At 45.6% G+C, this 1,153,433-nt stretch overlaps 4 protein-coding genes across 5 annotated transcripts in view; 3 read left to right on the top strand and 1 right to left on the bottom strand.

Annotated features, from left to right (window-relative positions):
* Positions 1 to 35,317, top strand: part of DRD4 (dopamine receptor D4) — a 299,448-nt gene extending 264,131 nt beyond the window's left edge. Inside the window, exon 4 of the mRNA XM_069624042.1 lies at positions 35,021 to 35,317. Coding sequence (XP_069480143.1) covers positions 35,021 to 35,256 — 236 coding nt within the window. The 3' untranslated portion in view covers positions 35,257 to 35,317. The remainder of the gene's footprint in view (positions 1 to 35,020) is intronic.
* Positions 35,318 to 75,105: 39,788 nt separating this feature from the next.
* Positions 75,106 to 76,485, top strand: LOC138505075 (general transcription factor II-I repeat domain-containing protein 2-like). The gene has a single exon (XM_069625396.1). It carries the CDS (start codon positions 75,106 to 75,108, stop codon positions 76,483 to 76,485), a length of 1,380 nt encoding a protein of 459 aa, XP_069481497.1.
* A 212,301-nt stretch (positions 76,486 to 288,786) lies between these two features.
* On the bottom strand, positions 288,787 to 653,130 carry DEAF1 (DEAF1 transcription factor). Of its 2 annotated transcripts, none has more exons than XM_069624041.1 (12): positions 652,705 to 653,130; positions 631,142 to 631,239; positions 626,522 to 626,651; positions 594,620 to 594,766; positions 570,482 to 570,621; positions 568,331 to 568,396; positions 557,195 to 557,321; positions 537,227 to 537,355; positions 467,378 to 467,628; positions 444,268 to 444,330; positions 382,038 to 382,127; positions 288,787 to 289,386 (listed from the first exon to the last, which is right to left on the bottom strand). In XM_069624041.1, exons 1-12 carry the CDS (start codon positions 652,901 to 652,903, stop codon positions 289,285 to 289,287), a joined length of 1,542 nt encoding a protein of 513 aa, XP_069480142.1. In that variant the 5' UTR covers positions 652,904 to 653,130; the 3' UTR covers positions 288,787 to 289,284. The 2 variants fall into 2 exon arrangements, with proteins under 2 accessions (XP_069480142.1, XP_069480141.1); XM_069624040.1 differs by lacking the exon at positions 288,787 to 289,386 and adding an exon at positions 375,141 to 375,275 and having other exon boundaries at positions 652,705 to 653,042.
* An 868-nt stretch (positions 653,131 to 653,998) lies between these two features.
* TMEM80 (transmembrane protein 80) lies at positions 653,999 to 794,384 on the top strand. The gene is made up of 5 exons (XM_069624039.1): positions 653,999 to 654,082; positions 730,888 to 730,904; positions 747,159 to 747,252; positions 747,965 to 748,057; positions 793,814 to 794,384. The coding sequence occupies exons 1-5, from the start codon at positions 654,064 to 654,066 to the stop codon at positions 794,017 to 794,019; spliced, it is 429 nt and encodes a 142-aa protein (XP_069480140.1). The 5' UTR covers positions 653,999 to 654,063; the 3' UTR covers positions 794,020 to 794,384.
* The last annotated feature ends 359,049 nt before the right edge of the window (positions 794,385 to 1,153,433 follow it).

Below are 1,153,433 nucleotides of genomic sequence, written 5' to 3'. Positions count from 1 at the left end.
GATCAAGTACGCAAGATCATTCAAGACCTTATATCCACCTCTTGCCCTGGAGACAACTGTCCTTCCAACATCTTTAAGGACTCTCTCGAACTATTGGTACATTGGTTCACAAAAGTTATCAACCTATCATTCGATGAGGGTGTAGTTCCATCTTCTCTTAAGGTCGCTTGGGTCACACCCTTGCTGAAAAAGGCCAATTTAGATCCATCGCATACGGACAACTACAGGCCCATAACTAATGTGCCATTTATCCTCAAAATCTTAGATAAATTAGCATATCTTCAAATCCAAAAGCACATTGAGGAACACAACAGCTTAGGCCTACGACAGTCCGGATACAGAGCACATCATGGGACAGAAACCGCCATACTTGACCTTAAATCCGCCTTGGCTGGCATGGTGGATAAAGGTCACCCTGCCCTGATGATGCTCCTGGACCTCTCTGCAGCCTTCGATCTAGTAGATTACGCACTGATAGTGACTAGGCTCGGATAGGTCTCCCACTGCTGCACTTTAGCATCTAAATGGATAGCTTCCTACTTGGGATCTTGGACTGTACAGGTCTGTGCTGGGAACGATCATTCCTCTCCTGTCATTCAAACATGTGGTGTCCCCCAGGGCTCTTGCTTGTCCCCACTCTTGTTTAATATATATATTCGACCTCTGCTTGACCTGTTAGACTCCCTTGGTGTCCGATATATAAACTACGCCGACAACACCCAGATTGTTCTTCAGCTCAGTTGGCACTATGACCATGATCTTTGTGTCCTTAATACATCTACAAAGCAATCCAGGACTGGATGGCCTGTAACTCATTAGCACTCAACTGCAAAAAGACCAAACTTATGATTGTTGCTACCAAAGCAGGTTTGAGCAAGCTAACGCCTAAGTATGCCACCTTTCAAATTGCGGGCCATACTCTTCTCATCTCCAGGAAGGTTAAAACCTTGGGAGTAGTTCTGGATGAAGAACTATCCATGAAGCCTCATATGTCCTACATCCGCTCCACATGTGGTCTCATTACCAAACGTATACACTATATTCGCCCCTTCACCACTACTAAAAATTGTGCATTGCTGTCTACTGCTCTCATCAACTCCAGGCTCGACTATTGTAACAGCTTGCTGGCAGGTACTACTGCTCTTAAAATCCAAGCTCTGCAAGTTACCCAAAATAATGCGGTACGAGTGACCTTAGGTCTCTCTCTCCGCACACATGTCTCTATATCAAGGAAAGCTCTACATTGGCTTCCCACTAAACAAAGGATTACACACAAAATCCTGACACTGTCCTTTAAATGCCTTTCTCATTCATGTCTGGCTTATCTGTCTGATCGTGCCACGCTCAACATCCATACCAGAAGCCTTCGCTCTTCTTTGACACCCACATTTGTCCAACCAAGATTCAAACTGTCCCACTTTGGCGGAACCAGCTTTGAAGTTCAGTCACCTCTTCTCTGGAATTCTCTTCCCGCCCCCATGCGTCTTGTTAGCAATCTCACTTTGTTCAAAAAAGCAATAAAAACATATCTCTTCAACCTTAGTCCAGATGAATGCTTTTTTCGATGCTACTGACTATCTGGTATGACTCTCTCTTATGCTTTTGTTGTTGTGTCTTATTTTATTTTTTGTGCGCCCTGAGGCCCACGGGCATGTGGCACTTTATAAGAATTAAAATAAATAAATAATTGAGGCTAGGCAGTGTGCCAAATCTACCGATGTAATGGCAGGAGGGTGGATGGGAGTGAGGAAATGTGACTAAGGGTTGCCCAAGCTTCTGTAACCATCAGAGGGTACGAAAGCTTAGGTGAGAATTGATTCTGCTCGAAAATGGCAAAACATGGAAAGTGCGGCCTGTGTCGTAGTGTGACCTGCCCATCAATCAGTTTGACAAAACCTCAAGCGGCCATTGGACAGGTTTGGTTAATGCTATCCTACGACAACAATACAGGCTACTGGGAGCCTTCTCATGCACTTCCTCCCTCATCTGTGAGGTCCCCCTCCTCTAGCAGTCCGGAAGAATGAGGCCATCAGACTTTCACTCCAAGGCGTAGACTCAAGAGTTGCATGAGGGCAGCACCAGCCCAGTTTAACGTTTCTCCTACCTAGTGAACTTTTTTTGCATTTATGGCGCTTTTCCCATCTTATCTTTTTACAACGTCCGTATGCTTTACAAAGTTCCTATTTTTTTTCCTCATATGCCGTGTTCCCTATTTTGCATTATAGTCTGTCCGGTTGCTTTACTAAACCATTCCTGGTCACCTGCCCTTGTTCCCAATGTTCAGGCTGCAGGTTTCCAACGACCCTTTAATTACTTGCCGCTTTGCATTGCCTCCCCTCTTCTCCCTCCTCGCCCACCCTTCAGCCACGGGCTGCCAGGCCTCAACTTAATGATCATCATCTTTTTCTCAACCTGTTTTCCTTTTTCACAAAACAGGAAGACGTGGTGGAGGGGAAGGGTTGTTGCTAGGTCTGGAAAAGATCCGAGGCTACACTAATGTCGGGACTGTCGGGACTGGGGGCTAGCTAGCCTTTGGGGTATAGACCCTGAGATTCTATCTGGGGCTACAACCAAAAGACTCGGGGCTATAACCCCCTAAACCCCCCTAGTAAAGCCTCTGCTCACTATCGTACATGGTCTGCACTTGCAGCTAATGCTTTGCTCGCCTTGTCGTCGTGCATTGGAGGAGGGCAGGTTGCAAAAGGAAAGCCCCTACTTGGGGGCTACGCTTGAAGAGCAGTGACTATCTCATGTGGGCCCCTTGCCCTCCTATATCGCTCTCCTGCAGACAGGAACTTTCTCATCTATACAGGCACATCCAGAGAGAGCAGGCAGGGCCGACAGGTAAAGCTGATATGCCGTTATCTTGTGATTTGCATTCATCTTCTGTTGCTGTTGGCTGGTAAAACATATCCTGAACGACGAACAACTACATCACAAGACAAAGAGAGTTCCTCGGAACACCAGCTTTTCCCCAACACAACTCTTCAAAATGCTTACTCAACTTCTAGGCCCATGTTGATAGAGCCCAGAGCTAAATGGAGGTATTTAAGTACACCCAGATTCCATTCCAACATTCACAGATTCCACCGCCCAGGACAAAAAACATTACAAACCCCCATAATGCCTCCCAGTCAGTGATAGACAACAGCCCAAAATGATGACGAAAAACAGAGGTCCACAGAAAGGAAGAGCTGGGCAAGGCGGCCCAGAGGACATTAACCTTTGTTTAGTTACTATTCACCACCCTCCAGTGGAAAAGGCGGCTCTATGTGAAAATGTCCCCACCAGCTAGGCGAGATTTTCCCCTGCACCCCTAAAAGCCTTCCCCCACATATTCTAGGACGAGTAAAATATTATTTTCTAACTCCAGTCCTAGAATATTTGGGGAAAGTGCTTGATTTTCATGGGAGTGCAAATTTGGGAAAATGTCGCCCTTTGGCGACCTTTTCCCAGGTGACTTTATCACTGGATACGGAAAAGGCCAGCTATCAAAGTCACCAGCAAAAACCTGACATCATACAACTCCCTCACCACTGACGGTTCTGGTGAAACAAAGGTAAAACCTCTGTACTTCTTCCATTGCCTAGCAAACCCATTCCACAGTCCTAGTCTCTATGTCAGGGTTCTGTCACCTTTGACTCACCATGGGCCTCATCAGAAGTTTGGCGGTATCCCAGCGATAAATCTGACGGCCGCCAATGCAAATAGTGTTACTGCAACTTGGTCCAGCGCTGTTACCGCTGGATCCCAAGGTGTGGTAAGGCTGTTACTCCCCATTTTGTTAAGAGTCCATAGGACTCATATGGCATGCTGGGTGCTATTACCACCCCCTCTAATAGTGCAGTGGTAATAGGGCTGCAAATGGACAGAAAGTGGCAAGTGGCAAGTTTTACCTCCATCTCAAAGCTAGAGGTAAATTACTACTTTCCACCCAACTCAGGATTGGGTGGATCAGTAATGCGGCGGTATTACCGCTGCATTTTTATCACTCCACCCAACCCGTGATGATGTCCCAGATGTTTTGGACTACAACCCCCATCATCCCTAGCCAGCATAGTCAATGGCGAGGGATTATGAGAGTCATAGTGCAACACATCTGGAGAGCTTCAGGTGAAGGACCCCTTCTGTTGAAAGAGCTCTCTGTCTGCTCCAACCTCAGTGAGCCGGCACCTTAATAAATAGATTTGGCAATGGAGTAAGCTTAGAAAGGGATCCATACCAATATAATGCCTCCGACTGTCAGTCCATAAAAATAATATATGTGCGAGTAACTAAATCAGAGCAGGAACATAGGGCCCTCTCTGAAATGGCTTAGAGGTGAAAAGGGAGCCCTGGTTGGTGGCAAAATTTGTGGAAAGGTGCCTGCAGGATAGACAGGATCCAGGAGATCCACAGAGATTTTGGAAAATTAATCCCCAGTTCACGCACCTCAGATGCTGCACCCTTTGACCCATACTGAGGCTACAGGATCCCAAACCCTGTCATGCCACAGATACAGTGACCAGTTGGAGAGAGGCAAACAGCAGCCTTCTGGGGAAATATCCTTTTATTCTAAGCACAAATGTCGCTAGTCGGAAGCAACTTATGAATGTTCTTTAGCAAGAAAGAATTAATATACATACTGAAATAAATGTAGATAAACCATTGGCTAGCAAGTCAAGGGAGGTTCCAAGTAGCAAAACAGTTACTTGACTATAACAGAAAGTGGAACTGGGGTGGATAGGATCAAATGACCTCACAGTCCTCCAAGGAACACTAACAGAAGAGTAGTGTGCAATCTAAAACAGGATCTTTAATAGTGAACTGTGAGAAAGCCCCGCACCCCCTGGTTTACGTACCATTGAGAACCTCTAAGTCCCCAACCATTCTTACGCTCATAATCCTAATAGGGTCTGGATAGTTCAATTAATTTACAGAAAGACCCAACAATTGCAGCACCGTATGATATGAAGAATCAGACTATCAAAGCAGAGCACAGAATCCATGTATTGGTGTTTTTTTAACTCACTATGTGGCAATATAATGTCGGCAGGGTACTCCAATGCCTTTTAATAACAGCCTGATGGTGTAGTGGACTTCCTCGACCCTGTTGTCAATGATGGAAACATTTGTAATGTCATCTCTTTGACACCCTCTTTTTTAGCCTATCCCATTCGATATAGAGCCGGTAGCTATCCAGATTGATCTTATTGCCTATTTGGAGTGCTGCCGCATGGCTGTCAGGCCTATAATTGGTTTCTTGAATGGTGATCCCCAATCGCACTGTCTCCCCATCTCCCCCTCTATCCTCAGACAAAGATGATACAAGTTCTGGCAAATCATGAGTAATGAAACGCCATACAACAAGCTTTGTTTCTCTTCTCTTTGTCCCACTCTTTCGTCAATAAAGGCACCATCTGGCAACTACTTATTGTGTATTTGCAAGAATGGATGTTCCTTTTTGATGTTCTGTTAGTTCTTACTAGCGGCTATAAGTCTGTTTGTTCTTTTGTAACTTTGATACACCAAAGCCGATTGGCGGAAGTATGCTTACATTTTAAAAACATAACATATGAAAAAGATGATGTTTACCAGAGGATCTAAAAATAAACCCCATGTAGCACTTGGCTATAAGTACCAAAGTAACAGTAAAAGGTTCTGCAAGAGGGATCACTCCAGGTGGCATTAAAATTATGTTACTGCTATACAATCATCTAATCAGTGTCAGTGACCACTACCATGACACTGTAGGCTCTCATCCATCAGCTCTTCCCCCTAAATGGAGTTTTCTGGTGGCAGGGCACAGTCAGGCCTTTTGCCTAGAGAAGCAGGAGGATAGCCCACAATAGTCTCTCATGCCCAGTGCAGAGAAGTTCATGTTCCTGCCTAAAACAATCCAGCAGTGATGCTGCTTCTGTTTGCCTTAGAATTAGTAGCCTGGTTGTGTGCTTGGATTATAATTTGAGACCCCAACATTGATTAGGGATTTGTGCATTGGTGTCCTTGCTAGCACTCTTTAAGCGACTACTATGAACTGACAATCCCCACTACACAGATCAAGAAACTGGTACTGTGGACCCTGCACACCAAAGCACCTCTAATCAGGGGTACCCAAGACAGGCCTCTGTTCCGTCCTCTGCTCCTGCTTAACATCACCTCGGCTCAAAAAGTGGAGTGCTGAGATGGAGTCTCAAAAGGTGGGCTATCTTGGAACTCGGCTAGGCCGACTCACTGAATAGTTCTCAAAATCCAGCTCTTCGTGTGAATGAGATAGCGAGAGGGTCAGTTTGTAAAACCTGTTCATTGCATGCAGGGGACTGCCAAAGTTAGCACGAACCTGCTAACGGCTACCCTGCATGCTGTTATCAACTTTTAGAAAATTGAGTAAAAACAGGCAAAATTGTCTTTACTCTTTGGTTTTACTTTCTATTTTGTTAAACATATAAATGCTGCCTAAGAATTATGCTTTGCAGATGACATTTACAATTAATTTCATGTGAATCCATTCCTTTTACGTCTGCATGAACATCTCATGCAGACATACAAGCATGTGCTCTCAGAAGTGGAGCAGGAATGCATGGCAGAAATCTTAATTCACACCCGGGAAAGGACGCTCAGCCAATTAGGTGGCTGGAAAGACAGGCGAGACTGTATTTTTCCAGCCAGCCGAGGCACTTCCCTAGGAGCTGCCAACTTTCTTTGTTAGGTGCCTTGTAACCTTAGCCCATGCCTGCTCCCCATACCCTCTGCCCTCCCCCCCCCCTGCGCCCGCATGTCATCCACCAACTGGCCCCAGCCCTACTTACCTTCTGAGGCTCCCGGCTTCACGCTCCTTCCTGTCTTGGCTGCAACCATGGAAACAGAAAAGGGACTTGGTCCCTGTTCTATTTTCAATGGCTGCGGCCCTCCTTGTGTTTCACTGGAGATTGGGGTCATGCAATACGCACGGATCCTATCTCTTGTAAATACAATTATATCAAACTATTTGTACCCTGAATAAAGCCCTAATGTGCGAATAGTAATCACCCCATTGTTGGTGGGCATACCGGGCTGGCAACAGCCCTGATCCCTCAACGGGGCATGCGCAAAGGATCAGTCTGGCAGGCGGTTGCCGGCCCGGTATGCCCCTCGATGCACAGGTCATTGCTACATACCTTTTTGTGCTTCTTCTCCACCACCAAAGGGACTTTTAAAATGTCCTGGCGTGTACAGTTAAGGCATAAATGGCTAACACTTTGCTTTTACACCTTACGTTTGCACTCCAGGGCTTAGAAAATGAGCCCCTTAGCGTCATTTGCCGCAAATACAAAATAAGCCACAATATAATTTAGGAAAAGAAAGGTCCAAGTTCTACAGTGAATCCAATCGCCTTTTCAAATATGCAATGGTTGGTGATGATGAATCCAATCGCCTTTTCAAATAAGCAATGCTTGGTGATGATGAATCCAATCACCTTTTCAAATATGCAATGCTAGGTGATGATGAATCCAATAGCCTTTTCAAATATGCTGAATCCAATAGCCTTTTCAAATATGCAATGGTTGGTGATGATGAATCCATTGCTTGGTGATGATGAATCCAATCGCCTTTTCAAATATGCAATGCTTGGTGATGATGAATCCAATCGCCTTTTCAAATATGCAATGATTGGTGATGATTAGCTGCTAATGCTGGTGAAACTGTGCAAATAGTAGGAGTTGAAGAGATCACGTCTTATTTTTGCACGATATGGACACTTGGGTAATGAGAGGCACGTTTGTACTGATTGTGCATGGCTGGATGGAGCACCATGATTGGACCTCGCTGAACTGATTATGATCTATAGATTTGTGACAGATTGGGCCAACTTAAAACATAGTTTCTATTACCTAGTTGCCTCAGGGAGAAGCAGGTGAGTGTAAGACTCATCAACAGTGTACCATGCACCAAGGCAGACTTTTCAGGACGTTGACTTCGACAGTTAAAAGTAAGGGTCTGGAGAAGAAGCAGAGATACTGACTTTTAGGCTGCTCTCCTAGCAGCTCCCACACAGCGGTTTAATGTGTCTCACACCACTGTTACAACCCCCTACGGTTCTGCGATTCAGGATCCTCGTCCCCCTGTTTGGGTCTGTCTGCTTGCACCACCTCACCCCTACACAGCCTCAGGTCTGGGGCTCAGAGCTTGCCCTACCACACAGGGTGCTGGGGTGGGTGCACACTCTTTGCCAAGATGAGTCCCAAGGGACGAGGCATGAGTTCAGGGCATAGCATATTTATTGCAGAACAGCAGTGGAGCAGCACACAACCAGCAATAGACGGAGGAAGTGACGCCTGCCTCGTGCAGGAAGTCATCATCATGTGTATTTAGGATTTAAGTATTTAGTCTGAACCTTTCCATGCCCGATCTTTGCTGCTGGACGTACTCCAGGGAAACGTACTAAGACAGAAATGCCCATTGCCCAAAGAGCTAATTTTCTCGTGCACCCTCTCTCCCCTCTGTGGGACCTGCCCCCCATGCCAGCAAGCACTCTACTAGCCTGGACATATACTACTGAGTGGAACGGCACCAGAAAAGGTAAGATGGCACCCCCAGCAGAATCTTAAAAGATCATCCTGTTTCCGGGTTGGGGTGTGGTTTTGTTAAACATGGCTGCAAATGGACTTTTGTTTCTGGAAGATTCTCCTATATCTAGCCCTGGGTATAGACTCTGATTGTACGTAACTTCCCAATGGAACCAGAGTTCTATCTGGGAGTAATATCATTACCTATTCTGGGCAATGGGGGCATCACTATCGCGCCTATTGGAATTTCTAAATGGGGTGTTTTTTTTTCCACGCACAACGATGCATGTATGTGCATTCTAATTGTTTTCATGGATGTCTGTAGGCAATTGTGTGTTTGTGGAGGGCTTCATAGGTGTTTGTATCTCTGCTATCGGTGTGGTTTGCACACATTGCAAAGGCCAGCCCTTGTCAAAAGATTTTGAATGTTTTTTTTATATTTATTTAAAGGCAGTGGCGTTCACGACTGGGGAGAATCAGAGACAAGAAGGACACGAGTTGCATTAAAATAATCACTAATATACATTCTGAATTCTAAACATATACCCGGCTCCTGATAATTGCTATCAAATTCCAGAGCCTGGGGGTTGCATTCCTTGCCCTGACAGGCTCCTGCCAGATAAAGTGCAGTGGTGATTGGCATGTATCACCAGTGGGAGCCTGGAGCGGAGGGTTTTCGAGCCTGGTCCACTTGTCAGATAAGTGCGGACATGTCCTGCAACGATTAACTGCTAATCTCATTCCATTTAACGCACGTAGTTGCTAAGGATACAGGAATAGCCACGCGCGTGTCTCGTTGTCACGGCATTAGATAGGACAATGGCGTGAGAAAGAACGTTCATGTGCCTCAGAGCGGCTAACGACCTTTCGGTAATCCCATCACGTGCCCTGATTTTAGTTGTGTCCTGACACTGCAGTCAAGCCTTATGCAGAACAAGCCCAGTGCCCCGTGCTGCGCACCAGCGCAGTTTCAAGCCTACTTGGTGCCCACTGTGAAACACTAGAATGCGCCCTCTTCCCCACCCCACCACCACTGCCACACGTCACTCCCAAACTACATCTCTGTGTTGCGCGTCAAGACCCCTCCTCAATATCAATAAATCCTTGCTCTATAAATAACGCTGGTTTCATTACATTGTAATTCAACTATATTATACAGAAGCAATCTAATGTGAAAACACAGTTGGTGCTGCCCAAGTCAATGGTTCTTCTGTCACCTGCTCTTAGGGAAGGCCTTGCCTGAATGCAGTTTCAAACTGTCGTACTGGCACACTGCAGTGTGACCAGGCAGACAGGGTCTGAGGGCCCACTGGCCCTGTGTTTCAGGCAGTCTGTTCATACCACCTCACTTATACTTCGCAAGGGGCTTTACCAGACTAATCATATGCATTATTTTCTGATAGAAGGTTATCATTCCAAGATTGACAGTCTGGTATGCTCCTATTTTACTCTTTCGAAATACCTCTGTGAGAGTGGGAAAGGGGACAAATAGCACCAATGAGTGTTCATGCCCGCTTAACATTAAACCACAGAGCAATTTAAAAATATAACAGTGATCAGAGATCTCTATAATTGATAAACAAGTCTGTGATAAAGGGGTTGTATGTGTGAATCTCTAAATGCATAACAGACACATGGCTTGGTGCTCACATTTGTGTTCACAACACTCACTCTAACATTCAAATGTTTGCAATCATGAACCATGCATCAGCCACATTGATAACCACCTCTCACTCAGAAAGGCCCTCATAAACTTGGCTATTCCCTGGTATAACCTGAAATCCTCTTCCCCTCCTCATTTCAATCACCAGAGCCTCATTCACAAGTACTAGCCTCACTCTCAACAAAACACCAACAAGTCACGTTTGCAGAGCATGCTGGCTGTTGTCGCCTCCACGTGCATTACACACATCAATCACTGAAAACCTCTCTTACACAAACCCACAGGGGCATGCTGGCTGTTGTCGCAGCGGCACGCCCTGCTAACTCAACCCCAGATCACTGTTTGCGCATGATGAAACATCAGCCCTCGGGCCTCCTTCGCTCTGACTAGTGCGCTCAGTCTACCGGTAAAAAACACCTGACAGTCTGATGGTAGCTTGTATGTTACCAATGAAAAGTTCTAGGACATTAAATATGCACTGGGCCCGTCCGTACACCTGCCTTGGCTGCACACCTAGAAGACCCATGCTGCTACCCCTTCTCATGACAAAATCTCAGTGGATTGCCAAAAAACATTCAGAATGTTCGATTAGATGGATTTTTGGGGTAGGAAATGTGGTGCACCCAGTTGGATTTTTGGAGGTAGGAAATGTGATGACGCACTTAGATGGATTTTGGAGGTAGGAATCGTGACTAACTTAGATGGATTGTTGGGGTAGGAAATGTGTTGCACCTAGATGGATTTTGAGGGCAGGAAATGTGATGAACTTGGATGGATTGCTGGGGTTAGGAAATGTGGTGCACTCAATGGATTTTAGGGGGGATAGGAATGGTGTAGCACTCTCTCGCTAGCCTGTCCATGTGAGCATATGTTTTATGTTGATATCCCCACCACTCTGTAAATCATAGGGAGAACCGTCACAATGCACCTGAACCCCTTTGAGGAAAGACTGTTAATTGCACCAAGAAGATGTGTCAGGATTTCCTCTTCAGTGCTTAAAGAGCTGTCAGGATAGCTTGCCACTGCTCTGGGGCCTTGATACTGGGCCTGAAAATGTCTTGACACTAGCCTGCGTATACACTTACAAATGCCTGTAAGGACAGCCATGGGGTTGTACCTAGATATGCGTGTACCCTGGCATTGCAACTTGCTACTACTAGCACCGCGGTAAGTGGACCCCCTCAGCCAGCGACCCATCCCTCCTTTTTGGGGTGATTTTAATTGGTCTTTGTTCACCTGGTTTCCCTGCCCTCTCCCCAGCTACCCCGTCTCCTGGTGTTTTCCATCCAACCACCCCCCTCCCGTCCACCGTTGCCTGATTGGCTTAACAAGGCTCACAGCCTGAACACAAGCATCTAGGCCGCTCGTAGCAGCCTCTGTACCACTTGCTACTAGCAGCACTGTGGTAAGTGGAGCCCCTCAGCCCCTGACCCCATCCCTCCATTTTGGGGTGATTTAAATTGGTTTTAGCGTTCCTTTGGCCTTGAATTCCCTGCCCTCTCCCCAGCGACCCTGTTTCCTGGTTTGTTCCATCCACCCGCCCCCCTTTCGCCCAATGACGCCTGATTGGCTCAACAAGGCTCACAGACTGAACACGAGCGTCTACGTCACTCGTAGCAGCCACTCTAGCACTCGCTACTACCAGCACCGCAGTAAGTGGAGCCCCTCAGCCCTAACCCATACATCCATTTTGGGGTGATCTAAATTGGTTTTAGCGCTCCTGTGTGCCTGGTTTTTCTGCCCTCTCCCCAGCGACCATGTTTCCTTGTGTTTTTCATCCACCCACCGCCCTGCCACCCTTGTCACATGATTGGCTCAAATGAACCCTTAAGATATCCACTCTGGGCAGCCTATGCCCAGGTGAGACTTCTAAGCGTTATCATTCAAACAAAGAAGTGTATCTGAGACAGAGTTTCAAAATAATAAGTTAACATTTATTTTGTGCACATCATACACTCGAGCAGACTTCAGATTCCTCCATGGACAGTATTTCATGGAGAGTGGAGAAGTGAAGTCCCTGAATAGTACAGATCTTCTCCCTTTATACAAAAGTTGAAGCTTGCATCAGCATAGGTAATTTGTTATTCATTTACAAGAGATAGCAACACAAATCTGTTCAGACTACATACAAAATAATGCCATAATCCCCAGAAGACAAAACAAATGACATATTCAACAGGTATGATTGTTATTGTGAGTTTCCACTTTACTTATGGCTTTAATGACAAATTCTTTCGGCCAGTTCACGGACGGTGACTTATGTTTGAGGCCTTAAATACAGAATCCACTTGCCCTATGTTCCAATAATGGTCACCCTATTTGTATAACCTTAAAAGATACCTTTTGTGTGTTTAACAAAGTGGAAAGGCTGAACACTATGACTCAATGCGTAACTAACCTCTGCTTGTTGCAGTCAGCATTTACACAGCATTTAAAGAAGAGAACAGAGCCATATTGGAAGAGGTTAATTTGCTTTGCAGAATAGATGGACCAATCCTTAATGTTATTTAACCTAGGTTTATTGGTGAAGGCCAGTCAACTGATACATGCCCTCTCCAAGGACCCAGTCTTTTCTTGTAATGACTGACAGAGGAAGCCATGAACACATTCTTATTTTGTTTCTACTCAATGACTGACAAATGCGATTCCATTTTGAATATTACTGAAAGGACGGGATTTTGATTGCGAAAACATGAATTTGCTCAGGGCTAAGAAAGATAATAATAATAATAATAATAATAATATTCTTATATTCTAACAAACCCTCCTTTTCGCCTAAGCTAAATCTTTTTCATCTAAATCGGTTAGACTTTCAATATCTATGTCCATTAAATTCTGGATTTGTATTTCTTCCATCATCATAGTATTAATTCTATAACTAGTCTTGATGAGAGGCTTAATTATTTTTACTACCCTAGCACAACTCGGAGATAAATAGAAACAATATACAGGACTACACTGGAGACAACAACAACCTAACATTAACCCAAAGACCGCTAATAATATAGACAGTAATTTCCATCCCCAATCCTTTAGCAGACTCAAAAACCATTGGGACCATCTGTTCTCCTGTTCCACCTCATAATGCACTGCTTCTCCCGACACATGTAATCGATCAATAGCATCAAAAATATGTCTAGCGCTATCAAGTATGTAAGTACAGCAAGAAGAACCTACTAATTTACAAACCCCTCCTTTCGCAGCCATGAGAATGTCCAACACCATCCTATTTTTAAGTGCCACTAATCTAATAGTGTTCTGTTCAGTAGTTAAATTCACAAATATATTTGCAGTCTCGTTCCACATACTTTCTACCACTCTACTGAGTCTACGAATGCTTCTAGAGTTAAGAGCCACCCCTAACAAAAGTATTATTCCTTTCCCAAAGTCTGCTGCTACCTGGGCATTAGTATCAGTCTGGGCCACTTCTCTTTTCCCTCTCTGCAATTTTGCACACTTGTATATATTATCGCTGAACGTTTTTGACCATCACCAGGTTTCCAGGCTTCACCCGATGTCCTTCTCGTAAATCTTTGTCCGGTAAACTATCCTTCACCTGCTCGTGGATAGAACACAATTGTTCAGTCAATTGTTTACAATAATCAACAAAAAGTGGGTGCACAGTGTCTTTCAATGGTCGTGGTCTTGGAGCACCCCAAACATTAGCTGGTCTGCCCATAACAATTTCATAAGGGGATAGCGCAGATCTGGACACAACTGTAGTCCTCACAGAGAGTAATGCTAAAGGTAAAGTATCTGTCCATTGAAGTCCTGTGTGCACACATATTTTAGCTATCTTGTTCTTTAAAATGTCATTGTGGTGCTCAGTTAACCCTGCACATTGAGGATGGTTAGCTGTGTGAAATATCTTTTTAAATTACACACATTTAGTATTACTTCTGCAATAAAGTGGGGGCCATTATCAGAGCAAATTACCCTGAGTAATCCAAACCTGGGAAAATACTCTTTTAGCATAACTTTCGCAGTGGAGATGGCGGTATTATCTTTCAAGGGAAAAGTCTCCACCCATTTGCTTAAGGCACAGATTACTACTGAAACATATTTCAAATTATTACATCTTGCTAATTCAATAAAGTCAAAATGCAACACTTCAAATGGAAATGTAGGAGGGTCAAAAGTTCCTGCGGAGACCGCAGTCCCTCGAGCTACATTATGGCTTAGACATATTACACAGTTCCTAAGCACATTCTCAACTGTTGCAGTAATCAATGAATTACAACAAACATTTTCCAATTGTTTACAAATAGCTTTAGCATGTATGTGGGCGGGTCCATGGGTCATACGCTAGGCATCCACAATTTTTTAGACCCCGTGACTCAACACCCTTCTTCATCCTGCATAGCAGAGCTGTCGCCCCACCCTTGATTTCCTCTTCAGTGGCCATTACTTGTATCTCTTTAATGCTGACAGATGTTTCCTCCATACATCCTAAGTCCTGAGCCCTTCTAATATTCTCAGCATTCTACATCCCCGCGGTACAATATAACAGTGTTTATGGAGTAAGCAAAATCATTTCATTTATTGAATTTCAGTCACTATTTTCTGATGGGTAGCACAATTAACTGTTGCTAGTTTCTTTGGTAGCGTAAGAGATGACAACAGTCGTAATATTAAGGAACCATGCTGTATCTTAGTTCCATGCAAAGTCAAAAATCCCCTTTCCGGCCATAGTGTTCCGAAATTATGTGCTACTCCGAAAGCATACTGTCAGTAAAAATATTAGCAGAAAGATTTTCCGATAATTCACAAGGACAAGTCAAAGCTAAGATGTCTGCTGCTTGTGCTGAATAAAAGGGTATTTGTTTAGTTTCTACTATAGTTTTTAAAGTAGGAACCACATAGGCTTTGGTTGTAGTTCCATCAGGCATTTTAAAACATGATCCATTACAAAATAATTCTCCTTCCGCCTGCGGAAAGGGGGTATCTCGCAAATCAATTCGGCCCTTGGTGTCTTCATCAGTTGCAAAGATACAATTATGGTTGGCTGCCTCAATATCCCCAATACCCTGATTTGGTATAGGTAATAGTTCAGCGGGGTTGAGTGTGTTGCAGCGCTTAATTTTGATATGTGGTGCAAACAATATCAATTCATATCTGGTAAGTCGGGCCGTAGTCATATATTGGGTCTGAGTCCTATTTAAAAGGACATCGACCGAGTGTCAAGGAGTTCCCCCCTTCTCACCTGAGTTCGATCTTTGCTGGATTTCTTGATCAATGCCTTCTTGCGGACTGATCGAGTCTTGAATAAGGCTGCACGAGTCTCTTCCGACTCCAGCATGCGTTCAAAGTTCCGGGATGCAAGGATCCAGGAATCCGGGAAATTAACAGAGTGCGCTACTAGCACACACGAGTCCAAGAATCAAGAAAGGAAGGAAAGCGACTAGGAATGGAGTAGGCTGGAAGAAGCAAGGGAAACAATACCGTGAGCTACGGAGCACACGTCTGGTCGCTACTTCGCAATAGCATTGAGACACGTGGAGCCGCGGGAGGTGTGGTCTATAAATAGAACACGCTACGTCCAAGGTGTAGAGCGAGGAAGGTGTTTCACAGTGGACGGCCATGTTGGAAGTACAAGGGAGTGTAAGTCCCGTTGAGACAAGGACCAGGAAGTCCAAAAGGAGTGTGTTCTGTAGTTCATGACAGCATGCCTCCTCCGAAGACCCGTTCCTCCGGGTTTGCCCGGGTGTATAAGGTGAAATCTTCTGAGTAGTCGAGGGGCCTTCAGATTAGAAAGTGGTTCCCAGGTTCTGGAGTCACATATTCGGGATACTTCGTATTCCAATTGGTTGCCGACCAGCAGAGGAGGTGGTCGGCAGGATTTCCAAGGAGGATTGGGTGTAGGGTTTTAATAAGGATGTGTGAAATACTGGGTAAATTTTCTTCCAGGAGTCTGGTAGTCTGATCCGGTATGAAACTGGTTTGATAATTTCCTTGATGGGAAATGGACCATACTACCGAGGGGCCAACGTGTTTGGCCGTAGATGTCGGGGTAGTAATTTCGAGGACAACCAGACTTGATCACCGACTGCATATGAAGGACCTGGTCTTTTTTTGAAATCTGCATATCTCTTAGTCTGTGTTCTGGCCCTCTCTAAGTTTTCTTTGGCCTCCTGGTGTACGTTGATGTGGGTTTCTATCTAGGAGTCGACAGTAGGTACTGGTGTAGGATGAGGGAGAACAGAGGGTAAAACCGATGGATGGAAACCTTAGCTACAATAAAAGGGACTGGTCTTAAGTGCTGAATGATCGGAATTGTTGTAGGCGAATTCAGCCACGGGTATCAGAAGCGACCAGTCATCCTGAACCTTGGTGTCGAAACATCGAAGATACTGCTCCAGGGTCTGATTAGCACGTTCTGTGGCCCCGTTGGTTTGGGGATGATAACCAGACAAGAGGGCGCGTTGGATTCCCAAAATGCGACAGAGATGTTTCCAGAATTGAGAGACGTATTGAGGTCCTCGATCAGATATGATCTTGGAAGGAAGTCCATGTAAATGCAATATGTGTTCCAGGAAGATTCCAGCAAGCTCGGACGAGGATGGCAGCTTACACAGGGGTGTAAAATGAGCCATATGAGTGAAAAAGTCTATGGTAACCATGATGGTCGTGTATCCTCGGGAAGGTGGTAATTCCACAATAAAGTCTGTAGCAATGAATTCCCATGGCCTTGTTGGCAGTGTAGGTTGCAGTAGAAGACCCGCCGGTCTCTTGTTATCATGTTTATTTTGACTGCAGATAGTACAAGCTTTGATGTACTGCTGTACGTTGGTCTTCATTCCAGGCCACCAAAACTGTCTTTGGATAAAACGGAGGGTGTTGGTTATGCCACGATGTCCGGAGTGAAGGGTATCATGGCAGAGGTTTATTATTCTTTGTTGTAATTTCTGTGTAGGAATGACCAGGGCATTGTCCTTGAATATATATCCTTCCTTAACTCTTAGGTTCCATGGATTCTTCCTTGAAATATCCTTCCAGAGGTCAGAGGATTGGGTTTGCACTCAAATTTCTTCCAGGAGGTTGACTGCTTGAGCTACAAAGGTCGTGTGGGGAAACATCTTAGGATAGGCCTTGTGTTCAGTAGTTACATAGTCAGGACGTCGAGATAACGCGTCAGCAATCATGTTTTGTGATTCGGGAACATGAGTGATGGATATCTAGCACCCAGAAGTAGATGTCGCCATTCAGTGAAGGCTTGGCAGATGGCTAACAGTTCCTTTTCCAGGACGGAATAGTGTGTCTCACTGGGGGTCAGGGTCCGTGAGAGGTAAGCAATGGGGTGTTCCAGTTTATCCTCAAGTACCTGCTTCAAAACTGCTCCTATGGCGTAGTTAGAGGCATCCGTTTCCACTAGTAATGGCCGATTTATGTCGGGTTGGGCCATGATGGGGGCTTGCGTGAACTCTGTCTTTAAACGTTGGAATGCCTTATCTTGCGGTGTAGACCAGATAAAGGGGGTGTCTTTCTTCAAGAGGGCAACGATCGGCTGAACGATCTCGGAAAAGGTAGAAATGAACTTCCGGTAGAAGTTGGCAAGCCTCAGGAAGGATTGAACTTGTTTCACAGACGTGGGAGCAGGCCATGCCAGTATGGCCTTTACCTTTGAAGGGTCCATACCAATTCCTTCTGGGCTAAGGATGAATCCTAGGTAGTGAACAGAAGTAACGTGAAACAAGCATTTTTCGGTTTGGCTAAAAGTTTGTGTTTACAGAGTCGTTGTAATACTGCCTTTACATGTTCTTCATGCTTTAGAGGATCCTTGGAAAAGATCAATATGTCATCCAGATAGACAATGACGAAGAGGAATAACATGTCAGAAACACCCTATCCATAAAACGTTGAAAAACTGCGGGGGCATTAGCTAGTCCAAAGGGCATGACTAGATATTCATAGTGACCAAAGGGTGTTCTAAAGGCTGTTTTCCATTCGTCTCCTTCCCAGACACGGATCAAATGATAGGCACCCCGGAGATCCAACTTCGTGAATATTACGGCGCCTCTCACAGCTTCCAGGATATCCGAGATCAGGGGCAGTGGGTACCGATCTTTGAGGGTGCATTGTTTTAAGCCACGATAGTCGAGGCAAGGTCTGAGTTCCTTGGTGTCCTTCTTGGGAACAAAGAACAACGAAGCACCCGCTGGAGATTTTGAGGGTCTTATGGTGCCGTTTTCAAGGTTGGTATCCAGGTATTCTCGGAGGGCCTTTTTCTCTGGTTTGGAAAGGATGAACATTCTGCCGAAGGGAATCACTGTTGATGGATCTGTATCTATGTCACAGTCTTTAGGTCTGTGAGGGGGTAAGGCCTGGACTATGGCAGTTGAAAATACATCAGCATATCCCTGATAGGCTTCTGGGACTTGTATGATATTGGAAACCATGAGTGGTGTTTGCTGGTCATTTAGTGGTTCTTTAGGGGGTGTCAAGGAGGGATCCAGGAATAGACAGTGGGACATACAAAACTCTGAGCCTAGGAATAGTGATCCTGCTGACCAATTGATATACGGATTGTGCTTCTGTAACCAGGGCATACCCAAAACCATGGGGTAATGAGCTGACTTAATGATGTCGAATGTAATCCGCTCTTGGTGATGGTTTATGGAAAGCTGGATCTCTTTTGTCTGCAAGCTTATGGGTCCTGAAGTGAGGGGTCTACCGTCGATTACTTCCACCGGCTGCATGGTGCTTCGTGTCTCGTACGGAATATGATGACTAACAACCCAGTCTTGATCAATGAAAATTCCCATAGCTCTGCAGTCTACCAAGGCCAGAATGGGATAGGTCTTATTCTTGGAGGGCGATAGGAAGGCCTGTAGTATCACCAAATTATTTTGTCCAGGAGAGTTCAAGGATGGAATTGATGTGGAGCAAACATCTCTCTCCCGAAGCTCTGCTCCATCTAGGATCGGGAGCTGGCGTTTCCCGAACACCGAGGAGGGGCTAGAGGACACTCCCTAACCAAGTGTTTGTCTGAGGCACAATACACGCACAACCCCGTATGAATCCTTCTCATTCTTTCCTGCGGGGATATAGGTCCACAGAAGGCTCCTATCTGCATGGGTTCTGGTTCAGAGACTGAGCCTGGGTTTGTGTCAGTCTTAGTGGTACTCTCAAAGGACAGCTTCGGAGGATTACCTCTGGATTTCTTCTTCTCTGCCTTCCTTTCCTGGATACGGAAATCTATTTGCATGGAAAGGTCCATTAGTGCCTGGAATGAGTTTGGGCGAGCCACTCTGGCCAACTCATCCTTAATCTCCTCATTCAGTCCTCTCCTGAAAAGGGTAAAACCCGCCTCAGGGGACCAATCAGCTTCCTTGACTAATTGCTTGAATCAGGGTAACATAGGTGAGCATATCCTGGGATCCTTGCTGAAAGTCTAACAGACGTTCCTGGGCACTATAGTCCTGCTCTGGACGGTCAAACATGGTCTTAAGGGCTTGTATGAATCCATCATAGTCATCTAAGAGAGCATCGCCGGAATTAACGAGGGGCGTAGCCCAGGTTAAGGCGTTTCCTGAAAGGTGGGAAATTATGAACCCCACCTTAGCCCTGGGAGTTGAAAAGTAGTAGGGCTTAAAAGTAAAGTGGACCAAACATGAATCCAGGAATCTGCGAAGGGTTTTTGCCAACCCATCGTATTTGTCCACTATGCCGCCCAGCAATACACTTTCTTTTGTGGCAGAATCATGGGATAGAACTAATTGTTTGAGAGCGGCGTTTTCCGCCTTTAGATTCTGCACCTCGGTTGATAGCTCTTGCATGCCACGCATCAGGTCCTGGACGGCCGCTTCCATGTCCATATCGAGTTCGGTCGGTTGGCGTCTCAAACTGTCAAGGAGTTCCCCCCTTCTCACCTGAGTTCGATCTTTGCTGGATTTCTTGATCAATGCCTTCTTGCGGACTGATCGAGTCTTGAATAAGGCTGCACGAGTCTCTTCTGACTCCAGCGTGCGTTCAAAGTTCTGGGATGCAAGGATCCAGGAATCCGGGAAATTAACAGAGTGCGCTACTAGCACACACAAGTCCAAGAATCAAGAAAGGAAGGAAAGGGACTAGGAATGGGGTAGGCTGGAAGAAGCAAGGGAAACAATACAGCGAGATACGGAGCACACGTCTGGTCACTAATTCGCAATAGCATTGAGACGCGCGGAGCTGCGGGAGCCGTGGTCTATAAATAGAACACGCTGCGTCCAAGGTGTAGAGCATGTTGGAAGTACAAGGGAGTGTAAGCCCCGTTGAGACAAGGACCAGGAAGTCCAAAAGGGGCGTGTTCTGTAGTTCATGACACCGAGTGAGGTACCATCACGGTTAAAGAGTGACCTAAAACCATACATTCAAATTGTTTTACAGAGATGCAGCTGCTACTGCACGCAAACATTTAGGAAAAACACATGCAACACGGTCTAACGTGGAGGAAAAATAGCCGCATGGTCTATTCCTTCCTCCACCTTCCTGTGTCAAAACAGCCAAAGCACATACATCAATTTCATGCACAAACAAAATTAATTCTTTGTTATAATCCAAAGTCTCTAAAACAGGAGCAGAACAAAGCACGGTGCGCAACAAAACAAATGCCTTTTGATGTTTAACAGTATATGGCAATGTATCTGTACATGTTTAGTCGTGCGTTACATGAAAGGTTTGACAATAAGCGAGAAATTGGGTATCCATTATCTACAATAGGAGGCAGAGCCTATAAGAGCTCTAACTTGTTTTTGCATTTTTGGCTGTGGCATTTTAGACATTGCATGTATTCCATCAGGTGCTAGTTTCCTACCCTCCTTAGACAGGACGTACCCAAGATATGCTACCTCCTGTCTACAATACTGAAATTTCTTCAAAGATGCTTTGTGACCATGGCAGGCTAGATATGACAATAAAAATATAGTATGCTTACAGAGTTCCTCCGTGGGAGCTATTTGCGTGTCTGGAATGAGATTGTGATTAAATGTTTGAATATGAGAATGTATGGAATGAGTCTAACTGAGGTGTGCGAAGTGACGTATGGTTGAATGCGTGAAACAACACAGCACATCTTTCTGCTAAGCTTAAACAACTTTAGAATTTGATTCTATGAGCTTATCCAATGAAGGATTTAGCTTTTGCATTTATTTCTGTCAATGAATTGTTGGTTTTAAACGTTTGGTGAAGGACTATCAAAGATTATAGTGCCGACACTGATGATGTTCTTAAATTTGAGCGTAAATTGATAAAATAAAATATAGATTTTTTTTACTACCTTGTGTCTACTGGAGTCTGGCTTTCTGCCCAAAGTGGCTATAGGACAATAATATGGTCTAGGGCCAATAGGTCTAAAGCCAGTGGGTAGCAACACTGAGCACCAGCTCTATTGTCGTAAAATCTTAAGGGTGAACCCCTTGATGTTAAGGGTATGCTGGTGGCACATACCCCTTTATCTCTCTTTCTTGTTTAAAGAAGCTAGTTTCCTACCCTCCTTAGACAGGACGTACCCAAGATATGCTACCTCCTGTCTACAATACTGAAATTTCTTCAAAGATGCTTTGTGACCATGGCAGGCTAGATATGACAATAAAAATATAGTATGCTAACAGAGTTCCTCCGTGGGAGCTGCTATAAGCAAATCATCAATACATTCAATCAATGTAACAGATTCAGGCAATTTCAAGGAATCCAACTGCTGCTTAAGTGCCCTACTGTATATGCTCGCAGTTGCTGTATAACCTTGTGGTATTCTAGTGAAAGTATATGCTCTCCCACCAAGGGAGAAAGCAACCAAGAATTTGCTTTCTGGATGTAATGGTATACTAAAAACATTTTTTTTAAGTCAATTAATGAGAAATATTCTGCAAATGGCGGTATCATGGTAAGATTCATAGTAATGTCTCAAACTATTGGAAACTGAGGCACTACAATCTTATTAATCCCTCTTAATCAATAACAAGACGATATGGTAGACCTGTGTCCCCTTTTTTTAAAACAGGTAAAATGGGTCTATTACACATCCTCCCCGTTATTTCTTCTATGATCCCTTGTCTTACTAAGTCTGAGACAATTGTTTCAAGGGCTGAATAACCTTCAGTGGATACCTTGTACTGAGGAATACGTGGATAAATTGCTCCCTGTCAAATATGTATTTTTATTGAGGAAATCTCCATAAAACCAATGTCATTACCTAATGCTGCCTTTAGAGTATCAGGGATGTTATCAAACTCGGGTGGCAAAGGTTTTGCTAAAAACGGATACATTTTTGACTGACATACTGTAATGCGCACTCCATCTTTTGTACAATAAATAGCACACAACCTTTCAACAAATGTAACTCCGACAAATTTTCTCCACACTGTGTAGTTAATAAGAACTGTATCTCACTAGCTGCTGGTCCCAAAAGGACAAGCACTGCAGGCAATATTTTACTAACTACAGGTGTTCCAGCAAACCTTACTGAAATATTAGTATGCCCACTCAAAGGAATATCTGGAACCTTAGCCTGATCTATGGAGTTATATTGGGCCCCTGTGTCTACTAGAAATTGATGCTCCTGTCTCCCAACTCTTATTTGAAAGTAGGGTCCTGACTGATCCATAGGGATGGTGATTGGTTCCATTTTCATTTGGGGCCTGTCCTAGTCTGAGAAATCTCAAGAGAAATTCTCAATATTGTACTGATTACTGACAAAAGACTGCTTGGATTATCAAAAACATTGGAGTTAAGAGGGATTGTAGTAGTTGGCGCAGAGCCAATCATTGACCGAGGTGGTACCCACCCACCCCTACTTCCTACCTGTTCTCCCTGATGTCCTCTTCCCCTTCTTTGATACATTCTGTTTGCCTTATTCAACAAGGCTGGACACTGTGCCCTCCAGTGGCCCTCCTGTCTGCAATATGCACACATGAGGGTGGTAAACATTGTACAAAGGACCAACACCTCTGCCTCTTGAGACAATAAACAGCCCTCCCCTAGTTCCCTGTTGTACTTGCTGTATTAACACTCTTGTCTTGAGAGCCACTCTCTTCTTTTCTGCTTTCTCCTTTTCCACATTTACTCTATTCTCATGATATTGAGCCATATGCAAAATGTCTGACGGAGCCTTAGTCGGCCAAGCACTTTCGGATTGCATTATAAGAATGCTGATTTCAGGTTACAATTGTCTGCCGAATTTATCTACAAATAATTTTTTCCCTGATGGGGTATTCATTTCTTGTCCTGAAAAATCAATAAATACTTGCTCAAATGTCTTAAAATATTCTGTTACCCCTTCAGTTTTATTCTGGACACATGCACCCAGTTTATCCCAATGAATCCTTTCTTGGTTACCACCCTTTTAAGTTGTGCAGCTATCATAGTGGGAAGGTTGAGTACTGCAGGAGCTGACCTTTTGTCAGCTGTTCTGTCAGCTTCAAGCTGATAAAGTGTGTCCCATGTCCTCCCAAATGTTGCAGGGTCATTGACATGTTTAATTGGTGTTCAAATATCTGATGGCAAAATTACTGAGAACAAAGTTTCCAAATCCCAACTAGTGAAGGCAGAGGTATTTAAAATGGCTTATAATTTTTTATTAAACCCTGCAGGATTTTTGCTAATATCAGGGATGGTCTGTTTTAATGGATTTAATTATTGTCTAGAAAAGGGTACGTGAACAAATTGGGTCTCATATTTAGCAGGCTTCATAAGCGGCTTCCCTTGATTATCAAGGACAGGACTTCCTTGAGCATAAAGTGTAGCCTGCTGTGGTATATAAACAGGCGGCACCTCTCGAATAGGGAGCTGACAACTAGATAGTTTTCGTAATTTTAAAAGTGCTGTTAAGTGAATGAGTTGCTCTGGGATAATCATTATGAATGCATTATCTAAGTTTCAAGTGTTGCAAATCTGCAGATTTCTCTAAATCGCCTTCCCCGTTTTGTTTTATAATTGCATCCAACATTACTTTCATAGCATGCATCTATATCTGGGGAACATATTGCAAAAGGTACTGCAAATGGCTGAAAGAGGGGTCAAAGTAGTGGCCCATCTAAGAGCGGTACGTGCAATTAACTGTAATTCTTCATCCGACATACAAGATTTTTTACATGCTGTGTTAATTACAGGCTGTTGGACGTATTCAGAAGAAGAATGGGTTACCTGGCTACCTTGCAATTTGAGTTTTTGGGAAAAAATAGATTTTCCACGCTTTGTGCGGTTTATTAGAAGTACAGATTTATTTGTTTGTATCTTATGGACACATAGCCCTAGGGCTGGTCAGCCGACACGTGTTTTGACCCGTGGCTATCGGTATGATTTGAACTGCCCTGTTTGGGGACTTTGTGATGTTTCAGGCTATTCCTTGGTGCTGGTCCTTCTAAACGTAGTTCGGAGTGGTTGCTCCTTTGGTGTTGCCCAGGGCAACCGTAGTTCGGAGTGGTTTCTCCTTCGGTGTTGCCGACGGCAACAACGAAGGCACAACCACTCTGATCTACATTTAGAAGGACCAGCACTATCAACAACAAGGAACAGCCTGAAACATCACCAATAGCCCAAACGGGGAAGTTCAAACCATGCCCCGTTTGGGGGGAAGCACACCATTTCCTCTCAGCCACCCTGCACTTGCGTTTAAGGGTGACAAGGTCTGAGACACACCACAAGTGGCGGCGAAAACCTCAATTGACACACGCTTCATGTGTCGGGTAACCAAGAAAGTAGGTGGCAGTGCTGGAGTTGGCTTGGCCTGAGGGGTAGAGAGGGTGGGCTGGGAGGAAAGGAGAAAGTGATCACTCCAGGAGAGAGGAGTGGTGAGCGGGATAGAAAGGGGAAGGTCTGAAGAGATCAGAACATCCAGAGTGTGCCCTGCAGAGTGAGTCGGGCCAGATGGGAGAATAGAGAGTGAGAGAGAGTCGCAGAAGTCATGAAAGAGTCCAGAGGAAGGACAGAAAGCATCCAGGTGGATGTTAGGTAATTTGTTATTCATTTACAAGAAATAACAACACAAATATGTTCAGACTACATACATAATAATGCCCTAATCCCCAGAAGACAGAACGAATTACATATTCAACAGTTATTATTGTTATTGCGAGTTTCTACTTTACTTATGGCTTTAATGACAAACTCTTTCGGCCAGTTCACGGATGATGACTTATGTTTGAGGCCTTAAATACAGATTCCACTTGCCCTATGTTCCAACAATGGTCACCTTAGAGGGCCACAAGACAAAGGGCAGTTCCTGAAGAAGCATCTCCACTCGTGTTTGCCTGTGTTCGCCTGGGAAGCCTGCCGCAGTCAACCTACAGTGACTGATAAGGTATGTGTGGTCTGGGCGGGGGTGCAGCAATTACTGCACTCCATTAAAACCCCACTACTTCTAATACCTAACCATCATATACATACCTGCAGCTGACCTAGTGCATAGCTGGGTGTTCCTTCACTGCACTGTTGTAGCCATGTGAGCTTCATGATTGTAGGTGCATTTCCCCATTAATGTGTATCTTGACACCAGGTGAGGTTCCTCACTGCTGTGTGTCTTTAGTCAGATCTATGTGATCACTGCGACCACACATAATTGCGACAGCCGAAAATGGCAATTTAAAAAAAAATTATTGAACCCCTTTTACACCACATAGATATGCGGGGGAAGGCCCCCGCTCCTCCCCCTATATTACTATAATATCCCATACCCCCACCACATATGTATGTGGTGTAAAGGGGGTGTGTAAAAAATAAAAATCGGGAATTTCAGCCGTCGCAATTGTGAGGGCGACATTTTGGGCCATTTCCTCTTTAATCTAGGTGCATTTCCCAAGGAGGTTGGGTTGAGGACCCTGAACCAAGATAGTGCCAGTGTGATAGACATTATTGATACACCTGGATGATGTGAAGCCCACCAATGGGACTTCAAATTTGGTGCCACAATTGATGGGAGAGGATGTGAAAGGGGAGAGAGTAGAGATGAGGAGTCCATAGATCTGGGGAGGGGACAGAGAAGAGGATATCGGTGAAGACCTGTCTGGAAGTTACGCTAACATCACTGTCTGCGATGGGTAGGCCAGAGTTAGTGGCCAAGGTGTCCTTTTTGTTCTTTTTTCTTCCAGACTGCGCAAGAGGGGGGGGTAGGTAATAGTGTAGCAGTTAGTGAAGATAGGGGAGATGTTGAGTGCCATAGGGGCGGCAGAGGATAGTTGAAGAAAAGAGGTGTGGCAGCACAACACAGTCCTAGCCCAAACTCATCCAGCGACCTCATAGCTTCAAAAAGGGGCACAAAATGCAAGGCAAAATGGGGTGCAAAGATGTAAAAAAAAAACACAAACCTAGATTTGCATTTCCAAAAATGGATACAAAATACAATACAAAATGGGGTGAATAGATATTAAAAACACACATCTAGATTTGAATTTCCAAAAAGGGACACAAAATGCAATGTGAAATGGGGTGCAAAAATGTTTAAAAAACCACACCTAGATTCAAATTTCCAAAAAGGGACACAAAATGCAATGCAAAATGGGGTGCAAAGATGTTAAAAAACACACACCTAGGGCCTCATGACAAGTTCGACGGTAGCCGTGCCGGTATAACCGGCAGGCTGCTGCCAGACTTGTGAATTTTTCCAGCGCCTGGCTTCACAGAAACACAGAGGGATTATGACCCCGGTGTTCCTGGAAGTCAGGCGCCAGAAAATCGTTAATCCCCATTCCAATTTGAGTCCCATAGGATTCAATGGGATTGGGGATGATGGAAGCACCGGCACTGTTGATAACAGTGCCGGTGCTTCCGTGAAAGTCTGAGGGTGGCTGCCATCCCGCCAGCCAGGTCGGAGCTAGCAGGTGGGATGCCAGCTGCCCGCAGACTTGGAGTGTGCCGGTCCGATAACAACGGTGCCTGTAGGCTTATTGGCACCGTTGTTACATGACTGGCACACTCCTAATGAGGCCCCTAGATTCGAATTTCCAAAAAGGGACACAAAATGCTATGCAAAATGGGTGCAAAGATGTTAAAATACACACACCTAGGTTTGAATTACCAAAAAGGGATACAAAATGCAATGAAGGAAGAAGTAGACTAGGTGAGGCAAGGAAGGCAGAGTGAGCTAGGCACAGATTGGTTCACAGTTGTTAGTGGAGGAGGCAGTGAGAAAGTTCAGCCATCCCTCACTGGTAGATATGCAGAAGGAAGCATAGAGGTGCAGGGGCCCAGGTTCGTGGGGTGACATGCTGTACACCAGGTGGCAAGTCCATTGTTAGAAGAGAGAGAAAGGAGGGGGCCCTCCGAGCCCTCCTAGGCCCGGATAGATACATACAGGGCCTTAGTTGTGGGCCTTTGGTGATGGGCCGACTAAAGCCTGCCAGTTCCTCTGATAATTCAAAATAGGGTAACCCTGCCCAATCGCAGTGCCGGAGGCGGGAGCTGGAAGTCACTGAGGTGTCTTCCTTCTGTGTGCTGCAGGTGGCGGTCATCTTGGAAGTGCTGCGAGGAGCCCTGGGCACCGGTGAAAAAGGCTGCAACACAATCAGATTGTACTTTTTGATTTAAAAAAAATGTATTTTCTTTTTTCCAATATTGTCCATACTGCTTGTGTGTGGTCGTAGATTCCCCAAAAGATGATGTGGTGCTTCTAGCGTGGTGTTCCCACCCTCTGAGCGTCCTGCAGCAGAGGGTGTCCTCTCCTTCCTTCCTTCTCGAGATGTGAGATCACCATTGCAAGGCTGCCAAAGGACCTGAGGCAACGCTCATGCCTCATTCCAGAGTGTAGCAGGGTTGTCACACTCCAAGTGAGAGTACTGTCTTGGTCAGTTACCACATGGTGCGAGTTACCCGGCTGTGAGTCAAATTTGTGGCTGGTGCCTGAAAGTGAAGCGCTTCCGAAAAGTCTGCAAGGTTCCAGCGATGTTCATGGCCAAACATGCTGCCAGAACCATGCACAAAGAAAACTACAGAAGTCGCGTGTCGTGAGACACCTCTCAGACCAGCTCACACTGAAGAGGAGGAAAATGATGAAGAAAAAGTTTTCATCACCTTTTCCATAAGTGGCCAATGCTCCTGAAAGTGAGCCAAAGTGAACGTCCGTAACTATGCTGGTCCTCATTGACACAGGGGCCTCTGTCAATGTCATGGCATCCTCCCATTTCCAATCATTGGTTCCTTGTCCAGGTAAATAAATGCACACTTGGGGGTTCCACTCCATTGCCACTGGAGGGTGCATTCATCATATATGTAATTCAAGAGCAGGGCAAGTACAAACACAACTTTATGTGATGGCTGAAATTAAGGCAAGGACACAATCCTGAACCGCTGTAGGCAAGGACACACTATTCAGTTGTACCACAGCAGGCAGAGGCCCTGGGACTGGTCCACCTTGTATTTGGGGTTTACATGCATGATGTGGACGCTTTGCTCGGAGGATATCAGGTTTTCTTCTGAGGGACTGGATGCCTGCAAAATTAACAAGTGGGACTTTGCATCAATTCCGCAATGCAGCCTGTGGATTTATGCCAGTAGAACCCCTTGTCATGTCAGGTAAGTTTGAGCTAGAGCTGAAAAAACGATTGAATGAGTAAATCATCAAGACAGTCACTGGCCCCAATGCCCTGGCTCTCCCACATTGTCGTGACTGTTAAACCGAAACAACCTGAGACTGTCCCGGGAGGATAGCTCAGCGGCAACTTGTGCGTCTTGGAAACAAGACCACACGAAACACAGATTCGATCCCCGGGTCCGCGCTTAGCAACCTCTGGGTGTTTAAGCGCTTTATAAATACGCAACTAAGACAACAAAAAAAAAACATTACGCCACTAAGAAAACAAAAAATTATCTGTAACAGCGCCTCGATGCCCGCGGGCTGTGTGAGCGCTTTAAAAAATAAATAAAAATAAACTGCGTTTTTGCGTACATATGGCACATTACAGAAACTATAGATGACACAGATGCCAATCTGCAGGGTGCAGCAGTGTTCTCCAGGATTGCATAAAGACTCCCATTATATGAACACATTCTCGACTCATGTGGAGCTATTCAGATACAAGTGTCTCTGCTTCGGGGTATTCTCTGCCGCAGACATCTTTCAACACACAATCCAAGGGGTACATACAGGTCTTCCAAGGGTGTCTAATGTCAGCAATGGTGTCCCAATCTTTGCCTCCTTGCTTTAATAGCATTTGAAGAGACTCATAGCTATATTAATATGTCTAATTGATTTTGGCCACACCCAGACAAAAGTGCTTTTGCTCCACGAGACATAGGGTTTTTTGGCTATGTCCTTCAGGACTCAGGAACCTCGGGTGACCCTAAAATGTTGCAGACATCAAGGCAATGGCCACTCCCAATTCCCAGGGTGAGATAAGACACTTCCAAGCTTTCTGGCAATGGTGGGAGATTCATCCATGACTTTGATACTCTCACAGAACCTTTACTTAACCTCACAAAAAAGCACTGTGTTTAGGGATGGTCTGGTAGGGAGAAAAATGCCTTTGAGAGCTTTTAAACAAGCCTTCTCATTATGGTGATTTTCAACCCAACCAGGCCCAATGAAATTCTGGTGGATGCTGGTGCAACAGAGCTTGGTGTGGTGCTGGGTCAAGTAGGTGAACAATGAAATGCAACCAGCTGCTTATGCCAGTGGAGTGCTGATTAGTGTGGAGCAACAAACTCAGATAGAAATGGATGCACTACCTATGCTGTAGGCATGCACACATGTTCACGTCTATGTTTCTGGACACACCATAACGGTGATCACCGACCACAAGCCATTACTCAACATCATGTCAGGGACATCTCCTCGCCCACCGGTAAGAATTGAGAAGTGCCTCCTTCAATTACAGGACAATGGGAAAACCCTGTTCTACAAGGCTGCTACCATGACAGAGCAGACTTTCTTCCCGTTATACATCTCTTGGGAATCCGGGAGGGAGGCTACACACACCCAGGGAAGAGAGACACTCCCCTGTTTATCACACCCACAGGCAGAGAACCTCTACCTCATAGGCTAGAGCGACTTATAGCCTGCACCCCTTTACTATGGAAACAGGTACCACGGCTCAGGAGCTACAAGTGGAAAGACACAGTAATAGTTAATAACAGTATGGATTCTCCAGAACACCCCCACCCCCAAGGTTCCCCTGCTTTCCCGAAGAAAACCATCTGTGTTCTTCAGCAGCCTCGTGTGAACCACCTGTCTAACACTGTCCATGTTGTTTCACATGGATTCAGTAACTCCTTCCTTCTAGTTCTGCAGGGAATATCCTTACTTGAATTTATGGCAGTCTTTAAGAGCGTAATTAAAGTTTTCTTATGGTTAACTTGGTGCTTGGTTATACCATAACAAACATAGAATCAAGGATAATTACCCAATGTAGATATCTCCCTTCAGTCTGAATTGCAAGATGCAGTAAGCGGCTCACAACTTCTCTTTTAACTGATCATCATGAAACTGAAGTCAGCACATTGCGGCCTGACATTTCACTTGGTGGCCATCTTGAGATGGGATGACCGTGTCCCAACCCGGTGGCCAGGTTGGAATGGGTGGTAGCCCTTCGTCACACCACACTCACGGACGTCGGCGTGTCCCATGGCCAACACATAACATTGTGTCCACTAGGGTTTCCATTGCCTACCAGGTAAGAGGGGAGCATGGGTTGGGAGAGATCGTACCAGACCGACAACATGGCGTACTAACTTTCGAAACATCCAGCAAGGTTTTCAAACAAGGCGTGTGGAAGACTGCTGGCTGCAGGAGCATGTTTGTTTGGTCACTAAGGCCAGAAAACCTCATCTCTATAACTCTGGGCAGAGTCTGACAAACCCTGGTTGCTGATCTCTGTTGCTAACCTGTGATCCAGAAGGTGGAAAATAATAATTGGAAAGACCTCTTGCCTGAACAAAACAGCAGAACAAAGCAATTAAAGATGACATTGAAAGGGCTGTGGCGTGCCCAGTCGGAATTTGCAGATGGACTGCTACTTCGAGGGTCAACATTTGTTTTGTCCTAAGCACCAATTGATCAGGTGATACAGTTGCAACTTGTCATCCAACAAGGGGATGTCCAAAGAAAGGGTTGCCTCAAGAAGAAGGTGTGGTTTCAAGGATTTGAACAATTTGGAGAGGGACACATAGGGAAATGTCTATGATGTCAGGCCACAACCAGCAGGAACACATAGCCTCCCACTAAAGGCCTCCTGAGGTGCAGTGAGCCATGGCAAGCCATCATCGTAGACTTTGGCATGGTATTGAATGATCAACACTTTCTGGTGGCCATGGGCATTTCTTGTGATATCCCAAGGTGAAGTTCCTGTCGCCCATTGCTGCTTCTGCAGTGATTCCTGTTGTAAAGGACTCGTTACTGCACATGGCTTCCCAGACATGGGCAATGATTAATCTTTCCAGAGTAATGCGTTTTAGGACGTTTTGCATCTTTCATATTCACCAGAAAACAATCACCCCTCTGACCCGAGCCAATGGGAACATTATATGCTTCATGAGAACTCGCAACAACACCTTGCACGTAGCACACGAACAGGTTATTCAATTTCAGGCAGTGTTATTCACATTTCTGATAGCAAATGGGACACCCCATTCATCCACTAAGGGTGCACCAGATGAGCCCTTCTTGGGGAGGAAAGTCAGGTTTACAAAACCCTTGCATTCATCGAGAGTGGTTCCTACTGTCAACCTAGATAGGGCGAGGTCATGGTTGTGCAAGACGACAGAAAGGAATCTTCACAGAAGAGACTGCAAAACAAACAGACCTCTGAAAGAGACACAGTCCTCATTAAACGATGGCAGGATAGTCACAAGCTATCCCTCACTTTTGAGCCACACCCATGGACTGTTATAAGGACCCAGGGGTCCATGGTCCTGTCCAGTGATGCTTGTTTGAGCATCACCGAAACTCCCGGTGGTTAAATAGGTGAATCTGGAAGAATGTAGCTCGGATAACCTTGTGTAAGAAGAAGAATCTGGAGAAGCTGAGCCTATAGGTCCTGGATCAGCTGGTGATGGTCAGGAGCAATCTCAGCAGGTGGCCCAGGGCGCTCAGTGCAAAACAAACCAGGCGCTTTGTTCTGAAGAGTGAGCAATGACCAGAAAATGACATTCCTACCGATGTAATATCAGGATGCCGACCAGGTTTAATGACTGTATACATTACAATTAGTGAGCAGCTGTGCTACAGTATTGGTATTTGGTGAACATTTGGGAGGGATGTAATGATCAGATGACAGTTTCATCTAGTGTTATCGTGATGTTGTAAGCATGATCCTACATAGAGCATCATCAAGACGTTGAAGTTAAAGGAGTGAGGCACATATAGAATGCAGCCTCCAGCACCAGGCACACTTGGTGCCTGGACACATTTTGGGGAGATCCGGTCTGGGTTACTGTAGCTACACTCATTGCCCATAACACTCCTTGAAAGCCCAATTCCTGAAGATTGCAGTCATAGTTTCATTTTTTCTCTAGCTAACTTAGTTGAAGCAGTCTAGCTAATGAAATTTCACCATTATAACGCTTGATAACCTCCTTCTGTCAAAATGCCTGGTTTCAAAACATGTCAAGCAGTTACATTTGAGCCTTTCACATGTCCCAATTTTCAATGCATTAGTCCAAACACAACTACCAACCTGTTTCTTTGCAGATATGATTACTAATGGAACTCCCTTTTAAGCTTTTAGAATATTTACATTGTGGATTTCGGAGAGCCTGCGAAAGAAGTGTTGATAAATATCTCTGGTTTTCTTTATCTCTCAAAAAGAGATAATATGCACTTAACATTGTTGGTGAGGGTTGGCAGGTTGTAAAACTATCACCTTGGAATAATGGCACCCTAAAGGAAAAATACATTGAGAATCATGCCACTAGCGAGACCACGAATTCGAGTTTATTGTGACTCTTTTTGTGGAGAATGGTGATTGAATTTTTACTGATTTCCATTTCCATTTGTAGTATCATTCTGATCTCCTGTTGTGATAACTCCACTAGTCTCTCTTCGCCCACATCTTTCTTCCATCCACCTATCCTTCACCCTCAGACCGCCACAAACTCACCAGTGTGCCTGCTCTTTGCATATGATGCATATGTTGTTTGATTGTTCAGAAGGCCAATCTCCTTCTTGCAACTGCTATCCAGGTTTGGCTACCAAGTGGCATTTTCTCAGCAGCCATTTTGGAATGGTTTTTACTTTTGTCTAGACCCTCATGTTTCTACTCCTCACACTCACACTACTCCTCACACCAAATGCTTTGCATTCAATTTGTGAGTGTGAAAATTAAAAGTCCATGCTTGACACCCAACCCTCTGCCCAGGAGTGGTAATACTTGAGGCTAAAAGTCCTAGTCCACGGGCCCTCTTTTTCGGACCTTGCTCTAAGCTCATGACAATAAGTCAAGCTTCTGGACTCATCATTCCAGGTATTGTCTGGAAGCTTTACTGATTAAATAATCAGGGTGCTGTTTCATGGCTTTTGTGAAATTGCGTGGTCTCACGAGTTATAAAATGTGCACATATAGTAGCAATTTTTACAAATATGTAGACCAACAATTCTTCAGTTAACACCTTTTTGCATGTTTGTAAGTTCAGGAACAGCCAATACACTAGATCAATAACAGCCAGGAAGTGAAAGACCTCCATAGATTGCACTGATCTTAAAGTAGGACTTCTAGTTGTGGAGCTTCAGAAGTATTTTTAAACTTGCTGTGTAGTTTTTGACACTTGTTTGTCTCCCTGAATCCCCTCTTCCACTCTTTGTGACTAATATGGTATTGCTACAAATCCCGTTGGCTCCTCTGCCGTACTTTTTAAAAATCTCAGGCTTTAAAGACAAACATGCTTTTCAGGCTTTATCATCAATAATTAATTAATCAATCCTGCAGTGTTGGTTCTGCAGTTTGAGGCACAATTGAAAGAAGTACAGAAAAGTTGGAGTTTAGATTCTGAGGACTTATACTCAATGTTTGATGGGTAATGTGAATGTTAAGATTAAGCAGCGCCTGTTGGAGGTACTAAATCAGAACATATGAAAATCTTTAATCGAATGGCATTAGGGGTTATCTACATTTTTGTATTGACTGGTTCCTGGGAAAGAAATCTCCAGAACAGAGTGTCTGTGTTGTCTACTGTAAGTGGCCTTCTGATGGAAAATGGACCACATGTTCCTCATGAAGGATAGCTCAGGGGCAATGCGTTTGTCTTGGAAGCAAGACAACAACACATGTTTGAATCCTGATCCCGATCCCGTGCTTAGAAACCACTTGTTGGTATTAAGCGTGTTATAAATTAACAATAACATAAAAATAAATAAATGACAAACTTACACCCATTTTTCCCCCAAAAACTTTTTGTGTATACGAGTTTGTTCTTTTTTTTTAATGGGGCAAATTCAGTATGCAAAGTATGTATTCCTTATACTGGGTTATTTTTAACAACATTGATTAGGAGAAAGTTAGGGGCAAGTATCACTGAGGATGTGGCATGCTTTGTATGTTCAAGTTATTAATGTAAATAATATTATGCTAACATTATCTACATCCATGTTCATAATGTGTTTATCTCTTCATGAGTGTTCATTTATGTTCATTTGTATAGGTAAAACAACATTCAATAAAATATTGACTTGAGTTTGTCATGAGCATTCTACTTGACTCCTTACTTAACAATTGCCTTGCATTTTAAATATGTCATTTTTGGCTATTGAGAACATGAAATTACTTTAAAGTTTTTAGACATGGAACTGTATGAAGTCATCTCCCAAAATATCATGAGAAGCTCTGCTTTGGAAGTTGACAAACAGCAATCGACACAGTGCATTGGCGTAGGTGCACTTTGGAACTACACCTGCAATGCATGCTGTCTCACACTGCTCTCTCACTCTCTGTTGCAGGTGCATTCCTCTTCTGCTGGACGCCCTTCTTCGTGGTGCACATCACCAGGGCCCTGTGCGAGGCTTGCGCCATCCCAAGCCCTCTCATCAGCATCGTCACGTGGCTGGGCTACGTGAACAGTGCCCTGAACCCCATCATCTACACAATCTTTAATACTGAGTTCAGGAACTATTTCCGCAAGGTCTTGCACTTGTTCTGCTGGCGTGAATGGTGCCCGCAGAGAACTGGACTCTAGGAGGAGAGCACAGCAGGCCCTGTCACCTTTTTGTATGGCTCATTAAAAAATGACATTTTTATCAAGGTGTGTGCTCCTTTTATTAACATTTGTATGCGTTTATGCAGCTCTTTCTGTACAAAAGGGTGATTTCTAATTGAATCAAATAAAGGCTGGGAGTTAAGCATTTCCTCAAGGTCACAGGGAAAAAGCAAACATTTGACCTTCAGGACTCACTCCCTCATCTCTAGTCACTGTCATAGTTTTACTGGATAAGGGTGAGCCCATGCTTGAGAGACCGGCAACCCAACCTGTCCAGGTACACCTTTTCAGAATGGGCCTATCCCTTTACGCGTGTAGCAATGTACCTTACTTCTGTCCTAGAACTCCCTGGTGTGGTCAAGCACCTTGCTGTAGCCTGGGAGGTCGGGGGTGTAGCTAAGTTTCAGAGAGGCACTGGCCTATCGAGAATAACCGGCAAATCCCTCTGATAAAGAATCAGCTTCGGTTAGGTATGGGTCACCTCCTCACAAGCGTGCTCACTGTTATATTGTATGTGGTGCAAATAGCACATAATCATGGCCATAGGCCGAGAGCACACAGCTGCAAGCACAGATTAGCGCTCTATATATATCTGCTCATAGGTGGGGCACCTTCAATGCATTTTGTCAACACAAATATTTTACTTCTAGTTCTAAGTATTTGGACCTTCGCCATATCCTCAGAATTGCACGCAAGCTTGTTGTGTAACAATACCGTCCAGGTGATTTGATGTCTATGCTTAAAATAACCTGTCATATTTGGTGTGATGAAAAGGATGAACACATGGTCAATGTAACTTTTAGATTATGAACAGGTACCCATTTAAAAGATTCCCGTAGCTCTCTTTTTTCCCAGTGCCTGGACCTGTCTACATCCTAACCTTTTCTACAACCCATCCCTGTATGCATCCCAGCACTACCCTGTCGTGCATGCATTCCAGCACTGCTCTGCCCTGCATGTTGATGCCCAAATCCCAGGCCAGGTGTGACCATGCCGAAGAGCGCAGAATCGGTGGGAGCCCAGATCAAAAATCAGTGTGGAACCCAAAGTGGAGACAACCCCGAAACCTTACCAAAACACAGACATGCCTGGAGCCCGACACCACCTGAACCCCAGTGCAGAGGCCAGCTCCATCTGGATATAGCGTAAAAGAGGGTTCAGACAGGCCCCACTTGGAGACCATCACTGATTGGAGATCATCAAGAGCTCAGCTGTGACAAGCAGCCTATTTTGGTGCCTGACCTGGGACCCAACTCCCACACTGGAGCACAATTTAGACCGCAGCGCAGTCAAGCCCAGACTCCAGGCTAGCCTATGTCCCAGCCCAGAGCTCAGTCCAACCCAGCACAGGGCACAGTCCCTAGCTGGTATCCCTACAAAATATCCCCACCCAAAATCTCGCCGTATATATGGCTATTTGTCTCGCCATAGGCGATATTTTTTGGGGGGATAATTTATGGGAGCGGGGGTTGGGGGGTGTCCCCCACACATTTTAAAATAATGCAGGGGTTTCCCCCGCAGGGTCCATGGGTCAATATCACCGCATAAATATGGCGATATTAGCCATATTATCATTATCATTATAATTTTTTAGCTCAGGTGTCCTCAGAGCCCAGGCTCAAAGTGAACATAGAGCCAAGTCCAGCCAAGAGCCTAGTTTGGCTCACACCACACATACACGGGCAGTTCATGGCAAGAACATCAAAAAGGCACCCACAGATGCTTCTACTAGCCCTCCTCACAACTGCATAATTGGGAGAAGACTACATTTTCATTAGCTGAGATGCACAAGAAATTATAGCTGATGTGTTGGCCATGCCCACTTTACAAAAATGGTTATCTACGCACAAGTCAGTGGACTGGGAGCTGCAGCACTCTGACAAAGCCTTCGAGGCAAACGTTTTAATATATATTTGTTATTTTCTTTTATTTATTTCTGCAGCACTGGTTTTATGGAAACAGAGGGGAATTGTGGGGGAGTGATTCTGGGTCTTGGGAATGTGGGAAAAATAAGGCAGAATGGGCCCTGCACCTCACATTGGGGAGACTTACATGCCACCCCCAGATATATATCTCCATGTCACTCGCAGGACTGGCTAACTATTGCTGTACGCTTTTATGTTTTCCCAACTTGTGTACAGAAGCAATTTATTTAAAGTTGTACAAATGTAGATGGATTATTTTCTAAAAATGCTATTTCTGCTGAGCTAGAAGGTTCACACTGCAGTGTGGCGGCTTTCACCCCAAACTGAGGCCCGTGATCAGTGCATGGAAGTGTACAGAAGATGATCAGCTGAGCTGTAGTTCTAAGTATCAATGGCCTGAAGGAGTCCAGCTATCATTGCTAGAAGAGCTCCAGTTAGGTGCATGGATAATCAGGACCTGCCCCTGTAGGAATATGGGGAATATCCGAGCATCATTTAGAGCAAGTCTACTTTTCAGTAACACAATTGAACTGCTTTTTAAAATGGCCTCAGCTGTGATTAATATTATCTGTAACAGGGCTCTCACTCTAGGTATTTCCATGAGAGAATACCCGAGAGAGAGAGAGAGAGAGTGAAGCATCTTCAGTGGAGTTCTGAGTGGGCTGTGTATTAGCATGATCAGAATTTACACTAAGTCTGAGCATTTGACATGATCAGGCACATGGCTCAGTGTGAGTCTTTAACATCTGGAGCGCACTTCTGAACGAGTATGGTGAGTATAGCTCAGGGGCAACATGCTTGCCTTGGAAGCAAGAAGACATGAAGAAACCCAGGTTCGATCCCCGAAATAACCTATCATATCATATATTGGAGATGGAGCTTTTACAAGCCAGTCATCCAAATAGGCTGAAGGGTGCACTCCTAGCAGTCACAGATGGGTGGCTACTGCAGAAAGGGGTTTCATAAACACTCCTGGGGCTTGATTCAGACCTAAGGGTGGACAACTGTATTGCTAATGTTGTCCTACAGAGTGAACCTCAGCAATTGACAATGCTCCTTCCTAATGGACCAATGGAAGTATGAATGAGAAAAGTGCACTGAGGCTCCCCATCGTTGTCCACTAAAGCTTGCAGAATTTGCGCCAGGGTTGTCACATGGAATGTCTACACTAGGAGAAACTGATTCAGGTCTGATGGGTCTACTATGGGCCTGATGCCTTCTGAATTTTGGTAGATGGTGAAGTATCAGGAATACAATCTTAAACCTATATTGATTACCAGCACAAGTTCTATTGCTCCTAGAACAAAAGAAATGTTGAAATCATTGATGAGCTTTGGAGAGAACTTTCTACATTTCTGAAAAGACAGTGAGACAAATGGAATGGTCAGTGAAAGGGCCATATTTTACTACAGATACGCCCCGGGAGTCTTGCATTATTAACTCATTTGATGGAAATAGGATCATTCCCTTCTTTCCACTAGCTATTCATGATCCTTGATAAATTAATCTCTTAGATGGCAACAAGTTTAGTTGTTGTGGATGTCCTAAAAGTATATTATATAATCTGGGTAAATCCCTCTTTTTTTGTTACCGGGTGGGCCTGTCTCATAAGGGAACAGACTATGTGAAAATAAAACGAACACAGGCTACCCCACCCTTACACACTTCAGTAGATGGATGCAAGCTACGGATTGTACTGAAGTTAACCACTTATCAACACACATGGTCAGAGAAAATTAAAACAATGTATTGGTATGGTATTGTTTATTTGTAGAGCGCCTATACACAAAGCAAGTGTTTCAAAGCGCTCAAGGATGGAGGGAACAAGGGGGAAAAACAACAGTCATTCAGAGCCCTTGAATTTCTGAGCGATACAAGTCTGCAAAGGCAGAGTGAAGGCATGAAATAAGTGCGTATAATGCCATTAACAGTGTATGTGTATGAGCGTGGTATAAATAAAATATAATTTCATTAGATAACAGCAAATGGGTCTGACGAGGATGATTCTGCAGTTTTTCCTAGTGCATTGAGGCACCACTGTGCAAGGTGGGGAGACAAGGGAAAAACAGATAGATGATCTTCAAGGCATGGTACATTCAGATCGTGCAAGTGTGCAGACAGGTGCAGGAGAGGGGTAAGTGCTGAGAGATGCCACTCACAGGGGTCATTGATCGAGTGCAGACCGCAGATGCAAGTGCAAAGGCCCGGAGGCAAGTGCGGGAGACTGGCAAGGGTGCCTGGGACCTGTGTGACTCTGAGGGACACTAGGTGGCCAGTCAGCAAGCTGAAGCAGAAAGGAGGAGTGAGAAAGGATAGAACAGAGGGAAAGGTCAGCAGGGTAGAGAGAAAGAGAAGGAGAAGGAGAAGAGGAATGACTTAAGAGTTTCCAGAACTTAAGGAGATTAGGCTCAAGACAGAGTGCAGCAGGGAGGCTATTCCAGAGGGAGGCCCCTGCAGAGGATAAAGATCTTCCTCCAAATCTCTGCTTGGGGAACCGGCTCACTAGCAGAAGTTTGGAGGTAGATGAGCGGAGGGCTTGGGAAGGACAGTATTTAGGTAGGCCTTGTTGCAGATTGGTAGGTCCCAGGCGGTTTATAGTGATTTTTTCGAATGACATTTTTTCGAATGGCGTTTTGTCAAAAACATTTCACCTAAAAAAAATATTTTGAATGTCTTTTTTTTTTAAATGGGGGGGTTCAATGGGGGTGTTCCCACCAACCCCCTGTTTTTTTTATTTTTGCCCTTTTTAAAATGGGGGATTCCCCCCAAACTGCTATTTTTTTTTTATTTTGACCCTTTTTTTTACTTACGAAACAAACAAAAAAACTATAAACTAAAAAAAAAGACATTCGAAAAAATACATTTCGAAAAATGTTTTCCACATAATTGTATTTCGAAAAAATGTTTTAGCAAAAATGACAGGATACCGTCCCAGGCCCCAGAAAGCCTTGTGGACAATAAGGAGGGTCTTGAACTTGAACCTTGCAGCCAAAGGGAGCCAGTGGAGGGATTTCAGCGTCAGAGAGTTGCAGTCGCTGGTCTTGAGGCCAAGGATAAGTCTCACAGTTCTGTTCTGGATGAGTTGCAGAGGGCGCAGGGCAGAGGCAGGAAGGCTGAGAAAGAGGCTATTGCAGTAGTCCGGCCTTGAAAGAACCAAGGCTCTGGAGACAGTGAGCCACTGGGGGAAGGTGAGAAAAGGAAGAGTGACTCTGAGGAGGTGTAGCTGGTAATTGGACTTTTTAGAGATGTCCAAAATGTGAGTGGAGAAAGAGAGTGGAGTCGAATATGACCCCAAAGTTTTTGGCCTTGCAGGTGGGTGTGGACACAGGGCCAATGGAGGCCGGTTACAGTGAGAGTGGGAAATCGGGAGCAGGAGTCCCAATGCAAACGATCTAAGTCTTACTGGCGTTGAGGCAGAGGTCGTTTGCAGCACACCATGACTGAATTGCGGACAGACAGATATGAGCGAGGTAGAGGAGGTGGCTGAGGGTAGCCTGAAGGAGAGTTGTGCGTCATCCGAATAACACTGGAAGTTAGAGATGAAAGTGGCAAGCACACGTGCCACGGCAGCCATGTAGCCATTGAAGAACCAGGGGGATAGGTTATAACCATAGGGAACGCCACAGGTTGAGAGAGTGATAGTAGAGAGAAAGGATCCACGAGCCACTTGGGATGAGCTGTCACAAAGGAAGTAGGTTAACCATGTCAGTGCCTGATCTGTGATTCCCAGGGTGTCACAGAGACATGCAATCAGGATGTTGTGTGAAAGGCATAGGAGAGGTCAAGAAGAATGAGGACAGAGGGAGTGATACTGTCGAGATTTGAGAGCAGGTATTCACAGGTGTTCAGAAGAGAAATTTCCTTGCCTCTGGATTCTCTAAAGCCAGACTAATGGCCATGGTAGCAACCAGCAGAATCATTGTGGAGGGTGAGCTGAGAGATAGCCAGCCTCTCCAGGAGTTTGCCCAGGAAAGGGGTGATAGAGAAAGGGCTGTAGTATGGCAGAATGGAGGGGTCAGGAGAGGGTTTCTTAAGTAGAGGGTACACAAGGGAGTGCTTAAGTGAAGTTGGGAACACTACAGTGGCAAAAGAGATATTGCAGAGATCAGCCAAGACTGGAGCAAGAGAGTCAATGTTGTTCTTAATGGTTTTGGAGGGGCGGGGGTTCACCTGTTTGGATGAAGCCTTCACAGACTGGACTTGTCTGGCGACCTCAAAGAGGGGGGCCTATGGACTATTCTTTGATTGTCTGGTGACCTCATAAGGTGTGACGGGAGTGAGACAAGAGAGGAGTAGTGATAGAAGGGCCAAGGGAGGCTCCAGAAGTGTTGGTGTAAGATGTAGTGTGGAGGAAGAGAGAGGAAAGGATGTCTGGGGTTTTATATTTGTATTCATTAAATTTATAGAGCGCTTTACTCCAAAGAGCTTTACATTACAACAACTGGATACATAGAATTGGAAGCTTAAATGCAAAACATGAGACAAACCATCAAAACAATATGTAGAACGATTTACCTAGTACTGTGGAGAGAAACAGAACAGTCGAAGAGGAAAAGAGAAGTGATGAGGTTAACAGGGGATGAAGAAGGTGAGATTTCAAGGAAGGAGGGGTATGAGGAAATAGAGCGGATAGGGCGAGGAAGAGAGTTCCAGTATAGGGGGGCAAGAAGCTGAAAGGAACGGAAACAGGAAGGGGCACAAGGTGGCGGGGGGCAGTGAGTAGGAAGAGGTCAGCAGATCAGAGGTGGCGAGAGGGAGAGTAGATTGAGAGGAAGGAGGAAAGGTAGGGGGGCGAGATCATGAAGCGATTTAAAGACGAGACAAAGGAAGTTAAATTTAAGTTGAGAATGGAAGTGTGCAGCCAGGGCCGAGCCAAGGTCCTGGGTGGGTGTAACGGAAGAGGCGGCGGCTGCAGGATAGGCCAGTTCCTTACAGACTTTGAAAAGTTTGGGTGTGTTGTTTAATGCAATGGAGATGCAGGCTTGAATAAAGGCTCTTTTCTTGGTGTGGATGCAGTCTATATTGCATTTGAAGGAGGCAGCAGGCCAGTTTGTCAGAGGGTCCGCCCAATGAATTCTATTTCCACTTAGCTGCCCTACACTTTCGTTTAAGGGTAGCCAGAATAGAGTTGTACCAAGAGTTGCACTTTTTGGATGGCTTCAGTCGGACCCTCATGACAGGGGCAAGAGTTATCAATGGTGATAGAGATAGAGAGATTGAAGTTAGCAAGGGCTGTGACAGGGTGGGAGTCAGTTGCAGGAATGGGAGGCAGAGAGTAGGTGGAGGCAAAGGTAGCCACTGTCACTCTTTTCATGGGTCTGGTGACTTTGAAGCCGAGTGGCGGTGCCGGGTGTGCCGATGCAAGAGGAGAGGAGAGCTTTGAGTGTGAGGAGAGAAGAGAGTGGTCCATCTAAGAGAGAGAGGTAGTGAGAGGGATAGAGAGAGGGATGTTGGTAGAGATGAAAGCATCCAAAGTGTGGCCCACTGTGTGCGTGGAGCCCAAGGGTAAGATAGAGAGGGAGAGAGAAACGCAATGCGTCAACATTGATAGTGGAACTTTTGTCACACTGTTACTAACACCACTTAGATTTATGGCCTATGCACAGTGACCACCTTGTACATGAAATAGCTGAACGTTTTTTAGTACAGCTGTCTTGTTCTACATGTATAATTATTGATTGATGTCTAGTCTATGTGATAAATGTGTGCTATGTATTGTATAGTATGGTTTTTGATACCGTAATTAATTGTCTTGTTTGAATTAATAGTTTTACTTTTCTCTGACCATGTGTGCTGATTAGTGGTTAACTTCAGTACAATCCGTATCTTGCATCCATCTACTGATGTGTCCTAAAAGGAGACAGAAGATGCTAAAGTGGGTTTTGATTTGGGACAAATCGTTTGCTCTGCCCCAAACAAGATTGCTTGCTTTTGGAAGCATGTTTAGCGTCAATGGCCATTAAGACGCAAGGTGGTTCATAAGGTCCCAGCAAACAGGACAATATTTGAAGTTCAAAGACTTAGCTGTCACTAGTCATGTTTTGCAAGTCTGTAAAAATCCATCTGTATATGGTGAAAATAAGATTTTGCAATCAATGAGAAGTTCAAGGACTTTTGATTGAATGTGGAATGCATGCATTTATTCACATGTTAACCACAGCACTGATAGCTCTGGCAGAAGAAGTCGCAATAAGGTCTTTCCTGACCTGTCGTTTTTCGGGGACTACTTCTTTGTTCTCTGACAGCCAAAACCGGAATTCATCTACAGCCCTAGATCTATGGAGCAAAGAAATTCTGAAAAGAGAATCTTGCCTTTGTGAACAACCACTGAGAATTGTTTGCCAGGGTGTAGTTGAAATTATTACCATCTGCGTTAGCAGAATCGACATCTACCTGAATTCTATTTTCTTTGGTGGGGTAAGAGCTGCAGGAAGCACCTTGGAAGGGATCCCTATCACAGGAAGAACTGCAGAAAGGTGTTCCATCTCAAGCACTTGGTTGGTTAGTTTTGGTTAAACAATCAGCCAAAATAAATCTAGTAATGTTTCTGACAAAATGTATTACGTGATAAAGTCCAGTATGGTTTTAGTCCAATCACGGGTCAGCACAGGAAGAGTATTTAGTGCTAAATAGGGGAGGTTGCTGAATCAACTGTTGCTTAGTAGGGCAAGCTGGGAATGAAAAGGCTGAACTGGTATTCAAAATATTTGATAAACATGAATACTACTGTCTTGATAACTGCAAATGAGTTAGAAATACCTGGTTACCAAAGTTTTGTTGAAGAGGAGGATGCTGATCTGGAGAAGCATTAGGCGGCTTTGGAGTAGTTATGACCAATTATATGTTTTTCTACTGGCATTGCATAGGGACTAATACATTTCATAAGTTGCTAGAGGTTTTGGAATAAAATTTACTTGCATAACATGAAATGTGAAAGGCCTGAACAACCCAATTAAGCGGCAACAAATATTATCTATTTGAATAGCTACAAACCCTCGGTTGCTTGTATTCAAGAGAGACGTCTATCGATACAGGAGTCCAATAAATTAAAGAAATGGTGATTAGGGGAGGGGATTGCAAGTCAAGCAGATGGTAAAAAGAATGGTGTTGCTATACAGATTAACAAAAAACTAAATTACAAAGTCTTACATGAGGATATGGGTCTACAAGATAGATGGGCTTTAGTTAAGATTCAAATTGAGTCTCAGGTTCTATAGATTATGAATATATATGGCCCTACAAATCCTAACCCTGAAATTTGGAAAGATATAAAAAATACTATTATACAATCTATTTCAAAAAAGGTAGCAGGCGCTCCTCTCTAGAAAGAACACGGCATGATAACCTGTTCTGAACGTGCCATGATAACCTGTTCTGAGATGAGAGTTTGCAATCTCACCTTCCTGATCCTATTGTAAGTGGTGACATTAATAATATAATTGATCCCTTTTTAGATGGAAGATCGAGATGCACTTTAAAAAAAATTAGAACACCTAAATAATTCTTACGCTGCATCGCTGAAGTGGGCCTCGTGAACGTGTGGAGGCTTGCTCACCCTACAGAACTTGATTTTGCATTCCATTCAATGCCTCACAATACGCATTGACTACATTTTCTGCTACGGGTCGTTATCATCATCAATAGTTCAATCCAGGATTAAAAAAGTACAGTAATTTCGGACCATGCCATGGTTATCTCTACAGTGGATATTAATGATACTCCCCAACATAATAATAGATGGCGATTTAACAATGCTTTATTAGTGGATAATGAATTTGTGCAATCGTTCATCAATTTCCAACAGAATTATTTTGAAGTGAATAAAGATGAGGATACATCGCCGGTAAATAACTGTGATGTGTATAAGGCTGTATTAAGGGGTCATATCATTTAATTTACTAGTAGGAAAAGGAAATACATGCAAAAGGAAATCGATGCTCTCTCTGGCATGGTGAATAAATTACAAAAAGTCTATAACAGAGATCCTAATGAGGCTATCTAGTGAAGTATCCTAGTGCTATGATATGCAATTAATACAAAATTATCAGAACAAGCTTTTGATGTTATTCCTAAATACAAATCCAAAATATATCATACATCTAATAAAGCTAGCAAATCCATTGGCTCATATCTTTAAAAAAAAAAAAGATAGGTCCAGAATTACATTGATTAGAAATTATCAGAATACAGTGGTCTCTTCAGACAAAACTATCTTAGAAACCTTCACAAACATTATAAAAAATTATATGACTCTGAACATGCAAATAATAATCAGAATGTTTCATCCTTTTTTCGATCGGTGGGTAGGAACTCTTTTCCACAGCTGGATGTTGGTGCTTTCGAATCGCCCATTCATATAGATGAAATATACAAGGCAATTAGGGTTGTGTGTAAAGGTAAAGCACCTGGACTGGATTGCTTTTCCATCAATTTTATTTTAGTAATTTTCAGCCTATCTGGCCCTAAAAGTATACACTCTATTTTCATATTTCCAAGACAATGTACACATGACTGGTACCTTTTCTGAAGTGTTCCTTATACTTTTTCCTAAAGAAGGAAAATATATTATGTGTCCTAACAACTATAGGCCGATTTCTCTAATTAACAGTGACTGTAAAATATTCACAAAAGTGTTAGCAAATAGAATTGAACAATTTGTACCAAAATTAATCAAACAGATCAAGTGACATTTGTTAAGGGGCGTGTGATGTCTGCTAATAATAGGCGATATTTTGAAATGCTACATGTTATCAAACAAATTATAAATTAAAGGAATAAATTAAATGATGTTTATGTTGCTGTGGCATTAGATGCAGAAAAAACTTTTGACATGGTTGAGTGTGACTTCCTATTTGAATCAATCCAATGGCATGGGTTGGATCCAAATTACATCTCCTTAATGAAACTATTATACTAGGATCCAAGGATATCAAACTTTATGAATGGACAATTTCCCCATATTTTTCATTAAATAGAGGCACTCATCAGAAATGTCCATTCTCCCACATTCTTTTCATTCTATGAGCCCTTACTTGAGTTTATTAGATAATCCACTGGTGTTCTAGGCATATTATATGGGAAATTAGAAGTTAAAATTGCACCATATGCAGATAACATTATAATTGTCATAGAAAATCCTAATAATAGCCTTAAAAATCTATTAGAAATCATTAATTCAATTTCTGATATTTCAGGTTAGAAACTGTATAAGGAAAAATCAGAAATGTTACCTCTAAATTCACTGTGTCAAACATGAATGTATATCATTTGGCCTCAAATAGAGCCAAAACCATATTAAGCACTTGGGCTTTCACATATCATCATCTACTGAAAATTCTAATGCAGATAATTTATTAGAGACTCAATTGCCAACTGGTCTCCAATTTATCTTAACTGGTGGCGTAGACGTGAATTTCTTAAAATGATGTTATCTGCGATCATCTAGTTTTACTTACAAATGCTCCCTCTTCCATTATCACCTCCTCTTTTTAAATCTATAAACTCTATTTTAAGCAATTTTCCTTGGGGTGCAAAAAACCCAAAAATAATCTCTCTACCTAATTTTTTTAATTCTCATGATAAGTTAGATTTCCAAACTTTAAATATTATAACGAGGCACTCATACTCAAACAGGCTCAATGGTGGTTTTTTAACAACAACCCTGCGGATATTCTTGCTTGGCTAGCCGCTGAAAAACAACTAGCACATCCAGCTGCTGATGTTGTGTTTCTTCTTAACAGTGTTAAATCCGTTTACTCTAAATCAATGAATATAACAATTTCAGTACTCAAAGAATATCTGGTTGCACACATAGATAATCCCTCAAGCCTACTACCACCATCCATTTGGCATAAATGCAAATTCAAACTGAATGGTAGATCCCTATTATGGGAACATTGGCTGAATAAGTGTGGTAAGTATATTTGTCAGATTTTTCTGTGTTCCCCTTCCCTTTAACAAACTGGGAATGAAATTCTCTCTCTGCTGCATGCAGAATTTGCACAATATTGCAAACTCATGCATGTATGTGTTGATAATATGCCACTTTTTAAGAATAATTTGCTAATTCCAGAAAGATAAAAATTGAAATATCTTGAATCACTATTAATATTCAAAGCATCAAACTTTTCATAAACTGATCGTATCTACTAAACCTGTTCAAACCAAGTGGAAAATTGAAGTACAATGGGAAATTGAATCTAACAGAGAATTCCAAACCTTGGAATGTTAGTGATTTGGAGGAAAATTAAAGAAATATCTCCATCTGCAAATATAGGCCAAACATTATCTTTCTTCTCCCACACAGCATTCCTTACCCCTTCAAAGCTTTTTGAAACAAAACGTGCTAGAGTTGGTTCATTCAGAGACATGTTCTGAGGGGACCCAGAACCGAACCTTGGGGAACACCATAGAGGAGAAGGCTAGGGGAGGATTACTGCCAGACCAGAAGACAGAAAAGGTTAGAGCAAAAAGATATGAGTTAAGCCATTGTAGGGCAGGACAAAAAAAACAAAGAGGAAAGTGCAGAAAGGAAAGTAGGATGATCAACAGTATCAAAGGCTACAGGAAAATTCAAGAGACTTTGAATAGAAAAGAGATTATTGTGTCCAGCAAAGAGAATAATGTTAGGCACGTAAAGAAGAGCAGTTTCAGAAATATGCAGAACAAAAACCAGATTGAGTTGAAGGTAGAAGAGCATGTTGAATAAGATAAGAGATTTGAGAGTAAGCCACCAGTTCTAGGAGTTTAGAAAGAAAAGGAGTGGTATGTGCACAGCATGGATGCACATAGTCAAATACACTGTGTTTGTCTACTGTGCAATGCTACAATGCTGGGCATGCTGGGCATGTGTGGGAGGTGGGAGGTGCAGCCTTGTAGTTGTTTTTGCACCCCAAAATCAGAAAGGGATGCCTCACAAATATGAGCAAATGCAAGGTCTTTCCCTGGGGCTGCTTGCAAACATGCACATGGGAAAGTGCAATGCACATAAGGCTGGTTCACGAGCACCTTTACACCCCTTGCTTGAGTTTGAAATGTGTTTTAACCATTTAAACAATACTCTATGATAGGCCAGTAAAGGTTTCCCAGGAGGAATTGCACCACAGCCCAACGGGCTACCAGTCACTACTGTAAACAGGCTTTAACCCTATGCCCAGTGGGATGCTGGGAGCCAATGCATATATCAGCTTTGGTCTTGGCCCTCCAACTCATGCATTTGTGGAGGTCAGGCTTCGTGGGAATATCACATAGAACCCCGTCCTCCATCCAGGGTTCTGGTTCTATGCCAATAGGCAACCCTGAGATCACTCAATCCTGTGCCACCTCAGTAGGCAGATTGGTGGTCACTGGGCCCTCTTCTGCAGGAATAGGCCTCTTAGCTCACTTAGGAACTGGACATGGTGCCAATAGGGTCTCTGATCTTTTGCTTTCTACCGTAGGAAGAGCCTCGGGACAGATGGCCTTCAGAGATGCTTCTCTTGCTGCTCCATGGGCCCTAGATCTTGTGACCGTTGCGACTACCGCAGGATCAGAAAGAACATTTTCTAACACAGAGGCTACTGGAAATGAGCCTTTCAATGCAACACAGCACTTGGAGGTCTTCTATCCTCAAACTAAAATCGAGCATTGCCAGCGGGCATTGAATGAGGCCATCAAACCCCCTGGCTCACCTGTCTGGACTTTGGATGATTTATCATTTTTGCACCCACTGTTGCTTAACAGCATTGACACTTGTGGCTGTGTCACACAGTGCAGGAGATTTGTTTCCATAAATGAAGATTTAGTCCAAGAAAATCTTACTATTCATGGGAACAGGGGCCTCCTCAAGGGCCCACAAACTTTTCCACTCAGAGTCAAAATCGGCCACCCTCAGCCTAGTGGGAATTAATCTGCTAAAATGCCCACACTGCCTATGGCACCCTCCATGAGGTGAGTACTGACTACAGGATGCTTGGGTCTAACCCATAGGTTGGATTACACTCCCTATAGGTCCGATCTCCACAAATAAAACATCCTTTGTGTTTTGAGGCTGCTGATACCCCAGTAGTTTGGGCACCCTAACCCTTTTTTCTCTGTGAGATGATGAACCCCATAACTGGGAATTCCCACCAGATGTGTTGGGCTCTTTCTTGTAAGAAGGGTTACAACATTTTTCCTAACCCTCTCGCCTGATCCTTTTTCCAGATTTAAGTACTCCCATACCTGTCAGCAGCCTTTGCAAGCTCCATTGTGCCTGTGGCATTCTTCTCAACCAAGTGCTGTTGTAAGTCTCCCTCACAGTTCTTGAGAATAGGCTTGCATGCAACCAAATTATGCCTTACCTCAAATGTGTCAACCTTGTCACAAGGTCCCCACCCACTAAGAAACTTTAAGGACACATGGGCAAATGCCTCAAAACTTCGACCGGCCCTCTTTGTGAGTTCTCTCAAATTCCTCAGCTGTTGTCCTGGGATCTTAGGTTCTTGTGGATGGTGGCCTTCATTTTGGAATAACTAGGCCTTTCCTCAGGAGCCAACTGAATAATGGCATTGGTACCCTGTGTCAGTAAGCAGCTCATCAATGCTGCACCCCACAATCAATCATCAACCACCTGGAGTTGGAAGGCTAATTCTAGTGCCTAAACTAGTCAAACATGTTTCCCCCACCTCGTATGGCTGGGCCAAGACTTTGGGAATAAATTGAACGTAGGCTTTCCTTGGGTGCCATTGATAGTGATGTTTCCCTCCCCCTCAGAATGTTTTCTACCAGATGTGTGGCTGTGGGCCTCCCTTTTCTCCTCAAACCTGAGCTTGCACAGCCCAAGTGTCACCAGATCCTTCCGGTACTGTTCCCCTAGGGCTACTAAATCCCCCTGCTTCCTCACTGCCAGTAATACCAAATCTCCCTGCTTCTGCTCTGCCAGGACTGCCCTCCTTTCCTCCAGAACAAGATTCCTATTATGTAGCTCAACCCCATTGAGACCCTGTTGCCCTACTGAGAATTTGGACATAGCTGAAACACTGGATTTATGGGGAACCTGCTTACCCTGCCTTTGAGTGGACTGGCAGTAATGGGAATTAGAGTCTCCAATCCCCTGCTCTACCCCCACCCCAGCCCCTTAACTGGAATTGGCTCTTGGATTTGGCTGGGTCATGGTCACCACTTTCCCCAGGAACTTCTACGTCCTCCCCACTTCCTCAAATGTCTGGAAGATGCTAAAGCATTTTGGATTAGCTAATCTTAATGCCAGTGGGTAGACCCCTTTACTGACATGGTGTATGAAGGGCACTAGATTTCAAGAAGTTCATGTTCAATTCCATTGAGGAAAATCCATCTGCCAGTGTTTCTAACGTTGACTGCACAGACTGTTATTTTGGTTAACTACGTTGTAAGCGCAGTCTGCAACAGATCCGACCCGTTTGCCACCAACATCTGTTCTCCAGGGGTACAGTTGTGAGTTGTGGCTAAAATGCCTACTCAGCTTCACATTCCTATTACACCAATAGTGAGCTCTATCATAAAGGTGAAAAATGCATAACCTGAACAGTGTAGCTCCTTTACGTCTTTGGGTAGCATAGGCTGATGACAGGCTATACAATTCAGAAGGGAGTCGGAGCGGGTAACAGTAGCAGCACAAATAGCATCAGTACAATTAATCTGAAATGAAAGAATGTCTAATCAAGTTTCTATAAAAATTGGAAATGTAATCTAAAAATGCACACAACTAATAAAAACACTAACACCCCATCCCTGGTGAGACAACACAGAGAGTGCAGACAGTAAAAGGGCACACTGGGTCTTGAAGACTGGGATAAACAGGCAGTCAGTTCAGCAGTATTGTCTGGTTGAAGAAAATGGGGGCCATTAGGAGTATGCCGGTCTGGAAAAAGGAGCCGGTAACAACAGTTTTCTAGACCAGCATACTCTAAGTCTGCCGGTAGGGTCAGTGAACTAACCAGCAGGTCTGATCTTATCTGATCAGGCAGATTATTCACTGAATCACCGGCACCATTAACAACGGTGCCTGTGCTTTAGTGTTTCCCATCCCATGGAGTCCTATCAGACTATCAGACTCCATGGGAATGGGAACTTACCGTTCCTCCACTACCCATAATATCCCGGGAGTACCAGGATATCGGGTGGCAGAAACAGTAAGCCGAGGTTGCGGTAAACCGCTGTTACTACCGGCAGCTTACCCGGCCACCTCGTAAATGAAGTCCATCAATGGCGGTCATTACGACCCGGGCGCAAAGGGATACCGGGCACAGGTAATGACACAGGTGCCGGTAATCTCTTTACGCCCTATTCCAAGGTCCCTTTGTGGGTCCTTCCTTAACACCTGGTTTTAGCAGGCGTTAAGGACGGGACCCGCAAAGGGATACCGGAGTCAATAACGGTACCGCAATTTGTGGTACCGTTATTGCCACCTTCCCATTGAGCTTATGGGGGCTCAAATGGGAATGGGGAATGGCATTTCAAATGGGGTTTTACCGGTCCCGCAAAGGGCAGAATGGACCAGTAAGTCCCCATACCACCACGTTGGTGGCGGTACCAGTATTGTAGCTAGTCATGGCGCTAATAGCACCATGACTAGCACCAACCTCGGAATGAGGGCCAATGTCTTTGGAGTGGGTTCTAGCAGGTAGATGCGGTTGGTTGGAGTTTGGAAAACGAGAGGACCCCTGCGCTAACTGTTGGTTGATTTGTTGCTATAATATATCCTGCAGCCTAGCACATGGTTTGCCTAGGAACCAAACTCCAAGGTTCCCAATGACTGTTTGTAGAAGATGTGGGTTGACAAGTTGTTTAGTATAAAACAAAGGGGGGTCTGGGAATCTCTCTACCAGCACGAACACAGCCCAATGACTTGTTCTTGGGTGGATAACCCCTGGGAGAGACTCTGCTGTTTGGTATAGGCTCTGGTGGTTGTTTATAACCATTGGATAGAACCATTGATTTCTTACTTTTTTGTTGTTGTTGAAAGCATTGAGCGAGCGCTGGTACTACCGGTGGTTTACCGGCCACCTCGTAAATGAAGCCCATCAATGTCTTTGGTAACAGTAGAGTGGGCTCTAGCAGGTAACTATGGTCCTCAAAGGTGGGCTAGGGGTCAGGACCACTGCAAATACATTTCTAGTCTTCTTCTTGAGGTCCAACAGTCTCAAGTCAGGCTTTAAGGCACTTTTTGAAGCAGTGGTTTGACAGCTGATTGATGAGCTGGACGAATAAGTCCAACATATGGTGCGGTTTACTAGCAGCAACGGCATGGCATATGGCATGAAGATAGGTGGGACAGGAAGTGATGTCCAGGTCGGTGTAGCTCACAAGTGGTTTGATGCAGGAATCAGAGCCCAGTGCTGTTCCCAGTGTCAAGGGTTGTCCTTGTTTTGCACTTGCACACCAGGGAAGTTATCAGAGAGCACCTGCCTGAACTGCTTCTTACAGTGAACAGTTTCCTGGTTTCAGTGTTCAGGCAGCATGGCCCACACAGCAACTTATTTATGTATGTGTTTATTTAGCACCCAGACACAGAGATACCACTGTTCTAGTCAGGTAAAAAACATTAGAACATTAGAACAGTAGAAAAACATTGTTAGGGTAGAAGTCTGTCAGGCTGCAAAGTCAAGGTAAGTCAGTTAGGCATATTTGTTAAATAGCCAGGTTTTTAGGAGTTGTTTGATAACCATGAGTGACTGCTCATTTCTGATGTACTCAGGGAGCATGTTCCAGAGGATGGGGGCGGTCATGCAGAAGCTGGATCCCCCTGCCTGCATGCATTGGAATCTGGGGGCGGGTAGTGAGCTGCTTAATGATGAACGGAGGCATCGACTCACTGGTTTTTCAGTAATGCGTGGGTAGAGGTAGGAGGGGGAATTCAAGAGGAGACATCGGTGGCCAAGGATCAGCGTTTTAAAATCTAGTTGTGCCTTTATAGGGAGGCAGTGTACTTCCCTTCTTGCAGCTGAGATGTGGTCGGTGAGTTTAAGACCCAGAGCTGCCCTTTGTGCTTTGCTTTGTAGGAGCTGGAGTTGCGTCAGATTCTTTGAGGAGGTACCGATGAACAGCACATTGCAGTAATCAAGCTTACTGCCAATGATAGCACGCACAAGGGTGAGGCAGTTTGTCGATGAGATAAATTTTCTGCTCAGGGATATGAGCTTGGCCGTGTAGGATGTGGAGGAGGCCAGGGCGTTGATATGGCGGGACAGATTCAGTTCAGCATCAATATATACACTCAGTATCTTTACGTGTTTAGTGACCTAAATGGTTGTTCCATCTATGGCGAAGGAGGCATAGGAGGGGTCCCGGGTGCTTAGTTGGTGAGGGGTGCCTACAATGAGAAACATACTCAAATTGTCATTAAGCCAAAGATTGTGGGTAGCCATCCAATTCTGTATAATGCCATATGTCTGGTGATGACTTCAACGTCGTGGGCATAGTTCCCTGAGATCGGCAGCAAGACTTGCGTATCATCTGCAAAGTTTGTGTAAGGGATGACAAGAGCATTAAGGTGATAAAAAATACGTTTGGTGTTGATGTTGTAGAGTGCTGGGCAGATGCAAGAGCCTTGGGGGGATGCCACACAGAACAGGGATGGGGTCGGTTTTGAAAACTTTGGAGGTGCGTTCATTCGGTAAAGATTTTATCCAGAGAAATGCCTGGTGGGAAAAGCGGAAGTTCGTGAGAAGGTGTTGGCAGAGGACATCATGGTCTACAACGTCAAAAGCTGCAGAGAGGTATAGGAGAAGGAGAATGACCAGGTTGCCTGAATCACAGGCATGGTCAAGTTGGATTTTGAGGTCCACCAGCGCTGTTTCTGTGCTGTGTTTTGGTCTGAATCTGTATTGTCTTGCACCTAGAAGCTGGTGTTGTTGAAGGTGGTTTGGGATTTGGGAATAGGCCACACAGTCCAGTATTTTAAGGAGGAAAGGGACGGTGGTAATGGGTCGGTAGTTGGTGGGGAGGGTGGGATCAAGGTCTAGTTTCTTAATAAGGGGGAGGCCCATGCTCTGTCAGAGGATTTTGAGGCAGACTGTATGTCCAATTAGGTTCCAGGTGAAACTTTCTTCATTTGTCAAAAGAGGAATCAACTAAGAGGAGGGTGTGTCCCCTTAAAAAGGCAAAATGCACAGCCGATTGGTTGTCTTCTATCCTTCTGTAAGGTCCCCAATTGCGACCGCAGTAGCAAGTGTCCTTTGCCTTCTGATTTCAGACCTAGATTGTGGACTGCCCTCTGTTCCTGGGCTACTCTAACTACCCCCTTCCTCTGTCTGCCTAACGTGGACTACTTATTGTATGTGGCAGGCATGTCTTAGGCAGCAACTCCCAGCTAGCTCCACAGGGTGATTTACTGTGCTGGGGAGGAGGTGACACCTTCTCAGGAGGAAGCATACTGGCCTCCACCCAGAGGGTGTCTGGATGGGACCCAGGCTAGACAAACAGAATCCACACAGCCCTGCCATGGATGAGACCATGGTCATGGGGGTGTCAATTATATGACATCAAATGTCTTTGTGGCTGTATAACTGTGTGATCTCAAGGGCCACCTGCCAAATGAGGCAGGGCTTATATTTAGAGTTGATTGGGATGCCCAGTCCTCAAGACACATGGTCATGGCATTAGGAATGGGATGCCTTTCACTAAACGGGCAATCCTCCCACCTTGTTGTAGCTGTGGGCACCAGCAGGCTGTACTCCGGAATGCGCATGTGACCTTTAAACCTGCTCTACTGCCACTGCAAAGCAGTTGCAGGAGTTGCCAGGAGACAGGCCCAACCAAATTCCATGGGTGGGCTTTGCTCCTACTGGTGCGGAGCATAATGGGGTGTTTGGTCTGTTTATTAAGCCTCGCCTCCAGAAACAGAACTACATGCATCATTTTATGTATATAAAACCGAAGCTCAGGTTATACCTCCCACACAGATGGCCATTCTCTCACATTGGCATCTTGGTCAAGAGCATGATGTATACCCGGGAGGATAACTCAGCTGCAACGTGCTCGCCTTGGAAGCAAGACGACACGAAGCAACATAGGTTCGATCCCCGGGTCCGCGCTTAGAAACTTCTGGGTATTTAAGCGTGTTATAAATACGCAACTAAGACCAAAAAAAAAAAATACGCAACCTGTAACAGCGGGCTGTGTGAGCGCTTTGAAAATGCAAATAAATAAATGGGCATCTCCCAACGAAGTCCACTGTTTGTGAATCAGACCCTTGATTCCACAATCACACAAATTAACCCTTGATTCATGTGAAATGACGTTCCGTTAAAAACACTCCTGTGTGTTATTTTTCAGATTCATCTGCATTTCTAAATAAAGGAATGGGAAGGTTGGTGTCTTAATAGCTGTTCTTGCCCAGCATTGATAACATACAGGGCTGCTTTTCTGCTTCTCACTGAGACAGCAAAAACGACAGCATGTGGCTGACTGGAGAGGCTTTTGTGAAGACCGAGTGGGTTGAGAGCAAAGGATGAGGGTTGCAGATGGTTGCATGTTTCCTAAAAAAACCTTAAACGTGTAGAAAATACTAAAAAAGGGATTTGACATGATAGAAAAATGGGCAGCGATTAAGACCCACTGAGGCATTGATGATGAAAAAAAAGATGTTATGAATATTAAAGTACCCTCCTTTAAATTGAGCCTCCCCGGATTATTGCAAGAACACATATATTATGGCTGAATGAGCACACTCCTTAAAGCGCCACCGGCAGCGCTAATTGGTATCAGGTGAATGCATCCGTTTCGGTTTTTTTTCTGCATATCCACGAGCAGTTAATGGAAGCTCTACTCTTATGGAAAAAGGCCATGTGTCAGGATTCAAATGATATCCATGGATACAAACCCAGGGCATAGAAGAACCACCCAGCACAATCGCTCTGCCCGCGTACCTGCCAGCTACAACTAGGTAGACCTTTAGCAGCATCCAGGGCAGCTTCCTAGACCAGGGGTTTGTGACCTTGACTACAACTCCCATGGTCCCCCAACATTGACTATGCTGAATTGGGATGATGGGAGTCGCAGTCCGAAACATCTGGAGAGGTCATGGTTGCAGAGCCCTGTTGTAGACAATATTGTGCAGGGTGCGAAACACCAGAATATGCTAACTCCCCCTCCCCTCTGCCCCCCCCCACCATGGTGCTCCTCTACTGCAACGCTGCACTGCACCGCCTCTCCGCCTTCATTAAATCATTGCAGTTTAAACATTCAAATCGCGAATAATAGACTTGTACGAAAAAAGTATAAGCGGACAACAATGTGTTCAGCAATATTACATGCAAGAAGGAATTTACATTATCGCATGATTCTGTTAATTATTGTCTAAATCAAGGTCCTTTTCTTAGGTGTAGCGAGAGCCAAAAGCCCTCTTCAGTTGGTGAAGACCAAAGCCCAAATGCTCCAGAGGAGAGTACAAGAGGGGTGTGAGAGAGAAGCCGAAAGAGTTAGGCCATGGGATAAAAAGCCAAGTTCCCAGTTATATTAAGTAGATTAAGTAAGAGTGCTGCAGGGGAAAACAAGAGAAATACGAAGGCTCTGGGGTGAAGCAGTCAAGTTGCCATCTGATGTGAGCACCAAGATACAGTATAGCAATACCTGACAAATGGTGTGAGTGAATGAGGCCTATGGTGTGGGTACCTGAGTGTAGGATGGCAGTATCTAGAAAAGGAGTACTTAGGCGTGTATGGCAATAGCTGTCGAAAGGTGTCAGTACCTGGGCTTATAATGCTAACTTCCTGCAAAGAGTTGCACGCTGGATGAAGAGCTCATGCACAGCATGCTTGTTTCAGGAATGGGATGATGCTATGTGCCAGGTTTTAAACCCTTGTCGGGCCTCTGTTCCTGGGCTACTCTAACTACCCCCTTCCTCTGTCTGCCTAACGTGGACTACTTAGGACTTAGAACTCTCATCCTACTGAGGCGATGCATTGAGTTCCATCAGTCGATCATACAAACACTGATTATTACAGTGCTTAGAAGAGAACCAGCTACCTGAGGCTCTGTAAAAATATTATTAGATGGTGCAAGTATGAGGCCAGCATAGTAAGAAACCTAATATATTGTGCAAGTAGTGTTTTTCTAATGATATGATAGGTCATTTATAATGAGCTTACTACCCAGAGGTTTCTAAGCGCAGATCCGGGGATTGAACCCATGTTACTCTGTCGTCTTGCTTCCAAAGCGAGCACGTTGCCCCTGAGCTATCCTCCCAAGACAATGGGAAAAGCTGGCAATTTATGAGAGTACTTGGGAATGATACTAGTACCTTACTATATGATGACAATACCTGTACTAAATAAGTATTTGAACACGTCCTGGCAAGACCCAGCAAATTATGGTACCTTGGACATGTGATTATAACATTAGCTAAATTGTAAGGGTACATGGGCATTTTATCTCAATAACTGTGGTAGCAATAAAGAAAACTTTTTTAGTACACACAATTCAAAACTGTTGGCTTTGTTAATGCTTGTTTTCTACCATGACATAATTTATTTTCACAGTAAATACCACTTACACACACACACACACACACCACTTACTTCCTCTGGGCACATACAACATCAAACAAAGTCAGTTGTCCCCTCAAACTCAATCCCTTCAGCCATCACAACTTCCTCTGCTCGAATCTATTAACCTCTTATTTGTACACCTCCTGGCCCATTTGCGTAAAACCTACGCGGCAGCAACATATAGGAATGTACATGGGTGACTATCAACTAGAGGGAAATATTCCCCTTCGGTTGGCAGTCAGTCACGTACAATTGTATGTGGTATATAGGTGCCTTCAGCCAATTCGGACTTTCGGGAGACAGGTTGGGTCCTTTTCTCTAAGAGGGTCATCACTTCACGTGACTTCCGGCAGGCTGGAGACGATGATCCCTGCCTGGGCTGCTGTGTGGAGTCGGTGGAAGTAGCATGAGGAGTGACCCGAGCAGTGTAAGGTAGGTGTGCAGGTTTGTGAGGTCACTGCAGTGAAATATGACGATCATATTTCAGTGCAGTGTGGTTAAAGCATTGAATTAGGACTCTGAGAGTCTGCAATAGTCACACAATGGGTTCAATGGAACCCATATGCAACATGTGTTTCCTACTTATTCAAACTTTTTTTGCATCCCAGTAAACAGCATAGTTTGGCAAGGTGACTCCATGTTTGCAGAACTCATGCTTTCCAATCCTGGGCTTTCATCAGATCAATGCACTCTGGGAGTTAATGTTCTTTTTTCGGTATCAACAGGGTTTGCGTATCAGAACACAATTATGTCCAAAAGGAAGCACATGGGGACCCTTCATCTGTCATGACCACTGCTTTCAAGGAGTCAGGACCTACCCAACACCCTTGGAAACAGGCTCATAACATGCCTTATCGGCACCAGCAAGTCCCAATAGGGACCTTTTGGACCTTGTCCTGGCACCGGTGGTGCCAGGCTCATAGTAAGGACCCGTCCCGGCACAGGAAGCGCCGGGCTCATATCAAGTGTAAAAGTGCTTGGGTGAACCTACCTGAAGCAGACCATGCTGCTTACTTACCAGCCAGATGATGCTTTACTCTCTTCTAACAGGAACTACTTTTCTTTCTGGGTGGGGCAGGCACCACTCCCTGGATCACTGATGCTGGAACTCTTCTGGAAGCAGGAACTCTTTTACCTGGGCGCGGCTGCTGTGGAAGAAGACACCTAAGTACTCCTATGGGCTATTTAAACCACACCCGATTGGTACCACATGCTTCGCGTTATTCTGCATCTGCAGCAGGACGCTCACCGTGTCAGCTCCAGCGAATCTTCAGCTCCGGATCCTGTAGTTACGAAAATTACCTGCTGGGAACCAATCTTCAATCTTCAGCAGCTCCTGCAAAACAAAAGGCACAGGTTAGACAAAGGCAAAGTTAGCGCTTCAACTCACCCGAGCCATCGGCAGCATCCAAGTCGTTTTCTTTTCTGCATTCCGCGTCCGGCATCGGGCCTGCAAAGACAAAGAACATTGGTTAGTAACGTTCAGTTACAATACTGCTTACCTGTGTTGCGCTTGCTCCAACTTTGTTCGCGCTGCATTCCGGCACCTGTAAAAACAAAAGGGGACATTAAGGTGCATTCTACGGCCCTAAAGCAGTCTTCCTACTTACGTGCCTTCGAATTCACCATCTTCTTGTTACGCTCTCTGCCACGAATCTGGGAGAGCATCTTCTTTGGCATCGACAGCATCCTAAAAGCAAAAGACATAGACATAAGGAAAAAGACATTTAAAGAGAGCAATCCAAAGAGAACTTTAATACTTACAAGTCACGCTCGTGCAGCAAAACGGCGGCATCGCTCTCACCTACCCTCTGCAATCAAGAGGCGGAACTCACATCCAGTGAAGTAACTGGACCCAGCGCCCCTGCACAAGACGCAGGATGGAGAGCTCAACATTCACTTACTTAAGGTGAGCACAACAATCATCTGAGTACCACAGGGAGAAAGGGAGAGAGGGGCTAGGAACTTCTCCCATCCTTCCAGCCACTAATACCTTGATTTTCCACTTGCAGACACCTCACTCTGCAGGTCAAGCTTTCGGTGAGTAAGGGGCCAAATCCGGGAGCCAAACGAACCCTACGCCTAACTTTGAAGACGTTTGCAGCGCCCAGCCCAAGACCAGCGCCTCCGAGGGAACCAGGTGAGCGTTACAGAACGCGAAGCCTCCCAAACATTTCCCGCCCAGGCGCAATGGAGACTTCAGACACAGACCAATTGGCCCAGTTGCTCGGGGAGTTGAGAGCAGAAGTACACGCAGCACGCCAGGAAACAAATGCCCTAAGCAGAGAGCTAGTGGTTTCTAAGGAGCGAACAGACGACTTGGCTAGACAATTGTTACAAGCCCAAGCGGGACAGACTCCTCTGCCTACCCCTGGTGGAAGCCATGCCCCAACGGCTTCCTCTAATCCGGTGCAAATTAATCTACCAGGAAATGTACTTTTGGCTCCGCCCGAACGCTTTTCAGGTGATCCGAAAAGGTTTGCTGTGTTCATCAATCAGTGTCGTTTGCACTTTCTGTGTAGACCTGCCGCTTTTCCAACAGACCAGGCTAAGGTAGCCTTTGTGCTCTCATATCTTAGTGGCAGCGCCGCAGATTGGTCTATTCCTTTAGTGACTCAGGATAACCCTATCCTTTATAATTTCCAGGACTTCCAAGCTAGTATGGAAAGATTGTTCGCAAGGCATTCTCAGGGACAGGCTCTGGACAATGAACTTCTTTCACTACGACAGGGCAATCAAGATCTTCTGGCCTACATTGCATCATTTAACAGACTAGTGGTTGAAACCGGATGGCCTGAGGATAAGAGAATCACCCTTTTCTATAGAGGCCTTCGTGGAGAACTTAAAGACGTTCTGGCCCAGGTGGTGAATCCACCACAAGACTGTTCCGAATACATTGATCTGGTGGTGCAATTAGATCATAGGATACAAAATCGAAAAGCCGATCGTTCCAGGTTTGAAAATCGAGTTTTTTCAAGACCACAGAGCTCCGTTAAAGGAAATGATACCGTGGAACCCATGCAGATTGGGGTGGTGAAAGGACCTCTAACCCAAAAGGAAAGAGAAAGGAGAAGACAACTACAATTGTGCCTCTATTGCGGGAACTCATGGCACTTCCTCCAAGATTGCCCAGTGAAACCAAAGAAGAAGACAGTAGGAGCTTCCGATAAGGGTGCCAAAGGTTCAGAGTCGGAAAACGACCTCGCCCGACAAGTGTAGAGGTCCGCTTGCCGAGCGTAAAAACCAGTTCTTTGACCTCGCATTTTACCATGCCCATGGTCCTCGTGAGTCCGGAACAACCCAATCGTATGCATGCCATTAAAGCATACATTGATAGTGGCGCAATCGGCAATTACGTGGACTGTGAATTGGCCGCCAGGATGAATCTGTCTCTTTGTCCTAAGTCGGTGAAAGACGTCATCACCACCGTGGATGGTACGGAAATAGCTTCCGGACCAGTTACTCACACCACCATGGAAGTGACGTTGGTAAGCCAAGATGGACATCAAGAGAAAATCGTGTTTGACGTGATCAAGGCTCCACAGTTTCAAGTTATCCTGGGAATCCCTTGGCTGGAAAAACACAATCCTCAAATTGATTGGCGAGCAAAGATAATCCGGTTTCCAGAATGCGCACCTACCTGCTATCCGCAGCCCCCCACGAAACTAGCTGCAACTGCTTCTGAGAGTCCTCACCTGCCTCCTGAATACCGGGAATTTCAGGATGTCTTTCGAAAAGATCAAGCTAATTCACTGCCTCCTCACAGATCATACGACTGCCAAATAGACTTGGTTCCAGGATCCACTCCTCCATGCAGTCGAATTTATGCCCTCACAGAACCTGAAAATCTTCACCTAAGGCAGTATTTGGATCAGTACCTGGCTAATGGATTTATCCGTCCCTCGAAGTCCCCAGCCTCTTCAGCTTTGTTCTTCGTGCCAAAAAAAGAGGGAGACCTAAGAACATGCATAGATTACCGTGCCCTGAACCAGATTACGATTAAGAACAGATATCCGTTACCATTGATCCCTGAACTTCTTGACCAAGTTAAAAGTGCCTGTATCTACACAAAGCTGGACCTCAGAGGAGCTTACCATTTAGTACGAATAAAAGAGGGCGATGAATGGAAGACGGCCTTTCGTACTAAATATGGACTGTTCGAGTATCAAGTAATGCCCTTTGGGCTTTGCAACGCTCCGGCAGCCTTTCAGTATTTTATGAATGACGTCCTCACAGAGCTCATCGATGTATGTGTAGTTGTCTATATTGATGACATTCTGGTCTACTCGTCCTCTGAGGCGGAACATCGAAAACATGTCACCGCAGTACTGGAGCGGCTCCGAAAACACAGACTCTTTGCAAAATTGGAAAAATGCGTTTTTCACGTCACGGAGGTCGAATTTTTGGGATTCATTTTGTCACCAAATGGAGTCCACATGGACTCAAGAAAAGTGGACGCTATCATTAAGTGGCCCTCACCAACGTCAGTGAAAGGAGTTCAAAGCATGTTGGGCTTTGCTAACTTTTATCGAAGATTTATCCCAGATTTTTCTCGAGTTGTCCAACCCATTACAGCCCTCCTCAGAAAGAATAAACGTTTCGAGTGGTCTACAGAGGCTGAACAAGCCTTTCTGGAACTAAAAACAAAATTCACCTCGGCTCCAGTTCTAAAACATCCTCGCCCGGAACTTCCCTATATCGTAGAGACTGATGCTTCCAGTCTCGCAATGGGAGCAGTGCTTTCGCAAAGAGACCCGGAAACAAATCAGTTACACCCAGTGGCATTTTGGTCCCGCAAATTTTCAGCTCCTGAAATCAACTATACCATTACAGATAAGGAACTTTTGGCGATTAAGTCCGCCTTTAAAGCTTGGCGGCATTATCTCTTGGGAGCCCGACACACAGTCACCGTCATCACGGATCATCGTAATTTACAGTACCTTAAATCAGCCAAAGCTCAATCCTCTAGACAACTTCGCTGGGCATTGTTTTTCGCCGAATTCGACTTTGTGATAACTTACCGACCAGGCAACAAGAATGGTAAAGCAGACGCTCTCTCCCGAATTGGAGTAGATGAACTCACGACCAATCTTGAACCCGTACCTATAATTCCGGAACAGAGAATCCTGGGTTTAATAGATGCACAATCCATTGAAGACATTGAAACTAAAGTTAAAGATCTTCTGACTCCAGCAGAAGTGCAAGACTGGCAGCTCAAGGGAAATGATTTCACAATGGATAAGAACCTATTATACTTTCGAGGAAGATTATATCTACCATGTACCGATTTACAAAGACAGGTGATCTCTTGTTACCATGACTCCTTAATGGAAGGACATCCCGGCATTACCAAAACGTTGGAAAAGATAAAGAGACATTTTTGGTGGCCATCTTGGAGAAAGGACATTAAGGACTTCATTAATTCTTGTGGCGTGTGCGCTCAAAGCAAAAGCCAGAAGGAGAAACCAGCAGGCCTCCTACATCCAATAGACATTCCTCCACATCCATGGCATACTCTCTCCATGGACTTCATCACGGATTTACCACCATGCTCCGGATTTAATACAATCTTAGTGATTGTGGACCTATTCTCGAAAATGGCTCATTTCATCCCATTGAAAGGGTTACCTACAGCTCCAATTTTGGCCCGAGAATTCCTCGAAAACATCGTTCGGTTGCACGGCTTTCCTTCAATTTTAATCTCAGATAGAGGGAGTCAATTTATTTCTCACTTCTGGCGGAGTTGTTGTCGTCTAGCCCAAATTGACATAAGGCTTTCGACCAGCCACCATCCCCAGACCGACGGGCAGACCGAGAGGACCAATCAAACCTTGGAACAGTATCTACGCTGCATGTTACAACAATCAGAGGGCACTTGGAAAGACATTCTCTGGATTGCGGAGTACGCTTATAATAATTCAGTCCACGCCGGAACAGGAAAAACTCCGTTTTTTCTTTCATATGGAATCCACCCTAGCACCTCAAATCTTGACCCACCTCAGACTCTTGGAACACCCGCTGTAGATCATCTGCATTCGACAATCACTCAAGCCTTTAAGGAGGCCACATCTCACCTTAAGCAGGCCAAGGAACAATATAAAAAGAGTGCGGATCTACATCGAAAGGAAGCTCCTCAATATCTTGTGGGAGATCAGGTCTGGCTGTCCACCAAACATTTACCCCTAAAAGGACCGCGTACTTTCAATCCACGATACCTGGGGCCTTACCCAATCACTGCCATAATCAATCCAGTGGCGGTAAAATTGGGCCTACCTGCTCATATGAAAATACATCCAGTTTTCCACGTTTCACTACTGAAACCCATGCAACCTGGAACCCGTTTGACAAAATCTCCAGACCCTATTCTCGTGGACGGAGAACTAGAATTCGAAATACAAGACATATTAGACTCCAAGATTTCCAAATCTAAATTATACTATCTGATTGACTGGAAAGGTTATGGCCCCCAGGAACGATCTTGGGAACCGTCGGAACATGTTCATGCACCCCGTCTGGTTAAGAAATTTCATCGAACTTTTCCTGATAAACCAAGACCCCCGGAGGGAACAAATTTGGGAGGGGCCTTGAGGGGGGGTGCTGTCATGACCACTGCTTTCAAGGAGTCAGGACCTACCCAACACCCTTGGAAACAGGCTCATAACATGCCTTATCGGCACCAGCAAGTCCCAATAGGGACCTTTTGGACCTTGTCCTGGCACCGGTGGTGCCAGGCTCATAGTAAGGACCCGTCCCGGCACAGGAAGCGCCGGGCTCATATCAAGTGTAAAAGTGCTTGGGTCAACCTACCTGAAGCAGACCATGCTGCTTACTTACCAGCCAGATGATGCTTTACTCTCTTCTAACAGGAACTACTTTTCTTTCTGGGTGGGGCAGGCACCACTCCCTGGATCACTGATGCTGGAACTCTTCTGGAAGCAGGAACTCTTTTACCTGGGCGCGGCTGCTGTGGAAGAAGACACCTAAGTACTCCTATGGGCTATTTAAACCACACCCGATTGGTACCACATGCTTCGCGTTATTCTGCATCTGCAGCAGGACGCTCACCGTGTCAGCTCCAGCGAATCTTCAGCTCCGGATCCTGTAGTTACGAAAATTACCTGCTGGGAACCAATCTTCAATCTTCAGCAGCTCCTGCAAAACAAAAGGCACAGGTTAGACAAAGGCAAAGTTAGCGCTTCAACTCACCCGAGCCATCTGCAGCATCCAAGTCGTTTTCTTTTCTGCATTCCGCATCCGGCATCGGGCCTGCAAAGACAAAGAACATTGGTTAGTAACGTTCAGTTACAATACTGCTTACCTGTGTTGCGCTTGCTCCAACTTTGTTCGCGCTGCATTCCGGCACCTGTAAAAACAAAAGGGGACATTAAGGTGCATTCTACGGCCCTAAAGCAGTCTTCCTACTTACGTGCCTTCGAATTCACCATCTTCTTGTTACGCTCTCTGCCACGAATCTGGGAGAGCATCTTCTTTGGCATCGACAGCATCCTAAAAGCAAAAGACATAGACATAAGGAAAAAGACATTTAAAGAGAGCAATCCAAAGAGAACTTTAATACTTACAAGTCACGCTCGTGCAGCAAAACGGCGGCATCGCTCTCACCTACCCTCTGCAATCAAGAGGCGGAACTCACATCCAGTGAAGTAACTGGACCCAGCGCCCCTGCACAAGACGCAGGATGGAGAGCTCAACATTCACTTACTTAAGGTGAGCACAACAATCATCTGAGTACCACAGGGAGAAAGGGAGAGAGGGGCTAGGAACTTCTCCCATCCTTCCAGCCACTAATACCTTGATTTTCCACTTGCAGACACCTCACTCTGCAGGTCAAGCTTTCGGTGAGTAAGGGGCCAAATCCGGGAGCCAAACGAACCCTACGCCTAACTTTGAAGACGTTTGCAGCGCCCAGCCCAAGACCAGCGCCTCCGAGGGAACCAGGTGAGCGTTACATCATCTGATTCGCTCGCCTCCCACCTACCTTCCTGTGCGATGTGGTGGTCCTTAAGAATTTGAAGAATGGAGGGTGGGGGGAATACCAGGTTTTTGTCAGGCATTCTTAGCTACTTATTCAGGTGTGGAACAGGATGGGATATCATCTTCCCTGATGCCATGAATTACTGTGCTACTGTGGCATGGATTGATTTTATCCTCCAGGATAATACTACAGACGTGTTATTTGGTGGCACACTCTGAACTACTGTTTCATTACTATTACCCCCTGCAACGATGGGAACATATATAACCTCGTTTATTACACATTCTGTCTGCGGTGGCCTGCTAATGGAGCTGATCTAATGTCTAGATCATTTTAGTTTCCCTTGGTTAAGAGACTGCTGGGTTTATGTTCAGGACAAGGTAGGCATGAGAATGTGTTGTCGGCTTGGATTTAGTTATTACGATTTTGATTCCTCAGATACACAGCTTCTGAATGATGCAACAAGGATATGGCTATGTGTTAAAGTCATCTTAATTGCTCACTTAATTATTGCTTCTGGAAGGAAGGACCTTAATCCACCATGCATAACCATCTGATCTGATGAATCATTGGAAATAATGTTTTGGGAGAAAATGATCTTGCCGAATAGCGGGGCAAGGGCCAAACATTTGAGATTAAGGGGTCCTCTAATTAGACTACATGATCAAAGCTTGCTGTAGATCACTACTTTGTATTGATTACCAAATGTATTATGACTGTCACACAGATGTTTTAGGTATCTATCTGTTAAGTGTGGTATGTGTTATCTGTTTCTTAATAGTATAACATGTGCTATATTTTTGTATATGATCTAACCATGGCACATAAAGAAAATTGATAAATAAATAAAATATCATAAAGATGAGGCTGAGAAAAGATGCGTCAGGAGGAAGAATCAAGTTGTCTGGGGCCCTTCAGTTATTTGCTCCTGTTTCCGTAAGTCCTCCAGCTTGTCCTAAGGTCCTTAGCCCTTCTGGTTCACCCTGCGGGCGGTGTAAACATGTATGACAAGAAGCCAGAATAGGTCAACACTGAACAAGCTAATTCACGGCTCAATTCTGGGAAAGTGCCCAAACATGTAACTCAAGGATTTGTTGATATCTTTCTATCTTGCTTTTTTAATCCGTCCTGTCACAAATTTAAGCAGCACATTCATTCACGATCATGAGTTACATATGCTTTGAAGGGACAATTTTTAACAGGATCCCCTAACTCTAAATACAATGACCGCTTTTATCCTGTATTTGTATTCTTGTTTTATATAGCAAAAACCATGCCAGGAAGCAACGGAGCACCGTATTTGTCATTGAGGGTAACATATGAAGTAAAGAGGGTTACAATATGTGGGAAGAAATGTTCTGGGCATGGGAGCGGGATGTGATGTGGGAGCATAAGGAGCATAGGTGGCATATAGGAATTGATAGAAGAGTAAAATCTTGAGTTCCTTCCAAACTGGAAGAGCGTCGCTGTGGTCTTGATTGCGAATGAGGTGGTGTTCCAGTAGGCAGGGGTGCAGGAAGAGAAAATCTGTACCCTGTTTTTTCCCTTACATGACAATTTTGTCTCAAGCCTAGTGATGGCTCGGCTGCTGGAGGAGCGTGACCCACCTGAGAAACAGAGTTCCACCGTTAGGCAGACAGGTGTGCAAATGATGTTGCCCTATAGATAATCCCAGCAGTCCTAGTATTCTGGCTGGGATTGGAAGCCAGTGAAGTTCCCTTAAAATGGGAGAAAAAGTGGTTGAATTTCTTGTTTCCTGTTCTGAGTTACGCCGTGCCATGTATGGCGTCCCTAAATGTGTCAGGTGTGTCGCTGGATTGCTGCTGAGGAGGGCATTCCTCATCAATGTGGGAAACTCCCGGTGTTGGGACTGCTGTTCTGAAGTCTTCGAGTGAAATGAACAGATTTATCTTCTAGAGGAGGGTTAGCTGGTAATGGGGCTTTGAGTCTTTTAGTTGATATGTTGTCGGAAGGAGAGAGCACTGTCTACAATAAACCTAAACGATTTGACAGTTGGGGCCAGGTGAGGTCTGCAGCTGTCAAGGTGGCTATCGTTAAGCCACCCTTCAATGGTTTCCTGCTTAGATGGGTGTCCATATAGAGCACATTTTGTCTTTTTAATGATTGAACTTCAGATATGTGCTTGTCCTCCAGATTTTCATTGAGGCGAGGCAAATCCAGGGGCATGAGATGTCCTGGACAAAGCTGAATTTATTTTAGGTATAATTGAGAAATGTCCACATATTGATGGTCAAGATCTCAGGGTCATTGATAAGTGATCACAGGTTCCATGTATAGATTAAACATCACCAGTGAGAGTATTAAGCCTTGTGGGGCTCTTCAGTAGACTGGGGGGCAGAGTCTGACCTGCAAACAACTTGAGAACTGTACCTTAGAAGCCCATTTTGTCAGTGTGAGGTGGTCAACCAGGCCAAACATGGCAGAGAGGCTGAAGAGGACCAAGTGGTATGAGTCACTAGGTCCATGGTTTGAAGAGAATCATCTATGACCTGGATGATGGTTGTTTCAGTGTTACAAAAGGCCTGATCCCAGATTGGTAATCATGGAGCATGGTGTGTTGTTTGATCCAATCAACGAGTTGGTTGGCACCTGCCTTCTCAATGATTCTTCAAATTATTAGGAGGCTAGTGATTGGTCTGTAGTTTGTGAGAACATCTGGGTCCAAGGTGGGTTTTTAGAGGAGAGGATGTTTTAATTCTGTTTTCAGTGTGATTGGGAGGATGCCTTGCATGATTGAGGCATTCATTATTTTATGGAGGCGGTGAGCTTATTTTGAATTCTAACTGAATGCTCGTGTTGAGACGTTCTACTTAGCAAAACTACAACTTTTTCTTACTCAGGTTTTTCATTCAGCACACCAATTTAAATGTGGCCATACAATGACGCATATCTAGCCTTGCTGGTACAGTACCTGCCCATATAGTTATAATAATAGCTGACACACAATGCACCCTTTGCCACGGTGCAAGACCAATTGTAGCAGAGATCATTCTGACATATGGGAATGGGTTGATGCTCTTCTGCACTTCCCCATCCTTTGTCTTGATGACATTGGTGATGAATTAGACAATTTCACCTCTGGCAGCACAAAGTCAGCAGAGCGGTGTTCAACTCTCACGTCTGCCGTTGACTTTTTGAATTGGCCTTTTTTTTAAATTCATTTTGGTGCTTTTGTTTTGATATCTTCAAGCAATTAAAATACAAAACCTCCAAGTGACCTCAAACCAAGAGTCTTGTCAAGTGGCCTCTGCTTGATTGAGTGATTTCTTTTTTCCGCGTCACTCAAATCCCTAAAGAAAACCTCCAAGTGACCTCAAACCAAGAGTCTTGTCAAGTGGCCTCTGCTTGATTGAGTGATTTCTTTTTTCCGCGTCACTCAAATCCCTAAAGAAAATGAACTTCACCTCTCAACAGTGTGGTTCTAGACATTATCCATGCTACCTATGTGCAGGGTTTTGCCCGAGCCACGTGCATGGTGAAATATGGGGAATTCCACCTCTGCCAACACTTTTTTGGAAGTGGGACAACTGTGTATGGGTAACCAGGTACAAGAGCGCTCAGAGCAGACAGTAGTTACTCTTAATCTAGCAGTTAAGAACAGGACTGCTGCTGTCTCATTAGATAGTAGGTCACCCCTGACCTGAATAGACAATGGTACAAAACAATCTTCAGATCTGCAGAGAAAGAGCTGTCCTTGAGTATATTAGTTAGGAATTGTTAGACAACAAATATCACTAATGAGAACTGTTTATTAGTTCATCGACTAAGGCCCGTATCTGTGCCAACACGTGTTTCGACCACTTTGGTCCTTGTCAAGGCGTGGCCTGATTCTTCTGCTCCAATATGAATGCCTCGCCGTGTATGGCTGGTTGAAAAGTTTCCCTGTGTGGTATATTGCTGGCATCTTGTGTGCTAAATTTGGCTCATTTTAGAACGTGGCCTTGTATTTTGGTTTTATATTATTTATTAGTACCCGGCGAGGGCACAATCAGAATGAAAGAGCCATTCTGATTGGCCCTCGCCGAGTCATTACCAGGCCAGGAATCCCTCCGTTGGGATTCCACAGCCTTTGTCCCTGGCAGTGGGCGTGGCAGCCCCTCAGCCAATTAGGAGGCTCAAAGGAGGGCCATCCCCGCTCCGAGCTCCCCGCGGCTGAGAGGCTGCCTTCGCCCCCCCGCCGGGGACTCAAGTAAATCTTTTTTTGACATTTTATTTTTAATTCCCTTCCCTATCTCCCACCCACCCCCACAACTTACCTTCTTGTTCCTGCATCCCCGGCGGGGGACGAGGGAAGCCTCCAGCCGTGTGGAGACTCGGAGCGGGGCCATCCCCACTGTGCGCCTCCACAAGGCTGGGGGCTTCCCTTGTCCCCTGCCGGGGAAGCAGGTATGTTTTTTTTTTCCCTCTTCCCCGTCCCACTCCCGCCCTCCCAACCTCACTTACCTTCTTTTTGATCCTTTTTCGCACCAGATGGCCGCCATGGAAAGGCGGCGGCCATTTTCTTGGTCGTTTCTTTTTTTTTTCTATCCCGAAACGCCGCAGCGTTTCGGGACAGAAAAAAATGCTTTGAGTGCCCCGGTCACGCATGTAATGCGGGCCGGGGTACTAATAGAAATATGACCCTCGCGGCGGGGGCATAACCGACTCAGGCCTATACCTATGGGCCACGGGCATTACCTGAGTCGGTAATGTCCCCGCCGCGAGGGTCATATTGCTTAATTACAGAACTACAGAAGCACAGCGTAATCCACAAGCAGTAGAAATATCAGAAGCCATTGTGCTACAAATCTTAATATTATAATCATAATATGTCATAGGAAATACAGTACACTAGTGGTCTATGCAAAGTGTGCACACTTTTGTGCCCCATTATGACCAACACGCACTATCTAAACAGACACTTTATGAGCCATGCAATGGTTAGGGCTGACTTTTTCAAATTTCCTTAAGTGCTCACACGGCTTTATTACTTCTCACCTCCTGTCTGCCAGCAGTTGACACATGACAGAAACTGGGTCCTGTACGAAAAGGTGCAGGTTGCGTAAAGAGCTAGTATTGAGCATTCTGCAAGAGGTTAACATCTCCACCAAAACATCCACCAAAACCCAACATTTAAAGGTACTGCTGTAACAAAAAAAAGAGATGCCATTTGTTAAGCAGTTCTGAGCCTGTGCTATCTAATCACTGGATGGATTATTTGAAACCATCCCTGGGCAACAGTACACGCTGCATCAAGTGTACATAAGTGTATAAACAGTACTGTAGGCTATGATTAGTATTTGTATTGTGTGTTTTCTTACATGAAGACATCAAAATAAAAGCAGCAAAATTAAATTAGCCAATTAACAAATGACATTGGCAGTGGTGAGAGTTTAACACAGCGTCAGTGACCGCCTCCTCCTGTCTGACGTCAGTCTTACTGACTCTTACCTCTGCATGGTGCCGCTGGTAACTATCCCTGTTGGATGAGTCCTATATATAAGTAGTCTGTGAGGGGATAGGCTAAAAGGGTATATATAACATCTCCATCTATGCTGACTATGGTCTGTATGTGCTAAGAGAAATGGTGAATTGGAACACAATCAATACCAGATAAGGTAGTTCCTGTTCATCAAAACCTTGTTAGAAAGTTGGGGTTGCCTCCTTTCACAAAACCAAACTCTGCAGAGGATTTGATGGACCAACAACGATCTGAGCAAGAATGCAGACCCAGATGAGCAATGTGATTCGCTTGCAAGACACGCTCAACCAATCAGTCTAATTGGGGATCTGCAAGATGTCATGATTTCTGCCTAGAGGCAATAAGGGTATTGACGGAGTTCCTCATGCAGGATGACTACCCAGAGATGGACGCTAGCAATCGAGAGAACACTGCCAAGATTCATTAAAGATTGAGCACTCCAGGGATACCTGCCAGACGTAGGACCTGTGACGAGCTCTGCAGTCTGGATGTAATGGTGGTCATAGCCATGGAGGGATAACCGTACCCGTGAACCATCCTCTCACGAAACTCACTACTATATTGATTCTGTGGAGGGATCCGGAATAAGACTCTGAACTGTCATTTGGATGGCTGTGTTGGACCGTGACTCCAACTGGGCATGTGCTCTTCAATATTATAGACATTAGAAGATAATTGCATATGTAAATGTTAGTAATGTTAGATATATAGTGTTAGATAACAGTTTTGTTTGGAGGTGTCTCAAGTGATTGTTACATCTATGTTCATTTCTTGTATGTACTACACCGGGTATGCCTATTGCATGCATTGGAGTATGTATATGATTCTGCTCTCAGCTTGTAAAACATTTTTAAAAAATGAACTGTCAGCTGAGTGGCAGCTCATTAACCCAGAATCGGCCACTTCATTGGTACAAAAATAGCCAAATGTCTTTTCATCTAATAAGTGACGTGCATGAATGGATGAACGAGAGTCCCACTCTCCCTACCTACTATCTAGCGAAATCTCAGCCAAGGGAATGGGCTTGGCAGAATCAGCGGGGAAAGAAGACCAACATGAGTTTGTCTCTAATCTGGCACTGTGAAGAGACATGAGAGGTGTAGGAAAAGAGGGAGGTACTCATGCCGCTGATGAAATACCACTACCCTTATTGTTTTTTCACTTACCTGGTGAGACAGAGTGCAAGCCCTGTGGAGCTCTCGATTCTGGCTCTGAGCGCCCAGTGTCGGCCGGGCATGAGCCATTGTGGGGACAGTGTCGGGGGGGAATTTGACTAGGGTGATACACCTGTGAAACAATAGCAGAGGTGGCCTAAGGAGAGCTCAGGGAGGACAGTAACCTTATGCATGATCTCGATTTTCAGTATGAATACAGACCGTGAAAGCGGGACTCATGATCTTTCTGACTTTTTTGGGTTTCAAGCAGGAGGTGTCAGAAAAGTTATTACAGGGATGACTGGCTTGTCGCAGTCAAGCATCCATAGCAATGTCGCTTTTTTATGCTTTGATGTCAGCTCTTCCTATCATTGTGAAGCAGAATTCACCAAGCGTTGGATTGTTCACCCACTAATAGGGTACGTGAGCTGGGTTTAGACCAAGGTTGTCCAACATACGGCCCGCGGGCCACAATGCGGCCCTCCGAGCCATTTCATGTGGCCCGCGAGGCTGAACAAACAAAGGACATACAAACAAACAAGCCGACATGGGTTGTGATTTCCATTGGCTGAGAAGCAGCCAATGGATATACTGTAGCCATGCAAGGTACGTCATATTAAAAAAAAAAAGAAAACCTTGCATGGTCACAGTATTTCCATTGGCTGTTTCTCAGCCAATGGAAATCACATACGTAATGTTTATGGGCGGAGTGAAGGTAAGGTATACTGTGCCGGCACCACCTTCACACTTCTGTTCCAGCCAGCAGCCCAGCCCAGCCCAGCATCACACCGGTGACCAAGCAAGGCCTGGTAAGTTTTCTTTTCTTTCTGTGTTTTTATTTTGTAGGCCATTGCCCAGTTTATTTATTAATTTGTTCAATGTGTGTCAGGTCCGTGGACCCGACTAATTTATTTATTTCTGCAATGTTGGGTCCAACCAACATTGCAGAAATAAATAAATTATTTGGGTCCACGGACCCCACAAACATTGAATAAATAAATAAATAAATAAACCAGGCCGTGCGTGGCAAGGCAAAGTTACTGCTTCTGGTGAACCTCATGCCTCTGGTGAACTTCATGCTCTGAGCAACCTCAGGCTGATACCAACAACCCCCTACCCCCACCAGGCCATGAAGTATGAAGTCATGAAGTCATAAGATCCAGGAGGTGCTCACAGTGGTGCTTTCAGAGTTTAGTAGGTTTGTTAATTGTATGTTGCATTGAGTTCGTAGATGCAAGGGGGTACCAAATGCAGTAACAGGCCAAGGCCCAGTTTATTTATTTATTTGTTATTTGTCTGCGGGTCCGTGGACCCTGATGTTCCTAGCTTTGCCTATTTGCTAACATGGTCGTGGACATGGACTGCACAAAGGTGGACCTTGTACCACCCAGGGCCATAGAGCAAGACCTCAGAAACAGACACATGCAGCGCCTCAGGGAGATGACAGGTGTTCAGAAGCCTACTAGCAGCCTGTGTTGGCCTGGGTATCTTCTGTAACTTGTTTTTGTCTCATTTCACTGTCCAGTGTTTCCTTTTTGATTAAATGCATTATTTATGGAATGAGACTGCTGGAAGGGGGCACCAGAGGCAGTTACAGGCATGGTGCATTTTCTTAGCAGAATGTAGGTCGATAAATGAGTACCAACACAGGTTGGGTGATATTGGATGCATATGTGTTCTATAAAAAAGAGCTTTAGTGTAAGTGCTATACAATAACATATTATCATTTGCCCTTGGACGTCTGCTTCCACTCATAGTAATTTCACAATATGGATCTATAAACAAAGATATTAATGATACATATGGTGATCCATTCTTGTAGGAAATGTGTTCAATGTTTGTTGAGTAATTTTATTTCTGGCCCGTGGCCGAGGACTGTTACTGCCTCTGGTGCCCCCTAGACCAGTCACCTATGGTAGCAGACATAGAGGCTGCAATGGATCTAGTTGCAGCTCACTAATTGTGCCCCCTGCTCCTCATGAGCCGCCATAGTTGGTCAATCTAGTGGTGTCATCAGGAATCAAATTTAGGAGGGGCACAGAGGGGGCCAAAGGCAAAAGTAGGGGACAGGGTCTTTGGTCATGGTCATATATACTTTGTGAAAGAAGCATCATGAAAGAAATTGTGCCTCCCCACTTATATAATGACATTATGTGTACTGGTTAATAGCCTTGCCTTTAATTTGCAGTACTACAAAGCTGGAAGACTCTGGCAACTACCACGACGTAACAAATAAAACATGTTCTCCTCAACAGGCATAACTTGTTGGCCACCTCCAACTCTATCAGCTCACTGCAGCAACGACTTTTCTGGTTTACCTGATACTATCGCTGACCTCCCTCTCTGCCCTCCACCAGGTAAGAGCACTATCCTCTGAGTTTATCTGGGTTAGAACAAAGCTGACAGAGCAATTACTAATTTTTCAGTGGCATTTTAGTGTTTTATCTCCCTCTGGCTGCCTCCCACGTGTGAATAAGAGCATTCCTTTGCATTAATTCATATTTCAGTAGCATCACAAGGGTGCCACAGCCTGTGTCCACACCCACCCCCACTGACTTGTATATCACATGCCAAACACTGCTTCTCTACAGACATTGTTATAGATTTGTGGGACAATACTATGAGTGAGGCTTTTTTAATCATGCCATACAGTGTGCCCAAAGCTCTGCCTATATTAAAACCACAACATGATTACTTAGTAATACAAGTAAGTTTGAATTGTTTTTAATGTAATGGGCCTGTGACAACATAGCTTTCATATGACTAAAACCTACGCAACTCTCAATAGATGGCGAATGAGAAGAAAAGAAAGATTGATGCTGAATGTCGTGTTTTCAAGGATAGTTGGGCCAAGGATTTCTTTGTGTGTGAACAAAAGGGGAACATCTTGTGTCTGATTTGTCAGGAAAAAGTAGCTGTCTACAAGGAATACAATGTCAAGCGGCATTATACTACAAAACATGCCACTGAATTTGACAACTTGATTGGCCAGATTAGGATTGATCGGGCGAACTCGCTGAAGCAGGCCCTGATCGGGCAACAGTCGTTCTTCAAAGCTGGCAGACAGAACTCTGAGGAAGCAACCAAGATAAGTTACTTGATATCCGAGGCCATAGCGAGGAGAGGGAAACCATTGTCTGATGGAGAATTTGTCAAAGATTGCTTGGGAATATTGACATCTGTGGCATTCCCTGACAAACAAGCAATGGTCGAGAAAATCAGTCTCTCACATCAGATAATTGCTAGACGAGTAGATGACCTATCATCAAACATTGCAGACTCACTGACTAAACGATTGGGGGCCTGTCAGTTTTACAGCTTGGGGGTGGATGAAAGCACAGAGGTGAGTGATACCGCCCAACTGGCGATCTTTGTACGAGGAGTGACCAAAGAATTCCAAATTGTTGAGGAGCTACTTGACCTATGTTCAATGAAAGGCAAAACAACAGGACAAGACATTTTCAATGAAGTGAAGCGTGTCTTGTTGAAATTCAATCTGCCAGAGGACAAACTCTGTGGTCTGACAACTGATGGGGCCCCTGCTATGATCGGCAAACATAATGGATTTGTCAGTTTAATGGCAAGGGCAGTGCCCCAGAATGTCATCACGCATCACTGCATCATTCACCAGGAACAACTGTGCGCAAAGGCCTTGGAGATGACGCATGTGATGGAAAAGGTTGTTTCTACAGTGAATTTCATGAAGGCAAAAAGGCTTAACCATAGACCGTTCCAAGCATTTCTTGCGGAGATGGGGGCAGACCATGATGATGTGATCTACTTTTGCCAAGTTCGTTGGCTTAGCAGGGCAGCCACACTATCCAGATTCTGGTCACTGCTTAATGAAATTAAAACATTCATGACGAACAAAGGGAAAGATGTCAGCATCTTGGATGATGCGAGCTGGTTGAATGACTTGCCATTCCTTGTTGACATAACAAAGTATCTTTCGGACCTGAATATAAAACTGCAAGGGAAGGATCATTTTGTGAACAGGCTGTATGAGCACATCCAATCCTTTGTTCATAAGCTGGAATTGTTTCAGAAACAGCAGAATGAAAAAAATGCTATTCATTTCACAGTACTGATGACTAGATCTGCTCAGAGCATCAACCATGACAAGTATTCGGCACTGGTTGGGAATCTTTTGAATGAATTTAAAAAATGATTTTCAGATTTCAGGGAGCACAGTGATGAACTGAAGATGTTTGCAGATCCGTTTGGTACTAATGTCACCAATTCTCCTGACATGTTTCAAATGGAATTAATTGACCTGCAAAGTGATGGTGACCTGAAGAGAGCCTTTTCCGAACATACCCTGCATACATTTTATAGTAAATACATTACATGGGACTCTTTCCCAAATCTGTCTAATCATGCACTTCGGTTCATTGCACTTTTTGGCAGCACGTATTGCTGTGAACAGCTTTTCTCAAGACTGAAGAGCATAAAAACAAAATCAAGATCACTTTTGACAGATGGACACTTATCTGGAATACTCCCCATTGCCACATCAAGTGTGCCAGCGGATATTGAGCATTTGTGCAAGCAAAAACAATGGCAAGTGTCACACTGAAAACATGTGCCGTCTTAGTAGAATCATTGGACTTCTTCTTAACTGTGCTGAATGCTTTACAAGTTACTAATAATGCAATAAAAAAAGTCCTTGATACTTTTAGATTGGGCTCGCATCGCGTTTCTTCAATTGGGTTCACATTTGGGTGATCAATTTTCAACATTTTATCTTTTGAATGGGATCATGCTTCTTTCAGTAATGAACGTTTATTACAGAGATAAGCTGCAATATGTTTTGGGCACACTGCACCGGCAGCTTCAATCATTAACAAAGAAGTAATGATTGTGTATTACAGAGATAAGCTGGCATATGTATTGGGCACACTGCACCGGCAGCTTCAATCATTAACAAAGAAGTAATAAATGTGTATTACAGAGATAAGCTGGCATATGTATTGGGCACACTGCACATGCTAGGCAGCATCAATCATGCTTTGTACAGGACAATGCTGTCCTAAATTGGGAACAACCAGCATATACATGTTGCTACAGAGGCATATTTTGGGCACAACCAGCATGCCAATGTGTTACATCACCGACAGTGCTGTTTTACACTGTGGACACAATGATCATTAAAATGTGTTGTGTTCTACAATGTTCTTGTCTGCTGTTGGTGACATGGAATGTACATGTTCCCCTTTAGAACTGATTGTAAACTTATGGCTTTTTGGCCACTTTTCCTGCTGTAAAATGCACCATTTCATCCCCATATTTGGAAAAAAATCTTGGGGGGGGAACCCCCCTCAAACCCTCCCTAGATCGTTATAGCTCCCTCGCTACGCTCAGTCGCCCCAACCGTTTCAGAATAATATCACACACTGGTGGAAGAAATCACAACAAACTAACCTTTGATCACTGTCCCTGACACATCTTTGGGACTGCATGGCTATCACTGCCTGTGATGTAATTGTGTCAAAGGTCACACACCACCAATTTTGAATATACTGCTTTGGGTGAGGGTGTTGACTTTTGGCTCGCCGGCCCACCGGCCCTCCGGGTGACAAAAAGTTCATGCTTCGGCCCCACATTCAAAAAGGTTGGACAAGCCCGGTTTAGACTGTTGTGAGACAGGTTCGTTTAACCATACTGATGATGTTTTGTTGCAATAGTAATCCTGCTCAGTATGAGAGGAACCGCAGGTTCAGATATTTGGTGTATGTGCATGACTGAAGAGCCAATGGGGCATAGCTACATCTATGGATTATGTCTGCACGTCTCTAAGTCAGAATCCCCCCTAAACTGTAATGATACAGCAGCGCTGTGGAGCTGCGGATGGTCTAGGATAGCCATTCTTTGGGCCAGTCCATAGAGTTGCTCACCTCGGGACTGGAGTGTGGACAGAAGGGGGCCACCTCTCTCACCCACAGTGCACAGCACGTTTTTGTGGGGAACCTGGTGCTGAATCATTCACAGACGACCTGATTCTGGGTCAGGGTTTCATAAACAGCAGAGCAGCTACCTCTCTGGGATCTATTAAAAGTCATGCTCTGAGCAATGATTTTGCCTTCCTACTGCACTTTGGGGTGCACATAATACTTCCCACCCACCCTGCATGCACCTGCGGGGGTACGTGTGGGCTGGGGAGCACTCTTCCCTCCCTTTCCGGTCAGCCTAGCAGACCAGAATGGCCTTAGCCCAACTGGTGGTAGAGTGGTAGGGTACACCCCGTGGGAGGCAGGGAAGAGAGGCTGGGCCCTGGATCGCGGATGGTGGCTTAAGCCCTGCTCCCGGGAGTGGAGCTGGTGGTTTAAGCACCAGACTCTGGGCAGTAGCTTTAAGACCCAGACCTGGATGGCAGCAGGAGCAATCTCGTGGCCACCTCAGCATCTGGTCAGGGTGGGCCAGCCCGTGCCATCTGGTTCTTTGGCTGGACCTGACTGGAGCTGTCCGACCAGATGGCCAGAGTTGCGGCTGGCCCGGCTGTCCCCTGCATTTGCCTCCGGTCAGGTTCCTTTTTAGTCAAAGGGAAGTGTCTTCCTGAGAGGTGGCTGCATGGAACAGCTGGTGAGCTAACCCCTGACGTGGGCAGGGGGCCCCAGTGCAGCTGGTGCACAACAGGTCTGAGCGCAGTGTGAGGCTTAAGTGAGCCAGATGCAGAGGCCGAGGCAAGACCTGGGCTCCGGCGAGTGTCCCCGGGGAAGAGCGCTTGCAGGGCTCTGTTAGGCGATCCGGGACACCTTGGGTTGGCAGCACAGAGCACCAGGCCTTCACCGATCGGACCCAAAGGGCCATAGCGTAATGTGACTCCCACCAAGCCCAGAAGCTCGAAGCAAGGGCATGGGGAAGGCAGTCAAGGCGAGTCCCGGGTCCTGGTCATTGCGGTTCCCTGAGGCAGGCTGGGGTGTTCGGGTCTGCATCTAGCAAGAACCGAGTCCTGGAGTGCCGGCCTCCGATGCAGGGTGCTGACACCCTAACCCATCACTTGTCCTCAGGCGCCCTCACCAAAAGACAAAGCTCTAAGGCATCGAAGCCAGAGCCCCAGAACCTGGGCACCAGCCTCCCACGTGGGGCGGCGTCCCCCTAACCCCGCAGCGGTCCCTGCGTGGCCCAGCTGGACCCGAGACTTAAGGGCTAAGGTCTAAGTTGCCATGGGCGCCCATCCACTGACATGGTCATAAGCTTGCGAGGGGATCCACCGATCCCGGTGACTAGCCTGCCTAGCATACCATTTTTTACCAAGAGTAAATCATCACTAGCCAATGACTAGTGGAGAGTGCTAATTTTGCGCCCTGGTTTAGCCACGTTGTTTCTGTTCTTTCTGCTAGGAAGGATTTTAACCATAGTAACACTGTGTTGCTGATTCCCATTTCTTCGAGCCTTTTGATGAGTGTTTCGTGGTGAACTGTGTCAAAGGCTGCTGACAGATTTAGTAGTATTAGTGCTGATGAAATTCCTGTCCGGTCGCCGCAGGTGCTCCGTGGACAGAAGAGGAACTGGTCGATTGAGGGCGAGTCGATGCCGAGGGACTCGAAGTGAGCCACGGATGTAAATAGAACATCGAAAGTGGCAAATATAAGGGGGAGGGACTGTATTGTAAATAATATATATATATATATATATATATATATATATATGTATATATATATATATATATATATATATATATATATATATATATATATATATATATTATAAAGGTAAAGGGATTTTGGGGATTATAAAGAAGAAAAGTAGATACCTCGATTCCCGGTTCCAAGGGGATGGAAGGGTACCCACTAGAAAGACTCCAAATAGGGGTGTTAAGGATACTTGAGGCACAGCCAACAAGAACAGTGTGTACCAAGCTTCAAAATGGGGCAAAAATGAGATGAGATATATTTACTAAAGATAGTAAAGGAAGGCGTGCGCAGGGGAACATTTATTGAAGTGCACATGTGTGGGGTTATACATATGTCAGTGTAAAGCTTTTGGTGTGTTTAAACTAGTAGATATAAAATATATAGTAAATACTTAAAGTGATTTTTTTTTATTTTGGATCAAAAGATGGACGTCAATCAGAAGGAATAAAATCAAAGGCAATAATAAATAACTAAAGAAGGGATTCTTGAAATATCAATGATAAAACAACAAGATATTAAAAATGTATAGAAAGTATAAATGAACAAACAAAAAGAACATTGTTTTGTAGAATTTTAAAAAGCAGATACAATATTTTGATTTTCCAATGATTAAACGGCAATTGATGGTGCCTGCTCAAATTGATCAGTGTGGTATATTTGATAATATAAAGAGACAAATAAAAAATTGGGTAAGTACGAACAGTCGAGATCGACTTGTCATCATGGGAGACAGTCCTCTTCTACACTTATGCAGGGCATTACCAAGATACACAACTAAGATAAGGAAATATATTTCGGTATGTGTCTGATGCACAACTAATAAGATACTTTTGCTGTGGCTTCAGGAGGGTTAGTTGTCAAAAGCAGTATTGTGACATATGACAACGTATTTGCATAACTGCGACATATGACAACGTATTTGCCTGCTACATATAGGGGAAAGAAGTTACAGAAAAGGTTGGCTGTTTTAGAGCTATGCAAGATGTACGAGAGTGAGAAAGAAGATCCAGCGGCGAAGGAATGGATGCTTAATCAGCAAAAAGGGGAGGATAAAAAACCTTTGGCTCCCCTTTACCTTGCTGAAAACAAGAGCATAGACACAGATGAGAAGGGATTGTATCCTTTAAAGGAATTGAAAGCAGCAGGCGGGGTAAGTTAATCAGACATATGAGCCCCCTGCTTTTAATAGTGCGGCCAATGCGTAAGAGAGCAAAAGCAGAGAGCGCATATATATCTCAACACACGATGAAAGTAAACAGCATGATGAGAGAAAGGACAGACAAGATAAACAGATGGAGATAAAGGAGGAAGCAAAGAAGCAGAAAGAAAGAAATGACAATAGTACAGCCTAAATGTATGGGAGGACAGATATTACTCAAGCTGGATTATAAGGGCATTGATGGGGTTTGGGAAAAAGAAGAGCAGGAAAAGAAAGAAAAGGAAAAAGAGGGCATATAAAGAAGAACAAAAAAGCAAAGGGAAGAACAAAGAAGGCATGAGGCAAGGAAAGAAAAGGAGAGATTAGAAGAGAAGAGATGAGATGAGGTAGAAGCGCAAAGAATGCAAGAACGCAGGTTGCAAAGGAAGTGAGAGGAAGATGAATTAAGGAAGATGAGGAGATGGGAAGAATAAATGAACAGAAGTAGGGGACTAAAAGGTGACGAGATAGATTTTCTATTTCATAGAAGCATAGTGCCAATTGAAGCACAAGAATGTCTTGAGGAAGAGAGAGGGTCACAACAGCCCAGCAGGGAGCTGCAATGGGTACCAAGAATACCATCATGGACAGATGTGTGAGATACAAAAGGCATAGAAAAATAACTTGGGTATTTATATAGGCAAATGAGGGCTATAAAAGGGTATAAAACCCATGAGAACGTAGAAGGATCTCTTATGAGGGAAATTGGAGGTAGGTCAGATGACTTCATAACAGATGAGCATAGAACACTGACTTTAAGTAGACTCGATCTTAAATACATGAAAAAAGAAAACAGTCATACACGCTGGGGCATAATCATGTCAGCCGAAAAAAGCAAAGAAAAGAAGAGAGGGCGAAGGGAGAGCGCATGCAGATTTTCAAAATAATTAAGTGTAAAGAAAGGGGTAAAATGGTCAGATTTAGAGGACCCCAAAGAAAGAATAACTGAGTCAACACCCCACACTGAGCGACCAGAAGCACGATCGCGCAGTGCAGGGGCTGTATCCCCGCCTTATGTAAGCAGATTAAAGGCACTACCACAACAATTAAGGGCACTACCAGGATGAAGACAATTGGGCGAGACTAGCCCTGACTGAAAGACGAGAAGTGTAGGCAGGTATGAGTATGGACACATATTTTCACAATTCCCATTATTAGAGAAAGGGGGAAGATGACCACAATATATACCATGTCCACAAATGGATAAAGATAAGTTAATATTTAAATTACTGAGTTTAACTTCCGGTGCGGGAAAATGGATTTATGAATTAGAGAGGATGACATCAGGAATGACGTTGGCTGTAGGTGACATGAAAGGCTTATTAGCAGCGATTAAAGGCGAGAGAACTGATGCCATTTGGAAATGAGCACGGTGCATGGGTATGACTGCACAAAACAGGACACACGATGAAGCACCATTTACTAATTGTAGAGGAGACGTATGGCGGGCGGTCAGAGTGGAGTACCCTGATGCATCAGACATGAGTGCGATTATGACTAGGAAAATGGGGGAGGACGTAGAACCTGTTGCTTATATTCAAGATATTCAAGAACTATGGGACCTTGAGATGCGTAAACCACTGAATAAAACGGTATCAATATTTTACCACATTTTGTGTCAGGGACTGCCCGAGCCAGTGCAACAGCAACTGAAGAAACAAGTGGGAATGGAAGCAAAGCCATGGGCAGAAATACAATTGACGATCTTGCATCACTGTAAATTAATGCAGGAGAAGAATAAAAAGAAAGCCAAGAATAGAAAGCAGGAAGAGGTGAAGTTAGTTCAGAAGAAGTTGTCAAAAATAACCATACAGGGAGCAATTGATGAGTAATGAAGGAGGGGTGACACAGAAGATGCAGTTATGACAGCAAAACAATGTAGGGTATCCCACAAATCAGAGTGGGTACAATGTTTGGCCAAGGGGAAGAGGAATTGGGACTAGAGGAGAAGGACGTGGTGGATTTCAAAACCCTCAGGGAAGAGGAGGATTTAATGGAGGATAGCCGCAACAATGCTGGCATTGCAGAATTATAGGAGACATCGCTAGAACATGTAGAAGCAGAGGAGGCATGCAGCTAAATTGGCAAGGTCCAAGAGCAGATTGCATATGCTCCATAATATAATACAGAACCACAGGAATATTATGCCCAAGATGACACACAGATTCAGACATATGTGCTGCAATCATAGCAAACGCAGCAAGCACCATTACAAATCCAATCACCGCAAGAGCAATCACATCAAGTACCCATGCAAGCACAACAAGTACAGACTCAGGAAGCACTGACACAGCAGGCCATGGTGCCACAATGGAATATGACTACACAAGCCCAGCAAGCACCTGCACCCAAATTAGGGAGTGTGACTGTGGTAGGAGGAAATCCTTTCACAGGTGCAGGGATGAATGTTTATCCACGATAGGACATCCCACAGAGTGACCTGATGTGTTGAGTACTATTAGTGATACCGGACCCCCCAAGAGGAATTAGGGTTAAGGTGACGATAGGAGGCAAGACATTTTAATTTCTTGTGAATACTGGAGCAACTCGTTCCTGTGTCTATGAGGGAAAATATGCAATGTCAGCTATTGTAATCAATGCACAGGGATTCTCTGGGGCCATGAATTTTGTTCCCTCTACAGATGAACTACCAATCTCAATAGGAGAACACAACATGTCTATGCCATTATTATATTCTAGGCAAATGCCAGTTAACACATTAGGACGTGACTTATTGATAAAACGTAGCATAACGATATCTTTCACTGACGAAGGAATAGTGTGTTCCACTCCAGGGATACATTATATGAAATTGAGAGATTTTATATGATCCTTTACAGGCCAGAAAGCATTAAGAGGGGTCCCTTTGGACACAGATGTATTTATGTATGGAGTGACTGTTTTATAATTGTGGTTGCCCAGATTGATAGTTAAACTGTTAAGAATACCTGATAAGTTTTTGTTCAGACCATAAATCTCTATGGATGATGAAGAAGGGCAGATTATCCCCTTGGCGTTAGAAGCAGCAGTGGTTAGAGAAGAAAGGGTGGTTCTTCATGGGACAGAGGATGGAGAATAGTGATAGCCCTCAGTGAAGGATACAGGCTGACAAATTTGACAGACTGGAGTTGTTGAAGGATGAGTACTCAGATGATGAATTAGTATTTTTTATAAGTCTCACTTATTCGATAAAAGTAGCGAATAGAGATATACCACAGAGAATGGTTGGTAAAAAGGAAACCATTATTTTTCCAGAAGATTTAGTGAAAGTGTCAAAGATTTTATGGACCACAAGTCCATATGATGTCGGTCTATTAAAAGGAGTAGGAGCAGTTAAAATCAATCTTAAACCAGGAGCACGTTTGCCACATGCAACGCAATACCCTATTTCCAAAATGTTCAGAGAAGCGAATGAAGGTGTATTTGAGACCATTTCATCTTTGATGGAGCAAGGAATATTGTTACCATCTGATTCTCCATGTAACCCGGCTGTGTACCCAGTGGGAAAAATGATGCCGGGGGAGGGGGAATGGAGTTTTATTCAGGACCTTCGCCCTCTAAACAATATAGTCGAAGCTGAGTTTCCTTTAGTTCCAAATCCTGTGACAATATTGTGCAACATCCCATCTAATGCTAAATATTTTACAGTCAGAGATTTAAAAAATGTGTTCTTTTCAATTTTCCTTCACAAAGACTCACAGGATTTGACAACATTTTCATGTAGAACGATCTGCCTGAAACATACTTGATTACCCCATGAGTACTGTGAGACCCTTTCAATCTTTAATAGAGCCCTCCAGATGGACTTTCAGCTCGAAAGTGCAATAGTTCAATATGTGGATTACATTTTGGTGTGCAGTGAGATAGAAGGATTAGAGAAGATTCAATTAAAATTCATGACTATTTGTTCCAAGAAAAGATATAAAATGGATAAAGAGAAGTTACAATACTGTCAGGAAGAGGTCTTGTATATAGGACGGTGGAATTTCTCATGAAGGAAGGAAAGTGACACCTGAAATATCAGAAACAATTATGAAGACCCCAGAACCTAAAACAGTGTGGGAAATGCAATAATTTGTAGGCCTATGCAACTATTACAGTGCCTGGGTTTTTGATTACAGTACATACATTCGACCACTTTTAAAAGAGCTTAAAGCAAGAGCAAAATAATATGGACAGATGACTCTGTGTCAGGACTTGATGGTCGTGTAGGCGATGATACCTCTGTCCCCAAGTTCCACTCGAGCAAACAGTCAATATACTGCCCGAGCAGCCCTTGAGGCCACAGGTGGTGAATGTCGTCAGTCGAAACCAGGAATGCCGGAAGATGTTTTCCCCTGACCACTGTAAGGCAAACACGCGGGTTAGATAACAATTACACCTTGTGCACAATCCTAAATGTTTACCTATAAGGAGCTTACCCTGAGTGGTTGTCTGGAATGTGATGTAGGGTGTCTGAGGGGCCAGCAGGGTTGACAACAAGGTTGCAGCCTGGCAAAGCACTTGAAGGATGGAATCACCACCTGATAAGGAACCTGGTACTGTGAGCCAAACTAGATGGCACGTGATGCAGAGAGCTGAATTCAAACCAAAGGATAATCCAATTGCAGTCCAGAAGAAAAGCCAAGGTCGTGTCCAGGGGGAGTGGTTCAAGACAAGGTGCCAAACAAGGGAAATCCAAGAAGCAGTCCGTGGGAGTAGCCGAGGTCCAAACCAGGAAGAAGCAGGTCCAGGCGAGGTACAAAAGAGGAAGCGGAATCCAAAAGCAAAAATCCAAGATCAAGGATAGCAGCGTCCGTAGTCCAACCAAGATCAGCTGTGAAGCGTGGATGGGAGTTCGCGCGTCACTTTTGAACGCTCGCCTCAGTGGTCACGTGACTCACACACGTGATTGGCGCACACGCGATTGGACGCGTGGAGGAAGAACGTCCAAGCGTCGGCAGCGGAGACGCGGAATGCTCATGGCGCGTCTCCACGGCAACCGCCAATGCAGGAATGGAGAGCGAGGCATAAACCAGCGTCGCAGAGTTCGGCCAGCCCCTTGTCGGCAAACCTGAAGACGAGAATGTGCAATGGTGCGTGTGGTGTCTTGTTGTGTACTATGATTCTGCCGTAAATTGATGGAATTACGGGATGCAATAGGAGGGCTTGTGGATGTGGATGGGGGCGTGACACTCTGTGAGTCTAACCAACACTACTTAATTGACATGATAGTGAGTTTGCAAGCCCTTTCTCCTTCTTGATACTAATCATGACACTTCTTTTTCTTCTTTCCTCCTTGGTGCTACTTGACCCTCTCCTTACTCCATGGGCCATTCACAACTACATATATTCACATAATTAATGTCATCAAACATCAATATGTGTTCAATCTTTATGACGCAGAAATTATAATGTGATTACCATTCACTTACATGCATTTGGACAAATAATGTAATCTAATATGCCTTGAATCCTTATGATGCACTAATGACAATGTGACTACCACTCACTTTAAATCCACTGCTGTTTTACACATTATGCACATGACACAACCACCAATCACAATTGCACTTTTAACCAACCGGGACATATAATTGGTCCCTTGTTATGTCATAAATGTGTATGATCCGACATCTGATGAATATTTAACAACTGCTGTATGATATATAACTAACACAGCCTCTTGCGTGGTCGAAACAAGTGTTGGCACCTTCAGTGACAATAAAGAACTTATGGCACAATACTAGACCAAGTGTGCTTGGCTACATGTCAGAATACTCTTTCAACCAACTGTGTAAGCAGAGCCACTTTCATAGGACTTCAACAAAAACTCTCTAAACCTTCTGTCAAGGCAAACAAGCACTGCCCAGTAGATTTTTGTAACTGGCTGCTTTCACGTATCACTCTGACTTTGATAAATTCAGCGCGGTAGCCAAATGTTCACGGTGCTCTCACCTCTTCTCAGTTCTTTTATTGGGCATTAAGCACATGTTTTCTTCCACTTATAACCCACAGGTGAATGGTGTCTGTGAATGATTAAACGGATTATTGAAGGAAAGTATCGTGAAGATAAAGATAACTTTGAAGAAGGGATGGCTACATTGCCTTCCCTTAGCCTTATACGCTCTAAGAAATCAGCCTGTCTCAGATCACCCTCTAACTCCTCATGAGTTGGTGACTGGACGACACATGAGGAACCTCCTTGCTCCTCCAACTAGGTTAAAAACTGATGCTCGTAGTTTGGCAAAGACATTAGGTGACATGATGCATGATTACCTAACAACAATGATGGCAAGCATTTCTTTCATGTCTCAACAGGTTAAGAATCAAAGGGAGGGGTCAAAGAGAAGTGACAAAGATGATCAACGCATTGAACAGAGGATTTGTTAAAACAACAAAGCTTATACCCAGGAGACCTGGTGCTGGTACGAAAATATGTACGCACTTACAGTACTCCTCGCTTTGAAGGCGAAACCTTGACCCCTCCTGCAACTACCCTGAGTGAAGCAAGAGAAGAAGTTCTGCGTATGCAGACTCATTGTATGGACAAGAGTAAAGATAAGGAAAGTGAAGAACATAGCAGCACCACGGAGAAAAGGCTGATATCTTTACTTTTGATAAGGAGTAAAAACAAGCTTGCAGCTATTCTGGAACGTGTTTAAACAAGCTAAAGGAATAATGCATTGAAGTACCAGAGCTGAAAGAAGAAAAGCACACTTCATCTTTATGTTACCTATTGAAATAACATTACATACATTCTTGTATGCTGTTGTTTCTTACATATTACAGTCTTATCCAGCTCTAATAAGAAGATATGTCAACATCATAACGTTTTTTGAAAATCATAAGAACAATTATATTATTTTAAGGATAATTGTTGCAATCACCTTGCAGTGCTTGATATGAAGCTGTGATTCATAGAGACTTACAGAGTTACATATTAAAAGTTTGAGCAAAAATGAGGAGGTTTCAGGATATAAGGAGCTCATTGCTATCAAGAAAATTAATGGGTTTCTATTGTGGTATAATAATTGTGGTGTCATTCTGCATTAAGATTTGTGTTTTCCTCCTCATTATTATGACATTTAGACAAGTAATAAGAAACAATACAGAAATGATGGATGAAAATGAAACATTTTCTGTTGCCCCTGATGAAATCACAAACAGTATTTTTAATAATCTTACTAAGCATTTATTTCGATTTAAAAGGGATGTTGGGCAAAATCATGAAGGCATGGATAAGAATAACCTATGGTATCAGCACATGAAAAACGTGGGAGGAGAACATCAGACGAAAGCTGCTGCATGTGTTTCCTCATACCGTATACTTTGGCAACCTCTAAAATATTCATAGCAATAGAAGTATCAGTGAAAAAGGCACATTGGGCCTCATTACAAGTCTGCTGATCCAGAAATAAGGGTGCTGGTAGCAACGTACCGACACCCTTTCCGGACCGGCAGACTACAATGATGCCTGCCGTTGCGTGTTGCAGGTCTGACCTGCTGGTCGTAATGGCCATGGTAGGCACAGTTGCCATGGAAGCACCTGCATAATTACTAACAGTGCTTCCCAGTCGCCATTCCCATCCACGGGCACAGGGACTAACATTTTCTGGCACCTGACATTCCGGCCCACTGGGACTTGTATTGTCCAGATGGCACCGGGATATCAGACTACGGAAAAGGTGGTACAGTCCAGCTGCAACCCGTTGGTAGCAACGGCGCGTTACCACCAGATTTGTTATGAGGCCCATGACCTGACACATCTTGCACTTTGTCTAACCAGTGGACAGTTCCAAGGCAGAACAGCATCCATAGTGTGGGTGAAAAAAAGCAACCTCTCAGAGGGAAAACAACTATGTAGAAGACATAAAGTCAAGAGAAAACCCAGAAACAATGCATCAAAGAAAATACAAACAGCCTGGAATAAATGGAGCAAGAATCAAGATTGAAGAAAACAAGATGCTACGATGCAAGGATAAGAAAGGGAAGGAGAAAAAAAGAATGCTGGAAAAGAGATCAACTAGAAATTAAAGGAACAATGCTTACTCCTGAAAGATGGGCTGAAGGATTGGTTGTGTGCAGAGCAATGGCATTAACCAGACAATGCAAATTAGTTGTGGCAAATACTGAAAAGAAATGCAGTGGCCTAAGATTGCAAGATTGTTGACATGGGTCAATGATGAGGGAGGACCATTGCAGATACTACCCATGAAGAAGGCATCTTTATGCTTCTGAAATAATGGTATGGTAAAAGGTGGAGAGAATCGCAAGTGTGGCTCTGTTTTTTGGTGTACCAGGCATGAAGAAAGGAACATCAGTCCTGATGGACCATTACTGGGCCTGTGGAACAAGAGCATATATAAAGTTGCCACTAAAATAGGGAAGAGTTTGCTCATTGGTGCTGATAAGCATACCAGCCTTAGTAGTACCACAAAGTCACCTGCAGATTACAGACTTCCCAAAGATGGACACGCACCCGCGGAAGAAAAGATTGTTTTACTGAAGCAGAGGAGAAGCAATTACTTCTCAGCAAAATCAACAAAAACCTATTACGACATTCTAGATGAGCATAAGTTGTTCAGCAGAACAGCAGTGATGTTCACAGCTGTATTCCTGCCAGCAATCCAGACTGCAGTGAACTCCAAGTGGCTGCAAATCACCAGATGGGAGCTGCTGCAAACGATCAACATGACAATAAAAGGATTTAATGCGATCAAAGAAGAGATGAGGGCAATCAGGTTCATGGCCCTCCAGAACAGGTATGTCCTGGACTTAATTACAGCAATGGAAGGAGTTGTGTGCACCAAGATTGGGCCTTCTTGCTTTACATTTAAACCTGCTCATGATGACGACAATGGGACTTTGACAGAAGCAATAATGATGGTGTCAACCCTGCATACGAAGATGGAGGATGAAGTAGACAAAATTGAGAACAGCAGCTGTTTTCTGTCTCTGTTTTTGTGGATTCCATCTTGGTTGTCAAATGCTTCAAATTAGTTGGAGCAGTCAACTTAACTTGGTATTGTTAAGATGTTGTCTCATTAGTTTCATCTTGGGACAATGCCAGAAGACAGCCAAAAAAGCTTTTGGGATGAAGATCATGATTGAAAACGATGCTGGCACTGGTGAGCAGATGCACAATGAAGAAAGTACTTGTGAGAGTATAAAGAAAAGTACCCTTGCACCTCTAAGAATGAAGTTCTACTACCTTGAGTTAAGGAGCATACAAAATATGTAGGATGGTGGATATTATATCCACCATTAGGAAATTGCTGCCACATGACCTGAAGTGTGGATGAATAAATAAAGAATACAGGTCACAGAAGGGGTTGACAAAGCTATGGATCCCAAAGAAATGATTGTATGAAGAGATGACAAAGGAGAATGAAAAGGAGAATGAAGAGAGGAATGTGGTTGAGAAACTCCATCAGAGGGGTGAATGAAGAAGAACAGTTAGACGCATTATACTTAATTCCTGCCCCCTCACCGCCATCATACTGGGCAGTAGGAGAAGGGCTCTGTATTGGACCCCATCTGTTGTTCCTACACCGCAATGAGTGTATGAGAGACGATATGTACCCTTGCACTGAAAGTGTGGAAGGATGCCATATGGAAGGATGTCAGCACGCACCATTGGACACCATGGAGTGCTGAGTGAAACTTGACATAGGCAGAGTGATGTCATAAAGAAGATATACAAAGCCATACTGAAACAATATGAAAATACTAATGAGTCCCGAAGTAACTGAAGGGACAATAGAAAAATATACAAAATTATAAAGTAATCATATATACTAATAAAATAAAGTTCTTTGCTGACCAATAAGTGTAAATATGCAGTAAGGTAAGGTAGAAAAGATACATAGAAGCTTGCTGTAGAGGAATATATAACGTGGCAAGCACAGCCATTATTGGAAAATTGACTACTTCAGAAACAGACCAGGAGTGAAGAGTCAGGATATGCTGGAAGAACAGCTTCATGTCAAAAAAATAAGAGTCAATGAGTCTCATTACAAGTATGTCGTTCTGGAAATATTGTTGCCGGTATTACCATACCGGCATCCTTTACCGGACCAGAGTAGACCGAGTCGCGATGCCGGTGTCACCAGCATCAGCAGGGACCCGCCATGGCCGGCCACACCATTGCCGGTATCAGTGTTGACACGCGGCAGCCGTGCCAGTGATACCGGCATGCCGCAAGTAAGTCCACATTAAGAGGCGTGCAGACATGCAACCACTGGTATGGACATGCCGGTAATAACAGATAGAATGATGCCGGAAACAACGGCATCGCGGACCAGGCGTTAACAGGAATCTGGTGTGTAGAAACCTGCCACAGGTGCACACAATCAGCACAGGTGGAGGCAATGGACTGTGGCATAGCACAAAATGACCAATCCCACACATCACACCCCTTCCAAATCTACAATGCTACCATTAGAACTAGCAGTACTGGAGCTGGAGGACATGCCTGAATAGCTACTCATTGAAAAGTCAGTGAGCCAGAGGATGCAGTGGAGGCGCAGGAGGAGAAGGCGGGCCATTATGGCCCAGCAGATACCCAATGTGCATGCAGTTGTACCCCACAAGCAGCCACCAATCCCTCGCCTAAGGGTGTTACGCTCACCTGGTTCCACGGGGGCGTCACCCAGCAATCGGGGTCCTGGTATCCCTCCCTGCGATGCCCTGTAGTGACCAGCGGATGAATCCTGCTAGAAATACAGGTAAACAATGTTTAGGACTGGGCAACTGGGATTAACAGCCTCCCACCACCCGGATTGTCGCGGCCCCTCTCGGCTTCCTCTCACCTTGTTCTTGATCTTGGCGGGTTCTCCGTCCTGCTGTCTCGGTAGGGGCGCGTAGTGCTTTGCGCGCAATGGTGGTCGAGTTACTTCATTGATGCCGGCCCGACGTGAGTCTTTTAGGTAGGTCTTATTGCTATGATGTTTTGCTGTCCTAGCATGCCATCTCGAATTAACAATGTCTTTTTCTCGTCCTTAGGTATGTGGAAGTCTAATTCGTGGCGAAGATTGGATTCGGGGTTCGCTGGTAAGTATTAGCGTTTTTTGGAGCGCTTTGACGTGGCGAGTAGGTGCTTTACGCAGCGCTAAGGTGCCTTGCCTTTGCTAACCTGTTATCTTTTATCTTCACAGGTCGCTGTGCTCCGCCAGAGTGTAGAATTCCAGAGGTGTTGCTGAATAAAGTGCGAGTGGCAAGGTAAAGCTTTTTGCAGAGTTCGTTAATTGTGCAAAATGTCTAATGCTTTGTCTTTCCCTTTCTGCAGGTATGTCGATCCGAAGGAGCGCTGGTTCCTGGATACCGGTCAGAAGAGCTGAAATTCAGGTAAGCTGCAACCTTTTCTAACAATGTCTTCTTTCTTTTTCTGCAGATGCTGTTCCTCCGAGGTTCGTGGCTGAAGCTGAACACAGTGAGCGTAGCGTTGCTGAATTGCAAACTAACGCGAAGCGTGTCAGTCCAGTCGGGTGTGGTTTAAATAGTTTCAAGAAAGAAGTCCTGGTAAAAGAGTTCCAAGGTACCACACCCAAACCATCCTTCTGCAAGCCAGGTTCCAAGAAGCCTGAGTCTGTGGATGCTTCCACATTGAATGACAGTAACAAAAAGTAGTTCCCAAGCACAAACTCATTATTAAGTATGAGCCTGGCGCCAAAGGCACCAGGGCTGGCCCCAAGAAGGCCTAGGTTTGGATTTAGTGGGGACTGGGGTCAAGGCTCCCACTGGCCCATAGGTAGGCCAGGGGGGGCTTCGGAGTAAGGGTCGTGACAGCACTCCCCCCCCAAGGCCCCTCGGGAAGTTTCGATAGTACCTTTTGATTAGACGTGGTGCGTGAACATTTTTGCTGGGTTCCCAGGATCTATCTTGGGGTCCAAAACCCTTCCAATCTATTAGATAGTATAGCTTGCCCCTAGAGTATTTAGAATCCAGTATACCTTTAATTTCAAATTCTGGTTCCCCGTTGACAAGAATGGGTTTAGGTGCCGTTCCAATTTGTGTGCCTGGTTGCATCGGTTTTACCATGGACACATGGAATACTGGATGGATACGTAGATTGGATGGCAAATCTAATTTGACTGCTGCTGGATTGATTATTGCCTTGACGGTATAGGGACCCACATACTTGGGTTGAAAGGTCCGGGCTCCTTTGATGGGCATAAATCTGGTGGCTAACCAGACCTTGTCTCCTACTTGATAAGTGGGGGCCGTAGTCCTATGTTGGTCAGCGAATTGTTTTTGTTTGTCTTTGGCTTGCATCAAATGTTCTTTGGCCTTTTTAAAAGCTTGGGTGATGTTGGTGTGAAGGGTTACTACTGCGGGCATTTCTAATTTGGTTGGGAGGTCCAATTCCGAGGTACGCGGGTGTCTGCCATAAAGAATTTAAAAGGGTGTTTGTCCCGTGCTGGAATGTAAGGTGTTGTTATAAGCGTACTTGGCTATCCCTAGCAGGTCTTTCCAGTCTCTTAGCTCGTGATGTAACATACACCACAGGTACTGCTCAAGGGTCTGGTTGGTCCTTTCGGTCTGTCCGTCTGTTTGAGGGTGATGGCTAGTGGATAGCCGAACGTCAATTTGTGCCATAGCACAGCACTTCCTCCTAAAGTTAGAAACTAACTGACTACCTCGATCGGAGATCAGCACTGATGGAAAACCATGTAATTTAACAGTATTGTCCAGAAATACCTTGGCTAACGTGGATGCATCTGGAAGGCCCTTGAGTGGAATAAAGTGGGCCATTATTGAGAATAGGTCAGCAACTACAAGAATGGTGTTAAACCCTTGACTGGTAGGTAGCTCAGTGATTAAGTCGAGGAAAAGAGTGTGCCACGGTGCTGGAGGAATGTCCAAAGGTTTCAGAAGGCCAGATGGTTTGTGCTTTTGCGATTTATTCTGTGTGCAGACTCCACAAGACTGAATGTATTGGGTGATATCTCTTCGCCAGGTAGGCCACCAGAAGTTCTATTTAACCTTGGCTAAGGTTTTGGTAATTCCGGGGTGTCCTTCGATTAGGGAGTCAAGGTAATTTGAAATAACCTGTTGTTGTAAGTTCCTGGTGGGTATGTATAGGCGGTCCTTGAAGAATGGTAAGTGGTCTTGGACGGAATACTGTTCTCCTTGTGCTTGCCACGCAAATTAGGCATCCGGATTCATGCTCTGTTGAATTTCTTTTTTCAGTTCCATGTGGGTTAAGGCAGTAGTAAGGCCTAAGAGCTTGTCTACTGGTGTGATAGGGACTAGATCTGGAGCCGTATAAACCAAGTCGTTAGTGTCAGTACGAGAAAGTGCATCAGCCTTTCCATTCTTGACGCCGGGTCGAAACGTTATGACAAAATCATATTCGGCGAAGAAGAGAGCCCATCGGGGCTGGCGTGAAGATTGGGCTTTGGCTGTCTTAAGATATTGCAGGTTTCGGTGGTCAGTGATTACTGTAATGGTGTGTCTGGCTCCCAGAAGGTAGTGTCGCCAGGCTTTAAAGACGGACTTGATTGCCAAGAGTTCTTTGTTTGTTATGGCATAATTTATTTTTGGGGGTGAGAACTTCTTTGACCAGAAGGCCACGGGATGTAGCTGGCCAGTTTCTGGATCCTTTTGAGAGAGGACAGCTCCCATTGCTATACTGGAACCATCCGTTTCCACGATGTACGGGAGGTCTGGACATGGATGTCGCAGGATTGGTGCTGAGGTGAATCTCTTTTTTAGTTCCTGAAAAGCCTTTTCTGCGTCTTCAGTCCAGGTGAATTTTTTGTTGTTTTTTAGCAATAATGCAGTGATTGGGTGTACGATTTGGGAGAAGTCTGGTATAAACCGGAGATAAAAGTTTGCAAAGCCTAACATGCTTTGTACTCCTTTTACAGATGTTGGTGATGGCCATTTCAGAACGGCGTCGACTTTGTGCAGGTCCATCCTGATGGCTCCGGGAGTAAGAACAAAGCCTAGAAATTCCACTTCGGTTACGTGAAAAAGGCACTTTTCCATCTTGGCAAATAAACAATGTTCACGGAGCTTGGCGAGGACTGAACGGACATGTTTGACATGGTCTTGTTTGGTAGTTGAGTATACCAGGATGTCATATATGTACACTAAGGTTCAAACATCAATTAACTCTCTCAGGATGTCATTCATGAAGTATTGGAATGCTGCCGGCGCGTTGCATAACCCAAAGGGCATAACTTGATATTCGAACAAACCATATTTAGTATGGAAAGCAGTTTTCCATTCATCACTGTTAGGAAAGATTTCTTAATTGTGGGTAATTTTCCTTCCATGTGGCAACCCCTAAACATTTTTGCTGTTGTTTTCACCCTGATCTAGACTTTGCCAGAGAAGTGCAGCCTTCCGCCGCACTCCTCTGGGCTTTCGCTCCATTCTTACGGGGAAACTGACATGCCCTTAAGACAGTCAGTACCGGGAAACGTTGTTTTCGGTAGTTCTTTTATCATGTTGCAGCTTTCGCGCAACATGACACAAGAGGGCACTGTAAGCTAAGTTACTGCTCTCTTGGGTCTCTAGTCACTCTACAGGCCCTAGACACTCTCTTTGGATTGTTAACGAACGGTGCAAGTGAATCACGGACGGGACTGGTGGCAGCGATCGTTTCTTTGTGTTTTGAGGTCCTTTTGGCTGTTTAAGTGTGTTTAAGCGCTTAGCCCAAAATGGTGGCCTGGCTCCCAAAATGGCCAGACCACAAGGCTCTTTGTCCTGCCCACTGACCGTCTTGCCCCCTTCACCTTCCCCAGGTCGAGCCGACCTGGGGCCTTCCTTATTTGGGCATGTACTTTCCCGCGAAACACAGATGCTTTTGCGGGCTTCTACGGGCCTTGTGTGTGCCTCCAGGTTGTGGGCTGGGATGTCTGGTCCCAATACACATCCTGGGTGCTAGAGAGTCTAGTGTGTCGTGAATGCCTGGGACCACCGTGGTCCATGATAGGTACACGTATGGTGTGAGTGTTTTGTGAGCAGATCTCCCATTGGGTCCTCTCCGTTTTGGCACGAAGGGAACTCTGGATAAGAGGAGGCTGGAAACACCACTACCATGTCGATCTCCTGAGTTCTCACGAACGACGGATACAGGAGCCAAGTATCCTGCAACCAAGAGAGTGAACCGAGGAATCACTGGTTACCCGCTGAAGGACTGCTCCTCTGCACTGCTGTTGCTCTGTGAAACCATTCTGCCTCTGATCGAACGAGAAGGCTGTACTGGTACTTCGACCCTTTGGAATAGTGGGAACAACTATTCTCAGCATCTTCATCATCTCCTGCATGTAAGCCTTCGGAAGCGTCTCTGGGCCATCCGGTGGACTGACCAGCTTACCCAGGAGTCTTGCTCTGTAACCGCCGTCAGGTTGCTGCTGTATTCCGAGTCCTTGACACTCTCACACGATTCGTACACTTGGCATTCCCAGGTCTGAAGTGAGAAGTGTACATTGGGCTGAAATATACACGGCAGCTTTGTTGCCCTGCTGTGGTAACAATCTGTGCGGGTTCACTGCGTTTGGGACATCCTCAACTCTAACATCTGCTGCCGCAGAATCTACATGATGCAGAGACGTCCCCGGCTCGCATCTGAACCTGCCAGCACTGAAACTGACGTGGAGAAGCCTGGGTCTGCCTGCATCGGGGACCGGTGAGTAGCAACGCTAGGAACTGGTCGCCCTCCTGCAGTAGCCCGTAGCTTTTCCTCGCTGTGTTAAACAGCACACCTTTTTCGCACTCGCACTCTGCTTCTGCCCACAAGTGTAGGCCGCGCTTGAGTGGCGGAGATTTGTTCGCCCTCCTTTGTTCACCGCTCTGAACTGCCTGACTTCCTTGAAGAGACTCCCCTTGGCCCATTGGCACCAGCGTGTGCAGGTACTTTTGAGCACAAGGCTCCACTCTTCGTAGGGCTCGGACTTCCTTCTAGTTAGGTGGCCTCTGAAGGCGAACTGGGTCTAACGATTACTTGCAATGCCTGTTTTCCTCCCCATCTAGGTGGTCTGCATATTTCGTGCTTCAAACTCTTCAGACCCTTCGGTAATTGTACATATATTGTATTTGATTGTGATGTGCTGGTTTACTTGAGTTTCATCGTGATTCTTTGCTTTGGTCAATATTACAAAGGCCTTGTAATAAATGTGTCTATATTTTTAATATAACACCTGCTTGGAGTAATTTGTAAGTGTCCTTGCTCTGTGTGCTCATTGCGGGCTTTCAGTCACCCTCACCCCTCTTGAGACCTAGTCTTGACCGCCGCGATCGCTACCTTGATTGGTCTGGCTTGTCCAGAGGTTACCCTGTTCCAAGAAACTAGGCTGGCCTTCTGAACCTCTGCCCCTCCAGGACAGAGTTCAGAAATCCATCTTAACAATCACTGCTTCTGACCCGAACCAGGTGATATGCTCCCCGAAGATCAATTTGGTGTAAATTTGAGCAAATTTGACCTGGTCCAGCATTTCCAGAATGAGTGGCAAAGGGTAACGGTTCTTTACAGTGATCTGGTTCAATGCGCGGTAGTCAATACAGGTCCTTAAGTCCCCTTCTTTTTTTGGTGCGAAGAACAAAGGACTGGCTGCCGGGGACTTCGACAGACGGATGAATCTGTTTACGAGGTATTGGTCTAAATAGGACTTCAGGTGGCAGTTAGAGCATAGATTCTCCCACAGGGGACTTGGGAACCAGGGACAAGGTCGATTTGTCAGTCATAGGGCCTGTGGGGTGGCAGGGTATTTGCCTGGTCCTTCTGGAATACATGCTGGAAATCGCGGTATTCCTCAGGAAGATTACTGATTGCACCCAAGACAGATGTCGTTGTTCTGGGAGTTATTGAACTACTGCAAGCTGTCTTCTGTTCTTGGTAATAACAGGTTGGAGAACAGTCAGTGGGGAAGGTTAATTTCCTGTCTCGCCAGTTAATCAAAGGATTATGAGCGACTAACCATGGCATCCCTAGTATAAGCCGAAATTGAGGCGCTTTGATGATGTCAAACGAAATTAGTTTTCTATGCCCATCCTGACACAGGAATGTTATTTCGGCTGTGCATTGGGTAACGGGTCTGGAAGCAATTTCGGTTCCATCAACTGTAGTCACCTTATCAGTAGTCTGCTTGGAACATAACGGGAGTCCCAACTCTGCAACCAGATCTGGATCATATATAATTTCCGACTGCCCCACTGTCGATGTAAGCCTCAATGGCATGCATTCTTGAGCACCGTTGGTTGTTGATTATGATCACTGGTATTGCAAAGTGTGAGGTTGGTGGCTCCTTTCTCTCACTCAACAAACTGACCTCTACGTTTGTCGAGCTGGGTAGTTTTCCGACTTAGGTTCTTTTTCCTCATCTTTCTCAGTGGCCCCGACGACCTTTCTAGGGGGTTTTACTGGGCAGTCCTTTAGAAAGTGTCCTGATTTTCCACAGTACAGGCATAGTTGTTGCTGCCTTCTTTTGTCTCGCTCTTGTTTGGTTAACGGGGGTCGCACTCCCCCAAGTTGCATGGGCTCCACAGGGTTTTCTTGTGCACGAGTTACATTGTCTCTTGACCAAACATACACTGCTCGTGGATCCATTTTGGAGCGATCTGCTTTTCGGTCTTGCAGCCGGTGATCTAATTGCACGACTAAGTTTATGAACTCTGAACAGTCTCGAGGAGGGTCCACTACTTGAGCTAGAACGTCTTTTAACTATCCCCTTAACCCCCGATGAAACAACGTGGTTATTTTGTTTTCAGGCCACCTAGCTTCAGCGACCAATCTGTTGAAAGTTGCGATGTATGTTAACAAATCCTGATTTCCCTGTCGGAGGGAAAGGAGTTCATTGTTCACTGCTTGTTCTCGAGTGTGACAGGCAAACAGTTTCTCCATCTCCCTCTGAAATCCCCCAAAGTCGTGTAATATAGGGTCATCATGGGTCACCAATGGTACTGACCAATCTGCTGCGCTACTGCTCAAATACGATAGAACAAAGGCCACCCGAGCTTGGTCATTTGGAAATGCTCCTGGCCTGCAAAGAAAGTGAAGGCAGCATTGAGTCATGAAAGAGGCATATTTCCGTGGATTGCCTATAAATCGCTCCGGTGGGGATAAAGTAATTGCTCCTGGTAGAGTAATTTGCACCGGAGTTGAAGAAGTGGAAGGCAGAGTAGGGTTCTGCATTGTTGGGTTCCTCCCGGCAGAGGTCTCTGGCCTGCTTGTGATTGCAAGTATTGTCTGCTAAGGTCTTCTGTGCGCTCCTTAGTCACAATTAAATCTCTTCGGAGAGCATTAGTCTCCTGACGGGCAGAATGAACCTTGGCGCGTAATTCTCTTATCAGTTGGGCCAATCGGTCTAGTTCTGAGGTTTCCATGGCGCCCAGGTGGATTTTAGTTTGGAGGCTTCGAGTTCTGTTACGCTCACCTGGTTCCACGGGGGTGCCACCCAGCAATCGGGGTCCTGATATCCCTCCCTGCGATGCCCAGTAGTGATCAGCAGATGAATCCTGCCAGAAATACAGGTAAACAATGTTTAGGACCGGGCAACTGGGATTAACAGCCTCCCACCACCCAGTATGTCTACGGCCCCTCTGGGCTTCCTCTCACCTTGTTCTTGATGTTGGTGGGTTCTCCGTCCTGCTGTCTCAGCAGGGGCGCGTAGTGCTTTGCCGGCAATGGCGGTCGAGTTACTTCACTGATGCCGGCCCGACATGAGTCTTTTAGGTAGGTCTAATTGCTATGGTGTTTTGCTGTCCTAGCATGCCTTCTGGAATTAACAATGTCTTTTTCTCTTCCTTAGGTACGTGGAAGTCTAATTCGTGGCGAAGATTGGATTCGGGGTTCGCTGGTAAGTATTAGTGTTTTTGGAGCGCTTTGACGCGGCAAGTAGGCGCTTTATGCAGCGCTAAGGTGCCTTGCCTTTGCTAACCTGTTATCTTTTATCTTCACAGGTCACGGTGCTCTGCTGGAGTGTAGAATTCCAGAGGTGTTGCTGAAAAAAGTGCGAGTGGCAAGGTAAGCCTTTTTGCAGAGTTCGTTAATTGTGCAAAATGTCTAATGCTTCGTCTCTCCATTTCTGCAGGTCCGTCGATCCGAAGGAGCGCTGGTTCCTGGATACCCGTCGGAAGAGCTGAGGACTGCTAATGATGAAATTCAGGTAAGCTGAAACCTTTTCTAACCATGTCTTCTTTCTTTTTCTGCAGATGCTGTTCCTCCGAGGTTCGTGGCTGAAGCTGAACACGGTGAGCGTCACGTTGCTGAATTGCAAACTAACGCGAAGCGTGTCAGTCCAGTCGGGTGTGGTTTAAACAGTTTCAAGAAAGAAGTCCTGGTAAAAGAGTTCCAATGTACCACACCCAAACCATCCTTCTGCAAGCCAGGTTCCAAGAAGCCTGATTCTGTGGATGCTTCTACATTGAATGACAGTAACAAAAAGTAGTTCCCAAGCACAAACTCATTATTAAGTATGAGCATGGCGCCAAAGGTGCCAGGACTGGCCCCAAGAAGGCCTAGGTTTAGATTTAGTGGGGACTGGGGTCAAGACTCCCCCTGGCCCATAGGTAGGCCAGAGGGGCTTCGGGGTGAGGGTCGTGACAAAGGGCCACCCCATTCAATCTCACCCCCGCTCAGATCCACACCCTGTATCGGCTGGACAGGGACACCATCACCACTATAATGTACCTCATACATGAAGACCTGGTGAGCCTATTCAATATCCAGACAGCCATCCCCCCCTTGCTGAAGGTAGTGTGTGTGCTACACTTCCTTGCCACACGCACTTATCAGCACACAGTGGGTCAGCTGCATGGAATCTCCCAACCCTGTTTCTCCCGTGTGCTCACCGTGGTTCGAGATGCACTCCTGCCCCACATATGTGACTGCATTAGCTTACCACGGACTGCTGAGGAGGTGAATGCAACCAAAATAGTATTCCATGCACTTGCAGGCTTGTCTAATGTATTAGGTGCGCTTGACTGTACACATGTGGAGCTGGTTGTCCAGCATGCTGGGAGGTAGTGTACCGCAGCAGGAAGCTGTACCATTCCCTCAATGTACAGATGGTGTGCGATGCCTGAAAAATAATCACACATGATTCCCTGGCTCCACACATGACTCCATGGTGCCTGGCAGTTCCACGCTGCCCCGCTACATGGCAAGACAATGGACATTGTACCTGGCTGTTGGGTGAGTCTAACCAAAGGGCCATGAGGGTTGTTGAATTGGAGGGTTGCGGTTAATAGCATAGGCAACCTGTCTGATGGGTGGGTTTCACCACAGGGATATGAGGGGTGTTGAATTGGGGGGGCAGTTAATAGCATAGGCAACCTGTCTGCTTGGTGAGTCTAACCACAGGGCCATGATGGCTGTTGAATTGGGGGGGGGCTGTTAATAGCATAGGTAACCTTTCTGCTGTGTGAGTCTAACCACAGGGCCATGAGGGGTGTTGAATTGGGGGAGGGAGTTAATAGCATAGGCAACATGTCTGCTGGGTGATCTAACCACAGGGCCATGAGGGGTGTTGAATTGGGAGGGGGGGCAGTTAATAGCATAGGCAACCTGTCTGCTGGGTGAGTCTAACCACAGAGCCATGAGGGGTGTTGAATTGGGGGAAGGCAGTTAACAGCATCGGCAACCTGTCTGCTGGGTGAGTCTAACCACATGGCCATGAGGAGTGTCCAAACATAGCATAGCATGGCATGCATGAAGAGCAGGTGTGCACACTGCATGCATGAATCCATCTTCACTCCTGCAAATTCCTGTAACCATTACCAAGTATCCATTGAAGTGCACAGAGACTGGATAGGCCAATAGAAGGCTAAGGTAGCAGAGGAATACCACCAAGCACCGTCATCATTCCCAACCTGCACAACATCAAACCTCACAAACCTCACACATTGAATGGAACAAGACCAGACACAGCGTACTGGGTGCCTTGAACTTTGACTTTTGTTAATTTAACAGAATGTGCAACACGGTGAAAGCATGCCAAAGTGCAAGGCTTTCATAGCCGTGTCTACATGCATTGAACAGACACAGTGCTCGCATCAGTACATGTATTAGGATACTCACAAAACAGAAACCACATGTACCACAATGCACCACTCTATAGTGACAATGCATGAAATACATGAACACAGTAAAGCAATTCACAAGTCATGATGCTCAGCCAGAGGGAATATCATCAGCCACTCTGAAAATAATAGTGACTCCACTCACAGTCCACAGGTACACCGCAGGTCAGTACGCCTATCATCTCACCTTAAGGGACACCTTCAAGTTGAATGGGCCAACTCTGAAATTCAAAAAATGCCACAAATCTTGACTACCACCAATACATGATTGAGAGGTGCCGGCCTCAACCAATGTAGCTTCATTCCACCATGCAAACACCCACCCAGCTGTATTCTCGTAACGTAATCCTTCACCCGTGACACATACTACCAATGGATATCTGACCCAGTCTTACGGTTGAAGGTGTCAATCGATATGTACATGAAGACCTGTATATGTTGTATGCATACCAGGGAGACCACTGTATTACCAAAGCAAATTAGGCAAATGTGTACATTGTCACTGTATAGGCATAGTCCATTTCCATTGGTAACAGATTAATGAGAACTGAGTCCATTGTCGTCAGATGTACTTGATTTGTGAGAGTGTAGGTTCACAGTGAATGGTCCATGTGACAGCAACTGTACCCACCCCCCCCCCCCCAACCATGGACCAGCACTAAATTCACTAACCGGGTTCATAGCCAATGGCACATGCCATGTACAGTTATGAATCCATGTGTTTAGTTGACTTTTCAAATGAACACTGTACAGCCAGTGCCAACATGGAATGACCAAATTAATCACAAGTACCCTTTCTCTTGCTCCCATGCAGGTGATGCCGGGTATTCCCTGATGGCATGGCTCATGACCCCATCAGACAACCACACAGCAGGCACAAAGCTGCACCATCGAGCAGACGTTTGGCCTGTTGAAGGCCAGGTTCCGCTGCCTCAGCAGGTCGGGGGGGCCAGAAAAGGAGGGCAAAATCATGTTGGTATTTGCCATGCTACACAACTTGTGCATCTGGTGCAACGTCCCCCTGCCCCCAGACATGGACATGATGCCACCAGAGGATGAGGATGAAAAAGGTGTGGGAGATGCTCTGCGCCACAATGGAAATGATGGACATGCCACACGGCAAGAATTAATTGAACACTACTTTTGATGGACTGTTGAAGACACAGCACTGGGCATGGGTCACACAGGGCACTGAACACTGTACATGATAAAATAGACTCACACAGAATAAGCAATGTCCAGTCATGTTTGTTCGAAACACCATGTATATTGCATAAGGATAAACTATGTACAGATGTGAATTACATTGCCTAACTCTACTATCCCGTTGTACTGACCCCATACCCCTTCCCCCACCAGCCCCTCCCCCATTACGCCCACCCCCTTCCCCATTACCCCTATAGCCCCTCCCCCACCATCCCTACCCCCACACCCCATCCCCCACTACCCAAACACCCTCTTCCCAACTACTCCTTCCCCACATGCACAAGACAATTGGTCTATTTATGCCCTCTTTTTGGTGGATGGGGAGAGCCTCTGGCGGCGATTGAGTCACTGTGACCGATGCACATGGCTGCTTTGAATAGAACTGGTTGTTGTTGTGCTTGAGGATGGGCCAAGTGGGGTGGTGATGTGGAGCTGTTCTGCTATAGCGTTGACCAACAGGTTGATTGACTTCGCCATTGCAGACATTATTCCATTTCCCTCCCTCACACGCCTTGCCCCCTCCATGGCTCTGCCCAGCATTCGAGCTGTATTACATGAGGTGTCCTGCATGGTCTGCCACGTCAGTTGTGCCTCAGTAAGGTACTGTGTGACCAAGGCGTGTATTGCCTGCTGCCATTCCTCCATCCTGGTGAGGCACCTCTCAATGTCTAGTATGTGACGGAGTCCAGGTACTGGCATGGGTGCTGGGCTCCGAGGGCCTGGGTGACTAAACACTGGTTCATCCTCATGGCTACTGTCGCTCAGTGTGGCGTACACACTGGCGTTCACAATGCTGTGTGCTTCAGAACCTTGTGTTGGTGTTGCAGGTTCATCCAGCTGACTGGGGTCTGGGGAAACAGGCTCTTCCGGCTGGCTGGGGTCTGGGGAAACAGGCTCTTCCTGCTGGCTGTGGTCCGGGGAAACAGTTTCTTCCTGCTGACGGGCCAGCTCGCAGCAGGTGTTGGTGACTGCCGGGGCTGCTTGGCAGCAGGTGTTGGTGGCTGCTGCGGCTGCTTGGCAGCAGGTGTGGGTGGTTGCCGGGGCTGCTTGGCAGCAGGTGTTGTTGGCTGCTGGGGCTGCTGGGAAGCAGGTGTTTCCTGCTGATGGGGGGGCAGAGCCAAAGGTGTTGCGGTACGGACTGGTCTTGTGCTTGATGTGCTTGCCTCGTAGCTTGAGGTGGTGGATTTCCTGCAGTGGTGCTTTGCCCCAGTGGACCTGGGTGTGGTAGCATGTTCCCTTTCACTGTCAGATGATGTACCTGTGGGGGACATTGAGGCAGGGCATCAGTAGTGGGTGTGGATCCATCTGACAGACATCAATGCTACCATATTCTGAGTCATGTGCACTGTCATGGACATGGTAGAGGGCATGGCATGGTGCACACATGATTGTGTGGGGGATGCAGTGTGGGAGCATATTTGTAGTGCACCCATGAAGTGTACAGTGTCTGTTGCTCGGGGTACTGGTGTTTAGAGGTTTGGGTGTTGTGGGCAGGCCACAAGAGCTGTGTGACATGTAGAGTTTGATTGTGAAACGGATGTGTTTCACTTGTGGGCGTTGCTGCGTTGATGTTGACTCTGTGGGAAGGGACATGGCGGGTGTGACAAGTGTGCGACAGGTGTCATTGATGTGTGCATCTTGACATGAGGTGGCTTTAGCCATGTGGTGGCATGGCGGTGACGACAGCAGTTGGACATTTGTGTCTGTGACCATGCAGATGCTACTTAAGTGGCCAATACAGGGGACATGTGTGGTGTGTCAGTAGGGTTTGTTTTTGGTCTTGCTGCCAAATACATTGTACTTGTGTGGAAGGAGGTTATCAGTGGGTGGTATGGCAGCAGGAATCTGGTGCCACATACTTGACATTCGGACATGACCATTGGCATTGGGGCTACAATGTGTGTCATGTGGTTACGGACACTCACCAGCATCATCAGATTTCGCAGCTCCCGCCTCCGCATCTCCAACTCCCTCCATGTCCTCCATGTGCAGGAAGGTGCTGCATGCCTCCTCCCATGCCTGCAGTTTGATGGGGGATGGTGCTCCACCTCCTGTGCTCTGCAGCAAGAAGGTTGCGGACACAGAGACGTAGGTTGTCCCACCGCCTCCTACAGTCTCAGACGGTCCGGGTGTTGTCCCCACCGCCAAGACTTTGCAGGCCACATTCTCCCAAATGGCCTTTTTCTGTATTTGGGCTTGGTGCTGCAGATCTGCACATAATACCTCATCTGCGTGCTCCACAAGTGTGTCTGCCAGCATGTTCAGTTCCTGTTCACTGAACTGGCGTTTGCGGCGGCGATCAACTGTCACAGGTTTCCCCCCTTCTCACCTGTCTATGTTGCCTGGTGTCCTCTTTAGGTGTAGGCTTCTTTTGTATGGTTCGGGACTTAAATAAGCTCGCTCAGCCGTTCTCGGCTTCCAGATTACGTTCAGCTTCGATGTCCAGGATCATGGGAAACTCCGGGATTATTCAAGAAGGAGTAGGGGGGCAAGCGGAAGCGACGCAGGGATTCCGGGAAGTTAGGAAAGAGGGAAGAAGCAGGGAGAAGGGAATCCAGGGGCCAGGGTATAGCAAGTAGCACTAGAGAAGGTTCGGAGCACACGTCCGATCACAGCTAGTAGCAGCGTTGAGACGCGCTGGGCCGCGGGGGTGTGGCTTCTTTATAGAGGACATGCGTAGAACGTGAACACTGGCGAGCAGCGTTCTGATCTTGCCCCCATGTTGGTAGTATTATGGAGTGTAATGCCCAATGTGTCAGGGACCAGGAGGCCCAGAAGGGGCGAGTTCGATTGTTCATGACAGCATGCCTCCTCCGGAAACTCGTTCCACCGGGTTTGCCCGGGTGTATGAGATGGAACCCTCTGAGTAACCTCGGGGGATTTAGATTTGAGATAGGTTCCCAAGTGCATTCACTGGGGGGATATCCTTTCGATTCCACCAGGTACTGGAGTTTGCCACGTCTATATCTAGAATCGCAAATCCTGGAGACCTCATACTCCAGTTGGTCATTGATGAGTACTGGTTTGGGCCGAAGGTTAGTTCGAGAAGTCTGAACATCTGGCTTCATTACGGACGTTTGAAAGACTGGGTGGATTTTCTTCCAGGTGTCTGGAAGCTTGAGTCGGTAGGCCACTGGGTTGATGACTTCCTTTATAAGGAATGGCCCATAATATAGAGGAGCCAATTTATTTGGTCGCAAATGCCGTGGTAGCAGTTTCGAGGACAGCCAAACCTTACCCCCTATTGTGTAGGAGGGGCTTGGTCTTCGTTTGGAGTCCGCATACAGTTTGGTCTGGGTCCTGGCCTTTTCTAATTGTTCTTTGGCTTCTCTTTGAACATTAATGAGCATTTCAATGCAGGAATCGACTGGTGTAGGATGAGGAAGGATAGAAGGTAGAACCGAAGGGTGGAATCCTTGGCTACAGAAAAAAGGACTGGTCTTAATAGCAGAGTGGTCCGAATTATTATAGGCAAATTCAGCCACTGGTATTAAAAGGGACCAATCGTCCTGGACCTTGGTAGCAAAGCAACGGAGGTATTGTTCCAAGGTTTGGTTTACGCGCTCTGTGGCTACGTTGGTTTGGGGATGATATCCTGAGGAAAGAGCGCGTTGGATTCCTAGTATTTGGCAAAGATGTTTCCAGAACTGAGAAATGTATTGGGGCCCTCTGTCTGATATGATCTTGGAAGGAAGTCCATGCAGTAGGAATATGTGTTCCAGGAAAATTCCAGCAAGTTCTGACGAGGATGGCAGTTTAAACAGAGGTGTAAAATGGGCCACATGGGTGAACAAATCAATGGTGACCATGATGGTTGTGTATCCCCTGGAAGGTGGTAATTCCACAATGAAGTCTGTTACTATGAATTCCCAAGGCCTTGCTGGAAGTGAAGGTTGCTGCAATAGACCCGCTGGTCTCTTGTTGTCATGTTTGTTTTGATTACAGACAGAGCATGCCTGGATATACATTTGTACATCAGCTTTCACTCCAGGCCACCAAAATTGCCTTTGTATTAATCGGAGGGTATTGGTAATACCACGATACCCGGAGTAAAGTGTATCGTGACAGAGATTTATTATCCTTTGCTGTAGTTTTTGTGTTGAGATGACCAAGGCATTGTCTTTGAACAAGTATCCATTTTTAGTTTTCAGTTTCCACTGGTTCTTGTCTGAGATATCTTTCCAGAGTTCCGAGGATTGAGTCTGAATGCAGACTTCATCAAGGAGGCTGGTCGCCTGGGCTACAATTAATGTGTGGGGAAACATCTTGGGAAATGTTCGTTCATCAGGAGGTTCATAGTCAGGGTGCCGAGACAAGGCGTCAGCAATTACGTTTTGTGTTCCCGGAACATGGTGAATCTGGAACTGGCTGTTCCTGCATTCCAGGGCCTGTAACACTTGGAGATTTCGATGGTCCGTCCGGACCTGGACAGGATGGTTAGCTCCTAGAAGTAAATGACGCCACTCGGTGAAGGCTTGACGGATGGCTAGAAGTTCCTTTTCTAGGACTGAGTAGTGAGTTTCACTGGAGGTCAATGTCCGTGAAAGATAGGCAATAGGATGTTCTAGCCCGTCATCGAGTTCCTGTTTCAGAACTGCTCCAATGGCATAGTTAGAGGCATCTGTTTCCACTAGGAATGGTCGATTTATATCAGGTTGAACCAGGATGCGGGCTTGTGTAAATTCTGTGTTCAGGCGTTCTCCTGGGCTGGGGTCCAATGATAGTGAGTATCTTTCTTCAACAAGGAGATGATCGGTTGAACAATCTTGGAGAAAGATGGTATGAACTTCCGATAGAAATTGGCCAAGCCCAGGAAAGATTGGATCTGTTTTACGGAGGTCGGAGTTGGCCAGGATAGTATTGCCTTAACCTTGGATTGATCCATGCCTATGCCATCTGGGCTAAGGACGAATCCTAGATAGTGAACAGTGGAAACATGAAAAAGGCATTTCTCAGGTTTTGCTAGAAGCTTGTGTTCACGTAGCCATTATAACACTGATTTAACATGTTCTTCATGCCTGAGAGGATCCTTAGAGAATACCAAAATATCATCCAAGTAGACGATGACGAAAAGAAATAGCATATCCGAAAACACCCGGTCCATAAAGCGTTGGAAGATTGCCTGAGCATTAGAGAGTCCAAAGGGCATGACCAAGTATTCGAAATGACCAAAGGGTGTTCTGAAGGCTGTCTTCCATCCGTCACCTTCTCTAATACGAATCAAGTGATAAGCACCCCTGAGATCCAATTTGGTGAATATTACGGCTCCTCTTACGGCTTCCAGGATATCTGAAATCAAGGGAAATGGATAACGATCCTTAAGGGTGCACTGATTAAGACCTCGGTAATCAAGACGAGGTCTGAGTTCCTTGGTGTCTTTTTTAGGAACAAAAAATAATGAGGCTCCAGCCAGAGACTTGGATGGGCGTATGGTGCCGTTTTTTAGGTTAGTATCTAGGTATTCGCAAAGGGCCTTTTTCTCTGGTTCAGACAGGATAAACATCCTTCCAAAGGGAATCACGGCTGAAGGTTCGGTTTCAATAGCGCAGTCCTCAGGCCTATGGGTTGGTAGGGCTTGGACAATAGCAGAAGAGAACACATCGGCATATTCCTGGTAGGTTTTAGGAACCTGGATGATGTTGGAGACCATAAGAGGATCTTGCTGAGTTGTTGAACGTTCTTCTGATGTTGTCCGTGAAGGATACTGGAACAGACAATGGGACATGCGAAATTCGGAACCTAGGAACAGGGAACCAGCTGTCCAATTGATGTATGGGTTGTCTTTTTTTAGCCAGGGCATTCCCAATACCATTGGGTAATGGGCAGATTTTATGATGTCAAACTTTATCCTTTCTCAGTGATGGTTTATAGCAAGTTCAATTTCCTTAGTCTGCAGGGTTATGGGTCCAGAAGAAAGGGGTCTTCCATCAATTGCTTCTACAGGTTGCAGGACGTTCCGGGATTCGTAAGGAATATGATGTTTAAGGACCCATTCCTGATCTATGAATATTCCCATAGCCCCACAGTCCACTAGTGCCAGAATGGGGTAGGATTCTTTCTTGGATGGCGATAGAAAAGCCTGTAAGACTACCAGGGAGATTTGTCCAGGAGATTCAAGGATGGTATAGATGTGGAGCCTGCATCTCTCTCCCGAAACTGAGCTCCATCTAGGATCGGGAGCTGGCGTCTCCTGAACGCCGTGGAGGGGCTAATGGACATTCTCTGACTAAATGCTTGTCCGAGGCACAGTACATGCATAAGCCAGTATGGGTCCTTCTCAGCCTTTCTTGGGGGGATATGGGTCCATGGAAGGCCCCTAGCTGCATGGGTTCGGGTTCATTTGTAGGAACAGGAGAATCTTCGGATTTTGAAGGGCTCACAAGAGGATTTTTTTGGATGGTTGACTTGGTCTTCCTTTTCTCTGCCCTTCTTTCCTGGATGCGGAAATCAATCTGTAGAGCAAGATCCATAAGTGCCTGGTAAGAACTAGGACGTGCTACCCTGGCTAATTCATCCTTAACATCTTCATTTAGCCCTCTTCAAAAGAGGGTGAAGCAAGCTTCAGAAGGCCAACCCGCTTCTTTAGCCAATTGCTTAAATCGAGTTACGTAGGTGAGCATGTCCTGAGAGCCTTGCTGGAAATCGAGTAAACGCTCTTGAGCACTAAAGACCTGTTCTGGGCGGTCAAACATAGTCTTAAGTGCTTGAATGAATCCATCATAATCATCCAAAAGGGAATCTCTGGTGTTAACTAATGGTGTGGCCCAGGCTAAGGCATTCCCGGAGAGGTGAGAAATAATAAAGCCCACTTTAGCCCTGGGGGTGGAAAAATAATAAGGTTTAAAGGCAAAGTGGACCAAACAAGAATCCAGAAATTCTCGGAGGGTTTTTGCACTGCCGTCATATTTGTCAACAATGCCACCCAATAGCACGCTGTCCTTTGAGGCAGAGTCACGTGAAAGTACCAATTGTTTCAGCGCGGCGTTCTCCGCTTTCAAGTTCTGTACTTCGGTCGATAGTTCTTGCATGCCACGCATAAGATCCTGGATGGCCGCCTCCATGTCTGTTTCGACTTCGGTCAGGTGGCATCTCAATCTGTCACAGGTTTCCCCCCTTCTCACCTGTCTATGTTGCCTGGTGTCCTCTTTAGGTGGAGTCTTCTTATGTATGGTTCAGGACTTAAATAAGCCCGCTCGGCCGTCCTCGGCTTCCAGATTACGTTCAGTTTCGATGTCCAGGATCACGGGAAACTCCGGGATTATTCAAGAAGGAGTAGGGGGCAAGCGGAAGCAACGCAGGGATTTCGGGAAGTTAGGAAAGAGGGAAGAAGTCGGGAGAAGGGAATCCAGGGGCCAGGGGATAGCAAGTAGTACTAGAGAAGGTTCGGAGCACACGTCCGATCACAGCTAGTAGCAGCGTTGAGACGCGCGGAGCAGCGGGTGTGTGGCTTCTTTATAGAGGACCCTGCGTAGAATGTGAAGACTGGCGAGCAGCGTTCTGATCTTGCCGCCATGTTGGTAGTATTATGGAGTGTAAGGCCTGATGTGTCAGGGACCAGGAGGCCCAGAAGGGGCGAGTTCGATGGTTCATGACATCAACAGGTTGCCTTGCAGACATGTTCCTCTGTTTCAGTAGGTGCTCAGATTTCGAGTAACACTACTGTGGAATGAGGATTGCAACGGATTGAGTTTTATGGTGCATTTCCTGTTCTGGCGCGATTATGTTATTTCCGGTGCCGATTACGCCCCCTCCTCAGTGCCGGAATCGGTGTCTGCGGCAGCAACGATGCCAGTATCAGGGGTTTTGGGGCCGTTACAGGCATGCCGATGCTACTGTTTCCGGCATGCCGGAATGCGCGTGCACGCTGACTCGGAATCTACCGTTGATTCCGGCAGCAGTGCTATACGGACACGGTAGCACCGGCATGCCAGTCATTTTCGTTTTTTAGCAGCATACTCGTAATGAGGCCCAAAGTTGGCGTGGGACCAAGAAGACTATTTTATTAGAATAGCTGCAAAACACAAAGGGAGGCAGACGGATGAGTGAAGGATGTAAGGCATATTTCTCTTAGATAGAAAAGAATAAAACATTTACAAGAGCCAAACCTTTGAACAATTGAAAGTGTATAAAGTCTATGCAAGGTAGAGTGAGCAAGTCTCTAGAGGCAAAGAAAAGCAATGACACCTAGTATAGTTCAAATAAACAGCAGTAAATAGGAGGCTGAAATTGACAAATTTGTGGTCCTTTCACATGTGACCCAGAAGTCGAAACCAAGGGCTATTCATTAAACCTTGAATGAAGATAGTGATGGGCTTTCACTCCCTTGAATATCCTAGAACAGAGAACATGCTACAAGGTCAACTACAGATGGGAAACTTTGGGTAATGGCCAGACTGATGAGAGATGATGGACTAATTGGGAAAGTACTGAGTAATCTGACTTGATTCAAGCACCTGGGTTTCGGTTTCCTTACATGCTGCTAGCCGAGTCAAAAGTCCAAGGTTGGGTGGGAATGCCAACCAATCAGTGGGTCTATGGGGCAACCTGCTATACAATGTTGCATAGACCAATCCACTGCCATTTTGTTTGCTATAATCAGTAGTATATGTTTTTAGAGGTAGTTCGAGGGTTGCTTTACAGATAAGAGACAGGAATGAAGTACTAACCTTCTATAAGTAGATATGTTCCCGTAACCAATCATTCCCGCTAATAGGTTTTATGGTTTGTCACATAGGATGTCATAGAGGATGCACATTGGGGTTTAATACCCCTGTGTAATCAAGTTTGTCTGTGAGTGTGCGGGCATCAGTCCGATGTCTGTCAGATCACCCTGCTTTATTATATTGAGAATAAAGTAGTACTTTTCCATATTCTTTGAGGCTGTCCGGTTATTTGGTCTGAGATCTTTATTGGTAATCCCATCTAGCACAGGAGACGCTACAGGTGCTACAACACAAAACTATGAGTGAGACCTTTTTTGAAGAGCATACTCTGAGAACTAAATCATTCTTAGGGGCTGACAAATTTACATCTTTAGAGAATGGCATTTTGGCAGGTTAGGTACCAGAATATTTTATGATTTACCCAGAAACCTTGGTTATGAGGTGAAGCTGGGATTTCAGCCAATCTGTAATTTCTGCACTTGGCATTGTTATTCAGTTCTTATCATAGAGCAAAGTACAATTGTATGTGAGTGTTTGACTTTCAAAAACTAAAATACTAATCCTTTTTTGTTGAACTGACTTGGAGAGTGCTCAAATCACTTAATAACCAAACCTGACCATATTTAAAAGCAAAACCTTATAGAAGCATGTTACGCGAAAGGAAAGGTATTCTGGCGCATTGTTCTCCATCATCAAGGCAACTATACAAGTACCAGGACATGAATTGGTGTGAGTTTACAATATTTAATCTGAGTTTTTCCATTGTATTTTAAAGCTTTAAATACACTCAACACAGAGATGTATTGACTGTTATTAATGATGTGGAAGTACTTTTGAAATTGTAAAAAAAAGATGCCAGTTTATTGTGCTAAATAAGCACACCTGAATATGTTCTTGCCAAAGGCCTGTGCCATTTGGTCAGCTCTCTCCTGTCTATGCCCCCTTCACTCAAATTGCCTACATAAAAATAAAGATCAGGCAATGAGCTAAATAATGCCACCTGCATGTGAGACATCAAGCCTTCTCACGGAAGGCAGCCGAGTACTATCCAGTGAAATAGGATGATTTGTCCAGGATCACTGTATTGTTCCCTGGCAAAGCCTCAACACTTTGGTTCCACACTCTTGAATTTGACGACCCAAACACCACCCCTAACACTTCATGCTCTTTTCTGGGATAGTTGCTAGTGTTTACAAACCTCGTTTGGAGGCATCAAGCTCTAGCATTGCATCAAGCTGATGCTATGTTACTTCGATCTGATGCAGGTACATTGTATTGTAGTGCAATAGGTGTTATTGTCACAAGAGTATACATACAGGTGAGTTTATCAACCTCAAACTTCGGAAAGGCTGAGCCTGCCTTGCTGGAATTTGGTACTGAGATCTGGCATGTGAACGCACATTTCTATGATGAGTGTTCACCACACTGAGCTATCTTTTGAAAATGTGTGGCACTCAAATGTATCGACATGAATGTCATTGCTTGTAATCAATATATTCTCCACAGACGGTTTGGAAGGCCACAGTAGTTGTGCTATATATAATGAACGGACAAACTGGGGAAGATCCTCAAAATTTGGTGCAAATAAAAAAAGCGCAGAGGATGCACATGTTTCATTTGCACTTAATTTTGAAATGCGCTGGTCATCTTAAGGTGACTTGTGCATTTTAGTAGTGGCCAGACAGTAGCACAAAGATACAACACTCAGCCCCCTTCAATACAGTCGGGAGAGTGCTCCTGACACTAGTGTTTTACAGGCTCCCTGGGAGCATATTTCAAAGTGACAGGCGCTTAAAGGGCATGCCACTGTTAAATGTGATCAAAAATAAAAAAAATGCACTTCTAGCCTTGTCTGAACAAAAGAAATGCAAATGGAGGAGCAGCAGTTAATGCCACAGCTCTACCCCTTCACAGGAAATTGATGAAAGGTTCAGAAATTATTTTATGGGGCATTTTGGCCTTCCCCTGCTCCTTGTCCCAACAGGCACAATGGGAGATCTTTCATTATTATGCATTTGAAAGCTCATCACATTTGTGGATTCGGGATGCACATAGAAGTGCACAAAAATGCCCCTTATTTGGGCAAATGAGCAAAAGTAGTGAAAAAGGGCATCTGAATGTGTTAATCTAAGGTGCACACATTCAGAGGCCATTTGTGGATTTGGACGCACCTTCTTTTGGTGCAGTTGAAGAGTGGTGTTTGCGAATTTCACCACTTGTGCCAAAAAAAGTATGGGAATCTGGCCCACTGTGTGCTCTGCATTTAACACAGTTTATAGCAAACAAGGATGGACCAGTGGATAGGGATGACACGGGTATAGTTCAAAACAAAATATTACAAATTTTAATCAATAAACACATCTTTCATTGTTACATGCAATGTTTTAAAAACCATAAATAACAATTCACCATCATATATTTCATCTATACTTCTCTCATTCCCAACTCACACATTCATTCAAAATTTTTCTTAAAACATACAAATTTGGCTCTTTACAGAAAATGTATCATACACTTAATACATATATTTCTACACACAAAATTTCAGTGATTGTCTGCCCAGTTTCGCTTTCAGGTGTCGTATTTTTCTTGGTCAAATAATTAACCCAAGTATCCTTTATAGTCGTCGACACGTGTTTTGGTCGAATATAACACAATTTGCTGTTTTTAAATCTCAAGACCTTCTTCAGGATGTGAAGTGCAGACAACTGCATCTGCGCTTGTGTTTGGGAAACGTATGCGCCAAATGTCAAATCTAAAAAACATACATAAGGTACCGTCAGTATCAAGTGTCATCCCATATTATTAAAACTTTTTTTTAAACAGAAAGCTTTACAGGATTAATTAATCAGAACAGAATGTAGATGTGAACAACATTTAGGCACCTGGGTGAAAGCTTTACCAGCACACCATAAAACATCCTGGCACTTTTGTAAATAATGGCCTTTGCCCGGGAGGGGAGACAAGTTACAAAAAAAGTACTGCTACTTTCCCCCCAAAATGCACCTTCGAAAATGAATGCTAAACTGACACAATCATTCCTGTCCCCCATATGATGACTTGACTCCATACCCTCTCCCTGCAACATTTGGCCAAGAGTGGGACATGGAGCTGTGTGCTTCTGCTCTGCATCTGGCTCTGCTCCTTATTCAGCTTGCAGTGTAGCCAACGGCCTGGAGTGTGACGCACAGCGTGCTCCTGCTATGCCCCCCCCATTATGCATGGAGGGTGCAGAGCAGTTTTGCTCCAGACTGCTGTTCTACAGGGAGCCACGCCAAGCAGAAGCGCACTGCAGCACTGTTGTCCCAGACAGGATGCCCAGAAGAAAAGGCTTGCACAGTAACAAAAGGGCAAGGGTGGCTGCTCCCAAATGCCAGTCTAGCCAATTAATAACACATACCATACATGCAAACCTCCTAATTTGCATTTTGCAGCAACAGAAGTGACTTCAGAGAAAAGGACATTGCAAGGAGCATCATCCTTCTTTGATACTTGGAGGCACCACAGAAGTGACTTTAGAATAAGATGCCATAAGTAAGCCAAGTGGCAAATAACTTTGTGTTGCAAAATACCTAAATTGCACTATTATTATATATAGAGCAACTCTAAATTCATTAGGCTTCTTTTTATTTAAATAGCATGATATATTAACATAATAAGCTATAAAAATGGATTACTTACAGAACTGCAGATAAGTGCGATTAAATAATTTGCCCAGGATCACACACTTGGTTAAATTGTGAAATCGGGATGTGGACAATTCAAGCAAGTGGACACATCTTTATGGGTTTAGTTGATATAGATATATATTAAGGTTTTGCTTTTTATTTAATGTGCTTAAATAATACTTTATTTATAGGAATGCCTTGGAAGCAAACCACATTACTTAATAATACTTAATAAACTAGGCTTTTACAATAAACTAACTTTACACTATATACATCATCATAGAAATATGTTGAGCATTAAGAGTATGACTTTAGTTTTATTCTCCCCATCCTACATGCAAAGTCTCAATAGAATAATGCAGATAAATGTGAGTCTAACAAATCCCCCTTGGGTTTTAAAACCGTAGTCATTATTTCACAAAGCATGCAGCATTATGCAACCTTCTCACTTCTGATCACCCTCCCTCCACAAAATCTTTGCTAATAGTCCCCCTCCCTCCCATCAGCCCCTAATGGCTCCCATTGTAATGTTCTGTTGACACAGAACAACGTGTCAGTTCCCCGGGAGAGCTGCTTTGCTGTCCGTAGCTCAAAACGGAAAGGTGTCCTGCTGCCAGGACAATGAGGGTGCTGAGCAGGAGCACTGTGCTTTTGCTCGACACCTTCATTGTCTCGATTTGGCTCTTAAAAGAGCCGCTGGGGGTGGGTGCAAGGTGCTCCCCTTGATCCCCTGCTCGGTGCATCACTGTCTCCCTTTTACCCCACTGCCATGAAAACTAGTCATCTATTATAAAGCCACAATTCGAAGTCGCTGCTAAAAGGGCATGAAATGAAGAAAGGCACACATTTCACTAATGAAGTGACAGTAAAAAGACATAATTCAGATTTTATCATTTCCCCCAAAAATCAAAAGCGACATTGGTTATAAATTAGCTCTAACCCTGTGATATTCGAAATCTGGAAGGAGTATTACCAAGTGTTCCTGGGCCTCTCAATGCATGGAGTGATTCTATATTATACTTGTAGTTCAATGGAAAAACCACTTGGCCAACCAAGCTACAACATTAACTTTTGTTCAAAGTGTAACTACGCATACCTCCAGTAGTAGTGTTTGTATTCTGATTTTGTATTGGTTTTTGTACTTTAATTGTCTGACAGCATCAAAATGAATTAAAGGCCAATTTCAAAAAGCAGAGGTGGAGTTGAACCCTGATGCTTCACTGGCCTTTGGCCATCAGAGTTTTCTTTTTCATTTGTTTTATTATTTATATAACGCTCGATACCCAGAGGTAAAAGGGCGCTTTGGGACATGGTTACATAGTACATTATATACAGTTTACATAGTACATCATATACAGTTTACAGTTACGCATTTATACAGTTTGCAGGTAAAGAGCACAATTAAAGTATAGGCAGTGTCGACAGGCATGGGAGAGAGATGATGGTAAATGCTAGTTTTTATCTAGTAACCATCTAATAACCTGTTTCCTAAAAGACTGAAAGGACTCGATGGATTTGAGGTTAAGTGGTAAGGTGTTCCAAAGTTGGGAGGCAAGGAACGTGAAGCTGGATCCTCCAACTCTTTTTAAGGTGAATCTGGGCACTGCTAGGCATAAGGTATTAGAGGATCTAGTAATTCTGGTAGAAGATTTCAAGGTGAATTTGTTGGTGAGATAAGGTGGGGGTAGATGGTTTAAGGCTTTGTATGTGAGACAGATGGTTTTTAAGTCGATTTGTTGTTGTATAGAGAGCCATTTGCACGATTTTCTGGTGGTGGAGATGTGCTCTCGCCTGGGGATGTTTAATGCTGCTCGTAACGCATTGTTTTGGAGTACCTGTAATGTATTAATTATGGATTGGTTTGTGCCTAGGTAAAGACTATTACAGTAGTCCAGTTTGGACTGTATAAGAGCCCTGGCCAGCGTAAGGCAGCTATGAGAGGACAAGAACGGTCTACATGCCCTGATCAGCTTACCCGTGTAGGCAGTGGCAGAGGCAGTCATGTTAATTTGTTTGGAAAGGTTAGTGTTGGCATCAAGATAAAAGCCAGGGGTTTTCTCACTTTTAACAATGGGAATAGTGTTAACATCAATGATGATGCTGTTGTAGTTGGGGCTGAGTTTCAACAGGTTATTGGGTGAACCGACAAGGAGAAGCTCCGTTTTCTCATCATTCAGACAGAGGCCGTGTATGGCCATCCATTCCTGAATGATGGAGAAGATTTTGTTAATCCGGATGACGTCAGCATTGTAGTTACCTGAGAGGGTAAGGAGTGTCTGGCTGTCATCTGCAAAATTGGTGTAGGTGACACCGAGAAGGTCCAGTTTGTCAAAGAGTGGCTTTGTAAATATATTGTACAAAGTGGGGGAAATGCAAGAGCCTTGTGGAACACTGCAGGTGATAGGGATAGGGTCTGCTGCGGCTGCTGGTGAGAAAACCCTCACGGTTCTATTAGCAAAGAAGGATTGTATCCACATGACAGCAGAGGAGGAGAAGTGAGCTGCGGAGGATAGGTGGTTGCAGAGGATTTTGTGATTGACCATGTCGAAGGCCGCTGAAAGGTCTAAAAGGAGTAGGATGGTGGCGTTACTTTTGTCTTTGATTTCATCAATCTGGCTTTTAAGGTCAACAAGGGTAGTTTCTGTTCTGTGTTGAGGTCTAAAGCCAGATTGACGTATTCCTAACAGTTGGTTTGTCTCTAGGTCATCCTGAATTTGCAGGTAGGCAACTCTGTCAAGGATTTTTAGCAAGAATGAGACCATGGTTATGGGTCTGCGATTAGTGGGTATGGCCGGGTCTAAAGATTATTTTTTTAGAAGTGGGAGAACCCATGATTGTTTCAGGTTGCTAGGGACTGAATAAGTGGAGAAAGACAGGTTTATTAGTTTAGTGATGAAAGGGGATATATCTCTGGCTGCGTCTTTTATAATCTGGGTAGGACAGCTTTCCCCTTTGCAGTTGGATGGTTTTAGAGAGGCTATAATTTTTTTAAATTTTGGGTATAATTACCTTTTTGAATGTGAAGCCTAAGTTAATGTCAATGGGCAGGGTGTACTAGGGCTGGTAGACTTGCTACTGGTAAATTGTTGTTGTTTATCCTCTATTTTGGTTTGGAGCCCTGTAATTTTTTTGGCGAGGGCATTCTGGATACTGGTGCACCAGGGTTTGTCTTTCGTGCAAGTGTCTGTGGGTGGATTATGATTTTCTAATTCCTTTAGTATATTGAATAGTTCTTTGGTGCAGGATCCTGCCTGATTTATCCTGATGTTGTAGGCTTCTTTCTTGGTGCAAATGATCTCCTTTTTATATAATGAGGAAATATTGGTAAGATTAGTTTTGTTTTCAGAAGATTTCCATAGTATTTCTAGCTTAGCTTTCTTTTTTCTCAGTATTTTGAGTTCGGGTGTGTACCAGGAGTTCAAATGAGCTCTAGGTTTTCCTTTGCGCAGTTTCATTGGGGCAATGGTATCAATGGCAATGGCCATGGAGTCGTTATAGGTGTTGACCAATAGGTTAAGGTCGGCGGTGGCCGGAAGTGCGTTGAGAGTGAGAAGGACCAATAGTATTAGGGCTTCAGCAGTGATGTTACGCTTGTTTCTGGTCGGACAGGCTGGTGCAGTAGGGCACTTTTTAGGATGTAGGTTATTGATATTAATATCTAATGGAATGAGGTGGTGGTCCATCCATGCAAGAGGTTGGGGGGCTTTGCAAGTAATATTGCTGTTGAGAGCCACTACCCAGTCGATGATTCTACCTTTCTGATGAGTAGGTTGAGAGCTAAGTTGTATGAAACCATGCTCAGCTAGAGCGTTAGCTAAGGAGGAGGCTGGAGAGTCATTGGGGTCATTGTACCCAAGGTTAAAATCTCTGAGGATGATAGTTTGTGCTGATGGCTTAGAGTTCTCAGCTATTAGAGAGGTGATGTCTTCCTCAAAGGCTCCAGGATGACCTGGGGGTCTATATATTAAGTGAATGGAGATTGTGCTCTTGGGAGAAGTTTGCAACTTGATTGTAAGATGCTCACATGATTTTAGTAGAGAGGAAGTGACTGATCTGAAGTCTAAGGATGATTTAAAGATGATAGCTACACCACCTCCCCGAGGATTAGGTCTGTCGGCTCTGAAGATGGAGTATTTGTCAGGAATAGCTACGGTTAGGTACGGTCCTGCTGCCTCTTGTAGCCAAGTTTCTGTTATGGTGAGGAAGTCAAGATCGTTAAATAGGATGATGTCAGCAATTTCTGTGGGATGGGCAACAAGGGACCTGACATTTAGTAGAGCTGCTTTTAGGGGGGAGTGATTTGGGCTTGTTGGAGGCTATGTCCTTATTGTTAGTCTTCGTGTGGGGTTTGGCAAAAAGCTTACTAATAGTGATGGGGAGTCTGGTGCTTAGTCTACTTTTATGGGCTGTAAGGTTGGGATTGACTTTGGGTGTGTTACCTGGTGGCTCAGTTGTGGGGTATATAGTGCTGTGTTTAGTATGGTTGGGCTTAGTACTAGGATTGGACCCCCCCCTGTCAAACATGGAACACTTGGTCTAAGGTGACACAAAGTTCTATCAAAGATAGTGTTGGCTAGGGTGTCAACTGGTAGCTGGGTGGGAAGGGTGACATAGTAGGCAGGAAGGGTGTGGGGCAGGGGATGGGGGAGTGTCTCAGGCATCCAAGTTTGGCTAGGCAATTACTGAATCTATGTAGTTATTACCGCTGCAAGGTACACTATCTTGCATAATACAGAAGGGCAACATGATGAATGTGAACCAGGATCTTGGCTGCAATGTGGTCTAGGTTGTAGGGCTAAGATAGGCAGACTCAACTTTGGCTATGTACACGCAAATAGGCAGAATCAGCTTTAGCTAGAGACTCACAGATGGGCAGAATCAGCTTTAGCTAGACGCTTACAAATAGGCAGATTCAACTTTAGCTAGAGGCGCACAAATAGGCAGAATCAACTTTAGCTAGAGACTCACAGATAGGCAAATCGGCTTTAGCCAGAGGCTCACAAATAGGCAGATTCAACTTTAGCTGGAGGCTCACAAATAGGCAGAATCAGCTTTAGCTAGACGCTTACAAATAGGCAGATTCAACTTTAGCTAGAGGCTCACAAATAGGCAGAATAAACTTTAGCTAGAGACTCACAGATAGGCAGAATCGGCTTTAGCTAGAGGCTCACAAATAGGCAGATTCAACTTTAGCTGGAGGCTCCCAAATAGGCAGATTCAACTTTAGCTATAGGTTCACAAATAGGCAGATTCAACTTTAGCTGGAGACTCACAAATAGGCAGAACCAACTTAGCTAGGTACACACAGGTAGGCAAACTAGGTGCACACAGGTAGGCAGTGTCAACATTGGCTAAGGATTATACAGATGGGGATGAATATCTGATAAGGTTGCTACTAGAGTCACTGTATCCAGGATGCAAGAATCTGGATACCCCCATGGGAGGGAATCATAAAGCAGTAATGCATAGTAGCCTGATAAGGCATGAATGTAGGCTCAGTGTAGCAGAATTCTAAGCAATACTACAGAAATAGCATAAGAATAGGGCACACAGTGGATGGGTATCAAAGGAACAGTGGTACATAAGGACCTGGTATGTCGGGGGACTAAGTAACACAGTGAGTGGGGATTAATATGCGCAAGATATGCAGGTGGCGTATTTAAATGCAGCACAGTCCCAGCATATGCCCAATGTTAAATGTGGGCAGCCATTTTGGAGGGGCGGGGTCCTCGTGGTCACCAGTGGTGGCCGTTGCACTTCAGTGTACTCCAGTACACTGGGGACAGAAATGAGTGGCAATTTCTGGCAGTTTGTACAGGCTAATGCTACTACAGACAATGAGGTGAGCAGTCATGTGAAAAAGCAAGCATGAGACAGTGGGTTCGTGGGCAGGTTAGCGAGACACGTGAGCAATTTGTAAAGGATAATGTGGTAGTGACATTACTGTGAGGCGGAGATGAGTGCATAAGAAGCACCTTAATATAGTCTCGTAACAATGGTTGAAGTGCACAATACAGTGGTACATGCTGTACTAAGAGGGCAATCAAGACTCAACATGTATGCCTTGGAGCGGCAATCTTAAAAACTGGGTAGGTCTCTATGTGGAGAGCCACGTGGGTCAAGGGTACTTACAAGTTACGCGGGTACTGGTCATCAGGTGCCCGGGTCCTGGCCCATGGTCCGTAAGGCTCCGGACAGGCTTGGACAGGCATCAGCCTTAGATCTGTGTGCCTTTTATCATGTGGGCAGGCCTACGCCATCCAGCACCTGATTGGGGCTTAATGCAACAATGCAGCCAATCAGGGTAGGGCGGCTGGGAGCAGCATATAGAACAAAGTCAGGATAGTTTCAGGGTAACGAGGCGGCCATTTTCGAATGAAGCCTGCCTCGCACTCAGCAATGGAGTCGTCGGGAGTTTCTGGCGACGGCACGGTGCAGCACTACAATCCTGTGCTGGAGTAGCAGTAGGGCAGTATTCAAATTACTATTGTGAAAATAGGTAGCAATCTCGTGCAACAGAGACGGATGCACGTCTGGGCTACAGGAGGCAGAGGTGAAGCCAGTTGGCTTACCTTAATCGGATGATGCGGGCAGGACGATGTCGGGCCACTGCTCCGGCAGTGGTTGGGGAGCTCCTGCTCCTGCTGGGGTCGGAATGAAGATGGTAAATGATCTCGCCATTCCATAACCAACGCTGTGAAGATGAAGACAGGAGATGCATAGAAGACCACCAACCAATCCACATATGTCACAATGTGCACTGCTAAAAAGTGACAATTATATTGCATCATCCTACAGTATGCAAGCCTCATTGCCACTCCCAGCATGTCGCTTTCCATGTATACTCTTTAAAAAACAATGAACCCAAGCTTTGGCAGAGCTAGCTTTGTCCTTTCCACATTCATTTGCCAGGTGTTCACCATATATCAGTTGTTGCCATCCCTTTGTGACATGGTATTTTGGCCAGTCTACCCTGTACGGGTCAAGAGGAGTAGAAAAGCCACTGATTCATGTCCCGTGTTCGCTCACAATTGATGATCAGGTTAGTTTTGGCTTTATGAGCCTAGACAGAATGATGCCACTTGAAAGGGTAAGCAAAGCATTTCTGTTTTTTTACTAGAAATATTCTGTGAAGACAGGTTTTATCATGTTGCAAGTGCAGGTAGCAAATGTACCACTGCTTGCTGCCATGTAGGCTACATGTCTTAGACGTGCTTTGATGCACTCAAGAAGCATTCATTAGCCGTATGGTAAAGTGCTAGACAAATAGAGATACGCAGCAGCTTTAGAATGAGGATGCTTTCTGATGAGGCAGGACAGAACTTTGAGAGATGTGTTCTGAGCTAGCATTCATCCAATCATTTAAACATATAACTCATAGAAAATAGCATAGTTAGGCGCTTTACAGATTTAAAATAATACTGTATGTGGGGCTTGTCCAGGCTATTAGGAGTGCTTAGATTGATAGTATTAGTAATAATATTGTAATTCCACTATTTTGTGAATAATATAATTGAATGGATAACTGCAGATTCTGGCTTGTTTAGGCTGTACACCTGCCTAACATTAATTAGAATTATATGTGGTGTAAACCAGAAGCATTGCACTTATCAAAATTAAAGTTAGTGTGCTGCAACTTTAATTTTAGTTTTTGGACATCACATCCACATAAACCTCCTCATATTCAGTTGCAGAATTAAAGTATTACGCAAAACTAATACAATACTGATTTTCCAAAGCAAATCAATAATACCAAAAGTGCCCGCGTCCACAAATGTTTCGACCTACAAAGTCTTTTTCAAGGCAAACCATGGGCTGAAATGTCCCTGCTACAAACCTAAAGCACCATTACTCCTGCTCACAGGAGAGAAAGAACATTGGTCCTCATTCCGAGCATGCCGATATCCTTGCGTTAGAGTCCCCAGGATACCGGAATTTGGTACTTACCTTTACTAGCACTCGGTCCGGCGGCCGGATTAAGAGTGCCACCGGGATGGTGTAAATTTAGCTGGAGGTAACCCCAGTGCCCCAACGGCAAACCCATAGTCGGGCAGTCCACGGATACCAGCACTTTTTTACTAGACCGCCCGACTCAGAATGAGGCCCATTGTCTTTTTTTTAAAGTCATCAATGGCTTATATACAAGGTTTAAATGTGTATTTCATTACTGTCTGCTGACACAAAAAAATCATTGCGTGGCGTTTCTAATCATCTCAACCTATTGGTATGGTTCTAGTGGATACATTCGGATGTCCTGCTGAGGAGTATCATGCCTGTGTTGGGCTCCAGCGTGCTTTTGCTTGTGAGCATCCAAATGTATCCACTAGAACCATACCAATCGGTTCAGATGATTAGAAACGCTTCGCAATGATTTCTGTATCAGCAGATAGTAATAAAATGCAATTGAATATGAGAGGTTTATGCAGGCTTTACAGATTTAGCATGCAATATTTATGTATATATCTATAATACATGTAGATATGTTAAGTGTGCAACAAGATGTATTACAGTCTACTCTATTTATGCAGAAAATGGCTTTGTGTAGTGAGCCAGTGCAATGGGCCTGCTTCAGACTCTGTAGCTGCTGAATTACACTGCGTGTAGCGATCATTTGCCCTTGGTATGGGTACAGCTTGACAACCACCTCGACACCATACGTCATTTGCTTGGGCATCTGCTTGACGATTGTTTGGGCATAGTCTTAGAGAATGTTTTCACATCGGCCCAGAGAGGATTGTGACATCTTCTCAGAGATTGTTTTTGGATATGCCTGGAGAATAAGAAGACTAGACGGTCGAAGTGCTTGTGAGCAGAAGAAACCCAATAGGGATTACGTAGGAAGGGGCTTTCCAAAATGAAGACCTGTTTAAATATACCTTATAAATACCCCTTTGTCCCCTTGTCCCTTAGACTAAGGCTGATGGTGGGAAATGCAAAGAGCAATGGGGTCGCATGGTTTGATTTGTTTAACAAATGCTTAGAATAGTCAGATAGTCTATGCATAGAAGATGGTATATTTCAATGACAATGCATTTGACTTGACATATTCATTTATTGTGTCTTGCTCCTTGTTTTATGTTCTTTTGCTTTTTGCCTCATATGGAAATGTATACTTAGATGCTTTGAACTGTCTTAGAAGCAACATTTAATTAGTTCCGTGACTAGCTTTTTTAAAATAATAGAAGTTGGGTATTTTGTGATCCACGAATGGAATTGCTTAATGATGTAACTTGGGATATTGCTGAAGTTGGAACCAGTGGCAGTTAGTGTGATTAGTGAGATTTATTGATGGTTATGGTTGTGCTCTTATATAAATAAAGTATCTTATTTTGTATACTGAGGCTGTTCACTTAGGGCCTGGCTGTGGGGATGGAGTGTTGCATGTTGCTTATCTGAAGTTCAATATTTTCTGTGCAATATTTATACATGTTTTATTTATTTGCATTTTTAAAGCGCTCACACAGCCCACAGGCATCAAGGCGCTGTTACAGGAATTTTTTGTTTTTTAGTTGCGTAATTGTTTTTTTTTGTTTTAGTTGCGTATTTATAACGCTTAAACACCCAAAGGTTTCTAAGTGTGGACCTGGGAATCGAACCTGTGTTGCTTAATGTCGTCTTGCTTCCAAGGCGCGCACGGTCCTGCTGCGTTATCCTCACGGGATATCCTTTTTTCTACTTCTTTACTATTTGCATTAGGGACGTATGGATCAATGAGTTTATGGTAAGCAGGATACTTATGGTTGTAAATTATGAAATGCAATGTTAGAGAAAGTGCCTTGGTGCCTGCTTATTAATGCATTTGTAGTGAAAGCAGAAATGATCTCTAGGCACGGATACTGAGACAATCATTGCTCTGCTCTCTTGGCCCAGTAGAGAAATGTTTCTACTAAGATCGCATCAGCGAGTATTCTACCCCCTGCTGGGGGCTTATATCTATCGATATTGGCTCCTTGGGAGGCAGAATACTATACTGACTGGTTGAAAGTCAACTAGTGACATTATTCACATCATATCTTGGCATAAACAGACCAGGTAATCACATGATTGCAAGGTTTTGACACCAAATGTCCAGGAACTCACTCCATTGCTCAGGATTGCCCTCAAATGTACAGGTACACATATATTTGATTATAAAAACACCTGTATTTCTCATTTCTGTGCAACTACAGAACAAAAACTAGAGGTCAGTCGTCGTTCTTGTGGGTTATTACTTACAGTAGGGTTGAAGAGGGGGTACACAATTCTTTGTCTTCGGCCTATTCTCATCCTGTCCCACTCCACCCATGCATTCTACTGTACACTTTAACTCCCTCTTGTCTCCAGCTATGAGTTCATTTGCAGCAAAGCTAAACATTCACACTGGACCTACTTTAAACTGCCCTCCTTTTGTAATGTAAAGGCATTGCAGTTGCCAATGATTTCCAATCAACTCATCAATGTCTGTTTGTTGGCTGGTCTTGGCTAGCATTTATGGTTACTGATGGTGTAGGGTAAGAGTCGGAGTGGGTGGTGGCCAGCACTACGGCTTTTACATATTGATCAATTATAGACTACAATAAAGACTTTTTTTTCCTGAGTAGTGGCAGCATTCTCTTTTCATGCATGTGCATTAGAACATTAAAAGTTGAGAACAAGACACGATGAGCATTAGGAGCTCCCATTGGGAGATTTATCATCACTGACAGTTGGTTAGGCTGCTTCTCTGTGTTGTCAAGCAAGGGAACCTTATTACTGTACATGTTTTGATGTGTGTCAATTTTTAAAGTGATCCAGAATAACACACACATTGCTACGCTTCAGGGAACTGAAACCTTTGGTCCCCCAGGTTTGGGACTGCAACTTCCATTGGCCCTAGACAGCATTGTCAATGGCAAAGATTGTTGGCATTGTTGTCCAAACACTTTGGCAGAGTCACACTTGGCAGACCACCATACAAAAGACAAAACTAGCTTTGGCAATGCTTGTTTTTCATAGTTTTGTAACAAAAACAGAACAGGTATGCTTTGAGCAGCAACGAGAATTGCGTGCTTTGATAAAGTGAAGTTTGTTTGTAGCAGGGAGCATTATGACGTATGGGAATGGGTTGATGCTCTTCTATGCCTTGTGATCATTCCAATGGAGTCATCACAGATTCCCTGGTAGTCACCTCCTCCCATGTGGCCTGGGGACGGCAGCCGCTACCTGATCCTGCACCTGGGGGCAGTTATATCAGGGAGGATCACATGGGAGGCGACAACTACTGGGAGATGTGTTGACTTCATTGGCCAAGACGCAGTATTCCCCCCTTTCCCATGAGGAAGACCCACTAATACCCGAGTACTTAATGGCCTATTGTCATTCAAGTCAGACCCCCGCCTTTGACCCAAACACCTACAACTCACACATAACACCTTTTTTTTAATGTGTCTTTGTGTGAAATCTCTGAGAAAAAACATTTAGGAGTTAAAAGCCCAATGACATTCATGGACTCCCATAACCATCCATGTACTGAGACAAGGAGGAGGAGGAGGGAGTTTGTGCAAAGTGACAGGAGCTTGAAGTACAACATACAGGCTAGTTTTTTTTCCAAGTCTTCAGTGTGCGGGACATTTAAAGATTGTAACCGCACTATTGGATGGAGCAGTGCAGGAGAAGACGTTGAACCCCAGGCTGAGACTCACGAACGCGAGGCACTTGGACAAGTGTGCCACCACAGAGAAGGCCACAGGGATAGGAGGATAAACGCTGCACGTGAGCAAGCATTGGTGTGGAGATGAATTGAGCCACGCAGGAGCTCCTGGGTGTTGTGCTGCTCGAAGAAACTGCGCTCTCTGGTCCGGGTCAAGTAGGAAAGCCGGTGTGTGACAGCGCAGCCGCGCAGAATGCTGGAAGAACGTCTGCACACTCCAAAGTGGAACATGGGTGAAGGAATCATTCCGCAGAGGCACAAGCAGAGTCAGAGATGCTAGATTGAACCAGTGAGATTGCCCAAAGCAACTGGGGACCCTGGGGCGTTCCGACAAGCGTATAAACAAATGGAGTTGAGGTAATTTGGATAGAGGGGAGAGGACGTCCTTAGGTGAGACACGGTATCCCCCTTTCCATTTTCACAATGATCCCCTATCCCTAAAGCCTTTGTGGGATATTGTCAACCATATCATATCATATCATATCATATCATAACCCTTTCCCTTTTCCTCCTTCCAAACTGTCTCCCAGAAAAAACACCTTAGTTCTGGGACGAGAAAGAGACCAACTAGGAGGACACATCCTCATTTTACTGATCCACCCACATATCAGAGACAAACCAGAGGTATGCATGCTCCTTTTTTAAAATAAGACAGACAGTACCAAACACCACTCTGGTACTGAGATGAGGAAGAGGTCTATGGAGGCATACCAGTGGAACAACCAGGCTTGTCTGCCCAATGGAGTTCTCCATAGTCAGGCAAGAGAACTCAATGACTCACACGTAGGGTCACTTAACGCACCTGATGAATATAAAAATGCCCGCTGTTTTGAGAGAAGACGAATGGGCTGGAGGGAAGGAGGCTGGAGACCCAGCTGGCTGGAGTGGTGTTGTGCAGGAGAAAGGGACGCAGGGGCCGTGGTCAGCTGTGCAAGGGTCTGGAGATCCTATTACCCGCCAGAGTGGGTCTACCTAGCAAATGCTTTGGAACTCCCATTGAGCCCAACCTCAACTACTGGAACCCACGAAAGTGAGTGGTACACTCGGTGGAGGCCGCGAAGGAGAGGCGGAGTCTGGTGGAGCCAAAGAAGCCTGGAGAAGCCTGTCGCAAAGGACGCCAGGAAGAAGGACGATGCTGTGTGCGACGGGTGACTGTAAAACAGATACACAGTTATACTGGGGCGCTCCTGTAACGCATAACAAAGTCTTTTATGAAAGCTGAATGAACTAAAAGTGATTAAGAGTACTTTTAATAATAATTTAGCATTTATATAGTGCCACGAACCCTCAGGCATCTGAGTGCTGCTTATTATTACCCACAGTGTGTGGTGCTCATTTATCGACCTGGGAAGCATGAAAGACTGAGTTTGGCCCTGCTGGGATTCAAACCTGTGTCAGCAGACTCTGCACAGGTGTGAAAGCAAGCGCTCTACTCGCTGTGCTTTTGGACCAGCTTTTGAAGGCTGTAGCAAGTACCTTTGAGATACTGAGTGAACTGAAACTGATTGAAAGCACGTTTTAATGCTACATGGAGTCAAACACAAATTAAATACTCGCAAATGGAGTTAAGGCAAAGTATTACAAGAGACAGAAATCAAGGAATCCATTTTTTGAACCAAGTATTGGCGAAGGCAAGAAAACACCAAGAAGGGTATGAAAATGAGAAACTGAATATTGGGCCAAATTCAAGAGGGGCCCAGGAATGGCAGGCTAAGAGGAAACCTATGTTGACAAGAGCCAGAGGAGTACAGAAAAGTATAACAAAATAAATGTTGGCTAAGCAAGTCACAGGACAGTGTCTGAAGAGTGTGACTCTGGGGAATCAACTAAACAGCACTGTCAGATGGGAACAGTGACCAATTGTTGATGGAAACAGTAAGAAGGGTTATCGGTTGCGTGACCTGTAATGTGTGGACCGACAACTGCACCTTGACCGAGTGCCCTACATGGAGGAAGCCAATGAAAGTATGCCTAAAGAAGCTGGTGCAAGGTATTGATCTTAAAGGAGCTGTGAAGTGTCCCAAAGAACTGTGTAAAGCTGGAAGATTTGAACTCTTGAGGAAGGGAACCCCAGCATTTTGTGAACTATTTGGAACTCAGGGAAGGGGAAGCTAATTCTAAGCCAACAGCTGGAAGGAGCTCTGAACTTTCTTTTGAACACTATTCTTTTGAATATCCCTACACTTTGTATACAGTTAGTTGTGCAGGCATTACCACGGGGCAGGTTAGGCCTTACTCCATCCTACATTTTAAGTTTAATACCATTTGTGAAACCAAATGTGAATCTGTTGTCTGTGTCTACTCCGTGATGCCTTCACAGATTGAGCACATTTTACCATAAGCAAATATACTAAGCACCTCATGCTATATGTCTCAGGAGGATAGCTCAGCGGCAACATGCTCGCCTTGGAAACAAGACGATATAGAGCCACACAGGTTTGAACCCCAAGTACGTGCTTAGAAACCTCTTGGTATTAAGCGCGTTATAAATAACCTATCATATCATATTTTATGCCATTGTGGTATAACTAAAGAACTGTAAAACACATAGGTCCTGGCAGGTGAGTACACCAGGCAGCTGAAATTGTATAAAGATTCCTGGCAGGGGCGTATACCAGGCTATCTGCAAAGTTACAAGAAATTCTACAGAAAGATTGTTACAGAACCTATTGAAGGTTAAACAAGAACTTTCTGAGTCCAGTGAAAACCCAAAGGAACTGTTAGTTAAAGAATCTTTAGAATATAACCAGAGAGGTATTTTCCCAACCCATTTTTATTTAATACATTTCTTCAACCAAACATATGACAACATTGTGGCCAGCTTTCATTTCTGACCCCTCACAGCTTCCCCAGGCTTTATCATGATGACGTCGGTGATTATAGTCACAGTTACTCATCCCGTTTACCCTCGCTTTATTGAATTTCTTCACTCAGAGCACTGGTCAGAAATCACATGCCTCAACACCCACTTTTGCAAATGCTTTGTTTTCATAAAACAGTCAGATTACCCTGATCCGCACCAGTTCTAAGTCAGCTATGCATCGGCTGAGGCAGAAGGCTAGCCCTGAACCCTGGCAGGGGAACGGAGAGAGGCGACTACCTCAGCTGGGGCGAACCACATAAAGGTCCCGGCTCACGTCTGGAATTGGTACCACCCCCAGCGGAGGGAGAAACTTCATCCAGCTGTGGCACACGCCCTGCCCCACTTCACAACCCAGTCCGACCGACCCAGCCCTTAGAGCCAATCCTTATCCCAAAGTTACAGGTCTAATTTGCTGACTTCCCTTAGTGACTAACCCATGTTCAACGGCTGTTCACATGGAATTCAAAGTTCTCATTTGAATATTTGCTACTACCACCAAGATCTGTATCTGCAGCGGCTCCATCCAGGCCTTCTCCCCTGGCTTCTACGTACACTGCAATGGCCCTCCAATTCATTCTGGCTTAGATTCAGCAGCTCTCAGTGCCGGCAATGGCAGAGTATGTGCCAGATGCTGCAGCATCATACATTTTCACGGCTAATTGATTCGGCAGGTGAGTTGTTACAAACTCCTTAGCGGATTCCGATTTTCATGGCAACCTTCCTGCTGTCTATATCAACCAACACCTTTTCTGGGGTCCGATGACCATCGCCATCGGGTGTCTAAACCCAGCGTTCCGTTCATCCCGCAGTGTCAGCATGCTGGGCTTCTTACCCATTTAAAGTTTATAGGTTGAGATTGTTTTGGCCCCAAGACCTCTAATCATTTGCTTTACCAGATAAAACTGTGATTTCCGATGGCCATCTATCCTGAGGGAAACTGTGGAGGGAACCAGCTACTAGATGGTCCCATTAGCCTTTCGCCCCTACACCCAGGTCGGATGAGACATTTGCACGTCAGGACCACTACGGACCCCCACCAGAGTTTCTTCTGGCTTTGCCCTGCCAAGGCATAGTTCACCATTTTTTGGGTCCTATCACTCACGCTCATGCTGCACAGACAGAGCGGGTGAGATGGGCCCGTGGTGCACCTGCGGTGACGGGATTCCACCTCAGCCATCACGCACTGGACCTCACCTTCATTTTGCCATAGGGTTTTGTTTGGCCCTCCGAATCGTGCACATATTAGACTCCTTGGTCTTTGTTTCAAGACGGGTCGGGTGGGTAACCGACAAAACCGCAGACCCATGGTGCCCTTCGTGGACCTCGCGGCCTGGCAGCATGACGCAGTGTGTGCGCACTGAGGATAGTCCACCTCAGTCGACAGTTGCACTGGGAGCAGGGTCCTGTTCCCCATTGCCACCCAAGCGACCTCTGTGAAGGGCTGCGACGGTTGTCGGAGGAGAGCGTGGTGGAGGTCAATCTCTCTCGGCCACGCGGACACAGCGAAACTGCTGCCATGGGGCTGTAACATTCTGTGCTGGAGCAGAGATCCACCTGCCTGCTGGGGCACAGCCATGGTGCAAATGCGCCCTGCAGGAGCTGGGTGTACCCAGGTGGCAGTTCTGGAAGACGTTCCGGGTGACTGACCAGCCAGCTGTGTTGAATCCTCCTTGTGGACTGCATGGACCCCACCCGTTTACCTCTCAATGGTTTCAGGCCCTCTTGAACTCTCTCTTCAAAGCTCTTTTTAACTTTCCCTTTCTATACTTGTCGGCCATGGGTCTCATGCCCATATTTAGCCTTAGATGAAGTTTACCACCCATGCTGGAAGACCCGATCCCAGCGTGCCAGGGGCTGCCACTGGCCAAACACTGTTCACGGGGTGATCCTCTAAAGAACAACTTGGGAGTCAGTCTTCTGTATGCCACATGCTGCCGGACGGGGATCGGGCTCTGGGCTATTCCCTCTTCACTCGCCATTACTGAGGAAAACCTAATTCGTTTCTTTTCCTCCACTTAGTAATATGCTTAAATTCAGTGGGTCGCCACATCTAATCTGAGGTCGTAGTCGGGGCCAAAGCTTGGACAACTGGCCTCGGGCCCAGGGCTGTTGGGGTTGGGTGCACTGTCCTGATCTGCCCCGTAGCCCACCTGGGAAGAGGTTGCCCTCCGGATGGCGAGGCATGCGTTCCAGGGCTGTCTCACGCAGGCAGTCGCGAGACATCACAGACAGCCACATGCGGCACGCCAGCTGTCTCAGGGGGGAGGAGCATAGGGTTTTAGGCCGACTCCACCAGAACCCGCTGCACTCCTGGCCCTCCCGACCCCACGAGGGGGGAAACAGGGAAGCAGCATGGGCCGAAAACAAGCCTCCATGCCAGATCCAGGGATCCTACAATGGTGCTGATTGGGGTCTGACCTTAGGGGGATGAAGGGAACAGGGTGCCTGTGATGGACACAGCCATGCCCCGTGGAGGGTCCCCAGGGCGATTGATGTTCAGCGACCCTCAGACAGGCAGGAACCCAGGGCTGCAAGGTGCGCTTGGAGTGTTCATGATCAATGTGTCCTGCAATTCACAAATTCTTGCAGCTAGCTGCGTTCATCATCAACGCACAAGCACAGTGATCCACTGTCAAGAGTTACAGGCAACTTTCAGACATCAGCCTGACCTGCTGGTTAAGTCGAGGCTGAAAGGGTCAGCACAGTGCATCCCACCCACACAGTGAGAAGGCCCAGTGCCCCATCTAGCTTCCCAAATTCGGAGTCAGTTCAGATCCTCATGGTTTAAACAAAAGAAGGGTTCCAGGCGCTCAGCCTGGGAATCTCCCGCCCTCTGCAGTAGTAGCTTCCCATAGCAACAGAGGCAGGCCACACTGCAGCGGCGACCCGGACATACAGCAGCCACTCGTCCACCTGCCCCCCTTCGGGGGACGGAAAGGAAGGATGGAGGTGGCAGAAGGTCAGGTGGGACTGCTAGAGTCATCAAACTGCAGCCCAGCCACATGGGGCCCAGCTCTAGGTACCTGGAGACTAGGCAGATTCACTGATTGCCCCGGGAAACCTGACCATCGCTCAGATCTTGACGCCAGTCGGGTAGGCCCGGCGGCGCCATGGCTCAGAGCACACCCGCTGTGCCAAGTCCCGTGCCCTGGGGACGCATCCTTCAAAGACAGCCAGCTTTCCTTCAGCTCCCAGCTGCCCCCACTCGGGACTTTCCTGCCGGCCGGAGCCCACTGGTTGGGCAGGAGGCAGGGGGCAGACACAGAGCGCCCAACTGGCACAGCAGCATGGGGCTGGCTCGGAGAGGGAGCCGCTCAGGGCCCTCTCTCTCTCTGTCTCTCTTTCGCTCTTGTGCATGTGGGTGGGGTGCTCTCCTCACAGTTTAAGCCAGCCCTGCCGGAAGTCCTCATCCATCTGCTGGTCCAGAGCCCCTCCGGGGAGGGGATCTCAGCCCCAGCAATTGGTCCTTCTAGTGCCTCAGGCATGGGCCACTCTGTTGGCCCGACCATAGCTCGAGGGGCACTGTGGGCTGTGGGTGTGCACATCTGGGTTGCAACCAAGGACAGGCCCCCAGCTCTCCCTACGGCTTCTCCACCATTGATGATCCTTCCGCAGGATCACCTACGGAAACCTTGTTTTGACTTTTAATTCCCCTAGAAATTCAAGTTTCATTGCCTTGTCGGTGCTCCGCCAGGGCCTGTAACGCTCACCTGGTATCCACGGGGACGTCGCTCAGCCTGTTCTGACCTCTTACGACCTCGAACCCTTCCCTGGAGTCTACTCGACTGGAGACTGGGCCTTGTTTTCTTGGAAAGTGTGCTCTCCACCCTGCTTTCAGCGCAGGGGCACGTTGATTGATGCGGGCTCGTTGCTGCCTAGTTACTTCACTGGCAAGAGTCCGACAGCTAAGTATAATGAGTCTTTTGAACAGTTCTCTAATTTCGTTCCTTTCCTTCCTTAGATGATGGCCGGCCCGCGGGGATAGCGACGTGCTGCTGAGATGAGTAGCGCTGAAGGTGAGTGAGAGCGCGATGCAACCCTTTCGTATTTGTATTGAACTGAGTTATTTTTCTGTGTCTTTTAGGTGCCGTGACGTTTTTAGCGTGGATGCCGGTTATGAAGAAGAAATGTGGTGAGTAAGCGCAGTATGCGGCGCCTCTAGATGTTTCCACGCTAACCTGGAGTGTCTTTTCCCTCTTGCAGATGGATGAGAAGTTCCGGAGACAGAGTTCCCCCAGAGCGGCTGGGATTCAGGTAAGCGTTTGAAGCTCGTACAGTATTTAAAAATAAGCGAAGATTTGCTGAATGCTTACTAATGCATTTTTTCTGTTCTTTTCCCTAGGAAGCGGCATGCCGGGATGGGAATAACACCGTCGAAGATGCCCGCAGAACAGAAGGAGCGATGAATGATGGGCAGAAGCGCTGCAAGGTAAGGCTGTTCCTAACGGTGTTCTTGTCCTTGCAGGAGCTGAGCGCAGAAGAAAGATGCAGGCCTACTGGAGGCCGATCCGAACACGGTGAGTGTCATGCTGCAGGTGCAGAAAACACAAAGCATGTTTCTCAGCCTGGGCGTGGCTTAAATAGTCTTTGGGTATCCCAGGTGTCTCTGGGCTGAACCACACCCAAAAGACTAGACTGCACATGCAGTTCTGGGAACTGAAATATGTGGGGGCATCCATCTTGATCACATCAATGCACTACAAGTCCAATCCCCAATGTTATCCTATGGGAGTGAGTGAGTCTGGTGCCACAAGCGCCAAGTTTGACTCCAAGTGGGTCTTTGGAGGGATGGAGAGGCCCTTGAGGGCCATGTAGGTGATCGTGGCCTAGCTCCAGCCTACATCTTGGAGGGCTGGGGACATGAGGGGCAGGAATCATGACAGGGCCATTGCTGACACCAGCGGGGCTGCTTCGAGGACCTCACTAAACCATCCAATTGATAGTAGCAATGGGTGGTGAGTACAAAGGTCATGGACTTAATCAACGCAAGCTTATGACCCGCACTTACTTGGAATTCCTTGTTCATTGGATAAATTGCAATCCCCATCACAAACAGGGTTCAGCGTGTTAGCCACACCTGTCGGCGAAGAGTTGACACATGCTGATCCATACAGTGTAGTGCACGTGCAGGCCCGGACATCAAAGGGCATCACAAACCTATTATTGCTCTATCTCCTGTGGCTGAACCCCACTTGTGCCTCTAAGAAGTTGAATGCCGACCGCTGGGGTTTGTGTAACTAGTTAGCATGGAGGCGTCTTGCTCGTTATCAGAATTAACCAGAAATATCGCTCCACCAACTAAGAACAGCCATGCACCACCACCAGAAAAATCAAGAAAGAGCTATCAGTCTGTCAATCCTTTCTGTGTCCAGGCCCAGTGAGGTTTCCTGCGTTGAGTCAAATTAAGCTGCAGGCTCCACTCCTGGTGGTGCCCTTCGGTCAAATCCTTTAGGTTTCAGCTTTGCATCCATACTCCCCCCTCCCACCGGAGCCCAAAGACTTTGGTTTCCCGAGAGCTGCTCAGTGTTTCATGGGAATAATGCTGCCGGATAACTAGTCAGCGTTGTTTATGGTGGGAACTATTGACAGTATTTGATCGTCGTTGAACATCCAACCTCCCAGGATGCATGGTGACTTCCGCTGGGCAGGGGGACGGTCAACCCATGTGCAAGGCAGGCACCCAAGGGAGAGGGCAGCACCCCTGGCCGATCTGGCACTCTGGCTGGGGTGTGTTTCAGCATTTTCCACCAGGGAGGGATAGGGACCACGCCAGGGTGCTCCGGGACCACAGCTGGGCAGGGGGACTGTCAGCCCACATGCGAGGCAGGCACCCAAGGGAGGGGGAAGCACCCCTGGCTGTCCTGGAGCTCTGTCTGAGGCATGTTAGAGCGTTTCCCTCCAGGGAGGCATAGAGACCCAGCCGGGGCACCCCAGGATCTCCGCTGGGCAGGGTGGCAGTTGACCCACGTGCATGGCATGCCCCGAGGGAGGGGGCAGCACCCTTGGATGGCCTGGAGCTCTGGCCCGGACACCCTAGAGCATTTCCCTCCAGGGTGCCTGGGTGCCCTGGGACCGCCACTGGGCAGGAAGACGGTCGACCCATGTGTGAGACAGGTGCCCAAGGGAGGGGGAACAACCCCTGGCTGTCCCAGAGTTCTGGCCGGTGAGAGAAAGAGCTTTTCCCTCAAGGGAGGGATGAGGACCCTGCCGGGGCACCCCAGGACCACTGTTGGTGGATAGCAATGGACAGGATCTGGCCCCGGGGGAGCCTGCACTCGATGGCTGTGTAGCTGTGCATGGACGTGCATGCTACAGCCAGTGGTGTACCGGGACCATGGATATAGGGTGCTGCATCCTGTGTGAGCTTCCAAAGCAGCATTTGCCATGGGGTGCTGTTGGATTGCGATGGTCTACTGGCTTGAATGGCCCCCTTTGCTGCGGCGGAGGGTACGGAGGTGGAGACCAAGCACAGGGGGAGGCAGCAGGGCTATATATCAATTAAAGGAGGATGGAAGTGGAACAAGCCCACAGTGAGCCGCGGGGTGGCTGCACTGTATTGCAGATGGCTGCATCTATTGAAGGAGCAGAGTTCCCGATACTTAGATGCTGCTGATTGTGATCTGGGGACACGTCGGCCCACACTTGAAGGTTGAACTGCATTGAAGGGTACAGCACGTGGGTGCCGGTTGGAAAGACGTAGCCCAACACAGAGGTGACCTTGTGGGGCGTTGCCGAGGGAGGAGCGGATCAGGGCGGAGTACATGCCCCTCCTGTATTGGGCAGACCCTCTGCAACTGCAGGCCACATGTCAGGGTTGGACACTTGGACATATGTCATGGCTGCTGGGGTTACCCTGCACAGTGTGCATTGCTGTGGGCTCGGACGGTGCCTGGGGGACTAGGCCCTCTCATCTGTAGAACTGCGACTGCACTTGCTCGCTGAGCTGAGGTCTGTCTGCCCAGAGTAACTACTTGGACTGGAGGCGCCAATGCTCGTTCACCTTGAGTGAGACCACAGGGGGATTGTCTATGCTGTGATCGAGCTGGGGGGCACCCAGGATAGATTGGTTGACACTTGAAACTGGACCCACAAGCGTCCTCTTTGAAGATGGTGACAGGCCAGCAAAAGCTGGAATAATGTATGGGGGGTAGGAGTAAGCAGCCTACATAGAAAACACAGTCAGCTGATGAAGGCTTTGTCCTTTCCTGTCAAAGGAAAATGTGACACTATTAGCAACTATAGGCAGTGATCCGGGACACCAGTAACTCACATGAGGGTAAAGTGCAGACGGTAAATGTTGAGCTCTCACTGGTGCCGGTGTACCTCAAGAAGATGGGTGAGAAGGTGTCTGAAGTGGAGAGAAGAGTGGGGGATGTGGAAGATGTGGTCATGACACTGCAATCCAGAATTGATGTGCTTGCTGCGGCTACAAGAGTGCTTGAGGTCAGGGCGGAGGAGGAGTGGAGGGCTGCTCTCAGCGGCCTATAATATCAGGATTTTGGGGATATCCGAGGAGGAGGACCCCAATATGGAACTGTACCTGGAATGGCTCTTCACTGATGTCCTGAAGGTTAGGGGGCTGTCAATGTGGTTTACCTTTGAGAGGGCAAACAGGGTACCAGGAAGAAAAACCCCTGTTGGACTTCCGCTGAGGCCAATTGTGGCAAAGCTATTGAACTACAGAGACTGGATGTGATTCTCTAAAATGCACGTAGAACGTTGGTCTACATGGTGGGGGGAAGGAGGACATTTGCATACTGTTTTTCCTGGATTTTACCCAAGAAGTGCTGAAACAGCACAAATCTTATGACAGGGTGAGGAGGAGGCTGCGACACCTTGGCTTGAAATACATGATGTTCTTTCCTGCGAAGCTGAGAGTGCTGGCAAATGGATGCTCCCATTTTTTCCAGAGGCCTGCCGAGGTGTGGGACTGGTTGTACTTGAAGTACGGGGACAGAACTAGACTTGAGCGTCGGATGGGTCGTGGATCCAGACTGAGAGGGGAGAGCATCCCCCGTCAAACTGGGAGTCCGATTATGGACAACAACGCAGGGAGGGTGTGCATGACGAGGATGGCACATTAGAGCTGAGGGGAGAGCCGGTGCCTCAGGCGCCTGCTCAAGGCGATGTACTGAACAATGTGGACGGTGGTGATTTGCAAATCCATACAAATAACCTAATACAAAAAAAACAATGAGAAATGACCTAATTTATTTGACTGAAAATAGTAGGTATTTTGGTATACGTATGATAAATAATAGGTGTGGGTGGGTTAAGGGTATACGTTAGGGTAGGGGGATGTGTGGGGGGAAAAGAAAGCTAAAAAAGCAAAAAAGTTATTTTCGTTTTTTGGTCCCAAAAATTAGGTAATTTCTCAATTCGCTTTTTGTTCTTGAAAAAATCATGGATATCCAGTGATTAATGCTCTGTGGGGGTGGATAGTAATGGCTGAGAAAAGCATTTGGGATCACTGGTTGTATTTGCTTTTGCTCTTCATGTGTGTGGTATTACTTTTGCAAGTGAAGGCATGGGGAGGATTTTGGTGGTGTGGAAATTGTAGATCCAAATTCCTGGTGTAGTTCATATGTTGTCCTGGTCTTTAAAATCGGTGTGAAGACAGATTAGAACAATTATTTGTATGACGGACAACGACAGTAAGGTGTTTGCATCCCTTCAATTAATCCATCTTGAAAAGTGGTCAGACAGTGTGAGTAGATTTCTAAAACTGCAAACCGGGTTCAGGAAACAACATGGCATAGACTTGAATGGCTTTGTTGTTAAGTGCTTGCAAAAAATGGCATTGACAGAGAAGTATGAATCCATCTACATGGCTTCAATCGACTTATCGGCAGCTTTTGACTTGGTTAACTGTAATCATCTATGGACAAAGTTGAGATAAATGGGGCATCCCAGTGGGTCGTCTCAGACTGATTATTGGCCTGCGTGAGCACTCAAGCATACAGGTTAGATTAGATTATGAAGGTTCTATGTCCCAGAAAATTTAAACAAGAACGGGGTTGAGGCGGGGTTGCATTTTGGCTCCCTGACTCTTTAATCTGTATGTTTCCGACATTGATGAGTTTCTAATTATGGTTTCCTTTGCTATCCCAAAACTGGGTGAACTTAAGTTTATTTGGCTCGCCTATGCAGAAGATTTCTTACTTTTTGACTGCGCTCCGGTTGGGGTGCAAAGGCCAATTGCCACATTCTCTGACTATGCTAAAGTGAATTTTTTTTAAAATTAACTTGGGGAAAATAAATATTATACAATATACATCTGGTAAGTTAAATGGGTGATACAGAAAGATACATTGGATCTGGTGGATAAAGTTATTGACCTTGGTATCCCCATAATAGGTAAGCCCCAGAAAGTGCATATTAGAGAATACATGAAACAAAAGGCACTGATCTTGGGAGGTAAAATGTGCCGGATCAATGCTAAGTACGGAAAGTTCTCAATGAAACCCGTGTCTAAATTTGATGAGGGTAAAGTGATTCCCAAATTGATATATGGAATTGAGGTATTGTAATGCTGGGCATTAAAGAGACTTGGCAAGTTAAAAAGTAGTATCTGGCGTATGGTATTGCATGTACCAAATACAGATCCGATAGCCGCAATAAGGTACAAACTAGGAATTAAATCGATACAAGTGAGAGCAAAGTGGAGATATTTAGCCTTCTGTTACAAAATGCTTAATCCCATGAAAAACACACTCTATGAGGAACTCGAAGGTATAATAAGTGTAACAAATGGAAAAGTTATGACCTCGTTCTGTGATTGCTGGGATTTATGTAATAAAATGCTTACAGAAATTGGAAAATGCTCTACTTACCTTGTGACTAAACTGGCCATGGTAAAACTTGCATTGTATCAAGCCGACTGGTGCTGTACTCCAGATACATTTCATAGTTATGATTCTTTGTCTTATCTGTGCCATGAACATAAACAACTGGGAAAGGTAGTGCCCAAGTTCAACATCTTCCTTAACCGATACTTTCTGAGTGCATTTTTAAGATTTAGATGGAATTCATATCACAACAGGGACATTTTAAAAAGAGGAAATTTGACACCCGAGGACTTGTCATTCTGTCAATTTTATAAAGACTGTAACGAATTAGAGACCTTGAAACATTTGTTGATTTTTTGCACAGCTCTGAACGCACTTTGCAGTTAAAGATTTTGTTTATTTGACTACTTTTATCGATTGTAAGAACCTATGGATGTGGTGTGTTGGTGGCCACCCAGCCTCAGTTGCTCTTGCTGTTATAGGATTCTTGAATAGTTTGAAGCTGAACGAATGCTCGGTTTTTTACATGTTTGAAATTTTTTTTAGTGATTATTTACTTCTTCCTACTTCTGTTTTTCTCTGTTTTCTTTCTTTTTCTATTAACTTTTAATGTACATATAAGGGCTGAATTGTATGAATTGTGCATTTTATTAATTTTGAGTTAGTTGTGTAGATTCCTACATGGCATTTGATGAGAGTTTAATAGTTTTGTGACTGTATGATACAACTGGATTCATGAATTTTGTAATATAGTGTTAAAGGTTTGTTTATTTATTTATTTATTTATTTATTTTTACATCTGTAAGGCGCGCCTAACCCAAAAGCATATGGGCGCTCATTTTTGAGAAAACCTACAGCGTGGTAACGGTTGCAATACTGTTGAGAGTACATCTATCTATATAAATAAAAATGTAAATGTTAATTTGTTCAAAATCTTAAATCCACGAAAGTTCTTCACCGATTGCTTTGAAATTTTGACACAACGTTGCATTCAAATAGGCGTGTGTTTTTATATACCTACTATACATAGATGTCACACCTGTGACAGGTAAAAACATGTTTTTTTGCAAAAACAGCACCATGTGTAGGACATAAAAGCAAGACACGCTATACTCAATATTTACGTCTTTTGGGAAAAACAGTGCCACCTGTTGGATGTAAAAGCAACACACGTTATACTAAATATTTTACGATTCCATTTCAATGTTTCTGATTTAGAATGGCTCAAATACGTGCCAAGGAAGCAGCAGAGCGACGAGCAGCCAGACTTGAGGATGCACGGTTGCGAGCATGCCGATCGCGCGCATCGCATTTAAGAATGTATTAGTTTGGCTGATGGGTGCAGCAACTGCCAAGAGCTATAATGCTCATGGCAGAGGGCTGAGGAACACTAACTGAGCTAAGTATCATTCCATGTTGTGTGTATCCTCCAGCAGCTAAGGTAGCACAATGCAAACTCTGACCCATGAAGAGGGATAAGCAGGGGCACAAAACTCAGACTACAAGCAAGGAGGGAATGGAACTGCACTCTCTGCCTCCGCCACTGGCACCACTGAGAGGGGGAAAGACTATATACCTGACTCCTGGATTATTGGGGAGAGGGGTGAGGGGAAGGTGGTAGAGCAATTTGTTTTGTGCTTTCTCTTTTCTTTCTGTTCCATTTAACCAGACTGAACCACAGCAACGCGTGGCTGGGGACAGCTAGTCATATATAAATGCAAACATGCATAAGTAGGTATAATTTAACAGTTCAAATTCAGCAGGAGGCATAAAGTTAACAGTGATGGCCTGCATAGATATTTGAAGCGACATGAGATAGGATTAAGTTACTTTAGACGATCTTGTGAGAATAGCCAGGTTTTCAGATTTTTGGAGAAGGGCCAGAAGGAAGATTCAGATCTTAATGAAGATGGTAGTGCTTTCCAAAGTTTCGCAGCTATCACTGGGAAGTTGCTACTCCCTGCTTTCTGTAGTTTATCTTTCAGAATGGTGAGATGATGCTCATAGGCTGAGTGCCTAGGTCTAGTGGATTGTTTTTTGCGAATTTGTTGGATAAATACTTAGGGGCTGAGTTAGAGATGCATTTGTGAGTCAATGAGAGGGTTTTGAACAGGATTCGATCGTGGATCAGCAGCCAGTGGGCTTTCCTTCTCGTCATAGTAATGTGATAATGTTTTGGGATGTTCAGTGCTGCTCTTAGAGCGTTATTTTAAATCACCTGAAGTTTTTTTATGTTGCGTCTGTTGGTACCAGTATAGAGGGCATTACAGTAGTGTAATCTGGATAGAATGAGAGCTCTAGCCAAAGTAATACAACTGGCTGAGGAAAAGAAAGGTCTGCAGGCATTTATAAGCTTAGATATGTAGGCTGTCATGGATGTCATAACATTGACTTGTCTAGTTAAAGTCAGAGCATTGTTGAGGTAAATACCCAAGATTTTCACTTCCGTAGAGATATTGATGGTGATGCCATCAATAACAAAGTATTTGAAGGCGGCATTAAGTTTGTTTAGGCGCAGTTGTGAGTCGATGAGGAGTAATTCTGTTTTTTCATCGTTTAAACAGATTAAACAGAGGCCATGTTGGGCCATTCAAGCCTGGATGATTTGGAGGATTTAATTTTGTTATTTAGAGTCTAGGTCATGTGTGCCAGTTAGGGGTATGAGGATTTGGGTGTTGTCTGCGTGGTTAGTGTAGGTAACACCCAAGACATCAATAAGATCGAATAGTGGTTTTGTGAAAATATTGTAGTGTGGGGTGGACACAGGATCCTTGCAGAACTCCACAGGTGAAAGGGGCTGGCAGTGCAGATGCAATAGGTGAGAAGACCCTCATGGTTCTATTGGTTAAAAATGACTGTATCCAATGTATGGCATTAGTTGAGAAGTGGGCCGCTGAGGCGAGATGTTTGCACAGTATGTTGTGGTTGACCAGGTGAAAAGCTGCTGACAGGTCTAGCAGGAGGAGGATTGCTAGAAAATTGCCGTTGTCTTTAATCTCATCAATTTGTATTTTTAGATCTAACAAATGCGGACTCAGTGCCGTGTCCTGGGCAGAAACCTGATTGGCGGAGGCCTAAGAGATTGTTACTTTCCCACTAGTTTTGGATTTGCAGATAGGCTGCTCAGTCCAATATTTTGAGCAGGAAGGGTACTAATGGGATGATAGATGTAGGGATATTAGGGTCTAAGGTAGGTTTCTTGAGTAGGGGAAGGACCCACGCATCTTTAAGATTAGTGGCGATGGTGCTTGCTTCAAAGGAGGCATTGATTAGAGTTGTAATAAAAGGGGTGAGTTCGGTCACGCAATCTTTAATTAGAGAGGCTGGGCATATGTCCCCTTGGCACCTAGGAGGTTTGAGGCTTGTGATCATTTTCCGCACTTCGGTTGTTGAGACTGGAGCAAAATCAAATTGAGTATTCACGTCCTGGACTGTGTGAATAGGAATCTGTAGGGATCGGCATGGTGAGAGGATCAGCTTTTTTTTTTCGATTTTGGATTGAAGTGGGGCAATTTTTTCGAGGAGAGCTTTTTGTATATCTGTACACCAGGCAATATTTTTCATACATGATTCTTGTGGAGGCACTCGTGATTTGAGTTTGTGTAGGATAGTGAAAAGCTCTTTAGTGCCAGAATTGGCTTTGGTGATTCTTTCATTTTAGGTGGAGCTTTGGGTTTGGATGGTGGCCTTTTTATAGTTTTTAGAGGCGAGATTGAAGATTTCTTTATTAGATTCAGTAGGAGTTTTTTTCCAGTTGGCCTCAGCCATTATCTTAGTGCTGCGTAAGGTTTTGAGGTTTGGAGTGTGCCATGAGTTTAAGTGTGGTTTAACTTTGTGCATGCTCAGAGGTTCTACTTTATCAATGGCAGCTTGGAAGGTTTGATTGGATAGCTCTACCATAGTGGATGGGTCGTTGACAGGGTTAGTCTGCTGTTCTGTGATGGGAAGAAGCAGAGGTAGTAGTTAGTCTGGTCTTATGTTACGGGAGTTTCTGGATGGGGCAGCTAGAGCTTGCGGGGAAGGCGTGTATATGTTACTGTTTTTCAGTATGGTGAAAGAGATGACGTAATGGTCTGACCATGGACATGGTGTGTTGGAGAAGATCTATGTGTTACAGTTAAGATCTGCCAGCCAGTCAAGTGTTCAGCCTTTCATGTGTGTGGAATTGGTGATGCAGTGAGTGAAGCCTAGCGCTTCGATAGTGTTGGCGAGGGCAGAGGCATTGTCCTCATTTGGATCAATGAGACCAAGGTTTAAATCGCTCATCAGAATGATTTGAGAGGATGGCTTCGTGTTCACTTAGAGAAGTTAGTCTACGTCTTCTTCGAAGGAGAGAACTGGGCCGGGGGTCTGTAAATGAGGTGGATGGTCAGGGTGGATGGGTGGGTTAAGGACATTTTGGTGGAGAGTAATTCCCCTGAGTGGAAGGTTTGGCTAGTGAATTCCCTAATGCAGAGTTGGTTCTTAGCAAGGAATGCTACTCCTCCTTTGGCGCCCGGTCTATCTGTTCTAAAGATAGTAAATCTTTCAGGGATGTCAAGGGATAGTGAAGGGCCAGCTACTCCGTGAAGCCATGTTTTGGTGATGGCTTAGAAGTCTCGATTGTTAATGATTATAAGGCCAGTGATATCTAGCACATGTGCTAGGAGTGACCTTGCATTGATGAGCGCACACTTAATTGTGGAAGGATCCAAGTTGTCATTGTCTAAGGGGGCTGGATTATCCTCACTGCTTGAGGAAGGCATTGACGTAGGTAGGTGTGATATACTCAAGGTTATGGTGGATATTAGTTTACTTGATTTCATTGCAAATGTGGTGTTTGCATTGGATTTTTTGGAGACTCGAGTTGGGGGTGATTAGACCAATAGTAGTATTGGTGGAATTAGGTTTGGATACTTTCCAGTTCAGCCTGATAGTGATGGTATCCGGTGTGGAGACCTTCAGATTGCGATAGGTTGCTGGGAAGCGTGGTTGGTGAGATCTCTTAGTAGTGTGGTGTAAGGGTCTTGCGTTGAGGTGCACTATTCTCCATGTGATTGAAGGGGTTGTAATTTGCTGTATTGGTAGGCATGTAGATATTCGAGACATGAGTCTAATGTTCCATGTGACCAGTGGGCATGGTTGATTAGGGCCATTTGGTGTGGGATTGAAGGTGGTGTTCTGGAGGACCAGTGGTCTAGGTTGGCAGAGGCAAGACATGAATTTCAGTTCACTGAGGGAGGGGAGGAATTGTTAGGGTGAGCATGTGGCAGGAAGCGAGTAGGGGGGGATGGTGTATAAGTCAGGGAGGGTGATTGAGACCACTTAGATTAGCTAACAGAGATCGCCTCCACATACCTACCTTCAAACGTTCCACAATCAGAGTCAACAGCTTCCCCGTAAAAGCAGCCAAACTGTGGAACTCCCTCCCCCCCCCACACTGAGATCAGACCAATCTTACCATAACTTCAGATCTAACATCATTTTGTGGCTGAAATCTAATGGCCGGTAAATGTTAACTCTTGCTCAACCTTTGTATATATTGCTTCTGTAAAATATCTGTATCATTTGTATATTACCCTTGGAATTGGATACTGTCTGTATATACCTTCTTGTATTAATAACCTGTATGTAGATTGTATACCTTCTCTGTTGTAACCGAGCTTCGCATATACTTGTAACCGCTGCGCCCTGTTACCCCCGGGTATGATGCGCATTATAAATAATAAAACAAACAAACAACAAACAAGGTGTGTTTGTGATTAGCCTTGTCATATTGAGGAGAGAAGGCTCGGCACGCTGTAGGCTTCTGGTAGCCCAAGTCTTGATGATGCGTTACTGTGTTAGGTCTAGGCATGGTAATGTGTTGCTGCCTTGAAGCAGCAGCCTGAGTTGAGATTTAGGCGTGACTATAGGGGCGAATATATGGTATGCTAAGTGGGGCTGGTGATACTATTGACTCAAGGCACTTCAAGTAATAGTGAGTGCACTTTTAGATGCAGATCACCATCATAGCAGCATAAAGCTGTGGCCTGTTGCGCATAAAAACATAAGGCAATTCTAGGTGCAAATCATCAGTAAAATTACAATGTCAGTGGCGCATAAAAACATAAGGCAATTCTGGGTGCAAATCATCAGTAAAAAGCTACAATGGCAGTGGCCTGTGGCACATAAAAACATAAGGCACTTCTAGGTGAAAATCATCAGTAAAGCTACAATGGCAGTAAATCGGTTGTATACGAATTGTTCGTTTTACAACTGCTCGAATTACAATTGACCTTTTCACAATTGACTGAATTGTGAAGGTCAATTGTAACATATATGTGGGGGGAAACCCCCCACAACCCCCCACCCAACGCCAAACCCCTATATATATGTATATTATTGGTAATATATATATATATATATTACCAATCCGAGATATATATATATATGGTCAATTGTGAAAAGGTCAATTGTGACCCTTTAAATTCGGGCAGTTGTTCATTCGAACAATTGTAAACGAACAATTTGGGTAATACCAGTAAATCAGAGTGTACAGATATGTTCAAGTTTAATGTGATAGGTGGTGGCGAGTGTGCGCCTCGGATCCTGCTAGTTCAGGCTATCTTGTGGAAAGCATATGGGTGTGCCTGCCCAGGAGAGTTCGAATTGATTTGGACAAGTCGCATTTTATCTTGTAGAAGTCCATAACAGGAAGCCCTTTAGGACGTAGTGGGCGCAGTGCCGTCTAAGGGCCTCATTTCGAGATTGGAAGTAGCCATGGCCCTATTTGCGCCATGGCTGCCTCCAATACCGGGTCCAGCACCGGTCTGGTTCAATGGGGACTTACCAGTGCATTCTGATCCTGGAGGGACCAGTAAATCCCCATTGAACAAACCATTCCCCATTCCCATTTGAGCCCCGACAGGGCTCAATGGGAATGGAGGGTGCTAATAATGGGCTCGCGAATATCAGGCCCGTTATTAGCGCCCTGGTCCCTTAGCTGGACCCATGAAGGATGTGTGGTCACACCACATGTCCTTTACGGTTCCCGCTAAGGGACCTCGGAATTGGGTGGTTAGGGATTACCGGCACCGGTCTCCTTACCGTTGCCCGGTATCCCTTACGCCCAACTTGTAATTACCCCCTAAATTAGGTAAGCGCACCTTACCGCTGTGTGTGGATGCTGTTGGGCTGCTTATGGAACTGGATGAGGCATACAGTACCTAGCGTTAGTAGTCCTTAGTCCTTCCAGTCATGGACAGGCACAGACAGGCGCCATTGATCAGAACCTTAATTGCAGGGTCCGGCTTCTGAGGTTGAAATTCGTTTTAACCAAATACAATAATAAAAAACGAAAATGATAAAAATTGAACAGAGAGGACACATTTGCATCAAAGTGCAAATGCAGGGGTCCCCTCCACTCAATGTACGTAAGATTCCACACCTAGACAGAAGACGCAGAAGAAGCAGGAGTGGATCGAGGTCCCCAAAGAAATTGCGATCACCTAAAAGAAAGCAGTCTAGATCCCCATCTCGTAGAAGGTTTGTACATCGGAAAATGTTATTAATCGGATTGTTTGAAGGTTTATCGTATTTCTTTCATTCTTTAATAGTGAATTGTCAAATTGTGCTTCGTATGCAATTATTTACTGTCTAAGCGGCCAACATTTATAATTTGAGGGCGCTTTTATTTTGTGGTTAAAAGGGTTTTTCAAAACCTACTCTGAGAAGCCATCTTAAAGCTGCAACCAGTTCACACAAGTTGTAGACCAAACTTTTAGTGATACCGTAGCTGAACAGTTAAGACGCTGGAGGAGAAAGAAGTAGTTACCAAGCATAGTCTGTTTAATAAACTGTGTTTTAATACATTTTGGTGTTAACAATATAATGGCTAAAATGGGGTGAGGAAAAAGGTTGAGAAAATGTGTATAACTCTTAGCTCGGCTAGAAATACTTCAGCAACAAGAGCAACACTTTAGACATCATTGTATAGCTTTGTTATAGTGAAGCCTGTTATAAGCAGGAGTTCTTATTAATAAATATTTTAATGAGTGTTTTACGGGTGTGATCACCAGAGGGAGCCTATCTTGCATCCTGTCAACTAGAGGTGCAGAACGACCCAGGGGGCCCTGTGACAGATTTCATGTGTATGAAGGTGTTGGGCAAGATTGTATGCAGTACCCTGTGGGAGACTGCACCATCCTTGTCCTCTTGGCAAAAGTTAGCCCAACCATTGGTATAAGCATGTACTACACAAGTTGATAAAGTGACTGAGCAGCCAGGCTTATCTCAAGGGCGGTCAATGTGAGCTGTAAGGTTGGAACACATTTTCACAGTGACAGTTATTCAAATAAACACTTACACACAGGGTTTCTTAATTAAACAATTACTAACTTCACACCAAATATATTTCAATAATTACACTTTGTTTCACTAAACCAGTTAATACCCATTGGGGATTGCACACACACTTCCTACACCCTCAGGTGACTTAAATAACTAGGACACTCTGGACATTGATTTATCACTGACACATTTAGAGCAATACTGAGATTGGCGTGAAAAGGAAAAGATGAGGGAACAAAACAATGGTTAACAAATTTCTGATGCTTGTTAATCTGCTTAGAATCACATGCTGTGCATATGGTCCGACATCCAGTGGTAACCGCAGAGTATTGCATCTGGTCTTTCGGTGACCAAAAGGGGACGTCGGCATAAGCTTGTCTTTAACACTATCCCTATCGTGACATGTAGTGTACCCAAAATCCGTCACGCACCGAGGTCCCTCAGATTGTGTATTTTTTTTTCCGCCCAGATAACTGGTCGCCCTATAGTGGAGCTCTTACATAAGAGACCTTGTTTATCTTAAACCGGCTTGTCGGTTATTCCCCTTTAAGTCACTTCGACAGCAGAAATAACTTCGAAGAAGACTGTATGGATTTGTCTACGGCGGTGGTTTTCGGCACCTGAGATCCGGAGGCTGAAGCATCCATGTGGCCGGGCCCTCTGGCCGGCCTTCACAGTAGGGAGTGTGGGGTCGGGGTGGCCATATCTTCGTTATGTCTTTCCTCTTTCCACCTCTTTACCCTCTAGGTCTGGTCATCTTTGTTTACACCTTTCACTATGGAAAGGACTCCATTTAGGTTCTGCCCTAAGTGTAGGGGCAGATACCCGTGGAAGGACGAGCACAGGACGTGCAACTCCTGTCTCCCTTTAGATCACGACGAAAAGCAGTGTGCGGCTTGTAAACTCCTTTGGCCTAAGACCCTTAAGGAGCGCTGTGTAAAGCGGTGGGCCGTGTACGGTATGTCGCGGGCGGACCCCTCTTCCCCCACCGCCACACCTGCCGAAAGTGACGGGGGAACCTACGATGACCAAAATTCCATTGCGGATGTGATAGACCTCGAGGTGGACACTTCTTGGTCTGCCACGCCCGTCCCCGACCCTTCAAGCCTTGACACTAGTCTCGCTTCAGGGACAACAACCGGCGACGGGGGGCGTACAAAGAACGCATTACACTTAACACACAACCCCTCCACCTATTTCGACAGGTATGTCGAAAAAGGTGAAGGGGCCAGCAGGGCCGTTGAACATTTGGTCAGGTTCCTCTGATCATTCAGATCAACAACCTTCCCCGCATCCGCAGCAGCGTTTTGCGACTGGGCATTCCAAAACAAACAAAGGCTTGTTAGGGCAAACAAGAAGACATTCTCAAGGAGAAACCCCCCTCAAGCCAGGCCATTCCTCTCCTTAATTCTACCCCTAAATCAGGTTTACACATCGAAGCGTGGAATTTCGACGCTGCAACGATCCCTAAAGGCCCCGTAGGCCCAAAATCTACGACTAGGCCTCAAGGCGAAAAACCTACCGCTAGGCGGTCTAATGCCACGGTAGGTGGTAAATCTACTGATAGACCTTCGGACAAACTAACTCACGCTGATTCGGCAGTGATTGAAAACAGTATCGCAACAATTACTTCGGCAGTTGGGCTGATCCTGTTCGGTCGAAAAACATGGGGCAGGCCGTGGACAATTCATAGATACGCCATGGTGCCCCGATTCTCGCGAGACCTACGAGGACAGTCAGGAGCCTCTTTCCAACACCCTGAATGACAAATTTCGGTGTCATGGGGCGGAAGATGACGTTTTTCCACCCATAGGCCCTTCTGGTTCCTCTAAGTGGACAAGGGAGAAATTTGAAGGGTGTATGGATTGTCTTGAAAAAATTATCAATTTTTCCTAACATCCTTCCCTGAAAAGGTCTTGTGGAGAACCTAATCTTAAATCGGCTTCACATTTCCAAGATCAGCCCTCAGTCCCCGTCCATCATGAAGACATCGTCCAAATGGATACTTATCAGGACATTTACAGTGAAGATGAAGAACCTTCCTTCCTGCAGGGCCACAATGAGGACCAGGCAGATGCCACAGACAATTGTGAAGAAACCCAGCAAGTGGGGACGGACCCATGGATGCTCCCCCAACAAGATTAGGACGCTGATGTTCTGTGACTGGTTTCTCCTCCGTCCACCCCGTCTCGCCAGTCCTCTCCCGTAGACGACCAAATGGCCTTCAATGCCATGTTAAGGAAGGCAGAGGCTCACTTCCAAATCACTACTCGAGCGGTACCTGAGCAGGACTTTGTAGAAGACATTCTCAAGGAGAAACCCCCCTCAATATGTATTCAAATAGGTACAAGAAAAATCCTATTTATACATACCCATCTTACTCCACCAATAGGAATATTGATATATATCATACAATAAAGAATAAGATGATAGACTTTCTCTAATCACACCCCTCCCCCTCAAATAAGAACCTCTGATAGATTTTCCGGCACTCCAAGTCTTGACAACATAGACTGCGTGCAACACTTCAATTTTCCAAAAACATTGTTGTTTATTCAAAATATTTCAATTAAAACATAAAACACTACCCTCACCTAACACAGTGTAAATGCTAACACTAAAACCTACAGAATCTAAAAATCTTCGGCCTCAAATTATACATATACCCAGGACACAAACGAAATCACATAACAAAATACAAAAAAACCTAAATGTGTCATTAAAAACATATAATCCCAACATGTTTCTGTTCTTCAAGGCCCCTTTTGGGCGAACATTCTTCAGGGGAAAATTCAAAACATCCACTATTCTCCTCAACACCGTTCTACTGATGTTTGGCCAGCTCCTTCAGACCCTCAATACATTAAAGGGCACGCCACCACCGACTCCCTAGTAGTGACTACCACCCGGAAACGGGCAGGAGTACCCCTTGCTTACTTAAGCGGCACGCTTGGCTTCGTAACTCAGGTTTCAAGCCTGAGACACAGGCTGCTCTCATCAACAAACCCATTGAAGAAACTAACCTCTTCGGAAAGGCGGTCGATGAGGCCCTGGAAACAGCCAAAAAAGAGCATGAGACTCTTAAGTCCCTGCAACAGTTTACTCAAAAACCTTTCCCCCAAAGGGGAGGTAGTTCTCGTCGGTCCTTTCGAGGGCAGTCCCATGCAAGTCAGAACTATAGCACGGGAAACTTTAATGCTGGACAAACATCAGGAAGCCCTGCATACTACCCACCAAGGGGTCAGCGACGTGGCAAAGCCAGAGGTAGTGGCCCCAATCCTAGAGGAGCTGCAGCCTCTGGTCAGAAATGACCATCAAATCCAGGTCCCCTCCCATGTCACCCCGGTCGGGGGGGCACTTAACATCTTTCCTCATGGGAAGGGATAACTTCAGACCAGTGGGTCATAAAGACGGTCGCCCACGGGTACTGCGTGGAATTCGCCCGACCTCCACAATTCAGACCACAGCGCTCACAGCACCTCTCACCGGACCATCTGGAGATCCTGAATCAAGAGGTGGAAGCGCTGCTGGGAAAGGATGCCATTGAAGCGTCCCTATTCTTCAGGTAAACAAGGGTATTTATTCAGTGTACTTCCTTGTACCCAAAAAGGACCTCACTATGCCCTGTTCTAGACCTGCGCCCAGCGAACAAGTTTATAAAACCTCAAAGGTTTCACATGGTAACACTACAGGAGGTGATCCCACTGTTGAAACAGGGGGGACTACATGGCAACTTTGAACATGAAAGATGCCTACTTTCATATTTCAATGTTGCCAGCGCACAGGAAATATCTAAGGTTCATGATAGAGGACCGCCATTACCAATTCAAAGTGCTCCCCTTCGTCATCTCCTCGGCGCCAAGGGTGTTTACAAAAGTCCTGGCAGTAGCAGCAGCACACCTGCGCAGGTTATCAGTCCCGGTTAACCCTTACCTTACTTTGGCTCATAACAGGGGACTTGTACGACACATGCTTTTTGAACACCCAAAAGACCGTAGACCTTCTGTTCAGTCTGGGTGCGCTGAGCGGATGAATGCGTTGAGCAGATGAATGTGTAGATCGGATGAGTGTGTAGAACGCTGGAGCAGATGAATGCGCAGAATGGATGAGTGTATAGAGCGGATGAGTGTATAGAGCGGATGAGTGTATAGAGCGATTGAGTGTATAGAGCGGATGAGTGTATAGAGCGGATGAGTCCGTAAGTACAGAGTGTCAGGAAAGGAAGAAGGCGATGGATATGGCAGGGGAAATGTGCACAAAATACACAGTAAACAACCTTGAATCTAACAACGTGCATTCAATACCCAAGACTCGTGTATACCACTATATGAAAAGGAATGTAGGGTAAGCACTTAGAACCTCCTTATGACTGAAAGGAAAGTCGGCAAACTCCTTACCCACTATGCTATTACAGATACTGACAGCGCTAAGCCCACGTAGAGGGCAAGCAGGGACAGAATCTGTGAGCTGACACTCTAGACGGTACTGAATAAAGAATTTGGAAACAGTACTCACGAGGACCGGAATGACCACATGAATGCCAGTACTCACGAAGACCGGAAAGACCACTTGGATGTCCGTACTCACGAGGACCGGAAAGACCACTCAAAAGTCAGTACTAAACCCACAACCCTGTAAATCAAACAAGAACCCAGAAGGCAGTAAAGGCAAAGAGTGAGGATAACTAAATACCTAAACCCAAGTCAAGAGGCAAGAAGGAATAGTACAGTGTGGAAAACAAAAGATAATCACACAGGAGCTAGTTACAACAGCTTCCCACACCTAATAATAAAATAGGAAATAAATGCAAAAGTGTATAGGAAAACATGCCATGGATCCCAATAGAAGGTAAGGATCAGGCGCAGTGAAAACGATATCAAAAGGGAAACCTTCCCACCCATCCAAGGTGAAAAGGCAGGAAACTAAACCTGTAAAGGAAAGATTAATGCATCAAGTCTTTCAGTAGCAAAGGACAATTTCTAGGAAACAGTGAACACAGGCAATTGGGCTGCAGCAAAAGGAAAGCTCAGAGAAAGGCTGCCTGCAGACAGAGAAAGAGAGAAAGGGATTTCCAGAAGGCAGAAATCAATTAAGCATACAAATACGAATTCCAGGACAAGGAACAAGAAACACTAACTAGAAACTGGGCACAAAAACTAGGAACCAGGAACAAGGGACCAGTCACGACAGGAACGCTGCAACAATGACCAGCGCTGGACTGAAGCAAACTGAGGCTTTTAAAGCTGCTTAACAAGCACACCTCTCAGGTGTGCCGCCTGCTGCACCTGCAGCCACAGGTGTTGCCTATCCTCTACCCAACCTTGTCCTGCAAGGGAGGAGGTGAAGCAGTGAGCCAGGCATTCTGGGAAGCATAGTCATTCCGGAAAGCATAGTCATTCCGGAAAGCATAGTCATTAGATTAAAGTAGCATGCTGGCTGCCAAAAACCTGGAATGGATCCGGAAGGGAAGTAACTTGGAAAATAGGGTTTTAGTGCTCCTAATTTATCACAGTACTGTAGAGTAAGGTTCGGAGGAAATGTCCAGTAGGGAATAAACCCCAAACTATGCTCCCAAGTGGCGGGAACGGGAGCGAAGGGAGCGAGCCGTGACAGTATACCCCCTCCCACGGCCGACTCCAGGTGACCGCTACCCGCACAAAACATCTTCCTTCCACGACAGGAGCGCTTTGTCTTTGGAGGTAGCACTGAGGAAAACGATGACCCGCGGGCAAAAGTAGAAGGACTGGAATGCATAGAATCACGCCGCAGTCTATAAGAGTCATAGGCAGGAATTCGGTGAGGAAGAGACTCATGGGTCGAAGAAAGGCATGAAGGACTTGCAGGACCCGAAGCAGAGTTGGAAGGTCCAGGAAGCTTAGTCACTGGAAGAGGATATGCATACATCTTTGAGGAGAGAGGCAGGCTGGTGCAACATGCCTTAGACAACGGTAGAAGTTCTGTTAGCCTCACTGCCGAGAGTGGACACGCAGGAGGTGAGGAAACAGCAGGTTTCAGGAAATGTTTATGTTCGGAAGAGGAAGGTGGCGGCTGAGGTAGAGGTTCGGATACTCTGTCATCCATCTGGGTAAAGGTTTGTGGTTGAAAGTGACAAAGATTCGCCTGCATATGTTCCATGCCTTGGAGGTCTGGAGATCCAATGGGTTGTACGAGGCTGGCACTCCCGTTGACAGTCATGTAGCCAGTCATGTAGCCACCTTGTTGCACGTAGGATACAACCGCAGGAACTTTTGGCATACTGATAGGAGTGTTAGACGCAGTACTCGGAACATCAGGCATACTAGCAGCGGGAGCAAAAACAGGCACATCTTGAACTGCAGCAGACATTCCCCTCCTTTGGCTACTAGCACCCAACTGGCGCTGCAGCTGGAGGGCCGTGCCCGTCCCTTCCCTCAGGCTCATGTGGGATCCGGCAACAAAAGGGTTGTCAAGCGGTTGATCCAAACCGGACTCCAAACGCGGACCGTCCAGCCCGCTATCCTGGTCGGCTACTCGTTCGGTGACTGGGCCGTGGCGGATGGCATCCGTTTCTCTCTCGTAATACTCCAGGCAAGTCCAGCGGCCTCGCATGTAAGGCCCTCCCGAGTCGTGATCCGGCTTGATGTTTCTGAAGAGAGAGCTGGCAGAAGTCTCAGGCTCAGATGTTGCATATTCGGGAGGCGCTGATGCTACAGTCAAGTAGTTGGGAGAATTGTTTTGTGTACAAGGCAGACATTCTGGTGATCCCCCTGAAGCATAAGAAGGGCAAGATGGACGTTCATCAGTAAATGGTTGGGATTCAGGAGGTATCTCTGAAGCAGAAGAATATGCAGCATGATCAGACAAAGTAGACAGGTACGCCTTCGATATTGGCAGCGAGGCTGAGCAGGATACGGGTCTCTCACGAACCGAAGCCAACCTAGCAGTAGGCTCTGGGACCGAAGACATGCACTTAGGACATGCTACCGGAGGCTCCATGGCTGAAGGATAACCCGCTGGATGAATCACTGTAGCCGAAGACAGACATGCCAGAGGAAATTCTGAGGCTGAGGGCATGCAAGCTGGAGCCATCTTGTTAGCTGAAGACAAACTTGTCAAGGTCTTTGGCTCTGACTGCGTACATGGTGAAGGCTCTTGGGTGACTGGCAGACATAGCAATTTTTATTGATCGAAGATACGTGTGCCAACGATGACTGCAGAGCTGTGGACAGGATTATTGAAGAGTCAATGGTCGTAGGAGGACAGTCTGAAGTCCCAGAAGTCGACAGACACACTTGTGGTTCAGGAATGGAAAGCCCCTTTAAGGCAGTTGACCCCTTGGCACCAGTAACCAAAGTCTGAGCTGTACCCCTGCCGTCCCTCTCCTTAGTGGATGACACAGAGTCTCTTCCTTTGTAGAAGTCAAAATCAACCAGAGGAATCACCATAGTAAAGTCTCTGTTAATCAGGATTTCGTCAATTGACCATTCCTCTGTCTTAGCTTCTGAAAGTGGCTGATTAACAATCAACAGTTCAGGGATCGCCTGCCGGGTTTTTGGTTCAGTAATCTGTGGAATGAGTCCATCAAAACATGAATTCTGCACTGTCTTTGACTGCTCATAGTGACCGAAATTGGCAGAAGGAAGAGCGAACACAGAGGTAGCATCGTTTTCCACATCAGCTTGAATGTCTACTTCAGTCTCAGCAGCTAGATCAAGGGCAGAACCTAAGCCTACAGTTGTGACTGATTCTGTGTATGCCACCATTGTGGATTGTGTTTGGAAATCAGAAGCATGTATGTGTTCAAGCTCAGAGTTATGACAAACTGCTACACAGGAAATCTCAGGTAAAGGAGTGGCTTGTGAATCTTCAGCTAACAGCAATTCCTGACAAACGGTAGGACAGTTGTCAGAACCTGTGCCCTGAATAAGCACTGTGCTTGAAAAAAGACTTTCACTCCCAATAGATCTTACATATTGACAAGTATCATGATTTACAAAAGTCTCCGCACTCAGGGACTGAACAGTATTCACTTCATCAACGGATAAAGTTGGAGGTGTATTCAGAAAAGACTGTAACATCTTATTCTCCTCTTTTAAGGAAATGTATTCTTGTTTTAACTCCTCAAATTCTGCTTTTAGCATGTCCCGCCTTAACTGTACATCCCTATCAGTAGGCACAGGGGAAGGCATGGTGGCATCAGGGCTGGATCCTGCCCTAGCCATCTGGAAGTGCACTGATTGTATATTGTCATCTACTGCTTGCAGGTCTTGTGATCTATACTCTCTCTTACCGACGTGGTCTGTGTTTCCTTTAAGCAGACTATTGGCATCAGACCCCTTGGCATTAGAGACCACAGTAAGAACCTGTGCAGAGGAGTAAGCTGTAGACTGAGGGCAGAAAACAGAAGATATGCAAGGAACCCCTCCATTCTTCATGCTTGAATCATGAAACTGTTCAATCTGAGGTAAAGCACAACCGGAGTCATGGGGTTCAATAACAGAGGTACTTGTGTGTATAAATTCTAGCAGTGTGTTGTTTTCCACTGCTAAGGCTTGTGCGGACATAGACTCTGGATCAGAATTAAAGACAGAGCTAGGATCAGGCAATGTAGGATGGGCCACCCAGTGGGAAAAATACTTTGCACGTAAATACCCATTCGTGTCAAGGAGTTCATTTAAGTCAGGAGCAGAGATTCGATTTTCACGGGTAATTGTAAGGGAAGCTTTCTGTATAAACTTGTTAGAGGCCTTGCTGCCTTTCCTTCGTAATCTGGCCATGTTCAAACGGGAACAACGGCTGGTCATTCTGTCAGGAAAGGAAGAAGGCGATGGATATGGCAGGGTAAATGTGCACAAAATACACAGTAAACAACCTTGAATCTAACAACGTGCATTCAATACCCAAGACTCGTGTATACCACTATATGAAAAGGAATGTAGGGTAAGCACTTAGAACCTCCTTATGACTGAAAGGAAAGTCGGCAAACTCCTTACCCACTATGCTATTACAGATACTGACAGCGCTAAGCCCACGTAGAGGGCAAGCAGGGACAGAATCTGTGAGCTGACACTCTAGACGGTACTGAATAAAGAATTTGGAAACAGTACTCACGAGGACCGGAATGACCACATGAATGCCAGTACTCACGAAGACCGGAAAGACCACTTGGATGTCCGTACTCACGAGGACCGGAAAGACCACTCAAAAGTCAGTACTAAACCCACAACCCTGTAAATCAAACAAGAACCCAGAAGGCAGTAAAGGCAAAGAGTGAGGATAACTAAATACCTAAACCCAAGTCAAGAGGCAAGAAGGAATAGTACAGTGTGGAAAACAGAAGATAATCACACAGGAGCTAGTTACAACAGCTTCCCACACCTAATAATAAAATAGGAAATAAATGCAAAAGTGTATAGGAAAACATGGCATGGATCCCAATAGAAGGTAAGGATCAGGAGCAGTGAAAACGATATCAAAAGGGAAACCGTCCCACCCATCCAAGGTGAAAAGGCAGGAAACTAAACCTGTAAAGGAAAGATCAATGCATCAAGTCTTTCAGTAGCAAAGTACAATTTCTAGGAAACAGTGAACACAGGCAATTGGGCTGCAGCAAAAGGAAAGCTCAGAGAAAGGCTGCCTGCAGACAGAGAAAGAGAGAAAGGGATTTCCAGAAGGCAGAAATCAATTAAGCATACAAATACGAATTCCAGGACAAGGAACAAGAAACACTAACTAGAAACTGGGCACAAAAACTAGGAACCAGGAACAAGGGACCAGTCACGACAGGAACGCTGCAACAATGACCAGCGCTGGACTGAAGCAAACTGAGGCTTTTAAAGCTGCTTAACAAGCACACCTCTCAGGTGTGCTGCCTGCTGCACCTGCAGCCACAGGTGTTGCCTATCCTCTACCCAACCTTGTCCTGCAAGGGAGGAGGTGAAGCAGTGAGCCAGGCATTCTGGGAAGCATAGTCATTCCGGAAAGCATAGTCATTCCGGAAAGCATAGTCATTAGATTAAAGTAGCATGCTGGCTGCCAAAAACCTGGAATGGATCCGGAAGGGAAGTAACTTGGAAAATAGGGTTTTAGTGCTCCTAATTCATCACAGTACTGTAGAGTAAGGTTCAGAGGAAATGTCCAGTAGGGAATAAACCCCAAACTATGCTCCCAAGTGGCGGGAACGGGAGCGAAGGGAGCGAGCCGTGACACAGAGAAGTGTGAACGCAGGAGTGCGTAGAGCAAATGAATATGCAGAACTGATGAATGTAGAACGGATGAATATGTAGAGCGGATGAGGGTGTAGAGCAGCTGAGTGCGGAAGAATGTGTAGAACGCTGGAGCAGATGAATGTGCAGACCGGATGAGTGTATAAAGAGGATGAGTATGTTGTGCGGATGAATGTGTAGAACTGACGAGTGTGTAGTGCGGATGAGTGCGTAAGTACAGAGAAGTGTGAACGCAGGAGTGCGTGGAGCAAATGAATATGCAGAACGGATGAGTGTAGAACGGATGAATATATAGAGTGGATGTGAGTGTAGTGCGGAAGAATGTGTAGACCGCTGGAGCAGATGAATGTGCAGACCGGATCAGTGTATAGAGCGGATGAGTTTATAAACCAGATAAGTGTATTGTGCTGATGAGTGTATAGAGCGGATGACTACGTATGAGCGAACGACTTTGTAGAGCTGATGAGTACATATAGCAGATGAATGCGTGGAAAGAACAAGTGCATAGAGCGGATGAGTGCGCGGAGCACATGGATGAGAACGCAGAGCGGATGGATGAGTAGAGTGGAAGAGTGTGCAGCGCGGAAGAGTGTGCAAAAATGGAGGAGCCCGTAGAGCGGATGAGTGCACAAGAATGGAGGAGTGCATAGAGCGGATGAGTGCATAAGAAAGGAGGGGTGCGTAAGAGCGGGTGAGTGCGTAAGAGTGGGTGAGTGCGTAAGAGCGGGTAAGTGCTTAAGAGCGGGTGAGTGCCTAGAGCAGGCGAGTGCCTAGAGCGGACGAGACGGGCGACGGATGTGGATGGAACGAGCGACGGATGTGGATGGAAACGGCGAAAAATATGGATGGCACGGATGAAGTATGTAGATGAACTGCATTAAACAACTTAGAATACACGGAATGGATCGGTGTAAATAGAACAGATTGGAGTGCATGGAGCGGATTGGAGTGTGTGGAGCGGATTGGAGTGTGTGGGGCGGATTGGAGTGTGTGAGGCGGATTGGATTGGATTGTGTGGGACGGATTGGAGTGTGTAGAATTGCGTGACTTACATGGAATGTTTTGGAGTGCATGGAACGTTTGAAAGAGCATGTAACCCATCATTTCACATCACCATGCTTACTCTCTTCTTTACACCACCATTCAACTAGAACACAGAGATACTATGACACCATTCGGTATAGCTGTTCTCATACTAACATCGGCCGCATACTTACCATCACTCTAAGTAAACACTGCTGGTTACACACACCCCAGCCAGGCGTTCTCCTCAGGCCTAACGCAGCCACATTCGGTCTGGATAAATCCTGCCAGAACGAACACATACTCCTGATCTCTCAATCACCACACCTACCGCTAAGAAACAGCTATTACACGAATACCACACTAGCTGCACACATATCCGGTGCTCACACGCACCTTTGATTCTCTCAACTCTCTCTACTGACTTGAACTCCGGTTCCCAAGGGCGTTCAACCTACCAGCGCCTTCAGACCATACCAATGGTACATAAGGCGCTATATAAATGCAAAGTAACAGAACATAACATTAGAAAATGGAAACCATTTTGTTTCGTGTTGCTATAGATGTTTGTTATACAAAGGCTGGGCATTGAGAACACAGCAGCAATGGTTAAAGTAGCACAATTCAGAAGAACGTTTGGGCTGTAGGATTACGAAGAAAGGTGGATGGCACAGTGGTTCTGATGATATTAGATTAGAATGGGGATGGAGACTAAACACAGCTGGTTTGGAGCTGGCAAGTGAATTGCACTGTCATTTATTGAATGAGATCAGAAAAACGTGAAAGGCCCGAGACTCTCAACGGGGAAGCTCATTTATTGCATGTGACAAAAGATACTGCTGAGTATATAGTTCGTCTGAGAGCGGTGAAAGTGCGCGCATTCTCCTCCTGCGTGGCCTGGAGGTAGTTCTCGGAACACTATTCAGCTGGGCACCTTGCCCCTTTGTGTCACTTCAAATTCTGCGGCGCATGCAACAAGCAGCCTTCAATTTAGCCTTTTCCGAGAAATCCCTCAGCCGTCGCCAGAGCGTCTTTGTTGTTAAAGCAGCAGGTGCGACGGCCACACAGAAAGAAAAGTAACGAGTTGCAATTCACCGAGAGCCCGAAAGTCCACACACAATACTCCATTTGTTAGTCGACCACCTTGCAGGAAAAGCAATTACCGCCCAGTGGAAGTAGCTGCGCGTGCCGCCCGTTGTGCCCCTGCCACCTGCAGGTGTGACAACAGTCGGTAAAGACAGACGATGCCAGAGCCACACGGTAATTACGAGATATTACAGTAGAATAATCATTTCTCATTTCTTAGTCCACTCCTTTCGCGAACCAATAACGGATGGGATGCAACATGTTTTCTGATGTTCATTTCTAAAATCAACACCTGTACAGAAGAGAGGCGGTGCGTGCCGAGCACAGCCAGTAGGGCGAGGGAGGATCATGGAGGCGGAGTGCGGGGGCTAGGTACATAGAGTTACATATCCTTCGCGGAGAAAAAGAAAAGAGTGACTCAAGGGGTGATAGGAGTGAGTCTGGTAGTGAAATGGGTGTGGCGTACGAGGGCAAACGGAAAAGAGAACGTTAAGGGGCCAAAGCATCAAAGGAAATGGACACGCGTGAAGAAGGGAGGGGGGAAGCAAAGGCGCGACCCCCCCTCTCTAGAAAGAACATGGCATGATAGCCTGTTCTGTGGTTTTTACCCACTTAGAGAGTCCACGGCCATTGCTTTTAGCTCAGTACCTTTCACAAAGGAGGAATATCCATTTGCATATCAGTCTTTGTCCCGCCCACAAGGGCAGTCCAGCACTGAAATGCCAAACAAACCTCCTTTGAGCAAGAGTACCAACAGCAACCCCATACACGTGTTTCAGCCTTGTTGGGCCTCTCTGAGCACAGTGAGCAAGGGGTCCAGTCTGTGTTCCCCCAGGTAACTTAGGGCGACCAACATCAAGTTCCTTACAAAAATACAAAAGCTGCGTGCATCACGCAGTCAGCTTGGTAATGAAGCGTGGTAGGATATTGTGGTGAAACAGGGTGTGCAAGAATGAACAGGAGGAGCAAGCAAACCTGGGAAATAGGGAAGCCAGGGGTGAACCCGGAATGAGTGAAGGAAAGAGTCAATAAAGTAGCTGCACCAGCCCCCAAAAGGGGCCGATAGAGGCGCAGCTGGCATAGCGGGCTGACCCTCTAGCTCTCAGGTTTCTTTCCACCTCCACTCCTCGTGAGAGGAGGCCGGAAACGGAAGGGGCGCAGCCAGGCAGGCTAGAAGCGTCCTTCCGCACAGAGGGACCTTTACATTTCCCAGCCACGCAAGAGTACACCTCTTCTTTTGGCGGCCATGATGTATCAAGAGCTCCCGTTGTGTTGTAGCGGGGTCCCAGCCTCATGGGAGGGCAGGCGGATCCAATAGCTCAAGGGCTAGAGTCTGGGACTAGGGTCAGCGGGGCGGAGGCGGCTTGCATGCAAGCTCAAAAGGGATGAAGATTAGTTTCACATGCATGGCAGGGTTTCTGAATGTCTACAGGGTGCAGGGACGCTATGGTTTAGGGATAATTAAGCATGGGTAGGAGGACAGAATGGGAAGTGATCTTGGAGTGTGGGATAGTTTGGATGCATGCATTTTGAAAGAACTTGGGGCCTTACGCATACAGGAATGCTGGGAATTACAGTGTTGCAATTTTTGTCAGCTATATTACAGAAATAGAGGATGTTCCTTGGAGCGGTGCATTGAAGGAGGAGGTTGGTATCAGGTTGCATTCCTGGTGAAGAAGAGAAGAAAATATCGGAGGAACGCAGGAATGGTGACGTTAAAGTATTAGCGAGAGGTTAGGAGTTCCCTACAGGATTGGTACTATTGACAGAGCTTCTGATTGTTGATAGCAATATTGTCAGATTATTTTCAGGCATAGAGGACATCAAGTTAAGCGAAGGATCGGCAAGTATCTTTTCCAGTGGGGAGGCCGTGGTCGAAGAGCAGAGTGACATTGAACTTGTTGTAGGGGTAACCCTGAGTTTTGGGTGCTGATCTAGGAGAGAGTTCGTAGTAAAGGGGCAAACTGGGCTAAGAGACTTCTATAAGAACAAATAGAGATGCAAGCCCTGCATACACCTGGTTACCCAGAACGCGGCCCCCAGCCAAGAAAAAGAAGAGCGGTTGTTGCTGCTATATTACATCAGGAAGCAGCAGCTGAAGTTCCCAGTGTAGTATTGGCCGGGAGCAAAAGCGCGTCAGTGGTGCCTGCAGCCCAGGCAGAGCTGGTCTACAACGCGGGGCAGGAAACAATGAGATGGGTAAGCTCATGGAAGAGATGTTTAAGATAATGAAAGGTTTTGTGCAGTTGCCAGAAGGGGCACGCATGCAGGGAGGACTTAGAGGTGGGTGTCGCGGACCAGAATTCACCAGTACCTGCTGTGAATGCAGGTGTTACACAGGTAGGAAGTCTAAAGAGTGGGAGAACAGTGCCAGTGGCGGTGTTCTGGTGGTTCCAGCTGTACCTAGCACAGGTCTGCAGCCACAGGGGTTTGCAGATTTGGAGCACACACACGATTTAGTGCCAGGTTCTGGGGACAGCTCATCCACTGGGAGAGGGTTTTCAGTTGGGTTGCCAGTTACGCCCATATCGCCGGACATGGTAGTGGAATACGGTGCAATGGCTGCAGCAATGGGGGAGTCAAGCACTAATGAGATAGGTAGGACAACGACCAGAACAGGGCAGAGCGAGTTTGTACAGAAAGGAAGGAGAAAGTAGTTACGATAGCTCCCCCTATCTAGTCGCTTTACACTGGCATACATTTTCCCTTGGACACTGCTGGCCTTGATATCACAATTAGCAAAGAAGAGGAGAAGAAAATACAAAAGAGGAATAAGCCAGAGAAGAGAAAATTGGACCAAGGCTTTTCCCTTATTGTGAGCAGTATTTATGGAAAGGTTCCCAGAACAAGGAGATGTGCTATGGAAATACAGGGATACTATAGTAGAGGTGCATAGGAGGTAAGGGACAAGAGGGTGGCTGGATTACGATAGGGACTTTCGTTCCAAGATGGCACAAGTGCCCGAGATGACATGGGACCAGAAGGACATGGAAGGATGGGTAGCATACATGGGTGGAAAAGAAAGGGCTAGCCAGGACTATAGCGACAAAACAAGGATACAGAGGATGACATGGTACAAAAAACATCAGAGCATCAAGAGACGTGGGTGGCAGCCCTTTATCCAGAGCCAGCCAGGAGCAATAGTTCAAGGTTGGTTTCAGAACAGAGACAAGGGTGACTTTCATAGTGGCGGCAGGAGGATGCCAGGCAATAGCAAGCAAGGGGACAACTCCTGCCGTCTGTTCAACAGCGGGTCTTGCCACTGAAGCGAGAAATGTTCATTTGCCCATGAGTGTGCAAGTTGTGGGGCAAATCACCCACTGGCAGTACGTCACAGAGCACAGGCAAGGATATGGGGCAGAGGGCACTATGGTGGGGCTAGGAAATAGAAGTGGAAGAAAGAGCCATCACCGGTTGACATACATCGGATCAACGCATTACTGACAAACTACCCCAGGGATCATGAGAGGGACCTATTGCATAAAGAGTTCAGGGATGAGTTTCAGATCCCTTACGAAGGGCCTCTGATCATCAGAACATCCAAAAACCTACCTTCGGCAGACAAACTGCCGGGGATAGTAACGTAAAAATGTTTGAAAGAAAAGGAGCTGGGCAGGATAGCGGGCCCCTTTGTTACACCCCCTATGGATAATTTCATAATTTCCCCCCTGGGTGTGGTACCAAAAAAAGAACAGGGTAAATATTGTCTCATTCATCACCTGTCCTAGCACTGGGGTAACTCGCTGAACGATTGGCTTGATCCCGAACACTGCTCGTTGTCCTAGGCGACATTCGACAAAGCAGTGGACTTGGTCTCCAAAATGGATAAAGGGGATCTTTTGGCAAAGGTGGACAAAGTGCTGAATTTCCTCCCCCTACATGTGGCGCTCGACAGCTTTCACTTGCAGTGTTTCCATTGGAAGGGACAGTTGTATTTTGACCGGGGCATGTCAATGGGCTGTGCGATATCCTGTGCCCTGTTTGAGGCCTTTAGTTCATTTTTGGAATGGGCGGCATGGGAAAAGGAGCGGAGAGGTTGCATAGTGCATTATATGGATGATTTCCTCTTTGTGGGCAGAAAGGGCTGCCAAACGTTTGATAGGGCATTGGCTTTCTTCTAGCAATTGATGGGTCCTCTGATGGTACCTCTGGTGCCGGAAAAAATTCAAGGGCCAGGGCAAGTGTTAACATTTCTAGGGATCGCGATTGACAGCCTCAAGGGCAGTTGCATATTGCCAAAGGACAGGAGGGTTTAATAACTGAGATTTGAGATAACTTGTTAAAAGATCATACTACCCTGGGGAAGGTACAACAGCTTTTGGCAATAATTAAATGTTACCTCTAAAGTGATCCCAGCGGGCAGGGTCTTTGCCAGAAGGTTGCCTTTGGTGACAGCCGGAGTGACACAGAAGTATCACTACATCTGGCTCAGCGCCACCCTCAAACAGGACCTCTGCATGTGGCGATCTTTCTTACTCAATTTAATGAGATTAGGTTATGGAGAGCACCATGGGTCACCAATACTGAATGGAAGCTATATACTGATGCTTCTGGTCACAAAGGCTTTGGGGTCATTTTGGGTGAAGAGTAGTGCGCCCATCAGTGGCCCAGGCCATGGAACAGGAAAGAGAGCACTAAAAACGTAATGGCTTTTGAAGTTTTTTTTACCACTAATAGCACTCATGATTTCGCCTTGTAAGTTGGGCAACAGAAAAGTGTGTTTCGGGTCAGATAGCAAGGCAGTAGTCCAGGACGTTAACTTGCAGTCTGCCTCTTGTCCAGTGGTTTTGGGTTTTCTGAGGAAAATGGTTGAGATATGTCTGTAACAGAAAATTGAATTTAGATCACCCAATGTGCAAGGGATTGCTAATACCACAGAGGATGTTGTTTCTCGTTGTCAGTGAGGCAGGTTCCGGAAGACTTGCCCCCAAGCGCAGACGAGAGCGAGGCCCTTCAGGATGGAGTGGTAGAAGCTGGAGTCATGGACCAGACGCACTGGGAACTGGGCGAGCATTCTCTCACAGCAAGAGTAATGTCCAGGTACCCTCAGAGCTACTGTACATTTAGAAGGGTGGCTCCGGAGAGGGGTTGGGGGATGTACTCATTGTAAGAACAGGTACATGAGTTTTCTACTTGGGCAAGGTCCCCGGGGAGATCAAAATGTTGGACAGTGGGTCACCTTGTGGCTGTGGCATTTTACACCCAGCTGAGCAGTGGGGGGGCCTACCAGGAGTTTTTTTCATGCGAGCAGCACCCAAGGGCTGGGCCATGTTGAAAGGGCCAAAGAGGGACGGTCGGCATCCAATATATTTTGTAATGCTGATGATCCTTTGAGTAATCCCTGAAGTATGCTACAAAGACTTTGAGGTGGCATTGTTTAGGGCAGAGATTTCCATTGGTTTTTTTGAGACACTGCGTGTCAGTCAGAAAGAGTAGAACGTACGCAACTGGGAAGGCACTGAATTTGGGTGACGTCTCCTTTATCACTGGTGGGTTGGTTATCAAGTTTAGAATGTCAAGGATGGATCAAAAAGAGAGCGGTAGGTATATCACACTGAATAGGTTGACAGACACACGTAATTGTCCCGCCATGCGGCTTTTGCAGTACCTGGCCAACAGACTGGCTGGGGGGGCATACTTGCCAATATACGAGAACGGCCCCCTTTCCAATTTAGGAAGGTGCTAGAATTGACGCTGCAGAGAGCAGGTTTTCAGAGGATGGTATGGTCTTCACATTCCTTAAATATTGGGGCAGCCATGATGGCTTTTAAAGGGGGGGATGTCTGGCCAAGAAATACAAAGGATGTGTGGATGGGAATCCGACAGATATAGGATTTACATCCACCCAGGGACCATAAAGAAGGAGGGCCAGGGGGCTCAGAGTGCTATGCAATGATGGCTAAGTGGAGGAAGGGGGTCAGCCAGTAGGAGGCTGCAATGATGGTAAGCACACCAGATAAAAGAGGCTGACAGGATGCTTCAGCAACAGCCTGACTAAGTACTAATACCTTTTGGGAGTGTCACTAATATTTGTTTTGTTGCGTGTGTTAAGTGTAAATAAAGAGGAATCATGAAGTTCTGGTGGATGTGGACTTTAATTTTTTCTAATTACCTCCAACAGAAGCAAAGGTATAGGTCGTCGGACACTCGTTTGTGGCACGAACAGAAAGGAGAGAACTTCAGTGGCATCGGAGGAGTAGCAACGTTGGTTTGATAACAACAATGGTTTGGCTTGTTGTCTCAGGGATGCGATGGGATGCCCTGCTGCCCACAGTTAGAAGTCACCTGAGAATGGGTGCATTGCCTAATGTTTTAGTTATGTACCTGAGTGGTAATGATAAAACTTCATTGGGAAGGAATTTGCTGCTGCGCTACAATCAAGAGACCATAAGCCTTGGCACAATTGTTGGGAACTGAAATAGTATGGTCAGAAATAATACCGAGGGGGGGAATGGTGAGGTGCTCAGTCGGGTAACACGGTGGAGAGATCTAGACAGAGGATACATAGGAAAAGTTCATGCAGATGGAAGGGCTGGGTTTCATAAGGCATAGGATGCTTTGCGAGAAAGATCCAGCCAATTTCTCAGCGGATGGGGTGCACCTATCGGACAAAGGACATGGCGTATTCCTATTAGATATCTTTGAGCTCGATGCACATATGAAAGAAGGGATGAGCATGGGAAAAACGAAGGTGTTGGGCATTGGGGGTCACAGAGGGGCCACTCCCAAAGCATGGTAGAGTTACTGGGAGATTCTAGCTGAGGAGGAAGGTATCCTGTGATTATGTCAACTGGGAAAAGGTTCACAGGGAGTGATATGTCCCCAAATTTAAAATTTACTTTATTTATAACGTGCATCCAAAAAGAGGCCCGGTAGAATACGGGTGCAGAGAGAAGAAGCCTTCCCACTAGATGACAAATACAGAAAACAGACAACAAAAACCCAAACCTCAGGTACAGTCAACGGCCTACCAACTCTAACACTATCTAAACAGGAATGTTTTCAATTTCTTTTTAAAAATATCCAAAGTTTTGCATCTTCCTAGGTCAGGAGGAATGTCATTCCATCTTTTCAGCGCAGCCACAAAGAACGCACTTTTACTCACTAAGGCAAGCTTGGATCTAGGCACCTCAAGTAGGTTAGAGTTACTTGATCTAAGATTCTTTACTTCTTTTTTCTTTGTTAGCCTATCCGCCATGTGGCCCAGATATGACCCTTCCAGGCATTTATAGGTAATTGTGAGTAGAGAAAACTGCATTCTGGCCTCTATAGGTAACGAATGGAGGCTCCTCCTGACTTCTGTGACATGCTCAAATTTCTTGAGCCCGACTATTGCACATACGGCACTATTTTGTATTACTTGAAGTCTTTCGAGTTCTCCTTTCCCAATCCCAGTCAAAAGACTGCTGCAATAATCTGTTTTAGAGCCTATGATAGCTCTTGCTATCGTCTCAGTCATTATTTGTGATAGATATGGACGTATATGAGTAAGGAGTCTGATATAGTAAGCTGATGAGGAAACCAGGCTACTCACCTGAGTCTTCATATTCAGGTTTTGGTCTAAAATCACACCCAATATCTTAATCTTATACTTTGTTGCAATTTTCCAAAACGTAATCTGAGAATTTTAAAATTCTATGCTCATATTCTTCAGTCTGGGGCTGGTGCCAATAACCATGGGTTTGGTTTTATCATGATTCAGCGCCAGCCCACTGTCCCGCATCCAGTCCTGGATGAAACTGCAGATCTCATTGAGAACTCTTGAGTCTTCCAGATAGTTCCCGTTCAAGGGAATAAGGCACTGGGTGTCCTCAGCAGAATTGGAGAAGGAGAATGTCCTATCCTCTTGCCTCTGAAATACTGGAGCTCTAAAGATGTTATATAGGGATGATGACAAGCACGCACACTGTGGCACCCCATAAAGCAATGGGACTGGCCTTGCCTCTGCTATGCCACTGCACACCCTAATAGTTCTGTGTTCCAGAAATGAGCGTATCCATGAAAGCGTGTGGTCACTAAAGATTGCCACTTTTTGTAATCTTTGTAGTAGAAGAGGGTGTTCGACTAAATCGAACGCGGCCGAAAGGTCTATTACCTTGAGTAACAAGGTAATGTTCATCATTTTCAACATGTTTGACTTCAGGTCTAGGAGAGCTGATTCTGTACCGAACCACGGCCTAAACCCAGATTGCCATTTATTCAGAACACTATGCTTACCAGGGTTATCCATGCTCCCTTTAAATCAGTGGGGGCATGACCTTCCATCAGGGAAGAGTTAGCAATTTTGGTAATAATGCCAATAAGTAACTGAGCATGCTTTAACTGCTATCGCTGGGCATATGTCTCCTTTGCATTCCGAAGGCTTCATTTATTTTAGCATGACACTCATTTCATCCTCTATAATACTTCTAAAAATAAATGTGGGGGGACCTTGAGGACACACTGACTCTGTAGTATCCCTCAACCCACAACCAGCCTTTTTACCCTGCAGGTCTTTTTATGGCTCTAGCATTAAGTATGTTCAATGTAATCATATTCAATATATCCACCATGGCTTCCTGGATTGAGGTACACCATGCTGTGTCTTATATAATGCTCTCCCACGAAAATCAAGCACTTTCCCCAAATATTCTAGGAGGTACAATAGTAATTAATAATACCCATCCTAAAATGTGTGGGGGAAGGCTTTTAGGGGTTCAGGTAAAAGAATTGCCTCCCCGGCGACTTTTCCCAGAGGACATTTTCACATCGAACCAGGAGGAAACACACTGCGGATGCTAGCCACGAGCATTCCCGGCTGGCTGCAAAAGCCAGGGGATATGCGACAGGCACTTTCCCCCTTCAGGACAGTTGGACTCAACAACTTCACGGTGGCCTGGGCTTCGCTACATGCAGCCGTATGGAAGTTAACAGACTGTTCCCGGTAGGAAAGGCTTCCAGAGTGGGGTTTGACCAGGAAGGTCTTAAATGGAAGTGGCGTAGTTCAACCGGACGGGATGTTAAAACAAAGTCATGGTTTCGCCGGTTGGGAAGCCCGTCACTGACAGAAAGCCATCCAGAGCTAATGCTTAGAACAAGGTTCCCTGGGCCTGGGCATAGCTAGAATCGCCCGTAAATTGACTCTTTCATAAAGCGGCCAGTTTTTATTCCAAACAAATAAACTTCTGTGTGTAAGTTATTCGTGTAAACTATCCAGAATGAGGTGGAGGGCCATAGTGGGAGCAAGGCTAACTATGAGGGGTAGACTGGGTTGAGGACTGAAGCAGGGAGTGTAAGGTTCTCTGGGTGAAATAAAGAGGAAGTAAGTCTAGGTGTGAAATGTGAAGATGTCCCTTTAACGGATGAAAGAATGAGGGTGTTCATATAAGGCAATAAAGTAACAAGGCCAATAAGCCCCTCTTCCTGCATGTCTAGCTCAGCAAATCAGTGCAACAAACACTGGCATTCTATGGGAATATCCACCACCAGTACAGGGATTCCCATGGGATGGACAGTCGCTGGCACACATCTAGTGCCCTTTATTGGCACTGGGATTACAATGCACATATGATCTCCTGGTGATATTCCACCCCGTGGCATCGTCTTTAATATATTGGTAATTTCCCTCTGCTGGCGCATAAAGTTTCAGACTGCAAGTATTCCTCAGCACTGACAAAAGCAGGTTCATGTCATGCATCCATTCTTCCCACTGACCACAAAACGCCTTTCATGGATCCGTAAATGTTTCTGCGCAAAGCATCCGAGTTTCTAGGGACTCTGGTGGGAGTTCTTAAAATATTATGATTACTATTATAAGGGAATTTATTAAGTGCTGACCTAGCTTTGGGGAGCTCTTTAAAAGTTATAGGAGGAAGTAGGTGTCCGGTCAAAGGATCGAATGCAAAAGGATCGAATGCAATAGAGTTGAGTCAATAGGGCTGTCCAGTCATTTGGTCGACAGACAAATGGTCGACAGACAAATGGTCGACGCAACTTGGTCGAAAGACAAATGGTCGAATTTTTTATTTATTTATATATATATATTTTTCAGGTTTTCATTTAGGAAAAAAAGGGTTTTTTAGCAAAAAAAGGGGGTTGGGGGGACCCCCCCCCCCAAAAAAAAAGGTGAAAATACTAAAAAAAAATTCGACCATTTGTCTTTCGACCAAATTGCGTCGATCATTTGTCCTGTGGGCCATTTATTTTCGACCAAATGACCTGTTACCGACAATAGGACCCAAAACAAAAAGGGTCGATTTTTTTTTTTTTAATTGTATATATTTTTTGGGGTTTCCGTATAGGAAAAAAAAGTGATTTTTACACCAAAAACAGGGGTTCGGTCCTTTTGATTCGACCCTATTGTATTTAGATCATTTTGATTTGATCCTTTGACCTACAACCGAGGAAGTACACAGTGAGGGAAGCAGAGATACAAGGTGGGGGGGGAGCAAACAACAGGGATGGGGGAGGGAAGGCAATTACGAAGCAAGAGATAAGCAACCAGGGGAGGAAACGGGAGTGCAGATTTCCCGGTCCCAGGTTAGATAGGGATCATGTGAGGAACGAGGTGTTAGGATGGAGCCATTCCTTGAAGAGAAGGGTGTTGTGCTCCATCCGGAAATTTAGAAGTGAGTGAGTGAGACTTGTGTTGACAGTCAGTAGGTTACAGAGTCTGGGGATGTAGACAGAGAATGCCTGTCTTCTGGTTCTTTCCTTCCTGCACCGGAAGAGTTCAAGATGAATAAAGACTATGATATATAAGAAGAAAAGTTCTGAGTGTGGAGGAGAGGTTTCAATCGACTGCACCTGACAAGTATCCTAAAAATGTGGCCTGATCTACAAGATACTGCAAGACGAGCAGCAAGCAAGGACCAGTCTATGCAGCGGAGTGGGTCACTGTACCAGCCACTGGTCCAGGAGGAGAAGGTAACACAGGACTCAGTCCTGAAGCAGCACTGCGCAGCGGGGAGGTGGCACACTGCTAGGAAAGGACTGAAATGCCACAGTCAACCTCGGAAGACCATGGTGGGTTGCAGAATGATGTTTAACCCTGCCATCCCCAGGGCACGCACATGATCCCGTCCCAAACCAGCAGACCCACAGTTCACCTACCCACCCCATTAGACCATCACGCCAAACCCCCTAGAGTGGTATAGATCTCCATGGACTTTAAACTTGATATACCCCGATCTTCCTTTCTCTCCTTGCATCTCCATCATTTTCCTGATCACACACAATGGGACCTTTTTGTTCTCCTCCCTCCGTTTCCCTCTACCCTCATCATTCATCAGCTGTATCGACACCACCCATCTCCTCCTGCTGTCCCATCACTCAATCGCACTCCAGCAGCTTCCCAAAACACTCTTTGGCATGCTTGCCAACCAGAGCGCTTCACGGTCCTATGTGAGAGTAGGACACCCAGTTCTGGCCTTGCTCTTTGGATTCTGGTCTTCCCTACCCTCTCCCCACATATAATTTGGGGCTACAGATCCAAGAATGAAGGCAAAAGACCGGATCGATGGCATTTAAGGAATGACAAAACTCCACAGCTTTATATCTACATGTCAGGGTCATTGGTGTGATATTGTGTCCATTCATGGATATGATAGTTTATTTATATAGATATGATAGTTTATTTATATAGCGCCTATACACAATGTGTTTCAAAGCGCTTCAAGGCAAGGGAGGGAACAAGGGAAAAAACAATGACATTCTTAAAAGCCATGAAGAGTAAGGATGTGAAATTAACTATCGTACTCGGCCTGACGTCATTTCAGATAGTACAAGAGCTAAGACATAGATAAGGAAGGGAGGGGGAGAGTGGGAAGGAAATGGAAACAGACAGGTGACTACCGTACTAGGCCTGACGACATTTCTGGTAGAGGCAGAAAAAAAACAAGAGGTGAGGGAGAGAGGTGCAGAAAGGTAGGGGAGGAACAAAACAAGCGACTATCATATTAGGCCTGACGACATTTCAGATAGTGCTGGAGGGATGTGGGGAGTCAAAAACCAGTAAGGGGAGGGAGGAGGAGACAGACGAGGTTGCTATCATACTAGGTCCAGGGACAATTCTGATAGAGTAAGTGCATAGAAGAAAGTAAGGAAGCAGTCAAAAGAGTGGAGAAGCAAGAGGCTCTGTGTCGTCTGCGACCACCACATAACAACCCATAACCATCACCCGCACTGCGTTGCAATGCCTCGGGTCATTGCAACAGGGGCCTCCACTCGACGACCAACCCTGCTTTACCGTCCTAGAAGCTGGGGCCACCCACTGCTAACCAGACTACTTACCTCGCCGCTGATTCAAGAGCAGGGAACGGGCCCCACTCAAGACCTAGCATTGAACCGTGCACGTGAAGATGAGGGACTGCAAACATCCGCGGGACAGAACGATGATCTCTTCTAGAAGCACCTCAGAACCACCACAGAAAAGATTGAAAGGCATATAAAATGATTAGCCAGGCCTATTATTTTATTGTATCATACGGTATGACGCTATTTTGAGTGGGTGCACAGTCGGCAATTGAGCTTCTTGTGAGATTTTATGAAATATGTTCTTAATATACTGAATATGGACAAGCGCCTCCATTGTTGGCCCGCAGTCCTGCTGGCTCACCTGTAATTTAATCCCTTGAGTAATTTCCGTTCGCAACACCCAGGTGGAAAGCGACAAACGGCATCCATAAAGCGGGATGTGATTAAAGCTACTGTTGTCCGCGTGCGCAGGGATTATGTGAACCTTTTTGGACTGCGTTTTCATCTAAATTTAAATGCAAAGCGTTGGAGAGATGCGGAGGGCCCCGCACTGTCTGATTAAGTGTCAAACCTCTCACCGCTTCTGTTTGGCTGCTAATACTTGGGGAGATGGGAGATAATTGTACGGGGTGACAACTGCTCCGAAAGAACACTTTGTAAGAATTATTTTTCCGCATAAATGAGATGTATTGAGAATGATAAGTAGCAGCTGGGGATACGTTCTGATTTAAAGACACCCTGGGCCTAATTCACAAAGATTTGAAGGAGATGCCCTGGGGAATCTCTAATTGGCACCTGCAACCTAGAAAAAGTCTAAAACTGCAGAAAAGATGGCACTTTTTTTAGATGCTCATGTGTACGTGTGATTCAGCGAAATGTTCTCATCGTAAATTTTAGATTCGTAATCTTAAAGATGTTGTAGGCACCTACAGACTGGCTCTTGGTTTGGGGGTTTAACCCCTTAAGTCCTTGCACCTCATGAAAGGCTTCAGTCCTCAGTAATGGGAATGAGGCCTTCTGTGCTTGCTTTTCGTAAGTTCATTTCTTTCACTCAACAAATTGCTTTGTGCTCTGAAAGATGTATCGCTGCTGATCCACAAACGCTGGCGCTCAGCCAGTTGCCCTTACAGTGCCGGTGATGGTTATGGGTTCTTATGTGGCGGTCGCAGACGACACAGAGCCTCTCGCGCAGTCAACCTCTTAAATTCTCTATACATGCAAACTGCCCTTCCCCTCCCACCGGCCCTACTCTTCCTCCCCGCTCCCGCGCCCACTCTGTGTCACGTGACTATCCCTCTTAAAGGGAATGTTGCGTTCTTCAGCCGCAACAACTAACCCTTGCTTATCATGAAGCGTCCTCAAGCTCATATCTCGTCTAGCTGCAGCAGTGGCTTTTTATCACACAGTGCAGTCTTCCTCCTGACTCATGATGCTCATCGGGTCTTTCATCTGTCTCGCATTGACTGTTCTCCAGCTGATCCTCGGCCCTTGCTTCTTTCATGCTTTCTCTATTGTTTCCTTGTTCTTCCCATCCATGTGGTGTTTTTCCGGGTTCTGATGTGTGCTGCCGGCGGAAGAACGAGGCGTTCCGGGTTATTTCTTGTCCGTCTCCTGTTGCTGTAATCATTGATCCATGAGTGGTTCTGGGTCATATCGCGAATCCATCTTCCTCTATTGTCTCTGGTGTACCAGCACTAACTCTCCCACAGGTAGATGTGGTTCCTTGGCTTTCCTTTGCTATTCTGCCCATTCTTTTGCCTTTCTTTTCCTCTCAGCGTCTCGTTCCCCTATTACTGCTTCTTCCTCAATGGTGTAGTTCTCCAGCTGTAAGACTTATGTTCACTTATGTTCGGGGTTTGTACTTTAGCATGATTTCCATCGGTGTCTTACCGGTGGCTTTGTGTGGCGTGTTCCTGTAGCTTCTCAGCATTTGACACATTGCTTGGGGGAATGATGCTTGGTCCAGGTGAGCTTTCTGCCTTATTCGCTTGATGGTGGACATAGATCGCTCCACCATTCCGTTGGCCTGTGGCCATAGTGGGGTTATTTTTTTGGTGTTGAAACCCCAGGTGTGCTGCCAGTTTTCACAATTATCGTCCTTCCAATGGGGGCCCATTATCCGTCTTTATGACCTTTGGTATCCCCCACTCTCTCGTGGAATGCTGTGGACTATGTTGACTTCACCAGTGGGAATTTTGAGTATTCATCCATTGCAGCCAGCAGGTAGCCCCCTTCTTCCAGGGACCCATAGAAGTCCAGTGCCAACTGCAGCCAGGGTCCTTCAGGAAATGGTACTATACTTAGGGGGCATGGTGCTGTGGTTGCTGCGGCTCTCTGGCAAGCCTGGCAGTGTGTTAAGACCTCTTCTACTACGGTGTCCATATACAGGAACCATACTTGGTTGCAGAATTTCTTTTTCGTGTTTGCTAGACCTCGGTGGCCCTTGTGTGCTAAGTTTACCATTGTTTTCCTCAGACACTTGGGGATTATGAGTCGATTTCCCCTTATCAGGATCCCTTTTTCGAGTGGTGGGTAGTTCTCCTTGTATCCTGCCCATTCTTTCTTTCTCCTTCGTGTCCACCTCTCTGTCGTTTGTCATTTTTTCCTGTAATTTCTCCGCCTGTTTGTGTTGGTTAGTTGCATGGCAGCTGAGATGGTGCGGTCTGATATGCTTTTGTCCTCGAACAGGGCATTTTAAGCATCGGTGGGAGTGCATGCTCTGATAGATACTGGATATAATGCTCCACCACTTTTTCTAGTGAGTCGTTCATTGTGGGGTGCCTTGATAAATAGTCGGCTGGGTTTGCATCTCTCCCCAGTTTGTGTATGATGCGAAAATAGTATTCTTGGAGTCCGATATCCCATCTTTCAATTCACAGGGGCATTCTTGTCTTCGGATTCCCAAAGATGGAGGTGAGTGCTTGGAGGTCCGTTATGAGGGTGAACCGCCTCCTGATGAAAAAGTGGTGATCCATTTTGCATGCCCAGACAGCCGCCAGGCTCTGCCTCTCAGCTTGGGAGTATGCACGTTTCGTGGGCAATAGGACTCTGCTTGTGTAGGCTATGATGTTGCAGCCTTGTTGTCCATTGGGTTCAGACTGGGCAAGGATCACTTCTAGGCTGACAGGGCTGGAATCCACTGTGAGTTTGGTGTCCCACTCCGGGTTGAAGCATGCTAGTGTTCTGTTATTGGTTTGTTCCCTCATAATGGATTAAAAGGCGTCCTGCATGTTGCGTCCCAGTGGAATGGGATGTCCTTTTTAAGTAACAGTCTGAGGGGGTCTGTGAGTGTGGCATAATCCAGGAGGTAGCGGGTGCTGTACCCCGCCATGCCCAGAAATTAGCAGAGTTCGGTGACCTTTTTCGGGGGGCTATGTCGACAATGGCTCGTATCTTTTCGGCGTCAGCTGTGATCCCTTGATCTGAAAATACGTGACCGAAGAACTTGAAGCTGCGTTGGTTTATATCACACGTCTCCATTGAGGGTAAGGCTTCATCATGCTGGTCTTGTGATGTGCTGAACACTAGGATGTGGTCGATGTAGTTCAATGCACAGGACATAGGTGATATTAGCCTGCGGATTGTTTCCTGGAATATCTCTGCCACCGAAGATATTCCGAAGGTGAGCCGCTTGTAAAGGAAGAGTCCTTTGTTGTGGCAAACATGGTGATTGGTCTCGAGTCAGGGTACATGACTAGCTGATAATACCCCTGGTTGAGGTCCAGCTTGGAGCACCGAGAGGCTTGATTCAGACCGACCATCATGTCCTCTATGTTGGGGCCAGGGTGTCTCTCCCTCTGGATGGCAACATTGGCAATGCACATGTCAACACACAAGTGCAATCATGCATTCTCCTTTGGCACAACTACTAGTGCTGATACCCATGGCGTTGGCTCGTTCACTCTTTCAAAAATGTCATTGTCGATGAGGATTTGTAGCTCCTGTGCTACTCGTGATTGCAGATGAAAACCAACCCGGCATGGGTGCTGGGGCATCGGAGTGACTTTTGGGTTGATGTGGAGAGTGATTACTGCATCTTTGAATCTGCACACTCCTTCAAATAGTGCTGGAAATAGGGTCTTGTTCATTTGGAGAGTCATTTCATGGCAAGTCACTGTATTTAGTGCATGCGATTGTGCTGTGAGTCCTTGAGCAACCTCGGATTGGTTGTAGTGCATGTATATGTGCTCCAGTGCACGTGCAGTGTGGTAGCTTAAGAGTCACTGCCCTGCCTTGGGGCTCTGTATGACATGGATGGTGGTGTAGATCGCAGTGAAACAGACCTTTTCAATTGGAGCGGGTGAGTAGCGCCCCATTGGAATATGCGGGCCTGAGATGGGCTCAATGAGTATGTGTCTTTTATTGCATGGTAGAGGGTGTCGTTCATGACGTTCACCGTTGCACCCGTATCCACGATAAAGTGGTGGTTTAGCACTCCTATCTGCACTGTAACAGTTGAGGCTGTGCTGTCATCTGTTTCTTCGTTGATCAATCGCACGTACTCTTTGCTATATCTGTCATATAGTTTGTATTGTCACTGGTCTTGTGGCTCCTCGTTGAGGTCTGTGGGTGGGTTCACATACGGGTCTCTGGTGTAGTTGGGTGGTGACCTGTATTGGGAGCCATATTGCTCATGGTGGTGGACTTGTTATTTCCCCACATTTGGCTGTTAGTCATATTCATTGTGATGTTGCAATGGTGATTGCAGCGTTAATTTCTCTATTGCCCTTATCACACCCTTTTGGGTTCCGCTTGGTGTTGAGTGTCTCCATTGGTATGTCCTCTGGGCATTCTGATCAGGGTATGTTCCGAAGTAGGGCCCTTGGGGCGGTTCTTGTCATCTCCGAAATACTGGTGGTGACGTGTGCCTGTAGTTCTAGAGTGTGAATTTCTCTTTGCAGACTGACTTGAAATGGTTTTCTTGACCACATCTCATACACATTTGCCCTATTGCCAGGCACTACCCTTTGGGGGAATTCGAAACCATTTATAGCATTATTTTTCTCTTGGTTGTCATGGGTATGAGCTTCTGGGCATCGGTCTCGGCGATGTCCCATGTCCTCGGTTGTTCGTGGGTGGTCCTTGCTGTATGGCTGTGACGCTGGTACTTCTCTTCAGATTCTCTGTGGCCACAGTTCTACATCTACTCTTTTATAGACTCTTGCTAGGTCTATTATTTCTTGTTGTGAGAGTGGTTTCTTCAGGAGGTGTTTCCTAAATACTGAGGATGTGCATCCCTCAATTATCCTGAGTCTAATTACTTCCTCGTCTGAGAAATTTATGAAGTCACAGTGGCTTATCTTCCTTTGCAGTCTAATAACGAATTTTCCTATGGTTTCGTACAACAGTTGTGTGTCTTGGTTGAATGCATAAAGTTTGCAGTCTCTGTTCGGTAATATGACTAGTTTACGGTTGATTGCTGTGGTCAACAGTGTGTATGTGGACTTCTCCAGAGGCTGGATGGTTTTCAGAATGCCTTTTTTTTATTTCCCTGACAGGTTTATGAGTATGTCTGCTTTGTTAGGCGAGTCTAGGTCTCCAACTGCTCTCATGAAATCCTCAAACTCCTCCATCCATTCTTCCCATCTTTGCCCTTGGTCAAGGTGTGGTTGTAGCGTGAAAGGGCTGGAATGTTGCTATAGAGGGCGCTTCTATTGTGGGATGTGCTGGTCCTCCTTCACCCCCACCTGCAGCTGGTGGTGCATCGTTCTCCACGCTGTTATGTGTCTTATATTGCTGCTATATCGTATCTTTGTGCTGGACGGGTGTCTGTCAAGTGTCACCTTCCCCTTGGTGACTGCAGTTTGTCCCACTTTTTGCTGCAGCGGCAGCTGGCTCCCTCTCTCCCTCCTGTTTAGTGTTGCCCTCCTTGCTGTTGCTAGTGTATTGCAGCAGTGGCCTCTGGCTCCCTCTCCCCCTGCTGCTTGGTGCTGCCCTCCTGGCTGTTGCTGGTGTGTTTTAGGGCCGTTCCCTTTTTTTTGTTGTCCTATAATTATTATTGTAATGTGCTCTTTCTTCAATGCCTCTGGTTAGCGTGGCGACAACTGGCTCTGTCCTCACATTCTGCGTAACTCTGCCTTCCCTCCTGTTGCCAGCCTCCATAACTGTCCTCCCCCTTCCCTCCGTACCGCAGTGATGTTCTCGTGCAATCAGGGTTGTTTTCCTCTCCTCCTTCCACTGTCCTCCTCACAGTTGTGCATGGCTGCTCCTCTGGCAAACTGCGTGCACACTGTGTGTGCAAGCAGATGGTCCCCAGGCTTCTCCCTACTGACACAGGCTTCTCTGGCGTCAGGTAAGCCTAATACTGCAGCGCCCTCCTACCCGCTCCTCCGGTTGTGCACCATTCGCTTGTTCGCCGCGATGCATGCGCTTGCAGTTGTCTCCCTGCACGCATGTTCGGCGTTGTCACCAGTTGTTATGGGTTGTTATGTGGCGGGCAAAGACGACACAGAGCCTCTCATGCAGTCAACCTCTCTTTATTCTCTCTGCATCCAAACTGCCCTTCCTGTCCCTGGCCCTCCCCTTCATCCCCGCTCCCACCCCCACCCTGTGTCAGATGCCTTGGGGATTTGCAGTAGACCTGTGTTGTTGGATCTAAGGCTGCGTCTTGTCAGGTAGCCATTTTAACTGTGCTTAAAGGGGTCATTGCCTTCTTCTGCCACAACAGTGATGTAGGCTTGCCTTGTGGGACGAAGTGACTGCCGTAATGTACAGTGGAATACAATCTCAGGCGTCTGCATTCTCTGAGTGCAGTTGGGTGACCCAGCCCGGCTGCATTGTGGCCAGAGTAAATGGCCCATGAAACCAGGTGGTACTGTAGTCTTTGTGAGCAGTAGTGTAAGTGAGAGGCGCAGGAGTCGAAGGAGCACTGTCCTGCAGGTCTGAACAGAAGGACCATGCAGAATCTATAAGAAAGGGCCGAGCTGCACCAAGTCGCTGGATGTCAGGCGCGGAACTGCAAGGAAGCCACGAGGAAGAGAAGAGAACCAAGCGCAAGGTTATGGGGCAAAATGGAGGGAAGGAGAGAGTTGAAAGTGAAGAAAGACACTAGACGCTGAGGCAGAGGTGAGCCGGCCCGTCTTTCGGCCTGCTTTGCCCTGTCAAAATGGAAACAGCATGCGCGAGAGAATAAAGGGAGGGAAGCACTCAGGAGACAAGGTGAGAGACTCTCACTAAGCATCTCTGTATTTATATATTTATGTATTTTATTCATTTCTAAAGCACTTTAAAAAGAAGCCCTTAGGCATGGGAGTGCTGAGACTGACAGACAACAGGCAACATACAAAATCAGGCAGGGGATGAGAAATCAGGCAAGTATGGTAGTTCTCTAGTTCATTTGAAGAGGAACGTTTTAAGTTTGCATTTGAATATGGGGCGGCTAGGCCACAACCCCATGGTCAGGGGGAAGGGTATTCCATAGTCGTGATGTAGAGGTTAGAAGGCATCCCTCTTTTACCAGCAATAATCTTGCCTTGGTCGATTTGCAGTAGACCTGTGTTGTTAGATCTAAGGCTGCGTCTGTCAGGTAGCTATTTCAACTGTGCTGCAAGGTAAGATGGCCTATTTTCATTAAGGCATGAATGTGCAGTGCATAGGATGGGAAACATGACCCTTTTTGCTGTAGGTAACCAATGTAGTGATTTCCGTGCTACTGATACGTGATCAGTTTTGTGTAGACCTGCCACAACCCTCACTGCGTTGTTTTGAACAACTTGTAGGCTGTTAGGTTCCCCTTTCCCTAAGCCTAGTAGGATAGTGGCACAGTAGTCCAGACGGCTGCCAATGATTGCCCTAACCAAAGTGGCACAAATCGATGCTTCGAGATACAGCGTAATTTGTGTGAGGAGCTTGATGTAATAAGATGAATTTAACATTAAGTTACTGATTTGTGCCCTCATTGAGAGATCTTGATCAATAATTACTCCCAGTGTCTTCAATTTCTTGTCGGTGGGTAGTAGGAAATCTGCAATTTAGTAGCAGTGCCCATGATCATGATCTCTGTTTTGGAGTTGTTTAGGGCTAGGCCATTATGCAACATACAGGAGTGAATTTGGTTGTAAGTGGCGTTGATGATCTCAGTATATCTGCTGTAATCGCCAGTGAGTGGGAAGAGACACTGAGTTCCTTCTGCATCTAGTTGACCAAACAATGTGAGCATAAAGATATTAAAGAAAATTGGGGATAAACACGATCCTTGTAGACAGGACCAGGGCTGGCGCTAGGTGTGTGCAGCATGTGCGGCTGCTCTTTGCCCAGCGCTCATAGGGCCCTGCGCCAAGAGTGCTCTTTGATCCCCTCTTTTGCAGGCTGCAGTGCGGCCTGTGTGCTCAGAGTACCGAGGTTTTCTGCATATTGTGGGGCCAGCTGTGGGCACAGGGCCGGCCTCACTGTTGTGTTTGCCGAGGTCACTCAGATTTACAGTGGTTGCAGGGTGGGACTCTGTTAGGCCATATGCATACAGCCTGGGTGCCGGGGGGCACACTGGATGCCGGTAGCATCCTGGCATCCTGGGGGGCCCAGACCAGCCGGGACCTGCAGGACCCTGATCACATGGTGAGGGCCTGTAGGCCACGGCTGCCGGACTGTGATCACACGGTGTAGGTCTGCAGGCCCAAAGTGATAGACAGAGACAACAGGACACAGTCATGGCCCATATTAAAAGGGCAATACACTTGGGAGGGACACACACCTTAAAAGGGCAACACACTTGTGAGGGTCACACATAACACTGGAGTTCACTCTGAGCGCACAGGCGGCACCGGCTGCAGCATGCATGACGGGAAGCTTATCTTTTTCCAAAGCAGCTTTTCTCCTTTGAGGTTTGGCTCCCTTTTGTTTCTTCTGGTGAGGCAACTTTTTGTCTGTCAACCTCCTGCTGTGACGCTGGAGAGACAAATGCCCCCCCCCCCCAGCTGCCCAATAGGCGCTGCGGCCTCTTAAGCACTGCTGATCACTTTCTTTCTTAAAGCAGAGCGTTTAAAGTGGGTGCGATTTACTAGTGATGGTCTATTTAAGAAACCATTGTTGTGGACAAGGCATTCTTAACGTGTTAAGAACTGCAAAGGGGCATTTTTAATTTGAAAGTACATGCAAAGCAGCAGTTAGCTGCCTAAAATATGTGCCTTCCTCCAGTATAATTGAACATATCGTACAAAACCAAAAAGAGTTTAAGTACAATGTAACATTTTCCTCACATTGAATATGAAGCATGCAAGTGAGCCATGAATACTTACCAAAGATGTGACAAGAGAGGTTGTCATCCTGGAGACTGGAGAGGATATTTTCTCTGGTTCTGGTCCTGCACTGGTTTTCAGGGCACAAGTCGATAAATGTGGGTGGACAGCGTCCACCCACTTTTTTCAACTGATGTATGCAACCCCCTTTTTGTGTTTTTGAAGCCAGCATTAAAAAAAGTTTGCTTTCACAAGTGTTCAGCTACTAGGATTTTACACCAGGTGGTCATGTTTTCAATGCAGATGCTTACCCACAAGAACACATAAAGGTGCCATTAAAGCGCACATCTCATGTTTGGATTTTGCTTTCTTTGGAATGTTTCATTATAATTAGTTGGGCTTAAAAGGTGGGCACCTTTTATACTTTGCTAGTGTAGATATTGGAAATGTTTCTCTCGGATTATTTATATATGTATTCATTGAAAAAGATTTGTTAAAGGGACGTTATGGTTAAGTTGCACTAATAAAAACCTATGAGGTTCAATGAAAAACGTTGTTAAAGGGACATTATGGTTACAAGTAAAACCGAAAAACCTCAGAAATTCACCAGTTATGCTAAGCTAAGCAACCATAACTCATGCCACCACCGTGCACTGCTAAGACTAACACCCAGGACATCAAAGATGACATCACAAAGCACATACTTTGAAGAATATTAGAAAAACTGCTATTTATCTTGAAAATGGCATCATCTATTACCATCCCTCCTCCCCAAGAGCCACCACCAGCTGGAGGACCCACACAACAAAAAAAATGCAGTACTTCCAATGACAATGAAGACGACCAAGAACATGAGGTAGAGGAAGTGCCTACCTCTAGCACCCAGAGAGAATCATGGGTGTGGCAGTTCTTTACCACTGTTGGGAATGCACCAAAGGCTAAAGCTACCAAAGTGAAATGCACTAAGTGAGTTGCGGACTACCTGGACAGTACTCCTATGGGACCACAGCTATGCATCGCCACACCAAATCCAACCACTGCAATGCTCTCAGAAAGGTTGTTCCTTTCTTAGCAAGTAGTATGCTGTCTTCCTCAACCAATACTGTAACCACACAGCCTACTTCTGGTGGACACAAAATCCCAGCAGCTACCTTGCAAGCAATAAAAGAGGCTGCTGATCCATATCTTTCGAAGCCGAGAGCCCTCTGTATATACTGCAACACACCACTCTGCAGGCGGAAGCAATTGAGAAGTGCTTTGGAAGCTGTAATCAAAGGAGCATGAGAAACACTGACCCTACCATAGAAGTAACACATGTGCAACATCTTCCACTATCAACTTGCCTCTCCATATTAGAGCTTGGTGCCCCTTCCCTCATTTCCCTCCCCATCTTACATTCTAACCTCTCCTGCAAAAATTTTAAAAAAAACATTAAACAACAACAAAAGGAAGGTTCCTTTAGGAACCACCTTTCACTGTTAAAAAATAGAACAAAAAAAAAGAAATTTTATAGGCTCCATCTACTTTACATTTCTCAGTAAAGTACATAGGGCCTCATTACGGGTTTGGCGGTAGCCATGCCCTTAATAAGGGCATGACTGCCTCCAAAACCATGTCCGGGTTCCCTGAATGGGTAATTACTGGGCCATTCCGATTTTGGAGGGCCCGGTAATTCCTCCTTCAGGGAACCCAGGCACGGACCTTCCCCATTCCCATTTGAGCCCCCATAGGGTTCAATGGGAATGGGAGTGGGAGCTAACAACGGGCCAATTACAACCGGCCCGTTGTTAGCTCCATGGTGCCCTCGCGGGACCCGGCAATGACGCCTGGTTTTAACAGGCGTCCTTACCGGGTCCCGCGAGAGAACCTCTTAATCTTGCGGAATGGGTTTAACGGGTCCGCCTCCATCAGCGGCGCCCGTTAACCCATTCCGCAAAGGTTGTAATGAGGCCCATGGACTCAAAAAGATTTTCCAACATTTCCATTAGCATTTTGCGTTATGCTAATGGGAATAATGTGGCGTTCATCCCCCGTGCCAGGGACTGGAATGAGGTATAATGGCCCGGCAACCCAAGTTATCAAGCGAAGCAAGGGTGGATAATGAGGGCTGCAAACCGTTATCCCCCGTTCCAGCCCCTGCAATGGGGGATGAAGACCATTTGCACCCCGGGTTCCCAAAGCGATAACCTGGGGTGCTAAAAAAAAATAAAGGATTTTCCTTCCTATAGTGGGATGCCACAGATGGCCACCATGAAAGGGAAGGCGGGGCTCCGTATAGAACCCTTCTTCCCTTTCATGGCAGCCTGCAGAAGGCGAAGAGAGAACCCTATGGCCATATTACCACAAGCACAATTCTTTTTCCCTTTCAAACCTATCCGACTTTTGAATAACTTTACCACATAGCCGGTCCTAGGTGGACATGGCCACTTTAACTTTAACCCCATTTGTCATCCCTCGTGGCCATGGCCAGTAGCCAGATTGTCCGGGTCATGACCTTATGCCATGACCCAGACATTTTGGCAACTGCCCATGGCCACAGGCTATACCTCAGTCACCAAAAGTATATCACTATTTTTTGTACCTACATTATGACACTTGTCAAAAAATAAAACGCAGCACATTTGTAAAACCATGCTGTAAGGTCCTTGCCAATACTCCTTACATGAGTTTGCTGGAATTCAGCCATGTTTTATTTTTTAATAAGTGACAAAATAAATGTACATACAATAGTCATAATAGTCATATAACTTAGCCCCCACTTGACAAAACCCATTCAGACTTTACACAAACATTCAAGGTTCAGTCTATAATCTGTCTGGAAACCTTTCTCCACATTTGTCAAACAGCAACAAAGTTATAAGCCATTTAAAAATGTTGAGACCCCCCTCTAATTTAGCCCCCTATTGACAAAAAAACACCAGACTTTACAGAAACATTTATATCTAGATCTAGAATGTTTTGCCAACCTTTGTGTAGATTTGGTCACATTTATAAGCCTTTACAATATTTTGGGCCACCCCCTCTAATTTTGCCCCCTCTTGACAGAATCCCACCAGGACCATTCAGAATTAGGTCTAGAATAGAATTCCAAAATGTCATGCAATTTCATTGAGTGGCGCCAAAGTTATAAGCCATCCAAAAACTTCTTTTCACCACCCCTCTATTGCAGAAAGAGGCATAGATGTCCCTGAACATCTGAAGTGTTCGCGAACATCACAGGACTGCCCCCCAACCATCTGAAGTGTTCGCAGACCTAAGGGATGAAAAACACCAATTTTTTGGCTTCTTACAGCCATATCCCATCCCATCCTCATCACCCCTCACCTCCCCAGAGATTGTTTGATAAGTTTGATAAGTGCAATGTTGTGTTTTTTAATAGGTTTTTACTGCGATGTCTGCAGACACGGCTGCTGTTCGTGAATCCAACATGGCAAGCGTTTCCAATCTGATACCGTTCACGCTTTTCACCATCCAATCAGTGGGTGCGTTTGATGTCCGTGGACATCACGTCGCTCTCTAGTCCAATCGGATTCCCGTCCGCGGACCAAGCAGGGAAGTGCGACCAAAGCTAGATATCACTAGTTTGTTTTTACCTGCTTTTAGCCCATTTTAAAGAAAACTACTGGACGGATTAACACCAAATCTACAAAGGCACACTTTCGGAACCAAGCCGCTGCTCCTGCCGCAAATTTGGTGAACATCTGTTCAGTGGTTTAGGCTGTAGGCATGAGCAAAGTTTATTTTACCATTGCATCTATGGGAAAAAAAGTTTTTGGGATCCTCCTATAACTTTACCCACCCTTGACGAAACCTCACCAAACATACCAAAAGAATCCAGAGCAGGCCATATACTTATTTTGCAATGTTTGTTAAGGATTTGTCCAGGGGGAGCGAAGTTATAAGCCGCCCAAAAAGTGTTCATCCTATGAGTTGAGCAACTTAACCATAACTACACGGCTGCTACATGTAATACATATATATTAACAAACATAAAAAAAAAAAAAATATATATATATATATACATATGTTTGTTTTTTTACCATGGTTTCGCTCCTGCCTACATGCATAGTGCTCATTATCTTGTGATTTCCCTTCCTGTGGTGTCATCAAATGCAAATGATGGGGGCCGCACTTAATTTGTTGCACTTCGCCGCACAAATTCTAGGGCCGCCCTGGACAGGATGTCAGGGACGTGTTCGAGTAGAGTGAGGTGGCTGGCGGGGGAGTGACAGCTTAGATGACGAATTAATGAAAATATGTTTCTGGAGGGCGCAGGGATAATTTTGGCGTGTGAACTGTGAAATAGTGAATTTGAGAGCGATGACGAGGGCATTTGCATCTTGTCGGGTCTCTGTTTAGCAGTTATGGTGCAGAAATCACTGCAAACTAATTCCTGGAGTAAGTACAGCTTCAAGCCCATGCACAGTTTGCAAGTGTGGGGTCACTATACATCTTTGGCTGTTAGGAGGGGCTGCCTTGGTGCAACAGACACAAAAGAAGAGTCTCCAAGTTGGTGTTGTGAGAACAAGGGTCATGACGGAGGCACGTTTTTCAATGGAGGACTCCTCAGGTTGTAGTGATTCTGGCTCCGAGTGGCAGTCCGTTCCTTTCAAGAAGAAGTGTAAGCAGCAGTATATGAATAGGAGCAGGTCTCCTGTGGATAGGTTGTTCCATGGTGACTGTGGCGTTGCTGTTTCTTTGAGGTATGCAGTGTTGGAGCATGAGGAGCTGGTGGCTCTCTATCCAGCGGGGGTGAATGGGGCAGTAAGGTGTGATGCAGAAGCTGTGCAGGGTAGTGGGTCCTGTGTGCTGCATGCAGGGGCTGTTGGTTCCCCCAAAGAGAGGTGTTTTGTGGTTATTATGGCGGGTGCGGTGGAAGGTCAGGATTTCAGGAATTGAAATTGTGGAATCTGTACAGGAGTGGGACCGTTCACCTAGATGTATACGTAAGGTGGGTGAGGGTAAGCTTTTGGTTTGCTGCAAGTCTTTTCAACAACAGGAGAAGGTGCAGTGCTTGTGCAAAGTGGTGGGGATTTCTGTGGTGCATACTCTGCCACCACAGCTGTGAAAAGAGGTTAGGGGTGATTTATGAAGTACCGACTAGTACTGATTTGGATCTTTTAATGACCCAGTTTAAGCATGATAATGTGGCAGGGGTGTGACGGTTGGGTCAAAGAAATGGTCATGGGGTAATGCTATCGACTACTGTGTTGGTTATGTTTCAGTCTGTGGAGGTGCCCCAGTTTCTGAGGATTGGTGATTAGAGGCTCCAGGTGGCAAAGTATGTGCCCCCTCCATTGCAATGTTTCCGGTGTCAGAGGTTTTTTCATATAGCCAGATTCTGCAGAGGTGTACAATGACGTGCGAAGTGTGGAGGTGGCCATGATGTCAAGGAATGTGTGAGTGAGACAAAGCCTCTCTGTAGGAATTGTGGTGGGGATAACTGTTTTATGTATAAGAAGTGCCCTGTATATGTGTGTGAGGAGTTTCAATCAGGGAGAGTGTCTCACAATTTGACTTATGCTGAGGCAGTTAGGCAGGTGCAATTTGACGGTGTAGATCATGGTGGGCAGGATTGTCAAGTTAAGAGTGGGCTCTTGCCTCCTTCAGTTGAGTCTGAGGAGCAGGTGGTGCGGGATTCTTTGGTGATGACGAAGGAAAAGTTCTTGCTGTTTATGATTGAGGTTATTCATTTTTCCTTTCAAACACATATTAAGACTGAGAAAATGATGATAATAGTTAAGGCAGTCGAGAAGTTTCTGGACATTGTTGGATTGTCGAGGTATTACTTGAGTGAGGTCTTGAGTAGGGGGACTGTGTGATGTGTGGTGGTTGTATTGTGGTGTGAGTACAGTGTTAGTGGTGGTTAGGTTTTCTTGGGAGGTTGGTTAGTACCTGCATTTGTGGCAAATAGGCGAACATCATCTGTCCAGATGGAAATCGCTGGCTTCTGATCTTTGGGAGCCACCCCAAGAAGCAGAACAAGAGCCGGCCTGCCTTACGCAGAGGCAGTCCTTTGAGCAGGAGAACAGGATCTAGCTATGAAAAGAAGGAAATTATTTGAACCCAAACAGGAGTGAGAGCTCAGGGATGGATGCTAGAATTTGGAGGAGGTTGGGATGAAGAGACTACGTCACTACATAGATACTTTCTCTTTGCTAATCTTTGAAAGTGGATATTCAGAACGTTGCAAGCTGAAACTTGGAATGTGAGTTCCTAGGGCATTACCAAAACAGGTAATTGCAGAGAAATATCTGGTGCTGTAACATTAAGAAAGTGACATTAATGTTGGGGGCTGGAGCCCGCAGTACCACGCCTGGTGGCCGGTGTAAAAGCACCACATGGAGACAGGTGCTCCCGTCTTGGGATCAACTTGTGCACTAGTTGCGTGCCTTGCATGGCACCCATTTATGCAATCAATGCACTGACGTGTAGATGACGCAGTCTCTTAAAGAGACCACATAACACTCATCCTTTTTCATAATGGTAAGCAAACACAAACTCAAACTGTATAACCTTAAATCGCATGCATATACACAACTACAGGTAATCACCACAGCATTCAGATATCAATAACATAGTCCTGTAAATATGCCAGACAGTGTCTAATTTTCCACAGCAGGTTTATTCGTTCTTCTTCCTGATCTGACCCCTTTCAGACAGATGCTCTCCTCCTCTCTGCCCGTCTGGACACCACTCCTCCTTGGCCAGTGGGGCTTCTTCATTTTCCTCATCCATCATCAGTCTCTGCCATATATCAGGGTAATTGTATTCTCCCCCAGTCAGCGGATCCGGTGCCTCAAACTTCTAAAAGAAACAGGAGTTTCTGGTGACAGTGTCACATCAGTTGGATGTCGTGACCATCGACACCTTCTCATCCACCACTTAAAAGGACTAAGGTTCATATGTCAGGGATAGTTTCCAGGTTGGATGTGTGGACCTCACCAGCACTGCATCCCCTAATGCTAAAGAATAGTCACGCAGTTTCCTCCTGACATTTTCATCCTCATTGGTTCTTCTTCGCTCCTCCCTCAATCTCACCCAGCATCCGATATTCCAAATCCGGTATCAGACCTCGGGACATCTATTGAACAGGGTCTCAGCCAGGGGCACCCCTGTGAAGCAATGAGGCGTTGTGTGGTACTCCAGTAGGAATTGGTACAAGGCCCTTTCGAGGCACATCCCTTGACTATGGGCAATTATGAAGACCTTGTTTAGCAACTTTATAAACCATTCAACCTCACGATTGGCTCTTGGAACCACCAGGGACATCTTCCTGTGATGTATTCCACACCTTTGCGTGAATGCAGCGAACCCTTCTCCCTGAAAAAAAGGGTCCATTGTCTAAATACACTTCTTTTTTTTCTGGCATTCAAAATTTTTATTTTCATAACAAATAAGAACATATCATAGCATTAATCTACTAATATGCACACAATCAACCAAAGCCAGAACACATTAAGTAACTCATCATAAACTAATTCTGAATAACAAATAGAAGAGAAAGAATAGAAGGGGGAAGAAGAAGAAAAAGAAGAAAGGAAAAAGAAAGAGGACATGGAAGTCCATGACTGAAAATTACATTTGAAATAAACCTTGCAGCAAGCTCAACAATATTACAAACCCATTACATAAACTAATAAATATTTATATTCATCAATGGTGAGTAGAGCTAGAGGCGTAAGGTCCTCAAATTAAAGTTCAGTTTCATCCATAGAAGTCAAGAAAACAGCTCCAAATGTCCCAAAATGTATCAATTTCATCTGTGTTTTTGTAGATGGCTTTTTCATATGTTGAAACTGTAAGAAGCTCCTCCACCCAGTCATCAATATTAAAAGAACTACTTGATTTCCAGGACCTCAATATAATTTTTTTAGCAACCATGCATGCGCTCAGTAACCATACTTTCCTGCCAAAGTCAATTTCATCCAGCAAAGAGATATCGCCCAAAACGAATAAAGAAGCATTCATGCGTTTTGGGACATGACCGAATCAAGTGACTGAGGGAACCTCTTGAGTACTTACACTTCCAGCAAAGATTACTGTCCAAAAGTTGTCTCTTGAACAATTTTTCAGGTGTCCAATAGGCTCTAAATAGTAATTTCATTTGAGAGGCTCTAAGGCCCCTATCCAAACTCATCAATCGAGTGTTACCACAGCACCTACGCCAACACCTCAAGTCAATGTTTTCTCCTAACTCCTCCGCGTGCGTGAATGCAGCGAACCCTTCCCCCTGAAAAAGGGTCCATTGTCTAAATACACTTCTTCAGGTAAACCATGGGATGCACAAATCTTCGCCATCATTGATAAGACAGACGACAGGTCCATGGAGGTGACAAACTCCACCTCAGGATACCTCGACAACTGATCAATCATTACCAGAAAATGGGTGTCTCTGCTGGTAGATTCAAAGTCAATATGTATCACTGGTCATGATTTGCAGCTTTGCATCATTGACTCAATCTGTTGATCCTTCTGCACTGGAGCTGATGCCTGACACCAGATCCTGGCCTTAATGAACTCATCCACTCTCTCTTCCAAACCTGGAAACCACAATTCACCTTCGTTTTAAGGCGTGAGTTGGTTTTGGCCATTCCCTGATGGCCATGGTGGGCTAATTCAGAAACTATTGGGATGAGTTTGGATGGAACCACCATTCTTGACCCCCTTAGCAACAGCCCATCTTCAGTGAATGTCAGTTTTTGTTTGATGTGCCATAACTGCTCCAGCACCACTCGGGCACTGTTAGTGCACTTGTCCCAACTCGCCAGCACACATTTCCAGTCACCTTGAGTGATGGCGTTTCGCAATCTCAGAAAATATTCATAATTTGCAGACGCCACTTTTAGATCCTCCACTGACATTGAATTTGGTATAGTGGCTTCTATGAGCAGACATACAAATTCTGCCACTCCATATTCCTCATTGATTGAATCAGAGTTTTGAGGTGCATGGTACCTGGATCGGTAGTCTGCTGCATTGTCATTTCCAGGGCGATATATTAAACTAACATCTTATTCTAGGAGGACCAAAATCCACTTTTCTATTCTTGCGAGTGGCTTAGATGATGACCAGGCTGATATTGAAATGAGAGGCTTGTGATTTTTGACCACTGTCACCAGCTTTGCATATATGTATAGGTGAAAGTGCCTGCACCCTACAATACTGCAAGTGCCTCATGCTCAATTTGTGAGTATCGTTTATCAACTGCTAACAAAGCTCTACTCGCATATGCAACGCGTATCACTTCCCCTCTCTAGTTGGAATGCGTTAGCACGACCCCCAGTCCAAACAGGCTTGCATCCACGATTAATTCAGAGGTTTGTCTAGGGTCGAAAAAACGCCATTTTGCTCTCAGCCACAAGGGCACTTTTGATCTCATAAGATGCTGACTGCTCCAGCTGTGTCCGCTGCCAAAGACTCTCCTTTTTGGTCGGATTGAGAAGAGGCTCTGAGATATTAGCAAGATCCTTAATGTACCTCCCACAATAAGTCACTATTCTGTCACACTGTCCTGAATGCAGCTGACCTGGCAATGCGGAGAAACTGAACCATTCAGAGAGAGAAAAGGGGAGGGGAATGCGGACAAGGAGTAACCCAAAGTTTGGCAACCTCTGCTAGACCTCAATTGTATCAACCCCCATAACTAGCAACTGGGCACCTAAATAAGCAGGAAAGGTGGTTGATGCAGGGGACAGTGGTTTGTTACAGAGATCTGTCTGTCACATTACCCTGAGGTCACAGGTTTGTAGTCATTGAGGACACTCATCCTTCCTAGGATCTAGCAACTCGCTTCTCAGCCTGATGGCAGGATACGGGAGGCCACGTCACTGATACTAATCTCATGTACAAAACACCACTACCCTCCAACACAAGTGCAGAATGAAAATCAATTTATAAGTATTTCAAACCCTGACAGTAGTACATACATTAACATACATTAAAGTGACCGCGCCAGTACTTCTCTGTGCTATGTGAGAAAACTGAAGGTGTCTCATCCTCCAGGCCCTGGGGATCTGTCCTCCAGGTGGCCAGGACACAGCAATCGCTTTTGGATCCAGGTCCTAGTGGTGGACCGGTGCCGGAGGATCACCTGGATGAGGGTTCTTCTGGAAGTGGAAGTGGGACGCCAGATGGCAGGACGCGGTATCCCCTTCCTTGTAACACCTTTTCCCCATCCTACCAAGTAGGACACTTAGGAACTCAACCCCCGCTTTCCCGACATGAACACCTTCTCACGGACAGCTCGCTGTGAGAGTAAATGAACTGACACACGAGCCGTATACCTGACATTTCGCAAAACAATGGTCAGGCAGAGGCAGGGAATTACTGATCATTATACACACCTGACTTCCATCACACTTCCCCACATTGATAAAAGGTGGGGTACGACAGCACACTCTGAGCAAGGCAAATAATACGAGGAAGCAGCAGTTCCAAGATGGCAGTTTAATATGAGGAGAAAGACGGGAAGACCAGAGAGGGTTGCAAGGAGGGAAGTGTCTGTGACCTTCTCAGAGAAAGACCATTGCTTTCATGAGCCTTCGAGAATAAGAAACATAAGACCTGGAATTAAAGCTGATTAAACCTGCATTGTGTGCCAGCGGTACTCGAGGCTCTCCCGCGTCGATAACCAAGGCGAGAATGTCAGGTCCCCAGGTAACAGAAGCTAATGGTTTAGGTACTCTTTGGTGACATTAGCAGTTGTTGTGGCTTGAGAAGGCTGAATTGGTTGCGAATACCATTTTCCTTAATAATAGTATCATCCAGCTACTATTGTCCCAGTCCAAGATTGACAACTTCCTGCAAAGCAGTGATTGGCCTGGGGACTATTGTGATGCAGTTTGGAACCTCAGAAGAGGTTCTAAACTGCCTTTCATTCAAGATCATCCCAAGAAAGGTCTCAGCCTTTGAAGCTCCAGAGAAAACCTAGGAAAAAAGCCAAATAAATCACAGTTTTAAGACAACTACAGGAAGTGCACAAGAACAAGATTCATAAAAGTGATTGTACAAGCTGAATAATGTTTCTAAGAAACTCTTTTCAAGTATCTGCATTCAATTGGAAGAAAATGAACTGTAATGCTTTTAAATAGTGGCAGAGGAAGAAAGTGCAAGTCTGAGCAGTCTTCATCTGCGCCTGTAAACAGTTACATTAGGAGTTTTAAAGTTATTAAACTAATGAAGTATTTGTTAAGCAACAAGTGTAAAGAGGAGTCCTTGTTTGCACCTATGAGCGTGTATGTTTAGCAAGGCCTTGCGCATGTTAGCTTTCATTACAAAGCTGTTTTCATTTTGTTGCGAGCCTGTGTTTTCGGATGAGTCGCGTTTAAAGGAAAGGACGCAGTGACGCGTGTCTGTGTGTCAGCTAAGGCGAAGAGAAGTCGTTTCCGAAGTCTGTTGCTTTCGATATCCAGCTGAGGCGATTAACTGCGATCGGCAGTTAAGGCAGAAGTGAAGGCAGTGGAGGCCACACAGGCAGTAAGTCAGCGCAACCACATTGAAGTTAGTTTGTTTGTTTTAGCGGGTTCAACATATCACACTGCTACTGCGAAGCATGGCGGAGTGACACATTGTTTACTGCACTACAAATTGTTAACAGCTCGGTTTTCATTTATTTTCTTTTTCACAAGAACTGAGTTTGAGTAGCATTTATGAAGAGTGTTTAGAATTCTCTCAAGGAACAGCACAGCTGTGCTGCCACATAGAAAATTTGAATTGAAGACATTCGAGTTAAATGAAAATTTAAGGAGAAGATAAGAAAAAACAAATATTTTAAAATACCGTAAGTATTTTTAAATTAACTTGGGAAGATTTAATTAAACACAATTTACAGAAGATCTCTTCATGGATATTAACTGGAACAGTGATATTTGAATAAGTGAGCAGGAGCATGTATGCTTGAATTAAAGTGCATATGTTCTGAGTAAGAAACTGAGTGTAACAAACAGCAGTGGAGAACAGTGAAGTTAATCTACAAGAAAATCTTCTTTTCCCTAAATTGCCTCCAGGCTTTGGGAGGAGGCTGTCAGGTGATCTAGGAGGGAAGTGAAGGGATACTTAAAATTAAGTTAGAACATGTTCATTATGATGTCTAATCAGAAATGCATTTATTGCAGGTTGTCCTGAAGGTGAGAGATCCTGGAGTAGAAGGAAGCCAGAGGAACCCTGACCATTTTTTTTTTATTTTATCCGCTTCCCCTTTCCCCTGTGCTGGTCTACTCAGTAGTTGTTGCAATTAGCTGCTGGGAGAACTAGTTTGGGGGATCTGGTGGGCTATTCATCTGCTCCTGCGGGGAGGAGCGTTTGCCACTGTGACACTGTCCTAGGCTCCTACAGCGAAGCAGCGCCAGTAAAGTTAGCACAGCCGGTGAGTCGGGGAGACCGATACTAGTCTGGTTTGTGTTAGAGCCAAGGTTGCAAGCGGCAACATTGTATGACAAAATCTGAAGAGAACAGTGTGTGAAGTGTATGTGACGAGCGGTGCAAAGATAATTAAACCATAGATGAGTGACTCAACTTTTGAAGCCAAGCTAGATACTGTAAACAGCGTGTTCCGGTGACATGTGGGTGCTCATTCGAAGGTCTCTGTTAGGCATCCAACTGAAATGTGAAAAGGAATTGTGTAATCATAGTGGTCCTGCAACGTGGTCCTGCAGTTGTCAAGCTAAACCATGTGAACATTCAAAAGTCTTCAATAATTAATACGACCTGAAGTTGCTCCGAACCCAGCTGAGGGAGACTAATTGTGTAAGAGGAAGGATCTGAGCCCGGCTGAGGGGGATCCAGGGTGAACTGTGAGTCACTCAAGGAAGACTATTCTCTGAACATTGTAAAAGGGATCTGGGCCTGGCTGAAGGGGATCCAGGGTAAAGAAGGGGATCTGAGCCCGGAAGAGTGGGATCCAAAGTAACGATCATTGTATGAAAGGGATCTGAGCCTGGCTGAGGGGGATCCAGGGTAAGGAGTGAATCACTGGAATTGAGTACTTGTAAGAGGAAAATAACGTTTAATTTGTTTTGTTACATCAGGCCCTCTGAATGAAGAGACTTTGATAAGTAAAGAGACTTGGGCACAGAAGGCCCGGATGCTGGTAATTGAACTGTGTCCTCGTGCCAAAGACGCTAGAGGGTGTACTATGCTCGATTGACCCACCTGAACAGCCTGACGTATAATTTTTCGAACACTTCCTTCTTTTTCATAATATTATTCCCTACACTATTTGTATTTATTGGTAAAGCTTGGCAATAGTTTATTTTTTAGTATAGGCCCTTTTATTTTGACGACACTCCACAAGGACTGTATTATTATTATTTGATGGTCGTAGCTTGCCCCCATTTGTAGATTTAGGATTAGATAGGCGTTTATCATACCCTGGTTGAAGATCAATATATCTGAAGTACTGCCACCATACATCCCTGGGACAGCAGCAGTACTACTCTTTGGCGCCCTGTGCTGTACAGTAATAGATCAATCACAGCGCTTCTCTGCGGCACTGCCATACAGTATTAATTCAGCGCCAGTGTTTCTCTGTGGCATTGCCATACAGTATTAATTCAGCACCAGTGCTTCTGTGCAGCATTGCCATACAGTATTAATTCAGCGTCAGCACTTCTCTGCAGCATTGCCATACAGTATTAATTCAGCACCAGTGCTTCTCTGCAGCTTTGACCTACAGTATTAATTTCTGTGGCAGTGCTTCTCTGCAGCACTGCCATCAGGGGTGTTGCTAGGTCTGAAAAATATCTGGGGCTAAGCTCATTTTTGGACTGTCGGAACTGGGGGCTAGCTAGCCTTTTTGGTTGTAACCCCTGATCTTCTATCCGCGGATACAACAGTATTAATTCAGCGGCAGTGCTTCTCTGCAGCATTGCCATACAGTATTATTTCAGCACCAGTGCTTCTCTGCAGCATTGCCACACAGTATTAATTCAGTGCCAGTGCTTCTCTGCAGCATTGCCACACAGCATTAATTTAGCGCCAGTGCTTCTCTGCAGCATTGCCATACAGTATTATTTCAGCGCCAGTGCTTGTCTGCAGAATTGCCAATGCTTGTCTGCAGAATTGCCATACATCATTAATTCAGTATCAGTACAGCCAAGTTTCTTCTCTGTAGCAGAGCCTTCTTATACGTGAAGCAGAGGCCTCATTTCCGAATGTACCTCTGTCTCACCTCAACACCCATTACCTCACTGACACTGTGCTGATGATGTCATAAATCAGGGTCATAGGGTTCAGGCGGCAATCTAGTTTATAAAAAAAGCTTGGCCTCTTACCCACTCTCACTCGGTTTGCAGCTGACACAGGGTGCTTGGAAGCTAGCTTCCATGCTAGCATATGTATGTATCTTTCTACCATATCGTCTTTGCAAAGGGGTAGTTTAAAAGACTTCTCATGGGAAAATGCCCCGAAAGTTTAAATGAATGTGGGAACGTTTTGTATTTCCAGACTGGCCTGTCGTTGGGCTGGACCAGCAAGCAAAGCCACTTTGCTCCTTTCAGATGCAGCACTGCAGCCAGAACACATAGTAACTCCCCTAAATGCCAGTTCGTATCATGCCACCAGATAAGTCTCTGCACAGAAACCAACATCGCGCATAAACGAACTGCCATGGATATGACATGGTTGTAGCAGGAAAAAAATGTAGCGCTTTCAACTTCATAAGAGCAGATGTTTCAAAGGTGACCACGCAAAAGCTAAAATATAAAGAATGGCCACAAACAGCTAGCGTGTTTATTTATTTATTTTATGTCTTGTTACGCACCACATGCCCGTGTTCGTCTTGCATAGCAGACAGCAGACAGAAAACAAGTCATTATTAGAGAGTGTATATTGTATTTTCTTTGCTAAGCATCACCACCGAAATGCCGAACAGATCCGATGTTAATTGCAACCAGTGCATTGCATATGATCAAAGTGTAGGCCGAATAATTCATGATCGAGCTCCATGAGCACACTCAAGGAGGCTGTTGGATCTGCCTCCCGTCCCGCATGCACGGTGGCGTGAGGCGCACTACGCATAAAGGGCCCACCCTGCTGGAAAGAGGGCAGTTCCGGGCACGAGAGAACACAGATGCGTCCTGTGTCCTTTGTCTGCTCCCACCTTCCCTCAGCTGGACCACCGATGCAGACCCTGCTGTTCCTCTCTCCGCCGGCTGCACTGGCAGGGGGGAACTCCACAGGTGGCTAATCTGCATATTGCACATTTTGAACAACAGTTTATAAAAACATGGACAAATCCTTTTGATCCACAGATAAAAGTGTGCAAGAGGTACATTGACAATGTTTTCCTCATTTGTAAAGGCACGTGTACAACTAAAAGAGTTTCATTAATGGATTAACTCGTGCCATAGAAACATCAAATGCACCATAGAATGGAATTAACAATATGGGAAGTTTTGGGACTTAAGGATTTACAAAGATGGGAGCAAGCTACAGACCACCCCATTTAGAAAACCTACTGACCATAACAGTTAGTTACATAACACCAGTTTTCAACCAGTAGGGCTGAAGACCAACTTGCCCTGCGGTCAGCTCCGGAGGAACTGTTCGGATAGAAGAGATTTTCAGAAACATGCAGAGCAACTCACTAGCAGACTGTGAGATAGAGACTATCATAAAAAAATGGGTTAATAACAATTACAAAACATCTGTGTGACTCTGCATGTAAAGACATCTAAAGACAGGCGTATCTGCGTCACCACCTTCAGCCCCATTAGTAATCCAGTTAAAAACATAATTCACAGAAATTGCCATCTGGTGAAACAATGTGAATCGTTGGCAAAAGAAAAACCCATGTTTGCCTTTAAAAAGAACTTTAATCTCAGGCAGAAATTGGTACACACATACAGAGAAACATAGGAAGAACAGACTCTGTTGAATGGATGGGGCTTCCATCCATTACGTGTCGCATGGCAGTTCACTGACACCAAGCATGTGTTCGAGAAAGGCTACCTTAAGTGGGAAGTAAAGACCCATACCAACTGCCAAACAAAACACACCATATATATAATCATGTGCCCATGCAAGTTATTATATGTGGGGAAGACACCCCGCCCAGTAAAACAACAGATATCAAAACATCAGTCCTGAATCAGGAACAAGGTTAATGATAAACCATTAGTAGAACATTACATCAAACAGGGACACACTTATTGTGATATACATTGGTTTGTCTTACAAACTCTAAATCCACATCCCGATGATGCGAATATAGCAGAAAAGCTGCATAAAGTGGAACAAAGATGGAGTTATCGTTTCGATACAGTAAATCAAGGTCTCAACATTTCTGTGGAGTGGAATAATTTCATTTCTACATGAAATTGGATTTGCTACATGAATTCCGCTACACAGTGGGAAAGGATGTGGATATTCCTTTCGACTATGCATGTACTTAGATAGCAGGAGAGTATTACCTGCCATGATAAGTTCTGATGAGGTCGGAATGCACATAACGTGACTCCCGAGAGGCTGCCTGATTAGTGAATATTGGTTCCCGGCGTCTTTAAATCAGCACACGGGTGCTATGAACAATCTAAGTACAGTGACCTTAGGGATTACAAAGTAAGCGCCATGCAGGCAAGTGGCAGCCGATAGAGATCATAGTCTGTTTTCTCTGTCTAGGCACAACACGGCTTGATAATGGGTAGACCAGTCTGGCACCCTTTTCCAAAACAGAAGGAAGAGAATCTTGGCGATCAGCTTTCTCAATCAGGTAAGCAATCAGAACGTGCAGTAGAGTTTGTTAGGGGTGATCGGTAGAGATGGAATCATGCGGTTCGAAGCAGGAATGTTAGCCCGTGCAGCAGGCGTGCATGACACTAAGATTGAGATACGTGTATGATCCCAGAGTATAATTGCCGCACCAGTGGCCATACTCAGCAGGAAAAATTAGACTTGTAACAACGCAGGCATGATTCTGCGACACACGAGTGACGGTGCCGTACACAGGGAGAATAGACTTCTCTCATTTGAATGCCGGTACAGCACGGGGTGGGTGACTGTAAAAGCCCGGGACCTCTCCCCCTCCCATGTGGGTAGAGGGAGCTTGAGTTGCACTGCCTAGCAGAGGCTGCAGAGTGATAACAAACTGAGAAAAATAGATGGACCCATGTCACTGAACAGCATTTCAATGTGACAAATGACCGACTTTAAGATGTGGCTTACACATCTTTATTTTGTAGAGAGTTGTTGAATGGTACAGCAGACCCCTATGTACTAGGCAAAGGAATTTTGCCACACACGAGGAGGAGCGATAGATCTACCACGAAGAAGGAGACATTCAACTATTCTCCTCTTCAAAAGTAAGTGTCTGTTAGATATACACTTTCAGCAATGTACTGATGAGAGTGGTAGACTGCAGAACCATGTCATATGTGGTGTGTTGTTACAGCTGGGACCTCAGAGAAGAAGAGCGGAAGGGACAGTCTTTCCTGGAAATCTGAACATCGAATATCAGAGTTGGGAGGTCCTCTGTGAGAAATCAACAGGTGAGGGGGCCACCGAATAGACGGCATTATCTTAAGTAGAAGATAGAAACGGATTAGTACACTGGCTGATAGCTTGCCCCCTGTGCGTTGTCTCCATGGGATAGCTGATCAGAAATGTGTCTTTGCAACACAGCAAAGATATGCCCATACGTTGCTACAATTTAGGTGGTCTTAAAGTATCCTACATGATTTAGTCATGCTATCAAATTGATTAGCACAAACAGTATTTGTAACCCAGTTTTATTTGTTTCGTTTTTAGATACCCTGAAAATACCAGTACACTTAGAGCGGGTGTGTAACTGTAACCCACTACCGTCCTGATGAAGTCTGGAGCAGTATTTAGCCCTATTTTATGGCTAACGAGAAATGGCTGAAACACATGTCGACAGACATATAAATAAATTAGACACATTAATGTTATAAATTAGCAGTGGTGTATTAGGAGATGAGTTAGAGTTGATCTGGTGTAATGTCAGAATCAGACTGGTAAGGAATATAGAGATTGTGGAGAATTGGTATCCATGGAAGTGAATGTAAGTAAGTGATATATTTGTATTCAGGGGTATGTTTATTGGTATAAAGTACGAACCTGTTATTATGTACAGTTGGAATTTTTTTTAATGTATAATTGAACAATAATAAAAACAAAATGTATGTCATCAACTATTGATTTACATGAACATTCGGAAAGAACCCTTAATATTTTAGCTGAGGCAGGGAAACCCCTCTTGTAGACAGATAAGTTAGGTTTTCTCTTTATTTTCCTGAATTAATAAAAGTGTACAGCAATAATCATGCTACCGGTGTGTCAGTCTCCACCTTCTGCACTCTTACACAATGTACAAGCGTATTTCATGAGTGTGCAGACATCAAATGCCCTGAAATACAGGCTTGAATTCCCATACATTATCTCCAATGTCTTCCACATGGATCCCAAAGGCGCATCTGACGATATCAAGCTCCTCCGCTGTGTCACAGCTCAAAGAGGTTCCTGTGTCAGAAGTAGTAACATACATTTTTACCCTCTGATTTCATGTGGTCGTTTTGAATCTCGATGCGGCCAACCCTTTGCAGAGGAATCGGCATATCGCTGTCATACTCAAAAATGCACACTTTTGTTTGCTTCAGTATAAGGGCTGGTTTTGAGTAGAAGGAACTGGGATAAACTCATCACATTTACAGATGATCCTGGGTCAGTAAGAGTGGCCATAGTGTTATCCACAATCAGGATCCTACATCGTCAGTATTTCCTTTTGTCTGGCTTGCGACCAGGGTAGAGATCATGAACACATCGTGCTCATCATCAGATTCGTCAGAGTTTGGAGATACTAATACTTCCATGTGGCACTCATTTGCAAGTTACATCCTTAGCAACCTGGTGGAGAGTAGTATGAATGCTCCCGACCTGCATACCTTGGTGAAACGCCCAATTCTACCGCAATTGGGGCATTCCGCTCCATAGGCTGGGCAACGGCCTTTGTGAGGTAGGAGACCCCTACTGTAGTCACATGCCTGTACGGCTGATGGGGATTGAGGTGGGCCTCTCAGCTTCTGGATGGAGGCCTGGCTGTGCTCCTTGTGTCTCCCAGGGAAACTTTTCACAATGGCTTGTATTTCCTGGACTCTCACCGACTGGAAAACTGCTTCCATTTTCTCTGCTACCGCTTTTGTGAGTTCTTGCAATTAGCCGGGTTGCAGAATGCACTGTGGTGTTAGTCCTGGCTCCATCAATATCTGCCGGTGGAGCTTGTTGGAGTGGCATTCTTGAATTAATTCGGCTCTCACCTCACCTGTTTTGTCTGTGAGGGTGCAGGATGATGCAAGGTGGCGATGGGCCAATGGGCTCCAGAGCTGTTTGTCGAGATTGTCTTAACTGAAAACGCTCAAAATTAGTCTTGGTTTGAGGGCTGAAATATTCTGTACGATGCGTCAGAGGGGTTTAATGTTTTGAATATTTTAGGAACGCCTGTTTTGTTAGTTGTTTTATTACTTCTATTGCGCACCAGACCCGTGGGTATCAGGCCGCATTGCATAAGAGAACTTACAGCTTAGTTACACATAACATAATCACATATGCAAATTACAGCTTAATTATACATTGAAAACAGGTCATATACATAAAATTATACAGGATGGCAGCAATATATATCCTAAAGAAACGGATAAGCAAAACAGCCAACGAAATGTACAGAGGTATGAAAGTGAGTCAGGGTTAGCCGTGAGTTGGCTGGAATAGTTAGTCGTGGGCAGATAGAGTGAAATACTGGAGGGCACTCTATCTGCATTCTATCTGGACCAGTGTAAAATAGGATCTTCATGGAATCGATCTCAAAATCTTGGATGGTGTCAAAGTATAGCTCAAGTCTTTCCACCTATGTAGCCAATTTGGGTCCCAGAGTGGATAGCGCCTCCTGCGTGTCAAATACGTGAACTGGTGATGGCCGCAGACGATTGCTTGTTCTGGGTGTGGGGTTTAGGGGGTGCTATCAGTGGGGCAGCATCTTGATCAAAATCACCCATCCTACCTTTGTCGGCAGTTGTTGCATCCTACCTTTTCAGCTGTGGGTATCAGCTGGACTAGCAGGCAGGACCCCAAAGTAAGCAGGAACGGACTGCGGCATGAAATTGTCTCGGGCACCAATGAAAAAGTAGCCCACGGTCGCAATGAGAAATTCATTCCTTTTGGAAAAGACTGTTTGAGTAGTACCCACGCGGGGTGGGGGGTTGATAAAATGTGATGCAAATTGTGCATTTTAAATAGTATGATCCAGTAACACTGGTCAAATGTACGAGCTAAATGGTGTAGTAATTTATCAAACTGGGGCACATGGGCCAAAAAAGTGGGCCACTTTGACAAAAAAATACTGACCCACGCTGGCATCTTGTGTTTTTGGTTCAGGCATTGCCCTATATGCCAGTACAAGCATGGCAGTAAGGTAATTGCACCCCCTGATAATGAGGCAAGAATAGCCTCTCAGGGTATCCTGAGGGTGCAGGATTAGCAGCTCATTGGCTCTCATACATTCTAGTGACTCAGCTGCTAATGGCAAGTTAGGCCCGCAATTGGTCTCGGCCTGAAGCCCTCTGGCACGATCACTGAGGTTCTGGCCTTTTATTAAGCGTGGTGACGCTTCTAGACGTCACCACCTGTCGAGGTACATGCGCGGGAGAACGCTCGTGGTCTGAGCCAACCGAGCGTGACTACGTTACAACTAGAGCACGTTGCGCCTGCGCCATCACAAATTCCCTCTCGTGGCACGGCAGCTGTAGTACAAGAGCGCCTTTTGTTTCTTGCAGAAGAGGATACGATTCACTCGCTTCTTTCATCTTTATATAGAAATTCAATCACATTCACAAACCGACAATTGTGCGAAAGTGAATTCTTGCGCGGTGCATGCGGCGGAGCAAGTATATCCCTCCCTGCACAAAAAGAGGCCCCGCCATGTCAGAGGCCTTTCAGGATAGCTCCCGGTGTTCCGCCAAGCCAGTCCCTGTGCGCACTCCCTGCAAGCAAACTCCACTCTTTCCCTCTCTTCTCATTCTCTTTTCCTCGCTATTCACTGCCTCCTTTTTCCCCCACTCCTTGTTGCCTTTTCACTCCCACCAGCCTCGCGTCTTCCCCCTTCTTTTCCACACCCATCACCGCATCTCTTTCCATCTGCATCCCTTCTCCCTATTTCCTCGGAAATTCTCTCTACGATGCTGATAACAAGCCAAGCTATTGGCTTTGCCAATGCTTGTTTGCTTTTTTGACTTTCTCCGCGCTCCTAACATTTGTCCCTTTCAGCTTGTTACCTCATGGCGATATTCAGCCGGATTTATAAAGATGAACTGCTATTTTCAACACTGTTGGTAAGGTTTCGAAATGTTGTTGCCAACTCCTATGTTCTTTTTGGAAATTGTTCCAAGATGAGTACATTTTGAAATGCCCTGTGAAAGAACATTTCTTTCTGATGAAAAGTTAACTGTTTTCTTATGAGTATACAATGCATCTGTAAGCCACAGTTAATATATAACATTTGGATTCATTCAGAAGAAATTTGCAACGTTTATTTTCCATTTTCTTCCCTTCCTTCTTCTCTCACTGATTGTCACCAACACAAAGTGTGCGTGTGTCCATGTAATTGTGTAAAGGTGTCTTTCGGGATAGTCCATATCTGGAATCAGACCACAGTGGTGTTGCCAGGAATCACATTTAGGAGGGGCACAGAGGGGGCCAAAGACAAAAGCAGGGGAGGCACAGACAAAAGTAGGTGGGGGCACCTATGAAAGGTAATGTGTGACGTCACATGCACTCCTGTAGAGAGGCGTTTGTGCACACCAAATACCCACACCCCACTGCACTTCCCCTCCCATCAGAATGCAGGCATGAAACCATTCAGTGACTAATGGCCCATCATTAGCAGTTTCATGGCTACATTACTTGCTTCGAGACAAAAGGAGTATTGCCATGTGATATGCAGACATTTGCCTCAGTGAGTGTCACAAATAACACCAGGAACAGAGAACATGGTCACTGGTCACCTTAGGTAGGAGGGACACGGGTAGGGGGGGCGGGGGGGCGGGCACAGGATTTCAGAGGGCGGGCACCGGCCCCCACGCCCTGGCGACGCCACTGCCTATTGACTGAGGGAAGGGGCGTTGTTATGCGATAATGACCTGCCACCAAAATATGGCCAGAGGGGAAGGCGAGTGCCATAAGTTAGGGAAGGGTCATTATCTCAAGCGATAATGACCCCTCCCGAGATTTATAAGGCTATTAGCACATGGTGGTATTAGCAATACATGCCTTGGAGTGAGGAAAGTAAATAGACAAACTTAGTAAATTAAATGTGGTTTTATTACACTTTAACACGAGCATGCATTATGTGTAATGTAAAAATTATCAATTTCTCTATAAGAATTTCAAAACATTTTCAAATGATTTCTCTTTCGTGTGTTAAATAGCATGTTGCACCAAAAACAAGGGACTCCCAGAGAGGAATTGTCTTGTTGAAACAAACTCTTGCTTGGAAATTGCATTGTTGTTTCACTGTCTGCTTCTGAAGTCAGAATGTACAGAATGCAGTCAATACCAGTAGTATCACGTGCTAATTAAGCATTAAGCACCCGTTCCAAAGGCTGGAACAGGTGATAACAGGCCGGGCCTGAGTTATAGTCCTGAGCGTAGCGAGGGCGTTTAACCAGGGCCCCGGGATATTATCAACCATTCTAGCCCTTGGAACGGGTTCTTAACTCTATTTGCACCCGGGGTTTCCAATCCGGAAAAAAGAGAGATAGAGGGTGCACACGCTTAATTTTATGGTTAAGGGGTTACAAGCTTCACGCAAACTAAGACTTCTGGGTGCGGGGGAGGAAAAGCGGCCCTGGCACAGGGTCACCTAAATGTACAAAAGCAAGAAAAAGAGGATCCAAACTGGAACCCTCCCATCCCCTGCACACCTTTAAATTGCGTCAAAGAGACGCCTAATTAACAATTCAAAAAGAGTCATTCACAATATACAATCGGAATATTCAATTGTAAAGCAGATTTAGCCAATGAATGTAATACAATCCATAGTTTAGGTATAAAAAACAAGTATTGTTTATTCCAAACGCAAATAGCAGAGAAGGTTCAGTTCATTGAGGGTGGCTGACGCGTTTTGAGAAGCAAATTCTCTTCTTCATGAGCCAAAGACCATGCAAAAGAACTAAATGTAAAGAAATATAGAGAAAATATACAAAAATTAAAATTAGGATTGTGTAGCTATCGCGTCAATTCGACAGCCTGCGTTGTATTTACAATTGCATAGTTGTATTCTAGCATTAGCGTGTGTATCAGTCTATGAAAATACTGGCACAAGGTAGCCGCCATGGATCTTCATTTTCATGGCGGCCACAGAGCAGCAGCGCAGAGGCGGCCCAAAGAAAAAAGAGGTAAGTGGTGGGGTTGGGGGTGAGGTAAAATAATAGAAAAGGGAGGGTGTGGAGAAGATGGTGGTGCAGCGGGGGGAAGCAGCCTTCAGGTTCCATGGAACGCGGGCTTGTATTGGTAGATTCAGCCCACGATCCAAGGAACCTGATTGCCTTCTCACCCCGCCCCGGGTGCTAATAATGGATAATAGGGAATTAAGAAGCTGGTGCTGAGAAGCCCTGGGTTTGTATTAGGTTTCCTTCTGCTTTTCATTTTCATTCAATGAAAGGTTATCTACTGGCGCCCAGTTTGCTGGGCCGAGGTGAGCAAATCTCGGAAACGTCCTATCACAGCTCTGCTATCAGAGCTGCGTTTTGCAATGGTTGTGTGAAAACATGGTCTACAGAGGAATCTCTTAGACAGACTCTTAGGGTTAGTGGTGAACCTCGGCCTATCCTTTATGTGTGGAAGAGTGATGTGGTAGAACCTGAATAAACACAAGAACATTGCCATGATGGAGTGGAGTGCTATGGCACTTGTGGGTTAACGGGGAAGTGAAGATTGGAGCATAGCAGGGGCGAGGATGGGACAACTGATGGCATCCTACCCCTGCTATATAAGGGCTGAGGGAAGTGATTAATCAAATTAGCAGTGCTTTGGGTTCATACACTTTCCCCTGTTCCCAGACTACGACTACAGGCATCTCAGCAGAGGGGATTGTTGTCTGTTCCAAAATGTTAGGGACACGTTCCAAGATGCCTGTTAAGAAGTCCCAATGTGATAAACCCGGCTCTGATGCCCTCCAGCTCAGGCAAGTTCACAGGGCCATGTTCCTCCTCACCTCTAGGCTCTGGAATGGGGCCGACCACAGACCATAGACTGATTCCAGGTGAGCAAAGGCTTCCATGGAGGCTTTGCATAAAAGCACACATGCCCTGGATAATGAACTAGCTATTGCGAAATTTACCCTGGGAGAGCCGGCTCGGAGGATGAAGAAGACCAAAACCAGTGTTTCACTTATGGAGGGGAGGTTGTAAGAGGTCAAGAGAGAGCTGAACAAGATGGATGACTTAAAGGACACTATGGACAGATTTATTGAGATTGCAGCCCAAAGTATGAGAGATGCTGGGCTGATCATCGGGATACAACTACAGGGACTAATCTGGTGGTCCTACAGTGGGAGGTGTGGAATTACAAGCTTTTATAGATGACTTTCTACAAATGAAATGTAGTTGTGATCAACAGACCTTCATTTCAATCCGCATAGAGCATTTAGGCTATGAGGGAAGAGTACCCTATGAGGGTACAGACTCCGAAAAGGACTGTCTTCGTGATGCTCTCACGTCCTCAGTATTACCACAGCGATCCTCAAGAACTTGATTACATTTGAGAGGAAATGGATTCATTTTTTCCCATATATTAGCAGGGCATTAATTGTCAGAAGGCATGAATAGTTGGTGGTCAGAAGGGATTTGGCAAAAAGGCAGATCACAGCCTCAGTGGCGTACACTGCCAGGCTGAATGTGCTACAAAAGGGTGGGTAATATGCTCGTGGATATTAAGAATAATAAAGCATTTGTGGAGTCTAGGAAAGGGATCATGGAAGCTTTGTGGGATTGGAGAGGGCTGACTGACTGCATTGATCTTTCACTGACTCTGCTAAATTTCTGAACAGGCAGAACCTTTGCTAAGTGGCAACATTGCTGTCATATTTTTCAAATTAAAAATGTTGCTCGCCTTGTTGGCCCACTCGCCTTCCGTTAGCAATGGATTGCTTTCCAGGGGATTGTTAGGAAGACTCTGGCAAGCACCTATGAAAAGTGGGACAAGTGTGGGAGGCCTATCCATCTCTCCTCCTCCTCCTCCAAACCAAATAAAATCAAAATCGGATCCAACTCCTTCTGTATCCCTTCCAGGTCCTAAACCATCCCAGCACCTCTTTTCAATACTGCTCCACCTTAACACACAATCTCCACGCATGCCAATAATTGGCCCTTTCTCAACATCCTCTCCAGCATAAGAGGCTAACTCCCTGAAAAATCCTTGAAAGCCGGACTGGATCACATTGCCATTTATAGAGTAATTTCAGACCATGTAGCTTATATTCGCAGGCTATTGACATTTTCTACCCTTTTACACACAGTTGCTTCCCTTTCCCAACACACAAAGTTCTACTGAGGTCCATTTATCCCTGGTTCACGAAGCTTGCCTCACTTTTACCTCCATAATGGCCGCATATAGTCTGGAAACCAGCGCCCTAGAGCCCACACTCATATTTAGAATATCCTCTGTTGGAGTCAATTCCCTCTGCAAGTTAGCATTTAATTTCTCAGCCAACAGCATCCCTTTCAATTGCAAGTAACTAAATACTGATAGACTACCTATGTGCAGGCTTTCCTCCAGGTCCCTTATAGAGATACATTTCTATCCTTTCGACAACTGCCCAACCCTTTGCAGACACAACTCAAACCATGCTTGGAACCAAAGGGGGTCTGGGAATTCATCCTGTATAGGGTTGCCCAGATATGGCTTAGCGGAAACGTCCACATAGTGATGCCCTTCATATTCCTTCGGATCCTCCAAATATCCCAATAGAACCGATGGCGCAGGACTCATCATGAAACCCTCCCTCTGGGTACCCACAACCATTCCCTGATCACCTCTGGCAGCAACCTATAATTTTCAAGGTGCTCTCATTGTTTTGTGGAATCTTTCTGTAGGTGGGATACCAATGCCCTCATCTGTGCTGCTTGATAATAACCTTCCAGGTCTGGACGACCGACCCTCCCCTATCCTCGGTAATAGATGGGTGTTCTAACCAACCCTTTGTTTCTTCCCCCAAAAGGAAAGAAGCTAGTCCACTCTTAGCCTCTCTGAACAACAAACCTGGGACTCTAATTGGTAGCATCTGAAACATATGTAAGATTTTAGGCAGGAGGGTCATCTTCAATGAATTCAACCTATCCATCCAACAAATCATATGTTTAGCCCACACCTCTAAGTCTCTAAACAGTTGAGCAAAGAATGGGGGATAATTAGCCTCACACAAGTCTGCTAGAGAGCAGGTCAAAAGTACTCCTAAGTATTTTAAGCCCATTCCATTCATTTCCATCGAAAGCGGGGCCAAATCCCATAAATCATCTGTCAATGCTTGATCCAATGGGAGGAGCATGGACTTCTGTACATTCACCAAGAATCCCGACAAGGCTCCATATTCCCAGATTAACAATGGAGCCGCAGGTATTGACATTAGTGGGCTGCAGACATGCAATAGAATATATCAGCATACATACCAAGGTTATATTCCACTTCTCCCACCTTGATTCCCTCAACCTCCCAATCACCACCCGAACGGTTCCATGCTTAACGCAAAAAGGAAAGGTGACAGGGGGCAGCCCTTCCTCGTACCCTTCTGCAAGGTGAATTGTCTTGTTCGCTTTCCACTTACCATTAGCCACACTCTCGGGTCTGCCTACACCCCCCAAATCCCCTTCAAAACTCGGACTCCATAAGCGAATCTTTGTAGAACTGCATATAGGAAGCCCCACGCCAACTGATCAAAAGCCTTCTCCGCATTCAGAGAAAGCAAGATGAGGTTGTTACCCTTCCCTCTTGCCAATTCCATCAGAGGCTAGGTCTTCTGCAGTTTATCGGTCCCCTGGCTCCCCAGAATAAATCATACCTGATCAGTGTGAACCAATCTGAGCATATAACACTCAAAGCGGGTGGCTTTGTGAAAAGATGTTCATCGGCATTTAAAAGGGAAATAGGTATGTATGAAGAGCATCAGGCTGGGTCCTTCCCCTCCTTATGAATCATCAAGATTATCGCATCCCACAAAGAATTGGGGTCATATCCAGTATCCAGGATGTCACTGTGAAGCTTCACCAAGTGGGGAAACAGTTCTTGTAAAATCCTACCGAGAATCCATCTCCTCCCAGGCCTTCCCTGAAGGCATCCTTCTTATAGCGGCTCCAACTTTCTCCTGAGTCACCGGAATTTCTAGAAATTCTGTCTCCTGGCATGGGAGGGACACTTTGTTCAAATAACCTGAAATAGTCCCAATTCTGCCTGTCTCCTCCTTCCCATACATTTCGGAATAAAAATCTGCAAAGCTCTCTGTTATATCTCCTGAGCTTGTGCACACAGAGCCCTCAACAGTCTCAATCTCCTTCAACCACTGTCCCGCTCTCTGTGCCCTCAACTGGGCTGCTAAAAGCACCCCTCCTTTATCACCCTTCTCATAATACTTTTGTTTCAGGAACCATAGTTTCCGAACCGTTTCACCCATTCCAAATACCTTTAGTTCAAGTCTCTTCCTTTGCAGTAAATCTGGAAGGTCCTCAGACTCCACCTCCAAATGGGTAATCTCCAATATGTGCCTGTTTTCTATTAAAGTCCCCTCTCTCTCTCTTTCTACAGGAACCCTCAATTATCAATAGCTCCCTCCATGTCGCCTTAGCAGCGTACCAGATCACTCCCGTCGCAACAACCCCAGTGTCGCTGAAATCCCTCCTATCTGGTTGCACATGACACCACACATCCAATAGGCCTTGAGATCCCAAAATAATTCCTAGTCTGTCCATCTCCTGCACATCCCACCAAGTGTCCAAGCCTTTCAAAGAGAGTCTATCCATCCTCGGATCTACCCGCCAATTAAAATCCCCCCTCATAAGAGTAAGATCAGAGTCCGACCCCATCACAAGATCTAATCCCTGTCTACAAAAGAGTGCCTGCCCGTGGTTTGCAGATTATATGTTTGCAAACCTCACATTGATCCCACCCAACAGTCCCTAACCCTAAGGAATCTCCCCTGCACCACCATGTGCACCTTTGCCTCCTGGAGGACGATTGATCTACAGAGCACTAATCCCATCCCACATCTCTTAACCTCTCTGAAGCACCAAAAGCACTGTCCCACCTGCCGCCTCAAAATCCTACATTACTCTCCCAATTTCCACTTCATCTCCTGTAAAAACAGGACACCCAACTGTCCTTGCCAAAATTCTGTGGTGACCAGAGCTCACTTTGGTGAGGAATTGAGCCTTTTTACATTAAGAGTCCCCACCCTGAGCCTCCTCCCCCACTGAGCCAATTCCCTCACCCCACACCATCAATGTGACGATTGCAGCCCACACCCATAACACTCACTTCACCAGACTGCTGCCACTCCCACGTAGGAAGACCAAAGGTCCAAACAATCCACAACAGTATCTTGCACCTCCCAACACCCCATCCCACCGCCCTTCCCCCAATCAAACCCTGCATATTGCACCCTCCGAATTGAGATGCTCATCTCCAAATGGGCCAGAAGGGGGGTCATTTAGCCCTCCACACCACCAAAGGTTCACATCCGCAACCACTCACATCTATCCTCAGCCAGCCCTCCCCTCATCTAGAGCCTCTACTTCTCAAAAGTCCAAATCGCAAGCAACTCTTCCACCATTGGCTTAAATGACATGTCCTTTAGCCAGAGATGGCATACACAACTTTACAAACCTCCTTCCACCATGAAAACTTGTATGTGGCATGGGGCCTCTGGGCTTCCTCTTCTCAAGTCCAAATGCTTCTCCTGGTCGTCCAGGGGAACCCGCCGCTACCCCAGTGGAAAGATGCTGCAGTGCTTGGGTCTCTTCCGCTCTTATAGTTATCATACAGTCTACTCCTGCATATACAAAGACCAGATCGAACAGGGAGGCCCATCTGTATCAAACATCTTTCTCAGACAACCATTGGGTAAGCTGGTGACAGTCTCTTCTTCTTGAAAGTGTGAGTGATGACAGGTCATGGTAAATCCTTATTGTATCTTCTCCCATGCAGAGTTTGTTCAGCCCATTTGCCTTTTCCAAAATATCTGCTTTTTCCTGATAGCGAAGGAATCGCACCACCAACTGCCTTGTGCCTCTATCATTAAAAGCACTGGCCCTGTGCTCTCTTTAAATTTGCACCTCTTTCCCTACATCATCAGAGTATATGACATTCACAATGTCCTTTACCAACTCCTCCACCTCTTGCAGAGTGTACCCCTTCCTATCACTCAGGCCAAAAATCCATAGGTTATTTCTCCTTTCTAGATTCTCAAGATTATACACTTTCAGCTGTACTTCCTCCTCTCTAGCTTCAAGATCCAGGAGTCTCGCATCATATTTCATGTCCATGAGGTCTCCAGTAAGCTGATAATTTTCTACAATTTCCATTTTACCTTCCAGGGAGACGGCTCTCCCCTTCAAGTCCACAATAGAACAGTGAATATCACTTCTGAGAACCTTTATCTCACATAGTTGGCTCACAATGTCTTCCTTTGTCTTCTGTAGCGATCCAGTGGAGACCCCAGTTGCCATTTACAGCTCCCTCGGAAATCTCTGTAGGCTGCTGATCACCTGTGTCAAGGCCCCAGTGTGTCGCTCCCCCCTGTCCAGTTCTTCCCTGAATCCACAGTGAGGCTCTAAACTCAAAAGAAGACCACAATGTCCTCTAGCCTCCTGGACCCACTGTGGTTGTCTTTCCCAGGGCCGCCGAGCATCAGCTGTCGTTCCCAACCAAATTCGAGCTGTCAAGGGGAGTTCACACACCCACCTCAGGCTTTTTCTGCACTCCGACCATGTTCCAAGTTGAGGCCACCACACAGGCTGCACTCACCATACCTTAATGATAGTCTCCTCCCAGCCTTCTGTCTAATCCATGAGGACTACTCCAGGCACCGCAAAGATGGCCGCCGGGCATCAGATCCTCCCGGGCCTCTACACTTGAGCTCAGTCATCGCTGCAGCTGTTCCAAGTACAGGCAATCGCTGCCCACCGACATACAGGGGTTTCCATACGCTCAGTGACAAGGAGCCCCCACTCCCTGTGGGGGCTTCTTGTGGCCAATCCATGCTGCGCCAAGCACCAAGCTCCCAGCAGTGAATGCTTTCTCACTGGGCCGGATCTGAGGCCCTCTGTTACTCAGCCAATCCCATGAAATCAAGGGGGTCATCGGGCCATCTGCAGCATCGAGGGAGCCTTTCACCAGATTCATTAACTCGGCCTATCAGAGGGGTTCGAAACACTGATAGTTTCACCATTCAACAAGGATGAACGAAGCCCAAACTCATTACGGCCCTGCCCTCTAGCTGTATCTTTTGCTTGTTCTTTAAGTGTTTTTTCTTTCAACAGCATAGATGTTAAAATGGCAAAGAGATTGTTTCTGAAGAGTTGAAGCCTTGGCATTTCTTCTGATGATGTTGGGAAATTGGCTCTCGTGTTTTTCCATATTGCAACACTATTCCATGCCTCCAATAAACAGATGTTAAAAAAAGAAGCTATCTACTACATGGATTCACATTTCCTGACTCTGTTGCCCCAGCAACCAACCACTCCTTCCTGATTGAACCGTGCCATCTTTCGATTCAAAGGTTATGTATCAAACAATCCCTTTCTAAGCAATAATTCAAAAACGGATCTTTCCAGGTATGGCATTTTGTCATCCTTCAGTAAGAAGGAGGGGTGATCTACACTTCTCAAATTCTAGGCTCCGGAGTATAACTCATTTTGAGTGCGTCCAGCTTAGGTAATGAAAATGCATTTACACTTCTCCTGCCCTCATACTATCGAACTATCCTTTGCCAGTCCCTGGAGCTGGATTGACTACTTATTACTTTACTCGTGTGGGACAACCAAGTACATGGTGTGTAAACCCCTCTATGAATGGAAAGCATTCATCTTTACGACAGTGGCCATTCAGCCTCCACTTTTCATACAATGGCCTGAGCTCGCCCCTCACAAAAAGCTCCTCTCTTATTTCCTTGACATTCAGACAATAGTTTGCTCCAATAATCAGGACTTCTCCCTCCCTCCGAGCTACACCCTGTCCCTTTCCCAACCCTCATCCGAAGACAACTGACAACACACTTCTTTAAGCGATACCACACAGATAAGGCTGAGATCTTACTGAACTTGCATCATGGTACTCATTCAGGCTCTCCCACGCGCACTCTCTTACCTCCATAGGCCACTCTATACCTAAACAATAGGTCTATGCAGCCTACATATAAGGCAAGAGTGCAAAATCCTTTGTTCAAGGATTAAAAGAAGACCTGGAAAATGTGTTTGCTTCTCTTTCAAGAGACACAAGCTTCTTCTACTTAGAAATGATATGACTACCACTTCTGCATGAAGCGGGCAACTATGAACAGAACAGGGAGGATTCTGGGTTAGTTTGGCTACCCATGTTTGCAAAAATCTGTTCTTCTCGAAATCAAATGAGAACACTAAACAAGGCGTAGACATAATAACGAAACAGGGCCCTCACTTCTGTTTATTCTCCTGAAATAAGGGCCAACACCTTTGAAAAATAACTGCACCTCAACGAGAAGCAAATGGAGGAAGCAGAAACCAGTGACCAATGACCCTTACAGAGAGTGACAGGGGTGACTCTGTGCCCGGTGGAGGAGGCATGCCATGCGGTCACAGGTAGGTGTGCAAAGTTGTTGGTCACAGACTCTGGTCCAGAGACTACGCGTGATAATGGAAGAGCTAGCAGTGATCAAACAAGGGCAACTGGAGCTGGCCCTGGCATTGGGGTTTAGTGAATCTGTGGGCTGAACCCCTTTATTCTATCTTCTCCTATGGGGAAGCAGCAAGGGAGACAAAGATTGCTGGTGAGGGGAGATGTTTCTCTCCCTCATTGTCATGGGACAATATCGCAGCTGAACGCAGGAAGACCGCTGACCTGACATCACACTCCCACCAACTTAATGGACAACAAGTGGAGCAGCCGGGGAAGAACACGCGAAGATATCTTGGCTCAGTTGGGGCATGGGCTGCAGCATGAGTAACTGGAGGCTGGCCCATGAGTAATGGAAGGTTGCAGGCGGCGGCATGTGCAGGTGACTCTGCTGTCTGTCCTGAGCAAGGAGCAGTGCATGTGCTGGATAAAAACAGTGGAAGCGCCTCTTTGGAGTCGAGGAGTGAAGTTCTTTAGGGACTTGGGAAATGCTCTAGAAGGCCAAAATGAGGCTGGTTGTATCAAGGCCCCCAGATCACTATGGACCCATGCATCCATCCTGCCTTCAGCCTGTCAGCCTCTCTGATGTGTTCCAACTGACAGGGTACGTGGAGGGCAGGGCACCAGCAGGACCCATCAAACGTTCTAAGGAAGGCCATGATAGTGGTAATTTCCAGAGCTGGAAAGACACCGGATATGTGCAACTGCAATAGGCCTATCTCCTTGCCCAATATAGGAACAATGTTTCTGACGTAGATGTTGGCCAACTGGCTTCTTGGCATAATAGGGAACTGATGCGTCAAAATCAGAACTGGTTGATCCCGGAAAGGTCCAAAAGGCTTACGTAACCCAGACTCTGCCTGGTGCATGAGCTTGCAACCACAGAAGCATCCCCGTGAGCCATTGGGCCTTATTATCAGTGTGCTGGTCCGGAACAATGGTGCTGGTAAGCCTACCGGCACTGTTGTTTCCGGACCGGCACACTACGACTCTGCAGGCGGGTGCCGTCCCGCCTGCCAGGGTCAGACCTGGTGGGCAGAACGGCACCCGCCCGCAGAGTTTCACAGAGCACCGGCACCGTTGTTAATAGTGCCGGTGCTTCCGTGGTCCCTATTCCCATGGAGTCCTCTGGGACTCCATGGGAATGGGGATGTACAAAATTACTAGCGCCTGACTTCCCGGCCACTGAGATTGGAATACCCCGGTGTTACCGGAAAGTCAGGCACCAGTTATTAATTACGAGGTCCGGCAGCAACCTGACAGTTTTACCAGCACAGTTACCGCCGACCCGTAATGAGGGCCATTGTGTCAGTTGACTCTAAGAAACCTTTTGACTCTGCAGAATTCGAAATTGAGGGGAGCTTGGAGCCATCTATCCCCTATTTTGAACCTAGAAGAAATTGGCTGGCTTGATGACAACAGCTACCAGGAGCTGTTTTGGCTCCCCAGGCTAGCTGTTGCAGAACAAAAACACATATGTGTTTGAGACAATATATATATAAACATTAGGATACATTTAGACAGTATACAGTGAAAACAACGAAAAATAAATAACAAATGACTTTTTCAGTGAATACAAAATAATGAAAAAATATCAATTTTTGGGTAAAAGTATATATGGGGGTGGAGTAAGGGATTACACAGGGGACATGGGGTTGGGGGGGGGAAATAATGTTAGGGAAACAGGCAGATTGGGGCGACTTCCCCAAATTGAAAAACAAAACAAAAAATTATATATTTTTTCATTATATTTTCTTCACTAAAAATGTTTTAATTATTAGTGAATTTGTTATAAACATGTGGAACAATCTAGACAACATTTAAAGCATAAATGGTCATAAATAATGGACACAATTATATTTTTGTATTTTATGTGGAATTTAGATTTGCGAAATGCTACGTACAAGCTCCTTGTCCCGCCATGGTAGATCTTGGTAACTGGGTAATGCTGATTGCCCAGGAGCTGCTTTTAGCTCCTAGCTATCCAATGCCTGTTCTGCCAAATGGATCTACATGTTGAAGCTACTGAAATGCCTAGGATTCAGCCTGAGATTTTGCATTGAGTGGGACTTCTTTGAGGTTGACCAAGTCCAAGGGTTTGGATGAATGGGCAATTTGAGCTATCCGCTGCCACATGGAATGAGAAAGGGCTACTTTTTGGGCAAGCTATTGTTTTCGCTATCCATTGTGCACCTGGACATGAGTGGCAAAGATGACTAAGTTTCCATGCCTCCTCGCCTGTCTAGGTAACCCGAAGTTCTCAGTCCCGAGTAGCATAGCTATTATCACTGATTTCAGTCAACTTTCGTGACTAAAGATTAATTGGGATACATCTGTTATTGTCCCAGTTCCATGCAGAAGAGATGCAGCCCCGCGGGCCTGTCCTCTGCTAGTGGCAGATGGCACTTTTAAATACCCCTGGGTCGAAATTGGGGGAGGGGAGACAGAGGTTGCTTATGTGAGACCAATTTAGCTCCAGTGATCAAACAATTTCAAAATGATGTTAAACACTGGATGAATCTCTCTCTCCCTTTGATAGGAAGAATTTACAACTATCATATGATGTCCTTCCCGAGGTTCCTTTACATAATTTCAAAAGCGTCCTACGCAAGGGAAAGTGGTCGAATTGGGAGACTGCTACCAAATGAGAAGGTCCAAACTATAGGTACACTACAGGGCCTCATTACAAGTGTGGCAGTCCGGAAATAAGGGTGCTGGTCGCACCGTACCGGCACCCTTTCTGGACCGCCACACACCAACTCTGCTGGTGGGTGTCATTGCGCCTAAGAGGTCTGACCTGCCGGGTGCAACACAGACGTATAGAACTCCATGGGAATGCAGACTAACATTTCCTGGTGCCTGACTTCGTACTGTTCCAGTGGCACCGGGAAGTCAGGCACGGGTAAAGTGTTACAGGCCACTCGTAATGAAGCCCATGTGCATCGCTACTGAAATTAGCAAATGATTGGAGGTTTAAACCAACATCATAATCCCTCAGAGCAGTTTGCCAAACATTGTATTGGTGCCTCAGCTATGGAAAAGATTCTGTATGGGGAGAGGGCAACCCTAGAAATCCCATATGTGACTAGGATGGTAGGGGCAGCAGGTATACAAGGAGCAGATTAATTGGGGGTGAAATGGGAAACTTAGTTTGGAAACTTCATTATGGTGTCGCTGGGATTTGATGGAGTTTATAGAGTGGAAGGACAAGAGGGACAAAAGTCTGGGAAATATCATCAAAGATGAGGCTCTCAAGAGCTCCTAGGACCGATGAGCCGGAATTTGGCATAGCCCAGGTGGACTTCTACAAATTCCCAGATAAATAGGATTGCCTTGATTATTTGAATTGTGGAGAACCTGGATCTACAGACTAGATCCCTAATTAAAACGATTGTGCAGAAAATAGGAAACCCTGGCAGGAATAATCTCATGATTAAGTTAGCAGGAGCAAGTCTACTAAGGAACTGACTGCTCCAATTAGGCGGGCACGGCAATGCATTTAAAAAATGTGATGGTATCTCTTACAAGGATACAGCTAGAAACTAAAACACACAGAGCTGGAACATGTTAGCGGAGTATTGTGCAAGTAAGGGGGGTTCTGGGAGTGTCTCTATCTACCAGCCTATATCTCTCAACCAATTTCTTTAGCTCACCATACTTTCACAGAAGAGAAATGTCCACTACATATCAGTCTTTGTCCTGCTCAATGGCGGTCCAGCACCCAAATTTCAGGTAATTCTCTTCTGAACAAGAGTACCAACAGCAACCCCAGACACTTGTTTCGGCCTGGTTGGGCATCGCCAGTGAGATGGAGCTGTGCCTCTCTAAGAACAGTGAGAAAGGGTTCCATGCCTGGATTACCCTGGTAATTTATGGTGAAAACACAAAGCTACTTAATAGGCACAAGTAAGGGGGGTTCTGGGAGTGTCGCTATCTACCAGCCTATATCCCGGGTTAGAGTCTCAACCAGATTCTTTAGCTCACCATTGTGCCAACACCTTCAACCAAAGAACTGGGATTTATGGTAGTTGATAGCACCCAATGCAATATAGCAAAAACAAAACCTATGAGGATATACATGGGACATTGCCGACCTGAGGGCAGGTAATGTAAATCAAATTAATTTACTTGGTGAGGGCCATGAGATTAATTACTGTTGATTCAAGTGGAAATATTTGATTGTGGATTGTGGCAAATTGCAAAAGATACAGAAACAATTGCCACAGTTCCTTGTGTAAGATTTATTTATCATTTTGAAAGAAGAAATCTTCCATTTCAGTATAATAAGAGAGCTCAAGTTGCTATGTGTAAGGTAATTAATTTAGATATTACAAAAATTAAGAACTACTAAAGTGATGTGTGAAAGTGGAGCCCCTAAGGGAGCTGTATCTGTTTCCAAAGTCAGCAAACATAAAAGCAAGCATTACTGTGGTAATATGAATATCATTCTCTGTGCATATATTCTCTGGCTACCTCACAAGTTGCATTCAGAAATGCTCTATTTTAATTGCAGCCTGAGGACACAAAACAACCTCTAATAACATGTTTTTCAGAAGTCTCCATAAAACAGCCGATGAAATCGCTAGGTTTCAGAACACAGGATTGGACTGGGACCACCCGCTAATTGAAGAAAGCCCTGGAGGAGGTTAACGGGTTGAAACCATGGTCCCCTAGCCCATCCCCAGCTTATTATTCAGGACCACTCCTGTCCCAATATGGTCCCCCAGGCCCGTTCAAATAGATTGCCTTCACGTTGACAAGAAGGTTGGCAACGACAGCGCCGGCATATATATGTATATATGTTACTCATTTTGAGAAACTGAGACCCATGTAAGTACCTAACAATATATCAAAAACCAGAGAACTGACTCCAACAATGAGAAAAGTGTATTTACTTGTGACAGTGGCTCCCAACCTTTGTTCACAAGGCCAGCCCAACACGTCCCCACAAAACACAAATCCCAAAGACTAGCACCTGGTTTGAACAAAGGTTGCCTGCATACAATGTGCTTCACGCCGCACCGGCTACTCACTGGAGTTTGCGATCTTCCGCAAGATTAGGACGGGAGCGCACACAGACTTGGAAAACCATCACCCAAATAGGAGAGCTCTAGACAGCAACCAGGAAACAATGGGCAGAGAAACAGTGAGTGAAAGCAAAATGGCAGAAAGAAGTTTGAAACTGAGAGTTCCAGAGCCACTTTGCCAGATGCTCACAAATGGAAACCAGCTGGGGGTTTCATAGTCCAAGCTCATGACAGACAATTGCAGTGTATGCACAATGCAGAGCCCCAGCTAAAAATGATCAGTCAACCAGTATATCAGCAATGCAGCCCACTCAAATATAAAAGGGTACTGTATGGTTGGAGGCTATCAGAGATGCAGAAGAGCAGGAGACATGGGAGCATGAGGTGGTGAGGGACCGAGAGAAGGTAGAGACATAGGAAAATGAGGTTGTGAGAGGTACACAGTGGTTGTTAGTGGTGCAGTGGTGATAGAGGAAAGAAGGAGGGTTGTGGAAGTGAAGGCTGGCAGAGAAGTGGCAACAAAAAAGACCTAACATATTGGAGGGGGTTAAGAAGGGTAATAAGAGAGAGGTGGTGGAGACAACAACTAAGCAGGGAAGGAACAAGACCAGTTGCATCGTGATGTCCTGAACCCTAAAATGGAGAAGAGGCGGCGAGCCAGGTCTGCTGGTGGCAAAAGAGCTGAGTGATAACGGGAGGAAGACAATTTGAGAGTGGAGTGGGTGAGGAGCAAAGTGTTGCACATCAATGTGGTGGTGTGAAAGGGGTGGTAGAAGAGGAGAAAAAAGACATGGAAGGTGAGAGAGTTGAGGATGAGGAGGAGGTGCCCAATTCAAAAGGAAGGAGTGGTCATTATTCTCTGAGAAAAGCTTTGGCAGGGATTCCAACCAGGATTCACAAGGCTACATTTGCTGATCCATACCCAAATCCAGGCCTTGAGATTCACTGACCAGAGTCTAATGTGGGGCCAAATGTAGACGACTCTAAGCATCAAGTGTGATGGTGGTGGCTTCACACCTCAGAGAATAATATCCTGACAAGTGCTAAGAGACACCCTGACTCTAATACAAGAGCAAAGAAAGAAGTGTTGGGACACTGAAACAAACAAAAGACAATGGGCCTCATTCCTAGTATGGCGGTCCGGAAACAAAAGGTAAGCTTACCGGCATCCTTGTATCCGGTCCTCCTCACTAAGTGTCTGCATGCAGGGGCCGTTATGCCCGGCAGGGTCAGATCTGCCAGGATCAACGGCCTGTGCAGACAGACTTTTCATGGAAGCACTGGCAGCATAAGCAATGGTGCCGGTGCTTCCGTCTCCAAACTCCCATGGAGTTCTATGGGACTCAGCGGGTGTTGTACGTGATTGGGAAAGGGACACAGCCCCTTTAAGAACGGACACACACTGGGAGGCGGGAGGAGGGCGGAAAGGGAGGGGGCAAGGGAGAAACGGGCAGTTATGTTGTAAGGGAAATAAAGAGCAGTCAACCCTGACGATGGCTCCGTGTCTCCATGGTATGCATGGGTGCTGATGGCTGCTGAGCCCCCCCACAACAAATGGTGACGAGGCCGACACAAACCTCCGTGTGACGGCAGCAGTTTGGAAGGGCCCGTGTGCCCTGCAGGTTAGGTGGGCCCGTGCGCCCGGCAGGTCGAGTGGGCTGAGTGCCCAGCAGCCTGGAAGGCCTGTGTGCCCGACTACCTGGAGAAGGTCCGTGCACCCGCAGCCGGAGAAGGGCCGGATAACGGAGCGGACCTGTGCGCCCGACCTACGGGCCCGTGTCACTGTGCGAGAAGGCAGTTCACCCGACTTCCCCGAGAATAGACATCCGGCGCCGAAGGAGTAACCTGCACCATACAGCCGCCTGACGAGAGAGCGGGAGACAGCCGTTGCTGCACCCTGATGCCACCCACCAGACTCGGCCACTGTATCTCGACTGCCCGGAAGCAAGGAGGAGAGCGGATCGAGGGAGCAGCATCCGCCGCTGAATAAGGTATGCCGGCGGGTGGAAAATAAAGACACGGGGAGAAAGCGCATCCCGCGTCTCCCATTCGTGACAACAGTGTATGCACATAAAAACGCGTGGGAAATGTGTATCCCGCGTCTCCCATTTGTGACACTAGTGAAAGTAAATAAAGACACGTGCAGAAAGTGCAGCCACGTGACAACGCCTCAGAAGCAAATAAAAGGAGGAAGATAAGGCGGGCTCACTCACGACCCACGAGTGCCTCTACCAGGCCCAAACAACAGCAAGGACACACGCACCAAATGTGCACCCCGCTGCCAGGAACGAACTTCACCACCTGAAGCCAGCCGCACCAATGCCACCACCACTCCTCAGAAAATAAGAGGCCCACCCCTACACCACCAACGGAAAGGACAACAACCCAAAAAAAAAAAAACAGTACAGTGACAGAGAGCGCACATGCCACCAGAGCGCCAAGTTGCGATGGACTTTTACGGACCCCTGGAAGAAGGGGGATACCTGCTAGTGATAATAGACGAGTACTCCAGGTTCCCATTCATCACGCAAACACTGTCGACGTCATTCGCGGAAACAGCACCCATCATATACGAACTATTCAATGAGTGGAGCATCCCAAACACTGTCTAGACAGATAATGGATCCCCGTTCCAGGGACGAGAGTTCGCGAGGTTCCATCACCAGAAGGTTACACCCCTCTGGCCCCAAGCCAATGGGATGGTGGAACGATTCATGGCCCCATCAAGCTGACCAGACAGAAGACTGCAGCAGAGCAAACACCCCATACACAGGCCATCTGTAGCATGCTCAGAAGCTATCGAAACACTCAACATAATGCGACGGGAAAGCCACCCGCTGAACTCACGGTAAGATACCAACCCCGAACACGCATTCCCCGGTGGGAAGATTATACACTAGAGGTAGATGCAACCATCAGAGAACGGGATGCCGAAAAGAAGAGGAAAGCCAAGCAATGGCCCGACAAAAAAAGCAGAGCGAATAAACATCAACTAGAAGTAGGACAAACCGTCCTAGTGCGGCAAACTCAACGGAAGAAGACAGACACGCGCTACAGCCCAGAGCCCCGGGTCATCACGGCCATCAAGGGACCCATGATCACAGTGTCTGGGGAACCAGGGGACATCACCCGGAATTCCTCATTCTTTAAGAGACTATGGGCCTCATTACGACCCTGGCGCTAAGTGAAAAACGATGGCGGTAAATGGTTACCGCCATCGTTTTCCGCCAGCTCCGATCATGACCCGTGACCGTTAACTACGATGCCATTAGCGGCATCGTAGTTAACGCTACCGCTAACTGCGCTAAGGGTGTGCGCATGCGGCCGGCCACACCGTACTTAGCGCCATGGCGGAAAGGTACGCAAATGCTGACCCAAGCGGACATGCACCTAACGCCATCACCCAGCCCGTTAAGTACCTTACCGCCATGGTGCTAAGTACGCCATCGCGAACCAACCGTAAAGGGCCATGTAAAGTGAATGCAGCTGCCACAGGTGCACAGAAACAGCACAGGTGAAGGCAATACAGACTCAGGAAGTACAAAAAGAGCACACCCCACCCCTTCCCACACCCAGTCACACTCCACAATGATACCAATACGACTAGCAATGTTGGGGCTGGAGAACCTGATAGCAATGCAAGTGCTACTACAACAACAACAACAACAACAACAACAACAACAACAACAACAGGCTGCACAGAGGAGACGCAGGAGGAGAAGGAGGGCAAGGCAGGCCCAGCAAGCCCCACCAGCACAGCCAGTGCCACCACGCAGGCAGCCCCCAATCCCACGCATCAGAGCCAATCCATTCAACCTCACTGCTGAGCAGATCCACACCCTGTACCGTATGGACCGGGACACCATCACCGCCATCGTACACATGATACACAACGACATCGTCAGCATGATAGAAACTCCAACCGCCATCCCACCCCTACTGAAGGTAGTGTCTGTACTCCACTTCCTGGCCACAGGCACCTACCAGCACACAGTGGGGCACTTGCATGGCATTTCACAACCATTATTCTCACGAACCCTCATCCAAGTGCTCGATGCCCTCCTCAAGCACACAGACGACCACATCTCATTACCACGGACTGCCCAGGACATTGCAAACACCAAAGTGGGTTTCCATGCACTAGCCGGCATACCCGGTTGCATTGGTGCCATCGACTGCACCCATGTGGAATTGGTGGTTCCACGTGCCACGGAGGTACCGTACCGCAACCGGAAACAGTTCCACTCAATCAACGTGCAAATGGTATGTGACTCCAACAAGATCATCACACATTGTTGTGCCCGATTCCCCGGATCAACCCATGATTCTATGGTCCTGAGGAACTCCACAATACCACGCTACATGGAGCGACATGCAGGCCCAAGATCCTGGCTACTCGGTGAGTCCAATGTCATGGAAGTGGGCAGGAGAATGACGTACCGATGCATACTCCACCTGGCTGAAGGGGGGGGGGGATGATGCATACTCCACCTGGCTGAAGGGGGGGGGGAATGATGCATACTCCACCTGGCTGAAGGGGGGGGGGATGATGCATACTCCACCTGGCTGAAGGGGGGGGGAATGATGCATACTCCACCTGGCTGAAGGGGGGGGGGAATGATGCATACTCCACCTGGCTGAAGCGGGGGGGGAATGATGCATACTCCACCTGGCTGAAGGGGGGGGGAATGATGCATACTCCACCTGGCTGAAGGGGGGGGGAATGATGCATACTCCACCTGACTGTGAGCAACACAGAGAACGGAGACAGAGGATGGGCACTCACAATGCACTCAACCCCTCTGCATACATTGGGTGATGGCATGCAAAACAGGCCAGGGGAGCCATGAGCATATACTGGTTGCATTGTGTGAATCAATTAGTGCATGTAGAAGTGAGCCGAAGTAACAGTTGGATGCAGGCCATGGTGGCACATCATGTTCTTGATCAGACGACATGACTGACACATGCATTCTCGCCTACATACAGGTGATGCAGGCTATCCCCTGAAGAGCTGGCTCCTTACACCAGTCCGGAACCCGCAGAACCAGCACGAGGAGGACTTCAACCGTGCACATACACGTACTCGTGTGGTCATAGAGCAAACATTCGGCCTATTGAAGGCATGGTTCCGAAGCCTCAGCAGGTCTGGAGGGGCACTCCTGTACCACCATGAGAAGGTGGCAAAGATCGTAATGGCATGTGTCATGCTACACAATATGTGCGTCAGACGGAATGTGCCCCTGCCCCCTGACGCAGGACTGCAACCACCTGACGATGAGGATGAGGAGGGTGCAGATGGGGCACCACCCCATGGAGGAGGCGACGCACAGGAGGGGCGTGCAATGCGCCAACGTATCATCGACCACTGCTTCTAGCACACACGGCTGGTGTGAATCACATGGAGACTGCACTTGGGGCACTGTGTGTCTCTGGGACATGCACACTGTGGACTGTACACCAATAAAGCACACATATGCAATGAAAATGTCCACACATTTCTTTTTGTGAAAGAAAAATGTGTATTGAAACAATGAAACGTCGTGACACACCCCCTCCCCCCTCCCCCCTGAACACCCCAACACACCCCCTCCCCCCTGAACACCCCAACACACCCCCTCCCCCCTCCCCCCTGAACACCCCAACACACCCCCTCCCCCCTCCCCCCTGAACACCCCAACACACCCCCTCCCCCCTCCACCCTGGAATCCCTACGAAGGTGCGGTAGTGTCTGTGCAGCAGGGTGTGCAGTAGTCCTGCTCGACTGTCAAGCCACTAATGTGATTCCCCTCCCCTGGCCCCCGGGGCACCCCTGCCCGTGCTGCGTAGATTGCGCCCTGATCTGCGGATGGGGCTGCTCTGTGCCGAGCTGGCTGATGAGGATGGTCCGGCCTGCACATCTGGACGCATGTCCCTGATGGTCTGGACAAGTTCTGTGAGGACATTGCGTACAGCCGCGAGTTCCGTGCATATGTCCTTTGTGGACGACTCTATGGCAGCTGTGACTCGGTCTGCCAAACTTTCCATGCCATCCCTTGCCACCCCACACTGTGCAACATGTTCGTTGAGGAGGGCGGATAGCTGCTGCTGGCGGGTAACCATTTCCTCAAGTGTCTGCTGGTTCTGCTGGGCCATGGCAAGTGGCATTTGCATGTGCATTGGGCTGCTCACCTCAGGCTGGGGGGATGGGCTGGCCGGCCAATCCTCGGCCTCCGACTGCCCCTGTGTGGCATCCGCCTGCAGGGGGCTTAGGGATATGCAGGGGGAATGTGGCTGGGCAGTGGGCATTTCCTCATCGATGAGCTCGATGCTGCCTGCCTCACTGTCGGAGGTTGCCGCTATGGCAGCGATTTCTCCCAGGGTGCTGCTTGCAGCAGAGCCTGTCCCTTCAGTGGGCACGAGTAGTGACATGTGCGATGCTGCTGCTGGGTCTGTGTCTGCTGTTGTGGGGGCTGGCATTTGCCTGTCCTCTTCCCCAGGCAGGGTTTGCTGCTGGTGGTGTGTTTCCTTTCGGATGGCTGGGGTGGATGCCTGTGGCCTGGCCCTCTTGGTGGATGTGGATGAGGTGTTGTCCTCTTCCTGGAGGTCTGTGTCAGATCCTGTGGTGGAGCAAAGGAGGGAAAGTGTTATTGATGGGTACGCGGACATTGGCCGTGCATTGTGAGGGATGACATCTATGCAGTGGGTACATGCAGCACATTTCAGGCAGGGGCATACAGGTTTTGTGCCTTTTGTGTGGAGGTAGCATGGTGGTATGTGTGTGCCAGCAGTTAGGTTGTGCATGCTGCATGTGTACAGGGTGGAGTCTGGATGTGTCTGTGGACATTCACCTGGCGATGTGTTGCATATGCGCTATGGGGCTACATGGTACTTCACATGATGGGACTTTGTTGAGTTTTGCATGGCTTGCTCTGGCCACCTACCTGCATCTCCTGAGGTCGGCACTCCTCTCTCCATCCCTCCGACACCTTGGATGCTCTCCATCCCGATGGTGGATGCACATATTTCCTCCCATGCTTGCAGCTTAATGGGCGATTCCGATCCACCCCCAGTTGACGTGGCTAGGTTGCGGTTGGCTGAGAGGATGCTTCGGACACGGAGCCTCAAGTCGTCCCAGCGCTTTCTGCACTGCTGGGCTGTGCGGGGTACGGCCCCCACTGCACTCACACGCTGTGCCACTAGGGCCCATATGGCCTTTTTTTTTGCTATTGCCGGCCTTGTCATCTGCGCGGAGAATACAGCTGCAGCATTTTCTTGCAGGGTCTCTGCGAGCATGGTTAGTTCCTCCCTTGAGAAACGGTCTTGGCGCTGCCGGTCACATGCTTTTTTGACAACTTTGGGCATTTTTCCTTGGCTAGTTGGGTGGGTGATGGGTGTGGATAGGTGTCAGGGTTGGATCAGGTATGGTTGTGGAGGATGGCAATGGATTGTGTTTTTCAAGATGGCCGTCGTGCAGTTTCCCGTTCCGCCGCGATGACGCTATTTCCGGTTCCGCCTATTTACGGTGACCGCTAATTACGCTGACCGCTAATTACGGTGACCGCTAATTGCGGTCGCCGCTATGGTGTGTGTGGCGGTAGTGCTCCTTGCGCGGCGTGCGATGGCGGTAAGGGCCGTTTCTGGCCCATTTACGCCATGCCGTACTTTACATTAACGCCATGGCGTAATGCACGTGCCCGATGGGTCGGAATATGCCGCACTTTACGCCATCGACCCACGGCGTAAACGTTGATTACGCCATGGCGGTAATGTTCGGTACTTACCGCCAGGGTCGTAATGAGGCCCTATATCTCGAAGAACCAGAGGCAACAGAGACAGCAGCAGAAGATTCAAGTGGAGAAGACGAAATAGAACCCCCGCTAGAGACGACTGGTGAAAGCAGAGAATCTCCAGGGAGGCCACTCAGAACAATAAAGAAGCCAGTGAGACTCATCGAACAGATGTAACTGGACTTTCATGTTAAGCACGGGGGAGGTGTTGTACGTGATTGGGAAAGGGACACAGCCCCTTTAAGAACGGACACACACTGGGAGGCAGGAGGAGGGCGGAAGGGGAGAGGTCAAGGGAGAAACGGGCAGTTATGCTGTAAGGGAAATAAAGAGCAGTCAACCCTGACGATGGCTCTGTGTCTCCATGGTATGCATGGGTGCTGATGGCTGCTGAGCCCCCCCACAACAGCGGGAATGAGGAGTTACCGAATTTGCCGCCTGACTTCCCATGCCAATGGGACTTGTAATGTCCCGGTGGCACTGGGAAGTCAGGCAGCGGATTCAGTTTTTCTTAGTTGGCGGCAAACCCGCTGGTGGTACCGGCGGCTTACTGCCAACCTCAGAATGAGCCCAGTGAGTTACTCCTCTTGACTGAGTTGGTAGACCCTAAGAGGTAGGGAGAGGGTTGATGACAGTTGTCCGGAAATCCTGAATGTCCTGTTTAAATTATCCAGCAAATCTAACCTGTCCCACTGAATCATTTCGTATCATTTATGAACACCCTTGCATGGGGGGTGGCAGCCTCCCAGTCAATCAGGAGGCTTGTAACAGGTGTTTACTGCGTGGCAAAACCCTGGTCCAAGGCTTCTCAGGAGCGGGAGGGTGCCATCTTTCCTGCTGGGATGAAGGTAGCTGCGCCCCCATGTTCTCCTCAATGTCTGCCATAGAAAAGGAAAAGGAACTACATGTAATTCCTGTCTCTCCTGTCCATGAAAGCCATCATGGTTTTTAGTTTTTTTCAAGTTTAGAACCAGCAAAAATGCTGTTTCGCAACTTTAAAAAAACTATTAGCATCCCCCAAAAAAGCATTCAGGGAGTGCTAAGAGCAATAAACCCATCCAGGCAGGGGCATTATTGGGTCTGGAAATGCCCCTGGATTAACGTTAAGGCCCTCGCATTGCTCAGGCCAGCAACTCGGCCCGGGGGATTTCCTGACCCGGTAATGCCCCCTTCAGTCAGGGTTTACTGCCTAAATGAAGAACCTGTAACCTTGCAGACTTGGCTCTGAGTTTTATGTTTGTCCCTTGGCTGTCACACCCTTGCTGCTGGAGGAAAATCCTCTACTTTACGTACAAAAATGGGTGGATTTACTGCACAGTAATTCCACTGGTGCTAAATCCGCCACAAATCTCCATGGAGACCCATGGACTCCAAAAAGGGGGAATTACACCGCCCTACCACCAATTGCAATCCTGGGGTAACTCCACAGGGCTTAGTGGTGGTACGGATAATTGAGTTTGGTGGTAACTCAGATGATTTACCACTGAATTACCACCAAAATTGTACTGAGGCCCTATCGCCTGTAAACCTAAAAACAGGAATGCCCCCACTCATTCCCATGAACATGACAGCCGAAGAGTCAATTATGTACAAAGTCACTCAATATCCGGACAGTCCCCAGGAGCACCGGTGACTGATACGTGTGCACAGAAGTATTCTCTCAGACAGCCATTGAAACCTAATCTAGTGAATGTCTTTATGAATACAGGTGCTGCAACAGTGGTCATGGACCAAAATGCCATGATGTGCTGACGTCATTAGTGACACCACCACATAGCCATGATAGTCATGAAGTACACTCGCAACCATGCATCGCTTTACGCGAACACATGAAGAACATGCTTACACAGTTCTGTAGATGGAGGACAGATATATATACAAACTGTCAAAAGCTTTTACTATTTGTTTCATTAGCCAAATGCCGAGACTCTGAATGCAAGGCAACAAAGAGATGCACAGCCAGCTTGCAGATGCTTATGGCAACTAACCCTATGGAACTACAGGATCATATAAGGAGCCTGGCAGGGCCAAATTACACTAACCTATAGGAAACGTAGCACGATATAGGTGTGCAGAAATCATAGTGTAAGTATAATGAAGATCACATAAGGCCACAGGCCACAGGACAAGGGAAGAGGGGATGCAGTACCAGGCTACACAGAGCAGGAAGGCCAGGGTTCACAGCCAAGGTCAGAGACAAGCAGCACATTTCAGACCTAAAACGATGAGGGGCTATCTGCAGAAAAACGAAAACAATCCTCATAATTTCAAACCAGAAGAGCTCGATTTGGTGGTCCTCAACCACGTGACGTGAACAAGCTAGACAATGGTCATTCACCCATGGTGGGAACACAAGCAGTTCTCAGCGACACAGCCATGAATTGAAACATGAACAAGTTAACGCCATTGCAACGTGGAGAGGGCTCTCTCTGACAAAAGTGGTGTTGCTAACAGATACCTTGAGAACACATAGTCATTCACATCACCTTGAAGAGGTGCACAGACGGCTGAGAACAGATCCGTGTCCCAGGCCTTGGGAGACCAGTTCCAGCCAATCAGGGGAGAGAAATTCAGGGGTGGACGGCAGGGGACAAGGGCCAAAGGTAATCCTGTGACCCTGCAACAATGTAATAGATCCATAGTGTATACCACTCCAAGCACCAAATGAAATGGTGTGATAGGTTTTTCGAGGAGGGCCAATGTTGTGACGACATTCTGTATCAAAAAGGGTTGACACAGGTTTGGGAATGGAGTCTCTGGAGATGTTTTATCCCTGTCGGTTCTTGTAATAAACGACAGTTCAAACTTGCCCTTGGCTGAGTCCTCCATTTGTCCTGGGGGAAGGGTTGTTGGGCCCTTGGGAGCTGAGCGGGTGAGCTTCTAGTAACCCCCAGACCTCTGGTATACCAGACTCCACCTACACGTTGGTAGCAGAGGGATGGTTTACTATGCCCATTCGGTATAAAGTCGCCTCTCCCACCGCAGCATGTGCAGGACTGTGGGGCACCTCACGGAATGCGAACCAGACGGGGGGCCACCCCCGTGCAAAGGTCTTTAGGAGCCAGCTTGGAAATATCCTGCCTGCGGTCCGTGAGGAGTCCAGCAGACCAGAAGGGTGGCATGGCAGCTTTGAGAGACCCAGTAGCTGAACAGCGTCAGTGGATCACAGAGTGTAAGTATTGACTCAGCCACATCGCAACTAAGGGGAGTAGGAAAGCAACAGGGGGTGCCAGGGTGGTGTTGAGTATTGTTGAGTATCTTTGAAGTATTATCGAGTATTGTCTACTAGTGTTGACTAGTGTGAAGCATAGTAGGGAAAGGAGGGGAGGTAGATGTCATTTGAGTGGTTAGACCACATTCAGTCTTAAGGGAAAAGGTTCTGGTGAATAACCTAGACTATTGACTTAAGGGCACAGATTACAGAAGTTATGTGAATATTCGATTCCCTGTGGATTGGGCATTTTAGCTCGGGTCATGGACAATAGTTTCCCCGTATAAGGTTTAGAAAAGGGAGCTGACCTAGATTGCAGTAGGTGTTTGGTTAAGTCTTGAGGAGGCGTTTTATCTGCACGGCAATGCTGTAGATACAGATTGAACACAAAGAATATTGGTATCCCCTGTGAGAAGGCAGGAAGACAGCTATGGGTTCATGTTGGGGTTGTGTAAATGTCTGTGTAACGGGACATTAGCGTTGCACGCATTGTAAGTGATCTTTAGCACTACCTTGGTTAGTGAAGTGGTGACTTCACCCATTGGATCTGTGCATAGGACTCGGAGAGCATGAGGTGTTGTAGAAGCAGTGTTGAGAAACTTAAAATTGATAGAGGATGTTGTCCAGTGGCGGTGCGTGGAGGACGCACGCGCGAGAGTGGTGGGTGTGCCTGAGGAGGCAGAGAGTTTTAGGAGGGCGGTGCGCGGAGCACGCCTGACAGGTTGTTTGGGGCCATAGAGGCTCAAGAAAAATTGTCAAGAACTGTTATTTGTGATTTTCATAAATCTGAACTGATGGCATTCATTGTGCTTGTGTAACAACAGAGTGTCAAAAGCCTCAACTTGAGGTAAAGCAAATATAAAAGCAATGTATCAAGGGAAATGCGGGGGGATACGCCCCTACAGCAGTTGTGTAACACCCTTCCACGCTATAAGGACAAGATTTGTAAATATAGCACAGAATGGATGAAAAGTACAGAGGGTAAACTGTCTAAGCCATGGCCACAATGCAGACGTTTCTCCAAAAATGTGCAGCAACCACTACTGACACACCTACTGGACACTTTTAAGGGAACCAAATTAGCCAATCGTATGGCGATATTTGTGCTCTGGAGAATGTTTCAGGAGGAAGAGCGAGAGGTAGCGAGGCGTCAATGGATGCTGAGCCAACAGGAGACACCGGGGCCAGTGTCCCTGCCCTCCGCTCCCCCACCTTCTCCTGCAAGCGAGAAAGAAGGAGATACAGAAGACAAGCAGGGATTATACCCTATACGGGAGCTAAATGCAGCAGACAGGTACACAATTCCAATATTCCTACCTCCACCATTTACCAAGGAGGAGGGGCAGAAAGGGGATATCTGTAGGAGGTGAAAAGCAGGTGTTTGAAGTGGCAGCCAAAAAACTGTGAAAACAATTGAAAGAAGCCATGAATCTCAGAAGAGTTGATGCCATTCACTTGCGTGCTGAGGCAGTCTCCCCCCTACTCGGGTACTGTGGACTGTGATACCAACTTCATTGTTTTTTGGGGTCAGAGGCTGGTAAAGAGGAGCAGGGCATAACATTTCTTTACGGTTGTCCATTGTTGTTTCCTACTATGTGCACTAGGAGATCTGTCTGGTAGTCTGGCCCTCCTTTTCTGAAAACCTCTGAAACTGCCAAAAGATTCTGACCTCTGATCTGGATTGAGATTGAGTGAAAGGATTTGTTACAGGTTTAGACAGTATTGCCGGTGACTTGAAAACTGGGGAGCTGTCTTTTTCCTTCGTTGATACTTCATCGGTACACAAATGGAACATGTCCCTCAAAGGGTAAGTTGAAAATATGCTCTTGCACATCTGTGGTTCCATGCATCTACTCTGCATAGTGCATATCTGTGCTAATACAAATGCTTTGAGTGTCCATATGTGTCACAGAAGACTGTAGGAGATCTTGGCCTATTAGCCTTGCTTCAGTAACACCTGTTTTGAAAGCCATTAGTCTGTCCCATGGGAGACCCAGGAAAAAATATGCTATTTTTCACAGTTCTATGTCTGTCTGCTGACATAGAACTATCTGCTATGTCTGATGTAATTTGTTACGAAACAATTACATTGAAAAAACAAATTTAATTTATTTGTATTTCTATTTGGGGGGGGGGGTTCCATCCCAATCCCACATTCCCTATATTTTAAACCCTAACCCAACTCCCTCCCTATCCCTTTTGTTCCTTTACATCCCTACTCTATATTTCGATGTTTTTTTCCCAATGGAATCCATCGAAATAACTCTTGTAGGCCTAACAACAGTGTACAATTTTTCACCATAGTTTTTGGTTGACAGCCGACAAAATAACATTGCCATTGGCTTGTCTCAGATGCAGACTTACGTTCGTATAGATCTTTTTTCCAAGAAGTTTATCTTCCTTTAGTAGGAAGGAAGTAGATGAAGATGTCACCGAAGATGCTGCAGCAGTCGGGCTAGGATACAGAGATGCTGCTGATACTATTCAGTAGTGCGGATGAGACAACAGCATGGACCCTCCCTATAATTGTCTGAATCTGGCATGCAGTCATTATCAACTAGAAGGGTAGAGTGACAATTCTGCCATACCTTTTTGGGCAGTGCTACCACATCCTTGTGGAGTGGAATTCCTGATCAGTTGATTGCTTGGAGTGTCACAAGAAATCCTGCCCCGGGTTGCTCCTTTTATGATAGTGGCACCCCAAAAGCTCAGCCAGCCCTTCCATATGGTCATGGAAAGATTTGGCTAATGACGAAGTATCCATTTTTTTGCACCTTGAAACACTTGTGTATAGGCGCGTTATAAATGCCATATCATATCATATCATTTCATAACCTCGTCATTGGTATCTTGCTGCTGAATGACCAATTGGAGAGGTGACTGGCCACACTGCAGTGTTGGGGGAGGAGGTATTGGGTCTGATTGAACTGGATTATCCTGAGGCGCCGCTGGTACCTGTGGAGGCTGAGGTGGAAAATAACTTTGAGGCTGCTTCTGAAGCAGCTGTGCCACCGCATGGGCATTGGAACCGGAAAAGGCTGCAGTTGTGGCTGCATCTGAGGAACAACCTCCTTAATCAAGTCCTTGAGGGTGCAGGTGATTTGCTGCTACCTCTTGAGACGCATGAACCAGTCAATAAACTTCTCCTCCTGTGCTTCCTGAGAAGCCTGAAGGAGGTCTAAAAAGGACTGTGTTAGGATGCCCATCCAGCTCCCATGCCCTCCCAAATGATTTAGGCTGTGGAAAATATATTAGTGCACAGGAAAATGAATGTGGGGGGGTGGGGCGCACAGAGTGGGAACAATAACTGTAGTTGTTTTGTAGCAGTCAGAGACATATAGGTAGGCCCAGGTATGAGGTTGAGTTATGTGGTAGCATAGCAGTTGACATAAACTGTACAGTGATGATAACGTAGGCCCCGGTCCCAAATGTGAGAAAAACTGAAGCACTGTCATATTGGAAGTAAGGCCTAGTACTTTGGAGGCCCCGATGGAAGTGTGGCAAAACAAAAGAGGTGATGGCTGGAAGGTTTAGAATTAATCTTAACCTCTGACATTGCTCTGGGCAACCCTCCAGACCATAGTTCTTCACCTGCCAAGTCATTACAAAAGGAGAAAGACCATATGCAAATCAGGCTTGGGCCCACCCCATAAGGGGCAGTCCAGCCCAAACTACTTCGTCACAGCCCTTCTGCACGAGACCACAATCATCCCCAATCATGTTTCGGCCTTGTTGGGCCTCATCATTGAGGAGTAGCTTGTGTCTCTAGGCCCAGAAGGCACCGGACCCACGTCTGGCATGTCTGTCACACTCAGGGTGACTATAGCAAAACAAAAGAGGTGATGGCTGGAAGGTTTAGAATGAATCTTAACCTCTGGCATTGCTCTGGGCAACCCCCCAGAGCATCGTTCTTTGCTTTTCAGGCCATTATAAAAGGGGAAAGACAATATGAAAATCAGCAAAAATAAAACTTGTTGTCCCAAGGAGATGCACAGTCACATCTGCTTAGTTAATGAAACAGGTACAAATCTCAATTATACAGTCTGTGTTTTAATCACGGTTGTGTTAAATTGTTGCCCAAACTTTGCCAACATGTGTTTCGACCTCCTTAGGTCTTTTTCAAGGCAAGACATGTATGTCACAAATTGGTTAAAACAATTATGAAATAAAAATACCAAACATACAGTGGTATTATTTTACAGAGGAAAAGGGAAGAGGAAAAAAATGATATTCCAATCATCATGTTATTCATGTCAACAGTGATTGGTGGAAGTACCTGACCGATTTGCATATGGCTGGAGCCCTTTTGCAATGACGCAGGCGGGCTAAAAACAGTGGTGTGGAAGCTTTCCTCAAGTAATGCCAGTGGTTTAGATTCATTTGAAACCTTCCAGCCATCACTTTTTTGGTTTCCGTTGAAAGTGTTGCAGTGCGAGAAAGAGTTTGAATCATCTTCCCAACCCAGGCCCCAGCAGGGAAACTGAGCTTAGGGGCCTTCAGGACGAACAGATAGGAGATCAGGCCATGGACCTGCAAAACCAGAAAGAAATGTGAATGGCCGAGCACAGACAGGGCTGCACCCATCCCCAAAGGACAAACCCATGGGAACCGGGGTAGAGAACTTGAGCTGACAAAATGCCTGGCATCGATTTAGGGCACTAGCTCCTCCCAGAATAACAGCCATCCTATTTTAACTGCCAGATGCTCATGAGACGGAATGCCTAAATCCATCAGAATTTGGTTGATTAGTGTGGGCCTCGAAATGTCCAGGTGAAGCTCCAGGAAGGGCAGCTGATAAGGGGGGAGGCAGGAGTGAAGCACCCCAATATTTGTGATATGAGGAGCAGGAGAAAATGCCAACAAATTTAGTTCAACAACGGAGAGGCATGGTGGGGGTGCCTGCATATCTGGCATCAAGAGAAGTGTACCATTATTCTAAGAAGCCAATTTGACCTTAGAGTTAGTTATCCACTGAGCTCATGTTAACAACCAGGTGCACCCCATGTGACAAAGCCAATGGGGAGGGTAACATTCCAGGCACCTCGCTTATCAGGTATAAGTGAACTAAGATGACGGAGTAGCGGGACCATGTGTTAGAGGGGAGGGGTAGATTAGGATGTGCCCAATTGGTCAAATCACTTTAAGGGACTGCTAGTATGTATATAGGTGGTAGCCAATAAGGGTGGAGGGTTAACACTGTATATTGATTACATCAAAAGTGATGTTCGGTTCCCTTATAATCTCATGCTTGCTTTAAACTAACAGATGGCTGCATGGCAGTTGGGTTCTACGGGACCCTCTGTCACCTTTTTCCTTTTTTTATACAAAATACATATTTTTTTCCTTGCAAAGAGGTGCACCAAGCCTTTTTCCTTAGAGGAGTGTTTACTATTGTCTGGTTGTCTGGAGGTCTGCCTTTCAAATTTGGTGACCCCCGATGTGATCCCAGACCGTTCGCGGGTACAGAGGATTCCTGGCCGGACATCCGGAGGGGCCGGTCCCACCTCCAGTGACCAGTCACTTGGGCACAAACTGGAGATGTTTACAGGAGCTGTGTTGCCTGAATTCCTATCCTCTCTTTGGAGTAGGGTGCTGTTCATGGATTGTGCAGGCCGCTGGTGGGATCCCATGACAGAGGAACTCGGGAGAGCACCTAGATATAAGTGCACCTTTTGCAGGCGAAAAGAACAGGAGAGCGCGGTGTGTGAGTGTGAAAGGTGAAGTGAATGTGGAGTGGAAAGATTGTGTGGTATTATATATTGTTTGTTTTTATTATATGAGGTAAAGTATAAGAGTGCAACTGGATCGTCTCCGTTTGAGGGGAGAAGACAGTGCTGTAAACCTAAGAGGGAAACAAAAAAGAAGGGTAGAGGCCCTATATATTGAGAGGGGCTGGGATTCCTCTACCCGATATAAAGGGGACACGAGGATGAATAGTAGCTTGGTGTTTTGTATTGTGGATGTGTCGACCAAGGTGTAGTGAGTGGTATGAGAATATGTGGATTATAGTAGAGTTAGGATATTGGTGTGTGTGAGTAACGGTGACGAGTGGGGAGAGCAGGGGAAAAGAAACAGGAAAGGGGTGCGGCAAGGGTGTTAAGACACTGCAGGATCAGGGCCTTGCTTGATTGAATACATTTTATACAGGTAGTGACCATCAAAATAGAGCCGTCAACTTCCCCGGAGTATATGTGTGCGGCTCCCCCTTTATATCAGGAGAAAATACTGAAATGTCATAAAGAGTGGGTGGCCGAGACAAGAGGGGGAATGTATAAGCCAGGGCCAGAACAAGGTACAAATAACAAGGAGATTTTGGGTGACATGTATATGTTCCTGGTGGTAAAATACTAGAGGAATAAACTGAGGAGTAGAAAGGGGGTCTTAGAATTATGGAGGATGGTAGAGGATTTGGAGGATGTTCCCACTGATAATATGAAAACAGTAAGTGGGCCACCGTTAGCATGTGTCCCGGACCCATCCACACCCATTGTCCCAAATACTCAAGGGTACCCTGTTGCAATAAACACAGTACCCATAATACAGCCCCCCCCCAAAAGGGTGTTACCCCATACAAGCAGCAACATGGAACACAAACCCACGTATGTCCCACTGCCCTCCACAGTTCATTCTCCTCTTTTGACGGATGCCTAATATGAGAATATAATGAACCCTGTAGCATCCGCAGCCACTCAAGCTCAAGCACGAAAGGGAATAGGAACAAAGGCCACAAAAAGATTTAGAAGAAACATTGAAAGAGATAATAGAAGAGTTGGCATGGATGAAGTTGGACAGACCAGATGGGCAGCGAGCCCCAATTGGGACAGATGAATGGAAAGTGGGGGACATTTTATCCAGAATTTATAGCATGGCAATAAGGGATGTACATGTGGAAAAAGAAGGTGGAGGGAAGTATTCTGAGGGCAGTGTAGAGGTAGGCCATGGGCTGGTAGTTAGGTTATGGATCGGTCTAGTCTGTGCCAACATGGCTGCAGTGGCAGAGAAAGAAGAGTGGGATACTGAAGATGAGCTGGAGGAGGATGACACCCCACCTTCGATTTCACCACGGTTGGACAGTTTTTGGGGGCCCAGGTTTAGAGCCCGCCATGGGCAGTGAATGGTGGTAATAAAGGGGAAATGGGGGAAAGAAGAAGAGGGGGAAAAACTGGTGGGGGCACAGTTTCTATTGTAACACAAGGGCCCTGGGTGGGCCCCATATATATCTGTTTGGTCCCATATAGAGAGGAATAACTTGATCAAGGCATTACCCTCTCTTACTGTGGGTGCAGGCAAATGGATACACACTTTTAAGAAGCAGACAGCATGTATTGTATTACCCTAGCTGTGGGCGACATGAAGAGCTTATTCGCCTCTGGGAGACCAGGCAGATGACATTTGGACTAAAGCAGGGTACCCTGTGGTGCATATAGGGGACAACAGCCATAACAGGGCCCAGTTCATGGACTGTATGGCCCATGTGTGGGCAGCGATGTGGCACACATATCCTGACACATCAGACATGCAATCTATAATGGCGCAGACTATGCAAAATGATGAGGATCCGGCTCAGTATATACTCCAGATGGAAGAAATGTAGAGGGCAGAGACTGGAGAACCGTGGGATAGGTGCATAGCATTTTTCTATCATACAGTAAGGATAGGCCTTCCCAAGGAAGTGCAGAAAGAACTAAATAAGGAGATAGGGATTGAAGCTAAAGGGTGCATGGAAATACAGTCCATTATTGTACACCATTGTAAAAGGCTCAGAGAGAAGGTAAAGGAAACAGCAGAAAATGAAGAAAAAGAGGTAGCAAAACTAGTACAAAAGAATCTGGTGAAGTTGACAGTAGAAGGAGCGGTAGTAACTGTGCCACAAGGAGGGCAGACGGTGCAGAGGATATCCGGAAAAGTACAAGCAGCCCGCATGTGGGGGGCATGATTGGAATGCTGAGTATCAGGGACCGTATAAGGGAGGACAGTATCAGGTGGGATCTCAGGGAGGGTACCCTAGAGTGAGGGGAGTGTTCAGAGGATTCTGTGGGGGAAGAGAAGGGTTTGTAGGTATGGGCCCATAGGGTGGGGTATGGGGCAATATCAGACTTGTGGGAGGATGGGCCACCTCCAAGGGAGTGTAGGAGCAGACGAATGGCTCCATACAACCGACAAATGGCCCCTATGCCCCGGTGCATCGGCCCTATAACCACTACCGTATGCTGCAATACCCCAAAATGTCTCTTACGGTTACCTTCGCTGTGGCCCCTCCTTCTCCACTTGAGTTCCCACAGATGCCGTCCCCCACATCTAACAGCACATACGCCTATGTGATATATCTAGTGCAGCCACAGGTCTCCAAAGTACCTAACAACAACTCAATACTTCATGGGACACTCACAAACTATCAGGGGGCCAGAGTGGTGGGGGGGAATCCTTTCACCTTCCAATAAACGAACACCTTTCCAGATTAGGACAGCCCACAGAGAGCCTTAGCATGCCGAGTCCTGTCATTCACTGCCGACCCAGAAGAGGAGCCATTGGTGGGCGTGGAGATAGGCAACAAACCATTTGTTTTTATGGTAGACAGTGGAGCAAAGACGCCATGCATTAGGGAGAGGCATTTGCCCATATCGGGTGAGGTAATTAACAAGCAAGGGTTCTCTCTGGCAATAGAATTGGTTCCATTTACATACGAATGACCTATTAGGGTAGGTGACAGGGAGGTGCAGGCACCATTCATGTTTTCAATTGCCTCCCCTGTAAGTGTGTTGGGAAGAGATGTGATAAGCAAATTAGACATAACAATCTCATTCACGGAGGGAGGAGTAGTGTGTTTGACCCCAGGAATATGTTATGTAAGGGCAATGGTCATCATGCATGCATTAGGGTGTGATGGAGCAACCCGTGGGTTATTAGTGCACCCCAACTTGTTTATCTATGGGGCTACAGTGTTGCTCATTGCAGTGCCAGGTGTGGCTAGGCAGCCGTGCAGGGTACCATCCCTGTTTTTGTTTAGACCAGCTCAGCCCCAAGACCATGATTCAGGGACGATTATCACACTAGATCTGGAAGAGGCAGTGGTTTTAAAAAAAATTAAAAAATGTGTTGATAGGGATGGATGCAGAAGGAGGAGAATGGCGCACTGTCCTATGCATCAACCCAACCGAGCCATTGAGGGGGGCATTGGATGGACAACTTTCTGAGGACATGCATAATGAGGGGGGGATGACATTTAAAGTGTGTATCCCATGTGAAATTTTGATTCAGTACTGAAAATGTTCCTTGTCCTATGATGTTAGCAGAGGGTGTCCCACAGTTTGCCCATGGTGACCTAGCACAGGTGCCTGATGGGTTGTGGACAAGCAATCCTTACGATGTAGGCTTGTTGAAGAAAGTAGCTGCTGTACATATAACCCTTAAACCAGGAGCAATCCTACTCTGAGTAAAACAGTACCCATTGTCCAAGGAGGGAGACAAAGGAATATACGACAACATTATAGCACTGCTACATCAGGGCAGTATAGTACCATCAGAGTCCCCCTGCAACACAGCTATCTACCGTGTCGAGAAAACAAAGGGATGAAGTTGGAGGATGATTCAGGATTTAACCCCTATACAGCATAGTGTGGGATGAGTTTCTGGTTGTAATATTATACCCAGCAATGATACCTTGTAATATTCCCAATACAGCAACACACTTTACTGTTTTTGGGCCTCATTACGAGAATGGAGGTAGCCATGGAGCTATTAGCTCCATGGTTGCCTCCATTCCGGGCTCCATTACCGGGTTCCTGCAATGGGGATTTACCGGGTTACTCCGACATAAGAGGACTCGGTAATTCCTCCTTGCAGGAACCCATCCCCATTCCCATTGAGCCCACATAGGGCTCAATGGGAATGGGGAGGGAGGTAATATCGGGCAGATTACATTTGGCCCGCTATTGCCTCCCTCTTCCCCTCGCGGGACCTGGAAAGCACACCTGGTAAAACCAGGCGTGCAATCCGGGTCCCACGATGGGAAGCTCGTAATCGGTGCTCCCGGAATGAAGGGGGCCGGTCCCGTACCGGCCCCCTTCATTACGGGAGCGCCAGCCTTATAATGAGGCCCATTGGCTTAAAGAATGCTTTATTTCATCTCAGGGAGCTCCACTAATGGATGAACAACACAAAATCAATATGGACAAAACTGAAATCATGAATATACCAGAAGACAGAGGAAACAACCAACACATGCATTGGCTAACAGAACTAGGAAACCCACTGACACCATCCAAAGTTGTAAAATACCTTTGAATCATCCTCAATAAAAAGTTAACACTTGAATCCCAAGTCAATCCAATATGAAAATGCTTCTCCCCCTATAAACAATAGAAAAGATCTTAACATTCCTCTACTTCCTCTACTTCACGCACAAAACACTAGCCATGATATCCCTCATTATGTCCAGGATTGATTATGCTAACAACATATACCTCGGAATCCCAGAACGCCTGGTGAGAAAACTACAACGAATGCAAAACGTGGCAGCCATACTTCTCCTCGAACTCATCAGAAGAGACTGCATCACACCCACTCTCATGATTCTACACTGGCTCCCGGTCTTTCAAAACCTTTTGCACATCGCACAGACAGTACGCGGACAAGGAGCAGAATTTATCCAAAAGAAATTCTCTATCTACAAACCAGCCAGAACCATGATATCCTGCAACAACATCTGCTTTCAATCCAAATGATACACAAAGAAAAATCTTGGTGTTTCAGCATTCCCCAGGGAAATACGAACCATTGAGGACCATACAAGATTCAGGAAATTGCAGAAAACCTGACTGTTCAACTCTGAGCGCAACGAAACTGACTGAACGACACCCACACACCATGCAACCAAGCAAGCGTGGGAAAAAAGAGAAGCAACCAGGAAAATCCAAGTTAGTGTTAAGACCAAAGAGAAGCACCTGCCTTCCCCCGGCCCCGCTCATCCCTGACCCAACCAGAGGACATCCGGGAAAAGAGAAGGTGATAAGCTAGAATGGCCGGGGCCAGGCAAGGGTCACCACCAGGCATGCCATAAGCAAGGGCAAACAAGAGGAAACCAGACCAAACACTAACCCTGCCCCTACCAGAAACCTAAGCTCTGCAAGTAATCCAGTCAAAGAACCCCCCGCCCATGAGCAAGGGCAAACAAGGGGGAACCAGACTTAGCAACAACTCTGCCCCTTCTAGAAACTTAAATTCCCCAAGAAACCCCAAACAAAGAACCACCCGCCTGCTGATCAGAGTATAGGCAGCCAACGGACTAGCAATGCAGCATGGGAACCCACCTCCACACAGGCAACCTCACTGATACAACTAGGATGGGCAAACAGAGGATGGGTAGGTACTACTTATACTACTAATACTAACACTCAACCCTCAGCACAGACCCCTCACATACTGCACTATAGACCACCAGAACTCCAGACCACGAGAACACCTCCACACAGCAAACCGCACATACTTCACAACACTGTAACCACAATACAAGGCACACACAACCTTGCACAACAGCACATGATGGCCGTCTCCCGAATCTCACACCTAGGCTCAGTGAATGGTCCACCTGAAATGAAGCTGCCAATAGCACATGACAGCTCCCTTGCCCTTTTCCCGCTTCTCCCACTAACCTTTACCCCTACCCCTCCTTATTTTCACAGAGCCACCAGAGTACCGAGAGTCCACACAAGTGGCACCTGTGCGCAGTATAAAAACCCTTAACATTAACATTCGTATTCTCTATCCCGTTACACATTCCGATTCTCAGGACCTCACTTCGTTCACCTATCGTCGGATGTGATTCCAACATACAAGACTCCCACATGGATACTTTAAGTCCCCCAGTATCTTTAACAGGGTATTCCACGCCGATTTAGGTAACACACATGTGCCAAGTACCATCATTCAATATGTTTATAATCTATTGGTGTGTAGCGCCAATGAGCAGCAGTGCAGAGAGGACTCCATCATGCTGTTGAATCTTCCCGCAGACAAGGGGTACAAGGTGGACAGGGCGAAGATGCAGTATTGTCAACAGGAAGTGTAGGCCAACTGATTTCCGTTGATGGTGAGAAAGTAACACCTGAGCACACAGATGCAGTGTGCAGCACCCCCAGCCAGTCGCAGTAAAAGATATGCAGAAGGTCCTAGGGTTCTGCAACTACTGCAGGGCATGGATATTGGACTATACTACATACACTAGTCCATTATTACAAGGACTAAAAGAGGCCCAAAAAGATGAAAAGCACCATAACCTGGACAGGAGAGATGCTCACAGGTTTCAAGAGCTCAACCACGTCACCAGCACAGCCCCTGTTCTGGCAACCCCCAACTATACACAAGAATTGTATTTGTTTTCCCACTCCGATGGACAGAAGGTGACAGTAGTGTTGATGCAGAAAAGCACAATGGGCCACAAGCCTCTGGCCTACTACTGTGGTATGCTAGACCCTGGCATCAGCATACAAGGATATTGTATCCAGCCCCTCCATCCATGTTGTGAGGTTCAAGATTGTATACCCATGCACATTTATCACAAAACACTCATTGACAGAGACGAGATACATGACCGTGTTACCTATGAAGGCCCTGAAGATGACATATCTAAAGCAAGGAACTGTGCACTCAATAATGGAAATATATTCATCATTGATGGTTCAGTGACCATTGACCAGGAAACAGGCAAGAGGCACACAGGAGCAGCATTTGTCCGCCTAGTAGATGGAGAATACAAGGTATTGGTGCAGAAGAGATTGCCAATGCATTATTCAGCCCAGGCGGCAGAGCTGATTGCCCTGATTGAGGCACTAGAGACACCCCAAGGGTGCCGAGTGACAATATATTTAGACTCAGCGTATGTTACCACCACTGTGCACTCTGGACTATCGCAGTGGAAGAGGAGTGGATTTTGAAGGGCTGATGGGTCCCCCGCAGCATGCGGCTCTATTAGACGGGTTGTGTATGCCCTCTCATGGCCCACACTAACAGCACCAATCTAATTTCACTCAGGAACGAAACAGCAGATGAAGCAGCTAAAATAGCAGCATAGCTCCCAGTGTCAGATATTGAGGCATATCCAGAAGTAGCAAGAGTAATGGTACAACTAGAAGTCCCAAATACAGCAGTTCCAATTACCCAGATTACCTAACTGAAGGGACAAGATCCCCAAGAAGAGAAAGAGTTGTGGCAAAAGAGGGGGTGTCAGAAGTCCCTCACTGACCTTATATTGTGACAGGTCATCACAGGTAAAGAAGTGATGCCCTGTGAGTTGGTCATGGTTGCTTTTGAACAGCTGCACTATCCCTTGCATGTTTCTAAGCAACAGATAGCTGCAGATATTCAAAAGGATTGGTTTGTGCCAAACCTCCAGGAACTGTTGAATACTTTTGTTGCCAATGGTGTCCCTTGTCATATGTACAATATGAGGCAAACATTGAGAGCAATGCGTGGCCTGTTACCCTGCCCCAGTGGACCGTTCTGAGAACTGCATATTGACTTTGCCGATATGGGGGAGCGGTGCAACAGCTATCATTACCCATTTGTCTTTGTTTGCCCATTCTCCCATTGGATTGAAGCATGTCCACATCCAGACGCTAAATCAGTGGCCACATTTTTAGTTTGAGAAGTGTTCCCCCTATGGGGAGGGTGCAAAGTTCTTAAATCCGATAACGGCACTCAGCTCTTCAACAAGCTATTTAAAGAAATAGTTGCATTGGTAGGCAATCGCCATAAGATGTGCTCCATATATCACCCTCAAGCCAATAGCATTCTCGAAAGGATGAGTGACATCTTGAAAGGAAAATTATCAAAGTCATATGTGACCCTCAAAAAGAATTGGGTCCAGTTTTTGCCCCTGGTTCTTATTCAGTTTGAGGACACAGCCCTGTAAGAACCATCAACTCTCACGTCACGAAAAAGCGATGGGGGGAGAATGCATACTCCACTTTCACCTATATGTAGTTCATATGATGCTTACAGGGCTACCACAGTGTTGGGAGATGCACTTACAGCCTATTTGTGCCAGTTAGCAACATCCTTAAATGTTCTTTCATGCCAGAGAGCACCAAGAAGAGAAGAATCAGATGACTGCACAGAGCCCACCCCAACAAGCTTGCCACTAGTTCAGTTGTTCCCCAGTGATATAGTGTATATACAGAACTTTGTACACCACTGGAGCCAACTGAAATGTAACGGTCCATATGTGGTGGTTTATGCCACTGCATTTACAGTGAAAACAAAGGAGTTCCAGTATGGGTGCACCTTCCGTTTTGGACCATATTTGCCCAATGGTACAAAGTATTTCTTTTGATATTTTGCAACATGAGAAATTCTGTCTGTTATTACTGCATGGTTGTCTCATTCATCTTGCCCCCTGCAGGTTTCCCCTCCCAAGCATTGCATTATAATATCTATATTGTACATACGTTTAGGATTTATGCCAGGTTTATGCATATATTCGTTAGGCCAGTTTATATGGTCGGGGCATATAAAGGTGGGGGTGTGTATTATAGGTAGGGTTTCCTGTTTTAGGGGGTTGTGTTTTTCCAGTGTTTTAAAAAATTTCAGAATCTGTGTTTATCAGTGTTTTCCCATTTCCCCCTTCAAAGGCTTAGACAACTGTCCTGAAACCCAGGATAGGGATGAAGGCTTGACTTTGCAGTCATGTGCCATCTTGTACCATAATACTTGGGCGTTCTTGTGATGTGTGTTTTGAATGAAAGGTCACAGGCAGCAAGTATGGCCCAAATTCAATGGCTGGCCTAAGCATTTTGATTACCACAAATTAAAATAAAATACTGAACGCTTGGTACAATCTGAAGCACTAACCCTCTCTCAAATGTGCTCTTTTCACATGGCATTACTTACAAAAGGGTCTTGCTGGATGGCGAATGTATAGAGAAGTATGGGTGGAGGCAAAAATGAAGCACCAGATATCAAGACAAATTAGATAATGCATTGTACGTCTGGCACTTGCTTCATTTGGTCTTTCTGCAAAATAATCAGGCACTCGCTACTAACTAGATCCATCTAACAACTACAGGGAGAATGTTAGATACACCACACTGTACATTCTACACCAACAACTCAGCTGAGCCCATTATAATCTGCTCTTTTTGTTTGTTCTGTGACTTCCAATTAATGCAATGCACAGAATCTATCCACCCCGCCCCCATGTGTCTGTCTGAGCAGACCGGGCTGAATACTTTTGTTTCCCCCTAAAGGAGAAAGAGATTGCGCCTCAGATGTCTGGTGTGAATTATTGTAGGTTAGTGGGGTCTTTGCCAAAATGTAGATTGAGAGAATGTTTTAGAGGGGTATCGAATGTGCGGCTGCGCCCACACGTTATGTTTGTGGTCTTCTGGATCCCTGGGTTGCTGCCCCTCGTGCACCGGGTCACCAGAATCATTCTTTGAATGCACCTGTGTGACATGCTGTGTGGAGGGCGGCAGCCAGCAGTTGTTCAGGGATTCAGGAGGCCAATGGTGCAGCACCAATGTTGGGAGCACGTTTCTACCGAAATAAACGTGCACACAGGAACACTGGGCCTCATTCTGAATATGCCAGTCCGGTAACAACGGTACCGGTACGGTGCCGGTAAGCCTACCGGCACCGTTGTTACTGGACCAGCACAGTACGACTCTGTGGGTGGATGATGTCCCGCCTGCCAGGGTTAGACCTGGGGGCGGAACGGCACCCGCCCGCAGAGTTTCACGGAAGCACCGGCACCGTTTTTAACGGTGCCGGTGCTTCCGTGCGCCCTCATTCCCATTGAGTCCTATGGGACTGAAATGGGGATGGGAATTTACATTTACCGGCGCTCGACTTCCCGGAACGCCGGGGTTGTAATCCCCCGGTGTTTCCGGCAAGTCAGGCGCCGGTAAAATGTGCAAGTCCGGTGGCTGCACCAGGTACAAATGGAGGCAAATATACAGGCTTTGTCTGTGTTTCAGGTGACTTGAAACACTTGTGTATAGGCGCGTTACAAATGCCATATCATATCATAACACCTGCCAAGCCTGCGATCGCTTGGATACAGTGGAAGAAAATGTTTGACACTTACCTCATTGAAATTGGGGCTAAAGAGTTTGACTCTGAAAGAAAGCAAGACATCCTGCTCAACAGTCTGGGGGTGGAAGGTCGGAGGATTTTCAAGATATTCAGGCTCATTCCTAGCATGCCGGTCCGGAAACAACAGTGGCAGTACTCTTACCGGTACTGTTGTTTCCGGGCTGGCATACTGTGAGTCTGCCTGCCTGAGCCACTGTGCCTGACAGGTCGGACCCTACCGGACACAGTGGCCACAGTAAGCAGAAACCTGTGGTGCACAATGTTTGTGCTGTAACTTTGTTGAGAGAGAAGCTTAAAGTTGAACTTGGCAAACTCTGTAAGTATGACGTGATTGAACCCATAGGATCAGCAGAATGGTTGTCCCCCATTGTAATTGCATGGAAAGAAGATGGAAGGGAGATGGCAACATAAGGATGCGTGTGGAACTCAGGTCCAGCAACAATAACAATTGGGTAGATAGACATCCCCTACCCAAGGAGCAAGAAATGATCTCGCTGTTGCATGGTGCCAAATATTTATTGACTATTGATCTGTCTAATGCATACCACCAAATTGTTTTGCACCCACACTCGAGGGCACTGACTTGCTTTGTCACGCCTTTTGGGACATACCAATTTAAGAGAATGCCATTCGGCCTTGCCTCAGCTGCCGCTATTTTTCAGCACATGATGAAAAATCTTTTCAAGGGATTACAGTTTGTGGAATGCTTCCTGGATGATATCCTGGTGTTTGTGTGGATCGTGAGCGCCACGAGAGATGTGTAAGTGAAGTACTGAGTATTGTGCATCAGGCGGGGCTAACCGTCAAGAAGGAAAAGTGTAAATTTGCAATGACAGAAGTGTCCTATCTGGGACATTTCATAGACTGGAGAGGCATCAAGCCTTAAACGAGTTTGATGGATGCTGTGTTGCTGGCCCCAGCGCCCCAGCGTAAGGATGCGTTGAGAACGTTCTTGGGGTTAGCGCAGTATTACTCCAAATTTATCGAGGGGTTTGCTTCTATGTGTGCTCCTTTAAGAGGATTACTGAAGAAGTGTGTCAAGTTCGACTGGGACGTGGTATGTCAGGAGGCATTCACTCTAGTCAAGAAAAGTATTGGGGGTGCTCCCACCCTTTGCATGTTTAATCCCTGTTGCAAAACGTTTATGATGACTGACACCAGCTTTGTAGGGCTAGGTGCTGCCTTGATGCAAGTGAAGGAAGGAAAGGATTGTGAGTTCGCATTTACCTCTAGGGCTTTACAGGGAGCTGAACAAATTACTCCACCGTTGAGAGGGAAGGTCTGGCTTGCTTCTGGGTCAGGGGAAAAATAAAGGGGTAGACCTGCACTTCAAACCCTGATCCTTCAGGTATAGTGAATAGATATCCAAAGATTGGATCAGTAGGATGGAATGACACTCCTTAGTACAAATTCATATTTTATTAGATACATTTATCATATGAAATGACATTTTATCAATAAAAAATTCATAAAAAACATTTCATATCCACATTCATAGCCACATACAAATCTCATTCATACATTTACACAGAACACAACAACCCATGATGTTTCACTTATCATTGGGTTTTAGGAACACAGCTTTACTTCATATATTGAACAATAGACCCAGTTCCTAACATTAGGTGTCATGGTGTATCTACCACCAGATTTGTGGGTCAGGTATTTGTCACACAGAAACGTCGACACGTGTTTCGGTCGGAGACCTTCCTCAGGACGTAAGGCAAAGCAAGAGTTCTTCGCCCAGTTCTTAATAAGTAAGGGCCTGTGACCAATCCCAAGTTCCAATTTGAGGAGAGGTGAACGGGATGTGGGATATTAATCCTCCACTGGAATCAGTGCAGGTACTGAACATGTGTTCATGATGGTGTAGCTCGAAACCGTTCGTTGTGGTATCACCACTGTAAAACGCAGCGTATGAATCGCACACTTGATGTCTCATTCACAAAGTTCTTTAGCTGTCTATCGATACATTTGCCACAGAGCGGAACCGCGTTAGTTCGTACCACTCCAACTCCTCCAGGTCAATACAGAACCTGTATTGACCTGGAGGAGTTGGAGTGGTACGAACTTACGTTCGTACCAGTACAGAACCTGTATTGACCTGAAGGAGTTGGAGTGGTACGAACTAACGCGGTTCCGCTCTGTGGCAAATGTATCGATAGACAGCTAAAGAACTTTGTGAATGAGACATCAAGTGTGCGATTCATACGCTGCGTTTTACAGTGGTGATACCACGACGAACGGTTTCGAGCTACAACATGATCACATGTTCAGTACCTGCACTGATTCCAGTGGAGGATTAATATCCCACATCCCGTTCACCTCTCCTCGAATTGGAACTTGGGGATTGGTCACAGGCCCTTACTTATTAAGAACTGGGCGAAGAACTCTTGCTTTGCCTTACGTCCTGAGGAAGGTCTCCGACCGAAACACGTGTCGACGTTTCTGTGTGACAAATACTTGACCCACAAATCTGGTGGTAGATACACCACGACACCTAATGTTAGGAACTGGGTCTATTGTTCAATATATGAAGTAAAGCTGTGTTCCTAAAACCCAATGATAAGTGAAACATCATGGGTTGTTGTGTTCTGTGTAAATGTATGAATGAGATTTGTATGTGGCTATGAATGTGGATATGAAATGTTTTTTATGAATTTTTTATTGAGAAAATGTCATTCCATATGATAAATGTATCTAATAAAATATGAATTTGTACTAAGGAGTGTCATTCCATCCTACTGATCCAATCTTTGGATATCTATTGCTTCTGGGCCATCAATAATTTCAAGGATGTCTGTGGGATGTGCCCTTCATTTGTCAAGACCGACCACAAACCGTTGGTCCATGCCTTGGGTGGGAAAAGTGTGGGAGGTTCTCCCAGGATTAATAGATGGGCCCTTGCCCTGCAAGAATTCCATTTTTCGCTGAGTTATGTTCCGGGTCCATGTAATGTGGTGGCAGACTGTCTTGTCTTCCCTTAGTGGGGGAGGACACTGATGAATTAGAGTGGTCCATGATTGCACAGGTGGGCGAAGAAGGAATTTTAGATATGGCAAGTGGTCTGAGGAGTGTGCAGCAGATTGTTCTGATCTTGATGGTCGTGCAGATTATTGTACCTCCGTCCCCAAGTACCACACAGACAGAAAGGATACACTGTCTGTGCAATCTTTGAGGCCACAGGTGTGTTGAGCCGTCAATCAGGTAGCAGGAACGCCGGAAGGACCCCTGACTGCTGCAAGGCAATGGTTAATGGTTAAACAGGAGCAGTGCAATTGGTACTGGTAACGGGTAACAATCAGTATTAACAAGGCTTACCCAGGAGTGTTGTAAGGGGATCCTAAACGTGGTGAGAGCCACAGATTGCTGATGATGGTGAAAGAGGCGTTCTGCACGGCTCGTAGGTGAGTCACACCTGGGTCTGATGTAGATGGACCAGTAAGGCAAGAAGTTCAAAACCAAATTCCAAGATTCTAGGTTCAGAGAGGATAATCCAAAGGCAGTCCAAGAGAGAGGTCCAAGGTCAAGGAGCTGGGGAAACAAGGTGGAATCCAAGAGACAGAAATCCAAGGGGCAGGCAAGACAAATCCGAAGAACAGTCCGAGGTCACAAAGTCTGTGATCATAAACAGGTAAACCAGAGTCCTCAAGAGATCAGCTGTGAAGCGCTGTACCCACGTTGCCAAGATGCTTTTAAACTGATTAAGTAATCACGTGATGTGTCTCATGGACGTGTGAGACGTGACGTGATCACGTGGTCACGGAACGCCGGATGTTCGGGGTTGCCGTGAGAGTTTCTGTGGGCGTGACCAGCCGTGAGTGCGCCTCCATGGCAACTGCCAGCGAAACAAAGGACGGTAGACGCCGGGGCTACAGGCTGGTGTCCTCCTATGCCAGGCAAACTGCTGGGTCTTTCTATGTGCCGGGACTGCTCTTGTGGTTAGGTGCGGTGTGGGGTGTGTGATTGTGTGATTCTTAATGGGGCGAGCAACGGGAGACGTGACAGAGCCCCCCCCTCAAAGGCCCACGACCCCGTGGGCTGGACGGGTTATCCCGATGAAAGCGAGCAACCAGACGCGGGACATGGACGTCCCGGGAAGGAACCCAGGAGCGTTCTTCAGGGCCATACACCAACCAATGAACCAGATACTGGAGGCGACCCCTGCAGAGACGAGAACCCAGAATAGCACTGACCTCATACGTATCCGGGGAGGACACAGAAACAGGGGCAGGAGATTGGACCATCCGGGTGGCAGAAAGACAAGGCTTGAGTAGAGAAGTGTGGAACACCGGGTGGATACACCAGGTAGAAGGGATAGAGAGCTGTAGGGCTACCGGGTTCAGAACATGTGAAATCTTGTAGGGACCGACAAATCGGGGCAACAGTTTCCGGCAACCAGGGATCCGCAAATGGCGAGTCGACAGCCAAACACGGTCCCCAACCCGATAAACAGGAGCCGCCACCCGTTTCTTGTCGGCCTTGGTCTTCATAGAGGCCTGGGCTTCCCGCAAATGGACCAGTGTCTGGGCATGGATAGAGTTCAGATCACGAGCACAGAAATTGGCGGCAGGATTGGAGGATGAAGAAAAATCGGGGAGAGGGAGAGAACGAGGGTGCTGTCCATAGAGTGAATATAAGAGGGTGAACCCGGTGGAGGAATGCCAGGCATTGTTGTATGCGAATTCGGCCAAATGGAGCAGGTTCAGCCATGCATCCTGATACTGAAGGGTCAGGCAGCGCAGGTACTGTTCGAGGGCCTGATTCACCCTCTCGGTTTGGCAATCGCTCTCCGGGTGGTAGGCTGAGGAGAAGCGGGCATCAATGCCAAGGATCTTGGTAAGGGCCTGCCAAAAACGGGATGTGAACTGCGGACCGCGATCGGATACAATCACTTGTGGAAGACCAAAAAGACAGAAGATAGACTTGAAGAATAGTTGGGCCAGAGCAGGGGCTGAGGGAATCCCATGACAAGGAATGAAACGGGCCATCTTTGTGTAGGAATCGACCACCACCCAGATGGAGTCGTAACCTTGTCTGCGAGGCAAATCTGTAATGAGGTCCATAGAGATCGTATGCCATGGTCTGGGAGGAATAGGTAGGGGCTGAAGGAGACCCACGGGACGACCCCTGCGTGTCTTGCACTGTGCACAGATGGAGCAAGTGTTTACATAATGTTGAACGTCGCGCCTCATAGATGGCCCCCAACACCATCGCTTTAGTAACTCCAAGGTGCAGTGCTGTCCAGGGTGCCCATTGATGGCCGCGTCGTGGAACCAAGCAAGTGCCTGGTTACGTACATCGCTAGTGGGGAGGAATAGCTTATCTTGTATGAAAGGTAACCCTTCCTGGAGTACCAAATCCCATTCTGCTAGTGCTTGTGGATGGTGTGAAACCCACTGTCGGATGAGAGTTAGCATGGAGGGAGGAGGAGTACACATGCATATGACATGACCTTCGTTTAGAAGAGTATCTGGGTATAAGGGCAAAGAATCCCCTCCGGGCGAGTGAGATAAAGCATCGGCCTTACCATGTGAAAGCCCTGGTCTATGTTTGACCACAAAGTCATAAGCGGCAAAAAACAGGTGCCAACGCACTTGTCTGCTGTTCAAGCACTTAAGGGAGGCCAGATCTTGCAGGTTTTTGTGATCTGTGTAAACCACGGTTTGATGTTTGGCCCCAATGAGATGGTGTTGCCAGGTCAGTAGTGCATCCTTAATGGCCAGTAACTCCTTCTCGGTGACTGTGTAGTGGGACTCGGAAGGTGTGAATTTCCTTGAGTGGAATGCTACGGGGTGCAACTGACCCGTGGAGGGACAGGGTTGGGAGAGTACTGTGCCTAATGCAAAGGAAGAGGCATTGGCCTCCACAACAAACGGGAGTTCGGGGTCGGGATGCTGTAGTACAGGAGCTGTGGTGAATCTAGCTTTGAGTGTCTCAAAAGAACGCTGATGTTCTGAGGTCCAACAAAACTGGACCCGAGGACTGGTCAAGGCAGTCAGTGGTGAAACAATGGATGAAAAACCGGCAATAAAACGCTGATAAAAGTTGGCAAAACCCAGAAACGACTGGAGCTGTTTGAGACCGGTTGGAGCGGGCCAGTCGATGATGGCACGGACTTTGGACATGTTCATGGATAGACCTCCAGGGGTAATAAGAAAGCCTAGGAACTCTACTTCCCTAGTATGAAACACACATTTCTCGGGTTTGGCGTACAAGGAATGTCTTTTTAGCTGAGTTAGGACTTCTGTGACATGGCCTATGTGTTCCTCCAGTGAGGACGAAAATATCAATATATCGTCTAGGTAGGCCACAACAAAAACGTCTAAGACGTCAGAGAATACTTTGTTAACAAAGCGTTGGAATGTAGCAGGAGCATTGCATAGACCGAAAGGCATTACAGTATACTCGAACAGCCCTTGTCGAGTACAAAATGCCGTCTTCCACTCGTCTCCGCTACGCATACGAACCAAGTTGTACGCCCCCCGAAGATCCAATTTAGTAAAGATGGATGCCTTGGTCAGTCGGTCTAGAAGCGTGGAGATGAGGGGTAAGGGATACCGATTCTTGATGGTAACGGCATTCAAACGTCTGTAATCAACACAGGGACGTAAGTCACCCTCCTTCTTGGGCATGAAAAAGATCGGACTAGCAGCTGGAGAGCTAGAGGGTCGTATGTGACCTAAGCGTAGGGCTTGTTGGATGTATTCCTTGAGTGCCAACTCTTCCGATGGAGATAAGGAGTATATCCTGCCCTTTGGTATAGTTGCCCCAGGAACCAAATCAATGGGGCAATCATAGGGTCGGCGTGGTGGTAGGCCTTCTGCCGTGACTTTGTCAAACACCTGTCGGAATTCATGATAGACAGCGGGGATCCCAGCTGTAATGGCCCCCACAGTGTGTGGGGCATTCGTAGATGGATCTGCCTCCTCGAGGCTGGTGGAGGCCATAGCCCCAAGGACGGTGGCCGGGGATGGAATCATAGTGGACTCAATCAAACAGAAGTGTTGGCAAACTTCAGATTCAAATGTGACCTGCCCAGTGCCCCAATTAATCAAAGGATTGTGCTGTTTGAGCCACGGAATGCCTAAAATGATACCGAACTGCGGAGTGGAAATGAGATCAAACGCTAGCGTCTCTTGGTGCATGCCCTGAATCACCACTAACATGGGAGCGGTCTGGTACTCAATGGGACCAGAGACAAGTGAGGTACCATCGACCACATGTTCCGGCTCCGGGTAGTTTTCCTTGATCAAGGGTAGATTAAGGTCGTGAGCCAGCGAGATATCAATAAAGCAGCCAGTGGCCCCGGAGTCGATCACTATCTGTACTGAGTGTGCCAAATCTCTGGCTAGTTTCAGCTGGGCCTGGACCGCAATCGGTCTGATGGGACCAAATACAGGTTCATTGGGGGTCAGAGAAGGACTCGCCCGTACCCCCACACTTAGGGGCGAGCCTTCTGAAAACCCGATGCTTTATTTTTAGGGTGGCGGGGACATTCTTTAACATAGTGCCCTAAAGGACCACAGTAGAAACAGGCATTATCGGTTCTCCGACGCTCCCGTTCGGCCTGGGTGATGGGACTCCGGATCCCGCCGATTTGCGTGGGTTCTGGAGCAGAGACAGACTGGGCTGGGAGTGTCTGATTGGAAAAAGCTGTCTCTGCTCTCCTCTCGGACCTGCGAGCGTCCACCTGTAGAGCCAGGTCCACTAACTCAGTGAAGACTGAGGGGAGAGCCGGTACTACAGAAAGAGCGTCTTTCATGTGGCTACAGACCCCACGGTAGAACACTATGGCTTTCTTTTCTTCAGGCCACGAGGTCTCTGCAGCCAGTTGATTGAAACGGGTGATGTAATCAATCAGAGTTTGTTTTCCCTGTGCAAGATCAAGCAATTCCAGGTCTCTGGGTTGTGCCTTATACCTGGTGTCAAAAACTTTTGCCATCTCTGTCACCAGTAGGTCGAAATTGTTTAGGGCAGGGTGATCGCTCTCTAGTAATGGGTTCGCCCAAATGGCCGCTACACCTGACAGGTGAGAAAGAAGGAAAGCTGCCTTGGTAACAGAGTCGGAAAAAGCTGGGGTCTACACAAGAAGTGAAGTTTGCACTGGTTGAGAAATGTACGATATTTCCTGGGATATCCCTGATAGCGTTCGGGGGAAGCAAGAGGAAAGGAGGTGGGAAGGACCACTGGAGTGGGGACTGTGGGTGCTGTGGGCAGAGGTGGAGGCAGAGCTGGGGCGGTGGGGTCGCAAAACTCGGCATCTGCGGGTAAAGGGGCACAAGTGCTTTGTAGGGCGTCGAGTCTATGGTGGATAGCTGTTGTGGCTGCGGCCATGTCGGTACTAAGGGCCGCAACCGCTTGCATTAGAGCGGCCACAGGGTCCCCGGGGGAGGTATCCATAATCTGGATGGCCAGGAAGGCTTCACAGTCTGTTCTGATCTTGATGGTCATGCAGATTATTGTACCTCCGTCCCCAAGTACCACACAGACAGAAAGGATACACTGTCTGTGCAATCTTTGAGGCCACAGGTGTGTTGAGCCGTCAATCAGGTAGCAGGAACGCCGGAAGGACCCCTGACCGCTGCAAGGCAATGGTTAATGGTTAAGCAGGAGCAGTGCAATTGGTACTGGTAACGGGTAACAATCAGTATTAACAAGGCTTACCCAGGAGTGTTGTAAGGGGGTCCTAAACGTGGTGAGAGCCACAGATTGCTGATGATGGTGAAAGAGGCGTTCTGCGCGGCTCGTAGGTGAGTCACACCTAGGTCTGATGTAGATGGACCAGTAAGGCAAGAAGTTCAAAACCAAGTTCCAAGATTCTAGGTTCAGAGAGGATAATCCAAAGGCAGTCCAAGAGAGAGTTCCAAGGTCAAGGAGCCGGGGAAACAAGGTGGAATCCAAGAGACAGAAATCGGAGGGGCAGGCAAGACAAATCCGAAGAACAATCCGAGGTCACAAAGTCTGTGATCATAAACAGGTAAACCAGAGCGCTAAACAGTCCTCAAGAGATCAGCTGTGAAGCGCTGTACCCACGTTGCCAAGATGCTTTTAAACTGATTAAGTAATCATGTGATGTGTCCCATGGACATGTGAGACGTGACGTGATCACGTGGTCACGGAACGCCAGATGTTCGGGGTTGCCATGGGAGTTTCCATGGGCGTGACCAGCCATGAGTGAGCCTCCATGGCAACTGCCAGCGAAACAAAGGACGGTAGACGCCTGGGCTACAGGCTGGTGTCCTCCTATGCCAGGCAAACTGCTGGGTCTTTCTATGTGCCGGGACTGCTCTTGTGGTGAGGTGCGGTGTGGGGTGTGTGATCGTGTGATTCTTAATGGGGCGAGCAACGGGAGACGTGACACAGATGCTGAGTTGGTTAAGGTTCGTCAGCTATTGGAGTGTGGTTGGCCTAAAGGGGCTGCTGGTGTCAGAATACAGTTTAAAAAAGTCAAGGCATAGTTGTGGATGGATGGTGATGTCTTATGCAGGGGAGAGAAAAGTGTATCCCTGAAGGGGATGAGGACTTGCATTTTGGAAATTGCCCGTAGAGAACATCTAGGAAGGAATGCCACAAAAAAAGGAGAGTGAGGGAAGCATATTAGTGACTGGGAATGGACACTGAGGTGGAGCATTTGGTGAAACATTGTGTACCATGTACATCCAGCGACAAGTCTCATGTTGTCTGAGCACCCCCTATGTCCAGTTATATTTCCCGCAAAACCTTGGGAAAGGGTAGCTCTGGACATTATTGTTCCTTTACCAAAATGTTAGCCAAGGGGAAAAGTATATGTTTGTTCTGATGGATTACTGCTCTAAATGGCTGTATACTGGCTGCTTGGAGGAGATGACTGCCAAGTATGTGGTAGATTTCCTTGATACAATCTTTAGAGTGCAAGGATTTCCGGCGGTGTTGCTCACTGACAATGGAGTACAGTTTAGATCTGACTTGGTGGCTGACTATCTTAAGAAGGCGGCAGTGCACCAAAAAACGACAGTGTTGTATTGTCAACGTAAAAATGGAAAAGTAGAAAGGATTAACAGAGTGGTCAAGGGGACACTACAAATAGCAAACATTTCTAATTTGAATGTTGAAAGACTGATTCGGGGCATGCTTTGGGAATACCGGACAACGCCTCACTCAATTACAGGGGTGATTGCCTTTTGTGGCGCTTAAAGGCAGGAAACCAGATGATGAATTGACACCAGAATTGCAGGGAACCTCCAGTCCTATCAAGGTAAATAGGGAGGAGTTGATCAGCAGGGCCGAGAAGTGTCAAGAAAGGTATAAGAATTGGTTAGACAGCAGGATGTGTATGGCTAAGAAACCGGTTTGTGTAGGTAATTGGGTCAGAATGAAGAACCAGAGAGTAAGGAGAGCAGGGGATCCATTTTTTTTGTCCCCTCCAAAGAAGGTGGTGAAAGTGATGGGGCTGGTGGTGATTTTGGATGATGGCACCCAATGGAGTATGAGACAACTTGTGAAATGACATGCTGCTGAGAGCAAAGCAAAAGAAGGGAGTCGAGCGGTACTCTGGGAGTTGTATGTGAATTGCATTCCCCTTCGCACCTTAGGGAGGAATAAGGTGCTTGTGGTGTGTGTGGGTAGCAGCGAGAGACAGGAAGTGAGTGAGAATCCTGGAGTGGAAGTGTCAAGTGGCCCAGAAGGAGTCCAGCAAACAACTGTGAGGAGTGGTCTGCATTTGAATGGTGATCATCAGGCCATCGATGTAAGTGACCCGCGGATTCAAGTGACCCGCTAGTGCCTGGTGGTGGCTGGTGAACGGTCGCTTCAAGATGAGAATCTGAGATGTGGGGAGAGGTTGCGACGATTACCAAGCAAATTCAAGGACTTTGTGATAAGCATATTTGGTTAAGGGGGAAGGTGTGTAGAGGGGTATCTATTGTGCGGATGCGCCCGCACGTTATGGTTGGGGTCCCTGGTTGCTGCCCTCCTTTGAATGCTCCTGTGTGACGCTCTGCACAGAATACGGTAGCCAGCAGTTGCTCAGGCACTCGGGAAGCCGATGGTGAGGCTGCTATGTGGGGGCACAGTTCGACCGAAATATACGTGCACATCGTCTCCAACCTCCTTCATTGCATCGCCTCCTTGATGTCTCGTATAGGGAAACCTGTTTGCAGCACATGTGCTCACCAGGGGAGCCGACTTATAAATTTCCCGGTGGGGGGGGCCAAATACAGGAAGTTACATCACTGGCAATTATATGACTGCAAATTTGCATGTAGTCGCCCACCTGGTGCAACGGCGTGTGGGGGGTAGGGGGGGCGCGCGCAGCGCAGAACAGTCGAAACATTGGCTAGCATGCACTGCATATACTAAAGTCAATTAAGAAGGAGATTTAAGCCATCGAGTTGCATTCCAGTAAGACATCACTGCCCCTACTCCATCGCTCTATAATCGTCTAGGTTGTAGTAGCCCTCCCTCAAAAGGCAGAGCAACACAACTAGGATGGGAGAATGAAATGCTTGCTAAACAGAAGGTACAGCTGCAAGGTGGCGTACCACCACCACCACCAAAAAAAAAGTTCCCAATTCAAAGGAAACGAGTAGTAAAGACGTTTCCCGATTAAAAACTACCAAGCAAGACGTGTGTGGTGCCATAGTTCAGTAAAACATCAACAATTCAACCTTATAATAGCGCTGCTGTAGATTGTCCAGCCACAAGTCACATTTGCTAAGATGTTACCTCTGGGTAACCAGATAGAGCTTGGGATGTAGCTTAATCTTAAACGTTTCAGTGGACACATCGGATGTTCTGCTCAAGTATAATGCTATCCTCGCGGAAGTATAATGCAATCAAGTGTGGTTTCAGACTTGGGGGGAAGAGTGTTAACTGCTTTTAACATTGTAGTTTACCAGAAATTCTGGTGAAGTAGTGTACAATGTTAAAAAGCAGTTACCCAGGCTCACCCTGCACCCAAGTGAAGTTTGGGACTGATGGAAGCACTCGCGTCTAAATGTTGTAGCCATGGTTGTCTCCATGTTTTAAAAACTCCCACTTTCCTGGTTTTCAACATTGTTTTGAAACACCAAAAATGAAGGAGTCAGTAAAAAAAAGTACACCCCACTTATGCTTAATAAAGTCTTACCTTCCACTGGTCCCTATGCCACAATGTGTGCCCCCACTGGTCCCTGTGCCACAATGTGTGCCCCCACTGGTCCCCGCGTCCCAATGTGTGCCCCCACTGGTCCCCATGTCCCACTGTCTCCCAATGTGTGCCCCACTGGTCCCTGTGTCCCAATGTGTGCTCCACTGGTCCCCGTGTCCCACTGTGTCCAATGTGTGCCCCCACTGGTCCCCGTGTCCCAATGTTGTGCCCCCACTGGTCCCCGTGTCCCACTGTTGTGCCCCCACTGGTCCCTGTGTCCCAATGTGTGCCCCCACTGGTCCCCGTGTCCCAATGTGTGCCCCCACTGGTCCCCGTGTCCCAATGTTGTGCAGTGTTATATTGAGTTTGGGAGTGGCACGCGGGGTGCGGTGGGAGTGGGGCGGGAGGTGGGGCGGCTCATTCCTAGTGTTTCACCCTGGGCACCAAATGGGCACCAAATGGGCTAGAAACTACCCTGCAGCACACACCTTCTTTTGTCTTCATAAATAGGCTGTTAATGGAGCCTGAGGCCTCACAAAGGTCGCACTAAGCATGTGTTGCAGGGGCTGTGGATCGGGCTGCTGCTTTTTGATGAAGCAACAGCCCGACTCTTTGGTCATTTATCCTCTTTTTTTTTTTTTCAAACTGTGGATGCGTGCCACCCCCCCGCTCCCCCTCCCCGTGGCATGAGGCTGAGGTCCACCAGAGGGGCGCGCCCCACAGTTTGAATACCGCTGCCCTAAGCCCTCCCCTCAGGACAAATATGAGTCCTAGAGGGGAGGGCTTAATAGGACATGTTCGCACTTTTACCTGGCCAGAGAGAAGTGATGCAGTATCGATGGAAAGGGCCATTGATGCTGCATCACTTCTCTCCGGCAGGGGGGGGTGGGGGCTCAGCCCCGACTTGATTTTGGGGGGGCTCGGGCCCCACAGCCCCCCGTACTCGGTGCCCCGGGTGCTTACCGTGAGTGACTCACAGTGAGTGTATTCACATATTTATGTACAAGATGCTGTGCATAAAGATCCGGCCCGATGAACAATTATGTTTTCAATTAAAGCATGTTCCACTGCTTTTCCTACAGCGTTCGTCGTGTGTGAGTCGTAATTACATATTTATGTGCAAGGTGCTTTAAGAGAGCCAGTCCGTGGTGCTGGCACATTTCAATTATTACAATGGTATGTCTGGCATATATTGTGGGAACATCTTCACGCATGTGATTTATAGTGTCAATGCCAGCATTTATTGTAAGCGTACCAGGCGTACCAGCATCAAAATGATTTACAGTGGCACAGTCAGCATATTGTAAGCAGATCGTTTTGAAAGTGATTTACAATAGCAATGCTGGCATATGGTGTGGCATCATGAAGATGTGCAACATATACCTGTGTACTGGTGGTGACCTGGCATCTGTTGTATTGGTTTAGGTGCTGCCCTAGAGAACGGACTGTAAAATGTATTGCGTTTTAACCAATTTGTCTCAAAATGTGTGCTGTAAAATGTACCATTTTAACCCGATAGTTAAGAAATCTTCTTGGGGGAAGAACCCCCCCCATCCCCAAATCCACCCTACAATATTTTAAGACTTTGGGCTTCCTCATTACGATCACACAAAATCAAAGAAATATTTATACCCTTCCACTGAAAATATTCACCAGTCGCAAAAAAATGACTCAGCATAACTTAGAATGACAATGCCCCCTTAGGCACCAATTGCTTCGCCTGCGACTGGTTTATCGGCTATGGCACTAACCGATGGGAGAGAGGTCATGAGGGACATTGGGCCTCATTACGAGCCCGGCGGTAACCGCGGCGGTAAAACCGCCTGGTTACCGCCGGACTCGTATTACCATTCCGCCTCCGTGATTCCCGGAATTACCGGGGCATTACAACCCCGGTTTTGCGGGAATCAGGAGGCGAAATGGTGTTAATCCCCTTTCCCATTGAGTCCTATGGGGCTCGATGGGAATGGGGATCATGGAAACACCGGCAGCATCTCGTAATGATGCCGGTGTTTCCTCGGCCGCCTGCAGGCGGGCGGTGTTAAACCCGCCAGGTCAAACCTGGCGGGAACATCACCTCCCTCCTGCAGGAGTCGGGATCAGGCGGTCCGGAAACAACGGTGGCGGCGGGTTTACCGCCACCGTTATTTCCGGACCGCCTGAGTTATAATGAGGCCCATTGACTATCTTCATGCACCTTCAAATCATCACTGCCTTCATTGTAATGTGTCGTTGCAGAGTATGGATTTCAACCCACTTATGAATGGCGCAGGCCCTTGGGCGAATCAAAGGCTGCAGGCGCAGCAGAGCACACGCATGCCTGTTTATACAGCACCTGATGACAATCATGTTTTTACAAGAAATCCCAAAACTGGTAGCATAGAGTCATAGGGCCACCGGTCACCCTCATAGTATGTGAGTTGTCTACAGGGATCCATGTCACTGACGTACCACTTTTCAGTCCTGATGTCAGATGCATTATTCCCGCTGAATTGATCATAGACTGCAAGTCCCAGAATTCATGGATTTGAGGAATAAAATCCTATGTAGGGCACAAGTCGAGGGTAGATGTGGGTGGATGAATCCTGCCTACTTTTTCAAAGGGTTTACGCCATTCCCCTTGAATGCATTGGGAGTCAAAAAAAGGTAGTGTGCTCCCTTGAAATGAGCTAGTGGTTTGGTGTGTGAAGAAGCAGGGCCCCTACTGAAGACGTCTTAGGTCCCAGATCAGAAACTTTTCTCGCAGATCACACAAAATAGTGATGAAAATATGGGAGAGATAAATCAAACTGGGAGTTTGCTTTGAAGGGAATATTTTGATACATGTTCTAGGGGTTGAATGGGGTACGCCTTTTATGCTTTGAAAGCAACGCTATAGGATAATCTCCTGTGGTTATAATGAGAGGCCACTGCTCATTTGTCTTGCATACGCACTTTGATTAGGAAAGGCCATTTAAATGAACGTTGTATATTTCCCTCTAAATTATGTCCACTTTCTGTGAAGTCACATCACACTACGTCTGTTAATGAGCCCCCATCACACACTTCTTTTAGGACTTGTGGCAGGAGCTCAAATGCTCACATAGAGGAATCTAATTGCAACATGATAACCCAAGGCAGCCTGCAGCGGGCAACAGCAGGGAAAACAATATTGTTTCAATCCTGGGATATCCTGCCTCACAGTTGACTTATATTTCCCTAACCCTTTTGCAAATCTACTACACCGAAATTCAGTTACTGGGAGAAGGTCTTTGTCGAGGATCAGGTAGAACAAGATGGCAGTAGCGTAGCGACCATGGGGGCAGTGGCACAGCTTGCCCTCCCGAGCTCCCACACAGAAAACCAGGACTTTTATTTGTGGTCCGGGACTTTTTCTCGATCTCCTGCCATGTCAGGAGGGCCTTACTGCTGCGCCTTCTCTGCGTCCTGTGTGAGAAACCTGAAGGTATCTTCCTAACTAGTCCCAGAGGATCTGTCATCCAGGTGACCAGGACAAGGCCATCGCTGTTGGATCCAGTTCCTGGGAGTGGACCAGTGAGGGAGGATCACCTAGATGGGAGGTCCTTGGGGAGTGGAAGATAGACACCGACGGGTGAGACACGGTATCCCCCTTCTCCCAACACCTTTTCCCTATCCTACCTTGCAGGATAATCAGAAACACTGTGCCCCCCTTTTTCCACACAAACACTTTTGCACACCACGAAAACAACGCCCTAACACTAGAGCTGTTTACCTGGGTAACTAGTGTTTCCAACGAAACCTTTTCCATCGAAACCTATCCATCAAAATACATGCATCGAATGCATATATGTGATGGGTAAAATGTTAATTTTCATTGGGGTGGGTTTTAAGGGTAAAAAACAGTGGGCTGGAGGGGAACCCCCACCCCACAAAAAAGATACAAAAAATGCATTTGATGCAAATATTTTCGATGACTGGGCTTTTGATGCAAAAACATCTGTTGGAAAGTTTTTGATGGAAAGACCATAAACCGTTTACGTGACATGTCCCAACAAAAGGGTGAGCCAAAGTCAGGCAATTGACCAGAATCACACACACCTGAATGCCCTTTCCCTCCCCCACAGGGATAAAAGTTGGAGAATGAGAGCACAGTACGAGCAGGGCAGACCGCACGACAAAAGAGCTAACTCAGCACAGCAGTTCAAGAGGAGAAAGATGGTGCGAACCGAGAGGGTGACAAGGAAAGAAGCAACCTTGCCTTTCCAAGCCAGGCTCGTGAAACGTCCACAGAAGGAATCGTAAGACCGCACACAATGGCCAGCAAGTGTTGCAGCAGATGTAGATGGTACACAGGGCCCTCCGCCACGGATAACCAAGCCAAAAGGAGACCCTTGCCATTGTGGTGCCAGCCTTAACTCCAGAAACAAGAAAAGACAAGCGGTTCATCACAGCCAGTGAGTTGAAGGGAAAACGGATAAGAAACCGAACTGTTTTGACCAAAAGTAGCAAACAGCTGATTTAAGAAAAGTACAAGAAACTGTTAATATGAGAGGGGAAAACCAGCTGCAGAAGAGTCCGGCACCACGTGGGTGCTCACTCGAGAAAATCTGGACGATTACCTTATTGTTGAAACTACAGTTCCCAGAAGACCTTGGGAACAGGGCGAGAAAGGGGTCAAAGTGGACATACAAGGGCCTAGTAAAATCCTTTGTACAGTCGAAAGTCTTTGACCGGCAGAAGATTGTAACATCAAGGAAAGTGAATCCGGCATCATAAGAAAGTAGAAGAAAATGTGTGATTAGCAAAAGTTGGCAAGAGTAAACCCGACGGAGGGACGCCGATGAAAAGGGGCGAAGTTTAAAGTCCTGATGAACAGTGTGATGACAAAAGTGAAACCGGCAGAGGGCTGTCCACAGTGAACTGTTTAAAAAGACAGTAAGATTTGTGAATACAAGAAAAGCCATAGTGAACCCGACAGAGGGAGGCCGATGATCAAAAGGGATCTGCCCCCGGAAGAGGAGGATCCAGGGGTGAAAAGTCATCACCCAACGTACATATGGAAAGAACCTTTTATTTGTTATTTTGAACATATCAGGTCCTTAGAGGAAAGCAAGTTTTTGTAGAAAAGAGACCTAACCACTGAAGGTCCTGAGAGCTGAGAAAGGAAGACCCCCGGCTACCACATGCTGATTTATCATTTATGAACACTTCTTTCTTTCTTGTGAACCTTATCCCACACTATGGGCCTCATTACACGGTAGGCGGTAAACCATGACGCTATTAGCGCCATGGTTCATGCCGGTAAAATACCGGCACCGCCTTGGTGGAAAGGGGAATTACCGCCCTATTCCACGGTTGGCGGGGCGGTAATTCCCCCTTCCACCATTGCCCTTCCCTATTCCCATTTTTGCCCCATAGGGCTCTATGGGAATGGGGAAGGTGCTAATTACGGTACCGCAAATTGCGGTACCGTAATTAGCTCCACTGGTCCCTTTGCGGGTTGGTTTTTAACGCCTGCAAAAAGCAGGCGTTAAATTCCCCGACCCGCAAAGGGACCTTGTAGTAAGGCGGTAAGGATTTACCGGTACCGGTAAAATACCGGTACCGGTAAACCCTTACCACCTACCGTGTAATGAGGCCCTATATGTTTGTATTTAGCATAAGGATTGGCAATAGGTTTTTCTTAGTATAGGCCCTTTTATTTGACAAGACGCCGCTAGGACTGCCTTATTTTCCTTACACCTGGGAGGCACAATTTTCACACTTCTTTGTTTCTAGCACAGTGCCCTACTAATGAGCAACAGTCTAACTTAATTTATGCAATCACCTCCTCCATCCGATTTTGGGCCTTTCTTGAAGGGGTTTGCTCACTTTCAGGGCCACCATGAGCAGGACACAATGCAGATGACAAAAGGCACCTTAATAATGGCCTTTCAATTAGTGATGTAAAACACTTTCTTTAGTTAATAGCACATTTCATAGGCATGAGTGTTTAGTCAATTGGCAAAGTGGTGGGACATTTTCAAGAGCTCCCCACCCTCAAGCCGCCTACCAGATCTGTGTCTATGTCATGATGCCTACCCCCGGGGCACAAGACCAGGTCCAGCAACCCCGGAAGCAGGCATCAAGTTATTTTGAGCAAGCCCAAAAACCCCTGCTAGGGGCTGTTTGGGTGCGGTCCTGGCACCTATGGCGCCAGGCTCATATGGAGAGTCAGTCGTGGCGCCTATGGCGCCAGGCTCATAGAGTAGAACTTACCTGATGCAGACCATGCTGCAGAGCTCCAAGCCAAATGAGGCTTGGAAGGGACTATTTTACCTTGGGACTATTTTTTACTCGGGTGGGGCTGGGGAGGAATACTTACCTGGGACTACTTTGGAGGCTATTTGAACCACGCCCGAAGAGCAGCACACGCTTCGCGTTATTCTGCATCCAGCAGCGTAACGCTCACTGTGTCTGTTAGCCTGCATCCTGTCTTCTGCCACACCCACCTCGAGTCTGCAGCTCCTAGAAAAAGGGAGGAACAGAAGGAGAAGAGGTTAGAATAAGAGCAAGACCTTCGATCCTTACCTGAATTCCGGATCCACCGCGCCTTCGAGCTGGAAGAAAGAAGCATTTTACGCGTGCCGCCTCGCCTGCTGCAGCGCCGCGCTGAACTCACCAGCCTTCGCAGCATCCTCACAATCCATCGCTTCCTTCTGCACGTTCCCACCGCACTCTGGCACCTAAGAGGGGACATCAAAGGTGATCTGTGGGGAGAACAGCGGGGGTGGGGGGATTTACGCTCACTCCACGGGTGGTTAATCCCCTTTCTCCATTTGCAGAAGAATATTTCTACGGGCCAAGCAAACGAAGCTAGGTGGGCCAGTCCAGTCCGTCATCTCGGCCCTATGCGTCACATTGGTGGAGACCGCAGCTGTCCAGTTCAGATCGACGCCTCTGTGGGAGCCAGGTGAGCGTAACAGAAAGCGAAGCCTACCCACAAATTCACACCCGGGCGTTATGGATACCTCAGAGACTGACCAATTGGCCCAATTACTAGGGGAACTGAGGGCTGAAGTGCATTCCGCCCGTCAAGAAACCAATGCTCTTAGGAGAGAACTCATTTTGTCAAAGGAGCGAACTGACGACCTTGCTAGGCAACTATTGCAAAGCCAGGCTGGGCAAGCACCCCTACCTGGTTCCGGGGGAAATCCAGCTCCTGTGTTATCAAGTAACCCTGTGCAAATAAACCTACCAGGAAATATTCCATTAGCTCCACCCGAACGCTTTGCCGGAGATCCCAAAAGGTTTTCCGTGTTTATGAACCAATGCCGCCTGCACTTTTTATGCAGACCTAGAGCCTTCCCAAACGATCAAGCCAAGGTAGCCTTTGTATTGTCATATCTCAGCGGCAGTGCAGCTGATTGGTCAATTCCACTAGTTACTCAGGATGACCCAATTCTTCTGGATTTTCAGGGCTTTCAAACTAGCATGGAAAGACTATTTGCCCGGCACTCCCAAGGACAGGCCCTGGATAACAAACTTTTGTCCCTACGACAGGGTAACCAGGACCTTCTATCCTACATCGCGAACTTTAATAGGTTGATAGTGGAAACTGGATGGCCTGAGGTAAAACGAATCACGTTATTTCATCGAAGGCTTCGAGGAGAACTCAAGGATGTCTTGGCTCAAGTCGTGAACCCACCTCAAGACTGCGCTGAATATATAGACTTAGTGGTCCAGTTAGATCACAGACTTCAGAACAGAAAGGCTGATCGAGCCAAGTTTGAGAATCGGGTGTTGGTCAAAACCCACGCTAACCCCAAAGGAGCAGATGCTTCAGAACCCATGCAAATCGCAGGGGTTAAAGGACCCTTAACCCAGAAGGAAAGCGAAAGGAGATGGCAAATGCAATTGTGTCTATATTGTGGAACTTCTGGGCATTTTCTACGGGATTGCCCTGTAAAACCACACAAGAAGGTGGTAGTAGCTGCTGATAAGAGCCATATGGAGTCAGACTCGGGAAACGACCACGCCCGACAAGCGTAGAGGTCCGCTTGCCGAGCTTGAAGAAGGATACTCAGACCTCACATTTCATCATACCAATGGTCCTCATAGATCCAGGGCAGCCATCGTGTATGCACGCAGTAAGGGCGTACATTGATAGCAGGGCCATAGGAAACTATGTGGACTATGAATTGGCTTCCAGGATGAATCTACCTCTCTGCCGAAAAACCACCTCAGATGTCATCACCACAGTCGATGGAACTGAAATTGCTTCTGTGCCTGTAACTCATTCCACCGCAGAGATGACACTATTGGTTCAGGATGGGCATCGAGAGACTATTGTGTTTGATCTAATCAAAGCCCCACAGTTCCAAATAATACTGGGGATACCTTGGTTGGAAACACATAATCCTTGTATTGATTGGCGAGAGAAGAGAATAACCTTCCCGGGATGTGCACAAACCTGTTACCCAAAGAAAAATCAGAACGCAGGCATGGCCACAGTAACCACAGCAGTCATGCAACTACCTCCAGAATACCAAGAATTCCAGGATGTCTTCCAAAAGGAACAGGCAAACACCTTACCTCCTCACAGATCGTACGATTGTCAAATCGATCTCATACCCGGTGCACAACCCCCTTGTAGCAGGATCTATGTCCTTACGGAACCTGAGAACCTTCACCTACGACAATACTTAGACCAGTACCTTGCCAATGGCTTTATTCGCCCATCCAAGGCCCCTGCATCTTCAGCTTTGTTCTTCGTGCCCAAAAAGGAAGGTGACCTCAGAATGTGCATAGACTACTGCGCATTGAACCAGATAACTGTTAAGAACCGATACCCATTGCCTCTGATCCCTGAACTACTAGACCAATTGAAGGACGCTTGTATATACACTAAATTAGATCTCCGGGGGGCATACCATCTGGTACGTGTAAAAGAGGGCGACGAATGGAAGACTGCTTTCCACACTAAATATGGGTTATTCGAATACCAGGTGATGCCTTTCGGGTTGTGCAATGCACCAGCAGCCTTCCAATACTTCATGAACGATGTCCTTCGTGAGCTCATTGACGTTTGCGTTGTTGTGTATATCGATGATATTCTAGTATACTCCTCTTCAAAATCTGACCATGTGAAGCACGTCCGAGCAGTCTTTGAGAAATTGCGCCAGCACAAACTATATGCAAAACTAGAAAAATGCGTTTTTCATGCCACAGAAGTTGAATTCCTTGGGTTTATCCTGACCCCAAAGGGAGTCCGAATGGACTCACGAAAGGTGGACGCAATCCATAAATGGCCATCTCCAAGTTCAGTTAAAGGACTACAAAACATGCTCGGCTTTGCCAATTTCTACCGCAGATTCATCCCAGATTTTTCACATGTCGTACATCCCATCACAGCACTCTTGCGAAAAAATAAACGCTTTATGTGGACTGAAGAAGCTGAAAAAGTCTTCCAAGAGCTGAAAGTGAAATTCACGTCTGCACCTGTGTTAAAGCACCCGAGCCCTGAACTTCCATACATAGTGGAAACTGATGCATGCAGTCTAGCCATGGGAGCTGTCCTGTCTCAAAAGGACCCTGAAACTGGCCAGCTTCACCCAGTAGCATTTTGGTCCAGAAAGTTCTCGGCACCCGAGTTAAACTATGCAGTTACCGACAAGGAGTTATTAGCCATTAAATCTGCCTTCAAGGCTTGGCGGCACTATCTTCTCGGTGCCAGGCATACAATTACTGTGATCACCGATCACCGGAACTTACAGTATTTAAAAACAGCCAAGGCCCAATCGTCACGTCAACTCCGATGGGCATTGTGCTTTGCCGAGTTCAATTTCGTGATAACCTATCGACCAGGTTGTAAGAATGGTAAAGCAGGCGCCTTATCCCGAATAGGGATGGGAGAGGCAGAAGTGAACCCAGAACCGGTACCTATAATTTCAGAACAAAGGATTCTTGGCATGACAACTCTACAGACACTAGAGGACATTCAGGTAAAGATCCAGCAACTCCTTCATCCTACAGCCCTGCAGGACTGGGTAAAGAAAGGCCCTGAGTACTCTGTCACCAATGATCTGCCTTATTACCAAGGGCGGTTATTTCTGCCACACAAGGAACTACAAGAGCTAGTCATTTCCCATTATCATGATACCCTAATGGAGGGGCACCCAGGTATTGCAAAAACTGAAGCTAAAATTAAAAGACAATTCTGGTGGCCCACCTGGCGAAAGGATATTAAATCATTTGTGATGTCTTGTGGCATTTGCGCCCAAAACAAAAGTCAAAAGAAAAAACCAGCTGGACTCTTACAACCTTTAGACATTCTGCCTACACCATGGCACACATTATCGTTAGACTTTATTACCGATCTACCTCCTTGTAATGGGTTTAACAGCATTCTAGTTATTGGGGATATTTATTCCAAGATGGCCCACTTCATTCCTTTAAAAGGACTACCGTCAGGCTCAATCCTGGCCAAAGAATTCCTTGAAAACATTGTTCGCATACATGGATTTCCGTCTGTGTTGGTCACTGACCGGGGCAGTCAATTCATTTCACATTTTTGGAAGAAATGTTGTCAATTGGCGCAAATCGACGTGAGATTATCGAACAGTCACCACCCCCAGACCGATGGTCAAACGGAGAGGACCAACCAGACTCTTGAACAATACCTGCGTTGTATGTTACATCAGACTGAGAGTAATTGGAAGGACATTCTTTGGATCGCTGAATATGCATACATAAATACAGTACATTCTGGAACTGGACAAAGCCCCTTTTATACCCTATATGGGCACCACCCTGGAACCTCAGACCTTGACTCACCCCAACACTTAGAAATGCCTGCAGTGGACCATCTACATGCTACGATTACACAAGCCTGTAAGGAGGCAACTGCACATTTAAAACAGGCGAAGGAGAAATATAAGAAAGATGCTGATCGGCATAGAAGTGATACTCCACAGTACCAGATAGGGGACCAAGTATGGTTGGCCACAAAACACATACCTCTCAACGGAACACGGACCTTTAACCCTAGATATTTGGGACCTTACTCTATTAAGGCCATTATCAACCCGGTGGCCGTCAAGTTGGACTTACCTGCTAATATGCGAATTGATCCTGTCTTTCATGTGCCACTTTTGAAGCCAGTGCAACCAGGGACAAGATTAACCAAGCCACCAGACCCCGTCCTTATAGACGGGGAACCCAAATTTGAAGTTAAGAACATCCTGGACTCCAAAATGGTGAAGTCAAAACTTTTTTATTTAATCGACTGGAAAGGTTACGGACCACAGGAAAGGTCTTGGGAACCTAGTGACCACGTGCATGCACCTCGATTGGTGAAAACATTCCACCAAAATTTCCCAGACAAACCAAAACCACGGGGAAGAACGACTTTAGGTGGGGCCTTGGGGGGGGGAGTGCTGTCATGATGCCTACCCCCGGGGCACCAGACCAGGTCCAGCAACCCCGGAAGCAGGCATGAAGTTATTTTGAGCAAGCCCAAAAACCCCTGTTAGGGGCTGTTTGGGTGCGGTCCTGGCGCCTATGGTGCCAGGCTCATAGAGTAGAACTTACCTGATGCAGACCATGCTGCAGAGCTCCAAGCCAAATGAGGCTTGGAAGGGACTATTTTACCTTGGGACTATTTTTTACTCATGTGGGCTGGGGAGGAATACTTACCTGGGACTACTTTGGAGGCTATTTAAACCAAGCCCGAAGAGCAGCACACGCTTCGCGTTATTCTGCATCCAGCAGCATAACGCTCACTGTGTCTGCAAGCCTGCATCCAGTCTTCTACCACGCCCGCCTCGAGTCTGCAGCTCCTAGAAAAAGGGAGGAACAGAAGGAGAAGAGGTTAGAATAAGAGCAAGACCTTCGATCCTTACCTGAATTCCGGATCCACCGTGCCTTCGAGCTGGAATAAAGAAGCATTTTACGCGCGCCGCCTCGCCTGCTGCAACACCGCGCTGAACTCACCAGCCTTTGCAGCATCCTCACGATCCATCGCATCCTTCTGCACGTTCCCACCGCACTCTGGCACCTAAGAGGGGACATCAAAGGTGATCTGTGGGGAGAACAGCGGGAGTGGGGGGATTTACGCTCACTCCACGGGTGGTTAATCCCCTTTCTCCATTTTTAGAAGAATATACTTACGGGCCAAGCAAACAAAGCTAGGTGGGCCAGTCCAGTCTGTCATCTCGGCCCTAAGAGTCACATTGGTGGAGACCGCAGCTGTCCAGTTCAGATCGACGCCTCTGTGGGAGCCAGGTGAGCGTAACAGTCTACTACAAACAAAATTAAAGTGAGTAATACAATAGAGCTCCCTTTTAAAGATTTAATATACACATGATGTCTACTAGCTTGACATGCAATAAAAGGATTTGCTTTCATGTGGATAGTCAAATGTTCTTAACATCATGCTTAACAGCAAGTTAGAAGTTTTTGTGAAACAATGTTTATACCCATGTGGCCTTACTACGCAATTGCTTATTTTAAAGTGTGAAAGGTACAGCTGTGTAAAACAGAACATTTTTCGACGTACAATATTCTGCTTTCTGGGACTTGTGGTTTTTCATTCAGGATGTGCAGACAAAGCCAGAATTTTATTCTGTTGGCTTAATATGTTTCTATAAGGATGTACATATGTTCAGGATCCTTTTTTATGTGATTTATGTTTTTTACAAGTAATCAATGTAAAACAGTATTTTTGTTCCCCATGAATGCCAAAACTATTTGTAAAAAGTAAAACTAGGAAAGTATGTGGTCAAGTGCGAAAATTGCAGCATGGGTTAAAATCATGACAAAGTGGGCGGGGAGTGACTATAATGGGTGCGCTTAATTAATTCAAATTGTATGTAGTCAAATGCGGCATAAACTACACAAATGGAACCCCCGGGTTCCTTACAAGTGTTAGAATAAAGTAATGTTCGTGCAGATAAGACTGCGCAAAGGACTCACTTATTCAGTGGTTAAATCTTTAATTGCTTAGATCTGAGTTCATTTTTGCGAAAAAAACAGATTCCAAAGGTGTGCAAAAGTATTTTATTCGGTCACAGCCGACTCGTGTTTCGACCTACAAGATCGTCCTCAAGGCTGTTGTGAGTGCCATTAGATACAAAAAGTTTTTTGTGATATAGAACATTAGGTTCAAAATTGTAACTAAAACCATTACAATGAAGAAAGTGGTACCAACAGCAGAGAAGAAATTGGTACAAAGAGAATTGCAGTCAATTTTAAAACACCCCGGATAGGGCAATTAGCCATAGGCGAGAAGGAAAATCATTATAAAATAATATACAGTTCCATTCAAAATTGGAATATTAGGTATACATATATTTTTTGCAACAAGGGTGTACATACCCATATTCATAGAGGGTTCCAGATGGTCCAAACGGGGGCAGTCATGGAGTAGCGGAAGCAGAGAGGGTTTGAGATGAGCACTGTATCATTATGAAAAAGTCTATTTTTTATATAATATATAGTATAGAGGTAAATCTGTGCAGCCCTGGTGGTGAGAGCTCTGTGCATCATGCACATTTCAAGGAGATCAAGGGTGCACATTGATGAATAAAATAAACAAGGAGATGCATTGGTGCACATTGATGAATAAAATAAACAAGGAGATGCATGGGTAAATTCCCAATCACTGTGGATAAAAAGGAGGAAACCCAATAATGAGGATTCCATTGTGATGAAAGTAAGCAGAAGGCCGGCATAGGGCCGGGATAGTGGGAATCATGCATTATTGGTAATCAAGCTGGGCGCACCAACTGATTAAAGGGAAATATCCCAGAGGTCGTGAGTCCTCAAATTGAGGTCAATGAGTGGACCACAATTGACCAAAGAAGTCTGGATTAACATAAAACATTTTGAAGAAAACAATTGTCAGCATCACTGATGATCTATTATCGAATCACAAGACACTATTTTGTATACCAGGGATAAGGAGAAGTGACAGGCGGTAATCTTACCAAATGTGTCAGTGAACAAGGAAAGGTCGTGTTTGCGCAGAGAAGTTACTGGCATATATGCAGAATGAGATCCTGTTAAATCTGGTGTAAATACCTATGTCAACAAACAGAAGGAAAGATGAACGGACGGTTAGTATCGTGTCCGTTTGTAAACATATAGTCGGGGTACAGAATGAGGCAGGAAGCGGTATGTGACAGGGTGACTTACCCGTTCAAATAAAAGGGATGTATCCCTTGTGGTGGATCCCAGAGATAACCTTGGATACAGAGGTCTTCTCCGTGTGGGATATGTTGCAGTACAGATGCACTGTGCGTACGGCATCGCGCACATGCGCATTACATGCATGATGTCATGCGCATGCGCAGCCCACCTCTGACATCACACGCCAGTTCACGTATATTCGTCACCAATGGTCTGGCAGTTAATGTCATAAGTGGGTGAGTAGAAAACAGAGGATATATATAAAAATAAAAATAAATAGAACAATTAATCAAAGAGGGGGGTAGACCATCAGAGCACAGATTGAACTCAGATCTAAGCAGTTAAGGATTTAACCACTGAATAGCTGAGTCCTTTGCACAGTCTATCTGCATGAACATTACTTCATTCTGGGTTAAAATCCTGGTTTTGCTGCTTAACCAAAGTGGAGCTCATTGTAATCAAATGAGAAATGTGGCAGTGGGGAGCCGTTATGTCTTGACATACATGTAGGAGGCTCCCCACTACCATATTTTCACCATTTGCACGTTCCCACTCCACCAAGCAAAGTGAGTGAACACTGCTTATCATGCACATTTGGCAAGCAGTGCTCACAATTACAATTAAGCCCTGTCCAACATGCGAGCATGTAGGGCAGGTTTTAATAGTAATTGTAAACATTACCTGCCATACAAAAAATGGTAGGCAGCATTTACATGGGATCCCTATGGGGTCTGCCCGCTTAATGCTGGTGCATAAAGCTGGTGGACCTCATAGGGATCTCCAGAATTTACAGCAGCATGAAATTCCACACCGGTGGAGCATTTGTATGGCGGAGAGGAAGAGAGGCGGTGGCAACACTAGTTACGTTCTGCCCCTCCTCTCCGCCATACAAATGAATGAAAATGGGACTAATGGTAATGCAACACCTTCCATTAATGCTACGCCCGCATACAAAAAGTGCCTCACTGTGTGTTCTGGGGCAAATGATTAAATACCACTGTAAATTAACTGCAAACATTGGAGTCCTTAGAACTGATTAAGTTCACACTACCTGAAAAAAACAACCTTACAATGGAGCATATTTAAAGATTCTAGGAACAAAATCCTCCTGTCATTCTTGCACTGGCTCTCCCTCTGTCCCGCAACACCGTGTTTGACAGACAGCTACAAACACTGCGTTTGACAGGCAGCTACATAGTCTCACCAGCCAGTCCATACATTCTAGTATAATAGACTGAAGGTGGCAGAACCAACGTTATTTCCTTCGCTGTTGCTGCCAATCACTGAAGTTGCTTGAGCAGTGCAGAGTACTGCTCCAGAGGCGAATGAGTGGAACTCTTTGATATGGCTTGTTATGTTGCTTAGTCTTGCATCAAGCACCTTCTACTGTTTTTACAGGTTCTGGAGCATCATGATCTGCAAGAGAGTTGAGTAGGTGACTAACATAGAATCAGGGGGACCAGAGCAAATTTGCTTTGTTTCAATGTTGGTATGTGCAGGTCTGAAAAGAAAGGACTTTCTATGGAGTCGAAGTTTTAGATATTTTGCGAGTTGCCTAGAGCAGAATGTACGCCTAAGGTTCCTAATGTAAATTGTTTCTGTGGTTGTCTGTGGGGTCTCTCTGAGTGATGTTAAAAGGAGTACAGGGAGATGTGTTGGTCTATCTGTAGTCAGTGTGGTGTACAGAGAAGTTTAGTGCAGAAGCATGTCTTCAGGTGGTGCACGATCCACAGAATCAGCAATGTTGTTTTGTTTTGAAGTTGTGTGAGGCGATGGTGTCTGTTAGGGTGGAAGGTAGAAGGATTTTAAGGTGGGTATTGTTACTATGTCTTCCTCAACAAACCACTCATCAACTATGGACAGACGTTTTCACGTTAGAACGTCAAAGTTGGTCACAATTATTTGTTTATATCCATGAAAAACATTCTTTCTCCAGCTGTTATGCCTTATTTTGCCATATTATAGGATGTTATGCTAAGTGATGCTACTTCGGGTGACACTGTGGCATAGCAGACATTCAAGACCAAGAGTTTCAATTAATTTGCCCCATACCTCCCTTATGACTGCCCACTGACACATCAAAGACACTCCAACTGTAGTGTCACCCAGTTTTACATGGGATTATGGCAAAACACAGAGGGACATCGATCATAAGCTAGCAGTAGGCAAAGACACAGTTTGAAGAGTTAGTCTACCCACGCCCCCGCAGGTTCGATGTAGTTGCGTCCCTGGCAGAAGGCATGGTGAACAATGAACCTATTGAGACATTTTAGAGAGTTCAAGGCGATATCAAGTTTTCCGATATCACAAATAGTTAAAGAAAATGTGTCTTATGGGGGAAATGCTGGCATGTATTGTGGAGACTAGCCTCATTACTTTGTTTGAACACAAAAGGCATGAAAGGGGCACCAACATGGCTTAGGGATAACTTGCTTGAATGTGGGGTAATGCTGACATGCAGTGGGGAGAGAGGCCTCTGGATTTTTTGGGAGGGACAGTCAGCATTAACACCCTTTGTACTGTTGATGACCTGGCATCTATTTGAGTTTTGCATGTATCCCCTGAAGAGTGGAGTGTACATTCTACATTGTTACCCAATTATTCTGAAATTCTTGCTGTAAAATGCGTGATTTCAACCTGTTATTTTAAGAAAGGTGTAAGGGAAAATACTGCCTAAAACATTACTGGTTTTGTTGAGGGGGGTCTCAAACCCACCCCCAGCATACACCCAAGATGATGGATGCCACCCGCTGAAGCAGCCCCAAATACCCGGATTATATTACCAAAGTAATCATGAAAAGGCGATATGGCTGAACACACCCACAGAGATATTGGCCAGGTGCAAAGCAACACACATTAACTGCTTGCTGACACCATGCATGAAAGCAAAATGGAAACCACAGCTGCATTGAAAAGAATTGGGAAAGCCCAAACCACAGGGCTGAGTCCTGATACACTGACTTTTCTGAGAGATGCAAAACAGGCCTGACAGCATGCCCAGTCCCTCCAAGGACACTGGGGGAGAGGGCTTGAGTCAGCTGAAAAGGCACAGCACCTTCAAGGCTAAAATCCCTTATAAATGCCAGCAGAGAAAATCATGTTTACGGTCCCTGAACACGTGACCTGGAGTGGGGGACCAACGCCCATTCAGACAGATAAATAAGTTACTTACCCATGGTAACGTTCTTTCAACAGGATGTTCCTCCTACGTATTCCTTATCTTTGATATTCCCATATCCAGCTTGCAGCTTCGGAAAATGTTTTTCCAGTAGAGGGCGCTGCACGTCGATGTCTGTCAAGTCGATGTCCCTCCGAGGCCTCCGTCTCGATGACAACATCATCACGGGTATAAGTAGTCGCATGCAGCGTCCGTTGCTCAGTTCCGTTTTTAAGTGTTAGGCATTGTCAAGGATGAGACGGTTACTACCCTTGAGAGAGCGCAGACTGCAATTACAAGGGAAGTTTTACTGTGGCGAAGGATGGGAAGGGCGATAAGGAATACGTGGGAGGAACATCCAGTCGAAAGAAAGTTACCATGGGTAAGTAACTTGTTCTTCAAATGGATTGTGTCCTCCCACGTATTCCTTATCTTTGATAGACTCCCAAAGTAGTAATGTATGTAGGAGAGGGAGTAAAAATATATTGTTTAAGTATGCACAGAATGCAATACTGCCTTCCCGAATTTAGTTTCTTGGCTAGTGGAGGAATCCAAGCCATAGAACCTTGTAAAGGTGTGTGCAGATGACAATGTGGCAGCGGCACAAATGTCTTTTACTGAACTCCCCTTTGACGAGCTGACGAAGCTGCAATAACCCTGGTTGAATGAGCCCTCAGATTCTCTGGAGGGTCTTTACCTGCCAATTTATAACATTCTACTATAGTTAGAATCATCCATCGAGAAATGGTTTGGTTGGTGATGGCTAGGCCTAGCTTATGACCTTTGTATCCCACAAACAATTGTTCAGCTTGTCTTATTTTTGCTAGTCTGCTAATATAGAAACTCAAAGCACGCTTTGGGTCAAGTCTGTGCAGCCTTGCTTCCTCTTTCACCGGATGAGGAGGAAGGTAAAAGGAAGGAAAGTCTATTTTCTGGGTAATATGAAATTCCAAAACAACCTTTGGGAGGAAATTAGGCTTCACTTGCAGAACAACTTTATCATTCTTTTAAACCAGATCGGGGCGTAGATGAAGCCGATGAAGCAGCCATCTCAAACAAAGGAGTGACGTATTTTCTTGAAGAAAAAAACTCAAAGAAATTCAATACTCACGGAACCGAGTCTTACGTTTCTGAAGCTCATGAAGCACAGAAAAACGGAACTGAGCAACGGACGCGACTACTTATACCCATGATGACGTCACCGAGATGGAGGCCTCCGAGGGACATCGACATGACAGACGTCGACACACAGCACCCTCTACTGGAAAAAGGATTTCTGAAGCAGCAAGCTGGATATGGGAATATCAAAAATAGGAATACGTAGGAGGACACAATTCATTCAAATTGAAGACAGAAGATGGGAAATGGAGTGTCCTTGTTCAAGGTCTGGCAAGTCAAAGGGGTGAAACAATAGTGGGAAGCAGGCGGTGCTCTGAGCTCACCTTCCCCACCCATCATTTCTGCTCACATGCTGGCAAATTTCCTAAACTGACAATGCTTGCACTGACCTGGGGGGTGGTGTCAGTTGGAGCTACCAGATCTAGCCAGACCAATCAAATTATCTGTCCCCTATAGACTGTAATTATGCCTATACTGTTCACCCAATCTCATTTTGCCTAAGAGCAAGGAATGTATCTTTTGGTTATGAGGTCACAGCAGCTTAAAAACTCACTGCCTGCCTGTCTTGAGGTGAGAGTGCATTTGGAGCTTTAGAATCCGTGTGCATATCCCTGCTTGGACTAAATAAAGCAGCAATTAGTCACATTGCTGGACTTCTCCATTTTTGGACATGAGGGGATTTCCCTCGAGACTAACTCTATTTTTCTAACTACAATTCAGTTTAGTTCAAGTCCGCTCGCTCAAATGAAATCATCTATACACCTCCATGTTACAAATTAACCAGCTGCAACTGGTCTAGACTGCGGTAGCTTTGTAGGAGTGGGGAATGGAAAACCATTAAGACCACACATTGGGAGAACCCGATTTCCCCGATCTCCAAAAAAACAGGACTTTTTCCATAGTTTTCCCAATCCTGTCACGCTGTAAGATGGAATGGGGAGTTTTCAGGTATGTGCACATCATTCTATTTCTTCTCAGTACCACCCACACCACCACAAGCTCCTGATTTCTTGCTATTACATTCCTGCCGAATTCCGCCATGTTTATTTCCATTGTATAGACAAGGTCCAAGGTGCCAGCAGCTGAATCTAGCTCCATTTCATTTTGCTTTATGTGCAGTATTCTTCTGAGCGAATGTCTGTGATTTCAGAGCTCAGCATGTCTTTTAATGTAGAACTAGATTTGAAGTAGAAGGTTTAGTATAAAATAGTATTTTTTACATGTACTGCCAATGCGGGTCACAGGGGAACCAGGGACATCATTTGATGTTGCTAGGGGTTGCAGCTGAGACCCCTAGCAACTCCCATGCGACCCCTGGCACTGCCTCTTCGACCACTGGTTAAGGGATGTCGAGCTAGAGAGAAACTAAGTGTAAAGAGTGGTCTGATGAGAGCCCTCTTATATTACTGTCCTACTGAAGTCAGTCTGACTTCAGAAAGAAACTATTTCCATTATGGTTTTCAGTAACTCGAATCATTTATTTTTGAAGTCAGAATAACTTTAAAAATAAAGGATTTCTTAAGTCTGAGGCCCCCACACCTACAGGACATGGAAGGCTCTGTCTCCTATGCTCTCTGCTTGACAGGAACCAGAGCTGGTTCCTTGCATGCGTGGAGTATGGTAGCCAAAGAGCCTGCTTGCAGAGGAGTACCTCCCAGCAACAACAGATTCAGAAAAGGTAAGAAAATTGTTTTTTTTTGTAAATGGGTGTGCACGTGTGCATGCATGCAAGGGTGTGTGTGTATATGTGTATAGTTGGTATGATGTAATGTGTGTGAGTGCATGATGTATGGGTGGCTAGGTGTGCATTTGTGAGTGAATGGTGACTGGGTGCACGTGTCAATGAGCACGTGAATGATGTGTGAATGTGTGTGCTTGTGATTAATGCCTGGATTACTTTCTGGTAATCTTCATTACTCCTACCCACGATGCCCCAGGGCTGCCTGCACGCTTTATAAATGTAAACAAATAAAAAATTAAATAAATAGTCCTACTCTTCCTCACTCCAGTACTTGCCCATGAGGCGCCTTGCCTCATACGTACGTACCGGGATGAGGAAGGGGGACACAGAGGTAATGGTTGGCTAAGGAGCTGATTTTGAGGATTGGAGAAGGAGAGTCAGAGGGAGAGGGGACGTATGGGGAGGGTGAGGCAGGAGGGGTGTGTGCTAAAACGTAATGGGGGTCCATGATATGTGTTATTAGTGGCTAGACTGGAATTTTGGTACAGCCAGTCTAATCATTTCTTACTATGGCATGACATTTTTACTGGGCATCTATAATAAAGTAAGCATCATAAGTGTTATTACATGTCAAGACTAGCATTTTGGTTCAGCCAGTCCAGTAATTTCTTACTGTAATAGCAATTGGTTGTTTATAATGCGCTTAATACCCAGAGGTTTCTAAGCGCGGACCAGGGATCGAACCTGTGTTGCTCCGTGTCATCTTGCTTCCAAGGCAAGCATGTTGCCCCTGAGCTATCCTCCCGGCCAACTGTGGCTTGACATTTTGTGCTGGGCATCTCTGATAAAGCAATCATGTTAAGTGTAATTACCTGACTACACTGGCATTTGGGTGCCGCCAGTCCTTACTGTGGCATTGTATATTTTTATGGGAACCTATGATAAAGTAAGCATAAGTGTCATTATTTGGTTAGATTGGCATTTTGGTTGCAGCCAGTCTAGGCATGTCTTACTGTGGCATGACTTTTACTATGCATCATCAAGGCTACAACAAACATGATACGCGTTATGTGTCTGGCCTACATTCTGCAGCCAGTTTTGACATGTTTTCTTATGGTGGCATTGCCTTTAGCAAAGCAGTAAGATAGCTCAGCGGGTTGAGAGTTCACTGCTGCGATCTGTGTGTGATCTGCAAGTCCGAATCCTGGCAAGGCCAACTCAGACTTTTATTCTTCCAAGATTGATAAATGAGTACCATCTTCGGTTGGGATGATAATTGTATGTAAATATGTGCAGCGCCTTGGCGAAAGCGCTATATAATTGACAAATCATCATCATCATTAATTACACCATTATTGCTCCTGTGCACTGTAGTATATAACCAAGGATAGGCAGCCCCTACAACGTGGACCCGGGAACAACAAAGAGCCAAATAAACAGTAGTGACTTGCAGCTATTGAATACTGTATTATCACAGCAACTGGCAATGTAGGGGTCTACTTTTCATATAATAACAATACCGGGCATGCCGTTATAATTGACATAATATGGAAGTAACTGGCCATACAATGCTGAAGTAGAAGTAGTCATTTATATAGCATCTTGATCCCATTAGTAGGACCTCAACGCACTTGTGGGGGGACCAAAGTCTGAGGTATGGGAAAGATTTCAGAAAGATTAGAATGCGTGTGCGCATTTGGCCAAAATAGAGAGTTGGGTGCAATAGCCGAGCCCCAGTAATCTATCCATTATGGTCAGGCATGTGGATGGGGCTGAGAGGTGATCAGGAGAGTGCATGAGTGCGAGAGACTTGTGTACAGCTAGACCAAATTGTTTGTTGTAGGACGTAGCTGCATTCTGATGCAGAGATGTTGTGCTGTGTCTTTTAGTCTGGTGTATGGAGGCGAATGCGTGCCGGTGGATGACCATGCCTGCAGCTGGTGTCCACTAAAGTGGTGTGCAGCTATGTACCTTGACCATCTGTTGGAGCTTTCCTTTTGATGTAGCCATGTAATCAGAACGTCCATTCTGCTCCAAAATTATACTTTACATTGCTATGGAAAATATACTGGGGAGTCACTGACAGTGTTGAGACCGACGTGTCATGAAGGAAAGCATGACGTGGGGAAGGTTAATCAGGTTGCTGGAGGGAATAACCAGGTTTTGAGGGCTTTCCTGAAAGGGATGTAGTCCTCATTGCAGCTGATGCTGAGTGGAAGGGAGTGCCAGAGGGTGGGAGCTTGGATGGAGAAGGAGGATCCTCCAACTCTGGTGGAATGGAAAGGAGGGAATCACAAGGAGTAGTGCAGATCTATCTCCTCCAGTGAAACTTCCATGCCCGTACAACATGTTGTCGCAGGACAGGGGTTTGACGCTGCACCCATGCCCACAGACCCTGAACTTAGTGGCCTGGCTCCGTAGGTCATAGAATTTGGACATCTGCAGCTCCCTCAGAGATGCATGGACATTCTCAGGGAGACAGGGAAACCGAACAGTCATTACTGCTACTCCAGTAAATGGAAACAGTTTGTCATCTGGTGCAACTCAAAGCGCATCAACCCGGTTGACTTCTCTCCCACACATATTGTTTTATACCTGACTCACTTACTTGACGCAGGTTTAGTCTTTAATTCCATTAAAGTTCACCTAGCTGCACCATCCACCTACACTACATCACAACATAAGGTGTCATGGTGGAAGGTTCCAAATATTAAAGCCTTCATGGAGGGAGTGAAAAGAATTCACCCTCCTATATCTAACCCAGCTCCAGGATGGGACCTGAACGTCGTGTTAACGAGACTAATGGGCCCCCCTTCGAGCCCATGCATAGAGCGAGCCTTAAGGATCTCACTCTTAAGACTGCTTTCTTAATAGCTATCACCTCCATCAGGAGAGTGAGTGAACTACACGCGCTCTCTATCTTAGACCCCTTTGTAACAGTTCACAAAGATAAGGTGGTTCTACGCACACACCCTAGGTTTGCACCTAAATTCATTTCAAAGTTTCATGTCAACCAGCCCATATAACTACCAACGTTCTTTCAGAAGGTTCCATGTGATAATATCGCCGTACAAAAATTTCCCAATATTTTTGGGGCAATATTACCCCATGGAACCTGCGGGGGACACCCACGCAACCACCATATATTTTAAAAGGGAGCAGAGGATACCCCCGCAACCCCCCCATCCATTTACCCGATAAATTATCCCTACCAAAAATATCGCCTATGGCCATTCCCGACGACCATATGTACGGCGATATTTTTGGTCGCGAAAATATTACCTGATACCTTTCAGAACCTATCAAACTTGGGATAGAGGAGCATGCACACATTTGATGTGCGCAGGGCGGTCAGTTTTATATGGAAAGAACTCGCCCACTAAAAAAGACTAATCAGTTCTTTGTCTCAGTGGCGGCAGGAAGAGAAGGAGATGCAGTTTCCAAATCCACTATCTCTAGATGGATTGTCCAGTGCATCACTCTCTGTTACGCTCTTGCTAAAAGAGAACTGCCCTTCAAGCCTAGAACACATTCTACTCGAGGCACTGGGGCATCCATAGCATTCATTGCAAATGTTCCCCTTGAGTCCATTTGCAAAGCGACAACCTGGAGTTCTGTACACACCTTTACAAAACACTGGTGTCTAGATGCTCATTCTAGATCTGATTCCCAGGTGTGACAAGCAGTACTAAGACATCTTTTCTCTACTGTTCCTTCTCACAACCCACCACCAACTCCGGGTACTGCTTGCTAATCTATGCACAGCATGTGATTCTAAGCAGATTAACAAACATCAGAAGACATTCATTACTTACCGTAAAAGCATTTCTGATGGTTGTATCTGCTTCGATTCACATGTGCCCACCCTTCCTCCCAGCTCAGATGGAAGGAACATAGACGTCATATTACTTTTCTTTCTTTTCTGTACTCACTCACGTTAATCATAAGGCTCCCTCATGGCAGAAAAATTACAATCAGAAGAACCTCGACGCGTGAGGGATTTTGGGTACACTACACGTCACTATAGGGATAGTGTTACAGACACGCCTATGCTGACGTCCCCTTTCGACTCTTGAAAGACAAGATGCAATACTCTGCAGTGACCACTGGATGTCGGACTATATACACAGCATGTGAATCTAAGCCGATACAACCATCAGAAATGATTTTACGGTAAGTAATGCATGTCATATTTACCCTATGGGCAAAATGGGTTGCCTAAAAAGCACCCTTATCCTTGGAGCCATATGGGCTGCCATAGGACAGCACATTACACAAAGGGTTGCTGTCTCGGGAGATGGGGGGTGAGGGGAGGTGGCGACTTCAGTCAATGTTCCTGGAAAACCAACAGGACAAAGTAACATAAAAACCTAGGGGGTCCCATGAAATGGAACAGCACAACCCCCAATAAGGAAGGATTAGTATAAAACTACACTAATTCCAGAAGCACATGCGGATAGGATGAAACACGCATAGTCCTAGTACAGGCATCACATTCTCCGCTGTAGGCATTGAGCATGTTAAATCTTTTGGGAGGTACGTGGGTGGAGCAAGACACCATGGCCTCCCAAACACCAAACCAGAGAGCCAGAGGTTTGGAGGGCCTTGGTATAGCAACAAACCCCCTAGCCCTGCTCTCAAAAAAGGCCAAAGAGCAGCTCAAAGCCCATGCGTCTGTTCACAACAGTGGTCCATGATGCTGTACAATAAAGTTCAAGTAGTGCTAAACAAAAGGCCATTAAAACAATGCCAGCTTTTACACTTTTATCGGCTAATAAAAGTAGACAGAAAACACTAGAAGCAGGACGGGAGTGTGACTAGGAAGTGATATCATGGGCATTTTATATAGGGATTACACGTGGTAGTTGGTTGGAGAAAAGCTACAAAATTCCTCCAGGTTTGCTGGGAAATGTAGTTGATATTTGTTTTTAAATAGTTTGAATCTGTTTCTTGCTGCTGGACGTTAACAGTAAAGGAAGCACAAATAATACTCCCCTCAGTCTTCCCCTAGCATTTTTTGGGCAGTTTAAGTGACTGTTCCTAATCACTAATCCGTAACATTTATTGTAACCCTGCATTTGTTTTAATTTGGAAATGATGACTTGACTATGAACAATTTCAGTATTCAAAATTTGAACCTGTTTACATTTGATAGTCTTGCAATGTGTATTTTAATTTTTTTAAGCCAAGTGTGCACTGGAATGCCTCTATGTTCCACATAATTCTGAATTCAGGAGCTATGCTGGCATATTCTTTTAAAGAGTTAGATGTTGTAGAAAAGGTATGGTTTCTTTATAATTTGACAAATGAACCATCAAATGTACTTTGGAAGTCATTTTCAGTTTTTTTTAATGATTACACGTGTTTGCTGGTTGGAAATTTGCATTGCAGATAATGGGCATTGGGAAAACTGATCCATTTTTAAAGAATATATCTGTGGCTTCCATTCTCTGCCCTGATTTATGGGGGCATCACAAATTAAACTATGATTATATTAGTGACAAATTGAAATTCATCCCTATTTTATGTGTTTCTGCATTTGGTTGAATCCTGACATTGTATCAATGATGATTGTAGCAGATGTGCCAATAAGAGATAAAAAAAGACAGACCTCATGGTTGGCCCATATTTTCAAATGGACTCCTTCCTCCCACGGATTCCTCATGTATGATAACCTGGCGCATCTGTTCTGCTGAAACTTTTCCACCATCAGAGGGTGCAGGGTGGCGCTGCATCGGCTCTGCCCCAAGCCTCAAAGGGCCTGGCGTGGATATGATGTGGATGAAAAGTAGGAAGTAGATGAAACGTAGGAAGTGGATGAAACGTAGGAAGTGGATGAAACGGATGAAGCGAATGAAATAGATGAAGTGGACTAATCTAATGAAGTGGATCAAACTGAGGAAGGGGATGGAACGGAGGAAGGGGACCAAGCGGATTGGACGGATGAAGTTGATGGAACAAAAGTAGATCAAACGCACTGAAATGATGGAACGGACGGAGTGGATGGGAACGGACAGAGTGGATGGGAACTGACGGAGCGATGGATGGATCAGGTTGAGTGGATGGATCAGGTGGAGTGGATGGGTCAGGTGGAGTTGGGTCGGGTGGAGTGAATCGGTCGGATGGAGTGGGTGGGTCGGATGGAGTGGGTGGGTAAGATGGAAAAGGTAGAGTGATGAAACAAATGGAGTGGATGGAACAGATGGAGTGGATGGAACGAATGGAATGGATGGAAAAGGTAGAGTGATGGAACAGGTCGAGTGATGGAACATATGGGGTGGATGGAACAGATGGGAGTGGATGGAACAGATGGGAGTGGATGGAACAAAGGGAGTGGATGGAACAGGTCGAGTGGATGGAACAAGTAGAGTGAATGGGACAAGTAGAGTGAATGGGACAAGTAGAGTGGATGAAATCGGGTAGAGTGATTAAACAGGTAGAGTGGATGAAACATATGCGGGCTACTAAACGGATGGAGTGGATGGAACGGATGGTGTGGATAGAACAGATGGAATAGATCGAACAGGTGCAGTGGATGGAACAAATGGAAAGGATGGACAGATGGAATAGACCGAACAGGTGGAGTGGATGGAACAAATGGAATGGATGGAACAGGCAGAGTGGATGGAACAGGTAGAGTGAATGAAACCTATGAAGGCGATGAAACGAATGCAGGCGATGAAAGGAATGGAGTGGATGGAACGGATGGAGTGGATGGTACAGATCGAGTGCCCGACCTCAAACGCATAACTGATAACCGGCATATCACACCACCATGCTTACCTTCTCCTACACACCAACACTCATCTAGAACACAGCGAAACTATGACACATTTGGTATAGCTGTTCTCATACTAAAACCCGCCGTATACTCCCCATCATCCTGACTAAACATCAGCTGAGCACACCGCTAGCTTAAGCGTCTCCTCAGGCCTAACTCAGGCACAAATCAGTCTCTGTGTCATCCCCCAGAATAAACACATTTGCCTAACCTCCTAACCGCTACACCTACCGCTAAGAAGCAGCTAACACACAACTGCCACGTCGGCTGCACACATAGCCGGTGCACACATGCACCTTATGACCCTTTCCCCCTCTACTGACGTCCGAGGGCGTTCAACCTACTAGCGCTTTGAGATCATAGCAATGATACATAAGGCGCTATATAAATGCCAAGTAACATAACATAACATAGCCAGACCTAAGGATTCTGATGGGTTGTTAGCATGTAAACTTGTGTTGGAGGAATTCAGGGCTGGTCTTGTGGACGGCCCGGTGTGTAATGCATATGGCCTTGAAAGTCGCCCGTCGGCTGATAAGAAGCCAGTGGAGCACTCTAAGGGCAGGGCGTGATGTGTTCTCTGCGTAAGAGGGCAAGGAGAAGTCTGGCTGCAGAGTTTTGAATCCGCTGGAGGTTGTTGAGCAGATTGGTGTGAGCAGCCAGATAGAGGGATTTGGAGCAGTCTAAGTGAGAGAGGATGATAGCCTAGATTGCTGAGACTCTGAGGGTAGGAGAGATAGGGGAAGATTCATCTGAGGATGCAGAGGTGGAAATGGCATGTTTTGGATACAGTGTTGATGTGGTGAGAGGTTGTTAGATATGAGTCCAAGGAGCATCCCAAGTTCTTTATTGAGTTGGATGCTGTAGGCGGGGGTCCTAGGGAGGGTGGCCGGGGGTGGGTTTAGGAAAGAGTGAGATTTTACAATAGATCAGGATTTCGGTTTTACCAGGATTGAGGAGGAGGTGGTTAGCCGTCATCCAGTGGTCGATTTCAGAGAGGCAGGCGGCGAGGTCAGGATGAAACAAATCTATGTCAATGCCTCTGCCTATGTTATTCTATTGGGTCTAACCCTGTCATATCATGACCCCTCCCTGGCATATGAAGTCAGCACCCTTGTTCAAATGTGGTTGGTATCTAAAACAGTCTCGTCTGCATTAGTACCTATTTGGTATTTTAAAATGTTTATGTACTGTTTTACGCCCAACACTACTTCCTAGGTTGCCACCAGTGTTCAAAAGGAACTGATTCCATCCGGGTTGAAGGTCAAGTGACCTCACTTCCTCTGATGCCATCAGGTATTTAATGTCACATCCACTACTCCTGGCATTGTGGTGAATTGACATCCCTGGGGGAACGTAAAGGTAGTGCTTCAGCAGTGCCCACTTGTGCATTAATTGCAGGAAAGGGAAAGAATTCCATGTCTCTCAGTGGCTAGCAAATTATGGGAAAATGGATCCTCTCATCTGAGGGCTGGGGGGCATGCTCTCATATGGGGTTTTCTGCTACATTTTTAAATTAGAAAGCTGAATTAAATATTTGCTGTGTCTGATAATTGTGTTTTAAAAGAATAAATATATATTTAAATGTTGTGTAGTAATGTCCTTTTTGGTTTTGGCTATTAGGTGGTGCTGAAAGCTCTACCTATAAAGCCGAAACTATTTTCATTAAAATAAGAGCTTTAACATGCAACCTTGAAATAGGGGTTTTGAATGTAGGTTTGTAATGCTTTTCAATGCAGGTGATATAGGAGGATGGATTTATGTAGTTTGGCTATGTGTCCCATCCATTTAACGCCCATCGGCAGTGAAATCTATAGGTTTTTCCTCCCATTCCCACCCAATTACCCTCAAACATCACCTCTTTTTGCTCTCAATGGTTGAATTTCTACTGTGCAGTGAATTTGTCAGCCATTTTTAATTCCAAAATGGCAGCTGCCATCTGTTAATGTTATTTATAAGTTACAAGTTACTGCTCTAATTACGATTTGATCTAAAATGTCTTAGAAAATGCCCATTTACTGATTTGTTGGGGTTGCTCTAGTGCTTTCAGATATAAGCAGTAGCAGATTGGCTGTCCAGTTTGTTAATGATGTCACTATAATGTGATTGGTTCTCCAGTATGTGCTTTTTTCCCCAAACGGCAGCCATTTTCTTTCACCGAATCTGGAATCCGAGCAGGGCTCTAAGGCTGTATGTAGTAAGTCAACCCGATCTTTGATGAATGCTTAATCATTTTCATTAAGTTGTGTCACAGCAGTACGTATATATTTAAAAAATGTATATCTGTTTGGAGTTTCCTTATTCTGTACCTATTGGGTATATGGAATAAAGAACATTGGCAAGCCACAAACCCACAAACACATTTAGAGTTTTGCTGAAATCCAGGGAAAGAGGTGGGGTGTCCAAATGTCATGCAGCCAGCAAGGTCTTCAGGGTCCTAACAGGTAACTATGCAATATTTACTGCAGATTGGTGAAACGGTGTGGAATTGTAGAAGGTACAACGCTTCACCAAGCCACAAACCCACAACACATTTTTTACTTTTGCTGAAATCCGGGGAAGGCGGTAGGGTGTCCAAATGTCATTTAGCCAGTGTTGTCCAGAGGGTCCTAACAGGCAACTATGCAACATTTGGTGCAGATTGGTGAAACAGTGTGGAATTGTATAAGGAACAACGCTTCGCCATGCCACAAACCCACACATTTTCACTTTTATAAATATAGATGTTCACTGACAACTTCATCTCAGATAACCGGTAGGAGGGCACTCGCATGATTTTAATTGCGTTCACCTATTAGCACACTGATTCCAGTTAACTCATGAAGCGGGCAGCTTTCCACTCCACACTCTTGCCCTCCTCTGTATTTAATGTTGCAGGCTGTGCCCTGGGCATCACAAGGCAGCCTTTGCCCCCTAGGACTCCGCCTCTCTATGCCTCAGCTTCTTGGCCCTGCCCATCCAGGCTGTGCAACACATTTTTCATGTTTGCCAACATGGGCAAGGTCTATGACTCAGTGGACTAATGCACCCACTACAGGGATCTGTGAATGACCAAATGGACAGAAGTTCTAATGCAAACAAATCCATTCAGCCATTCATCCTCCACAGGTCAATAAAGGTATACCTTTAGTTGGGTACAATAACATCTAGCATTGCTCTATTTTACCTACCAGTGCACAAGCGCAAAATGCTTTCATTCCTACAATTCCTTGGAAATCCTGATCCCACAGAAACTGGACAATGACATCTTTACACGCAGCCTTATGTTACAATATTTGTGAGTGGCTCTGTATTGTCAGCCAATACATCTTCACTCTGTCCTTTAGGGATCTTGTAGGACTGTCCTATCAAAGAATAATGAGTAACTTTGGCAAACAGTGAATTTGAATGAAACAAGGGCTAGGATATCTCAGCTAATAAAGGCCTCTTTTCCTAGTTGGGCTAATGCACTGAGTTCAATAAGATATGGCCTAAGATCTTTCATCAACATTTAAATCCTTCTTTGTGCAGTGAAGGGGGGGGGGGGGGGTTATTTGATTAACTTCAAGATATGAAGTTGTAAAAGTGGTGTAGGTCCACATAGAATTTTTGAAATCCAATGCGACTGCACAACTTGAATATTCTTTTACAAAAATATAATTTCACGTCACAAAATAAAAACTCACACCTTGCACTTCGCATTATGTACCTTGGAATGACATGGTTTTGAACTTAAGGTGGATGCCACATTGTGTAATGCACTCTTCCATTATCTCAGAAAAAAAGAGCAGCAATATATTTTGAAGCACTGAATAATGCACGATAACCTGACTTCACTTTAATTACAAGAGTTCATGGACACAGTCTTTATTCTGGTGTTAAAAACACATCATTGACCTCTCTTCTCTACTGTTCAGACTATGCAGGGCCCCTCCGAGGGCTGATCCCGGAAGCAATGTTGCATGCTGGCGTGAGAGTAGAGTTGAATGACCAGGCTACATTATACATCACAACTTGGCAAGTGATTGTGGAGGGAGGCATGGCCACCACAAAGTCAGTAGAGCGAATTGACACAGGAAAGCGTCCAGAATGTCTGATTGATTTTGAGATAAAACTGGATCTGTTGGCAATATCTTTGCTCTATGCGGCTGGTGTGCTGAAATGTCCTTTCCTCTTGGCATTGTAAAAAGCACCGTCTCTCAGACAGAGTTAAGTCCGTTTTTAACCATGTGCACGGGGTCGCATCCCATGACCAGCACTTCTGATGAGATTTGCAATTGAAACTCAGGTTCAATATCTCTGGGTAATTTATTAAATGCTGTCACACTACCACTTTCTCAATGTCATTTGCCGTGATTTGCACTTCTGTCTGCACTGTCACAGCTGCCACCTGCCCACAGATGTGCTGGTGATCCTTCCAATCCTGCAAAAAGGAGACAAGGCTCAGTTTAAACATGATTTGATTTGGCAACAGCGTTACAAGGGAATACAGTTATTACACAGAACATCATTATAAGAGCAAACATGAGGCACACCAGTTGCTATTCAAATTGAAAATAAGTCATGAAATCGCAAATGAATGTGCAAACAAAGTGAAGTATGGTTGAAAATTATGTTACGCTAGACATCATATTAAATTGGCAAAGTGGCCACTGCACGTTTACTTTTAATATATTGTCCTTTGAAGTAATACTTATGTTAAAAGAAGCTTGGCAAAATGGAACTGTAAGCTCTATGCCAAGGGCACATGTTAATTATCCCAAGGGGGAGACTGGGGATCTCTCGGGCCAGGGAAGTCCACCTGTACTGTGGCGCAACCCCTGCAGTTAGGATATGGAAGATCCCCCAGAAATATCCCAGTAATCCAAAGTGTATTCAAGGGAGTGAGTGGCTCTCCCTGTTAGGGCAGGACCAGACTTTTTCCCAATGAGACATGTGACCACTAAGACATGGTAAAGAGGTTCAGCCGTTTGTGAAATCTCCAAGAAAATCAACCTCAAAGATGATTTGGGAAGTTTCAAAGGCAAGGGAGTAATTACACAATCATTCTAAGCTCCATTTGCGGTTCCATGCACAGAGCAGGTTTGGTAATCCAGTGCACGTCAGGTGCTCAAATACTGGCATGGAAACCGAATGTGAACCGAAAACAAATCCTACACAGTGGGGGACATCAGAGGGACACATGACAGCTGTTGATAATGCTTACCTGCTGTGATGAAGCCCAATGTTGAAGGATGGGTAATAGGGCTGGGAAAACCTTTGGTACAGGATATATGGCTCGAATAAGGTAATTTGAGCTATTGCAACGTTCTGCACTGCATAAAGCATATGTCACTTTAAATAGGATTATTTAGCCCACTTGGGGATTCTGAGGTTCTATTGTCTGGGGCAAAGGTGATGGCATAATATCCAATCATCATCCTGTGCATTCAAAGCATCACGCATCACTTTAAATAATGTTTACCCACTTGGGGAGACAGAAATAAAGCGCTAATAATTATCAGCGCTTTAAATGGGAGCCGCCGCACCGCATCTTAGATTTATGGCATTATAGAGTCTAACACTCAGTACACGCAGTACTACACTTTAGTGATTTAAATAACAAATATTTGACTTGCAGGTCGAGCAAACCATTATAGCAGCACAATATAGTACAATTATGTTTACTCAAATGGAAGCCGCAAATGGTAATGGTCTGTTAGAACAGACAGAGCTATGGGCCCTTTACATGTTTTTGTCCATATGGATTAGAATAACTATATAGGTCCAAGATGGCAGCTAGCATTTCAGCTAGGTAGAGGATTACCTCCAAAATAAGTCACATGAGTTCCCAAAAAGAGTACAAATATAAAAAGGCTTGCACTAAACAAATTGATTCACTTCAACTGAGGAAGTCCCTGCATAGCGGTGGAACGCGTGGGGCAGACAGATTAGTGTTTGACTTTTAAATGCCAATTTTCTTGAAGTCCATGCTAGTCAATACATTAATGATGATGTTTTTAATATAATAAAGCTATTTGCACTGAAATAGTTGGATTGAGTGCTTTGTAAGTTTGGTTTTGTTTTTTGATCAGGTCTACATTGGTAATAAGCAAAACGTTTTTTTGGATATACATATCAGATTGCGTTCCGCCAAGAGAGCTCTCTTGCTGGAAATATGAGCCGCACTGCACAGAATGGGAGTGCAACGGGTGTCAATGCAGGGTTTACCTTGAAAGAATGGGTTGCGAACCATCCGTTTTTCAATTAAAACGTATCCTTTATTCCAAAAAAGTTTATTCACGATTACAAAAAGTGTTTAAAATCAGGGTTAACAACCCTAGTCCGGCAACACAACATGGGAGGCCAACAACGGGACGACGCGTTTCGCTACTTCCTGTAGCTTGATCACATGGTTCCCCCCTGGCCACCGCATACATTTAAGCTCTTTGATTCTGGTCGTTCATAGTCATAGAAAGAGGACTACAATGTTTTCTTGAGCCCATTACAAAACAACTGCCTTTGTTCAATCTATAAATAATGGTCATCAATTCCTCACACATTCCCGTAATTAAAAAAATTGTATTTTTACATCAATTTGCATGCTTCATATCAGTGCGTTGAATACAATGTGCAAATTAGTGTTCAAAAGTAAATTAATAACGAACTTTGCCTAATTCTCACTATTCTGTAGAATGAACAATATTACATTTCTACTCCCATCATTTCAATTGCATAGTGCAACACTAGCAGCGGGAATCCTGAGCATAATGCCCGGGTTTCCCTTGTTCCGCACTCTAGTCCGAGGTATACCTACTGTCAATTCTAGGAGGTAAGGGCAAAGTCGGCAACTTTTGAACTTAATTTTATGGACAACGGGAATGTATAATATTTATTAGAAACGGGGGATACCACTGATGTATAATGGTGGGCATCAAATTAGTTCCATTATGTTTTATTACATTAATATGTAATTCCCCAACTATAACAGATCCTCATTAACAAGTGAAGGAGCACCCATTCTACCTGGAAGCCACACGACCTTACTGTCATGCCTTAACTGCCCCTATGGCAGCTCTCTGGATTACAAAAAATGTTTTTATATGTTTTGTCACATTCACACCCCTTCAAACAGAAGTATTGAAACAAGCCCATCATGATTAAACCCCGTTGCAGAATTAGACCAAATACATATGCGAACTTGGGCAAGATAGATTTCATTCCAAAACACCATCTGTTGGATTAGACCCTGCGGCCCATCCATTGTCACTAAAATAGCCAGAATCTCTAATGTTTGCCGTAGACCAGGTGCTTAAAAACCTCCCTGCAAACTAACCGGTTGCACGGAGGTGTTAAAAACAAAAATTACAATTCATACTACATAGCTGGTAAGAAACAGTTGATCACAGTCTTATCTTATAGACATAATACACAAACGTCTATTTCCCATAACTGACTCTTTGTTGAACAATCACGGTAAGAAAAATCAATTCACAATAGCATAAATTAACATCATGGTTGCACAATCAAACCATTTCCCTCAATTTGTCCATATTGAAACTTCATGATTTAGCAGGTTTCAATCATAGCATGTGGAATATATGAGTCTCGTCCCTGAGTGGCTGGTAGATCCATCTTTCTGTGGGCACAAACTATGATTATTCTCCCAAAAAGGTGTACAATTCTTCGTCTATATTATGTCCCAAAGATTAGTGTTTGACTTGTAAATGCCAATTTTCTTGAAGTCCATGCTGGTCAATACATTAATGATGATGTTTTTAATATAATAAAGCTATTTGCACTGAAATAGTTGGATTGAGTGCTTTGTAAGTTTGGTTTTGCTAAGAAAGATGTTTTTTGATCAGGTCTACATCAGGCAAAACGTTTTTTTGGATATATATATAGCTCCAGGGGACAGCTATGAGCTCTACATGTGCCCCCTCGTACGCCAACCTAACAATGGTCTGGTGGGAGAAGTTTGAGGTGTGGCACCCAAAGAACAGTAAATATACCAAAAAGATTGCACTGTTGCTGAGGTATATTGACGACTTGTTCGTCATCTGGGATGGTACTTTGACTGAATGGCAGGAATTTGTGAAGATTCTTAATGTAAATCAGCTCAACTAACAATTTAGTGAAAACCACAGCAAGACCGATATCGTATTTTTAGATATTCTGGTTACAGTGGCACAAGACAAGCTGGTCACAGAACTGTACAGAAAACCGAGCAGTTTTAATATACCACTGCTTGCCAAAAGTAATCACCCAGCACCCCTTAAATGGAGCATACCTTATGGTGAATACATTCTTATCAGGAGAAACTGCTCTAAAATTGAACATTTTGACACTGAATGTGCATTTATGGCTCACAAATTTGATCAGCGTGGATATCCCAAGAAATTCCTGGAAAGAGAATACATGAAAGGCTGTGAGCAAGATAGAACATTACTTTTGATATCCAATCAAACTGGATCAATTGAGAAACATTCACGCCTGATTTTGACCTATGGTAATGGATCCGGTGCCATACGACGGATCATTAGCAAACATTGGCATGTGCTAAACTTGGATGAGCACTTGAACGGGTTACTAGGCGAAAGGGTGAACATCACTTTTCAAAAATCTGCTTTGCTCAAGGACAACCTTGTATCCAGTTATATGAGGCCTACGGTTATCTCACGGGCTGAAAGTTGGCTCACAACCCGAGTTCAGGGTTTTTTAAATGTACCAAATGCAAAGCATGCCAATTTGCTGCCAATAAGACTAGCTTTCGCCATCCAATTTTGGTTTCTGATATACTGATTAAATCTAGAATCACATGTGACACAACCTTGTGGTTTACATTCTTAGCAGCTCTTGTGGGAAATGGTATGTGGGCAGCACTAAAGGCAATCTAAAATTGAGGATCTTACAACATATTCGGGCCATCAAAAATGTAGATCCTACTTATACCACGGTGATGCACTTTAAGAAAGTTCATGGTGGCAAATTGGACGGCTTTGCTTTCTTTGGGATTCAATCCATTTCTGAGCAACTGAGAGGTGGTAACAGAGAATTGCTTCTGAGACAATGTGAGACCAAATGCATTCTTGATTTTGAAACAAAAAATCCCCAAGGACAAACCTTGATGCGGAGCTTTATACTTTCTTGGGTGCCTAAGAGATGTAGGTTATGTTTATTGAAGTTTTCACATTGATTAAACTCTTTCCTTTTCCATTTTTCATTTTCTTTTATTTCAGAAGTTGGCTTGAGGTATAATTTTTGATTAATCAGTTTGTCATCTACACCGTGGCATGTTTGATTGTAAATCTCACGTCTGTTTCTGTTTTTCTGGCTCTCTCTTTTTTGCTCCTTCCTTTCCCTTATTCTTGACTTATGAATTGTTTTTGGTAGATTTATGCTCTTCTTTTTCTATTTTTTTACTATGGGATATTATTTTCCCTTATTTTTTATTAGTCTATTTTCGTTGAGGAGATGTTTTTAGTGTATTCGACAGGGGTATTAGGTTAATATGTTTTGCCTATGTATTAGAACGATCGGTCTGGTAACTTTTACATGTATATCAAAGTTTTTCGTGCTGGGCATTTTGTGTACTTTGAAGTTGTTCATTTTGATGTCTGATACCTTTGTGCACTATGCACTTTATCTGATGCACTTTGTTTGATGCAGTGTCTTGCATATTTTTTGTGCACATACAATTTCTGTGCAGGTATGTCCGTGCTAGCTCCAGCAAAATGTATGAAGCACAATGCACTTTATTCTATGTACTCTATTGAGATTGTTTGCACATGCGTTTTTTTTTTCATAACAACATTTTATTAGGCTTTACACATAGGCATTACAATGAGCATAGCGGCAGCAACAAATCAGCAATTGATAGGTATATAAATATGATAATGTCTCTCGGTGGGATCGGTGGGGAGGGGATCGAGTTAGTGGTCTGGACACTATAGTTCATGGAACGTTTTGTCTGCAGTGGCCAGGTGGGAATCAGTGTATTGGAATCCTATGGCGGGGGGTTGTAGTTCAATAAAGCGGGCTGCTTTGGAGCCATCGTGTTAGTGGAGGCCTTCTGGTGAGGGCCGGGAACTTGGCGGCATAGTCCAAGAATGTGTCCCATATGTTTAGGGCTCTGTTCAGGAAGCCTGATCGGATTGCGGTAATCTTTTCGGCGACCGCTATGTCCCAACATTTAGTCCACCAAAGTGCCACTGAGGGTCCGTCTTTGTCTTTCCACACCCGGGCCATTGCACATTTTTTCTGCTAGGAGTAGGTGTGTGCATAGCCGGGGGATATGGCCTGAGAGTGGGAAAGCGCTGTTGCCTGTGTTGCCCAGCAGGATGATTCCAGGATCCCAGGGGATAGACAGTCCAGAGATTTCCTTGATGTGTTTGATTACCTCTCTCCAGTATATTTCTGCTTTCGGGCATGACCATACCATGTGGAATAGTAAGCCGGTTGTCGGGCACCCGCGCCAGCGGGTTCCGGGAATATTCGGATTGGCCTTGTTGATTTGAGCCGGAGTTAAGTAGTACCTATAGCAGAGTTTGTAGCCCCCTTCCCTGTTTGTGATGCATTGTGAACTTTTGTGCATCTTGGTCCAGATTTTCTCCCAGACCTCGATATCCATTTCTTTACCCAGGTCCTTTTCCCATTCTAACATGTATCTTGCCTTGTGAACGCTATGGATTTGGCCGTACGGTCAGCGCAGTGAAATTCGAGTGCTGTTTTGGCTTTCCTCAGGGCTCTTTCCGTTTTTCTGGAGACATGCCGTTTCAGTTCATCCCCCATTTGTTTCACCTTTTCCTCCAATTTAGCTGACATGATGTTTGAGACTCTCCTCTGTTCCGCTCCGGCACTAATTAGTGTGCCTCTGACAACTATTTTCAGCGTTCTCTTCGAAATAGTTGGAGATTGTGTCTTCAGCTTCCAATCTGATGCATTCATCTAATAGCAGTGAGTCATTGGGCCTCATTACGACCCTGGCGCTAAGTGTTTAACGGCGCCGTAAAAGGCTGCAGCGCCGTTAAACACTTAGCGCCTTACTACGAGGTCCCTTTGCGGGACCCAACCTTAACGGCTGGTATACACCAGCCGTTAAAGTAGGGACCCGAAAAGGGACCTTGGTGCTAAGTACGGTACCGCAATTTGCGGTACCGTACTTAGCACCTTCCCCATTCCCATAGAGCCCTATGGGGCGAAAATGGGAATGGGGAAGGGCCATGGTTCAATGGGGGAATTACCGCCCCGCCAACCTTGGAATGGGGTGGTAATTCCCCATTGAACCATGGCGGACCCGTTACAACACCGGCACCAACCATGGTGCTAATAGCGCCATGGTTTAGCGCTGGTGTTGTAATGAGGGCCATTGAGATTCCAGTATCTTTGGGCTGGCTGCTTTTGGCCTGAGATGGCTAGGTTAACAGATACTGGGGCATGATCCGATATCATGCAGGTGTGGATTTCTGCATTATTAAGACAGGGGAACAAAACTCCATGTATTAGTATGAGGTCGATTCTTGAAAATCCTTTATGCACACATGAGTAATGAGAGTAGTCTCTCGCAGTGCCATTGAATAGCCTCCATGCGTCAACTGATTCGGTTTCTCTGAGAAATTTGGCTATTGATAGTGCTTCTGCGAAGTCTGTGTTTGTGGGGGGGTAAGGTTTTGTCCAATTGTGGATTTGGCATGCAATTGAAGTCCCCGCACATGAACAGGTGGCCTTCGCGGAAAGCTAGAATGGTTGGTATTAGGTTTGAGATGAAGTTGGCTTTAGATGTGTTGGGGCCATACACTGAAACGATAGTGATTGGGAGTTCTTCGAAAAAGCCCTTTAGAAGGAGGAAGCGTCCTTCCGGGTCTCTCCTTATGGTGATCTATGACAGTGGGACTCTGTCACTTAGTAAGATTGCCTCTCCTCTCTTCTTCTTGCCGGAGGAGGCGAAGTATGCTCTTTTGTACCCGCTGAATCTCACCCGGTGTTCATCTTCCTGTAGCAGGTGAGTTTCTTGAAGAAGGATGATGTCTCCCGATAATTGCCCCAGTCTGTGTTCCACTGATTTATGTTTTCATGGCAAATTCAGGCCTTGGCCATTCCATGTGAGGATCCTTATCTCACTAGAAGTTGACGTTGACTGTTTCTTTTGCATTAGGTGAGGATTGATCCGTGTCCCCCCACCGGGACTGAGAGTCTGCTAGGAAAGAGAGCTTGCTGACTTGGGCTCGTAAGAACATAGTTGTTGTTGCGTCCTGCTGCAAAATTTACTTTGGGGCCGGAGTCCGGAGACCGGCCAGGGGGCTTGGAAGTGCCTTCTGATGGTGCTGGTAAAGATCGGTAGTCTGTGCGGGCCCAGGCCTCAGGACCTGTTGGATTCAAGTGGGGGCTCCCCCTGCTCCCCCCACTCCTCACCTCAAGGGGGGCTGCTTTGCAGTGCTGTTCAGGGGGTTCAGAGATTTTAGTCTCTTTCACGAGATCTCGGAGCACGAGCACTCTTCGTTGTGGATTGGGGCTGCTAAGAATGCTGGGCAGGCAGTCCTGTGGGAGCTCCCGTAACTCTGCTGGGCTGAAACTCTGTGCGGATTCCGGCAGCTCTGTCTGGTCTTTGTTGGGGGTCCGGGTGAGTCGCCCCGAGGTGCCGCCTGGCCGCCCTGGTGGAGGCGGGGGAGCCGATGCCGAGGAGCCTCAGGCGGAGGGCCCGTGAAGCTCGCCCCCCGACGCCCCTCCGCTCCTCCGTTCTCTGCTCCGCCCGGAGTAGCAGGCCCCGCTTGTCCGCAGCCGGGGGGGGGGGGTGGAGAGCCGCAAATGTTCGAACCACCCGTAGGATGGGGGAAAGCAGGGGCGAGGTGCAGGCAGGAAGATTGGGCTGGGGGGGCCCCCGGAGTCCTCGTCGGCCCCGGCGTAGTATCAGACGAGGATCGCGCAGGTTATTGGCGACTCGCCGCCTTCGCTTTCACTTGTCCGAGAGTGCCGTATGGGTTGCTGGAGTGCGGTTGAAGATGTCGGGTTCAGGGAAACATACTGGGTGGGCTGAGCCAGTGCGGGAAGACGAGCTGGGGGCGTAAATCGGCAGCAGTTGGATTAACGAGCCTGTGCCTCTCCCTCATGGAGTAGCTTCGGCGGCTCGGGTCGCTGTCGCCATTTTGAGAGCGAGTGGGTCCCGGTGAGAAAAACATGCCGAACCGTCACAAATCGGCCATGGTGCGGGGACCCGCCCGGCCGGCGGCCGCATCCCGGCTTCAAACATCATCCCTTCCATTTGCTTGTAAAATCGGGGTCTGGAAGCGGCGGCAATAGTGTTAGTGCAGTAGGCCTCGCAGGAGCTCCTAAGAAGTCATGCCGCTCGCGGCCGCTCCGAGCCACGCCCCCTGCACATGCATTTTTATGCAGATATGTTTACTTGCACATTTTTGCACAAACTGCTTTGTCATCCCATTTGGTTTTTAACAGTTGCAGCTTCCGAAATGTGAATACGACTTTTTTACATACGGTATGTTCCGGCGTATAAAATGACTTTTTAACCCAGGAATATCTTCTCAAAAGTTGGAGGTCGTTTTATAGGGCGGGTATATCCCAAACTCTATATTTTAACTGGAAAAGTTGGGGGTCGTCTTATACGCCGGAACATACGGTACTTGTTAGTCCCATCAGGACGTAGTTTCTGTAAACCTGAGCATGTATTACTAAACTTATATATCACTGGTTTAGCACTAAGCTGTTCATTGTCTTGGTAGAACTAACATTGTGTAGATATTATTATTCGTTTCCCACAAGCTGTTTTCTCTGACTGGTAAAAACCTTTTACTATGAGAGACTCGTTTCATCACGGATGACATTGTGGTATAACCTGGCACTTAGCACTTTATTTGCATATTTGCACTTGCTATGATTTTATCATACATGCATTACGTGTTGGTCTCTTAGATTCATGCACAGTGCACATCATCAGAGCTAATCACACCCAATGCTGTTATTTGGTTGATACAAGCTTGTTGACACAGCCCAAGTCCTTATGGTAATATGGGTTCAGCAACTGCGCATAACGCATTTTAGCGAACGTTTGAGACTTCAGTAAGGATTATGCTGTGTAATTTTATCAAGTCATGATCAGTGTTCGTTAGCTTTTATTTTATATATTAGCATATGCTGTATTTAGCTTTACTTATTTTAATACAGTGTCCCGTGCATTACATTAGCTTGTCACCCATTGCAAGATGTCTGCTTTGATTACTGCTTTAACAATGTCATTCTTTCTGTGTACTTTTACTATGTTTACTTTTTCTCAGAACCTCAGAGCAGCCAGCACAGTTTTAAATACCCTTCTGTTTCACGCACTCCTCATTGTGATCAAGTGGCTGGATAGCCGCGAAATGTGTCAATTTCCGAGCACTTTCTTTTTTCTGTTCCTTTGCACCAGTAAAGACTAAATATTTACGATTGGTGAGTTTCGACGGTGTCTTTCCTTGCAGTCTGCCTATTTTGGAGGGTCGCTTGCTCTCTGGAGTGCATTCAGTTCTCTTGTACCTAGCTATATTGTTGTTTTCTGATAGATATATATTCATATATATAATGTGCATACCCACAATGCCTTGCTGCTGTGGTTCAGAACTGGAGGTGACCTTCCAAGTGATGGATACTAGGTGGCGTTGTGGAATGTTTGACTTGACTCAAATGGACTTCTGCCCTCTTAGACAAAGACAATTTCCTGGAGAAAAGGGTTTGCATTTGAGCTAATTTGCATACCCACACTGGCTTGCTGTTGTGCCTCAGAACTCCTGACAGTTTATAACAAGACCATGTGCGTCCATAAATGAAATGAACGCATGAACCAACTGCCCCATAAAATGCAGAGGAGAGGTCCACAAAAACAAGGTAAAGTGGCTTCTTATCAGATCTCTTGTGCTTACCAACATGGACAAGATAAGGCCGTTCACCTGAGTCCCAAGGCCCCTACTAAAACTAGACTGTTTGGGGTGTACACATCTGGCTTTGATGGACACTCATTCAGGCCCTCAATCACCAAGGTAGAGAAGATCTTACTGCATGAGTGAAGAAGGGCTATAGGCTTATAGTTCTTAGGCGAAAGCCTAGCGCCCTTCTTGAAAATAAGCACCAAAATAGCAACCCTCCAGGAATCTGGAATCCTTTTATTTAGCAAGATGTTTTGAAACAAAACAAATAGAATATCTTCCCACAAGACCGGGTCAGACTTCTTTATGAAGTTAGAGACTCCATCTGGTCCTGCCTCCCTCAAGGATTTCGATGCCATTATCAGGTGCTAGATGTACTCCTTATCTAGTTCAAGGTACCATCTACCAAACTCAAGCAGTGGAACACCAATGACAATGTTGTTTTCCGGAGCATACGCTCTCTCGATAATCTCTACCCACACCTCATCTGCTATGCCATTTGTCTGCATGAATTTTTGTCGGCCGGGATTGTCATTCATTACTCTCCAGAATTCTTTAGTATCTTTGACCTTCAGAATCTGGAGAATCCTCTCTCCCTCTAGTTTCAATATACGACCTGTCTGACATTTTGCCCAGTTCTTAAATTTCTGCTTCAGTTTTCTGTCTTTAACCCACTACACAGCAGCCAAAGTCTCTTTCCTCAACATCCTTAGCTCCATCCTCAATTTTCTTTTTCTTCCCTGAATTGCAGCATTGAATAAATGATCAGTAGTTCTTTTCCCGGAGAAACCTGCGGCCCTTATCGCAATCTCTCTAATTCCTCCTTTGATAAAGGGAACAAAGCTTTGAGCTGAAAGGGCATCTTCAACGGACACCACTGAAGCAGAATCCAACCAACCCTTTAGGAAATCGTTAAATTTGGAGGTAGACCTGTCATTCTATAACAGCCGATTTCCTGTGTTCTTTATACACAGATGGGAAGGCACTGATTTTGCTCTCTTCCAGACCCACCAATTAAAAGGACATCCCAGCAGGGAGTGATCACTACAAGATGTCCTATGAAAAACAAAGTCCTCTAACGTATGTATTAGTGGCCGTGAGACAAAACAATTGTCTGAAGTTGAAGAGGCGCCATTACCATGTATTCCTACCTGACATTACCACATTCAAACAATGGAGATCCCAATCCTGCAAAATCTGACCACCACCGTCTCTTTGAGCCCTTTGCCAACATAGGCACTTTGTGCAGATTGAGTATCACTCTCCCACAAAAACAATATAAATCACCAAATAGGATTATGTTGGTTGCTTTCCCCTCACTTAGCCACTCACATAAGGTGCTTTCCACACAGGAGACAAAATTCTTCACATGGGACTCCTGATGATTCCAAAATAAATGTAACAATAGAAATTCATTCAGCCCACCCCCATTTTTCCCCTTCAAAGAAGCAGAAATTGCTAGAATACCAGGGTGATCCATTTCAATCACATTGCAGGACTAACCCATGCCACACCTAAAGGCTGACACGAAGACCCCAGCTGGTCTGCAGAGGCTTTGCTAAAAACCTCATAACGATCCAGCACAGGAGCATCTGCTAACCAGGTTTCCTGTAGATTGACAACTTGGTACGTTTATAATAGCCTCATATCTGCCCCGTCCCTCATTGGTGTTTAAACCCCCTGGTATTCCATGAGGCCAATCTTACCCCTAGCTCCTATGCCCTAAAGCTTACACCCCTTTTTGTTTGATCTTTCATAATGCAACCTGGTAACCATTGCCAATCATCTTGAGCATGACCATCCAAAACCACTTTCTTTTTTAGCACAACTTTTCTCCCTGCTTGAGGAAACACAAAAAACACCCTTTCTATGTGCCCTGCCTCCTTGCCATTCTTGTTTTTATTCTCACTAGAAGAGTAACATGTAAAGACATCAAAGCCCAGAGCTCTAAGAGCATCTTCCCGCCCCAACAGCAATTCTCAGCTACGTCTTGATTCAATATGCAAGACCACCAAGTCGGATCTGGTGAAATCTGGGAATTCCACCCTCTCAATCTTTATTGAAAAGACAAGCCTTAAGTTTAGCACATGAGAGAACAGATGTAAGACATTTTCTCGAGTTAAAGTTGCTGGATCAAACAAATTCAGGATCTGCTCCAAGGCTGTAAGGCCCCACATCCCTTTAGGCTTCTGTCCTGCAGAGATTTGAAAAGTGACACTTGGAACTAATTTTACAGTTGCGTCCCTCAAAAAACGTTTTCCGTCCTGCCTCTCATCCAACGTTATTACTTTGTGAATAGTCAGCGGGTTAGCCAACATTGTTGCCAGAGTAAGCCCTTCAGAGAGCAAATCCAAAGAATCCAATAATTCACTAGGTTCTTCATCAACCTTTTCAAGCTCGTTGAAGGCCATTGTTGGTAGTCTACAATCCACAGGCTCTACCCCACTTTCTTGGCAGCAGGCCTTGATGGAAAATGGCAGAACTGACCCCTGACAACCCTTTACAGGAGCCCCCAAAAGCGCTGTACCTAATGTTTGAGTGGGGATCTTCTCCTCTATTGGATCCTCGTGGGAAGACGACACCTGATTTTGTAATTTCTGGAGGAATTTTCTAGAGCCACAGTTCTTTGAGACTTTAGTTGATTTCATGTTCTTTGACTTTTTGGGCAAAGGTTCTTTCCCTTTGGAGGTTTTACATTTAGGTGTTGCAATGTGAATTTTCAGCAATCTGGATTTTCCAGTATCCGTCTTGTGGGCTTCCAAGCTCAAAGCTTACAAAGGATATTCAAACTCCTCCAGACTCACAGAGGGTAGTTGTAAAGAAGTCTTCATATTGGCGCCTAATGGCCCAGGAGAGCCACTCAATTCAACAACCAACTCCTCTCTACTCAGTATCGAAATGGAGTGAACTACTGCCTTTGACTCTTTTCCATCCGCTACATGCAAACTCACCATCAGGATCAATGACCTTCTCTCCCTCTGTGACAGATTATCTAGATATCATGCGTAAAATAAGCCTGTGTTAGGACATTTCCCACACGCAATTAGAAATCCTTCGGTAAAACATACCTACGCACACAGATCCTTTCGAATATCCCTAACCTCTCTTACTTCGGCATTAAGATTGTCATAACTTTCTCCCATAATTTAAAAATGTGTGCTAGAGCAACAGGCCGGATAGCACTGCCCATCAGATACTTTGCATTCTCCTTGTGAGAGCTCAATACAAAGAGGGAGTTCATGTTCTGCTGGGCTCCTGTTGGAGTAGAAGTCATATCTCCATGTGCATTTGCTTCCTGCGACAAATTGGATCTTCCAAATAAGTCAGTGAAGATTTTGCAAAAAAAGGGAGTATTAGAGGACTATGCAGTGTTATGTCAACCTGGCCATTCCCTGAAGGACTTAGGTGGAACCTGGAATCCAATGACAAACTGACTCTTTTGGCCAGTTTGTGTGATACCACCAGACCCAGTATTGAAACATCAGAAATAAGGTCTGCATGAGGACAAATCTCAAGATCTTTAGAGTCAATGGGCCTCATTACGAGTCGGGCGGTAACCGAGGCGGTAAAACCGCCTGGTTACCGCCGGACTCGTATTACCATTCCGCCTCCGTGATTCCCGGAATTACCGGGGCATTACAACCCCGGTTTTCCGGGAATCACGGAGGCGGAATGGTGTTAATCCCCATTCCCATTGAGTCCTACGGGACTCAATGGGAATGGGGAACATGGAAACACCGGCAGCATCTCGTAATGCTGCCGGTGTTTCCTCGTCCGCCTGCAGGCGGGCGGTGTTAAACCCGCCAGGTCAAACCTGGCGGGAACATCACCTCCCGCCTGCAGGAGTCGGGATCAGGCGGTCCGGAAACAACGGTGGCGGCGGGTTTACTGCCACCATTATTTCCGGACCGCCTGATTTGTAATGAAGCCCAATGTGTTTCAACGAATACGACTTATCAGCCTCTGCAGGAATCACCTTGGGGCTTAGATTCAGTTGCTCAGGGTGCCCATCTACCACCGGAAAATAGCTTGTGATTGTATTTGCCATACTTACACTTACATCCCGAACACAAGTGGAGGCTTTGGCCCGTGATATTTTTGGGGTTGAAATGGGCGGTGCACTAACATCTGTCATTTTCTCTTTAGGTCTCACATGGACACTCGTCTTCCCAGCATGGTCAACAGTTTTCCTCCAAAGCGCATACATTGGATTTAGTTAGTAAATCTTACCCATCTCAGGGAAGACAACACCTCAGCCGGAAGAACTGCAACAGCACTTTGCTGTGCTATACACTGGGTTGCTGTTTAAGTACTGCCTCCTCTTCCTACAGGATCCTGTGCAATTCGCAGATACCAAAGAAGGACTCCTCATAGTTCCAAAGCCACTACAGTAGCAATGCACAGGCCAGCCACAAAATAAACGTTCCACACATCTCTCTGTTGTCTCCTCCTCTCCCTTTCCCCCTTTTCCTATCTCCTACCCTTACTTTCTTCTATGCACTTACTCTATCAGAATTGTCCCGGGACCTAGTATGATAGCAACCTCGTCTGTCTCCTTCCACCTCCCTTTACTCGTTTCCCCTCCACCCCCTCCAGCATTATCTGAAATATCATCAGGCCTAGTACGATAGGCGCTTGTTCTGTTCCTCCCATCCCTTTCTGCACCGCTCTCCCTCACCTTTTGTTTTTCTCCGGCTCTACCAGAAATGTTGTCAGGCCTAGTACAGTAGTCGCCTGTCTGTCTCCATTTCCTTCCCACTCTCCCCCTCCCTTCCTTATCTATGTCTTAGCTCTTGCACTATCTGAAATGTTGTCAGGCAGAGTACGATAGTTAATTTCACATCCTTACTGTTCATGGCCTGTAAGAATGTCATTGTATTTTCCCTTGTTCCCTCCCTTGCCTTGAAGCGCTTTGAAACACATTGTGTATAGGCACTATATAAATAAACTTTCATATCATTTCACGTTAATCCGACAAATGCCACCAGCAGTAACAGCACTTTGCGTGTGGTTGCTGTTTGAGTACTGCCTCCTCGTCCTTCTTCCCGCGACGTACCTTGTAGTACGCACAGAAACCAAGGAAGGACTCCTCGTAGTTTCAAAGCCACTTCAGTAGCAATGCACAGGCCAGCCACAAAATGATAGTTCAGCACGCTAATCTGACAAAGGCCACCAGCAGTAACAGCACTTGGCAGCTGTTAATGCATACAGTACATTTGAAAGCTAGGGGTCAAAGAATAGTGTCAACACGTAGGCATTGGAGAATATGGGTGTCAGCAATTGGGCATGACAACACCCATGATTGTGGTCTTAAGAAGGGCAAATATTGAAAAGTTGGCTCTCAAAAATCTGGAGTTTACCTTGTCTATGTAGATGCCTTACCCAAGATTGACAGGGGCGTCATTTAGGGGTCGCAACTACGACCTCTGAGCACTCCCTTGCGACCTCTGTCTTAAAAAAAACGAAAAAAAACTTTTTTTTTTTGGTAATGCAAGCTCCTGGGCTGTGGCCAGCACCATGTGGCACTTTACTTCTAGAGTGGCTGGCTTTCTTGTTCAGGCCCCTTTAACCCCTTTAAAAAAGATAAGAAAAATAAGAACAGGAGTGCCACAAGTCTAACACTTTCAGCAATGACCCTAAATAAGAAAGAATAGGAATACCAAATAATGTGTCTTTCTGGAATTCTATACAATAATTGCTAGACTCTTCAAAGGTTTATTTCAGGCACACTTCGGGGGGCGACTCACTGATTTAGAGGCCGATTCATGGAATAATTAGCGCGGCGCAAGTGGGCAAAAACGTGCGAATCGCAGTGGAATAGCGAAAATCGCAGTGAACGTGCGAAAATCGCACGAAAAGCAGCGCACGTCGATTCATGGAAGGCCGTGCGCGAGAAAACCAGCGGATGTGCGAAAAAAAAGTGCGCGGCGCACGTTGGCGCACGTTGGCGCACAGGCCATCTAACAGCGTGCGCCAGGTCACAGCGAAAATCGCACAGGCCACAGCGAAATTCGCACATAGCGCGGCGCACGCAATAAAAGTAGGCGGAACACGGGCGTAACACTCGGAATGGGGAACAACTTGCCAAAACGTGGGCGTCACGGGGGAAGTACAGGGCACAAGTGCGCGGAACGCCCACACGCTCGCCTACAACACGTATTCATGGAATAGAATAGGGGAAAAAAGCGCACGCTCAAACCAGCGCACAGGCACAAACACGACCGCCACAAGAAAGGAGGCGGTAGCGTCTCTGCGGCTGTAAGAAATGTGCGCCAAAAGGTGCGCCAACAAATAGCACCTATATACTGCCATGATGAATGTCCCATACTGTGGCCCTCCAGGAAAAATGACGTGCAAAGGGGTACCCACAAACATGGACACCCGCTGACAAAAAATACGTGTGCATGTATACCGGGGTGCGCGGGAAGTGTCACACGCGATTTGCAGGGTACGTGCATCACAGGGGTTCGCGTGAAGTTATTCACACGATCGGGCCTGGGGGAGCGGGCTACGTGTATTACAGGGGTTCGCGTGAAGTTCCTCACGCGATCGGGCCTGGGGGAGCGGGCTACGTGTATTACAGGGGTTCGCGTGAAGTTCCTCACGCGATCGGGCCTGGGGGAGCGGGCTACGTGTATTACAGGGGTTCGCGTGAAGTTCCTCACGCGATCGGGCCTGGGGGAGCGTGCTACGTGTATTTCAGGGGTTCGCGTGAAGTTTCACACGCGAATAGCCTGGGCGCGTGAATTTGAGGGGTGCGCGGGAAGTTCCACACGCGATCGGGCCTGGGGGAGCGGGCTACGTGTATTACAGGGGTTCGCGTGAAGTTCCTCACGCGATCGGGCCTGGGGGAGCGGGCTACGTGTATTTCAGGGGTTCGCGTGAAGTTTCACACGCGAATAGCCTGGGCGCGTGAATTTGAGGGGTGCGCGGGAAGTTCCACACGCGATCGGGCCTGGGGGAGCGGGCTACGTGTATTACAGGGGTTCGCGTGAAGTTCCTCACGCGATCGGGCCTGGGGGAGCGGGCTACGTGTATTTCAGGGGTTCGCGTGAAGTTTCACACGCGAATAGCCTGGGCGCGTGAATTTGAGGGGTGCGCGGGAAGTTCCTCACGCGATCGGCCCTGGGGGAGCGGGCTACGTGTATTACAGGGGTTCGCGGGAAGTTCCACACGCGAATAGCCTGGGCGCGTGTATTTCAGGGGTTCGCGGGAAGTTCCACACGCGAATAGCCTGGGCGCGTGCATTTCAGGGGTGCGCGGGAAGTTCCACACGCGAATAGGCTGGGCGCGTGTATTACAGGGGTGCGCGGGAAGTTCCACACGCGAATAGGCTGGGCGCGTGTATTTCAGGGGTTCGTGGGAAGTTCCACACGCGAATAGCCTGGGCGTGTGAATTTGAGGGGTGCGCGGGAAGTTCCACACGCGAATAGCCTGGGCGCGTGTATTTCAGGGGTGCGCGGGGAGTTCCACACGCGAATAGCCTGGGCCCGTGTATTTCAGGGGTGCGCGGGAAGTTCCACACGCGAATAGGCTGGGCGCGTGTATTACAGGGGTGCGCGGGAAGTTCCACACGCGAATAGGCTGGGCGCGTGTATTTCAGGGGTTCGCGGGAAGTTCCACACGCGAATAGCCTGGGCGCGTGAATTTGAGGGGTGCGCGGGAAGTTCCACACGCGAATAGCCTGGGCGCGTGTATTTCAGGGGTGCGCGGGAAGTTTTACACGCGAATAGCCTGGGCGCGTGAATTTGAGGGGTGCGCGGAAAGTTCCTCACGCGATCGGGCCTGGGGGAGCGGGCTACGTGTATTACAGGGGTTCGCGGGAAGTTCCACACGCGAATAGCCTGGGCGCGTGTATTTCAGGGGTTCGCGGGAAGTTCCACACGCGAATAGCCTGGGCGCGTGTATTTCAGGGGTGCGCGGGAAGTTTTACACGCGAATAGCCTGGGCGCGTGTATTTCAGGGGTGCGCGGGAAGTTTTACACGCGAATAGCCTGGGCGCGTGTATTTCAGGGGTGCGCGGGAAGTTTTACACGCGAATAGCCTGGGCGCGTGTATTTCAGGGGTGCGCGGGAAGTTTTACACGCGATTTCTGCACGGTACGTGTATTTCAGGGGTGCCGGGGAGTCCCACATGTGATTTGACAGTGTGGGTCCTCCCAGGTGTACCCTGTACACCCTCCACGGCCCCTGCAGGCAGCCCACACCACAGGGGACTACCCTGCATCCCTGGTCATGTCCCGCAGGCAGCCCACCCAACATGGGCATGCCCCCCAGCAAAGGCACATGTCTCCTTGAACACCAACACATGTCCCCTTGCACCCCCACCCCCCAGCACTGTGGGGCACCTGCCAGTAGGCCCCCACCCATGTCCAACTCATGTCTCCCACCACCCCCACCCCCCAGCACTGTGGGGCACCTGCCAGCAGGCCCCCACCCATGTCCAACTCATGTCTCCCACCACCCCCACCCCCCAGCACTGTGGGGCACCTGCCAGCAGTCCCCCACCCATGTCCAACTCATGTCTCCCACCACCCCCACCCCCCAGCACTGTGGGGCACCTGCCAGCAGGCCCCCACCCATGTCCAACTCATGTCTCCCACCACCCCCACACCCCAGCAGTGCAGGGTCACCCTCCACCAGGGCCCCACTCATGTCTCCCACCACCCCCACCCCGCAGCACTGTGGGGCACCTGCCAGCAGGCCCCCACCCATGTCCAACTCATGTCTCCCACCACCCCCACCCCCCAGCACTGTGGGGCACCTGCCAGCAGTCCCCCACCCATGTCCAACTCATGTCTCCCACCACCCCCACCCCCCAGCACTGTGGGGCACCTGCCAGCAGGCCCCCACCCATGTCCAACTCATGTCTCCCACCACCCCCACCCCCCAGCAGTGCAGGGTCACCCTCCACCAGGGCCCCACTCATGTCTCCCACCACCCCCACCCCGCAGCACTGTGGGGCACCTGCCAGCAGGCCCCCACCCATGTCCAACTCATGTCTCCCACCACCCCCACCCCCCAGCCACCAGGGTCACCCTCCACCAGGGCCCCACTCATGTCTCCCACCACCCCCACCCCCCAGCACTGTGGGGCACCTGCCAGCAGGCCCCCACCCATGTCCAACTCATGTCTCCCACCACCCCCACCCCCCAGCACTGTGGGGCACCTGCCAGCAGGCCCCCACCCATGTCCAACTCATGTCTCCCACCACCCCCACACCCCAGCACTGTGGGGCACCTGCCAGCAGGCCCCCACCCATGTCCAACTCATGTCTCCCACCACCCCCACCCCCCAGCCACCAGGGTCACCCTCCACCAGGCCCCCACTCATGTCCCCCTGCACCCCCACCCCCCTGCCACCATGTGCAGCCCCCACCAGGTCCTCACAATCCCCAATCATGTGCGTAATGGTCATCCTCCACAGCCAAAAAGACCTACCAAGTAACCCATTCACCCACATGGAAATGGAAATCACATGTTACACCCCCAATGTACATGAAGCAAATGAACCCATGTCCATCACACACATATTATCAAATAGAATGGGAAAACACACAACATGACATGCATGAAACCAATGAGATGAAACCACACAGTGAACAATGGAAAAAAAATGTATTGAAAAAAATACAAATGCCAAAGAAAGAAAACTAACTACAATGTAAATGTGAAAAAAGAAGCTGCATGTCCGCATAAAAACACAAAACTAGAAAATCAAATCCAAAAAATTATGTCCAAAGTGAAATGTAAAAACTCTCCATGCAACAAAGAACTATGTACAAAAATAACAAGGGTCCATCATCACAACTGAACTAAGGAAACCTCCTAAAAAACCTACCTAAATATCAACTATATACAAAAAGTGGAGCAGTGTCCGTCGACTCCAAATAATAATAAGAACGAAAGGAAACCTAAAACTAAAGAACTATATACAAAGGCGGCGGGCAAGTCCAGCGGCTCACTCTGTGGTGTTCCGGGCCAGGGCATCATCGAACTCCTGTTCGATGTCCCGGAGGCGGTCCAGTTCCATGGCCCCGAGGGTCCGCAGGGACGACGCCGTGTCCTCCTCCAACCCCCTGCGGATTGCCTCGAGGCACTCGGCCCGCCTCAGGGCCCTCCGCATGGAGTTCTCCGCCCTGACCATTGTGAGCCGCGCCTCTTCCGCCCGCCGCCGCTCCGCACCTATGGCGTGGCCCAACCGCTGCCACACGGAAGACACTCTCTGTCCTGGGTCCTCCTGCCCTCCGGCCGATGCCTGCCCCTCCGATGTCGAAGGCCCCGAGCCTTCATGGCTCCCACCATCTTGCTGCTGCTGCTGCTCTGCCTCTGCCCGTGCACTGCCTCCTGCTGCCTGCACATCCTCCGCCGGCTGGGGTGCACCTGTTGATGTGGCCACCCCTGCTGGACGTCCGACTCCCGACTGTGGCAGGGATGCCTCCTCCACCAGCCTGGCCGCACTGTCAGAGGCAGCTCCACAGGGCACCCAGGTGACTGATGGGTGGGAAGATGGCACAGAGGACGACTGGCGCGTAGGGGGTCCAGTTGAGGAGGGGGTCGGAGCAAGCCCCATCAGACAGCGGAATCCGGCCTGGGTGACCTGTCCCAGCAGGCTGACGTGGTCAACGAGCCATTCGAGATGACGTGCAGTCTCTCCATGAAAAGACTGCAGGTCACCTCGCATGGCCCGTTGACGCAACGCCACGCCAGCCAGGACAGGCTCAACCCGGTCCTGGATGGCCACGTCCGCAGGCAGAGGAAGGCCAGTTGACGTCAGCTCATCCCCTGCCTGAAAACGGGTCTGGACGTAGGCATCCCTGCTGGTGCAAGATGATGCAGGGACAGGATCGGGGACAGGATTGCACACAGGCACCTCCGCGTCCGCCTGTGCTGCCTCCTGTCCCTGGTCCTGGACTGCACCACTAGCACCAGTGGGATCCCCACCTCCAGACCCTGTCTCTGGTGCTTGCGCGGCCCCCTCCTCCACCAAACCCCCCACCAACCTGGATGACTCTGTGCCATCTTCCCCTGTTGGGCCCTGTGGGGTCCCAGCTGCCCCTTCTGCTGCCGAGGAGTCCAACTGCAACCTCCGCCTCTTGGACCTCCCCCCGGCAGCTGCGGCCTGGGACGCGGCACCGGACTCCTCACTCCCCGACGAGATGACAACACGGGAGGGGAGCCGGGCCTTGCGTCTCCGGCTGGCGGTGCGATCCCCGCCGCTGTGCTCCACAGCACCTTCTCCGCCCTCTTCATCAGTTGACGCTGCAGACAGGGAGAAACAAAACACAGGCATCAGGGCACTGTACAATGGACACATACACACATGACAGTTGCACATGAGTGGCATTGTCAAACCTCAGACATGTCATCACAATCCCCAACACACATGTCATTGCAACTGGCACACATGAGCCATACCACAGCCATATCGCAACTGCCACCACCATCCCTACACATACAACAGCATCAGCAGCCAAAGGGGAGCCATACATCACATGCAACACAGGAAGTGCACCACACATGTACACACACCACCACACTTGCATGCATGTCTACACCTCTGCCAAGTGTCGCACTGTTCAGACGGGCATCCATGTCACATCTGCCAATCAGGCTTCCACATACCGCTGTCACATGCATCCATGTAGCATCACTGTTGCACCTTTGACAAATACACACACATGCACATGTACACAGTGCTCATACATGCAGCCGAAAACAACATACATGCCTGACATCACGGACATGTCTACTTACATACACATTCATCCAAACATGTGTGCACGCACAACTGCATTTGCCATGCAAGCCCACACACACAAGCACCATCCATGTCTCACACATTACAGCCCTCGCATGTGTCAGCCCCACGGCCCTGTACACCCCCACCCATACTCCACCCCATACAAACAGATGTGCAACCGGCACAATGGGGAATGATCACCACACGCCCTGCTCACAACCAGGATGCATGTACACTCACCGCTCGACTCCAGACGGCTCTGCTTCTCTAGGACCTGGACGTGGAGCGCTGGGGATATGCGTTCCAGGACCCCCATCTGTTCTTCCGACAAGTGGCCCCGGCGCCCCTTGGCATCCGCTGCCTTCAAGAGGCGCCGGGCCTTGTTCAGGGTCCTGGACCTGAAGTCCTCCCAGCGCTTCCTGACATGTTGTAAGTCCCGGACTGCCACCCCCTCCGCGTTGATGGCAGTCACGATGTCTGTCCAGATCCGAGTCCGTCCTTCCTTGTCGGCGCGGGAACTTCCAAAGAGGGCATCATACTGCCCCAGGACTTGCTCCACCAGGACACCAACTTCGGTGGCACTGAAGCTGGTGCCCCTCTGCCTCTCTGGCCGGGGGTTGTCAGTGGTCACAGATGGTGTTAGCCCCGACATGACAACCCCAGAGGCAGGAGTGGGTGGGCAACTGGGTCCTGGGGCTGGGCTGTGGAGCGATGGAATTCCAGTCGGGAGTCTTCTGTTCCAGCAGGGGTGGTCACAGCAACAGCACCCCTGGCTGATGTGCAGGCAGCAAATGGCAGTGCACGTGGGCAGCAGGCAGTCAGGCAGCAGCAGATAGCAGGTGGGAGCGTGCTCGGGGCTCTGGGGGGCAGTAATTCGGCCTTCTGGGCAGGAGCGTGGTCTCCCGTGTGCTCACGCGTGGCCAGCTTGGTACGGAGTGAATTGGCACGTGAAAATCCTGCACGTCAGCGTGAAAACCGAGGAAAGGCCCTTAGCGCGTAAGCGCGTCAGCACGCATACGCGATTCCATTGGACCAAAGGCCCTCAGCGCGTAAGCGCGTCTGTGACGTGACCCGCACGGGTGTTTCCCACACAGCACGTGATGACAGAGCACACGTGGAAAGACTGCACGTCAGAGTCTCATTGCGTGTGATTGGTGGAAATGGCCGTACACCGGGATACAGGTGCGCTGACGTACTTGCGTGTGTAAGTGTCCGCGCACACCTCATATACACGTACATAGGCCAATCGCGTGTACACGCACTTTTGTCCAATTACACGCGATGAGACTCTGACGTGCAGTCTTTCCACGTGTGCTCTGTCATCACGTGCTGTGTGGGAAACACCCGTGCGGGTCACGTCACAGACGCGCTTACGCGCTGAGGGCCTTTGGTCCAATGGAATCGCGTATGCGTGCTGACGCGCTTACGCGCTAAGGGCCTTTCCTCGGTTTTCACGCTGACGTGCAGGATTTTCACGTGCCAATTCACTCCGTACCAAGCTGGCCACGCGTGAGCACACGGGAGACCACGCTCCTGCCCAGAAGGCCGAATTACTGCCCCCCAGAGCCCCGAGCACGCTCCCACCTGCTATCTGCTGCTGCCTGACTGCCTGCTGCCCACGTGCACTGCCATTTGCTGCCTGCACATCAGCCAGGGGTGCTGTTGCTGTGACCACCCCTGCTGGAACAGAAGACTCCCGACTGGAATTCCATCGCTCCACAGCCCAGCCCCAGGACCCAGTTGCCCACCCACTCCTGCCTCTGGGGTTGTCATGTCGGGGCTAACACCATCTGTGACCACTGACAACCCCCGGCCAGAGAGGCAGAGGGGCACCAGCTTCAGTGCCACCGAAGTTGGTGTCCTGGTGGAGCAAGTCCTGGGGCAGTATGATGCCCTCTTTGGAAGTTCCCGCGCCGACAAGGAAGGACGGACTCGGATCTGGACAGACATCGTGACTGCCATCAACGCGGAGGGGGTGGCAGTCCGGGACTTACAACATGTCAGGAAGCGCTGGGAGGACTTCAGGTCCAGGACCCTGAACAAGGCCCGGCGCTTCTTGAAGGCAGCGGATGCCAAGGGGCGCCGGGGCCACTTGTCGGAAGAACAGATGGGGGTCCTGGAACGCATATCCCCAGCGCTCCACGTCCAGGTCCTAGAGAAGCAGAGCCGTCTGGAGTCGAGCGGTGAGTGTACATGCATCCTGGTTGTGAGCAGGGCGTGTGGTGATCATTCCCCATTGTGCCGGTTGCACATCTGTTTGTATGGGGTGGAGTATGGGTGGGGGTGTACAGGGCCGTGGGGCTGACACATGCGAGGGCTGTAATGTGTGAGACATGGATGGTGCTTGTGTGTGTGGGCTTGCATGGCAAATGCAGTTGTGCGTGCACACATGTTTGGATGAATGTGTATGTAAGTAGACATGTCCGTGATGTCAGGCATGTATGTTGTTTTCGGCTGCATGTATGAGCACTGTGTACATGTGCATGTGTGTGTATTTGTCAAAGGTGCAACAGTGATGCTACATGGATGCATGTGACAGCGGTATGTGGAAGCCTGATTGGCAGATGTGACATGGATGCCCGTCTGAACAGTGCGACACTTGGCAGAGGTGTAGACATGCATGCAAGTGTGGTGGTGTGTGTACATGTGTGGTGCACTTCCTGTGTTGCATGTGATGTATGGCTCCCCTTTGGCTGCTGATGCTGTTGTATGTGTAGGGATGGTGGTGGCAGTTGCGATATGGCTGTGGTATGGCTCATGTGTGCCAGTTGCAATGACATGTGTGTTGGGGATTGTGATGACATGTCTGAGGTTTGACAATGCCACTCATGTGCAACTGTCATGTGTGTATGTGTCCATTGTACAGTGCCCTGATGCCTGTGTTTTGTTTCTCCCTGTCTGCAGCGTCAACTGATGAAGAGGGCGGAGAAGGTGCTGTGGAGCACAGCGGCGGGGATCGCACCGCCAGCCGGAGACGCAAGGCCCGGCTCCCCTCCCGTGTTGTCATCTCGTCGGGGAGTGAGGAGTCCGGTGCCGCGTCCCAGGCCGCAGCTGCCGGGGGGAGGTCCAAGAGGCGGAGGTTGCAGTTGGACTCCTCGGCAGCAGAAGGGGCAGCTGGGACCCCACAGGGCCCAACAGGGGAAGATGGCACAGAGTCATCCAGGTTGGTGGGGGGTTTGGTGGAGGAGGGGGCCGCGCAAGCACCAGAGACGGGGTCTGGAGGTGGGGATCCCACTGGTGCTAGTGGTGCAGTCCAGGACCAGGGACAGGAGGCAGCACAGGCGGCCGCGGAGGTGCCTGTGTGCAATCCTGTCCCCGATCCTGTCCCTGCATCATCTTGCACCAGCAGGGATGCCTACGTCCAGACCCGTTTTCAGGCAGGGGATGAGCTGACGTCAACTGGCCTTCCTCTGCCTGCGGACGTGGCTATCCAGGTCCGGGTTGAGCCTGTCCTGGCTGGCGTGGCGTTGCGTCAACGGGCCATGCGAGGTGACCTGCAGTCTTTTCATGGAGAGACTGCACGTCATCTCGAATGGCTCGTTGACCACGTCAGCCTGCTGGGACAGGTCACCCAGACCGGATTCCTCCGTCTGATGGGGCTTGTTCCGACCCCCTCCTCAACTGGACCCCCTACGCGCCAGTCGTCCTCTGTGCCATCTTCCCACCCATCAGTCACCTGGGTGCCCTGTGGAGCTGCCTCTGACAGTGCGGCCAGGCTGGTGGAGGAGGCATCCCTGCCACAGTCGGGAGTCGGACGTCCAGCAGGGGTGGCCACATCAACAGGTGCACCCCAGCCGGCGGAGGATGTGCAGGCAGCAGGAGGCAGTGCACGGGCAGAGGCAGAGCAGCAGCAGCAGCAAGATGGTGGGAGCCATGAATGCTCGGGGCCTTCGACATCGGAGGGGCAGGCATCGGCCGGAGGGCAGGAGGACCCAGGACAGAGAGTGTCTTCCGTGTGGCAGCGGTTGGGCCACGCCATAGGTGCGGAGCGGCGGCGGGCGGAAGAGGCGCGGCTCACAATGGTCAGGGCGGAGAACTCCATGCGGAGGGCCCTGAGGCGGGCCGAGTGCCTCGAGGCAATCCGCAGGGGGTTGGAGGAGGACACGGCGTCGTCCCTGCGGACCCTCGGGGCCATGGAACTGGACCGCCTCCGGGACATCGAACAGGAGTTCGATGATGCCCTGGCCCGGAACACCACAGAGTGAGCCGCTGGACTTGCCCGCCGCCTTTGTATATAGTTCTTTAGTTTTAGGTTTCCTTTCGTTCTTATTATTATTTGGAGTCGACGGACACTGCTCCACTTTTTGTATATAGTTGATATTTAGGTAGGTTTTTTAGGAGGTTTCCTTAGTTCAGTTGTGATGATGGACCCTTGTTATTTTTGTACATAGTTCTTTGTTGCATGGAGAGTTTTTACATTTCACTTTGGACATAATTTTTTGGATTTGATTTTCTAGTTTTGTGTTTTTATGCGGACATGCAGCTTCTTTTTTCACATTTACATTGTAGTTAGTTTTCTTTCTTTGGCATTTGTATTTTTTTCAATACATTTTTTTTTTCCATTGTTCACTGTGTGGTTTCATCTCATTGGTTTCATGCATGTCATGTTGTGTGTTTTCCCATTCTATTTGAAAATATGTGTGTGACGGACATGGGTTCATTTGCTTCATGTACATTGGGGGTGTAACATGTGATTTCCATTTCCATGTGGGTGAATGGGTTACTTGGTAGGTCTTTTTGGCTGTGGAGGATGACCATTACGCACATGATTGGGGATTGTGAGGACCTGGTGGGGGCTGCACATGGTGGCAGGGGGGTGGGGGTGCAGGGGGACATGAGTGGGGGCCTGGTGGAGGTTAAGCCTGCACTGCTGGGGGGTGGGGGTGGTGGGAGACATGAGTGGGGGCCTGGTGGAGGGTGCCCCTGCACTGCTGGGGGGGTGGGGGTGGTGGGAGACATGAGTGGGGGCCTGGTGGAGGGTGCCCCTGCACTGCTGGGGGGTGGGGGTGGTGGGAGACATGAGTGGGGGCCTGGTGGAGGCTGCCCCTGCACTGCTGGGGGGTGGGGGTGGTGGGAGACATGAGTGGGGCCCTGGTGGAGGGTGACCCTGGTGGCTGGGGGGTGGGGGTGGTGGGAGACATGAGTTGGACATGGGTGGGGGCCTGCTGGCAGGTGCCCCACAGTGCTGGGGGGTGGGGGTGGTGGGAGACATGAGTGGGGCCCTGGTGGAGGGTGACCCTGGTGGCTGGGGGGTGGGGGTGGTGGGAGACATGAGTTGGACATGGGTGGGGGCCTGCTGGCAGGTGCCCCACAGTGCTGCGGGGTGGGGGTGGTGGGAGACATGAGTGGGGCCCTGGTGGAGGGTGACCCTGCACTGCTGGGGGGTGGGGGTGGTGGGAGACATGAGTGGGGGCCTGGTGGAGGGTGCCCCTGCACTGCTGGGGGTGGGGGTGGTGGGAGACATGAGTGGGGGCCTGGTGGAGGGTGCCCCTGGTGGCTGGGGGGTGGGGGTGGTGGGAGACATGAGTTGGACATGGGTGGGGGCCTGCTGGCAGGTGCCCCACAGTGCTGCGGGGTGGGGGTGGTGGGAGACATGAGTGGGGCCCTGGTGGAGGGTGACCCTGCACTGCTGGGGGGTGGGGGTGGTGGGAGACATGAGTGGGGGCCTGGTGGAGGGTGCCCCTGCACTGCTGGGGGGTGGGGGTGGTGGGAGACATGAGTGGGGGCCTGGTGGAGGGTGCCCCTGGTGGCTGGGGGGTGGGGGTGGTGGGAGACATGAGTGGGGGCCTGGTGGAGGGTGCCCCTGCACTGCTGGGGGGTGGGGGTGGTGGGAGACATGAGTGGGGCCCTGGTGGAGGGTGCCCCTGGTGGCGGGGGGTGGGGGTGATAGGGGACATGAGTGGGGCCCTGGTGGAGGGTGACCCTGGTGGCTGGGGGGTGGGGGTGGTGGGAGACATGAGTGGGGCCCTGGTGGAGGGTGACCCTGGTGGCTGGGGGGTGGGGGTGGTGGGAGACATGAGTTGGACATGGGTGTGGGCCTACTGGCAGGTGCCCCACAGTGCTGGGGGGTGGGGGTGGTGGGGGACATGAGTTGGACATGGGTGGGGGACTGCTGGCAGGTGCCCCACAGTGCTGGGGGGTGGGGGTGGTGGGAGACATGAGTTGGACATGGGTGGGGGCCTGCTGGCAGGTGCCCCACAGTGCTGGGGGGTGGGGGTGGTGGGAGACATGAGTGGGGCCCTGGTGGAGGGTGACCCTGGTGGCTGGGGGGTGGGGGTGGTGGGAGACATGAGTTGGACATGAGTGGGGGCCTGGTGGAGGGTGCCCCTGGTGGCGGGGGGGTGGGGGTGATAGGGGACATGAGTGGGGGCCTGGTGGAGGCTGCCCCTGCACTGCTGGGGGGTGGGGGTGGTGGGAGACATGAGTGGGGGCCTGGTGGAGGCTGCCCCTGCACTGCTGGGGGGTGGGGGTGGTGGGAGACATGAGTGGGGGTCTGGTGGAGGCTGCCCCTGCACTGCTGGGGGGTGGGGGTGGTGGGAGACATGAGTGGGGGCCTGGTGGAGGGTGACCCTGGTGGCAGGGGGGTGGGGGTGATAGGGGACATGAGTGGGGGCCTGGTGGAGGCTGCCCCTGCACTGCTGGGGGGTGGGGGTGGTGGGAGACATGAGTGGGGGCCTGGTGGAGGGTGACCCTGGTGGCTGGGGGGTGGGGGTGGTGGGAGACATGAGTGGGGGCCTGGTGGAGGGTGCCCCTGCACTGCTGGGGGGTGGGGGTGCAGGGGGACATGAGCAGGTGTGCAGGGTAGTCCCCTGTTTTGTGGGCTGCCTGCAGGGGCTGTGGAGGGTGTACAGGGAACACCTGTGAGGACCCACCCAGCCTAATTGCGTGTGATAATTCCCGCACACCCCTGAAATACACGTACCAAGCCAAATCGCGTGTGATAATTCCCACGCACCCCTGTAATACACGTACCAAGCCAAATCGCGTGTGATAATTCCCACGCACCCCTGTAATACACGTACCTGCCCAAATCGCATGTGAAACTTCCCGCGTACCCCTGTAATACACGTACCCTGGCCAATCGCGTGTTGAACTTCCCGCGTACCCCTGTAATACACGTACCCTGGCCAATCGCGTGTTAAACTTCCCGCGTACCCCTGTAATACACGTACCCTGGCTAATCGCGTGTATAACTTCACGCGTACCCCTGTAATACACGTACCCTGGCCAATCGCGTGTTAAACTTCCCGCGTACCCCTGTAATACATGTACCCTGGCCAATCGCGTGTTAAACTTCCCGCGTACCCCTGTAATACACGTACCCTGGCTAATCGCGTGTTAAACTTCCCGCGTACCCCTGTAATACACTTACCCTGGCTAATCGCGTGTTAAACTTCCCGCGTACCCCTGTAATACACGTACCCTGGCCAATCGCGTGTTAAAATTCCCGCGTACCCCTGTAATACACGTACCCTGGCTAATCGCGTGTATGACTTCACGTGTACCCCTGTAATACACTTACACTGGCTAATCGCGTGTTAAACTTCCCGCGTACCCCTGTAATACACTTACCCTGGCTAATCGCGTGTTAAACTTCCCGCGTACCCCTGTAATACACGTACCCTGGCCAATCGCGTGTTAAACTTCCCGCGTACCCCTGTAATACACGTACCCTGGCTAATCGCGTGTATGACTTCACGTGTACCCCTGTAATACACTTACACTGGCTAATCGCGTGTTGAACTTCCCGCGTACCCCTGTGATACACGTACCCTGGCCAATCGCGTGTTAAACTTCCCGCGTACCCCTGTAATACACGTACCCTGGCCAATCGCGTGTTAAACTTCCCGCGTACCCCTGTAATACACGTACCCTGGCTAATCGCGTGTATGACTTCACGTGTACCCCTGTAATACACTTACACTGGCTAATCGCGTGTTAAACTTCCCGCGTACCCCTGTGATACACGTACCCTGGCCAATCGCGTGTTAAACTTCCCGCGTACCCCTGTAATACACGTACCCTGGCCAATCGCGTGTTAAACTTCCCGCGTACCCCTGTAATACACGTACCCTGGCTAATCGCGTGTATGACTTCACGTGTACCCCTGTAATACACTTACCCTGGCTAATCGCGTGTATAACTTCACGTGTACCCCTGATATGCACGTTACCCGCTTTGCGTTCCTTGTTTGGCTGCCCTGTAAACTGGTCCAGGGTTAGCGCAGCCCTTTGCGATGATTTAGCGATTTTGCTGGCTTTTCCTTGCGCGAGGGCGTTCTTGGGGGCGTTACTGGCGCTGCTGCAGGGTCGCTGCGATACTCTGCGCCACGGCTGGTTTGGGAGCATGAAATCCATGAATACGCTGTGCGCGGAAATCGGTTTTAGCGCACGTGCCTGGCGCAGTCAATCGCACGCGGACACTCTGCGCCAGCCGCTTGCGACACTTTTCTGCGAAATTCTATGAATTACCCTGTCAGTCTGTTCTTAAACGCCTCAACTCAGCCTTTCATCCTTCTGAGGTCGATAAATGAGTACCAACACAGGTTGGGTGATTTTGGGTGTACATTTTTTCTATATAATGCGCTGAGAGGTCATGTACCATCGCTTCCCGCGATATCACTTTGGGGCGGGGTCAAATGACATCACTTCCTGTGATGTCATCGGGGGGTCAAGGGTCGTGTGATGTCACTTGCGCTACCCCCTGGCATTTTGGTGAAATGACATTCCTAGATTGACAGAGAGTGATATAAACTGTGCTCAAAATTCTGTCTGGAAATCCCATTTTACACAGCAGTACAGTATATTTTTGTGTGCCTAACAATTGGAGCTGCTCTTAGAGATCGTGGGCCAGCTATGAAAGCAAAGTCAATTAATCTATTATTTGCAGATATGGTTCACAATATCATTAAACATTCCCTAGCAGCCACAGTGTATGTCACTCTTGTTTCAAAGTGTGCAGTAGTTCCTCTTTTACTGAAATATATCTCTTAGAGCTAGTTGATCTATCCAACTTTCAAAACAGTAATGTGCCTCCCGTTCATTGATAATCTTTCACATCCATGGCATCCTATCAGTACTGCCACATGTCGAAGCTAATGACCTCTTGGCTCAAAACCAAGCTGGAATTTGCTTTGGACTGATTACTGAGTCTCATTTTTACTTGATGACCTCACAAGGATGGTTGATGGAGATTGTTGAAATGTTGGATCTTTCAGATTTTCTGTCCAACTTCGCTGCCAGCACAACATCCTCCTGGTTAGCCTGCTCTTTTTCAATTCCATAGTCCAGGCCCTTAATTGGCTTCAACCTTTTATATCAAGTGATCCAAATTGCTGGCTCTTGTGACCTTTGTATCCATGAAACACCGGGTCACTTGCTTGGTTCATCAAGACGTCTATGCTTTTTTACAATCTGCATCTACAGTCACTGGCTAAATAACACCACTCTTTTGGAATGGTTTTCTACACCTATTGTAAGGACAACAATAATTTGCCATGACTGGATAGTTATCATCTCTCAGCCAATTTAGGTCAGTGAGTGGAAAGTTAAAAAGAGATAAAGATTTAATGCATATAAAAGAATAACCTGTGGCCCACCTTATGACATCTGAAATTCTACTGTTGGCCTTTTGTCTTACTGACCTGTCCAACAGCAGTAAATCAGTGGATGTTGTCATGGATATCCAGCCTATCAACCCCCCTCCGTCCCCAATTTAGTAAAGGCTGCCAGATTCTAATTTTGCACAGCATAGGCAGATTATGAAATGGTTCCATCTATCATTTTTCCACTAGATACCATTAATTATTAACTATATCTAATCATATATCTTATCCATATAACTATCAGACCTTTGTCTACCTGCGCATGCCAGATTATGCTCTTAAAAGATCTACATACATAAAACACTTAGGTATCTTTCTGTACTCAGCTGATGCAATTTATCAGCGTTAGGTTGACCTCTGTGTGCCCTCCCAATTCAACAACAGCTATCATTTTAACAAACAGAATGAGCACGGTCCTACGCGGTCACCTTCACATTCCGCTATTGCAAACATTCAGAATAATTTAAAGTTACTTCTTGCCACCCCCACTTCTCTTCACACAGGGCACGGCAGTTCCAGTGTCAATGAACAGTTAATTACCGGCTCAACATTCCAGTCTTTAAAGAGCGAAACGCTGTAGGACGAATGCCTCCTCACAAGCTAAAACTGAAAGTAGGTGCTGTAAAAGATGATACTACGCAATCTTATGCCATTACGGGGACTCTGCAATGGAACAGGGTTGACAATTATGCATCGACAAAGACACATCACATCATAGAGGCCGAAGTAATAGATGGAACTTGGATACTGTTCTTTTAATGCGCATACCTCTCATTTCATCTGATACAAATATGCCTTTCAAATTCAGAAAAAAAGACAGTTACCTATACGTTTAGTCTTTTCAATGTCACAGGGAGCTACGCCCCCTTCCTGGAAGCGATTAGTGGTAATTCTGATATTTAAGAAGGGGCACAGAAGTGACCCTATTAATTACCGACCGATATTGACCTTTGAGATATTCTAGTACAGCGTATGTTATGCCAGGAATGGCTAATGTAGTATAAAATGGAACTGCCGAGTTCCTGTTAAGACTGCATTGGTGGCATCATAGTGCACACACACTTAAACAGTTGTAATTGTCTGGCACTATTCTGATGAAGTTTAAGGATTTCTGTATGACCCGTAATGTTTTATATCCAAAGTACACTTTTGATTAAAATAAAATGCAGGCTTTGTGTCCCTCGTTGTCTGGTCTGATCAGCCTATCAGAAGGAATTCAAGATTTTCCATTCATGTTTTGTGAAATGGGAAAAATGATATTTTGTGTAAAAAGAAACCTGTCTTATGAAATGCCTTTTGTGAGGAGTCAGGAATGAAACTCAGACACAAGTTTGCCATGTTTTTGGTTAAATACTTTTATTGAAAATAAAAGGTGTTGGGAAAAGGCCTCTCTGACCCTGCTCTAAGAGGAATTTCCAGAACAAAACCAAAATTAAGAATCTGCCCATGTCAGGATGTCAAAAACAAAACTGTCCTGTGTCCAAAGTTCTATTCTGACCATCGCCTTATAAACTAAACTCTAAGGTGAAAGGGGAAATGTCTTTAAACTTGAAAGGTTTAGAAAAGTGTTCCTAAAAGAAGAATGAATGGTTCAAACAAAAGATCTTCAAGGAAAAATGTCTTGGCTCCCTTCCCCTGGATTCTTCTTTCTCCTTGAGGGTTTTATACACAACAGTTCTTTGGGCTTCTCAAGGATTAAGGTCCTTATTCCAGAGGTTGGTTCCCTTCCCCTGGATATCTCTTTAGTCCTTGAGGTTTTATACACAACAGGTCTTTGTGCCTCTCTCGGCCAACTACCACACTTGCACACAAAAACTGTCTGTCTTTACAATTTTGGTTTCTTTCAGGACAACTGGTATTTTTCTCCCTCATTGGTGTGGTTTCTTCTTTCTTGTTTAACACAATCCTTCTCAATTGCCTGGTATACTCTCCTGCCAATGCTTCTGGTCTACACACACTTGTGAATGCCTGGTATACTCCCCTGCCAGGGCTTCTAGTGTCCACACACTTGTGACTGCCTAGTATACTATCATGCCAGGACTTCTGTCCATTCAGGGTCTTCGCCATTCCCAAAGCTGCTTATATATAGTGTTGGATAATGTATCCTTCTGAAATGTTATCCTCTCTATGCTTCTTAAGGTTTTGCACAGTGTACATTCACACCTTAGAAGAGGGGTTGTGATTTAGGCTCCCCTTTTCCAATATGTCCATTCTTTATCTCTTTCTCAGTTAAGTAGTTCTCAAATGTTCTCACTGAGCACTGATATGCCCCGGTGACTCGCTGCTTCTGGGTGGACTCACCGGTTTGCGTTGGTGTTGGTGAATTCTCTTGCGGTCTGCAGAATAAGGATTCCTGTCTGCCTTCTTGTGGCTCCCTCTCCATTGTTTGACAGTCCTCTGTGGCTTCTACTTGACACACCTGCTTTCCTCTTGGCTCCAGTAAGTGAAACGCTACTTTACTTTGTCTGCGAATGCCCAGAGGTCACTCACTGGTGTGTGGCATTCCTGCAGCGTCTTTTGGCTCAGCAGCTCCTTTCTTCTCTTTCGGTGAGCCGCCTGGCTCCACCATGCCAGTTCCAGCTCTTCAGCTCTCCGCTACTCATAGAGAGGTGCAGCTCTCTCTAGTCAGTCGCCACAGCAGCTGTAATTGATTCTCAGTTTGTGCTGTTTAAATTTCCCGGGCACAGGTGTGTGCCAAAAAACATTAGAGCACTTGCTGAGTTCGCAGTCTCTTTTTCTCCACATTGCCCAATTTCTCTTCTTCGTCCAAGTATTTCGGGGATTCTGGGAACCGAAGTCCATTGTTGACAATTGACTTAAGGAATTTAAATAAGCATTTTTAAAAGGTTTTGATGGCAAGTCAGTTCTGATTGATTGACAAATGGAATTGAAAAAGGTGATTTCATTAGATCGGCACAGACAACTAAAGTTGGAAGGTTGGTTCATAGATTTGGCAAAGGGAGTTTCCCTGTTCTTCATAGGAAAAAGAGTAGATGCATGGCAATAAGCCATGACCGTTTTGGACATGGGGAGGTTATTTTCACCCGATGGAGCCATGACATCTCCCCGGAGACTATCTCCTCCCATGTGATCCTCCCTCACATAGCCACCCCCAGGGTCAGGATCAGGTAGCGGCAGATGCTCCCTGGCCACATGGGAGGAGGTTACCGCTGGGAGATCAGTGATGACACTTTCTTTTTTAATTTACGGTTATTCAGTTTTGCTCAAAGTTATCTGACAAACTACAGCACAATCTTCAGCACTTGTTCTCTTGTATAGGGCCATTGTGTCCGATGTGTAAGTCAGAGAAAAGGAATATTGAATAGATAGAGCTCCTCTGTGTACAACATGACCATTGTGTATGTTTTCGATTTGACAAGTCATACTGCTAAAGCCTGTTGGAATAGATGGATGACTGTGACTGCAAGGCGAGAAATACATCGCACGCCAGGAGGCGTGAGCTGGCCATCTTCACCAAGGTCACAAACAAAGGCTAACTCATGTCCTAGCCTGTCCATGCCCGACCCTGCCGCCTGCCAGAAACCCTGCATCTCAAGGATGATCCCATCACAAGGTACTGTGACCGTGAGCCCTCATCCTTAACCGCTCGTGCTATTACCATCATCACGCCAGAAACTTCCTTGCTGTCGCGTCTGCCCCCCACCACCTATACTATGCTACCTACACTCATCCCTCTCCGTTGCTGAGCCCTAGTACGACTCGCGGTAGCAACCTCATCCGCGCCAAGACACTCTATGCTCCGGTGACCTGTAAACTTCATTGCCAATTCACCTGTACCCCTCATGATTGGCCTTACCTTGCACTGCTACTTTCCTGTGATTTGCCCAATGTGCATTGACGTATGCTTGTGACTGGCCTTACCCTGCACTTCTACCTGCCTTTGATCTGCCCAATGTGCATTGATCTATGCTTGTGACTGGCCTTACCCTGCACTGCTACTTGCCTTTGATTTGCCCAATGTGCATTGATATATGCTTGTGACTGGCCTTACTCTGCACTGCTACTTGCCTGTGATTTGCCCAATGTGCATTGCTATATGCGTGCACTGCCACGAGTAGGCACTCCTCAAGTGCACGTATAGCATATTTTTCAATTAGTATCTACTGCCTAGTTAATTATCTCATACTTTTGATGCTCCTCGCCTAATGACATTGATGTGGCCTCGCTTACCTACCTATGGTACCTTGCACCCTCCCATTTAATCTGACTAGCTGGACGCCCGGGTCAGTCGTTGTGCCCTTGTTAAACTACTAACAGCTGTAATTGGCACACTGCCCATGTGATGCCCATCAACCTTGCTCAGACCCCATTGGCACTGTCATTATGCTTTGTCCACACACACCCCATGCCACCAATCTTTATCTTGCACTGTGCCTCCTCCTCAACTTCACTATACTGACAGTTGCACTTTCACTCCACAGTTATGCCACACCAGCAACTTCACCACACACCAGGTCCCTCTTACTAACCTTGCCCAACTGCGCCTCCCAACTAAGGCTCAATGCGCCTCCCACCATATCTAGACAAACCTCGTGGAGCACCTTACACAACAACATGCAGCCTCACCTCATTTCTGCTCTGACTCATTTTACACACTCTACGAACCTATACCTCAATTCAGCAGCCCTGTGTCTGGAACACTTTGCCACCAAACCTAAACCTAACCAACCATGCACTGCACCCTTGAGGAACCTCGGACTTGGCTCGAGATTCCCGCATGCCTCCTACCATCACACAAATCCTATCAGGCATTCTAACCCATCTCCTCCTACCGTAATTGCGTATGGTACACCACCACCTCCGCTAATTACAAACACCAACCTTGACACAAGCACATCACCCGCTCCTATGACCCTGGTCAGGGGGGGCTCTGATCAATGCCAGGTCACCGACTGCACACGCACTCGACATGGCTGACCTCATCCTTACACATGATCCCGATTTCATTGCCATTACTGAAACCGGCTTCTCTCTGCTTCTGGACCACTCCTGTCTCTAGCTATCCCCACAGGTTATACTATCATCATAAGCGATCGCAATACCAGTCAGACCAAAGGAGGTGCATTGCCTTCATTCATAAAAATTCTATCAATCTCTGTATATCCACTGCTCAACAAATCACGTCAGTAGAAATACTTACAGTCAAATTAGCCTTAGCCACTAGTCAGGCTATCACACTCCATCTAATCTATAGGCCTCCGGGTTCTATCTCTACATTTTCTGAAGACCTGTCTCATATCCTCTCCGCAAATACCAAAACTACATCTCAAATCGTCGTGCTAGGTGACTTCAATTTTGGTCTACGAGACCCTAATGATGCCTCTGCCCATGACATCAATAATTTGCTATCCAACCTAGGCTTTATGCAACATATCGATGAGACAACACATTCCAAGGGCAGAATCCTCGATTGGATTTCTGGACTTAATTGTGAATTTATGTTGATTCCAATCAACCCTGCGCCTGGACAGACCACCATCTAATCACCTTTAGTGTCGCTACCGAAATTAGCCGTACCATTCCTGCATAGCACCTGCTATCTCCACCAGAAACAAGAGAGACATAACCTGTGAAAAACTACTCCCGCTAATCCTTCCACCCCTCAATGAACACGCCTCCATTTGCACTGACCCAACTTCTCTGGTAGACATGTTCAATAAAACTTTGCTAAAAGCTCGAGACCACATTGCTCCCATCAAATCGAGAAAACCTAAACCACAGGCTCACCTCAACTCCTGGTTTACACCTCAGCTGAGAGTCCTACGCAAACAAAAACGGAACCTTGAGGCATGCTGGAAAGGTAACCCTACTGAAATGAACAACGCAAGCTTAGCTCTAGCCACACTGAACTACAAAGAGGCTTTGCTTCAGGCAAAAAATGACACCTACAACAAGCGCATCTGCAAGCCAAATCAAATACTAAGGAGTTATTCAAAATACTAAAAGAACTGGAATCCCCAGTCCACCCTCCCGACACTTGTACTAAAGACAGCATCTGGTGCGCCAATATTCAGAAAGCGCTCCTTGGTAAAATAGCTACTCTCCAAATCAAAATTACAATAAAAAACTAGCTTGCAGATCGACCAACAAGACAATTCCAACCAACACAGAACAAATACCAATCTATACCCTCAGGAATCATTTAGTATCTCGCCCCTCACTATCACTGAAGTAGAAAACATCATTAACAGCCTTAAACCTACCGATTGCCAAGGTGACGTATGCCCTGCCCCTATTATCAAGGAGGCCGCCCATAATCTAGCACCCTTCATTACCACATTCATAAATTCTTCATTCAGCTCTGGGATTGTCCCCGACAATCTAAAGGACGCCTGGGTCATCCCGCTTCTCAAAAAACCCTCTTTTGATGCTAACATTCCCACCAACTACAGACCCATCACTACAGTGCCTTTCTTGCTAAAAATTCTTGATCAAACTGCTTATCTGCATATCCAGGATTACTGGGAAACCAACAAACTCCTGGGACTTAGACAATCAGGGTCCCGTCCGCGTCACGGAACGGAAGTTGCCCTGATTGATCTTAAAAACACAGATTGACGACATTAAAGATAAGGGCAAACTTGCCCTCCTACTCCTACTCGATTTATCTGCGGCGTTCGACCTAGTAAATCACCAAATCCTCTGTCGACACCTCAAACTAACGGCCCACTTCTCTGACAAAGCTACAGCCAGGATTAGTTCACTCCTGGACAACAGGTCTCTGAGGGTCTTCTCCCCATCAGCAGCTGCGGAGCCCTCACCTGTCACTTGTGGGGTACCACAAGGATCATGCGTTTCCTCCACACTCTATAATGTGTCTACTAAGCCACTTTTCGATATCCTGGATTATCTGGGTGTCACCTACACCAACTATGGGGATGACACCCAAATACTCATTCCCATTACTGGTGACCATACAGCCGACCCACTTGCTGTTAATTACATCTACTAAGTTATCCAAGCATTGATGGCGCAACACGAACTCTGTCTCAACAATGATAAAACAGAGCTTCTCCCTATAGGCACCCATTAAAGACTTAAACTTGACCCCGCCCGCGTTCAAATCCTTTGTCATTGATGGCAACATCCTCAATGTTACAAAGGACACCAAAACCCTAGGCATTTACATCAACTCAACCTTTTCCCTCGCTAGGCAAACCAACGTAGTATCTTCCGCTGCAGCGTATACCGGCAATCTCATTACAGCCTGCCGCCCTTTCTTATCACCAGCCAACTGCACCACATTAGCCAGGACTCTGGTAATGTCTAAAATAGACTATTGCAATGCCCTCTATCTTGGTACTAATCAATGCAACCTCAGCAAACTACAGATTATTCAAAACAATGCTATTAGAGCTGCCTTAAACATCCCTAGCAACCAACACATCTCCAACACCAGACACAGTCTCCGCTGGCTATCAGTAACACAAAGGGTATCACTAAAAACCCTGGCAATAACTCATAAATGCCTCTCCGACCGAGCACCCAGCTACGTGGCCAATAGATTTACTATACACACCTCTAACAGACCCCTCAGAATTGCACAATCCAACTGCCTCTCTGTACCCCATTTCAACCTTCAGAGATCAGGAGGAAGCAGCTTCCCAGTCCTAGCGGCGAAACTCTGGAACTCACTACCTCACCCCCTGTTACGCTCACCTGGTTCCCACGGGGGCGTCGACCGGAACTGGGCCGCTGTTACTTCCACCAGCGTGACGTGTAGCGCCGAGATGACTGACTGGACTGGCCCGCTCAGCCTAGTTTGTCTGGCTCGCAAGAATATTCTTCTGCAAAGGAGAAGAGGAATTAACCACCCGTGGAATTGAGTGTCATCCCACCTTCCCCACTCCCGTTGTCTTCCCACTGATCACTCTTGATGTCCCCTCCTTAGTCTCACCTGATGGTTTGGAAGGATGAGCTCTCCATCCTGCGTCGACCGCAGGGGCGCGTTGATGACCAGTTACTTCACTGGCGTAGAGGAATTGGTGAGTTCCAGTATTGACTCTAAAGTCCAATTGTTCATAAGAGTTCAAATGTCTGCTCTGCACTCTGTCCGATTCCTTGCAAGTTGCCGATTAATCCACTCGAAGATTTCCAAATGGCACTCGGTAAGATTCAGGTAAGTCTATTGTGTTTTTCCCCTTAGGGGCTGGGGTACGGCGATGAAGCAGAGTAGACTGTGCCGACCCGAGATGAGGTGAGACCCCCGTGGTAAATCAGGTAAGTTTTGTGGGGGTAGCTTGTATGGCCTTAGAGAGTCCCCTTGCTCACCTTGCTGTATTTGTCTCTTTAGGTGTCGGAGGGCGGCCGCGAGATGGAGAGAGCGTGATGGAATGCTGAAGTACCGCCAAGCAGGTGAGTTCAGCGCGGCGCCGTAGGAATGCGAAGCGATGCTTCAAAGACTTCTGTCTTTCAGTTCCATGGCGAAATGGATCAGGATCCAGGTAAGGATTAAAGTTAAAACTCCTGTTCTAACCTTTATCCTTTTTGTCTTCTTGTTTCAGGAGTCCCAGGACTGAAGCGGGCCTGGCTGAAGACTGGAGCTGCTGGAAACACGGTGAGCGTTACGCTGCAGCAAGCAGAATAACGCGAAGCACGTTTGGCTGTCCGGGCGTGGTTTACATAGCCTTGGAAGAAGATCCAGGTAAGTATTCTTCCACAGCAACACCCAAGTAACAAAATAGTCCCTCCTAAGCCTCATTTGGCTTGAGTCTTCATGCAGCATGGTCTGCCTCAGGTGAGTATGCAGCATGGTCTGCTTCAGGTAAGTTATCAATAATGAGCCTGGCGCCCAAGGGGCCAGGACTGACTTTATCTTTATGAGCCTGGCGCCATAGGCGCCAGGACTGTACCCAAACAGCCCCTAACTGGGGCTTTTGGGCATGCTCCAAGTGGCATGATGCCTGCCTCCGGGGCTGCTGGGCCTGGTCTGGTCTTCCGAGGGCAGGCATCATGACACCCCCTCAGAGTGGAACCATCTTTCCCAGCGTTCAAAACGCAGACTAAAGCATGGCTGTCTGGCCAAGACCACCCCTTGAGTCAGTCTAAACACTCACCTCCCTGTTGCCCAGCCCCATTTGTTTTCTGTTGTAGTTATGTAACTTGGTGTCCTTATATTAGTAATTTTATCTTACCTGTAAATGATTTGTAAATGATTCCCTTGTTGTACATTACTTTATTCATATTAACCTTATAATTTGAAATTGTATCTCACGTGTATATGACTTGTATATGATTGCCTATGTTATACATTATTTGTAAATCTGTACTACGTCTGTATCCTAAATGATGCGCCCGGATGCCCTTGGGCCAGGTGCGCTATATAAATAAAATACAAATACAAATACATCCGTACTGCTTGCACACAATAGATTGCACTCTGAAAGTGCACAAAAGGGGGCCACAGATAACACTGCACTCTTATACCCTCCGCACTACAATGGAGCAACCTTCAGAAGCCCTCCTATATATGGAAAGCCAGCATCTTGTGAATTCATTACAACCCTAGTCCCATTGCAAAATTGTGGCAAAAACGTGTGCTCATTTGACCTATAAGAAAGGGATAAGCCAGTTTTGTTGCAGATGGTGGAGGAAAAGTCCCAGTGTTCCTTTCTACTTTTGCCAAGTTTGTTGAAAAGGTTTAAATACAACCTTAAGCTTTTTAACACCTCTGGACTACTGCTATGGTACTGAATTCCAGACACTCATGGAAGTCGAGGAGCGGCTCCGGATAGGGAATCAGGGGAAGGGGCACAGTTTAAAACATGCCTGGTGCAGTTGAGGATCCAGCTGTCCTGGATGATAATGGCACAGTGATATGACTTTGAGACCCTGCTTATTGCGGGTATGCAATCAATTTGGGGCATCGTCTCTCTTTGCATTAGAGTGACTTTCTTGATTCCCGACTGGCAACATAAGAACCAAAATGTTTACATTTAATTTAGTTTGATACTTTAAGAACTTGCTTCTGTGTGTGTGAAAAGTCTGGGGTGACTAGTAGCCCAGAAGAACAGTGGACCTTAATTACCGTAAGGACTTTGGATGGGGTCCATCTTACACTGGTTCAAGACCTCATCAAAAATAAATGTAAAAGAGGTTGTTGAGAGCCTTTCTTTAGTTTTTGTGGGCGAGGTTTCTTTAGATTTTCTGGGCGTGGCTTTTGCATATGGATTTTGGAGCTGTGCCTCAGCCAGTTCTATTCTCTACATCACAAGAAAGCTCCAGATGTTCCATTACAGACCATCTACCCTGCCCACCCAAGCACTAGAATTCATCAATAGTTTCACATATTTACAGTGACTTTCCTAATTCTGTGCACATCCTTCTTTCAGAATTCTCAAGCTTGTTTTTTGTTCTTTCAAAGTGCAACAACATAGGATATCACACAGACTATACTTTTATCAGGCAAACTCATATTTCAAATGTTTACCCTTTTAAAACCACATCTCTCTTACTCAGAGCAGTAGAAAAGCGGCCAGATGTTCCGGTGTGTGAAAGATAAACATGAAGCAGAAGCTTAATTTTTGTACTCAGTATCGTTACTTTTGATGACTTTTTATCGTTTGTAAATGGCAACGGCAATTTTGGAAGAAATAGGAATTACGAAACCATTGTTTTCTTTTTAATTGATTCATTTTAATTTTATTTTTCCAAGCATGGCAGGAAAATGCAGATTTCATCAACCATAATATTTTAATGACAGTAGGGATCATTTTAAAGGGCAAATTGCAGTGAGAGGACAACTAGTGCTGACACTTCCATGTTATCTCGATTGCTCTCTGCAATCTTGATTTATACATGAACTGACTTTAGGCATGAAAATCCAGGCAGTCCTGTGTTCACATAACTAAAGTGTACCTCATCCTTAAAACAACTGGAAATGCTGCTTGTCATATCCGTGCATGATTGATGGCATTTACATGAAGCCTTGTGGATTCTGCATGGGTTTTTGCCGGTGCAAAAACCGGGAGGGATACCGTGTGCATTCCAGCATCTCTGCCTGCATGAAAATTCAATGCAGGTGGAGGGAGATGTATGGATTTGATTCACAGAGTGGCTATTGGCTGTGGCTGTAGTCTTTGTGCACCATCCCCCAGTTCCGTGCATCAAATCCAGTGGCAGAGACCATGGGTCTCATTACAAGCTCTGCAGTGAGTGCAAAACCTGGTGGTAATTCTGCTACCAGCACTTTTTTGTGCGGAAACAGAATTACTGCTGTATTCCCTGCAGCGCCGAACTACAATTTTGACCTTCAAGTGGAGGATTTCCATTAAGCATTATGCTGGAGATAAATCTGCTCCTTTAAGCCCAAATTTCGTCACATTTACTGCGGCGGGGCAGAATTACCGCTCAAGGTAGTTCGGCCAAAATCCCCATGGAGTCCTATATAAAATAGGAATTAACACCATCCTACCAACCCTTGTAGTCCTGTGGTAAACCCACGGGACGAAGTGGCAGTAACGGTAAACAATGGGTCTCATTATGAGCATGGCAGTCTGGAAAAAATGGCAGTAAACTGGCCGGTTATACCCGCTTCCAGCATTTTTTACAGACCGACATACTCACTGAGTGTGCCGGTAGGGGCAGTTAACTACCAGCAAGCCTGGCCTGTCGGTAGTTCCGGTACCTACCGCCAGAGAATTCACTGAATCACTGGCACAGTCGACAGCAGTGCTGGTGATTCAGGGGTTCCCATCCCATCGAGTCCTAGGGTAACACCGGGTTATCGGGCGCTGGTAACGGTAAGAGGAGTTTGCTGGTGACCCGCCAGTAGTACCGGCAGGTTAGCGGCAAACTCCCCATGAGGGCCAATGTCTCGTTCAGTAAATTATGCACCGGCTGACCCTCTGCAAACATCAGAATGAGCCTGTGCGTGTTACATTTAGTTATCCTTTGACTCAGCAACCCGCAAGTGGTAATAGTGGTGTGCAAATAATCCTATTGCAAACCCCTACATTTATTAAAAGCTAGTGCCTATGTTTTAGTAAATAAAGAGGAAATTACGCCCATGTAAAGATCACCATCTTGAATAACTGGTTTATATTCATCTTGGAACAAAGGAGAGGGGTGCAGCTCATGAGTCTGTTTTTTATTTAAATTGTTAGTTGGGACGAGACATCAATAATATTCCATAAACGGGTTTTAAGAAAAAATATTAAAATAAAATCGTATTTAGTCAGACATTCAAAGTTATTTTTAAGTGTAGTTTCCAAGGGACGTTTTTCCACCAAATCAACCATCAGAGAATGTGAGCAGTTTCCGAATTACTCAGAATGTTCAGAAAAGGGCCCTAGATGCCTTCTCCTTGACCCTCAAGTTCCAATTGCTCAGCTTTGTTGCAGCACTCTATCAGTAGAGCCATAGGCATCTGCTTTGGGTACAGTATTGCTTGGTCTGTAAAGAGGGATCTTTGTGGTGGCCTGTTGTAGTGAGAATTACATGTTTACACGTGTACACCATCCTGGGGTGTGTCGACAATTTTGAAAAAAGGATATTGATTTTCTTGACCCGGTGTCCCAATCTATTTCATGGAATAAATGACACTCCTCACAATTTAATATTTGCATTTAAAGCTTTATCTTCCTTTTGTAATTTAGGCATATACTTGAAATGGTTTCCACTTCCCTTCACAAATTCATTTACATGTCCTTGCCTAGCATGGTTCGAAGTCCTTGAATCTTTATGAAATGCTGGGTGTTGCAAATAAAAAAAGAATCCAGATTTTTGACACCTCGTGATGTTAGAGCTCTATGTTTTTACGCACTCGTAAGGTACATAAAAACATCAGCCACCCACCGGGGCGGCCCAAAGTTTCACTCTGTAGCTCAATTTTACGACATTATCAGTCAATATATTGGGGGTCATTACGAGGTTGGAGGTAATGGAAAAATGATGCCGGTAAAGTATTACCGGCATCGCATACCGCTCCAGGCTATTCCGACTTAAGACCCCGCTATTAGAGGCACTGCTAATAATGGTGCCTCTAATAGCGGCATAGGCGCGTGCATGCGGCCCATCAACCGGCATGCCGCTAATGACAGGAAATCACAAGTCAGGCGGACATGCAAATACCAGCATCACAAAGGCGCTAATAGGGGATACCGGCATGGCGGTAATATCGGCATCGTGAACCAACCGTAAAATGCTATGTGCAGTGTTACCAACTGCCACAGGAGCACACAATCAGCACAGGTGGAGGCAATGGAGTCTGGGCCAGCACAAAAGGAGCACACCTACACACCACACACCACACCCCTTCCCACACCAAGATGATTCCAATAGTAGTAGCAATACTGGGGATGGAGGACATGCTAGCATTGCTACACCAGCAACAACAACAACAGCAACAGCAGGCACCACAGAGGAGACGCAGGAGGAGAAGGAGGGTGAGACAGGCCCAGCATGCCCCACCAGTGCAGCCAGCGTTACCACGCAGGCAGCCCTCAATCCCTCGCATCAGAGCCAGTCCATTCAACCTAACCCTTGAGCAGATCCACACCCTGTACCGTCTGGACCGGGACACCATCACCACCATTGTGGACATGATACACAACAACATTGTCAGCCTCATTGAAATACGCACTGCCATCCCCCCCTCTACTCAAGGTAGTGTCGGTGCTCCACTTTCTTGCCACAGGCACCTACCAGCACACAGTGGGGCACATGCATAGCATATCACAACCCTTATTTTCTCGCATTCTGAACCAAGTGCTGGATGCCCTCCTCAAGCATACAAGGGACTACATATCCCTACCACGGACTCCCCAGGAGATTTTTGATACAAAAGTTGGCTTCCATGCACTGGCAGGCATGCCAAATTGTATAAGTGCCCTTGACTGCACCCACGGGGAGTCTGTGGTCCCGCATGCCATGAACGTGGTGTACCGCAACCGCAAGCAATACCACTCCATCAATGTGCAGATGGTATGTGACGCCAGCCAGATCATCACACATTGTTGAGCCCGATATCCCGGATCAACTCATGACTCTATGGTCCTGCGGAACTCCACGCTACCACGCTACATGGAGCGACATGCTGGACGACGTGCCTGGCTGCCTGGTAAGTTGCATGACAGGCACATGGCACTGAAATGGCACTGAAATGGGGGGAGAGATGCACACACCACCGTGGTGTCAATTTTGATGTGACAGCACAATGTGCACATCACTAAACACTGTGCCCCAAAGCATCCCAAACAGAAAATGACACCCAAATCTCATAGGAATGAAGTAAGGTCAACACCTATCACAACATGACAAACAGTGAACCACCCCACATCCCACAACACGTGCACCACTCATCAGCGGACCTCACCCTCCATAAGACCATCCAGCAACATGCAGAGAATATACACTATGTTGCTGTCTCCAGAAAATCACCACACAGGACAAGCATCTATGGGAGTGCATTGAACAAAACCACCAAGGGAATACACTGTCTGTCACAACCACAGGAATGCAGCATGTCACCATGGGAAAAATCAGCGCTGAATGCCTAACATTGCAGAGCCTACTGCTAACGCTCACAGTCAGAAAATCCTACAGAACACAACACATCACAAATTTGACACGAACACAGCTGTATGCATGAGCAACAAGACAGCAGTGCACACCGTGTATCATCTTGAAGATGCAACCCACACCATTAGTCCATTGCACAGGACACATTGAGGGCCTAAAAATGGCGTGCATACAACCAGGGACATGTGCATGTGACCAATGATAATCTGCAGGCATGTGTGACTAGTACAGCTGTCCATCATGAATCGACTGACATATACCTTTTTTTGCCTCCCATGCAGGTGACAGTGGCTATCCCATGAAGCCGTGGCTCCTCACCCCTGTCCGAAACCCACAGAACAGCCACGAGGAGGACTACAATCGTTCCCACACCCGTACCCGTGTGGTCATTGAGCAGACATTTGGCCTATTGAAGGCACGGTTTCGCTGCCTTAGCCGGTCGGGTGGGGCACTCCTCTACAGGCATGTAGATCATCATGGCCAAGATCATCATGGCATGTGTCATGCTGCACAATATGTGTATCCGACGGAACGTGCCCCTGCCCCCTGACATTGAACTGCCACAACCTGGTGATGATGAAGGGGATGAAGAAGATGTGGCTGCACATCATCGCGGTGCCGATGCACAGGATGGACGTGCTGTGTGCCAGTCAGTGATAGCACAATATTTCTGACACACATGGCTGCAGAGGGGGACATGATAGTTGGACAGAGGGCACCGGGTGTGGGAGTACATGTATACATGTACACTATGCACTGTATATGAATAAATGACACATGCGCAATGATGAATGTCCACTCAAGATATTTTTTTCACACAACGGGTGTATTGAAATGTACAATGAAGATGAAAGTGCACTAACCCCCCACCACCCTCATCCCCCCCACAACTCCCCCACACACCCTCAACCCCCTCCCTATCCCCCCACAACTCCCCCACACACACTCCCCCGCTCCCCCCACACACCCTCACCCCTCTCCCCCCACAACTCCCCCACACATGTCCAAAACAGTATCTATTGCCTTCATCAGGCTGGCCAGTCTACTTCCTGCCACTCCCTGCACCTGGTGGCGGCATGTCTGGGCGGCGCAGTGTGTGCACGCCGACCTGCGTAGTGGGCTAGTCTCTGTGGAGCTCGAGGACGATGGGGTGGCCGCCTGCTCCATTTGGGGTGCCGGACGCTCAGCCTCCATTGCATCAGCGATGTGGCTGAGGACCTGCCGCAGGGCTGATACCTCTTCGCACAGTCTAGTGCTATCAGCAATGATCTTGCCCAGAGAGGTGGTGTTTTTGCACCACTCCTGCCTTGCTTGGGCATTGTCAGTTACGAATTGTCGCACCAGGGCAGTCAGCTCCTCCTAACGCTGCACCCCCGCTGGTACACCTGTGGAGGTGGAGAGTGCTTGTGGATCATGCACAATTTCTACTGGGTCCCCTATGGGACTCATGGCCCCTTGGTTGTATTCCCCCCCCAGACTGCTCCGGGTGGCGGTGCGGTCAGAGTCTATGGATGTGAGCTGCAGGGATGGTGTCGGACCTGGTGTGCCAGGCAGTTCAGAGGAGTCGTCCTCCACGGGCACCCACACCTGTTCCTGCACCTTGTCCTCAGCCAGGGAGCTGTAACTGCAACCTCCCCGACAGAACTGTTCTCTGCTGAGAGTGCAGCTTCAACAGTGTCCGGTACCAGTGTGACTGGAGTTGTTTATTCAGTGTCGATGGCCCTTGGCGACACAGGTGCCGTGGCATCCGGAGGTGGTTTCCTCTGCGGTGCATGCCGAGGCTTGTGTTGGGCTTTTGAGGATGAAGGCCTGTTGCCCTCATCCCGGGCCCTCTTCTGGGGTGTGGTCGGCTGTGGGGGTGAGTCCCGGGCCTCGCTGTCATGATCTGAGCCTGTGTGGGTCAAAGAGGGACGGCATGAGTGATGGTTTGAGAAGCATCATGCATACATTTGTATAATTGCTCATCTACACAATAGAGGGTAATAGGCAGTGGAGTTTGGATGATCACGTTGCTTGCTATGGGTAATGCAGGCATCCGTCGGGGGGAAGACATGTGACATGCATATTTGTTGTGGCCTGCATGCAGTGTGATTTATGCCATTAACAACTTAGTGTGGTTTGTGTAAGGTATGGCATTGGCTTGCTGCAGGCAACTGCATGTGTCTGTGCTGCGGACAACAAGTAGGCTTGGAATGTGTGTGTATTAGGGCATGGCTTGCCTCTTCAGACAGACACATTGGTGGACTATCATCAGACTATGCATCACAGTGTTTTCTTAGGACACTCATCTCCTTCCGCAGATGATGTTGCGACACACTCCATATCACCAATGCCTTCAATGGCCTCCATGCTGATCAGGCTTGCACTTGTGTCCTCCAACCGGGACAGCTTTATGGGAGAGCCTGCTCCTCCGCCAGTTGCCATGGCCTGGCTCCTGTTTGCCGAGAGGATGTTGCGGACTCGCAGGCGCAAGTCATCCCACCTCTTCCTGCAGTCCTTAGTTGTGCAGGGGGTGTTGCCAACCGCGCTGACTTTTTCTGCCACTAGTGCCCAGATCGCCTCCTTTCTGATGACAGCCTACCTCTTGAGGCTCTGGGCAAACACGACATCGGCATTCTCTGGCAGGGACTCGGCAAGCATGGTTAGCTCATCTTCATTAAAGCGCTCATTGTGCGCGCCGGAGGCGCTCTTTTTCACAGTCTTGGGCATTGTATTGTTGTTGTGGATGGAATTTGGCACACAGCAGTATACTACAGGTCCTGGCTGCTGAGGATAGCAATGGATTGTGTTTTTAAATATGGCCGCCGTGCTCTTTCCCATTCCTGTGCGATGACGCTACTTCCGGTTCCGCTTATTTACTACTAGCAGTGGCCGCTAATGCCGTCTTGATTCATGCCGGTAGTGCAATCGGCGCTATACATGATGCCGCTAAGGGCCATTTTCGGGACTTTAGCGGCATGCCGGTAATGTCGTTACCGGCATGGTGCAAAGCTCGTGCCCGCGAAGTTGTAACAGCCCTCTATTAGCGGGCTCTTAGCTACACGGACACGGTATTTGCTCCATGTCGGTAAGGACAGTTACTTACCTCCAACCTTGTAATGACCCCCACTGTCTTTTTCCTTAAACCATTGACGTATAAGAACCAAGCATATCTTAAGGATACCAAAGAGGCCATCAAGTTAATTGAGAATTGCAAAATTCAAGCACAGTCGAACCCTGCTGGTGAGTTTGGATATTACAGCCCTATACTTTCGACAGGATGAGGCCTTGGAAGTAGCTGAGATGGCATTATACTTATGGGACATGCCCCATTCAGTTCCAACAGAATTTTTGATTCGTCTCTTGAGAATAGCTTTGAGTAAAAATGTCTTCATGTTTGGTAGTAAACGCTTCCTTCAAGTCAAGGCCACTGCTATGGGAGCAGCTTTTGCACCCAGCATTGCCAATCTTTATATGGCAGCTTTCGAAATGATCTCAGCTAAAACATTCAATCTTGGCGGCGCTACATTGATGACATTTTTCTAATTTGGCATGGGACCAGTGAAACTTTGCATCTATTTGTCACACGGCTTATTGGTTTCAATCCCAATCTCAACTTCACTTTGAATTGGAGTGCACATGAAATTCCTTTTCTTGACCTCACAGTCTGACATGCTAATTATTCACTCTTTTCAGGAAACCTATGGATAGCAATGCCCTTCTAGAGTATTATAGTCAACAATCCAAGCATTTAGGGGACACTCTTCAATTCAGTAAATTTCTGCAACTATGTACCAACTGTACTCAACTGTACCAACAAACAGGACTCCCAGGAACAAGTTAATGATATTAGTACTAAATTCCTGAAAGAGGGTATCCACTTTGTCTTTTTAAAACATTTACCAAGAGGGTTTAGCACATTGACAGAGATACCCTCCTTAACTCTAACAAAACCACTGGTAATACATCTATCTGTGCTTGTGTGACAACCTATTCACGATTCACTCCGAATCTGGAGAAACTAGTCTAGAAATAATGGACTACACTGGGTATTTCCAAACTAGCAGAGTCTCAGTTACATTAAAAAGAGGGTATAATCTCAAAGATAAACTGGTGAAATCAGTCCAACACGCAAAACTCAGTGTACTTGGAGGGAACACTACTGTCCCTAAAGGACACTTTCCATGTGGTCATTGTTCCTCTTGCCGATTTACAATTAAGAGAACAGTTTATGCATGATCAATTCCAATGGACCTTAAATAATGTTACCACATGTCAGACCAAGACCACAATGTATGCCATCATTTTCCTATATGTTCGTTGGTACACAGGTATGACTATATGCAGTACCACTACACAGATTTCTGAGCATAGATCTAAAATTAGGAATTTACATATGCAGGCACCACAGGTCAAACATTTTCAAGAATTTGCACACAATGATTATGACACTGAGTGGTTCATTATTGAGACCATACGTGCAGATGCCAGTAACTTTTCAGTACCAGACAGACTCTATAAACTAGAACTATGCTGTATTCACTCTTTGAACACAGATAGCACAGGCCTTAAGGAGCGCTTTAATTGGTCTATTTTACTTACAAGATGAGGGATGCCCATGGAGATGTGTTGTGTTGTGACTTTTTAATCAGATTAGGTTCAATAGGCTTATCTTCGGCAGGGAAAGAATTCCCACACCCAGCTCAAGTGCACTTTGTCATCTTTATGATCAACAGTTTTGCCACACCTTGCATTTGACCTATTGTGTTTAGTGATGTGACTTAAATCTCTGCACTGGCTCCCAGTGGCTGCGAGGATTAAGTTCAAAACCCTCTGCATCGTCCACAAGGCCTTCTGGGGCCTGGGGCCGCAATACCTTCAACTCTCCCTAGCTAAATATCTTCCTTCTCAAGCTCTCCGCTCATCCGCCTCCAACTCCCTCAGGGTCAGTCGCTTCTCCAAGCAACGAATTGGTGGTAGATCTCTTTCTTCGGTTGGTACCTCCCTCTGGAACAGCCTCCCTTCCACCCTCTGTTAGAACTTATATAATATTGTTTCGTCCTCATTGTATATGTTGGCCTATGCCCAGTCGCTTTGCGAGGAAATCCGTATTGCAAGGTCGTGACCTTAAAGTGAATCAAGCCTCCATTTTAGGTTAAAGCCGCCATTTTAGTTTATCGTACAAAGTCACCCTGTGGCCTAAAATGGCGGTCTTGTGTTCTCTTGTTCTTGCTTTAACCTCTGCAACCTCTGTAGGAGAGTTAATGTCCAACCTGCCTTCAGGCTACATGTTAGGGTCATGTAGACCTTGTCCTTTGTTGACCTCGGGATCAGGGGATTACTTGAATCAGCGATGTTAACCTACAAGTATACAAGAACAATAACGCTATCCAAATACGACATGCAAAACATTTGTTTGATCTGTATTAAAGCAATGTGTAAAGAGTGTAACGTTAAACTTAGAGAATAATAATGTTTGTTAGTAAATGTATTAAAAAGTAAACTGCATGCACGAGATATGTAAATTAGGAACTAACCTGGCGCGACCCTAGCCCAGTACATGATTAACTTGTAGGAGGCTGGACATCGTTATAACAAACTGTATAAATAAGCAGATGTCCAGCTAGCAAATCCTGCTCACTGCTCACATTGAACCCTGCTGGTGGTCTCTGTGATGTATTGACGGCCAAATAGCTATTTGTGTACTTTGTTTTGTAACTGTTCAGTTTTGTAATAAAGAATCTGGGAATCTTTACAAGCCTGTCTCGGTGTATTTCTCTTTGCATGGTGTAAAAGCCTTAATATTGTATTTTCTGATTCCACAGATGGCGCCCGAATAGGGACCCTCAAGATCGACTTTGTCTCGTTGAAGGTTGGCTCGGCTATCGGACGGTGCCAACAGAAACGGCCCCTCTGGACGAGAGGTGAATTCCTCGACAGTACGGCATGATCCGATCCCTGAACGGTGAGCTGTAGCCCGAGACAACGTCTTGACGAGGGTCCATATATCGAGGTGGGTAAATTTGCCGAAATCACCAGGCACGTGGGTCCTTAGCATTGTCCTTAGTAACCCGATCGGGCCTCCCAGTCCTTTGGTCAGGTGAATCGTGACCCGATTCTTAATTTAACCCTGACAATTTGAATTTGGCGCATTGTACTCGCGAGCACAATTACTTGACCAGGTAACACCAGAACTTTGATATGCCTGGGAAATTGTCTGCCTGCTTTAGGGCATTATTCCGCAGTGACAGACAATCTTTGTAAGATAGCCGTCCCGCACCACAGGAGGGGTTGCCAGCATGTACTATGTACTGGAAGAAAGGCTTTGGTAGTATAGCATTTAATGACATTTGGCACAGACAGACCAGACATAATTCTAATCTTCGGTGGCCAACCAATGGTAGCTTTGAAATCCCTTGTATAGAATATCTAGAGTCTGTATTAGTAAAGAAAAAGGCTAGACCTGCAGCATTTGACGCATTGCATAGTTGGAAAACAGAAGTGTTGCAGCAACAAAAGAGTAGAGAGAAACATATGCGTAGACATATGACAAGTGTCGAAAAGGCACGGTTATATGATCAAAATAAACAATTGGAGTCAGTTAGGAACACGGACAGGGCGTTTCAATTAGGCATTCAGAAAATGTACCCTTCAAAAGATTTTCATACGTCAGATGAATTGATTAATAAACTTTTGCATGAACGAAGGCCCGGTGCCTCCGCGCCACCTCCGTACGTCCATCCTCCTGGCTCTTTGCCCCTTCCTGTTGTTATTCCCCCTCCTATAGTTCCTCCGGTCCTCCCTGCTGTTCTTCCTATTCTTCCAGCCGTCGCTCCTTTGCCTGCCCCCTTGCCTCCACCTGTTGATATTCAGAATGTGCCTACTCTTCCTCTTCTAAGTGATTCTGCATCGCTTGTAGTAGACCAGGGAGCGAGACCAAGGGTTGTGATTCGTAATACTGTGTCCCCAGGAAAAAAGAATGAATTGATCGCTTGGGCTAAACATTGTATGGAGAAGGGTGAACAAGCTGATGTTTTTTCCACACTCGAAAATTTAAAAGGTATTCCTGAGAAAAATGTTTTTATTGAAGGATTAGGGACTCATTTGAGTATAATGTGGAATAGATTAAACAATGTAGATTTCCCACAAGGGTTACGGGATTTGAACGCCTTAGCGTTGTGCAGAGATACTGCGGAGAAGGTATATGAGCATGTTGAGAGGATTTTTGTTTATAGGAAGGAGTTGGAAGAGTTACAGAATGAGGAAGCAGAAGGTGATCGTTTAGGCACTATGTTCTTACAGAAACGGTTTTCTCCTCGCCGTGAATTAAAAGGTGAGGGAGCACGAATTTGTACAAAGGATGCGATAAGATGGATTTCGGATATGTCGATAACTCCAGATGAAGTATATGACACATATAGTCAGTATACGTTAGAAATGCAAAAGAAAGTGATACAGGTTATGGTAGAATACCTGCAGAATGAGTGTGTAAAAAGAAAGATTTGTTGTCCCGCAGAATAGTCGAGTGTCTATAAGAGAGCCTTTTTCGATTGATACTTCTTCGACTGCCTTAGCGCTTGATTGGCTCTGTTGCTTAGTAAGCGTTCGGAGCTCCCTACTTCTCAGTTGCCTACGAGAGAGGTCCCTCCGACATTTGTCCCGAAAGATGAGATTGCGGCCGATGCTGCACGAGGAATACTTGTGGTGGACATCCCTGCACATTACGTATGGCAGTTTGTTCACGTCGCGTTTTCAAGATAGGGAGTGAACACCATAAAGCAATCAATTCCCGATGTAAAAAAGAATCCAACCGGGTTCTATAAAGAAATAGAGTCGGTCTTACAGTCGTCGGTATTCACCTTAAGTGATATTGATTTATTATTTCCCGTACTCCTGCCTGTTGATTTGTGGAAACAGATTAGGACTGTAGATGATGTACCTGGGTTAGGAGATACATGGGATAACATGGTTAGGCTAGATAGAGAAAGACCAGCTGGTCGAGCGACCGCCTCAAGTGATATTAACCTTGCCTGATAGGATTATTGTAAAACTGAAAACTATAATTCCTGAAAAAATAATAATTTGGGACAAGCTTACAGCCTGTGTCCAAGGAAAGTCTGAGGGTGCTACCGATTTCTTCAATCGGTTCAAGCAGGTATTTTCAGATTTCAGTGGACAAGACTTAGGCACAGAGTCAGGGAAAAAGCTGTTTGTCGACAAATTTGTACGTGGATTGCTGCTTGACATCCAGTTACAGATTATGACTTCCGAAAGCGCTTGGCAAGCGAAGTCTCAATCGGAAGTACTGCATATGGATCAGTACTATGAAAATCATGTGAATAATGAAAAGGAAAAACTTGAGAAAAAAAAAAGGGTGACCTGAAAAAAAAGTCCCATTACAACAGATTGTTAGAAACCCTAGAGGGGTAATCAATTTAGAGGTCAGTACTTTCCACAGGGAAGTACGCCCCTGGCTCCAGTAACCATTAACCAGTGTGCCTATTGTCGACAGGAAGGCCATTGGCGCGCACAATGCTGACCTTGCAGCAAAGGTCATTTGGGAACATGGGTAGACGATCCAGAGGTCTCCCAGGTGCAGGGGGCCCTGGCAGAGGTCAGTTTGCACCAGAATCACAGCAATCTCCTTCACAAGATAAGCAAGTTTCGAATATGTATAATAGAAACGTTTTTGATCACCCTTCTGCCGCGTACCTCTCTGAAGAGCTTCCTTTTGATAATATTCTGTTTCGCTAGGATTGCCCGAAGCAGGATTTGGAACCAATGCCTATTCCCGTTCATCAGAAAGGCCCCTACATTGAGATGGCGGTGGGAAATAGGAATCGTCTGTTTTTAGTAGATACGGGAGCACAGAAATGTTCCATTGACCATTCACGGGTTCCAAATATTCCCCTGTCAGGGCAGTCCATCGTTTCCGTAGGGTTTTCGGGCACACCTGTAGTTTGTCCGGTCTCTTTGCCGGTACCGATAACGCTGGTTCCTTTCACGGAGCACTGTCCATTTCTACTTACCACAAACTGTGGGGAGAACTTGCTGGGGTTAAATTTGTTGAAGGAATTGCATGCAGTAATACATTGTTCTCCGGACGGAGTTCGGTTAACAATTTCACCTCAGCAATCACTCGTCTCTCAGTTTTTGACTCGACCTTTACCGCCAGAATTCAGTAATGTTCCGGAATGTTTATGGGCAATTGATAATGATGTGGGCATTCTTCAAATTGAACCTGTTAAAATTATTCTCAAACGTGGAGTACAATTGCCTCGCATCCCGCAATATAAGATCTCAGTTGAAGGCGAGCAGGCTTTGAAATGTATAGTTTCTGATTTTGTACATCGTGGAGTAATCAAGGAAATTACGGGTAGCCTATGTAACAGCCCCATTTTGCCAGTATACAAAAAAGGTGATAATGCGATTCCCTTTTGGTTTATAATTGATTTATGCACCGTTAACAAAATTGTGGCTCCTAAATTTCCTATTGTACCTGATGTTACAACGATACTAACCATGATTCCGGCTTCTGCCACTCATTTTAGCGTTGTTGATCTTAAAAACGCGTTTTTCAGTATTCCCATACACAAAGATAGTAGGTATTTGTTCGTGTTTACACTAGGTGGACGCTCGTTCACATTCACTCGTGCACCACAAGGGTACACTGAGAGTCCAAGTATTTATAGTAGGGCATTAAAAGAGCAGCTCGATACTCTCGAGTTGCCTACTACTTGCACGTTACTACAGTATGCAGATGATCTCCTCTTGGCTGCTGATTCTGAGAGTGCCTGTAAAGAAGGCACCGTGTTGTTGCTTTGTCATTTAGCGAAACATGGCCACAAAGCTTCACTCAAAACATTCCAATATTGTTGTCAGGAGGTCGCCTATTTAGGCTATCTCCTGTCAAAGGAGGGAAGACGGTTGACACCTGAACAAATAAAGACTATTTCTGGCATGTCTGTCCCAAATACGCAGAAGGAAGTTAGAGCCCTGATAGGTATGGCTTCTTACTGTAGATTGTGGATCCCTAACTTTTCGTTAACGATTACAGCAATGCTAGCTTTGACAAAGAAGGGCATTTCTTTGCCATTGCCATGGACTTTGGAACACCAGACAGAATTTGATTTGCTCAAATACGCGCTGTGTTCAGCGCCGGTTTTAGGAACTCCGAATTATGACACGGCCTTTGTGTTGTATGTGCATGAACGTGATGGATGTGCTTTGGCTGTGTTAATGCAGGATCATGGAGGGAAGAATAGGCTGTGTGGCTATTTCTCATCCGCCCTTGATCCTGTTGCATGCGCTTTGCTGAGATGTTTGAGAGCTGTAGCTGCTGCGTCTGTAAAACAGAGTGAGAGAATGGTCCTGGGTCATGCGTTAACCCTAATGGTACCTCACTCTGTAGATATTTTATTGAATAGAACTCAAACGCAACACCTCATTTCCGCACAATTGAAAAGATATGAACTGATCTTTTTTGCTCCCCACATCCCAATTCAGAGGTGTTGTGTATTAAATCCGGCTGAACTTTTACCTGTCCCGCAAGATACTGTTGATGGTGACGAAACGTCACATGATTGCCTTTATGCGACAGAACAAGAGACTAAAGGTAGAATCGATCTGAAAGACACGCCTTTGAATAGCCCACAAGGAGAGCTATTTTGTGATGGCTCTTGTTTTAAACTTCCGAATGGTACATTCACGGCTGCTTATGCCGTCACTACTTTAAGCATGATTGTGGAAACCAAAAGAATTATGCATAATTCTGCGCAGGCTGCAGAAATTATAGCGTTAACTCGAGCTTGTGAACTTTCTGAAGGGCTTACAGTAAATATATATACCGGTAGTCAGTATGCTTTTGGGGTGGTTCACAACTTCGGTAGACTTTGGAAAGAACTAGTTTTCTTGACCTCGTATGGCACGAAAATTCAGCATAGCACTTTAATAGTACGATTACTTTCAGCACTCGCACTCCCTGTTCAGCTAGCTATCATAAAATGTGCAGCACATCAAAAGGTTACAGATGATGTAGGAAAATGGAATGCTTTCGCTGATCAAATAGCTAAACAAACTGCCACTGATTTTAGTTCAGAAATGTATGCTGTAAAAGAAACTGTAAATATTTGCACTTTTGGTGAAAGTATCGATTCTGTAAAAGACATTCAAGCATATGCTACTATAGAGGAAACTAAGAGATGGGTCGAGGGTGCAGGAAGGTTGGGTGATGATGGGTGTTGGGTGGACAATGTTGAAGGAAAATGGTTACTCCCTGACGCCTACATTACAATGATGGTTATTATGGCTCATGGTCCGACACATGTCTGCGCACGTAAATTGACTAAAATGCTACACAGTGTATGGGCCAATGATAAGATTTTCAAAATTGCAAAATTGCTTTGTCCAAGGGTGCATGGTCTGCTTGCAGCACAATGTAGAAAAAGGTACCTCGACTCCTAGAGGAAGTTTCGCTCCACCTTCTGTTCCTTTTGAGGTTATTCACTTTGATTTTATTGAAATGGAACGTTGCAATAATCTTAAATATGTGTTGGTTGTCATTTGTGCCTTTAGTAAGTGGGTTGAGGCCTTCCCGGTTAGAGATGCAACCGCCATAACCACGGCAAAAACTCTGTTGAAAGAGTTTTTTCCTAGGTTCGGGCTGCCGAGAGTCATCTGGTAGGATAATGGGCCACACTTTATCGCTGCTGTAATCCTACAAATATGCAAAGGATTACAGATTGATAAACGGTTCCATTCGGCGAGACATGCCCAAAGTGCCGGATTATTGGAAAGGCATAACGGCATTATAAAGAACAAGCTTGCTAAGACGTGTGCTGGCACCAAGTTAAAATGGCCGGACGCCTTACCGATCGTGTTGCTGTCGATGAGAACAACCCCTCAAACTAAGACTGGGCTCTCTCCCTTTGAGGTGGTAATGGGAAGACCTGCTAATATTTGGGGTTTGCCAAAAAGTAGTTCGTTGCGGGATATAGAGAATGTGCTTCTTTCAGATTACTGTAACCAGTTGACTAAAAATCTGTTTTCAATTTACCACCAGGTGCGAGAGGCATTACCTGTACGATACAAGGGTCCTGGTCACAGTCTACGACCAGGGGACTGGATCCTCACGAAAGTTTTTGAGAGGTCGTCTTGCCCTGCACCTCGGTGGAGGGGTCCCTACCAAGTCCTGCTAGTCACCCAGACTGCTGCGCGGGTAGCGGGTCGTAAGAACTGGATCCATGCGACGCACACCAAACGGAACCCGCAGCCCGTGCCATATGATACAGAAGACACAGAATCCCTTCCCACTGCTGTAACTAACGTGCCTGAAACAGCAACAACCGACAAGAGAGTATCGGAGACCGTTCCAGAATTCGCAAGACCAGACAAAACGGCCATCTTGTCTCCGCACTCTCCAACAGAGGTACTTCCGGATCAATCCTTTTCTGATCCCATTTCCGTTCACTCGCCATCTCCAGTGGGAAGTGACGACGCTTTGCTTTCTGATCCTTCAGCATCAGAAATTGTGAAATATAATTTACGTCCAAGGAAATAGACGTACAGGGCGGTCTGACTGTGCGATTGAGGAAATCATTTGAGGGCTTGTCTTTTGGCCCAACTGTACGGAAGGATTCTGTTGGCTAAGGGTTGTGGGAAAGACATTAAGAAGACGCGCGACTGGAGTCGCCAGCAAACAAACAATTGGTGTTTTTTCGATTGAAGACTACAATGCCTGCACCCGCTACCGCTCGTACCGAACTTTTAGATAAATATGTGACTAGCAGAGACAATGATCAAGCATGCAATGGGACCCCCAAAGTGTATTGTTGCCTTTTTGTAATAATAACTGGATTTTTAATAACTGTTGGTTTTGGGTTATGGTATCTGGAGGAAGCATATCCGCTAGAGGACTTTTTACCTATTGAAAATGTATCCGTTATCCCCACTCCTTCCGTGCAATTGCATACTTTATCGCCTAGAGATTCTTCGCATAGACGGAACTATCAGAATAATACCCTTTTGTTAATCATGAATGCCACTCATGCAATTTTAAATAGAACCAATTGCTGGATCTGTTCACATCTACCGCAACATGGGGATAAGGGGCTAGGTTGGTATATTCATCCTTTACCTTTGACAACTGCTTGTTATGCTTCTCTTAGAGCACTATTCTTTGGCCGATGGAATGACAGCATCTCAGGGAACTTTGATGGTACAAATTTGAATAGTTTTGAAAAACGTGTTTTGATGCCCCTGGATGCTCGCTTTTTGCAAATAGGAGTAAACCAAACGTTGCTTCTGTTAAACCCTCTGATAGATTGTCTCGTCCTTTTCAGTCTTTGATCTCTTTCAAAATGGCTCCTATAGGCAATAAGGATGCCACGCCTCCATCTTATTCTGTTAATCATAGCCCCGATTCAGTATCCTTCTGCATACAGAGGAATGGAACACGGTCAATGGGTAATTTTAGAAAATGCGCCAACGTTGCGAATTTGACGAGTGAGAACAAACCTCTGTACGTAGGCGAACCTGTCTATTTTGTTTGCGGTAATGTGGCATTTCCATGGTTGCCCAGGGATTGGCAAGGAACCTGCTATTTAGGGATTCTATTACCGGGGGTATTTATTGCCAGCACTGCAGAAATTTCGAAAACTCGTCCACGACGAGGTGTGAAAGGGGATACTCCAGCGCAACCTCTAGGGGACATCATGAAATCCTTTGTGCCATTTTTTAGGCAAATTACGAATTCAGAAGATATCAGGGGACTAGCGAGAGTATTGGAGAGAACCATCAACCGGACCACTGACATACTCTATAATATGACGTTAGAACAGAAAGCGATAAGATTAGTGGCTCTTCAGAACCGGATGGCATTAGATGTCATTCTGGCTGAGCGTAGAAGAGTATGTAAATTAGTGGGGTCCGCTTGCTGCGTTTACGTACCAGACTCCTCTCCAACGATCTTTAGGGCTATCCAAAATCTACATGTTCTTAGTTCAGAAGTGCATGTTCCTGAGGGAAACTGGGAACTTAGTGCATGGTTTTGGGACCTCTTACGGTCATGGGGATGGAAGTTGTTTCCGGCCCTGCTGATTATCTTGGGAAGTTTTCTATTCCTTTGTTGTTGTATACAGTGTCTCCCTGGTATATGCTCAGTATTAGGAGGGTGTTGTGCGCAAGCAACAAGTGTATTAGGGCATAAAATATACACCCCAGATAAGGTTTCCAAAGAGTATGTGTTGAAGGAAACTCTAGTGTCTGATCTAATGGCAATAGATATGTCTGACAATGATTCGGGGTGTATAGACGTTGAAATGTGGAGTTAATCGCAAAATGATTGAAGGTTGTTTAGAGCTTGGCATAGGCCAAAAGGAGGGTTTGTTAGAACTGATATAATATTGTTTCGTCCTCATTGTATATGTTGACCTATGCCCAGTCGTTTTGCGAGGAAATCCGTATTGCAAGGTCGTGACCTTAAAGCGAATCAAGCCTCCATTTTAGGTTAAAGCTGCCATTTTAGTTTATCGTACAAAGTCACCCTGTGGCCTAAAATGGCCGCTTTGTGTTCTCTTGTTCTTGCTTTAACCTCTGCCACCTCTGTAGGAGAGTTAATGTCCAACCTGCCTTCAGGCTACATGTTAGGGTCATGTAGACCTTGTCCTTTGTTGACCTCAGGATCAGGGGATTACTTGAATCAGCGATGTTAACCTACAAGTATACAAGAACAATAACGCTATCCAAATACGACATGCAAAACATTTATTTGATCTGTATTAAAGCAATGTGTAAAGAGTGTAACGTAATAATAATGTTTGTTAGTAAATGTATTAAAAAGTAAACTGCATGCACGAGATATGTAAATTAGGAACGAACCTGGCGCGACCCTAGCCCAGTACATGATTAACTTGTAGGAGGCTGGACATCGTTATAACAAACTGTATAAATATGCTGATGTCCAGCTAGCAAATCCTGCTCACTGCTCACATTGAACCCTGCTGGTGGTCTCTGTGATGTATTGACGGCCAAATAGCTATTTTGTACTTTGTTTTGTAACTGTTCAGTTTTGTAATAAAGATTCTGGGAATCTTTACAAGCCTGTGTCGGTGTATTTCTCATTGCATGGTGTAAAAGCCTTAATATTGTATTTTCTGATTCCACACCTCAAACTTGAGGAGAACCATCTTCGGTTCCGGAAGCAGCTCAAAACCTTTCTCTTTGCTTCTGCTTTTTCTCCTCCTCTCCTCTGATGACCTCCCGACTGTAACCAGAACTGCACTGGCTATCTGGACACCTTCTGATCTCGGGCCCAGGTCCCTCTCCCGCCAGCGTCACACACCTGCACTGCCCACCTGGCAACCCCCGCACTTGGGGAATGTTTCTGTATCCCTACAGTCCCCCTACCAGTCCGTGACACCTGATGTCTGCACTTACCCATGCACTTGCCACATGCTGGCCATTACTTACTTATTGTTTTATTTATTTCCATGTACTGCACTTTCCCTGCTCCCTTCCCATGCACTTGTGCGATCTGAATGAAACCTGGCCTAGTAGGATTGTTGTCTGTCCTTCCTTTGTTCCCCTCCCCTGCCTCGTCGCGCTTTGAAACACTTGTGTATAGGCGCGTTATAAATGCCATATCATATCATATCATACCATGTATACACTACACATGAAACAACAACAAAATAGGTTCCTGCCAGTATGTACTGCAGCCTTTCTAGAGTGCAACCACTCTAGTTTTCATTGTTGTTCACCAACATCGAAATGCCTTAATAACATGACGAGCTAACACACTTTCCAATATTGCTCATACATGTCGAAGCTCAACCCAACCATGTCTGTGGAATTTCAATACTACATTCTACATCTGATATGATATTGGAGGTAATATGCTCCCTTTTCCTTTAGCAATTTTAGGTGAATAGTTTGCCATTCGCTCACATATTTTCTCACAGGTAGCTCCAATGTTCTTTTTTATGTTTGTAGCCCGAGAGTAACCGCAAACAAGAGAGACCTCTATCTTTGAACGCTTGGTTAAGTCCTTGTGAACCCTGTGGCGTTAGACTGATTTTAGCCCTTGCATATATTCTGTTCCTTCATGCGCACTGGCACCTTTCTATCCATTCTCTTGCACACTTGTTCTTTCTTTACCTCTTCGTGCCCACTGGCACCTTCCTTCTTTCCTTCCCGTGCACACTTGCACTTCCTCTACCTTTCTGCGCCCACTGGCACCTTTTCCACTCTGGAGGGCCGCTTGCACCCTTCTCTCTTTCGGGTCACCCCACTGGCACCTTTTCCACTCTGCAGGGCTGCTTGCACCCTTCTCTCTTTCGGGTCACCACACTGGCACCTTTTCTACTCTGCAGGGCCGCTTGCATCCTTCTCTCTTTCGGGTCGCCTGTGCGCTCTTTAATATAGCCCTTCTTTTTACGTCCCTTGCACGCTCTGCTTTCTGACTTACTCTTACTTTCTCTCGATTTCGTACTCTTCTCTAAATCTGCTTTCTTTGCTAGTTTAGTTTTCTTTTCTCTTTTCCACTCCATACTGCGAGTCTCTCTCTCTCTCTCTCTCTCTCTCTCTCTCTCTCTCTCTCTCTCTCTCTCTCTCTCTCTCTCTCTCTCTCTCTCTCTCTCTCTCTCTCTCTCTCTCTCTCTCTCTCTCTCTCTCTCTCTCTCTCTCTCTCTCTCTCTCTCTCTCTCTCTCTCTCTCTCTCCATAAGACTCCCCCATGCAGCAGCACAGTGACAAGCGGTCCCTCTGGGTTGTGCGGGCCTTAGATCAGGGTCTCACCATCTGCCCCTCAGATACCCTTGGGGCCGGCACAGGTCCCAAGTGAACGAGCACCGTTTTACCTGCTAACAGCAGCCGGTAAGATGCTGCGCTCCAGCTCTCTGGAGATATGGATCCCTAGCCATGTTGCAGCCCCTCAGAAACACAGAGCCATCGTCTCGGCACACGGTTCTCCTCTGAGCCATCGATCCTGTTGATCTCTGCTCCATGGCTTCTCTGGACCAAACAACTTCCCCAGCTCACTCATTCAGCTGTGCGGAGCCACACTTTTTATAGTTGGAAAAGCAGTCAAGTGGAGTCAGATGTGTGTGATAAATAGGGAATGCATGACTCTACCTGACTATCAATGGGACAACTTAAGTTCTTTCTACGGCCGGTTTCCCTTGCATTCCCCATGTTGTTCCTATGGGAAATCCTCAGGACACCCTGTTGCCATTTCCTCGTCCCAGTATTTGTCGGCAATGGGCAGGGGGAGATGAAATGGATTGAAAATGTTCTTCATGGGTGGGATAATCACGGGATGACTGACAGAGGAAAGAGGGGAATCTCCTGGCTCTGTTTCTATGCTACTGAGGTGATTCCCCTTTTGTTAAGTTGTTTCCTACTCCTGGTCCCCAGCCATAAAGGTACTGATCCTGACAGCCTCCCCTTGGACCTAAAATGTGGTGAGATAAATAGGTGTTTGGTTTAAAGTCAAATTGTTGTTTCCTCTAACCCACCTCCCTGCCTACCTAAAGATCCTGAAAAAGAAAAAGAAATTACCCACCAACAATGACAGCCTGAACCAGTGGGCTCAACATTCCTCTATTCAAGTTTAAACCTGTCTCTGATAGCGTCATCACTATCATAAAGGGTCTCAAGCCATTAAGATTTCAAGGGGACAGCTGCCCCGCACCAATCACCAAAGACTGCACCATAGCCCTAGCGCCATTCATATCCTCCCTCATCAAGGCCTCTTTTTCTTCAGGGAATGTGCCAGTTAACCTAAAAGATGCCTGGGTAGTCCCGCTACTAAAAAAGCCCACTGTAGATCCTGACATCCATACTAATTACCGCCCCATCACAACTGTACCATTTCCTGCTGAAAATACTGGACAGAGCAGCATATCTTCAGATCCAACAGCATCTTGAATCCCACAAACATCTGGGCCTGCACCAATCCGGCTTCAGACCAGGCCACGGAACTGAATCAGCCATCCTTGATTTAAAAAATCAACCTGATGATTACGAAGATGCTGGCAAACTAGCCCTCCTCCCCCTGCTAGATCTCTCACCTGCCTTTGATTGGGTGGACCACCAAATACTTTGGATCTCCTTCTACCTGGATCTCCTCCTTCCTCTCTAACAGAACAATGAGAGTTTTTTCCACATCAGTCTCAGCATCTCCTGCCTCTGTCACGTGCTGCGTCCCTCAAGGATCCTGCATGTCACCTACTTTATACAACATTTTCACCAAACCACTCTTCGATCTACTCGACGTGCAAGGCATCTCCCACACAAATGATGCTGATGATACTCAGCTACTCCTTCCCATAGCAGGCGACTACCCCACCGACACCCCCATTCGCTGACAACAGTTTACCAAACTATGAAAACTTGGGTTGCGACACATGCTCTGCCTCAACGACGAGAAAACCAAGCAACTCGTGGTCGGCTCCCAAACCCTCCCAAACAAATTAGGCACGGCTTAAAAATCCTTCAGCATTGACAGCATCACTATCCAAGTCTCCAGTAATGCCAGAATCCATAGGGTGTACCTTGACTCCACCCTCTCACTCTCCAGGCAAGTCAATGCTATTGCATCAGCAGCAGCATACAGCACAAAACTACCAATGCCTGTAAACCATTCATCTCCACAGAAAATTGCCTCACTATTGCACAAGAATTTATAGGCTCCCCGCTGGACTTTTGCAACACCATATTCACAGCCACATGTGCTGTTAAACTCAACAAACTTCAAAATATCCAAAACGAGCAGCACTGAACATCGCAATAAAAGAGCAGATCTCCCAAACAGAAGAGATGCATGCTGGCTGTCAATCCGAGAGCGCATTCACTTCAAACCCTTGGCCATAACCCATAAATGTATCTCGAACTCTGCATCAAGATACGTTGCGTCCAAATTCTCCAAAACCTCTGCCACCAGAGTCACACAAACGTCCCACACGAACCACCTCAGCACCCCCAGATTTTGATTGAAAATAGAAGGCAGGGTCAGTTTCCTGGCAATCGCCGCCAAGAACTGGAACGCACTGCCACACTCATTGAGCCTGGAACAATCCTATTGGGCTTTCCGCAAGCAGCTCAAACTATTACAATTTTCTCAAGAAATCTAAGGAGTCAGATGAATCCCGCAACACCAAACATGAGCAATGTATTTTTTGTTAAAATGTTAATTTGTTTTATGTCAAGCTAATTCAAATGTCTTTACCAGCACCTTGATGCCAGAGGGCTTAGCTCGATATACAAATGAAAAAATAAATAAATAAGGTAAAAATAATGCTTCATTGATATGACAAACATATCCCACCATATGTCTGTGAAAGCCTGTGTCTCACTAATACCTCTGACTGATGTTTTGTCCACCAGGAAGGCTTTTTCTTTAGGGTCAAAGGAGGACCCATGAGCTTTACCAGGACAATGTTAAACTTGGATTGCAGATCGGATATGTCTGACAGGGGTTGGGAGCAAATTATTTTCAAACCCTCATCAAAATCTTTGATCACCCGAATGATGAGGAGAGAGTCCTGAACATTTCCTGTAAGCCATAAGGGCTGACAAATTAAACTTAATGGAGGAACATTATTAACCTGATTTACCCAGATAGAGAAGGCAAAGAAGAACTTAAGCGTATTTGCAGGTTGCTGGATCCAGAACTCTCTCCAAAAACCACAGAAAGAACTTTTCATTTTAATGAGTACAAAGATCTCGAAAACTGGCTCATTTTAGGGGATCCTTTTTGCACAGCAAAGCCACGTTTGCTTCTCTGGACAGTTGAATCGGGCCCAAGTACCGCTACTGGCAAGGTTAAGCTGGAGTAATGGGGAGCATCTTTGCATATGAGTGTTTCAATTGGAGGATCGTTTTCAGAAGTCTTGGAATTTGGAGGAAAGCACACAGAAAAGGCTGCCTAGCAACCAGTTCTAGATCATTTGAGCTTTCCTCGAGAGGGTCTTTCATGTAGTGCCTCCCTGTTGGTTCAGGCAATACACCTCAGTTGTGTTTGTCAGTTGCACAGAAGACAGGGTGTGGCATGAGGGGCAGGAATTACCCTGTTGTTCAGAGCCATTTCTGACAGTTGATAATTGTGCATATTGCTTATTTCAGGTGAAAAAACAGCATAAACCTTATTGTTGGCACTTCAAATGTTACGCATGAAGACAAGTTGAATGTCTGTGCCAACAAATGACTACACACATGTGACTTCATCACACAGGCGCTTATGGGATGTATAAAAGTCTTGAAGGTTGCACAACTTATTGGTCAGGATCACATGTTGCCCTATGCCTGGTGTGAAATAATCAACAATTCTTGGCTTTTGGAGGCACCTACTGCATTGATTCACTCCATTCACAAAGTGTTCAAGAATGCACAATTATGTGAAAAAATGCCAGGGCTTAAAGAACATGATTGAAGAACTCTGTTTCAGCTTATTTTTTACAAAACAAAAGTGTGAAGGAAGCAATTGAGTGAGACAAGTGGGCAGTGGCTTACCTGCATTACTATCTTTAGACCTTTCTAAGGAGGTATTTTGCATGCAGATTACTTTTGTAGGGCAGAATAGAATATATTTACCTATGGATGTTTGTGTGTAAATGTGAGATTTAAACAGCACAAACCTAAATACCAGGCAACAGAGGCTGTACAAAGATGGGGGAGTGGAAAATACAGAGATGGGTAGAACAAGGGGGAACAGGTAATTTAATAATATTAATTAGGAAGGTCTCCAAAGATGTTTCTAGAACCTGCATGCACATGTACAAACTCTGGCGGGGTCTTTCTGTCTTGCACCCGCTGTGAAGTAATTGCGTGTGAACCCCAATGCCTGGAAAACACACGCACCGCTTTCCACGAAAAGCACGTACAGAGCAATGGAAACACACTTGGGACCCTCAACCCGTTGCAGGGAAACGCCCACGCGTTTTAGGTCACATACGCGCTTACGCGCTAAGGGCATTTCCTCGAATTACACGCTGACGTGCAGTTTTTTCACGTGCCAAATCACTCAGTATCAAGCTGGCAACGCAACAACACACGGAAGACCACGCTCCTGCCTAGAAAGGCGATTTACTGCCCCCAGAGCCCCGAGCAGCCTCCTACGAGCCAACTGCTGCTGCCTGCCTGCTGCCACCATGCCCTGCCATTTGGTGCCTGCACATCTGCCATCTGCAGGGGTCCAGTTGCTGTGACCACCCCTGCTGGAACAGAAGACTCCCGACTGGTGTTCCATCACTCCACAGCCCAGGCCCAGGACCCAGTTGCCCACCCACACCTGCCTCGGGGGGTCGCCATGTGGAACAAGTTACTTACCTGTAACTGTTGTTCTCCAGAATGGGTCTGGCATGGATTCACATGCTCATGAATATTCTCCGTCATCAGGCTGAGAATCCTCGGTAAAGAAAAAAATCAGTATCAGTTTCGTTTCTGATCTGTCTTTCTTAGTAGTAACCAATCACTGGTCTCTGGGTCATACTGCCCCCAGCCAATGACTGCCTTCTCCCTAAACCCCTCCCCTGGCAGCCATCCTCAGATTTGGTAGCATGTAAAGTGGTAGTATGACCAAGTGAAGAGCCGCAGAGGGGTAGGAGGTAGGTTTGCATGTGAATCCATGCCAGACCCATGCTGGAGAACAACAGTTACAGGTAAGTAACTTGTTCCTTCTCCAGCATGGGGTCTGGCATGGATTTGCATGCTCATGAATATAAGAATACATAGCAGTACACACATGCACAACCACGGCAGGTGGCAAGGTTCAACATTAAGCATTACATAAACTCAACTTAAGCAACTCTTACCTCCTCACCAGGCCCACCTTCAGGCGAACAGGTTGCGCAGCACTGCTTGGCCGACCCTGGACTCCTCCCTGGAATCCAGGACGATGCAGTAGAATATCATGAAGGTGTGCGTCGACCTCCACGTAGCAGCCCTGAAGATGTCCAGTAGGGGTACACCAGACAAGAACGCTGTGGTAGCAGCGATCGCTCTGGGCGAATGGGCTCTCGGACGGCCGGGCAACGGTCGGTTTGCCTACCGGTGACAGTGCATGATGCAGCCAGAGAGCCATCTGGAAATGGAAGCCTTCGAGAGGGCCTTCCCTTGGTTCACAGGTCCAAAGTTCACAAACAGTTGTGATGTCTTCCCAAAACTCTTTGTGCGGTCCACGTAGAACTTCAGCGCTCTAGCTACATCCAGGGAGTGCAAAGTCCTCTCGGCCGGCGACGAAGACGATGGGAAGAAAACTGGTAACACCAAGGGCTCGTTGAGATGGAAGTCAAACGGCACCTTGGGCATGAAGGAGGGGTGCGTCCTCAGCACCACCCTCGTCTCGTGAAAAGTCAAGTATGGAGGCTTGCAGGATAGGGCCTGGATCTCTCCCACTCCTCGTGCGGAGGTGATGGCCACAAGAAATGCTGTTTTCCATGACAGGAACTTCAACGGTGCCGAATGAAGAGGCTCGAAAGGCACCCCCATGAGCCTGGTCAGCACCATGTTGAGCTCCCATACCGGGGCCGGAGCCGTCACCGACGGGAATGAACGGAACAGTCCCTTCATAAACTCCTTCACCAGGCGATGAGACCGCAGAGATGATCGTGCTGTAGTTCTGGTGTAGCGGGAGATCTCAGCCAGATGTATTTTGATGGAGGGATGAGCCAGCCCCGCCTTGGCCAGTGACAGCAGGTACGGCAGCACTTGAGGGGCCGTAATTCGCAGAGGGTTAATCATCTGTGCACGGCACCAGACAAGAGAACCTCTTCCATTTGTGTCCATAGCACTTGAGAGTTGAGGATGCCCTGGCCTTTGCAAGCACCTCCTTGCAGTCCGCCGGGATATCGTACCCGCCAAACTCTAGTGCCGCAGGAGCCAGGCCTGCAAGTTCAGCGACCCTGGGTCATCATGGAGAATGGCGCCTCCTTCTCTGGAGAGAAGATCTGCGTCCGTCAATAGCTTGACTGTGGGGGACACTGACAAGTCCAGAAGGTCCGGGAACCAGATCTGTCTCGGCCACGCCGGTGCGACGAGGATCATCCTGCAGTGGGACCTCTTGAGTTGGTTGACGAGTCGCAGTAGCAACGGCAACGGAGGGAACGCATACAGGAACAGGCCGTCCCAGGGGAACGAGAAAGCATCGCCCATGCTCCTCGGCTGGGGATACCTGCTGGCAAACCTCTAGCACTGGGAGTTCGCTGCTATCACGAACAGGTCGATCTGGGGTTTGCCCCATCGTCGGAAAAAGCCGATCCACTTGGTCCTGACGCAGTTCCCACTCGTGGCATGAGCGCAGCTCCCTGCTCAGCGAGTCGGCGATGGTGTTCTTTATCCCTGCTGGGTAGAAGGGCACCAGAAACATCCCCTGGGCAACGGCCCAATTCCACAGATCCTGGGCCTCCTTGGATAGGGCCGGGGACCTGGTTCCTCCCTGCTTCCGGATGTAGAACATCGTGGTGGTGTTGTCGGTGAAGATCCTCACCACCTTGCCTTTGAGGGACGGGAGAAATGACCTGAGAGCCCAGAACACTGCTTGGAGCTCCAGGATGTTGATGTGGAGTGACCTCTCCTCCGGGAGCCAAAGGCCTCTTGCGTGAAGATCTCCGGTGTGCGCTCCCCAACCCTCCAGGGAGGCATCCGTCGTCACCGTATCCTGGTTTGCTGGGGTCTGAAAGTCTGTGCTCGCCACGAGATGCGCGCGGGTGCCCCACCACCGAATAGCTTGGTGGAAGACCTCCAACGGAGAAGCCAACCGTGCCACTGTATCGAGCTTCGCTCCCAGAAACAGTGGGACCTGCGACAGAACCAGGTGGGATTTGGGGAAGTTGATGGAGAATCCCAGGTCCGTGAGCAGTTGGAGGGTCATCGCTGTGTGCTCAACGGCAAGCTCCCTTGTCCTTGCACGGATGAGCCAATCATCCAGGTAGGGGTAAACGTGGATCCCCTGCAGGCGCAGCCGTGCCGCCACTGGTGCTAGGCACTTGGTAAATACCCTGGGCGCCAACTTCAATCCGAATGGCAGGGCCTTGAATTGGTAGTGCCGTCCTTGGACTACGAATCTGAGAAATGTTCGGTGTCCTTTTAGAATGGGGATGTGGAAGTAAGCATCCTCCAAGTCCAGTGACCATAGGAAGTCGCCTGCCTCCAGCTGTCCCAGCACGTGCTGGAGGGTGACCATCCAGAACTTCTGGGCCTTGATGTATTTGTTTAGCCGACGCAGGTCCAGGATGGGGCGCCAACCGCCTGTCTTCTTTCTGACGGGGAAGTATCTTAAGTATACTCCGGAGCCCCGGAGCCTCTTTGGGACGAGCTCGATGGCACCTTTCTTGAGCATCGCCCTTACTTTTAACAGCAGTGGAGAGATGTGATTTTCCTTCCTGGCCACGGGAGGAATTCGGGGGCACTTCTTTAGAAATTCGAGAGTGTGCCCGTGGGCAAGGGCATCCAGCATCCAACGGTCGGTGGAGATGGACTCCCACACGCTGACAAACCTCGCTAGCCGGTCTCCCACCGGGGTGCTCACGTGGGGAACCGATGCTACAGCCAGTTCAGTCGTGCTTGGAAGCGGCCTTACCACCCTGGCCTCCTTGGCGATGAGATCCTCCTGACTTGCCGTGCCCTCTGAAGGCCTCTTGCAACGAGGAACGGGCTGCCTGGCGGTACGTAGAGGAGCCACCGCCAAATACTTTGGAGGCACCTTGCTTGCCTCCGGAGTTACGAAAGGGCGGTTGTCTTTGCTGCAAAACTCCCAAGGCCCGAACCGTCTCCCTGTCGGCCTTGATGGCCTGAAGTGACTCATCCACTGTTTTTTCAAACAGGTTGTTCCCGTCGAAGGGCATGTCCAAAACTCTGGTTTGTACGTCCTGGCGGAAATCTGATGCCTTGAGCCATTCCCGCCGTCGAAGGCAAACACTGTTGCCCAACTGGCGGAACCCGGTGTCAGCGATGTTCGTCAGCGATGTTCGTGGCCACCGTTATGGCGTGGTGCAACGCCACCTCACCTTCCTGCAGGATCACCAGGGCCTCCACCCGTCCGGTAGGAAGTCTAGCAGGGGAGCGATCTTGTACCACAACTCCCTGTCGTAGCGGGCCACAATCGCTAGGGCGTTGGCCGCCCTAATTGTCGTTGCCGCAGACGAGATGACTCGTCGTCCCATGGCGTCCAGTTTCTTTCCCTCGCCGTCAAGTGAGGAAGTTGAAGTTGAAGCCGTCGCCCCCACCGCTTTCTTCTTGGCCGCCGCCGAGACGACTGAATCTGGGGTCGGCTGTGCCCTAGGGCACAAAGGGGGGGAATCGGGGACCCAGTATTTCTTCTCGTACCGATCCCTCTTGACAGGCGTTGTGGAAGGGTCCTTCAGGATAGCAAGTCCCTCGTCCCAGATGTCGTCAAGCAGCGGCACCGCGAGGACCGTCTTCCTCTTGGCCTCACGCCGTTGATAGAGGAAGCCTTCCACCTTCTGTTCATCAGGGCAGAGCTGGAAAAGCTTGGATGCCCTGGCAATCATGGCGTGGAAGGAGCCAATTTCGTCGGGCGGAGAGGCCCGAGGGGGTGGTTATAGAAGGCCCATCCCGTCGTCACCAACGTCGTCATCCGTCCCCATCGTGGCCGTATCTGTTCCCGTGTCATCCCTAGGATCAGGGGAAGGAGATGAAGGCTGAGCGGGCCGCAAGGGCTGGAAGGGCGGGAGGGGGGTGAACTCTCCTCTGCTTGTTTGGAGGGCTCCCCGACGGGCCTGGTTCTACTGGGTCGTCCGTTGGGGTGTAGGCAACCTTGTCCTTATCTCCGTGCATAAATTTGGACTGCCATCAAAATGGCCACAGAGTTGTCCTGAGGCTTGGGCGCTGTTTGCACGATGGCTGCTCCTCCTCCACAGGAGCCTCGTCGGCGCCACCATCGCTCTCTTCATCCGCCTCCTCGGGGTTCCTCCCATGGTCCCGGACCTCCTCAAACCTCTTGTTGAGGCCCTTCACGACTTCAGCCAGCTCATCCTCAGAGGCTGTATCCGTGTCCGTAACGGCCACCACCACCCCCCTTTTTCCACCGGGGTCTTATCGATGGGCTGAAAAGAGGATTCCTTCACGGTGGCAGGGAAACTCTGGGCCCCGAGGTCGCCTCCACTGGTGTAGCCTCCACAGGATTCACCAGGGCCACCACGACTCCCTCGATAGAGGCCTAAAAGGGGTGAATCAAGGCCTTCACCACCTTGGGCGCACTTGAGGCCTTCACCTTGGGGGGAGGGTCACCGCCTCGCTCCCCCTTGGCTGATTCCTTTGAGATCGACTGGGACTTCTCCAGAAGCTTACCCGGGTTCTCGGATTTTCTCTTCCCCGAGCCAGAGCGTTGGCTCGTGGTTGATGGCGTCGGTGAAAGTGCGCCCTGCCTGGCAGCCAAGGAGCCCGACCCTTTGGCGCTCCCGGTGCCCGCAGACTCGCTGTGCTTTGCCTTCTGTTGGGCCACCGTCGCCGGAGCGCCCTCAAAGGACTTAGAAGACCGCTATGACCTCTTCTTCTCACCTGCTGGGCTCTTACCTTCCAGCCAATTGGTGAGGCAGATACGCCGATCCTTCATGGTCTGTTCTGACATGTTCTTGCAAAACGCACAGTCCTTCTCCACGTGCGTTTTGTCTTCGTGAAGGCAGTAGAGACATCTCGAATGCTCATCCTCCTTGCAAACATTCTGTAATCCGCATCCAGGGCAGTTCCTGAACAGCTTGGATCCGGGCGTCAAGCTTCCCTTGTCCTGGGCCATGTCCCAGAGGTAGGCCTCAGATCTTCTGGAACCATCCAAGAAGCGTAACTCGACGAAACTTTGCCCTTGAGGGGCATAGAAAACTCCAAAACGGTTCCCTGTTGATCGGAAGTAGAAACGGTGGAGCTTGAGGCTCGATTGACCGAAAAATGAGATTAAACTCTTTGAAAGAAATTGCAAAACGCAGTAAAAGCTTAAGAGCTAAAGCACGAGGACTCCCAACACTTGAACGTGCGGTAAAAATCAGAGGATGGCTGCCACGGGAGGGGCTTAGGGAGAAGGCAGCCATTGGCTGGGGGCAGTATGACCCAGAGACCAGTGATTGGTTACTACTAAGAAAGACAGATCAGAAACGAAACTGATACTGATTTTTTCTTTACCGAGAATTCTCAGCCTGACGACGGAATATTCATGAGCATGTGAATCCATGCCAGACCCCATGCTGGAGAATGGGGCAAACACCATCAGAGACCACTGGCGACCCCCAGCCAGAGAGGCAGAAGGCTACCAGCTTCAGTGACAAGGAAGTTGTTATCCTGGTGGAGCAAGTTCTGGGGCATTATGATGCCCTCTTCACACCATTGCGCGCCGACAAGGAAGGACGGGAGAGGATCTGGGAGGACATAGTGGGTGCCATCAATGCGGAGGGGGTGGCACCCCGCGACATCAAACACGTCCGGAAGCGCTGGGAGGAAACAAATCCAGGACCCTCAAGAAGGCCCGGTGTCTCTTGTAGGCAGCGGATGCAGTAGGGCACCGGGCCCATCTTACCACCCAGCAGATGAGGGTCCTGGAGCGCATTCGCCCAGTGCTTCACCACCAGATCCTCAGGATTCAGGCCCGTCTGGAGTTGAGCGGTAAGTGGCCATGCATTCACGTTTGAAACAGTGCATGTTGAAGCGTGGTGGTAGTTAGCTACTCGGCTGCATGTGTGACATGGGTCATGTATGGATGTGTGTGTGCAGGGAAATGATGGTAATGCATGTGAGTCTAGTCAGGTGTGACCCACATGGATGGTGTATGTGTTACAATGCATTATGCTGAGCAGCATGCAGAATGCACACATGTATGCATGCCTGTGTCTGTACCTTGACACCTTTGTGGTGTGATAGATGGGTGCTGCTGTCATGGACATGCATGATGTACATGTCCGTGTGTCAGAGTAGTGTGTGCGCCATGGATGCATGACACATGTCCGTGACGATGTGTTGAATCACTGATACAACCTACTCATCCTTGTATCCACTGTGTCTGTGGGCATACGGGGCCAGATGCATGACCCTCCGGCGATGCATGTGCATATGATCAGTATGTCCCATGATGTATGTGAGTTAGTTGCAGCACACCATTGGATGTATGTACAGTGCGGTGGACATGGATGCAAGTTTTTGTTACATGTGCCATGCCGGTTCCTGCATGTGTGTTGCCTGAACTGACCCATGTGTTGTTCGGAGACACGATGGAAGTGACGTTTGACAGTGCCACTCATGTGCTATTGCTTCCTGTCTAGGGGACTATTGTACAGTACCCTGATGCTTGTGTTCTATGTCTCCCTCTACACAGCGGCGAGTGAAAAAGAGGGTGGGGACGGCGCTGTGGAGCAAAGCGGCGGGGATGCCTCCACCGGCCAGCGACACAAGGTCCAGTCAGCCTCCCAGGAATTACCATCATCCGGGAACGAGGGGACTGGTGCTGCATCTGCCACTACGGCTGCAGCAGAAGGGGCGGGTGAGCCACCACAGGGGCTTGCGACGGTGGAAGACGGTGTGGAGCCATCCAGGTTGGTGGTGTGCATAGAGGAGGCCGCTACTGAGCCGCACATGGGGCCTGGTGGGGGTGGTACCACTGGTGCAAGTGGTGCAGTCCCGAGGCAGGGGCAGGAGGCAGCACAGGTTGCCGTGGAGGGGCCTGTGCATGTCACTGTCCCTGACACTGTGACTGCACCACCATGCACCAGCAGGGATGCCCCATCCCAGGCCCGTCAGCAGGTAGGGGGGAGGTCCATGTCATCTGGCACTCCTCTACCTGCGGACAAGGGGACCCGTGACCGTATGGGGTCCGTGCTGATTGGTGTCGCGTTGCGTTCGCGTGACATTTGTGATGAGGTGCGTGCTTCCTTGGGGGACCACTCACGTCATCACGAAGAGCTGCGTGCCGACCTGGCCCAGTTGGGAGGGGCCATGGTCGGGGGTTTCCTACATGTGTCGGGCACTCTGGCGGCCCTCTCCTCCTCTGTGCAGACTATGCGCCAGTCGTTCTCCATGCCGTCTTCCAGCCCAGATGCCACCAGGGCCCGCTGTGGATCTGCCCTGACCAACGCAGCCAGCTCGGTGGAGATCCCATCCCTGCCACAGTCGGGAGTCAGAGGTCCAGCAGGGGTGGACACCCCAGCAACTGGACCCCAGCAGATGGAGGATGTGCCGGCATAATCGGGCAGGGCACATGCACGACGGCGCCGGTGGATTCCATCAGGCCGGATGCCGTCGTCTTGGTAGAGGCAGTTGCATGGGAGGCAGCGGCAGGCTTAGCGTGGGAGGCATCATGGCTCGGGGCCATCAACATCAGAGGGGCAGGCATCGGCCGTAGGGCAGGAGGACCCTGGAATGGGAGTGTTTTCCGTGTGACAGCGGTTGGGCCAGCGGATAGATGCGGAGCGGTGGCGGGCATAGGAGGCACGGCTCACTATGGTCAGGGCAGAGAACTCCATGCACAGGGCATTGAGGCGGGCTGAGTCCCTCGAGGCAACTCGCAGGCCATGACTACATCCCTGCGAGACCTCGAAGACAGGGAAGAGAACCGACTCCGGGACATCGACGTAGAGTTCGATGATGCCCTGGCCCGGAACATCACTGAGTGAGCCGTAGGACTTGCCCGCCGCCATTGTATATAGTTCATTAGTCTTAGGTTTCCTTTGTTTTTCTTTTATTTTGGACATTGCTCCACTTTGTGTATATAGTTTTTTCTTCATAGGACTTTTTTGTAGGTTTCCTTTTGTTTGTGGATCATGGAACATTTGGACTTCCATTGTATATAGTTGCAGACTTGTACATACTTTCTTTTTCTATATTCCCATGGATCAATGTTTTTTTTTTTATTTGGATTATGATTTTATTATGGACATTGGCAATGGACCACTTTTTTATTGTACATGATTTTTCGTTTTTTTTACTTCATTGGACTTACAATTGTTTTCTTTTGAAATCTGTCATTGTACATTGATTTTCATTTTACAATTCCTCCAAGTCAGTTCATTATGTTTTTAATACATTTTTTTCTAACTTATAAATTGGTGTTGTGTTCTGTCATTGGTTTTGTGCATGTCTCATTGAACATTTCCTCAGTCATGTGTTGCCACTGTGTTGCATTCCTGCATGGGCATGGTGGTTCATTTAGACTATCATGGCATGGATAATTTGGGAGTGGTTTCTGGGATGGTTGCATGCTTGGACTGGGGGCAGGTGGGATTAGGGTTGGCTTTAGGGACATAGCTCTGTTTTGTTAGGACATGTTGTTTGTTGGGACATGAGTCAGTGGCGGGTTATGTTATGTTATTGCAACTTATAAAGCGCACGGTCGCCCGAAGGCATCATGGCGCTAAGCAGGAAAACTGCTCGGTCACGAGAGACCAATGGAGGAGCGGAAGTTAAAATAGGTTAGTTTTCAAAGCTCTTCTAAATGCAAGATGGTTTGCGGTGGCTTTAAGTAGCGGGGGGAGTTTGTTCCAAAGTTTAGGCGCGGCAATAGAAAACGCTCTGCCGCCAAGCCTTTCCTGGTTAGCTCTGGGAACAATAAGACGGTTAGAGGTAGCGGAACGGAGATCCCGATCCGGAACATATTGAACAAATTTAGACTGTAGGAATTTGGCTCCCTGACTGTGAATTGCTCAGTGAACGACGCACAGAGACTTAAAATGAATTTGCTGCTTCACCGGAAGCCAAGGAAGTTGGCGTAACACTGGCGTGATGTGGGCCCCATAGGGAGAGCCCGTGGCTAACCTGGCTGCAAGGTTCTGCATGCGCCGAAGACGGTGAATAAAACCGATCGTTGTGACAGGTACAGCGAATTACAATAGCCCAACCGTGAGAGGATTAGCGCAGCCACCACAGGAGGGCGGAGGGCTTCGGGGATCATAGGCATGACCCTCTTAAGGACCCGGATCTGATGATGAGTGGACTGACATACGGCCGTAACCTGGTTGGCCATTGACAGAGAAGCGGAGAGGATAACCCCTAAGTTCTTTACTTTACTGACTGGACTAGGTAAAGGGCCAAGGGAAAGAGGCCAAAAAGCAGCCGTCCACAGTAGGGGGTTGGGAGGACATCCTACCAACAGTACCTCCGTCTTATCGCCATTTAACTTTAGCCAGTTCTGGTCCTTCCATATCCCGACTGCCTTTAGACAATCATTTAGGCGGGCTGAAACCTCAGTTTGATCCTGGTCCAAACGGTGGGTGGGTGGGGGTGCAGGGGGACATGAGTCAGGGCCTGCTGGCAGGTGCCCGTCAATTAGTGCAGGGGGACATGAGTCCCGGCATACTGGCAGGTGGCCATCAATGGTGGGTGGGACATGTGTTGGGGCTCACAAGTGCATGGTGCCATGTGGGCTGCCTGCGGGGCATGCCCAGGGTGAAGGGCTGCCTGCGTGGCATGCCCAGGGTGGATGGGCTGCCTGCAGGGCATGGCCAGGGGTGCAGGGTATTCCCCTGTGGTGTGGGCTGCCTGCAGGGCCTGGGGAGGGGGCTGGGGCACACCCGGGAGGACCCACACTGCCAAATCAGGCGTAATATTCCAAGCGCACCCCCGGAATACACGTACCTCTCTTGCGCTAGCGAAATCGCATGTAAAACTCCCTGCGCACCCCTCAGAATACACGTACCGTGCTCGCACCAGGCCTATCGCATGTAAAACTTCACACGCACCCCTCAGAATACACGTACCCCGCTCGCGCTAGGCCAATTGCGTGTAAAACTTCACACGCACCCCTGAGAATACACGTACCCCTCTCGCACTAGCGAAATCGCATGTAATACTCCCTGCGCACCCCTTAGAATACACGTACCCCGCTCGTGCTAGGCCAATAGCGTGTAAAACTTCACACGCACCCCTCAGAATACATGTACCCCTCTCGCGCTATGAAATCGCATGTAAAACTCCCTGCGCACCCCTCAGAATACACATACCCCTCTTGCGCTAGCGGAATCGCGTGTAAAACTCCCCATGCAACCCTCAGAATACACATACCCCTCTTGCGCTAGCGGAATCGCGTGTAAAACTCCCCACGCACCCCTCAGAATACACGTACCCCGCTCGCACTAGGCCAATAGCGTGTAAAACTTCACACGCACCCCCGGAATACACGCAGGCAGCCCATCCACCCTGGGCATGCCCCACAGGCAGCCATTCACCCCTGGGCATGCCCCGCAGGCAGCCCTTCACCCCTGGCTATGCTCCGCAGGCAGCCCACTCCACAGGGGGGACTTTTTCCACATTTGACACGCTATTGGCCTAGCGCAAGCGGGGTACGTGTATTCTGAGGGGTGCGTGTGAAGTTTTACACACTATAGGTCTGGTGCGAGCAGGGTGCGTGTATTCTGAGGGGTGCGCAGGGAGTTTTACACGCGATAGGCCTGGTGCAAGTGGGGTACGTGTATTCTGAGGTGTGCGCAGGGAGTTTTACAGGCTATTGGCCTAGCGCGAGCGGGGTACGCATATTCTGAGGGTTGCGCCTGTACATTTTCACACTTTTGGGTGCCGTGATCGGGGTACGCGTGGTATTTTCACGCGATTACAGTGTACCGGCCCTGTAAGATGGTGCAGGGTTAGCGCGGCCCTTTGCGCTGCATTGGGGATTTCAATACCATTTCCTTGCGCAAGGGGTGTTCTTGGGGGCGTACCTGGCGCTGCGGGATGTTCTCTGCGCCAGCGCACAAAATGGCTTGGGAATTCCATGAATATGCGGTGCGCCAGAATGCTGTTTAGCAAACACGGCTGGCGCACGCTGGCGCACGCTCCCTCTCTGCGCTGCTCGCGTGCGCTGCCTCTGCGCTAAAATCTATGAATTACCCCCATAGTGTTTTGAATTCCATGAGGATCCCGTTGACGAAGAACTACAATTACAAGAAACTAACTTTTCTGTTTGAATGGAGAATATGGCCAAGAGTGTACATGGTGGCATTGTCACAATTTAACATGGCCCAGATGTGCCTGGATGCTAGGCCTTCTCATCAATATGTCGGGGTTGACTAACAGCTGGTGAACCGCCAGAGCTTCCAGCTGGTGGCACATAAGCTTAATTTGTCTTAAAGCTTGGTTTAATGAATCTCGTCACCTTCCTGTCTTAGGGTCCTGGATCTATTTCCACTAGCACAGTCCTACTTGCTTTCTCATATGATCGACCATATTCATATCTAAGGGAACCTCTGATGCACACCCTTTATTCACCTCTATACTCTCCTTCTGTACCTCCCCAATACTTCGCCACATGTTCTTAATATGTGGTTGCAATCCACGACCAAGTTCCTAAGAGAAAAAATAAACGTACATAGCGCAACAAGGCCGGTCAGATCCAGTAGCGACATCCATTTGGAACCACAACCATACAACAAAAGAAAATTCAGAGGATCCTCTTTCACCTCATCCCAAAAACCTGGAACGAGCTACCAAAGAACATACGTAACACAAGATATCACCTCCTATTCAGAAAACTCCTAAAATCTTGGCTCTTCACCTGATAGCTAGAAAGAATGCCTATGGAGGCACATACACAGCTGAAACAATGCTGAGAAAGGAAACCGATCCTCCCTATATCACTAAGCTATCGCCCATCAACAGAAGTAAGGGAAGAAGAACCTACAGCATATCAATTTACCAACTGAAAGATAGATAAGCTAGAATCATGCCAACGAACGATCACGGACTGATCGGGATGCAAGTGTAAGGATGATATATTAATAACACCTTGGCCTACAAAGTAAACACAGGCAGCAATGGAACACCGACAGGGAATAGATAGGAAGGGAGCTGGTGATTGTAAATGTACAGCACCAATACCAGAGTGGGGGACAATGCATGGCCCAACCTGGTACACAAAGGTCGAAAATAACACAGCTGGGAACTTGCCACGCCATCACACGTAACAATTCGACAGACAGGAAAGAAAAAGAGAAAGAATATGCATACCCCATAGGACAACCGGATACATAGAACAAGAATTATAAGGACTAAGAGACATATAACCCACTAATCCAAAAGCTCAAATTTCTGCATACTTAACTGACACAAAAATCACACAACCACCTTCACGCAAAGCAAACCGCACACACTTCACCACACTGCAACAATAAACAAATAACACATAAGTCACACCAACAGCACACGAGGACTTACATCAATCCGTTATTCACACCCAGGCTCCGCGCACAGTGAAAACCGAACTGAAGCTGGCAACAGGACACCACCTTTTCTCACTTTCCTACTCCCTCTTCACCCGACTAACCCTAGCCCGCCTTCTTGTTTGCAGATCCACCTGAGTGCCTGGGGACCAATTCCATTGGTGACGGTGCGCAGTACAAATACCTTTAACATTAACATCAAACCTCAGAGGCTCACCCTGGTCAGGCTCCAGGTTTGAGTGCACCTTCACCTCTGCTTTTCTCAGTCAATTGTCTCTTGACTTCACCACCAACCTCTTTTTATGTCTCTCTTCCACCTGCCCCCTGAATTTACCCTCCAATCTCGTCTTAAATGCTTCTCACAAACTTCCTATTTGATGTTTCCTTTCTTACTCCTTACTGTTCTTTCCCACCTACTGTCTGACTGGCTTTCCTCTGATGTTCCTACCAACCTCTGTTGTATGTCTCGACTTGTTCCTCTCTTCTTCCTCCTTCAACCACCTGTCTTCACTCCTTAAACCTCTCACTCTCTTCTGGCTCTACTGTTTCCTCTTTATCCCTCTAACAACCCCTATAACTCACTCGACAACCCTGTACACCAAATTCCATGCCAATTTACCTGCCACTCTTATTGGGGTCTGGCCGCTTTCAGAGTGCTGTTGTACGCATGGGCGGATAGTACTATGTGGGATTACTACGGCCCTAACTGGAATGGAGCAGTAGGTCCCACTTACAGAATTCACATGAGGCTGAGTTTCAACCAGTGACACAGGTAGAGCTGATTTTAGGCTCTGCTGCCATCCTGAATGCCATTCATTCCCTCTGTATGCCACGGAATTCCCTAGCGCTCTCTCTCCCACCCTGAGAGCGACCGCTCCACATCTAAGCCTGTCGGTGCACCACAGCCAATACCATTGTCTCTTGTAAGATTCTCCCATGTCCTGCTCACCTCGTGCCTACTTCAGGGTGAATCACAACATGGGGGGGAGGGGCATCAAGGTGTTGGCAGGCTTTGAAGGACATGAGCCTATCTTAAAGATACAGGGATTAGAGTTATGGGCCAAGTGATAGTCTTCAGCCACAGACCTGGGGCAAGTTGGTGTGGTCCATGGGATCCCCTGTGTACATCCTCTGGGTCCTGTGACCACACCATGCCTAAAAACCTGGCACAGGTAGGGAACTTTGCCACACTACAATGTAAAGACATTATGGCTACACCACGGATGTTTGTTTCCAGATTGTTTTTGGATTAATTGATGACAGGAAGGCTTTCAGGGCCAGGTGAACTACTCTCAAGTCTAGCATATTTATATTATCTGTTTACTGCTCATCTGACCACTTTCCCTGTGTGGTCGCCCTGACCCATGTGTGCACCCAGACCGTTCCTGGAGGTATTTTTCACTATGGGCTGTAGCGTTTGAGAATTTGAAAATACCCACCTTAGAGAACATTTTCCTTCTAGCTCCATCATGAAAATGACTTCTCAGCTTGAGACATCATGAGACGCTCCTCCCAATCACATGTTTTCTACAAACTCTAAGCAGCCATGTATGAGGAACAATCACAACGCAGGCCATTTCCCCCAGAGGGGAAGAAATGCATCTTGTTATTGCTGTTTATGTTGATTCTGTAGTTGGTGTGTGAGTTGTTGTCAAGAAATCTTAACTGGTCTTTGAAGGAGAACACTACTTCATGATCCCATCTGCGAGGTAGGGGTGGACCAATATTTTCTTGACCTTTCTCAGCTACCACAGCCATGAATTTTGGGACTACCCTTGAGGCAGACTAGAGACGGAAAGGGAGAACTTTGTATTGGTAATGTTTTTGGACAATCAGTCTTTCGTGCAAATAACCGTCCTGCAGATCAACAGAACACATTCCAATGAACTTCACAAGAGGAGGTTTGACTTAGACTACAAGCATCATGGTTGTCTCTATTTTGAGTAATTTGTTTGCGAAGCGCAGTCCCAGAAAATGTCTCATTTTATCTTTGTCTTCCTTTTTCATAGGAATATAATGTGAGTAGATCCCTTTTGCTTGTTGTGTCTTCAGCACTTTTTCAATAGGGCCTTTTTAAAGGAGCTCCTTTATTTCTTTCACTAGTCAGTACAGGTGCTATTGAGGTTGTGGCTTTGGTGAAAGGGTTATCAAGATGCGCTTTGCAATGGTGCTTGGTGTCTATTATCTCCCCTACCTCCAGTTGTGTTGATCCATTTAAATTATTTTAAGGGTCCTGTCCAAGGAGCAGCCTAGCACAGTCTTTGGAAACATGCCCAGGCCGATATTCTTACTCCCAACACATGGGAATTTCACCCATTAATATGGTAAATAAGAATATTCAGCTGCAAGAGCTCAGAGCCTGATCCAGGGATGTATCTAGAGGACAATAATAGGAAGCAGCAAGGACCAGATGAGTTTTACAGGAATAAAGTGGCAAGAAGTAAACAGGAGCTACATAGCGGACAAGGACAAGCAAGGTCGCGTAAGGCAGAACATCTGCTAGGAAAAGACAGCCAAAGAATCCAGCACAATGTCAGACTCTGAGGCATGGCTCTGAGCCCAAGTACTGCTTGGAAAAGAAAAGACACGTCATTGATTCCGCCATTGTCAAGGCAACAACCAGGATGTGCCATAACATGCATGTGCAAAAGGAACACAGCAGCATATACACCTGGGGAGTTCTGGCAGCATGGAGACAAACCTGTGCTTGTCCTTTCCCCAGTTGTCGGGAGTGGGTATCAAAGTGCCAATGTGGATAGTTATAATAATACATCTTCCACGTGGGTGTTGGCAAAGTGTACTGCACTGATGCTGAATGTTGTCATATGTGAGAAATGGAAGGGGCATTTTTGTAATAACCATTCCATAAAAAATGGGGCATACTAATGTCTTTTGTTATCTGCTGACATTGTGGAAGAGGGGTGGAAATATTTTGTCCCACCTGGGCAGCAGTGGCTGTCCCGAGGACAGGTCCTCATTACAAGTTTCCGGGTTTGGAATTAATGATGCTGGTAGAACTGTACCAGCACCGTTTTCCGGACCGGCAAACTATGAGTTCTTTGGGCGGGTGCTGTCCTGTCCGCCAGGTCTGACCTGGCATGCGGAACGGCACCCACCTGCAGAGATGCACAGAAACACCAGTCCAATGGGACTCCACAGAATGGGGATTTACAGAATTGCCGGCACCGGATTTACCGGACCACCAGGGCTGTAATGTCCCAGTAATTCCGACAAGTCCGGCGCCGGTAATTCACTACGGGTCCGGTAGCAGCCTGTCGGTTTTACCGCCATGGCTACCACCGGACTCGTAATGAGCCCCATTGTGTTTAGGCAATGGCAGGTTTATCCACTGCTGTGGAAGTGTGCTGTCTACCTCCCCTCTTGTGGCACTGTTATTTTGGGTAGATTTGAATGTGCTGTATTTGATATTGCTGCTGATGTTGACACCATGGAAAGTATTTCTGGACTTGAAAGAACTATCAGATTTTAGAGTTTCAGACTCTCCCTTCATATGTCAGCCTTTTGTGTTGGTATTACACTTTCAATCTCACGCATGCCGACATCCTCAAAGAGTAACCCTGGCAATCATTAATGGCCAGTACAGTGTGACAAGGCCAGTACTCTGGCCTTGCCTAGTTGGGGTGGAAGCCCCTCTCACATAAAGGTGGGCGACGTACAGAGAAGCTCAGAGCCAGTCTACCTTTGGTGGTGCTATAAAAGAAGGTCAAAAGTATGCCCAGGGTGTCAGTAGGTTTGCCTTCAGATGCTTATCTCCTACCTTATTCCTCTATAGTGCAACACTTGGCAGTCATTTTCTGGCTTTTGCAGAACTCAGTAACTTTCCCAGGCCATGGTGAGGATCAGAGAGAGTGAGAGTGTGTGTGAGAGTGAGAGAGAGTGAGAGAGTGAGAGAGTGAGAGTGTGTGAGAGAGAGAAAGAGAGAGAGAGAGAGAGAGAGAGAGAGAGACATCAAGCATGCACTAGAAACAGTGTGCTCCAAAAACAGAACGGAGAAACACTGCTGTCTTACGCGGCCATAGAGATAACTTGTGGAGCTGCCAGAAAGGACCTGCAATGCCGCGCAACACACAGACCACCCTCTAGACCAGAGAAGGGCCCCATGCCCTTTAAGAGACTTACCAGGAGACCCAAGAATCAGGGTCCAGGAGCATGAACATGGACACTAGCCATTGCAGGCTACTATGTGCAGGCTTAGCACCCTTTTAAAGATTTTCTTCTCGCACATACAGGCCCAGGGTGGGGAAGACAGGGCCAGATTTGCCAGGGAAAGGTGACCAATCCTCACAGGGTGAGGGACATTTAAGCAGGGAAAAGTAAGCAGAGGAGTGTGGGTTTTCCAAGTGAGGTCAGAGATAGAGGTGGTGGATAAGCAAGAGACCAGCAGGAGGAAAGAGGCAGTGGTGGCTTTTGGAGGATATTCATGAAGCAGGTGAATTTTTGGCTTACGTGTGAAAGTGGGCTTGTAGTGCGAGTGTGCGTGTTTGCGTGATGAGTGAGTAAAGAGGTTAGTGTAAGGAGTGCATGAGAATCGAATGGTACAGTGTGAAAGGAGGTTGTAAGAGTAGTTGGTGGGAGGAGAGTAGTATTTGGAGGAGGAGAGCAGTACTAGCGAGAGGAGGAGAATAGTAGTGGAAGAATGAGAGTAGTAGTATAGAGGAGATAGTATTAGGAGGAGGAGGAGGGTAGTAATGTAGAGGAGAGTAATAGCTGAGAGGAGGAGTAGTGAAGTGGAGTGGGAGGGTAAGTTACAACAAAGGGTGGAGGGGAGAACAAGGATTGAAACATAAGAGACAGAAGACTGGTGAGAGGACTAAGGCGCAGGGGTGATGCAGTAGGAGTAGACAGGAAGTGGTACGTGTGGGCATGATTGAAAAAGCCTGACACTAACAGATTAAATGCAAGGCACTGTCCCAATTCCCCATTAGAACACTTACCCTTGGAAAGTGGAAGGAACGTTAGGAAGTCCCTGAGGGAGGCTAGACAGCCGGCATCTTAGTTTATCACCTATAGCATAGGACAGTGATTAGACAGTAGGAATCAACTTTTGATAGCACTACCCTGAAGATACGGAGGCCTGGGTTAGGGAGGAAGGTCCTAACAAGATGAGAGTGAGAGCGAGGACCCTAGGCCCCACAAAGAAATATAAAAACCCTTGAACTGTCTCTAAGAATCAAAATGATTTCTGTGCCATCGGCTACATCTTTTATTGCACTACTTACCTGGTGCTTGTCTGTAGGAAGAAACTCAGTGAATCTTTCAACCAAATACAAGAGGGATTTATCATAGTTGTCCAGAAGTAGCAATGAGCTTGAAGCCTGGATGGTCGTAGAAGTTCACAATCTGCACAATGGCGCTGGTGTTGTCTTTTAACCAGAGAAGTGTCTTAATTCCTGGGCAGGCCTGATTCAATTCAAAGTTTTAAATCAATGGCATTGCACTCCAGCGACAATAACTAACTACAACACATTTAGCACTGATAAATATCTCATATGCTCAATCTCACCAGCTGATTTCATGAATATGTTCTGATCCTGTCCTTAACCCATTATTTTATGGATTAATGTATCTGAAACACTAATGGCGAGAACTGACATCCCTGCCATTCCCTTACCTGCAAAATACCTCTGTGGCAATATTGGTAAAGTGTCGGTGACTGCTTGTAAAGTTTTCTGAATGGCTCAAGGAGGTGACATATTTTAATTACACAACAGAAACATATTAATTGGTTTCCCCTAAACAACGTCCCCAAGACAATTAGTTGTTTTTTTTTCAAACTACCTACAATTGTTGTAGTTGTTACCCTGTGTTATTGAGTGTGAATACCACTGTTATCGTCATTGCCTGCACTTACTACGATTATTTTTTAAATAGGATGCCCTTCATTGATAGCGTCTTGTAATTGATTATGTTGTCTACATCTGAAAATGTATACCTATGTGACGAATTACCTTGTTTTTTGTACTCTGAGTCTAAGTTATAAATAGAAAATGTATAAGTCTCGACTCCTATTTTCCTTGCCAACTGGTGCCAAAGAGTAGGGCGAAGACTGAGATAAAGAATATCACTTCCAAGTCACAAACATCATAACATCCTTAAAAAGAAAGTTTCTGGGTCTCTGGATTTCTTATTCCAACTTTAATTGAGAAAAAACTGCATGATTAACAAAAATGTTTCCATCATTGGTTTCAACAAATCTGGCACCAGAGGAATTATGGTCTGTCAGGGTTTCCAAGTTGCAAAATGTCAAATTGGTGGTGACTAAAATGAAATGGGGATGTTCAATGCCAAGGCCGCCCCCTTTTGTAGTTTTGAGAATCTAATGATGTCATTAGTCAGGGAAACCTTCTGCAGTACTGTGTCTGGGGGCAAAGCAGAGAGTTCTTATCAATCAGATGACAAGTCAGTGTCACCCAGTGAGGGGTAGAAGACCTCCCTATTTTTACAGCTTCCCATGAAGACATTCCTTATGTGAGTTCATAAATGTTCTTTTCTGAGGGAAAGTTGAAAACATCGAAAGATAGATAAGCCAAATTTCATTAATTGTAGTCAGGAAATTGTTTGAAATTATTGAAGAAAGAAAGTTTTATCTTAGTTATTTAAATTAAGTGTTGTGAGATCCTGCTCACCTCTTAACCATGCCTTACTCCTTGAAAGCTGCTTTGGTCATACAGTTCCTCAAAAACCCAGATGCGGATTGTCCTGTAACTATTGTCCTGTTTCAAACCAACCATTCAAAGCTTAACTGATAAAAAAAATATGGTCACAAACCAACTGCAGGATTACATTGAGCAACAGATGCTATGCCATGACAATCAATCAGGCATCTGCGTTGGCAAGAGTACTGAATCTACACTTCTCAACACCAGAGAAGAAATCATACACAGCCTGGATGCCAAGCAACCTATGGTTATCATATTGTCAGACCCAAATGCAGTGCACATCACCCTAGAGCATGACACCATGAGAACCAGCCTGAAGTCATGAATGGTAATCGAAGATACTGCCCCAAAATGGATCTCATCCTTCGTGGAAGACAGTTCTGTCAGAGTGAAATGAGGGCACATTTAATCTTCAAACCACCTTCTCTCGAGTAGTGATCCCGCAAGTCTCCTCACTCTCTTCCTGGATCTTCATTGTGTAGACCCGCCCTCTAACTCTACTTCTGGACCACTTAAACGTTGTCTCTAATATGTACGTAAACGATCCCCAAATAGGAATTTGCTCAGACTTCAATGACCTCTGCATCATCACAAACATGATGTACTGTCTGACAGCCATGCAAGTATGGATGGTGCAGCTGAAGCTACTGCTGTGGTAGTTTCTGGCCCTGGGGTATGAGGCCTGCAACATTAGAACCTTCAAAGCCAGAACACTCTGGGTCATTTTCGATCATTGTGTACTCTCATTTTGTTTTTATTTTGCTGATTTCAATGGATTTTTATCCATTAGTAGATAATTCGAGGAAGTATTTGTAGAATTTTAAGGTGCAGAGGAGAAACTACAACCCTGGCATATCGGTTGTTTTCAGGGAGCCTTAAACAAGAAAAGTTACCTAATTTGGGAACTCCCTTTACATGAATTGTTTTGAAGAACATGGAATTGGAAAATGAACATCCTCTAGAAAGTTGGGCTTTTTATTATGCCAGTGATAGCTTGCAGGGGATGCGAGTTCCCAAAGTAGGGAACTTTTCATGTTTAAGGCTCATTTTCGATCATTACCTCTCATTCTCACAACAAATCACATCCAAGGCTGCAAGTGTCACTTCCTCCTAAACATGCTCAGAATGATCAGGCATAAACATTATGATACAAATCACCCAAGCAATGTTTATCTCAAGACTAGAAAATAATAAAAGCATCCATCTGCTGTGCAACTGATCTTCGGCCTTAGAAAATATGGCCATATCTCCAATATCACTATAACTACACTGACTCCTTTTACAGCACCACATTGGGCATAAGGACCTTTACATTACTAGGAAAGCAATTTGAAACAAGGGTCCTAGATACCTATCTAGCGGTTACATTCTACCTGCAGCTAGAACCTAACAGCGAGAAGTTTAGGAAATACTTGAAAACCGCGTTCTTTAATGAGGTTTACACTGAGAGTACTGACTGATCTGCTCAATCCTCACCATGGACTCTATCATGACCTTAGCGGTATCCCGGATGTAATAGCACCGGGATACTGCCAACGCAAATACCATTACCGCTACTCGGTCTGGCGAAATTTGCGTCGGATCATGAGTAGTGGTAAGGATGCAATTCCCCATTTTTTTAAGAGTTCATAGGACTCTATGGGGATTTCCAACGCTATAACTGCATGCAGTAATAGCACCGGTGGTAATAGCACTGAAAATGGCTGAAAACAGACGTAAAGTTGAATTTTTACCTCCAGCAAAAAGCTTGAGGTAAAACTACAACTTTCCGCCCAACTCGAGATTGGATGGGCCCTTAAACGCAGTGGGAATTGTTTGCCATGTTTGCTTAAGAGAAAACTTAAGTATCATGTAGATGTACCTTTTACACAACTTTTGGTGAACTTTTATCGTAGGCTGCGGTAGGATACACCAGGGTCATCATTGGCCCTAAATGGTGGCCGTATTTTTTTGAGCCCTTGACAAGATGGCTTGTCCTCTCTTAGGTCTTCTTCTACCTACCTGGATGGAGGAGGTTCCTCTAGTTCCCTTGTCTTCACCAGGCTTCCCTTGGAAAGCCAGCAAAAGGTCTTTGAGTGACTGGCAGGACAGGGAGTGGGGAGGGTGAACCAAAGCCCCGCCAGTCTTTTGTCCTGCAGAGTGTCTGAGAGAAACCAGTTATGATTGGGAGGATGGCTGTCCCCCTTGGACAGCCATCCCCAAGTTTGGAATGCTGCATGGGATCAACCAGTGCTCATGCATACATTCTGAGGTTCTGCAGCAGAAACTGAGAGTTGACCACTGGAATAAAAGAATCCAAAGAAGCCCAAGCAACTTTCAGAGACCGCCACATCCCGCTGAGTAACTGCTGTTGTCCCGACCTCCACTTCTGAGCGACAGGGAAGATCCGAATGAGACAACTTCCTCCCTTGCTTAACCAATCCCAAGACACACCGCATTTTGCGCCATCTCTGGAAGAGCTGTGACCTCCACAGCCTGCTATTCCCCAATACCTGTGGTCCTGTGCCACTGTGCTTTGCATAGTCACCCAAAGAAGGAATTTGCCAGGAACTTTGTGGGCATCCTTCCAAACCTGCAGTGACTCGAGCCAACTCCTCAAAGTTCCCTCACAACAGACGACGACTGAGAAAAGGAGAAGAGTATACCACTGCAATATCTCTCCTTCAACTGACCCCGGAAAAGGCGCCAACAAGCCAGAACCAAGAAGATCCTTTTCTGGGATTCGTCTGCACAAGAGCTGCCGCCATATCCACCAAAGTCCCTTTCTTCTGTCACCAGGACCAAGAAACATGTGACCCAGTCTGCTGTCAACTCAATGCTGCAACCGTTCTGCAGCAACACATTCTTCATTTTAAGGTGCTGTCCTGCTGTCCTGCTCCTAGTAAACCTTACCTGGAACTTTGCTTGCTGATCCTTTATTCCTGGGGGCTGCAGATAGCTGTATCCCACACCCCTCCAGAGCTCCCACAGAGATATAAAGGGGGGGGGGAACAACCCATTGTACTCTAACCCTGCCCTAGGACACTGGTCCCTCTACAAGGGAACATCCTGATTCTCCTAATTAGAACAAACAACCTTTACTTACCTGCAAACCCAGAAGAGATCCTGCTTGGCTCTACCACTTTTGAACATTGAACACTGAAACCTGCCTATCCTGCTCATCTCCTAACCCCTGGAGGCCTAGTGCCCATCTGAACATTGTGAGACTCTCATAAAATAGGTTTGGACTTTTTAAGACCGGCTGGAAGGTGGTCATTAAAAGTTACATTAGGTTGGGAAAGTTTGCACCTATAGTTCAGTTAGTTTTACAAAGATGTGTTACTGTAAAAGTGATTTTAAAAGTTATTACACCTATGGCCCATTACATAATAAACGTGCATTTGTTTTCTACATATGTTACTGTTTCAGTTCTTATATTGTAAACATTTAACAGTGCGCCTTAAACGTATATATTTCTGAGGCTTGTGGATCTGCTTAGAATCACATGCTATGATTCACATGCTTTGCATGGCCCGTCATCTGGTGGTTGTCGCAGAGTATTGCATGACTTGTTTTTGAGATTTGGGGAGGAACGCTACTGGGCGTGTTTGTGGTACTGTCCCTTGTGTGACATATGTTGTGCCATTGGTCCTTCACGCGTCAAGGTCCATCAGATTTTTTCTGCCATCATAGTCGGTCGCGTGTTGCAGAGATTCCTGGCTAACGCCATTATTATTATAAAGTTATACTATTGAGCACACCAGAATGTATGACAGGGGAAGGGATATGGTCCACAGTTAGGCAGAACAGCTAAAAAATCTGCATACACCTCTCAAACTCAACCATACCTCTACAGCACAACAAACTGCACGCACTTCACTACGCCACAACAAAAAAATAAACCACACATACCGTCATCCCAACAGCATATGGCAGCTACCAACTAAAAAACACACCTACTCTCAGTGAACAGTGTCAACCGAACTTAAGCTGCCAACTGCACATCACAGCTTTGTTGCTCTTTTCTCCCGCTCAGTCCTACTAACATAGCCCCCTCACCGCTTGCTTTACAGATCCACCAGAGCACCAACAAATCATGTAGGTGGCAACAGTGCATGCTATAAGAACCTTTAACATAACATATGTTTATCGTAACCTTGTCCTTCAAAGCACTTATTTGCACCAAATTATTGTACTCTACCTAAAAGACAGGGATTTACTTGTAGTTACTTTAATGGATTTAATTCTGATATTTCTGTCTCTATGGACCCAATGTGTTCAATCTCTATTCCTGTGTGCTCGCTTCTCTCCCCACACCTTGCATGCTATACTCAAATTTGCTTTGAAGTAAGTTGCATACACGTGGCAATCCACAATACACACAAAAAAGTAACTAAAATAAATATTCAGTGTTAATGACGATCAATAAAGATCCCATGATGGAGAAGGGTTTTCCTGGGCAATCCTGGCATATATTGTATTGACAGATCTCCCGATCTGCTGTTGGCTCCAACATCATGACAATCATGTTTTAAGTAGTATCGTAAGCATATATATGGAACAGGCAGCATGCAAATGTATTTATATTGTGGGAAGGCTGTCAAATATTGGGCTAAGCCAGCACAAAAATGTGGTTTTAAGTGGCAACACTGGCATATAATGGGCACTAGCTGCACGAAAATGTGTTTTCCTGGGCAATTTTGGACTATATTATGGTGCTCTGACTGGCAGTATGAAAGTCGACACTACAGGAATATTGTTTTGAAAGGCATTCGGCTCTGCTTTGGGCACAGCCAGCATAATATGTTGCAAAATGCTCTTGTGTATTGTTGGTGACCTGGCACCTACAGAAGTTTATATGTTACCCACCTTCAGGGTACCTAATCTGGGTAGATGGCTCAAGAGGTACAGGCTGGTCTCTCAAAAGGGGCCAGTCTGCACTTCCAAACTCTAATCTCGTGGCAGATCCAACTGGGCTCTTTATCGTTTTGTGTTTGATACATTGAGTACCATTAAATGGGACAATAACACCTGCTACTACATCACTTAGAAGTGTGAGAAATATGCCATGGCACACTTCATAAGAACATAAGCTCTTATAAGATGGTAAATATATATGCCCCTCCACTTACATTAGGATCGGTCCACTGAAAGTCTTCATTATGTCAGGCGACCTATACATAAGAATGAAATGCAGCCATTCATTACTCCATCTAATAGAATTTATGGACTGCTCAGAAAACCGCATTTTCAGTTCAGTCCCCCTGAGAATGTTTGTAGAATATCTTTCTCACCACCTCTGTGAACTCAAAATGTCCATCAAAATGCAGTCGCTCCAATAAGACATGGGTTGAATCATTGTCCAGTCAAGTCAACAAGTACGGTGAAGCTTTCTGAATGTGCAAAGAGGCAAGACAGGCTTTCTTGTTAATTAACCAGGTAGGAACATGCCCTGTTATAGCCAGAAATTCAAACGTTTTAAACCAAAAGGCAAGTAGGTTACGTGAATAGCTCATTCCTGTACCTTGCGCTGACAGAATGTGGAACAGTAGTTGACTTTATGGCATCCTGTACACTCGTTCATTGCTTCACGACCACAATTTACACAGGACTGCTGCAGAAATAAACAAAAAAGAGTCACACTTTGAAAAGGTAACAGCAAGATCTATCCTTTGTGTAAGCCCCCAGAATAAAAAACACAAAAAGCAGTGTGATACTTAAGAGCAGGCCACTGTGCCAATACAGTTACAACAAGACACTTACAGGAGTTGCACAACATGTTTCCATAGGAAGAGCACTTTTTGGGCGACTTATAACTCCGCTCCCCCTGGACGACGAATACACACCAAACTTTGCAAAAAAAAGTATATGGCCCTATGTGAATATTTCTGCAAAGATTGATGATGTTTGGTCCAGGGGGGGAGTTATAGGGAGGTCCCAAAACTTCTTTTTTTTCAATAGACTGAATGGGGGAAAAACTTTGCGCACGCCTACAGCCCAAACCGCTGGAAGGATTTTCACCAAATTTTTGGCAGGAGCAGCGTCTTGGCCATGAAAGCGTGCTTTTGTAAATTTGACGCCAATCCGTCCAGTAGTTTTCTTTAAAACGACCAGAAAGTGTGTCTCAAAAAATGTGTGATATCTATGTCCGCTCCGTGGACAAGATACCGATTTGCTAATCCGTAGTGTGGCGCCTTCACTGATTGGATGTTGAACGGCGTGAAGTGCGTCAGATTCGTTCGCGACGCCCGCCATCTTTCATTCGTGTCTTGGTGTACGCGGACATAGCCGCTAACACATATAAAACAACACAGCATTGCACTTGTTAACCTTAGGAAATGCTGTTTCAGAAGAATAGGATTAATGAGGTTGGGATGGGGTGTGGCAGCAGGAAGTCAAAAAGAGAGGTTTATTGTCACCAAAGTCATACGGCAAATTGGAAGTTGCTGCTCCATATAGTGTCCACTAAACACAGGCAAAGGATTACTGCATCTGTGTTACAATGTATTTAAAATAATATTGCAGACAGACTGGCGTCCTAGAGTTTGAAATCTGAGGCAGCCAACCTGCACTGTTTGATGGAAACAGCGGGTCTGCAAGTGTATGGGAGTACCAGTTCTCATGCATGCATTCAGATATGTTGTTGCAAAATCAGAATGTATTTTCACTTGGTTTGCTTTTTTGGTTGCAAGCTCAGTAGACCCACGCATGCGACTGAACCCATAAGGGTCAATTGTTTTCTGACCTTGAGGCAGAGGGAAAATTCAGTAAGAATGCAGGGAGTGAAAGTTTGAAAAAAATACCATTTGATAAGGTTACGTATTGAAAATGTTTGTAAGACTCATGTAATATCAGTTCTAATAAGATTCTTTGGTGCATGTACATTGCTGTCTGGGTTTAACGAAGACAATGGAGACAGTTAATATGGTGTAAGTTTATTGTTGATGACTCTACACCGGAGCGTGTTTACATTTTTTATTACCACAACAATAATTTGGCATTGTACTATCTTTCTGTGTAGTTGGCATTTATTTTTTGTTACTTATAGAGAGTGCAGATTCTTGCCCTTTGCAGACTATCACTAGGTTAACCCATGTTCACCGCTATTTCTTCTTTAAAATGTCATATATGACCACATCGATTTGTGTAGCAGTTTCCACGTTATTTTTGTATTTTTTGCAATTGTATGATGAAGGTTGGGTATTGATACACATTTTCTGTTACGTTTTCCGACCAGCTACATTCTGCCGTACTGTGATTGCCATGGATTCCAAATGCCAAGTGATGGTTTCTTCCCACGCCAGATGCACATACTCGTGACCAGCTGCCTAACCATTACGGTTTTGTGGGACGACAGACCTGGACCCATTTGTCCATACGCTGGAGTGGCTATTAAGAGTAACATAACATGATTTATGATGGTGTCGGCTCAAATGCATGCCGACGTCTTGGAAATCACTGTGCGACCGAAAATGGAAATAGTCAGATGGTGTCGAACAGTTTATTGTGAAATAAAAGTACTTTACAAAATCTAAAATGTTAATGTTTTCTTTTACAAAGCAATTTATTATTTCAAAATGTAACGTGCTACGTTGTACGTCGCTGTGTGTTCATTTTCAGGTTGTGCTTCACGGCATGTAGTTTTGCTTTTTGCAGGATGCCATGGAAAGCGAAGAGTGGCCATGTGTGGAACAACCGCCTTCCCTTTCTATGGTGCCCATCTTGAAAAGGATTTTGTTTTGTAATACGCCACAGGCGTCCCGAATTATAACGCGAACTCCTACTTTTTAGTAGCACACGTTACTGCTTTGTAAATCTAGATTGTTAATGGCACATCTTATTGCGTCTATGTACTTTACTGAGCAATATAAAGTAGATGGAGTGTATGGGATTTTTTAAAATATATTTACACTGTGACAGGTGGTTCTTAAAGTACTTTACAAAATCTAAAATGTTAATGGTTTCTTTTACAAAGCAGTTTATTATTTCAAAATGTAACGTGCTACGTTGTATGTCGCTGTGTGTTCATTTTCAGGTTCTGCGTCACGGCACGTAGTTTTGCTTTTTGCAGGCTGCCATGGGAAGCGAAGAGGGGCCATGTATGGAACAGCTGCCTTCCCTTTCTATGGTGGCCATCTTGGAAAAGGATTTTGTTTTGTAATACGGGACGCCACAGGCTTCCCGAATCATAACGCAAAATCCTATATTTTAGTAGCACACGTTACTGCTTTGCAAATCTATATTGTTAATTACAAATCTTATTGCGTCTATGTCCTTTGCTGAGAAATATAAAGTAGATGGAGTGTATGGGACTTTATTTCTTTAAATATGTTTACACTGTGAAAGGTGGTTCTTACAGGAAAAGGTACTTTGTTTACGGATGGCTTTTTTTTTTTAAAGAACTGCTAATAAGGAAATTTGCGAATGGAAATGAGGAAAGAGGCACCAAACAGTAATATGGGAGGGTAGTTGGAGGGGGGAAAATGTAGTGCGTTTGCTATTTGTAAGGTAAGGGCAGTGTTTCTCATGCTCCTTCATTACAGCAGTGGTGCTGTTTTTTGGGGAGGAGGGATGGGCTTAGCTCATGTCGTTTTCATATAACTAGAACTTTTGCTAAAAGTATGTAATGTGTACTACATTGCTAATGGCTGACTATGAATAAGTGTTGGAGCTGTGCAAGGGAAATTACGAAAATGGACGTTCCTACATCAATATAAAATGTATTTCCACACTGTCCACGAGGCATACATCTTATTGTTAAGTGTGTACGGATTCTCGGACATGTCACCATCCTGTACGCCACCATATGGTCATGTGGCATTCTCTGCAAGGTGTGCAATTAAGTCAGAAGTTACTTTACATTATGGTCACGTGCCACTACTACAAAATGATGACCTTTAGCAAAAAAACTGTTAAAGGGGCAGTATGGTGAAGTTGCACTACTAAAGACCTGCAACATTCAGTAAAAAAAAACTTTGTTAAAGGGACGTTATGGTTAAATTGCACTACTAAAAACCTATGAAATTCACTAAAAAAAACTTTGACGGGACGATATGGTTCGCAGTAAAATAAAAAAAACCCTGAAATTCACCAGTTATGGTAAGCTAAGCAACCATAACTCACGCCACCACCGTGCACTGCTAAGACTAACACCCAGGACTTCAAAGATGACATCACAAATGTCATTGATGACATCACTGATGACATCACAAGTCTAGCTCCCTCTGTTTGTGGTCACTGACATATCTAAGCCAGGTGGAATTCTTCACTGTCAGTCAGGAATTAAAAAAATAAAAAGTACTAGATTTGTACCCTTCTCATATGTTCTTACAATACTTCCTTAGGGTACAGTTACAACATATGATACATATACATAGGAGAAGAAGGAATCCTGAAACACAAGAATCTTTTCTGTGCATGAAGTTAAATAGTTTGTTTATGAATGCTTTCTGGTAATACAGCAGTTTTTTTTGCTTACTTTACGTTCCCTGTATATGCTTCTATTTGTATGCATTGTGGTCTCTTTATCTTTTGTGTGTAATAGGACAATTATGCAGTAAGGGAAGCATTCGTAGGTACTTATATTTCACAGTATGCTAAATACTGTAATGGAAGCATTTATCATTTTACTATTCAACATTGCAAGATTTGGAGTATTGCACCTCTATGGCGCATGCTGCAGACAATGACTACGTTTCTTCATGAGGTCGTTCATGTACAGAAAGTACTCATTAATGCAACGGAATTTATATCAACGCATTGCTTAATAAACTATTTTAAGCATTGCTTAATAAACTATTTGGCATATACTTTTCTGCCAATATTATAATGACAATCAATTGTGGAGGCTGTGTATGAAAACTAAATGCAAATGTGTATGAAAACTAAATGCAAATGTGATGTCATCAGTGATGTCATCAATGATATTTGTGATGTCATCTTTGATGTCCTGGGTGTTAGTCTTAGCAGTGCACGGTGGTGGCGCGATTTATGGTTGCTTAGCGTACCGTTAAATTTTTTTTAGTGTATTTCATAGGTTTTTAGTAGTGCAATTTAACCATAACGTCCCTTTAACAAAGTTTTTTTTACTGAATATACATACACACACACACACATTCACTGAACAAACTTCAGATAAAGTGACGTTAAGATGATAGTTGAAAGATGGTTTAAAGCAAGAGAACCACTGAACTTCGGCAAGAGTTGGAAGCCACGCTACTTTAACTCTGACCTCTGCTGTTGTGTAGCCCACGAGCACACTGATGACATCACAGATTACGTCACCAATGATATCACGGTAAACTAAACCACACTGATGCCATGCCTGAGGCACTGCAAAGTCAACCAAAGTAAAACAAAAAGAGGTGATGGCTAAAAGGTTTAGAATGAATCATAACATCTGGCATTGTTCCGGACAACCCTCCAAACCATTATTCTTCAGCTTGCCATTACAGAAAGGGGAAAGACCATATGTAAATCAGGCTTCGTCCTACCGCAGAAGGGGCAGTACAGCCCAAACTGCTTGGTCCAAACCCTTCTGAATGAGACCACAAGCAACTCCAGACATGTTCTGGCCTCATCGGGCCTCATCAGTGAGGTATAGCTTGGGTCACCCGACACTGCAGGTTCGGGACCCACGTCTGGACATACCAGTCCCACTCAGGGTGACTAAGCAAAATAAATGAAGTGAAGGATGGAAGGCTTAGATTTAACCTTAACCTCTAACATTGGTCTTGTGTAGAAGAGATGTGACCTAGAAGTTCAGGATGGACTGTCCCTTTTTGGGTGTCTTTCCCTTTCTGTAATGGCTTGGGAGACTGAAATGTGATGTCTTGTTGGTTGCACAGAGCTGTGCCCATGGTTATGAATGATTCAAAACCTTCCAGGCATCACCTTTTGGTTTTGCTTAAGTCACCCAGATTGGGATGGTTATGTCCAGAATGTAGGTCCCAAGCCTCCTGAGCCTAGAGTGCCAAGCTACACCTCACTAATGACGCACAATGAGGCTGAAACATGTCTGGGTTTGCTTGTGGTCTCATGCAGAAGGGATGTAACCTAGCAGTTTGTGTTGAACTGACCCTTTTGGTGTGGGACAAAGCCTGATTTGCATATGGTCTTTTCCATACTCTTATTTGCATATACACAGGTTCCTTGGCATAAGGTTGATATCAATCCTTTTAAACTATTCCATGTCCATCCATCGAGGGGATCCCTTGCCTTAATCCAGAAAGGTTGGGATGTTCCAACTCCCAGCCCAAAAACCAAGGTTTTAGACTATATTCTAGGCTTTAGGAGGAGGATGCCAAGCTCAAGACCAAGACATCTGAAAGCCTGAATACACGCAAGGTTCTCCTGAAACAGTGTTCTGGTCAAATGTCGTCTCGTATTGTGCTTAATCTAGTACAGGTTGCTCTGGTGAAGATGTCTACCAAACCTAGAGCTTCGGAGATAGTGACAATTGCCATTATATGGTGGTTGCATCACTACAGGAAGTTAAATATCTTTTTGCTATGTGTGTCTCTAAGGAAGCTCCTGGCACCTTTCACATCTACAGGCTCAAGCCTTACCCGAGGAGGGGTGAGGTAATGGTAAATGTACTGCCTTCTTCAGATCAGGAAGAGGGAAAAAGTGAAACTCTCCCAGCCCTCCTCCAAAGCAAACATAAGGATGATTGAGTTGATCTCTGCATAACTGATGAGTCCTGATCGCACAATTGACTCCTGACCAAAAGAAGGCCTGCAGTGATTTGCTTATACAGTATGTTCCCCGTTCTCACTGACTCTAGGTTTTAGCCCATGCTGTAAGCATGGTCGACTCTGGAGAACATGTTCTTGTGAGAAGCAGGATCTGTCAGATATCACGTAAATGCTTAGGTCGCCAAGATGTTGTCTCCACTACCAGTCCCTGATTCAGTTTGTTGTACTCGTACCAAAAAGTAAGTCAAGACCTGAGGTTGTGCGTTCATCATGAAGTCTAATTTCTGTCATCAAGGCAGATGCTCACCCTTTGCACAGGGCTCATGAGCTTGTGGACAAACCTGGCGCTGCAAGGTTTTTGAGCAGCTTTTATCTCAATTTGGGGTATTGGCAAATTGCGCTGTAAGGCCATGCCAAAGAGAAAAATGGCCTTTATCAATTCAGGGAAATGCCCTTCATCCTGAAAAATGCACCTGCCTCTTTCAGAGGTTGATCAGCAATACCCTCAGTAGATGGCAGAACAGTTGTGGTCACCTACTTAGATGATATAGCAGTTATGTTATGTTAATTTATAGAGTGCATGCTTGCCGAAGCATCTTGGCGCTGTCAGAGGCCTGCAAAGAGAACCATCAAACAATAGAAAGGAGACTTAGAACACAAAGGTTTTCAACAGTCGACGGAAAGACGGGTGATTTGCCGTAGATCTCAGTGGAGCAGGCAGAGAGTTCCACAGCTTGGCAGCGGCCACCGAAAATGAGCGTCCTCCAACCCGCTCAAACCGGTAACGAGGAACAATAAGAAGGCAAGTATCTTCTGAACGTAGATCATGGGAAGGCACGTAGGGACAGAAACTTTCCTGGAGGTATTCTGCACCTGACCGATAGAAGGCCGGTGTACTATCACCAATGATTTGAACTGCACCTGCTGATGAACTGGCAGCCAGTGACGTGATCTGAGAACGGGAGAGATGTGAACACCGTAGGGAGAGCCTGTATAGATCCCTGCTGCATAGTTCTGAAGTAATTGTAAGCGATGCAGCAAGTACAGAGTTTGAGCCAGCAGTAGCGAGTTGCAATAGTCTAGTCGACTTAATACTAATGAGGCCATGACTAAGGGCCTAAGTTGAGCCGGGAGAAGCAGTAACACCCTACGGAGGACGAAGAGTTAAAAAAAAGCCTGCCTTACAAATAGCCCCAACTTGGGCATTTATCGACAGTGATGCAGAGAAAATGACTCCTAAATTCTTTACCTCCAAAACCGGAGGGGGGCACGTCCCCAGCTCACTGGGCCAAGAGGCCAACAACCAGGACAGAAAGGGCTCCGTGACAGCACGCTGGGTGCCGCACAGGGGGTGCACCACTAGGACCTCGGTCTTGTCCCCGTTCAATTTCAGCCAATTGCTGCCCTTAGCAGTCTTCAGTTCTACTTTCAAGGAGCAATTGGGCCATCTTTAAAAGATGCTGCAGGCCATGAAAGAGGCCAAACTGACCAATGCTTTGAAGTGTCAAATTGGTCAAGGCTCAGTGGTCTACCTTGGAAATGATATGGGCCCATAATTCAGACTCTTCCCACTAAAGTATTGTACACTAGTAGGAGACACCCGCCATTAAGATCAGGCGAGTGCTTTCTTGGGCCTCTCTGGATACTACAGGAACATCATGGCTAGCAACAGACCAATAGCATCCCACTTACAGCAATCATATCTAACAAACTCTCTAACAAGGTTGTTTAGACAGAGGAGTGATAAAGGAAGTTTCAGGGTTTGAAAGATACCATCTGCAAAAGAATTAGTGTTGGTGTCAATTAATTCCACTAACACTTTCATAGTTAAAACCGATACATCTGAAGCTGGGATAGGCACAGCCTTGTCGCAGTTCGACAACAAAGGTAGAAGCCATGCTGTAATTTTCAACAGTGGGCAACTTAAGGGTAAGGAACTTAAGTTGACCATTGTTGAGAAAGGTTGTTTTGCCATTGTTTGGCTGCTAAGGTATTTTAGACTGTAACCAATGGCGGCTGGTTCATTTTTTCATTTAGTACCTTTCTCTTTTGAGAGAATGCACAGGTAATGTTTCTAGTTTAAGGGGCAGTTCAGGGGCTTATTTAGCTGTAGGCTCCCAGCCATTGGATCCAAAATCAAATGGCGCTTTTAATGTTCAAGACAATCTTTTTAACACTGCAGGCACTCATCGGGATGATTATTTGATTTGGCCAATGTATTTATTTGGACAGTGAAATAATGTGGTACCAGAAACCAACACCCCGGACCAGCAGGTAAGTTACTTGTAGGTTTATTATGCCAGGAAGACACCGGCACATCCCTCTGTGCCAGCTTACACTTTCCAACTGTAACTGTTGGAACCCCCGTTCAGAACATAACACACACAAGCACTCTACACTCACTGACATCACAGCATTCCATGTAAGTGATGTCACCAGCACTCAGAGATACACTACAACACTTCTCCCTCCTTACATTTCTGAAACAAGAAGGATCTCACAACTCTAATATCTCCAACCACAACAATATCCAACATATACACGTGGCCCGCACGTAAATTCACCAACACACCAGACCCCAAATGGACATCATCAATATACCTAGAAGGCACTGTCCACCTGGAGCTCGCTCACAACCACAAAACACAACATACCATTAATGACCGGATGCCTAACAACCTAAAACAACACTAAAGGAGGCTGCGCCTTGAATAACACCAAAGCCACGGCGCAACCATAAACCTAACGTGGCACCCCAAAAATCTACACCTTAACCATACCAACAAACAAAATAGTAACACTGAACTTGCCCTTTAATAGTGCCGAAGAATACACTCAACACCACTGCGTCCCCACAAAGCCACAACCAATGAGGAACCCACCGAAGTAGAAAAAGGGAGAACACCTCCCCTAAAACCTGAACTGGAAAAACACTGGCGGACCAAAAATAACAAACTACGCACTACCACCTGTTTCAAGCTGCCCCTTGAAACCTAGAGCCTGCCACGCTCCAGTGTTCCCCAAAAGTACAATACACTAACACTCCAAAACTTCCGTGCACCACACAACCTTCCGCCCTAGTCTGCACCCTGGGGCACTAGGGCTGCCACCCCCATGCACAATCCCAGCTCAACAGAAAGCAACAACAAGCACATCACCACGAACATCAGTCCACAACAACGCTCATACTGAGCATACTGTAACGCTCACCTGATTCCCACAGAGGTGCTGACCCAAACTGGACTGCTACAGTTGCTTCTATGACTATGATGAGGCGTAGAACTCGGAAGACGCTCTGGGCAGGACCTCCAAATATTGACTGTCTGGCTTGTAAGGTGAGTTTTCTGCTGGTGGAAGAAAAAGGGGTAATTAAAAGCTGGTTGGATAAGTTCTCCCACCAATCTTCTGCTTTTCCCACTTCTTGGTTCTCGACTGGTCTCCACGAACTCTCACCTTTGGTTTAGTAAAGCCGAGCTCTCCATCCTGCTTCTGGTGCAGGGGCGCGTGGAATCCAGTTACGTCACTGGATGATTTCAGTGTTTAGGCTCAGTGTCCTTTTGTGGCTTGTAATAGTCCTTCAGGTGCCGAGGAGCTGTTGGCGACACCACCACTGCTGTGCAAGAAGAGGCTCGTGAGTATAGAAGATCTGAGGCCGCTTCTGAAGGAGCACCCTTTTATAATGTCCTTTTCTGTCTTTCAGGTGCCGAGATGCTGTGGGCGATGCCGCCGCTGTTGCACGTGCGGTGGCACGTAAGTATAACTGAATTGTGGCCGTTTCCAAATGGGCGCCTCTGATAATGTCTTTTCCTTTCTTTCAGATGCCGAAATGCTGAGGGCGATGCTGCCGCTGCTGCGCGTGAAGAAGCGCGTAAGTATTACTGAATTGTGGCCACTTCAAAATGGGCACCTCTAATAATGTCTTTTCCTTTCTTTCAGATGCCGAAATGCTGAGGGCGATGCTGCCGCTGCTGCGCGTGAAGAAGCGCGTAAGTATAACTGAGTTGCGAACCCTTCGGCTCGGACACCACTAACAGTGTCTTTTGTCTTCCAGGTGCTGGGATGCTGCCGAAGCGAAGGCCGCGGTGAACTCCGGTGTGATCACGGATGGATAAGGTAAGCGAGCGCAGCTGCGAGCGTGTTGCCCGTTTTCTAACCTTATGTCTTCATTTGCAGGTTGTCGGAGACTGGACTTTTGTGGCCGAATTCTGGTGAGTAGATGTTCCTGTGCCTTTTCTTCATCCACAGGTTGCTGCTCGAGAAGCTGAGGGTATGTCTGGACCTGGAATGCAGGAGCCGACTCGGTGAGCGTCCTGCTGCTGTTGCAGAATAACGCGAAGCACGTGAATTCTATCGGGCGTGGTTTAAATAGTGGAGAAGTGCTTTGGTGCGTATTCTTCCTCCAGCCTCACCCAGGTAAGAAAAGAGTTCCTGTAACAGAGGATTGGTCCCTCACAGCCAGTGGCTGGGACTTCACCCAGCTTGGATTGTTCTAGGTGAGTATGCAGCATGGTCTGCCACAGGTAAGTCCACCCAATCACTACTGCACACTTTAAGAATATGAGCCCGGCGCCCATGGCGCCGGGACTGTGGTTCCTTATGAGCCTGGTGCCAGAGGCGCCAGGACATGGTCCAAAGGGCCCCTGTAGGGGTCTGCAGGAACCGGGGGTGTGGATGATGAGCCTGCTTCCGGGGACGCTGGGCCAGTCTTGGCTCCTCGGGAGTAGCGCTCATGACACATACTCACACACATAAACACCATAAGAAACCATGGACCACCACAACAGCACCAACATACTCCTTGAACCACAACACCATGAGACCCCAGGTCCCTGCCAACTGCCCACGGCAGCACATCAACCACACACCCAGGACCCCTAGTCGAAGCCAGCTGTACCACCACAGCACATCACCACATTTTCCGGGACCTCAAGTCCCTGCTGGAACTAACCACAGTAACACTGCAGTACTCCACCACAACACAACACCCCAGGGCCCCTAGCCCCAGTCAAACTACCTTTGCAGTAACACCTCGCTCACCACATACAACCCCTAGCCTATTGCCAAACTGCATCACTACAGTAGATCCAAAGACGTGTACCACAACTACCATTGAAAATACACCACCACACCACATGGGACCCCTAGTTCTAGACACCTTTTTATTTGAGATCTTGGTCGTAGGACTTCTTAGAGTCCTTGTAATGCGAGAGTACTTGTTCTCATCATCTGTCTCATATGTTTTGTTCGTCTTGTAGTACCGGTGTTTTATGTACAAGCGCCCTGATGCCCTCGGGCTACCGGCGCTATACAAAAACCAAATACAATACAATACAATACAATACAATTTGCGCCACCGCAGTCCTCACCTCCGGGACCCCTAGTTTAAACTAGGCTACCACAACAAATACACTAGGCGCCAAAAGTACAAGACTCCCATTACCCCACACCAAATTCAGAACACACCCTTTTGGGCAACACACCAATCATGGGAGCACCTGCCCCGAAATAACTGCCCAAAGGAAAAACTTTCGCTCACCACGCCATACTCCACTGCCATCACACAGACAACGGAGAACAGAATGACAAAATGACAAAATCATTTCATGACAATGTTCACTAGACGACAAAAGTTCCTATTAACCTGTGGAAATGTCAGAGTCTAAATAGCTGTACAACAAAACAGAAATGTACATCACTCACAAGTCCGCCCACCCTCGAGTTCAGGTCAACGGACCATTAATTCCCCAGCGGCAAAAGAAAATTATGTTAGAATAAACAGTACGCATTGTAAGTGTTCAAAAGTACAATCATGAACGTAGACCCGCAACCCACGAGTCCAACCACCCACAAATCCAGGTAACAGTTCCAGGAAAGATTAAAGAAAGAAAATCTCCCCTTTGAAAGAAAATCTCATTACAGCATAAGCACAACTTTAATTCCAATAACACCGGGGCCACAACACTACACACACACTCACACCGGCCCCCAACACACAAACCATAGTCCCATTCCTAGCAGGCCTACAACACCAAGACAAGACACCACACGCACAGGCCTTAGACAACTACACATTAATACGTCTCAAGGATACGACAGTTCTCTCCAATGGCGCTGCTAACAGCAAACAAACTTTGACCTCACCATGGTTCCAAACCTTACTCCGAAGTGCCAAAAAGCATATACCCACACAAGTAAGTCTGCCAATCCGACAGACCGCACCGTCCTTGATGCGTCGCTTGTTGTGCACCCCCGACGAAACTCCACACTTATTCTCAGTGACATTTTCAGACACAATCTGTCCGAAATTCCGATGCGGTGCGCGTTAACCTTGTTCTCAGTACTCCAACGGACATTCCATGATAGGACACCATACACGCAGCGTGTTCTAACTCTCTTGCGCATTCCAACTGCCCACGCTGGAACGCCCGAAGATGACGGACCAACGTCATCATTCTGCCTTGGACGCCAAAGGAGTCACATCGCTGTTTCCCATACCACATGGCAAACACCCCAGAGTCCACAACGCTGAGTGTCCTCATCTCAGGCATCCTCTGTCCCTGCCACCTGACAATGGCACATCCACGGAGACTCAGACGTCGCCGCACCGTACTGCACCAGGGACCTCACAGTGCAGCACCTCGTAACCTGGCCACCTCCAGGCGCCACCCGGCCTGCTCAGGCTTGCGCGGCTAAATCACAAACCTCCTTCCAACTGGAGCACCTCAGCCCAACACGCTCCGACTCCGCACACCGAACTGTGTGCCGTGCACCCCTCTCCTTCCTTGGGGGCACGTTGAACTCACGCCCTGAGTGTCACAGGGCCCACAGAAGATACCTTGTGCGCGGTACCCTCTTCCTTAGCACAAGGAACCATGTGCCATTCAGCTCCTCTCCTAAGCACACTCACTGGACTCTTCATCTCAGCACCACCCGGCCTGCTGAGACACCATTCCCTCTTAGGAAACCAAGAGCAGACATGACTGGCATCATCCATGGGACGCGGGTACATGGAGGGCAATGTTCCTGGACTTCAACTCCTGTCCCCTCCTCAACAGGATCCCACTTTCATCGCCAGTGAAAGAACGTGGTACCAGAAACCAACACCCAGACCAGCAGGTAAGTTACTTGTAGGTTTATTGGTAGATATATGCCAGGAAGACACTGGTATGTCCCTCTGTGCCAGCTTACACTTTCCAACTGTAACTGTTGGAACCCCCGTTCAGAACATAAAACACACAAGCACTCTACACTCACTGACATCACAGCATTCAATGTAAGTGATGTCACCAGCACTCAGAGATACACTAGAACAGACAGGTTGGTAATGTGCCTTGTTTTGCAAGATTACTATAGTGGATCTGGGCCTAAACCTCACCTCACATAGCCCTTCCATCTAAGAGGTATATTTGACCTGTCATAGATAGCTCCTCTGCATTAGAAAAATGTAGGTCAATAGAACTAATGTGTGAAATCTCAATGAAAGCCATTTAACCACAAGCCTAACACATGGTAGCCATTTCATTGCAAGTGAGTTAAATAAAATGTGTTTTAAACATGTTATTTCATGTCCTCAAAGCGAATTTTGGGGTTTATTTGTATTTTTTTAGGTCTTCCTTGCATAATTGGGGAAACCCCCGTTACCCTCCTTTTTGCCCTTATTGAGCTCTTGCAATTTGCTCCACTCTGTTCTTTAATATCCCCTTCTTATTTGTGATACTCTATTCTCCCTTTTGTTTTAAATACTTACACTGTATTTGGAATTTTAAGACGCTTCAATTTAACGTTCTTGTTTGTCCAAACATCTGTGGGTTGTATATTTCATTCATGTGTGCATTTTTGGTGAGATGGCAATGCACTCCAATGGGTTTCTAATAAAATGGGCTGCATGAAAATGGCTGTAATTGAAATGGATAAGGTGCCATGGGTGTATACAAAAAAATGAGCACAATCTCTTTTTGAAAAGCAGCCAGTATTAGGGCCAAGTTATCTTTTTCAGTATTAGAATCTGATTGTTTTCATTTGTTTAAACAGGTGAATAGCAATAGTTAATTCTCTGACACTGTGGCTTGTTTAGGACAGACTATGGCTGCCTTCTTCCTGAGCTAGTTCTTTTCAACCTCTTTCAGACATTGATGGGAATGAAGAGGTTTGCATTTTGAGGGTACATCCCCAATTCATAAGGGTGTGCTCCATAAACCCCTTATCTGGTTTCAGTGATGGTAAAATGTGGACATGCACACACCCAGACTGCATACTGTTAGCCTCAAAAGGATTCAGAACTGCCAACCCCAATAAAGTGGCATTTTGACTTTCTGGGAATATCAACATGGGTGAAAGGTGACTTGTTCCTTTTGTTTTGGACTATGGCTAAGTAGTTTACTTAGTAATGTACACTACAAAGAGAAACAGGAACAACACAGATTTTCAATGGAGATGTGGGTTGGAGCTAATTTCTTTGGTAGCTATCATTCCACTCAAAACAGGTCGAAGGCCTCACCCGTGTAACGAATGAAATGATATCTTACCTTCACATGGAAGGGCAACATTTGTGTGTGAATGTAAGCACCTCAATTCAATGAGGTGGGAATGGGATTGAGTCAAAGGCTGATAGACATATTCAAGCTTTCTATCTCACTACCCATGTTTGACAGAGATTCCTGCATACTGTTGCATGGTCAAGGGAACATGCAATGACTGACACTGGAATAAAGTTAAAGGGTTTTATGAAGCCAAAGAAAAATATAAGACTATTGCATGGAAATTGTTTTGGGATGGCCGTAAAAAAGGTTCTTGGGAAACCTGGTCTGCTTAGTGTTTTCTGGAGCTCAGTCTTTATCCTTTCTTCCAAGGACCAGAAGGCCTCACAGCCTCTCTCGGGATTTCAAGACTTCCTCACATTGCCAAGTGTCCCAAAATTCCTACCCTTCTTGTGGCTTTCCTTCTACCTGTTACTTACTCCCCTCTTCCGGGGCAACATGGCTGTCCCCCTCTGATGAAAATCCCCTCTCCTGGGGATCTAAATCACTCTCTCTTTCTCTCTCCCTCTTCACTGTAGCATACACCTCTTCTTTGCTTACTGGGCTCTCTGACCAAACGCCCCTCACTGAAGCCCATCCCTCCTCTGGAGTGTAAGTGGCGCCACTCTTCTGTTACACATCTCCTCCCTCTTACAGGGATCAGAGTCACTCTTACTACTTTTTACCCCCCGTCTCTTGGGTCATGGGTCTAAAGGGGCTTTTCTCCCCCTTACGGGAGCAAATAGCCCATTTGAGCTTAGGGATATCTCTGCCCTCACACTGGAGCACACTCCTCTTTTGGGGTCCAGGGGCCCAATCCTCCCTCAAAGGAGCACATCCCTGTTTTGGAGTTCAATGGTCTCTTACCTCCCTCACTAGAGCACACACTTCTTCTGGGGTGCAAGGGGGTCTTCTCCCCCTAACTGGAGCACACTCCTCTTGTGGGATCAAGGGGTTCCCCTTCTCTGGTGCTCTCCAGCTTTCACAACAAACTCATATCATCAGCTCCCAGCTCAGACTCTGTCTGTGGATTTTAGCCTCAGTTTAAAAGCCCCCACAGTCCTCCCATTGACTGAGGCAGGATTTCAAATGTAATGGATAATTGGCTTCCCATTGCAAGTAAGGGGAGTGAAGTCTTAAAAAGGCTTTCCACGGTTTTGTAATTCATTCAGTTTGCTTCCAATGCAGGTGCTGGTGTTTGCCTGTGGTTCTGCTTTTGCCTTGTTCCTGGCTGCCCCTCCTGCACAGAAGTTCATTTCTAGTGTTGAAAGGCCACCATAAATGACAGGAAAACCTCCAGTGAGTTCCCACATGCACAAAATTAGTTTTCCTATTGGGGGGCGGGAGGTAGGAAGTATTTCTCTCCTTAGATGCTGCAGCTGCAGGGGAGGGAGAACAATTATCCTCTTCACAGGTAAAGAAAGGGGCTCTTTTCTTTTTTCTGTAAACTTCAGGCCATGTATGGAGTCAGAAATGCCATTGCAGAGCAGTGCAAATCAGAAATGAGATGCCATCCCCCTGGGTAAATTAATGTCCTTGCTTGCTTTTTCTGCACAAGTAAGTTCCATTGAGGTTAATATAGGATTTCATTTGTTGTTAGGTCATCATAAACATGACGAAGGGTGTTTGTTTTGTCTATCTACATTTTAGGGGCAGCAATAGAATTAGTATCGTTACTTGAAGACAACGCTTTATGGCCATCTTGGTGATGCTATTATGATTACCATTACCATATAGTAGGTAAGCTTTATTAAGTTAGTGTGTGTGCCTATTCTTATGCACTATGAAAGTACGCAGGTAGGAATTAACAGTAGCACAGTAGTTATAAGGTGTGCCAGGTCAATAGCGCTAGAGCAATATTAATATACCGGAATCAATTATATTAGACCCCAAAATTTGGGTTGCAGCACCCTGTGAAAAAAGCGGGCACCTCAAACCCACTTAACAACACAAACATGTAATCCACACATAGAGACCTTAGCGAATAAATTCGTCAAATTAGAAAGATTAGCCAAGAAAGAAACTAACAAGTACTGGGAAAAAGTTTCACTTGCGAATTATGTAGAGCATAGTATGATACCAAGAGGACTTAGAATTTTAATTTTTCCAGATTTTACCAATGATGCTGATCAAGATTTGGCTCGTGAATGGGAGGAAAACTTGACGGTTAGTTCAGAAAAAATGTTGCAACTTTTGATCACACACGCTGCAAGAGAACATGAAAGAGTTTCAAATCAAATTGAGGCTTTACATAAAGAAATTGAAGCAATGAGCAATTCTAAGACAGTCAAAGATAAAAATTACACTACTATGCATAATATATTAAAAGATTACCAGGACGAAATCAAAATTCGCAAATTTCGCAAATTTTTCAGGGATGAGAGAGATTACAAGAATGATCGAGTGTACACGTTCCAAGCCAAGTATGACAAAGACAATACAGGTCCATTAGTTAAAACACCAACAGGAAGTCCAGTCTCCTCAGAGGTGGATTCTGAGGAAGAACCCGTGGGCATTACAGCAGGTTCAGCGGGAGAAAATTCAGTTACCTCTTCCGCATTTCGCAGGAGAGGGTTTATGGCAGAAATTAAAAGGTATAAGAAGGGAAATTTTTCCAATAACAATACTTCTGCCAACAAACATGTTAGATTCACTGTCCCTTTAGGGCGAGCTACTTCAATACCCAACATATCTTCAGAGGAAGAAGAGGAAGAGGATCCAGGACAAGGTACAGGGCTAGGTACAGGGCACACTGCAAACAAACGCCAAACCAGGGCCAGTCTCAGGAATCTCCAAGCCAAATCTATTCTGAAAATTTAGTACATAATCTTTCCTCTAGAGTTTTAACCACGGCTGAAGTGTCTCTTTTGAATAAAGGTCTTTCATTTGCACCAAGTCGCCAACCAGATCTCATTGATTTTCAAATTGATTTGTTCAAGTTTATACGGAAGCTGAAGCTTAAAAAATTCTTTCATACTAAGGTTAAGCAATTTTCACCCAAGAATATTCCTGGTTCTCCTAGTTCCTTTACGATATCAGATATGGATTACATACCCAAGATGTTACGAAGATTAAACTTTTGAAATCTTCAATGTAGAGGCTATCCAGAACATTTACTTTTGGGAGCGCATCCAATATGTGGAAATACCAATTGTCAGGAATTAACAGTAGTTGGGATTTTTGTATCCTTTGTTTTTCAGAATAGAAAGAGGAAGAGAGGTTGACACAATCGAAGTAATGGAGTCTGCGTTTTCAACATTTGTGGTTATTGGTGGTCTTAAAGATTAGTTCCAGACACACCAGTCAGATATATATAATTTTCTATGTATACAAGTACATTCTAGGGGTATGGGGTTGATGGAGGTCAAATAGGAGACCATTAACTATTACATATGTGTCTCTATCTATTCAGGGAACATCGGGAAGACCATGGTCCTTAATTGGAGATTTCTGCAATCAAGTACACTACACATACATACAAATGTTCAGCCCATGATGAACGTCCAGCGGATTTGAGCCCTTTAGGAGTGGAACTTGTAGAAGTAGAGCAATGATAGGATCATTTGAAAGTTTGATCATCTGATCTGTGCTCATGATCCAGGAATGAAAGTGACATACAATAGTACTATCCTGGCCTTATAAATACATGTGTGATGTTAAAGAATGTACAATAGGGCATCTACCGTACTAGGTTTTATTAGTTATCATGTAATGTCTTTTTAAAAAATAGTGTGTTATAAATGTTATAATAAAATTGATATGTTTTTGATACCCAGTACAACTTTTCATTGAGTGAAGATCAATTTTTCATGGCTAGCTCGAGTTATTCCAGGATGATAGAGTATGCCACACTAAGTGTAGCTTTCCTTTTGTTTAAATAAAGCTTCTTTCCAAACTCCACACTATAAATCAATTCCCTTTTAAATCACTTCCATGGCAGTGGTGCACACAAAATACTGTTAGTAATGCAATTATTTTTAGTACATTAAAGGATCCATAGAGACGCTCTATCGTAGAAGGCTACCAGGGTTGCTCAGCAGGTTGAGAGACTGTTGCTGAGATGTTATATATTAAAAACGGGTTGTTAATCATATGACTTTTTGCAATTCTTTATAAAAACAAGTGCTACACTACAAAATGTGTTTGGCCAGGGCATGGGTTGGGCTGGTCGCTTGCTTGTATTCAGGGCGGAAGTGGGGGTAATTCTGCTCCTGGTAGGCCATCACTCTACATGTACAGTGGTCTTTTCTTTTATTGCGCTAACTGCATGCAATTGCAAAATGCCCAATCCTCTTGGAGACGGAGCACTCTGTCCCTCACAGGACATTCTCTATCATTGGCCAAATGCTTTGTACGGGCACATCTGTGACATTTGTGGGGTTCCTTTCTCCCTCACCTTCCTTCTCTGGGTTCAACTAGTTGCTTCTCCTTCTTCCCCCTAAACGTAACGGCCTGGAGTTCTGCTGCACTTGAGCCACCAGCAAACTCTTTGCGTCTCCCTGCAGTTCTTCGACAGCCCTCGCAATCTCAGCAGCTTTGGCCAACAGACGTTCTTTCTCCATGATGAACTTGTCCTTCAACTCCCTGCTATTTGTGTGTACAGTAAGCATATTGCAAATCATACTTTCAGCTTTATTCCCAAAATTGCAAAGGGCCGCCAGTTTACATAGCTTTTTGACGTAGTCCTCAACTGGTTCGGACAGCTCTTGTTTGCGATCGTAGAACCGAATCCTATGTAGTACAGTGTTTTTCATGCTGGTAAATCTTCTTACAATCCTCCTGACAGCTTCCTTGTACACATCGTCATTCTCCCCCACCACACCTTTAGGCATAAGACTGGCAAATACTCTCGGTCCTGCTACTCCCAATGCATTTAGGGGCATCACTCCGCGCCTCGCAGCCGTGTAGTCTGCCCCCTCCCAGCGCGTCCACATATGTCGTAAACAGTAGGCCCAGGATTACATGGCCGCTAAGGCCATGTAATCGTGGGCCTACCTGGAGTTTACAGAAAAGGTGGGGGTAGCGGTGCACCTTGCATGGTGGTTCGCAGCGTTGCCGTCACTCCTTGTCGCCAATTATGTTGTATAATGATCAGGCTTCATGCAATGTTGTAACCTTGACTTTAATGGTACGCAACCATGGCAACATATATACATAATATTACATGACACAGTTAGCTTCACTGACTCATATTGTTCAAGTCTCTTGCATTTTCTTAAAGTCTTTGGGTGCTAAGGTAAGTCTTTGGCTCCTAATGCAGGAGGCGCGGCGGGAGCTGCTGCTGCTCCATTGCTCTGGAGCTCTCTGCTTCGCGGCTACAGCTTCTGTGCTTCTCGCTTCAAGTCTCGCGAGAACTCGACATTGCCGAGTCTCGTGTGTGGTCCTATACTATCGTCTCCCCATTTAGAAATAAAGGAGCGTTAGACCTTTCTGGGAAAGACTTTTACATTGTCCAATGGGGCTGCTCATTTCCAGAGGCGTAGCCAGGACTGTCTAACAAGAGGGGCCTGAAGCTAATGTAGTTGGGTCCACCTGAGTGACATTAATATCTGGAAATGCCCAGACAGCGCTGCAGAGAGGGCATTTACAGATTTTGGGTGGGCCTTGCCCGCTCAGGCCCTACTCTGTCTACGCCTCTGCTCATTTCTTAGAAGGCAGTGCGACGGTCAAGCAGATGGCACGGTGGTACTGGGGACTGAACACAGACACTCTGGTTTTCCAGAGCAGTACACTGGGTGAGAGGGCAACACGAATGCTGGAAAGAGAAAGCAGGGGGCGCACACTATACTTAGATGGATTAAAGAGAAGAATCAAAAAGACGAGAACACACTTCTACAAAGACGAGAAGAGAATGATTTTACAGTGTACGATGCTGTAATGGAAGATGCATATATCAATGTTTCTACAATTTGTATTTTTTCCCAGTCACATCGTCCTCTCATGTCTATAAATGCCATATGTGCTGCTCATTTGCATTTTAGTGTAATTTGCTAAGACTGCTGGGAAGGAAGATGTGCTTAATTGAGAATGAATGGATTTGCACGCATTCATAAACACCCACTACACCTTGTGAAACCGGCAGTGCCAAGTAATTTACACCCGCGCGTGGCTCTCGGCACCGTGCTGCTGTGCTGATTCACACTCTGGTAAAGGTGTGTCATTAGCAAAGCTAGAGGTTTCATATGGGCTTTGTTCGGCTTTCCTTTTATTTCACAAGACTAGAAAGCAGACTTCAATTAGAGGCGGAAAAAAAGAAAAAGTAATGCATGCTATTTTTTGTTTAGCTTGCCCTTTACTTCTAGTTTATCATATTTCCCTAATGACTATTGCATATCTTCACTGAAATTTCATTTGGAATCAGGGAGCATTCTTTAGTTAAATGTAGTAATGAAGTTGTGTTCATAAAATGTAAACGAGAATTATGTATGTTAGTGATCAGTAAAGTTGTGCGCTCTGACTGCCTGACAATCCTCCCCAGGGCACCACACTACGAGCAAAGGAAGAGTCGAAAGGCCCAGAGAACAGGGTGCCCTTTAAGTGTCTCTGGGAAAAAAGGATTTACAAAGTATTAGAGGCGGCAGCTTCTAAAAAAAGAAAGTCTGGCTCTTATGACAGAGACGTCAGCAGAAACATCTAATGAGAGCTACCTGCCAAACAGCTGGTATTATCATTTTCTATAATTAGGAGAGTGAACTGAATGTCTCAAATTGTTTAACAGCATTACGAGTTTGTGACTGCGTGAATGGAGGCAAAAGACAAAGCTGATCTCAGGGAAAGTGCTGTGATGAAAGAGTGATGCACAGAAGAGCTCTCTGGAGTACCTTAAACTGCCTGACCAAACAGGGAAAGGAGCACTTTTAGGACTAATCCAGTGTGCGGGAGATCATTCCAAATTATACTTGGAGTACTGGCATCATTTGACCAAAATCATTGGGGTAGCTGAACTAACGTCACATCATGCCCTTCATCATCCTCCCCAAAGGTGACATCAAAGGAAGTAGAATAACGAGACACGTGACCCAGACAATGTGACTAGCCACGCTACCACACACGCACCCTCCCAAAAATGTAATAACTGTACATGACTACGCACCGTCACCTTTGTTTGAATAACAAGACAATCTGCAAACCTATAACAAATTGCTATAAACTGTAAGTAAAATGTACATCAAGTGTTGTTCGTCTAAGCAAGTATCCTGAAACAGCAACACAATGCCCAAGGGCCGTTGTGTGCTCTAAAAATGCAAATAAATAAATAAAATAAAATAAAACACCACATAGCCTTTGACCTAGAGATGAAGGAATGTATAAAGGTTCAGAGTCGGTTCCTTGAAACTCACCACACTTTGAACAGAAGGCATGTGGTTGTGTATGGCTTGAGCCACTGTCCTTGTGGGCATTGCACAGTGTACGTGTGCGTAACTGCTTATGCAGCTAGCTACTGTGTGAGAACTCAAGCACACTGAGGAAGGCAGACAATAGGCCGAGCAGGGAGTGAAGAACGGTGTAGGTACCATTGTGATGCAGTGACGATCCCAGTCGGCCCCTCTAAGATCACAGTCCTGTTGAGTCCTGCCTGGTGTGTTGAGAGGGGAGTGTATGGTGTGTCCGGAGCACCTGGAGCACAAGGAGAGTAGATGCAGGAAAGCGGGTTCCCTGAGCAGACACTGGTATTCACTACGTGCTATTGTGTCTCTCCGTCCCACATCCCATGTTCTCATTTTCCTTTCTTTGATGCTTGGTAACTTGGTAGTGTAACCATATCACAGTGCATATTGAGCACAGGTACACACTGCCTTGGAGCAATGTCCGGAACCCTGTGCATACCAAACATTTAAAAAGAAAAACGTTTTATTAGCATTTGGGAAAAAACAGAAAGCACAACCGCATAACCCTCCACCCCCAATTAGAGACCGCACAAAGCATACAATGACAGCGCACGCCAGTCCAGCCCACTCAAAACTTCCAAGTCTTCCCACCCTGTCCGTGCCCACAGCCACCCAACAAAACCCCAATCATCACATTAGCCCGTCCCAGGAGCATAAGCACACTACCACCCAAAGCTACAGTGCATTGCCGTCAAGTCCCGTATCCTGATATAGTCCGCTTAGTCCAAAGACTTCCAATGGTGACAGCAACTGCACGTCTCTAAAAGCACAGAGATCCGACCAGACATGCTCCAATTGTGTCACTCAGGCTGGAACCATCTTGGCCTTCTGCCTGGGCCACCCGTGCCCCCGCAGCACATCTCATAGCCGTGACTAAACAGTTAATGAAGCTTCAGTCATCAAGGCCCAGCACAACAATACAGCAAATCCCCCCATGTCCCGGTGGTAGCATAGGCCAATACCGCTATTAAGCCAGGCCAGGTCAATCTCCTCCCAGAGCCCCCGCTCCTACCCGACAATTCCCTCCACACTCATCCAAAGCCTATCGCAAGGGTAATGACATAAACTAAGGGGCGTGCCTACAGGCGGCAGAAACATTGTCAGCACCAACTCTACACTCCCTTCCCTCATCCCACTATGCATCGCCCTATGCCAGACAGCAGATTCAGCCATCTCTCCAAGTCTGCCCACCAAGCCTCCAGTCTGGGGCCCTCAGCCCGTTTCCACGCCATTGCGATCCTTCGCTTAGCCAGTAGGCAAATGTACAAGTTACTTACCCATGGTAACGTTCTTTCGACTGGACGTTCCTTCCACATATTCATTATCTTTGATATTTCCATATTCAACTTGCTGCTTCAGAATTATTTTTTCAGTAGAGGGTGCTGTGCGTCGATGACGGTCGAGTCGATATCCCTCGAAGGTCTCCGTCTCGATGTCGACATCATCAGTGGTATAAATGGTCACACGCAGCATCCGTTGCTCAGTTCCATTTTGAAGAGTAGGTATTGTGTAGGATGAGACAGCTACTAGCCTTGAAGGAGCGCAAACTGTAACTACAAGGGAAGTTTATCTGCAGGTAAGGATGGGAAGAGCGATGAGGAATACGTGGGAGGAACATCCAGTCGAAAGAGCATTACCATGGGCAAGTAACTTGTTCTTCGAATGGATTGTGTCCTCCCACGTATTGCTTATATTTGATAAACTCCCAAAGCAGTAAAGTATAAAGGAGGAGGGAGTAACATTTGTATCCTTTAAGTATGCACAGAATGCAATACTGCCTTTCCAAATTTAGTTTCCTGACTAGTGGAGGAATCCAAGCTATAGAATCTAGTAAAGGTGTGTACAGACAACCATGTGGCAGCTGCACAAATATTTTTTACCGGAACTCCCCTTTAAAGCGCTGACAAAGCTACGATACCTCTGGTAGAATGAGCCCTCAGATGTTCAGGAGGGTCCCTACCTGCCAATTTGTAACATTCTATAATAGAATAATCCACCTTGAAATTGTCTGATTGGTGATGGCTAGACCTAGCTTGTGACCTGTGTATCCCACAAATAATTGGTCTGTTTGTCTTAACTTTGCTAGTCTGCTAATATAGAAGCTCAAAGCATGGTTTGGGTCAAGTCTGTGCAGTCTTTCTTCCTCTTTCCCCGGATGAGGAGTAGGGTAAACACAACCTTTGGGAGGAAATTTTGCTTCACCTGTAGAACAACTTTATCTTTATGAAAGACAGTGCTAGGGGGTGTGCAGGATAAAGCTTGTAACTCGCTCACCCGCCGTGCAGAAGTTATTGCCACTAGAAAAACTGTTTTGAAGGTAAGGAATCTAAGCAGGGACGAATGTAGGGGTTCGAATGGAGTACCCATTAGAAATGTTAAGACTAAATTTAGGTTCCACAGGGGGACTTGAAAAGGAGTTGGGGGTAAACATTGGTCAACCCTTTCAAAAATGGAATAACCAAAGATGTTTTTAAATAGGAGGGTTACAAATGCACAGCGCTGCTAGGTAACCCTTAACTGTGCCAATCTGGAGTCCTAAATTTGCTAGGTGTAAAAGGAAAGATAACACGGTCAGTATATTGCACAAAAAAGGGTCAACATTTTTATCTCTACACCAGCTGCAGAACTTGTTCCAACGGCAGCGGTATAGTGATTTGGTTGCTGGCTTTCTGTCCGAAAGCAACACCTCCATTATGTCATACGGGAGGTCCCAATCTTTGTACCTCAGCCCTTCAGAAACCATACATGAAGGCTGAGAGTCCTGGTATCCAGATGGAGCACCTGACCCTCCTCTCGCGAGAGAAGATCCTCTCTTTGTGGAAGACGAATCAGAGGACAGATGGACATGTCTAGAAGGTCCGGGTATCACATTCTCCTGGCCCAATCCGGGGCAATTAGGATCATGGTTTTCCTGAACCTTCTCAACCTCCTTATTATATGAGGAATGACAGGGACTGGAGGAAATGCATAAAGGAGTGGATATTCCCAGTCCACCACAAACGCATCCCCTAGAGCTCGTCTCGGGGGAAATTCCCTGGAGCAGTACAGCTCGCATTTCCTGTTGGCATTTGTTGCGAACAGATCCACTTGAGGGGTTCACAAAGGGGTGAAGATCTCTTGAAGGACTTCCTGAGCTAGTTCCTACTCGTGGGATACTGTGCTCTGCCTGCTCAGTGCGTCTGCCGTCGTGTTCATCTCTCCAGCTTGGTGGACTGCCGATAGAGAGATTCCTTCTTGTAGTGCCCAAAATCAGAGCTGCATTGCCTCTCTGCACAGTGGTAGTGATCCTACACCCCCTCTTTTGTTGAGGTAGTACATGGCCACTGTGTAGTCCGTCATTATCAGGACATTCTTTCCCGGTACAGATGGCAGGAAGGCCTTCGGCACTAGTCTGATTGCCCTCAGCTCTAAAAGGTTTATGTGTAGTTTGGACTCCGATGGAGACCAACAACTGCTGATGGTCAAATCGTTGGTATGGGCTCCCTACCCAGTGAGTGAGGCGTCCATCACTACCGTTATCTCCGGCCATTGTTGCCAAAAGGCTTCTACCCTTCAAGATGTTTTCTCGAGAAGCCCACCATTGAAGGTCCAGAGCAACTCTGTTCGGTATTTGAAGGAGATCGGACATCTTTCCCGAGAATTGTGACCACTGGGTCCTGAGAGCACACTGGAGGGATCTCATTCTCAGGAGGGCCTGAGGCACCAAAAAGATGCAGGATGCCATCATGCCGAGCAAGCTCAGAAAGTCGAAGGCTGGAAGATATTGGGCCTTTTGGAACTTTGTCACCATCTGTAAAATGTCTTGAGCCCTCACCTCTGGTGGCGAGGCTTTTCCCAGGGATGTGTTCAGGATTGCTCCAATATATTGGAGTTTTTGAGATGGTATCATATGGGACTTCTTGAAGTTGTGGGAGAAGACCAGCCTGTGAAGGGAGTGGCAAACAATATCTAGATGATTCTGAACTTGTTCCAGGGAACTCGCTCTGATCACAACCAATCGTTCAGGTAAGGGCAGATGTGAATCCCTCCTCTCCTGAGACTCACTGCCACAACCACCATTAGCTTGGTGAAGACCCTCAGGGCGGAGGTTAGCCCAAATGGCAGAACCTGAAACTGATAGTGAGAGCTGCCAATGGCGAACCTCAGGTACTTTCTGTGCTTCGGGTGTATTGGCACATGAAAGTAAGCATCCTGCAGGTCCAGAGATACCAACCAATCCTGGAGTTGGAGGGCCTGAAGGATCTGAGAAAGTGTAACCATCTTGAACTTATCTTTCCTTAGGAACTTGTTCAATTCTCGCAAGTCCAAGATGGGTCTCAATCCTCCGTCCTTTTTCGGAATGAGAAAATATGGGGAGTACCAACCCTTGTTCCTCTCCACCGCAGGTACCGGTTCTATAGCACCTTTCTCTAGCAGGTCCAAAATCTCCTGCATAAGGAGCGGGTCTAGAAACATCAAAAGAGTTGTATCTCTGGGGGATTACTCTGAGGTGTGTGTAAGAAAGGCAGGCAGTAACCTTGTGAAACTGTGTCCAATGCCCAAGCATCTGAAGTAATAGCCTGCCATTCTGTCAGATGTTGAGTTAACCTGCATCCTACTGATTTCTTGTGATGTAAGACCTCAGAGGGGTTTGGGGGTGGCTGAAGCAGAGGCTGAGGGTAAAGCAGCACCTGCAGATGCAACTTTTTCCCCGTCCACCACAGGTGAATCGTTTCTGGCCCCTTTGAGTTGGCTGTCCTCTGCCTTTTCCGAATGTGGAGTAATAACGAAAGGACCTACCCCTCCAGGGCGTAGCTGTGCAGCGGTTTGGAGTTTGTCTAATTGCAGCTCCAATGGATTTGGCTGCCACTTTGGAAGTTTGCAACTTCTCCAAACTGTCATCAACTTTTTTACCAAATAGATGGGTGCTGTCAAAGGGCATATTCAGAAGTCTGGATTGCACATCAGGAGAAAATCCAGATTTCCGCAACCACGCGAATCTGCAGATTGTGGTACTAGCCGCCATGGCTCTGATGATGCGGTCAACAGAGTCAAGGCCGGTCTGGAGGGATTCACACACCGCATCCTTCCCGTACTTGATAATATTCAAGAAACCATCTCATTCCTCGCATTCTGGGAGACTGTGGGTAATATACAGCTGGGTAAGCTTACATTTGGAGTTCCTAGAAACCCTCTTGGTGTACCCCAGTGCATGTGCCCATTCAATGTCTGAGTAATCTGCCATAATCCGCCTCCCACCTTGTGCGTACTCCCAAAGTCGTCTCCCCGTGCCTGTTCAGAAGCAAGTCATACAATCGAGAAACCGTGTGACCCCCTTCGGCTACCTTATACATAGACTCCAATGTTCTGTCCCCCACCATTCCCTAAGAAAAGACTGCCAACAGGCTTCAATATTCCTCACCAGACTCTGATGCATCAAAGATTGGCGCCCATGTATGCCGGAGCGTTACCAAAAACTTGCAAAATCCACCAGTCTCTCCTCCTCCAGCTGATCCCCAAGTGGGCTAGTCGGTGGCCCTCCCAATGCGCCCTAATTCTAGTCACAGGGTCAGGTCTTTTCCCAGCAAGCGCCACAAGCAGAATATTAGGGGAGTAAGGGTTCCAGACACCCAACCTCCCCCAAACTCTTCTCCATAGAGTCCTCCCTAACCGAAGGTGGCCGGGTTCGGGCGAGAGACCGGTATCTGCGACCCACAGTACCTCCTTCAGGAAACACAGTTGAAGAGACGGCTGCAGTAACACTGAATCCAGTGTGGTCTCATCAGCCAACCAGACCACCACGAACTGCAGCAGACTCTCCAGGTAATATAACTTGAAGTGGAGCAGTCATATTCCTCCCCTATCAAAGTCCCTCTGCCGGGTTCTAAGCATAATCCTGTTTCTCCCCTCCCCCTCACAGGAATGTCCTAACCACTTAGTCCACTTCACCGAAAAACCACCTGGGAATATCACAGTGTATGTTAGTGAAATGATATAACAAATGAGTCAACACCACCATCTTGAGCAGGGACGCACTGCCCATCAACAACAGGGGCAATCTCTGCCAGAACGACATTGATCTGAGGACACCTGTCCACACTCTCAGCGTGTTATGTGCATGGAAAGCCATCATGTCATGTTGAACGTCAACCCCCAGATAACGGAAGGTCTCCAGGAGCCATCCCAATCCCAGGTCTGGCAACTGTGTGCAGCATCGGGCCAAAGTTCTGCCAATGAAATCAAGCAGGACTTCTTGTGACTTATCCGAATTCCGGAAAGCTCTGAGTACTGATCTATGACATCAAAGAGGTGTGGTAAATCCTCTTCAGGTGAATGGTCATAGAGGAGCATGTCATCTGCGTACATTGAAATCAGATCCATAGAACAATCAATGAGATTGCCAGCGTCCACGTAGTCCGTCTGCAAGTAATCACCCAATGGCTCCTGGGTCAGGATGAACAACATCAGGGACAATGGGCATCCCTTCTTAGTGTTTTTACCAAGCCCCAAAGCCCCAGAGATCTGCCTCCCAGTCCGCACTCTAGCTCAGGGTTGCGTGTAAAGAGGTTTGACCCACCCGCGAAACCCAGGTCCGACCCTGAAGTGCTGTAGGGCCTCATGCAGCCAATCCTACCTCACAGAATCAAATGCCTTGACTGCATCTAGCGAGGACAGCGCACAGTCCACCCTGAGCTGCCCAGCCCGATTGATCACATGATGAAGTCGCCGCATGCTCCATGCAGTGCTCCTGCCAGGCACATATCTGGTCTGGTAAGTGTTTATTAGGTCACTGATCACAATTTTCAACCTGTTGGCTAACAAGGCGGTAAGGATTATAAACTCTTTCAGACTGCAGGGGAGCAAACCATCCAAGTACGCCTCCTCCAACATCTCGAAGAGTTTTGGCGCCAATATTATGGCATACATTTTATAAAATTCTCCTGGCAGCCCGTCCAGTCCCAGGGTCTTTCCTGTCGGCAGAGACAAAGTCCAATATATCCACCCCGTGCCTCATCCAATTTGGGCAGCACAATCCGAGCAAGTGCTTCCTCGATACCCCCAGCCCCCTGCTACTAATCGTCTCCGCTGTGTACAAGTTCTCATAGTACCGGGGAGAAGACTTAATTCATCCCACACTGTGCCCTCACAATGTCACCCCCTCATTCCGTGTAGCACAGATCAGTTCCCTTGGCAATTCCCTACGGCACAACCACGCCAAAAGTCTGCCAGACCTATCCCCTTCTGCATGCTACCTCCGAGCGTAGGTTGCAAAATCAAATTTGCCAAGGCATTCCCACTGTGCAATACACTTCTGTCGCAGGGCCAGTAAATGCTCATACCCGTCGGCCGCCCCCTCCCGTTCGTGCTCTGCCCTTTCAATTGCTTCCTCAGTGCAAGAAAGGGCCACCAATTATTCCTTCCGGAGCCCACCCATTTTAACAATCGCAGCCCCTCTCACCCCGTCTTAAGGGCGTCCCAGACAGTCCCAGATTTAGGTACACTACCTGTGTTAATATCAAAATACTCTACCATTCGATCCCGCAGGTATCCATTAAAAACCCCATCGTCTAAAGCCTCAACCCTAAAGCGCCAGGCTGGAACCATTGGTCTAGGGGAGGTCATCTGCCAAATCAGGATCAGCGAGGCATGGTCAGAGAGCACCCAAGCCTTCTACTCAGTGGCAGTGAATTCCCTGGTAACATCCTCTCCGGTAAAAAGTAATCTATTTGCATATGCACTTTGGATAGTGCTGCGTAGTGTGAGTAGCCCCTTTCTCCTCCATGTTGCCACCTCCAAATGTCCACTAGTCCCAGATTGTTCATCAGAGAACCCACAACCCTAGCCGGGGGATTGGGCTTCCAAAATGTATCATCCGACCTGTCCAGCACAGGGTCAAGTGTGAAGTTGAAATCCCCAGCCAAAATCCATGTAGACACCCAGAATAGGGTCACTCTGGTAAAGAGATAATGGAAAAATACTGTAGGGTTATTGTTGGGGGGGTAGGTGTTGATGAGGCACACTTCCCTAATCTCGTGGAGGCCATGTACCAAGGCCATCCTGCCCTCGTCATGATGCTTAAATTCCAATAATTGGAAAGGGACCATAGGTGCCACCCACATCAGGACATCCCTCGCATATGACGAAAAGGGAGAGCAATACAACATCCTCCCCCCACTTCCTGGCAAGCACTGCTTGCCTGTCTGCAGTGAGGTGCTTTTCTGGCAAAAGTGTGATATGTTCTCCCATCCTCTGTAGATAATCAACCGCCCTCCGTCTTTTCACATAACTATTCAAGCCCCTAACATTCCATGTGATAATTATCAGGTCACTAGCCATATCCCATCATTATCCAGGTCCCATTTGTCCCCACTGACCCTTCCCTATGCCAGAGCGAAATCCTAATTCCCCCATCCACCACCCATGAAACGTGCAGGAACCCTCCCCTATTGTTGCAGTGCCATTACTATGCGCTGCAGGGTCAGTGTTCGAGAGGCACTGCTCGCCAGATTACCGGCTACCATGTGCTCAGCTCCCTCATGCATCTCAAAAACACAGAAACCTAATAACAGCGAGTGCAACCACGCACCCAGAAAAGTGATAAACAAAAAGAGCCAAGGAGAAACCAACCTGATCTAAACTCCCAGCCCAGAAACCAAAGACCCAGTAGCTTGATGCCCACTCAGGCCCCACTGCCTATCCCGCTCCCTCCACCCACACCAAGGGCCGCGTACAGCAGGGTGAGGCAATAAAACGGACATCCAAAATAAAGTCGGTTGGGGTGTCCCAGCAACCAATGCAGGCAACTGCCCACGTCTTGGGCGATACGGTATATCGTAAACAGGCAGACCCCACCCCCAATACATAGGCATTGCCCATAGCTAATATTATGGAGGCAGTGTTAGCCCCTTCTTCCATGTTTCAGTATCGCAGGGCAAGGTTTCCTCTCTCCGGAAGCTGAGCAATACCATGGCATCCATCGAGGAGTGTGCAGCGGTAGTATCCTCAAAGAAGTGGGACTGGCCATTATGGAGCACCTTGAGCTTTGTCGGGTAAATGAGCGTGCATCGGATATTCGCTCTGCGCTTCCGTTCTTTTGTAGCACCAAACATAGCTCTGCGCTTCTGCACCAGCATAGTATAGTCGGGGTATATCGCTAGCTTCACTGATGCCTGCAAAATGCTCCCAAAGCAGAATTCGTTCTCTCTCCTCAAAGTTCATAATCTTCGCTATCAGGGGCCCCGGGAGAATGGGGGAAAACACAGGGGCGATCTCCGGGCCAGCGACCTGTGCGCACTCTCCAACATGAAGCCTTGCATCAACATCCCATGACCCACCTCTTGCAAGAGGTGATTTTTTACATAGGTGGTTCGGTCATTTCCTGCCTCCCCTTAAGGCAGCCCGAAGATTCGGATGTTGTTCCACCGGGCCCGGCCCTCAGAATCTTCCGCTCGAGGACACTCACCCTATTCATCAGCTCAGACACCTGCGCCTGAGCAGCAGTGATGTTGGACGTATTTTCACGCACCTGTGTCTCCACTGTCCCGATCCAATCCGACAGTGACTGCACATCCTGCCTCAGCAATCCCATGTCCGTTATAACCCATCGACCTTTTTTTCTAAACATGCTTTCAGGGATGCGATAGCCACAAGTATATGGTTCTCCTCTTGCTGGCCTGACGGCGGCATGGGTCTGCCGCTCTCAGCAGCCGCAGACGTCTTCTCCATGACTGTTCCGTCTTTATGAGCATAAGCATCCATCATTGTTGCTTGCTTACCCTTGCTCCATGACATTTTTCTGGCATTGGGGCACAAGGCAAGGGCCAAGCCACCAAGGAACCAGGTGAAGCCTCACTGCAGCTGCAGATATGTTTGGTGCCTTCAATGAAGCGCAGGGTCTGGCGGAACTGGAGTATCGCAGGGCGCAGCAGGATGACTCGTCGTCCCCCAAAGGGTGGAGGGGTCGCAACGTTACTGTGTGGGCGAGGAGCCCAACTCGCCCCACCAAACTAGGGTGGGGTGGCACCAGCGGGGCACTCACTCACCCGACCCTGCTTCCCTTTGATTCCTGGTTAAGGGCATACTCCTCAGATCGACAATGTGGTGTCCCGCAGCTCCAGTCGGTGATCCAGAGCCTATTCAGCAGTTTGGTCAGATAAAGCACCTCACAGTCTTAGCCCCACCAGTGTTCTTCACAAAGGAGCAACTGGGCCGCCCGACGCTCTTTGGTAGGGAGTGCAAGCTGCCAGGCTGCCCCCCCTTAATATCCAGGAGGTATCTCCCTGCCACCAGGGGCCCCCACCTCCATGCTGCAGGTCTCGGGAACCCTTAGGCTCACCACTCATCAGTAAGTATGGCGGTCACCCCCAGGCCAGGAGCAGCCAGCCCCGGCTTCCGTCTGCCAAAATTGTCGACTCAAAGGGCTCCCACTCACACCCAGGCCCCCCTTGGTGGCAGGGCCAAGAAACTATCTCGGAGCGGACTGCTTCCCTCTCAGCCCACGTGCAGCCCCAGATACAGGGCCGTGCTCCGGCACGTCAGGCGAGCTCCCACACCACCAGGCACGTCCTTATGAGTGCGCTGTGCATTACTGACCCGCACTGGTCCTAAAGACGCAGATCACCAGCTCTTCGCTCTGCGGTAGGTTAAGGCACACTTCCTCCACCAGCTGACCAGCTCCCTCAGTGGCTCCGCTCCCGTGACTGCGCTGATGAGATCTGCGGGACAGACAAATCCTGACGTCGCCTTCACTCAGGCGCAAGCACCCTCCAGGCCTGCCACCGCCGCCCTCTCTTGCGCCGACAGCTCCTGGCGCTCCACACCACCACAGGGAGCCCTAAGCAGTCCGCAATGAAGCGGCAGCTGCCATCTTGTTTTTGGGATTTCAGCGTTTCTGCAGGCTGTGCCGCTGCACTGACCTTGTTTTTGCAGCGGAGACACCACCACTCGGGTCTCGACACCCTCCGATTTCTGCCTCTGCCACCACAGCCTGAAACGGGCAATTTAAAGCATATAACTTAAAGGATCTGGTGGGAGCTCACTGGAAGAGCAGCAACACTGCATGGCTGCTGACCACACCCCCCTGTGCTTACCAAACATTTAATAGCAAAGAGTCACGTGAATTGTTTCTACCTTATCCCCGAGAACAACTTATGAGCTAATCCTCTAGTCCCCATGGTGAAGTGGAAAGCGACTATGTGGCTTACACCATCACCAATATCCAAGAGGAATACAAAAAGCTAAATAAACAAATGGAGCATTCACTATCCTTCAGATGACAAAGGATTTTGCATGATCTTGTTCAATAAGAGAAACACTGGCAGAAGTGGCTTTCTGGTTCCTTGTAAGTGCTTAGACAATGGTATAGCCAAAGATACTGGCTCTACTACTGTCTGGGGCCGAATTTTGCTATGGAATCTAGTCATCCAAAGATACGAGACACTCTTTTACATCCAAGTAAAGTAGCAGTGGAAGTTCCTCTAGACATAACCTGATTCTCTTTTCTTAACTTGCCTGTAGGAGATTTCTCCCAGCTGTGCACGAGGAATACAGCTGAAAAGGTTGATGTTCTCCCAGACATATTCATGGAGATTCCAAGCGAGGCTCGGCAAGAGGATGGCCAAAATCATTTGGTTGTGGTAACTCGCAATCATCATCTGGCTGGTCCAGCATAGGCGGACAAAGGGGTGGCATATGTACAAAATCTTTATTTAAATAATAATGAAAAAGGCCTCTCTTCCCCTATCTCGAACTAAAGAAGAACCTGGGTTCTTGTCATCAGGGTGGTTGTCAAACTCAAAAGACGGACCCTGCGTTCCAATGACAAGGAAATATTACTTCAACCACGTTCTAAATTAAAGACCTATGGTGACCTGAGCTTCAATGCCTGGGGAGCAAAGGTCTAAAACAATCTCCCTCTGTCTATTAGGCAGTTACCGTCGGCCACCCAATTTAAGAAAGGCCTCAAAACCCATCTGTTCGATGGAGGTGGTAGATAGACAGGTACTCCTGACTCATCCTCTACTAACCATGGACCTGATGGTTTCCCAGCGTTTTCCTTCCCACCCCGGCTATCTGTTTTTCTGTTGTATTGTCTGTGAGCGCTCGGAATGCCTGCGGGCGAGTTGGCGGTTTATAATAATCAAATAGAATAGAACTGAAAATGTTCGTCCTTTTCCAAACTAACCTACTCTAGCCTTGCCACTAACAAAAGACATTGGCCCTCATTCCGAGTTAGGACTACGGCATGGAGTAAATAGCTCCATGGTTGGCAACCATGGAGCTATTTACTCCATGGAATACCGGCATGGTGAATGGAGTAATTTCCGGTCCATTCCAAGGTTGGATGGACCGGTAATTCCCCATTCACCATAGCCCTTCCCCATCCCCATTTCTGCCCCCATAGGGCTCAATGGGAATGGGGAAGGAGGTAATTACGGCACCGTAAATTACGGTGCCGTAATTTACTCCAAGGTCACTTTGCGGGTCCCGTAATTTACTCCTGCTAAAAGCAGGAGGTAAAGAGGGACCCGCAAAGGGAACTCGGAATACGGAGGTAAGGGATTACCGCCATTGGTGCCCTTACAGGCGCCGGTAATCCCTTACCTCCAACCTCGGAATGACCCCCATTAACATAAACGGCTCCAGGAGAATTACTCCTTTCTCCTGGTCCCACAGTTCAACAACTGTTATCTTCTCCTGGTCGGCTTGGTCAGCCTCCAAGCTGCTGTTTAGTAACCTTTATCCTATGTTTCTGGTTTAACAATTCCGGTGAAAGAACCAGGAGAAGGACTGTCTTCTCCTGGCCCAGTTGGCCCAGGTGGCTCAACTGTTGGTTAACTTTGGATAGTTTCCTACAAGAGTTTTCATCAACCTTTGCACTTCTTCCCAGGCTTCTCATAGGGCTTGTTTAAAAGTCAAACACTTCTGTTGTTTCCAATGCACATGTATGACTCTTCTTTCTTTCCCTTCCTCTTGTCGGTGAAAACAACGGGAACTGTTCCCATAGTTTCCTTGCTCTCTTCTAACACTCTCACAAAGGAGATTATTCTTGTGGCACTCTCCAACCTGAATGTCTGTTTTGATGTTAGAGTGTTGAGGGAGAGTACCCCTGATATGTTCTTCTCTTTCAGTCTCCTTGACACAACTGAGTCGAAGATCACTAGTCATATACTCTTCACACTTGATACTTATATCCCAACTCTGGAGACGAGGGAGATAACTCCTGAGGCTCTCTTTCCTTTCTATACTTTTGATACAATTACTGAGATGAGGGTGATCATTCCAGAGGTTTCTTTCTTTTCAATAGTCTTGATGCAGTTACTGAGACGAGGGAGATTACTCCTGAAGCTTTCTTTCTATTCAATACTCTTGCTGCAATCACTGAGACGAGGGAGATCACTCCCGATATCTTCTTCCCACTTCATACTTCAGGCACAAGTACTGGGATAAGGGAGATTACTCCTTCCCCAATCCCCTACCAGGTCTCCTGTGACTCCTGTTACCTCTTCTCCAATGGAGCCATATCACTGGTTCTTCCTAGGTGTTTGGTCGATGCGTTCCCAAGGAACGTTCTCTTCGCTTCTCTTTCAGTGGCCGTGCTTTGGCTCTGCGTGGTCACCAGCCAGACGGTGTCGCCGCAGTTAATGGACCGCTTGGTCCACCTCCACAAGGTCACGCCACCATTGCTCGTGTTCCAGCTTCCAGTCAGGCTTGCTCTGGGTGCCAGGTTTGAACTTCCCGGGTCTGCCAGGCATCACGCCTTCTTCGCTTCTCATTGGGTCCACTCTCTGTTTCTATTTCCTTCAGCTGCGGCTTCTCCAGCGGTGTCTCACAGTCCTTTGTGTACATTGGCTATTCTTCATATCTCCTTGAGGCCACCTCTTCCGTGTACCTTCTTTACTTACCAAAGGAGTAGTTTGTATAACTCCCTCAATCATCTTCTTCGTACTACTCCTGGAAGATGACTCTATGTCAATTTCAGTCATCCTTATCTTGGTGGTATCAATATTTACAGCACGAAAGGAAGGAGTATTACAAAAGCATACAATAGTGCTTTCAGAATGTTTCTCAACAGAGTTTATACATTTTATGGACTCAAGGGCAAGAGTTCTGTTGTAATCTGGCTTAGAGAGCAGCTGTGTGTGATGTCATGAGCTGGTGGAATGTTAGTGTTGGAGGTTCTACTGGGGACCGTTAGAGACAGAGAGAAAGCTGAGAGCTGAGAAGTATGGGTGTGGGGGTGAGCCCGGTGTTTCCCTTGTGAAGCTGTGTCTTCTGTGTCCCCTACCATCCCCGTGTTTGATTGATGGAGTACAGGACCAGGACAATAAAGCACCATAAACTTACCTTGGTGTCCCGGATTTCCACTTTGTTACACTGGTGACGAGGATGGGATGGTAGGTGGATTGCCTCGCCATCGGCGCTGCTGGAGGGGGGGGGTGCAGAACACTCCAGGAACACCGCCCTGTGGAAGTCCCCCACACCCAGGCAGGCCACTTTCTGGCCGTTGTGAGATGTTCGTTGCCCCTTTTGGTCTCTGGTCGGGGCTCGTGCCTCGTGCCCGAGAGACCTCGCATCATGGTGGGGCAGCGTTTGACTTTTGTGGCCAGCCGAAGCCGGAGGGCTATTGTCACGATAGTGGCGGCCCTGGAAAGTCGACCAAGTGGCTGCGCCTCTTCCACCAGGAGGTGTTTAGCGCGGTTTCAGTCGTGTGCCGAGGTGTTGGGCGCGGTGGCTGAGGTGGATGTGCGTCTAGTGGCAGCTGCGAGTTTCCCTGAGCAAACCATCTACAAGGTGCTGTGGCGGCGTTGTCAAGTGGGCAGCCAGCCCTGGTCCCGAGTGGTGCTTTGGGTCATGCGGGGCTGGGCATGGAGGCTGTGCCCTTCCCGGTTGCTGGCGGTGGAGTCCCCCATAGGATTGGCTGGCCCATGGCATCGGTTTGCGGAGGAGTGCTGTGGATCGTCGAGCACAGTGTCTCAAGGCTGGCAGAGGAGTGCCGTGGATCGTTGGGCAGAGTGTCTCAACAATCACCCGCTGTGCTCTCGGGAGAGAGTGTCGGTTTTGTGGGGCTTGGCGTGTTTCCATGGTGGTGTCTGGTGATGGGATTCGCCTGCCTGTTGCAGGGAGCCTGCAAGGAGTCTTGAAGCAGTTCCGGTCCATGTTGTTGGACCAGTATCCCTGATCGAACTGGTGACGTCACGACTGAGATAGGTGTTCCCAGCCAGTCACGTGTGCAGTGAACGTTGCTTTCCTGCGTTTCAAACCTCGTTCTCAGCGGTTTGGTTCTAAACATGAACACGTCTGCTAGAGGCTGCATCTTTGGGCATAGTTTTGCTGCAGTTAGGTGATGATCGCAAGCCAGTGGAAACGTCTTGGAGCGATTTCTTTAAACTTCGGCTGATTTCGACTAGGCACAAGAGTTTGGATCGTGCCTGGTTTTCAGCAGGTTACGGGACATTGGTCAGGTTGGTGTCTTGAGCCGTATGTGTGGGTGTAAGCGTTGAGTTAGTTAGATTATATGTTGTGGCCCATGTTAGCTGAAGGGTACCCAGCGCCCTCATTCAAGTCCCGGGGGATGGGGGGTGGTGTCCTGTGTTAGGTTTTGAAGGCCGTTGTTTGTTGCCTGTGGTGTCCTTTGTTGTGGCCTTCTGTGGCGAGGATAGAACCCTTTGTAGTGGGGTTTAGTGTTTTCCCTTTTTCCCTTTTCCATCTCCCTGATAAGGGTGGGGGGTGTAAATGTAACGACATTCCGTAATGACTTTGCTACTCTTTTGTTCATCGAAGGGTCAGAATGACGTTCCAGTGAGACATTAACCTCAGGGAGTGTCCACTGAGGTTTACTCTTGAACTGAGTAATGTGAACATAAGTGCAAGTGCATTGGTGCGACCCGCGTTATAAGGAACACTGTTTTTCATGCAGCGTGAAACTTTATGTTCATCCAGTGTGCCATCCCTGATATCGGTGGATGAAATCACCCAGGGTCTGGCTGACATTTCAAATATTGTTTGCACCTATTTTACTGTGCATATTGTAATGTTATCTGCATTGCATAGCTTTGTATGTTTATTGTTGTGTGTGTTAGAGTGTGGAGTGCAGTGTATAGGTGCGAGTACTATGAGTTGGTGCACATGTGGGGTTGCGTGTTTTTGACTACATTGGGGTTCCTAGTGCCTGGTCTAATGCCAGGGTAGGTCACTATGTCTGTGCGTTAGGGTGCGTGTTGAGCAGTTGACTGTAGTGTTTTTTTCCATAGTGCCTGGTTCTGATGCTGGGGTAGGTCGCTATGTGTGTTGGTCTGTGAATTTGTGCGTTGAGTTGGATTGCCCATTTGTGTGTTCAGAGTTTGTTGGTGTGCTTGTTCCCATAACGTTGTCCTGTTTAGGTAGTGCCTGGTCTAGTGCTGGGGTAGGTCACTATGTTTGTAGTGTCTCAGGGCAGTATTTTTCTGTTGTTCCATAGCTCCTGGTTGGGTGCCGGGGTAGGTCGCTATGCTGTTTTGGTCTCAGTATTGCGTTATTCCTGAGTGTTGAGGTTGGAGTTGATGTGGTGTTGTTGTGGTCATAGTGCCTGGTGCAATATCAGGGTAGGTCAATATGGGTGTTGTTCTGAGGGCAGTGTTTTGCTGTTGTATTTCATAGCGTTAGGTTTAAATATCAGTTTGGGTGCTATGCCTGAGAATGTTATTTGGATTTCATGTTGTTCTGTAGCGCTTGGTCCAAGGGCCGAGGTAGGTCACTATGGTTGAGGGCTATTGGGCTTTGCCAGTGTTTTCATAGTACCTGGTTTTGTTCTGGGGTTGGTTACTATGTTGCATCTGAGGTTGTGCAGTTTCCCTCTTGATTACTTGTTTAGTAAATCAGGTTGTCTTACTGGTTAGAGGTGGTGTAGTGTAGAGAGAGAAAATGCAATTGTTAGTGGTAGTGGAGTGTGAGTGTGGTTTCTTTCTGGAACTGCAGTCAGTTGTGCTTTGTGGGTCCCTCGGTTGCTTTTGGGCATTTGTAGTTGCTCCGTTTGGGGGGCGGTTGGTTTGTGCTCAGAGGGGCAGCTCTGATACTCCAGGGGGCAGACCGGAGTGGAAGGTGTTTAGTGCGTAGGAGGGTAAGTTTGGTAAGGTATTTGTGTTAGTGTTATCGAACAATAGTGTGGCTAGGGGTGGCAGCCCTAGGTTCTGAGGGGCATCTCAGGACAGGCGTAAGTGCACAGTTTATTGTTTTTAGTCCTCGAGGGTGAGAATCGAGGGAATTGGAGAGTTGTGTCGAGGGTTGTGGCATGTTGTTGTCATGGAGTTAGTGTGCCGTTGGCATTTTCTATGTGGTTCGGTTTGGCCTGTGAATGGTTCCCTTTGTGTGTGGTTCCCATTTGTTGAGGTTGCCAGGAGTTCTGGGCATAGGCGGCCGCTATGTGCGGGATTTCTGGTACCATGTTTGTATTTGGATGATTAGGGTTTGGTGCTGGTCACGTTACCTTAGTCATTCTCTTGTGTTTCCCTAGGGAGGGAGAGGTGTTGTAATCTGGCTTAGAGAGCAGCTGTGTGTGATGTCATGAGCTGGTGGAATGTTAGTGTTGGAGGTTCTACTGGGGACCGTTGGAGACAGAGGGAAAGCTGAGAGCTGAGAAGTATGGGTGTGGAGGTGAGCCCAGTGTTTCCCTTGTGAAGCTGTGTCTTCTGTGGCCCCCTACCATCCCCGTGTTTGATTGATGGAGTACAGGACCAGGACAATAAAGTACCATAAACCTACCTTGGTGTCCCGGACTTCCACTTTGTTACAAGTTCCATGAAAAAACGGGAGTCCTTGTCCCCATGAGGGGAGTCTCTCTCTGTGAGGTCCTGCTTTCCGCCACCCCCAGGGGGAATGTTGGGTAGCGGGCTCACCTCCCTAGCCTCACCAGGAAGGGATCCCTTCTGGGGAGAAGTGACGTGATCCCATGAATCATCACAGCGTGGAGGTGCAATGGTTGCAGGATTGTTGCAGTAGAGTCAACATGGAGCTCTTTTTATTGTCTTGCAAGATAACATTCTCTCGCACTTTGATACTTCCAGAGATTGATTGCCTGAGCTCTGTTTCTCTGACAATTTGGCACGGCGACTCTGACCTGCCTCACTTCAAGCGAGTGCTGCCATCATGCAGACCACTTTCTCCCTATCCCCTCTGGTGCAGGAAATGAGAGGTAGGGAGCCCCATTGAAACCTTCAGCTCTGTGGTCAGGAAGAGGTTGACTGGAAGTGATGGATCTTCAAAGCTTCACAGTGAACCAACCTTTGATAAAGTAGCAGCATTCAAATTACAGGCAGAACTGTTGTTTGTGGTTGTAAACGACAAATCAGTATAATCAGTAAAGGACAGTAAAGGACTGTGTTTGGTTAATGTCATAAGAGAGAAGAGTAGTTTATTTGGGTTTGGTTTGGTAATATGAAACACGCCCTCAGTTTAAGTGTTGCTTTGGAAGCTGGATCTGAATTAGATCAGGGGATAAGAGTACATAGTAAGTGTTCATGTTTTCTTCTCATGACCACGTAGAGTTTTTTTATCCCATTTTCCCTCCTCAGAGTCGCAGAAAAAGAGTTTTCCTCTCATGGAGTGTGTATGGATGAGCAGGTGAAAGATGGCGGGGAAACAAGATAGTTAATGGCAGGTAGAGGGAAAAAAAAACAGAAAATGCTATACAATAAAACATGGGTACAAGAAGTCCCAATACAACCCAGGGGCTCGGCCGACACATTATTAGAGCACAAAATACAAAAGCCACTATTTGATACAGGGAAATAGGTACAACCAGTTCCTGTTAGAAGATACCATTTATATCAACAGGCTAGCCAATTTAAAGCACATCTAAGAAACTAACAAGGCAAAAATGTGTCCAAAACAGTGGGGTACTTATTCTGATTGTTATATTGAGGTGTCAGAAAGGTAGAACACCCTGAAAATTAGGGGATTAAAAACACGTGAATGATAAACTGAGGGATCAGATAAAAAGTCTGGATTATGGGTAGACCAGGTTAAGAAACTGGCTTGGCACCTGTCCTGCTGTACCTTATACTGGTAAAAAATAAGCAGGACAAGGAGACTGAAGTGGATATAGTTGAATTTTTCACTGGAATGCAGACCACAACTACTATTAGTCAGTAAATACACATGTCAAGTTAAAATGCATAAAAACAGGTTGTTAAAATCCAACGTAAAGGGTCAGGTCTGTCTTGTTGCCCATTTCACACAGGGCTTTTATCAGGCTCTAGAAAGAGGACTTTTTGGAGACAAATGTATGAAGGAAATTAATCCTGGCTGTTTCTCTACAATATTTGTATTTTTTGTATTTTATTTATTTATAGAGCGCCGGTAGCCCACGACATGAGGCGCTAAAACAAACAACAGATGGGCGAACAGAAAAGACAGGACGAGGAGACTGTTTTTGCAGTTTGCAGGGAGGCCGTGGATTTATTTGAAGAGCAAAGTTTTCAGGGCTTTCCTAAACGCTCCCAACTCGGATTCTCTTCTCACGGCAATGGGCAGGGATCTATCTTACTCTAAACTAACCCAGATTGGTGAAAATTACCTGCACACATTCTCGCAGAAATAATATTAGTTGGATGTTCTCTCGCCTTGAATTTCCTAGAATCGCCAAAGACTTAAAAAAGAATAGTAATACCACAGATTTGTAAACCCCCTGTTGGCCTCATCAATAAAGAACACCCATGCATGGATTAGTTCAAAGTAAGATAGATGACTACTTGATGTCCTTGTCTCGAAATGGCAAATATGTGCAACAAAGCCAACAGCGCTGCTTGGCATATGTCCAGCATTGGCACCCCTCCCTGCAGAGCATGGGCTGCCGCTTGACTCCTTTGAGAATGAAATTTGAGAAGAACCATCCGCTCCTTCCGAGCCAACTCATAACATGTCTTCATACAGAGAATGGCTCGGCGAAACATACGTTATGCTTATAACGAATATTACTTGCAGTTTATGCCCAAAGGAAGATGTCTCAGAAGGCACAATAATCACTCCCACTCGCATAGGTTGTTGAAGGGTTTTTTTTTTAATTTGCGTAGGCCCTAGGCCAACCCTCGCTCTCTCATCCCGTTTAGCACCTCCTCCCTAACCTAGGCGTGCCTGACCCAGGTTATTTTATATAGAAGGTTGTCCCCTACTGTCCAATTTCTGCCTTATACTCGAGATGATGACTCAGTGGTCTTCAAACTGTGGGGCTGGTCCCCCTAGGAGGGTCCAGCCGAGAGGCCAGGGTGCAAAGCGCAGTGCTCTTTAAAAAATAGTACAGCACCTGCTTTTGATAGAAAATATAAGCAGATATGGCATCAATAAGGCCCGTTTTACAATAGCTGACAACATTATTTTTACTCATGGGGCTGAGGGGCTCAGCATAAAATAAGTTTGAATACCACTGACATAAAGGCAGGTTTGCATTTTCTAGCTAAACTCCCTAAGGGACTTCCTAACTTTCCCTACTCTACCCAATTTTTAGTGTTCTACTGGGACTTGGAATTGTGCCTTACTGACAGGCTGTTGCATTCAGTCACGTTCACTCTCTCCTCTCCCCCTTTTACTCTTTCTTCTCTCTACCCACTTCCCCTCCCTCCAATATTCTTTCCCTCCAATGTTTGTCCTATTCTAAGCCTTGCATCCATTCTTCAATGTTACCACCCCCTATCTGATCTTACTACACCTATCTACTTACTACTGCTTTCTATTCCACACTACTACTCCTTCTCAGCTCTACTACCTCCTCCTCAACTCTTCTAGCCCCCTCCGCTCCTCATCCCATCCTCCACTCTACCTCCTCCACCACTCTAATACTCCTTCCTGCAGTCTACTGCTACTCAGACACACTCCTTTCACTCAGTATCATACACTTCACAGTCACTCCTGACACTTGCTCTAACCACGCTCACCACACTAACATGCACACTGACACCGCAGAACCACTTCCACTACTTAGCACCTCAGTTGCTCCTGAAAAGGCCTCCACACTACAGCGCTCCTCCCACCATCCTGCTGGTGTCTGGGTTGTATACCTCATCCTCCTCATACCTCACCTGAATAACCACACTGCCTGCCTCCTGTTGCTTCCTTACACCCCACTACATCTGTTGGTATTGGTTCTCTCTCCCTGGTCAATCTGATTCGGTCTTCCCCACTCGGGACATGCTAAAGAATAGAAAAGTCATAAGTATGGGCTAAGCTCAGTCCACTTCTTTTGCATGGGTCTGCTGAATAGAGACTGAGTAGGCAGAGGAGGGTGGTTGGAGAGAAGTGGCTAAAGGAGGAAGGTAGATAGGAGAGGAGTTTATTAAAGCCCAAAAATGTGCTAAGGAGGAGGTTGGGAAGGAGGTCATGAGAAGAGAGGTCATGACGGATAAGGAGGTGGAGATAGGAAAGTTGAAAGGTGATGGAGAATAACAAGTTGGTAAGGGGAAACATCAGAAGGAGATGAAGGGGACTAAAGAGATGGTTGGTGAGGAATAACATCAGGAGGAGCAACAGGGAGAACTTCTCAGAATCAACACAATAACAGCTTCCCTCAATTTTAATAAGTCCAATGCTAAGATAGTTTGGGGCCTTGGGTTATGGCTTCTCCCGCTGCCTGGAGGCTTTACGCTCAACGGAAGCATAGGCGTGTCATCGCAAGATGGCCAACGCATACCCAAGCACAACGTAAAGACGCCAGGACGGTGCCTGGGAATCTAGCGCCACATCCTGACACCAGTGGCTCCTGGAATTTAATCGTGGCAGTCAGCTGCTCCAGTGTGTCTCAACGCTGAGTGTCTATCTGAGCAAACGCCACCCGGTAAGAGCCTTACCTGTTCTCTAAACCTCTTCTTTGCTCCTTGTTCTCAGCTCTTCTACTTCCCTGCCTTGTCCCTTCCTAATCAAGCCTTGGGGTTACATTGAAGCCCCTTTGTGGGCACCTTGCATCGTGTTTCAACTTGTAGGTCCATACTTACATCTACTGAAGGTTTTATCTGGCGTGTCCACTTTTTCCTCCTACCTTCCTAGAGCTCAGCCTGTGCAGTGCCTTGTCACTTTGTATTAGAAGCTTGGTTTCTGGGAAGGATAGACCATTTCTCTAACAAGCCGCATCTCAAAGGAACACCCTGGTAAGACCTGTAGCTGACACCTTGTGCCCAAAAGTCACCAGTTCCAGAGTATCATTTCTTCAGGTAAGTTTATATATTTAGAAGAAAGCAGTGGGCTGTGGTGGTGCTCATAGCAAGTTCTCAAAGTTAGATACAAGTTCAGTTTAGTTAAAGTAGGTATTCAACTCAATCCAACACACTAGGATTGGCCTTGGGAAGGATCCTTAACCCAGGTTCCACTACCAAAGGTCAGATCAGAGTGAATAAGGATAAGGACTTTATGCCCCAACAGAGACCAGGGGGAGACAGAAACAGGTATCTTAACCTACCCACTGACTCAGATTCCTCCAGAGACCACTGTAGGTGTTCTGGTACCTGTGGGGACACAATCTTCTGAGCTTGAGCCGGTCAATGAAGGGCCAGGTGTTGCGGCAGCAGAGGAAAATTTCGGCGTCAGGATTTAGTTTCGTTCTGTCACAGTGCAGAGGAATCTGTTCCAGTCAGCTTCCAGTTGAGGAACCAAAATGAGGAAAGATGAAGACTTCTGCGGTGCAGTCCCCCTCAGATCGCCTCATGCGATTTCAGGAAGAGTGTTCTGATGAGAGTCACCATGGTCAGGCAGCGACAGGCAATCATACAGCTTTGAACACAGAAGCAGCCCCAGCACAACTTCCCTTGGAGTGAGACAGCGGAAAATGCTGGAGCAGGCGACATGTGGCATGAGATGAAGTTTGCAAAGTTCCAAGGCTCTGCTCAGAATGGTGATAGCTGCAGTGATGTAACACAGCAGAGAGCTAGTTAGTACCTGGTTGGTCCAGGGACACTTCGAAAGGCTAAGCAGGCATTGATCCTCAAGCAAGGCTCGAGACTGGCTGTTGCCACAGGTAGAAGGGTTGAGGCACCAATAATGGCCTTCTTGAGATCAGACAGAGGAACAGTGCTTCCCCAGGACAACATTGAAGTAAATGCTGGTCAGCTGCAGAGGTTGTCTTCGGGTCGTCAGTGATCTGCTCTTATTCGTAGAAGTCTTGGGTCCATATGTTCTGATGAACAGTTGCTGGAGCCTTGTGTGATAAATCTAGGAACATCACCACTGCCTCTCCGAGGAAACTCTCCCGCCATATGGCCAGGAAAAGGTAGCCGTTGCCTGCTCCTGACCCTTGGGGTGGCTGTCTGAGGGGGTACCATATGGAGGGAGACAGCCCTCAATGAAGGGAGATGGACTCATTGGCTGGAACATGGTATCCCGCTTTCCACTCAGGATATGACACAAGCCCCTTAATTTCTCAATCCTTTATGGCATACTGTAATATAAAATCAGAACATCCAGTCCAGACTGACAACAAGGCTCTTTCATAACCTTGCAGTAGAATGACTGAGACGAAGAACAGCACTAGAGCAATGCAAAGCGCTGAAGCCGGGAAGCCAGCAATGTGCTCTTGTTTTTGGAAAGGTCCGATGGTTACCAGGACGTTTAAAAACATCCATCGTCAGACAACATGGAGAACCACTACTACCGACACTGGTCGGGAAACTGAGAAGAAGCAAGTTGCAGCGGGGAGCAAGGAAGGTCCTGGAGGCACCATCACAAGAGGCTCAGAGGCCAGAGGTTCGCCGCCTAGAGGCCAAGAGCAGAGGAAGCTGTGGAACTAAGGCCAAGGCATTGTGGGTACCGGAGAGCCAACAAGACATTTGCAAGAGGAGGAAGCGTGCCACTGGGAGTGTTGCAGACTGTGGAGAACGCCAAAGCAGCTAGAAGAAACCAGTGAGCCCAGAAAAGGGAGTTGTGATGCGGGGGTGCTTTGTGGCATACAACGCACACCATTGAAGGAAAATTACATAAACTGGGTGAAGCCGAGCAGGCAAACTGGGACATTAAGGCAATTATTGAATATACCAATGAAGGAAAATTACATGAACTTGGGGAATCCGAGCAGGGAAGCTGGGACGCTAAAGCAATTGTTGAATATACCATTGAAGGAAAATTACATGAACTGTGCGAACCCGAGCAGGGGAGCTGGGATGTCAAGTCAATTGTTGAATGAAGCAAGTGAAAGCCGGTCACGGACCCAATGATTGAGTGAAGAAAACATAAAAGCGTGAAACTGTTAGACATTAAGAAAGTCCTGGCAGGACAGTACACCAGGCAAACTGATTGCATGTCTGGGACCCACACCCAATTGTGTTAAAACAAGTGTTTGTAAGCGAAGGAGGAGAGTGGACCAGATTGACAGAGGAGGGTCTGGGACTAACTCTCATGCTTGCCAAGGAGCTGCATATAAACTGAAGAGATCAAAAGGAGTGAGTCTTAAACCTGGTTCTTTACACCTGCTTTTATCCAAGATTCAGGATGGGAGCAAGTTCAAGCTCACCAATGGTAAGGATCTACACAATTCAAACAGCCAGGGGGTTTCCAATCAGGGACAACCACTGATCACCACATCTGCCCAGTGACAGGCTTCAGGCACCAGAGGATGTGGATTAAGATTACACAGTTCAGTCCTTTCCTCTGGCTCACAAAGGCAAAGCCCTTTTGCCAACGAAAGCAGAAACTTTCCTCGGGAAAGGGATTTCCATAGAAGCCATTTCCTGACCTGATAAGGCAGGAAGAAGGCCAAAGAACAATATGGCCAAAGTACAAGTGTAAAATCTCATGGCAAGGCCATTTTAGGGTGCTAGCCATCTTTAGTAGCCATTCATGGTTAATGCAAAAGTGCACGGGTGAAATAACACAAAAATTGTAGAAATATCACTGCTGGCACCAGCTTGTTTTAGGCACATTGTCAAAGTAAACAAAACGCCATTATATAAAAATGTGTTCAATTGTAAAAATACAAGAATTCATACAAAGTATTTCTGGCATGAAACTGCTCCTACCGTCTACGCCGCCTGATATCCCGTTATTACCAGAATATTACAGGCAGTGAAGATGGCAGCAAGTTCCCATTCCATGGTGTCCCATAGGATTCCATGGGATGGGATTGCCGAAATGTCCGGCACCTGTAGTACCGATGCTGGTGATTCTGGCAATTCTTTGCTGGCAGGGGCCTGATCTACCGGCAGGCCTTGCCCGACGGTAGATCAGAGCCCCACCAGCAAACTCAGGTTTGCACGGTCTGGTAAAACTGCTGGTGCCAGTATGACTGGCAATTTTTCCAGGATTTTTACTGGACCACGGACCTCCTAAGGAGGCCCATAGTCGCCCAGTACTGTCAGTCTTAGGGACTAGTCAGTTTACCTGTACAAATGAGCAAACAGGCAAGGAAAGAACAGCAGAAGACTTTGCACATTCAAAAAAAAAAAAAAAAAGATTTTTCAACATTCAAATTCAAAAACACATCATCTAGAAATGTTATAGCTGCAAATTGCCAGGCGGTTCAAGGGCCATTAATATCTTGAGACCGGAAAACCTCTACTGATACAATTGTAAAATGAATGAATTGATGGCCAAAGTGTGTAACTCTTAGATGTTCCAACAGTGAGCATTCTACTAATAGATGGTATAAGGTTTCTACTGTTTTGGGTGTGTTACAAATTCTGCAAAGCCTTTTGCCTCTCTCTATATGGTTACGAGCCCCTAAAAGTTCATGAGATGGATATAAGGTAAGGCAAAGCCTTAAAAACTGCATCCTCCATCTTCCATTAGGGCACTTTTCTAGATAATCTGGAAATGTATTCGATTTCTTCTCTAGAATTGTGAGTTGAGCAGCAAATAGTTTGTATTTTTTACAGTCTTATATAGTCCTAATCCGATCATAATTCCACATTTTAAAGACTTGCCCGACAAGAATGGGGTCCCATAGAATACTATGGAGGGATGGGTGCACAAAGAAAATCATTCCTAGCAGTGAGAATAACCAAGAGAAATCTATAGAGGAATGTGCACTTTGCTGCCTCTTGGTGGTTGCTCTGAGGATTCTGTTCACCAGTCACCGACTCACTGCCAGCGGTGACCTTTGACCAGGCACTGTATCCAAGCACAGGGGCCCCTGGAGATGCACGAGTAAATCTCCCTGGAGACAAAGACACAAGCCAGAGCATGTACAGCTACAGAAAAAGAAACTAACAAAAGAAGTGTAGGGACACTAAAACCCCCAAGACTGAGTAACAGTGATGCAAGGATATTTCCCAAGAATGGAATCCTGGAATGAGGAGTGTGAAACCCAGAGACTTATTTTGAACAGGTGACTGTTAAGCCCATAGGCATATTTTAGCCAAAAGTCTTGATTGGTTTAAAATTCAAGAAGTAGATAACGCACTGCCAAATTGCAATTTCATGATATTTGGCTTAATATGTAAGTATACCTAAAAACCTTTGTTTTGCTTGCATACATCTCTATATATGCTTCATATTGATCAAATCAGCTTCACAACACCGCCAAACAAGGCACTGGCAAATCTTTACTAAATGTTAGTGTTACATTCAGGATTTATGTTACAAATGACTATTCTGGCTATTTTGTCTCTCACCTATGTTATTATTGTTGTTACTTTATTTTGTATTTTGTATTTTGTAGCATAGGCACGTACTCTGTGGCACTACTCTGCTTTACAGCCGGGGCTTAGTGGGGTGGTCCACGCACAGGTTTCCTGCATATACCACCTCCGGGCCCATATCACATTGCGGATGGTGGAACTCAGAACACCATCAGCAACCCTAGCGAAAAGCAGAGACCTTTGTCACCTATCTCCCACTTTTCCCCGGAGATCCCCAAACGGGGGTCAATGGGTTCCTACTAAAGAAATCTGCAATAGCCTGCAGTTGTACCTCCCTATGGGAAGCCACACATGTGTAGGGCTGGAAGGTAAGATGCCACCTCACAACATTCATTGTGCCATTGTCCCTGGCTAGGCGTGGTAAGGGGGCATGATCATGGCCCAGTTTAAACTTTTGTACAGTGAGAAAATACTTGGCCAGGCACTCCAAATACCAGACTGTATAATTGTTTTGCTTGGAAAAATGCATTTGGTTGATGTGTAATGTGGGTTGTTCGAACTCTTTATGCTTCTGTGATGAGACTGCCTCAAGCCCCACCCACGAAGTGACATTTAAAAGCCAAATAGTTGGCTAAATGCAGGCCTGATGAAAAGGGGTGCAGGGCAAAGTGAGCTTTTCGTCCTTCTGAAGGCCGAGTCTAGATTCTGTGTCTGGTTCTCATCCTTGAAATCACAGGTGAAACTTCCCAAGGTTTTCCAGATCCATATGCACCTGCATGCTAGGCATTGAAAGTAGCTGATGTTGGGTTTTGATAAGGACAGCCAAAACCCTGTAGCTTCCACCAGAGAATCACTAATCTGGCTCTCATTCACCATCACACTGGTCTACGTTCTGATCTCTATCCCCAAAACCCCGACCCCATCCTCTTCAATGAATCACAATGGTATTGTTCCTAAGTAAGGTGCTCTCTTTCTTCTCCTACAGCCTCTTGTCCTTCCCCCTTTGCATATCCTCTAGTTTCTTGGCTCCATCTTCTGGCTCTCCTAAACAGTTGCTGAACCGCTTCTTTGTTTATCACTATAACTACTGCCTCCTCTGTTGTACTCCTTTCCACATTCCTCCCAATATGACACTCAATCCACTCCTTGGCAGTCTGTCCTCCTTCCTCTCAACTCATTCCAACTTCTTCATCGCAGCTCTTGCGAACCTCCTCAGTAGTGTTCTTTCCACCACTCACTTCATAACTCCTTGCCAACTTCTCTACAGAGTTCTTTCCAACACCATCCTCACAACTCTTTCCAATCCTTGTTGTTCCCTTTAAACTTCCTCCTTGTTTTCACTCCTCCTCCTTCCTGCATCCAATCCACCTGGTGTATGTGCAGTCGCTCCGGAGCGCCTTGGACTGTGAACTGACCTCATTAAAAGCTTGTTCGCCATCTTGCGTTGATCATGCAGTATGTATGCTCCTGAGTGAATGGTCTCGGGCAGCACCTCAATGCTCTATTGCTGCTGTGTCTTTGCTCTCCTGTACACCGACAACCAGGCGCCAGTAGCTGTTTATTAAAAGGAAGTCTCACACATATACCGCAGGCTGCTCTAGGTACATATATCACAGCAGACCTTAGAGCAGCAAGAGGAATTATACTTTGTTGGAATTTGTTAAATGCACCCATGCAGTATGTGCAAGATCCATGTGACCCTGTCACAGAGCTGGTTTAAGTGTAGTTGTTCAGGGGATGCCCATATGCTGCCTTTGGGGTCAGCGTCACGCTGTGGTTAGTGGCACAAGGCCCCTGTGACAGGGCATCCATCACCCCAAGTTAACGCTAGGGGACTTAACCATACTGTACCACAATCCTGGGATAGAGATTGGGAGCACCCACAGTTCCAGGGCCTCTGAATGTCAGAGGTTTCGAAACAATGACAACAAAGTAAAACACTCACTGCAGAATGAAGCTATCAGAACTTGACTACCCACTGTGCATCAATGTCTGACTCCCTACCTTTGTAAGTGTGGGCGCATCAGTGTTACAGCAAACATTGTGAGTGCTTTGGAGGTGATCTCCAGTGGTTACCTATCAAACTAAAGACATGGGTTCTAAACCTGGATCCAGGAGTTGCTGTCTAGAAAGGGCACACTTAAACGTTCAAACCTGTCCTCCGTCCATCACATTCTAATGTCTATAAGTCGGTCTCAATTGAACCCCTAGATACCCAACACATTTATGTACAGCACCTTATGTTTGAGATGATCTTGCCTAAAAATATTTTCTGTGTAAATCTTTGTGCTGTTCCTTTGGAACAGTTCTCTGCTAGATAAAAACACTGCTTTAAGTCAGAGGTAAGACAACTTTGTGCTGAACAGTAACCTGTGCTTAACACTGCATTTCCTCCTATTGGCAAGGTTTCCAAACGTGCACAAGAGTGCAGCTACTTAATGAATTGTAGCTTGACTCCACATCTTCAGCTTCTTGAAGCTTGTTGAGTGAGGGAGAAGCAATGTTGTCCTACAACAGATCTGTCCATTGGAGGTAGCAGGAATTCTTCTCTGGAAGAGCTGAAGGCAGAAGGAATAATGCAATCGCTATATTGTCAATTTTCCTTCCGACATGGTACTAGATCAAGCTCTAGCAATGTGTACGTATATTTCCAGGGACTCTACAGGGAGTGCTAGAATTGATGTAGTAATTCACTGGCGGCTGAATGAAGCAGGGAGAGAGTGGAGTGGGAGCCTACACTGGGATGCACAAAATAGAGGGTTTGTTCCCCTTATATGCTCCCCTGGCACGGTTCCAAGAAGCCTGTGGACATTTATTGACACTTGGAGGGAATTTAGTTCTATGATGCATGCAGGAGAAACGTCCATGACTACTCATGTGATTCTGGGACAGTCCCTATCTTAACAAATTTGCATCTGCATCCTTTTAGAATGTCCTTTATGAAAAATGATCAATACCTTTGTATCGTGATACGGCATTCTACCTGCTTTTTCATTAATGGTGCAAATGAGAAAGCAATTACAGAGTCCACCTCAACAACGCAAGTGATAATATAGGCTCCCAACGGGTCACATGAGTTCAGCAAATGGCAGTGTATGTGGTGAAAAACACTTTTTCCACGTTCCAAGAGCAAGTATTATACTTCAAGGATCCAGTACATACAGCAGCAAATGCAACCCGCAAGCAAGGTAGGGCTTAGGAAAAAAAAGATAATGCAAAAAGGTAGCGCCCGCCCCTTTATCCTCCCCCCTTCCCTCTCCATTGTCTCTCTCCCTCACCTGAGACTACGAGCCAACCCCTTTCTTTCCTTTCCGGAAGGTGGTGTTACAGGTGGGCAGACACATAAAAGAGGTCTTAAGCCCCACTCCCTTCTTGTACATGGGTCTGCTGGCTCCAGGCAATGGAAGCCCACTGCAACCCCAGCCAATGTCCCACTTCATGTGACGTTTGTCTGGCGTGTTTAAGATACCACTTTGTCAAGGGGACAGCTCTGCGGCCCTGTTGCAAGTAACAATATTGTCTTTGTGGGGTTTGCTGAGTGCGTTGAGATTGATGGAATGTTGAGTGGTAAGCTCATCATACTAACATTTCTTGTGCTGGTCCGTGTCAGAGCATTTTTGCTCTGCTGATTGGGATGCTCTGAGGCACCCCAGCGCTCTCTCTCTCTCTCTCTCTCTCTCTCTCTCTCTCTCTCTCTCTCTCTTTGCTTGCTCACTGCTAGGCATACTGGTTGTTGAAGTACTACGGGAAAGAAAAGAGACTTGCTAGCATTGTGCAGTACAGACATGGGGAAAGAAAAGTTGGTACTCATTTCATGCAAGCAGGCACTATAGAATTAGTTTAGTGGGGCCCTCCAAACTCCCACACCCCACCTCTTGGGTAGGGCTGGCTCTGGTGAAACCACAGCTAGCCCTCCCATCTCAGGTTGCTAGGGGTCCCCACCAGATCTTGGTCGACAGGGAAACATCTGTAACCAAGAGAACTTCTTTCCAGGCATGGCCATTGGCATGGTTATATTCCGGTTTAGAATTTTAATTGTTATGGTACCCGGGGGGTATAGATCGGCACCCCATATATGCAGATTATCTGGGATAAGGATCCCTGGAGAATCTCCTCAGGACTGATTAGGTCACATGGCTCTAAGTCAGAGTACAATAGGGCTTTTGAAGGCATTACCTGGACCGTTACCGCTCTGTGGAATTTCTGGTCGGCCTCACCCACGGTATAGACTGAACATGGGGTTGATCTCATTTCTTCCCCGTCTAGAAAAAGGTCTGCTAGATACTCAAGATCAGTCAACTCTTTCTCCCAGCTCAGCATTGTTCTCATCCAGAGTTTTGGTGTTCCTGCGTTAAGTCTGATTTTCTTAGGCTCTTTCTTGGGTCGTACTGGCCAGAATTTTGCAATGTGCCCTGGCTTCCCGCAGATATAACAACTTTACCTCTGGACGTGATACACTACCCTCTGCATACTACTACTCTCGCCCCTAAACATTACTATTACCTCTTATCTACGTTACTACTCTCCCCTCTCCACACTCTCACTCTACACTACCACTACTCTCCATCCACATAATCTCCCAGTCACTATTATTATTCATAGAGCATTTATTGAGCGCAGACTAGCTTCAGAGGCAACACAGTGCTTTACGATTATAGGGGTGAGAACAAAGTTGGGGAGCAGAGAAACAAGGGAATGGGGATCTAACAACAGGGGAGGGAGGGCAAATGTAAGCAATGGATCTACAGGTAACCAGGGGAGGGAACAGTGGGGATCAGATCAGTCAGTCTCAGGACTGGTGGGAAGTTGATGTTGTATGGACCTAGGTGTTAGGGAAGAGCATTGCTGTGCACTCTCCTTAGACTCTCTCAGTTACCTTCTGATTCACTCCCTAGTCTCCCTCTTGGCCTCCCACCCCAGGCTGAGAGGGGCCATCGTCCCCTCTTGAGAGGGTCACATCTCTGACCCTGTCACACAGCCCAATTTTAGTTGGTTTGACCATTTTTAACTTTTTAAGAAATTCATACGAATTCGACCACATGGCCTATATAGGAGCACTCACGTTTGAAGCTGAATTTCAGTCTTAGGCGACTTTAAGAGAGGCAGGGTTTCATTGCAGGAGACAGGTTAAGGACAATTAGGGAAGGGTTAATATACTGGAGTGGAGTTACAGTAGAGAAGGAAGAAGGGTAGGGACAAGTAGTGACTGGGAACCATCACAGTTAGATTTAGGGTAGGTTTTACTTATACAGCGCTGTGTGATGCATTCAGTGATTTGATGTAGGTGAGCATTAAAGCGTTATTTATTTAAATGATTCCACATGAGAGTTTTTTGGGCGTTCGCTCAACATTCCGGTGCTGTGTTTTGTTGCTTGTTCTGTTTCGCATATTCTCGTTTCTCTTTACGATGATTCTGATGGTCCATCCGTGCCTAAGTACGAGTAGGTTCATCCAGAGCGCAATACTAATAAATCAAATAAAATCTGGTGTGATTTCAGTGAAAGGGCATCCTTGAGAGGGAGAGCAGCCTAGGTGTTCACGAGAGATCAGCATATGACTCTTCAGTTTGTAAGACACCTCTAGAAGTCTGGAGAAAAATTTAGGGATTAGTGGATGCAGGATGAGATTCCAGACATTATTTAGCTAAGTGACCATAGACAACGCAGATGCCACAGGAAAAATTTAAACCTGTGCATAACATTTGCTTTACATGAGGGAGGAGCAGGGACTTCCCAAGAGCAGCTTGGGTGAGACTCATGCTTGTGTGATCTTTATGGGAGGACGTAGCCACGATATATGGAGCTGGTGATACACTAGTCAAAGTTCGTCTCTTGAAGAGAGTGGATGAGACAGCTGCCATCGGATTACACCTTTGAGGAGGAGCAGTGTATCACCAAGAGAAGCTAGTATGATACTCATGACCACATGATTTTTGTGGGAGCAAGTACAAGTGATTCAGGAAGGTGGGTGATAAACCCATTCAGTAAGTGAACAACACATTGGAAGAACATGTCAGCAACCAAACATGCTATTGGCAGGGGACAACTCGCTGCTTGTGGTCTTTTCACTTCTGCAGTGGCACATGCTGTGTGCACGCAGTAGGGATGCAGGAATTGCATGTTTAAATGTAAGATATCACCCAACTCACGTTCCATACAGTCATACTGGATTAGGTGCACTCAATACAACTTTATACACTGGTATATATGCCACACTTGGTCGGAATCCTCTACCCAGCCTGTGTCACATCTAGAGATAAATGTGATTGTTAGCATATACCTAACTTAGATGGAATTCTTAAGTTTAGTCTGCGCAACATCTAGATAGAAATGTGATTCAATGATTGACATGTGATTCACTGAGCCTGGACCAAGTGTACAATCTTGAATCAATAACCAACCCACTAACAATCTCACCCCTTTGCATACACCTCTCAAACTCTAAACAAACACAACCACAACTCTATAACACAACAAACCGCACAAACTTCATTACACCGCAACAACAAAACAAAACACACATAGACCTGCACAACAGTACACAACGTCTACCGAACGGAAAGCACCCCAAGCTCAGCCAACGAACCAACCGGGCTGAGGCTGCCAACAGCACATCACTGTTCTCTTGCGCTTTTCCAGCTTTTTCCCACTAACTCGCCCCCTTCCTTCCCTTTTTTCAGAGCCACCAGAGCACCAGGGGACCACTCCGGTGGTGATAGTGCGCGGTACAAACATCCTTTAACATTAACATAACAATTAACATTCACTGAGGCCAACAGAGAAGGTTTCATTTCCAATTCACCTCAACAGCAGGTAGGAAGAAGCAGAAGGGTAAAGACCTTATCTACTGAAGATCAGAGAAGAACAACATATGGTGTGGTTGAATAGCGAGAGAAGTTTGGAAATTCCAGGTCTCTATTTCTGAGCCCCATCCACTAATAAATCAGACAATAATGATGACCTGCATGATGGTCAAGACAAATAATATGATCCATCAGAGTGTAGACAGGACTATCCATTTATGCTTGAAAGCTATGTTAGTGGGAAGGAGGAGAATCACACCACAGATACAGAGGCTGCAGCAGTATTAGAAGTGTTCCCCCTATCTGTGTACAGTCTCTTCAAGAAATAGCCTTTCTGTCACAGATCAGAAAGTACATTACATAGTTATGTCGCATCTACAACACTACCATGACCAGCAGCACCATTGTGCGATATAGCCAAACCTGTGTGTTATCCCACAACAAAAGTCAGAAGTGTGGCCGTACTTCATGCAGAACAAACAGAAACAAAAACTGGCAAGTTCGAACTATGACAGAAAACTGTGTGCTCTGGGAAGGAAGGGACGACTGGAGTATCACACCTATGCAGTGCCCTATGTTGGGGCACCATGTGCAGATATGGGAAAAAGTGAAAAGATTTGAGGTGCAACTATCCTCATACCATCAGAAAAGCAGCACACCACCACCTGTCTGCACAATGACCCCTGGAAATACTGCATTTCTATAATTGGGACACCAAGCCCAACCCCTCTGCATCACAGTAATGCAGGGCAGTGATACCCAGGTGTTGGGCCAGTGTAGTGGTACCATTTGAGAGTGGCTAGAATTATCACAAGGCACATGAAAGACTGCCTGCTAAATGCTATTCTGCCTTTATGTTGGCCATAGACCTCATGCCATACTCCTTTTGGGAAAACTCTGGATTCCGCGGACTTGTGGCAAACGCCAATCAATGCGTGGGAGTTCCCAGCCACCGTTTTTTCCTCCTGCAAGGTTGTAATGGAATTGTATGTTGAGGATATGGCTATGATGGGGTGGGTACTGTAGCAAATCCACTTCACTATGGAAATTTGGCTTGTGGTAAGAGGATTTACTATATTGCCGTTGCAGCACACTGGGTGGCCTTACCATCCTCTACCAGCTAAGAGGGGTCTAGGAGTAATGCAAGGGGGAAACATGGTGTTTGGCACCAGGCAACGTTGTGTATGTAGGGGGTTCAGGGAAGAAGGAACAGGGGAGTTAACATCTGGGAGAAAGTGGTGGAGGTGGAGGTACAGTGACTAAGACTTCGTAATTTGCATTTGGCATTTGTTGCTGCAGAGAATAAATTAAACGTCCTCTCCCTTACACATTAGCAATACAATGAACATGTCGCTTTGTGCGTGTCCTTCACCTCATGGTCACACACTTTATCTGCTCTTGTCAGACTGTGAAAGAAATCATCAAAAGATCAGATCAAATTTCAGCTAGGCTTACCATGCCAGACATGCACTGCACCAAATGCAGGCTTGCCAATTTTCTAAAGACCCCAGTAGCCACCAGTTGTAACTTTACTTTGTACATGTTCGACCAGCTACATGAGCATATCAATGCCATCACAGATGAATGCAACTCTCACTGCAGACTTCTAGATGGGGCATTTTGGATACTGCCAGTGGCAGCTGCTGTCTAATGTCTGCTCTCTGCTACCACCTTTCGATGAGACCACCAAATTGATTAACCATCACAATGCGACCCTCAGTGCGGTTCTCACCTTGGGTAATTGCTTGAGCCGAGTCTGTCCAACATGGTGAGGGGCCATGCCTTAGCAAGGGATGCAGATGCAGCAAAGCTGATGAGGGACCCGATTTCAACCTTGCATGGTAATCTCAAGGTAGTTCGGTTTAAAAGTAATGCTGAGTATCTCCTGGCTTCCTTTATGGACCCACATTTCATGGTAAAAGTGACTGCTATTCATGTGCACGTGCCAGGTGAGACAATTCACAGTAAATATCACAGGGAGGAGACATTGTGGAAATATGGAAGGATGGTTTACTACAGCAATTGTAACATCAATTAAGGAAATAACACAGGCAGGAGGGAGAACATGAAGCGGCCAAAATGTTGACATCTACACCGGGAATGTCAAGGTCAAGATTGATAGCATCAGCAGAAGGAACATCCCTGATACCTGCTGAAGGTTTGTGAACAGTGTGGGAGCAGCATACAGGGTGAAGACACCGTGGGTCTTGTTAGGAAAGATTTCCCTTAGGTGCAATTTTCCCTCCATTTATGGACCCCCGCAAACTTTTTGCTTTCGTTTGGCTTACATAACTTGACTTTTCCCAGTGGAGTACAGCCTTCAGCTGCACTCTGGTCTTTTGCCCATTTGTTATGGGGAAACTGATATGTCCTTAAGCTGTTACTACTGGGAAACTATGTTTCCCTTTGTCTTCGACTATGTTGCCATTTTTTGGTAACTTTTTATCTATGTGCCAAGTACCTTACAGTACCGCGCATAGGGATCCTTTTGTTTTATGGCCCTAGCCACCATATAAGGATGTTTGGGTGTTTGTACAAGTGTGCCTAGGGCGAACTGGTGGCAGCAGTTTATTTTCAAATTATTTTTACTTCGTTTTTATGGACAATATTGCCTTTACTGCGTTTGGCCCAAGACTGTGGCCAGTGCCGAAAATGGCTGTGTCACAAAGTCTTTTTTTCGGTCCTTTGGCCATTTTGTCCCTTTGCCTTCACCCAGGCCGAGAGACCCGGGTATTCCGTATTGGGGCTTGCGGCCTCCTGCAAAAACTGCATCTTTTGCGGGCTCCTGCATGTCACGTGGGCTAGTCCCCAGGAAGAGGTTTGGGACTGTCTGGTCCCAATTAACAATACTGGTGCCAGTATGTCTGCTATGTCTGAATGACTGGAACCACTGTGGGCCACGACTGGCCCACGCCTGTCGTGCATGCAAGACAGCAGATGTTCCATTGACTATCCCAGATTTGAGCGCGAAATGAATCTTGGATAAGAGAAGGGGCTCTGCATCCATTCCAGGTCGATCATCTGAAGTTCACACCAAACTACAGAAGGAGCCAAGTATTCTGAAATGAAAGGGCATACCCATGCAACCGCCGGAGACGTGCTGGAAGGTTGTCACCCTAACCCCGCTGTTGTCCCGTCGGACCCCTGCTTTTGTATCGTACCAAGAAGGCCTGCAAGGGCGCTTCTACCCTTTGCAGTACTGGGACCAACTACTCTCGGCACCTCCTGTTTAACCTTGCAAAGAGCCTCTTCGGAAGGGCTCCCAGTATAGTACTGTTATAGGATGTGGTCTGTCTGGACAGCGACACTTGTGCGAGTTGTTGAATCGAATCACTAAGCTGCCTCCCCCTCTCCAAGTGTGCAGTCAGAAAGTTGTGTGTCAGAGCAGCCAGAGGTATTGTCTTTAACCAAAGAAGAAGACTTACAGTGCAGCAGGTTTAACCACTGATATTTATAAACATCACCCATTACTGCATTTTGGAAAACTATGTAACACCTACCCACAGCCAACACACCAGCTCAGATGATGATGTTGATTTGGTGTCTGGTACATGAAAGAAACTGAAAAGTGCAGTGGAGTTGTTTCATGTTTATTATTATTATTAGGGCATTTATTAAGTGCAGACCTAGCTTTGTGAAGCAACAGAGCGCTTTACAATCATATGGGGAAGAACACGGTGAAGCAGCAGAGAAGAAGGGAGGGGGGAGCTAACAGGGGAGGGTGGGCAATTGGCAGAACGGGATCTACAAGCAATCAGAAGAGGAAACAGTGAGGAGCAGATCACTGACTCTCACGTAGGGTGGGTAGTGGAGGATGTGTGACCTTGGTGTTAGGGAGGAGCCATTCCTTGAAGAGGAAGGTCTTGAGCTCTTTCCTGGTACATGCCTGTGGTTGGGAAACAGATAGCTGTAGTAGTGAATGAGAGGTCCTGACCAGTTGCTGACTTACACATGTCATTGCCTATTGTGCCAGCATTCGGTTTGAATCCTATTTTAATCTACCAGGGCCCTCACACTCTGCAGAGTGACAACCAATGCTCAACCCAGCAAACTTCAGAAACTCACAACTTTTAAAAGTAGAAATTAAGCAACTTAAGGTATAACACCAAACATTGTTTTTGTTTATTCACAAATCAGTCAAACTTTTCACAGACATCTTCCCACTATTGTTTTCTCAGTAATCTATAATACTTAAATCATAATTATATTATAAGGTATATCAATCAATCTTTTCACAAAGCCTCATGGAGTATTCTCTCAGCTCGACACAATTCGGTCAGCAGACCATCTTCAGATGGATAAGAGGCTATAAAGAATCATAAAGCAACAACTTAATTAAGTACTCTATTTAATATATATTAATGCTCACCCCTACTCGACAAACTGAGAATGATTTCAGCAAACTATCCAAAATTAATGGAGTACCTTAATAAAACAATCTGTTTAAAAGATTGAATTTCATTCAAAACATTTTGTTCCCTCCTGAGAAAAGAGGAGAAGGGATATGATCACTATATGTGTTTATAAAAAATCCTAAGGATTTCTAAAGCAATCATTTAAGTGGATTATTTTATTAAGGTACTCTATTCATTTTGGAAACTTAGGGGTGTACAGGTGAGCTGTGGAATTGAGTCCTACAATTAACTTGTTGCTTTATGATTCATTATAGCCTCTTATGCTTCTGAACATGATCTGCTTACCAAAACGCATCAAGCTGAGATAAGGCTTTGTGAAAAGATGACTTGATTGCTATACCTTATTGTATAATTATGATTTAAACATTATAGATTATTACTGAACATTTGGGAAGTTTTTTGTGAATTGTTTATGACCGATCTTTTTTGATTTTATAGCTGAAGTTGCTAAATGTCTAGTTTGCAAAGTTATGAGTTTCGGAAACTCGCTGGTTTAAGCACTGGTTGCCCTTCTGTAGACTGTGACGGCACTGGCAGGTGATATTCAATTCACACTATGTGACGGTGTAGTTGCCAATAGCTCCCCACAAATATTTCTGAATTATTTTGACTTTGATGGTGAATCTTCAGATACCTACCTAGGTGTGCAGCTAACTCACTTTCTTGTTGTGAATCCTATTAATGGCATGATCAGAAGCACCACTTGTCAAAACGTAATGGGCTTGCCCACACACAGTACTCTTAGCCCTTGAAGTCTATGGGCCCTCCCACAGGGACCAGCCACCACTTAAAGTTCTGAGGCTCTCGTACATAGCGCAGCTCCCTCTAAAGCTCACAATCTCTCGCAGAGCCCAATGCCCCTCTCATGCGTGAGGAGTCTCCATGTAAGATGAACCCCTCCCCCATGACTGTGTCATTCCTTCTCCCCTGTATAGCAACTTACAGGAGGAAGGGCTAGTACAGCTGCATATGCCACTTCCTGACAGCCAAAGCAATGCTGGAGTTGAGCTCCCTCCAGTTTACATGCATGAGGCAATGAAAACAATGTGTGTCTGCTTACTATCTCACCCTGGCCGAGGGACTCTTCACAAATGTGGCCGCTGTCAGTGGGGTGATGCTCCCAACTGCTATTTCGGGTGGGGTCAGTAACAGGGGTCTGCAGCTGGTTGAAGCTACTGGTACCACTGGCGCTGATCTGATTGGGCATACCAGGTGTGTGTGGCTGTTTCATGCACCTTGGCAAAGCGTGACTGATGGTAGAGTGCTGCACTTGGCTCTCGGACATACTAGCACTTGCACCCTTACACTTGCTGAGGTGGTTGATGGTGGCAGCCGGGTCAATGTAGGTGGGGCACTCCTTCATCTGGTGCATTTCTTCTTGTCACCAATGAGTATGGCTTTGCATGTCCATCAACTCCAGGGTGCGGACCTTGCCTCTTGGTTCCTGCCTCACTTTCTCCCATCAGCTCTCCACCCTGTAGAAGACCCCCACCCCTCCTTGATGGTCTTTTCCGGTGGGAGGTCAAAGCACTGACATACCCAGAACCATGGGCTGTGTAGAGGAAGTCGAGGTCTCCAATCCATTGGACTCCTGTTCTGCCTTGCCCCTCCGCAAAGACCGGTACACAGTGAGGACCTATCACCACCTCAACCTCCGTAGGTATATCCACCACCTGCTGCGGCACCATAACAGGATGATCCTCCCCCAGAGGTACCTTCCCAACATGAGGGTCCTCCTAAAGGGCCTTCCCGTCCTCAGCATGCTCCTCTGCTGGGTGGAGACCACTTCCTCCTCAGAAGTTCAGCCACCTTGACAGGAACCATCACTATATTTCTCCCCTGGGATCCTTCCTGCAATCGCCCCCTACTCCCACATGAGAGGCATACTGGTGTCCTTCTGCACCACCTGCATGCCCTCCTGACTCACCACCTGCAGGCCCTGTCTTTGTGGGAGCCTCCCCCAAGGACCCTGCTTTCCTTCCATCTGTGCTCAGGTCCTCTTGCGAGTGCCGATTGCCCGGCCTCCAACTCCACTCAACCCGCCGCCAATGCCTCAGCCTACCCCGCTGACTAAGGACAGGCAGAGCTGTGTGGCCCGGTTCCATGAACCTGTGCCAACCAACAGAACACGTTTCTCCTCCTCAATCATGGGGTAATACTCCTTCAAGGAGAAATGGTGCTCCTTCTACCTTCTTCCCTTCAGGGCTACCAAGTGTGCAATCCCTAGGATTTACTATAATCTTTTTCTATTTGTATTTCTTGTGTTAAATTCTGAAACCCTTTCCCACAACCCTCCTCAAAGCAGTAATGAATATCCTTAACCAGGGCATGACTCTGTCTTCATTGTGAACCCAGAAATGTCACTGGGTGGCATAACGTATCAATCCAAACACATTTTGTATATGAGATCAAGAAAGAGGAGTCACTTGCCTTGATGATGATTTCTGTTTTCCCATCAATGTCCTCTGTATGCTGAAAAAGTTGATTATGGAACTGAAATAAAGATTAAAATGTATTAGCCCAAATAAAGCAGTCTATAATGGCAAAATTTACAAAACAGGAAAAAATATTGTATTAGATATGATATCTGATATAAGCATAGTCAGAACCTACTACCAAGGGCAAAACGAGTGCAAACACTCTGCAATAGTTAACAGTGTCTTGGTGTCCATCGGGCTCTCTAAGGAGAGCAACCCTCCTTGGCCCCTTTGCATAAAAAGGGTAATGTAGAGCTTTTTGCACAAACCCTGATTAGTTTATCCTCATACACTGAAAACAAAGAACTTGCTCACCTATTCAGTATGACCTGAAGTCCTGGGTTTGCCTAGATGAGTCCAGTTTGCATTGCTCTCAAATCAGTTTTCTCACTATCTGTGTCCAAGATATTTAGGTATCTCTTTTTTAACGGACGATGAACATTTTTCCAACATTTACAAACCCCTACCACATCCAGGATTTGGTCACCAGACATTACATCATTTCAACAAAATAATAGCTTTATTGGATGTGAATCTGCATGATCTTTAGCCCTCCACATCATAAGAAATGATTACACTACACAAACTTTGAGCCAGATCACTTTGCATGAAGTGAGGTCCCACAGAGATCCACCATGATAAAACAGAAGGCAGTGGATACACAAATCCTGCAGTAAGCAGGGGTGGACTGGCCAACTGGAAACTCTGTAGATGTCCCAGTGCAACTCTTTATCATCGGCCTCTTTTGTGGGATTCCATACTTTATTTCAACATTTTCTTATGGGAAAGGGGTTGGGCTTGTTCCAAATTTGTAATTTGGGGCCAATTTGGAAATTATTTCCCAGGCCTGTTTTGATTCCGGGTCCACCCCTGGCCAGTAAGTCTTATAGAAAACAACTTTGAGATTTTACAGAGACAGGTAAAAGGGAAGTATAGGAGTCTCAAAGGGAAGTGTAGGAGCTGCAGTTGTAAACCCTGGTGCCAACGATTGTAAATGATTCATGTGCCATTATTTACTATACAACCTAAACCTAACTCCTGACCATTGACAATCAGTCACTAGCGGAGCTCTGCAGGATATATATGCAAAAGGTATGGGAGCACCTCTACCGAGAACAAACACATCCAAATAACCTGTTCTCTGGGTAGGTTCCCACTCAGGAGGGGTCTATAACCCCATTTGAGCTCACTGTACCTGTCACAGAGGAGAAATAACCATTTGCATATCAGGCTGGTCGCACCCACTTGGGCAGTCCAACACCGAAATGCTAGGCAATTCTCCTCTGAACAAGAGTGCCAACAGCAACCCCAGACACGTGTTTTAGCCTAGGAGGGCCTCAGTGAGGGGAAGCTGTGCCTCTCTTAGCACAGTGAGAAAGGGGTCCATATCTGGATTACCCTGGGTAATTTAGGATAAAACCTCAAGTACCTAAACATATATGCAAAAGGTCTGAGAGCCCTTCTACCGAGAACGAATACAGCCACATAGGACGTTCTATGGGTTAGTTCCGACTCAGGTGGCTCTACAGTCACATATTAGCACACTGTACCTTTCACAGAGGAGAAATATTAATTTGCATATCAGGATGGCCCCACCCACTTGGGCAGTCCAACACCGAAATGCTAGGCAATTCTCCTCTGAACAAGAGTGCCAACAGCAACTCCAGACACGTTTTTCACCCAAGTCGGGCTTCATCAGTGAGGTGAAGCTGTGCCTCTCTAAGCACAGTGAGCAAGCGGTCCATGTCTGGATTACGCTGGGTTAACTAGGGTGAAACCCCAAGTTTTACATAATTACAGAGAAGTGTGGGAGCCAATCTACTGAGAACAAACATGGGTCAAATACCCTGTTCTATGGAATTTCTTCCACTCCAGCGTAATCCAGACGTGGACCCCATGCTCATTGAGCTTAGGGTGCACAGCTTCACCTCACTGATGAGTGCCGACTAGACCAAAACACTTGTCTGGGGTTATTGTTGGTACCTTTGTTCAGAGGAGAATTGCCTAGCATTTCGGTGCTGGACTGCCCTTGTGGGTGGGACAAAGACTGATATGCTAATAGATATTTCTCCTCTGTGAAGGGTGCAGTGAGCTAAAACGTGGTTGTAGACCCTCCCGAGTGGAGGAAATTCCATAGAACATGGTATTTGACCCATGTTCGTTCTCAGTAGAGGGGTTCCCACACTCCTCTGTGGAAACTCTGCAGGATATAGGTGGTGAACTAAAACATCAGTACACTTGCAACCATAGTTTTCAGGCACTTAAGAGGAAGAACACAAGCTCTCTCAAGAGTCTCAGGAGCACAAAGTGCTGCAATGGAAACAATACAAGTTGAATTATGATACCTAAGTGACTTGTGGAGAGAAAATATAATTTGTAGACACATACCACTATCAGGTAATACAAAGGATTTCTGATTGGCCAATGCATCAGAAGCATCAGCAGCAGAAAGTCAAGCACACTTTGTCAGTCTAGCACGCTTGAAAGGACAGTTTTAGAGACATATGATTGAATCTGTCCCAGTAATTTCAGCAAATAATAGACACTTCCATATAAAAGACTGTCGCTTCCCTGAGTCAACCAGGAAAGCACTTGAGTTACAAAAAAAGGAAAACAGGATAATCAGCAAGTGGGACTTGATGCATAAGAAGATTACGTGTTTAAAATGTTCAGTCATCTTCCTGACCACTTGTCACAAGCAATGAGAGGGCTGCCAAAGCACGGTTTGGCAGGCATCAAATATTGAGCTACAGGGTACTGTCGTGGCAAGGGCAATTGAGCATGCAGCAAACCCCGGAGGATAGGGCCTCTGCTTTGCCTCCTAGCGTTATGCAAACTTACAGCTGCTGTCCTATAGGGTCAAACGTGGTGAAGGGTCTTCTATCCATCAGAGAGTGGCCAGGCTGCCTCCTATATCCTTTGTAAGCGGAAAAGCCAATCACTTTCAGGTCTGCTAGAGAGAGCTTAAGCCCTCTCTCGCCTGGGGTTCTATTAAATGAGAACCACTACATGGGCTTTAATCAAATGCAGGGCAGTTTCTAGAGAATATTGCGTCTGGGGTGTAACACCACAATACGCCCTCTCAAGTTGCTTTCCTACTGCTACCCCATCCTACACGCCCTCTCCCACATTATTAAAATCATTGCAATTTAAATAACGTTTCATTGACTTGGATTTAACATTAATAAGTACAAACCGGAATTAATTTTCACTATCATGTGTTTATGTTCATCATTATAAAAATGAAGGGCATATTTGTGCTGTGTAATTTTTCCAAAAAATGTTGCTCCAAATGTAAAGTGTAGCAAGAGATAGTGGCTCTCTTCAGATGGTGAACACAGTGCTCAGACACCGCCCAAATGCTCCAAGGGAAGAAAGGAAGAGGGGTGTGACAGAAAGGGAAAGAGGTAGGCAGTGGGGACAATGGGGTAGTTCCCAGCTATAGTCAGGAGGGTTAGGTTACACAGAGTGCCTCAAAGCTGCTTTAAAGCGCTATGGGGGAAGACAAAAGAAGTGGGTAGGCTAAGGGGAAGCAGACATATTGCCAAATGATTTGACTACACAGACTCACATTATAAAAATACCAGCCAAACGGTCCGTGTGAACGAGCCTTTAATGGCCAATCTGCCATACATGGAAGATATTTGTGTAAGGTTTGTCTTAATAATTTCACAATAAATGAATTAATAAATAAAATCTGTCATGTAGTGAATGTGCCTGAATATATGATGGCAATGTCTACAAAATGGCATGACTACTTAGGCTTCCTAATTGTGAAAGTACCTGGGCATATAATGATAACTTCTGGCAAACAGTTGCACGCCGGATGAATAGCTCATGTGCAATGCGCTCATTTCAGGAAAGGGACAAAGCCATGCGACAAGTTCATAACCGTGGCTGGGACGACTAGGCCCTTCATCCATCTGCAGGTCATGAGTCAAGCATCATAAGTGGTTAATAACACTGTTTATTTCAGAGCTTTAAAGCCGCCCATCTACATGTAGAGCTATAGAAAATGATAACATGTTAGTTTGTGATGAATGTATAAGCCCAACATATTGAAATACCTAGTAAATAGTATGAGTTTCAATTGTAACACTAACCAAATTGTGAAGGTACTTGCGCATGCTATGTCAATACCTACATTAGCAACAAAGAAAACATGTTCTGTACACACAAGTCATTAGTGCTGGCTTTGTCAATGCGTGTTATCTACGTTTACCCAACATTATTTTTTCCCTACTTAAAGTTTTTTTTGCCTTCCAGTAAACAGCATAGTTTGACATTGTCACTTCCCGTAACCTGAATAAGTGTTCTCCAGTTTTCAGCTTTAATGTAACAGTACAATGCATTCTGGGAGTTGCATTCTTTTTTATAACAAGATTAGCAACCCAGAAAACAGTGCTATTTTAAAGACAGCCCAGTGGTGGCCCGATGACATGAAGACACTCATTTGATCACCCTAAAACATCCCACAAACAAGAATGTAAATTAGCATAGTCACCTGCTACAAGACCAAACCTTCCTCATCATATATATGCCTTATATGCCTTCCTTTTACCATTTACCTTGGTCTCCCACACCTACCCCCCTACAATCCCCTACTTCCCATCCTCCACCCCTACCTCAGTCATCCTTCTACCATGCACCCGCCTCTATATGTTTCTGCAAGGTAGAAGACTCCAGCCTCGTAGGACATAGTGAGACAAGGAAGAGTAGGGACTACCATACAGAGTACATAAAGGAACTGAGACGAGGAGCATTCCACCTAACCCAGTGGAGAGTAATAGTAATAACACTGGGACGAAGAAGATCTGCGGAGGAATATCAAGCACAACGCAGAGCCAAGATACGCGTTGCATTCAATATGGACATTTCAAATACATAAAAAGGGGAGCAGGACTGCAAAGTTTGTCCGATCCACCCTGGAGGAGCCACGAGAAAGAGGGTCGATCCGGGGTGGGAGAACCACTTGACAGCGACCACCAAGAGAAGCTCCAGGCTGGGACGGCGCGAGAAGGGAGAGCTGTGGAACCCATAGAAAGCTTGCAGCCTCAGCAAGAAGGCAGACCACGAGAGCCGGGGAAGCCCCACAGCTAATTACAGATGTCAGGGAAGACCCAGGACGAGCGCGTGCCATGAGAGAATGTACGCTTATTGCTGGGAAGGCAATGGGGCTCCGAGGACGGTGGTGGAGAGCCAAAATGTGAGAGCAAACCAGAACTACAGGGTCTGTAATCCTGACCAAAGGGAAGACTCAATATCTTATTTTGGGTCGCATGATAGCACTTGGCAGGAGAGTGACCCACATCTATCAGAACAGAAAGCTACACAAAAAGGTGAGTTTGGGATTCGCATCCACAAGAAAGCTTAGAATAGAGGGTCTGGGACCCGAACCCAGGGGAAGAGACACAGCCAGACATTGGGCCGCATGATAGTACTTGGCAGGAGAGTGAAACAAGTTTATCCATAAGGAGGGCCACATAAAAAAAGCAAGTCTGGTACCCGCACCCATAAAAAGGAAGAAAGGATCCTTGGCACCTCTTTATAGTCACAGTACCTGGCATAGTGGTAAGCCAGGTGGGTTGTGTATAACGAAAGGTAAAGGAAACCAGGGGAAGAAGCCATTCCATTTAACAACCCAAATTGCTAAGAAGCCTGAGAAAGGCCAGGGGAGGCATTCCCCCAGAAAACATTTTGTTCTTTGAGAAGCCTGAACAAGGCCAGGGTAAGGGAGACATTCCCCCAACAGAGACTTGAGCAACCCAAAAACCTGAGGAAGGTTAGGGAGAGGGAGTCATTTCCCCCCAACACAGTGAACTGGGGCCAGAGGGGAGGGAGTCACCCCCTTTGTCATGTCAAGAAAACTGAGTAACCATATATTCGCAAGACATTATAGTGAAAACAACTATGATACTGAAGGAACACTGATTTGTAACTATGTTTTGAGAAACCCACTGAAGCTAAATTAATCTTACTTTCACACGAGACTACGACCCGAGGAAGGAAGACATCCTCTCAGAACACAGTCTCAATTTGGAATTGTTGAAAAAAAACAATGATTTAGTTCAGTTCAGAGTTTTAAGTTGAGGAAGAGAAACCTGTATTAGGGTTAGTTAGGGTTTTTCCTCCTTTGTTTTTGCTAATAAAAATCTTTGCCAATCATCATGCCACGATTGTTTCAGACTCGTTCTTCTGCACCGTTACATGTAATTAAAAGTTACATCTTACTTCTCCATTATGTCTATCTTAGTTAAATACATGTGCAGGAGCTCTAATTCTTAAATTAGAGTTACATTTTCTCTTCAATTTTGGAAATAAATGCCCCCGATTTAAAAAACAAAATAAATATCAAACCTCCAGTAGAGTACATTTGCCTGGATTACATCAACATTCACTTGGAAACAGATGAAGAAAACAAAGAAACGGAGATGGTTGCCACTACTGCCTTATCCAATAATCGTACAGCTCTACTGAGAGAGGATCTCTGCACACTAACAAAACCTTTGAATCTGCTTTCATTTACAGAATTCACACTTTTTCAAGGTGCTCCAATTTTTCTTCAGCCCATACCCAGGGAAAGTATTTTGATAGACAAGGCTAGTTTGAGTTTCTTGTTTTTTGTTCAGTTTTGCGTCTTGTACTTCAATAGTCGTATCCTTCACTGAGGGACTCCTTAGCAGTTGTGATGAAGTCCCGCATTTGAGGCCGCTAACTGGGGTGAGAGAAATCCGGCGAGCTCGAGTATGCCAGCCTCTCTGTGATGCAGGCCCCGAAGGAGGACCATGAATGATCCTCTAAGATCACTCTTCCTTTCCAAACCTCTGCAGTAGCGTCATCCACGTAACCACTGCCAATTATTCAAGTAAGTCAGATAATAGAATGGTGAAACAGCAATTATGTTTTTTTCGAGTCCCACTTGCTAGTGTGGAGCAGAACCTGATGAGAAAGAAATATGAAGCTCTGGATAGGATTGTGAACATGAGTTTACCACATACAATCACATCAGAGGGAATCTCAATCACCCAAGAGCAGCAGTTTGGGGAGGGCAAATGGTGCACAAATGCTCAAAGGAGGCCACAATGGCAGAATTAAGCAGCAGCTCTGACAGAGCCCCCTGATTTCAAGATGGACGCCCCAGTTTACATAGATAAAGCATGTGGAGCAGCAGGCAGCACACAGGAAATCCAGACATCAGGAGCTACACAAGTGGAAGGAGGGCACTAGGACATTAACCAATACAACACTAAGCCTAATTAATCTGCACAGGTGTCTCCACTGATTTTTAAGTTTTGTCATACCTATTAGCTAGATATTTAAGAATTTAACTTAAAGTGTCCTTCAATAAAATAATTGTATTGCCAAAAATCTGCTTTTCTTACCCTATTATATGGCACAGAGGTTTACTGCCAGAAAGGCGCAGTCATTTTAAGCATCCAGTCCTGACATTCTCCCACCCGGCAGAGGATGTGTTTATTCACCTGAATGTTTTTTTATTAGTTTTATTGAAGCCGGTCCAATCATTGCAAAGCCACTTGGTTTGCCCATTCTAAATTCAAAGCCCCAGATAACAAAAGGAACACCAGTCAGATAAATACTTCCTTGAAAAAGTATCTCCAGGTATGGGAAGCTTGCACAGAAGGGTATGGTCACAAAGGGAGGATGGTGACTTTCATTCTTGCCTCTGTGTTAAGACTTCTTGACTCCAGAGCTAATGTATATATTGAGGAGATCACTTAAGAACACTTTGGCACAATGCACGCACAAAACAAACCAGGGCCAGCATTCTTTCTTTCCAATGGAGCCCAAAGGAAAGTGGGCAGATTAGACCGAGGGCTTTCAACATTACGGCCTGTGCGGAATGGGTTAACGGGTCCCGCTAATGGGTGCGGACCCGTTAACACCATTCCGCACGATTACAAGCTCCCCTTGCGGGACCGGTAAGGAACGCCTGGTCAAACCAGGCGTCGTTACCGGGTCCCACGAGGGGAAGAGGGAGCAAACATCGGGCCGCTCTTAATCGGCCCGTTGTTTGCTCCCTCTCCCATTCCCATTGAGCTCTATGGGGGCTCAGATGGGAATGGGGAAGGTCCAGGCCCGGGTTCCCAGAGGGAGGAATTACCGGGCCCTCCGTACTCAGAATGGCCCGGTAATTCCTCATTCTGGGAACCCAGTAAAGGAGCCCGGTTTGGCGGCAGCCATGGAGCTGCTAGCTCCATGGCTGCCGCCAAACTCGTAATGAGGCCCTATGTCCTTTAAATGTATGGTTTGTCCTATGGTGCTGAAGGGAAAAACTCCTTGTTGATTCCCTGCTGGGGAGCTGAAGGGGGGAAAATGCTAAAAGGTCTCCCAGAATTCCGGGATGAGGACGCAGATGATGGTGATGTTGATATCCTTATCGAGGATCACAAATATATCAGAAAATTTGATCTTCACTAGAACCCGAAGGGCAATGTGGTCTTGGAGCGGTATTGGTTTGGAGTGCGAGAACAAGAAGAAGGTGAATAAGTGGAAGACTTTTGTAGCCTAGAAGGAATGTGTGACTTCAAGGCAGGTCACGATAAAAGATCTGTGATCAATTCTCGATTAAGTACAGGAATGACTGCCTTTTTTAAAAAAAACTTTATTACTGGCAATACAGATTGTAGATCATTATAGTTATAACATAACAGTAGGACATTCATGCATGAGGTGGATTCGGTTTAGGTTATGGCTTCGGGTTGCTTTATCGCTGTTTCATCCGTCCATATTGTCTTGTGAAGTGTCTGTGTTCAGTAGGTATGACCTGAGGGGGGGCCCATATGTCTTTGGGTCTCGAGGTGGTACGAATGCCTCGTATATAAGTCTCTTCGCATTCCTGAACGTTTATCAGGTCCCGGAGCCAGGTGCTTTGTGTTGGAGGGGCTATGGATTTCCATTTCATAAGTATGCAGCGTTTGGCTATAGCTCCTCCCACTGCAAATAGTCTGCGGGTCTTCGTGGTTGCTTTCCCAATATCCCCTAGTAGGTATTTCAGTGGCGTGGCCGGAATCTGTGTGTTCAGCATATTGTTCATTGTTTCTGCGACTTCTTCCCAGAATCTTCTGATTGGTGGGCATTCCCAGTACATGTGTATCGAGTTTGCAGCTCTTACGCCGCACTTGGGGCATGTCGTTTGTTTCGAGGGGTCGAACTTGGCAATCTTACTAGGAGTGACATGTAGGTGATTTAAAATGTTGAACTGTATAAGTCTGAGGTTAGCGCATAGGGAGATGTCTTTGGTATATCTGCAGCAATTTGCCCAGTGCTGCTCATCAATTTTAATGTTTAAGTCTGCTTCCCATTTGCTTTTCATCTCGTTCTTGGATGGGGCATTGTTTTGCACTGTTCTGTACAACGTGGAGACGCTGCTGGTAAAGCCATCCTGTGTCAGAATATCAGTTAGGAATTTATGTATAGGTGGCGCCATCGGGAAAGACAGCCACTTCTTCTTGCATGCCACTTTTAGACGTCGGTGCTGTAGCATTGTCCCGCCCTGTTCTGGATCTCTGTAGCTGTAAGAAACCGTTCCTCTGGAAAAAGGTCTCCCACCTTAGCCTGCTGTTCTAGGTCCCATCTCATCTGTATCGTTCGGTCCCCAGTGGGTTCGAGTCCGGGATAGTGCCACAGTGGTAGATGTGGCCAGTATGGTGTGTCGCATCCCACTCTCTTAAGGATCTGTGTCCATGCGCGTACCATCGATGACACTGGGTCTGCCAGATTTCTCTCTTCTGTCCCCTTAGCGAAGATCATGCTCTTAAGGTTCGTAGGAGATGCCGCAAACTCTTCTGCTCGTATGTGTGCGTAGTGCTCAGTAGCATCATTCCCGTATCTCGCGAAATGTGCCTGTGCCGAGTGGTAGTACAGAAGAAAGTCTGGAGCCGCTAGCCCACTGGTGCCATAGCTTTCGCACAGTTTAGCCCAGCTTATTCTGGCTGTGCGTCCCCCCAGACGAATTGGGATGATAGTTTCTGTATTGCTGCTCGTCTGCCGCTTGCCCCACATCCTTGTCGCATCTCGGAGGTAAGAAGCAGAACTACAACATACCTCGTTCATACCCATGCCTCCACACTAGATGCTTCAGATTACGCACTCGCACGCTGCAGGCCACTTTCAACTCCTATCCCCTCCCCACGAGCACCCGCAATGCCCGGCTATGCTCACGCACCTTGCCGCCCTCGCCACTTGTGATCACGGCTAGACTCTTCCGCCCAAACACAAAGCCTACAGCTACCACGAACACGTACAATATAGTGGATAATAAAGTACTCTACCACACCCACATTTGTGCCACCCCCAAACAAAATGTGTTACCACTTGTATCCACCACCACTGAAAGTGAGTCCCCAGTGTAAAATCTGTGGTTTGCAATTCTTCTACCACCATTTTGAATGCTACTGTGCAAAATGTGTTACCACTTGTGTCCACCACCACTGAAAATGAGCCCCCCAGTGTAAAATCTATAGTTTGCAATTCTTCTACCACCATTTTGAATGCTACTGTGCCAAATGTGTTACCACTTGTGACCACCACCACTGAAAATGAGCCCCCCAGTGTAAAATCTGTGGTTTGCAATTCTTCTGCAACCATTTTGAATGCTACTGTGCCAAATGTGTTACGACGTGTGTCCACCACCACCGAAAATGAGCCCTCCAGTGCAAAATCTGTGGTTTGCGATTCCTCCAGCTCCCGTAGCACAACCATGCACACCACCCCACCTACGCTCCCCACAACCCCCCCCAGCCACTACCGAACCCCATCTTAAATGCGCCATGATTAACGCTAGGTCCATCAATCCACGACCTCCTAACCACCCATGACCTCGATCTGCTCATGATCTCAGAAACATGGCTACACGAGGCCTCCGGCCCGGCGCTCGCCCTGGCACTACCACCTGGATATTCCATCACTAGACAAGATCGTCTATCCAAAGGTGGAGGTGTAGCAATTATTGCCAAAGACTGCTTTTCTATCAGGAAGGTAGAGAAATCCTTGCACAACAACAGTGACTACCTGCAAGTCAAAATTAACCTATCTCCCCAATGTACCATTGCTATCCACATTGTCTACCGCCCCCCCAGGCCTAACAGGTGACTTCCAAGCCTCTCTCATCCACCTCCTGTCTGACAACCTAAAAAAACAATCAAAAGCCATTCTCCTTGGGGATGTTAACCTAGGTCTCCTGGACAGTAAGGACCCAGCAGCCAAATCCCTTGACTCAGCCCTCAAGGCTCTGGGCTACAAAAACACCATCTTTAGCCCAACCCACACCCAGGGCAGAACTCTTGACTGGATCCCGCAACATAACTGCCCACTCATCATCACTGGAACCTCTCCCACCCCATGGTCAGACCACCACATCATCACCTTCAGCATCCTCACCACCTGCTCCACTACCCCCTCACCCCAACCACTGCCATCCTGCCTCGCCAGAAGCTCCTGCCAGCTCACTAAGGAAAGGCTACTGCCCTTCCTCCAAGGCCCAGCCTTCAGACCCCCTTTCTCCACAGACCCAGAAACACTTGCAACAGCCTACGAAGTTGCTATTAACTCCATTGCCCCCCTTAAACCCTGTAAATCCAAACCCACCACCCATTCCAACTCCTGGTTCACCCCGGACCTCCTCGCACTCTGCATCGAAAATAAAAGCTGCTCTCACTCAGTGGCAAATGTCTCACTCTGACAAAGACAAGATGACCTTTAAATCCTGCTCCACTAGATATAAAAAAGCAATCACCCAAGCTAAGGCCAAATCCTTTGAATCCAGAATCTCTGAAGCCCAATCCAGCACTAAAGAAATCTTTGCCATTTTTAGAGAGCTAGAGACACCCACCCCGCCCCCCATAACTTCACCAAAGACAAGGCCTGGTGTGATGATATACAAACAGCCATGAAAAATAAATTGAGCCTGCTCCAAAACAAAATACTACCCACTAAGCAAGTCCTACCCAACACAGACACCCCTGTCCCACCACCAGCCCTGGACCCCCACCCAACCTTTTTCATTCAAACACATTTTAGAAAAAGACATCACCAACATAATGAGGAACATCAAACCCTCCAATTGCAAAGGTGATGCATGCCCAGCCACCATTATCAAAGACTGCTCTGAAGCGTTAGCTCCCTTCCTTACAGCCTTTGTAAACGCCTCCTTTGCTACAGGGAAAGTCCCCACCTCCCTCAAGGAAGCCTGGGTCCGCCCTCTCTTAAAAAAACCAACTCTCGACCCCACCTCCCCAAACAACTATAGACCCATCACCACTGTCCCGTTCCTCCTCAAAATACTGGACAAAGCAGCCTACCTGCAAGTTCAACACTTCATTGAAGAGAACAAACTTCTAGGACTCCGCCAATCTGGCTTCCGCCCCAGATATGGGACTGAAACCGCCCTACTTGACCGGAAAAACCAAATGGACGATGCCAGAGACATGGGCAAACCAGCACTTCTCTTACTTCTTGACCTACCCGCAGCTTTCGACCTCGTGGATCATGACGTCCTATGCCACCACCTCTCCTCTACTGCCAAATTCTCCCCTGAAGCCACAGCATGGATCACCTCTTTCCTACAAGACAGAACCATGCAAGTATTCTCGGACCTAGCATCCGCCTCACCAACTATCATACTCTGCGGTGTGCCCCAAAGCTCCTGCCTCTCAAACACCCTCTACAACATCTTCACACGACCCCTTTTTCTCATCCTCGACGCCATGGGCATTTCATACACAAACTATGCCGACGACACACAGATCCTCCTCATCCTCACTGGCAACTATGACACTGACTCCATGACCCTCAACAACCTCTACAACACCATCCAAGCCTGGATGGCAGACAATGGACTATGCCTCAACTCCGACAAGACTGAACTCCTCCTGGTAGGCTCACCCGACACGCTGAAAAATCTAGACTCCCAATTCAGTCATTTCACCATAGGCTCCATCAAAATACCTGTCTCAAAATCAGTCAAAACCCTTGGAGTCTACTTGGATTCCAACCTATCCATGGATAAACAAGTCAACGCTATAGCCTCTGCAGCTGCATATCATGCCAAACTAATCAACGCAGTCAGGCCCTTTCTCTCCAAAGAGAACTGCACAAACATAGCCAGAGCCATCACTGGATCTAGGCTTGACTATTGTAATGTACTCTTTCTAGGCACCTCCAACAAAAACCTAGAGAGGTTACAAATCATACAGAATAGTGCTCTCTGGGCAGCCCAAGGCATTGCCAAAAGAGAACACATTTCGGAGGCCAGAAAACTAGCCCACTGGCTCCCAATAAAAGAAAGGATCATCTTCAAGACTCTGACACTGACCCACAAGTGATTCACCTTACTGCCTCCGACTACGGCTCCCAAAGGATCCACCCCGTCTCCTCTACGAGGCCAACCAGATCACCATATACTAACATGCTCTCTTTGCCATTAGTAAAAAAAGCCAGAGCAGGCGGATCCAGCTTCCCATATCTCGCACCCACTCACTGGAACGCCCTACCTCCCACAATCCGAGGTCAGGCCTCCCTCAGCGCCTTCCGCAAAACCATGAAAACCATCTTATTCACATAAAATGCCTCGCACCAGTTGAATACATATCATATGTTCCTAATGCATAAACTGTATTGTAATGACTAAGTGTACCAACCGAAATATCAGCTCTATGCCTTGTGGAATTCATAATGTACCACTGAATGCCTCTATTCCTGTAACTAAGCTCTTGCAAGTAACAGCGCCTCAGTGCCCATGGGCTACTTGCGCACTATATAAATATAAATAAATAAATACATCGTGTCAAAGAATTTCTTACCCGGCCATATCGGGATGCCGTTGAATAAATATAGCAGTTTTGGTACCACTACCATTTTCAGTAAGGAGATACGGCCATACAGGGAGAGTGGTAATTTAGTCCATAAATTTAAGCTTGCATTCCAACTGTAGCAGTAGTGGAGCATAGTTATTGGCATAGAGAGTATTTCTGTCTGGGGCTCGTATAATGCCTAGGTATCTAGCTCTGGTGGGGGACCACCAAAAGTCGCGCATGGCTGAGGTTTGGACTGTGGAACTGGACAGCGGTATTATTTTCGGACTTAGCCTGATTGATCTTATACCCTGAATGTCTTGTAAATTCCAGAATGTCTCACATCACAGGTGGTAAGTGTGTGTCGGGGTTTCTGATGTAGAGCATTGTGTTGTCTGCATAAAGAGAGATGAACTGCGGGGATCCCATGATGCGGATACCTCTCCAGGCATGTTTGGTACGCAGTTATGCCGCCATTCCTTCTATCGTTAATGCACAAATTAATGGGGAAAGTGGGCAGCCTTGCCTGGTGCCTCTCTGTAGGTGGAATCTGGAAGATAATGTCTTGTTGGTCCGTACTTTGGCGACAGGGTTGTGGTACAGTAGTTTTATAAGTTGTAGGAAACCTGGGCCAAATCCCATTTTTTGGAGTATTGCATACATGTACCTCCATGAGATGGAGTCAAACGCTTTTTCAGCGTCTAATGTAACTGCTACTGTTTTTGCATGAGGGTCCATCTGGGAGGGTATAGCGAAGAATCTTCATAAATTAAGAGCGGTGGAGCAGCCTGGTATAAAGTTTGATTGGTCTGGGTGCACGAGTTTGGACATGAACGGGTTCAGCTTGTTTGCGATGGCTTTAGCGTAGATTTTAGTGTCGACATTGATTAGACATAGCGGTCTATGCGAGGATGGATCGTAGGGAGGTTTGTTTGGTTTCAATAAGACTGTGATGATTGCTTCTCTCATTGATGGTGGCAGAGTTCCCTTCTCCAGGGACTCCTCCCAAACTTCCAGTAGTCGTGGGGCCAAGACCTCCATGAGTATTTTGTAGAGATCTGTCGTCAGGCCGTCTGAACCTGGTGCTTTGCCTTCCTTGAGATCTTTGATTGCTTGTGTTAAGTTTTTCAGGCTCAGGGGTAGGTCAATGACGGTTCTATCCTCCAGGGACAGTGTGGGGAGCGGAAAGGAGTCCTGTAGTTCCTCTGTTGTCACTTGATCTGTGTTCATGTACAGTTTGGTGTAGAACCTCAGGAAAACCTTGTTCACCTTCAGGGGGTCCACATGTGTTGTTCCTGTCTCCTCCATGATACTGGTAATTTTCCAGAGGCCGTGTTCAGATTTAATGAGATTTGCCAGCATCTTGCCAGATTTATTCCCTTCTCTGTATTTTCTGGCCTTGATCGGTTGTGCCATATACCAGACCTCCTTTTCTGCTAGTTCCCTGAACTCGGCCAGGGTGCTGTGTAGCTGTGCTAGTGTTCCTGGCCCTGGTGCCTCCGGTGCCTCCGTATATGCTCCTTCCGCTTCCTTGATATGGGCCTCAGTTGAGTATGGATTTCTTTTACTGTGCCGTGGATCTTGGATATTAAATGTCCCCTTAGCCATACCTTAAAGGTCTCCCGGACCGTGCTGTGAGAGCTCACCGGGCCTTGGTTCCTCTCGAAGAACTCTTCCACCTCAATTCGGAGCGGTTCAAGTAGTGCGTCGTCTCTCAGGAGGTCCAGTGGCATTCTCCATAGTCGGTGATCCGAGGTGGGCGTCCCTAGGTGTATATCTAGCACCACTGGGGAGTGGTTTGAGGGGGTGCGGGGTAGTATAGTGCATTCCTCTAGGTCGGAGACACTTTCAGTGGAGCATAGCCAGTAGTCAATTCTGGAACGTGACCCATGGACATATGAATGGAATGTGTATTCTTTTCTGCAGGGGTGTAATTCCCTCCACGCATCGGAGAGCGGCAGTAAGGTCATGTCCTTTTTTATGGTGAGTGCTGTCTTTGAGTTCGTCCGCTGGGATGTGGTTGTCCTATCGAGTTTGGAGTCTAGGATGGCATTGAAATCTCCTCCCCATAGCACTCTTGCATTACCAGTTGGTATTAGCAATGCAATGACCTGTTGGTAGAATTCTGGTGTGTCTATGTTGGGTCCATAGGTGTTGACTATGATTATAACTTGACCTTGTATTGACCCCCAAAGTATTATGAATCTGCCATCTGTGTCCACTTCAGTTCTAGTCACTCGGAGCCTTAGTCTATGATGTACCAGTATTAGTACTCCTCTTGATCGCGTTGAGTAGTTTGTAGCGAATAGTTGTGGTCCCCAAGAGTGCCCAAATGAGCTGGAGATTTGGTCCAGTGTGTGCGTCTCCTGCAGCAGAAGGATATTGATATTGTGTCTGTTAGCATATGCCAGTATTTTCCTGGCTTTGATTGAATTGAGCAGCCCCCTGATGTTACAGGTAAGAAGTCTAGTGCTCTTGGTTACCGGATGTGATGCCATTTATCGTTTCTGTTGGTCGTAACATTGCCTCTCAGGTCTTGTAGTGCCCTACTCGTTGATCTCATGCCAGATTTTCTATTTTGAGTACCATTTAACAATAAACCCCTCCAACTTGGGTTGTCAAACTTTCCCCCCCTGAATCTCCCTGCCTCACCATCCCCCTAATCGGGCAGTGTATCCCTTGTAACATATTGCAGTCACGCAATTTTGGAGGTTGCACTTTCCTTTACCGCGCCCGGAGTCGTAGCCTTCAAGGGTGTATTAGTCCTGTCGGTTAGCTATCAAGTGTTTCCGTTCGTAGCTGGAATGTTTGATTCCACATATGCTGTAGCTTCTTCTGGCGTTTCAAAAAATTGGGTTTTGACTGCGTGTTGAATTCGGAGTTTCGCTGGGAACATCATGGCGTAGACAACTCTCCTGTCTCATAGTATTTTCTTGGCGTTGTCAAATGAGCGCCTGGCGGTTTGTACTGCAGTTGAAAAGTCTGGGTATATATGGATGCGATTGGAGTCGTATAGAAGGGGAGCTTTTTCCCTTGCAAGCTTCAGTATTAGGTCTCGGTAGTTGAGCAGGCGTGCTATAATTGTTCTGGGAGGGGCACCAGGTTTTGGGGGGGGGCAGTCAGTGCTCTATGTGCCCTCTCAATTAGGAATTGGCTTGAGAATTGGTCGTCGGGAAACACAGTGTGCAGTAGTTCTTCCAGAAAGTGTTCCATGGGTTTGTTGAGTTTGGATTCTGCAACTCCCACCATGCGTATATTGTTATGTCGTGACCGGGATTCCAAATCTTCACATTTTGCCTTTAGTGTTTTAATTTCTTTGTGTATGTCTACTATTGCTTTCCCTTGTGAGCTGGACGTGTCCTCCAGCGCGCCCACCCTGTCTTCTGCCTCAGAAACCCTGGCATTTACTTTCCGGATGTCTGAGCGTATAGACGCTATGTTTTCACCAATGTCGTCTAATTTGTTATTGATGGCGACAAATCCTTTCCCCATCGCCTTCACGTAGGAGGTCATACATTGTTCTGGTGGGTCCGCCAGGGACATCTCAGCAGGGCATATCTGGTCCGCATCTTGTTCCATATTGGGGGCACTGGCAAACGTGTCCATTGGGCCCTTTTTTTTTGTTCTTCTTTTCTCTCCCCATCATGGATAGTGGTGTTATGTTCACACTGCAGCTCGTTGGTACTAGTGATTGTCCCTCAGCTATAATTTATGTCCTAGGCCACGTGTGTGGTGGACAGCGTGCTTTCGCAGTGCCAGTAGCTTCTCGCCGGGGATTTAGGGGTTATCCCTACAGTGGGCTGTTGGTAGTTCCAGGCGTTTGTGTGGTATACTGTGTTGCGGTTGCCTTGCTGCACCCAGTCTATCCGTGTGGGGCGTCCCCGTGGGTTCAGGGTTGTAGCCAGTATCTGCTTAGTTCGTTCAGTTCGGGCGTGTTGGGGTTGTGCTTGTGGATCTTACCAGTGTTTCAGGGAGGGCTCAGAACTTGTGTCCCACTCTGTTTGGCAGCTGCGTATGGTGGGGTTTGTAATGTTTGTGGGGTAGCTCTGTCTGTTTCGGTAGTAGTTGGGGCTGTGCAGCGAGGTTCCGTGTGGCAGCAGGGACTGGGTTTGTATTTGAGCCTGGGTATAAGCTCTTTGCAGGGTCTTCTATGTGGGGAGTTGCCCTATGGGGGAGGGGAGGTCCGCTGTGTTGTCTTGTGCGGTGGTGGGCCGAGAGGAGATTGTGGCACCTCCCAGATAGGGTTCTGTGGGCCAAAGTCGAGTGGCCTCAGGAGTGGGTATTGACCATGTGGGTATTCTCTGGTGTGTTGTGGCTCATCCCCCTGACCCGCGTACCTTTTGTTATTTGTGGTCTTCTTCTTGACGGGATTTTCACGTTGTGGGGGAGTCCGGCTGGGCCAGTCTGTGCGCGGTCCGCACGTGTGGCTCACCGGCATCCGCTGCAACCGCGGCAGAGGTCCCCTGCTGTATAGGGGGTGAATGGAGGCCTTGTGCAGTTATCTCTTTATGTCGTCCGGGAGCTGCGGGTTGATGTTGGCAGGTCTGGGAGGCAGCATGTGTACGCTGCAGTGATGGGGCAGCGTTTGTTGTCGGGGAGCGGGCTAGTGTGGGGGTGCTCCTCCTGCTCCACCCCCACATCACCTCCATGCCCGCTTCCACCCAGCGCAGTGTCTGGTTGCTATGCAGATATCGCGGGTATGTCTGCCGGAGCCCCCGCAGGCGTCACTGGCAGGGCCCGGGCAACACACGCGGCTCGCTCGTGGTGGTGAGGGGAGGAGGGTTGGATTCTCGATGGAGGCCGCCTGGAGATTTGGCGCGTGGCTCTCCGACCGTTGGTGTCCCTTGCCACAGGTCCGGGTGTCTTTTGACACAGATTGAAGGTATGTTACAGCTTGTAACTTGCCTTGTTTGCTCCCAAGAGTGTCGGCTCTCTCACCATGCAAAGAAAGTTTAGTATTTTAGAGTCTAACTGCAGGATTTATATCATCAGTAGATCTCAGGCTGCGGAGCTCACGGGTCAGGCGGCCATGTTCTTCGGCGCACAACAGTGCCCCTCCCATGACTGTCTTTGTGAGGAAATCTGGTTGCTGAAGGAGAATTGCTCTCAGCAAAAGGGTAGAACACTCAAAGCTTTTGGACACCATTACTAAGGACAAAGGAAAATATGAGAAGGGGGCTGGAGATGTTAAAGTGAGAAGTTCTGATGGATGGAACCCCTCAAAGAATGTGGAAGCAAAAAGGGTTTCTGCAGGCACTCATGTGGAAGCCAATACTAGTTACGCCTTCAAAGCCGCTCAGCATGAAAGAGGAATGGGCAACGCCAATTTCAGAAGCTGTCCTGGATTTGTCATGGTGTGTACTGACTGTGGGCACAAAAGGAACTTTGCATGGTGTTGGAAGAACTTTGGGTAGCATCCAAGGAATTTGCCTGAGGTGGCATATCCCAATTCTTCCTGTTCCAGGAAGAAAATGGTTATCAGGTTGTCACCTTCTTCTTGATTGAAGTCCGAAAGGAGGCCTTGAAGGAAAGAAATCCTTTCCAAATTTCACCATCAATGTAATTGTGGTGCCCTTGTTAGTAGATTATGGGGCAGACTATACTATTGTAAACAAAGGTTGTTAGGAGGATCAATTTCATCATTGTGCTTTTCAAGAAGTTGATATTTGTGTCAACACATACGGAAAATGCCCATTGAAATTATGCGATTTTCTTAGCAGATGCAGTTTTCAAGGGGAGGAAGATCAATTGCAAAGTATGCGTGGCATCTATTTGTATTTGTATATTTGTAGTGCGCACCTTGCCCAGGGCATCTGGGCACATGTTTAGAGAGGCAGTTACAGGTTACAGTAATCAATACTATTTACATTTTATACATAAATTTACAAAAAGGATGGGAACATTGCAAAGAAGAGCAGAACGGATCTACGTATACAGTATGTACAATGTGCAGTAGTTCGCAGGTGACAGCTGCATGGATTAAAGTGAGGTGGCCAGGGCATCCCGTTCACGAAGCCACACTTTGGTTTTATTTTTGAAGGATTGGATAGATGGAACATTTCTGAGAGCATTGGGTAGAGAGTTCCAGAGCTTAGCCTCAAGGACTGGGAACAAATGTCTGGTTTGTGTTAAAAGCAAAGTGACTGTAATCTGAAAGTTGAAGATTGCGCGTGTGCTGATAAAACGCGAATGAAAAGGACCATTGTTAAAAGGAAAGGATACAAAGTAAAAGAGTGGTCCTGCAAGACAAAGTCACACATTCGAAAGTTTCTGTGAAATGTGATCAGAGTTGAAAGATATTATAGCAGGTACCAAAGGAAAGAAAGTAACTGTGATAGGAAAGAAACTTGAATAAGAGGAAAGCAAAGTATGTGAACTCCGAATATACCAGCGGGGCAAAGTATATGAACTTTGGGAAAAGGCTAAGAGGGCAATCTAAAGAAAATAAGAACTACAAGTACCAAGAAGCTTTGGTGTTGCAAAAGGAAAGTACCAAGAAGCATTGGTGTTGCAAGATGAGGAAGATTGTGAATTGAAGAATTGTTGAAAGAGAGGTTGAAGTGGTCATGCAGAGGTCTATGTAAAATCCTTGCAGTCTCGAAAGTCTTTGACAGTGAAAAGATATTTAAGATAAAAGCGTGGGGAAGGGAACTCCCACGAAGAAGAGACAGGCTCGAGCCCAGCAGAGGAAAGCCTGTGCAGACTTGTGTGATAAACTGAAAAGAGACAGGCTCAAGCTCGGTAGAGGGAAGCCTGTGCAGAACTGTGTGATAAAGTGAAAAGAGACAGGCTCGAGCTTGGCAGAGGGAAGCCTGGCAGAATTGTGAGAAATTGAGGAGGTAAATGTAAATAGAGTATTGATGACAAGGCGTAGGAAGCCTAAGGAAGTGAATGAACTATCAGAAGTTTGAAGCCCAAGATTGAACTGTTGAATTGTACCAGTAAGCCAAAGTGTGCAAGACTGATAGTGTGCCTTCCACCTATCGAAGCTCTCTACACCCTGTTGGGTTGAACGTGGGGAATGGAGATGTTACTGAAGCCATTCTGACATTTCCTTTGAGACACTGTTTTTCTTTCATATTCCCTTATCACATTTGTTATCGTAAGGAGGGCAAGGTTAGATTTTCTTAGTATAGGCCTTTTTATTTTACCAGGCTGACCCGGAGGTGTTTGTTATTTGTTAAATGGTCGAGACTACTCCCATTTATTAGTTAGGGCAAGTAAGGAATTTGACCAACCCAACTAAAATATTAAATAAAAGGTTTTCAAAACTTGTATCCATTGTGTTTACTGCTTGATACCATGCCTTCCTTACACACTCAACCAGATCATTAACTGCCTTGTGGAGCGTGGTTCTCAGTCCTTCCCCCACTCCCTTAGTTCAAGGTTGCCTCTCAGGTGAATCAAATAGTCCACAATAGTTTCTGGGATTTTACAGCATCCCTAACACTTCTTTCTTGACTCAGTCTATTTATCGGCTGGTGTGGGCGTCAGGCTCTTATAGTCGTCCTCATGGATTCCGCTACTAGGCGAAACCACCTGAAGGTGTTAGGTTCTCTGATGTGTGTCGGACACAGCATACACAAGGTGGCCCAATGGCACTGGCAGCTTACCCATGGTACGGACACGTTTCCAATCCTAATTTCTTCTCAAAGGTCTCTCAATTTAGAGCTGCTGTCAAAGTCACCTCCCCTAGAGTCTTGTTCCAAGCTGAACTTTGAACCTTGAACTGGCCCCCCTCCACCAATATAGGCATACTCATCTGGCCCTGGTCTTAAAGGACTCCCTTTCCTTTTTCTTCAAGGACTTACTCTTCTGTTCCTCTCCTTAAGGTCTTTTTCACTCGTCTGTTTACCTCCTCCTATTTTCTGTCTCTTCCACTTTCCTTTCCCTCTCTTCTCTAATGTTTACACAGTTCCTGCTCTGTGGGTTAACTCTCTATCAATGCTCCCTTTCTGTCTCCTACACTTCCTCCATCAGGAGGTGGTTTCACTCTGTTCACCTACTTCGGTTTCTCACTCTTTACTGGCTTCTTCCCTCACCTCCCTTCCTTTTACACAGCTTAAATATTCAACTTCCTCTGTTTTCTTCCTCCATCTCCTCTTCTTTGTCTGCCTCCTTCTCGTATATACACACACATTCATTCTCCTACTGCGCTTCATGCTCCTTTCCCATCTCTCGCTCTACTACCTTTCCAACAGACTGGAAACACCCATGTTTTCCCTTTGACTGTTTTCACTTTTAATATTCTCGCAGGGTTGTCAATTTGGTTTGTATGTGTACGATGTGAAGCAGCTGTGCGAAATTCAGAAGAGGGCTTTGCGATTTGTGTATACTTGGTACTACATTTCCCTCATGTCCGATTGCTTATATAATGGACTGCCCTGTGGCTCCACGCATTCAGGATATGTAATAGGCATCAGCCATCTGAAAGTCAGACAGCACCTAACTTACAGCTACCTGATTCAATGATAGCATTACTGTAGTCTACTGCAGAATACTGGTGGTAGCATCTATGGTTTTCCCTTAACTAGCTCATGTGCCGCAATGGAGGACTCATGGGTATTATCAGGTATTTGACATACGAGTGATGGGACGAGAGCACTGGAAAATCCCCTGTATACCACCTTTAGGGCCAGCATGGCATAGCATGCAGCTGTCCCCAGCACCCAGGTTCGCCTAAACCCCATTCTCTAGCCTCTCTCTAGTGACCCTGTCACAGTTGGAAGATCCTGCTAACCATTTTGAGCCTCATACTTTGATAAACAGAATTATCTTGTTTGTAGAAATCCAGTTTCCAAAAATCTCCCTTGGTTGTTGATTCAATATAAATCCTGGTTGAAAGCTTTTGCATGATTAATTAACCTATTAGGCTTACTCCTGCATGTAAAAACTGGATGATATTGAGAAATCAAGCATCCAGCCAAGAGCAATCACTTCTCCTCAAGTTAGCATCCAGGCAGCCCTTATATGTCATACATTCTATTTGGAGGTTGGATCAATCTAGTCAAAATGCAAAGATGTTTAGATCTCTCGTCACACTTCTGACATACACAAAAACTACTTGGAAAAAGGAAAAAGACGATAATATTAAAAATGTGTTTTATGACTAACTCCTTCAATTATTCCATCACTGTCTTTTCACTTATGTATTCTTTGGAGTCTTCTCCTAGAATACTGCAAGCACTACAAGGTGGTCAAAACGAGTGGCATGACAGTGCTAAACAAAAACAATTTACAGTAGACCAATACCTCTTTCCTCTCCAATTCGGCCTGCAGCCTGGCCTGTGTGATTGCAGCCTCGCGATACGAGCTGCTGGAATGCTTAGCTTGATCAATGAGGGTCTTCAGCTGTTGTGCTGTTGTGACCAGGGAGTTTACCATGTCTTCCAAGTAGAGCCAACTGCGCTGCTCTGCCATCTCCAGCCCATTCATTGCTGTTGGCGATACCGCTTTGGTTGGCGTTATTGGAGTCACAGCCAATGCAGGAAGTGATGTCAAGACTGTAGCATAAAAAATAGGGACAATATAAAACTCTTATGACAAGTAAGCTTTCCCGGCTGTCCGACACCAATGAGGGAATACTAGGATTTAAAAGACCAAATAGAGCATTCACATTAATGAATACCACCACAGTACTCTCCAGGCTTACATTAAAAAAATGGGATACATAGCTTAATTTGGTGAAAGCATTTACTGCACTAGTAAGAGAATCAGCTGGCCTCACTTGATAAGCAGTGATTTATTTGGCACTATAATTTTGAAATGAGCCTGCAGTTGCATACATTTTGAGTTAGCACTAGACTAAATTGTAATCTATTGATGAAAACCTAGGCTTCCAAGACAGAGCTCCAGAAAGGATTACATTGACATTGTTACAAAGCAAAGCATCACAAATGGCATACCCCATGCTTAAGGAGGAAACGTCAGAGGAGCACCTTATCCAAACACTTGGCAGTACCAGCACCTTATCCGGATCTCATGGGCCACAGACTATACAAATGTCCTCATCAGTACTAAAATACACTCTTGATATTCCAGACGCTCGCAATAGATTTGAGTGTCTTCCCAATCTTGAGGAAATTGATTAACTTCCAAGGCATGTGGTCCGTCAGTCAAACACCCAGCACGCTTCCATAGTTGATCCTGATGTAAACTGCAATAATGCGACTATTGTGTTACCTGCATGCATTGTAAACCCATTTATATATTCACTCTCTATAACAAGTTGTAATATAGCTGGGACACAGGAGAAACTCGTCAGTAGAACCCATTAACATATTTTCCAAGTTCCACATCATTCTGTTCGAAGAAACTTGGCCCACCACAGGAATAGTCTTTGATGGCTAGCACATGCATCAAGTTAGGGCAACTAAAAGACAAAGAGGAAGACCAATGGGAGGGATGTGCGTTTTGGTTAGGTCCTCAATCCAGTCTAATTGGCTAAGGGCACACAAGGATTGTAATTGTATACAAGCAATAGAGTTGAATTTTGAAGTGAATATTGCACAGTTTTATTAATTAATTTCTTTAATACTCCAAAAATACACAAGACTGATTCGTCTCTGGACATTTTTTAACAGTTCTTGGACGATCTTCTGACTGAATACAAATTTCAAAATTCTCATTATTTTAGGAGGTGATGTAAATGTATAAAACGTAACGGCTCCCACAGGATCTATTTCACCAGACAGAAGATTTTGTATTAGGCCTGACAGAACCCAACATGTTTGACCCTCAAATGACCCCCCCTCAGGTTTGAGGTTTCACACCTTGTGTGTAGAATGGGGTATAAGATTCAGCAATGGCTGTACCTCTAATGCTATTCCTGGAAAATTTACTTTCAAGGGTTATCAAGGGTTCGCTGCCATTGATTATTTTGCATTTCTGTTAATCTGTGGGATTACTGGACATGTTTGCAGTGATCATTACCCCATTGTGACCAAACTGAAACAGCAATCGAATTGGGGAAACACAAACACAATGCTTCATTTAGCTCATGTGGAAAGGGATGGCCAAAGGGCCAGACTTAAATGGTCAAGTATTAATGACACGTTATTAACCCAAAAGATTGTAAATAACAACAACGAAACCATTGACCTTTTTTTATCAAGTGATGATAATGCTTCGGAAGAAATTATAGAATCACATTTTAAATTGTTCAGCTATATATCAGATTGCTTTCTATCAAACAGGTCCCTTAACTCAAAACATACAACTAAGGGATGGTTTAATGAACACTGCACCCAGGCAAAAAAAGATCTCCTATCTACTTAAAAAAAATAACTTCAACAACAAGTACAGAGATAAGATTGGCCCGCACGCATTACAAAATATCCATTATCTCCAGGAAAAAAGCCCTAGACAAAGAAGTCTGGGACTCCCTCCTTGTGGCTGTTGTTCTCAAAGGCAACTGCACATTTTGGGAGATTGTTGCCCATTGTACATGCGTTCTAATGCAGACTTGGCCACATCAGTGGAGGATTCAGCCTAGGTATCCCATTCACTAATTAATACAAGGATAAGCATTGTACAGCTTCTGTGAAGACTGTACAGTGACACTGTCTAATTCGATCAAATGCAATTCTGGTAGCTTGGTATTGTCTGTGGTGGAAATCCTAACAGCAATCAGTAAGCAACCACCTGATTGTTGCCCCGGACCAGACGGGATTCCTGCCGACCTTTATAAAAAAATCTTCTGGAATTCTGGGCCCCCATTTTAACAGTCACAGTTAATGCATTAGTGAAGAGGGGAAAAATCCCAAATATCTGGAAACCAGACCATGAGAGATAACACTGCAGCCTATAGGACAATCTCTCTTTTAGATACCCAACTGAACAATTTCAGAAGAGCTCTGCTGGGCAAAATGGAGAGTTGGGTTGGGTACAACACAATAATGTCCTCTCTGAAACATGACTGAGCTTCAGGCAGGGCTTTGGAACACTTCAACAAGTACTGAATGTATATCTAATAACGGGCAACTATGTGTTTCCAGATGTGAACTGATTTATTTAGCATGTATGGACTTGTCAACTGCTTTCAAGAAAGTTAGTAGGCCCAAGTTCTGAGCTAAAATAATGCAAGCCAATTGTCCTAGTGATCTCATATTAGTATTGGAGAAAATTCACAATGGCACCAAAGCTTGTGTTAAAAGTGGAGGGGAGGGTCACTGTACCTCATATTTCCCCAATTACCTCTCCTACCCTGACAGAGTCACTGCAATCATGACTATCGTCCTCTCTCGGCTAGACTATGCGAACTCCCAATACCTGGGCAACTGCTTCTCAACTCAGAAAACTCCAAAGTATCCAAATCACTGCAGCTAGTCTCCTCATAGCCCGTGCCCCAGACAGCAGATCATGCCCGCCCTACATGTCCTCCACTGGCTCCCTGTCAGGCGACGGTGCACTTTCAAAGCTATGTGCATCACCCACCGTGCTCTGCAAAAGACAGGCCCAGAATACCTACAACACAAGCTCACTCTGTACATACCCAACAGAAACCTGAGATCAGGCCCAACACTCCTCCTTGTCACCCCCACTTCAAATTAACCAGAATAGTGGGGATCCTCCTTTTCCGTCCAGAGTCTCAAAATATGGAACGCAATTCCCCTCAGCATACGCCGTTTAGAGGATCACATCACCTTCTGGAAGGCCCTCAAGACTAGGCTCTTCCCCCCACAAAGTCCTGAGGAACCCTTTATGCCTCCTGTGCTATTTTAACCCCCTATCTAATAGGCTGGGACAGTATTGAGAACCTCAAATGAAGTACTGAGCAACGCAAAACAGGAAGAAACTTAACAAGAAATCTTCCAGGACATGCTGCTACGTATCACACTCCATGTCAATCGAAGATAGCCATACACACAGCCTCACACCCGCACTCATCTGCAATCACACGCTACTTCAAGACACATTACACAACACCTCTGCCATTAGAATGCTGCTAAATCCCACAACAAAAATGTGGTCTAGCTGGACACATACTCAGTCTCCTGGACTCGCATACTCTCCCTATAATTTCACAGCACCCATCCTCATGCCAGCTCGATATGGGTCGCTATCAGGTACTTGGCCACTTCAACCAACCTTCGTATTGGCTAAAATGCACACAAGCAGTGTATACTCCTCTCACGAATCTCCAATTCTATGGACTTCGGTCTGCCAAGGGCGTTCACCTACAGAGATATTAGACCCTACCAATGGGAAAAGGCACTATACAAATGCCATATTACAATACATTGATACAGGGATAAGGCAGCAGGGGTGTGTAGTAACACCTCTTCTCTTTTCCCAATAGATAAATAACTTCCAGAAGGTTTTATCAGACCCAGGGACAGATGTGCTGAAAATTGGAGGGAAGAACATTCCAGCCCTCTTATATGTGGATGACACTGTCCTGATTACACAAATCCCAATGGCACTTCAATTTCAATTTCTTTATTTGTAAAGCGCGCCTGGCCCTCGGGCATCTGGGCACATATCTTATGAGAGGTTACAAAAAGACATATAATAGAGCGGCATATAGTACATCTAAATACAAGAGATATGTAGTCTCTACTTACAATATTTACAATATTTACAAAAGTAGGTATATACAAGTCATATGCATAAGAGCTTTACATTAGCAGATGAGTACAGAGATGAGTCAGGACCGATGCTAATTGTCGCTATCCTGGAGCCCCAGTTTAGTATTACATTTGAAGGCAAGCGGGGAGGGTTCGGACCTGAATGTGGAGGGCAGTGTGTTCCATAATTTGGTTGCTAGTACCGGGAAGAGGCAGCCGCCCACTTTCTGTTGCTTGAACCTGGGGAGGGTGAGACAGTTGGCTTGGGCAGATCTCTGCGGTCGAATGGATGTGCGGGGTGCAAATCGATTGGAGAGGTATGTGGGAGCCTGGTTAGAGAGACACTTATGGGTGAGTGTCAGAGTTTTTAGAGAAATTCTTTGGGCTACTGAAAGCCAGCCCATGTTGTGTCTGGTGTCTGAGATGTGGTTGTTTCTAGGAATGTTGAGGGCTGCTCTGATGGCGTTGTTCTGGGTGACCTGCAACTTGTTTAGGTTCCTTTGACTGGTACCCAAATAGAGCGCGTTGCAGTAGTCGAACTTGGACATGACGAGGGTTCTGGCTAGGATAATGCAGTTAGCCGTGGAGAGAAAGGGGCGACAAGAGGTAGTCAGTTTGCACGTGTAGGCAGAGGCAGATGTAACTGAGTTAGTTTGTTTGTAGAGAGAGAGTGGAATCAAGGTAGATACCAAGGGTTTTGGTGTCATTAGAGACCTTGATGGTGTTGCCGTCAATGATGAAAGACTTGAAAGCAGAATCAAGTTTACTGAGGTGGTGGTGTGAGCCAAGGATGAGGAGCTCAGTCTTATCATCATTAAGACATAGCTCATGTTGAGCCATCCAGGCTTGTATGACCAGGTAGACGTCATTCAGTGATTTCGTGTCAGCCAAATAGTCTCCAGTGATAGGGATGAGTATCTGGGTGTCATTGCCATAATTTGTGTAGGTGATGCTCAGATAGAAAAGAATATCAATGAGAGGTTTGGTTAACACGTTGTACAGTGTGGGGGATACGCAGGAGCCCTGGGGCATGCTGCAGGGGACAGGTGATGGTTCAGCAGCCGCGTAGGGGGAGAAGACTTGCATGGATCTATTGTCAAGGAATGATCTGATCAAGGAGGTGGCAGCATCTGAAAAATTGGCAGCTGATGAAAGGTGTTGACAGAGGATGCAGTGGTTGACAAGGTCCAAGGCTGCAGATAGGTCTAATAATAGCAGCAGCGCAAGTTTCCCTTTGTCTTTAAGGACCTCAATTTGCGTTTTCAGATCATTGAGGGCCGTTTCTGTCCCGTACCTGGGTATGACGCCTGATTGCCTGAGGCCAAGGAGTTTATTGGATCAGAGGTAATCTTGAATCTGGAGATATGCCGCCCGATCAAGGATTTTAAGCAAGAAGAGAACCGTAGTAATGGGCCTGTAGTTGGTAGGTGTGCTTGGGTCGAGAGTGGGTTTTTTGAGTAAGAGGATGACCCATGCATATTTTAGATTGTTAGGGATAATGCCTGTTTTGAAGGATGTGTTGATGAAGGTGGTGATAAAAGGAGCTAGTTTGTGTGCCGCATCCTTAATAGTTTAGGCAGGACATAGGTCGTCTTGGCAGTTGGTTGGTTTGAGCTTGGTATACTGAGGGCTGTGAAGCTGAAGGGTTTGTGAGTAGAGCCAGGGAGGTGATGCGAATGGGAGGGGGTTGGTCGTCAGTCCGGAGGCATGATTGTTTGGCATTAATTTTGGCTTGGAGCTTGTTAATTTTACCCAGTAGGGGGGCTTGTATGTTTGATACATGCATCAAAAATACCACAAGCTGTTTTTTATGCATGTATCTGGGGGGGTTGCGGGAGATTCGTTGAGGATCTTGAAGAGCTCTTTGGTGTTGGTTTTGGCTTCCATGATGTGGCCATTGTAGGTGTCTTTTTCTGCCTGGAAAATGGCTTCTTTGTAGTTAAGGGAGGCAATGGTTCGGTAGTCTTTGTTGGCGTCGGAGGGTTGACTTTTCCAACGAGATTCGGCAGAGAGTTTGGCTTTGCGGAGTTCTCTTAGGTGAGGGGTGAACCACGAGATAAGGTGGGCTCGGGGTTTAGGTCTCTTCGATTTGATGGGGGCAATGGCGTTCAGTGCTTTAAGCATGGTCTGGTTGTAGGCGTCAACTAATACTCTGGGATCCGTGCATGAGGATGCAATGTTGTTTAATAGCAGGAGGATGAGGGGGAGTAGTTTAGCCTTGGTAATGTCTCTTTTGTTTCTGGTCTGGATGGGGGGGGCATGTTCTTGTTTGGGGCAATGGTCAGTGGTTTTAATCTCGAAGAGGATTGTGTGATGATCTGACCATGCACAAGGAGTGGTGTCCTTGAGGTTGATGCAACAGTTAGATTCAACTAGCCAATCAAGGGTTCTGCCTTTGGAGTGAGTGGTTGGGTTCCGTGATGTGGTGGGTGAAACGAAGGTCAGTTAATGTGTTAGCCAGATCTAGCGCTGCAGGGTCATTAGGGTCTTGGAATCCAAGATTGAAGTTGCCAAGTAAGATGATTTGTGATTTGGTTTTAGCTTTATCGGCTATGATGGACATGATGTCGTCTGAGAAGGTGGATGTGGGTCCAGGTGACGATATATGAGGTGGAGTGGGGCCCGTGTGATTAGGGGAGATGGGGAGTTTGACCGTGAGAAGTTCTGCGGACAGGATTTGTTGGTTGTTGATGCTTCTGATGCCGATGGAGATTTTGTGGATGAAGGCGACACCGCCACCTTTAGATTGGTTGGTATTGCGGTCGCATCTGATAACAGTGTAACCGGCGGGAATGGTGAGAGCTAGTAGTGGTCCTGAGGCGCCATGTAGCCAGGTCTCAGGGATGGCCACAAAGTCAAGGTCTTGGGTTGTAATCAGATCAACAATATTTAAGGTGTGCGCAGGAAGTGACCTGGCATTAGATCAAGGCACCTTTGATCAGAATTGCTTTGGGGGGTTGTTAGGTGGTGAGTGTATGATGTTACTGTGGGGAGATTGTGTAGATGACGGGCTCTGAGGTGGGTGAAAAAACCTCTGGGGTGCACGGGTGTGGCTGGGGAATCTTGAACCTAGTCTTGCGTTCCTAAGGGTCGCGGAGCAGGGTAGGTTGGGCGTTGGTCTAGTGGCAAAGTGTTCCAACCACAATGCAGGTGAGTTCAAAGAGGGATTATGTGGGGGCGGGCGGTGAGTCGGAGTGCTGGCTGAGTGTGCCATGGAGAGCGTGGGTGTCATACAAAGCTTATGTTGGGTGGTGGGGCTGCATAAACTAGTGAAGGCAATGGTGGCAAGGAGAGGAGGTAGGCAGGTGGTGGTAAACAGGAGGAGGAGCTGACGCATAATGAATAGCAAGCTTGGTTGGGCTGTAATGCTAGAAACAGCAAGGTACAAATGGGCAGCAGTTGCTAGATTTCAGTTAGGCACAATAGGCTGCAAATTGTAGATTTGAAATAGGCACAATAGGCTGCAAATGCTAGATTTGAATTAGGCACAATAGGCTGCACAAGCTAGGTTTGAGTTTGGCACAATAGGCTGCAAATGCTAGATTTGAATTAGGCACAATAGGCTGCAAATGCTAGGTTTGAATTAGGCACAATAGGCTGCAAATGCTAGATTTGAAATGGGCACAATAGGCTGCAATGCTTGGACAAGTGGGTACAATAGAGCTGCAAATGCTAAAGGCGGGGTACACTGTCTCTGTACAGGCTTAGTAGAGCACTTGGACGCAAGAGGTAGATGGGTGTTGGCGTTTAGGACATTTGAGGGAATCACAGGAGTAGAGGACGGTACGCCAATCAGAATCATTGCGGTTCTGTCGGCCCTGGCCATCATTAGCACAATATGCAGAGTGTTCAGTTTTGTTTACTCAGCTCGGACGGGCGGGCAGAGATTCCAGCGTGGGGAGTACAGTACCTTTAGAGGTTGGATTGCCGCTGAAGGGTGTCTCAGTTGGGCAGGGGTTCTGGCAGACGGCAGGATAGGCCAGGACAGGCTTGGATAGGCACCAGCCTTGCCGATGTGGGCCTTACTGGAGGTGGGTCGGCTCATGCCTCCGGTCATGGATTGGTGGACAAGAAGGGAGCCTCAGCCAATGGGACGGCGGTCAGTGCTGTTTCTGACTGTGGGTGCAAGTAAGTAAACGAAGAGCCACCATCTTGGAGCGGTTCATGCCATGTGTTGGTTTATGGTAGAAAGATGTTTACGGGCAATCATGCTTACGGATCAGCAAGATAAAGCAAGCAAGTAGACTTGCATTCAATGTCTGGTGGTGGGGGTGATTACCACGCAATAAGCGCTAAGAATAATCCAGTTTGAGCAAATCACGCTGCGGTCTGGGGAAGTAGCCAGCGGGCTTACCTCATGCAGCTGGGTTGGGGAGGGGTGCACGATGCTACTCCTGCAGCGCACCGGAGCTCATGCTCTAACGGTGTTCGTGGGCAACAATAACTTCAGACACTTATGAACGTATTTACCAATTTCATGAACAATCTAATGTTAATGCATGTAAATCTGCGGTTCTGATCGGTCACCCCTAGGGGAACCAAACAAAACCCTCAATATTTATCTGCACAGCTTCCACCATACCTGTAGTGCAGGAGTACGATTATTTGGGTAGCTGTTTTAATAGTAACCTATGGGTTGTGCCACATTTGAAAACATTGAAATCCAATATGACAAAGACAATCAATGGGGTTGTTCGCTTCTCTGGAAGGTGCAGACCACAGCCGCTGAAAATGATGCTGGAAATATACAACAAACAAACCCTATCTGGGGTAAATTATGGGGTTTTGCTCTGGGGGATTTGGGAATTTGACACAATTAAAGACAGCCGAATTTTCTTTTTTTTTTATCCAAGCACTCCTGCAATCCGCTCTGAATGATGCGGTACAGCAAGAACTAGGGGTTAACTTGATTGAGTATGATGTATGGTTACAACCGGTTTTGCACTGGTTGAGAATTTGGAGTAACCCTCAAGCAACTTTAACCTAATTCTTAATCAATGCACTGATAGAGAAAAGATCTGCATTGTCGTTAAAAAGGCCCTTTTTAATATAAATACACTTGTGCACTTTAAACATGTGGATCTTTTAACATCATCATTGGTTACCCACCTTGAAACAACTTCAATCTCACTCGATAGCTGCACAAGAAGCCTCAGAGTTTGCAAAACCCAGCAACTGGAGGCATGTACTTATTTATACAACTACTATTCAAGAGTGTTTAACTTGGTCTGACCACTTTTATGAACGGTCAATTACTACTAGGGCGAGATTGAATTGTCTCCCTCTTAGTGAGGTAATGTTCAGTTGGTCTGGCACAATATCTGATACCTCCTGCCCTTTATGTGGTGATGCTAATGAAGATTTACTTCATTTTCTTTTCTTCTGTCTGGCATACGCTCACATAAGAGCTACCACACTTATGCCTCTTCTGAAAAACAAGGGCTTCGTTAAGAGAAGAACGGCTTGTTTAGCTGGCTCTTGAATTTTGATCATCTGCTTTTATACATTTTATATATTTGCACAATTGAAATTTTATTTACATTTGCTCTGACAAATCTGTTTAATACTTATTGCCCGGATTCTCTATACTGTATAAACTCACTAAAAGGTATCTATGTATGACTACATGCCATTATATATATTTTCCATCCACCTTATTAATATTTGACCCGCAGAATTTCTCACAATCTCTCTTTTTAGGAATGTTCACATGTTTTATTCCAATGTTTTTTGTAATCTGTACATTTGAAGGGTGTATAAATCTTAGAAGCATGGTGAATTTTCTCACTTCTATATCATTGCACTATTGGCACTTTATTAACCATGGATTTGTAAATTGTATTTGTTTTAAGTTCTTCTTGGAGACAGCAAACTGTATTTACTGTGTTTTCATTCTATGTAAACCTTTACGGCATAAGATGCCAAAATAAAGTATTATTAATTGCTTGAAATGATCACCTTCAAAATTATGCTTGTCTTGAAAGTTCCATAAAAAATGCACAATACGTGAAAAACCCCAGTTAATAAGGATAGAGAACCTCGACAGAAACCATCCACATTAATCCCAAAGCCATTTAAAAATGATTCTCATCGACGTGTGGATGTGTGGTTACTGCTTCTGGGGAAGAAACTGCACACGCATGCATGCACAAATACACACGTGTGCACACAAACACACAGATATAGGTCATCTACAAATAAAGACAACTGGCCACCACTAATTGAAAATAAAGCACCTTGAACTGGTAATGCTCTCCCCACCAGATGTCTCACAAAGGACAGGATGTATGAAAATCAGTGTATTTCCTAATCTATGGGGCACTTTTAAATTCTCTGTTTAAGATATAAAAGGATCTTCAAGATGGTGGCCATCTTGAATTGTGCATCTGGGCTGAACAGAAGATGATTCAGCATTTTATATAATTCTCTGGACTCCAGCATCTTAGACTATGCCTTCAATATCCAGGGGATCCTGAAACTCCAACGTCCGCTCTGGTGACATGAATTATAATGTATAGGAACCTCCTGTGTGAGGTTCTGACATGCATGCAGCTACACGTATCCCCTCTACACCAAAAGGAGTCGGCATTCCAGGATCACAAGAGTGCAGAAACTTGTTTTGATAAGGTCAGTGAACCGAGGATCTCTCACAGGGTGTATAACAGTTTGATAGCTGGAGGGCCTGTCCTGCCTCTGGATTCTGGAGTGAGGGGCATAAAAAGCCATGTTCTACCTGGCATTGTCCTTGGACTGATCAGAAGCAAAGAGAGATTTGGTTGGGAGTCATCAATTTAGCACTTCGCCAACTGCTTGTTTGTCTCTCAACCAATAGCTCCTTTGCATCAAATAGCAGGTGTGGTTCGCGTTAGCCTTATGGAGGAAATAGGCAGGCTTCACCCAAGATTCACACCATAGCCCCACCCATGGATGCTCAAGCCACATAACTAAGGGTGCATCACAACAGAGCAATGTAAATCTGTATCCCCTTTAATTGTTGGCATTACATATTTTTGTGACATGTTAGGGAGGTCTGCTGTAAAGGTACAGTGGCTTATTAAATCCATTAAGCTCTGCATTGGCATTGTGGTATGCATGCCGGAATGGAAGAGGGAGTTCTGCAAAATCGTTTTACATTTGTAGGTTATCTTCATATAGTATTTATCCAACGGCACTGTAGTAGAGGCAGCTAGGGTTTTGTCGCTGTGCAAGGTGTTGGCCATAACTCCAAACTGGGTTGATAGGTGAACAGCGAGACTAGGGCTCTAAACAGGAGTGACAATGTAGATGGTCTCCCATTTCGTATTGGTCGCTGGAGCCAAGAATAGCATTTTTGAATTCTCTGGTGCCAAATTGAGCTCACTGTTTTGGGTAGCAATGCCAGCGTTTTTATTCAGAGCAGACAATATATTAAATAAACAAACAAACAAACAAACAAGCCTTAGTACTCTTGCTTCTGTCATAATAAAGTTCTTCACTTTTACAATCCACCCAGACCCTTATGCTGTACAGTAGAGCAGGCAAGAACTTGTCTTCGAAAAAGTCTCATCATGTTCCTTAGTGACACCCTAGAGATGCTGGTCTGGATCAGTACCGGCTGCAGCAACTGTGAGGTAAACAGCAAGGGCTGAGTATGACCCCCACTCAATTAGACAAGACAACTGGCAATAGAATAGGGGAAGAGGTCAAGGACATCAGTAAACATTGCATGCTTGGGTAAACCACTAAAATAAATACCCTAAAGACATTTTTACTGAAGTCATTCTCCTTCCCAACTTTCCTTGTGGTATGACTCTGGAAGAATTATTTGGCGTACGGACAAAAAGCACCCCCTACGCAGACACATCTGTGAACCCAAAATTTGGGTAGCCACTGACACTGGAGGCATGTAATCCTCAGAAATGAGGGACCTTTAAGGGAGTACACAAGTATTCCTATCATTTGGGTAGGCATAGAAAGGTCAACCTCAAAAAGGTTTATTTCGCCAACATCACTGGGACTGTAAGCCCCATTGGAGTGTATGCTTCTTATGAAAACCGTACTAATATGGACATGTCCTCCCGCAAGGGTTGGGGCTAAGATGCATCGCTTGCTTGATGTTGTGAGAAATGGAATGAAAAAAACATGCCCCAAATGGCAAGCATGTCACACAAAGTTAAACACATCCTAGAAAATCAGAAACAGGCTTCTAATCCCGCCAGGTTTCAGTGGTAGAGAGAACCGAGTCGTCCAGTATGGAAGCCACAGAATTCTCGGGCATAATTTTGTATAAAAGAATGTTTCTAATTTTTAATCTTTCCAATGTCATGCAGATTGTATCTCCTGTGCCCATGATGATTCTAAAATAATGCATTGTCTCCCCATGTCATGATGCCTGCCCCCGGAAGACCAGACCAGGCCCAGCAGCCCCGAAAGCAGGCATCATGCCACTTGGAGCATGCCCAAAAGCCCCAGTTAGGGGCTGTTTGGGTACAGTCCTGGCGCCTATGGCGCCAGGCTCATAAAGATAAAGTCAGTCCTGGCGCCATGGGCGCCAGGCTCATTATTGATAACTTACCTGAAGCAGACCATGCTGCATACTCACCTGAGGCAGACCATGCTGCATGAAGACTCAAGCCAAATGAGGCTTAGGAGGGACTATTTTACTGAAAGGACTATTTTGTTACTTGGGTGGGGCTGTGGAAGAATACTTACCTGGATCTTCTTCCAAGGCTATTTAAACCACGCCCGGACAGCCACACGTGCTTCGTGTTATTCTGCTTGCTGCAGCGTAACGCTCACCGTGTTTTCAGCAGCTCCAGTCTTCAGCCACGCCCGCTTCAGTCCTGGGACTCCTGAAACAAGAAGACAAAAAGGATAAAGGTTAGAACAGGAGTTTTAACTTTAATCCTTACCTGAATCCTGATCCATTTCGCCACGGAACTGAAAGACAGAAGTCTTTGAAGCATCGCTTCGCATTCCTACGGCGCCGCGCTGAACTCACCTGCTTGGCGGTACTTCAGCATTCCATCACGCTCTCTCCATCTCGCGGCCGCCCTCCGACACCTAAGGAGACAAAGACAGCAAGGTGAGCAAGGGGACTCTCTAAGGCCATACAAGCTACCCCCAAGGACTTACCTGATTTACCACGGGAGGTACTCACCTCATTTCGGGTCGGCGCAGTCAACTCTGCTTCATCGCCGTAACCCAGCCCCTAAGGGGAGAAAGCAAGGACAATACCAGTTACCCCCCCACAAAACGTACCTGATTTACCACGGGGGTCTCACCTCATCTCGGGTCGGCACAGTCCACTCTGCTTCATCGCCATACCCCGGCCCCTAAGGGGAAAACCACAATAGACTTACCTGAATCTTACCGAGTGCCATTTGGAAATCTTCGAGTGGATTAATCGGCAACCTGCAAGGAATCGGACAGAGTGAAGAGCAGACATTTGAACTCTTATGAACAATTGGACTTTAGAGTCAATACTGGAACTCACCAATTCCTCTACGCCAGTGAAGTAACTGGTCATCAACACGCCCCTGCGGTCGACGCAGGATGGAGAGCTCATCCTTCCAAACCATCAGGTGAGACTAAAGAGGGGACATCAAGAGTGATCAGTGGGAAGACAACGGGAGTGGGGAAGGTGGGTTGACACTCAATTCCACGGGTAGTTAATTCCTCTTCTCCTTTGCAGAAGATAAACTAGGCTGAGCGGGCCAGTCCAGTCAGTCATCTCGGTCGGCGCTACACGTCAAGCTGGTGGAAATAACAGCGGCCCAGTTCCGGTCGACGCCCCCGTGGGAACCAGGTGAGCGTAACACCCCAAGGATGCGGATACCAAGTCCCAATAGCAGGTGATGAGCTGTGAAGCAAGTGGCTTTGGTTTCAGGTAGTGTCAAGAGTTGTAGTCGAACATGATGTAGGGAAGGTGCCTAGGGGGAAGAGGAGACAGCCTGCTACACCTTAGACCCATGCATCAATAGGTGCGTTCGATTGGATTGGTACAGGTGCTGAAGGACGGAATAATGAAGTTTAACCTTGTGGTGTTTGACACTGTGTCCAACCTGACACTGTGAGCGAGCAGAGTTATGCTGATGTAGCACAGGGTTCTACTGCTGTGTTGCAGCATGTTGGTTGTGCAGCGTAAATGTATGGACAACATGAGAAGCTGGAGTATCAGGTCCTCTCCCATTACATACCTTTGCAGGGCATTTCGGCAGGACGAGCAGACTTGCAGCCTCAATCAGTCAGAACCAATATAACCTCTTGGCTGCCTTTCGCAACAGTGGTATCAGTCTCTACAGGTTCGGGGGATGTCCGAGTTGAGTTTTGGGACTTGTATGCTTGGAGCTGTATGGAGCACCAGCAGTTTCTGCCACCCTGTAGCATTCCTGCTGTGGTCCTAAGCACCAGCATGATAATTAGTACTTCACCTACCTGTGACAAATCAAGGGAATTTGTCTCTTCTCTCCAAAAGGGAACCACCCCCTTTGGGAGTAGGGAGGTGAGCCTGCTCCTCTTAACACTCCTTAGGGGACAGGGCAAGCAGGATCTCAATGGGGACCTTAGAGGTCAAGGAATCCCAAAGTAAAGGTGTTACCACACCTTCCTTTAACTCAGAGCCTCAAGTATTTGTTGGATATATGTGGATATATGGGGATTGAGCAGTACTTTAATGGGCAGGGTCCTTTAAATGTGACTGACTTGGTTTCTCACCCGGTTCTGTTAGCGCACATCTGTGAAACAGGGCACCAAAGGGGTCCGCTCTCTTGTTCCAGGAAGGAATTTAAAAGACCCATGCAGAGGAGAAGATAGCTAGCCTAAGGGCGAAACACAGAACGCTGCACTGCAGCGCAGAGGATGGGACATCTCACTTCCAGGAGGAGCCTGATGGCACGACCACGCAGAGAACGTGGTGGGCGCAGAAGACCCAGAGCCCACCGAACACTGATGTATCCAGGAAGGCGGAGAGCCCAAGGAGAGCTAGGCTGCTGCACCGAGGGAGAGGGTAGTTACCGCCGGAGCGACACTCCAAAGTCCTGTCGGTTGCAGGCAAGAGGAACCAGAAAAGGAGACCTGATGGGAAAGACGTCAGAGTCGTGATTACACAACATAGGGAGAAGCTGCCTACCCCGCCAAGCATCGCCGCAAGAGAACATGTATGTGGCAAGTCAGAAGACACAGGTGGCGGACGGTGAGGCACCCAGACAGCCCACGAGGGCCTGATTTGGAGACAACCGAAAGAGAGGGTGAATGCAATCAGAGAATCATCGAAAGGCCTGAAGAGCCAGACAGCCCACGAGAGGCTGAGTCTTTAGAATACCCCATGAGTGAGCGAATGTAACTAGAGAATCTAACGGTCTGAAGGGCCAGACAGCCCACTAGGGGCTAACCGAGAGAATAACTTTACAGAGGGTGAATGTATTATGGGATCGAAACAGCCAGAGAGGTTTAGTGGCCCACAAGGGGCTAAATCAGAAGATCCCCTATGAGGGGGTGAACATCATACGGAAAGCAGACAACCTGAAAGACTGAATAGCCCACGAGGGTACAGCAACAGAATACCTTATGAAAGGGCTGGGCGATATGGACCAAAAGTCATATCTCGAGATTTTATGGCTGAATGGCGATATGCAATATATCTCGATATTGGTTATGTAGGTTAAATGCTCACTTGTAAGCCACCAACTACATGTGAGATGTCACAAACACCTTTATTTGTAAGACATTGATCAAAATAAAGTGCAAATACAGGATTCCTCTTCCTGTACACACAGCTGTTTGAATATCAAAATGTAAATACAACATTTTAGTATATGTAATGTATATATCTCGATGTCAATGATATTGGGTCTCATTCCGAGTTTGGCGGTAAACCGCCGGTTCTACTGGCGGGTTGCCACCGAACTCTTAACACCGTTCTGCCTCCTGACATTACAAATCCCGGAGGCCCGGGATGTCAGGCGGCAGAAAGTGTAAGTCCGGGAATTAGGACACAGAAGCACTGGCACTGTTGCCAACGGTGCAGGTGCTTCTGTGAAATCTGTGCCTGCAGGTGCCGGTGCCCCGGCTGGTCAGACGCGCAGGGAGCAATGGTCCTTGCAGGCATAGTTAGTCTGGCGGTCTGGAAAGGGTGGCGGTACGTTGCTACCGGCACTCTTATTTCTGGACCACCAGACTTAGAATGAGGCCCATTGTCTCATCCTATACCAATTTTGAAAATATATATCGATATATCTCCAAAACTCGATATAGATCGCCAAGCCCTAACTCACAAGGAGGTGAATGGCATTCCGTACACAGACTACCTGAATGGTCAGATAGTCCACGCTGGGTTAGAAGACGTACAAAGCCTGAGAAGGTTAAAAGATACAGTAGGGGTGAACAAGAAATAGAATACAAAATCAGAACAAGCAGGTCTCATCAATATTGTTGTTGCAACCAAGGATCAGGTTTTGAGGACCAGCTACTCCAATGTGGAGATTAACTTTTTACTGATAAGAATGTTTGCATGCAGCCCAAGCAACCTTTTCTAAGAGGAGAGGAAGACTTAAAGGACCCAAATTTGAACTGTAACAGCAGGCCAGAGCCTGAGAGAGAGAAAACCAAGGGCACAACTGGGTGGGCATCAGAAAACTGCCACTAGAAGCCAAGTAGAGTTGGGAGTAAACTTACTTAGGCTGAAATTATGCTGTATAGTTCATTAGTGGTAGGGATAGAGAATGGGATAGGTTTGGACGGAAGAGGGAAACTTTGTGAGACATCGTGAAGGGAATCAGTTTGTTGTTTTCTTTGAGGTTAGGCAACCCATTATCAGAGCTATAGGGATTGTTGAGGCCCTCTTTTCTTTAATAAAATGTGTTAAACCTTTCTTTTTGTCCGTTTCCTATGTCTGACTAACCACATACCTTACCTCTTCCAAATCATGAGGAGTGCATCTGCTTGCCAACAGTCGAGGTGTATTTGTGATATTATCATTAAAATAAATACTATTTTACAGAGAACATCTAATTACAGATAGAGAACTTCAGCTTGTCTTCTTTTTTCGAATGGATTATTTTTGCACCGGTTATTAAATTATTTTTTGTACTGTTGATATATATCCATTATACAATTCACTACCTATTGTACTGACATCATATCATTTGATAAAAAGGCTATATAAAACACCACAAACCAATTAATCCAAAATACGACTTTTCAAAACCAGCTCATGATGAGGGCTCAAGAAAGGTTCCCAGTGGCAAAGCCACAACAGGTCTTGGTGCATGCTCCAAAAGGATGAACCTTATCCTGGGGTCTCAGTGGAACCTCACAAATAAGGCAGCAAGAGCCCATCTGAGCAAATGCTGGATCAGGCCCCGCTTATGTGGTGGATGAACTGATGAGAAAAGATCACTGGTGACCCTTGTACAACCTATGAGGTAAATTACAGATAAGAGTTTTCCATACTCACATTTTACTTGATTGCTACAATGTCCTTGACAGTTAGAGAAGCTGTGATGAAAATTGATGATTTAGCCCACAATATCTCAAAAATGTCTACTACAATTTGTAAGATTTTTGGCACAGACTTCAGTCTAGGCTGAAGTAGGGCAAGACACAAATATTGTTTTTAAAAATCACATCAGCCAAATCCAAGATATTCACTTTTTAAGGATAAACAAAGTAACAATATTTATAAACATGTGCAGAAGGTGAGTCGGCAAACAAAATGTATACTTTCCAACACATAGAAACATTTGCAACCACCACACCTAACACTGAATGCATGTGCAGTAAGGAGGGACAGGCTAAAGCTATTAGGGGCTAAACTATGCAATGCATACAATCATCTGCACTACTCAACTGGAAGAACCTAGACACCATACAACAAAACAACTCCAGGCACACACACATCCTGTTTGCATGTGATAACGACAGCTTACCATTTAATAATCGGAGGCACCCATCACTAATTGAACAAGCGAAGACACAACTTCACAAACACCCTTGTCCTGTTAGCATAAGGTAGGGAAGGTGTTTTCTCGAGCAAAATCCATTCCATATGACAATGTGCAATGAAGGAATGTAGTGACCCATCATAAACCCACACTATGATGTAAACAAGCCCCTGTTAACCACGTATGACAACATGCGAGGAAGGGATGCAATGAACAATCATGCATCCAGACTCTGGTGTACACCTGGCTCCACGTCACCACACCCATACCGAAGCTCGCCCCACTCTGAGGTGATTGAAGAATGAAGACCCAAAATGACACCCCATCTGACATCTAATCTTCCTCTTTTGAATATGACACTAATCAACTCCTTTGCCCTACTCCTTCCACTGTGCTGGCTCTCTATCAACCACTGTGTCCTCTCAACTCATCCTTCCCTGATCTGACACTTCTCCTTGAGTCACTTCCTACTGACATTCCCTTTGTCATGCAGGGGTACTTTAACCTCCCCAAGCCATCTGTGGCCACCTGCCTTGAACTTAAATCCCTCCTATCTGGCTACTCCCTCTACTCCTTCCACAACAAGCCTACCCACTCTGGTGGGAACTCTGTTGACCTTGTTGTTCTCTCTAACTCACTCTCTAACTCACTCTCCTACTCTGACCCCTCCATTGACATATCTCCTTCTTATCACTCTTTTGATCACTTTAACATCTCCGTCCCTCCACCTTCTACTCCTCATCTCCCCTCTTCAATGACTAAGAGGAAAGTCAGGCATGTCTTTATTGGCCCTTACCTTGATGATATGGCGCCATCTCTCCTATATCTTTCCTTGATTCATGCCTCTTCCATTGACCGGGCCTTCTCCGACTTTCACTGTGGACTTATGACTCCAATTGACCAACACTATCCTGCTTGCACATTGACAACTTCCCGTCCCTGCTCTCAGCCTTGCATCACCTCTGAAATTCAGACCCTTAAAACAAACATACACTGTGACCTACGATGCTGGTGCAAATTACTGACACCTACCTTACTAATGGTATACAAAAAATTCCCTTGCGGTCCTAATCTCTGCACTGGACTCTGCCAAATCCTCCTAATTCACAAACTTTATCTCCTCCCGGTGTAATCGCCCCAGTAAACTTTCATCTACCCTCCAATCTTTGCTTTAGCATCCCAAGCCAATATATTTGCCTCCTCCACTTCTGCTAATGACTTTGCTTACTACTTTTCCGCAAAAATCTCTAACATTCATGACACTCTCTTAGCCGTCCTCTCTCCCACCCCAACCTTTCTTCTGTCCACCACTTCTCGCCTACCTCTTCCACTTTCGACTGCATCATGTGTACCTTTCCTATTGAAGTAGCACCCATCCTTCGCAGTGCCAACCCATCTTGCTCTCCTATCAACCATTTTTCCCCATCTGCAACTCTTTTACCCCTATTAAAGAAACCATCTGCTGACCCATAATTCATAGCAAACTACTGCCCCAGTTTCTCTCCTTCCCTATTATTCAAAGGGTATTGAGCAGGTCGTCTTCGAACGGACCACCAAGTAGCTTCAGGTTAATTGCTTTGAGGATCCACCTCAATCTGGCTTCCGTAGTAACACTCCACTGAGATTGCTCTCATGCATGTCTCCCAACTTTCTCTCCAATGCTCACCACTCCAAATTCTCTTCTATACTCTTTTGAACCTTTCTGCCGCTTTTGACGCTGTCGACCACACATTTCTCCTACTCACTCTCTAGGACCTTGAGTTTCACAAATCTGCTCTTGCCTGGATCACCTCCTACCTAGATGGTTCAATACTTTAAAATCTCTTGGAACTCACAAATCTCTGACCCTAACCCTCTCCCGTCGGTGTTCCCCAAGGATCAGTGCTTAGACCTCTGCTTTTCACCCACTGTACCTATGCTCTAGGAAGACCTATCTCAACCTTTGGGCTTCACCATCACCTTTTTTCTGATGACACTCAATATTTTTCTCATTTCCCTCCTTCACCCCCATGTTGGAACAGATTACAAACAGTCTCACTGCAATTCGTCACTGGATAGCTCTCTGTTGCCTCATGCTGAACACTAAAAACAGAAGTCATTTTCTCCTTGCTTCCAATGCAATCCCTCCCCTCCTTGCCCCCTCACCTACAGCTTGCAATCCTGGGTTCCTCTTTGATAGTGACTTTTGACTGCAGCAATTCATCACTACCATTGCCTCTGCTGCTCGTATTAACTTCCTCCACATTTGGAAAATATGTACTTTTCTTTCTAACCACTGTACAAAAACTCTAATCTCCACTTTCGTGCTCAGCAAATTTGATTACTGCTCAAGCCTACTCCTTGGCCTTTTGTTCTACTCTTTCCTCCCTCAAAACAAAGTCCTCAGCTTTACTACTCAAACTGACTAGAACCTACTCAGATCCTCCTCCTCCTGGTTGGCTCTCCATGCACAACCGCTATCTTTTCAAGTTCCTTCTCCTAGTCTACAAAGCTATCAATGGTCTTGCTCCTCAATATCAGTCTGATTCTATCAAAGTTTACTCACCATGTCACCCATCCAGAACCCTCTTCTGCACTCAACCTCACTGTTCAATACCCGCCCTGTGCCTCCTTTCACTTCCGCTCATTCTCCCTACTCACCCTGCTTCACTGGCACCGACTGCCCATAACAATCAAAGCCAGCCCAACCTTGGATCTCTTCAAAGCTCTGCTTAAACTTCACTTACTTGCTAAAGTGGGAGCTCCCCTGTCCTCTCCAACACCACCTTTCAGTGACACTTAACATAATTTTGTATATTTAAATAGTACTCCTCTTTAGTTTAAAGCACTTGCACCTTAGGTTAATATTACCTTTGTAACTCACCTGCTTTCTTATGTATATTTTGTCTGTTTGATTTGTTTTGTCCCTAGTATATGTCCCACTTCTTAACACTCTCATAACACAGCTCACCACTTGTTCTCATCTTTGTGCTATTGTACAGGCACCCTTTGAAGAAATACAATAACACATTTACAGATGGCTGTGGTAAATCATTTCTTTTAAAAATTGATGTCCCTGTTCTTCAAATAAATACAAAACAAGTACACCCTCATTGAAACACATGAGCCAAAAGATTCAGACTAATGGAAGGAATCAAAGAGAGGAGCAGAACATATATGTGTGTTGTTCATACTGTAATGTTCTATTGTAAGCCTATCAGCCTCCTTACATAAGGATGGCCCAAGGAGGAAGCGATAGGCAGGGGAGCAGGGCGAGGCTGCGAAAATAATAAAGAGTCACTTTGAGAAAGATAATGGCAGAGTGTGGTTGTTCTTTATAGAGGTATGTGTACGATTTTCTGAAGACACGTAACTGGCAACGAGGGTCTCTGATCCACCCGTACAGCATAGTGCACTGCTGTTGAGATGTATTTCTAGATACTAGCCTGGTGGACAGATGTTAGGAGGCCACCATAGTAGTAGGGAACAGGGGAACTCAGAGGTTAGGCGAACCGAATCAAGGTATGCGTGAAGAGTGGCCAAGGCTTAGTCCCAGGAGAGTTCATACAGTAAAGCACACAATAATTCAATTTAGACAGGTAAGTACAAAAATACTCTATTTATTATAGGCCCAAAAACACATACTAGATAAATGAACCAAGCAGGTAATAATATCACACAATACTCAATTGTCCAATACGTATACAGTTAACTTATGTTTTTAGGAATGCAAACAATAACTTTAGTGATGCAGTAGAATAGAAGCAGTTCACAAGAATGATGCCTTAACTTAATAAATCCAAACCCTATGATATATGGGGCCATTTGCCCAAAAGCCACAAAGCTTCTTCCTAGGAGAGAGGAAAGATGTAGGAAGAGTTCTTGTGGTGATGAAAATGATCCAGAAAATATTCAACAAGTTGCAGGTACGCAAAATATTATTCCTTATTTTCAAATACAAGCTTTTAGATTAGAATATCAAAAAACGATACAATGGAATAACCAAAGTTTATTCGAAGATTTATTCTAAGGAGAACAGGGGGCAGTGAATGCATTGCAATTACTTACCCCTCTGACTCTAATTTTCCCAAGTGGCTAGGTATGTCGAATGAGGATCGCTGGAGTACAAAAGAGGTACAGAAAAGGTAGCAGGCGCCCCTCTCTAAAAAGAACATGGCCTGGTAACCATTGCTTTTTGTTCACTGTACTTTTCACAAAGGAGGAATATCCATTTGCATATCAATCTTTGTCCCGCCAACAAAGGCAGTCCAGCACAGAAATGCCAGGCAAACCTCCTTTGAACAAGAGTACCAACAGCAACCCCAGACACGTGTTTCAGCCTTGTTGGGAATCATCAGTGAGGTGGAGCTGTGCCTCTCTGAACACAGTGAGCAGGGGGTCCACGTCTGGGTTCCCCCAGTTAACTTAGGGTGACCAACCCCAAGTTCCTTGCAAAAATACAAAAAAGGTAGCAGGCACCCCTCTCTAAAAAGAACATGGCATGATAACCAGTTCAGTGGTTTTTACCCACTGTTAGAGTCCGCAGCCATCGCTTTTTGCTCACTGTACTTTTCACAAAGGAGAAATAACCATTTGCATATCAATCTTTGTCCCGCACACAAGGGCAGTCCAGCACCGAAATGACAGGCAAACCTCCTTTGAACAAGAGTACCAACAGCAACACCAGACACGTGTTTCAGCCTTGTTGGGCTCGCTGGATGTAGGTTATCCTGCCATTGGATCCAGTAGAAGATGCCCAGGAGATCTGGGTGCAAGGATTCTTCTGGTCGGTTCCAGGAGCAGAATGCAACCCTTTGCGAAGACGAAATGCAGAAAGCACTGATGGAGATCTCTTCATGACACCTCACCAGACGGGGGAAGGCGAGTTCCAGCGATGACACACAGGTAACGGCAGTCATCTTTCCAGTCACGTTTGAAGAAGACCTTCCAGAGCAGGATCTCTTGATTCTGGGAAAGCGGAAACTTGGCAGGAAGGGGACTTGTGGCATGATCTGGCGACCACCGACCACTGAAGTTCTGGCAACGAACGAGAAACAGCGAAGATTCTAATGAGGTAGTCCAGTGGAGAGTTGATCAGTCCACCGGGTGGTCCATCGAACTTCTGAAGGCTCAGGACAGCTGGATCCTCGAGAATACATTGAGACTGGTTGGTCTCACCAGTCCAAGGGTTGAAGCACCACTCAGTGCCTTCCAGATCAAGTAGTCTAGCAGGGCTTCACATGGCCAAACGTAGGAAGGAATGCCAGGCCTCTTCAGGAGTCGTACACGGATCTTCAGTAGACTGCTCATCTACACAGGATACTTCGTTCCAACTGTGATCTCAAGAAATGGCTGCAGGAGTCTCTTCTTGGCCTAAATCTTAGCTGCAAGCAAGTCCAAGCCCAGCAATGGTAAGGATCTTAACCATTCAAACAGTGGTCCAATCAGGGGCCACTGTGGGTTTTACTCATGCCACAAACCCAGACTTTCTGGCACCACAGATGTGAAGTGGACCCAGACAGTCCCACTCACTTCTAGGGACACACACACACGCACACACAAAGGCAGCACACTAGCCTGCGAACGCAGCAGCTTTCCCAGGCAAGTGCATAAACTTCTATGGGATTTGCTAAACTGAGAAAGCAGGAAGAAGGCCAAACGACAAGCGAAAAATCTTGTGGCATGGCCATTTTAGGGCACTACGTCACAGCGGATGGGTAACCCCTAAACCATGGAACTGGGGAACAACAATATATCATAGGAAAAACCCAAAGGGGAAAAGGGAGTTCACATGGAAGAGTACTATATTAGTTTGAGTACTCAATTGTGGAGAATAGAGGCAAAAAAGAGAAGGAAGCCCAGTCATAAATATTCACATTTTCATTTTTAATTTATTACCATTATAAAATAGCATAATATACAAACATCACAACAAGAAATAAAAATGGGTGAATTAATTTATAGTATAAAATACTTATCAAATCTAATGCTTTACACCATTCAATCGCAATTTGATTGCCACAGTTCATAGCCTCGTATTACTCAAGGTAAAATACCACTGTCTCATTTTTAAATTTCATTCAAATGGTGGAAATGCTGTGGAAAAAGCGAATAGTTAACAATTGGATAAGGTGCTGAATGTAACCAAGTGCTAAGTACCAAATTGTTAATAAGGAATAAGGTACTGAATGCAAAAAAGTGCAAGGTGCCGAATGCAAAAAAGTGCTGGGTGCCACTAGGGCACTAGCCACATTTAGTAGCGATACACGGTCAACGCATTGTTCACACTAAAAATAATGCAAACATTGAAAAAATGGATCTGCTGCTACCAGCTTGCCTTGTACAGCTTGTATAGGCACATATAAAAGTAACCAAATATCCCAAGTGTAAAAGACTAGGGTGATACAAATGTATCCCCATTGCATTGTAAGGTAAAAAAAAAAAGGTGAACATAGTTTCCTGGTACTGATAGTCTGGAGGACTGATCAGTTTCCCCATTACAAAATTAGCAAAAAGGCCAGCTCGGTGAAGCTGAAGGCTCCCTGTAAAAAGTCAGGATAGGTTTAAAAACAAAAGCAAAAGATTTGGGGGTCCATAGAATATGGAGGGAAAGTTGCCTAAAGAGAAATCTTTTCTAACAACTGCAATGCCGATTGACTCCTGCAGCCCAGCATAGAAGCCCTGTTGAGGCACTAACATAACGCACTGCAGGCCAAAACCGTGTGGTTGCCACTCCGAGCAGCTGCAGTGTGATTGCCCAGCAAATTTGCTGAGCACTCCCTGTGTCTGGGGAAAACAAACTGTTGAAGTCTGCTCACCGTGTACTGGCCCTATCACGGAGCAGCCCAGCCAGACCTGGCATGAACAACCTCCTTCAGTGCATGGGTGAGTGTGAGCTTCAAGTGCATGTGTCCCAGATGTAAACACACACAGAGGCATAACAGTATATGAAATACTTGTCCTCACTAAGGAGACATACCAGTGAACCACACTCCTCATCGTCATCATACTAACAGGCGTAATATTAGCATGTCCACACCTAGATAGAATTGTAAATATTAGCAGGTCCACACTTAGATGGAATTGTAAATATTATAATGTCTACACTTAGAATTGTAAATATTAGCATGTCTACACTTAGATAGAATTGTGAACATTAGCCTGCGTCGCATCTAGATGGAATTGTAAATATTAGCATGTCCACACTTAGATAGAATTGTGAACATTAGCCTGCGTCGCATCTAAATGGAACTGTGAATATTGGCATGTCCACACTTAGATAGAATTGTAAATATTAGCATGTCCACACTTAAATATTAGCATGTCCACACTTAGATAGAATTGTGAACATTAGCCTGCATCGCATCTAGATAGGATTTTGATCAAAGGATAGCATGCCCGCGCCTAGATGAAACTTGAATGTTAGCATGTGCCACACTTAGAACTGTGAACACCAGCCTGCGCCGCATCTAGATAAGATTGTGAATGTTAGCATGCCCACACCTAGATAGAATTCTGAACACTGGCCTGAAGAAGCTACTTCAGAGGTTTCTCACATTATCAGAAATTCTCACTATGGCCAGGACTACCATGGCCATTGATAAGCAAGTCACCACGATGGGGAAACTTAAGGTGACACCATCTCAAGCAGCGCTGGTACATAAAATCACTGCTCAGCCAGTATATGATAAACACACAAAGCATCTTTGCTATAGATGTGGATATGATTTTCTGCATGACCGCATCTGTCCCGTGCTAGGTCAGGAATGCTCTGCCTACAGAGGGGAGAATCACTTAAGAGCAGTCTGCCGAACATCAATAGGGAATAGTGCATACCCGAAAGAAAACACCACATTCAGTAATAATCTGATCACGTACAAATTACAAGAAGAAAGAAAGAAGGAAGGAACCTGACCGTTGCAGAACTGGACGTACAGACAGGGGTTTAAGATACAAATGATCACACTGACACTCCGAATTCCCTGAACGACGTCACAAACCAAGAAGAAGGCCACATTATCTGCAAACAATGACACTGTTCACGAGCGACTCCGACTCTACATCCAGTCATGAAAGGCGGAAAGGGTATTTCCCTCCCACTGGCAACCCCATTGCCATAAACTGCAGTCCTGTTCTACCTCTAAAGATAAACGGACAGACATTACGATTTCTGATTGTCTGCAGTGACCCCATCACTCACTGTACGGGGAAGTTCTCTTCGCATGGGGCCAGGGAAGGGCAGCCGCTACCTGCTCCCCACCCTGGTGGTGGATGTCTGAGGGAGGATCACATCGGAGGAGACCACCTTCATGGAGGGAAGGAAACTCACTGGTAGGAACCTGTTATCCCCCTTTCCATTCAGGCTATGACACTCACTCTTTAAATCCCCCAACCTGGATTGCATATTGCGATATAGAACCTGCTCCCCTACTCAGTACTGACAATGAGACTTTTTTCCAATCTTCTTATGGAAAGACTGAGATGAGTAAGAGCAAGGGAGTAATGCAGATCACTGAACTGGAGACACGCTCTAGTCGTTGGAAATATCTGATAGGTCCCCGGACATTCAAAAGCATTGCACTGCAAAAAAGATAGCGACTGAGGGAAAGCAGATCCACTTTACCTTAGATGGGCTGGGGAATGAAGCAGTTGACAGCCAAAGCAGGGAGTAGGCGAGAGGCTGTCGCCGCCTTTGCAAGAAGCTGGAAGGAAGGTACACCACCCGAGAGCCTGTTGCAGGAGAGGCTAGGAGAAGGAGGCCACGTGAAGCGGGTACAGAATAGCTGACAGGACACCATCAGCAAGACGAGGCTCCCCGGCGAAGGAAGCGAGGACCGCAGAGAATGCTGAAGTCGCCACAAGAGACTGGTGAGCCCACAAAAGTGGGACACCAGGGCGCTTTGTATTGTAGACCGGGTGGCACACAGAAGTGGTGTGAAAGCGAACCCAATCATGGGAACACTGAAAGTATTATGAAGGGAAACCCCAAGGATAATTGAGCAAAAGGGACATATGTTGGAAAAGACCCGGCAGGCGAGTATACCAGGCAACGTGTGGCAAGCCTGGGACCTGCACCCAGAAGTGTATGTTATAAAAGCCCTGGCAGGAGAAAACACCAGGCAACCAGATTGCCTGCACCCAAATACAAAGTGAACATTGTAAAGGCACAAGAAAGTGTGTGAACATGAGGTAAGACTCATACCCCTTTGGTGTAACTATATAAAGAAGCCCTGGCAGGAGAGTATACCAGAAATAGGAGAAAGGTGAAAGTACAGAGTGAAAGTTGTAAAAGCTTGGCAGGAGAGTACACCAGGCAATGTGAATGTACTGTAAGAGTTGGGAAGAGGGAGCAAGACCATTGTGGAAACTCTAGGGAAAGGGACGCAAACACCTTGAGCAAGGAACTTGAGGAAATTGGCTAATCAAGGAGCAACAGAGAATCACTTAAGTTTGTGGAATCTAGGGGAAGGGAGCCATGCCCCCTTGGAGAACGATATCATTCAAAGGCTGAGAAACCCAGGGGTAGGGAGCCCCTCCTGTGACTTGTGGAACTTTGATTATATTGTTTATTTTTGCACCCTTTTGGAACTTTGTGTTTGAACTGTACAGGGAACCACACCTTCAACCAGTTCAGAGTATATACCACTTTTTCACATTATCTTAGGTTTAGAATGTAAGGGTCAAGTTAGGATTTTGGACACAGGACGGAGAACTCTTTTACTTTTGGACATTCTGACATTGACATTGTCGGTCCAGAAAAATGGACACCTCACACGATTGACGGCAAATGTATTTTGGTGGCCGAAGGCCAACCGTGTCATGTACATAACGATAGAAATACAGGTTTCCGAGTTTGACCAATGAGCGGCCATTTTGATGCAGCAAGGATCGCCATTTTGTTTTCTAACGATTGCTCATTGCTTTCTGTTCAAACTGCTTCGCAGCACATTTCTGCTTACTCTGCTCAACTGTTAACATTGTTGTCTGAACGTGAAAGGACAAGGCCGCGAGGCTAATAAGAGTTTGTTGAAACACAACATAGGCAGCTCCGGAGAGGAATGCCCGGCTCCCTCCCGAATGTATCCTTGAAGGAGAGCCGCAGTGCATTTAATCATTTCACAGCTGCCAGCCAGTCTCGTTATATGGTAGAGAATGTTAGAATAAAGCAGCTAAAGGCTTGAATTATGCTCTTCTTATGGCCCCCCTTTTCCGAGCCTTGTAGAGCATGTCGGCTCCCAGGACACGAATAGCACCTCAAAGATAGCAAGGTCTGGAATGTGACTCTTCCCCTGTATGTAGCTCGCTTACAAGAACAGAAGCACTGTGTTCTGTTCAACAAAGAAAAGATGTCTCCACACTTGCAAGGTTGCATATTGTTGCTAGAATAGATATTTGAAAGTGTCATATTCGTCGAAATTGTCCATCATCAAACCGAGTTCAAAGAAACCCAACAAAGGGGGGGGGTGTTAAACATGTCACAGCTGATTGTATGATATGCATTTTGTATATATGTAACTGATGTACGTAATTCGCTCTCTTGCGTCCCTCGAGGTCTAGAGATACACATCGCGGGGCGTGAGACCGAGTTGGCCACCTGAGAATATTTGCTTTGCAATAAACCCTAGCTTTGGGAATTCAACCTCGTGTCTAGCGTATCTATCGTGTGTGGTGACTTGCCTTGTTTCCATAACGCGAGGGACCCCTAGGGGCCCCTTTCAAGATGGCGCCCGAATAGGGACCCTCCCCCACTTGTTCCATCGTGTACGTTGTAATTGAGTAAAGGCAGAGAACGACGAGGACGGGACGATCGAGCCGGGATCAAGAGGTGTTTGGGGTGCCCTGTAGAAGTGATGAGAGATTCCTTTGCAGATCTGCACACATCTGATCCCTGATCGACATATCTGGCCAGAGAACAAGGAGGGGAGGGTCCCGAAACGAGGCAGAAGCCAAGAAACGCAGACACGACGTCATTAGTTGCGTCAGTATACAGACGAATTGTGTCCTGGAGGACAATTTGATTTATCAGGCGAGTCATACCCCGAATCAAAATAGCCCTGATATTGGTTGAGAGTTGACTTTGCAAAATCAAGCGCCCTAGGTAAGGTTGATTAACCAAGGGGAGGTTGAAACATGCCTGGGGTATTGTCCACCCTAGCGGGGTTTTTCCGCTGCGGTAGACAATCTTTGGAAGATGGCCAAATTGCACCACCTGGGGGAACGCCGGCGTATGAGATGTATGTGAAGTATGGTGTGGGAGCGATAATATTCTGTGAGACTTGGCATAGGCAAACCAGAAAGCAACCATCAGTGGCCGATAAATGGTAGTTTTGAGATAGCGAGAATAGATAACCTGGAAAGGGTGTTGATAAGAAAGAAAGCGCGTCCCACAGCATTTGATATCGTTAAGGACTGGAGAAGGGAAGCAATGCTCCGATTTAGAAGTAGAGGGAAGCATGTGCGCAGCCATAAATCGAAAGGTGAAGTAGCGGATGAAAAGAAGGAGGAGGAGTGGACGGAGAGTCTAAGGAGGTCAGGTAGACGTGACCAGTTGAATATAGAAAAAATATACCCACAACGAGAATTGCACATAGCAGATTAAGTGATGGAAAACATATTGATCCATACAAAACAAGGCCCAAGATCAGAAGCGAGGCCAAACACGCCAGTAACTATTGTTCAAGCCCCTCCCATAGCTCAAACTCTCCCTCCCGTAGCTCAAGCCCTCCCACAGCCACAGACCGTGCACGTAGCACTTCCTATTAGCCAACCAGGCCCACAGCAGACCCTCCCCGTTCCTATTGTCCCATCCGCACCTCCCGCCCTAGATACAGACTCGGTACCGTCCGTCCCTCCAGGGGTTGAAGTTGAAACCACGGGGGCGAGAGGCGGGACTGAACAAAGTAGATGCACAAGGGTAACTGGCAGTGCGATCAGCAAAGAAAGGAAGGTGGAATTGCAGCAACAGGCAGAAATGTATATAGACGGGAATGATGGGATGGCAGCATTGGCTTCGATGTATGACTTCCGAAGAAGCAACGAAAGACAGGTAGTGTTGGAATGCATGGGTGAATATTTGGTGGAGAGATGGAAACAGTTAATTGGGAAATGACCACTGCAGCGATTGTTAGATTTGAATGCATTAGCACACTGTAGAGAAAGAGATGAAGAAGTAAGGGAACATGTGTATGGACTTTTTGAGCTCAAAAATGAATTGGATAATGATTATGCTGAAATATTTGCTGCACCTGGGTATAGGGGTAAGGATATCGGGAGAGATCGGAAGGAAGCGGTAGAGCCATGTATACAGTGACGACATTCAATGTCGTCAGTACAGAGGGACGACAAATTGAAAGTATGTATACGAGAGGCGTTAAGATGGATGTCGGATCCCAGTAGCCCCACAATGGAGATACATGAGATATTTGATGAATATTCCATGCCCATGAAAAGAAAAGCACTGCAGTCGATGGCTGAACATTTAATAGATAAAGATATAAAAAACGACAAGTCCAGCCAGCTCGAAATAATGGCAGTATATAAGAGAGCACTAGAACGAGGGACAGGAGAAACAGCCCTATCGCTTGATCTTGGAATATTGTTACACATGAGAGAAGGGGGAGGGACAGTAAGTGGGGCATTCCCTATGAGGGAGGTCCCACCTACCTTTGTGCCAAAAACAGAGGTTCCCGCAGTGGGCAACGCAGTGGCGCAGGTAACGCCAGCCCATTATACCGCCCAATATGTGCATGTCTCCTTTTCCAGACAGGAGGTGAACAGCATAAAACAGACGATTCCCGATTAAGAAAAAATCCTGCAGGATTTTACAAGGAAGTCGAATCCTGCCTGCAATCATCTGTGCTTACCATGGGTGACATAGACCTAATATTCCCAGTGATCCTGCCAACAGACATATGGAAGCAAATAAGAAAGGTGGATGACGTAACGGCCTATAGCGCCACATGGGCGGACTTGGTAATAGAAGACAGGAATAAAGCGGTTGGAGGGACACCAGGAGCGAACATGGTAGCATTGCCAGCACGCATAATACAGAAATTAAAAGAAATTGTCCCAGAGAAAAGAATTCAATGGGACAAGTTACTGCATGTGTGCAAGGAAAGGATGAGTTAGCAAAAGATTATTTCAATAGGTTCGAAGAAGTATTCACAGACTTCAGTGGGTAGGATGTGAGCTCGGAAGCGGGGAAGAGACTATTTGTTGATAAATATGTGAGGAGGTTGAAACTTCCAATTCAGAACCTAATAATGACATCAGAAAGTGCATGGCAAGCAAAAACGCTGGGTGAAGTATTGCACATGGCCCAATATTACGAGACGAGAGTGAATGCGGGAAAAGACCAGGAGGAGAAAGATAGAGTACATTTGAAAACAAGGGTGTTACTGCAGCAAGTAGCAGGACATAATAGAGGAAGAAGGAACGCACAAGGGAGGAGTAATTTGACTATGCATGGGGGGCCATTGGGACCAAATCAGTGTGCATACTGTAAGGAGGAAGGACACTGGCGAGCGCAATGTCCACATTTACAGAATAGAAATGGAACTGGCCAGAGAAGACAGCACAGAGGTCACCAAGGAGCGAATGGACCAAATAGGAATAGTATGTAGCAGCACCACAATAATGAAGGTAATGAAAACCAAGCCCAAACCAAAGTGCTCCTAACCAGAGTCAGGGCCAGCAAAACCAACAGTATGGGAATCAGAGTGGGGGAAATAGAGGAAAGAATGGGAACATTTTCAATACACAGCCAAATACGTATTACAGTAATAATAGTGACTACACTTCGGATGATGTGTTATTTCCCCAATAGGACAGCCCAGGGCAGGGATCGGAACCAGTGTCTATTCCCGTGAATCAGAGAGGACCCTACGTAGAAATGAGAGTCGGGAATGAGGAGCACCGCTTCCTTGTAGATACAGGAGAGCAAAAGTGTTCAATAGACCATCACTTGGTTCCAGATATACCACTGTCAGGGCAAAATAATGTTTCCGTAGGGTTCGCAGGTACACCAGTCATAAACTCAGTGTCCCAACCAGTCCAAGTTACCATAGGACCATTCACTGAACATTGTCCCTTTCTCCTAACAGCAAATTGTGGGGAGAACCTGTTGGGATTAAGCTTGTAGAAAAAGCTAGAAGCGATTATACATTGCACGTCAGACGGGGTGTTTCTGACGATTTGGCCACAAGATGCCCCTGTGTCAGAATTCATGTCTGAAACTTTGCCAGGAGAGTTAAGAAAAGTGCCAACCTGTATATGGGCGATGCATGACAACGATGTAGGATGCTTGAAGATAGAGCCAGTGAGGATCATTTTGAAAGAAGGAGTTACACTGCCGTGAATTCCCCAGTATAAAATTTCGGCTAACGGAGAGAGAGGATTGAAAAGTATTGTTTCAGATTTGGTGAAATTAGGGGTAATTGAAGAAATTACAGGCAGTACATGTAACAGCCCGATTCTTCCAGTGTATAAGAAAGGAGGCAATGAAGTACCATATTGTTTCATAATTGATTTGCGCGCGCTAAACAAAGTAGTAGATCCACAATTTCCTTTGGTCCCAGACGTCACTACAATATTGACAATGATACCTGCCTCAGCAGAATACTTTAGCGTAATTGATCTAACAAATGCTTTCTTTAGCATTCCGGTGGACAAGGACAGTAGATATTTGTTCGCATTCACATTAGGGGGACGATCATTTACATTCACGCGCATTACGGAAAGTCCGAGTATTTACAGTAGAGCGTTAAAAGAGAAGCTAGACATGCTAGAATTACCAGTGGGGTGTGTACTATTGCAATACATAGATGATCTGTTGATCGCTGCTGATACAGAAGAGATTTGTAAAAAGAGCACCGTATTACTACTGTCACACCTGGCCATAAAGCTAGTTTGAAGAAGTTTCAATATAATCGAAAGGAGGTGGCTTATTTGGGCTACCTACTTTCGAAAGAAGGGAGAAGGCTAACGCCAGAACGCATAGAAAGTATTTCTTGTATGCCTATTCCAAAGACACAGAAAGGAGTCAGAGCCATAATAGGCATGGCTTCTTATTGCCGGCAATTTTGCGCCGATTGTGAAGCCAATGGTGCTATTAACTAAGAAGGATGCAGTGATACCTTTGCAGTGGAATGAAGAATGTCAGAGAGCGTTTGATCAATTGAAAACTGCATTATGTTCTGCTCCAGTTCTGGGCACACCAAATTATGAAAAAGTTTTTAGATTGTTTGTATACAAGAATGAAGGATGTGCATTGGCTGTTTTGACACAGGAACAAGGTGGAAGAAATAGGCCGTGCGGCTTTTCTTCTGCGCTGGACCCTGTAGCGCGCGCACTACCACGAGGATTGCGATCTGTCGCGGCGGTTGCTGCGTCGGTGAAACAAACGGACGGGATGTATTGGGGCATACTTTAATTCTGATGGTGCCATAGATGTCCTATTAAATAGGACACAGACGCAACACCTCACCTCTGCTAGACTGACAAGATATGAAATTATCTTATTCGCGCCCCATATCCAAATTATGAGGTGTAGCGCTTTGAATCCTGCAGAATTAATGCCACTGCCCACAGAAGAAATTGGTGACAACGAATCACCACCCCATGATTGCTTAATGGTCACTGAGGAAGAAACAAAGGGGAGAGTTGATTTAAGTGACATCCCACAAAAGGAGCCAGATGGAGAGTTATTTTGTGACGGCTCTTGTTTTAAGCTACCTGATGGCACGTCGACTGCCGCTTACGCTATCACTACCCTAGAGAGCGTTGTAGAAAGCAAAAGAATCCCCTACAACTCGGCACAAGCCGCAGAAATAATAACATTGACCAGAGCCTGTGTGATTTCTGAAAATTTGAACGTGAATATATATACTGATAGTCAGTATGCTTTTGGGGTGGTTCATAACTTTGGTCGACTCTGGGATGAGGGGTTTCTTGACATCGCATGGGGCCAGAATTCAACATGGCCCATTGATTGTACGATTGCTGTCTGCACTCACGTTTCCAAAGCGCCTAGCAATAGTGAAATGCGAGGCACATAAAAAGGTAACATGCAAAGTGGGAGAGGGAAACGCATTTGCAGACCGAATTGCGAAACAAACTGCCACTGATTTGAATAATAAAATGATGACAGTCCAGACTGAGGAAGTACCCTGTATGATAGAAGATGGAATTGCCACTGTCAAATACAAGATGAGATACAAGGGTGGGCAGAGGGCTCTGCTGAGTTAGATTTAAAGGGTTGTTGGGTGGACAAGGAAACTAAAAACTGGATTGCCAAATTCCTATGTAACTGCAATGGTCACAATGGCTCACAGCCCTATCCACATCTGTGCCAAGAAAATAATACAGCACCTATCTACGGTATGGAAGAATGTAAACATAAAGAAGAATGCAGAGAGGTTGGTGCAGAACTGCATTACGTGTTTACAACACAATGTAATAAAGGGAACAGTGACTCCAATAGGCAGTTTTGGCCCGCCCTCTATGCCTTTTGAGGTAATCCATTTTGATTTCATAGAGATGGAGAGGTGCCAAAACTTTAAATATGTTTTAGTGGTGATCTGTGCATTCAGCAAGTGGGTGGAGGCATATCCCTTAAAAGACTACACAGCAATGAGTACGGCAAAAGTAATGCTTAAAGAATACTTTTCCCGTTTTGGCCTGCCCCGTGTCATATGGTCAGATAACGGTCAACATTTTGTGGGCGCAGTGGTATTACAGATATGTTCAGGTCTTCAGATTGATAAGAGATTTCATAGTTCGAGGCATCCGAGTTCGGCCGGTCTTGTGGAGAGGCACAACGGAATCCTCAAGTCAAAAATTAGCAAGATATGTGCAGGGAGCAAGTTGAGTTGGGTGGATGCATTACCGATAGCGCTATTGTGCATGCGTACGTCTGTACAGGCTAGAACTGGGCTCTCCCCGTATGAGATTGTGATGGGGAGGCTGGCGAATGTTTGCTGTGCACCTCAGCCAAAGCGACCGAGTGAAGTAGAGCATCCTGTACTTAGCACTTATTGTGGCCTTTTAATGCAGAAATTGCATTTGATTCATCAGCAGGTGCATGAGGCTCTACCCGTAAGGTATACTGGTCCGGGGCACGTGCTGGAGCCAGGAGACTGGGTGCTGCTTAAGAACTTTGAGAGAAAATCATCGTTAGCACCCAGGTGGTGCGGCCCCTATCAAGTGCTTCTGGCAACAAATACGGCGATACGGGTGGATGGAAGGAAGGCGTGGATCCATGCCACCCATGCCAAAAAGATCCCATCTTCACTGAAAGACTTGCCCAACTCCGGACGACCGGAAAGAGACAGCGGTCCCAGAAACAAAAGAAACTGCTGCCAGTCCACTGCCGCTAAATCTGTCCGAGCGAGAAGTAAAACTCGAAACAAAGCCTGAAAAGATTGCCAAAAAGGGGGAAGGGCAAAAAGTGCCCCAACGTTGCCCAGCAGAACCTACATTACTGTTGGCCGACACGAAATCTGCATTGCAAATAACGGCAGACACTAAACGTGTACCCCTTTGACGCCCACCAGCACTTGCCGTTGTGCCAGAGCCAAAGACTGAATCCGCATCACTGTCGCGACACACACACCAGCATCTGCCATTGCGCCACAGGCTGACTCTGAGCCTGGATCTGGAAGTGCACTGGCACTGTTCACACAATACCAGGAGTGAGGCGATATGATTTGCGGCCTCGAAAGACAGAGTGATCCACAGTTCTTTGGTGTTTATGCTAACCTCTGGTTCCGCTCATGGACGGAGAAGGAACTAGAGGTGTAGAGGAGATAAGTGTGAGAGTTGTGCAAGTCGGACAATTCGAGACTCGCGGCTCCTTGGTGCGATCATAAAAAGTACATGTGTCCTGAACCAGAGCGGACAAGCTGGGTGCACATGGTACAAAGGCAATAGAGAACTGTTCAGAAGCCCTCTGAGCAGTGTGAGAGAGGACAAGTGATCTTGCCTAGAACGAATAAGCAATCCAGGCTGCAAAGGGCTGGCAGACTAAACTGTTGACAATTCCTTTGAACTTATTGACATCCGGACAAGTGCGACGAAGAGAGATATCCACGACGAACTTTGTCAGGAAGAAGAAGGACGGTGAGAAAAATGTCATGACCGGTTTCAGCCTCCTCCTGCACCACTGCTGAGAATGAGTTAGTTATAAAGACTGTAAACTTAGGGAAAACGCATGGTAAAAAAAAAAATTGTATGCTGGCTTTGACAATAATCATGTGCTTCGTGAGTGTGGTAGCACCAATAACGACAGCCTTTGTGTTATGGCATGTGGAGTCTATACACCCATTGGGAATGTTCTTAGCAATGGTTAATATGTCCACCACTGAAAGCCCGGTTCAGGTGATTACTTATACCTTGTCCCCAATGGAAGAGAGTCACAGAGAAGGGTATGGGAACAATACGCTATTACTCATCATGAACATGACGCATGCAATTCTAAAGAAAAATAATTGTTGGTTCTGTGCCTATTTACCGCAGCATGCAGGGAAAGGAATAGGCTGGTATGTACAACCATTACCATTAAGTTCTGCATGCAGTGCATCTTTAAGTGCAATGTTTTATGGGAAGTGGAATAAGAGTAGGAAGGGTCAATTAGATAGAACAAACATGAATGAGTTTGAGGAAATAATTATGAGGCCTGTGGGTTGTTCCATATTCCATAAAGCGCAAGTGATGATCCCAGGACCTACGTCAAAAAGTACGCGAAAAATAACAACAAAATAGACAAGATAGATTGTCCCCGCCAGTTAAAACATCTGTGATGACGTTTCGTGTAAGGACAGACGGGAACAAAGATGAATCCCCCCTTCTTACACGGTGAATTACAACCCGAGAACTGTCCCTTTTTGTCTAAAAAAGAAAGGCTCCTATTCAGTAGGAACATTTACTGGATGCATGAATACAGCGGTACAAAAATGAGAAATAGAACCAGTATATGTGGGAGATCCTGTTTATTTTATATGTTGAGAAAAAGCATATCCTTGGTTGCCCAGAAACTGGGGAGGTACATGTTACCTAGGTCTACTGTTCCCGGGAGTGTTCCTCTTAGAAACAGCAGACATGGCCAGGCTATCCAGATCTAGAAACCGAAGGAGTAGCGAAGGTGTTTTGATAGCGAAGGACGTAGCAAAATCATTCATACCATTCTTGTCCCAGATAGTGAACTCCTATAACATAAGGCAGCTGTCCAGAATACTAAAAGATACGATAAACACAACGACAGATATACTATTTAACATGACTTGGAAGAAAAGGGAATTAGGTTAATGACGCTGCAAAATAGAATGGCTCTCGATGTAATACTGGTTGATCGTGGGGGAATTTGCAAGATTGTGGGATCAGCGTGCTGCGTATTCATAGATGACTACTTTTGAAGCAATAAAAAAAATGCATGTCCTAAGCTCCGAACTCCCTACTGGAGAAGGGGGCTGGGGAATAGGGTCCTGGTTTTGGGAAATACTGCGTTCTTGGGGATGAAAATTGATTGCGATATTAGTAGTAGTGTTTAGAATATTCATAACGTGCTGTTGTTGCATACACTGCCTACCGATAGTTTGCACTGAGATAACTGAGGGATGTACTGAGGGATGTATGCATATGATAACAAAAAGAAAACAAACTTATGGCCGGGATGACAGAGACACGAATGAAATGAAAACAGTGAAAGAATTAATGGCTATAGATATTAATGACGATGATGATGCTTATAATAGCATGCAAAATTCAGACGTAGGTACTTCAGACTTATCGTCATCAGAGGAGGATACAATGAATGAATGAGACGTTTGGCATATGGCCAAAAGGAGGGTTTGTCGGACTAGAAAAATGGACGCCTCTCACGATTGACAGCAAACGTATTTTGGTGGCCGAAGGCCAACCGTCTCATGTACATAACGATAGAAATACAGGTTTCCGAGTTTGACCAATGAGCGGCCATTTTGATGTAACAAGGATCGCCATTTTGTTTTCTAACAATTGCTCATTGCTTTCTGTTCAAACTGCTTCGCAGCACATTTCTTTTTACTCCGCTCAACTGTTAACATAGTTGTCTGAACGTGAAAGGACAAGGCCGCAAGGCCGAAAGGCTAATAAGAGTTTGTTGAAACACAACGTAGGCAGCTCCGGAGAGGAATGCCCGGCTCCCTCCCGAATGTAGCCTTGAAGGAGAGCCGCAGGGCATTTAATCATTTCACAGCTGCCAGCCAGTCTCGTTATATGGTAGAGAATGTTAGAATAAAGCAGCTAAAGGCTTGAATTATGCTCTTCTTACGGCCCCCCTTTTCCGAGTCCTGTAGAGCGTGTCGGCTCCCAGGACACGAATAGCACCTCAAAGATAGCAAGGTCTGGAATGTGACTCTTCCCCCGTATGTAGCTCGCTTACAAGAACAGAAGCACTGTGTTCTGTTCAACAAAGAAAAGATGTCTCCACACTTGCAAGGTTGCATATTGTTGCTAGAATAGATATTTGAAGGTGTCATATTCGTCGAAATTGTTCATCATCAAACCAAGTTCAAAGAAACCCAATAAAGGGGGGTGTTAAACATGTCACAGCTGATTGTATGATATGCATTTTGTATATATGTAACTGATGTACGTAATTCGCTCTCTTGCGTCCCTCGAGGTCTAGAGATGCACGTCGTGGGGCGTGAGACCGAGTTGGCCAACTGAGACTATTTGCTTTGCAATAAACCCTAGCTTTGGGAATACAACCTCGTGTCTGGCGTATCTATCGTGTGTGGTGACTTGCCTTGTTTCCATAACGAGAGGGACCCCTAGGGGCCCCTTTCAGACATCCTTTGGTTTCGTTGAGGCAGGGAAACCCCTCATAATAATAGGACGAGATAGGTCTTTCTCCAACCCTCTTTTCCGTTAATAATACAAGTTTATAGCAATCAACATAATGCCCTTGTGTTAGAGTCTAATGCCCGATTCCTTACAGTACATACAAAAAACAATAGAATACACGTTATCAAATCTGAGGTGCAATGTGGATGCATTTTGAGCTTTAAATGAGCGATTCAGGTGGGCCTCGTTCATGTACTTACCACCTGATGCAAAATCAATGCATCGGCAAACATGGAAGCCACATTCCCTTCACTGTTCAAGGGGATTTGCAAACTAAAAGGTTGTCAGATCAATCTCCATATTGACCCAGCGGTGAAGCCGGTAGCAGAACATTATAGAGGATTCCCATTTAATATCCAAGGTCAATAGAGAAGGAACTCCACTCACTGATACAGGCAGATATCATTGAACTGGCAAAAGGCCCTACTCCATAGGTGTCACCAATTATCCCTGTGCCTAAGAATGGACTAGACAACTACATACGCCTTTGAGTCAACATGAGAATGCCAAATCAGGCTATCAAGAGAGAAAGACACTGGGCCCCATGCATAACGGATATGGTACATCTCCTCAATGGAGGTACAATACTATCTAGACTTGGTTTAAACAAGGGCTATGATCAGCTAGTGAGGATCAGTGAGGATTCCCGATACACCACAACACTCACAACACAAATGGGGCTTTTTCGTTATAAACAGCTACACATTTTGGGATATCGTCAGCTGCTGGGATGTTCAAGCAGGAAATACACAAAGTAATCTGCCACATTCCCAAGTAGCTTAACTACAGCAACGATATCCTGGTCTTTGACAAGTCACTAAACAAATATGACACCACCCTGTTCCAGGTGTGTGAAGCTTTTGCAGATGCTAACCTCACCCTCAATAAGGGGAAATGTGCATTCAACCAGTTCACTCTAAATTGTTTGACCATGTGTTCTCATCAAGAGGGGGTGAACCGGACCTGGACAAAGTCAAGTTACTGACCGATGCCCGATGACCTACAAACGTGGCTCATGTAGGTCATTACTGGGTTTTGCAAGCTACTGTAAGCGCTACTTCCCTGAGTTTGTGTCCATCAGTGCTCCTTTTTACATATGCTCACAAAAAAGACCACGTCTTCTCGTGGTCCTAAGACTGTCAAGAGGCATTTCACAAGAATAGCCACAACATGGTGTCCACTGTTGGGATGTCATACTTTGATTCCAACCTACACACTTAATTCACAGTAGCTGCCAGTCCGGTTGGTTTGGGGGCAGTCCTAGCACAATGCACGGCCAACGCATCATTGCCGCGGAGGATTGGCTCCTATGCTAGTTGAAGTCTAACCAAAATGGAACAAGCATACTCGCAACCAGAAAAGGAGAACTTGGCGGTGGTGTGGGCGTGCAAAAATGTCTGCCTATTTCTCTTCCGGAATTAATTCCCCATTAGCACGACCACAAGGCGCCATCAACTATTTATGGAAAACCATCGGCACACCTGCCACCCTCGCATAGCATGATGGGGCCTGGCCCTGCAGGACTACAAATTCAGCAACATTCATAAACCTGGTAAGGAGGCCAACCCGACAAACTTTCTGTCATGCCAACCATTGCCCTCTCACATGTCCAGGGTCGCTGTGGCTGACCAATATTTTAACTATGTCGTCCATCAGGAAAGCCCCATCAGGCTGTCGGTCGAAAAGATACAATACCACGCAGCAGAAGAACCGACGATCAACATTATCATCATGTGCCTCAAGTCGGGTAAGTGGAAACATGCCCAACAAAAGTGCCATTGGATCTCCAAGCCATACGAACGCCTGTGTTTGTGAAGGATGCGCTGTCCATCTGTGAAGGCATCATGAAGCAAGACACAGACACAGACACAGACAACAGATTCAAAATTCAAACAAAGGTTTTTATTCATTTAAATGTCAGCATGGTTATGATATGATATTTTATTTGTAATGCGCTCATACACAAGTGTTTGAGAGCGCAATAAGGCACGGGAGGGGATACAGGGGAGAACACAACAACGATCTTACTAGGCCCAGTGACATTGAGAACGCGCAAGTGCATGGGAAAGGGAAAGGGGAAAAAGTGCATGGAAGGGGGAGAGTGGAAAGTTTGGAGCAGAGGAGAATAATAAAAATTAAATAGATAATGGAGGCAATAAACAGTGGTAGTGCAGCCAGCCAGTGGCAAGTGCTATGTTTACGGCAGCAGACTGGGTAAGTCTGATAAGTGCCGAAAAAGAAGAAAATGAGGGTGGGGATTGTATGGGTACAGATACAGTCCCCAGTGCAAGGGGTGGCCAGGAGGCAGTGCAGGAGGGTGGCAGGGTGAGCAGGTACGTGGGCCCAGGAGACAGAGTTGCCAGGTGCACAGTGCCAAGAGAGAGCAGATCAGCAGGGGAGAGGGGAGCGAAGGCAGAAGCAAAGAGGAAGGTCTTGAGGTGTTTCCGGAACCGGAGATGGTTCTCCTCAAGTTTTAGAGTGGCAAGGAGGCTGTTCCAGAGGGAGGCCCCAGCCGAAGACAGATATCTACCCCCAGCTCATTTAATTGACTGACCCTGAGGGAGTTAGAGGTAGAGCAGCAAAGAGCTTGAGAGGGAAAGTATTTGAGGAGGGATAGCTGAAGGTATTTTGGACCCAGGCCCCAGAAAGCCTTGTGGACAATGCAGAGGGTTTTGAATGTAATCCTTGCATTCACTGGGAGCCAATGGAGAGATTTCAGAGCTGGAGAGATACGATCCCAGGGCTTGAGGCCAGGGACAAGTCTTGCAGTCCTGTTCTGGATTAATTGCAGAGGGCAGAGAGTAGAGGCAGGTAGATTTAGAGAGATGCTGTTACAATAGTCCAACCTAGAGACAACCAGAGCTTGGGAGACACAGTGAGCTTCTGGGGCAAGAGGAGGAAAGGCAGAGTACCTCTGAGGAGGCGCAGTAGGAAGTTTGACTTTTTAGAGACCTCAGAGATGTGGGCAGAGAAGGAAAGTGTGGAGTAAAAGATGACCCTGAGGTTCTTAGCCTTGCAGGTAGGGGTAGGAGGAGGGCCAAGAGAGGCCAGCCAGAGAGTGAGGGGAAAGGATGGCCAAGGTGTGACGATAAGGAGGATCTCTATCTTGCTGGCATTCAGACAAAGATCATTGGCGGCACACCAATCTTGAATGGCAGTTAGGCAATCAGAGATGAGAGGGAGAGGAGGTGGCTGAGGGCAGCCTGAAAATGAGTGGAGTGTCGTCAACGTAGCACTGGAAATTTGAGCAGAAAGTGGCAATGCAGTGGTGAGAGTTGCCAGGTATTGGTTGAAGAGCCAGAGCGAGAGGTTAGACCCCTGGGGAACACCACAGGTAGAGAGGAAGATAGATGATAGGAAGGACCCCAGTTGGACCTGGGAGGGTCGATCAGAGAGGAAAGTAGCAAAACCTCGAAGGCAAGAGTGTTGAAGGCCTAACGTACCCTATGCTAAGGTGGGATTTCCCCACCTAACGAAACTAAGGACAGTCTGAGTCAGGAAGTTCAACTTAAAAGTATGTTTGTGTCCAAAACCTATACTTGCCCTCACAACTAAAGCTAAACAATGTGTAGGGATGGCAATGATAAAATAAATAGTGTTCCAAATAAGGTTCTGAACTTCTTTCAGCTCCTGGCTTGCTTTCCAGCTCCCCTTCCCCAAGTTCAAGATAGTACCACAAGGTCTCAGGGTTCCCTTCCCAAGTTCAAGAAAGCTGCACAAAGTCTTGGGGTTCCCTTCCCCTAGTTCAAGAAAATCCAAAGTTCAGAACAAAACAGTTCCCCAAGGATTGGGATTCTTCTCAAACTCCTTACCAAGGTTACTTTCCCTAGTTATCTACATTTGTAATCACACAAGTCTCTTTCTGTACATTTTCATTGACTTGCTCCATTTGACATCAACATTCTTGCCTTCAGGGTTTTGCTACTTTTCAATGTGGAGCACTCAGTCTAGGCGCAGTTGTCAAAAGTGTTCATAACAATTTCTGTAATGTTTGTTATTTATGAAAGGTTTATTGCCGGTATGCGGAGCGCCCCGGTATGAATGTTCCCCTTCTGCACTCACTGGCTTCAGGCTGCAACTCCCATCGGCTTCACTTTCTTCCTCGCTTGGCTTTTCCACCTCCGCGGTCTCTGCTTCTCTCACAGGGCGGGGAGAGCGCCACTGGCTCTCCCTGAGGCCCGCCGCGACCAGAGCTCTTTGGCAACTCGCAGCTTCTGCTTGTGCCTGACACAAAGGGGGCACAGGACTTTCTAACTTCTCTGGGCCTTCCTGTGCATCTATGGTCGTCTCCTGATACAGCTTCCAACACTCGAGTCTCCATCTCCTTGTCTCTCTGGTATGGCAGCTTCCAGCTCCAGCCGGTTCTACACTCCTGCCTTCTGCCTTATACTCGTTTGGCTTGGTAAGTGGCTACAGGTGGTAGTTACTTAGTCCAATTGTCTGACCATAATTAAAGGGACATTCTTGATCTTCACAATACTCTGCAGGCCTCTTCCTTGTCCCAGTGTGTTAAACAATGGAAAATGTGGGGGGAAGCCCCTAAAGGTCGGGGGGGGGGTTAGGCTGGTCTTCAATAGGTAAAGGGGGTACCATGTCTCCTTAGTAACCCTCCTCTTGATTACCCTCCTTCTGCGGTTTCTGGAGTCATATTTTCTGATGTTACCCTGGCCAGAGGAAAATGGGTAACAACACCCCCTAACTATGCCTGGGATTTCGGGTTCATTATGGAATGGGAAGGTGGAATACTGTGTCTCTCCCAAGGATGACCTCTCCCCAATCCCCAAGGACCCTCCACCCAGGTGATGCTGGCTTGCTTCTCCACCCCCAGGGTCAGGATCCAAAAGTGATGGCCTTTCCCTTGCCACCTGAGAAGAGGACCCACAGGGAGTAGTTGTGAGGTTGTCTGCGGGTTTCTCACATACCCTTCCCCTATAAACATGGCCTCCTGCACAAGGAACAAATGTTAATATTCCCTCAGGGAATTAACTAGTTTGTGATCTGCCATCCAATCCCATACCAGTTTGTTTGGTTCAAGCATCTCTGCTTGCAAAGTCGTAGTTGGTAAGAAAGAGGGTTGGTGGGAATTGGGTTCCTGAAGTAATGATGAAAATTCGGGAATTCGGTACCAATAATGGTTTCCTGTGGTAAACCTGAGATAAAGGCCTAAGGAAAGTTGGTAGTTTTCCCCTTTATTTAAATCGAAACAGTTGTTTTGGGTTACATTTCTTGGTCCCCATGAACACATATTATTCTTACCAGGGAAGCCCCTGTCAACTTTTGCGATGGTACTAAGTCAGCCCTAACCGCAGTCTGCTACCAGAATCCACGAGGGCTTGAAACACAATCACATTAACCATGGCTGGTTCATAGGTGGATTTAGAGGATGCCCCATAGAACAAATTACTTTGAACCTCTATCCTGTCATCATATTCCAGAGGTTCCCATTACTCTCGCATCATACACCCGATCTCCATGGGTTCCTCTATTCTATTCTGTGGGCACTTCCTAGCCAGATGTTCAGGTTCTTTACAGGAAAAACAGGTCTGAATTATAAGTCTCACAGGTTTATTATCTTCTCTGTTTATTTCCTCTCTGGGTTTGGGTCTTTTTTCTAGATTAGCCTTCTCCCTGCTGTGTGGATCTCGGAACCTATAGGGTAATTCAACCTTCCCTTTAGGAGGACAAATTGGTTTAGGAGAACCTTTGTTGTCTTTTCTTTCCTCATGTCTATTTAGGGAATGAAAATATTTATTGGCATCAGAGTATTTTGGGGCAGTCTCAATGGCTAGTGAAATGTTTGGTTTATTCAATTGCAAAACTGCTTGTTGGAGTGATGGAGGTAAACAACGAATAAACTGCTCCAAGCTTGAAGCTTCTAATACCTCGGGCAGAATTTTCTTTCTGAACCATAGTGACATAGTGCATTTCACCTGATCGCGTAGTTCAAATGGTGTTTCCTGGGGACATAGCTTCAAACGCCTAAACTTTTGGCGGTAGAAATTACTAGTTTGACCTACCCGTTGTAGGAATCCTTCTTTAATGTCAGCAAAAGAGGTGGTTTAACAGTTAGTACGAGGTCTCTAACTCTCGTTTCAACAGGGGCCCCAGATAACATAATTTTAGCTTGTCCCATCACTGAAATTGGTGCGCTGGCCTCTCGAATCATTGTAACATTTCACTGGCATCTAGCTTCCCGGTGCCAACAGGACATTACAAGTCCCAGCGGACCGGGAAGCCAGGTGCTGGAAAATAATAGTCCCCATTCCCATGGAGTCCTACACCACAGGAATGGGTTCACAGAAGCACCGGCACCGTTACTAACAGTGCTTCCGTGATCAGTCTACCTACCAGGTTCGCAGCGCCTGGCAAGTTCTGACGTGTCGCTGCAACGGCCCTGGCAGGCAGACTTGGAATGTGGTGGTCTGGAAACAAGGTGCCGGTAGGCTTACCGGCACCCTTGTTTCCGGACTACCACACTCATAATGAGGCCCAGGGTGTTGATTTTGTGGTACTACCTGGTATGTTATGTCAGGATATATATGGTCATATTTTGTTAGAATATTTTATATTAATGTCTTGTTTCTCTGCCCCAGGCTTTGTGCGTTGATGAAGCCAGAAGTGACATGTACCATGCCACAAAATTCTCAATAAATAAATAGAACACATGAGTGGCACTCAGTTCTTGAAAAGGCCACAACGCCCAAAGGAGACATTGAAACAAACTGGTAGGCAGACTCTACACCCCTGTTGGACATAAGATTCACATCGAGCTGCTCTCTTAACAGGACAAAGTAACTGCAGCCTAGGATCAGAAGGGTTAGCAAGGCTGCATAATGCAGTTCAACACACAGAAGAACCCGACCTTAGCCCAATAGGAATCCTGCCGAAAAACCATCATAACGATTTAAGGACTTTCAGAATGTCTGACTAGGGAATTGCTCTCAGAGGAACCAAATCTCAAAGCCTACCCTCATTTAAAAGTGCCCATAATTCCTCCCAACATTCCGTTCTATAGAAAACGGCTGCTCGTGACCTAGGGCATATGTACCCTTGTGCGCTGTTACAACACACTCGGGCTCACAATGACACCCTAGCTCAGGTGGCTCACGATTTCAAGCCTTCCACAATGACAAAGACTGACTTACTCCCATCATTAGAACAGTTCACACACAAAAAGGTGCCAGGTTGTGATTGCATACAGAAGAACAGCCACCTGGCCCAAATCTCTGTATCCACCTCGCTTGTTGAGCATCCATAGTGTATTGAGCACAGTCTGAATAGGGAGCTCAGAGCATATTTTGTCACTAAAGCTGGGAATACTATAATGCAATTTGATAGCGTACTGTACAGTAACGCATCACACTTTCTCACATCATCTAATATTGACAGTCATTCTCATCTCACGTCAAGTGAGAATCAGGTGTGGCTCTTGGAGGATCAACATTACCCCTTCTTCCTCTCCCTCTCCCCCTTTTGTGTTACCCTACATTCACCCTTGCACGGCCACCTCGTGGTTCTGGCATTTCAGTCGGGCAGCTTGGCACCATGAAATTATACTCCTGATTTGCCAGGTGGGATGCTTAAAAACATTCTCGTGAAGAAGTTCAACATTTCAAGGGCATGCTTGAGCACATCCCAAGTCCATCACACGATCATGCATTGACTAATACTACTACCACAAGTTCACTAAACGATAAACTGCTTTCACTTAAAATTGCTGTGCCTCGTGAGCAGTTTGGACTCCTATTTCTGTCTGATCAACAGCCCTTTGACCCACTCAACTACCAATGATTGTACATGCAATAATACTACCACAAGCATAGATCCTCGCCTTTAACCTCCCTGTACTTTTCAAACTGTTTGCCTGCTTATTTCTATCCTACTTTGGAATATTTGTATCCTTCCACCCTTTTTGCATTTTCTTTCCACACCTGACAAGGATCAGTTTCATCATGGGTAGGGCTACAATACACCACTTACTGACAAGACTCCACTCTGCAAGACCACTAGGGTCATACTTGGCACAGTATAAAAGCTTTCAAGATACCATAACATATGGGCACTCCAATAACTACCCACAAGGACATGAGAGTCTCTTATAGAGTATCACCATTTACTCTTTCCAAACCCACAAACACCAACCCACCATAACCGAAACCAGCAACCAACACATTCCACCTTCGGTAGCCAACTGATATGCCTCCTGGTGGGTCTACCTACTAAAATGTCTCCTGAAAAACACACTGCTGAAGACTTTCTAATGAATGTCGGGGGTTTGGGATGGTCCAAGAACCTAAACCCTGAAGAGCAAAACAGGCAAACACAATATAAAGACACCTGAATACAGCACATGACTCCACTAGCCAAACAGACACAGTTGTTGGGAAAAGTCACAAGAATCCAAAATGGGACTGTAGGAAAACCCAAAAGTCAGTAGATAACACTTTGTTAACAAAGACAAACAACAGGGTAAATTACCTTACTATAAACACAAGTGTTGGGGAAGGCTGCATGCCCGACCACCACGAGATCACCCTATGCATGGGAAACCCACAATCAGCAGACAGCACTCTGCTATTGATCCCGAGAGCCCCGAGCACCTAGGTCCCCTCTGCACAGAAAACATTCTGCTTTGCTAATGATGCATAACCTAACAAACAAGTATATTGTTATTTTGTATATTAGGCAGGAAGATGATTGGAACAAAGACACACCGAAGAAGCCTGTGTGCTTTAAATCACTATGTTCTCTTTCTCAGCAAAGTCCATAACCTGGAAATTCTTGTTGCAAAAACTATTGAAAGCAATATGGAGAACAGCTCATGAAAGATAACAATGCAAAAACTGTGTACGTAGGTTTACAAATTAGATGGGATTAAATTTGGTCTATGGGCTACATTACAGACTCCTGAATAGGGGATGTGCGCTCTGAGGCCAATTTATTGATGTAACCCAACTGTGCAATCATGGTCAGGCCACTTCAAACCACTATGCCCGAGTTACATTCTATACCAAATTTGGGGGCATCTAGAGTGAAATCGGTTTGTGGTGTATTTTATTTTTTTTAAAAATCTCCTAACGTAGAAACAGCCTAATATTCTCTTTTTCCATTCTCTTGTAGCAAGCACCAACAAAATAATGTCATTGGTTCTCCAGGACTCCATTTTGGCAACTGCATGAGTGAACCATCTTCCCCTGCTCGCTGAAAAGGAAAATAATCAATATATGAACCTGTTTGGTGGCAGATATGTTCTTAGGTACTTGAATAAGATTGGTTTGCGATGATGCAGTGCCAAACAAGGACCATTTGGGAATGTGCTAAGAACTAGTTTATTTTGGTTAAGAGTGAAAACAGATAAAGGAAAAAGAAAGGTGCTGAATTTTGATGAGGTGGCACTTCTATGACCATCAGAAAAAAACACAAACGTCTTATCGTGCTTTATATTAAACATGCAAGTTTCCCCTTCACGTATTTCCAGAGGTGTAAATTGCCGTTAACACCCCAGCTGCACTGTCTAGCAAGTGGCTACGACTGTCAGGAAATATGCGTGCCTGCAGGGAATCTACGCAGCTTGTAAATCGCAGTGTCTATCCTCTTTGCTGGCCTGTTTCCTGACTTTAAGATGAACCCGTATTGACTCGTGTCTTCATTCCGTCTTGTACCAAGTCGCTGTTTAAGAACACCTTTCCAGAAGATTAATATTTTTCAATTCTACCGATGCATTTGATGAACGGAGCTAAGGCCTCATTCAGAGTTAGAAGGTAATGGTACAATCCGCGGCATATGGAAAATAACTCAGATTATACTGTCCACTCTAGTCAGTGCTTGCCCAAACACCACTTAAAGGGATTCGGGCGGGCTTTCGCCAGAAATGTCTGTCTATTTCTACTTATACATCAAAGATGGAGAAAACATTCCAAGGTGCTCAGCTTTTCTTTTTTTCTTACAGTTTTTACTGTACAGAAGGGAGCAACAGAGACTTCCCTTCTATACAGAAAAAAAAAACATTGGCAATGGCAATAGTTTGGGCTTTTAAGTAGGCATGTGAAATGCATTTGACAGGCACTGCCGTGGTAGTATTGACTGGCCATTGATGGTAGCAGGTGCAAATGGTGCGAGCCTGGACATTTAATAGCAGTGCCTGTCAAATGCATAATACTTAAGCCACAGCTATTGGCTTTACAAATGCTGGTTTTTAACAGGACTTCAGTGATGGACAGGCCTATAAATGCTTATAAATCGTGTGGATGAAGGCATACCTGGTTAAGACATTTTTATTACAACAGTAGCAGGTTTACAGCTCCAATTAAGTAACTAACTCTCAGAATACTGCTATGAAAAAACTACACCCCTTCCAGAGACTAAGCTTTGACCACACTCCATGCTACCTTGATTGGTTTGGCTACAGCTCCCAGAGTTGGCCCTGTTCACTAACTAAAATGGCCTTGTATACATATGTCCACCAGGCCAGAGTATAGAAATCCAATCCTAACACCAACATCCACTGAAGACATGAAGCATTTTCTATTTTGGTGCCCAGAGTTGGCAAAACCAGAAGACGCTGGCTACTACCTGTAATTAAGAGATGTAGTGTAAGAACAGCAGATGTCCACAATCTGGTGGAACTATCCCATCCCCTGAACACCCAATAGTAATCAATTTCTCAATTCTTGTCAAAGCGCATTCAATGATACAATTTCTGACCCAATTTATATAAAAAAGTATTTTACTTCAGTTGTATGCACTCCTATGATTTTCAATTTGTTTTCCACAAATTCATAGTATCATATTTGACTACACTCAGATGGAATTCCCAAGCTTAGCCCGCGTCGCATCTAGATAGAAATATGATGGTTAGCATATGCCACACTCGGATGGAATTTCAGGAATGGGACCGTTAGCATATGTGACTCTTAGCATGCACCACACTTAGAATTATGAACCCTAGCTTGCGTCGCATCTAGATAGAAATGTGACTGTTAGCATGTACCGGACCTAGATGGAATCCCACAATTGCAAGGACAGCAATACCAACTAACCAACCAACTAACAATTCCATCCCTCTGCAGACACCTCTCAAACTATAACCAAACACAACCACAAGCCTTAAACGCAGCAATCCGCACAAACTTCACAACAATGCAACAACAAAACAAACCACACATAGCCTTACACAACAGCACACGACGACTACGGACCATAAAACACCCCAAGCCCGGCCGACGGAACCACCGGGCTGAGGCTGCCAACAGCACATCACTGCTCTCTTGCACTTTTCCAGCTTATTCCTACTAACCCACCCCCTCTCCTCCCCTTTTCAGAGCCGCCAGAGCGCCAGGGGACCACTTCGGTGGTGATAGTGCGCGGTACAAATGACCTTTAACATTAACATTAACATTAAGCATAGTCGTCCTCAGATTGCACCATAATTCAATTCTTCAAATCAACAAACCTTAATTTTAAATAATAACTCCTGCTATATGTCAGTTTGAACAAATTGCAGGTAAACTGTTAAACACCAAGGATTTAAGTCAATTCACATATATTGTAAAGTTCACAATCATATATTCCTATGTGTTCAGGCTGATCCTTATGTATTCCACTCTACGTGTTTTGGGGTGATGAATCCCCCTTCTTCAGGAGTTGTTTACCCACTTCTCTGGGAATTTTTGTAAATCTACAATGTATAATTATAAGCAACATTTTAGTTTGTTGATTTGAAGAATTGAATTATGGTGCAATCTGAGAATGACTATGCTTAATCAAATATGATACTATGAATTTGTGGAAAACAAATTGAAAATCATATGAGTGCATACAACTGAAGTAAAATTACTTTTTTTATATAAATTGGATCAGAAATGGTATCATTGAATACGCTTAACAATAATTGAGAAATGGATTGTCTTTACAATAACTATTGGGTGTGCAGGGGACGGGAGAGTTCCACCAGATTGTGGACATCTTCTGTTCTTACATTAGTTAGTACAACCAAGTGTCAGGGATGGTCTTCTCCCGGCCAACCCAGAAATCACCTTTAGTTCATTAACACTTCCTAATTAATTAGGTGTGATATAGGCCCACTAGAACACAAGATTAAGATATATAGTGTCAAGACCATTAAAGAGACATATGAGCTGTGCAAAGATACTACAAAGAAGGATGCATTAAATGCTGGAGCCCTTTATCTTGAGGCAGCGTGGAAAACCAGAATATACAATATCTAATAGTATGGTCTGCTCACATAAGTTACCTTTAGGGAAAATGCTTCTTTCTTATATTCGAGAATTTGTAATCATTTTTTATATGATGAGAGTATAAACAAAACCATCCGAGCCTCATATATGAATTGGAGAAAGTGTGTCCTATTGTTAATTAACTAAATGCAAATGTGACTTTTAAGTCCAGTCTTGACTTTTTATGCATTGCATTTGATATGAAATCTTGGTCATTTTCGAATGTTATTTTTATCTACTATCGCTTTTATTGATTTTTATCCGAATAAAGAATTTAAAAGAAAAAGAAACAAATCCTCAAACTCCTGCAATTTTAAGACACATTCAATAGGGAAAAAGCAAAGAACATTCCACTTTTCTATCCAGGAACACTGCAACCATTTTTTGTGTCCATCAATTTATTGTTTGGAATCAGGGAAACACAAGTCGGAGTAGACATCAATGGGATAGAGAATTGGTGATTGCATTAACAGATGTCTTATAGACAAGATATTGTGCCCTCACAAAACAAGTTTCTATAAGTGAAAAGTTTCAACTGATCCAGTAAAGAATCTTGAAGAAATGACATACATGATACATAAGCAAGCTCAAAAGGTGTATGTTATGTAGGGTACAGCAGAGTACGTTCAGCCACTCATCTTGACACATCCAATCATTAAAGAGATTTGGAGAAGTAGTATGCCAACGTAGAAAGAAATGTACTGAATTGGTATATGAATATTGGGCTTACTGACATGGAATATAAATAACAAAAATACATGAACATTCATACCATTAGCTCTTATACTGACGAAACGCAGATCGACTATGGTCTAGATGTCTACTAACTCCCCGTTATTGCTGTAGTTGCTTAGGGGTTTAAAATTGAAGTCCAAAACTGAGGCTTCTTTGCTGATTGCAAAATACAGAGAGGTCAAGGTAAAGAGCAAGTGTTTTGACAAGAATACCTCACCAAAAGGGAGGATTCTGTAAAAGGAATTGCAGAATGTTAAACAATCCCTCCCATTTCTGAAAGTTAGGCATCGATCTAGGAAACTTGAATGTGGGTGTTTTTTTGCATTTTCTGTTGTGCTGTGAGATTTAGGCTGTTTCCCTCCATCTAGGAAACTCGAATGTGGGTGTTTTTGCATTTGCTGTTATGTTCTGAGATTTTGGCTTTTTTCCCCAAGCTTGCTTCTAGGCCGCCTGATGTTCATCCTGCACTGTGCAGCGTCTCCATCCCTCCCTCTCTCTCTTTCTTTCTCCCCATTCCATCTCTCTGCTCGCTCTCTCCATGGTGCTTTCCATCTCCCCTATCTTCTCTAACTGCTACTCTATCGCCTATCCTATTCTCTATTTCGAAGTCTGGAAGGAAAAAGTTCAAGAAATATATCCAGGCCTGCCTGTCGCTGACACCTATTTCAACGCTTCCTCCTGGCAGACTGTCACTGACATCCTCTTTGTCTTTCACTCTCCGGACCTTTGGATTCCCCATATGGTCTCAGTGATATCCCCTTTTTCTTCTTCACCTATTAATGGTGGTGCCCGTTGGGAAGTTCTGTTGGCATATTTCCCTTCGTCTAGGGGCATCATTAAGGTCTACCATAATGGCACTGTCATGGTCCAAGGCTCTCAGCCCAATCTCCTCCTCCTTCTTTTAGATAAGCGTCTTCCGTCTCTCATCAACTTCCTCCGTTCTCATGCAACTCCTCCTCCTGAACCCTTTTCCACCACCGACGGGCGTACCACATTTCTGTACCCCTCCTCAGAAGACCTTCAAAGGCGGCAACCAGCTCCACTTAGCTACCCTCAACTCTCACGCTGCCATTAAACACTCCTCTGATATCTGCCACTTCCTTGAAGACTTCAACCTTGACGTCATCACAGCCAGCTCTGTCTACTTTGGACACACTCCTCCAGGGGGGCTACAAGATCTTCTTTAAGCCCAGGCCTAACTGATCTGGGTGCGGAGTGGCCCTGATCTCCCCTGAATGGGTCCCTGCGACTATCATACTCACTGTCGACAAACACTGAAAAATCCCTTATAAGCAAATATAAGCTGTAGTTAAGCATTTTCAATTTCTATGAACAACAAGGGAACCCATTTCAAATATACAAAAGTGTAATAAAATAAGTACTGGCAGGCAGGGATGTACCCAATTCTTTAAAATATGATTATGCCACTAAAATAAAAATGTGTGAAAGCCTACTGTTAAAAGAAAATATCCAGGAATCTTGGACAACTCTATGGAAAAATATTGAAGGGAAATGGCACATATAAGGCTATCAACCCAAAATTCTTCAAACAAGTTAGGCTGAAGACTTTCTTTACAATTAAAAAACCTGTCTATGAATTTGATAATAAAACAAATGTTTAATGTAAACATAAAAAAGCACACATACACAGATGCATACACAGATACACAAATATGCCCCACCCTAAAGTACACTCATACTCTTGTTTGGGGAGCTACAGTTACCAAATGAGTATGAACATGAGAATAAAGAAAACATTAAAACAAATCCATGAATTCTTTAAAGGAGCAGAATGTATATCTTCAGATGTGGCCAAGAGAAAGAAAACTATACATACTGCTCTCCTGAACATCCGTGAAGACCTGCTCTCTAACCTTGATTCTAATCTCCCCTCTGTCCTCATCTTACTCAATCTCTCCTCTGCCTTTGACACGGTCAATCATGCCATCCTGCTCAATCGTCTTCATGATAACCTGGGTATCACAGATCAGGCCCTGGTCTGGCTGACCTCGTTCCTCTCTGAACGACCCTCCCAGGTCCAGCTTGAGTCCTTCCTTTCCTCTATCTCACTCTCTATCTATGGTGTTCCTCAGGGGTCTAACCTCTCTCCCTGGCTGTTCGACCAATACCTAGCACCTCTCGCCCACCACATTGCCACTCTCTGCTCCAACTTTCAGTGCTATGTGGATGACACTCAGCTTGTTTTCAAGCTCCCCTCTGCCACCTCTTCTTCTTCTTTCATCTCGGACTGTCTGTCTGTTACCCAGGAGTGGTGTGCCGTCAACGATCTCCTCATTAATGCCAGTAAGATGGAGATTCTCCTCATCGGCACACCTGCATCCTCCTTTCCTGTCACTCTCTCGACAGCCTCCCTTGGCCCTCTTCCTGCTCCCACCTGTGGGGCTAAGAACCTCGGGGTCATCTTCGACTCCATACTCTGCTTTTCTCCTTACATCTCTGACGTCTATAAGAAGTCACACTACTAGCTGCACCTCCTCAGAGGTATTCTTCCTTTCCTCTCCTTCCCCCAGAAGCTCACTGTCTCCAGAGCTCTGGTTCTCTCTAGGCTGGACTACTGCAACAGTCTCTTTCTAAATCTGCCTGCTTCTACCCTCTTGTTACGCTGACCTGGCTCCATCAGGGGCGTCAGTCGGACCCGGGCTGCTGCGGCCTCCACCAACGTGATGCGTAGTGCAGAGATGACAGACTGGACTGGCCCTCCTAATCTCGTCTGCTTGACCCGTAGAAGGATTCTCCTGCAAGTAGAGAGAGGAATTTAGCCACCCGTGGATTCTAGTGATGGCACTGTCATGATCTCTGCTTCCAAAAGGTCAGGGTTTTCCCAACTCCCTTGGAAGCAAATCCATAACCCAGGTTCCGAGTGCCAACCAGTCCCAATTGGGACCTTTTGGACCCAGTCCTGGCGCCAGTGGCACCAGGCTCATAAATATGCCCAGTCCCAGCGCTGGAAGCGCCGGGCTCATAATGCTTGGGTGGACTTACCTTCAGCAGACCATGCTGCTTACTTGCCTGCCAGTTGAGCCTCTGATCCTCTTCTGTTTGGAACTACTTTTCCTGTTGGGTGGGGCTGGAGCCACTCCCTAGATTCAGAACACTGGAACTCTTCTGGAAGGCAGGAACTCTTTTCTTACCAGGAACTCTTTTCTTACTTAGGCGTGGCTGTGGAAGGAGACACCTAAGCACTACAGGAGGCTATTTAAACCACACCCGGTGGATGAATCTTGCTTTGCGTTATTCTGCAACCTCTGCAGCAGAACGCTCATCGTGTCTTCTGCATCCGGTCCTGGGCCTAAGGAAAAAGGCTTACCATCCTGAATCCAGTCTTCAGCAACACCTATAAAGACAAAGAACAGGTTAGCATTCCGGCATCTGAAAGGCAAAGGCTTACCATCCTGAATCCAGTCTTCAGCAACACCTATAAAGACAAGAAAGAACAGGTTAGCATTCCGGCATCTGAAAGGCAAAGGCTTACCTACTCTTCGTGCGCTCCGGAGGTCTTCACACTGCATTCCGGCATCTGAAAGACAAAACAAGGTGCGTTTAAAGACATTGGGGAACTTTAATACTCACGTGCCATTACTCCTTTCCACATCTAATCCAGTGGGTATTCCGGCACCCTGCAGCCGCTCCGAACTCGTACCTGCAAAATAAAAAGACAGTTAGAGCGCATAGTGAAGCAGGCAACAAGCGCTTACTTACGTGCTTCCAGGCGCTTCTATTCATCACACGGGCTCCATCTTCAACTCACTTCAGCCCGTCATCAGCCATCGCCGGAACCCTGCAAAACAAGAGACATCATTACTAAAGACTTTAAAGACATTTGAATGACTCGAAACTTACCGTTCGTGCAGTAAACGACGGACAGCAGTCCTCTGAAGTCAAGAGGCCTGCGCTACCTATCCAGTGAAGAAACTGGTTACAGCACCCTGCCCCGAGGCAGATGGATGCTCGGCATTCACTTACCTAAGGTGAGAGCGTTAACCTTTGGGGGTCTACAGGAGAGGAGAAGAGGAAAGAGATAGGGACACCCCAATAACCCCAGTTCATTAACCCCATATTTTCTATCTGCAGACATCTTACTCTACACGTCAGGCATACCGTGCACAGAGGTCCAGCCCAAAGAGCCAACCGGGTGCTACACATCACCTTTGAAGATACGGTAGTCGCCCAGTCAAGACCGGTGACTCTGCGAGAATCAGGTGAGCGTTACAGAACGCAAAGCCTACCGCAAAACTCTCGCCCAGGCACTATGGAAACCTCGGATACTGACCCCCCAGCCCGGTTACTTGCGGAACTAAGGGCAGAAGTGCATGCAGCTCGTCAGGAAACGAATGCTCTAAGAAGGGAACTAATTATTTCCAAGGAGAGAACAGACAATCTTGCTAGACAAGTGCTACAGTCACAAGCCGGACAGACCCCGTTATCCGCATCAGGGGCAAATCTTCCTTCAACATCCTCTATGAATCCAGTGCAGATCAACCTACCTGGGAATGTACCTCTGGCTCCGCCCGAACGATTTTCTGGTGACCCAAAGAGGTTTGCAGTATTTATCAATCAGTGCCGGTTGCACTTCTTATGCCGGCCAGCAGCCTTTCCAACTGATCAAGCAAAAGTAGCTTTTGTACTTTCGTACCTTAGTGGCAATGCGGCAGACTGGTCGATCCCTCTAGTTAATCAAGATGATCCGGTTCTCCATGATTTTCAAGCCTTTCAGCTTAGTATGGAAAAACTGTTCGCAAGACATTCACAGGGGCAGGCCTTGGACAATGAGCTTCTTTCGTTGCGACAGGGTAATCAAGACCTTTTGGCTTATATTGCATCTTTCAATAGACTAATAGTGGAAACTCAATGGCCTGAGGACAAAAAGATTACGCTGTTTTATAGAGGTCTACGTGGAGAGCTCAAAGACGTTTTAGCCCAAGTAGTGAATCCCCCACAAGACTGTTCGGATTATATAGACTTGGTCGTTCAAATGGATCACAGGCTGCAGAACAGGAAGGCCGATCGTTCCAAGTTTGATGCTCGAGTATTTTCCAAACCGCCAACTCCTTCCAAAGGAGTAGACTCCGGGGAACCCATGCAAATAGGGGGTCTGAAAGGTCCTCTAACACAAAGGGAGCGGGAAAGGAGGAAACAGTTGAAATTATGCCTATATTGCGGAAACTCAGGGCACTTTCTTCGAGACTGTCCGGTGAAACCTGCCAAGAAGGCAGTAGGAGCTGCAGTTACCAAAGTTACAAACTCTGAGCAGGGAAACGACCTCGCCCGACAAGAATAGAGGTCCTCTTGCCGAGCGTGAAAACCAGTTCCGTGACCTCGCATTTCGTGATACCTATGGTCCTCATTAGCCCTGATAATCCGGATCGATTACATGCAATTGAAGCTTACGTCGACAGCGGTGCCATCGGCAATTATGTGGATCATGAAATGGTTTTGAGGATGAATCTAACTCTTTGTCCCAAGGCTGTAAAGGACGTCATTACTACGGTGGATGGTACGGAGATAGCCTCCGGGCCAGTAACGCATACCACTCAAGAGGTGACGCTAGTAAGTCAAGATGGACACCATGAGAAGATCGTGTTCGATGTGATCAAGGCCCCTCAGTTTCAGATTATTCTAGGAATACCTTGGTGAGAGAAACACAATCCTCTGATCGATTGGCGAGCAAGAACGGTCCAGTTTCCAGAATGTGTCTCTACTTGTCACCCTCCACCTGGTGTTGCACTGGCCGCAATTTCTTCAGAGACTCCCCAGTTACCTCCCGAATACCTAGAATACCAAGATGTTTTCCGGAAGGATCAGGCTAACTCTCTACCTCCTCATAGGTCTTATGACTGCCAGATAGACCTGATACCTGGATCTAATCCTCCTTGTAGTAGAATTTATGCCCTCACCGAGCCTGAGAACCTTCACCTTCGACAATACCTGGATCAATACCTGGCAAATGGGTTTATTCGTCCTTCCAAGTCCCCTGCTTCTTCAGCTTTGTTCTTCGTTCCAAAAAAGGAAGGAGACCTTAGAACTTGTATCGATTATCGCTCCCTGAACCAGATCACCGTTAAGAATAGATATCCGTTACCTTTGATCCCTGAACTCCTGGACCAAGTCAGAAAAGCATGCATATATACAAAGCTGGATCTTAGAGGAGCTTACCACTTGGTACGAGTAAAAGAGGGCGATGAATGGAAGACGGCCTTCCGCACCAAGTATGGGCTATTTGAATATCAGGTCATGCCCTTCGGACTTTGCAATGCCCCGGCCGCCTTTCAATATTTTATGAACGATGTCCTCAGAGAGCTCATAGATGTATGTGTTGTTGTTTACATTGACGACATCCTCGTTTATTCTTCATCGGAATCTGAACATCGGAAACACGTGAAAATGGTCCTCGAAAGATTGCGTCAACACAAACTTTTCGCTAAGTTGGAAAAATGTGTTTTCGACGTGACTGAAGTTGAATTCTTGGGATTCATATTATCACCTGGCGGAGTGCGTATGGATTCAAAGAAGGTCGATGCAGTTCTCAAATGGCCATCACCATCCTCCGTAAAAGGTGTGCAAAGCATGTTAGGCTTCGCTAACTTTTACCGCAGGTTTATCCCCGAATTCTCTCGAATAGTCCAGCCCATCACTGCCTTGTTAAAGAAAAACAAACGTTTTGAATGGTCTACCGAGGCGGAACAAGCTTTCCAGGATTTGAAGACTAAATTTATCTCTGCACCAATCTTAAAACACCCTCGCCCCGAACTCCCCTACATCGTGGAAACTGATGCTTCAAGCCTTGCCATGGGGGCAGTTCTATCACAAAAGGACCCCGTAACCTATCAGTTGCATCCCGTGGCATTTTGGTCCCGCAAATTCTCGCCTCCTGAAATCAATTACACGATTACTGACAAGGAACTTCTGGCTATCAAGTCTGCCTTTAAGGCTTGGCGGCATTATCTGCTGGGGGCCCGACACACCGTTACTGTGATTACGGATCACCGAAACCTGCAATATTTGAAGACCGCAAAAGCCCAATCCTCTAGACAACTCCGTTGGGCATTATTCTTTGCCGAGTTTGACTTAATAATTACCTATCGACCTGGTACAAAGAACGGTAAAGCCGATGCCCTTTCTAGGATGGGAGTGGAAGAACACTTGGTCAACCCTAAACCTGTACCAATCATTCCCGAACAAAGAATTCTGGGTGTAATTGCCACAGAATCCATAGAGGAAGTTAAGGATAAAGCCAGGCAACTTGTAACTCCAGCAGACATACAGAATTGGCATCTGCAGGGAAAGGACTTTGCAGTAAAGGACAACTTATTGTATTTCCAAGAACGATTATACCTACCCAGCACAGATTTACAGAAAAAAGTAATCTCTTGTTATCACGACTCTTTAATGGAAGGTCATCCCGGTATAGCCAAGACCTCAGAAAAGATCAAGCGCTACTTCTGGTGGCCGTCTTGGAAAACAGATATCAGAGACTTTATAATGTCCTGTGGAGTATGCGCCCAAAACAAGAGTCAAAAGGAAAGACCAGCAGGCCTCTTACGCCCTATTGACATCCCACCTCGCCCTTGGCATACGCTTTCTATGGACTTCATCACCGATCTACCTCCATGCTCCGGATACAATACGATTCTAGTAATCGTGGACTTATTCTCCAAGATGGCGCATTTCATTCCGCTCAAAGGCTTGCCAACAGCAGCAACTCTGGCCCGAGAATTTCTCGAAAACATCGTCCGACTGCACGGTTTTCCTTCGGTTCTAATTTCGGATCGAGGTAGTCAATTTATTTCTCATTTTTGGCGAAGTTGCTGTCGGTCGGCTCAAATTGATGTGAGACTATCGACCAGTCACCACCCTCAGACCGACGGACAAACCGAGAGGACCAATCAAACTCTGGAACAGTATTTACGGTGCATGCTGCAACAAACTGAAAAAACTTGGAAAGATATCCTTTGGATAGCCGAGTATGCCTACAATAACTCTGTCCATTCGGGAACTGGGAAAACCCCGTTTTTTCTTTTGTACGGCAGTCACCCTCGAACCTCGGAGTTGGATCCCCTCCAAGATCTTGAAACACCAGCAGTAGACTACCTGCATTCTACAATCACCCAAGCCTTTAAGGAAGCTGTTTCTCACCTTCAAAGGGCTAAAGAACAATACAAGAAAGGAGCAGATCAACATCGGAAGGAAGCCCCTCACTATCAAGTAGTGGATCAAGTCTGGTTATCCACCAAATATCTATCTCTAAAAGGGCCACGCACATTCAACCCAAGATACCTTGGTCCCTATTCCATCACTACCATAGTAAACCCAGTAGCGGTCAAGTTGGACTTGCCCCCGCACATGAAGATACATCCGGTCTTCCACGTCTCTCTATTAAAACCCATGCAACCTCAAACCCGACTAACCAAATCTCCAAAACCTATCCTAGTGGATGGAGAACTCGAGTTTGAAGTCAAAAGCATTCTGGACTCCAAGATCTCCAAATCTAAACTATTCTACCTAATTGACTGGAAAGGCTACGGCCCCCAAGAGAGATCCTGGGAACCTGCTGAATATGTCCACGCTCCTCGCCTAATCAAAAGATTTCACCGAACATTTCCTGACAAGCCAAAACCCCCGGAGAAGCCCGGTTTGGGAGGGGCCTTGAGGGGGGGTACTGTCATGATCTCTGCTTCCAAAAGGTCAGGGTTTTCCCAACTCCCTTGGAAGCAGATCCATAACCCAGGTTCCGAGTGCCAACCAGTCCCAATTGGGACCTTTTGGACCCAGTCCTGGCGCCAGTGGCACCAGGCTCATAAATATGCCCAGTCCCAGCGCTGGAAGCGCCGGGCTCATAATGCTTGGGTGGACTTACCTTCAGCAGACCATGCTGCTTACTTGCCTGCCAGTTGAGCCTCTGATCCTCTTCTGTTTGGAACTACTTTTCCTGTTGGGTGGGGCTGGAGCCACTCCCTAGATTCAGAACACTGGAACTCTTCTGGAAGGCAGGAACTCTTTTCTTACCAGGAACTCTTTTCTTACTTAGGCGTGGCTGTGGAAGGAGACACCTAAGCACTACAGGAGGCTATTTAAACCACACCCGGTGGATGAATCTTGCTTTGCGTTATTCTGCAACCTCTGCAGCAGAACGCTCATCGTGTCTTCTGCATCCGGTCCTGGGCCTAAGGAAAAAGGCTTACCATCCTGAATCCAGTCTTCAGCAACACCTATAAAGACAAAGAACAGGTTAGCATATCGGCATCTGAAAGGCAAAGGCTTACCATCCTGAATCCAGTCTTCAGCAACACCTATAAAGACAAGAAAGAACAGGTTAGCATTCCGGCATCTGAAAGGCAAAGGCTTACCTACTCTTCGTGCGCTCCGGAGGTCTTCACACTGCATTCCGGCATCTGAAAGACAAAACAAGGTGCGTTTAAAGACATTGGGGAACTTTAATACTCACGTGCCATTACTCCTTTCCACATCTAATCCAGTGGGTATTCCGGCACCCTGCAGCCGCTCCGAACTCGTACCTGCAAAATAAAAAGACAGTTAGAGCGCATAGTGAAGCAGGCAACAAGCGCTTACTTACGTGCTTCCAGGCGCTTCTATTCATCACACGGGCTCCATCTTCAACTCACTTCAGCCCGTCATCAGCCATCGCCGGAACCCTGCAAAACAAGAGACATCATTACTAAAGACTTTAAAGACATTTGAATGACTCGAAACTTACCGTTCGTGCAGTAAACGACGGACAGCAGTCCTCTGAAGTCAAGAGGCCTGCGCTACCTATCCAGTGAAGAAACTGGTTACAGCACCCTGCCCCGAGGCAGATGGAGAGCTCGGCATTCACTTACCTAAGGTGAGAGCGTTAACCTTTGGGGGTCTACAGGAGAGGAGAAGAGGAAAGAGATAGGGACACCCCAATAACCCCAGTTCATTAACCCCATATTTTCTATCTGCAGACATCTTACTCTACACGTCAGGCATACAGTGCACAGAGGTCCAGCCCAAAGAGCCAACCGGGTGCTACACATCACCTTTGAAGATACGGTAGTCGCCCAGTCAAGACCGGCGCCTCTGCGAGAATCAGGTGAGCGTTACAGGCACCTCCCTGCTCTCCCCACTAATCACCTCCAAAATCCCCTTCCAGTACTCTCACCTTATATTCTTAAAAGATGAGCTCTCCATCCTGCATGGATTGCAGGGGCGCGTAGACACCAGTTGCTTCACTGGTTAAAAGGCGTTGGGGAGTTCTGGATGAGAGTTGACTGAGGTTCCTGGCGAAGACCAGTAAGTATAGAGTTCATAGAGTTCAATATGTCCGATGTTCACTCGTATCCCATTCCTTTCTTATCTTGCAGTGGAGTTCGAGAAAAGATGGTCTCGTGGCGGTAGATGGCGTTCAGGTAAGAGTCTGTATTACCCGATGCTGTCCGGTAAATGATGCATGTATTTAACGTGTTGTTTTCTCTCCGTTTTCAGATGTGGCGTTTGAAGATGTGAAGAGAGAATAATGCCTCCGGTGGTAATCAGGTAAGTCTATGGTGGTAAGAGAGATTGCATTTGTTGGCTCTCTCGGCTGACCTGGTTGTTTCTTTTGTCCCCAGATGCCGGAGCCGGCGAAGAAATAATGGAGGCAGCGCCAGATCGAAAGGTGCTGTGAGGACTGGTGATTATGGCGCGGTGCTGCAGCTGGCGATGCGACGTGTGTAGAAAGAATGTCCTTTCTAGATGCTGAGACGTGATGGTTCCGGAATCAGGTGAGAAACTGGAATAAAGTTCGTTTTCTAACCTTGCCTTTACTTTCGTTCTTCTCTAGGAGCTCCGGATTCAGGACGGGCGTGGCAGAGGTCTGGAAGCTGACTTGCAGGCACGGTGAGCGTTACGCTGCTGGATGCAGAATAACGCGAAGCGTGTGTTGCTGGTCGGGCGTGGTTTAAATAGCCTCAAAAGTAGTCCCAGGTAAGAAGTCCCTAGAACCACACCCGAGTAAAAAATAGTCCCTTTCAGGCTTCATGTTGGATTGGAGTCATTTGCAGCATGGTCTGCCTGAGGTAAGTAATGGCTATGAGCATGGCGCCTTAGGCGCCAGGACTGATTTCTATTATGAGCCTGGCGCCTAAAGCACCAGCACTGCACCCAGATAGCCCCTAGCCGGGGTTGCTGAGGTTTTACTAAATGTCTAGATGCCTGCTCCCAGGGCTGATGGGCTTGGTCCGGATGCCTAGGGATAGGCATCATGACAGCACTCCTCCCCCAAGGCCCCCCCTAAAGTTGTTCTTCCCCTGGGCCCTGGTTTGTCTGGGAAGTTCCGATGGAATCTTTTCACCAACCGAGGTGCATGAACGTGGTCACTGGGCTCCCATGACCTTTCTTGTGGTCCGTAACCTTTCCACTCGATTAAATAAAAAAGTTTTGATTTAACCACCTTAGAGTCCAGGATATTTTTTACCTCGAATTCAGGTTCTCCATCTATCAGGATGGGGTCTGGTGGTTTGGTTAATCTTGTTCCGGGTTGAACTGGTTTTAAAAGTGAAACATGAAAGACAGGATTGATCCGCATATTAGAGGGTAGTTCTAATTTGACGGCCACCGGGTTGATAATGGCCTTAACGGTGTAAGATCCCAAATATCTAGGATTAAAAGTTCGAGTTCCTTTTAGAGGTATGTGTTTCATAGCCAGCCAAACCTGATCTCCAATCTGGTATTGGGGAGTGTCACTTCTATGTTGATCAGCATTTTTCTTGTATTTCTCTTTTGCTTGTTTCAAATGTTCAGTTGCCTCCTTAAAGGCCTGTGTAATAGTAGAGTGCAGATGGGTCACTGCCGGCATTTCCAAGTGCTGGGGCGAATCGAGTTCTGAGGTTCAAGGATGATGTCCATACATGGTATAAAAGGGGCTTTGTCCGGTTCCTGAATGTACTGAGTTATTGTATGCGTATTCAGCAATCCATAACATTTCCTTCCAATTGTTTTCAGTCTGGTGTAGCATGCAACGTAGGTATAGGGGCTGATGGGCTTGGTCCGGATGCCTGGGGGTAGGCATCATGACACCTCTGCCCTCTGCAACTCATCCAGAACAGGACTGCGAGACTTGTACTTGGCCTCAAGCCCAGGGATCGTATATCTCCAGCACTGAAATCTCTGCACTGGCTCCCAGTGGCTGCAAGGATTGCGTGCAAGACCCTCTGCATTGTACCCAAGGCCTTCTGGGGCCTGGGTCCTCAAACCCTCCAACTCTCTCTTTGTAAATACCTTCCTACTCGAGCTCTTCACTCCTCCACCTCCTCAGGGTCAGTTGCTTCTCCAAGCAACCAGTTGGTGGTAGATCTCTTTCTTCGGCTGGGGCCTCCCTCTGGAACAGCCTCCCTGCCTCTCTGAAACTTGAGGAGAACCATCTCCGGTTCCAGAAGCACCTCAAGACCGTCCTCTTTGCTTCCGCCTTCTCTCTTCCTCTTTGCTTGTGCCTTCTCTCTTCCTCTCCCCTGCTATTTCCTGTCTGATACTGCACTGGTCACATGGCTACACTCTGAATTCGGGCCCAGGTCCCTGCCCACCCAGTTGCACTCCTGAACTGCCTCCCGGCAACACCTGCACTTGGGTCTGTATCTGTAACCCTACAGTCCCCCTACCTGCACTTTTGGACACCTGTTGTCTGCACTTACCTTTGCACCTGCCACCTGCTGACCGCACTTCTTGTTATTGTTTTGATCCCATGTACAGCACTGCCCCTTCCCCTTTTCCCGGGCACTTTTCCCCTTCCACCTCCCCTGCACTTGTGCAATCTCAATGTAACTTGGCCTAGTCAGATCGTGGTCTCTGTCCTCCCTCTGTTCCCCCTTCCTTGCCTCGTCGCGCCTTGAAACACTTGTGTATAGGTGCGTTACAAATGACATATATCATATCATACATCTACATTTAAACAAATGCTGATATATTCCATGTTTTACTTTACATTAAAAAACAACAAAAGTAATGTCAAATGTGGGAAAAAGAAATTGGCAGTGTAAAACTTATTTTCACACAATGTGGACTACTGCTAACACAATATTTTCCACAAAACAAGTTAACATTGCAGTGTAAGCTAATATTTGTGTGATATACAGAAGGAAAAAGAAAGCCAAGTGCTACAGAAAATATATTTATAATTGAATCATTATTGAGCAAGGACAAGTAATGACAAATGTGGAATGGGGAACAGAAGTACTCACGGCAAAATATGAGAAAAAAAAAACTACAAAAATGTGAAAGATAATACTAGGGTACACATTAAAAGCAATATTTGGATGGATTTATTCAACTGAATTGACCAAAATGAAGATGGTAACTTAAAATTCTTACTAGGTACCCGAGGACAGAAGCTGCTTTATTAATTGAAACTTCTAGTGGCATACTGCCAAGGAACAGCGGGATGAGCAAAGCTTCTGTCATTACAATTTCAGTAAGCACATCAGCAGTCTGCAGGAAAAATTAAAATAAAAGTGTACTGGGGGAAATGGATCTCACCATTTGGGAGAGTAACACTTTAATCAGAAGAACGTGTGCAGTGTGAGAAAACTGAGGCGTTCCTCCCATGTTATTCCCGGGGATCCCTGACTCTGGTGGCCAGGGACGGGCTATCGATCATGGATCCCAACCCTGGGGGAGGACAAGAGATGGAGGATAACCTGGGAAGGGGAGCCTGGGAGACTGGGGAAGGAACGCCCTTGGGCAAGACACCACATGTCCTCTGTTCCAGTACATCCCTACCCAACGTCCCTTCTGTCATTATGGGATACTTTTGTCAACAACCCATTTGTACACAACACTACCGTTACGCCCTTCACCCTGATGAAAACCCACATGGTTTTTCCAATATTCTTCGGGAAAACTACAACTCCCATAATCCCTCCACACTGTTTTTTCCTAAAACCACTGGGACGAGGAGGAGAGAGATTGGGAGGATGAGGATTATCGACAGAGAAACACAGACACAGAAGACAGACTCTCCCCTTTATAGATCATTCTGTCACCCTAATGAGACCAGGCAAAGTCATGCCTCCCTTCACAACCATGCACACCTGATTTTAATCACTACTCCCAGGAAGTATAAATGGTGGAGCAGGAGAGCGCACTTTGAGTGAGTCTGGGATGCTGGAAGGTGCCGGAGAAAACCCTAGTGAGCTGAAGACCCTGGGAGACCTGGAGGAGGAGAAACCCGCCCAAACACTAGCCCTGCTATTTGAGAGGAGACTGCTGTCTGGAGGAGGGCTGTATTTCCGGAAGGCACGACCAGGGGCAGCTGGGGTTGCCTGGCGACACCACCACAGCAAAACTCCTCCCCTGGGCCAGGCAGGCGAACCTAGGTCTCTGAGGGGCAGAGGGGGAGACCATGACCTCCAACTAACATCCCCTTTGAGCTCCTGTAGCTCCCAGTGCCCGGAAAAAGCCGTTTTTGGAGCTATGAAGTGGGAGCAAAATCAGCCGAGTGTATTCTGGGACCAGAAGTTCCAAAAAATCTTGTTTTGCTAAATTGTGTACTTTGAAAGGAAGCTCGAGCCTGGTTGAGGCAAGCCTTCTTAGTGAAGGCTGCTGGAAGAGTGAAGGCTTGAAACGGGCTGAGGGAAACCTTCTTTTGTGAACCTTGAGAGCTGAAAAGAGGTGACCCACGCCTCACCGAAAACCTTGGCTCCTGCTAGAAAGCGGATGCAGTAAAGTCAACACAGCCGGTGAGTCAGGGAGATTGTGAACTGTGGCCATTGTGAACCCGACGGAGGGATGCCCACAGTGAGTTTTGGTCTGAGCCCGACTGAGGGAGGCTAACATTAAGGGCCTCAGGGGAGACCGGCCTGATGTGTGAAAGTGGTCATACGAGAGTCAAGTCATACCCTTGTACAGGCTAAAGTCTTTGACACATTATGGAGGCAAGTGTGAACCCGGCTGAGGGATGCCTGTGAAATAGAGTAATCAGTAACCCATCTGAGAACATTGTGATGATAGAATTGTGTAAAGCCTGACTGGAGGCTTTAGGGAAAGCCTGACTGGAGGCTCTAGGGAAAGCCTGACTGGAGGCTCTAGGGAAAGCCTGACTGGAGGCTCTAGGGAAAGCCTGACTGGGGGCTCTAGGGAAAGCCTGACTGGGGAATCTAGGGAAAGCCTCACTGGGGGCTGAGACCCGGTCTTGGGTAAGGGAAGAACCTAAGGGGTCTAGAATGACTTTCTTTTTGAACTATGCTAAAGTGGTAATGTGTACCCGACGGAAAGATGCCAGGAGAAAGCTAAGGAAGTGAATCCTGCATTGTGATGAAGCAAAGTGAATTGTGTTATTGCGACAAATGTGAACCCGGCTGAGGGATGTCTGCCAATTAGGGTGAACAGTAATACACCCGTGAACATTGTGACAACAAGTGTAAACCCAACTGAGGGATGTCCACAGTGAGTGGTTGTTCTGAGGGAGGCTAATGTTGAGAGAAGGATGAGAGCCCGGCTGAGGGGGGCTCCTGGGTCAAGAGCAAATCATCCTATGGGAATGTTTGAGAAATAACTTTTTGTTTGAAGGAATTGGGAACAGGGAATCTGAGCCCGACGTAGGGGGATCCCAGGTGGGTGAAACAAAGCCACCCTACAAACTGTGGAAGGAACTATTTGTTTGTTTAATATATTAAGCCCTCTGAAGCAAGAGACGTTTTGGATAACTTGAAAGAGATTTGGGCACAGAAGGACAGAAGGACCGGATATTGTTCAAAGGAACTGTAACCTCATCCCGGAGAAGCTTATAAGTGTGCTCTGCTCGAGTGTCCCTGCTTGACCAGTGCCAAAAAGGTGGGGAAGGGAGACCCTGTCCTTAACATCCTGATTTATCATTTTGTGAACACTTCTTTCTTTATCCCACACTCTTTTGCAGCATAGCGGTAAGGATTGGCAATAGGTTTTGTTAGTATAGGCCCTTGTATTTGACTAGACTCCACTAGGACTGTATTATTATTTGATGGTCTTAGCTTGCTCCCATCTTAGATTTAGGTTTAGATTTTTAATTTTGTATTTATTTGTTTATTTCTATAGCACCATAGCCCGCAGGCATCGGGGCGCTCAACAGACAACATAAAAGTAACAGGACATGGGTATGGCTAATCTACTGGAACAGGATTGTTTTCAGATTTTTTCGGAAAGTACTCTAACTTTCCTCTGAACGCATGGATGTGCGAAGTTTATTCCAAGTACTTGCCGCTCTGAGAGGGAAGGATCTGCCTTTTCCTCAAGCTAGTTTGGCCTGTGGTATGACAAAAAGATGTGCAGCACTTGAGCGCAGGGTCCTGTTTGGGGAATAGTTTCTCAAAGTTTGCTTTAAATAGTCTGGTGCCTCTCCGTATAGACATAGCCAAAGCTTGTGTCTTAAATTGAATTCATTTTTCCACAGGCAGCCAGTGAATCTCCTTTCTGTGGTTTGAAATATGTTCTCTCCTTGTGACAATATAGATTATCCTCATAGCGTCATTTTGAATAATCTGAAGCTTTTGAATGTCCTTTTTGTTAGCTCCACATAGTAAGGCATTGCAATAGTCCAGCTGCGGCATGATTATGGCTCGAACTAAAGTTTCACAGTTTTTACGTGAAACAAATGGATTTATTTGTCTCAAGATTTTCAGATGGTAATGGGCATTTTTAGTAACCTTGTTGACATGGGCGTCCACATTAAGGGATGCCTCAAATACTATGCCTAGTATTTTGACCTTCTCAACCACCTTGATGGGGCAGGTGTCTAGTATGAAACTTGTGTACGCTTGGTCATGCTTGTTTCTAGCTTGGCTTGTCCCAAATATCATGAGCTCGGATTTAGAGCTGTTTATACATATCCTGTTTTCAATCATCCACTCCTGGATGATCGAATAGATGTGGTTAAGGATTGTTGTGTCTATAGCATGATCACCACTAAGATTCATGGTGAGCTGAAAGTCATCAGCGTAGTTGGTGAAATGGAGGCCCATGTTTTCAAGTGTTTCACATAAAGGCCTTATGTAGATGTTAAAAAGGGCTGGAGAAATCCGTATTTGATAGAGACAGGATTGGAGCAGGCAGTACCCCAGCATATCTTCAAGCTCCTTTCGCTGATAAAGGAGCGTATCCACTCAGTGGCGTGGCTTGTGTTTATCTCACCCATTCTTACAGTTTAATAAACACCCTTAAACTGTGATCACTTGTGTCCGTCTTACTTTGATACCACCCCTTCGTTACAATAGGCATGGATCTCACTGCTAGACTTGAAAGGAAAACATTGGCATCTTGAGCAAGGCCTGAAGGAGCTTTACTGGATCTGCCCCACAGAGCCAAGCACTGTAACCTGAAAAGTAACAGCAAAGTGTTTCCTGCTCACAATTTTCTATTCACCGCTTGTTAGACTTGCTTGAATGTATGGTTCAATGTTACCATAGATTGAAGACAAGTCTATATACAATGAACAATACAATGTACTGGTGTGAACGAACAGTGTGCATACACACCATAGGCTGCTGTAGCAGAATCGGCAACGGTCAACAACCAGAAATCATAATTTGCACACTCAAAAAAACAAACAGAAAGAGCATAGAAGTGTATGCATCCTTACCAATAGGGACAATACATACAACTAAGGTTGCAGCTGAAGTAGAATTTGTCAAAGATTTTGACTGTAACTACCATATTACAGTGCATCCAACTGATGGAAGCATATGCAAATCGGTCTACCTTTCCTTTCTTCTAGAACCTTCATACTAACTTCTGAGCGGTATGGTTTTATAGAGTGGTAATTTTCTGAAAACCTACCAGTGGCTCCCGTGAAGACATCTCCCTGGTTTGGGTTTTCTGAGATGATGGCTGCTGCTTCTGCTGTGGTGGTGCGGTCGAATGCCAGGGCTTCTGAGGTGGTGATCTGTCCAGAGGGGGTCACTGTAACTGCAAAGAGTTGTTTTTCATAGTTAGAATTTGAGCTAGTATGACCACAGTATTTTATTGTATTATTTGTTAGAGGAATCTTTAATGTCTATGCTTGTTATCTTGGTTTCATGAGAGTCAAGGATGAGAAAGTGTGGTTGTGCTTAATAAGAGCCTTCCGGGGAGAAGGCAAGCAATGTAAATTACAGACTATTACAGACTTTTATAATTCTGACAACTCAAATGTTTTTATTTTGAACATTTGCAGGTTCCACAAAGAGGTCTCGAACAGGAAATAAAATCATTCAGCCATTGTCACATTGTATGCCGAGTAGAAAACACAAGACAAGTTTCAGTGGTTTACGTAGGAAATGTTTGGTGTACAGGAACTAACATGGCGAGGCAAGTGTAGGGAAATAACTAAGAGTAGGTCAAATGTCAAAGAAAACCAAAAAAGGAAGGGGTTGTTTGAGCCACCAAAGGGAAATCTGACAGTTAAGTTCTCTAGGTATCACCTCTTCAAAGAAAGTGAAAATGCAATATAGTCTCTTACAAAGATCCAGGTGGTATCCTTGATCTGGCCTTGTGTGGATATCTAGTTGATGACCCTGATCTTTGGCTTGGATTGCAAAGATAGCAGTGTTCCTGAATCCTGGTCGTTGGAGTATGCTGGTCGAGGCCCGCATCAGCAACACTTCGTAGCTAGGGGAACACTTGAAAGACTCATTTAAGTGATCTGGCCTTGTGGGGATAGCTAGTCGATGACCCTGGTCTTTGTCTTTGGATTGCAAATTTAGCAGTGTTCCTGAATCCTGTTTGTTGGAGTATGCTGGTCGAGGCCCGCATCTGCAACACTTTTTACCCTGGGGAACACTTCAAGGACTCATTTAAGTGTCAAAGGCAGAAGAACCTTTGTGGTTCAGACTATGTTTATCTGGGGCTTGAAGGCAGGCTCAAGAAGGTTCCTATCTGTTGGTCAGCTCCCATCTGTAGGGTTCTGATGCCAGGGGCATCCCCTTGCTGTGCATGCATTTACTACTTTCCTACTCTCCGAGATCCCTGGGGAGATTGCAACGTCTCATACCACCTGCCACTGGTTCTAGATTCTGCCCTAGACTGACCTGGTCTGCCAGAACCTCCCAAATCCTTCCTTCTAGAGGGACATATTCTCATCTCCTCAGACCCCGGATACACAGCCCTGAATAGTTGTTCTCTCTCTGCCACTGATGTTAAGGCCTTTCAGCACCTCCACATTTCTACCCTGCAGTTTCTAAGAAGGTTCCCCTCCAACCTTCCAACTTTCTCTATGATATACGCTTCTCTCTCCAAACACCCTAATCTACTTGCTTCAACCTCTCTCCAACCCTCTATGATGGTTTGACTCATGACAGTGATGTCATCTTTGATGTCCTGGGTGTTAGTGTTAGCAGTGCACGTTGGCGCGAGTTATGGTTGCTTATCTTACCATAACTGCCGAATTTCAGGGGTTTTTCGGTTTTACTTTGAACCATAACATCCCTTTAACTAAGTTTTTTCACTGAATTTTATAGGTTTTTAGTAGCACAACTTAACCATAATATCCCTGACTTCATATACATGTAACATAGAACATACTAACCCCCTCGTAGTGATTTTCATGTCCGCGGACTACCGCCATGTCCGCGGACATATCGAAAATCTGAGCGTGGTGAATGTAAATTTAAATAGTGTGCCCCATTTCCCCTTTGAAGTTGGCTCTGAAAAGAGCTGTTTTTTTTGTTTTTTTTACAGATGCTTGACAGACACCTGTTATTTTGTATTTTTTTTCTTGTTTTTTTTCTTACTTTACTCCTAAAATCTTCACATAACCTTCTCCAAAGCAACCCTTACATTCCAAAATAGAAAGGTATTTCCCGTAAAAGATAAAGAGATGCCATCTTCTTTAAAATTAATAGCATTACTGGCATCAATATTCTCATTATTACAGAAGAACATACCAGCTCTAAGCATGAAGGTACACATGCCTCGGTTGATGACACACCTAGCAATGTTTTGCTGAGGACAAAAAACTGAACTATTGCCCCGTATTGCCCTAGGTAGTAATCCAGAAAAAATTACTTTTGCATTTGGAAGGATCTTCATTACGGCTTGAACCAAGCGTTCCAAATCAGCCAACAAAGTAGGGGCACTGACGTTGCCCAAATGGAAAGCACCATGTGCAAAACTACCACATGCGGACTGTTCATCGTGGCCATATCCTCACAAACTTGTACAATTCCCTGTACATTGCAATCAGGCACAGTGCTCCACACCACCTCCACTCCTTTCACATCAAAGTTCTTTGCAACATGCCTGCATTGAGCGTACTGTTGTAAACCATGCACAAACATATCTCCAAGCACCAACACCCTGACTTTCTCTACTTCTGACATCTTCCCCACACACAGTCTCTTTCAACACAAATCCACAACCTCGACATCTGATTGGCTGATCCGTACAGTCTTCTTTCCATGTTGGATTTGCTGGAAAAACCCGGATGTAGCACACCCTGTCCACGAACAGCCGCGGTGTCCGCGGACGGCGTCCACTTTACTCTCTGTGCCATTCCCTCATTGCATACAGCGAAGCAATCACACAATACGAATAACGTCCTCAGAACACCCCCATTTTGTGAATTTTTGAACATTTCAGGACAATTATCATTTAATTATTCAACATATTAACATTACAAATATTATACTTTCATCTTGTACTCTGCACACAATGCTATGTTTCTCCATTAGTAGCTCAGTATACTAGATAGAATCCCATAATACAATGCTATTTATATCAATGCATCGTTCAAAGCACTAATAACGGTATATTTATTGCAATATCCTTGACAGTTTTTTCACAACATTATAATACAAATCCCTAGTACACAAATTCCATGAAAAGTACGTACACGTGATGTCATCAGTGATTTCATCAATGACATTTGCGATGTCATCTTTGATGTCCTGGGTGTTAGTTTTAGCAGTGCACGGTGGTGGCGCGAGTTATTTTTCATAGCTTACCATAACTTGCGATTTTCAGGGGTCTTTCGGCTGTACTTAGAACCATAACGTCCCTTAAACAAACTTTTTTTAATATCACGCAAACAATATACAAACATGGCGTGCAAAAACCAACTTCTCGCAGATGGCTTTACACAGAATGTTGCAAAGTAAGAATTTATGCTCGTTCACAGTGAATGTCAGCTGCTTCCATTTTTTTCTCGGGCCCCAGAGAGGCTCACGAAGCGGACTATAAGGTTGTATTGTGTTTTGACCTTGACAGACAGAGATTGTGAGGAAAGACTTCTCTTGAAGGAGTGTTGCTAAAACGTAAGAGAAGATAAGGATGAAATTTCTGAAACGAAACCACTTTTATATATTATATCACTATGCGAAAGATCATTCGCACATGCAGAGTCGTATTTTGGGACTGCACTACTCGTAGACAATGGAAATTGCAATTGTACTGTAAGTAACCCTTTAGATTATTTTATACCAAATATAATTACAATAGCGTAGCATTAAAGACTGCTCAAGTTGAACTTGTTCGTTCAAAGTGGCATAATGTTTTCTACCGCGCACTATCACCGCCGAATTGATCCCCTGTCGTTTAGAGGGCTCTGAAAAAGGCAGACGACACAGGGTGGGTTAATAGAAATAATTTAACCGGTCTATAGGCGGTCAAGTGCTCTACTCGCTGTGCCACTTCACTGTAGCCTGTCAAGTGGCACAGCGAGTACAACGCTCGCTTTGACATCCGTGCACAGCTTGCTAACGCAAGTTCGAATCCCGGCAAGGCCAAACTCAGCCTTTCATCCTTCCGTGGTCGATAAATGAGCACCACACACCGTGGGAAATAATAAGCACCGCTTAGATACCTCACGGTTCTTAGCGCTATATGAATGGGAAAATATTATTTTATTATTAACATACTCCGTTGCACTATCTTCGATAGCAAATAGTTTCACGTCCTAATAAATAAAATGATGATTTTTAATGAAGATCGGCTGGTGAGACTAATTTATGTTTTTTAAAACAGGTATGTCGCCCCATTTTGCCTATGTCACGATTTACAGACTCCAGCGGATGGGGTCTTCAACTGCCAGGTGCAGGTCCAAATATGCAACTTCATGACCCTCACCATTTTATGGGACAATCGACAAGGACCAATATGCCCTTACGCAGTACTAGCGGCTACAAACAACATACCAACCAATAGGGTGGACTAATGGCTAGTTGTTGGAGCAACCTTCCGATTATCAGAGCGACCATTTACTGCTTTTATCATAAACCAACAGCCTATCTACCGCAAAGGAACAACACGTGGCTCAAAATAAACTTTTGCTGATCGACAGCAGAGACAATAGCAAATCGCTGAATATTCACTAAACATTTCATGTGAAATAAATGTACTTTACCAAATGTACAATCCTGCTCTTTACTTTTAAACCACAGTTTCATATTCCGAATTGTGGCGCACTGAGTTGTAAGCTGATCTAACACCCTCTGTACCGCAAAGGAACATCGCGTGCCTCAACATGAACTTTTGCGGATCGACAACAAAGACAAATGCAAATTGCTGAATATTCTCTAAACATTTGATGTCAAATAAATGTACTTTACAAAATTTACAATCTTGCTGTTTGCTTTTAAATCACTGTTTCATATTCCGAATTGTGGCACGCTGTGTTGTGACATAATATGTGTTGTCTTTCGGGTTCTGTGTAAAGTCACTTAGGACTGGAGAGGACTGGGTGCGTTTGATGACGCACCCTGTAACGTCACGGAGAGAGGCGGGGAATATGAATGCTTTGATAATATCAGGCTTAGGGGCGGGAGATATGATTTAGTGTCGCAAAAGCAAGTCAGCCAGGTCAATAGCGCCAGTCATAGGATTATCACATAATGTCGGCGCACACCAGCTGGATTTATCGTTTCTTTAGTGGACAAAAAGTTGGTTGACGCCCATAGGAAATTGTACTATTAGCAGACAAAAGGAGTGGTCTTAAAACACTTTCACCCTGACAACGAACAATGCAAACAACGTTCTCAGAACACCCCCATTTTGTGTAATTGCAACAATTTTGGCACACTGCGAGTGTTCTTAGAACACATTCAACTAGACAGATTACAATATGGACAGCGTCCTGAGGACACCCCCAGTTTGTGTATTTATGAACAATTAAGTGCACCGCGAGTGTTGATAGCTCATTTTTACCTTCCTTCCGAACAAAAATGACACATACTCCGTCCTCTAAACACCCCACCATTTAGTTTATTTCCAAAATGTCAGAACAGCCGTGTTCTCCGCAGACAAATCGAACACAACAAAAACATCTAGCACATAAAAAAACAAAACATTGAACCTATCTCATACTCTCCCACCCTCCCCAAACACTCTTACACACCAACACACGGCACTAAATACAATTTTTTATCCACGTTTCACTGCGCTGTCCACGGTCGTCCGCGAATGCAAGATGGCGGGCGCCACAGAAAATCTGACGCGCTCCACGCCCCTCGCCGTCCAATCAGCGAACACGTCGCATGTCCGCGGACATGACGCAAGGCCATGGGCCAATTGGAGTGCTGTCCGCGGAGCGAACAGGGAAGTCCGTCCGCGAAGCGAACACAGATATCACTAATTTTTTTGCCTTACGTTTTGGTCATTTTATAAAAAACTACTGGACGGATTTACACCAAATTTGCAAAAGCACGCTTTCGGGACCAAGCCCCCGCTCCTGTCGCAAATTTGGTGTAAATCCGTCCAGCGGTTTGGCCTATGGCCGTGCGCAAAGTTTTTTCCCATTATGTCTATAGGAAAAAACACAAGTTTTGGGACCCCCCCCTATAACTTTTCCCCCCTGGACGAATCCTCACCAAACTTTGCAAAAAAAGTATATGGCCCACTCTGAATTTTGCAAAGTTTGGTGAGGATTCGTCCAGAGGGAGCGAAGTTATAAGCCACCCAAAAAATGCTCTTCCTATGGAAACACCAACTTAACCATAACTACATGGACGCTACCACGTCCATGTAATATAGATATATACACATACACACACACACACACACACACACGCGTGAACAAGCGCTGAGTGGAGCGCGAAACGTGTTGTAGCAGGACGTACCCTATGGTGGCCTGCCTCTATTTTGTTGTTGCTGTGTGACTATTTTGAATAAACTCGTAATCATTCTGATTTCAGTTCTAAGAATTTTTTTTTTTGGAGAGGTTTGGTATGGAGATGTCTCGTTGCCTCTCCTGGAGTGCGGTTTGCCTTCCTCTTTTTTCATATATATATGCAAATATATATTCTTATTAGCCTCAACAATCCCTTGGTGCAAGTTGAGCCGCACTCATAGAATTATTGCATGAAGAGTAAAAATGTTCGGATGAAAAAAATATATATATATAAAATTATTTTTCCTAATTAGCGATGCTGTAACGACACATTTACAAAATCTAATGGGCAGGCCGGATCGCGTAGCAACAAACACTTTATCCAGCAAGCTACATTGCGGACATTGGGGGGCGGAGGGGTCTGATGTGGAGCATTTTGACTTACTGACAGGTGTAATGTAAGATCTTTATTGAACTGCATCAGTTCTAAGCACATGGATACATTTTTGAGCTAACTACTTAAGGTCTCAGCGACCACTCAGTGATCCTTTCATTAAAAAAACAGAAGGCGCCAGTTACTCAGTCAGGCAGAATCCTTAATTTGCCATACACATCCCAAAAGCACCCTCCAGACCATCTTCTCTAACAGGCTTCAATAGCAGGCTGCCACAGAAAACTTTCTAGCTAATTCAGATTAATATGGTACAGCATCCATCTATTCAACAACAGACAGTTTTGATTATGGTATTTATTGAGTGCAAACCTAGCTTTGGGAAGCAACGAAGCACTTTACATTAATAGGTGTGAAGAACACAGTGAAGGAAGATGAGAAACAGGAAGTGGGAGCATACAACAGGTGAAGGAGGGTGGGGGGTGCATTTGGCAACAAGGGATCTACAATCAACCTGGGCAGGAAACTGTGGGAAGCAGATCACCCAGTGTCTGGTACGGTGGTGAGATGAGCGTGTGTGGACCTTGATGTTAGAGAGGAGCCATTCCTTGAAGAGAAGGGTCTTGATCTCTTTCCTGAACTGTAAAAGTGAGGGGTGATTCTGATGTTGACAGGAAAGATTTTCCAGAGTCTTGGGGCATAGAGAAGACTTGTGTTGTGGTTCTTTCCTTCCTGCACCGGCAGAGTTCAGGTCTGCACAAGTCCTTATTGCTTGTGGATCGTAGGCCTCTAAAGATGCTAACTTTCTCAGTGAGGTAGCTTGGGTACTCCTGACAAGGTCCTCATCAGTGAAGCTGCCGACATGAGAAGGGTCTGGAAGGAGGTTGTAGGCGAAGGAAGCTCTGAGAGCCAAACAGAGCAAGCCTGGGAAAATGCTGAATGCAGAAAACCTCAAGCCCCGCAGGGCCAGCACGGACCCGGGGGAAGAAAGGAAGCCAAGAAGTACACCAGCTGGAGGAACCGGCTGCACCTGACACCCCAGAAAGAACCAGTGACATGGGACCTCCCTGGAGATGGTAATGGGGCCCACACTAGACCCAGTTAGGGGGCTGGAGACCCAGAGTTGCATCATAAAATCCCAGAGCCTGAAGCGTGAGGTGCAACAGCAGAAAAAGGACATCTGGCAGGAGGTATCCCGCAAGGTGTCGGCCGTAGGGACCACCCCACATAGTGTGAGGGACTGCAGGAAGCGGTGGGATGACCTCCATTTGCGGGTCCGTAACATCATGGCAAGCAACAGGAGGGATGCCATGGCCACAGGCGGGGCTCCCCACTCTCCTGTAAAAATGACCACCTGGGAGGAGACCGCAAGCACCTTCATTAGTCTAGAGACCATCGAGGGATTTGGGGAGATGGAGACGGGTGCGGCATCATCACCAGAAGGAGGTGAGTAACCCTGCAGATCCCTGTAGGGGAAACCGTGACGTAGCATAAGTGATGTGGAAGAGAGTCTAGGCAAGGCAATGCATGTCCCAACACCCACATGGACACATACAAGTCCAGATGTCGGGCCAAACCCTGCCAGACAGATATGCATGCTGAGTGCCAATCCCATAACCAACACACAGCCAACACACCTGGACCGTGCCCATGTAATACATCACACAAACCCCAAATCAACGGCATGCCACCTGCCATGCAGCGAATGCCAAAATGCCCCCTCAGAATACCCTGTGTGACACACCTGTAAGAAAGGAATGCATGATTAAATGAATAATGAACAGCACCATTGTATGCTTCTGGCATGTAACACCATCACTGATGGCCTGCATCTCTTCTACCCCCCAGGCACCGTTGAGGAAGATGCCAGCCAAGACACCACCGCAAGGGCATCCACGTCCCACCCAAAGAAAAGGGCCACCGGCACCACCATCTCCGTGGCAGCCAAGCAGGCCACACCCACAGCCAGTGTGCCTGACCGAGCCAAGACACAGCCAACAACACCTGCTGCCAGTGTGCTTGACACACTTGAGACCCAGCAGCCCACACCAGTTGAAGGGGAGTCCCTTCAAGTACTGGCTACCAATGAGGATGACTTCAAGGACAATGTGGACCAGGAGGGAGTCACGGAAGTGACATGTCCACCCAGCCCAAGCCCTGTGTCCACCCCCCTGCCCCATATCCAGCCCTCACCCACCTACAGCACTGCTGATCCCTGCCTCCATGATTCTGACCTGAGCCCCTTCCAGGAGGACAGCACCGAAAATGCAGGCCCCATGACTGCACCACCCACCACTCCAGCTCCCACCAACACCCTCGAGTCACGGCAGGAGTCCATGTTGGACTCCTGCGGCAGTACATTGCAGATGGAGAGGACACCAGGCGGGCAATCGTCAATGCCATTGCGGGGACCACAGCGGCCATTTCCGCAAACACAGCCGCTGTGAATGCGTCGGCTGTGCTGATGAGGGACTGTCTGGGGGCAATAACACTAGTACTTACGTCAATCCTGCTCCACATGCAGCGGCCACGCATTGCAGCAGGCGTGGAACCTGCCACTGACTCCTCAACAGCCACCACACCTGCTTCCTCAGTCCCCACCAGCCCTGTGCGCCAGACCAGAAGGAGTGCAAGGCACACCGAAATGCTGCCCCTGGACAGCAAAAAGTCCCGCAAGTAGTGTGGGCGGACAATGGGAGTGGGACACATGGTTGGGGGTGAAGGGGAGCATTTTGTGGAGTTTGTTGGGGAGGGGGTTTGGGAGTTTGTTGGGGGTTTAGGGGGGGTTGTCACATTTTTGCTGTTTGAACTAATACACCCGTTGTGAGAAAAAACATTCAACTGCTGGACATTGTTCATTTCGTGTGTATCCATTTAATGTGCGACGGTGTCCAGTGCCCAACTCCCAACATTCCCTGTGTGCATGTCCACATGGACCCAGTGTGTCACTGACACATGTCTATCATAGTCCCTGTGGTTCAGAAGTATTCGTGAATCAGTGATTGGCGTACTGCATGGCCATCCCGTGCATCACGTACTGGCAGGGGTGCTACTTCACCTCCGTCTCCATCCTCATCCTCATCCTCACCCGGTGCATGCATGTCAATGTCAGGTGGCAGTGGTACATTTCTCCGGACGCACATGTTGTGCAGCATGACACAGGCCATGGTGATCTTTGCCACCTTCTCAGGCCTATAAAGGAGTGCCCCACCAGACCTGCTTAGGCAGCGGAAACACGCCTTCAAAAGGCCAAAGGTCTGCTCAATCACAACACGGGTACGGGTGTGAACACGATTGTACTCCTCTTCATGGCTGTTCTGCGGGTTCCGCACAGGGGTAAGTAGCCACGGCCTCAAGGGATATCCTCCATCACCTGCAAGCAAATACAAATAGGTGTGTGTCACCCTGAGCTGCCACCTTCAGGAAGCACAGTCATTGGCGCAGCTATTCAGTGTGGACATGCACATGTCCCTGTACGTATGCAAGAATGTTACCTAGATGCATACTATACTGCTTTGAGGTGTGGTAGTAGGGATGGCGTTCAATAGATGATGCAGGGTGAAATAATGCATGTTGAGGCGGATGTACTGTGGTTGTACGACAATGTTTAGTCTCCCATTAATGCTGTGTATTCTACACTGTGCATGGTCACACTAGCCACATTGTCACAGTTGCAATCCTGTTCAGTCATGCATTGATTGACATACCCATGGTGGCCTGGTGTGCCTCTTACTTGTTGTCATCGATATGCATATTTGGTAAAATGTTTGCCAGTGATGTGTCATGTTTGGTTTGGGAGGTTCAGGTCAGGAGTGTCTAGCTCTGCATGCATTCTCGATAATTGCCACCCAGGTGGAGTCTGCATCCCCCCCGTTTCCCACCCAGGTGGAGTATGCACCCCCCCTTTTCCCACCCAGGTGGAGTATGCACCCCCCCTTTAGCCCACCCACCCACCCACCCAGGTGGAGTATGCATCCCCCCCCCTTTTCCCACCCAGGTGGAGTATGCATCCCCCCTTTTCCCACCCAGGTGGAGTATGCATCCCTACACATCAGTTCCCCAAAGTACTGCCATGGGCCAGTTGGGCAACTCACCAAGCAGCCAGGCACTTGGTCCAGCATGTCGCTCCATGTGACGGGGTAGCGTGGAGTTGAGCAGCTCCATGGCATCATGTGTTGATCCGGGAAATCGGGCGCAGCAATGTGTGATGTTCTTGCTGGAGTCACATACCATTTGCACATTGATGGAGTGGTATTGCTTGCGATTGCGGTACACCGCCTCTATGGCATGGGGGACTACCAATTCCACATGGGTGCAGTCCAGGGCACCAACACAATTGGGCATGCCTGCCAGTGCATGGAAGACTACTTTGGTGTTGGCTATCTCCTGGGCAGTCCGTGGTAGGGATATGTGGGTGCTTGCGTGCTTCAGGAGGGCATCCAGCACTTGGTTCAGCATTTGTGAAAATAGGGGTTGTTTTGTGAAATGCCATGCAGCTGCCCCACTGTGTGTTGGTAGATGCATGTGGCCAGGAAGTGGAGCACAGACACCACCTTTAGTAGCGGGGGGATGGCAGTGCGTATTTCCAGGAGGCTGGCACTGTCGTTGTGTATCATGTCCACTATGGTGGTGATGGTGTCCCGGTCCAACAGGTACAGGGTGTGGATCTGCTCAGGGGTTAGGTTGAATGGACTGGGTCTGATGCAAGGGATTGGTGGCTGCCTATGAGGCACTGCTGGCTGCGCTGGTGGTAATTGCTGGCCCTGTCTCACCCTCCTTCTGCATCTCCTCTGTGCTGCCTGTTGTTGCTGCTATAGTTGTTGCTGGAGTTGCTGTTGTTGCTGTAGTTGTAGCAGTATAGGCATGTCTTCCAGCGCCACGATTGCAACAGCTAGTGCTAGCATTTTGGTGTAGGAAGGGGTGTGGTGTGTGGGTGTACTCATTTTATACTGGCCCAGCCTCCACTGACTCCACCTGTGGTGATTGTGTGCATGTGTGGCAGTTGGCTTGATTGCTGATTGCGGTTTGCGGGTGGTTCGCGATGCCTGTATGGCCAGCATCGTGCACCCCCTGATTACCACCTTCGGGATGCCGGTATTTGCATGTCCACGCGGGTTGTGATGTCCTCCTATTACTGGCATGCCGGTATTTGCTCCCAAAAGGGGCGCGTGTACGCGCCTATGCCGGTATGAGGGGGCACGGTACAGGCGGTGCCGGTATTGGCGCGTTGTCGGGTAGGAATGCCCCGGACCCATTAACGATGCCAGTATTACCATTCCGCCTTCCTTTTTTCATTACCTCCATTCTCGTAGTGAGGCCCCTTGAGTTGTAGCATAAGGGACAGGAGTAGGTTTTTGGACTTGATGTGTTGATAAGTAAGAACCCATTTACTGTCGGCTGCCAGTCTGTTTCGAGCGAGGTATGGTGACCGCACTTGGCATATGTGCATCCTGAAGGGATGTATGCATGCTTCTCTCCAAATGTATGCAAGAGGAAAATGACACCACAGATTATACATGATTCATACCTTTGTGGTAATTTTATTGATGTTACTAGGTCCAATTGTCAAGAGATCGTGATAATAATCCTCTTCTATATATGCCACCTTTTCAGCTGTATTTGTAGAGATTCCACCTGTGCAGAGGTCACATTGGCATTGCTTGCAGAGGACAGCAAAGGAACTGTGGGGGCCTGGGCCAGCCAACTGCTCTGCAATGCAAATCCTGACGATGTATAAGGAGGTTGCTTCAGAGCTCCCTATTCCTTTTTTGGTTGATTCAGCAGAACAATTACTGCATAATTAGTAAACACATCATTGGTTAATCAAAGGAACAGTTGTGTAATGACTGGGGAGAACTACGCTGCATCCTTAATCCACAGCCCAGCCCAGGTTCACAGGGCGAACACCCAGGGAAAGTTGACCCAAGAATCAGTATTTTACATTTACACCAGCAGCAGGTGATTTTTCACACTGTCCGACACAGAACTACCAGACAGAAGATACTGCATGAAGTTCAGAAGAGTGAAACAAATTGAGGTAAGGGGAGCTCAATGACACACAGTGAAGGGATCAGGGACAAGAAGAGGGGAGTAATGGGAATCCTTGAAAAGAAGCATGGTGGAACACAGAAACAAGACTAAGGGGTTAGGGTGCCAAGACGGAATAGGTCAGGAAGGAAGCAATGAGGTGGACAGTGGGAGGGGAAACACTGATTTGTATCAGAATGGGAAGTGACAAATGTACATGCGCAGGTGGTTTCTTTTGTGTCTCCCTTTTCACAATGAGGCCATCACTTTGAAATTGACAGCAGCAGGATCACAATATCAACATGTATGCAGTGAGGACTGTCACTCCTTTACAAGAAGTAAGCCTAGAGAACATCCAGGATGTTGAATGGATGCCTGCTCTCCTACTGTGGTGGAGCAAGCACAGTTCCTCCAGGATCTCAGACTCTTCTTTTTATCTCCCACAACGATGAAACAAAGGACAGCGTTTTCCATAGCTGAACAGGAGATTTACCCATGTCTCCTGCAGCTCAATGCATCCTTGAGCGAGGTTTACTTCCAATCTCCTGCTGTGCCTTCCAGTCCAACTGTGACCAACCAGGTCAGTAACAACATGAAAAAGCAGCATGGCTCTATGCTGCATTCCATTTTTTCCACCATATATACATGCAAGAAGGACATGTGGCAGCTGCACAGTTCATCCCCTTAACCTATTTGTGTATGATAGATATCTACCTCTGATGCTGCATGATAAAGCACATTTAGTTCAGCAGAAATATAGATACATACAAGTGCATTGGGTTTGAAAGGAAATTCCTTAAGAAGTGGCAATGGGCCAACTGCAGCCCATTCACTGGCAACATATAGCCGCATGACCATCTGGATTTAGTGGTCAAGCACACACACACACACAAACGCAACAGTAATAATGTTGCTACAATTCAACATTTAGATTTTCCCGATGAGTCAGATAGTACACCAGAGCCCTCAAATGATCAAATTATTCATGCAATCTGTTAACATTTGCCATTTAGGACATCAACCGTGGCTATTGTTTGAGAGAAAAAGTGTCCAATCTATGGACACTCCCATGCCCTGCACACCTTAATGATGAAGCGTCAGCCAAACAGTTCATTTTTACTTTGACCAAGAAGAACTTGCAGTATATCTCTGGTCTGAGTTAATGGGGAATGCTTTGAAAACTTAGGTTAGATTTGGCAAATAGATTTAAACTGATACGTGGAAATAGGATTTTGAAATTGTTAGTATAATGCTGTAATCTAATAACTTGTTTTCTTTACAGTTTGGTTTCCATTGAAAAGAATATTTATGCAAAAGTCATTTGTCTTGGCCAGGTAGGCTTTATGACCTACCTCACTGATTGGGGTGACCATTAAATGTTGGCTCTGTAACACGTTGAGAATTTAACTGGGTGACTAATAGCTGGTTTGGACTTACATTAAGGGTGTCCTCGTTCACCACATATACTACGGATACTCACGGTCAATCACAGAACCTAATGTGTAAAACTTAAGGCATGGTGACTAGGTAGATCTACATAACACAATTTAGTCTGTAAACCTTATGGCATGTTGATCAGGTTTTTTTGCACTATATTATATATCCTGTATATAAGGGAAATATTGTATCTGAGAAATTCGGCCATGTGTTTTTTTTTTAAATATATTTATTATTTCATCAACATACATATCCATCACACAGGTTTCAGTAGAATAAACCAACTATGAATAATTGCAAACAACAATATCCTATGTTATCACAACTATAATACCATTTATCCAAGTCCATAATCAAATTAGACCCTACAATTTAAAATAACACATTACAAATTCTATGTGAAAAATAGAAGAGACAAAATACAATACTTCATACATAAACATACAATATAGGGGTGTCACGGTATTAGTTTTATGACGGTACAATAACCTTCTTGCCAAATGACGGTATATCATGGTTATCGCGGTATAGCAGGTGGAGTTAACTAATCTTAACAAATATTTTCTAAAAGGTCAAATTGTCAGATTTATCATCACAAACAAAACCATGCACCCAGGGCCAGAATTGGGCTTTTCAACATACTTTCCACTGAAATGCCACCCCTTGCTTGCACCAAACACAAACGCACGTGTGGAGAGGAGGGGGATGTGGGGCCCTGCTGCGACTGGCAAAGCAAACTGAATAGCTTTTCTTAAGTGGTCATTTAGGCTTTTAGCTCCCCCACTGGCTACTGGTGAAGATGAACATGTTGCCATATTGATAATCTGCATGCCACAGATCAATGGAGTCTGATGGTAGTATACGCTTGTGCGCATACACACACACACACACGCACACGCACACGCACTCTCTCTTTACGTTACAGCCTTTAGTTTACTTCTGGGCCAAAAGGTGTTCAGTAATCACGGACATGTTACCCTTTGGTATGGCAGCAGGGAATACCCACAGAGATGATTCAATTTTGCAGTGTGACTTATTATATGTAAATTCAATGATAGAACCAGGGAAATCCGCCATTGTCATATGTTTAGAAAACATTATCCATTATAAATATATAAACCCCAAAGCCGCCAACCCAAAGTCCTGGGAGGATAGCTCAGCGGCAACATTCGTGCCTTGGAAGCAAGACGACACAAAGCAACACAGGTTCGATCCCTGGGTCCGCGCTTAGAAACCTCTGGGTGTTTAAGCACGTTATAAATACGCAACTAAGGCAAAAACAATTACGCAACAAAATAAACAAAACCAATTTATTTAACAGCGCCTCGATGCCCTGGGGCTGTGTGAGCGCTTTAAAAAAAAATGTAAATAAAAAAAAGTAAACCCCTTTCCTTCTTGGCACTGTATTTATTCTTCCTATTGCTAACATGTTGATTTTGTGTCAGGCACGTGTGGTTTATGGAATGTCATTAAAAACTGCTCAAACTGAAACTACTTGGCAGACGGCACATCCAACAGTGCAAGACCAAGACTGCGCAGAACTTGCTTACTGCAGCCTTTCCAAATCAGATTGAAAAGCACACTTAACGGTATGAACGGTATACCGGTATAAACAATGTGACGGTTATTATTGTTCAATTAAGTGGTTCACGGTATCTTTAACGGTATACCGTAATACCGTTACAACCCTAATACAATACATCACATGAAACAATAAGCGAAAAAGAAAATGAGAGAAAAAAAAAGATACAAAAAAGAGAATCCTCCTCTCTTCCCCACTTCTTTATCAATCATATAAGGTATTAAATGAGCCCCATAGCGAAAGATAATCATCTTCTCTACCTTTGTCTTGCAAAGAGATTCTTTCATATTTAGAAAATATCTGTAGTTCCACCAGCCAATCTTCCACATTAGGTTTCTTCCTAGTCTTCCCGGCTCTAAGAATCAGCTTAATCTCTATCACCATAGCTTTATCAATCCAGGTATTATGCTTTCTAGTAGTTGTACATCTCCCTTTATGCATAAGCAAAACAACATTAGCAGCCAACCTCTTAATGGTTATACTAAATATCATATCAATTCTATCTATAATTTCCTTCCAAAAGTCTTATAATCTTGGGCAATTCCAAAGCAGATGTAATAGGGTACCTCTACCACTACCAAAGCTCCAGCATCCCTCATCTAACCTTAGTTTCAACTTAAACATCTTTACTGGTGTCCAATAAGTCCTACCAACAACCTTCTGCCTAATTAGACATAGACTCATATCCATACCCGCATTCGTGTCACTCTAAGAAGATCCCTCCATTCCTCCTCCGTAATGACCATGTTAATGTAACTTGACCAAGTATCCTATAGCTTAGTCCATGCTTCCAGATAGTCTATCTCCACAGGCATGAAAACATATAAATACGTACATTATATTCTTGCCCAACCAACAACTTACAAATCACCGGTCTTCCTCCCAGTGTATTATTAGTCATAATCACCCTTTGATTGATTAATGATTCATTAAATCAATTCCATATATCGACTCAGCTCCCTCCCCCACAAACTAAACTTATCTTGCAATTGCTCAAAACTCAGTAGCTTAGCTCCATCATTATGCCAAATGGATGCAGCACAACTAAAACCAAAACATTGACCATTCTCTCTGAACCAAGACATTAAAGCCTGCCTATACGTTACTATCGACTGCAATTTTAACCTTTTCTTCAACAGTTTTCCCATATAAAGATTATCCAAGTGATAAGGGTCACAGATCTCTCGCTCTATTTGTAACCAAATTGGACCTTTAACATCCTCTTTACCGAAATAATGTGAACTTTTCTTAAGTAAACAAGCCTTATAATATTTCATCAAATCTGGGTAACCAAATCCTCCCTCCTTAACATCTTGCAGAAAGATATCTTTTGGGATACATGGTCTCTTACCTATTCCCCACAAAAAAGATTGAAACACTATCAATCTTCTGTAATAGTTTCTTTGAAACCAGTAGAGGTATTGATTGTATAATGTACAGTACCTTAGGTAACAGAACCATTTTAATCATGTTAATTTTTGGCCACAGATTCAAATGTAACCTTTCCCATTTTTTTAATAGCCATCACAATTTTGGCTATCGTTTTATCAATGTTATATTGAACAATTTTGTTAAGATCACTGATTATATGTATACCAAGATACTTGACTCCCTCTGGGGACCATTTACAGTTCCAGGACTTTAAAACATTTCTATCACATGTCTTGTTTAGAGGAAAAATGTCAGTTTTGTCCCAATTTACTTTATGTCCCGACAATTTCCCAACCTCTTCAAACATTTGTTTCAATAGTGATCCACATACCACAGGATTTCAAAGAAGGATCAACATATCACCTGCATAAGATAAAATCTCAACCTCCTTATTTCCAACACAAAGTACCTTAATTTCCCTGCACTGCCTAATATATGCAGCTAATAGTTTCAAAGCCAAATTAAACAAAAACGGCGACAGTGGGCATCCTTGTCTGGTACTTTTAGACAATGGAAAAGATTTGGAAATGAACCCATTAACAAGCACTTTTGCAGTAATATCATTATGAATACAATCAATCCTTTGCATAAATATTGGACCAAACCCCATTTTCATCAGCATATATTCCAATTAACTCTATTGAAGGCCTTTGCAGCATCAAAAAACCTGTGACCTCATCTGTTCCCCTACCATTGTGCGCACCCACAACATCCAAGACTGTCCTAATATTATCGTATCCAAATCTACCTGGAGTAAAGCCTGCCTGTGATTCATCAATTAAGCCTCCTATACAATCCATCAACCAATTTCACCATATTTTAGTAAAGATTTTCAGATCCACATTTAACAAAGCTATCAGTCTATAGTTTCCACATTTATTATGGTCCTTGTCTGGTTTAGGTATCACAATAATCAAAGCATCTTTCATTGATTCACACATTGTCCCTGTCAACAGAAAATCATTAAACACCTTGCATAAAATTGGTGATAACTGAGTCACAAACATTTTATAAAATTCCGAAACCAAACCATCTGGCCCCATCATTCAGCTGTAGTATTGCATTATGTATTTCAATAAAATCAATCTTCAATTCCAATTTAATTTTCCCTTCTGTTGTCAACTCTGAGACATTAATCTTATTAAAGAAGCTGTTCTGATCCTCATCACTAGGAGAAAGTTCCTCTCTGTATAATCGTGAGTAAAAATCACGAAATACTCACAAATTTCTACACTCTTAAACAAGTTATCTCCTTCATCAGTTTGTATAGAAGTAATACATGTTTCAGGCATTATACCCTTAAGTCTATTGACCAACATTTTACCATTCTTATCACCATATTCCCAGAATTTTTACTTGGGTATAAAACATTCCCTTTTCTGCCATTTTATGTACATGGCTTTTCATCTCTCCCTCCGACTTGCTCCAACTTCCTCAATGTCATCTTATTTGACTCTGTTTCAACAATTGCACAGGTCCTCTATAATTTCATAACCTCCTCCTCCATCTTTTTAATAATCTCAACATTTTTCCCCTTAACATGTGCTGACCTACTTATCAGTTCTCCTCTTAACACCACTTTAAAGCAATCGCAAACAATTGTAATATCCACTTAGCCTTAATTTTCCTCAAAATAATTATTAACAACGATCTCTAGTCATGTAATTACTGATGAGTCCTTGGGTACACCCGCCTGTAACCTCCATCTTTTCAATTTCTCCCTCATACCTCTCATATTAAGTTGCTTATCAAGGAATGCATGATCTGAAATTCCTCTCTCCTTAATATCTGAGCTTAGTGTCTGGCTAACCACTCTACTACTAATAAGGCAATAGTCAATCCTTCAATGTGAATTGTGTTTTTCTGTCTGCAGAATTTTTCTCCTGAAGAAGGTGAATATATCTCTGAAACGCATAGAGTATTACTGGCTGGGATTTGAATACGTAAAAGACTGAATAAAGAAAATTGGAAGACTTCAATGGAATTTGAACTATGAGATATTGTCTCAAATTTATTTTTTGAATTGGTCAAAGTAAAAATTAACTGTTTGGCTGACTCTTCAGCATTAAGGTGTGCAGGGGACGGGAGTGTCCATAGATTGGACACTTTTTGTTTCAGATTTTGTTCCGGCTTCATGTCAGGACTGGTAATCCTCCCCTGCACCCATATATTTATTGAGTTTTTGACTTGTAGTTAAGATTTGTGAAGGTTTATCCGGTGTGCACTGATTTATGTAAATGTGTTGTTTGTAAGAGCCTGAGCATGGATTAAGATCTGTGTGAGTTGATCGCAAACAAATATTTGACCATTTAAAATAGCTAGCAACTATGGTGGGTTACAGCTTAGTGACAGGCATCCCCCACCAACATTAACAAGGAGACAAAAAGGAAGAGGAGAATGGAATTACAGGACTTATTAGTAAAAGAATGGGTGTAATATATCTATCATATATATATATTTGAAATGTTGCGTGTGTGTATGTCTATTTGAAATGTTCAGCATACTTCCCAACATGCTACAAACCTGAAATTTGGCATGTAGGTAGGTTCCATGATGCAATGTAAAAAGCATGAAATATAAATATACCTTTGTCTAATCTTTTTTTGTAGGAATTACTGTGTGAAGCACGGGTACAACTGCTAGTATAAGATATAGCAAAGAAATTGATTATTTCACCCTGACATGGCACCAGGGCAATGCAAAGTGATTTGAAAAGCTTGAGGGCAATGTCAATCATAGTACTGTGGAAGCACTGTTCGAAAATGCAGTAAATGTCTTTCAGTAATGTTAAAATGCTCATAAAACGAAATATAAAAACAGGAATCAACAGCCAAACCATCTGATAACTGTAAAACTTACATGTGTTTGCAGCCGTAGCAGGAAGTAAGGTGATGCTCTTGGGGGAATCCTTTTTTGCTGGAGTTGTTGGACAATCATTTTCCTTCTTCCGCCTCTTGTAAGGGACAAAGAGTCGTACTGGTCCACTCTAGGAGGAATGGATGTCAACAGGATAGGGTTACTGTAAGAAGACGTTACTATGAGATTTCCATTATCATATACAAATGAATTGCAGTAGCATCTCTCGATGGTGTTAGGGCCAGATAATATAGTTGCACAATGAATTGAACACAACCAAAATCAGCCATGGAAAATGTTTGAAATACCAGCTCAAGAATGATCTAGGCATGTAAGTAGTGTAAAAGCCTGATTGTGTCAATAGTTTGACGGTGTTCTCACTTAAAACCATATTTCGGCAATACTCTTTTTCTGCGTCAGTGGCAAGCCATGATAATGGTATGGTCGCCGACCCTCATCACACTGCTTTTATGAGTTATGGGCAGCGGGATATGTGTATTGTCTTTTCTATTTCAGCTGCACAATCACAGATCTCCAGCAGCAGATGTAAGTGTAATGGGACTGTGCAAAATGGCAATGTACTTGAATTAGGCAAATTGGGAGTACACTTCAATCATTTTCATTATTATTATTATTTTTAATATTATGGCATTTATTGAGAGCAGACCTAGCCTCGGGAAGCAATGTAGTGATTAACTATCAGATCGAGGAACACAGTGAGGGAAGGACAGAAAGAAAAAGAGTGTGGGGAGCGAACAACAGGGCAGGGTGGGCAATGGGTAGCAAGGGATCTACAGGCAACTAGGGGAGGAAACCGTGAGGAGCAGATCACTGAGCCTAAGGTAGGGCGTGGAGTGGAGGATTTGTGGTTGTAGGGGTTAGGGAGGAGCTATTCCATGAGAAGGAAGGGCTTGAGCTTTTTCCTGAACTGTAGAAGCGATGAGGCGATTCTGATCTTTATGGGGAGAAGGTTCCAGATTCTCGGGGCAAAGAAGGCAAAGAAGACAAAGAAGGCCTCTCTACTGATTCTTTCCTTTCTGCACCGGTGGAGTTCAAGTCTACACACGTCCTTACTTCTGGTGGATCACAGGCCTCTAGAGATGCTGAGCTTCAAAGTGAGGTAACAGGATTTGAAGATGACATGTGGCTTGCAGCAAGAGCCAGTGCAATTTGATAAGGGTCGGGTGATGTGGTTCCATTTGTGGAGTCCTTTGATGAGTCATGCTGCTGCATGCAAGACACATCTCAGGGGTTCCAGGGTAGTCGCCGGAAGGCCTTCCAAAATGGCATTACCACCATCCAGGTGGGAGGGGACCCAGGCTTGGACAGTGGATCTGAAGTTGTATTCTGGGATGAAGAGCTTGATTTTTGGCAGGAGAGACAGTTGGTACCAAGCTGGGTGCGTCTTCCTTGCTATGTGCTATGAAATAGAATGGCATCTTACACACTGGGACTACACTGGGCTGTGAAACAGTGATATAGAAGTATAGTGAAACTCTGCAATGGTTAATGGAGAGAATACTGGCATTGTGTAATTTTAAACAGGTGGTGTACTAGAATTGTGTACACTGTGATACTGTGCGAGTTGACAGTTCAGTGTGATTTGTGATGTCATGGCATAGCTCAAACTGGGAATGTGCTGGGGCTTTTAAATCGACAGTATATTGGTATTTTAGAAAGCGGGCATAAGTTCTACTGTCAAACTAGCTGTATATTAGGATTGCCCGAACTGGATATTATGTAGAGTCAGGAACGAAACTCTGACACAAGTTAGCCATGTTTTTGGTTAAAGACTTTTATTGAAAACAAACGAGTTGGGAAAAGGCCTCTCTGACCCTCCCTAAAATCAAAAACTAAGCATCTGTCTGTGTCAGGATGTGAAAATCAAAACTGTCCTTGTGTCAAAAGGAATTCGGACCCTCGCACTATATACTAAACTGTAAGGTGAAGAGGGCAATGTCTTTCAACTTTAGGTGATTGCAAAAAGAGTTTGGAAAGGAAAATGAGCAGCTCCAAGACAAACGTTCTCCAAGGTAAAATAGCCCTGGTTCCAGATGGCAGCTTCCTTCGCAGGGGTTCTTCTTCAATACAAATGATTCTCCAACACAAAAGTTCTGTAAGCTCAAAAAGCCTTGGTTGCAGAGGGTCATTTCCTTCCCCTGGATTATTCCTCAATACAAATGATTCTTAGTTTAACAGTTCTTTGTGTCTTTCTTGGCCCACAACAATACTGTTATTTACAAAGCTACTTAGCCTTGTAGTTTCCGCTTCTTTCAAAAGTTCCTTTGTGTTCGGCAAATACAGTTCTATATCTGTTCTTATTACTTCCTGTAGATTTGCAACTACCTGGTATACTCTTCTGCCAGGGCTTTTGGTATCCACACACACTTGTAAATGCTTGACTCGCCTACCAGGACTTCTTATTGTCACACGTGATTCCTCTATTGCTTGCACAGTTGTGTATACACTTTTGGTATATTACATCTCCTTGATACATCATTCGATTTGGGTTCCCCCCTATTTGCATTCCATACATTCATATATGGCTGGGGTCCTTCTTTGCAATATGCCTTCTTGGTTTTCAAACGGTCTCTTTATCGTGTCTGTAGCTTTAATTGTTATAGTTTGTACTTGGCACGGTCGCCTAAACACCCGGGGGTCCCCAATATGCCTGGGCTGACTCACCCGCTTTGCTTGCCATTCTCGGTCCCCTGGGTGCAAAGATTTGCCACCTGCTTTCCACTCTGGATTGCTCTCGCGTCGTTCCGGTTTCTCTCGGCTTTGCCTCCACACGCCTGCCTCGATCCAGGTCCCGGTAGGTGAAACAATGCTTTTTTCGGTTGCTGAACACCCAGGAGTTTTCCGCTAGCTCCTGGTGGCTTTTCGAAGCGTCCTGTCCTTGCGTTTCTCTACTTCCTTTCTGCGAGCCACTCGGCTCTGCCAAACTGGTTCATGTTTCCAAGCTCCACAAGCCTCGCAGAGAGGTACAACACCTTCTTCCAAACAGCAGCAACCTCTAAGATTTTGCTTTCGATCTTTAAATGTCCCATGCACGGGTGCAATCCTGATAAAACAACTAGAACGCTCACTGAGCTTGAGGGTCCCTCTGCTCTGCATTGTTCTTTCCTTCTTCCACGTCCCAGTGTTTGGGTGATTGTGGGAAAAGGAGTCAATTGATGTTAATTGATACAGATTACTTGGAAATCACTTTCAACAGTTTTGAATGATGAGCCAGTTCTATACAGTAGATCATTAGAACTGCAAAAGGTAGTTTTGGAGCTTTTACATTTTAGACCAGGGATGGGAGTTTGGCATATATACTTTTGGGAAAAGGTTTCTCTGTTTTCCCTTAAGGGTGGTGTAGATGTATGGCAAAATGCCATTATGGTATTGGGTATCAAGGGGTCTTCTTCATTGGAAAATGGGGGATACCAGGTCTCATCCAATGAAGCCATGACATCTCCCCGGAGGCTGTCTCCTCCCATGTGATCCTCCCTCATATAGCCACCCCAGGGTCAGGATAAGGTAGCAGCTGCCATCCCCTGGCCACATGCGAGGAGGTTACCGCCAGGAGATCAGTGATGACGCTATTGGATTCAACACAATATTTACTGGGATTTATTGGCTGCATGGCTGGCAGTGTGTACAATTACAATTAAATGCTTCCCGACATGCGTTTAATTGCGAGTGTGGATGCTGCTTACTACAGGAGCATAATAAGCCGTGTTCACAAGTAAAATGACATGCTATCCGACATGCAAGCATGTCGGTCAGCAGTTAATTGTAATTGTACATGTACCTGCCATGCGCACAGTTACTCACTTTGCACGGCGGAGTGCAAAAGTGCAGGGCAAAAGGTGGCGCACATGCGTGTATCCTGCCTTTTGCCCTGAAAATGTGCACTCCGCCGTGCAAATGATGAAAATGTGGCTGCGCGTACCTGGCTATGCCCGAGTGCAAACATACGAGGCCCCTGCCATCAAAATACATTTCAGACCAACATGAGCTCCACTGTGATGGTGCAAACTGACATATCCTGGGATTTTACTAACTGGAATAGATGAGGAATGCCAAACTGGGGGTATTGTGGCGATTCACAGGATCTCGTCAAGTCTTACAAGGGGAGAGCCCTTCGGTATGAGGGTAGGGAGGTGAGGTTGCTACCCAAAACTCCCCCTATGGGTGGTCAAAAGCGGGAGGACCTCATAGGGAGAGACTCCCCTCATGGGGATAAGGACTCTCGCCGTCCTGTAAAAGACCTCCCCAAACTCTTGTGCCCAGAGAACAAAAAGTAAAGCATTCATTGGGAGTGATCTCCCTCATCATAGTAGTTATACCCAGAGAACTAAGAGTCAAGTATTCCTCAGGAGGGATCTCCCTCATCCCATTGGTGATATCCAAAGAAACAAGAGTCAAGAAAGTCACGGGAATAGACTCCCTGAATATAGTATTAACCTGCAAAATAAAGAGAGGATCAGGGGTGAAGTTCCTCATCACAGTGGTGACAATAAAAGTTATAAAACGCAAGAGTACCTCGGGAGTGAACTGCCTCGTCACAGTGGTGAACTAAATGGTTTTATGTGAAAAAGGTATTTTTCTATTGTGCGAATAGAAAAAAGACAGATATAAAAAGACCACTCTGAGACCGCACAGAGCGGTCTTTCTAAATTGAGGTGGCATGCCCCTGCCTCACACAAGTGCGCACAGGGGCTGACAGGCAGGAAGAGCAGCTGCGGGAGACCGAGGTGAGTGATAATGTAAGGTGAAATATGTTGAATATTGCGGGCCGCACTAAATCGGCCAAATAAAATCAGTCTTTTTGGTGCGCGGGCTACAACATTTGATACCAACTAAATACATAAGAACAATACCACCAAGGTCAAGAACTGTCTGGAAGCAGTATCCCCACTAGTCAATATACAAGAAGCCCTGAGAAGGTGCCAACAATAAGAAGAAGAGTTGATAAATCCTTAACTCTGTTGTTCACAAATCCTTGGAAGGAAGTACAAAAATAACCTTTTAAAGACTTGTGCAAAGGACTGGCCTGGATTATTCCTCCATACAGACAGGAGAAAGGAGTCAATCTCCTGGTCTTTGTGTATTTGGTCAATCAGCCGCTGTTGCAGGAGACTGCTGTTAAATCTGCTTAAGTATGGATTATTTTTCCAAGGAGAAGGGAGTCATTCTCCTAGTATTCGTGTCAAGAAACCGACAAGATCCTCTTTTTGTTCACTTCTTAGCGGTAGCGATGGAGTAGTTGGTTTGGACAGAGGACGGTATTTTTTTGGTTTTGACTACCATCCTCACGAGCACCCGATTTGTTATTTGTTGAGGCATGGAGCACCCCTCTAGAAATAGGGAGAGGGAGGTTTATTATTTCAATTTGTTAAGAAAATTCTATAGCCAAAATGAGAACTCCTTGTCAGACTGCTTACTGCATCTTGCCACAGTATCCAGTGATATTATCAGTAGAGTGCAAGAAATATTGTTTTTTAAAAGGTTTGTTTAAAAAAAAATCATAATGCAGTGATTGGCAACGATTATATGACTGGATACCATTCTAAAATAAAGGTATTGTGCGTCATGCTTGGGGGAAGGGAATGTGCAGTAATGGGGGCTCAGGGATGTGTTAAGGTGTAGGGTGGACGAGGGAATGGGCATTAAAGGGGGAAGTCAGGGGTGCCCCCCATAAATAAAAAAATATGTTATATATTAGACACATTTGATAATGTGTGGGAAATTAGATTCTACACATTGTTTACCTGTCTTGTTATGCCACAGATGGCAAAACATGACAGAGAAACAATATGTGATGACATTATTTATGATGAAAAAGCCTAAACGTTATTTAAGCAATAGGCCCCGAGCAGAGGAGGGGTTGGGTGGGGGGGAGGGGTTCATTACCACTTCAGGTAATGCCCCGGGGCCCATAGTTAACGAAGGCCTCGGGGCATTCCCTGAAGTGGTAATGCCCCCCTATGAGGGGCCTATTGCTATTAGTACCCCGGCCCATAAGACCGGGGTACTAAAAGTATTTATTTTCTGTTCCGAAACGCTCAGGTGTTTCGGAACAGAAAATAAAATTTACAAAAATGGCCGCCGGGGAAGGGAAAACCAAGTCCGTTTTCCTCTTCCATGGCAGCCATTGAAAAAAATAGAAAAAAGTAAACAAGAAAAGTGGGCGCCATGGAAACAGGAGAAGGGACTACGTGTAATCCCTTCTTCCTTTCCATGGGGCCCATTAAAAAAGTAAACAAGAAAAATGGCTGCCATGGAAAGGAGAGAAGGGACTACGAGTAGTCCCTTCTTCTTTTCCATGACGGCCTGTCGCAGATCGGGAGCGGTCGCACTGGGGACAGAATTGTTCCCAGCGCGTCCGCTGCCGAAATGGACTTCTACGAAGGTAAATGGGGAGGGAATTCTGTGGATGGGGAGGAGGAAGGGGAGAGGGGAAGTGGGACACCACTTACCTCATTCCCGGGGAAGATGGCGGCCTCCAGCCGTGAGGCTGCTCAGAGAGGTGGGATTAATGCTGGTAATGCCCCCTTTCTGAGCCTCCTCATTGGCTGAGAGGCTGCCACTCCGCCTCCACCGGGTACTCATTATCTTAACGTAATTGAAGTTCTGTTACTTATTTAAAAAGCTGTTTTTCCAACAATTTAATGACCTATAACCAAACTGGGAATACACTGAGATGGACAACATGAAATTACGCAGGTATTGTGTAAACTGGAAATCCATTGAGATTGTGTAACTGTAAGTGGGTTTGGATGCGCAAATTAGGAATGTCAAATTAGGACCATACTGAGATTTAAAAAAAACTGCCAATACACTGGGGATGTGCTACAAAATCACATTAATCAGCCCTTCTCTAGGGCTCATTTGGGCTCTGGAACCTGCGATGCCCTCCCGCTACGTGAAGAGCAACCTGCGAGCGGTGTATATGGAATTACTCAGGCCCCCCTCCTTCACTCCAAGTCCATCTTGTGTAATGTTAAAAAAGATAATTCACATCCCTCAGGGTTAGGAAGTCTACTTTGCCTGTACATAAACTGGGGGTACACCTTACATACACTAATCGGCCTGCTTGAGCGCTACGGCTGCCAACAGAGACTTCACTTCCCCGCTCTGAGAGCGAAACTGGTTTCTACCTGCCAGCTTGTGTTTTGTTGGCAGATCTGCTTACTCTACTCCCATATCCCTGACACGCAGAGAAGCCAGTCTGGCGGCGCAGTACTGTACTGCACTGTCTGTGTTGGAAGTTCCACCTGACTCCCATGCCCTCGGCCTCATAACGCCTAATCAATAGCAATTACCAACACAGGCTCAATAATATGATGCAGCCAACCAATATTAGTAGCAAAGGAAAGTAAAACATGCAGATAATTGGAATTACCAATAACTTTCTCAAATCATTGAGAAATTTGGGAATAACCAATACGAGCTGAGATTTAATTGAATACTCAAGGGCATATATAAAAGAACTCATTGTAGTATCACAGACCCAGGCACAGGCCAGGTTTGTGTCTCAAAACGTAAAGAGTAGATACTGGAGAGCAGAAGCACAGAAAAGAGAACACTGGCAAAGAGAGCTAATCTGTGCATGCCTTCCTGATGCCAGGGTCGGTTGCTATGGGAGGGTCTGATCAAAACCTAGAGACCCACCATGAAGGCTATATGGAAAAAAGACTTGAAGGCTATATCTCAGGCACTGAGAGAAACAAGACTACCGGGTGATGTAAAAAAACGTATTAAGAACTACAACCACTCAGCCTATTTCCAGCCTACTTGGAAACCTCACCACAGATCAAACATGCACTTCCAGAGATTCCATAAGACTATATCAAAACCACTCACAGGGATCAGCCTATTTGCCCGATGGTGGAGAAGTAAGTTTGGCACTCATTTTGGGCCTCATCCACATACCATTCCTTCCTCCATCAACTGAAACTCTCCTTCAATTTCACTGGTCCATTTCAAAGCATGTGATCCAGTGAATTGTGACGGTATCCAAAAGTACTCGTGTAGCCCTACTGTCACCTGTTAACCTAACTAGGGAACAGATGCTCAGGGAAGTGGCTGGAAAGGGCTGTTCTATTTGTGCAGATTACTTCCACAGGAGCTCAGCGTTTGCCTCAGAGGGGCCCAGACCACACAACATCCCAGGACTCCCCAACAATTTGCTGTCAGGGCCCAACGACTGCTCAGGCAGCAGCCTAAAGGCTGTATTCTCAGCAGGTAACCTAAATACCGAAGGCTGTCCTTACATTGAAGTGTCTTTAGGGTCACCACCTACGCTGTTATAAAATTGGCCAATGGGTTTTTTTTGGGGCCGAGGTGCCCTGCAGTGCATACCTTTTGGGTGCACTGGTGATTAAAATGTTTTCACATTGATGGCGCGCTCCTTCAAAGACTCCCTCCCCGCTTCGCAACCTTTGTTCTGTGAGGTGTACTTACTGTGACACAAAGCACTACACAAGCAACAAGGGTCGCGTAACTTTACATGCTGTCAATCATGTAGCACATGTCACCTGCTGTACAGAAATCCAGAGCTGCACAGCTACTGCACTCTGACAATATATTACATTATATTATCAGAAGATTACAGTATTCCATCCCACTGTTGCTACCACTCAATGTATAGCAAAGCAAGCACGGCACTCTGAGGGACAGCACGTTTTAACAATTTTGGCTTTGTTTATTCAAATATTCAGTGAATTTGTTTCATGTGTCAATCCGTTACAGTATCCACAATGTCCAATCATATGCATAACATGTGAAGTTACACCATTTCTGAAGTTGCTTGTGGTGAACCAGAAGGAGGACTCGGACGAGGTGAGGACATTTTAAAGGGTTTTTATTAAAAAGAAAATAAATGTCTAACTAGCCCTATCACTATGAAGGAAGTTCCCTACCTGGCAAAACAAAAAATAAGGGTGTGCTAAAAGGTCCAAACATTCTTGGTCCGAATCCTATCCAACTAACTGGCCCTACCACTTTAGAAAAAACATCTACTAAAAAGGGGAAAGGGAAGGCTTTGTATCATAGCCTAAGCAGGGCATCTGCCTGGCCCACTTTGCACTGGATTTGTTCTTGGGTTTCAAAGTTCCTTTTATGAAAGCAAATTGTTTCTTCTTGAATTGAACATTTCCATTCCTCCAAGATTTCTTGTCAAACAAACAAAACACTTCCTCTTTCAAAGCGTTGGGTTTCCCCCAAAGCCCTGTGATTATCCTACAGGTTCTTTTCTTTCACCAGATTGTTTCACCTAGGGCGGGTGTCCACCCTGTAGGGCTCATATATCTTTTTCAAATCCCCTTTCATGGGGTATGTGCACACTTGGTTTTCTCAGGCTCCCGTAACCTTGACAGCTTACCCAGCCGTTATATACAATATTTGTATTTTTTTCAATCACCCTTTCATATATAGCTTTCTCAGCTGTTAGTCACAATGTGAGTATCTTTATCACTTACCCTTTCAAAGGGTATTTGCACACTCAGGTTTGTCAGGCTCCTGAAACCTTGATAGCCTTCACACACAGCCGTTATTCACAGCGTGCGTACCTTGTAATGGCATATTCTCCCTTGGGTTACTCAGATTCCCTTACCCTCATCGGCTCTCCCTGCGGCTACTGATCATGGCAGCGACAGTCCGACATGTGCAGAGCTTTGGGACTCAGGCTCCTCATATGGTCTGGTCTTAAGTGTCCTTTACCGGCCTTCTGGTCCACCACTACTCGTTTGTTGTCACGCCACCAGGGGCATTCCAGTTTCTGCTCCCTCTCCGACCTCCGACCTCGGCTCCTAAACCAACTCTGGCGTTCTGTTTACCACTTGCTCGCCCTCCTTGGTGACATAGGCTCTGCTGCGCTGTGTGGCTCGCCCCTCCACAACGTCAATGATGCAGAGACTCACCTCTGAGGAGCGGTTCTCCCAGCTCCGTAGGATCTTCCTCTCTTATATATGTCACAGGAATCAACAGAACAATGTCCTTCTTTGCCGACCATGGTGTTCAGACTGTGTTCCGCATTGCCTCTAGCCAATACATACAAAGAAGGAGCTTTGTGGAATATAATCGTTGCAGGAGGTATTAAAGTCTGATCCACATCCATATATGCAGACAAGGTGGTTTGGACTGGGAGTTCCGCTCTAGAATGGGAGTCCTTGTCCCTAAGATGGTAGTCACTCCCAGTGAGGTCCGACTTGCCGAGACCCCTAGGGAGGGTGTTGCGTAGTAGGCTTAGCTCCATAGCCTCAAAGGGGATGGCTCCCCTTTGGGGAGAAGGGACGAATTGTCCAGATTCGTTACATGATGAAAATAAAAATAGTGCCTATTTAGAATAGGTTTGCTATTTATCAATTGCTAAAGCTGAAACATTCAATTGCGAGTCATATAACGGCCTGATTTGAAGAAATGAAAACAATCTAGTCCTTCCTAAGAGAGATTTTACAAACTGGGACAATAGACGTGTGTCAAACTGAGAATACACAAAGGATGCAAAAACTGGGATTGTGCAAAAGGGTGGTGAAATAGGACTGTCAGACTGGGACTATCCTAGAATTGGCAACCTGGCAGTATGTTAGGATAGTGCACACTCCGAATATACGGAGGCCAAACACATAGACAAGCAGCATACCTGTCACATTTAATCATTAAAAACAAATACTCCTCTTAAAAAATAAGAAGCAAGTTGCCTGCTGCTTCCAACCACACAGGGCTGTGGATATGTAAGTATCAGTGGTAAAATAAAAGCAGGAAGGAACTCTTCTATCATTACTGCCTTGTCTCAAGAGGCACATTAAAGTAAATTGCATCTTTTTATTTGTATAAATTAATAAGAACTAAGTATGGATTACAAAAAGATAATTGTTTGAGTTTTGCCTACAAAATGCCCAAGCTGTGAATCACTTTTTTATTCCCTAAAAACATAATTGTATTCCCAATGTAAAACACTGAAAGGAAAATATTCCAATTCAAAATCTTATTTGCACCCCTGCACTTAACCAGTTTTCAGACCCAACTGCAAATGAAAGAAGGTCAAAGTTACTTCAGGAAAATCGTAGGGTTCAAGTGTAATATAAATGCTGCACAAAGCCACATAGGACTGGTGCTCCATACACAGCGAGAAAGGCAACTCACCAAGGTCATGTCGTCGCAGCATGCAGCGCATGTGCATGAGGCTGCATGGGGATTCAAAATCTCATCCTGTAACCACAAAGAAGACAATCTTTTCATTCACTGCTACAGAACTTGTCTATGGAAAGATTCCCCATGCTATTTCATTTACATTTTAAAATATACAGTAAATGGACAGGAGCTTACAATATATAGGGTATCTTAGAAATCATAAACATTTACCAAACAAAAAACCTACCACACAATATATAATGTGTTAGAGTACTCTTTTAAATATAATTTTTAAACAAGAAGCAAAAAGGGGCAAGAAGAGGAACGGAAACACAATCCTAAAATATCAAACAATTCCAGGGCCTAGTCAGAAAAGGAAATGGTAACTCACACCCACTTTTGTGGTGTAACTTACACATTAGCATAATACATGTGATTCATAAAAGTACAAAGCAGCCCAAATTACCCAAATTTCCCTGAATCGTTTGCGAATCCGTCCCATTTGCGGTGCTACTTGCATGATTCACAATATTTGCAATCCCAACCTCAATTTCCAAATCTTGTCTGTATTGAAACTTGAGTAGTCAATCCCTTGCAGCACATAGGTCCATTTACGTTCAGTTGTACATGCACTGTGCATTCTATGGATTTCTAATGGTAGATTTGACTATGGTCCTTTTAAAGTAAGAATTGTGGCAGGTTGGAGGAACTGGAACTATTGGCACCATCTTGGTTAGGGAAGCTATATCTCAGTTGTAGTGGGTTGACAACCATCTTGGTATGTGATCTGCTGCATCCCAGACGGTCAGAGAGCCGCTGATAGCCGCTAGAGGAGTCCCAAAACCCAGCAGGAGAGCAGCCTCATGGTCACCATTCTTATGCCAATATGGGCACCAAAGAAACCACGTATCAGGGCATCATGAAAGCAAAAGTCATATTGGCAAGTGAAGCACAGATGTCGTGATATATTGTGTGTGTGTGTGGGGGGGGGGAGTATACACACACACTCTATTGCAGTAGCAAAACATTATAGTAAGGTCTAAATTATATTTTCGATACGAAAAAGAGCAAACATTGTCATCAATCACTTTCACCCTCATCCAGGAGAGTGTACAAATTGTGGTAAACCACCGATATGCCAAAGTAAAATTGCCTTGTCCAATTATGAACATTATTACAAGGTGGCGGCAAAGGGCTGCAAGGCTAGCAGCAAATGTCTTCTATGTGCAGAGCAACTGCCTCTCACGTCCAAGTCTGTGCCCCCAATAGGAAAGGGAGCATGTATGATCTGCGGAAAGACCACCAGTGGGGTGCAAAATGAACAGGTGTCTGCACAATCCAAATGTGATCCTTGTGAAAGTCAAAATGGTGGCTTTAGACATTGCTTGGCTAAAACTTGGGCATCTTCAGCTACATGAGGTTGTTTAAAATGTTGGGATTCAAAATAATCTCTGTGTGAATATGACTACTCTTTGTTCTTAGCAGATTTAGTGGAAGGGGTGTTAATTGAGTTATTTAATAGAAATGTAAGCTTTTTTGTGCTCCTCACTTCGAAGTAAACCAGATCATGCTTCATTAACAAGATGACAAGCTGATAAAAAAGCATCATGGCTGAAGCAATATCAGTAAGGGCTCCCACCCCCGATACTCAAGCTAACCTCTATTTATAAAGCTACTGCTTAGATGACGAGTCCTGGAGATTCACAACCAATTTAGACGGCTGTCAAATTGACAAAGACATTGTTCAACATTCCTTATGCACACCACAGGGGTTCTAGCACCACACACTTAGCTTGCTGGTCTGTTTCCTAACTGTGCCTTGATGCAGCTGCAGCAGAATATAGGCAATTAAGGTGTCCGGTCATTTGGTCGACTGCAAACTGGTCGACTGCAATTTGGTCGACACCATTTGGTCGAAAACCAAATGGTCGAAAACATTTTTTTTTATTTATATATGTGTTTTGTGGGTTTTCGTGTGGGAAAAAAAGGAGAAAAAGAAAAAAAGGGGGCTGGGGGTGTACCCCCCCAAAAGAAACCAAAAAAGGGGTAAAAATAAAAAATAAAAAATTCGACCATTTGGTTTTCGACCAAATGGTGTCGACCAGTTGTCCAGTTGACCAAATGTTTTCGACCAAATGACTGGCAACCGGCAATTAAGCCTACCTGAATAAGACACTGCAACGGCCTCCCTGCATAGCGAATACTTCTTTTCCAGTCTTTGCTGCTGGCTCTTCCAGCCATGGATTCAAACTCTGACGGGGTGTACCATGTTTCTGCATGTTTCACGCAACGGCCACGGCCTCCTGAAGGATAAAAGCACCAGACCACCATTTCATTTTCACACTATGAAAGTAGTTTCCTAAAACACATCCAACATTTCCTAAATGGATCAACGCAAGGGACACAATATATAGCTGGAAATTGTAAAAGAAGAGATGATGCACATCAACAAATTCTGATGCAAGTACCTCCTATATCAGCACAAGAAACAAAAAAACAAATGATGTTTCAAGTTTGGAAGTTTTACCGTGACAAAAATATACTTGTTGATCTTATTTTGTAATTGCGCTACATAAACACAAACTTGAATTTTCAGTTTCTAGTTCCATATTTGTAACATTTATTTGCAGATGCGAAGAGTGTTACTTACAGATGGGGAAAGGTGCTATGCATATTCAAGAATTCACAAATACAAATCGTACAGAAATGTCTTCACAATTAGCAAAGGAATCATAAGATCTGGTGGAAGCCTTGAAAAGGGTGACATTTCAGAAATAGCAACTCAACCTAACAAGGACCCGATATGGAAATTTACAAGAACCAAGATCCTCATATAAATTAACTTGCCCGAACATGTGTGACAATAGGGCAAACTCAGCAGATGCAAAAGGCAAATTTCACTTCACACAATTTAATTGACCCATACAAGCGGGCAAGAATTGCTAAGAAGTGTATAATAGACTTGAAACATAAAATACTGCCACGTTTCTGATTAACACAATTATTTATTCAAAATGGTTATGAATATAAACGAGACAAGAATATTCCATTCAAAAGAACATACAAATTAAAGCAGATTTTTTATATTTCGTGCTGTAGAAATCCAGGAGCCTCTTTGGCTGTAATTAGAACCAGGAGGGCACACCAAGGAAAAAGGTACGCAGAGGCAATGGTTCTTGAAAGGAATATATGAGAAGGGCAGTCGGAGGTAAGAAAAACCTGTCAACATGGGGTAAGGGGTCAGAGGGCTGTATGGGCAGTGGCAGAATATTTTAAACATTTCAGTAAAACATAGACATTCCTAAGAGACAAAATGTACAAGAGACAACAACAGGGGAAGCAATTGTTTGATTGTTGGATTCATGAGTGACATATCTACACATCGCTGCCTTTGCACTGTTAAGATTTACATCAGTGCATTAACATTAAAATGCACTGATGCAAATGCATAATGATGCAAAAGCAACAATGTTAAGACATGAAAAACAGTAATTTATTATGAAACAACAAATGCGTTTAATTCTCAAGATAAACATAAAGACTAGGTGCACCGTGAACATAGGTCACCAGCAGTTTTTTGTAAATCATGCTTCCACTCAAAGGCTGGTTGTCCAAACCCTCTCATTTTTTCCAACAATGGGACATCCACATTGGGTAAAATGGCTGCATAAAAAATGCTGATGTTTTTATGTTGAAAACAGTAAATGTAAGAACCATTCCAAAGACTTAATGATTTTTTAAAATTATTATTTATTTGCATTTATAAAGCGCACAGCGGCCCTGGGGCATTGTGGCGCTGTTAAAGGATACTTGCTTAGGTGTACAACAGTTTACATAGTGCGCTACAGAGGTGTGGCACTCATACAATGGTGAGTTACATAGGTCTTGGCATTATACCGTGGTCAGGTACCAGAGTCATGGCATAGAGCATCACAATAACATGGTTGCAGGAGCATATAGGCTGTGTGTGTTCTGGGATAAGGGGTCATGCAGTTACAGGTGGAGCATACTGAGGAGGTCGGTGGGTTAACGGAAAAGTTGTGTTTTTAGTGCCTTAGGGAACTCTGTGAGGGAAGTCTCTTTCCTGGGGGCAGGTGGTAGTTCTTTGGGGCTACGACGGCAAAGACGGAGCCTCCTGCTTTGGATCTTTTAAAGGTTGGCACTGCGAGTTGGTTGCAGTACTGCACATGCTTGGGTCTGTTTGAGGTGACACATTGAATAGTTTCTGCTACGTAGGGAGGTCCAATGTGTGATAGGCATGAATGTGCGATGGAGAGGGTTTTAAATAGAATGTGCTCTTTAACAGGGAGCCAGTAGGCATCCCGCCTAGCCTGCAGGATGTGTTCCCTCTTGGGGATGCTGAGGGCTGCTCTGAGGGCGTTATTTTGCATTGTTTTATGTTTTTTCATGTGTTTAGCTGATGTGCCAAGTAGCAGGACGTTGCTGTCACACTCACCTGTGTCTCTGCAGGAGCGATGGATGAGCCTCCCTTGACCCCCGAGTTCTCACTTCCCCTGTTTTCACCCAGAAGGATTCCTGTCAAATACAAGTTAAACACTCAGACCTGAATTCACCTGATTCCCATGGGCCCTTCCCTTTACTTTAAGGTGTGCTGTGATTTCCTCTAAGGGCTTACCTTGATCTTTAGTAAGGTGTGCACTACATCCTGCATTCGCAGGGTACGAGTCGCTCAAATGGATGATGCCAATGTCTGTTGGCCGAGTTCAGATGCCACACGCTGTTATATGCCTTCATAGCGAGGCTGAGTGTCAAGGCGCCAGTTTCTTCACTGGCTAGAAAGTCTTTTCCAAGTGCACGTTGGGCGGAGACGGTTTAGTGTCCTCAATTGTTCATATTGTCTTTGTTTGCCAAGGTATTTTGTGGGTGAGTAGAGCTGCGTGCTGAAGTCAGCTGTAGGTAGGTAAGCGCAGCGCCTTAAATTCGAGCGTGCCTGGTAATGTCTCCTTTTTCTTCCCTTGCAGGAGTGGATTACGTGATATTAGCGCCTCGAGTCCGGGGTCAGCGCTACCGAAGACTTGGTGGTCTGGTAAGTGTGCATGGAGATATTGGTAAGTATATACTGCGCTATTAGGGCGAGCGCAATGTCTTTTCTTTCTTTTGCAGGGGTTTGTGCGCTCGCACAACTTACCTGGATACCAGCATTGCGGGAAGATTTGGTGAGTAAGTGCAGCGTTATTGCAGTACGCGCGGTAACGCTGTTCTTCTTTGTTCTTACAGGTGCCGGTGCAGAAGTCCCCTCTTCACCGGAGATAGCTGCGGCGTGGAAAAAACACAGAGTACCTGTAAGCTGAAGCAGAAGGATCCAAAGCAGGTAAACAGAAGTAGGAAGTTCCAGAGCAGGTAAGCTGAAGCAGGATGATCCAGAGCAGGTAAGCTGAAGCAGGATGATCCGGAGCAGGTAAGCTAAAGCAGGATGATCCGGAGCAGGTAAGCTAGAGCAGGATGATCCGGAGCAGGTAAGCTGAAGCAGGATGGTCCAGAGCAGGTAAGCTGAAGCAGGATGGTCCAGAGCAGGTAAGCTGAAGCAGGATGGTCCAGAGCAGGTAAGCTGAAGCTGGCTGATCCAGAGCACGGCAAGTGTGTTGCTGATGCAGCTCACAGTAAGCAACACGAAGCACTGGAAGAATCTTGGGTGTGGCTTATATAGCCAGCCACACCCAAACACTAGAGAGCTCATGGATTGTCATGCACTTCCTGTTTGGCAACAGGAAGTGGTAACCAGGAAGTTACTACAAACACTACGAAGGAAGTAAAGGATGGATCTGCTATGGGTTCTTTGTGTACCTATGCCAGGCCTGCCAAGCCTACACCAAGCTTCCCCCCACTATTTGCCTGATACCCATGACAGTTGCAGTAGTCCAGCATTGGTTGCACGGTAGCTGTGGCTATGGATAGGCAGTTTTTGGAGGACAGGTATGGTTTGGCAGCTTTTATGATCTTAGTAGTTAGTGCGGCCGACAAGGCGATGACGCTAACTTGCCGTGATATAGAGAGGGTGGAGTCTACGTATACTCCTAGAGTTTTGGTTGCTGGTGAGGCGGTGATAGTCGTGTTGTCAATGTTGAATTATTGAATTATGTGTATTTGCTAGAAAGTTTGTTGAGGACCTGTTTGGGACCTACCAGAAGTATTTCTATCTTGTCTCCATTGAGACATAGGCCATTGGCCGCCATCCAGGCCTGGATGATGGCATAGGTCTTGTTGAGTGTGGAAGCATCTTGTTCGTATGAGCCGGTGAGGGGGAGTAGGACATGGGTATCATCGACATAGTTTGTATAGGCTATGCTTTGATCGTCCAGGTCATTGAAAAGTGGGGGGGTAAAACATGTTGTAGAGGGTGGGTGAGGTGCAGGATCCCTGTAGAACTCCACAGTGGATGGGGTTGGGGGTTGAGCACGCCTGGTCAGAGAAAACTCTCATGAGTCTTCCTTCCAGGCTGTGGCTTGCTGTGAGAAGTGGGCTGCATACTTGAGGTGTCTGCAGAGGGTCCTCTCCCCAATTACATTGAACCCCAATTTGCAATTCACTGCCTTTACTGTAACACGTTTGTGCAATTATCAGTGAGGAAACTCAAGACGGGGATATTAAGGCATACAAGAGCTGTAAAAACTACAAAGATAACAACAATCCCGTAGCGGGTGTGGAAACAGTATATTATGCTTCTCTTATAAGCACTAGATGCGCAGCTTTAACAGGCAGAGCAGCACCACATCCATGTTTAGCGATAGGATGTGGTGTAGCTGCTTTAACGTGAATGGTTGACAGAAACAAGAAATCCTATAAGGTTGTGTGGCAGTGACAGCCCAGGATGTAGGTATGCTTAGTGGCTGTGGCGCATGACACGTCACACATGAGGGTGAGGCATTCTTGTCTGAGAATCGGAACAGAGGTGATGTGGGTGCTGAGGAAAGGAAAGAGTGATCTATCTCAGGTGGAGATTGTGTCACATGGGTAGGCGAAGCAGAATTGTAGAGTCATAGCACGGTCCTGTCAAGCCTTGCACCACAAGGTCGGATGAAGTTCCATTAGGAAATTATTTTTAAGATAACCAACTAAATGTATCTGTTTTTCTGTACGAATCTTATTGCTCATGCTATAAAATCCCTGAGAAATCTATGCTTGGGGCCACAGTTTTGGGAAAGAGATAATCTGCCAGTTTCTTTGTCCGTTTCTGTACAGCTGTATAGAAATAAACGTTGCTTTGATGCTGTGTACATCTTAATGGATTTATTGGACAGGTTTCCAATGTTGGTGCCTTCAAATCTCAGATTCGTCATGCCCAGCTGAGACAGTCATTTGAGTAGTGGACCACTCCCCCCCCCCCAACAACCACTGGGTGCACAAAAAGTTAGGTAAGAGGCCCAATTGAAACCTTAAAAGGTATTTCGAGGGAGGGGTGCCTGAAAAAGTTGGTGTCCCTTCTAGGCTGCAGAAAAGCAATTTTGTTTAATTTAAGCAGCAGCAGGGCAGAGCAAATAGGGAAGAACTTGGGAAATGAACTGGGAAAGGGATAAAAACGACAGAACGCAATAACATCAAAATGGGAACAGTTAACAACAGGGAGGCAAAGATAGAAGGAACCAGAATGGAGCAAGAAGAAAAGGGTGGGTGGGTGCTAAAAAGGCACAGGCGTATTCTGAATAGTCCAGGGAATGAGAGAACAGTGCTGCAATGTAACTATGCAAAGTGAATTTGATTTATGTTATGAATGTGTGTCTTCACTGTAAGTGGAAAGATTGTGTTAGAGCAGAGCCACCTGTGAGCGAGAAATGTCTACTTTGAATGTTGAGTAAAAAAGGAAAGAATGGGAATGGAAAGAGAAAAACAAAGGAATTAAGTTTTCCAGAAAGAGTTGCATTTTATATATACATATCAGCTGATACATTTAAATATCTAGAACATTGGAGATCTAGAAGACGGAAGGATATGCATGCGCAAGCTGTTCCCTGTGGAAGGAACCTTTAATTTGCTAAGCTTCTCTTAAGACGAGTGCTTGAATAGAAAAAGGTAAAAGTAACTGGAGCAATTGTAAGTATGTTTAGACTGATTTGGAGAAGTGACAAAGTGGTTGGAGAATAGAGAATGAGGAGTTTAAAAGATACAAATGATAAGTTAAGAAACGAAATACAGACATTTTTTTAAAAAAAACAGAGAAAGAAAGCAGGAGTAGGGCCTCTTACCGCAATACCTCCTATAACTTCTTTATACATGGCAAGGCCAATAATCAGGCCATGTCAAAGGGGGTATGGCGAGGGAACCCATCTGAGCTGGGTGGGGGGCCTACCAGGAAAGAAGCAAGGGCCAGTCCTACCCCCGAGTTGGACAATGGCAGCAGAGAGGTTCTAATTCTTGCCCGCTCCCACTTTTGTGCCAGCCTATATCTTTGCAGAACCATGTCTCCAAACTTGCCCCTGATTACACATACTCATCAGTGTTTTCTCTCAATTGAAGATGCTGCCCAAGATAAGAGAAGAGCAGAGAAGCCGGTGAACCCAAGAAAAGTTACCCGCACTAACAAAACTGTAGAATCAGCTTCAGCACTGCACAGACCGAATTGTCATTACAGCACGACAGAGGAGTGAGAGTGAGAGCGAGCGAATGGGACAAGCTAAGTTCGGACCCAATTCCAAAATAGAAAGAGGCAATCCATTAGATCACCACAGACACAAATGGGGAAAGATGCCCTAACTTACCAACAACAAAAAACAGCAGTGGGCACAAAACACAAACAATATCAAGGATCTTCCAAAGCCATCTGTGGGGACAGGGCATTCCAAATCCTCCTGCCAGAGAGCCAAAATAGTGGTCGCATGGGTGCTGATGCTCACCATTCCTCATTGTGTTGTGTATGATAGAGCCATCCACCTTGGTTGAACACTATGTCACATGGCTATTCCAAGCAAAATCATGCAGCCATAGCATGGTGCTGTAAAGACATGCCCTTCAAGGTTGGACGATGTTCCATCAGGAAGATTATTGTTCATGATAAACTATGTGTGTCTTACTTTTTTCTGCATGACCCTAATTTTTCAGACACCTCTAAAAGCCCACAGAAATGTGAGCCCTGGGGTTGGGGCGGTATTGTTTCTGGACGTAGACACCATGCTGGGCTCTCTGTCCATCTGTACAGATGTATAGAAATCAACCTGACTCTATTATTGCTGCCTTGGCTATCATATTGGATTTATTGGGGGGTTTCCACAGGCCACCTAACAAATTCACAATATTGACCCATCAAGTTATTAATACGTGGTCTGGAGTTACGCTAGTTCAAGAAAAAGAATAGGCAATCGAGAACGCACTGAGAGAGTTACAATCAAGGATTATTATTAGATTTAACATAAAATAACCTAATGGCCTAAACACTAGTGCCACTGGCAGCTTGTGTGTTGTGGGTGGCAGAGTGCTGCCTCCTTGGGGTCCTGAAAAATTCTGTAGTCATTTGCATTATGAAGCAAGTATTTCGAATTTCTCTTTAATTCAAGTGTTCCTCGTATCAGTGGCAGAGTCTTTGCTTTTGCAAGGAATCTAAAAATATTGCCTTTGCAAATGCAAAGACTGATGATCCAGTGATGTGCATGGGCCATGTTTGAATACAGAAAACTGAGGGCCAGTCACAGAGACATCACAGCCTTACTGTGGTCAGAGGATGCTGAAAATTGCAGTTGATAGAGAATAACGAAAGCGGTTAGGAGAGATTTCTCTTTTGGCAACTTTCCCTCCATACTTCCTATGGGCCTGAAATCTTATTGCTTTATTTTTTTAACCTGTTTTGATGTTTTTGGGGGAGAAGCCTTCATCTTCACTTCCCCTGCCTTTTGATCATTTGTGATGGGGAAACTGATCAGTTTTCAAACTATCAATACTGGGAAACTAAGTTTCTCTTTTTGTCTTTTACTTTTTGTAACTTTTTAACATTGCACACAGCATCTTACAATGCAGTGCAATGGGGATACCTTTGTATCACTTAGCCTTTTACACTTCGGATTTTTGGTTACTTTTATATGTGCCTCAAGACAAGCTGGTGGCGGCAAATATATTTTTTACAATTTGTGTGTTATTTCTAGGGTGCACATTCGCATTTACCACGTATGGCTACTAAACATGGGTTGTGCCCTAAAATGTCTACGCCACGAGATTTTCACTGGTTCTTTGCCCAAATTGTAGTTTTGCCTTCTATCTGCCTTGTCAGGTGAGGAAATCTCATAAGGTCATGCACTTGTCCAGGAAAGCTGCAGCTTTTGTGGGCTAGTGAAGCCAGGAGGACGGTGGGACTCTCTGGTTCTACTCCACATCCTTGGTGCCAGTGAATGTAAGTAAGGGGCATGCGTGAAGCCAATAGTTGTCTCCGATTGGAGATTGGAGATCTACTGGCTTTTTGAATGGCACAGACCCTTACCATTGGTTGGCTTGGACTTGCTTCCAGGCTGGATTTTCGATAAGAAGAGGACTCCTGCAGCACATTTCTTCAGATTAACGTTGGAACCAATAATCCCTCTTAGAAGAACAGCCAACTGAAGATCCAAAGAAGACTCCCGAAGAGGCCCAGAATCGCTTCCTGCATCTGGGCCGTTGAAGCCCTGTTGCACTACCTGATCTGTGAAGGCCCTGTGTAGTGCTTCAACCCCTGGACTGGTGGGACCAACCAACCAGCCTCAACGTGTTCTCAAGGATCCAGCCAAGCCTTCGGAAGTGTCCCTTGACCACTCGGTGAACTGCTCTCCAGTGGGCTACCTCACTAGAACTTTCACTGTTCCACGTTTGCAGCTGGAACTTTGGTGGTCACCACTGTGTGTTATAAGTGACATTACTGCCAAATCTCAACCTCCCAGCTTCAAGGGACCCTTCTCTGGAAGAACTTCTACAACTGCAACTGGAAAGTAGTCTGTGTGGGGTGGCCGTCGCTGGAACTTGCAGTCCCCCGTCCTGTGAAGCGTCCTGACGAGTGCTGCATTGGTTCCCTCTGCATTTCTCCATCACGAAGGGTTGCACTCTTCTCGTGGACCCGACCGGAAGAATCTTTGCAATTGCAGATCCTGGGTACCTCTCACCGGAACCAATGGCGGGGAACCCATCCTCCAGTGACCCCCAGTCAACCCATCCAGTCCTTGAGGAAAATCAGCTGGGTAAGTAAATGCAAAGCATAGGATAACATGGAGAACAAGTCTCTTTGTATCCTTCCATTCCACTGCGTTTTAGTTGTCGCACCTGAGCAGTAAAACCTGAACGATAAGAACACATTTTACTTACCCAGTAACTTTGTTGCATCTGTTCTTTTGAACAATCACCAACACAAGTAACTTACCTGCACCAGATACATTCTGGAGTGAATCGTTCTGACTTTTGGGGACAAGGCCCCACTATTCTTAGGGATTGGACTGCTGAAGCTAGGGAATGTCACTTGTGACTTGGTTCCATCTTACTGCTTCGCTTCACTTACCGCCTTTGTTGATTTAAGTCACTGAATGCATTTTAAGAACCTATGGGGACTCTATGTATGTTTATTATTCAGTGTTGTGCGACATTATCACCTGCTTGTTTCATTTTTTAGTGTTTTTAAGGCCTGCAATAAATATTGTATTTTTAAACATTCCTGTCTAAATTGAATTGTTGTGTGCTTCTCTGTGTGAACTCATTGTGGACCCCTGACCCCACTCACACTCTCCTGAGAAACGCCTTGACTGCTATTCATTGCTACCTAGATTCGGTTTTGACCAATCTCTCAGAGTTCCCGGTTCACTATAATTAGGGTGGCCTCCTAAAATCTGTCCACCAGGCCAGATTCTAGAATTCCATCTCAAGAAAAGCTACTTCTTTTTTTTTTTATTTATTGAATATAGTTGCAATTACAACAACTTTTTCAATTTATACATATTACAAAAATTCATTCTTTCATAAGTAAGAACAATAACAAGAACAATAAGTCAATTAAACAAACATTTACAATTACAATTACAACAATCTTCCAAATCGAAATTTCACATTTTAAGAGTGTTGACATTTAATTTAATATAATGTATATCAGTCATTCCATGTTTAGGGATTTTAAAAAAATTAATGGTAGCAATCCTTATGCCCATACATTCAGTTGCAGCCAAAGCGACCCATCTGTTGCTTGGGTCTATTTGTGCAAAATACGCAAAATATTTGGCAAAGTGAATGTTTCTTAAACTCAAAAGTTTAGGGGCTGTACACTCCAATAATAAATGTTGCAAGGTTTCAACAATTGCTATATCTTGACAAAACCTGCACCAATTAAGGTCTGGTGTAATTTGTCTCCTTCTTAGTTTAACTTCCCTAGTAGGCCAGATATTAAACCGCAGCCTCAGGATATCAGATCTAATAGCAGAGGAGGGAGCCAAGCACAAGTACGAGGCAGTGTCTTTATAGGATTTAGGTCCAAATATTGCAGAATCAAAATCTTTATAAGTTAAACACTTTTCTCGGGTCTCAATCCAGTCCATCATGTGGACTTTCTTCTTTGCTCTCTCTGGATGATCTAATAAAAGGCTCAATGAAATATCGGCCTTTACCATGATAGAGAGAACATTTGAGGACCACTGTTTCGGGAACATTTCTGCTGAGTTTAGTATATATTTGGAAATAGATGACAAGGCAGAGTTATCTTGTGTTGAAAGCAAACATTTTCGAAATAATGCGCATAAGCGCCAATTATGTTGGACAATTAATGAAATTAAGCCCAGTTCATATCGCATCATCACCATAGGAATACATTGCGGTAAATGCAGAATGGCTCGCCAAAATTTGGATTCTAATTGATTAAGAAATCCAATTGGTAGGATTTGCGTTTCCAAACCATAAAGAATAGTTGGAACAACATTTTGATTCCAAAATAGAAGGGCTGCTTTGAGTGAGAATTTACCATACTTGGATACAATTATTCGAGTTTGACAAATTGCCATAGTTAGCTTCTGTTTAATTTTATTCAACTGTGAATCTAATGTGGGGCAACCGTCAAAAATAACACCCAAATAAACATAATTTGGAACTATCTTTATGGGAATTCTCTCAATTTGCCATTCTAACAAATGCTTGCGTAAACCTTTAGGGATGAACGTGAAAATCTGTGTTTTGGCAGTATTTACAATTAATTCATTTTCTTTAAAATAGCTGCATAGTGCTGACAGAAGATTGCGTAGGCCACTAGATGTTTTTGACACAAGCACAAGATCATCTGCATACCATAATGCACTAATTTTGACACCATTTAGCTTTGGAGCGTCAGCCGCTATTTTAGTAAAGATCCAGCGAACATCATTGATAAAGAAGTTGAACAAGGCTGACGCTAAGCTACATCCCTGCTTTAACCCTCTATACGTATGAACAGGGGATGATAAAAGACCTTCAGCATTTAATCTTACAAAGATCTTAGTTTTGGAATGCAATGCAAAAATTATGTCTATAAGAGTGGAGGGGCACTCCGCCTTGATTAACTTGTTAATAGGTTTAGGTCTTCAAACCGAATCAAAGGCGGAATGTAGATCCACAAATGCAAAGTATCTAGGCTGTCTCTTGCACTGGGCTTGTTGTCGAATAGCATTTAAAGTGAGTAAATTAACACTAGTACCCAGACCAGCCACAAAACCAGTTTGTGCTGGATCACGTTGACAGGCTATAGATGACCAGAGATTGAAATCTCTTAATACCAACTTGGTGAACAACTTCCCAGGAGCGTCCAATAACGCTATCGGACGATAACTTTTGGCGTCCATGCGATCACCCTTTTTATAAATCGGGATAATCACGGACGAGCGCCAAGAGTCTGGTAAGCATTTGGTTTGCAAAATGTGATGAAATGCATTGCTAAGGATGAGAGCCCATTCATTTATGTTTTGTTTAAACATCCAGTTTGTAAGTCCGTCAGGGCCTGCTGCTCTTGACGAGGATGCTGTTTTAATGAGGGTCTGGATGGTTTTTTCAGTGTATTGCAGCTCCCAACTTCTTGTAGAACTGCCATTGTAAATATAGCTACTCATCTTAGGATCGTCATATAGTGTGGAGAAGTGTTTAAGCCACACAGATTCAGGAACACCATTGAGTTGAAAGTACGCTTGTGGTGCTTTGCTACATTTATTCAGCAGTTCCCAGATCAAACCAGAGTTTTTATTACAACATATTTGTAAAAACCTTTCACTGTCTAGTTGGTGTAGTGCGGCTTTCCTTGACCGTGTCCAATTTCGATATTTTGTATTGGCAGCCCTGACCGCTTTAGTCTGTTCAATTGATGGTAATTTTCGAAGTTTTCTGATCTCTTTGCGATAGGCTTTCTTTCTCTCACAGAGAGCCAGATCAAACCCATGAACATGGCTTCTCGGTGGCCTGTCGTGAGCAGGCTGGATATTTGCAAAAGTACTTAAAACATCTATATAGGATGTAGCCCCTTGTGCTCTTTGATTGTTTAATGAAATTGCTTCATCAAAGCCAACAATTTATTCGTGGACCACTTAAATCGATTTTTGCCATTATTTACTGCCAAGATTTGTTTATAATAATGTGCGTTTTTTGGGCAATCTGTCGTTGAGACTGACCAAGATAAAGCTAAAATATGGTGATCACTGGTTGTCTGTTTTACAACGACAAATTTAGAGGCATTCATGAAGATATTGTTAGATATAAAAACATGATCAATTGTAGATTTTGAGTTACCTCGCTCCCAGGTGTTCATTGAGGGGATATCTCCTATAATTGTGCCATTTGCAATTTTTAAGTCTAGATCTTTCATAAAAGACATCCATCTTGCTCCATTATGATTTTTGCTCCTTGAATTATGCTCGACACATGAAAAGTTTAGATCACCCATTACAAGAATTCCAGATATATTGCCCTGAATAGAGATCAGTTCAAAGAGAGACGACAGGGCTGTGTAAAAACTTTCATCAGTGATGCCTACGGGGTTTCTGTACACATTAATAAGAGCATATGTCTGCGTCTGAAAGCAAATCTTGACCAATTGTATATATTTATTTGGCGCTTGCCAGGGGAAGATTTTATAACCCTTGCTTACTTTCACCGCAACTAATAGACCGGCAGTGGGTCTACCTTTGCCACTATGTTCAGCTGGAAGGAGACTGATCTCGTGGTCATCCCAGATGGGCGGCTTTAATAACCATGTTTCTTGTAGTGCTACAATGTCATATGTGTTCAATTGATTATTTAATGTCGATTGCAAATGGGAGTGACCTCGGGCATTCCAGCAAGCTAGTGAAATTTCAATAAGAGGAGGATTTATTAGTGGTTATGAGTTATGATTGACAGAAGCCGACACGCCTATATGTGAGTCATTGGTACAGAAGTTACAACCACATACTGATTGTGGTTTAAATTTTGAAGCTTCTTTATTGCTTGACTCATTAAAGAGTTGGCGTGCTGGATCTTGAGCTAATAAGAAGCCAAGATTAAATAGTTCCATTCTTGCATTCCAAAGAGTGTTGCGGACTATTCCAGATTTAATCCACAATCTTACTACGGAGAGATTCTTATCGCACAAAAACTCTATTTGATTTATATCAGAAGAAGAAATGGCATCCAAACCTTCAATATCTCCAAAGATATTGAGGACACTAGCACGACATAAGTCATATTTTGGGTAAGACCCATCTCGACACTTCAAAATTAAGGTATGAAACGAGTTGAACTTCTTTGACAATGCAGTGCTAACATCATCCGTGTGATGTTTGTTAATAGCTTTGCCAGTTTCTGAGTTCTTTCGAATGTTTTCTTTTACGATATCTTGTTTACAACAATTATTTCCTGGAAGTGGATTCTGATTTAGACTAGTACCAGATCTATTGTTACAAGAAGGTACTTCAATGACACTCTCATTATGTGGCTTGTGGATCCGAGAAGGAGGGGCCCTACCACTTGAAATTTCTGGCAGGGCCCCTGTGATTCTTTTTAATAAGTAAGAATCTACTGCAGCTCTTAATGAGGTTAAACGATCGATACTACCTGCTAATGGGACAACTGTTTTAACATGCTTGACTTCCCCACTTAAAGTTGGTTGTGGATGTACGGATGGAGTCGTCTGCACAGCAGGTGAAGGTTGTATCTTATCAGGGGATGTTAACAATAAATTTACCAACTCATTCAGGGGATCATATTCCACGGGCGGGATTAAAGCCTCCTTATGGGCCACTTGTGGAATTGAGGAAATATCTGCCTTAGCTTTAATTACCGAGGGTACACTCGGGCTAGTGTCTGATTCAGACTGTATAATATCAGCACCACTGTCTATAGATATGATCGGGATAAAAGAATTGCTTTTTTGAGCTTCTGTCAGGGGACGCTTTTGAGGCTGTTTTTTAGCGCCAATCTTAGTGGCTGCAGCTTTTGTTTTTTTATTACTCGCAGCCGTACGTCCATTCCTTTGAAGATTAGGCTTGGGAAAGCCGTGTGAGTTAAAATTATCAGTATGTTGAACAGCATTCTTAGCTGGAGAGTCTACGCTGATCCAAGACTCATTATTTTTTGCAGTCCTGGCATCTTCCGCACACTCGATTGGACGAATAACATTAGAGAATGTTGGTAGTGCAGAGGTTAAGCTCACAGGTACTACGCTGGGGGCTTCCAAAGTGCGAATGCGGTGCGTAATAGACGCACCAGGATTTTCGAGCAAAACTTGCTGAGATGAGACATATGTTTCAAGAAGAGAAACTCTTTGCTCCAGGTTTCCTAGAGAAAGGCTTATATTGGATTTCACTGTACTATCTTTCATCCATTCACTGACGTTGTTAAGCTTATTTGTTTGAGCAATTATTTTCTGCTCCAAAGAATCAAAAAGCTTAAATAGGCTATATATAGTGGTATTAATTGCCCCCAGGGTGACCTCTAAAAGGGCCGGATTTGCAGCTACTGGACTACTTAGATTTTCCCTATCAGTTGCTAGACCGCGACGAGGTGTTGGTTGTAAAAAGGACACCTCCTCCTCTCTAGTTGAGTCCATGGAGCAAGGTTGGGCATAATCGGTCCTAATTGAAGCCCTCGAGCTTTCTAAATCCCTGCAGTCAATGGGATCAGAGTGAGAGGGCAAAGGGGATTTAATGGGACTAACATGTCCCACAGTTTCAATGATTACAGAAGCAACAGAATCATTCAAAGTTGTTGTTTCTTGTACTGCAATGAGATTTGAGTTTAATGGGTCTTCACTCTCTTGCATTGATTCTTCTAAAACTGTAACAAAGGTTTGAATAGGTTTACAATTTCTTGTAGGGGAATGCAATGCAGTTAATAGCGTCTGATCTGAGATGGTAGTACTTAGGGTGGAAGCAGTAATAACACTATTTAATTGATTTATAGTTGGGTTCACATCAGTTAAAACTGACTTAGGTATACCCAGTTTTGCAGTTTTGGCCATCGGAAGAGACAGGTTCATCGGCTCATTCAAAGTTCTCCCACTTTGTACTTTGTACTAGAAAAGCTACTTCTCCGCACCCTCCCTTCCCGTTTCAGGCTAGGAGTGGGGTCAGAATGCTTATCCCAATCACAGCCTGATTCCAGAGCAGGGAGAGCAACTGGTGAAGGAAGGCATCTTATTGCTTACCTCTTCCATTGTGCTGCTTTCACCGCCTGCCTTCCTGCCACCTAGAGGGAGACTGGGTCCGGAGGGTGAGGGAGTACACCATATTACATGGAAAGGTACGTTTCCAAAGAAAAATGTATTACAAAAAATGAGGGAGTTTTTAAAGATGAAACAATGAAATTGAAGCAGATGTTCATCCATAGGAAGCATCCAGTGTAACTGTTGGCTGCTGCTATGCAGAAGGCAACGAAAATATCCAGAGCAACTTTATCACAATCTTCTAAACACCCAAAAGCATGTGAAAGATTGGTGTGTTCTGACCTATAGCACTCAATCGTTGAGAATAAGAAGCATTAAAAACACACGATTTTGCAATCTTATAATGAAAAAAACATGTTTCCTTCTGAACCACTAGTTGCATTCAAATGACAGTCAAATGTATGTGATGCTATTTAGGGTTTAAAATAGCTGGGAGCTACATAGCTGCCGGGGACAGCCAGGATGAGCTGGTTAGCTTCACACCAATCGCCACCACTAGCTACATTTGGCTCCCCAATCAAACTGGTGCCACAGAAATATACCAATCTCACACTGAATCTGCATCTGGGAATTTGTATAATCGTGCATTAGGAATCCAACAAAAGGCCTTTGAAGCATGATGGGTCATATGGAGTGGACACAATAGTTTGCATTTCATGGAAAAGTCAGGTCTGTGGCACGCGGTGCATTAGCTCTGCATTCTGCAGCATGGAGAGTGAAAGGCCGAGTGGGGTGGCATCACCAAAGAGTGGCAGCAGAGATTAAAATGTAGTGGCAGTAAAGAGAGCAACAGGCACTGGTACAGTTACGGATGTAGTGGAAATGTTGGGTAAAGAAATGAGGCAGCAGCAACATAGAAGAAAGGATGAAAATGTAGAGCAAATAAAATAGAAAGCAATCTAAAGAGGGTGGAAAAGGGAAAGAAGTGAAAATCAAAAGGCCAAGTGGTTGAGAGCAATTAACAGAAACAACAAGCAATAGATTGATGGAAAATAAAAGTATGCTCCACCATCTCAGGCACTGCAGAGTGGCTACTCTGGCGGATGCATCTCTCGGTGGAACATCGTTACAATAAAGACCATTCTGTACCTGCACTATCTTTTGCTGTTCGTTTATTGTTAAGTAATCCATTACATGCACACCGCTTTGAGGCTTTATGGGAATAGCTCCTACTCCAAGAATTCCAATTTCGACCCCTGGTAATAGCACCAGCTGATATGAACGTCTGTGTGATTCACAGGCAACACACGGTACACGGAATACGGGTTCATGTCCTTGCTCAAGCTATACTCTACTCAGCGATATTATCAAGGGAGATACGATCGTTTACCATTAACCTACAGGAAAAACAGATCAACTGAAGTTATTCCTAAAATGCACGTTAGATTATGTCAGGAATGTATGTAGACAAGACAGAGTACAATAGCACGTTCTAAAACACAACTCGGACATTAGAAGCAAAAATGAAACCAACCACCAGTTGTTTGGCATTTCTTGTTGAGCAAGCACAACATTTAACAATTGTGGTTCTTTGTTTACGTATTAACTAAACATTATAGGAGTGGAGATATACACAGGAAACTATTGCAAGGGAAAGCGTTTGGATACATTTAATGACAAGCCTTTGTCCAAAGGCATGAATGCGACATAAGATTGTGCCAAATAATTAACATTGTTTTATTTTTCTTGAATGTAAGTCCACCTGAGGACGGCCTTTTGCCCGAAACGCTGTGGCATTTTGAAATGTTGAGAATACTATGTGAACATGCTGTGAAGTATGGAACACTGCTAAATAAAAATAATAATAAGTAAAGGACAAAATGACCACATAGTTTGCAGCTCTTTATGTGCGTTGACATGAGCAATTAGTTGTTTATTTTTAGTTTGATATAATTGCCCTGCAAACATCCCATCAACAAAGAACCAAACATTATCAGCCGGAGAGCTCATTTTTATGGAGTTGCATGCAACTGGTTGCTCGGCCTTACTGCTTGTTGAACCTCAGGTCAACTGCAACCACATGCGAATATCAATGTAGAGGAAGACTGAGAGGAAGGAAAATGGAGCAAGATTTGGACAACTAAATACCAGCGAACAGTGGAAAGGAAAATATGCTATAGCTTTATTAACTGGGTGTACAGGCTTAATCACTTTAGCACGTATGACACTATTTTCCCCAGAGTTGACCAATCAGGTTGAGCAGCTGCTGCCTACCACTCACCCTATGCAAATGTTTTACACAGTGGGTAACATTGGCATATTTTGGGGCCAGCAAGAAAACGTGTTGTTCCAGTGGCCAAACTGGCCTTTATTGTTGGGATCTAGCAGCATAAACATGAGTTTTACAGGGTGGTGTAGACATGTTTTGAGACGGGCATCATCATGGCTTTTCTTTGGGTACAGCCAACATGGAAATCTGGTTCAAAATGCTCATGTCTACCGTTAATGATCTGGCATCTACTGGGGTCCTTCAAATGTTCCCCTTCATAACTAATTGTATGTTCTATGGATTTTACACCACTTTTACAGAAATATTTGCGGTGACGTGCACCCTTTTAATCCATCATTAAAAAAATATTTTTGGGGAAGGAGAAACACTGCACACTTTGTAACTGTTGAAGCTTGTTTTGCCCTAATTCAGGGGAAATATTTATGTCCCACAACCTGAAAAATAAATGTGAGCCGCCACTGGATCAACACCATTAAAGGGCATCACCTTGAAAACATTTGCATAAACAAATCCATAGCATGTATGACACCACAGGGAAACCCAAGGGAGTCCAAATCTTTACAAGCCGGCATTTATATATTTGCATGAACTATTAGGTCGGCAAGCGTGGGGCTCCAACCAGGGAATTACTGAACCACATCCTCCATCAATAGACAAGACCATCCTAATACTCAAAAGAGTTGTGCTCTAGCCGAGGAGCCACCAAGTACTACTGGCAGGACTAGAGTCTTGGAGAAGGACTAGGGAAGTTAGAATAGACAAATATCAATGGACTATGGACGAATAAATAGATGAGAATGTCTGGAAACATAGTGTGACTAAGTCTTGTACATGAATCAATAAAACGTGCATGACATTGAAACCACTAACTCATATTCTGCTCGTTCTTTGACACTTATTTCCCATATGCCTTTATTATTTAGTATCTACCTCAAACTTCTTCCAGATATCCACAAAAAAGGAGAGAAGTGTGTGTTAATTCTTAAGCAGATGACCCGCAGATGGATGTTTGCGTGTCTGCAGACCTCAGGAGAGGAAACAATTGATCTGGTTCAAACTAGGAGAGTGCCAGCAAACACAAGGTAAACGCTGCTAAAACATACCTACTTCTTCTGAGGCATTTTCATCAGATTATTAATCATCTGTTTTACCAGTCCACTCCTCTATTATGCAGTACCAATTCCACTTATCCAAACAACTGAGGAATACAGGGATTTGTATAGTTATCCTGGGTGCATTAATTAGGACGCGGCAGCTTCAGAGAGTTCTGATATATAATCCTATAAAGCACCTGCAGGGAGGGAGGGCCCCTTAGGTAACTCCAAACTGGATTACACTAGTGGAATTCATTTAGACATCCCTGAAAATTGCAGCGCCCACAGATCATTCAAAACACAAAAGCAGACTGGTTTTTAGTTTGAAGTATATTGCCCATGTGAGCCAAATATTGTGATCGCTGCACGGGTTTCCTGTTAGACTAAGAGTGATGTTCAAGATTTCGAGCTTCACATCTGGGATTTGCATGGCTGGTGCCCTCTGTATTCTACCAAAGTAGTTTAACTATATGTTTGTCTCTACTTTGTGTTGTGAAAATTAAAATAGGCTTCAACTTCTTCCCTCTCATCTTCAATGCTGCAGAGATCATTTTCTCTATAAAAGGCACCTGTCCCTGTCCAATCATCTTGTAATCCGGAGACCCCCGGCCGGCCCATAGAGCCAAGGTTTGCTCCAAAGTACTTTAAGACGAGATAGCTGCACCCTTGAGATGGATGGGGGTGCAGATTTATTACTACAACATCAATCAATAAGGACAACTCAATGATTTGGCAAAGGGAGTCCGTTTAAAGACAAGTACAAAAAACGGGGAGTCATGGAAATCAGCAGTGATGCGATTGTCCTTCTCGCTTCAACTCCAACGAACTTCATACAAGTTGTATCATTTATACTCAAAACTCGTCATACTTGACGTGTAACACTCAAACGTTAACATGCAATTCTACTTGGTTAGGAAAAGGTAACTTTAAGATAGGTATTATATCTGTATATGGTAACGGAGTGAGGGGATTGGGTAAAACACTGTCAGGTGGGCATCTAAGCCCTACCTTCAAAAATGACTACTGTAGACGACACTAAAGGTACGACCTCCCATTGGTTCCACTAACTATAGGACCCTCAGAATATTTGGTCCATTGTGATTGGGTTGGCGCCAACCCCATGCATATTATTCCGCTTTGCTTAGCAGCACGCAGAACTGTCGGCCAGGTGCGGGGTGCCCCCTAGTAACCCAGCCTTTCTCCAATTAAGGTTACAATCAATCATCGCTTCAGCAACTATGCGTCAATTATTTCACTGTGGTTGGCCTCGAAACTGCATCTTCTGTCTGGAAAATTCTGATATCTCTGCCTGGGTGGATGCCAAACGTAGGTGGGAACCCGTGATTCTTCTCTCTCGGCTGGTCGCGTGCTTCCCACACCGTGAATTTGTCTAGTTTTTCTCAATTTGTGTATTTGATTCTTATTTAGCTTGCCCCCTGCCTACGCCTCCTTATCTTGACCTTTCAGAGACAGGATATTCTGTTCTTAAGTTTCAATTATATGTAGCTACTGTTCATTCCTTCTATTGGTATGACCTTGGCTCTCCTGGCACGAGTTGCATTTGCCGAGTTTTGATTCAGCCGTCTCTTCTCATTTTGTTAGAATATGAATATCTGCTCATTCGGCCTTTAGTAACCGGAGTTGATTCTGCTTTGTTTGCAAAGTGGAATATACTTATACTAACGTACTTCGTTTGAGGTACATTTATGTATAATGGCACTTGCCGCACTATCCTTCTACTTAGCATAGTAAGCCGTACTGTTTTCTTAGCTTTCTTGCGGTTCCAAGCATATGTACAGGTGTAAACTGATCAACTGTGTTCATTTTGCTTACAGCTTAACTCTCTTACGTTTTTTATAATATGCTCTCACTTTAAGTTTGCGATCTCTTTTCTCATGGCGTTTCGTTTCTTTGTGTCATTCTCGGGTCGTCATTTCTTCTATCTGTGAGTCCGGCCGCGTCCTCATGAGGTCACCATTCGTCTTCCATTAAGACCTTTTTGGTTTCTTCCGGGACTGTACTTAAGCACTCTTCATTTCATCTCATTTGCTGGTAGGGTTTTCTTAATGGATACCTTACTATCCATGGTTTTCTGGGTATCGGCACATCAATAGGCGTTGTTCTTCTGATAGGTACAGGGCAGAGCCCTACTGCGGCTCTCTGCTGGTTTATTTGCTCATCATACGTCACATATTTTGGTGCGAATGTTCCTGGTACTTCAAAATGGGCGACTGGAGTACAGGCTTTATTTCGGACCGCCTCTACAATCTGCCCACAGGCACATGCTTCTGTTGCTCTGTGCTACAAATCCTAAACTTTATTGTTAGCATACCTCGTCCAACCTCACAGTTCCTTTTGTGTCCAGTGGTAAACAAATCAAGGGCATCCATTTATAAATGACGCAACATTGAGTCCTAAGCCTATATGTGCAGTAAAGCTCCATGAAGTCTGTGGGGCAATGGTTTGGCAGGGATACAGATACCAGGCTTTGCTCTCTTTAATTGGGGTTTACACACTGGTAATTGTGTGCTGACTAGGGTGAAGCCTTGTTTTCTCACTTGGCCTCTGCTCTTAACCAAATGCCTTTATGTACCTCTTGGAAACTAGAAATGTCTGCAATGTCAAACCACTTTTAAGAACATAGGTTATAATGACTTCATGCTCAGTAAGATAGTCACTGACCTGCTGTGGTAAGCATTCCTACAAATAATTACCACATATAGGAAGGTCATTGTTGACATAAGTGTGTAAAAACAAGAAGGGAATCCCGAGGTCCCACGAGCTTAGTACACTTAATGGATTCAAACTTTTCCCGGATTTGAAATAACATGCAAAAATAATTGATTTCTCTTAAGCTTCTTAGTTAAGTCAGTGCGGGTGATCTCTCATCTGTATGGAGTCGTTTTAGGCTTTCCTTTTAATATGGCGCCTTCATTATATGTTACAGGGTCCAGATGGATCACCAGTTGAAAAACATGTTACAGTGGAAGTTTTCTGTTTTGTCTGATTATTATGTTTGTTCGCGCTTATACTGTCCCGGAGATACCTGCAAGTTTGTATAATTCAAATATCGATAACTGTTCAGGCTGCATGTGTGCTGCGTCATGACTCTTTCAACGGTAACTCCCTGCCGTGTATATCTCGGGGTTTGCACGAGTCATTAAATCCATGTTTGCATGGGTAGGGATGATAATCAGACAAAACAGAAAACTTCCACCTTAACTAAGAGAAATACATTATTTTTGCATCCAAAAAACAAAGAAAAGAAGGACAATAAGTAAAGACTACCAATTGTGTGACAATATCAAGCTCCTGAAGATTGGTGGGCACTTGCGAGAGCTCTTAACATGAAACATGCCATGTAGAGAAATAGGAGGATGATTATACATTGCCCTAAAATACGCAGTTTTTAAATAACCCCATTAAAGGGAGAATAGACATGTATTTGGTTTATGTTTGTGTATTGACATTTAATTAATAAATTAGAGTCACAGGGTGGTTGGGTCATGCACTTCTTAGTGCCGGTGAAGTAAACTTAATTGTGTTGATATTTTAGCATTTTTACATATTAAAGAGTTTTCATGCAAACAAATTGATCCCAATTCCTCTAAAAGAGCGGGAACCCCCCTGGTTTGAAGAACCAATAATAATGTTCAAACCTTATTGTATTGATACCAGTAATGACTGAAACCATGCCTTCCACTTTTACTCACAAGCAATCCTTTCTCAGGTCCTTGACTGGTGCAAAGGAGTTGTTTCCTCCTCGCATATTACAATAAGAATGATCTGGCTTCATGGACCTTTGTTCAAACCAAAACAAAAGTCAATGGAAACACAGTTTGAAACCGATTTCAAAATGTTGGTCGAGCACAGGCAAAAGCAAACATGAAGCTGTGGTGAACTGAAGTCTTCCAATACAACAGTGTAAAAAAATACTAACTTGCACATTTCAATATTAAAAAGAAATGGTCAGATATGTATACCATATTTAAGAACTATCTATGAATGTACATCAGGTTATGACATGGTGACGTCATCTTAAAACACGCTGTAAATTGACAAAGAACGTGTACACTTTTTTCAGCATTACAAAGTTATTACCACGTACGCTGACCATATGTAAACCATAAAGCAGTTGTGTCTCACTGGCACCCCGAAATTAAAAATGTAGATGCATTTTTCAAAATCCAGGCACATTGGTGACTGTTTCAGTGTCAGTATGGAGGCCTATATAGCTGAAAAACATAGACGTAATAGAGAAGTTCCCAACCCCCAAACTCCTCCTTACTTATCACTACATGCATGTCCCTGGCACACAGACTCCTCAGCTTGTGTACTACCTCTTTACAAATGGGTTCCCTCAAGCTATAGGAGTCAATGGCAGTTGTGATATTGCCATTGAATCCGATGGCCGCGAGGTTTCACACATCCACATGATGAAACAGTGTGCATCATAACATGAAGCTCAACAGCTCTGCTGTTGGCACCTACAAAAGGAGTACAAGAAAAAGAATGTCTTTAAAAGTAACCATACAGCTCCACAGAACACTAGCAATCAATACAATCGAATCGAGTTATGAATGTCAGCAGCCGTTACTGACCTACCATACATCACATTTACAATGTCACCACTGATGACGGCATAGATTAGCATTTACATGTTCTTGTGTTGATGGAACACACTCATAAAACTGTTCACTCTGATACACTTAAGCTCCTGGTATTGTTCCGAGCATCTCTAACTTAAATTGTGCTATGCGCCTAACCATTGTCTTTTTTCAGGTAGAGGTAAAACAGGTTGTAGACACAAAAACTTAATTGTGATGAGAGGAAAGGTGGTTAATCCTAACAACACTACCACAAAACATGTTTTAGTGAGACAAAGGTAACTCAAGTGTCATAAAGAATGAGAGGTCTAGTGGAAACAGCAGTTGAGCTCGCATGACTAGGTTTATGAGCAACCTTCTCAAATCAGAAAAAGCGATGGACACTCTTCCATCTGCGTTAATAACAAGGGGAGAAGTCCCATGGCACCCTCTTACCTTTTTGTCTCGGAGGCTAAGTTTACTATACCAAGAGGAATCCACCAAAATATGTTATACTTCCTGAAATCGAACATGCTAAGCAATTGACTGCACATAGCCCACTGAACCTCCGTATAACAAATAGTATTTAATCCAGTACTGGGGGAAAGGAATCCAGGGAACACAGTGCTTTTTCATTTTCCAACAGCTCAGATGATAAATGTAGCCACACTGATTGTTTCGTTTATATGTTGAAATAGCACATTAAAGAAAGCTACTGGAATACACAAAGCTTCTCTTTTGGCTGGGTGGGGAAGGATGGTACTGAGTTTGTGTGGCTATCGCCTTGCTTACCTGAACCTAGACGGTTCTTGTAGAGAATGGCACTCACATTCCGACAGCGCACAGGTAGTTCATTGTCATATACCGAAGGGTCCCAGTTGTACTTTGTGCCTTCTTTGTCTTCTCCGGATGTCAGTGGCGTTGTAGGAGACTGTGGGTCTTTTTGTTGCCAGAAGTAAGTGAGACAAAAAGCAGAGTGTATAACAAGTACTTTTCAGTTACAAGCAGGATTACAGTGTGTAAAGGTGGAGGGTTGTCAAATGAAACCTTTTTGCACAAGTGTCTAAGTAGGAGCTTCTCATGTGGGTATTCACTCACATTTCCTGCATTGCACACATTGTACTGACTTTGTTATGAAGTAATTGATGGAATTTTAACCACTTTAATTCCTGATAGGAGGTTGTTCATTGTTGCTTCGACACCACATCTGGTAGAGTGTCATGTCATATCAGGATGCACTGCATACCTTTCAGTCTCAAAAACAATCCCCATAGCATAGCTCCCACCAAAGAAAATGTAATTTGTACATAAATATAAACAGAAAGTCCAATCCTGCTGAACCTGCATGATGCCTTGTGTGTTTTCGATGTTCCTTTCCTGGTCAATCATACGTTTTCCTGATGAACCCGTACCTGAGACCACATTAGAGCTGCAAATATTGATTGTGCAGTGGACGATGGCACACTGTTTCCTTGTACACATCTCGCAGCACAGCGGTTTGGGCTTCACAGACTGGTGTCAACCTTTGCATGATTTAATGGGGTACAGCCTACTAACAAGTCAGGTCAAGACCCAAGAATGCTACATGAGATTTTCTGGACCCAAATGAAATACCTAAACCTGCATCAACACCTTACTTATATTGACCAGAGTTTTAAAGTATTTAAGTTCATAATTAGAATTGGCAAACCTGATAGTACATTCAGGATTGATCATTACCATAGCCTCAAATCTTCCAAGTGAATAGGCAGATTAACATGGGAGACATGCATTTGCATGCTCCTGCATCGATACTCATCTCTCTGCAATAGCTACACTGAGCTCTTAAGGCCTTTCCTCCCCACCTCTTTCTACTTCCGGAGCATCTGTGGCTAATCTGACACTTCTTCTTGATCTATTTCAACTACATATTGACCAAATACAGTGAGACAAACTTCAATTTACTGCACCATTCGTTTATAATAGCACTCGTTCGGAAATGCAATATAGCTCATGGATACCTCTGTGTCAAATTGTGTGAACAGGAGCATTTGACAACCGTTTCCCCATCACTTGTCCTCAAATTGGGCTCTCCCACTTCCCACATTCTCAGATGCTTCACAGAAACCCGAACACTTAGCTAATGCCATTTCATCTGGTGCATTACTATCCTCTGGTGGCTAGCACTGGTCGTATGGCCAGAAAAGCTATTTGATGTACATTGCTGACCAACGGGTAGCAGACCCAATAAACACAATTGAACGTTGCCTTCCAATCTCCAATGGCGGAAAATTGATTTTCCCCATTGAATTGCCCTAGGAAAGGTGGCAGCCTTTGTAAGTAGTCATGCCCACACATCCAATAATGTAGGTTTACTGTAGGACTCATTTATGTGTACTTGTTTTTCAATAGTATTGCATCAGACCTTTTCAGTATTTTCACCCACTCGCCTCCATTCTCTATCCACTAGAGAGGAGTCAGAGGCATAGTCCCATTTTTCCCAAACTCTAGCTACCAAGATGATGCAGCCTCACCCTATATAAATTTAGAAAGGCAATCTTCCGCCATTTTCCAGGCCTCTAATCTGGGGGGGTGGGGAGTGGGTGCCTGCCACACCTCAACTACGCCACATTTCTTGCAAATTCCTATAGGGGAGAGTTTTAGGGGTACACAGGATGTAGTTGAAGAATGGTTCCTTTACAGTAAGCTTTCAAAAAGCCCCATACATTCTTAGAAATCACAGTAGACCTGCAGGGCAAGTTGCTTAGTTTACATGTTAGACCTACGAGAAATGCACTCACCCTATGGTGACGGGTGACAAAATGTTTACCAGTGCTTTCTGTAAAATGGCGCGTGCCACCATAAGCACACTTCATATTTGGGGCAAGGCTGCCACCCAAAGACCAGCCATGCGCAGAGAAACATTTATCTGCCATTAAATGTTCAAACATGTCCAAACTCGCCAGAAAGGTTGAGTACCATGCAAATTTTCTCGTCCTTCAAAAAATCTCCTCGCTAATTTCAGTGGGCTAGTAGATTTTGCAAGCCCTGTTTAGAGACTGCTCTGGTTGCCTACGAGAGGTGGCTGGTGCCCAAAGCAATCAGCCCCTTGCTGAGGTACATAGTTCATGAGGTTTCTTTATCAGAGCAACCGGAAGTGGGAAAGATGGAGATTCTACTGGTCTAGTATGGGAGTCAAAGTGGAAGGTCACTGCAAGTCTGGTCTGACTTGTTAGCTGTCTGGCAAGTTTGGTGCACAGGTGAAAATACCCCTAGTTCCACATCCAGTGCAATGGGTATCCTTTGAGAAGGTCTGAATTGACATAGTTCGGCATGATGACCTGCCAACATCCTAATGAAACCAGTTCATATGTGTTGGTAGTAGGCCTTCCAACCAGGAATCGGAAGGCCATGCCCATGAGGACTATAAGTGCCCCTGAAGTGCGAAGAGCACGCATCGAGATATTCATGAGGTTTGGTTTCCCAGATTAAGTATTTTCAGACCGAGTTGAACATGGGATGTTACTCCATATTATGATGGGTGCAATGTGGCGTAACATCTATATTTTCCACCTCCCATCACTCCTAGACCAGTGATTTAGTGGGCCACTTTAACAAGACTCTAAAGAACATGATGGGAGCTTTAGAATAGCCCCAGAGAAGGTGGGCTCTCGTGTTGCCACTGTCTCTTGTTTTCATAAAGGATGGTGGTGCCCAGAGAGTGAGGGCTCTAGCCCCTTTGAGATCCTTTTAAGACACCTTTTGAGGGGACCTTCAGCCTTAGCCATGGAGGAATGGGAAACAGGAAGCTTTTGGAGGCCATCCCCAGATGTAGTGGAAATCCCTTGTGCCTCCTAAAATGGATGACGCATTTCATGCATTTAGCAAAGGCCAACGTCTGGGTGAATAAGACCTTGGTCAAACAGTGGTATAATCATAATGAAGCCCAGGGTTAACACTGGGCATGTTGTTAGGTTCTTATGATGGAACCTACAAAGCCAGTGGCTTTTAAGATAAATTGACTAACCCCTATGCTGTCATCAAACATGCAGGTGAAGTCACTCCCTTGATGAACTTCAGAGCCCATTGAGATCCCCCACCAGTGTTCCATGAAAACTGATTGAAGCTGTTCCTCAGGTGTAAGGAAATGATGGTGTTGCTTTTGGTTTCAGAGAAGGAGCAGCCGAAAATGGAAACAGCCCTGATCTTCCAGGGCAGCATTGCTCAGGCAGCCGCCATAGGGTGACACCTGTTTGCCAAGCACCTAAACCATGTCGCCCCCCAAACTCCCTCAAGCCGCACAGTGGACAGTGACAACTTCAAGTGAGAAACGACGTGCAGATTTAATTTGCTGTTGCATATACTGGCTCACGGTGCACAGCTGTTTATTTGCTGCCGATTCAAGCTCACTTCTTCTGAATTGCTAGTACCACTCTTCATACCCTAACTCTCCTGCTGTCTAGCCATAATAACTGTTGAACATCCAGACATGTCTATTGCTTTATCAAATCTATAGTTACTTCCATATGCTTTTTCCACTGCATCTAATCAACCAGTGAATAACCAGACATCTTTTTTTGTTTTACATCAATTGTATCATGGCAAAACTAATTTGCTGCCTATTTATTTGTTCCAATCCTAATTTACTGTTGCAGAGCACGATTTATTAGCTGCTTAATCAAGCGACCGCTTTCATAGGGACAATCAATTTAGCTAGATTACTCATTACAAATCACAATTTTGTTGCCTAGCAAGATTATTATATTGCTGATTTAATTTTAGGTCAAGACAGGAGGCAAGCATTAGGCTTCTCTTTCTCAATTAACTCGAGCAGCAACATACACAAAACTTTCAAACAGTAAGTATTCACAGAAACTATATTTCCCTTAAACTCAGGCAAATCAGTAGATCATTAAGAAACTATATTTCCCTTAAACCCAGGCAAATCAGTAGATCATTAAACCCCAACTCGTGGCAATAACTGTACAATGACAGCACACCAAACAAGACAATCCTTTCTCCTCTCTGGTCCCCTCTCTTCCCTTCTTGAAAAACAGAAGTATTCCAATTAATGTCCCCTCTAATTATTTTTCTCCAAATTCAAACACAATACCAGAGCACCAAACAATGTTTTTGGCAGCAAGCAAATCAGATCGGCCTCAAACACCACAAAACCTCCAGGCCCACTCCCACAGTATGTGTAACTGCCTGTCTAGAGCTAGGGACTGGTCCAAACCAATCCAATCCACCCCAGAGGTGCAGATGTAGGCTGAAAGTGGTCCCATGTGTGCAGGACAGCCATTTTGGGCCTGCCTCATGATTTTCGACAAAGGTTGCCCAAAAACATAATAGCCATGAGCGGGATTTGGGGTTACCTTATGTTCTAAAGTTGCTGCTTGTTTGTAGACAACGGGGAACAGAATAACCATATACACGACAGCTATCCACTTCCCGACATACCCTTAACTGGTGAAAATATAATGGTGGAGGTCAGAATTTGATAGGGCCAGGCAATCACATCACAAGAAACAAGGGCGCAAAAAAAGAACGAAAATAAGAGTGCAAGATCCTCCCCGGCTGGCACAAGGACTTGGCTAAGGGACCTAGTTAAGACAGGTCTCGAAATTAGGATTGGATAAGCAGGAGCTACAAGAAGCTCATGGGTATCCAACACTAACCAGTCATCAGGAACTACCACTGGGGAACGAGGAGCTAGTACATAGCGTTACGCAAATCTAACTTATACATTAAATGCAAACATATAATTGTATGCAACATTTATGACCCCTTATATTTTAAATGTCATATAGATGTGTCCTAATGTTTATTTATAGTTTGTTCCAAATGCACAGAATTAAATTAACATAGTTGTGTTTGTTCGGAATCAATTGGCCTGGGGAGCCAAAATAGGCTCCCGGAAACTGTTGCAGTAGCTAAATAGCTCTTAGCGCCCCCCAATTTCGAACCCTATAAGGTGTTGATAAACCACCTGGTTGGTACCTTCCCACCAGAGAGCCAAGATAGCAATCCAAAGAGTAACACACATTCCAAGCACTGTCTAAGGAAAGTTCACCTTCCAGTGACAACACACCAAATGTTCGTAATCATAAGGATGCAGACAAAAAGAAAACTCCAAAACAGCCTGAGGTCAAACTTCCAAGAAGACTCCAAAACACCAAACAAAGTCAGACACAGATTAAGCTGGGAAAACACTCTAAGTGATGGCAACAGGCATACCGAATGAAGAAGCGGGTGGAAGAAACCCAAGGAAAAATACAGTTGACATCTGCAGGAAAACAAGTTAAGTAAAAGATGATTGATCGCTAGGCGAGCTTGAACTCCTGCTTGTAGAGCATCGTCCGATGGCCCTGGCGGTACTTTTTCTGGTTTTGCACTTCCATGTTTGCCCACAGTGAGACACAACCAGCATGCATGTGTGCAAGGTCTTTTGGGTAGTGGAGTTCAGTCCTGAAGCAACCAGGGAAAGTGCAGCTGCGGCGCTCCAATCTACATGAATGATGTACTCCTGTCCCAACACTGTGCAAACTGACAGCATCCACGATGAACCCAAAATAAAATGACAGCTGCCACCAGCCGTTCCCTAAAACCAATGTATGGTGATACCACTACAGGGTCATAATGTGGTGCTTAAAAACACTCCTGTTTGAAGAGCCATTTGTGATACCATAGCACTACATACTAAAAAGGGCTGCATTGGCAGGGGAACTCCAGTAGATGTTCTTCTGTCCACAAAAAGGCAGAAGATCCAAAAAAACAAGAGTAGAAAAGCAAAACGTTTAGGGTTTATCTAAAAGGGAAAGCAGAGCCCAAAAATTGAATTCTACCCTAACAAAATGGCTACACAAGTCTCTTTACCCACTCCTTGGCATGCTTCACCTCAATCCACTGGTTGAGGACCTACCTACGAAGACAGACACACTTTGAATGGCGTTTTGTGCAATGAGAACATCTTCATTGAAGCGGAGGCTCTCGCAAATCGCTTCAAAAGGAACCACAACATTAACAAGACCATTGAAAAGGATCCCAAAGCACACATTGCTGGAAAAACTAGATGCATCCAAACCCCTTACCACTATCGACACGCCGAACAGAGGATGACCAATTTATCAACATTCACAACTGGATAAGACCACTTTGGAAAGCATAGCTCCAAAAAAAGCCATTCAAAATTTCACAAAAGAAAAACTTCTTCAATTGATATACTACCAAGCTAAACAGCATGAAAAGAGAAACTTGGAAGCTTGAGAAAATCATCAAGCCTGCAGGCTCTCCAGGAGATCTATGAACCCCCATCCTGCATCTCCAAAACAATAACTGGGCCACTAGGGCTAGCACCTGTCACCTTCTCACTACTGAACGCCTCCCTTGAGCACGAGCCACCATTGTTGCCTTCAAAACAGCCTTGTTAAGCATCTCCTTATTAAAAAGAAAAAAACAGGGCTGACCCAAATGCCCAAACTAACCATCAAAGCTCCAACACCCCTTTTATCGGCAAAATCCTCAAATAAAACCTGAGAAATTCATCAACCAACAACTACATACATTTGTGAAGACTAGCATCCTTCCCCATCAACACGGTTTAAGGCCGAATGAGAGGACCAGAATCTACACTTTGCCTCAATTGGGATATGTTAAACAACAACGTGGACAACAGAATACTGGACGTTTCTCCTACATTCAACACCATCCGTTATGACATCCTACTAACTAGACTAGAGGACAGTGGGGTAAAGGCAACAGTCTGATGGTGGATCTTTTATTTCCTGACTGAGGAAACAAAAACAAATATCATGCCCACTTTTAGATCAAAGCCTCACAACCAGGCATGCAGATGGCCGCAAAGCCCAAGGCTTCATCCCTTCAATTCAACATATACATGACAGCCTCTCCTGGATCCCATCAGAAGAAAGGGTTTCACATGCTTCAACTATACACACGACACACAAATTGCCTACAAAGTTATCAACGACCTTACAGCGCATTTGCCTGACCTCAACATATGCCCTAGACAGGCTGACTTTTGGATGACCTCTAAACAGACCCAAGACCAACCTTTCCAAAACAGAACTCGTGATCTGCAGTTCCACGTTTGACTCAGCCGCAATCCCTTGGCCGGACAGAAAAGTCCTTCACTCACTGCCCACCTCTTTCATGAGGAATCTTGCAATTCCAATAGACAGCTATCTCGCACTATAGCCGACGGTTAAACCATGACAATATTGCAACTCCACACCTTACAATGCATCATTCCCTAGCTGGTCTTCACTCACAGGGCCATGACAGTCATCTAACTAGTGCTATCAAGACAGGACTATGCCAACAGCCATTACCTTGGTACTAGACACAGTTTTAAGACTGAAAAGATACAAACATAATCACCCTAGCAATACAATTCTACCTACAATGACTAATGCATGGGAATAGGCTCACCTGGATCAGACCTCAGACAAGAAAAATTATCAATGATTATCATAGCAAAATCTATAACACCCCTTATTCACTCTACCTGCAGGCCGACACTAGCTGTCAGCAACACCCAATAGGGTGTTTCTTCACTCTGCGCATACTCCACCTCCCTGTCCCTTTTACTAACCAACCCCATCTATAACTCTCCTACCACTTTACAATGAACATGCATTTTCCCCTCAGATGACCGCAACAGGCCTTACCAATACCACACTAACATTATTGAGATATGGCTAAACTCTCCTCTCTAGTCCTATTACTTAACCAAAGTGCATTGACTTTCTCAGATCTAGGGCTGTCGTACGAACAACATATCCCTGAGGTCTTAGCCAAACACAAGTAAGCACAACAGCAGACATAAAACAGGTATTTTTTACCTGAACTTAGGTTTCGCATCTGCCTGTCCCGCTAGCCCACCAACTACCTCTCCCCTCATCCTTCTTTTGTCAAAGAGTCATGCACAACCATGTACACAAGAAAAATACAGAAGGGCACTATAAAAGACATCCTTACTTACATCCTCCAAAGAAGTTCCACAGTGACTTATTCTGTCGGTTTTCCTTCAAGCATTGTTCTTCCTAACTCCATGTATAACAATCTGGTGATATGGACACTAGGGACAGTATGCTGGCATGTGTAAGGGGATTTTGGAAACATTTTGTGAGTAGAACAAAGCTTAAAACACAAATCTATCAAACCTCGGGGTGGCTGAACCTAAAGCCCATGATCCAATCATAAGACCTGGTTCTGAAATCCGGAAGCACAGCTCTGTTATACTGTGTCGCTATGGGGACTCGTTGCTGTCCGCAAGACCAAGGCACTCTCCATTCCTCAAGCTCGTCAACTGCTTAGATGCTGCAAAGTTTTTTAGCTCCTTTGACTTGATATCTGGTTACTGGCAGATTGCCTTAACCAACAATGCAAGGGACAAAACAATGGTTTCTACCACAGAGGGCTTGGACCAACTCTGGGGCATGGCCTTTGGTTTCAAGAAAGCACCTGCCTCTTTTAAAAGGTTGGTGAACCATTTACTCCCAGAGCTGGAGGACTTGTGTGTTGCTTATCAGGATACCATTGCTGTTCTCAGTCCAAGCTGTAAAAGAGTATCTTTACCACCTAAAGAGAGTTTTGTAGGACATGCAAATGGTTAAGCTCTCCATCGAAGCATTCAAGAGCGATATAAGACAGAGGCCTGTGGTTTACCTCACTCACAAGGTAGAAGGGGAAAGGCTCAGCCTCTCTAGAGCATGATCCAGGAGGTTCTTTATTTTAATCCCCCACTATTTCACACCCCGGTGAAGGCATTTTTATGCCTATCTAAATGGATACTATAGGAACTTTGTAGCCAACCATGCAATTAAAGTAGTATCCTTAATGTCACTCATCTCCAACTAATTTCCCAAAAAGGTTAGTTGGTTGAGGCGTCAGAATGTATTCCAATGGCTGAAAGACTCTGCTAAATGGAATGGATTACAGATAACATTGTATCGCCCAGATAGATCCATACATAGTACAAACAGGAGCAGTCTAGTCTCAATAAGCTAAATTCACCCTTTATCTTTTAGAGAGCAGAGATGGTCTACTATTGAAAAAGAGTGCTAAGCCATAGTATGGTATAGTATGGTGCTTTAGAGAATACATAATAGGAGCTACCTTTATAAAATCCAAACAGAAGTAAAAAACATTACTTACCTGTCATGCAAGTTCTCCAGCATTCGTATCATAGATTTGCATGTTTAGTATACTTTTCTAGCCACCTGGGTGGGAAACCTCTGTTGCCATTATAATAGCAATAGTAGGAAATCAAACCGTTGCCGGCTATCCACTTAATGTTGGTCTTTATGGCCCCTACCAATGAAGTTGCTAACCTAAGGCCACAACGGTGTAGCTTTGCATGTTTTGTAACAAACGGAGCACAACACACCCAACCTATCTCGGAGGAGAGATGAGCGGGCACATGTGAATCTATGAAAGATTCCAATGCTGGAGAACTAGAGATACAGTAAAGTAAAAGTTCCATCTTAAGCACTCAATTGTTGATAGATTCACATGTTTGGAATAGATTACACAGCGGTAGAACAAGACATGGTAGGTGGGAGAGGCACTAATCATATAACAGTCTCACATATAGGAGAACAGATTCTGAGGCACTGCTTGACCCACTGCCATCTCAGCCTTGACATCAGATTCCAGGCAATAGTGCTTTTCTGAACATGTGAGGGGTTTTCTACATTGCTGCCTGGCACATTTCCTGGATAGGGAAGCCGTTATGGAAGGCCACTATGGCTGCTCTGTTTCTTCATGAATGCACCTGAATTTGATGCTGAGTAGGCCTTTTGGCCGCTGTAAAGAAGGCATGGTATCAAGTGACCACAGTTCAAGGGTGTTTATTGGATTTCAACAAGGGTATGATAAATGCTTATCTAATCCTAAATCTACAGATGGGGGCAAGCTACGAACATCAAATAAAAATAACACAGTCCAAGTGGGGTCTTGTCAAAATGAAAAGCACTATACTAAAACATCTATTGCCAATCCTTACCCCTAAATACAAATAGTGTGGGGGTAGTATTTATGAAAAAGAAAGAAGTGTTCACAAAAATGATATATGTCAGGATGTTCAGGAATTGACCTCCCTTCCCCACATTTTCAGCATGGGACAAGGTGGTTCACTCGAGCGTTATGTTATGTTATCTACATTTATAGAGCGCACGGCCGCCCGAAGGCATCATGGCGCTGAAGAGGAGGAATGCTATGGTAGGGGAGGAAGACGCGGAGTAGAGAGCTAAAAGAGAACAATCTTAAGTGCTCTTCTAAAACCAAGATGGTTGGGAATTTTCCTCATGGCAGGAGGGAGGCTGTTCCAGAGGTTAGCTGCTGCTATGGAAAAAGCCCTGCCACTGACCCTCGTAAGATGGAATCTTGGAACAGTAAGAACATTTGCGGCAGAAGAATGTAAATCCCGTTCGGGGAGATAGCGGGAGAATTTAGCCTGCAGGAACGTGGCCCCTTGACCATGCATAGCCTGGTGAACTATACACAGGGCCTTAAAATGAACACACTGGCCGACCGGGAGCCAGTGAAGTTGGCGCAGCACCGGGGAGATGTGAGCTCCATACGGGGTGCCCGTGGCCAGCCTAGCCGCTAGATTCTTTATGCGCTGTAGCTGCTGTATTAAGCCAATAGGCTGCGACAAGTACAGCAAATTACAGTAATCCAAGCGGGAGAGAACTAGCGCTGCGACTACAGGAGGGTGCATGGGTTCAGGTATCATGGGTAGAACCTTCTTCAAGACCCTGATTTGATAGTGAGCGCCTTGGCACACAGCCATCACTTGGTTAGACATGGAAAGGGAAGCAGAGAGAATGAAACACAGGTTTTTTACTTTGCTTACTGGGCTGGGAAGAGGACCCAGGGAAGCGGGCCAGAAAGCGGTGGTCTAGAGTGAGGGATCAGGGGGACAGCCCACCACCAGTACCTCGGTCTTGTCACCGTTGAGCTTGAGCCAGTTCTGGTCCATCCAATTGCCGACGGCACTCAGACAGTCACAAAGGCACGACGACACATCTACTAGATCCTGATCCAACCGGATAAAGATTTGAGTGTCGTCGGCATAAGAGTAACAGTTGAGGCCGTGGGCATGGATGATGCAGACCAGTGCCCAGATGTAGATGTTATACAGGATCTGGGAATTTGAAGAGCCCTGCGGGACACTACAAGTGAGAGGACAGGACGAAAGAAAGGAAAGGGGGCATAAGAAGAGTTTTTGTACGGTCTGATAGGAAAGAGGTGAACCAAGCAAGGACTTGGCCGGATATTCCGATCTGTGCCAGGCGTGACAGCAGGATGGGGTGTAGTCGACAGTGTCAAACGCGGCCGACAGATTTAAGAGAATCAAAGCACCAACCACACCCGAGTCAACTAGCCTGGACATGTCATCGTCGCCGCAGCATAGCACAAGCTCTGGCTTCTTTGGCACAAGGATACAGTTCCATCACTAGCATCAGGGCCTTCTGTGCCCAAGTCTCTTTGCCTATCAAAGTCTCTTGATTCAGAGTGCCTGATGCAACAAAACAAATGAAAAATGATTTTCCTCTTACAAGGACTCAATTCAGGTGATTAACTATTCACCCCGGATCCCCCTCAGCTGGGCTCAGATCCTTCCTCTTACACAATTAGTCTCCCACATCCGGGTTCGGAAGACTTTCGAATGTGCACAGGGTTTGACTTGACCCATTGCAGGACCACTTCAATTTCACAATTCCTTTTTACATTTGTCACCTTTCAGTTGGATACATAACAGAGACCTTCAAATGAGAATGCACGTGGCACCGGACCACTCCGATTTACGGTATCTGTCTTGGCTTCAAAGGTTCAGTCACCCATCTGTGGTTTAATTATATTTGTGTTGCTTATCACTACCCTTCACACACTGTTTTCTTCAGTTCTCGCTATACAATGTTGCTGCTTGCAACCTGTACTTTAACACAAACCGGTCTAGTATCAGTCTCCACAAATCACCAGCTGTGCTGACTTTACTGGCGCTGCTTTGCTGTATGAGCCAAGGGCAGTGCCACGGTGGGAAGCTATCCTCTCCGCCTTGGCTATCGACACGCTAGAGCCCCAGGTACCTCCGAAACACAATGCAGGTTTCTTCAGCTTTGACTGCGGGTCTTATGTTTCTTATTCTCAAAGGCTCATGAAAGCAACTATCTTTCTCTGAAAAGGTCAAGGGCACTTCCCTCATTGCAACCCTCTTCGTTCTGAAAAGGTTGAGTTCCTAAGTATACTACATGGTAGGATGGGGAAAAGGTGTTACATGGAAGGGGATACCGCGTCTCGCTGTCCTTTGTCCCACTTCCAATCCCCGAAGACCCCTCATCCTTGTGATCCTCCCGCACTGGTCCACCCCCCAAGGAACTGGATCCAAAAGCGATGGCTGTGTCCGGGCCACCTGGATGACAGAACCCTGGGTACTAGCGGGTGAGCCACCTTCAGGTTTCTCACATTGACTGATGACAGTATTTGATGAAATAATGACTCAACTAACAATAACCTCGTAACACTGGGGCAGTACTTGCTCGGCATTACCAAATGCAATTAACAATTGGTCAGACCACATGACGATGGGAGTCCTTTTACTATAGAATTGGGGTGCTCTCCTGGCACCAAGACATTCAAAGTCCTTTCCACAGTGACAAGGGTTCCTTGATGAAAGTTTCTAAGGAAACAGTCAGATGGCGTTGGATCACAGTTCTGAATTGCTGCTCTCACACCACAAAACCTGATTTTCATTTAAAAAGGCAATACTTTTGAGGCTGTGAATGCTATAACAGTGAAACGGCAGTGAGTAACCTAAGCTCTCACCTGCGTTTGGCTGGAGACTCCACCCTGAGACGGTCTGCTCCTCTGTCTCCCCTTGGTATAAAGCACTCGTCTGATGCCTGGGCAGACGACAGAGCCACTCACTTCGCCTCATTGGACTTGTGATACCCCGTGCCTTGATCTGCTTTGATTTTGTCCAGTGGAGCTCACGGGAGAGCGCTTGGCTTGGTGATGTGTACTACCAGCCTCGATCCGGAACCCCTGGCATCCTGAGCCAGGTGGCAGTTGCTTCCGGTAGGATGTCTTGAGTAATGTGATGAATACAGGGACTTTGTCCCTTCTCCCCAAAGATGATCCACCCCCTCTGGGACTAGGCAGGTGAGTCCACTCTGCATAACACCCCCCAGGTAACAGGGCAAGCAGGATCTAACTGGGGGTGTCATCCACAAGGAAACCCCAAGTAAAGCTGTTACTACATCTCCCTTTAACCAAGAGTTCTAAGCACTTGTTGGATATATGGGGGTTGAGCTGTACCATAATGTGCAGGCCTCTTTAAAGGTGACTGGCTTGGTTTTGGACCTGGTTCTGTTACGCCACATCTCTGAATAATAGAACCAATGATGTTTACTAAGGAACTTACTGAGTCCCATGCAGAAGAGGAGAGACAGCCTGAGGGCGAAATACAGAAGTCTGCGCTGGAGCACAAATGAGCGGACATCTCCCATCCAGAAGGAGCATGGGGGCAGGAACACACAGAGAATGTGGTAGAAAGCTGCAGAGCCAGAGGATCACTTAACTGCCGAACCGATGAAGAAGCAAGTCACTGCCAGAGTAACATACCAGCATCCAATCGTCTGGACGCCGACGTTCTCTCGGTCGCAGGCAGGAGAACCGAAAGAAGAAACCTGATTGCAAAGACACCAGGGTCGCAGTTCCGCAGCAAAGGGAGAAGCTGGCTTCCCCACCGGACACACAGCGGCAGCAGAACAGGTACTCGGCAGTCAGGGGATGTGGGTGGAGAGTGGTGAGAATTCCAGACAGCCTGAGAATACCCCACGAGGGGGTGAGCGCAACCAGAGAATCAGAAAGCCATAAGGGCCAATCAATTCTGAGAATACCCCACAACGGGGCAAACACAACCAGAGAATCTGACGGCCTAAAAGCCCAAACAGCACACGAGGGGCTGAACCTGAGAATACCCACCAAGGGGGTGTACGCAACCAGAGAACCCGACGGCCTGAAGGGCCAAACCACCAATGAGGCGTTGACCCTGAGAATACCCCACGTGGGGGTGAAAGTTATACAGTATCCAGACCACCTGAAGGGTCAGATAGCCCATGCTAGACAGAGACGAGAAAAAAACAGAAGCGATTGTAAGACACAGTAAGGGGTGAACAGGAGACTGTATATAAAAGCAGAACAATCAAGGCTTATCACTATTGTAGTTGCAACCAAGTAACAGTATTAGAGAAGCATCTACTCTAATGTGGAGATGTACTTTTGGAACTGATAAGAACATTTGCATGGAAGTCCCGATCAACCTTCTCTTAAAGACGAGGAAGACTTGAAGGGCCTAACTGTGAACTTTAACAGCAGGGCACAGCCTGGGGGGAGAGAGAGAGAGAACTATAGACACAATTGGGTGGGGTCAGAAACCAGCCACCAGAAGCGAAGTAGGTGGGAGCAAACTTACTTAGGCTAAAACAATGCCGTTTAGTTTATTAGTGGTAGGGATACAACATAGGATAGAACATGTTTGGACAGAGGTCAGAATTTCTGTGAGACATCTTGACGAGCACATGTTTGTTGTTTTCTTTGAAGTTAGGAAAACCCATCATTGTAGCTACAGGGATAGACTTGTTGACAGACAATGTTATTCTATGTCTGACTTAGCACAGAAATGACTACACAGTGCTTCGACAACCACATTGGTCGTCTTTAAGGAGACAACTGGGTTTTCATGCCTAACCAGAAAGGGACCACTTTCTGATAAGGGTACAAAATCTGAATAATTATTTTGCAAAGCGCCTCAGACTTGCTCTGCCGATGCCTGGTCGAATATGCAGCAAATGATCAGTGCTAGGTAACTCCACATGCACAATTCAAAATAGCTTTACAGCTTTCCAAATGTACCATACTCCCAATACGGACTCAGTACTGGAAACAGCGACTACTGTATCCACACTTAAGACCAGTTGTGATGATAACCCTACAAACAATGATCTCAAACAGCTGATAATGGAGGGTAATAAACAAATGACATTTCAAATTGATACTCTTTTGCACAGTGGAGCCCTGATTCGCCAATATATGGATACGTTTAGAGATAAGCTTGGGGAAAGAACCAGAGATGTGGAACAACAGGTGTCGGCAATGAAAGGTACTGTCACAACCACCTCACAGGAGATTTCATCGCTGCAGAACATTTATGCAGAAATACAATGGAAGGTCACGGTTTTGGAAGACAACAAAATACACCTCCTGGGGCTTGCTGATGTAACTGAACAGAATGACATCGAAAAATGTCTTGAGAACTTCCTTCCCGACCTGCTACCGGATTCTGAGGAATTTCACTGGCTGGTTATACAGACAGGGTGCATAATATTCCCTTGCAGAAATTCATCCCAGGGACCCCTCCAAGAGCAATTATTATGATGTTTCTCTGCTACGAAGATAAGATCTGGATAGTGGCCACAGCAACAGAACATGGAGAAATGATTTATAATGGTCCATGGCTGTCTTTATATCCGTACTATAGTGTGGCAACACGGAAACAAAGGGAAACCTGCAGAGGAATGAGGAAACTGCTTGTGAAAGGAATCTAAAATATGCACGGCTGAGGAGTAGAGACATCTTTTCACTGATCTTTGCTCAGCTCTACAGTTTATCGAAGCCCTTCCAAAGTGATCTCCAAATAACATTATGGATCTCAAATGATATATTCCATAATGGAACAAGTTATCCATTACACTATATACTCTCTTTCCATTCCGTCCCAATTTGCATTTGGGCTTGACCGATATCCTTTCTACAAATAGTGCAGTCAGCGACCTCAGAGAATGGTAACCCTTTAGGATGCCCGAATACCTCCCTCCTAACCGTCTAGGCATTAGGGTTAGTGTTGTCGCTGCGCTTCGATTGTGCTGCTATGAACCACCTCTGCCTGTAATTTACCTATGGTGGGGTTGTACGTTTGGGATGGTGTGCCTTCTCTCCTTTTTGTTGTTAGTTACACCGTCTTTGCTTCCAAAGATGAGAATCAGAAGCACAGGTGGGAGAGGAAGTTCAGTTTCTATTGTTTTTAGTTTGATCAACTCGACCGATAGACACTTGTATTTGCAACAAAAAAACTCCACTATTCAAGGTGAAATTGATATGTCTTTATATAACCGTACGCAGACGAACAGTGATATTAAATGCATGACATGAAACATTTGAGGCATCAATGGAGTAGTCTTGAGGCACAGGGTAATCTCTTATTTAAAAAGACAGAGTTACAATATCTATGCTACAAGAAACTCACCTGACAGGTGATGAGCATGTCAAACTACATACAAATATGAAAGGGCATCTATGCATCTCTTTTTCTTATGCTGCACAGGGGTGGCAATATTGCTATCCACAACAGCCATATTGGCCTGGAAATGCAATACTCCAATTACTTAGGCAGCTATATAGATATAGAGAGGCTAAATAGGTTGTGAAAAAGCATTACTACATAACGTCTAAGTGACAATTATTGATGACACTGTGTTCTTCACCAAAATGTCACAGCTATTGCTAGACCAGAATGACTGCATGGCCATCTGGGGGGATTTTAATTGTATTTTAGACATCTGATTAGAGATTCCAGGTATGTGATATCTGGAGGTAGCTGCATGGTAATGAATCAGGTGTCATCTGATACTGATCACAAGTTCACAATACCTTTTCGCGTGATAGGATTATAAATCAACAACTATGACGCTCACAAAGTATTAAGTGCTGAGTACTTAAAGGCCTTGCAAATTCTTAAAAATCCCACTAGACCTGCAGGGCGAGTTCCTCCTTTTACATACTCGACCTAAGAGAAATTCACTTGCCCCAAGGTGACTGGGGACAAAATATTTACCAGTACTTTTCGTAAAGTGGGGCATGTCGCTATAAGCACACTTCATATTTGCTGAAATGCTCTCAAGCATGCACAGTGAAACCTGTATTTGCTATTTACTGCAAAGTATGCTTGCAGTAAATTAAAAATATGTTTCTAACATCCCCATACTCGCCAGCAAGGTTGAGTATCATGCAAATGGTACTCGCCCTGTATAAAAACTACCCGCCAATGCCAGTGGGCTAGTAGAGTTTGATCTAAGACAGGGCTTGCAAAATCTATCTGTTCACTCACCTCTCCTGATAAAAATTGCATTGGGTAAAGTAGACAATCCTATAACGTGCCGGAGATTACAATCCTCTTCATTAACCAGACATAGCATACGCCCGCATGCAGTGCTCCAGTTATTTTACTCTCTTTAGTTGGGAGTAAAATGATTTTTAGGGAGTAAAAATGTAAGTCCAATTCCCAATGGGAGTGTTTTATATGCGGGTAAAAATATGTTTTAATGGGAAAACGGAAATGATTTTGAAATAATTATTTCTTTGCACCTATTTAGTCATGCACATATAAAAATACAGGTTTACGTCTTCCCATCAGGCAGTAATAATAGTAGTTTCTTCCTTTGGTACTATGTGAACTTCTGGCCAAACATATCCATGGAGCTTTGTTGGGAGTATTTTTACACCCTATGATTATTTTTAGGGAGTAGGGCTGCCCACATGGTATGGAACGAGATTCAAGATTATTTTACAATCAATGAGGAGTCTGTTGGCTCTGCCTGCACTCTATGGAAAACTTTTGAAGTAAGAGTGTAGGCTTCTGAATGTCCAGGTCATGGGGAATCAAACATAATCTGAAACAGAGAAATGGCAAAACTGGATGATAAAAATTAAGATATTGGACAGACTACTCCATTCTGACCCCACTGTCCTGAAACAGCAACATGATTCACCAGTTGGTGTAAATCAGGACGAAGGCAGACTTAGTAAGTTTGAATTCCAAGGTACACAAGATTCCAATACGAATTTGGTGATAAAGCTGGAAAATCATCAGCTTGGATAACCACAAACTTGTGTGACAATAAAACCAATCACTAAAATAGAAGTCCCAGACAGAAACAGCATTTTTGGCCCATATGGGTTCAATGACACAATGATACATTTAAATTCTACTATTCATCACTATCCACTGCAAAGACCACACAAGATAGTGGAAAGATTGAAAAATTTTTGGACAGGAGGATCACATTACCTTTCTTGCATCATGCTGAAACAGATTAGCTGGAGGTACCAAGTACTACTTCGGATATACAGTGGGCCATAGCTAAATTACCGAGAGGTAAGGCTCCTGGTCCCGATAGGCTACCAGTATAGATCTACTCCCTTTTGACGACCTACTAATTGTCATATCTGCACAACATGCATACAGAATTATTAGCAAATGGGGTTTTGCCGCCTTCCCTTAGGGAAGGCTATGATTATACTTTTATTAAAGCCTGAAATGCAAGAAACTAAGTGCGGATCATACAGACCTTTTATTTTCATTAATACGGACATAAAAATACAAAGCAAAATTCACGCAAATAGAATATCATGAGTTGCTCCTAGGATAATGAATGAAGATAAGTCTGATTTCATACACGATAGAAATACCACAATGAACTTTAGGAGACTTTTCATGACACTTGATCTTGTCCTTTCTAACCCAGCAGACATTACCCTGGCCAGTTTAGATGCTGACAAGGCCTTTGTCGCTGTGGATTGGGAGTTTATGTTCGCCTTTATCAAAGGTTTGGTTTTGGACCGCAGACACGGAATTGGATAGCTTTATTGTACAATAATCCCATCGCCAGAGTGCAGACAAATAACATTATTTCAGATAAATTGAATATTGGGAGAGGCACCTGGCAAGGCTATCCCCTCTCGCCTTTATTATTTACCCTTATTATAGAATTGTTAGCATGCAAGCTCTGGCCATCCATCACTAATTAAGGTGCATCTACAACCAAAATGAAGCATATAGTTTCACTACATGCAGATGATCTGCTTTATATATTCAGAAACCCAGCGATACTGTACCCAACGATCATAGAACAGTACTGTGAGGTATCCGGTCTCCAGATCAATTGGGCAAAGTCTGTATTATATCCACTGCCTGGATCCCTGTTTGATGAGCCAGTTGACCCATCCCTGAAAGTCTCTACACACTTGTTTATATACCAATGCATGATGGTAAATGCAGATTTTGACATAGTGTACCAGGAGAACCTGGGTAAAGCTCTGTCTAATTTGGACAATTTGATTTGTATGTGGTCTAACCTACCGATATCGCTTATGGGAAAAATAGTGATTTCTAAAATGATTATGCTCCCAAGCGCTTATATTTATTTCAAGTAATGCCAATGATAATTCAAATTTTGTATTTTAGATTAATATGCAAATTACTACTTAAACTGCTAATGGTGTGCAGCGGTTAGCGCTGTCAACTCTATAAAAAAACAATTAAGCTGAACGATTGGGTGTTCCAGAACTCGAATTATATTACCATGCAACACAGTTACAGCATGCTTAATCCCGGAGGGGTGAAATCTTACTCGACTTACGTGGTAAAATGGTGCAGAACTACACTACAGACCTCCCATTACTGAACCTATTGTGGGAAGATAAATCCATGACTAAAACGCCCCCTACATCGATCAATACAATCCATCACATATGATCTAATCTGACAACACACAGAAAGGTAGCATCCACAGTGCCATATGATATTTCTCAATAGTACATTTTGTGGACCATCGGGTGAATCTCGCTGAGAAACCTTGGGATAAACAAGGTTTTGAGACATTAGGTCATTTATACGCTGACAGCGTTGTGACCCATTTTCAAGAGTTTTGCAAAAAATGGAACCTGCACAAGGTACAATTCTTGAAATGCGCTGGAATCATTGCAATGATCTGTAAAACCTGGGCTTTGCTTCCCAATTTACCACCCAAACACAATGAAGTAACACCATTGAAATATTATCAACCGAAAAGGGAAAATCTCCCCCAGTTATCTGCCTCCCATGGGGGCTGCCCTCTCCTACTGATTACGCTTATCATGTGCATCCTGCTGGTGCGCCTCCCAGTCATGCAAGTCTTTTCCCAAGACTTTAACTAGTTAGAGGAGAGCTTCCTTCTGGAGCTGTACCTCAAATGTACGTCTCTAGCAGTGAAAGAGGGCTTGGAACCTTTGTAGGTTTCGTCCAGAGGTTCGAAGGACCACATGGGGCTCGGTTGCCTTGAGAAGAGATGCTTCTCCTGTCCAATTATGGTGTCAAAGGTGCTGGAATTATCCTCTTCTGCTGAGCCCTAGACTGTTCGTAATGAGCCTTAATTCACTATAGGAACTGCAGCTATTCTCTACAGAATAACTCCCTTCCTTGTGTAGGGAAATGTTCCTAGCCTCTGGTTCTCAATCTAGACACATATTTGTTATGATTTGCTCAGGTATATCTGGCATACCCTTGCTATTGGAGTTATGAGGGAACAATTTAAGAAGTGGCTGATCCACAGACTTAATTGACGACTCCTCCAAAAGATGGGTGCCTCCTTTAGCTGACATGGGCAATATATTTTCTGAGTTCATTGACGAGTCATCTTCGACTTTCGTTGTATACATAGGTTTTGTTGTGACCAGTGTTTTCCTTACTGTCATCTCATTTCCCATCGACGGCGCATAATGTTGAGGATGACTTGACTATTGAAGGTTCTTTGTTCGTGGACAGTTCTTTAATCGTAGTAAATAGTGGCTCGTCCATCAATTAAATCCTGTCCGTTGGCAGTCATTTGGACCTGACCTCGGAAAACAAAGCTATTCCCGAGATGCACCGCAATTGCTTTTTTTGCATTTTTTGGACTCATCTCTAGATTTGAATATAGATTGACAAGCGATAATCCAAAACATCAGCAATATAAGGATTGTTCAGCTCAGTGATTTTTTCACAGTATTACGTTAGGACAGGAATGACTCTGTCCTTTCATCTTTATTATCACTTATTGCTTTTCCACTCGTTTTCTACTTTTCTCTTTTCCTATCTGGTTGTTTCCCCTTCCTTTTTCCTCCATTTCTCTGGTTAAAGCCTACACCTTAGTGATTATTGAACATGAATATATAGATTTTTGTTTCTTTCCTTGATTCACAACCTAATTGCCAATAATATTTTTTTTGTTCCTTGTATTTATTTACACTACTTATATGCTGGTTGTCTTTATTGTATGTTTTGCTTGCATATCATCATTTAGCAGTCATTCTACTCATTTGTGCAACCAAATACAGAATCATTTTAATACTTTTCTGTCTCTCTGGTGTTTTCTTTTCTTTGTCAAAGGAATAAATGTGACCTGCATTAATTTACTTATTGTTAGATGGAGGGTTGGCAAGAAGAGGTTACCAAATTGTTTTAACCCGTCTGCTTTAAAACCCGTGGCACAGCAATACTTCCCTTTTTCTGATTTATAGTCATTTGGACGTGACCTATCCGTAGATAATGATGCCTCTGGTACCACTGACAGTGTTCTCTCTGTTAACAAGTGATGTTTGTGAGGGATCGATACCTCTGATGGGTAAAAGCCTGAAGTTTCTGATGCTGTTTCTTATCCAATGATGAGAGGACCCCGTGGACTAGAAGCCCTTACAACTTTAACAACTTGTGGCTTTTCTTTACCAAAACATGCTCTTTATGGCAATGAACGGATTACTTTGCCCATGAAAACAACAAGATTAATTTATGATAGACAATCTATGTAACAAAATATTTAATTGCATGTAAAAAGAAATTGCAAAAATAGTTTTGAACCACTTAAAGCTCTTTAAAAACATACAGAAAGCAAACAATTATTTAACAACAAAGACATTAATTGAAAGTATACATTTATATTGTGACCACCTAAGAACAGCTTGTACGAACACCAACTGTCATACGACATAGGATATGCAACAGATTCCATTCTAAATTACTGATTAAATGTTGGGCGATATGCCTCACGTCTTTTCAATTGCAGTGGAACGTTTTTCATCATTGTTATAAAGATGTTTTAAAGATGTGTTTTACAGGTAAATTAATGTTCCATAACTCATGTGGCATGACAGTGATATGTCTATAAGGTGGTTGCAAAATGAATTTCTACTTTACATGTTTTGTAATAATTGCTTGCATTCTGTATGTTTGTAAAGAGCTTTAACTGTCTCAAAATTATTGTGTAAGAAAGTTTTATAAACAAACAAAAAAAATCTGCTCTCAACACTGGCTCCTTCAACTTTATTTGCTCCCCCCCTTGCTTCTCTGCTCTCTCCACTGTTTTATTCTTTGTTCCCCTCCCCTCTCCCCTCTCTCCTCATCCCCCCCATTACTTTTTCTCTGCACTTGCTCTATCGGAATTGTCTCTGGACCTAATATGATGGTTAAAATCAATTGAGGGGAGGAGCGCCGCGAGGCGAAGCCGCAGAGCGAAGGCCGTGAGAAAAGGCCCGCTCCTCTCTTTGCAGCTCCGCTGCTAGCTGGCATCAGGAGACCTCCGCCGCACCAGGATCCAGCTGATCTGCCTCCCCGTGCAGGAATCAGCAGTCGGAGCGGCCCCCCTGCCCACGAGGCCATGTACGACAAGATGGCCATCGCCACCATCACCAAGGAAACAAAACAACAAAGAGCCCCACAGCGCCCTCATAGGCTCCCACACCTCTGCAGGCCCTCCCCTCATGCTTTAATATAGGGGAGGCGCGCCGCGAGGCGAAGCCGCAGAGCGAAGGCCGTGAGAAAAGGCCCGCTCCTCTCTTTGCAGCTCTTCGCTGCTCGACGATGCCACAGGGAGGTAAGACCCCTGTTTCAGTATACCAATTAGTACTCACCGAAATCCGCAGCCCTTCTGACAGAAATTCCCGCCTCTGTGCACGTACGCTAAAGGACACTCATCACTCAGTCCAACCCAGCCTCACCTCAAGGCTACGCCGCCTCCGGGCAAGACTACCGCCCGCAACACCGGACCTTGTCCCTAGCCCCCCCGCTCCCCCCCACCTTGTCCACAAAAAGCCTGTACTCACCCATCCCTGGCAACCGCATGAACGCATACTCGTGCTCCCGCCGTGCCCACCAGCAATGTAACATCCCTTCACTTCCGGTCATGGACAAGTCCACTTCCTTTATGTTCAGAGAAAAAACAGAGCTGCGCACCACCGCCGCAAACCTCCATGGATCACTCAATAATGTTAAATCCCATACCAGCGCATCTAAGCCCGCTATCAGGTCTGTAGCCACAGCTAGGTCTGCACCTACTACTGTTGATATGCACTGCACTGCTGTTGTGCCTGTACCTATTGTTGATATACCCTGCACTGCTGATGTGCCTGTACCTATTGTTGATTGCCATGTACTGCTGTTGTGCCTGCGCCTATTGCTGATATGCCCTGTGCTGCACCTGTACCTACTGTTGATATGCCATGCACTGCTGATGTGCCTGCGCCCACTGCTCATATGTCCTGCACTACTGATGTGTCTGCACCTACTGTTGACATGCCCTGCACTGCTGGTGTGCCTGCGCCCACTGCTCATATGCCCTGCTCTACTGATGTGTCTGCGCCTACTGTTGACATGCCCTGCACTGCTGGTGTGCCTGCGCCCACTGCTCATATGCCCTGCTCTACTGATGTGTCTGCGCCTACTGTTGACATGCCCTGCACTGCTGGTGTGCCTGCGCCCACTGCTCTTATGCCCTGCACTGCTGTTGTGTCTGCTCCCACTGTTGATATGCCCTGCACTGCTGTTGTGTCTGCACCCACTGTTGATATGCCCTGTGCTGCGCCTGTAACCACTGTTGACATGCCCTGCACTGCTGATGTGCCTGTGCCCACTGTTAATATGCCCTGCACTGTGCCTGCGCCCACTGCCAACCCCCTTCCTGCAGCCCCCCTCAAATGCGCCCTGATTAACTGCAGATCCCTCACTGCCCATTCCCTTGATATCAATGATCTCATCATTCACAACAACCTGGACCTACTATTCCTCAGTGAAACCTGGCTTTCCGATGTCTCAGGACCTGCCCTCGCCCTAGCTATCCCGCAAGGATATCTCATCTACGGACGAGACCGCTCCTCCCACAGAGGTGGAGGGGTTGCCGTCATTGCCAAAAATTCCCTCTCTATTGGGACAATCCAAAAAAACCTTGACGATAGCTCCGACTACCTCCTCTTAAAACTTAAGCTCTCCCATAACTGCACCATAGCAATCCACCTCATTTATCGCCCTCCAGGCATCTCCTATGAATTCCAAGAAGCCCTCACCCATTCAATCACAAACAACCTCAAGAAATCATCTAAAATCCTGCTCCTCGGTGACTTCAACTTGGGCCTTAACGACCCCAAAGACACCCACGCCAAAGCCTTAAAAAAAACGCTATCCACCCTTGAGTTCACACAGAGCATCTCGAGCCCCCCCCACTCAAAAGGCCGTACCCTTGATTGGGTCGCTCAACACAACTGCCCAATCAGCCCCACCCTAATCACGCCTCTGCCATGGACCGATCACCATCTCATTTCCTTCAACATCAACACCTCTAGAGACTCTCAACCTCCCACTACACCTCTTCCAGCTGCCCTCACGCGCAGTGCCAAACTCCTCACCCACGACAACCTCTTTCAGCACCTCAATGTACCTGCACTGCTCCCCCCTTTCGTGAATGACCCAGTTATCCTCGACAACGACTTCAGAAGGGTCCTCTCCCAGGCCGTTAATGTGGTAGCTCCCCTCACTCTTAAGAAAGAAAAGAAAACTAAACACTGCAATGCCTGGTTCACCCAGGACCTCTTACAGATGCGAGGGAAAAATCGAGCGGCACTGACCACCTGGCGCAATAACCCAACAGAAGCCACCCATCTAGCATTCAAAACCTCTTCTAAACTCTACAAAGCTGCCATTACTGAAGCTAAGGCAACGTCATTTAATGCCAGAATCTCCTCTGCTAAATCAGGAAGCCGTGAAATCTTCTCCATATTCAGAGAACTGGAGACACCCCCTTCCCCACCCTCTCCAGTAGTGAAGGATGGATCCTGGTGCAATGCGATCCAATCTGCAATGCTTAATAAACTTGAAACCTTACAAACCAAAATACTCAATCACCAAAAGGAGATCTCCAAGCTAATAACCAGCAGTCAATCCATTCCACCGACCAAGCTTCCTAACCCCTCCCCCCAGTTTGATTTTAGAGACGTAAGTGTCTCAGAGGTCATCTCTCTCCTCCAAACCATCAAACCGTCCAATTGCAAGGGGGATGTATTTATTTTTATTTATTTGTATTGCGCTGGTAGCTCGCAAGCTTCGGGGCGCAGAGACAGGAACAGGAGAGACAAGTGACGGATAACATACACGAAGCACAAGACCCTAGAGCAGATATAGAACTGGGCAGGAAGTATTATATGTTTTACTTAAAGATGTAAGTTTTCAATTGTTTTCGGAAGTGTTGGTAGTTGGCTTCCATCCTTATCTGGCCCGGGAGGTTGTTCCAGAGGCCTGCTACAGTGACAGGGAAGGATTTGCCCGCTCCGTTTTTGAGTCTGAAAGGGGCTGTCGTAATCAGTCCTTGTTCGGCTGATCTTAGCTCTCTGGAGGGCTGATATGGGATGATTTTACTTCTCATGTAAGCTGGAGCTTTTCCATATATACATCTGTGTGTAAGCGTGAGTGACTTAAATTGGACTCTTTCTTCGATTTTTAACCAGTGTAGTCCTTTCCTGGCTTCGCTAATGTGCTGGTTCCTAGATATTTGTTTGATGATTCTCACTGCATTGTTTTGCAGGACTTGGTAGCTGTGGTAACAGTTTTTGTTAGAACCCAGTATTAACGCGTTGCCGTAATCGAGGTGAGAAAGAATTGTGGCTCTTGCGATCGTGGCGCCGTTTTCCTCCGATAGGTAGGGTCTAATGGCTTTCAATAAGCGGAGGTGGTAGGAGCATGTTTTTTTCACATAAAGGGTTTGAGCCTCGGATCCCAGGGATGCTTCTAACATCATCCCCAAGGTTTTAACCTTGTTAAGGACTTTGATTGGAGTGTTTTTGATGGTAAAGGTGTTATATGCAGGGTGGAGCTTGGATCTGACCAAATTGGAACCAAAGACCATGAGCTCGGTTTTATTGCCATTTAGACACATCCAATTTTGGTCCATCCATTTCTCTACTGCTTTGTACACTGTGTCAAGTTTTTTGTTGTCCTTTTGATGGTCTCCACTTAGTTCTATTACCAGCTGAGTGTCATCAGCATAATTGGTAAAGAACGTGTTGATGTTATCAAGGACTATACATAGAAACCTGAGGTATATGTTGAACAGGAGTGGGGACATGCTAGCACCCTGGGGGACTCCGCATGTAATTTCTTTTTCTATTGAAAATGAATTTCCCCAATGGACTCTAGATGTTCTATTTTGTAAGAAGGACATGATCCAGCGTATTGCTTTGTCTGAGCAGTTTGCTGTTTCTTTTAGAGCGGACTTAAGTTGTGGTCTAGTAAGTCAAAAGCCGCGCTCAGATCTAAAAGTATTAGCAGGCCGGCTTTTCCCTGATCAATAATGTTGAGCATCTTGGTCTGTAAATCCAGCATAGCTGTTTCTGTGCTATGTGCTGGTCGAAATCCTGACTGTTGATGGTGGAGGAGTTCTGAGCTTTCTACATGTTCCTGAAGTTGTGTGGTGGCAATGATTTTAAGTATAAAATTGCAGTTAGTTATGGGCCTTAGGTTTTTTGGGTCCCTTTGGTCTAGGTTAGGTTTTTTTACAAGGGGCGTGACCGTTACCCTTTTTATGCTTTTTGGTACATTTTGATCACGGAAGGATGTGTTTATTACTTTAGTTAGAGCTGGTGCAAAAATGGCTGGATGGTCTAGGATCAGGTTGGCCGGGAGTATGTTTTCGGCGCACGTGGTGGATTTCATGGATGCTAGGGTTTTTATCATGTCATTGGTAGTGATGGGATGGAACTTGAATTGGGTCGTCTGGTGTACACGTTCCTCTGGTGTGTCTTTAGTGGGTGACTTAGAGGCTGCTTGGGATTTGGCTATGATGTCCCTGGCCTTATTAATTTTTTATTAAAGAATGCAATCTGTGTTGCGTTGCATTCTTCTTGGGTGGGCGAGAAGGCAGGGATTATGCCTTTTGGCTTATCAATGGATTTCAATATATTGAAAAGTTTGTTGGTGGAGTTGGCTGCTACTGAAATCTGTTTATCGTAGTAGTTTTTCTTAGCCTCAATTATCATTTCTTTGTAAATTTTCTCGCTGATTTTCCAGAGAGATTTATTTTCTATCGTGGGTTTTTTTCTCCATTCATTTTCCCTTTTCCTTTTAAGCTTCTTCTGTTCGAGACGTTCCTCTGTGTGCCCAGCGCAAGTAATTAAAGACTGTGCCCCCTCACTAGCCCCTATCATAACCGCATTCATCAATGCCTCCTTTCACTCTGGCGAAGTCCCACCAAATCTAAAGGAAGCCTGGGTTCGCCCGCTCCTCAAAAAAGCCTCACTTGATCCAGCCATCCCGACAAACTACAGGCCAATCACCACTGTCCCCTTCCTACTGAAAATTCTGGATAAAGCGGCCTACCTGCAAATACAGACATTTCTAGAGAACAACCATCTCCTTGGCCTTAGGCAATCAGGGTTCAGGCCACGGCATGGAACCGAAACAGCTCTCCTTGACCTGAAGAATCAAATTGATGACCTCAGAGACTCAGGCAAGCCTGCACTCCTCTTGCTCCTCGACCTGTCGGCAGCATTTGACTTAGTCAACCACAAAACTCTCTGCCAGCATCTATCCTCAATAGCTAACTTCTCAGACAATGCCTGCAAATGGATAGAATCATTCTTAAAAGACAGATCTATGAAGGTCTTCTCAGACTCCTCTTCTGCCGACCCCAGCACCATCAAATGTGGCGTCCCGCAAGGCTACTGCACGGCCCCCAGCCTTTACAACCTCTTTACGAGGCCCCTGTTCAAAATCCTTGACTCCATGGGCATCTCGTATACAAATTATGCGGATGACACCCATGTACTTATCCCCCTCTCAGGTGATTACGCATCTGACCAAAATACCTTAAACTCAATCTACTCAACAATTGAAACTTGGATGGCAGAAAACTGGCTCTGCCTTAATAGTGACAAAACTGAGCTCCTGCTGGTTGGCTTGCCGTCCACCCTAAATAAACTGAACAAACAGTACTCCTCCTTTGTCATAGACAGTATCCCCATCACTGTTTCCCAGTCCATCAAAACCCTTGGAGTGTACCTTGAACCTGACATGTCCATGAACAAACAGGTCAATGCCATAACCTCCACATCCGCCTACTACTCCAAACTCATCAATGCGACCCGACCATTCCTGTCCCAACAAAACTGTCTCACGATCGCTAGAGCCATCATTGGTTCGAGACTCGACTATTGTAATGCCCTATTCATTGGTACCACTGCCAAGAATATAGCCAAACTCCAAACTGTTCAGAATAACGCGCTTAGAGCCGCCACAGGCCTCTCGCGCAAAGACCATATCTCTGAACTCAGAAGACAAGTCCACTGGCTTCCTGTCAAGCAAAGAATTATCTTCAAAGCCCTCGCCTTGACTCACAAATGTCTCCATGACAACCTTGCTCCTCCTTACCTAAGCAGCAGGATCACCAAACCCGTCTCTCAAAAACCATCTAGATTACAATACTCTAACCTCCTGTCTGTCCCGAGGACTTACAAAGCACATGCGGGCGATTCCAGCTTCCCTTCAGTTGCCCCTACCCTTTGGAATGCGCTCCCTCCGCACCTCAGAGCCATTGAATCCCACACTGTATTCCGCCAAGCCATCAAGACTAACCTCTTTGTTTGAGTTCTCAAAACCTACCTGCAATGCACTGTAACATGTAACTACCGAAATGTTTTCAAGTATTTTTCTAGGGCGGCTTCACTGTAACCCTCAAGTAAGCAATCTTAACCTCTGCTCCAGCGCCTCGATGTCTGCGGGCTGTTTGTGCGCTTTACAAATTCAAATAAATAAATAAATAAATTTGTCTCCTCCCACCCTTTACTTGTTACTCCTCCACCCCCCACACCTCTCCGGCACTGCATGAGGTGTCGTAGGGGCTAGTGCAATGGTTGCTGTTTTGTTCCTCTCCCTCCTTTCTCCTCCCCTCTCCATCACCTTGTGTGATTCTCGGGAGATGTCACCAGGCCTAGTGCAGTAATCGTCTGTCTGTTCCCGTTTCCCTCCTCTCTGTATCTTGGCACTTGCACTGTCTGGGGTGTCTGGGGTGTCGCTAGGCTGAGTGCGATGGTTAATCTTCACATTCTTGCTGTTCATGGCCTGTAGGCATGTTTTTGTGTTTTCCATTGTTCCCTCCCCTGTCGTGGGGCGCCTTGAAACGCATTGTGTGTGGGGGCTGTATAAATAAACTATCATATCATATCACTACGCTTACTCTCTACTCTACACCATCACACAATTAGAGTGCAGCTATACCCTTCGATCAATTCGGCCTAGCTTCTCACATACGAACACCATCCCATGAACACCTCATCATTCTAATAAAACGCAGCTATATCCCATGACAAACCGGCCTAGCTGCACACATAAGCGTCCCACAGACCTAACGCAGCCAGAACCCAGTCTTGGTGTCCACCCATCAGACTGCACACATTGAACCAATATCAATACCACACCTAATGCTAGGATGCAGCTACCATCAGGCAATTACATCAGCTGCACACTTAACTTGTGCACCCAAGCACCCTTCGACACCCTACTCTCTCAACTGACCTGGACTACGGTCCCATAGGGCATTCAACCTACCAGCGCTTTAAGGTCCTACCCATGATATATAGACCGCTATATAAATGCCAAATAACCTAACATACACATTGTATTTCACAATTAATATTTGTTCATTGATGGGTGGAGTAATCAGTTTGATGCTATAACATTTTTAGTCCTAGTTTAGTAGGCCAGTTGTATTCCTATATGTAAAAGCGGCACACTCACTCACGTTAGTGTTTTTGATGGATTATGCATTCCTGTACCTGCCTTCTCTTGTTGTTTAGTAGAAGGCTCCTGTCAAGAACACTTCTCCGTTTTATGCTTTTCTTCAGAGTGGGCTTGTTTCCTAGAGGGACTGGAACGCTCAGTACTTAACCTCCCACGAAGGCAGGGACTTTACTAACAGAGTCATCTCCCAAGGAAATTACCACACCTTCTCTTAAGCATATCAGGAGTTACCTACAATGGTCCCACAATATTTGTTAAGCAAAAGAGAGACCAATGATACAATCCTCTGGTGCCTGATCAGGATGAAAACAATAAATACAGTCTTCATGATTGTCCTTCAGAAATATATTTTTCAAGCAACAAATCTCACAATTCCTATATAAGGATTTTTACATGTTTCTAGGTCATTGGTTCTACCTCAGGTCCTGAATTGACAGTTACTTCACGATAATTTGCTATATATGCCTTAAGAATATCAGGAAGGAAAAATGACAGAAAAGTAGAGGAACAACCCTGTGAGCAAATTTCTCCAAATGGTGTACCACAATTCATGACATTTCATACATAGGTGAAGTGACAAGGTGAGGATTTCCTTACTCTAACGTGGTTAGAAAAATCTGAAGATGGCTCTTTGGCGGGGGGCTTAGGCTAGCCATCTCAATGATCAAGATCATAAGGACCAAAATGAGGTGGCAGCCTGCAATCTTTTTACTTCCTGATTATTGCCATTATAATGGCAACCAAGGATTCCTGGTCTGACGACTAGAAATTATTGTAGGCGTGTAACTAAGAAAGGCATTGTGTACAGGCGAATAATAAATAATCAATCAAAAACCCAGCACTGTGGAAATGGAGACAGTCCTTTTGTGGATTACCTCATCTATTGCAAACCTGGGTAGGGTGTTCATCCTAGACTGTACCTTTTGAGGGAGGCTCTGAACTTTTTGCTTTTGTCCCAATTGACTTCTTCGCTCTGATGACCTCATCAGGTGTGCCAAAATCACTGCCATTGCATCCTGCAATTCTATTGTTATGTTGGTATCAGGAGGTGGCAAGCAATGGCCCTGAAGCTATACTTCCTGCAAGTCGGTCAATCTCGTAGAATAAATAAATCACCATGTTCGGTTTTATTTCTTCAGTACATCATAGCAAGTGCTCCTCTGCATACTGTAATGTGGCCCTTGATCACAACAGCTATCTGCCCGCGTAACTGCCATTTTGTTTCCTCTGTGTCAGCTCTGCTCTCAACACTGGCTGCAGAAAGGCTGCCAGTGTGCAAGAAAAACACCTTGCATTGATGGGAAAACAGCCCTGCCACTTTAGGGTCTTGCTTTGATTAAGTGCTTTCATTCTCCAGCCCCCTGGGTGGCTAAAGACCAAAAATATGTGTCACAGATTTTGGAGCGGATGGAAGAAGCATCCATCTTTCGCACCACTCTGCTTCTCCTGCCCCTACTGGCCTTTAATTTAACTATTTTGGTAGAATGTAATGTGCTCAGACTTGGAAATATGTGGGTTTTAGGTTCATTAGAATGTAAAGAAAGAAGATTCCTTGTGTATTCGCACAAGGGGAGAACTGTTTATTTGTTATTATCCTCTCATGCTCCTACGTCAGTAGAGAATACATATATCCAAAATCGCTTATCCCTTCAGGAATATGCACCATCGCTCAGCAAACATTAGGGAAGCATTAAAGTTAATGGCAGATGCATACTGCTAAACATTCCTTTCAAGGCTTTCCCACCCTCAACAAAGATATGAAGGCCTCCATCTTGTACCTGGCGTTAAAGAAGCAGCTGGCACCTTTATCCCTCTTGTTTCGACAATGCTGCCATCTGTGTGAACCACTATCAGAGTGGTTTTCTCTGAGCTGAGGGTGTCTCCGAGCTGTAAGGCCGTTCTCTCAGACTGGAAAAAGGAGAGAACATTCATAATGGTACTTCCATCTTCATTGTCATTGCTGGTGGTCAGATAAAGCACTGTTCATTCAACATGTTATACTTTTGTTGTGATAAATTGATTAAGTAAACTACAATGATGATTGTAAAAATGTGCCATGATTAAAAACAAGATTTCGAAAAGCTAACTGTAGTTTTCACGTGTGATTCAAAGGTTTGATGCAATCTCAGCTCAAATTGCACATACCCGAAAGTATTTGTCACACTGATATTAAGGTATTCAAGTATGATTGGGTGCTGTTGATGGCTTTCAAATGCATTATAGAATGGGATGAAAGTTAAAAAGTAGGACTGCAATTAAATCGCATAAATAGGATCGGAAATACTAACAGCTGTGCATACATGCCCACATCAGGTGAGGGTTTCAAAGTTGCCAGTGGATGAATCTCCAATGTAGAGGATGGCTACTTCAAAACAATAGACTTCATTTAATAATGTATACCTCACAGTATGGCCCTTCGTGCAATAACCAAAACAGCTGTACATGAAAAGAAAGGGGAAAGGAATCTATTCCTGTCAATTCCATGCACGCAGTCATGCCTTTGTTTCTTAAAGGCTACTAAACTGAAGTGGCAGCATGCATGCAGGTGAGTATGTTTCCATAGTTCATGCCTCCATAGTTCATGCCCACCTGCCTGCTCACCTACACTCCTTGATCGTAGTGGGGAAACAAAGGTTTCCTCTTGTTGGATAAGAGTTTCATATTAATGATACATTTTCCTGATCTGTGTCAACCACAGAACTGGGAATCTTTTTCCACACTCACAGAGTATTTAGCTCTTTTTATGGGTGCACTTTCTAAGACTCTCCATAGTATCTTTTAAAAAGTTATCCTCTTTGACAACTTTTTGGTAATAAGAGCCTATTGCTGCTGAATTGCCATAGGGGCTCTGATTTATCTGGCTAACCTTGTGAAGAACTACAATTCCCAAGGGTGGAAAGGGTACCGTTGGATCCCTTCTACATTTTATCAGGTTTACCAGCACCCCCACATTATGTGGGGTGCTAGGGAGATACCGAGTATCCCCTTTCTCATTTCAAATGTAACATTTATGTTACAAGGACAAACTTACCTTTAATGGCTGGTGGCAGTGAACCTGTTTATTAATTCAGTGCACCTTCAGTTTTCACAGCCCCGGTTAAGGCACCCATGGGTGCTCATTTTAACAAAAAGATCACTGTCTTCTTTATTATCCATTTTAGTGTTCCTTGTCCTTTCTTGTTCCTTCCCCTGACATCCAGGGTGGGGAAATTCCTTTGTGTGATTTTTAATTTCGGCTGAAATCCTGTGGTTTCCCCACCCAGGCTCTAGAGTGTCTGTGAAGGCAGGAAGCGAAGGAGGAGTCCAAAACTCTGCAGCCATTTCTTTTACAGCCTGACTGTGAGAATTCAGTTCAAACTAGAAGGCTGGCTGGCAGATTTCTCAAAGGACTGCCAGCCCCCCAAGTTTGAATGTTGCATGGCTGTTTGACTGGTTGGGTTCCTGCATAAAAGTCTAATCCTGGAAGCTGAAGAGGTAGTCGACTACTGGAACCAAAACTGAAGAGGAAGATGAAGAAACTGAAGCTAAAACGATTTCCAGCGACCGGAGAGCCTGCTGTGCACCCAGAGTCTGCTGTAGTCCTTCCTTCCAATCGACCTGGGGACTCCAAATATGGCGTTTCCCACCCAGAGCCTGGTGGGACCCACTAGACTCAAGAAGACGTTCATTCTGAGCTATCCCATGCCGTGCTGGGACCTTGCAGGTCTGCAGTACCCCAATACCCTGGGACCTCAAGCCATTGTGCGGTGCATGGTCTTCCGAATTCTGAATCCCACTGAAACTTTGTGGGCATCCTGCTGGACCTCCAGAGGCAAGATCCCAGACGAAAAGTCCCCTCCCTAGAGTGCTGGACCTTGTAATCTACAAGTATCCGACCAGCGATATTCTGTATCATTCTGTGCTCCTGAAAAAGGTGCCAAATCCACAGAGCTGCATCCAGCCCCGAGAACAATCTTGCCTAGAGCCTTCCCTGTGATCCTTGCTGTAAAAGTCCTTCAATTGTCCTGTCTTCTGGATGAAGGAATTCAACAACCAGGTTTTTGGCTACAGATCCTGAAGTCCTCCTGCTGCAAAATCCTCTTCTGTGCTGAGGTACTGTGCTGGCTTGGATATTTACTTACCTTAAGTCTCTTGTGATTCCTGTGAAGTTTTGGGGTGTTTACTGTGATTGGGAGGTCTCTCGTCCAGTTCACCCAGGCCCACTGCTGGAATCTTCCCAGGGTGTCTTCTCTGAAGTCCCTGGACCCTCAACTAACTTTAAAGTGAAATACTTACTTGTTTGAGCAGTCTTCCTCTGGAACTCTGACTTTGCCTGCAGCTGACCGCTATCTCACCCTGCCTACAGCTGGCACCCTGACCACTGGGGTCCCTCTACTGCCTCTGAGTGAACTCATGCTATGGAATAAGGGAAGGACTGCGTGAGAAAAGGGTACTGCCTTGACAAGAATAACAAGTGTGCAACTTGCACTTGTTAAAGATGTTGGTTGGTAACTGTAACTCAGAGTGCACAGTTACAAAGTTTCTTGCTTACCTTGAATGTGTGTTTCACTATTCTGAAAAGTATATATAAGGTTAAGTTACTCACCTGTGAATTGGTTGTGCCTCTTCCTCAGAAGTAATGCTGTTGGTTCCACTTTACTATTCCTGTTAAAATAAATGTATGAGTGTCCCCAACTGGGTCTTGCTGTTAGCCTGTCCAGAATAAGTCCGCATTAGGTTTTACCTATCTAGAACAACTTTGAGTCATTTGTGAAGTGTAACACTGGCGTTAGCTTTCGCTGGTCTATTTTAGACAGGCACAAAAATAGTCTGAGGTTTTTACTGGCACTTAAGTTGCTGATAGCTCCTTGTGTATAGGTTTTTCTTACCTTGAGGTTGCTGTTTTCCATCCTAAAATAAGTTAGACCAATCATTGCTTATCTCAATCTGTGTTTTACTGATCTCAAAAGCACCTGTGATATAATATTACATCCTTAGGTTTTACTCACCTAGTATTACTGTGAGTTATCACAAAAGAAGTTGTAGGTTTTCCCTGTACCTAGAATAAGTTTTCCACTATTCACAAAAAGTATATTGTATAGTTGGTTTACTAAGTGGTTTCTTGCTGAGTATCACGGTATAACTGCTAGTGTCTACTATCCTTACATTATTGAAAGTAATCTAAAAGGTCATTATTGGTTTGACTTCCCTAGAACTCCTGTTAGGTGTTCCAAATTAGGTCATATGCTTTGGTCCGTGTACCTTGAAGCATAGTGTTGTGTTTTTCTATAATGTGTTTAAATAATCTGTGATAGTGCTTATTTACCCAAAGACTAATCTGGACCTACTTGTATTTAAATAAACCATACATTATTTACAAGTGTGTCAGTGTTTCATTGGACCATCTGTGTATTACAATTTCTTTGTACTGATTCTACAACCCACTCTCCCTCCCTCCTAAGATAAGCCTGGCTGCTCTGTCTACGCTACCCTGTCCTAACACCTCTGTAACACCATTAAGATGAAAGTGAGACAAAAGATTGCCAGTGTCTACCACGCAATTTCCTTTATTTCTTCGGATTTTTTTTTCAGTGAAGAAGTATTTTTGTCAATAAACTAAAGATATAGAGAATTTTCTAGTCGGCCCCAATGACAATGGAGTATGCAAGCTGAGCACAAAAAGAGAGGTAGATGTTGCTGACTGCTACTGCCAGGAACCAGATTGGTAGCTGTATTCCGCAGTAGCACAAGGTTAACTACAACCAACAGGGCACTCCCATAAACAGGTCTGGGGAGCAGGGAATTCAGAACCAATGCTTTAATATCTAAAGAGTTCAGATGTTGACACGTCTTCAAATGTTCTATTTTTGCAAATTGAAATGGTCTTGAGCACCATACTTTAATGTAATAATGGCAAGCAGAACTGGAGGATAGAATTCTTACATGGCACGGATGAAAAGCTGTCTAGGACACAGAGGTCACCCATTCTGCTAACGCTCAGCATATCCCCCACTATTACACTGTGTAATGGTATATGCTCATTTGCTTAATTGACACAAATAGACAAATAAAGAAAATTGTTTACAGTCAAAGGCCATGGTCCTCCGAACTGCCCTTGTGGGGGCTTTCAGTCAGAATGGTGGGTGGGGGTGGTGCATGTATGTGTGTGCACAATGAATGGCTATCCACACACCGAGTGGTCCTTGCATGGTCAGCAAATGGTAGTATGAATATTCCTTTCACTTTTCTAGTGGAGTGACTTACTATCTGCCAACTGCCAAGATTATTTGCAATGTGGGAGAGTACACAGTGACACAAAAAAAAATAACTGAATGTGCACAAAAAAGACGCGATGTGTGGCTCATAAAGTGTTTTTACAAAATTGGTAAAAGTGACCTTAGCAAGCCATTAAAACCTACCAGAACGTGCCCCGAGAGGGAAGCTGCATTAGCAATTGATGTAGTGAAGACATTGTCCGCTGAGGTCCCCACGCTGGCAACCGTCACAGTGGTAACTTCTACAATACAGAGAATTAATGATCACAATACTATTACATGTTTTAAATGTTCAGGTCTGTGTCAAGTGTACAGGTGACATTTCAATTTTAACAGCTGAGTGGATGGGTAGAGTACTTGGCTAACATAATAATTCAACTATAATACACAGCACGTTGTAGAAATGGCTCGCACACTCCAAAATACTATCAAACAGTTCACATCATCAGTGGTCAGTGTCACAGTTAGAGGAACCAACTTCCTTTCCCTTATTCTGAGGAGAAAAATGACCCGAAGACAGGTTTCTGCGCTCGAATACAACCAATTCCATGTGTGTGATATTCGGGGGTTGACTGGGTGGACAAAAACTGGACAGGGCACCAATTTAAAAAAAAGTGTCCCACAATAGAAAATGGCAATTCGTTCTTTTGCCACAGGCTGTTCGAGTAGTACCCAATGGTGAGTTGTTTGGCAAAATGTGTCGCTAATGGTGCATTTTGAATAATCTTTATTCAGTAACACAGGGCAGCACTGCTAGCCTCACAGTGAAGTAACTCAATAAACTGGTTCACTTTCACCAAAACAGCTGGCCCACACTAGCATGTTGGGTCTGCACTTGGGCATTTCCCTACAGGGTAGGTGCCTACTTGTTTTAGAGCGCATTGGACTAAAAAAACAAAGGTTGTGGGGGCTATTCAGGCTTGGACTACCTTAAGATTGCGACTCACTCTCACGACTGAGAAAGTGAGGGTCATGTTATAGAAGCGGAGCTGTAAACCATGGCGTAATGCCATTATGCCTTTGCTTAATGCTGCAGGACATTTTCATTCTGTTTGAAGATGGAGAAAGGGCACAAAGCACAATTAACGCTTCCTTCTCTGTCCCCCTAAGAGCCCTTGATTTTACACCTGCGTGAGATTTTCATGTGGGCGCAAAACGAATGGGTTCCTATAGAATCTGCCTCCGTTTAGCACTTGCTAAAGGCAGACGCATTCTACAGGAATCCATTGTAAATGCTGTCTGGAGGCAGCATTCATATTTTTTTCAAAACAGAGCGTAGAACCAAAAGAGGAAAGGCGATTTTGTCTTTTACTCTTACTTAAAATTGCATGTAGGGGAAACAACAGCACACAAGTGCTGACGTTGGCGGTTCCATACATGCAAGTAACACTTTTTTTTTATTTAATAACCCCCATGGTGTCTACAATGGTTGCCCAATAAAGATTACCCCTGCTAAATGCGCAGGGAGTGTTAATTCTATTAAAGACTAGGAGGCGAGCATTGTGCTTCAACTTCTTTATTCACTACTCTTCAGCAGTTTCAACAAACTAACACCAAAACACATAAAATGCCCATAGTGGCTTTTTTCTTCTTCCTGAACTACCAACTCTATAGTCTCTATAGTCCATGACCTCCTCTGCTCAGCTATGACCACATCCTGTCCCTGAGCTCCTCCTCTCTTTTACGTGCTCTGAACTGTCACTCGAACACTCCCAACTACGTCCTGCCAACAGAGCAAAGATTTTAATCACTGCAAACTCGCACGCCGGTCGGCTCTCGGCGACTCGTCCAACTCCGACAACTGTTCTTCTCTTCAATTATTCTTCTGATCTTCCCCTAAGGAAATATCAAAACACCTGTATCAGGGTGGTGTCATGTATTGCTATCATCATACAACATCATCAATTACAATACATACATGTGGGTGGGAAATTAATGCTCGCCTCCTAGTCTTTATTAGAATTAACACTCCCTGCGCAGTTAGCAGGGATAATCTTTATTCTATGACAAGACTGGAGGCGAGCATTATGCTTGTTCAAAGCTTCCCCAATATAGTTAATGCTAAACTCTCTGTTGGCTTAAAATAAAATTATTTAAATGTGCGATCACTCGCCCAATCTGCTGCTAGCATTATTTCTCTCAACGACACTCCTGTCGTAAATGCTTTAGAGGCCGTCACCCCCCGCAATGAATGTGCTCCGTATCTCCCCAGATCTATACCTGCTGCTTACATTATTTCCTTAACCCATTTAGCAATCGTGGCAGTGGACACCGCGTGATACGGCTTTCTGCGAGCTATAAGCAATTGCATGGTACTAGCTGCTCTATATTCCGCTGTCCTGCTCTCATATTCCTTGATGCAACTTGCTACGCACCATTTCTTTCTACTCGGGAAGTATTGGCAGTGGACCGATGCGGTCCCTGTCTTAGTCCTTTTGACTATAGTAAAAGTAACTCCTTCTGGACCAAAGGATCTCCTGGTAGTCTCTAGAGCTTTAACGTCTGATACGCGCTTACAAGATACGAGACATAGCAGCATGGCTAGTTTACCTGAAAGCTGCTTGAGGGATAGATACTTGTCTGTAGGCCAGCCCTCCAATAGTCGGAGAACTGCCGTCATGTCCCAGACTGTATTATAACGAGGCTCCGGAGGCACTCTAAATTTCCTCCTTGAATGAGCCTCACTACAGCTGGATGTTCCACTGCTGGTATTCCTTCAATTGGCAAGTGCCCTGCTGAGATTGCTGACCTATACACTCCTAAGGTCCGGAAAGCTCTGCCGTCTTGCAGCAGTTGTGCCAAGAAATTCAGGATCACCACTACAGGGACTGAAATGGGATGAACACCTCTTCCTTTGCACCAGCTAGTCCATTTGGCCCAAGCCGCGTCGTAGCTCCTTCTAGTGGAAGGAGCCCAGGACTCTGCAGTAAGCTCTGCAGCTTGCATCGAAATGCCTGGCAATGCCCAGCGTTTCCTGATATCCTGCACGTGATGAGCGGGAGTGTCCCTCTCACTGTCAGAGGATGATACAAACCAACTGGGTCCGTGAGTAGTCGTTCTCCTTCCGGCAGTATTCTCGGAAGGTCCACTGATAATTCCATCAGTGTGGGAAAACATACTTATGACTTCCACAGTGGTGCGACTAACAGTAGCTCTGCTCTCTTCCTCCGACACTTCGCTAGCACTCTGCTCAGCATCATGAAGGGGGAAAAGCATAATGCGGCCCTCCTATCCATACCTACAGAAACGCATCCGTGCTGCGCGCTCCCGGATCCAGTCTCCAGCTGAAGTAATCCGCTGTCTGCACGTTAAGGCGCAATGCAAACAGGTCTATGTGTAATGGGCCCCATCTCTGATTCAGAGTCTGAAACACTGTCGGGTTCAATCTCCAGTCGCTGGAGTCTGTGAGGTACCTCGAGTTCCAGTCGGCTACTACGTTCAGCACTCCGGGCAGATTCTCCGCTGTCACTGATGTCTCCAACTGGAGGCAAAAATGCCAAAAATCGTTTGCCAGCTTGGCTAGCATCTTAGGACTTTGTCCCACCGAGGTGGTTTATGTAGCGTACTGCTGAAATGTTGTCCATCTTTAGCAGTATGCATGATTTCATCTTCCCTTTCATAAAGGCTTTGATCGCAAAAGAGCCAGCCAGCAGCTCTAGACAGTTTATGTGGAGGCGAAGATCCTCCTCACTCCATTTCCCTCCTGTCTGCAGGTCTCCGCATTGCGCTCCTCAGCCCAGGCGACTGGCGTCGGATTCTATGATCAGGTCTGGTCGATCTCTGAAAATGGCCCGCCCATTCCAGGCGTCCATATTCTTCAACCACCATTCCAGTTCTGTTATGGATTCTTGATCCAAAAAGGTACTAACTGATGATATCTCAGCCCTTGCTGCAGATGCTGAATCTTCAATCTCTGCAGGGCTCAATAATGTAATGGCCCTGGAAATATAGCTTGGATAGAGGCTGTTAGCATCCCAGACAAATCCTAGGAAGTCCAATCTTTGCGCTGGAATGGTATCCGACTTCTCCACGTTCACTAGAAACCCCAGTGACTGTATCAGGTCTTGTACCCACTTCGTCTGGTAGACCAGCGTCTCTCGGTCTTCGGCCAGCAGCAGCAAGTCATCTAGGTATATAATCAACCTTATCCCTTTCTCTCGGATTGCTGCTGCTACTGGCTTCATGAGCTTGGTAAAAGCCCAGGGTGCTGACGCAAGACCAAAGGGCATCGTCTTGAATTGCCAATGGTGCCCTTTCCAATGAAAAGCTAGGAATTCCCTGTACTCCTCTAGCACTGGAACTGTCAGGTACGCATCTTTCAAGTCTAGCCTTTTCAGCCAGTCTCCTTCCCTGAGGGAGTCTCGGAGCTGGTGAATGCCTTCCATTTTGAAATGGCGGTAGACTATCCAACCGTTCGGTTGCTTCAAATTTATTACTGGGCGAACTTTCTCTTTCCTGTGTACCAGGGACATGTTGCTCACAAAGCTGGGAGACTTCGGGCATCCCTCTATAGCTTCCTTTTGCACGAGTTGCGCTAACTCGTGGTTTAAGCAGTTCTGCTCTGCTCACAATAGGTGCTGCTGAAAAAGCCTGCGCTCCTGTATCAGTGGTTCTATAAACTCTAGTCGCAGCCCCCTCACGGTTTGCAATATCCAGGCATCGCTGGAAAGCGCGCGCCAGTTTTCCCAAAACGTAGCAGTCCTCCCACCGGAGGGTAATGAACTTTTCTCACCTTGAGTGAATGCTTGTCCTCAACCGGATCCTCTTCCTCTACGCCCTCTCGGGAAATGTTCCCTGGCCGGGAAGAAGGAATCCGCTTGCCTGTTCTCCCAGTATTGGGCTCTGGGGTTGGAGGGTCTTCTACTTCCTTGGTTTCGACCGGACACGCGACCCCTGAAGTGACCGGTCCCGGCAAAAACTCAGTTCGGGAAGATCTTCCTGATGGAAGCTTGAGCCTTCTCCAGCGAAGTATAAGTCCCCACGAAGCAACCCATCTCTTTTCCGAAGATGTCGCCGAAAAGAAAACCTTGCGCTGCTTCTCCTGCTTCGTAAGAAGCAAGGTCACTGAGCTTAGGGTCAATCTTCAACAGTAGGCCTCTCCTTCTTTCTGAGGCAATAGCGCAATTAGCGTTTCCCAGTAAGCAGACCGCTCTCTGGGCCCAGCCTGCTAGGGCTTCGGGGTCTACGTCTTCACCCATATCTTTCGCCCTCTCTGCTAGATCCATAATTTTAGCTAGCGGCCCCGCTTAGTCCAGGACTTTCTCCTGGCAACTGTTCCATGAACGGACGATGCATTTGCGGGGATCCTTGCTGGTCTTGGATACGAAAGTTAGCATCTTGGGGTCTAGCTCGGGCGTCTCCACTAACTTCCCGGGAAGGTCTAGTCTTGGGCACTCTGCTCAAAGGCGCTGCCTAACTTCCTTATCGAGGGCTTTCCTCAGCCTTACGGTCATGTATTGGGTGACCCTGAGGGAGGGCTGCCAGTCTGAAGACCTCTGGTTCCTAATGCGGTCCGGGTCAAACATATCGTCTTGGTCCTCCTCCTTGCGGGTTCTTTTACCCCCGCTGGGCTTTGCCCAATCTTCCTTGCTGTCCCTTCCTCGTCTTGCGAGGTCGGGTCTCCTTCTGCTGGCTCTTCTTCCGAGCCTGGGTCATCAACTCTCATATTGTCTTCCCCTGGGGAGGGGGTTGTGAGGTCCGGCACTGCCTGACGCTGCAAATAAGCTTCTCTGAGCTTCGCAAACGCATCGATGACCTCAGGTGCCTTTTCTTTTGCCCCACTCGAAGGGCCCTGGGGTCAGAGGGGCTTTCCTCTTCCGGGCCAGATTACTCCCCTTAGACCCTAATTCAGAGGGTTCAGTGGGTGTGCGCTCTGTCCCATTGGTGCTATCCTTGGCCTGCTTCCAAGTTCTCTAGCCTTTCTTGCAGGGGTCTTACCCCTTGGGCCACAGCATCTACTAGAGAATTTCCCAGCACCTCTTTGAAGCTGGCAGCTAAGTCCCATGGCTGCTCCTCTTGAATCCACTCAAATTCCGACATTTCGGATAGGGTGCTGTGTGCCTGAATACCTGCAGCAGGTGTCTGTGCACGCCCACTTCTCCAGTCAGGTGCTTAAATCAGAGTCTCTGTTATTAATGTTCTGAAAATGTAGTCACTTAGTCACAATTTTCTTTTTATTATCTCTTGTTTTGTTTTTTTTACTCTGTCTGTGTCTGCACCTGATTTATTTTCTGATATTGCCTGGGATTGCTGTGTCAATCCTTCAGCCCGATTGGTGGGCTCTGTGTCTGTGAAAGAGGCTCAATCACCTCTCCTCGTGTGTATATGGGAGATTCCTGCTCCTTAGCTCACTAGATCCCCGCTCTCTGCGTGTTGTGTGCATGGGGTGTCGAGCGCTCCTCCAATATAATTATTTCTTGTGCATTAAATTCCATAACCCCTTCTCTAACGTTACAGAGTAACGTAGGGGTGTTCACCGCCGGGCCCAGCTCTTTACAGTTCTGCGTCGTGTCGTAAATGCAATGCGGAGACATGGAGCTTCGCCCACGACGGTGGGGGCTGGAGAGCTCTGCGTTGCTCCCCTCAGCTACGAGTGCCTGGGAAGCTCTGCGGCAGCCGCTGAGACCCGTAAGGTGCCGGTTTTGTGGCAGGGGGCCGGCGCGCTGCTGGAGCTCTAAATACAGACGTGATAAGGTCTGCACATCTGTACGCGCCGCGAATCAACAATCCATGCAAATCACAATCTATGCGCAAACACCACGATATTCCTAGTAAGATTCATTTATAAACATCTGTCTCGATTACTCTCTATCAGGAAACATTATGCCCACTATAATCTAGTTCTCCCAATCCTCTCTGACACTATACAATCACTTTGTTAATGATAACTAGAAGGAGGTGAGATAAAAGGTACTTATCTGCTTGAAGAGCAGTAAAAGAAGAGGAGGAGCTCAGGGACAGGATGTGGTCATAGCTGAACAGAGGAGGTCATGGACTAAAGAGACAATAGAGTTTGTAGTTCAGGAAGAAGAAAAAAGCCACTGTGGGCATTTTATGTGTTTTGGTGTTAGTTTGTTGAAATTGCTGAAGTTAGTGAATAAAGAAGTTGAAGCATAATGCTCGCCTCCAGTCTTGCCATAGAATACATGTGTGGTGTAGTGTTTGATATTTACATCACAACAAAGAATATCAGCATGAAGCTGTTTGTGTATGTTTTAATGTAAATACAGAGCTTGAGAGCGGTATCCAATTGAACATTTGTCTACAAAGTACATAGGGTTGCCACCACCATGTTCACCATGTGTGGACAGGGCTTGTTTTCATACTCTCTTTAAATAATATCAGGCTTTCTTCATAATGCTTCATTAGCGGAATTATGCGATTCAGTTCCATGGGTTGCATTGCTCTAGGTGTCGGTGAAACGTTGTGAGTCAGTATTACATGATTCACCGGACCTGGTCTATATGCCCCCTTTTTCTGTGCCCCTCCCTTTTACTGCTATGGTAAAAGTGGAATTCAGCACCATGTTGCAGTCCCAGAGCTACGAAGAACTAGTCACCCCCACTAAACCCGCTGGCCCCACAGAAACTATAAAGAGAATGTACAGCTCACCAAGATGTGTGAGCAGGGTACCTCCAGAGAGAGTCTGGAGGAAGGGCAGTGGGTATATCGAATGGTGCAAGGTGGGCAGGGCAGAATGGGAATGCAATCAGTGCTGTGCAAGTGGGTATATAAACTGTGAGGATCCAAGAGTAAGAATGGGTCACAACAGCATGATTTTGTGGCTATAAACATGTATTAACAAAAGAAAGGTTGCATAAACGCCTATCTTTCCCTACAGCTATGAGTAAAAAGTCTTCAGTCGCGTTAGCCTAGTAGATCCAACAGAAAGTTCCAAACCTGAATAAATGTTCAAATGTTCCCAGAGAAACAAGAAGGAAGGACTATTCCCTTCCGCTAGAATATTACACGTTCAGACTTTCTAATAATCCAAGTTGCTTATTAGGTTCAGTTTCCTTTGACAAAACCTGGTGAACCCTTCAACCAGGAATCCCAATTCTCCTTAAACAGTTACAGGGTTCTTTAGAATACCTGCTATACTATCCTGCCAGGAATATCAATGTTCCCTCTAGTTAGGTTTGGTTATGTGCAGCAATAAAATGCTTGTGTGCGGGATGTGGTCAGGCACGTGCACAACTAAGTGACGCAGTGCCAGAAGAATATGACCCACTGTGGAAGCTTAGCATGCAAGTGCAGTGTGCAAGCTCTGCTTCCAGATTTTAACTTGTCTGAAATGGTACTATTTTAAATCTCGAAATGCTAGGAAGTTGTCTTTAGTTTGACTTGTTAAATATGTTTCCGGGGAGTATGTCTGATGGCACATTTATGAAAATAGAAACAAGGTTCTTCTGGTATCGCTCAGACTGTGCCTCACAATTATATTATCTCCTGCGTTCTCACCATTGGCTTAAAGTATGTAACAAAAAGGAAATGCTAGACAGACGGACACAGTAAGTGAGAGAAAGAGTGTAGCACAGAGAGATAGAGCGTGAAAGAGAGCACAGAAAAAGAGAAGCAGAGAGTGAAAGAGAAGAGAAAGGGAGAGGGAGCACTGGATCAGTGTATGACTCAACGGCAAAGCTAGTATTGTACAAATATTTTTAGTTCTAATGCTGTGGATGTGCAAAAAGTGATGTCACCTGGAATGGAAATCGCAGAACCACCGTGAACTAGTTACACAAAATAAGGAAATGGGTGAGCGCTGCAAATCAGACATTTAAAAAAAATATAGATTTATCAGAAGGTCATAATTTAGATAAATGTTGTTAGGAGAGTTCACTGGTGAGTATCAATAACAACATAAGCTCACCCTTTCTCACAATGTCCGTTTCAATCAACTTCCCAAAGCTCTAGAGATGTAATTAGAATATTTATTTTCAATATACCCATTAAAACCTTCTGGGATTTCCAAACACCTAAATAAAAGATGATGCTTTTATCCAATTAGCTTGTACACAGTTTTCAATCACAAGGGTGTGGAACACTAACATATTCCTGCCAGTATCTGCATATGTGACCAGTTGGCCACACAGAGTAAAGCATGTGCTCTATCACTGTAAGATCGCCAGCTATAACCATAGCAACAGCTTTGGCTGTTTTTTAGGAACATCAATGAAGATCCCTATTCTTAAACAGACTATAGACAGTGGCCCTCATTACGACCCTGGCGGAAATTGACTGACCGGACCGCAACAGCGTAAATAGCGTTTCCGCCATTGCACGAAGGAGCAAAGTGCGGCCAATCACGACCCATCGGGCACGAGCATTACGCCATGGCGGAATCCGAAAGGCTGCGATGGCGGAAATGACCCCAAAACGGCCCTTACCGCCGCCGTACGCTGCACCAGGTGCAATACCGCCACCCATCTTAGCGGTCACCGTAATGAGCGGTCACCGTAACGAGCGTGCACCGCAAATTACGGCCACCGTAAATATACGGAAACGGAAGTAAAAGCATGTGGCCGGAACGGGAAACAGCACGCCGCACAACTATAAAATCCGAATCCCAACACAACCATAAAAAATCCGACCCTGACACACATCCCAACCCGTTAGCAACCCCAGTTAAAAAAATAAATATGGGAAAGGTAGCCAAGAAAGCGTGTGACCGCAAGCGGCAGGTACACTTCTCCCGAGAGGAACTGACCGTGCTCACCGAGACCCTACAGGAAAATTCCGCCGTCGTCTTCTCCAGTCAAATGACCAGGACGGCCCTTGCCAACAAGAAGGCCATATGGGTCCTGGTGGCACAGCGCGTAAGTGCGGTGGGGACAACAACCCGCACGCCACAGCAATGTCGCAAGCGGTGGGACGACCTGCGGATCCGCGTACGCAGCATACTTTCTGCGAACAGGAACATCGCCACAGCTACCGGGGGGGGGTTCAGAGTCGCCCATCAAGTTGACCCCCTGGGAGGAAATCTGCGCCTCCACCATAGGAATGGAGAGCATAGAGGGAGTCGGAGGGATGGAGAAAGGAGTGCCGACATCCGGAGAATCAGGTAGGTTGGCCAAGAGAAACAATGCGAAATCCACAAACCACGAACATGTGCAGTACCATGTGACCCCATAGTGCAATACATACTTAGCCCTGACAGCGCCCTCTAAAAGTCAGAATGAACAAACAAATCAATCAAGAAGCCATAAACAACCCCTACATGTGCAGCATGCACCCCCTAACTGCAGGCAGCCAAATGAATGCATCCTCAATCCACACGAAAATGAGACCACCTCCAAGGCCCAGTCCCAAATCAGCCTCATGTACCACCCCAATGCATTTGATACGTTGCCATTCCAAATCCGACAGACCCATAACTAACGCTCGCCCCTCTTTACTCCACCACAGGGTCCGATACCAACGACGAGCTGCAGGACACCCCTACCAGCACGCCTGCAAAGAGGGCCAGGACCAACGTCCCAAGAGCCTCCACCTCAGGTGCAAGGATCAAGACACGGCAGCAGCAGGAATCAAGTGGCAGCACACTGGAGGGGACTGCAACAGGCACCCCAGCAGCCAGCAAGTCCACAACCCCAGCACCACAGGTCCCCCCAAAGAACGTATCTGATGGCACTGCCTCTGGTGGTAGCAGCACCATAGGTGACACAGCTGTCATGCCAGCATGCTCCGACACGGAAAACAGTGCTGGCGACGTAGGTACCATCCATGACCTTTCCCAATCCCCCTGCATGTTCCATCCCCTACACCATGACGAAACCACGCAGGGGCACCCTGAAGACGACGACTGGCCAACCCCCACAAGTCCTGTGCCAAGGCAACATGTGTTGAGCAGCCCCCCTGTCACACCACCGCAAATGTCCATGGCCCAGCAGAGGCAACAGTCCCTCGACCTGCTGATCGAGCAACAGCAGGAAGCGTCCACGCTACTCAAGGACCATGCAAATGAATGCGGGGGTTCCAGGGCAGCCATGGAAACATCCACCGAGACACTCAGGGCACAAATAGAGAAAAGTAGTGAGAGCCTCAGGGGAGAAATGGAGAGAAGCACCGAGAGCCTGAGAGCACAAATGGAGAAAAGCACCGAGAGCCTGAGGGGGGAACTGCATGCGACGTCCAAAGACGTTTGTGCTGAACTTGCTGCTGTGCGCCGTGTGCTCTCGGAGCTCTCACAAACCCTCAGAGACATGCATGGACGCGAGCAGGCAGAGACCTCATCCGTGGCAAGTTCCGTCCAGGGCAGCCCCCAACGCAGATCTGGCAGGAACCTGCGCTCCACGGGCAGGGGTGCCCCTGATACCCGTAGAGGGGGCTTGCAATAGCGTCTACCCACGGACAGCATGCATATTTGGACACTGGTGTTGGGGGGGGAGGTAGTAGGGTGGAGGGGGTGTGTTGGGCTTCACTGGGTGGCGGGTCCATAGGGTGTATAAATCAAATCACATCAACAATACAGCACCTCATTATCATCCAATGACATGTGTGGACATTGATATTTGCGTACGAGGCCTTCATAGGCGTACAGTCCACAATGTGCCTGTACTACACACACACAGTGCCACAGGTCCCCTTTCCGTGTAATAGGCACCATGCGTGGTTGCTAGAAGCATGCATCTATGATGCTCTGTCGGATTGCACGTGCATCCTGTGCCTCATGGACTCCTTGAGGTGCCTCCACATCCCCACCCTCATCATCATCATCATCTTCAGGTGCATGCAGTACAGCGTCAGGGGGCATGGGCACATTCCTACGTATGCACATGTTGTGCAGCATGACACATGCCATGACCATCTTAGAAACCTTCTCATGGCTGTATATGAGTGCCCCGCCAGACCTGCTGAGGCTGCGGAAACGAGCCTTCAGTAGGCCGAATGCCTGTTCAATGACCACACGGGTACGTGAGTGGGCATGGTTGTAGTCCTCCTCATGCTCGTTCTGTGGGTTCCGGATTGGTGTAAGGAGCCATCTCTTCAGTGGATACCCGGCATCACCTGTATGAGACGAATAAAGGGTGTCAGTGGAATGATAGTGCTAAGTAGCCCCCCCCCCCCCTGCAAGGTCATTGACGCATCAAATGGGCCACGATGTCATGCATGGAATGAGACTCACCGAGTAGCCAGGATCTGTGCCCTGCGTGTCGCTCCATGTAGCGTGGTATTCTTGTGTTCCTCAGGACCATAGAATCATGGGTAGATCCTGGAAATCTGGCACAACAATGCGTAAATATCTTGTTGGAGTCACACACCATTTGCACATTGATTGAATGAAATTGTTTCCGGTTGCGGTACTGGACCTCCATGGCATGTGGGACAACCAATTCAACATGGGTGCAGTCGATGGCACCAATGCAACCCGGGATGCCGCCAAGTGCATGGAATCCCACTTTAGCGTTGGTAATCTCCTGGTACGTGCGTGGTAGTGTGATGTGGTCGTCGGCGTGCTTCAGGAGGGCATCGTGCACTTGGAAGAGTGTCCGTGAGAACAGTGGCTGTGAAATGCCATGCAACTGTCCCACTGTGTGCTGGTAGGTGCCTGTGGCCAGGAAGTGGAGTGCAGACACCACCTTCAGTAGGGGTGGGATGGCGGTTGGGCTATCTATCATGCTCACGAGGTCAGCATGTGTCATGTCCACAATGGCGATTATGGTGTCCCGGTCCAAACGGTAGAGGGTGTGGATCTGCTCAGCAGTGAGGTTGAACGGATCGGCTCGGAGGCGTGGGATTGCGGGCCGCCTGCGTGGTGGTAGTGGCAGTGCTTGTGGGCCTTGCTGACCCTGCCTTGCCCTCCTCCTCCTCCTTCTCCTCCGTCTCCCCTGTGCGCCCGGTTGTTGTACCTGTTGTTGTTCGTCGTCTTCTTGTAGTTGTAGCACTTGCAGTGCTATCTGGTACCCCAGGCCCAACATCGCTAGTCCTGCCGGTAGCATTTTGGAGTGGGAGTGGTTGTGGGAGGGGTTTGGGTCTGCAATATATGTGCTGTCGGCCTGTATGGCCTCCACCTGTGCTGATTGAATGAATCTGTGGCAGATGCAATCCCTTCTGGTCGAGCACGGCCCGCACGTAAGGCTGCATTTGGCCGCATGGCATCTTGGGATTGGAATCATGTATCAAATCCCGATGGCAGTGTGATGTACTTTGACTGATTTTCATGCTATGCTCCCATTGTTACACATGCTATGATTGCAGCCGCTTACATACCTGTGAAGAGTCAGTGGTATGTAGGGCTCGATCGATGGCCGACCCTCATGCAGCACAGTAACGTACTTCACCGACGGGCGTGGCGTCCCATTTGTGATTGCAGCCAGTTAGCATCATGACACACAGCCGCACTACATTGATGTAATTGTGAATGCAAGCGTTCACAGAAGCCTTTTCGACGTAATGTTGCAAGTGAGGAATTCGAAGGCCAGCATTTTGGGTTTTGAAGTAGCGGCGAGGATACGCCCACAGGTCTGGCTGGAAATGTAACGTTCTATTGTAGAATGTCCTTGGGACATGGCCCATAACGAGCAGGCAATGAATGATATGAATTGAATGGGATGCGCAATAGCGTAGTGGACGATGAGGCAGGACGTTCCCAAATCCATCTTGCTTCACAACACTACAGATCCGGCCAGGGGCACAGTGGTTTTTGCGGACTGCATTACGCACAGACGCGATGGAAGTTTCACATATTATGTGAGTGAATATTCATGCGTTTTCATTGCGGGATGAGGGAATGATGTGTGGATGCATGGACTGATGAATCCGTTTAGGGTCTGCCATGTACATGGGTTTTTTGGTTCACTCCCCTTCCCCTGCGTTATGTGATGCAAGGCTGCCATAGTGGGACATACGTCTATCTGCCCTTGTCGGATCCTCCCTGTCTCGACGCGCCTTCATACACTTGTGTCTAGGCACGTTACTAATCCCATGTCATGGGTTCTATCTTGACGGACGCATGCACAGTAACCGACGTTGCCAATGGTGTATTTAGCTTGATTGGTTTCGTTGTGATTCGATACTGGATTAGGGGTGTGTATATTCCTTTGGAGTGGGCTAGCATGCATATGGGTGTGGATTTGGTGTGTTGAATGAAGATTGTAATGCATCATGAGACCCGTAATGCAATCGGTTGATTTGTGTTTCTTTTGGGTGACAGGTATCTCCTGCCCTATTGCAGATGCCATCTCTACGCCACTCCTCCAGATGGTTTTTACTCTCGACTCCTGCAGCTTCGGGTGAATCAGTGGAGCACCATTTCGATCATATGGGACGATCGCCAATGGGCCACATGCCCTTACGCTGTACTGGTGGCTAGGTGCAACATTTCGGCCTTTCAGCTCGACTAGTGCCTGCCTCATGGGACGGACCTGCGGTTCTTGCCGCTTCCATGTTGCCTTTTGGAACGTTGATGTAAGCCCTGTGTGCCATGATGGTACAGGGCGTCACACAAGTGGAAGCCGGTCAATTATTGCAGATGCAGCCCTCGGTGATGATGGTTGTTTTGGTGGGATTTTGCAAATTGATGTGGGGCCTTTGTCATTTGGATGGGCATTTAAATTGTATTCCGATATTTGTCGTGTTGCGTTGTTCTTTGCAGGTGATGTGGCGATTTTCGCTTTGTGGCGGTATGTATTGCGTGATGATCTGCTTTGTGTTCCGCCTTCTGAGTTGAGTTGTGTGGTACAGTACTGGCCGCGTTTGCCTACGTAGCACAGTATGGTCACGGATAGAGGCTGCCATTGTGACTGTTTACATGATGTGCTGTTCAGGGGCGGGGGATTGGCTTTTGGCCGACTGGTGCCTGTCAGCCAGGTCGATTGGTGGAATGATGGGTTGTTCAGAATGTGGCTGGTCACAGGTGACTGTGTTTGCGTGCGTTTGTTGGAGGGGGACTGGGGTCATGTCCATTGGAATAGCTTCTGTATTGATGCCATCTGTGCCCTGCAGCTCCCATCGGCCCCTCTTGGGATGAGCCTGGCTGCTCAGTCACTCTGCCGACTTGTGTGGTACATGCTTCTGCTGATGGTTGGTTTGTTTACTGGCATGAGTACAGGGCTGGTGCAATCCCCCTCAGGATGCTGTTGTGGATGTTGCCTTGCGCTGGTGGCAAGCGATGGGGGACTACTGTTGTTTTGTGTCATGTGTTCTTGATTTTCATTTTGATGTGTTGTACCTTCACATGCCTGTGCTGCGTCAGTACGGCTATGGTGACATGCCGTACATGGATGCCCACTCACGGGGCGCTTTGAGCCCCTGCATGCTTTTCTACGTTGGCATGCATGGGTGAATAGTGGATTTCACTGGTTGCATAGTGTGAGTACATTGCGCCTGCCAGGAGTTGTGCAATGAGGCCAGGGAGTGGAGTACAGGCACTCAGTGGGCCATTTACGGTTGGTTCGCGTTGCCGTATTTCTCGCCATGGCGGAATGGTACTTTACGACGTGCTTGATGGCGTTCAGTACATGTCCGCTAGGGTCAGAATTCGCGTACCGTTGCGCCATGGCGGTGATTCCGGTTTTGCAAGGCGCGCGTGCGCGTACTTGGTGCAGTTAGCGTTGCCGTTCACTGCGGTGTCGCTAATGGCATTGTACTTTACGGTGACGGGTCATGATCGCAACGAGCGGTGTTCGATGGCGGTATTGCATTTCCGCCATCATTTTTCCATTTCCGCAAGGGTCGTAATGAGGCCCAGTGACAGAGTTTTCACTGTACTGTTAATGTTTCAAATATGTCAATTCCAAACAAGATGGAGACCAGATTCCCTGAATCCATAGATGGTACACTAAATGTTAAGTCATTTTGCACATGATGCAGAAACAAAAGCTAGCTAGCTGGGCTTGCTAAATAAATAATAGAGGGGGGAGGGGTGGTGATGATTGTGGTAAGGATAGCAAAACTGTAAAAGTAGAGAAAGTGTTGAAAGGTAACATTCACACATGGGCAAGGGTGCTCAGCCAATCGGATGGCTGTAACAGCGGGCGAGAATACACAAACCTTGCTTGCTGTCCAAGCTACCCGAAGCCCATCCCTGGGTGGCGCCTTATTTTCCTTTGAATGCGGAGAGGCAATCGGGAGCCTCTCCCTCTTGCCCCTCCCCAAAAGGACCGGATAACCCACCCCACCCCTTGCACTTACCTCCGGGCCCATAATTTGTGCTGAAAAAATGCACCATTTTGACCTATTTAAAAAAACATTCTCAGGGAGAACTTCCCCCAAATCACTGCAAGGACATTTCATGGCGCCCTCGTTTCACTTGCAGCAATGCAAGGAAAACGTTATTCCCCAATACAAGTAATTTTTCCCAACAAATGTTGCAAATCTAAATATGTGAAGAACATGAAGTGGCAGTGCAAGCTTGGTTCCTACATGACCACACACTATATGCACACCAGCACAACCACGGCAGGGTCACTGCATTTGAGAACTGATGTGTTACTGCATTTTTTCTAAGCATCTTTTTAGAGGGTGCAGAGTTAGGCTAAATTTCAAATTAAATTTTAGGGTAGTGGGAGGTTGGAGTAGAGGGCGACTTGTTCCAGCTCCACAGCAAAGAGTATACCAAAGCAGGTAGTCTAGATTCTGCAGTTATTCTCTGTTTTGAACTCTTTGCACAGACCACAGAAGAGACCCCAGGTGCTTGTTGTTAGAGTGGAGTTAGAAATGCCAAAACCTACTATACCACTTGAGGTCTACTGAGAGCTGAAAAGCTCAGAATCTACTTCCAACCCAACTCGCTAAGAGCAGGTGGATGGCCATGGTGAAGCACTTCATGCGGGCTGACCCACCGATGTTTTGAAAACCTAGAAATAAAGCTTAGTAAAGAGGCCATTCATCATTTGTTTTCTGTTATTTGCAAATCTGGAAGATGGACAAATGCGGTCAGCGGCACTGGGATGACAACAAAGGGACTAGCTAGATTAATATACAGTGAGCCAGAGAATGCAGACAATTGTTACGGGAACTTTATGTACATGGAGATAGGAAAAGAAAAGGGACATTCTTGTTTGGACATGTTCGCACCCAGCCTTACCCTGCTCAAGGAATTCTTTGAAACAGGCAGGTGACTGATCAACACTGCCAAGGCCAACTACTACCAAAACACCATTGCCAAGGCCAACAATGAAAGCAGAGCCCTCTTCAAAGCCATCAGGCACTGAAGCAACCCTCTCCCTGATCCACCCTTTGCACACTCCATCTTCAAATACACAGCCATCAACTAATTTTTCATCAACAAGGTCAACATGATCTGCCAACACATAGACACCAACGCCACAGCTGACATCACACTACACATCCCATCTAGCAAAACCACAACTGCCTGGGTAACTTTCAAGACACTAACTATGGAAGACCTCACTGCCACTTTAGCATCCCTTAAGGCCACATTGTATGCGGACGACATCCTCCCTTCTTACGTACACCAGACCCTTCCGACTGAAGCACTCCTCCCTTACCCGACAATCATCAACAGCTCCCTAACTCAAGGAACATTCCCCTCGACCCTCAAGACCGGGCAAATCCTCCTGCTTCTTAAGAAACCAATACTGGACTGTGACGATGTCAGAAACTAACGCCCCATCTTCCCTTCTTACTTAAGATCCTTGAGAAAGCAGTAGCAATGTAACTCTTTCAAAACATCAAAGCCAATTACCTCCTTCTGTACATTCAATCTGGCTTCAGACCCAGATGCAGCACAGAAACGGCCATCAAGGTGATCGACAATGCCCTTAAAATCCTTGATGATGGTCATCCTTGCCTTCTAGATCTTAATGACCTCTCAGCAGCATTTGACACAGTAGACCATCAAACACTCACCAGAAATATACATCAGCTCATGTATGCACCCTCCTCACTACACACAACGTCAACATGCACCAATACAGAGATCTACCTCAAGATATTCTCCATCGAAGACATCCACAGGCTGACAGCCTGACTCACCGGTCCTTTCCTGAAGCTCAGCCCAATCAAGACTGAATTCCTACTACTGACCAACAACACTAAACGCCCTGACATTCAGAACTAGCTCTCTGCCATGAACCATGAAGCTGGCCACCTGTGCCAAGTCCCTTGGGTCCAACACTGACAGACACTTCACATTCATACAGCACACAGCAAGGAAGACACAAACAGCTTGGGACCAACGTTGTGTACTGTGTAAAATCAAGCCCTTCATCCCAGAAAAACACTACAGCTCTGCTGTCCGAGCATTGGTTCTCTACCAGCGGGATGGTGGCAATTCCCTTTTGGAAGGCCTTCCGGGAACTACCCCGACACTCCTAAAATGTATCCTGCATGCTGCAAGACTCATTAAAGGACTCTGCAAATTTGACCACATTATTCCAACTCTCATCAAACTGCACTGGCTCCCACTGAAAGCCCTTATCATCTTCAAATCCTGTAGCATCATCTACAAGGCTGTCGCCCTGAAATCCCCAAACTGCCTCAATGAGAAACTCAGCATTTCCAGAGGCCTGTGATCCATCCAAAGGAAATGTGCAGACTTGAACTCCGACAGTGTAGTAAGGAAAGAACCAGAGGAGAGACCGCCTGTGTCTACGCTCCATGACTCTGGAACCTACTCCCTGTCAACATCAGACTTGCCCCATCGCACGGACGTCATTTCACCAAAATGCCAAGGGTGGAGGAAGTGACATCACATGACCTTTGACCCCTGATGGCATCACAGGAAGTGATTTCATTTGACCCCACCGCAAAGTGATATTGCGTGAAGCGATGGAACACAACCTTTCACCAGTTGACAAAACAGGAAGTGGCATCACATAGCATTGTACACTACGAAAAATATGGTTACGATGTCACTATAATGGGATGTACATTTCATACAAGAATGGAACGCCATATGTATCGTTAAGATCAGTGTGTATAGGCCCATATTACCAAATTACTGTGAATGCAAGCAAACGTCCATGACCAAATAATAATGATGTGTTACTATATAACACTTACGCTTAAGCACTTTATATAGAAAAAATATAAACCCAATATCACCCAACCTGTGTTGGTACTCATTTATCGACTTCACAAGGATGAAAGGCTGAGTTGGGGTGTTTAAGAACAGACTAAATGAGTGACTCACCCCCTAAAGTGTGCCTGAAATAAACCTTTATTGAGTCTAGCAATTATTGTATAGAATTCCGGAAAGACACATTATTTGGTATTCCTATTCTTTCTTATTTAGGGTCAGTGCTGAAAGTGTTAGACTTGTGACACTCCTGTTCTTATTTTTCTTCTTTTTAAGGGGCCTGAACAAGAAAGCCAGCCACTCCAGAAGTAAAGAGCCACATGGTGTTGGCCACAGCCCAGGAGCTTGCATTACAAAAAAAAATGTAAAATGTTTTTTGTGTTTTTTTTTATAGGTCGCAAGGGAGACCACAGAGGTCGCAAGGGAGATCTCAGAGGTCTCAGTTGTGACCCCCAAATGACGTCCATGCCCCATCGCATCTACAGTTCAGGAAAGAGCTCAAGACCTTCCTCTAAAAATGAATGGCTCCACAGTAACACCTAGGTCCACAAACCCTGCTCTCCCCACCCTACCTAAGACTCTGTGATTTGCTCCCCACTGTCTACGACCCTGGTTGCATGTAGATCCTTTGCTGCCAATGGCCCACCCTCGCCCTCCCCGGGTTAGCCCTAGCCCTCCCCGGGTTAGCCTTCGCCCCCTTTTCTCTGCTTCCCTCACTGTTCTTCCCCCTATGATTGTAAAGTGCTCAGTTGCTTCCCGAAGCTAGGTCCATGCTCAATAAATACCCTTACAATAATAATCAAGGAATGGAAACTGAGTGACTAGTAACTCACAGCTTTGCTCGGTGCATAATGGAGTTACCAGCTGTGATCAGCAAGAAACTGTTGCATGCACATAGTCAAACAGCCACGTTATTGGAGCTTTTATCGTTGCAGTACAATAAGGTAGATCATTAAATGTTTTGGGATAGTTTGGACTACCACAAATTGGAGCAAAGTCACTGTATTAATCAACAGTAATGCACCTTAAAGACTGTCCACCAGGTTGGACACATAGATGTCAAAAGTTAACAGTGAATGTTTTTTTAAATTCCAGGTTTCCATATTGTGTAAAGCATAAGGGGTCATCCATAAGGGACAAGATGATATATTTAGATCTTATGTGGGAGTTAGATTTATGAAACACTGTACTATCTCCTCGTTCCCCAGCTCCTGGTCACTAGTCAATGCTGGATATCCAGGAGCTGATGTAAGCCCCTGTTTATCCAACCTTAATTTCAGTCTGTGATACAGTTTAGTTGTAAATGAAGGATGCCCCAGTAACCTAATGGTTTAGCAATTAAGATTATTTGGACATTTAACAACCAAATGATGTTATATATTAAGCTAATGCTTAAAATATAACATTTGGTTGTTAAATTTAACAACCAAATGATGTTATATATTAAGCATTAGCTTAATATATAACATCATTTGGTTGTTAAATGTCCAAATAATCTTAACTGCTAAAAAAAAAACAATATTAGAACTGGTTGAAAAGGGTTTAGAATTAGATGCAAAATGGATGTGCGAACGTACTTCACGTGGTCAATCGCGACAGATGCTGCAGATAAAGGGCCAGTCATCTTGAAAAATGTAAATCGAAGAAAAAGAATCCTACCTGCGTTTGAAGGATAGAAACAAACAGGATCACTGCTGTCCCAGTTTGAAGAGAAATACATTAAAGAGACAGAGATGACCCTCTGATGCATTACGCCCGCCCCTGTGCTTGATTTAAACAGGCTGAGGGAATGCTTTCAATTTTCACGCACTTTGAAGTGCCTATTGTTTATGAATCAGAATATGGTTTTAAAATGCTCCACTGCCATCTCATGATTTGTGAAGTTGTGCAAATTAAGGCACCCTTGTTTTAGAGCGCGTAAAAAAATGCACTAGCCCATCAATTTAAGGCATCCAAAAAAAAAACAAAAAAAAAAAAAAAGTGTTACGAATCAATCCCTTATGGTCTAGAAAAACGTGCATGGCTTTTAACCAGAGATTTTTTAATTTAAAAAAGCTAAACCCTGCACATAATTTTAAAGAAAGGGCGCATTGAGGTGGCACAAAGCTCCATTCCACATGCAGGGTACCAGTCAGTTACTAAGTCTCTTTTCTGTCAGACCAATCTTCATTTATCAGGTACTTAAACAGTCAACAAAATTCTGGGATTAAATAGTTTTTGTCTTTTCCATTTTACATGAAGGATTTTAAAACCCAGAATTATAAGACAAAAACAAAACTGAATGGCTTTCTCACACATGGACTAGGGAGACTTTAGAGTTCTGCACCACGTCTCTGCGATGAGCATGCCTGCCGGTAACTGGGCATGCATGAAAAATTATATAATCAAATTATTAGTGCTTTAACATATTGCTGTGGATATTTATACTGTATGGTTCACCCCCTTTTCATGTGCCACTTACTCTTCGTTATTTTTTATCTGCATTGCAAAACCCTACTATTAACTTGCATGGAAAAAGCATTGCTCTGCTTACTTGTATTACTTGTGTACAATGCTTCTGTATGGAACACTGTTACCTAACTTGACCCAGGTATCTGGCTCTACTATTGCACGACTCCCCTTGTGGCAAGGAAGTAGTATTACTGTTCTTTGCCCGCATCCCTCCTATTGCTCTTGAGCACTATTTGCTCTCTTGCTCCCCTTGCGGAAGTTTCCTGTCACTCGCCTGCATAGGCTACTTCGGGCACGTCCTGATGCGACTCTGCCTCCAGGCCCAGATGTGTCGTTCCCCCCATTCCCTCTGCCTCCAGGTCTGAGCTTTGCTCCTCCTCTTGCCCCGCCCGGGCAGTTACCGCCACAGCCGCTCTCACTGCCGCTGCCTCCGCTAGACCCAGCTCTTTCGCCGCCGAGTCCGCCTCCTCCATATCCGAACTCTGCCGAGGGGCCCCGAGTGTCCACCACCGGAATCTACCGAAGGGCCCCGAGAGTTTGAGGTCGGAAACTACCGAAATCCACCGAGGAGTACCGTGCGACGATCACCGGAATCTGACGAAGTATAAGGCTAGCCGGAAATGCACGAATTTGTCCGAACTTGGCTTCACCCGAGTATGATAAACTACGTAACGTGATGTTTCCCGATATTATCCGAACGGCCTTTGCCCAGGAAGAACAGAAACTAAGATGTCAACCTGCGTAGTCACGTTGCTGACGTGCTTAATGTTTTAGTGCCTTTCGCAGAACATGCCCGTGAGAATAGGTTCCGACTATTTAGTTGGAATAATCATGTTGGGTGTTCTCCATGCTTATGTTGAATCATTAACATGTCCAAGAGAAAAAACGCAATTTGTTACGTTTTTATATATTTTATTGAACATATTAATTTTGTAGATTTTTTTGCTATTAGTTTACATATTTTTCTATGCTGAGTTATGAATTTTTCTGTGCAAGCCGCCTTCCCATATCTCGCCCTGCAGACTGCCTTTAGTTAGGCCCCCTTCTGTGTAGTTTTAAGATGGCCGACACATTTACTATAGCTCGGCGGGGCTCATCGATTGTCCGTTTTCTCCTGGCTGGTATGGCTCGTGGTTGTCGTCAAACTAGAAACAGGACAAACTTGTTCCTGGCCTGTCCTCGCTTTGGTTTATGGCAAGAGAAAAGGGATTCAGTTGAATGATGTAGAACGAACCTATAATTCTTTAATATGTGTTAAATGTAGCACTTTACTGAATATTATACTTCATCATATGGGTGAGAAGTGCGTTCTTTCAATTATAAACCTTTACACTGTCTTAAATAAAAACAATTGCCGCTTTTGTGATATTCACATAACAATTGAACGGGTCCGCTGGAAGTAATGCATTGCAATAAGAGCCCTTAATATATGTTTCAACACTTGCTGTGCATTCAACTTGAACGTGTGTGTATTAGAGAGCGCTCGTGGAGATGGCGATCAGGCTAGACGGCGGACTGTCATGTCAATGTAACAACAGTAGCCAATGAGAAAGGGGGACGGCTTACTCTCAACTCTTGTTTAATTAAGGCCTGTCCAGGCTTCGTTTATGGAAAGAGTCAAGGCAACAGTAAGATGGCGGCTGTCGGGAGAGGTGAGGGAGGAGATGCGTTGCCATCGTTACCACTCCGCTCAGGGTCTAAATGGGGGGATGAGGGATGAGGGATGGGGGATGGGGGATGGGGGATGGGGGGGGAGTAATGAGACTGTAATGTCGGAAATGTTTGTATTAGCATAATTTCACACATGTTCCAAGAGCTGGACGTTTTAACACCCCGCTACTCTCCACTCCCTACGTGTGGATCGGGGCGAATTCAAGTTCTGTGTGGGCACCTGCTTCTTGTTCTCGCTTGAATCGGTGCCATAGTCATTTTAGAACGGCACAGCAGGAATAAAGTACTTTTTAAACTATCAAAATGGGCCTCGGACTAGGACGGGTGTCCTCCAAATAAGCGTCACTTGAATTGAGAGTGTACGTTTACTTTACATCTATTGCGTTTTCCCATAACCAATGTACCAATACACTTGTAGTAGTCGTGGACGGCGGCAAGGACTTTTCGACTTTTTCATTTGAAATAGGCTGCACACCTCAGCCTGTCCTTAGTTTCTGCCCCTATATTGGAATGTTATCACAAAACAAAATACTTCTTAAATTAATATGCCAAAGGTGTTTTTTGTTGTTGCAGCGTGCACATTACATGGTGCCTTTGCTGGCACCTTTTATGTATTAATAGCATTTGTGTAACCCCAGGGGTATCACAGCGTTTGTACAGAAGAAATAGTAGGGGCAAGATTGGCAGCAAGAAAAGTAAGGCAATTACATATTTATTGAACAGCCAGGTTTTCAGAAGTCTCTTGAAAGTAGGGTAGGAGTGTTCGTTTCTGATGTTGTGTTGTAACGAATTCCAGAGAGAAGTGGCTGTAGCGCAGAATCTCACACCACCGTCTATGGTGTTTTTGAAGCGTGGGTTGACAAGTGAGATGTAACGGGAAGAGCGCAGTGGGTGCACATACTGTCTCTTGGCAATGCTGTTGATCAGATAGAGAGGGGCTTCTTTGTAGATGCAGCAGTGAGCAATGGATACAAGTAGGAAAGCAATGAGGGCTTTGATGGGCAACCAATGGACTTCTTTCCATGCGATGCCATCAATGGAGAATGAGGAATTGGTTCAGTCAAGGTTTTTGAGGTGGTGGGGCTCGGTTACAGCGAGGAGCTCTGTTTTTTCATCGTCAAGACAGAGGTTGCAAGTAGCCATCCAATTTTGAATGGTGCTGTACACCCTGTTAATAGTACCCATGTCCCTTGTGTAGTTGCCAGTGATGGGGATCAGTATTTGGGTGTCATCAACAAAATGTGTGTTGGTTTGTTTGTTTATTTATTTATCATGCGCACCAGACCTGGGGGTATCGGGGTGCAGGGTACAAGAAGGGTTAAAAGAATGCTTTCAACTTAGCGGAAGGTAGGTTACAGGGTTACCAATATACAAGACATACAGGCATTACATTGATTACATGAGACAATACATATAGAGACAGGGACTATCAGGAATTTACATATTTACAATAGATAGATACAATAATAGAAGTCATAGGATGATGTAAGGGTAGAACAGGTGCTGTGAGTTAATAGGTATCAGATAAGCGCTAATTGGTCATTTTCCCTGAGCCACTTGATGGTGTTGTATCTGAGTTTGAGAAATGTTTGGTCTGCCCTCAAGGTGTGGGGGAGGGAGTTCCATAGCTGCGCTACTTTGACGGGGAAGCTGCCCCCGCCTGCTTTGGTTAATTTGAATCTGGATATGATTAGGCAATTGGTGTTAGCATATCTGGTAGGACGAAGAGAAGTTTTTTTGGGAATTCTTTGCACAAGGTAACGAAGAGCCGCATTGTTGAGGCATTTGTGGATAAGTGACACAGTTTTTAGGCAGATTTTATCATTGATGGTTAGCCATTTAGTGGGATGTCTTGCTGCAGATATGTGTTCTCTCTTGGCAATACCTAGGGCAGTTGTCAAGGCATTCTTTTGTAGGATTTGGATGTGTTTGCTGGCATCCAAATAGAGAGCATTACAATAATCCAACTTTGATAAAAATTAAAGCTCCGCAAGTGTGATACTACCATCTTTAGATAAGAACAGTTTGCTAGCTCTAATTAGTTTACAGGTGTAGGCCTTGGCCTTAACCTGTCTGGCAAGAGTGAGGGTTGAATGGAGGTAGAAACTTAGTGTTTTTTCCTCATCAACTTTTATGATTTTGCCATCTATGTTGATGAATGAATAATTGGGGCCTAGTTTTGTAAGGTTGGCTGTGGTTCCTAGGATGAGGATCTCTGTTTTGTCATCATTCAGGCATAGTCTGTGGGCAGCCATCCATGCCTGAATGATGAGGTAGACTTTATTCACCAAGGCCGTATACTTATCATAATCTCCAGAAAGTGGTATAAGGATCTGAGTGTCAACGGCATAGTTGGTGTATGTGACACGCAGGTTGTCCAGATTATCGAATAAGGGCTTGGTGAAAATATTGTACAAAGTGGGTGAGACGTCGGATCCCTGCGGCACGCCACAGGTAATAGGCATGGCGTCTGCTGCCACAGTTGGTGAGAAGGCTTTCATGGTCCTGTCGCTCAAAAAGGATTGGATCCAAGTAATGGTGTCCTGGGCAAAGTGGGCAGCTGAGTTAAGGTGGTTGCATAGAACTGAGTGGTCAACCAAATCAAAAGCGGCCGAGAGATCGAGGAGTAAGAGTGCAGTGTTCCCCTTGTCCCTCAGCTCATCGATCTGTGTTTTGAGATCGACCAGCGCCGTTTCCGTGCCGTGTTGGGGCCTAAATCCAGATTGGCGGGTTCCCATGAGTTGGTTAGTCTCCAGATATTCCTGGATCTGGAGTTAGGCCATGCAGTCTAGAATCTTAAGTAGAAAAGGCACTGTTGTAATAGGCCTGTAGTTGGTGGGGATGGCTCGGTCGAGTGTCTGTTTTTTTAAGGTGTGGGAGGACCCAAGACTCCTTTAGGTTGTTTGGGATAGTACCTGAGGCAAAGGAGGCGTTCATTAATTTTGTTATGAAGGGTGAGAGGTCTCTGGCTGCGTCTTTAATAATTTGGGGCGGACAGTTGTCACCCTTGCAATTAGATGGTTTAAGGGAGAGTATGATTTTCTCAACCTCAAGTATGCTGACTTTAGTGAAGCTGAAGCGTTTATTCGGTTTGGTGTCAGGTGTAGGGGGGATGGCAGGTGACGGTAAATTGGGAAGGTTAGCTTTTTTCTTAACAATATCAGACTGCAGCATAGTGATTTTATTCATTAGAGCGCTTTGAATGTTTGAGCGCCAGAGTTTATCTTTCACACAGTTGACTGCAAGGGGTATAGGGGCTTCCAGCTCTTTTAAAATTACAAGCTCCTTAGTGCTTGACTTAGCATCAAGGATTCTATTGTTGTAGGTTTCCTGTTTGTTTTTGATTATTTCTTTTTTGTAGTGAGCTGCTATGTTGGCCAAAAGGGTTTTGTTTTCCTCATTAGGTAGGTGCTTCCAGGTGGCTTTGCACTTTCTTTTTTTGAGCTCTTAGTATTTTGGGATGGGGAGTGAACCAAGTGTTCAAGTGGGCTCTTGGTTTGCTTTTCCTGATTTTTAAAGGGGCAATTTTGTCTAAAGCTTTGTTCATAGCGTTGTTGTATTCGTTTACCAGTGTAGCTGGGTCAATGGTATCCAGGAGTGAGTTGAGAGTAGGTAGGATGAGGGGCATGAGTTTGTCTGCTGTAATGTTCTTTTTGTTTCTAGTGAGGATAGGTGGCGCTACTGGGGTGTTTGATGTGATGAAGGTTAGGTTTGACTGCTAGAGCAAAGGAGAGGAGGGCATGATCAGTCCAAAATTGGGGGGTTATGGGAATGGTAGCGGTGCAGTTAAGGTCGGCGACCCAGTCTAACATTCTGCCTTTATTATGTGTAGGCAATGTAGCTCTTAGCGTGAAACCAAGTTCTGTGAGCGTGTTGGTAATGATAGTGGCTTGTTGGTCATTGTATCCCAAGTTAAAATCTCCTAGAGCTAAAATCTGTGAGTTAGCTTTGAAGTCGTCAGAAAGGATTATAGCTAAATCCTCCTCAAAGGTGCAGAGGGTGCCTGCCGGCCTATAGATGAGATGGATTTTAAGTGTTTGAGAGTCAGAGAGGGATAGTTTAGAAGTGAGTAGCTCACACGATTTGAAGCTGAGTGGAGGGGCTAGTCGCATAGATAGTGAGGTTTTGGCTATGAAAGCTAGACCTCCGCCCCTGGAGTCCCTATCCGCTCTTAAGTATGCTGTGGTTATCGGGGACAGCAAGCAAGAGGGCCTGTCCTGCGGCTGCGTGGAGCCATGACTCAGTGATGGCCAAGAAATCATTGTCTTCAGAGCAAATTAGGTTGGGTATCTCAGTCGGATGTGCCACCAGGGATATGGCATTGATGAGGGCGAACTTTATGTTTGGGACATTGTGGTTAGCCGGGCAAGTAGGTAGTTTGTCTTGGTTTGAGGTGGGTTGGTTTGAGACAAATGGTTGGTCACGCACAAATTGTTTTAGTGCGTGTCATTCTTCGAAGAAAGAGTGCGTAAGGCACTGTGGGATTTGTTTAAGTTCCTGTTACTATTTTTATCACATAGGTCTACTCTTGGGAGGCTGCTCTTAGTATTCCTGCTGACTGGAGGCTCGTGGAGCCTGGCAGGTCTAGAGTGGAGTTTTAGGTTTCTTGATTGCGTGTTACATGGTAGGACGGTTTTAGTTAAGCCAGAGGTAAGGTTGTGATGGTCAGGGGCTTCTGTTTTTGTGGCAACGGGTAGGTCCAGGTAGAGTTTGGGATCAGCCGAAGGGCAAGTGGGAGGTCTGGTAGTCATGCCTCAGGTTAGAAATCAGATGGGGTGACCAGGCCGGGTGGCTGGAGTTCGTTAAGGATATCCTAGTACTACCCGCGGGAGGGGCTGGCTTGGGGACCTAGGTTGGGAAGGGTCCACAGGAAGAGACCTAGCAGTGCGAAGAGGGCGCACATAGTGTGAGAGAGTATATTGTTGTTGAGCCCTATGATCTGTGAGTAGGTTGAGGTAGTAACTCGGGAAAGATTCACGTTTCTACACACACGATATGTAGGTGTTGGTAAGGGAGCATGGAGCAAAATGAGGTGAGGCCAAGCAGGGCTCATTGTGTACAATTTGGAAGGTAACACAGGTATGGCAGGCAGAGTATGCAATCACAAATAGTACAGTACAAGTGGAGACATGCTAGACCAACAAAGCAATGCAGTCGCAAATAGTACAGAATGAGTGGTGGCACGCTAGGCCAGCACAGTACAGTAACAGTGGCGGGATGCTAGAGCAATAAAGCAATGCAGTCGCAAACAGTAAAGTATGAGTGGCGGTACGCTACACCAAAATAAGGAGTCTTCATGAGGCGATTCGAGGTGCCTCGGGTTTACCTGAAATAACGCATGCTAGTGGACTGGAGCCTTTGGGCAATAGAGTGTCCTCTCTTTGATCTTATCTGATATATTTGTGACATGAACTGGTGAATATCTTCTGTTTATAAATTTCTGCTGTAATTCACGTGATATTTGCTCATATTCTTGAGGGCATAGCATCAATAGTAGACACAGACACAATGGATACAGGTTTCGAAAACCATTTGTTAATTTGGTTGGGTGGGTAGAATTCCTAACTGGCCCTAACTCTAGAATGGGAGTAATCTCGACCATTAAATAAACCGCAAACAGTCCAATTCAGTCTTAGTCAAAATAAAAAGACCTATACTAAGAAAACCTAACCTTGCCCTCATTCTCAAAATGACAAATGAGATAAGGGAATTCAAAACGAAAATAGTGTCACTCCCTTCCCCACGTTCAGCACTACAGGGGCTAGAGAGTTTACTAAAAAGTATAGGTGGATGGCACAGTTCTTTCAGTCTTGCACACTTTGGCTCACTGGTACAAATTAACCGTTCAGGCTTGGGCTTCAAGCTTCTAGTAGGTCAATCACTCCTTAGGCTTCGTCCGCCCTTGTCATACATGTAGAGTTCTGCTTTTAACCTTTACTGTACCTGCTTCCCTCTGTTGGGTTGAGCCTGTCTCTTACTTTGTGGGGGTTCCCTTCCAGCTGTCCTTTCACTGTCAAAAATGTTTGAAACTGCAAGGATTTTACAAAGACCTCTGCATGACCACTTCGACCTCTCTCTGGATAATTCTACAATCCACAATCTTCCTCCTCTTGGAACACAAATGTCTGTTGGTACTTGTAGTTTCTTATTCCTTTTGGTTTGGCTTCTTTTATGGTTAATATATATTGCCCTCTTGGCGTATTTAGAGTTCTTATACTTTGATTTTCATTCATTCTACTTCTTTTCGGGATCGCAATTGCTTTCTTGCCTTTGATTCTCAATCAACTTAAAACATTTCACAGAGACTTTCTACTGTGGGATTCCCCCTCGCAGGACCATTCTGTTACTTTGCATCCATTCCTTTTACAATTCATCCATTCCTTTTACAATTCAGCAATTGGCCTTTTCCCTACGTGTGTAATCGCCATACGTGCAACCTTCAACTTTTGAGTTAATTACTTTTGCTTCAACACAAACCAGACTTTAATTGCCTTCGATAACTCACCATTTGTGTTCCTTAGCCTTCTTTCATGAACACTTTTTATGCTGCAGTCAAGGCCGTTTACAACGCCTCCTCGGCTCCTCCACAACTCTGTTGTTCACCCAGTTTCAGTCTTGGAACGCTTATGGCTTCCCGGAAGTAGTGGATTCTCGCCTGGCCTGCTCTCGACCTTCGTAACTGCAGATCAGCCCCTTGGCCTCCCGACTTCCATCGCCTAGTTTGCCGCCCCGAAAGAGCTGTTCCTTCTCATACCCAGCCTCGCTCAAAGTGTGCCTGTGCGCACCACCTTTTATTTGTCTGAACGGGAGTTTTAACAAGTGGCAAGTGTATATAATTAGAATTACATGCCTGACTCTGTCTGGTCTCATTCCTCATCTTCCTCGGCTCAGTAGTGTTGTCAGTGTAACGTGGGGAGGAATTATGGCAGCTGGAGTTTCCCATAAAATAAGCAGGGATTAAGGGTTAGATGGGTTGTGGAAATAGAGAGATGCCATGTCTCCCCATCAGGTGTCTCTTCTCTGACACTCCCTGAGGACCTCCTACCCAGGTGATCCCTCCCTCGCTTGTCCACCCCAGGGTCGGGATCCAAAAGCGATGGGTCTTCCCTGGCCAAGAAATGCAATTACAAAACTGAATATGATGCATAGATGTGTGAGAGTTGCTTTACTGTCCAGGGCATTCTTACTCTTTTTATAGGCAGTGCTTTGTACTTCGGTTCTATATGGCCTCGAAGCAATTTGTATGTTTGAAAGATCTTTCCTTGCTAGATGCGTTGGAGGGCAAATTCTGGGCGAAAATGCTGGGACTGGGTCCTTGCGTTTCAGTCGAAATTATCTGTCTGGAACAGGGCCTCATATTGCTGTCTTCCATGGCATTGAAAAGGAGAATCCTATTGTATTTGAAATCCCTTAGTGCCCCAGTATGCCCACTGTTACACTTGTTGGGTCAGCAAGTACCCCTTACCCATTCCAATTCGCTGGTATCTTTGGCACATGCAAGTTTTGAAAATATGGGATGGAAACCTGCTTGGGAGGACAGCCTACATGAATGAGTTAAGAAGTTTCATGCAAGTTGGAGCAATGGGACTGTTGTACAAATTATTCCCATCTTGTCACTTTGAGTAGCTACCGCCCCGTTATTGACCAGCTAGTTCATAAATACTAAGTACCTCAATGTTATATCAACCTATGTTCGTCACCAAAATTACTTGGGTTTGTATTAATACTGCGATTTGGTAGATTGCCACTATTAGCTTCTATTGGTTCAGAGCAGGGAATCCCAAAAGATGGGAGGAGCTGTCGACCTTGTGGAATAGCAGGAAAACTAGACCACTCACCACGTGTTGACAGTGTCTTGAATATGGTCCACTCTATATGAAGATGCTGGGCCCATATGTATCAGACTATAACCGCATCAAGAGTGAGGCATTTTGGCGTTATTGCTTGAATACGGGACATACATCAATGCATATTACCCTGTTTGATATCTGGAATGAAATACTCAAGTTAGGAAAAGTGGGAAAAATTGCCAAATTGGAAAATCAATGCTGACAGTTAATTTTGGTCATGGAATCCGCCTATTGATGGTAGTGGCCACATGGCCTTGATGGTGCTGCCTATTAGCCAATGTGAATCTAGTAAATGCACTGATGAACTTGCAAGGCTGAATTGTTTCCCTGCTTTTGTCTTATTTCATGGAAACATCAGGATGATGAACAGATAAGTGACGTGTATAGTTGTATATGTAGTACATCTTCTTGTTGGTCTAGGTATTGTCTAGTAAATTATGTAAATTAGGATTTAATTAATAATGATGTGTATGTTTTATGTATTTCTTTGTGATTAACTGAATAATTGTATTTTAAATGTATTCACCTTTCATTTGAGCTATAAACATAATACATCTATATATATAAGGATTATAAAAAAGAAAAGGTTTCCTCATTATCTATGATTGTGAGTTTTCTTCCATTGTAACCTGTCTGAAATACTTAACTTTCCTTTCGGATGAACAGATTTTATTTTGTAATCCAATCGCACTGTGTCCTGTATGTTTGATCAGAGTTTCTTCAAAAATCTGATCGCACTGTGTCCGGTATCTTTCACTTTCTCTCACAACGCATACGCACTTTTGTTTCTCTCTCCGTTCATCCTATCATTTGACCTTCTGTGTTTAAGACCTCGCTTGGTTTCAGCATTTTGACTGTTAATGTATTCCTGGTAGACAGTCAACTGAAGGTAAGCTAAATTCTTGCCTACAATTCAATACAAATTGTTTACCGACTTCCTCCTGCATCCTCAAGTTATACATTTGGCTATACAACTTTTTTGCTAAATGCACTAATCTACTTCATTCTTTTCCAACTCGCTATTACGTGATTCGATTTTATAAAGTAGATCCCATTAAAGGCAACTTTGTGACTCATCCACATACTGGAAGACATATTCCTTTAAAACACTCAGCCAAATGCGATACCATGAATGTAATATATGGGATTAATTGTCCTTGTGGCCCGTTTTATGTAGGCTTAACAACAAAAAAAGCAAATAACCCGCTGGACAGAACATATATCTAATCTAAGGACTCGCTCAGACAAGTCACCAGTAGAACAACCCTTTTTATCAGCTAATCACACTGTTGCTGAAATGCAGTTCATCACACTGGAGCATGTGACCCATCCCAAGAGAGGCTGTAATTTAAATGTACTTTTAGCCCAGAAAGAAATTCAATGGATTGAAAGATTCTTTAGACCTTGGGGAAATTAATCTTGATTGGGACTTATGATGCAATTTGTAATGGATCACACAAAGTTGCGGAGTAGTGAATTTCCGTTGCTGGCTTCAGATTGTAACTCTGAGGAGAGGATTTAATGAGCGACCGAGCTTCTGCATATCTAATTGGTACACCGTGCTCTTACTCTTATACTGGTGTGTCGTATTAGTATACATACAACTAAATAACTTAAGTGCATAATATTCATGCTCTACAGTATGAGTTATGATTTATGTTCCTTAACTCTACATGACTTGTATTTTTTAATTCACGGTTTGTCAGATCTTGTAACAATGGATTATGTTCTTCTTTCTTTACTTGAATTTCAAGTAGCATTATAAAACCCAACAATAAACACACATCATCACAAAAAGAATCTACATTTCCCAACAAAATAGTCTTTATTTTTTTTTTTGTAGTCCATTTATGATAGGATATGTATTGGAACATGTATTTTTAACCAATCTCCTCTCCTATGAGTCCATAACCTTTGCTTCCTTTCCTCGTCCTTCCTCTTTCTTTGTCCATCTCAAATCGTGCGCCCCAACCGGTAGACGCTGAAATATAAAGATTTCTTCCTCTTCCCTTTCTCAGGATCCTGCTACCTTAGTCTCCGTCCCTGTCAAATAATCAAATGAGGCTAGCTATGATAGGGTGGGCAATTGTTTTTGAAAACCATTCCTCATAACAACATTATTCCATAAACATTACATCAAACATTGCATCAATATATCAATTACCTCATGCAACGATTGACTGGGTGGGATAATCCTCCGCCTCCATGTCTTTGATAGAATCTTGACTTTCTATTACGCTAGTATATAAAACCAGTATTCTATGTCAAGACCAGAGGCTCAGATTATGCTTCTTCAAAGCTTACTCGCCACCAACGTAGACACGTGATCTATTGTTCAAAAGTAAAAGTCCTTGAACGTTGACTCTTTCCACCAGCCCACTGCCTTTAAAATGTCCTCTAACCATGCTCCAGCATTCTATGCTTTAGATGGCGTAGCTCCTCTAATTGAATTAGCCCAATAGGCTCTAATGTCAATGCTCGCCTGTAGCATACTCCATTTGACCCACCTAGCCAGGCTTGCCACAGACACAACAGTGAATGGTCTCCTTAAAGCGATCAGCAGTTGAGTTACCCCTGCCGGTCTAAGACTACCTGTCATAGCTTCATAAGTCTTCAGACAATAAACCGTACATGGCCTGGGTTGGTCTGGAAAAGCTGTGCATGAAATGGTTTTGATACATGTCTTAGTCCTCTTCTTAACATAAAAAGTGACTCCCGAAGGGCTGAAGGATTTTCAGTCCACTTCTAGGGCTCAAACGTCCGACACCCTTTTTTTACATTATATGAGGCAAAGCAGTGTAGCAAGCTTTGCTGATGACGCCTTCCTCGACAGCTGTTAATTATCTGGGCAGTTGGTAAACAAATTCAGGATGACATTGACGTCCAATGTCTGAGAATACTTAAAAGCCATACCTCTCTGAGGAGTCTGCATACAAGTGGGTGTTTCCCCCCACCCCCTATTGGCATGCCCTCTATTTTAGGGTTTCCCACTGATATGGCCGATCTACAGGTATTCGCTGTCCTGTTGTAACGTTTACCTCTGGCGCCCTGCAGCAATGCCTGGTTAGGACTGTTTTTCTGAAGCGTTGCCCCACTAGATAACCTGGTTATGATGGACACCCAAGCCACTCCTTCCCCCACTGATCCACTGAAGAGCTAAAACCCAGTGAACATTGTGGTTGGGAGGGGCCCGGTAGAACTCAGTATGTGTGTCCAGACTTTACCCCCACCTCCCCCTTATGTCTCCCTTAGGTATGCTGACTGGCGTGCAGGCGGTTGTGCTCACTGTGTTTAAAAGAAGGATGAAGGTGCCAGGTAAGTATCCGACTCCAGTTGCTTCACTTTGAGTAGTGGTCCAGGCCAGCTGCAACGCACAAAGGCGCTGAAGGTGTAGAGGTAAGTCTTTGTATAACGCTGCTTTGTCTTCTAGAGTTCTGGCAGCATGCGGCGCGGAGCACGGCTTGTTTTGTATTGTTCGCTCTTGTCTGGTGGCGCGGTGCGCTTTAACAAGTCTCTTTCTCTCTTCCTTTCCACAGGTGCGGATCTCGCGAAATGCTGTTCCGTATTGGCCGCAGCACGAAGGATAAGTGGAGCAGCAACCCAGCAGGAAGCCAGCCGGCTGACTTCCTGTTCAGGTAAGTACATTCTTAATGGGAAACTCGGGTGTACATTGCCATTAAACGTCAGACTCTTACTGTAGTTTTCTCTGTTTCAGGAGCCGCGATTGCAGTGGACCTCGATCAACAATGATTCCAAGTAAATATCAAGACTGAGGCTGTTACGGAGCTCTGATGATGAAGTCTTCAGGTAAGTATAGCTGCAGATGATTTCGAGCGTGCACCAGTAAGTTACAGTCTCTGTGCACGTGGAAACGGGAGCGGTAAGCATTACACTGCTCTTGCAGGTAGCAGAAGAAACACTAAGCACAGGGTATGGTCGGGGCGTGGTTTTATAGCCTCGGGCCGCACCCTGTAACACTAGACCACTAGGGATGCCAGGCCTTCGGGTCTGCCGGGGGCCATCTTGAGTTCCACAGCAGGTTCTACCTTGGCGGCCATGTTGGTGTGGGTCAAAGCAGCTCCTAATAAACACCTGTGCCAGCTAGCCACCCTGCATGTACAGTCTCTTCCTACTCTAACATAGGAGGGTGTGCCTTGTCTCCTTATGCATGTGCCTTGTGTCCTCACTGGGATCATGACACCTGTAGGCTTTGCTCTGAGCTGCCAAAGCCGTAAGGAAATTCACTATCTGAATTATATTTGCGCTAGTGGGATGTATGTGCCGTGCCACACACCAGCTATTCCATTGTGAGCAAGCCGACCCGTAGGCCTTCCTGGTACCTGGTTCCCATGCCTCTTCGATGAATTTCTCAGCATCTTCCAAAAATCCTAGCCTCTGCCAGGCTCCCCAGAAATTGCCCAACCTATTAGACTCAGGTTGCCCTCTTCTATCTGCCTCTCTCAAACTTGAACAGAACTACCCCTAGTTCCGGAAGCAACTCAAGACCTTCCTTTTTCGCTTCCACGTTCTCTCTTCCTCTCCCCTGCTGATGCACCTGATTTCTCCAGGCACTAGTCACCCTCTGAACTCAGGCCCCAGCTCCTGCATGTCCAGTTGCCCTTGCACTGCCTCCAGCCTCCCCAGCACTTAAAGGTCTGTATCTGCAACCCTACAGTCCCTTCCCTCTGCACTTATGGGCCACCCACTGGCTGCACTTGTGAGTTAATTGCACTTCTCCCCCCCCTTCTAATTCCCCTGGCACTTATCCCCTTCCCTCTTCCCTGCACTTGCGCAATCTGAATGACACAAGGCCTAGTAAGATCGCTATTTTGTCCTCCCTTTGTTTCCCCCTCCTTGTCTTGTCGCACAGAGACACACTTGTGTACAGGCACGTTATAAAGGCCAGATCATATCATGAATCTTGCCAGCTGGACCCTGAATTATCTCTCTGAATTGCGTGAGTAACAGTGGTTTGTCGATTGATAATTCCAGAAGGTCCGGGAATCATACCTGACTCTTCCAGTCTGGACGTCACCAGAACTAAAGTTGCATGCTGTCTTCTGACCTGAGCTACTGTTCTCAGAATCATTGTGAACAGTGGCAATGCGTACTCTCTCTCCGGACCCCACTTCTGTAGAAAGGCATCCGTAGCTTCCGCTGCTGGGTCAGATCTCCAGCTGAAAAATTGAGTTAGCGGAGTATTCAGCCTGGATGCGAACAGATCCGTCCTGCATGGACCAATCAGATTCATTAGGGCCTGAAATGCTGTCCTGTCTAGTTGCCAATTGCTGACGTCCCTCAACTGTCTCGAGTTCCAGTCTGCGACTTTGTTCTGCAGACCTGGGAGATATTCTGCCATAACGCTGATCCTGTTCTGTAGGAGCATGTAGCAAAAAATATTTTACTAGTTCTGCTAGCATCCTGGACTTGGTCCCATCCAACCTGTTTATGTATTGAAATGTAGTCATAGGCGCCCCTCTCCGAGAACGAACATGGCCTATTGACCTGTCCTTTGGGACAGTACCCACTCGAGAGTCTGCAGCCACATTAGCTCACTGTACCTTTCACAGATGGGAAATGTCAATTTGCATATCAGTCTTTGCACTGCCCACATGGGCAGTCCAACACCGAAATGCTATGACTATTCCCTTCTGAACAAGAGTACAAACAGCAACCCCATACACGCGTTTCAGCCGTTTTGGGCACCATCAGTGAGGTGGAGCTGTGCCTCTCTGAGCACATTGTGCAAGGGGTCCACGTCTGGATGACCCTGTCCATTTTCAGTAACGTGCAACAGTTCGCTCTGTCTTGGGTCCAACACCTCACCGCGAAGGACCCCGCCATTGGCTCTAAGCAGTTGATGTGGAGCTCTAACTCCTTCTCTTCCCACATACCTCCCGTTGACATCTCTCTGCAACGGGCTACCCAGCCCCATTGGCTGCCATCCGATTCTATAATGAGGTCCGCAGATGAGCCATATATCGCTCTCCTGTTCCAGGCCTCCATGTGCCTGAACTACCACCATAGCTCTGTCCTTGCCTCTGTAGATATATCGGTACTCTCTGCTTGTAAAATAAGCCTCTCCGTTGGTGCTGAATTTTCAGGCATTGTAGTGCCCTCTAATGTAGGGGCCCAGTGAAGATTGCCTGAATGGATGAGGCTAGTCTCCCTAACACTCTAGCCAGCTCCCTCAGTGAGATCTCTTCCCTTGATAATATTGTTCTGATTTCTTTCTTGATCAGATTCACTTTTGCAGTCAGCAAGCTGAGCGTGGTCGCTCTTGTGTCTATCATGAAACCTAGGAACTCCAGCAACGGAGCCAGCTCCAATTCAGACTTTCCCCAGTTTATTAGAAATCCCAGACTCTGCAACAGCTCGATTGCTACCTTCACCTGTTGTTCTAACCTTACTTTGTCCTTCCCTATCAGACAGAAGTCGCCTAAATATACTATCGGCCTGATACCTTGTTCTCTAAGGTGTCTGACTACTGTTCTCATCAGTTTCGTAAAACCCCAATGTGCTGATGCCAGACCGAATGGGAGACGTGAACTCTGCCCTCCCCATCAGAATTGAAGGAACCTCTGATGCTCTCTTCGATTAGGATTGTTAAGTAGGCATCTTTGAGGTCAATCCTCACCAGCCAATCTCCTGTTTGTAACGTGTCTCTTGATGGATTCCTTCCATCTTGAAATGTCTGTAAATAATGAATGAGTTAAGTTTTTCAGGTTTCACTGGTCTGGTTTTCCGTCTGTCCTTTACCAAGAACATATTGCTTATATAACCGACCGAGAAGATTGGCCCTATGCAACGGTCTTCTTTTGCTCCATATCTAAGATCTTTGTCTAGCATTGCTTTGTCTTCTTTGTTGAACAGTATAGTCTTGGATATTCTATTTTTACTGGGTCCTGACAGAATTCTCTTTGGAAACCCTGTACCGTCTGTTCGACCCAGGCATCTCCTGATAACTCTTTCCACTTTCCTAAGAATAGTGCTGTCCTCCCTCCTACCTATGGGGTCCCTGGCCCTGCTTGCCGTATTGGCACTCTCGGGCTCATTCTCACCTGCATTTGTTTGCTGGCCTCTTGTTACTGCCTATCCAGCCTCTTCCTCTATCCCTTCCTCTTGATTGAAAGAAAGGGTTAGATTTGCACTCCTCTTGATCTCTCCAGTTGTTGCTGCTATTGTAATTGGGCCTGTATGAGGAATAGCGGCTTCCTTTGCCAGCCTTTCCACAAACCTTCTGCCCAAACACTCTTTTAATGAGGCCCTAGCCTTGTCGATGGCACCATAAGTATTGGCTAATTTCACCATCTTTTTAATGAAGTCATCCCCAAAGAGCTTGCCTTTTGTGTCCGGTGCCGACTCTGAGGTGGCCAGCGCCCCCATCTTGGGGTCTATCTTAACCATTGTCAAGTTCCTCTGAAGTGGACTCTTCAACCGTGCAATATCTACCTCTCCTTCCCCCAAGACCTCACTCTTTTCTCATCACTTCTTTCTTTGTGGTGTGCCCGTGGGGTGAGGGGGTTGTCGGTCTGGCTGCTGCTGGCCTTGTGGGCTTTCTTTCTTCCCTCTTGCCTGCATGACTTCTCTCTGGGCTTGCATCCCCTGGGAGAACGAGAACAGGTCCTCTACCAAGATTCTGCCCTGGGTTAATGTTCCCAGGCCTGCAATCAGTACTCTTTGTACTGCTTGTTCCCTGTTGGGCTCTGCCCACTTTCTGCTGTTATGGGGCTCATTGTATTGGAGCTGTGCAATCTGACACTCTGGTAGGTCTCTATGGGAATCTTAGACCTGTCCCCGTCAGTATGCAGCTTAATGTGGGTCTGGGGTGTCTCACTATGTCGCAGTTTGGCTTGGGTCTGCTCCCGTCTGCAGTGCTGTGCACACTCCCTGTATTTCTACAGACTGCCTGATCCCTGCTTTCAATGCAGGCAATTTGTTTCCTGACACAAACGTCTTAATAATATGTGCCACCAGGTGGCGTTAGCTCAATTCAAAATTGAGCTCACCACGCTGTCGGAGCAGGAAATTTCAGCGTGGCCGGTTTGGCGCGGGCCAATTTGGCACAGCTGGTTCTAAATTGCGGTATTGTCCGTTTCGGCGCACCACTGTGGCCACAGAACCCATTTTGGCACGGTGACAGTAGCACGAAAGCCAACTTGCCACCGGCCATTTAGCGCAAGGGTCATTTAGACAAGGCTGACATTGCAGAGTGTGTAAACGGCCCTTGTGCAAAACGAGCACCTAAACATCCCCCACCCCCCCCCCCGCACATCCACAACTGTGAAATAGTAAGTAAACTCCCAAGTCAAGGAAGTGCAATAAGCACAAGAGCAGCAGAACGGACCATCGTACAAGAATATGTATGAGAACACGGCAAGCCAGAATTTGGCCAAAGCGAAAATGTCTGAATAATTGTACCAGGGAAATGTACAACGCAAATAGTGACTAAAACTCCTGCTCTGCTCACAAATGCCCGTAGCCATTGAATGCCATGGAAACCTAGGCGACGTCCCTGTGAAGCAAGAGTGCTAGCTGGAAAACGAAAACATCTACTCCGCTCCTGAGTAAACCACAGCGTAAATCGGGTGCTTGAACGTCAATATTTAATACCATTCTCCTGCCAATGCTGTAATTATTGATGCCTTTGACTGACATTTTCGTTCGGAACAAACAACATGCTGACACTGTTTTGGCACTGGCTGCACAATTTGAAGGGTCAGCAAAATGTTTGAGGAATTTCTAGCATTCTACAGAAACGATCTGAGATCGGGAAATCTCTGAATTCTGAGAGTTAAGTACTATTCAGAATGGCAGATAACACCACATATCCTTTATCAAGGGCTTTGGGATCAGCCACGCTTCTTTGCCCGGGCGACGGCCCCGGGCGCAAAGCTAAATGGCCTGCAGTTGGGCGCAGTAAGGGGCAAACCCAGAAAGCTGCTTCTGAGCTTTGACAACAGATTAAGCAGCCTGCTGTGCTGGTTGGTGAGCGCTCCTCTGCAAAAAAAAAGTGTGGTTGGCTGCTCTTTGCGGACTTGTGGATGACTGCAATGCTTTGGAATTGGCAAACAAAGAAATGCATATTCCAAACGCAGCCTGTCAGGTGCTCTGAAGTCACACACATTGTGCCCCTCATTCATTGTGCTGACAGCCTTTCAATTGGGAGCATTTTATACATTTGGCTCACTTAACAAGCCATTGTTTTTACACAGTATGTGCTTAACATTTCGGAACATGGGGCATTTCTATTCACCAGGCCAGCACAAGTATCAGTTAGCTGACTAAACCTATGCATTCTTCAAAGAGAAGCAAAATGGCACACAGAAAAGTAAACTATTTTCTTTATTTCCATGTCTCTTTATTTGACACACCAAAACGTTTTTTTGTATATTACTTTTTAGTTACATAGGGCGCATCCCTGGGAAGGTTAACTCTAATTTTTCTATGTATTATAGTGGCTACATTGGGACATACACTAAATGCATCTGCTCAGCATCAAAAATCTTTTAATTGTCTAAACAAGCCAACCACTGCCTACCGCGCACACCAGATGGCAACTCAATGTCACTTGGCCCCTTGATTAGGAAAGTAGAGTTCATTGCCTGTCACCATGCAGACAGTAGCCAATGACAAAACAATGCAGTGATATGTTTGCAGCAATAATGTGTGCGCTGCACAAGTCACCACCCAGTTGGTTAATGGCGTCAATGTTGTGCTCCCTTATGTAACAGCACATATACCTGTTTTTGTTTGATGTGCCCAATGTCCATACAAGAGCACAATGTAAGAGCCCACTGGACTGTTTTGTGTATATGACTCTGACGAGCATGCCATACTGTGCCCACACTTAAACGCATAAAGCAAAGAAGTTGCCTCAAATTGTAAATCCACTAGGCCGAACACCCTTTCTACACTGCTGCACCATGATTTACACTAGCTGCAGGCCAGCACTAAGAAGAGATGCTAATGCCAGCTATGTTAGATAAAGCATGGGCCTGCTCTTTTTTGCCGAAATAACCCCTGAAGCCTGCATAATAGTGAGGAGGTAGTGGCTGAGAACTGTGGACCCTTTACCATGAATTAGAAGCAGTTATGTTTAAAACGCTTCATCAGCTTATTACGGGTCAGGCTAAAGTTTGAAAAAGCTACAATCCTTTCCGTGTAGCCTTTCTGTGCATTGTTTATTTGGTCTCTCTTGTGTAGTCTCCTGCCCTGTATGTTTATATAATTCCATATAGATGTTTCTGTATTGGGGCTGGGCATGCCCACACTTAGACCTAGTCCTTCCTCCCTCTAAAATTCTTCAGAAACAATGAGCAAAAGAGCCCTTGTACCCCATTTGAGTGGCTGATGTTGCAGCCATATTATTCTCGCATCCAAAAATATAAGCTGTCCAAATGAGCATGTATGGTTACAAACATTTTAATGTTAGGATATTGTGAACTGTGATGTGAGCACCAAGCCATGCATCAGTTATGAATTTAGAGATTCACACATACAATACTTTTATCACAGATCTGTGATCGCTGTTATAGTGCTGAATTGCTGTGATTTAATGCAAAGCATACAGGAATCCTCATTGGTGCTATTTGTCCTCTTTCCCACTCTGAGAGGTATTTTGAAGGTTTATATTGATGGCATCGAAAAAAGTATCGACAAACAAAAGCATCTAAGAAAAAGCATTGAAATCCAAAGCATCGACAATACATATATAAAAAGCAAAAATGACATTCAATCGAGCATCGACCATAGAAAATAGTTGAAAACAAAAAATGAAAACGTCTATTTTACTGCAAATTTATACATTGTGGGGCCCCCTCCACGTACACACGAACAACTGGAAAAATAAAAAACACTGAATAATTGACATACCGAGGAAGTAGGGGCTAAAACACAGTGAAAACAACACGGGTAAAGGCCCTTATGTTTACATCGATAAACAGTTGACGGTTCAAAACAAACTGACAGTGTGTGACATGAGCAAGAATAATACTAATACTGTGAGGAAAGCGTGACAGGAAAAAAAGGTAATCGACGTAAATAATATGAAAAAGAAATAAGGGAAACGCATGTATGACGTATAGGTAATTGAATTTAAAAATTGTATGTCATTTCATGATTTCAGATACGAAATGTCTGACATGATTGAGTATGTCAAATCACAAATGGGCAAAGACCCGTTAATCTACAAAGGCTACACATATAATAAAGAAATGGAATGAAAGGAAAAGAAATATTGAAAATGTACGGAGTACTACAGTAAAAAATGTATTGGAAGAGCGATTAGAGAGGGGGAGAAAATAATGACGAGTAACGAGCATAATCACATGCCTGACAGAAATGCAATACTAATCAACAAGACACTAAATGAAATAAAAAAACAAAGCAGATGAAAACCCAACTGAACCTAGTGGATCGGTGATAGGTCGTACATATGGAAAAATCCTGCTGCATGTGGCAGCTCAAATGCCGGAGGAAAAACTAATACAACGTCGCCTAAATAGAAATAAGCAAATAAAAGAAAATCTACCCATGGCGCCGAGAATATATGACGAAATCGTAATTCCAGACATTTTCAAAACAACTGAAAAATGAGAACAATTTCCTTTCAGAACAATACACACAATTAAGGAAAAAATACTGATATTTACAACACGAGAAAACCTTTCGCATCTTGGAAGTTCCACAGTGTGGCATGGAGATGCCACATTTAAATCATGTCCGAACCCGTTCGCGCAATTTTACAGTGTGCATGGCATCCTAAACAAAACACTAATACCACTAGTATACATATTAATGCCTGATAAAACAGAAGAAACATATAAAACAGTATTTGGAAACATAAAAGAAGCAATCCCAGAAAAATACCCGACGACCATGGTAATGGACTTTGAGGGCGCTCAAATAAAGGCATTCAACACAATATACACACAAACAAAAATCCAATTATGTTTTTTCCACTTCAGCCAAGCCATTTGGCGAAAAATTCAGAAGCTTGGAATTCAATCAAAATATATCAAACAGTGACTTCCAGCACAACATAAAACAATTGTTTGCATTGGCATTTGTTAAAGAAGAGCACATTGTTGCATATTATGAAAAATTAATTGATAGTGACTGTTACAAAGATAATGAACAAGATTTCACTGAATTATTAGACAACATTGAATCCAACTGGATAGGACAACTGACACGCAATGGATCAAGAAGACGAGCACGATATACAATTACGTTATGGAACTGTTACTTAGCAGTAAAGGGGAAAAAAGAGCACGTACAAACAACATAATGGAGTGGTGGCACAACAAAGTAAACCATTCAATACAAATAATCCAAACCTATGGCATTTTTAAAAAAAAATTGAAAGAGGAACAATCGGAGCAAGAAGTAAAAATAGCACAAACAATTTCATTAGAACATGCACAACCTAAAAAGAAAAAATACAGAGAAAAAGAAAAACGTTTGCAAAGCATCGTAGATCAGTTTGAAACTATGGATTGTGTAAGCTACCTCCAAGCAATTGCCTACAACCTGAAATGTTAAAAATACATAAATAATGTACTCGCCCTAAAGTCCGACATCAAGCACATTGATCCAAAACAAACCAAAGAAAAAACCAGGAATTCAAATAAAGTAGTCTCCAATCCAAAAAAAACAATGCAATCCAAATGGAAAAGAGTCAATCCAAAAGTGAGAAATCCAGGAAAACCAATCCAAAAAATCCAAGTTCTCTGAGGAAAATAAATAAATAAATAAAGCGATCCAGGGAAACCGATCTGAAAAAATGAAGCAATCCATTAAAAAAATGTTCTCTGAAAAAAGGAAGCGATCCAAGGCATCAATCGATGCAAAAAATCCAAGTTTGAAACAAAAAAAAAAACAATCCAAGAAGGGAGATCCAAACGACCAAAGGACTAAAAAAAATTGCGTCTACGCACACATTACGTGAACGTATTACGTTGAACGTCGAAATTAGCAAACAAGTTAAAAAACGCCATCTAGCGTTCAAAAAACATTAACACTTAAACGAACATTAAAGTTGAACAGTTGAAATAAAACTTACCTTAATAAATACATATTTAAATTAAACTTACCAATCAGTTTACTAGTTACATAATTGTTGATAAAGAACATATATTTTAAAAATAGAAATGCCTACAGTTTCTTTATTATATATTGCAAAAAAATATTATTGCTAAAAAAAGTATTATAAGAAGTGCATTCAGATGTCCCCATCGAATATATTTTTCAAGGTAATTACCATTCAATGGAATGGCATTTCGATGGAAAATATTAGATGGTTTGGTATTAGATGGTTTAGAATGCGATAGAATGACTGGATACCATTTTGAAAGAGTACAATAAGAGTGTACCAGACTGTCCATCTTGGAATGATAACCTTTTATATAAGAAAATAATTCATGTGGTTAGTCTAGTATTGCCCCTTGTGAAATACAAGTGAGGTGGTACGATTAGAACACCTGCAACACAGGGCCAGGTCAGTGAGTCCTCCGACCCCGGTAGGCTGTTCACACCGCAGTTTGCTAGCACTGACAGTTTGAAACTGCATTCAGGCAAGGCCTTCCCTAAGAGCAGGTGACAGAAAAACCATTTACTTGGGCAGCAACAGCTGTGTTTTCTCATTAGAATTCTTCTGTAAAGTAATGAAACCAGCTTCATTTATATAGCAATTATTTATTCATATTGAGGAGGGGATTTGTCGCACGACAGAGGTGTAGTTTGGGAGTGACGTGCGCCAGCACGGGGTGTGGGGCGGATTCTGATGTTCCGCCCTGGGCATCAAGTTGGCTAGAAACTGCCCTGCTTGGGGTAAACGTTTCGCCTGGAAATTGAATTTTGGTGAAAGGGCCTAAACCCTGCTTATCCTTGTAACAGTCGCATTACTCTGTGTGGTTAATAGCACTCTCGGTTCATGTACTCGCAGTGCATTAAACCAGGAGTACTGTATTCCAATGGTACATCGTGCCAGTGCTTGAAATGGAAATACAGACATGAGAAAAATACAAATAAAACAATGGAACCTTTCATGCTTTTTTTCTCCCCATTGTCTTTCTTGCCGTTGAAAACAGCAAGAAGTGCGCATACCTTGCACAATGGCGATGTCCTGAAATGATGCAATTTAGAATTACAAATAAAATTAAACTACTTTGATATTACATGCAGTTACGGTTCATTTACTCGTTGTAATGCCACTAGATGGCAATGCTGAGCCAGTTCAGACCAGTATGCTCCGAAACATAGATTCTTAAAAAAAAATCTTTACTCTTTAATGCAGTGGTCTGCACTGAAACTTACTCCCAAAGGTACCTGCGCCCTGTTGACGGGCCGTGCCGATGAGCCTGCGCCAAAACAGCCGCGCCAGAACCCAGTGCCCAAATGGTAACTCCTTAAACGTCCTGCTCTGTCTAAATTGCATTAGCTCCACATCCACTCTTCCTTGTTCCAGCACTAAACTGAGGAGAGTCAGGTGACCAGGGTCGGATTGGCCTTTCGGCCCTTGGATGGGCCGAAATCGTCCCTGGGGAGTGGGGGCCGGTTTCTGGCCATTCCTGGGCCGGTTTGGGGGGCGGGGGGAGGATATATATATATATATATATATATATATATATATATATATATATATATATATATATATATATATTTTTTTTTTTTTTTTCCAAAAAGCCTTTCATCCTTCTAAGGTCGATAAATGAGTACCAACACTGGTTGGGTGATATTATATGTAAATGTGTTCTATAAAAAAGAGCTTAAGCGTAAATGCTATACAATAACATATCATTTGGCCTTGGACGCCTGCTTGCATTCACAGTAATTTGACAATATGGATCTATACAAACAGATATTAATGATACATATGTTGGGGGATCCATCCTTGTCTGCAGTTTGCTGTGGGCAAGGATCACTTCCAGTTTTGGGCCTTGCCTTTTGGCCTCAAATCTGCACCCTGCATCTTCATCAAGGTCCTAGGACCGGTCGTAGCCACTCTGCCCCTCCTGGAGATTCAGGTTTTTCCTCCTCTCAATAACTGGCTCCTGAAAGCCCAGTCAGTGGACCTTCTGCTTCAACATGTGAAGACCACCTGTGCCCTCCTGAACTCCTTGGGCTTCCTCATCAACTAGTCAAAGTCTCGCCTGTAGCCCCCCCAGGACCTTCTGTTAATCAGACCAGGTTCTGGATGCTGAGGGGACTGGTGATGTGTACTCTTGCCAGTGCTCAGTGGTTGAGGGCCTGCCTGGTGGTTCTTCTTTCTCAAGAGTTGGCTTCCATCCGGGACTTCTTTCATGCACAGGGGTTCATTGCAGCCTGTGTGTTCCTCGTCCCTTGGGCCAGACTTCATCTTTGTCAACTGCTTCTCCACATTCACAGGTTCTGGACAGAAACGTCTCTGGAATTCGATGCCCCGATTCCAGTGGTACCCCCCGCCCCCTTCAGGACCAGCTCCAGTTCTGGCTCCATCTGCCCAATCTGTTACAGGGGTTTCCTCTCTGTCTGCCCTCTCCGATCATTGTTGCCACAGATGCCATCCTGTTGGGGTGGGTGGCAGTTTCTTTGGGACTGACCCACCAGTGACTATGGTCCAGCAGAGAGGCATCCAGGTCTTCAACTGGAGGGAGCTAATGGCGGCATTCAGGGCTCTGCGGGCCTTTGCCCTAGTGTTGCAGGGGAAGGTGGTCCTATTGAGATCTGATAATACTGCCTTGGTAGCCTGTGTCAACCATCGGGGGAGCTCCCGCTCAATGTCTTTGGGGACTCTGGCTCTCCGTCTGTGCACCTGGACTGAGACTCACCTGCTCTTTTGTCAGCAAGTCATATCAGGGATCGGGACAATGCAGAGGTGGTATGCTTCAGCTGGGTCTTTCCTTCAGAGGATTGGGTACTGTGGGATGTGGCCTTTCGGAGGGTGTGCAGGATGCTGGGACTCTGGTTCTCAACATATGCCTATCTCCTGCCTACCAACGTTCCTCTCTTCGTCTCTAGGGGGTGGGGGTCTTGTGTATGCCCTGAACTCCCCATGGCCGGCGGGGCTTTTGTATGCCTCCCCCTTCCCCTCATCCAGAAGGTTCTGCTCTGGATTCGGGATTCTCAATCGGAGGTCATCTTGGTTGCTCCTCTTTGGCCCTGCAGGTGTTGGTTCCACCTCCTGCTGGACCTAGCGGTTTACCCCATGCTTCCTCTCTTGGGGGTGGAGGGGGTCTTGCCTGTGGGGTGCAGGTGGGACCAAAGAACCTGTCTGGGGGGGGCTTGGAAACGGAGAGGGCTCGCCTAGTGTCTCCAGGCCTCTCTGAGGATGTGGTGTCCTCCATTCAGTAGGACTGGCGTCCTTCCACCTTGAAGGCCTACGAGCATCACTGGGGGCACTTCATGTCCTGTTGCCTGGCTCATGGCTGGTCCACTACCTTGAATTCTGGAACTCCTGTTCTGCAGTTTCTCCAGGAGGGTTCAACATGGGTCTCTCTTTCTCCACCCTGCACACTCAGTGGGCTGCCATCCGCTCCTTTGGGGATCCTGATGTGGGTGGTCACTCCTTGGTCGGGAGGCTTCTTAAGAGTTTCTCGTTTGCCATTCCTATCTCTGCTTCTGGGTTCCCCCCTTCCCCCACCCTGGAATCTCCCTTGTAGTTATCCCCATTTCGGCCATTGGAGGAGTCCCAGCTTAAAATTCTGATCCTTAAAACCGTCTTGCTGGTGGTTATCAATTTGGCGCATAGGCTGGGTGAGATTGGTCATCTCTGCAGATGCCCTGTTGTTTAAGTGTCACCCCTCTGTCCTTCCTAAGGTGGCTTTCAAGTTTCATGTCTCGCAGGAGATTATCCGTCCTTCCTTTTTTCCCCTCTCCCCTCGCCTTCCTCCCCAGAGGAGGTCCGCTGGTCTACTCTGGATGTCAGGAGGGCTGTCTCGGTTTATTTGGAATGCAGTAGGGTTTTTTGTTCATCCTCCAGCCTATTGGTCACCCACAATCAGTTGATGGCTGCGGGAGGCCATCTCCTTGACTTATTCTTCTGTGGGTTCTCCCCTCCTGCCTGGGGTGCAGGGTAGGTCCACACGGGGGATGGCTTGCACTTGGACAGAGGCGCATGGGGTTCCTATCCAGGATATTTGTCGAGCCGTCACCTGGTCTGATCAGGACACACTTATTCATCACTACCATTTAAACCTTCCCTGCAAGGACGCTGGTGCTTTTGGGGCTGTGGTTTTGAGTGTGGCACTTCCGTGAATTGCTTTTTGTTGCTACTGTCTGACTGTGTGCTTCAATACATTGGTGTCGGTCGGGTTGCATATCCCAGTCTGGTCTGTGGTGTTTGTGATCTTTGCCCATTAATTGGCATGCCTCATACTTTAGTACTGGGACGAGGAAGAGTGGATGTAGAGGTATTGCCTTGATTACTTATTGGTAATCTTCATTACCCTTAGTCCTACTCTTCCTCATCCCATTGAGTTTCCCGCCTCCCCTCCCCGGTTCTATTTGTAATTGGTTATTTATAACACACTTAATACCCAGAGGTTTCTAAGCGCGGACCTAGGGATCGAACCTGCGTGGCTCTGTCGTTTTGCTTCCAAGGCAAGCACGTTGCCCCTGAGCTATCCTGCCGTTGTGGAATGAGCCTTTCGAGCAGTAATATTTACTGTTGTGGCTCGGGGGAGGCTATTATGCCTCAAGGCAGTAGAAGAGGGGCGTGGCTAAGGGAAAACAAAAATATAAGAGTGGTTCCTCTACGAGGTGGGTCACCTCATACTTTAGTACTGGGACAAGGAATAGTAGGACTGGGAGTAATGAAGATAACCGGTAAGTAATCCAGGCATTACTTAACTTTCAAATAACTAGAACAGCTTTTCTGTCATGGATTCATTATTATAAAGGAAACCCAACAGACGCGGAGATGTAGGGAAATTCTGTCAGATTAGAAATCTGAGCTACGTCTACTTCTCTGTAATGGTTAATAAATCTATGTGTACATTGGATTTGCAAAGGAAGGAGGGTATCTATATACAGGAAAATTAAAAATAGAAATTAATACAATAGGGTAATACATACATGTGTTCGTGAAAATTGAGCAGAAGCATATATAATTGGCTTTGCATCTGAAGCAAATCCAAAGGAACATAAGCTGTGGTCCAAACATAGTGAGACTGTGAAAACAAAATCAGAATATCGAGGCTGAGTACCCCAAAAGGAAATACACCAAACACGGGTTACAAAGGAACATACAAAGTACTTTATTGTATACTGAATCCAGTTACAAAAACAGACAAAATCAGATAGCTATCGGCCCTCAGTACAACACAACGAACTCCAGCGTGGTTCAATGTGTTCAGTGAGAGTCGCTGTACATTAAAATGCATTCGCTTTTTATACATTTGGTGGGCACGATGTCCAGCCCCACTTCGGGTTAATATTCCACTTAATACATCACCGATCTAGGGTTCGTGCCAAGTCTCGAACAACCGCATATAACTGGTTTGCCTTTAAAACATGTATCAACAAGCCTATGCAATAACTGTGTGATCTGGGATTTTCCCATGCTAGTCTTCTTAAACATTAATACAATGCGGTTAAACAAGTGTTCTATGTTCAGTATTTGGATACATTGTTTTTATAGTATACTCGTGGCTTAGTTTCTTTACACGAGTAATCCCTTACACACAAGTCAACGAAGGACAAGGTCTCAGTTCACGACCTCAACAATTGGCCTGCAGGCAAGTTACATATTAGCTATGTACAGAGGTCAAGACGGCCATATTGTATTTTGGAATGACATCGTCCACCATTTTAACTCACAGGGTGACTTTTACAAAGCGAATCCTAAAATGGCGGATTGACCTAAAATGGCGGCTCACATTGATTTTAAGGTCAGGACCTTGCAACACGGATTCTTTCGCAAGCGACTTTCGAGCAGCTTGGCGTAGGCCAATATACATATATTTATTATAATAGGAGGCACAATATCATTTCACTTTTGACAAACCCTCCTTTTGGCCTATGCCAAGTGCTAAAACTACTTTGGATCTCCTTGCAAATAACTCCAGGCATCATCGTCCATGCACCCTGAATCACTGTCAGAAATATCTATTGCCATTGGGTCATTTGCTAAAATTTCTTTCAACACATATTCTTTGGAAGTTTTATCTGGGGCATACACTTTATGTCCTATCGAACCTATCGCTTGTGCGCAACATCCCCCTAGCATCGAACACATACCAGGTAGACACTGAATACAGCAACACAGAAACAACAGGATTCCCAAAATAATTAGCAAGACCGAAAGTACCTTCCAACCCCAAGATCGCAAGAAGTCCCAGAGCCAAGCGCTAAGATCCCAGTTTCCCTCGGGAACATGCACTTTGGAACTAAGGACGTGCAGATTCTGTATTGCCTTGAAGATAGTTGGGGAAGAATCTGGTACGAAAACGCAGCAAGCGGACCCCACTAATTTACACACTCCACCACGCTCAGCCAGAATGACATCTAATGCCATTCGGTTTTGAAGCGCTACTAGTCTTATCGCCTTTTGTTCTAATGTCATAGAGTATGTCCGTGGTCCGGTTGATGGTTCTCTCCAGTACTCTCGCTAGCTTTCTAATGTCTTCCGAATTCGCTATCTGCCCCCAAAATGGCACAACTGATTTTGCTATATCTCCCAAGATTTGGGCTGGGGTGTCACCATTCTCGTCCCGCCGTGGACGAGCCTTTGAAACTTCTCTTGTACTAGCTATAAACACCCCAGGTAACAGGATCCCTAAATAACAGGTTCCCTGCCAATCCCTGGGCAACCATGGGAATGCTACATTACCGTAGAAAAAGGAGACGGGTTCGCCTACATACAAAGGTCTGTTTTCCCCAGTCAAATTTGCAACGTTGGCACAACCTAGAAAATGTCCCATTCCTCTGTATGCAGAAGGAGACTGAATCGGGGCTATGATTAACCGTGTAAGAAGGAGGCATGGCATCCCTATTGCCTATTGGAGCCATTTTAAATGAAATCAAAGATTGGAAAGTATGAGACAATTTATCAGAAGGCCTAATAGAAGCAACATTCGGTTTACTCCTGTTTTCGAAAAGCGAGCATCCCAGGGGAGTTAAAACATGTTTCTCAAAACTATTCAAATTGGTGCCATCAAAGTTCCCTGAGATGCTATCATTCCACCGGCCAAAGAACAGTGCTCTAAGAGAAGCATAGCAAGCAGTTGTCAAAGGTAAAGGATGAATATACCAACCTAGCCCCTTATCCCCGTGTTGCAATAAATGTGAGCAGACCCAACAGTTAGATTTATTATGAATGGCATGCGTAGCATTCATGATAAGCAGTAGAGTGTTATTGTGGTACCTTTGTCTATGCTGAGAATCCCTAGGGGATAGAGTATGCAAATGTACAAAGGGAGTAGGAACAATAGGTGTACTTTCAGTAGGCAACAAACGTTCTAAAGAATGAGTTTCCTCAAGGTACCACAAGGCAGCGACTATTAAAAACCCAAATATCATTATATAAATACAGCAATACATTTTCGGGGCCCAGGCATTTTGTCCATCATCCCGGTTGGTCACAAGTCCCATACGAGCGTTAGCAGGCATTGTAGTCTTCAAACGGATGCCCCAATGTTCGTTGCTGGCGATCTCCCGGTCGAGCGACTTCTTAGTCCTTCCACAACCCTAGCCAACAGAATCCCCTTTCTAAAATTTGGGCAAAAACAAGCCCTCGATGATCCTTTTCTTCTTCAAATGCACAGCTGAACCATGCCTTAAGTCTATCAGATGCACAGCAAAACCGTGCTGTAAGTCTATTTTCTTGGACGCAGATTGTACCTTACTTTTCCCAGTACTGATTGATCCGGAAACAATATGTCGTCACTTCCTGGTGGAAGCAACATGTCAGAAACAAGTGAAAATGCTGAATACGAAATAGCAGTTTCCGGATGCAAAACTTTTGGAGAATGTGGAGACAAAATGGCAGCTTCCCCAAGCCTCACGGGCTCAGAGTTTCTCCGACACACTCTCAGTGCTACTTACTGCTTTGGGATCGTTGGTTGCAGCATTAGCAAGGGGTTCTGTTTCTTCTGTAACGTGTGGCACAGGGTGAGGAAGTTTCTTGACGTGTGATGCGTGGATCCAGTTCTTTCTCCCAGCAACCCGCACCGCTGTCTGGGTGACCAACAGGACTTGGAATGGCCCACGCCAGCGAGGCGCATAGCAGGAGGAGCGCTCGAACGATTTGACGAGCACCCAGCTTCCACGCCATATGCTGTGGCCCGGGCCCTCGTATCGCACAGGTAAAGCTTCTCGTACCTGGTGATAAATCAAATACAGGTTTTTAGTCCACTGACTACAATAATCTGAAAGTAATACATTTTCAACATTTCTCAATTAATTGCATTTAGGAAGGTTCCAAATATTGGCAGGTCTCCCCATTACCACCTCAAATGGAGAGAGCCCAGTCTTAGTTTGAGGGGTTGTACGCATGGATAACCACACGATCGGTAAGGCGTCCGGCCATTTTAGTTTGGTGCCGGCACACGTCTTAGCGAGCTTGTTCTTAATGATACCGTTGTCTTTCTACTAGTCTGGCGCTCTGAGCATGTCTGGCCGAATGGAACCGTTTGTCAATTCTTAATGCCGTATATATCTGGAGAATTACAGCAGCGACAAAATGTGGACCATTGTCCGACCAGATCACTCTTGGTAGCCCGAACCACGGGAAGTATTCCCGTAACATGATTTTTGCAGTAGTCATAGCTGTAGCATCTTTAACAGGGAAAGCCTCCACCCATTTACTAAAAGCGCAGATAACCATCAGCACATTATTTTTTATTATCACATCGTTCCATTTCAATAAAGTCAAATTGGATCACTTCGAAGGGGTCAGAGGGTGGCCCAAAACTACCCCTTGGAGTTACTGTCCCCTTTCCCACGTTGTGTTGTTGGCAAACCATGCAATCCTGGACGTAGCGCTGGGCAATTTTCGAAATTTTGTCATTTACCCAAACTTTCTCCAACAATTTTGTCATCCTCTGGGCACATACATGCGTAGGACCATGAGCCATAGTGACCATCATCATTATATACACATCAGGGAGTAGCCATTTCCCTTCCACTATATCCACCCAACACCCGTCATCAAGTTTCCCCAAGCCTTCAGCCCACCTTTTGGATTCTCCTAACGTGGCGTCAGCTTGGATATCCCGTACAGACCCAACACCCTCATCCATCGCATAAGCATTAACAGTCTCCCTTGAAACCTACATCTCCGTAAGGGGATCGGTAGCAGTTTGTCTAGCTATCTGATCAGCGAAAGCATTCCCTTTCCCTATATCATCTGTAACCTGTGAGGAATCATCCACGTGGACCTGGTGGCGAGACCGGGGTTCAGTTGAGCGCGTAGTGTAGACGTAGAAATCTTCCTGACAATGCAACTCCCAATAGTACCAAAGGACTGTTTGGAAGGGGAATTGCCCGGAAGATTATGGTGAGTCGGAACACAGCTGCCTAGACATAGAACACAGTGTCGGGAGTTTTGTTCACGACGCAAACAAGAGAAAAAACAATAACTGAGCAAGCCAAAGTACTCACGTAAAGAAATACCTCTGGGCAATGATAGCAAGTCAAACTGAGGGCCAGAGATATCCAGGAAACCAGTCTTGGTGCTTGTCCGTGAAATGTTCCAGCAGTGGAAGTGGAAACCCAGAAGAAACAGGAAGTCCGTCCGAGGAGCGTGGTTCCAAAAATAAGGACAATCCAACCTAAACCTGTACCCGCCGGCACGCGGATGCCTGTAGAGAAATGGAAGTCTGTGATAAGGTCCCAAAGTAAATGTGTTCCTTGTGACAAGTTCCCAAAGTGAAGCGTTCCGTGTGACGTGTTCCCAAAAGTGAAAAGAGTTCCTTTGTGGATGAAGAGGAGAGTTTGTGCTTGCAAAATGACCGTGGACAAAACAGATGATTGATCCTGTGTATCAGGACGTGCAGAAAGGGAGTTCCGAGGCGACAAGACAAATCAACGTAAGACAAGAAGGATGGTCGTTTGTTCCGAAGTCAAGGATAACCAGGTATCAAGTACAAGGCCAGGGGAGTCCAATATCAATCCGTAAGGCAAAACAAGGTTGAGGTAACAACAAGAAGAGAGCTCCAAAAAGACAAAATTCAGAAGCAGCGTTCTATGGTCAGGGCGGAGCTTTATACAGAGTCACGTGACAGCGAGGGGAACGTTGCACATGCCGTAGTCGTGCACGTATGTGCTCAGGCAACCAGCGTTTCCAAGGCAACCCCCAGCGTTGTCAGAGGGTTTGGAAACGTGAGAAGAAACGCTTTGGCTCCAAAGATCTCGGGGATTCGGGACTTGCATGTTTGGTATAACATTTGGCGGTACGGGAAGCTGGTTTCCTGACAGTATCCTCCCCTTAAAGATGCACTCCCACCCCCCCCACCCCCACCCCCCTGAGAGGGCTGAAACCGAGCCAAAAGAACTGGAGCATGCAAATTAGATTCAGGTTCCTCGGGACCATAACCCTTCCAGTCAATAAGGAAATACCGAACACCTCGGGAAATCTTGGAAGCAAGAATAGCCTTCACCTCATACTCTTCCTCACCCTGTACCCTGACCGAGTCTAGTCCCCTCAGAACAGGGTTTCAAAAGAGACACATGAAAAACCGGATGGATTTTCCATTTGTCTGGTAGTTCCAGTCTAACTGCAGCCTGGTTGATGACATCCTTGATGCGATAAGGACCTACGTATCTAGGTTTCAAACAACTTCTGATGGGAATACGGAGGTGCTTGGTAGAAAGCCAAACCAACATACCCGGGTGATAATCGGGCGCGGGAGACCTATGTCGGTCGGCGTGGTCCTTAGAACGTTCCTGGGCTTCTTTTAGACGAGAATGTACCTGGTGATGCAGAATAGTAATGTCCCTAAGACTGTCCTGGACTGCGGGATTGTCTGACAAGACCGGCAGATCCAATGGTAAAGAACGTGGGTGGTAACCATACAAGGCAAAGAAAGGAGAAGTACCTGTGGAAGTGTGAACTGAGTTGTTATAAGCAAACGCGGCTGCCACTAACACCGACAACCATGACTCTTGATGCTGCATAGTTAAACAACGTAAGTACTGCTCAAGAGTAGCATTCAATCTTTCCGTCTGACCGTCTGTTTCCGGATGATAAGCAGTAGAGTACATCGCATCAACCCCCAGGGACATGGTAAGGTGTTTCCAGAAACTCGAGGTGAATTGCGAGCCTCTATCAGATATTATGATGTCAGGTAGACCAAAACAGCGGAAAACGTGGCAAAGAAACAGATCCGCTAACAATGGTGCTGTAGGTAGACCTTGACATGGGACAAAGACGACCAGTTTAGAGAAAGAATCGATCACCACCCATATGGTATCAAAGCCCTGGACGGATGGGAGTTCTGTGATAAAATCCATAGATATCATAGTCCATGGTTTGCACGGAACCGGAAGGGGACATAACAATTCCATGGGTTTCATAGTTGTGGATTTACACTGCGCACAGACGGCGCAGGTAGAGATGTAATCCGAGATGTCCTTCTGCATTGAAGGCCACCAGCACTATCTCTTAAGTTGCTCCAAGGTCTTACGCAAACCGGAATGGGCTGAAATCAAAGAGTCATGACCCCAATGTAACGCTGTTCGTCTGGAATCAACATCTGGAAGAAACAGACGACCGTTGACATAAGGCAATGTGTTAACAATTGTCATGTTAAAGCGTTCTATCTCCGGAGGATTCCCCAAAACCCATTTTCTAATGGAATCCTTTAACAAAGGCTTCAAGGTACAAAAGCATATGACCTGATTTGGGTAACACCAAGCCACCAAAGTCCTTGGGAGAGGAATTATCCCCATACCTCCTAGATAGTGCGTCCGCTTTAGAATGTAGAGCTCCAGGACGATACGTAATCTGTAAAAAGAACTCGTGCCACCTGGCATGCCTGGCTGTGGTGCATTTCACTGACTGCATAGCAAGAAGGTTACGATGATCAGTTTAGACCTGAACCGGAGTTTCAGTAGCCAGGAGGTGATGTTGCCAAACTTTGAAAGCATCACGCACAGACAACAGTTCACGCTCGGTGACAGTGTAGTTCGTTTCATATTTGGTAAGTTTCCTGGAATGAAACGCCACAGGATGAAGGAAACCCGTATCCTTGCAATACTGAGACAACACCGCACCAACTGCTTGATCCGAAGCATCAGCCTCCACGTAGAACTGTTGCATAGGCTTGGGATGCTGGAGGACTGGTGCGGAGGTTAAGGCTGTTTTGAGGTTGTGAAAGGCTGTCTGTGCTTCCTTCGTCCATTTGAACGTGTTCTTGGGGCTGGTAAGGGCAGTCAAGGGGGCCACAATGGCAGAAAATGAGCGTATAAAACGTCTATAAAAATTTGCAAATCCTAAAAAGGACTGCAAGGCCTTGATAGACGTAGGAGCAGGCCAGTCCAGTACAGACCTTACTTTAGAATCACTCATACCAACTCCTTGGTTCGTGATGTCATATCCCAGAAACTCAACATGCTTGGCATGGAAGATGCACTTCTCTAATTTCGCATAGAGATGATGGTCTCGTAACCTTTGTAGTACTGTGGAGACATGCTGAACATGAGTATCATAATCAGGGGAGTAGATCAAGATATCATCAAAGTATACAATGACGTATTGGTCAAGTAAATCACTGAAAACATCATTGATAAAATATTGAAACGTAGCTGGGGCATCACTTAAGCCAAACGGCATAACCAAGTATTCATACAGGCCATACTTTGTTTTAAAAGCTGTCTTCCATTCGTCACCCTTCCGCATTCTGACCAGGTTGTAAGCGCCCCGTAAGTCCAACTTAGTGAAGATGGTAGAAGAGCCCAATTGGTCTAAAAGAACTGAGATAAGCGGAATTGGGTACTGGTTACGAACGGTGATAGCGTTCAATGCGCGGTAGTCGATGCAGGGGCGCAAATTGCCTTCTTTTTTCGGGACAAAGAAGAGGGGCGATGCAGTCGGAGAACGTGATGGTCTGATAAAGCCAGAAACCAAGGATCTGTCCAGATACTCCTTTAGCACTGCGTCCTCCTTCTGGGTTAGGGAATAGACACGACCAGAGGGTTCCGTGGCATTAGGGACCAAATCGATGGGACAGTCATACTGTCGATGTGGTGGTAGGATCTCAGCACCTTTCTTGTCAAAGACGTCTTTGTAGTCTCTGTACTCCCGAGGCAATACCGTAGTCACGACTGCTCCAATGACCAAAGCGGAATCCAATAGATGAGTACTGGGTCCCGAAGATGAGGATCCTAATGTCCCACAAGACGTAGCACAGAATTCAGAATGAAAGGATACCGTCCCTTTAACCCAATCCACTAACGGATTATGTTTCTTTAACCAAGGCAACCCAAGGATAAGTTTGAATTGGGGTGCTGTAATGACATCAAAGGCTATAGTTTCGGTATGACCAGAGGACGTAGTCATAAGGAGATCTACTGTTTGTTCGGTAACCAACCCTGATAAGAGTCGTGCCGTCAACGGCGTTGACCAGTTCGGGGGAAGGTTTGGGAATCGGAGGAATACCATAGTCCTGAACAAACTGACTATCAACATAATTCCCAGTAGCCCCTGAATCCAATACTGCATCAACAGAACAAGAAACATTGAAGGAGCGAAAATGTCAACAGTAATGGGAAACAAAACCATGGTATTAGAGCCCGCACTGGTGGGACTCGACAAAGGGGCTCTCTGTATTGCCGAGCTTTGGAGTTTCCCTGTTTACGTGGTTTCTTGGGGCACTGTCTCAAGAAATGTTCTGAGGAACCACAGTAATAACATAAATTGTTCTTCCTGCAGGTCTCTCTTTCTTTAGATGACGGAGGAGCCCTGAGGGTACCTATCTGCATAGGCTCAGGTGTAGCATGGCTTTGATCACTAGATACTGGTGTTGGATAGGGAATCAGACTCTTTTTCCCCTTTGCGTTCTGCCCTTCGTGCATCGACTTGTAGAACCAGGTCCACCAATTCAGAAAAAGCGGCAGGAACCACGGGGACAGTGGACAGAACATCCTTGAGTGACTCTGAAAGACCTTTATAAAACAGAGCCCCTTTCTTCGCCTCAGGCCAATCCGTCTCTGCTACCAGTTGGTTGAATTTCGCCAAGTAGGACAATAAGGGCATATCCTTCAGTTGTAAGGAGAGCAGCTCCAGATCAGAGGCTTGGGACTTGTACCGAGTATCAAAAACACGGAACACAGCAGAGATGAGGGCATCGCAATCGTACAAAAGATGGCTACCCTGTTCAATAAAGGATTAGCCCAGACCGCTGCTGTTCCCCCAAGGTAGGATAACACAAAAGCCGCCTTGGTAGTAGCATCAGGGAAAGACGTAGGAGGACATAAGAAATGTAGTCTACATTGGTTAATGAAAGTACGGAACGTCTTAGGATCCCCCATGAACCGTTGCGGAGGGGCCAAAGGAAACTGTGCCGTCATATAAACGGGCGCGTTCTCTTGTCGAGGAGCACCTGCCCCAAGGGCAGAACCAGAAGGGGCATTCGCACCACCACCTGCCTGTAAGTTAACTTGCAGGGCGTCGATCCGACGCTGGGTGGCATCATGAGCCGCAGTCATATCTGCGTGTAAACCAGCGACCAACTGAACCAAAGCTGCCAACGGATCGTCTGCAGCTTCCATCATGGTTAATTATACGGCTTCTGAATATGTGAGGAATCGCCCACGCGGACCTGGTGGCGAGACCGGGGTTCAGTTGAGCGCGTAATGTAGCTGTAGAAATCTTCCTGACAATGCAACTCCCAATAGTACCAAAGGACTGTTTGGAAGGGGAATTGCCCAGAAGATTATGGTGAGTCGGAACACAGCTGCCTAGACAGAGAACACAGTGTCAAGAGTTTTGTTCACGACGCAAACAAGAGAAAAAACAATAACTGAGCAAGCCAAAGTACTCACGTAAAGGAATACCTCTGGGCAATGATAGCAAGTCAAACTGAGGGCCAGAGATATCCAGGAAACCAGTCTTGGTGCTTGTCCGTGAAATGTTCCAGCAGTGGAAGTGGAAACCCAGAAGAAACAGGAAGTCCGTCCGAGGAGCGTGGTTCCAAAAATAAGGACAATCCAACCTAAACCTGTACCCGCCGGCACGCGGACCCCTGTAGAGAAATGGAAGTCTGTGATAAGGTCCCAAAGTAAATGTGTTCCGTGTGACGAGTTCCCAAAAGTGAAAAGAGTTCCTTTGTGGATGAAGAGGAGAGTTCATGCTTGCAAAATGACCGTGGACAAAACAGATGATTGATCCTGTGTATCAGGACGTGCAGAAAGGGAGTTCCGAGGCGACAAGACAAATCAACGTAAGACAAGAAGGATGGTCGTTCGTTCCGAAGTCAAGGATAACCAGGTATCAAGTACAAGGCCAGGGGAGTCCAATATCAATCCGTAAGGAAAAACAAGGTCGAGGTTCAAGGCAAGAGGTAACAACAAGAAGAGAGCTCCAAAAAGACAAAATTCAGAAGCAGAGTTCTATGGTCAGGGCGTAGCTTTATACAGAGTCACGTGACTGCGAGGGGAACGTTGCACACGCTGTAGTCGTGCACGTACGTGCTCGGGCAACCAGTGTTTCCAAGGCAACCCCCAGCGTTGTCGGAGGGTTTGGAAACGTGAGAAGAAACGCTTCAGCTCCAAAGATCTCGGGGATTCGGGACTTGCATGTTTGGTATAACATTTGGCGGTACGGGGAGCTGGTTTCCTGACATAACCTTTCGATGTGCTGCACATTTCATAACTGCTAACTGAGTATGGAGCGCAAGCGCTGAGAGTAGTTGTACTATTAGGGAGCCATGTTGGATTTTGGTGCCATGTGAAGTTAGGAACTCTCTCTCTGACCAAAGTCTCCCAAGTTGTGAACCACCCCAAAGGCATACTGACTATCAGTATATATATTTACTGCAAGCCCTTCGGAAAGTTCACAAGCTCGGGTTAATGCTATAATCTCTGCGGCCTGCGCAGAATTATGCGTGATTCTCTTAGTTTCCACAATCGTGTTCAATGTAGTGATCACATAAGCGGCTGTGGATATACCATCTGGAAGTTTGAAGCAGGAGCCATCACAAAACAGCTCTCCTTGCGGATTATCCGAAGGAGTATCTTTCAAATCAATTCTACCCTTTGTCTCTTGTTCGGTCGTATACAAACAATCATGTAGCACTTCATCGTCGCAAGTAGTATCTTGCGGGAAAGGTAGGAGTTCAGCCAGATTAAGAACACAACACCTCTTAATTTGAATGTGAGGAGCAACCAAGATCAATTCATATCTTGTCAACCGTGCAGAAGTGAGGTGTTGTGTTTGAGTTTGGTTCAGTAGAATATCTACAGTGAGAGACACTATCAGGGTTAGATCATGACCTAGGACCATTCCCTCACTCTGTTTTACAGACGCAGCAGCAGCGACAGCTCGCAAACATCTTGACAAAGCGCATGCCACAGGATCAAGGGCGGAAGAAAAGTAACCGCACGGCCTATTCTTCCCTCCATGTTCCTGCGTTAATACAACCAAAGCACATCCATCACATTCATGCACAACCAACACAAAGGCCTTTTCATAGTTTGGTGTGCCCAAAACTGGTGCAGAGCATAATGCAGTCTTAAGCAAGTCAAACGATTGCTGGTGTTTCCGCGTTCCATGGCAATGGCGAAGAAATGCCCTTCTTCGTCAAAGCCAACATTGGTTTGATCACTAGTGAAAAATTTGGGATCCACAACCCACAGTAAGAAGCCATACCTGTCAAGACTCTAACTTCCTTCTGTGTATTTGGGACAGACATGCCAGAAATGTGTTTTATTCTTTCAGGTGTCAATCTTCTTCCCTCCTTTGACAGGAGATAGCCTAAATAGGCGACCTCCTGGCAACAATATTGAAATTTTTTAAGCGAAGCTTTGTGACCATGCTTAGCTAGATGGATAAGCAATAACACAGTGCCCTCCTTACAGGCACTCTCAGAGTCAGCAGCTAAAAGCAAATCATCAACGTACTGAAGCAAAGTACAGGTAGAGGGCAATTCAAGGGTATCAAGTTGTTCTTTCAAAGCCCTACTCTAAATGCTAGGACTCGGTGTACCCTTGAGGTGCACGAGTAAATGTGAACGAGCGTCCCCCTAAGGTGAACGCGAACAAGTATCTACTATCCTTGTATATAGGAATACTAAAGAAAGCATTCTTTAGATCCACCACACTAAAGTAAGTAGCTGTAGCTGGAATCATGGTTAGGATTGTCGTTACATCAGGCGCAATTGGAAATTGTGGTGCCACGACTTTATTAATGGCACGTAAATAGATTATGAAACGGAATGGAATTGCATTATCGCCTTTCTTACACAGGTAAAATCGAACTGTTACACAAACTTCCTGAAATTTCTTCAATCACCCCTCGTTGCACAAAATCGGAAACAATGCATTTCAAAGCTCGCTCGCCCTCAACTGAAATCTTATACTGGGGAATGCGTGGCAGCTCAATTCCATGCTTCAAAACTATCTTAACAGGTTCAATCTGTAAAACACAGACATCATTGTCGTCAACAGCCCACAAGCCCTCTGGTACATTAATGAATTCTGGCGGCAAAGGTCTAGTCAAGAATTGCGAGACAGAAGATTGTTGTGGTGAAATCGTCAAGCGCACTCCATCAGAAGAACAATAAACCACTGCATTTAATTCTTTTAACAGATTCAACCCCAGCTCTCTCCACAATTTGAAGTCAACAGAAATGACAGTGGTCCGTAAAGGGACCCAAAGAAATAGGTACCGGCAAAGAAACCGGACAAACTGGTGTGCCAGAAAACCCTACAGGAACATTGGTTTGCCCTGACAGTGGAATGTTTGGAACACTTCTGTGCTCCAGTGTCTATCAAAAACGGATGTTTCCTATTTCCCACCATCATTTCAATGTAGGGACCTTTCTGATTGACGGGAATAGGTGTAGGTTCCAAACCCTGCTTCGGGCAATCCTAACGAAACAGAATATCATCAAAAGGAAGCTCTTCAGATAAATATGCAGCGGAAGGATGATCAAATATGTTCCTGGTGTCCACACTTGAAATCTGATTATCCTGCGAGAAAGGTTGCTGAGGATCCTGTGCAAACTGACCTCTACCAGGGCCTCCTACACCCGGGCGACCTCTGGATCGTCTACCCATATTTCCAAATGTATTATTTGACCTTTGTTGAAGGACGGGGCATTGTCCTCGCCAATGACCCTCTTGACAATAAGCGCACTGGTTAATGTTCACAGGACCCAAGGGCACATTCCCCTGTGGGACATGCTGACCTCTAACCTGAGAACTACCCCCCCCCCTGGGGCCTCGAACAATTTTCTGCAATAGCACTTTAGTTTTCAAATCGCCTTTTCGTTTTTCAACCCTATCTTTTTCATTATTGACACGGTTCTCGTAGTACTGAGCCCATGTGCTTCTGATTGTGATCTCGCCTGCCAAGCGCTCTCAGAAGACATCATTTGTGACTGGATGTCAGGCAGCAATCCACGCACAAATTTGTCCACGAACAACCTTTTCCCAGACTCTGTGCCTATGTCTTGTCCACTGAAATCCGAGAATACCTGTTCGAATCGATTAAAGAACTCTGTAGCACCCTCAGACTTTCCTTGGACACAGGCCGTAAGTTTGTCCCATATAATTCTTTTTTCTGGAATTATAGTTTTAATTTTGCAATAATTCTCAGGCAAAGTTAGTATCACCTGAGGCGGTCTTTCACCAGCTGGCCTTCCTCCATCAAATCTAGTTAAATTCACCCATGTATCTCTCAACCCTGGCATGTTGTCTATAGTTCTAACTTGTTTCCACAAATCTACGGGCAGGAGTACAGAGAATAACAAATCGATATCACCTAAGGTGAACACTGAGGATTGCAAGACTGACTCTATTTCTTTATAGAATCCTGTCGGATTGTTCCTAATATCAGGAATAGATTGCCTAATAGTTTTCACTTCCTGTCTTGAGAACGGGACGTGAACGAACTGTGATACATAATGATCAGGAATGTTCACAGCAACTATATTTTGTGCAGCATCGGCCGCAATCTCAACCTTCGAGACAAATGTCGGAGGAACCTCTCTCATAGGCAAATGAGAAGTAGGTGACTCCGATTGCTTACTAAGCAACAGAGCTAAATCGAGCGCTAAAGCAGTCGAAGTGTCAAGTGAAAAAGCTCTCTTGTAAATACTCAAACTCTGTGGGACAACTAATCTTTCTTTTTGCGCAATCATCCTGTAGGTACTCTATCATTACCTGTATCACTTTCCTCTGAATTTCTGGTGTATACTGACTATACGTGTCATATATTTCAACTGGAGTTATCGACATATCCGAAATCCATCTAAGTGCCTCCTTCGTACAAATTCGTGCTTCCTCAGATATCGATTTACGACAAGGAAGGAACCGTTTCTGTACATACATACTTTCCTCATTCTGTAACTTTTCTAACTTCTTTCTATACCCAAATAACCTCTTGACATGCTCATTTACCTTCTCCACAGTGTCTCTGGAAAATGCTAAAAGTATTTAGATCCCTTAACCCTTGCGGGAGATCTGCATTATTTAATTTTCCCCACATTACACATAACAGAATCCCTAAACCCTCAATAAACATTTTTCTCAGGAAAATTATCCATATTACAAAGTGTGGCAAAAACACTAGCTTGATCATCCTTCTCCATACAATGCTTAGCCCATGCAATTAACTCACATTTCTTCTCCGGTGGTACAGTAGTGCGAGTGACAACCTTTGACCCTGCACCTCGATCGATTACAAGTGGCTCAGGACCACTTGGAAGAGAGGGAGCAGGCAAATTCAACGGAGGTACTGTAACTGGTGCGATAAGGAGAGGTGGAGGAGTTGGAGGAAGGGAGGAGTTGGAGGAAGGGGAACATTAGGAGGAGCAGGAACAACGGGAACAACAGCAGGTAGAGCAGGAATAACAGGAGGAAGAGGAACATACGGAGGTGGCGCAGAGGCACCAGGCCTTCGTTCATTTAATAATTTATCTATAAATTCATCGGAAGCATGGAGGTCTTTGGACGGATATTTTTTTGAATTCCAAGTGAGAAAGCCCTGTCCATATTTCTAGTCGATTCAGAATGTTTATCTTGGTCATGCAATAATGCTTTTTCGGCGTTCGTCTTATGACGGCGCGCATGTGATCTGTCTACTTAAGTTGTTGCAACGCTTCTTTTTTCCAACTCTGCAAAACATCAAATGCTGCAGGTCTAGCCTTTTTCTTTAATAGAATTGATTCTAAATACTCAATACGAGGGATTTCGAAACTACCATTGATTGGCCACTGAAGTTCGGAGGCATGTCTGGTTTGTCTGTGCCAAATATCATGAAATACTATACTTCCAATGCCATGCTTACTGTACATAGTACATGCCGGCGACCCCTCCTGTGGTGCCGGATGGCTAAATTCCAAAGATTGTCTATTGCTGCGGAACAATGCCCTGAAGCAGGTAGACAATTTCCCAGGCATATCAAATTATTGGTGTTACCTGGTCAATAATTGTGTCTGCAGATACAATGCGCCAAATTCAAATTTTCAGGGTTGCATTAAGAGTCGGGTCACGACTCACCTGAACAAACCTAAGGAGGTCCAATCGGATTTCAAAGAATCTTACCTAACTAATCTTACCTCGTGTATAGTGATTTCGGCAAATCTGCCCGCCTCGATAAGTGGACCCTCGTCAAGATGCCGTCTCAGACCACAAGCTAATCGTCCAGGTATCGGGTCGTGCAGCGCTCCTGAGGTGTCGCGTCTCGATCAGTGGGGCCCCCTTTTTGTCACACCGTCCGATCGCAGTCTGATAGCCTGCGTCAACCTTCAACAATCCGGCATCAATCTTGAGGGTCCCTATTCGGGCGCCAACTGTGAAAACAAAATCAGAATATCGAGGCTGAGTACCCCAAAAGGAAATACACCTAACACGGGTTACACAGGAACATACAAAGTACTTTATTTTATACTGAATCCTGTTACAAAAACAGAGCAAAATCAGATAGCTATCGGCCCTCGGTACAACACAACGAACTCCAGCGTGGTTCAATGTGTTCAGTGAGAGACGCTGTACATTAAAATGCATTAGCTTTTTATACACTTGGTGGGCACGATGTCCAGCCCCACTTCTGGTTAATATTCCACTTAATACATCACCGATCTAGGGTTCGTGCCAAGTCTCGAACAACCGCATATAACTGGTTTGCCTAAATACATGTATCAACAAGCCTATGCAATAACTGTGTGATCTGGGATTTTTCCATGCTAGTCTTCTTACAATGCGGTTAAACAAGTGTTCTATGTTCAGTATTTGGATACATTGTTTTTATAGTATACTCGTGGCGTAGTTTCTTTACACGAGTAATCCCTTACACACAAGTCAACAAAGGACAAGGTCTCAGTTGACGACCTCAACAAGTGGCCTGCAGGCAAGTTACATATTGGCTATGTACAGAGGTCAAGACGGCCATATTGTATTTTGGAATGACATCGTCCACCATTTTAACTCACAGGGTGACTTTTACAAAGCAAATCCTAAAATGGCGGATTTACCTAAAATGGCAGCTCAAATTGATTTTAAGGTCAGGACCTTGCAACACGGATTCTTTCGCAAGCGACTTTCGAGCAGCTTGGCATAGGCCAATATACATATATTTATTACAATAGGAGGCACGATATAATTTCACTTTTGACAAGACGGCTAGAAGTGACTGGCCGAGCTACATTAAAATGTATGTAAATATGAGCAATAGTAGGGTGTGGGGATGGTAGATTGGCAAAGTGGTTGCGTGGCCGCAAAGTTCTGATCTCTTTCCTCTTGTCTTTTGTTCTTTTCCGATCCAGGTTGTCTGTGTGGGGGTGAAGAGGGCATTATTATCTTAATAAGCTAATTGTAGTGAAGAGACTCGGGCGGTGGCAAGTGTTAGCAAGGATTTATTCAGGGAAGTTGCATCGTGGTGAGTAAAGGGGGGAAAAAAGGGCTTGCACTCAGGTGACCCTAAATGAGCTCCTTTCGAGGAGGAGGAGGAGGAGGAGTTCAAACCATGCAACTTATTTTATGTGGGCTCCTGCCGGTTCCCAGGGGGAACAGGAAGGGACTTGGCGGGTTCGGGGGGTGGAGGGGGAGCTCCTGGCCTCATTTATAACGAGGATGCTGTGTGAGTTTGTGTGCTCTACCGGAGTTCCTGTTACGACAGGGTGTAATGGCCCGCGCATGGCTACCTGCAAAAAACAGTGGCGGTGCTGTGCACACGTCTGTGCTTGTGTCGCAGCTGCAGACACACAGGCAAGGGAATGCCTCGGAGCATGGATCCTCAGCTCATCAAGATGGACGACAAAAAGACGGCGCTGTGGACCAGCTGTCAAGATGGCGGGTCTTTAAGCTATGTGCGGAGCGGACGGCAAAAAGATACTTTGCTGAACAATATCCTCGCCTACTGTTATATGAGCAACGGTACTACGTTGGTGAAGGGCTGCCCAGTACATCGTGTCCAGCATCTATGCCGAACATCGGGAACTGTTGTTTCCGCACACTTATCTGGCGACCATCCCCTGGACGCAACCAGATGGCGGTGAGCGCAGCCACAAAAGCTGAGGAAGCCCTGCCATGGGAGTGGCCCTCATCCTAAACCCTTTCCGGACCCTTAATATCTACGCTAACCTGCCCTGCCCGGTGCTGCTCGGCGAGCAGCGTGACACAAAGGAGGGAGACCCGCTGCTGCAGGGAGCCTCGCCCTGATTCTCCCACCCTCCAGGCTGAGACACATAAACTGTGTTGGCGCTGGACTGCCTACCCCGCTGACGTGGCACCAGGCTTCATTGGACACCGGAGGCTGGGGTCCTCTGCACCCGTCTGGTGGCCACTCCTAGGGGCTTGGCTGGACAGCACCAAGTGGGGGTCGCAGAGGCGAGGGCAGCCCCGCCGTTGGAAAGTGCCCACCTCGGACATTTACACAATCCGAACCAGCATCGTGGATATGCGGCCTCCTTATTAGTGCAGCCTCCACCAACACCACCAGATAAACAGCAGAACCGGGTGCCCAGCCCGGGAAAGCGAGTAACACTATCACCCTACAGAGCTCCAGGAACGGACTGGCAAAATGCAACATCCACCAGACGAAACAGGGCTGTTGCGGAAGCCTGCGTGGAGCTGTGGATCGTTTGTGATTTACTCCCCAGCATATACATAAACTGTTGTGGTGAGTGAGAGGGAACACAACACAACCTGCCCATACTCTCTGGGGGGCTCCCTCCATGGTGTGCCTGACCCCGGTGCGGGAGTCGTGACCCTGGGATCACTGTTGGGTGAGAGGGACACTTGCTGGGCCTTAAAGGTGACATCGCGCAGGCAGCAACCTATCTCATTCTATGTCAACTACACCCTGAGCGCGCCTGGAATAGCTGCTTCAACACACACGCAGACACTCTTGTGGTGCTAGGGGTCACTAAGATCCTAACTGAGCTATACCTGTGAACGGCACATCACACAGGGAGGACACTTGGTACGCATATTGAGCTGGTCACCTAGGACAGGAACAGACCGACACTGCATCATTGCCACCAGTGTACACACGCCAAAAAGAGTAATAGCGGCCAGGCGGCCGGATCCACGGCTGGTCAAAGCGAAACATGACGAAGGGCACAGGGAGCAAGAAGGGGGCAGCATGGATCACTTCAGGATGGTGGCACCCAAAATCTTGGAGGTGGTGGCCTCGACATCTGCCACAGACACCCTAACAAACCCAGAGCCGTTGAGCATCAAGAAAATACTTGACACCATGACGAAAGGGTTCAGTGCAGTGAACGGCAAACTCAGAGATCACCACAACTGTCCCCTATATAAGAGCCCAACTTGAGGCGGAGGACCGAATCGGCACATCTGTGGAGCAAAATCACGACTCTAAAGACCCCAGTGGTGAGACTCTAAAAACATGAGAATGGTTAAGGCCAAATGTGAGGTCCTGGAATCTAGATCTCGCAGAAATAACCTACGCATTGTGGGGATACCAGAGGAGGCACTACGTGGCAACATGGAGATAGCGGTGGTGGAACTACTTCGAGCACTACTAGGCGACGACGGCCTATCCTCTCATTTCACTATTGAGCTGGCCCACTGAGCACTGGCGGTTAAACCTGAGCCTGGCGATTACGCCCCAGCCAATCATCACTGCGTTATGAACTATAGAGACAGAGATCACATCCTACGACGGGCAAGAGAGATTGGAGATCTCCACTAGGAATCTAACAATTATACATATATACCTGGATTTTAGAATAGCCGTTCAGCAGGAACATTGCACGTTGACGGGGGTTAAGAAACTTTAACGAGAAATAAATGTCTCCTATGCCATGCTCTTCCCGGCCCGCCTCAAAGTTTCAACACAACAAGACGTTCTTCTTAACAGTCCCGCCCGAGGCGGTATCCTTTATTGAAACACGCATCCCTCTGACCGACCCTCGCTGTGGGGGCGCACCTTATACATGATTAGTAATAACATGCTTGTTGTATTAAAGCTTATTGTATTATGGGTCCATAGAAATGCCTGCTTCGTCGGGTTATGTTTTACATGTTAGGCAATGTGGATTAAGTTTGCCCGCCCGCTCCTTGCGGATACAGCATCCCCCTTGCAAGTGCAATGTGCTATTTCGGGCTGTTGTGGTGGGGGTGGGGGGGTCTAGCACTGCTACAGTTTGGGATGCAGTGAGGGTGGGGGTGGTGGGAAGGGGGAGAGCTTTTAGGTTGGTTTAAATCACACTTGGGAAGAGACATGGACTGTACGTGATTAGACATCCATACTGGAGAGAGCTGATATCGTTTGCATGGTTTAAGCAATGGGGATGACCCAGAAATTAAGTTTCTTAGTTGGAACATCAGGAGGTTGGGTAACCCGATCAAGGCAACAAGGAAGATAGTTGCCTACGCCAACCGGAAGGGTGCTCAGATCCTCTTCCTGCAGAAGACGCATGCACTAGGCAAACTATCCCTTAATCTTACACCAAGCTGGGGCACGCCAAGATATACCACCTACTCCACTAACGCCAGGGGTGCACTATTTTGATACACTGCTCCTGCGGTTTAAAGGTACTGGACACAAAGATAGACCCAGAGGGCAGATATATTCTGGTACATGGGATCCTACATAAGAAAGAACTCCTTCTATTGAGCGTTTGTGGCCCCAACATTGTTGACCCAGCCTTTTATGACAGCCTGTTTGAACTGGTGGTGACTTAAATACCATACTGGACATCCCACTGGACCGTTCCAGCGCCACTAGGCGTATACTATCCAGGGCGGCTCAGGCAATAGTACGAGGCATGCAAGCAATGGCACTTCTAGATGTGTCGAGGACACTGCAGGGCACAAATGGACAGTATTCATTCTACTCCTTCGCTCACAATATGTAGTCATGCCTCTGTTTAACATGGTCACACAATGTGTTATCCTTCCCCGCACCCTTTCAGATCACTCCCCGATACTATTGACGTTCGAATTCCCGTGGGTAGAGGCCACCCGCCCGCCTTGGAGATTTAAACCAGCTGCACTCCTAGACACGGCATTCTCTACACAATTGTGTGAACAAATAGCAATCTTCTTTGAAACAAATGTGGGTTCTGTCTCGACAGTGGCAACCTTGTGGAAGGCCTTCAAGGTGTTTGTTCCGCGTGTCGCCATGTCGTCAGAGTCCTTAAAAGTATTAGGAGAGATCTGGCTTAGAAAGAAGCTGTTGGGTGCCCAGCAACAAAAGGGTGGGTTGCCCCCCCCCCCTCCACCACCCCACCAACAAAGACCTTCAACTCGAAATACAAATGGCAATGGTGGAATATAGGGATTTAGGTCAGAGAGAGGTAGGGTTAATGGATAGACCACAGATGGCCAGAAGGTATGGAGAGGCGGACAGACCTGGCCGAACCTTAGTCTGCCTAGTTAAGTCAGAATCTGGGAATGCACACATGCCCTATATCCGAACACCCGATGGTACGATAGCTCAGAACAATGCCGACATTAATAATGTATTCTATGACTTTTACCTGGCACTATACCAACCTAAGGGGAGCTTTCCGGTGAGAGAAACGGAACACTGTTTAAATGGGATACCTACCACCCTGCTCTCAAGAGCGACGCAAGATACATTGGAGCTACCACTAATATTGGAAGAAATGCAGGCAGCCATAAGACTTTCCCCGAAGCAAAGCCCCTGGCTCCGATGGGCTGGGTACTGCATTCTATAAGGAATTCTCTGGTCTACTATCTCCTTATTTATTACAACTCTGGGAGGAGGCTCTTGTGATGGGGTACTACCTGAATCAGCAGGGGAAGCAGTCATCATTCTGCTGCTGAAACCCGGCAAAGCATCGTAGGAATGCGTGTCCTACAGACCATGTCCTTCACTGACGACATCACATATTTAATTTGGAGAAAAAGTTTCTAAAAGAGGTTGTGTTTATAATGTTAGTAACAAGATGTCATGGATGATCGGGAGCTCTATCATGAACTACTTAATGTGTTAAAGAATATACTCATCTGAACAAAACATGATATTGGAGTGTTGTTGGTAATACAGGAACCCAATAATTTTGGATAGTAAAATAATAAATGGTACCTTATTGTTAAGGATTCCAATCCTAGTCACACACTAGACCAGGACACTTGGTCTTGGCCTGGGATGTGGTGCTCAATAGGAATGAGTTTTCTTTAATTTCAATGAATTCAAATTGAGCCGATACCCGACCCGTCTCGCACCCCCTTTTACAAATATCCGGGTCACAATGGACCATGAACCAGGCTCCTTGGTGATATACAATATTTATTTATTTTTAGAATTCACAAAAATAACACACATTTTAATATTGGGCAGCAATCACCATTGGGGTGGTAATTTACAATGGAAATGCAAGCAATGCACTTGGTTAACCTTCTAATAGAACATATCCAAAGCACAATTTAATAGGAGCTCTTTTTGAATTTGGATAGATAGCACCCAAGTTAAGGTTTCCCCCTGCAATGTTCCCTCAACCCACAAATAACCAAATTCTGAGTGGATAGAAAAGAAAGAAGCAGCAGGTAGTCCGGGATAAGAGGCAGCAAACAGAATCAAAATCCTTTGTAATATCATGAAATGACACTCGGAAATTGACAAATAATGTGCGGTTAAATCTTTGAGACAAATATGACTTCTCACGACAACTAATGCATAAACCCTAGCAATCCCAAGACAAGGGATCAACAAGAAGCATACAATTCAAAAACAAGTGGAAAATTAGAACATGCAGCAGCCGAATGACACGTTGGAAAGTTGCAATTTTCTCAATTACCGTTTTTAAAATGACACAAACGAATTTGGGGAAAAACGGGTGAAATAATTAAATTCTCAAAGCAATCTTTGGGCTGGGATAGATATATATCACAGGGACATTATAGAGGTGAACACAGGTCTCTAGCTGGTGAATTGAGAGATTTGGAAGGTAGAGCGAGGTTCGTTTTTAGGAAAATATAGCAGTAAAAAAGAGAAAATCAGTTTTAAAATGAGAGACACATTTTACTTAAACTTGATTTAATGGCTGAGAAAAGAGGAATGCCACAGGTGAATCTAAAAGTTACTCTGCAGTTGTAACCCTTCACGCAGTGTACCCCTTTTCTTTAGGGAAAATTAATTAATTTAATCCAAATATCGCTAATGACTTTTGATCTATGCAGAACAAAAGGAAGATGGGAAAGTGGCGCTAACGCTGGGTGCACAGAGAATTCTAACAGTTTTAACAAGTTACCAGGGTAGGGATAGGATTACTTAGAGAGTGGAACAAAGACAAACGGATCTAGATGAGGTAGGCTATGTGTTATGGGATGTGGGATACTCGCAGTCCACGCTTGGGTTTGGGAATTTTGGAACAGTCCACGGGGTTCTGGTCCCTGGACCGCTCGGGTAACCAGGTAGCAGATTCTCCTGGCAAAAGACAGCTGGGCAAAGGTTTGGTCGCCTGATGGCAAGTACAGCTGGTCAATTCGGGTCACTGGATGTCACAGGTAGTGGACAAGCTGGTCTGGTCTCAGAATGCTAAGGTACCACAGCTTTTCCCCTTTTTAATGGGAGTTTAGTGGGACTTTCTTAATTTAGGCCTTTGCTGGAGTAGAGTCAGCTATGCTTTGGCCTGGCATTGAAATCTGGTCAGCTTTGCTTTGGCCTTGTAGTGGAATCTGGAGTCTGGCAGAATCTGGAGTCTGGCAGGATGAATGTGCGAGATCAGGAACGCAGGTGCTGGAAATTCAGGAGAGAGAGAGAGAGAGTGTGTGTGTGTGGAGCTCTGTCAACCACTCTTTATAGAGCATGGTGACATCACAGAATTATTGGTGGCCAGAACTGAGCTAAGCCTACCTCCAAGAAGCGCATATGACAATCAATGTTTGTTGCCTCCTCGAGGAGGAGTCCCAGTTTATGAGGTTGCATTTTATGAGGTAAAAAGCCATCCCACAGTCCTTTTTGCCTAAAATCAGTCATAACCTAATTTACACATGTATACATTTGTGGCACTTTAACCAATCACATGGGCAGATTACATATTGTAGTTGGATCATAGCAGCCAATCCTACAGTTGTGGGACCTTGTTTCGCCCTTGTACCAGTTTTCGCGCTTTTCAGTGAGAATTATATTACTTAAAATTCTATATCTTTATACATGGGTGTGGATTAGCATTAGGCACGTAAGTATTAAAATTCGCAATGGCATCATGGATACTTTCCTTATAATACCCAATTCTCTGCCATTTCTATTCCCCATGTGTCAGTGAAGTCTATGACGTCTTAAATGAAAGCCCATAAAATCACATTTAAACTGTTAACTTTTCACATTGTTGCAATGTCCTGTGGCAAAGATAGTCTTACAAGTTTTATTTATAAAATAGTCTTTGGAAACAAATGTTCAGTAGTGTGTCCCAAATACAGACATAGCTTCCAAGCTACCCCTTCAATCCAGGGTTGTCACAGAGATTTCCTTTGAAGCTTCCTGGAGAAGTCACAAGTAGGTGTGATTTTTCACTTCGCACATCCATGTCCTGGAAGTTCCATTGTAAGATGGCACAGCCCAGACCCAAGTCTGATTTAGTATGTGAACTTTCTTTGTCTTGGTCAGTCAACGTTTTCCAACCTAGCAATTATCACTTTTGTGTCCTGGAAGTTTATGGTGGATCCCTTTTGGGGGAAGCCTTAGCTCTTCCAACAGGAATAACCTGTTTTGGGAGCTTGCAAAATCCAGCCCATGCAGTTTAACAGTTTAATTTTTATTTTGTCCTGAATCAAAACAAGCCTGTTGAATAAACAGCCCATATGTTTCCCCAGTAAAAAACCCCTTTACATTGCTGGGCATGGACAAGCTTTCATTCAACACTGTACTTTTTAACACAGGCATTTGTTTTCTCTGGTTTGTAAAAGCCCATTTTGACACGTGGTGAAAGCTGGCATATTCCTTTCAAATTCCGGTTTGCTCTTCCATCTGTTTTCCCACATGGTTTTGTAGCTGTAGTCAGCTTCTTTTACACAACAGTCTGTACAAGGCAAAGGTCTTCATGAAATTGACATGTGCACAGAAAGCTATCATTTTCTTTTCAAGCAGTGATTTTTGACATTTTGTAGCAAAATGTAAGCGTTTCTGGTGTAGCTGAAGGAAAGCTTTTGTTGATTTTCTCAGGTTTGGCTGGCACAGCCTGTCATTCAGGAATAAGGCTCTTTCTGATGGAGCACAATGTGACTATGACTGGGCATGAGAGGGTCTTTTTGATAAAAAGGTAGTTTGATGAAAATAGCGTGAGAGCAGCCTCCTTTTCAATGTGAAATATTCCCGTTTTCAATGGGAACTTTGGCCTTGCAGCAAAGCAGCGCTGCTTTTTCATTCCTTTTCTTTTGTACATATAAGAACACACTAGCAAGCTTTTTCAGTGTACCCCCTTGTTCCATCCTGCCCAATATGTGCTTGGCACATTTTTGTCATTGCTAAACACAGTTTTGGTGTGAGGCAATGGTGCTCACAGGAGCCAGTGCAGCCATTTTGCTGGTTCTGCTGAAGTGCAGCTTGGTGATGTGGCTGAGTGGGTAAATATATCCCACATTATGAGAGCTTTGAGTAATGATGAACATGGAATAAATAGCTAATAATTCAAGACGTGCTTGTGTTACTATAAACAATACATATGAAGGCACATACAGAGAAACTTCAGTAAGAAGGAAAGAAACAACACCACCCATAAATTATAGTGACATTACACTTTATAATGAAGTACACAAATTAATTGTTTGTTTGAGGCTTGGTTATTTTCCCATGCATGTGCAACATGAACTGAGGCAAAATGTTAAGGAAAGTGCCTTAACACCATACAACAAGGTTAATTTCTATATATGTAACACCTTTTTGATTTTTCTAAATTGTCACCATCATTGAACAAAACCATGTGGCCTAGATATGTCTGTGAACAAAAAGAAGGGGCTCAGATATGGGATGTCATCGGTGATGCCATCAATGACATTTGTGATGTCATCTTTGATGTCCTGGGTGTTAGCCTTACCAGTGCACTGACGTGGCGCGAGTTATGTTTGCTTAGCTTACCATAACTGGCGAATTTCAAGGGGTTTTCCGTTTTATTTGTAACCATAACGTCTCTTTAACAAAGTTTTTTTTATCTTCATTGAATTTCATGGGTTTTTGTTAATGCAACTTAACCATAACATCCCTTTTTAAGTCTTATCAGTGTATATATACACCAAGAATTTTATGGTGGGTTTAAAAAGGTTTGGGGGGAAAAAAAAACCTTTCACCTGCAATGTGAAAGCAGGAAAGTTCATTTGAGCCAAGTCTCGCATTCCACAACGCCACCTAGTAGCCATCGCTGGAAGTTCACCTCCAGTTCTGAGCCACAACAGCAAGGCATTGTGGGTACGCAAATTAGCTCAAATGCAAACCTTTTTCTCCAGGAAATTGTCTCTATCGCAGAGGGCAGTGCTACTTTATACATAGCTCAATCAACCCAAGACAGACATTTGCAAGGCTACCAGGACAACTACATAACCTGGTATCACCCTTATTAGGGATCATCCGTACAATATAGTCCTGACAGCCTTGTGGTTGGAGCATTTGGCCATGTTTTCACAAGTTATGGTGGGTTTAAAAAGGTTACTTTCTTGGTGTTGTGAAAACATGGCCAAATGCTGCAACCACACGGCTGTCAGGATTATACTGCACTGAAGATCCCTAATAAGCCATTCTGAAATACTTGGAGGGACAAAGCATGAAAATAAATTCCACATGCTTTAATTGTGGTGATTTTGACATTTCAAACAGCCACTGTAACCCATGCTTATGGTAAATTACTTTGAATTACTTTACTGCAGGCCCGAAAGGTACTTTTCTGTTTTTTCACTTACATTACAATCTCATATTTGAAGGTATCCATCTAAAAACGCCTTTTCTTTTTTTAATACATAGTGTTATTTTTTTCAACTATGTATTATTCTTATACATTTCTCCATTTTAGGTCTAGCCTAATCTATTATGCCTGTCAATGTTTTTTTATGTTATAAGGGCTCGAATTCCAGCTCTCATCTTATTTTTTAGGTTTTTTTCTATGTCTATATGTCATGCTTTTTTATTTGAAACAGAACGCTCAATAAGTATTAATTATCTATATTTGCTCTGTGGTATTTTATTTATTTTCCTCCTAGGGGCCTATTTAAAGTTTATTATGCCTAATCCTATTTTCAAACTTGTACCTTTTGCTTGCTGTTAATGTGATTTGTCAAGGCTGTCTGGCTTTATTTACACCTGCTTGTATCTTTAAATCATTGTCAATAGCTTCCTGATAAATAGATTATAATGATTTTACTGTTCGAGTGCTGTTGGATTTATTGCTAAAGGAAATGTTCAGTTTACTACTCTCCCAAGTATGCTCTCTACAGATTGTATGGTTTGATCTATCAAGACCAATGCCCCTGAGCATTCTATGTATCTTTCTGATGGCTTGGCCACAATAGTCTTACTCACAGAATACTACATTTGAGTTACTTTTCAAGAAGATGACTTGTCTCTGCAAGATCTTTATCTCACCGACATTGATTAAATTCCACCAGAGCTTCTGTTTGTTGATCTTTTTAGTTATTAATCTTCCCATTCTCCGCCAGTACAATATCTCGCTTGTATCCATTGTTTTTCAGTTACAAAGCTCTTTATGCTTGACGTTTACTACATATGGTCTACTTGATAAAAGTTCTTCATTTTTATCTTCCTGCTGCTCGTACTTGTAGCCACTCTACGATTGTATTCAAGCCATGGCTATTTATTTCCTTTTATATGGTACAATGTCACCATTTCTGGCATCTTGACCCTTCGAAAATAAAAATGGACATTCACTGGGTAGGGGTCCCTTTCCAGTCCTTTTGCTGTTATTCCCTCCATTCTCCTGGGGTCTGCCTATGGTTGGTGGGTTGACTGTTGTGTTACTCCTTCCTTTTGGGGAAGGGAAAATTCCAGTCCATTCCAACTCTGATCATTATTCCATACCCCTTTCCCCGGCCAGGTATTCCCGGTTGGGCCCAGGTACATTCTGCTGGTGACTGTTCTTGTCGTCCCCAGATGGTATCCACATTCCTCAAACGTACACCTCGGGAACAAAGAACACACTGATGGATGGGATCAGCTAGAACAGAAATGGTCAATTGGTTTGGGCTGCGAGTTATCAATAGAAAAACAGTAGGAACTCGCAGGAGAGGTCTTCAATGCTAATTAAGATCGCAATCTAAGCCTTATGCAACAAAAGGTAGTGGGACATTTGTATTGGACCACTGGAAGCATGTACTGGGCCTAGTTGAAAAGGGTGACTGTTGGGGGTGTGGTAGCGAGAAAGGAACTCTCCATCATATGCGTTGGGGCTGTGTGAGAGTGAAAGAATTCTGTGTAGTTGTAATGGATAAGTTGGACATGGTAGTAAATACCTGTTACTAGTCAGCCTACCTGGATTATCCTTCTTTTGGACACAAATATTTCCAAACATAACGAGGATCAGCAAGAAAATACTCCCTATTTTTAAACTTTGATCGAAAATGTGATTTCATGGGAGTAAAAATTATTTTTCTCTTTTGTAAGAGAGTAAAAAGTATGTGACATCCAGACAACGTGTGCAAGAAGTTAAAACGGAATGGAAATCATTACCATGTGGCAGCGGTCCACGTTGTGACAGAAAAGCAAGTTTACCTCACAGTTAAAAGATAAAAGTACAAGGTGTGGTAGCACAAGCACTCTCTCGCAAATGGAGCAGATGAGCACTAACCCACTGAGCGTCCCCTGCATGCAAAGCATAGGCATCATTCGATATAGCATACTCATCTGTGCCCCCATAAGGTTTTTAGCTGGAAATATTTTACACATTCGGGGTCATCACGAGTTGGGCGGTAAGCCGTAAATACGGCGTTAACGCTATTACTGCTGCATTTAAGGGTCCGCCAAATCAAGGGCTTGGCTGTATTTACCCCCAGCCATGAGCTGGGGGGAAATCCACCAGGAATTTGACAATTTTCTGTGCTATTACCGCACAGTAATACCGCCGACGTTAATCACACCGAAAATTCCCCAATGGGGAATTCCCAATGGGCCCAATGGGGAAGGACCGTCCACCAAACCTGTGATCCGATGCTAAAAGTGCCAGACCGGGTGGCGGTAGCGCTATTAGTGCAGTCGGTATCCCGGCGGGAATACCGCCGGGATACCCCCCAACTCGTGATGAGGCTCATTGTCTTCATAATTAGAGTGTAAATTAAATTGTAACAGTAGAAATGATTTGCCTCTGCAAGAGTGTAAAAAATATGCAAATGGCAACCGATGCAAAGGCCGACACATGTCTGTGTAGGAGCACAGACTTCAGCTGCCTCAGAGGCTTGCATATGCCTCACGGACCCCCTAAACCTCAACAACAGTGAGGTCTGTGCCGATGCCAGAAAGATGGACATCAAGAATTACAAAGCCACGCACCACAGTAAGGTGGACGTGCCAAGTTACAACAGTTGTAACTATCAGCCCTTCCCCCGGCTACCTCTACCGAGCCTCTAACCACATCACCTGCCTATTCAATGCATTGTAAACTTCCTGATATTAAGCACCATGCATTTTCTGGAACGAGCTCCTAGATGCCCGAGCGCTTTGTGCAGTGAAATAAATGCATAAATAAATAAAAAACATGACTAAACCTGAAAATGAATAGAACACATAAGAAACAAAACCGAGTTGTGTAGCAGCGATGTCTGGCTTCAAACAATGTAATACATTTGTGGAAAACGTTCTCCTATATATCTGTGTTTGAACACACCACATAGATGCATCTTGATGATAAATGCACACACCACAAGAATACTTTGTGCAGTGCAAGCTTGCATCTGCTGAAAAAAGCATAATTTGTTTGTTACAAAGGATACTTCCCAAATGTAACTGTTTTCCATTTTATTAGTGATAGGATCCTAAAATGCTAGGATAATACATATGCATGCATACTAGTTCTCTCCTTCAGCATCTACCTACACGAAATGCAAACCCTTCCATATCTCACTGTGTGCTGTTTCTAAAAGGATCTATGAAACGGCTCAGAAAATAAATGTGAGCGATGCTCCATGTCCTGCAATTTCATCCATGCAGATACAAATTAAAGGATGTGTTTTAGTTTCTGTCAAGTCACCTGCCCTTTGCACTGCCCTCTGCCATCAACTGTTGGGCAAATGATACACATGGAAAGATAAAAGTTGCCTGTATTTACAAGATTTGAATGTGTAAAAAGGCCTTGTACGACACTTATCTGGACGACTGGTTGTAGAGAAAAAACGAGTTCTGAAAGTCTGGAAAGCTAAGAAAGAACCCAGTAATGGAGGGCTGGATTAACGATCTTCCTATTTTGTCTGAATGTGGGAAAGGGAGGTGTGACGAACAGGGTAGAGGGGATGGCTATTTAGAAATATGGGCCTCATTCTTAAAACTGGGGTGAGTAAGGAACCCTACTGTCTTCTCGATTAATTTGTTATGCCCCTTATCTGCTGATCTGTTCTTTAATGGATTGAGTATTTTATACCTCTGTACAGAGCTCTGTTGCCTCTCGATGCTCGGTCGAAATAAATGCCAAAATAATAATAATAAAAAAGTATGTCTGTGGTGGAGTAAAGAGTGACCTGTGTACATCTTGTTGTATGGTGGTGTTTGAATGTGTTATCTTTCGACTTGGTGTTTAAAATAGGCTTGTATCATTGGAGTACCCAGAGGTGGATTGTTTTTTTAATTTTTATTCTTCAATATTTTTGGGGAGGAGGATTTCTCTAATGTATGTCTTTGTCTCTTCTCCTCTATTGTTTTTTTTAATCAGATTTTGTTCAGTGATGATTTTAAATAACTGCAGATATATGTTAAATATTATTCCCATATTATGATACACCTGGTACAACTCTGCAATTTGGTTACTATGTGATATTTCTCTATATATAGTTATAAATGACCTATTATATATATATATATATATATATATGAAAATGTGGTTGTGGTGAAGCGTTGTTCCTTATACAATTCCACACCATTTCACCAATCTGACCACATCTTGCATAGTTGGCTGTTGGGAACCTCCGGACATTACTGTCTACATGACATTTGGACAAGCCCACCCCTTTCCCTGGATTTCAGAACATTCACACATGAGACGGTTGCCTGAAATCGGCAAAACCTCTTTGGGGTCGTAGAAGGACCAGTCCTGACAAGAGGAACAAAACTCTAGGTCCAGGCCCTAGGATGCACAGTTTCCAGGATATTTGCAATGCACCACAACAAACTGCACCACACCAGGGTGAGGCGGCAGGTGGGGCGAGAGCACAGAAGGTCCCAGTATGCAGCAGCACACCAACTCTCGCCTCCCCCCAATGTCTGCTCCGGGGTAGGCCAGTCAGCCACACATGCTCATTCTCAGTGCAATTTACTTCAGGGTGCCAAGCACATTAAGCGATAAGCAAATCAGAACAGCAACCTACAGGATCAGTGTTATCATGTCGGTCTACAGAACCCATTCTGAGAACGGGTACTTCTGCTAGTTCTACATAAAATATGGAAAAGAAATGGAATGGATGGTTGAGTTAAATTAATAAATGGCATGATCCTACTTGAGGAAATGACTTTCACAAAATCCGAGGTCCTTTAGCACTCTTCTTTATGACTGATGAGCATTCCCAGAAAAATAACATATAATAGATTCAGCATTTTAAAGTGATGCCTTAGAGCAGGCTTGTCCAACCTTTTTGAATGTGGGGCCGAAGCATTAACTTTTTTTCACCCGGTGGGCCGGCGATCTAAAAGTGAACACCCTCACCCAAAGCAGTATATTCAAAAGCGATGGTGTGTGACATTTGACACAAGAGAATCACAGGCATACCCATGCAGTCCTAAAGATAACTTTTGGTGTCAGGGGCAGTGATCAAAGGTTAATTTCTTGTGATTTCTTCCAGTGTGTATGTGTTGATATTTCTCTGAAATAGTGGGGGCGACCGAGCGTAGCGAAGGAGCTATAACGATCTAGGGAGTGTTTGGGAGACTTTTTTTTCCAAATAATGGGCTGAAATTGTGCATTTTACAGCATAGTTAAACAGATTTAGAGGTACACCTAACCCAAAAAGACTTTTAGAAATGGAGGGACAGACTTGCTTTGCATCTGTGCCTCCATTTCTAAAACTCGTTTTGAGTTGGGTGTACCTCTACATCTGTGCCACCCCTCTTGCCAAGAGGGGTGCACAGATGTACAAATACACCCAACCCAAAACGATTTTTAGAAATTGAGGGACAGATGCAAAACAAGAGCATCTTGCTTTGCATCCATCCCTCAATTGCTAAACGTTGTTTTTCCCCGGCTTTTACCCAGGCCGCCAGAGAGAGACACAGTATGTATGGAACAAAGGGCCATCCATAATGGTCTCTCCTCTCCGGCTTGTGGAGGGGCCAGGGGGGGCAGGAGCACCCGCGTACTCGGCGACCCTGAAACCAGGTCGTGGCCTGTAACTGCCTCTGGTGCCAGAGGCACCAGAGGCAGTTACAGGCCACGGGCCGGTTTATTTATTTGTTCAATGTTTTGTGGACAGCCTCGCGGGCCACATGAAATCGCTTGGAGGGCCGCAATGTGGCCCGCGGGCCGTATGTTGGACAACCTTGCCTTAGAACATTGTGCATTTGTAAGGAGCACTGTCTAATAATAAGATTGACCAAGGGAGGAATTGTACCTGAAGCTTTATCCATATTACTAGAGGATGGCTCAGTAGTATGAAATAATGGTGTTTCAGCACTGTGAATGGGAATTACCCTTCTTATTAAACTATAGCGTATGATGGTACTTCATAAGCGCTTGCATTTGTTACTTATGATATGATCTGTAGCAACGTGTTGTTTTCTATGGGCATCGCCTTGACAGTCCCAAACAAATTGTTGCCAAAAAAAAGTATAAAATACACTTGCGCTTACAGATCAGTGCAATATATATAATTTCTGTTTTTTATTTTGTTTTATTCAAAAATGTTTCTGGTTTCACTTGCCGCACTTATTCCTACCAATACTGATTATTGAGTGATGGTGCTTCTGCTGCTATTTTTCTTTTTTTTTTTTAAAGTTCTACTTTGTCGGTTAGTGCATTAGACATTATATTTTGTTTAACTGATTTGTCATCCTTTGTTTTCAGTTAATGCATTATCTCGAAATGTCCCTTTTGTCTCATTGATATATCCTTTCCAATTGTCCTCTGAGAGATCCTGAAGTATTCCATCAATTGGTACAGTTTATAAAAGTGCATCCTTTTAGGATGCCCACATCCTCTTTTAGAATGTCCCTTTCTCTTGGGATTAGTTTTATTCAGTTAGTGTTTCCTTTTTAATTCTATGGCGAGACCGGAGGCAAGCATTATGCTTCAACTCCTTTAATTCTTGCTCTCCAGCAGCTTCAAAACTGAACTCCAAAATGTACAGAAAACCTTTCCTTTTTTGTCTCTTTTCTTTTTTATCATAAGCTACAAATCCTAAGTCTTCACTGTCATGTAGTTCCTCTAACTGACTTTCTACTGTGACACTACGACAGGTCATTTCCTGCCTAGGCTCTTTCCTCTTTTTTTTCTTTTTTCTTTTGTGCGCTATAGCTAGGTACAGAGCATTGTATGGTATTATTTACTGCATTTTAGAGAATGATGTTTTGTGGGCTCATATGGAATCCACTGACCACAGATTGCATGTTAACATTGTGTTCATTGACCACAAGCATGATTACTGTAGCGCACACCGAACATGAGTTCAAGGCTCTGCAGCGTGACTATTTTCCCAATATTTCGCGCCACCTGCGATAGTTTGCGAGGCAACCGCACTTGGAGAAAAGTATGTGCACTACGGCGCATGTGGTTGAATACAACACGTTCTGCTCCTTGGAGCGCCCTATTTCGCGCCACACACAGGCACAAGAGAAAGCAAAAGGCATCGCAGCCGGGACGTTTAGCAAAGCCCCACCAGTGCAGCGTTCAAGCCAAGAACAGAATCGCACATTACACAAAGCGGATTCATCCCGCATAACGGACACTGCGTGTTCGCGCAGGGGACAGAGCTCGATAAGTGCGAACCTTCTGATCACCAGCTCAAATTGAGCAGGTTCAGACTTCTGGCACAGCAGTGTCAATTTGTCTGCTAGTATGGATTACAAATACAAGCACGTCATTGTGGAAAGTGACAGCTGGAATGAGGGCAGTGTAGAGGAGGACATCATGGAGGAAGACGCTCCGGATGACATGGGGGGGTGGGGGTGGGAGTAGCATTGAGCGAACAGGATTCGGACTTGACGCTCCGTTTTAAGAGTGCTTCAGGATTCTGTCATGGAAGCAGTGGCGCAAGGGGTCAAACTTCTGCAGGGGAGGTTACTTACGCTTCAGACCCTCATTGGGAGTCTTCAGACCCTCATTGGGAGTACCAGCAAAGTTGGTGGCACACTGACACCACAAGGCTCATCCGCACAATGCACCCTGGACGATAGGCACGATCAGGGAAGTAATAAGATCCCTGAAGCCGCTGACTCATTCGGGAAGTTACGTGATTCCTTCATATGGAAATCAGCAGTCCCATGCCTCCTTACCCTCACATTGGACAAGGATAATATAGGTGATATGGTCACGGACACCGTAATGGGGGCGTAATAATAAAGCGAGGAATAAAGAGTGGGGGAAAAGACGAACTGCCCACGCCCGAACTCGCAAAGAAGAATTTGAGAAATTAGAACATCACACAAGAGCTAGAACTGTCTGATCTGTTTGATCCAGGTACTATCGGGCACCCCAGGTCGATGGAATAGCAACCATCACCAAAGGTGGCGCTATTAATGTCTTGGAGACTGAATAAACCTCATGAGGAGACATGAATCCATATAAAATCTGAATGCCCGAGACCATAGATAGCTGGCAAAGTGGCAGACAGTCCAAAATTAGATCGTAAAAGGACCACCTTTGTTACCAAGGCATCTATAGATATTAGAAAAGGCATGGCAAAGTCATGGCGCAATTGTCAAGAGAAAGTCTTCGCCTTGGCCGGCCCAATCGTTGCGATCATGGATCAGGCAGAGCAAGCGAGGGATACTGGGGAACCGGTGGACGTCAACATTTTGGCCAACTGCGCACAGAGAGCTGCCGATCTGCTGCTCAAGATTTACAATAAGTTGGGTGATCTAGCATTGCATGAAGCGGGACAAGCTGCCCAGGGGGCTCCTGTTTGGGGAGGATTTCACCAAGGAGATGAGCAAATTGTAGGTACGTACACAGCCCTAGAAAAGGCCCCAAGGATTTTCCAAAAAGAGTTTTTGCTGGGACCGGCCAATACAGAGGCTGATCAGCCAGTCACTACAACTTGCAAAGAGACCACAAGGCCACAGTATTGGGAATCCCGTTAACAGGATTTGTTCTTCCTAGCAAGAGGGACGTCAAACAGAGGTTGTAGAGGAAGGGGAAACGACTGCTGCCAAGGAGTTTACACAGGTGAAAATGCAAGAAATTCAGTAACCTCCAGTAGGAGGCAGGACTAGATCTCATATAGACTTGCGGCGGAGGGTATCGAGTGATACCTGGGTCTTGCAGACAGTAGCAGGGTTCTGATTAGAGTTTGTAGACCACCCATGCTAAGAAAGAGTTCCTCCCCCACTGAAGTGTACACTAGAGGAGGACGGAGTCTTGGGACTCAGAGCTGCATCAGCTCAAACAGAAGGGAGCCATAGAACCGAACCTCGGCCGGGCTCTGTGGTTTATCAGCAACATGTTCTTGGTGCCCACAAATGAGAAAGTGCAACCAGTCATAACTCTGAGAGCTGAATGAATTAATTGTATACAGACATTTTAAGATGGAAGGCATCCACCTTCTCAGACATCCTCGGACACGACGATTGGCTCTCGAGAATCGACCTAAAGGACGCAAATCTGACCATTCCTGTTCCGGAAGTACACCAACCCTTCCTGTGTTTCAAGTGGAAGGAACAGGGATGGCAGTTCAGGACTCTCCTGTTTGGCTTATCCTTGGTGCCTTGGGCTTTCACGAAGATCATGAGGCCGTTTGCAGCAGCAATTGGAGAAAAAGGAATATGAATGATTTTGTACCTGGACAACATATTGCTCTTAGCAGCAAACAGAGAAGCATTGCTAGAGCAAGTGGAATGGGTGAGGGACCTATTACAGTCTCTCGGATTCCTGATCAACCAGGAGAAGTCTGAATTCATACCCAGGAAGAGGGTGGAGTTTCTGGGATTCGTGGTAGACACCAAGAAAGTGACACTAAAACTACCAACGCACAAGATGAAAGCAATCGGTTTAGAAATAAGAGGATGTCTCGGGAAGACATCGCTTTCTCTTTGGACTCTAGCGAGAATAGGAGTGCTGCTTGCATCCTCCATTCAAGCCATATTTCCAGGGCCCTTGCACTACAGAGCGCTCCAGAGGCTGAAGATCCAGCACCTCTGCAGAGGTCTGAGATATCCCCAAATGGTTGCCTTAGACCAGGAAGGGCGAATGGAGTTGCTAAGCTGGCTCCAGAATATGGAAGCTTGGAACGCCGAGCCATCGTCGGCGATGTACCATAACTGATTATAGAATCAGACACCAGCAGACGCAGCTGGGGAGGGGCGGATGTAGACATTTAGAAATGGATGGAAAATGGTCCCCTGCAGAGTTCAAACTTCATATCAACTTTCTAGAACTGCTAGCCGGGTCGTTTGCAGTCAAGACCTTTGCAAAAGAAAAAGCAAATTGTTGCACCCTCCTTAATAGAGACAATATTTCCGCAGAAAAATACATTAACCATCTAAAAGGGACAAAGTCCAAGATATTAGTAGAGCTATCAAAATACCTTTGGCACTATTGCCTACAGAGAAAGATAGCGGTCACAGGGGATTATCTGCTGGGGAGACAGAATTTAGTGGCAGACTGGAACCTGACCGACACCAGTGACTGGATGCTCGACAGGGGAGTATTTCAGAAGATAGCAAGACTCTGCGGACCCTTGGACATCAACCTCTTTGCCTCCAGACTGAACGTGCAAATTCCCAGATTCTTCTGTTGGAGATTGGATCCAGAAGTGCTTGGAACAGACTCTTTCCTGCACTCTTGGGAGGGAGCAGTCCACTGTGCCTTTTCCCCCATTTATAATGTTAACAAGAGCTTGGGCACAAAGACCCCGGTAGGAGGCATAAGCAGTGATGATAGCACCAGCATGGAAGGCTCAAGCCTGGTTTCCAGTTCTGATGACACGTTCTTCAGATTTCCCGCAGATTCTTCTGCAGGATACAGAGCTCCTCATGGACCCAGCTGGGAGGTGTCATCCTTTGAGGCTAGCGGGGACCTCCCGCTTCTAGCTTGCAGGGTGTTGGGAGCACGTGGAGTCTGCTGGGAATTTTAGGACTCGCTGCCTAGCTTAACAGAGAATCCTGGGCACCTTCTACACTCATAAGCTATAACTCTACGAGGGATAGTGGGACTGGTGTCAACGACAAGGTCGTCATCCCATTTCTGCACCTGTAGTTCAGGTGCTCAATTTCTTGGCTTCCCTAGCCACAGAAGGCTGGGCATTCAGGACTTTAGGAGTGCACATGTCGGCTTTTTCAGCGGGGCATGCTTCAGTAGAGGTTAAACCTGTTGGAGAGCACCCAGCGGTGATCCTACTCCTCAATGGAGTCAAGTTCAGAGTTCCTCCGGTTCCCATGTATTCTTTTTTATGGGACGTCAACGTGGTACTGAGACTATTGATCTGTTGGCCACCGAATAGAGACCTTTCGGCACAACAGTTATTGGGACAGATAGCCATGATGCTCTCGCATTTCCTGTTGCAGAGTCTTGGATGTCAAGGCTCTCGAAGTGGACAGGAGCATGTTTTATACAGAAGGCCTAGCCTACAATGTGGCAAAAAGTACTAAGTCCAATTTAGCCATTGTATCTTATCCTTACCTACCAGAGCAACCTAAGCTTTGCGTAGCTTCTTGTATTAAGGAATATGAGCGGAGGACAGAGGAAGTGCGGACAGCAGGAGTGACGCATCTCCTCATGGCGTGCAAGAAACCGTATAAAGCAGTAGCAGCTGCGACTATCGCTAGGTGGGTGCACAAAATTATGTCTCTAGCACAGAGTGACATAAACAAGTTTGGCGCACATTCTGTGCAAGGGGCTATAGCTTTTAAAGCTTTTGTGTCGTGAGCTAGGATCCAGGATATTTTGAAAGCTGCGGACTGGTCTAACGACTCCTCTTTAGGTCATTTTACAAAGCCAGTGTCATCTGTAGCAACAGCATTGTTGGATATCTTTGAACGAGCATAACGCTTGCCTCTGTTCTTTACATAGAATGAAGATTATCCAAGCTTACAGCACAGGGAGTCTTGATTCTATTAATGACACGGGGGCAAGCATTATCCCACCCAGCATACGTATTTTGATTGCGGAAGGTATGTAATGATGCATTGTATTAGCTGCATGATAGACGTATGGTCTCCCTCATATAATTGTTTTCTTGTCATGCATGGGATGAAAAGAAGACGAGCTAAGAGGACCAGTACAGCTGTAGGTGACTGCAGAGGTATCGACCAGGAGGTCCTTGAGAGCGGGGAGGTCGCAGTGTTTATTTCAGGTCGCAGTGCAGCAAAGTTAATTGGCGTATTCTCCGTTGCCCAAAGAAACTATGGTTTTAACGTTTCTAGGTCAGAGCATGAAAGACGAGGAAAGGACCTAGGCAGGAAGTTACATTATTATTATGGTATTTATTGAGTGCCAACCTAGCTTTGAGAAGCAACATAATGCTTTACAGAGGTATGCAACCAGAGGTATGCAACGGTGTCCAGTTAAAGGGTCGACAGTTAAAGGATTGACAGTCATAGGGTCGACTTAGTTTGGTCGAATTTCAGTAGGGTCGAATGGTCAAAGGGTCGAAATTGGTCGAAATGCATTAAAAAATAAACTTTACAATGGTTTTTATTTGATATATTTTTATTATTATTGTTCAATAAATATAACTTTTGTTATTCATTTTCTCCAATGTTTAATATGTATTTGTTGTAATATTTTGGACATTATAAATATGTAAGCAGGTAACTTTCATAAATATATAACTGCTTTTATTTAATAAATAATTAAATATATGAATTGCTTTGTAACAAGGAAAAACATGTAGTTTGAAGGTATTACTTTTTGACCACTAGATGGTGTTGTTGTATTACTTTTCACATGCATAATAATGTATATTTGTTATCTGTTTGTAACGTATGACGCATTACGTTGCGTGCCTCGACGTAGATGCCATTTTTGAAGTCTTTTGATCGCGGCTGGGATGCCTGTTGCTCGCGCTCCCACTTTTAATGGATTTTCGGATGGATTATTTTTTTTAGGTGGATTTTTTCTTCCGCTTGGATGCTGTTTTTACTGGATCGTATATTGGATTTTTTGGCTTGGATAACGTGTTCATGGATTTTGGTTTTCGTCTTCAACTGATGATGGATTTACCTTGGCAAGGATTTTTGTTTTTCCCTGCATGGATGGATTTTAATTTTATGGATTTTTTGGCTTGGAGTAATTGTTTTTGGATTTGGGTTTTTTTCTCCAACGGATGGATTCAGCATGGAGTCACTATTTGGATATGGTTTCCAGCATTTGTGTGTTTTCGGTGTCCGGAGCTGGCGTTTTTTTGGTGAGTTTGCTTTTATTTGTCATTAACATTTTAAATTGTATGCTATTGCTTCTAGGAATTGCATAGGTTCTGTACATTCAAAACTGTTTACAATGCTTGTGAATTGTATCTGAAATATTAAATTGTATAAATTCACCCACTCTGCTATAATGTTTGGGAAAAGAGTGTGCAGTCAAAATATCTTTTGATTAATGTGAAAAGTTATAATATGGAATACTTTATTGTTGAAAAAATAATAGAATTTCTTATTTTTTTATTTATATATTTTTTGTGGGGGGTTTCGCATTTATAAAAAAAGTTTAAAAAAAAAATCCATTTCAAATAAAAAACTGTGAACGACTTTTTAATTCGCTTATTTAGTGTGTGTAAGTTACCGGTTTTTCCAGTCACGTATACGTTATTCACTTGGTTGTTTTGGTCAGCTGCTCTCTCTGTCACTTTCCTGACGCACTGACAGTTTGTTTTCAACCGTCAGCTGGGCTTATTGTTTTAAAACAAGGTGCTTTACTCTTCATTTACTATCATGTCCTTTAACCCTTTTTTTATTTTCATTGCTATTTCAATGGGCTAGCCCTTTGTTTCGATCAAATGACCCGTGTATATTATGTGTGTGGTTTGTCGACCCTTTGACTTTCAATCCTTTGTTTTCGATCGTTTGACCTATAACCGTATGCAACAATACAGATGCATAACGGAATGCTTTTCAGAGGTAACAGAACAGATTTACAGCAGGTGGGAGGATATGTAGGGGCACAGTGGAGGGGTACAGCTGTACAGGGTAGCGGGGATGAGGACGAGAAAGGTGGACGGCGTCTAGAGAGTCGGGTGGCGCGGGGTGATGTCATGGCCTAGGTGTTGAGGAGGGGAGACTCGTTGAAGAGGTGCGTCTTGAGTTCTTTTTTGAATTGTAGGATTGTGGGGGCACATCTGATGCTGACTGGGAGGAGGTTCCATGGTCTTGGGGCTTAGGCAGCGAAGGCTTGTTTTCTGGTCCTTCCCTTTTTGCAAATATGCACTTGTCCAGGCTGGTGGTGGTGCGCTGTCCGCCGGAGATGCTGAGTTTCTCCGCAAGGTAACTGGGTGTCTTGAGGGCGACTGCCTTTATAGATGATGCAGCAAGACTTTAAGGTGATTTGTGCGTGCAGTGGGAGCCAGTGACGGTCGATGAGGGCTGGGGTGATATGATTCTATGAGATTTCATCGATGGACTTTTCATTGTGGGGTTTTTTGCCGCAAATTTTTATTCGAAAAAAAACATTTGTTTTATTTTTTTTATTTTTTTGGGGGGGGGGTGTTACCCCCCAAACCCTCCATCCGTTTAATTATTTTAATATTCCCCTAGACACACCAAATTTTATTTAATTTTTAACCCCAAAAAAAAATCGTTTATTTTTTTAGAAAAATAAATCGCGGCAAAAAACCCTGCAATGAAAAGCCTGTCGATGGAATTGACGGTATACCGATATGGTTGTATCTGCGTAGACCCTTGATTAAGCGTGCATCGCGTGTAGGACACTTCTGAGACACAAAGGAGGACGATGGGAGGCCTTTTGAGGAGGACATGGCCCCCATCCAGGTGTGATAGAACCAGTGCTTGAACCGTGGATCGAAATCTGTTCAGAGAGAGGGATATTGGTGACGTGTAGGATTTTGGCCCGACTGACCTGATGGCTGGAGGGAGAGAAAAGGGAGCTGGGCCGGTCGGCCTCTCAAAATGGGCAGTAGTGAGTGGAGCAAATGCCATGCTCCTGGCTGTCTCATGGGGCCTGGAGAGAGTGGAGCAAGACGATGCTCCTGGCCCTCTCGTGCCCAGCAGAGATTGGCGCAAAAGCCACACTCTTGGCTGGCCCCTAGGCCCTGAACGGCCAGGTTCTATAGGCAGGAAAACAGGGCAGATCTATAGGCACTTGTAACTCAGAGTGTGCTTTGACCCCTGGCTTCTCGGGCAACAGTGCACCGGGCTGGGCAACCCGAGAGTTCTCAAGGCCTGCTCAGAGCCTTATGGGGATGGCTAGAGTGGTGTGTCCCTCGTTGTGCCTGCAGCTGTGTTCTTTTGGCAGTTATCCACATAACCCCCCTTTCCCAGCTATCCCCACCTATGCTGCAGTACCTTCTGCCATTAAGAGGGCATCAGGATGCTCTTAGCTTTCACATGAGTGCGGAGTCTGGTTACCAGAAGGGAAGAAGAGGGATTTGGGGGACAAGGAGGGAGGAGTTATGAGCGGGCTTCCCATCTGTAAATGGTTATGTATTCTCATGCAGGTACAGTTTGAGCCGAAACAGAGCTATCAAGTGCAATTCTAAAGTGGACTTGGTTTCTTTTGACGCATTCTCCCATTTAAATTGAAATGGTTGCGCACACAGCGGGGCTGTTGGTAGTTTGAGCCACTGCAGGTGGGGGAAGCAAGAGCGTCGGGGGGTTGTCAGCCTTCCAAGAAGGCGGAGCGAAAATGAGCAGCTCTGTTATTGATGGTGTGGGCGTGACATGTCGTGGTGTCAGAGAAGGATGTTGTTTAAAGGAACTACAGGACAGTGAAGTCTTGTAGGGATTTGGAGTTTGTTTATTAAAAAAGGAAATGTTTCTGGGACATTTCGAGTTAAGTTTTGAAACTGCTGGAGAGCAAGAATTCTAAAAGTTGAAGCATAGTACACGCCCCCGTGTCTTTAATACAATCAAGACTCCCTGTGCTGTAAGCCTGGTTAACCTTAATTATCTTCTGTGATGTCCTCTACACGTGTTTTGTCAATAAATGGCTCATCAGGAGGAATTCTGGTTGATTTATATTTTATTGACCAGTGATTGATGGACGTGAATTACTCTTCGATCACTTGTAAGCATTTTGCCAACATTAAATTTCCTATTTCAAATAGATACAAAGATCTCTTTTTTTGCTTATATGAATCGGTGTCTCTCTGCTGGCAGCGTGAACAATTGCAGGTCGGTTATCCACTATTCATTCTATATTTGTGTTGTGTTGTGCTGTTGCAATAAAATGTACTGCCTGCATGATTCAAAACTGTTACAAACGGCAGTTAAGATATTTTTATTTACTTGCTTTCCAAATTTCTAACCTTGGAATGTAGTGAGTGACACAAATTTCCACCTGTAGAGACTACCCCCAAACCTGGGAACCTAAATTGGAGGTGGTTGTACACACACATGGAAAACATGTTTGAAGCTTGTTAACCCTTGTGTTAGAGAGTTCCAATGCATGCCATACTTGAGGAAATTCACACTTCAAATTAGTTTCATGAAATAAACAATGGACAGGCATACTAGCTAAATTGGCTTTCCTCACTCAGCGGATGCTGCACCTGATTGCCTCTCCGCCTTGAGTAACAGATGAAAACATGTAGAGGTTACACGTGTTTGCCAGAAACTGCTTCTGAAGTGCCAAATGTAATTTGTAAAGCAGATTAGGACAGTGTTCTTAGTGAAAACTACCTGCTGCACAATAAACAACCATTCAACTAGCTTGCATTGAGCCACTAAATCGTACTGCTGTGCAGACACTTTGGTCATTGTCATATAGACCAGCCCAAGCCTGATTGGGAAATAAATTAATTTACTCAGGATCACACAATTCTGGACAAGAAGCTGGAATGAAAACCTGAGATTGTCTATGGTAACCTAACAAATGAATCATGACTTCTCTCTTTGCCCCTCTCGCTTTAATTTACCACTTTAAACGGAAGTGCACTAAGGGCATAAGCAGATAAGGGCACTAACGCATAGGAAGACGGTCATTATCCAAGAACATACTATTCAAGTTAAGTGGTGGAAGACTTTTAGATTCCAAAGTTAGCAGTTTGCTACATCTCCCATTTTGAAAATGCAATGAATATTTCATAATGGCTTCATTTTCTTTCTTATTGCTCCCACATGGCACACAGAAGTACACCAGAGAGGAAAAGTGATTTACCCTTGGCCACACTATTTTGTTTAAGAGGGGAGCAGGAGCCTGAGATTAGTATGCAGATACCCAGTTTCACAGTTTGCAAATTGGCCCCCTCGGTACGTCCCCTCTCATTCTTCCTCTCGCCATCTTTTGGATATGGCCCTTTGCACTATTGTTCAGTTTATGCCTAAGGCTTCCTACATGGGGAAGTTGATTAAACTGAAGCACAGAAACATAAAAAGCATTTAGCCCAAAATCACACAATTGTGGCAAGAGGGAAAGCCAGGGTTTTAATAAGTGGTGTGAATGTCACCAAAATTATTGGGGTAGTGGAAGTGACATCACACCAGATTTGGACGCCCAATAGCAAATACTGAAAAGCTCCATCATGCTCTTAATTGTCTTGCACTAACAACTGTAACCAAATATGTAATGAGTGGATGGTTATGAATTAACTTCCACTGACTTTGCTCTGGGCGGCCTTCCACACCATAGTTCTTTCAGCCCATCTGTGCCATGGCAGAAGGTGACCAGCCATATGCAAATCAGTCTTCTTCCTGTCACCTGCCATCTTTTGACCTTGTTGGGCCTCATTAGTGATATGCTCACTGTTTACCTGTAGCTGCGCAAGAAAAGGACCCACGTCTGGGCATACCCTCTCTCACTTAGAGAGACCAGCTATAACCCAAAATGTGATGCACTGAAACCTATATTTTGTTAGAGCTCGAAAGAAATGCAAATCGTTAGATTAATGGAAACCCCCATAGTGCCTAGATGTTTTCCTCTTTTTGATTTGCCTCCTGGAATTGCAGTAGTGTTCATTCCAGTTATTCACTTGTAGCTTCATTTTTATTAATTAGCTGAACTACCCGGCTTTGCCCAGGATTTGAATTCTCAGATTTTGGAATCTCTGATCGGCAAGTCTCGCTTGAGTTTCTTCAGCAGTTTCATTCCTTCATTGTTCAGCAGCACTAATTCTCTTAACAACAAGTCGTGTTTCAGTTTCTCCAGCAGTTTAGTTGCTTTGCTTTTTATCAGCACACATTCTCTGGTTCCAATAATCAGCCCAGTGTAATCACTGCGGATCTGCTGAAGAAGAAACAAAGGGAATTTAAGAAGGTTATATTTTCAGTTGTGACCCAGGGGGCACCTCAACACTTTGGACATCTTGCCTTGCATGGCTGAACATAACCTCTTTCAAAGGGCTCTCTATAAGGTCCTACACTGGCTGTTTGATAGCAAAAAAATGTTTAGTGTCGAGACAGACAAGCAGTTGCACACTTGAAAGACTAGTACCTTCAATGCAAAAACCCTTTTGTTGTTTTAAAAAGTAGGCAAAGTATTGCATGTTGTAGTCCCAGAGTCTGGAGATATTCCTCCAGTAGTTATAGGGACAAGTGGAAACCCGACAAAAGGTTCCTTGGCTAGGGAGCCTCTTCCTCTAAAAGAAAAATGTACTGCTCTTTTCATCCAAGAATATTACCACCCAATGGGGAGGAGGCATTTCCATCTTCACATGGGGCAGGAAATGTTTCAGGCTCCATGCGTACAGACCACCCCTCGATCCTTCCTCCTCCCTTTCCACTATATCAATCAGCCAGCGCACTGTAGCTGATTACGGAGAAAGTAAGAGAATATAAAAGGTTGCATCTCAAGTTTCTGGACCAACAGACTAACTCTGATGTAAATTGATGCACCATAGCCCTGAAACTAATGGACAGGTACAATATATGGTATTACAAAAATACTTTAATAAATTCAAAATTATATAAAAAAAACTGCAATATTCAAATTGCAAGATCACAGGCACCTACCAATCATACCTGACCCATGAAAGAATACAATTGTTCTCGAGGCAACATACACAGTTGGATGTAAAATATATAAATCTGTGTTCAAACATAGCACAACATGTTTCTGTCCTTCTGATGTGACCTAATATAGGAAATTCCTCAGGGGCTGAGCAGTAAAGAATGTGTGTGTTCTTTAGAATACACTGGAAGTTCTGTATGCTTTCGTGACTGGTAAATGATCCATGGTACACAAAAGACGACAGAAGTTCAACAAGTCTTCACTTCAAATGTGGAAATCTTCAAAGAGATGCCAAATCAATATGGCTATTTGGACACTGCGTGCAATCGCCAAGAAATAGAATAAGGCTGAGGAAAATAATGCAAGGACTTCAGACTCTTAACATTGTCCACCAACAAGATCTACTGGAGATTACTGACAACCAACAAGATCTACTGGAGATTCCTGACACGTCACATGACGAATGGGTACTGGTAGTCACGCAATTGTAGACCTCACTCTCTCATGGATTTCATCAGAATAAGTGTTCACAAGCTACCAGGGATCAAAGTGTCGTCCTCTACTCCACTCACGTCATATAAGCAAGATATGGAGATTCAGAGAAATCGTGATGCAGAAGCCATCGTTTAGGCCTACAGCAGCAGAGGGGACCATGGCTTCCACACCCTTCTCTTTGCAGTGGAAATGTTGATGGAGTGGTTGGTACTATTCTTAACTAATGTAATTTAATGAGTGCATCCTGGACAATAATTTACAGCTGATATGAATCCAGTAGCTTCAATCATCTTTCCAACAGAGCAAGTTGCTTTGCGCCACATATCTGCCTTGGATCTATCTGAACATTCCTTGCTGGCTCTGGGACAAGTCCTTCTTGAGATTCCTATTACACCAGCATTACCAATAGACAGTGCTTAATTTCTGATTTTGTACAATACCTCACATTTTCACCAGGTTAATGGCGAAGAGAGCCTCTTCACTCTATATGCAGGGAATTCATATCCATCCCTACATAGATGACTGATTCACACAACATGTCAGGAGCAGTCAATGTCTTCTAGACATCCTGTATCAGTTGGGTCTTTCAGTGAATCCCCAAGATCGCCATTGGCCCACACCCCATTTCCTTCCCAATCCATGGGATTTTGTTTATTGGTGTGATCATAGACACAGCCACGGCAGGGTCTTCCAGCCAGAAGAATTCCTTCTTACACTGCATGTATTTTGTTTCTCAGTTTTCTTGAGCAATAGTCTCTTGCTGCCTGAGGGTGCTGTGTCGCTTATCCTGAATCCAGGTCTCCACATACGTCCATTTGCTAAGAGCTGGACATACATGTGCTCTAACTAAGGCTAAAGTGAACATCTTGTCCCGAAAAGCCTCCCTTCCATCCAATGCGGAAGGGCAAAAGAGTACTTATTTTTACAGACAACACCACTGCAATGTTCCTTGTCAAAAGGCAAAGGAAATTCACTTTCTGCAACTGTTTGCGCTGTAAACAGTAATGTGAACAAAGGATGCGAGTAGTCGGATGTTCGTTTCAGTGGCCTACCTAGCATGTGCCAAAGCTATGAAGCAGATAACTTGAGCTGACTGACCTCCACCACACACGTGTGGGAGAGCCACAGTCAGGTTGTGTATCCCATCTTCAGGAAATGCAAACTCCAAATGCAGTCTGTCCTCCACCTAAATGGACAGGTGCACATGGGGTCATGTTAGCCTATGCTTTTCCCCTTCTTCCTCACTCAACTTAAAGGGAAACTCATCATGTTGTCTGTTAGGAGCACCCTGCTGGCTGCAAAGAATCACACACTTGGACCTGCGTCAACTGGTCAAATCATGCCATTTCTGCAATCACAGATACAGACCATCTGTCACAGCAGCTGAGTCAAGTTCTGCACTACCACACTCAATACCCTAGTTAAGCAGTCTATCTGGAAAATATGACTGTACTGATGTGCCTGCTCGTCGGACAATGTCATCAACAATCCTGCAAGTGATTTTGTTAAAAAAGTAAAGCATTACAGCAGACTTGTGCTGCCTACTTGTTCTTGATGAATACAGGGGTAATCTTAGTGTAGGTGGTCACGTATTAGCTGTCTGCTCAAGTCTCACACGTGGAGACAAGCAGGAGAAGAAAATCAGGCTTAGAGATGGCTTGGCGCTCGTTATACATTACTGTGTTCTCTTGAGCCAATTCCAAAATGTACTATTTTCATAATCTGTGTAATAATGTTGACGGTTACCAATTCTTTTAGGAATTTGTATTTTTTATTTTTGTGGTGTTAAACAGCCAATGTGGGGCTCTTGCTGTAGGTGCTTTTTGAGGGCGTCCTCACTTCTGTCTACAATATATCCTCCTTCCTCCCAGGTGGCCAGGGAAAGGCTATCGCTATTGAATCTTGACCCATGGGACGGATATGTGAGAGGGTCACCTAGGTAGAGGAGACTTGGGGAGTGGGGATGAGGCACCCTTGGGTGAGACACAATATCCCCCACTTCCCCTTTGCTAAAGAGTCAGATCCCCCCCCCCAGGCCTTTATAGGATGTTCAAAGTCCCTTCCCTATTTTTTTCAGTAAACCATCTCCCGTTACACACCAGTCAGGTACTGGGACAAGCAAGAGATAAACCAGAGCCATACATCCTCTCTTTATGAGTCATAAACACACAGACATCACTCTGGTACTGGGACGAGGAAGACCGACATTGAGTACCAGGACCATTATATAGTGAATGAAGATTGCCTGCACCAAGGCGAAGTCGGTGGTATAAATGGCCCGCTCAGGTGAGGCTAATGAGATCACTTGTGGAACGCTTGCAGGAGAAGCTGGTGGTGAAGCCAGGGAGACGCGTGTGCCAAGCGCTTACAAGCTGCAGAGACATTGCAGCGGATTGTGGTGGGAGCACTCGGAAGGTCTGCGGTAGCAGAGCTGCTCTGCATACCTCCTGCAGTCCGAGAGACTCCCTCTCCTTTCAACAGAGGCAGCAGGGATCCTGAAGAAGAGGCATGCCGAGCCAGGAGCAACGACAGCCCCAGCAAGCCTGTTGCCACGCGGAACAGCACCTGAAAACAGTGTACCTGGTGATTCAGAGAAGCCTGAATGACTCCGGGACGCTGAGGTGTGGACCGTGTGGTTGGTGCAGGTCGGATCGCTCGCGAGTGAGCGAGGACTGTATGGGCTATGTGAATGCCGGTCCAGATTGAACTAAATACTTTGGCTAATCACGATTACCCGAAGCTGCTAAGAAAACCGAAAATAAATGTTTTTGGTGTGAATGCCGAACTGTGAAAAGAGATGAAAATGACCAGGCCAAGAGCGGGCCAGGGAAATGATTATATTTGAATTTGTGAATATGCTCGTGAACAGGGTACAAGTTTCCAGCAGGAGAGTAAACTGGGAATTTGTTATTGGTTTAATTAATGTGAGTTATTTGAACCAAATTAAACCTTTTTGAATATCGATCCGAAAGAAAGCAAGTGTGTTTGAATATGGAAAGCAGTTTGGTGAAATTCCCTGATGATAAAAAAGAACTGCATAACCTGAGAGAACACGCATTGGCAAGCGCCATAAAGATATAAGGAACTGAGTAACTTGAAAGAATAAGAAGTGGCAAAAGCCCTGAGAAGAGTTTGAAAGAGCAATAAGTGAATTTTGGCAAAACCAGTAGTAAAGCACCCAGAAGATGTGAGAGGAGAATAAGGCCAGCACCACTGTGAAGCTGAAACGGTGGCACAGTGACTGTAAAGAAGAAGCAAGTAAGGTGTGTCGTTGCGTGACCTGTAATGGTTGGACAGTTTGGCCCGACAACTGCGCCTAGACCGAATACACCCCCACAAAGGAAAAGCCACTTAACTCACCCATAAGCTTGTGATGTAATATAAAGGCAAACTTGAATGAATTGCAATTAAGAGCTGAACTCTGATATTGGTGAAATTGGTAAAAGGCAACCAAACCAGAAGGACTGGGATATATCCCAAGGAGTTGTGTTGTGTTGTTTTGAAACATTAAGAGACTTGAAAGTTGGGCAAGGGAAACTCCTCTTCCAACCAAGAGCTGGAAGAAGCTCTGAACTTTTATTGGCACACTTCTCGTTTGGAGGCTGACATCCCTACACATTGTATACAATTAGATGTGAGGGCAAGTATAGGTTTTGGATGCATTCAGACATTTGCCTCTGAGTTTCCTGACCCAGACTATCATTATTTTCAGTTGGGTAGGGAAATCCCACCTTAGCATAGGGAAAGGTAGACCTTTTTTCCAACCCTCTTTTTCTTTAATAAATGTTTTAGCCCAAACTTCATTCAGTTGTCTGTGTCTACTTCATGATGCATTCACAGCTATAAGTAAACAATATTGAGTAGTGCTGGTCTTGGTGTGACATGAGGAAAGAGTGCATTCAGACAATTTGATTCATAAGGATGTAGGTTTCTAAAACACAAGAGTACATTCAAATCGTGGCATGTTCTGTTGTATAAACAAGTGCGGTGGGAATGTATCAGATATTTCTGTTGCATTCACCATTGCGTTATTCATATGCCTGGTATAAATATATTGGCAGTATCAATCCTATATTTCACATTGCCTGGTAAGGCCCCTGGGAGCCAATAGCTCGGTTTTGTGGTTCAAAACAGATTCTTGGCAGATTTTACGTAATGGTGGTGTGCCATAAAAACTTCAAACTACTAAAAGATTTAGCAAACATCTGTACTGGGAGATTGTTCATGAAAACAGCGCCTTGTTATGAAATTGGTTCAAGAGAACACAGCAATGTGTAGCCAAATATGTAACCAGTTGCTTGGAAGGCGTCAACAAGAATTTTCTGCAGTAGCCAAATGACTGAGATCTTGTCCGTCATCATTGGCACTTGTGTAATCCACTTCTATGCTTCTTGCAAAAGGTTTCTCCTACACCTATCACCTGGCATTCAGTTTGGTGTCGTGGACACCTGCAGGCATTCTGTTATGGCCTGCACCTCCTTCAGATCATCTTTTTATTTATGTCTTATTGTGGCCATCTCCAAGAAAGCAATTTTATAGGGCTTCTTTGGCCCACTGAATAGTCTCTTGTATTCCAAGAAGAATTCGACATCTAGAAAATCCCTTCCTCGGCAGACATTCGGGCACATGCTCTAAGGGTAAAGACAAGTTATGTGACCAGTCTCTCAGAATGTCTGCTGCAGAGTTGAGGATTGGGCTACTTCAAATGCCTTCAGATGCCGGTGTGTTAATGTTTTCATCCAGATGTTGCTCAGGTCATTTCTTGACTAAGTAGAGTATTATTGCTGGCAAAAGAATTCTCAGTGCTACGTAATCCACATATCTGTCCTTTGCCATGTAATGTATTGAAGGAGTTGGGCGGAAGAAGAGCATTACACACAAGTATAATCATTCATTGTTATTTCTCTTGTACTAGTAGCCCATGCCATCTTTCCCACATGTCCCACCTACAACTTCCCATCTGTTTTCTCAGTTGAAGCATTCACTGAGGCAAAGGGACTGAGGTTTAGAAGCAGGTATTTGTGTAAGGAGTGAAGCATGCAGGTGAGCAGAACCATGGCTTTGCTTCCAAAATTTCTTTATTCGTTGCAATACATTCTCCATTTTCGGAGTCTGAGGTGTGGATATTCCAGTAGTCTGTAGAACGGACAACATGACTAATAGTACAAGACTGTCTATAGAGAGTAACGTGTGCTGTTCAACACAAATGCATGGTTAATGTTTAGCTATACATTTCTCTGACCAAAGTCCTTGGATCTTTCGATTCATTGAGCCACTCCTTCAGCTGATCAAGTAGTACACACCTGCTATTGCTGCTTAACCAAGTTCACCTCAGTTCACCTCAGTTGTGAATTTCATCTGTTCAGACTGTCATACCTTCGATATTTGCTTGAAAGGATAAGGCTTACTGTGGTCTGCAGTTTAACTTTCTCTTTTTCCCTTTCTCATTGACAGGAAGAGCTTCGGTGGTGGTATCCTTTTGGTTGGTTTGCTCCTTGCACCTGGAATGGCAGCGCCTCTCCCCCTGCACACCTGTTCAGTGACACCTTATAATCCCATTCTTGCATTTCAACATCCTCAATTTGTTCGCCTGTTACCCATTGGCTTGTATGCTCTCCTTTGCCCTGGTTGCATGCAAAAGGGAAATATTCAGTATGTTTTCTGGATTTATACTTGATGACAATGAAAACAGCTGTTTCTTGTACACATGCCCATATCAACTGCTTATAAGGCCACAATATAGTTTTGTATGGTTGTTTCCCTGTGTGACAATAATCTCTTTTATGGAATCTAAGTTAATGAACAACAACAAAAAAATAACAGAATTTCAAACATCATATACTATATTATATCATTGTACAGCGTGCTCCAAGACTGGTCTAACCTTCGGATGCTTGACCAAGTAGGTACATGTTTGAGAGCACAAAACAAGGACCAAGAATAGAATGGTAGGAGCTCTCACAACATTGGAGCTTGTGCAGGGGGGGGGAGCCTCACCTGGGCCCTCCCATGATGGAACATGTCATTGTCTCCTTTCCCATGGGTCAATATGCACACATCCCAAAGGTAAGCCGGAAAGCAACCAATACAGCCTGTGGATCCCCATTCCTAGCTTGCCATTTGTTACAGAGCGGAAAGCAGTGAGAAGAACAAAGCAGAACCACAGAATCTAGGCTTCTATCGGTGGTTAGAGCCTGTATTCTACACTTTCTGATTTGTAAAAAGAGAAGAGAAAGCATGCTCTAATTTAGCAATAACGCTGTAGATGGATGTCAGGGAGTGCTGGTAGTAATGGTCCAGGGTCTGTGTTTCACTCTGATATTGACAAGTGGCTCAGCACCATAACCTGCAGTAATCTCTACCCCTTCTTTATGCAGGATATATAGCCATTAGCACCACAGCATGATGAACAGGGTGCTAATAGCCTCTTTTTAAGTTGAGAAAACACACAGTGGACATTTCTCAAGTTTAAAAGAAAACATAAAAACTACTAAAGAAAATGACTGCTATTGAAAACAGAGAAGGGAATTACAAATAGTCCCTTCTCCATTGTCATGGTGACCTTTGGAGGAGGGAGGGCTTGAGGAGGCAAGTGGTGATGGAGATGCTGCAGAGGAGGGTGGAGGGGGAGCGGGGAGGTAGCAGCAGGTTCAGTGGGGCGGGTGCAGAGGCCATGGTGGTGATCCGCACAGAAGCTGGCATCCTCCTGCTGTTCAGGGAGCTTGGAACGCAGTTGTGATAAGGCTTGCCTACCGAGCACCTTGATTGGCTGAGAGATCATGTGACATCTTCTGGGTACTTAAATGTTATTATTATTAGCAAAGTTCAAAGTAGGAAGAGATTTAAGATTAAACTGAGGATTGAGTGATCTTGAGTCTACCTACGGAGAAAAGAAGTTCAGCAAGAACAAATACCATAAGGGTTGAATGCCACATCTTCTCTGTTTGATAACATTTGGTCACAAAGGGGGACTGGTATTGGGCTGGAGATCACTTGCCCAACAGCCACATTATCACATGATCACAAAACCTACTCTTTCCGTTTTTGCAACTCATGACATGTTGATGATCCAGGATTGTTTTTTGACAATGATAGATTACCAATTTTGTTGATTCAGGTTTTTGTACAATCATCCAATATATATTTTAACCACATTTTCCATATTTCCCCTTAGATCTTATATCAGACATTGAACAATCCGTTTTCATTTGTTCAGTGACTGTTTTCCATAGCTCTTCAAACATATGGCAATACCATGGCCCCAGCAACTATTGGTATATATCAATGGCTTTCTCTCAACTGGTTCAGTCCCCAGCAGTGTAAAACATGTCTTGATCACCCCCCTCCTGCTTAAAAAAAGCCCTTATCGGATCTGGCAAATCTTCTGCCCATCACCAGTGTATGCTGGGCATCCAACATGATAGAAAATGTGGGTTCAGCCCAGCTCCAAAACACCTCTAAGATAATTCAATCCTAGACTGTTACCAGTCAGGCTTGTGTCCACACCTCTAGACTTAGTTTGGGATGACACTTTGCAAACTCTGTGAATTTGTTGATGCTGATCCTTCTCGGCCTACCTGAGGCCTCTACCCAGTTGATCTCACATCTTTCTGCAGAGACTTTAATCTGCTGGAGTGGCTTCCAATGGTGCCATCAAATGATTCTCCTTGTTCCTCAAGAACAGAATACATAGCATAAGACTTGGTAATTTTATATCCACATCCTTCAGCATTTTCTTTGACGTTCCTCAATGCTCCCTGCTCTCCACCACTGTTGTTCAGCATTTACATCAAGCCTATCATGGACCTCCTAAAATCCCATCTCACATTTCACTCTAATGAAGACGCTCAGATCTGCCCAGATCTACCTGTGTGTTTCAGGGGAGGATTACCAATTTTGCATCATCCAATGCATTGCTCGACATTGAAGCTTGGATAAAGCCCAATTGTCTGGAATTTAACGGAGACAAAACTGAAATCTTTGTAAGGGGACCCCCCCCCCCCACACTCTGAAACAACTTAACATCCTATTCCCCCTGTTGCCTTCTTAGCAGGGTAAGTCCCACTCAAAGCAAATTACCTGAAACAAGGGATTCTGTCGGACAATGGCATGAACCTTAATTGTCATTTCAGTGCTGGAGTCAAGAGCGCCTTCCTTCAGTTGATGCTATTCCACAGGATTCTTCCTTGCATCCCACAGGACAACCACACCTTGGCAGTAGAAGCACTTGTTAACACTCAATTGGACTATGGTAGCTTCCACTGCTCTCGCCTACCAACTCGCCCCCTTGCCAAAGGTTCAAAATATAACAGTCGTAAGCTTTTCGAAATGCCACTTTATCATATAGAATCATGTGTATCATTCTTACTCGATCAAACTGTATATTATTAAACAGATGTAGGTGAAACCACTTGGAACCAAACTCATCTGAAAAGCGTCTGTTGTCTCACGGTTGGTCACAGAACCAAGTCTAAGGTTCTATATCTCACCTTCAAGATCATTCATTGTCTTGCTCCTACTGGCCACAAAACTAAATTCAACCTACGGACGGACCCTAAACCTTTTGGCTTATCTGTCCCCAGCCTTCTTACAGTTCCATCTTCCTGCTGCAAATTATTAGGTGACACTCGCTTCTTGATCTTCTGTTCTTGTCTGTGGAACCCTCTCAGGAAAGCTATCATCACCATCCCATTTTAACTCTCCCTTATAGCTTCTTCTGCAATGATATATATGATATTTTATTTATATCGCGCTCATACACAAGTGTTTCAGAGCACAACCAGGCAAAGGGAGGGGAACAAGGGTGAACAAAACAACAATCTTACTAGACCCAGTGACATTTAAGAATGTGCAAGTGCATGGAAGAGGGAAAAAGGGTGAAGGTGCATGGAAGGGGGGGGGGATAAAGTGGAAAGTGCGGGACAGAGGAGATGAAAGAATAAATAATAAGTAAAATAAATAAAGGCAATTGACAGTGGTAGTGCGGGCAGCAAGTGGCAAGTTCTAGATTTGTCAGATAGGGTATAACTGGTAGTGGAGGAGCTAGTGGGGGGGGGCTGTATGGTTACAGAAACAGACCCCAGTGCAAAGGGTGGCCCTGAGGCAATGCAGGAGGGTGGCAGGAGGGTGGCAGGGTGAGCAGGTACCTGGGCCCGAATGAACAGAGGGTGGCCAGGTGCACAGTGCCGAGAGAGAAACCGATCAGCAGGGAAGAAGAGGGGAAAAGGCAGAAGCGAAGAGGAAGGTCTTGAGATGTTTCCGAAACCAGAGATGGTTCTCATCAAGTTTCAGGGTGGTTGGGAGGCTGTTCCAAAGAGAGGCCCCAGCAGAAGACAGTAATCTACCCCCAGCCGAGTGACCTGAGGGAGTCAGAAGTAGGGGGGTGAAGGGCTCAAGAGGGGAGGGATTTACGGAGGGATAGTTGAAGGTATTTTGGACCCAGGCCCCAGAAAGCCTTGTGGACGGTGCAGATGGTTTTAGATTTAATCCTTGCATCCACTGGGTGCCAATGAAGGGATTTCAGAGCTGGAGAGATGCGATACCAGGGCTTGAGGCCAAGGACTAGTCTTGCAGTCCTGTTCTGGATTAGATGTAAAGGACAGAGGGTGGAGGCAGGTAGATTTAGGAAGAGGCTGTTCCAGTAGACCAACCTAGAGAAAACCAGAGCTTGGGAGACAGTGAGCTTCTGCTGGAAGGAGAGGTAAGGCAGAGTACCTCGAAGGAGGTGCAGTAAATAGTTAGACTTTTTAGAGACGTCGGAGATGTGTGCGGAGAAGGAAAGTGCAGAGCCAAAGAACCTGAGGTTCTTGGCCTCACAGGTAGGGGTACGAGGAGGGCCAAGTGAGGCCGGCCAGAGAGTGAGGGGAAAGGATGGTGAAGGTGTACCAATGAGGAGGATCTCAGTCTTGTTGGAATTTATACAAAGATCGTTGGCAGTACACCAATTTTGAATGGTGATTAGGCAATCCGAGATGAGGGAAGGAGAGGAGGTGGCGGAAGGAAGCCTGAAAATGAGTTGGGTGTTGTCAGCATAACACTGCAAGTTTGAGCAGAAGATGGAAATGCAGTAGGCGAGAGTTGCCAGGTATTGGTTAAAAAGCCAGGGCAAGAGGTTAGACCCCTGGGGAACACCACAGGTAGAGAGGGAGATTGAAGATAGGAAGGACCCCAGTTGTACCTGGTAGGGTCTATCAGAGAGGAAAGAGCTCAGCCAGGCCAGAGCCTGATCAGTGATACCCAGGTTGTCATGGAGACGATTGAGCAGGGTGGTATGGTTGACCGTGTCGAAAGCAGTGGAGATACAAGTAGGATGAGGACAGAAGGAATGTTAGCGTCAAGGTTGGAGAGCAGGTCTTCACAGATGTTCAGGAGAGCAGTTGCCGTGCGTCTGGCGCTTCTAAAGCCAGATTGGTGGTCATGGAGGGAGCCAACAAGGTCAGAATGAAGATTAAGCTGAGAGATGGCCAGCTTTTCCAGGAGCTTACACAAAAAGGGGGTAATGGAAATTTGGATAGTTCGCCAGACAGGAGGGATCGGCTGAGGGCTTCTTGAGGAGAGGATGCACCAGGGAGTGCTTCTGAGGGGAAAGGAAAGATCCAGAGGCAAAGGAGAGGTTGCAGAAATCGGCAGGACCGGGTGAGGGTATCAATGTGGTCCTTAATAGTTTTTGAGGAACTGAGAAGGACTTGTTTTGATGAGGCTTTCATAGATCGGACTTGTCTAGCGACCTCATCATGGGGGAAAGGAGGAGAAAGAGGGAGGGGTGGTAGTTGAGGAAGGGTCGACGGGGAGTGAGGAGGCGGAGAGGAGGAGAGGGAGGACAAGATGTCCTGGGTTTTAGAAATAAAGTGAGAGGCAACAGCATTGCAAATAGCCTGGGAGGGGAGCGGAGGGGTGGAGACTGCAGCAGGTTTGGCCAGCTCCTTGCCGATTTTTAAAGAGTTTGACTGATTTGTTAGATGCTGCAGAGACACAGGCTTGAATGTGGGCTCTCTTCTTGGTGCAGACAGCGAGTCGGTATTGCCTTCGGAGCAGATGTCAGGCCAGTTTGTCAGAGGATGCACAAGAAGCCCTCCATTTCCTCTCAGCCGCCCTACACTTACGTTTAAGTGTAGCTAGGTCAGAGTCATACCAAGAGTTACACTTGGCTTTGGTCTTCAAACAGATCCTCATGATAGGGGCAAGAGCATCAAGAGTAGCAGAAATGGGAGTAGAGCAGGGAAAAGGCTGTGGAGGAGGAGGAGAGAAGGTGGCAGCAAAGGCCTCGACTGATGGGCCTGATGTCCGAGAAGATGGGTGGCAGTCTTGTGGTAGGTTTGGCTTGAGGGGACAAGATGGAAAGATGAGATGAGAGGAGAGGAGGCAGTGATCACTCCAGGAGAGAAGAGTGGTAAGGGGAGTAGAGGGGGGGAGGCCGGAGGAGATCAAGACATAGTGTGTGCCCAGCAGAGTGAGTCAGGCCTGAGGGGAGGATGGAGAGGGAGAGTGAGTCGCAGAGGTCCCGAAAGAGCGCAGATGAAGAGCAGGGGGAATTCAGATGGATGCTGAGGTCACCCAGGAGGAGGAGCTGAGTGGTTGAGGGAGGAGAGAGGTCTGCCCACTTGGTGAGAAAGGAGGGGATTTGGCCAGGGGGTCGGTAGAGAGTAGTGACAGTAAGAGAATGGCTAGGAGAGAGAGAGAGAGAGAGAGAGAGAGAGAGAGAGAGTCTGCAGACAAGGCAACAAGGCATTCAAAAGAGGAGTAAGTCTGAGTGGGGATGATGGAGGCAGGAATCCATTCATGGAAGATCAGGGCTACACCCCCGCCGGGCCGGTTGGATCTGCGGGGCGGAGAGGACCTTGAAGCTGTCAGGGAGGAGAGTGTCAAAACCTGTGACAGAGCTGGCCGTGAACCACGTCTCAGTAAGACCAAGGACATCAAGGTCATATTCTTCTAGGAGGTGGCAGATGTCAGAGGAGTGTTTGACAGCTGAGCGAAAGTTGAGAGTGGCAAGATGAAGAAGGTTACCAGCCTTAAAGACCTTTCGGGGAGGGGTAGAAATCAGAGGTACGCCCTGCAGAGGTGTGAAGGGAGCTTGATATGGGGCAGAGGAGGAAGGAAAGGGAGGCAAGGTATCCAAGGGCAGAGAGTAGGGGGCAGCCGGAGATGAGAAAAAATTGATAAGGTGAGGGAAACGCCTATCAAAGAGGAGATTATCCTGAGGTCCTTGCACCATGACAGTGCCATTTCGGTAGACATTAATGACGACTCTGGAGGAGTCAAAGACAGCCAGACAGTGAGGGTTTGTCTGGCAGAGGGGCTGCAGTACGTATCGGTGATGGGGAGACCTGGGTTAGAAGCAAAGATATCCTTTTTAAATTTCTTCTTACCGGACTTAGTGAGAAGGGAAGGATAGTTGATAGAGAAGCAGTTGGAATAGATAGGAGAAACCGATGTCATGATTTCTGCCCCTCATGTCCCCAGCCCTCCAAGATGTCAGGCTGGAGCCAGGCCACAGTCACCTACATGGCCCTCAAGGGCCTCTCCATCCCTCCAAAGACCCACTTGGAGACAGACTTGGCGCTTGTGGCACCAGACTCACTCACTCCCATAGGATAACATTGGGGATTGGACTTGTAGTGCATTGATGGGGACAAGATGGATGCCCCCACATATTTCGGTTCCCAGAACTGCATGTGCAGTCTAGTCTTTTGGGTGTGGTTCAGTCCAGAGACACCTGGGATACCCAGAGACTATTGAGGAGCATACTTTGCGTTTTCTGCACCTGCAGCGTGACACTCAACGTGTTCGGATTGGTCTCCATTAGGCTTGCATCTTTCTTCTCCGCTCGGCTCCTGCAAGAACAAGAACACCGTTAGGAACAGTCTTACCTTCCGGTGCTTCTGCCCATCATTCATCGCTCCTTCAGTTCTGCGGGCATCTTCGGCGGTGTCATTCCCATCCCGGCACGCCGCTTCCTAAGGAAAAGGGAAAAGAACAGAAAAAAGGCATTAGTAAGCATTCAGCAAATCTTTGCTTATTTTTTAAAGACTGTACGAGCTTCAAATGCTTACCTGAATCCAGGCCGCTCTGGGGGAACTCTGTCTCCAGAACTTCTCATCCATCTGCAAGAGAGAAAAGACAATCCAGGTTAGCGTGGAAACACCTAGAGGCGCTGCATACCGTGCTTACTAACCGCATTTCTTCTTCATAACCGGCATCCACGCTGAAAATGTCGCAGCACCTAAAAGACACAGAAAAAGAACTCAGTTCAATACAAATACGAAAGGGTCACATTGCGCATCGCGCTCTCACCCCCCTTCAGCGCTACTCATCTCAGCAGCACGTCGCCATCCCTGGACGCTGGCCATCATCGAAGGAAGGAAAGGAACGAAGTTAGAGAACTGTTCAAAAGTGTCATTATACTTACCTGTCGGACTCTTGACAGTGAAGTAACTAGGCAGCAATGAGCCCACATCAATCAACGCGCCCCTGTGCTGAAAGCAGGACGGAGAGCACACTTTCCAAGAAAACAAGGAGAGCTGTGAATCAAAGGGAAGGGTTGGACCCCGGGGAAGAAGGGGTTCAAGCACACAGAGACAATAGGGAGTTAAACTCTACCAATCCTGTGTTTCAGGCCCAGTCTCCAGTCGAGTAGACTCCAGGGAAGGGTTCGAGGTCGTAAGAGGTCAGAACAGGCTGAGTGACGTCCCCGTGGATACCAGGTGAGCGTTACAATAGAAAGCGCCATGGGTGGGTAGAGAGAGGAGGCAGTGGGAGGAGTATCCAAGAGCACCAGTATGGAACAGTCAATGGGCTAGCAGGTTACAATAGGGTGCTAAAGTAGCATGAAAAAGACAACCAAATTTGAATTACAAAGGCATATGCTAAGGCACCATAGGTGAAAGAAAAGAGGTATGGGTTAGAGGTGAGTGCTGTAAAGCGAGCATCAAGGAGCATACAGTGCGACCAGTTGGAACAGGTAGATGAGAGAGTTAAGGGAAATTAAAAAAGAAAGGGTAGGCAGAAAGAGGGGACTAACCCAAAGAAGGTGAAACAAGAGAAGTCTTGGTAGTCCAGTTACATAGCTTAGTGAGCTGGCAGACCCAGAGAGTGTCATGTAGCGGACAGGGGCCTTAGAAATGGGCCTTTGAACAAAGCGCCGCCTCCCGGTCCATCCTATTGGAAGTTGAAGAAGAGGTAACCAATCATCGGGGGGCAAGATCAGGCTGAAGAGACAACATGGAGAAACCAGCAGCCATCTTGAGTGGGTAGATGGGTGCTACTGACAAAACAGTTCCATCAGCATTCATTTTAGAATGCATTAGATTGGCCCTCACTAATAACTTTTTCCTCGAACAGAACACTTTCTATCTACAACAACATGGGACAAGTATGGGCTCATCCTTTGCACCTGATTTAGCGAACCTCTTTATGGACGATTTTGAGATACATTCAGTTTACTCACTGAATAATCCTTTTAAACATCTTATGAAACTGTGGGTCCATTACATCGAGGATGTGTTTATGCTGTGGGTGGGCACTTCTCGAGAGCTTGGATCTTTCCTCAGCTGGGTTAATACACAGGAACAGTGCATTAAGTTCACTATGAGTTCAGATATGAATAAGATCCTGTTTTTAGATCTTGAGATCTTTAAAGATACAAACAACAAGTTCGGTACTACCCTGTTTAGAAAAATCACAGATAAGAACACTTTACTATAATTTGAGAGTTTCCATCCCCAGTCCTGACGACAGAATCTACCGTTCGGCCAGTTTCTTCGGATTCTAAGAAACTGTACCCGTAGAGAAGACTTCGATACCAATATAAAGACCTATCAGCCAGACTTCACGCGAGAGGTTACCCTTTGTTCATTGTACGCAGGTCAATGAAAAGAGCGAAGAATATCCAAAGACAGGATTGTCTGGTCCCACAAGTACGAGTTGCAGAAAATAAGATAACATGTCTTTCCACATATTCCCCCATTAGTAATGATTTACGCAGATGTATACTGAAGCATTGGAATATCATCAATACTGAGGGTTTCACCATCAACAAGCCTCGATTTGCGTTCCGTAGAATGCCAAATCTGAGAGATAAGTTGGTCCATACCTACAAAACATCTAAGGAGACTGGGATGATGACACAATCGACATTATGGCAATTACCACCAGTAGTGAGCCATTATGCCTGCGGTAACTGTTCAGTATGTAAATTTACATCTAATATGAAATACGTAGATCTCAAAGGTAGAAAGTGGGAACTTAGAAATTTCACCAACTGCAACTCGAAATGGGTGGTATATGGAATAAGGTGCCCATGTGGTCTTTTGTATATCAGGAAAACTAGGAGGCCGATACGACAGAGGATCTGTGAACACAGGTCCTGTGTAAAAAATCAGGTTCCTGAAAAACCTTTGGTGACACATTTTAAAGGTGCTCACCATAATGCGGACGATATACATTGGTTCATTATCGAAGTGATTCTTCCGCAACCGAGAGGGGGAGATGGAGATCTCAAACTTAGGCAGACCGAACAGAAATGGATTTATTCACTAGATACGGTCAAGACTGGTTTGAATATTTCCATTGAGTGGGCTCTGTTCATTCATTCTAAAAAATAACAGGCTCATAGCCAATGTGACATATGGAGGAGAAGAGATGCCTATTTCTGTACGACACAAAAAAACGTAGAAGTTCGATTATGGGCATTTGTATTGGTCCGTGTCAAAGTAATGCTCCATGTGCTGCGACCGCCTGGTTTTTAGTCAGTGGCTATATGTGCCTACATAATGATTTTTTCGGGCACCTAATATAAGCAATAGTGTATGGGCCGCCAATTTGGCCCATACACTATTGCCAACAGCAACTTTGGTTGATTGGGTTATGATGTTATCTCGCCATTAAAACCCCTTCAATTCTTTTGGCATTATGTGCCAATATGACTTTATTTAGGTATTCAGTAAACACTACCAGATTTGGGCTTTTTTGACATCGGGTTGGCCCCCTTCACGGGGTTGTCCGGATGTCGATATACAAGTGGCATGGTTTGCTCCCCGTTCCAAAATGGCGGAGAGCCGTAAATCAGGTGACCTTGCACGCACACGTACGCGCGCGTCACACGTGACGTGATGCTGTATACCATTTAAACTCGAGTATGGAGTCTTAGTCGCATAGCACTGGAGACGATTGACGTGAAGCCACTGACGGACAGAATACTGCGAGGACGTGTTTCCCACACAAGGTAAGAACAATGAAAGAGAAGCTTGGTAGTTTTAAGACCCGGACGATCATATGTCTCTGCATCATTTTCCCCCTTTTGATCCAGTAGGCATTAGAACTACCGGCACATGTAGAGTGAGAATTCAGTGGGGAAGTGGAGTCTCCCGTGCGTAGGCAGTTACACCAAGATAAACCTTGAAAACTCCCAAACCGGTAAGCCGGCTGAAAGATATTATGCAGTGTCCAAATCTCATTATGTAATAGTGATTAAGCTTAGGGAAATGTATTTCTTTTTTCTTAGAATTACACGGCTGAAGGCTGAAGTCAGACAGCAAGAACAGTCATTTTGGTGACACAGAGAGGAATGCCTCTTGCTGAGGGCGGATGTAGCGTACAGACCGCCCAACATTTTGGCGAATGAAGCCATGTCTAGGTAAACTTTGATGAAGTTTGTATCACGAGTTACCCTGTGTTGAGAACATTTAATAACAATGGTTGAGGAAAGGATGTAAATTTTGGGAAATGTTGATATAACAATCACATTGGCTATAAGTTATATATATGAAAACACTCAGAGAAAGACTAAGATATGCGAAATATAAAGAGACCGCATGTTAAAGAAATGAAATGTGAGTGGTGTACAAAGATACCATTATGTAATATATCCTTTCACTGGTATTAGAAAATAGAGATGAAGTTCATACAGATCCAATGTATGAAATGTCATGTTTTAAGTTATATTACCATGTTTTTTAGAATGTTTATATGTTTTTATTTTTTGTTTTTTTAGAATTATTGGAACTGTGGCTGGTAGCACGTAATGTTACACGTGATACACTGAAAAATACAAGTGCCCTGAAGACGGAACCAGCAAAATATGTATTGGGGATGATTCCATGTATATATTTCTGTAGCAATTTAGATTTATGCTGGTCCTAGAAACACATGAATACAGTGTTGGCACACTCTCCTTGCCCATGTAAATTAGGAAGGGCATAAATAATATCATTGAGGGTTAACACACAGACCCCCTAGTGGGCTACAGAAAGGGTTTTGGTATATGAATTCCTAGTCCAGATAGACAAGTCATATACAAACAGAGGAATTAATTCTAAATGGTGTTGTTGTATAATTGTTTTTAGCACAATAATGTTGAGTACAATGTGTTGTTGATAAAAATTAAAATATGTATATTTTTTGATAAACTACATGGTTATTCGCCCTTCTTTTGAGTAGGGGCTTATCATGACCTGATGCATTGGTATCTGTGAAGACTCGCTCTTAGTGAAAAGGATAGGAAGCTGGCTTGTGGGAATTTGCTGTTTTGGTATTTAATTGTCCTCACCCACCCAGCCCCTAAAAAGAGGACTATCTGTAGCTCATAAGGACGGACAACAATAAAAACTGCAAAGTAAATTGTGCACGGCCAAACAGCAAGGGGCCTGTGGTAAGACAGAGTGCCTCAAGGCTTACCTTGTAACGAGAGGTCCCCACCCTTGTCCCTTCTCTGAATCCCACTGCTTTGTTCTACATCAACTAGCTACTCTGTCCAATTTAGTTTGTGTTGCATGCAATATGCCTATGAATAAGCATGCACATATCTTGTTATATCTTTGTATATTTCATGAATCAATTACCTGTTAAGAGCATGTATGCATAAAAAATGAAAGGATAAATACAAGAAGATAAATGGCAAAAATCAAACCATAGTGGATTACATTGAACCAATTTCTGACTTTTTTCAAAGCCTAGAGAAGCTATATGTTTTGTGTACTTGCATTTTCTGGCTGAGATCATTACTGTGTTTATTGACCAGGGTCAATAGAAAGAGTGATTCAGTAGTTAGCCCTACAGTTTAACGCATAGCAGTACGGGAGTGTGTGTTTTGTGAATTGATTGTGTGTATATGTGGCCAAAGGCCATATCCCGTGCAAAGTGTCCAGTGGACTCACAGTGGGTTTATGTGGCCACTTCTCTTTGCAGTGTCTAGGGCATGGCCAAAAGCCATACCCAAAGCACAGTGGCCATTGGGCATGGTCGCAGGCAGGCGGGCTCAGTGGCTACTTTGCATGGTTTAGTGGGTCCTGGGGCATTGGCCTATGGACCTGCAATAGGGTAAATTGGCCATTGAACCTGGCGACAAGGCAGGCCCATTGACCACTTTGGTTGGCATGGTGTGGTGTGGGTCATGGCTGAAGGAAATGCTCTGAAGAAATTGTGCACAGCTATAGCCATTGAGCATTAAACCTGCAATGGAGATGGGGGGTGTAGGGGAAGTAAAGTGCCTGCAGCCTGGGATAGCAGGTAAAGTATCCCCTATGCAAAGTGGCCACTGGTCGGCATCATCCACCGACCTTAAATGGCTGTAATTGGCCACTCGGCCTAGCCAAAAGCCAGTCTCAGTGACTACTTTGGGTGGTTTAGCTGGGCCTGAGGCATGGCTGAAGAGATACTATAGCTTTGATATTGTACATTATTAAAAATGTTAATTGTATTTTAATGAGAATTTGGTTTAGGGGACATTATGGTCCAGTTGCCCTAATACAAACCTATGAAATATCAGTGAAAGACCTTTTGTGTAAGTGTCGCTTTGGTTGCAGCGTATGAAATCAAATTCCAAAAATTCACCGGTTATGGTCCCTCAAGAGAACCGTAACTCGACCGCTGTGCTTCACTGCTCCTACTGCCGCCAATTACACTGACCTCACAAATTATCTCATTACTGATGATATCACAAATGTCATCCATGATGTTGCAGATGATACCACATATGACATCACTAATCTGAGACACTGGGAAAAAAAAGGAACACTGAACAAACAATACATATATTGCAAAGTCTCTTGGTAGTTCTGTTTGGTGACCAGGATCTATTTGTTTATTTTATACTTTCAATATTAACACTATTGATAGTGGATTTTAACTGGGTCAGGTGATTTGATGTTGCCATTTGTCACATTTTATTATAGTCCTTTAAAAAACAGGCATGGCATGTCTATTGTACAATTGAAATTTGCTACATGGGTAATCCCTAAGGACTGTTTTGAAAAACCAAAGCTTGTTGCATGGAATTTGGAGACTGGTTGTTGTGCTTGACATATGTCTATTGTAAATGTGGATTGTGCTGGTAACCAGTTTCTGAGATAGCCCCCATTCCCTTTTTACATTGTACTCTCTGTAAGGATGTCGAGGAAGAAGTAGGAGAAGGAGATGGCATGTTTTGGTTATAGACTTTTATTTTAAAACCACAAAACCTAACATCCCCGTCTCTGAGGGTTTTCCCTGCCTCAACCTATGAAAATTAGGAATTGTCAGACTGTCCGTTAAATGATAATCCATCTTTGTACAAAACCATGCTTCTATCCTTACATTTAAAGCTAATTTAAAGCTAAGAAGTTCTAAATAACATAAAGTTCTTCCACCAAGAGAATGCCTCCCTTCTCCTAGTATCCGGTAAGGTAAACGTCCAGGAAAATGCCTCCCTTCTCCTAGTATCCGGTAAGGTAAACGTCCAGGAGAATGCCTCCCATCTCCTGGTTTTTGCTGTCTCAGTAACTCTTGGAGCTCCAGCCAGCTTTTTTCTCTAGGCCCCCCAAAGTCTTCCTTGGTCCGGCCTCCTTTCCCAATGTCTTATTGGTAAGACATATGCCCTATGAACAGTTCCCTTGAGAGTCAGTAAGTGTTCTTTGGAGTACCACTGCAAAGAGGTGATACTCCTTGGATGCGTTCTTTATACTCCTGGTTGGATTTTTGGTAAGTGGCTTTAGGACTGCCACTCTGGTGAGGAAACACTTTTCTGTGGTACTCTGTCTTCCAACTTGGGTCAGTCACTGGTCCTATGCCTGCCACTGTAGTGAAGAAACCTGCTTCTGTTAGGTCATTGGGCTTATGACTGCCACTGTTGCGAGGAGGTTCTCCTCGAATTCTTGATTCAATACCACTAGGGTCCCCCACATCTCTGGTGGTCACTGGGCTTATTGCTGCCACTACAATGAGGAAGTTCTCCTTAGATGCTTAATTCGATATTGATAGGGTGTCCGACATGTCTCTGGTGGTCAGTGGGCTTATTGCTGCCACTGTGATGAGGAGGTTCCTCTCAGATGCTTGGTTCAATATTTCCAGGATCCCCAACCCATCTCTGGTGGTCAGTGGAATCCTTGGGAAGGAAACTAATTGCGTTCAACCCTACATTGATTTTCACACAATTACACTGTTAATCACTAAGGTCTCTAGTTTCCTTCCCAAGCATTCCATAGAGGATGTAGAAGCAATCGAATTGTGTTTCACAAATATTCAACATTTGTTCCATGTAAATTGGGTACTATACCATGAAAATGTATAAATGTTGAGGTATCTTATGTTTTAGTAAATCAAGTGTATCTGAAACAAGAATGTTCCTGTTAAATTGGTCAGAAATGTATATGTACGATTCTGTGTCCACCACGTCAATGTGCAATGAATTCAGGAGTTTGTTCGTTCTTCCTTTAGCAGTGAGATTCACATGACCTTGCTCATTTTTGTTCTATATATGATGCTACCCACCTGGGCAGAGCAAGGCATCCACCAGGTGCCCTTTTGAATATTGATATATCCCATGTACTACAGTAATACATTGGTCTACTTTCAACGAAGTGGTTTGGAATGGTGGGCTAGCCAATGTTGGGGTGTGACATTGTTAGGCTGCACCCCAAGTGGTCGTCCTTCTCCCCAGAGTGGGAGTCACTCCCCATGAGGTCCTCCCACATTGAACCACCCCAAGGGGCAATATTGGGTAGCGTCCGCACCTCCCTAGCCTCATTGGGAAAGGGCTCCCCCTGGGGAAAAGTGACAACACCTAGTGAATCGACACATTTGCCACGCCCACATTTGTGCTTTCTGGTATATCTATATACACTCCAAAAGCCATAAATTCTTGCACATTTAATGATTGTCAAGTTAATATTGGCTGGCTACGTATGATCTCTTAGACTGCCCTGAAAATGTTTATTAAAGCGAGTGTTGCCATTGGTCATGAAAGACATCGTTTGTTATGTCATTAGTGGTGATATAAGCAGTGCAGTGTGTAGCTGATTTATGGTTCGTGGAAACCATAACTGCCGAATTTCTGGGGTTTTCTTTCCCTCGCAGCAATCATAACTTCCCTTTAAGAACTTCCTCACAGCGCGGGTGCAGCTGACATTCTGGTGAATCAACTACACATCTTTTGAAAATCTGATGTTAAAAAGAATTCTCTTATTTACCTGGCTGAACTCTGAACAATTTATTGACACTTGGCTATTGCTTCTATCGTATCCATTGTTCTGTCTACAAAGCAGGAGAGTGGAGAAATAACAATGGACCTGCAGTTCACCATCACATGGCCGCCTTCATTACAAAGCTTGTTGTAAAATGTCTCGTAGAGTGGTTTCCTCAGTGCAGCATCACTGACAAGACATTTCTGTGTGTACATATAATAATATACTTATATGAACTTTGCTAATATGTGCTGTCAAGCTATTGGTTTTCCTTTACAAAGTCCACTCCAGCTCTCATCCATTCCTTTACAGATACTCTTGTATTCCAATGCCGTTTATTATGTTTTTTATTTCCTAGCCACGCTTTTGATGATTATTTACAAATGTAAGTTATTTTGCTTTATTTCTAAATGGGTTTGGGTGTAAAATGTTCACTGTTCTGTCAGAATACGGTTTGTAGCGGGGGGATGTGTTTCTAAGGTCATGTCTTTGGATTAGTTCCTATATCTTCATGTGGATATCTGCTTAGCTGCTTTGTTGTTATTCTCGCAAGATGGCCGCTTCTCCAGAAGAGAAACGCTTCGATGGGTGGTTTAGATGGAAACGCACAGTGATTCAATTTAACAAATACACCAGAAGGGTGGACATGCAGTCATTGAATGAAACCTCAGGGATACCTGTAACATCGAGGACAGCATAGACTGTCTTGGTGGAACTGATTTCCAGGCATGCTCTTTAGCCGTTCAGAGTTTCCTTCATGATGTTTAAAAGTGAGGTTTCAGCTCTTTGTGTAGAAAAGTAAACCATATCCAATATTATGCGAAATGGGCATGATCGTGCTTCTGAAAGTGTCCTATTAAAAGAAATCATTGTATTGCTGATTGACACATTTTTTTGTCAAGTTTCATCAAATTGGTAAAAGTAATGGGAAGAACCTCTGGTTAGAAGCCCCACCAAACTGGATATGGATGATGTGCATCATACGACACTGTGAATTTCCTAGAGGTTTTGATGACCAAAATCTCTGGTGTGAACACACCCTCTTTTTTTTTTTTTTTTCAATTTTTTTTTTAAATCATTGCCGTTTTCGTTTTCAGGTCAAACTTTTACTTATCCCAATGGGAACTTGGCGCTTGACCTTGCCTTGCTCTTCATCATGGCAATTCTTGAGGCCATCCGATTATACCTGGGTGAGTACAGCTGTGGATTGGATGACTTTTAAGATTTGCTTTGTCATTCGAAAACGTTTCTTACCTACAGACAGTTATGTGTTGTGTGACTATGACTTTACCTATCACTTGCCTTAAATAATAATTTATACAACAGTACAGATACATTTTTTGTACAAACAAAACTTGCTCTTTAAATAATTTGTTATTTTGACACATTTTTGTCACTTAGTGCTTCTAATAAATAACACGGGCCATGTTTACTGCATGGTTTCTCTTGATCATGATAAGCAGCCTTGTGGTGAATACTATCACTTTTGTTTCTCTTATGTGCTGTTGTTAAAAACGAAAAAAGTCTTTAAATAATTTGTGATTTCATTGATCTCTATATGCAATTAAAACATTGTGGAAAACCATGCAAGTTTCACAAACAACTCAGTCTCTAACAAAAACAGATGCTAATACAATCGTTTAGACTGCTCTTGCCTGTTTTGTTTTGTTAGTGCATCAGATTTTGCCACAACCCTATATGCAGCTGCCCTTGATCAATGTGCCCATTGGCAATCTCTTGATTTTAATATCATCTTTTACATAATAGTACACTTCACATTTGTATGCAACCAAAAATAATCTATTTTAAAAAGTGCCCCTTTATATCCGGGCACAAAATAATGGTTGTGGGAAAGTCTGAGGTAATAATGAAAAAAACATAAGCAGCGAGAGCAGTCTGAACAATTGTTTTAGGATGTTTTGTTAATAAAAGTTGGACTGTTTGTGTACTTAACACACCAAGGGCTTCTGTGATCGGACCACAGGTCCTCGTTACTTTCCAACCGTTAAAGTTAGAGACTATAACACAAAAGAAGGGTATTGGAGAACAATATATCCACTATTGATGAATCTTATATTAGCCAATTTTTCATACACACTTAATCTATATTAAGAACCACCTGACCCCTTTCTTTCATACAGCTCTTCTATAGCATAGTATGTCATATACGCATATTCGAGCAGGGATTTGGGGGAAAGGAACAAAACTAACGTTATTACTTCTTCATTCATACATGCAATATGTTAAAATCAAGTAAGGTCTATAAATTGCTCTTCAGAGATTCCAATTCTATTGTATTCTGTATCTCTCACTAAGTACCTGTGGCCTAATTTAACTACTGAGTTTTGTAATTTCAAATTTAATTACCAGCTAGTTGAACAAACATACCCAGGACTTAAGACCTTACTCTGAAAGACAGGGGTCAGGTGGTTCTTAATGGGGATTGTGTGTATGAAAAGTTGGCTAATATACGATTCATCAATCGTTGATACATTTTTCTCCAATACTGTTCTTTTGTGTTATACTGTTTGTGTACTTTGCATTGTTTTCCACAACGTTTTGATTGTCTTTAGGAATCAATGATGACTGGTATTATCCTTCATTGTGTCTATGTTGTAGCCTTTGTCTTACACAACCTCCCCTATTAGGATTGGAGACCCTTGGTGTGGTCCCTGCACCGCCAGCTAACTAATCTCTGACTTGTTTAGTGCCAATAGGGAGGTCATCACCATGCTCTGTGCAAAACCCAAAGTTCCAAAGGGCTATAGGAGCCAGTAGGACTTGTGTGCAGAGAATGGTATTTTGTCAACATCAAGAACTTCTGTGGCAATGGCCATCGCACTGAGAATCAATAGTTCTCAGACACATTCACCTATTCATTTGGAGGATCCTCTTATCACTTCCCTCATTTTAGGAACAGGGGGCATCTCTCACTGTGAGGGCTCTTGTTTTTGGAATCTTATGAATGAAAGAAACTGAACATAGATCTTGATGTCTGGGGCAATATTAATTTTTGGATGCAATCCATAGTGCCAAGGTATACTGTTAGCCAAAACTGAAAGATTAGAAGCCTGTCAATATAACCGCAGTAGAACTTTCTATTTCCGATCTGTTGAAGTCAAGTTTTCAGAAGATTGAGTGGTTAAACCACTGGCTGATGACTGAGATGCATTGTTCTGCTGTGGTATCTTGGGCTCATTGCATTAAAACATCATGCGTAGTTTCCATCTTTTAAGGTCTTTGGCCTCTGAACTGGAAACACCTTTCTCTCAAGTCTAATGCTGCACGAAATTTCAGTTTAAACCATGTCCTTTAAAGAGAGCATCTTGCTTTAAAGAAAAATGATCATTGAGAGTGTTCCCATTCCTGGTCGGAATTCCCAATCTTTTCAATGGAGGATGTGCTGAAAGTAATCTCTCAATTGAAATCGGCAGCCCCTTCTGATCCCATACACTTGGCAGTGCTGCAGGAAATTCTCCCCAGAGTTATCACTTACGGTGACTTTTGCTGTCAATCACTCTTTTCAGCAATGAATTATCCCTGCAGAGTTCAAACAAGCCATTGTTCTTCCCCTTTTAAAGAAACCTCTGCTTAACCACACGGTTTTAACTATCTACCACCCTATCTGACTCCTTCCTTTCTTTATGAAAGTATTGGAATCTCTGTGTCCCGCCCTTCTTTCTTCCTATCTTGAACATGCAAATGGCCTTGATTCCCTTCCAGGCCGGGTTCCGTCCAGGACTGGGAACGGAGAGTGTCTAGCGTCGGCAGTAGACAACCTGACTATGCTGGCAGATGAAGGTGGAGTTTGTGTGCTGATACTTCTCAGACTGTCATCGGCATTTGAAACGGTTGACAACCCCATCTTGCTGTCCCACCTGGCTAGTGCAGGGCTCTTGGAAACCGTCCTGGTCTGGTTTGCTTCCTTTCTGTCGGGACGTGGTCAGTCACTTTCTCTCCCTCTGTTTCTCCCCAGTCCCACACTCTATCCTGTGGTGTTCCGCATGTGTATATGTGCGCTTTATAAATGTCTGCAACATAAAATACTTTCAAAAGGAAATTGGAGCTAACCATCTCTTATACGGTTTATGAAATATGTAAATGTTAATCTTGCATGCTCTTTATGTATGGTTGATATTTATTGTGCTGTCGTATACACATAATCAAATATTTAACATTAAAAACAGTTCATTGATTTGATTACACCGAACTAATAACCCACATTTCTAGGAACCTAACGCATCTAGCTTTCTTTCTCAGCTCATCTATAGTAAGGATTTCAAATGTTTTACATAAATCAATAATCAACCATCGTAATACCAATTAACTCTTAAAGATTGCCCTTTTCCATAGTGCTGTTCTTTCTTAGTTAAAACCAGTACCCAAGACTTTTCAAGCACCACAACATATTAAGATAAACTATAGATCGTAATCAAAATATGACCACCAAAAAATCGGAATCTTTAGTTATAAGCAAAAACTGTTTCAAGTTGCCACTGCTATATGTTACACCTGAACAACTATAATCTGCATCTGAGTAATGTATTAGTATATTTGAGAGAGTATAATCGCACCACTATGAATAATAACATTTTACTCTTCTCGGTTGGCAACTGTAAGATTGTCAATTTTCATCTACCACACTCAACAGTTCATGCCTTTGAAACATATCATCTTTCTAACCATCTGACAGTTCTAAATAGCACCCTGTTTCCTCATTTAATCACTCCATTAAAGATTCACATTTGCAGAAGTCCGATAAAATTTAGCTTTATGAGGGAACCAGAATTCAGCTTGCATTTCCGTGAAAGACTGGATCTCATCATTTTACTAGATGACTCATCTTGGTTTTACTGCCACTTTCAAAACTATATCACCTTTTATACCAATAGATTTCCATGGTATAGACTAGTCTATAAACACATTCTATTCAAGTTTGAGTTATTACATAAAAGGGTGTGTTGCTTAGGAGTCTGGCCTTGATTTAAAAAAAAAAATATTAAAAGAAAAACAACAATGTGATGTCCTTTGTTCAACTTTAGTCTGTATTAATACTTTGGAAGGTAGTCATTTTCAAAATCGGGCAGTGCCAATCCTCTTTCCTTTTTAAAGTGTGCATCCTGACCTCATGTCAAGAGCCAAGGAGGGCTTGGACCTGCAAATATGGCATTCCAAGGAACGCGAAACAATGCTGTGAGATACCTAAAGAAGGAACTCTATCGATTTCCCTAAAGTCTTCTTCCCCCATAGTAAGGAGATTCCGCCTCCAGATGCTCTACAGACTCCTCCCTCGCCATAGTCCTTGACGTCCCACAGACGGAAGAGATGGGCATCCCAATCATTCACTGCCATGATCTCGATGTCAAGAGAGCACATCAGGAAAGATGAGCGACTTGACCGCAGTCGGAGGCAGAGCCACTTAATGTGTTTGGAATTCCGCCTTGGTGCTGCATGCTGGACATACAGATGACCTAGATCACTACATTAAATGGAAAATCCAATCAGAAAGAGTATATTTCTCAACAGGGAATAGCCATTACCAGGTCATATTGGAAACATGTGAACACCAAAGCACATCAATCATTCATTATTGACGGAAACAACATCTCTGTCTCCAACAGCGTCAAAACCCTTGGTATCTACCTTGACTCATCCCTCACACTGACGAGACAGATCAACGCCATCTCATCCGCCACTACTTACACCTGTAAGCTCATCAATGCCAGCAGACCATACCTCTCACCCTCCAATTGCACTACACTAGCCAGAGCGCTAGTTCTCTCCAAAGTAGATTACTGCAATGCATTATACCTGGGTACCAGCCAAAAAAACATTAACAAGCTGCAAATTATCCAAAATAACGCCCTGCGAGCAGCCCTGAACATACCCAAACAAACATATCTTTGACACCAGACAATCCTGCCAGTGGCTATCCATACCTCAGAGAATTGAACATAAAACACTCTCGCTCACACAAGTGTCTATCCGACCAAGCACCCAGATACCTATCTGACAATTTATCACAACACAACCCACCAAGCCCAACCAGATCAGCCCAAACAGACTGTTTAACTATCCCCAGACACAAGCTCCAAAAAGCAGGCGGCTCAAGCTTCCCCGTGCTCGCCAGTAAACTCTGGAACTCACTACCATTGGACATTAGATCTGAACCTTCCTTTAACCGATTCAGACACAGCACCAAATCCTGGTTACTGACCAAAGAAGCCCAGAAATCTGAACACCACACTGCTACTATACCCACTACCTGCAACAATGTAAAGTTTGCATTACTTCATATGACTCATGCTTGCCATACCTTGCATATTACCTGAATCTGCCTGACATTGTTCTAACTCTATGTATTGTCCATCTGTGGACCATGTTGTTGTATTTTGACATGCTGTATTCAATTCAAGCGCATGGATGCCCCAGGGCCAGGTGGCGCTATACAAATAATAAACTAAACTAAACATAAACGGTTCAAGGAACTCGCTGTGTAGTATTGTGCAGAATGCTGGAGCTGGAAGAGGATTTGAGGATGGAACGGAGGGAGCGCGAGAGCAGGAGAAGGATGATTGGCAGAGGTTGGAGAAGACAGAAAGATGACATTTTTAGCCCCTTTATGCCCTATACTTGGTTTGATATATAAATATAATAAAACATACTTGCGGTCCCAAACGCTTGTCAGTGGATTCTTCAAGTGGCGACGGGGATTCACCGGCACTCACACAGAACTTCAGGGGGATGTCAGACCTATTGTATAGTGGTTATTGATGTATTGACTAGATGGGCAGAGCTGACAATGACCCTGCATGTAACAACAAAGAAAGTGATTATCTGGAAGAGTTGTGTAGTCGCAAGGGTTGCCCAGAAGAAATATTGACTGATGATGATTCGCAATTCAAGTCATGGGAAATGGAAAAGTTCCTTAAAGAAAGGTCCATTGCTCACAAAACCAGTGCCATATGTCATCCCCAAACGAATGGCATTGTAGAGAGGTACAATAGAGTGTTTAAGGAATTAGGTGGGCGTGGTCCAATGGTAGCAATTGGAAGGAGGTTATGAGGAGCAAGATTGTAGCGCATAGGTTCACACCCCACCGTACAACTGGTGTGTCTCCTTTTGAGCTCAGCAGAGGGAGGAAGGCCAACACCAAATTATTTCCTGGTTGGATGGGAGATGTGAGTGGTATGGAGGTGGAGCCTGATGCTGTGAAGGGCAACATCAGGAAGAGGCAACTAAGCAACAAGTCTTGGCAAGTCAATAGACATTTTAAGAAAGCCAATGTCCCTTTGGTGGGATGTTGGGTTGGGATCAAATTACCAGTTTTACTAAGGGAGGATGGATGTCAGTAGTCCAAACCAATTAGTTGTGGAAGTGTTCAAGCATGCTGTGAGAACGAAGGATGGTAGAGTGTGGAACAAAGAAAGCGTGATGGTGCTGAAAACAGATGGTGAAGGAAGTAGTGGAAGGAAAGTTGAGGGGATGAATGGAGAAACTAGAGGAGCTTTGAGTGGAGTTTCCTTGTCAGAAGGTACAGATATTTAAACGACGAAGACAACATCATGACTTGGGAGAAGCTACTGCAGACCAAGATATCTGGGTGACTATGCCAAATTGTAATAAACCAGGAAGAGTTGTTTGTGTGAAGGAAGGGGGGTGTGTCATATTGTGCAGGATGCTGGACATACAGGGGAAGTAGATCACTCCATTACATTGAAACTCCAATCAGAAAGAGTATATTTCTCAACAGAGAAGAGCCAATTATCAGGTCCTATTGGAGGCATGTGAGAACACCAAAGCATAAGGAACTCAAAGTGCAGGAATGATCGTGATTGCAGCAGTGCTAGCTTGGAGGAGCTGATAGAGAAAACCAAGTGGTCCAGAGTAGCTGAATGGCTAAGAGCATGGCAGCCCCAGGGGAGCTGGGAAGCCACGGCATCTGAGAGAGTGCAGTCACCCCAGAGTGCAGAGTGACCCTAGAGGCCTAAGCTAAATGAGTGACATAAGATTTCTGTGAGGTTGAAAAGACTGGGAGCACTGAGCAAACCAAGAGACCTGAAGATGTGAGACCCAACGAGACGGGCAGTTAAGAGAGACCAGATGGTGGGACTATCTGACGCTAGGTTCATGAGCGAGCTGAGTACTATATCCAGTACATAGGGGGCAGGTGATAAATCCCAGAGGAGGTGGTGGCAGGGCTAGCAAGGTGCTTTTCCCCCAGAGATGCAGACTGTTGCAATGTGTAGGATGCTGTAACACATAAAAGCATAGTGAGCTGGGCACTATACCCCATAGCCTGTTGACCATAATGAACTGGGCAACATATCCTTGAAACGCTCAAGAAGAGTGATCTGGGCAATATACTCTTAGGAGTGTGGTGTACCCTATAACCTTGAGACTTCATTGTGTCAAGTAACTTATGAGATGCTACAAACCCGGAACAAGACTGTGAGGTTAGACAGAGAACCAAAGAGGGACCACTATCCTTACCACAATGCCCCCAACCTATTATACGTTAGCTCTTTTTTTGTTACATGTTTTATTTAGATTGTGCAACAGAATAACCCTTTACTTTGCAAAGAAACCCCTAAGACCCATGGGAAGTTACTGTTCCCATTCTAAAATGAGTAAAGTGTTGTGTTTTGTTGATTCGCCACATGACGCATCCGCTTTATTCTGCGGCTGCAATATCCATTCCCTGTCCAAACAAATTTGACAATACTCCTATTTGAAAAATCCTTTTCTCTGATCTCAGGGGAACAGTTTGGAAATTGAGACTCTTGAGTATTAACTTTTCTTTTCAGAAAGCCTTCTGCCGATGTACTTTATGCAGTAATGTTTTAAAACACAGATTACGTAACTGTTTATTTTGATTTCAAACCGTGAATCCTGGCTAATTAGTTGTGTTGAGGGACAAGTTCTGATGAAGTTTGTATCATAATTCTTGTTAGCATTCACTAAAATTCCATCTGCCTTTCTGAAGTTGATACAATAACAGGGAATCATGGAAAAACGAGTAAATGTTTTCGATGGTCGCTGCAAATTGTGCTCCTTAAACCGTGTACAGCATATTGTTTGGTGGTGCTAGGCGGTAAAATGCGAGTACATATTCTGCCTTTTGTTTTTAAAGATGATCCGTGGTTCTATGAATATTGTATTTAATTATGTGTAACCTATGCCTGCATACATTATTACTCTTTACACATATGCCACACATACAGCTAGAAAAAGTTTTATTAATTGGGCCCATGGTGCTCTTATACAGTAAGTGGAACCTGGTCTTGTTTCCTTTTGTCCCGCCTCCCTGCCTACCATGCCACCACAAATTATTTATTGGATTGTGCTCGCTCTTACACACCTTCTATAACATAGGGAACTTTAAAGGAGAGCCAATTTTGGACATCAAAGCCCCCCAAATTTCCCAATTCACCATGTCAGGTTACTTTTGATTTCAGAAAAGCAATACGGTTGAAGCGATTACCAACAGCCTCTTTAAAAAAAATTCTGCAAGTTGTCTGTCCAGTGTAAACCCAGTTTTTCTGTGCTTAATGGTTTATGGCCACTCAAACTTGCATCATTTCCATGGTAAACCTTGAGTGATTCATTTCTGAATCTCCAGCTCTCTTTTCTAGCACCTATAACTATTTTTCTACACCATAAGGCTACTTTCAAAGAATCTCTAATTACCCTAAATTCAGGCGATCCCACGCCCGTTTGGAAATAAAATAAGTAGTTACAGCCTGTCAATAATGTCTTTATGCTAAAGAAAATGCATATGTGTTCCTCAACCATACCTGAGTGACGAGCGCCTCCTAGATGCTCAACCTGGAAAATGCATGATTCATTTTCCTGGGAAACCCTCAGAAATCATGTCCAGGATTGGCTGGTGGAAATGAACAACCACAGATTCAAGCCTCAACTACTTTATCACCCATTGCAAATTCTAATGGCTTAATCATCAACTGCAACCTTTCATTCAAATCCCACATCACCAAGAAGACCCAATGAGCATGGTACTGTGAAGTTCAGCCCTTCACCTCCGCCCTATGTTTCACAACAGTTATCCAAGGTCTAGTCATCTCTCACGTAGACAGTGGCAAGGCTTTACTCTCCTATCCTAGGTGCCACTTGTCCCCTCTGAAAGCTGTCCATTACACTGCTGCATGCCTCATTAAAGGCCTATGAAAATTCAACTACATGTATTCATGCAGCATTTCTAGGACCACCTCCATCACCAACAAATTACGCACAACGAAAATACCTTTCTACTTGGCTGAGAAACCCACCATGTCCAGAAGCAAGTCCACTCTGATAAACCAGAAACTGTCGGACTGGTCACTTCAGAGTGGGAAAAACTAGGTATTAGACAAGTTCCTGCTAATGCGCTTTGTCTCTGGAACAGGTTATTAACACAGATCAGATTTGCCTCCTCCATCCTACACTTGAGGAAGGTCTGGAAGTCCATACTCTTGAAAGGACATCTTCTCAATCGCGGATCGCTCCACACAACCTTACTTCTCTCTTCCTACTCCAGAGGTCCACCCTCCCCCTGTCCTCCTATTCATCTTAGAAGCCTCTGCTACCCTACACCTTACCTGTACCCTTCTTGGAGGGCCCTTAAGTGGTACAACCTATAGATGGTTCCCAGCAAGGTTTACTCTTTATGAATCCCAAACCTAATATCTAACTGCCGTATTCATGTTCCATGAATTTAAATTTCGATTAATTTAATATCTGAACTAATTATAGAATGGTCCAGTAATCAAACGTGGAGCTGCATTTATTTCTCCTTCTAAAATGTCTACCCAAAAACTGCAGTGTGTTTGTCCTTCAGTATATATGTCGATGCAAATCTTTTGTACATACGCGTGACCTGAAGATGCTTCATAAATAAAAGAAGAAGAATTATAGAGTGATCTATAAGTTGGCAGAACTATAGTTCTCAAATCATCCTCGACCACTCAAAGCAAACATAGTAGGACTGTAGCTTGGCGAAAGTGTGCCTGTTTTCTCATAAACTACAAAACTGTAGTGTCACATGCTTTTAAACTTGTTCTGGATTGTTGGTTTTTATAGATAATAATGTACTGCCATAGAATCCGATCTGAATGAATGCTGACAATACATCTTAAGCTGTTCAAGTCCTAGAGTACATTGACAAACGCAAATGTGAAATCCTGCTTAAGCACAAGGATAACAATTTTTCTTTGACCAAAACAAAGCGACAATATAGAGAGGTATATGAACATGTAAGAACCTCTTGAAAATCATTCATCAAAGTGGAACAACCTGTTTACAGTATGTTTACTGTATAAGGGTGCCATGGACCAGATTTGCACTGCTTTTTGTAGGTGTGTATGTGACTAGAAAAACACACAAGGGTTGGGGTTCCTGCCAGTCTAACAAATCCCAAATTATTTTGATTATTTTTTATGGGTCTTATTTTTTCATTTTTTAACAGTAGACAAATTATTTGAGCACACTTGTAACATTTTGATTTAGTCACTGAGTCCCCTGCTACCAAAGTAGTCCTCAGTGGCTACTGGCCCCTCTCCAACAAGACCTCTGGAAGGGTTATGGGTGAAAGGATCGAATACAAAGGATCTAAATGCAATACATTCGAGTCAATCAAAAGGCCAGAAAAAAAGACCCATTTTTTAAAAAAATTATTATTTATTTGTTTTTTTTATTTTTTGGGGGGTGGGCCCCCCAAATCCCTGTTTTTAGGCCAAAAACCATTAATTTTTACCTATACCAAAACCCCCCAAAAAAATACATTAAAAAAAAAGGCATTTGGTCTTCTTTTTTTTCGGTCCTTTTGACTCGAATGTATTGCATTCGATCCTTTTGTTTTCGAATGAATGACTGGACACCCCCTGGAAGCACTCCAGGACCTAGGGCTCTGAGAGTGTTCATTCTGGCGATCTTTTTGACCCTTGATTGGGTAGCCGCTGCAAATATCTCGGGATCAGGAAGCTCATTACCGAACACATGGTACAGGAACAGAATATTTCACCGCTACACAGCGCTGGGTACCTCCCCCTGCTGAGATGTCTTGATCTCCTCTTGGCTGTCATATTCCAACTAAATATGACAGGGGGGACAGTGCCTGTAGGCTGTGTCCACCCAGAGTACATGCGTCTATGTGCATGTCATGCGGTAAGCATAGGAAAATGTGTGCAGATTAGCCCCACACATTTTCCAGAGCTTGATCTAAAATTTAAAATTTAAAAAAAGCCCAGACGAGCGCACACTCACTGTGTGGATGGTCGAATTCCTCGCAGTCCCCACTTCCTACCATTGTAGGGGCTCTATCCCTCCTGTGAGACATTATATCTGTTAAAGAGGCATCATTTATGCAGGCATATGTTGCACATGATTCCTTAAACAAGTTATGTTTGTTACTTTTTAAGTGTTTAATCTGTAGCTACCCAACTGCAACAACGCATCACCAGAAACAATCTACTCAACCCCTTCCAATCTGGCTTTTGAACTCGACACAGCACTGAGACCACTACTCTTCACATCCTTGATTACCTCCAAAGCTTCACAGACAAAGGGCACACAGCACTACATGTACCCCTCAACCCTTCTGCAGCCTTTGACACCATTGGCCACACCATTTTCCTAGACATCCTATCCCACAGGATAGGATGTCTCTACTGATTCACCTCCTTTCTCACTGACAGGACACACTTTTTCACCCTGCCCCCTTATCAATCACACCCCATTGCTGTCAAGTATGGGCTCCTGCAAGGCTCATCTCAACTCCTCTTCAACCTATATGTTGAATCCCTTGGACAGACCTATAGCAAGCATAACCTACATTTCCACAAATATGCAGATGGCACTTACATATTCCATCCTTTTCTTAACTTCATGCCCTCAAAACCTGTCTCTCCACCATCAAGTGGATGGCCACCCACTTCCTCAAACTCAACCCTTCGATAACAGAATATCTCCCCATCTGCCCCACAAGGCACAAACCCAACCTTGCCCCCTGGATCCATGAACTCGCCACAGACAATCCACACATGTCAAATCCTTTGGCTTCTCCATCAACCCCCACCTTTCCTTCACATACCCACTGTCACCAAAACATGGAGTCTACAACTACACCTCCTATGCAAAATCAGACATAGTCTTCCCCCTGCCGACTTCCACACCGCAGTCCAAGGACTGCTTCTCTCTAAGCTGGACTATTAAAAATGCTCTCCTCACTTGACTCACCAACAATACCCTTGCTCCCCTGCAAGCGTTACAAAATCCAGCAGCCAGACTCATCCACTACCTACCCAAACATTACCCCGGCTCTTGCTCAACTCAACCGGCTCCCCATACCCTACAGAATTGCCTTCAAAGGACTCTGCATTGTATTGAAAGCCATCCACCTCAAACCTCCGCCTTACCTTCATGACAATCTCAACCCCATCACCCACCCAAACACCAGACACACCAGCCAACAACTTCTACACATTCCACTCTGCAAACTCACATGCACACAAAAACAAGCATTTAGCCACCGGACACACCGGGCATTGAACGACCTTTCTCTTCACATATACATTGCATCCTCCATCAACGCTGTCAGAAAGGGCCGCAAAATATACCAATTTCCTCACTCATAACGCTGCCCTCCTCCACTGCTATCACTTGTCTATCCTAATTGTCCTATCCTTCCCTGAAAACATTTTGTAACTTCTTTTTTCAACTCCCACCTTTTCCAACTTTGACCCATGTAAGGCGCGCCGAGACCCTCTGACCAGGGACAGCACCAAATAAAAAATTCAAATAAAATAAATAATGTCTGTAGATTGTAGAACATTACATCTATGGTTATGTATTTATTTTTATTTGGGTATTTAGTGCAAACCTAGCAAGGGAGCGCCATAAATTGGTAGCGGTTACAGGCATACATTAGGTGCTTACACGGAGGGAGGAACATTCTTAAAACATAGTATTTATTACCAGCATACCCTTTTCAGTAGCAGGAAATAGTAAACATTTACAGTTAGTTGTGAACATATAGCGGTGCTAAGAGAGGGTTTGGGGTTGGACCAGGGTAGGGGTGCCTACAAAGGTTGATCATCAGGAGAAAAATTGAACTTAGTTGTTTGTGGGTGGGTGAACCTTTTGAAGCGTGAAGAAGGTGGTACTTTTGCAGGATGGCCTTGATTTATGTTCTTATGTTCTGAATTCCATGAGGTTGGCAGTCAGTCTGATGTTGATTGGCATGAGGTTCCATAGCCTTATGGCATAGATGGAGAATGCTTGTTTCCTGGTTCGTTCTTTTGTTTTTGCATTTCTGCTGCTCTAATCTGTACATGTCCTAGCTTCTATTGATGTTCTGTCAGCAGAGATGTGACTTTGTCTGCAAGATAGGAAGGAGTGTGCATGCTGACCGCTTTGAATATAATGCAGCTGGTTGTGAAGCCGGGGAACGCTTGTAGCAGTTTTCAGTGAAATACGATGAGTGCGGGTGTTTATTGGTCACATTTGCAGAGAGGTTTGATGAGATGGGCAGTGACAATGAAAACTCATTTCAAAGGTGATGTGGGTAGGCCGATAAGAGGAGAGACATTTTCTACATCCAGGTGAGTTTGGGCCTATGTAGTGGATCAGCTGGTGTCTGATAGGCAGGGCTTGATCTTCTATGGGAGAGAAAGTTGGTACCATGCTGCGTGAGATTTCTCATCTGTATGTGTTTTGAAGAAGTGGTGACTGACGGTGGCTGATGAGGTGGTTTCACAAATGCTCCATGAAAAGGTTGTACATTATGAGTCAGAAGATGATCCATGTGGGACTCCACGGGTGACGGGCTGAGGTTGTGATCTGAAAGTATCCATCTGGACTAACTGACAGTGGTTTTCTAGGTAGCAGGTGAATGACATTCTCTCTAACATCGATGTGCTTGTGCTGTACATTGACGAGAGCTTGATGATCTACTGTGTTGAAGGCAGCTGAGAGATCTAGTCGTACCAGGAGGCAGAATTGTCTTAGGCATTCAGAACTTACTGCAACATTTTCGAAGTGGGATGTTCCAAGGGTTGTGTCAGAAAGGGGAAAGGAAAGGGCAATGCATATGATGTAGAATATGCAGCAAGTCCAAACATACCATACCTGGCTAATCCGAAACATTTTAAAATACTTTGTCCACAGTTCTAAACTAATCTACATCTAGGTGATGTAGGTGCAGTAAGTGTCATACAATGCGCCAATTGCTGTTCCATTGGCAGGATCTGTTTATCAAGTGATAACAGTAATGGCAAAACCTTTTGCCCTCAAAAGAAAATGTAATGCAAAATGCTAGAATTCTTAGGTCTCACTTTCTATCTTGCCTAATTGGTAACCTAGGCATTGCATGCATTAAACATGTTGGCTCACATTTTCAGGACTGTGTGTGTTTTCTTTGTGACTATGACGCACCTCCTTAAGCATTTCAATGCCCAGATGCCCCAGGGTTAGACGCGCTTTACACATGCCAAAATAAATAAATAAATAAATGGCTATTTGAACTTCTAATTTACATCATATGCAAGTTACATCTATCCCAGACATTGATCTTGGTGAATAACATATCTGGTCACAAGTTATGCCCATGCTTAGGCTTCACTTATGCAAGGCATAGATAACATGCACAATTTGCTTTCCTTTAAATTACAGATTTCCTCAACTATGTCTGATGCTTTGTGCTAACATTCTTGACTAATAAACCTTAATAAATGTGGGTAAACTGATGCATGGTCCGGCAAGTGCATGATCGAGAGCAATATTTTAGTTCAATAACATACTTTGCTAAAGGTTTTCACTCACATGTTTTATTATTTGTAGCCGTACTTATACCAGAACTGTATAAAATTGGGCTTTCATTTTTCAAATTGTCAGAATTTGGGACAGTTCAGCAATTTGATGAAGTCACAATTCTCAATATATTTACAGTTGTTAAATAAGCCCAAAACTTTCTTGAGGAATTCTTTTTGTTTCTAAAAAATAAAAAAAATAAAAACAATCCCCATTATAGGGTGGAGGTTTAGAAGACCGCCCTGCTATTTTGTGGTCCAAGTATCCCTCCACAGACAAAGGGGATACACTAGCTTTGCCTCCTTGCATATTATAGCCCTGTCCTGGCTGTGTAAGATACATGGTTGGAAGTGGTCTGGGACTTTCTCACAGAGGGAAGTCTGGTTATGATAAACTTGCAGCAGTTGTTAAGACCTTCTTATACCGAATGTGTTCTTCACCTTTGGGAGGAGCGACATGTGTTGCACGCTCCAGATGCATCAGTCGAGCATTAACTGGATTCTCGTGTACAAGGCCTAGCAACATCTTTTCGAGGTGATGAGCCATGTGATAACAGCCATTCCTCCCTCACTGCCTCTGTTAAAGATCTGGCAAGCAAGATTTGTGCCATCAACCAACAATGCCATTATCCAAGGATGAAGCCTTGTGGGCTCTCCTCCACTGCTCCCATCATTAATGATGATGTATCTCTCTGCTCAAGAGACAGACCAAGGAGCAGTACTCGTATACCATTGTCTGCACAGCATGCTACCTCAGTCCCAATTCCATCCATTGCTGAACATATGTGTTTCTCCTGTCATCTAATCGGATGTGAGGATAAAGGTCACCCGCTGGTATCCTTTGCAGAACCAATGATTCGCGTAAGGGCATGGCATTCTATCCGCCCGCAATGTTTTCAAGGTCCATTGGAGATGGCCAAGCACACCACTCCTGCCGTCTGGATGATCTGGTCATGGGCTACAGGGCCACCTTCTATCCCTGGTTGATCCAGAGATTAGGGGTGTGGCTGAGGATCATCTCTCGCCACTTGCCCCCAAAAGCAGCCACCCTACGTTTGGTAAGGGAACCTCCCTCCTGGATTGTTCATAAGAAAGTTCCAAGTCTTTAATACACAAAGCTGAACATTGACTTGATACCAGGTGGAAGGGGACATCTGAACCCCAGTGATATCTTGATGGCAAGACTGGTAAATTGTGGGAGTGTGGGGAAGAAGCTGACTGTTATGATTTAGAAATCCTATGATTGCATTCCAGATCTTGGAGGCAGAAGCTTGGGCATCTACCGCATGGGGTATTAGTCTATTAGCATTTTATTATGTTTGTGGTTTATCGTCGCCCTGCTTCCAATCTATTCCACAGAGACTGCTCATGCATGCTACTTCCAGGTTCCTACTGAACCCACTCTGTGACCACTATCTCACGCGTCAGTGGGTAAACCCATGTTCCCCAATTCTTCAGAGGGTTGCATAATTATACTATCATGGAATATTGAGGGGCTGACTGTAGGCTTGTAGACAAAACTGTGATCTTCGTCCTAAAATATTATAAAATCCTAATGTTGGAGAAGATCAGGCTGGTTGGTGGCAATCCAATAAATCCATGATTACATCACATTTTATACAGAGGCAACTAAGACAGATATAAGTAGAAATTTGGGGGACCATACAAATGCATCTTAGAGTTCCCAGTAGGCCAACTTGTCAAAATTCCTATGCAGTGTTATGATTAGAGCCAAGGTCCCCAGAAGGGAATTCACTCGTTCATGGTTTTCATACACATTAACCAGAACTGCAGAGATGGTAGGACATGTTGCAATAGCCTGACAAACTATTCTCTACACAGCCTCTATCACAGAGTTCCCAGAGCCTTAACAAATCCAATAAATATGTTGGTGATTGGGGGGAGATTTGAATACCAAATTGGGGAGAAGTCTCACAGATGACTACACTAACTCACTTGACTTGCAGTACACCAATCACACAAGATTATTTAATTGGCAGGGCAACTAATTGGGAGTTGGTGCCAGATATGAAGGTAGAAAGGGGACGCGAAAGTGACCATACCACCATTATCTTAACCATTGAAAACACTGGGCATGAGGCATATGCACAAGAGAGAATTGGGCTCGGGGACTGTGGCCAGCTCACTAGCAAATACAAAAAGGTGTGATTGGTAAGCAGTCCACCTGGAAACTAGCGACTGCAATCATATCAGTGGCCTTGCATAATATTATTTTTCTTTTCCTGGATTAAACTGGGCCATCCATGCAATAGGATAACCTACTTAGCAGACCTATTGGAAAATGCCTTTTTTGCGCTATCAGCTTCAAGGACAAGGTAGAAACAGGCAGCAGGTGGGATGGTTTGAAGGTCTTTGTAGGAAAATTAGGCTCTTCTCAAAGCCCTTAAGGTTACTATGTCTGATTAGGATTTGTATTTGCAAAGGACAGTCAGGGGGTCCCAATAACGCAAAAGCGAACTGCGTACTACAAAATTTAGGGAACAATTTTAACAAAAAACAAATTGCAATATGTTCAACATGATCGTTGGGTACTGTATTTTGTACTCTGTACGGAATGCCTGCCCATCAGCTATGTGTAGCGGAATACTGGGCCGTACATTTCTGTGCCACTGAATGCCTGACTTTCAATTATTGCACTATCAGATGACTGTCTTAGTTGCTGTGCCAGGGAATTCTGGAGTATCCAATTCTGTGTCACAAATGCCTATCATTTACTTGGTTCCAATATTTTAGTCCATTAGTCACTGCGGTACAGGATGATCGCCCATCCCTTGTTCTACAATAATACTCACCCATCAGTTAATGGGCCGTAGATGTCCTTGACGTAACTTAAAATGCAAGAATGAACGCCCACCAGTCGGTGTCGCAAAACCCCTACCATGCAGTGACGGTTTTCGAGATGGTGAGCTAGTAATGTATGCTTTGCAGTATAATAAAGTGACTTCATCGGAGGATTCCTGACAATTGCCAAGGACGAGTATGCTCGTCCTTTTGGCATAGACTTGTATAATAGCCCGGCACTTAAGGGGTTTTAATGAGAGAGGATACAGAATGCCTACCCTCTGTGCTTGCTTTTACCTTGCTACCTTTTCCCTAGCCCTGGTCTCCTGTCGCCAATTCCCTCTCCCACTCAATCTCGGTATTCTATCTTTCAGTTTCCTTCTCTCCTTTTAAATGTATCTGTCCCCTTCCTCCCACACTCTTACTCAGTCACTCGCTCAGAAAATTCAGTCTTCTTAATCACCAACTACCGTCGCTAATGCATTCAATGTTCTTCTCATCCACGTGCTCTCACACTCTTATATTCTCTGCCAAACCTCTTCGGTCACTCTCACATGGGGGTCATTTTATAAGCAGTGGAACGGTATGACAAGGCATGCAACCAAGGTGTAAAGTGGTTCATGTCTTGCTTTACCTCAAGGGGACATTTTTAAAAGAAAACATGTTAATGGTGGAGTGGGAGAAGGGAGTGAATATTTCTACACCATCATGGCATTTTCATGCTGGAGTAAAACGAATGGCTTCCTATGGAATCAATCTCCATTTTGCAGCTGCGAAAAGGAGGTGAATTGCTTAGGATCGAATGAAAATGCTGTCTACAAAGCTTAATTTATAGGCAATTGGGGCCGTTCAAAGGCTTTAAAGATGAAGATTGATAGACCGTATGCTCACAAAACTCAAAAACAATTCTTTACATAATTCTAATACAAAATAGCACCATTGGCAGAGAAGTGGGAGGACAAGTGGTTTTTTGTGGTGCTGTGCAGTATTTTTTCCATTACATTGAATTTGGAGGCAGAGCGGAAAACGCCGGATTTACCAGCAACGGAAACTATAATTAACCATTTGGTGCACGGAGAAGTGGGAGGACAAGTGGTCCTTTGTGGTGCTGTGTTGCTGTGCAGTATTTTTTCCATTACATTGAATTTGAAGGCGGAGCAGAAAATGCCGGATTTACCAGCAATAGAAACTATAATTACCCATTTGGTGCATGGAGTGTGCACGGAGAATTGGAAGGACAAGTGGTCCTTTTGTGGTGCTGTGTTGCTGTGCAGTATTTTTTCTATTACATTGAATTTGGAGGCAGAGCAGAAAACGCCAGATTTACCAGCAACAGAAACTATAATTACCCCTTTGGTACACGGAGAAGTGGGAAGACAAGTGGTCCTTTGTGGTCACTTGGGGGTAGGACAGGGTAGACGCCCCCCCTCGTCTGACTGATTCCCCAGAGAAGCACATGTGCAGCTGAGAACTGAGTAGCGATCCAGTATACGGTAAGCTCGCCTACATCCAATCTTCTCTTGCAGCGTGTGTATTGCTATGAGTGGGAGAATGCGGGGGGCCTTAATCCTCTTTGATCCCGCTCATACTGTAGCTATTCACTGATGACTGATGAGAGGAGGCTTCTGTATAAGGACGCACTCATTTGCTAATAATCCTTACCGGCGGGCAGTGCCGACCCCATTCGTCTTAAAGGCGCATTTCTCCCCTCGTGTCGGCTTGACCGGTTGTGCATGAACATAACTTCGGTTTCTGAAGTCTACATAATTGTTGGCCTGGCACACTACTTTCAACTGTGCTGAGCCTTTTCTTATACCACATCTATAGTGACTGTGCCCCGAAAGAATGCGGTGGTAAAATGAACTATAACCTGAGAAGGGGAAATACCAAAGAAACGAATATGAAGACAAAAAAAACGAACGTAGGGGAAATTTTGAAATCGCCTCCCAGTGAGAGGTACTATCCCAGCTCTTTTCAATAAAACTGCACCAGCACATCTGAATAAGCACTCGGAAGAGGTAACTCCCTCAGAGCATAATGGGAGTCAACCTCTGGACTCAACAAATTATGATGACATTGACAACAATTAATTATTAGATCTCTGCTTATCTATACAGAGATCGATGGTGCCGCCCCCAAGTAGTGGAATTACTGATAACACAATGGGCTCGCCCCAGAAAGCAGCAGCTATTACGGTTGAGGTGCAGGTACTTCAGTCAGCAAATAGTCCTTCTATTGCTTTAAGCACTGATCGTTTGTCTGAGTCACCTAATCTGCGGATTGACACTGAGGATACGGAAACACCGTCAGAAGATCCTACAAATGACTTATCTCCATCGAATGCTGTAGCTATTGCAGATCGTCAGGCTTCTATCTTCTCTTCACAGTTTGCTTTAAAATTCTTCTCAAACTGTGTGGGAGAATACATGTGAACACAGTATTACAGCTTAATTTACCAGATCCGGGTCTGGTATATGAACCTGAGCCTGAGAAGGAACAGGTTACCCCTGAGGCCCCTTTGGATATTGAGGTACCTGTAATACCTGCGGAAGAGCAAAGAATACCCCTCACAAAGGAACAGCGAAGGAAGGCGAAGAGAGCAGCAATGAAAGATGCACCGGTCGAGGTGGCATCTCCACTGCCTAACACGGCCAATCCACAGCAAAAATCCAGAAAGGCTAAGAAAAGAGCCCTGAAGGCTAGGAAACGGCAGAAAAAGGGCCCTGGGACACTAACGAGTTGGATACTACCAGAAAAGTCTAATGAAATATCCATTGTTAGCAATGACAGCCAAGTTTCTGCCTCCTATGAAAATTCCTGTATCGAAGACCATCAATTCTCTGCCCCTCATAGGAATGCCTCAAGCTGCAGCCAAGAGAGTTCTGACTCTGACATAGAAAGTATGGCGGAGACTAGTGAGGATAACGAAGTGGAGAATAAGATTTGCTTAGTGAAGAACCTCAACAAAAACACTAGAGGCAAGTGGATACCGCAAGGGGCAGCGCTTGCCAGAATACATCTAATACCACAACTGAGAGTAATTCTCTGAGGATTTTTCATTTGTTGAACCTTTACATTCTTCTAATCCTAATGTGACAGCTTTACATTGTAAGGTCTTGGCCTCTGTGTAATTGATACGGAAACATAGGAACAGCCTAGCCCAGGTAGGGCTGGGGTGGATGTTAACCCTGAGGACAATGATCTGTTGATAACTAAGAAGCCTAAGTCATCTCAGTATAATATAATCTGTGAGCCCACACTTACTACAGGGAAACAGGTTCAAATGAGCGACATCCAGAATACTCTTAAGTGGTTAGCGGATGCTCTACCCTTGGTGATGAATAAACCTTGAACTTGTTCACTGTTGGCCTGGAATACTAGGGGTTTCAAACATTTTATGGTAATGAATGGCTCACTCCCACTTATTGTAGAACATTCCTTTTTTATGCTGCAAGAGACCTGATTACTCTCCCCTATTGTAATAGATGGATATATGCTATACCATACACCAGCTAAGAAGGGACAATTTGGAAGACCTTATGGAGGACTAATGATTGGGGTGGAAAAGTCTATTGTATCGAGAGAAATATGTACGGACTATGAGGACAATATTAATGCTGTGGAGGTGGTTACTTCTATGAAAGATAATTGGGTGAAATTGCTGTTGGTTAATTTATACAATCCCCATGATGCGACTGGCAGAGAGCATATTCAAGACTCTTTACATGAGCTGCTATCTAAATGGAGGAGTGAAACGAAAAGCAATTTTGTTATACTTGCTGGTGATTTTAATTGGCAAATTAAAAGGGGAGGTGGAACCACAAATAATGCATCATTACATCCGCTCCCACTCAAGCAACATAATTATTGTGATAAGGAGGGGGAGATGGAGAGGTGGTTTTGTTTCTTTAAAAGATGGGACCTTGAAATAATTAACGGACGCACTATCAGTGACCGTCCAGGGAAATATACCTGGAGGGCAGGTGGGGCATCCCGAACTCTTGACTATGTCTGTACTAGTGCTGATGTGGCATCTGTTGTAAAAGATATGAAAGTTATGGACAATGACTGGAGCAATCATGAAGCTCTGAGCGTGACTTTGGAAAGCACTACAAACCCATTCCCGGCTACACTGACTGGCAACACTCTGGTTAATCAAGCACCCACACGATTAGTGTGGTCTGAAAATATTCTAAGAGCTAGCCAAGACAGTGAAGACTGGGATACAAGGCATTATATTCTATTAAACTCGATGACACTTGAGGACTTGGAGGGATGGATTTATGCCTTTACGGGCAAGTATGCTACCAAAAAGTTATTATGCACCATCAGGGACATGGGTCCCACTCCGATCTACGATCAAGTACTAAGAGATGCCAAACGCATGCTCAGAAGTGAAATACGCAAAATAAAGATTACCACCAGATCCATGATTGCAGCTCATAGCAAGATTAGAGAATTGAAAAATCAATAGGTCTTGGTCCAAACAACGGAAAAGAACAAAAAAACTTGAATCCTGCCAAAGGACTGTGAAAGTTATCTGCTCAAGAAATACCCGAAACCTCTGGGCCCTGCTCGGTGAGGTGAGGGGGAGTTGGGTAACCCCCCAAATCAACCCTATAAATGCTGAGGAATTGGTGGGGTTCCTCGAAAAGCATAATGGAAAAACGGTGGAGATAACTGATGTACCACCTACAGTTAAGCAGGTTTCCCCTCCATTCACAGTAAGTGTGGTTGAACTCCTGGATAAAATCTCCAATCTTAAGGCTTCCTGTGCACCGGGACCTAATGGCCTCGCAAATACATTCATGAAAAATAACCCTAGTTTTTGGGCAAACCGATTAAAAGTTTTAATTGAAAAGGTCCTTACTGAAGGGAGAATCCCAGAGACTTGTCAGACTGCAATATTAGTGCCCATATTCAAAAAGGGAAACCGATCGGAACCGGGAAACTACATACTATTGTCTATGTTAGACTGCTCAGGGAAAATCTTTTTCTCTTTGTTACTACAGAAATTGCAAATCTGGGCTGAGGGAATAGGGGTTCTGGACCGCTTTCAAAGCAGATTCAGAGTGGGATATTCTACCTCTCACAATCTTCTTGTTATGAATAATTTAAGGGACAAAACTCTTCAACTGAATAATCCACCATTATATGCCTTATATGTTGATTTTAAGGCGGCCTTTGACGTTGTCAATAGGGAGGTGCTGTGGAGGAAGTTGCGAGGAATGGCCTGCCCTGAGGAGTTGCTCCACTACCTACAGCTTCTTCACTGTAATACTACAGTACCGTTGAGATTAGATGGTAGTGGAACAATCACTAGATGGACCCATAAAACAACTTCGGGGAGTGAAGCAGGGATGCGTTACAGCACCTACTTTATACAATTTATTTGTATCGGACATCCCTGATTTCATTAGAGCTGCTCATAATTGTCCTCCGAACGTGGGCACTCGGCACTGTCTGGTAAGGGCATACACGGATGATTTGGTCATTTTTGACCATACATTTAGCGATCTTCTACAGTCTGCTGAGCGGCTGTGGGAATATGGGGAACTAAATTAATTAGTAACAAATCACAACAAGACAGAATTAATTATTTATTCCCGTGGGAAAATCCGCCGCCCCCGCATTTACGTTGGAAGTTATGAAATCCAATATACTTTCTCATATAGATATATGGGAGTAGAATTTGACTCCAAAAGAAATTTTGATACCTGTTCCCAAAATTGTAAAATAAAAGCTGCCCAATGAACTGCTATGATCTGCCAATTTTCTCGTAATCAGAGTGGGTACTCCACTTGGGCTGCACGTCAACTGTACATTCAATGTCTGGTGCCTATGGTGATGTATAGATTAGAGGCCTTGGTTAACATCAACTTAGATTGGCTCCAGGTAATTGAGGGCAAGTTCTGGCGTAAGCTTCTGGGATTACCGCAAGGGATACTGATGGCAGTTCTGAGGCTTGAACTTGGTTTGTTCTCGCTGAGATCCATGGTGTTGAAGAAGAGAGCGGACCTCTTCATTAAAATACATGTGAATTCTACTAATCCACTATTGACATCTTTGAGAGAAAATATCGGTGGGAACAAACAGGCTAAATTCACGGCTGAAATGAACACACTGTTCAGTACTATAGGGTGGAAGCCTCAGTGGGACAAAGATTTTGCACTTGAAATATCAGCTGGGGGAGCGATTGAAGTTATGGGACTGGCAAAACTATGAGTACCTAGGGAGCTTGAGTAGTTATGGATTCATCTCTCATATACTATATACATATAAAAAGCCTCAAGGATACTTAAATCTGTGCCCATCAGATAATCTTAGACGCTTCCTACTGCTATTACGCATTCATCATTTTCCTGTGTTAATGGTGATCGGCCATGAACCCGTAATACCTAAAGCTGAAAGTTTCTGCCGGATTTGCAAGAACAGGGCCTTACTCGAAACTGCCAGACACGTTCTTATGCTGTGCCCAAAGTTGGGTGGATTGTATATTAAGCATTAGTACCCCGGCGAGAGACAATCAGAATTAAAAAAGCATTCTGATTGGCTCTCGCCAGGTCCATACCCGGCCAGGAATCCCTCCGTCGGGATTCCACTGCCTTTTTCCCCGGCGAGGGGCGTGGCAACCCCTCAGCCTATGGGGAGGCTCGAAGCGGGGCCTCCCCGCAGCTGAGAGGCTGCCTTCGCCCCCCGCCGGGGACTCGGGTAAGTATTTTCTTTTTCTCCCTTCCCTCTCCTCCCTCCCACCCACCCCCCCAACTTACCCTCTTGTTTCTGCGTCCCCGGCGGGGGACGAGGGAAGTCTCCAGCCGTGTGGAGACTCGGAGCGGGGACATCCCCGCTCCGCGCCTCCACACGGCTTGGGGCTTTCTTCGTCCCCCGCCGGGGACGCAGGTACTTTCCCCCCTCCCAACCCCACTTACCTTTTTCTTGATCCTTCTTTGGGAGCGGACGCGCTGGGAACACATGTGTTCCCAGCGCGTCCGCTCCCGATGACCGCCATGGAAAGGGAAAACGGACTCTGTTTTTCCTTTCAATGGCGGCGGCCATTTTCTTGGCCTTTCTTTTTTTCTGTCCCGAAACGCTGCAGCGTTTCGGGACAGAAAAGAATTGCTTCTAGTACCCCGGTCACGCAAATATTGCGGGCCGGGATACTAATAGCAATATGACCCTCGCGGCGGGGGCATTACCGACTCTGGTAATGCCCCGGGGCCTTCGTTAAGGCCCTCGCTTCGCTCTGGCCTATAACTATGGGCCCCGAGGCATTATCTGAGTCGGTAATGCCCCCGCCGCTCGGGTCATATTGCTTAATTATGGCAGTTACGTTCACGATCTGACTCACATTAAGGAAGCTGAGTTTTGGTACATGTGCCTAAACACCTTGAATGCCAGTCTCCATTTAGCATTACATAGAGTATGGTGCATTGTTGAAAAACTATTGAGTAACAGCAAGCTAATAAGGCTATGAGATTTGAATTGATGTTCAGAGCAGAAATAATCCCTATCCAGGGTGATGGAGTTATTCTATACTCTATTTAGTTAAAGCAGCAAAAGATATCTTTAAGAGCTGAATGTATGCACCACATTCTTTTACTTTGAATAATCAGTGGATATGTACCCATCTGTTTGTCTGTTTGCTTAAGTAGTTTTTGCTTCTCCTTCATTTATCCTTTTAATATTATTTTAGAGATTGTGATTGATTTGGAATAAGAAAAATTATTTTTATTTGTTTTGTTCAGATGACCATATATTTTTAAGAAGATACATTTTGATATTAAGGAATGATTAATTGTATACATTTGTTGAATTATTACATGTGTAAAGTTTTTTTATAAAACTATATCACATTAAATAAAACAAATAAATAAAAATAACACCATATAACTAATACAAAATAACCACCGATAGTTCGAGAGATGGTCATTGGGAGAGGAAGTTATATTCTAATCTCTGCAAATAGCAGTTTCACATAAAGCAGATGTCCTTGCATTTCTTTTTCCAAAGTAAAGACCGTAGACTGCGTTTTGCTTTGGTTTCTCTTGCACATTTTCCACCAAAGACTGTACTACAAATGCAAAAGAGTGGACGGCGACTGTGAGTATCTCTGCAAACCACAAGGAACGCCTTAAGAAGTAAGGAGAGGCAAAGGCCGATTAAAGCCAGATGTCCTGAACAGGCTGTCTCAAAAGTGGCACGTGCTTTGCGTTGTTTTACAATGATGGTGCAGTGCGGGACGCTCCTGTGCAGTACGTTTGTTTTTGGAATGTAGTGCTAAAGAGCTGATCTCTTAATCGGCCACAAAAGGACGCTGTGTGTCCTCATCAGCTCCCTGTGGCATGAATTCACAGGCTGTGCATGCGCTCAGACGCACGAGTTACAGGGGCAGTACAGAGAGCGCAGTTTTTGGATGGGAGTGGCAGATGTCTGGGGCCACCTTAATCGTAACTGTTTTCGAACAGATTGGAGACACGTAATCTTCAAACCCGGATCAGGCTCCCAGTCCACCCCCAACAATTTAATAGGCGTTGTGATGGGCACAGCGATGAGCAGAAGGCAGTCGAGGCACAGGGTATACACGTTAAAAGGAAATTGGTAAAGCAGCACCAGTGTTGACAACATGACGATCTATAAGGTGGGAAGTTATGGTTGCTCTTCAAGAATCCTGCGTCTTTCAAGAACTACAGTTAAGCATCTGATTGTTCAGCTGCATTGTCGTTTTTGGAGCAGATTCTTATCACCCCATGTGTGTTTCCATGCCTCGCTTTGCCACATTCTCGTAATTGAAGGGGAGTGGCAGGCTCCTTTCCATGGTACAAAGTCCTTTTATTGCCAGGTGACAAGATCTCCTCACACGGGTAAGAGTATACAAGCTCTTTATTGCATGGACCCCACAGGCACCACCTCCTCCAGCGTCCCTGATCAACCGGCTGTGAAATGTTGACTCCTGAACCGGCATCAACATTCCACAGGCGCCTGTGCACATTACAACATATCCTCTTCCCTTACATAACAAAAGTATGAACAACCTGTAAAACAGTTAAATGCAAAACATGAATTGAACAAATGGAAACATAAACGGTAACATATATGTGAGCTTCATACATAACAAAATGCGTTGCAATAATGCAGTATCATAATAAAAACCATTGCATCTGAAACGCACAATTTTGCACACTTAACAAATGTAGTCTCTAAAACTTATGGGGGGCCCACACCGCCTGGCAAGGCAGCCCCCTTCTTGCCCCACATCAGATTGCTGAGCAGGAACATTCTGGCACTCCACATTCACAGCTGAGCTAGAAGGGCCTGGAACAACCTCTTCCTGTTCACAGCTGACCGCTTGTGAACCCACAGGATCATAGTCCAGCACTGTTTCCTGAGACTCTAGATTAAACTCTGCATCTGAACCATCAGCACGTTTGCGGCCATCCACCACCACCCGTCTTACTCCACACAGAGCCATCCTCCAATTGTACATGACCCTTTCCAACCTTAACAACTCTCCTCGAGGGTAAAAACGTGCTGTTGCCTTTGTGAACCATCCTGGGATTTTTTATGTGCACATCATCCCCAGGCTTTACGCTCAATTCCTTCCTGAATTTCTGGGAAGAGACCATAGCTTCCTGGCGCGCCAGAATACTGCGATGTATAGCCTGTAGATCCACATTACATGGCCCACCACCACCCATAGCCAGAGTTCTCAACATTGTACCTGCTTTCCTGCCCCTCATGAGCTCAAATGGAGATCTCCCCGTAACCACAGCAGGGGTTCTCCGATATGCAGCCAGGTACTGTCACAACTTCCTGCCAATCCAAACCATTGGCCAAAGCCAATTGTATAGCCGACTTACTAGTACCATTGGCCCTCTCAACCAATCCATTTGCAGATGGATTATATAAAGCCGTCCAATAATGGGAAACGGCATGCTGCTCCAATAATTCTCTCATAGCTCTGGATGTGAACTGCACACCATTATCTGTAACTAAACTGGCAGGCAATCCCTCACGATCAAATACTTTCCTAAGAAAAGCAATAACAGAATCGGTATTGACACTAGCACAGGCCGCAACGTCAATCCACCTGGACGTATAGTCCACCAACAGATATCTACACTCAGGCTGTAAGCATTCAAAAGGACCCATAATGTCCAAAGCCAATTTGGTCCATACTTGCTCAGGAACCGCTACTGGATGTACAGGTTGGGGATGCAGTACCTTGCTTTTATCACTGACAGCACATGCCTGACAGTCTTTCACCGACTGTTCTACATCCTTGTCCATGGACGGCCACCAGTACTCCTCCCTAAGTCTCCTCTTAGTCAAAGACCGACCCAAATGACCGACATGCGCCAATTCCACCATTCTACCTCTTAGACTTACAGGGGGAATTAACCTGACGCCTCTGGACACACACCAGGGACCCTCAGCCAATTCATGCAAAACTTGGGCATAGCCTTTCCCCTCGGGTTTATGCTTGACAGTATGCCAACCTTTGACCAGACCTTCCCTAATCCATTTCAATTCAACATCAGCCTCAGACTCCACATCCCACAACGACTTCTCTACAGCAGAGGCCACATAAGCAACCTGACACCCCTGCAAGTCCTCCTCTTTCGCCAACCCTGCCTGACTGTCCGCCTCCATCACAGGCAAACGGGATAAGCAGTCTGCCACGACATTAAACTTCCCTGGAAAATATTGCAAAGAGGAATTGTAATCCTGTAGCTCCACTGACCACCTCGCAATCCTAGGGATACCGCCTTGACACCTTTGGTAGAAAACACTTGCACCAACGGTTTATGGTCCGTCCTGACAATATACGGTATACCCCACAGAAATGTCCTGAAATGTTTTGAGGCCCACAACACGGCCAAGGTCACTCTCTCAATTACCGAGTACCTGAGGCAAAGGCCACCGGCATCCATTCACCATTCACCCATTGTTCTAGCACCGCACCCAAACCCACCTCACTCGCATCCACGGTGAGAACAGTCTTGTTTTTTGGATCAAATGACTTCAGGCACGGAGCATTTTCCACATCCCTCTCAACCAACTCAATTCTGCCCCACACTCCTCAGACCACACAAATCTGACAGACTTCCTCATGAGGGCTCTCATGGCCACAGTCTTTTCAGCATAATTGGATATAAATTTAACATAGTACTCTGCAAGGCCCAGGAAAGCCCTCAGCTGATCTTTATTGACCGGAGCTGGTGTGTCTCTCAACACCTGTACCAGCTCCCACTTGGGACTCACACCTTGCGAATTCAGGTTATGTCCTAAATGGGTAACCTCCTCCACACCCACCTGACACTTGGTTAATTTCACAGTCAAACCTCTCTCTTTAAGAATCTGCATGACCTTCCTAACCCTAACATCATGTTCTTCCCTGCTACTGCCCCACACCAAGATATCGTCTTGAAAATAACTGACTCCCAACACCCCTCCAAACATCTGCTGCATCAACCGCTAGAACACGGCAGAAGCTGAAGCAACGCCAAATGGCATGCGACAAAACCGGTACGCCCCAAAAGGAGTCACAAATGAAGTCAGAGGCCTAGATTCAATGTGCAGGTCAATTTGATGATACACCGTTGACAGATCAAAGGTGGAAAAATACCTGGCATCCCCCAATGTAAACAACAATTCGTTAATATCTAGCAAAGGATTCCGATCCACCCATATGCTAGAATTTAGCTCCCGGAGGTCCACGCACATTCTGATGCTCCCGTCACCCTTCTTGACTAAAACCACGGGAAACAACCACTCCGACGACTCGATAGGCTCAATTATTCCCGCCGTCTGCAGTTTGGCCAATTCTGCTTTCAATGCCTCCCTCGCTGCTACCGGCACGCCCCTGACTTTGTGTACCTTGGGGACTGCACGCCTCTTCAAGACAATGCGATGGGTAAAGCCTCTGAGCTTACCAAGAGTGTCCGAAAATACCTCAGGAAACTCACTCATGAGCACTGTTGGGGTAACTATGTCGCTCTGCCCCGCTCCCTCCCCAACACTGAGAACCGGCACACCCTCACCAGGATGAATCTGTATTTTTAGAGCTTCCTGCGCATCCCAACCCAACACACTAGTGCCCTTTGAAGCCACATACAGTTTACCCAAAGTTTGCCTCCCCTTGAAGGAAAAATTGGACCAATTGTATCCCAGTAGATCAATGGGATGCTGCCCATATGCACATGGTTTAATGTCCAGAGCCAACAAAGTTGAAACCTGTTTACCCAATACTCCCCGATATACTTCAGGAGCCAGCAGTGTGTAAGGTGACCCTGAATCCACCAGCATATCCACTGGATGCTGATCCACCAATACCGACACCCAGGGACCCTTCCGCCCACTTCCCTCCACGTGCAGTATCACACCCTGACCAGATCAGCCTCCTGATGCACCTTCTGGCAACATGGTGGAATCATCTGGAGCCACATTAGCCACCACCTGCCCCTTACACATGCGTGCAAAGTGGCCCAGACGCTTACATTTCCTACATTCAACATTGCAAGCAGGACAGGCCTTAGAATCAGCCGCATGACTGGACCAGCCACAATTTTTGCACCCATCCTTGCTCTTAGACCCCTTACTCCCTTGACCAACCACTTTATCCAAACCCTTCTTGTTCCTTGGCATTACAGCATGAACCATCTCCCTAGACACATCTCTTTCAGTAACAATGTGAACACTCGTTTTAGAAGCTGCAATTGCTCTGGCAATCTCCAACACCTTATCTAATGATGGATCACTCTCAATCCACAACCTCTCTCTGATTTTCTGATTGGATGTCTTCATCATAATTTGGTCCCTGATATGTTCATCCCCATTACCAGGAAACCCACACGTGGCCATGAGTGCACGTAATGCTGTAACATAAGTATCTATGCTTTCCGTGGAACCTTGCGCCCTGCTAAAGAATTTATACCGCTCTAAAACCACATTAACTCTTTTACCAAAACACATTTGCAGTTTCCTTAAAGCAGTCTCGTAAGCACTTATAACCATCTCTCCCTCACCGCACCCTTGAACCATTACATTCTCTCCAGGCAGGTGACGAAAAACCCTCAACCCCTCAGTATCAATACAATTGAGCAATGCAGCCTCCTTTTCATCATTGTTGAACTTTGCACCACCGGCGGCCCTCAGGTACACTTTGAAGGCATCCACCCACTGCTCCCAAGGGGCAGCAGGTTCACCAGGGTTTGGCAAAAAGGCAGGTGGAGGCCTGGCAGCTGTATGCAACATGTCAAAATTAGGATTCCTTGGTCACTAGGCCCCAAACCGGAATCTGCCCACCACTCTCAGAGCCTCTAGGATTCTTGTCCCCAACCAATGGGTCAGCATCTCCACACTGTCACCTTGACTACGTGCACCCACACATTAAATGCAGTACTCCCAACCAGCAGTTGGCACCGGGTGAGTCAACACAGGGCCGTTAGAGGCAATCCTTGTTGGAAATAATCCAAAACCATCCGTGAAATGAACCCTCCAAAGAATCACAGCCCAGCATGCACCAGTCGCCACACCTACCGGTGCTCCTTAGCAGCTGTATGCCCCAACCTCGCTGTCAATGGCCCATTCAGATGGCACAGCCGTGGTAAGTTGGCCCTTACCACAGAGCACGTCTCCGAAATGCCCGTGGAACATGGAGGGGACCAGCCGCTATTCTTGTCTTCCCTCTGCCACAAGAGACAAGCAGCGGTCAGCTGACCTGGCAGCCGCGCTACACAGCGCCGCCGTAGCCCCTCCTCCTCCTTCTCCCTCGAAGATGAGCCGTGAACAGCTGACCTCGCAGTTACAGGGCACCCATCTCCTCCTGCTGCGCATACGCGGAGACGCCAAAGGTAGATGGCCCCGCCCCCTGCCGGCAGCACTCTTCAACACAAACGAAGGACACAGGGATAACACACATCCGTGTCACGTTGCAGGCCACTCCTTCACCAGTGTCCCGGCTGGACACCTGGGCGACTGCCGGAGACCACCGCTAGCCTCACCAATCTGTGGCTCACGCAATTCACGTAGCAGCGAAACGGCGAGGCAAAGCCGCTCACATGCAGGCGGGGCCCGCCTGCAACCGCCACTGCACTGCCCAACTTGGCGGGGGCGACAGCGCAAGTGGCACCAATCCTCCGGTACCCCACTGGGCCCCCAGCAATCCTCCGGCGCCCAAGAATGGTCTTCGGCTGTGGTGGTCGCCGCCAAGACTCCGGCGTCCCAGCGCTGATCAAGCTGAAGGTGGGCCTGCAGCAGCAGGGACAGCCGCCCAACGCACACGTGGAACAGGGGGCCACACAAAGCCTCGTCGCCAATGACAAGATCTCCTCACACGAGTAAGAGTATACAAGCTCTTTATTGCATGGACCCCACAGGCACAGCCTCCTCCTCCAGCATCCCTGATCAACCGGCCGCTGTGGAATGTTGACTCCTGAACCGGCATTAACATTCCACAGGCGCCCGGGCACATTACAACACCAGGCTTTTCAAATCCTGCATTTTAAACGTGTAAAGAATAACGAAAGAGTTAATCGAATTTTTATTTTGGTGGGTTGGGCAGATAAGGGTTTGGGGGTCGTGTATAGTTGAATATAGGTAGCTGAGAGGAGGTTGGGGGGGACCCTCCTAAACAAAAAATCGATTAACTTCTTCGTTATATTATACACGTTTAAAATGCAGACTTTGAAATGCATAGAGATGAAAGGACATATCCATAGTTAAGCGACAGCCAAGTGGATTGGGGTTACCAAATCCTTTTAAATAGTTACCCAGTTTGATGCATGCATGGAATTGATCTTAATGCAGTGAGTGAATTAAGTTTATTCGAAAAAATAGATCCATCAAACTTTACAGTATAACAGTATAAACAAGACAGTTCATAATGAGTAAAAGTCTACCATGAGACATTATTTCACAGATACATTTTAAAATAAAGCCACATTATTCCAATTAGTTGATTATCCCCCCAGTCAAAAGATGTTCCCTGTTTCTCAATGCAGTTTTTAAAAAACACAATACACTCCAAGCTACCGATGCTGTCTCCACCCTCATTAAATGAAAAAAAGTCTGGTTTGTAATGTAAGAAATTCTGCTTTCCGGTATCCGGGTTAAGAAGTGTTGACAGGGTTTCTCATACACATGGCAAAAAGCAAGAGGTGATGGAGATCTTCTTTCACTGTATTACAAAACCTACATGCTTGGTCGCCCTGCGTTCCCCCATCCACTTCACAGTAACCCTGTTTACCAGATAAGATTATAACATGCCCTGGTAATTAGATCTCCATCAAATATCAAATGTGGCCATCGAGCAACGATGGATGGAATCTAATAAGTCGGTTTCTCAAGTTCAAGTTGTTCTCTGTCGAGTATACACAGTGGCAGCATATCAGATGCCAATGTGGTAGCCCCATGGTTGGTAATGGTGATTGGATTGCTATAATACATCCCTAGATCAGCCTCCGGCAGGGAATGTCTTATAAAGGCAATCCGCTGAATCATTGGGCCCTTTTTCTCTGAGCCCAAGATGTGGGTTAGAATCAATCTTGTCAATACTGCCTTTTCGTTGTTTCAAATTCTAAACCAGAGTTGAATCAGTCCCAGTCTTAACGTATATCTTCCAGATTAACATTCTGTTAATTGTTTGCAGAATGAGCAGGTATTTTAGAAAGGCGTTTTCGGTAACCATTAGTGGAGAAATATTTCCATATCCCCATATACAAGCTCCATAGAGGGTTTATTGCCTTGGGTTTTGCTTTGTATACCTTTTATCATCATGGGGACTGGTTGAGCTTTATATGCTTTAACAAACGTCTTTATACCTCGTATCGATAGCATCATCCATATTGTCTGTGTCTATGTATGCGCAGACCCATTAAATCCGTGGCAGCATGATAAACCCAGATATACATTGTGGCCACAACCTCCATTTGTTTATAGGCTATCCAAAACAATTGGTGGTTTTGCCTCCATCGTTTTACCGTATTAATCTTTATGCAATAACACAGCAATCACAGGCCATGTTTCCTATATATTTTAACATTTTGATAATCAAAGCACCCCATATATACATGGTATTGCAGCACGTCCCAAGATATTTTAGATCTTGCACCCTCGCTACATATAGTTATTGAATACCTTGCGTATCGCCGATCGCACCTTGGCAGGGAGTGAGTGGAAGCAGGTTTAACCGGTAAAGCAGTTTTAACCGCAGCATCATCTTAAAGGCGCCTATTTTACCCCACTTAATTAGGCATAGCTTGTCCCATCATCTATAGACAGCTCTATATTCTTCACCTTTGTACATACATTCTTCTCCAAGAAACTGGCAAGTCTCTTGGGATAAGGACCCATAGTTGGTTGAACCCATCCTTGGCCCAGCTAAACTGCCCTTAGGTTCCATACCCCGATGCTAAAATAAGTATTTTGGGAAAGCGTGTTTACTTTACAATTAGACAGATCTCTGCATTTTGTAAGGGTGTGAAATAGGCACCTTTAGTGTCGTTCTGGATCTGATTCAAGGACCAATAGGTCATCCGCATACAGAAATACTTTGGAGGTGCAGCTACCACATTCAGTACCTTTTTTTTATCCCAGTTTCCCCCCAGATTAATACATCTAAGATATCAAAATATATATATATATATATATATATATATATATATATATATATATATATATATATGTGTGGCTTTGTGGGGCAAAGTGTTGTTCCTTATACAATTCCACACTGTTTCACCAATCTGAACCAAATTTTGCATAGATACCTGTTGGGACCCTTTGGACATTACTGGCTACATGACATTTGGACACCCCACCCCTTTCCCCAGATTTCAGTAAAAGTTACAATTTGTTTGTGGCTTGCCGAAAAAGCTGTAAACCATGTTCACTGGGAAAGGAAACAAAAAATGTATGAGAGGCGAATGGAGAAGGCAGGTAGCATTCCAGAAGTTTCCACATTTTTGCTGCATCAGGTGAAATTACTTTTCCAGAGAATCTTTTCGAGATGATGGTGCCTGCCGACGAAAGCCATAAACCATGTTCACTGGGAAGGGAAAGAAAACATTTTGTTTCTCAACAATTCCTGACACGAGGAACAAAATTGGCCATCGAAAACCACGTTTCAAGGCCTTAGGATGCATGATTTTCAAGATGTATGCATCGCAACAAACTGCACCACGTCAGGGTAAGGCAGAACAGAGTGTTATGTCTACAGAACCCGTTCAGAGAACGGGTACTTTTGCTAGTAAAAATATAAAAGACAAGGGAGATAGTAGACATCCTTGTGTCCGTCTGAGGTCCTGGAATTGGGCAGGGCTCTCACAGATGGCTTAAAGAATACCAATACTCCTGAGGATGGTTAACAGGTTTTCATTTTGCAAATGAGGCTGAAGCCTGGTGTTTTGTGAGGACAACATGCCACACTAAAGGCCTTCCCTCTCTCGTCTCACATGAGTGCCCCATCACCCTAGCCCAGACTTCCCTATCACCTTGTTGGCAACTAAAGATCGGTAACTCATACTGTCTGGAACACTGAGTATAATGATTGCCTAAAGGTCCGGAATTTAGGTCGCTACTGGCAGTTCATTATGGGCTGTAACTCTCACATAAGCGCCACGGTTCAATCTATTATACCTTTCGACTATTGAGATCAGCTCTTCCATTTATGGCTCCTGCAGATGTCCCAGGCGTGGCTCTCCGGTTAACTCAAATCTAGACCATGTAAGCCACTTTAATAGGCATTCCCAAATATCAGCTTCAACCACTACAAGTAGCCCAAAATGTGGCAGTCAGAATGATTTTCAGGGTTTCGAGGCTGTACAAATGGACTAGCCCACTCGTTCCTTGTTAGCAGGATTTCTTTCTACCAGCCCATGCGATCACTTAGATCAGAGAAGAAAAAAAGTGTTAAGATACCTTCACCCCGCTACGTTCAAAGAGGGGACAGCTTTCTCTTTTTATGGACCTAAACGGTGGAACTCATTGCCTCAGGAATTAAGGAACATCTCTTCCTTATTGCTGTTTTGTAAAGCTCACTAAACCTCACTGGCACATCTCAATCACACAATTTCATACATATACCACTTTCTTTCACATCGAGTACCTCACCTTTACCAAACTACTGTACGCTACGCTCTACTTGTCGTTTCTCCACCTCACCTGAACAACTGACACGCCCCGTTCCGTTCACTCCCATTTATAGTGCCCTTTTGGTGGTTTGGCCTCCCTGCTCCCCTTCCATTGGCTTGACTACTCACCTGGTTCCCTGGGCCAATCTCTACCAGGCTTTTGCCGAGAGTCCGGTTCCACAGTTGTAAGGCTATTAAATGGGTTCCATGTGTTGGTATCCTCGCAATAATATAGCCATACAAAAATATCGCAATATTAAGGCATGGAACCTGCGGGGGAACACCCCCGCAACTCCTACATTATTGTTAAAAGAGCGGGGGATACCCCTGCAATCCCTGCTCCTGAATATTATCCCCCCCAAAAACATTGCCTATGGCCGTTCCAAACGACCATATATACGGCGATAGTTTTGGTGGGGATAATATTGCCTGATATCATTAAATGCCCTTCAGGCCCGCCACTTTTCTCCAACGCGAGTCTGAGTGTTTCGGCATGGCAGCTTGGCATAGTGACTGTTAAGAGTTTGTATTGTTCTGCTGCGAAGTCTTGATGCCGGTGCGTAGCAAGTGATGTTCTGTCAGCTCTAGGTTCCTTCTCTGTCATGGGATGGGTGTTCTGTCTTTCGACAAAATGGTTTCTGTGATTTGTGGTTCTAAAACGGAAGAGCGAGAACCCTGGCCAGCATGGTGTAAACCAGGAATTAGGTGATTGACACTGTACTACCCATTTGCTATCTGCTACATTAGGTAGGGGCAGAGACTGGGGTCCTTCCAACTGATTTCCCAGCCTTTGGGGCAGTATTGGCTCTGGCAAAACTGCTGGTAGGCCTCTTGCCCCAGGTTGAGAGGGTACCTACCCACAGAGGTAACGCCATTCATTTAAAATGGTGGAACAGGTTCAGGAAAGTGGGTCTGAAAAAAGGTTTTTGTAAACCAGAATGAAGAAACCCACAAAAAATGCCATCAAAGGCCTTTACTGCATCAGTGCTAATTGCCGCAACTGGCTTCAGGAGAAGCTATTGTGGAAATGTATCTCAAGTACAATTTCCATGGTGTTGTAACTGCTGCGTCCTGCTGTTTACTTTTATGGATGAGATGTGGCAAAATCGTGCCCAGCAGCAAGGCGTGTATATCTTAGCAAAGAATTTCAACATTTGCATTCACAAGTAAAATTGGTTGGATGTTTGCTCAATCAGTGTGAGGTTTTCCTGTCATGGGGATAAGACTGATGAGAGCCAACCTCATCAACTACATGGTCTCTACTGTCGGCACAATTTGTATTAACAATTGTTGAAGAAATGGGAATCGGACATCCCTAAACGTTTTGATAAAAACTCACTGGTAGCTCTTCTCCTCTAGGGCTATTCCCCACCGGCATCGATTTCATAGACTCCAAAATCATTTCAGTGGTGTGTGCTGGCTCCATGCACCCTGCAGTCAGATGCAGATGCTCTAGCCGCCATGTCCTATCGGTTCAGGTACTCGTAAAAGGCCTTTGTCCTTTGCACTGTACGAGGTACTCCATCTCTCCAGTCCACTATGAGGGGGAAACCTAGACATTCCCTCCCACTGTAATATCTCCTCTGAAGCCTCCAAACTCTTCTCACTGATTTTAAAAAAAAAAACTCTTCTTGTTTTACATTTGGGCCATATATGTTTATGAAAATCAGAGATGTATGCATTGATGACACATATTGCCCCTGGGTGGTCCACTGCCTTCGTGTTAATACTAAATTGTACAATTTACCCCCTCTATATGCTAACCTCCGAGGACTCCCAGTAAAACATGATTTCTGTCGTATAGGTTCTGTTATGTATATACCACTTTTGTTTGCCCAGAAGATGGGTTTCCTGTAGAAACACGCAATGTTATAGCAGAGAGGTTTCTTTTCCTCGTTGTTGGCCTGTTTACTCCCCTACCATTCGAAGGAAGGAGGCTTTAAGTAACTGCCACCTGCTAAATTAACTATACATTTCCCCTGAGCCCAGCATTTGCACGTGGGCTGCTCTGAAGGAGACCCAACTAGTGTAGGTAGTGCACAAAACTTTAAGGGCCTCATCACGAGTTGGGCGGTAACGGCGGCGCTATTTGCGCCAGTGCTAATAGCCCTACCGCCAACCCCCCCGGCGCTATTAGCGCCGGATCAGGGGTTTGGCGGAACGGTTATTGCCCATTCCCCATTGGGCCCATTCAGAAATTCCTCATTCCCCATTGGGCCCAATGGGGAAAATTCACGCTATTACCGCTGGTAGATTTCCCGCGGGCGGTAATCGTGCCGAAAATCGGCAAATTTGCCGTGGATTTCCCCCCAGCTTAGAGCTGGGGAGAAATCCACCAAAGCCATGATCTGGTGGACCCTTAAATGCGGCGGTAATAGCTCTACCGCCGCATTTAACGGTTGCCGCCAAACTTGTGATGAGGGCCCAAGTCTTTTCAAGCAGTTAGTAGTATAATCCTGATGGTCACACTTTAGATGGGAGTAGTACTGAATGGGGATAAAAGGGGAGGAAGGAAACAAACGTAATATGTACAACATTAGTTTCCCATAACTTGAACTTAAAAATCCCCCCATGACTATATGACTAGAAATTAATAAAGTCATAAACGCCAACAAAAAATGAAACCAAGTATAAACCAACCTTGCAGACCATGCGATCAATTAACCGAGAACTGCCCCATCCTCCTCGACGCTCGTACATTTAAATGGTATGGATCAGCTATTTGATCCCCTCCTCCTCCTTCTGGGACTGTCATTGTCACCAAATTCGGTTAAACATTACAACCAACACAGTGAAATTGGGACCCAGGCCAGAGTATGAGGATACAGTTCAAGGGACACGCCGACCCAAGTGTTGGCCAACTTGTATGTCGCCCAATAAGTGGCCCTGTAAATATACATAAAATGTGAAAGAAGCCTGCTGCTCTAGCTTGTTTATTCTACAAATAGTAGCATCTCTTCAGTCTTGGACCCTCCAGAAGCACAATCTGCCCTGGGTCTCAGAGTATGTGCATAAGAAGTCTTGTGAGTGGAAGATGAGGGGTGCAGGGTCCACCCTGGAGAGGTGCCTCCTGGACACAGCATGCCTTTTTGATGAGGGAATCCCCATTTGCCGGTGTGTTGCATTCCTCCACTATGCACACTAGGACCATACCTGTGGTTTCCCCGGTGCCGCAGATGTTTAGGGCTTACTGTGAAGGCATCAAGAAGTAGATGAAGACAACTGTGTAAAGACTTTGTCACAAACCTTTATTTAAATATAAAGATGGGTGGAAAAAGACCTACTTTTCCTATGCTAAGGGGGGACTTCCCTACCTAACTGAAACTAATGATAGTCTATACTATACTTTCCCTCACAACTACTTAAATACAATGTGTAGGGATGTCCGCATCAAAATAAGTGTTGAAATAAATGTTCAGAGCTTCTTCAAGCTCTTGGTTGGAAAAGGGGTTTTCCCTTCCTCAAAATTCAGGATAGTTCACTTTGTCAAAAAGAGGGGTTCCCTTCCGAAGCTTTCAAGTCTCTCAATGTTCCAAAACAACACAATTTCTTGGGACGCTTCACAGCTTTCTGGCGGAGTTGCCTTTCATCAAGTTCACCAATATCACAAAGTTTGCTTCCTTAATTTCAGCTCAACCAAGTTCTCCTTGACAGTCAAACAGAAGCATTGGGGTGAGTCAAGTCTCTTTTCCTTTAGATGGGTGTATTCAGTCTAGGTGCAGTTGTCAGACCACGTGGTCCACCCATTACAGGTCACGCAACCGACACACCTTACTTGCTGCTTTCCTCTGTTTCAGCTTCACAGTGGTATTAGGTTTATCCTCTTGCAACCATTCACTTGTTATACTTTCAAATGTTATTAAAGCTTTCACAGTTCTTGATATTTTTATAGCATTTGCCAATGTTTGTTTTCTTTAATTTTCATAATTCACAGTTCCTTTATATCGGGGAATATCACCAACTGCCTTCAATCCAATTGGTATTCAATCACACTTGCTTTCTTTCGGTTCGGTCTTCAGAATAAAAGGTTTAGTTTCAGTCACTTTAAACCCATTATTATCAAATTCCCAGTACACTCTCCTGTACCCTGCTCACAGGCATTTTCACATGTTCAAAACTTCTGTTTACCCTGGGTCTCTCTTGGCCTTTTCAATCTCGTCTTATTCACAGTTCGGTATTCATAAAAAGAACCCTTTCATTCAATTTTCTCAGCCTTTTGGCTATCGTACTGTCAAAAGTCTTTAATTCGAACTGAACTAGCATTCACACTGCCTAAAAGTTACTTCGCTCACTCGTGAGCGATCTGACCTGCAGAAACCATGCCGTTCACCCCACAGTGTCCCGGAGTCATTCAGACTGCTTTGACTCACTGAGTATGCTGTCTCTGGGTGTTGCACTCCACGTCAGCAGGCTCTCTGTGGCTGTCGCTGCTCCCGGTTCGGCACGCCACGGTTTCAGGATCTCTGCTGCCCGGTTGTTCGGAGAAGGAATCCCTCTGACTCCAGGAAGTCCGCAGACCAGTTCTGCTGTCGGAGACCTTTCGAATGCTCCTGCCACAATCCGCTTCCGCTGCAACGAATCTGCAGCTCCTGGGCACTTCAAGCATGCATCGCCCTGGTTTCACCTCCGGTTTCTCCTGCAAGCGTTTCACAGATAATCTCTCTGGAGATCTGCTAGGCAAACTACCAGGAAAACTCCCAGGCAATCTCATTAGGCTCACCTGAGCGGGCCATTTATACCGACCTCCTTGGCGCCAGGTGCAGGAAAAGTTCCTCTGCTGCATAACAGTCTTGGTACTCGGCATCCCTCTTCCTCATTCCAGTACCAGAGTGGTGTTTGTGTATGTCTTTGTTAATAAAGAAAGGTTGTATGCCTCTAGGTTGCCTCTTCCTTGTCTCAGTACCTGACTGGTGTGTATTGGGAGAGTGTTTTCTAGACAAATGGGGAAGCGGTTGGTAATACCCAATAAAAGCCTCAGGAACATTTGACTCCTTATAAAAGGGAAATTGGGGATACTGCATCTCAAGCAAGGGTGCTTCATCCCCACTCACCAAGTTGCTTCAACCCAGGTGATCCTCCCTCGCATATCCACCCCCCGGGTCAGGATCCAAAAGCAACCGCCTTTCCCTGGCCCCTGGGAGGAGGATATAGTGGGGAAAGAAGTGAGGACATCCTCAGATTCCTCACTTCTCATGATCTGTGAAGGAGTGATTCCTGTCACTTGCATCACGATTGCAGGATACACCATGTAGTAAAGGGTTTTCTTTGTTTTAGCTTTCTGCTTTGCCTCATTAATTAGCTTTTTTTGGTCAACCACCTCTTTCCCGTAGTGATTTAAGAAAATCACTGTGCAGTTGTCGCCCACGTCACATTCTATTGATCCCATGTCAATTTAATAATCCTTTCCTTCTTAAAGATATTCTAAAAATCTGACTATGCTCTCAGTGGTTGCCCAGGGGGTGGGTTTATGGGCCCAGATATGGTAAACACACTCAAACGTCTTCCTTAGGAAAAGCTCAAGAAGCCATGGGAGAAATGTATTTGCAGATAATCAACCAGTCATGCTTTTTCAATTATTATAATGTTGGACCTCCTTGAATAATTATCATTCTCTGCATTTCTTTAGTTCACTAGTCTTAGCTTTAGGGTCAGCGGAGCCAAACATTTCTCCAGGATTGTGACCCTATCTTCAGAGTCAGACATTCTCCCCTCGAGACCCTCAATCCGATATCTCGATCTGAAGGCTGTGAACCAAAGGCCAACCTTGCAGATTCCGGGCCGAGAAGGCGGCACACGCAATGTTGGCTTCTTGTCACATCCCTCTTCAGCCCCCTCCTCTGCACTCCGCCTCGCTGTGCGGCACCCTCCACCGTCCTCCCCGACTTACCTGCTGCAGGCTCTGTCTGCTGCCTTCTGGCGGTCTGGACACCGCGACCCTGGTAGCCAGACACACAGCATGCTGCACTCTTGTGCGCATCCTTTGGTGCCTCGGGTTATGGCCTCTAGACTTGTCTTAGCTAGTGAGATTTCCACTTCGGGTCCACTGGATGGCAACATCAGAAAACAAGCCTTAGTTGATAACTTTCAGCCCTTTATAATCAGTAGTCATGATACAGGGGCACACCCAGGGGAAGAAAAGGAGAGACCGCTATGCGGGTACTGCTTTGCAACTATTAAGCCTATGGAAGGTAGCAGATGCATTTTACCAACAGGCGGCTCATAAGAGTCCAGGACTGCACATATTTCTGGTGGATCTGTTGACACGACGTCCCGCTTGTATCTATTGTGATGAATTGAAAGCTTCACTGTTGTGGGATTCGGATAGATGGAAAAAGTCAACATGGGTTCCTATCTTTAAACAAGCACTGTGAATAGTTTGGGCTTTTGTGTAGGCATGGGAAAGGCACTTGCCAGGCACAGCCGCAGTGGTATTATCTAGCCATTGATGGAAGCAGGCGCAAAATGGTGCAAGTACCTGGGCATCTAATAGCAATGCCTGGCAAATTGCAATACTTATACACAAGCCCAAACTGTTTGCTTTGCCAATGCTTGTTTCTAACAGGACTTCAGTGAAGGACACGCACAGTGCCTTATACATCTAGTGGCTGAAGGCACACCTGGTTTAGAGCGTTTACAACTCCAATTAAGTCATTAACTCTCAGAAGACTGCTTTCAAAAACACCGGCAGGCATTTGGAGCTCAACGTTTGATGGTAAGGCTTTTTTAAAGTGAGCTCAAAGACTTCCCATGAGGAGGTGTTTTGTGCAGGGAGGGGAAGAAACTGGGTGGGGATGGCCATGGGCAGTCAATGGGTGGACACATAACTAAACAACACCTACATTCTGTGTGTCCCTCCTCATATGATATCCCCCCCCCATATGTACCCTAATGAAATAGTTTTGGCTTATAAGTGTTGCAAGCGACGTCAATACCTAGTAGTAGACCAAACTAAAAATGGCATGCATGCTACCACCTCGTCTGTCTTCTGGATGACTCTGCAAGGATTGGGTGGCTGGTAATGGAACACCTTCATTCTAGACAATGCTATATATGAATGTAGGGACGGCGTGGTGCAGTGGCTCAATTCCTGAATATCTATATATACTAAATAACTGTCAGGTGATGAACGGGGCTCCTTTACTAGTCCTTGTTGGGCTTAAGCGGGGCCTCGACTGTGTCGTCTGGGTAACATTAGCCACAGTGGGATGGATGGTATGCTAATTGCACTCCTGAAACTTTACGCACACGGATATAAGGGCAAGGGTAATATTTGGCCTTTGCCATTTAACTGTGACTGGAGGGGCAGGCAGGGCAGTGCCCATAACCGTCTTCTGTTTAGCTTATACATTAATATCGGTGGGGAAGATCGGCTGTTCTGGGACATCTTGCGATGCACTGCAACCCCACCCCCTCATTGACTCCCACATCTAAGGACTGCACCCTGGGGCCATACTTTCCAACACAGGCACTACCCACCATGGTTTTTTCTGGTGGCATGAAGCCAGACCCCAGCTGGTTACACGTTGATGTGACCTGCTCACCCAGTAGAAGAGCTCCTTGGTGCTATTTAGTTAGAGCATTGGGCACTAACCAGAGGCATCCTCAAAAGTTGTATCTTGAGGCCTAGTTCATGTTGAACACATGCAACAGCGGCTAGGAGCATTAAATGCTGGAAATACTTTTCCATATTTTGCCAATGACAACAGTCTGAAAGGGGCCCCTAGGGGGCCCTGACGTCTATGGAAACAAGGCGAGTCACCACACACAATAGAGACGCCAGACACGAGGTTGTATTCCCAAAGCTAGGGTTTTATTGCAAAGCAAAAGTCTCAGTTGGCCAACTCTGTCTCGACGCCCTGTGACGTGTATCTCTAGACCTCGTGGGACGCAAGAGAGCGAATTACGTACATCAGTTACATATATACAAAATGCATATCAAACAATCAGCTATGTCATGGTTAACATCCCTCTTCATTGGGTTTCTTTGAACCTGGACATCTCTGGCCACTAGGACACCTTCAAACATCTATTCTAGTAACAATTTGCAATTTGTGAGTGCGTAGGCATCTTTTGGTTATTGAATAGAACATTGCGCTTCTGTTCTTGGAAGCGAGCTACATGCAGAGGGGGTTACATTCCGGACCTTGCTATCTATCAGGTGCTATTCGCGTCCTGGGAGCCGACATGCTCTTAGCGGGCTCAGCAAGGGGGGGCCGTTAGAAAAGCATAATTTAAGCCTTTGGCAGTATTATTCTAACATATTCTACCATATAACGAGACTGGCTGGCAGCTGTAAAATGATTAAATGCCCTGCGGCTCTGCTTCAAGGCTACATTAAGGAGGGAGCCGGGCATTCTTCCTGGCGCTGCCTACGTTTGTGTTTCAGCGAAACTCTTGTTATCCTCTCGGCCCTGTGGCCTTGTCCTTTTCATATACAGACAGCATTGTTCCTCAGTCGAGCAGTGGAAGCGAAAAATATACTGCGAAGCAATAGGAACAGAAAGCAATGAGCAATGGTTAGAAAACAAAATGGCGATTCTTGTTACATCAAAATGGCTGTTCATTAGAACACTCGAAAACCTATATTCTGTCATATCGTGCATGAGGCGGTTGGCCCACGGCCACCAAAATACGTTTGCGGTCTCGAATTAGATTTCTAGACTGACAAGTCGGGCTATTCCCAATGGCACCACCCTTTGTTCCTAAAAGTCGGCTTGTCCCAAAAACACAAATAAATAATGTGAGGTAGAGATATCCCTGTCAGCAAGGCACAGGTGAAGCTGCCAGGTTTTGGCTTGGTTACTGTTTGTTCAGGAGTGAAGCATTCACATGAAGTGTGTGTAAATTGCTTCTGGAGGAATCATGCTATGTTGTCACCTTAGTGGGTGAGGCTTGAGGTGCACTGGTAACATGAGTTTGCAGGAATATGTGGAGTCCCTCAAGGCTCTACCCACTCTCCCCTGCTCTTCCATACTTACCCATGGCCCTAAGCATGACTGTTTGAAGGATGAGTTTAGGGTTTGAAATGTTTAGAGTTTCAAATGTATGCCAATGACGCTCAATTACTAGTCATGCTGTAATTGGGGAGAGATAATTGAGAGATAACTAAGCATTAGCTTTCCTATCTCTTTTTCCAGTAAGACCCGAATCGGTTTATGGAGGTTTGCAGTTAACTTGGTCAAAGATCATTCATTACCTGTACTGCTTAAGATTTACAATGCCAAATAGCATCACATGGTAGTGAGTTCAGGGGCTGTGCTGAACCCGCCTTCCTCCAGATACAGGCGCATTATTGTCTGCACACAATTCTAGGGGTGGGCCTGGGCGCACCTATCTATATTCGCACCAGGAGGTTGGCTTGTTTTATCGTGAGGATGAAATCCAGCCCAAGCACCTATTATTCTGGGCCTAACTGTAGATGAATGAACATCTTGCACTTACCCAGAGCCTTGTAAGGGGATTGTGTAAAGCGTTCCATGGCTTACCTGTATTCATGAAGCAAGCTGCACAGGCATGGAAGGTCTCTGAAATGTGTAAGCCTTCAGTCAGAGCTTAGCTGCTGAAAACTAATTTCGGGATGGAGCTTTACCAAAAGACAATCTCGAATAGTAGGACTCCAAATCGGTTTACATGTTTTTTGGCTCAGTGAGCTCGCCTTTTTGTGTATTACAGGCACTTAGTTAAAACGCTGTAGCCCTTTGAGCAATATCTGATCTTTACCAGGATTAACATCAAGCATTTTTGCTGGAGGGTTTTCCTCCACCTTCCCTCCAAACCAATAGTTCGGCTGTGTGGTAATGCGGCAGTAATGCAGTGGTAACTCCATTACCACTGCATCACCATCGTTTTTGGCCACACCACCAAACTCATAATGAGGACCTTAGTTTTTAGCAGAACCAGATATATTTTCACAGTACAAAACAATGTTGTGAATTATTTCAATGTCATATTATCTATTAGTAGCACAGTGATCTAATTATTATGTATTGTTTAGTAGTGGGGGGAGGAGGCAGCTCAGATGGTTACTCATGTTTCTTCTTTATCTTTTCATGATGAAATGTTATTTGCTTTCATGAAGCTGTTTTTGTACCTAAAGCTTATGTTGATTTGTTTGGGTTGCTGTATTCCCAGAACAATATTGTTCTCACCATAATGGGTGCACTACGAGTGTTGGGTTTATGTGTGCCATTACGTTTTTCTCTTTTGTCTTAAGCTGCAAAGGGCAACTTGACAGAGGAAGAGAAACCGTTAGGAATCAGCCTTGTTCTGACCATCGGCAGTGTGCTCCTGTCAGTGTACTTCCTGGTATGGGAAACCTACATCCTCAGGGCAGACCTTATCATCAATGCTCTTCTGCTGGGTCTCTATGGATTGGAGATGATCCTGGAACTCTTCGCAATTGCTGCATTTGTCCGCTAACAGAAGAGATTGCACTGACCCCAGGGAGAGTGCAACTGTCTGACGTTGTTAGCAGCAAGAACTTTGCAAATCCTAAGGTCACATGTTCAGTGGCATTCCTGGTCAGTTTCTGATCAAAATGGGATTGATCATCTCTACGTGCAGAAACCTTCTGAGCTGTTGTAAATATGAAGATGTACATCCCACCATGGTATGATATTGTGACAACCTTCCATGGCCTAAGTATGGACCAAATCATGGCTAATTAATACTTATTTGTTATTAATCATCAATATGTACATTATGACACCTGTTGACAAGCAAAATGTTCCTTCTAAAATGTACGCATTACCTGTGTTTTTTAAAATATATGTATTTATAATGAATGATCTCCGTTTTTTAGATTCAAAAAGAATCCTGCTTATAAGAGCTAAACACCATCATAAAGCATACACATGTACCGAAGAAATGTTATCAGTCTGATTTGTGTTATCCAGCTGCTTTAGCGTCTTGTGAGTTTGCAGGCCTCCATTACAGTTCGCCTTTCCATATAGCTAAAGATTTCAGAGCAAGGGATGAACATTGGCCTAAAACATAATCCATGTCTGAATCGCTATATGCACATTTCTCACTTTTTTCCATTCTTGTACGTTTTTACCTTGTAATGATCCATTTAAAATAGGGTTACATGTTTTTTGGGTTTTATAAGAATACAGATGTAGGCTTGAAAATAGAGAAAGTGCACCTGTCAGCAACAGTATGGTTTCATAAGTATACCCCTGGGCAGTGTTGTAAGGTCAGGACATGGTCTTACATTCCTGTCAAGTAGGAAAAGCCAATGATTGATATCTGGAAATGTTCAGAATGGTTATTATTTGTGGAATTCAGGGTCAGAAAAATATTTGTGAGCCAAAAGAAATTCATGATACAAATAAGGAGTTCAACTAGAGCATTACATTATCTACCTTGCATCCCTTTTAAAGTGGAGCTCGGATATTATTTGCCCTGTGATGTCGCTGAGGTAGGGAACATTTGAGTTAATCGTAATTATGCTGCTGTTTTCCTTTATGCAGCACTGGAGTAAAAGCTGGTTTGTAACCCATTTTGATGCTCTCATAGCATTTGTTTCCATTTAGTGGATGAGGCAAACTGCAAGAATTCTAGTAGATTTATCAACACTAAAACTTCATTTGTGGATGCAACATGTTAAGATTACAATGGTATACCTGCATTATCTAATGTAGACTATTTTTAAGGATAATATTACACAAGTCCCTTGTGGGATCTACTGAATTTTTGTTTGTCGTGAATCCTCTTTATAGAGATGGCGGTGGACCATCATGCTGTTATTCATATAGGTTTATTTTGTTTGCTTTTGCTTTGTCTCCTAGGGAAGGTCTCAATGATGGTTGGAAGACATATGCATTAGTGCAGACAGACTATGCCATCTTTTGTAGCTCGGTTGCAATTCTTGCTAGCGGTGATCCTGGCCTTTAAATCTCCTTATCTAGCTCTGATAAGAACATGACCGGAGTCACAGCAGCACTTGACCATGCCCTTTCTTTTTAATAGAGTATTGGCTTTTGCATAAACAAACTGGTCATATTGGTAAAAACTTATTATTATTAGGGGACCTAAACTTAGGCTACAACGACCCAAAAGATGCACATGCATCAAGTGTGGCAAATATCCTAATAGAACAAGGCTTTACCCAGAAATTGCTCCACCCGTCACATACTGAAGGAAGAACTTTGGACTGGGTAGCAGACCATAATTGTAATGCTACTATCTCCTCCCTATTCCCCAAGATATGGTCGGATCATTACCTTATAACCTTTACCTTAGCCACTGAAAACTAATTTCCTTGCCCGTATCGCCAGCTCCACCTATTCCCACTCGGAACAAAAAGAATATTACCTGTGACAACTTACTTCCTCTTCTCCTCCCTACACTTAATGCTATCCCGGAAAATCTGGAACCTGATGTATTGGTCAGGGAATATAATCACATCATTACCACCTACCTAGACTCAATAGCACCATTCAATTAAGACCAAGCAAACCCAAGCCCATCTTAATTCTTGGTACACACCTTATCTTAAAACACTACGTACCAAAAAAAGGCAATGCGAGGTATCCTGGAAAGCACAACCGTCCAAAGAAAATGAGACTAATCTCAGCTCCATTACAGCTTTATACAAACATGAAATACTCCTAGCCAAACGCGAAACCTTCAATGCTAGAATATCCCAAGCTAACTCTAGTATGAAGGAACTCTTTGTCATCCTTAAAGAGCTTGAATCCCCTATCCCAGTGCCAGACAACTATATAAAGGATAGACTTAGGTGCTCGAACATACAGCAAGCACTTGCCAACTAAGGTACAACTCTACAAATAAAAATGTCTACGAAAAAGACTTCCTTAACCAGCAACATGCCTAATAGAAGCACACTAGATCCGTCCAATAACACTGTCAAACCTTCCAGCTTCAAGTTCTCTAAAGTCACCATAATTGAAACTGAAAAAACTATATCATCACTCAAACCCTCTAATTGGCAGGGTGATCAATGCCCTGCCCAACTCATAAAGGATGCAGCCAGAGATCTGGCACCCTCTATTACAAAACTCATCAATGCGTCATTCACGTCCAATACTATCCCATGTAACCTTAAGGAATCTTGGGTGCTCCCACTATTAAAAAAAAAACAGACTCGAGACCCTTTGATTCCTACTAACTACTGACCAATTACTACGGTGCCATTTCTCTTGAAAATCTTAGACAAAATGGCCTACTCACAAATACAAAAACACTTGGAAACTAACTCCGTACTAGGAGCAAGGCAATCAGGTTTTCGGCTTCAGCATGAGACCGAAACACCGCTATTAGACTTGAAGGCCCAGATTGATGAACTTGAGGACAAAGGGGAATCAGCCCTTCTTCTCCTCTTGGACTTATCGCCCGCATTTGACCTGGTCTATCACCAGGTCCTATGTAGCTATTTGAATTTGGCGGCATACTTTTCAACAGAAGCCATAGCGTGGATATGATCCTTTCTAAGTGATCGTACTATGGGAGTCTTCTCACCTAAGGCTGCAGCCGAACCCATCCCGATCACGTGCGGAGTGCCCCAAGGATCCTGTATCTCACCCACCCTTTACAGCATCTTTACCCAAGCCCTGGATCATCTGGGTATCACCTACACCAATTATGCAGATGATACCCAGATCCTCCTACCTCTTACTGGTGATTACGACAAGGATTTGGCCTTGGTGAACAAGGAATATCTCATCATCCAGGCATGGATGGCGACACATGGACTATGCCTGAATGGTGATAAGACGGAGATCATTATCCTGGGTACCCCCTCGACCCTCAAAAAACTTTGCCCCAAATACTCAGCCTTTAACATGAACCATAACATAATCACCGTTGCTAAGGAGGTAAAAACCTTGGGGTTCTACTTGGATTCCACTCTCTCCTTCAACAAACAGGTTAACGCCATAGGTCGGCCGCGGCTTACACCGGCAAACTGATTAGAGCTGGTAAAGCTTTTCTCTTCAATGCTAGCTGCATCACCCTTGCCAGAGCACTTATCTTATCAAAGCTCGACTACTGCAACGCCTTATACATTGGGGCGAACAATCAAATTAGCAATAAAATAAAATTCCTGCAAAACAATACTCTCAGAGCTGCACTTGGAATTGCAAGGAGAGAACACATCTCGGAGATAAGAGCCAACAACTGGCTGTCCACACATGACAAAATTAAACTAAAAGTTGCCTCTCTCATGCATAAATGCCTGAACAAGGCAGCACCACGTTAACCTATCGGATAGAATTGTCACGAAACCTGCAACAAGAACAACCAGACTCTCTAATACGAATTGCCTTCTGATTCCCAGATTTAGGCTTACCAGAGTTGGAGGCAGTAGTTTCCAGGTCAAGGCAGCCCAACTATGGAACTCGCTACCCTCCCACCTAAGAGTAGAGCATTCGTACCTAAAATTCTGTCTGTGCCTTATAAAGTGTCTTAAAGACACAGACATCTAGTTTGACCCATGACGCCTCTACGTACTGGCCCATTACCCCATACACATCCCAGTACTGGCTACCGACTGTTTGCTATTCTCTACAGACCACTAACCTATGAACTGATTCCACATGCCCGTTCTTAGCCCAAAGCCGAATCTCAGGTTTTAGCCTTTAGCCTGAATCTCATGTATGTAAATATCCTGTATATATATATATATCTGCCTTTGTGTAACCATATTGCATAATGTAAATGTATATCTTATATGTAACTAAGCTGTGAGTGATCTTATGCAATGCGCCCTTATACCCCTGGGTCTGGTGTGCAATAGAAGTAATAAAACAAACAAACAATGCATATGATGTGTTCTCCTGTATTACGAACTAGGACATTCAACTGTTCAAGTGTAGAGCGCCATAAGTCACCCCAAATCTCCACATATACTGATTCTTATCACCCAACCTCTCAAACACTCTGCCACCAATCTTAATATATCTTTCACACAGATTTCCTAGTTTTCCACTTTGTCCATTTAAGAATTGTGACGAATCTCCAGAGGGCAGGGAGGTGAGGGCGCTACCCGAAATTCCCCATGGGGGTGGTACTCAGCGGTGAATCTAATGGGCAGAGAAGCCCCCTATGAGATTAGTGACGACCTGGGGAGAATATGGTATTTCCAACACACAGCTCCTTCCCACCTCCTTTCTTGCCTTTCTCTAAACAAGTATCCTCTCCTATGTATGTTTATAAGATCAGTGAGAACCCCATTTTTGTGAAGAGGAAGTGTAGGGTTGACTCCAGTCAATGGCCATTGCAATGTACTGGGATGAGGAAGAAACTTGAAGTCATGAACCCTGAGTACCATCACAATGAGCAGTCTAGTTCTCATATGAGATGGGACTTAAAGATGGAAGAGGGACTAACCATGGTGGCAGTCCCTCCCCAGAGGCACCGCGACCAAAGGTACCATACTGCAGGCAGAGAAGCTGATCGTGCAGCTGCTAGCTTGGCCGTAGCCAGGGAAGTTATAGCGTCCCTACCTGCTCCAGAGAAGACCGAAACGCCGAAGCCAGCAGAGACCAAGGCTCCCGGCGTGGAAGAACCTCACAAGAGATGGTCAAGTTGGTATGCGCAACCCGGCTCCCAGAAAGTGCTGGGGAGCCACGTACGGCAGTGCGCCACCAGGAAACAACTTTGAAGAACCGTCCAAAGATGCGTAGAAGCCCGAGACCGAGGTGAGCAACTGGGAGCCCATACGAAAAGTATGGGTGCAGCCCAGGAACCTCGAGTGGGCAAAAAAAGCCAATGTAAAGGGGTCAGGGACCTGAGCACAAAAAGCTAATGTAAAGGGGCCCAAGAACAAGATGCCGTGGTAATTGTGGCAAGGGCCCTCGAGTGGAAGACCGGTGTACCTGACAGGGGAGTGCACCAGGGATACTGGCAAAGAACTGGTTAGACAAATACAGGGTAAAAGACCCAGCTGTGACTGAGGAGGAGTTCCTCAGATGTATATTTTCCTTGTGGCAGTACCTGGCAGGGGAGCATACCAGGTCTGCCTAACTGAGCCACTGATGAGGCTCGTCAATAGCCTGAGAAAGGCTAGGGTAAAGGAGACCTTCAGGACCCAGAAGAGAGGAATCCAGTTTAGTTTGGTTATAAGTATAAGGGATAAAAGTAGGGTTTTGACACTAGATGGTGGACTTTTTCATTACAGACATTCCGATGTTTCCTTAGTATTTTGTTGAGGTAGGTAAACCCCTCTTAGAGTTAGGGTTAGGTAGGTTTTCTTCTTTTTGCTAAAAATAAGTCTTTGCCCAAAAGCATGCCACCTGTGTACCAGTCTCCTCCTCCCACACCCTTACTGAATCTTCTACACCTTTGCGATGTGTCCGCTGTCCACAACCAATGTTCTATAAATTTGCTTTCAATGGAAGATTTGCATCTTGGCCCATGGTACAAACAGCTGGATCATAGTCACTTCTTGCGAGCGCTCAACTTGGCACCTCAAACACCAAATATGCCCTTTCTCTAGCAATACATTCCTCACCTTTGGGCAGTGCCGCTGCTTGTGGCTCAGGTAGGCTCAGTTACTGCTGCAGCCCAAACACCTACCTGAATCCAACAACCCACTGACATCTAAACAGCAATTCAGCACAAGTGGTGCCCTATCTTGTGATAATATGCTTCAAAGACGATCCACTCCACCTTGCACCCTATGACCTAGAGCTTTTTTTCCCATTGATTGCATACCTTTTCCAGGGCTAGGACTTCAACTGAGGGCTGTCGGATCTCTTCCAAAAAGCCTTCACCACTGGCATATTCAGAAACGGTTTGGGAATATTGCACTCCTTTAGTTTGGATTGTTTCAGGAGACGGCCCATCCTGGGTTCCGCAGCCATGGTGTTTGATTTGCATCATGCAAATTCCCTAGTGTTACAGCCCTACCCCACTATACTTCAGAGGTCAAATCTATCAATTGCTCAAAAGAATGGTACAAGTCTATGCTCCAGGCATCCTTTTTACTCGATTATCAGCTCTCCGTCAACATTATTAGTTTAGGCTATGATTTTGTGCCTGGATATCAATATTGTCTCATGGGGACGCCTTCCAGTGCAAGTACATATTGTCACCATTGGTCACGCAGCAATCCTGGGGTGGTTTTCAGGGTTTATCTGAAATTCTTCCAAGTCCCTGTGGACGAACAAGTATGTATAATTAGGGTGCATGGCCCCTCTCGATAACTTGCGGTAAGAAATCATGGAATGAGCACAATGGGAAAGCTGGATGAAAGCACTCAAATTTTAGAAGATCAAACTCAACACCCCTAACATCCCTTTCCTAAGGTGGACTGGCAAGGGGGGGGCAGTAGGTTGGCTGTGCTGTTGCCCCTTGGGCCAGAGCTCCAAAAAGTAAAAATAATATTTGAACAATATAAAATCATTCAGAATCTAGCCTGCCACAAAGGAACAGGGTGCTGCAAAGCCTGCTCAGATTCTGTGTAAATGGGGCGAGGCATTCGTCTTGTTTTCAGCAATGTTGTAGATGTGTCAGGATGATCCCCTACACAAGAGGCTCCACAGTGATTGAGAGGGGAGAGGAGTCTAGGCTGCACCGCCCTGTGACAATGTATGCATTTAAACAACAGATTCTGTGACCCTGCATGTTAATGTTAGCACTACAGTTACCCATATACCACTGGTCTGTTAACAATCCACAGCATCTTAGCATGACTTCTACTTGCTAAATAAGTAAGGGTCCATGCTTATTAGAGTTTGTCCTTGGTTTGATCCTTACCCTATGTTCTGGGGAATTTCTTAATCACCAGTATGTTCATACACAAAGTGGTTACTAGCACCATGAATAGCACCCATGGACTTTACCTTTTATAGTGGTTATAGAAATGGCTGTTGAACTGTGTGTGCTGCTTACTTTTGAACACAGTTGAAAAACAGATACAAAGATGTAATATTCAGGTATTGATTATTAGAAGACTACTAACTAAGGTGTTCATTCAGAATGGGGATGATTTTTTAATACCTTTGAAGATTGTTACCAGTACAGACTGTGGTGTTTCTAGAAAACCAGCCTTCTTAAAGTTTACCGCCAGCACAGGTGTATTTCAGGAAAATCTCCAGTGCTATTTCAGAATGGCCACCTCCGATGGCTGTAATGTAAAAAATGTTTTTAAATATTTTCAGCAATTTTTAGCATCAATGTGAAGGGAGAAATTGATTATGTGCAGCAGTGGATCATATCGCAATTGTTGGTTTACTTTATGCACAAAAGGGTCAATTGTGGCCCTTTTATGCATCATATGAGTAAGGTGGTGTGAGGGAGCAAACAGAGATGCCCACCGTTCTAACCCTCTCAGCATGGTCATTTGTAAAACCCTTTTCACTCTATTCAAGGGAACTACACATGCTTCCATTCTGTGCAGTAAAAAGAAAGACTTAAAAACTTTGGGGCAGTTTGGATTTTTACCCCACCTCTAAAGTGCAAAAAAGCTGCCTAAAATACCACTGCAGGTATTCCCATGGAATACCACCAATGGTATTTGATCAAATCCTCAATTGGGTGGATAGTACAAACAACAGTGTTTGCCAAATATCAACAATTTTACTGTTACGACCCAACTCTGAATGACCCCCTAAGTCTGTGATCATTTTTAATTGTCTTGTCCAGAGCGCTCTTCTCTTATGTGACTAGCAAAGGACACACATGCAAATCAACACCAGATTCAGGTGTATAGATACAAAGTCACATGAACACAGGCTCATCCTTCCACCTATACTTTACACTAAAACACATTAACCGAGTCACAGAAACTGAAACCCACACAAACACACACTCCACCTTATTTAAAAACGCACATAAATATATTAGGTTGCTCTTGCTCCCTCTTCATCGCCAGGTCCAAGGCGGTTTTCCCTTGCAGTTCTCTCTGCTTCTCGGAGTTAAACTATGCAGCTGACTTTCCAAGAAAGTGCAACTTTGGAGGACAAAAAAAGCCCCATTCCATTGCCGTCTTTCACTTTGCATTATCCAACTGCAGGCCCCATAGCCACAATTGCCAGCAACACCCTGACTATGGCTTCATGTTGTGTCTGGCAGAGGCTGACTGGGGAAATCAAGGTGGTCTACTGTCTCTCTGTAAGCAAGGGCAACAGGAGGTGCTGAGGGATAAGGAATGTGCTTCATATGATGGGCAAGTGAACATGATACCAGGTTAAAGTAAGTGGTGAAGAAGTTGGAAGTGGCTGGTATGACTCTGACTTTGGAAAAATGCAAATGTGGTGCTGCCATAAGTGGATTATTTGGGCTACAGTGTTTCGGGAGATGAGCAATGTAAGAGCCATTATGGAAATGTAATCACCGGAGAGCAAAACTGAAGGATCCTCCTTTCTGCGAATGATTGAGTACTATAATAAATTAGTTACAAATCTTGCAAGTAAAATGGTGAATATACGAAAGCTGACCAGAAAAGGTGTGAAATTTGAGTGGGATGAGCGATGTGAAGAGGAGTTTACAAGAGTTAATAAAGATATTGCTAAGGCCCCAGTGTTGCAAGGCTTCAGAGACAATGCACACACTATTGTTAATACCAATGCTTTGGAATTTGTTATAGGGGGTGTGCTAATGCAAGAAGATGGAAGTGGTTTGCATACCATAGCATATGCCTCTAGGGCATTCAAGGAGGTGGAAATGCATTATTCTGCGATTGAACAAGAGGCACTGGCCGTGTTGCGGGTGATAACATAGTTCCGAGTATATTTTTATGGTAAAGAGTTTACTGTTAGAACTGGCCACAAGCTATTGGTTGCGATTTTTAATAAAAAAGATTAAACAGAATATCAAGGAGGATTTCCAGATGAATTACAAGTTTGCAGGGTCTCGAATGTGTGTTAGAGCATGTACATGGGAAGGATAATGTAGTGGCTGATGCATTATCCAGGCGTCCTCTTGTTGAAGGGGATGAGCTTGACATTTTGACAGATGAAGTGATCAAGGACATATTTGTTGTGGAGGAGTCATTATGTGAGGGGGACCGGCGTGAGGATTGTCAGGTTGACAGTTTGTACCAAGAGGTGAAGAGGATGGTGCAGATGAGATGGAGTCAGAACAGTGAACAAGAGTTGGGTGATCAACTCAAGGAATTCAAAAAAGTAAAGGATGGATTAAGTGTTTCGGATGACTTGCTGTGCATAGGTCAGAGATTATTAGTCCCTGTGGGGATGCAAGATAGAACAGTTGATTTAGGACATAGTGCACATATGGGGATCTGTAGAACCAAAGCCCTCATAAGAATGGATTTCTGGTGGCCTGTCATGAATAGGTTTGTTGAGGCAAGAATTCAGGAGTGCAAAGATTGTAATACTAGTGACAAGGTCTTGGAGATGAGAACTCCACCCATGATTGTACCACAAGCACCCAGAATTCTGTGGGACACCATTGCCATAGATTTACTGGGGCCATTACATTTTCGTGGTATTAAAGACTCGGATGTCATTGTGGTCATGGACTTGCCTACCAAATGTCCAGAAGTAGGAGTAATCAAAGACAACACATCGAAGAATGTAATCACCTTTCTGGAAGGCATATTGGGTGAGAGGGCTGGCCGGCTTCTTTGATTAGTGACAATGGACCACAGTTTATTTTGAAAGAGTTTCAGATTTGGACAGAGGAGAATGGTATTAAGCACAAAAGGACAATGCTATACCACCCACAGAGTAATGGTTGTGTTGAACGATTTAATAGAACACTTATGGATGGTATTTGCTTGTCAATGGAAGTGGGTGGTGATTGGCATAAGGAATTACTGTGGAGGGTGTTTCAGTACAGGAGTACGCCTCATCCTGTTATTAGTGTGTCTCCGTTCCAGCTAATGAGGGGTCACAAACCCAACATGTTACTGGTTCCAGGATGGATGGGTCACTACAAAATGGTGGATGTAGATCTTAGGTTGATTCATGAAAGACTGAAATCATGTGGTGAGGAGTCTAAAAAATGGTATGATGTAAAGCATAGATGCAGGGTGATGAAGCAGGAAAGAGGTGATGAAGTCAAGTTCAAACTCCCAAGATGGAGTAGGAAGGCAGATTCAAAGTGTTTCTGTGCCAAGACTGTGTAGAATGATTATGGCAATGCAGTGCAGTTGGAGGTATGCGTTGTGTGGAATAAGGAGTGCATTGTGAAGAGATCATAGGCGCTCCCCTCAGCCGTTGTTATCCCCACACACCTCCCATGTTATGTTTGTTCAATTTGGCATTGTTTGTTAACTTGTTTAATTTTACAGGTACATTTCACGATTCTTCCTTCCCTCGTTTTTTTGGAAGGGAAGGAGGTGTGTTATATAGTTAAAGGTTTTAGCAATGTACATAGTTGCTCTGTGGAACCCTGCAGCAGCTGGTGACGTCAGAGAGAACCTGATGATGTTAGAGAAGGTTACAGAATGTTATGATAAGAAATGTGTCGGATGGTAGCTGCTCAGGGATGGGACAGGCTGCAGCCCTTTTTACGTTAATCCTAAATAAAGATTGTTGACTTTGAGGCTGGATGTTGTCATACACCAAGGTGCAGCTGAAGCTGGGCCTTCTTGGCCAGGTCCGTGATGTGAGGAGAGAAGGAGAGAGAGGAGAGAGAGGAGTCGAAGATGACACCAAGGTATTTTGCCTCACAGGAAGGTGAGGGGAGGGGGCCCATGGAGGGCAGCCAGAGTGTGGGAGGGAAAGAGGGAACGGGGGTCCCAATAAGAAGGATCTGTTTTACTGGCATTAAGGCAGAGATTGATAGCAGGGCTCTATGCATGAATAGCAGACAGGAGTCTGGAATGAGAGAGGAAGAGAAGGAGGCAGTGGCGGGTAGCTTGAAGGAGAGCGGTGTGTCATCCGCATAACACTGGAAGTTAGCAGAGAAAGATAGATCAAATGGGCTGAGCGGGCCAGGTAGATATTGAAAAGCCAGGGTGAGAGGATAGAGCCCTGAGGGACAGCACAGGTGGAGAATGAGATGGTGGAGAGAAAAGGGCCCACTTGAACCTGGGATGGTCGGTCCGAGAGGAAGGTCAACCAGTCCACAGCCAGGTCTGTGATGCCAAGGGTATCACAGAGCCGATTTATCAGGATGGCATGATCCACTGTATCTAAGTCAGATGAAAGGTCAAGAAGGATGAGAATGGAAGGAGAGCTGGAATCGAGATTAGAGAGCAAATCGTCACGGGTGTTCAGGAGGGCAGTTTCCGTGGCTCTTGCAGCTCTGAAGACAGACTGGTGGTCGTGGAGACAACCAACAGATTCAGTGTGGTGGATAAGTTGGGAGATGGCCTGCTTCTCCAAGAGTTTGCCCAGGAAGGGGGTAATGGAGATCGGGTGGTAGTTTGCCCGACAAGATGTGTCGGCAGATTTTGCCAAGAGGGTGCACAAGGGAGCGCTTTAGGGGTGAGTGAAAGGATCCAGTGGCAAAGGAGTGATGGCAAAAATCAGCCAAGCCTGGAGCAAGGGAGACAATGATGTCCTAGATAGTTCTGGAGGAGCAGGGGAGCACCTCTTTGGATGAGACTTTCATAGAACGGTCTTGTCTAGAAACCTCATCAGGTGATATGGGAGACAAAGAGGAGAGTAGAAGGGGAAGGGAGAGGGGGGCCAAGGAAGGCCTGATAGCAAGTGAGGGAGAAGGGTGTGGGGTAGAGGAGAGTGAGGCCAGGATATCCTGAGTTTTACAAATTAAGTGAGAGGCCAGGGAAAGAAGTGGAGGCTGCAGTTGGGTTGGCGAGTTCCTTGCAGGTTTTTAAGAGTCCAGCCGTGTTTTTAGTGGCCACAGAGATGCAGGATTGGATATAGGCCCTCTTCTTTGAGCAGATGGAGAGTCTGTATTGCCTTTTGGAGCAGGCAGCAGGCCAATTTGTCAGACGATATGCTCAAAGCCTGCCACTTCCGCACAGCTGCTCTGCACTTGCATTTCAGACACTTGCGTTTCAGAGCGGCCAGGTCCGAGTCATACCAGGAGTTGCACTTGGAGACAGGTTTCATGCAGATCCTCATAATGGGGGCAAGGATGTCCAGAATGTTGGAGATGAAGAGTTGAAGGTTAGTAAGGGTTGTGTCAGAGTGAGAATCAGTGGCAGGAGTACGAGGGGGAGTGAAGGTGGAGCAAAAGCAGCAACTGACACTCGTTTCATAGGTTGAATGGCAGAGAATGAGGCTGGCAGTGCAGGCGGGGGCTTAGGCGGGGGACCCAAGAGGTCCAGGTGAGAAGACAGGAGAGCATGATCAGACCAGGAGAGAGGAGTAATGAGAGGGTTGGAGATGGGGATGTCTGAAGAGATGAGAGCATCCAAGGTGTGTCCGGATGAGTGCTTTGAACCAGAGGGAAGAATGGAGAGTCGCAGAGGTTGCAGAAGAGCCCAGAGACCGCATCAAGGGAGTCTAGGTGAATATTGAAGTCTCAGAGGAAAAGAAGCTTGGAGGAGGTCAGGAGAGAAGAGGTGAGGTCACCCCATTCTGAGAGAAAGTCTGAGACCTGGCCAGGGGCCCTTCAGATGGTGGCCAGATTCAGAGAGAGGCCAGGAGAGACACCAAGACTGCAGACAAGGCATTCGAAAGAGGAGTAGGCCTGAATAGGCATAATAGTAGCAGGGACCCACTCAGGGAAGATCAGGGCCACTCCACCCGAGTTGGTTAGGCCTGGGTTTAAAGAGGAACTTGTAACGCACAGCAGAGTGCCAAAACTCATGACAGAGCTGGCAGTGAACAATGTCTTGCTGAAAGCGAGGACATCTAGGTTGAGGTCTTCAAGGAGGTGGCAGATGTCAGAGGAGTGTTTGACGGCAGAGCGAGAGTTCAGGTTGCCACTTTTGAAGTTCTTCCGAGGAGGGGTACAGGAGTGTGGTATACCCGTCAGAGGTGGAAGAGGGGCCAGAGGGATGACAGAAGGAGGAGTGGCAGGAGAGGGGAGGAAGACGCTGTTTCGTTGTGTCTTGTGTTGGTTTGTGTATTATTGGTATGATTGACAATATTTTATCAAACTTTTGTTAGACATTCTAAAATCTTGCGGATATTATTCTGAATGTTTTTGCAATTTTGTATTTGTTTTAGTTCCATACTGATTACTACTCCATTGTTTTGATTACATTGTACTGATTTACTATTCTAATGTAAAGTTTGTTATTATATTGATGTTGTCTTTTAAAAAATTTAAATAAAGAGGTAAAAAAAAAGAAAAAGAGGAGGTTGGGCTGAGAGCCCTGGACCATGACGGTGCCTTTTAGGTAAATATTAATGATGACCCTAGGGGACAGGAAGGATGCCAAGAGTACCTCCCAATGGGTGCCTCCATTAATCGGAGAAGGGAGAGCGCAGAGACCATATGGGGAATCCAAAGGTCTGGTGAGGGAACGACAAAGAGGATGTCAGTGAAATTCTGCCTGGAAGAATCATTGACATAGGTGACATAGCGATGGGCAAGCCTGGGTTGGAGACCAGGAGATCCTTCTTTAACCTGTTCCTTCCAGACTTTGACAGAGGGATAGGATAGGTGATTGAATAGCAATTAGAGAAGATAGGGGAGATAGAGAGCACCATTGACGGAGAATGCAGAGAGAAGGAAGGGGGAGAGAGTGAGAGAGGGAGGAAAATGCAGCGCACGGCCCCAACTAAAATCACACAGCAATGCAACAATCAAGCCAAGTGTATAGGAAGGGATAAGGCCTAGGATACAACATACAGCAGAAAGCACTCCAACCAGAAGCGAGTTATAAGGACAGGTGGAAGGAAACTAGAAAGGGTGGGGAAAAGGGAAAAGCCTAATTTCTAAACACAGGAGTGGAGTTTTGAAGAAGGAGGGTCTTTCCAGCTCTGTGCGGCGTGCAGGGCAGATAGAAGATGAGTGGTAGGTTATGATTGAGAACAGGGAGCAGAAGGCACAGGCCCCTCCCAGGCTGGATAGGCCCAAACAGGGACCAACAAAGGCCCTTATAAGCGGCCCTTTTAGGGGGCCAGCGTTGCCTTTTGACTCCCAGGCCAGGCAGTGATTTCAGCGAGAACTCGGCCAATCAGGCAGACCTCCAGGACACGGATGGTGATCATCAGCTGGGCGAAGAACACTTTGGCAATGATGGAATAGGCATATGAACATATGCTTCAATTACTACTTATATTTTTTCTCGTTTCTTTACCATGTGACTTGGTCCTTTGAAAGAACACACAATTGTACAGACTGAGATTATAATTATAGTACATTTTCATTATAATTATGATCCCCGTCTGTTTCTCAGATGTATTTGCCTCGGTATACAGACAATAAATAGGCTTTCCCCCTTGTAGATACTTTGAAAAACAGGTTTATTGAACAGTATACTAGTTTAGCCTTTGAATAACAACTTTGCAGAAAGCATTTGTTTTGTTTCTAATATTGAAGATGAAATGGGAGAAGATGAAGTCTCCCCTGCTTTCTGAATTGGATGCTGTGGAACTAGGCAGACAGGGCTCAGCTTCCAACCTTCCACACTTCATACATTATCTGATCCTGACTCACTTTTCATCACTGTGCCTTATTTTCCTTAACTATTTGTAGAGAAAGCCTCACTGAAATTGGTTTATATTTTATAGTGTTACTCTAGAAATAATTTTAACAGTTTATGTTAAGCATGCTGTTGAGTAGTCAGGAGGACAAGTAATGATCTTGTGTTGTGCGTGTAGGTACACAGGATGCAGGTATGGGTTTTTTGATGTGGGCTGGGGAGGCAGGAAGCCAGGTATGGGTCTTGGCCATGCCAGCTCATGTTTACCTCTGGCTCAGCAATTGCTCTGCTCTACCAATTCAGTCTCTAGCTTTGCAACTTCTTTAAATTGTTCTAAAACTAAAGATGAGATGGAATGGAAGGAGAAGTACCTGCTGTCAAATTACAAACTGTAAGACATTGAAAACCAGGCTAACATTCTAGCTTTCCCATTTCACCAATTATATTATCCTGGTGAAATAATTTTGCTATATTTGGTAAGTGGGAGAATGTTTGCAGTGGTCTGGGTCCCTAAGAAATCCAAATATAACTGTAGAAGCATTGGCAATTCTAACAGTTTTTACTTTTGTATAGGAAAAGCATTTGCCAGGCACTGCCATGGCGGTATTAACTGGCCATTGATGATAGCAGGTGCACAATGGTGAAAGTACCTGGGCATTTAATAGCTGTGCCTGGCATATGCCTAATACTTATATGCAATCCAAAATCTGTTGCCTTTGCCAATGCTTTTTTTGACAGGACTTCAGTGAAGGACACGCATAGTGTTTATAAATTGAGTGGCTGAAGGCAGACCTGGTTATGCCATTTTTATTACACCAGTAGCACATTTACAGCCCCAAATAAGTCATTAACTCTCAGAAGACTGTTTTGGAAAAACACTGGCAGGCACTTCAAGTGCAACATTTGATGGTAAGGCTTGATAAAAGTGAGCACAAAGAGTTCCCATGAGAAGGTGATTTGGGCGGGCAGGGGCAAGAACTGCGTGGTAATTGCCATATGGATTAGCATGGCGATGGGTAGTAAATGGGTGGGCACATAACCAAACACCTACAAGATTTGTGTCCCTAATCATATGCAATTCTCCCCATCTGTATTCTAACGCAAAAGTTTCAGCTTATTACCTGGTGCAGGTATTAGTGCATATCTCATGATAGCAAAGAGACTGCTTGGGTTATGATTTTTGTAGGGGCAGGTTTGAAGTTTAGTAAGAATCACAGCAATCACACTTAAATCAACACTGATGACACTGATTTAAGATTGACAACATTCTGAGCCTTTGGATGGAATTATTGATGCTAACATTTAGACATTTCTCCTTACATGTGCATACCCACAACCTTTGGTAAGGCTTTGGGTGTGGCTATTACATTTCTTATCAATATAACACCTATTATTTTATTTTTTATTACATTGCTTAGAAGCAGGGCAAATATGTCATGGCACACTTCTCATAAATGCGATAATATTAATGTTATATTTTGTATTGAAAAAAGATGGGAGGGAACGGGTCAGGAGAAAGTGTGGAGCAAATATGATAAATGTTTCTTTTTATCTGCATTAAGTGTATAGCTCAGTGAGTTAAATGCTCAACTGTGACACATGCTTGCCTGCACTTTCCAAGTTCAAATCTTGGCAGCGCCTAATCAGCCCTTCATCCTTCTGAGTTTGATAAATTCAGTACCATTACATTTGGTAGTAATTCCACCGTTGTTACAGCACTTAGAAGTGGGAGGGTTCAAGCATGAAGTTCTATACATAAACATGTGATATAATAACATATTCACGCAGAATTAGGAAAACTCTAGACCACAGAAGCATCAAAATTTAGTATTTTGGCAGGCCCAAAATTATAGGCCATATAAAGATAAAATGGTCAAGCTGACTCTACATAAGCTTTTCGCGCTCTGAAACACTTGAGTATGAGCGCAATATAAATAAAATATCATACCATATCATAAGAAGCTCTTAAAGTGAAGCATCCAGTCTGCCTGCCCAAAATAGACAAACCCTTCTCTCTTACTGTGCCCTTGTGAAAAAAGCACATTAGCCACTGAAAGAAAGCCAAAACCTATGTGAAATGAGGAAGATTCCTGTCAGTGTGAATTGTGGTGCGAATGTCAAACTGCAGCCTGCATTAAATGCAATGTGCACACATTTCACCTAACTAGAATCTGTAAAAAACACAGATTGTGTGCTGCACATCCCCAGCTCCAGGCCTCATGTTGCTCAGTGCAGGGAAGAATAAAGTGGGTGAGGACAGACCTTATGGAATCCTAAGACTACACCAGATCAATGCCTGCTTGTTATGAACATATACAGGCAGGTTTTCACAGCTGTAGGGAAGAGGGCCCCTAGCCATCGTTTTCAGATCCCCACCCCCTGCACAATGTGTAATAATGCCCCGAAGAATGGTGGTGGGATGATGGAGGCTGAGCTTCCCTCTTGAACTTCCATTCCATACATTTGATACTTGTCCAGCCCCGGTTAGTTTGGGCTTTTTAACAGGACTTCAGTGAAGGACACACAGAGTGCTTATAAATCGATTAGCTGGTGATAGACCTGTTAAGACGTTTTTTTATTACACCAGCAGCATGTTTACAACTGCAATTAAGTCATTCTGAAAAGACCATTTAGAAAAAACCCTGACAGGCCCTATGAGTACAACGTCTGATGGTAAGGCTTGAATAAAGCAAGCTCGAAGAGTTCCCATAAGGGAGAGTGTTGGCCAGGGAGAGGCTGGAATGGGTGGGAATGGCCATTTTGATTATTATGGCCATGGTCAGTCAATGGTTGGGCTCATTACCAAACAACACCTATAGACTGTGTGTTCCTTCGCTTATGCCATTGTTCAGTGTCCTTCCTCATATGGGATTCCTCACTATCTGCACTCTATTGCAAGTGTTTAGTCTTATAGGTGTCTCGAGCAACACCTAGTAGCCAAATCTTAAAATATGTTGCATAAAAGAAAAATAAATTCAATAACGGCTACTATATATACTTGAAGGTGAGCGGTTGGTTTTGAGATTACTTGTCCTGGAAGTTGGGACTGCTGCATTGTGGGCTAAACCTGCCCCCCATGCCAAATGTTGCAAGTCCTTCCCTGGCCCCCTGTCCCTCACCCAAGAACACGTGGCCTCTTCATTACTGCCCATAGAAAGTGTTTAACAGACTTGCAGAGGGCTTTGTAGTGGACCATTACTGGATGCATGTTCAAGACATACATTTTAGTCAGGCTGCACATTTTTATAGCATTCGCCTTTCCCCAAATAGTAAGGTTCAGCTTCTCCTTTAAACAGAAATCGTTGTCCGCTTCTAAGGTCAGTATTTGCAAATTAGTAATGACTTTCTAAGGATCCCTCACAATGTGTATCCCCAGACGTTTCACACCTTCCTGGACCATTTAATCCTCAGTTATCAAAATCCACCTCACCGTAGTTTGAGGTAAATTGCATAACCATGTGTTAGGGAGAGTTTGGATTTTTGCTACTCTTACCCTCTATGGCCTACTGCTGGACTCGCTGGAATTGCTTTCATTGCTTTTCAAGGTGAGTGAGACTTTTCTATCTCAGTCATCTACTGCATTTACCTTTGTTTGGGGAACACTGGACCTTCTAAGTTTTCCAGTGTGGGGAGACCTCTCCTCTTTGTTTTGGGTTCCATGCTTTCGTATGGCAGCACCCACGCCTTATGTGATGTGCTGGCAGGGAGACCTAGGGTCCCTTTTGCTGGGTATTTTGGTTTCACTGTTAGTCCCTGGATATATCAGTAAAGGAGTGGTCATCTCCCTTTTATGACTTGTATTTTACTGTTTACAGCACAAGCCTTCTTTCAAGCAATGATGTGGAAAAAATGTCTCTCCTTCTCTTTGCTCTAAGTAGCATTTTGGCTATTTTCCAGGCATCCTCTGAACAGGTTGGTGGCAATTGTTACTTTTTGACATTTTTCTGGCTGCATTATCCCATGCTACCTTTTTAGCCGTGATAATGCACTTAAGGGGACCTTATACTCAAAGTACCCTCTCCACGCATTTTCAGTCCTGTTTCCTGTTCAAAATGTCCTCTCCTTTGTTGGCCCTCCTTCTACCTTGCTAGGTCAGGGAGGGCCCCTTTTCTTTGTGCACCTTGGCTGGGGCGTGGATGTTGTTGGGGGGAGATTCAGGAAAGCTGACTGTCCACTATTGGACAGTAATCTCGAGGTTTGAATGCTGAAAGTGTCCTTATTGGCCAATATCACCATGTGATGAACCTCGTCTTTCTAATTGAAAGGGAAGATCTCTGCGAGTTGACTGCCTCTGTAACATTAGTGGAACCAAACAGTCACCTGTCCAGCTCGAAAAACATCACCCGTTTTCGCTCATCCGAGTGTGCACCTTTGCATTTCCTCTGCAAGGCCTGGATCCAGCTGCTCATCACTTCAAGGACATACAGCTGGCCAAACGGCTGGAACTCCTCATGGGCGCCAAATCTGCTGTGCTGGCCTCCACCAGGAGACGAGCCTGCAGGAAGACCAATCTTCTACTGCTGAGTTGCTGGTTCCTCCCCCAACTCTGTCCGGAGTCGATGCACAAAGTGCATCCGTCAAGATCTCTATGAGGGTCTCTCTGTCGTGGAACAGAATTCGAGTTCCCCTTCTACAGTGTGAGGTCTAGAGACAACCAGCAGTGATCAACCTTGAACTTGTGACCCAACTGCCCTGCATGGCGACTGCAACAGTGTGGCTTGTTTCCCTATTGATTTACTGTTACCTGGGCTCAGGGGGCCTGAGATCACTTGCAGCTTCTGAACCATCTCGCTCCCTATTAGGTTTGCAGAGTCCTGCTTACTTTAGTGCTATCCAGTACTGGCTCATGAAGGTGGTGTCCAGGTCAGTACTACTGTGGGTCGTTCTGGTGAACCCCAGGTGTGGTAGTTGCACATCCTTTCACTGTAACTTGACGCAACACCATTCAGTCCATGTTTCTCATGTTGCATTTGCCCTACACTAGCTCTGTGGCCCCTCCTGGACTACTCACCTCTCCCTTCAGGAAAATATTGGGACACCTGAAATACTACCAGAGACTTTGGGCAGGCGAGGGTTGTACTTTTGAAGTTGTAGAATATGATATTGGATGCCTTCTAATTATAAGTCCTAAGTATTAAGTTCTTAATATCTGTTCTTGCTACTTTCTTGAATGCATTTAATGTTTAAATACCTCCTCATGATTCTAAAGTAGTGTGTATCCCATAGTGGGTTACCTAATTGTGGAGCTGTGTGTATGTGCTAAAGTATTTTTACTTGTCTTGAGATTTAAAGTGCGCCTTAGAGTACTAGTGTAAGAAATGTGTGTTATTTGTATAACTTGGCTGTGTGGGTCTTTTCATGATCAGTTCTGCTAAGTGTTAACTGTCCTAACCAATAGTGCTGCCTTCCTCCTTAGTTCAGACTGACTGCTTAGTCAACGCTACATAAGAGAGTGGCTTTGCTCAACTGGGATGGTGACTAAACTTGCTAACCTTATATTGGCTTTTCCAAGTCCTACCCCATTTAGTGACTTTGTAAAACCCTGCTACCGCTTTGACTTCCCCTCATTGAACTTTCTGGCAAGCTTTTCTGCCAAAGCTGCCTATCATTGGTAGGAGGTGATGGCATCTATGGCCAGATCTGAGCATCACTATGCTAAAAGGGAACAGAGCTGCTCGCCACATAAGGCCTCTAGAGGAGGAAACCAGGCAAAGGAGCCCCAGCCCTCCAAGCAAGCCTGAGTGTCCACTGACCCCTCCCACCCACACCACCTTGGAGGGACGATGGATCGCAATCCATTTGTCATCATTATCTAAAACAGGGAGTACAACGGATATCAACGGACGTCTCAGCATAAGGTGTCTCAATGCATCTTTTTAAAAAAAGCATTCTTTTGTAGCAATAAATTGTCATTGATGATGTTAACCTACGTATTACTAGCGTCATCCTACGTGGCAAACTACAAAAACCTAGTGGCAATTGTGATAGGTTCTTAAGAGTGAAGAAAAGTGATAGGTTTCTTAACATCAGGTGGGGCAACTAAGCCCTCCCAACAGGTCACTATGAATGTCACTAAATACATGACGTCCCATTGGTTAAACAAACTATTGGACCCTTAATCACGTGCCCCCCTACCATTGGTTGGCACTCTAACCTCCGTCTGTACTTTTCCACCTACATTAGCAGCATGCAGGCTGGTTTTCCAGGTGCTTGTGAGCTAGTCTTAACCATAGCTTCCAACCAATTAGCATATTCATCTATCATCACCTCAGTGGTGTGCTGTCAATTAAGGCTTTGAACTTGTTCTTGGGAGTGTTCTTTTTCTCTGTAGAATTGAGAGGAGTGAAGGCACGCTCTGACCTCATGTGTAGGTGTGTTCATCCAAATTCATCCTTCCACGTGACTGAAGACCACAAAATCGAGCTCTAATGTATTTTAAATACTATTTTCTAAAGACCTCTGATGTCTTCCTTGTTTTTGTCTCTGTCTTCTGAACAAGAGTTTCATTCTTTTACACGATTTGTATCCAATATCTGCTCACCTCAACCTGTTAAGACCTTGGATTCTTGGGGCTCGTCCAGCCTTGCCTTTCTGAGATGTGCTTCTGTAATTCAATTGCTTATTTTAACTGCGACACACTTGAAAAGAGGCCTTCCTTCTCTGGTCCAGTTCTGCTATAATACGTAGTGGAAACATCCATTCTTTACTCACTTCAATGTATACGTCTCAGCATTATAATTACTACACTTTCGGAGGACCTATGTACTTTGGTCTCTTGTATTTTTTAATGGATTTTTCAATGGATTTCCATGTTTTGGTGATAGGATTTTTCCCTGGTTGAAAAAATAAAGGAAGAAATTGATTGACTACAGTGGTGTGGACTCATTTTTCCAAATCTGTTTGGTTTGCCAATAGCTGTGGAGAGTGCAGCTCGAATCTTTTGCTCACAAGGTAGAATTGTGAACATATATATTAATATATATATATATATATATATATATATATATATATATATATTGGCGCATGCCGCAATAATTTCACTATAAAGCTAGCCTCAAGAATACTTTGTCTGCTTGTGTTTCTTTGCATCTGTACACGTGTCGTTTCTGCAGCATAAGTTTCTTCATCTTCATCATCCTTCATATTTAGACATCCTCGTCTGAAGAAATGCTTCTTTGGGATCCATATCTTTAAGACTCCATTCAGGCATCCTTGCTCCAAGTCATAGGCATGCACTGTCCACTTGGACTGCAATAGATCCACTTTCCAACATACTCTTATGGTTCTTTGGATACAGGAACTTCGTTCCCTCAGGTGCATGGATACTGGCCTTCACAAAGTCTCTGATTTCTTCGTCTGTCAAGTCTCTGGCCTTCCATCCTGATTCAACATCAATCATGATTTTCATGCATACGGCTTTATTTGCTGTCTTCTTGCATTGTGTGATTATTATCTTGATCACACAAAATCCAAGCAATACCAACACGATCAGTGCTCCAAGGAACTTGAAAATGTCTGCCATCCATTGTGGAACACAAGAAAAAAGCAATACAAACCAGCTGTCATCAGCAGTGTCTTCTATTTTGTCTATCATCTGGACATTGTCAGCATCTATTTGGCTTCTGTCAAGGTACCATTCTCGTCGGCATGAGAAGGTATGAACGTGCAACATGATTCTCCAATTTTTGCACAAACGCCTCCATCCATAGCTGTAAATATGTCCAGGACGTATCGATTCTGAAGAGTCATCAGTCGTATGGCTCTCATCTCTTCTCTGATAGCATTTAATCCCTTTATGGTAGTGTTGATTGTCTGTAGCAATTCCCATTTGGCAATCTGCAGCCATTTGGTATTTGCTCCAACCTGGATTCTTGGCATGAAGATCAGTGTGAATACCAACGAAGTCTGGCTGAACAGTCTGTGCTCATACGGAATGGAGTCAAAAGCTTCTATTGACTTGACAGAGAAATAGTTCTCACTCTTCATTCGATTAATCAGCTCCACAGATCTCCTCTTCCTCTGGTGAGCTGAAACTGTCAAGACTTCAGTCACTTTTAAGAATCACCAAGCTGCAACATGAACATTCACTAGTGGGCATTGTCCTCCCCAATCCTTGGGTAGCCTCATATGTGCTCTGGATCCACAAACGCAATAATGATCCATGATTGCTGCTGTTCCAAGTTTCATTCCTGGTACATCAAAGATTCGACCACAATTCTGATTCTCTCCAACTTTTCTTGTGACATTATTTCTGAAGCACAGCTTTGCACTCTCCAAAGGCCCTATCTGCAAGGGTCCTCCTCTATCTTCGACCCAGGTCACTAGCTTAGCAAGTTTTGGCAACAGTGGTTTGCAGCCATTCTGCACTATGTAAATGGTTGGTTGATAGCAATCAGTGACCACCCAGGCTCTGCAGATCACCACCCCTTCTCTTCACATCCATCTGGTGATAGCACTGATCCCCAGATCTACATTTGGCCTCTGTTCCTCCATCTTTGAATTTCTTCTGCAGATTTCCCTGGACTATACAGTCTTTTTGTTTACTTCCCATTTCATTCCAGCTCCTTTCACTCCAGGTTTTTTCGTATCTGATCACGTGATTCTTCTTGTGAGCCTTGTTTCTTGTCTTTGTGTCTTGGATATAATCATCTTCATCTGGATCTGTCCATTCAGTTGCCCATTTGAGAGAGTCATCTCAGCCCATGAACTGGCCTCTTGTATGACAGAGTGCTATGTGTGAAAGACAATGTGCTGTCTGGACGTCTATTTCAATAGCTATGAAGATCTTGGACTTCCCCATGCTCTAGGGCAGGAGTTCACATACAAAGCATTCCTCCTTTGAGGTACTCCTTCCCACTTCTTTCGGTTTATAGAGATTGCATCGGAAAAAAAGGGTCGACAAATCAAAGCATCGAAAACAAAGCATCTAATGCCAAAGCATCGACAGTCTATCTTTAACATGGAAAAGTGCCTTTCCATCTAAACCAGTACATCGAAAATATAAATGGACTGGTTTCAATGGAAATGCACTTTCACATGTAAAAGATAGCATTTCAATGCATTTCTTTGTAATGTTAAAACATTACATGGAGCTGTCCAGTCCTGAAATTTCAGCACTGGCCAGCTCCTTGTAATGTTTACATTTTTTTCTTTGTATATTGGGGGGTTCCCCTCCCCCTCAGCCCCTCCAACCCCCACAACCCCAACCCTAACCCCTAATCTAACCCTAGCCCCAACCCTAGCCCTAACGTAACGTTTAATCTAACCCTAATGTAACCCTTAATCTAACCCTAGCCCCAACCCTAACCCTAATGTAACCCTTAATCTAATCCTAGCCCCAACCCTAACCCTAATGTAATCCTTAATCTAGCCCTAGCCCTAATGTAACCCTTAATCTAAACCTAGCCCTAACCCTAATGTAACCCTTATTCTAACCCTAGCCCCAACCCGAAACCTAATGTAACCCTTAATCTAACTCTAGCCCCAACCCCCAACCCTAACCCTAATGTAACCCTACCCCTAACCCTAATGTAACCCTTAAACTAACCCTAGCCCCAACCCTAACCCTAATGTAACCCTTAATCTAACCCTAGCCCCAACCTTAACCCTAATGTAACCCTTAATCTAACCCTAGCCCCAACCATAACCCCCAACCCTAACCCTACTGTCACCCTTAAGATAACCCTAACCCTAATGTAAACCTTAATCTAACCCTAGCCCCAACCCTAACCCTAATCTTAACATTACATTTCGATGGATCCATCAAATTTTATTCAACAAAATGACCATTCTATGGAATGGTATTTCGATGGAAAAAATGTGATGGTTTGGTGTTAAATGGTTTGGTTGTCGATGCAATGACTGGATACCCTTCTTTCATATATGCCGATACCATATGTTATTCCCCAAGTGTGCTGTAGTGTCCAGGTAATCATTCAGCTCATTATCATCCTCCCTAGCATTCCTCTTAGATCTCATTCTTTTCTTACAAGCTTCTCTAACCCTATCATTCAATATGTCAGCATAGTTTCTCCTTACTGGACCAACCATAGAAACATTTGTCAGTGGACTGGGTGTTTCTACATGTACTATCTGTGTAGGAAAAAGATTTAAGTCTTTTCCTATCATGAAACCTCATTTTAGCAGCAGCTAAGGCTGGCCATATGGAGTCTGCTATAATCTCCGCATGTGACCTCCCTCCAAAAGGTAACCCAAGCTTATCCATCACAGGACCAGGTGCCCTTGTGTGTATCTCTAGAGTAGGAACAATCACATAAGGTCTCGGCGGCCTTGTAGTTGCCACATCAGTACCCTTCTTCTGTACAGGAAGATGCACAGGAGTCTTTGCTCCATTTATGTCTATATAGTAAGCAGTATGTACTGTAAGTGAGAGCAGTATCACTATGGACAGAATGCAAGTATACATTAGGTACAGGTAAATCCATTTACAGCAATATCTTCTTACACATCGTGGATGTCTCTCAGGATCTACCATAATGATATTACTATTAATGCTGCCCATTTTTACTCTTTTTTTAAGGAAGGTAAAAATAAACTTTAATCGGGCAACATTATGCAATACACTGGAAGCTGCTCAGTCTGCTCCGCAAGTTCCCTCGATCAGCTTTGGCTGGCTGACTATGCAATGATGAACAAAGGTTCCCAATGAAGACCACAAATTGGCCTTTTACCAGACGACATGAAGCTTCTCCTTCAGCATGAAACAAAGTACTTTAATCCACAGCCTCTTGGATCTCTCCCCTCAAAAGTCTCATTCAGTTCTCAGTGTTCTCTCAGAGTAAAAGTTCACCTGTGCAATGATGTCTCTTAGAATCTCATTAAGTGCAGCATTATTCCTCAGATCCCTCGGGAACGTTCTGACATCAGTTTGTCTCCCAAAGAGATGCGGGCATTCCTCAATCAAATAATAGAATACCAAACTGACCAGTGTATGTGTATTATCCGCTGATAGGGGCATTTGCGTTTTCCCCAGTGTACTGTAACGCTCACCTGATATCCACCGCGACGCCACTCAGCCGGTCCAGACTTCCAACCACTTCGAACCCTTCCCTGGAATTGCTCAACCAAGCACTGGGACTGAAACACAGTATTATCAGATGTCAATTCCCTATTGGTCTTGCTTTTCTGGCCCCCCTTTTCTTCCCTGGGTCCCAACCTTCCCCCGGACCTCTCCTCACCTTGTTTTTTGATGTGGGGCGCTCTCCGTCCTGCCTTCGATGCAGGGGTGCGTTGGGTGATGCGGGCTGGAGGGTGCCTAGTTGCTTCACGGGCCCGGCGGACGGGGCTTGCTGCGGCTTCAGCCCGACCGGTAATTGGAATGAGTCTTACAAATGTTCTGATGGCTCTAGTCCCTTTAATACTGTGTCTTTCTTTCCTTAGGTGATGAAGGTCTTGAGGATGGTGATGCGCTGCTGAAGTAAGTAGGAATGCGGAGCGTGATGCTTATTGGCTTCCTTCTCACTAACCAATGTTCGTCTTTTCAGTGTCCTTTTAGGTGCTGCAGTAACCCAGCATGGAAGCGAGCTGAGGAGATGAGCTGCGGTGAGAAAGCGCGATGTGCGGCACCTCTTGAATGTTTTGCGCTAACCTGATGTGTCTTTTCCACTTTTTCAGATCGATGGGATGCTCCAGATCAGAAGTTTTCTGATTGACGGGAGTTCAGGTAAGGATTAAACTCTATTTGCAAATTCGAGAGAGCTAAGTTTTGCAGAATGCTGACTAACATCTTTTCTTCTATTCTTCTCCCCTTTGGTAGGGCGCGGCGTGCCGAGATGGAGATGACTCTGCCATAGGAATCCGCAAGACTGGGAAGAGCTGGACAGAAGTTGGATGCTCTTCGAGGTGAGTATTGGCAACAAAATTCTTATTCTTGCAGGTGCACTGGCGCTGAAGAAAGAAGTGGGCCTCTTCAGGAGATCCGAGCACGGTGAGTGTCACGCTGCAGGTGCAGAGAAACACAAAGCATGTTTCTCAGGCCGGGTGTGGTTTAAATAGTTTGTAGGTATCCCAGGTATCCCTGGGCTGAGTCACACCCGAAAGACTAGACCGCTCATCCAGTTCAGGGAACTGAATTACATGGGGACATCCATTGACCCATGATACATTGCAAGTCCAATACTAAGTGGATCTCAGGACTGTGTGTGAGCTTGGTGCCAAAGGCGCCAAGTCTGAGTCCAAGTAGGTGTCTGGGGAGATGGAGAGGCCCTTAAGGGCCGACTAGGTGGCCGTGACCTGGCTCCAGCCTGATATGCCGGGGGGCTGGGGCAGGAATCGTGACAGCCCTCGCCCCCCCCACCCTGCCAGGCCCCTCTCAAGGTGGCTTTCCCCTCAGGTCCCGGCTTGTTTGGGTGGTTTTGGTGGAACCTCCTAAGCAGACGATGTGCGTGGATGTATTCACAGGGTTCCCATGTTCTGTCCTAGGGACCGTACCCTTTCCAGTCCACTAGATAGTGTAGTTTGGATCTGACATACTTGGAATCCAGGATGTCGTTGACCTCGAATTCTGGCTCTCCTCGATCTCTATTGGCTTCGGTGCTGGTGTCACACAGGTCCCAGGTTGAACAGACTTTAAGAGAGACATGTGGAACACAGGATGAATTAGCATATTAGCTGGTAAGGCTAATTTGACAGCTACTGGATTTATCACTGAGGTGATAGTATATGGGCCTAGGTATCTTGGACGGAAGATTCGGGTCCCTTTAATGGGTACATGCTTGGATGCCAGCCAGACTTTGTCTCCCACTTGGTAGTTAGGGGCTTTGATTCGGTGTTGGTCTGCAAATTTCTTCTGACGATCCTTAGCTCGGAGTAGGTGTTCTGCTGCCCTTTTGAAGGTTTGTGAAATGGTTGTATGTAAGGTTTTAATTGCTGCCATTTCTAAGGTCGTAGGGGTGTCCAACTCGGAAGTGCGTGGGTGTCGACCATATATAGTATAGAAGGGTGTTTGCCCAGTACTGGTGTGTAGGGAGTTGTTATAGGCATATTCAGCAATCCATAATCTATCTGACCAGCTCTCCTCAGCTTGATGGAGCATACTGCGTAGATACTGTTCGAGTGTCTGATTTGTTCGCTCAGTTTGACCATCCGTTTGGGGATGGTGACTGGTGGATAGTCGGATGTCAATGTGAGCCAAAGAGCAGCACTTCCTCCAGAAATCGGACACAAACTGAGTACCACGATCCGAAACCAGTACCGAGGGGAAACCATGGAGCCGTACGATGCATTCCAGAAATACTTTAGATAGAGTGGAAGCGTTTGGGAGCCCCTTTAGAGGGATGAAGTGTGCCATTTTTGAAAACAGGTCCACAAATACTAGAATGGTGTTGAATCCCTGACTGGATGGTAGGTCAGTAATAAAATCGAGGGATAACGTGTGCCAGGGTGCTGGTGGGATATCCAACGGTTGCAAGAGTCCTGCCGGTTTCTGTTTGGATGATTTGTTTTTGAGCGCATACTCCACAAGATCGGATAAATTGAACAATGTCTTTACGCCACGTGGGCCACCAATAATTTCGTTTTACTTTGGCTAAAGTTTTTGCGATTCCCCGGGTGGACTTTGATTAAGGAATCATGATACGTAGGACATGACTTGTTCTCGTAGTTCCTGATTTGGTAAGAACAAGGGGTTTCTGAAGTAGGGCAACTGGTCCCTTATCGTGTAATGTTCCCCTTGTGTGCACCACTCTTGTGATTGCTTAGGACTCATCCAGTTTTGGATTTTTTCATGCAGTTCTTTCTGAGTGATGGTTGCTGTAATTCCCAGGAGTTTATCACATGGGATAATAGGTATCGGGTCCGGTGGTTTGTAGTCCTGTTCTTCAATACCCATATGGGAAAGGGCATCTGCCTTCCCGTTTTTGACTCCAGGTCGAAATGTAATCATGTAGTCATATTCAGCGAAGAATTGGGCCCAACATAACTGTTGTGAAGATTGCGCTTTAGTAGTTTTTAGATACTGGAGATTTCGGTGATCTGTTATGACAGTGATGGTGTTTCTTGCACCCAGAAGGTAATGGCGCCAGGCCTTAATTGCAGACTTGATGGCTAGGATCTCTTTATCTGTGATGGCATAATTGAGCTCAGGGGGTGTAGATTTACGTGACCAGAAGGCAACCCGGTCTACATGACCCGTTTCAGGATCCTTTTGGGAGAGGACGGCTCCCATGGCCATGTTTGATGCGTCTGTTTCCACCACGTATGGGAGTTCTGGGCGAGGATGGCGTAGAATTGGGGCCGAAGTGAATCGAGCCTTAAGTTCCTGGAAAGTTCTTTCTGCCTCCTCTGTCCATTGACATTTTTTAATTGCTCTTTTTCAGTAACGATGTGATGGGATGTACTATCTGTGAGAATTCCGGGATGAACCGGCGGTAGAAGTTTGCGAAACCTAACATGCTCTGTGCTCCCTTGAACGAGTTTGGTGATGGCCAGTTTAGGATCACATCTACCTAGTTTACATCCATATGGATACCCTTCGGACTAAGAATGAAACCAAGGAACTCCACCTCGGAAACATGTAATGAACACTTTTCAAGCTTGGCATAGAGCTGATGCTGGCAGAGTTTTGCCAGCACGGATCGAACGTGTTTGACATGGTCTTGTTTTGATGCGGAGTACACTAGGATGTTGTCAATGTATACTAAAGCACAGACATCAATTTATTCCCTTTAAAACATCGTTCATGAAATATTGAAATGCAGCTGGCGCGTTGCAAAGGCCAAAGGGCATTACTTGATATTCGTACAGGCCATACTTGGTACGAAAGGCGATTTTCCATTCGTCGCCCTTTTTAACTCGGACAAGGATATATGCTCCCCTTAGATCTAGTTTTGTGTAGATCTGGGCGTCTTTGACTTGGTCAAGCAGTTCAGGAATCAATGGCAGGGGGGTAACGGTTTTTGACAGTAATCTGGTTCAATGCGCGATAGTCGATGCACGTTCTTAGTTCCCCTTCCTTTTTTGGTACGAAGAACAGAGGACTGGCCGCCGGGATCTTTGAGGGACAGATGAACCCATTTGCCAGGTATTGGTCGAGATAGGACTTCAGGTGCTGGTTTTCTGGTTCTGTGAGGTTGTAGATTCGTCCACAAGGGATCTGGGTGCCGGGTATCAGGTCAATCTGGCAATCGTATGGTCTGTGTGGAGGTAGGGTATTAGCTTGTTCCTTCTGAAACATGTCTTGAAAATCCTGGTACTCTCTTGGTAGGGTCCCAGCCGCCACTGTTCCCAGCGTAGAGGTTCTGGCGTCGATTGATTGTTTCTCTTGACGATAACACGTTTGAGCACAGGTCTCGGAGAAGGCCAGCTCCTTTGCTCGCCAATCTATTCGAGGATTATGAGCTACCAACCAGGGCATCCCTAAGATCAGTCGGAACTGAGGTGCCTTGATGAGGTCGAAAGCGATAGATTCTTGATGCCCATCCTGGCACAGAAGGGTTAATGTTGCAGTGCATTGGGATACTGGACCGGAGGCTATTTCCATGCCATCGACTGTGGTTACAGTGTCTGTGGTTAACTATGGACACAGAGGAAGTCCCATCTTTGCTGCGAGATCTTGGTCTATGTAATTCCCAACAGCTCCACTGTCTATGTACGCTCTTGCTGCATGCATCCGCGATGGTTGTTGGTGATCAATCAAGATCACATGTAGTGCAAAATGGGAGGTCCTAGTTCACTTTGTTCGCTCGACAAGTGGACCCCTACACTTGCCGGGCTGGGCAGTTTTCTGACTCTTTGGTGGGGTCTTCCTTGTCCATAGCTCCTACTATCCTTCTCGGTGGCTTCACTGGGCACTCCTTTAGAAAGTTACCTGATTTTCCACAGTACAAACATAATTGCTGTTGCCTCCTCCTCTCTCTTTCCGCCTTAGTCAAGGGTGACCTGACGCGTCCAATCTGCATTGGTTCCCCTGAGCCTTCTGTTGATCGAGAAACATTGTCCCTTGAACGCACATAAATAGGGCGAGAGTCGGGTCTGATCCGATCTGCCTCTTCGGACTTGCAATCTTTGATCTAGCTGAACCACCAGTTTAATAAATTCTGCACAGTCTTGAGGGGGGTCCACTACTTGTGCGAGGACATCCTTTAGCTCTACCCGCAGAACCCTATGAAATAACGTGCTTCTCTTCTCTGCAGGCCATTCAGCTTCAACCACAAGTCTATTGAACGTGGCGATGTATGTCAATAGGTCTTGGTTCCCTTGACGAAGGGATAGAAGTTCGTTGTCTAGAGCCTGTCCATGAGTACGACGGGCGAAATGTTTTTCCATTTCCTGTTGAAAACCCCTGAAATCGCGTAACAGGATCGTCTTGAGTCACAAATGGTACTGACCAGTCTGCAGCACTTCCGCTCAAATAAGATAGCACAAATGCGACCAGTGATTGGTCATTTGGAAAGGCCCCGGGCCTGCAAAGGAAGTGCAGAGGGCACTGGTTCATAAAAGTGGCATATTTCTTAGGATCCCCAGTGAATCGCTCCGGTGGCGCCAAGGGAACTGCCCCAGGAAGGGTTATCTGAACAGGGCTGGCTGATGGTACTGGCATTGTAGGCACATTTCCCGGCAATGGTGCATGTCCCGCTTGCGACTGGAGAAGTTGTCGGCTTATGTCATCTGTTTGTTCCTTGGCAACTATCAACTCCCTCCTTCGGGTGTTGGTCTCCTGCCGGGCTGTCTACTTCAGAGCGTAACTGTCCCAACATTTGGGCTAACTGGTCGGTTTCTGACGTTTCCATGACGCCCAGGTGGATTTGTGGTGAGAGTCTTTGCGTTCTGTAACGCTCACCTGATATCCACGGGGACGCCACTCAGCCGGTCCGGACTTCCGACCACTTCGAACCCTTCCCTGGACTTGCTCAACCAAGCACTGGGCCTGAAACACAGTATTATCAGAGGTCAATTCCGTATTGGTCTTGCTTGTCTGGCCCCCCTTTTCTTCCCTGGGTCCCAACCTTCCCCCGGATCTCTCCTCACCTTGTTTTTTTATGTGGGGCACTCCCCGTCCTGCCTTTGATGCAGGGGTGTGTTGGGTGATGCAGGCTGGAGGGTGCCTAGTTGCTTCACTGGCATGGGCCCGGCGGATGGGGCATGCTGCGGCTTCAGCCCGACCGGTAATTGGAATGAGTCTTACTCAAGTTCTGATGGCTCTAGTCCCTTTAATACTGTGTCTTTCTTTCCTTAGGTGATGAAGGCCTTGAGGATGGTGATGCGCTGCTGAAATAAGTAGGAATGCGGCGCGTGATGCTTATTGGCTTCCTTAGCACTAACCAATGTTCGTCTTTTCCGTGTCCTTTTAGGTGCCGCAGTAACCCAGCATGGAAGCAAGCTGAGGAGATGAGCTGCGGTGAGAAAGCGCGATGTGCGGCGTCTTTTAAATGTTCTGCGCTAACCTGATGTGTCTTTTCCCCTTTTTCAGATCGGCGGGATGCTCCGGAGCAGAAGTTTTCCGATCGACGGGAGTTTGGGTAAGGATTAAACTCTATTTGCAAATTCGAGAGAGCTAAGTATTGCAGAATGCTTACTAACGTCTTTTCTTCTATTCTTCTCCCCTTTGGTAGGGCGCGGCGTGCCGAGATGGAGATGATTCTGCCGTAGGAATCCGCAAGACTGGGAAGAGCTGGACAGAAGTTGGATGCTCTTCGAGGTGAGTATTGGCAACAAAGTTCTTATTCTTGCAGGTGCGCTGGCGCTGAAGAAAGAGGTGGGCCTCTTCAGGAGATCCGAGCACGGTGAGTGTCACGCTGCAGGTGCAGAGAAACACAAAGCATGTTTCTCAGGCCGGGTGTGGTTTAAATAGTCTGTAAGTATCCCAGGTATCCCTGGGCTGAGTCACACCCGAAAGACTAGACTGCTCATCCAGTTCAAGGAACTGAATTACATGGGGGCATCCATTACCCCATAATACATTGCAAGTCCAATACTAAGTGGATCTCAGGACTGTGTGTGAGCTTGGTGCCAAAGGCGCCAAGTCTGAGTCCAAGTAGGTGTCTGGAGAGATGGAGAGGCCCTTAGGGGCTGACTAGGTGGCCGTGACCTGGCTCCAGCCTGATATGCCGGGGTGCTGGGGGCAGTAATCGTGACAATTACTCAGGAAGCTGAAGTATTTGCTCAATCATAGCTGTAAGCAATCTCCTCACGATTGGACCATTTTTAGGATCTTGCAGGAACAGATGAACGCTAGTAGTTCTCCCCATAAGTGCAGGGTATGCACGCAAAATAAACAGGAAAACTGCAAGAACGATCAGTGAAACATTGTCATGGGACACCACCATGGGCACCTCCAAAAAGAAATTCAGTGAGAAAGGAATCGGGGAACTGCTCCCTCTTCCAGTCGTTGAAAAGGAACTCCAAATCTGGCATGCTCTCGTTAATGATCAAGACTTAAACATGTCTCAGTCCAATGTCAACAAACTCTTGTGGCTCTAGAACAAATAGCTTACCTTAACTCCTTTTTAGTGACTGAAAGCAGTGTCCTGAAATAAGTCACAGTCAAATGTACTCTATCTTTATTCAACACCTTCTGCGTCCTTCTTCCTCGTCATAGACCTTGTCTGCACGTGCTGTGGTTCTTCCCCGATGCTTGCTTCCAACAGGGGTGGGGGTGAAGGGGGTTCTCCAGCATAGATTTTCATGTCTCCGAGAAATATCCAAGCATGTCTGCCCTGCACTTTGATTGCAGACAGTGTCACATCTTCCACTATGAAGGGATGTTAAAACGTGCCTCGTGGAACCCCCTTTTTTGATTAGGACCGAATCGCCAGGGAAAGGTTTGGGAAGACATTGTTTTTCAACTCCAGTTGTTGAAACATCTCCTTCTGTGTTCTGAGCTGACCCACGCCCCTTTCACTTGAGCTGATTTGAAATTACAGAGATACTTGAGGTAATGCATGTTAGGTAACTCCTTTCCTAACAATTCTGCTGTTGTCTGGGCATTACTTCTAGTTCTAGACGGATGTGTGAGAGGTGTCCTCATTTGCCTCCCTGTCACTATTTCATGGGGGGTAAGATGGTGGGCTGAAACTGGTTGATTTCTTAATGCGTACAATGCCAGTGGTAGGCAATGCAACCATACTTTCTTCAAGATGAGCTTCAATTTAGCTATTTTCTTTTTAAGCAAGCTGTTGAGTCTCTCAAAACGTCTGTTTGCTTGCGGGTGATGCGCAGATGAAAACTTGTGCTTTATGCTAAGCAACAAGCTTATTTGTTCAACGACTTCATTAACAAAATGAGGGCCATTATCTGATCTTAATACTTCACATATTCCCCACCTAGGAAATACTTCTCGTACTAAAAATGTTGCTGGACAGGTGGAATCTTGGTCCACTACAATCATATCTGTATCCATTACATACTTTCAGCATGTCGATATGCAAATGCTGAAGGGTCCATTAGGTCTTAGAATAACTCCTCTAATTATGCGCAGTGTGTGCCCAGCAGTAAACCTTTGACATATGATACAATTTACTATATAAAATGGAACGTGTTGTACTATATTTGGAACAAACCAATCCTCCACAATAGTTGCGATGAGGCTCTCTCTAGTAACGTGTGCAGGGTAGTGTAGCTGTTCCAGCACCACCCTTAATAAGGCTACATCCATCACCGGTTTACCAGTGCTGTATTGTCACCACAATGCTTCAGAGGGGTTTAAAGAACACCCTCTACGCGTCAACAAGTCTTTCTCATCTTGAGGCGCTTCCCCTTGAATCTCTGCCAATTGAGTCCTAGACAAGTTATTATAGCATTCAGACACACTCATCACCAACATGCTTTAATTTACATCGGGCATATCAAACAACACAATAATATCTGTACATGCAACTCGCTTTGCTTCCTCATCTGCTTTTTGATTTCCACATGAGATAAAGTCTGCTTTTTTAGTGTCTGCTGCGGATTTAACTACTGCAATGGCAACTGGGAGTTGTATAGCTCTAATAAGCCTGTCCAATAAGGCTGCATGCTGCACTGGAGTGCCGTCCACTCAGAGGTAGCCCCTCCTTTTCCAACAGGCCAGCCCTGCGTGCACTGTTGACATCACACAGGTGGAGTCACTGTACACTGTTACTTCCTGGTCTGCGTGTCTCAAGCGTGATAATCGGTGCCACTTATTCTGCAGCCTGTGCCAAAATGTCAGATGGTAGTCGTGCACTTATCAGTACTTCAAACCCGCCATTTACCATGTGCTTCACCTCAGCTGCACCTGTATATCTTGGTCCATCATTCTGATCGATTTTAGAAGAAACGTCAATAAAGAGAATCCCCAACTGCCAACACCTTTTCCTTCACCCTCGGGAGTTCATCATAGAATCCCTCATAATTCGGCCAATCATGTGCATGCTCGTCCTCTGCCAGGGTTTCTGCTACAAACATGGCAGCATTCACAATTTTACATCAGACTATTTTAATCGCCGGATTTGATATGCCTACCTCATAGGCAGAAGCCCTCAGAGAAGTCAACGTGCCTTTAGGTTTTTCCAAAATGGCAAACAATGCATGTTCAACAAACAACGTCATGGAACACCACATTACTATGCTAGATGCCTTCTCAATGGCGAACGCGGCAGCAGCCAAAGAGACTTTGCATGGAAAGTGACCCCTCATTACTGGGTCTAGAATCCCACCTTATTATGCAAGGGGCTTGTACCCCAATGTGGTTCGCTGTGTAAGTACAGCTGTCGTAACAGTGCCTTTCGTATGTGAGAACAAAAAGAATTACTCTGCATAATTGGGAATCCCTAAAACTGGAGCTGTGCACATTACCTTTTTCAACTCATCAAACCCTTCCTTTATTTCCTCAGTCCAAACAATGTTCTCCTGAGTTGCCTGTGCTTTCCTTGGAGCTTACATCAAGGGCCTTATGTATGAACTGTAATGAAAGACCCATAGTTACACAATCCCAAAAATCTCTGCATGTGCTTTATCGTGAGTGGCTTTACTGTTTTCAAAATAGCATCAGCACCCTCAGGAGTAACTTTCTTTCCCTCATGTGAAATTAACTAACCTATGTATAGTACTTCTGACAATACGGTAATTTCTCCTTGTCTACTTTATATCCTTTGTCTGCAAGAATAATCATCAGTGAAACTGAATCGTGTCTGCACTCTTCCTCTGAGGTGCTACAGACCAATATGCCATCCTCGTATTGCAACACAACACTTTTCAAATCAATATTGCTTAAGTCCATCTGCAGGACTCTATTGAAAATCGATGGAGACTCACAGTACCCCTGGGGTAGGCGAGTACTTTTCAGACGAGTCTGTCTGAACGTAAATGACGTCAGATCTTGGGAGTTTTTATGCAATGGGATTGAGAAAAATGCATTTTTTAAGTCAATCACAGTAAAATATTGTGCTTCAACAGGGATATTACATAAAATCGTCGCAGGATTAGGAACTAGCGGGAACTCGGCCTCTACAATCTGTTTAATCTGACGTAAATCTTTAATTAAATGCCACTACCCCCCTTTCCCTTTCTTCACAGGGTAAATTGTGGTATTACACTAGGATGCCCTGTCCCATCATAGCAGCCCATCATAGCAGATATTGTCTTAAAATACCTTCATCTGCCTCTCGAGGCATAGGATACTGTTGTGCTTGAGGTAAAATTGCTCCTTGTTTCAATTTAATCTTCACTTGTCCAACTCCCTTTAATAGGCCTACGTCATAGGGGCCTGTTGTCCATAATGAAACTGGCACTTTCGCCATGTCTTCATCTAAATACTTTCTGCGCTAACATCATTTTATGAGGAACCTCACGTTTAATTGCTCTTACCCAATAAGTAATGTGCATCTCAAATACTACTTTGTCATCTGATGGATGGTCTCCAAACATATCCTTATCATTTGCCCTTCCTCTTCATCCATACATATCTTTGGCCAGAATAGAAATTCATCAGTTATTCTCATAGTTCTGCCCACTAAACCTGGCAGCCATGTTAAGAGAATGCGTACCCCATATTGAAAAACTTCTGGTTCTAACGGTACTCCTCGCTTGGCCATTTGTCCTGCAAATGCCATCATAAATTCACTCATGTTCAAATAATGCATTCCTGGTGTTCAACATACTATGCCTGAAATGCGCAAAGATTGTGCAGTATTTTGTTAGTGTTAGATTAGTCTTAAGCCCTGTGGATCATATAATCGTTCATGGCAAGACAAATAGCTTTTCCAACACAGTTCTAATTCTTGGATCTTGAAGTACAGCGAGAACTGATGGGTTTCTTCGTTCGATTTGTGGGTAAGCTTAGGCTAGAAAAGCGTGGTAATATATACCAGGAGGACATGCTCGAAATCTGTTGCACCTTCTAATAAAGTGGACAAATTCGCCCGAAAAAGGTTGTAAATCATTGGGCAACATGAAAAGTTGTGAAATATCACAGTCACACTTTCTCGACGAATGTATGTAGAGAATAAAATAACAGACAGTGTATCCTCACTCTGGATGTGCAGGAAGTCCTTGCCCTAACTCTTCTCCTCTTGAGAGAGAAACCATTGGGTGTCCTCCGCTCGGCAGTGTAAGTTACAAATTATTTTGTTGTTCCTCTTGCTGATGATCGTTGGCCCTGTCTATCTCATTGCCAGGTGAGGCCACAGCTCTGTAGGGCTTGATGTCTGTGAGGTGGTTCCAAACAGACTGCCACTCCAGTCTCACTGCTCGTTCAGTCACTGCTTCAACAGTATACGCGGCCGTGAATATGGGTGCGTTCCACCAATGGATGAAATTCCGTAAGAGGACTTGGTTCTCAGGAAAAACAGGTGGTTCTCTGGGCTGTTGACACTGCTGTTTTCTTTGTTGGCTTCAGGGTCTCTCGGGTTCATTGTATCTGGTGAGAGATAAGAGGCACTAGTAATCAAGGAAGTAACATAATCATACACTTGCTGGCATAGAATGGTTGCACTACTTTGTGCATCGTTTAGTGCCCTACTGGGAGGAACCAGAGAAAGTTACATACCCCGTCCTTGTCACCACCTCATCTGGAGTTCAATGGTGGTTGGACCCGGGATTGTTGCGCAATGCAAATAATGCTAAGGGGAAGCAGTGGAGCCAATATTTGTTTGTTCTCTTTTTCATTTTTGCAATGCTTTCCTTCCAAAGGCCATTGATGCATTCATACATTCTGTTTGTTTGCAGATGATAAGCACAGGAAAATTTGTGTTGAATGCCCAGCAACTTTGTAATGTGCTTGAACATCTCGTTGGCGAAGTGAGGGCCATTGTCAGACCGCAAGACCTCACACACGCCCCATCGTGGGAACACTTCCCGGACCAGAAATGTTGCTGCCCTGAGGGCATCACGGTGGGAACAGGGGCCTGAATCAATCCACCGATAGAATGGGCATACAACCACTATCATGTAGCGGTATCCCTGGCAGACTTGAATCATGTCGACATAGTCGATGTGGAGGTGTTGAAAAGGACCAACTGGGCGAGGCATGGCTCCTCTCACAACTCTCAATGTATGTCCTGTAGTAAACTGTTTGCAAACTAGGCAGTTGGTCATAAATTCAGCCAAGCGTTCCACCAAATTAGGACAGAACCATGTTTCTCCAATATGGGCGACAAGTATGTGTTGGGTAATGTAACTGTGTCAGTGCTGTGTGCAACAATGCAAGTGGCATGAACACTTTTGCTGTGATATTCTACCACCATAGGGCATCTGTTGGAGATACTCTAGATCCCATCCTAATCCGCAGCTCTTTCTCCTCCCTGGGTGCTGCCCCCTGCAGCTCTATTATTTGTGTTGCTGGCAAAATATTGTATAGCTCTTTTAGTATCATTTTTCTTGCATAGTCCCAGGCATGTGATGAAGCCTCAATTTCTAGGAGCTCCCAAAAGTAGGTGGCGCATGTTGCTTCTGCATCTGCTGCTTCATTTCCCCATGACATAGGGTCCTCCCCTCAGGTGTCTGCTTGGCATTTCACCATGGCTATCTGCTCAGGGTAATGTATAACTTCTACCAGTCTGTCCTATAGAAGTGCATGCTGTACTGGTGACCTGTCAGCCCTCCTGAAGCCCCTCCTCATCCATCGTGACAGTCCTGAGTGTACTGTGGATGTTACATATGCTGAGTCTGAGTAGATTGTCACCTCCTTTTTTCTGCTGTCCTCCAATGCCAATATTAAGGCCACTAATTGTGCTGCATGGGCTGAATAATGTGATGGCAATTGCGCACTGACCACTACCTCACTGGTTCCATCCTCTCTTAGCCTCACCACTGCCGTCCCTGTATGCCTGACCCCATCTGTCTGGTCAATTGTTGAAGACCCATCAATGTAAAGCACGTCTCCCCCCTCAAGTGTGTCCTCCTGTACTTTACAGGCGTCACTGAATTCCTGTTTCTTTTCTGTGCAGTCATGTGCATAGTCACCTTCCTGTAAAACGTCAGTGAGAAAAGTCACCGGGTTAACAAGTCTGCACCTCACTACCTTAAGTGATGGGTTTGATAATAACACCTCATACCCTCATGCTCTCTGTGTTGTCAGTGTGCTCTTGGGTTTCTCCAGTATAGTGAAGAGTGCATGCTCCACGTAAAGTGGTGCTGCACCCCATGGTAATATTTGCTGATTTGTCCACTGCGAATGCATCAGCAGACAAAGCTTGCTCACAAAGACAGTGTCCTCTCATTACAGGGTCGAGCTTCCCACTATAGTGTGCTAGTGGCTTGTGCCCCAAGTGTGTCTTCTGTGTCAGAACTGCTGTCATCACTACCCCATCGGAGTGTGAGAACAAAAATATATATTTTTTTATAGTCTGGGATCCCTAAAACTTGAGCTGTGAATAGCGCTTCCTTCAGCTCATCAAATGCCTCAGTCATTTCTGTTGTCCATCATATTATTTTGGGTCCCTTCTGTGCATCCTTCAGAGCACTCAGTGGGTGTAAATGCTGTAGTCAAAGACCCATTCCCTGCAGTAATTGCATAACCCAGAGAATTGCTTCATCTCTCTAACTGTCATTGGTTTTGCTGTCTTGCGTATTGCCTCTGCCCTTTCTGGAGTCACCTGTGGGCCATTTTGGGAGATCACCTGTCCAATGTATAGCACGTCTTTCTGACAGTACTGTAGTTTGGCCTTGTCCAACTTGTACCCCTTGTCAGCTAACACTGTCAGCATGTGTACTGAGTCATTTCTGTACTGTTCTTCTGTCGTGCTGCAAATCAAAATGTCATATGTACTGTATGACCGTGCTCTCCATTTGTCCATTGCCTAGGTCCATTTGGAGGACCCTATTGAATATGGAGGGTGACTCGCAGTACCCTTGAGGAAGTCTTTGTCTGTTTCCACTTCTTGTTCCTATACATAAAGGAAGTCAAGTCTTGTGAGTCTGGGTGTAGTGGTAAAGCGATGAAGGAATTCTTCAAGTCTGTGACTGTGAAATAGGAAGCTTCCGCTGGAATGCTGCACAAAATTGTCACGGAATTCGGAACCAAAGGATAATCTGCTCCTACAATATGATTAAGAGGCCATAAATCCTGGATAAAACGCCACGATCCGCCTTTTGCTTTCTTGACTGGGTACTCAGCAGTGTTGCATGGTGATTTTAATGGTACTAGGATGCGTTGTTTCACTAGTGTGGAGTAGATTAGGAATCCTGAAGAAACTATATTACCGGTGCCATCTCTATGTTGTGTGTCTGTATGTTCTGTGAGTGCCCTGAGGCCTACGGGTGTGTTGGCACGATACAAACACCTATTAGAATAGAGTAGTGCTGCAATTTTCTCATAAATGCCCTTGTTTGCATCCCTTGAGAGTGGGTATTATTTGACTCTGGGTAAAGTTACTCCTGGTTTCAGTTTTATTTTCACTCCTCCCACCCCCTTCAGAAGCCCTACATCGTAGGGACTGGTGGAGCATAGGATGCTGGGCACCTTGGCGAGATCCTCCTTGCAGAAGGAGTGTGGTGCTTTCATCGCCATCCTCTGTGCTACCTCTCTGCAATGTATCTTTATCCAATAAGTCACACTCCTTTTGAACACCATATCGTGGTCTGACCTGTTGTGTCTGGATAGTTCTTCATCTGTCACTGTGGTCAATCTATAATCTTCAGCTATGGCGATCACTGCTCTCCATGATGGTCCTGTGTTGTCCATCCCGTGTACTGCTATCCACTCGTCACCCACAATCACTGCCTCAATCTCCAGTGGTATTATTGTCCCTTCTTCCTGATCCATTGGTATCTCTGGTCTGAACAAATACTCATTTGGAATGAGCCACATTTTCCCTTGAAACCCTAGGAGCCATGCAATTGCAATCTCGGTCCCATATTGGAACAGCTCCTCATCCACTGGCAGGCCCCTCTGTACTTTCTGTCCACAATATGCTTGAATGATTTCCCTTACCTTGATAATGTGTATCCTTGGTGTAGAGCACATAGTCTGCTCATAATGTCTCTCCCAAGTGTCTCGACTGCAGAGCTTTCGGAGGCTGTTGTGCATGACGCTCTTTCTCTTAGATGCTGTGCATTTGATCGCCTTTTTGGTGTATTATAGGGTGTTTCTAGCATTTGCTTTCCACACTCTTTTCCCTGCTCACGTTGTGGTGTCTTCATTGCCTTATTCTCTGCTCTTTTACTGGTTCCACAGGACCTCCCTTCATTAATTCTTCTGCCCCTGTAACTGGCCCCCCCCTCCCTTTCACCGCCTCCAGCCCACACGGGCCTGTTTACAATCTGGGCATTCACACCATGATGTTCTGTGACTCTCTTTGAGTGACACCGAGTATCACCCAATCAGCCAATCCCACGTCAGTACCCGGCCCACGGACTTGCATCCAATCAAATCACACACTCCCTTCCAACCAGGAAGCGGGTGTTCTTTTAACTCAGATAGGAGACCACACTTCACGACTGGAACCAACCAGTGTCACACGCACCTTTTCCCCAGGTGAGCCTCCCCCTTCCCTTGACTCAGCCCTACCGCCAGCCGCCAGGCATTAATGCTCGTCACTAGCTCCGCACTCGCTTATTCAGCACTCCATCTTCGGGGCCACCGACTCCCGATACGGCGGCACATGCGTGGTTTGGCTTTTCAGCCCGTACACTTACCAGGCCCCCCGCTCACCCTCCCTTGTGAGTGCTTAGCACCCATGACACACCGGCTCCTTTGAGTGTACGGCAACTTGTACAAATTGATGGACCCGCGCTTGGACAATGCATTTCTCCCACCCAGCACTGCTGCACCGCCCTCCCCCAGCTGGGACACCCCCATCCCTGGGGGTCAACCGACCATGCTATCCTCCTTGCACGCTACCCTGCCACGGGCCCTGAAACCGCTGCACTGGCAGCCTGCACTCTCTCTCACCCTTTCTCGCTGTCTCTCTCCATAGGGACACCCAACTGGAGCACTCCTGGACTCCTACCGTGTGTGGCCCAACAACCGCAACCCCCCTCACTCTCCACATAGCGACTAACCATCTGCACCTCTCGCCTCCCTCTGACTGTTAAGCAACACCCCCCTGAGACCACCAGCTGCTCACAAGCAACCGTGGCACTTATCCCGTCCAGCCTGGCATAACAAACTTTTTGCCTTTCATCCTAATAAGCCTCACACCGTGGGGCAATGGTCCTCACCATCCCTTCAGGTCGCCACTTTACGGCACAAAGGAACCCTCCTGGGCCCCCCCCCCGTTCCCGCCTTTTTTGCCCTCCCCTCCCGTGGGGTCCTCCACACGGACGGCCCCTACCAACCAACTGACACACTTCATCATCATTGAGCCACCCAAGAACCAGCCCACACGGGCCACATTCTATGCCCTAGCACTCCATACCCACCAGTAGGCCTGTCCTTGGCCCATTATAGCCCCTCATATTTGCGCCTCACCTCCACCTTGTCACCTCAGCAGTGAATTGCTCAGCAACCTTGCATCAGTTCCACCTCTCATCTTTCTTCCAGATGAGCTACTAAGCCATGAGCTAGTTCCCTATCCAGGGTGACTCAGCCAGACGCTCCAACGCGAGCCTCACGACAACCCAATTGGTAAGCACAGGCCCCCATGGCCTCCTACTGTGATTGTCTTTGCAGTAATTCCTAGGTTATTAAGCCTCATCTAATTCTCCCTCTTTCATCTTTTATCTCTTCCCTCTGCTTTTCTCTCCTTGGTACAGTATGTCTATATGACCTACTAAATGTATAAATACTTTGTATCAACAATGATCTAAACTGGTATCAACATGTCGCACCACCCTGCACCAACCACCACCACCCACTTTCACCACGTATCCATATTCGCATATCATGCTGTGCAAACTCCTGCTTTGTTTTTGCCTTACTGTGGCCAACCATGTTGGAATGTTATATGATTCTCGCCACCATTACCCTCAAAACGCAATATGCCACTGCATTGTTCACTCTCTCACTTCACCTACCACTCTCTAACCCCCACCCCACACAGCGTTGAGAAAGACTTCGGTTGAAACGCGCGTCGGCTGTTTTCTGTTTCAACAACCCGGCACATTGTGCCTTAAGTGTCATGTTCCACATGAATTAATAAATATCAATGCACAATCAAAACTCAAGACTAAAGTGTGAATAACTACTGACAGTACTGGAGCACCAACGCCCTGCCAGCAACTAACAAGGTTTTGCCACCCCACCCAGTATTTCTAAAATGTCATTATCTAGGCGAGCCGCTAATTCTTCTGGTTTGCTATTTTGGGGATCTACTTCTCGCACAAGGTTTTGTCCTTCGTCTTCCCCTCCAAGTCTTTTGTTATTGAAGCCATTGCTCTCAAGGACCCTCTTCTTTCCACCTTCTTTCTTTAATTCCACTTTATTGTCCTCGTGTGCTAGAGGCTTGCCTGCCCTTTGAGAGATTGAAGTTTCCATACCTTCTCTTCCTCCTTTTAGTAGTGTTACTGGGCATAGAAGGGTATTAACCTTGCAGGGCTGTTCAATATTGACAGCTAGCTCTCTTTCTTCTGGGCATTCTGACGGTTCTGACCCCTGCTTTCCTTTAACGTCTCCATATCTCCCTCTGTAGATAGTGCCTGACCACCCACCATTAATGAGCACTCGTACGATGCTTGTACTTCAATAGTCACCAAGTCTATCTGCTGATCACTTAGCGAGTTGGCAGTGTTTGCCAAAATAGATTTATCAGAGGCCGGTGTATTAGAGGCGAGCAGTACACTCGCCTCTGCAATGTCTCTGGCTGGTTGTTCACTCATCTGGCCCCCTGTCCGATTCATTTGGCATGTCGTCCTTGGACCTTTCCCCTCTGCTTCCATTGTGTAGGGATACATCTGTCTACCACCGCTCTCCCACCGGTCTAATGCTGGTTCAACTCTGTCCAACAGCGCTATGCGCAGGCAGTGTTTTTATGAACAAGGCGGTCTTTTAATGTTAAAGGGACACAGCAGCAGCCGTCTCTCTCCTCGACAATCTGGTTCAACTCTGCTCAACTCAACTCTAACTATTGTCCCGCACAGTCTAACATGTTAAAATATACAGTATTTATTGTTGAGTTTCCAGTGGTCGATGTGTACGAAACGAAGTAGTGGAACTGTGTTACCTGCTGGTCTGCCCCTGCTCCCTACAAACCCCATTGCCACGCCCCCTTCTAGACGCAATCCAAACCCTCAAACACACCTGCTGTTTAAGGGACTATTCTGTGCAGTGCACTGAAGTGTAAGTTTCAACTTCTTCCTACACTTTTAGTTTAAAACTAAACCAATCTGGAACAGTTTCTTTTTAAAATAAAAGTATAGGAACAGTAAAACCTTTTTGGTTTTTTTTAATTACAGAAGAACCACTCCCGCCCCCTTCGACCACTGGGAGTTTCCTTTTGGAACTGCTAATGAAACCTCTGGCTTTTTAGACAATTACTTTACAAATGAAGCAGTAAAATGCAGTGTCAGGCCCCTATTTTTTCATTAAAGTTTACACAAGAGGGGGCCTGGTAGGGTTGGAGAATTCTTGCTTGCTCATTAAAACAAACTGACTGTTAATGCACTAATAGCAGTTCTACATAGCCCTGATTAACAATGGTTCGCCCTTCCACCTCTTCCCGCCAATTTCTTTAGTAGGGGTAAGGATTACACAAAGAAAACAAGAAATATTCAGCCTCATTTATTTAGAGTAAGAGCAGTATTTATGAGCACAACTTGCATGGCCCAGGTTTAAAACTTGATACAGCTTGGACACAACGTTAAACTGCAAATTTGGTATCCCATTTACCACCACAGACGAGGAAATTCAACGAAATACAAGACTTTTTGAAAAAATACCCAAATAGGGCGCTAAGGAATATTTTCATTAAAACCTGTCTGAATCTCCTCCTGACAAATCTACCGATCCGAGGCTTATCACCTTCAAACAAGTGCAGATTCTGTGAAGACCAGGACCAGGTAGAGACCACGAGACACCTTTTGCTATGGTGCCCAGAAACCCAACCTATTAGAGCACCGTACTTGAAAAATCTTCTCTCCTCATCACACATCCTTGAAGAAGACTTCCAATGGGCCCGTTTGATCAGCAGGGAAAAACCGCTTGGGTTACAGCGACAGCTAACATCTTAGAACTGACACTTTTAAACAAGGAAGAGAGAAAAATGATGAACTCTTTACAAGAAACTAGTAGATATTCGACCTTTCAGCAGACTGAAACTAAGGAACTTGATGTAGAAACAGAAAGAAATTGATAAGACTTATCGTTCACATCACGTATTGATTTTTGTACTGCACCAAGCATAGTCAATTTGTAAAAATCACAACATCGACTCAAATAAGACTAATAAAAAAGACAAACCAATGTGTTAATGCACCTACTGCAGAGATCCATGTGTAACCTGCTGGCCTAGGAGAGTTTCTGATAAGCTACCCATACATTTTTGATTGGCATGCTTGGCCTGTAGTCGCCTCACATCGCCCCCAAGAAGGTGCCTTGTTTAATTCCCAACTCAAATGTCTTGTCAACATCGAGCCCTGTGCTACACTTTTTTGTTTTTTTCAATTTGTCTCAGGTCCATGGGGGCAGGGAGACGAGATGCACAGCGAGGGTTACCAGGCTCAGTGGGCATGAGGGCAGTTGGAGGGACATATGCTGTTGGGTGTGGAGGCCCCACTTGCATCTCACTCTTTACAACTGACTTTCAGTCCCCATACCCCCTGTCATTCACCCCAAAAATGTTGAGGCTTACTCCAGCCCAGGGAGGGAGTAAGAACTGCGAGTAGAAAGATAAGGGCTAAGTGTAATGAAGATTACTGGTAATTAATCAGCGTATCACAATAGGCCTCAACTCTCTGGAAATTTCGCCCGGTGCTCAGACAGAGATTTCACGTTTCCCAGTTCCATACAAGAGAAAGGAATTCAGTCCAGTGTTTTCCATTGGAATCTGAAATTTGTAGTCCTGTATTTAAAATGGGAAATACAAAACTACAAGTCCCAGAATTCTGAGGAGATTAAAAAACAGGACTTGGGTGATGCCTTTCTCACGCATGGAACAGGGAAACTCGAGAGCTCTGCATCACATGGAAAGGTGGAAGGCAATCTCAACATTTGAAAATTGATGCACTACTGTACCTATATGTTCTGACTTTAAATGTCAATTTGCACTCCTTATTTACAGTTTGATTCCATCATCTTCCTCCGGTGTCCGCCCACTTTTTTGAAAGGCCGGGCACTTTGCCCCCTGTGTGTTTAAAGAATTAAGAAAGAATGACAATTGGCCTCAGCCATCGTGTGTTGGGTTGCTGCAGCTTCTCGGGTGTCCGACAGCAAAAATTCCAGGCACTGTCCCATTGCAACCTAGCCCTAGCGTGTTGCAGACCTGCATTGTGTAGCCGTGCGCCCTGACCATGATCACCTGGCTTACACTCACTATGTTCCCTTTCTGCATCATGCCGGACAATATACACTGTACTGGCAACATCCTCATAACCGTCAACAACGGCCTAGCCAATCTTGGCTGTCCTAGGCACTACCCGATCCCCTGCCCCACTCCCTTCCTACCCACCCAGCCGCCTTTTCCACCTAACCACCACTCTCACCTTACTTCCACCGGAGATAACAGCTCCCCAGCCATCGTGACCCCTAACAAAACTCGGATTCACGGTACATTCAGTGTTCCATCTCTCACTGTGCTCCCCATACTGAAATCTCCAGAACCCCCACGCTCTACCATCGCAGACATCACTGCCCGTAACAACAGACTAGGCACTAGGCTGCCCCTCACAAATAGCATCCCCCCAGCCAAATTTAACACCAAAACCTCAAAGAAACCAAAGACCCCCAAAGTGCCCGCCCCACTTTCCTTAAAAGGAGCCCTACTCAATGCCAGATCCCTGGCCGCACACCCCACTGAAATTGCTGACACCATTCTAACCCATGATCTTGACTTCCTTGCCCTAACGGAAACATGGCTACACGAGGCTTCAGGACCACACTTATCGCTAGCCATTCCTGTCAACTACTCCATCCTCAGAGCTGACAGACCTAATGGCAAGGGAGGAGGCGTAGCACTCATCTACAAAACACCACTTGGCTGCAGACAAGTCACCACCCTATCTCTTAAATCATGTGAGTTACTCACAATCAAGCTACAAACATCCCCCACAAGTACGATCACACTTCACCTTATATACAGACCCCCAGGCCCGCCTGGAACCTTCGAAGAAGACATTACAGCGCTCATCACAGAAAACTCCAAGCCACTAGCACAAATTATTATCCTTGGCGACTTCAATCTAGGCTACAATGACCCCAAAGACGCACCAGCTGCATCCTTAGCAAACGCCCTAACTGAGCACGGACTTGCTCAACTCAGTATCGTACCGACCCACCAGAAAGGCAGAATTCTCGACTGGGTAGCAACCCTTAACTGCAACACTACCTGTAAAGACCCCCAACCTCTAACATGGACGGATCACTACCTTATCCCACTTGAAATTCACTTCAACCAGTCCACGCCTAAGAAATACCCCCTGGCACCAGCTTGCCCAACCAGAAACAAACGCAACATCACTGCCGAAGCACTATTACCTCTGGTCCTACCTACCCTTAACGCTCTACCGGACACTGCTGACCTTAACCTCCTAGTTGACACCTTCAACAATTCCATGGCCACCGCCATCGATACCATTGCCCCTTTGAAATTACGCAAAAGTAAACCAATAAACCACTTGAATTCGTGGTACACTCCCGAACTCAAAATACTCCGGAAAAAGAAAGCTAAACTTGAATTACTATGGAAAACCAACCCATCACCTGTAAACAAATCCAATTTAAATACCACCTCTGCACTATACAAAAGTGAGATTATTCGCACTAAAAAAGATGCCTACAACGTTAGGATTAACCAGGCAGGTTCTTCCACTAAAGAATTATTTAAAATTCTAAAGGAGCTAGAAAACCCTATTCCCCTCCTAGACAACTGCCCAAAAGACAAACCTTGGTGCTCTAGCATCCAGAATGCCCTCAACAATAAAATCACAGGGCTCCAGACCAAAATTGAGGACAAACGTCAACAACTCTTCAGCAACAAAACCACTAACCCTAGCTTAAGCCCACCAACACCGATCAAACCCAACACAGGCTTCACCTTTAAGAAAGTAACTATCCTAGAAGTCCAAAAAATCATCACTTCCCTAAAACCTTCTAATTGCAAAGGGGACAGCTGCCCCGCCCAAATAATAAAAGACGCTGCCAGAGACCTCTCCCCTTTCATCACTAAGCTTATCAACCTGTCATTTGCAAACAACTTTGTCCCCAACAACCTAAAACAATCTTGGGTGCTCCCCCTCCTAAAAAAACAATCCCTAGACCCAGCCATACCAACCAACTATAGACCCATCACCACTGTCCCTTTTCTGCTAAAAATTCTGGACAGAGTTGCCTACATCCAGATTCAGGAGTACCTGGAATCTAATCAACTGCTAGGGATACGTCAATCTGGCTTCAGACCTCTACATGGAACTGAAACCGCTCTGGTTGACCTCAAAAGCCAGATTGACGAAATCAAAGACAAAGGCAATGCAGCTATCCTACTTCTCTTAGACCTCTCAGCGGCCTTCGACTTAGTCGACCACGAAATCCTATGCAACCACCTATCTATCGCAGCCCACTTCACCTCCTCTGCCTCCGCTTGGATACAATCCTTCCTGGCGAATAGAACCATGCGAGTCTTCTCAACTACAGCCGCTGCTGACCCCATCCCCATTACCTGTGGAGTCCCTCAAGGCTCCTGTGTCTCCCCCACCCTGTACAATATATTTACGAAGCCCCTATTCGACAAACTGGACCGTCTGGGTGTCACCTACACCAACTATGCAGATGACACCCAGATCCTCCTCACCATCTCAGGCAACTACAACGCGGACGTCTCCCGGATCAACGAAATCTTCTCCATCATTCAGGCATGGATGGCCACCCACGGCCTCTGCCTGAATGATGAGAAGACGGAGCTTCTGCTGGTCGGCTCTCCTCATAACCTGTCTAAACTCAGTCCTAGCTACAAGAATATTATCATAGACGGTCACACCATCCCTATTGCTAAAAGTGTGAAAACCTTAGGCTTTCACCTCGATGCCAACACCAACCTCTCCAAACAAATCAACTCAACTGCCTCGGCCACCGCCTATACGGGCAAGCTAATCAGGGCTAGCAGACCCTTCCTATCCCCCGACAGCTGCCTCACTCTGGCCAGAGCACTCATTCAATCCAAACTAGACTATTGCAACAGCCTGTACCTAGGAGCCAACCTATCCGTAACTAACAAACTCCAGGTTCTTCAGAACAATGCTCTGCGTGCAGCACTGAACATCCCATGGCGTGCGCACATCTCCACTACCAGGAAAGCGTGTAAATGGCTCTCCATACAGCAAAAAATCGACCTCAAAACTATTTGCCTCACCTACAAGGCCTTAAATAACCTAGCCCCACTGTACCTCTCTGACAAATTCACTCTAAAACCCACACCCAGAACCACCAGATCGTCCAACTCCCTATGCCTGTTAGTGCCCAGATTTGCCTTAAAAAGAGCAGGAGGCGCCAGCTTCACTGTACTAGCCTCCCAACTCTGGAACACCCTACCACTCAACATTAAAACCACTGAGTCCTTCCCTATCTTTAGGAAACTTGTTATAGGCTGGTTACTGAACAAAGAGTAGCTTTTAACCTCATCTCGAAACTCTAACAGCCGTAACCACACCTGTATTATACGTAAATTGTTGTACGTTGTAAATCTATTTGATGTACTTTGTAATTGTAAATGCTCTCTATTTGATGTACTTTGTAATTGTAAATGCTCCCTGTAACTTGTTGTACTCTGTATCTGTAAATGCTTATCTTATGCCTGTAACCGATTCCTTAAGCGCCCTTTTACCCACGGGTCCGGAGCGCTCTACAAATAAATAAACAAACAAACAAACAAACAAAACAAAGTCCCATTGTAAGCATAGCGACTTTCACACAGGGGGACTCAATAACCTCAAACCCCAACCCCCCTACTCCGCCACCTGCTGAATATATCGTTTCTGGGACTCCCTTGATATAGTGCTCACTGCTCGGCCTACCAAACATCCCATTATTGGCCTGTGGGTGGAAAATGGGCGGCAAAGCCATTTCTTCGTGTAGGACTGAGGCGTCTTTCCAGTGGGAGCCTTCGGCTGTCTCATCATTGTGCCGCCTGGCGCCGTTTCCAGCAGGTCCTCGTCCATCATGTCGCAGCAAACATTCGCTGCTGTTGAAACGATTGTTTCTCGTTTTATTTGTCATCTCTTTAAATTTTTAATCACCTGCTGCTCCGCCAGATTGGGGATGTACCTTTTGTTTGCTTTGGCTGTGCAAGAGGACCTTTCTGCTCACCTGAACACTTAATAAAAAAATTTAAAAAACACACACAGGAAGCATCAATGGTGTTATTTATAGCCCCAGAAACGAGTCTCCGTGCTCCTCCCCTCCCCCGCTCCCCAGCGCGGGAAGGCCGGCGAGCACATGGACGGGTTCCAGGCCGTTCTGGATGATCACAGGCGAGAGAATAGGAGCCTTGGACTGAAAGAGAATGTTGACCCGGCTGCTAATCGGAAGCACAAAGCGAGTATTTGTTATTTGAATTGTAAATGGGGAAGGCTGTGTCCGAATGGCCGGGAGATTTAACATTGTCTAATGCCCTAAGGTGTACACAAGGCCAGCCAGAAACATGAATAGAGGTTTCATGAGATCAGTGTTTGTGTGGATAGAAGGTTTAATATCAGTGTTTGCATCAAGAGCTTCACTGAAAGCTCAGTCACTGAAGTAGAAAAGGGCAGGTCTGACCAGGCCGCAACATAGAACTGGCTGACTTCCGTAAATTTAAATTCGGCATATTTTCCAATAAACCGTTTGAATAGCTCTTAGGGTTCCATTTTTGAGAAAATGTGAGTCAAGTAGGTTATATATAAGGACTGGTAAGCCTGTCCACCTGTACTGGGCCTCGCTCTCACGAGGGCCTCGCAACCCAGGCTGCCATGGGTATCCTGGACAACAAAAATGGATCACTGGTGTGACCATTGTCTGGGATAATACCACCTAATAATGACATAGGTTTGGTACAAAATAACCGCCCCAAGCACATTTCCAGTTAGCTTCCCAAATCTATGCCTTCTCTAAAGACAAATGCATTCATCAAATAATCCCCTTCTTAAACTCTTTCCTTTTTTCCCCAGGATGTCTGCTGGTTTGTTAGACATGGATTTCTGTGAGCCTTCACGTTTTCTGGACAGTGTGCATAATGACTAGCTTACGCCTATGTGAAACACTTCTTGCAAGCAGGTTACCTTATTATCACAGATTATTTTGTTTTGTGTCTTTGAGTCTTCACAGCAATTTTGTAAAAAAAAGGGGGAGAATTGTTTAGATCCCCTTAATATGATTTCTGGTACTTGTACGCTTCCTTTCAGGAAGGGTAAACAAAAACTCATACTCTTTTTGGATAAAATCTCTCTATAAGGATTTATTTGATAGGAGAGCCGCACATACTTGATACAGCTACCGCATATAAAGTATAGAAATTAGATAATTATGATTCTCATATCTGCCCAAATTGTCAATAGTAAATGCACAGTATAGTCTAATGTCCTTTCCCTGAAAGGCAATATTTAGTTTATCATGTATGTTCAGTCTATTGTATCGTGCCATTTAAATTTGTAATGTTGACAATATATGCAGATAATGTGCATGTTATGTTTACCATATGTGCATGCAGGGTTCATGTAATGTGAATATATATATTATTGCATAGCCCTCATCTACTGTCAGTTGCTCTAAGGTTAAATAGTCACATTTATACAATTGTGCTCACCTCACATGTGCAGCGTCCCGATAGTTGCTAAAGGTGTCCCACAACAAATTTGCTCCATGCCATCAATCACATATTCAGTGATATAATAAATCACTCAGCACCCCACACCCTAAACACATACATCTGCTAAATGCAATGTTACAATACTCGTTATTTATGCTAAAACAATGTAATTTGCATGCAATAGTAAACATATCTTGTAATTTCCTTCACATGGTGCTACACACTGTTTATCATGTATGTTCCTTATGCAGCCTATGGACCTCCCAGACATCCTCAATCACTACAATTAGTTAGGCACTATAGAAATATTACGCAACATAGCATATATTTGTCTGATTGTTTTTTTCTTCTGTCATTTGCATACTTTTCAAGTCATCTCTATGAAGCACAGTGGTATTTCAGTCCTGGGAAGCCAAACATAAATACATATTTTTAGCAACTAGAGCTGAGGAGATATGTAGCCAAGTGCAAAATTCGCAAATGAACTTAAGTTTGTGTTCTTGAGCAAATCGTTTTATTTGCTGTGTCTTTTCTTCCAAGATTGAGAGTCCCAAGATATGATTTGAGTTTCAGGAGCACGCAATAAAAAAAGCCCACCTCTGACAATCTATAATATTTCTTCATATATCATGCTAATAGTGACCATTCATATATTGTGCCTCACATTTCTTTGTCTCTTGGCACACTTATTGTAACTTCTTTTTTTTCACCATATAACTTTTTATTAACATTTTCACAAATTTTCCATTGTAACCCCCCCCCTCCCTCTATACCCCCGGGAGTCTGACCATCGATGGAGGGGCTTCTTTTTAGAATCCTTTGAGTATTTGCCTCTTGGTAAAAGCTAACCTGGTTTAGTCCACCAGGCCTAGCAGTCTCAACCTCCTCGGGCACCAGTTCCCCCTTGCCCCTTTTTGAAGAAACCCCATGGTCCGAGACCAGTCCTCCCGAAAACCTTGATGGTCGCCTTGCAAGGAATAAGCAGCCTGTTCCAGTAGAGCAAAGTTCCAAACTTTTCCCACCCATTCATGTTCGGTTGGAGGGTCCTTTGATTTCCATTTTTCCACCACCCCCAGACGGTGCCATGTGTTAATAACCCAGCAAAAATATCACCATATTTTTGCGGTGATATTAAGGCTTGGAACCTGTGGGGGACACTCCTACAACCGCTGCATTATTATAATTTTTTTTAAACTTATGTTTATTGATTTTACATAAATAACACAAAAGAGATAAACATTGCAACTTAAAACTTTCCCTTCCCCCTCCCCCTTCCTTCCCCTTGGATCGGATGAAATCATATTGTCCCGGGTTCCCATTATGCGTTGAAAATATCTGAAACTTTAATGTTGTGGGGGCACCACTGTTCCATAAAGTCTGACTGGAGATATTGTAGGGTCCCTTCCCACTCTTTTACAAACTTGTCTCCAGTTCCTTGGATTTTGTGGGTGATTTTCTCCATTGGTATATGGGACCATACCTTCTGTAGCCATGTAAATGTCATTGGGGTATTCTTATTTTTCCAATTTTGTGCTATGGTGGTCCATGCTGCTATAAGTAGTCCCGTAAAGCTTCTCCATTGTGATGTACAATATTGTCTTGCTGTGTCATCTCTGATTCCGCAGAGCCACACCTCCTACCCCATCAAACCCACATCTGGGAAAATTTTGCCCATTTCGTTTTTCACTTCTTCCCAGAATGGTTGTATGCCTTTACAATCCCACCATATGTGTCTCCACGTTCCCACTTCATCACATCCTCTCCAGCATAGGTTTGGTGTGTTTGGGTACATCGAGTGAAGCTTCTCTGGGGTATAATGCCACTGTGTCATGATCTGTTTCCATAGGTCTGCCCATTGTCTGTCCGATGGTTCATTCCCCAGTGTTCTGCCCCATTTTATTCTGTATGCCCATTTAATGTTTTCCCCTTGTGAGTTTATGTATTTGTACAGAGTTGATACCCACTTTTTTTCCCCTGTGTTGGAAATGATATGTGTCTCGAACCCTGTAAGATCCCTGGTTGCTGCCTCTGTGATCATCGGGGAGTTCAGCCAGTGTTTTAGCTGCTCGTATCTATATCTATCCCTTCTGGGTATATTCTCGGCTGCGAAGCAGGATTCAAGGGATATGATTTCTTTATCTGCGAACATCTCACCTATTTTAGTGATACCCACCTTCTCCCAGCTATCGTATGCCCCCTGTTCCATCCCTGGTGGAAATAGTGGATTTCTGTAGATGGGTGTAAAGGTTCCTATTGCTGTGGACATTATGCCTTTTCTTGTTTGGGAATCCCATACTTCCAGCGTGGTTTTCATAATTTCACTTATTCCTAAATTCACATGTCTGTGCTGCCTCTGTTTCCAGAGGAGTTCTACCAGTGGGGTCCTTGCGACTGCTCTGTCTTGTTTGACCTATATCTGCTGTGGGTTCTCCCCCACCCACTCCCTCAGGACTTTAAGCTGTGCTGCCTGATAGAATTTTTTAAAATGGGGGAGCGCCAACCCTCCTTCTCTGGTTGGGGCTGTAAGGACCATCCTGGCTATTCTAGGCGTTTTCCCCTTCCATACAAAGGACGATACCAGTTTTGTTAATGATTTAAAGAAAGAGTCTGGGACACCCACCGGGAGAGCCTGAAAATAATACAGTACCCTTGGGAGGACGGTCATCTTGACAGCTTGTATTCTACCCCACCAGGAAATCTGTAGTGGGTTCCATCTGCCTAGCTCCTTTCGGATGTTTATGAGAAGCGGTGGGTAGTTTTCTCCATAGAATTGCTCTATTTTTTGAGGTACGATTATCCCCAGATATTTTATACCTTTCAGTACTATCTTAAGGTCCAGTAGTTTTGCTTCCCTTTCTATATTTGCTGTCCCCTGCCAGGATTAGTACCTCTGATTTTTTCCTATTTATTTTTAGGCCTGAGATGGCCCCATAATTTTCTAGTTCTCTCACTGCAGCTGATAACGTGGATTCTGGGTCCTCTAGGGTTATTAACATGTCATCCGCGTAGGCAATCACTTTGTGTTGCTGACCTGCCATTTCTATCCCTTTAATGTGTACTGATTCCCGTATTTTAATTAGGAGGGGTTCTAAAAACAGAGCGTACAGCAAAGGTGAAAGGGGGCATCCCTGTTTCGTTCCTCTCGATATCCTCACCGTGTTCGTAACTTCGCCATTAATGACTATTCTACTGGATGGGGAATTGTAGTTCGCTCTAATGCTCGCAATATACTGTTCCCCAAACCCCATGCACTCCAGTATTGACCACTCCACCCTATCAAAAGCCTTTTCGGCGTCTACCGACAGCAATATCGCTGGGGTGTGATTTATACCGATTCTTTCCACTAAATGGGCTAGCCTCCTTGTGTTGTCATGGGTTTGTCTGCCTGGAATAAAGCCTGATTGATCTTCACTTATCAGTTTAGGGAGAAGCGGGGATAGCCTCGTTGCTAGGATCTTCGTATAGATTTTTGCATCTAGATTAATTAGGGAAATTGGCCTATATGATGCTGGGTTTTTTGGATCTTTACCTTGTTTGTGAAATAGCAGAACCTTCGCTTCATTCATAGTGGGGGTCACATTACCGCTGTCTTTAAAGGAGTTTAGGAGCCTCTTTAGGATCGGGGTCAATATGTCTGCATATTTTTTATAGAATGAGGCCGTAAACCCATCTGGGCCTGGGGCTTTGTTACTTGGGAGTCCTTTTATGGATTTACTGACTTCCTCTTCACTGATAGGTGTCTCTAGTGACTGCTTGTCCTCTTCTGATATTTTCGGGAAGTTTATGGCTTCTAAGTATGAATCTTGGGCGTTTGTGTCGGGGAATTCAGTGGAGTAGAGAGTTTGGTAGTAATGCCTCAATGTTTCCCCCATGTCTTGTGTGCATGTTTGGGGGTCTCCATTGGTGTCATATATGGCTTTAATCGTTGTTTCTTTCTGTTTTGCCCTCAATTGTCTCGCCAGGAGTCGGTCTGCTTTGTTTGCTCTAATATAATATCTTTGCTTCAGATAGAGTAGGTTCTTCTCTGCACCTTTCGTGCAGAGCATCTCTAGTTGGCCCTGTGTATGTTTCAGTGATTTTTTTAATATCTTTGTGGGGTGTGTCAGATGTTTCTCTTGGATATCTTCGATTGTTTTTTCCAGCTATTTTTCCCACCAAAACCTTTGTTTATCTCTTGTGATTTTCAACGCAATTATTTTCCCCCTCAACACTGCTTTAAACGTGTCCCAGACTGCTTGCAGCGCTACCTCCCCAGTGTCATTTGGTATAAAGTATTCCTCTATCATTTCCCTTATGGACTCCCCTGTAATTGGGTCCTGGATCAGCTCCTGCGGTAGTTTCCACCTCCATAGCCCATTCTTCCTCCCTGGGAGAGTCACATCCAGCCAAAGCGGGGCATGGTCCGAGAGGGCTATTGTGCCCTTATCCAGCCCCTGGATTTTTCCCAGTAGTCCCACTGAGACCCAGAAATAGTCAATTCTTGACATGGTATTTTGGACATGTGAGAAGTAAGTGTACCCCCTCTGTTCACCCTTCAGTTCCCTCCAAACATCATTCAGGGCCATTTGGTCCATTTGCTGCCTCAGACGTTTTGATGGTGCCCCCTGGCCATGTGCGTTCCCCGTACTCCTATCTATATGTGGATTCCATGCCATATTGAGATCTCCCCCCATGATCACTTCCCCTTTAGCATAGTTTTCCAGTTTCGATAGAACATCTCTAAGAAAGCCGTCCTGTCCCTGATTGGGCGCGTATATTGAGGCGAGTGTCATGTAAAGTCCTTCAGTTACCACATTGACGAAGGCAAATCTCCCTTCTTTATCTATGCTTGTATCTAGTAGTTTAGTGTCCATTCCTTCTTTTACTGCAATCAGTACCCCAGCTTTTTTCTCCGTTGTCGTTGCCTGAGCCCATATTTTGTATCCTTTTGTCCGCATTTTCTGCTTCTGTTCCGCTCTCCTCCCTCACCCCGACAGTGTTTCCATAACTGCTGTTCCTTGTCCGTTCCCCTTGATTGCGTGTTCCTGGGTTCTTCATGTAACTTTTCTCCGGACTCCCTCCCTGTATTAGTCTTCTTTTGCGTGATTGTTTCCCAGCCCATTGGTCTTCTCGTTCGATCCCTCCTGGTCGAGGTCTCCCCCCGTTCCCCCTCATCTTCCTGTAGACCCAATGTGCTCAGACCTTCCTCCACCGTGGTTACTCTTATCTGTTTCCCTTCCCACGTAAATAGCAGCCCAAATGGGAAGGTCCATTTATAGCGGATTTGCTTTTCTATCAGAACTTTCACCAGTGGGGCCATTGCTCTCCTTTTTTGGAGAGTTATTAGAGCGAGGTCTTGGTACAATTGGATGTTTTGACCGTTCATTTTAATGTGTTCCAATTATCTGGCTCTCCTGAGGATCTGTTCTTTCTGTGAGTAGGAGGAGAGAGCCGCTAGGACATTGCGTGGTCTTTCCCCTGGGGCCCCCAATCTTTTTGGTCCTACCCTGTGGATTCTATCGATTCCGATTTCATCAGTGTCTCGGGACCCCAGTATGTCTCTAAACACCTCCTTTACCGCCTCTTTCAGATCTTTGTCTAGCACTGTTTCCACCATGTTCTTGATGCGGATGTTGGAGCGTCTAGAGCGGTTCTCCAAGTCCTCACATTGAAGTTCCAAGTTGTGCGTAAGTGACACCAAGTGTTCTTGCGTTTCGCTTGTTTGTCTCTTCTTCTAGTCCTTGCACTGTTTTTTCCACTATGTCCGTTCTTTCTTCTAGGTTGTTTATATCAGTTCTAATGTCTTGTACCACTTGTTTCATTTCATTTTTCATAGTTGTAAATTGTTCTGGAACTGTGGACATGAATTTTTCTTGCAAGTCCATGAACCAGGTTTGCATATCTTCCCTGGTCAGTGGTTGTAGCTGTTGGGATAGTGACTCTGGCTCCCCCATGGATTCTCCCCCTCGGTTGCGATGATCCCTCTGTTGACCACATTTGCAGAATATCTGCGCCTTGCTTCGCAGATTGGGGTGTCTGTTGGATGGGGTTCCCCTTTCCTTTTGCTCTAGACATAGTGGCGTGATCCGTTAGAATGTCTATGGGGCTGCTGCGCCTTCTTGTAGCCCTCCGGAGGGCCCTTCTCCCGATCATGTCCTCTGAAATGTCTCTGTGGGCGGGGGGTTCTCGATTTAGGCAGACGAGCAGTCTGCGTTTCCTCTCCTTCCCCCATCAGATCTCGGTGTCTATATGTTAATGGCAGGGACTGTTTCCCCTTAATTGCTGCCCTCCCGTTCCTCGCCCCCTAGTTAGTGGGGGAAGAGGATTCTCCGGCCTGCGTGGGGCGGCGGTCTTGCGCAGTGGATTCTTTCAGGCCTGGGGGGGATCCCCGATCCAATTGATGCCGGAGCCCTTTCGCGTTGCGGGGATTATTCGTTATATAAATTGACTTGTTATATAATTCTCCCCAGCCTTCTTCCCGCGTTTTTTTCTGGGTCCCCCCTCGTCCGGGGTGTAAATATGCGGGCGGGTGGTTATTTTTCACCCCCCCCTGTTGGCTCACCTTTCTTCGTCCGCGCTATGTTTCAGGGCGGCCCCCGCTTCTCCACACCAGCGGTCCGCCCTGATCGCACTGCTTTCTCCCTGCGCTGCAGCTCTTCTCCGGCGCCGCAGCCGTCGCTGTGACTCTCTCCTCCTCGGTGTTCTTCCCTCAGGGTTCCACCTAGTCCCCGATCCGGCCCCCACACCAACTGCCGCCTCCCGGTCTCCCCGTGCTGTGTTGCGAGGCCCTCTATGGCGCTGGAGAGTCTCCTTCGGCTCCGATGGGGGAGGGGCCGGTCTACTTTCTCCCCGGATTTTGTCCGCGATTCGATCAGCCGCGGCGCCGATTTCTCGCCGGAGGGGGGAGAGGATGCGGGGGGGGCTCTAGCAGTCGGGGGGGGGGGTTGAGTGACGGTCTGTCACAGCTTCGGTCGTGCTGTTTTTTTGCGGCCCGGGCAGAGCGCGGATTAGCTGCGACTCCTCACCCCGACAGCCATCTTGGAATCTCCCGCTGCATTATTTTTAAGGAGCGGGGGACACCCCCGCAACCCCTGCTCCCAAAAACCCCAAAAATGATCCCCCCCAAAAAATATCGCCTATAGCTGTTCCAGACAACCATATATACAGCAATATATTTGGTGAGGATAATATGTAGTGATACCCCCCCAGACCCTCTGCCATCATCAAGATTGCATATATTTTGCGCTCTGCTCTGGAGGATAGCTCTTGTAATTGTTCCCCTAGCCCCAGTATAGGCAGACCTCTATTGCTTCTTCCCTTCAGGCTCAATGCCTCTCCTAGTGCTTCCCCTATTACCCTCCAATATTCCTGGATATGAGGGCAGTCCCACCAAATGTGGTTCCAGGTCCCCAACATTCCTCATTGTCTCCAACAAATATTGTACACGGAGGGGTAAAATGTATATATTTTCTCTGGAGTTAAATGCTATTGTAGCATAGATTTTACCCATATCTCTTGGATTTGTAGGGATCTTGTTAACTTGGGTATGTTAGCCCACAACTGCTACCATTCTCTTTCTCCTATCTCTTGGCCAGTAACCCCCTCCCAGAGTGTCATGTATTTCCTTTCCCCCGGATCCTCCCCTTGTTTGATGAGTGCATAAATTGCCCCCACTAAATGTTTATCTCCAGAATCAGATATTAGATATTAGATATTTCTCAAATAGGGTTAAACTACGTGTTGCTGCCCCTTTGATAGATGTCTGCATCACCCAATGTCTCATCTGGAAATATCGGCATCTCCCTGATTCTTCCAAACCAAAATCCTCCTTGCATTGGGAGAATTGTTTAATATCTATCGAAACTTTAGGCAAAATGCCCCAAATCCCCTTTGCCCATAGCCTGGGATAAAACTTGGATTGTCAAAGGTTGGGGTGAATGGTGACGGAAATGTGGTAATTTGGTGTCACGACTCGCTCCCTTCGCTCCCGTTCCCACCACTTGGGGGCATGATTTGGGGTTTATTCCCTACTGGACCTTTCCTCCGAACCTTATGCTACAGTGCTGTGATGAATTGGGAGCGCTAAATCCCTATTTTCCAAGCTACTTCCCTTCCGGATCCATTCCAGGTTTTTGGCAGCCAGCATGCTTCTTTAACCAAATGACTATGCTTCCCAGAATGCCTGGCCCACTGCTCCACCTCCACCCTTGCAGGACAAGGTTGGGTGGAGGATAGGTAACAGCTGTGGCTGCAGGTGCAGCAATCAGCACACCTGAGGCGTGTGCTCGTTAAGCAGCTTTAAAAGCCTCAGTCTTACTTCAGTCCAGCGCTGGTCATCGTTTGCAGTGTTCATGTTGGGACTAGTCCCTTGTTCTTTGCCTTTGTACCTAGTTCCTAGTTCCTGTTTTCTTGTTCCTCCGCCCTGAATCTCGGATTCATGCGCTAATTGATTTCTGCTCCCTTGATTCCCTTTTTGTCTTCCTCTGTTTGCAGGCAGCATTTCTCAGTGCTTTCCCCTTTTAGATGCAGCCCAGTTTGTCTGTGTTCTATATTTCTTTGACTCTGTCCTTTGCTGCTGTAAACCCGTATGCCTTAGCCTTCCTCTTAGATTAGCTTCCTGTCTTTTCCTTGGAGGGGTAGGGAGAAGTTTGCATTGGTTATTTCGTTTTTCCCTGCTCCTGATCCTTACTTTCTATTGGGATCCATTCCATGTTTTCCATTGCACTTCTGCATTTATTTCCCATTTGATTATTAGGTGTGGTGTGCGGTTGTAGCTAGCTCCTGTGTGAATGCTTATGTTTTCCTCACTAATTTGTAATCACTATTCCAACTTAGGTATTTAGTTTTCCTCCCATTGCTGTTTTAGCCTTTCTGGGTCCCAGTTTCATCAACAGGATTCGTGGGCTAGCTGACATTCAAGAGGTTTATCTCGTCCTCGTGAGTACAGTTCTTTAGTTCCCTTATTTAATACCATCAAGAGTGTTAGTTCACAGATCCTGTCATTGCTTGCCCTCCACGTGGGTTTAGCGCTGTCAGTACCCTTAACAGCAATTGGGGGTAAGGCGCTTGCTGACTTTCCTCGCGGTCAGGTGCTTACCCCACATCCCTTTTCATATATTGGTTTTGTTGTCACACTCTATTTGCACTCCTGGGTTCTAGCATACATGAGTCGTTGTTCCTGTGTGCACGTAGTTTAATTCGAAGCTATTCACTGTGTGTTTTAGTGCACATTTCCCTTGCCATATTCGCTGCCTTTGTACTCGCCTGACTAATTCGGACATTTGGGCCCGCCTTATCAATTCATCACACAGGTCACCTCCCACCATCAGTATCGTACTGTAATACATCTTTTTTGGTCTGTCTCCCTTCGGTTTCCACAATACCTCTTCGATACTTTGCCCTATCCATTGCTCTCCATATCTTTATCCTGATAATCTTTCAACCAGTCCCATAATACCCTTATGTGTGGTGCCATGAAATACATTTTCAAGTCCGGTTCCCCTATCCCTCCCCTGTTTCTCGGCATCATCATCACCTTTCTAGCTATGCTTGTTTTTTTATTATTCCAAATAAATCTCCCATTGTGTTTTTGGACCACTCGAAAAAAGGAGTTTGGGACTTGGGTAGGGAGAGTCATGAACTAGCTCAGCAGCTGTGGAAGAATTACCTTATTTAACACATTAATTCTGCCCATCCAGGTTATCGTTAAGGGTCCCCAATCTACCAGCTTACTTCTAATTGCTTTTAACAAGAGCATGTAGTTGACCCAAAAGAGCACCTCCACTGTTTGAGTTATTTTTTATACCTAGATAGGTTATGTACTTCTCAAACCATTTACATGGAAGTCTGCCCTTGAGCCCCTCCTTTATCTCTCTTGTTATTGTCAGGTTCAGAATGTCAGTTTTATGGGGATTTATTTTTAACACTGCTACCGTCCTGAATCATTTTGTCTCCCCATTGCTCTCAGGGAGCCCTCCGGGAACCTCAAGGTCAACAGCATATCATCCGTGAATGCGGCTACCTTATGAACCCTTCCCCTGAATATTATCCCCTCAATCTCATAATTCGCTCTTAATGCTTCCTAAAGTGGCTCCAAGGAAATAGCGTAAAGCGAGGGGAAAGGGGTCAACCATGATTCATACCTCTTTGAACCTTCATGGGCTCAGATAAGTGACCATTTATTGCTAACCTTAGAGATGGGTTCTGGTAGATTTCTCCCCAAAGCCCATGTGCTTCATTGTTAAGAACAGGAACTGCCACTCCACCCTGTCAAAGGCCTATTCTGCGCCCAAGGCTACTAAAATTGGTGTGGTTCTCTTTCTGTTGACCTTTTCTATGAGGTGGGCTATCCTCCTTGTGTTATCACTGGTCTGCCTGCCCCTGATAAACCTTGAATGGTCTGGGCTAATTATGCTTGGAAGAATTTGATACAGGCGATTCGCCAGGACCTTTGTAAAGATCTTCGCATCCACATTGATTAGAGCTATTGACCTGTAAGAGACACATTGTGTCAGGTCTTTGCCTTCTTTTGGGAGTAGGACTACCTTTGCCTCTTCTATGGTTGCTGTTATTCTTCCCTTACCCTCCATTTCATGGAACAGTGGGACCAAATATGGAATCAATGTTTCTCCAGCATGGGGTCTGGCATGGATTCACATGCTCATGAATATTCCCCGTCGTCAGGCTGGGAATCCTCGGTAAAGAAAAAATCAGTATCAGTTTCTTATCTGTCTTTCGTAGTAGTAACCAATCACTGATCTCTGCGTCATACTGACCACAGCCAATGACTGCCCTCTACCTAAGCCCCGCCTCTGGCAGCCATCTTCAGATTTTTACCGCACGTTCAAGTGTTGGGATCCTCGTGCTATTGCTCTCGAGCGTTAGTGCTATTTTTTCACGTTTTTTTTCTCCACCGTTTCTTCATCCGATCAACGGGGACCCGTGTCGGATTCGTCTACGCCCCTCAAGGGTGAAGATTTCGTCGAGCCACGCTTTTGGAGGACTCCAGAAGTTTCTCAGGCCCATCTCGGACATGGCCCAGGAGAAGGGAAGCTCGACGCCCGGAAAGCTGTTCAGGGTCTGCCCTGGATGCCAGCTTCAGAATGTCTTTAAGGAGGACGAACACTCCTTTTGTCTTTACTGCCTACATGAGGACAAGACGCACGTGGAGAAGGACTGTTCGTTTTGCGGCAATATGTCGGAGCAGACCATGAAGGACCGCCATCAACATCTCGCCAACTGGCTGGAAGGGCAGAGCCCGTCAGGCGAGAAGAAGAAGAAGTCCGAGCGGTCTTCTAAGACCTTTGAGGACGCCCCGGCGACGGGGGTCCAACACAAGGCCAAGCACCGCGAGTCCGCTGGCACCGGGAGCGCCGAACGGTCGGGCTCTACGGGCGCCAGGCAGGGCGCATCCTCCCCGGCGCCATCAACCACAAGCCAACGCTCTGGTTCGGGTAAGAGGAAGGCCGAGCACGCGGCGAAGCTCCTGGAGAGGCCCCGGTCGAGCTCGAAGGCCCCATCGGAGGGAGAGCGAGGCAGTGACCCTCCCCCCAAGGAGAAAGGCGGTGAGCGCACCTAAGGTGGTGAAAGCCTTAATCCATCCGACCAAGGCCTCTATCGAGACAGTCGCGGCGGCCCTGGCTCAGCCTGTGGAGGCTACACCAGTGGTGGCGACCTCGGGGCTCAGAGTCTCCCTGCCACCGCGGAGGGAGTCCTCTTTTATGCCCATCGACAGGACCCCCGTGAAACCGCCGACGGAGAAGAAAAAGGGGGGGCAGGAGGTCGTCGTGGATTCGGCCTCAACCTCTGAGGAAGAGCTGATCGAAGTCTTAAGCCACGGCGTTGGCGTGGAAGAAGACCAGCCCGTCGGGAGGGATCCCGACGTAGGAGACAACGATAACGTCGAGGGGGCCCCTAACCGCCTGTCGGACTCCACTCAACCAGTGCCGCAAGACAACTCGGCGGCCATTTTGTTGGCTATACAGTCCTTATGCTCGGAGATGAGGACGAGACTGCCGTTACCACCAGCGGAGGAACCGCTCCCGACGGGGGACCCGGAGCTAGGCCCTTCTGGGAGCCCTCCCCCTAAGAGAAGAAGGATTCATCCTCCACCTCCTTTTCAGCCATCGCGCCCTGTTCAGCCCTCCTCCCCGTCCACGACTGGTGGGGATGATACGGGGACTGACACGGCCGCAACGGGTACGGACGACGAGGTTTACGACGAGGATCTGCCGTCGTCACCTCCCACCCGGGCTTCCCCGCCCGACGAGATTGGATCGTTTCACTCCATGATCGCCAGGGCATCCGAGCTTTTCCAGCTCTGCCTGGAAGAGAAGAAGAAGGAAGGTTTCCTTTATCAACGGCGCGAGGCCAAGAGGAAGACGGTCCTCTGCGTACCTCTACTGGACGATATTTGGGATGAGGGCCTCGCCCTCCTCAAGAACCCATCCACGCCGCCGGCTAGAAGGGATCGGTACGAGAAGAAGTATCGGGTCCCGGACGCGGCCCCCTTGTGCCTTCGGGCACAGCCGACCCCGGACTCGGTCGTCTCCGCGGCAGCCAGGAAGAAAGCGGGGGGGGCGCGGCCTCTATGTCGACCTCCCCGCCGGACGGCGAGGGAAAGAAATTGGATACGATGGGGCGCAGAGTCATCTCGTCTGCAGCGACGACGATTAAGGCGGCCAACGCCTTGGCTATCGTAGCCCGCTACGACACGGAGTTGTGGTACAAACTGGCCCCCCTGCTGGACTTCCTACCGGACGACAAGAGGGCGGATGCCCTAGAGATCTTGCAGGAAGGAGAGGTGACGTCGGACCACGCCATTACGATTGCGACAGACATCGCTGACACTGGATTTCGCCAGTTGGGCAACGGCGTGTGCCTTAGGCGGCGTGGATGGCTCAAGGCTACTGACTTCCATCAGGACGTGCAGACCAGAGTCTTGGACATGCCGTTCGACGATTCCCTTCAAGCCATCAAGGCAGACACGGAGACGGCCCGGGCTCTTGGGGTTCTCCAGCAACAGCGGCCGCCCTTTCGGAGCGGCGGAGGCAAACAGGGTGCCTCCAAAGGTTCCGGCGGCGGATTTTCCACCTACCGTCAAGCGGCCCGTTCGTCGTCGCAGGAAGCTTACAGGGGACGAGGCAAGTCAGGCGGACCCCGCCGTCGTCGCCAAGGAGGACAAGGCGGCAAAGCCTCGTCGAAGCAGGACTGAACCGGCCGTGGGGTCGGGCCCCCACCGAAGCACCCTGGTGGGAGGCAGGCTAGCGAGCTTCGTCAGCGTGTGGGAGTCCATTTCCACCGACCGTTGGGTGCTGGATGCCCTAGCCCAGGGTCACGCTCTCGAGTTTCTAAAGAGGTGCCCACGCAACCCCCCTGTGGCCAGGAAGAACATCACGTCCCTCAACTTCTCTTGGAGGTAAAGGCGATGCTCAAGAAGGGCGCCATCGAGCTCGTCCCAAAGAGGCTTCGGGGCTCCGGAGTTTACTCAAGATACTTCCTCGTGAAGAAGAAGACGGGAGGATGGCGTCCCATCCTGGACCTACGACGACTGAACAAATTCATCAAGGCACAGAAGTTCCGGATGGTCACCCTCCAACACGTCCTGGGTCAGCTGGAGGAGGGCGATTTCCTGTTGTCGTTGGATTTGGAGGATGCCTACTTCCATATTCCCATCCTAAAGGGACACCGAAAGTTTCTCAGGTTCGTGGTCCAAGGGCGTCACTATCAGTTCAGAGCCCTTCCCTTCGGACTGAGGTCGGCACCGAGGGTATTCACCAAGTGCCTCGCACCGGTGGCGGCGCAGCTGCGCCGTGAGGGGATCCACATCTACCCCTACCTGGACGACTGGCTCATCCGAGCGAAGACGAAGGAGCTCGCCGTGGAGCACACGGCAAGGACCGTCCAACTTCTCACGGACCTGGGATTCTCCATAAACTACGCCAAGTCCCACCTGGTGCCCGCGCAAGACGCACTGTTTCTGGGAGCGAAGCTCGACACAGTGTTGCTTCTGGCCTCTCCGTCGGAGGAAAGGACGAGGGCCATCTTGGGCAAGGTGCAGCGGATGCTGGTTGCGGACGCGGCCAGAGTGAGGTCCATCAAGTCCCTCCTCGGAATGATGTCTTCTTGCATTTACCTCATCCGCCTGTGCAGGCTCCGGATGCGCCCGTTGCAGGGGTTCCTGGACGCGCGCTGGATCCAGACGACGGGCAGCTTCGAGGAGAGGATCATACTCGACGAGAGTTTCCGACGAGCGATCCGGTGTTGGGGCACCCGCGCGCATGGACTTCCAGACCCCCGGCCACCAGGAGACAGTGACCCCGGATGCCTCCTTGGAAGGGTGGGGAGCGCACACCGAAAATCTGCACGCGAGAGGCCTTTGGCTCCCGACGGAGAAGTCCCTCCATATCAACGTCCTGGAGCTCCGTGCAGTGTTTTGGGCCCTCAGGTCCTTTCTTCCGTCCCTCAAGGGCAAGGTGGTGAGGATCTTCACCGACTACACCACCACCATGTTCTACATCAGGAAACAGGGCGGAACCAGGTCCCCAGCCCTGTCCAGGGAGGCTCAGGATCTGTGGCATTGGGCCGTCGCCCAAGGGATGTTTCTGGTGCCGTTTCATCTGGCAGGGATAAAGAACACCATCGCCGACTCACTCAGCAGGGAGCTGCGCTCGTGCCACGAGTGGAAACTACGACAGGATCTAGTGGACTGCCTCTTCCGACGGTGGGGTACACCCCAGATCGATCTGTTCGCGACGGCGACGAACTCCAAGTGCCAGAGGTTCGCCAGCAAGTTTCCCCAGCCGAGGAGCATGGGCAATGCTTTCTCGTTCCCCTGGGAGGGCCTGTTTCTATACACGTTCCCTCCATTGCCATTGCTCATCCGGCTCATCAACCAGCTCAAGAGGTCACGGTGCAGGATGATCCTCGTCGCACCTGCGTGGCCGAGGCAGATATGGTTCCCGGACCTTCTGGACTTGTCAGCGTCCCCGTCAATCAAGCTGCCAGTGGACACGGATCTTCTCTCCAGGGAAGGAGACGCCATCCTCCATCACGACCCGAAGTCGCTGAACTTGCAGGCCTGGCTCCTGTAGTGTTAGAGTTTGGAGGATACGACATACCGGCCGACTGCAGAGAGTTTCTTGCAAAGGCCAGGGCGTCCTCAACTCTTAAATGCTACGGACACAAATGGAAGAGGTTCTCTGTCTGGTGCCACGCACAGAAAATTAAACCTCTACGGATTACGGCTCCCCAAGTACTGCCGTACCTACTGATGCTGGCCAAAGCTGGACTGGCGCACGCGCCCATCAAGATTCATCTTGCTGCGATCTCCCGATACACCAGAACCACGGGGCGGACGTCTTTGTGGTCTCATCGTCTGGTGAAAGAGTTCATGAAGGGACTGTTCAGATCGTTCCCGCCGGTGAAGGCTCCGGCCCCGGCGTGGGAGCTCAACGTGGTGCTGACCAAGCTCATGGGACCTCCGTTCGAGCCTCTGCACTCGGCTCCGTTGAAGTTCTTGTCGTGGAAAACAGCATTTCTTGTGGCCATCACCTCCGCACGACGGGTGGGAGAGATCCGGGCCCTTTCCTGCAAGGCCCCATACTTGACTTTTCACGACACGAGGGTAGTGCTCAGGACGCACCCCTCCTTCATTCCCAAGGTGCCGTCGGAATTCCACCTCAACGAACCCTTGGTGTTGCCTGTTTTCTTCCCGTCGCCTTCGTCGCCGGCTGAAAGGACTTTGCACTCGCTGGATGTGGCTAGAGCGCTGAAGTTCTACGTGGACTGCAGGAAGTGTTTTCGGAAGACGTCACAACTCTTTGTGAACTTTGGACCTGTCAATCAGGGGAAGGCTCTCTCGAAGGCTTCCATTTCCAGATGGCTCTCTGGCTGTATCATGTACTGTCATCGGTTGGCAAACCGACCGCTGACTGGCCGTCCGAGAGCCCATTCGACCAGAGCGATCGCAGCTACCACGGCGTTCCTATCTGGTGTGCCCTTGCTGGACATCTGCAGGGCTGCTACGTGGAGGTCGACGCACACCTTCACGAAATTCTACTGCGTCGATCAGGATTCCAGGGAGGAGTCCAGGGTCGGCCAAGCAGTGCTGCGCAACCTGTTCGCCTAAGGTGAGCCTGGTGAGGAGATAAGAATTGCTTAATGTTGAGTTGGATGTAATGCTTAATGTTGAGCCTTTGCCACCTCCCGTGGTTGTGCATGTGTGTACTGCTATGTATTCTTTATTCATGAGCATGTGAATCCATGCCAGACCCCATGCTGGAGAAGGAACAAGTTACTTACCTGTAACTGTTGTTCTCCAGCATGGGTCTGGCATGGATTCACATGCGAACCCTCCCGCCTACCCCTCTGCGGCTCTTCACTTGGTCATACTGCCACTTCACGTGCTACCAAATCTGAAGATGGCTGCCAGAGGCGGGGCTTAGGTAGAGGGCAGTAATTGGCTGTGGTCAGTATGACGCAGAGATCAGTGATTGGTTACTACTACGAAAGACAGATCAGAAACGAAACTGATACTGATTTTTTCTTTACCGAGGATTCCCAGCCTGACGACGGGGAATATTCATGAGCATGTGAATCCATGCCAGACCCATGCTGGAGAACAACAGTTACAGGTAAGTAACTTGTTCCTTCCCTGAAAGCTTTGTAAAATTCTGTGTTAAAACCATCCGGACCAGGGGACTTGTTCCTGGGCAGGGCCATAATGACCCTCCGCACCTCCTTCGATGTAATGTCTAGTTCTAGTGCTTCTCTTTCCGGAACTGTTATTTGAGGCATGTCCCTTGCTTTTATGTAGTCCTGTTGACTCTATTCTGTAGGATTTGCTGAGCTATATAATCCTGTTTAAAACCTTGAGAACTCCCAAACAATATCTTTGGTTTCCGTACTGGCCCCCCAACCCCGTTCCACCTTTACCTTTAAGATAATTTTAGCCTTCTCTTCCCTTCTCAACATCCTGGCCAAAAGTCTATCGGCTTTATTGGCCTTGATGTAGAATTTCTGTTTTAAAAACACCAATTATTTTTCTACTGCCCTTGCCTATATAATGTCCAGTTGTCCCATTATTGCTCTATATTCATTTCTCCTTTCCCCACTGGCTCCAACCCCCATCCTAACCATTACCTTCTTTAATGTTCCTTCGAAATCTCTTTCTAGCAGCCTTGGTTGCCTATCTCTACGGGCATTAATTGCAACGGTTCTCTCCCTAATAGTTGATTTGAAAGAGTCCCACCTCGTTTGCAATGATGTCTCTTCCAATTTGTTGTCCCCAAAGAAACTCGCAATCACCTCATTCAATTCCTTCCTCAAGGTCTCGTCCTTAAACAAATGCACTGGGTACCTCCATTTCCAGATAACTGTGGGACCTGGCCTTCTACCTATTTTCAATGTCAAGGGTGCATGATCTGACAAAATTATTGCCCCCACTTCTATTGCCCTCACCCATCCGAGGAGTTTCCTAGCGGTCCACACATAATCTATTCGTGATGATGAGTGATGAACATGCCAAAAGAATGTGAACCCTTCCTTGTCCCATTCCTTCTCCCTCCATATGTCCAGTAGGGCTAGCCTCTCCACCTTCTCTATTAATTCTTTCGAGGGGCTCCCCTGGATCCTTTTATTTTTGTCGATCTATCTTTTTCTGGATCCCATGCCATGTTAAAGTCACCTGTCAATATTATGGGACCTTTCGCAAATTTCTCTATTCTAACGAGGGCGTGTTGAATGCAAGTCATCTTGACCTGTGTTTGGGGCATACATGGTTGCTAGCATGTATCCCTCCCCTCTACCTTTCAAGTACACAGCTATGTAGCCCCCTTGGGCATCCCTATCCACTTCCATTACTTTGAGATTCAACGTGTTCTGTAAAGCTATTAGCACTCACGCCCTTTTATTCTTTTCCATGGTCTGGTAAATTTTGGGATATCCTTGCAACCTCAGGTGGTCCCTGTCCCGTGTGTGTACATGGGTTTCCTGTAATGTAATTACATCTGGTCACTCCCTCCGTATATATATCTCTCCAATGATTTCATCTTTAAAGGAGAGTTCAATCCTTTTATATTCAGGGATACAATGCCTAACTTGTTGAGACTATCCATTTTCTTAGACTTTTCTAGCTTCTCTATGTTCCCTTCCCTACCTTTGGTTGGTCTCCCTCTTCCCCTATCACATCCCCCCTCGCCCTTACCTCTCCCCCCCCACTCACCTCCCCTCCCCTTGGCTGGAAGAACTCAACTGGCCTCTAGCCCCCTTGAATCTCCCCCATGGGCATTGAGCCCTCTAAACACTCCAGCCTGCGCTCCAGTGGATTTTCCTCAACCCATTCTGGATTCTTTACTCACCACCCCCTCCCCTCTGGACCTCGTGTGTCATTCCCTTTGTTCGTCCTCCCCAGGTGTAAAGCTTGTTTAGCCCTTTTTACCTCAATGACCCTTTCACGTGGGTCTGCCCTTCACTGTAGGTTGTCTCCTCCCTCGTTATCTCAGATGGCAGGGCCTTTCAGTTGGGGCTGGTATCCCCCTTGTTTCTTTTAGGTTTCATCACCGTTGACCATTCCCAGCTCTTGTACACAGCTTGTTCCTTTGCTTAATGGGCCCTTGCACCATGGTATTCTTCCTCAATCCCCAAAATCTATGCTCCTTCACAGGAAGTGATCTGGTGTGGTCTGCCCTGCCATTCGAACCATACCAAATGGAAATGTCCATCTATAACGAATATTCTTCTCTGAGTGTCTGGCCAACTGGGGCCATGTTTCTCCTTTTGGCCAACGTTGTCTGGGACAGATCGTGGAACAGCAACAGATCATCCCCATGGTATGTTATTTGTTTCACCTTCATGGCTAACTGCAAGATCCACTCCTTGGTTTTGTAGTCTTGCAAAGCTGCCAAAATATCTCCTGGCCTTGCCCCGGGTTCCATTCTCTGGGGGCGGACTCTGTGAAGTCTGTCTATTTTCACCTCTGACTGTTACCCTGCATCTAATAGGTCTTCGAAGATACCCTTTGCCACTGTTTCCATGTCTTTGTCTAGCACCTCCTCTGACATGTTTTTAATCTCGATATTTGACCTCCTCTACCTATTCTCTAGATCTTTTGTCTGAAGCTCCAGGTTGTGGGTCGCAACTGCCATTCGCTTTATCCAGGTATCTGTTTTCCTTGAATCCTCTGTCGGTTCCTGTATAGCTTTTTGGTTGATGTCCACCCTTTTCCATTTTGTTCACATCTTGCTTTATCTCCTGTAGTGCTGCCGCCAGATCTTCCCTCATGATGGTCATTTGGGTGTGCAGTCATAATATCGAAAAAAAAATGTCGAATTACAATAATGTTGAAAAAATAATGTCGAAAACAAAAATGTCGAATTTTTTATTTTTTTATTTACATGTTTTTTTTGGGTTCCGGGGGTAAAAAAATGGGTAAAATAAAAATACAAAAAACAGGGATTGGAGGGGACCGCCCGGGGGGGACTCCCCCATTTCGAATAAAAAGCAACCAAAAAAAGAAATTCAACATTTTTTTTTCGACATTATTTTTTAGACATTATGACTTTCGACATTTTTACATTCGATTTAATGACTATAAACCAGTCATTTGATTCTGAAGTTTCGGCAATTCTCTCTGAAAAGTCAGTGAAGTATTGTGACAAATCAACTTCCAGGGCACCAGTGGTCCAAGGATGAATATCTGTTTCTAAACCATCAATCATTCCCACACCTCTAGTACATCAGAAGGGATCGAAACGGATTGGAATACAAGTGAATTAAAAGACCACTTTGTGCAATTTTGGTAACGTGGACAGAGAGGCAGGTTTATCTCTGCAAGGTCATGGATCGTTCCCCAATGATAAAAGGGACTGTCCAGTCAAGGTTGTATTTGAATATCTACTTTATTATTATTGTTATTTTGCATATATTGTTATTTTGCATTTATATAGCGCCTTATATACCATTGGTATGGTCTGAAGGCGCTGGTAGGTTGAACGCCCTTGGGAACCGAAGTTCATATCAGTAGAGAGAGTAGAGAGAGTCAAAAAGGTGCGTGTGAGCACCAGGTATGTGTACAGCTCGTGCAGTATCAATGTAATAGCTGCTTTCTAGCGGTAGGTGTGGTGGTTGAGAGGTCAGGAGTATGTGTTCGTTCTGGCAGGATTAATCCAGATCGGATGTGGCTGCGTTAGGCCTGAGGAGAACGCCTCGCTGGGGGGTGTGTAACCAGCAGTGATTATTTAGAATGATGTGGAGAGAGCGGCGAATGTTGATATGAGAACAGTTATACCGAATGGTGTCATAGTATCTCTGTGTTCTAGTTGAGTGGTGATGTAAGGAGAGAGTAAGCGTGTTGGTGAGATATGATGGGTTTCATGCCCTTTCAGAGACTTCTAATTCACAGGGAGGCTATTGGGGACACTTCTAAATTCAACTTCATAGAGAGGCTATTGGGCACATTTCTAAAATCAACTTTCAGGGAGAGGCTATTGGGCACATTTCTAAATGCAACATTTCACAGCTATTGGGTGCACTTCTGAATTCAACTTTCTAAATGTACTTCTAAATTCAACTTTTCACAGAGAAGCTATTGGCTACACTTCTAAATGCGACTTTCTAAATGTACTTCTAAATTCTACTTTTCACAGAGAGGCTCTTGGGCACATTTCTAAATTCAACTTTCCACAGAGAGGCTATTGGGCACACTTCTAAATTCAACTTTTCACAGAGAGGCTATTGGGTACACTTCTAAATGCAACTTTCTAAATGTACTTCTAAATTCAACTTTTCACAGAGATGCTATTGGGCACACTTCTATATTCTACTTTTCGCAGAGAGGCTATTGGGCACACTTCTAAATTCAACTTTTCACAGAGAGGCTATTGGGCACACTTCTAAATTCAGCTTTCCACAGAGAAGTTATTGGGTACACTTCTAAATGCAACTTTCTAAATGTACTTCTAAATTCGACTTTTCACAGAGATGCTATTGGGCACACTTCTATATTCTACTTTTCACAGAGAGGCTTTTGGGCACACTTCTAAATTCAACTTTTCACAGAGAGGCTATTGGGCACCCTTCTAAATTCAACTTTCCACAGAGAAGCTATTGGGTACACTTCTAAATGCAACTTTCTAAATGTACTTCTAAATTCAACTTTTCACAGAGAGGCTATTGGGCACCCTTCTAAATTCAACTTTCCACAGAGAAGCTATTGGGTACACTTCTAAATGCAACTTTCTAAATGTACTTCTAAATTCAACTTTTCACAGAGATGCTATTGGGCACACTTCTATATTCAACTTTTCACAGAGAGGCTATTGGGCACACTTCTAAATTCAACTTTTCACAGAGAGGCTATTGGGCACACTTCTAAATTCAACTTTTCACAGAGAGGCTATTGGGCACACTTCTAAATTCAACTTTTCACAGAGATGCTATTGGGCACGCTTCTATATTCTACTTTTCACAGAGAGGCTATTGGGCACACTTCTAAATTCAACTTTTCACAGAGAGGCTATTGGGCACACTTCTAAATTCAACTTTTCACAGAGAGGCTATTGGGTACACTTCTAAATGCAACTTTCTAAATGTACTTCTAAATTCAACTTTTCACAGAGATGCTATTGGGCACACTTCTATATTCTACTTTTCACAGAGAGGCTATTGGGCACACTTCTAAATTCAACTTTTCACAGAGAGGCTATTGGGCACACTTCTAAATTCAGCTTTCCACAGAGAAGTTATTGGGTACACTTCTAAATGCAACTTTCTAAATGTACTTCTAAATTCGACTTTTCACAGAGATGCTATTGGGCACACTTCTATATTCTACTTTTCACAGAGAGGCTATTGGGCACACTTCTAAATTCAACTTTTCACAGAGAGGCTATTGGGCACCCTTCTAAATTCAACTTTCCACAGAGAAGCTATTGGGTACACTTCTAAATGCAACTTTCTAAATGTACTTCTAAATTCAACTTTTCACAGAGATGCTATTGGGCACACTTCTATATTCTACTTTTCACAGAGAGGCTATTGGGCACACTTCTATATTCTACTTTTCACAGAGAGGCTATTGGGCACACTTCTAAATTCAACTTTTCACAGAGAGGCTATTGGGCACACTTCTAAATTCAACTTTTCACAGAGATGCTATTGGGCACGCTTCTATATTCTACTTTTCACAGAGAGGCTATTGGGCACACTTCTAAATTCAACTTTTCACAGAGATGCTATTGGGCATACTTCTATATTCTACTTTTCACAGAGAGGCTATTGGGCACACTTCTAAATTCAACATTTCACAGCTATTGGGTACACATCTAAATGCAACTTTCTAAATGTATATCTAAATTCTATTTTTCACAGAGAGGCTATTAGAGATGTCATCTAAGTGCGGCATATGCTAACAATCACATTACTGCCTAGAAGTGGCGCAGTCTAATCAGTGTGGTTCTCTAGGGCAATGGTGCTGGTTAACATTAGACTGCAGGCTATTGAAAGGTAAGTGAGAGTGGCAGGAGCTTTCTGGAGTAGAGTAATTGCTCTACCCCCCACCCAAGCCAGCACTTACAGTTTTGTCGGTGTCTGGTGGCTTCCTTGGCTTCCCCTGCGGACACCTGCTGACACTTCCTGGAGCCGCCCTTGGCCATGGGGCCCTTAGCCGCTGGGGCTGCCGGGCAGAGGGCTGCCCTGGGAGGACCAGTGATGAAGGGCTCACGGCCCAATCAGAGCGGCGGTGGGCGGGAGGGGAGCGGGAAGCAGGAAGAGGGTGCGGGGTGGGAGAGGGACGCTCGGAGGGCCTGGGGGCCCAGTTGGCGCCCGGAAATCGGCGGCATGCCCGGATGGGCCTCCTTACCTCGCGTCGGCTGCCTGCAGTGAATGCAGGGGCCGGTGCGAGGAGGGTTGCTAGACCCTTTCAGCTGGGCTCACGGCCCAATCAGAGCGGCGGTGGGCGGGTTGGGAGGCGGGAGGGGAGCGGGAAGCAGGAAGAGGGTGCGGGGTGGGAGAGGGACGCTCGGGGGGCATGGGGGCCCAGTTGGCACCCGGAAATCGGCGGCATGCCCGGATGGGCCTCCTTACCTCGTGTCGGCTGCCTGCAATGAATGCAGGGGCCGGTGCGAGGAGGGTTGCTAGACCCTTTCAGCTGGGCTCACGGCCCAATCAGAGCGGCGGTGGGCGGGTTGGGAGGCGGGAGGGGAGCGGGAAGCAGGAAGAGGGTGCGGGGTGGGAGAGGGACGCTCGGAGGGCCTGGGGGCCCAGTTGGCGCCCGGAAATCGGCGGCATGCCCGGATGGGCCTCCATTACCTCGCGTCGGCTGCCTGCAATGAATGCAGGGGCCGGTGCGAGGAGGGTTGCTAGACCCTTTCAGCTGGGCTCACGGCCCAATCAGAGCGGCGGTGGGCAGGTTGGAAGGCGGGAGGGGAGCGGGAAGCAGGAAGAGGGTGAGGGGTGGGAGAGGGACGCTCGGGGGGGGGGCCTGGGGGCCCAGTTGGCGCCCGGAAATCGGCGGCATGCCCGGATGGGCCTCCTTACCTCGCGTCGGCTGCCTGCAATGAATGCAGGGGCCGGTGCGAGGAGGGTTGCTAGACCCTTTCAGCTGGGCTCACGGCCCAATCAGAGCGGCGGTGGGCGGGTTGGGAGGCGGGAGGGGAGCGGGAAGCAGGAAGAGGGTGCGGGTGGGAGAGGGACGCTCGGAGGGCCTGGGGGCCCAGTTGGCGCCCGGAAATCGGCGGCATGCCCGGATGGGCCTCCTTACCTCGCGTCGGCTGCCTGCAATGAATGCAGGGGCCGGTGCGAGGAGGGTTGCTAGACCCTTTCAGCTGGGCTCACGGCCCAATCAGAGCGGCGGTGGGCGGGTTGGGAGGCGGGAGGGGAGCGGGAAGCAGGAAGAGGGTGCGGGGTGGGAGAGGGACGCTCGGGGGGCCTGGGGGCCCAGTTGGCGCCCGGAAATCGGCGGCATGCCCGGATGGGCCTCCTTACCTCGCGTCGGCTGCCTGCAATGAATGCAGGGGCCGGTGCGAGGAGGGTTGCTAGACCCTTTCAGCTGGGCTCACGGCCCAATCAGAGCGGCGGTGGGCGGGTTGGGAGGCGGGAGGGGAGCGGGAAGCAGGAAGAGGGTGCGGGGTGGGAGAGGGACGCTCGGAGGGCCTGGGGGCCCAGTTGGCGCCCGGAAATCGGCGGCATGCCCGGATGGGCCTCCTTACCTCGCGTCGGCTGCCTGCAATGAATGCAGGGGCCGGTGCGAGGAGGGTTGCTAGACCCTTTCAGCTGGGCTCACGGCCCAATCAGAGCGGCGGTGGGCGGGTTGGGAGGCGGGAGGGGAGCGGGAAGCAGGAAGAGGGTGCAGGGTGGGAGAGGGACGCTCGGGGGGCCTGGGGGCCCAGTTGGCGCCCGGAAATCGGCGGCATGCCCGGATGGGCCTCCTTACCTCGCGTCGGCTGCCTGCAATGAATCAACAACAGACAGTTCTAGCCCACTGCAATTGCAACCCACACTGTAAAGGAGCACAGAGGACAGTTTCACAAAGGAAGGGAATGCACTCTGGATACTGACAGGAGGGTAGTTGATAAAGTAATCAGTCTTATAGTTCAAGATTATTTGGTTCCAGCACCAATGGGCCAAAGGGCCGTAACTGTCTCTAGTGGCCTTCAGAGAACCACAATGTACCTGGTGCTGAAGATGTTCTTGGTACTCAACAGCGTTGAGGCGGTTCCAGGGAACTTCGCAGCCCGTGAGACAGAGTTGGTGGCGGGAGACAGCTGCAGGTACCAAGCGGCAGGCAGTTCGGCAAGCGAGGCTGGACGGATGTCTGCAGGCTTTCTGGTGCGGCGGCTTGGGCCAAGAATAATTCTCTGTGTTGATTGGAAGATATGGAATGCTGATCGAGGCGTCTTGGATGGCTCTGGTCACTGCGGCATGACAACAGTCAGCCATGCAGCCAGATGCGGTTCGAGGACTTGACTGTTTCGAAATTGTCCTTAAAAAGATGGCCGCTGGATGATGCTTGTGTGGCACTCTTCTTAGCTTCTTCGCAGGGCTCGTGTCCTTTCAAGGCGGACGAGCCAAAGCTCAGGAGGGTGTTAGCAGGCAACGGCCTTGTCCTTTGTCCAGAGACTCTCCGGCACTTCCCAGCTAGGAAGCTTGCTGTCAGAACCTAGCAGGGCATGCTGTGTGCTGGCTGGAAACCGGTTCTGGAGCTGCTGGACGAGTCCTCTGAGTCCTGTATCTCCCGCTATTCCCTGGGAGATGTTTAGGGAAGGGATCTTGCTTCCATCTTGGAACTCCTGGCTTTCCTTCACTGGTGGAAGATGTAAGGTAGACTGTACCCTCAGCTCGGGTCCAAATGAGTCCTTCTTCTTACTCCTTGCAAAGTCTTCAGAGGATCTGATCAGTCAGGGGCTCAGCCCTCTTTTAAAGCCAAACGGGGCCCAGGGATTAGTGTAGGCCAAGCCTAACTTAATTGAGCCAATCCTGGGTCTCCACCAACAATCTTCAGTTATGCTTCAGGTCAGAACCAGGGTGCTTGGTAACAGACAGGGGAAGGATGACAACATATACTTCTAAATCCCACACATCTACCTGTCTGCTGTACATCAAAGTGTCTCCCTAATTAACTAAGCCCTATGTGGCACTTGATCACAACATCAGCCTCCTTTGAAGTAGGGGGTTGCAGGCAGACATTAGTCTCCTACAATTCACATACTTCCCTGCTCTGAAAGGAGTGGTTCCAGATAGGACATTCACTGCCCTTTCATACCAAGGAGGGGTGTTAGTACCAAGGTGACACATTGCATTACAAAGAGGTGACGACGTCTGGTCTCCATTGTCACTTCCTGGACCCAGGCCTTCCCTGAGGCCTGCTAATTAACATTCTTCAATATTTGCTGCCACCAGCAAGGTTTGACAGTGGAGATGAAAATCCATGGGGCCTTGAAATTCTAATCGGGCTGCCCATGGGCCAAGGCTTTTGATGTACCCATGGCTGTTAGGTGCCAGCTACACATGACAGGGGAGGGCGGCGCTGGTAAGTTTCTCTTTTTCTGCTGTGCAGTGAGCATGGAGAATGATCGTGGGAATGGACCCACCCTTCATTATTTTAAACAATCAAAAAAAGCCGAGGCCAGTGCACTCTTCCCATGCAGATGGTTGAATTCTTCACAAGTATTGCTCAAGCAAAGACTGTGTCACATTTTGGTCTTGACTCTCCTCTGGTTGAGGGTCCCACTGTTCTCTATGTTAAAGACCGGCTTCGATTCCAGGGGAAGGAGGAGCCAACTTCCTTGCTCCACATCTTCTGAAGGTTACCCTGCAGGGGTTTCCTGGCTTCCTTTGCTATTGGAGCGGGTCCTTCCCCCTGGTCTTAGCCATTTTTATTTGTCCTGGCACTTCCTGATTTCTTATTCACTCTTTGGTCCTCAAAACGCTGCTGGATGGAGGCTCTTCTCTGCCGGCTTCTTATTACATGCGGGGTAGGATGGTCCCCTCCTTGTGGTTTAATGCCTTCTGTTCCAGATTCTCTTATTGAGGTGTGTGCTAGACTGACTGATCAGGGGAGTTGCTAAAACGTCCAAACCGTATTTTATTGTCCGTGTCGCCTTTACCCCTGGCAGAGAGGAGCAATCTTTCCTTCCCTGCCTCCTAAATTATCTTTTGGCCAGTCTTTGGCCTACCCTACTATCTGCCTTTGGCCACGGGGATAAGGCTGATGAGCCCCTAGGCCTTGGTGTCTTGCATAGGGTTCGTCTCCTTCCAGCTACCCCTCCCTGGGGGGTATTGCACCTTTGCAAGGGCCTCATTCCTTCCTCCTTCTGCGCCCCCAAATGCGCCCTGCTACTGATGTGGGGAGACCCCCCCCAAGGGGCCTCCAAGATCCTGGCCCAATGTTTTGCCCTATTGTGGGCCCTGTGTTCTTTTCAGCTCCCCATCCCCCCGCTTTATTTATTGCAAACGCTCCACTCGCTATGCTCTGCTGGGTCTGGAGCTCTCGCCCCTTCCGCTCCTCTGCTGTGTGACGTTATGGGACCTACCCGGATCGGTCCCCTTCGATTGGGGATTGTATCTACGAGGCTCTCCCCTAAGCCTCAGCTCACCTCTTTTGTTTCTCCCACTCCCGTAAGTCCCCCACCTCTCCCAGTATCACTTATCCGAGGCAGTTTTTCCACTCAGCGGAAGGGTATGGACACACCTCTCACGATTTCTCATTGATTTCCTCCTCGTCCGGCCACAAAGTTTCTGCGTCACTCTCCACCTATGCCGTACCACTTACCTTCTTCTGGACTTCCCGCAAGCTTCTCTTCTCCCGGGCTTCAGGTCGTCTTGCTCTCACCTGGGTGCACTTCCGACTATCGTTCACTTCTGTTGGGGGTCGCTTCAAGCCTCCAGTCTTGTTCTCCCACACTGCATCCGCACTGTTCCCTCCTTCTTCCTGCGGCCTCCTCGTCGCATTCAGGCAGGGCCACCTCCTTAGTTCCTCGGCGCTCTACCTTCAAGGGGGACCCAATCTACGATGTCGGAAAAGGGGTTTTTAGGTAGCCCTCTTGACTGCGGGCTCTCTTCTTCCAATTCCGCTGCCTGGGGAGGGCGATTACACTTGATACAAAAGTTGGAAGGCCATGAGGATCATGAGAGCATCTTTCACAGTGCTCTCCTCTCTGCTGCCATTTTGGAATCCCATTGCAACTTATTTTGATGTAACATCCCATGATGCCCTCAAGTATTAAAAACTGATGCAGTGAATTGCAAATCCTAAAAATGGTCTTGGTGGCCAGTGGCCCCTTTTAAGGCGCACTGGACCAGTTACATAGTGCACAGCGTAGGTGGTATTTTGAACCTATGTCGTTAAACTGGGCCACGTTACAAGTAGCCCACAATGGCTTGCTGGGTTAGCACTTCAATGTTCTATTGCCCTATGGGGGAATGAGTTAGAGGTATGATTTGTATAGCATGTGCTATGAATGAAATTGTCTCGTGTCACTTATCTTTATAAGGGAAGCATAGAGGAGGATGGAAGACTCCTAAAATCGTCACAATTTAACAGAGCTCTATAGGCCTCTCCAAGCCTGAAAACGGAGGTGTAGATGAAATGAATGTAAGTATTAGTAAGCAGGAGCCTCCAATTAATCGATGTGGTCAGTGGCTCTTCGTTTACCCCACTTAGATGAGGGAAGGAAAGATGTGTTTTCGGTCTTCTCTTTTTCACAGGAGTTAAGTGGGACAGAGTCAGTGGTCAAAGTGAGAGGGAGCGGTCGGGAGCGGTGCTCCTCTACTTTTTTAAATTACCTTTTAAAGCTCCTACACTTTCAATTTAAAAAGAAACCGTTCCGGAATGGTTTCTTTTTAAATTGAAAGTGTAGGAAGAAGTTGAAACCTTCACTTTCAGTGCACTGCACTGAACGTTCCCTTAAACAGCAGGTGCAAGTGTTTGGGGGGGTGTATTGTGTGTGGGAGGGGTCGTGGCAATGGGGTTTGTGGGGAATGGGTGCAGGCCAGCAGGGAACATGGTTCCACTACTTCTTTTCATACACTTCGACCACTGGACAGAGTGGTTGCACAACAATGGATCCAGCAAACAATCCCATCACAAAGAGACAACAGGTTTAGGAATGAATGGGAGAGTCAGGAACAAAGGGGATGTTTGGGCCGTGATGACAGCATTACGTACTCGGGCGCTGGATTTTTGGGAACAGCGGATGGCAAGGCAGCAGGGAAGGAAGTTAAGCTGGGCACAAGTGTAGAGGTGTGCAAAAGAGGGTGTAAACGAAAGCAACAGGTGTAAGTGACAAGGGGACGAGACGACAGGTCATTCATCAGGATTTAATGGCGATAAGGGTGGAAAATACACAGAATCAGAGAAGAGGAGGCAGAGTTTGGGAAAGTGCATACAACGGCAAGACACAAAAGGGAAAGGTCATAAAGGCGTAACATGCCAAGAACATGTAGCACAGGAGGACGTGGCATAAAAGAAAAGGATAAGATAGGCAGCAAAAACCATATTTTGGGACTTGTACAGGAGGATGGAAGAGAATTTATTTATTTATTTTTATTTTTTACATTTATATAGCGCACAGACAGCCGAGGGGCATTACGGCGCTGTTACTTGCAGCAAACTTAGTTACAATATGCATAAGTTCAAACATTTGAGCGCAGAGATGTAGTACATGTTATGCATAACATGACGAACATAGTCAAGATATCTATGGATTTTGTCGCAAGGGTGTGGTGATCAGGCGAATAGGGTGGTTTTCAAAGTTTTGCGGCAGGCGGAGAGTGAGGGTTCAGCTCGCAGGGCAGTGGGGAGGGCATTCCAGTGCAGGGCAGCTAGGTAGGGGAAGCTGGCACCACCTGCTCTTGCTCTTTTTACCATGGGTACGGTGAGAAGGTTGGCATAGGGGGTCCTAGTTGGTCTTGAGGATGAGGCAAGGTGGGTCCTTTGTGATAGGTAAACTGGTGCGGCGAGGTGAATGCATTTGTGGGTGAGGGTCAGGGCTTTGAAGATAATCCTCTGTTTTGTGGGGAGCCAGTGGGAGGCTCTTCTGGCAGTAGAAATGTGATCTCTTTTGGAAATGCCTTGAGCTGCACAAAGGGCATTATTTTAAATAACTTGTAGTTTCTCAAGATTTTTAGTGGAGGTCCCTAGGAAGAGAACGTTGCAGTAGTCCAACCGTGATCCAGTGATAGCTCTGGCTATATTAGTGCAGGTGTCGTTGGAGAGGTAGGGTCTGACTGCGTTGAGGAGTTTGGCATGGTAGGCAGCTGAGGAGGCAATAGCGTTCACTTGTCTGGTCATGGACAGATCTGAATCCAGGTATACGCCTAGGGCTTTTACTGACTCGGACACTTGGATTTTGATGGAGTCAATGATGAAGTGACTAAACTGGTCGTCAAGTTTTTTGAGAGTGTCAGGGGAGCCAACAAGCAGGAGTTTGGTTTTGTCTGAGTTGAAACAGAGGCTGTTAGCAACCATCCAGGTTTGGATGGTGTTGTAGATGATGTTAAGGGTCTTGGAGTCAGTGTCATAGTCGCCTGTCAAGGTGAGGAGGATTTGCGTGTCGTCCGCGTAATTAGTGTAGGAGATCCCCATGGCGTCAAGGATGAGGAAGAGGGGGCGAGTGAATATATTGTAGAGGGTGGGAGAGAGGCATGAGCCTTGTGGTACCCCACATAGCATGATGGTGGGTGAGGCAGTAGCTAGATCAGAGAAAACCTGCATGGTTCTTCCTTGTAAGAAGGAGGTGATCCAGGCGCTAGCATGGGCTGAGAAGTTTGCAGTGGCAGTCAGGTGGTGGCATAGGACGTCGTGATCGACAAGATCGAACGCGGCAGAGAGATCGAGGAGAAGGAGCAGGACGGGTTTGCCTAGGTCTCTTGCTTCATCCATCTGGTTTTTAAGGTCGAGTAGGGCGGTCTCAGTTCCGTGTTTTGGGCGGAAACCGGATTGTCTTAGACCTAGGAGTTTATTCTCTTCGAGAAATTGTTGGACTTGCAGGTAAGCTGCTTTGTCTAGAATTTTCAGGAGGAAGGGGACAGTGGTGATGGGCCTATAGATGTTGGGTGAGGTGGGGTCGAGTGTGGTTTTTTTAATGAGAGTCCTTACCCACACTTCCTTGAGGGATGAGGATACGTTCCGTGAGGTGAAGGAGGCGTTGACAAAGGCTGTAAGAAATGGGGCGAGGGACTTGGTGCAGTCTTTGATATTGGTGGCAGGGCAGGGGTCTCCTTTGCAGTTGGAGGGTTTGATGCCTTTCATTAAGCTAATGATGTATTTCTCCTGGATGGTTTTGAAGGAGAAGGTGGGGGAGGCATCTGAGGTGTGCAGGCGGGCGTGGGGGGACTAGGGAGAGCGAGTCTGGAGTTCATAATTTTGGCTTGAAGCAAGTCCAGTTTGTTGCGCATGGCTGTTTGAATGCCATTGCACCAGGCCTTATCTTTCATGAAGTTTTGGGGTGCGGGGGTAGGGGTTTCAAGTTCCCTGAAAATGGTGAACATTTCCTTCGTGTTGGAATTTGCTTCGGTAATTCTGGGTTCGAATAATTTGGCTTTGGCTTGGATGATGGCCTTTTTATACTCCTTGGAGCGGTTTTTGAAGTCAAGTTTGTCTTTGTCATCTTGGGAGGTTTGCCAGCGTGCAAGGGCAGAGCGTTTGTCCCTCCGGAGTTTGAGGAGGTCTGGGGTGAACCAGGAGTTGGTGTGGCTCGTGGGTTTGGATTTCCGAGGTTTGAGGGGAACAATGGAGTTGATTTCTGCTGATATAGCTTTGTTGTAATTTTGCGCCAGGGTTTCTGGGTCATTGGAGAAGGGAGGTCTGAAGGCAGGTCCCTGTAGGAATGGTAAGAGTCTTTCTTTGGTGAGAAGGCAGGCTCTTCTAGTGAGGGCAGGTGGCAGGGGTTGAGGAGGGTGGGGTGGGGGAGTGGTGGTTGGGATGTCGAAGGTTATGATGTGGTGGTCCGACCACGGGGTGGGAGAGTTGCTTGTGATTGTGAGTGGGCAGTTGTGCTGTGCAATCCAGTCAAGTGTCCTCCCTAAGGAGTGGGTGGGGTCTGTGACGGTGTTAGTGAAGCCCAGAGTTTCAAGGGCTGAGTTGAATGATTTAGAGGCAAGGTCTTTGGGGTCATTTAGTCCAAGGTTGATATCCCCGAGGAGGATAGCTTTGGTTGACGACTTCAGATTGTCAGCCAAGAGGTGGGTAATGGCGGATTGGAAATCCCCTATGGGGCCGGGTGGCCGATAGATAAGATGGAGCGTGATGGTGCAGTGTTGGGAGATGGCGAGTTTGAGTTGGAGGTAGTCGCTGTTGTCATTGGTAGTTTTATCATTTTTTCTGATGGAGATGGAATCTTTGGTTATGATTGCTACTCCTCCACCTTTGGTAGGGCGATCTTGCCTAATGACAGCATAGCCTGGTGGGAGGGCAAGGGAGAGTGTGGGGCCTGAGGCTTCGTGCAGCCATGTTTCAGTGACAAGGAGGAGGTCTAGATCGTTGGTGGTGATGAGGTCATGGATGTCCAATGCCTGGGCATTGACAGACGGGGCGTTGATCAAGGTGCATTTGAGGTGAGGAGGAGTGGGGGGGTTGGATTTTGGTAAGGGTGCAGAGGTTTCGGGGATCATAGGCATAGTAGCAGTGGCAAGTGCATCAGTACATTGCATGGTTATGGCAGAACAATTGGCAATAGTGGGGGCCACATTTTCAGGGGTCATAGGCATAGTAACAGTGACAGGTACATCAATATATTGCATGGTTATGGTAGAAGAATTGGCAATAGTGGGGGTCACTTTTTCGGGGGTCCCAGGCATTAAGGTTGTGAGGACCGTAGGTTCGCCCTTAGGGGGTTCAAGTGCCTTGGTGGTGGGCATAGTGTTTGTTGCCATAGTGATAGTATTGGTTGTTAGGCTTGATAAGGGGCAGGAGCCTTGGAGAGACGTCAGCTGGTGGGAGGTAGCTGTTTTGTGTCGGGAGAACGTGATTGCAGCAGTTGTGCGAGATAGTCGGGAGGCAGCCCATGGCCTAGATGGAAGGCGTGTATTACGCGTGCTGGTAGGCTGCGGTAGAGAACTATATTGTGGAGTGAAGGTACGTGAACGTAGACAATCACGTCTAGATGCCAGTGGTTGGGGCTGCATGGGAGGGGATGCGAGGACCCTCTTACCTGTGAACATTTGCAGCAAGTCGTGGCAGGCGGTAGGCGGCGAGCAGCGAAGAACTGCAAAGAGGAGCGCTGGCTTTTTTCTGTGGCCTTCTTCTCCCAGCTTCGCCTCACGGCCCACTCCTCCTCCATTTAAAGCAGGAGGGGAGGGGCAGGCAGGTCGGGGGAGCGAATAGGCGCACGGACCTGCTGGTGTCTGTTTCACGGGCACATTCGCAGGCTTCATGGCATCATGGGTTGCCATGGTGCTGGAGTCGGCGGCGGCCATCTTAGATCCCTCTGGAAGGGCGGCAAATGCAGGATTCAAATCCGAGTCTCCGAAGCGGAGACAAACAGCTGATCTGGGAGCAGCTCTCATATGCGCTCGCAGCAGAGCTGCAAAGAGGAGCGCTGGCCTTGGTTGAAGAAAAAAATGGGTATATGCAGTAAAGAGCCAGTGCTTTAAGTGGGCCAGAGCCAGGCACTGGCAGTCTCCAAAAAGTGGGGCTAAGCTGGGGCCCTACCGCACCATGGCGGTACACATTGTCCCACCTCAGCTGTAGCCACAACGGGAGATGTGCCTGCCATTTTAAAGTCAGGCAAGCTGTGACTGACAGAAGTTCCAGGCACAGCATCGATCAAACAGTAAGTTGCAGTTTCAGCAATGCTGTGGCTGGCTGGCACTTCTGTCAGTCACTGTAACTTCCTCTTGTGACCCCACGTCCTGAGAGGAAGTTTTGGTCCCTTTGTTTCCCCACCCCCTCCCCAGGTCCTGACCCTCGACAAACATTGCGGCTCTCTGACAGATCACAGAGCCCCCGTGATTGCTGTAGGCCAAAGACGCCACAGGCTTGGTGATCTAATCTGCTGCTCTGCATAGCAGAGCACAGATCATCGAGCCCGAGGCTTCTTTGTCCATTGGCAAAGCTTTATAAAAGATGCGTTGAATTGTGTTCTTTTTAAGCCATCTTTTATAAACCGAAATATGTAACATATTTCTATGTTTATAAAAGATGGCTTGAAAAGTGCACAATTCAAGCCATCTTTTATAAAGCTTTGTCGACGGACAAAGACGCCTCGACTTTTGGCCGTCCTCAAAGCTTTATAAAAGATGGCTTGAATTGTGTAAGTTTCAAGACATCATTTATAAACATAGAAATATGGATAAAAGATGGCTTGAAAAGTACACAAACCATAGTATGGTATGCATACACATATATAAATCCTTACCTACATTTATATATTTGTTTGTGTACCTTACTATGGTTTGTGCACTTTTCAGACCACACCCATCATGGAAGCCATGCCCCCAAATGAGGGCCCACCCTCAATTTCTTACCCCACTTAAAGCACCCAGCCTAAGTAGGGTCCTTATCCTATTCATGGAGAAGCAAAGAGCAAACACAGAGGTGGGTCAAGAAAAAGCGAAAGTCAATGCCAAAAGCATGCAATAAATTAAGAAGCTGTGGGAGAGGAAGGCAAGGGAGGTGAAGCAGGAGGACTGGTTCACGGTCAAGTCAAGGGCACAGTAATTAGGGGTTTGATGATTGACTTTCGAGAAGGCTTTTGAGATGTTAGCCAAGAATGAAGAGTGGAGAAGATGAGTTGGAGTTAAAAGGCTGAAAAGTGGAAAGAGAAAAACGATTCAGATATGAATGGGAGGGGAAGGCCAGCAGCAAAGATACTGGCAGCCTGAGTGGGAGGATTGCAAGATGAAATGGGGCTAGCAAGAACAAAGTAGAGGAGAGTAGAAGAATCACAGAAGAATGAATCAGAACACGATGCGGGAGAGAAAATGTTGGTAAAGAAAAGGAAAAACGTTTGGGTTTCACACGTGATCGAAGAAAAGGGAAAGGATTGGGTTTAGGAGAAAGCTTTAAGATGGCTGTCATGTGACACAAAATTACCTTGCCTGAAACAGGGGCTGCCCGGCCTCAAGGTTCTTTGGGACTTCAATAAGCATTCTGTATCGAGTTATCTGCCTCAATTGATGGGTCTTGTCACAGAGGGTGAAGAGAAAACCCAATGGGACTTGAGAGAAACCTTGATTTTGATTTGATTTGGTCATTTGTAACACACACAGGACGGGCTTAACCGTATGCTGCTGCAGATTCAAGAGAAAAAGAAGGGACAGGTGGTTAACTAGCCCAGGATTAAACAATATACAGAACTCTAGGGCCCCTGAGCTTCTTATTTGAAGAGATGCGTTTTGAGGGCTTTACGCAACTGATAAAAGGATTCTAGTGTTCTAATCTCCCGAGGGATGATGTTCAAAAGTCTGGGACCATATACTGCAAATCTTCCGTGTCCCCTAGAGACACAGGAGGAAAGTGACATTCTCAAAAGCAATTGATCCCTTGAGCAAAGGGTCCTCGTAGGTTGGTATCCATTGATTTTATCCACCAAGTATACAGGGTGCAGGCCATTCAAACATATATATCAGGCAGCTGACCTTGAAACCAATTCTGTCCCCCACGGCCAGCCAATAAAGAGACCGGCGCAAAGCCCAGATGGGGGAGGGCTTCCCCACCTGAGAGACCAGTCTTACAGCTGCATTTTGTGCTCTCTGCAACCTCTGTCATTGTTTAGCCAGAATACCAGCAAGGAGACTTCTGCAGTAAACCAGCTGCAAATTCACTAGTGCTCCCACTACAATTGTATCACACTTCTGGAGTATCTCACAACTCCATCTTAGCCACGGAAGCCAAATGTAGGTGACCCCTCCCACCTTAGTGGGCACGGACTCCTGAATGTTCAGTATCACAGGCAACCTTGAGGCAGCCAGGGGGAAAAGAGGGTTAGGGAGAAATTGTGGATAGGTAGGGGGTGTTTAGGGTAACCGGAAAGAGGTTTAGGGTTCTTGAATTGGATAGTTATGAGGAAGAAGAGGGAAAATCATACCTAGCATAAGCACACAATCTTGTATCTTGAACAAACCACTTGCACCTAAACCTGGCATAGGTCAACACCCTTCTTAATTAGGATATTGCCCCTGGAAAACTTGCATCACACACCTCATCATGCCCAACCAGCGACTAACAGAAGCACATGAATTGTTAACAGGATAACCTCCTGATAGCAGCTTTGGCACACAACATGAAAATAACATGTACATTTGCATGGGCCCAGGTTCCCTCCCCCCGCCATTTACACACCTGCACTGCCTCTCTGGTACCCCGCACTTGGGGACTGTTTCTGTACCCCTACAGTCCCCCACCAGCATTTGACACCTTAAGTCTGCACTTACCCTTGCACTTGCCACCAGCTGGCCATACTTCTCTTATTGGTTTTTTATTTATGGTTATCCCATGTACTGCACTGCCCCGCCCCCCTCCCATTCCGCACTTTTGCCCTTCCCCTGCACTTGCGCGATCAGATTGACACTTGGCCTAGTAGGATCGCTGTCTGTCTTCCCTCTGCTCCCCCTCCCTTGCCACGTTGCACTTTGAAACACTTGTGTATAGGCGTGTTATAAATGCCATATTATATCATATCATGTGGTAATGGTACCCCCAATTGTTCCGATACCTCTCGCCTACCACTTGGCAGAGGTTGTTTCCAGTGGATGCATCTTGAACCAGCAACAAGTATTACATATTACTCCTTAGTAGGAGGTTTTGACAGGAGCAAACAGCCACAAATAAACATGTAGCGTCCCTCACTCCCAGCTCACACACAGGGAACGCTCAAGAAATCTTGAAAAGGTCCACTTTATGCGGTGTGCATGTGTGCATAGACAGGTTTGTGAGAAACACTACAGCTAAAACACACGTGGCTGCAATGAACTCACCGTGTCCTAATGTGCCGGGAATTAGCACGTGTGCCTGACCAACATGAAGTTTGTATGCCCAAACCGTTATAGAGTGTCCCTTCTGCGCAACACACCCTGCCCAATTCCCAATGAGCACTTATCTGAGGTGTGGGGGGGGGGCAACGGCAACACCCCAGGCAATGCTGAAGACTGTGTTTAGTGGTCACGCTGCCAGCCTTCTGCTTCTCTTCCCACGAGGGATACAGCGTCCCACACCCAGCATCAGCTTTGCCACCTGCGCCATGCCACGTTCACACCACCTCGGCCTGGGTCCACACGCCCCCGTCACCTGCTCCCCTCTGGCCCGTGCCTGCACGCCAACAATCATCAACAAGCGGCACAGGCTGGGGAGAGGTTTAAATAGTCTGTGCACTTGCTGGTCCACAAAATCCCATGGCTTCATGGTATATGAAGTCCTCGGGCCGTTTTAGCCTGCAAATGCAGTTCTCGGACCCCTTGAGCCTGCAAACAACCCCTATTCCTGACAAATTGTAACATCAGCATCAGGAACGAATGAGCTTGCTGTAGAAGCCACAAAGAATAGAAGACCACTTGTACCTTGGCACTCACCTGGCCTTCACTACCAAGATGTCCTGCCAAACGCAGTTCCGCCACCCAAGAAGCGGGGTACATGTGGGCGCCTATATGCGTCAAGAAGATGTTTAGGTCCAACAGTGCAACCTTAGTCTTACTCGGATTGAGTTGAAGCCAGTTTATAGACATCCAGTTACTAACTTCATCTAGGTACATTTTAACCTTGAGAAAGGTTTCCGCAGCATTACCTATTTTGATGATCACCGGTGTGTTGTCGGCATAAGAGTGGAAATTAACATTGTGACTCCTCAGGATATCCGTCAAAGGACATACATAAAGACTGAATAGCAACTTAGATAGTGAAGATCTTTGAGGTTCTCCTGGCGCAAAGGATCTGAAATAATCCCTCCAAGTTTCACATGCTGCTGACGGGCTGACAGAAAAGATTTCAATCATTTAATTGCTTGCTCACAGCCATTTCCTATCTCTCAGAGATGGCTAAGTAAGATTTAATGGTCCACCTTGTCAAAGGCAGTGGCTAAGTCCAGCATTACCAGCAAGGACAGATTTCCTTTGTCCGTGACCCTCAACAGGTCGTCCCAGACATCCAGCAGAACCATTACAGTACTGAATTTCGCCTGACATCCAGATTGCAAAGCGTACAGAAATGGCTCTTTTTCCACATATTCCTACAGTTGAATTATAACGACCTTCTCAAGACATGTCCATGGAAGGCCAGCTAAAGGACGTCAGTTCTGAAGGTTAGCTGGAACTAGATTTTTTTTTTGTTTTTTTTGGAAGGGCATACCAATCGATTTCTTGAATTCAAGGGGTAGTAGACCCTGGTCAAAGGAGTTCTTTACAAAACATGTAATAAATGGAGAAATCTCTATTGCCATGCGTGTTGGAGTACATGCCGGCATAGGAAAAAGTAGATCATTGCTGGGTTTAAGTCCTCCTAATAAGGAATTCATCAAATCCTCCAAAACTGACCTAAAATCAAATTGGGCCACATGTTGGACATTCCTTGATTGCGAAGAAGATGAACAGTCAGTATGCATAACAACTGTATTTGGCATATGCTGTAAATTCATGGAAATCGTTTCCTGAATGAGATTTGTTTTAGACTGAAAAAAGGTGTTAAACACATTTGCCTGTGCTAAGGAAGGTTCAGTACAGAGGAAACTCAACTCGGAAGGCAACATTTTGAGAAAACTGAGAACAGTTCTCTAGGATGATTTTTGGCTATGTCAATTTCTTCGTATAAATAATAAGATTTCACTTTAAATATCACTACTTTGTATTCCTTCGGGGCCAATTTAGCCACTGTTCTAAACTTCCTCCACTTCAGTTCATTGATCTGAGATGTTTGCGTTGGGGAATGAGGCTCTGGGAAAACCAAGCCTTTGATATTTTCATCTTTTTAGATTTTAAGCAGTGCTATTTTGGAACATACATCATCCATAATAGTTGCACCAGGAGAAAAATAATCGTCACTTTTTAAAACGGGATTGATAGTGGCTTGGGCTCGTTTAACTTCAATTCCTGATGTTTCGGCTAAAGCGTTAGCTTTCAGAGATAAAAATGTAGACTTGCCACTGAGAAGAGATTTCTTCTTACTACCGTGATTTAATGAAAACATAAAAGCATAGTGATCTGGCCAAATGATAGGGAGAGTATTAATCCAAATTATACCAGTTCCTCTTGACAATAGTATGTGTAAACAATGGCCTTTGTTGTCAGATGGAGACACAGTTAACAATGTCAAATTGTGATTACCTATAATCTCCAAAACCATAGAATCTGGCACAGAATAATCATCTAACCAAATATTAAAGTTACCTAAACAAAGAAATTCCCTGTGTTTACTGGCCGTTAATGCAAAAAAAAGTCTACATCTTCTAAAAAGACCTTGGCCGATCCAGCGGGCCTGTATCTAAACAATATTTTTACGGACGATGTGGCTGAAATCCAAACAATCAGGTGACCAACTTGGGATAACTCATCACACTTTAGAGGCTCTAAATTAAGTGAGGGATTTGCAATATGGATCGATGAATTACAACTATACCTCCACCCCTCTTTGCAGTGCGGTTTATCAGCTGAATAGAATAACCTTCGGACACTAAAAAGTCAAAAGATGCCTATGAAGCATCAGTGAAACAAGTCTCGGTGATAAAGAAAATATCAAGCGCATGTTCCTCAATGAACATCATAAATTTCAGTTGCATGGGCAACTGCAAACCTAACATTGAGCAAAGCAGCTTTTAATTTCACTATCGTAGAAAGTGATGGTTCACAGCAGATAGTGCACGTGCCATTCTGTAACCCCACAGATTTTGTTTAATGCACGCAGAGTGAGCTTACCACAATTATTATTAAGTCCCAGTAAGGTGGAATTATCATATTTCCAAAGGGTCATACTACTAGTTAGCAAGCTATTTATTAACAGTATAAAAACGAAGCTTTGTGACCTTGATGAAGACAAACATCAGGGCAGAATAAAGGGCGGACGGGCAGTGTTCCTCGCTGACTGTCGCACGCAGGCGTGGTGATTAACGAAAACCATACTGCTGTAAGGAACTGGCAACAGTAAAAGAGACACAAGTGATCACAGTTCAAGGGTGTTTATTAAACAGTAAAGAGGTGAGATAAACGCCTAATCAAAACCTAAATCTAAGATGGGAGCAAGCTACGACCATCAAATAATAAATAAGGCAGTGCTAGTGGCGTCTTTTCAAATAAAAAGGTCCTATACTAAAAAAAACAACAAAAAATTATTGCCAATCCTTACTGCTAAGTTATAAAATAGTGTGTGATACTGTTCAGCAGAAAAGGGAGAGGTGTTCACAAATGATAAGTCAGGATGGTTTAGCTTGGGTCTCCCTTCCCTACGTTTTCTAGCCCGGGACAAGGTGGGACTTGAGCACAGCACACTCCTGGGCTTCTCCAGCACGAGCGTACAGTTAGTTTCCAATATATCGGGGCCTTCCGTGGCCAAGTCTCTCTCATACAAAGTCTCTTACCTCAGATCGCCTGATGTACAGAAACCAACAAAAATAAGTTATTTTTAGCAATCTTCGCGTCGGGTGATTTCCCTTCACCCTTGGATCCCCCTGAACCGGGCTCCGATCCTTCTTGCAATGTGGGCCTCTCTCAGTCGGGTTCACTATGGCGCCTCATTCAAAACATCAGCAAATTGTACTATTCAAGAATTTCAAGGTGTTACAAAATAACCTTTCACTGTGGACATCCCTCAGCCGGGTTCACATTTGCCAAATACACAGTTCACTTTGCTTTATCACAATGCAGGATTCACTTCCCTTAGCTTTCCTCTTGGCATCCCTCCGTCGGGTTCACATAGCCTTTCTAACACAGTTCACAATTCTATCATCTCATCAGAAAAGCGGGGTTCACTTCCCCTAGCTTTCTTTCGGCATTCCTCCGTCGGGTTCACACTTGCCACAGTTCATAAGAAAATTACTCTAGACTCCCTAGGATCACTTCTTACCTAAATCTGGGTCTCAGCCCCCAGTCAGGCTTTCCCTAAAGCCCCCAGACATGCTTTATGCAGTTCTTTTAACACCATTTTTGAGGGTTGTAAATGGTCACCCTAATTCGTAGGCATCACTCAGTCGGGTATCTGAGACAGGGGAATAGTCCTGCAGTTGTAATACACAAGATGATAATTGCAATTTCTTTCCCCGGGTTCTCCCATGCCTCCTTTCTGAGTTGGTACTTGTTGGAATAAGGGGGTGGGGGCAGGGGTACCGGGACAGGATTTAGAATAACCTATAAAGGTGGAGGAAGTGTGAAAAGGGGGGGGAAATGCAACGTCTTGCCATCAGATGTCTCACCCCCATTCACCGAGGACCCCTCTCACAGGTGATCCTCCCGCACTTGTCCACCCCCAAGGTCTGGATCCAAGGGCGATGGCTGCGCCCTGGCCACCTGAGAAAGAGATCCCCGGGGTTCATACAGTGAGACATCTTCAGGTTTCTCACACTGTCCATACGCAATATGTTGCGTGATCTGCTGTTTTGCACGATAGGCACTCATTGTCATCCCCAAGCTTACGTCGGCACATCGTGAATTACTGTGCTGAGCTTAAGCTTAAGTTTATATACAATAGTACATGCTTCATTAAGAAAGCGTTGGTATTGCAGAGATTTGAACACTTGACTCGAAGAAGGGAGCAGGTACTGGAGCTACTAGGGGAGCTGGATTTGAATCCCATTGTCAACACTTATTTTTATTGTGACTTATTTACTAAACATGACTTATGGTATAAATGTAAAAAATAACAAGATTAATATGGTCTCTTGTACAAAAAGTGGAATGTGGATGTTAAGTAAGGATGTTTTGACTCTGCTTTTATTATTAATGTACTGTTGCTGTATACACCTCCCCATCATTTTCTTAGGTCAACTTGTATGACCTAAAATGTTTATATAAGCAGCTGCACAAAATATCTTGTTCAAATGTAACATCTCTGCTGGTAGTTGGCTATTTATGTTTTACTTTCTAATATTGGATTTCTTTATTGTATACTGTTATGACAAGAAATTAAAACAAAAAATATTAAACAAAGTGACCATGACAGGGAAGAACCAAAGGGGAGCAACGATGGGAGCTGGGCTCCACCCACTCCAGTCCTCGGCAGTTTTTTTTTCTTCATAAAATTAGGCTTCATGTCCTGCATGATGGGTTGGTGTCATGCTTTGTCTCTGGACGGAGATGGAGGGTAGAGTCATGGTGTCTGTGATGATGCCTTTCTTTCAATCGAAATGGACTGAAGTGCTCCGGATAGCTCCATGTGTCATTAACGAAATAGGAAATAACGAACAAATTTCTAATGAAAAATAAATAACGAAAAAATAGCCATTTTCTTTTACATTTGGGGGCCCCACCCGCTTACCCCCCATTTCCCTATGATTCGTACCCCACCCACCCCACTACCCATGTTAACCCCTTACCCCAAGCCCCATATATACTTTAATTTTCTGTATTTTTTCGTTATTTATGTTTTGTTGAAAAAGTTATTCGTTTTTTTCTATTTGTTAAATTCACTGTATACCAACTCAGGGTTCCATGTGTCATTAACGAAATACGAAATAACTAAAAAAAAAGTAACAAAATATAAACCAAAAAATACAGAAGTGCATCGACCTATGTGGATGCTTTGTGGCCTCTGGCTTTCTTTTGCAAGGTGTAGTTACCCTCCTTTCAGAAGAATGATTTTGCTCTACTAGGTATGCAAAGGCCAGTTGACTATGATTTGTAATGATCCAAACCTTGATTTGCTGTACTCAGTGTGGTACTTTTTCGACTGATCAAAATCCAGACTTTGGAGCACCTCCTCCTACCCCACCATGCCTTTAAATGACCCCTTTTAAAGACCACATTTGTGTTTTGCGCATTGCTACTTGTGAGTTTCTACTCTATTCTGTACATTCATAAATCTTACAATGTGCCTCAGGCAGTCTGCCATCTTCTACCAAAAAGGGGGGAATGGGCACCCACATAAGAGAATAATTAAGCATCAGGATGAGTAAATGCACTAGGATGTTGTACATTTTATTGTAGGAGGTGTGGGGGCCGTAATGTACTATACTGTGTATGGGAAATAAAATGTCTTGCATGGTTCTGAACACTAACATTTCATGCTCATTTGCTGAATCGTTAGTTGTCTTTCTGAGATCATTGATTCCCTGCTTTAGGAGAGAACCATGACACTCCTGAAATATCATAGATCTGAGGTTGCGTGCTCAGTAATATACCATGTCCGTCAAACTCAGGGTTGTTAATGGCACCCTGTGAGGTAAGTCAGACTTTAAAGTTTATTTGTTTGTTTGCTTGTTTGTTTTATTCACTTTTTATGCGCGCCAGACCCAGGGGTAGCAGGGCGCAGTGGTCAAGAAAATGCAAAACTTACAGGTTACATCATAGCAAAATGTACATTGGAGATTACATAGGGTCACACAAATCAGGCATACAGTAATTACAGCAAATATACAAGTTCAAGGAGGTCAAAATACCCGTGGGAGGTGGGAAACGCCGGTCAGCAATGGTCAGTCGAGGTAAGGAGTTGGATAACTTTTTTCCTGAAACAACGGTAGGGCAGGTCTGCTCTCAAGTCTCTCAAGTCTTGTGGTAGTGAGTTCCAGGTTTTAGCCGCCTTTACTGGGAAGCTGTTTCCTCCAATAGTGTTAAGTCTAAAGTTCGGTATTGTCAGGCAATTGGAGTTGCCAGCTCTAGTAGGTCTAAGAGATGTTCTCCTATGGAGTTTGTCAGTCAAGTAACTAGGAGCGGAGTTATTAAGGGCTTTGTGGGTCAGGGATAGCATCTTGAGTTTTATTTTGTTCTCCGTAGACAGCCAATTGTAATGTAGTCTGGTGGAAGAGATGTGGGACCTTTTATTAATGCCTAGTGCCGCTCTCAGGGCATTATTTTGTAATGTTTGTAGTCTCTGGGTTATTTTTTTATTAGCTCCAGAGTATAGGAATGGTTTACCGGCTCTAATCAGTTTGCACGTGCAGGCCGTGGAGGAGGCAAGGGATTTTAGCTGTTTATCAAAAGATAGGGTAGAATCAAGATAGAATCCCAGAGTTTTTACATCCTTGGTTACTTGGATGATGTTCCTGTCTATGTTGAAGGAGGAGAATTCCTGTCCTAGTTTTTTGATATTGGCTTGAGTACCCATGATAAACAACTCTGTCTTATCATCGTTTAGACAAAGGCTGTGAGTGGCCATCCATGCCTGGATGATAAGGTATACCTTGTTCACCAATTCTGTGTCATTAGCATGATCCCCAGAAAGCGAGAGGAGGATCCGTGTATCATCTGCATAATTAGTGTAGGTGATACCAAGATGGTCCAGATCGTCAAACAGGGGCTTGGTGAAGATGTTGTATAGAGTTGGGGATACGCAAGAGCCCTGAGGGACACCACACGAGATCGGGGTGGGATCTGCCTCCGCTGAGGGAGAGAAGACTCGCATCGTTCTCTCACTCAGGAAAGACTTGATCTATCCAATGGCTTCTGCCGAGAAATGAGCGGCGGAGTCCAGGTGACTGCAGAGGACTCTATCATCCACCAAATCAAAGGCCGCTGAGAGGTCCAGGAGTAGAAGGAGCACTGTTCTCCCTTTGTCTCTTAGCTCATCAATTTGGGCCTTCAAGTCTATGAGGGCTGCTTCTGTTCCGTGTAAGGGTCAGATGCCCGATTGTCTTTCTCCTAGTAAGTTGTGTAGTTCCAAGTGCCTTTGAATTTGGATGTAGGTGGCTTTGTCCATAATCTTAAGAAGAAACGGTACCGTAGTAATAGGGCGGTAGTTGGTGGGGATGAGGGGGTCTAGTGTCTGCTTCTTTAGGAGAGGGAGAACCCAGGACTGTTTGAGGTTGGCAGGGATCATACCTGAAGCAAAGGATGCGTTGATCAGTTTAGCAATAAAGGGGGATAATTCTCTGGCAGCGTCTTTTATCAGCTGTGCTGGGCAAATGTCACCTTTACAGTTTGATGGTTTAAGTGACAGGATAACTTTTTCTACTTCCAGGGTGGTCATTTCTATGCATCAATGGGTTGTTGGTATGAGACGGATCCTGAATTTTGAGTGCTTCTTTTTTTTGCTGGATTTTATTTTGGAGTGTGATAAGTTTATTTGTTAGGGCTTGCTGGATATCCGTGCACCAAGGTTTGTCCTTGGTACAGGTGTCCTGAATGGCAACGGGAGACGCAAGTTCCTTTAGAATGGAGAAGAGCTCTTTCATGCTGGAATTGGATTTAGCTATGCGGTCATCCCATGAATTACATTTTGCCTGGCAGACTTCTTTTTTATACAGTGCGGAGAGAGTGGAAAGTTTGGGTTTATTGTCAACTGATGGGCAAAGCCTCCAAGTGGTTTCACTCTTTCTTTTTAGGATACGTAGATCTTTTAGCTGTGGAGTAAACCATTTGTTTAGATGAGCTTTCGGCTTACTTGGTCTGAGTTTGAGAGGGGCCACTTTATGTAGGGTAGTGAGCATGATAGTGTTGAATTCTTGCACTAGCATGCTGGGGTTAAGGTTAGCTGATAGCGCATTAAGGGTCGGTAAAATGGCTGGGATTACTTTCTCTAGGGTGATGCATTTTTTATTTCTAGTTAAACAGGTGGCGCTAGTGGAAGGGCCGTAGGGTTGGGTCTAGCGGTAGCTAGATTAAAGGACACCAGGGAATGGTCAGTCCAAGGTAAGGGCATTATGGATGAAATAGTGGTTGTACAGTTGCAGTCAGCTATCCAATCCAGAGTTCTTCCCTTCAGGTGCGTAGGCTTATCAAGTCTTTGAGTTAGGCCGAGTGAGTGAATAGTGTTGGCTACCAGTGTAGCATTAGTATCTGTAGTGTCATGGAGACCTAAGTTAAAATCCCCAAGAAGGATCGATTGAGAGCAAGGTTTAAGATTATTTGTGAGTAGGTTATGGAGGCCATCTTCGAAGGTGCCTAACGGGCCAGGGGGTCTATATAGGAGGTGAATGATAAGGGTTTGATTATTTTTAGTTGGAGTTTAGCAGATAGAGTCTCACAAGATTGAATCGAATGGGTGGGTACTAGTCTGAGTGAAAGGCTTGTTTTAGAGATTATCGCAATGCCGCCACCTCTAGCACCTACTCGGTCGTGTCTAACTATCGTGTAGCCATCAGGATGGCTAGCATGAGCGGTGGTCCTGCTGCATTATGTAGCCAGGTCTCAGTGATAGCGAGAAAGTCAAGGTTGCCTTCTATTATTATGTCGGCAATGTCTAGGGCATGGGCAACAAGCGATCTCACGTTGAGGAGTGTTCCAACAATAGTTGGGGTCTTAGTGACCTCTATGACTTGAAGAGGTGGAGTAGTAGACATATTAGGTGTATTTGGGATATTGATTTGAGTTGGACAAGTGTAGGGATTAGGTTGTAAGGGTTGTCCAGTATGACGCGGTTTGCAAGTTTGCTTGAGGTTTTTTTGATATTGCTAGAGGGCAAAGATCTGCGGGGGGGTTCATGCAGTTTCGAAAGTCTAGCACGGAGTCTAAGGTTCCTACTCGGAGTGACACATGGATGAGATATCACGGTAGCTGTCAGAAGGGACTCATGACTCGGGCGTACATAAAAGTCAGGAGAGTTAGTGTTAAGGTGTACTATGCGCTTCAAAGGTGGCAGGGATTTAAATACGTTGGTATCTGGCATGATGAGTAGATGTAGGATAGTCCTCAGTAAGGTTGTGTAAATAGCTGGTAGATACATAATTGTATGGAGGTGACCTATCTAGAGTACCACATTAGTGATTCGTGTGCAGGCCTTCAATGACTCAAAGAGGCATTACTCAGGTATGGCAGACTAGGCAGTGCAGGCAATCAATGACACAGAAAGGCAATACTCAGGTATGGCAGACTAGGCAGTGCAGGCAATCAATGACACAGAAAGGCAATACTCTGGTATGGCAGACTAGGCAGTGCAGGCAATCAATGACTGAAAAAGGCATTACTCAGGTATGGCAGACTAGGCAGTGCAGGCAATCAATGACACAGAAAGGCAATACTCAGGTATGACAGACTAGGCAGTGCAGGCAAACAATGACACAGAAAGGCAATACTCCGGTATGGCAGACTAGGCAGTGAAGGCAATCAATGACTGAAAAAGGCATTACTTAAGTATGGATAGTTCAGTGCGTGCATGTGCAGGCATTCAAAGGCATTGGAGGCATTACTCGCATGCAGTGCGGTTGTCACGTGGTGGATGGGCAGCTACCGTGACCAAAGTGTTATAGACCAGTGGCGGTGGGTGTATAAGGCGGCGGAATTGTTTTAGCGCCTAGGGGTACGACTGACTAACTTGGGAGCAGTGGGCGCACATATTATGCAGCTAGTAGGCTTACCCAATGATTTCAGGCGCTGGTGGGCACTAGTAAGTGGTCCTGCGGATGCGGGTCCTCCATGCTGGATCTTTCGTGAATGGGCCAGGGGGACTTGCAGAGGCAGAATCGGCACGAAACAGGCAGCAAACAGGCAATGTCCTTAGGCTGTGGTCCTTGGTGCTGGTGGGCCGGCTTCTCCTGCCGGTGACCAATGGCCACAGAAAATGGAACGGCGGCCAATCAGGGGTTTCAATGCAGGGGTGTGAGCCTAGTTAGGCTTCCATAGTCGGCAACGTAAAGTGCTTTAGCATGCACAATTACCAATTTCCAGGTCAATACTGGTGTGTTCCGGGTAAGTCCTATAACTCGCGCCTGCAGCATTATTGGTGTGGACAAGGTTCTCTCAAACATACATGTAGGCATCCTTTGGCCTAAAACTCCTATCAGCCCTACTCAGTATATTCAATAATGCGGGATCATGGATGTCATAGTCCAAAAACATCCTGAAAGCCGCCAATTGTTTACCCCTGTTTACCCCAAACATTGCATGTTTGCCTCATTGCATGTTTTCTCCAATGGTGGCGCTACTATGTGCATTGCTTATGTACAGTACTGTAATGGTGTGTTTTTCTTTATGCTGTAGCCTCTCTCCTATGACACGTGATGTGACTAAAGAGAATCACGTTTTGCATGGACTTCACAAATAATCTGCAAAGCAATAACATTTCTATTGTACAACAGGATGGCATTTTAGAAAAGATGCCCCTTGTCTATTAAACTACAGCCCACACTTCCAGTTAAAGCCTTTGTCTGAGCTGGTGGGGGGCATGTACATGCATGACCCAGCACTGATAGTAATCTTTGAAGACATAATGGATAAAGCCTCTTACAAGGGGGACATTGTTGGGCACTGGTCCTGCGTCTGGAAAGGTATTTTATCCCAGATACCCAAAAACTATGCATAATTATGCGAATGACCCAAACATTCCTCAACTGTTGCATTCGTGTAGAGCCAGGTCCTTTTTTTGTGGGTCAGGACTCCTCTTGAGTCTTCAAACCAAAACCTGATCCTGATCAAATTGTTTGGGCACAGCTCAAGGGTTATTTAAAGCATGTTCGTAAACATAAAACAAGGCTGAGCAATTGGATGAAATCACAAAGCTTTTCTCAGAGGTACTTTCCACTGATATTTGCTGCAGGTTATGTGAAAAGTGTCCTTCCAGGTGCCACTGTACAGAGAGAGACAGAGACAAACATGTGAACCTGTCTTTGAAATGTGAAAATGTAATTCTTGATACATGTTTGCCAATAAAGATGATGATAAACAAAACACAATGCTGTGTTTTCAATCAGTGGTAAAGCACCAAATGGTGTATATTGTGTCTTTAAATATCCTACCACTGCCCCAGCAGGAAGAAGAGGCCTCATGATGCCAACTGGATCAAGTAAAAATAAACTCCCAACACCTTCTAATGTACCGTAGGGATAGGCGAGATAACAGGACAGTGGCAGAGCAGAATCAAGCAGGAAACAAACTTGGGTGGGGTACTTTGGGACATATGAGAAGTGGCAAGTCGATTTAGAGAATTCATTGTGTGTGTTGTTATTGAAACAATACAACTGTGCTCACATTTCACAGCTGTTATAGATGTAGCACTCAATAATGGAGGCCACTTTACACCAGTATTACTCTGCCTCGGGCACAGGTGCAAATAAAATGCACAGTGGTGTCATTGATTCAATTAAAAAAGTGTGTCATGTTCCGGAACCCAATATGATCTTCTCTTGTGAAAAGTGGTGTGCTTGCCTGGCCCTGTTTCTTTTATGTTCAGGGATGTCCTGTGACTGCAGGATCATTTAACCCTACTTCTCAGGATCATGTAAGGTGCAACAAATACCAAAGAGAGGAAGGGAATTAAACTAGGGGAATTAAACTGTTTGACCAAACTGACCCCCTAATTTTAGGTACACCTAAATATCATAGACTAAAGAATTGGTCAACAGTGTGTCGTCACAGGATGTGATGTCCAACCTCACTTAAGGGAAACTTGAAAAGAGGGAGGAATCTATTTCCAAAACCTCTACGAAATGAGCACGAGCCACCTCACGAACTACACAGTGAAGAGTGGATACCAAAAGATACACATAAGCAAATTACTCACATATCAATTTTATTTAGACATTCAACAATAATAAAATAAATTACAATAAAAATGCCAGAATGGCATCCTTCAGCTCAATTCATACAAATCTATGGCACAGTACATAAGAAATTGCACAAAAAGGAAAAACCAAGACCCAATTATAACAACTTAAGTACACCGGGATCAGGAGTGCAAATAAGCCATACAAATAGTATAGAAGGTTGATGAAACAATAACGCAAAAATATGTGTCGAAGTAAACTTTCTCCTTACAAGCCCAACCTAAAAATAAGTTGTCTACCATAAAAAAAAAATGACTAAATTGCATTGACCACTAAATCTCACACTCCTTCACTCCCATTCAACCTAACATGCTTCATTCCTCACTCAATCCAAACATACACAGTCAGTGGAAATTCATCAGGGGCATGCACTTAAAAACAATATGTGTCAAGGTTGTCAATAAGAATGGCGAAATTGATCTCTACGCCACATAGCCTGATTGGTTACAATGGTATTCTAAAACTGTGTAAGGTGCACCCTGTGGAAAAGGGGCAATTTCACCCTAGTACAAATGTTCTCTACTGTATTGTCTTATCTTTTCTCCGTTCTTCATTGATATTGTAACTTTTGGAAATGCCAGCGTACTACCATTACATACAGTGCAAGCCATTACAGGCTTTCCTTACCTGTGAGTTGAAGAGCACCCTCGCACTGAACACTAATGCATCATTTGGACTTTTCAGATATACACTGGCATTCTGCATATGCTGCACAATTATCACACCTGCCTATTCTGTGTACCGCCCAATGTTACTTGTACAACTCCAAATGTGACACACGGTGGTACTTCTCACATTTGATGCACAAACGCCAACCTGCTCGCTAGGTGGCCTCCTTATGATAAGGAGCACTGTTATTCTGTCACTGTGACCAGACAGTGCTCACTGGGAATAGTATAATATGTCTCTTTATTGTTTTATGGGGGGCATGTTTCAGGGGTCGAACTCTCTTGCCAAGTAAGCACCATAACACTGTATCTTTAGATGTGTAGACATTTTGCCACTGCGGACAGTGGTTTTATTTGACAGAAGGGTTGGGCAATCTGGGGCTCATGACATGTTTTGCCTACAACTTCCATCATGCCTTGTCTAAAGTGGCTTGGGTTGATGTGCATGGCTGGGCCAAACATCTACAGAGCCATAGTATGCCCATCCCTACACTATGTGCCAAGGGTAATAGAGGGACCAGGACTTTGGCCATACAATCTTTTACTCTCCAGAAGTGGTGGGAAAACGTGGCACCCCAGATATTTTGGCTGACCGAGTCTGTCATCTCTCACTATTGATTAGAATGGCTAGGGATAATGGGAGTTGTTGGCCCAAGCATGTTGTATATCCATATTGTCTCTGCCAAGGATGATCATGGGGATGCAGTGTGTTACCCGACAGAAGGGGTGGGCAACCTCCAGCTCACCTGAGAACCCTGATTTCTAGTAATGTCAAGTAATATGCCCTTGGGACCGGTTCTTGCAGACACAAAGAGGGAACCACTCAGTTTTCCGTACATTTTATGTACATATATTGACTGTGATGAATCTAGCATACTCATAACTGGTTCTCCAAGGGAAACCTCCCCTCATGTGGCCACGGAAAGGCAGAAGCTACCTGACTCTGATCCTGGGGATGGCTATCTGTGGGAGGACCACATGAGGGAGGACAAACCTTGGGTAGGTGAGATGAGACTAGGGGATTAAGCAAGTTCTTACCCATGTTTCTACATAGTACCCAGGTACATTCCTCTCATTCTTATCATGTAGGCGAATAACCTCCACTAAGTCCTGAACACTAATCTTATACTTATTCTTCCCACTTAAACAACAGTGAGATAATCAGCACTGAGACCTGTGGACTCCCATCCCCCTTTTTTTTACAATACTGAGACGAGGAAGAGGATTGTAATAATGATGAAGACCAAACCGCGGTCTAATAGTTGGAAGTTAGTAACAGGTGCCAGGACATTCAAAAGTATAACACCTGAGCAACATGAGAGATCGGAAACTACCAATGTTGGTTGGGACAAGCGAGGAAGTGAGGCAGTACGAAGCAAGGAAACGGGAGAAGATGGCATCGAGAGAGGTCAGATTGAAAAGTGTTCACTGCGTTGCCAGGATGAGCAGCAGCAACCACTGAGCAAAGGAAAAGACAAGGTGAACAAAGAGTGACCGATGGGGCACGCTCCCAGACAGCAGATGGACCACCAAGGATCTGGAGAGACGCGAGAGATGCCAAAGCTGCCAGAGTCAACCAGTAAGCCCAGTCAAGGAGAATGCATTACCGGGGTGCTTCAGGCTGACTGCTGTATACCATTAGAAGCGCAGAGAAGCCCATAAAGGGGAATTGGGACATTAGGTTTAACTGAAGGAGGGTCGATGACCCAAGCTAAAAGAAATATCATTCCTGTGATTCAAGAATGAGTGAATGCAAGTGGAGCAAATATTGAACGGACTCAAAAGGGCCAATTCAAACAGCGAAAACCCCTGGCAGGAGAGTAAACTAGGCACTCGGCGAGTCTGGGACCTGCATTTAAGTAAAACAGCAAAAGTCCTGACAGGAGAGTAAACCAGACATATGGCGAGTCTGATACTCGCACCAACGTAAGCAAAAGAAGAAAGATCCTGGCATGAGAGTAAACCAGGACTGGAATACCAGGGCAGAGATCCTCCATCCCTCTTTTTGTTTTGATATTGTGGAAAGCTTAAAGAGCTGGGCAAGAGATACCCGCCACCTTATTTTTTTGGATGAATCAAAAGGGAAGAGTCATACCCCTTTTTCCTGTAGCAAGATAACAGAAAACCATAGAAGGAACGGTGAACTATACCTATAAGTAACATTGTGAATATTTGTGAAAACTGAGGAAGCCCAAGGGAATAACTATCCTCCTTGGGTATCATATACCAGGAACATTGTTCACAACCAGAAAGACTCTAGGGAAAGGGAATATCCCTTCTCTACCGGAACTGTGTGTTTACTTTCTTTTCCTCACCTTCACGTCTTTTCTGTTCTGAACTTTGAGAAGAAGCTGTTGGTGTGCAGCTCAAAGACACTACCCTGTCACATTATATTGTGTTTAGCCTAAGAGGGTCAGCTTAGGATTTTTGCACAGGGTCTATTCATAGACAGTGATTGGGCAGCCATGCACCAGATACCCCGCCAATCGAAATCTTTATTCCAGACAGTAGAAGGCATCGATGGTCAACCTCTAACTTTGGGACCCATAATTGTAGAAATGAAGCCTGTAAGTCTAGAAATTGACCACCATATTGAGCATCTGCATTTTGAAATAATTAAGGCCACCCACTACCCTTATGTTCTGGGTATCCCGTGGTTACAATGCCATAAATTGGGCAGCAGGGACTCTGCTTCTAGGATACAAGTTTTGCATCTCTCTACACTTGGGTAACTCCACAGATGTCGTGATCAACACTTCTGTAGATACTGACGGGCATTCCACAAAACCCTTATGTCATGTACATCAAGTACCTACGGATTATCATGAATACCTTAATGGTTTTTCCTCATCACAAGAAAAAGTGTTGCTCCCTCATCGCCCTGAGGATTGTGCAATTGAAACCATGCCAGATGCTATAATTCCTTTTGGGAGAAAGTTTATATTGTCAACACCTGAGAAGGGCGCCTTACAGGAATATTTGGACCTTAACCTAAAGAATGGACTTATTAGACTATGTAACAAGGTGCTTCCTTGTTCTTTGTGCCAAAAAAGGAGACTACTGAACTGCGCCCTTGCCCAAACTATCGCAGGCTGAATCAGGTAACACAAGACAAGTATCATTTTGTACCCCTTATATCTGACATATTGGAAGTACTACAAGGAGATGCCATCAAACTCAACCTTAGGGGTGCCTATCACCTGTTACAGATTTGGCCAGGTGATGCATGGAAAATGGCTTTTCGGACACCTTACAGGCACTTGAATACCTGGTTGTGCCCTTTAGCTTAATGAATGCCCCGACTGTATTGCAATGGTTTATGGGCCGGGTTTTCTCGGATATCTCATTTCAATTCGTCATAGTATATCTAGACAACATAAAAAAACATTTCTAGCAAGATTGAGGAACATCCTGAACATGTCAAGAAAATACTTTCACATTTACGAATGCATCATTTACTCATCAAACCCCAGAAGTGTCTGTTTCATTGTTCAGTCATTCACTATCTCGAATACGCCATAATCAGTTCTGGTATCTCTATGGATTCCCAAAAAGTTACCACTATCACCAACTGGCCACAACCGCAATCAGTGAAACAAATCCTTCCCAGGTCTAGCAAACCTCTCCAGGAAGTTATTTCCAGATTTGTTCAATATTGTATTACCAATCACCCCCTTGCTAAAGAAAGGAGTACCATTCCGCTGGACAGATAGACAGGAGAAAGCTTTTCAACATCTAAAAACTTTATTCACGAATGCTCCAATTCTACTGCAATCTGATAACTCAAATCCCTTTATAGTAGAGACTGTTGCCTCGGAAGCAGCTTTGGGGGAAGTACTCAAACAACTATATAAGGATGGTGAAGAACACCATTGGCACACCTTTCTAGGACTCTTACAGAGACATTATTCTGTCCTAGAAAAATAACTGTTGGCTATATGTCAAGTTTTCATGGATTGGTGTCATTTGTTATTAGGAGCTATGTTTCTGGAACAGATGACCACAATCTCCAGGTTCTACAGTCATTCTAATGTTGGAACAGCCAATAAGCTGGGTGGACATATTTCTTTGCGCAATATCCGTTCAATCTCACCTACATTTCCAGTGCACAAACCCACATTTTTTATGCTCTGGCTAGAAAACCTGACGTATACACACCTTTTGGATATGCCTATTTCAAGGATCTTTCAAGATAAAGTGTTTCTATGTTATGCGGATCACTTTCTTAGGTGTGTTAAACAGGATACACCACAGTCAAAAGGATAGCAACAGTTACATCAATCTAATCCTTGGAACTTTTCCATAAAAGATGATCTTATTTTCAAAGGTAAATTGCTATACCTACCATCAAAGGCTACTAAGGATGCAGCACTAAGACTTTGCCATGATCCTTTGCCTGCTGGACACCGGGGTATACAAACAACACTTCAGAATATCCAGCGTCAGTTTTGGTGGCCTGCTATGTCATCAGCAGTTAAGAACCATGTTAAAAACTGTGTTAGCTGTGCTCAGTACAAAACCCCTTGTAACAAACCTGTTGGTCTTTTGCAACAACCATTGCTTCCCACTAGAGCCTGGCCAGTAATGATGATGGATTCCATTGTGGATTTTCCTCCCTCAAAGGGTTGCACAACTATCATGGTCATCATCGACCTGTTTTCCAGATTAGCACACGTCAGCCCTTGACCAAATTACCCTCAGCCACAGAGATGACATTGATTTGCCTTACAGACATCTTTCATTTACACAGACTCCCGACATCCATTAGATCTGATCAGGGAAGTGAGGATGTCTCCAGGTTTTGGACACAACTCTGTAAACTCTTTTTGGAATTCAAACAGCCTTGTCATCCGGTTATTACCCTTAAAGTTATGGCATTACCGAATGAGTGCATCAAACACTTGAACACTACCTGTGCTGCTTTTCTTCACAAGTACATGATGATTGGGTAACCCTATCACCAATGGTGGAATTCGCTTACAACAATTCCACACATGCATCCCTAAAAAATAGCCCTTTTCATTGCACCAATGGGTGTCACCCTATGGTTTTTTCTTCTATGGATGTAGCTCAACCCAATGTACTGTTGGTCGACAAAAGGATTTCCAATCTGACCTCAGTACACAAATCTACTATTGAACATCTGAAAAATGCTCAGGAGACTACTTAATGATTTACTGATAAGAAACATATACCTGGACCCATACATTCTGTTGGAGATTTGGTCTGGCTTTCATCAAAGTATCTGCCGAAACATCTCTGTCCACCAAAGCTGTCCCTTCGCCATTTTGGACCCTTTCCATTCAGCAGGTTATTAATCCTGTCACCTTTCCACTTCTATTGCCTCCTTCTTGGAAGAGGATCCACCATTTTTTTCACACTTCCCTTCTCCAGCCTTATCATTCTTCTTCAAACTCTTCGGATTCTGTTCCTTCTCCTGTGAATACCTGCTGACCAGCAGTTGGAGTACAAAGTCTCTCGAATCTGTGATTCCAGATAACGTCATGGATGCCTGTTATATCTGGTTGAGTGGAAGGGATATCCGCCCAGTGAAAGATCTTGGGAACCCCTCAGTAACATCCATGCTGCAGTCCTTTTATGTCGTTTCCACCGTCTGCACCCTGGTAAACCCAGAGGAGCTCTTTTTCAGAGGGGGCATACTGTGATGAAACACTGGCCCTGGTCGTTATGTCCTCTTGGTGATTGTCACCATGTCTCGTACAGGTTGCTGTACGTTCCAAGATGGCGCCATCCATTTCACTGAAGAACTGCCTGTGTCCTTCTAGTTGTTTGGGTCGGCCATCTTGGTTTTTCTCCACTTCCGGTTTCTACAGAACAGATGCTGATAACAGTGACAGCCTCTTTGTGTCTCAACGCGCGGTAATGGCTTGCCTAGATGAGTTCTGTTACTCTGGTTTCATCTCAGGCTTCCTCACTTTAATTGATTAAAACAGATTTAGTTAATGCACACCTTATTATACAATAGGTAATAAATACTCAAGAATGATTATTGATGTATTCAAAGGTGCAGGGGAGAAAAAGCGGCTCTGGCACAAAAAGTCACCAAACTAATTGCAAAACATAGTTTCCTCAACTGATAGACACTCCCATCTCCTGCATACCCCCTAAGCTGGTAATAGGACCAGTCAAGATTTGTGTAATTAATAACAGATTTTGTATATTGAATTCAGTAATCCAAAAGATGAGATATCTCCAGTAAGAATGTTCATTCAAAAGATTCATAAATGTTAAATTTAATAAAACATTAGTTGCACACAATGTTATTCTAATAAACAGGACAATTACTCAGAAAGTGCTAAATACAAATTTAAAAAAAGAGCTCAACACGTTTCGGGAATTCTTTTCCCTTTATCAGAAGCAATAACACTTGGGGCCTGATTCATGGAATATTTATCGGTTTAAAGTGACTTTGCACCGCTGAAAAGTGGCTTTGCACTGCCGACACAAACCCTGATTCATGGAACCGTGCAAAGTATATTTGTGCCGTGCAAAGTCATTCTGAACTTTGCCCGGACCTTGCACTGCAAAAATACACTTTGCACAGTTCCATGAATCAGGTTTTGTGTCAGCAGTGGAAAGTCACTTTTCAGCAGTGCAAAGTCATGTTGAACGGGGCAAATATTCCATGAATAGGGCCCTACTTGTTCAGCCTTCATTCTCCAATTTCATCTACAAAGCAAATTCGAGACTAATGTCAATTCATGATAGTTCAGAATGTGTGTTAAATAGACAATTGTATGTCTAAGTATAGGCCCCAAGCCATCTTGTGAATAAATAAATAAATAAATAGACATATCACCGTAATTCAAGTGCAGTATCCAAACAGTGCAGTTATGGATGAGTCTCCTGAAATAATCTTTGGTTGTGACTCTGGCTTCTTGTGGGCAGGATTACAAGGTCTGTCAAATCAGATAACATCGGATTTTACGATCGTTCTTTGATAAGTACATATAGAAATTCTCAATGATGGAGATTATGGCAGCCAAGTAAGAGCGCCTACCTGCGTGATCCTAAGTATGCTCAAGCTGGAGTACAACTGTAGTTATGGGCAATACTCTGCAACCGTTATGCTTAGTAACTTGGAGTGCCTCACTTCCAAAGAATCTATGAGACATGAAAAAATGTAAAATCTAGTCACAGGTAAGTGTATAGTGTATGCATACACAGCTCGATTGCACTGACGAAAATTGGAAGAAGTCTGATTATCTACCTCTATGGTTTTAAGGGTATGCAAAACCCGAAGTAGATGATATTGTAGCCAAGCTGCGGTTGGAATCTTGATGTAATACACTCTCAATAAGTCTGTGAGACATATAGACAGTAACGGTGAGTCTGCATCTGCTGTTATCTCTACTGAGAAATGGAGGAACTAATCTTCCCCGCTTCTAGAGCGTGTGTGGTTAAGATGCATTGTCCACTTTCAATTACGCATTGCGCCGCGTCTCGGAACCTGTGTTCCTAAGTGAAGAAAAGTACTAACATCCTGTATGGCGCACCACGATCATCTGACTTTAATTACACTCCTTTCTTCCCTGCCTTGTTTCGCTATATTTGTCCCGTGTTATAAGGACTCTTCCTTGCTATGAATACCTTACCATGCTGTTACATCTTACACTCGACCTTGGAACCGTGCAGGTTGTTTTCCCTTTATTAGAGGTTTTTTTTCCTGCTATTTTCTGGCAGTTTTATCCGAGAGTTATTCTGCCCACAGTACCCATTTAGCAGGCAGACTGGCTTCTGGAGAGGGTCGCCCATACCCCGTTGACCCAGATCCAGTCTAACACATGGACGCACGCCATCTCCATCTTCCTCTTCACGCTGGAAACCTCAGGTGAGCACAGATACTGACAATGATCCCCTCTAAATCTACAATGGCCATAATCGTGGTCCTTAGAATAAGCATCAGGGATGCGTTATTGTCTGACCATTGACATTATATTTTTCAATCCTTTGCTGATACTGTTCGAAACTTGCCAGATGTTTGAAAAGAATGGATTATGTATAAGGTATCAGCCTCCGTAGCTGGGGATTGTGGGTTCATGTCCCACCTGGTTCGTGAACCCATTTGGGCGCTTTGAAACAGTATTGCCTCCTAGCGATTAGTCAAGCAGTGGGACACCTCTACTTTTCTCATCGGATGGGAGCGGGAGACCTGTGCTACCAAGGGCAGGAACTTAGCCGGCACAAGGTGGGGTTGGAGTAACTGGGTGCCCATATTTGGTAAACAAGGGAGAGGCATTGTGGGAAACGGTCGTGAGTGATGCAGTCAGTGGAAGAGGGGTTGTGTGCAGGTTCAACAGTCCCGTCGGGTGGATTGGGTGAGAAGGGCAGGGGAGGAGATGACAGTCCAGGGAGCACTGGAGGGTGCGGCAGTAGATGGCATGGAAGGCTAGTAGGGGCAGTTGAAGAATAGGCACTAAAGAAAACACATTTGCAAAGAATATTAATGCTAATACTTTGCAATATTGATAGGAAGAGAATAGCATGAAGTCAAATGGTTTTTGGGTTGTGGTGAGAGGTCATCCCATTTGTTAGTCTGGTGCAATTAATATTTCTTTGGATGTGGATAAAAGGTTTTCTGGGTAACGAGACCAAAGAAAGTGATGTTCTTGTTAATGGGAAGAACACACAATGTACAGTACCTCACCCCCAAATCAAACTCATCCAAAGTCCATAGAATATGTACTAGTTTACAATAGGGAGAGAAGCAGACAAATACACACCTTACCTACCACCGGCAAGGAACAGGACTTATCCTCAAAGGCATTGAAAACGTATTGGGCTTTGGGGGTCGGAGGTCTTTTCTTGTTCATTGTAAGCTGCCCACACCCCAACACTGGACTATTGATGAATGTGAGGTGTTTGCGTGGCATTGTCGTCCTAACGATGAATTAGTTGGTCTCCCTTCATTGATTAGTCCTGTTAATAGATTGGGTCTTGGCGGATATTGTGTTAAGACTTGAACTTTCCGTAATTGTGGCATTTGTAAGCACTGCAGGGAATATGGCATGTCAGCAGAGGTTCTATCAAGCAACATGCTTACCTTCTCCCTTTTGAAGCGCATCTGTGCCATGGGAAAGTGCAACTTGAGCCGTTCATTAACGCACTCCACAAAAGGCACCTCTGTCTACTTGGGCTACAAGGCAGCGCAAAGTAACCCCGATAGCCTACATAGGGTAGCTCTGGGGAGTGCCTCGCGCATGAGGGCGGGTCTCAAGGCGAGCAGAGCTTGTTACAGAAGCTGATGTTAAGGAGTAACTCTGCACGATGCTCATTGAGCGACACTGCGAGGGGGTTCGATGTGAAGGGCTGCTGGGCACAGCACATGTATGTGTTAGGCCTGAGCCAGTTCCCCTAAACTACTGACGTTCTGCCTTACTCAGCACATAACTACAGAATACACTGAAATGAAGGCTTTATTTTGTGTCTCATTAAATGTCAGAAGTAGAGTTGAAGGCACATTTCTAATAGATGCTCTCAGGTTTTGCCGGCCAGTCATCGACAAAAAAATCATTGATTAATCAAATGTCTGTTCATTGTCATTCTCTGTGTCTAGTACACACAAAATATTTAAAAAAATTTAATTAATGAAACGGGGAGGAAAATAAATATTATGAGATTGCTGGTGGGCATGATGAACCCCAGAGCTTCAGAAGCTGCTCGCTTCCTAGGCGACTCTTCTAACCTAGGGTTCCTAAATGCACCTGCAACGACACCTACATGAGTGTCCATGAACCTAAATTCAGCCAAAGATAACTGGGTGCATGTTGACAAAGCAGGCATGTGCAGGCCGTGTTGAAAGGCAAAAGGTCTCCTTGAACTACAAGTGACAGTGTGATAACGCCGCGTCCGGCTATATCGGCTGTCTATCAAACCTATTTTGGTATCCAAATAGTGGTTAGTTGAAATGACAATTTTGGGCGATTAAAAAAAAGAATGACGTATCCAAATGTTGGTCTCAAGCCCAATATCGAGATCATTGTCTTTCCTTTCCAGAAGGTAGACTGTCAACCACTGCTGTTTACACAAAAAGGGATGTTGAGTTACATATGGGAAATTGCAAAGACAATGGACTGGGGGATAGGTGCAACAGGATGTCATCAGCAGAGATGGGCATTAATCCATTTTTAGACAGCTTCCAATCCACACATGGTGAAGAGCACTGTAACGTGCAGTCTGTCACAGATCGAGTAGTAGATAGACAAATACACACATAAGCATTTTGTAACAAAAAGGCTTGTGATCCACAACTACGAAGTGTAGGTGGTCACCACAGTAATTGATACTTAAATGCTGAAATTGTTCATTATAATACATTCATACAAACATTTTAACATGGTTCTCCCAGTCTGAAAGAGATCCTATGGCATCCGGATCTCACTGTACAGAAATGAAGAAAAAGTAAGGTGTCTATGCCCCACTTAAGACTGGTGCTCTCAGTTGACCCTAAACAGGGTTGCACAGTTCGATCCAATCTTTTCATAAAGTGATCATATTATCAAACAAATGATGAAAATTACAGTACTTAATTTTCAAAAAGAAATGTTTAATTCACATTTCTAGGACCCATGTCCCTTGATTGATTAGTTCTTGTATCATGAGGCAACTCAAAAAGATCTAGGTCGCTTTTTCATAAAAGTACATATGCCAATGCATTTCGATCCTTGACCATCTTCAGGGCCGTACTTAAGTGAATCTGCTTTCAGAGCGAACGTGATCGGTTCTGTGCGTAAGCGACCGCAAGCAGGAATGTTGGAGAATTTTCTCCAAGAGCACTTACAAGAGAGGACAACTCGAACCAGCAGTTGATTTAAGATTCACTTAAGTACGGCCCTGAAGATGGTCAAGGACCGAAATGCATTGGCATATGTATTTTTATGAAAAAGCGACCTAGATCTTTTTTAAAAAAACGGCGAAAAAACATCCCGCAATGAAAGGACATCGCACCGTTAAAAGATGCCAGCCCATATGCTGGCTACCCACACTCTGTTCAATGCTCTGCTGCTCTCGAGCTAGGTCCACACTTTGAATAATAAAATAACATAAATTTGTATTCATTTCAAACACAGGTGCTGTGGCAAAGCAATAACCGAACAAGTATACGTCTCCATCAAAATGTGCAAAATTCTCAGAGAACAAACCAGGCAAGAAGACTAGTTGAAAAGCAAACCCACACCGTGCAGTGCCTTGATCCACTCTCCTTCTCTGATTGATCATTGCCTGGCATCAGGGCCATCATAAGAACTTTTGGGGTACGGGCACCTTTGGGGGCCCCCCTCCTCTGAGCCTAAGAAATTCGGGGATCCAGATTATCCAGTCGCGCCCCCTCATGATCACAACACATAGCTTGATATGCTGCCTCGCAGCAATCAAAATAAGAATGGTTACTCCCTGTCAGTCCTGTTACCCTCTTCGTTCTTGCTGTAATCAGAATGATAAAAAAATAGCATTTCAAGGCCAACATTAGTAGTTCACAACAAGGCTACGTGTGTCCTGGTACAGGACACCTTTCATCCATTGCAGCCTTGAGAAAGATATACCAACCATAGCATAAATCAGTGGCGTCGCTAGGAGGGGGCCTGGGGGGGCGGGGCCCCCTGTGAAACCCTGTGCCCGCCCCTTGTGCCCCCCTACCTAAGACAAGCAATGACCATGTTCTCCCCCTACATTTGTCTGTGCACCCCCTACTTAAGTCTTTGCCCCCCTCTGTGCCCCTCCTAAATTTGATTCCTGACTACGCCACTGGCATAAATGCAGGGCACAGATTGTATGAAAAAGGTGCACGTACCCCAGAATAGACCATGGACTGAGGCCAGTGAAACCATGAGGGAGGCTTTTTTGAAGCTCATACTCTGAGATCGAAATCACTCTGAAGGTGTGACAATTTTGAATGGTTTAGTGACTGGTAATTTTGACAGGTTAGGCAATACGCAATTAAATAAAATGCCCAGGTTTACAAATCGGTTAAGCTGTGAAGCTGTAATTTGTGCTGACTCTACAGTGTATGCACTTTACTACTTTTGTTTCCAGTTCTCACCTTGAACTAAAACAAGCCCATTTTATAGAACTGACTTGGAAAGTAAACATGCAGAAAAACCTTTCAATTGTACAAAACAGGAAACCGTTTTTAGTGTCAAATAAGCAGACCGTAAAATATGCTTGCCAGAGGCCTCTGATATCTAGCCCACTCTCTTCTTTCCATAACCTCTTCCACTCAAATGGCGTATATAAAAATAGAGATCCTGTAATGGGCTAAACAATGCCACCAGCATGTGAGAAGGCAAATCTTTCCACAGAAGACAGCACAGCACGGTCAGTGATATACGATGATATGTCCAGGATCACTGTATCGTCTGCGGGCAAAGCCAAGATACAAGCATGAACGCTTCTTGAATGTGGACACCAGATCAGCTCTTGGACAAACACTTCATGCTCATCATTTGGGGTGGCTGCCTAGGTTTTATAACTTCCATCTGAACAAACCAATTCTAGAGCTTGACATATTATGGTATGCTAGTTGTTTAGAACAAACGCTTTGTGGTGCAGGTGCATTGCTAATAATAGCAACTGTTGTGCTAAATAAACAAAGCACATATACATGGGTAGGGAGTACAGCCATGACTGCACTCTATTAAAACGCCACCAGTCTTAGTGCCTATCCATCTTACACACTCGCATCTAGCCTCGTTGTCTAGCTGGTTATTCAATTTTTCTCCTAGCATTTTCCGGCTATTGTGTATTCTGAATCTAGGTGCATTTTCCCACTGCTGTGAGTTTTGAATATAAGGTGCATTTTCTCATTATGCATTATCTTCCACTAATTTGTATTTTGAATCTAGGTGGAATGTTCTCAGTGCTGTGCGTTTTGAATACTATGTGCAATTTTCCCATTGCTGTGTGTTTTGATTCTGGGTGCAGGTCTCCCAACTCTAGATACCATGCCTCACACCGCCCAGCTCAGAGCGGCAGGCAGGCACTCCAGAAACCAAGAGGCATCAGCTTCACCTCACTGATGATCCCCAACAAGGGTGAAACACGTGTATGGGGTTGCTGGTGGTACTCTCGTTCAGGTTGGAATTGCCATTGCATTTCGGTGCTGGACTGCCCCTGGGCAGGACAAAGACTGATATGCAAATGGATATTTTCCATCTGTGAAAGGCACAGTGAGAAAAAGCAGTGGCTGCAAACTCTCAAGTGGTTAATAACCACTGAACAGGTTATCAAGCCTTGTTCTATCGAGAGAGGGGCGCCCGCTACCTTTGCAAACCAAACTCCAGAAACCAATCTAATGACCCACCCAGCTAACATCTCCCCTCTTGCTCGACCAGCCCACACTCCTCCCCCAACCATACATTCAGCCCCTTCCACCCCCTTCCCCACACCCAGTTAATCACTCCCCTATCCCCCGACAACACCCACACAAATGTAAGATCTTTGACTTTATCTCAGATGAAAACCCAGACATCCTCTTCATCACAGAAACGTGTTTTGTAGACGTTTACAAACCTAATGCAAATGAGGCCTTTCCCTCTTGGTACAACCTGATTGTTTAGAACAGACCCAGACGAGAAGGATGGTTGGCCATCCTACACAAACACCAGATCCCAGTCCAAGTTAAGGACACCTTAGCCTGCATCACTGACTGTGAATCATTGCTTGTAAAATTCCAACTCTCCCGACTAGCTCCCACGGCTTTCTACTCCTATACAGACCCCTGGCTACAACAGGAATTTCGCAGACTCCCTGAGTGATCAACTATCAACCACCTTATATCCGCATCCTTCACTCACCATACTAGGAGACCTCAACTTCTGGTTTCACGCTTGCTCAAACCCCATGACCCGCTCTCTCATGGACAACCTGGAAGCCCTCAACTTGACACAACTCATAATCCTCCCCACCCACACCGGAGGCAACACCCTAGATGTGATATTCGGCACCTCAGACCTTATATCCACCATCGCCCTTCCTCTAATCTGGACAAATCACTCTGCAATCGTCTTCTCCCTCCTCACCTTCATCCCCCCATCTCCCAGCTCTCCAGCCTGCCCTCTCCAACTACTCCGCCACCCCCCGGGAATAAAGTCATATTTAACCCGAATCTAGCCAATTTCCTCCTCAACTCACTCCCAGCACTCTCACTCCAGAAAGGACCTCCCCCCCATTGAACTCTTCATTCAGTAGCTCTCCAGTGCCCTCATCCCCCTCACTCCAATGAAACGTACCTCTCAGAGACTGGGCCCCACTTCCAAATGCTACACAACCCTCTTGAAATCTATCAAAACTCTCAAGCACCGACTGGAGCGGACTTGGAGAGCCAACTTCACTTTTCAAAAGAAATCCTCCCTGGCAAGACTGAAAAGGGCCTACTAGTCAGAAATTAGGAATGCCAAAAGAACATTGTATGGGAACCAAATTCTCAACTCCCGCAACCCAAGCAAGGAACTGCATAGAATCCTCACAGAATTCAAGACGCTGGTTGTTCTACCCCCGCCCCCAACTCACAATCGATGCCTATCGATACAATATCTGTATTGATAGAGACTGTGCCAACCTTTCTAAAATAGCACCAATGCCCCCACCCTTGTCCACTCTGCACCCAACCCCAGACCCACCTCCCTCTCTAGGCCAGTCTTCTTCTCTTTCTACCCCATCTTACACCGCGAGTTCCTCACGCTCCTAGCACAAAGTCATCTATCAGGCTCTCCTAGTGACCCCGGTCCTCCTCAAGAACATCCTACAAAAACCTGTGCAGGCAGCATTGTAGGTCAATCCTTAACCATTCCCTCTCCTCAGGAATCAAAAGCTTTCAAAACCTCCTATATCAAACCTCTCCTCAAAAATCCCTCACTCGACCCACTCATTCCCCAGAACTACCGGCCTATTTCCAACAACTGCTTCATTGCCAAACTTCTGGACTGCACAGCATATAAACAGCTCTGCCTCTACACAGAAACCAACAACCTTCTTTAACCAGCCCAAGCAAGCTTCAGACCCCTCTGAGGAATGGAGTCCCCACTTTTGTCAGTTTTTTATGACTTGAAAAGAACAGCGGACACAGAAAGATGTGCAGTGCGCCTCCGTCTTGACCTATCTGCCGCCTCCGATACCATTGACCACACTGTACTTACAGACAGGCTACACTCCTTAGGCATCAAGGATTCCATTCTAACATGGATCTCTTCCTTTATCTCAAATCACTTTCAAATCATGCCCCTCCCACCTTTGTCCTCCCTCTCTCACCCAGTTCCAAAAGGGGTTCTGCAGGGAGCTTCCCTGTCTCCCCTCCTCTTCAATATGTATTTTAGTCTACTCCCTGCACTCATACGATCTCATAACCTCATCTGTTAAAACTACACAGACGACACCCAGATCATCCTCAAGATCTCGAAATTGCTAGCTTCCGCCCACCCGGACCACTCCTACTGTCTTTCTCATATTGCCCACTGGATGACAGCCAACCACCTCCTCCTCAACCCTGGCAAAACTGAAATACTAGTATGCAGCAAATACGCTCTCCTTCCCCAACCACTTTACTGGCCACACTCCTTAGGACCCCTCCCCCCTTAACCTCCCAGCAACATCCATCCCTGTAAAAAACCTTGGATGCACGCTGGACTGAAACCTATCACTCGCCCAATATCAACTCTGTGTCCAGAACCTGCTGCTTCCACCTACGCATCCTCGGGTGAATCTTACCGTACCTCACCTACTTACACCAAATCTCTGCTATTCTTGCCATCATGCCTTCCTGCATAGGTTATGCAAACTGCCTTTACCTAAGTGCTGTGGCATTCCAGCTCAGGAAATGCCAAAGAATCCGAAACGCTGCTACCCGTCTTCTCATTAGCCTCTCACATAAAGAGCATATTATCCCTTCACTCAGAGTGCTACACTGGCTCCCTATCGGTCGATGGACCTCCTTTAAAGCCATGTCCATCACTCACTGTGACCTCTACAACTCCAGACTTGAAGTCCTCCAGGATAAACTTTTACACTATCAACCCACCAGGAACCTTAGATCTGGCTCTGCTCTCCTCCTCGCTATCCCCCACTACAACTCGACCAGATTGGGAGGAAAGTCTTTCTCCATTCGATGCCCCTGACATCTGGAACTCGCTTCCTCTCCAGATCTGCTGTAATGATAACCAACTCTCTTTCGGAAAGGCCCTTAAAACCTGGCTATTCCCTGCTATAACCTGAAATCCTCTTCCCCACCCCATGTCCATCACCACAACCTCGTTTTACAAGCACCAGCCTCCCTGTCACCGAAACACCAACAAGTCATGTCTGCAGTGGACAACGGCTGTTGTCGCAGCAGCCTGCCTTATACCTAACTGGACGGCCAAACGTGCTCAGATATTCAATTAGATGGCTTGTTGGGGATAGGAAATATCGTGCACCTAGTTGGATTTTGGGGGTAAGAAATGGGACACACCTAGATGGATCTTTGAGGGTAGGAATAATGACACACTTAGAAAAATCACTTGGGTAGGAAACAGGTCACACCTAGATTGATTTTTGGTCCTTAAACCAGCCTCAGTGGTGCCCATAAAAGTAGCCCTTCTCATGTGAAATATCTAAGGGGACAGCCCCTATGGTAAGGTACAGAATCCAAATAGCAAGATTATTCTTAAAAACATCAGACAGAACAAAATCGGGACCTCGGGCTCTTCCACTTTGATGTTCAAGTACTGCCTACTTCAATTCAAAAGGCTAAATGGAAGTAGGCGAGGCGCCTACGGGCAGTAATCTTAGCTTTGTCTCCAAGACAGGAATTCTTGTATCCTTTCCAATCCACATTAATGAGCTGTCTTGTGAGTAAAGAGATTAAAAGTGCTGCAGAGGAGATATTGTTTGGGACAGGTTCCATTTCTTGCTTGGTATTTACTTTCACTAGCTGCCAAAACTCCTTACTGTTAAGCGATGCTGCAGCTGTCTCCAGGACCTTCCAAATAGCCTCTTTATGTTCAGCCTTCTTTTAAGTAATTGGGACTTATATTCACGTGTTAAGCTGATTATTTTCCCCACTTCTCTGCAGTTCTTGTGCTTGAGTGCCTTTACTAGAGCAGCCTTCACACCTCTACACTTCTGATCAAACCATCCGGGATTCTTGTGATTTGCAGTCAGGCTAGTGCTACAGATTCTGTGACAAACAGGGCCATCCTCTCCACCAAAATATTGTAAAAATGAATGTGTGTGTGTAAGTTGTGTCCAGATCAGAATACTTTGTCAACACTGGTAAAAGTGCCTCATATACCGATGCATGAAATGTACTAGTAGCAATAGCAGGCAACATCCCAATTATTACTCAAGATGATTATTTCAGAAGATAGGGACACAATTAGCAGGTCATGATCACTTTTGGTCACACTCTAGAACTTTGAAGGACTCAAGTATACCCCAGTGGTTCATAGATACCACTATGTAGTAAAAATGGCTACATTTGTTTTGAGTGTGAAAACTGGCGTGCGTCAGTGAATCCTCTGTAAACCTCCCATTATAAGCTCTTACACCATAGAAATACAAGACTGCATGGATCAGCCTTGCTAATGAATAATTGCAGGTTGGTGAAGGCACAAATGGTGCCGGAATACCCAATGCTTCATCCTATTTAGCCAGCTCTTCAAATAGTTGGTTGGTGTCTCAAATTGGCAATTAAGATCTCCCAATAATATCAATATCCTATTGGGGGACATGGCCAAATGTTCAGAGATGATATTTAGGGCCAATTCTAACTGGGCAACAGCTTGCCGATCTTGTCTCAGCTACACATTCAATATATATGTGGTTAGACCCTGCTTGAACCATAGTATCATTCATTAAGAATCTGGGGATTCCAGTTCCAGTTCTTACAAGATACCCTAAAACTGGCATGTACCCAATTAGCATACCCCCTTTTCATCTATCTCTACTAGTATTATCTGCTGGTTTAAAGAAGGTACGATAATTAGATTAAAGGACTTGGGCAATCAACCAGTTTCTTGTAGACATTTAACCATGTGGATATCAATTAGTTTGTGCCAATCATGGTCCAAATATTTACTAGACAGCCCATTCTCTCTGAGAGTCAGACACTTCTCCAAGCACAGAGTGGAGGACAGATCTCTTTCCACGGCTAGGGCTTTTCTCTGGAACTGCCTCTCTCAAACTTGAGCAGAACAACCTCTGCTTCCGTAAGCAACTCAAGACCTTCCTTTTTGCTTTTGATTTCTCTCTTCCTCTCTCCTGCTGATGTCCCTGACTGCTCCGTGCACTGGTCACCTGGCCACCCACTGAACTTTGGCCCAGGCTTCTACATGTCCAGTTGCCCTTGCACTGCCTCCGAGCCCCCGTAGCACTTAAGGGTCTGTATCTGCAGCATTTATTGAATTACCTGCACTTATACTTTCCCCGCCCCCAGCACTCCCCCCCCCTCCCTCTTCCCGCAGTTGCGCGATATGAATGACACAAGGCCTAGTAATTTTGTACTCCTTCTGTTTCCCCCTCCTTGTCACGCCTAGAAACACTTTTGTACAGACACGTTATAAATGACATATCATATCATTAATATTCCATGATAGAATTGGCATAGATTTTCGGGTGTGGGGATTACTGGAAAGAAGAACAGTTCTGCTTTAGGGAGAATGGGGGGGTACAAAAAGGGTCAAGATCTAAATCCATAACTGGTTGAGCTAGGAAGACAGGGAAAGCAGTGATGATACTCCTGCTTTTAGGACCATGGTTTGAATTGCTGGGGTTAGTAGACTCATCCAACTCAGAGATCAAATCAATGAGATCTGCCGAATTTGAATTTAAAGAGACCAGAGGATATGGTTGTAGGCTAATCATTGTGGTGGTTTGTGGCCGTGTGTGTAATTTTATACAAAGTAAGCCCTGGGCCAAATGTTTTAAGGCAAAGTACATTTTGACAAAGTCAAAATTCGATTTGGAAGGATCACCACATCTAGTGACACTGGTTATATCTGAGCGAATCACTGACAAACAGCCTTTGGTATGGTGCAGCCAGTAGATTACTTTGTTTGTTATCTTTATTTTTCCCATCCGACCTTCATTTACTGTTCTCCCTGCCCTAGACCCCTCATCTTCCCCCCTGCAGCCCTGTTTGCTTCCCGGCTTCCTTGTTCCCTTAGTCCCACCCATCCGCCCCCTGATTGGCCCAGCGTTTGTGTGTGTGTGTATCCCTAACCACCTGCACCTCGAGTGAATCGCCCATTACAACTGCACCCCACTGGTGAGTGTATCTTTATTTTTCCCATCCTACCTCCATTTACTGCTCTCCCTCCCCTAGACCCCTCATCTTCCCTCCTGCAGTCCCGTTTGCTTCCCGGCTTCCTTGTTCCCTTAGTCCCGCCCATACGCCCCTTGAATGGCCCAGCGTTCGTGTTACCGAGCCCATTACTGACCCTCCCAAGGCAGCCCTCTGCCCTTGCAGCCCTGTGAGTAAGGGCCCTAGACAAAGGGCAGCTCCATCAAGGAGGCTCCAGATCGTATCTGCAGGTATACACAGGAGAAGCAGGAAGCCAGCACCCACCAAAAAGTAAGTGTGGCATGGGCGTGGACTGAAGCAATTACTTCATTCCAGACAACCCTACCACTCAAACCTACAAGCCCTACTGTTGTTATTTCTTAATTTCTTCCACCTAGACTGTACTCCCAACAGCATTGAGCACGCCTGATTTGTTAAAGTGAGCTGAATCTCACATCTAGTTTGTCTGCACAAACCTCACGAACACAAATTGTGCCTAATCGCGTAACTGTGGTCTAGTTCAATTTAGAAGTGTGCCTAATAGCGTAACTGTGGTCTAGTTCAATTTAGAAGTGTGCCTAATAGCGTAACTGTGGTCTAGTTAAATTTAGTGAGTGTGCCTAATAGCGTAGCTGTGGTCCAGTTCACTTTAGAAAGTGTGCCTAATAACCTCATTGTGCCAAAGGTGAATTTAGAGGTGTGCCTGATAGAGTAATTGTGGTCTAGCTCAATTTAGAAAGTGTACCTAATAACCGCATTTGTGCCAAAGTTGAATTTAGAAGTGTGCCTAATAGCATAACTGTGGTCTACATCAATTTAGAGAGTGTGCCTAATAGCGTAACTGTGGTCCAGTTCAATTTAGAAAGTGTACCTAATAACCTCATTGTGCTAAAGTCGTACTTATAAAGTGTGCCTAAGAGCGTAAATGTAGTCCAATTCAATTTAAAACGTGTGCATAAAAACCTCATCTGTGCCAACGTTGAATTTAGATGTGTGCCTAATAGCGTAACTGTGGTCTAGCTCAATTTAGAAAGTGTGTCTAATAACCTAATTGTACCAAAGTCAAACTTATAAAGTGTACCTAAGAGCGTAACTGTAGTCCAATTCAATTTAAAACGTGTGCATAAAAACCTCATTGTGCCAAAGTTGAATTTAGAAAGTGTACCAGTAGCGTAGCTGTGGTCTAATTCATTTTGGAAAGTGTACCTAATGTCCTCACTGTGCCAAAGTTAAACTTGGAAATTGTGCCTAATAGCCTCATTGAGCCAAGGTTGGACTTAGAAGGTGTGCCTAATAGCGTAACTGGGGTTTAGCTGAATATATTGTCCCTAATAACATAACTGTGGAAAAAGTGAATAATATTATCCTGTGGTATAGTTGAACCTGGAATATGTGAATAATCTCACCCTCTGGTACAGTTGAACTTAGAAGGTGTGAATAATATCATCCTGTGGCATAGTTCAATTTAGAAAGTGTGAATAATCTGACCCAGTAGTAAAGTTGAACTTAGAAGGTATGAATAACCTCATCCTGTGGTATAGTTAGGTGGTGCGCATAATATCACCCTGTAGTATAATTGAACTTAGAAAGTGTGAGTAATATCATCCTGAGATATAGCTGAACTTTGAAAGTGTGAATTATATTTTGCTGTGGTATAACTGAACCTAGAATATCGGCCTGTGCTACAGCTGAATTAGAAAGTGTTCCCTAACCGTGGTATAGGTAAATTTAGAAAAGGAATAACATATTACGGTGGTTCAGTTGAACTTAGAAAGTGTCCCTAACTGTGGTATAACAAAACATGTAAACTATGAATAATCTCACCCTAGGGTATAATTGAACTTAGAAGATGTGAATAATCACACCCTGCGGTATACTTGAACTCAAAAAAGTTTGATTGATATCATCCTGTGGTATAGTTCAACATGGAATTTGTGAATAATCCCACCCTATGGTATAGTTAAACTCAAAGTGTGAATAATATCATCCTGTGGTGTAGTTGACCTTTAAAGAGTGAATAATATCTTCCTGTGGTACAATTGAACTTAGAAAGTGTAAATAATACCAACTTGTGCTATTGCCGCATTAGAACGTGTGCCTAACTGTGGTATAGGTAAACTCAGAAAGTGTGAATAATATCTTCCTTTGGTTCAGTTGAACTTAGAAACTGTCCCTAACTGTGGTATAGATAAACTTGGAGAGTGTGGAGAATATCTTCCTGTGGCTCAGTTGAACTTAGAAACTGTACATAACTGTGGAATAGGTAAACTTAGAAAGAGTGAATAATATCTTGCTGTGGTTTACGTTGAACCTAGAAACTATCCCTAACTGTAGTACAGGTAAACATAGAAAGTGTGAACAATTAACATCCAGTGGTATAGTTAAACTTGGAATGTGTGAACGAAATCATCCTATGCCAACTGTAACACAGTTCAAACTTAAGCATGCCATGAGTCCACCCAACCCACCAAGGTCCGCCGAAAGAGACCCGCTCGCGCTTGACTCCTTTCCCTCTCGCCCTACTTCCCATCCCACCCTCCCCAAACCATCCCGCCCTCCACCACATCCTCAGCCCACTCCCTATCCAACTCCCAAGACAGAAGAACCAACCCATCCAGAACCAGCCCACCCACCACCACATTCTCAGCCCACTCACCGCCCAACCCTCAAGCCAGAAGAATCATCTCATCCCAACCCAGCTCACCCACGCCCCATCCCCTATCCAAACACCAAGCCAGAGGAGCCCGATGGCAAGCCAACCACCCTAAAACACCTGTTCCTCCCAAACCCTCCTCCACCCACCCGCCCACTATCATCATGCCCGTATCCCCGGCCCCTCCAACTATCGGCCCGCCCAGCCTCCCAGGCACACCCAGCCCCGCAACCACCCCCACCGCCCTTCCCTTCATCAACCCCCACAAACATCCTCCTCCGACCCCACTCTTTCCCCTCCCTAAAAACTGCACGTCTCGCCCTGGCAAGAACAGTAGCCACATCCCTTTCACCCTCCGAACCCCCTACCCTCTCTCACACACCAACCGCAACAAAAGCCCTGAAGAGAAAACGTACCTGGTCTCCCTCGATCGCTCAGTACTCGTCACCACTCCTGTCATGACGACCACCTCAATCTCCCAATCTCGATCATCACCAACCTCCACCCCTGCCTCACCCTACCTGAAACCCCTCTCCCTTGAATTCTCATCAACCACAACTGAAACTCCTAACCCCCTACACCCCACCTTCAAGTCCCCCGACCCAAAGCGAACCAACCCCACAAACCTGTCCAACACCTCCCCCCACACCCACCACCTCAACCGCCCACCTACTCTTCCCATTGACCACCGACTACCCCCTTCTCTCTCACCCAAGTTTCCACTCTCTCCCCTGACCCGCCTCCACCCACCGCCCCCACCACCCCCGACCCACTGCTTCTCCCCTCGCATCCTCCACCTCTGCAACCCCCACATCATCCTCCTGTACCGAAGTAAGATTCATCCTTTTCAATGCCCGATCTGTAGCAAAAAACAGACACAGCATCTTTGACCTCCTTGCCTCTGACAAACCTGACCTAGTCTTTATCACAGAAACCTGGTTCTCCGATGACTTTGCCCCTATTGCCAATGACGCCTTGCCCCCAGACTACTCACTCATCCCAGTAAACCTACCCTCTAGACGAGGAAGAGTAGCAATCGCCTTCAAGTCACACTTCTCCGCCTCAATCTTCGACAGCCAGCCAACCATCCCTTCCTGCAAATCGCTTCTCGTAAAACTATCCCTCCCCCCTTTGTTCTCCCACAGCTTCCTAATCATCTACAGATCTCCTGGCTACGACAGACAATTCTCAAACAACCTCTGCGACTCAATAGCCACCATTCAATTAAACCATCCCACCCTCACCCTTCTAGGAGATTTCCATATCTGGCTTGACATCCCCACCAACCCTATGACTCACTCTCTGGTCGACTGCCTAGACGCGAATAACCTCCATTCCCACATAAACGGGCCAACTCACTATAAAGGACACACCCTTGATGCCATCTTCAGCTCCCACAACCTTTTTTCCCGACATGTTCAAAACTGCCCATGTAAAGCCTCTTCTAAAAAAAAAAACCTTCCCTCTACCCTCACGACCCAAAAAACTACTGCCCCATCTCAAACACCAGGTTCCTTGCCAAACTCATCAACCGAACCGCTTACTCGAAACTAAATGCCTTTGTCAAAGCCAACAATCTCCTAGACCCCGCTCAATGAGGTTTCAGACCCTGACACGGAACCAAAACCACCCTAACCTCAATCTGGGATGATCTTAAAAACACTGCAGACTCTGCGGGATGCACTGCACTAATCTTTCTTGACATATCCGCCGCCTTTGACACAATCAACCACTCAATCCTCCTCGACCGCCTCCACTCCCTAGGAATCCGTGGAAACGCCCTCAAGTGGATAGCATCCTTCCTCAACAATAGGAACCAAATAACCCTCCTCCTTTACTTCCGCCGCCCGACCAGTGAATACCGGAGTTCCACAAGGAGCATGCCTATCAGCCCTCCTGTTCAACCTCTATATGTCCGCCCTCCCACGAATAATCAGTTTGCACAATATCCTGTGCTACAACTACGCTGACGACACCCAACTAATCCTAAAACTCCTTAACTCAAAACCCAGCTGCCAACCCGACCTCGCTGCCTGCCTCCTTGACATTGATCACTGGATGACCACAAACCACCTCCTTTTAAACCCCTCCAAAACTGAAATCATGGTGTGTGGCAACACCGAACTTCTTCCGCACCCTCTACCCTGGCCATCTGCCATGGGCAATTCCCAGACAACCTCAACTTCAGTAAAAAAAACCTTGGATGCACTCTCGACTCTGACCTAACCCTCTCGCACCAAGTCAACAACGTCTCTACGTCCTGCCACTACCACCTCAAAATTCTTGGGCGCATTCTTCCATACCTCTCCTTTCCCAACAGACTCACTGCGGTCCAATCAACTGTAATGTCAAGACTAGACTATGCTAACTCCCTCTACCTCGGAGTCCATGCGTAACACCTGACCAAACTACAAAGAGCACAAAATGCCACAGCCAAACTGCTACTGGCACTTGGCCCAAAAGGTCACACCTCCCCAGCTCTCAAAACTCTGCAATGGCTCCCGGTTGGCTGAAGGGTGACCTTCAAAACCTTATGCATCTCGCACCGAGCAATGCACAAAACCGGACCTCAATATCTTCAGGACAAACTAAGACCCTACCATCCACCATGCACTCTAAGATCAAGCTCCGCCAACCTCCTAGTGATACCAAAAACCAACTCAGTTAGGTTAGGTGTATCATCTTTCTCGGCCCTGGCCCCCACTCTGTGGAACTCACTTACACCCCACATCTGACTCACCGAAGACCTCATGTCTTTCCGCAAATTACTAAAAACGTGGCTCTTCCCCTAAAAATTGACTCTTCAACACAAACAGTATAGACAGCAACAATAAACAGTAACCCAAGATTGCTGAATCAAAAATAACAATTCAGCATCGAGACCCGATCGAGAAAAATGGAAAACTAAAACTGCCGTTGTATATTAAAAAGGATAAACCGAACAGAACGAATGAAGTGGATGAAAGGAATGAAGTGGATGAAACAAATGAAACGGATACAATGGGTGAAACGGATGCAGTGGATGAAACGGATGAAATGGATGCAGTGGATGAAACGGATGAAGCAGATGAATCGGATGCAGTAGGTGTAACCGATGAAGCGGATGGAAGGGATGAAACGGATGGAACGGATAAAGTGGATGGAACGAATGAAGTGGATGGAACGGATGGAGTGGATGGAACAGATGGAACAGGTGAAGTGGATGGAACTGACGAAGTGGATGGAACGGATGAAGTGGATGGAACGGACGAAGTGGATGGAATGAACAAAGTGGATAAAATGGATGGGACGGATGCAGCAGACAGTACAGATGGAGTTTATGAAACAAATGGGACGGAGGGAACATATGGAATGGATCAATCTGATGGAGTAGATGGAACAGGTAGAGTGGATGAAACAGGTAGAATGGATGAAACAGATGGAGTGGATGAAACGGATGGAGTGGATGAATCGGAAGGAGTGGATGGAGCATATGGAGTGGATGGAACTGATGGAGTTGAACGAAAAGTTGGAATGGATAGATCGGATAGAGCAGATGAAACAAATGGAGCGGATTGGAGTGGATGGAACAGATGTGGATAAAACAGAAGGAGTGGATGGAACGGATAGAGCAGATCGAGCGGATGGAACAGATCGAGCGGATGGAACAGATCGAGCGGATGGAACAGATCGAGCGGATGGAACAGATCGAGCGGATGGAACAGATCGAGCGGATGGAACAGATCGAGCGGATGGAACAGATCGAGCGGATGGAACAGATCGAGCGGATGGAACAGATCGAGCGGATGGAACAGATGGAGTGGATGGATCGGATGGAGTGAGTGGATGGAACGGATAGAGTGGATGGAACGGATGGAGTGGATGGATCGGATGGCTTGGATGGAGTGGATGGAATGGATGGAACAGATAGAGTGGGTGGAATGGATAGAGTGGATGGAACGGATAGAGTGGATGGAACAGCCTTACTGAAAACCACCATATCACACTACCACACTTACTCTCTCCTACACACCACCACTCAACTAGAACACTGCGATACTATGACACATTCGGTATAGCTGTTCTCATACTAACACCCGCCACATAGTCCTCATCATCCTAATTAAACACAGCTAGCTGAGCACACACCGCTAGCCTAAGCGTCTCCTCAGGCCTAACACAGTCAGAAATCAGTCTGGGAGTCAACCCTCCAGAATGAACACCTATTCCTGACCTCCCAACCACCACACCTACTGCTAAGAAGCAGCTATCATGCAAATGCCACACCAGCCGCACACATATCCGGTGAACCCACGCACCTTATGACTCTCTCTCTCTCTCTCTCTACTGACTTGAACTACGGTTCCCGAGGGCGTTCAACCTACCAGCGCTTTGAGATCATACCAATGATACATAAGGCGCTATATAAATGCAAAGTAACATAACAGTTGTGGCTATTTTCGGGATGTTTATCATGTATAGAGTTAAATGATTAAAATGGCATCTAGACATCTAGGGTTTGCAGTATCCATATTAAGGGTCTTCGAGCGACTTCTCTTTGGTACCAATTGAAGCCTAGAAGATGGACTGGCATCCAAGTTGACCAAAGGAAATACAGGGCTCCTAAACCCTCCAGGATTGTCTACCATAATCTTAGCTTTGGGAATAGAAGGGGGAACTGAAGGGGTGCCCCTTACAGGAAAACATTAATGGCCTGTTCTTATTAGAAACCCCTGAGACTGAGTTCTAGTAATAAATGGTTTTTCAGCCGACTTGGTTCTCAAAATGCCAGTGCCAGATGACCTGTCAAATGGAGTGTTTGGTGCTACAATTTCCACCATTCCCAGAGGCTGCCCAGTTCCTTTCTCCTCCAGGTGGCCCAATAGAATTTATATATGAGACCTCACTAGAAAGTTTAGAAACAGCAGTTAATTAATTTCGGTCACTGAACCCTTGCAAGACACACAACAATTGTATCTAGAAAAATTAATCTTATCCACTACCGGGTTAATAACGTCAAACAAAGGGGCTGGCATAATGGAAGATTGGTAAATTGGCACATTGGATTCGGAATTTATGAAGAAGTTTGCCACATCAGAGTCTATACTGCTGGGTTTGGCCCATGGTAGTGATAAGGGGGTGGGAGAAATGATAGTACCAGACACTGGTTTAGAAAGCATGGCTGGGTCAGAGGCAGGTACACTACTAATAGGGAGGCACAACGGTGGAACAGTTAGTTCATACTTACTCCCTTCCAACTGGCAAGTCTTCTATCTATCTCAACCAAGTTAGATGTCACATCCTCCTTTGTAATATGTCCAGCCAATTTAGCAGAGAGGGGAGAACGCCCCCCTGTGATGAAGCCTCCTCCAGTGTAAAGGCCTGTGAGAGAGCATCCAAATTGCAGTTTTCGATGCAGACTGTGGGGTTGCTAGGTTTCATGGGGTTCCTTCTAAAAATAGGATCTATATTAGAAGTAGGAATATCTCTCATGAGACTGGCTATTCAGACGACAGTACATTTTCATCTGAACAGGGGGACTTCTTCCCATCTCATCAGCTTTGGCATCTGCAAACACTTCTTGGAGGCAAAGACAGCGGCAAGAAGAGAATCAGGCGCCTGGGTGGTGTTCACAGCAGTCTTTTATTAGATGAGGTTACAAGATACTTCTGAAAAAACACACAGCAACATTTTGCCTTCAACCTGTTTATATAGGCTTTTCTGGATTATGCAACATCTCCATGAAAATTACTACTTTGTTAGAGCACATATCTGATGGGTCCTTTTAGCCAGAGAAAAGCCCTCCCTGTTTTTCGATTGGATGGCTTATCTGTTACTCACCAAGCCCACATTAGTCATACTTGGCATTAACACTTGCTGTCTGACACACAGACTGATAGGCTATTTTAGACCCAGCTGAATACAATTACACATTCTTCAACTCCGGAAAAAACTATTTTAATCACTTCATTGTCAATCTCTTATCTGCTTCTCGAGGCCTTGCCAAGTTTAGTTAGTGTCTCATACCGTGGAGAAATAAATATAAGCTCAATTATGATGCCAAGTAAGGCAGCTGTTCTGTTCAAATTGGTAATTTCCCTTGCCTTTTTCTGCATTCATCATCATCAATATTGTCTTCTTTTCCTGCCAAATTGCAAATGTAACCTCCCAGACGTAATTATCTCACAGCAAGATGCTGCCATTCGTTATCAGCATGAGTCGGGGCTTTCACACTAGACACCTGGCTGGGAACTGGACACCATTTTGTGCTTGGGCATCTATTTTGAAATATATCCCAGTCTGCCACTGTGCTACCCTATGGGGAGTCATCATTTATCTATTTAAGAATTTCTCGCTTTGTATCTCTTTTTCATAATATATTTTTATATATTCATGATATAGGTGGGATATTTAAAGCACTCTTCACTTCCTGAGTCATTTCAACCCAAATATGGGCAGTGCCTCATGCACTTTTTACTTAAAAATAAAGACGCTATAAGCTTGATTTCTACAATAATGGAACCACTGATCTGCCTATCATGTTATCTGTACTCAGTTGAAGGGGCGGAGGGGTCGGCACCCCTATACACCTCCATAATAAGATGCAAAATATGTGCAGGTTTCTTTATACAAGCATTGGGTGAAATGTCATAGGATGCCTTCCTTTTGACCATTTCTTTATTTATTGTTTGCTTGTTAGGCGCTTATACAATAAGAATATATTGTTTCAAAGCACCCACAAGGCAGGTAGGGAGAGTGGGACATACATTACAATATTACAACACAATATTTAAGAGCAGAGGGGGATGATCCTTCTATGCCATGTGAGTATTCAGAATGTGCAAGTGCAGAAAGGAAGAGGGAAGAGGGGGTAAGTGCTGGGGATTCCGAGCCCATGGGAGAGCCATGGACAAAGTGCTAGAATGTTGAGTGCTACATGGCCTGAGCCCCAGGAGGTGTAAGTGCGAGTCTCCAGGGCGGAGGGTGTGCTGATGCAAAGTGCTGTGGAAAGACAGCAGCTGGGAAGAATTGGTGTGGGAGGTCAAGGCCCCGAAGATGCATAAGGGCCAAGGACACCGTTTCAGCAACTATGAGATTAGCATAGTAGCAAAGGAGGGAAGGAGGAGGAAAAAGGAAAGTCTTAAGAAGCTTCCGGAATTTGAGAAGATCCTGCTCAAGGTGCAGGGGGAGCGGGATGCTGTTCCAAAGGAGGGAGCCCGCAGATGAAAGTGAGTGACCTGCTGCCCTAGGTTTAGCAAAACGCTTTACACACAAAGAGTTGGTTCCCAGAGGAGCGGGCTGTTCTAGAGGGAGAGTATTTAGTGAGGTAAAGTTGAAGATAGTGTGGTCCCCGGGCCCAGACAGCCTTGTAGATGATGCAGAGGGATTTGAATATAATCTGTGCAGCAACCGGGAGCCAGTGAATACATTTTAGTGCAGGAGAGATGCGGTCCCTTGTTAACTGTGTCCAATGCAGAAGAGAGATCGAAAAAGAAAAGGACAGCTGGGGAGTTGGAGTCCAGAGCTGCAAGCAGTTCTTCACAAGTGTTCAGAAGACCAGTTTCCGTGCCTCTGGATGCTCAGAATCCAGATTGATAGTTGTGGAGGCCGCCAACAAGTTCAGTGTGAGAGTTAAGTTGGGGCAAGGACAGCTTCTCAATTAGAGGAGGGTTTTTTCAGGAGTGGGCGCACAAGGGAGTGCTTAAGGGGGAGGGGAAAGATCCAGTGATAAAGGCGCAATTGCAGAATTCAGCAAGAGCCGGGGCAAGAGAGACAATGTTATCCTTGATGGTCCTGGATGAGCAAGGGGAGACCTCTTTAGAAGATACCTTCATGGAGTGGACAACTCTGGTAACTTCTTCAGGTGTGACACAAGAGAAGAAGGAAAAATAGGAAGAAGGAAGGATGGAGGAGTGCGGTGTGGGGAGTGGGATGGGTTTATGGTCCTGGATGAACAAGGGGAGACCTGTTTAGAAGATACCTTCATGGAGAGGACAACTCTGGTAACTTCTTCAGGTGTGACAGGAGAGGACGGAGGAAAAGGAGGGAGAAGGAGGGAGGGGGGATTATGATGAGAGGAGTGGAATGGGTTGTGAGGGAGTGTAGAAAGGGTGGTCAGAATGTCCTGAGTTTTGATGGCAAAGTGTGAGGCCAGTGCATTGCAGAGGGTCTGGGAAGGAGAAAGGGAGGAGGAGACTGTGGAGAGGTTGGTTAGTTCCCTGCAGATTTTAAAAAGCTCAGCCGTGTTACTGGATGCGCCGGAGACCCGTGCCTGAATGTGGGCTCTTTTCTTTGCACGGATGAGGAGTCTGTATTGCCTTTGGAGCAGGCGACAGGCCAGTCTGTCAGAGGATGAGCCTGAGGTTTGCCATTTCCGTTCTGCTGCCATGCACCTTCATTTCAGGGTTTCAAGTACAGTGTCGTACCAAGTGTTACACTTTGAGGCAGGTTTCAGATGGATCCTCATGACTCGGGCAAGAATGTCAAGAGTGTTGGTGACGGAAAGATGGAGGTTGCCATGGTGTACCACGTGCTTATTCAATCAGGGTCAATCCACCCGAGGGACACTTGTCTGACAAACACATGGTTCTCAGAGCTGTCTCTGTTTGCGTTTGCCCAGAAGAAATATCCCAGCAACGGTTAAAATTAGTCCCTGTTAAAGGCCATAAACGGCCACAATCCATCTGAGTAAAACCAAACTCAGCAAGCTTCAGTCGCCAGTCTCCACCACTTGCTAATAGACGGTTACCAATAGAGTTAAAGCAACATTACCTTCATTGAAAACTGCACCGCCTCACAATGCGACAAATACGTGGACTAACAGGGATCGAATGAGACCAAAGCAGGCTTACGCTGCTTCGGGTCCCACTGCAGATGGGAGTCGTGAAGAGGGGCGGTCATAAAACAGTATGGCAGCCAGGTGCATTCTCTCTCCATGCCCAACACAGGCACAACAGCCGGCGCCCCTGTTTATCATATTACTTGAAGACAGAAGCCCTTGCTTTGTCTCACTTTTTGAAGTCACAATGAAATACAAATACAACATAACTAGCATCACTGAATGCCTCCCTGCATCTGGATGAGCCAGTTAAAGGGAATACTTTGCATCATGTGTATTGTGGTTGTTCAAGGGTGGGGCAAAGGCGTCTGTGCTCTACACCCACACTTGTACCACAACTCTACTCATCCGTGTTTCAGTCATAAAGGTACAGCAGGTGAAAGTGATTAGTAAACAGCCTTCACCGCTATAATGGTAGCATGGGCCGAAGGCAGGCTATATTCTTCGGAGAGTGAAGCCTCCAAACAGCAGTGTGGCAATTGCCAAAATAAAAGCAATGTTCAAGCAAGGTTCCACACAAACATACACTTTACACATACACAACCGCTAATCGAAAAGGCTGAAAACCCACCCCTGCAGGCAAGATACACATGTAAAGCATGCTAAGTTTGCTATTTAAAAGCTGAACACTCTCAGAATTATACAGCAAGTGGGGAAACAAATAGGCAAAAAGGAAAAAAAACAGAATATTATTACTTTGTCTTGGGTAAGGTAGGAAAAGGGGACCTAACAACTGTATAGGGCCCAAGGAATAGGCCAGGATGACAGGGTAGCAAGCATTCCTGGGAAAGGGCGCCTCATATGCAAGCTCACTTCCTCACTCACTGTAGAAGTCACAGCAGCACGAAGCAGGTCTTCTCAGCGCTTAGATTAAATCGAGGGGTCTTGATGTGGTGAGTGGCTCGGAAAGGCTTCATCAGCGGTGGTGGCTATAAACAGGGCATCTGGACTGTCCCATTGGAGGGTTAGAATCTAGCCCAATTTCTAAAAACTGGCTCAGAGGCTTTTGGTGAGCAAACGCAGTGGCAGAGGTAATGCCCGTGGCCTCAAAAAGGTGAAGGTGAGCTCTCCTCTGCAGTTCCCTCACAGGGGAAAGAATGGTGAGAAACCTTCAGGGACACCATCTCCACTGTGATTACCTAAATGTCACGGTCAAGGGGTGCTCATCGCAGGCAAGTTCCAAATATCTTCGATCAGTGTCCCCTCAGTTCTTCAGGGATGTAATCAGGGATGTTCCGGGAAGGTTCTCTCTCCCTCCTTAACGTAGCCATTTTCACTCCTAAGAAAGTGGGCTTTCAATTCTCAACAACTTCAACAGCTGGTTAACAGGAGCTTGGGGGTACTGTTCTCAGTCAATTTATAGTGAAATTCTGGTATGGGATTGGTGGCTTTCAGGCATGCCACTAGAGTATAAGGGGAAGAATTCCTATAGAAGTGCCCTACCTCTTTTACACCAATTCTCCAATTCTCAGAAGCTTCCGCTCCCTGAGGGGTTGCAGTGGGACAGAGCAAAGCATGACGGGAAAAATCTAAATGGTAGAAATGGTCTTTCCATACCCGAATCTCTCATGTTTGCTTTGTTGTGCCCATGTGCTGAAAAAAGGGCCTGCAATTGCTTTCCCTTTCCTAATCACGCCTTCCATGCAGGCTCCACTGAGATGTTATGGTTTCAGCCCAAACATTAGAAACAAGCTTCCCCTCAGATGGGTGAAGTGCAGAATTCTCAATTGAGTCTCACAGTGAGTTTCCTGGATGGGACTGAAATCATATGCTATCAGTTCAGAATGAGTAAAGCATCTCCAGCAGATGAGACGTTCATCTAGGGAAGCCAAGAGAGGGAGGAAAGTTTGGTAACTGAACAATCTTTAAAACTGGAGTGGTCCACACATGTGTCTTTCTCTTCATACCAACATATTTTCCTTTGAAGACTCCACTACCAGGTGCGAGACAACAGTGGAAATGCAAATGGGATTTAACATGATGGTTTTATCAATGAAAATGAAACACCATTGATATCAGATTATTGTAGGCGTTGCTTTCCCCGGTATTACCCAAATTGTTCGTTTACAATTGTTCGAATGAACAATTGACCGAATTTAAAGGGTCACAATTGACCTTTTCACAATTGACCATATATATATATATATATATATCTGTTTGGTAATATATATTTATATATATATACATAGGGGTTTTGGGGGGTTGTGGGGGGTTTCCCCCCACATATATGTTACAATTGACCTTCACAATTCGGTCAATTGTGAAAAGGTCAATTGTAATTCGAATAGTTGTAAAACGAACAATTCGTATACAACCCTTTCCCCATCTCTGTCTTTTTGTGTTAATCGTTTTATTGGACCACTTAAGCACACTTTGGGCCCATCACACATCCAATCACTTTGAATATCAACTGGTTTAATAAGTCAACTGTTAATCATTCTACCAATTGTTTACACAACTTGTACAGACACCACATTCATCAAGTGCTTAAATACGCCTCTGCCATGGACCCACAGGCACACACACTATCACAAACATATCCTTTCCTGGTAACATCACCCCTCTCGATTTCTGTCAAAAACCTGACCTGCTTTCCCAGCCCCTTTTCTTATCCACACTCCTCTTTTCTCCTCAGACTCAAGTCTGGTCATCCCTGGCGGGGACACAATACACCTTCTTATAGGACAAGCCTTGTGGTCTGACATCACTATGGTGGTGATTTGGCGCAGTATGAAAGCTTCATAACATAGCATCGGGTTAGAGATGCCACTAGACAGCGTGTTAAATAATATTTGTAAGAGAGCTGGCATGAAACGCTGCTGCACAGTGTCAGCATGTGCACGTTTGAAGCGAAATCTAACGTTTGTATCTGAAATGTGACATGTTCACATTTCAGCGGTTCCTAGTCATTCCATCGACATCCATAGCATAGACAGGCCAATCCATCTAAAAAAGTGCATCGAATGCATTTTTCTAATGTACTTTTTTTTAATGGGGGTGGTCCCCCAACCACCCTTTTTTACCCTTTAAAACCCATTAAAATAAAAATAAACTCTTTACCTTCCGAAAACATGCATTCAATGTATTTTTGTATGCTATTTTTGTTTTTTTTTGTTTTAGATGAATTGGTCTGTCGATGCTATGGATTTGATGCAATGACCAGATACCCATTTCAGCTGCTGCTGTGTCTTTGGACTGTGCACAGCAGACATGTAAATGCATCTACTGTATGGATGCTGGTGCTTACGTGCACACTCCACGAGCCTGAAGTCAGCTCAGGTGTAATTACTGATAGCACCTCTTTTAATCCTAGAACATATGCAGAAAGTGTGCTAGCTCAGCAGAGCACACTTTCGTGCACAGAAACCAATTTTACTTTGTGTAACAAAAAAATGACACAGCTCAGGAGATAACACCTTAGCAGGGAGCCTCCTGATACATCTAGACAATGTGAATTGATTTGTGGCACTTGCATCAATTTCAGGGATACTTTGTGGCAATTTCCATTAAGAGACAGAGATGTTGTTTTTCAGTCCAGGGGGACAGGCTAGCAAGTTCTTGACGGCTTTTTATCTGCCTTAGAGGAGAGAACAGTGGAGCAGTGGGTTATTAGAAAAATGGAGCATAGGGTGCACAGAATGACAATGATCCTTTCAGGCACGCTGGAGTTAGAATGCTTCCCTCTGCCTCACTTAAGGCCTGACTATTGTTCAGAGTGACAATATGTCAATATGTACTGACTGGTGAAAGAGGATATGAGGGTGTATGAGTTGGATTACAGTCATTTTAAATGTTAGCCACAAAACAAATATGAAAAAAACTGTTATATTGTACTAACTTACAGGGATGTGGGTGTTGACAACAGGTGATAAAAGTACTCATTTGAATGGTATTGATGTGATCGTCCTTGGAAAGATATAAAAAAAAACAATGTGTCTGGCTCCCCTGCTGGGACACAAACCTGTGCCACACAGTTTCCGTTCTATGTGTGAGATGCTCGTCCCTGAATGAATATTTTCTGATTGGACATCTGTTGCTAAGCATGGGCAAACCTTAAAGGCTGAACATAATCCCCTGCTTTTGGAAAGTTATATCTGGCAGTTTCACAACGAACAGAGTAATCTCAGAATGATACCCAAAACCTATTAACTGTTTTGGAGGGTATTATTCTTCGTATTTGTAGACTACAACTTTCTCCACCTGCATAGGCTCTTGACCCTGTGACTAGTATGAGGAGGATGAGTCTGAGAAGTCCCCATTGGTGGAGGAGATGCGTCTTCAGAGCTCCTTGAAGGCTAAATGGCCAGACATGTTCTTGATGTGTGGGGCAAGAGAGTTTTAGAACATTGAGCATTTTGTGAAAAGCGCACCATGATTTATTGAGGGAACGGGTAGAGCATGACTTTCGAGGGGTGAGGTAGTGCATTGCTTCAATCCTGAGGATAAGAATGAAGATTCTTCTTTGAAATAGGAAGAGTTAGTGAATCATATGGTATTGAAGAGGAGACACCTAAAAGCAGGCATCCAATGAAGGGCAGATAGTGCAGAAGTTATGTTCTAATTCAAATGAAGTCTAGCAAGAGGCAAGCTAAATCAGGGTGAACATTTAGGAGCCAGAGAATGAGAAGAAGAGATAAGAGCAAGTATGTTCTGTTACCATGCCTCAATCTATAAGAAATCGGGGAGTTGATTATGATGACCTTGTGTGACCACTAAGAAAGGTGGAATTTTCACGATTACCAAGGTAAAGGATTTAGGAATTGACCGAGTGTATTCGGGGGCTTACCCGATTTTAATATCCGATTCGAAACCTAGCCTTTGGAAAATGATGACGGTTTTGTGACAGAGCCCAGGAGTCGTAGGTCAGAAGGATGAAGACCAGAGGTGGTGGTTAGTTATGAGAACCTTGGCGTGAATGGCACCTGTTATTAAATCTCGAATTGAACAACTCGGTTTCATAAACATTATTTCTTCAATCTGGTGGCTATACAACACAGTTTTACCCTTTCTATAAATTCTACAAATTCCAAATGGCACCTTAAAAAACATCCCACCAATGTCTTATTTTTATTCAAATCACATAGATAGGTTTGCTGAATGCTAGTTTTGGTATCTTATTTGGCATGAAATAGCTTTGACCAGGGGTCAAGTGCTGAAAATTCAAGTGGGGGTGACTCATCAACAAATGCAAAGGGATGTGACGTCGCCAGAAATGAGCATATCAGTGTGAAATATGCACATTTCATTAAATTGGCTTTGCATAACCACCCAAATTGCACAGGACGAATGGCATTTGCCTTTCATAAAATCAACACACACACACACTAAACCAAGAGAGGACATTTTCTTCTAATAGTGCTTTTGAAAACGTTAAACAGCGTGCATGTTTTAAACTCCAAGAACCAATACACATGCTTTCCCTGGGACTTGCAGTACTGAAATGAGACATTTCACGTTTATTTGTTTGATATTTTTCATCAGGTTATATAGTCCAGTGGTGAAGTGTCCAGCCTCAAAATTGACGACTGTGGTTCGGTCCCAAGGTCAGCTTTAATTCATAAATTCAAAGAGAACATTCAATGTTTCTCATTTTAGCTGTGAGGGACTGAGTCCACCCTCGCAAAAAAGTTCACCCACGTGTACCCTCGACTTGAGCCCTGGCTTTCACATCTCTAAAATGCCTGCAGTTTAATTCAAACCTAAACACTTCATATTTAGAGTTGGAACCGGCACTCCAAACTCTGGAAGACTCTACGGACTCAGAGTGACTCTGTGGCAAGCGTCCTCCACCATCTAACTGCTCACTCTAATCCCTGCCAACATCCTGATATGCTCCAACATGCGTCACCCATGCTTTCCCCTTTTTTCTGATCCCCTCGAACACCGTTGATCTGAATAGAGGAGTACTACACAGACTGTGTCAGTGGGGACGGATGATTTGATGGTTAGTATATCTGGCCCTGAGCTGCGCACATGCTCGTCTGGCCCCAGAGCTCTGTAAGGGACATTAGGGTACGAGGCACATTAGGGGTCCCTCTCTGATATCCTTCCTTTTCAGTCAACTGTGCTGTTTACACCTTTAGTGATAGCCAATGGATCTACATTATAAAACCGAATCCCAAAAACTTGAATTACAAAATTACGAAGCCCGCTTGTTAGCATTTTGTAATTCGAGTTTTGGGGAATTTGTTTTTTTTTCAACCGATGGCCATGTAATGTGTGCAGGGGACACCCCTGCAATCCTCGCAGCTCATAATACCGGATTAGGGCCGGGGGGGGGGGACCCCCACAACCTCGCTCCTCTTGTTAGGTATTATGGGCTTTGATTCTTTTTATACCAGTAAACATGCATTTTACCTTTTTTTTTTCTTCAAAATGTTGGGGTAAACCCATAGCCAACATGATATCTTCTGGCCACTTCTCCATGACTCTCCTCCATGCCCAATAGCACCTTTCTCTGGGAGACTTCCTTGAATCTTCTTCTCCAATGCCACCTGCCTCTGTGCTTGCCGTGCATGTGCTTGGCGAGGGATTTGCCAGTATCCTCCTCAGGAAACTAGCTTTGGACCCGTTCCCCGGTGCTTAATATGTGGGGGTGTCAGCCCCAGCACTTATTTCTGAGCCCTGGTACTTATTTCTGAGCCCAGTTTGATTAAGTTGTGGTATATTGGCAACTTTATTATTTTAATTGTCTGTAAGTCAGTCATAGTAACGCAACAAGTAACAACAGTGTGGCCTAGGTTGGCGGATCATGGCTAATGATCAATTTTTTAACAATGAGTTGGAAGGTGACCATGCTGGTCACTCATGCTAGCCATGCCTGCACACTGTTCCACTCAACCTTCATGATGGTGAAAATTCTCTACCTTAATAACCAACAGCACGGCCACAGCAGGGTGGGTTGGCAACAACAGGGCAGTCACCAGTGAGCAGCCCCAACTGAGAGACAAGGTCAGTGAAAAGTCCAATGCCGAAGAGGAGTGCCTGTCACAAGTGACAACCTACACAAGACATTACTGCTGTGATTGACAGGAAATTTAATTAGTTCAGTAATGATTTTGCCTTTATTTGTCCATTAATGCACCATAGGGGGAAATCATGTTTGCTCTTTTGTCTGGGGTTAGATGCTCAATATGGTCCACTTGCCACTGATAGAATTAGAGCAAAATGTTAACGATGATGCATTTTAACCAGTGGGTGTTGCAGCTTTAACCCCAAATATGTGGACACTGTATGCAACAGACGTGGGTGGTGTCCACCCCGGTGTGTCACAGGCGTGCTAGAAAATATTTGGGCCATGGCACTTATTTTCTTACAAATTAAGTGCTGCTGGCGAAAACATAACCTCCACACAGAGGCACCCCGGGCACATCAGGGGGACCGGCTGCACCGCAGGGAACACCTGCTGTCGGGATCTCCCACGCCGGGAACCAGGCAATGGTGCGCGTGCCGGGGAGGCCAGTTCACACACCAGCACGTTGAACCTCGTCGCCAGATGTTATAGGGCTCTGGGAAGGTCAGGGGTCAAATCACCCATGCACCCAATAATCCATGCAGAGACACCAGTAGCGTTGCAATAACTGGCGAGCGGAAAGCAGGTTGCCCCTTTTATTGGACAAATACACGTGACCACAGCCGTATGAACACCTGACATGCTGTGGCCACTAAAGCACATCAGGTGCCTGCACCGTAATGTGGTCCAGTCACAACAATTAGCAGCTGCCTCTAGAATCCGAGTCCTTTAAGTAGAGTTGCCCAGGAGATGTGGTGAAGTGAATAATACATGGATGCACCCTAAAATATTCAGGATGAGCAAAGTGTCAGCAGAACAGCTAAGAGGCTTGAATGAATGCTGCAAAGTTGTTTTATGCAAGTAGCTCTCTGCTTTGGAACATTTGATTTGATTAGGAGTGTGCTGGCCAGCCGTGACCTTTTTTTTCTTTTTTATTGCGCCTCAGCCATCCATTCCTCTCAGTTGGCATTTGTGAAGTTAATTACCTTTCAGTTTTGAGTTTAAGTACTAAAATTGCACATTTAACTTGCTGAAGTACATTCATGTTTAGGTTTTTCTCAGCAGAGTAGGCACTACAATTCTCTTGAGAAAGCACTTCTTCTTATAATTGTTTTCAAATGGTTATTCGTTTTTTAATCAATAAGATGTTTACAAAAGAACGTCGTGAAAGCAAACGCAGTTGCAGTATTTACAAATAAAGTGCTTATTCATGAGTCTGCCTTTCCAATTGCCTAGAGGACTTTAAGTTTTTTAGCTACAGTCTTTTTGGGAGGTCTTCCTGGGGACTTGATGGTTGAGTCGGGAAAAGGTGTTTCACAGCGTATTGCATGATGTTTACCGCAGCTAATAACCAGGGAAGTTCTGTCCCCACCTATCAACTTGTTCCAGCATGTCTCTTCATCCATAAGTGTGAAGTTGGATAAGGTGTGGTGGAGGTATTTAGACCTCATCCAATAGGTCCCTGAGCACGTGAGAAGAAGGTGACCTATCGTCTCTTTAGGAGTGGACGAGTTGCAGAATCGACAGGTGGATGAATTCTAGATGCCTCTGATTTTGCGTATTTCGTTGGTTGGGAGCAGGTTTAGTCGTATTCTTAACAGTAAGTTCCTTGCCGCTCTGCTCGGAAATAACTTGATGTAAGTTTGCAGTTCATCAAGTTTCTTGTGTTAGGCGGTAGATGAGTTGTTAGTTTATTTTTGTTGGCCTGTTCTTGGATTCGCAACCAATCTAGTTCTCTGTTTTTTTAAGATTCTTACTGGGTTGTTTATGAGGTCCTCTTCCCCGCTCTCGACCAGTTGCAGTAGGGCGGCATTGTCTGTGCTCCATTTGGAGAGCGTTTTGCAAGTTACTGCTGTTATTTCTTGATGCACCGGGGCATAGACAAAGGGGGCGCCTGGCATCTTAAATTTTCTATATAGCATCAGTGTGTTACAGTTGATTGTGCCCTGTAGAGAAAGAAGACTGAGTTCCTGTCTAATAGATGCGACCGGGGTCGATTTGGGCAGACCCAAAACGGATCTCCAATACAGTGCTTCTAATTTCGGCCATATTTCAGCAGGGATATTAGGCATTGCGTCAGCGCTGTAAGTTAGTGTTGGTACCACTTTCATTTTGTAGAAGTTGCAAACCGGAATTGTGGAGTTTCGGCCATATTTGATGTCAATGTCTTTTCCCTGTGCGGCTAGCTTCTTTGCCATTTCATAGAGGGTGCTCTGCATGGCTTTTTCGTTCTTGGTGCTATGAAATGATCCTCCCAGGTATTTGAAGTCTCTTACCTTCTTTATTACACTATCGCTCAGAAAGAGTGAAGGTTTTTTGTTCCTAGTGTTTGTTTTTCCTATGATCATCATTTTCGTTTTTTTCTCATCTCATGGTTGTTCTTTCCGATGTATTATTGAAGGTTATTTATTTGGCGTTGTAGACCTATGGGAGTATAGTCCAATAGAATTAGGTTGTCTGCATATAGCAGACGGCTGATTTTTGTTGTGCCCATTTTAGGTGGAAACAAACGCACTGTTGGATCTGTTGCCTGAAAGTCGCCTAGGTAGGCCCAAAAAAGGGCTGAAGCCAAGGGACAGCCCTTTTTCACTCTTCTCACTGTTGCAATCTCAGCTGATAGAGTACCTTGTTGGTTTAAGCGTACCCTCATGTTTGTATTGCTGTAGAAGGCTTTGATTGGCTCCAGTATTTCAGTCGGGCGGTTACAAGATTATAATTTGGACCAGAGCCTTGCTGTGTCGACTCGATCAAATGCCTGGGTGAGGTCTATAAAAGCAGCAAATATGCGTGGACTTGCCTCAAATACCTTGCTTTTTAGTGAGCTAAGAATGAGGATGTTCGCGTTTGTTCCTATGTTTTTCTTGAACCCAGTTTGCAGTTGGTCGTTGGAAGGAGCGTGGCGTGCCCATGATGTAAAACTTCTCAGTAGTAGGGAGCCAAATACTTTGCCTATTGGATCCAGTAGGGCAATTGGGTGGTAGTTGGCCGGATCATGTTTGTTGCCCTTTTTAAATATCGGGACCACATTTGCTGAATTCCAGTAGGGGGGAATAGTTCTTAATTACGCACATCTGCCAAAGATCTTGCTAATCAGGGCTGCCCAGGCTTCCGGATGATTCGTCAAGTCCAAGTTAGTAATGCCCTCCGGGCCCGGAGCTCGGGAGTTCTTTAATTTCTTTATAAATTCGAGGATATCTTTTTGATCGTTGAATCTTATCCAAGACAAGCTGGGCCTCGCGGTTTCCATCTGACTGTTGGCAGGAGGTTGGAACAGTTTCTCGAAGTATCTCATCCAGAATGGTTCGCCAATCCCGTTCTGTAATATGTCTGTTGATGTTATCACTGTGGATCGCAGGAGGGACCAAAATTCCCTTGCATGCCCACCACTAATCGCCTTAAGCACATTTTCAGCATCTTGTTGGTATAAGTTGGAGCAATAAGATCATAACCAAGTTTGATAAGTTATAGTTGCTGTTGCAACTATAGTTGATGCCAGTTGGGGGTCAAGGTTGCAAGCCTTTCTTTTTGTTTTCCGCAGTTCACGTCTTTTTGCTACCACAAGTTTGTCGTGGACGTGAGGCTTTAGATAAGAGCCAGCGTTTTTCTTCCGGGTCACTTATTTGTATGCCGTGAGTAGGGGCAGGTAGTCTACCTGAGCTGCAATGACACTGTTTGGAAGGGCGAAGTAGTTTGCCATCAGGTCTCTTATGGCTCCTGCTGTCAATCTAAGTCTGGTGTTTTGATTGTTAGCTTTTAGTTCAGATGACATTTTCTCATATGTTGGAGCAATTGAGGCCCAGGTGGTGAGTAGGAGGTTATGTTCGATGGCATGCGTCCTTATAACTTCAAAGGATGTTATCCCTTGTAGGAGGGGTCTGGAGATGAATATATGGTCAATCGTTGCATGCGAATCGTCTCGTTCCATGACGGCACACGATGTGGATCTGGGTAGATTTTATCTAAGTTGTGCAGATCTCTTGATTTCATAAGCTTCGACAAAAGGCGACTGTTAAGATTGATTTCTGAACTCTGTCCTGGAGGGGCAGAGGTTCAGAAGGCCAGCCTAGTTTCGTGGAACAGGGTAACCTCTGGACAAGCCAGACCAATCAAGGTAGCGATCGCGGTGGTCAAGACTAGGTCTCAAGAGGGGTGAGGGTGACTGAAAGCCCGCAATGAGCACACAAAGCAAGGACGCTTACAAATTACTCCAAGCAGGTGTTATATTAAACTTAATATTATAGACACATTTATTACAAGGCCTTTGCAATATTAACTCAAGTAAACCAACACATCACCATCAAAGACAATATATATACAATTACCGACGGGTCTAAAGAGTTAGAAGCATGAAATATGCAGACCAACTAGATGGGGAGGAAAACAGGCAGTGCAAGTAATCGTTTAGACCCAGTTCGCCTTCAGAGGCCACCTAACTAGAAGGAAGTCCGAGCCCTACGAAGAGTGGAGCCTTGTGCTCAAAAGTACCTGCACACGCTGGTGCCAATGGGCCAAGGGGAGTCTCTTCAAGGAAGTCAGGCAGTTCAGAGTGGTGAACAAAGGAGGGCGAAGAGATCTCCGCTACTCAAGCGTGGCCTCCGCTTGCGGGCAGAAGCAGAGTGCGAGTGCGAAAAAGCTACAGGCTACTGCAGGAGGGCGACCAGTTCCTAGCGTTGCTACTCACCGGTCCCCGATGCAGGCAGACCCAGGCTTCTCTGCGTCAGTTTCAGTGCTGGCAGGCTCAGATACGAGCAGGGGACGTCTCGGCGTCATGTAGATTCCGCGGCAGCAGAAGTTAGAGTTGAGGATGTCCCAAACGCAGTGAACCCGCACAGATTGTTACCACAGCAGGGCAACAAAGCGGCGGTGTGTATTTCAGCCCAATGTACACTTCTCACTTCAGACCTGGGAATGCCACGTGTACGAATCGTGTGAGAGTGTCAAGGACTCGGAATACAGCAGCAACCTGACGGCGGTTACAGAGCAAGACTCCTGGGTAAGCTGGTCAGTCCACTGGATGGCCCAGAGATGCTTCCGAAGGCTTACGTGCAGGAGATGATGAAGATGCCGAGAATAGTTGTTCCCACTATTCCAAAGGGTCGAAGTACCAGTACAGGCCTTCTCGTTCGATCAGCGGCAGTATAGTTTCACCGGGCGACAGCAGTGCAGAGGAGCAGTCCTTCAGCAGGTCACCAGCGATTCCACAGTTCAGCCTCTTAGTTGCAGGATATTTGGCTCCTGTATCCGTCGTTCGTGAGAACTCAGGAGATCGACATGGTAGTGGTGTTTCCAGCCTCCTCTTATCCAGAGTTCCCTTCGCGCCAAACGGAGGGGACCCAATGGGAGATCTGCTCACAAAACACACACACCATACGTGGACCTATTACGGACCACGGTGGTCCCAGGCATTCAAGACACACTAGACACTCTCTGTCACCCAGGATGTGTATTGGGACCAGACATCCCAGCCCACATCCTGGAGACACACACAAGGCCTGTAGAAGCCCGCGAAAGCATCTGTGTTTCGCGGGAAAGTACATGCCCAAATAAGGAAGGCCCCGGGTCGGCTCGACCTGGGGAAGGTGAAGGGGGCAAGACGGTCAGCTGGCAGGACAAAGAGCCTCGTGGTCTGGCCATTTTGGGAGCCAGGCCACCATTTTGGGCTAAGCGCGAGAAACGCGCTTAAACAGCCAAAAGGAGCTCACAACACAAAGAAACAATCGCTGCTACCAGCCCAGTCCGTGATTCACTTGCACCGTTCGTTAACAATCCAAAGAGAGTGTCTAGGGCCTGTACAGTGACTAGAGACCCAAGAGAGCAGTAACTTAGCTTACAGTGCCCTCGTGCGTCATGTTGTGCGAAAGCTGCAACATGATAAAAGAACTACGGAAAACAACGTTTCCCGGTACTGACTTTCTTAAGGGCATGTCAGTTTCCCCATAAGGATGGAGCGAAAGCCCAGAGGAGTGCGGCAGAAGGCTGCGCTTCTCTGGCAAAGTCTAGATCAGGGTGAAAACAGCAAAAAGTTTAGGTGTTGCCACATGGAAGGAAAATTACCCACAATTAAGAAATCTTTCCTAACACTCGCCCCTCCCAGACTATGGACAGGGGGAACTAATCCACCCCTGGATGAGTCTCTTGTTCAGGTTGGTTAAACATTCTGGACAACCCATCAGCATTGCTATGTTGGACACCTGGCCTATGCTCAATAGTGAAGTCAAAGCCCTGTAGACTTATGGACCACCTAAGCAACTTTGGATTCTCTCCCTTCATGTTCATTAGCCACATTAAGGGCTTATGGTCAGTTTGCACAGTGAAGTGGGTCCCATAGAGGTAGGGCCTCCGCTTCCGTAGGGCCCACACAACAGAGAAGCATTCTTTCTCTACTGTGGACCATCTGAGCTCTCTGTCCTTAAGCTGGTGACTAATGAAACCAATAGGGTGTTCCTTACCCTTCTCATCTACTTGCGATAGCACAGCTCCTATCCCAGTGTCAGAGGCGTCTGTCTGCATAATAAAAGGTCTTCGATAATCAGGGGCCCTGAGGACAGGGGCCTGGCACAAGGAGTCTTTTAAGCCGTTGAAGGCCTTCTCACACTCGTCGGTCCAAGTTACCTTCTTGGATTTCTTTGGAGTGGTGAGGGCAGTCAGAGGGGCAGCTATGGTGCCATAGTCTGCCATGAAGTTGCGGTAATACCCCGTGAGTCCTAAGAAGGCTCTCACTTGGGTCTGTGTAGTGGGGGTAGGCCAGTCTTGTACTGCTTGTACTTTAATAGGAAGAGGCTGTATCCTCCCTCCACCTACTTCATGTCCAAGGTAAACCACTGAGCCTTGTCCAATCTGGCATTTACTAGCCTTTATGGTCAAGTGTGCTTTCTGAAGAGCCTGTAGCACAATCCCGAGGTGTTTCACATGGTCTTCCCAGGTGGCCCTGAAAACTGCTATATCATCCAGATATGCAAGACAGAATTCATCCAACCCATTCAACACATGATTCACAAGCCTCTGGAAAGTGGCAGGTTCATTCTTCAACCCGAACGGCATTACCCTGAATTGGTAAAGGCCGTCTGGAGTGGAAAACGCTGTTTTCTCCTTGGCATGTTCTGCTAAGGCTATTTGCCAATAGCCCGCAGTGAGGTCAAACGTGCTGAGGTACTTGGAGGCGCCCAAGGTATCCACCAGATCATCTGTTCGAAGCAAGGGGTGTGCATCTGTCTTGGTGACAGCATTCAGAGCCCTGTAATCCATGCAGAACCTCAATTCATAAGGACCTGCTTTTGGAACCAAAACCACAGGGCTGGACCAAGGACTACTAGAGGGTTCAATCACCCAAAGATCTAACATTTTGTTGACCTCCGTCTTAATGTAAGACTGTACTTTGTCTGACATCCTGTATCCTCTACTTTTGGTAGGAATGCTGTCTCCTGTGTCTATGTTATGTTTGCACCAATGTGTCAAACCAGGGGACTGCGAAAACAGGGGGGAAAATTGCCTAAGCAAACTTTTCACCTCAGCCTGCTGATCAGAAGTCAGGTGAGGGGCCACTCGGACACCCTCAAAGGAGCTATCTGAAGGACCTCTTTGGAACAGGTCGGGGAGAGGTTCAGACTCCTCTTCCTCAACATCTGAAGCCAGTAGCAGTGCTGCGATTTCGACTCGTGGAACACTTTTGGAGCCTGTCCAGGCCTTCCAAGGTCCCCTAAATAGTTAACCTCACCCAGAGGCTCCACCACTGTGTAAGGGCCTGACCATTTGTCCTGTAAAGCTCTAGGCCTTATGGGATTCATGATCAGGACTTGCTGACCAGGTGTAAAGTTGATGAGGGAAGCTTTCTGGTCATACCAATGTTTCACCAGCGCTTGTCCTGCCTTCAACTTGTCACTAGCCAGACCCATCAGAAGTACCATCCGTTTTCTGAGCCCTAACACATAGTCGACTACGTTGGTAGTAATAGGGGGAGTGGGCATCTCCCACACCTCCTTGACTATGGCTTAGGGTCCCCGCACAGGATGACCAAACAGAAGTTCGAAGGGGCTGAAGCCAACACCCTCCTGTGGTACCTCTCGGTAGGCAAACAGTAAGCATGGTAAAAGAAGAACCCATTTTCTTCTCTGAGGTTCTTCCAGAGCCCCAATCATGCTCTTTAACGTTCTGTTGAAACGTTCCACCAGACCATTGGTCTGGGGGTGGTATGCAGAAGAGAACCTGTAGGTGACCCCACATTCTTTCCACATAGCCTGCATATACGTTGACATAAAGTTGCTGCCTCTGTCAGACACAACTTCTTTAGGGAAGCCAACCCTAGTAAAGATGCCAAGTAACGCTTTTGCAACTGACTTGGCAGTTACAGTTTTCAATGGGATGGCCTCAGGATACCTGGTAGCATAGTCGACTAGCACCAGGATAAAGCTATTGCCTGAGGATGTTTGCGGGTCGAGGGGACCAACGATGTCGATCCCTACACTTTCGAATGGTATTCTCACAACTGGGAGTGGTACCAATGGAGCTTGGATTGTTGAGCCACTCTTACCAGATAACTGGCAGGAAGCACAACTCCGACAGTGACTTTCTACTTGCACCCCCATCTTGGGCCAGTAGAAGTGCATGGATAACCTTTGCCTGGTCCTCTTAATATCAAGGTGACTAGCAAGGGGCACTTCATGCGCCAGCTGCAGGAGGAAGGGTCTTACAGCAAGGGGAACCACCAACCTCCTATGGTCTCCTTCTGTAGACTCTGTGGGCTCACTATACAGGAGTCCACCTTCCCAATAAATCCGATGCTTCCCAGGAGGTTCACCCTCAAGCTGGGAGCAGGCCTGTCTCCATAGGCCTTCCAGAGACGGGCACTCACGTTGGCCTCTACTGAATTCTTCCCTGTCAGGACCACCTTCTACTAACAAGTCTTTTAGTTCAGGATGGTCATTGGTGTCAAATACTTCAGGTATCGCCGCCTCCTCGTCAGGCCCGGGCGATTGACCAACTTCCTCCACCTCAGTGGGAGGCGAGTTCGGGGGAATATTCTCTTTCCCTCGTTTTGGTTTTCGTACTCCTTTAGCCTTGGGTTTCCCCTTTGGCTGTGGCAGCGCATTGGTCTTGGCCAAGGCTGCCCGTGTTTGAGACCATGTGCGGGGTCTGTCAGCAGTGTCTCCTACGAGCCCTAAAGCTCTGAGATCGTTGCCCAACAAGACCTTTCCTGGGACGTTTCTCTGAATGCTCACTGGAATCCTGACTGCTGTACCATTTAAAGTAAGATTTACCGGTATTACTGGAAACATGCAAGGTGGGCCGTCAGCCAACTTAGTGGGCATCAGAGTAGCTCTGGCAACTTCCTCTGAGTCTACCAAGGTAGAATCCACTACAGTTCGACTGCACCCACTATCCCTAAGATCTGGAGTATCTACTCCGTTGATCAGCACACTGTCTTTAAAGTAGTGCTTGGTATTATCTGGAATCCTAGCATAAACCTCTGCGACTTTAGGCTCCCAGGAACCCAGAGAAACTAAAACTACCTCAGCTTCTATCCCACTGGGGAAGGAGTCTGAGGAGAAGTATGCTCCTGTAATCTCTTCTTCCTCGTAGGAGGAGAAGGCCAGAGTAGCGGAGTGGACCCCCAAAGGTTTAACCTTACACCGGGGATCCCCCTCCACGTGGTCAGTTGCTCCACAAGCAAAACAAGATCCATTGGGTCTGTTCACATAGGGAGGCTTATTGTAACCAGAGTTCCGTTTCGGAGGCTGACCTCCACTACCCTGTGAGTTCTCTTGTGTCTTACCCTTATTTTTCTTTTTGTGGCCCTTTTGAGAAGAAGATTTATCAGATTCTCCACCCTCCTTTTCTTTGCACTTTTTCCCTGCTTACCAGGATGAGTTTTGTCCTTATGGGACACTCGATGTGACACCCATAAATCTGCTGCAATGGCAAGCTTCTTAGGATCTATCTCCTTTGAATCTGCCAAATGCTGCATAAGCTCCGGGGAAGAAGATGCAAAAATATGTTCCAGCATGACAAGACTTATCATGCCTTCAAAGGTAGAAACCTTATAACCTTCGACCCAGCCAGTCAAGTTTTTTAAGGATTCGGTTACATAATATACCCAGGAACCACCTTCTTTTTTCTTATACTCTCGGAATCGTTTTAAATATTGGGCAGGAGTCTTTCCAAACTTTAAAATGAGAGTTTGCTTCACCATTGCAAAATCCGCTCGCTCAGCCTTCGACATTTCCATAATGGCACTACAGCCAGAATGGGGCAGTCTGCTGAGTAACCAGGCAATCTTATCAGCATTGTCAACTTGTTGAACTTCACATGCATACTTAAACGTATTCAGCCAGTCCATAATGTCATTCTTTTCCTCATACACACTGAGCAGATCTTTTGGAAACCGTGGATGAGAGGAGGCCCCAGACCCATGTCCAGGACCCTTGGATCCATTTGCAACCTGAAGCTTGGACAGTTCCAACTGGTGATCCCTGTGTTTCTGTTTTTCTGCCTGTTCGATTTTTAGCTTGGCCATACTGAAATCAAGCTCCTTCTGTGTAAACAGCAGCTCTTGCTTCTTGAATTCAAGCATGGCCTCCCCATCAACACTGGCAGAGGAAACATTAGACATCTCATCCTCCCTGTCCTCGTGGTCGCGGTGGACCAGTGCAGCGGCAGAACCGTTGGTTCTACCAGTGAGAGAAGCCCCACCTCCTTCCGCACTGTCCTCAGAAGTTATAGCGTCAAGCTGAGCTTCTTGCCACGCCACGATTCTTTGGATCATATCCAATTTGGTGCCTTGGGAGGAGACACCTCTCTCCGCACACATCTTTTTCAATGTTTCGGATTTAAAAGCATTTAAAGTTAACAAGGTATTTGTTTCCATACTGTTAGATAGGACTATGGCCTTTTAAAAGTTATACTACAACAATTCACTGGGTGTCCTGGTAGGAATAACTTGAAATGCCTTCGCTCGTGCTCAACACTGGATACCTTCAGTCGTATCCCACCGCTGTACACCAATTTGTTAAGATGGATTTCTGAACTCTGTCCTGGAGGGGCAGAGGTTCAGAAGGCCAGCCTAGTTTCTTGGAACAGGGTAACCTCTGGACAAGCCAGACCAATCAATGTAGCGATCGCGGCGGTCAAGACTAGGTCTCAAGAGGGGTGAGGGTGACTGAAAGCCCGCAATGAGCACACAAAGCAAGGACGCTTACAAATTACTCCAAGCAGGTGTTATATTAAAAAGATAGACACATTTATTACAAGGCCTTTGTAATATTGACCAGAGCAAAGAATCACGCTAAAACTCAAGTAAACCAACACATCACCATCAAATACAATATATATACAATTACCGACGGGTCTAAAGAGTTAGAAGCACGAAATATGCAGACCACCTAGATGGGGAGGAAAACAGGCAGTGCAAGTAATCGTTTAGATTAGACCCAGTTCGCCTTCAGAGGCCACCAAACTAGAAGGAAGTCCGAGCCCTATGAAGAGTGGAGCCTTGTGCTCAAAAGTACCTGCACACGCTGGTGCCAATGGGCCAAGGGGAGTCTCTTCAAGGAAGTCAGGCAGTTCAGAGTGGTGAACAAAGGAGGGCGAACAGATCTCCGCTACTCAAGCGCGGCCTCCACTTGCGGGCAGAAGCAGAGCGCGAGTGCGAAAAAGGTGTGCTGTTTAACACAGCGAGGAAAAGCTACGGGCTACTGCAGGAGGGCGACCAGTTCCTAGCGTTGCTACTCACCGGTCCCCGATGCAGGCAGACCCAGGCTTCTCCGCGTCAGTTTCAGTGCTGGCAGGTTCAGATACGAGCAGGGGACGTCTCGGCGTTGTGTAGATTCCGTGGCAGCAGAAGTTAGAGTTGAGGATGTCCAAAACCCGGTGAACCCACACAGATTGTTACCACAGCAGGGCAACGAAGCGGCGGTGTGTATTTCAGCCCAATGTACACTTCTCACTTCAGACCTGGGAATGCCAAGTGTACTAATTGTGTGAGAGTGTCAAGGACTCGGAATACAGCAGCAACCTGACGGCGGTCACAGAGCAAGACTCCTGGGTAAGCTGGTCAGTCCACTGGATGGCCCAGAGACGCTTCCGAAGGCTTATGTGCAGGAGATGATGAAGATGCCGAGAATAGTTGTTCCCACTATTCCAAAGGGTCGAAGTACCAGTACAGGCCTTCTCGTTCGATCAGCGGCAGAATGGTTTCACCGAGCGACAGCAGTGCAGAGGAGCAGTCCTTCAGCGGGTCACCAGCGATTCCTCGGTTCAGCCTCTTAGTTGCAGGATACTTGGCTCCTGGATCCGTCGTTCGTGAGAACTCAGGATATAGACATGGTAGTGGTGTTTCCAGCCTCCTCTTATCCAGAGTTCCCTTCGCGCCAAAACGGAGGGGACCCAAGGGGAGATACACTCACACCATACATGGACCTATCACGGACCACAGTGGTCCCAGGCATTCAAGACACACTAGACTCTCTGGCACCCAGGATGTGTATTGGGACCAGACATCCCAGCCCACATCCTGGAGGCACACACAAGGCCTGTAGAAGCCAGCGAAAGCATCTGTGTTTCACAGGAAAATACATGCCCAAATAAGGAAGGCCCCGGGTTGGCTCGACCTGGGGAAGGTGAAGGGGGCAAGACGGTCAGCGGGCAGGACAAAGAGCCTCGTGGTCTGGCCATTTTGGGAGCCAGGCCACCATTTTGGGCTAAGCGCGAGAAACGCGCTTAAACAGCCAAAAAGAGCTCAAAACACAAAGAAACGATCGCTGCCACCAGTCCCGTCCATGATTCACTTGCAACGTTCGTTATCAATCCAAAGAGAGTGTCTAGGGCCTGTAGAGTGACTAGAGACCCAAGAGAGCAGTAACTTAGCTTACAGTGCCCTCTTGTGTCATGTTGCGCGAAAGCTGCAACATGATAAAAGAACTACGGAAAACAACGTTTCCCGGTACTGACTGTCTTAAGGGCATGTCCGTTTCCCCGTAAGAATGGAGCGAAAGCCCAGAGGAGTGCGGCGGAAGGCTGCGCTTCTCTGGCAAAGTCTAGATCAGGGTGAAAACAACAGCAAAAAGTTTAGGGGTTGCCACATGGAAAGAAAATTACCCACAATTAACAAATCTTGCCTAATAGCGACCACGCAGGACTGAGGCTGGTGGTTTGTTCTTCGCCCTGTGTGGCTTTCCCCACTATAGGCTTGAAGGCGTTAAAGTGGCTGGAGACTAATAAATGGTCGTCCAGGTGAGTTGCTAGTGCGTCATCGATTTCAGTCTCAATCATGTTTAGATATTTGTCTGGTTCCATCGTTGCCGGATTTCAGTATGTATTCATGATGACTGGTGTTGAGGCATGGTTTGTTTGACTGACTTCCCTGGTAGACCAATTTAATTTCACGATTAACACTGACTGGTTTACTTTCAGTGTGGTGGTCAATGAGATACCGCTTCCATTACGGCAAGCCGTCATCAATCCTGAGGTTGGACGTCCAAACGGACCTTTTTTCGCCAGCGCTAGGGCGATTTCATAGCCATCCAGAGTCAGAGTTTGCATCAGCGAGGTCTCCTGAAGGCATATGATATCGTAGTCGCCCAACTTCATGTCACCAGAAGCCGTAAGATGGAGATGTCCTCTCGTATTCCATGGGCACAGCTTAATTTGGTTTCTTTGAATGATGTTTTGGAAGGGTGTCTTTTGGGCTCTGCTCAGGAATCGTGAGTGGCTATTTTTTTCGATGAGCCATCAAGGCTTTAGGAAGTCAGGACCACAGACCCTGGGGCGAGAGGGTCTTGATTTGAGTCGAGGGTTGACAGTCAGCTACTGTTTGTATAGTTCTTGTCATTTTCTTGCTGCTTTGCATCGTGTGTTTTTTCATTAGGAACAGTGTTTTTTCGTTAGGACTTACCACAGACACTTTTGAGTAGGAGTTTTGAAGGACGTTGGGGAAATCAATGTTTATTGCCTGGGTCTTTTGGTGCTCGAGGACTTGGGTTCTGATTGTCTTTGTCTTGCAACCTCTGCTTTCTGACGCTGCTGAATGGAGGTCTCTTGCTATAGCTTGAAGATTCACCCAGCTTTGGGTGGTTTCGTTTGTCCAATTGTCGTGAGTTATCATAGTTATTATGTTTCTTTGGCATTGACTTGTGTGCACTGGGGACACTCTCCTTATGGATTCGGTTAAGTCATATACCATTTTTAAAATATCCTTTTTTTTAAACTTATTTTTATTGATTTACAATATAAACATTATGCAGTTTCATAACTTCAGCCCCCCCCTACCCACCCACCCCCTCTCCAGAAGAGTGGCTCATGTTCTTTTGGTTCTCGGGACTGGTTATGAGGAAAATATGTCTGTAAGTTTAATGTTGTGCGGGCACCATTGTTCCATATAGTCCGATTGCAGGTATTCCAAACCCCCCCCCCCATTCCTTCATGAAAGATCTGCTCGAGCCCTGCAGTTGGTGGGTTATCTTTTCCATGGCCATTTGTGACCAGAGCTTCTGTAACCATGTGAAAATTAGTGGTGGATCGCGCTTCTTCCAGTTCTGTGCAATTGTTGCCCAGGCCGCGATCACCAGGCCCATGAAACTGCACCATTGTGCTTTACTGTATCTCTTGGCCTGTTGCTCTTTCCAACCACACAACCACACTTTCTCTCCCAGCTGGTCCGCCTCAGGGAACTTCTTTTTCATTTCCGATATCATTTCTTTCCAGAATCCTTTGACCCCCTGACAGTCCCACCAAATATGCCTCCAGGTGCCGGCTTCTGGGCAGCCCCTCCAGCAGCGGTCTGAAGAATGCGGATACATGGTGTTGAGCCTTCTGGTGTGTAGTGCCATTGAGTGACTATTTTTATCCACATTTCCCTAGTCTGCACTGCTCGTGTTAATTTAGGGATATCCGCCCAAATCGCCTGTCACTGGTGTCTTGGAATGTCTTCCTCTAATGTTCTTTCCCATCGTTTCATGTAGGCCCAATTTATTTTCTCGTCTTGTGCATTGATAAAATTGTAGAGTGAGGAGACTAGTTTCTTGTCACCGGAGTTAGTTAGGAGGAATTTTTCGAAGGTGGTCAGTTCCCTGGTGGCCGCCCTTGCAATTTCCGGCTTTGCTATCCAGTACCTGAGTTGTTCGTATTTGTACCTATCATCTGTGGTGAGGTTCCACAACGTTTTGCATTCTGTGAATGTTCTCACTTAGTTGTCATGAAACAATTCCCCTATTTTCCTACATCCTGCGTCTTCCCATTTCTCGAAGGCACCCTGCTCTTGACCGGGTGGGAATTGGGGATTGCTACAAATTGGCGTGAATGGGGCTGTACCGTAGTCATTTTGCCCTTTCTAGTTTGTTCATCCCAGGCGTTCAGTGTGGTTTTCATGATCTCACTAATGCGGAGATTTGGGTTTCTGTGTTGCTTAAGTTTCCATAGCACATCCTCTAGTGGGGTTCTGGCTACCGCCCTGTCTTGGGTTACCCAGATTGTCAGTTGGTTGTCCCCCAACCATTCTTTCAGCACCCACAGTTGCGCTGCTTGGTAGTGATTTTTGAAGTGGGGAAGTGAGAGTCCCCCCACTCTGGTATGAGTCGTGAGGACAGTTCTGGCGACCCTCGGGGGCTTCCTGTTCCAGATAAATGACAAAACGGATTTATATAGTGCCTTGAAGAACGTGTTAGGGATTAATATCGGGAGAGCGTGGAAGTAGTACAACAATTTGGGGAGAGAGTTAATTTTCACTGATTGGATTCTTCCCCACCATGAAATCATTAGCGGGCAACATCTTTCTAGGTCTTTTTTCACTCTTGCGAGTAGTGGGGGTAGTTCCATTTTTATAGAGAGTTCACCCTGTGTGTGATTATAATCCCCAGATATTTGATTCCTACTTCCGCTATTTTCAGGCCTAACAGACCCGCCTCCCTCTCCAGAGCCCCTCTGTCCACTTCTAAGTGCAGGATTTCCGACTTATTCCTATTTATTTTTAAGCCAGATATTTTCCCAAATGCCTCCAGCACCTGCAGTGCATATGGCAGTGTCTTCCCCGGGTCCTCTAGTGCCAGTAGCATATTGTCTGCATAGGCAATTGCCTTGTGCTGTCTGCCTGCCATTTCTAACCCCTTGATGTGAATAGCTTCCCTTATTTTGATTAGTAGTGGTTCCAGAAAAATAGCATAAAGGTGGGAGGATAGCGGGCAGCCTTGTTTAGTTCCCCTGGTGATCGGTACCCTTTCTGTGACTTCCCCATTTACCGCTATTCTTATCGAGGGGGAGTTGTAATTGGCCTTGACCATGTTTATTAAGTGGTTCCCAAATCCCATGTGTTCCAGGGTTTTAAAGAGAATAGACCATTCCACCCGGTCAAAAGCCTTTTCGGCATCAATCGACAGAAGAATTGCTGGTGTGTGTGTAATGCTATTTTTTCTATTAGATGAATTACCCTTCTAAGGTTGTCGTGAGTTTGTCTGCCCGGGATAAAGCCTGATTGATCAGGGTTTATTAATGTGGGGAGTAATGGGGAAAGTCTAGCAGCCAGAATTTTCGTGTAAATCTTGGAGTCCAGGTTTATCAGTGCTATGGGTCTATATGAGCCGGGAGGGAGGGGTCCTTACCAGATTTGTGGAACACCAGGACCTTCGCTTCATTCATGGATGGGGTTACATTTCTGCTTTCCTTGAAAGTGTTAAGCAGTCTCGTTAAAATTGGGGTGAGGATGTCCGCATATTTTTATAGAAGGGGGCCGTTCAACCGTCTGGACCAAGCGCCTTGTTATTTGGTAAGTCTGCTATTGCTTTTTTCACTTCTTCCTCCGTGATCTGGGTATCCAGTGCGAGTTTGGCTTCTTCAGATATTTTTGGTATGGGGAGGGACTGTAAAAAACCCTCTTGCTCATCCTCGTTTGGGTGTTCTGTTGCGTATAGTTTTTGGTAAAATGCTTTGAATGCCTCCCCAATGTCCTTGGAGCGTGTAAGGGTCTCTCCCTGTGTGTTTTTGATGTTTAGGATGGTCATAGATTTTTGCTTTGCAGATAGCTGCCTTGATAGATATCTGTCCGCTTTGTTGGCTTTTATGTAATTTTTTTGCCTTAGGTATAGGAGGGATTTCTCTGCGTTTTTGTTACGGTGGAGTTCTAGTTGTCCCTGCGTGTGTCTGAGCACTTTCTTGAGTTTTCTGGTGGGGTGTGTCAATAGTTCCTCTCGGATGTCTGTCAGTTTTTTCTCAAGCATACCTCTGTTTGTCCTTGGAAACCTTTAAGGCCATCATATGTCCCCTGAGTACTGCCTTAAACGCCTCCCATACTGTTCCCATTGGGACGTCCCCCATATCGTTATGCTCAAAGTATTCAACTATTTTGTCCTTTAATGCCTCTCCCGCGACCGGGTCCATAAGAAGGTCCTGCGGAAGCTTCCATCGCCAGAGCCCCTCCTCCTCTCCCTGGGGTCAGTATATCTAACCACAGCGGGGCATGATCTGACAGTGAAATAGGACCTAGTTCTACCCACTGGACCTTGCCTAATAGCCCTACCGACACCCAGAAGTAGTCGATTCTCGACATCGTATTATGTACGTGCGAGTAGTATGTGAAGCCGTTGTTTTGAACATTCAGCTCCCTCCATACGTCACAGAGCGCCATATTATCCATTCTATGTTTGAGATGGCTGGAAGGAGCGCCCTGATTTTGGCGGCCCCCCGCACTCCTGTCTAACTGTGGGTGCCATGTTCAGATCACCCCCCATTATTATCTCTCCCTTCGCAAACCCCTCAAATCTCCCCATTGTATCCTGCAGGAATCCATCTTGGCCCGTGTTCGGTGCATATATTGATGCCAGTGTCAGCATATAGCTGTCCAGCTTGATATTGGTGAATGCATATCTCCCGTCCTGGTCGGTCTGCTTGCTAAGATAACTGCGTCCAATCCCCCTTTATTGCAATCATTACCCCCGCTCTTTTCCCCTCCGCGTTAGATTGTACCATTACCTTGTATTCTCTAAAACATATCCTCCCCTTATGCTGTGCTTTAATGTGTGTTGCCTGAAGCAGCAAAATGTCCGCTTTCTCCCTCCTTATCATATTCTCTATTTTTGTCCTCTTCACGGGAGAGTTCAGGCCCCTTACATTTCGTGTTAGTATTCCGGTTTTACCCATGTTGCCGTCCCAAATTGGCTGCCTTATGTGCCCGGATGCTGAGGTCCCTTCTGTCTTCCGGTGATACCCACCCTCCCCCCGAACTCCCTAACTCCCCCCCAACATTTTAAAGGTAACCCAACTTTGATCCCGAGGAGGGCCCAGGTCCCTATGGTAGCTATGGCGTTGCGCCTTTCACTCCTTGCCCTCTGTGTACTCAGGTCGAGCATTGCAGGGAGTCCCAAACCCTGCATCTTCCTCGGACCTTACTGTGTGTATGTTCCATATCCCTGGCCAGGCCGAGGAAGGAGTTAACTCCGGTCCCGTACCATGAGTTCTATCAGAGCTTCTCCAGATTCAGTGGCTGGTGGCTGTTCCTTGTTGCCGCCTTGCTTTGATGCGTGCCCTATTCCACTGTTGCCAGCTTGGTGCCCCCCTTTTCATTTCGTCTTTTTCTCTGCTGAACCTCCACCCACCCTCTTGGTTTTTTTGGCATTTCCCCCCTTGCCTTCGTATTCCTGCCTTCTGATTCCTCTGGATGAATGTCCATTATATGGAGTCCCTCTTCGCAGTTTGTCACCCTCCTTTGCTTTCCCTCCCACTCGAATAGCAAGCCGAATGGAAAAGTCCACTTGTACCTTATTTCTTTTGTGACCAGTTCCCTGATCAGTGGGGCCATTTCTCTCCTTTTTAGAAGTGTCACTGCTGCCAGGTCCTGGTACAACTGGATGTTCACCCCATTCATCCTTATTTGGTCCAGCTGCCTCGCTCTCCTTAGTATGTTTTCTTTCTGTGGGTATAAGGATAGAGCTACTAGGACGTCCTTGGGTCTTTCCCCGGGGGCACCTGTGCGTTTCGGACCCACTCTATGTACTCGGTCTATTCCTATGACGTCCACATCTTGTGCCTCAATGATGTCTCTAAACACCTCTTGTACCGCATTCTTGAGGTCTCTCTCCAGCACTGTCTCGGGCATATTTTTAATGCAGATGTTTGATCTGCGGGACCTGTTTTCCAGGTCTTCGCATTGGATTTCCAAGTTGTGGGTTAATCGCACTAATTGTTCTTGTGTTTCGCTTGTCTGTAGTGCTTCATCTTCCACATTTTGTACGATCTTTTCCAAGGTATCTGTCCTCTCTTCTTATTTGGCTACATCAATTTTTATCCCGTGGACTGCTTGCTTCATGTCCTTTCTCAGTGAGGCAAATTGGTCTTGTACCGTTGACATGAACTTGCCCTGCAGTTCAACTAACCAGGCGTGCATGTCTTCCTTTGACGGGGGTTGATTGCCTGGTTTAGGAGGGATGCCGTCTGCTGTGGGGTCTTCCTGTGTCCTTCCCCTTGAGGTCACCGGGGTGTCTGAAGCCCACATTTGTAGAATGTTTGAATCTTGTTTGGCCGCTTGTGGGTTCGATTGGGCAGCGCCCCTTTTACCCTTTGCCTTTGTGACGTTGCCTCTGCGACACACTTTCTAACTTGGAGGGGGGTGCCTGCTTGAAATTACTTTTTTTTGTGGGTTCGCTGTAATAGTCCTTTAATGGGCCAGGTTCCTTCCCACCTCTTATGGATTGCCGTTTTATGTGCCTCTTTGCTGACAGTGGGAGAGAGTTTAGACAGGTTCCACCACTCCTGCTTTCACTGCCCTTCCCCCGCTATAAGGTTCCATATGCAGAGTGAAATGGGGTGTCCACCCCCAGCTGGTTGTGGGCCTGCCTGGCCAAATGTGTCCTCTTTGCAGTGGGAAGGGTGGAAGGGGGAGCCAGAAAGGGGCCTCTCACCTGCAGCTCCTCGTGAGCCAATGGTTGCTATCCTTGTGCTCTTTCCTGCTCCGGGGCCGCGATCAGCCCCTTTCACCTGTTGCTTGCCGCCTCATTCTCTGGCTGTCACAGCGTCGGAGCGCGGACAGAGTCCTCCACACCCCCGCTCGGGATCGGCCGAGGTTCTTCTCCTTGGTTACCGCATCACTGGGTGTCCCCGGATGGGTTCCCTGTGCCCGCGGCTTCTCTTCTTACCGCGGTACAATCCGCGCATCAGCCAGTGGGGGAGGGGTAGGGGATCTCCCGGTGCAGAAGTGCTGCTTCGTCTGCCCACCCGCCGTCGGCCGGTCTTGCGAGGGTTTTCCCCTCCTTCCGCTGTCCCAATGGTGTGCCCTATGCTTCAATGTCCTGGTGGGCCGCATCCCCTGGTCCCGCGGACCCAGCCGGGGCCTCCCTCCTCTCCCGGCCGAAACGCGTTCAGGTGAGTTGCTGCTCTGGTGGGGGAGGGTTGCTCCTCTCCATCAGCACTGCATTAGACTGCTTCTCCAGGGCGCCAGCTTGTATCCTGGGGTGCCGGGTGGTCAGGGGGGCATACGAGTGCCGTGGAACAAGTCAGGAACTTACGGGTCGGTGCATTTTTGAAGTGCTTTATTTCGGCCCGGCAGGAGGGAGACTCACACACGTCTCCCTGCATCGGCGGCCATCTTGAAGTCCTTAAAATATCCTTTTGTTGCGTTTTTTAGTAGTTTCCTTACAGTTGATGAGGATATATAGAGGTGAGAAATCGCCTTCTGATGGTAATGGCTTGGGTCCATTTATTATGTGTAGATCTGAGATGTAGTGGAATAGCGTTAACACCGCTCTTCTGTTTAGTGTCACTTCCTCACGATTGCCTGGAATCTTTTCTAATTTTAGTATCCATGTTGTTTTTTCCGTAGGTCTATGCTTCTTGTAATAGATATCGGTTTTTGATCTATAATGAGAGCTAGATTCCTCCTTGTCTCTCCCTCGTGCACAAACTCATCTTGTTACTATTGATGAAGATAGGTGACGATCTTTCACCGAGAAAGGACTTTACGAAGTTGAGGTGTGGGTTCGCTTAATGAGTGAGGACCTTGCTTAATTTTCCTTCTTTGAGTTTGGTTTCGATTTACTTGGACTAGGCAGGCACGCTTTTGGTTTTGAGGTCGTAGTCCGTTTTGTCTGATGTAGATGTTGTCGTCTTTCTTCCACTGTATAAAAAGTGCCTTCCATTTCTGGTTCCACTATTTCCTTTCTTGAGTGGACTTGGAAAGTAAGATTTTCTTGCTTCTTTTTGTCTCCTTTCAAGACGCTGTCTTGAAGGTGGATTGTGTCATTTAGGTGCTGAGTTATGTTCATCATCATCTTATTCACTAGGAAGTCTTCAGTTGCTTTTGGGGAAGACAAAATGCCGGCAGGCTGCAGTTTTTGTTGATCGTTGCTGTTGAAGTGGACTATGTTGGCAGGGCCCTGTCTTTCTGGCACCATAAGGAGAGGAGTGGTCAGTGGAGGCCACTTAGGGAAACCCAATGTTTGAAAGATGGGTTCTAGCAGCCATCCCTCCTGGATCATTGGGTTTGTAAGGAATTTAGTCTTTGTTTTACTTTTGACAGATGGCTGTTGTTCCATGGCTTTAGGTGTTGGTGCTTCAGGAGGCTGTGCAATGAGTTTTCACGCCAAATCCTGAGTGTCATTCCGAATTTGAGGTGTTCTTCCACTGATTGGATTGCTTTTGCCAATGGGTCGCTGTTCATCGTCTTCCCTTGAATCTTTTTCAGAGGTCAAGTTAGGTGCCGTCAAGTCTATAGCGGTTAGTGTTTGCGTTCCTTGAGTCTTTGAAACAGCTGCTGGTTTTGTAGTTTCCACAGGACCAACAGGAACGATCTTTGGGCTTGGTGTTATGTTGGGGAGAAGTTGGACCCCCACCAGGGCTTCTGGGGTCCCAGCTATGGGAGGCCCCATCACCTCCCATTTTGCCCAAAGAAATGCAGCAGAGTTACAAGCAAGCAGCAACATGTTCCAAACTGCGTTCATTTGTGGGCAGCAAAAAAAGAACACAGAGGGCTTTGTGCACAGCGAAAATCCAGGCACTGTCTCCCCCGAGGCTGGCTTGCAAGCCATCTTTGTAACACACTGCAGGCTGACATCACAAAATTGGACCAGCTCCCAGAAACCTATCTCATCCTGAGATGGGCTGCTAAGTGGTAGGTAGCCTAAAGTGCCCTTATAGGAAGCCTGATCATTGGGCATTTGGACCTTGGTGTCAGTGGGTTGGCTTAGCTGTTCCTCCCCCATTACCTAATTCTAAAATTGTTGCATTGTGAATTTGTTCCCATTAGTTTTAGCTGAACAGGCCTTTCGCCCCTGGGCCCTCAGCGTTCATTGGCCAGAGCTGAGCCATTCTTGTTACAATTATGTTTCAAATGATGTGTGGGTCTTGTGAAAATATCTTTCGTTCCCAGAGAAAAAACACTGGGCCCTGGGTGTTCTGCTCTGACTTACTCGTATTTGTGAAGAATTAAAAATGCTTGTCTGCCAGAGTTCACTGTCATTCAAAGAAATAAAATTGCATCTTACCGCAAGGCCTTGGGCTGCTCCTGGGTTTGCGAGGCGCATTGCTGAAGTCAGCACGAATCCCCACTGCGGCTGGTGTTCAGTGAGACAAGTGTATTTGGCTGTAATTTTCCTGAAGCATGGCTTTACACTGTGCCATTTGATTAGGTTAATTCATATGAGCATCTGCAAGCCTTAAAACAGGAATTGTTGTGTTTTGTAGATTCTGGTATTGCTGCATTGAGGCTAATGTAGGTTGCAGTGTTGGTGAAGTGGGTGTCTTTCAGCATATTTGTCACCCATGGGCGCACTGGGGCCTGGTGCAAAATGATGAGTGGGCTCATTATTCTTCCTGCTGTTCTTTCTGTTAATGTGCCTGGGGTGAGGGGGCACGAGTTTGATTTTGATTTTCCTCTTCAGTCCCCCCTCTGGTTGACTTGTCCACCGCACCAGCAACCAACATTCGTCTTCTTCCGGACGGCATATCTTTGTCAATTCTCTGAAGTGTCCATAATTGTTCACATGATTGTCGATGACCAGTACATGTAGGAGTATTCTCCTTCTGCGTTCCACCACACTCACTTCCCTTTGTACTTCCTCGGATCACAGGGAGTGTCCACCTTTATTACTGCTGGAACCATGTCGCGCACTGCTATCTTCTCCCTTATTCCAGCTCTTCCTTTCACCATGTCTTTTATTTGCATTCCGATCGCTTCTTCTGCTGTTCTCTCACATCATGCAATGGATCTTGATCTTGCACAATGATGCTGCGCTCAGTACTTGTCATGAACCATCGAACTCGCCCCTTCTGGGCCTCCTGGTCCCTGACACGTCGTGCCTTACGCCCCATAATACTACCAACATGGCGGCAAGATCAGAACGCTGCTCACCAGTCTTCACGTTCTACGCAGCGTCCTCTATAAAGAAGTCACACCCCCGCGGCCCCGCGCGTCTCAACGCTACTACTAGCTGTGATCGGACGTGTGCTCCGAACTTTCTCTAGTGCTACTTGCTATCCCCTGGCTCCTGGATTCCCTTCTCCCGACTTCTTCCTTCTTTCCTAAACTTCCCAGAATCCCTGCGTCGCTTCCGCTTGCCCCCCTACTCCTTCTTGAATAATCCCGGAGTTTCCCGCGATCCTGGACATCGAAGCTGAACGTAATCTGGAAGCCGAGGATGGCCGAGCGGGCTTATTTAAGTCCCGAACCATACGAAAGAAGACTCCACCTAAAGAGGACACCAGGCAACATAGACAGGTGAGAAGGGGGGAAACCTGTGACAGATTGAGACGCCACCTGACCAAAGTCGATACAGACATGGAGGCGGCCATTCAGGATCTTATGCATGGCATGCAAGAACTATCGACCGAAGTACAGAACTTGAAAGCGGAGAACGCCGCGCTGAAACAATTGGTACTTTCACGTGACTCTGCCTCAAAGGACAGCGTGCTATTGGGCGGCATTGTTGACAAATAAGACAGCAGTGCAAAAACCCTCTGAGGATTCCTGAATTCTTGTTTGGTTCACTTTACCATTAAACCTTATTATTTTTCCACCCCCAGGGTTAAAGTGGGCTTTATTATTTCTCACCTCTCCGGGAATGCCTTAGCCTGGGCCACACCATTAGTTAACACCGGAGATTTCCTTTTGGATGATTATGATGGATTAATTCAAGCACTTAAGACTATGATTGACCGCACAGAACAGGTCTTTAGTGCTCGAGAGCGTTTACTTGATTTCCAGCAAGGTTCTCAGGACATGCTCACCTACGTAACTCGATTTAAGCAATTGGCTAAAGAAGCGGGTTGGCCTTCTGAAGCTTGCTTCACCCTCTTTTGAAGAGGGCTAAATGAAGATGTTAAGGATGAATTAGCCAGGGTAGCACGCCCTAGTTCTTACCAGGCACGTATGGATCTTGCTCTACAGATTGATTTCCGCATCCAGGAAAGAAGGGCAGAGAAAAGGAAGACCAAGTCAACCATCCAAAAAAATCCTTTTGTGAACCCTTCAAAATCCAAAGATTCTCCTGTTCTTACAAATGAACCCGAACCCATGCAGCTAGGGGCCTTCCGTGGACACATATCCCCCCAAGAAAGGCTGAGAAGGATCCATACTGGCTTATGCATGTACTGTGCCTCGGACAAGCATTTAGTCAGAGAATGTCCCTTAGTCCCTCCACGGCGTTCGGGAAACGCCAGCTCCCGGTCCTAGATGGAGCTCAGTTTCGGGAGAGAGATGCAGGCTCCACATCTATACCATCCTTGAACTCTCCTGGACAAAACTCCCTGGTAGTCTTACAGGCTTTTCTATCGTCATCCAAGAAGGAATCCTACCCCATTCTGGCACTAGTGGACTATGGGGCCATGGGAATATTCATAGGTCAGGAATGGGTCCTTAAACATCATATTCCTTACAAATCCCCGAACGTCCTGCAACCTGTAGAAGCAATTGATGGAAGACCCTTTTCTTCTGGACCCATAACCCTTCAGACTAAGGAAATTGAGCTTGTTATAAACCATCACCGAGAAAGGATAACGTTTGACATCATAAAATCTGCCCATTACCCAATCGTATTGGGAATGCCCTGGCTACAAAAACACAACCCATACATCAATTGGACAGCTGGTTCCCTATTCCTAGGTTCTGAATTGTGCATGTCCCATTGTCTGTTCCAGGATCCTTCACCAACAACATCAGAAGAACGTTCGACAACTCAGTAAGATCCTCTTATGATCTCCAACATCATCCAGGTTCCTAAAACCTACCAGGAATACGCCGATGTGTTCTCTTCTGCTATTGTCCAAGCCCTACCACCCCATAGGCCTGAGGACTGTGCTATTGAAACCGAACCTTCAGCCGTGATTCCCTTTGGAAGGATGTTTATCCTGTCTGAACCAGAGAAAAAGGCCCTTCGTGAATACCTAGATACTAACCTAAAAAATTGCACCATACGCCCATCCAAGTCTCCGGCTGGAGCCTCATTATTTTTTGTTCCTAAAAAAGACACCAAGGAACTCAGACCGTGTCTTGATTATCGAGGTCTTAATCAGTGCACCCTTAAGGATCGTTATCCATTACCCTTGATTTCAGATATCCTGGAAGCCGTAAGAGGAGCCGTAATATTCACCAAATTGGATCTCAGGGCTGCTTATCACTTGATTCGTATTAGAGAAGGTGACGAATGGAAGACAGCCTTCAGAACACCCTTTGGTCATTACGAATACTTGGTCATGCCCTTTGGACTCTCTAATGCTCCGGCAATCTTCCAACGCTTTATGGACCGGGTGTTTTTGGATATGCTATTTCTTTTCGTCATCGTCTACTTGGACGATATTTTGATATTCTCTAAGGATCCTCTCAAGCATGAAGAACATGTTAAATCGGTGTTACAACGGCTACATGAACACAAGTTTCTAGCAAAACCTGAGAAATGCCTTTTTCATGTTTCCACTGTTCACTATCTAGGATTCGTCCTTAGCCCAGATGGCATAGGCATGGATCAATCCAAGGTTAAGGCCATACTATCCTGGCCAACTCCGACCTCCGTAAAACAGATCCAATCTTTCCTGGGCTTGGCCAATTTCTATCGGAATTTTATACCATCGTTCTCCGAGATTGTTCAACCGATCATCTCCTTGTTGAAGAAAGATACTCCCTATCATTGGACCCCAGCCCAGGAGAAGGCCTTCCAACGCCTGAAACAGAATTTACACAAGCCCCCATCCTGGTTCAACCTGATATAAATCGACCATTCCTAGTGGAAACAGATGCCTCTAACTATGCCATCGGAGCAGTTCTGAAACAGGAACTCGATGACGGGCTAGAACATCCTATTGCCTATCTTTCACGGTCATTGACCTCCAGTGAAACTCATTACTCAGTCTTAGAAAAGGAACTTCTAGCCATCCGTCAAGCCTTCACCGAGTGGTGTCATTTACTTCTAGGCGCTAAACATCCTGTCAAGGTCCGGACGGACCATCGGAATCTCCAAGTGTTACAGGCCCTGGAATGCAGGAACAGCCGTCAGGCCCGTTGGGCGTTCTTCTTTGCCCAATACCAGTTCCAGATTCACCATGTTCCGGGAACACAAAACGTAATTGCTGACGCCTTGTCTCGGCGCCCTGACTATGAACCTCCTGATGACCGAACATTTCCCAAGATGTTTCCCCACACAATAATTGTAGCCCAGGCGACCAACCTCCTTGATGAAGTCCGCATTCAGACTCAATCCTCTGAACTCTGGAAAGATATCTCGGACAAGAACCAGTGCAAACTGAAAACCAAAAATGAATACTTGTTCAAAGACGATGCCTTGGTCATCCCAACACAAAAACCACAGCAAAGGATAATAAATCTCTGTCACGATACTCTTTACTCCGGGCATCGTGGTATTACCAATACCTTCCGATTAATACAAAGGCAATTTTGGTGGCCTGGAGTGAAAGCTGATGTACAAATGTATATCCAGGCATGCTCTGTCTGTAATCAAAACAAACATGACAACAAGAGACCAGCGGGTCTGTTGCAGCAACCTCCACTTCCAACAAGGCCTTGGGAATTCATAGCAACAGACTTCATTGTGGAATTACCACCTTCCAGGGGATACACAACCATCATGGTCACCATTGATTTGTTCACACATGTGGCCCATTTTACACCTCTGTTTAAACTGCCATCCTCGTCAGAACTTGCTGGAATTTTCCTGGAACACATATTCCGACTGCATGGACTTCCTTCCAAGATCATATCAGACAGAGGGCCCCAATACATTTCTCAGTTCTGGAAACATCTTTGCCAAATACTAGGAATCCAACGCGCTCTTTCCTCAGGATATCATCCCCAAACCAACGGAGCCACAGAGCGTGTAAACCAAGCCTTGGAACAATACCTCCGTTGCTTCAATACCAAAGTCCAGGACAATTGGTCCCATTTAATACCAGTGGCTGAATTCGCCTATAATAATTCGGACCACTCTGCTATTAAGACCAGTCCTTTTTTCTGTAGCCATGGATTCCACCCTTCGGTTCTACCTTCTATCCTTCCTCATCCTACACCAGTTCCAACAGTCGATTCCTGGATTGAAATGCTCATTGATGTTCAAAGAGAAGCAAAAGAACAATTAGAAAAGGTCAGGACCCAGACCAAACTGTATGCGGACTCCAAACGAAGACCAAGCCCCTCCTACACAATAGGGGATAAGGTTTGGCTGTCCTCAAAACTGCTACCACGGCATTTGCGACCAAATAAATTGGCTCCTCTATATTATGGGCCATTCCTTATAAAGGAAGTCATCAACCCAGTGGCCTACCGACTCAAGCTTCCAGACTCCTGGAAGAAAATCCACCCAGTCTTCCACACGTCCTTAATGAAGCCATATGTTCAGACTTCTCGAACTAACCTTCGGCCCAAACCAGTACTCATCAATGACCAACTGGAGTATGAGGTCTCCAGGATTTGCGATTCTAGATATAGACGTGGCAAACTCCAGTACCTGGTGGAATGGAAAGGATATCCCCCCAGTGAACGCACTTGGGAACCTATCTCAAATCTAAATACCCCCAGGTTACTCAGAAGGTTCCATCTCATACACCCGGGCAAACCCAGTGGAACGAGTTTCCGGAGGAGGCATGCTGTCATGAACCATCGAACTCGCCCCTTCTGGGCCTCCTGGTCCCTGACACGTCGGGCCTTACGCTCCATAATACTACCAACATGGCAGCAAGATCAGAACGCTGCTTGCCAGTCTTCACGTTCTACGCAGCGTCCTCTATAAAGAAGCCACACCCCCGCAGCCCCGTGCGTCTCAACGCTACTACTAGCTGTGATCGGACGTGTGCTCCGAACCTCCTCTAGTGCTACTTGCTATCACCCTGGCCCATGGATTCCGTTCTCCCGACTTCTTCCTTCTTTCCTAAACTTCCCAGAATCCCTGCGTCGCTTCCGCTTGCCCACCTACTCCTTCTTGAATAATCCCGGAGTTTAACGCGATCCTGGACATCGAAGCTGAATGTAATCTGGAAACAGAGGACGGCCGAGCGGGCTTATTTAAGTCCCGAACCATACGAAAGAAGACTCCACCTAAAGAGGACACCAGGCAACATAGACAGGTGAGAAGAGGGGAAACCTGTGACAGTACTAGTGCTTCAGTTATCATCTTCAATCCACCAGCCAGTCATGATGGCATCCATAACCATGACAACGACAGCCAGTTCTTGTCTTTCTCTGTTCATGACCATGGAAACGCTAGCCAGTTCTTGTCTTTCTCTGTTCACATGTGTTTTAATGCTGAACAGTCTTTTGTATGATGGTACTTCATCCAATGTTGCTTCTGTCTCGCTCGAGAAATAGTTCCCCCCTCTTTTCACTCCTCTGTCTGTTTCTCTTCTTCCGTTGTTTGGGCTTTTGGTGCTTTTTTCAGTCATCTCTTCTTCCTTCGGTTGTTTTCCATCTTGCGGAAGTCGTCAGACCTCACGTGTTCCTTGGGCACCACAAACAAGGGCATGTTGATGTGCACCAATGAACAGTCCCCTCCCTAATTCTGTGGCAGTTTCTCTTGAGCATTAGATCCATATGCTCAATAGTAGTCTACAAGCACTGCTGTTACTGCTCTCTTCTCGCTACTTGTCTCAACCTTCTTCCATCCAGCATGTTCGTCCACTTCTTTTCACTGTTGTGCTGGTAACATAAGGCTTGTGCCTTTACAGTATTTATTGGCATAGGTCCTTCTTCATTCTCCACCCAAGTCACGAACTTCACACTCTTGTCCCACTAAGTTAGGCAGTTGTCATTTTTTTTTTCTTTTTTTTTTCTTTTTTTTTTTTCTTACAGCTTGCTCACTTGTGCATTTGCTGGTTGTTTCTTCTCTCTCTGGCCCCTTTGCTACATGCAGTTGTTCTTCAATGAGCTGCCAGTAGTTGTTCATCATGGGCAGTGTCTTGATGTAATCTTCTTCTTGATGTAATCTTCTTTCGTAGGGGATTGCCTCTTTTTTTTCACATCAATCTCAATGTTGCTGTCTTCCCTTGCAATCTTCTTCAAGTTTGGAACACTTTGAGATACATGGACGTCGTGCTTTGCTGTATGTATTTCTGTTGCAATCAATTATCTCAAGGCACTCAAGACATAGGTGATTAAAGCGCAGTCAGGACAGCTCTACCCAGTGGTGTCCCTACCAATTTTGTATGTGTGTGCATTTTGTTGCATACTTCTACTATGTGTGTGAGGTGTATGTTTTACTCCCTTTGTGTCTGCAGTTAGACTGCGCTTACCTCTCCTTACTTTGTCAGCAGTCTTTTCCTCACCCTCTGACACCGTAGGTCTTCCTGCTTAGGTTAGGGAATGTTAGTAGGGTGTACAGCGGTAATGCTCACTATTACATATTATTTTTAAATAACCACCCCCCATTCTTCCGTTCATCATTAACAGTCCCATCATGAGGATAAGAGTCCTTATTGGCTTGCCCATAACCACTTATGCTGCTGGGTCCTTGCAGCTGATGAGATGATAAAGTTGCCCGCCTGAAAATCGCAAGAAAGGCATTAATACGTTAGTACTTGTTAGTAACCTCAAGTAACAATCACTGAGGGCAAAAATGAAACCTCCCGCCGGACATTTCTTGAGTGTTTCTCAACGTGGGTCGGACAGTATATGCACTGTATTCAAGTAAGTTTGGGCTATGTATTCAATGGAAGCAAGGAAATATACTTCAGGGAAACGTGCCATAAGTGGTCTGGATTTTCTGATAGAGTGGGCAAATTGAGCGGGAAAGGCTTCAGAATGGTTGAATGAGTAGGCCTCAGGGTGATGAATGGGAGGTAACATCAAGGAAATTTCCTACACAATTCTAACAGCATACATACGCAACAACCTGCATGTGCGAGGAAAAGAGAGAGAACAAAACAGTGTTACAGCTTTCGGGTGCACAAAATATCATTTGAAGCCTATTTTAGCATGCTACGCACACTGGGGTGTTGGTACCTATTCTAGCTGCTTGTGTGCGTTGGACCATAGGCTGGCCATGTTTCCCTAACTCGAGAGTGTTCGTGTTGTCTTTTAGTTCATGAAAATCTGTTGCGTTGGTCCTGTTGATTGTTGCTCCCTCATTGCCAGGGTGGCCACCGCTTTGTAGGGCTTGACGCCTTACACATCTAACAAAGTCTGTCAGGAGGGCAAAATGTCCCACTCTAGTGCCTAGCCATTTTGAATTTAGTTGTTTGTTGTCTTCAGGCCTGCCCTGGGTCCTTTGTATCTGGCGAGAAATGAAAAAGAAGAGCTTGTGACCTGAGAATTGATATATTTTTCAATTTCTTGACCTAACCTCTCTGCACTACTCTTACACTATTTAGTGTCCTAGTGGGAGGAGCTAAGGGTACATTTATGCACCATCCTGTCACCACCTGGTGGGCGTTCAATGGCGGTCGGATTGCAACTTGTTGCACAATTCGAAATTTACCTGGAAAATGGGTAGACAACCACTGTCCTGTAGCTGTTTCCTCAACACATCTGGATCACCTGCACTTAATTTCAGTGAAGATACTCATGACACACTTGGATCATGTATACGTAATTTAGGTGGTGGTGGTGTACAATTGGCCCTTTGAGTCTTTGTATTTACTGTACTTTACTTTAAGCTATTTATATTGCGCGCCTTTGTCCAAGGGGCATTTGGCGCTGACAAGCTAAACAGGGAAACATCATGGTGGTAAATCTGTCATATAGGGTGGCTGTGTCTCTAAATTAAGAGGATCATGTTCCTTAATTAAGAGAATCGCAGGGTTTTTAGATCTTTCTTCTATGGCTCCTCTCACAACTTCTCAAGGCGTGCCCCGCAGTGAACTGCAGGCACTTTAAGCTGGTACTAATGAAATTTGCTACCAAGTATTCTCTAACTGCCCCCCCTCTTTTTATCTCTTTTTTCTTTTTGTTTTTGTTCTCTATCAATCCCAACGATCACAATTTACTCCCATGTTCTCTATCCCACCCCATGTCCACTTGTTAAACCCTCATCTGTTAATTACTCATTTAAGTCTAGCATTGTATTACTCCACTTCTTTCACTACTGTTGCAGTTGGACAATATATTTCTCCCCTCATGATCTACTCCCAAATTTTAATACCACCATTATTCTCCAATTTGAGCAGCAATGACCACTTTCCCTATGTGTGTTGGCTAATGCATTTGTGCCAGTGCTATGTTCAAAAGCGCTAGTGGCATTACTACTTGCACTGTGTTATTTTGTCACCAAAGGGTGTCTGTTGGGAACATGGATCATCCACTCCTTACTCAAAGTTCTCTCATCCCGGGGTGCAGCTCCCCACAATTCCATGATGTGTGTCTCTTGTGTATTGTTGTACCCCACTCACATCACCATGTTCCTCACTCATCTCAGGGCAATGTGTCTCTCCTTCAGTTTTCTGTGCTGTGTTCTAGTGCCAGTGTGAAAGCAACTAATTTTGCTGTGTGTGTTTAATGATTAGTTGGCATTCGTGCGCCCCTAACCTTCTCAGTTGTCCTGTCTTCCCTCAGTGTCAGTACAGCATTTCCTAACCTCTTGACCCCATTAGCCTGATCAATAGTTAGTGAACCGTCAATGAAAGGCATGCCTCCCCCCTCAAGTGCACCTTTCTCCTCCTTGTGTGTCTCATTGAATTGCTCTGTGTTATTTGTGTATGCATGAGCCCAGTCTCCTGAAAGATGTGCGCTCAGAATGTAGCTGAATTTACTGTCTTTCAATGCACTATCTTTACGCACCACCCTATGTACCATGCACCCCCACTATTCCTAAACAATCTTCCTTACTTTCAGCATGTGTATGCCTGGTGTTGAACAAGTTATGGCTTTGTCTGTGAATAAAATGGTCATTTCCAGTCTGCTCATGATGTCACAAATGTCCCTTCCCTAATGGATGGCCTAGTCGCCCCACTGTCACCCAGAAAGGAAAATGTTTTGTTACCTATCACCACCCCTATGCAATTGTCCTCTTCAGGATCGAGTGTGCGTAACTGTGTGTGGCAGAGTGAGACAAATCAAGTTTCTCTGGGGCTGTTCTATTTAGCCTATAATGTTAATCCATTTCCTTTGAAAGGGTGGTTCCCCACTAAGATGACCCCTCCCAGTCAGTGTTCTGTATGTGTGCTGGCTGCTGTGCAGTCCCCCTGGGTTGTGATGCTTGTAAATCCTGGGGTAGTGGTGCTGTCATTTGTTGTGTCTGTGTCTGTATCTGTAGTCGTGACAGTGCCTGTGTTGGTGCTTGTGTTGTCTGCTGAAATTATCTTTGTATCTGTCCTTGCTGCTGCTGGCCCTGGGCATAATAATTTCCCTGTGCCCCTGCATACTATTGTTGTTCCTGATTCCCCCCCATTTTGCTTTGCTCCCCCAAAATGACAGCTTCTGGAAACATGTCATAAATGCCCACAGATCCAGCACTGTAGTGACTCCCTCCCCTGCCCTGAAACACCCCCTGGAATGTTTCCTGCATTTTGTGGTCCCTGCTGTCCATAGCCCCAAAATCCTCCCGGATTGTGGTGCATCTGTGGTCCAAACCGCGCCCTCCTTGGAGTCCCCCCCTTCTTTGAACCCTTGCTAGAGCCCGCCCTGCCCCATGTATCCTCCCCTCATGGGCGGTGCAACACTGCTTTGTGATGCTTGTGCGTGTGAGTTGGGGCTTGTTTTAACTGCCCCTTCCATTGCATACTTTAATAATTTATTTTGTACCAACTTGGCCTCATCTGCCTTTCTCTGCCTCTGCCGTTTGTTTAACCGTCTTCTCTTGCCACAATCTACAATACACAGTCAATTTCTAGCATGCTATACTTGCTACCTCCCTTCCATAACCCCATGCATGCTGCACCATCCCCTACTGCGCCTCTATCATGTTTGGCTGTGATGTCTCGTTCAGTCCTTCTCTCCTCCTCCCATCTCTTCCTTTCCCATTCCAGTGCAACCCACTCACTGACCACTTTTATGGCCCGTTCATCCTCCTGCTTTTGTACCCATTCCCTTGCCATCTATCCCTTCTCCACGCTCTTTTCCCATGAGCTCCCTCTCTTCCTTCCTCCTCTATTCCCTTTCTTCCCTTTCCAGTTCCCCCGCTCTCTTCCTGTCTCTCTTCTTGCACTGCACTTTCATTTCCCGGTCCCTCTCCTTCTCTCTTCTCCCTCCATTTGCTCTGCCCAGTCAAGCTTTCTGCGCGCCTTCTCCCCACTCTCTATTGCTGTGGTTACTCTTTGCACCTCCCCCGTTATCTTCCCTTTAATTTTGAAAAAAAAACTTGTGCTGCTATTTATTCCTCTGTACCTGTGCCTTCAAATCTGCTTTCATCCACTGCAGCCCTCCCTTGCTTGATCCTGTGCTGCTAGTGGGTTGTTCTGCACCTTCCTGTTTGTTCTCTTTATTGTATTGTGATGGTTTGTATGTGGTGTTTAAATGTCATTCTGCTGCTTTCAGTTCTCTCATGGAATGCATTCCTTGCTTACCATCTGTGTCATCAAATATTACACTCCCGGAGGTACAGAAGGGTGAGACCCCTCTTCCCTCTGTCTTTAAACAGGAATTGTTGTGTTTTTTAGATTTCGGTATTGCTGCATTGAGGCTAATGTAGGTTGCAGTGTTGGTGAAGTGGGTGTCTTTCAGCATATTTGTCACCCATGAGCGCACTGGGGCCTGGTGCAAAATGATGAGTGGGCTCATTATTCTTCCTGCTGTTCTTTCTGTTGATGTGCCTGGGTTGAGGGGGCAGGAGTTTGATTTTGATTTTCCCTCTTCAAGTTACTAGAGACAAGTGGTCTAAAGTGGGTGGGATATTTTTCACTCTTGTCTCCAGAGCCTTGATGTATCCTTCAAGGAAGAAAAGTTTGCTGTGCATCATCGCTTGGATTGACGTGTGGTCTCTTAATGTGTTGTTTACAGCTTCATAAAACTTTGTAAATGGAGCTAACGCTATTGTTACAGCCGACATTATTGCTAACATATCAGGTTTTTTGGTCGGTTTTTCAATTGGCCTAGATGGTCGCTGTATTGTTGGTCTCGTCTTTATTGAGGATGATGTCACACTCACTAGCGGAGCGCTGCAAGGGCGTAGCCTTGTGTAGATGGAATCTAGTGAATCTCTATGGTTTAGTCTAATGTTTCTGGGCGTGGGTTGTAGAACTCCCAGGTAACTATCTTGGCCGAAATCAGAGTTTGGTAAAGACTGTTTGCCTAAGGGTTGGCTTGATGAGGGTTGGTTTGTAGGAGCTAGAAAGTATTGGGTTCTGAGATCGTTAGCGATCTTATTTGTAATGGGCAAATTTGCATTCGGCCCTAAGGGCATGCTGTTGTTGTGGTCCTTTACTTTTCTTGTTTATGGTAGAGTTGCAAGTGCGTCTCCACTCTCCCTTGTGGGAGTTGTGGTTTCTCCCAAGGCTTCATCCTTTTCGTTGTTGTCATTCCTGAGGGTTTCCATTCTTAGGGGCGAGGGTTCATGTTGGTCTGTTGAGCTGTCTCTCCGTGGGTGGGACATAGTACAATTAAGGGCAGCTATTAAGGCTGAGCTTCGAGGAGGGTTGTTCAGACTTGCTGGAATAGTAGTTGTAGGTTGGTTAGGTGGTATAGACCAGAGTGTAATCAGCAGAACATTTTTGGATGTTGCGGTCGCCGGCAAGGTGGTTTTAGAAGCTGTGTCTTCCACGCTGCTGAAATACCATTTCATTTTGTATTTACTCAGTCTTTTTAGATATTTCTGGCATGGCCGAGGTCTTTATGTTAGGCAAAGGGCTGATTAAACTGCGCTGTTTGGTAGGTGGCATGTTTTCTTTGACTGGCTCTAAGATTTGTGCATCCGATAGTTCGTCCGTCCTCCCATGCGTACCAGTTGAATGTTTAATAAAAAAAATCAGACAGAAGTTTGAGGGGAGTCAGGGGAACTTTACACTTTTTTCTTCTTAATCCTGCAGGTCCTCTTTGCCCTCTTTCTGTGGGTTGTGGTCTTCTATCAGAACCACCCTAATGCATGGTTTTCTTACTTACAGGCTTGGAATTGGGGTGTTTTTTTTTTTTTTTTCTTCCTTGATGGTAATGTCTTTTGTGGCCCTTGTTCATTTTTTTAAGTTAGCTGTTACTTTTAAAATTGCCTCTTCTGGGGGGTTGGTCAAGATTGCAGCTGCATAGTGGACCGGTGGAGGTGGGTCGCATAACTCCAAATCAGTCATTGGTGACACATGTCACCACTAGTACCACTGGGGGCGCCGTGGTTTCGCATTGCTTTGACAAAGCAGACCCCTCCATCGTCGGGCTGCCAAGACCCACGTCCCCCGGAGGCGAGGAGGCCAAGCTCCGGTCCACCTCCCCCCACAGGTGAGCTCCTCCCCCCGTCTGGGTCACCGAGGAGCAGCGACTTCCGTGGCCTGACAGGGGGAGCCCACCATCTGTAACCTCTGTCTCCAAAGGCAGCAGTAGCCCCGCTGACTCTGTCAACGACGACCCCCCTCCAAGGGCCTTCGGTGAGTTGGTCAAAGCGGAATGACACGGCGAAGAGGCAGGGGCGAGGTGGGGCCACGGTGAAAGTATCTGCTCAGGCTCAGGAGCCATACAATCGATCAGTGTTGCTTCTACAGCTTGGAGCGGCTGTGTGGTGGACACAACTTTCCCCTTTGTTGGGGGCATAAGGGTGTCAAGAGGTTGATCTAACATAGGTGTCGGGTACAATGTTTTTCTGCCACTTTTAATGTCTGCAAAATTGTAAGCCGCTCGGCATGTATAGGTTTAAGAGATGGAGTATCAGGTACTTGCCGTAAATCATATGTCGTGTCCGTGCGGTGCTGCAAACTCCTCAGGCGGCGGCCTTCGTCATCGTCACCCATGGGGGCAGGGAGGGCGGGTGTCCTGGCAGTTCTACCAGCCATGGGGGTTGTGCGCTGCCACTCTGCCAGAGTTTGCAAACACTTGTTTGGGAGTGGTGTTGCCGGAAACAAGGTATAGTCACAGCATAGGGGCAGCCTGCAGCCCACGAAGAACACACTTTTCCCTCACTTCTCTGCTCCACATCCAGTGTGAGGTGAGCTTATGAGGCTGCAGCAATGCCGCATGGGTTTAACTGCTTAAAGTGACAGCAGTACCCCGCAGCAAAGGACTGTTCAGTCTCCTCTCGCCTCTTTTCCAACGAAGAAAAACACTTTTCCCTCACTCAATGTTATTGAGAACATATGTTGTATGTAATGCTTGCATTCCTAATAATTGCTCTTTTTTTCTAAAGCTTGTGTTCCACACCTTTTCTGCAGCAAAGTCACTCCAGATGAAGATAGGCTCATAGGCCCAAAAGGTGCAGAAGACTAAGTTCAAGGATTATCTGCGTACCATTGGAAATTCAATTTTGATCTTGGATTATGATTTTTATGGACCGCATTAAGCACATCATTTGCAAGGAAAACTAGATTATGTATGCTTAGAAATAAATACCATTATAATCGTTCATGACAGTCTGCCGCAAGGTCTTGTCATGGGTGATAATAGGCTTTTACACTAGTTGTTGTTAGCAGTGCTTTAGGTGGAAATTGATACACCTGCTTGTGAGCAGTCTTATCCTCAAGCACTTCAAAAAAGGCAGCAGGCGCTCCTCTCCAGAAAGAACATGGCATGATGACCTGTTCTGAGATGAGAGTTTGCAGCACACGCTTTTTGCTCAGTGTACCTTTCACTTATGGGAAATAACCATTTGCATATCAGTCTTTGTCCCGCCCATATGGGCAGTCCAGCACCGAAATGCTATGGCAATTCCTCTCTGGACAAGAGTACCAACAGCAACCCCATACACGTGTTTCAGCTTTGTTGGGCCTCATCAGTGAGGTGAAGCTGCGCCTCTCTGAGCACAGTGAGCAGGGAGTCCACGTCTGGTTGCCCCCAGGTACCTCAGGGTGACCAACCCCGAATTCCTTACAAATATTTCCAAAAAAGGTGTGCAGGTGCTCCTCTCCAGAAGAAACATGGCATGATAACCTGTTCTGAGGTGAGAGTTTTCAGCACACACTTTTTGCTCACTGAACCTTTCACAAATGGGAAATATCCATTTGCATATCAGCCTTTGTCCCGCCCACATGGGCAGTCCAGCACCGAAATGCTATGGCAATTCCTCTCTGGACAAGAGTACCAACAGCAACCCCATACACGTGTTTCAGCCTTGTTGGGCCTCATCAGTGAGGTGAAGCTGTGCCTCTCTAGGCACAGTGAGCAGGGAGTCCACGTCTGGTTATCCTCAAGCACCACACAAAAGCTGAAAAGACTTGTGTAAACTTTGTTTTCTTCTTTACAACCTAGTACTTGTGCAGGTCCCACCATTTAAGGAGCAGAACTGGATTCACCTCATATGTCATCTTCTTTATCCCAGCCAGTCTTACCTGCTCCTCGACTACACTGATCCTTCACTCCATAATTAACAGGGCACGGTGTATCACATCAATGGCAAGCCCAATTGAAGTTCTTCATTTTGCTGGTCAGACTCGAAAGGCATAACCCCAAGAAAAGAATAGTTTGTATTCATGCTCCTCGGTTAGGCAGACGTTTACACAAACATTATCTCAGAAAATGGTGACATAGGAAAAAACATAGATGAAGAAGTACTGCCAGAGCCCCTGGGTGTCAGTTGGTGATCACTTAGAGAAACTGAATTTGTGCAAAACTGAAAGAAAAACACAAGTTCTGAGTTGACATCAGATTTTGTTCAAAGAAAGATAGACAAGGCTGGCCTCAAATTAGTATTATAGCCATAATCCCCCCTGCCGCAGACTGCAGGTGCAGGTGCCGGGACCGGCCCTAGTGCCTTTAACAGCCTGTAAATCTAGTAGGTAGGGGAGGGGGTTTATTGCTATTAGCACCCTGGGTATAAAAAACGGGGTCCTAATAGCAATGTATTTGTTTGAAAGAACTGGTTGCGTGCTCATTAGAATCCATTCTTTGAAAGAAATACTCAAAATGGCCACCATGGAAATGTGAAGCCCCTCTTCTGTTTCCCTAGCAGTCCTGCAGCATCTGAGAAGTGATGCAAGTGTGCTGCTAAACCAACAGGTAAGTGGGAGGGAGGGGATGCAAGGTGGCGAGGGTAGGGGAGTTGACTGGGGTGGTGAGGAGTGGGTGGGAAGATGGTAGGTGGGTGTGAGCAGCGTGCAGATTGCTTCAAACCCGGACTATGATGTTTAGATTTAGGCTGGGTTTGCAGCAACCCGATTGGCTGTTGCACCCACCCACCCTAGGTGCAAATACAGTGTAGTAGAAATAAAAGTACTAGAGAGACATTGAGACACTCTATTGTTCTAAGAGTTCATGAGACCACACACAGAGCAAGAAGTATGTGTATAAAGTCACTTGGCAAATGTTCTGTTCACAACCTAACCTTACTCGAAAGCAAAATACATCCACGTGGATGGTGGTAATATCATGTTCCCACCTAAGGAAGCATTGTTTGCCTTGTAATTATGTTTTTATTCCATTTAGGAACTGTTATATAAGGACGCCTGCTTGAGATGCCAAATATGCACCAGGTGTCTTCAGCAGGTGAGTACCTTTATTACAAGACACTCAAGTACAGCAGAGAGGAAGTTAAAAGACAGCACTGGTACCAAGCACTCCTCAACCAGCCATAATGACAGCAACTGTCCCAACTTCAGGACATGGAGCCCTAACACCGAACACTCACCTGAGGACTCGTACAGCTGTCACTCAGCACAATTCCACACACACAGTCAGGAAAGCAAAACAGGATACAGCACATCTTCCGTCGTTACAATAAACAGAAATAAAGACTGCAAGAGAGACACTAGCCTGAAGAGCAGCTGTGGCAAACACATACACAAGCAGCAAGCCCGACAGGCAAGACAACCCTTCTTCATGGGCCAGCAAGGAGGACGGTGTGGAAAGCAAAGATGAGAGAAAACCCTCCAGGCTGTGCAACAACATTGAGTGTCATCGATATGTCACTACAGTGGAAGGGTCATGGATCTAGAATGCCACCATGATGGAAGGGCTGGGCACAGCAGGAAGAGCATCAAATTGCTGAACCAGACTGGCAGCATGTAAGTGGGCACAGAACTGACACAGTCAACACGTCAAGAAAAGACATGAAGCAGGTGAGGCAGGGAATTCAATGCAGGTCATATTCCAAGGGGAAAACTGGAAGGCAGTGCTTTAAGTGGGCTGGGGGTTAGCCGTGGACAGGCCCCGGCTGTCTCCAGAAAGTTGAGCTGAGCCAGGGCCCCCAAACCCACCACACCACAGCAGAACACATTATCCTGCTGCAGCCTTGACCGGAGATGCACCCGCCATTTTCGATTCAGGCAAGCTGATGGAAGTGCCAGCCAGCCACAACTGTGGCTGGCTGGCACTTCTGTCAGTCACTGTAACTTCCTCAGTCACAGGAGTAATTTACTGTCCTCCTGTTTCCCTGCTCCCTCTCCAGGTCACCGAAGCATCTTTGACCCTCGGTGAACCTGTGGACTCCATGCCATATTTCTATGTTTATAAAAGATGGCTTGTAAAGTACACAATTCAAGCCATCTTTTATAAAGCTTTGACGACTGACAAAGAAGCCTCGGGCTTTGTCCGTCGTCAAAGCTTTATAAAAGATGTATTGAATGTTGTAGTTTTCAAGCCATCTTTTATAAACACAGAAATATTTCTATGTTTAAAAAAGATGGCTTGAAAAGTACACCAACGATAGTAAGGTATGCATACAAATATATAAATGCTTATATATATATATACATATATATACATATTTATATATATATATATAAATACCTTTAAAATTTAACATATATTTGTTGGCGTACCTTGTTTATTGATTTATAAAGCGCATCGAACACTTAGGTTTCTGGGCGCATTACATGAAAGTTTCATGTTTGCTGTTACAAGAGTGGTTACAGACATCTAATACACTGATCAGTTTAAGCATTACAATATAGAGAATTGCGAGCATTAAATAAATTACAGTCAACGTAAAAAGACAGAGAGAGAGAGAGAGAGAGAGAGAGAGAGAGAGAGAGAGAGAGAGATGAAAGCATAAATAGGGGACGGAACGGTACACATGTCTGGGCAATAACAGCACGAGGGAAAACCTGTGTGGTCGAAGTTGAATCTACAGAGTAGTTAGTGGATGTAAACAGAGAGATCTGGGGGCACAGAACTAGCATGTAGACAAGAAAAGACACGTGTCAGCGTAGTCCCCTTCAGGGTACAGAATACAACAACAGCACAGGTGGCAATGGATTAGAGAGCATTGACTGCAGGTGAAAGTGCTTAGAATCAGGGTAATGGTAATGCAATGGAGTTCCTGCAAAGGAACGGACATTAACCAAGTACACAATATTGTGCACACAATAAGGTGGAGACGGAGCACTCAAGAGGAACACTGGCAGCAACCAGGGACCCATGTTGGCAGAGATTTGCTGACACATGTGTGTGTACGTCCCTAAACTGGCCAAAACCACAGTACATTCGACAGATATAGTCGGATATGAGGACACCCTGTGTCGGCGGCGGTATGACGCTGCTGGAATCGGGGATGCCAGACCAATTCACCTGTGTATGTCATTTCTATTCTGTGCGCCATGTTGGTTACTTTTTTATTTTTATTTTTTTATTAAATTCTTTTGGTTAATACAAACCTTTTAACACTGAAATGCACTTATAACCAGTAAAATTCCTCACGATTATATAATTTAAAATGTAAAACAGTTTTGTCTCCAGAGTAGAGCAAAGCCCATATTTGGTCAGTCTTCCAGCCATAACGTAAGGTAGTGTATCCTTTTCTATATAATAATTCACATTTATATAGCGCTATAAACCCTCGCCCTGCTTATTATGCACGGATGTCAAAGCGAGCGTTCTACTCGCTGTGCTATCTGACCGGCTTTATAGCTTTTCATGTTTGTCGTTAAATGTCTACAAGTTTCAATCGGTACCTCACAAAATCTACATTTTCACTCTGCATAGGGGATGTTACTCCATGCTCCTATTTTAGGTAGCGTAGGAAGCAGACCAAGACGAGCTTCATAATGCACTCTCTAAATTTCCAGTTATGTATTTTAACAATATATCTAAAGGGTGTATTTACTGGGAACCTCTGACATGTTTACAACAGATGGGTTGACCTCGTCGAGAGTCTCTCCATTCTACAGTTCCTATCCCATGTTTGGGCTTTATCTTTGATTTCTTTATAAGCCACCGCCACATTGATCAGTTGTGTGAAATCAAGCCAATATCCTTGTAAAAACAGAGAACATCATTCGTCTACTCTTTGAGGGCTCTTGGGATTGCCGCAGATTCCAGTAAATCGACAAAGTTGAACAACATCCACTCAGGATTTTCCTTTGCATCCATAATTGTTACATAACTTATCCCACTCCTTACTTTTTTTAAGGTGCCCAAAGTTGTGAAGCCCAGTTCACTATTAATTAGCTTTGCAGGAGTGGATTCCGGAAGGCGGATTGTGAGTCTCCAAAGCTTGTCTTCAGGAAGTTTAAGCCATGAGTTTTCTCTATCAGTAAAGCTCTCCAGGCCATATAATGCACAGGGGGCAAGTCTATCTTTAAAGATCTTTACCAGTCCCTCTATGGACTGACCATCCTTATATTTGACAACATTTCCAAGGGCATTTAACTATTTCATAATATTAGTTGTGATCACCTTTGCCACACCAACACCGTTCACATTGTCAAAAATTGGTATCTCAAGATCTGTATACACTTCCATTACCTCTAATTTTCCCCCATCAATTTTTCACATGTAATATTTGTGTTTTCATTTCTTAGGACATATAACCACCGCATTGGTTTTTCTATAATTGATGGTTAGACCATTCTCCACAGAGTATTTATGGATAGTTTTAACTGTGTTGGAGGCCCAGTTGAGTTTGGTTGAAACTAATGGTGTAATCTGCGTAGGATAGCCATCCCACGTGTTGAGACCCCACATGTGATGGGAAGCTATGAGATTTGACCATTACCTTATCAAGGTCAGCAGCATCTAGGTTATATTGGGTGGGGGCTAATGGACAACCCTGTTTTAACCCATGATTAGTACTCCTATTTTCACTAAGCAGACCCTCTTGGTTGATTTCTTAATTGGGCTGTGGTGTCCAAGTCTTTCCTGATTTCCAGTATCAAAGGCGGCTGAATAATCAATGAAGCAAATACAAAGAGAGTGCCCAGAACCCTCCAAAGCCAAAGTGGAATGTATTATGAATAATAAGGTCCATAGATTTACATCTGTCCTTAGGCCCTTTCTAAACCCAGACTGTTAGTTTTTAAATAGTTGAAGGTCCCTAATCCAGTCATTTATCTTTCCCCGTAATATCTAGGCAAAGATTTCTGAACTTGTATCGACCATTGCAAGCAGTCAGTAGTTATAGGGGGACTCTCTGGGGCCTTTTTTTATTTTTATAAATAGTGATCAAAATTGACCTTTTCCAATTTATAGGTATTTTGCCAAAGGCATAGATATTTTCAAAAGGTTTATACAGAATATTTATCCACTTAAGAGGGTCTTTCTTAATTACACTGTTCGGAATCCCATCCAAGCCCAGAGCCTTTGTTTGTTTGCTTATCAAAGAGCCTATATCTTCCCAGCTCAAAGGCAAGGTGTTCATTTCACGCACAAGAGGACCATACAACGAGCAGTTATCCGTATCCCTAGGGGCATTCTACATTTTTTTTATGTGCTCAAACCAAACTGCTTTCGTTATCGGAATTACTTCTTTCTTGGCCGGCTCTACATTTGTCCATGATCTATATAACTTCCCGAAGTTCCAACTCTCAGAGGACCGAAGCGCCCAAAACATAAGTTGCCATTCTGAAGTCATAGCAGAGGCTTTATGTGTTCTAATAGCATTTTTATATCTAGTTTTTAGCCTTGCTGTCACAGATTTTCTGAGGGCCAAAAGAGCTATGGTCCACCTAAACTCTTTAACACCCCTTTTAAGCAGCTTTCTCATGCTAACAATTTTCTTGTTATCTATTTTCTTACTAGGCTTATTATACACCATTTCCTTTTGTTTATCCTGCATCTCAGCCATAGTTTCTTCAATTTCTGAAAAATAATCAGCAACTTCGGTCACTTTAACATTCTCATTGTCTGCCCAGTTACAAAACATGCTCTCGTTAAAAGCTGGTTTATTTAATTCCGTCCATCTTATCCTGTCTATTGACCTTAAAGAGTCCTTTCAGGTATACCTTTGCTGGTTGTCCATTTAGTGTCAGTTTAGTAATTAGATGGCTGTTGCTTTAGTGGGAATTGGTTCAAAATGCTTGATCAAGTTGAACAAAGAACGAGGGATTAAAAGGTAGTCTTATCACGAGCAGGAATATCCATTGGGCCAGGTGTATGCTGCCATATAATCATGATCGCTCACTTTGCACAGCTGGAGTAAGTTAGTTGTTGCAATAAATGCCCCCTAGGGTCACATACATCAGAGGCATTCTCAGGGCCATGCTCAACCAATGTGACTTCATTCTGATTATTAATGATTTGGATGTTACTATCCATGATCGAGTCTGTAGTTTGAGGAGCAAACCTTTGGTAATTTAGATCCCCCATTATGATGTACAAATCATCGTGGGAGACCTTTGACAACTTATGCAGCAGTGTTTCAATATCTTCTACTATAGCTGTCATATGGGTATTTTCCGGCGGGTTATAGACATTCACAATAATAACCTAAGCTGTTCTTTAGAGGCAATCAGCAAACCTCCATCTGGTCGCGCTACATTTTTACCTACTGCCGTTTTAAAAATAATATGGTAGCCATCTAAATATATTTTCTGCATTAGCCATGTCTCCTGCAGCACAAAGATGTCTGCCGACAGACGTTGTTATTGGCCCAAAGGATTCGGCATGAAGGAGGAAAACCCTCTCTTATTCCAGGACAGTATCACAGGCTGCTCATAAAGAGGTATATTGTTTCAACGTCTAATGTCCTTTTCCCCCATATAGCGCTGTTGATTTTCTTAGTGGTCCGGCTGAGAGAGGTTTGTGTTCAGGGCCACCATGAGCTTTCTGACCAAGGTACCCATGTCAAAAGTAGAAGCAATAGTGTCATCTCCCTAAAAGTGCCACCCTGTTTTTGTTTGGGTTTGTGTCCTTTCTGTGCACAGCTCGAAAGATTATAGCCCTGTTCACCCAGTATATGCGAGTGAGCCATGATGAATTCACTGATTACCGGGGAGACTAGGTGAACTATAACCCAAAATGCATCAGATAACTTCAAAAGAAGTTCAATTAGTGCAATCTCTCGAGATGTCATACATTTTAATTGCAGTATCTGATACAATAATTCCAACACGCTAGCACAGTTTAATAGGAGCTATGAGGCGTTGTATATGTATCGAAAGTCTTTACTTTTCTCGCCCCATGCTTGTTGTTTTGAATCGTCTCCATAATGTTTGTTATCCATGGGTTGGACAATTTGCTCTGATTGCAGTTCGGCCGGATGATGATTCGGTCCGGAGCCGTGTTGGTGTCTTTATCAATATATCACTCCCCTTCGATCGATTCTGATTTTATTCCCAGGGTGCACTATTGCTCTCTGCCATCTTTAGCTCAGCTAAGCCCATGGTTTTAGTTCTTCTGGTCAGCCAAGTATCTAATAGGCGGGTTTGTGTTTCCAGGACATGTATAATTTCATATTGCCTTTCCGTTTCTTGGCAGACAAGGTTTTGTGGAGGTTACAGCCAAAGATTGTGTTACCACAACCTTGGTTATAGGGTCACTTCCTTCCTCGTCTTTGTCTTAGGCAGGTGATGGTTTGTTTAGATGGTTAGCTTTCCATCGCGCACGTCTCTTCCTTCTTTCTTTCTCCATTGGCAAATTGCCTCTTTTGTTATAAGCATTTGTAATTCTGTCTTCAATGTTTTCTGAACTACTCTTGTCATTCTCCTCAGATTCATATCACTGAGGCAGGGACAGAAGCATTATTTTCCTGTTCCAGGTCCGTCTCTCGTACTATCTGATTTGTGGAAACATTTGCTTTATCAAGAACCGCATCTACCCAGATCGTGGGACCGTCTTTCAATGTTTGTTGTTTTAAAATATTTCTACACACTGCGTATAATGCTTTCAGCATAGTAAATGATTCTAATTCAACTTGCATTCCTTCGTCTGATTAATAAGACGAGGAGTAGGTATGCCAGTGCGTGATGACAGCATTATGTACACTGTCAAAATCAACTTTATTAGGCAAAAAGTTGAAATAGGCAAGATCTGATAACATGGATAAGCAACCACGTCTCTCAATGTTCCTTTCAGTGCTACTGAGATATGACACATTTTACAGCCCAATTTAGTTGAAAAAAACACTATTTATAAATAAAACTATTTCAGCAATCCACCCCGCCTTGGGAATTGTGTTTTAAGTCATATCAAGTCATGTTTTGACTAGTGATCTTCGCCGACACTGCTTGACAACATTGGAATACAAACCCACCTTTAAGATTTAAGAGCAGCAAACAATTAGCTGACGAACTGACTCACACTGTAGACGAGTTTCTGTAGCAAAGTTTTATTTTTGGGGGGTGGTGGATTGGGGTCTGTTTTGAGCCTTGCAGATGCAGTGTCCTATTGCCATAATTTGCTGGGTGCCCCATCATTTTGCATTATGCCAATTATGACAGGTGTAGAGTGGTATGTCACTACTTTCTGTACCATTGACAGACTGAAATACTAATCCGCTTGGCATTAATGTTGCCAAGACTAAGGTAATGGTAATTGGAGGTAGATCCAGCCTTAACAATTCCTTTACCTGGAAATGTAATAACTCCATCTTGGAAGTTGTAGATAAATATACATACATGGGCTTCCCTATTCGAGTAATTCCCACCTGTGCTAGCTACGAAGAATATATCAAGACCAAAAGTATGCGGAAATGGTCGGTGGTCAAACGCTTTGTGGCTAGAAAGGGTAGGAACAATATTGAAGGCCTGTACACTAACAGCATTGTTCCAGGGCTAAAATACGGCCTTGAATTATTATCTGAATCCCACGTAGGTTGGCTGGAACACCTGAAGGGAACAATTCTCAGGTCCATCCTCGGGGTGCCGAATGCAATTCCAGTGGAAGCTCTCCACTGTGAACTGGGTATACAATTGATACGGTCCACTTGGTGTATCAAACATTGTAAATTATATCTTTCTTTAATTACTGCCGACTAACAGCGAAAATATTGTGGGTCTTTTCTCCTGCAGGTTTCAAGCTCCCTGCCTCAATTTGTTCTTGTCTGTATTAAAACGACTGCCCATACGCATTGTAACAATATTGATTTGGCATTGGACATTAATTTAACCATAGCCACTGATGGGATCGCCCCTGACGTATGGAGCGCGTTGAAGCAGAAGACAAAAGTTTGGGACACGGCACGTACCATCTCTAACCCTAATGGGGAGAAAGAGATACTTATAATATAGTAGACAAGGCTTTAGTACTTACAAACCCTGTACTACTTTGATCAAAATCTGTAACAGAGACCACGGGAGATTCATGTGTTATTTACGGATAAATATCCTACGTACGTATGAATACGTTGGTGGATAGTCGCCTGTAGAATATGCCACACCACGATTGAGACATCTCGGCTTGTTCTAACACAGTGCCCCAATTTAAGTATGCAATATCAACAACAACAAAAAACGAAGCTCTTGTCTCGCACATACTAAATGGGCCTCATTACGAGTTTGCCGGGCCGGATACAACGGTACCGGTAAGCTTGCCGGTACTGTTGTATCCGGACCGGCAAACTCTGAGTTGTGCTCGCGGGTGCCTTTCATTCTGCCAAGTCTCACCTGGCGGAATGAAAGGCACCCGCGAGCCCAGCAAGCCTGTAGCACCGGCACGGTAATGAACCATGCCGGTGCTACAGCCATCCCCATTCCCATTGAGCCCTATGAGAATGGGATCTACTGGTTCCGGCACCCGCAAAAGGGCAATTACTGGGTCCGGTGGGGCAGGAATACCCCGGTAATTGGATAGTTTTTGGAGCTTGGCGGCAGCCTGCCAGTTTTACCGTCAAGGCTACCGCCAAACTCCTAATGAGGCCCAAAATGTGCAGGGCAATCAGTTTTGGAATACACTGATAGGGGCTACTTCATATCATATTTGGAAGGAGGTATTGAGAATGGTGATGGGCGTTATAATACATAGCCCCAATATATTTGTCCATGGAATCTGTGACACTGCCTATAACTCCCGGTTGCAATAAGGTTTACATCTAATTATCAACTTCCCTTGAGATGTCGTACTGGTTTTTATTGATAAATAATATTGACTTAATTTTCCTTATGTGGATGATGTAATAGGATTGTAGTCATTGTGAAATATGTAATTTAATGTTATGTTTTGTAACAGTGCTTAAGGTTATATTGTATTAACCAAGTGCACAACAAATAAACAAATAGAAACAAATCAATAACAATACTTAGTGACCTCTCAGCAATTCAGTTTGAGCACCTTCTACTACCATTTTATTTGCATACCAAAGACTGTGCAGCACCCCCGGCGCCATGCCTTGAGTAGCTGTATCGCTAACCTTCTGTGATTACCGGGTCCAGCATCAGGATAGCTTTCCGTAATCCACTGGATTGACCCTCTCCATAAAACAGGAAGTCAGATTTATCGCATCACGCATTGGGTTTGTTGGCTGTGCTTCTCACAGGCTCACCAGCAAAGGGAAAGGCCACCTTTGCTGCGCTGTTCCATGTGTATGGGGTTGCTAGTGGTACTCTTGTTCAGAGAGGAATTGCCATAGCATTTCGGTGCTGGACTGCCCATGTGGGTGGGAAAAAGACTGATATGCAAATGGATATTTCCCATCTGTGAAAGGTACAGTGAGCAAAAAGCGTGTGCTGCAAACTCTCATCTCAGAACAGGTTATCATGCCATGTTCTTTCTGGAGAAGAGTGCCTGCTACCTTTTTTTTAAACAATGGCAACAGTGTATCTTAGAATTTGACATTAAGCCTTGGTACATGTTTTATACAATGTAGTTCAACAAGTGCTCACATTCAGTATTTAAACAACATTGTATTCAATGTATGCCCGCGGATCAGACTTGTTTGCGCGAGTAATCCTTTGATCTTCAGCTCAAACATAGGACATGGTCTTATTACACAACCCAAACATAACCTGTGTAAAGGTCAGGACAGCTAAGGTTACGAGCAGGAGAACACTGGCCACCATTTTAGAATACAGAGAGACTTTGAGGTGGAAATCAAAATGGCGGATGTTCCCAAAATGGTGACTAGGTCGATCTAAGGTCAGAACCTTGCAACACGAATTTCTTCGCAGAGCGACTGGGCTTAGGCCAATATATACAATAAGCGAGGCATAATATGACATCCCGTTTAACAAACCCTCCTTTTGGCGTAAGCCAAGCACTAAACTACTTCTAGTCACTTTATGAGTAACTACGTCTCAATGTCCATAGATCCTGAATCATTATCGCAAATATCAATTGCCATAAGGTCGGATACTAAGATTTCTTTCAGCACAAATTCATTGGCGATCTTCTCTGTGGCGTATACTTTGTGCCCTAATGCACCCATCGCTTGTGCACAACATCCTCCTAACATCGAACCTATATCAGGAAGACATTGTATACAGCAGCAAAGAAACAACAGAATACCTAAAATAATCATCAAGACCGAAAGTAACTTTCATCCCCAAGATCCTAGGAGGTCCCAGAACCAAGCGCTAAGTTCCCAGTTTCCCTCAGGAACATGCACTTCTGAGATAAGGATGTGCAGATTTTGGATTGCTCTGAAAATCGTTGGGGAGGAATCTGGCACGAAAACGCAGCAGGCGGACCCCTCTAATTTACATATCCCACCACGTTCAGCCAGGATGACATCTAATGCCATCCAGTTCTGAAGTGCCACTAACCGTTTTTCTTTCTGTTCTAACGTCATATTATAGAGTATGTCAGTGGTCTGGTTGATGGTCCTCGCCAGTACCCTCACTAGTCTCCTGATGTCTTCTGAGTTCAGTATCTGCCCCCAAAATGGCACAAAGGATTTAGCTACATCGCCCAGAACTTGTGCTGAAGTATCGCCATTCTCGTCCCGCCGTGGACAAGCCTTTGAAATTTCTATAGTGCTAGCAATGAATACCCCGGGTAACAGAATCCCTAAATTACAAGTTCCCTGCCAATCCCTGGGCAACCATGGAAATGCTACATTACCGCAAACAAAGTAGACCGGTTCGCCTATATACAAAGGTCTGTTCTCACCAGTCAAATTCGCAATGTTGGCACAACCTTGAAAATCACCCATTGACTGTGTACCATTCCTCTGTATGCAGAAAGAAACTGAATCGGGGCAGTGGTTAACAGCATAAGAAGGTGGCGTGGCATCCCTATTGCCTATAGGAGCCATCTTAAAAGAAATTAAAGATTGGAAAGGATGAGACAGTCTGTCAGAATGCCTAATAGAAGTAACATTTGGCTTGCTCCTATTCGCAAAAAGTGAGCATCCCAGGGGCATCAGAACACGTCTTTCAAAATTGTTCAAGTTCGTCCCATCAAAGTTCCCTGAGATGCTATCGTTCCATCGGCCAAAGAATATTGCTCTAAGAGAAGCATAGCAAGCAGTTGTCAAAGGTAAAGAATGAATATACCAACCCAGCCCCTTATCACCATGTTGCGGTCAATGCGAACAAACCGAACAGTTAGACCTATTAACAATAGTATGTGTAGCGTTCATGATGAGTAATAGAGTGTTGTTGTGATAACTCTGTCTGTGCTGAGAGTCTCTCGGAGATAAAGTATGCAGATGCACAAAACGAGTAGGAACAGTGGGTACATTTTCAGTGGGTAACACATTTTCGAGCGGATGTACTTCTTCCAGATACCAAAATCCTAAGGCAATGACTATTGCAAAACCAATCAACATTATCACTAAGCAACAATACGTTTTCGGGGCCCATGCATTTGAATGTTCATTTCTGTAGCTGGTCACGCAGTCTCTTATCTTTTCCATACGAGCGGGAGCGGTTGCAGGCATTGTTCTTCAAACTGTTTACACCAATGTATTTTTGCTGGCGACCTCCAGGCCGAGGGTCTTCTTAGTCCTTTCACAAACCCTAGCCAACAGAATCCCCTTCTACACAAATGATCGGGCCAAAAAGGCAAGCCCTTGATGACTTTTCTTCGAAGGCACATCCGAACCGTGCAGTAGGTCTATTTCCTCAGACGCAGATCGTACCTTGTGATCCCTGGTACTGAATGATCTGTGAACAACGTGTTGTCACTTCCCGTTGAAAGCAACAAATCCAAAGCAGGATCTGATGCAAGATCCGGAACAAATTCAAAAGACGAAACTGTTGGAGAGTGTGGAGGCAAAATGGCTGTTTCCCCAGGCCTCACAGGCTCAGGGAGAGTCTCTGATGCACTCTCGATGCTGTTTACTGCTTCATGATCATTGGTTGCAGTACTGGTGAGGGGTTATGTATCTTCTGTAGCGTGTGGCACAGGGTGTGTAATCCTCTTGATGTGTGACACGTGGATCCAATTCTTCTTTCCTGCTACCCACACCGCCGTCTGTGTGACCAGGAGGACCTGATGCGGGCCAGCCAACGTGGTGCGAGGCAAGAAGATCGCTCGAATGCTTTCGTAAGGACCCAGTCACCCGGCCGTATGCTGTGGCCAGGGCCCTCGTATTTCACAGGTAAAGCCTCTCGCACCTGGTGATAAATCAAACACAGATTTTTAGTTAACTGGCCACCATAGTCAGAAAGAAGTACATTATCGACCTCGTGCAAAGAACGGGGCCTGGGAACATTCCAAATGTTAGCTGACCTACCCATGACCACCTCAAAGGGAGAGAGCCCAGTCTTAGTTTGAGGGGTCGTCCTCATGGATAATAATACGATAGGTAAGGTGTCCGGCCATTTTAGTTCGGTGCCGGCACATGTCTTAGCGAGCTTGTTTTTGATGATGCTTTTGTGTCTTTCTACTAGTCCAGCACTCTGTGCGTGTCTGGCCAAATGGAATCATTTATCGATCTGTAATCCCGCGTATATCTGCAGAATTACAGCAGCGATAAAATGTGGACCATTGTCCGACCAGATGACTCTTGGAAACCAAATCTTGGAAAATATTCCTTTAGCATGGTCTTTGCCGTGGTCATTACTGTGGCATCTTTGACGGGAAAAGCTTCAACACATTTGCTAAAGGCACAGATGACAACTAATACATACTTAAAATTATGGCAACGCTCCATTTCGATAAAGTCAAAATTAATCACCTCAAAGGGGACAGACGTTGGACCAAAATTACCCCTAGGAGTTGATGTGCCCTTTCCCACACTGTGCTGCAAACAAATCATACATCCCTGAACGAATAGTTCAGCTACTTTAGGGATTTTATCATTTACCCACACATTTTGCAACATTTTTGTGACCTTACAAGCACAAATATGGGTTGGACCATGAGCCATAACAACCATCATCATAACATATGCGTCAGGCAATAGCCATTTCCCTTCAACTTTGTCCATGTCATGATCCGTCGATCACGCCCTTTCTGGTCTTCCTGGTCCCTGGCACATCAGGGGTTACTCGCTGTAGTACACTCAACTTGGCCGTATACAGGGAACGCGGTCTATCGACCTTTACGTCCTATGCAGCACGTTCTATAAATTAGCCACTCCCCTGCGGTTCCACGCGTCTCAACGCTACCGATAGCTGTGGCCTGACGTGCTTCGTAGTTCGTTCTCCTGAACTGTGTTGCTTCCTGGTTCCCGGACCTTCCTCCTTCTCCTTTCCTTCTACCTTCCTTGATTCTGTTTCTTCTGCGTTCCGCGCAGACCGCCTCCGTGTGCTGCCTCCATTTTCAAGCTTCCTGGAGTTCCATTGATCCCGGGCGAAGAAGCTGAACGAATCCTGGAATCCGAAGACGGCCGAGCGGGCTTGTACAAGACCCGAACTGCTCGGAAGAAAACCCTGACAAAGGACTCTGCAAAACAGAGAAAACAGGTGAGAAAAGGGGAAACCTGTGACAGATTGAGACGCCACCTGACCGATCTCGATACAGACATGGAAGCGGCCGTCCAGGATTTTATGCGTCGCATGCTAGAGCTGACGACCGAAGTGCAAAACTTAAAGGCGGAAAACACTGCGTTAAAACAATTGGTGTTATCCCGTGATTCCGCCACGAAGGAGAGTGTTATTCTAGGCGCCGTCATTGACAAGTACGACGGTTCAGCAAAGAGCCTTCGTGGATTCCTAGATTCTTGTTTGGTCCACTTTACATTTAAGCCTTATTATTTTTCTATGCCCAGGGCTAAAGTGGGCTTTATTATTTTGCATCTTTCCGGGAATGCCTTGACCTGGGCCACCCCATTGGTTAACTCTGGTGATGCTCTCCTGGATGACTACGACAGCTTTATAGAGGCCCTCAAGACCATGTTCGAACACCCGGAACAAGTTTACAGTGCCCAGGAACGTTTGCTCTCGTATGTCACACGCTTCAAACAGCTGGCTAAGGAAGCGGATTGGTCCTCTGAAGCTTGTTTTAGTTTATTTCGAAGAGGGCTAATCGAAGAGATCAAGGACGAACTAGCCAGAGTGGCACGCCCGGGTTCCTTTCAAGCCCTAATGGATCTCGCTCTACAGATTGACTTTCGCATTCAGGAGAGAAAGGCAGAAAAAAAGAAAACCAAGTTACCACTCCAGAAAAACTCCATTGGAAACTCTTCGAGCTCAGAAGGCATTTCTACTCCAAGCAATGAGCCTGAACCTATGCAATTAGGGGCCTTCCGTTGACCCATTACCCCCCAAGAGAGAATGCAAAGGATTCATACTGGATTATGTATGTATTGTGCATCCGACAAACATTTAGTAAGAGAATGTCCAATTGCCCCCCCACGGCGCTCGGGTAACGCCAGCTCCCGGTCCTAAACGGAGCGCAGGTTCGGGAGAGAGATGTCTGCTCCACCTCTATTCCATCCTTGAACTCTCCTGGACAAAATTCCTTGGTTATCTTACAGGCCTTCTTGACAACATCCAAGAAAGAAATATACCCCATCCTGGCACTGGTCGACTGTGGAGCTATGGGGGTATTCATAGATCATGAATGGGTCCTAAAACACCATATTCCTTACGAATCCCGGACTATCATGCAACCTATAGAAGCAATTGATGGAAGACCCCTTTCTTCTGGACCTATAACCCTGCAGACCAAGGAGATCGAGCTTGCTATAAATCAACATTGAGAAAGGATAAGATTTGACATCAAGTCAGCCCATTACCCCATGGTTTTGGGAATGCCCTGGCTTCAAAGACACAACCCCTATATCAATTGGGCAGCGGGATCCTTGTTCCTGGGTTCTGCGTTTTGTATGTCCCACTGCTTACATCCAGACCTTGATCCTACACCATCGAAAGGACTTCCTACAACTGATCAGAACACAATCTCAGTCTCAAACATCATCCGTGTTCCGGAGGCTTACCAGGAATATTCCGATGTTTTCTCCTCTGCCATAGTTCAGGCCTTACCCCCCCACAGACCTGAAGATTGTGCTATTGAAACTGAACCTTCCACGTGATTCCTTTTGGAAGGATGTTCATCCTATCAGAACCTGAAAAGAAAGCCCTTCGTGAATACCTGGATACAAATCTTGCAAATGGCACCATACGACCATCTAAATCTCCATCAGGGGCCTCCCTGTTCTTCGTTCCTAAGAAAGACACTAAAGAACTCAGACCGTGTCTGGATTATCGAGGTCTAAATCAATGTACTCTCAAGGACCGCTATCCGTTGTCCTTGATCTCAGACATCCTGGAGGCAGTAAGAGGCGCAGTTGTGTTCACCAAGCTGGATCTCAGGGGCGCCTATCATTTGATTCGTATCAGGGCAGGTGACAATTGGAAAACAGCCTTTAGAACACCCTTTGGGCATTTTGAATACTTAGTCATGCCCTTTGGACTTGCTAATGCCACAGCGGTGTTCCAACGTTTCATGGATCGAGTGTTCTCGGACATGCTGTTCCTTTTTGTGATTGTCTGTCTGGACGATATTCTAATATTTTCGAAGGACCCTCTCAAGCATGAAGAACATGTGAAAGCAGTATTACAATGCTTACGCGAAAATAAACTCCTGGCGAAGCCCGAGAAATACATCTTCCATACTTCTACTGTTCACTACCTAGGGTTTGTCCTTACTCCCAATGGTATCGGTATTGATCAATCCAAGGTTAAGGCTATTTTATCCTGGCCTAGCCCCACCTCGGTGAAACAGATACAATCCTTCCTGGGCTTGGCTAATTTCTATAGGAAATTCATACCTTCCTTTTCCGAGATTGTCCAACCAATAATTGCCTTATTGAAAAAAGATGTTCCTTTCCAATTGGACCATGGCCCAAGAGAAAGCTTTCCAACAGTTAAAGTCTGAATTTACACAAGCTCCCATTCTTGCTCAGCCTGATGTTAATCGACCATTCATAGTGGAGACAGACGCCTCCAATTACGCCATTGGAGCTGTATTAAAACAGCAATTCGAGGATAGCTTGGAACATCCCATCACCTACCTTTCTCGGACATTAACTCCTAGTGAAACCCATTACTCCGTCCTAGAAAAAGAGCTGCTAGCCATCCGTCAAGCCTTCACAGAATGGCATCATTTACTTCTAGGAGCCAAATTTCCGGTCCATGTCCACACGGATCATACACCTACAAGTGTTGCAAGCCCTGGAATGTAGGAATAGTCGCCAAGCTCGGTGGGCCTTCTTTTTTGCCCAATATCAGTTTCAGTTTCACCACGTCCCTGGAACCCAAAATGTAATGGCTGATGCACTTTCTCGTCGTCCAGACTATGAACCTCCAGAAGATCGGAGGTATCCCAAGATGTTTCCTCATACCATATTCGTAGCTCAAGCAAACAACCTCCTGGAAGAGATTCGTATGCAAACTCAGACTTCGGAACTTTTGAAAGGAATCTCAGAAAGGAATCAATGGGACTTGAGAATCAAGGACGGATACTTGTTCAAAGATACCAACCTGGTCATTCCTACACAAAAATTACAACAAAGAATAATAAATCTCTACCATGATACTCTTCATTCCGGTCATTGTGGTATTTCCAACACCCTCCGTCTAATACAAAGACAATTTTGGTGGCCCAAGATGAAGACCGATGTACAACTGTATATTCTATCTTGCTCTGTCTGTAATCAGAACAAACATGATAACCAGAAACCAGCAGGTCTCTTATTACAGCCTACACCACCAACCAGACCTTGGGAAATCATTGCTACAGACTTCATTGTGGAATTGCCGCCTTCTAGAGGTTATACCACTATCATGGTCACCATTGATTTATTCACTCATATGGCTCACTTTAATCCTCTCTATAAATTACCATCCTCCTCAGAACTTGCTGGTATTTTCCTGGAACACATCTTCCGACTGCATGGACTTCCTTCCAAGATCATATCGGACAGAGGACCCCAGTATATCTCTCAGTTCTGGAAACACCTCTGCAGGATACTATGGATTCAACGAGCTCTCTCCTCGGGATATCATCCCCAAACCAACTGTGTCACAGAACGAGTAAATCAAACCCTTGAACAATATCTTTGTTGTTTCTCTACCAATGTCCAGGATGATGGGCCACTTTTAATACCAGTAGCCGAATTCGCTTACACTAATTCGGACCATTCGGTTGTTAAGACCAGCCCTTTTTTCTGCAGCCAAGGATTTCACCCTTCAGTCTTACCTTCTGCTCTTCCACACCCTACACCTGTTCCTACTGTCGATTCCTGGATTGAAACTCTCATAAATGTTCAGAGAGAAGCCAAGGAACATCTCGAAAGAGCCCGAATCCAAACCAAACACTATGCAGATTCAAGGAGAAGACCAGGGCCGTCATACTCCATTGGGGATAAAGTATGGCTATCCTCGAAACTTCTACCCCGACATCTCAGACCGAATAAGTTGGCTCCCCGGTATTATGGACCCTTCTCTATAAAAGAGATAATCAATCCTGTGACCTTTCGACTCCAACTCCCGGACTCCTGGAAGAAGATACATCCAGTTTTTCACAAATCCCTGTTGAAGCCTTTCATCCAAACTACCCGGACTGCTCTTAGACCTAGTCCTGTGCTTGTCAATGACCAGCTGGAATATGAAGTTTCTCATATTTGTGATTCCCGATATAGACGAGGCAAACTTCAATACCTGGTGGAATGTAAAGGTTATCCACCCAGCGAACGTACCTGGGAACCAGTCTCAAATTTGAACTCCCCCAGATTGCTCAGAAGGTTCCACCGAATACATACAGGTAAACCCGGTGCAATGGGTTTTAGAAGGGGGCATGCTGTCATGATCCGTCGATCACGCCCTTTCTGGTCTTCCTGGTCCCTGGCACATCAGGGGTTACTCGCTGTAGTACACCCAACATGGCCGTATACACGGAACGCGGTCTATCGACCTTTACGTCCTATGCAGCATGTTCTATAAATTAGCAACTCCCCTGCGATTCTGCGCGTCTCAATGCTACCGATAGCTGTGGCCTGACGTGCTCCGTAGTTCGTTCTCCTGAACTGTGTTGCTTCCTGGTTCCCGTCCTTCCTCCTCCTCCTTCTCCTTTCCTTCTACCTTTCTTGGTTCCACACAGACCGCCTCCGTGTGCTGCTTCAATTTCCAAGCTTCCTGGAGTTCCATTGATCCCGGACGAAGAAGCTGAACGAATCCTGGAATCCAAAGACGGCCGAGCGGGCTTGTACAAGACCCAAACTGCTTGGAAGAAAACCCCGACAAAGGACTCCGTAAAACAGAGAAAACAGGTGAGAAAAGGGGAAACCTGTGACAGTCCACCCAGCACCCATCATCATCCAGTTTTCCCAAGCCCTCCGCCCATTTCTTAGATTCTTCTAACGTGGCATCGGCTTGAATATTCTTTACAGAATTAATACCCTTGTCCAAAGTACAGGCATTTGTGGCTTCCCTTGAAGTATACATTTCTGAAGAGGGATCAGTTGCAGTCTGTTTGGCTATCTGGTCAGCGAAAGCATTACCTTTTCCTACATTGTCTATGACCATCTGATGCGCTGCACATTTCATGATAGCTAGCTGAGTAGGGAGTGCAAGCGCTGGGAGTAACCGTACTATCAAGGAGCTATGTTGGATTTTAGTACCATGTGAAGTCAAGAAACCTCCTTCTGCCCACAGTCTGCCGAAGTTGTGAACCACCACAAAGGCATACTGGCTGTCAGTATATATATTTACTGTAAGCCCTTCGGAAAGTTCACAAGCTCGGGTCAATGCTATAATCTCTGTGGCCTGCGCAGAGTTATGAGTGATTCTTTTGGTCTCCACGACCGTGCTCAATGTTGTGATTGCATAAGCAGCTGTGGATGTACCATCCGGGAGTTTACTGGGGAATACGTGGCAACTTCACTCCATGTTTCAAAATAATCTTAACCGGCTCAATTTGCAAAACACTGACATCATTGTCATCATTCGCCCACAAACACTCCAGAACATCTCTAAATTCCGGCAGCAAAGGTCTGGTCAAGAATTGAGAGACAGAAAATTGCTGTGGCGAAATCATCAAATACACTCCATCAGAAGAACAATGAATTACCACATTTAATTCCTTCAACAGACTCAACCCCAATAAATTCTCTCCACAATTCGGTGTGAAAAGGAATGGACAGTGGTCCGTAAATGGACCCAAAGAAATAGGTACCGGAGAAGAAACCGGACAGACGACTGGTGTGCCAGAAAACCCTACAGAAACATTGGTTTGCCCTGACAGTGGAATGTTTGGAACCCGCGAATGGTCAATGGAACACTTCTGTACCCCTGTATCTATCAAAAATAGATGTTTCCTATTACCCACTAACATTTCAACGTAGGGACCTTTCTGATTAACGGGAATAGGCGTTGGTTCCAAACCCTGTTTCGGGCAATCCTAGCGAAACAGAATGTAATTGAAAGGAAGTTCTTCAGAGAGGTAAGCAGCAGAAGGATGGTCAAAAATGTTTCTATTATCCACACTCGATGCCTGGTTGCCCTGCGAAAAAGGTTGCTGTGAATCTTGTGAAAACAGACCTCTACCAGGACCCACTGCCCCTGGGCGGCCTCTGGATCATCTACCCATATTCCCAAAAGTGTTATTTGCCTCTGCTGGAGGATCGGGCATTGTGCACGGCAATGACCCTCTTGTCTGCAATAAGCATACTGGTTAATGTTTACAGGACCCAAGGGCGCATTTCCTTGTGGAACGTACTGACCTCTAAATTGCGAATTACCCCCTCTAGGGCCTCTGACAATTTGCTGTAATAGTACTTTTGTCTTTAAGTCACTTTTTCTCTTTTCAACGCTTCCCTTTTCGTTACTGACATGATTCTTGTAGTATTGAGCCATGTGAAATACTTCTGACTGAGACTTTGCTTGCCAATCCCTCTCGGAGGACATCATCTGTGACGAATAACCTTTTCCCAGACTCTGTGCTTAAGTCTTGCCCACTGTAATCTGAAAATACTTGTTCGAACCGGTTGAAAAACTTGGTAGCACCCTCAGATTTCCCTTGGACACAGGCCGTAAACTTGTCCCAAATAATCCTTCTTTCAGGAATTATGGTCTTCAATTTTGTAACTATTCTATCAGTGGAACGCTCACCTGGCTCCCACGGAGGCGCGGGCATGGCTGGGACTGCTGTGACCTCTTCTGCAGAGATGCGTAAGACCCGGAAGATGGACTGGACTGGATTCCCCAACCTGGCTTTTCGGGCTCGGAGGAATATCCCTCTGTGTGTGAAAAGGAAGGGTTAATAGTCTGCGGGTGATGTTCCGACCTCCCACTTCCCTTCTCTCCCTCCGTGAAACCCTTTTGGGATTCCCTGCGAAGACTCACCTTAGGGACCAAAATGACGAGCTCTCCATCCTGCTTCTGATGCAGGGGCGCGTTGTGATTCCAGTTACTTCACTGGATTGATGAGTTTAAACTAGTTTGTCCATTCCCGTCGTACCGCAAATGTTTATGGCAAGTTTGGGTTTATATTCACTCATCTGTTCTTTTCTTTCGCAGGTGCTGGAGAAGATTCCGGGCTGCAGGCAATTTGGATGAAGCCAAATTCTGGTAAGAATTCCGATGAGAGATTCCTTTGCAGTTTTAAGTATCTCCTTTAATGTCCAATGTCTTTTTCCCCATCGGGGCCGGGGTACGGCAATGCCAGAGGTAAGGCGCCGACCCGAAAAGAGCTGCTGTGTCTCTCTTGCAAATGGGTAAGTCTTGAGTGAGCGTATTGCTAATGTTCTCACATGCTCTCACTAATACAATGTCTGTTTCTTTTCCCCTTAGGGGCCGGGGTGCTGAGATGCCGAAGGTATGGCACAAACCCAAAGGCGGAGAGGGAATTGAACCACAGGTAAGTTCTACTTAGATTCGTGTTTCCCTTCTCACCTCTCTTTCTCCTTCCTTCCAATAGGTGCTGGAGGCGGTGGAAGCTCCGGATGGACGTCGCAGGACTCGAAAACGCCACATGCAGGTGAGTGAAATGCAGCGAGCTGCGCGCGATGCGATGCGCTTTTAAAATGTTTGCCTTCTTTGCAGGATCGTCGGCGTGCAGAATCCGGAGTGCAGATGTATCAGGTAAGGTTCTTGTTTTCACCTGTTCTCTTCCCTTTTCTTCTTTAGGTGTTTCCAGGATGCTGGCAGGCGTGATGGAGGACCAACGCAGGAGCAGGCACGGTGAGCGTCCAGCTGCTAAGTGCAGAAGAACGCGAAGCGTGGTCTGCTGCTTTGGTGTGGCTTAAATAGCCTTTCAAGTAGTTCCAGGTATGTATTCTTCCCCTAGAAATATGTATTCCTCCACCCATCACACCCTAGAGATCAAGTAGTCCCTAGAAAAATAGTACCATCCAGTCTTGGAAGTTGCAGCATGGTCTGGACAGGTAAGTTTACACCAAGCACTACTCCCAACCTACTTCTGTATGAGCCTGGCGCCGATGCCGCCAGGACTGATGTCCCCTATGAGCCTAACGCCAACGGCGCCAGGACTGAGTCCAAAGGGCCCCCATCTGGGGCTGCTGGGACTTCCCTTGAATGCATGGTGTCTGTCTCTGAGGGTGCCGGGCCTGGTTTGGCTCCTTGGAGGCAGGCATCATGACAGTACCTCCCCCCAAGGCCCCTCCCAAGGGTGTCCAACCTGGAGGCCTCGGTTTATTTGGGAACTTCCGGTGAAAATTCCGTATTAGTCGAGGTGCATGTACATTCTCACTTGGTTCCCAAGATCTTTCCTGAGGTCCATATCCTTTCCAATCAATCAGATAAAAGAGTTTTGACTTGGACATCTTAGAATCCAATATGTCCTTAACTCCGAATTCCAATTCCCCATCGATTGGAATTGGTTCTGGTGGTTTGCATAACCTGGTTCCGGGTGGTACTGGTTTCAACAGTGATACGTGAAAAACGGGATGGATTCGCATATTAGGTGGCCGATCTAGTTTGAAGGCTACCGGGTTAATGATAGCTTTGATTGGATAAGGCCCTATATATCTTGGGTTAAAAGTTTGTGGACCTTTAAGCGGTAAATGTCTAGTTGCAAGCCACACTTGGTCTCCTACTTTGTAAGGAGGTACTTTACTTCGATGTAAATCAGCATTTTCCTTGTACCTTTCTTTGGCTTGTTGTAAATGAGTCTTTGCTTCCTTGAAGGCTTGGGTTATTGTGGCATGTAAATGATCCACGGTGGGCATTTCAAGGCTTTGAGGGGATTCAAGGTCCGAAGTCCTGGGATGATGGCCGAATAGGGTATAGAAAGGAGTCTGACCCGTTCCAGAATGCACAGAATTGTTGTACGCGTACTCGGCAATCCATAGAATGTCCTTCCAATTACCCTCAGATTGAGGTAACATACACCGCAGATACTGTTCCAGGGTCTGGTTTGTTCTTTCGGTTTGACCATCGGCTTGAGGATGGTGGCTGGTGGATAATCGCACATCAACTTGGGCCATTTGGCAACACCTTTTCCAGAAATGAGAAATAAATTGACTTCCCCGATCAGAAACCAATATGGATGGGAAGCCATGTAAACGAACTACATTTTCAAGAAATTCCTTTGCTAACGTGGGGGCTGAAGGCAACCCCTTCAATGGGATAAAATGAGCCATCTTGGAGAAGAGGTCTACAATCACCAGGATAGTATTATACCCATGACTAGGAGGCAGGTCAGTTATAAAGTCCATCGATAAGGTGTGCCACGGTGCCGGAGGGATGTCCAGGGGCCATAAAGGACCGGCTGGTTTTTGCTTCTGACTTTTATTTTGGGCGCACACTCCGCAGGTCATCACAAAGGATTTAATATCCTTTCGCCAGGATGGGCACCAGAAATGCCGTTTGATCTTTTCCTCTGTTTTAGCGATGCCCGGGTGTCCTTTTATTAGTGTATCATGATAATGTGCTATAACGAGTTCTTGCAATTCCTTGTGAGGCAGAAATAACCGCCCTTGGAAATAGGGTAAATCATTATTAATGGACTAGTTTGAGCCTTTCTGGCTCCATTCTTGTAAAGCTGTAGCGTTGAAAAGCAATTTAACTCTACCTTGAACATCCTCAATAGTTTGAGAAGAGATTACATCCAAAATCCTCTGTTCGGGAATAATCGGAACTGGCTCTAGACTTGAGGCAATGTCACCCATTCCAATTCGAGATAGAGCGTCTGCGTTGTCATTCTTGCAACCCGGGCGATATGTGATTATAAAGTCAAATTCTGCAAAGAACAGAGCACAACGGAGTTGACGAGAAGATTGAGCTTTGGGCGTTTTCAAGTATTGCAAGTTCCTCTGATCTGTAATCACTGTAACGGTGTGTCTTGCGCCGAGCAGATGGTGACGCCAAGCTTTGAAAGCTGACTTAATAGCCAACAGTTCCTTGTCTGTGATTCCGTAGTTCACTTCAGGAGCCGAGAATTTCCTGGACCAAAAGGCTACGGGATGTAGTTGATTTGAAACTGGATCCCTTTGAGAAAGGACAGCCCCCATGGCTAAACTAGAAGCGTCGGTTTCCACAACGTAAGGGAGGTCCGGACGAGGATGTTTTAACACAGGTGCGCAGGTGAATTTGGTTTTTAGTTCCTGAAAGGCTTGTTCTGCCTCCTTAGACCACTCGAAGCGTCTGTTTTTTCGTAGGAGCGCCGTGATGGGTTGAACCACTCGAGAAAATTCCGGGATAAACCTTCTGTAAAAATTGGCAAAACCTAGCATACATTGAACTCCTTTCACAGAATTAGGAGACGGCCATTTGAGGATCGCATCCACTTTCCGTGAGTCCATTCGGACTCCTTTAGGTGTTAGGACCAATCCGAGAAACTCAACTTCCGTAACATGAAAAAGGCATTTTTCAAGTTTTGCAAACAGTTTGTGCTGGCGCAATTTCTCCAAGACAGTTCTAACATGTTTTCGGTGATCGGATTCCGAGGAGGAGTACACCAGGATGTCGTCAATATATACAATGACACAAACATCGATGAGTTCTCGAAAAACGTCATTCATAAAATATTGAAAGGCAGCAGGTGCGTTGCACAACCCGAAAGGCATTGCCTGGTACTCAAAGAGTCCATATTTGGTGCGGAAGGCAGTTTTCCATTTGTCGCCTTCTCTGACGCGCACCAGGTGGTAAGCTCCCCTTAAATCTAACTTACTATAGATACAAGCATCTTTTACCTGGTCAAGGAGCTCAGGGATCAAGGGCAGAGGATAACGATTCTTGACCGTTATCTGATTTAAGGCGCGGTAGTCAATGCAAGTTCTAAGGTCGCCTTCTTTTTTCGGTACGAAGAATAGAGCTGAGGAAGCAGGTGACTTTGACGGGCAAATAAAACCATTGGCAAGGTACTGATCCAAATACTGTCGCGAATGAAGGTTCTCCGGTTCAGTAAGGGCATAGATTCTACTACAAGGCGGTTGACCATTGGGTACCAGGTCGATCTGACAATCATATGGCCGGTGAGGAGGTAAAGTGTTGGCCTGTTCCTTTTGGAAGACGTCTTGAAAGTCTTGATACTCAAAAGGTAATGGTACTGTTGTGGAGGTTACTGAGGCTAGACCCATCTGTGGATTTCCTGGATAACACTTTTGTGCACAATCAGGGAAGGTTATGCTCTTTGCTCGCCAGTCAATTCGAGGATTATGTGTTTCTAACCAAGGTATCCCTAAGATTACCTGAAATTGTGGAGCCTTGATTACGTCAAACACTATGGTTTCCCGATGGCCATCTTGGCCAACCAGTGTCATTTCCGTTGTAGAGTGTGTTACCGGCCCGGAGGCAATTTCGGTTCCATCAACCGTGGTAATGACATCCTTGGTGGTTTTTGGACGGAGTGGGAGACCAATCCTGGAAGCCAATTCAAGGTCAACATAATTTCCAATAGCCCCACTGTCGACGTAGGCTTTTATTCCGTGCAACCGTTGAGGCTGTTTTGGGTCTATGAGGACCATAGGCATGATGAAATGCAAGGTCAAAGAGTCTGTCTTCACGCTCGGCAAGCGGACCTCTACGCTTGTCGGGCTTGGTCGTTTCCCGAATCAGGTTCTGGAAGATTACTGTCTGTGGCTCCAACCACCTTCTTAGGTGGTTTTACCGGGCAATCCCGCAGGAAGTGTCCAGAAGCTCCACAGTAAAGACATAATTGTTTTTGTCTTCTTCTTTCTCGTTCTTTCTGAGTTAGTGGTCCTTTAACTCCTACAATTTACATTGGCTCTGAAGCGTCGGTGCCCTTGGGGCTTGTGTGGGTTTTGATCAGAACTCGGGTTTCAAATCTGGACCGATCCGCTTTTCTATTCTGGAGTCTATGATCAAGTTGGACCACTAAGTCAATGTATTCTGCGCAGAGTTGAGGCGGGTTCACTATTTGAGCAAGAACGTCTTTTAGTTCTCCACGCAGACCTCGGTGGAATAATGTAATTCTTGTATTCTCAGGCCACCCAGTCTCTACAACCAATCTGTTCAATGTGGCTATATAAGATAGGAGATCTTGGTTTCCTTGCCGCAAGGAAAGAAGTTCGTTACCCAAGGCCTCACCCTGAGCGTGTCGAGCGAATAATCTTTCCATGCTTGCCTGGAAGCCTTGAAAGTCCTGTAGGATTGGGTCGTCTTGATTTACCAACGGAATCGACCAATCGGCAGCACTGCCGCTGAGATAAGATAGCCCAAAAGCCAACTTGGTTTGGTCATTAGGGAAGGCCCCAGGTTTGCATATGAAATGTAAACGACATTGATTCATGAAAATGGCGTATTTCTTGGGATCCCCAGTAAAACGCTCAGGGGGGGCCAGAGGCATATTTCCTGGCAGGTTAATTTGCACCGGGTTGGTTGAAACCATCGGAGTGGAATTCATCCCGAAGCCGGGTAAAGGCGTTTGTCCTGCCTGACTCTGCAAAAGCTGTTTAGCCAAATCATCTGTTCGTTCTTTGGATAAGATTAGTTCCCTTCTAAGGGCGTTAGTTTCCTGGCGGGCGGCATGCACTTCTGCCCGTAATTCCCCCAATAATTGGGCCAGTTGGTCTGTCTCGGAAGTCTCCATGGCGCCTGGGTGGGAAATTATGGGTAGGCTTCGCGTTCTGTAACGCTCACATGGCTCCCACGGAGGCGCGGGCGTGGCTGGGACTGCTGTGACCTCTTCAGCAGAGATGCGTAAGACCCGGAAGATGGACTGGACTGGATTCCCCAACCTGGCTTTTCTGGCTCGGAGGAATATCCCTCTGTGTGTGAAAAGGAAGGGTTAATAGTCTGCGGGTGATGTTCCGACCTCCCACTTCCCTTCTCTCCCTCTGTGAAACCCTTTTGGGATTCCCTGCGAAGACTCACCTTAGGGACCAAAATGACAAGCTCTCCATCCTGCTTCTGATGCAGGGGCGCGTTGTGATTCCAGTTACTTCACTGGATTGATGAGTTTAAACTAGTTTGTCCATTCCCGTCGTACCGCAAATGTTTATGGCAAGTTTGGGTTTATAGTCACTCATCTGTTCTTTTCTTTCGCAGGTGCTGGAGAAGATTCCGGGCTGCAGGCAATTTGGATGAAGCCAAATTCTGGTAAGAATTCCCATGAGAGATTCCTTTGCAGTTTTAAGTATCTCCTTTAATGTCCAATGTCTTTTTCCCCATCGGGGCCGGGGTACGGCAATGCCGGAGGTAAGGCGCCGACCCGAAAAGAGCTGCTGTGTCTCTCTTGCAAATGGGTAAGTATTGAGTGAGCGTATTGCTAATGTTCTCACATGCTCTCACTAATACAATGTCTGTTTCTTTTCCCCTTAGGGGCCGGGGTGCTGAGATGCCGAAGGTATGGCACAAACCCAAAGGCGGAGAGGGAATTGAACCACAGGTAAGTTCTACTTAGATTCGTGTTTCCCTTCTCACCTCTCTTTCTCCTTCCTTCCAATAGGTGCTGGATGGCGGTGGAAGCTCCGGATGGACGTTGCAGGACTTGAAAACGCCACATGCAGGTGAGTGAAATGCAGCGAGCTGCGCGCGACGCGATGCGCATTTAAAATGTTTGCCTTCTTTGCAGGATCGTCGGCGTGCAGATTTCGGAGTGCAGATGTATCAGGTAAGGTTCTTGTTTTCACCTGTTCTCTTCCCTTTTCTTCTTTAGGTGTTTCCAGGATGCTGGCAGGCGTGATGGAGGACCAAGGCAGGAGCAGGCATGGTGAGCGTCCAGCTGCTAAGTGCAGAACAACGCGAAGCGTGGTCTGCTGCTTGGGTGTGGCTTAAATAGCCTTTAAAGTAGTTCCAGGTATGTATTCTTCCCCTAGAAATATGTATTCCTCCACCGGTCACACCCTAGAGATCAAGTAGTCCCTAGAAAAATAGTTCCTTCCAGTCTTGGAAGTTGCAGCATGGTCTGCACAGGTAAGTTTACACCAAGCACTACTCCCAACCTACTTCTGTATGAGCCTGACGCCGATGGCACCAGGACTGATGTCCCCTATGAGGCTGACGCCAACGGCGCCAGGACTGAGTCCAAAGGGCCCCCCTCTGGGGCTGCTGGGACTTCCCTTGAATGCATGGTGTCTGTCTCTGAGGGTGCCGGGCCTGGTTTGGCTCCTTGGAGGCAGGCATCATGACAACCAGGTAAAGTTAGTATTACCTGTGGTGGTCTCTCACCAGCTGGTCTTTCTCTATCGAGTCTAGTCGTAGTATCCCATGAATCTCCTAACCCTGGTACATCATCTATAGTCCTAATCTGTTTCCACAAATCAATGGGCAGGAGTACGGGAAACAACAGATCAATATCACTTAAGGTGAATACTGAGGATTGTAAAACAGACTCTATTTCTTTGTAGAACCCTGTCGGATTCTTTCTAATATTGGGAATAGACTGTATAATGGTGTTCACTTCCTGTCTCGAGAACGGGACGTGAACGCACTGCGACACATAATGTGCAGGAATTTCTTGAGCAGCTGTACCTGCTGCAGCATTAGCCAGAATCTCTTCTTTTGGGACAGATGTCGGAGGGACCTCTCTCATTGGCAACTGAGAAGTAGGCAACTCCGAATGCTTACTAAGCAACAGAGCTAAACCGAGCGCTAAAGCAGCTGAAGAAGTGTCAAACGAAAAAGCCCTCTTATAAATACTCAATAACTCTGCGGGACAACAAATCTTTCTTTTTACGCACTCATCCTGTAGGTACTCTACCATTACCTGTATCACTTTCCTCTGCATTTCTGGCGCATACTGACTATATGTGTCATACACTTCAACGGGAGCTATCGATGTATCTGAGATCCACCTAATCGCATCTTTCGTACAAATTCGTGTTTCCTCACTTATCGATTTTCGACAAGGAGAAAACTGTTTCTGTACAAACATAACATCCAAGCTATCACCATCTACATCTTCATTCTTTAGCCCTTCCAATTCCTTTCTATACCCAAAAACCCTCACAACATGCTCTTGTACCTTCTCCGCAGTATCTCTAGAAAACGCTAAAGTATTCAAATCCCTTAACCCTTGTGGGAGATCTGTAACACTTAGTCTGTTCCACATTACACATAAATCAATTCCAAATCCCTCAATAAAAACGTTTTTCTCAGGAAAATTGTCTAAATTATAAAGTGTGGCAAAAATATCAGCTTGGTCACCCTTCTCCATGCAATGCTTAGCCCACGCAGTTAACTCATGCTTTTTCTCTGAAGATGCAGTATTACAAGTTACAACCCTCGATCCCGCTCCTTGATCTACTACAAACGTTGTAGGACCACTCGGAAGAGGAAGAGTAGGCAAATTTTGAACATCCAGATACAGAGGTACTATCGCTGGCGCGGCAGGCAAGCCCACCGGACCCTTAACAGTAGACAAAGGTGGAGGAGCAGGTGGAGGAGTGGTGACAAGGGGAGGAACAACAGGAGGAAGAGGAACATTAAGAGGAGCAATAGGAGGAGCAGGAGGAGCAATGGGAGGAGGAATGACAGCAGGAAGAGGAACATACAGAGGTCGCGCAGTGGTACCAGGCCTTCGTTCGTTTAACAGTTTATTGATAAGTTCATCAGATACATGAAAGTATTTAGAAGGATACATTTTATGGATGCCAAGTGAGAAAGCCCTATCCATATTCCTAACTGACTCAGGCTGTTTAATCTGGTCATATAACAATGATTTTTTGGCGTTCGTCATATGACAGCGCGCATGCTTTTCTCTACTCTTTAGCTGTTGCATAGCTTCTTTCTTCCAATTCTGTAATACATCGAATGCTGCAGGTCTAGCCTTTATCTTCAATAATATAGATTCTAAGTATTCAATACGAGGAATTTCAAAACTACCATTGATTGGCCACTGAAGTTCGGAAGCATGTCTAGTTTGTCTGTGCCAAATATTGTTAAATACTATACTACCAATACCGTGCTTACAGTACGTAGTACACGCTGGGACCCCTCCATTGGTGCCGGTCGCCCAAATTCCAAAGATTGTCTGTCACTCTGGAATAACGCCCTGAAACAGGCAGACAATTTCCCAAGCATATCAGAATACTCGCAAGTGTTATGCGCCAAAACAAATTATCAGGATACTTAAGAATGGGGTCACGACTCACCTGATCAAATCCTAAGGAGGTCCGATCGGAATACACATTTTTCTAACTAAGGTGCCTCGTGGTTGGTGATTTCAGCAAATCTGCCCGCCTCGATATATGGACCCACGTCAAGATGCTGACTCGGACCTGTCACGGCTCGCTCCCTTCGCTCCCATTCCCATCACTTGGGGGCATGTTTTGGGGTTTTTTCCCTACTGGACATTTCCTCCGAACCTTATGCTACAGTGCTGTGACGAATTGGGAGCGCTAAAACCTTATTTTCCAAGTTACTTCCCTTCCGGATCCATTCCAGGTTTTTGGCAGCCAGCATGCTACGTTAATCTAATGACTATACTTCCCAGAATGCCTGGCTCACTGCCTCACCTCCTCCCTTGCAGGACAAGGTTGGGTGGAGGATAGGCAACACCTGTGGCTGCAGGTGCAGCAGTCGGCACACCTGAGGGGTGTGCTCGTTAAGGAGCTTTAAAAGCCTCAGTTTACTTCAGTCCAGCGCTGGTCATTGTTGCAGTGTTCCTGTTGTGACTGGTCCCTTGTTCCTTGTTCCTAGTTTTTGTGCCTGGTTCCTAGTTGCTATTTCTTGTTCCTCTGCCCTGGATTTCGAATTTATGTGCTTAATTGATTTCTGCTTTCTGGATTTCCCTTTCTGTCTTACTCTGTCTGCAGGCAGCCTTTCTCTGTGCTTTACCCTTTGATGCTGCCCAATTTGCCTGTGTTCTCTGTTTCTTTGAAGCTGTCCTTTGTTACTGAAAAACTTGATGCATTTTTCTTTCCCTTTATAGATTTAGCTTCCTGCCTTTCCTCCTTGGATGGGTGGGAAAGGTTTCCTTTTGTGATATCATTTTCCCTGCTCCTGATCCTTGCTTCGTATTGGGATCCATTCCATGTTTTCCATTGCACTTCTACATTTATTTCCCATTGATTATTAGGTGCGGGGTGCTGTTGTAACTAGTCCCTGTGTGAATGCCTTTTGTTTTCCTCTCTATTCTATAATCACTTTTCCTACTTGCCCCTTGACTAGGGTCTTATGTGTTTAGTTTCCTCCACCCATTGCTGTTATAGCCTTCAGTGTCCCCGTTTCCTCAACTGGGTTCGTGGGTTTACTGACATTCAAGTGGTCTTTCCGGTCCTCGTGATTACTGTTCTGGTTCTAAGTTCCTTATTCAGTATCATCCAGAGTGTCAGCTCACAGTTCCTGTCCTTGCTTGCCCTCGACGTGGGCTTAGCGCTGTCAGTATCTGTAATAGCATAGTGGGTAAGGAGTTTGCCGACTTTCCTTTCAGTCATAAGGAGGTTCTAAGTGCTTACCCCACATCCCTTTTTATATATTGGTATTATTGTTTCACTCTATTTGCACTCCTGGGTTTTAGTATACACGAGTCTTGGGTATTGTATGCACGTTGTTAGATTCAAAGTTGTTCACTGTGTGATTCCGTGCACATTTCCCTTGCCATATTCATTGCCTTCTTCCTTTCTTAACAGAATGACGAGCCGTTATTCCCGTTTGAATATGGCCAGTTTAAGAAAGAAAGGCAGCAAGGCCACTAACAATTTTGTACAGGAAGCTTCCCTTAAGTTTACCTGTGACAATCAAGTCACTGATCCTGACTTAAATGAACTCCTTGTTACAAATGGGTATTTACGTGCAAAGTATTTTTCCCACAGGATGGCCCATCGTACATTGCCTGATCCTAGTTCTGTCTTTAATTTTGATCCAGATTCTATGTCCGCACAAGCCTTAGCAGCGGCAAACAACACACTGCAAGATTTACTACACACGAGTACATCTGTTGTTGAACCCCATGATTCTGGTTGTGCCTTACCTCAGATTGAACAGTTTCATGATTCAAACATAAAGAATGGAGGGGTTCATTGCATATCTTCTGTTTTCAGCCCTCAGTCTACTGCTTACTCCTCTGCACAAGTACTTACTGTAGTCCCTAATGCCAAGAGGTCTGATGTCAGTATGCTTAAGGGAAACACAAACCAAGTCGGTAAGAGAGAGTATAGATCACAAAACCTGCAAGCAGTAAATGACAATGTACAATCAGTGCACATCCGGATGGCTAGGGCAGGATCCAGCCCTGATGCCACCATGCCTTCCCCTGTGCCTACTGATAGGGATGTACAGTTAAGGCAGGGCATGCTAAAAGCTGAACTTGAGTAGTTAAAACAAGAATACATTACTTTACAAGAGGAGAATAAAACCTTAGTCTTTTCTGAATACACCTCAAACTTTATCCGTTGATGAAGTGAATACTGTTCAGTCCCTGAGTGCGGAGGTTTTTGTAGGTCATGATACTTGTCAATATGTAAAATCTATTGGGAGTGAAAGTCCTTTTTCTAGCACAGCACTTATTCAGGGCACAGGTTCTGACAATTGTTCTACCGTTTGTCAGGAATTGCTGTTAGATGAGGATTTACAAGCCACTCCTTTACCTAAGATTTCCTGTGTAGCAGTTTGCCATAATTCTGAGCTTGAACACATACATGCTTCTGATTTCCAAACACAATCCACAATGGTGGCATACACAGAATCAGTCACTACTGTAGGCTTAGGTTCTGCCCTTGAGACATTCAAGCTGATGTGGAAAACGATGCTACCTCTGTGTTCGCTCCTCCTTCTGCCAATTTTTGTCACAACGAACAGTCAAAGACAGTACAGAATTCATGTTTTGATGGACTCATTCCACAGTATACTGAACCAAAGACCCGGCAGGCAATTCCTGAACTGTTGATTGTTAATATGCCACTTTCAGAAGCTAAGACAGAGGAATGGACATTTGACGAAATCCTGATTAACAGAGACTTTACTATGGTGATTCCTCTGGTTGATTTTGACTTCTACAAAGGAATAGACTCTGTGTCATCTACTAAGGAGAGGGACGGCAGGGGTACAGCTCAGTCTTTGGTTACTGGTGCCAAGGAGTCAGCCGCCCTAAAGGTGCTTTCCATTCCTGAGCCACAAATGTGTCTGTCGACTTCTGGGACTTCAGTCTGTCCTCCTACAACTATTGACTCTTCGATTATCCAGTCCACGGCTCTGCAGTCATCGTTGTCAAACGTGTCTTCAATCAATGAACAATTGCTATGTCTGCCAGTCACTCAAGAGCCTTCACCATGTACGTGGTCCGAGCCAAAGACCTTGACAAGTTTGTCTTCAGCTAACGAGACGGCTCCAGCTTGCATGCCCTCAGCCTCAGAATTTCCTCTGGCATGCCTGTTTTCGGCTACAGTGACTCATCCAGGGGATTATCCTTTAGCCATGGAGCCTCCGGTAGCACATCCTGAGTGTCTGTCTTCGGCCCCAGAGCCTACTGCTAGTTTGGCTTCAGTTCATGAGAGACCTGTATCCTGCTCAGCCTCGCTGCCAATATCGGAGGTGCACCTGTCTACTCTGTCTGATCATGTTGCATATTCTTCTACTTCAGAGTTACCTCCTGAATCCCAACCATTTATTACGGATGAACGTCCAGCCTGCCCTTCTTATGCTTCAGGAGGATCACCAGAAGGCCTGCCTTTTACACAAGTTGATTCTCCCAACTGCTTGACTGTAGAATCGGCGCCTCCCGAATATGCAACATCTGAGTCTGAGACTTCTGCCAGCTCTCTCTTCAGAAACATCAAGCTGGATCATGACTCGGGAGGGCCTTACATGCAAGGCCGTTGGACTTGCCTGGAGTGTTACGAGAGGGGGACGGATACCATCCGCCATGGCCCAGACACCGAACAAGTAGCCGACCAGGATAACGGGCTGGATGGTTCGCATTTGGGGGCCGGTTTGGATCAGCCGCTTGACAGCCTTTTTGTTGCCGGATCCCACATGAGCCTGAGGGAGGGGACGGGCATGGCCCCCCAGCTGCTGCACCATCCGGGTGCTAGTAGCCAAAGGAAGGGTATGACTGCTGCAGTTCAAGATGTGCCTGTTATTGCTCCTGCTGCGAGTATGCCTGATGTACCAAGTACGGCATCTATCACTCCTATCGGTATGCCAAACTTCCCTGCGGTTGTATCCCACGTGCAACAAGGTGGCTACATGACTGACACCAGGAGTGCCAGCCTCGTACAACCCATTGGACTTCCAGGCCCCCAAGGCGTGGAACAGATGCAGTCGAACCTTGGTCACCCTCAACCACAGGCCTTTAACCAAATGGATGATGGGAGAAGATCCGAACCTCTACCTCGGCCGTCACCTTCTTTTTCTGAACATGAACATTTCCTGAAACCTGCTATTTTCTCACCTCCTGTGTGTCCGCTCTCGGCAGGGAGGCTACCAGAGTATCTACCATTATCTAAAGCATGTTGCACCAGCCTGCCTCCCTCCTCAATGATGTATGAGTGTTCGCTCCCAGAGACTGAGCTTCCTGGACCTTCCAACTCTGCTTCGGGTCCTGCAAGTCCTTCATGCCTTTCTTCGACCCATGAGTCTCTTCCTCACCGAAAACCTGCCTATGGCTATTCTAGACTGCAGCCTGATTCTATTCATTCCAGTCCCTCTGCTTCTGCCCGCGGGTCATCGTTTCCATCAGTGCCACCTCCAAAGACAAAGCGCTCCTGTCATGGAAGGAAGATGTTTTGTGCAGGTGACGGCCGCCTGGAGTCGGCCGTGGGAGGGGGTATAGTGTCACGGCTCGCTCCCTTCGCTCCCGTTCCCATCACTTGGGGGCATGTTTTGGGGGTTTTTCCCTACTGGACATTTCCTCCGAACCTTATGCTACAGTGCTGTGACGAATTGGGAGCGCTAAAACCTTATTTTCCAAGTTACTTCCCTTCCAGATCCATTCCAGGTTTTTGGCAGCCAGCATGCTACGTTAATCTAATGACTATACTTCCCAGAATGCCTGGCTCACTGCCTCACCTCCTCCCTTGCAGGACAAGGTTGGGTGGAGGATAGGCAACACCTGTGGCTGCAGGTGCAGCAGGCGGCACACCTGAGGGGTGTGCTCGTTAAGGAGCTTTAAAAGCCTCAGTTTACTTCAGTCCAGCACTGGTCATTGTTGCAGTGTTCCTGTTGTGACTGGTCCCTTGTTCCTGGTTCCTAGTTTTTGTGCCTGGTTCCTAGTTCCTATTTCTTGTTCCTCTGCCCTGGATTTCGAATTTATGTGCTTAATTGATTTCTGCTTTCTGGATTTCCCTTTCTGTCTTACTCTGTCTGCAGGCAGCCTTTCTCTGTGCTTTACCCTTTGATGCTGCCCAATTTGCCTGTGTTCTCTGTTTCTTTGAAGCTGTCCTTTGCTACTGAAAAACTTGATGCATTAGTCTTTCCCTTTATAGATTTAGCTTCCTGCCTTTCCTCCTTGGATGGGTGGGAAAGGTTTCCTTTTGTGATATCATTTTCCCTGCTCCTGATCCTTACTTCCTATTGGGATCCATTCCATGTTTTCCATTGCACTTCTACATTTATTTCCCATTGATTATTAGGTGTGGGGTGCTGTTGTAACTAGTCCCTGTGTGAATGCCTTTTGTTTTCCTCTCTATTCTATAATCACTTTTCCTACTTGCCCCTTGACTAGGGTCTTATGTATTTAGTTTCCTCCACCCATTGCTGTTATAGCCTTCAGTGTCCCTGTTTCATCAACTGGGTTTGTGGGTTTACTGACATTCAAGTGGTCTTTCCGGTCCTCGTGAGTACTGTTTCTAAGTTCCTTATTCAGTATCATCCAGAGTGTCAGCTCACAGATCCTGTCCTTGCTTGCCCTCTACGTGGGTTTAGCGCTTTCAGTATCTGTAATAGCATAGTGGGTAAGGAGTTTGCCGACTTTCCTTTCAGTCATAAGGAGGTTCTAAGTGCTTACCCCACATCCCTTTTCATATATTGGTATTATTGTTTCACTCTATTTGCACTCCTGGGTTTTAGTATACACGAGTCTTGGGTATTGTATGCATGTTGTTAGATTCAAAGTTGTTCACTGTGTGATTCCGTGCACATTTCCCTTGCCATATTCATTGCCTTCTTCCTTTCTTAACAGGACCGCGGGCTCACAGTCCAGGGATCAGGTCGTGCAGCGCTGCTGAGGTGTCGCGTCTCATCCAAGAAAGGGGCCCCCTTTTACACCATCCAATCCCGGTCCGATAGCCGTGTCAACCTTCAATGAGCTGGCATCAATCTTGAGGGTCCCTATTCGGGCGCCATCTGTAAAATCTAAAAAGAAATATCGAGGCTGAGTACCACAAAAGGAAATACACCAAACACAGGCTTATAAGGATTCTCAGATCTTTATTCAAATAACTGTACAATCTACAAAGGAACAAAGTATCAGATAGCTATCTGGCCCTCAGTACATCACAACGAATACCAGCCCTTTCGGTGTGAGAAGGGAGAGGTACTGAACGTCTACAAATCCTCATGTTTTATACAATTCTCAATCGCAATGTCCAGCCCCTCTGCAAGTTAATTATTTTCGGACTAGGGTTTGTGCCGAGTTCGCCTCTAGTTAGTCCAACTATATGCATGTGGATTACATCTAGTTTATAAAACAACAAGTCACAATGGCAACAGTGTATCTTAGAATTTGACATTAAGCCTTGGTACATGTTTTATACAATGTAGTTCAACAAGTGCTCACGTTCAGTATTTAAACAACATTGCATTCAATGTATGCCCGCGGATCAGACTTGTTGGCGCGAGTAATCCTTTGATTTTCATGGTTTTATTACACGACCCAAACATTTAGCCTACAGGCAGTATAGGCATTAACCTGTGTAAAGGTCAGGACAGCTAAGGTTACGAGCAGGAGAACACTGTCCACCATTTTAGAATACAGAGTGACTTGGAGGTGGATATCAAAATGGCGGATGTTCCCAAAATGGCGGCTAGGTCGATCTAAGGTCGGAACCTTGCAACGCGGATTTCTTCGCAGAGCGACTGGGCTTAGGCCAATATATACAATAAAGGAGGCATAATATGATATCCCGTTTAACACCTCAAATAAAAATTAAAGAACGAGTTTTGGCGGCGGAATTCCCCTGAAGTAAATTACTTAAATGGAATTCCTGTTGGCAAAACAACATGGAACCGTAGTGTGGGCAACAGGCTAAAATGGCAATGTTTGTGTCATTAGTATCTCTTTTGTGATAAAGAAATAATCACAGAGTGCTTTTGCACCAGGCAGGATTTATGAATTATGTGTTAATGGAAGAAAATGCAGTGGAAGGGAATCCCTGGCAAATGCAGCTCACACCCCCCCCCCAGAGGACAATGCTCTCCTGCGTTAGGTTATCCTCCCCTGTTCAGAGCAAGATCTTCAAATTCTTATGGCATCGCCACTTGTAGTCCTTTCAAGGACGGTTTCATGGGCATATCAGTGTTCGAGCTACCAATGTGTCAAACCCCCATTTGGAACAGAGATAGTTCCATGGACCGGCGCTATTGCCGAGAAGCTTGCACCCCACCCGCATATCCAGATGCTCACTGAATCCTTCTGCCTCTGTGCTGCAGCCCCTACCTTGTGATAATGACCACACATCATCTCTCCTGGCTCTTGCCATTGCTGTGCCGATGAGTCCATGAAACCAAGAAGCCTTCAAAGGAATCTTCATGTTTTGCACGAGTAGTTCTACTTGCTCGTGCCTCTTAAGAGCCTTTGGTCAAGCGTTCGATCCACGAAGCCGCATTCAGGCCCGGCTGAGGACATTTACATGATAGGGCCACTGTCATCTATGTTGCACCCTTTTTTTGTTACTATGCTGGAGCCTTGGATGTAGAAATGTCATATCACCTACAGAGGATAGTGCTGAGAAGGCTTTAGTGACACATACAGTGTGCATCCCAAGCACTAGCTCCTCATGTTGGGAGTGTGAGCTTGCACTATTATAATCCCTGTAAACTTGAGCCATTCTTGATCAGCACCCTGTAGAGGAGCTTTGACTGTTGTGTGTGCTCAAAGAGCACAATCCAAGACTTTTTGTTTACCCCCTTTATGCGAATGTTGCCCAGTGTTAGCCACCCTTGAACTGTAACCATAAGAGTGTAGCAAGTTCACATAACAACATATGAAAGAGAAGCAATCTAAAGTGAAACTGCTAAAGATCACTCAGATAGAGCTGATTAGAAAGGTTATTAGTGGCCACAGATCGACACAAAAAGGAATTAGGTATGTAGCAGGGATTAGGGGATTAAGAGACTGAGAAAGGAACATAGAAAACGTTAACTAAGCGAGAAAAGAAAGCAACGGAGTAGTGAATTACAAGGAAAAGGAATTGAGAGGGAACATCCCATTAGAAGATCAATTATCACTTTTAAAAACATCTCTTTATGGATTTAGCTGCAAGAGCAAATGAACATGCCCCAGTGTCGGGCAAACTGCCTAATGTACATATACCTGAGTGGAAATTAATATCATAGGAGTTTATGTTCGTTGTGGGGGTAACCCGAATGAAAGTCGTAAAAGCCTTGAGTAAGGCTTGAACGCCTTTCACTCACGTGACGCACCGTTTTCATGTATGTGTATGGCGGAGAGGAGGGGCGGAACGCACCTTGTGTTTCTGCCGCTCCCTTCCTCTCTGCCATATAAATGCCCCTGCATCTGTGCCGGCATGGATTTTCATACCAGCGCAAATGCTGGAGATCGTTATGGAGTCTGCAGGCAGACCCCATAGGGATTCATGTACAATCATGTCGGGGAGGGTTTTATTTCAAATGTGAGCACTGGAAACGGCGTACATAATAAAAAGTAAATGCTCCCAGGCATGCCGCACTGCATGTACTTACTTTTTACTGCAGAGTGAAAATGCGAAGGGCAAAGGCGGTGTAAATGCTTGTATAGCGCCTTTTGACCTATTTGCACCACGCAGTGCAAATGATGGAAATTTGGTGGCGGGAACCAAGGTACCCTTCAGTGCAAACGTACCAGGTCCTGCAGTCAAATTACGATATATCTTCAGGAACTAAACGCTCTATAATATATTCATTGCAAGGTGTTGCTCGCTCCATAGGTCCACTTAAACGGTACACTAATACGAGATCAAAATAAAGTAAGGAGATATACCAGTGAAGTAAAAAGTCTGTTTGCGCGACAGGAGCTTCAGACCCTGATAGATGATTTAGTGAGGGAATTAATTAATTATTGAGGCAGGAGAAGCCTGTGGATGGCTAAGCCCACACAGTCGTAAGGAGAAAGAAATGGATGAAGCATTTTAAGAATGTCCATTGACGGGGCGTGGCTTGGAGCGCCGATGGAATGGTCACCTCCGTGAGAGCCTTCGCAGGATCCTGAGCCCAAATGGCTCTAACGGATGGCAAAGTGAGTCGCTGACTCCCCTATGCAGGGGTATGCACCGCGGAACCCTAGGCGAGCAATTTGAGCCGCCTCTGGTGAGAAAACAGAGCCGACAAGCCAGCTAATTTCCTCTACACACTTCAGAGGGGGATCCCCGGCCCTCAGCAAGATGGCGGCACCCGCCGGGCCCATTGGGGGAAGGGAAGCGCCATGCCCTATACCTCGCTAGCAACGTTAACATAACTCTTAACTCCGAGGGCGTGCGTGATCACCCCAATGGCAGTAACCAAGTTGTGGAGGTGCCCTGGACGTCCCACCAGCCTGTTCGCTAAGGAACCAGACGTGCGGAATCCAATAGCGGGAAGGTGGCAGCTAGCCTTTCCACTGCCCAGCAGCCAGCTCCCAGCTCTGGGCCGGAATGTGCCGACTCCAGGGAAAGCCCAGAGACAGAGGGAGGCGTGTCAAGACAGCTGGCAACAGTCAGTGCCTCTTCCCCTCTCTCTCTCCTCCCTCGGCGCGCCCGCACAAACGCCAGCCCTCTCCCGCTCCACCTTTGATAAGCCGATAAAGCCCCCAGACCGGCAGATGAGGGGGACACAGAAGCCACCGATGGAAGGAGACAGGGGTGCGCAGCAACTCAGAACAAACCTCAGCTTTTGCAGCAGGTCTGAGAGTTTGTGCTGTTAGAGGGTCCACTGCCTCTGGACAGCCCGCAGCGCCTCTGCCCCCATGCAGGAACCCAAGGAGAGGCCGAAGAACAGGCTGTGCGAGGGGAGGACTAATCACTAGCCAAAACACTGACACTACCTCCAGCACTTCAAAAGGGACCAGCGCCCCATCAGAGCTCACTTTAGCTCCTAGAGGCTACCTGCCTTCAGTACCAGCACGGCCACAAGAGAGGGGCCTCCTATAAGCCGGACACCATCTCTGACTCCAGCGTATCCGAAAGTGAGGAGAGGGCAAGCACACCTGCCCGCGCCTCCAACCCCACCCAGAAAGCTGGGCAAAGAGCATCGACCCGGAAGGAACTAGCGCCCCGAGCCAAGCGACAGCTGCCCTAGCTCCACATAGACTACCTACAGCCCCCAGAGGCCAACAAGCCCAGTCTCCACCAGTCGCCCAGGTCACAAACAAAGGACCCGCCACGAGCCAGACATCGACCGCACCTTTTGAAGTCCTGGGGGGTCCAGCACCCGTTACAACCAGCAACAGCTCCCTGGCGTCCATACAGGGCCCTGCAGCACACAATACCCAACAAGCCCTGCGCACTCCAGCCTCTATCCTGCCAAAAGCCAGGCACCACAAGTCCCGGCTTGAGCACACCCAGAAGCAGGAAGTGGGCAGCTTGCCGCACCCCACAGGCAAGCATGAAAACCCAGGCACTCAGGAAAAGAGGGGAGCAACAGCCCAAACTAAAGCTCACCCCCACCCCGTGACTGAGGGGACAAACCCCAGGTCAAGCCTCCAGGAAGGCAGAAGGGCCTCGAGATACCACAAGAAGTAGGAAAAGAACCAGACTAGACCTGCCCCCCCTCACCCCTCCAAGAACTACAGTGAAACAACAAGGATGCAACTTCCACCCTGCCCCCCTGCCCCCCAGAGGAAAAGGGCAAAACATAACAAGCCCTCAAATTCAACGGACATAGCCACCATGCTGCTATCACAGGAAAGGGGCAAAAAACATGACCCGGAAGTGCCAAATCGCATTCCCCAGAGACCCGCAGGCCCATGGGCTGCAAAAGAAGACATCCAGTCTGTATTAAGAGACATCAAATTCGAATTCTAAAACTGCATGACGGAGATCAACAACAAAGTGGAGGGCCTAGACAATCGGATGGGGGAATTGGAACACAGAATTAGCGAAACCGAAGAGAATACCCTAGACCACGTGGCCCAGCTGACTGAACTAAGAAGGAAACTCCAGTCTATAGAAGGGAAAAACGAGGAAGTGACATGCAAGAAGGAAGACCTAGAAAAAAGGGCGTGCAGGAACAAGGATAAGAGGGGTTTCAGCCACTGTCTCGGACCAAGCCCTATAGCCCTTCATAAGCGACTTCTTCCAGACCCTCCTCCCAGACTGTGACCGAGCAATGCTGCTGCTGCACCGTACCGACAGGCTGCGGAGCCGCAGAGGGGCCGCCGCAACAGAGCAGCCGTAACAGAGCCACCTGACGTCATCACCCGGGTACATTTTTTCTCAACCAAGCAAGAGATCATGTCGGCCAGACGAACGCAAGGAGAGCTGACTTTTCAGGGGACCGCACTACAGGTATACCAGGGTTTGGTGCCAGCAACAGTCCAGAGCCCTCAGACCACTCAAGTCCTTCCTTCAAGACCACAAAATAAAGTACCGCTGGATATTCCCGGCAGCCCTACAATTCACATACAAAGGCCACTCCCAGGTGATGGGCTCCCTCGAGGAGGTAGGCGGCATCCTGGGAGGAACCATCCACCCAAGACGAAGATCTGAGAAGCCCCTCCCCCACCGAAGAGAGGGGGAGAAGCCCCAAAACCCAGACAGAATGCTGGACTCAGCTCACGAAGAAGGGGAAAACCATATACTCCCTAAAGCAATCATAACAGGGCTCGACTAAGCACATCCACAACAGTTCCACCGGGACCCACCGTGCAGGCAATCAGCCTGACTCACATCCACAACCCACATCGGGAACTCAGAACTCCCACCGTTCACCCAAGCCATGAGAGGAAGTCTTGCATGGGCACAGGGGCCTCAAGGCCCACTTCAAACCTATTGTTGGGTTTTCTTTCAGTTGGTTGTCCCACTGGTACAGATGTTACTGGTTCACAAAAGTTAAAATTCTGGAAGCAGCGGGCAAGCACTAACCCCCAAAATTCGGTATGGCAGATGACAGTGCTCAAGTCACCATCTTGAAGATGGGGCGCCTCCTCCGGAAGACGTTCTGCCACATCAAAAATTTTGCTTTGTGACCCTGAACGTCAAAGACCTTAACTCACCTAGTAAGCAGAAAGCCACTCTTCAACGCCTAAGCGACCTAAATAGCTCTGTGATTTCCTGTGTCTATGGGCTAGATCTTTCCTGAAGTAATGCATGGCAACAGGCGGCGCAAAAAGAGGGCGCACAGTGGTACTGACAGCAAGAGGGGTCCCATTCACGGATCGAGAAACACTACTAAGCCCGGATGGCCGCTACGTAGCGGTGAAGGGGGACCTGTTTGGCCAATTATACACCCTGGTCTCCGTTTACGCCCCCAACGAAAACCAGGAAAGATTCTATACCGAAGCGGAAGCCGCACTGCTACCTTTCCTGGATGGTCAGACAGTGATAGGAGGAGACTTTTAACGGTGTCCCAAATCCGCTGATGGACACGTCAGGTCCCCCCTATGACAAGAGACTCCAAAATAGCCATAGACCTGTGACAGCGCTTCAAAGCGTTGGGAGTAGTGGACACTTGGAGAGTTCTAGCGCCAACAGCTAAAGACTACTCCTTTTTCTCCCACATACACCGCACCTCATCCCGAGTAGACCTACTTCTGGCCGGCCCACAGCTCCTCTCCTTCACAGACTAAGTATGCATAGGCACAAGGGTGCTGTCGGAACATGCCCCGGTGAGACTGACAGCACACATCGCCAACCTGGAACCACCCCCATGACCACAATGGTATCTCTATGACCTGATCTTCCATGACATGGCTCTCCGAGACGCTCTAGCCACAGCCATTCGGCATTACCTCAAGGAAAACCCGACCGGCCCCAGCTCAATTGCTACAAGATGGGAAGCAATGAAAGTGGTCATCAGGGGTGAGCTGATAGCACAAACGTCGGCCTACAAAAAACGATGAGCTGCCCTACGAGGACAACTGGAGAAGGATTTAGCCGAAGCAGAAAGGAATCCCAAAAAAGGGTGGTCCCCGAAAGCCACCCAGGCACGGCGAATATCCCATAACAATCTAGAAGCACATTATGCGGAACAGATGGCCCATTCCCTATCCCAAACTAAGCAGAGCTACTACATACACGGCAGCAAAGCTAAGCAGTTCCTAGTTAGGAAATTGGCCAAAACACACTGCCAGAATCGGATAACCAGCCTACAACTGGCCTCCACACACCTAACCAGCACCATGACGGCCACTCAAAGAATCCAAAGCTACAAGAAGAATACATTGATGAGGCTGCCCTCCTGCACGCTCCAGAGCAGATCGGAAAGCCCTGGAGCTTCCCATCTCAAGGAAGGAAGTGTAACAGGTGATAAAAACCCTAAAACCCAGAGCCACCGGCCCATATTGATTCTCGCCTAAGTGTTTTAAACTTTTCAGCTCTCTCCTCGCAGGCCCCCTGATGGAGCTCCTAAACCCCTTCGGTGAGACAGGCTCAGTGACTCAGTCAATGCAGGAGTCCACTACCATCATGTTGCTCAAACCAAAAGACCCAAGGGACAGCACCTCATATAGACCCATTTCGCCCCTCAACATTGATGCAAATATCTATACTAAGGTGCTAGCAAATAGGCTAGCGAGGCTCTTCCCACACTTATCAATGCGGACCAGACATGCTTTATCGTGGGGACAAGCACTGGAGACAACATCCGCTGAGCCCTGAATTTAGTGGAGATAGCGACAGGAAACCACCAGAACTGGCCATACTCAACCTGGACGCAACCAAGGCCTTTGACCGGGCCGACTGGTCTTTCAAGGACCTCACACTGAAGGCATTTCAATTTGGCTCCAACTTCCACACCATGGTACTAGCCAGCTACGTGGCCCCCAAAACTTCTCTAAGAATAAATCAACATAAATCAGCCCACATTCCACTCACGTGTGGAACGAGACAAGGATGCCCACTCTCCCCGCTGATCTTTGCCATAATCATGGAATCCTTTGCCCAGTGACTCAACAATAACAATGCCATCGAAGGAATGTTGTTAAAAGGGGAACAATACAAGGCATCTTTACACACCGACGACGTGATGTTGTAACTCACGAATAGCCGGAGCTCGTTGCCGGCAGCCTTGACCAAGCTGGAAGCCTTCGATCGAGTGGCAGGTTTCTTCATCAACTACACCAAGTCGGAGGCCCTAGGAGTGAATCTATCAAAGGAGACACTGCACCTCCTCTGCCCACTGAAATGGAGTACCACAACGAACAAATACCTGAGAGTACATATGGCGGCCGACCCCAAAAAATTATACGCAGCAAACTTTCCCCACCTATTCAGCAACCTAAATGCAGACCTCAAGAGATGGGAGACCCAGGAGATCTCATTCCTGTGACAGCATGCAAAATGAACTTACTACCAAGATTCCTGTACCTCTGTGCGGCGCTGCCAGTGGAAATCTCCCTAAAATCCCCCCTTCAATTACAGAAACAAGTTCTCCGATTCATATGGAAAGGGGGCAAAGCGCGTATCCCACAGAAAGTAATAACGGGGAGGCTAAATGGGGGGGATGGGAGTACCCAATCTCTGCAACTATTACATAGTGGCCCAGCTGACAAACTCCCTGGTATGGACTAATTCCACGGACCCCCCAAAATGGGTCAAGATCGAACAAGCCAGAAGCCCGCTCAGAAACCTTTTATACACCTCAGCGGCAGCACACAGGCAATGGCCAACAATTCTTTCATCAACCAGGGCCACCTTGAAGATCTGGGATAGCGCACTACAAAAGAAAAAGACCTCAAGGAGCTAGGCCTTCTTGCCCCAGTCATCCACAACCCAGACCTTGCCTGGGGACTGCAAGCAGCGAACTTCCACAACTGGACCCAAGGAGGACTACAAACGCTCTCACAGCTATTCAAAGATGGATATCTCCTAGACTTCTTGGAATGCAAGGCCTGCTTTAACCTACCAGAAACGGACAGGTTCACTTTCGTACAACTGCACCACTGGATCTCGCAGCCAGCAAGCAAACAGAAAGCCACCAGGGCGCCGTTTCCCCTGGAACTCTCATTATCGGAAGGCCCCTGGAGAGGTCACATCACTAAACTTTACAAGCTATTGCAAGAGGACATGCTGTTATTGAGACCCGCAGACATGGCCAAATGGGAAACGGACCTAGGGCATAACATCGAGGACCAGACATGGGTCAACATCTGGTCCAGAAACAACTCCAGATGCAAACCAACAAAGAAGGGACGCTCAAACTGCTCTATCGCTGGTACTACCCACCGGAACGTCTGCACCACTTTAAAAGCTCGTTGGATCCGAAATGCTGGAGACAGTGCGGTGCCCGAGGAACATACTTCCATATGTGGTGGGAATGCCCGTGGGCACAATCCTTTTGGGAGCAGATACTCCAGACAACAGAAGCCATCACCCACCGCAGGCTGCCGCTGACGCAAGAGGTGGTTGTTCTGGGCACCCCGGTGCCAGGCTGCTAGCCAAGATATGGACCTACCACAAAACTGATTACCCAGCTGTTACTAGCGGCCAAGATCTCACTCGCCCGCAGATGGAGGCCAAGGAAGGTCCCCTTCTTCCCCTGTGGTGGACCAAGGTCTGGGACATTCTGGTGGCAGAAAAGGTCACAGCGGCCAAAGATGGGACATTACCCCGCTTCACAGATTGCTGGGACTGAGTCTTGGAATATGACAGAGCCTTCCCAGCCCTGACCTTCCAGCCACGACAAGCGAGACTCGCCCTACGGCCCTAGGAGCAGTTGGAGGGGCAGTGAGAAGGGAAGAACTCAAAGGTAAAAGGATCAAGTCACCAGAACAACGGCATAAGGGGTGGTGGGAGGAAGGGAAACTATAGGGTTAAAAGCAATGCCATTGTCACTGCACAATTGCGAAAACTGTAAACTGCTGCATCCAGATTTAAAAAGTTGTTGAAAAAAAAAAAGGAATGTCCATTGACCATATAGTACTAATCCAGGAAGTGTTAAGCAATAACGTTCCGTTTCCAAACATCAGAGAGATGATTCTATCACTGTGAGAGGCCAAGGTATTTTCAAATATAGAAATCAGCTGGGTATATCACAAGTAAAGATTAATTGTCAATAAAAAAAAGCCTTCATCACGCCGTTGACACACAGCAATATATCAGGATGCCCTTTGGACTGTGCTCGGTGGCCTCGGTTTCCCACAGGATAATGACTCTGTGCTTTCAGTAAATCAAGAAAGTAAAGTGCTTTTAAGGGTTCTATGTCTTTTTACAGACATGTGTTTTTAGAAATAAATGTTTTCGCTGAAATTATGTTGGGTGATGTAAAGCTCCTAAGTGTAAGCAGAAAAACAGGTTCGCTATGGGATAGCGATGAGAGTTGAAGTTATAACTCCCCCAAATGCACTCAAACGAGAATTACACACAAGGCGCGCGGAGGACACCCATGAACCACCTTGATGACATGCTGAGCAAGAGAACAATGTTGGTGGCCTGAAATGGGCTCAGAGGTTCAGAGCCTTGTTGGCAACTGCATAGTATTCAAAGAACGTGACAAAACGTCAATGGCCTGACCCACTCCTCTTGTGAATGTTACGTGGCAAGACGAATCATGGACTCAAGTAGGAGCTGAGTTTGTGGGAACAATAGACTACTTGCAAGATCATCAACATTATGCAAACTTTCTGGTAGATGGAAACTATAATGGGTGGGATAGAAACGCTGGTGGGTGCATTTTGACTCTCCAATAATTGTTTATGAATATATGCAACCTTGTCCGCAGCGTCACACAATGACCTGGAGGCTCTGCCCAAAGACTCCAAAAAGGAGATATATTAATTGGTAAAGGGTTGGTGATTCGCACAGGGCAAATAAGTTCATAATACTACCATAGCGAGTTATATTGTCCTTATTCTCTGTTTAAATTCCTCCAAAATCCAATACTTTTCTTTTTAGCAAAGTGATTTATTCAAGTCATGTAGTATGCGTCTGAATGCAGTCGACATGTGTTTCGACCATAGGTCGTCCTCAAGGCTAAGCTTGATGCGCTTGAATTATCGATTTGTATGTGTGCAGTTCCTCAAAACATCTATATACAGATGTAAGAAGAAAATGTGACCGTCTGTCAGTAACGCTTCTCAAAAGTATTCGGTTAAAGTGTGAAGCCTCTAAATATGCCTCAATATGTATGGGCTCATTTATCAAGGGTGATTCCCCGGTGCCTCGTAAAATTACCTCGCAAAGGTAGGTGGCATATCAAAATGGATTGAGTTAAAATTTATGAGAGAGATCATGACTAAAACCACAATGAAGTTTTTAGCGGAGGTGTTCAAAAGAGAAGGAAACTGCAAGCACCTAGTAACAGACTATGGAGTCCAATTCGAATGGTAGAAAACATAAACAATCTACCACCGTGCAGTGGTCCCAGTACAGTGAGCAAATGGGAACAGTGTTCCTCATTTCATGGTTAACGGGGATTTGGGGATTTGCTCCTAAGCAATTGGTGTCGGTTGCTATGAGCAATATAAACTCACTTCATCTTCCAGCTTACTCTACTGAGGTACCCAAAGACCTGGGACCAGAATCTTCATTTTACCTCCCGGATGCGATTTAGATGTGTGTGGTTTAGATGCAGCCAGAAACCTTTGTCTCCCAGGATGTATTGAACTGCCCTATTTGAAATAACCGAACCGTACTAGGCAGGCTGAAATATCCTGCAACCAGACCTAGGCCGGAGGTGGGGTTTTCTGCTTCTAGGCTGAAAGGTCTGGTGCTCTTGATGGGCTTTTCACGGATGTGTGTAGCCAGTGCACAGTTAATGCATGTTGCCTTCCCGTGTAGACCAATGGTGAGCCCCACTCTTGGCTTAGAACCGACAGCATCCACTTATTACATGAGTCCCTTGCCAGTTGCCCCACTGCCTCCACTTCCTAACCAGAGCAGCCCGTGGGCTTTGCTCTTGTCACCACAGCGGGTAGTTTTTCATTTTGTTTTTCAGCCTATTTGGTAAATTTGAAGCTGCAATTTTGCAGCGAGAGCAATGTGAAGGTGTATAAGCCATACAAATGACAATACTCGTCGTGTTTCTCAATTCAAGCTTCCGGGTGCGACGCTGCCTGCCATCTTGTGTATTATCCAGGGGAGTTCTGTGTGGAACTGTCTGCAGTTCCTGTCTCCTCCCTCAGGGTTTCAAGCCACGCATAGGTTATCCTGGTATCTGACTAGATTTAAACTGTTGGGATTTGTATTGGGAAGAAATGAGAGCCTTTGCTGAGAAACTCCGATGATTGTCTGAGACCACGCAAAGAAAGATTATTAACTGCCTCAGCAGGCATTGGCACCTTGCTGTGAGACCATAGATTCCAATTGCACTTGCTGCTGCCTGTGCCTTGAAATGGCTGCCCCTCTTCATGTGAATAAGGCTTTTTCACCAGATACGTATCCACGGTTTCACAGACCTAAAAAGTGCAAAGAAAAGGCAGATGTCATGTTAGTCCAGTATTATAATCCCACAAGTTGTAGATGTTTATACCTTTTATTGGACTAACATAAAATTCTATGCAGAGATGGAACAAAATATTAGCTCACGAAGTCCTGCAGTCCTCGTCATAAGATGTTGCTGTAGCGATTCATAAGGTGTTACGCCTCCGCAAGGGGGAGCCCTTTCCCATGGGGCTAGGGAGGTACGGTCGCTACCCAATAGTGCCCCAAGGGGTGGTTTAATGCAGGAGGACATCCTCGGGAGGGACTCCCCCACTGGGGACAAAGACGATCACCTGGGGTTCAGCCAACAGAATGTCATCACTCCCTGGAATTCCCTAACCCTCCCTAGTGTTCAGAGCCACTACATTGAAGGCAAAACTATTTATTACTGTGACCTAGAACATAACACCAAAAGTATTAGAACGAGGAAGAACACGGGAGACATAAAGATCATTGACTGTATTTTATACTAGTACAAGTTGGCCCAGCGGAGGTAGGAAGATCCAATCATCAACAGAGTTAAAGGACTCGTGTAAACCGCATGGGAGGAACTGAATGCAAAGTATGAAGAGCAACAAATGACAATCAGACAAGAAAAGCCTGCCCGCAGAGTCAAGCGCAGCTGTTAGAAGACACAGGTGCAGGAAATCTCCAGTGCGGGAGAATCAAATCCTGCTGGCGGTCCAACAGGAGAGAGACGTGCAGAACGCTAGTGAGCTCTGTGTGAATTCTCCATTGGGTCTGTCGGTGCAGAACCAAGTTCACGACCGACAGAAGAAAGAAAGTGAGCATTGCAGGGAGACGCCATGTTGCGGATCCTGATAAAAGAGAGAATCCTGAAGAGCACACAAAGCAGATCCCGGTCTCAGGAAGTCCCTGTGGCGTACCTAGAGCCCTGAGGAGGTAAGGGAAGGTATGGGACACCGAGTGGGCATGTGGAAGTGGGCGGCAGAGATGCATGAGCAGTTTTTAGACGCCTAGTGAGAATGAAGCAGTTATTGGGCCTAGCCAGTGTCTGTCATCCCTCCAGCACCATCTTCCTCATGTCACTGGCAGACAGAAACCCACTGACCACCAGGGAAGGGTCAGGGACCCTACCACGAATCAGAGAAAGGCCTGGGACCCAAGAGTAGATACTGAAAGCATCAGATGAAATCTTCCTTGTCACAGTGGGAAAGAGAAAACCACCAATCACCAGAGAAGGGTCTGGGACCCAAGAGTAGATAGTGAATGCATCTGTGGAAATAGAAAACCACTGATCACCAGAGAATTGCCTGGGATGCCAACAACACTTGGGACTTTGCTAACCATAGATTTGAGTCACAAAGTGTGCAACAAAACTGAAAGCAGTGAGAAAGAACTGTATCCAGCAATAGCAGGAGAAGGGAGCCATTCTCCTGGTACCAAACCAGGTATTTTTGATAAAGATGCCAGAGGAAGGGAGTCATTCCCCTTGGCGTAGTGTTGAGCAGGGTATTGGCCCAAAATGTCGATTTAAAAATGGTGAATGCATTTTTAGTGCGCATTTGGCGGCATAAAAAATTCTGATTTCCATTACACTGAACAAGGGGAGCGGTGGTTGTGGGGTTGTCCCCTGCTTCTGTTACATGGCTAGCAGGGGACAATAAAGTTAAAAAAAAAGAATTCAAAAAAGGATTCTGCAGTACAAGTTCTGACCCACGTTAGTGAAAGGGAACTGACGCTGCAGGGATAGACGGGAGTAGTGAGAAAAAGGGGAAGCCGGTATGGGGATGCGGCAAAAGTGATCTATGTATTCACCATTTTCTTTGTTGTCATTTTCAGCGGCATAGTGATCACATAGATCCTTTGAACTGCATCATGCCATTCCAAGAGAAGGGAGCCATTCTCCTGGTATTTAAGCAGGAGTGATATTAAAGATGCCAGGGGGAGGGAGTTATTCCCCCTGGCCTTGTTGTGAACACTGTAAGTCACACCAAGAGAAGGGAGGCATTCTCTTGGTCCGGAACGCAGAGACACCAGGGGAAGGGAGTCATTACCTCTGGTTTTACTGGATGTTGTATAGATCCATACCAGGAGAAGGGAGTCATTTTCTTGGACGTGAAAATTGCGTAAAGACTGGCTGACACCTGCAAGCCAGGGCAAGGGAGTCATTCCCCTTGGTTTTTTGTTCTTAGGGAACATTCTTTCTGAACACTATCAAAGAAGCAGGAGAAGGGAGCTTGCTCCTTAAAGAAGGAACTTTCTATTAGTTTACCTTTTAGTTGTAGTGTGAGGGATAGAAGTAGGTTGTGGCACGGGATAGGGGAAATTACTTAAGGACAGTGAGGATATTTTCTTCTTATTTAAAATAAAAGTCTGTAGCCAAAATGGGGTAGTGTCAGAGGTGAAGGGGACTAGTGGGTGGTGTCTGGACTTGAAGGAGCTGCCTGGGGTGGTTTTGGAGCTGAAGGGGGCTGACTGGGGTTGTGTCCGAGGTGAAGGGGGCTTGTGGGTGGTGTCTGGACTTGAGGGGGCTGCCAGGACTTGAGGGGGCTGCCTGGGGTGGTGTCTCAGGTGAAGGGGCTGGTGGGTGTTGTCTGGACTTGAGGGGTTGATGTGCATTTAGGGGTATATGCCTGCAGATTGGGTGCCTAGGGTGAACTTGCAGTTTTGCAGGGGTGCCTTAACATGCGAGGTAGCCCACGCGTTTATGTTGTGGGGTGCGGCTTCGACTTACGAGGTGGCTCTCGTGTTTTTGCAGGGGTGCTGGATGGTGGCTCTGGGGTGGATGCAAGAGGTTTGCGAATGGGTTGTGGGTATGGTTGGGTTTTGGTTTGCGTGGGGGCGTACCGTTCCTCACGCAGCTCCATTCCCGTTGCGTGTCTGCTGGAATTGCACATTTGGATCCATGAATACGGTGAGCTTGCAGATTTACATAATCGTGCAGGCTCGCGCAGTGTACTCTCAGCGCGCGCGAGCGATTTCTGCATGAATTTCCATGTATTAGGCCCTAAGACTATTGCACTTTAGGAGATTTGTTATTAAGAATGATACTTGGATAGTGAGTGGTTCTTCATTCGTTTGATGGGGGTGTCAAGGAACATCTTTGATTATAGTTTTAGTTAAATTTTTAGTAACTATCCACAAAACATTGGGAGAAGTGTTCTATACGGATTAAGGAGTATGGGGTTGTAATTTTAGGAAGCGTAGATTTGTATGGATGAATTGTAAAATGTGTGCGATTAACTGTTTAAATAATGTAATGCTTTACATGGAAAATGTAATTTATGTAACGTATGTGATGTTATGCAGTGTTGTTATTTATGTGTTAACATCTGTATGAACTGGACACGCACAAAAAAAAATGACGATTATTGTTTTTGTGACAAACATATTGTTGTACAATAAGCAACATATTTGTGTACATTTTCCAGCAGTAGAGATTCAGGGACACCATCATTTCGCATCCTCACCCCTTCGTGTCCCTTCTCAGTCATCAGTTTTCATTCTTCTTCCTAATGCATCACTCCTCCTCACTCAGATGGATTATGTGAGGAAAAATGAATGAAGACTGGTGAGTGAGAAAGTAAGGGGTTAACTGAGGAGGAGCTTTGAGGAAGAAAAATGAGGATCTTCTAAAACAGATATCACCAATGCTCATTTCTCCTGCTAACTACTCATTTCCGCTCCTTCACTATTCTCCTCACTCACCCTGTTTCATGCTTTTTCCTAACGAATGAGGACTGAGAAAACCAATAAGTGAGGATGATGACTAAGGTGAGAAAAGGAGAAGTGAGTAGGAGACGTTATTTAGATGTCCTAAAATGTGCATATTTCTTCACTGCACACCTCCTTCTAACTCCTCACATCTCCTCATCAGCCAGTCTTCATTCTTATTCCTCATTTCTCGCCCATGCCTCATTCTCACTTCTCATTCATCCTACCCTGGCTCCTCTTTATCATTCCTCATAGCTCACTCATCCTGACTCATTGCACTTTGGAAAGAAGAAAGTGAAGAAATTCCAGAAAGATTCTAGGCTTCCTGCACTGTGAAGTTCCAAACACATGCCAATCTCGAGAAGTGCTATAATAAAAAAAAATTAGACACACATGTAACTCACTGCCATTAATCACATGAACCTACACACTATCACAGTTATGGAGTTACAGTGTGTTACTGAGAAGTACCTTAGAATGAAGTCTTTTGATTGAGGAGGAGGACAGAGAATGAGATTGGAGGAGGTGAAATCAGGATGTCCTCAAATGGACTTTTTAGTAGATACATTTCTGGAGACCTCATAGTCTGGCACATACATTTATTTAGTGTCCTGGGTAATTTTGTCCATGCTATCATCCGTTCAGGTCGGGTTGTGAGGGACACTCTCCGGGGAGGAAAGCAACCGCTCCCTGATACAGGAGGAAGATGTTTGAACCAAGGCAGGAGATGATGATTAAGACACAGGAAGTCCGAATTCCTGGAGCAGAGGCCAATTGGAAGGAAGATACTGGGCACAAAACAGGGAAGAAACAGAAAGCAGGATAGTACAGGGAAACAGAGAGTGGGGCTGGTACCGCACAGCATCTTAGCAAGCTACGGAAGCTTGTGCTGGGGTACTGGCTTCACTCGTTCCATGTTTATGGGAGGCTGTCTTGGAAGGAGTGGCGAGGGCCGCCATCTTGGAAAAAGACTAGACCGCTACCTGCATTGCCACAGTTGCAGATATTGGGAGCAAAAAGAGCCCTGATAATGGGCATATATGATGCATGCTTACAGCATGTAATCAGAGTGTTAATCATGGTTGTCTCTGTTACAAATGCTGTAGAACGCTGTCATCTTCACCCTTGGAATTGTGGATCCAGATTACTGCTTGGGTGTTTGCATTTATTTATGAAAGGGCCATACTTCCATATGGCAGCTAGAGCGTTCCCATTTCTGGATACTTTACAGTCAGCGAGGAAGCAGAAAGAGGAGGGGTGGAAAGGGGGGACTTAAAAAGAGGATAACACAGTCAAATGACAAGAGGCATTCCTGGGGGGGAGTTCTGAGGGGGCTATAGCCCGGGTCTTTTGGTTGTAGCCCCGGATAGAAGCTCAGGGGTTACAACCAAAAAGGCTAGCTAGCCCCCTGCCCCGACAGTCCCAAAATTAGCATAGCCCCAGATCTTTTACAGACCTAGCAACACCCCTACAAATGACAATAATATGAAAGACATTGTTAGGGGCACTTCAGAGCAGATACGAGGTAAAAGAACGAAATATTTAAGACACAGCAGAAGAGCTGCGATTGTGATGAACAGTCAGGGGTGGGGGAAGAACAAGGACAGCAGTGATCAGTACCCGGGTTGACAGGAGGGTATGTGTCCAGGCGCCACAGAGGTTGCAGCAACATATCGCATTCAAAGAGGGCACCGGTCCCTCCAGGCAGAGTCAGAGTCTCAGGGGGATTGTGGTGGGGGTAATCACTTCTGGAGCAAGAGTTGTGGGGAGAGATTTCAGAGTCATCAGGTTGCTAGGTCCTTGCTGAACAACAAGTTGCTTTCCGGAATTGTATGCGTCTTACTTTTCGCTCTTCACCCTTCATTCTGGAAGCAGGTACATTGTTTATGACCCTCTCCCTGGATGTTGTTAAGTCTGAGACCAATCAGGATTCTAACACCTCTTTTCCATTGCTTCCCTCCTTTTCCACATCGAGGCCCCAAGTGTGATGTGTGTCCCTCCCACGTGTATTGCCCTTTTAAGATGGGACATATGACAGTGTCATGGCCCAAGCTAATAAAAGGTACAACTGAAGGCACATGGGTGTGAACAGCTGCAGACTCCAACCATGGGACATCTGTTGTCTCTGTCTCTCTTTCTGGGACCAGCCTGGTGCCCTGGGTCCAGTTTAGGCACCCATCTTCCAGGAACCTGCTGGCACCCAGGCTGGGCCCCCACAGCCTACCAGGGCCCTGTCATGCAAAAGCTATAAATCCAGGTGATCCCGGCACACCAACATGGTGCTGGGCCCCCGAGCACCAGTGAGGCTGGCCGCATGACCCCTGCGGGCCCCACAATCATGGTGACGAGGGAGTGGGACCCCCGCAATGTAACCCGTCCTCCCTGCTGTCGCTCGATTTTTTTATTCAAAAAAGGAAAGAGTGAGAAAGGAGGGGGAGCAGCATCCATTGCCGTGGAGATGGTGAGGGTATGTCATGGCGGGAGCCCTGCTAGCGGATCCTCCCTGGCTGCGGTCCTCTGATAGGAAGGTGTTCGTGCGGCCAGGGGGAGAGCCAACGCACAGCCTCCTGCAGTATCTGCCACCAGAAGAATAAAGTAACTGTGTGGCTGGCCTTGCCGCATGACACTTGGTGGGTGAAATACCATCTGCCCCCAGAAAGAAGTTGTGCCCCGACTGTGAGCTGAAGCCTGCCGAGGAGACAGGAAAGTAAAGCGGCATCGCCGCCAAGAATGGGAGAAGGTGAGTACCCACTCCCCATCCCAGTAGGAGGCACTGACAGCGGGTGTGTTAGCTGTGCCAGCAGCCACCATCAAGATCCTGGGCTGCAAAGCGGTATCTAATGGGTGCTACAATCCGGAGCGAAAGAAAAGATGTGCGGTTGCCCGCGTACCTACGGCACTGATCCCAGGCCCTGCGGTGGTGGGTTTACATCAGGGAGTGGCCGCTGCTACATCGCAGTGAGTTGGACTCCCGCCTGGGGGAGGGGAGCCCAACTGCCGTGACCGCGCCGCACTGCTGTGCCTGCAGCAACCCAGGGCAGTGTTGGCCCCTCCTCACTACTGTGGAGGGCAGCGCTCTACCCCGCTGGGCGATAGAGGATGTCTGGCACCCTTCCGGCAGGGGCGCCTCCAAGGGGTGGCCAGGGGGGGCCATGACCACCCTTATAAAAATGCTGGCCCCCCCATCGGCCACCCCATGAAAAATCAAAAAAATACACTTTTTTTTCTTCCCCTCTGAACTGTGTATGGACAATAATCACATGTGCAGTTCAGTGTGAGCACATTTTTTTGTTTGTTGCCGCAGCTCACCACCCGACATGGACTGGATCAAGCCACGTATGATGGTGGCCCTACCCCCATTGATCGCACAATAAACACAGCCTGAGTGCACGCATTTCTGTTTTGGCTTGCACTTGCAGGCTTTGTTCACTTCCAGGCACTGAAAAAGAGACCTGGGCTGCGGCGCTGAGGGATCGAGTGGTTGTCCTAGGCAAGCACTTCAGAGTTGAGGTATGTGGCACCAGGGGTGGTGCCAGGCATGGGCGTGGGAGGGCTAAAGTCCCCCCCCTTCTGCAGCTGCCTATTTGGCATGCACAGGCCTGCTCGCTTGACCTCAAGCCGGCGCTCTCCACACCGCTTTATTTTCTCCTCACAAAACTGATTGTGGGGGAGGGAGGAGGCGTTAAAATGTAACAAGCCCATTATTATTAAATAGAACAATTGTGGAGGTGAGACGCCCCTGGAAGAAGAGAGTACCTGCTGGCTGCGAGATGCATGCTGGCCACCTTAGCAGGATAATCGGTGTCTCTTTCAGTGAGGCCATTCTCCTTGTACCCATCATGAAGAGTACACCCTTTGTCAAAAACGTGTTGCTGCGGTGCCTGCCAATTGAAAGAGCAGCTCTTTAAATTGTATCTGGCCTACGTGGCCAGACCATGTCGTATGCGAACCCTGCCACGTCGTCATTTGCCAATCGGCAAAGAGCAGTGCTGCCATCATTGCTGCCTATCCAAAAACAGGGCCCCTCCTGTCACAGCCGTCCCCTGGACTACAGGCCCATGTTCGGTGACCTTTACATTCTACCCCCAAATACCTTTGCCCTTCTACCTGCCCATTCGACAGGTGGGAGGCATTTCACTGCCCTACTCTCCACACAAGACACGTGATTGCTGCCCACCTTCACCCCACCCTTGACCGAGGCCAGCACTGCACTGCCCTGATCTCCCTACACAATTCTGCTCTCCTCACACATGCAATTTCTTTATACTTACACCTCCTTACGCAATCCCGACCGTTCTGTCACCACCCAGAACAAATGAGCTCCTAGGCCTGTTGTGCACAGCTAGATTTGGTCCCTCTATGTAGGACTTCTAGAAACATTTAAATTAAATAACTATCAACTTTCCCACTAACAGATGTGACTCCCCTCATTCTTGTGTGCACTTCAGAATGCTGCATTAAAATAGAAACGAGCACCCCTCTCTAATGCTTCAGAGGATGACAGTGTCCATATTACTTGCCAATATGCTTCAATACACCAAGTCCTTCCCTTCCTTGACATAGTCCTTACAACTTGCGGCACTTTCACCTCTCGAGACACCTTATGTAAGCAAATAGCTTTCAAATAATACTTTAGTTTAATTCAAATGCGGACTCCAAATAGCACTCCTCCCACTCCCAGAATGCTCTCTTTGGCTAGAAAGCTCCTAAGCATGTGCACAGGCTGGCAGCATTACTTGGCAGGGTAGCAGGAGGATTGAGAGTGTCAAGAAAGAGTAGGATTTGGAGTAACGCGAATCCCCTGTGGACACTATAGCACCTTCCTCGCCCCAGTTGTAGATATGTGAGGCTATAGCAAGCACCATTAAACACACACACTGGAAATGCTGCAACACATTTGCTGAAGACCAGATCCTTAATGAGCAATGCTTTCTGAGCTAAAATGAAGTCCAACAAAGTCTACAACATGAAATGTGTAATGCTTAATGAATGTTAAGGGACACATGCTTACATTGTGGTCCTGCAGATTTTGGGCACTGATACACACCTCCTTTCTGCCGATAAAGCTGCAATGCCACCCGAGTAATGAAATTGGATCACATTAAGTAGTAGAACTTTCTGGTGTCCTTAGTCCAACACAATCATTTGCTTTGCCCATCTGCCTTTGATAGTAGTTGCATGTTTCCAGCTCCATTTCCCTGGAACAAAAGCTACTAACAGTGTACCAACAGAGCGAAAAGGAGCAACCCTGTGTAAATAGATGGCCCTCCCTAGGTACAACATATGAGGCAGCCCATCAGGGCAGTTTTACAGACTGAAAGTAGGGAGAATATGCTTCAGTGATATATGAAAGGGCATTTACTTATGAACAAACCCAGAGTAGAAGTCATTTCAGATGAGACTCAGAGGAAAGAAGTACCCCCCCAATTTCCCTAAGAAGTGAGTTGAAGTAATAGCCACTAAATAAATAGTGCCATAAATGACAAAAGCTGCAGGTGCACCTTTTGCAGAAGGGTCTAGTCGGGAGACTCACACTCTAAGTGCATGGCATGTTTTACTGCCATTTTTGGGCAATGGAAAGCCTACTTGAGTGTTTCTATGTGATGGTGGGGTTGGAGTGGGGATGGGTGGGGGAGAACCCTACAGTGGGGCTGGCCTGGCAGGGTTTTACTGTGGCATGGAATGTTGTACTCGCATTAAGGTCAAAGGCAACATGAGTGTTCTTACATTGGGAGCGCATGCTTCCTTATCTTGACTTGGGTCTTTATTATTTTACTGGTGTTTAAGGTCAAAGGCTACATACATATTGTTACATGGGGGAATACAACATGATGTGTGCAACATAAATGTTCTTATTTGGGGGGATTTGTGTGATGATATGCTATTTATATAGCGCTTTCACCAAAGCGATTTTCAGAGAACATATTTACATCAAATGTATCACCCAGCTTTATTTATTTATTGCATTTATTGACATTGCGCAAACCCATACGTATCACGGCGGTGGTACAACTTGGTGAGCAGGGAAAACAGTACAGTACAGAGTAAGAGAGGTAACAAGTTGCAAAAGCAACATAATAGTACGAGGTCCATATAGAAGGGTAGAGATCACAGAGATCACATTGAAGTATGAAAGACAGAGTTGGCCTTGCCTGGATTTGAACCTGCGAATCACACTCGGATTACAAAAGCATGCGCTCAGCCCGGTGAGCTATTTTACCGGCTTGCCAGCAAGAGCATGTTTTCTTTCTGTGGCATTGCAGTGTATTACTGGTGTTAAGGCCAAAGGCAACATACGTATTCTAACATTGGGGTGGGGGCATTCGTGCTGCCTGCAAGGCTATATGTTTTTTTACTGTGGCATGACATTTTTTATTGCCGTTAGGGAGCAAATACAACATGATGAGTGTTATTATATGTGGAATGGGGGATTTTTGTAGCCAGCAAGGATATATTTTCTTAATGTGGCATGGCTCTTTTTTCACTGGCATTAAGGCAAAGCCAACAGGAGTATGTTCTTACATGGGGATTCTGGCGCGGATTGGGAGAGCTAGCATAAACATGCTTTGTTATAGTATCGTTACTGGCATTATGGACAAAGCAAACATGATTATTGTCATATATGGAAATATTGGCATATATAGGTGCACCAGAAAGGACATGTGATCCTTTGTCCAGAAAGGACATTCAATCAATATGAAAATGCTTTTTTACACTTGCAGAGTACTGGCATATAGCGGACAAAGGCATTATGAAAATGTGTTTGAAAATGCTCCGGTGCATTGTTGGTGGCTTGGAATCTAACATACTTTTCATGTCTTACACTACAAAATCGATTGTAAACTGGGTGGTTTTTACCTAATTTATCACAAATTGTACTGTAAAATGCACTATATTTTAACACATTATTTAAAACCTTTTCTCAAGGGGACAAACCCCCTTTGATTGGTTCGCCCTCCCTCAATACTCTGTCACTCCTATGTATTTGGCTGGGGGCAGAACAAGTGCCCTTCCTTCTGCAGGCTCTTCTTAATGTGGGCCCTACTACATTAGCTCCAGGCCCCACTTGTTACAGAATAACGGCTACGCCTCTGGTGAGTTGGGGTGAAAGATGGATATAATGGGCCAAAGGAAGGCGTGATATCTACTCAGCCTACTGGGCTTGCAAAGCGGATGTTAGGACGAGGGTGGTTCAGTAGCCCAATAGGTTTAATGTCCGGGCTCACTAACAGTTTTCAAAACTGCCATCCAGCCCCGCCAAAATGTTGAGGCTGGATCCGCCCCTGTTTGGCACCCTGTGTGCCACCCCAAGATTTCCTGTGGCCTCATCAGGCCACCCCTATGAAAAATTTCTGGAGGCGCCACTGCCTTCCGGGATGAAAGGGAGAAGGGAAATGGGCCTTGTATGATCCCGGGCCCAGTGGCGGTGATTGAATATGCAGCTCCATGTTGAACAAATGGTACGCAGAGTGCTGCGGGGATGGAGCTGGGAAAATAGAAGCCCATGCAAGATTCCGGGCCACCGGCGGTGAGTGTTAAAGTGCTCCGGTGGGAGCATAATGAAAAAAAAAGTAAAGCGCTCCGTTCCGGCACTCTCCGTAGGTTTCCAGGCGAGAGCAAATTGAGTCAGAGAGGCCCCACGATCAGTAAAAATCCCGGGGTTCCGGCAGTGAAAATGAAAGTGCTGCAGTGTCGGAGTTTGGAAAGGATAAACCCCACTGAGCACAACAAATCCCTGGCCGCCTGGCTGCCAATTTTGAGGTGCTCCAAGACTTGGAGGATCTCTCCAAAAGTACAAGAACCAACAACACAGCTGCCCACGGGTTGGGTGCCCCACAGCTGGATAAGCCCTGCGACAAGGCTATTTCAATGCTAGTAAAAAGAAAGTGAAAGGCACTGCTCCTGTCTGGAGGAGCAAAAGCAGCACCAAGTGGTCCTAGTGGCACCCTGCCACTGATGTGCGCCCTCTACTGCTGGCACTGCAATGGCAACCACTCCTGCCTGGGGAAGCTGAATAAAGAAGGGGCCCTAACACCCTGCCCCCAGTGTCACCCTACCAGTGGTGTGCGCCCTCTGCTCCGGGCAGATCCCCGCCCACACTACTGGCTGGGAGAGGGAACGATGCAGCAGGTGGCCTCATCGCCTTGCCTCTGGTGTAGCCCTGACTGCCCTGCAAGTGGCCTCAACACCCTGCCAGGCCCAGCATCCATGGACCAGACAGATGTGGCCCTGGATGCGATTCCTGCCACCCACGAACTGGGACATCACCTGCCCTATCGTCCTGCCTGGAAGATGGGACTGGCCAGGACTGCTGCAGCCCCGTCAAAAGCAGCGACTCCTGCCTGGAGGAGGAGAAGAGGTGGCCTAGATACCCTGTCATCTGTGTCGGGCCAACCAACGTCATGCGGCCCTGACACCCGCCACCAAGAAGCGGTGCAATGGTCAAGTGAGGGTTGCAGCTCTGCACGAGTGTTTTTGTGCCCTACTGTGCCACTGCAGGAAAGTGACACTGCTCCCTGAAGGAGCGTAACCAAGGAAAAGAAGAGTGAGTAACATGCTTCCACTCCATGCCCTCATGTGGTGAGGCCTGGACGCCCTGCTACCCACGTCACGCTGCCAGCCACAACATCAAGGGACTAAGCCGGTGTGGCCCATGCTGCCCCCAGGTTCAGCTTTGCTGGCCTTTAACTGTACCATCAACAGACCTGAACCCGTGGAAATGACTATCCTGAATGGACAATGGAGCAAGGTGGACTGGTCTCCTGCAGTCCTGCAAGTGTTCGGAAGAGACTCAGCAAACTTATGTTTAGATGCTGTGAGCCTGCATGTAGATTATATGCTTGAAGTGGTCCCAGTTAAGTGTATGTGAAGCTGTGCTCCCGTAGTTTGTAGGGATGCTCTAGATGGTGCCAGCAGCTAGTGTTGGCGTTATTCAGTGGTTGAAGTTCCACTTACCCCAGGTTAATAAAGGGTCTTGTAAAATGTGGTAGAACTGCCACCAATCCACCGGCGGTTCACCAACCACGCCTGTCACCCACTGAGCATGTTTAGAGTGTGTTAATATGTGTTATGTCTGCGACTACCTGAGTCCCGATGTATGTGTCAGTGGCATATCCTACTATCTGTCTACCCCATAATTCCCAAGTGGTATACGTATTGTTCTGTAACAGGTGAGAGGGGGGTAAAACCATATTGTTTCAGTAACGTTTGTTTTGTTCGTTATGAAAAAGGAGTGTGATGTGTGACCCTCCTAAGTGTATTGCCGTTTTAATGTAATGTGTCCCTCCCACGTGTATTGCCCTTTTAAGATGGGCCACGAGTGAGTCATGGCACAAGCTAATAAAAGGAGCAACTGTAGGCACGTGCATGAGAACGAACGGCTGCAGACTCCAACCATGGAACATCTGCTGTCTCTGGCTCTCATTCTGGGCCTGCATGCCAACACCGTGTGATCACGGCCCTGCAGCCTTGGATTGCAGGGCAGGCCCATGCCATGTGATCACAGCCCTGCAGGTCCCTGCTGGTCTGGGCCCTGCAGACCAGCCTGGTGCCCTTGGTCCAGCCCAAGCACCCACCATCCAGGATGCTGCCAGCATCCGAGGTGCTCTAGCACCCAGGTTGTGTCCCCCCTAGCGTCCTAGGGCCCTGCCCTAAAACAGCTATAAGTCTGGCTGATCCTGGAACACCAACATGGTGCTGGGCCCCCCAGCATCAGTGAGGCCGGTCACGTGACCGCTGCCGGCCCCGCAATACCACAGTCCCCTCTCTCTTTGGACATTGGGGAGTTCCCTCTCGTAAGATCACCATATGGTTGAAAAGATGTTTTCCTCCGTGCACGCACTTCCTCCGTTTAGGAAATGCAAAGTGGGTGAGTGACATTCAATTGGGAAACTCCTGGATCAGGGTAAGCAAAGTGCCATGTGGGCTACTGGCGCTAAAGAGGGATGCTCCCAGGTTGCTGGTTTGCTGCCTGTAGACAGAAAGGATGCACAGCAGTCAGTGGCTGAAAGGGCTGGGAACCTCCAGGCAGATAGATATCAAGGGCAGTCCTGAAAGGCAAAGTGGTGTCCACCCACAAGACCTGTTTAAAGATAGCCAAGCTGAACATGTCAAATTGGTTTTCCCCAATGCCATTGGGGAAAACAGGAGTGACAGGTCTGTTCATGAGAACACGCGTTCCCCAAGGCAGAATGTGTTCTTTGGCTTCCCCAAAGACTATGAAATTGATCTCCCACTGACCAATAATGTGCTTGGTAATCCTGCTTCTCTTTAATGTCCTCTACAATAATTCCCCTAAGCAAATCCCACACCTCCCCCACAGAGGAGCGAGTGTGAAGAGAGTCTCACAGTCAATGAGTGGCGGGAAACTGAGCAAGAGATCTGAGGGCACAGCTACATTTTGGGAACGTACTTGTAAATATTTTCATGACCACAGTATGCAGGCTCGAGTTCAGGCTTATATTCATAAGGCAACATGGTTAACAATCTAATTTACCCATGCATACTGGGACAATGAGCTTAATACTCAGACAGGTGCTTATTTATTTTTAAGAGATTTCAAATACTTTGGGAGCATGTTCATCATAATGTAATGTTCTTTACTAATGTTCTTACCGTGTAATAACAAACCTATTTGTTTTTGCACCTGAAGTCTTCCCGGTGTGAAAGAGCTCAGAGCGGATCAGGGCGGTCTCTTGCCTGTTGACACTGCACTTTATTCAAATTGTATTGTAAACAGATTTAAGAACGTGTTCCATTTGAAACCTTCCGTGTTGCTGAGAGCTTCTCTCTCACGCTCCTTCCTCTGGAAAGACTAGCAACATAAACAGGCATTGGCAATGCCAACAGTTTGGGCTTTTCTGTAGGCATGGGAAATGCACTTGCCATGCACTGCCGTGGTGGTATTAACTGCCCATTGATGATAGCAGGTGCACAATGGTGTGAGTTCCTGGGCATGTAATAGCAGTGTCTGGCAAATGCTGAATACTTCTACAGAAGCCAAAACTGTTGGCTTTGCCAATGCTTCCTTTTAACAAGAATTCAGTTAAGCACATGCATAGTGCTTATAAATAGAATGGCTGAAGGCAGACCTGGTTACATTTGTATTACACTAGTAGCACGTTTACAGCTCCAATGAAGTAATTAACTCTCATAAGACTGCTTTGAAAAAACACTGGCAGGCACTTGAGTGGAACGTTTGATTTTAAGGCTTGATTAAAGTGAGCACAAAGAGTTCCAATGAGGAGGTATTTTCGGTGGGGAGGGGCAGGAACTGGGAGGCAACGGCCGTGGGGATTAGCATAGCCTTGGGCAGTCAATGGGTAGCCAAATAATCAAACAACACGTACAAGCTGTGTGTCCCCCATCATGTGCCATTTCTCACTATCTGTACTCTAATGCAATAGTTTCAGCTTATAGGTGGCGCAGGCATCATCTAACAGACTAATTAAAAACGCCCAACCACATTCGGCCTTTCAGCCACACATTAGGGTTTGTGCACTTGTGCGTTGAGAGAGAAAGAGAGAGAAGGGAGAGAGAGAGAGAGAGAGAGATTATTTTGTGAAATGGATATTAAAACTTAATTTAATCATTTCAAATTCAGTAACAGAAGCAACTTCGACCTTTGGATACATGCGCTTTGAAACTTTGGGGGCAGGGGGCTACGGTTTAAAATGGTGGAGGACGGGCAACCGGCAGAGACTTTGTGTTAGCAGACAAATTACTTGTGGGCGTGGGTGTTCTCTCCCAAGCAATGTTTGTGGACACTTGTGTCAAGTTAGAAGCAAAGGGCTCAAGTAAAAGAACATCTGCCCACTGGCATTACCCATAAACGTGGAAGGATTTAAGGTAAATGCCCATTTCTATTGGTTTTTGCCAGCATGCTAATGCTGTGGTTCTGATGTGGTGTGTGGCTGGCATTGTCAGCTGCTAGTGGTTGGCGTCATTGACCATGCTTTGCTGCATTGTACCGCAATCCCATTAAGCGGGCCCTTAGATTGCGACCCCACTGCGCTTGTCAATGAGCCAAAATGTCATCCCAATTATGACCAGAAAATCTGCTGCTGGTGACAGTGAAGAACTGAGTCCCTGTCCCCAGCTGGACCCTGACAATAAGATGTGTTAGAAGCATACACTGTCACACTGCACTGACTTGTCACTGCTTAATCTGCCATCGCATTTAGGGCTCCTGTGCCCTGGTACAACATCTATGAAATAGGTTATTGTTTAGGGAGAACTCTAAACATTCTTTCAACCTTTCAATATGTGCATGGAAGGGAGCAGATTGGTCACAATAGATATAAGCAATGCTCTCAATGGCTAGGTCATGCCTAATGGACCTATAAAGGGAGTTAACCTCCACGGTGACCAGTATACTGCCATCTTCCCACTCTAGATGATCTAATGTGGGCAGCACCTGCACGGTGTCACGTACATAGGTAGGGGTGAAAGCAGCCTCTTTGAGTAATGCATGCTTAATGTATCGAGAAAGCGGCTCAGTAACCCATCCCATGCCACTCGTTATGGGCCGGCCCTCTGGTATTCGGGCAAAGCTCTTGTGTATCTTGTGCAAAAAATAAACAGTGGGCATGGTACAGCCTCTCTTCATCGGTCATAAGACCTCTCCTATGCTAGTTACTAATCAAGCCCAAAGCAGGCGATACAATGGCCTTGGTGGGATTGGACGTGGATAGTGAAATGGTTTTCAGCCATTTCAATATAATCCTTCCTATCGAGCAACACAATGTTGCCCCCCGTAGCCTGCTTCCTTAACAATCAAATGTTGGTTGAGGCTAAGCTTCCTCAAAACTACTTGTTCTTGTTTAGTTGAATTCGATTTTGAGGTACAATAGTTTGTATGGGTTTTAGCTTCTAGACAATGACTGTCACGGATAACTGCTTTTTGGAAAATGGCAATTGCATTGTCTCCCTGAAAAATGCGGGTGAATTTGGACCTTTTGGCCATTTCTGGGTTTTGTATATTTTGCTGCTCTATGTACAGAGTGCTCAGCACATCCTGTACCGTTAAGTGCTGGACTGTATCGCTAGCCTCTAAGGATAACAGAAAATGAGTAGATGCAAATTGGTAGTTTCGGCGCCGATGTGATGTATTTCTTCACTTGTGTAGCAAAAACATTTTCAACTTGAGTGTCAGTCTACATTTAAATATATCAGTCTGAAGATCGGTGTAGTCATTTGTGGACGAAGGTTCAAATGAGAAATCGAAATTCAGACTGATTTATTAAAATGTACACGGACACTCAAGTCGAAAATGGTATAATTCTAATTGACAATCGCATTGAAGCTGGAGCGGCACTACAGTCGGGGTGTCTTTGAAGCATCAGTGGGCAGTCAGAAGGGGAACCTGCACAACTGACTACAAATTGTGAGCCCTGAGCTTGTGCCGTGGAATAGTATACCCTGACATACCATGACTTAGCCTGACATAGCATAATATAGCACCAGAAGGCATAAAGGCGCTGAAAGAATGTTTTGCCAGGATGTAAACAAATACATGTGACTACATTTGATGTTCCCAAAATCTTGTCCCTAGTTGTTATTGAGTGGCCTACTGGGCAAGATATAATGACAAGAACCACCTTGAAATCATTCTCCCTCCCAACGGACCACCATAACCATCAAAAAATCTCGACACTACAACTCCGGCGCCAAAACAACGCAGTTAACATAAGGACGAATTAGGAAACCTTGAAAATGACAGAATTTGCTTTTATAAAAGACTCCATGCCATAGAATAGCAAATCATTTCAATCATTCTCTTGGAGGGCACAGCTCTGGCCAGCCCAAGTGTCTCTTGTGACTGGCAGCAATGGAGGAGGACATTCGTTTTGGTTTTTCAGTCAGTCTGGAACTCCTGGTGCACTGACTGGCTGGGGAAAATACATATCTCCCTATCAATCAAGTGACATGGGACTGCAGAAAGGCCAGTGCCACAATAGCGCCACCAACAGGGGAACATGAGGGGACACCATTTTGTCCTTAAAATGATTAAGTCTGCCCCACTCCAAGGGAAGCTTTTATTTCAGTAGTGTGAACTTCATCACTTCCAATTACGCCAATGTTTGCAGTTAGGGCACAGTGAGATTCAGCTATTTGGCAAGGATCACTACCTTTTGTTAAGCAGAGAAGCCGAGATTCTAACCCATTCTGCAATTTAGGCAATCACCACCTGCACTCTGGGTTTTAGTTCATGAACATATTTAAGTTTTGGCTTTCACGAGCTACAGTAATATGTGTTTGTAGTGTTTACTTGAAAAGTACACAAATCGTTTAAAGCAACCTGACTACATACATTCTCATGAAAACATGTCAAACCAACATAATAACACTAGCTGTATTTTGCCACATCCCGAACTGAAGACCGGAATACAAAACACTTTCTTTTGCATGCCGATGTAATGAACATCATGGCTAGAAATGTAGCTTTTAATAGTATATATATATATATTTTTTATTATTTGATTTAATTGTATAATACAATTTTTACAAAATAGAGATGTAATCCTCCCATTAACTGTTCGAAGTTCACAAACAGAACGGCGTGGAGTCTTACTTTAGCCTGTGTTGCAGTCACACGTAGTTCCCACTCTGATTCTACACCGGGATCATGGACAGGACCGCGACCCCCACAGGAGTAGCGGGCTAAGGACACCCAACTGGCTATCCTGCCCATCCGTGTCTGCGGTCAGGTAAGCAGGCCGATCTCTCGAAAGAACCCTACCACCGCGATCACCCAAATAGTCTTTTCCCCACTTATGAGCCGGCACCACCATTCCTCTTCCTCGTAGACGTATAGATTTTTGAACAAATGTCCGAGGTGTCTCTGGCGGGGGCCCGTGACGCCTAAGCAGTTGAGCAGGAGGTGTCTTATGGTTTCAGCCATCTCTGACTTCGTGCAGAATCTGCATGCTTCGTCCGGGGCCAGTTTTCTACGGAATAGGACTTCCCTTGTGTGAACGATATTAAGGCGGATTCTTAAAAAGTTCATCCTGAGTTTAGAGTTCGGTCCTCTTAATAAGTAAGGTTTGAGCACATTCACTTTGGACAGCTGAGAAGTAGGATCTTTAAACAGTTTTGAGGCGGCAGCTTTTTCCAAAGTATCGATCCAGTCTTGATTTAGTAGTCGAGATTTCGCCTTGGCCGGGTTATTAGTTAGTTCGTCTTTAGAACTTCCAGCATTCTCTAAGATTGATTCGATCTTTACCATCCAACTTGTGAGCATTTTACATGATCCAGACCGGATTTCATGCTGGATTTCTTGCATGATCCGTGAGGGGTTTGAGAGTAGGCACTTTCGAAATAACATTGCTTCATTACGGGAGACAATAGAGGTCAAAGATTGTAGGGACAGTTCCCTTCTTATTATCACCATTGGTAGCGAATCAGGGAGGTTAAGAACCTTTCTCCAATAAAAACCTTCCACTTTTAGCCAGAAAGATGTTGGCAGATTCGGTAGGGCTTCTGCTCCATACGTGAGTGTCGGGATCACTTTGGCCTTGTAGAAGGTTATCACAGGGGCCATGGTGAATTTTCCATATTTTTTCAATATTGCCCGAGATTGAGAGGCGAGAAGTCTCGCCTTAGTCATGATGTTCTCCTGCATCAGTTTTTCCTTGCAGTTCTTGTTGATAATCACTCCCAGATATTTAAAACTGTCTGCCAATTCAATTTTGATGTTATTTACCGCCCATGTGAATTTCTCTGACTTCCTTTCGTTTCCTCCCAAAGTCATGATTTTGGTCTTTTCCAAATTCATCAGGAGGTTGTTCTCTTTGAGGTAAGAATCAAGGTTATTTATCTGTCTCTGGAGGCCGATAGGAGTTACATCAAAGAGGATTATGTCGTCCGCGTATAGCAATCGTGAGATTTTGCTAGCTCCCAATGTCGGGGGGAAAGTCCGGACTCTAGCTTCGTACTCTTTGAAGTCAGCCATATATGCATTATACAGGGCAGGAGCTAAAGGGCATCCCTGCTTTACCCCTCTTACTGTCTTCATCCAGGTGGACAGAAGGCCTTGGTTGTTGAGCCGGACACATATTGTGGTTTCTGTATATAGGGCCTTTATGGGTTCCAGTATCCTTGGAGGGCAGGCGTGGAGTTGTAATTTATCCCATAATCGTTGCCTGTCTACCCGGTCAAACGCCTGGACCAGGTCGATGAATGCCATGTAGATCTTGGGGCTGCCCTCGAATACCTTGGCTTTTAGTGTGCTCACTGCCAGAACATTAGCCAAAGTGCCGACGTTTTTCACGAAACCCGCCTGGAAGGGATCCGACAGGCCAGTCGCCTAGATCCAGTTGCTAAAGTTGTCCAGGATTAAGGCCCCAAAGAGCTTTCCTATAGAGTCTAGTAAAGCGATAGGCCGATAATGTGAAGGGTTGTCTTTAGATCCTTTTTTGAAAATAGGGACCAAAATCGCTTTCTTCCAGGATGATGGGATGGTCGAGAGTCTAATACAGTTTGAAAAAACTTCCTGGATGAAAGGGGCCCAGAATTCCGATTTGTTCTTTATATCGAAATTGGTTATGCCGTCGGGTCCTGCCGCTCTGGATCAGTTGAGCTGAGTTATTTTCCCTTTAATTGTGTTCAGGTCCGTTGGAATTTCCCACAGTTCTCCAGAACTAGGTGTCCGGTTCTCTATTACCTTGTCCCGGATTCCATATAGGTTTTCAAAGTGAGATATCCAGGATTTTTCACCGATTGTGTTTTGTGGTACCTGGTTCGCTAATTGAGAGTTGCCTTTAATCAGTGACCAGAAGTCGCGTACCTTTTGACCACTAATAGCGCTCAGCATGTTTTCCGCGTCTGCCTGGTACCTATTTGCCTTAGTTGACTTCAGCCAAACTTTGTAGGCTTTTCCTGCAGTAGCGGCTTCAACCTTCTTGCTCGGTGACATTGTTTTTGCTGCCTCCCGTTGTAGCTTTCTGACCTCCTTTCTTCGGGTAACTAGTTGTTCATTATAAGTGTGAAGTGGGGCTTTAGATCCGTATTGTAGCACCTTTTTTTTTTTTTCCTGTGGTAGACTGTTAGTAGGGGCAGATATTCGATCCTGCTTGCTGGGCTAAGCTGCTTAATCAGCTTGCGTTCCTTGTATTGGTTGGTTATTTTGGAAATAGCTACTTCCGACAGTCTCAGTCTTATCCCGCTTTGGTTTACTAGCAGATCCTGTGCACCGTACTCCTCCTTTCTTCTCCCTGACTCCCACGAGAAAGTTAGTAGATTGTGGTCGCTGTGCTGTGTTCTTATAGTTGTAAGGGATGAGCACAGCGGCAGGAGGCTCTTGGACACCTGGATGTAGTCAATTGTTGCCGTTTGATTTCCTCTTTCCCAGGTTGGGATGTCTTCAGTTTTCTTATCGGCCCTTTGCCCCAGGATATGCATCTCTCTTGTGTCTAGGAAGTTGTGCCACATGCTGTTTCTGTCTTGGGGCTCTTAAGAATCGAGAGTTAGGTCCGTATTCAAATCTCCGGCAATGATCACATCGCTCGAGGTAGATGTTATTAGAAAGTCATCTATTAGGCTCTCAATTTGTGCGAGAAAAGAGTCATTGTTCACTCGCTTTGGGTTCCAATATACGTTAATCAGAAGGATTTCTGATTTATGATTGGGGTCTGCAGGGCCTTTCGGCCTTTCCCACTCCAGAAGCGTAGCCAAAAAAAATTCTGATGCCACGAGTGTTTTGGACAATGATAGTATATTCATTTTGTGACTCACGTTCTTGCTCTGGACATTCTTGATCCAAAGTGGTGTTTGTTAAGGCAGTTTTTGTACCGCCCTCTGTTGAGTATGCTACAACAACTAACCCTAGGGGGAAGGCTACAATTCCTGACAAGAAAGGGAAGCCAAACCTCTCTTAAATGGGGGTAGCGTGGACAGAGCGACAAGGATTAGCTCCCAGGAAGGGGTAGAGGTACAATTAGTCTGCGCACATAAATCCAGAAGAGACACTACACTGATATACTGAACAATATATACTTTCATAGAGTCACACATATAATACTAAGAGTTGAAATAAGGACTTTAACATTAATGAGGAGTATTATAAAGAAACCCGTATGTTATAAAAACAGGGGGTGTGGAGAACCAGGATACCATACAGCTCAACAAGTAGGTAAGTACCTACTAGCCTGCATTACTAAGCGCAGTGTCCTAAATACCCCCAGCCTAACACTAGTGCATGTGAAAGGCCCTAGGCCATCACCTAATACATATGTCAGGGAGTAGAATTAAGAAGAGAAACACTGTTTAACCCTAAGGAAAAAATAGATGTGCGATTCCTAGGCCTAAAAAACAACGAAAGCCACTGTAACACAGAAAGGAAACAGAAGCTCATCCCAGGATCTCTACCTACAAGTCAGGAGTGAAAGATCTGGCCAGGGAGTCTCCCAGGAGAACAAGGGCAAACAACAACAGGCAGCAGCACAACAGCAAACGGTTGCACCCTCGGACGTCCCATACTGGCAATCCAGTGCATGCATGACCTTGCAGCTACAGTCTGGGTGGTGTAGAGTGAAAACGTCTTTTATGTTTTAACGAAAGCAAAAAAAAAGACTGCTCCGAGGCCCATCAGAGTGCTCTTTCTAAATTGAGCTGTCAGCCCCTCGCTGCATAAAAGTGCACGCAGGGGCTGACAGGCATAGATGGGCCAGGCCGGAAGATGGAAGCCACAGGTGAGGAAGGTAAGTGTGTGTGTATGTGTATATATGGTGACTGGGTAATGTTTGTAGAGTGGCGGGCAAGTGACAGAGGAGAGGGGGCGCGAAGATCTGTGTAAGTGTGCTTGTGTGGATCGAGGACGAGTGTTGGGCTGGTCGAGGAATGGGCTGGTGAATGAATGGGCTGGTGAATGTGTTTGTGTGTTCGTTCGTTCGTCGTTCTTCTGCCAGCAGTTTTTTATTCAATATAATGTCTATGATAAAATTGCATCAAAAAAATGCATTGTTTTTTTTTATAATGGGGTTTGTGGGGGTCCACAAAGCATCCTTTCCCTATTATTTTATCCCTATCCCAAACCACTCCTGCCACTTATTACCCTCTCCCCTATATTTTTCGATTCGTTTTTTCAATGCAATTTTTTGTAAAGAATGACATCGGGAAAAAAACTTCCGGCAAAACAACTGTATACTTTGTGTGTGCCTGTGAGAGGAAGGGAGTTTATGTAGGAATGTTGATGGCCGGGGAGCAAACAGTGGCTTAAATGGTGAACGTGGCCACAGGATCAGTTTATAGGGAGGATTGGGGGGGGTAAACCCCCTTGAAAAGGGATACTTGTAAATATTGAAGGCTGCACCAAATCGGCCAAAAAAAAACTGTAATTTTTTGCATGTGGCCTTCAATACTTAAAAATATCACAGAGAACCCTGCGGACACCTGCAGCAACCCACAGCTAAGTGGAAGATCCTGGTGGTAAACAGCAGTATGCCGCAGTAAAACAGCCCACATGTGATCCCAAAGTGGAGGGCTCGACCCAGCAGATGTGGGGAGTCACCTGAAGTCTCCAAGAAATCAGGACTAAACATCTGGCAGCACAAAAACCAACTGTGAAAAGGCCAGGCCACTGCACTCAACAATTATTGCCAAGTGAGGGCTTATAAAATGGCAAAAACGTCAGGAATCGACAGGAAGACTCCTCCAGCAGGTTGGCAGGCCTGCCACTTCAAAGCTGTAGGTACAACACAGCAAGAGAATGAGTAAGGGGCATGGCAGAAACGAAATATCCCTGCGAAAAAGGCTTTGCCTCAGGCCAGCCGACCAATCACAAAAAGGGGTTGGGGCAGAGGATCAGATGACCAACCCTAATGGTTGGTCACTTCGACTCCCACTCAGCCAAGCCCACCACCATAGGAACAGAGAGGACTAGTACAGGGACCTATACTAGCCTAAACAAGTTAGGAGCAGAATGGAGGCAGCCATGATGGGCTCACAAAGAGCCCACGTGGTCAGAAAGGCCATTTTGTGCTACCTCGTGGTCACCTAGACAATGGGAAGCTCTAGAAAACAAAATGACCAGGAGCAGGATTTCTTTTCAAACGCATTGGTAGCCCAATGGCCACCTAAAAGGTGCATTGCGCTACTATAGCCGTAAAATGGCTTGCAACGTTGTTGTAGCCAAATTAAAGTACAGCCACTGCCAACCTATTCCCTAAAACCAAATTATAGTGACACAATCACAAAAGGGCAGAAATGGGGTGTCGGAAGGGAACACCTGGGAATGGGACTGGGCATCTTAGAACTGAGCCACTATGATATAACTTATAATAGGTAGAAAGGGACATAGTGGCAGGGGACCTCAGGAGAAGTCCTTCTGGGCACCAAAAAGATATTAAGGAGCCAAAACGATAGAGGGAACATTTTAAGATTGAGGGGCCCCAAAAAGTGGCACTAGCATCTCCAAAATAGGAATTCTGGCTTAACACTGTTAGGGCATAGAACCTATTTACACACATTTTAGTGAGACTCTTTAGCTGAGGTTTTTATGATTAAAGCTGGCACGCCTCTTCCCTTCCTGCATGTAACCAGGCACTTGAGAGCTACTGTGAAGATGACTTGCCTCCAGGCCGGGTTCCAGGATTTTGTATCAGGGTGGGCCAGGGGTGCAATGGGACGAGAAGGCAATTTCAGTAGCTATGTACCTTACATCATCACTATAGTAGTTTCAAGCCATTGAGGCTTGTCTGGAAGTTAGAGTGTTGCATCCCCAGCTGGCATGTCCAGATCATAGTATGAGAAGAATGGAAAAGGGAAGGGTGAAGCATGGGGGAACAAAGGTACAGATAAAACAAACTGGGTTCAAATGCAGGTTGGGTAGGTTAAAGGAAGAAGGAAAGTGTTTATGATAGCTTTGATGCTTACCAATCCAGCCAAAGTAGAGTGTAGATTAGGAATGCAAAATATTAGGTGGGGTAATTCTAATATGTCGGAAGGAGAAAGGGGTATTTGCACGACAGCAGTTTCACCAAAAGTAGTATGTGACCGTTTGATGGTCTTGAGATGTGCTCCAACGGACCCTTGAAGTGTGTTATTTTTTACTGCCCGGGAGTGAATTTAACTTCGTCCCAAAACAAAAAAACAGAATAGTAATTCTGGGACTGCCAAATCTACAAACCAGGAGTGGCCACGGCCAGAACAGACTATGAAAAGAAAATATAGGTGGCAACAAGTAGAGTAGGCAGGGCTAGATGTCTGTTCTTCTGTATGCAGTGATATTTTGCCACTCTTTCCTTTGAAATGTTCTAATGGTATGAGTAGGCCCTTTACTCAGGGGTGGTCAAGCATTTGTGCTTTTAACAGTGCTACAGTGTCATTGTTAGCCTGGGTATGTTGAAACTCTGCACCATGCAACACGAGTGGTAACACCCCTTTACGTACTCCCTAAGCTGCAAACTGCCAAGTTCCATGGACAGGAAAGCTGAGAGGTTCTACTTTTTAAATGAGGTTGGGTTTTTAATTGCGACTCCCCTGAGAACAAAGCCCTGGTCTGGACTTCCTGGACGTTTTTAAATCTCGTTGGGAACTTCATGGGGATGCTTTCAGTCGTGTTGCTGTGGGACCTATGATTCCTCTTGAGCTGAGGCTGGTGGAAGTTAATGTGTATGATGCAATCTTGTCTGTCCTTCTTGATATGGGCTGCAGTTACCTTGTCCTGGTCAGCATAGGCATCTTTGGTCCAACAAGTGTCTTGGGTCTGCTTACCATCTTATTTGCAGGTCTGCTTTGGCCATTATGGACCTTTTCATGAACTGAGCGTCACTCACCTGTATCACTTGTTGATTTGGGTGTTTTGTGGAATGCTACCTACCACCTAAAAAAGAAAAAAACCCAAGTGTGGAGCAGTGTTGGGTATAGATGCAGTGAGGTAGGAAGAGGAAGCCCAAACAGAAATCTGTGTGGTGCGGGAGTACCCAATAAAAGCAAAAGGAAATGTGTACCTCAAAAGAACAGGTTAACATTTCCGGCCAAGGTGCAGGTAGGAGGAAAACCCACAGATCCTAGGAGGCAACAGACCAACATTGCACATGTCCCAGGAGCTTAAACATGGCAAGGGGTACTATAGCATGGTTTAGTACTCTTTTCCCCTAATGGCAACTTTGCTGAACTCGGTTGTGCCACTTTGTTTTTGCTTTTATTTTTTTTAACACAAACAAATACATGGTAAGTTAGGGTAACATATATAATGAGATGTGGGTTAAATGGGGCGTGGACAATGAGTTGCTGGGTTTCAAATGAGTGCCTTTTTAAGGCTTGCCAAACAAATGTTTCATGGTTCTAAATTCCATCATTTCCAAATATCCCAATATTTTGTAAATTAAATTAACAATTAACTTTATGAATGGGCTGGGTACAGGGATGTCATTTAGAGGTCACCAGGGGTCGCAACTGCAACCCCTGTGGTCTCCCTTGCTACTGATTTAGTCTGTTCTTAAACACCTCAACTCAGCCTTTCATCCTTCTGAGGTCAATAAATGAGTACCAACACAGGTTGCGTGATATTGTATTTATATGTGTTCTATATAAAGAGCTTAAGCGTAAGTGCCATATAATGACACATCATTATCATTTGGCCATGGACGTCTGCTTGCATTCACAGTAATTTGGTAATATGGGCCTATATACACTGATCTTAATGATACATATGGCAATTCATTCTTGTATGAAATGTATATCACATTTTAGTGATATTGGAATCATATTTTTCGTAGTGTACTTAGGAACAATGCTATGTGATACCACTTCCTGTTTTGTCAAGGGGTGAAAGGTTGTGTTCCATCGCTTCCCGTGATATCACTTCGGCGTGGGGTCAAATTACATGACTTCCTGTGATGTCATCAGAGGTCAAGGGCTGTATGATGTCACTTCCGCTACCCCTGGCATTTTGGTGAAATGACGTCCCTGACTGGGTAGTTATATCAATTCCATTGGAAATATGTGGACACAAAGCTGATTAATTGTCCTGGATTAGGGTTGAAATGTTTCGCAAATACTGACCGCAAAGCTCATGCCGTTTTATTTTCTAGTACTATATTTGTAGTTTCATTTTCCCACCAGAAATGCAGAAATACAGGCACCAAATTGAGGCAATCTTAAAAGCCAAGACTGGCTCAGCATATAGCAGACATGAGCCAATGCAAGCTGTCTATACTGGGTTATCCATCAGTGTTAACATTACAACCTATTATTCATTGATAATAAAGAATAATATTGTGCTTCATATGGAAACATATGCCATTGCCACAAAAAGCTAAACAGCCATTAAGTAAAAGAAATCAACTGGTGCTTTTCAGTTTGGGAAAAAAGTTTTAGTTTGAAACTGGATCTATGTTTTTTGTGAGTTCAGAATTGTAAGCAAGACAAACAATGCATTTATTACATCGATGTTTCTTTACAGCCAGCTTAAGCATTGTGCTACCTTAGTTAGCAGTTGAAATGGTCCATCCGCTGCTAATTGAGTTGTTTGCTGAGGGACATAAACCCACTGCCCAGAAACAACACAGAGCACAGCCGGGTCTCCTGGAGTGGCGCCACTGTGATATTAATGGCTCTACAGTTACATCAGCGGTGGGGTCTCTGAAAAGTCTCGTGCCCAACAACGTCAGCGCCTCTGGAGAGGGTCCCTTTCTTTCTGACTTATGGATTCTCCACAGACCCAAAATACTTCTTGTATTGGTTCTTCTGAGTCCTCATCACACAAGTTAACTGAAAATCTTGAAAGATAATCTGCTTTGCCATTTTCCTTACCTGGAACATGTTTAATGACAACATCATGACCTTTATGGATGTCACCCATTTCATGATTCTTCTTGAGACACCATCCAATCTCCCCCATATAAATGTTTTGAATTTCTTTTTGGCCCATGTCCCTGATAAGGCTTCTTTTTCAATAACCGAATATCTTTGTTCAACTTGTTTGAGGGCCCTAGAAGTAAATGCTATTATTTTGTCACCATGCTTGGCAGACTGCATGAGTACCGCTCCCAAACATGTACTTCTTGCATGCGTCATAATGTAAGTGCCTTTGCTGGTTACAAAAGGTGAAAGAATGAGGGCATTTAATATGGATTTCTTTATCTCAGAAAATTCATTTCACACACAGAATTCCATTCAAAATGGTGCCAGTTCTTGCATAAATTCTTAATATTGAAACATTTATCTGAGAAGTTTCTTATGCACTTTGAGTAATATTCTACTAGACCCAGAAATGACATGACCTCTTGTCTGTGGAGATGATTGTAATGTGGATGACTCTAAACCCTCTCTGGGGGATACACCCTTCTCTGATAATTGGTGACCCAGTTAAACAATATGTGGTGCTCTAAAACAACATTTAGATTTTTGAAGGGTGCGGACTGCATTACTTATTCTGTCAAGTACTACCTTAAGTTTGGTAACATGAAATTTAGTAGATGACCCCATGACCAATATATCACCTTGGTAGAAAGTGTGTGTACCTTTGCATTTTAAAATTGCAAAAAACCAACCCAACATTGTAATTCTTGACCCACCATATGCACTTGCCTTAACATGAGATGGCCGTAGACGAACATTGACACATTTTGATTGCCACATCCCTCTATTGATGTAGGTGTAATCTGAGCTAGAGCCAATGAGCATTTTGACAGGGGTATCATTGATCATAACAATTGAATGTGGTTTTTCATCTACACTACAACCAACATCACACACAGACAAGGTGACCCAGGTGTCACAGGTTTCCCCCCTTCTCACCTGTCTGTGTTGTTTATTGGAGTTCTTCGATGAAGTCTTCTTTCGCACAGTTCGGGTCTTGTACAACCGAGCGCGTAGGTCCTCGGGTTCCAGCGTGCGATCTGCATCCCGTCTCCAGGAAACTTTCAGATGTCTGGGAAAGTTCCAGGAAATGGCGAGGAGTGCACTCGGAGGACCAGTGCAAAGGAGATCCGGGAAGCAAACTGAGGACAAGAAAGGAAAGGATGAAGGAGGAGGAATTTAGGGGACCGGGGATGAGGAATCAAAGGAATTTGCTGTACGAACTACGGCAGCACACGTCTGGCTACTGCAAGCAGTAGCGTTGAGAAGCGCAGGGCCGTAGGGGCATGGCAGCTTTGTAGAATGTAGTGCGTACGACGCGGAGACTGGTAAACAGCGTTCCGCGTTCCGTGGCCATGTTGGGAGCACTGCCGAGTGCAGGCCCCTATGGGTCAGGGACCATGAAGTCCAGAAAGGACGCGTCCGATGGTTCATGACACCAGGGGACTCTTCTTCAGATGATTGTCCTTCTGGAGCCTCATTCTCAGCATTGCGATTGATTTCTCTGACAACTTTCTAAGTAGGGTTATGGCAACATTTGGTGAAGTGGCCTTTCCTCCCACATTTCCCGCACTGAGCATTGTGCGCTGGGCAAGCACGGTTGTTTGCTAAATGTGAGGAACTGCCACACCTGAAGAATCTCCTTATAGTTGGATATTTGGTAGCATGTGGTTTCTTGTCATCTCCCTTACTAATGGGTTTCTTTTTTTATGTGTTTTTGGTATCTGCAGGGGAAATAGCACAAACAGAGTCTTTGGAATCCCTTCTCTCTAGTTGTTTGACACAAGCCATCATGTGCTCAACTCTCTTTGCATTATCTAAGGCTTCTTCCAAAGAGGGGTCACCTTTGGCCAGATTTCCCCCCTTAACCTTGAACATGAATTGGTCACACAGGTGCTCATCATAAGAAGGACCAACATTGCAAGTGTTTGATAATTCTCTAAGTGCTGTGTTGAAAGCCTCAATAGATTCATTGTTTGCATGTTCCCGTGTGCTGAAGTGGCAGTGTTGCAAGACAATGCTCATTCTCTTTTCATGATGTTTATCTAACTTTCTAAGTATGATCTTTTATGGAGTAGGCATGTCTGACCCTTCCCCAGCAGCCTGAAGGATTGAAGGTAAGTCAGGGAGGCTTTTTAAAATTATTCTGCCCTCATAACCCAGACAATGCATGAAGAGGACTCTGCGCCTCTCATGTATGGATGGCAGTGACATAATCCAGGAAATCATCTCTCCATGTTTCCCAATGTATTGTAGGTTCTCCAGAGTTTTGGATAAAATGTGGAGGTAGATTTGTCATATTTTGGCGGGTGGGAAACCTATGACACACGGACCAAGGGGTTGGTAGAGAAAAACAGTTGGTTGGAGATGTGGTACCCACTAAATGACAATATATAATAGCACTGCAAGGTTTTTTACATGAATCATAGAAACTGCAAAGTGTTGTATGTGTATCTATAGCAAAGCGTTTTGTAAATGAGAGTGCACTAAAATTCTAAAATGAGAACTAAGCATGGTTGTATGCATGCTTAGGGAAATGTTGGTAGGAAAAGAACAACAACAACACATCAGATTGCATGTAGACCATGTGAAAAAGAAAGTAGAAAAGATTGTTTGCAATGAAGTATGCAAATTAGAACAAGGAGTTTATAAACATTGAATGCGGTGTGGATGGAGGTGCCTCACCGAGTGGTAGGTGGCAGCCGTGTTGTTAGAGTCTTACCGGCAAGCAAAGTTATGCTGTAGTGATGCAGGATTCTGGGGGAGATTTCAAAGTAGCGCTGTAGGTATGGGAGTGCTGGAGAATAATTGCTTACTCAAGAAGGTACTTACCAAGAGCTGTGAATAGAGTGCGCAGCAGTGAGGCAAAGAGAAAAGTTCAGCCGGCGTAGTCTGGGAGCTGGAGGCTGTAGCGGGTTGCACTCGCTGTGGCGTAGGATGGTTGCCAACGCAGAGGGAGCGATGCTGGAGACGCTGAAGGGACGGTGTATCAGGTGCCATGCCAAGGATAGAAGGTGTCTGCAAAGCCAAGGCGGTTGGCACCTTAGTGTTGTACAGTTAGCAGCGCTAAAGGAAGATATTGTCAACGCGGCTAAGGAAGAAAGAATCAGGTGACTTGAGGGAGTTGCAGGTCCTTTTCTTTCAGTAAATGCAAATCAAACCGATATCTCCCAGGAATTCATCACTAAGTCGAGGTACTTTGGGGGCCGAAGTGGATTGGAGGGATGGCCTGGAGTGCATCAAGAATGAGAGGTTGAAAGGCAGAACAGGCTCAGTGGGTACTCCAAGTATGTCGAACATTGAAAAAAGAAGAGGTCGTAGTAGATCAGGTGCTGAAGCACAGAGATATGACCAGCAGATCAGATCATGATCAGATCATGAAGAGCAGGTAAGGTGAGATGAGCAGTGCAGGAGGGCCTCTAGGTTTCTTTTACCTTGTCCCCATTCTGAAGTGAGGGACTTCCAGGAGTTAAGGTAAGTTTTCTTAATAAGTATTTATTTATTTCATATTAAATAGAGGCCCTCCTGTTGCAGATGAATCTGTCAATCAGGGGAATTGCTCACATATACACTGTACTATAGAAACCCTTGAAGGTTCTATGTTTCCATGTCGACCACAACACATGTGATTTGTTACAGAAATGCCAACAACAGCAAGATGCACATTCAAATGGGCATGAGATGATAACATGTTTATGCATACAATTTATACAAGAACCACAACATGTTCATTTGCCACAGTAACCCCAGAATGTTTATGACCATATATGTTAAAGGCATCATAACAAGTTGTCATTCCAGTTGCTATTTACAAGACTAAATATGTATCTTAACTACAACAGATGTTAATGCCCTTATAAGGCAAAAGTATATACATGATGGAAATCATTTTATAATGATTAAGATGGTTGGGAAAGTGAATACATATAACAGTTACCAATATCTTAAACCGTTCATACATTTAAATTCCACATGAAGGTGGTACAGGAGATTGTTAACCAATACCTATCGAGGGCACAAAAACACTTCAAAGATCTTAATGTCGGCAAGCGGTCACAAGATCCTTCTTGGTAGCAGATCGAATATTGGTCCTCTTACCTGCATCAGAGAATAAAATAGTATCAAAATAGTATGGCCTGTACAAAATACTTGAAAAAGTACCCCTCAATTGCCTAGTTTCCTAGCCTTGTAGGCGACAGAAAATAGAGATATACCATATTAACCTCCTAAAAACCACGAAGGCAGATCTGGGAGCGTAGAGTATGATCACCATGGTGACCATGTTGGCTGAGGAAGAACATGGCCTCGATTTGAATCCACAGTATTTAACAGCCATCCAAAAACAAGACCTCCATGACCCACTAAACCAGTTCCCCATGGTTTACACACAAACAAACAGGAGAGTAAGCAACTTCTTCCACTACATATGCGCACCCCAGGCACAGACAGTAAACCTAAAACCATACAACAACCCTGAAGTACATAGAAAAAACATAGATGAGAAAATTGCCAACATGTTGAAATTAGGATTGATAGACCCCCCTCAGAAAGCCCATGGTCCCCCCCAATAGTACTCGTCACCAAACCTGATGTGCCTTGGCGGTTCTGCATTGATTTTCAGAGGCTGAATTCCATATCCGTCTTAGATAATTGTCCAATACAGGGGATCAATGAGTTCATTAAAAAACTGAGAACGGGCAAGTTTTTCCCAACCTTAGATCTCACCAAGGGCTACTGGCAGGTCCTGCTTAACCCCTCACATAAAGAAAAGAAAGCCTTCTACACCCGTCAGGGGTTGTTTCAATTCACTCATTTCTTTTGGCCTTCATGGCACCCACTGCCACCTTTAGAAGATGAATGGAAAGTTATTAAGACCCTACTCTTCCTTTGCAGGGGCCTATTTTAATGACGTAATTCATAGACAAAATTGGGAGGAGCATCCATACCACCTCTATGAAATTACCAGGGCATTACTAAAGGTGAAGCGCCATACCAATCCAAAACAATAACAGATGAGAGCATCTACAACAGCAGTAGAGTATGCACCAGAGAACAAGCCTATAAACTGTAGAGTTAGAAGCTCTGGCTATCAAATGAGCTGTTACCAATCTCTGATATTACTTAACGGGGCGGAAATGTCATCTAGTTACTGATCATTCTCCTTTAACATGGATGAGTCTGAGAAAAGATTTGAATGCCCGTTGTGGTGGGTCAAAGAAGGAGTCAGACTCTTTAAGGCCATTGTAATTCACTTTTATTCAAACTATAAGAAAAAGGCCTATCTTTCCCAGTTTCTAGCGGGAGTTCCCTGCCTATCTAAAGGAACTAAAGGTGCTCATCTGTCGCCAGGAAGTCCCAAAGAAGGAAATGTCCTCAGTCCGAAACTAATTCTACCTGACCCTACCACTCAGATAACTAACTAAAACAAGTCCAGGAGATTGGCTTGATTCTCCTGGTGTGCCAATATTTTCTGGCAGTCTCTTTGTATCAATGTCTCTATTCCGTGAGCTGCTTGTCTGGCATGATCTTCTGTAATAATCTCTCTTTATCCTTAACTCCTGTAGTTCTTCTACAACAGTCTTTCATTTTGTACTCTCTTTAATGATGTATCTGTAACAACTTTCCTTATGATACTTTCTCACCCTCTTGTTGGATGTTTTCGACCTCTCACAATCAATTGATCCAGGCTTTCTCAGCTTGACTGTGGTTTCTTCCCACTTGGTATTTCCCCTCTTCTGGGTTCTCTTTGTAACTATCTGGCTCACGTGATAGTCTTGTCTGTCCTTCTTTATTACAATATTGTATGCCCCAGGTTCTCCCCTTTTCATCTTGGGGTACATATATTCATTCTTCTCTTTTATCAGGTATTTGTTTGGAGTCCTTATAGACTTCCCGCACAGGGTTATTCAATCTCCTCTTTATCACCTTTACACAATTCAAATTACACAGGTTTATATTATGTAACACGTCGTGAGTACTGGGACGAGTTTCTCTTCTTCTCTACTTTATCTGGTCTTTGTTTAGAGTCTTCATAGACTTCCCACACAGGGTTCATCAATCTCCTCTTTATCAACTTTACACAATTCCAATCAGATTGGTTTGTATTAAGTAACTCATCGTGAATACTGAGACGAGTTTCTCCTCTTGTAGTCTGCTACTCTGGTAGTCTCCCGCTTCATCCTTTCTCCCTGTTACATCTCTGTATGTCAGGAAACATTACAGGCCATGGCATTGCATCGGGTGATCATCTTCGATTCTGCCTTTCTGGGTCCTTGGTCTCATCGTGCTTCCGTTCTCGGTTTCCTTTCTGCCATATATGGAGCTTGATGTTGGGAGGCTGTTCCCATTCACAGTTACCTTTTTTGTTCTGCTTTTTTGTTGGTTTCCTGTTTCGGCTTCCCTTCTGCCGTATAAGGTGGTTAGCATTAGGAAGCTGTTTGCGCTGTGCCATGCCTTCTTATTCTGTGTTTTTGTTGGTCTCCTGTTCTCGGCTTCCCTTCTGCTGTATATGGGGGTTACTTTTAGGAAGCTGTTTGTGCTCCTCTTTCCTATTCTGATGTCTCGGCATGTTTCATCTGGCGTCCTGCCTGCCACGATATGGATGTGGTCTAGCCACCACCTGACACAGGACTCTGCTTTCCTGTTTCACAATGGCTCCTCTGTAGTTTGTTGGGTATGCCAGGTTTCTAGCATCTTACTCCAGCATTCTAAAGCTCTTCGAAAGTCATGGGCTCTGTGTCTCGATTCAGGTCTGCCTCTCCAAGGTGTGGTCACATCACGGGCTTCGCCAGCAAGGGATGCTATCTGTTTCTCCTTGTTCCTCCACTCGTCCAAGTTAAGTATGCGCATTCTCTTAAAGAGACATTCACCTTTCTTTCTCCAGGCTCGTTGGTTCCAGCATTACCTTCAGCCAAATAATAGATGTGTTACATTAGTCTTTGTAGCAGATAGTCCCATGTATTCTACTATGCTGTGTGGCTTAGGGAGTTCCTCACAGGATCGTCAGTCCTTGTCCCCTGAAGCGGCATCTGTCCTAGTGAGATCCTACTCACCCAGACCCCTAAGAAGGGTCTTGCGCAGCAGGCTAAACTGCCTAGCCTCAAAGGGGGAGTCTCCTGCTTGGGGAGAAGGGACAAATACCTTTGATTTCTCACACTGTGTAATGCAGTGGCTCTTAGACCTGCACCCTTTCTGCTTCAAAGTCAAAAATTGGAAGGGAAAGGAACAAGTCAAGTGGACTTTCACAGCCCTTTCCCACTAGGGCAACTAGAGGGGCACTACAAACAAATGGAAGGGGCATGTGAGAAATCCAGGGAATTCACCCCTTCTCCCCAAGGAGACAGGGCAAGCAGGATCTTACTGGGGGTGACACCCCCTTAGGGGACAAGCCATCCCCAGATAAAGATTTTACTGCACCTCCCTTGAAAACAGGGTCCCAGGTGTTTGTGGGTTAAATGGGGATTGAACCGTATAATAATGTATCTACAACACCATCCAAGCCTGGATGGCAGACAATGGACTATGCCTAAACTCTGACAAGACTGAACTCCTACTGGTAGGTTCCCCCGACACGCTAAAAAATCTTGACTCCCAATTCAGTCACTTCACCATCGACACCATCAAAATACCTGTCTCAGACTCAGTCAAAACTCTTAGAGTCTATTTGGACTCCAACCTATCCATGGACAGACAAGTCAACGCAATTGCCTCCTCAGCTGCATATCACGCTAAACTTATCAACGCAGTCAGGCCTTTTCTCTCCAAAGAGAACTGCACAAACATAGCCAGAGCCATCACCGGCTCCAGGCTAGACTACTGCAATGTGCTATTTCTAGGAACATAAAAAAAAACCTGGAGAGGCTACAAGTCATCCAGAATAGTGCTCTCCGTGCAGCCCAAGGCATTGCTAAAAGAGACCACATCTCGGAGGCCAGAAAACCGGCCCACTGGCTCCCAATAAAAGAGAGAATCGTGTTCAAAGTGCTGACACTGACACACAAGTGCATCCATCTCACTGCTCCCGACTACCTCTCACAAAGAATCCACCCCGTCGCCTCTACAAGACAAACCAGATCACCCTATACCAACATGCTCTGTGTGCCACTAGTAAAAAGAGCTAGAGCGGGTGGATCCAGCATCCCATATCTTGCACCTACTCACTGGAATGCATTACCTCCCGCCATCCGAAGTGAGGCCTCCCTCCTCGCTTTCCGTAAAGCAATGAAAACCATCCTCTTCTCATAAGGTCCTTCGTAGCGGCATGAATACCAACCATAGGACCAACTGCTTAATCTGTATTGACCAATCAAATAAGCTGTAATGATACCTATGTCTGTGTTTGTATGCAATGTGCCATTTGCTGCTACCACGTCTGTACCTCTGTAACTAAGCTCATGCAAGTAACAGCGCCTCAATGCCCTTGGGCTGCTTGCGCGCTATATAAATATAAATAAATAAATAAAATGTGCATGGCCCTTTAAAAGTGACTGGCTTGGTTTTAGACCCTACACTGGTAACCTCCAGACATGAGGCACAGAGCCAGTGGGGTTTCCTCTCTTGTTCCATGCAGGAACATAAAACAGATGAAACCCATGAAGAGGTGGAGAGAGCCAGCCTGAGGGTGCAAACCAAAAGCCTACACTCACCGGAGTGCAGAGGAGAGGACCAAGCCTGGAAGCAGGGCCCCGCAATCGGCATGTTGGGGGAGGATGCAAAATGTACTTATTCCAGGAAGGGAGAGAACCAGAGCAGCTCACAACCGCCAATGAAGCGAGAGTCGGGACAACGCAAATGCGGCAAACTGGCATTCAGCTGCTCCACTGCCAAAATCCTGACGATTGGAAATGGGAGGAACAGAAGCAGAGGACCTGAGCATGAAGACGTTAGCTCCACGGTTTCACAACCAATGGAGAAGTCCATATAAAATGAAATCCATACGAAATCCATATATGCGGCTGAGAGAGAGGAGCAGGAGAAGGGCGATGAGGCACTGAAATACCCCAGACTGGGGTGACACGAAGTTCAGATGACATGAGTGGTCAAACAGTCCATGCAGGCTAAGCCACAAGATACCCCACGAGGGGATGAGAATGGTATGAGGTCCACACATCCTGAGAGGCTGAATAGCCCATGCCAGACTGAGCCACAGGATACCCCACAAGGGTGTAAGAGTGATATGAAGTCCAGAATGGCTGATGGCCAAATAGACCATCCTGGACTGAACCGCAATATACCCCAAAAGGAGGTGAGAGTGATATAATACCCATACAGCTTGAGTGGTTGGATAGCCCATACCGGACTGTGACACAATATACCCCATGAGGAGGTTAGAGTAACAAGAAACACAGATAGTCTGAGAAGCCGCTAGCCGAAGCAGTGCTGGAAAACCAGGTGGGTATGAAAACAATGGCAAGCTGAGATAAATGTCCCATGCTGGGCTAAGAGATACAGTAATATTGGAGAAGCTGAAACACCCTGGAGGGGTGAACACAAAAGTCTTGCTAAACCTAAGTGTATAACCTGTTACACTAAGCAAATAAACAGTTTACAGGACCAGTTACTCCAAATGAGAAAGGATCTCTTTGAACTGACAAGGATATTTGTGTGACGGTCCAGAGTCATCTTTTCTAGAAAGAGAGAAAGGATAATGGACTCATTTGAACTCTACCAACAGGCTGAGACCTTAAGGAAAAGAAAAGAGAGAACCAAAGACAGAATTTGTGTGGGTCAGGAACCAGCCACCGCAAGCCAAGAGAGGCGGAAAGTAATATTTTCGTAGGCTAACTTTTATGTTTCCTTTGTTATTAGTGGTAGGGTCAGATAATAGGGTAGATTAGGTCCAGAAAGAGGACTGAGTTTTTTTGTGAAACATCCTGATGAGCACCAGTTTTTTTTTCTTTTAAAGCTTAGGGAAAACCATCAACAAAGTGCAGGGAGAGGTAAAGCATTTTTCCCTTTAATAAAACGTCTAAGTTTAAAAACATGTCTTCTTGTCCATCACCTATGTCTGACTCACCACATCCTGTTAGGGCCTGTTAGGACCTAGAGCCACCCATTCTTCCCTGTCATCCCCTCTGTCCATTTTACTATCAGTGCAGAGCTACTATGTGATCCCCATCTCCTAATTCTGTGCAATCACTATTATGAACTTCCAACAATGTTTCTAAAAACTGCACATTGTAAATTGCATTTCCTGGTCGTTAGGATTCTGTAGTTGTCCCTAAACCCTTCTAATCACTCCTTGCCTACCATGCTCCTACCACTCCTACTCTTCCTCCTTACTGTTCTTTCCGTCTCTGTCCATTGTTTTGCACCCACCCTTTCCCGTCCCTCTGCCTCCCTATTATTCACTCGTCTCTCTCCTATCCCACCTGATCGATCTCATCTACCCTAACCACTTCTCTATAACTGCTACGGGGTTACATGGTAACTACTTCCTCTGCCTCTGCTCTCCCTATTGACCCTATTGACCTCACTGGAATGCCCAATCCTTCCTTACAAATCCACTTTATGATGAATAATTTCAATTCCCATCATCCCAAACTCTTGTGATGGTTATCGCGGAAGCCGGGACCATCCCATTACACCTCCACACTGGCAGCACTTCACAAAGACTTTTTCTCTCTCTTACCTCATTTCACAAAATAAGGCAGTGGTATTGGTCACATTATCAGCAAGGATACACCATTAGCCCGCCGTCTTCATTGTGATTTCAGTTCCTCCTTATTTGAGCGTGTCTAGGTCCAACTTCTCGCTCCCGAGTACTTACTGTCCTCTTCATTTACCACCTACCAGGCACACTCAACCTCTTCTTTTCTGATCTTGACCTCTAGCTTGAAACCCACCCAGCTGAGGTTTCTACCATCATAAAGGGTAACCACAATTTCTCCAAATTGAATAGGGGCCAACACCTCTAACTTGACTCAACCCTATCTGACAACTCACAAGTCAAAATACATAACCTTCCAACCCACCAACCCACACCCAAGACAGTTCCCTCAAGTTCATATTCCTATCATCCACCCCAAACCTCTGCTCCCATAATTGAGCCCTCACCCTCTAGCCACTCTCACATTCACTTTACACTCTCTACCCCTTCCCCACTTTCACATTACCATCCCTCATCTTTCTTCAAACATTCATTGAAGCCTGACTCCATGGTCCTATCCCTCGACTAAGTAAAAATCTTGCTCTGAGCTCTCTCTCCTCCACTGGCTCCCTCTAATGAACTCACCTTTATGGAATTCAGCTTTGCACTGCCTACCCCCTTTAATGATCACTGCTCTGCTTGCTCCTTTATCTCTTCACATCTGCGCTGTCAACCAGCCATCTTTCTGTTGTGGACAACATTCATTTGCGGGTTATGCCATTGACGCAAAGACTGATCACCCACTTTTCTCACTACCAACAAGAACTCTATTTACCCTCATCACAGCTCTCGGCTCAGGCAAATCCTCCTATTACACTAATCGTATTTCCTCTTTCTAACTGCACCATCACATAGTATCCATTACATTCAAGTGGATGGGCCTGAACCTGTTGCTCTGCAAATGTATTGGACTACAAATCCCATAATCCTTCAGCATTCAATTTTCTGGCAAGGGCTAATGGGAGTTGTAGTCCAAAACATTTGGAGATCCAATGGTTGCAGATCCTTGCTCCAGTCTATGCTTCCCCTGCACTAAGAACCTCTCAATTTCCTCCTCCTTTCTCCAAAGATGACATTTCCTCCTCCTTTACTACTAAAATCACCAAAATATGGGATCCTTGTCCATCTGGTCTCTCATACCCCTTCCTTCACTCTCCCATCTTTCCATCTTCCCAACATGTTCCCCTCTACTCACTTCTCCCTCACCTCCTCCTATCCTTCACTCTGCCAACCCATTTTATGCTAAAATTGACAGCTTGTACCACAAATAAATTGTTAAGGGACTTGTGCCCATCACCTCCTCTCGCCTCTCTGTATTATTCAACCTATCCCCCCAACTGGCATACTCCCAGGTTGTTACAATACAGCCACAATCATACCTGCCCTAAAGAAACCAACTACTGACCCCAGCAACTCCTCTTCTACAGTCCTGTGTCTCTCCTTCCCCACTATTCATACTACTCTAAAATAGGGTTATCTTCAACTGTATCTTGTACTGTCTCGAGGTATACTCACTTGCTGACCTCCTCCAGTCTGGATTCCAGTCCAAACACTTCACCAAGATTTCACTCATCCATGTCACCAGTTCTCTTACCACTGCCCACCACTCTGGCTGCAATGACACTGCACTCTTAACCCTCTGACCATTCCTTCTCCATCTCATAGAACTCCAGCACCAATCCCCAGCACCACTTCCTGTTGGTGTTCCTTACAGGTCAGTTCTAGACCCCCTTCTTTTCACCCAATCTACCTTCTCCCAACAGCAAACTCAGTTGTTACTTTGACTGCATTTACTACCTATTCTCTGATGAACTTCAGATTCTTCTCCTTCAACTCCTTCACCCCTCAAATCTCAGAATTCATTACCAAGTGCCTAACCTTCATCCACAATCTGATGCCTTTAAGCTACTTCATGGAAAACGCTTAAAAGGCAGAAGGCGCAGAAGTCATCTTTCTCCCTGCTTCCAACCCTATGCCCCCTGTCCTTTATTTTCCTGCTCAACTCCTCAGCTCACAACCTTAGGGTTCTCTTTGACGGTGACATGAAACTTTGTCAGTTCATCATGGCTAGTGGCCCCTCAGCCAGACTCCTAAGCATTAAAATAAAATCTGCCCACACAGTACGCACCACCCAACTAAAACTCTCATCTCTGCTCCTGTGCTCAGCAAACTGGACTGCTACACAAGCCTACTTCTTGGCTTGACTCTCTACTCTTTTTCCCCACTCAACAAAGCCCTCAGTTTTGTGACACGCATCCTTTCAGCCTACTCGTATCCTCCCAATCCATGACCTTTCATCACCATGCTGGATGGCTCTCCATGCAAAATAGCTCTCTCTTTAAATTCCTGCTACTTGTCTATAATTCCAACCATGGTCTTGCCCCCCACTATCTCACTGAATGTAGCGCTCTGTAATCTCTTTTTCAAACTCTTTGCTTCTCATCTCTTCACAGCCTATCAGCCACCGCTCTCTGGTCTGTGCATCCTCCTGCTTTTGCTCCTTTTCCCTACTTTCTCCACTCCATTGGAATACACCCTGCCACACCCCCCGGGCCATCAAAGTTATCTCATTGGTAGAAAGCTACAAAACGAGGCCCAAACTCCACATGTTATCAATGGATGGAGCCCCTCAAGCCCCTCCCACCCTCCTACCCAATCTCACCACCCTGCATTCTGCCCTTCGGACTGGCCTATGTCATTTGTAAATATGTAAATAATGGCCTCAGGTTCTCATATAATGTCCTCCAGTCCCTGCCCCTGATTTATGTTTTTATTTGAATCCATTTCACCACCAGTATACGGCATCCACCTAACAATGCTCATGTAAAAGCACCTTATCCTGGGACGGCCTCTGCTCTCTGCAGCTGCCTTCTTTGTAGGTGATTTCTGTTCGAAATGACACCTTGTTCTAAAAAAAAGTACAAAATAAAAATAAGGCAGGGGGGTGGTATGGTATTGTTTATTTATATAGCGCCTATATACAGGCAAGTGTTTCAAAGCGCTCAGGTTTCCCACGGGCGTCTCTCCAGATCAGTATCCAGTGATCAAGTTCCCAATATTGCCAGGGGATTTACTGAAATGTGCACTTTGAACTAAATCTCCCCAAATAGTCTAGGACTGGAGTTTAGAATAGTAAATAATGCCCGTCCTAGAATATGATGATATGTTGGTGGAAGGCTTTTTAGGGTGCAGGGAAAAAAACGGCCTAATTGATGTCATTTTCAGAGCATGGAACTGCCAGATCTTTTATACTTTGACTCCCATGATCCCTCACCCAAGACTGCGCTGGCTAGGGCTCAGGGGATTTGTAGTCCATACCATCTTGAGGTCCAAAGGTTGAATACCCCTTACACAAGGGTTCAGCTGAGCGCGAACCCTAAGACACTTCCTGGATGACAGCAGGAACATAGTATAGAAGACATTTTCAGTTCCAGTGGCAGCAACACGATGCTTTCAATAAACAAAAGTGTAAAGCGCACTACCAAAATCCAACCGTGTAAAATAGAAATAAATGAAGTAAATCGACCATTATGAATTAATAATAAACTCGGCTCAACTGTCCCTTCAAAGCACCTCGCGGTGGGGTTGGCGGAGACGCTGAGGTGTCATCCTCGGGCCGTGCCCCCGTGTAACAGGAAGAGCAGGTTCAGCCGGCGCTGTATTAAATATTAACGTGAGACACACACTTTAAGAGGCTTATGTCTTGGCTCGGGTGTTGCTTCCCACTGCAGGTAAGCAGCTTGTGTTCTCAAGGTGTCCTTCAGCTGGCTGCCAATCAGCGGACAGGCTACTGGGGCGACACAACATGCCACACATCGTTCTTCAATCCAGTACTTTTTGGGACCCACACACAGGTCTCCCCCTAAAAAGTAAAGGAAATGACTAAATAACAGCATTGTTGCATGTTCTCTGATGTGCTATACATAGCAAACCACTTGGACAATGTATGCATTTTATATTGAAATCATGTAATTGCTAATTTTAATAAAGGGAAATAAATAATGTAAGGTTACATAGCTGCCGAGAGATCCTGTGTCAGGCGTGCTGGCCTCAGCCAAGCCTCTCTTTTTAGCGAGCAGCAATTTGCATGCTGGAACTTGTAGGAACAGGATCATAATGGGAACAATCCCAGAAATCACACCATGACAGTGTTGGCTAAAAAGCATAACTGGCTGAACGTGGAACAGGGGAAATGAGGCTGCGTGGCATTTGTGGAAATACACTCCTGCCTGCTTGTTAATGGGTGATAAAAGGCTGCTTCATTTTGTGGTCAGCGAGTTCACTAAACCAGATCCTTGGCCTTGCAACTTACGCGTTATTAAAGCGATAAGCATTGCACTAATTCAAAAATCATTCTAAGCACACCCATCCCCCTTAAGCAGCGCAACCTGCCCGGTCACTTCATCATCCACCTTACCAGGCCTCTGGCCTCCGCTAGTAAACACGCCCTTCCCTTCCCTATTGTCGAACCTGCACCCTGCCTTGCCGATCTCCCCAATATCCTACCTGCTCTAGAACCAGCACTGACCGTTCACATCTCAACCCAGACCCTTCATCAAAGATTTACCAACCTTCCAAAGCTTTAGCAACTTTCAACATTTTGCAACGTTGCTCTTCTGGCACCCAGTAGGAACCCTTCCCGGCTGGTAAATTCCAGTGCCCACAAAAGATAGGTGAGCCCCTTACTGTCCAAACAATATAGGTGAGCTGTACCAAATCAGCTCCTCTTTCAAACACTCAGTGCCTCCCCTCTGGCAAAAAAACCTTGACCTCCTTATTGGCTCCCCAAGTATCCATTTTAAGGGCCACTGGGCATCTGGCGGACATTTCCCTGCATCTGTGCCTCCCTCCCTCGTTTCAGTGCTTCTATGAACCATGGCTATTCCGCTCAAGAACCAACAAAATGCTGGACAGCTATCCCACACCCATCCTAACCAGCACACCTCACCCACATCATAACTGAAGCCCGCCTGCACCCCATACCATCTTTCATCAGCCTGTGGCACCTGTCAACATATGATGGAGTGGCTGTACAGCCATCCCTCCATGGCATGGCAGCTGCCCACTCTCCTATTTGCACTTAGTAGGTGGGGATGAAAAAGGGCTAGTTGATCCACTATCAGACATTTCTTCTAAATTCCTTGCCATCAGTTACCTTTCTATATGCCTGAACCCTGTATCTCCCGTCCTCTCTGATCTAACAATTCTAATAGACTTGTAAAAACAAAAGGAAATATCGATGCTGAGTACCCCAAAAAGAAATACACCAAACACGGGCTCATAAAGATTCACAGATCTTTATTCTATAACTGTACAGTTTACAAAGAAACAAAGTATCAGATAGCTATCTGGCCCTCAGTACATCACAGCGAATACCAGCCCTTTCGGTGTGAGAAGTGAGAGGTACTGGACGTCTAGACATTTACACTTTTCATACAGTTCTGATCATAATGTCCAGCCCCCCTATAGGTTAATAATTCTCGGTCTAGCGTCCGTGCCAAGTTCACTTCTAGTTTGTCCAACGATATGCATATGGATTATCTTCAGTTTGTACAACAACAAGTCACAATGGCAACAGTGTATTCTCGGATTTAACAGTAAGTCTTAACACACGTCCTATACAATGTAGTTCAACAAGTGTCCACGTTCAGTATTTAGACAGCATTGTAGTTGATGTATATCTGCAGATCAGACTTGTTGGCACAGATAATCCTCTATCTACAAGTCAGACATTGGACAAGGTCTGTTTACTCGACCCAAACATTCGGCCAACGGACAGTTTAGACATTAACAAACAAAGTGCAGGACGGCTCAGTTACAAGCGGGAAACTCTGTCCACCATTTTAGAACACAGAACTACTTTGGAGTGGAAATCAAAATGACGGATGGACCTAAAATGGCAGGTAAGTCGAACTAAAATAGAAACTTTGCTACGCGGTTTTCTTCACAGAGCGACTGGGCTTAAGCCAATATATACAATAAAGGAGGCACAATATCATATCCCGTTTAACAAACCCTCCTTTTGGCCTAAGCCAAGCGCTAAACTACTTCTAGTCACTTTACAGGTAACTCCACGTCTCAATGTCCATACATCCTAAATCACTATCGGAGATATCAATTGCCATAAGGTCAGATACTGAGATTTCTTTCAGCACAAATTCATTGGATATTTTCTCTGGGGCGTATACCTTGTGCCCTAATGTATTAATCGCTTGTGCACAACATCCTCCTAACATCGAACACATACCAGGAAGACATTGTATACAACAGCAAAGAAACAGAATACCTAAAATAATCAGCAAGACCGAAAGTAGCTTGCATCCCCAAGATTGCAAGAAGTCCCAGAACCAAGCACTAAGATCCCAGTTTCCCTCTGGAACATGCACTTCTAAACTGAGAACGTGCAGATTTTGAATCGCCCTAAAGATAGTTCGGGAGGAATCTAGCACGAAAACACAGCAAGCGGATCCCACTAATTTACATACCCCACCACGCTCAGCCAGGATGACATCTAATGCCATCCAGTTCTGAAGTGCCACTAACCTTATTGCTTTCTGTTCTAATGACATATTATAGAGTATGTCAGTGGTCCGGTTGATGGTCCTCTCCAGTACTCTCGCTAGTCTCCTGATAACTTCAGAGTTCAGCATTTTTCCCCAAAATGGCACAACGGATTTAGACACATCGCCCAGAATTTGTGCTGAAGTATCCCCATTCTCGTCCCGCCATGGACGAGCCTTTGAAATTTCTATAGTGCTAGCAATGAATACCCCGGGTAACAGAATCCCTAAATAACAGGTTCCCTGCCAATCCCTGGGGTACCAGGGAAATGCTACATTACCGCAAACAAAGTGGACAGGTTCGCCCAGATACAAAGGTCTGTCCTCACTAGTCAAGTTCGCAACGTTGGCACAACCCTTGAAATCACCCATTGACTGAGTACCATTCCTCTGTATGCAGAAAGAAACTGAATCGGGGCTGTGGTTGACAGTATAAGAAGGTAGCATGGCATCCCTATTGCCTATAGGAGCCATCTTGAAAGAGATCAAAGATTGAAAAGGACGGGACAGTCTGTCAGAAGGCCTAATAGAAGCAACATTAGGATTGCTCCTATTCGCAAAGAGTGAGCATGCCAGGGGCGTTAGAACATGTTTCTCAAAATCATTCAGGTTAGTTCCATCAAAGTTCCCTGAGATGCTATCGTTCCATCGGCCAAAGAATAGTGCTCTAAGAGAAGCATAACAAGCAGTTGTGAAAGGAAAAGGATGAATATACCAACCCAGCCCCTTATCCCCGTGTTGCAGTAAATGCTAACAGACCCAACAATTGGATTTGTTAAAAATGGCATGTGTAGCATTCATAATGAGTAATAGAGTGTTATTGTGGTAACTCTGTCTGTGCTGAGAGTCTCTAGGAGATAGAGTGTGCAGATGCACAAAAGGAGTAGAAACAGTAGGTACATTTTCAGTGGGTAACATATTTTCAAGCGGATGTACTTCTTCTAGATACCAGAATCCTAAGACAATGACTATTGTAAAACCAGTTAACATTATCACAAGACAACAATACGTTTTCGGGGCCCACGCATTCGATTGTTCATTTTCGTGGCTGGTCACACAGGCTCCAGACGAGCGGGAGCGGTTGCAGGCATTGTTTCTACAAACGACTACACCAAAGTTAATTTGCTAGCGATCTCCAGACCGAGTGTCTTCTTAGTCCTTTCACAAACCCTAGCCAACAGAATCCCCTTATATATCAGGCCAAAAAGGCAAGCCCTTTGATGATTTTCCTTGATGACACAGCTGAACCGTGCAGTAAGTCTACTTCCTCGGACGCAGATCATACCTTGTGATCCCTGGTACTGAATGATCTGTGAACAACGTGTCGTCACTCCCTGATGGAAGCAACGAATGCAAAGCGAGATCGGATACAAGATTCGGAGCAATTGTTGAAAACGGAACTGTTGGAGGGTGTGGAGATGAAGTGGCTGTTTCCCCAGGCCCCACGGGCTCAGGGAGAGTCTCTGATGCACTCTCAATGCTGGTGAGGGGTTCTGTATCTTCTGTAGCATGTGGCAAAGGGTACGGAATTCTCTTGATGTGAGACACGTGGATCCAATGCCTCTTGCCTGTTACCCGCACCGCCGTCTGTGTGACCAGGAGGACCTGATGGGGGGCCCCGCCAACGAGGTGCGAGGCAAGAAGATCGCTCAAATGATTTTGTGAGGAACCAGTCTCCCGGCCGTATGCTGTGACCGGGGCCCTCGTACCTGACAGGTAAAGCCTCTCGCACCTGGTGATAAATAAAATCCAGATTTTTAGTTAACAGGCCACAGTCATCAGAAAGGAGTACATTTTCAACCTCTCATAAAGAACGAGGTTTTGGCATATACCAAATGTTAGCTGGCCTTCCCATGACCACCTCAAAGGGAGAGAGCCCCGTCTTAGTTTGAAGGGTCGTCCTCAAGGACAATAACACGATCGGTAAGGCGTCCGGCCATTTCAGTTTGGTGTCGGCACACGTCTTAGTGAGCTTGTTCTTAATGATGCCGTTGTGTCTTTCTACTATTCCAGCACTCTGTGCGTGTCTGGCTGAATGGAACCGTTTATCGATCTGTAATCCCGCGCATATCTGCAAAATTACAGCAGCGATAAAATGTGGACCATAGTCCGACCAGATGACTCTTGGCAAACCAAATCTTGGAAAATATTCCTTCAGCATGGTTTTTGCCATCGTCATAGCAGTGGCATCTTTGACGGGAAAAGCTTCAACCCATTTGCTAAAGGCACAGATAACAACTAGTACGCATTTAAAGTTATTACAATGCTCCATTTCTATGAAGTCAAAATGAATTACTTCAAAGGGGGCAGAAGGTGGGCCAAAACTACCCCTAGGAGTCGGTGTGCCCTTTCCCACATTATGTTGCAGACAAATCATACACCCTTGAACGAAGCGCTCAGCTACCTTAGGGATCTTATCATTTACCCACACATTTTGCAACATTTTGGTGACCTTACGAGCACAAATATGGGTGGGACCATGAGCCATAACAACCATCATCATAATATACGCGTCAGGCAGTAACCATTTCCCTTCAACTTTGTCCACCCAACAGCCGTCATCATCCAATTTCGCCAAACCCTCAGCCCATTTATTAGATTCCTCTAACGTGGCATCGGATTAAATGTTCTTTATGGATTCAATACCCTCATCCAAAGTACAGGCATTTGTGGCTTCCCTTGAAGTATACATTTCTGAAGAAAATGGCAGTCTGTTTGGCTATCTGGTCAGCGAAAGCATTCCCTTTTCCCACATTAGCTATAATCTTCTGATGTGCTGCACATTTCATAATTGCTAGCTGAGTAGGGAGTGCAAGCGCTGAGAGTAACCGTACTATCAAGGAGCCATGTTGGATTTTAGTGCCATGTGAGGTCAAGAAACCTCTTTCTGCCCGAAGTCTACCGAAGTTGTGAACAACCCCAAAGGCATACTGGCTGTCAGTATATATGTTTACGATAAGCCCTTCGGAAAGTTCACAAGCTTGTGTCGATGCGATAACCTCTGCGGCCTGCGCAGAGTTATGCGTGATTCTTTTGATCTCCATGACCGTGCTCAATGTGGTGATTGCATAAGCAGCTGTTGATGTACCATCAGGGAGTTTGAAACGGGAGCCATCACAAAACAGCTCCCCTTGTGGATTTTTCAAAGGAATGTCTCTTAAATCGATTCTGCCTCTGGTCTCTTGTTCTGTAGTGTAAAGGCAGTCATGTGACTCTTCGTTACTGCAAGCAGTACCTTGCGGGAAAGGTAAAAGTTCAGCCGGATTAAGGACACAACACCTCTTTATTTGGATGTGCAGTGCAAACAAGATCAATTCATATCTCGTTAATCGTGTGGAGGTGAGATGTTGCATTTGTGTTCTGTTTAATAGAACATCTACAGAGTGAGGTACCATCAGGGTTAAAGCATGGCCTAGGACCATTCCCTCGCTCTGTTTTATGGACGCAGCAGCAGCGACAGCTCTCAAACATCTTGGCAAAGTGCATGCTACAGGATCAAGGGCGGAAGAAAAGTAGCCGCACGGCCTATTCTTCCCTCCGTGTTCCTGCGTTAATACAGCCAAACACATCCATCACATTTATGCACATACAACACAAAGGCCTTTTCATAGTTCAGTGTGCTTAAAACTGGTGCCGAGCACAATGCAGATCAAATGCTTGCTGGTGTTCCAAGCTCCACAGCAATGGCGAATAAATGCCCTTCTTCGTCGGAGCCAACATTGGTTTAATCCACTAAGGAGAAGTTCGGGATCCACTGCCTACAGTAGGAAGCCATTCCTATCAAGACTTCCTTCTGTGTATTTGGGACAGACATGTTAGAAATGGATTTTTATCCGTTCATGCATCAACCTTCTTCCCTCCTTTGACAGGAGATCGCCTAAATAGGCGACCTCCTGTCGATAATAATTTAATTTTTTTAAGCAAAGCTTTGTGTCCATGTTGTGCTAGGTGGATAAGCAACAACACAGTGCCCTCCTTACAAGCGCTCTCTGAGTCAGCAGCTAAGAGAAGATCATCTACATACTGGAGCACTGTACAAGTAGTGGGCAACTCGAGTGTGTTGAGCTGCTCTTTCAAAGCCCTACTGTAAATGCTAGGACTCTCCATGTAACATTGTGGTGCACGGGTAAAGGTAAACGAGCGTCCCCCTAGGGTGAACACGAACAAGTATCTACTGTCTTTATGTATAGGGATACTAAAGAAGGCGTTCTTTAGATCCACCACACTAAAGTGAGTAGCTGAAGCCGGAATCATGGTTAATATTGTTACATCAGGCACAATGGGGAATTGTGGAGCAACAATCTTATTGATGCCGCGTAAATCAATAATGAAACGAAAGGGAATCGCATTATCACCTTTTTTGTACACGGGCAAAATCGGACTAGTGCACAAACTACCTGCAATTTCCTCAATCACCTCACAGTGCACAAAATCGTAGACTATGCATTTCAAAGCTTGCTCACTATCGACTGAGATCTTATACTGGGGAATACGTGGCAACTTCACTCCATGTTTCAAAATAATCTTAACGGGCTCAATTTGCAAAACACTGACATCATTGTTGTCAATTGCCCACAAACACTCCGGAACAGCACTAAATTCTGGCAGCAAAGGTCTGGTCAAGAATTGAGAGACAGAAAGTTGCAGTGGTGAAATCGTCAAACGCACTCCATCAGAAGAACAATGAATTACCGCATTTAATTCCTTCAACAGATTCAACCCCAACAAATTCTCTCCACAATTCGTGGTCAAAAGGAATGGACAGTGGTCCGTAAATGGACCCAAAGAAATAGGTACCCACGAAGAAGCCGGACAGACAACTGGCGTGCCAGAAAACCCTACAGAAACATTGGTTTGCCCTCACAGTGGAATGTTTGGAACCCGTGAATGGTCAATGGAACACTTCTGTGCGCCTGTATCTATCAAGAATAGATGCTTCCTATTTCCCACTATCATCTCAACGTAGGGACCTTTCTGATTAACAGGAATAGGCGTTGGTTCCAAACCCTGCTTCGGGCAATCCTAGCAAAACAGAATGTTGTCGAAAGGAAGTTCTTCAGAAAGGTAAGCGGCATAAGGATGATCAAAAATGTTTCTATTATCCACACTTGGTGTCTGATTGTCCTGTGAAAAAGGTTGCTGTGAATCCTGTGAAAACTGACTTCTACCAGGACCCCCTGCACCTGGGCAGCCTCTGGATCATCTACCCATATTCCCAAATGTGTTATTCGACCTCTGCTGGAGGATTGGGCATTGTGCACGCCAATAACCCTCCTGTCTGCAATAAGCACACTGGTTTATGTTTACAGGACCCAATGGCACATTTCCCTGTGGAACATACTGACCCCTAAATTGCAAATTACCCCCTCTAGGGGACTCTAACAATTTGCTGCAATAATACTTTTGTCTTTAAGTCACCTTTTCTCTTTTCAACTCTTTCCTTTTCGTTATTGACACGATTCTCATAGTACTGAGCCATATGCAATACTTCTGACTGCGACTTTGCTTGCCAAGCGCTCTCTGAGGACATAATTTGTGTCTGGATGTCAGGCAGCAATCCACGCACAAATTTGTCCACAAATAGTCTTTTCCCAGACTCATTGCTCAAATCCTGTCCACTGTAATCTGAAAATACTTGTTCGAACCGGTTAAAGAACTTGGTAGCACCCTCAGACTTTCCTTGGACACAGGCAGTAAGCTTGTCCCAAATAATCCTTCTTTCAGGAATTATAGCTTTCAACTTTGTAACTATTCTATCAGGCAAACTTAGTATTACCTGTGGTGGTCTCTCACCAGCTGGCCTTTCTCTATCGAGTCTAGCCATATTATCCCATGTATCTCCTAACCCTGGTACATCATCTACAGTCCTAATCTGTTTCCACAAGTCAATAGGCAGGAGTACGGGAAATAACAAATCAATATCGCTTAAGGTAATTACTGATGATTGCAAGACAGACTCTATTTCTATGTAGAACCCTGTCGGTATCTTCCTAATATCGGGAATAGATTGTTTCATGGTGTTCGCTTCCTGTCTCGAGAACAGGCGTGAACGAACTGTGACACCTAATGTGCAGGACTATCTAGGATCAGCGGGAATCTCTACTTTTGGGACAAATGTCGGAGGAACCTCTCTCATAGGCAACTGAGAAGTAGGCAACTCCAAACGCTTACCAAGCAGCAGAGATAGATTGAGCGCTAAAGCAGCCGAAGAAGTGTCAAGCGAAAATGCCCTCTTATAAATACTCAATGACTTTGCGGGACAACAAATCTTTCTTTTTACACATTCATCCTGTAGGTACTCTACCATTACCTGTATCACTTTCCTCTGCATTTCTGGCGTATACTGACTATTTGTGTCATATACTTCAATGGGAGTTATCGATGTGTCTGAGATCCACCTAATCGCATCTTTCGTACAAATTCGTGTTTCCTCATTAATCGATTTATGACAAGGAAAAAATCGTTTCTGTACAAACATAGCATCCAAACTGTTATCATCTATATCTTCATTCTTTAACCTTTCCAACTCCCTTCTATACACAAAAACCCTCTCAACATGCTTTTGTACTTTCTCTGCAGTATCTCCAGAGAATGCTAAAGTATTCAGATCCCTTAACCCTTGTGGGAGATCTATATCATTTAGCCTGTTCCACATTACACATAAATGAATTCCTAATCCTTCAATAAAAATGTTTTTCTCAGGAAAATGGACCAAATTAGAAAGTGTGGCGAAAACATCAGCTTGGTCACCCTTCTCCATGCAATGTTTAGCCCATGCAGTCAATTCATGCTTTCTCTCTGAAGACACAGTATTACGAGTTACAACCCTCGATCCTGCTCCCCGATCTACTACAAGCGATGTAGAACCACTTGGAAGAGGGAGAGTAGGCAAATTTTGTACATTCGGAAACAGAGGTACTATCAGTGATGCGGCAGGCAAGCCCACCGGACCGGTAACAGCAGGCAAAGGTGGAGGAGCAGGTGGAGGAGTGACGGCAAGAGGAGGAACAGCAGCCGGAGGAAGAAGAACATTAAGAGGAGCTAGAGGAGGAGCAGGAGGAGCAGGAGGAGCTACGGGAGGAGGAATAACTGCAGGAAGAGTTTGTCAATAAGCTCATTGGATACATGAAAGTCTTTAGAAGGGTACATTTTCTGGATACCAAGTGAAAAAGCCCTATCCATATTCCTAACTGACTCAGACTGTTTATTCTGGTCATATAACAACGCTTTTTCGGTGTTCGTCATATGACGGCGCGCATGCTTTTCTCTACTCTTAAACTGTTGCATATCTTCTTTCTTCCAATTCTGTAATACATCGAATGCTGCAGGTCTAGCCTTTTTCTTCAATAATATGGATTCTAAGTATTCAATACGAGGAATTTCAAAACTACCATTGATTGGCCACTGAAGTTCGGAAGCATGTCTAGTTTGTCTGTGCCAAATATCATTAAATACTATACTACCAATGCCGTGCTTACAGTACATAGTACGCGCCGGCGACCCCTCCATTGGTGCCGGTCGGCCAAATTCCAAAGATTGTCTGTCACTGCAGAATAATGCCCTGAAGCAGGCAGACAATTTCCCAGGCATATCAGAATACTGATGTTACCTGGTCAAATAATTGCACTTGCAAGTGTAATGCGCCAAAACAAATTATCAGGATACTTAAAAATCGGGTCACGACTCACCTGATCAAATCCTAAGGAGGTCCGATCAGAATACAAAGTTCTAACTAAGGTCCCACGTGGTTGGTGATTTCGGCAAATCTGCCCACCTCGATATATGGACCCTCGTCAAGATGCCGAATCGGACCGCGGGCTCACCGCTCAGAGATCGGGTCGTGCAGTGCTGCTGAGGTGTCGCTGCTCATCCAAGAAAGGGGCCCCCTTTGACACTGTCCGATCCCGGTCCGATAGCCGCGTCAACCTTCAACAAGCTGGCATCAATCTCAGTACATCACAGCGAATACCAGCCCTTTCGGTGTGAGAAGTGAGAGGTACTGGACGTCTAGACATTGACACTTTTTATACAGTTCTGATCATAATGTTCAGCCCCCTATAGGTTAATAATTCTTGGTATAGGGTTTGTGCCGAGTTCAATTCTAGTTTGTCCAACTATCTGCATATGGATTATCTTCAGTTTGTACAACAACAAGTCACAATGGCAACAGTGTATTCTCGGATTTAACAGTAAGTCTTAACACACGTCCTATACAATGCAGTTCAACAAGTGTCCAAGTTCAGTATTTAGACAGCATTGTAGTTGATGTATGTTTGCAGATCAGACTTGTTGGCGCAGGTAATCCTATGTCTACAAGTCAGACATAAGACAAGGTCTCTTTACTCGACCCAAACATTCGGCCAACGGACAGTTTAGACATTAACTAACGAACAAAGTGCAGGACGGCTCAGTTACAAGCGGGAAACTCTGTCCACCATTTTAGAACACAGAACTACTTTGGAGTGGAAATCAAAATGGCGGATGGACCTAAAATGGCTGCTAAGTCGATCTAACATCGAAACTTTGCTACGTGGTTTTCTTCGCAGAGCGACTGGGCTTAGGCCAATATATACAATAAAGGAGGCACAATATCATATCCCGTTTAACAGATTCAAGCAGCTTTGCTATAGACTGGCTCAATTTGGCAGCACCTGCTTTGATTCTATTGCGTCTCGCATGTGAAGCACGCTGCCCACTCATCTTCATCTTTACCCTGAACTTTCCTCATTTAAGAAATCTCTAAAAACTCATCTCTTTAACTCCAATGACTAAGCTCCTTACTTCTTCCTGTCTCCTTTTGGTTTTCTAGACTTCCTGTTTCTTCTCTTACATGCTGCGCACTGAGGCCCACGGGCGAGTTGCGCCCTATATAGAAATTTAACATTAACATTGACACTGATTTCTCAATAATCCCCAAGACCTGGCTCCTGTACACATCAGACCGCTCTGTAAGCCTCAGTTCCTGTATCCTTCCACAGAGTCTCAGAAATTCCTGCATGTTGTTGAATGGTCACATAATCTTGTTTCTTAAGCTTCATTAGTATTTACATTGCTCCTCCCCCTTGAGTGGCTGTAGAGCTGCTGACTCTGAACGCAATTATTCTCCCAGATAACTGCCCCCACTGTAGTCACAGTGCTCCATTTCATGAGGGTTGGCCTCCGCGTTTTATGAGCTCCATTGTATCCTGTCATCTCTGACACTGCTAGGACTCCTGAAATATCAGGTTTGCCCCAGGAAGGTTTTCAGCTGCAATATTAAGGTCACAGGCTTCCCAGTTGCCTTTTTTTTAATCTCCCTAAGGAACTCCCTTCAAATGCATTTCCTAGTGATGATTGTCTGCCCCTTTTCCATACCTCGCTTTAAGCATCCGATGCCCTCATGATGGCACACCTCCCCAGAACCAGTTACAATAAAACATGACTCCTGCCAGTGCTGCTGAGCTTGCAACCTTTTGAGACCAGTGCAACCATTGGCTCTGTGCCTCAATGGCCCAGCCTGATCTTGTGCACAGACATGTGCCCAGTTCCCTATACATTCTCTCCATGCCTATACTAAGCTGGTGCGGTGGCTTATGCTGAAGACCCTTCCACCAGATGTAATGTCTTCATAGGTCAAGCTTCCACAGCCCTATGAGCATGACATGTTAACGAAACACCACATCCGGGTCATGACCTCAGACTCAACACCACTATGAACCAGCTAAAGCATCTACAATATTGTGTCCACGTGTATTTGATATTCCATTTCAGGATCCTTAGCACCAACAGCCCACTAGTCTTACCACCTAAATGTCCCTCGTCATCTTTCCGTTCACCTCTACTGCCAATGCCAGGTGCCACTGTGAAACACCACCCTCTTGTTTTCAATGCTTGCTCTCCACCGTCGTATTTAAATGGTTCAGAATAAACTTTAGGAAAGCCATGCTAGGCTTCCTTCTCACTCATGTCTCTGGCCACTGTTCTGTGACCAGCTGCCTTCCAAAAAAGCCTGAAAAACATGGTCTCACGGACTATATTTAAATACAGTGATCTGCAGTTATCCTGCTCTATACACTAACTTTTTGAGCCCCCGTCAAGGTAGAACAAGTTAAATGTTAAATGCTAAAGGTATTTGTACCGCGCACCGTCACCAACGGAATTGGTCCCCAGGCGCTCTGGCGTATCTGCAAACGATAAGGTGGGATGGTTAGTAAGGTGAAGAGGGAGTAGGATAGTGAGAGGAGTGGTGTTCTGTTGGCAGCTTCAACTCGGTATACACTGGGTGCTGAGCTTTGGTGCGGGTATTGGATCGGTGTCAGTCCGCGTGTGCTGTTGCTCCGGCTTATGTGTTGTTGCAGTGTTGTGAAGTGCATGTGGCTTGTGATGCAAGAGATGGTTGTGTGAGTTTTTGAGTGAGATAAGTATGCAGAGTTTGAGGCTATATTGGTTAGTGGGTTACCTGACCTTTAGCATGCCAACATTCACAGTTTTGTCTAAGTGTGGCACTTGTTGGCCTTCACAATCCTATCTAGAAGCGGCGCAGGCCAGTGTTCAGAATTCTATCTAGGTATGGGCATGCTAACATTCACAATCTTATCTAGATGCGGCGCAGGCTGGTGTTCACAGTTCTAAGTGTGCCACATGCTAACATTCAAGTTTCATCTAGACGCGGGCATGCTATGCTTCGATCAAAATCCTATCTAGATGCGACACAGGCTAATGTTCACAATTCTATCTAAGTGTGGACATGCTAATATTTACAAATTCTATCTAAGTGTGGACATGCTAATATTTACAATTCTATCTAAGTGTGGACATGCCAATATTCACAGTGCCATTTAGATGCGACGCAGGCTAATGTTCACAATTCTATCTAAGTGTGGACATGCCAATATTTACAATTCCATTTAGATGCGACGCAGGCTAATGTTCACAATTCTATCTAATTTTAGATATGCCAATATTCACAATTCCATTTAGAAGCGACGCAGACTAATGTTCACAATTCTATCTAAGTGTGGACATGCTAATATTTACAATTCAAGTCATGAACTGCCTTAAATTGTCCTGCCATTTTTTGGGAACCAGTCCCTAGGGAGCTAGGACTGAGTCTGGAAGGTGTTAGGAGTTGCAAGGTGGGCCTACAAGCCTAGATCCTTTGCTTTCTAACTACTCTCGATTCTTTATTACACTCTCACCCCACCAACAAGACCTTAGTCCTAAAACCCCTAGTAAATTGCGTCCTAAAATACACGCCACCTCCTCTCCCCATCTAATTGGTGGCCCAGCCATTCTATCTGTTTCTATAATCTAACCAGGGTAGGAGCCTGCTGCCATGGCCGATCGGGATCTACAATGTTTCGTCGCAGCAATTTGCTCGATGCCCATTTTTTTATTTTTAGAAACACATTTTACTGCAGAAAAATGGCGGGGGTAGACCCCCGCAACACCCCATGTCCTCCCCACCTTAATAAATACCTAAACCCAACCCCCATCTACATTTGTGGCAACATGTGTTAAAAAAAAACTACGTAGCGTTGGGCCGCGCTTCAGAGGTAGGATTTTTCTGTGTTTTTATAAGCACCATTAGCACTTTGTAGATAACTACACGGGAGCTAATAGCGATATGCCCCTCGGCGGCAGGCCGACCCTTTTGGTAACGGCACTGCCGCTCTTGTTAAAGGACCCTCGCTTCGCTCGTTGAAAATTGACTTCATAGATGACAGCCAATATACAATAAAACCCCACACTCTTAGCAACCGCGTAGGAAACTACGGGGGTGCTAAGAAATGAGGTGGGAGCAGGAGCATACCATACAATACAGCCTGCATTCCGAGCCTCCTGATTGGTTGGCGCCCCCACTGCAGGGTGCTAATGATGAATAGGCCCCTCCTCTTCAGCCCACACACTGATAGGTGGCATATCCGTGAAAAGGTTGGTACAGTGGGCGGGTACAGGATTCCCCTTTTCTGGTATTGTGGCTGCCATCCATCACATCTATAAATCGATGCCCCATTCTTTGACTTAAAGGGATGCGACTGTCTTCCCGCATGCCCAAATAGAAGTTCGCATCACTGCATTATAATGGCACATATCCCGAAATGGATGATTGCGGATGGTTGTAGGCATACATGGGAGTGGGTCACTTCCCTCTCTTTCTGTTTGCAAACCTACTTGTATCGGATATGTATGTGTGCTCATTTTAAAAGATAAACACATTTACATCATTTTGTTCCTCTGTTTCTTTGCCTATCATGGCCTGATCGTCCTGTCCTCTTATGCTGCCCTTTTCCTGTCCCTCTCATTTCCATCAAGCTACTTTCCCTCTAAAGAGAGTGCAATCCATTCATACCCTCACCTAAGTCTGTCTTGCTAGACACCCAACTTGTTCCAGAGCCAACGTGTACCCCCTGTGCCCATTCCCTCACTGTCTCTGACACTCTGCATTCATCATAGAGTCCATGTGTGGGCAATTCCAGTCCCAACTTGCATGACAAGGTTGTTACATGGCCCTCTCCAGTCCTGTATTCACTCCTGTACAGTCTCACAATGGGGCTGCTTTGTTCTACCCTCAGTGGCATCCTGCACCCCACTCTTGCCCCAGCTTGCAGTCTTATGACCAAACAATATCTGCTACCCAGTGGTCCCGCTGTGTTGTTGTTGGTGCTCCCTTTTCTTCTCCTCGACTACTCTGGTAACAGTCCCTCTGACTTGTAACGAGACCTTGGTTCTCCCATCTTAATAGTGTCTCTTTCTGTGGGTATCCATCCCTTTGCCAGGTCCTGAGGACAGTGGCATCCCCAGACATGTTTCATAGGGGTGGCCTGATGAGGTCACTGGAAATCTTGCCTGGGGTGGCACACGACATTGTATTCATAAGAGGCAAGCGGGCCGGTGGCGGGGGGCAGCGTTTTCATAAGGGTGTCCGTGGCCCCGCTTGGTGGCGCCTCTGCCTGAGGACCTCTTTCCCCTTCATCTCACTCTCTTCTCAAGTAGATCCTTCTCTGATAAAGTCTTATTCTACAGAAATGTCTCTGGCATCCATAGCTACTCAGCCCTGATGCACTGACTGCAAGTCTTCCCACAGCCTACTTATCAAGGCAACACCTGGTGACTTGGAAGTCTGGTGCCCTTGGACTCCTACCATGTTCCTCTTCTCTGTGATTTGCTGACTCTGTGACTATGACTTGCTGGCTGACCACCCGGATCCGGTTCACGATTTTGCTTCTCTCTCTTGCTCTGTGTTTATGCTTTGGGACAGTGCATAACTTTCTGCAATGCTGCCAATTATGCCACACCCAGTGGTAGTGGGGCAGTTGTTGTTGGTGAAGCAATGCATGTCTCGGGGTTACTTGTCTTGAGTAGCAGTTCATGTGATACGTATGGACGAGTTCAGTGGTTCAGGTGAGTTGCCATACCTCTGTTTGTGTTACCTTGTTTGGAATTCCCTTTTACCGGTTTGTCTACCCTCTTGATTTGCATTGGCATCCTGCTGTCGCCACTTGTCCAGACGTGCAGGTGAAGGCGGTGCGGCATTTCTCTTGTTCATGGAGGTGTAATGGCCTGCTAGCAAACCAAGAGACTCCCAGGCCAGAATAATGCTGTGGCAGGGACATTCAAATATCAAAAGTGTTAGCAAGACCAATAGTTTTTGCTGTCATTTGTGCAGCCACAAATGACCCTATACTGCCATAATATGCCCTTTGGCAAGGTAAACCAGCAGATGTGCAGCTGCTCCAATCATTTGACATGTGCAGTCTCAATTAGCCCAATAAGGCACTATATAAAATGTCCAAGTAGATAAATAGATTCATGTGTAAACAGGCTGGGAATTCTTAAGTAAGTTAGGAGTCACAAGAGTGCCATTTTCACGCAAAGTTTAATATTGTATTTTTGCATGACAATACCTTGACTACAACCTATGAAAATACTCGCGTTTTAAATCTGCTTTTAATTTATCTTTTTCTTACATCAGTATAGATTACCTAAGCAAGTGAATGAGAGGAAGAAAATGACCCACCAGCGGGCCAATATCCTGGTTTTGGACTCTTGTATTTCTTCTATGATTGTCTGTCTTCTTTGTGCGCACTGAGGCCTATGGGCGTGTTGTGGGTTAAAAGTAATACATACTAATAATAATAGTAATAATAATAACTGATTGTTGTATGTGTTCATGTTTGTGTTTCAGGATGTTGCAGTTATTGTTTATAATTTCTGCATGTTTACAATGTCACAAAGGGGTTGAAAGAAGCTGTGGTGAGTAGCATAGAAAAGAGGGGCAAGGATGGAGGAAAAGAGTGTAGTTCATGGTGTGAACACAAGGAGGTGGTTGGAGGAGATATTCAGGAGGAAGAGAGGGAGAGCATCAGGGAGGAGTGAAGGAGACACCAGGAGGAGATGGCAAGTGGATGCCAGGAGGATCTCAAGGAGGAATGGTGCAGATACAAACAAAAAGGTTCCAGGTGATATTAGAGAGAGAGAGGAAGAAAGAAAAACAAGAGGAGGGAATGAGGCAGAGGGAGAAGGTTAGAGAAAAAACAGAGGAGGAGAACAGGGAGGAGGTTGGGAGAAATACGAGGGTTGGCAGAAACATTCAGCACTCAAGTGCAAAAGAGTCTGTCAATGGTAGGAGCTGAAGAGAAGGGTATAATGATACAGAGAAAAGTATGGAAGAACCGGGAAGAAGCCAACCAACCGCCTGACAAGGGTGAGCCTGGAAGCGGTTAAGGGATGAGCATTTGGTAAAATGTTGAGGAGGTAATGAAGACAAGACCGATTTGAGAGGACAGTGATACAGGAAAGGTCACTTTAGGTATGAGACCATTGCAGACCATGGAGGAGGAGGAGACTAGTGAGAATGGGACTTTGAGGAATAAAACCAGGACCCTGCAACAAGAAAGTGGCGAGAAAGTTCAAGTAAAGCCTCTAGATAGACTCAGTTTACCGGCCTCTGTGAGGAAGATACTCATGTAAAATGGTCTCCAGGAACCAAGGACAAGAAGTAGATGGCACAAATCTACTGACTGAGAAGACGCGAAAAAATTGTTGGGAGTGCGCAAAACCTCCACAACTGTGTGTGACTATGAATTGATCAGCCTCCCCAGGGAGAATGCCCAGAGTGAGATTTACAAGTTAAAACTCAATCCCAAGGAGAAGCAATGCTGTTGTTGTTAACGTTTTACATCACATTTCCATAGTTTGGCTCAAATTTTTAAACATCTCTAATCATCCTTTGTTTAAGCATAAACCTGTGTCTGCCTTGTGTTTTTGCTACTCCATTTCATGACCTAAGGTGTCAGAAGTGGGATCAATGAGGCTTGAGGCTTGAGCAGGAAGTCCCAACATGCCAATCAGCCCCATCATTATAGTTCGTACTTGTGACTAGCAGTAGTAATCTTCCTTTTAAAGCAATCACAGGGTGCATTTGGTTTGACATATAGTGCATCAAGAAGTGTAGAAAATCCACCAAGCAGCTGGGTCATAATATCCACCAGGCTGAATCTCCAGTTACTCCACGCGATTTAAGACCATTTTCAGCCAAATCTGCCATAGAAGTGAAGTATGACACAGATGTTTAAAAGTATAACTTTGTGCCAGAATGCTTTGTCTCTTCTCAGTTTCATAACTGTTATTTGTAGATATTCAGATATGTAGTGGGAAGGGTGTACCGTGTAAAGGGAGGGGAAAAAATCCCATAGTGGTTTGGGGGATGTATGAAAACCCTTCTAATCGCCCCTGTACTAATTCGAAACTATTTAGAAATGGTCAAGTGGATATAGGGAAGTGGCTAACAGGCGGATGGAGAGGACTTGAGGCTTATCGGCACCCTCTCCTTCATCCCTGATTTAACCCTTTAGCCTGCCATCCACTGCTGATGCAGTAGACTTTGTATTTATTAACTGCACTGCCCATGTGGACGTGCTGTGGGGGAAGGCTTGACCCCATATAGGTATATTTGGAAGCACCTGCGTCTTACCAGAGCTGCATGACATGGGAGCATTGAGCCTCAGGTAGAAGAAGCCATGAACTCTGCTGAAGAAAGAGACCTGTGCAGTGCTTCTGGGACATCTCCCCCTGTGATGAGCGATCATGGGAAGCAGGCAATGTGAAGCGGCAGCGCTAGTAGTCAGGCAGTGAGAAGGCCTCTGTGTTGAGTGTGTCTCAATTAGGTGAACCGAGAGAAGGAAGGCAGTTGGCCGTGCAAGAAATGTAAAGAGGCGGCCCCAGAGAGCTGTTTGAGATGACAGATCACTGGGTTGATGTATGTAGCCTATAGAGGAATTCTGCCTGATAGGAGCTGTGAATATAGAAGCCCCTGTGGTCAGACCAGAAGACAATGTGAGGCAAGAAAATTTCTACCTGGAGATGCGGCTTGACTGGATGCGTGGAATCAATGGAGAAAGTCCTTGGCGGTACATCCATGCCCTGGCGATAAATACATTGAGGCTAGCTCCGTAATATTGCATCTAAGAAGTCAGGTTGAGACTTGGTGCTTGGCTAGGGGGTCCATTGCTCCTCACAAATCTGACACCCAAGGCATATAGGGTCTCCCAAGGTGACATACCCACATTTTTCCTGCACCTGATGCAATCAGCTGACGCTAACCCTACAGCATTATTTGCCTGTGCGGACACACCACGCTTAGATTGAGACCACTGCTTGTCGGACCACATTGCTAATACAGGTATGCATTTGGTAACAAAATGAGATCAACAATACAGCAGACCTTCGGGCTAGACCCCCCTGGTCTGACCACATCTCATATAGAGGCATGGCTCGTCTGGCGCGGAAGCCCTAATTGAACTTTGGTGTGTACACTGTAAGCGCAGTCCGCTATCTTTTTTCTGTGTGAGGCAAAGACAAGCTGAGCAAGGAAGAAGACCTCCAGCAGTGTTGAGAGCGAGCACCAAGGCTTCGCTCACAGGTTTAAAATGCTGAGAAAGCAGAGGATGGCAAAGCTATTATGAGGGCAGATCTTGAGCATTGATTGGACTCCTTTCAAGACAGGTTTCTCAAATCCTTGCAAGAGTGATTTCAACATTTAAAACCCAAGCTCTCCTAATGCCTGGCAGAGGTGAAAGGTGAAGCATATCAGCTTCAAGTGAATGGTAGAGACTAATGAGAAAAAGAAGAACAAGAGGGAGTGGACACAACCTTTGTTAACAAACATTGATAACAACTCAATTCAGCAAGTTATTAGGTGCAAAATCAGTGGGACACATATGCGCTCAACTGGATGAAGAACCATACCAAGACTGTGGAATTTAACCACAGATCTGACTGTGCCCTGGTAGAAAAAACATCAAAACATTAATCATAGAATAAATACAACCAATAAATGTGTAATGTATCTTTAATGTAGCTGCATCTTTTTTCAATTTTCAATGTTGATTGGCAGTCGAAATTGGCCAATGCATTTCGGACCAAAAATGGTGCCTCATCAGGGCCAGGTCTAGCCAAAAGATGCATCTGGTCACCCCAATGAGTGGAAAGGTCGTAACACCGAAAGGTCTGCTGCTACATGTTAACACCACTAGTCCATATCATGTTCTCAAAGCATGTTAGGGTCATGGATGCAAACTGTTTCACTGATGTAAAATCATTCTACCAAATGGTAAAAACTCCTGGCAAGCAGGATGTAGGCAATTTTCTGAGAGCTGTATCCCTGCAGCTACATTACATACTTATTGATTGTATTTATTGCATGATTAATAATAAAGTATTTTTTAATAGGGCGCAATAAGATCTGTGGTTAAATTCTACACTCTTTCTATAATATATTAATGAGAAAGCGATACAGGACTGTGCCGAAGATTACAAATCCAGCATTGCTTGCTGGGAGGTTGAAGACGTGTCCCTCAGAATTTGGGTTTGCAGCGTGAGGAATTGGAAAATGTTTCCAGAAGATTGAAAATACACTTTAGAAACCTCAAAGAAGGGGCTGCAGGCTCCAATATAAAACGCTGCTGCAATACATTTTCAAAGAGGCTTTCGAATCGACTGGAATGTTTTTAGTGGAGATAGAAAGAGGCAATAGGGCTAGGAGCAGGCCATGAGGAGATAACAACAAACCGACTTGGTGGTGAAACTCGTGTCATTTAAAGAGAAGGAGGACATTTTGGGATCCGCGGGGAAACATGGACACCCATTATAAAAGCTCCCGGCCGCACCATTACCACAACATCTCACAGGTTGCTATGTTGAAAAGAAGAGATATGGCTCTGCTTTCTAAGGAGGTCAAGAAACGACAGATAAAATACAGATGGACATACCCCTCTGGCCTTTCTTGTCAACCGCATGGACCTCACTTAGAGGGATGAGAGAGAAAGAAGGGCAACCATAATACAACATATTTAGAGGCTGGCACACATTCAGGGGGAGAGTGTTGGCAATGGAGAAACCAACCTTGGAGGTGACGAAGATCGCGAAAAGAAGAGGAGCAGAGGAAGCAGGGACACTGCAACAACACCAAAGCCCTCAAAGAGGGAGGGGGGAAGATATGTTTGTAAAGAAGGCAAAATAATACAAACAGCATTACAAGATGAGAGGATTGGAGGAATGCATGGCACAATTCATGATATAGTTGCCTGTAGACGAGTCCTTTTCAGGTGGGAGGACCATTAAGTGGTGTGTTCCGAAGGTAACGTGGACAACTCCATCAGTTGGTGAATAGTTTAACCCCAGAGAGGTTCTAATTTTTGGTTTATGGGTGTTTACAATACATACTAAAACGTTGGGAACTATCACCGTGCAGTAGATAAGGCCAGAATCAAAATGTAAAAGGGTATGTACACCAGATAGGAGGCCTACTTTCACCTCACCATTCATTGGGTGCAGTTTACAATGGGCAGAAATGGTGAGGGTCCTTACTATGAATATTCAGGGGCTTAACTCAAAGAGATTCAAGGATGGAGCTTCCTACTAAAGGATTGTCCATATATATCATTGCACTCCAAGAGACCCATTTTCTCAGAAATCACCAGAAACAATTCAGACACAGGTTGTACCCACGGATTTTCCATTTCGCTCCCAGCACAAAAACATGTGGTATTTTCATAGCATTCCAGAGAAATTCCCGAATTCCAGTCATCAAGAGCCCTTGCTGTTAGTTAAAGGTTTCTAAAAAAACAACCTCATAACCAATGGCTTACCAAGCCAAGCAGTTTGTGGGGGTGGGCGGCAAGTCACCCCCCTCCTGTGGCTCTTTTAATAGCCAGACTGGGAATTTTGCATTTTGACACCCCTCACATTCTGCATCCTAAGGGAGGTGTCCCTCTGGCAGGTCAATGAGGGGGCAGAGCAGCCCCCTCAATGTCCTGGCAGCAGCACACCTTTTCCATTTGGCACCTTCATTGTCTGAGGGTGGCGAACAAGCAAGGTTTCCCTCTGCCAGGACAATGTCCCGCAGAGCTCCGGGCAGCAGAGTGACTGACACTTTGCTTTGTGTGAACAGAGCATTACAAACGGAACCATTAGGCACTGAAGGGAGGGAAGGAGGACTATTAGCAGAGACGTTTGTCCCTTAAGAAATGCGAATGAGAGTGATCAAAAGTGAAAAGGGTTAGAACTTGACCCGAAGGTCCTACTCCTCGGAGTACCAGGGGAGTACGAACTGAATAAATGGGAAGAACTGTTACTGCACACGGCGGTCGCCCTAATGAAGCGAAACATTACACAGAAATGGGGAGTCCCGGAATCTCCGATAATGGAGTGGTGGGCGCTGGACATGGACACATGTGCTATGTTCGAAAGACGGATCTATAACGCAAGAGGCTGTCCTAACAAGGCCTCTATAATATGGGCGGCATGGGAGGAGGAAGGGCCCTGAAGGATATGGACTCGGGGGACGCTAGTTTGAACATTTACACTGTGAATTGTAGTTGTGTCCCATAAGAATGGTGATCTAAGACTTACTATTACTACTGCTTAACGGGCTGTGTCGGCCTCATTTGATGTAGCTGCCTCGTCTTTCTTTTGTTCCTCTCCCTTGGTTTTGGTTGTTTTGTCTATGTTATGACTAATTGATAAATAAAAAATGTCTTATCAACAAACAAAAAAAAGTGAGAAGGGTGCATAATGCTGCATGGTTTATGAAATAATATGGCTTTAAATCCCAAGGTGGATTTGTTAGGCTACATAAACCTGCCTGATGCTATTGTGACTTTGCAAGCAGGATGGGGAGAATAAAACTAAAGCCATACTCTTATCGCTCAACATATTTCTATGACGATGTATATAGTGTAAAGTTAGTTTATTATTAGTTTATTATGAAAGGCTAGTATATCATGTGGTGTGGTTTGCTTCCAAGGTACTGCAATAAATAAAGTATTATTTAAACACATGAAATGCAAAGTAAAACCTTAATAAACATCTGTGTCAACTAAACCTGGGAAGATGTGTTCAGTTTCTTAAATAGTCCATGCCCTGGTTTCATCATTTAACCAAAGTGTGTGATCCTCGGCAAACCATTTAATCGTGCTTTGTCTTATCTGCAGCTCCGTAAGTGATTCACTTCATAGCTTATGTTAATATATCATGCTATCGTAAAAAAAGCCTAATGACTGTAGAATTGCTCCATATAAAATAGTGCAATTTAGGTATTTTGCAGCACAAAGTTATTTGCCACTTGGCTTACTTATGGCAAATTATTCTAAAGTCACTTTCATGGTGCCTCCCTGTATCAAAGACTAATGATCCTCCTTGCAATGTTCTTTTCTGTGAAGTCCCTGCTGTTGCTGCAAACCATATGCAAATTAGGAGTTTTTACTTTGCCCCACCGAGCTGTAATAGATGAGTTTCCTCCATCTGTAATGGTCCCGCAGTTTTTTACTTTTTTGGTATGTGTTAAAATGCCATCTGCCACTAATGTTACCAAAACATTTGATTTTGCAGTGTGAAAAATCTTAAAAGGAGAGTTGTTGCCCTAACCTTGTACCCCATATCGAGATCAATCAAATGAGAATTGGAGTTTAGAGGAAGAGTGAAACCATAATCCTCTTAAGGAGATTGGGAGATCTAAGAATAGAATACCAAATGCTTGTATATCTTCCTCTCCGACAAATTTTTTTGTCCACCTGAGGATAATTCTAAAACATTACCTCCAGATTTTAATATATCGCAAAAATCCATCTCCAAAGGTTCCTGGGAAAACACCTCAACATTTAAAGATTTAGGGTTTCATTACATGGACGACGGTAAGGGTTTACCGGTACCAGTATTTTACCGGTACCGGTAAAACCTTACCGCCTTACTACGAGGTCCCTTTGCGGGTAGGAGAATTTAACACCTGCTTTTTGCAGGTGTTAAAAACCAACCCGCAAAGGGACCAGGGAGCTAATTACGGTACCGCAATTTGCGGTGCCGTAATTAGCACCTTCCCCATTCCCATTATGCCCCATGGGGCAAAAATGGGAATGGGGAAGGGCAATGGAGGAAGAGGGAATTACCGCCCCACCAACCTTGGAATAGGGCGGTAATTCCCCTTTCCACCAATGCGGTGCCGGTATTTTACCGGCATGGACCAAGGTGCTAACAGCACCTTGGTCCACCGCCGTCCGTGTAATGAGGCCCTTAGTCTTTTCAGAGAAAGATACTTCCTCTGAATCAAGATGTTTAAGATGTGGACGTTTTGAACAGCATGAGTATGGATGTCGATCACAACGTCCATATGATGGCTTAAAAGATGAATGGGAAGAAGAAAAGCGAACTGCCTCTGTGAAAGGTATGTCATCTGTAAACCTTTCCAAATATAGGAGGGAAGACGAATCAAATAACATGTGTTGCACTGGAGAGAAAACCAATTATAGAATTCCTGTGGTGCTCCAGGGAAAAACACTTTGGGCCCAGTTAGACACAGGAAATAAAAGCTCTGCTGTACAGGCTAGTCGTATTCCCTCTAATTGGAAACCTATGGGCTACAAAGAAATACATTGTATACATGGTCAACTAGAAAAGCATCCCTTAACCATCCTTGGTGTCGCCATTTACCATTTTAGGAAATAATGTTTCGGTATTAGTGGCATTAATGCTTGATTTTCCTACATCTTTGGTTTTGGGTAGTGAAATTGCCTGGTTTGATGAATGGATTCTTCGTGTGGCACAAAGGAAATTAAGAACTATGGAAACTCTTATTACTCAGGAAAAGGGAAAATAGTTTTCATATTCTCCCTGTGATTCATGGACTCATGAAGAATTATTTCCCAATTACCCAGTCTGGGACTGGAAAACTGGTGGGCCTACTAAGAATGCAGGGAAGGCAGGTGTAGGAAAGGAACAGGACCTGGCCTGGGAGGTCATGTCTTCAGGGGAAGGTTATGTGAAGAATACTACAGATCCCTCACTGAAACCCTGCCTAAAGTCTCCTCCCAGGTGGCCAGGAAAGGGCAGATGCTTCCTGATCCTGACCTTGGGGGTGGTGCACTGCGGGAGTATCACCTGGGAGGAGATAGGGCACAGGGTGGTAAGATGATCCAGTGGGATGAGATGTGATATTTGGCCTCTGAGAGGGAGTGCTTTTCTGGGCTGCCAAAACAGGTAATGGCATATTGTAATTTTACTGTCCCTAACTCACATATCGGATCGGTGACCCAGGGTGTAAGCTTTGTCAAATATGAGCAAACCTTGTCAATGGAAAGATCCTTTCAGAATAAATACCATCCTTACCACCTAAGGTATAATATAAAAGGCTCTAGAGAAAATGTCTTAAATCAAATGTCTTCCTCTGTAACAACTCATTTGAACATTCCATATTTTAATATGTTTAAGGGAAATAAATCAACCCTTCAAAATAATTCTGTTGTTTAAAGAACTAAATTTACTGAAGGGGAATACAAGTACCAGAATCCCAGAGCTACTGGGATGAGGAAGAGGGCTGAAGAGGCATGGTGTAGCAGTAGTCAGGCAATTAAGCATAGGACAACGCACACCTGAAGGAACCCGGGAGGCATAAACGGCCCCCTCAGGTGCAGGCCATTGGAAGGAGCTGGAACTGTGACTGAAGTGCGAGCTGTCATTGTAGTAGCAGAAGGAAGAAGACACGAGGCTGGCAAACCAAGCAGAAGTGGGAGAACAAGAGGGACGCCGGAACGTGGAGACAGCAGATTCCACCTGCTTGTTCTGAAAGTGTCCTGTGCCCCCAAACTTTGAAGTGCAGAGGCTGTGCAGTAGAGAACATGCAGGAGAGCTGTCTTTCCCCATGTGAGCCTGATTGCTGAGGGTGCTGGGTCTCAGGAGTGAGAGCGGCTCCATGGACGTGTTGCTGGACTAGAGACGCCTTTACAGGAGAAGGGTGTGCGTCTCCAGCAAGCCAGAAGCAGTAGAACTTGTGGCAGAAGTCGTGAAAGCAGTGTGACCCATAGAGCAAGTGTCAAAGAAGCCAGTGAGTGAATCACAGCATTCTGACACCTTGCGCAAGCATTGCTAGCAACAGTATCCAGTTCCCTGTTCACTCATGTAAGAGATAAAGCAAATAGAAGTTGTTCATTGCAGCTGAAATACCCGAACAATGGAAATGTAGCACTTGTGTATAATGTGAAAGGTCTTTTGCTCATGTGTGGAGCTAACGTGGCTTAAATCCATTGTTCAATCATTGAAAGACTGTTACTGCTTGGAGGGGTCATGTGTCCCTAATTAAGGAGAGTGAACGCTGCTAAGACCATTACCGAACACCTAATCTTGACAATACCAATGTTACAACCTTTAACTTGTGAAAATTACATAAAAGAGTGGTTGCGTGTGTTTAATTGTGGTTTCCAAAGGAGGACTGACCTCTATCCTTCACTTTCACGTGGAATACAATTCTATACCAATCTTTACACGTTAAAAACTACCTTAAGAAGTGGTTGTGTGTGCCTAATTGTGATTGTTTAACAAATATTGCATTCTATTATTTATCTTAACATGGCATACCTTTCATGTATAAGATGTTAAAGTTTATAAACTGTTGAAGAAGAGAACAAGCATTGCCCAAGCCAAGAGTCTCCCCAGAATAACATTGAAACCAATCTTTCTCAAAGTTAAGAAGCAATCTAACTGTACTGTGACGTTAATAACAGTTCAACTGGCCTAAGATACATGTGTGCAAGCATTATCTGAAGCTAAGAGAGTTACACCAAGGAAGTTAACACAACCTGTAGTGCCAGAGACTGTGGAAGACATAGAGAAGTGAGTCTTAAGGCAAACCCAGTCTGTTATTGTGACAGACAGACAAGAGAGGCAACAAGGCTGCCCCTTTTTGAAGAAAGATATTCAGAGGTACAGTTCCTTGCCTACTTGAAGGTGCTCAAGTACTTTAAAGTTTATCTTGTCGAAGCCTGTCTAGAAGTATGAACCACTGAAGCTGTGGTAGTAGTCCAAAGTACTGAAGTGGTGGTATATCTGGTTGTCAGTGGATGCAATATTGTACGCCAAAGCATAACTAATAGACTGTTAGAAGATTGCAGGGTCCTTGAGGCATTTTACCAGGAGTGACCAACTGAGGATAACTCATGAGCAATGGGAACAGCCAAGAATCAACTTGAGCTACTTCCAATTAAAGCTGTGGAGACAATTCTTTTATATGCAAGTGAATAAGGCAGATAAACTGCCCACTAGCAAGACAGATTTCTAAACAATATGTCTCTGCAATTAGGAATGATTCAGGGGAATTACTTACAAAAATGCCTACATACAAGGTGAGATTAGTCATTTCTATAAGAAACCTTATGCAACTGAACACATTTGCGGTGACAGAATACATGAATACCTGCAAGATACCCACTTACCTACACTTATAGAGATGCATGCCTGTAAATTAGATGCATAATATTTCTTAGGAAGAGGTAGGCACAGTTATTAGGTTCCTAAAAAATAAATAAGGCCCTTGGACCAGAAGCTTTGAGATGTGATGTCTGTCAAAAGCGCTACTTTTTCAATAATAAGCCGATATGGCCAATTTCTGGCTGCATAAAGATTGATCAGAGACTTTATTTTAGAAAACTACAAACTTACTTACACCCGCCAAGATTTCTTACTTTTACCACTGTTAGGACTGTATTTCTGAAGTCCATCCAAATGACTTTATAAGACTATCCTTGGGCAACACATAAACTCCAACTTCTAGTATAAGTCTGTACTACTCAAGGTTTTGGTAGTATGGCAGAGCAGCCAGGCTTATCCTAGGAGGGAGGGAGGGCTGTAGGAAGGTATAATGAACTTGTAGCATACATATACATATGGTAAGAATAATGGTTTATTTATATATACACAGGCAAAGAGGATTCTTTAGAAGTGTAAGTAGTAATATAAGTCATAAACACAATACTTCTGGTATATTAACCAAACTATAAAACACATTTAGAATAGCAGTATGCAATTCAAGGAGAGTAAAACCACCGTATTATACTTTTATAATGGCAGTATGCAATTCAAGGTAAGCAGACCTTGGTGGAAGTAAAGTGCTAAATTGATTCTGTTTCAAGCAATAATACAGTTATACTACTAACATTACTTTCTAGAATAATGGAACACAATCCAAAGGTAAGCAAATAACTTTGTAATACTTTTCAGAATGGCAGTAAGCAATTTACAAGCAAGTAATAACTTTGTAACGCTTGTGACTTATTCTATTTCAGGAATAATCAGTTGCAGCACCAACACATAGCAAGTAAGTACTTTGCAACATTTGTTATATTTTCTTCACAGATGCCTTACACTTCCCTAATCTGGGGCATGAGTGTTCTCAGAGGCAGAAGGAGGAACCTGGAAATCGGGTGTCAGCTGTAGGCAGAACAGGAATAGGCAAAAACTGTAAGAAAGTCAGAGTTCCAGTGGATTTCTCATCTAACACGTGATTAATGGACTTTAGAGTTGGTAGCAGTGTTAGGGGACTCAATGGAAGGCTCCCTAGATGCGTTCCCACGTTAGGCCTGGGTGAACAGTATTGGAAAACTCCCAATTTCACGAATCACGACCCTAGTCACATAGGAGCGACACAAAGACTTTAGGTAAGTATTACCTCAAGCCACACAGTACCTCAGCATTGAAAAAGAACGTGCAGACAGATGCCTTCACGATGCAGCAGCACAGGACCCGGTCTCTGGATTCTTGGTTGTGGTTATGAAATAAAGGACACTGTATGGGAAATTGCAGCAGAAGCCAAGAGGAATGGCTCCCAGAAAAGCATTCTTCAGTGCTTCCCGTGGCTCTCTGGATTTGGCACCCTTTTCAAGGTACCAGATGAAGAATGGTTGTCATCTGATCGATTCACCTTGCTATCTCGGTCCAGCACACTGGTGAGGGGACTTCAAGGAGTGGAATCTTGCTTCTGGATGTCCAGCAGGAATCCACCTAAGTTTCAATTATATTTGTTCACAGGAAGATGATGCACAGAACTCAGCCTCAAAGTCCCAGGGTATTGGCGGTTTTCAGCCCAGGAAGGTCACAACTTGTGGGATGGCTCGAGATGCAGGTCTTCTTAAGACTGATTAGTCCCACCAGTCCAAGGGTTGGAGCCATCATCTTTGGGACTGCTCAGTCACATGGAATAAGAGGTCAGCACGACAGCAGTTACAGAGCAAGCATCCCCGGTTGCTGGAATCAGCTGCATGCATCTTCTTCTTCCAAATCGGATTCAGCTCCATTGGTCAACTTGTCTTCAGCTTCCTGATCCAGACCATTTATCCAGGAACCCAGCCAATCAGCACATATGCTACATTCAAACTTTGAGGGGCAGCTGTTCTTTCTGGACAGCCAGCCTCCCATTTGGGACTTGTTCCAGGCAGGCGTGCCAGAAGACAAAGGACTGAGATGTTTTGGACTCCTCCCTTGTTTCCTTTCTTCACAGACACTCTGGAACCTCAGGAGGCTTCACAAGGATTCCTGTCGAAGACAAACATCAAACCAGGACCTCCCCCACCTAGGACGGCAGACAAAGGACAAAGAAAGGACAAATACACAAAAAATGGCAATAAAAGAGGACAGCCACCATTGTAGATGACTGGTGACCCTTCTGTGCATTACCGCGGCTGGGTTGACAGCCTGTGAGTAAAAATCACACAAAAGTTGGTACAACATGGCCACTGCCACCAGCCATAAGGGTATGCTTGTCACTAACATTATTGGTGCAGGAGCAGTGAGAAAGGGGATGCACTGAGAAAGGGATGCAGTGAATCCCCTCAGCACTCCACATAAGGTGGGTGTGCTGATCACAGAATATAAAATATAGAGAAGATACATAATATCCTCTCTACCATTGAGAACATGTGTTCTGCAAGGTAAGTAAAGGACTGTAACAGAAATGTTACAGTAACACTGAGAAAGGGGATACTATGTACCCCCTCAGTACTCTACATAAGGTGGGGTGTGCTGTTCTCACAATGGGGATTGTAGAAAGGATACAAAGTATCCTTCTACCCATGGTAACATTAGTTCACACAAGGTATATCAGAGAAAATAAAAAGGGAATCCTAAATGTCTCCCCAGCAACACTGCAATAATAAAATGTAGATGCCCAAAAAGTTATAGGAAAGTATGATTTCAAAAATAAAATATGGACAGTCACAACAATGAATTCCATGGAAAGAGTAGAAGAATCGGTGAGTGAGGGAAAAGGATCCCACTCACTCAGGAACATAGAAAAATAATCCACAAGTCCAGCAAAAAGTGCTGGGGGTCAGAGGTGAGGGAGATTTAGCATAAATATGAAAATTTAACCTAACAACCACTATTTGAATAATTGTGTTTTGTTTAAAGTACTAGTGTTCATCTTAAGTGTTTAAGCCATGGACATTATGTTGTAGATAATTATTTAATTCTGAATGGTCCAATCCATGATAACATATCCACACTCACAAAACAAAATACCATGACACCAAGCAAATAGATTAGTATAATAATCACCACTTACTATATGTACACCAAGGAACACATTCTATTCCAACACCACGGTGCCACAAACACCCGATGGAATCATTGGAATCAAAATGGATCGAATTAAATATGTCACCATAAAAGAGAGAAGTAACACAGGACAAAATGCAGCCATTGCCACGTTGAAAAATACAAATAAACACACACACACTCCCACATACACACATGTCACCCCATGTATGGCTGCACCATATCTGTGGAACACCACAACAGTGGCATTCCCAATTTCACATACACAGAAATGAAACAGAGCAATTAAAAGAAGTTGCACGCCAGACAGGCAACACACTACTGCACCACACTTTCCCTTTAACTTTCACATACTTCCAGAATAATCAAATCAACCATCAAGTCACATGTAAACCATTTGAAAACATTGAAACACGTACCATTATGATTCATCAAACCTTTGAAAACACACTCTTAACACACAACACCAATCGAAACCTCAATGTTCATGTTGCTAAGCATAACGAGAAAAGATCCCTGACCCTATTGATGCTGCTAGTAAACTAAAAACCATGTGGGCTTGAAATAATGGCCATTCAAATATATATTAGTACCCGGGGAGGTGGGTGTGGCGGCCTCCCAGCCAATAGGGAGGCTCTGAGCATGGGTGTTACCAGATGGTAATCCCGCCACCCTGAGCCTCCTCAGTGATGGCAGCGGCCATCTTCCCTTGCTGCGGAATGAGGTAAGTCTTTCCCTCCCCACTCCCCATCCACAGAATTCCCCCGCCCTCCCACCCCCACTTATCTTATTTTCTCTCCATTTCGGGAGCAGGCGCGCTGGGACCACTTCTGTCCCCAGCGCGTCTGCTCCCAATCTGTGATAGGCCAGCATGGAAAGGAAGAAGGGACTAGGTTAGTCCCTTCTTCCTTTCCATGGTGGCCATTTTTCTGTTTACTTTTTTCCCTATTGTTTTAATGGCTGCCATGGAAAGGAAGAAGGGTCTACACGTAGTCCCTTCTGTCCTTTTCATGGTGGCCATTTTTCTGTTTACTTTTTTCCCTATTGTTTTAATGGCTGCCATGGAAAGGGAGAAGGGACTACTTGTAGTCCCTTCTCCCTTTCCTTGGTGGCCATTTTGTTTGTTTACTTTTTTCAATTATTTTCAATGGCTGCCATGGAAAGGGGAAATGGACTTCGTTTTCCCTAACCCGGCGGCCATTCATTTTACTTTGTTTTCTGTTCCCAAACGCCGGAGCATTTCAGAACAGAAGAAAATGCTTATAGTACCCCAGTCTTACGGGCCGGGGTACTAATAGCAATAAGCCCCGAGCAGGGGGCGCATTACCTATTCAGGTAATGCCCCGGGGCCTTCGTTAAGGCCCTCGCTTTGCTTGAATTACCTAAATTGGTATTGCTAAGAAACGTTCAAACATACAGTTCAATCACTAAAATATGTGAGAGAAAGAATTCAAATGCAATAACAAAATGTGGGCAAATATATGCAATAGAAGTTCAAATGAAATCTAGGAGGAAAATGGATACACATGCTTCCAATGAGTAACACTTTGGTAAATACACTTACAAAATTGATACCAGCACAACATACGATTTCACACCAGAAGGGCAATGCCATTCTGTGAAAAAGACAAGAAATTCACCATGAAAAGATGAGAAAGCCTGCACCTACAAAAAATCAAACTAAAGACTTGAAACTCTACAGGTAATCCATGATAGACAAGTTAATACAAAAACGGCCAAACAATATGCTTATGTAGACATTTGTAATATTACTGTCCCATGCGAAACTATGCAAAAGTATAGGGATACCCCATTTCCAACCGCTCAAATTAACAATGCAATAGTACAATCAGCAAAATTAGAATGTTAGCTTCTCCTGACACATTAATGTGTGTTGGTCTGGAAATAGCATAGTGTTAAAAAATGCAGAAATGTTATAGGAATTAAAACATAATGGGCCTTGTTATGAGTTTGGTGGTGCAGGTAAAGATGGTGGTAATTCCTCTAGCACTACTTTTCCCCACTTCTGAATTATAGATTTTAAGTTAAAGTGAATTAGATACTTCCAGCATATTGCAGGATGTATATCCTCCACTTTACTAACAAAAACCAGAGAAATGAATGCAGGTAGAATTCCTGTTGCAGCAATTCCTCCAATATCCCCATGAAGTCCTATGGACTGCAAAAATAGGATTTAACACTGCCATTAACTTACTCATAATCCAGCAGTAATTCTGATGGGCCGCATGGCGGTAACACTAAAAGCATTTAGCAGGAATTCCAGCATAACGACTGCCTAATTTGTAATGAGGCCCAATATCTACCAAGTTGCAACCAAAAGTGTACTTCGGATCAGATACACAATATATACAATACCATTTTTAGGCTTGAAAGGGATGAACTGGCTCCCCTGGAACCCACTCACATACTATTTAAAAATGTAACCCTTCCCATTTAACCCAACTTAGACATAACATATTGTAAAATATAATGTATAAAACAAGAAATACCGCCCTTCATGTCTGTTGATGTTAGCAGCACACATTTTACAAAAAGCAAAGTAAAAACGTAATGTAGTTGAAAAAGAAACGGACCCCAGGAGGCAGAATATGCCTTGGCGCATTCCTGTATTTATTTCTGCAAGAACATTAGCCACCGGATAAATACTTAAAAATCTAGCACTCACGTGAACTTCCGTCCTCATGGTTCCCTTTTTCCAGCTTCAGAGGCCTGCAGAATAGAAACCACAACACCTTATTCACTCGATTAGTTAATGGTGACAGTCTTCTTAACAAATAATTTCCCTGTTTTCAGTGTGGGGGAGGACCCTTACATAAACCCCTTCTATCCCGGAGCGGACGCGGAGTGGACGGAGAGTGGCAGTCCTGCAGGAGAGTCTGTTGCCCGTTTCTACTGTTTTCAGTGTGGGGGTGGACCCTTACATAAACCCCTTCTATCCGCGGAGCGGACGCGGAGTGGACGGAGAGTGGCAGTCCTGCAGTCATGACTGTCAGGGCTGCAAGGGCAAACAGAGAAATGCGGGAAATTGTCATGAACCCAGAGCGGAATGACCCTCCGAGAGAGGAAGAAATGGAAGAAGAGGGTAGACGCCTGAGGAGTGCCAAACTATGCCAGAAACAGCAGAGTCAAAAACAACAACAAACATCAATATCCAAGGATTACCTAGCGACATTGCCTCAAATGGGCTCCCCAAATCCGATGTTCCAGCAAGAGCCAGCGAACACCACAAAGGTACAACCAACCAAAAGCAAAGTCTTCCGGCCTCCAGTCTTAGAAGACCCCAAATCAGACCAACACGACCCCCAGGAACGACCATCCTTAACTGGAGGAGTAACTGATGATTTATGGGCAAAGAGCCTGGAAATCAAGACAGTCGAGGCCTCGGCTAGCCAGAGAGACACCCTGTCGCCACTCCGAGCCGCCGCGGTTGAGCGGGACCCCGCGGAGGCGGCCCTCGAAGGGGGACCGCGGTCCGCGTGGGACGGCGAGGAGGGGCCGACGGAGAGGGAAGACACGGCTAAGGAGGTCGGAGTCGCCGGGAGAGCGAGCCTCGGAGTGGGAGCTAGGCTCGCCGGTCCGGCGCAGCCCCCCATACCTCCCTCCCCCCGCGGAGCACCGCAGGGCGCTCCCTGCCCCACGGCAGGAGCTCTCGGAGGAGGGCTGTCGGGCGTGGAAGTTGCTGAGGGAGGGAGGGGAAAAGAGATGGATGGTACGACTGCCTCAGGAGAGGCAGAACCGGAGGAGGTGGCGGGCACCCCACCTGAGGAGAACGGGCCGGGGGAGCCCGATAGAGAGTTGCACACCACAGGAGTATCACCGACGTGTTCACTAGCGGAGAGGAAAGTGAAAGTGGTGGCTCTCATTCATAAAGAGGCGGAGGAAAGTGCAGAGACCAGTTGGGTCTCAGAAAAAATCAATGTACAAGGGCCATCAAACCCCAACAAAAAGAAAAGACAGAGAACAAGTTCCTTGCCTCTCAAGAAACTCAAGAACCGTAAAACAACGAAAAACAAGATCAGCAGCAGAACGACAAAAATGCCCCAGAAGCTCGAACAGCAACAAAAAACACCTGACCAATTGATGGTCAAAACAAATGAAAACGACCCACAGAGAGGAGAAGGAGGGGCCCTTAAAAACTCAATAAAGGATTACTTTTACGCAAACATTAGACAAAAAGCAACAAAAGAGTACCCACAGAGGGAACTCACAGATCTCGAAATACTGGAAGCTTTAAACGACTGCTTGCCGGTAGCAAAACTACGCAGAGTTGAGCACTATGTCAGTGATAACCGACCACATAGTAAAAGACGGTCCTCAGGAGAAAGTAATAAGGCACAAGGACAGCTGAGTGACAAAGTGGGGCCTGAGGGGGAATCACTGTGCCCGATGTTACCCCAAAAGATTCCCACGAACTCACCAAGAGGCCACAAAATCTGAAGCCGACAAAAGTCATAGAGAAGGGGGAATTGAAGAGAAATCCGGGCAAAGAGTCAGAAATGGGGACTGTCATGTCCGAGCACAAAGAAAACCCCCACACCATCCAAGAGGAGAGCCTCATTATAGCTGACCCGAAAGGCCCAATGGATTTAACAACAGAAATAAAGGAAGGCTCCTGCAAGCTAAATCCGGCAACACCCTCACTCCCAGAGGGTACGGCCTTGAATGTTGACAACTTCACAGGAACAGATAGAGACAAAGTTCACAAAACCCCAAACAAAACGCTGGTGCCAGAAAAACTCAACCAAGCAGGGCTCTCCAAAGCCCAAAATGAAAACATGACAATAGGAAGGCCATCCACAGCAGACTTAGACGAACTAAACCAAGAAAACCTTACGAGACCCCTAATCAACCAAAACTTGAACATGGGGGGAAATGACAATCGAAGTTACCACATCGACAAAAATCGAAAAGGAAGAGCCTCATTAGAAACAACAAGGCCAATTCGAGGCAGCTGGACAAATCAGACAACAATGTCAACTGAATCCCCCTTAAGAAGAACCCCGCCACATCATTCGACCAGCCCGACGGATTCCTCAAATAAAAAAAAAATGGACTTACTGTCAATTATGTCATCAGTGAACATTGCATTGGCACCATTCATGAAACTTTATGAAACTATCGCTGACTCCTTGAAAGACCACACAAGCATCCAAGCGATGATCCACAGCAAACTTATTTTCTTAGAAGCATACGTCATGGCTATGGAAGCCAGAAAATCAAGCACAATTATAATAAACGACGAGGGTTCGTCTTCACGACAAAAAGAGCAGTATGAAGACAAAGAACAAAGACCGGTAGTAAAACCAGGGGGACTCAAACCATAGCTACTACAGGCCACACAACAAATAATCCACCAACAGAGGGTGCAAATAAAGAGGCGAATTTAAAACAAACTGAGAACCAATCAACAAAGAGACCACCACCTAGACAACCCTCAACTGGAAACCAAACTGCAGAAGGTATTTTTCAACTTTTCACACGACCAGTAAAACACAAGGAAAAATCACAAATGAAAGGCAAAGAAATAGAGTCGAGGCAAACAAAAAACCCTGAAACATCAGAAAAAAGAACCATCAGCCTATCGCCGTCAACAATTGAAACGCCAGAAAAAAGAACCTTTACCCTATCTCCATCAACAATTGATCGCATCGAAGGCGAAGAATTGATGAATCTGACCCAACACCTGGCAGAAAACTTGCCTACGAGTCTAGCTGCACATTGCTCCAGTGAAGCATCAACTTCACAATCTCACAAAGAAAAGGAAAATACAGAATTCACAAGAAGAAACGAAGAAGTGACTGGAGAAAAAGCAGCAAAAAATTCTAGGGAAAACGCGAAGAACATAAAGAACAAGGGCGCCAGTCCAATTGATATAGATAGACAGACAAAGCCAAAAAGGATGCAGAAAGAAACAAAAAAAGAAAACGAAAGGTCGAAATCGAGACCCAGAGACAATCAGACCTCAGGAAATTGGAAAAAAGAACAAAGATACAACTCCTCCAGACAGAAAGAGGGTGAACGCGGTAAATCAAGAAGGAGATCAGAAGGTAGACGGAACGAACAAAAACACAAAAGAAAGCCGTCTAGAAACATAACACCAGGCAGATCGCGTTCTCAATCCACGAATGCCCAGAACAAAACCAACACTGAAAAACAACTCAGCCCGCCACGAGACAAAGGAGAAATGATCTTTCGGTACAGATCCAGAACACAGAAATATAACCTAAAACCAAAAAAAGTGGACAAAGCTAAATGGCGTATAAAGCTGACACAAGTGAAAGAAAACAGAGACGAAATAATCTTGAACCGAAACTCAGTGCTAACACTGTTTAAATACATTCGAAAGCTGAATCAAATAAAATCAGAAGATCTGCTTGTAGTAGAGCCAAGCCACGTAAATGCAAAAGCAAAAACGGTACTCTACGTAACATCAACAACGTTGAAAAACCTGATCCTCGACTGTAGTGAAGAGCTGGACGAAATGGGTTACGAAGTCAAAGTGCAATCAACCAAAAGCGAAGAAGACAATAAAAGGGAGGCTGAAAACAAAAGGTGTATTACGCCCAGCAGAAAGCAAGTAGACAGACACCCAAAAAGCGCCTTAGGAAGAACCGGTCGCAATAAATCGCCTGAAAAAAACAAGGACAGAGCAAGAGCCCGGGAAGTTGAAGAGAAACTGAGGGAAAATCGACAAGCCTCGAAAGAAAACAAAAATTATGAAAGTTTCACAAAAACCAAAGATACAAAAAAACTCAACAAAGCCAAGGCAATTCCAGAAATAACAGTCAAACTTTCAACAGAAAAATTTCCCCAAAAAAGATGTGAACCCACGAAAGGCATATGGTCCTGGTTGCCCAAAATTCTGAGGGAAAAAAAGCAAACATAGCAACTCGCGAGAGACGAGCACATTCTACATGATAGACATCGCGCGACCCCCTTAAAGTGCGAACTAAAAATGTGCTCATGGAACACGAGAGGACACATCCATTTACTGTCTCCAAAAGACATGGACCTGGGGTCATATGACCTTTTATGCCTCCAAGAGACCTGGCTGACTGAACCCCCTGCAATAGGGGGGTTCGAAGTCATTCTTGCACCAGCCAAACAAGGATGTCGAGGAAGACCTTCGTCGGGCTTATTGATTGCGTCTAAAAAAGACTCAGGGATCAAACTAGAAGAAACATTGATTAGTAATCAAATGATTCTGATGGTTAAGGGGGCATGGAGCCGTTGGAGTACCGTTAAAAACGCCTACGAGAAAGTCACCTTAATCGTAGCAAACACCTACTGGAACCCCGCAAGCATAGAGCCTACCACCTACATAGAAAAAATGGAGGACGCAATAGATGAGGCACTATCGGAACACCTGGTAAAATACTTCCTCATTTGCGGAGACCTGAACGCCACGTGCATGAGCTCGGAAGAAAGAGAGGCGGACCTAGGCCACAACTCAACAGGCAAACAACGCGGCAACCTATGGGTGAAATTGATGAATTCAAGAAACCTTCACAATTTGCACGAAGCATTCCCAGACCTAAATCGCCCGCCATCATGGGAAAGGAATGAATTGACAGGTACCATAGACTACATCTACGTCACTGAACCATTACTGGCAATAACGAAAGATTTTGTAATTACAAGAGTTACAGCCAGTGACCATAACCCCCTGTCAACAACCTGGATGTCAATAAGGCCCCAGAATGAGTACGTTGAGCACCAAGTCATAGCCAACACGAAGGGAAACCGTCTACACCTTACAACTGATGCCATTGAGGAAATAGAAAAAGGATTCAGCTCAATGCCAAATCACTTGGGCAAAAATAATACAGACTATACGCCATTCCTGACGAAGTTTAAGAAGACTCATAAAATAAAAACAAACAGTGGAAATCCCCCAAGACACGTGTATGACCTAACACTGGTGGAGAAACGTCGGGCACTGCGGAAAATACAAAAGCAAAGCAAAATCTTCAGGATCTCCAGGGGCTGTGAGAGCGGCAGAAGCGGAAACCAAACTCTACAAAGCATGGGTAAAAGGCCACAGACTGTCTCTCTATCAACAAGATGCTGAAAACATTCTAAAAGTGATAAGTGGCAAAAACATAAAAGAATTTTGGAAAATTTTGAGAGCGGTTAACGAAACCCAAGAAAACACAATCCCCAAGATTGGGGAAACTACTTAGACAAAACATTACACTACTATGTACCAGGCACCAAGTACCAACTTAAAACCACAGGGCGAAATGTCTCCTGAATCATGGATAATCATAGATGATCCACAGGAAATCCGATTGAAAATCAGAGGCTTACAAAACTCCTACGCCCCAGGACCCGATGGGATCACGAACACCGATCTAAAAACACTTGAAAATGAGTGGGCAAGTCTGCTAAGTAAAATCTTTGGCAGATGCTGCAACTTAAAAACGATACCACCCTCATGGAAACAAGCAACAATCGTTCCAATATTCAAGAAAGGAGACAAAAAGGACCCGATAAATTACAGACCAATTGCGCTCCTGGATGTCATAGGTAAAGTGTTTGGCTCAATGCTTCTCGACCGCTTCAAGATCTGGGCGGAGGAATCACCCTGTAACGATCCACTCCAAACGGGATTCAAAAGAAATCTGGGCACGACAGCCAACATTCTAATGCTAAACGTGCTGAAAAACAGAGTACTGGAAGGAGGAACGAGAATCTTTGTGGCGTTCATCGATCTGGCACAAGCATTCGACCGGATAGACAGGGCCCGCCTATGGGCCAAACTTGAAACCTGGGATTGTCCACCGTCTATATTAAACCCGATTAAGGCACTATACACCGACACTTCAATACGCATCCGACTTGATCAAAACGGCCTTTTATCATCACCCATCCCAACAGCGAGAGGAGTGAAGCAGGGGTGCCCGTTGGCCCTGGCCCTGTTTCTGGCATTCATTGGTGACATCCAAAACGAGGATCCAAAAATTCGAGCATTTCCTCCAAAAATCTGCAAAATCCCGATAACACGATTGCTTTACGCAGACGACTTGGTCCTAATGGATCACACACCAATTGGTCTGCAGCGCCAACTGACAAAGCTTCAAGGGTACATGCAAGAAAACAAACTGGAAATAAACGTAAAGAAAACAAAATTCCTAGTACTGGAAAAAGCGACCAGGAAAACAGAAAAACTGAAACTAACTTTGGAAGGATCACTGATCGAGCGAGTGTTCGACTTCAAATACTTAGGAGTAACCCTGGACTCCTCTTCGCAAGACAAAGCCATGCAATCGGTCCTGATGTCCAAAGCCAACAAATTGGCAGCCCAAGCTAGGGCCATAGATAAAAAGTTTGGAAGATTCTCACTGATCCCTGTGCTAGAACACTATAAGAAAAAGGTGATGCCGACATTAACATATGGGGGAGATGCTATGATGAACTTACCACGATCCATTTGGACAAAAATTGAGGCAAAGTTTTGGCGAAAAGTCCTCAGACTCCCAAACTCGACCCCAATAGCCTCAATCCGACGAGAGCTTAGCTTACCTTCTCTCAGAAGTTCAGTCTCACAATCGTCTCTAAGACTGTTCAGGAAATGCCAGATGGCTGAGCCACCATCAATATACTTTCTCATCAATCTCGAAATAGAAAGGAATACAAGCAAATCCCTTAAAAAATGGAAAGAAGAAAACATCAGCTTGCTAGAACAGGTCAATGCAGACGAAGAACAACTAATAAAGTACCCAAAGAGAACCTTCACCAAAATCAAAGAACTCGACTGGATAAACACCCTGGAGACAGCAGGAAAAAATAAATTAACCTTACACCTGCCTCCAAACACGAAAAAACTCAATGAGCTCCAGGAATATATAAAGAAGTTTCCATCCAGGAAAGGGAGAGACATGCTGATGAGAGCCCGTTTAAATGTCTTGCAGACAAATGAGATCTTGTCAATCAGAGGCCAGTCGGGAAATAACAGTTGTCGATTTTGTGAGATACAAGAAAAGAAAACAATCCGCCACTTGCTCCTAAAATGTGCCTCAAACCAACATATAAGAAGTCGATACTTAAAATCAACCTTCACAGATTTCATCATAGAGGACGAAGACATATGTTGGTCTTGTTTGATTGGAGGCGACAAAACATCATGGCAAATAGCTTCCTATAAAATCTTGGAAGCCATAAACTGGCCGACAAAGGCACATTTTTAGAGAGCTGTTCTCATTTTTCTTTTTTTTCTCTTTCCGTCACGACCACTGACAAAAGACAGAAACCTCAAATTTTGTAAAAATCTTTTGATTAAACACAAATAAAATAAATAAATAAATAAATAATTTCCCATTAAAACTGGTGTCTCCTGAATTGGTGTTATTAAAACAAAATGTTTGCATTTATGCTTTCTTATCTTGATATCTACCGCAACAACTCCCTCAATCTCTTCTCCATCAAAATTGTTGACTGAATCTTCTACTGGCTGTATTTGTAGATGATGTTCCTTCTCCTTTTCATTTAGTAATACAGGAATTTGTAAGGTAATAATTGTCGCTTATTTGCCTGTGTCAAGCAATGCAAAGGCCTGGCATTGCTCCTGAATAGTAATGGGTGCATAGTACCTGTCTTCCACAATTTCCAGTCGGTACAGAAAATGAGAATTATTACTGAGTTCGGGGCTCTCACTTTCGTCTCTTCTACGATTGCAAGAGCAATTTGGGTACTTAAAAGTGTTTTTGTAACTGACAGCAGAGCCTCTCCCCTCTCTTCAGAACCTTCAGTGGCCTTACGTATAGACGTACCACTTGGTTCTTGGTGTGCCGCAGCAGTATGGCTTCCGGTTTCTTCCCACTTCCGAACACTTCCTTCAAGATGCATAGGTGACAGACTGGTAGAACAGATAGCATCAGATTGATCTACTATAAATGCTACTTGTTCATTAACAAACAATTTTGGAGAGAAGCAATCTTCTATCTCTGAATCATTAGCCAAACTCTTTTCATTTGTGCTGGGATTGTTGAGAGCAAATGAGCTGGTAGGTTAATCAGAGTAGAAATAACCAGCATTCCCCTGTCCACAGGGATCCTTTGACTTTGTTTCGCACTTTTCCATTCTGATGTGTCTACACTCTGTCTTTCCTTGCCCCATTCTTTTTCAGTATTCAACACTATATTACTTTAAATGTTCATCTTCTGATTCTCTCCTATCCTTTCTGAAGTTAATTTTTCTAGGTTTGTTGAGGGTGTAGGAGTAAGACTCAGACACACGGCTTGTTTGATGATTAGCAAAGATTGAGTTTTTGGAGGAAATCCTAACTAGCACTACCTCTAAGAGAGGTTTCCCCACCTTAACAAAAGTAGTTGATGAAAGTGTCTGTGTCAGCATGTCCAAAGTAAAGTTCAATATCGTGTGTCCAAATCCTAACCTGTCCCTCACAAGCTAAACCTAATATAAGGTAAAGGGGGATATCGTCTCTGAGCTGGTAACCCGCAGCCCTATTTTGTGGTTCTCCTTCGAAGTTCAAATGAAAAACAATGTGCTCCAAACAAATAAAGTTCCACAAAGTTCAAAAGGGTGGTTTCCCTCCACTTATAGTCTCTTCTGGGTTCATAAAATGTCTCTCTTCTCTTGGTTGAAAAGAAATGTGTCCCTGACCGTGGTTGAGCCAACCTTGCTCTCTGTGCAGTGACGAAATAGGAACACCCTGGATACTCTCTTCCACACTGAGTCGAGAGTCCCAGACCCTTGTGAGCATACCTGGCTTCCAGGTACTTTGATGAAAAAGAAGAACCTGTATGCATTTCCCAGGCTTTGTTGAGGATCCCAGATCCTTGTGCTCAGACTCGGCTTCCAGGTACTGCAACGAAGAAGAACAAACTGGGTGTCTTTCCCAAGCTGTGTTGAGGGTCCCAGACCCTTGTGATTACACCCAGCTTGCAGGTAATGTGACGAAGAACAACCTGGATGTCTTTCCAAAGCTGTGTTGATGGTCCCAGACCCTTGTGAGCACACCCAGCTTCCAGGTACTGCGACGAAGAAAAACAACTTGGATGCCTTTCCCAAGCTGTGTTGAGGGTCGCAGGCTCTTGAGTGCAGACTCGTCTTCCAGGTACTGGAATAAAGAAGAACAATTTAGGTGTCTCTCTCAAACTGTGTTGAGGGTCCCAGTCCCTTGTGAGCAGACCCGGCTTCCAGGTACTGCAACAAAGAACATCTTCGGTTATTCCTCCTAATTGTCATGGGTCCCGTGACCCTAGTCTTAGTACCCCCTTGGTGCACACTCCTGCCAAATAGGGTGCTTTCACTTCTCACAGTTCTCTTGATCTGATTGCACTTTATCCCACAGCCTTAGTTTACTCTCCTGCCAAGGCCTGTGTGTACCACTCATATGTACAAAGTTCATATTCCTCTTTATTACTGTTCTGGATGTATTTCCTCAGTATGGGTCCCAGACTCCCCCTTCACCTTGTTGCTCTGTCTCAGTGAATAGTCACTCAATACTTTTCTATCTTAGGGCCTCATGCACCGACTGGGTCTCCCCAACACTGGGCTTAGCTACCTTAGTACCTGCAGGGTCTTAGCCGTCACCCTCTGGTAGTTTGTGGGTCTCCCAGTATCTTCTGTGGCTTCTCAGGACCCTCCCCAGTCTTCTACAGGTCTCTTTAGCAGTTTGCATTGGTTTTTCTGCATCTCAACACTTTTCCATCACCGGTGAGTGTAACTCCTCCTCTCCGGTATGCTTCCTGCATTGCGGGTCTCTCACAAGTGAGCTTTTCGTCCAAACATCGCCTGCCTCTCTCTCTGCCGTCTGCGCGTAGTCTGCCAAGCTCTCGTCCATGCCGAGATGAGGAAGACACCATTATTTTGAATAACAGCTCACCAATCAGATGATTTGAGAGACTACAGCGGGTAGGTTGGTTTGCCTCATTGCTTAAGGCCTCTTCCTCATTCAGGTGGCCCCTACTTGGGATAGAGAGCAAACATACATGGGGTCACTAGGTAGTGTGCTAAGAGAAGGTTGACAAGAAGAGGTGGGGGTCCCAAAGAGGTACCGTGTCCTCCCGGAATCATTATTGTTCTTAATGGGGGTTTCCCATCTGATTTGATCCTCCCTCCGAGTACTCTAGGGAAGGCATGGTATAACAAGTATAGACACTGACACAATGGATACAATTTGTAAACCTTTATTTTTATTTAATTATTAATATTAATTTAGTTGATTTACACCTTTTGCAATAGAAAATAGAAGATATAGTCATACAGATCATACACATTTTTGTTCACATTCCGATCTTACCATCTCAAGTTATTTCTTGTGATATACATTGTGCGCAAAATGGCTATAGTAAGCCTTCCAGAGGCATGTTGGTCATGTAAGTAATCTTGTATCACAGTATTATTTCACCACAGTTCTTTTGGTTCTATCTTACAGTGATAAAATGTTGAGCATCGCCCATTCCAGTGTCTATACCGCAGAAGACGAAAGAAAAGTTCTAAGCTAGATGCTTGCTGTCTTACTTCATTAGGGCAACATTATGCAAACTGAATAGATCCGTTGAAATTAGCCACTTGGACATACTCGAGCAATGTTCCAAGCACTTAGGGTACGGATAGAAATATAACAACCTTATATTATTATAGCCAGAATCAGTAGCATTCAAATTTGCATATGATATTGGCGAATAGCAATCAGATTGAAATAAAATTATTAATAAAATCTTAACAAGGTTGGAAAAAACGTAAACATATAAAAATCAAATACTGTCCATCCATAGGACAACATAATTCTACAACGATAATATCACGTAATTTGAAGAGGATTATGCTTAAGCAACATTTAAAACATTATAAAACATTAATACTGGCAATACAACGGTAAAATCTATAGAGGCTCAATGTTAAAACACAATTAATCAATTTTATATATTAAAATCAGGCTAATATAACACCAAATTTAAGACCCAACATATTTCATGTCTAAATCAAGCATCTTGTTTTTCTCTAGTCAACTTTAGAAGCTTAAAAAATTGAACTGTTGCTATATTTAGATAGAGAGTTCCTAGATGCGTTCAAGATTTCTGTCCATAAACTCTCTCTAGTCAATAGTTTTCGATTAATAAAATGTTTTTGAAAGTATAGATTTCTTACATCATTTTAATTCAGGACATTCAGTTAGTATATGTTGAAGTGTTTCGCCATAGTTCTCCTTTTTACAAAACCGACAGATAGTATCAGGGTTAGTTATTTTGTTATATGAAGGTAATTTCACCTTAGTTAGACATAGGTTAAATCTCATTCAAAGAATGATGTCCGCATACTCTCGATCTGGGAATTTTATCAGATAGGGCGGAAGTTGTTTCATGGCCTTCTCAATAAAAGCACCAGATTTAAAGGGACAGAACGTTAGGCATTTTTCCCATGTGCAGATCCAGTCTCATTGGTATAGTTTAAGCTTCGCCTTCTCTGGGTTCAGGCATAGTAAATCGTCTGATATATTAGCATTTTGCAAAAATTAATTGAGTCTTTTTTTCCATTTATCTAATGGACCTGCATCATCTGATTCTAGCAATAATTTTAATGTAGGAAAAAAGTTATTTGCATCATCTGTTGCTAAATGACATTGCCTATAGACAGCTAACATATGCCATAATGCCACAGCATTAAGGGATATGAGATCCAATTTGAATCTGATAATCTGGATTGGTGTTGACTGAGGTAGGGGGAGAATTGTCTTCCAGAACATTCCTTCTAGATAATCCCATTTAGGAAGTTGACTCAATGCTTTTGATTGGCTTCCGTATGTAATGCACAGGATTACTTTTTGGTTATAGAAAATTATAGCTTGTCTCAGCGAGAATTTCCCATATTTTAATTGAATTGCTTTCCCTTGTATTGCTAATAGTTTCATTTTATTTTGCAAGTCGATTTTATAAGGCTGGTCCATTGGGCTTGAATTGATATTGACTCCAAGGTACTTGTATTGTGTAACTTGGATCACCGGGTTGTCAACCTTTGTACAATTAAAATGATATCCGGCGTTTGGAATACTATGATGGAATATAAGAATATTAGATTTAAGAACGTTGATAACAAGGTGATTTGCAGTTGCATATTTACGAATGGCTTTTAATTTTCTCTGCAACCCCATAGGACTTCTATCAAGCATTACTAGGTCATCTGCATAGACAAGATATGGGATCTCTGTGTAAGCATTGCAGAAAGGAGCGAACTGCACTTAACTCTTTGTATATATCACTTATATAAAAATTAAACAGGAACAAAGCGAATGGGCAGCCTTGTTTTAAACCCACCCTAGTTTGTATTGGATTAGTTAAATGACCTTCTGTCGTTAGCTTCACACGTATTGAAGCATTTAAGTAAAACTGATGAATAAAATATATTATAAATGGAGGACATGAGCTAGATAAAAGTTTCTGCCATAAAATCTCCCTCCGAATAGAGTTGAATGCCTGTTTAAATCAATTAAAGCAAGATATACTGGTTGTTTTTTTTTTAAACACTTGTTTTTTATGGAAGCTAGGATCATTAAATTTAGTATTTTTCAAGTACCTGGCAAAAAACCTGATTGGTATTTGTCAATCACTTTGTTATCAGAGGTCCATTTAGAAACTCCTATTCTGCCCTATATCTATGGTGGGAATAGTCTAGACCAAAAAAAACAGTCCTAGTGGAGTCTGACAAATCAAAATGGTCTATACTAACAAACACCTAATGCCTGCCCTATCTCTTGTGCAAAAAGTGTGAAAAGGAGAAAATGTATCCAAAAGGAAAAGTCAATGTTCAAATGATAATGTGGTGGAACCAGCTCTTCTGCCCACGTTAGGTCTCATGAGACAAGGCGATCCTTGAAGGCAGCATGACACACTCTGGCTCAGCTTCCAACACAGTACACAGTTCACAACCGTGGCTTGAGGCCCGCCTGGCCTTCCACATTTAAAGTTCATTTCTCTGACATTCAAAATAACATTTTAACCAAAAAATTCACAAAGGTCCCCCTCTGCCGGGCTCAGACCTTTCACCACACAGTTCTCGTAGGTCCATCTCTGCCAGGGTCAGTCTTCTCAAGATACAGTTCACACAAAGTTGTAAGGGGGCTCCCTTCCCCAAGCTTAATATACTTTGAGTCTCCCTCAATCGGGCTCAAACCACTTTTGATGTCAAAGTCTTTCGAATTTGTGTGGCTTTCTTTACAAACCACCGAAGGACCACTTCGACTCAATGTTCACTATTCACTTTCACTAATGCTGTTTGTTCTCCCTCTAGCTTCAAACAATGCACCTTTCACAGAGACTTTTGAATGGGCTACTTCCTTTCACTGGACCACTCTGTTACTTAGTATTGCTGATCTTGCATCTGTATTTCACTTTTTAGTTAATTCACGGGTCTGCCGTTCTTCACATCTCATCCACATGCACGCAGCCTCCACTTGTGATATGATGTTGCTACTTCATTCACTTTAACACACACCAATCTCTCAGATGGATTGCCAACTCACCGGCTGTGTGCGCTTCTTTCTTGTTTTGTATTTTCCGATTTTCATGTCAAGGTTAGTACCAGAGGCTTGACCTCGTCTCCCCAACTCTGCCGTTCACCCAGGAGGGCCACTGGCATCCTTGAAACACAATGCAATCTTCATGTGCGGAATCTGGCATCTCAATGCATCTTTCGTGGCCTGTTGGAGGCAACAGCCTCGAGTAGGGAAGCCTGGGGGTTTTGTGCCCGCTGCTCTCATCCCTTGGACTGTTGCTCTGCTCCAGTAGTTGTGCCTTTGTCCTGGAGGTTCTGCTCGTTCTCGTGTTCCACCGTGCTCAGAGTGTGTCTTTAGGTATTCGTGCGAGGAGAACTAATTGGTATCAGGTGTATCCACTTAGGGTAAAGTGCCTGACTTTGCATGACCCGATTAACGGGACATGTCCAGTATGATGTGAAAGAGTTAGTCTGGTTACTCTCAGTCACCCTCTTCCTCGGACCAGTGTTTGTGTTAAAATGGAGGGGGGAGTTGGGACTTGAGAAAATTCAAAAAAATAGGATGGGGTAGATGAAAAAAAAGGGGGAGAATACCACATTTTACCATCAGCTATCTCACCCCCACTCCCTGAACACCCCTCACCCAGGTGATCCTCACATACTGGTCCACCCACTGGAACTGGATCCAAAAGCGGTGGCTGTGTCCTGTCAACCTGGAGGACAAATCCCTAAGGTCTAGGGGGTGAGAGACCCTTTAGTTTCTCAAAGTACTACACCCAGGGGGACTCTCGGGTAGCGGCCTCTACTCCCTGGCCTCATGAAAATGGGCTTCCCCATTAAAAGATGCAGTGATTTCCAAGGATCCGTCACAGTTTACAAAGGAAAGCAAACTACCAGTTACCAATTCATCTTCAGTTGTGTAACGTTATGCCCCACTGATACATTGAAATTAAACTGTGTTACACTCTTGCTTTGTTTATATTTGTTGCTACTTGGTTTAGGTACTAATGCTCCTTCACACTACACCTCTGCTATTTTTAATAACTTTAGTGCTACATTTCTTTTTCAGTCTTATTCTTTGTTCTTTCGGTTCTTCACTGATCCCTACTTGCTTGATGTATCTCCCTTTTCTGTTTCCTGTTTACCAATGAATTATACCTCTGGTATGAATCCCTTCACTTGGCGGCGTTCTATATCAAAATTGACCTCCTTCTTTGGTCTTTCTATTTTTGCTTTATATGGGTCTTGCTCTTGGGTAGCCCCCCTTTTTGGTCATAATTCTTAATAGAGCCAATCCTAAATGCACCCATGGGTACAACCTGGGATTGGTTTCACTGAGTTCCTGGTTGGTTATGGTCGAGTGTTCTCTTAACTAGGTACTTTCTTGAGTATTGTGTGGTGTTCAGAGTGTAATCATATTGTGCTGCAGACGATGCAATATTTTGCGTACCAATGAATAACATTCCAGTTTGTTTGGTGAACATTCTCACCTGGCTTTCCAAGTTGGGAGATGGTCCACAAAGCTGTTTCTAGCGTATTCTGAACCTGTCATTGTTACTTCTTCTTTTATCTGATTCTGTGCTGCTGTGCTTATGGCCTTACAGATAACAATCAGTTGAGTTACTTGACTACTTCGAGGACCAATTTCATATCCAGCAAATCGAATCCGGTCATGACCGACCCAGACATTTCCTATTCCTGCAAATAATTCTATTCCTGAATCCTAATTTATGTGGAATGCACAGTCATCAACATAAATAATGGCATGTTTTTGCAACTTTCCTCATCTATGGATTTGTTATGGGATTTCACGTCATTTCCATGGTTCTCATATTCTAATTGTATGTGACTACCAGCAGCACCCAGGTTTGTGTCTCTTTCGCTTTGTATTCCAAGACATTGCTCCGGGAGATCCGTGTTGCCCTGTGAATCTCTTCGTCCACAATTATGTGGGTGTATCCACGGTTAATGAAGTCTGATTTACATGTGCATCCAGCAATATTATTTACTTGATTATGTGCATGAAATGTACCAGGCTTGGTTACTATGTTGGGGAAACTAGTCAACCTCTACATAAATGTATGAACCTGCGTCATCAGAGTGGCAAGTGATGCACAAACGACAGTGCAGTTAGGGAGCAGTATTCAGAAGCTAATCATGCCCATGATCATCTCAAAATTGTTGTACTCCAGGGTAATTTCAGGACTGACAAAGCCAAAAAGGCATAGGAATTCAAATGCATGCACCTTTTCAATACACTAGCAGCGGGCTTGTACAGACATCGCAGTTTCGGAGTCACTATTGTAATTGTAGTCGTCATTTATAAAGCACCTTTTAACATGACTATAGTCTCAATGCGCTTGCGGTGGTAACGCTGTTGGGGACCGCATTCCAAACTATGGGAAATTCCCATAGTGGTTTTGAATGTGTGTGTGCATATTGGCCAAGATAAGGAATTCGGTGTACTGGCCAGGCTCCTGTAACCAACCCCAGAGATCAGGCATGTGGACAGGTGCTGAGGGTGTGTGAGTGCAGGAGACTTGTTATGTGTCCAATGGGACCGAATTCTGTCATAAGTCATCACTGTATTTTAATGGCAGAGGTGTTGAGGCTTAGTCTGGTGTAAGTCGACAAAACGATATGTGTCCAGCTGGACCATATTTGTCGTAGGTCGTTCCTGCATTCTGGTGCATGAGTTTGTGTAATCTTGACTGCGGCCGATGTCCACAGAAGTGGTGCATTTATATGTAATGGACCGGAGGGGGTGTCTGTACTTCTGCTCTCTATATGGTAGAGGAGAGGCACAGAGGACCCCAGCCAAGATTCTCTATTATGGTAGCAATGGACGAGCAATCAAGGCCTAGCTTCTCAGGAGGTGATGCAGGCTGGTTCTTAACTACAGTGTAGTCCCCAAACCCCCACAAAGGAATGTCCACACACTGTATTACTGAAAACACAGTCTTTATATAATTAATATTCAAAGGTATGTACACTATTACAATAACGCACTTTGTACTCAGAAATCAACAATGGTAAATATATACAATTCTAAAGTGGTACCACCAATATTATCAGATCTCATTAAAGTGCATCAACTATACTGTTAGAATGTCACACAGATCAATAACAAGGAAACCAGCAATAGAGATAGGAAGGAAAGCAAGATGGTTGACACAATAGGCAGAATTCTTGCCCCTACCACTAGACACAGTTCTGTGTGGAGATCACCCCACCTGGGCAGCCTGTAAAATAAAGATATATAGCACAAGCCCAGTCCAACTATTGCTCAATAGTCTTATTCTCTCCTATAATGTTTTTACCCCCCAATGTACCTGGTGGAGTAGAGTTCTTCGAAGAAGCATCGACGGATCCTTCTTGAGTGACCCCCTTTCAAGCAGGAGTCACGGATCGTCGAGAGGCGTCGAAGAAAGTGAACTTGGCGTCAATGCCGTTGATCAGAAGTTTCGAGGGTGCCGATACCACGCGTCGATCCAGGCGGTGCTCGTCGGCAACGTCCTGCGAGGATGGGGTGTGCGGGGCACCTCGGCATTTGATTGTTCAGGACCACAAAGAGTTTCGGAAGAACTGTGGCCCAGCAGGGGCGTCGAGTCGTCGAAGTATTTGTGGTCTCCGGGTGGCGGGAAACCCACCAGTGGATTCTCCTCGGCGCGTCAGTGGCCTTGACTCTCTCCGGCAGGATAAAGCGGTCGTCGGTGCGGACAAGGGAGTCCTTTGATTCAAATGTTCTTAGGCAGAGGAGCGGGCGGCTCCGGTCGTCGGCGGCACGGCGTCAATCGGTCCCCTGTTCTGGGGCAGCACAACTTAGACGGGCCTCCAGCGGTTACACAAACCTGCGAACCCTGGTCGACGAAAATGGACTTCGACAGCGGCGAAGTTCAGGTGCTTCACTTCGATCTCCTTAGCGGTCCCATCTCAGGTCGGCAGCCTTTCGAGGGTCTGATTCCAGGGAGCTTCGGCGAAGGTTAGTAGTGCTCGATGGTCCCTCGGAGCACAGGAAGAGGGTGCCTTACCAGGTCCTCTCTCGGATCAGTCTTCGACAAATTCTGCAGATTTCAGATCGGGTCGAAGCAAATGCAATAGCAAGTCTTCTTCTTCCAGCTGGGCGTCGAGGATCAGCAGTTCCAGTTACTCTTCAAGTGTAGACACAACTTCTGAACAATTTCCAGTGGTGAGAGGTCCCCAGATATACTATCCTGTCTCTCATCCACACTGCTGGGTCACTCTCAGCAGCCAATCATACAGAAGGGCATTCATGCAGTCAGTCAGCCAATCAGGCACACAGTGCATTCAGGCCACCATCCTCCCTCTCAGACTCTCACAACAAGGAATGTGGATTGGGACAAGTACCCAGCCATTCAATACCACACACTGCATTCAGGCCAGTTTTGGGCAGGGCTGTCTCAGTCTTTGTCTCTCATACTAGAAACCAGACAGCCACAACAAGAAGTGCATATTGGTCACACACTCCATTCACCCAGGTCCCACCCACAGGGTGTACCCACAACATACAGTCAATGGGAAGGCTCCAGCCAGTCTGGACTGGACTTCACAACAACACCATATATGGAACTTCCACCCAACAGCCAGTCAGGGGGAAGGGACAGAGTCAGGGCTTCCCAGGACTTTGGGAAAACAAGATAACAGGCAATAGAAAGCACAAGGCCACAGGGGCCATCTTGTTTTCTATCAGGAATCAACTGATTCCAATGGCAGGGGCTGGGTATCCCAAAATGGAGGATACTCAGAGCACCTGTCAAATTGAGCATGGAGCTGCCACCAGCCCATACCCTGCTCTGTGGGCCACCCACAGGTGCCAAAAACATACACTAGGGGCACAGGGTTGTACCCCCACCCAAGGGTGCCATAAGGTTATCCCATGGGTCTGTACACCAAACCAAAAACAGGAAGAGCTGCACTGCCAGGAGTCCCACCTGGACTCCTGGGCAGAAAACAATACAGAACACAATGAAAAAGGACTACAGGACAAGGACAGGGAGGCCCTGTTCCTCCAATGCATTTCCAGCATCACATTATACACACCTTGAGGCTCGGATGGAGCTTTGTTGTTGGTGCTGTGGCCGTGAGAGGGAGTCCTCTAGGCCCACTAGCCGGATTGTCTTAATAGGTCTTCCAAGTGTCGTGGACAAGCTATCATATTTCATCTTCTAGACTTGATAGATCAGTTGTCTTATTATCTTCTAGATGCAATATCGAGTTTCACTGCTTATCTTTATTTGGCATTTGCTGGCAATGCTCATACATAAAGGCGCATTAGATGGGCTAAATCCAAGGTCATCTAGGTGTACTGAGAGAGGTTAGTCTGGAGGATAAGGTATCCTAATACCGGGTTCGAGTAATGGAAGCAACTCTTAAGACTTGGAGTGTGTGTGGTAGTTGATAGACTGGACTGTTGATGTGCCCTGTGTATTTAGAGGGATTTAGACGGATACTGGTGACCGTAAGCAGGGGCAGCCGCGATTACAGCCGGCCTCTGCCTAGTGGATCGAGGCCATTTTCCTCAATGGGTATTGCATTAGCAACATTAGCAACAGCCTGGTATGTCTGTAGTCGGTGGATGACTGAGTTGTGTGGATAGTGGTGTGGTAGCCAGCTTGCGAGGTGGGCTGCTGTGATAACAGCCGGCACCACCTGGGTTGTCAGGTAATTTTCCCTGGGTGGAGTTTTGCACTGTTGTTGCTAGGGGGGATGGAGATGGCTTGGCTGATCCGTGCTATGCTAAAGCCTGCAGAGCAACTGGTTTGGATAGGACTGTGACTGTGGCTGGAAGACTGATTATGTCATGATGGAAATGGGGGAGGGACTCCATTCCACTACACATTTCAGGATGCCACTGGAAATAACCAAATTTGTAGGTCCTTTCTGAAGGAAAGGTAGTGTTTGTTGCAGTGGATGTGTAGTGGGTCAGAGATCCAGATGGAGGGGGATTGGATAGAGAAGGTGGAATTCTGGTGGAGTTGTGGGGGGGGGCTTACGGGAAGGAGTGCTAAGCCTGTTCTGGGAGATCTAGTCAGAGGGTAGTGAGTGATCTTGTCCTGGAGGAACTCTGGCCCAGTGTTATGGAGGGCACAGTGTGTGATGCACATGGCTTTAAAGGTGGCCCGTCAGCTGACAGGCAGCTAGTGTAGTACTCTGAGGGCGGGATGATATGTTCTCTGGGTGAGAGGGAGAGGAGGAGTCTGGCCGCAGAGTTTTGGATTTTTCGGTGTTACCTGAGGTGATATGATGTGCCACCTAGATAGAGGGAGTTGGCAAAGTCTAAGCGGAAGAGAATAATGGCAAGGTTTATTTATTATTAAGCTTTATTCGGCATAAAAACCTTTAGCATAGATTCAATTTAACAGTTATAAAAAAAACACAATAAATTAGATATACATATGTTAAAAAGGAGTAAGATTTTTTTTAAGCAGGTGTTAAACAGTAGAATAAAACAGGAGAGGTACTGGAGCGCTAGTGGACATGTTGTTACATCTTCATTCAATGTCACTGTTATTTTTATTTTTTTATTTGAATTTATAAAGCGTGCAGGGGCCCTGTGGCATTGTGGTGCTGTTACAGAGGGCTCACTTGGATACGGTATGAGGAGAGCATGCTCGCAGTCTCTTTGTTAAAAACAATTCCCATATATCTCGACCTTAATAGCCAGGCTCGAAGTACATATCGTGCAGATGAAAGAACAATTTTCCTGTCGACTGAGCACATTAAACGTTGCATAGCTTCCTTGGTACATTGCACTCCTAGCACAACGTATAATAGTTTCAAATACATTCTCCTTAAATCCAAAGTGGCACGACAAATTAGCATGTAATGTATTAATGTTTCGTTGCCATAGACCAGATCTCAAAGATGACCATGAGCGGGTGTACCATGCTATATGCAATATCCCAAGCATCATTTGTACATACAAAGAACAGGGTAATATGTTCTCTGGGTGAGAGGGAGAGGAGGAATCTGGTCCCAGAGTTTTGGATTCGTTGGAGTTCCCTGAGGTGATATGATGGGATGCCTAGATAGAGGGAGTTGGCATAGTCTAAGCGGGAGAGAATAATGGCAAGTGTTACAGAGAGTCTATGAAGGTAGGATAGCTAAGGGAATATTCGCCTTAGGATGCATAAGTAGAAGTTGCAAGTTCTGGACACAGAGTTGATGTATTGGGAGAGAGATGGCTCTGAGTCCATTGTGCATCCCAGATAGAGGTGAAAGCTGCAGGTGGGGCTCATAGGGCATGTGACCAGGGTATCGGTTGGGGATGAGAGCAGTTTTGCAACATAGCAGTATTTAAATTTTGCCAGGGTTGAGAAGAAAGGTGGTTGGCAGTCATCTAGTGATTGATTACTGAGAGGTAGGAGGAGGAGAGATTGGGTTGGGGGGAGGTTGTTGGTGTTTTAGAAAGGAATGACGAGATCCATTTTAGAGCGGAGTCCCTGATGCCTAGTGTGTGAAACCTGTCCATGAGAATCGCATGGTAAATGGTGTCAAAAACAGCCAATAGATTGAGCAGGATGAGTGCAGTGCATCCTTCAGAGTCAGCTGTTTTTTTAGATCGTACCAGATGGACACAAGAGTGGATTCGGTTCCTCAAAGGGATCTGAAGCCAGATTGGGCTGAGTCGAGGAGCATGTTGGCTTCTGTGAATAGGGGAGTTCCTTTTAAGCAGAGCAGTCTAGGAGTTTTAGCAATGACGCGGGTGTTGGAGATAGTAGTTTGAAGGAAAGAGAGGGTAGAGAGAGGGTTTTTTGAGAAGGGGCTTAACATATGCCATTTTGAAGGCTTCCGGGAAGATACCAGACTAGGGAGAATTGTTAATAATGGCCCATGCAACGTTTTCTTCAAAAGTGTAGCGGGACAGAGATCTCCAGGAGACCTCGAGGGCCAGCTTACTACTAGGAGTTTGAGGAAATCAGAGTGGGAGATAGGTGTGAATGAGTAGAGGACTGCCCGAGCGGGACAGCAAGGGATAGGACATGAGGAAGTGCCCAAAGCTAGTTTGGAGAGGATCTCGATGCTGTGAACGTGGTCAGATAGTGTGTCACAGAAAGCATGGGAGTGTGGTGAGTGAGGACTTCAGTAGCTCGGGGTCTTGAATGCAGTAATCATTTTGTGTAGTTCCCTAGTCAGTTTATTGGAGTTAGAAATCAGTTTTCCATAGAAGTTTTTTTTTTTACTTTTCTTATTTCGGTCATGTACGCCCTATTTAATCTTGCAAAAGTGATTTTGTTTTGAAGAGTAGGGTTTGTCCTCCAAGTTCGCTCTAGGTGATGATTGATTCTTTTAAGTGATTTGAGGGAGGGTGTGTACCACTTTGGGATGTGGCCTGATCTCTGAGAGAAGCGTCTAGTGAACGTTAGGGGGGTCAGGGCACTAGTGAACCAAAGATTGAAAAGGTCAATGAAGGTGTATCCCCCATGTGATGGGAAGCCTGGAAGGGTGTTTAGAAGGGAAATGGCCAGATCAGGGTTTGTGTTGCCTTTATTGCACAGAGAGTAGGGGTGAGGGTTAGAGATAGGGTTGCAGGGCAGGGAGGTGAGAGAAGGGAGGGACAAGAATATAGCATAGTGATCCGTCCAGGTTAGTGGACGAGGTGGGAGGCTGGAGAGTAAGTCCAATGTGTTGAAAAGGATGTTGAGGGTGTACCCTGCGGTGTGAGTTGGGAGGGAGATCAGCTGAGTCAAGCTGAGAGCTTCCAAGTTGTCAGTTAGAGAACGGGTCATCTGGTTGGTGGGAACGTCCAACCAGATGTTGAAATCTCCTAATATAGTGAGGGATAGATGCAGTATTAGGGTGGCTGATAGGGAGTTCCCGAGGGAGTCAGCAAAGTTCCTGTCATAGCCTAGAGGCCTATGTATGAGTAGGAAGCTGTGGGTGAGGGAGGGGAGGAAGCATATCTTTACTAGTAATGATTTGCATTCAGAGTTACAGGGTAGATTTTCAGTGGATATGACTGAGAGGTGTTGTTTGTGGAGGATGGCTAGTCCTCCTGCTGTGCTAGACCATTTTGTACGATCAGGGAGTATTCCGGGGGGAAACCCTCATGTGCGATGGGTCCCAAGTCATTGGTGAACCATGTTTCAGTGATTAATAGGATGTCATGGTTATTATTGGAAATAAGGTTGAAAATGTTGTATTCGTTTTTTGGGACATATCTGGCTTTAATGAGTATGCAGGTAAGCTGGTGTGGTTTCTGGTATAGGGTCGGAAAGGGGATGGCAGGGGTGACTTGTGTGGGGGTAGTGGAGAAGTGTGATGGGAGGGAGGATGGTCTGAGGGAGATCAGAGTGGTGATCAGTTGTGGTTTTGGAGGTGGATAGGGGGAAGTGGTGAGCGGCATGTCAGTGCTTCCTGGGGCGGTTATGTGGGCTACTGGTAGGGGATGGGGTTTAGTGGCGAGATGGAGAGAGCCATTATGGGGTTGGGAGTGGGAGAAGAGGGTTGGCAGGAGTAAAGAGTGGGTGTAGGGTGGGATCCTGGGTGGAGCAGAAGAGAGGACTGTTGGTGTGAGGCCCTCTGGTGCATGATTCTCGTGCATTTAGCGGTAGTTTGGGGGCAGAAGGGTGTGAGTGAGAGTAAGAGGGGATGTTGAGCGAGGTGTGCTAGCCAGGGCAGCTCGTGCAGCACTTAGGGAGGTGAAGTGCAAGATGGGGGTAGTGGAAGTTGATGTAGGGGAGAGGGTTGGTGGGTTGAAATGGGAGGATGGGGGCCTTGGGGGTTTGTCTGGTTGTGAGAGGGAGGTGAGGGTTTGTGATTGCAGGGACAGGTGGCCGGTAGCTGATGTTCTGGACAGTAGAGCGCCAGCATGACGCTCTCTTCCTGGAGGTGTGTGGGATGCAGGAGGAATGAGTTTTAGAGGATGTGAGGTGAGGGCGGGTGGGGGACGCATGACGGGAGAAGAGGCCAGTATGGCTGGTAAGAGAGGGGGGTGGCTGAAAGAAGGGGGGAGTGGACATTGGATTGTGAAGAGGGTGAGACAGTGGAGGGGTGTGTGATTAGCTAGGTTTTTGGAGCATCAACGTGCACCTCTGATCTGGGCAGAGTGGGGTATGTTGAGGCACCGAGATTCAACACTCACTGTGTGGGAAAGAAGTATTTAGATTCAAAACATGCAGTGTGTGGAAATGCACCTAGATGCAAACCATACACTGTGTGGGGAAAAACGCCTAGATTCAAAACATAAACTGTGTAGAAATGCACCCACATCGGAAAACATACACTGTGTGGAAAAAGGACCCAGCCTCAAAGCAGACACTGTGGAAATTAACCTAGATTAAAAACATACACGTTATGGGAAATAATCATTTAGTTTCAAAACATACAATGCGTGGAAATGCACTCAGATTGAAAAATATACACTCTGTGGGAAAAGGACCCAGCCTCAAAGCAGACACTGTGGAAATTCACCTACATTCAAAACATACACTGTATGGGAAATAATCATTTAGTTTCAAAACATACAATGCGTGGAAATGCACACAGATTGAAAAATATACACTGTGTAGGAACAAAGCACCCAGCCTCAAAGCACACAATGGGTCTCATTACGTGTGTGCCGTCTGGAAGAAACGGTGCCGGTAAGCCTACCGGCACCGTTGTTTACAGATTGGCACACTACAACTCTGCGGGCGGATGCCGTCCCACCTTCCAGGGTCATACCGGACGGGATGGCACCCACTTGCAGAGTTCTCACGGAAGCACCAGCACCATTGATAACAGTGCTGGTGCTCCGGTGTCCCCATTCCCATGCAGTCCTATAGGACTCCATGGGAATGGAGACTAACAAAATTACCGGTGCCTGATTAATAGTCCGGTGGCACCGGGAAGTCAGGCGGCGGTAATTTTTTTCGGGTCCGGTGGCATCCCGCCGGTTCTACCAGCAGGGTTACCGGCAGACCCTAATGAGGCCCACTGTGTGGAAATGTCCCTAGATTTAAAACATACACTCTGGGAAGAAAGCACCTAGATACAAAACATACACTGCAAAGTGCAGTACATTTGAACAAAATGGCCGACTGGAAAGCACAGCAAGGTTCAAGACACTATCCAACTAGAAAGTGCAGCAAGGTTTCGACACAGTGGTTGTCTGTAAAGCTCTGCAAGGTTTAACACAATAGTTAGAGAGCGCAGCAAGGTTCAACAAAGTGGCCAACCAGAAAGCGCAGCAAGGTTAAACACAGTGGCTGTCTGGAAAGCACTGCAAGGTTTAACACAATGGCTAACTAGAAAATGTAGCAAGGTTCAACACAGTGGCTGTCTGGAAAGCACTGCAAGGTTTAACACAATAGTTAGAGAGCGCAGCAAGGTTCAACAAAGTGGCCAACCAGAAAGCGCAGCAAGGTTAAACACAGTGGCTGTCTGGAAAGCACTGCAAGGTTTAACACAATGGATAATTAAAGAGCGTGCCAAGGCTCAACACAGTGGCCAACCAGAAAGGTAAACAAGGCTCAAAACAGTAGCTACCTGGAAGGCACAGAGAGATTGAACGCAATGGCTGACTAGAGGGTACAGCAAGTTCAAAACAATGGATAACTGTGTGGGGGGGGGGTGCAGTGAGATGCAGCACAGTGGCTATCTATAAAGCCCTACAAGTTGTAGCACAACGGCTGATTAGAGAGCACAGCCTGGTTCAGCACAGTGGCTAACTAGGAAATAAGGCAAGGTTTAACACAATTGCTAATTGGGATGCGTCAGATCTAAATGAGTACTGAACCCTTAACTGGGGCTAACATTGGAGTGTGAAAGGCAGTTTCTGAAATGTTGTTAGTCTCCAAGGTGTAACAGTACCAAAGCAGTAGAGCGTGCATACATGCTGCTGTGTTCGCAAGGTAAGACAATACCTATAATGCGACTCGATGCAAAAGGAGCGCCAAATCTAAATTGTGGTTACAAATAGAATGTGAGGACTGTCATTAAATGTTGGTAGATTCAAAGCATAAACTATGAGCAAAATGCACCTAGATTTAAAATATACACTGTGGACAAGGTGCACCTAGATCCAAAACATACACTGTTTGCGAAATGCACCTAGATTTGAAACAAACACTGTGAGCGAAATTCAACTAGATTCAAAACAAACACGGTGAGTGAAATGAACCTAGATTCAAATCACACACTGTGAGTGAAATGCACCTAGATTCAAAACATACTCTGTGAGCAAGGTACACCTAGATTCAAAGCATATACTGTGAGCAAAGTGGACCTGTATTCAGAATATACACTGTTTTTATCGTATATTTAAATCAAAACCATACGTTGTGTGCAAAATATTACTGTGGTAGTTATGTAAAAGTGGTGAGGTTTTCTGGAACCCAGTAATGGCTGTGCTCCCCGCCTGTACCACCTTACCTGGTTGTCGCTGTTGGGTCTATCTTTGGGCTTCCATCGGCTAAAAGGGGCAAACAGGGATGGGAGCTGCCCAGAGGGGAGCTGTTCTTTACCTCTGGCCCTTAGCCAGCTGCCCGGGCAAGGCTGCCCTGGGAGGGCCTCTGAATTGCAGCTGTAACGGTAACATGGGGGGACACGGACCAATGAGAACCAAATGGGTGGGGGAGTGGGAAGGGTGGGTCAGAGACTAACATACTCTCACTCTTTCCACTCATAAAGATACAGAGATTGCAAAGTTCAGAATGGACACTTACCATCATTTTCTTTAATGCCATTCACATGCATTCAACTGACACTGCACCAGCCCCACCAGTCTCTCTAAGGCAATTAATCATTGTCAAACTCCCTTCAACCAAGCCCCCTTTGCCCTCAAAATGCTCCAGCTGAAAGCTTCCCAAAGACTAGTCAGTGCCCCTCTCTCTAGTCAAACCACACCCTTTCCTCATGATTGTGGTGCAACACAATCCCGAGATGGTATTTAACACAAAGTTAACACAATGGGCTCCACGAGTCACAAGCCTAATACATAACTGGTTGTGTATCGCATATTTCAGCCTTCTAGAGGCACAAGCTCAACTGAACTGCACCTAATGTGACCTACACTAACCCATTCCCTCCTGTCTTCCTGCGAGCGCTAAGAGGGTGGGCTGTTTCTTCTTTCCCTGCTCTTCAGATACACTGACCCTTGCCTCACTTAAAACAGTGTTCCATTTAGACCTTGAAGATTGCAATGTGTGGGGGAGTTCGACATATCATAAATACATGCCTCTCTGAGCAAATCTGCAAATCAGGTACACAGACAGGCACAGATAATGGGATATTACCAGGAGATGACATGTAAGCTGTTATGCTGTCATGTTTTTCAAAGGCTTCATCTCATCCATCCCTGAGGAAGTGGAGGAATTCCATGAAAGCTAGCAAATATGCAAAATAAATGACTTTGACCCTCATCATAAATTGGGGGGTAGCCCTTAAATGCAGCAGTAACACTAATACCACTGCATGTAAGGGCTGGCACTATCGAGAGTCTGGTGGGTAAACATCACCATTTTTGGGCCGTTTTCTGTTCTATTAGTGCAGCGCTATTTGCACCGGCACTAATAGTGCCACCCCAACCAATGGGGAACGGGGACTTACTGCCCCCCGCAACTCGGGATCCAGCGCGAATTGGGCTGGACCAAGTTGTGGTAACGCAAATAGCGCTGTGCAGTATCCCGGCGCAATTAGCGCCACAATACCGCCCAACTCGTGATGAGGCCCTTTGTTAGCCTAATTAAGGTATCAACTTGTTGTTTTCTTTTGGATCCATATTTTATATGTGTATAATTTAATACAGTTTATTTAAATGTACTGCATGTTCATGTAATGCAATGCCCTTAAATGTATTACCCATATTATGGTACCCCTTTCATCATTTGTGTTTTGTCCTGACAAGCAAACTGGGCAAAATGTTATTAATACACGCTGCACAGTTAATAGCAGAACCCATGCCAGCAATACGATCAGCCCTCACTTCATATGAGTGCATGATCATCCAAACATTTTGCCTATTTCTAACAATTTTATACATTTGAATAACGTCTGGAATAAGACCAGCAATTGAGTTAGCTGAAGCCATAAAAGGTAAGGTTGAGTATTTAATATTAAACATACCTTGCAAACACAAAGCACTAGGTGTTAGAAAACACATTAGCGATCATAAATCGATTCCCCGTAAAAAGTGAAAACAAATGGCAAGTTCTTGTAGACGTACACAAAGTACATGAGGCAATAACAAACCTAAAATAACAACTACACTGGCATAAATATAGAAGCACGCATGCACACAAATATAGAGGAAGAGACTACAAAAGACACAGATGCACAATTTGAAGAAGTAGATTTACAATCTGCAGAAGGTGTCTATGAAGAATACCCCATTCATTGACTGCACTCTCACGATGCAACGAGTGACATTGTAGAACTATATCAAATGTAACAAAATGAAAGGATTCTGTTCAGAATCTGGGAAAGACATTTAGAAGTGACATACATTCCACAGTCACTCCCCATTGGTCGAGGTGGAAGATTAGAAGACAGACCAGTCAAAATCTCTTTTTATCAACATTGAGGGCAAGCCACATATATTCTACTGATCCACGATTTAAACTTCACCTATATTTTTCCAAAGCGAGTTGCTATTTTGTTTTGTGCCATATCATACACATTACCCACAGGTAAACACTACCGAAATATGACTGCTTCAACTTTAGTGCTAAAGATTCAATCTAAACAGGGGCGTCATTTAGGGGGCCCAAGTTTTTTGTTAAAGGCATTGTCCTGGGCTGTGGCTAGCGACACGTGGCTCTTTGCTTCTGGAGTGACTGGCTTCCTTGTCCATGCCTCTTAAAAAAATAAAAATAGAACAGGGGTTCCACAAGTCTAACACTTTCATCCTAAATAAGAAAGAATAGGAATACCAAATAATTCTATACAATAATTGCTAGACTCATTAAAGCTTTATTTCGGGCACACTTCAGGGGGTGAGTCACTGATTTAGTCTGTTCTTAAACACCCCAACTCAGCCTTTCATCCTTCTGAAGTCGATGGATGTGTCCCAACACAGGTTGGGTGATATTGTATGTATATTTGTTCTATTTAAAGCGCTTAAGCTTAAGTGCTATACAATAGCACATCATTATCATTTAGCCATGGACGTCTGATTGCATTCACAGTAATTTGGTAATATGGGCCTATACACACTGATCTAAACGATACATAGGGCGATCAATTCTTGTATGAAATGTATATCACATTATAGTAATATGTAACCATATTTTTCGTAGTGTACTTAGGAACAATGATATGCAATGCGACTTCCTGTTTTGTAAAGGGGTGAAAGGTCATGTTCCATCGCTTGCTGTGATATCACTTCGGGATGGGGTCAACTTACATCACTTCCTGTGATGTCATCAGAGGTCAAGGGTTGTGTGATGTCACTTCCACTACCCCTAGCATTTTGGTGAAATGACGTCCCGGAATCTAAACATCGCAGAAAGCAGCATAACAAACATTAGCAAGCAAGTATTCGTTTAGATGCTACTCTGAACTCCGAGTTGTATATTACATAATCTGGGCCACCAATATAGTTTGAGACACTAATGTACGCAGAATATGTATGGAAGAGCTCCGTGTCCTTCGAGCTTGATAACCGCCACCTGCCAAGTGTACGAAGGATGACTCTCGGTGAATTGTGTACCATGGATCAAGTCAATATAACCACACACGTATACCATCATTTGTTTTGCGATTTTAAAATGCATTATACATCCTGATTTCTGATTATGATTTCACCGTTAGGGGAAATTACACTCTATTTTTTGTGCAAAGAATATGAAGCCAGGGAAGCACTGCACATCCATATGGTCCTATGGATTAAGAGAAACCCCAATTTGGTGAAGATATTGTTGAAAGGGACGCAGTTTCTTGAAAAATAATTTACATGTGAAATGCCCGATGAAAATACCACTCCAGGCGTATACAACAACGTTTCTTGATACCAAACATACAGATGTACAGTATATTGTAAAATAACCTTAAACATCAGTATTATAAACTGTGCTGTTTTGACTTCCCCAGAAAAGAATTCTGCGACACTACAGCTATTAACCAATTATGTGCAATCAGGCACCTTGTTGAATATAAAACACCAAAGCGTTCGTATGAAGTAAAACAGAACTCTGCTGCTCTGTACATCAATGACTATTCCCCACTCACTTTAAGAATGTAGAACGGTAACCTTTATATACAGTTTGTCAGAGATACTTTAATGGCAGGGAACGAATCCATCACATAGGATATCACAAAGGCAGAACAATTTCAAATGTGCTGATAACAAAGCTGTTGACAGTTAACAGGAACGAGCTAATATGGTAAGAGTGTGGATATGAAATGAATTGCCCTATGATAACCAGATAATAAAAAAATCAAGTCCTAAAATCAGTTTAGCAAATTGAAATGTTGGCACACGCTGACCCTAATAGTATGGCTACTGTATAAAAGAACACGATTGATAATCACTATCCAGGTTAATGAGATGACATAGCAGATCTTTCTTTATGTGACATTTCACAGAATGTTTCTTACTAATAAGAGGTCAATGAAAATAATGAGTGTGGTCAACACCAAAGTAAAACCATGAATGGGTGCTGTGTGAGATATGCAAAAACAAGTCTAATTAACCATTTCGAACAGACCTCTAGTAAAAATGTAAACAAACAACTCTATTATTACAGCGACGTCAATTGGGGGTGGAATTGCCAGGAGTCACAATTGTGACCCCTGGCAATTCCTCTGAGGAGAGAAACCGAAAGTAAAGAAGAGCCCACTTTACATTCATTTCTTTTTGAAGTCAGCCTGACTTCAAAAAGAACCCCCGTTGCCCCCCACCGCTCCCCACAAGACATGGAAGGCTCTGTCTGCCCTGCTCTGCGCATGACAGGAAGCAAACTTGGTTCTCTGCATCCATGGAGCATGGGAGATAGGCCTGCCTGCAGAGGAGCTCCTCGGAGCAGCAATGAATTTGGAAAAAGGTAAGAAAGTGTTTCTTTTTGTAAATGTGTGTGTGTGTGCCTGCATGAAAGGATGTGTGTGTATGCATATGTATATTATGTGATATACATATGAAACATATTATGACATATTATGACATATATATGTTACAGTGAGTGCATGATGTAGGGTGGCTGGATGTGTGAGTGAATGATGGATAGGTGCAGAGTAAAGGAGCATGTGAATGGTGTGCTTGTGTTCAGTACCTAGATTACTTGCATGTACTCTTCATTACTCCCAGTCCTACTCTTCCTCGTCCTAGTACTTGCCCTTGCAGCACCTGCCGCATATGTAGGTACTGGGACAAGGAAGGGGGATGTGAAGGTAATGCTGGGCCAAGGGTCTGAGTTTGGGGTTAGAGGAGGAGAGTTGGAGGGATAGGGGACATGTCAGGAGGGGGGGCAAGTGTGACTGCGCTATCATGTAATGGGCATCCATGATAAAGCAGGCATGATATGTGTTATTATCTGTCTAGACTGGCATTTGGGTTCAGTCAGTATAGTAATTTCTTACTGTGGCATGATATTGTTACAGGCAATCACTAATAAAGTAATCATGGAAATTGTTATTACCTGTCTAGAATGACATTTGTGTGCAGCCAGTCTAGCCATTTATTACCAAATCATGGCATAATTGTATGTGCATCTATAAATAATTAGGCATAAGTGTTCTTACATGTCTAGACTAGCATTTTGCTGCAGCTAGATTAGCCCTTTCTTACTGTGGCTTGACATTTTGTACTAGGCATCTCTGATAAAGCAATCATGATAAGTGTTATTACCTTGCACTGGCAACCCTTGAAATCGGGGTCTGTTCCTGTATCCCTACAGCCACCTACCAGCACTTGACACCTGATGTCTGCACTTACCCTTGCACCTGCCACCAGCTGGCTGCACTTTTTATTTATTGTTTTATTTATTTTTACTGTTATCATATATACTGCAGTGCTCCCTCCCCTTCCCCCAGCACTTTTCCCCCTCCCGCCTCCCCTGCACTTGCACGATCTCAATGTCACCTGGCCTAGTAAGATCGTTGTCTCTGTCTTCCCTCTGTTACCCCTCCCTTGCCTTGTCGCGCCTTGAAACACTTGTGTATAGGCACGGTATAAAAGTACCATATCATATCATACCTGGCTAGACTTGCATTTTAGTGCAACCAATCCTTACTGTGGCATTGTATATTTTTCTGCCCAGCTATGATAAAGTAAGCCTAACAAGTGTTATTACGAGGTTACATTGGCATTTTGGTGCTGGCAGTCTGGGAATCTCTTATTGTGGCATGGCATTTTTTACTATGCATCATCAAGACTACAGCAAACATGACGTGTTATTATTACTTGTCTGGCCTACATTGTGCAGCCAGTTATGACATGCTTTCTTATGATGGCATTGCATTTTTAATAGCAAAGCGATAAGATAGCTCAGCGGGTTGCACTCTCGCTGATGTGATCTGTGTGTGATCTGCAGGTTGCAGGTTCAATCCTGGCAAGGCCAAGTCAGCCTTTCATTATTCCGAGGTTAATAAATGAGTACCAACTTTGGTTAATGTGATAATTGTATGTAAATATGAGGTAGGTACAGTGGTTTGCCGAAAGCACTATATAAATTACAAATCATTATCATTAATGCTCCTGTGCACTGAAAGTGACTTGCTTCTGTTGGATTTTTCAATACTATGTTATCAGAGCAACTGGCAATGTAGGGGATCTACTTTTCATATAATGTCAATACTCAACATGCAGTTATAATTTGCACAATATGGAAGTAACTGGCCATACAATGCTGAAGTGGCATATCTATGGCAGTGCCTTGGCCTATATTGTTTTGTGTTTATAGTTTATTAGAAACTTTAACACATTTTGTATCATAAACTTCACAACTCTTAGTACATTACAAATGGCAATAAATTACTTCTGGCGGAACATTCTAAAACAAAAATTACAGATATGAATGAATTCAACACAATACAATATCATATACTATATACCTGTCATGGCCTTCCATTCTAACCCCGAAGATTACATTTTCCACCTATCCAACAAATTATTCCCTTCCCTACTTTATTATGGTGGATTTATCAAGAAAACCCTTTCCCCCCAACTTCTTTTGTATCACTATTAAAATATTCACTAAAGGAATGGCAATTGAGATGGAGTATCCATACAAGAGCCTAGCCCACTTGACTTCACTGTTTAAATCCTCTAATCTCCTTATAATGTTTTCCAACCACATTCTCCTCTGCTCTAGTGTTGCGCTACAGCCAATCAGCCAATTTTTTAGCATTTCTGCCTCCCACGGCTTTTTCCAGAGCCGATCATTTCTTTCTTGCCAAGGGATCACTCTTATGGGACCCCACCTTTGTAGGGAGCCTGCTAAGTTAAGATGAAAGCACATATAAATGTACCAATATATAGGCCCTGGGAATCTCATCACAGAGGACTACATCTCCATATACGTCCTCGGGTGTGTGGTTAGCTCTCTTTGCAGTTTATAAAATTACTTTCTCTGTATATCTTTCCCCATTTTACAATGTTCATTTTGTTGTACATTTTCACTGGGGTTTCCATCAATGTAAGCTTGTCTGAGTCCATGTCAGCAAGAATCGGGTCAGAGCACTCCCCAAAATTGCTCAATGCTTTGTCATAATTATTGCTTAAAGATATATTCAAATCTTCAAACAGCAAACCCAGTTGTGGAGCCAATATTGCTTCGGCCCATGTTGTACTATTGGGTCCAACCCTATTATACCATGACCCCGTCTATGGCATATGAAGGCAGCAGCCTTGTTAAAATGTGGTTGGTATCTAAAATATTCTTGTCTGCTTCAGAATGTATTTGGTATTTTAAAATGTTTAAGTTTCTGTACTTTTTATTTACCCCCGTAACACACTTTTGGTAATGTAACCAGGGTTAAAGAGGAACGGATGCCATCTGGGTTAAAAGTCAAGTGACATCACTTTCTGTGATGTCATCAGGCCTGTGATGTCACTTCTGCTACCTATGGCATTTTGGTGAATCGACGTCCCTGTATTATTACTATCGCCTTCCACTATTCCTGTCATGGCACATAAAAACTATTTGTGACTTTTGTGACTTAACATGGTTATTAAGTGGCATTCAACCAGCAAAAAGACCACATACAATGCCTACAATTCAAAAACTATTTACAAAGACTCGGCGAAAAGATTGAGCAAGAAGATTACTGGAAAATGTAATTGCAAAATGACACACAACAGACCTCAGGAAATAAAATATCTGATGAACCCTTCTCTTAGAGGAACCCATAACCAGAAATGAAGCAAAAATGTCCATGTATAATTTTGCAGCAGCAATAATACAAGTAGACAATCAAGATACCATTCTAGAGTAAATGATTAGTCAATTAAATCAAAGAAAACACGTTTTTACTAAATTACAAAGGAATATTGACAATTAATTGCAACATGATACCCAAATATGTGAGAGTACAGATTAGAAACTAACACTCCAATACATTGGTATTGGTAGCCAATGAAGATCATAAAGTGATAGAAGAGCTGATTGGGTAAACGAATTGGAAACAGGGGTGTCAACGAGCCAATGCCGATATCTGGCTTCTCCACCAGATGAATCTGTGATCTGGACAGATCATCTTATCTCAGATATGACAAGAGCAAGGACTTGACCTTGTCAGGATGGGGAAAAAGCCTATGGGAGGATGAGGGAGGTGTAGAGGGCAACCCAGAGTCAGCCCTAATGCAATTTTCTATTTGTACACAGGTGACCTGGTTTATATCAAACCTTACACCTTTTATGACAAAATCCATTCCAATATAATTAGAAAATACATACAACACAATGACTTGTCTTCAAGATTCATAGTAAATTCAAATATTTAAAAGAATTTTTAAAATACTACAAATGAAAATACCTTGTGATTTATACAAATCCATATTAAAATGTCAGTTTATTACTATGCATTTAATTCATCATATTCATATCCTTAAAAGAAAAGATAGCCCCAATTCCTGTTTCCCCCCTTGTGCCAGCATTTTCTTGTGAACCTCTTAGTTCAAAACGCTTTCAAGTGTGCTTCCTTCTTTTCAAGGAAAACCCAAGCAGAAAACCACCCCTTACACCTGGCAGCAAGAACAAGAGATCGGCCGCAGTCTAGTTATGGCACGGGGGCTCGCAAAGTGAAAACGGCAAAGTGTGCCGCAAGGCACACCCTCGTGATAACCCCACCACTAACCCGCCAGGAACAAGAAAAGGGAAGAGAACCATTATTCCCCCGAACTTATTGAGAAGTCAACTGGGAAGGAAGCTCGGACACAAACTGGAATGGTGTACACTTTACATCGCCATGCTCCAGGAACTACCAGTCCGCATGGAGAACGTGGGCAGGGTTTAGCACCCAATTTAAGATTATTCCCTGTACACTCCCTGGGGTGGGAAGAGGAACACATATTGTTTTGTGAAAAGTGACCAATTCCCACAGGGGAACAAAACTTAAGTAAGGAACAGAAAGCTGAAAGTGTTGTTTTTTCAGGTTATGTCAGAGGGGGAGCAGGGGGACGACCAAGAGATCAGCAGGAGGACGGAAGGAGCTGCGGCGTGTGGAGGAGACTGTTGGAGCAGGCGGGGTAGTGGCGTAGGAGTGAAAGTGGTTCTGCAGTTTGAGTGTACATGTTTTTGTGGTGAGTGAGTAGAAGAGGTTAGTGTAAGGAGTGAAAGTGAAGTGCATGATACTGGTTGAAAGAAGTGTGGGTGTGTAGCTTGGAGGGAGGCAGCTTAGAGTGGCAGGAGGAGTGCAGTAGTGGGGAGGAGAGAATGAGTTGGAAGGAGGAGTGTAGTAGTGGGAGGAAAAATCTAGCAGGGGGAGGCAGAGAGTAGTAGTAGCAGGAGGAGGAGGAGGAGAGTAGTAGTGGGAGGAGGCTTGTATTAGTGGGAGGTGGAGAGTGCAGGAGAGAGGGGAGTAGAATAGTGGGAGTGGGAGGAGTGGTAACATCAAAGAGTGGAGGTGAGGGGAAGGAGGAGTGAAACATCTGAGAGACAGAGGACTGTTGGGAGGAGTTGGTCGGAGGGAGTGGTATTAAGAATAGATAAAAAAAGGGGAGTGGGCGTAATTGAATTTGCACTTTTGAAACAGCCTTTTATTTCTTTATTTATCCACATTTATTATTTGTCACAAAAAAGATGATTTGCAACCAGTTTTGTACGCATTTATTCAAATAGAAAATCCATATATTAATAACACCCAGGCAGTCATACAGGACACAAATGGAACTGGGACATTCCACATCAATCTCAGCTCCTTTACTACCATAACAACAAATGGTTGCTCCTGTGATTGTTGCTGACCTAAAGTATACCTTGTCAGCGATTTGAATACACCTTTTACACTCTCCATGCTGCCCGTCTGCAATGCGGTTGCTGTGTGATGCATAATTGACAGCATTGGCAACCAAGCAGAAAGACCTGATTCTGCATATTTTTTCCAATTTTTTTTTATAAATAAATACAGACAGAAAGCAGATTGGTTTCCATCTGTATGTGTATGAATCAGTAAAAATTGAAAACAGGGAGCCTTAATTATGTTACCACTCTGGATCACCCCCATACCTTTGTCTTTCTCTCCTCTTCAGAGGACTACAAATAACCGCAGCCTCAGCAGTGAACAGGAGCGAAATCAGCACCCCAGAGACAATGCAGTGAATGCGAATTTCAGCACATCCCACTGAGTGGTGTAATCCCAAAGTACCCCTAACCAACATGAAAGAAGGATGCCACCTGGGTGTGGAGTGTGGAGTACTGCTGCCTGCTCCGTATGGCTGCAATGCTTACCGGTTTTACTGCCGTGGACCCGCATTGTGAAATAGAAATCAACTGCATTTGCTCGTTACCAGCATCAGAGCCGCAGAGTGGCTTTTTAGCAGAAATGATCACTTTGCAACTCTGGACACTTATGCAAATTAAAATGGTGATCCTAGAGGGCCACCATGACCAATGCGCATGAGAGAAAACGGTGGGTCTTAGACCCCCCCTTTATGTGTTTTTCTGTTTGTAACAGCTCCCGGCAGGGAAGGAAGTACAATATTGGCCTGGGGAACTAGAAGGGGAGAGCCAATGGAGGGAGGAGTATATAAGGGAAAACATGAAACAGGAAGGTGGGTTGTTCGGGTGAGGTCAGAGGAGGTGGCAGACCAAGTTAGCGCTAGGATGAAGGACAGAGGACAGCAATTTCTAGAGAGAAAGTAGTACTGAGATGTGAGTGTGTGTGCAAATTGTATGAGCGAGAGTGGTAGTAAGAGAGTAGAGAGTGACTGCAAGGTTGCCTGAGGGAGTGAAAGGAGTTTGACTGAGAAGAAGGTGGGGAGGAGTGGTAGCAGTATGGAGGTGGGAGTAGAAATCGTGTAGTGGTGGGAGTAGTAGTGATATGAGGTGGGAGTAGTAGCGATATGAGGTGGGAGTAGTAGTGCTCTGGAGGTAAGATTATTAGAAGGGATTTGGAGGTGGGAATAGGTGTAGTGTGGAGGGGGAGAGTAGTAGGTGGTAAGATTGAAAGTTGTAGGTGGACCCTAGAAAGTGGAACATCAGATGGACAGAAGAGTAAGAAACAGGGTGAAACAGGAGAGTCTGTGGGTGTAGCAGGAGGGGGGAGAGTAGGGGTAGAGAGGGAGAATGACAGAGAGATATAAGGAGAGGAATATCAGCATGTGAAGCGCCAGAGAGGTTTAAAAATGGTGTGTGTTTGGAAGGCACGACCCTAAAACCATATCTCAGAGAAAATTGTTGGATAGAAACCCTACATTATTCCCTGAACGAGGCTAGACAGCATTTAGCCTGGGTTAAGGTGGGAACACCCATAACTAGGCTAGAGAGCTAGAAGGACGTCCATTAGGCCCATTTGGAAGTTAAATTAAAAACCCTTGGACCTTATCTAGAAGCTGGTGTGTTTTTGAGTCCTTCTCTACATTTCAAGGTAGGTTTGTTCCTAATCCTTCATCACAATGGCAACAATCACCAATCGCAAAGAAAAAATGTGAATGAAAGAAAACCCGAGTTCACAAAATATATATATTTATTTTAATTTAGAAAAATAGGATGCCTAAAAATGCTATCCGGGCACATATAAATGACATATTCCATGCTTAATTATTCAAGGTCCTGTGAACAGTATCAGAGAGTCATTCAAATAATTTATCATAAAAAATGCATCACGCCATAAATCAGTGAACCCCGACTGGGATAAACAAAAAAGGTGCAAAAACGTACTGAAAGTGTTTATAATGTTGCCTGCACAAGTGAACGAGTAATTAAGTAATTATGCATACAATCATTGCAATAAATGGTCAACCTACTTTCTGTTTGGATCAGCCGTACATTACTGAACAACCAAATTAGTTAAAGTTTCTCAACTAGTTGAGACAACTTTGGAACATCTGTGTTATCATCACATTAGAAGTTCAAGGAGCGACACTAGCATTGTGACTCCATAACTATTTTCATCATCTGGAGGGAAACAATTGGCAAAAAGGCGTGGGTACCCTAGTGCTTGCAAAAACAATGTATATAATCTCGGAGGGCAGTGGGTTGTTGTTGCCAAATACACCACAGAACAATACAAGCTTATAAACAAGGTACACAATCACACTGCGCCCAGTCCAGCCCCTTTTTTGTTATAAAACAATCAAACTAATTTGAGGTTGCATGTTGGCAGAATTATGAACAGCCTGACATGTGTTTCGAGCAAACAAAGCTCTTTTTCAAAGGCTGTGTGTACAATTCAATCATAAGTGGTCAATGATTCACCATATCATTTCAACATATTGAAGCAAATGTGCACAAAACCGTGGGACTACAAAGTAAGGAAATCATGTACTTGTGGACATGTAAAATACATTAATCAATATTAAATAACTAGCTGTCCCCGGCCGCGCGTTGCTGTGGCTCAGACTGGTTAAATGGGACAGAAAGAAAAGAGAAAGCGCAAAACATCCCCCCTCCCCTCTGCTCCCCCCCACACCGCCTCATAATCCAGGAGTCAGGTATATAGTCTTTCCCCCTCTCAGTGGTGCCAGTGGCGGAGGCAGAGAGTGCAGTTCCATTCCCTCCTTGCTTGTAGTCCGGGTTTTGTGCCCCCGCTTATCCCTCTTCATAGGTCAGAGTTTGCATTGTGCTACCTTGCCTGCTGGAGGATACATGCAGCATGGAATGATACTTTGCTCAGTTAGTGTTCCTCAGCCCTCTGCCATGAGCATCCTCTGCCATGAGCATTATAGCTCTTGGCAGTTGCTGCACCCATCAGCCAAATTAATACATTCTTAAATGAGAGGCGTGCAAGCGGCGTGCGAGCGGCATGCGAGCGGCATGCGAGCGGCGTGCTCGCAACTGTGCATCCTCAAGTCTGGCTGCACATCGCTCTGCTGCTTTCTTGGCACGTATTTGAGCCATTCTAAATCGGAAACATTGGAATGGAATTGTAAAATATTTAGTATAGCGTGTGTTGCTTTAACGTCCAACAGATGGTGCTCTTTTTCCCCATAAACATGTTTTACCTGTCACAGGTGTGACATCTATGTATAGTAGGTATATAAAAACATGCGCCTATTCGAATGCAACGTTGTGTCAAAATTTCAAAGCAATCGGTGAAGAATTTTCGGAGATTTAAGATTTTGAACAAACAAACCTTTACATTTTTATTTATATAGATAATATGTTACCACCGGTTTCAAACAGAGGTTACAAATTAAATACAATCCATTATGGTATACATGAGCACAGAAGCGAGAAAAAGAAAAAATAAAGCACAATTAGTATCGACTTCTGTTCGATCTACGTCAAGTTTATAGTACTGAGTAGCGGCTGATGAGGTGGTGTTAGCCTCACAGAACATGCATCGTGGGGTTTAGGTATAGACATATTTACCTTAAGTTGAGTCCTTAATGGTAGCGTATCTTAAGATATGAAAATAATACTTTTTGTTACCTCCACGCTGTCTATTTAATCACTGTTCCACAATTTTGTTCTTTTAATTGCTGCATCTATTGAAATACACATGCGAATAATAGTGCCAAATCACTTATCAAATGTTTTAAAAGCTAAAATGCCACTAAATATAATTCGTCTGCCTAAAGAGAAAACAAGATCTACAGGAAGTGTAACCATAGTTGTACCACTGTAATGTTTATAACAATTGCCTAACGATTTGAAGATGTGCGGTATCCATTGACTCAAATTGACATTATTGCAAGCTTATATGTAATCATAACTGATTAGGCCTGCGCTGTTGCCTTGTAACTATATAGGGCTTGATTGTACAAACAAACGTCAATGTTGAAAATGACACAGCAGCCACCCGAGTATGACTAGCAGTCCATTACCAAGAAGAGAGAGGGGACAAAATAACCCGAGAATCAATGACTGCATTCTATGTAGTAGCAATTCATTCTGTCATTCTTTCATGTCCTACGAGCCTAGAGGTCGTAACACAATTACAGCGTTGTACGCTTACCTGGCCTTTCGGCGTGTCGGCAGCTATCCAAGCGAAACTGAAGCGTACCTCCTGAACTGTTATTAAAGAGTTCTACAAGGACTAGTGCGTTCAATTGCTAACAAAAAATAATGCACATATCACCGCCATCTTGTTAGAATTTCTACCTGTATATGCAACACTTACTATAGTATCAAATTAATTGCTGACTTTCTGGTCCTTAACGTTCCGAGTGATTGTCTGCATAAAATTGCCGCTGAAATAAGACTACTGTATACGACTAATTCGGCATAAATCTAAAACCCCACCACTTTCATAACAGCATTATACCAATTATCTAGAACTTTGCTTAGATCTGGACATCTGCACAGTAAACAGTACCACAGACATTAAAATTCCTATGAATATTCAAATGAATCACTAATCCCCAGTGTGCATGGTCGATGTGACAAACAGCCCAGCACGTTACTGTTGCTGTGCCTAAATATTAGAAGGCACATACAGATATAGGCTGTTAGTTAATCGGAAGAGGAGCATTGGATTCACTCGCATGGTTATATGGTTATATATATGGTTATATATATATGGTTATATATATGGTATATATGGTTATATGTCCATCAATGTAAGACCTCATTTTATTGCCCACACCATTGATATTAGATTCGAATACGTTGCTTTTACTGAAAAGTGACTATTGCAAATTGGTTGACATAATACATTTATGACAGTGTATATGATTGGTCACCATGTGAACAAGGTTATCAACACAATTGTTATGTGGACCCATTATACGTAAGACACACCCTGAGGCCTCATTATGAATCATGCTAATCAATAACTCCTCTGATTTGTGAGCCAGATTCAGAAAAGTTCTTAAACATGAGCCAAATTATTGCGATTATGTATCCTCACCTGTTGAGGTCATTGTTTAAAGAAACACAGAAAATTCATGGTCTGTTTTGAGGCCATTTGAAACAGTCCTAAATTGACAGATAAGGCTTGCTTCTACTCACCATAATTTCAATTCAAGATTACCTCCACGTTGCGGTAAATTGACCCTTTGCGATTCCAGAAAATTTGATATCTTGCTTATTTTCCATCTGATGACTAGTCTGCCAATGTATGGCCAAAGGGAATGTACCTTCTTGACTAGAGATTGTAGAGAGATGCTCTCTAATTCTCACTTTCAGCGGCCTGATCGTGCTACCAATATAATGTAGTCCACATACGCACGAATTTAGAGTTGCAATTGATGAAATTGATAAAATATTTGCCCAGACTGCCAAAATCCAAAATTGTACCTTCTAAGGCATAAGGGCATATCGTACAGCACCCACATTTGTGAATCCCTTTCTTTTGACCCTGAGAAAGCCAGGTTTGGCGACTCTCTTATACGGACATAAACGATGGGCAAGTAATATTTTTTAAAGTTGGTGCTTTGCTATATATGATATTAGGATTAGGATCTAACAATTTATTCAAATATTGACCCAATTGAAGTAAATGCCAATGCCTCTTAAGAATCCGAAATATATTATGGCTATCACTGTTGTATCTCGTGAACAAACTTGGTTTGTATGATTGTGAGGTATTAGCACATCTTTTAGGAGTAAGCAGGCCAACTCTCTTCAACTTTTCAACATCTTGTTCTGCTTTAGCTAATGATTTCTCATTGTACCCTCGCGCTCTGCATCTCCTATTGATCAGTGATTTTTCCTTATTAAAATCAACTGTATCTGAGCAATTCCTTCTCGCTCGAATATATTCCCCTTTAGGGATATTGGTAATCACTGCCTTTTTATGGCAGCTCTCTGCGTGAAGGATTGAATTGATAGACGTTTCTTTCCTAAATGTTTGAGTCTTGAAGCCTTGTTCTGTGATAAAAATAGATAAGTCAAGGAAATTGATCTTACATTCACTAAAATTGTGTGTGAATTGAAGACCCCATTCATTATCATTTAGATATTGAACAAATTCCAAAAGACAATCCACAGTCCCTGTCGAAAAAAGTAATACATCATCTATAAATCTCCTTCAAATATATATAGATGATGCAAATTTAGTATTAATGAGTACATATTGCTGATCGAATTGATGCATGAACAGATTGACCAGGGCCGGTGCATAGCTTGCCCCAGGGCCATGCCAATGCCAATTAGTTGCCTATAATAGGTGTTATTCAAGAGAAATATATTATGCTGTAATGCAAATAACAGAAATTCCTTAAACTTTTCCACATGTGTGTAGAATGATGCTGAAGCTGTACGAAAACTAAAATGAATACTCTCAATAGCTTTTGAATGATCAATTGACGTATAAAGTGTCTTTACATCAAGTGTAACCAATAACATATTTGGATGACATGTTAGGTCTTCAAGTATCTGTAGGATATGCATTGTATCCCTTATGTAGGTTAGTATTTGAAGGACCAAAGGTAATAAACATTCATTGATATAGATCGTGAGGTGTTCCAAAAACCCCCCTCTTCCGCTGATAATCGGCCTACCTTCCGGTATCTTCTCAAAAACTTTATGTATCTTAGGTAAGAAATATGCTGTCGGCATGTTTGGTCAATCTGCTTTTTCCACCTCTGTTAGTTTGCCTCTAATATACCATTTTTGAATCAAAGAAGTCAACTGTTGAATTAAATCTTTTATGGGGTTGCTATTCAAAGTCTGATAACAACCTGCAGTATTCAGATGTTGTAGTCCCATTGCAATGTCATCCGTCTTATCCATGATAACAACATTGCCCCCTGTATCTGCCTCCTTAATTATGAGGCTAGTATTCGATATTAAATTGCGTAAAGCAGTTAGTTCTGTCCGGTTCAAATTATGTTTACACTGAAATTTGTGCTTCCAACTCTTATCTGCCAGCCGGTGTATGTCATTGGTTATTGCTTGGTGAAAGGTGTCTATAATATTGTCTTTAGGAAATACAGTTTCAACATCTGTCTCTTTGGAAAATGAAGAAGTATGCTTTCTTCAGGACTTGGAGTAATAAATCTACAAAGCATAAAGTAAAACCAACAAAGCTCCATGTGAGAAAATTGATGGTCGTAGCTGGCTCCCATCTTAGATTTAGGTTTAGATTAGGCGTTATTCCAACCCATTTATACAGTTTAATAAACACCCTTGAACTTTGATCACTTGTGTCTGTCTTTACTGTTGCCACCATGAGTTCCTTACACCAACAGTTAAACAAGGAATATGTGGCTTGCATCCACAAACAATTCAAGCAACATTTTGTGTTGATTTATCTAACATGAAGCACTAACAAACAAGTTGATTAATCCTCATTGCCGTCTTGTGTCTCTTGGCTCAAAATTGCCTGCAGAGTCATAACTGGAACAAAAGCATAACCAATGTAACGTGCCAAAACACACAAAGGACAGTACCCATTTTTTCCAAAAGCAGTTTCACCATCCGTGCAATGGCCCTGACTTAAAAGGATCGCTCACAAGCTCACAAGGAACAGAGAACAGGTTAGGAGAGAAGTAAACCACCAGAGCCCCAACTGCACCCACGCTCTGTCTTCAGTTCGGGGTTCTCCATGAGAAAAAATCATATAATTTCACCAATTTTTGTGCGTTTCATATACGCAAATACATCTTGTTGGGAAGTAATCCCTTTCTCTGACTGCAGGCTGTCGGATATTGATGCTACAATTAACAGGTATGCATTGAGGTGTCACATCCATATTAAGAACTCTTCCCATCTGAAGCCCTCAACCATAAAGGAAAGCACTGGGAACATCTGCAGAAAGACAATGCTGCTAAAAGAAACGCAATTAGTACCCGGCATGGGTTTTTCTTATGCTTACAAACACACTGATTGGTTTGTTTGCAAGCCTTACCAGACGGTAAGCCTGCTCATGCTATTGCACGAATCTCGCGCCACTTTTTTTTTCCCGACCACATTGGAAATGGAGAAGGGACTACATGTAGTATGCCATGTACATATGTACATGTAGATCTCATTTGTATACCATGGGTTCAACAGTGTTCACATTTATACTAAAAAAAACTATTGACAATCCTTACAGCTAGGTACATGTAGTCCCTTCTCCCCTACCATGGTGGCCATTTCCTTTGTTTACTATGGCCGCCATGGATAGAGAAAAGGGACTACACTTTCCTGTCGGCAGCAGTCTTTTTTAAAACTTTTTTTTCTTGCCGGCATGCAAAATGCAACGCGTATTGTAGCCAAAAAAATAACCACCATTAGTACCATCTAACGAGCCTGGTACTAATGGAAATAAGCCTCTAACCTATGGGCTATTACCTCATAACATAATGCCCTCGGGCCTACCTTCAGGCCTGTAACTATGGGCCCCGGGGGCATTTCCATATGCGGTAATGGCCTGGAGGCTGGGGGCTTATTGCCTAAACAATGCCCAGCCATTTCTGTGATATTCCCAGCTCTGTCCCAAGCAGGGGACTTTGACTGCCCATCAGCTGGGAAGGATTTACCACCTTTAATTGTAGATTAAAAAACATCATGCATGTTATCCATAGTACCAAAATGCTTGTATGTATCAAACAATGACTACACGCAAGTGACTATCACACAAACTCTTCTTGGTTAGAGGTCTGAAAGAAGTACAGCCACACCTTTGGTAGTTTGCTGAGATCTCAAATTTTGCCAGGTCAGGTGTAAGTTAATAAAACAATTCTGGATTTTAGGTTCACTTCACATTGCATTCTGGCACATGTAGCCCTTCATTTATAATATTTACAGGATTACAAAATAGCATGCAATACAAATGCCAAGACTAATAGAATATGATTTGAGAGCTCTGTGTTGGCATATTTTTTAAAAAACAGCAGTGTGCATTAAGGAATTATGTTAGGTGAGAAAAGGGGGCAGTGGATCAGGTTTATTTTGCGTTTCTTCCTTTAGCCATTTTTATTATTCAGCAATTCATTTACATGCCTTTTACTGTTCTGTGCCAGAAGAAAAAACAGGCATATGCTTCATTTCTGCCGGGGCCAACTCATTCTTTTATCTTTAGCCAGTCAATTAAATGAATAATGTTTAGTTGGGTAATGCAGTGAAACAAAGGTGGTGATGGCTGGAAGGTTTAGAATCAATCTTAACCTCTGCCATTGCTCTAGGCAACCCTCCAGACCATCGTTCTTTCCCTGCAAAGCCATTTGAAAAGGGGAAAGACCATATGCAAATCAGGCTTGGTCCCACCCCCTTAATGTGCAGTCAAGCCTGAACTGTTTGGTCACATCCCTTCTGCACAAGACCACACGCATCCCCAAACAAGTTCTGGCCTAGTTAAGTAATACTAAAATGCATTATTTACAATGTGATGATGCTACTGGTACTTACTATGATGCAGTGAATTTTACTCCTCTGTCTGAGACAAATCTCTCATGAATTTCAATGTTTGAGTCACTTTCACTGCAAAAGGTGCAACTGGTTTCAAAGCCCCCACAAACCACATAAAGTAATATAGTATTCGAAAACAACAAATTGAATCACAAAGTGAACCCCCCTTTTTTTAGCACATACATTTGTTTAGCACAACACACATAACAACAAGCTGTATTACCTTGGTAATGACTACAAGCAGGAGCCTTATCATACTCATATTATATCTGCATCTTGAAACTACAGTTGCAAAACACATAGGGGATTATTTGTTGGGCTTACATTACTGTATGTTCTAGGGAAATTAAAGTGGGTGTTTGGTTGATTTGCATCTTTAAACTATTTAAAAGTATAAAATGGCCTAGAATTGATCAAACTTTCCCATGGTCTGCAGGAGCATACAAAGGAAAAAACCCTAATAAAATCAATGTATATCTCCATGTATATCTCCTTTAGTTGCGAGCAAGGGTCACCGTGGTCCCACAAGTATGATGTGCAGCACATACTGGCAAGACATCCTGGCACCACTGAAAATATCCAAAAGAAACGTCAATTGCCTTTGTGTGTTTTTAACCTTCATACTAGGACTGAAAGATTACCATAAGCAACATCCCAAGAAACAAGTACATCTCCTTGGCCTGTGTTGTCTTGTCATACCCTCAGCTTCAGCATCCATCACCTCCAAACCTTCACTTTTAACCCCTACCATATTATTCCACATCACCCTACCCGCCCCACATTTACCAAGGTAAAATGCAGTAAAATGGCCTACACGAAAATCTGGTCAGGGGGCTGCGGTCAGGTGGGTGGATACCGAAAAAGCGAGCAGTTGGTCTTGGAGAGCCATCCGTCATGATGTCGTTAGGTAGAAGTGAGGGTGGATCTGGGTAGCTTGTAGAGAGTGTGGGTAGCAATATTGAGGACTTTCTCTAGGAAGGAGTAGAGGAGAACTCTAAGCTGTAGGCACAAGCAGCTGTCGAGTTTGCAGAGCACAAGGTTGGAGATTCTAGTATTCGTAGATTGCGGAGAAAGAAATGGATGAGTAATTCTGAATGTGAGAACATGAATACAAGCAGCAGATGTAGTGGTAGTGAAGTGGAATTAAAAAACCCAGAGTTTGGCTTAAGGCAAATTGAGTTGCAGTCAGAGGTCACTATCAAAGAAGACACCAAAGTTGGAAGTCTAGGACAAGGGTGCAAGAAGGTGGGAAGAAAATACGAGAGGTGTGAGGGTAGGCAAGCCGTTGGAAACTGGGAGAAAGATGACTTCCATTTTTGAAGCGTTCAGCAGCATGAGGGAGCATAGAGTCATCCAGTGACGTATTGTATTGATTCCTTCTGTAACCCATTTCGAGATGGCTGGGGTAAAGGAGGGAAAAGAGAAAAACATTTGATTGTCCTCAACAAAGATGTGATCATCAAAGCCAAAGGATGAGAGAAGTCTTTCTCGGGCAAATTTATAGTGGGAGAACAGCAGTGGTCCATGAACTGATCCTTGGGGAGCACTGATAGAGTGAGGGGTGGTGTCAGTGGTATGCAAGATCCAGGAGATTTTTAAAGGATTGGCCTTCCATATAAGAGGCAATCTAGGCTAGTGAAGACTTGCAAAACTCAATGTCCTGGAGAGTGAGGAGTTGAGAGTTGTGGTTGGCAGTGTGCAAAGTTGCAGAGAGCTCCACAAATTTGAGTAAAATATGATGGTTTGGAATGGTGAGCATCAGAGAGAAAGTTAGAGACATGTATGGGGCATGCTTGCAGTCTCACTGGTTTGCTAACCATGGAAGTTGGAATGAACTGGCTCTCCAGGACTATTATTATCAGGGCGCCTTGTGACGTGATTGAAGTCCACCAGCTCAAAAACCTTTGAATAATGGGGTAGAAACGAACCATGATAATAATTTGCTGGGATTTTTACATCAGCAGACATTTTCTTCAAAATGGCGGTAGACCAGTTCCAGATGTGAAGGATGCAGAGAAGAGTCAAGCTGAGATAGAAATTAAAGAGATAGAATAGAGGTTAAATAGAGGAACTATGCCAAATGCTGAGTTCCTTTTTTAGGTCAGAAAACTCCCATGTGACTTGCAAAAGCCTTTCTACATAGAATTGGAGGTATTTTATCCTGGATAATATATTCCCTTTAACATCTGATGTTTTGCTTACCCTAGTGCAAGAGATATGTCTGTTATTGATACAAGTAAAGTACATTTGTCTGGAGGAGAAAAAGAATTGCCTGGCATTGTTTAATATAATGCATTTCAAAGCCGTTTTGTGGTTTACAATAAGTGAATACAGAACGATGCTTGCTCTCCTGTATTAAACACCAACAGTGTACACAATAAATATACTACTATAAAGAGTCCCTTATCAGCCAATGATTGTAAAGTGTGAAGAACCTGAAAAGTTAATCACAGCTTTAATAAAGTGCTCCAGTGGCAGCTGGTGTTCTGCTCTGTGCTGGCTCAAGCAGCGGGCATTCTGCCGTCAGAAGCCTAACATGTTGCTTCAGTTAGAGTAGTCATATCATCATCTTATTATCTGTGAGAAGGTTTGTCAATACTGTACTGTATTAAGGATATTATTTGCATGCTTTTAAATGGATATTGCAGGCTGCCAAGTATTATAAGGTAGTAAAACAGACTATAATGAACAGGAAAAACCAAAGTGGTAACAAATAACTAATTCTATATTGAAAGTAATGTAAACAGTAAAGATAATGGGTCTAATCAAAAGTTGGACTGCAGCGCTTAAATGCAGAGGTAACGGTATAACCGTTGCATTTAAGGGCTGGCCCCATCACAAGTTGAGCGCTAAATGGACTGTTTTACTTCCAGCTTTTTTCTGGAGGTGAAACCCCACTTAGTGCCCTGTTTTCGGCAGTATTACCGCTGGCTGTATGAGCGCATGGTATTAGCACCGAAAATGTCCCTTTGGATCCAATGGAGCCAATGGGGGGTGGGGATTTACCATTAGCACCCAACCCGTGATCCGCCGGGTGCTAACGCTATTACAGTTGGGCGGTATTACAGTCAGGATACCGCCCAACTCGTGATGAGGCCCAATATCACTTTAAATTATGAAGGAGTAACTTTTATATTTTAGTTATTTTTTCTAATAAAGGAAATGTTAAAATATATCTATTTTGATTTAGAATTTGTGAGTGGCATATTATTCAGTTAGTAGTGTAGTGGAATCCCAGTACATTACAGCTCAACTCAGAACCCCTTCCTGTGCACTTATCTTAGGACAACCATATTTTTCAAACAAAAAAGGGACAATTTCTCACATTTAATACAAGAGACAAACAAGAAACACATCAAAGGCTTGGTCCTGAAATATACATAACTGATCAGAATGGCTCAGCACACATTATGATAGGTAAATCAGAGTTCTTCATTTCAGCCTAAACTGGAGTGTCTTCATCCATTTATTTTAGGGTTTTGAAAACTATTTCATGTGGAAAAGGTTTAAACCTTTTCAGGGAGATGTATTTTTTCTTCTGAATACTGGATTACACTAATGATGACGATAATTTCAATGATGATGATGGAGAACACTAAGTAGGTCAATGAGTGAAATAGAAGATGGCTACAATGAAAGAAAGGTTCCGGAATGGGAAGGCATAGACATGATTGAAGCTGTTTCTTTCCTCTCCTTGGTACCCTTTTCACTTCATTCACCTTTTATTGCTTCCTCTCTCCATCATAGAGTTCCCTCCTTATATTCCATCCAATCAATATCTCTTCATTTTACTGTGTCATCTGATTGTCTGGCAGCCAGAAGAGATGTTATTTTTGCATTGTCTCTCCCTCATGCCAGGCTTTCCCTGCAGCTGTAACCTGACCTACACTCGCCCATTATCAGGGAATTACTGTGAAATATGTTGGGAAGGAGCTAGTGCCTCCCCACACCCCCCAGGCGCTTTAGAATTAGGCAAGACTTCTTTTGACTTCTTCTAGGCACTACAAGGAACCGGGGGGGTGGGGCACTGGGAAAGCATTTTCATGCAAATACAATCACACATGCAGACATAGGCAGGCACTAAAAGAAGGCAGTTATTATTTAAATATAATAACTATTAGCTGAATACATTTGTAAATGTTAAATCCTATGCAGTTCTAAAATCTTAAAGCATGATAGATGAAAGCAGGCTCTTTGTTGGAAAGAATGCAGCATGTGCTAAAATTGGACTACAGGCTTCGCAGTGTTTGTGCCAGCACTAGCAGTACGACTTCACTGACCAGCTGCCTGCTGTCCGTCAAAATTCCATGCATGCCAAAAAGGGATTTTAACATGCTTGATGCACAACATGCAGAATTATGAAAACAAGGTTTAAAAGAAATTACAGTACCACATAAAAACATGAGTAGGATGAGTGGAGTATGGATTGAATGAATGAGTTGGAGATATGTTTAGTTTTTCCTGGGGCTAGGCCTCAAGGGTTGTAAAGGTCTGCAGGGCTGCAGTGTGTTTCTATGTAAGGCAGCAATATGTAAAGTAGCATGTCCTGACAGAAATCACTGACAATGAAGAAAGGAAGACTTTGCAGCATCCCCTGTATGGAAGCAGGACTGTTTGGGATGGAGCCAGCCCATATCCATTGATCAAGCCAAGAGTATAGAAGCCCCTTCCTGGCATCATTTTGGCAGGAGAAAGGAATGGTGAGGGACAGAAGAGACCGTTCAGGGAGCAGAGTTTTTTGCTGCCATCCTCATTTCTGTAAAGCTTAAACTTGATATCCTTGCAAGATAGACTCTTGGCCTTACTTCCCTGAAGGGGTAAATTTATTCTGGTGTGGATACCCTTATATGTAGGGCATACCCTTACAGTGGTGAGGATCTCAGTTTTGCCCCCAGTCCTTGTGAAGCCCCAGGACAGTCATCTAGAAAGAGCCACGCCCATCTATAGCGACCGGTCCCTTAAATCAAAAAACATGTGTATCCTGAGCGGTTTAGTAGCAGCGATTTTAATAGAAGTCCTCTCTCACTAAAGCGGGCGTGGCTCCAGAGAGAAAGACAGGCCAGCATTTGGACTTTGTAAACAGAGGAAACTGGAGTGAACATGCACATGTAAGTATACTCTTGCAAGTGATAACAACAAGGGGACATGTTTGTATGATAGTAAGGTGATGTGGATGAAGTACAAGGTAAATGGAATAGATTGAATAGGACTTTTGGTGATGTGTTAAGGAATAGATTGAATAGGACTTTTGATGATGTGTTATGGAATAGATTGAATAGGACTTTTGGTGATATGTCATGGTATAGATTGGATAGGATTTCAGGTTATGTGTCAAGGAGTAGATTGGGTAAGAGGTGAGTTATGTATTGAAATTGTCGCGCATTTCTGTTTTTCTACTTTTTATAATGGAAAAAGGGATTCTAAGTGTATAAAGCCTGAGAGGAAAGGGAGCCTCAGCATATAAAGACTGAGAGTTAAGGGATCTACGGCCATAATAGGTTGAGAAGGTAGTACCACGCATTAATCTCTGGTGATTATTTGAGGATATGGAAGATCAGGAAAGTGAAAAAGAGATCCAATGTAAGGGGATATACCCCGTAATACCTAAATCTGCAGTAGTGTATACAGCCCCAGTCTATAAGCCTCCAGTGGTAGTGAGAGGGTCAACGACAGGGTTATCAGGATTAGCAACTAGGGGGGCCAAGAGCTTTTGCACCTCCACCTCCATATAACCTATATAACCTATCCACAAGCACTGACATGCCCGTAGCATGAGTGTACCCAGGAGGTTCACAAGCAGATATAAATAACGAGTTAAGAGCGTTGCAGGAAAGGTTAGTCAGGTTACAAGTACCTGAAGAAGTATCACCAGAAATAAGGGTACCAGTATAGAAAATAGGGGCGTGGAAGTCAGGAGATTTTTTGGTTAGATTCAACCCAGGGGCAATAAGAAATGTTTGTGTTGATGGTCAGAGGGTATGGACGGTCCTGGGGCAAGAAGTAGAACAAGCAAGGGAAAATGAATGGGAAGATCAAGGTGGTAGAAATAATGAAGAGACAGGGCAAGAAAGAGATCAAGGGGAGGAGGACAAAAATTATTTGATTAAGGCTCTCCCCCATCTTACAGCCGGTGCCAGTAAATGGATCTATGAATTAGAAAAACAAACAGCACAGGTTAGCACTAGGAGACCTTAAGAGTTTACTGGTTGTTATAGTTGGGAACCAGACTGGGGACATATGGGCAAGGGATGGGTACCCTGGGATAAGTCTTGCAGATAATTAACATGATGGAGCAGCCTTTAATGAAGTAAGGGCAAGGGTATGGGATGCCCTACAAAGGATGTACCCAGATACACCTGACTTACATTCTTTAATGCAGTGCACAATGGGTGATGATGAGGACCCAGTTAAGTTTATTCTTAAGTTACAGGAAATGTGGAGAGCTGAGACAGGAGGGCAATGGGACCACTCAGTACCATTTTTCCATTTTATCGAAAAGAGGGGTTTACCAAAAAAGGTCCTGAAGGCACTAGATAAAATTGTTGGAGTAGAAGCCAAAGGGTGGGCAGAGATACAAAGTATAATATTCCACTATTGTAAGAGAATCAATTAGCGGGATAGGGAGACACCCCAGGAGCGTCAAACAGATGAGGCAAAACTAGTGGAAAAGAAACTAAATAAGGTTGTCTTCCAAGCACCAGTGACGGCACCGCTTCAGAGGGAAAGGACAGGAGATAATCAACAAGTTGCGAATGCCACAATTGCGACACTATGGGGTGAAGGAGGACAGGGACAATGGGGTAAGGGGACAGTGCTGCCACCCACAGTGGCAGTATGACGGAGCACAAAGGGGAAGAGGAGGATTTCAAGGAGCAAGAGAAGGAGGCTTTGGGGGGATATGGCTCCGGGGAGGAGGATTGAGAACATCACAGTGCTGGTATTGCGGGAAGATGGGGGTATTTTGCAAGGGAATGCAGGTACAGGCCTGGGATGAGATTTAATTGTGGGCCATCACCTCCAGGTCATGGATTCCAAGGGCCTCAAGGAATGGGACAACAACAATTTGGGCAAGCGTGTCAAAATCAGTTCCCTTATGGGGCTGACAGGCAAGGGCAACGTGGGCAACATCCACATCAGGGTGAGGGAATACAGTTTAACAGGATGGCAGTGGGAACAGGTGCCCCATTCCAAGGAGTTCCAATGGTGGGGGTGGCCCTTTTTCATTCCCCGGGACGAATACATATTTTGATTAGAATAGCCCACAGAGAGCACTCACATGTCCAATTCTATTGACAACCGCACACCCTGAAGAGGAGCCCTTGGTGGAGGCAGAAATAGGAAACAAGCTATTTATATTTATGGTAGATTCAGGTGCAACTAAATCATGCATTATGGAGGGGAACTTTCCATTATCAGGTAAAACTCTTGACATGCAGGGATTCGCTGGGGCTATTTCTACGGTTCCATAAACTGAGGAGCTGCATATAAAAGTGGGAGGGAAGGTAGTACGAGTCCACTTGTTATATTCAGGGAGTTCCCCTGTTAATTTATTGGGTAGGGATCTGCTCAGTAAACTAAATGTAATTATATCATTCACAGATCAAGGGGTAGTGTATTCCACTCCAGGGATCTCAGTAGCTCGAGCAATGGTGATAATCAATGCAATGGCGAGGGAGTCAGTAGTCCGTGGGGTTCCTGTGGTCCCAGACATATTTGTCTATGGTTTCAAGGTATTAGCAAAAGCAGTGCCTCAAATTGCAACAAAATGTTGGCAAGTGCCCACAGATTTTATTTTCCAACTTATGGTGCCACCCGAGATGGTAGCAGGGACAATATTGTCATTAGATTTGCAAGGACTAGTAGTGTCAGACAAAAGAGTAGTCTTGATTGGAACAGACCAGGCTGGGTGCAAGTGGTGCACAGTACTATCTGTAGACCCAACAGTACAATTGAAGGAAATGACTGATGAGGAGTTATTTGAGGACAGTGAGCAAAATGGAGAGATCATTTTGAAAATCTGCATTCCCTGTGATGTCATGGTGCGGTATAGGAAGCTACAGTGCCCCCTGATGGCGGTGGTGACCCCATCTTTATTTTTTTGAGGAAGACATGCGATATGCGCCAGCACAATTATGGACTGTTAATCCACATTATGTTGGGTAACTGAGAGATGTGACCCCAGTACAGATTACATTGAAGTCAGGAGCAGTACTCCCAAGGGTGCGGCAGTACCTGTTGTCAAGGGAAGCAGAGAAAAGGATAAAAGGCACTATTCAGGCTCTATTTAGCAAGGGACCACTGTGCCATCCATGTTCCTGTGTAATACGGCTATATACCCAGTCGAGAAAGCAACAGGGGTAGCTGGAGGATGGTCCAGGATCTACGTCCTCTTTATGACGTGGTGCAGAAGGAGTTTCCGATAGTCCCAAATCCAGCAACAATCCTATGTAGCATTCCCAAGACAGCGACATACTTCACAGTGGTGGATCTGAAGAATGCGTTCCCAATCCCACTTCACCCTCAGCCATGGTATCTCACTACGTTTACGCATGGTCTACGGCACTTTGAGCACACGAGATTGCCTCAAGGGTACTATGAAAGTCCAAGTATTTTCAATAGAGTACTGCATGCTGACTTGGGAAATATTCAGGTGCCTAGCACAATCATCCAGTATGTGGAAGATCTGCTGGTATGTAGTGAAAATGAACAACAGTAAAGGAGGGATTCTGTTGCATTATTACAATTGCTGGCTCACAAAGGGTACAATGCAGATAACAAGAAGCTACAATACTAGCAACAGGAGGTACTATACTTGGGATAACTTATTTCTGCAAATGGGAAAAAAATATAACCAGATAGGGCGGCAGCAGTACTCGTCACCCCTAGGCCCAGTACTGTCAAGGAAATGCAACAGTTTTGGGGCTTATGTAATTATTGTAGGGCATGGATCCTACACTACGCAGTCCACACAAGGCCGTTGTTAGAAAGCCTCAGGTAAGGAGAGAGTACTTAAAAGTAAATTGGAATGGACTGACGAAAAGAATAAACCATTTGAGGACTTAAAAGAAGCTATTTGCACTAACTGCTCTCACCTCTATTCTTAACTCACTCCTCTCTGCTCGACATGCTAAGCAATCCTCTATCCTTATTCTACTTGATCTCTCCTCAGCCTTTGACACTGTCGATCACCCACTCCTGCTTCATACTCTTTCCTCCTTCGAGTTTAACGGCCCTGTTCTAAAATGGCTATCCTCCTACCTATCCTCCCGTTCCTTTGCTGTATCCTGGGGAGGCCAGTCCTCTCCTTCCTTCCCTCTTAACTACGGTGTTCCTCAAGGCTCTGTACTTGGTCCTTTCCTTTTCTCTCTTTACACCTCTCTCATTGCCCCTGTCATCTCTTCGTTTGGCATTTCTCACCACTTTTATGCTGACGATACTCAACTCTTTCTTTCTTTCTCCTCCTTCTCGCCTGACCTCCACCTTAAACTCTCCTCCTGTCTCACTGCTATCAAGAATTGGATGTCCTCCAGCTTTCTCTATTTGAACACCGATAAAACCGAAGCCCTTTTCTTCCCCTCTAACTCTATTCCCCCTCCCTCCCCTCCTCCTTTCATCCACTTTCCTCCCTCCAATCTTCCTATCTCCCCCCAGGCTCGTAATCTAGGCGTTCTCTTTGATTCCTCTCTCACCTTCTCACAACACATTTCACTCACCTCCCGCTCCTGCCGATACCACCTCTACAATATACGCAAAATCCGTCCCTCCCTCACATTCCACGCCACCAAACTCCTGATTTCCTCTCTCATCTTTTCCCGCCTCTTCTACTGCTCCTCTCTAATCTTTGGACTTCCCGCATCTCAGCTTACCCCTCTAAAATCCATATACCACTCTGCTGTCCGTACCCTTTGTCTCCTTACCTCCCGCGACTCCATCTCTTCCTCGCTCTCTCACCTTGGCTGGCTACCTTTTCACTCACAACTAAAGTTCTACTTTCTCTGCCTTGTCTTCAAATCCCTCTATGGTCTTGCTCCTCCTTATCTCTCCTCCCTCCTCTCCTTCTACTCCCCCTCCCGCTCCCTTCGCTCTGCTGACCATTTCCTTCTCGCTGTTCCTCCTTCCCCTTGCGCTTCCTCCCGTTTCCGCTCATTCCAACTCCTTGCACCCCTACATTGGAACTCGCTCCCTCTTACAATCCGCTCTACCCCAACCTTCACCTCATTTCGCACTTCCCTTAAATCCCTCCTCCTCCATTCTCCTCCTTGAAAACTCCTCCTCTGCCCTCCTCACACCCCCCACGCCCCCTCTTCTTACCCTCATCTGATTCCTCTCTCCCCTCTCCTAATCCTCTCTTTTCCCCTTCCATTCTCCCTCGCCCTGTCCATCTCCTACTCCCCCCACCTCTTTCCTCTCCCCTTTTCCACCTCCCCACCTAAGTTAATTGCTCTTTGCACTGTTTTGTTAAATGATTCATGATGTAAATTTTGCTCTCATTGTTAGATGTTGTTGTTTTATTGTATTTTGTTGTTCCACTGTACAACACCTTCGTATAAAGCGCTATATAAATAAATCAATCAATCAACCAATTATACACAGGAGTTTTATTTATTTTCCCACTCTGATGAATGGCTCATGCATTGACAGAAGGAGACATACTATATGTTGATGGGTGATCAATAATTGACCAGGAGGCGGGACGGAGGTACACAGGGGCGGTAGTGGTGCACGGTAAAGGGGGGAGAAATAGTGACCACCCCTGTAGAAAGCGAGACCATGGTTCCATACACAGCATTGCCCATATTACAACTGGACCATTATTACCTGGGAAGCTGATCAGCCCCAGGTTTCAGGCTCCCTATGAGGTGGTATTCTGTACTCCTCTCGATGTCCGTGTGAAAGAGTTAAGATATTGGGTGTACCTCACGGATGTCCGAAGAGCACCTGAGACAAGGCAAAGCTCACTAAGGACATAGCCAAAGAAAAAACATTTTAAAGGATCCATGCCAGGGTGGTGTGCAGTGGGACATGCCTGATTTTTCTTTATTCTTTCTTTTCTTTTTTCATTTTTTCATTTTTTATTGTTCTTTTATTTTTTATCTTTTTTAAATTTTTAAATTTTTAAGTTTTTGAAGGTCCAGAACCCGGTCGGCCCTGGTGGGAAAAGGGTCTCTCCCTCTCTCTCCCTCTCTCTCTCTCCCCCTTCCCTCCTCTGTCTCTCTCTCTCTCTCTCTCTTTCTCTCTGTCTCTCTCTCTCTCTATCTATCTCTCCATCTCCCCCTCCCTCTCCATCTTTCTCTCTCTATTTCTCTTTCTCTCTCTCTTTCTCTTTCTTTCTCTCTTTCTTGATAACCTTTTTTTCTCCTCTCCAGGGATAAGCAAGGATGCCTAACCGACATGTTCAAACCTCTCTGTTGTGTAGGGATGAAGTTAAAATAAATGTCATTTGTTCTAGGAATTATGTATTATCTCTTTTTAGTATTATATTGTTTTGTATGACACTGGTCACGGTTGTTGTAGTGTATGAAGGTATGGGGCGGCCATATAAAGGAGGGGATGGATAGTTGGAAAATAATATTAGTATGACTACGTCTATGATGAAAAATAATCATAAAATGTCTCACTTTTTGCCGGCCACCCCTACAAGTTTTCTTAGACAAATAAAATGGAAGTACAAATGACTTTGACACCATTTCTGACATCGAGTACTCATAATCCTCCAATAGCTGGTACTCCGATATTTGTACTGCAGGAAGAAATGTGATAAATGAAAGCTGTTAGGTATGTGTACTTATCTTGCAAGGATCAGGGGCTCCTAA

This window comes from Ambystoma mexicanum, chromosome 11, assembly GCF_040938575.1.
Source record: "Ambystoma mexicanum isolate Mex_15411 chromosome 11, UKY_AmexF1_1, whole genome shotgun sequence".
Classification (NCBI taxonomy): Eukaryota; Metazoa; Chordata; class Amphibia; order Caudata; family Ambystomatidae; genus Ambystoma; species Ambystoma mexicanum.
Note: the sequence above shows the minus strand (reverse complement) of the source record. Positions and strands in the feature narration are given on the sequence as shown.

Excerpts from the sequence above, each read along its gene's own strand:
- DEAF1 (XM_069624040.1), bottom strand. The coding sequence starts at position 652,903 with ATGGAGGAGGCGGACTCGGCGGCGAAAGAGCTGGGTCTAGCGGAGGCA. Across the intron at positions 631,240-652,704 it reads GCCCGAAGTAGCCTATGCAG|AAGTTACCACTGTGACGGTT; the intron begins GCGAGTGACAGG and ends TCTGTATTGTAG. Across the intron at positions 557,322-568,330 it reads GCTGCGACGACATGACCTTG|AGTGGACCAGTACGACTCTT; the intron begins GTGAGTTGCCTT and ends CATTCCTCCTAG.
- LOC138505075 (XM_069625396.1), top strand. The coding sequence starts at position 75,106 with ATGGCGAATGAGAAGAAAAGAAAGATTGATGCTGAATGTCGTGTTTTC.
- TMEM80 (XM_069624039.1), top strand. Across the intron at positions 747,253-747,964 it reads TTTGATGATTATTTACAAAT|GTCAAACTTTTACTTATCCC; the intron begins GTAAGTTATTTT and ends TTTCGTTTTCAG. Across the intron at positions 748,058-793,813 it reads GGCCATCCGATTATACCTGG|CTGCAAAGGGCAACTTGACA; the intron begins GTGAGTACAGCT and ends TTTTGTCTTAAG.